This window comes from Eurosta solidaginis, chromosome 4 (assembly GCF_040869045.1).
Source record: "Eurosta solidaginis isolate ZX-2024a chromosome 4, ASM4086904v1, whole genome shotgun sequence".
Taxonomy (NCBI): Eukaryota; Metazoa; Arthropoda; class Insecta; order Diptera; family Tephritidae; genus Eurosta; species Eurosta solidaginis.
The window spans coordinates 255,347,773-256,501,205 of record NC_090322.1 but is presented as its reverse complement, the minus strand read 5'-3'; the positions used below and the strand labels follow the sequence as shown (position 1 = coordinate 256,501,205).

Here is a 1,153,433-nt window from a genome sequence, read left to right as displayed (position 1 = left end):
TGTACCCAATTTTGTTACGATATGTATATTTTTCTTCGAGTTATGGCTCCCGAAACATAGAAAATTGCTTAGTCATAAAAGGGGTGGTGACACGCTCATTTTTTAAAATTTTAAGTTTTTCATATTTATTGTTATAAATCCACTTGGGAAGTGAAATACCATTGTTATAAAGCTCTTTTTTGCAAAGGTATAACTTATTTTATTCGTCTACGACCCTTTTAAAAACCTTTTATATAAAAGTGGGCGTGGTCCTTAACAGATTTCGTAAATTTTTCTTCAAAGCATTCCTTGTAGTAAAGGAAACCTCTCTGCTGAATTTTGTTACGGTAGTTTCAACGATTTTTGATTTATGGTTAATAATATTTGTAAAATTGATTTTATCACAAGTGGGCGTTGCTACGCCCATTTAAATTTTTATTTTTTTTTCAAATTTTTATCAAGAGTCTCAATATCAGTTCACGCGTCAAATTTCAACATTCTAGGTGTATTCTTTACAAAATAATCAGGTTTTTTGTTTTTCCAAAATGATATATATATAAAAAATGGTATATAATAAAAAGGGGGATTTCGCTCATTTTCAATACCAATCTATTATGGGTCCAGATAAGCTCGTGTACCAAATTTGGCGAAGATATCTCAATATTTGCTCTAGTTATCGTGTTAAAGGACAGACGGACGGACAGACGGACGGACATGGCTCAATAAAATTTTTTTTTTTTTTTTTTTTGATACTGATGATTTTAATATATGGAAGTCTATATTTATCTTGATTCTTTTATACCTGTACAACCAACCGTTATCCAATCAAAGTTAATATACTCCGTGTGCAAAGCACGCTGAGTATAATAATATATCTAAAATGTGAATAAATTAGCGAAAGTAAAAATTAATAGATTATCGATATGGCGGATAAACAAAAACTAATTGGCTATGGTAAGTGTACAGCTCCGTTGCTGCAGTTCTGGGGGATGCAGGGTCTGATACGGCTAGCGGCGACGGTGGTGATGTTGAGAGCGATGACGGTGGCGAATGGACCCTTTGGTGGTCACTACAAATTATAGCCACTGGGTGACGCTTTGGGTGAAACGAAAGTGGATTGAACTTCACTTCGATTTGCCCGGCATGGGCTTATATATGCCAAAAGAGGTTAAATAAAAGAGTTGCACAGGTTTACTAATTCACGCACTTCTTAAATGTTTTATTAAAAAGTATTTTTTCTACTTTCGTTATAAAAAAGGGTTTCCAAAGATAAAAGGCACAGCCGATAGCAAAGAGGTCGAAAAAATTTTCAATTTATGTATGTCAAAAGACAAAAGGAATATATGTAAAAAATGTCAACATGATTGACAGCTTTGCTCGTTCAGGCGAGCGAGTAGCGCACGCGTTGCCAACTACGTAGCGGAGGTTTTAGGTGTGTTCCCATGAGGGAGTCATCTAAAAACTACAAATTCAATGCATAAAGGGAAATTCAATAGGTGAAATCAATTCACGGTGCGTGCGCTAATCGCTCGCTTGAACATCCTGCCCCGCCTAGGCGCGTTAGCCGGCTAAGGTCACTTTGAGCTGCTCCAGAGCTCTGATTGCCTCATTCATGAGAATATTTGCCACCTTGCCTCGGTGTGAAGCCGTCTGAAGGCCTGCTGCTGAGCACCGAACGGTCCGTGCTTTTGGGATCGTGACTGTGGTTGGATTGTAACGACTGTTGACGGCTTGTTGTTGTGGGCGTTGGCGGCGGCGACGAGAGTTAGAGCGTGGGGCCGGCGTGGGAGGCACTTGAGGTGTTGGTGCGGCGTGGCTCGATGGTGGTGGTGGTGGTGGGGCCCGGTGGAGCATGGTGTGGTGTGGCAGTGCACAAATTCGGCACATAATGGGCGACGTGCACTCACTCGTCGCGTGTGATAGCGCCAGACAATTGGTACAATACCCATGGGCTCGTGCCAGGAGGTACCGCTGCGACGGCTGCATGCCCCGAAAGAGTGGGCAAGTACGTAGCGCATGATGGCGAGCGCATACGCGGCATTGCATGAAGTTATTGTTGGAGTTGTTGTTTTGGCGCTCGGCGTGATTGCTAGCCACCACCACTTGAGAGCGTATCGACGTTCTTGGCCTTGGAGTTGGTGTTACATCCATGTTCGCCTGAAACGAGTCGTATTCATATGACTTTAGTGCGGGGTATATTGATGATTGTAACTATGAGATGTAGCAGGATGTTAATTGTTGGTTTTGGGATTAGGCGGATACGGTGATTTGACTAGATAAGTCTGAAGGACTCAGCGGTCTTGTGAGTGGGGTGGTAACGAAAATCTACACGGTCGCTTCGGGGCTGGGCGGACGATCCGCCGGAGGCAGAAAACATAATTTTACTATCGGCCGTGTGAGAATGCCGGATTGGGTGCGCACCTCGACGACACGAATGTGGCCATCGGGGCCGGGGCGTGCCTTTTCGATGCGTCCGAGGCGCCATTCGGTGGGAGGAAGTGTATCGTCCTTGATGAGGACACACTCACCGACTTTTGGTTCAATGCGGGTGTCTTTCCAACGATACCGTTTGTGAAGGTCCTTGAGGTAATCCTCCTTCCATCTTCGACTAAACTGGTGATGGATGACCTTGACCTTTTCCCATCGGTTGAGCAGAGATAGGTTCTCGTGGTCGGGTTCCGGAATCGCTAATAAAAGGGGTTCCCCGAAGGAAATGTCCCGGGGTGAGCGCGGTAAAGTCAGAGGGATCCTGAGATAGCGGGGAGATGGGGCGTGAGTTTAACACGGCCTCTATTCGTATTAGCAGGGTGGTAAATTCCTCGAAAGTGAATTTGTGAGATCCGACTGACTTCTTGAAGTGGGTTTTAAAACTTTTGACCGCAGCTTCCCATAAGCCGCCCATATGAGGAGCGCTGGGGGGTATAAACTTCCATTTTATGCCTTGAGCGGCGTATTTTTTGACGACTTCTTGGGATACTTCGTTGGAGAAGATGACAAATTCTTTTTCCGTAGCTCGTTTGGCACCTACAAAGGTTGTGCCATTATCGCTCATCATAGTTGCGGGATAGCCTCGACGTCCAACAAAACGGGCAAACGCAGCCAGAAAGGCCTCAGAGGTGAGATTTGAGCACAACTCGAGATGTACCGCTTTTGTCGTAAAGCAAACAAAAACGGCCACGTACCCCTTCACGAGGGTAGGCGATCTTAGCATGGATGCTTTTATCAAAAAAGGGCCAGCAAAATCAACACCCGTGGTGGTGAAGGGGGGAGCGAAAGTGCATCGTGAGGGTGGCAAGGCTGCCATTATTTGGGAGCGCATTTGCTGCTTGTGGACGGTGCAGGTTTTACATTGAAAAATGCATTTTTTGATGAGTGGCTTGAGCCGAGGAATGTAAAATTCTTGTCTAATCGTTTGCTGCATGAGACGGACTTCGGCGTGCAAGAAAAGTTCATGCAGGAAGCGCAGGAAAAGTGCAGCATATCGGGATTTTTCCGGGATAATAATGGGGTGGCTCTCGTTGTAGGTTAGTGTTGAGTCAACTAGGCGACCGCGGACTCGGAGCAATCCATATTCATCCAAATATGGATTAAGGGTGAGAAGGGGGCTCCGTTTGTCTATAGGCTTCGAAGCTAACAACGATGCCTTTTCCTTGGGGAAATATCGCGACTGAGTTAAGGCGATCAGCTTGAGTTTCGTGTTTCGGAAGTCGTCGTGTGTAAGGGTTAACGGGGAAGTTGGTATGTGGCCCGCGCGGGTTTTAAGGGTGCGTATGAAGTGCAACACGTGAGTTAAAACTCTCAGGGCACGCGGAAACGAGGAAAATCGATCCAGAATGTCGGGTTCTTCTTCGCTGGCATGTAATGCTTCGATTCGGCGGACTTCGGGTGGACTTACGGAGGGGCGGCGCAAGTCTTTGGGCCATGATTCTGGGGGACTGATGAGCCATTCTGGGCCTTTCCACCACAGGGAGGAAGTTGCCAAATCAAGAGGTTTGCATCCTCTTGTGCCCATGTCGGCGGGGTTTTCGGAACTGCGTACATGTCGCCAAGTGGCGTTTCCAACCAGACCGATTATTTGCGCGGTTCGATTTGCTACGAAGGTTCTCCATGTATAGGGGGGCTTTTCGAGCCATGCGAGCACTATTTCGGAGTCCGACCACAGCGTCAAGGTAGGCGGACTGAGATTGAGTTGGGATTGAACGACGGAGACTAGTTTCGCTAGGAGCAGAGCTCCACACAATTCCAGCCGTGGCAAGCTAGTGGATTTTAGGGGTGCCACTTTGCTTTTAGAGACTAGGAGATGAGAGGTTGTGTTTTGTCCTACCGTCGTTCGGACATAAATGCTGGCGCAATAAGCTTTCTCCGACGCGTCGCAAAAGCCATGCAGCTCCGTGGGTTGGTCAGGGGAGTAATTGACCCAACGAGGAATTTGAATCCCTGTTATGGCGTGGAGGTTATGTGCGAACTGCGTCCACTTTGCGAGGCGGAGGGGTTTCACCTGTTCGTCCCAGTCAGTTCCATCAAGCCACAGCTCTTGCAAGAGAATTTTGGCTTGGATCATTATCGGCGTTAGCCATCCTGCGGGGTCGAAAAGTTTCGCGACGGACGAGAGAATTTGTCGCTTTGTGCTCGCGGTGCTTACTGGGATGGATTCAACGGTGTACGAAAATGAGTCCTTTATTGCATTCCATTGAATCCCGAGCGTTTTCGTCGTACTTGCTTTTTCGAATTCGAGAAACTGGGAATCCAGCAAGTCTGCTGTGGGAATAGTTTCAATTATGTCAGGATGGTTTGCCGTGATTTTTCTAAGGGGGAAGCCTGCTGACGTAAGGGCTTGCCTGACTTGCGAGAGGGACTCTGAAGCTGAGAGGATGGAGTGCCCGCCAGAAAGTATGTCGTCTACATATGTCTCGTCTTTTAATATCTGAGATGCTTTAGGGAAGGTATTATTGACGTCTTTAGAGAGTTCGTGCAAGGAACGTATTGCAAGATAGGGAGCGCAATTAAGACCGAATGTGACGGTTTTAAGCTTAAAATCTTGAATTGGACCATTGGGGGCTGAGCGAAAAATAATTTTTTGGTACTCTTGGTCCTCCTCATGTAAAAGAATTTGGCGGTACATTTTCTCTACATCGCCGTTGAAAACAAATTGGTACGTGCGCCACTTGAGTATTAATAGCATCAAATCGGGTTGTAGGGTGGGACCGGTATAGAGAATATCATTCAGAGAATTGCCGGAAGTTGATTTCTTTGATCCATTAAAGACCACACGTACCTTAGTAGTTCTTTTTTCGGGCTTTATAACCGCGTGATGGGGTAGGTAGAACGACAAGTATTTGTTGTCTGAGCATTTTTCGTAGGAAGTGGTTTCTTCCATATGACCTAGGGTGAGATATTCTAATAAGACTTGGTCATATTGGGATTTAAGTTCGCCTTTTTTGAGAAGATTTCTCTCCATGCTAAGAAATTGCTGGAGAGCTGAGGTTCGGGATCTACCTAAGGCTACCTGTTCTGGGAAACTGCGTCTAAAGGGGAGTCGCACTACATAGCGACCGTCATCTCTGCGAGTGGTGGTGGACTGATACAATTCTTCGCATATAGTGTCTTCAACATTAAGACACTTGGGGGTGGATACTTCTTCCAGTTCCCAGAATTTTCTGAGCTGCGAATCGAGGGAGTTCGATACTTCCTCCACCTGGGTTGAGAACGAAACTACTTTGCTAGGGACTTGACCACTAAGGATCCACCCAAATATGGTGTTTTGCGCTAGGAGGTTCGGGGAGATTTTCTCAACACCTTCTAGCATTATCTGCGGGATAAGGTCACTGCCAATGACTAAGTCAATCTGGGATGGGGAGTGGCAGTTTGCATCTGCGAGGGTTAGATGCGCCCATTTTTCACGCTGTGATAGAGTGGGATTGAATTTGGGTAACGCCTTGGTTAACTGGGGAAGGACAATAGATTGTGCTTGGATCCTTGTGATTAAATCGTTCGAGACTAGAGTTAGAGCGCATAGTTTGTTCGATGTTTGAACCACTCTTCCACCCATGCCTGATATTTCGAAATTAGAAGCTCGGCATGGTAGACGCAGTTTTATTTGAGCTTTGGAGGAGATAAGGCATTCTAGCGAATTTTGCACAGCTGTACAGGGGGTGCTCAGAGGTTTTGCAATATGCGCATTTGTACATTGTGCGGTGTTCTGTAGCATGGGATTGAATCCTCGGATTGGATTTTTCGTGATTGCTGCCTCTGAATGCATAATTATTTTGTTTAGAGTAGCTTGTGCTGGCGGGGGCCGATGTGAGTTTAGAGGGGCGCCATTGGTCTACTCTTTCTACCACCTCATAGCGAGTAGTCAGAAATTGGTTCATTTGGGACCAGTTGGGGAGATCTTTCCTGGAGGTTAGAGACTGTTCCCACAGGGTTACCGTGTTCTCCGGGAGTTTAGAGGTGACCAGATAAATGAGGATTGGATCCCAACTTTCTGTTGAAACTTGCTGGGTGGCGAGAATTTGGAGGCAATTATTCACGGATGATTGCAATTTCTGTATATCCTCGCTATTTTCAATGGGAATTGGTTTTAAATTCATAAGGGTTTTTATTTGGTTGTCGACCAAAACCCTGCGATTTTCATATCGCGACCTTAGGGCTTCCCACGCCAGTTCAAAGTTGGCATCACTGAGTGGGAACTGTTTGACTATTTCGCCGGCTTTGCCTTGTGTTTTATACCGGAGGTGGTATAATTTCTGGGCTTTTGTGAGTTTTGGGTGGTTAATATAGACCGCCGTGAACATGTCACGAAATGACGGCCATTGTTCATAACCCCCATAAAATACTTCTGTATCACAAGGCGGGATTTTTAAGCCGAAACCTGTTCCATCTCTGGGAAGTGATGCAGTGGGGGCGGCTATGGGAGTGTTTGCTTGTTGGAGTAACATAAGTTGGTCCCCTATCTGGGCTTTCGTGTCCTCATACATAATTAGACATGACTGGTATTTATTAAACGCGACCGGTTTGAAGTCATCTGGGAGATCTAGGTCATCTGTATCTAATATCGCGTCATGGGAGGTTTGGACCCGGTTCCAAAACCTATCAATATTGGTGTCTTTAATTTTCAGTGACGATTCCGTATTTTCGTTAATAGGGGTGGACCTGAATCGAGCACAGTAGTCCGTGAAATTATCCGTTTCCGAGATGAATTTGTTTGCCGTGAACATTTGCTTATTTTTTTTTGTGGTTAGGCGCGTTTGGCGTTGATCTTTGGCGCTGCCTTGGGATTTCTCGTCGTCACTCATTGTGGGGCTTTTTGATTGGCTTCTTTGAGGGACACCTAACATAAGGTGAACAAGCGAGGGAGAGAGCCTGAGAGTGAGGGAGAGAGCCTGAGAGAGAGAGAGTGAGTTGACGACTTAAAGAACGATTTATCACCGCAATGCAAATTTCACGACAAGAGAAATAAACTTTTTGACCTTTTGAAATTATCTTTAATAACGCGAACCGTGAATTCGTACCACTGTACCCGCTTGAGAGAGCAACAAAATTAAAATTGTATCACCGCACCGCACTTTTATAAACGTGTGTATATATGAGTATATATGCGTATATATGAGTGAAAAAATAAAAATTTTTATTTTTTTTTTCCAAAGGGATATATAATTGTTATATATTTGAGGGATTTGTAATATTTGTGAGTATTTGAGAAGTTGAAAACGCTAGTTAATGAAATTTGAAAAAGGGAGTGTTTTATAAATTTATTTTGGGTCCCTGTCTACCAGTTAATTATTACATATGCACATACATACATACGAATGAGAAACCGATAAGTATATTGGAAATGCACTGTTTTTGGGGTTGAACTGCCTTTCCTTTTTGCAATACGGGACTTATATATGTATTCAAGAAATATTAAAATTTATGATTGCAAAAAATTATTGGGAATAAATATGTATGTATTTATGAATCCTATTGGGAAATCCACAAATATCAAATTTTAATTAATAATGGGGAATATTAATTATTTCAGCGGGGATTACTACTTAGATTTGTGGATTATTATTTTAATAATTTAATTTTGTATGTATGAAGGGTAGAGGCAGAGAGGGGGCCAGTTAATCTTAATTTCTTTAATGCGTTTTATCCTCTGAGGGCAAATGAATAATTTTATACAATATTCAAATTGAGAAAACTCCACAAATATTATCTTTTTAATTAGTTCGGGGCGTGAGTTGGGAATAAGAAATTTGATTTCTACTCACGATTTTTGGGATACTTTCTCTTTTAATTTTCCAACGCTGGGTCCAAAAATGGCGACGAAGGACCAAATGTACAGCTCCGTTGCTGCAGTTCTGGGGGATGCAGGGTCTGATACGGCTAGCGGCGACGGTGGTGATGTTGAGAGCGATGACGGTGGCGAATGGACCCTTTGGTGGTCACTACAAATTATAGCCACTGGGTGACGCTTTGGGTGAAACGAAAGTGGATTGAACTTCACTTCGATTTGCCCGGCATGGGCTTATATATGCCAAAAGAGGTTAAATAAAAGAGTTGCACAGGTTTACTAATTCACGCACTTCTTAAATGTTTTATTAAAAAGTATTTTTTCTACTTTCGTTATAAAAAAGGGTTTCCAAAGATAAAAGGCACAGCCGATAGCAAAGAGGTCGAAAAAATTTTCAATTTATGTATGTCAAAAGACAAAAGGAATATATGTAAAAAATGTCAACATGATTGACAGCTTTGCTCGTTCAGGCGAGCGAGTAGCGCACGCGTTGCCAACTACGTAGCGGAGGTTTTAGGTGTGTTCCCATGAGGGAGTCATCTAAAAACTACAAATTCAATGCATAAAGGGAAATTCAATAGGTGAAATCAATTCACGGTGCGTGCGCTAATCGCTCGCTTGAACAGTAAGATTATGACAAAGGCGCTATGCTATCCATAAGGTGGGAGGATGAGCTGTTTTATACCGTTATAGATCGGTCAAATTTGCCTTACTTATTCCGTAATTTTCTTTTTTTTCACGTTCTATTCATTAACGAGTGAACTTTAAAGCTATGATTAAAGTGTGACCTCACAACCTGAGGCATTTGCATGCGTCACATTTTAATTGAATAAAACCAAGTTTGTTTTAAATCGCAACTATAAACATTTATTTGTAGATAAAACTTCCACTCTGCACACCCTGCATTTAATGTAATATCTTTGAATTTATAAAAGCTTTAACTTTTTCATTATTTATAGTTGTATATACACCCGGATAATGGCGGTCATAAGGGTTTATTCCAGCTGATACCACGGCACAAAGTTGATCATTTATAACGCCCGGGGCACCAGAATCACCCGAACGCGTATCAGCTCCTCGACTTTCAGCACAAATCATTGATACTGTTAAAACTTTCCATGCCGACAAATAACGAGCCGCACAATTGTCCTTGTCTAATATATACATGACAGCAGATTTAAGGACAGGTGAATAGTCGTCATTGTCAAGAGATTTCGAACTCCATCCACTAACTTTCATTGGTGTGCGCGTGTATAATATAGTACTGCAAAGTGGTACTGTTCCTATTGTATCACATCCGGTAAAGGACTCACGCACTTTAATCACAGCGATATCCATATCATTTCTTTCGTAATTGAACTCAGGTGGAACATGTATACTCTGTGCCTTCTGAGTTTGTCCTTTTGCTGGTAAATCACATAAATCGGATACACCAGCTCCAACAGTTTAGTAACGTGCCCTTAAATCCTTAAAGCAATGCGCTGCTGAAGCCACCGACTGCATAGTGATTAAAGAGCCAACGCAAGTATATTTGCCGTTATAATATATGGATACCAAATGTGGGCTCTCCAGTATATTCCCATTACTGCCACCAATAACGCGATATTCCGAATTCGTATTAGCCAAAAGGCAGGTAAGGACGAAAAAGAGGATGCCGAAAGAACTACTTAAATTCATTTTAGTATTTTAAAACTTCCTGTCAATTGTTAAGTTTAAAGTGAAGCAAGTTAAATTTTCTGGGCGCTATTTATACAAAATTTTGTTGTGTGTATAAAAAATAAACAAAAACTTTTTCGTCTTAATCTAAGGAATAAGAATACTTTTTAATTAAGGCTAAATGAATTGAAGTAAATGCTAATTAGTTTACTCACTCGGCCCATTATTGATTGAGGAAGCAAATAACCTGATAAAATTTCAAGTACAATAAATATTGGACAAACAGCTTTTGTTCTTTCAAAGTGGAGTTGTTGTTGTAGTTGTTTACTTTTATATACGGAAGCGTTTGCACAATTGAATAGATTTATTAATTTGAGAACGATCATGTGATATAGAAGTGATAAAGAATAAATAGAGAAAAGTACAAAGCCACTCTTAATTAGTTCTATCTGTTTTGAAACTGCTAATATCTCATATTGCATTCTCCTATCACAAAACCATAATTGGGGGCAGTGCACTAAATTTTGAGCAACAACACTGCTCGAAGCTAAGCTTAAGACGACATCTATTGGAATATAGAAATTGAATTTACATCGCTACAAATAAAGAAAGGAGTGCATGTACTAATGTACGCACGTGAGAAGTTAGACTTCTTTGTCATCATTAAAAAAATTTTAATTGCATGCAAATAATTAATTTCAATAAAATGACAAGTAAAGGTCTAGTTTCGGGTGTAATCGAACATTATATACTTAGCGTGAGCTTCAATTGTATATTTCATTTCAGATAAATTACTTTTCTACATAACACGTGGAACCGCCCGTTAAAAAAAATGTCTCCCCATTTCATCTTACAATAAAAATTGATAAGTGAAATATCACTGATTCAAAACTAGTTTTTGCTAAGTTATAGCTTATTATTCTAGTCTATGGCCCTTTTAAACTTGTTTTATATCTAAATTGCCGTGGTCTTTAACTGATCCCATCCATTTTTACTACAAATATTTTCTGCTATAAGGAAAAGTACCTGGGCGACCGAGCTCTGCTCGGCAACGTTTGGTTGTGCTGGCAACTTTTCTCGAGGATCTTCATGCGCCGAATTATTAATTTCAAACATTTTCTTAGTTATACACTATGAAAGTCTCACAATATTATTACATTGCAAAAACATGTAAATTTCACGAGTGACAACTATCAGTTAGTTTAATTAAATGTCAACTTACTTCCCTAAGCGCCATCTGTTGGTAATTAGTTAAATGGTTAAATGTCGTTTTCAAATTGAACATTTGCCTCTAGTGTTCAACGGTAGCAAATTACCATAGTGAGATATCTTTTTGCTATGGTGAAAAATCTTTCTAATAGTAATCTGTGAGAAATTGCAATTATTCATTTCATATTTGCCAAAAATATGCATTTAAATATATTTTGCTAGTATTTGCCACGGTGTCTTAATATTGCATTTCAATTTTATTAGCGTGTGTGAAATTAAGAAAATTAAGTCGAATCATGTGTAAGATTTTTTTACTAAGATTTTTAACCTTAATGTTCTCCTTTAAAGCTTTAATAGAATATGAGTAAGTAGAGTACTATTTCGTCTAACTACCCCAACCCTAAATGGCAACCCTACTCAAAAATGTCCTTATTGTAATGCGGAGTGAAACACCTTTCGTTTGATACCCATATCGGCATATCTCATGCAATTTTTTTTTAATTTCGAATAGGTGGCAACCCCAAATGGCACCCCTACTCAAAAATTTCCCTATTGTAATGCGGAGTGAAATACCTTTCGTTTGATACCATATCGGCATATTTCATGCATTTTTTTTTATTTCGAATAGGTAGCAACCCTTCTCAAAAATGTCCCTATTGTAATGCGGAGTGAAATACCTTTCGTTTGATACCCATATCGGCATATGTCATGAAATTTTTTTTTTAATTTCGAATAGGTGGCAACCCTAAATGGCAACCGTACTCAAAAATACCTCTATTGTAATGCGGAGTGAAATACCTTTCGTTTGATACCCATATCTCATCCAATTTTTGTTTATTTCGAATAGATGGCAACCTTGTGAAACATTCTGAGTGGCAACACCTAGGTAGAAAGTCTTAGAAGGTAATACATTATCTCTGCGCCAAATTTCATTTAAATCGGAGCCGTTCCCGAGATCGTTCGGCTATACAAAAAAACAAGAATTGCTCGTTTAAAGTTATAAGATATGTGTACACAATTTCATTACGATATGTTAATTTACCTTCGAGTTATGGCTCCCGAAACATAGAAAATTGCTTAGTCATAAAAGGGGCGTTGCCACGCCCATTTTTTAAAATTTGAAGTTTTTCCTATTTATTGTTATAAATTCACTTGTGAAATGAAATGTCATTGATATAAAGCTCTTTTTTTCAAAGGTATAACTTATTTTATTCGTCCACGACCCTGTTAAAAATCTTTTATATAAAAGTGGGCGTGGTTCTTAACCGATTTCGTTAATTTATCTTCGAAGCTTTCCTTATAGTAAAGGCAACCTCTCTGCCGAATTTTGTTACGATAGGTTTAACGATTTTTGATTTATGATTAATAATATTTGTAAAATTGATTTTATCACAAGTAGGCGGTGCCACGCCCATTTTAAAAAATTTGTTCAACTTTTTATCAAGAGCCTCAATATCAGTCCACATACTATATTTCAACATTCTAGGTGTATTATTTACAAAATAATCAGGTTTTTTGTGTTTTCCAAAATGTTATATATATAAAAGTGGGCGTGGTTATCATCCGATTTTGCTCATTTTCAATACCAATCTATTCTGGGTACAGATAAGCTCGTGTACCAAATTTGGTGACGATATCTCAATATCTACTCATGTTATCGCGTTAACGGACAGACGGACGGACGGACGGACATAGCTCAATCAAATTTTTTTCGATACTGATGATTTTGATATATGGAAGTTTATATCTATCTCGATTCCTTTATATCTGTACAACCAACCGTTATCCAATCTAACTTAATATACTCTGTGTGCAAAGCAGGCTGAGTGTAAAAATTAATAAAAAGCAAACTTTAAAAGGGAAAATTTACTTAGTAATTAGTTAGCGATAAAACAAATCGCCAAAAAAAAAATTGCCTGCAACACAAATTTGGTAGAATTTGGTGTTCATCACCTGAGTGTGCATCCAACCACACCAACCCATTTGTAGAAAATAGAATACAAAATAATAAACCACACAAAATTTTGTATTGTAGGGAAAAATACAACTGAATGTTTCGAAGGCAGTTAGTTCAAACAAATTTGGCTCAGTCGAGGTTTTTATACTCAGTTGAGCAGAGCTCACAGAGTATATTAAGTTTGATTGGATAACGGTTGGTTGTACATATATAAAGGAATCGAGATAGATATAGACTTCCATATATCAAAATAATCAGGATCGAAAAAAAATTTGATTGAGCCATGTCCGTCGGTCCGTCCGTCCGTTCGTCCGTTAACACGATAACTTGAGTAAATTTTGAGGTATCTTGATGAAATTTGGTATGTAGGTTCCTGAGCACTCATCTCAGATCGCCATTTAAAATGAACGATATCGGACTATAACCACGCCCACTTTTTCGATATCGAAAATTTCGAAAAACCGAAAAAGTGCGATAATTCATTACAAAAGACCGATAAAGCGACGAAGCTTGGTAGATGAGTTGAACTTATGACGCAAAATAGAAAATTAGTAAAATCTTGGACAATGGGCGTGGCACCGCCCACTTTTAAAAGAAGGTAATTTAAAACTTTTGCAAGCTGTAATTTGGCAGTCGTTGAAGATATCATGATGAAATTCGGCAGGAACGTTACTCTTGTTACTGTATGTACGCTTAATAAAAATTAGCAAAATCGGAGAAGGACCACGCCCACTTTAAAAAAAAAATTTTTTTTAAAGTAAAATTTTAACAAAAAATGTAATATCTTTACAGTATATAAGTAAATTATGTCAAGATTCAACTCCAGTAATGATATGGTGCAACAAAATACAAAAATAAAAGAAAATTTAAAAATGGGCGTGGCTCCGCCCTTTTTCATTTAATTTGTCCAGGATACTTTTAACGCCATAAGTCGAACAAAAATTAACCAATCCTTTTGAAATTTGGTAGGGGCATAGCTTTTATGGCGTTAACTGTTTTCTGTGAAAATGGGCGAAATCGGTTGATGTCACGCCCAGTTTTTATACACAGTCGTCCGTCTGTCCTTCCGCATGGCCGTTAACACGATAACTTGAGCAAAAATCGATATATCTTTACTAAACTCAGTTCACGTACTTATCTGAACTCACTTTATCTTGGCATGAAAAACGAACGAAATCCGACTATGACCACGCCCACTTTTTCGATATCGAAAATTACGAAAAATGAAAAAAATGCCATAATTCTATACCAAATACGAAAAAAGGGATGAAATATGGTAAGGTAATTGGATTGCTTTATTGACGCGAAATATAGCTTTAGAAAAAACTTTATAAAATGGTTGTGACACCTACCATATTAAGTAGAAGAAAATGAAAAAGTTCTGCAGGGCGAAATAAAAAACCCTTAAAATCTTGGCAGGTATTACATATATAAATAAATTAGCGGTATCCAACAGATGATGTTCTGGGTCACCCTGGTCCACATTTTGGTCGATATCTGGAAAACGCCTTCACATATACAACTACCACCACTCCCTTTTAAAACTCTCATTAATACCTTTAATTTGATACCCATATCGTACAAACTCATTCTAGAGTCACCCCTGGTCCACCTTTATGGCGATATTTCGAAAAGGCGAACACCTATAGAACGAAGGCCCACTCCCTTTTAAAAATACTCATTAACACCTTTCATTTGATACCCATATCGTACAACCAAAGTCTAGAGTCACCCCTGGTCCAGAAAGGCCCACTCCCTCTTAAAATACTCATTAACTCCTTTCGTTTGATACCCATATTGCACAAACGAATTCTAGAGTCACCCCTGGTCCACCTTTATGGCGATATCTCGAAACGGCGTCCACCTATGGAACTAAGGATTACTCCCTTTTAAAATACTCAGTAACACCTTTCATTTGATACCCATATCGTACAAACACATTCTAGAGTCACACCTGGTCCATCTTTATGGCGATATCTCGAAAAGGCGTCCACCTATAGAACTAACAAACGAATTCTAGAGTCACCCCTGGTCCACCTTTATAGCGATATCTCGAAAAGGGGTCCACCTATAGAACTAAGCCCCACGCCCTTTTAAAATAATCATTAACACCTTTTATTTGATACCCATATCATACAAACAAATTCTAAAGTCACCCCTGGTCCACCTTTATGGCGATATCTCGAAAAGGCGAACACCTATAAAACGAAGGCCCACTCCCTTTTAAAATGCTCATTAACACCTTTCATTTGATACCCATATCGTACAAACGCATTCTAGAGTCACCCCTGGTCCATCTTTACGGCGATATCTCGAAAAGGCGTCCATCTATAGAACTTAGGTCCACGCCCTTTTAAAATACTCATTAACACCTTTCATTTGATACCCATATCGTACAAACGCATTCTAGAGTCACACCTGGTCCATCTTTATGGCGATATCTCGAAAAGGCGTCCACCTATAGAACTAACAAACGAATTCTAGAGTCACCCCTGGTCCACCTTTATGGCGATATCTCGAAAAGGGGTCCACCTATAGAACTAAGCCCCACGCCCTTTTAAAATAATCATTAACACCTTTCATTTGATACCCATATCATACAAACAAATTCTAAAGTCACCCCTGGTCCACCTTTATGGCGATATCTCGAAAAGGCGAACACCTATAAAACGAAGGCCCACTCCCTTTTAAAATGCTCATTAACACCTTTCATTTGATACCCATATCGTACAAACGCATTCTAGAGTCAACCCTGATCCACCTTTATGTATATATCCCTAAATGGCGTCCACCTATAGAACTATGGCCCACTCCCTCATAAAATACTCTTTAATGCCTTTCATTTGATACACATGTCATACAAACACATTCCAGGGTTTCCCTCGGTTCATTTTCCTACATGGTCATTTTCCCTTATGTTGTCACCATAGCTCTCAACTGAGTATGTAATGTTCGGTTACACCCGAACTTAACCTTCCTTACTTGTTGTTTCTAAAATTGGTTTGTATAATTTAAAGATAAATTGCAGAATCTGGAAAATTAGAGGCTTTTACTTCACGAGTTTGTGAAAGTTTCGTGGCTATTTTCAAAGGACTTTCGCTATTTTAATTTCTAAGCTTTAAGATTTTAATTTTATGTCTTATGTTTAAAGTTTGAAGTTTTACGGTTTGATTTTAAAATAAATCTTTAGGTTTGTTAGTACTTAAGGTTTAAGTTACAGAGTTTAAGATTTAAATTTAAAGTTTTTAGTGTTAAATTTTTGTGGTTTTAGTTTAAAGTTTTTGGTTTAACGATTTTTTAAGTTTGATTTCAGCTAAAAGCATTTAGTTGTAAATTTTTTAGTTTAAAGTTTAACATTTTAAATGGCTTAGTTTTAATATTTTAGTTGTAAGTTTAAAGGTGTAAGTTTAACGAATGAGATGTTTAAGTTTTAAAGTTTAAGTTCAAAGTTTTTAAATTTAAATTTTTTTTAAATTTGAAGTAATAGTTTAAAGAATTATGTTTCAAGTTTTAAGTCTTAAGTGTTAAGCTTTAAGTTTAAAGTTTTAAAGTCTTAAGTTTTATGTTTTACATTTGCAGCCTTAACTTCAAATTTTAAAGTTTCAAGTTTCATATTTAAGTTTTAAATTTTTTTAAAAAGATGGAGTTTATTAGTCACAAAATTTGGACCTTTTCCCAATGAGGTAGTTACAACATCGGCATGTCAGGTCTACATCGGGGCCTTCTCGTAATCATTTCGAGACCATTACACAATTTCTTTGGAACTTCTTCGAAACCATGTCTGTATATTATGGTATATTTGGGGAATATTTGAGAAAAGCCGATATTGTAAAGCTATCTGCTAGCAACGTGCTTTTTTCAATTTGTAATCGACAAGTTATCAATGAGGTTCCAGTGTGTTATCTATCTGCTATCGAAGTATTATCGTTTTGTTATCAATATCACCTGTTTTAGGCGCATTATCGATTAGTTAACTGCGGGTTGTAGTCCTTTTATCGATTGGTTATCGAATTGCCATCGGTTTGTAATCGGCGTATTAACGCTATCGACAAGCTATCGATGTGTTATCGACGAGTTATCGAAGTTTTATCAATTTGTTCGACTAATCATTGGTTCCTTTTAATGACTAAACAGAATATTGAATAAAGGCGTCAATCTGAAATCAGATTCAGCTTCAGCGTTCCGAAAACTTAAACAAACTCTGGGCTTGTTTCGTGGTATTAAGTTTGTAGGGCTGTGTAATTTTGATATACACTTACAACTTTGGTGTAAAGTACTGACAAATACATATATAAATTTGGTTGTTCTAAAAATATTTTTTTTTTTTTAGTAAACAGTTGTGTACTTAATTAAGATAATTTTGTATGTGATTTATATATATTTTAGTAAAATTCTTATATTACTTATGTAGTAAATCAACTTAAAGACTATTTAACAAAAAAAAAAGTAATGAAAAGGAAATTTTTAATGAACTCGTCGCTATTAAAGTGAACGTACTTCCATTCCTTACTGAAATCTGCGCTCCAGGCATATTGTTCTCCACAGTTTATAAACGACTTTACGCGTATTCATGCTGAACAGCTGCTACCAGAGTTAAAAGAATTTCGAAAATTAATATCCTTTCAGACGCGATTGTGTTATGTGCGAAGTATGTGTATAAGACACACACATATGTGTGTGTGCCCGTTTAACGGCTGCGTGAGTGTTTGCGTTGGTGTTTGTTTCTTTCACAATTTTGTTGACTTTGATAAATCCTTCTTCACGGAGATACTTTTATGACCTAATATTTTAGCGTACATACTTACATATAAATTTTGAGCTCGTACTTAATTTGACGAGCATGTAACTTACTTACTAAACCCAATAATGAGTGATTATACTTTTCGCATAATCACTTTGTGTTAGTGTTGATTTAAATGCGCGCTTAACGTTCAATACAAAAGCCAATAATTTTATGTTGCAATTCAAGAGAATACAAGCTCTTGGAAAAAACTTAAGATCAAATTACATTAAATACAAAAGTACAGATGAATTTCAAGATATGCGGTCTCCATATCACATGAGTATGGTTATTCCATTAGACCCGGCATTGCCACAATAGCCGGCTCATAATGCCTACTGTACTGATTCTCCTTTACCCGTACAATTCCTTTCAATTCAGCAAAGTTATGCTCAGTCCGCAACTCGCAAGTCGAAAATTTCTATTGTTTTTGTAACACTCTTTTGAAATTTTAAAATTGAAATTGAAAACGTAAAAAATAAATAATTAAATAAAAGAAAAATTTAAATTCAGAATCAAAAATTCAAATTTAAAAATTATAAGATTAAAATTTAAAATTCACTAACGTAAAAACTAAAACCTAAAAAGATAATATTCAAAATTTAATTAAAATGTTAAATTTAATATTTAAAAACTAAAAATAAGAAAACAAAATCTTAAAATTTAAAATCATATCCCAAAAATGTAAAATAATTAATGCAAAGCGAAATGCGATATTTTAAACTACAAAATAAAAATTTTAAATTTGAACTCTAAATTAAAAATTAAAATTGAAATAAAACTTTTTATTAAAATTAACAAAAATTAAAATTAAAACTTAAATTAAACCAAACAGTTTAATTAAAAATTAATATTATTATTAATTATTAATATTATTAAAATTTAAATTTAAATTATATTGAAAATCACAACTAAAATCAACAATGAAATTAAAATTAAATTGAAAATTTAATCTAAAAATAAAATTTTAATTTAAATTTAAGTTAAAGTTAAAATTAAAACTTATTTAATTTTAGTTTTTATAATCAAAATTAAAGCAAAAATTTAAATAAAAAGTAGAAAAGAATCAACAATTAGAAAGAGAATTGGAATTAATATAACAGTTAGAATTAGATTTAGAATTAAAATTAAAGCTAAACTAAAATTAAAGCTAAAATGAAAAGAAATTAACATTAAAAAAAGAAAAAAAATATAAATTGAAATAGAATTAAAATATAATAAATAAATTAAGCATTGAATAAAATTAAAAGTAAAATTAAAATTAAAACCTAAACTAAACTGAAAATTTAAATTAAATTCAAAATTTAAATTAAAGCTCAAAAACCAAAAATGTCAACTTAAAAATTATAAACGGAAAGCTTAAAATTGAAAATAAAAATCAAAACGTAAAAATTGAAAGTTGAAACGGAAAGAGAACAAGTAAAGAAAGCTAAGTTCGGGTGTAACCGAACATTACATACTCAGTTGCCAAATTACAGCTTACAAAACTTTTAAACTACCTTCTTTTAAAAGTGGGCGGTGCCACGCCCATTGTCGTAAATTATACCAACTTTCTATTCTGCGTCATAAGTCAACCCACCTACCAAGTTTCATCGCTTTATCCGCCTTTGGTAATGAATTATCGTACTTTTTCGGTTTTTCGAAATTTTCGATATCTTGCTTACTTACTTAACCGTCTAAACGGTTATGGCCGTCCAACAAAGCACGCCAGTCGCTCCTTCGCTCCGTCAACCGACGTCAAGGGAGTTTAAATCATTTTCCACCTGGTCCTTCCAACGGAGTGGGGGCCGCCCTCCACCTCTGCTTTCATAGGCGGGTTACGATAGAAACACTTTCTTGGCCCAGTAACTTACATACCAAATTTCATTAAGATATCACAAAATTTACTCAAATTATCGTGTTTACGGACAGACAGACGGACAGACGGACATGGCTAAATGAATTTCTTTTTTCGTCATTTTGATATATGGAAGTCTATATCTATCTTGATTAGTTTATGTCGTTACGAGGTACCGCTATGCGAACAAAATTAATATACTCTGTGAGCTCTGCTCAGCTGAGTATAAAAATTTAAAAAAAAATTGTAAACTTACAAATTAAGATGAAAAATAAACCTTCCAAATTTCAAAAATTATGGGAATAAAATTTAAAAAATTTACGTACTTCCATATTATTAAGCAAAACCTAAAACTCTTCAATAACGTAATACACAGTTACTCAATAAAATTTAGCTATACAACTGATGCGCAATGAATATTTAATCAACTTAATTAGCACTCGTTAATGCGCTCAAACTAACTGATAAAAGTAGAAAATTATTAAATATTTACACGTAACACAATGTGTTAAACATTATGTGACCCTTTTCACTTTTGAGTGGCTGTTAAAATTTATTTTCACGACCACTTTATTAACTTTATGACCACTTTTCTATTACAATATTAAACTAAAGTGTCTGATGGCTGTTTTATGGGTATTTGAAGAAGGCGGCGAGTTGTCTGCGATGTCACGGTTATGTGTGAATTTGCGGAAAAAAAATTTAAATATTTGGTATGCAATGAGTAAGCAATAAAGGAAAAAGCAAAACCGACCATTGAACCATTTTTCTTTTTACTTTGCGAAAGTATGTTTTCTTTTAGAAAGAAAGGCATATTCGGTTCCCCCCGAACTTACTAAGCCTGCCTTACTTGTTTCGTTAATATCCTCTGTAATATTTAATATCTACTCATCTTCCCATTTTCCTTATTTTCCCTTATTTATTTTTATACTCAAGCACATTTCATACGACAGTAAAAATGTTTGCCATAAATAAACAGCACTCTTCGCCTACGCTCTGCATAATCTGCGTGAATTTGCAAAAATTGTAGAAATTCATAAATTTTATTGTCGTCGACTCTTAAAAATGTACATAAATAAATCACTATGGTTACAGCTAAAACCAAAAGCGCTAAAAAAAAAAAAACAAACCGAATTTTAACAACAGCACATTTAACAACACTTCAAGCTGACGGGACAAGTTGGAAGCGGAAGAGAACAAACAAAGCGCAGCCAGTAACAAAATGTGACAATTAATTTAATCAAATTATGCTTGGTTTTATAATTTAGTTCAATTAATTTGCAAAAATGTCTAAAACTGATATTTAGTAAATAAAAAAGATGATAAACGACTTAGGCAGCATAGTTTTTGAGCAATAGAAACGAGACATATTTGAGGAGCAAGCTGAGTTTCTTAGCTTAATTCTAGCAAAGAAAGCTCTGCTTATCTTATGTAAGATCACAATTTTTAGCTGCCGCAAGAAATCATGCTCTCTGGTTGGTGCCCGAGCAGGTAGCGGCGGTGTAGATTGAAGGACGAATACAATGGCAAAAACGAAACAAAATATAAGGAAAGAAAAGTTATACAGAATTAATAACAGACAAGAAAGTTGACCCTTAGATGCAAATAAAAATAAATAGTTAAAGTTATTGTAATCAAAAGAGGCGGCGCTGTGAGCATTCGAGAGTCATGTTCTTCTGCGTTGACGACGAAGTGTACCAAGGGAGATTTATGGATGAGCATTTTTAAGTTATTGTCATAAACCAAAGACGCTGCGATGGCTGATCCATGTTTGGCATTTAAACGATGATGCTCCGGTCCAGAAGGTATATTTATCGGAACCCAACTATAGAATTAGAGGAAGAGGGGGCACCCAGTTTGTATGAAGCGCCAACTGGATATCGATCTAAGACTCCTTTTCTAATCTAAAAGAACTCAGATGCCTTAACTGGTACCCTAATAGAAACCAAGACTGAATAAAAAGGACGGTTCGGATCCAAAATGCACAACAAAAAAAATGTTCCTGAAATACTGAAGCCATTTAAAAAGCTAACTAGCAGAGCCAAAAAGTGCAGAGAAACGGACGATTAAAAATTCAAACCCCCAAAAAGTTATGAAATAAAACAAATAAAATATATAAAAAATGTGAAACGTTGTGTGCTTGGAATAAAACTGTCGCTTAACAAAATAAAAGCTAACGAGTAAAATGCATATAGCTTTACCGAGCCCAAGTTGTTCAAGTGGTGCCCGAGCAGGGACTATAATCATTTTTAATTAGTTTAAATTTAGCTTTGCCCAGCGAAAGAAAAATGAGCGACTGTCCCTTTAAACTTTAACGCCAATTAATTAAGTACCAAATATTCGTGAAGTGTTTGTGCAGACTATGGGTTGAAGTTTAACCAGAACGGAGGTAGCTTTATTAGAAACAATAAGATTTGGGCTTTTTGAATAGAACTTCTTACCGGTAACAAGTTATTGCTTTATTATCGTTTTGTTATCACCTTTTAATTGGTTTTTTGTTGGCTTGTAAATGGAAGAGTTACATCTGTTTTATATTGAAGTTTTATCGGTTTTTTCATAACAAATCAATCGATGGTCGATAACAAACTGGTAATACTCCAATAAGAAAGCGATAACTTTTCAGTATAAAATAGATACCTTTTTGATAGGTAAAATAGTAAATATTCGAAAGCAAATCGATAAATTTTCGATAACAAGTCCATAGCTTTTTGATAAAAACCCACGTTGATAACTTTTGCTATAGATAGCAAATTTGTTACATTTCCATAATAAAACGATTAGTCCTCTATCCTTCACCGAAAATACACCTATAGCAAGCCGATAACAAACCGTTAACACTTCGATAACAAACCGATAACATGGCTTGCCTTAATTTGCTGTCTGCTTTCACTCACATCAACTCTACCATATACATTGCTCCCACTACTACGAGACTGCACTTACGCTTACATTCTGTATTCCTACATATCTCTGACGCAAAGAAATATATTTGTATATCATATATTTTGTGTTTCCTCAAATTTTCAAATATTGCCCTACTAAAAGTTTCTTTCATCTATATTTTTGCGCCGTTAACCTTTTTCATTAACGTATTTATATAATATTACTTGGAAAAAAATGTATTAATAGCAACTTTATTATTTTCCGGCTTTTCAATACCTTACATATAATTTGTGTCATTCGTATTGAAATTGTTGCAACTATTGGTGCTCTTACAAGTTGCTGAATAAGAAAAATAGCGAATTGATGCTAACAATGTCTGCTATACAGCCAGCATAACAGCTCGTTTGCATTTCCGTTGATCCATTTTGATTGTGCACATGCGTGAGTGTGAACGTGTGCTTGTATTTCAATTGAATTCCGCTTCCATATACATACAAATTTAAACTTAGCTATATTTATGTCTATCAACATCGTTGACACCGCTTTGTCTGCTGCTGTGGTTGCCCTTGTCAGCTGTGTGACAAGTTGTCATAGAAATTTACACGTTTGCTATTACATAAATACAGGCGCAACAAACTTGTACATATACGTACATTAACCTGGGTCGATTTGTATGGACGAAAGTTAATCGATATCGCGCCATCGGTTTTTCGATAGTATTTGGGCTCAGGAAAAAAGTTCCATTACGCATACCCAAAAAAATAATTTTCGAGCCTGCGAAAAAAAATGGCGAAAGAGTCAATTTTTCGACCAAAACACTCCCCAAGCACAAAAAATTTATATTATAATTTTTTTTTTTTTTTCAAAAAACTGTTGTAAAAACGTTGGCGATAACAGTTTTCTGAAAAAAAAAAATATTTTTTGGGTTTTGGGGAGTGTTTTGGTCGAAAAATTTACCCTTTCGCCATTTTTTTTTCGCAGGCTCGGAAAGTATTTTTTTGGGTATGCGTAGTGGAACTTTTTTTTCTGAGCCCAAATCCTATCGAAGAATCGATGGCGCGATATCTGTTAATAAATTGACCCAGTCTAAGGTACATATTTAATATATAAATATACTAAAAGACCCGGCAGACGTTGTCCTGCCATAAATTAGGCCTATCTGCATACATTTTAATAAGCGTTTTGCGTCTGACTCTGCCCTCCCCTCATCACTTTTTCCTAATCCTTTTATTCACTTCTCCCTCCGTCTTTTTCGCTTCTTCGCTTCTATCTCTTTATCAATCTCCGTCTCTCTTTTCTCTTCTCTCAATTTCTTCTCATTCTTCTGCATCCCTTATTGCCTGTCCCAGAGGGTGGTATGTATTTTATTCCAGTCCCAGTCCCAGTCCCAGTCCGAGTCTCAGTCCCAATCCTAATCCTAATCCCAGTCCGTCTCTGGATAATATATTACTCTGTGCTAAAGCACTCATCAACAGTTTTCATTTGATATCCATATTGTATAAACACTGTCTAGGCATTCACCGGCCCACGTTTTGGCCTATATCTCGAGACCCTAATCACCCAGGGGTATGAAAATTACCCTCTACACAACTAAAGACTCCCCCACCCTCTCGGCGGGCCTGGTGATGTGCTATACTTGATATCATTGGCTATAATATTTTTTATTGATAAGCAGGTTGTTTAATTAAACACCAAGTAATTACACGGAAGTATATCCACACCACCTGAAAATATGAGTGCCACTTTGTATACGTAACATTTTACTATTACGTATAAACAAATAAAAAAAATTGCAATAAAATAATATTGCGACTATAAACTGAGATATAACCTATCCTATATTTCAAGTTAGATCAAACTACACACGGGGTGCAAAACAAATTCAAAATCGGTTCAGTAGTTTAGGAGTCCATCGCGCCCAAAAATGTTGTGACACGTGTTTTTATATATTAAGATGTATATCCATATATACCTTACAGTAATGCAGTTATATTATTTATCCTGTGTTGCGACTTATTTTATCGTCGGGCGCTGCAAACTATGCAGGGAATGTTATAACGGGAATAGAGGAATGAGAGCAAACAATAATAAATGAACGTTGTGTTATGCAAGAAATGTGGGTGTATGTGTGCACATTTATGTGTCTGTGATTGTATCTTAGTTTGCATAAATGTAATTTATTGCAATTGTAAGAAAAAGTTTCACAACCCTCTATACTACATACATATACATATACATGGAAAGCTTTTCCTTTGCACGCTTACACCTCTAGCCGGCAGCAAATCTATAATACATAACTTCCACTACACTCACAAATAACCGATATGTAAAAAAGTGGTGCATATAGTAGGTTAAATAAGGGCTTATATAGGTATGTATGAATCAAATAATGTTATACCCAGCTGCACTTAATACACGGGAATTATAATTTATGTGGCAGAGGGGTGGGGTTTAGTGGTCAAACGGGATAACGAAATTCAAATAGACTCCCTTTTATCACTGTAATCTTTGCCGAAAAAGATTTAGATTTGTCCATCCGTACAAACCAAAACAAAAAAAACTAAGTTAAGAATTTTAACGAAACTTTTAAAATTTTTAACGAAATGTATGCATTCTGAAGCATTAACATGCATAAATGTATGTCGAGCTGATATGAAATAAAAATACGTACATACATACCTATTAAAGCACTCCCGGGGTGAAATAATGCTAACAAACGCTGGCTTTTTTCATCATTCGATCTACTTCAACATTGTTGTATATATGTGACGAATAATGTGATGTGGTGAAAGTCCCAGTCAAAGCAAGTATGGTCGTACAGTTCACAGCGAACAACCACACGAACTGCATTTTCAACCTGTTAATAGTTTGTGAAATCTTAAAATTTTACTTTCATCGTTTCCTCATAATGCGCCTAAAGAAGTATATCTTGGCAACCAGTGGTTATTAAGTCTTGCTTCTTTACCTAGCTAATATTCACCAACTTTTAGAAGTTTGATTACTTAGAAACTTTGCACACGTCTCTAGGACCGATGACCCAAATACACCGGGTACCCCAATGCTTACCCAAGGACGTCCATTCCCAGGGCCACAACAGGAGTTGCGTCCTAGCCTTTCGCAAACCAGGCGTAGTCACCCTTCACTTACTCCCAAAATGACGATGTCTCGCCCGTTGCACTTCAGAATTCTGCAGTTAAACTGTAATGGATTAACTCGGAAGATCAAGGAGATAGTCGATTTCATGAAGCGGTACAATATCCGCATTGCTGCGATTCAAGAGACTAAACTCATAGCAACATCTGCTCTGCAGACTTGTTCTGGGTATAATGTCCACAGAAAAGATCGCGAGAGCGGAAATTGAGGCGGCCGCGTGTTTGTCATACACCACTCTGTGCAATATCATATATTTGATCCCGACATCGGCCGCAGGGACAGTGTCCTAGAACGTCAAGGCTTATCTGTCCGGTCAGGCGATGCATACCTAGAAATCATCAACATCTACATCCCTCCTGCCACCTGTTGCCCCAGTGGATATCGCCTTAATATCAGCGCCTTACTCACTGGCAATAATTGCATTATTTTAAGCGATTTCAATGCCCACCACGATCTATGGCATTCAAACTTGCAGACAGACAGTAGAGGTGAGATGTTGGCGGATCAAATAAAAGAAACGACGTTCTCCACAATAAACGAAGACGCCCCCACACGTATGGTATGAAGCTGTCACAGTTCGCCGGATATATCAATCGTGAGCGCAGGACTCGTAAACTTCGCCAACTAGCAGCCGATGATAACATTGGCGTCTGACCACCTGCCTATACCTATTTCGCTCGAGCGTACCGCCGACTCCAGCGTCACAGAAAAACGCACTTTCATAAACTTCAAAAAGGGAAAGTGGGACGAATACAAATCCTTTACAGAAAACCGCTTTGCTGCCCTCCCTATACCGACTGATGCTCGCCAAGGGGAGCGTGCTTTCCGCAAGGTCATTGAATTCGCCTCGGCTCGCTTCATTCCCGCCGGTAGAATACACACATAAACATAAATTCAGCGCGCCTCCAATTACCATCACCGCCAAAGAGGTTGAGGACGCCATGGGTCATGCTAAACCATCCAAAGCAGTGGGCCCAGATGACATAGCCTTGCCGATGCTTAAAAGCCTAGGGAAAGAGGATTTCAAATATTTAGCACATTTCTTCAACCTGTCTCTTTCCACCTTTATCATTCCCGAAAAATGGAAAATCGCCAAGGTGGTCCCGCTACTAAAGCCTGGGAAACCAGCTAACATAGGAGAGTCATATCGCTCGATATCTCTCTTATCGCCAGTAGCCAAGACGCTTGAAGCCATTTTGTTCCCCTACTTCAAAGCAAATTCGCAGCTAGCCTGTCATCAGCACGGCTTTAGAAAACTCCATAGCATCACCACCGCGCTAAATGCTATTGGCACCCAGATAAATTGCGGTTTAAATCAAAGGTGGTCCCGCTACTAAAGCCTGGAAAACCAGCTAACATAGGAGAGTCATATCGCCCGATATCTCTCTTATCGCCAGTAGCCAAGACGCTTGAAGCCATTTTGTTCCCCTACTTCAAAGCAAATTCGCAGCTAGCCTGTCATCAGCACGGCTTTAGAAAACTCCATAGCATCACCACCGCGCTAAATGCTATTGGCACCCAGATAAATTGCGGTTTAAATCAACCCCCCCATAGAACAGTACTCGTTGCGCTAGACCTATCAAAAGATTTTGATACGGTCAACCATGGCACGTTATTGCATGACCTGGAAGGTCCTACCATTCCCCATGTCTTAAAAGGTGGACCGCAAATTATCTGGGTGGTCGGCAGGCATCGGGCATTCAGAAACGAAACATCAGAGCCAAGCAGAATTAAACAAGGGGTACCACAGGGTGGTGTCCCATCTCCACTTTTGTTTAACTTCTACATAGCAAAGCTTCCTTCGGCACTAGAAGGAGTTAATATCGTTTCCTACGCCGATGACTGCACAATAATGCCCACAGACCCAGGCCCACAGATCGATGAGCTTTGCAACAGAATAAACGGCTACCTTCCTAATCTCTCCACTTTTTTCGCCTCGCGAAACCTGGCATTATCACCGACTAAATCCTCCGCGACCTTATTTACAACATCGACGTTCCAAATCTCGACCATTTTGAACTTCCACGTCAATGGCACTACGCTACCGACTATCCTACACCCCAAAATCTTGGGTGTGACTTTTGATCAGGATCTACATTTTGGTGAGCATGCCGCCGCAATTGTACCGAAAACCCTGAGCCGTAATAAAATCCTCAAATCTCTTGCTGGCAGTACTTGGGGAAAAGATAAAGAAACGCTCATTACCACTTACAAAGCAATTGGCCAGCCGATTGCATGCTACGCATCCCCGATATGGTCGCCAAGCCTAAAGACCACTCACTGGAAGAAGCTACAGGCCTGCTAAAATACTGCGCTCAGAACCGCCACGGATTGTCTTCTTATGTCCCCAGAACACCATCTAAATAATGAAGCGAGAATACTCCCATCAGGGAGAGAAATGAGATGCTAACCAAACAGTTCCTGTTGAATACCCAGAAACCTGGGCATCCAAACAGACATCTGATTGATGAACCAACACCGCCCAAAGGCTTAAGGAGTCATCTCCGTAAGCATTATGGGGAAATACGGCACCTGAGAACTCAGCCGTATAAAGCCAAAAACACAAGCAGGTCCTCAACGAACTCCGCAAACAGGCGTCGGACCTTTATGCCAGGAATTGCCCAGCGAATCCAGTTCTCAAAGAACAGTACCCAAAACTTGCGGAAGAGGAACGCATACTCCCCAGGGAAACACGAGTCACTCTAGCTCAACTTCGATCTGGATACTGTATCAGGTTAAACTCTTACCTATCCAGAATCAACCCCGACATACAAAATGTATGCACCGCTTGCAATGTGTCCCCACATGACACCAACCATCTCTTTAATTGTAATGTGGAACCAACGCCTCTAACACTCCTCTCATTATGGTCCACCCCTGTTGAAACTGCAAATTTCCTTGGGCTCCCGTTAGAGGACATTGATGACAATTTGTGATTGGTCGCACCTATTGGATGGGGCGAACCACTGCTACAACAACAACAACAACCGATGACCATGTCTTCATTTGATGATGGTTTTATACTAGCTCAAGATATATAAACTCAATTCACCTTATTACCGCTTCAAATAGCTTGAGTCTATTTTCGCATATTAAAGACGGATGACAATGCAAGAACTGACATAAGGTCAACGGACATAAGGTCAGTTAACCTTATCACAACTTCAAGGGATCATAATGCCAATTTACCTTATAACTATTTGCATTGGACAAGATATTCAATTGGTCATTTAAAAAAGCCATAAGGTCAGTTGACTTTAGTGTCCTTCAAAATTTCATGTAGTAACCATTTAGGAAATTTACGTTTGGCCTTGTGACCATTTCGGGAAAAAGACCAACCATATTATTACAGAAGGGAAACGAACACAAAAGCAAACAATTTTAAGTTAATTTGCAATAGCTTTTTGACTCGATCTCTCATTGGAGTCAAATAAGAATATAGGAAAATTAGCGCGCCGGAATGTTTTATCCCAAATTTTATTTAAGCCCAATTATGAATCAGTCAAGGTACTTTACGTACAACCAAATGGCCGACGTCTGAATGTACTTGAGTACATGGAAATCTACAAACGAAGTACATCAAACTAAAATACTACAAGTAAATGATAATATGAAAAAACTGGAAAACTACGCTTTTATAGTTAATCGAACTAAAAATTAAAAAATAATCGAAATTGGAGATCTAAAAAGTTTGAGTGGAAACTTGGACAAATAGAAAGTTAATTTCCGAACGTTATGCATCTTTAACATAACAATTTTATACGGGTAAAAAACCGTTGATTGTGTAAGGCACAGTTTTATCATGTGATTCTCGGAAGTGAACAAGAGACCGATTTGCTTCAGAAAATCGTATTAGCTGAGAGATTTGCTTGAAATTTGGTATAAAGGCAGCTTAGTATATAATATTCACCTCCACCCAAACTAAGGCTTCCTTGGTTGTTTAATTTTTTCATATATCTGTCTAATCCCATGCTTTTAGTTTCCGTTGCCATCACAATCGTCAGCTATTGTGCTTCATACTCGCAACCAACTTACATTTTGACAGAGCTGTAAGCTGCTGCTACACTTTCATACTCTATTGCAATAAACAATAGTTTGCATTGTTGGAATAAAAGTATGTTGGTAATTTAACTGCCATAAGAAACATTTCCTTATTTGTGTTCATATATATAGTATAACCATACTAACAATTTTAACTTATAACGAAGGAAATATATTATTGCTCCCACCTGCGTTATCATTATACTCAGCTGAGCAGAGCTCACAGAGTATATTAACTTTCTTCGCATAACGGTAATCCGTATCGGCATAAACTAATCGAGATAGATATAGACTTCTATATATCAAAATGATCTGGGCGAAAAAAGAAATTCATTTAGCAATGTCCGTCCGTCCGTCCGTCCGTAAACACGATAACTTAGTAAATTTTGCGGTATCTTGATGAAATTTGGTATGTAGGTTCCTGGGCGCTCATCTCAGATCACTATTTAAAATGAACGAAATCGGACTGCAACCACGCCCACTTTTTCGATATCGAAAATTTCGAAAAACCGAAAAAGTGCGATAATTCATTACCAAAAACGGATATAGCGATGAAACTTGGTAAGTGCGTTGAACTTATGACGCAAAATAGAAAATTAGTAAAATTTTGGACAATGGGCGTTGCACCGCCCACTTTTAAAAGAAGGTAATTTAAAAGTTTTGCAAGCTGTAATTTCGCAATCGCTGAAGATATCATGATGAAATTTGGCAAGCAAGTTCCTATTACTACTATATGTGTGCTTATTAAAAATTAGCAAAATCGGATGACGAACACCCCCACTTTTAAAAAAAAAAAAATTTTAAGTCAAATTTTAACAAAAAATTTAATACCTTTACAGTATTTAAGTAAATTATGTTAACATTCAACTCTAGTAATGGTGCAACAAAATACAAGAATAAAAGAAAATTTCAAAATGGGCGTGGCTCCGCCCTTATTCATTTAATTCGTCTAGATAACTTGAAGGCGATAAGTCGAACAAAAATTTACCAATCCTTGTGAAATTTGGTTGGTGCATAGATTCTATGACGATAACTGTTTTCTGTGAAAATGGGCGAAATCGGCTGCAGCCACGCCCAGTTTTTATACACAGTCGACCGTCTGTCCTACTTGAGCAGAAATCGATATATCGTTACTAAACTAAAATCGCGGGTTCGAATCGAGCTCAAGGCCTAACAATAATTTTTTATCATTATTATTATTATGATAAATTTTTTCTTAATTTTCTTAATTCTATTCTAATTTAAAAAAAATTTTTTTTCAATTAAGAAAAAAATTTATCATAACAATAATAACGATAAAAAATTATTGTTAGGCCTTGAACTCGATTCGAACCCGCGATCTTACAAATCAGTAGGCCGATATAACAACAAAAATTGTTACTAAACTTAGTTCACGTGCTTATCTGAACTCACTTTATTTTGGTAGATAAAATGGCCGAAATCCGACTATGACCACGCCCACTTTTTCGATATCGTAAATTACGAAAAAGAAAAAAAATACCATAATTCTGTACCAAATATGAAAAAAGAGATGAAACATGGTAATTGGATTGGTTTATTGACGCAAAATATAACTTTAGAAAAAACTTTGTAAAATGGGTGTGACACCTACCTATTAAATAGAAGAAAATGAAAAAGTTCTGGAGAACGAAATCAAAAGCCCTTGGAATCTTGGCAGGAATACTGCTACATATATAAATAAATTAGCGGTACCCGACAGATGATGTTCTGGGTCACCCTAGTCCATATTTTGGTCAATATCTCGAAAACGCTTTCACATATACAAATAAGGGCCACTCCCTTTTAAAACTTTCATTAATGCCTTTAATTTGATACCCATATCGTACAAACACATTTTAGAGTCACCCCTGGTCCACCTTTATGGCGTTATCCCTAAATGGCGTCCACCTATAGAACTATGGCCCACTCCCTCTTAAAATATTCTTTAATACCTTCCATTAGATATCCATGTCACACAAACACATTCCAGGTTTACCCTAGGTTCATTTTCCTACATTGTGATTTTCCCTTATTTTGTCTACAAAGTTCTCAGCTGAATATGTAATGTTCGGTTACACCCGAACTTAGCCTTTCTTACTTGTTTTGAATTACCTTTACTCAGGGCTCAACGTTTTAATGAGTATGTGTGGTGGGTTTTGTCAAACGTTGAAGTTGCGCTCAGTCAAATCAGATGCAGGACACCAGAGTGGGTCACAAAAGGTTTTAAAATCCCCATCAAATTTTATAACTAAAAATTTTGGCCTTGAAAAGTTCAATGTTTCCTCCTGATGTTATTTTGTACACTAAAGTCGTTTTCGCATAGTTTTGTTTTCTTAATTAGCTATAGCCCCTTAAAGTATGCAATTCGGTTTACTAAACTTTTGAAAAAGTAGGTACTACGTAAACACTACTGCAAAACTCACAAGGACATTGGAAGAAAATATCATTATTTTTATTAATTGGTCAGTAATATAAGTATCATCAGCATAGAAAATACAAAGACCAGAAAATGGCATTCGATTCAGAAATAGGATACTAAATAAAAAAAATTGCTATAAAGAAACAACTTAGGCTTTAATTTCAAAAATAAAAAAATTTTTTTGCGATACAGCCTCAACATGCGCTTCGAACTAGGGAATGATCTTTTGCAACTTATTTACTATTTAACGAGACCCTTCTAGTTTAACAAACACCCACAGCTACTTTCCGTACTGAATAGTGAAGAACCGAAAAGAGAGACGGGGCATACCAGTTTACCATGAACAAAGTAGTTGAGAGCTAACGGCATCGGAATTTACTTCTTGCTGTAGGATGACCGATAGTCGGCAACAGTTCAGCAGCAGCAGACGAACTCGGGAAAATATAATCAATTCAGGGAGGTCTAGAGTCATAGTATGTGTATTGTGAATAGTATCGTATTCGGAGGTAGGTAATAGCAGCATCTGAGCGATAATACGAGGCGGCAGATAAAATGTTCCTAGCGAGCGACAACAATTGAATAATGAAGCGTCTAATAGTGGTCATATAGCGAGGGAGTGTGTACGAGCTGCAAATCCGAAGGGCCGTGCTGATAAAGGAGTGGAGTATGAGAAAGCGAAATACTTTCTTTGGCAGCGTATGTTACTCACAGAGGATTACCTGGACTCAATACTACAAAACGCAATCAGGATGCTGGCTATATCTGATCACCCTCGCCCCCATATTCTCACGCTACTTAGTCAATGTGAGAATCGGTGGCAAATTTGCACTAACTAAACTTTATATGCATAGTCGTGTACTAAAGATAGATTGCACCTCAAAAGCACATTTGTAAACCCTGTGCTCACGCCGTGGTATATGGCCAGCGCCAGAGTTGACGGAGTGAGCTGTTACAACGAAGCGTCGCTAACATCATTTTCCGCCTACTCCTCTAAAAAATTCACGAGGCTCCATTAGAATACCAGTCCTTTGCTAGACATCTCTGCCCCGCTGTAAATGCTTACATACATTAGAGGCGACAAAGCGAGGACAGCATGCAGACTTTTGTTGTGTAAAACGGTTCGAGGGTGCGAGAAAGGAGAAAAGGCGTTAACATAAATCATCTAAAAGCCAAAAGGCCGCGTTCTACCAAGGGGAATTTAATATTATGGAGGATTGATGCCCAAAAGCGTCATATAAATTTTGATAAATCTCCCGTGATAGAACAGAAACTCTTACTTATGCGCTTTTGTCTATTTATTGATTTTTGGAATCCTGAAATAAAATTCTATTAAGGACATCAACCCATTTTTCTCTATCTCATTTCTAAGTACCTTCAACTCAAACTAAAATTAAACAACCTAACTTAAAATGTCGGCGGCCACCGTGGTGTGATGGTAGCGTGCTCCGCCTATCACACCGCATGCCCTGGGTTCAACTCCCGGGCAAAGCAACAACAAAATTTTAGAAATAAGATTTTTCAATTAGAAGAAAATTTTTCTAAGCGGGGTCGCCACTCGGCAATGTCTGGCAAGCGCTCCGATTGTATTTCTGCCATGAAAAGCTTTCAGTGAAAACTCATCTGCCTTGCAGATGCCGTTCGGAGTCGGCATAAAACATGTAGGTCCCGTCCGGCCAATTTGTAGGGAAAAATCAAGAGGAGCACGACGCAAATTGGAAGAGAAGCTCGGCCTTAGATCTCTTCGGAGGTTATCGCGCCTTACATTTATTTTTTATTTATTTTAACTTAAAATGTATGAAAACATTAAAATGGGTGCACGACAAAAGCAAGCCACTTTAAAATAATCGCCGTTATTGCTGCACAAATTCCACTTTTGGTAAAAAATTACCACATACCAATTCTTCAATATCCTTAGAAGCTCCACCAAACGTTTCGTTGTGCAATCGGCGATGGAATCTGAAATTTCGTCATTTTAAAAATACCTGAAGTTAAATGCTTTTGTAAAAGCACAAAAAATTTATATGTATGAAAAAAAAAATTTGAGTTATAACTCCATAAAATCAAGTTACGTGGTTTTGTTGTGACATGAAAAATAATTTTATATGAAATGCTAAAAACATTTCAGTTTCTAGGCGCATACCATTACACTTTCATAAATTAATCCAAGGCTAGGAATCAAAAATGTCAGCCCCTTATAAATAAACAACTTTAGAGTTTAGGCTGTCCAAACAGATAAACGTCTTTGAAATATCTGTGCTTTTTTGCAATAACCGCTTAAGTCTTATATTTTAGGTTGCCGCAAATCGACATTTAAGGTTAAAGTGCATATTTAAAAAAAATTAAAATGAGTAATCAATGAAGAGTTCGCGAATCAGATAGGTTAAAACAAGTTTAATAAAGTCCGCCAACTCGTTTTTAAAACAAATGTGTATTAAAAGAAATTTTCGCACTTATAAAACTTAGTGGGTTATTGCAAGTTTTGAAATACGTATACTTTCATCTTACATCGACTTAAGCCTTTGTTGCAGATTTTGATTTAAATGTTAGCATAACTTATGTCGACACAGGTTTTAATTACAAACAGTAAACATACGATACTAACAACGTAACTCAAAGCTAACATACAGTATCGAGAGAAATATTTCATTTATTAATTTTATTTTACAATAAATAAAATGTTTAACATAAAAACTCCCTCCACTAAATTGGAAAAAGAAAAAAGTCGAGGTCATCTCACTCACATCTATGTTTATATTTAATATAGTGAATGAAGTTTTTATTCTTCGCCTCATATTTCATCAACAAAATCAAAATGTACATCGCTGATTGTTTCAGTGTAGGGAAGACTTCTATAAAATGAGTAAAATCAGGGTCTTATGGAAGGTAGTAAGGATTACAAGTCTTTTTTATTTTCCGCACTTATTATAACCCTTTCATTAAGTAGTGGAATATCTTTGAAATTAATTGAATTTGAACCCCTATTTCGAACATTAAAAACTTTGAAAGGCTCAATTTCATTTAGACAAGTTTTATAGTAAATTTTAGCGAAATTGGTTTTTTATATCGTAACCATTTAACATTTCTCTAAAGAGTTTTGATTTTAGTAGCGCGGAAAAATTATAGAAATTTATTGTATCCATTTCTATAACATTTACCTGCACACTTAACAAAAATATACCAATCATGGGGATGATGTGTTGTAACATTTGTGATTTTTTTCTTTCTTTCAATATGCACGTGATCTACACATCGTCCTCCATGTGGCCTGGTTCCATAAACTGGTGGTCGGTAATATCAATATTATTAAAAATTTTAATTGGACATTGCGGACATAAATGAATTTTTATTCTGCCCAGCGCAATTATCACTCTAGAACGCAGCATGATTCACTCCCTGGAGGTTCTTAAAATGTTCAAATAAACAAGAAGCGATCTGATTTCAACCGCACCCTGATATTTCTTCGTGCCACATGTAGCGGCCACCGTGGTGTGATGGTGGCGTGCTCCCCCTATTACATGGAAGATCCTGGGTTCACGCCCTGGGCACAGCAGCATCAAATTTTTAAAAACAAGGTTTGTCAATTAGAATAATATTTTTCTAAGCGGGGTGCCCCTCGGCAGTTCGGCAAGCACTCCGAGTGTATTTCTGCCATTAAAAGCTTCTCAGTGAAAACTCATCTGCCTTGCAGATGCCGCTCGGAGTCGGCATAAAACAAAAAGGTCCCGTCCCGTGAATTTGTAGGAAAAACTAAAAGGAGCACGACGCAAATTGGAAGAGGAGCTCGGCCTAAAATCTCTACGGAGGTTATCGCGCCTTATATTTTTTTTTTTTTATATATAGCAATATGAAGGTCGTGTAGTGCAATCGTGGAATGTTAAATTAAAGTCCACAATTGTCTTTTATAAATGGTTAAGGAATTGGCAAACACTGTTGAAGGTAAAAGTTTTTATGCCATTTGGCGTTATAAGCCAACTCGGTTATTTCTTGGTGCACTGACTGCTCATTATGTAATTATTGAACTAGATCTTGGTTGTTGTTTTGATTAGCAACAACTATTTTCGCTCCCAATTTATAACATGTTTGACAAGTATCTAGTGTCGGCTTTTAAATTAAATTTGCATTTCTAAAAATAAAGGCACCGATTTAAAATATAATCGTACTACAAGAACATATACTTACTTTCCAATACGAAGACAAGCTTACTGATTGTGATGGATATTTGTCACAAAATAATGCATACATTTTCGAGAGCGTTAAATCGGCGTTGAAGTATTAGCAGATTAAGTCCTTTCTTGTGTAGTGGCTTTCATAGCTCGGAAAGCTGTTAATGTGTTCTTTTATCGTGCTTATTGTATCCTCAGAGAGCTTTTTCCATCCAGCTGTGGAGCCACGTCTCTCAAGAAAACTTGAGTTTGGACTATCGATTTTCTTTTTCACAACGCTGTTTAAAGAACTTTCAGTTTCTCCAAAAATCCGAAAGCACTTTTGACTTACTTGAATATTTGTTCCGCTTTCATTCGTAAAATATAGGCTGGAAAACAGCAGCTGATGCTTCGTTTCATTTAGGGTTTACGTAACTTTTACCATTATACCGTTTAAGTTTGGATTTTTTTCCCAAGAAGGAACCTTCTTAAGTGCTTGAAATAGTTCCATCGATTTCTTGCTGGTCTAATACTCACTCAGTGGTACTGATATGACACTGCAATTTTCACTCAAATGGAACATTTTTAAATGTTATTTACTAATGCGATCATGCTTGGTGCGTAACTTTAACATTAAACAAATCATAAACTGGTGAAGAACTTCAACTGTAACCAACGCATTTAAAGCGCCTTGTTTTTAGCTATGTACGCCGCATACTATGCAATATGTCGTCGTAGCTCAAGAACAGTCCAGTCTTTGGCAGACTGTGACTCCCTTGCAATCTGAAGGTTGTGAAATCAAGTCCTCGGAAAGGAAAAGTTTCTTTTATTAATTTTTTTTCTTTTAACGAAATATCTGGTATGAAAATTTGTGATAAGTACATTAGATGTGAGCTATTTGATCGTGCTAAAAAAACTTAAGTAGACTTAAGAACTCAAGCGTGTTACACAATGGGCGCAATAACCGCTTATCTCGATAGAGGTCCGCTATTCGCGACATGAAAAATTTACAATAAAAACCTAACACTAATTATAGGTTCTCTTTGTAATTTTTCCATTTTGCAATAATCGCTTACTACGACTTAAGCTATTTCTACTTTATACTAAAATGTGCCGTTGTGTTAAGAAAATATGCTTGCAATAACCGCTTATCTCGAGATAGACGTATTATGCAACACAAATAAATGTTTACAATTCTTCTTAAGAACACATAAGCTATTTATGCAAATGTAAATTAGTACAGTTTCGAGTTCATCGGATATGCACTTCTTAATAACTTCTCTATTAGAAAGATACTGGTTGGACACAAATATGTAGCTTTAATTCGCGAACACCCCATATCACTAATAACTCAAATTCTTCTTAAGTCGACTTAAGCGGTCATTGCATCAGGCCACAGACATATTGATATTTGAGGGAGATAGGTACTTCTACGCAAATCCTCAATTTCCCGCAATGTTCCAAAAAAATATATAGTTACACGTTTTTATTCTATCACGGGAGAGATATTTGTACTTAAATAGTGAAACTCATGAGGCAGTTGTGACTTATAGCATTTTATTATGTTTTAATAAATTTCATTAGCTGCTGGTGCATAACTAGACGTGCTTGCTGTTTGGGAGGTGACTTGTGTTTGATGAATTATAATGTGATTTTAGGCGCATTATACTTGTACTACTGTAACTTTGCGGTACCAGTACTTAGAATCATTATCGTGATAGATTCTCCGATAAAATCGAGAATGTGCATACCCGAGCTATTTGAACTATTTCACTTCCAAAGGTTGGCACAGTCCCGACAAAAATAGTTATTCGCATTTTAGGATTAATCTGTGAGACTTCTAAGTACCTTTTCGTATACATATTTATGTATACTATGTAAATAAAAACAAGTAAGGAAGGCTAAGTTCGGGTGTAACCGAACATTACATACTCAGCTAAGAGCCTTGGAGACAAAATAAGGGAAAATGAACCTAGGGTAACCCTGGAATGTGTTTGTATGACATGGGTATCAAATGGAAGGTATTAAAGAGTATTTTAAAAGGGAGTGGGCCATAGTTCTAAAGGTGGACCAAGGGTGACTCTAGAATGTGTTTGTACGATATGGGTATCAAATGAAAGGTGTTAATGAGTATTTTAAAAGGGAGTGATCCTTAGTTCCATAGGTGGACGCCGTTTCGAGACATCGCCATAAAGGTGGACCAGGGGTGACTCTAGAATGTGTTTGTACGATATGGGTATCAAATTAAAGGTAATAATTAGGGTTTTAAAAGGGGTGGTGGTAGTTGTCTATGTGAAGGCGTTTTCGAGATATCGACCAAAATGTGGACCAGGGTGACCCAGAACATCATCTGTCGGGTACAGCTTATTTATTTATATATGTATTTGGTATAGAATTATGGCATTTTTTTCATTTTTAGTAATTTTCGATTTCGAAAAAGTGGGCGCGGTTATAGTCGGATTTCGTCCATTTTTTGTACCAAGATAAAGTGAGTTCAGATAAGTACGTGAACTAACGGCCTAGTGGAAGGACAGACGGACGACTGTGTATAAAAACTGGGCGTGGCTTCAACCGATTTCGCCCGTTTTCACAAAAAATAGTTACCGTCATAGAATCTATGCCCCTACCAAATTTCAAAAGGATTGGTAAATTTTTGTTCGACTTATGACATTAAAAGTATTCTAGACAAATTAAATGAAAAAGGGCGGAGCTACGCCCATTTTGAAATTTTCTTTTATTTTTGTGTTTTGTTGCACCATATCATTACTGGAGTTGAATGTTGACACAATTTACTTATATACTGTAAAGATATTAACTTTTTTTTTTATACTCAGTTGAGCAGAGCTCACAGAGTATATTAAGTTTGATTGGATAACGGTTGGTTGTACATATATAAAGGAATCGAGATAGATATAGACTTCCATATATCAACATAATCAGAATCGAAAAAAAATTTGATTGAGCCATGTCCGTTCGTCCGTCCGTCCTTTAACACGATAACTTGAGTAAATTTTGAAGTATCTTGATGAAATTTGGTATGTAGGTTCCTGAGCACTCATCTCAGATCGATATTTAAAATGAACGATATCGGACTGTAACCACGCCATCGAAATTTTCGAAAAACCGAAAAAGCGCGATGTCATTACCAAAGACAGATAAAGCGACGAAGCTTGGTAGATGAGTTGAATTTATGACGCAGAATAGAAAACTAGTAAAATTTTGGGCAATGGGCGTGGCACCGCCCACTTTTAAAAGAAGGTAATTTAGAAGTTTTGCAAAGCTGTAATTTGTCAGTCGTTGAAGATATCATGATGAAATTTGGCAGGGACGTTACCCCTATTACTATATGTACGCATAATAAAAATTAGCAAAATCGGAGAAGGACCACGCCCACTTTTAAAAAAAAAATTTTTTTTAAGTAAAATTTTAACAAAAAATTTAATATCTTCACAGTATATAAGTAAATTATGTCAACATTCAAATCCAGTAATGATATGGTGCAACAAAATACAAAAATAAAAGAAAATTTAAAAATGGGCGTGGCTCCGCCCTTTTTCATTTAATTTGTCTAGGACACTTTTAACGCCATAAGTCGAACAAAAATTAACCAAACCTTTTGAAATTTGGTAGGGGCATAGATTTTATGATTTTAACTGTTTTCTGTGAAAACGGGCGAAATCGGTTGATGCCACGCCCAGTTTTTATACACAGTCGTCCGCCTGTCCTTCCGCATGGCCGTTAACACGATAACTTGAGCAAAAATCGACATATCTTTAATGAACTTAGTTCACGTACTTACTTGAACTCACTTTATCTTGGTATGAAAAATGAACGAAATCTGACTATGACCACGCCCACTTTTTCGATATCGAAAATTAGGAAAAATTAAAAAAATGCCATAATTCTATACCAAATACGAAAAAAGGGATGAAACATGGTGAGGTAATTGGATTGGTTTATTCACGCAAAATATAACTTTGGAAAAAAACTTTGTAAAATAGGTGTGACACCTACCATATTAAGTAGAAGAAAATGAAAAAGTTCTGGAGGGCGAAATCAAAAGCCCTTGAAATCTTGGCAGGAATACCGTTCGTGGTATTACATATATAAATAAATTAGCGGTATCCAGCAGATGATATTCTGGATCACCCTGGTCCACATTTTGGTCGATATCTGGAAAACGCCTTCACATATACAACTACCACCACTCCCTTTTAAAACTCTCATTAATACCTTTAATTTGATACCCATATCGTACAAACTCATTCTAGAGTCACCCCTGGTCCACCTTTATGGCGATATCTCGAAACGGCGTCCACCTATGGAACTAAGGATTACTCCCTTTTAAAATACTCATTAACACCTTTCTTTTGATGCCCACATTGTACAAACAAATTCTAGGGTCACCCCTGCTCCACCTTTATGGCGATATCTCGAAACGGCGTCCACCTATGGAACTAAGGATTACTCCCTTTTAAAATACTCATTAACACCTTTCTTTTGGTACCCATATTGTACAAACAAATTCTAGGGTGACCCCTGGTCCACCTTTATGGCGATATCTCGAAACGGCGTCCACCTATGGAACTAAGGATTACTCCCTTTTAAAATACGAATTAACACCTTTCTTTTGATACCCATATTGTACAAACAAATTCTAGGGTTACCCCTGGTCCACCTTTATGGCGATATCTCGAAAAGGCGACCACCTATACAACAACCACCACTCCCTTTTAAAACCCTCATTAATACCTTTAATTTGATACCCATATCGTACAAACACATTCTAGGGTGACCCCTGGTCCACCTTTATGGCGATATCTCGAAACGGCGTCCACCTATGGAACTAAGGATTACTCCCTTTTAAAATACGCATTAACACCTTTCTTTTGATACCCATATTGTACAAACAAATTCTAGGGTTACCCCTGGTCCACCTTTATGGCGATATCTCGAAACGGCGTCCACCTATGGAACTAAGGATTACTCCCTTTTAAAATACTCATTAACACCTTTCTTTTGATACCCATATTGTACAAACAAATTCTAGGGTCACCCCTGGTCCACCTTTATGGCGATATCTCGAAACGGCGTCCACCTATGGAACTAAGGATTACTCCCTTTTAAAATACTCATTAACACCTTTCTTTTGATACCCATATTGTACAAACAAATTCTAGGGTCACCCCTGGTCCACCTTTATGGCGATATCTCGAAACGGCGTCCACCTATGGAACTAAGGATTACTCCATTTTAAAATACTCATTAACACCTTTCTTTTGATACCCATATTGTACAAACAAATTCTAGGGTCACCCCTGGTCCACCTTTATGGCGATATCTCGAAAAGGCGACCACCTATACAACAACCACCACTCCCTTTTAAAACCCTCATTAATACCTTTAATTTGATACCCATATCGTACAAACACATTCTAGGGTGACCCCTGGTCCACCTTTATGGCGATATCTCGAAACGGCGTCCACCTATGGAACTAAGGATTACTCCCTTTTAAAATACTCATTAACACCTTTCTTTTGGTACCCATATTGTACAAACAAATTCTAGGGTGACCCCTGGTCCACCTTTATGGCGATATCTCGAAACGGCGTCCACCTATGGAACTAAGGATTACTCCCTTTTAAAATACGCATTAACACCTTTCTTTTGATACCCATATTGTACAAACAAATTCTAGGGTTACCCCTGGTCCACCTTTATGGCGATATCTCGAAACGGCGTCCACCTATGGAACTAAGGATTACTCCCTTTTAAAATACTCATTAACACCTTTCTTTTGATACCCATATTGTACAAACAAATTCTAGGGTCACCCCTGGTCCACCTTTATGGCGATATCTCGAAACGGCGTCCACCTATGGAACTAAGGATTACTCCCTTTTAAAATACTCATTAACACCTTTAATTTGATACCCATATTGTACAAACAAATTCTAGAGTCAACCCTGATCCACCTTTATGGCGATATCCCTAAATGGCGTCCACCTATAGAACTATGGCCCACTCCCTCATAAAATACTCTTTAATGTCTTTCATTTGATACACATTTCATACAAACACATTCCACGGTTTCCCTCGGTTCATTTTCCTACATGGTTATTTTCCCTTATGTTGTCACCATAGCTCTCAACTGAGTATGTAATGTTCGGTTGCACCCGAACTTAACCTTCCTTACTTGTTTTAATTTAACTTAAAAAAAATTTTTTTTTTTAAGTGGGCGTGGTCGTTCTCCGATTTTGCTAGTTTTTATTACGCATACATATAGTAATAGTAGTAATGTTCCTGCCAAATTTCATCATGATATCTTCAACGACTGCCAAATTACAGCTTGCAAAACTTCTAAATTACTTCCTATTAAAAGTGGGCGGTGCCACGCCCATTGTCCAAAACTTTACTAATTTTCTATTCTGCGCCATAAGTTCAACTCACCTCCCAAGTTTCATCGCTTTATCCATATTTGGTAATGAATTATCGTACTTTTTCGATTTTTCGAAATTTTCGATATCAAAAAAGTGGGCGTGGTTATAGTCCGATATCGTTCATTTTAAATAACGATCTGAGATGACTGCCCAGGAACCTGCATGCCAAATTTCATCAAGATTAGACAAAATTTACTCAAGTTATCGTGTTAACGGACAGACGGACGGACGGACGGACGGACATGGCTCAATCAAATTTTTTTTCGATACTGATGATTTTGATATATGGAAGTCTATATCTATCTCGATTCCTTTATACCTGTACAACCAACCGTTATGCAATCAAAGTTAATATACTCTGTGAGCTCTGCTCAACTGAGTATAAAAAGTGGTTTTTTAGAGGGTGTATCCTCATTCTCGTTCAGATATATGCCATAACATATACGCCTGCCTCTATATTTACATCATTATATACATATGTGTATCCGTCGATACTTCCCTAAATAGCTCTTCACATTATTCAGACATTTGCATTGTGTTTCATTCATGCGCCACAATCTTTTGTATTGCATAACATATTTTATATAATTCGCCATTTTATTACTTTCCTCTTTTCGCAAAGTTTTGAAAAGGATTTGCATATTGTTCGTACGCAGCAACATGTAAAAATAAATTCGTACGAATTTTATCAAGCAACAAAAGAAATTCTATTGCATCTCTTTAATCAGAACCAGATTAAATTGAAAACATTTTTTTGATTAGCATATCTAAATAAATAATGCCAAAAAGGATATACCCAGTTGAAGATGTCCAATAAAAATACCACATTTTGATAGTTTGTGTGCGGCGTCTTGTAAAATCTTACATTTTCCTATATTACACGTGGTCGATGCCACGCCTTTTTTCCAAAATTGTTATCAATTTTTCAATTAACTCACCGTGTTTTATCAGTAATTTTTTGTTTTGAAATATTGCATTTTTCGAAATTTTCGTGTAATAAAATTAGTGAATATATCTCCGATTTTGCTGAAGTTATCATACTAACCAACGGACGGAAGGACACGAATGGCTGGGCATAAAAAGTTGGCTTGGTTTACAAACCGATCTCGCCCATTTTTACAGCAATTAGCAGTTGATTTTTTCGTGAAATGGACTTGACAAAAAATTTTGGATTTGGGTTTTATGACCACGGCCCCTTTTGAAATCATAAAAATGTGAAAGCCATTCTGTTTTCTTCTTTTAAATGTGACCATTTTCACATTCAATTTTCCAAAATTTAGATATCGATGTCGCTCATTGTCAACACCAACTCATGGTACGCCAAAATAAAAAATAATAAATAAATAAATGTAAGGCGTGATAACCTCCGAAGAGATTTTAGGCCGAGCTTCTCTTCCAATTTGCGTTGTGCTCCTTTCGAAATTTTGCTATAAATTGGCGGAACGAGACCTACATATTTTATGCGGATTCCAAACGGTAGCCGCAAGTAGAAGAATTTTCACAGAGAAGCTTTTATGGTTGAAACAACTTTTTTCAAAATTTTGATGTACATAGTTTTTTTACCGGACTTGAATCGAAATCAATTACACAGACCCACAGAAAAAAAAAGTGGGATGTACAACGGAGGAGACAGGTCAATTCTTATGGATTTTTGGTCGCTGAGCACGAATCCGTTGTCAGAATTCAAAAGTTAGCTCTTGTTTTTTTTTTTCTAACCTCAAAAAACTCCCGTTTCTAGTTTTTGATACGAAAAACGGGAATTTAAAAAAAAAAATTAATTGTAAATTTTTTGTCAATAAAAATAATAATTTATTTTCGAACAATATAAAAAACTCAAAAAATAATTATTAATCTCCGAGCGAAATAAAAAACTGGAAAAATAATAAATATTATTTAAGCAAATAAAAAAACTCAAAAAATAATTACTATTTTTATAGCGAAATAGAAATCTCAAAAAATTATTATTAATCTGCGAGCGGAGAAATTCAAAAGCAAAAAAATCACACAGCGCTACAAAAAAAAAAACAAAACAATATCGAACAATATAAAAAACTCAAAAAATAATTATTAATCTCCGAGCGAAATAAAAAACTGGAAAAATAATAAATATTATTTAAGCAAATAAAAAAACTCAAAAAATAATTACTATTTTTATAGCGAAATAGAAATCTCAAAAAATTATTATTAATCTGCAAGCGGAGAAACTCAAAAGCAAAAAAATCACACAGCGCTACAAAAAAAAAAAACAATATCTCAAGCACTTTTGTAGTGACCTAGTGTTCGTCGTAGGTCTTGATGAGTAGATCAAGATACCGTGTTTCAAAATTTTCTAACACCCCTAAATTTTCAAGATATTGTTGAAAAACTGCTTTTCTTGTACCTCGCGCATTCAAAAATTCGTTACTCTGTCATTTTTCCATCAATTTTTGATAGCGTAATAGTTTTGAAAAGCTGAAAAATAGGGCTTAAAAAATATATATATTTTTCTACACTTTTTATAGCAAATTTTTGAGATTTTTTAAAAGATATCTAAAATTTCCTCGTTTTATTTTTTATTTTTCAAAGTTTGACGGCTTTTTAATGTATCATTTCTTTAATGAATTATTGTTTTTCTTAAAGAGATTGAGAAAATATTTTATCTTGAGTAAAAAAAGTGCTGGTTGATCAAATTCGGTTGAGAATTGTTGAAATGACAACACTTTTTGTGAACAAGAAAATTCTGCTCTCAACGTAGAATCGATATCGCGCCATGTCAGGATTGAATGTATGATTTCAGTATATCGTCGCCGTTGTTTTGAGCATTCTCTATGCTTTGTTTAACCTTTTTTTATGATTTAATTATGAAACAAAGATAAACAAAATTAATTACTTTTATCATCAAATCATGTGTTAGGAAAAATTGATATGACCACGGTTTTGACATCGGTTTTTCTTGTTTGTGGAAATGAGATACACAGTGCTTTAACTGCTCCCCGAGACATTTGCCTCTTTGCCTCTGTAAGATAAATCACAAGACGAAACTTAGGATACTATCATTTTGGTAGAATCAAATCGGTCAGTGGTTGTACGTGTTGCTACAAGGTACTTTTTTAACAATGTGTGATAAGCGATAAGATAAACTACGTAGAAATAGTGAATGAGTTTCTTGAGGCTTATGGGCAGATGGGGTGCAGAATGTCAATCAAAGTCCATTTTCTGCATTAACATTTGGATTTCTTCCCTGAAAATCTTGGACAATTCAGTGACGAACAGGAAGAACGGTTCCATCAGGAACTATTAGAGATCGAAAAACGCTTTGTCGGAAAAAGTCAGATCAGAATGCTGACAAATTATTGCTCGTCTCTAAAACGCGATACTGACGATGTAGCCTATAAACGTAGAAGATCTAGCAAACATTTTTAACAGCTATCGAAATTCGAAGTTTTTTTGTATTAAGTACATAAAATTAAACAAAATTTTATTTAAATATATTTGCAACTATTTATTTCTTTATTTTTTCTCTCCAACATAGGAGCGAAATAAAATTACTCGAGAGATGATATAGATAAATAAAAAACATCGAAATTTTTTAAATAATTAAAGTCAATAATTGGAATTTTGTTATAACAAAAAATAATTGGTGGACTAAAAGAAGCGATAAGAATGCTCAATACGATGGCAGAGATATACCGAAATCATACAATTAATCCTGACCCGACGCGATATCGATTGTACAATGAGAGCAGAATTTTCTTGTTCGCAAAAACTCTTGTTATTTAAACAATTCTCAACCGAATTTGATCAACCAGCACTTTTTTTACTCGAGATAAAATATTCTTTCCATCTCTTTAAGAAAAAAAATGTTTCGTTAAAGAAATGATACATTAAAAAGCCGTCAAACTTTGAAAAATTAAAAAAAAAAACGAGAAAATTTTAGATAACTTTTATAAAATCTCAAAAATTTGCTATAAAAGGTGTAGACAAATATATATATTTTTGAAGCCCTATCTTTCAGCTTTCCAAAACTATTAGGCAATCAAAAATTGATGGAAAAATGACTGAGTAACGAATTTTTGAATGCGCGAGGTACAAGAAAAACAGTTTTTCAACAATATCGTGAAAATTTCGGGGTGTTAGAAAATTTTGAAACACGGCATCTTGATCTACTCATCAAGACCTACAACGGACACTAGGTCGCTATTATAGTACAAAATCAGTGTAGCACAGTGTTATTATTATCCGAGCGGAATAGAAAACTCAAAAAATAATTATTAATTCCCGATTGAAATAAAAAAACTCAAAAAATAATTAGTATTTTCTTAGCGAAATAAGAAAGTCAAAAAAATTAGCTATTATTTCCCACGCGAAGAAAAAAGCTCAATAAATGTTATTACTCTCCGAGCGAAATGGGCGCTTCAAAAATAATAGTTTCCGAGCGAAAGACAAAATGCATTCTAGACCCTGAAAAGAGCCTAACTTTTCTAAATGCCTTGGGTATCCTGAGTTTTAATAAATTGTCAGATAAGAAAACATGACTGAAAATATACTACACATATTTTTTTTGTTCGGAGCGATCAAGGACATAAGAGTATAAAATATCAATTTATTATGAGCAAATATCGGGAAGAATTGAACAGATTTCGTGAGGGAAGTGTTTGTGCTTTTAAGCGGTATATGCTTTTTTCTTATAAATTAAAATCAATTTATTAATTGATAGCCTGTGTATTGTTGAATTCCCTATATATGTAGGTGACTTTACCCTGCTCAAATTATAATGGCCGGCTGGAAAGTAGTGTGAATCAATCTTGCCAATAAATGCTGCTTTGGACTAGGTAGGCAATTGAAAAGTAAAGTCCTCTCTCGGTGAACGAAAATCATACTCTACAAGTCACTTACCATACCCGTCCTGCTATATGGGGCAGAGGCATGGACCATGACAACAGCAGATGAAGCGGCTTTGGGAGTGTTCGAGAAAAAAGTTCTTCGAAAGATTTCTGGACCTCTACACGTTAGCGATGGCGAGTACCGAAGAAGATTTAATGATGAGCTGTACGAGCTCTACGCAGACATCCACATAGTCCAGCGAATTAAAACGCAGCGGCTGCGATGGCTGTGCCATGTTATGTGAATGAAAGATGATACTCCGGCCAAGAAATTGTTTCTATCGGAACCCGCCTATGGAAGCAGAGGTAGAGGGCGGCCCCCACTCCGTTGAAAGGACCAGGTGGAAAACGATTTAAACTCCCTTGGTGTGACCAATTGGCGCCGGTTGGCGGAGCGAAGGAGCGATTGGCGCACTTTGTTGGACGGCCATAACCGTTTAGACGGTTAAGCGCCAATTAAGTAAGTAAGTACGATTATTTTGCACCTTCTGCTAACCTTCCATTTGCTGAACTGTCGAATAAATAACTCCAATATTCATTATTGCAAATTGGTCTTTATTTAGACTTCTTTGGGAGTAGTGCTTCACAATTATACTTCACAGTGATGCTAAAATTCGCCGCAATATGCAATAGGCTTAGGTGGTGACCCTATTTAAATATTCGAATAAATAGTACATCGGCTATTCGAAATGTTCACTTCAATGATACCGATATTAAACTATTTTTCAATGAAAAATTAGTTAAAAATTACAAATTATAAAGGACAATGGAAGTTACATCTTTTCTATACCAATTGTAGTGTCAATATTCATAAGCATATAATTTAACAGTGCTTCAAATCTTTGAGAAAAATTTTTAAATTTTAAGTGCCAAAGGCACCTTAGTAACTTAAATACATAAAATTACAAAATGTTGAATTGCCTTTGAATACAGCACAGCATTTTTTCATGCTCACAGCACATTTTTAGATATCTACTTTAGTCGTTTCATAATAACACATACAAACATACATATGCACATATAAAAATTTCCATGCACATAAGTTACTTCATTTAGCAAACTCAGCATGAAAGGGCACAAAAATTGTCAATGTAATAATTTTGCATATGAGAATATGTATCAATATACCGGTGATCCCTTTTTAGGTCGTTTGTAATATTATATGTGTACGTGTGTGCGTGTGATAGGCACTGCTTAGTAGGTGCAGGACTATAACATCTTCATTGGCTACTCGACATTTCGCTCAAGGCGAGGCAATTGCTATGAAGGAATACATTGTGGCATTTTTTAAATTGTGTATGTTAGATTTATATAATCAAATTTAGACTGAGCTATTTTAGTTTACATATAAATTTCCAAAGCATAGATATGATAGTGCGTGATGATAAAGTTGTATATATGTGAATAGGGATACTTTATCCAGAGATTTCATACACCTGCCAACATTTGGCTATATACATTTGTGCTCTTACAATGAATATAATATTAAAAAAAATTTGCTTAACACGACTGCTGCTTTGTAAGCTCTTCGAGATGCAAACCTTTTTGGAATATGAAATAAAGCAGTTTAAAGTTATTTACAAGGGATTTTCCACTATTTTCCTGTGAAAAGTGTTTTCTAAAAGGGATTATATTCCATACTTTTTAAACCTTCAGGCATTAAAGAAAAGAAGTGGATAAGACGAAAAGATTTAAAGAGGAAAATAACCAATTTGCTCATACTTCTATGAGGCTGAGGTATGCTCAGTCGATCTAGAGTCGGCTATACTAATGTATTGATTTCTGACACTAATTGGCGCCGGTTGTCGGAGCGAAGGAGCGACTGGCGCGCCTTGTTGGACGGCCATAACAGTTTAGACGGTTAAGCGCCAATTAAGTAAGTAAGTAAGTAACTGAAACAAAATGGCTTTATTCAGTTTCCGTGTTTTACATGAATTTGAAATTAATGAATTGTGCCCTTTGGAATTGCTGTCAATTGCCTCTTTATTAGCATTTATTTAATTGTGGCTGCTCTCAGCCTACTAGCTGGTTTTCTAACATTAGAAAAAGCTGTTTTTATTTCACTCAGTCAGACATTTGATATCGAAATACACTGCTCGTTATACGCATTTCCAACAACACTTACGATAGCTTCTCACAGAGCGCAATGCCAACCTTATGCTGATTGCTGAGTTATTGAATTGGCAGATTCAATTATTCGAATTGACACTTACGTTAGCTGTCACCCGTGACCTTTGCGAATTATAGTAATGAAACAATTCCGTGAAATCTCTATTATTTTATATTTGAGTATGTGTGGATTTTTATAAGTGTTTGAATGTGAAAAGGAAGTGCAGTCAACGTGCATATAGTTAAATACAAATACACACGTACTGAGCAAGGAAGTGTTAAACTATTCAATAGATTAGAACTTCAATATTTAAGCTTCATACATCCCTTTCTACATTTAGGCAATCAGCTGACTCAAAGATATTAAACTCTGCAATAATGGCTCATAATGCAGCCAATTTCGAAAATTTTCGAAGATAGCCCGTAGTGGATGCAATCAACTAACTACAACTATTAATCAACTAACAACGAATAAGATCTACATTTATACCAAAGACTATAAGGTTATAGTAAATTTGTAAACAATTTAATATACAAAATTCCGTTTACTCTAAATGCAATTTATAAAATAAAATAAAACTAAACAAATTAAAATAAGAGAGAAAAAATTCCATAATTCCGTCTCGGAAAATTTGTCAGAAATTTTTAACTTTGTTGCTGAGAGCAATTTGAAACTCGGACAACTAGTTTTATGTGAAGAAGTGCATGAGAAATATGGATGCGCTTTGGGTTAAATGGAGAAACTTTTAAGCTCCACAAACACTGCTGAGAGCTTCAAAAAAGAAGTTACATACTATTAAATTATTTAGATTTAAATTTTTGTTTTTAGCTCCAAGAATAGTATAGTTAGATAAGAACAAATAATCTCAAGCACACATACATGTACAGCAGCGAAGAGAAAAATAGTAGTAACAATTTTAATCACGTTTCGTCAATTCAATACTCCTTTTTTATATTCGGTATTAAAAATAAAACGAAAGTTTCGACGAAATAAAACCAGACATGTGAAGTAAGTAGTACAAGAACAACAATTTTACGGCCCTAATAATACGGTCATAAAATTTTAAAGCAGCACAGAGGGAACAGGTTTGGTACTACTTTGCCACTTTTTTACTACCTTTGTAATGTAATCTGCAGAAAAAAAGCCAAACTCGATTTATTTCCACATTGGAAACGGGGACATAAAAAGAAAAGAGAAACTTAAACCGATTAAATGGGAAGAAAAAGTATAGGAAGTTGAAGGGAAGTCGGAAAAAGACAACAAGAGCAAGATGAAGAGTGAGAGTAAAAGTACGAATAAGGGTAATGTTTTGAGGCAAAGATGTAAAAAGGGTTTATCAGAAAGATGAAGAATAAGGATAAGTTTAAGAGTAATAGTGAGAGTTAGACTTGGATAAGAGCAAGAGCGAGAAGAGTAAGAGGAAGACGGGAAAATTTACGAAAGAAATAAAGGGATAGGGAAATTTAGGGAGCCGGTTAAGGTAAACTTCAAAATTCAGAGGGGAAAGGAAATAAGAGGGGAAGAAGGTAAGCCAGCGGAGAGGCAGGTGGATAGTTAGAGAAAGTCTTCATTACATTGTTCCAGATTATCAATCATCTCATTGACGTGAGCAGTATGTTTCCATATTCCTAACTTACGGAAGATCCAACCACTCAGTACCGTTGACTACATAAGACGTTGCTGGCATGCATGCAAAAAAGTAGTTGCTTTGATGCTGGCAACATCAATTCAGCTGCAGAGAAGTGGAGCAGGGAACTGATCCCAGAGTTACAGCTATGGCCGGTGTGGCCGCATAGAGAGGTCGACTTCTGTTTCACCCAATTTCAAACTTAATAAACAATGCCACTTCTATGAATATTTCCACAAAATCGGTAAAGGGGAGAATCCGAACTACCCTTAGTGCAAACACATAGATGACATACGCCAAAACTTCTTCGAAGGAGAGCGCTTATCGCAACAAGAAAGGAGCATGGAAGTGACAATTGGCGATCTATCTCCAAGCAGTGCCACTCATAAGATAATCTGATATCCTAAGTCTAGTGACAAATGGCATATAGTCAGCAGATTCGTGAGAAATATGTACACTCTTCGCGAAACGGAATGACGGTTGCTTAGGTTAATAAATTCATCTGAAGTAATTTTAAGTGCGATTAAGGGAATGGAAAAATTGTGCCGGCCGCGAGGTAATTTTAAGTGCGATTAAGGGAATGGAAAAATTGTGCCGGCCGCGAAAAGCTAGGTTTTAGTGGGTAGCCTTTCAAGAAAAGAAGGGAGTGCAAAATCGGATAGCCTTCCTGATAGGGAGTACAATATTAAGGCTTAACAACTCGATTAGTGCATAAAACATTTCCTCCTTCCACGTTATAAAAATATAATTTTAATAATAATTATAAAAAAAAAACGAACCAATTGTGTTTATTTCAGGAATAGTGCGTGACCTCCTTATTACGTTTATATCAAATTATATTATTTTATTATATCAAAATGCTTTCAAAAAACACCTCATAGTAGTTGCAAAGTCATTCCGAAACGTTCTTATTAATAGTTCTCAAATGAACTAAAAGCCCTTCAGAAGTAGTCTTTAAACGTCCAAATGCAGTTTTAAGTGCTCCCGAACAATTCTTGCAAGGACTTCAAATCTGTACAAAATAATACTGGAATAATCTTTTAATGGTCAGAAATAATTCTGGAAACGAGTTCCGTACCTTTGTAGAAATATATCATTATATATTTCACATGTCTTTGGGGAAAAAAAACAAATTCGGAAAATCATCTCAAAACACTTCTTTAAATAACTTTTGACCATGCCAAATCGCACCGAAAAAGTACGTAAAATAAGGAAGTCGTTCCAAACTGAGTAAAAGAAGCGTCAGCGTCATTGTGTATTTCTTTTTGATTCATGCATCATATATGTGGCAATTCTTTAAAACCGCCGAGGTGCGTTGTTAGCGCCGACCGTCATGTGTTCAAAGGGCGAGTAAAACAACATCAAAATTTTAGAAACAATTTTTTTAATTACAAAAAGCAATTCTGATCGGGTTCGTCCCTTAGAACTCTCCAAGTGTATTTCTAACATGAAAAGCTTCTGAGTGAAAACTCATCTGCCTTGCAGATGCTGTTCGGAGCCGGCGTAATACATGTACATAGGTTGCCTCAAACCAATTTGTAGAAAAATTAAAAGGTAACATGACTCAGATTGAAAGGAAAGGACAGCCTTAATCTCCTCTTTGTTGCCTCATCTGCTTAGATTGCCGTTCGTTGTCTCTATGCAGCACTTATTTACCAGCGCTATAGTGATGTGTCAAACTTGTAATATGCGCCACAATATATTTCCTGAAATTTAATTACGCAAGAATTTTAGCATCCTTCACAGCAACTTAGCTACCGTAAAACGATAGAGTGCCTAACGAAATATATGCATATATATAAAGAGGTTTTCCAAACCCAAAATTCTAGGAAAAATTCTTAATTAATTAAAGAATTTAGGCAGCTCTTCAGCAAAGATGACCAGCCATAGTGAATGCCAACGACCAAGACGAGCACTGAAAATAATTTTCTGCTATACACTCAATTACATTCACCAGCAATAATTACTCATTTCGTCCTTGAAAGCATTTTGTGCTTGGTTTTGCATGTAAATTAAATTAAATTTTTGCTTACTTCTATATGTATGTATGTATGTTTTTTACAGTTGCATACCAAAAATAGAACCTTAATAATTTCTAACTACACTTAAAATGGAAATAAATATGAACCAGCAAACAGTAATAAGCTCTTCCTACAAAATTGTAATCTACTTTTAGGTGTTTTGGTACTCAAAATTGTTTACAAATCACACAAAAGCCCATCTACATACCAACACATTTACAATTATTTTCTTTTCTGCACGCCAACTATACGGAGTAGACTTTCAATGCGCAATTTCAGTAAAGGCCTTGAGGTACATGGCTACACATATACTCACTTACGTTGAATATATATGAGGCGTTCCCTGTCTAAAAGAGATAGACTTTAAAAAATGTTGGTAATTCATTTGTAAATTCGATCACATTCAAACAGAACTATTTATGTCTTGTCCTTGAAGCTCAACTGAGCATGAAGTGTTTTTTCCATTCAATCTTCTGTATATCTTATCCAATCTCTAAATCTTCCTTGTTTAACTTTGAAAGTTTGCCGCGTTACAGTTCTCTCAGTGCGAGTTAAGCTTCATATTTCACTCGTGCCTCTGCATATCTTCGTGCAGGGTTTGGTCGTGGAAGGTGGTCTTAGAATAGTAAATCAAATATGTGGAATAAGCTGATGAAAATATGCCATAGAATAACGTAAAGTCCAATGCGGACTATAAAATGGCAGTTGTTAACTTCTTTATATAAAATATATGGGACATTTTTCAAAGGAGGACTGGGGGCTTAAACTTAAGTAGCGATATTAAGGTCTACATAGGTATTTCAAAACACGAAAGACTTCACTTTACTCAAAGCATCTACGGGTCATACGGTATTAGGCTAATGCCATAGAGGGAGCATCCCGAGTGTTCCGGGACAGTACAGTCTCGGCAATCAATGTCATGATCTTTTTGACAACCAGGCTACTATTAACACATTATAATTCAACTTATACATATGAAATCGAATATTGGACTGAGGTGTCAAGCTTCGCTGGGGTCCGCTGTCTGCCTTTGCTAAATCCCCAGGGACAGCAATATTAAAGAAAACAAGTAAGGAAGGCTAAGTTCGGGTGTAACCGAACATTACATACTCAGCTGAGAGCTTAGCTGCGTTCGTTTCGTAGGGTTTCGTAGATGGTTTATTAGTGGTTTTTAATTCCATATCACATACGTTTGGGAAATATCGACCGAATTGTAGACCAAGGGTGAGGTTTTTTGAACGATTTTCCTTCATCCTTTGTCGCATAAGGGAAAATCGCCATGTAGGAAAATGAACCTAGTGTAACCCTTGAATGTGTTTGTACGATATGGGTATGAAATGAAAGGTGCTAATAAGTATTTTGAAAGGGAATGGGACTTAGTTCTATAGGTGGACGCCTTTTCGAGATATGACCATAAAGGTGAACCAGGGGTGACTCTAGAATGTGTTTGTACGGTATGGGTATCAAATTAAAGGTATTAAGAAGGGTTTTAAAAGGGAGTGGCCCTTAGTTGTATATGTGAAGACGTTTTCGAGATATCGGCCAAACTGTGGACCAGGGTGACCCAGAACAATATCTGCCGGGTAACGCTAATTTATTTATATAGTAATAACACGAAGAGTATTCCTGCCATGATTCCAAGGGCTTTTGATTTCGCCCTGCAGAATTTTTTCATTTTATTCTACTTAATATGGTAGGTGTCACACCCATTTTACAAAATTTTTTCTAAAGTTATATTTTGCGTCAAAAAACCAATCCAATCACCATGTTTCATCCTTTTTTTCGTATTTAGTATAGAATTATGGCATTTTTTTCATTTTTCGAAATTTTCGATATCGAAAAAGTGGGCGTGGTCTTAGTCGTATTTCGCCCATTTTTAATACCAAGATAAAGTGACTTCAGATAAGTACGTGAACTAAGTTTAGTAAAGATATATCGATTTTTGCTCAAGTTATCGTGTTAACGGCCGAGCGGATGGACAGACGGTCGACTGTGTATAAAAACTGGGCGTGGCTTCAACCGATTTTGCCCATTTTCACCGTTTTCGCGTTCGTAATCCGATTTTGCTAATTTTTATTTAGCACACATATAGGAGTAACGTTCCTGCCAAATTTCATCATTATATCTTCAACGACTGCCAAATGCAAAACTTTTAAATTACCTTTTTTTAAAAGTGAGCGGTGCCACGCCCGTTGCCAAAAATTTTACTAATTTTCTATTCTGCGTCATAAGGTCAACTCACCTACTAAGTTTCATCGCTTTATCCGTCTTTGCTATTGAATTATCGCACTTTTCCGGTTTTTCGAAATTTTCGATATCGAAAAAGTGGGCGTGGTTGCAGTCCGATTTCGTTCATTTTAAACAGCGATCTGAGATGAGTGCTCGGGAACTTACATACCAAATTTCATTAAAATACCACAAAATTTACCCAAGTTATCGTGTTTGCGGACGAACGGACGACAGACGGACGGACGGATATGGCTAAATGAATTTCTTTTTTCGCCCAGATCATTTTGATATATAGAAGTCTATATCTATCTCGTTATGCGGACAAAACCAATATACTATGTGAGCTCTGCTCAGCTGAGTATAATAAATTGTCTCCAAACCAATTAAGACAAAAAATAAAGCTAAATCGTTTCAGTATAGTTCAACTCTTTAATCTATCGAAAAACCTGAAAAATTAAATGAATTGAGCATTTTAACACTTTTAGTCCATAGAAAACTAAAGTCTTTAAAGATTTTTTCAAACATTTGTTAACGTGGAACGGCTCCATATGAAAATGTACACGTTTTTGCCATTTAACAAAACTTTTTATGCAAAGTTTTGTGCTACGACGCCACACAAAGCTATCAAACAAGTTTTTGTAAATTTTTGTGCCAAATGCCAATAAAGTAAAATACAATTTCGACGAATGAATGAGTAGGGGAGTAATGTGTCTGAGGACATGATGAGAGTGCGGTTGAGTGATTGTTCATTTTTACATTGAAATTCTGTATGACTATGCCTTTTCAGTAAACTTCCATTATTAATTTCAAATTTAAGACACGCAAACAATTGGCATTTGGCCGGTAACCAATAAATTTAAAGTTTTGCAGAAAGAAGTCATAGAGTTGAAGGCAGCCGGAAAAATTAGGCAAAACTTTTTATTGCACACTTGTAAGCATATTGCTGAAAGTTTATTTACAAAGAGCATATAAATCTATTTACATATATATTTAAACACATATTCAGCTTACAAGCTTAACAATCATCATCAATCAAGCTACCCTTTCTATTCGAAATGCTAAGGAGCATACTTGAAACTTTAATTTAATACAAATTTGGTAAAGAAAATGCTCTGGAAAAATTTCTGCTCTTCTTGCGTTACTAAAAGTAATAACAAAAGCAACCCTGTACCAATTTTTTCTGTGACGAATTATAGTGCCAATGTTAATAGGAATGATATCGTTTACAAAATATCTGTAACTTGTGTAGACAGAATATTGCAAATAAGTGCTTTTGATTTCTCAGTGGCCCCTAAGTGATCCGTGCTGGATGCTATATTTGCTATGAAGTCGAATGCCGTGGGGATCGACATTATTTATTAAATTTATTATTCCCTATGCCAACGCCTCGGGCACACATATATTAAATATTTCTATTGTGTCCGTTAGGTTTCCAAGTCAATAGAAAAATGCGCTATTCCGGTGTCTAAAACGAGACCTTCGAGTTCTTACAAAGAGTTAAAACCAATAAGTATGTTGCTTGCCTTAAATTATGTGTTTGAGAAGCTATTAGCAATGCAGATTATTGACTATATATTTAAAAATAACTTGCTATCCGAGATCCAGCTGGGATTTTAAAGAGGACATAGTTGCGCCACACCCATAATCAAATCTCTTGAAAACATATGTCTGGCCTATTACAAGAATGAGCTTACAGTTCTCTTACTTTGGAATTTTTTACAGTATTTTGATGCCTTTATTTTCAAATACACACTAACTTAACTTGCGCTTAACTGTCCAACAAGGTGCGCCAGTCGCTTCTTTGCTCGTTTTCCACCTGGTACTTCCAGCGGAGTAAGAGCCGCCCTCTTCCTCTGCTTCCAAAGGCGTGTTCTGATAAAAAAGAAATTCAAGTACTGATTCATAAACTCGAAACTAGCCGTAATGTCAGCTCTTATGCATTAAAATCAATGCAAAGATGTCTTTCTGACCGGTTTCAACAAGTATAATATATTGACAAAGTCTCTGATTTTAAGCACACAACAGCTGGTGTCCCGCAAGAATCTATCTTAGGTTCAATACTGTTTACGCTTTTTATTAATGACTAAAGACTAACACGTTTCTCGTGTCGAAGACAAGCATATTTCTGCTTCTGGCGTGGAAGACTAACACAGTTCACGCGAACAACTGAAACGTGCTAGTGCTCCACGCGAACAACGAATCGTGTTAGTCTACCATGGGACCGACGATATATCGTAACGTTGATTCTACTTCACCGAACAAATTGCAGCTGGTCTGAAACAATGCTGCCTGGTTCATTTTTTTTCAAAAAGGGAATTCGACTAAATATATACCACGCAAATCTTCGGACGCGATGTTTAAAACTTCTTCAAAATGAAAAATCTTTGGCAGTCTGCTAGGACCTTGAACTATTGGTTCAGCTTAATCCGTCCGAACTCACTTCCAAACAAGACTAAAGCTATTCTAAAGGCGAAATGTTTCAAACGAACAGTGTTTGCTTTCCTAAGCCCACAACTTAATTTAAACTATAGTTCTATTTTCAATTCTGAACCTATGGCTTAAAAATTTTCTGTTTATTGTTATAATATATTTCTATGTTACTATTATTATTACTAATGTACACGAACAAATATTTTAGTTTATATTTTAAACCTAGCAAAGTTTAGTGTTGACCACAAGAATGAATGTGCAATTTTTCCGATTTTGTGTTATAGGCCTCGTATTTTATTACCCTTTAGAATCTCTAGGTTCTACTTAAATCTTGAGCTTTCTACGCACATGGAAACCCCAATATTTGCAGTGCCATTTTCCTATTTCAATCACGCAAAGTTGAGCCAGAAAAATGAATGTAGCACATTCATGTTTCTGGTTGGCAACAAGGTAATGATTTTCCTGTTTGTATGATACATTCGTATGGCTCACCAATTTTTGAAAAAAATTAAGAACATCATATGTACATTCGTATGTTCGAATGTTCCGGTATACGTGTCTGAAGGTTGGGGACAAATTATTAAAGAAGCTCGTAACTCGCCAAAACTTTTCGAGGTTCACATACTATTGTATGACGATTTTTTTATTTATAATTATTTTACCCAGGGAGCTATAAAACTACCCCCGCGATATATATGCTAGTTGAGATAAACAAAGGATGAGCTGTGTAATGTATTCCTAAGAAAATTATACCGATTAAGAATTTTTAATAGCTGAATATCCGAGAAAAGGTCGTAGTTTAATTGAAGGTAAACCGGTTTATTCGAAGCCGTTGCCTCTAGCCGAATCAAAACTAAAAGACAAAATGTATGAAAAACTGTTTATACCAATAATATCGTTTTTGTTATAAAAATCCAGAGGGCAACGCTTTACCCGAACTCAACATTTCAGAAGATTCTGATTCTGATGAAAATAAGAACTAGTTCTAAGTTTACAATAATTGAAATTGAATTGAATGTGTTTTTTTTTTTTTCATTTACGTACATACTTTCGATAGGTTACAGCCGCGGATGTTTTCCCAAGTTGGTTGGTTGGTTGCTGTGCTGCCCGGCTATGGATCCGGGCCCAAGTAGCGCCCTAGGCGCCATTTTGATGCACTTTCTCCTGGAGCCAATTATATTTTAAGGCTGATATACCCTGCATATTGTTTTACTCAAACCACTTGGTTAAAACAATAAACCTACTAATGTCCTTGATGCGGCAATATAACACCGCCCTTAAGTCCGGCAACACATAATTGTCTAGAGTTCGGGACCGAAAATTCGCGAGGGCTGGGTACTCGCAGAGGAAGTGAGTAACCGTTTCCTCGGCATCCTTCCAAGTACTGTGAATCCCAATCCGCCAACAGAATTGGCCTAGCTGGTCTTGGCTTGGTCCGAATATAATTTAAAAATCAATCTGCAGTGATTTTTTACGTGTTTTTAGGTTAAGCCCATACCAAGAGCACTTGGGCCAATTCTTATACCGTATTTGGAATCAGCGCATCTAAATGTATAGAAAACCTGAGTCGCATTACCTCATCCGACTACTTTTAATTTTTTTGTATAGCTGTGTTAACAAAAAATTAGATCAGTCTTTAAAATTTTTGTTGTGCCAGAAAAATTTATGTGCCAAATCTCGGAAAATATAAGGGATGCGAGCAGAGCAATTATCTCAGTTGAAAGAGCATAGTGTGAATATAATATATAGATACATTTTTACGATCGCGAGTTCGAATCGAGCTCAAGGCCTAATAATAATTATTTTATCATTATTATTGTTATGATAAATTTTTTCTTAATTGAAAAAATTATTAAATTAGAATAGAAGAAAGAAAAAAAGTAGACAAATGCCAAAGGTCGTTGTATAGATCCATTTCGGGAACTGCTAAATTCCTTCATCGGCAACGTTTAGGCGCCGCTGCTATAACCATTCAGCTATCACAGCGGTTTTTTGTTTGTCTTCTTTAATCCTACTGGTTCTTGCCAATTTATATTCACAACACTGCCATAGTGTCATATTTAATTGACACTTTTTCCCCGTGCTCTGGGATGTATTAACATGTTATAGCAGCGGCGTCTAAACGTTGCCGATGAAGGAATTTAGCAGTTCCCGAAATAGATCTATACAACGAGTTTTCGCAGTTGTCTAAAAATTTTTTCTTTCTTCTATTCCAAATTAATAATTTTTTCAAATAAGAAAAAATTTATCATAACAATAATAATGATAAAATAATTATTGTTAGGCCTTGAGCTCGATTCAAACCCGTGACCATACAAATCAGTAGGCCGATATAACAACAAAAATTGTTGATACATTTTTACACTAGAAACTAATTCTTCTAATTTTGAGGGAGCGATAAAATTTGAGAATCAATTTCCCAACATTTTCATTTTGGCACATTCATGCTTCTGGCAAGCGCGCGACGATATCTTGATTTCAATTTTAGTACAGACACTTGCAAAATATAATTTTCGACGAAAAGTTTAAAATTAAAACCAAAAAGTATTACCCGTACCACGCTTTTAAACTTTTTTTGGTATATATTATAAAAAATAAGAGGATAACCCCAATTTTTAATATATTTGGGTTTAAATTTTAGTCGAGAAGTTTGAAAAATGGAAATTTTGTGGACCTAAATTCAAACCAAAATTTTCCAGTTCAAAATCAGTCATATGAGATCGTTTCGTTTAAAATTTTGCATGGTCTGCATTTAAAACCAAAGAAAAGTTTGGTCATATTTGTAGACCAAACAGTCTAAGATTTAAAACAAAATTTTCAGCCATGTAATTATTATAGTTTATATTCCCAATATTTTGTATTTCTATCAGGGACGGGAACTTTTAAAAATAAATAAATGTAAGGCGCGATATCCTCCGAAGAGATCTAAGGCCGAGCTTCTCTTCCAATTTGCGTCGTGCTCCTCTTGATTTTTCCCTACAAATTGGCCAGACGGGACCTACATGTTTTATGCCGACTCCGAACGGCATCTGCAAGGCAGATGAGTTTTCACTGAGAGCTTTTCATGGCAGAAATACAATCGGAGCGCTTGCCAGACACTGCCGAGGGGCGACCCCGCTTAGAAAAATTGTCTTCTAATTGAAAAATCTTATTTCTAAAATTTTGATGTTGCTTTGCCCGGGAGTTGAACCCAGGGCATACGGTGTGATAGGCGGAGCACGCTACCATCACACCACGGAGGCCGGACGGAAACTTTTATTCCTTTTATAATATAATTCCTTGCAAAACTATCAATTTTGGACTTCTAGTATATTTGGATCAAGATAAAAAGTATTTTCCGATTTTTATTACCTGAGTCCGATAGATAAAAGTCCCAATTTAACTTTTATTTCCAGACTTTTATTTTTAAAAGGCCGAGTTAAACTAGTTCTATCGGACTCAAATATAAAAATACAGATTTTACTTTTATAAGTGGACTTTTATGAAAAAAGTTCGAAAAATAAAAAGTATGCATGATTCGACATGATATTGCTATAGGGATATCTGAGAACTCAAACATTTTCACCTAGGACAATTTTTTGACCCGGACTTTTTCGACTCCGAAAAAAAATAATTATTATTTTCCGTCCCTGATTTTTATTAACAAATTTATGTTGTATTTTTTGTTTTTTTTTTTTTTTGTAATCATTAAGACTGATTGATGTACTACCTAAACGACGTATTCTTACTTGTTCCAGCAAGCTTAAGTATATAATAATATTGTAACGAATTTTGGGAAATTATTTTAAATTTGAAACCTTTTGCTAACATTGGAATTGCTAAACTGTTGAATAAATCATTCCAATATTCTGTACTGGAAAATGGTCTTTATTAGGCTACTTTGGATTAGTACACTAATACTTCACAATTATACTTCACTTCGCAACTGAGAGCGTGTTTAAATTAAACTGATTCGTTATTACGCAGTTTGCGCTGCTTTTATACTCTATTTTCCTCGTTAACCCCATTTCCCCTAAAGTCTTATAACTTCCCGAACAGTTGTAGGTCATGCTTGGTTAGTTACCAGCTATATAAGTAAATGTATATTTGTAGTTTATAGCCATATGCGTGTGTATGTGTGAGTAACTTCTTTGGCTGATGACTACATCTGTGTGTGTGAGCAAGCTGTTTGTCGCTCTCTACATAAGTGTTGCTAGCTTTAATGTGTACACGTACGAGTATAAGAGTGGTTCATGTTTTTGTTGTTGCGTGATTATTTACTAACAGCTTAGTAATGCTAATATTCGTCACAATATAAATAAATAAACTAAATTTACTGAAAATAATCAATTTCACATATGCACCCTTTTGGCCTCATCCCACACATACAAATTTTGTTATAAAGTAAATTTGTGTATTCGCTACAAGCAAACATCACAATTTCTTATGAATATATGAAACTTTTTCATACAACGCAACACTTGTGTGAATATGTTACCGCATGTAAGTATGTAATTGTATGTACAACAAAGTCTAAAGCTGTTTGGCATTTTTACTGCCTTTTAAACAATAGCCAATTGCTAGGCTTTTGTTTTGGCAAACAATTGCTTTTACCGAAGAAAATTGATAAATGAAATTTTTTCTATTAAAATTGTCAGTTTTACATAGAATATAGCAAATTTTTCTTTTCACAGTCACACTTTTAGTCGTCATTTTGTTTATTTGAATCAGTATCGGATATATCATTTAATTAAACAAAAAAAAAACATTATAATTAGCGACACGAGTGCTAAGAGTGCAGCGTGTTGCCGACATGAATATAAAATGTAATACCAAACTATTTTCGAAATAGTAATTAATAATAAAGTAAACTGGCAGCTCAACGTAACAACGCTATCTGAAAATCTCTATGTTTTGTCTAATTTTTTTAAAAATTTGAAACAAGTGGCAACTTTGCAAGACATCCCATAAAACTACATGCTAATAAGAGAGCTTAGAATGTTCGCTGTTGGTACGAACAAACTAAGCAAGAAAGTCAGGTGGCCACTCTAGAATGCATCCTTCAAATAAGTGGCAACTTTGAAAAGACATCGTTACTGACTCCACCGACCTAAGAAGTCTAAAAATGCAATACATTGTCTATTATACCATTTTCACCCAATTTGGTTTCGAAGTTGTCGAGACAGTAAGGGGTAAAATAAAAAAAATATAGTAAAGTTAAGTGGTAGCTTTCGGTGGCATATTTACTAGAAAAAAAAAGAATTAATATAATAACGTTAGGTGGTAGCGCTACTTAGACATTTGCTTGATGCATATATTAGCATAAATATTTAATTTAATATGGAATGCTCGATAAAACAAGTTTTCCAGACGATGTATTGTATTGTCTTTGATGCCAACGGCAAGCATGGTAGGAGGTAAAACGATGAGCTGTATGAACTTAATGCATGTATTAAGATAGTGGTGTGAGTAAAAGCCCAAACGTATCGCCGGCTGGGTCATGTTATGCAAATGGCCGAAGACGTTACGTCCATGCAAGTATTTCTATGAACACCGCATTTGGAAGCAGAGTAAGAGAGAGAACTCCATTGATTTGGGAGGGGCAAGTGGAAAGAGGCTTGATTTCCCTTGGTGCTCCCAATTAGAGTCACTTATCGCGAAACAGGGATAGCTTGCCAGACTTGTTACGAAACGGCCAAAACTGCTGTAGTTGTTAAGCGCCAAATAATGATGATAATGAATTAATTTAAATTAAACAAAAAATGTATTTGATGGCAACTTCGTAATCATATTCTGTTGGCAGCACTTACTGAAGAAGACGTAAAGTTAAAATCGTTTTCTGTGCACCAGTACGCCAAAGGGGTTTATTATATCCTCACGGTAATGCATGTTTGTCGTAAGAGATTTCTGAAATCCAAATCCTGCACCGCCATCGCGCTCTGGGTTGGGAACCCGGTTTTCCCAGCGGGCTGAGTGTCAGAATATACCCGCGGTAGGTATGCCTCTCGTAAGAGGCTTCTAAAATACCATATTCAAGGGGTTGTGTAGTACAACCCTTTCAGGTTTTCAGCGCGATATATATGTAGCTTCTCCAAACCCAATTCTCAACATCACCTATCCGTGGGGAATCCTGTTTCATTAACAGCCGAGGCTCGGCGACCCCGAACTCCTCATGGATCTAGGGGGTGGAAGGGCGGTATAGCCACGAAGATCGCATATGGTCATAAGAAATCGTTCCCGAGATGGTCGGCCTTGGTACCGGAACGTACCGGATCTGCATACGGCAAAGGGCCATCAATATCCATAACACTCCCCAAAGCCTTCGGGGGACCCTGGTAGGAGAAGGTATCGACGTCCTCCTGAAAGTAAAGGTATACCTCATATAACAAATTGGTAACACTTTTACCAAACAATCGATAACCGTTGGATAAGCAATCGATAACCTTAACATCAAAAATCTATGACTTTTTCAAATTTTCTATAAAATAGCGACAATAAATCAATAACACGCCGATGACAAGTTGCTAGCTTTCCACTAACTTATCCATAACTTTTTGATATCAGATCGAAGAAATTGATAACTTTTCGATAACAAACTGGTAGCATGTTTCCGATAATTCGGTAACAAATTATTAACAATCCGATAACAAATATATAACTTTTCGAGGGTAATTTTATTACCAGTTGAAAAAAAGAGCGATTTTTCACCGATTATATATGGATTGCAGATTTTAAGCACTTCGATAACAAATCGATAACAAAACCGATCAGTGGGTAACACACCCATAACCCGACCATAGCAAACCGTTTACAATTCTACTGTTAAATCAGCATCAGGAGCGAAAGACTGAAGACCAGCGAATTGCGTTTTCGGACCTAAATTAGCACTTGCCAAACCCATAATCCGTTTGAGGCAAAATATTCAATTGAAAACAACTTTCATCAACTTCAATTCGCATTCCACTTTCAATTTAATTAATTTTACCTGATTCTTTCACATTCTTATTGCTCTGCGTAATAGCAATTCGTTGTTTATTTTTTTAAAAAAGACTTTTTAGTGCCTCACAGCTTGAGCACATTAAAATTAATTGAAAATCTCATGCCATTCCATCTCAAAGCAAAGATTAATTTAAGAAAATACAACTACCCGTAGGCGTCATAACATCAACCGCATGCTGGTTTTAAATGAAAAGAATAAAAACGTATAGAGAGTTCAAAATCATCGAACACAAATTTCACCAAAATGAACGCAATTATTTGCGATTCCTGTCGCCATTCGTGAGTTAATTCAAATTAAAACAGGTAAGGAAGGCTAAGTTCGGGTGTAACCGAACATTACATACTCAGCTAAGAGCTTTGGAGACAAAATAAGGAAAAATCACCATTTAGCAAAATGACCCTAGGGTAACCCTGGAATGTGTTTGTACGACATGGGTATCAAATGGAAAGTATTAAAGAGTATTTTAAAAGGAGTGGGCCATAGTTCTATAGGTGGACGCCACTTCGCTATATCGCCATAAAGGTGGGCCAGGGGTGACTCTAGAATGTGTTTGTACGATATGGGTATCAAATGAAAGGTGTTAATGAGTATTTTAAAAGGAAGTGGGCCATAGTTCTATAGGTGGACGCCACTTCGGTATATCGCCATAAAGGTGGGCCAGGGGTGACTCTAGAATGTGTTTGTACGATATGGGTATCAAATTAAAGGTATTAATGAGGGTTTTAAAAGGGAGTGGGCCTTAGTTCTATAAGTGAACGCCTTTTCGAAATATCGCCATAAAGGTGGACCAGGGGTGACTAGAATGCGTTTGTACGATATGAGTATCAAATTAAAGGTATTAATGAGGGTTTTAAAAGGGAGTGGCCCTTAGTTGTTTATGTGAAGGAGTTTTCGAGATATTGACCAAAATGTGGACCAGGGTGACCCAGAACATCTTCTGTTGGGTACCGCTAATTTATTTATATATGTAATACCACGAACATTATTCCTGTCAAGATTTCAAGGGCTTTTGATTTCGCCCTCCAGAACTTCTTCATTTTCTTCTACTTAATATGGTAGGTGTCACACCCATTTCACAAAGTTTTTTCTAAAGTTATATTTTGCGTCAAAAAAACCAATCCAACTACCATGTTTCATCTCTTTTTTCATATTTGGTATAGAATTATGGCATTTTTTTTAATTTTTCGTAATTTTCGATATCGAAAAAGTGGGCGTGGTCATAGTCGGATTTCGGCCATTTTTTATACCAAGATAAAGTGAGTTCAGATGAGTACGTGAACTAAGTTTAGTTAAGTTACAGAAGGACAGACGGTCGACTGTGTAAAAAAAATGGGCATGGCTTCAACCGATTTCGCCCATTTTCACAGAAAACAGTTATCGTCATAGAATCTATGCCCCTACCAAATTTCACAACGATTGGTAAATTTTTGTTCGACTTATGGCATTAAAAGCATTCTAGACGAATTAAATGAAAAAGGGCGGAACCACGCCCATTTTGAAATTTTCTTTTTTCTTTTGTATTTTGTTGCACCATATCATTACTGGAGTTGAATTTTGACATAATTTACTTATATACTGTAAAGATATAAAAATTTTTGTTAAAATTTGACTTAAAAAAAATTTTTTTTAAAGTGGGCGTGTTCGTCATCCGATTTTACTAATTTTTATTTGGCACACATATAGTAATAGGAGTAACGTTCATCATGATATCTTCAACGACTGCCAAATTACAGCTTGCAAAACTTTTAAATTACCTTCTTTTAAAAGTGGGCGGTGCCACACCCATTATCCAAAATTTTACTAATTTTCTCTTTGGCATCATAAGGTCAACGCACCTACAAAGTTTCATCGCTTTATACGTCTTTGGTAATGAATTATCGCACTTTTTCGGTTTTTAGAAATTTTCGATATCGAAAAAGTGGGCGTGGTTGTAGTCCGATTTCGTTCATTTTAAATTTCAATCTGAGATGAGCGCTCAGGAACATACATACCAAATTTCATCAAGATAAACTTAATAAATTTACTCAAGTTATCGTGTTTACGGACGTACGGACGGACGGACGGACATGGCTAAATGAATTTCTTTTTTCGCCCAGATAATTTTGATATATAGAAGTCTATATCTATCTCGATTAGTTTATGCCGTTACGGATTACTGCTATGCGAATAAAAGTTCATATACTCTGTGAGCTCTGTTCAGCTGAGTATAAAAATATAAGACTCTCAATGGTAGTAAGATGAAAAAATTGGTTGGTTTCAAGCTCTTAAATTATTTGCTAGTTTAAATTTTTTTGGTCATAGAACAGTTACATGGGCTTTATACACCAGCGATCGTAAAAATGGCAGTTGAAATATGTTTTCGAACTTCGTCTGATACATACTTCTTGTTTTATTTTTAATATTTTAAGAAAAAACTCACACTACTGAAACCAATAAAGCCAATACCAAACACGTTTTCGAAATTCGAAAATTTAAGAAAGTTTTACGAAAGTGTCGAACTTTTTTTTGGAGTTAACAGAATTTTGTTTGCAAAGCACAGGCACAAGGTCATTGGGCTACAAAACTGCGTGCTCAAAAATATTCAGAGAACTCCAAATAAAAAGCTCGAAACATTTGTAAACTTTTCTCAAATTTTTAAATTGTTTTGAAAACGTTTTTGAGATTGGTTTTCTTAGTTTTAGTTACAAAAATCATGAAGGTTTTGCTTAAAATACGGAAAATAAAAAAAAATAAGAATTTAGTTGACGAAATTTCTTAAATCCTGCCCCTGCTATTCTTTTGTTCGCTGCTGTAGATCATTGTCAGAACAATTTTGGAAAAGTAAGCGTTTTTATAAATTGTTATAACTCGGAATTTATTTGATCTAGAATAATGTTACTCGGTGTATGATGCACATATTTTTTGTCTTAACAACTTTGGAAAAGTACGCAGTTCTGAGGTTAATTGGTTTCGAAACAATTTCAGAACTATCTCTGCATTATTTGGAGACTATCTCTGGATTGTTTATGGATCATCTCGAAGTTTTTCGCAACATCTTCGTAACTTTTTCCAGATGACTTCGACATTGCTTTCTGGATCTTCTCAGAACTACTTTGGTATCATTTCGGAACAAATGTGGGATGATTTCCCACTAGTTTTTGAGATCATTTTGGGAAAATTTTTGAGACCGCTTAAGGGTTATCTACGGAATAATTTTAATTGTGATTGGCGATGTTTTAGGACCACTTTGTGACTATTTTAAAACTATTTCCGAAACATTTTGGGGTGATTTCACGGACGTTTTAGTGATTTGGGACTATTTCGGCACATATATCTATCATTTTAAGCTACGTCGAGATCATCACAACATTTTTTTCAGGATTACATTCAAATTGGTCGGTAAGTGACAATTGCCCAACGATATGGCAATTTTGGCCTTAAAACTTAACTTGCTAACTTGTCAGCGATTTGGTCGCGTGCCAACTGGCATCAGTTTGTAATGGTACAGCATGTAAAGCAACACATTGCATAATGGAAACGCCTGTGATCCCAAATGACCAGCGAGTCAAAGTGAGGCAATTCTTGAAGCCAGCCCTTTTGACTTTACCGCGTCGCAGTGGTCGCTATATTAAACAAGCAAGTTTTTTGGTGCTGGTTGACTGCTAGCTAATTAACACGGATCACCAAAAAAGATTCGTCATCATCGGCGCTGCGATCTCTCCGGCTCCACTACGAGTACCCACTCTGTCACCTTTCAGCAGTTCTTTGTCTATCCTGTTGCTACTACAACGTTTAGTCGCCTGCTATCATAACGCTGCTCAGCTATATTCATTCCCTTACACCCTACTGTTCCTTGGCCCATAGGATGCCCGCTATTATACCGCCGACCAACTGTCGTCGTCTCGATCCTCTTTACTGCCTTCTACGGTCCTAGTGGCGCCTCAGTTGTTTGGCTACTCCAGTGATCGTTTACCTAACTATTGCCTACCGTACTAGTAATCTCCAACGCCGTCTGCCTCATACTGCTCTGCATATCACCTCGCTCTCTCGCTTCCAATTCCTTTGGTACGAAAAGCTTCGCTCCTAAGGCCTTAAGTCGTGTGTGTGCGTATACGATGTTAGTTTATTAATACTACAGTATTAATTAATTAACTTGGCAAAGGTTTTTGGACAAGTGGACAATGCACAACATATAAATTCAACGAAATTTTATGTTTTATTTTCTCCGTGCGGTTAGAGCTGCGTGTAAATTCTAGTTATTAAATAAATTAAAATTTCACATCTGCATAAGCTTTAATTGCAATAGGTTTTCGTAATTTCAAAAGTGTTTTTTCGCAACTTAATTAATTGTGTCACGTTAACGAATTTTCCGGTTATGCCTCACAAATTGTATGATTAATTCAGTACACATTTTTAAAGGCACGCAGTAAACGGCCTTAATAGAAACAAAACATGCCAAATTCATATGGCTAGAAAAATATAGAAAAAAATTTATTTAATTCTACCTCAAAGTTTATCCATTGAGTTTCATTTAATCACATAATGTACGGTACAAATCTTCGTTGCTAAACGTCGATAAACTTTAATTTCAAGTACATGGGCAACCAAGTTTTGCTCGGAATTCTTCGGGTATCCGCATAATATACTTTGCTTTATAAGTCCTCATTATAAATATTCAACTTTTTTATACATATTTTTTACTTACTGTTGAGTTCTTTTAAAATAGATTTCAAAAGCATATCGACCACTAACCGTGAAAAGAACTTGAAAAAATGTTTAACGGGTAATTACAACCTATAGTCTTGTGGATTGTTATGACAAATAATAAAATCGAGAATCAAGTTTGGTCAGTTTTGCAGTTAGAGTTCGATGTATAAAACAAAACTTTCGATTTCGATATTGTTATATGTTTTTTAAAAACAAAACTTCTAAGCCATTACTTCTTTCCACACCACGTCCCGTGAACGTTTTTGATTTTCCTCTGGAACTAGTATTTTTAAGTAGTTGGTCGCTTAACTCTACAAAAAGCCACATATAGCATACCGTGCTTGAAGCCAGATTTTAGAATAGATTCAGAATTTAGAGGTCCTATCCAATAAACTCGAAAGTTTCGACCTCAACTTCATGCAGTCATTGCAAATTCTGGTCTTGCTGGAAATCGTTGTCTTTGCATGGTACACCTGAGCTGTGCCTTTGATGAGTGAAGTGAGATTCTTGGTATATGTAATTCCTTGTCCGATTGTTCAATTCGGTAACTATTTTTGCTCTAATTATATTGTTACAGAGGCTTGCCACAATAAGTCTTACTCCACTAAATAGACTTCAGTTACATCCAAATTACGCAGCAACATTATTAATGAATTCGGGGTGAAATATCTTTTGTTCGCTACCAATATTGGCATATCTCGTGGAATCTTTTTTAAATTTCAAATACGTGGCAATCTTGTGAAAATATCCTCAGAGGCAACACCTAGATAGAATGTCTTGGGATACGGTACACTATCTATGTACAAAATCTCATTCAAATAGGTTAAGCCATTTCCTCGATATACAATGAGATATAAATAATAAGGCGAGGTGGCAACCTTAAGTGGCAACCTTTTTAAAAAGCTCTCTATTGCAATGCGGAGTGAAATACATTTCCTTTGCTACCCATATTGGCATATCTCGTGGAATTTTTTTTTAATTTCAAATACGTGGCAACCTTGCAAAAATATCCTCAGTAGCAACACCTAGCTAGAAAGTCTTATATGGATATTTTGGTATGCGATACACTATCTATGTACAAAATTTTCATTCAAATGGGCCCTTTCCGCGATAATAGTGTATATACAAAGAGATATAAATAATAAGATGAGGTGGCAATTCTATGTAGCAATCCCACTTAAAATCGTCTCTATTGTAATGCTGAGTGAAATACCTTTTCTTTGCTATCCATATTGACATATATCTGTACAAAATTTTACACTATCTATGTACAAAATTTTCATTCAAATGGGCCCTTTCCGCGATAATAGTGGATATACAAAGATATATAAATAATAAGATGAGGTGGCAATTCTATGTAGCAATCCCACTTAAAATCGTCTCTATTGTAATGCTGAGTGAAATACCTTTTCTTTGCTATCCATATTGACATATCTCGTGGAACTTTTTAATTTCAAATACATGGCAACCTTGCGGAAATATCCTCAGTAGCAACACTTTCTAACTATGGATATTTTGGTATGTGATACACTATCTATGTACAAATTTTCATTCAAACGGGCCCTTTCCGCGATAATAGTAGATATACAAAGAGATATAAATAATAAGATGATGTGGCAACGCTACGTGGCAACCCTACTTAAAAACCTCTATTGGAATGCGGAGTTAAATACCTTTCGTTTGCTACCCATATTGGCATATCTCGTGTAATCTTTTTTTTTTAATTTCAAATACGTGGCAATCATGTGAAAATACATATCTGCAGTGGCAACACCTAGGTAGATGGTCTTACAATGTAATACATTATCTATATATATACAAAATTTCATTCAAATGGGCTAAGCCGTTTCCGCAATAGTAGTGGATATACAAAGAGATATAAATAATAAGCTGAGGTGGTAACCCTGCTTAAAAACCTGCCCGTTGGAATGCGGAGTGAAATAAATTTCGTTTGATACCCTATTGGCTTATCTGGTGGAATTTTTTCAAAATTTCAAATACGTGACAACCTTGTGCAAATATCCTCAGTGGCAGCACCTAGGCAGAAAGTTTTTGAATGTGATACACTATCTATGTACAAAATTACATTCAAATGGGCTAAGCCATTTCCGCAATAGCACTGGATATACAAGGAGATATAAAAAGTAAGGCGAGGTGGCAACCCTACATAAACATTTCTCTATTGAAATGCGGAATGAAATATATTTGGTTTGATACCAGTATGTATTAGCATTTGTTTTTTTTCCAAATAAGTGGCAACCTTGTGCAAACATCCTCAGTGGCAACACCTAGGTAGAAGGTCTTAGAATGTGATACACAATGTGCCAAATTTCATTCAAATCAGTTAATTTTTACTCGTTTAAAGTACTAAGATAAGATTCAAAATAATATTATTTTTGGCGACCTTTTTATTTAAAGATATTGGTTTATGTGTACCGGCTCGAGGTCAATATATTTAGTAATAAAAACACCAGTTTTTATTTTTCATTCCGATATATTTCGGTTACACGTCGGTAACCGTCTTCAAAGGACTATACAAAACAATGTAAAAACAAATTTTCATACATGTAATATACCATATTTTGTAAATATACATACATTATGGCGGCCACCGTGGTGTGATGGTAGCGTGCTCCGCCTATCACACCGTATGCCCTGGGTTCAACTCCCGGGCAAAGCAACATCAAAAATTTTAGAAATAAGGTTTTTCAATTAGAAGAAAATTTTTCTAAGCGGGGTCGCCCCTCGGCAGTGACTGGCAAGCGCTCCGGGTGTATTTCTGCCATGAAAAGCTCTCAGTGAAAACTCATCTGCCTTGCAGATGCCGTTCGGAGTCGGCATAAAACATGTAGGTCCCGTCCGGCCAATTTGTAGGGAAAATCAAGAGGAGCACGACGCAAATTGGAAGAGAAGCTCGGCCTTAGATCTCTTCGGAGGTTATCGCGCCTTACATTTATTTTTTTTTACATACATTTTGAGCTAAACGTCTGTTCGCGATGGCGTAGAGTTTTGTACTGTCGATTTTGTTGTGAGTAAGTGTCTGTACAAGGTGAGCGACGTTGATCGTGTCTGTTTTGAAGTTTAGTCGTATGTCTGGTGGTGTATGTATTATGTGTAACATTTCCAGTGTTAAACTCTTTCTATAGTGATTTTGTTGTTGTAATACCGACGCTTTCTCAAAGTCCGAACTTGTGTGTTTTTATTACTAAATATATTGACCTCGAGCCGGTACGCATAAGCCAATAAGATTCAAAATGTTACTCATACGTCACGTACGTACCTACTATTTGTATGACTATTTTAAACTAAAATACCATACCAAAACTCTGCAATCTTGTTAAATTTTCCACATTTCTATATATAAACTTTCTTATCTACTAGTGCATATAATTTATATTTGTTTGGTTTTTATTTTATTAGCTGGATTATATCGAGCATTTCACTTTGGGTGTGCTTTTCTTGGAAGAAATTAAACATGCATGGGTTATATTCTTATGCACTGCACAAAGCTTAAGCTTACGACTTTGCACAATATTTCGCACTTAATTAATAGCTAAACCCGCATAAATTATGCCACATTTCTCACATTAGCAACAAAAGAGCAATTAAGGAATATAATAAATAAACCTGCACGCATGCTTGCATTAGGGTGGACATTTTGGTAATTGAATAGAACTTGATTAAATAAAAGGGCCGTTTAAAAAAAAAGGAACAGGTTTCAAAACAAAAAAGGCCGCTCTGGAAAAATAACATCATCAGCATTATTAATTGGCGCTTAACCGTTTAAACGATTTTGGCCCTTTAATAATAAATCACGCAAGCTATCCATGTTTCGCGATAACTGACTTCAATTGGGAACCCCACGTGCTGTATAGTCTTCCTCCACCTGCCTCTCCCAACTCCGTGGAGGTCTCCCTCTTGCCCTACTTTCAAACTACGTTGTCGACTGAAATACTTTCTTGGCCGGAGCGTCTTCGTCCAGTAGCATAACATGACCTAGCCAGCGAAGCCTTTGGATCTTTATTCGTTACACTATCGTCATACCTGTATTTCTCACTTTTCATAGCCGGAACGTGATTACCAACATCGGCGATTGGGGTATCAGCTGTCTATTTCGTGTGCATCTCGACGGCAAACTTTCCTTGTGTCACTCCGCGCACTTTCTTTGCTGCACAAAAGCATGTACGTATCTCGTCTGCCACCAGGTAGCGGTCCGAGTCGATCGATATTTGGACCTCGTAGAGTGCGCACATCGAGTACACTCGAGTTATGTATGCCGTGATCGACTTGATTTCGTGTTCTTTGATCAGGAGATAGACAAGTAGCTTGGCGAATGTTTTTATGCTGGAATCTAGTATTGCATATGACCATATTCGAGCCACGGCGAAGTCAGGCTCAACGCATTGGGAGATGTTAAATCGTGGAGGCTAAAGACTTCTTCTTTGCCCACCAAGGACCAAAAGACTTCTTCCTTGCCCACCCTGGCGTTAAAGTCGTCCTGCATGATTTTAATATCATGGCGGAGGCAGTTATCGTATGTCTCGTCATAATGATAGTCCTTTTCCTTTCCGTCCGCATCGTCTAAGGTGCATATTCGTATATAAACGAAATATTGAAAAATGTTCGCCTTAATGCGAATCACGGCGAGACGCTCGTGCACAGCCATGAATGATAGTACTTGTCGGCAAACTTTCTTTCCCACTGCAAGCCCAACACCTTGGCTTACTCATACATATTGCTTCGTGTATGACGGTGATGTCGGCCTTTGTCTTGACAAGGACATCAGCCAACCGAAACAGCCGGGCATCGGGGCATTCTCCCAAAAGAGTTCGGACATTCCAGGTACATGCCCTCAAATCATGGTCTTTAAAATCATAGCTAGTTCTCATCCGAGGATTATTGAAATTTTTCATTGGAAAGCGTTTTTATATGGGACAGGTCCTAAGCCTAGTGCACAATCTACGAACAGAATTTGGATTTTAGTCGCATATCTGCCTGGGGTAAAGTCTCAATAAGGCGCAAGTGAAAGTAACAGGTTTTGAAAAAGATGCCGGTTCTAACAGTTGCAAAAAGTTAACAGGTCTTAAAAAAACAACCCGTTCTAAAGAAAAACGAACCGGTTCTTAAAAAGTAACCGTTTAAAAAAAATCGTTTATAAAAAAGCAACTTATTTCGAGAAAGGAACCGTTACTTAAGAAGTAAGGGTTCTAAAAAAGTATATGTTGTTTTTGTAGCGATAAAGACAACACCGAAGGTTTTGGGGAATGTTATCTTTAATGGTTCCAAATTGTAACCGTTTCGGAAATGATAGCCTATACCGTGAAAGGGGCCGGTTTTGTACTGTGAAAATCCAAAAAAAAATTGTAAAGCCGTTATACTACTAAATCTCTTCTAAACCAATTTTCCTCGGATTGTGATTCGCACCCGCACTCCTGTGGTGATTGATCTGTTTACAAACAAACTCAACCAATGATCTTGTTGTTGTGCACCGTTTTCCCAATTGGCTTCTTCTGAACATATTTACACACAAAACTGTATCTAAGCCATCTCTGAATATTCGAATTTATTATTCCTGAACAAAAACCAAAAAAAAAATTTTTTTTTTTTGATCCACCCTCATAAAAATGTGTGTATGAAGGTACAACAAAGAATGCAGTTTACTTATTATACATAAGTACATGCCTACATATAAGCACAAAATTATTTTGTGGTGAGCAAAACTATAAAATAGTAAAAAAAAAAACCCAAATGCAGTTTTTCACACTTGCGATAGAGCCAGCTTCTAGATATGTTTGTGTGTATATGATTTGAGTATATCTCGAATATATATTCTTGTCTCTTGCACTTTCAGTTCAAAAAAAAACGAAATGTAAACAAGTAAGGATGGCTAAGTTCGGATGGAACAGAACATTACATACTCAGCTGAGAGCTTTGAAGACAAAATAAGGGAAAATAACCATTTAGGAAAATGAACATAGGGTTCTATAGGTGGACGCCTTTTCGAGATATCGCCATAAAGGTAGACCAGGGGTGACTCTGTAATGTGTTTGTACGATATGGGTATCAAATGTAAGGTGTTAATGAGTATTTTAAAAGGGAGTGGCCTTTAGTTCTATGAGTGGCTTCAACCGATTTCGTCCATTTTCACAGAAAACAGTTATCGTCATAGAAGCTATGCCCTTACCAAATGTCACAAGGATTGGTAAATTTTTGTTCGACTTATAGCGTTAAAAGTATCCTAGACAAATTAAATGAAAAAGGGCGGAGCTACGCCCATTTTGAAATTTTCTTTTATTTTTGTATTTTGCTGCACCACATCATTACTGGAGTTGAATGTTGACATAATTTAATTATATACTGTAAAGATATTCATTTTTATACTCAGCTGAGCAGAGCTCACAGAGTATATTAAGTTTGATTGGATAACGGTTGGTTGTACATATATAAAGGAATCGAGATAGATATAGACTTCCATATATCAAAATAATCAGGATCGAAAAAAAATTTGATTGAGCCATGTCCGTCCGTCCGTCCGTCCGTTAACACGATAACTTGAGTAAATTTTGAGGTATCTTGATGAAATTTGATGTGCAGGTTCCTGAGCACTCATCTCAGATCGCTATTTAAAATAAACGATATCGGATTATAACCACGTCCACTTTTTCGATATCGAAAATTTCGAAAAACCGAAAAAGTGCGATAATTCATTACAAAAAACAGATAAAGCGACGAAACTTGGTAGATGAGTTGAACTTATGACGCAGAATAGAAAATTAGTAAAATTTTGGACAATGGGCGTGGCACCGCCCACTTTTAAAAGAAGGTAATTTAAAATTTTTAAAGCTGTAATTTGGCAGTCGTTGAAGATATCATGATGAAATTTGGCAGGAACGTTACTCCTATTACTATATGTACGCTTAATAAAAATTAGCAAAAACGGAGAAGGACCACGCCCACTTTTAAAAAAAAAATTTTTTTAAGTAAAATTGTAACAAAAAATTTAATATCTTTACAGTATATAAGTAAATTATGTCAACATTCAACTCCAGTAATGATGTGGTGCAGCAAAATACAAAAATAAGAGAAAATTTCAAAATGGGCGTAGCTCCGCCCTTTTTCATTTAATTTGTCTAGGATACTTTTAACGCTATAAGTCGAAGAAAAATTAACCAATCCTTTTGAAATTTGGTAGTGGCATAGATTTTATGACGTTAACTGTTTTCTGTGAAAATTGGCGGAATCGGTTGATGCCACGCCCAGTTTTTATACACAGTCGTCCGTCTGTCCTTCCGCATGGCCGTTAACACGATAACTTGAGCAAAAATCGGCATATCTTTAATGAACTTAGTTCACGTGCTTACTTGAACTCACTTTATCTTGGTATGAAAAATGAACGAAATCCGACTATGACCACGCCCACTTTTTCGATATCGAAAATTACGAAAAATGAAAAAAATGCCATAATTCTATACCAAATACGAAAAAAGGGATGAAACATGGTAAGGTAATTGGATTGTTTTATTGACGCGAAATATAACTTTAGAAAAAACTTTATAAAATGGTTGTGACACCTACCATATTAAGCAGAAGAAAATGAAAAAGTTCTGCAGGGCGAAATAAAAAACCCTTAAAATCTTGGCAGGTATTACATATATAAATAAATTAGCGGTATCCAACAGATAATGTTCTGGGTCACCCTGGTCCACATTTTGGTCGATATCTGGAAAACGCCTTCACATATACAACTACCACCACTCCCTTTTAAAACTCTCATTAATACCTTTAATTTGATACCCATATCGTACAAACTCATTCTAGAGTCACCCCTGGTCCACCTTTATGGCGATATCTCGAAAAGGCGTCCACCTATAGAACTAAGCCCCACGCCCTTTTAAAATACTCATTAACACCTTTCATTTGATACCCATATCGTACAAACATATTCTAAAGTCACCCCTGGTCCACCTTTATGGCGATATCTCGAAAAGGCGAACACCTATAGAACGAAGGCCCACTCCCTTTTAAAAATACTCATTAACACCTTTCGTTTCGTTTGATGCCCATATTGTACAAACAAATTCTAGGGTCACCCCTGGTCCACCTTTATGGCGATATCTCGAAACGGCGTCCACCTATGGAACTAAGGATTACTCCCTTTTAAAATACTCATTAACACCTTTTTTTTGATACCCATATTGTACAAACGCATTCTAGAGTCAACCCTGATCCACCTTTATGGCTATATCCCTAAATGGCGTCCACCTGTAGAACTATGGCCCACTCCCTCATAAAATACTCTTTAATGCCTTTCATTTGATACGCATGTCATACAATCACATTCCAGTGTTTCCCTCGGTTCATTTTCCTACATGGTTATTTTCCCTTATGTTGTCACCATAGCTCTCAACTGAGTATATAATGTTCGGTTACACCCGAACTTAACCTTCCTTACTTGTTTTGTTAAAATTTGACTTTTAAAATTATTTTTTTTAAAAGTGGGCGTGTTCCTAATCCGATTTTGCTAATTTTTATTAAGCGTACATATAGTAATAGGAGTAACGTTCCTGCCAAATTTCATCATGATGTCTTCAACGACTGCCAAATTACAGCTTGCAAAACTTTTAAACCACCTTCCTTTAAAAGTGGGCGGTGCCACGCCCATTGTCCAGGATTTTACTAATTTTCCATTCTGCGTCATAAAGTCAACCCACCTACCAAGTTTCATCGCTTTATCCGTCCTTGGTAATGAATTATCGCAGTTTTTCGGTTTTTCGAAATTTTCGATATCGAAACGAAACCTTTTCGATGAATAATTGCAAAATTTTTGATCACAAATGGCTAAATTTTCATAAAGAAATTGATAACACGCCGAAAACAAATCGATAAATTTTCGTTAGGAAACCAATAAGTTTTTTGTAACCTATCCATAACTTCTCGATAGATAATGGAAAACTATTCGAAAGTAAATCGATAACTTTTGGATAACATATCGAGGGCTGTTTAAAAACAAATCAATATCACCTCGACAACAAATGGATTACACGCTGACATCAAATTGCACAAACACACTGACAATATTGGGATAACATATCGATAATTTTTCTATAAATAGTTTAAAAATTTTCAATAAAGAAATCCCAGCTTTTACCTTTTCAGAACTCAATCTAAAGCCTTGATATAAGTTTTCATAAGACCCGATTTGATGTGCAGAGGAGGTGATATTATACGGTAGCAGTCACTAAGTTGGGATAAATCCATTTACAGTGATTTATGCGCTTTATTCCTGTCATGTTTTCCCCACACAAATATTAGTCGCTGCGATGGACCGACGGTTAACGCCATACTACAGGAATTTGGTATTTAAAATAACGTCTTTTTTATTTGACCATTAGCGTAATGACCAAAAACAATTTTTACATACGAATTCAGGGTTTCTTGTTAGCTTCATATGGGGAGCCGCTTAAGTCGATGTAAGCTCGTTTAACTAGGTCTGACGGGTTCAACGAAATTCCTTCAACATATACGCGCCACAAATAAAACAAAAACTGTTTGGATTATTTACACATTCTCCTTGATGAAGGTGCAAAGAAATAACAGCAGTAATTACCCCTACTATGATAGCATGTCAACTGAGAAGTGTTTTATTGTATGACACCCGCATTACAAAAGCTCGAGCTGCTAGAACAAATTTGAGGGCAGATTTGAAATCAGGGACCCCAGTAAGAAACAAAAGAAAAGCTGCAGCATGATAAAAAGTCCACAAGTGTTATTGATCTTCTTTAAACAATCGTCACGACTTATCTCAACTTTTATTGTGAATAGATGCGATTCAAAATTTAAAGTTTTGGAGGTTTTATTACGAAAAAAAAATGTAAAGCGCGATAGCATCCGAAGAGATTTTAGGCCGAGCTTCTCTTCCAATTTGTGTCGTACTCCTTTTTAATTTTACCTACAAATTGGCGGGACGGGACCTACTTGTTTTATACCGACTCCGAACGGAATCTGTAAGGCAGATGAATTTTATCTGAGAGCTTTTCATGACAGAAATACACTTGGAGTGCTTGCCGAACACTGCCGAGAGGCTACCCCGCTTAGAAAAGATTTCTACTAATTGAAAAACCTTATTCCTAAAATTTTGATGTTGCTTTGCCCGGGACGTGAACCCAACATCTTCAGTGTGATGGGCGGAGCACGCTACCATAAACCCAAGTTTTGGAGATTTTATGATACCGACTGATGAAATTATACTTAGATATATGCAATACTCCACGGGACAAAGATGATGAAAAATCAATCGAAAATATAATGAACTTCTAGTCGAGCCGCAATAATTTTAAAATTGACTTTAATAAATTGCTATAAATCTGCCAATGAATTACCAAGTAAATTACTAAGTATAACATTATGTAATAATTTCTACTCACCAGCAAATGGTTTTTCTTTGTATTTGTTATAATGTGATTAATGTTCTATTGCTGTTCACTGATGCATAATGTTGTATTCCTTGTGCTAAATTTTCAGATAGCTAACTTCAGTGCCGCCAACGAGTTTGTTTGTTTGTTAAATCATCAAACAATTGTTTGCTACTTTGTGTAATTTAACTTTATCCTCACTTTCGTTTTATGATTTTATATATTTTTTCAGGTCAGTGGCGATGCTGCTGGCATTAATGAGCGACCCATTTGTACTACGCTCACAACATTACCGCCACTAATGTTTGTTGGTGATGGTGGCAAAAAACTAATTGCCCACATTAAGGCTTAAACGCACACTACACACTACACATTCACTAAGCACTTATACAATCACAACGCACGTGATGGCGTTAAAATCCATGATGGTTGACATCGTTAACATGCAGAATGTAATAAGTTTGTTGTTTTAAGTTGGATGTTTGATTATTTGCACTTTAGGCTTGTCATTATTGTTTTTTGCGTGGCTTAAGTTGAATTAATGATTATTGTGCTCTTGTTGTTGTGCATTGATGTGATATTTTTATCGTTTAATCTTTTCTACATTTAGCGTAAGTAGCTCATTCCTTTATGCTTGCGTTTTATTTAGAATTTGTGATTTCGATTTATTATTTATTTTTGGTTTTGCTGAATTTAGATATGACTTTCTAAGACTTCTTTAATTGCAATTTATCATATATCCACTTGTATATTTTAATTATATCACACAATTGGAATGATTTATATTTATATAGCTAAACTTTTAGTGAAATTTGGTTTGCAAGATTGAAGTGGTTTGGCCTCCTTTTTAGTCAGGAAAATGTTGATACAGGATACAAGAGATATTTTTTTTTAATTCCTTTTTATGCCTTTCATGAAAATTAAATGGTATATTAACTTCGTCGCGAATCTCAAAATTGTAAGTCCTTAAAGGAAAATAGATAGACCCACCATTTAGTATACCGAAATAATCGGGATGAAAAGCTGAGTTGATTTAGCCATCTCCGTCTGTCCGTCTGTCTGTTTGTATGCAAACTAGTCCCTCAATTTTTGAGGTATTTTGATTAAATTTGGTGAACGGGTATATTTAGGTGGCCGATTAGATATTTGTCGGAACCGTCCGGATCGGAGCACTATAGCATATATTCCCCATACAACCGCTTTTTCAGAAAAAGAGAATTTTTGTCATATCTTCCTCAATTTATCAGGCTGAAGCTTCAAACTTCACCATATGATTTCATATATTGCATATATTATTATCTGAAAAAAGATGGGATCGGTCGTATATATATCATATATCCCCACAGCCGATTGTTCGGATAAAAAGCCTTTCGTAGTTACTGCCCCATTTTAACAGCCAGAGGCTTCAAATTTCATCGACTGCTTACTTTTAGAGCATTCATTGTTGTCTGAAAAAATCTTATAGATCGATGGTATATATAGTATATATCTCATATAACCGATTGTTCATATAAGAAACTTTTCGTAATTTCTGCCCCGTTTTAACAGCCAGAATCTTTAAATTTCACCAAATGCTTGCGTATATAGCATATATTGTTGTCTGAAAAAATCATAGAGATCGGTGGTATATATAGTATATACCCCATATAAACTGTCATTTTTGCCCCCTTTTTACGGCCAGAAGCTTCAAATTTCATCAATTACTTAGGTTTATGTCATATATTGTTAAAATAAGTGATTTATGGTAATGGTTTTTTCATGCAGACCAAGAAAAATGTGAAATTTTGCATCCTCAGACAAAGTACCAACCCATTTTTAAGCGGTTTTATTTAGCTTGACTCGACAGGATGGACGGTCGGCACGAATTTTTATACTCAGTTGAGCAGAGCTCACAGAGTATATTAACTTTGATTGGATAACGGTTGGTTGTACAGGTATAAAGGAATCGAGATAGATATAGACTTCCATATATCAAAATCATCAGAAGCGAAAAAAAATTTTATTAAGCCATGTCCGTCCGTCCGTCCGTCTGTCCGTAAACACGATAACTTTAGTAAATTTTGAGATATCTTGACGAAATTTGGTATGTAGGTTCCTGAGCGCTCATCTCAGATCGCTTTTAAAATGAACGATATCTCTGTGTTCTCAATTCAAGGAAAGATTTTTGTACGCTTAAAACGCAATGAAGAGCCGAAATTTGTATGCACCAAAACTGATGTGGATTCTCTTATGAGCAGCGCAACTTGATGTTCTTTTTATTTTTATTTATATTGTTACTTACATATTTACCTGTAATGCTCAAAATGCATTTGTTTATGTTTGCTTTATTGTTAGCATTTACTTGTTATTTTTTACGTAGGTTAATTATGCATACCTTCTCTATCTCAGGCGTTGCTATACTTCAATTTCTATCACCCTTCTATTATTCCTTTTCTTATAATACAGTGGTTTCAGATTCATACTTTTACAGTCAAATTGAATTGCTTGGAATTATGTCCTATGACTATGCATAACTCAACTGTAGGCTCTAGCGATTTCAACCTTAAAACTTCGTTAAAGTTGGTTAGTGATTTCCATTCGGGATTTCAAATATGCCATTTAAATGCTAGGAGCTTAAATCAATGCAAGCTTGATTATCTTAGCTACATCTTTGAGGGTACATGTGTTGATGTGGTGTGTGTGACTGAGACTTGGTTTAGAGGTGATAACTGCGACAATTTTTACAATTTATGTGACTTTTCTGTTGTGAGAAACGATAGACAGCTTGACAAGCGTGGTGGAGGGATAGCGATATATTACAAGAAGGGTCTGAAACTTAAAATAGTATACAAATCAACCCATTTGGACGAGGTTGAGTTTTTGATGGTTGAGTTTTTCACTAATATTCAGCGCTGCCTTGTGATATGTGTGTATAACCCAAGCATGTTATGTGATTTAAGCAACTTATTTCAGCAGATCAATAGATTTAGCGTAATGTATGAACACATAATACTATGTGGTGATCTAAATATAGACTTGCTCTTAAAAAACGAGCGCGCTAAGAATCTTTCGGATGATTTGGCAAGTGTTGGTTTGAAGGTGATAAATAATTTGCCTACTCGTTTTGGCCCCAAATGTAAGCCTAGTTTGCTTGACTTATTTTGTGTATCAGATGGGTCGTCCATACTGCATTTTGAGCAACTCTCTTTATGCAGTGTGAGCGACCATGACCTGTTATTTTTAAATTACAATATAGAGTTGAATTCTCACGTATACAGACCACCAGATTTCATACACTTTCGTGATTTTAGCAATATTAATATTAATGAGCTAGCTACTGAAGCGTCCGTCCTACCATGGAATGACTGTTGGTTTTTAGCTGACTTAAACGAAAAAGTTGGTTATTTCTGCATGTTGGTTAGTTACCTCTATTATAAATACGTCCCTTTAAAAAAAATAAAAATAAGTAAAAATAAGCAGCCATGGTTCACTACGGGGGTACGTAAAGCCATAAATGCGAGGCACAGGTGTTATTCTGCTTGGAAAAAAGACAGAACTGAGGAGAATTGGATAATGTTCAAACTAATGCGTAACAGAGCTACTGAAGCAACCCGCAGAGCTAAGAAATCTTACTTCCAGAGCAAACTCAACGTCAAGCTTCCTTCAAAACTGCTGTGGAACAATCTAAGAAGTCTCGGGGTAAAATCGGAAATGAAGTCAGAGTGTATGGTTGATCCTGACGATATGAACGAATATTTTTCAATAAAGATGCCTGTTGATAGCGCTCGATTTGAACAGAATTGTGAACTTGTTTTTCATAGCGATATTAAATTTAGTTTTAAAAATGTTAGTGAATCTGAAGTTATACCGTGTATACTTTCAGTTAAATCAAATGCGGTAGGTGAGGACAGTATCAGTTTAAAGTTTATAAAGTTAATTCTGCCCTATATTATTGGCCCATTTACTCACATATTAAATTTTTCATTGACAACTTCAAGGTTCCCTGACATTTGGAAAGTAGCTAATATAACACCTGTTGCTAAAAAATATAATGCAACTCAACCATGTGATTTTCGACCAATCAGCATTTTACCGGCATTATCAAAGGTTTTTGAAAGATTAATTTTAAATCAAATGAGAGGGTATCTATCAGAGAGCGGACTCCTATCTGAGTATCAGTCCGCTTATCGAAAGGGACATAGCTGTTCAACAGCCGTGTTGAAAGTGATGGAAGATATTAGACCATTCTTTGACCAAGGAGATCTTACTATTCTTACATTATTAGACTTTTCTAAAGCTTTTGATACTATTTGTCATAAGATTCTTTTGCAAAAACTTTACGCGTACTTTGGATTTAACCACGATGCAGTTGGATTGATTGCAAGCTATCTTACGAACAGATGGCAAAAGGTTGTACTAAAAAATAGTTGCTCTGATTTGGTGCCAATTACAGCTGGGGTACCCCAAGGATCTATTCTTGGTCCCATTTTATTTAGTCTATACATCAACGACATTGTTAAGTGCTGTAAAAATGTTTCTATTCATCTTTACGCTGATGATGCACAAATATATCTATCCGCACCTCTGGGGCTTAGAGAGGATTTGGCGTTCAGAATAAACGAAGATCTGGAATCTATTTATCTATGGTCGAAGCATAATAGGCTTAACCTTAATGCGTCCAAGACACAAGCTATTGCCCTATCTCATTGTTCTTATAGTATGGATGATGTTTCTCCTCTTAGACTGAATGGTACAATTATCAAATATGAGAATTCTGTTAAAACCCTAGGCTTTAGGTTGAATACCTCCCTCTCATGCGTTGATCATATAAATGCAACAATTTCTAAGTCGTATTCTGTATTAAGACAGCTTTGGAGAACCGCAGCTTATATCCCTCTGGATATTAAGCTAAAACTTGTTAAGACTCTATTAGTGCCCATAATCTCATATCAAGAACTAGTATATGGGTGCCTTGATAAGGGTTCCATGAATAAATTACAATTACTAATAAACAATGCAGCTAGATATGTACACCTAAAAAGAAAATACGACCATATATCCGAACTATCCGTACAAATTCTTGGTTGCAGTTTATCAAAATTTTTTGAATGCCGTTTATTGTTATTTATACATAAGCTAATCCATACCCGTTGTCCGAGTTATCTCTTCTCAAAATTAACTTTTGCACACTCAACTAGAACATGCAATCTTATAGTACCACACTTTAAATATTCGGCTACCTCAAGAATGTTTTTCGTTAGAGCCATTCAGTTGTGGAACTCACTGCCTAACAAATTAAAAATGGTAGCAAATCCACGGCAATTCAAACTGGCTATTCAATCCCAATCTTAAATTTAACAGGGTGTTTCACAATTGTGATTATCAGATACTATCGAATGCTACTTTTATACCATTATTATTCAAAACTCAACTTATGATATCACTGAAGTTCTGCATGTGTACCTAATAATATTGAATACACCCTTTCTTTCTTTCCTTCTTTCTCTATGTTCTCCTTTATTCCTTTTATGTTTATTTGGCTATTGATCTATGTATCTTGAAATTTATTGTAAAGTTCAAATAACTTGTATATTTAAGTCATTTATCCCTAATCCTTAATCTTAAGAAAGTATTGTATCAAATGAAATGTGGCACGTTAAAAGACTCTGTCTTACTTGTGTCTTAATAATAATAATAATAATAATAATAATAATAATATCGAACTATAACCACGCCCACTTTTTCGATATCGAAAATTTCCAAAAATCGAAAAATTGCGTTAATTCATTACCAAAGAGGGATAAAGCGATGAAACTTGGTAGGTGGGTTGAAGTTATGACGCAGAACAGAAAAAAAGTTAAATTTTGGACAATGGGCGTGGTACTGCCCACTTTTAAAAGAAGGTAATTTAGAAGTTTTGCAAGCTGTAATTTGGCAGTCGTTGAAGATATCATGATGAAATTTGGCAGGAACGTTACTCCTATTACTATATGTATGCTTAATAAAAATTAGCAAAATCGGAGAACGACCACGCCCACTTTTAAAAAAAAAATTTTTTTTTAAGTGAAATTTTTACAAAAAATTGAATATCTTTACAGTATATAAGTAAATTATGTCAACATTCAACTCCAATAATGATATAGTGCAACAAAATACAAAAATAAAAGAAAATTTCAAAACGGGCGTGGCTCCTCCCTTTTTCATTTGATTTGTCTAGGATACATTTAATGCCATAAGTCGAACAAAAATTTACCAATCCTTGTGAAATTTGGTAAGGGCATAGCTTCTATGACGATAACTGTTTTATGCGAAAAAGGGCGAAATCGGTTGAAGCTACACCCAGTTTTTATACACAGTCGACCGTCTGTCCATCCGCTCGGCCACTAACACGATAACTTGAGCAAAAATCGATATATTTTTACTAAACTCAGTTCACATAATTATCTGAACTCACTTTCTATTGGTGTAAAAAATGGCCGAAATCTGACTATGACCACGCCCACTTTTTCGATATCGAAAATTAGGAAAAAGGAAAAAAGTGCCATAATTCTATACCAAATACGAAAAAAGGGTTGAAACATGGTAATTGGATTGGTTTATTGACGCAAAATATAACTTTGGAAAAAAACTTTGTAAAATAGGTGTGACACCTACCATATTAAGTAGAAGAAAATGTAGAAGTTCTGCAGGGCGCAATCAAAAGCCCTTGGAATCATGACAGGAATACTGTTCGTGGTATTACATATACAAATAAATTAGCGGTAACCGACAGATGATGTTCTGGGTCACCCTGGTCCACATTTTGGTCGATATCTCGAAAACGCCTTCACATATACAACTACCACCACTCCCTTTTAAAATTCTTATTAATACCCTTAATTTGACACCCACCCATATTGTACAAACATATTATAGAGTCACCCCTGGTCCACCTTTATGGCGATATCTCGAAAAGCCGTCCACGTATAGAACTAAGGCCCACTCCCTTTTAAAATACTCATTAACACCTTTCATTTGATACCCATATCATACAAACAAATTCTAGAGTCACCCATGGTCCACATTTATGGCGATATCTCGGAAAGGCGTCCACCTATAGAACTAAGCCCCACTCCCTTTTAAAATACTCATTAACACCTTTCATTTGATACCCATATCGTACAAACAAATTCTAGCGTCACCCCTGGTCCACCTTTATGGCGATATCTCGAAAAGGCGTCCACCTATAGAACTAAACCCCACTTCCTTTTAAAATACTCATTAACACCTTCCATTTGATACCCATATCGTACAAACACATTCTAGAGTCACCCCTGGTCCACATTTATGGCGATATCTCGGAAAGGCGTCCACCTATAGAACTAAGCCCCACTCCCTTTTAAAATACTCATTAACACCTTTCATTTGATACCCATATCATACAAACAAATTCTAGAGTCACCCATGGTCCACATTTATGGCGATATCTCGGAAAGGCGTCCACCTATAGAACTAAGCCCCACTCCCTTTTAAAATACTCATTAAAACCTTTCATTTGATACCCATATCGTACAAACAAATTCTAGCGTCACCCCTGGTCCACCTTTATGGCGATATCTCGAAAAGGTGTCCACCTATAGAACTATGGCCCACTCCCTCTTAAAATACTCTTTAATACCTGCCATTTGATACGCATGTCATACAAACACATTCCAGGGTTACCCTAGTTTCATTTTCCTACATGGTGATTTTCCCTTATTTAGTCTCCATAGCTCTCAACTGAGTATGTAATGTTCGGTTACACGCGAACTTAGCCTTCCTTACTTGTTTAATTGAAATTTAAGCTACAAGCTTGAAACTTGGAATATAGTTCAGAACCCGATGATAATGCAATAATAAGAAAAAATCGCCGCTAGGTGGCGCAAGGATCGAGATATTCACAAAAATCGTATTTGTGGTCCGATTTGGCTCATATTTGAAACAAATATTACATACAGTCCGGCAGAAGTGACATGAAAATATTTTGGAGTTGGAGGAGGGACAAGCATACCTGGCGCAGAGTCGACTAAAGTCTTTGGAAGGAGTCGAGTAAAGTCTTTGGAAGGAGGGTGATGTATTGAGTACTTCGATTGTAACAAATTGTCAGGAAAGAGTCCATTTAATAATGAGTCACTAAATGAACTAAATAGAATGAGAAACAATAGGTAATTAAATAAAGACTAAAAACTTTAAAATAAAATAATTAAAAAAAAAAGGTTTAAGTTAAACGGTTTTATTTATTGAAAACAATACTACATGAAGTAATAATAATACTAAACGCTGGAAAATAATTAGGTAGATCCTAGGTACTAGTCATCACACTCCTCATCGGTCTAGGGCGTTGATCAGACATTTAAATAAAAGTAGTTTGGCTTTTGATTACAATGCCGTCCATAGCAAAATGGTACTGCCTTTAGTGCACTTACTGCCTTTTATGAGTTTTATTGCCAATAAATTTCTGCAATTACTTTTGACTCATTAGATAAACAAAAGGTCATTTAAAATTCGCAGTGAAAGACAAAATTACATTTAAATTTAGAATTTTACTTTAAAAATCTTATATTTCCCCAATAAAATTTCAATTTTCTCCGATTTGACTTTTCACACTTTACTGGCCTTTTTGCTATGGAAGGTTGTAGCCCAATTTTAAAAACGTTTCCAAACAAATTCGAAAATTGTAAAAAAAATGTTTGAAACTTAAAAATTTGTATTAAGAATTATTAAAAACTGCATTTTTGTAGTGAAATTGATTTTACTCTAACGTTGTAAAAGTTTGAAGTGTCTCGAAATTCGTTAGATTTTTAAAAGTTCTTTTTTCGAAACATGTTTCAGATTTTATTCTATACAAACAGTGAACATTTATCTAAAATAAGTTTTCTTCATAAAAATTTTAAAATTTCCGTAAAGATTTTTAAAATCTTGTTTAATTTTTTAATTTCATCGAAACCTTTTTAACATGCTTAGCTTCATTTTACATGTATGTATGTATGTGTCGTACCATATAATACTAAAAAATGTTACGCATACGCACCGGTACCCATCCTTTCTCGTGGTACTGATATGTTTGCATATCAGTTGCTTTCCAGTTCATTAAATTGGTTTTTAAAACAAGTAAGGAAGGCTAAGTTCGGGTGTATCCGAACATTACATACTCAGTTGAGAGCTATGGTGACAACACAAGGGAAAATAACCATGTAGGAAAATGAACCGAGGGTAACCCTGGAATGTGTTTGTATGACTTGTGTACCAAATGAATTTAAAGAGTATTTTATGAGGGAGTGGGCCATAGTTCTATAGGTGGACGCCATTTAGGGATATCGCCATAAAGGTGGACCAGGGGTGACTCTAGAATTTGTTAGTCCGATATGGGTATCAAATGAAAGAGGTAATGAGCATTTTAAAAGGGAATGGGCCTTAGTTCTATATGTGGACGCCTTTTCGTGATATAGCCATAAAGGTGGACCAGGGGTGACTCTAGACTTTGTTTGTATGATATGGGTATCAAATGAAAGGTGTTAATGAGTATTTTAAAAAGGAGTGGACCTTAGTTCTATAGGTGGACGCCTTTTCGAGATATCGCCATAAAGGTGGACCATGGGTGACTCTGAAATGTGTTCGTACGATATGGGTATCAAATTAAAGGTATTAATGAGGGTTTTAAAAGGGAGTGGTGGTAGTTGTATATGTGAAGGTGTTTTCCAGATATTGACCAAAATGTGGACCAGGGTGACCCAGAACATCATCGGTTGGATACCGCTAATTTATTTATATATGGGGTATTCCATCCCATTTCGACCAATTTTGAATCCGACCTCTTTAGAATTGGCTGAAAGTTTTTGTTCTTTTTCTAGCTTACGAAAGACGTTTTTCAGAAGTTTTTCAAATTTTTTCATCCAACTCAAAAAAGTTATGACTTTTTAAAAAAACACCGTTTTTGTTTTCAAAATGCTATAACTTTTTCAAAAATTGACCGTTTGGGATCTTTTTTTTTTGAAATATGTTTTTAAATGTACTTTTCGGAAAAAATACAAAAAAAATTTTAAAGTTTTTTTTCATTTAAATAAAAAAAAAATGCTCGGCCCACTCCGGGATTTGTGGGAATGATTTCAGAATTGATTGAAGTTTTTTATGAGAAAAAAACGGCGAAATTCGAAAAATCTCGAAAAACTGAAAAATTACAAAAAAAGCTTTAAAAATTTTTTTGAATTTTGATGTGCACTGACAGTCAGTCTCACGAAAATGTTGTCAACGGTGTGTTCGTTTGCTATCCTCAAAGTAATTCGCGGTAGCCCAAAATGGTGTTTATTTTCATGTTTCGATTGCTTTTCATTTTCAAAGTATAATCAGGCCGTAATGTTCAGCTTTTGCCAAAACTTCAGCCGTTTTTTTTTTTGGCCGAAGCCGATTAGTTTGCCGAACATGAAAATACAGTCAATTAATCGGCAAACCGAAGCCCAAGCCGAAAATTCGGTCGGACTCTACTTTCCAGTTCATTAAAATACGACTTTATCAGTACGTAGTTTAGATTATTACCTCAAAATTTCCATGCATGTTCTATCCTTCACAGGTTATTTCTGAAGACTGAATCAGCCAAACCTTTTTAATTTATCGCGAGTTTGATTTAATTAATTTTTAATTTATTTAATTTTTAGTCAATATTTTTTCGAAAATAAGCGCGCAATTCAAGGATATTATGGACGTAGTTTTCTTAGTCTTAATATATGCCAATAATTTTTTCTTCAATTTTTGTTTTAAATATAACTCCTTTTTATATTGCTTTGATGACTTGAATTTTAAATTTAATCTATTATGTTTTATTTGGCGATTTATTGGTTAAATTACAGTTAATATTCACTAGGCTAATTTTGTAACTCTTTTTTTTTTAATATTTTTTTTAAATATATTTTTTAAATATCTTTTTTTATTATTAACTATTTAATTTTTATGAATACATTCAGAAGATATGCTTGAAAATTTGTTTGAATTAATTTATATTTGCTCTGTGTTTTGATCACTTAAATATTTGTCGCAAATAAACTGCTTTTGTGCTTATTTTACCTGCAAATATAACACAAAAAGTTACACATTACATAAACGCTTATTTCATTTAATTTTTTATTTTTATGTATATTCTCACAATTTCGCACAACGATTTCAACTATACTGCCGTCCATAGCGGAGTAGAGTTCACTTACTGCCTTTTAGGAATTTTGATGCCGATATATTTCTGCGACACGAATGTACTCCTTAACTTAAAAATGAATCATTGAAAATTCAAATTTTTGATAGGCACGATTTGTATTTGTATTTCGAATATCTTAAATCCCAATCATAAAAGTAGTAAATCTAATTTTTCAAGGCAAGAAAGCAGTATAAATAAATATTACCGCTTTTACTCTCTGAATGTTTGATATACAAAGGAACGTTACATTTAAACAAAAAAATATGCACCATAGTCGCATGGTAATAGCTCCCCTCTCATTATCTTTTGTTGTATAACAAATAAAACTATTTATTTAGTTAAAACAGACGTAAAACTCACCCTCCATATACCTCTGATTTTACTTATTACACTTGACTGCCTTTTTGTTATGGACGGCAGTATTGGGTTGCACATTTCCACAAATCAAGCCAATTTAAATTTGACCATAACTTTAAAAAATATATTTCATTTCCATTTGACTTTAAATTATCGTACATTAAGTTTCACTGGATGGCTTTTGATTTATTGCACAATTAAAATTTTTTGTCATTGCTTTTTCCAAATAGTGAATTTGATATTCTCTTTTTCTCCGTTTTCGTATTGCATCTCATACAGTTATCTGCCGCATTTGGTTGCAAAAATTCGCCCAACACATCAAAACTTAAACTAGGGATTTAACAGTTAGGCCACAACTACGAGCTTATGCTTCGTATCATAGCTTTTCTCGTAATCGCTCACTCAAATGCAATGCGAACAAGTTTGTAAATTACATTTTAGGCAAGTACTTTTAGCACTCCCTCTAGGGGAAGGCGAATGATGCAACGAGCGATAAGTATGCGTAGTAGCCGGGTTATGTCATATTGCAAGCGTCGATTTAGCGACAGCCTCCATACTAACAATCACAAAACTTGACATATGTACACATCCGTGCTAAAAAGCAATAATCGCGCAAGTTCTATTCTTTTCCATACAACTTAGGCTTATGAACAAAAATATTGGGAATTTCTAGCACTTGCCTAGCAGCATATGTATGTGTATTAGACTGGGTCGATTTATTTACCGATATCGCGCCATCGATTTTTCGATAGGATTTGCGCTCAGGAAAAAAAATTTACACTACCCATACCCAAAAAAATAACTTTCGAGCCTGTGAAATTCCATTTCTTTTACTTTTTTTCGACTTTGATTTTTAAGGTTTTTTTCATGACCTACTAAAAAAATTTTCATGTATACCCTGTCTGACCCAAAAATGTCCGCTAAAAACTTTGGCGATAACAGTTTTTTGAAAAAAAAAATAATAATAATTTTGAAAAAAACTGTTATCGACAACGTTTTTAGCGGACATTTTTGGGTCGGACAGGGTATACATATGAAAATTTTTTTAGTAGGTCGTGAAAAAAATCTGAAAAATCAAAGTCGAAAAAAAGTCAAAACAAATAAGTTTCGCAGGCTCAAAAATTATTTTTTTAGGTATGTGTAGTGGAACTTTTTTTTTCCGGAGCCCAAATCCTATCGAAAAATCGATGGCGCGATATCGGTTAACTTTCGTCCATACAAATCGATTCACCCTAATGTGAATACATGCACGTAAAAACGATATACAATAATAAATTTTGATGCAATTTTTCATTTCTATATTTTCTCGTAAATTGTTTGGAAAGATGCAAAAAAAAAATCCATACAATTTTGAAAACTTCTTCAAAAATAATTTTGGAGAGTTTATAACTGCTAGTTTTGACTGCTAGTGAATGTATTTGGTTCCGAAATAAAAAGACCGTTCTTAAATCGGAAATTGTGTACTAATGCAGTATGTACGTATGTAAGTGTTCCCAAAGTTAAATTACAGAGAGAAGAGTAAACTTATGCAATTTTGCGTTTGCTGTTTCCAAATTAGTTTTATTTCCTTTTTAGCAAGTTTCAAGCATTTTACTTCTCCTAGTAACAATGTGTTCACTTAAGATGGACACGTTATAAAGAGACATGCTGGATTAATATAATATAATGACTTTCAAACAAACGCGGTTATATCCAATTTTACAAGAATACCTTAATGAAAGTCACTACAGCTGCTTTCGAAATATTTATAAACGAAGCAACTCTTTGTTTACAAAAGTTAGTCGCTGAAAATGCGATTAATGTGTTAAGCTCAAAACCGGATACTATTGACTAAAAATTTTGAATAACGCAAATCTCAGTTTGAAAATTTTCCTTACATTGTCTACGAAATTCATAACCGATTTGGAATTTAACCAAAAATTTTTCTGCAAGTCGGTTGCGCCTTCGTCTTTGTTCAACGATTCGCCCTTGGAGGCCATTTAAAAAAAGGCAATGATATTTTCATCGCCCGACCAGTGGCGTAGTGAGGTTGTCTTGCGCCCCGGGAAGAATATTTTTTTTGGCGCCGAGCCAATGTTATGAAATTAAGATTTAAAAATGTTTTGCAACAGAATTGTAGATTGCTTCTGTTAATTGTTCTAAGCGCTCTACTACACTCTCCTGCCCATCGACGATAACGCTAACCGATTGGCGCTCCATCGTGTTTCAGATTCACGTTTGACAGTTTTTGTTAAAACATTTTTTAATAATTCCCATCGTAGCATTGAACGTGAGAAAACAGATATATGCTTTAAATTAATCCACAACCTGTTGCAAGTGTTCCGGATATATGCATGCATTTTTTAATATAGAATTTTTTATTTCAGAAATCAGTTATAATAAAAGTAGAAATTATCCAGGAAGTTCTGCTTTTCGCCCGGCGAAAGATGCCCCCTCGCAACCCCCCTCACTGCGCAACTACGCTCGGCAAACTTGTTAATTGCAGAAAATTCAAAACATTAAAGTGCGTCAAAAAAATCGCATTAGCCCTAAAATTCGACGGCAATGTGCGGCAACGAACTTTTATTCACGATCCCAGCCAGCATTTTTTGAAAATTTTGATCACAAAATATTTAAATATCATACCCCAAGATGATTAAAAACGTTCAAATTTAAAAGCATTTCTATTCGAAAATTAACGTATCGTCGGGAGAAAAATGTACCATAAATGTGATTATTCTTGAATAATCATACATGATTCATATTTCGAAACGCTTTTTATTCATATTTGATATCATTGTAAAATTGAACTTTAATTGTTTTAGAGTAATATTTGAATACTTTTCACAGTCATTTTCTGATCATATTCGTGAACATATTTCAATCGTTTTGCTTGAGATTTTTGAATCATTTTTGAATGTGATTATGATGCAATTGTTCTTCATATCTAATTCAAAATAAGATGTACATAATAATCTTATTTCATCAGGGAAAAAAGCATGCGAAAGTGAGCTGCTCGAACTGCAGCTAACTCGCAAACAAACTAGACCTATATACACCTGCTACTACAACATCCAACATCAGTTATGATCGTCAATATCTTAAAATACGGATACGATGCGGGATGTTGAAGCCGTATCCAGGTATGTCAAGATAGTTTCACTTACTTGGGGTTCAAATAGCTCACAACCTATGTATTGTCCAATCATTATGTATTTTCTGGGAAGCTTAAGGGGAGAAATGGTTGGGGAAATCTTCGTTCACGAGCAGCATTACATTATTTTTGTCTTAAAGAATATCTTTTGCATAAATAATAAAATTTGTACATATTTTTTCAATCATGAAGCTATGTAAAAAAAAAATTTTTAATGAAAAGTAAAATTTCAACAAGTATAAAATTCATTATTCAGTCAACAAATATATTCATAAAAGATTCAGAAAGCTGAATGAAAAGTGATTATAAATGTTTGATCACCTAAGGTAAACACATTTGATTCAAATATGATTCCAAAATGTGATTGAAAAACTATATTCAGTTTTTGATCATCAAAGGTAAGCATATTTGATTATTCTTTTTGTTGGTTTTTATGAAATATTAAAATTTAATCAATAAAGGACTTCAAAAATGATTCCAAAAAGTGATCTAAAAGTGCTTTTTAGTTTTTCATCATCAAAAGTATTCATATTTGATTATGTCTTTTGTTCAATTGTATGATAACTCATTATTTAGTCAGAAAGAGAAATCAAATTGTATTGATATGTAGAGAAATTCAAAATTGAATCACCTAAATGCTGAGTGGGTTACTTTATTGCTTTTTCATATTAGAAAAAAAAATTTCCACACGGCGATCAGTAATGACTATCGTCATGTTAAAATTAACTTCAACACTATCAGCAGCCATTATCGTCATTACTGCAGCCAATATTTTCCCAATCATTTTCTTCGCCGTTAATATCTTTTGATTTTTTCTTTTTTTCTTATCTTCCACCTATTTCGTCCTTTTTTTCCTATTGTTCTTCTTTTCTTCTGCTATTCATCTCCTTTTTCTGTATGTTTTCCTTTTTTCCTTCTTCTATGCCCTGATGTCTTGTTATTTCCTTCTTCTTCTTTTTTCTCAGCCTTTCGATTTTGTTCTTCTTCTTATGCTTCTTTTTTATTTTTCCTCTTATTTTGTACTTATGATTCTTCTTTTTCTGATTCTTCTTTTTGTCTCCTTTTCTATATGTTTTCCTTCTTTTCTTTCATCCTCTCCTTTTTATGCTTTGACATCTGCTTGTCTTTTTCTTCTTTTTTTCTGCTACTTCTTTTTCCACTTCTTTTTTATCTTCTTTTTCTGTTTCTATTTTTTTCTTCTTCACTTTTATTTCCTTTCTTCTTCTTTTCCTTCTATGTTTTCTTATTCTTCTCCCTTTTCAGCTTCTGCTGTTTTTCTTCTTCTTTATTTTCTACTTCTTCTCCTTCATTTCATATCTTCTTTTTTACCTTCCCCTTGTTCCTCTTCAATTTCTACTTTTTTCTTCCCCCGTTTGTTTTCTCCATATCTTTATTTATAACTTGATATTTTGCTCCTATTTCTCTATTTGCTTCTAATTCTCCTACTTCTCCTTATGCTTCTTCTCTACTTCCTTCTTATTCTTCTAATTCTCTTTATTTTTAATATTTAAAAAGGAACAATTTTGTAATGCTTCTTCCTCTGCCTTCTTCTTGAAATCTCTTCTTCCTATTTTTGATTTCTCTGCTTTTTCTTTCCCATTCTTCTGCTTTTTTTCTCTTTTAAGTTCTTTTCCACCTATTACTTATTTATCTTCTAATTCTTCTACTCTTTCTGTTCTTTCTCTTCGTCTTATTATTACAATTCTTTTCCTTATTTTTTTTTCCTATTTTTTTTCCTTTACAGTTTAACGCCAAAATTTTATCCGAAAGTTTTAGGGTCGTGAAGTTGTTGCAGCATATCACCTCCATGTTCGGCTATTGGCATCTTTCGCTACCAGCTCGGTTGACGTGCCAAATCAAATGGAACCAAATTAATCACCTGCGTCCTTTTTAACTGTTTTTTTTCCTAAGGTACTCCTTTTTCTCCTTTCATTTCTAACTTCCGCATACACCTTTTTTTTCTAAACTCTTGTCTCCTACATTTTTTAAACTTTTTTCCAAATTTTTGTTTTCAAATTTTATTTTCCGTTTCGCATTACTTCATTCCACCCATCACTCACTTTCCTTCGTTTTGCTTGCCCAGCTGCCTTACAACGAAGCTGTGCTGACGGTTTGGGTGCGAGTCATTGCATCCTGTGAATGTGAATGCTTGGCAAAGTGCAATAAGAGAGGAAAATGAATTTATGTCGAAATGACAGTTTGAATGCATATATGTATATATGTATATGTGTATTATATATATGTGTATGGAATGGCATTGGCTGCGCGTTATGGGCGCAATGTTCGCCTGCAAGGGCATTGATGACGCGTAAGCTTTGCTCTACTAAGAATGCATGAAGTCGCCACAAATGTATGGGAATCGAATGGATATTAAGCTACCACGGCAATCAGATGATTATAACACACACATATACATATCAGTGCGTATATTTATGTTCGGTGTTCCTTTTCATCTCTTTCTTTTGCCTTTCGTGAGCAAATGTGATTTTCAATAAAACAAATGAAAAGATTTGATTTATTTAAAGCATTTAGTTATAGTTTATTTTAAAATAAATGAAATTAAATTGACTTACGGAACTTATTGTAAGCATTTCTATATAAAAATTGTTGTGGAATTTTATGTTCAACTTCTTGGAACAATTTATTACCAACAAAATAGCTCAGTTAAAATTGTTGACATTGATTTCTGTGTCACTTGAAGGGTAGTGCAAATACATAGGATTGTTGCGCTAAAAGAAGTCGAAACAAGCGAATGTGTGGTTGCCTGGAGAACAAGGCGCATAAGCAGCAATACCGCTGAAGGAATATGAATTGAATTGAAATAATCGGCAGTCACGCCGCAATTGTTTTTTTTCTCCAATCACTCTTGCCAATAAATGCTGCTTCGGAATAGGAAGGCAATTTAAAAGTAAAGTCTTCTCTCGGCAAACGTAAATCATGGTCTACAAGTCACTTGTCGTACCCTCCCTGCTATATGGTGCAGAAGCATGGAGCATGACAACATCAGATGAAGCGGCTTTGGGAGTGTTCGAGATAAAAGTTCTTGAAAAGATTTACGGACCCAAGAAGATTTAATGAAAAGCTGTACGAGTTTCAGGCAGACATCAACATAGTCCATAAAAACACAATAGCTACGCTGGATATGCCGTGTTATGCGAATGAAAGAAGACGTTCCCGCTAAGAAGGTATTTTTATCGGAACTCGCCTATGGAAGAAGAGGAAGAGGCCTGCCCTCACTCCGCTGGAAGGCCTAAGTGGAAAATGATTTAAATTTCCTTAATGTGACCAATTGGCCCCAGTTGACCCCAGTTGACCAAACAAAGAAGAAAGGGCCTCTTGTTGGACGGTTATAACCGTTGAAACGGTTAAGCGCCAATTAACTTAATTGAATTGAGCAAGTAAGTAATAGTCTGAGTTGTTGTATTGAACAAGCTTCTGATGAACCTTAAATACAGTGGCTACCTTGTGGTTGCTTAAGGAGCTTATTTCTTGGCAACCTACGCGATATTCTGGAGTGCACTTTGGCTACTATAAACCCAAATAAAATGGAACTTATACTTTTTAATTGGGAATATTGCTGGTCGGTTTAAACATGTACGAATTGAGAAATGAATATGGAAAGCCTGATCCTGAAGACGTTTGTTGCCTTGTACTACTGTAGGGGCCATCGCCAGTGTAGTGACTTCTCACCGAAGGTTAAGTACTGAATTTATGAGATGGGAGTTAAGCCCCTTCTCGTTGCTATCTTGGAACCGCGAAGAAGCGTCTGCTGTAACTGGTGTGACTTATTGGACGGCCGGAACTGTTTAAAGGGTTCAACGGTAATTAAGTTATTATATAAGTCAGTCTGATACTGCACTATGGGGTGCTATTCTGGTGAATCGAGCTGGACACGGAGAAAATACCCAAATGTTAGTTCCGGTGCAGCGGAAAGCCGTGGTTAATATCAGCGGCACTCTGCAAGTTACACCCTGACTATACATTCAGACATGTTCCCATAGGGCTTCTGCGGCTGCGGCGTTGATAAGGCTTCACGGTCTAAACTTTGAGTTCGGGCTATCTGTTGTTAAGAAACAACTTCAATTCATCTCCTCTACCGAGCTTCAACATTTTCGTTCACTTTAGAAAGTAATGGAAGAGGAAAATCTCAGCCATAAATATTAATAATAGAAACTTACTAGGTCCTAGCTAAATTGCTACCTTGTGATGTGGGAACTCTGCCTCCACCCTACTAGCTGGAGCTTTGATCTCGCGAGCGCTTTACATGAACACAGAACCTGCCCAACCGTTCCTTCCTGCAGCCCGCACTTTCCCCACCGGCCTGAAGAGGCTAATTTATAAGCACGTGACGCCATAAGGTAGTGTCCAATTTGTGTGCACACCAAGAGAGATACGAGTAACGTTGTAGGTATAATATCGTAGAATTTACCCATGATTTTAGAAATTTTCCATCTACGCCTTTTCTGCTTGATGGATCATTTGCAACTCTTGTTTCAACTTGACTACTCCCAAGTCGCTCCGTTGTTTGTTGGCATTCCAGGACACTTCTTGATAATGTACTGTGTGAGGATTATTACCTTATTGGCTACCTGACTATCAATATGTATATATATTGACGCGGCTAAAGCACGCTTCCTACAGAATTTTTGCTGCTTTCTTCAAGACTACAACCTTCGCCTGAAAGACACTACAGTCATTTGGCAGCCTATTTACTTATTCCTGAATCTATATAGTAAACAGCAGACCCAAACACTTCCATTAAGTTGGAACCATCTGGTATATTCTGCCATTTTCGCACTCCCATGCCCCAAGACCACGTCCGAAGCTCAGAGACGTGAACAAGACGAAGCTAAATGCATCCTAACTTGCTATCAACTAGCAGGGTGGCTTATTAACTAAATTTTGAAAGTATGACACAATCAATAAATTACTACACTCCCCCACTTCATTTTCAACTCATTCAATAACTTAAATTTTTCACCGCCCACCCTTACACTACAAAATATTTACAATCTCAAATGCGGAAGTGTGAAGGCTTGTCAGTTTATTCAATTGCACCGCATTTATCAACTAAGGCATATTTATAGGCGCAGCAAAGCAATTCGAGAAATGTAGGCCAAATAATCATACCGTCAAACATGCATGAGTGCTAGTTTTTAGTTGATGGCAGCCTTGATGATATCTGTTATTGCAAAGTGATGAGGAAGGCATGCATGTGTGCAGGAAATGATGGCAAAATCTACGCCAACTTAAATGACAACGAAAATCTAAAATGACTTGGAAGTTTTAACGCTCACACACACACACATGCACAAACGCACGCTAACCTATCAAACTATGCTGGCAATATTAATGTCATAAGCAAAAGCAACAAAAATAGCAGCAAACACGACAACGATATCAAAACAACAACGACAATAAACGCGTCGATGTCAACCACAGCTGACGTCAAAAATTACGCTGACAAGTGCCTAAAACAATTGGAAATGCTTTCTGTTCACAAATATTTTGGTTGCGCATTTTTTCTTTGATATATATTTTTTTTTTTTTACTTTTTTATTTTAGGGCCTATTGTTAGATTCGACCTTTTGCGCGCTTCTTTATTCAGATTGCTTCTTTTGTTGCTTTTATAGTTTATCTTTTTGTTTGTTATTTTTCATCTTTGCTTTTTTGTGTCTTTTGTAAGTATATTTACTTTCTGTAAGAGTTTTTTTTTGCCGCTTTTTTCATTATCTTTAAATTATCATTGCCAAGTTCTTCATGGTCTGCTACTTCGAGCTGAGTTGTCAGCACTAACACGGCTTGCATTTTATCTTTCCTCTCTTTTTTTGCTGTGCTGTGCTTTTACCTATCCATTTTCTAAAGCTAAGATTTTCGTACCAAACTAATTTCAAACCGATTGAATGTTTTAATTTAAAAAGAAAAATTATAATAAAGTTTAGTGGCTGAAATTAATTCAAATCTAATGGAGACAAAAATTACAAATTTTAAATGATGTAAATATGGATGGGCAAATGATTGATGCGGAGGTATTCAGCGAAATTCAGTTTGAGTGGAAATTGTTTGTGTAGTTTAGCTTATTTTTACTTTATGTGTATTTATACAAATGTTTCGTTTAATGATGCATGGATGATTGAAGGATGAAAAACAAAAGGATTTTCGACATCTGTGGTACTTGGCGTATGAGTAACCTTGTAATTAAATAGCTTATTCTTATCATATAATTTATAAAGCATCAATGTAAAATTTTGGATGTGTAGCCAAACTCGAAATGAGGGATCCTATATGTAAGCGAAAGCGTAGTATGGGGGCATACAGAATGTAAGCGTTAGTGTGGAAACAATGTAAGTAGAAGAGTTGATATCAAATAAGATAATTATATGAAATGAGGCAACCCCTCCCACCAGCGAGTTAGGGGGTTAGAATATAGCCACGGCAGGTGTGCCGTAAGAGGCGATTAAAATATCCAAATTATTCAAATGGTTGTCAGCGCAATTTATAGTTTCTCCAACCCAATTGTCAACCTCACCTACCCGTGGTGAATCCTGGTTCTTTAGGAGCCGAGGGATGGCTAGAAGATTCAATGTGGGAATATTAAATCGTACCCGTGATGGTCGGGCTTGTACCTTAGTGATGCTTGTTAAGGGGACGTACGAGATTTATATCCATTCACAAAATTATAGGTGAAAGTTCAATTGAAAATTCTGAGCTTCAATTGTAACTTTCTGAATTAAAACCGAAAAAGATGTAGTACAATATTAATCCAATTTTCGGTAGTTCCGAACCAGAGGAAAGTGTCAGTGGGAAAGTGTAGTCGAAGCGCCTTAAAGCTGGTGACAGTTTTTTTGGTAAATAGCCTATTTCTCAAATATATGTATGTAAAATATTTCATATTTCATATATTTTTATTAAGTTAAATGATAACAACCTTACTGACTAGATTACAGGTTAACTTATTACTAGTTTAACAATTTTAAAGTGAGGTTTACTGAGATAAGTAATAAGACTAAATGTGTGCTTTAAACAGAGACCTTGGCATGGCAAAGTCCAGAGCAAGGCTTCTGGATAGGCGATCAAATTCTACAAGATCTCTTAGAAGAGATTCAAAACTGAAGTACTTTGAACGCAGCACTTCAACACGGTATGTACTGTGAAAGCGGAAAGCTCTTTTAAGGACATAGAAAGTCAATTGCCCAAGTAGTTCTGAACAGTCAATAGCACCGGATATTATGTCAAAAATAAACATTAGGTTTTGAGCAAAACGCCTAACTTCAAGTAGCAAGACATTGATAATCATGCATCTTGCATTGTAGGATGGCAGGGGTTTAACAAAGTGTAGAGATTGAAGAGCAATTTGTATGAACTTGCGCTGAGTTCTTTCAATTCTTAAAGAGTGTGAAGAGTAAATCGGATTCCAGATTACTGAAGCATATTCTAGCTTTAAACGCACATTGTATATGATTTTCCTGGTATATGGGTCCTTGAAATCCTTAGCATATCATCGCAAGAAAGCTAAGTTGGTATAAACCTTTGGTATGAGAAAGTGTACATGATTACCAAAAGTAAAAGTTGAGTTAAAAATTACGCCAAGATGGCGAAACTCATTAACTAACGCAAGAGTTACATTTGAAATCGAATGCACGAAAGAAAACACATTCATAGACTTAGTATACGTCATGTGACAGCATTTACTAATATTGAGTCGCAGATTATTTTGAAAGGCCCAATTATTAATAGCATTTAGATCTTCTTGGAGACACAAACATCAGAAGCACAGAAGATCCTCCGAAAGATTTTTAAGTCATCAGCATAAAGCAAACAATTCGAATTTTTTATGAAAGAGCCAACATCTTTAATAAACCTTAAGAACAAGATAGCTCCAATGAGGCTACCTTGTCACACAATACTTAGTTGTCTCGATTTCAACAACAGAGATTCTATTTCCCAAAAAAGACTTCAGCCACGACAGAAATCTTCAGCGAAAGCCCATATTTTCAAGTCTCCACAGAAATAATTTGTGCGAAACTGTGTCAAAAGCCTTAGAAAAATCCATAAAAATGGTGTCAACTTGACATCCATCCTGAAAAGCAAAGAGAAAAAACTGAGAGAAAACAGCCAGATTTGTGACAGTCGAAATATAAAAACACAAAATATCGAATTTATAACTGGAGCAAATCTAGTCGCTAGCAAACTTGTACTTATTTGGCAGTTTAGGTCTGATTCCAAACCAGAAATTTGCATCACTAGCTATGCCTTCCCTGCAGGGAATTACTACTCACCTCCTAAGAAAATGTGTCAAAAAAGCAGCAAATATGTCTTATTGTAAGTCATTGCTTATAAGTTTTGCCTTGGCAAACTTTTATTTGCCATAAGGTAATGGAAAATAGTAATATTTTACCTGGGAAGTGAGTATCGCTCTAAGAAAATATTACGGATACAGTTTTTTTTTAACTTTTCTACAGCGCTTTTTGATATGAAATTTTCTATTTTTTGAGATATGAGTAGCCAGCTTAACTTTTAAGCATGTAAAATAAAAATGCTGTGATGGATTGGTACAGCGTCTTTTTTGAAGGACTTTTTCATTGTTGATCTTTGACGAATTAGCACAAAGCGGTGAGAAATCCTTTTTGAACTTTTCGAATCATTGAGAGTTTTTTTTTTTATTAAAATTGAAGTCAGGGTATTGCCGCAAAGTATATTTGGTCGAACTGGACAGTCCGAAGTATGACGACGACTGAAAAAAGATGGAAAAAAGTACCATACTCCTCAAAGAAGTACTGTTGGTCACATGATGCGTAAGGCATGAGATATAGGAAATATGTATTTTTTTTTTCTTAATGTCAAAACAAAGAAACAAAAATACAGTTTTCACTAAGTGCTGCTCATGAGTTCATGCAATAAATTTAACACGCCCTCGGTGGGAAAAATTCCAACAAAGTTACATCACATAAAACTGTAAAACTTATATTAGTTACTCATACGACACGGTGTACATTGTATGTATGTATGTACGTAGAAGAAGAGAAGAAAGTACTGCCGAGTGGTATAGTATTTAAATGCACAAGTAGATAGATGCCGAAATGTTAATACCACAAGCGTATAATTTGTGCCTTCAATTCTAAATTACTGCCAAACAGCTGAGTAAACACAAAGTTGAGAATAACGAACACACACACATATGTACACACACGTATTACGTCCATTATGCATGGGGGAATGCAATTTCTGCAATAACCGCCAAACTTCCACAATTTCACACCTTTCAACGCGAAAACACACACATGCATGTACATATTTATGTACGTATATGTGTATGTACATTAGGGTGGTTACAAGGTATGTGGTGAATTTTTATTTTTGTTCTATCTTTCGGGGCACCCTCCTAAAAATGCCAATAGATCAGAACACGCTTATTATTTGGCATTTATCCGCTCATCCTAATCCTAATGCGGCCACCCTGATCGGATAAATGCCAAATACTGCTGAAAATAACTGTTATATAAAAATATTATTAAAACCAAATTAATATACGAGTAAAGTTCCTGGCATAAATGGTTTCGCTTTTACTGACGAAACACTACAATTTTTTCTGAAAAATCGCTGTTTTTCCTAACTTTGACCTCAATGAGGCACGTGTTAACATTATTGGATTGGTCTGAAACTTTGCAATAATCATTTTCTGATCTATTGGCATATCTTAGGAGGGTGCCACGAAATATAGAACAAAAATTAATATTCACCATATACCTTGTAACCACCCTAATGTGCATGCATATGTGCATAGCAATTTTTTACAACAATAATTTCCGTGCTTGTTGTGTTTTTGTGCTATCTCACACTTGTATTACCATTATCAAAAAAAAAATTTTATTCTTTTTTGTTAACACACTTCTGCCGCGCTCGGTAATAATGGCGTTGGTTTAATAGCAGGCGATAATCAACAATCACTGCAGATATCGCTCGTTTGTAAGAGCTGCAAACTCAATATGTGTAAGCGCGTCTATGTGTGTGTGTGTGACCACGAAGGCTGTTGCTATTTTTTTCTTGCATTGCTTGTTCTAACTTTGTTAGTTAGTTGTTGATGGCATTTTCGTGCAGCCTCAGGGCTTTTCTTGATTATATTTTACACATTTTTTGGTTGTTGTTTAGGAAAACTTTTTTTACATATTTTTGTATCGCATTTTTTTATTTTTTTTTTTTGTAAATATTTTTAAAATTTCATTGCTACACATTACATACTTTTAAATTTTCTTTATATGTTCTTCATAGTTTATTAAGAAAAAAAATTATTTCAAAAGTTTTCACTTAATTTTTTACAAGTTAATTTTATATATTTACACTGAAAATATTTTGTAATTATTTTTATTCTATCTTTTTTATTTTAAGCTTTTTTTTCATTTTTTTTTTTTCTTCTATTACCACATATAAGCGTCGCGTGCAACGTATTTCGTATATTTGCAAAACAACCACACTCGTTTGTAGCGAGAAACACTCTGACACTGGGCCAACTCGCTATCTCCTTAGCTGCTTGGCTGCCTTGCGCTTATTTTATATTTACTTCGTGCTTCTTTGCTCCCTGGCATTCGCATTTCCATGTTCTGTGCGCATAAAATTCGTTCTTGATTCTGTTGTTGATGGCATTATTGCTGCCATGTTGGTATTTGTTGTTGCTATCAGCTGACTACTCCATAACACGAGACCTCGCACCGGTCTCTGTGAGAGCCAGTAGCGGCGGCAGTAAATACAAAAAGAGAGCAAATGCTGTTTTCCCGGCAAAAACAGGTTATGAAAGCTTGCAGTAACACTGTGTTGCTTTTGTTGTTGCTACTGCTGCTTAAGTAACGTAGTGAGATAATTTGTGCTTTGTTACGAGAAAAAGAGAGTGACACATTTCGGGCGTACTAATTGATTTCATTATGGCATCTTGAAGCTGTAGCGTGTGCTGCTGCTCTTAAATGGGGTTGCTGAATTTTCTTGTAGGGATATAGGAAGCTTTTTAGTAAATTCAACTTTTACAAAATCCGTTTTTGGAAATACAAAAAATTGCTTGGGTAATCTATACCAAATTTTTCTTTACCTAGAATAGTTTGACATCGTTTAAATTGACACACCGCGGGCATAAGTTAATCGAAAATTTCAACAGAAGGATTTAGAAACAGCTTTTCGTGGAAACTATCGCACTTTAAAATTAATTCGACAAGCTGAGTAATGAATTAAATACATGAGATGTCATATGCAACGATGTGATGTCATATAATAAAATTGATATGATAACACTCGATATAATCAACTAAGTGATTAAAAATTAGCTGATGTAAAATAAGTTACTATGATGTGATGTGGTGTCACGTCTTAGAACCTAGTAAGTATTAGCTGATATAAAATGAAATGAAATTCTCGACAGATTCTGCATACCAGAATGGACAGATTTCTGCAAAGCACATACCCACTTTAACAAGGGATGCGAGATATCAATCCCTGAGAGGGAACAGTGGGTGAATGACCCTGATTGGCCCACTAACAGCATTCAGATCTATACAGATGGATCTAAACTGGATAACAGGGTCGGAGGGGGTGTCTATTCGGAACGATTGGAGATACAAAGATCGTTTCGCCTTCCGGATCACTGTAGCGTATTTCGGGCCGAGCTTGCGGCCATATAAGACGCTGTGAACTGCCTTAGACAGAAGGCAGTCTCTCAGAAGCACATTTATATTTTCTCAGGCAGTCAAGCAGCGCTGAAAGCCTTTGACTCTGTCACAACTAATTCTGAAACTGTAGTAGGCTGTCGCAGATCACTTAACGTGATGGCTGAACAGTTTACTCTGCATTTGGTATGGGTTCTGGGACATAAGGGCATACCAGGTAATGAGATGGCGGATGAGCTTGCAAGAAAGGGCACCTCCCTTCCACTTTCGCCATCCTGGAAGAGGTTGGGCCTGCCGCTCTCCACCTACAACCTCAACATAAGGGAGGCTCTACTGATGGAAGCGGAATCCAGGTGGAAGCATCACGGTAGATGCCATACGGCAAATCTCACATGGCCGGAATGGAATGAGAAAAGATCGCGAGAGCTTCTCACCCTCCGTAAGAGGGATCTTTCCTTAGTTGTAGCTCTTCTCACTGGTCATGTTTGTATTGGACCGCATGCGGAAAGGATTGGCGCTCCATTTAATGATTATTGTAGAAGCTGCTGCAACGAAGAAAAGCCTGAAATTGTTAGGCATCTACTCTGTGAATGCCTAGCGCTCGGTATAAGAAGGTGCCGTTTTATGGGCAAGATGTTTCTCGTAGATCTGACTGACATAGCTGTGGTCAATACACAACGCTTAGTTAGCTTCACGAACTCAACGAAGTGGTTAGATTAGAAGAGTAGGAACAAATCCGTGTGGTTTCACAATGGGCCTATAAAGGCCTAAGTGTGTCGCTCCGATGTAGACGGCAGCCACTTGAACCTAAGCTAACCTAGCTGATATAATACCGTATTATAATGCTAGCATACGAAACTAAGTGATTAAACATGGTCTGGCGTAAATGGCGTTAGTTTTGAACGATATTCTATCACTTCATACAAATTAGAATGCTGCGCAATAACATGACGTGAAAATAAAAAAATATCATATAACATATTTTATCTATATGATATTATATGACATACCTGGTGATTAAAAATTACGTAACGTCAAACGCTTTAATAGGGAGTGACATAATATCACGTCACATTTTTTTTACTCTAAACTACTCTCAAACAAGTCACTTACTTTTTACGATGTTAAAATGACGTCTACGAGTTGAAATGCGATGTGCGTATTGATAGCGTGACATAAAATGCGTTAAAATAAAGCATTGATATGATGTGATATAACTATATTTTAAAAAGGTGATAGAGAAGGCAGTAGGGGAAGATTAGAAGCGCAATCCATTAAGGCAAGGATGTAGGAAATTAATAAAGAAACTCCGTCCACTGAACAAAGGAATGAACGACGAAAATATGAAACAAATTTTGAGCTTAGAGAGGATGGGAATACTACTAAATAAAACTAAAACGTGAAACTATTACCCCAAACTTAAGACCCCAGTGATTACACTAGGTACTAATAACGGCCCAAAGCTTTTGTTACACTGTGCAAACTATACACTGCAGAAAAAAAGGATGTACAGTTTTCGGAAGGAACGACTCACAGCAGGAGGAACATATTTCAGAAAATCCGGACATCAACAAGATTGATTTTAACTCATCCAGGTGGACTTCGTAAGTTCTTTACTACCTGCTACAAAACTTCATACTCAAAATGTCAACTCTGCGTCTACTACATTCCGAACACGTTTTTTTTCTCACGTCCTCGTCTGTCATCTTTCTCTCTTTTATCAGGGATTTAGCACGCTACTCTCACGCTAAGAAGCTTCGCAAGTAATGCGAAAATGCAGCATAGAGGCTAAGTTCATTTTCAAACATGTGTATGACTAAGTAAGTAAGCAAAGTCTCGTGATATTATTGCAAAAGCTATTAAAACTCCAACAAATTAAAACTTTCTACAGAAACTAAAGTTACAGCCGAGGGGAAAAGACTCGTTGTTACATAAAATTTTTTCATTTTCAACATTAATTATCATTTATTATCAGGCAACGTCTCTTGATCCTGCTAATACAAAAGAGAAATATTAAACGCATAATGTAAAGTCGCATAAAGCAAGATTTAATAATTATTTGCAAAAGTTTGTCTGCATCGTAAATGCTTATTTTTCAAGAGAGTTCTCAACATGTTACAATACCCACCCACCCACCAAAATTGAGTAGATAGTGCCATATATATGATATGCTTTTAGAAGTTATCGCATGCTGTTCTTGGCCATGTCCTTAGTCAATGCAAAAAGCGTTTAGCGTGAACGTGAACACGTGATTTACGTGCATCGATTTGTTTCGCATACCAAAGTATATATGTATTATATAATATGCGATAAATTTGCGTATAAATACATACATTTCTTTTAGGAACTTAAGTTCATCACTCACCCACTGCATTTGATGGTCTAAATCGCTAAGTAAACCACATACTTACTCTTGTTATAAGAATATATTAGACCGCCTATTATTAACCGAGTTGGAATTTTTAGTTAAAGACTAAAGACGAACTATCAAACGACAAAATGTTATTCGGAAATACTATATTTCCTAACTTTTAACGATATGCTTTTTCAAGATTTTAACTTAATTTTAAGGTGTATCTTTTCTCAATGTAAGGGGGAATTCCGAATTTAAGTGTAATTGTAGTCACTACATTGTAGCATAATGTGGGAGCAATGTACGAAACCCGACCGCAAGTTAAGGTAAAGAATAGAAAGGGAAGGAAAGGAAGCGAAAGAAAAACAAGGGAAAGGAAAAATGGCGAAGGAAAAGAGAGGAAAGGTAATCAGAGGAAAATAAAGGCAAGGAAATGAAAGGAAAGGAAAAGAAACGAAAAGAAAATAAAGGAAAGGAAACGAAGCGAAAGGAATGGAAAGGACAGGAAAAGAAAGGAAAGAAAGGGAAAGGAAACCATAGGAAAGGAAAGGAAAGGATAGGAAAGGAAATGAAAGGAAAAGAAAGGAAAGGAAAGGAGATGAAAGAAAAGGAAAGGAAAGGAAAAGAAGGGAAAGGAAAGGAAAGGAAAGGAAAGGAAAGGAAACGAAAGCAAAGGAAAGGAAAAGAAAGTAAACGAAAGAGAAGGTAAGGAAAGTATAGGAAAGGAAACGAAACGCAACGAAATAAATATAAAGGAAAGGAAAAGGAAGGAAAAGGAAAGTATAGGAAAGGAAATTAAACGCTACGAAAGGAAAGGATAGGAAGAAAAGAAAGAAAAGGAAGGGAAGAAAAAAAAGGAAAGGAAAGGAAAGGAAAGGAAAAGAAAGGAAAGGAGATGAAAGAAAAGGAAAGGAGAGGAAAAGAAAGGAAGGGAAAGGAAAGGAAAGGAAAACAAAGCAAAGAAAAGGAAAAGAAAGTAAACGAAAGAGAAGGTAAGGAAAGTATAGGAAAGGAAACGAAACGCAACGAAATAAAAATAAAGGAAAGGAAAAGGAAGGAAAAGGAAAGTATAGGAAAGGAAATTAAACGCTACGAAAGGAAAGGATAGGAAGAAAAGAAAGAAAAGGAAGGGAAGAAAAAAAAGGAAAGGAAAGGAAAGGAAAGGAAAAGAAAGGAAAGGAAAGGAAAGGAAAGGAATAGAAAAAAAAGAAAAATTAATGGAAAGGACTGGTAAGAAAGGATCGAAATAAAGAAATCTGGAATCATAACCACAGAGTGTGCCATCAATTTGGTTAGCGGTTTGTTATCGAAGGTTTATATGGCGTAGTGTCGATTTCTTACCAGTTTGTCATAGGTATGCTGGCGGCGCTGTAAGCACAACTTTTTGATTTATTATCGAAAAGTGAACTATTTCTTATCTAAAATTCATCGATTAACAATATGTTAGTGAAATGTTATAGATTTAGTATTCAAAATATAATGGATTTCATATTTTAAAAATGTACCGATATGTTACCGAAAAATTATCGGTTGTTATTGGAAAAAAAATTATTTGTTACCGGCGTGCTATCAATTTTTTACAGACCACAATTTTGTTAAACTGGTAAATCACCGATAATTTCGAATGACAAACGAATATCAAAAAAAAAATACTGAGTACTGGAATCGTTATTATTATCAATTCGCAAATAAAGCGATGACGAATGTCGTTAGAAAAGTAAGTAAGGCTAAGTTCGGCTGTAACCGAACACTACATACTCAGCTGCCAAATTACAGCTTGCCAAACTTTTAAAATACGTTCTTTTAAAAGTGGGCGGTGTCCGCCCGTTGTCCAAAATTTTACTAATTTTCTATTCTGCGTCATAAGGTCAACCCACCTACCAAGTTTCATCGATTTATCCGTCTTTGGTAATGAATTATCGCACTTTTTCGGTTTTTCGAAATTTTCCATATCGAAAAAGTGGGCGTGGTTATAGTACGATTGCGATCTTTTTAAATAGAGATCTGAGATGAGTGCCCATAAACTTACATACCAAATTTCATTAATATACCTCAAAATTTACTCAAGTTATCGTGTTTGCGGACAGACGGACGGACGGACATGGTTAAATGAATTTCTTTTTTCACCCAGATCATATATAGAAGTATATATATATATCTCGACAAGTTTATGCCGTTACGGGGTACTGTTATGCGAACACAATTAATATACTCTGTGAGCTCTGCTCAGCTGAGTATAAAAAATAGGTGAGTTCCTGTACTGTTGGTGCATTCAATTCCGACTAGTTTAGATCTTTTAAATTTCGATTCGAATATCTGAAAAGCTGGCGGCCACCGTGGTGTGATGGTAGCGTGCTCCGCCTATCACACCGTATGCCCTGGGTTCAACTCCCGGGCAAAGCAACATCAAAATTTTAGAAATAAGATTTTTCAATTAGAAGAAAATTTTTCTAAGCGGGGTCGCCCCTCGGCAGTGTCTGGCAAGCGCTCCGATTGTATTTCTGCCATGAAAAGCTCTCAGTGAAAACTCATCTGCCTTGCAGATGCCGTTCGGAGTCGGCATAAAACATGTAGGTCCCGTCCGGCCAATTTGTAGGGAAAAATCAAGAGGAGCACGACGCAAATTGGAAGAGAAGCTCGGCCTTAGATCTCTTCGGAGGTTATCGCGCCTTACATTTATTTATTTATCTGAAAAGCTGTTGCTGACTAATGGCATGTGAGCATATTTCGCAACGTCAGCTGTCGCAAGATAGTGGGGAGATTCTAAAATTAGCAAGAATATGATTAATAAAATCATTAAAGATGCCAACTCCGTCACTTTTATCTTGTAATGGTTCGCATCCTACTCCTCTTTGAATCGAATATCTACTCACTGTTAGTCTTTACTGACCAGTTGGTCATTATTGTGAGGGGAAAGTTCTTGACTAACCAATGCAAAATTCTGCACATTTACCTTGATTTTGTCAGAGGATGGTTCGATTCGTTCGAAATGAATATCTTCTCCCTGAAAATGACAAGCTAATGGGGTGCATCGGGCTTGAGGCAGGTAACATCAGAAGAAGTTTTTCGAATATATATATGTCTATAAATGCCGTTTCTGCTCGCCATTAAAATTATAGGTCCTACCGATTTGTAGAAACAATTAGAGGGCAAGCGTATTAACACTATGTACTACCCAACCCATGTGACATAGGCCTGCTCGAAAATTTTATTGATTCGACAAATTGTCCTTCCTCTACTCCTTACACTCACGTTTTTCTTCCATTTCTGCTGTACTTTTTCCAATACCTCAATTCCCTCTAACTCATTCTCTCTTCAACTCCCACGTTGAGAAATGGCAATTGATTAACATAGAACTTTTTTAATCATGGATATATTCAGATATAATTATATAGAGTTCTTTGATACGTAAATATGGGAACACCATACATTTACATTGGTAAGTCAAACTCTCGCTTGCAAGTAATTACGTTCTTGCATTCAGATATACAAATTTCAGGAGCGTAACCAGAAGAAATTTTAAATTTGAATCATTACTGTCACCCTAATGTGGATTGCATAGCACCTTACCCTTACAAGTAGTTTGTTGTTTCTCCAAGCATTACTATCTGACTGCAATTCATGTGATATATCATCACAGCTCACCAACCACTTGACGGCAATCTTCCAACATTTCTGTCTCATTGATTTCGACACGTGAAACAAAGTTTTTTCAAGGGCCAATTTAGGTATATATATGTATTAATATATATATATATGTTTGTACCAACTTAGTCATGTGTATACTGGTGTTGTTTTGTAACAACCACGTTCGTCCCCTGTACCTAATTGTGTTTATTATTAATTTTAATAATTGGTTGAATTGAGTTAAGTATTCTGTTGTGGTACTTGTAAAACAGAACAGCAAAAGGGTTGATGTCGAAAAGGACTTGATAGAAATTGTATTAAATTTCATGTACGCAAGATCTCTGAAGTGGTGTGATATGTTTTTAATTTTGATAAGGTGATTCATACGATAAAAAGATATACAGACCAATTCTAAACGAAAATTCCGTGCGAGTTTTTCCCTTCTCCCATTCCTCGTATTCTAAATAAAAATTCTTTGTAAGTTTTTTCACTTCTCCCTTTCCTCTTATTCTGAACAATGTTCGAAAAAGCGGAAACCGGTTATGGGAGAAGAGTAGGTATTATGAGTGTGAGGGAGAGGGAGATTTCCCAGCCATTTCATAGGAGTTTTTTCACTTGTTAAATTAAAGGGAATGTATAAAAATAGTTAAAGGAAATTGGTTCTTTTAAGAAAGAACACTTATTTGTACAAATTTGTGCTAAAATATGTATTTACATTCTACCACAATATTCTCACTGTTAATACAACAACAACCGCAATATTCTTTGTTTTAAGGCGAAAAGTATATCATAAGCAACGGAAGAGCTCTTCGTATATTTAATGCAGCCATCTAGAAATTGCGCAAGGATTTTTAAGAAGGCTTAAATAGATTTTGGCATATGATGAAAGACTAATTCAACTCGATTTGGCCGCCAGAAAATAGTTTTGCTGAATGAAAGCAGGCAACTCCGGCGGATTTGTGTTATCCCGCCGTCTTCTTCTTCTTATGCTCCTCTGTTGATGTTGCTGTGGCACCAATTCATTACTCATTTCAGTGAATACCACATAAATTGCAATACTATGCATTGTTTATATTTTATTTCTTAATTTCAAACAAATTCGCAACAATAATTAACTTTTCTATTCTTTAAACAAAATAAGAAATGCGCAACGAAATTTCAATTGACAAAACAGCTGACTTCGAAAATTCGAAATTCCTATTCCCCAATTATTCTTCTCCCTAGGAGAAAAGAATTGGAGGAATTTTTCCGCGGGAATAAAAAAATCCGCGAGAACAAAATGTTGTGAGAATATTTAGAATTGGTCTGATAATGTGATATGCTTAAAAGTGATTTGATGGTGAAGTGATGAGACGTACTACCATTATGTTTTGATATTATATAGTCGAGGTAATGTGACTCCACACGATTAACTGATGTTTTGTTATGAGGTGATTTTAAATTACATGATTTTAATAAGACGATGTGATATTATACAAAGTTATATGACATTGTGTAGAATGATAATTTGTAAAGATATGATGTGAAGTGATATCAGACAATGAAATAATGCTATACAAAAATGTGATGTAATACAATTATGTGATGTTTTAGAAAGTTGTGTGACACGATGTGATGTGATCTGAAATTATATGATCTATGAGTCATATTTCAAATGAAACGCAAATATTTCATTTGAATAAGATGCGATATGATGAGGGGCTGTGCGATGTGATGTTGTTATGTAATATGTTTCAAACGAATCACATTCAACTTACTTGTTGCATTGTTTCATATAATATAAATACACGTCATATCACATTAATTCTCATAACATATTATTAAGAGAACGATCATTTTCAGTGACAACAAGTCAGTTATTAATGTATGCTAGTTATGACTAGATTTATAAATACCAAGTTTTCCGTTACTTATTTTATGCGTTTTAATTCGCAATCGCTAAACTTTTTTGAATCATTTGGCTGTGGCAATGTTTTTTTTCTCTTTCAGTTATCAGCGCAAGCCTCATATCACACGACATTGCATCGTATCGCATCTAATCGAATGAACCACTTTCCATTAAACATTCTGAGATTATTTTTAACATTACATCATTTTAACACATCATTTCATCATCACATAGCATTTTATCACATCACATCACACCCCATCGCATCGTGTCTAATTGCATAGTCCCATTGCAGCACATAATCGTACATCATACCACTAATCACCTTATTTCATTTAGACAAATATCACATCACCTGGAGATAGCAGTACATCGTAACATTTCACACAAATTTTAATAACATCATATAATCATTTAATATCACATCATTCCACCTCATATAAATAATTTCCAATCGTATTTCTACAACATCACATCTATTGCACCATATATTATTTCACATCATACACCTTTGTATCACACCACATAATAATATTATGTCTCATCACTTCGCACCAAATCTTTTTCAACCATACACAAATCACTTAACTTTGCATAACATTACATATCCAGTCATATTGGATTACGTTAAAGCATTTCCACATATTTTTCGAGATTTTCCCATAAATACTAAAAGAAATAAAAGTACAGAGTAATTTTAGCCAGAAATGCCAACAAATTTGTTTTCCGTACAAACCAAAGACATTCGATTAACTTTGTGACAACTGGACTAGATTTTTCACAAATTGCAAAATCACATTTAGCCCGAAATCATAATTTCATAAAAACAAGTAAGGAAGTTTAAGTTCGGGTGAAACCGAACATTATATACCCAGCTGTACACTTGAAATGCTGTTGTTGTTTGTTTTGTGTGCTTAGTAGTGTTACAAGGCTGCGCAATAATACATATACATATGGTTCTATTCTGAACTAATTTTCATTTAAAAGAAGCAAAAAGTATACAGAGGCTAACGCCAATGACCTTGAGCGGGTAATAGTGCAGTTTTCCTTCAGATATGGGATTTCCCTACTGTTTATTTTAAAATGAAGATATAACAATAAACATAAACCCACATAGCGCCATTGTACTAAAAAGCGTTATTACAAAAAATGGGCGGGGTTAATAACGAAATTTTGCAACTTTTACTAGAAATAGCTTATTACCGCATCTACGCACTTTTACAAAATCTTTTATATAAAAGAAGTCGATTTAACTGATTTAGTCCATTTTTACTGAAAATATTTCCTGTTAAAATGCATACATGTGCACCAAATTTTTCGACGAGTTATGGCTCCAGAAACGTTGAGAAATGCATTGTAAGAAAGGGCAGTGCCACGCCTATTTTTCAAGATTTGAATTTCTTTCCCTTTTCGTGTTATAATGGCACAAAATACGATTGGTACAAAACAGTTTTTCGCTACGATTTAACTTATTATTTTTGCCTACGACTCTCTTTAAATTCATTTATATAAAAGTGGGCGTGGCCCTTTACCAATCTTATCTATTTTTACTAGAAATATTTCCTGCTATAAGGAAAATATGTGTACCCAATTTTGTTACGATATCTAAATTTAGGCAAGAAAGGGGCGGTGCCACACCCATTTTCAAAAATTTTAGTGTTTTCCAATTTAATGTTATAATTAAATTTAGAAAGTAAAATTCTATTGATACAAAGCTCTTTTTCGCTAAGATATAGCTTATTATTTTCGTCTATGACTCTTTTAAAAATCTTTTATATAAAAGTGGGCGTGGTCTTTAACCGATCTCGTCCATTTTTTCTAGAAATATTTCCTGCTATAGGGAAAATTTTTGTACCAAATTTTATTACGATCCGTACGAGTTATGGCTCCCGAAACACAGAAAATTGGTTAGTTATAAAAGCAGCGGTGCCACGCTCATTTTTTAAAATTTGAAGTTTATCCTATTTGTTGTTATAAATCCACTTGGGAAATGAAATGCCATTGATATAAAGCTCTTTTTTGCAAAGGTTTAACTTATTTTATTCGTCTACGATCCTTTTAAAAGTCTTTTATACAAAAGTGGACGTGGTCCTTAACCGATCTCCTTAATTTTTCTTTTTCTTGATTTTATCACCATTTAAAAATTAGTTTTCAAGTTTTTATCAAGAGTTTCAATATCAGTCCACACGTCAAATTTCAACATTCTAGGTGTATTATTTACTAAATAATCAGGTTTTTTGTGTTTTCCAAAACGCTATATAAATATAAAAAGTGGGCGTGGTTATCATCTGATTTCGCTCATTTTCAATACCAATCTATTCTGGGCTCGTACCAAATTTGGTGAAGATATATCAATATTTACTCAAGTTATCGTGTTAACGGACAGACGGACGGACGGACGGACGGACATGGCTCAATCAATTCTTTTTTTCGATTCTGATGATTTTGATATATGGAAGTCTATATCTATCTCGATGCCTTATATACAACCAACCGTTATCCAATCAAATTTATAATACCCTGTGTATAAGTACAGCTGGGTATAACAAGTTCATTCCATCGATTAATTAAGGGACTGATGAAGGCATTATATATGGTTATATTGCCACCGAGGGCAGATGATTTTTTTCATATATTTTTATCATCAAGTTTCTAGTGTTGATACACACTTATGTGTAAATACATACCGGAAGTGTATGATCTTATTTTTTGCTATCTTCTTATACCTTTCATGAACATGAAACGGTATATTAACTTTGGTCCGATGTTTGAAATGATGAGAAATATAGAAGATAGACTCACCATTAAGTATATCAGGGCGACGAACTGAGTTGATATAGCCATTTCCGTCTGTCCGTCCGCCCGTCTGTCTGTTTGAACGCAAACTAGTCCCTCAAATCTCAATGAAATTTGGCACAAGGACGTATTTTTGTATTATATTAGACATTTGTCGGATCCGGTAGGATCGGACCACTATAACATATATCTCCCATACAACCGATCGTTCAGATAAAACGATTTTGGTCATTCCTGCCGCAATTTAGAAAGTATAAACGTGAAACTCGGTGATATATATTTTAATATATCATAGAAGATTTCATGCAAATATCATTTCGATCGGAGCTATATATAATATATATCCCATACAACCGATCGTTCAGATAGCAAGATTCTTGGCCATTTCTCGCTTAGTTTCCAATATAAAAACGTGAAACTTGGTGAAGTATATTCTAATATATCATAGAAGATTTCCTGTAAAAATCATTTCGATCGGAGCTATATATAATATATATAATATACAACCGATCGTTCAGATAGGGGGGTTTTTTGCAATTTTTTATTTCATATTTATCTTAAAAATCGTTTAGGTATGTACATTTGTTCACTATATATTTCTTATCTTATACATCTGATTATTTGGAGATTACGAACGGGATAAGATTATTGTTCAGCCCCATTCATGAAAGGTATGAAGTCTTCGGCATAGCCGAAGAAAGTCCTATCCTTACTTGTTGATGTTGTTAATGTGAAAATTTGGATATGCGAATCTCCAGATGTTTCTATTTTTACGCCAGAACGACTAAACAGATTAGGATGAGATTTGGCACGCAAACGGCTGGTAGTCATCAAGGGTATAATGACTACAGTTTTTTGAAGAACAGAGGCGCCGCGCCTCCTAAAGACAGCTACTTTTAATAAACTATTTTTTAATCGTCGCGAATGAATCACGCCAGAACGGTGGAACATATTGGATAAAATTTGGCATACAGTTAGATATTAGTTCTGAAGGATTTTTTGACTACATTTTCTTAACAGAGCAAGGTTCTTCCGCCGGAAACAGTAACTTCTTAGTTTTTTTAGTAAAATTTTTAGTATACCTTGAACAATGATATAAGTGCAATGGGCTTACAGTTTTCGGTAATTCAAACAGTGCCCCAAAATTTCGGAGATCATTTCGGATCCTTTTCGGGATTATTTCAGGCCTGTTTTTTTGCTTCGGGATCACTTCGAGACAATTTCGCAACTATTTCGAGGTCATCTCGTGACAATCTCCTAGTCATTCGAAATAGTCTCAAAGATAATATCGTAACTATTTCAGCGTAATTTCGGGACTATTTCAGCATAACTTGGGATTTGTTTTTAACACAATTCGCGACCATTCCGGGATTAACTACGAATGATTACTTGCCAACTTCCAAATTTTTTCGTGATCGTTTCGGGACTATCTTCCCATAATGTCGGCATGATTTTCGGCATCATTTGTGGACTGTTTCAAGATGGTTTTGACATTCTCTTCGGGATCATTTCAGAACTAGTTCGAGACCGCTTGGGGATTGCATTCAGGATCTTTTCGTGACTATTTCTGAACAGTTTCATGATTCTTTTCGTGATAGTTTCAATATTGTTTCGTGACTAGTTCGACACCACTTTGCTACTATCTTCGCACAAATTCGGGTTCTTCAAGGGGTGATTTCCGGATCTCTTCGGAGCCATTTTGCGACTATTTCCGGCTATATCGAAGAAATATAAGGATAATTTCAGATTATTCTCGAGATATTTCCAAGGGGGTTTCGGGAATGTGTTCGAAATTATTTCAAAACAATTTCAGAAATTTTTCGGTAATATTTCAAAGATATTTTAGAAATGTTTTAGAAGCTATTTCGAGATATATCAGGACCATTTCCAGATATTTATGGATTGTTTTTTAGATGATTGCAGGGCGGCCTCCGCATTATTCTGTGTTTTTTGTTCGCGAAAATTTCGGAACTTTATCCGGGTTATTTAATAGTAGTTTCAAGGCTATTTTAATCATAACTGGGCCGTTTGATTACTATTTCAAGGATCATTTCGGGACTATTTCAAACTATCTCCGTATCATTATGGACGTTTTATTGAGTAAATTTAGGAACAATATATGAATCATTTGGACCATTTCCTGATTGTGTTTTGGACTGTGACGGGTTAGTATTAAAAATTGGGCATTATGATTCAATAAGTTGATACCGAAAAAATCTAAAGAACAAAGTAATTGACCTCTGCTTTAAAAAAAATTTTTTTTTGTATTTATGATAAATATCTCTTCTTCCATTAAATATCATTACTTATGTATATTCATATCTTCATCAAAATTGTCTTTCATTCGTTGTTAATATCGTGATAAACTTAATGTAACGCGCTATTACTATAAACAAGCTTTGATTATATTTTTGAGACATAAATTTTGATAACTTCTTTATTGTCATTTAATAAGCCACCTTTTGACTGCTGTTGCTTTTATTGTGCTCAATGTTATATGAACGAAAAAATTAAGAGACCATACATCGATGGACAGCTCACAAAAAATATATATATGTATGGCTTTAAACTACTCACAAGCCATATGTCATACGAACTGGAGGTTTACGCCGATAAATTTATCGGCGGCGGCGGTGTAGGTTATATTATATACCGGCGACGGGGCTGGCGCGCCGACAAATTTATCGGCGTAAACCTCTAAACTGAATGGCTGTACTTAAGAGTATCACATTATCCACAACTATTGAATATGGAAACATACTGCTGACGTCAATGGTATGTTTGACGATATGGAACAATATCATAAAGTTGTGCATGAGTATCTGGGAGGCTTGTAATATGGAAATTTAAAAAAATAATATTTGGAAATGTTTTGTTTATATGGAGTTTAGGAAATCGACCTTTCGGCCATTTCGGAAAGATTCGGGGTTTTTGCCTCAAAATCTCGCTACTTGTTCAAAAAATTTCAGGAGTAGCTCCTTGTGGAGGGAGGGAGAAATATGTACTTAAAATGGTCAAACTTTTGTAGCGTAGTTTCGCCGAAGGAGATGTTCTGGGCTAACTCTAATACTCGTCGTCCGCACGATTTCCTTAAATCATTGGTGGCTCCATGCTGGTCACACACAAAGGGGACTTACGGTTACCATCTATCTACTTATCTACTAATAGTCATGACTCTCGTGGCACAGCTTTAACGGATTGGCTTCAATGCCGGCTTATTTTTGATCGCGCCAAAGGGCGCCTTCAGTTTTTTCAGCTGTTTCTAAGAGCTACTATTCCCGACGTGCGAACAGTATCAATCCCGACCACCAGTCGCTACCACGCATCCTGGCCCTATTACCATATGCCAGCACAGAAGCTATAGGACTGCGGCTTCGAAAACATTCGTCGACGTCAGTTTTCTAGACGCTCTAGGTGTAGCACCGAAAACTTTCTGACGGATAGTTTTGTCCCGCTAGCCTGCCGTAAACACCTTGAAACGTTAGGGAGTAACTAGTTCTAGACTAGTTCGACTATCTCCTACGTTAGGCTAGTAGAACACCCGGTCATTTCTTCAACTGTCTTGGGAAAGCCTACGTATTCACATTTGTAACAGGAGCCGTAGCGTGTAGATGATATTTAAACACGGTTGATAGGCTATATCCAATGTGATTCCCTCCAAGGGACTAGTTGGGGATAGGGCCGCCAAGTTTAGGAAACGTCAAACCAGGAGACTTGGCTGTTGAATGATGAAGTGTGAAAACCAAAATTAGCATTTCAGACGCTATTTTATATTTAAGCAAATAAAGTAAATTTTCGAACCATTCTCATAAGTGCATATACTTAAGTATGAGCTGAGAATCATTTCAAAGGAGTATTTGAACCCCTGGAGCCTACTAAAGGATTTTGCATCACTGATTTCGCTTATTCTTTCACCCAGTCGGGATATAAAAAAATAAAAAATAAAAAATCGGGATATCGGGAGAATTTAGAAAAAATCGGCACCTTTTTCGGGTATTTTTTTGTAAAAATTATGCGAAATGAGCGTATAAATTTATTATATAATTTTTATTTTCGGTGATGCAAAATCCGTATTTAGCTGGCATTGATCAGCGCCTGTTTTCTCAAATAACTTTGGAACAGCTAGAAAGTGTTAAGTTTCGCTATTGGATATTTATAACTGACAGTGATGCACATCCCTTGATACCCCTTTCGACCATATCGGTCCAATTTTCGAAATGAATAATAAATCGGCTAGACAGTCTTAAAATAGTACAAAATATAGTAACGCGCCGAACGCCGCCGCGGTGTCGATATTTTTGACATTCGGCAGCGGCGGTGGAATTTATCGGCGGCGTATATCTCTAATACGAACTATGTAGATACAATATATTTTTTATAATTTATTTATTTTCAGATATAATACTCTATGAGATACATGAAATCTTACAGACTACGTATCGGCTTACAATTATCACTACAGTTTAGGTTAAAACTGCATTAAGTTGTAATTTGAATTTAGACTTATTAAGCGCCAAAGAATTTAAGAACAAATAAGAGTCACGTAACGTTCTGAAAAAAGGGGCGAGATATGCATAGTAAGTCTCATTCAAAAAAAAAATATGTCATTACTTCTAAGGTTCCTGTGAGAAACCATGAATATAATTTGTTCTTATAGAAAGGAAACATCTACTAAGCATTGACTGAAGTCGAACACAAAGCTAAGAGATAGTATTATTTTTCTGCTGTGTAACTTCTTTAAGTTAATAAGAAGGTATCTTGAATTATATAGAGGGATAGGATTCATAAAGTTTAAACCGCGAAGGTAAAATTTCCAAAAAATTTTTTGCAACCGTTCTAGTATCTTAATAAGCCCATCTCCATATAAAAACTGCTAGTTACAGCTTGGAACATACTAAAGATGTATAAAGAAGTTTTAAAGTGTAGATATTAATAAAATGGGATGTAGAGATTAAAGTATGGGATTTATAAAAAGTTACGTGAAAATATTTACTAATAATACGATGCAGGTAATTTCTCTTGCACCAATCAGCTATGCTCTTTAGATCTGCTTGAACGCTTACCGCATCAGACACTCAAGAGATTTTTAAAAAGATTTGGAAATCATCTGCATACCGAAAGAACTTTGAGGAGGCAAAACAAGAGCTAATATCTTTAATAACTATAATGAATGAATGAATTATAAAAGCTAAAGAAATTTTCAAAATATTTTGTATATTCTTTGTAGGTGTTAAGAAAAATATCCAAAAAATCGTCTGAACTGATGACATAAACATACAGATTGTTTTTTTTTTTTTTATTTTGCTAAAAACTCTGCATCATTATTTTGAGTAAGCAATCGCAAATGCCGTCACTTTCTTCATATCAAACAGACGTGACGATATGTCCTAGAGACCTTATCACCTAATGCACAATCGAAACTATTTATGCCTTAAAAAATAAATAAATGTAAGGCGCGATAACGTCCGAAGAGATTTTAGGCAGAGCTTCTTTCAAATTTGGCGGGACGAGACCTACGGCGGAGCACGCTACCATCACACCACGGCGGCCTTTATGTTGGCAAAACTAAATTAAATGTGTAAAATCGCATTTCGTCAAGAATCACGCCAGTAAAACAAAACTAAACAAAATACCATACCAAAATAAACAAATTGTTTCCAATTTTTTTTCCTCCCAGATTTGTTTTGCTTGGTCGGGAAAAAAATTAAATCATTGTCATTCGTTGTACTAATTTTCTAATCTGGTTCCTCATTGTCCAATTTTATTTCTTTTTACGATTGGGCGCAAAGTGGTTGTTGAGCAAATTGTCACTCAAATCATTTATTTTATAAGTACGTCTGTTTGTCTATCCGAAATATTGAATGCAAAATAGCCGTTTGTACAAAATTATCAAGACAAAAATAACAATGAAATGAATTGTATCAGTTTTATTTCCATATCTGCTTATAGTACATACCATGCTAATATGTTTACATTACGCATGTAGATTTTTTCGATTTCTATAATCCTGGTATTTCCGGGATCCCTTAATTCCAATCCCGAGATCCCAGTATTGAGATATTCATTATTTTGCAATAGTTAACTTGAAAAACGTAAATCAACACTGCTTGTTCTTGAATTCTGTTAGATGTTGCAAATCCCGGGATTTCGGGAGCCCGGGTAACCGAAATGTGTCTAACTTATATACATACATAGATAGAACCCTCACGTGGAATGCTCATTTGGATGCTATCCTAAACAAGGCAACAAGAGCTTTCTTCGCCCGTACTCGTCTCTACGGCAAAACGTGGGGGATTGGTCCAAAAATGGTATATTGGACATTTAATACTGCCTTAAGGCCAATAGTCACCTATGCTTCTCTAGTTTGGTGGCAGAAGGCCACGCAAAGAAAAGCAACGGCTAAACTAAGCAAACTGCATCGATTAGTTTGCGTTGGCATAACGGGTGCGATGAGAACCGCCCCTGCTGACGCACTTAGTGCTTTAGTGGGAATACCTCCCTGCCCTATTCTGATAGAGAAAGAGGCAACACTAGGTGCACTAAGACTTCCAAATATTTCTGAGTTGAAGGAAGGAAATATGATAGTGGCAGCCACCGTGGTGTGATGGTAGCGTGCTCCACCTACCACACCGTATGCCCTGGGTTCGCACCCCGGACAAAGCAACATCAAAAATTTTAGAAATAAGGTTTTTAAATTAGAAAGAAAATTTGTCTAAGCGGGGTCGCCCCTCGGCAGTGTTTGGCAAGTGCTCCGGGTGTATTTCTGCCATGAAAAGCTCTCAGTGAAAACTCATCTGCCTTACATATGCCGTTCGGAGTCGGCATAAAACATGTAGGTCCCGTCCGGCCAATTTGTAGGGAAAATCAAGAGGAGAACGACGCAAATTGGAAGAGAATCTCTGCCTTAGATCTCTTCGGAGATTAGCGCGCCTTACATTTTATTTTTATATGAAAGTAATAAGAAAATTCATAGGAAACTCATTTCAACTGCGTGACGTAATGTCCCCTAAGCTCAGAAAGTCATGGAACTTTGAAGTGTCCATTGTGGACAGGACCCACTGGGAATAGGGAATCTCTATAACGACCCTGACTCAGAGGTCTGGTACACGGATGGATCGAAATTCGATGACGGAAGAACGGGAGCTGGCATATCTGTGGGCCAATCTTCAAAAAATCGATACCAATGGGATGTCACCCCACCATATTTCAGGCAGAAATTCATGCAATAGAGGTCTGTGGTAGAGAATGTCTGCGGAGAGGCTCAACATCGAAGAGAATCTACATTATGTCGGACAGCCAGGCGGCACTGCGTGCCTTGCAATCCTACGCAGTTACATCTAAGCTAGTGGATGAATGCACTGAAATCCTTAATGCCCTGGGAGCCAAAAACAAGGTTTTGTTGGAATGGGTTACCAGACATCAGGGACATGAAGGTAATGAACGTGCAGATTACCAAGCAAAGCAGGGTGCTACATCAGCATTCTATGATCCAGAGCCCTTTTGTGGACTCACAAAAGCACACTCCAGGGAAACTATAAGTAACTGGAAAATTAAACAATTTAGACTTCACTGGATTGATTGCCCAGGGCAAAGGCAGGCCAAACTGTTTATACTTCCGGCAACGAAAGTATCAGCCAAACTCATTAACCTAAGCAGGGAGGACCTAAGAACTCTTACTGGGTACTACACGGGCCACTGCGGTCTACGATATCACCTAAGTAAATTAAATCTATCTGATACCCAAATTTGTCATTACTGTGAGCTGGATGATGAAACGCCGGTTCACGTTCTCTGCGAATGCGTCACTCCAACCAGGCAGGGACTATTCCATCTAGGTGGTGGGACTCTTAATCCCTATGTGATATGGAGTAAAAAGCCTGAAGAGGTACTTAGATACATCAAGAGCCTCCAGATACAAAATTAGGCTGAAAGGTCTTGCACAACAGATCTGCACAAAGGTCGCAGTGCTTCCAGACCTATTAATAATCATAATATACATACATATGTATATACATGAGACTGAACGAGTTAGGAAATAAAGTGCATTAAAATAATTCAATTGAAACAAAATATGCACAAGGAAAGTTGAAAACAGCGCACTTGATACTTTTACGTTCTATTATGATGACACGTAAACTAAAGGCGACACTGCTTTCTAAATCAAATCTGAGGCGAATATCAACCCCTTTTCCTTGGACAGTGACGTGCATCCATTTTGAGATATTTATGTCTTGTCCTTGAAAAAAGTGGACAGTCCTTGAAAAACCTCGATCTCGTAATCCTTCATGCAACTTGCATAGCTGGGCTGGTGGTATTCTTCGGCACTCGAATAAAAAAAATAAATGTAAGGCGCGATAACCTCCGAAGAGATCTAAGGCCGAGCTTCTCTTCCAATTTGCGTCGTGCTCCTCTTGATTTTTCCCTACAAATTGGCCGGACGGGACCTACATGTTTTATGCCGACTCCGAACGGCATCTGCAAGGCAGATGAGTTTTCACTGAGAGCTTTTCATGGCAGAAATACAATCGGAGCGCTTGCCAGACACTGCCGAGGGGCGACCCCGCTTAGAAAAATTTTCTTCTAATTGAAAAATCTTATTTCTAAAATTTTGATGTTGCTTTGTCCGGGAGTTGAACCCAGGGCATACGGTGTAATAGGCAGATCACGCTACCATCACACCACGGTGGCCGGCACTGGAATAATAATTGGAAAATAGGCTTTAGCGTACCCCAGTAGTCTCACTGAGCAAGTGGCAGCACCATATGGCCAGTGCAACCACGTGCTAGTTCAAGAGCTCTCAAACCATGCTCGGCAGCACAGTTTCTAAGCCCAGTGCTCTAACAATTGCTAAGGGTCCGACTGACAGCGAAAAACTCCCCTTGGAAGACGCTGCAGTTCCTGACGAAATATTCTCTTTCAACGTCCCGTTTCCAGTTTTCTGACATTCAATAGTGTGTAGTGCTTTTCACCAGACCAACACTCCATACAGTGAAAAACATTCTTGGAAAGACCCCAGCGTGCTTCAATGATCCACACCAGTGTATAAGCTTGCAATGCAGCATTGTGTTAAGTATTATGACAAATTACTTAATCCTATCTAATAGTAACTGATGAAGGATGGAGTGAATACAGGGATCATGTCGCTCTCCTAATTTGTGTAAACTTTAGTAATAACTCAGCGCAATATACTCCAGAGAGATTAAGGCCTCAAGGGTACATAACTTCTAATTAAATGCCAGATATAGGTTTATTTGTTGAAATGTATGGATCTCGTTCGCTTTACGCAGTTTCATTTTCTTCTTTCTTCTTCCCCTTCTTTTACATTTTCAGCTGTTATACTATCTCTTTTCCACTCTGTTTTTGCTTCTCCCTCTATATCTTATATTTCTCTCTGTAAGCGTTGTCGTCCTGAGTCCGTTACTATGGCAAGTCCGTTGTCCTATCTCATGTTGCTCGATTTTTTCACGAAATCATCCAACGCTCTTCGCACGGAGCTGTCCGCCTCATTTATATTCATTTCGGAACCTTTCCTGGACATCTCATCTGTTAATACTTTCCCTTCAATATCGCTATGCCCTGGGACCCAGCAAATGGAGACATTGAAATACCTTGTGGACATCAGCGGAACTCGACACCTCCCCACGGTATCCGACTTCATCAGGTTGCATTCTAATCTCTTTCAGGCGGCCTAGCTATGGACAAATATCGTTATATTTATGTCTGTGACCGTACTGTCTTGGAACAGTCTAGCTGCTTACTCTATGACATAGACCTCCGCCTGCAATACACTGCATGAGTCAGGAAGTCGGTGCGATTGATTTTCCTGCACTTGCTGCCAGCAAATTTTAGCCCCAGCTCTAGTGCACTTTTCCATTATCGAGCTTACACTTGCTTTTACTGTTACTTTAACTATTACTCTTAGTCCCACTCTTATTCCCATTCTTATCCCTACTTTTACTCTTACTATCACTCTTAAGCGCACCACTAAGTTTACTCTTGATGAAACGATGAGACGGCGGTACATTTTCTGTGCATCTGGGTCCGAAGTGCATACTCTACGGCGAAAAAACTCTAAAAAAAAGTGTCCATTTAAAGCATCTGCAGTGTTGGCTTTACTACCTTTCCTGCCTTAAGGAGTATGAGATGTTGGAGCATATTATGTGCATCCTTCGAGACTTCGCTAGGATCTGGGATGATGGAGCCAAGTCAATTTTCAAAAAATTTATAAACTTCGCTAAAGAGATGACTTGCCTATCATATGAAAAAGTTCATCAGGTATTCAAGGGGTTGGTAAACGTAATTCAAAGCTTCGGCAACTCGATTATTAGCCTTACCTACGAGAGGCGAATCCTGTTACAAATATGCATGCATCATACACATATTTATCAGGCTCTGTTGGCCACAAGTGCCCCATGGGACTAGGAGGTGGGGGAAGAAATTGCCTAGAAGGTCCAATGTGATCATAGCAAATCGTTCCCGAGTTGGTCGCGCTAGTATCTTAATGTCTTTTTGTTACCGGAATGTACCTAACATATATCAGGCAAATGACCATAAGCATCGATAACACTCTCAAAAACCTTCGGGAAGTGTCACTATCGCTACAACAACAACAAAACAAATTTTATCAATTTATTTGTACAAGTAGATATATAACAATTTTTCGATATCGAAAACTGGGTGCCCTTGGTTTCTATGAGTCTTGTGCAATGCAACCGTATAAATAAGTTGAAACTTTGACCTTAAAGTTTTATAAAATGAAATCTGGTTTAAAGTTTGGGAAAAGTATTCGATGGCTAAAATCTAAGTTACTTACTAGCAGGAGCTTTTAATTGCGATCAAAACCCGTCCACGTCTCTGCTGGAAACCATTATTCATAAAATATTAACAGGTTCCCTGTCCCATATATCATATATGATTCGTGTTAGCAATTTTATACCGTGTCCGAAACGCTCGTGTATCATATATGAGCAATCTTAGATATACCTTATAATATGGAAATTACTTAAACGTGGTGAGCTGTTTCTGTTTCTCGTATGGGCCGTAGCTGTATAGACTTTGTAAACTGTAAACTTAAAAAAAAAACTTTAAAAAATTAGGAGATTTTCAAATACTTACAAAAAATTCGTTAAAATCCGTCAAAATTTTTGTTTGTTGTTTTTGTATATTTTTTTTTTTACTATTATCTTTAAAAAGCGTATACCTTCAATATTTGTTCCAGCGTAATTACGAATCTTGAATAAAATCATTGAGCATGGAGCAATTTACGGATATTGTTATATGGGACAAGGAACCTGTTAAACTTCGATGCTAAAATGACGTTTATCTAAGACCGGAACCAATACTTATCCCAAAACAAATATAATTGCCAAGAAAAAAAAGATTCTCTTATCCGTTTTAAATGCAGTCTTATTCTTAAAATATTTTTAAGGAAACTAAGTATTATGAATTATTTAAATTAGTTGAACTTGTACAACTACTATTAATCGCGAAAATATTTTGAACAACTTGTTGTGCATTTTCTAAGCGATTCAATGTGAAAAATTGAAAACCATAAATATTGACATCACTCGCCAATATTGTTTGTACGCTCTGCACCGCATTCTCAACCGCATACGCATTAAATGCCTTCGGATCATTCTCCAATTCTTTATATTTAATTAGCTGTTCATCGGGTATCATCACTTTTGCAACATTTTTGATAAATTTTAAAATACGCATATTATTTGGTGTTGTTACTCCGACGATTATCGGCACATTGATGCCATTATCGCGACACTTGCGAACAAAACGTATAATTGACTCCGGTGAGAAACAAATTTGTGTGATGATGAAGTCGGCACCGGCATTGACCTGTTACAAAAAAAGCAAACAAAAAATCATTAAACAAGCTAAAATAAACAATATTGAAAAGTACATAGTTTTAGTAAATATAAAATGATTTCTTGTGGTCATGTGACAAGTATCAAACTGAGCGGGGATGTACCGACTTCACACTTAAACGAGCATTGTTTGCAAACAGTGCTTAATATTTTTTTTAGCTTTAAAAATATTTCAGTAGCATTCTTAGTTAGGGGAGTTTTGTTCATATTGAAATTAATAACTATTTATTTATTTATTGCTAAGTATTATGACTTGTTTTATTTACTTACATTAAAATAATTTTTTTTCAGAATTTAAGAGATATGTGCGAATCAAAAATTGTATTAGCCGTTTTTAATAAATTTTCTTAAAAAGCAGTAAAATCATACAAAGTTAGAGTTTTCGATTTCTAGACCTTCCCCTATGTTTGAAATATTTAAAACTGCACCCAAGCAGTTATGACATTTATGTTAAAAGCCTCAGAAAAATATTTTCACTGTAAAATGTGTTACTTTAAAGCTGCAGTTAATCGTTGACTTTTTTTTTACATGCCTTATATCATGGATGCCCATGCAATGGCTCTTCTGGCTCCGTATGGCTCTCAACAACATCATTTGGCTCCGGCTGACTCACAACAACCTAATCGAGTTCGGTAGAATAACATTGCATATAGTCACAGCATGCTTTAAAGCTCAAAGTATTCAAATTTTGATTGACGTTGGTGCCGGGAACGAACGGCAAGACAATCGATCGACATTAGTCCAGTGCTGGCCGGCCTCCACTGTTCTGATTTAATTGTGTTTAGCTGCTTGCTAAATTGAGTTGCAAGCTAAAAAAAAGTAAAATTTCTTGTTTTGTTTTGTTATTTTGACTGTTCCATTCCGGAAAGGAAATTGTTGTACTTTTTTTTGACGTTGTTGTCGTTTGGCTCCGTTAGTCAAATCCCTTAAGCAGGCTTGCTTTATATAAAGTCATGTTCAATACAAATTTGGGAAGCCTTGCAATCGATTTTTGAGTAACTTTTCTTTTAGCTAGAGTCTTGAAACTTGGTAAATGCTTCAGAACCCGTTGGCAATGCAAAACTAGGGTAAAACTGTTGCTAGGTGGCGCCAGGAAACTTCGCTGTCAAGCTCCACAGCAGTTAATCTGGCCGCTCATATTTGTCCCATCTCTAAGGACTAGATTATTAGCTATAATTTTATATTTATATTTTTACGCTTCTCCTTTATTTCGTACTTCCATTTAGATATGACATCCTAGAAATGGTTCTCCGGCTAGGAAAAAAATCGCCATCTCTAAAACTTGTTCAAAATTACTGATTATCGAAGCGAAAAAATGTTATGGGAAATCTAGTTATTTAGTTATCGATTAGAAGTTAAGTATGGAAATGAAGATAATCTTGTTACATGTAAAGTAGGCCTTAGAGTGCAAAATTATTCCAGATGTTGAAAAGATCAATATATTTAGAGATCTTTGGAAAGTCCCTTCAGAGCATCCCTTCTTAGCAATTACCGAACTTAGGGGAACAAATCTTTCTAGATTGGAAATTTTACAGTAAAGAGATTATTAAATGTCTAGAAGTTGCGCTCTTCCTTACATGTCCATTTATAAAGGAAATGTTAGACAAAAATTTCATCTCCTGTCAATTGCTCATTTGTTGATCAAACCGTTAAACCTATATAATTTTTTCTTTTGAAATCGGGTACTTTTGTATGGGTTACTTTCTTGAAATCAGTTACTTTTGGTGTCAGTTACTTTTCGAGAAGCTTAGTTTTGAAAACGGCTACTTTTGGAAACAGTCGCTTTTGGTAAAAGTTACTTTTGGAACCGTTTACTTCGAAACCGGTTACTTTTTGTACCGATTATTTTTGGAAGCTGTCACTTTTGGAAGTATATTTTATAATCTGTAATGAACTCTTTAAATTTTATTTAATAATTCATTATATTATCCCGCGCTATATGAGTACTTAGTTATTGAAATTTTATGTTTCGGTCTAATAACTTTGACAGACAATAGAAATTATTCATCAATTTTAATTTTTGCAATTATGAATTAAATAAATAAAAATAAATGTAAGGCGCGATAACCTCCGAAGAGATCTAAGGCCGAGCTTCTCTTCCAATTTGCGTCGTGCTCCTCTTGATTTTTCCCTACAAATTGGCCAGACGGGACCTACATGTTTTATGCCGACTCCGAACGGCATCTGCAAGGCAGATGAGTTTTCACTGAGAGCTTTTCATGGCAGAAATACAATCGGAGCGCTTGCCAGACACTGCCGAGGGGCGACCCCGCTTAGAAAAATTTTCTTCTAATTGAAAAATCTTATTTCTAAAATTTTGATGTTGCTTTGCCCGGGAGTTGAACCCAGGGCATACGGTGTAATAGGCGGAGCACGCTACCATCACACCACGGTGGCCGCCAATTATGAATTACTCCAAAAAAAACTACATTTCACACTCCAAATACGTATGTATGTCATGGCTAATTGTTTCTAGAGCATTGATATTGTATAAATCGAAATGCTGAAAAATGTTTTTATTTTGCATCCACTCATGATTCAATTACTCACAGTAGAGCTTTGACAGTCGCGAATTAAAAAAATAGGACGGGTTGCTTTTGTGAAGCAAGCAAAGGGGTATAATTCATTACCATTTAGTGAAAATTCTAGAATAGATGTACTAAACAAGTAAGTATTATATAAGTAGCAATAGTAGTTTTGTAAAGGGCAGCCGTTTTTCAGTAAATTATTCATTATTTACTAAATACTTCATGAAATGATATATTGTTACTTATATTGCTTTTCTGATTTCTGACTTTATACGAACTGTAAATTCAAACTTTCACTTTGATAGAAGAGTCCATTGTACAGCTTTGGTGCGGTCGTCCTACACAGAGTTTGTTTACTGCAGAATGGAACAAAGAGCTAATCGTTTCTTAACAACTGACATACTAAGCTACTTTAATGTCACCGCTTCATTGACATGAAAATAAAAACAGGAAAGAAAATTGTTGCGAATTGTTAAAAGCTAGTTACGAATCCATTGAGAAAAATTTTACAACCTAAAGACATGACAAGCATATTGACAATTTTTTGTTAAAGTATGTTGAATGCAAAAACGCAGCCCGATTATTCCCAATATATACAGCGAAACCACAAATACTTATGTAAGTGGAGAATTCAAACATACGGAATGAATAAGTAACACGTTCAATGAGTACAATATTTCGTTATAAAGAAATGATTGTGCAATACGTCTAAAACTCATTGCAAATGCATGTCGGTATATTTTCTTTTTGTAGTTTGCAAATATACTACAACAGTTTGCAACTGCAATGATGCTAGACCATTTTCACATAATCCTGGTACTTTTTGGTACTTTTCGTAATTTCTGCCCCATTTTAACAGATAGAAGCATAAAATTTCAAACAATGCTTACATATATTACAAACAAGTAAGGAAGGCTAAGTTCGGGTGTAACCGAACATTACATACTCAGTTGAGAGCTATGGAGACAAAATAAGGGAAAATCACCATTTAGCAAATTGACCCTAGGGTAACCCTGGAATGTGTTTGTATGACATGGGCATCAAATGGAAGGTATTAAAGCGTATTTTAAGAGGGAGTGGGGCATAGTTCTATAGGTGGACGCCATTTAAGGATATCCCCATAAAGGTGGACCTGGGCTGACTCTAGAATTTGTTTGTACGATATGGTTATCAAACGAAAGGTGTTAATGAGTATTTTAAAAGGGCGTGGGCCCTAGTTCTATAGGTGGACGCCTTTTCGAGATATCGCCGTGAAGGTGGACCAGGGGTAATGCTAGAATTTGCTTGTACGATATGGGTATTAAATGAAAGGTGTTAATGAGTTTTTTAAAAGGGCGTCGGCCCTAGTTCTATAGGTGGACGCCTTTTCAAGATATCGCTATAAAGGTGGACCAGAGGTGACGCTAGAATTTGTTTGTACAATATGGGCATCAAATGAAAGGTGTCAATGATTATTTTAAAAGGGAGTGGGCCTTAGTTCTATAGGTGGACGCCTTTTCGAGATATCGCCATAAAGGTGGACCATGGGTGACTCTAGATATTGTTTGTACGATATGGGTATCAAATGAAATATGTTAATGAGTATATTAAAAGGGGGTGGGCCTTAGTTCTATAGGTGGACGCCTTTTCGAGATATCGCCATAAAGGTGGACCAGGGGTGACTCTATAATGTGTTTGTACGATATGGGTATCAAATTAAAGGTATTAATGAGAGTTTTAAAAGGGAGTGGTGGTAGTTGTATATGTGAAGGCGTTTTCCAGATATCGACCAAAATGTGGACCAGGGTGACCCAGACCATCATGTCGGGTACCGCTAATTTATTTATATATGTCATACCACGAACAGTATTCCTGCCAAGATTCCAAGGGCTTTTGATTTCGCCCTGCAGAACTTTTTCATTTTCTTCTACTTTATATGGTAGGTGTCGCACCCAGTTTACAAAGTTTTTTCTAAAGTTAAATTTTGCGTCAATAAACCAATCCAATTACCATGTTTCATCCCTTTTTTCGTATTTGGTATAGAATTATTGCATTTTTTTCATTTTTCGAAATTTTCGATATCGAAAATTTCGGCGTGGCCATAGTCGGATTTCGGCCGTTTTTTATACCAATACAAAATGAGTTGAGATAAATACGTGAACTGAGTTTAGTAAAGATATATCGATTTTTGCTCAAGCTATCGAGTTAACGGCCGAGTGGAAGGACAGACGGTGGATTGTGTATAAAAACTGGGCGTGGCTTCAACCGATTTCGCCCTCTTTCACAGAAAACAGTTACCGTCCTAGAATCTAAGCCCCTAACAAAGTTCCAAAGGATTGGTAAATTTTTGTTCGACTTATGGCATTAAAAGTATCCTAGACAAATTAAATGAAAAAGGGCGGAGCCACGCCCATTTTGAAATTTTCTTTTATTTTTGTATTTTGTTGCACCATATCATTACTGGAGTTGAATGTTGACATAATTTACTTATATACTGTAAAGATATTAACTTTTTTTTTTAATTTGACTTAAAAAAAATTTTTTTAAAGTGGCCGTGGTCGTTCTCCGATTTGGCTAATTTTTATTAAGCATACATATAGTAATAGGGTTACCGTTCGTGCCAAATTTCATCATGATATCTTCAACGACTGCCAAATTACAGCTTGCAAAACTTCTAAACTACTCACTTACTTACTTCATTGGTGCTTAACCGCCTAAATTACCTTCTTTTAAAAGTGGGCGGTGCCACGCCCATTGTCCAAAATTTTACTAATTTTCTATTCTGCGTCATAAGTTTAACTCACCTACCAAGTTTCATCGCTTTATCCGTCTTTGGTAATGAATTATCACACTTTCGATTTTTCGAAATTTTCGATATCGAAAAAGTGGGCGTGATTATAGTCCGATATCGATCTGAGATGAGTGCCCAGGAACCTACATACCAAATTTCATCAAGATACCTCAACATTTACTCAAGATATCGTGTTAACGGACGGACGGACGGACATGTCTCAATCAAATTTTTTTTCGATACTGATGATTTTGATATATGGAAGTCTAATCTATCTTGATTCCTTTATACATATACAACCAACCGTTATCCAATCAAAGTTAATATACTCTGTATATACTCGATATGTTTACAGGCGCGTATCAACAGAGCCTGGTTACATTGGATTTTAAATTTTTTCATTGCACTTCTTATAAATTTTTGTTATAAATTTCATAGTAATAGCGCTCCAAGGCAGGGTAATTCTGTACTATTTTAAATATTTAGTAGTAGCAAAAATTAAATCTACGGTACGCAATTACTTGGAAACTTTTTTAAATTTCTATTCGTACTTTGCTGCGTAGTGTACTCTTTGCACACGAATGCTTTGCGATGTCTATAATATACAAATGAGTATCTGAATATGAGGGACCCACATATTCCAAAAAAATGTATTTATTTTGCGATTCGTTTGAAATGTAGTAAAGGGGTACCTCTTTGACAAAGATAATATATATATATATATATATAATATTTTCATTCTGGGAAGTGGATCAGGGGTGAGCAATTCTAAATAAAACAGTTTATAGTGCAATTCACTTGAAATTGGGTAAAGGCTACTTCCCTAACCATATCTTTATTTGAAAAACTTTTTATTCCGGGAAGTGAACCAGGGGCCTTATTAAATTTTATTCTGCCCTCTTTGCAAATTATAAATGTTTGTAGAACACACTACACATTTTACTTCTAGATTGGAAAATGCTATTTTAATTTTTTTCATGGAACAAAATTGGAAGTGGGAGGAAACCCCTTTTGCTTTTTTCATAAGAACAGAATCGATCCTTTGTTTAGAAATATCAAGACATATCATTTTTCGTAAATGTGACGAACAACCTGATGATAAGAAATATTATTATTTAAAAATTTGTTTAAGTGAAACATTTGAAGCGCTCTTAAAAAAAAAACAAAAAAAAATAATCAGCTGAAATTAAACGCTATGACGCGAGCTTAGACTAAGCAGCGTCCGGCGAGATAACTTTAAGACAACAAAACATACAAACACATCAACAAATCTTAAATAGAAGGCAACAAATTATTAAAAATTGTTTTTTGTGTCAAGCTATACATGATAACATTGTTTTGTATGATTGATGCTATATTTTCCAGTAAATTGAAAAAAAAAAAATTGTACTAAGATCAATATTCTAATAATAGATCTAGAGTACTAGGCTAGCCAGGGAATGTGCAAATAACTTTCTGCCATTCTTGTAATTCCTTAATTCCACTTATGATGTACAAGCCGGCGCTTCATTTGCCTTTCTTGAATTAATTTTTTTTTCGCAAATGCGTTTTGTATTAATTTATTCACTTGTATATTTATTTAATTAATTAAAATAATATACTAAGTCCGTCTTCTGTTTTTTGTTTTCTTAATTATTCGTATGCGACTTTTATCTATGCATGGAACTAAAATAAGTGAATGACCTACGACAATAACAATAGAACTTTGTTTCAAAGTTAGGGGCCAATAATAAAAACAAATGGTTGTCTTCTTAGAACGAAATATCAGCTTATAGGGCTGTTTTTGTTTTTAATTTATGTAAAACAAGTAAGAACGGGACTGTCTTCGGCTGTGCCGAAGACTTCATACCTTTCATGAATGGGGCTGAACAATAATCTTATGCCGTTCGTAATCTCCGAATAATCGGATGTATAAGATAAGAAATATATAGTGAACAGATCTACATACCTTAACGATTTTTAAGATAAATATAAAATAAAAAACAGGTAGGTACTTTGTGTGAGGATGCAAAGTTTCAGGTTTTTTGTGGTCTGCGTGTAAAAACTATGACTACGAATCACGTATTTCAACAATATATGACGTAAACGTAACTATTTGATGAAATGTGATGAATTTTGAAGCTTCTAGCCGTAAAAAGGGGGCAAAAATTAGAGTTTATATGGGGTATATAATATATATACCACCGATCTCTATGATTTTTCAGACAACAATATATGCTATACACGTAAGCATTTGGTGAAATTTGAAGCTTCTAGCTGTTAAAATGGGGAAGAAATTGCGCAAAGTTTCTTAACTGAACAATCGGTTGTATGAGATATATACTATATATACTACCGATCTCAATGATTTTTTCAGACAACAATATATGCTATACACGTAAGCATTTGGTGAAATTTGAAGCTTCTAGCTGTTAAAATGGGGAAGAAATTGCGCAAAGTTTCTTATCTGAACAATCGGTTGTATGAGATATATACTATATATACAACCGATCTCTATGATTTTTTCAGACAATAATATATGCTATATACGTAAGCAATTGGTGAAATTTGAAGCTTATAGCTCTTAAAATGGGGTAGAAATTGCGAAAAGTTTCTTATCTGAACAATCGGTTGTATGAGATATATACTATATATACAACCGATCTCTATGATTTTTTCAGACAACAATATATGCTATATACGTAAGCAATAGGTGAAATTTGAAGCTTATAGCTGTTAAAATGGGGTAGAAATTGCGAAAAGTTTCTTATCTGAACAATCGGTTGTATGAGATATATACTATATATACAACCGATCTCTATGATTTTTTCAGACAACAATATATGCTATATACGTAAGCAATCGGTGAAATTTGAAGCTTATAGCTGTTAAAATGGGGTAGAAATTGCGAAAAGTTTCTTATCTGAACAATCGGTTGTATGAGATATATACTATATATACAACCGATCTCTATGATTTTTTCAGACAACAATATATGCTATATACGTAAGCAATTGGTGAAATTTGAAGCTTATAGCTGTTAAAATGGGGTAGAAATTGCGAAAAGTTTCTTATCTGAACAATCGGTTGTATGAGATATATACTATATATACAACCGATCTCTATGATTTTTTCAGACAACAATATATGCTATATACGTAAGCAATCGGTGAAATTTGAAGCTTATAGCTGTTAAAATGGGGTAGAAATTGCGAAAAGTTTCTTATCTGAACAATCGGTTGTATGAGATATATACTATATATACAACCGATCTCTATGATTTTTTCAGACAACAATATATGCTATATACGTAAGCAATTGGTGAAATTTGAAGCTTATAGCTGTTAAAATGGGGTAGAAATTGCGAAAAGTTTCTTATCTGAACAATCGGTTGTATGAGATATATACTATATATACAACCGATCTCTATGATTTTTTCAGACAACAATATATGCTATATACGTAAGCAATAGGTGAAATTTGAAGCTTATAGCTGTTAAAATGGGGTAGAAATTGCGAAAAGTTTCTTATCTGAACAATCGGTTGTATGAGATATATACTATATATACAACCGATCTCTATGATTTTTTCAGACAACAATATATGCTATATACGTAAGCAATCGGTGAAATTTGAAGCTTATAGCTGTTAAAATGGGGTAGAAATTGCGAAAAGTTTCTTATCTGAACAATCGGTTGTATGAGATATATACTATATATACAACCGATCTCTATGATTTTTTCAGACAACAATATATGCTATATAGGTAAATATTCGGTGAATTTTGAAGCTTCTAGCTGTTAAAATGGGGCTAAAATTTGCGAAAATATATATATATATACTATATATACCACCATATATATACTATATAGAACACCGATCATTATGATTTTTTCAGACAACAATATATGCTATATACGTAAGCATTCGTTGAAATTTGAAGCCTCTAGCTCTTAAAATAGGGCAGTAATTACGAAAAGTTCCTTATCTGAACAATCGGTTGTGGTGGATATATACTATATATACGACCGATCTCATAAATTTTTTCAGGCAACAATATGTGCAATATACGAAAGTATATGGTGAAGTTTGAAGCTTCAATCTGTTAAATTGGGTAAGATATTACAAAAATCCTCTTTTCCTGAAAAATCGGTTGTATGGAGGATATATGCTATAGTAGTCCGATCCGGTCGGTTCCGACAAATGTCTAATCGGACACCCAAATACACCCGCTCACCAAATTTTATCAAGATATCTCAAAAATTGAGGGACTAGTTTGCATACAAACAGACAGACGGACAGACGGACAGACGGACATGGCTAAATCAACTCAGCTCTTCATCCTGATTATTTCGGTGTACTTAATGGTGGGTCTATCTATTTTCCTTTAAGGACTTACAATTTTCGGTTTCGTGACGAAATTAATATACCATTTCATTTTCATGAAAGGTATAAAAAGAAAAAGCTGAATACACCTACTCTATGATATTCTCCTATTAAAATATTTTTCTTCAGCTGCCTGTTCTTCCTCTACTCTACCCCGTCCTAGTTTATTCCTATTTCTCCCATTGCCGAGCAGGTCAGAATCCGATATTCGCTTGGGAGACCTTTTTCGTCGCTGAAGTTGATAGTTTTAGTTTGCAAATTTATACACGCCATATAGTTGGCAACATAGTTGGGATGCCTCTAAACATATTTCCCAAACCGAAGGCTAGAAAAATACCGCACGGCGAGGTGAGTCAACAATATTGGTGACAGATCAAAAAAATTACATACTTCGAGACTATGGGAATGGCTTTAACGAGGATGCTGCTCATATTATATCTCATTGCTCACATTTTCGCACTAAATGATAGACTTCAAAAGAAGCGTTTCGTAAATGCCTTACGTCCGAGAACTTTATACCACAGTTTGTCAATATAAGAGTGGGCTTTGGGGCTAAATGACAAACTTTCCAACCGCCCAGTCGCATGAGTTAGAAACGTAAACTTGTGCTTTCCTGCCGATCTGGCATTGTTAAAGTGGAAATGCGGATTGGAGGCCGTGATTTCCAATCGCCTGGCTAAATTGACCCGAATAAAAAGATATAATGCGAAATGAATATTTATCAGAAAAGTACTTTAGCTCAGAAGATAAACTAGCGCTTTCTGACCGACACTATTGGACACAGACGATGATGAGGCAGAGAGGTCTCAGATTGGAAATCAACTTAAGTGCCTTCCCTGAGCGTCTTATTCTACCAGCGGAATAGTAACCGCTAGTACAGTAGGGGCCTGCACTCAGTGTGTATAAGGTGTAGTACTGTTTAAATCCCATACTGAGTTTTTAGGGCTTTCCATGTTACTTCTCGTGCCAGAAACAAAAAAAATAAAAATAAGCTGCATATGCGAATACTCTGAACCACTGGTTAGGCTGAACTGGCCGGTCCGTGAGGACCTCGCAAAGGCCGGGTGAGTCCATAGTGTTTTGACCGTAGTATAAGCTATGTTTTACGTGGGGAATGTTATATTGTTTGAGGACTATATTGTTTATTAAACTTGCTTTTACCCGGCACGTTGCTTCAGCAGAAAAACTAATTTCGGAAATCGGTATGAGTTTGAAAAATACTTCTTATTTAGTTATAGCTCACGATGAACACTCTCCTACTGTACTCTCTCTCTCTTTCTCTTTTTCTCTTGTTTTCTTTCTGCATCCTTATACATTCCTACACTTCCTCTCAATCACCTTCTGTCTCATTCTTAAATCCTTTTCCGCTCGGCCGTTAACACGATAACTTGAGCAAAAATCGATATATCGTAACTAAACTCAGTCCACGTACTTATCTGATCTCACTTTGTATTGGTATAAAAAATGTCCGAAATCCGACTATGACCACGCCCACTTTTCCGATATCGAAAATTACGAAAAATGAAAAAAATTCCATAATTCTATACTAAATGTGGAAAAAGTAATGAAACATGGTAATTGGGTTGGTTTATTGACGCAAAATATAACGTTCGAAAAAACTTTGTAAAATGGGTGTGACAGCTACCATCTTAAGTAGAAGAAAATGAAAAAGTTCTGCAGGGCGAAATCAAAAGCTCTTGGAATCTTGGCAGGAATACTGTTCGTGGTATGACATATATAAATAAATTAGCGGTATAGCGATATATTTTCAAATAAAAACAGCTTTCTGATGATGACGCAGTAAGCGTCGAAACGCGTCAAAGAATACAAAAACAACAAAGTACACTTATTAAAACGACCATAAAAGCTCTACCCAGCAAACCAAATTAGCGGTACCCGACAGAAAATGTTCTGGGTCACCCTAGTCCACATTTTGTTCGATATCTCGAAAACGCTTTCACATATACAACTAAGGGCTACTCCCTTTTAAAACCTCATTAATACCTTTAATTTGGTACCCATATCGTACAACACACATTCTAGAGTCACCCCCGGTCCACCTTTATGGCGATATCCTGAAAAAGCGTCCACCTATAGAACTAAGGCCCACTCCCTTTTAAAATACTCTTTAATACCTTCCATTTGACACCCATGTCATACAAACGTATTCCAGGGTTACCCTAGGTTCATTTTGCTAAATGGTGATTTTCCCTTATTTTGTCTCCATAGATCTCAGCTGAGTATGTAATGTTCGGTTACACCCGAACTTAGCCTTCCTTACTTGTTTTAAATTAAAAACAAAAACTTACCTTCTCTTTTAAGTGCATCATATCTTCTTCTATTGTTTTAGATTCAGGATGTCCTTCGGGATAACCAGCAACACCAATAGAAATTGTATCTGATAATTAATCAGAAAAGAGAAACGAAATCTTTAAATAAGCTTGCAAATAAATATGCACGTGCTACAATGTAAACAAACAATTACATTTACCCCACTGCACCAGGCGAAACACTCAATGCAAAAGCTTGACGCAATTAATTTATTTTATTATCAAATGGTGTATCAACAATTAAATATTACAACAACACATGCCATGAGTAACAGTAATAAAGTGCATAGCAAATAAGCAAAAAGTGTTAACTTGTTTGGAAAATTTTTTTAATTGTAATAAAAAAAGAGCAACTCATTAAGTAGTGTGTACTAAAAAAATGTCACCCTTCAAAATCACTGACATTAGCACTCACCTCCCCGCTTCGCACGTGCATATTCCACCAATTCTTTGGCATACAAAAATGCTTGCTTAGAATCAATCTCATCGCCGCGTAATGCTAGCAAATTTGTAAAATTAAGTTCCAAAAATGCATCCAGTCGCTTTGTATGCGCACGATAGCAAGTAAAATGTGGCATAACAACAACACGCTGACGCAATTGATTTCCCAAATTTATCGATTCTACATCCATGACATTCGCTACATTTGCATATTCCGCGCCAATCCATACGAGTGAGGTGAAAAGCGGTAATAAAGTACCGAAACTATCATAGTCCAATGTAGTCTGTCGTGGACCATAGGAGCGCGCTGTTAGCTCGATGCCATAGAAGAATTCTTTGGCGGCAGTTTTTTCAGCAAAAATTTGAGCTAAATTACGTTGCTTCGGCGGTAATTGTTTTTCGGAGAAGCGCACTTGCACAGGACGTGGCTGAAAGACTGGGGTGGGCGCTGCTATTGGCAAGGGTAAATGAGCGCCGGCGAATGTTGCATTGATTTCGTTGCTGACGCTTGTTGTTGGCGGCACATAGTCAGGATTGTGCATAATAAATATTTTTTTATTTCTTGTGAATCTTGTACTACGAATATGCTTCTTGGCAACACTTTTTTCACTTATTTCTTTTTTTCGTATTTTTCGGAACTTTGTATGTACTTCTTAAGCGCCTTAAGTCTACTTTTTACGTCCGTATCCGCCGATAGCGACAATGATCTGATTGTAGAAGCGTGCTTGAAACGAGTATATAAATATGTAAATGCGTTGAGGAAGCGTTGCTGAGTTTCGCCGTTTATTGAGCGTAACGTAAAAATCTTTCATGTGCTCAAATTTCGCGATTTTATACAAACTTGTATTGGTATCGCTACTTTTCGTAGGTTGGCTGATCCCGCCTTATTGATAAGTAGGACAACCAGCTTAAAGCATTGACTGAATAATGCTGATGCTGCACATTAGACTGGGTCGATTTATTAACCGATATCGCGCCATCGATTTTTCGATAGAATTTGGGCTCAGGAAAAAAAATTTTTTTTTTTCAAAAAAATGTTGTAAAAACTTTGGCGATAACAGTTTTTAAAAAAAAAAAAATTTTTTGCGTTTTGGGAAGTGTTTTGGTCGAAAAATGGACCCTTTCGCTATTTTTTTTCGCAGGCTCGAAAATTACTTTTTTGGGTATGCATAGTGGAACTTTTTTTTTCTGAGCCCAAATCCTATCGAAAAATCGATGGCGCGATATCGGTTAACTTTCGTCCATACAAATCGACCCAAGTTACTGCACATTCATAAATTTTTACGATAAAAGTCCATACTTTAAAGGTTTTTTGGGTTAAATTATCTATATTTCGTAAACTAATGCAATTTTTTCAATCCATGCAAACTCAGCTTTTTAATAGGTTTTGAACAGCCGATTTCGTCAAAGTTATGGCATGCTTTTAACATTTCTAAAAACGTTCCTATTATTTTTTTCGAATGTGTTCATCTTGCCAATTGCAAGATATGAACTTTTGAAAATGTCAATAATATTTTTCAGAATACAGCAGCGAACACGAAAATGGCAATGGCAATCAAATTTCGACAACTAACTTCTTTTTTAATTTTCGTTAGTTTAAGAAAATATGTAGTGCTATTAATTTGTAAATGAAACTGAGCAAACTAATTTCAGAAACATTTTCAAAAAAGTTCGAAAACTCAAGAAAATGTTACGAAAACTTCGAGCTAGTCACGGTTCTATTTAGCTTGACTCTGTGTAGTGGCGGGCCGTTGTTGACGAATTTTGTAATTAAAATTTAAGTAACTTCCCGATAAGCCACAAGCTTGAAACTTGGAATATATGTAGTTCAGAACCCGATGACAATGCAATAATAATCGTATGTGTGGTCCGATTTGGTTCATATTTGAAACACATAATACATACATATATGAATAGGAAACGGCCTGTAAAAAAATCCCCGCTAGGTGGCGCAGGTACCGAGATATTCAAAAAAATCGTATTTGTGGCCCGATTAGGCTCATATTTGGAACATATATTACATACATTAATAGAAAGCGACATGTGAAAAAATCGCCGCCAGGTGGCGCAAGGTTCGAGATATTAAAAAAATCGTATTTGTGGTCCGATTTGGTTCATAATTGGAACACATGCATGACATACAGAAATAGAAACCGCTTTAATAAAAGAAATTCACGTTAGGTACCGCAAGAATTGAGATATCCAAAAAACTCGTACTTGTCTGTCCGATTTGGCTCATGGAACAAATATTATATACAGTCCGGTAGAAGTGACATCAAAATACTTTAGAGCACATAAGTTCAAATTTTGTTAGTAAAATTTCAGTAAATAAAATAACTAAAAAAAGTTTTAAGTTATTTATTGAAAACAATACTTACATTAAATAATAATAATACTAAAAGATAGAAAATAATTACGTAGGTCCTAGGTACTAGTCATAAATAAACGCGTGGGATTTATTTTTCTGATAAACGCCCTAGATTGATGAGCGTGTGATGACTAGTACCTACGAGCTACATAATTATTTTCTAGCTTTTAGTATTATTATTGTATTCAGCTAAGCAGAGCTCATAGAGTATATTCATTTTGTTCGCATAACGGTACCCTATAACAGCATAAACTAATCGAGATAGATATAGACTTTCTTTATGATCTGGGCAAAATAAGAAATTCATTTAGCCATGTCCGTCCGTCCTTCTGTCCGTGAACACGATATCTTGAGTAAATTTTGAAGTATCTTAATGAAATTTGGTATGTAAGTTCCTGGGCACTCATCTCAGATCGCTATTTAAAATGAACGAAATCGGACTTATAACACGCCTACTTTTTCGATATCGAAAATTTCGAAAAACCAAAAAAGTGCGATAATTCATTACCAAACACGGATAAAGCGATGAAACTTGGTAGGTGGGTTGACCTTATGACGCAGAATATAAAATTAGTAAAATTTTGAACAATTCGCGTGGCCTACTTTTAAGAGAAGGCAATTTAAAAGTTTTGCAAGCTCTAATTTGGCCACCGTGTTGTGATGGTAGCGTGCTCCGCCTACCACACCGTATGCCCTGGGTTCACACGCCGGGCAAAGCAACACCAAAATTTTAGAAATAAGGTTTTTCAATTAGAAGAAAATTTTTCTAAGCGGGGTCGCCCCTTTGCAGTGTTTGGCAAGCGCTCCGAGTGTATTTCTGACATGAAAAGCTCTCAGTGAAAACTCATTTGCCTTGCAGATGCCGTTCGGAGTCGGCATAAAACATATAGGTCCCGCCCGGCCAATTTGTAGGGAAAATCAAGAGGAGCACGACACAAATTGGAAGAGAAGCTCGCCGTAAAATCTCTTCGGAGGTTATCGCGCCTTACATTTATTTATTTATTTGCAGATATCGCGATGAAATTTTGGCAGGAACGTTACTCCTATTACTATATGAGCCGTTTATTTTGAAAGTGGCATAAGTCATTTCATGTCGTTTATGTTCAGTGATAATTTGTTTGTATCTCTCCTCGCCTCCAGTTTGTTAGAGTCCAATATCCAAAAGGTGCAATCTTATTATTATTTTATAATTGTAGAACCATCTATATATGCATTCGTTCAAAAATAACAATGCATTTAAGACCATGAGTTGGAAATGACTTATGCCACTTTCAAAATAAACGGCTCATATATATGCTAAATAAAAATTAGCAAAATCGGATGACGAACACGCTACTTAAAAAAAAATTTTAAGTCTAATTTGAACAAAGAATGTAAAATCTTTTCGGCATATACCTACCAAATTTCATTAAGATACCTCAAAATTTACTCAAATTATCGTGTTTACAGATGGGCATGGCTTAATGAATTTCTTTTCACCCTAATAATTTTGATATATGGAAGTGTAAATTTATCTCGACTAGTTTATACCGTTACGGAATACCGTTATGCGAAGAAAATTAATATACTCTGTGAGCTCTGCTCATCTGAGTTTAATTATAGCTGCATTTGTTTCGTAGGGTTTCGTAGATGGTTTATAAGTGGTTTTTAATTCCATATCACATACGTTTGGGAAATATCGACCAAATTGTAGAACAATGCTGACGTTTTTTGGTAGGATTTTCCTTCACCCTTTGTCAAACAAGGGAAGATCACCATGTAGGAAAATGAACATATGGTAACCCTAGAATGTGTTTGTATAACATGGGTATCAAATGAAAGGTGTTAATGAGTATTTTAAAAGGGAGTTGGCCTTAGTTGTATAGGTGGGCGCCTTTTCGAGATATCGCCATAAAGGTGGACCTGGGGTGAATCTAGAATGTGTTTGCACAATATGGGTTATCAAATGATAGGAATTAATGAGGGTTTTAAAAGGGAGTAGCCCTTAGTTGTATATGTGAAGGCGTTTTGGAGATATCGACCAAAATATGGCCAGGGTAACCCAGAACATCATCTATCGAGTACCGCTAATTTATTTATATATGTAATACGACGAACAGTATTCCTGCCATGATTCCAAGGGCTTTTGATATCGCCCTGCAGAACTTTTTCATTTTCTTCTACTTAATATGGTAGGTGTCGCACCCATTATATAAAGTTTTATCTAAAGTTATATTTTGTGTCAATAAACCAATCTAATTACCATGTTTCATCCCTTTTTTCGTATTTGGTATAGAATTATGGCTTTTTTTCCATTTTTCTAAATTTACGATATCGAAAGAGTGGGCGTGGTCATAGTCGGATTTCGCCCATTTTTATTACCAGGATAAAGTGAGTTCAGATAAGTACGTGAACTAAGTTTAGTAAAGATATTTCGATGTTTGCTCAAGTTATCGTGTTAAGGAAGGACGGTCGACTGTGCATAAAAACTGGGCGTGGCTTTACCCGATTTCGCCCATTTTCACAGAAAACAGGTACCGTCATAGAAGCTATGCCCTTACCAAATTTCACAAGAATTGGTAAATTTTTGTTCGACTTATGGCATTAAAAGTATTCTAGACAAATTAAATGAAAAAGGGCGGTGCCACGCCCATTTTAAAATTATCTTTTATTTTTGTATTTTGTTGCACCATATCATTACTGGAGTTGAATGTTGACATAGTTTACTTACCTATGTAGATTCCTTGGAACTCATCTCAGCTCCACTTTTTATACCTTTCATGAAAATGAAATGGTATATTAATTTCGTCACGAATCCCAAAATTGTAAGTCCTTAACGGAAAATAGATAGACCCACCATTAAGTATACCGAAATAATCAGGATGAAGAGCTGAGTTGTTTTAGTCATGCCCGTCTGTATGTTTGTATGCAAACTAATCCCTCAATTTTTGAGATATCTTGATAAAATTTGGTGAGCGGGGGTATTTAGGTGTCCGATTAGACATTTGTCGGTACCGGCCTGATCAGACCACTATAGCATATATCCTCCATGCAACCGATTTTTCAGAAAAAGAGGATTTTTGTCTTATCTTCGGCAATTTATCAGATTGAAGCTTCAAACTTCACCATATGCTTTTGTATATGGCATATATTGTTGTCTGAAAAAATCTTAGAAATCGGTGATATATAGTATGTATATGGTGCTATGTATAGTATATATATATATAGTATATATATTTTTTTCGTAATTTCAGCCCCATTTTAACAGCTAGAAGCTTCAAATTCCACCAAATGCTTACATATACATCATATATTCTTGAAATGCGCGATTCGTAGTCATAGTTTTGCCATGCAGACCACAAAAAACGTGAAAATTTGCTTCCTCACACAAAGTACCTACCTATTTTTATACTCAACTGAGCAAAGCTCACAGAGTATATTAACTTTGTTCGCATAACGGTAATCCGTAACGGCATAAACTAATCGAGATAGATATAGACTTCTATATATCAAAATGATCTGGGTGAAAAAAGAAATTCATTTAGCCATGTCCGTCCGTCTGTAAGCACGATAACTTGAATAAGTTTTGAGGTATCTTGATGAAATTTGGTATGTAGGTTTCTGGGCGCTGATCTCAGAAAGCTATTTAAAATGAACGCAATCGGACTACAACCACGCCCACTTTTTCGATATCGAAAATTTCGAAAAACCGAAAAAGTGCGATAATTCATTACCAAAGACGGATAAAGCGATGAAACTTGGTAGGTGCGTTGACCTTATGACGCAAAATAGAAAATTAGAAAAATTTTGGACAATGGGCGTGCCACCGCCCACTTTTAAAAGAATGTAATTTAAAAGTTTTGCAAGCTGTAATTTGGCAGTCGTTGAAGATATCATGATGAAATTTGGTAGGCACGTTACTCCTATTACTATATGTGTGCTAAATAAAAAGTTGCGAAATCGGATGACGAACACGCCCACTTTAAAAAAAAAAAAAATTTTTAAGTCAAATTTTAACAAAAAATTTAATATCTTTAAAGTATAAAAGTAAATTATGTCAACATTCGACTCCAGTAATGATATGGTGCAGCAAAATACAAAGATAAAAGAAAATTTCAAAATGGGCGTAACTCCGCCCTTTTTCATTTAATTCGTCTAGAATACTTTTATTGCCATAAGTCGAACAAAAATTTACCAATCCTTGTGAAATTTGGTAGGGACATAGATTCTATGACGATAACTGTTTTCTGTGAAAAAGGGCGAAATCGGTTAAAGCCACGTCCAGTTTGTATACACAGTCGACCGTCTGTCCTTCCGCTCGGCCGTTAACACGATAACTTAAGCAAAAATCGATATATCTTTACTAAACTTAATTCATGTACTTATCTGAACTCACTTTATTTTGGTATAAAAAACGGCCGAAAGCCGACTATGGCCACGCCCACTTTTTTGATATCGAAAATTAGGAATAATGAAAAAAATGCCATAATTATATGCCAAATACGAAAAAAGAGATGAAACATTGTAATTGGATTGGTTTATTGACGCAAAATATAACTTTAGAAAAAAACTTTGTAAAATGGGTGTGACACCTACCATATTAAGTAGAAGAAAATGAAAAAGTTCTGCAGGGCGAAATCAAAAGCCCTTGGAATCTTGGCAGGAATACTCTTCGTGGTATGGCATATATAAATAAATTAGCGGTACCCAACAGAAGATGTTCTGGGTCACCCTGGTCCACATTTTGGTCGATATCTCGAAAACGCCTTCACATATACAACTAAGGGCTACTCCCTTTTAAAACCCTCATTAATACTTTTAGTTCGATATCCATATCGTACAAACACATTCTACAGTCACCCCTGGTCCAGCCTTATTGCGATATTTCGAAAAGGCGTCCACCTATAGAACTAAGGCCCACTACGTTTTAAATAATCATTAACACCTTCCATTTGAAACCCATGTCATACAAACACATTCCAGGGTTACCCTAGGTTCATTTTGCTAAATGGTGATTTTTCCTTATTTTGTCTCCACCCGAACGGAGCCTTCCTAACTTGTTACTTAATGTAAGCATTGCTTTCAATAAAGCCGTTTAACATGAAATTTTTATACTCAGCGTGCTTTGCACACAGAGTATATTAACTTTGCTTGGATAACGTTTGGTTGTACAGGTATAAAGGTATCGAGATCCATATATCAAAATCATCTGTATCGAAAAAAATATTATTGAGCCATGTCCGTTCGTCCGTCCGTCCGTCCGTCCGTTAACACGATAACTTGAGTAAATATTGAGATATCTTCACCAAATTTTGTACACGAGCTTGTCTGGACCCAGAATTGATTGGTATTGAAAATGAACGAAATCGGATGATAACCACGCCCATTTTTTATATATATAACATTTTCAAAAACACACAAAAAACCTGATTATTTAGTAAACAATCGGATGATAACCACGCCCACTTTTTATATATATAACATTTTGGAAAACACAAAAAACCTGATTATTTAGTAAATAATACACCTAGAATGTTGAAATTTGATATGTGGGCTGATATTGAGGCTCTTGATAAAACGTTGAAAACATTTTTTTAAATGGGCGTGGCACCGCCCACTTGAGATAAAATCAATTTTACAAATATTATTAATAATAAATCAAAAACCGTTAAACCTATCGTAACAAAATTCGGCAGAGAGGTTGCCTTTACTATAAGGAATGCTTTGAAGAAAAATTAACGAAATCGGTTAAGGACCACGCCCACATTTATATAAAAGATTGTTAAAGTATAAAAGTAAATTATGTCAACATTCGACTCCAGTAATGATATGGTGCAGCAAAATACAAAGATAAAAGAAAATTTCAAAATGGGCGTAACTCCGCCCTTTTTCATTTAATTCGTCTAGAATACTTTTATTGCCATAAGTCGAACAAAAATTTACCAATCCTTGTGAAATTTGGTAGGGACATAGATTCTATGACGATAACTGTTTTCTGTGAAAAAGGGCGAAATCGGTTAAAGCCACGTCCAGTTTGTATACACAGTCGACCGTCTGTCCTTCCGCTCGGCCGTTAACACGATAACTTAAGCAAAAATCGATATATCTTTACTAAACTTAATTCATGTACTTATCTGAACTCACTTTATTTTGGTATAAAAAACGGCCGAAAGCCGACTATGGCCACGCCCACTTTTTTGATATCGAAAATTAGGAATAATGAAAAAAATGCCATAATTATATGCCAAATATGAAAAAAGAGATGAAACATAGTAATTGGATTGGTTTATTGACGCAAAATATAACTTTAGAAAAAAACTTTGTAAAATGGGTGTGACACCTACCATATTAAGTAGAAGAAAATGAAAAAGTTCTGCAGGGCGAAATCAAAAGCCCTTGGAATCTTGGCAGGAATACTCTTCGTGGTATGGCATATATAAATAAATTAGCGGTACCCAACAGAAGATGTTCTGGGTCACCCTGGTCCACATTTTGGTCGATATCTCGAAAACGCCTTCACATATACAACTAAGGGCTACTCCCTTTTAAAACCCTCATTAATACTTTTAGTTCGATATCCATATCGTACAAACACATTCTACAGTCACCCCTGGTCCAGCCTTATTGCGATATTTCGAAAAGGCGTCCACCTATAGAACTAAGGCCCACTACGTTTTAAATAATCATTAACACCTTCCATTTGAAACCCATGTCATACAAACACATTCCAGGGTTACCCTAGGTTCATTTTGCTAAATGGTGATTTTTCCTTATTTTGTCTCCACCCGAACGGAGCCTTCCTAACTTGTTACTTAATGTAAGCATTGCTTTCAATAAAGCCGTTTAACATGAAATTTTTATACTCAGCGTGCTTTGCACACAGAGTATATTAACTTTGCTTGGATAACGTTTGGTTGTACAGGTATAAAGGTATCGAGATCCATATATCAAAATCATCTGTATCGAAAAAAATATTATTGAGCCATGTCCGTTCGTCCGTCCGTCCGTCCGTCCGTTAACACGATAACTTGAGTAAATATTGAGATATCTTCACCAAATTTTGTACACGAGCTTGTCTGGACCCAGAATTGATTGGTATTGAAAATGAACGAAATCGGATGATAACCACGCCCATTTTTTATATATATAACATTTTCAAAAACACACAAAAAACCTGATTATTTAGTAAACAATCGGATGATAACCACGCCCACTTTTTATATATATAACATTTTGGAAAACACAAAAAACCTGATTATTTAGTAAATAATACACCTAGAATGTTGAAATTTGATATGTGGGCTGATATTGAGGCTCTTGATAAAACGTTGAAAACATTTTTTTAAATGGGCGTGGCACCGCCCACTTGAGATAAAATCAATTTTACAAATATTATTAATAATAAATCAAAAACCGTTAAACCTATCGTAACAAAATTCGGCAGAGAGGTTGCCTTTACTATAAGGAATGCTTTGAAGAAAAATTAACGAAATCGGTTAAGGACCACGCCCACATTTATATAAAAGATTGTTAAAAGGGTCGTGGACGAATAAAATAAGCTATATTCTTGCAAAAATGAGCTTTATATCAATGGTATTTCATTTCCCAAGTGGATTTATAACAATAAATAGGAAAAACTTCAATTTTAAAAAATGGGCGTGGCACCGCCCCTTTTATGACTAAGCAATTTTCTAAGTTTCGGTAGCCATAACTCGAAGAAAAATTAACGGATCGTAATGAAATTGTGTACACATATTTTCCTTATAGCAGAAAATAATTCTAGTAAAAATGGACGGGATCGGTTAAAGACTACGGCAACTTAGATATAAAACAAGTTTAAAAGGGTCGTAGACTAAAATATTAAGCTATAAATTAACAAAAACAGTTTTGAATCAATGTTATTTCACTTATCAAGTTTTATTGTAAGAGGAAATGGGAAGTAATTTTTTTAAACGGGCGGTGCTACGTGTTATGTAGAAAAGTAATTTATGTGAAATGAAATGTACAATTTAAGCTCACGCTGAGTATATAATGTTCGGTTACACCCGAACGTAGACACCTTTACTTGTTTTTTTATTATTTTATTTATTTGTAGCGATGTAAACTCAATTTCTATATTCCAATAGATGTCGTCTTAAGCTCATTAAATTTAACGAATATGTTAAAGACGAACAGACGCACAGTGGCGCCTTTTGAGTTTTTTCTTTGCAAAAAGCATAACTTTTGAACCAATGAAGATATTTTAAAAATTTAAAATGAAAATGAAAGCTAACTACTTCAAGTTTTATTGCGTGAAAGCTCAGAATGTCACAGATACAGGGTGCTTCAAAAAAAATCAAATTCGAAAATTTTTGAAAAATGCAAAAACAAAATGTTTTTAGTAAAAAATTAAAAAAAAATAAAATGAGATTTGTCTTATAATGACGTATTTAAGAATAAAATAAGATAAACTAATGATTTTGATAAGATAGCGTGGCACTGCCCACTTATGCTAAAAAGTTGTATCTAAGTAGTCACGTAATCAATAACTACCAAAATCGAGAGACGTATTGTTTCTTTTAAATGGCAATACTCTTATAAAACTCAAATGTCCGTTTTTGGTGCCAAAATAACAAGGTGCTTCAAAATTCATCGTAAAATTTTACATGTTTTTTTTTTTTTAATTTACAAGCCAAATATGTATTTTATTAATAACTAAAAGTTATTGAAAGTGGTTCAATGAAATATTATTTGAGCTAAAGATTAAACAGCCAACGAATTTTGGAAAAGGGGAGTGGCACTGCCCACATATGCTAAAAAGTTTTATGTTAGTAAGCGCTTTACAAATTTGTACCAAACTCGATAGACGTATTGATTTCTATAAAAATTTAATACTCGTTTGAAGGCGAAATGCCTAAGCTTTAAAATAAATTTGCTAAACTTCAGAGAAATGCAATAACGAAAAGTATATATTTATAAATTACTAAATTAATTAATTCTTTTATTTGAAATAAAAAATTAACTTGTACATATATATCTTATTTTTCAATAAAGTAACAAAATTGATTAGTAAATCTCTTTTTCATTCTTAGTCATCGTCATTGGAACATATATCTAACAAAGCAACCATTTCTGAGCTATACGCATCTGTAAGATCTTTTTATGTTCTTACATACCTCATAGATGATATGACTGGATCAGAAGAGATAGCTAACATGTTGAAAATGTCTTCGATTTGTCTAACTCGTGATACTTTGCAGGTGTTCAAACATCTATATCTTTTGTAGTCCTTGTTCTTAGATTCTTGAGCTTCTTCAGACAATTCTCCTAATGGTAAGCAGTGGTACTCTATTAAATCTTTTCTATGTGCTAAAATTTTATGTACCGTTGGTGTAAGTTTCTTCTCAGGATACTTTTGGTGCAGCATCTCTGTAGTTTTAGATACATATTCTCCAAATTTTGGTCCAATAACTTGTTCATGGCAGTTTAAAATATTTATAATTACTCCCAATCTTTTCACAATATCTCTATCAACTCCTGTTATGCGAGCAGTCACTTCATCGTTTTCATAAAATCTTCTTGAGGAGTTACCATCATTTGTATTTCCGTATCCATACTTTGGACAGTCAACTCTAAGGCTAATCTCTTTATAGAATGCATCCTGAATTATTTTTCTTCTCCTGTTTTGTTTCTCCTTACATGTTGTATTGTCGTCGAAAACTTCTCCTTGTTGTGGTAGTGTATAAGCCAGCTTCAAAACAAATTCCATACATCTTATCCTAGCATGCAAAGGAGATATTCCATACTCATAATATAGTTCGTCAGTTATTGAATCATCAAGATTTTCAAAGTCCTTTTGGCTCTTACAAATTGGATATTTCATTGTAGATGTCGTATTTGTTATTAAGTTCAAAACTTTTCCATCGACCATTGTTAGAAGAAAATCATGCTTTATTTTAATGACATTCCCCTCTTCAATTTCAATTATTGTTGGTTCTAATTTGGCAATTTGATTTTTTATATCACTCACTGTAGCTTTTATGAGTTCCGAAGACTCCTTCTCGTATTTAAATAATATCGGGCGGCACGTTGATGACGGACGTAGATTTTTCCAATATTCTGAAGCTTCATCTTTTATTCGTAATGGAACAATATAAGCCATAAACATATTACTATCTGTAATTGTTTCATCGTCTACATTTATTCTTTGTTTATATGCGCTTTGTACTGATGATCCATCACAGCCCCACTTGGCTATCAATGCTAGCTCCTTTGGCAGTGATTTCAACTTTCCTTCAGTAAAACTTTGAAGGAGTCGTGTAGACGTATGTTCCATTAAGTTTTGTAGCTCAATTTCAGCTGATACTTCGGTCATTTTGGGACTTAGAGGAACTGCTTATTTCTTGGCTTGAGTAATTTTTTTGTATCCAGGTAAAATATCGGCATTACGTTGCAATAATGACATACGCAATATAATATATTTTTTCTTCGTTAAGCCGAGATCTATAAACAGCGTCAAAGCTTCTTCGGGAGTGTATTTCCTAGGTAGCACATTTGGTGGTGTGGGAATGCTGTTTTTGATCCTCATCAGTCGCACTGGACTTGCTACCGCAACTGCTTTTGTTATATGAGACTTCACGTTTTCTTCGCCTTTTTTATATTTAATAGCCAGTACTTCTGAAAGATGAGTCGTGGCCATAGCTTTTGTGGTATCAGACAGCTTCCTTTTCCTTGTGTAGGTAGAACACTCTTCTATGGGTTTTGTTGGTCTCCCTCTAGTTGGATTTTATTGACGTGCTAGGCGTTTCTTCGTCCAAAAAAGTTTTGTCAGCTAGCCACTTTTAACGCTTACTTAGAAATTTTGAATTGTTACGATAGACGTCCTTCCATTTTCTTTCTATCATAATATATTGTAAACAAATTTTTTCTTCCAGGCCTTCCTTTTCTTTAATGCTTGTTTCACTCGCTATTTCTCTCATAATAGCCTCAACGAAGTCCCTTCTTGACTTTGTAGATTTAAACACCGCAAATAGCTTCGAGTTTTCTAGATACATATTAGAATTGCCTTCGAGTGTATCTGACTAAATATTAAACTGTGAACTATATTTAAAAATACTATTCACTTTATTTAAGTAAACAGAATACTTAGTTCCTTAATCTCTAAAAGACGAATGATAATGTGCATTGTATGATGGATAGCTTTATGTACCTACTCAAATTATTAAAATGAATTTCAGGTATACAATTCGTAACTAAAAAAATGTATGTTGTTAACAAGTTCCAATAACAAAACCGACCTTACGGCCGTTCTGAATTATATATACCTGCTCAGGTGCGTATTTATACCCAAGGTGGTTTAACTTTATTTGATGTAAAAAGTGAAGTTGCAGCTGGACGCAGGTAGACTTTATGAATTTAGGTAACTGAATATTTCACAAATAACTACTGTTAATTTGACGGAGCACATATTTTAACATTTTTTTTTTTCCATCAAAGTCTTAAAAAGGGCCTAAAAATAGGCATTTCAAAAAACAGGTATATCCGTCAACTTTTAACAAAAAAAAAAAACAATTTTTTTTTGTTTCAATCCTAAATTAAATTATCTTTAATTGCTATACAAGAAAACGACAACCGGCCGCCTTATTTACTCACAAAACCATTTTAAATACAACGAAAAAGAAGAAAAATTTCAAATTTTTCCCAATGTTGAAATTTGGTCAACTTTGAGCGGCTCTACCTGGTAATAATTTTTTGTGAAAAAACAGTTGTATATTCTTGATCCCTGGAAAAGTCTCTATTAGAAACATGTATTAGATTTAGCGAACGCTTTCATGATTTTTTTGATTTTTGCCATGCATTAACGGCAGAGGCGCCACTGTGAGACGTTTAAATCGGATTAAATTAACATCCCATTAATACTTAATGCAAGATTCTAATTATGTCAATCCACTCAATATTTTGTGCACTGCCCCCAACTTTGGTTTGATGGCAGGAGAAAACAATATAACAAATTAGCAGTTGGAAAGCAGATAGAACTAATTAAGTGTGCCTTTGTACTTTTCTCTATTTGTTCATTAAAAATACAGTTATTGTACACATATCACGTAATCATTCTCAAACGCAAACACTTACGTATTTAAAATAAACAGCTACAAAGAAATTTTCTATAATTAGTTTGATATAACAAAAGCTGTTTGTTCAATTTTTATTATACTTGAAATTTTATCAGGTAATTTGCCCAAAAACTTCCTCAAGCTATGTATAAATTGGCCGAGTAAATAAACTAATTAGCAAATACTACTATTCATTTAACCTTAATTAAAAGGTATTCTTATTCCTCAGATTTAGGAGAAAAATCTTTTGTTTGTTTTTTATTCACATAACAAAATCTTGTATAATTAGCGCCCAGAAAATATAACTTGCTTTACTTTAAACTTAAACATCGACGGAAAGTCTTTTAAACTAAAATGAAGTTACGCAGTTCTTTCACTATCCTGATTTTCGTCCTTATATGCCTTTTGAGTAATACAAATTCGCAATATCGCGTTATTGGTGGCAGTAATTGGAATATACGGAATAGCCCGTATGTGGTATCAATAAATGATACCCGCGAATATATTTGCGTTGGATCTTTAATCACTATGGAGCGGGTGGTTACAGCTGCGCACTGCTTGGTAGATTTAACCGCTAATGACATCACTGTTGCAGCTGGTGTAACCGATTTACGTGATTTACCAGCAAACGGGCAAACTCGCATCGCACAGCATATACATCGTCCACCTGATTTTAATTACGAATTAATGCATATGGATATAGCTGTAATTATAGTGTGTGATCCCTTTGTCGAGTGTGATACTATAAAAACAATACAACTTTGCGCTACTCAATTAAACCCGGGCGAAGCAATTAGAGTTGCTGGATGGGGTTGCAGAAATCGTCAATGTATAGACTATTCGTCTATACTCCAATCTGTTGTCATGTATATAATAGAAAAGAATCAATGTGCGGCTCGTTATGCGACGGAAGAGAAATTTTTAACAGAAACAATGATTTGTGCTGGATGTCAAGGAGCTGATACGTGTTGGGGTGATTCTGGTGGACCGGGTGTTGTGGATGGACGACTTTGTTCTGTGGTATTAGGTGGGATAAGCTCTCCTGACTTTTATTTTCCGAATTTACATACAGATATAAATAATGCAAATGTTCGAGCTTTTATAAATTCAGTGAAATAAAATTAATTGTAAAACTTTAATCATAGCTTAAAATTTCCTTTGTCAATGAATACATGAAAAATAAAATAATTAAAAAAAAATTTTTTTGTATTTAATATTTTGGGAAAAATTTAAACAACGTGACATCAGGACGAACAATGCGACATCTGTTTCGATTATACCTTGTAAATCTCTTCAAAGCTTTTTCTCCCGGCAGTGGGATTTGCACCCGCACTCCTACGATGGTTGAAGTGTTACAAACGCATTCAGCCACGTCATGCCTTAGTTGTTGTACTCTGACGCGACCCATGATTTTATTTATTTTTCTGATCAACGCGCTAGGCTTATGAGGAGACGACTAGTACCTAGGCCCTACCTCATTATTTTCTGTCTTAATGCAAGTATTGTTTTCAATAAAACCGTTTAACTAAAACAATTTTTTTTTCATTTTTTTTTTTTATTTAAGTCTAACAATATGCAAGTCTCTCAAAACCCGCCTTTCCTAGAGAAGAAGTACAAATCCCCCTTTGAAAAAAGTCTATACGAACTTTGAGAGACATATAACTTGTACATACTTTGTTAAACTATATTGATTGGGCTACAAAACTGCGTACTCAAAAAATTTCAGAAAACTCTAAAAAAGTTGTAAATTTTCGTAAATTTGGAACTTTTTCGAACATGTTTTTGAGATTAGTCTGTAAAGTTTCAAATACAATATTCATGGAAAATTTTTCTTAAATTGCAGAAAATAAAAAAAGAAGAGTTGCCACTGCTATTTTCGCGCTCGTTGTTGTTGGTATTTTATTTATTAAACAAACAAAAAATTAATGCAAGGCAGGTTATTGGTTAGGCTTCCAAATTGCGTCGTGCTCCTTTTAATTTTTCCTACAAATTGGCAGGACGGGACCTACATGTTTTACGCCGATTCCGAACGGCATCTGCGAGGCAGATGATTTTTTATTGAAAACCTTTTCATGGCATAAATACACTCGTAGTGTTTGCCAAATCACTGCCGAGGGGTGACCCCGCGTAGAAAAACTTGTTTCTAATTGAAAAAACTTATTTCTAAATTTTTGATGTTGCTTTGCCCTGTGCTTGAACCCAGGATCTTCTATATGGTAGGCGGAGCATGCTACCACCACCGTACCGCCGTTATTTATTTACTTGGTAAAAAATTATCCAAATTGGGTAACTTGTTTTCAATTCACCATAAGCGGGTATTGAATAACCTATAAACTCTCGACGATTTGCTGTAAGGCTGTGATCACAATGAAAGTATCTTCGAAACAAAGATGTTACTGTTCAAGAGGTGATACAAAGTCCAGACATTTAAGCCACCCGCATTGAGAGCAGTTTTGGTTCTTTCGTTAAAAACTATAGTATATATATACCATCGCGACAAGACTGGAATACCACACAACACACGTTACCGGGTGCCATCAACATATTCACGGATGGTTCTAAGCTTGACGGGAAGGTGCGAGTAGGCCTCTTCACCGGATCTGGGTCTAGAGGTCTCTTTTAGCCTACCAGATCACTGTAATGTTTACCAAGCGGAAATGCTGGTAATACACAGGGCTGTGAATCATCTCGGGTCTATGCCTAAGAATGGTAAACGGGTGTTTATTTTCTCAGACAGCCAGGCCGCATTAAAGGTCCTGGACTCATTCGTCGACAACGCAAGGTCGGTCACTGAATGCCGCAGATCTCTTAACGAGATCGCTCAGCACTTCAGTATGAGCCTTATATGGGTACCTTGGCACAGGGATATTGAAGGCAACAGCAGACGAGCTGACCAGAAGAGCCACCACCATATCCTTCCGGGAAATGATTCGGTAGGTATACCCATGGCCACTTTCAGGCTTCGTGTGAACACAAACACTATAAGAAATGCAAATGGACTATGGTCAGCCATATTATCGTGTTAGACATCCAGGCTAACCTGGCCCTCATATGACAAGAGGCGCACAAGAGCGCTTCTGATTTTAAACAAATCAGTTCTATCGTCCTTGATAAGGGTTCTAACAGGGCATTGTTTAATAGGCACGCATGGTGCTAGAATGGGACTATTCGACTATTGTCGCAGCTGCAGGTGTAGAGAAGAGGAGAGTGTCCAGCACCTTCTCTGTCAGTGTCCAGCGCTTAGTAGACGTAGGTTGGCCAACCTTAGGTGAGTGTCCTTATCACTACCACAAACACAACGACAACAACAACATTATAGTATAGTACATAGTATTTTTAAGCTTATTACTATTAGTTGACGGCCGCCGTGGTGCGGTGCTAGCGTGCTTCACTTTCCACACCGACGATCTTGGATTCAACTCGTGGGCAAAGCTACATCAAAAATTTAGAAATAAATTTTTTCAAATAAAAAAAAGGTCGTCCCTCGCCAGTTATTTGGCAAACATTCCGAGTGAATCTCTGCCAAGAAAATCTTTTCAGTAAATACACATCTGCAAGCGCTGTGAGGCTCGTGCGATAACGCCTTGACAATATGGAACGCGAACTATCTGCCTGAGGACTGAGGGTAACGGTGAACAGGACATTAGTGAAAATCATGTTTTAAAATTAATGTGATTTTATTCTTTTAGTTATGTAGGTAATATTTGTAGGTATATTATTAAGTTATGCCTTATATTTATAAAAACCGTGTGATTTGTTTATTAATTAATTACAATTAGTCATATATTTTTAATTTGGATTCTGAATTGTTTTGGCAAATGATATTTCTATGTTAAATCTTAATTTTTAACGCATATGCAATTATTATGCAGTATGTATGTATGTATTAACCTAATTCACATTGGCTAAGCGTGTGTGGATATTGCCAACTTCGATGCTTAGAAATCAATTAATATCGATAGCTGAGTTGAAGAACATGCCATATAATTTATAATTTGGTTACAAAGCACTCTATCCCATAATTTAGTCTAATGATATAGTTAGAGGCTCCGATAAAGTTCCATAGTAACACAGGGCCGTTAGTTCCGCAGCACTCCTCTGATAGCGTATTCTTCCACTCAACTGGCGATATGAAATCGTCAATTAAATTTTAAACAACACACTGATGCTTGTTTGAAAAATTTTGGAAAAATTTTTTTAAATAGTTTTCGTAATGCTATATTCACTTTTTCTAATGTGATGATGTGATGATGATGTTTACTTACAACTATACAACAAAATCATTTTTTTTTTTCTGGATATTCAAGCACACCAATTTTTTTTTATTTTTTAGATTGATCCATAAACTAAAAAGCAACTACTCCGCTTGCGCTCTTAAGCCTAACTTAGAAAAACTGGGAAATTACTTAATTTTACTTGTGGATCATTTCCTCAAAAAAAAAAAAAAATGGTTTGGTCCGATATCCAAGCAATTGCTTTAAAGTATAATGGAAGATTTGATTATTTTAAACAAAAACTCTGATTTTCTTAAATAGGGAGTCGGCTTATTTAGCACTCATACAAAAATTTCTGCCAAAAAGAGTAAGTAAGCAATTTTGACAAATTTATCTTTACACCAAAAGATTTTTGTTACATATCCACGAAAGTGGGGAATATCATTCTATATTGGATGCCATTTCGAACACGATGTAACTCAGACATTTCTGAAGAAAACATCATGTATTGAACTGATGTTGTTGTTGTAGCGATAAAGGCACTCCCCGAAGGTTTTGGGGAGGGTTATCGAAGTTGATGGTCCTTGGGCGGATATAGATCCGGTACGTTAAGGTATAAGCCCAAACTTAAACAATTTGCTGAGATAGTGCGTTTTGCAAACATCAACCGAGTTGGTCTAATATTTCATTCATCAGTCCATAATTATTAGCTGCCATAATGCATGTAATGAAAATTGTTGTTGTAGCAGTGCAAATTGACATCAATATCCTCCAACGGGAGTACAAGGAAACTTGCTGTTTCAACAGGGGTGGACCATAATGAAAGGGGTGTTAGAGGCGTTGGTTCCACATTACAATTAATGAGATGGTTGGTGTCATGTGGGGACACATTGCAAGCGGGCCATACATTTTGTATGTAGGGGTTGATTCTGGATAGGTAAGAGTTTAGCCTGTTATAGTATCCAGAACGAAGTTGAGGTAGAGTGACTCGCGTTTCCCTGGGGAGTATGCGTTCCTCTTCCGCAAGTTTTGGATTTGAAGAGATTTACAAGGTATAATGAAAATTGTTGTTATCCAACAGTTCTACTTTGTGGGTCGCTTATCATTTCTAAATTAATTAATTTAGTTATTTATGTCATACATTCATGAAAGTTTATGTCTAAAGCAGATGCGATAATGAAATGTAAAAACTGTAATAATGAATTTCCATAAAAAAAAATAAGAAATGTTTATAAATAATTTCAAAATTTACTTTCTTGTGTGATGGAAACGGAGATTACTAACCAAATTTTTCGAAACTAATTAAGGTTACTAATGTCGCTCTTTATGACAAAAAAAAAAACACGTTATATTTTTTAGAAGTACAAAAAAGATTGGAAAATTTTAAATCAAAAAAACGAATAGTTTTTTATCCCATTGAATTCTATTCTTATAAACTGCAACTTACACATTGAACAAAAATCGCCTTGAATGGTTTGATTTTTTTTTCATACCTTCGATTTGAAACCTTTGAAAAGTTTAAAAAGGTTTTGAAAATTGTCAAAAATTTTGAAGCATTTCTGCTATATACATATGTACATAAAGAATAACGCATGAACGAAATTTTGATTTATATGGGAAAAAATAGATGACACCTTTGGAAACAAAATTCTAAAAATTCAACGCAATTTTTCAACCATCTTTTGTCTACACTTTGCGAGACTAAAATTCAATGGTCGATTTCGGTCATGATTCAATTACTAGACGTTTGTTCTTCTATGATGACAGAGCTTTGACACTCACAAATTGAAAAATCTGGACGGGTTGCTTTTACGAAGTAAGGAAAACGGATAATAATTCGATCCCCTTTAGCGAAAATTGTGGTAGAAAAGTACCTTTAGTAGTATATTAGTCGTGATAATAAATTTGTAAATGCCAACAGGTTTTCGAGGAAATAATTCATTGGTTTAGAATTTATTCAAAAATACACTATATCAAAATGTGTTTCAAAAACTCCCTATACATATGAGCATAAGTTCGATGCATTTTGACATAAGAAATAGTTAATGAAAAGCATTCTGAGAAAGGGCGTTCTTCAATCTAATTCTAATATAGGGCGTTTTTGTGACAAATCCTGAGATGGGAAATTTTTTTAAAAGATTTTGAGATAGGACAATTATGAACAGTCAGCCGACATTGGGTGATACTCTACTCAACACCTGCAATGAACTGACACAAAAAAAATAAAAGAAAATTACTTATTTTCTTAGAACTTTATATTCCGGCCTTGACTGTGACAGAAGAGTTAAGCTTTTGTGCGGTCCTGCTACACAAGGAGTATTCACTTTTTATTCTGAAATTTCGGAAAGCTCTTTTACATGAAGTATTCATGGAAGTGTTCCGGATAAACCGTTAATTTAGAATATTCGGAACACGTTCGTTTGATACTACCTCACGAGGTCCGAATATACATAATAGTCCAAATATAAACCAATTCCCCAAATTCTTAAATTGAGACGAATTTTCCGAACATACGGAATGAATAAGTTAACATGCTCAATAAGTACATTTCGTTATGACATCTCCATTATATTTTAATGACATTTTCACGTGAATCGATTTACTAGTCGAGTTTTTGCCGTTGAACGATGAATTTTGAATTGGTTTAGGTTTCGTATGTTCATAGGTTTACGAAAGTGCACGATTCCTTGGGGTCCGTACTTTTAATAAAACCTATGTTCAGCCACACTAACAGATCATGGCATAGTTAATAAATTCATCACAAAATTAAAATAAATATTCTAAGGAATTATGCAGTTCAGTACTTATCGGGTATTTGTAAACTGATTGCTTCCTATTTCTACTACTATTTTACGAAAAATCGCAAAGAAACAACACAGTTAATGGATGTCAATTCGATTTGGGAGCAAAATGGCTGCAATTGTCAAAAAATGTGTCAGTCGAGCAAAACTTTTGTGATTGAATCACGGATTTCGGTTTTTTGATTAGATAAATAAAAAAATGTTGTATTAATTTTCTTTTTTAACTCAAATTTTTCCACCTTACAAAACCTTTCGTGAACTTCTATACATTGACTTTCTACAAAGATTTAGAAAAAGTCAAGATATTGAGTACATTTTTTTCACAACGCGCTTTCAAAATATTGCTGCTTATTTTGAATTAGGTTTTTTTCTTAACTGAATGTCAATAATACAAAATTTTTAATTAAAACAAATTCTTACATACAATTTATGCTCGTACATGTTATTTGTTGAAATTTAACAGTTTTATAAATTATAAAGTCATGCATTACACGCTTTTTAGTTTTTAGTACTTATATTATTGCTCATTTATGTATGTATATTTGTGTTTATTTTTGTTTCTTTTTTGTTTTTTTTTTGTTTTTTTTGTTCTTTGCTGCCTTATTTAAGAAGCGCGTATAAATTTATGTATCTTTAAATAACATTATATATTTTTTTATTGCTTTGTATTTTTAATATTTATTACATTTTTGTTATTTACCATATAAAGATGCCTTACTTACATAAATACATATATAAAACTATATTATTTAATAAACTATATGCTATCGCAGTCCATATTTGATGTCTGTCATTTCTTTTTGATACGCTGCACAATCCATTCGAGACCCTGATAAAGGCTGTAAAAAAGAATAAGAAATCAAGAAAAAATGAATATGATTGGAAATTTATTTATATTTTATGGGGAGGAAAAAATAAATGCAATATCTTTAACAAAAGAAAGAGATTAGAGAAAGCTCCCCCAGCGGGTTAGGGGGGTCAGAATATACCCGCGGTAGGTATGCCTGTCGTAAGAGGCTACTAAAATACCAGATTCAAGGGGCTGTGTAGCGCAACCCTGCAGGTTGCCAGCGCAACATATAGCTTCTCCAAACCCAATTGTCAACCTCACCTATCCGCGGCGAATCCTGTTTCACTAACAGACGAGGCTCTGGCGACCCTAAGCTCCTTATGGAACTTGGGGTTGGGGAGGGAGGGGATGGCCTGAAGGTTTAATGTGGCCACATAAATCGTTCCCGAGATGGTCGGGCCAGCACCTTAATGGTGCTGTGGTACCGGAGCGTACCGGATCTGTATCCGGCAAAGGACCATCACATTGATAACGCTCCCCAAAGCCTTCGGGGAGCAACCTTATCGCTACAACAACAACAATATTGGAGAAAGTTCCCCAGCGGGTTAGGGGGTTACAATATACCCGTTGTAGGTATGCCTGTAGTAAGAGGCGACTAAAATACCAAATAGATTCAAGGGGTCGTGTAGCACAACCCTTTCAGGTTGCCAGCCCAATATATAGCTTCTCCAAACCCAATTTTCAACCTCACCAATCCGTGGCGAATCCTGTTTCATTAACAGTCGAGGGTCGGTCGACCCCGAACTCCTCAGGGATCTAGTTGGTGGGAGGGCGGTATGACCTAGGTCGCATGTGGTCATAACAAATCGTTCCCGAGATGGTCGGGCTTGGTACCGGAACGTACCGGATCTGCATCCGGCAAAGGACCATCAACATCGATCTCAAGTCCTTCGGGGAGTGTCCCCATCACTACAACAATATAGAGAGAAAGCGCGCGAGAAATTCTGGTACAATAAAAGTTGAATAGAGTTTGCCGTTAAGGAAAATAATATTTTTCATTTGGTATGCTGTCAATATTTTTTTGAAGTAAAATTTTTCAAAGAGAATATCCATCATTACTCCAGACGATCGGACGACTCTTGCGCCAGGTGGTGCAATGTTCAACGCTTAAGCATGTCAGGGTATAACTTGTCTACTTTTTTTGCTGTCATGGGTCTTCGTTTCCATGTGTAGACATTACCAGATCTGTCAACTTTACATTTCTTGTGACTGTGCTCAAATGCCTAAAGAGCTGCAACAGCCTCACAAAAAAAGTAGACGGGTCTAGTAATGCGACACATATATACCTATACATTTTGATGTGCTGAATCTGAATCCGCCATCTGTCCTAACTTCAAAAAAGGACAAAATTCCTTGTGATGAAGCTTTTTTGGAGGTTAGTGCCAAACGGGACTCCTTTAGATGAATGCAGTTCACAGCATCAAAATCCATGGAAGTACATGTCCCATTACCAGCAGTCATGAGTTTTCACTGAGAGCTTTTTATGGCAGAAATACACTCCGAGTGTTTGCCAAATAGTGCCGAGGGGCGACATACTTTATTCTAATTGAAAAAACTGGTTTCAAAAATGTTGATGTTGCCTTTCCAGGGTTTTGAACCCAGGATCTTCGGTGTGTATAGCGGAGCACGCTACCATCACACCACGGCGACCGTTTTACTTAAGCAACATTCTTAAGGTCCGGTTTTTCAGTACAAGTTCAACTCAGTTTGTCAACTAAACTACGCTTAAACTTATTCTGCAGTTGTTCAGTCCACTTTAACTGATTTTTAAGCTGATCTTAAGCGGCCAATACGGCTGGGTTAAACTCTAGTTAACCTATCGGTGATTTCCGTTTGTTCGAAATGGCGTAATATACCCAACAAGCATTTGAGCTTGAATACCTAAAGCTGTAAAATGATTCAATCAATACAGTTATAAATCAAGACTGATTTATTTTACAAATATGATTGGTTGATTTCAAATATATAAGCCAAGTTTTCCATTCAAAAATTCCGTTAGTGATTTCATGACTGTAAAAAAAGCATTCAGCTTGATTGTGAGTGCATCGAGAGCACTCCCACTCACGAGTGATTGCAAAATTTGGTGACTGCAATCACCTTTTCATTTAGTTCCATTGAAATTTTCGTTTTCAGGGTTGATACTTTCGTACTTTTGATGGTTAACATATCTGTGATTGGTTTGGAGTTGTCAAAATAGTTATAAATAACCGGACTGCCATATTTCATTTAAAACATTATGTTTGATTCTAAAAAGTTTTGTTCGGTGGATTTTGCTTCAAATGAATTAAACCAAATAAAATGTGCTTTAATTCCGATTGGAAGAAATCAGACATACGAATTTCAGAGTCAAAATATTCAAAAAACTTAATTGGAATATAATATTACCTAGAACAAAATAACATTTAGTCATAAGGTCCAAAATTGGCTTCCGCATTCAATAACTACGGTGACTCTGACTCAATGTTTTGACATTTTGTATTTTAATAAAGTTCTTTACTGATTTCTACTAAATTAAGCATTATTTTTTAAGGAGGTTAATGGAAATCAATTGCCACATAAAATGTGTATTTTATAAAGTGCATTTCAATGGTGTTCTTGCAGTGAAAGTGTAGAAAAAAGCATTTAAAAATTCGAAGCGGTAGATGTCAAGAAGCAATGCACAGTGTTTCATTATAGAACAAATACTATACAAATTCGGGGTGATACGATACATAAAATGAAAGTTTTGGAGTGTGCTACATTGGATGTGGAATAACTCTGAGGACCCACTATATATATGTTAATGTCAATATAATTATATTTTTAATACCGTGAATTACACATGTATTTAATTTTATGAATCGAAGGGAAAGCGAAATTTTTAGTTTAATTTATGACTTACAAAAAATGTTTATTGGAGTGACCGGTTAACAACGTCAGGCGAAATTCGTCTATTTTCGTCCTCCAATACATTTTATTACCGTTGTAAATTTTATAATAAGCTACTCAAGGGACCACTTTAGCTAACCGGCATTCATTATTAATTATTGTTCGTGTTAACATACATCATGTGTAAAAATTGCTGCTAGAATGAATTTGTGATACTAACGATTGTACGCAAAACCATCGATGTTGTTGTAGCAGTGCTTCGCCCCATCCAACAGGTGCGACTACTCCAAAATTGTCATAAATATCCTTTAACGGGAGTCCTAGGAAACCTACAGTTTCAACAGGGATGGATATAGTGAAAGGGGTGTTAGAGGCGTTGGTTCCACATTGCAATTAAAGAGATGGTTGGTGTCATGTGGGGACAGGTTGCAGGCAGGACATACATTTTGCATGTCGCGGTTGATTTTGAATAGGTAAGAGTTTAACCTGTTACAGTATCCAGATCGAAGTTGAGCTAGAGTGGCGCGCGTCTCCCTAGCGAGATTGTTTTCCCTCTCCTGCGACTTCAGTATATTTATCTTTAAGAAAGGGGTTCGCCGGGAAATTTCTGGCATAGTGGTCCCACGACTTTTTGTGGATATCTCTGAGGACCTGTTTATGTTTTTCTTCTACATACGTCTAAGTTCTCAGGTGCCGTATTTTCTCATAATATTTGCGGAGATGATTTCTTAAAACCCTGGAAGGCGGGGCCTCTTTAATACGTTGTCTGTTAGGTTGCCCAGGTTTCTGGTATTCAGCAGACACTGTTTATTCAGCATTTCGTTTCTCTCCCTAACAACGATTCTGAAAACAGTGTTTTGACAGGCCTGTAGATTCTTCCACTGAGTATTCTTTACGCTTGGTGACCGTATCGGGAAGGCGTAGCATGCAAGCGGCCGGTCAACTGCTTTGTAAGTGGTAATGAGCGTCTCTTTATCCCTACCCCAAGTGCTGCCGGCAGAGATTTAAGGGCTTTATTACGGCTCTGAATTAAGGTACAATTGCGGATGCACCGATGCTTACCTACCAGATAATTTGCGGTGCACCTTTTGAGACTTGGAGGAAGGGAAACTTTTTGAGAGTTTTGATTAATCTATGTTCTTCGATAGTTTCAAAACAAAAAATGACGTATCGATTGTTACAAGTTACAAAGTTCCACCTTCCACCATTTTGATCTACTACAAGCTGTTTTTTATTTTTCATATTTGTCGAATTTGCTACACTGTGACAGCAGGACGGTCATGTTTTTTTACTGTCAAAAACAAAACAAAAAATTAAATCTAAAAAATTTTAGTTATTTGACAACCCAATAAGCATTTTTATCAATGTTAATTTAGAATTCATTTGAGAGCTAACATTATTCTTAAATCTCCTACGTTATTTAGTTTTCAAGTACACCTAAAATCACAGTAACACCAATTTTACACAGAAGTTAAATGGAACCACAATTTAACATTTTAAATGTAATGTTTTTAACAAAAAATAGTTAAAAGAGAAAGCACTTCGAATATAATCAAAATAAAATGCATACTCAAATTTTCAAAAATATTTCACCAAACCAAATATGTTTAAATTTTTTAAAAACCATATTACCTGGTGCCACAAACTTTGCAGAAATAATAATGTGCATTTTCTTGGTGCTTTTATGAATTTCATTAGTTATATAATGAATTTTTAAATGAAAATGTTGTTACATTAACTATGTAATCCGAAACTCCAAGAAACCCGACTATATTTTTGCATCTAAAAGCCTTGCAATAAAACATTAATGAAATAATAATTTTGATGTTGTATTGAAGCTTTGTTCCAAATAGAAAGTACCTTTAAAATTCATTTCAATCAATTAATTTTATTGAAGCAATCTTTTTCAAATTCTCTATTGGTTGAGTAAGTCCTTTTAGATGGATTTTTTCACAAACTGTATTTTCTCTCGAAAGTTTTCGCAGAACAGTGCGCGTATTTATATATACATTCAAGACACTATGATAGAGTTCTGTGGGTACACACTACCATTTGCAAAGTTCCTAAAAGTGAAATATTAGCAACAAAAGCAACTGCATTAAATTCCAGTGATGTCGCTTCACTGGTTAAGGATGAAAAAAATTCAGTTGGATTTAGTTAACACTTCAGCAATAACAAGATTGGCAGCTATTCGAAGTTTCAATAATGTGGATTTAGCGGTCCAGGAGTTAAGCGATATGGAAATAGATTCTTTAGGGGAAGTGCCACATCCCCTTTCCCAATCCCGCCTGTTTTTCTAAAATGTTATAGTAGTGATGTTTTTCATCTAGCTGCCAGGTATTATTACCATCGCATTATTGCCTTCAGAGATATTTTTTTAAACGGTGCGCCCAAAAACAGTGCTAAAAAATTTGCATGTGGGGTTCTATTCATTAAAAATTGAAGTGCTATTAGATTGGGTAAGTTTTTACTTTATACAAACTATATATGTATTTCATTTCTGGATATCTTTGGCAATATAATAAATAATGATGATAAAAATTTTGTTTATAGAGGTTTAAAATATTTCTAGTGTTTTAACTGACATTATCTGACTAAAGGGTAAAAGTCAGGGGTATCCTGTAAATTTGTAACAAACATATTTATAATAAAAAAAGTTTTTTTTAGTATTTTATTATAAAATTCATAACTGGTTGGGTCCCTGGCGTGTACAAAAAATCTTAAAAAATGCAAGAATGTTCGTTTTTTGCAAATAAGTATCTCCTTCAAGAAAATTTCGATTTCGAATTTTGACACCTCTCCCAACATTCTTGGAGGTATTTTAGCATTCGACCGCCAATGTGATTTTCTCGTATTCTGCTATTGCAGTTGACGATAGGATTGTATATACATGTGCATGCAAAGTGGCCTACAATAGATCGGCCAAAGTTCAAATATTTTCCGAAATGCCTGTCTCGTATGTTTCTTAAACAAAAAACAAACTGCAAATTAATGTTTGAGTTAACTTTCTGAATAAGTTTTTTCTCAAATTATGTAAAAGACAGATAATCAAATTGAGAATTAACATTTTCTTTCTTTCAGATATTTTGTTCCATTGTTTATTGGGAAAAAAGAAGTTAGTATGAAAGACAGGAATGTTCAACCTGCCGAAAATAATACTTTTTTTCTGTTTTACATTGCGCTTTTTCAAATTGTCATGTTTAACGCTATTGAGAAAGTTGTTTCAACTATTCTTATCTTGAAGAATGTTATAAACATTTTTTTAATAAATTTTTAAATTTCAACTTTCATAAAAAGGAACTTAAATTTTTACATACTATTTTAGGGAGTATCTGAGCATTTTTGTAGCAAGTGATTGGTACTGAATGCATGACTTCACACACCAATAATGTGAAATCACCTGAGTGCACTCATTGATTTCAGTATATTTATTTCTGCAGTTTGATTTAGCATTCTTTTCAATTGCATGCGGTGCTGAATGAAATCCTTATTTCTCAGCATGATTGCAGAATTAAAAAATGTAAAGCATAATTCTCGTATGAAGAAAAAATTGTGAAATACTGATTGTAGAAAAGCTCTAATTTCAAAAAGCAAATGATTTCATTCTTCAACAGCTCTGTGAATACCATTAGAGCTCATGTTGATTAATAGCATACTTCTAAAATCTCAAGAGTTGTTTCGAAACAGTGGCTCAACTCGAGAATCATAGCGTACTCAGCTAAAGGGGGATTCTTTTATAAATCGAAAAATGCTATTACTTAAGTTGAAAAAATGATAGTTCCCTTCCCAACTTGTGGTTCTTTAACTGGACTCAAGTGTAAGATTCCAATACTACAGTATTTTCACGAAAATAAAATAAAATATCTATAATTTATTTTTGATTAATTACGCTTCATTATCAATCAGGTGTTTATTTCTCACAATAAATAGCTGTTGATTTTGGTAGATAATAAAAAACCCATGTTGCCGTAAAAACTTAAACTGTGACTGATAAACTGCTCAAGAGTTTAACTGGAGTTTAAATTTCACTAGAGTTTAAACTTAGCTTAACCAACTACTGAAAAACCGGGCCCAAATCTTTAAAATATTACCTACCCCTCGCCAGTGAGCGCACAACATGCTTGTATATGCCATTGATGTTTTTTAATCGAGGTTAAATCCAATTGACGTGAAATTTCTGCAGCTGACATTGCACCCTTGAGATCCTGCAAGGAGAAGTCAAAAATAAAATAATTTAAATATAAATCAAGCAAAAAAATAATGAATTATTTCTCTACACAAACCTGTTTATTTGCATAAACTAATAAACTGGCTTTGCACAAATCCTCATGTTGCAACATGCGATAAAGTTCCTCACGCGTCACAGCCAAACGTTCACGATCCGTTGAATCGATGACCATAATGATAAACTAAAAAATGCATAAAAACGAAAATATTATTAAATTATCTGCTCGTAGCAATGAACCACTTAATGTTTTTAGCAGTAAGCACTACATACCTCTGTGTTTGTGTAATAGGTACTCCATGCGGCCCGTAAACTCTGTTGACCACCCAAATCCCATACCAAGAAATGTATATTCCGCCACACCACTTCCTCTACATTTGAACCAATTGTTGGGCTGGTGTGTACGACTTCATTCATAAGGAATTGATAGAGTATTGTGGTTTTGCCAGCATTGTCCAAGCCAACCATTACTAATTTGTGCTCTATAAGAGGTAGAGGGAATATTTTTTAATGAACTTTTCGGTTATTATGCCAAATGAAATAATCAAAAATTTAATAATGATAAATGTAGTTAATAAATACGTATATATGTATATGTGTATGTAATAAAGATCATGGTAGGGATTCCGAAAGTTCAAGCTTCCTTTTGATTTAGACTTACGATTCTAATTTCGGTTTCGATTACTTGCAATCAGTTTTATAACGGAAGCCGATCTGTTCATTATACATAATTTAATAGTTTGCAGGGTACGGTAGTTGTTTTCTAAAATTACTTGTACCTTGAGTTCCTCATGTAACCTAGAAGGTTTAATGTGGTCATATTAATCGTTGTTGAGATGGTCGGTGTTTGTTACCGGAACGTACGGATCTATATCCGGCAAAGGACCATCAACATCGACAACACTCCCCAAAACCTTCGGGGAGTGTCTGTACCGTTAACACAACTGCAGATTTTACTTGAGAAGGAAGCTAGTTTATTTCCTATGCTATCCAAACATGACCAAAAGCACCTTAAGACCTCGCAATCAACCCGGCTGATCCACAGCAAGTACGTTGCTGCAATCTTGTATTCCTCGATTTTCCTCAGAAGAAAATCCAGCGATGTTCGTACGGAGCTGTCTGCCTCGCATATTTCCGTCTCGGAACCTTTCCTGCCCATCTCATATGCAAATTCCCTCCCTTCAATATCGCTGTGCCTCAGAACCCAGCAAAAGGAGACAACGAGGTTCCACACCTCCGCACGATATGGATGAATGAAAAACACGTTCAATTAAAATAATTACTTTGTTTGATTTTCTAGGTGATTAGATAAAAACAGTTTTGTGTTGCTATTTAAACAAAGATTAACATTTGTGTTGATTTTTTTCATTTCTTGTTTTTGTGTAAACAAAAAAACAGAACAATACTTATACACACAATATAGAGAACACATATTATTGCTTATGACATTTTCTTTTTTTTTTAAAGAAAGTTGTTTTAACGCATCAGCCAATTTTTATAAGAGAATCCATTGTTTGAATTATTTCATAAAAATATTTGTTTAAATTATTTAATAAAAATAATTGTTAAATGATTTGAAAAAGACTTGCTGCATACAAATAGGTTTTGGTAGTTCCATAAAAAAGTTTGAAATAAAAAATTTCTTATGTAATTTGTATGAGTTTCGAAAATGGCAGTGTAAATTTTTATCAAATTTCGACAGTTAAATTCTTTTTTTTACTTTCGCTAATTTAGGAAAAATATTCTATGATTTTGTAACTTCAACTATGCAAAACAATCTCAAAAACATTTTCGAAGAAATTCAAAAACTCGAGAAATTTTACGAAAATTTCGAATTTTTTATTTAGGAGTTTTTTGAATTTTTTTGAGTAGGCAGTTTTGTAGCCCAATCAATTATTTTATATTTTCTTCTATAAGAAGGGCGCATATCAAAAGAAGAAAATCTGAAACATTGTTAGGATAAACATTTTTCAAAAATTATTGCGAGTTTTTAGAGACATAAAACTTTTACTTTGTTAGACTAGAATTGATGGGGCTACAAAAATTGCATACCCAAACAAAACGCAGAAAATTCTGAATAAAAAATTCGAAGTTTTCTGGAATTTTCGAATTTTTTCGAAAATGTTTTCGAGATTGGTTTGTAGGAACAAAACTCATGGGAGTTTTTTCTAAAACTATCGGAAATTGGGAAAAAAGAATTTAATTGCCGAAATTTGACAAAGATTGCGTGTGTGTATGAGACTGTATGCGTATATGAGTATGTATACGAAAAAACGAAAGGCTCTAGATATAAAAATTAAAAGGTGTCGGTTCCACTACATCATACAATATAATATTTTCTAGCCCACCCTATTGGGTGTATGTGTAATTTGAAAATATTCACTCTTATTATTTAGTTGAAGCAATTTTTGGGTTTTTTTTTGTATATAGTAATTGAAGTGCAGTTAAAGCCAAAGTGACAAGTGAGATTCCATTGACAGCTGCAACAATAACAACATGTTATGTTCATTAGAGCGGTTACAAGGTATATGGTGAATTTTAGTTTTTGTTCTATCTTTCGGTGCACCCTCCTAAAAAATGCTAATAGATCAGAAAATGAATATTGCAAAGTTTCAGGCCGCATTAAGATTAAGATGATCGGATAAATGCCAAATACTGCTAAATGGAACCGTTTTATAAAAATATTATTCAGATCAAAATTAATACAAATAAAATTATCTATCGAATGATATACGGGTGAAGTTCCTGGCATAAATGGTTTCGCTTTTACTGACTGAAAAATCGCTCTTTTTCCTAACTTTGCCCTCAATGAGGCACGTGTTAACATTATCGGATTGGTCTGAAACTTTGCAATAATCATTTTCTCATCTATTGGTATATTTTAGAAGGGTGCCCCGAAAGATAGAACAAAAATTAAAATTCACCATATACCTTGTAACCACCCTAATGTACATATTTATTTGTAAAAATGCTATACATTTACGCACAGGCAGAGTCAAAACATTTATTGTACGGCGCTAACAATTAACGCTTTAAGTAAATTAACATAACCTTTAAGTTCAATGAGAGAGTCAGTAACCTTCGGCCCAACGCCTGCAAAGTATAAACTTACAGTTGTGAACACGAAAACAGCAGCAGAAATAATTTACAAACTTTTAAAATTATTTTCTTTTTTTTTATTAATTTCGTAACCTAAAGATTTGTTTAACGAAAACTTTACAAACAAATTTCAAAAACGTTTTCGAAAAAAGTCTGTAATTTTGTAGTCCAATCAATTTTATTTTCCTTGATTTTAGAAAAACGTTATCGAATTGTATAACAAAAACTAATCAATTTCAAAATCATTTTGACTTTTTTTATCCAAATTTCAAAACATTTACATGAAATTTTTGAAAATCTTTTGGGCAAGTAGTTTTGTATTCCAATTATTTATAGTCTAAACAAGTACAAATTAGACATCTTTTTCGAATTGTGGCGAGGTTATCTTTGATAGAAAGAAGAAAGTCTTGGGTATAAAAAACTCGTGCGTTTTTAATCTAAAATTGATTGAACTTAAAAACTGCATACTCAAAAAAATCTAATCTCAAGGAATTATTTTGTAAAAATTTCAGAAATGGTCACAGCTTTATCTGATTTTGAAATTATTGTTGCAATCCATTAATTTGGACATGAACATGTTGGAGCTATCGCTCTTCAAAGTTAAAAAATCTCACTCAGTAAGAAGAGGCAAGGTCTATTTAAAGCAAACAATTTAAGCTCAGATACCAACATAATGCAGTGCTGAGTTTTATGGAATTTTCTACATAAAATGGAGCTTTTTTGTGTATAAAAATGGGCGTGTTCACGAATTCATACAATGTCCTCATTTGCACTCAATTTATCACACATAGGAGCACGAATAAAACAAATGGACAGACCGTATTGACCTTGGTTTCAGGACAACTTCTGACTCCTTTCCATACTATTATATATACATACATAGATAACTAGATGATGCCTAAAATAATACTAAAGTGATCCTGAAATTGTTCGAAATTGGTTATTAAATAGTCTTAAAAATAGTTCCAGAAATATTCCCGAAGTGATACTGTAATTATCCTTAAATGGTTTCGAAGTAGTCTCAAAATTATCCAGGTGTTGCCCTGAAATGTTGCCTAAAATAATACCGAAGACATTCTGAAATTGTTTTACATTGCTCTTGAAATAGTCTTGAAATTAATCTGAAAATTATCCAGAAATGATCCTGAAATTGTCCCAAAATTGCAAAGTAGTCTTGATATAATCTTTAAAATAGTCCTGAAGTGTTCCTGAAGTCATTTCAAAATGTTCACGAAGCAGAATATACAATCCGATACAAAACCATCCTCTTCAACATTTGATCGAAGTTCGTCAATAGTTAGGCATGGACAAAGGTGGCACTTAGCTCCATATTAGTTGTTATTCACACACATCACCTCTTCATTAAATCGCCCTGTTTTACTGTATGAATCGATGTGTCCAAACTTGAATGAGAAAAAAAACGGTAGGTCCCGTTTTTAGTGTCATTTTTTCTCTTACCGCACTATTACGGATAAATTAAAAAATAAATTTTAAGACTAACAAACAAAGCTAGTGCCCTTTGTTTGTTAGTCTTATGCTATGACTATCAGCTCGATGTTTCACTTAAGAGCTATAAAGGTTCGAGAAAAATTATAAAACTAAAGATAAAAGTTCACTACTCACAGAAACTTAATAGAATCACAATTTTATTTAATGAAATAATTAAGTATTCCTTTTCACATAGGGCCCCTTGCATCAGCAGCCCCAAAAAAATATTACCCTTTTACAAAAACTATCAGACCAATTCTAAATATTCTCGCGGAATTTTGTTCTCGCGGATTTTTTTATTCCCAGGGAAAAATTCCTCCAATTCTTTTCTCCTAGGGAGAAGAATAATTGGGGAATATGAATTTCGAATTTTCGAAGTCAGCTGTTTTGTGAATTGAAATTTCGTTGCGCATTTCTTATTTTGTTTAAAAAATTGTAAAGTTTAATTATTGTTGCCAATTTGTTTGAAATTAAGAAATAAGGTATAAACAATGTACATTATTGCATTTCATGTGGTATTCACTGAAATGAGTAATGAATTGGTGCCACAGCAACATCAACAGATGAGCATAAGAAGAAGACCGGCGGGATAACACAAATCCGCCGGAGTTGCCTGCATTCATTCTGCAAAGCAATTTTCTGGCGGCCAAGTCCAGTCGAGTTCGCCTTTCGCCATATGCCAAAATCTATTTAAGCCTTCTTAAAAAATCCTTGCGCAATTTCTGGATGGCTGCATCAAATATGCGAAGAGCTCTTCCGTTGCTTATGATATATTTTTCAACTTAAAGAATATTGTGGTTGTTGTAATAACAGTGAGAATATTGTGGTAGAATGTAAATACATATTTTAGCTCAAATTTGTACAAATACGTGTTCTTTCTTAAAATAACCAATTTCCTTTAACTATTTTGATGCATTCCTTTTAATTTAACTAGTGAAAAAACTCCTGTGAAATGGCAGACAAATCTCCCTCTCCCTCACATTCATAATACCTACTTTTCTCCTATAACCGGTTTCCGCTTTTTCGAACATCGTTCAGAATCGGAGGAAAGGGAGAAGTGAAAAAACTCACAAGGAATTTTTATTTAGTATACGAGGAATGGGAGAAGGGAAAAAACTCGCACGGAATTTTCGTTTAGAATTGGGCTGTATATAAAATAGTTAGTAGCCGTTTCATTTTTTACAATAAAGACAATCAAAATAAAACGCATGCGCAACTACTCAAAGATGTTGCACCCAACCAAATAAGTGCCTATTTTTAAAAAAGCCATATTATCTTTTGCAGCAAATGCACCGAAAATAAAATTTTTAATTTTTTCGTGTTTTTCTAATTTTTGCAAGTTATTGAAAATAATTTATTTTTGATTGTCATTTGTTGCATTGACAATAAAATCAAAACACCAAGGAAAACCGACGACATAGATGTTTCACTACATTAGGCATTCAATAAAGCAATAATGAGATAATTAAGAATTTGTATTTTGTATGGAAGATTGATTTCAATAAGTGATTTAATGTAGAAAACTTGACTAATTATTTCATTAAGCCTCTGTGTCAAATTGGCATTATTTCACTAATGAAACCAGTCTTGTTCTACATGTCAAAATTCCGAATTAAGCCGGACCCTAATGTATATAAGTGAAATTATTTTATTCACCCCTATTCTGCATTTCGATTACGTTCCCGTTCTACGCTCCGCTTTAATCGAACTTCGGTATTCTGCATTACGACGGAATCGTAACGAGAAGAGGAAGACCAAATGATTTTTCGAAATCAGCTGCTTGTACGGAATGTGTGAACATTGGAACAAAATAAATTAAAGAAAATTTGTAAAAAACACTGAAAAACGTTTATATTTCATTATCCACGCCATTTTGTACAAAAAAAAAGCAATAGAATATATTGCCGCAGTGTTATATTTTTTTGAGTAAAGTGCTTTCATAATTGTAAGTGTGTTTTTGTCGTTCTTTCGGGCAATCCCCTGCCGTGGCCACCAAGTTTTGTTAAAACGGATTCCTGCACGATTATAGCTGACATTTTCTGAATTTTATGGATGCTAATTTCATTGCACTGGCCTAAAATGCTTTATAAAGATTTATTTATTCTCTCCGCATGGATTGTTTACGTTTTCGCTTCACCTTCCTCTACTCCGGCAGCTTGCTTTGGCATATAACTGGACCCAACGAACAGACACAAATTATAGCTGTCTATTATAATGGAATCAATAGCCGCGGCATTATTTGTGGAGTTGGAAAGCAACGCATACGAAAATGGCCAGGCGAGAATGGAAAGGCAAATATTGCGAGATTTGTATAATCCATTTGAGATGAGTGACGAATTGTAAGAAATTGAACTTAAAAGTGGTAAAGTTTAATGACTTATTTTCTTATTTAGGTTCAAAAAAAACTTTCGTCTTAATAAGTATGCTTTCAAGTATGTGTTAGATACTTTCGTGGGGCAAATTCGTCCAAGGACTTCGGCATCGACATCTGCCCTTAATATTGTTTTAGCTGCTTTGAGAGTTTTTGCAGAAGGCAGTTACCAGCATGGAATAAAATAAAAATAAATGTAAGGCGCGATAACCTCCGAAGAGATCTTAGACCGAGCTTCTCTTCCAATTTACGTCGTGCCCTTGGTTTTCCCTACAAATTGGCCGGACGGGTATCTACATGTTTTATGCCGACTCCGAACGGCATCTCCAAGGCAGATGAGTTTTCACTGAGAACTTTTCATGGCAGAAATACACTCGGAGCGCTTGCCAAACCTTATTTCTAAAATTTTGATGTTGCTTTGCCCGGGGTGTGAACCCAGGGCACACGGTGTGGTAGGCGGAACACGCTACCATCACACCACGGTGGCCACCAGCATGAAATAGGGGCGGATTATAATGTAGGAATGGGAGAGTCAACAGTGTCAAAGTCACTGTCTATGTTTCTGGATGTAATGCAACCAAAATTATGCCCTCAGTGGATAACATTTGAACAAAGTAAAGAGGAGAATATACAAGCGAAGCAAGCTTCCCAGGAGTCATCATATCCCGCTTTGTTGCGATTAAATTAGCCAACGTCTCATACTGCACTTGTGTTGGAAACATAAAAAACAATCACCATGAAGCCTTTTACGTTTCTCTACGAGTTTTACTACATTTTTGTTAAAATTCTGTTATAAATTAAGAAAAAAATAAAAAGAAAATAATTTCCGCCAACTAATTTGCAACTTAGAAAAACGGAACTACGATCGAAATGCAGAATACACAAAATCGAACGATTCGAAGTTGGATCGAAAGAGATTGGAACACAGAATACCAAAATTGCCAAATCGAAAAAATTCCAATCCAAGTCGAAATGCAGAATAGAGCTGATTACTTTTTGTTAGTGCTTTAATTGATACATATTTGTGCAGGTGGTGTTGCTTGTTACTTTTTAGTCTAATCTACACAATGAACTATCTTTTGAAAAACATTAAGAAATAAACACAAAATAACAACCAAGGCTGTGGGGAGATATGAGTTCATGCCCAAAATTGCTGATTCGCAATAGAAACTGGTTTAAGAGCAGAGATATATTTAACAAAATGAAATAACAGCAAGCTAGTAATAAAAAATTCAAGTCACATTATCACATCAACAAACAACGAAAAAAATGTTTTGTATTTTGCCAAATCAATGCAATAATAGGTGTGGTCTGTTGACAGCAAGTTGCAAAAATTAACCGCATTTGTAAAATGAAATGAAATATGACAACAAGCCAACTCGCATCAATAAACAGTTTGTGACAAACGCGATAAAAAATGCCTCTTAAACTCGAATATAGGAAATGTGGTGCTTTGTGAAAACAATCCAAAGGTACAAATTGGATGTGTTTGTTTCAAACTCTCAAGAGGTTGAAGTGCTCTTTTTTCTCTGTTATTAATACGAATGTTTATGTTGGTTTGTTTAATGGTGTGTTCAGTTTATACTTATATTTAAGAATTCATGAGCTTAACACCGGCTTATAATAATTGAATTTCAATTATTATGTTTTCTAAGAGAAACTAAAAAGAAAGAAACATTTACTGGTATACTGCAGTTTCACCATGTGATTCACGGTTCGAATCTCGGCGAAACCTTTGATAACATTACAAAATTGCCTGATGATGATTACGTTGGCGGTTTTCGAAATGGTTCCATCGCAATATGCCAGTAAATGTTTCTTTCTTTTCAATTTCTCTTAGAAAACATAATAATTGAAATTCAGTTATTATAAGCCGGTGTTAAGCTCATGAATTCTTAAATATAAGTATTAATAATGTTTTTTTTTTAATTTGCAGCCCTACTTTGTATTATCAGCGTAAGGAGAAAGACAGCCGAACAATGAGCCGAGAAACAAACACAGGCGTTGTTTATATATAAAATTTTTTTTATAATGTGGCGTCACTTTCAGAGATCGGTTTGGCACACTCTTTACCTAAATCTTAATCTGATTCTTTATTTAAAAAAAAAAGAAATTCGGGTGCAATCTTCGTTTACATATTTATAATTATTATTATTGTCGCCGACTTATCGATTTGGTATCGGCTTGGTATCGCCGAGTCATCGGCTTTCTTTTTGTTCCTTATCGGATTGTTATCGCCAAGCCATCAGCTTCCTCTTGCTTTCTTCTCGGCTTGTTACCGACAGGTTACAGATATCATCGATTTTATATTGAAGTTTTATCGGGCTCTATTGTAAAAAACAAACCACTGAACAGTCTATAGCAAATCGGTAACAATCCGATAACAAATCGATTACTTTCCGATATCAAGTCGATAACTTTTTTATAACAAATCGATAACCTTTTCGATAGCAAATCAATAACATTCAATAACAAGTTGCTAACACTCCTTTAACTAATCGATAACTTTTTCACAACGCATCGACAGCTTTTCGATAACAAAACGTTACCAAGCGCTAATAAATTGCAAACACTCCGATGCAAATGGATAACTTTTTGATAAAAAATCATAAAAAAAAACAAATACTTCCACAGATTCACCCCTGGGCTGAATTAGGCAAAGCATCTCTTCCGATTCGCGTTTTGCTCCATTTAATTTTCCTTTCGAATTGGCGGGACGAGGCGTACATGTTTTATGCCGAATCCGACCGGCTGATGCATTTTCACTGAGAAGGTTTTAACGAGAGAAATACAATCGGAATGTTTGGCAATCCGACGGACGTCACCGCATAAAAAAATGTATCTGTTTCTATATTTTTGATGTTGCTACCAAGTGTCCGCTAATATCTTTTCGATAAGAAGGCGATAACTCGTCGATAAAAAATGTCTGTCATCGCGAGGAAAATTGATAACACTTCAATAACAAATGGGTAATTCGTCTATACCTCGTCGATAACATGCCTATAATAAACCATTGACTAAACGCTTATCTTAACCTTATGCTTACATTCTTGATTATATCTCGCGGACAATAGCAAGTGCCAAAGTCTCGGATAAAACATTCTCTTAATATTTTTTGTGAATGATTAATTGAAACAACCTATAAAATTAATACTTAAAGCATTTGTAAACGGATCTAAATGTATACGTTAATTGATTGAGACGACAAAATATATAAAATAGCAAAATAATATGAGCATGAAAGATTACTTTTGCTTCTATGTTTAACGACTGAGGAGTAGGGGCAAAGATAAGGGGAGTCACCCAAGTCTATTTAGATAATTACTGATATTTTGCATTTATGTCTTTCAATACTTATTATATTTTAGAGACAAGCGATGCTATATTCGAGCTCACAACTGATTTGCTTAGCTTATTTACAGCATTATTTCATTACATATTTTGGGAAGAATTAATAAACACGCAACAGCGGGACGGACAAGGCGACAGTTATTTTGATTGTACCTTATAAATTTCTTCAAAGCCTTATCACCCGCAGTGGGGCTCGATCCCGGAATCCTGGAAAGGTATATTTAATAATAATATATGCGACGATATCATGACAGTGGGGCTAAAAACCAGAAAAACTCAGATTCATATCCAGCCAAAAACAGATGATTTGTATGTCAGGCCTGAATATCGTATTTTTCATGAATCAATAAATTAAATTCATAATTTTAATTGGGATTGCAATGCCTATCTGAAAAAAAATTTGCTAGCATATTGAAACCGCATGAGAGAATTTAAAAATTTTAAAATAATGAAATCTCAACCTCACTCAATCTGACAACTGTTAAAGCTTAACATTAATTTTTTTTAACTACGGACAGCAACAAGCAAAATAACGCAGATGCATAACACCATCAAAGTATCGGAATCTGTAACATGAAACCGATCGTGTCCCTGACCGTGTACATGCTTTTTGCTTGGTATGCATCAACACCAGTAACAAAAAAATTTACAAACGCAAGCAACCGCAAGGATTGACTATGCCTCCATTATACAGGTTGTTCACCTGACTCACCACAATTTTTATAGCGTTTACACATTTGCAGCTACATAAGTACTAAGATACAAAAAAACTATCTAAATACAACAGCTGTTATATGAAACCAAATGCTTACTAAACAGCAATTCACATGCATTCAACACTGTTGGTTAAGCAGCGTTTAGTAATATCAAAAAAACGGTAAATCAAAACAAACGCAAAAAAATTAAAAATAAACTATATAAATAAATAAAAACCATAATAAATATCTAATTAAGTCGCAGCGCAAAGTTATTCAATATATGTAAGTAAAGCATAAAGAGAACGAGGGCAGTCAGTGGAGGTAATAAAGGAGAGAGAAAAAACTTGCGACATATGAACGAAATGCGCGCATTTCAAAAGGTTTAAAGGTTATCTGTCGTCATTTGTTTATGCATATTAAATGTATCAAATATGGAAACCTCGCAAGTAACGAATACTGTAGTAGGGACTCTACTATTGAATACATATAACTGCAATTAAGTGCTTACATATAAGCAAATAAATATATTTTTTTTTTTTTTATTAATAACAGATAGATTACAACAACGAATAGCAAAATAACAGCATTAATTTTTTTTTTAATTTCATCAATTAAATTCGTTTTTTTATTTTCCACATTTTAAGAAAAAACTTCTAGGAATATTGTTACTGAAACTATGTAAACCAATCTTAAAACCGTTTTCGAAAAAACTCGAAAACTCAGGAAAATTTTACGAAAATTTTAAACTTTTTATTTGGAGTTCTCTGAATTTTTCCAAGTATACAGTTTTGTAGCACAAATAATTTCATTCTGACAAGGTACAAATTAGAGTTCTCTCAAATACGCCTTAATTTTTGAAATTTTTTTTTTTTTTTTCAAAGACTTTCAAATCTTCCATATAAAAAATGCACACGGAAAAAGTTGTCAAAAATTAATTCGAATTTTGCTATATCTAAAACTTGTACCTTGTAAACTAAAGTTAATTGGGCTACAAAACTGTATAGTCAACAAAATTTCGAGAACTCCAACAACAAAGCTCAAAATTTTTCTAAAATATTCTCAAAGTTTTGATATTTTTTGAAAACGATTTCGAGATTGGTTTGCATAGTTTCAGTTACAAAATTCATAGTTTTTTCTTAAAATGTTTAAAACAAAAAAAAACTTTGAAGAATTTGCCACATTTTAATTTTAAATTAAATTAATAGATCAAAGGCCCGTGTGCTGAGAATACTTCAGTGATTGATTTCAGTGGAAGTTCTGAGGTACACTGATGGTAAATGAAATAGAGCCAGTACTTACGAAATTATATAAACGAAAACCTCTCAAAAACCTCTGGATTAAGAATGTAATAGGTGTGCAAGGTAAAATTATGGGTTCAACATTGGTACATTTATTAAGTTCCTAAAAGCTTAAACGACAAGCCCGGAAATTTTAAATTCATTGGAGTGTCATATTTTCATTGTGACTTAAAACAGAACCAAGGGATCTTTGAGATTACATAGAACGCTTCGAGAATCATTCAAGGGGTGGAAAAGCGCAATTCATAGCTTCCGCAACCCAAAGCGGACAACAACAGTATACATTATTTTTGCTAGACACTTAGCAATTCCTGGGCTTCAAAATGCGTTAAGTTTCCAAAGTTACTCTTCTTGGTTGAGTCAAAAGATTTGGTTGAGTCAAAAAGTTTGGGTGAATCAAAAGGTTTCGATCGAAGAGTCAAAAGGTTTCTATAGGACTAACGTCCGCAAAATATGGGACAGAAAATTTCGATGATGTTTTAAGTCAACCATTGTTCCACTCGTTCTTATATAAGCTTTGTTTTGTAATCACGCCCAAAATCCATTTTACGAATTTTAAAAAATCTTGGATACCCTCAAAGATGTATAAGGATGCGTTATGGTTCGAATAAACAATTTCATTTTAGAATCAACCAGTAAACCAGTGAAAAAAAATCCTTGGTAAGACGATATCAAGGGTAACCTCCCGCAATAGCGAACTTTTTCTTTAGCAAAAGTCAAAATAGGGAGGCCTTATGATAATGCTTTTTGATTGATTCGCATATTATGAAGCAGACCACACACAACTTGTATGTATCGAAGGTATAATGGATGCTCCACAATATACAAGGATTTTAAATGAAAAAAATAATTTAAAAAAAATTTTTAAGTTAAACGGTTTTATTGAAAACAATACTTACATTAAGTAATAATAATACTAAAAGCTAGAAAATAATTAGGTAGGTCCTAGGTACTAGTCATCACACTCCTCATCAATCTAGGGCGTTGTTCAGACAATTAAATAAAAGCGTTGGACACGTCAAATTTCTATTGATAGTCATAAGTAAGACCAACTGAACCTTAATCAGGTTATGCTACTCACATTTTTAGAAATTTCACGCGTCCAACGCTTTTATTTAATTGTCTGAACAACGCCCTAGACTGGGGAAATTACTTAAATTTTAATTACAAAATTCGTGCCGGCCGGCCTGTCAAGTCAAGCTAAATAAAACCGTTTAAAACTGGTATATCGGATTTAAATACATCATTTCTACATATGAGACAGGATATGAAATAAAAATTTAATGAGAAAAAATGAGCGAGGACTGGTCTATTTCATAGAACATCAATGTGTTACAAATCTTGAGTCGACATAGCTTATCAGATAACAGAGCCTGTATCGAAGCAGTTTAGGAAAATACGTGAAACAGTGGCCACGAGTGTTTACTATATTCATAATACATTATAATTTTTAGGAATAATTTCACAGATTCATATTTATCGCTTGATTGAAATTATTTTTCGGCACGTGTTCATAAAACACGATACAGGCCCATACAAAATTTAGAAGCTCACTTTCGTAGTTTTATAAAGAGTGACTTTAATTTACTATCAAAGGAAATTTTTTAGACATCACGTGCCTCATTGCGCATATTGCCCGTAGATTTAGTCAGAAGATCTGGCATACGATGGAAAATGTCTAGACCAATTCCGTGCAGTAACGCAACCTATTAATCGACGTACGGAGAAATCGGGAGACAACACTTTCCTTCATTCGTAGATAGCGAGGGAGATGGTGAACCTTATGCCTCAAACCCTGACGAGGGTTTATACTTCCAGCCATAGGACTGTGCGTCATCGTGAGTTTATTTAATACCGGTTATATAACCTGTTACACTGCTAGAGTTAGTTAACTTGTCTGTTTCGATTGTTCGCAGATATTTTCGAAAACTTATCTGATACATTGGCATCTGCTGATTAGGGACTGTGCAGGATAGGACATTCTAGGTCAGCTTAAAACTTAATTTTTTTTTGTTTAAACCTGTTTTTATTTTTTTTTTTTAGTCGGTTGCTATCTTCTATAATCTAAGGCCCGTTCAATGTCTGGGGTTTTTGGGTGCTCGTTTGTAAATATTGCAACGAATTTTGAGAAATTCCGCTTATTTGAAACCTTCCGCTAACGTTCGAATCGCTAAACTGTTGAATAAATCACTCCAATATTCTGTATTGCAAAATGGTCTTTATTAGACTACTTTGGGATTAGTACAATTATACTTCACTTCGCAACTGATAGCGTGTTTAAATCAAACTGATTGCTGACTACTTGCGCTGCTTTTATACTCTCCGTTGCTTTATTCGCATATTTCTACTAAAGTATAGACGTTTCGCCTTCTAGAACTGCTGTATCTCCTGCTTGGTAATTGAGCAACATATATGCGTGTGTATGTGTGGCCAACTACTCAGACTGATGACACAAGTGTGTGTGTGAGTTATTCTTCGTTACCTTTTATGTACGTATGTAAAATGGATTCCGTTGGAAGGACCAGGTGGAAAACGATTTAAACTCCCTTGGTGTGACCAATTGGCGCCGGTTGGCGGAGCGAAGGAGCGACTGGCGCGCCTTGTTGGACGGCCATAACCGTTTAGACGGTTAAGCGCCAATTAAGTAAGTAAGTAAGTAAGTAAATGGATTAAATTCAAGTATTCATGTACACAAGAGTGGCAGCTTGCTTTATTGTTGTTGTGCCTTTATTTACTACCAGCTTAGCGATGCTAAAATTCGCCACAGTATGATTTATATTATCGCTGAATTTATCAACTCGAATTCCTTTGCAATGAAATTACTCATAGCGAAAAGAAGTAAATTTTAATATTAAGTTTCCCGGCACAACCACTTGCAATTTTTACACAACAATATTCGGAACTTGTGTGATTTTGCAGTAAGCATCTCTGTTAAGATCACTTTCACTCTCATACATTTGTATGTATGTTTGTTTGTGTGTTCATATACGGAGCATAAGTAAAACTTATAATATATAATAGTAAATTTCGCTGTTTACTGCTCCAGTTTACCTTTCGTAAAAAAAGGTTGAAAATAAAGAAAAAATATTCCCACTTCACATACTTGTGACAACAAGAATGTACATAGCGATAGAAGGCGGGGACAAAGCTGTATATATTTGTAGTAAAAACACTCCACATTACAAAGAAAGAAAAAAATTATACTCTAGATAACTTTACTCCACATAGTCAAACATACTTTCAGTGAATAAAGAGTTAACCACAGCAGAAAAAAGTGTAAAATCGTGCACATTCATTTTCACGCTCTAGACGTGGTTATGTTGTGCTAACTTATTTTATGTAGATCTGTGTGGTGTTTTGTCAGTTGGCGTGGTATGGTGGTAGCGTATTTACTTAACGGGTCTCAGGTTCATATTCTGGTGCAAATAACACCAGATAAGATAATGATCCTGTAAAATATTTTGAAAATGAGGTCACCTCAACAGAAACTCACCCGCCTTAAGATTAAAGTCGATATGTAGGTCCACCGATTTGTAGGAAAGAACAGCATGTGCTTCTTTGTAGAGAAGCTCGGCCTTATTGGCATATTGAGCTAAGTTTTATTATTATTGTTTTGTATTTGTTTAGAAAGCAATATGCACGTTAATGATGTGCCCAAACATATGCCAAAATATAAACAGGGTATGGAGACGCAATTAACCCACATACACTAATTTCAGCACACTTCGAAAGAAGTTGTTAGTAAATTTTGTAGGCAAACAAATTAAAATTTCTTTTCAATTTCGTTCACATAAGTTGGATAATGAAGTGGTGCGACTATTGTATTTTTTTTTATCTAAAACCTCACTTAGTTTGGTACATACACACAGGAGCAAACAGAAAAATAGGCGTGGCAATGTTAAACGCATTTCGTCAATTAATTTTTTTTTATTTCGATATTATTATAAAAATTACAATGAATGAAAAAGTTCGAGAAAACTTACGAACATTTCAAACTTTTTATTTGGAGTTCTCTTTGAGTATGCAGTTTTTTAGCCCAATCAATTTCAATCTCACAAAGTACAAATTGCTTTCTTATATGGAAGCGCTAATTAAGTAAGTAAATAGTATGGAAGAAAGCCTGAAATATCCTTCGGTTAAAAAAATCAATACGAATTTTGAGAGACTAGACTAAAAATGTATGGGCTACAAAACTCCAAACTTAAAAAAGTTCAGAGAACTCCCAAAAAAAAGAAGAAATTCGAAATTCACGTAAAAATTTTTCGAAATTTTGATTTTTTTCAAAAACTTTTGTGATTGGTTTACTTAACTTTATGCACAAAATTCATAAAGGTTTTTTCTTAAAATATCGAAGATATAATTGTGTTGACGAAATTAAAAAAACAAATTCTGTAAAAGTTAGCAGTAAAATTACTGACAAATAGAAAAGCAGTTAAGCTATCTTTTTTTTGAAATTGAAAAGTTGTTTTAATTGTGTCACAAAAACACTATAAACCAATTTTAAAAACGATTTCAAAAGAGTTCGAAAAGTTGTTACAATCTCCATAAAAGTTTTCAAATTTTAGGAAAGTGTTTAAGTAATAAGAACATAATTCCGGGAAAAAATATTAAATAAAAATCCAATTTTTTTCTGGCTTCAAACTTCTCTCTCTTTATTGGAATACAAAGCCACTTGCAGCTGCAAACACGAAAATAGCAGAAAGATATGTTAAGAAATTTTATTGATATTTTTTCCTTTATTTATTTATTTTTTTTAACTGCAATTTTGTAGCTGAAACTATGCAAAAACATATCAAAAACCTCGCGGGTTCGAACCGAGCTCAAGGCTTAACAATAATTATTTTATTATTATGATAAATTATCATTGGCATGAAACAAGTCCAATTTTCACGTCGCTTCGGCAACAGATGTCACAGCTCTGTGAAAATCAATTGGCAAGAAATAAGGATAGAAGTAGAAATAATGAAGACAAACAAAAACTGCTGTGCTAGTTGAATGTTTATAGCAGCGGCGCCTAAACGTTGCCGATGAAGGAATTCAGCAGTACCCGAAGTGGATCTATACAACGAGCTTTGGCACTTGTCTAGTTTTTTTCTTTGTTCTATTCTAATTAAAAAAATGTTTGATTTAAGGAAAAATGTATCATAACAATAATAAAATATATATTGTCAGTCCTTGAGCTCGATTCGAACCCACGATCTTATAAATCAGTAGGCCGTTATAACAACAAAAATTGTCATATCAAAAACCATTTTCCAAAAAATTCAAGAAGTATTTTAAAATAGAAAGGTTGTTTTAGATTTTGTTCGATACGAAGCGCGCATAATTAGAGCTACCGATTTCTTCTCGTACACAAGCGAGAATTTCGAAACCCGAGACATCGAGAACTCGACTTCTCGCGGGATTCTCGTATCTCGAAGTACTCGTAAAACTCGCAATCTTCTCGACATTCAATTTAGTGGCTATTTGTACACTTATACTTTTGTTCATAATATACTAATTTTTTATCGAGAAATAGAGAACTCGGCTTCTCGGGAGCCTATCGAAATTGAATTGAGTCGCTGCATTGGCAGTGTTCTATACATTTCGGTGTTTTTTACTTGTGGTTTTGTGCAAATTTTCGCTTGTACTCCAGGAGAAATCATGAGCTCTATATAAAACAGCCAATACATTGATTAAATTGAATCAATATCTACTCAAACAAGTTCGAGAAATCGTAACCCCTAGATCTTATTACAAGGAAAATGAAAAAGACCTTTTAAAAAAAAAGTTATTAAAATTCGGGACTCTCGACTTTGTTTCAAATATCCCGGGCATATGAGTTGTTTCACCCTCTGTATGGAGGAAAATCGAAGGCTGTTTCCAAAACAAATTTTCCTAAATCAATAAGAGTTTTGAGAGACCCAAATCTTGTACCTTGTTAGACTAAAATACACTGGGCTACAAAACTGCAAATTAAAAATAATTCAGAGAACTAAAGGTAAAAAGATCAAATTTTCAGTAAAATTTCCTCGAATTTTTTTTAAAACGTTTTTGAAATCAGTTACAAAGCGCATACATGTTTTCTCCCAAATTCGAAATTTTATTAAAATTGACACTGTTATTTTTCTGTGCGCTGCTGTATGTATATATTTAAAGCCACCATTGGCCTAACCGTTCGCTTCATTTCATATTCTCACGCTAACTATGCGCAAATTAACAATTACTTTACGATAACATAATTTTATTTCGTAGTATTGAACTTTCGTTATTCCAACCACCTGCGTTTTGCAAGTTTCTTTTGCTTTGCTTATCTACCTCTTACTATTTGTTTTTGTTTCCGTTCTTTGTAAGTCTGATTTTTTGGGAGGACAATTGCCAAGCGTAGTCCTTCAATTCTTACTGCCACCCAGTTCGCTGACATTGGCAGTCATCTGTTTGGCTAACCTTCGCCAGGTTTACTGAGAAAATTTTTATTTTTAGGTAAATGGTTTGGGTGTCGACAAAAGGTTAACGACATACGTTCACTCGTTTAGCGTAACAATGTCAATCAACTGTTTCTTTTGTATTGTTGCCTGGTGAGTTTAAACAAGTAAAGAAGGCTAAGTTCGGGTGTAACCGAACATTACATACTCAGCTGAGAACTTTGGAGACAAAATAAGGGAAATCATCATGTAGGAAAATGAACCTAGGGTACCCTGGAATGTGTTTGTATGACATGGGTATCAAATGGAAGGTATTAAAGAGTATTTTAAAAGGGAGTGGGCCTTAGTTCTATAGGTGGACACCTTTTCGAGATATCGCCATAAAGGTGGGCCAGGGTGACGCTAGAATGTGTTTGTACCAGGCATGCTTAACCAACGAACCGATATCATTTCGTTACGATAATTAACGTTAATAAACGAAATAAAGTCATTTCGTTTCGTTTATTAACGTTAAGGTCAAATTAACGAAATGATTTTGTTTCGTTTTCTGCCATATCAAAACGAAATTAAATCGTTTATGCTGATTATTAATTTCAAACTATGCTCGCAAAGCTGATTGATGGCGGAGTCGTTAAAGGTGAAAGCATTAGCCAAGCTGATTGCAACTTTTCGCATGAATTTTGACAGTACGAACATTTCTCAGAGTATTTTTGACATTACCACCAACGAATTACACAAAACAAATTACATGGAGTTTGTGTGTATGTCCGCTCGCTGTTACCACCTTACGGCTTCACCATGGCTATAGCATTGCCAGCACAATTCAAACATAAAGTATCACGTTTTTGTTAACGTTTTAACGTTAACGAAAGCTTTTCGTTTCGGTTAAAAACGAGATACAATTTATCTTGATAATTTCTTTATCGATAATATTTCGAAGTGTTTCAACGGAAACGGTGGAAATATTTTGATAAACGATTAGCTTAACGTTAAGGTGCATCCCTTGTTTGTACGATACGGGTATAAAATGAAAGGTGGTAATGAGTATTTTAAAAGGGAGTGGGCCTTAGTTCTTTAGGTAGACGCCTCTTTCGAGAAATCACCATAAAGGTGGACCAGGGGTGATTCTATTATGTGTTTGTACAATATGGGTATCAAATTAAAGGTATTAATGAAGGTTTTAAAAGTGAGTGGCCCTTAGTTGTATATGTGAAGGCGTTTTCGAGACATCGACCAATTATGGACGAGGGTGACCCAGAACATAATATGTCGGGTACCGCTAATTTATTTATATATGTAATACCCCGAACAGTATTCCTGCCATGATTCCAAGGGCTTTTGATTTCGCTCTGCAGAACTTTTTCATTTTCTTCTACTTAATATGGTAGGTCACACCCATTTTACAAAGTTTTTTCTAAAGTTACATTTTGCGTCAAAAAACCAATCCAATCACCATGTTTAATCCCTTTTTTCGTATTTGGTATGGCATTTTTTCATTTTTCGAAATTTTCGATATCGAAAAAGTGGGCGTGGTCATAGTCGGATTTCACCACGGTCAACCCACCTACCAAGTTTCATCGCTTTATCCATCTTTGGTAACGAATTATCACACTTTTTTGGTTTTTCGAAATTTTCGATGTCGAAAAAGTGGGCGTGGTTATAGTCCGATAGCGATCTGAGATGAGTGCCCAGAAAATTACATACCAAATTTCATTAAGATACCTCAAAATTTACTCAGGTTATCGTGTTTACGGACAGACGGACGGGCATGGCTAAATGAATTTATCTTTTCGCCCAGATCATTTTGATATATAGAAGTCTATATCTATCTGGATTAGTTTATGCCGTTACGGGGTACCGGTATGCGAACAAAACTAATATACTCTGAGCTCTGCTCAGCTAAGTATAAAAATGTTTAAATGATGATGTCGGGTGCAGGTGATGTGATGTTAATACTTTAATTATATTATTTTATTTATTTATTTACTGATTTTTAGTTTAATTTCGTTTGAATTTAAAAACTACGCAATTTCAGTCAATAAATTTTTATTAAAATAAATGTATGAGAAAATTAAGTTGAGATAAAACTGTATGCAAAAAAGTTTCTAAGATATTTAGAAATGTTCTCCGTACCTTTTTTTATTGAGAAGTTTTCGAAATATAAAGACGTACATCAGTGGAAATTTTGACTAAATTTCAGCAATTAAATTCTTTTTTTTTTATTTATTTATGATAATTTAAGCAAAAAATCACAAGAATCATACAACTGAAACTAGGAAACTAATCTAAAAAACAATTTCGATAAAATTCGTAATTCGAGAAAATTTTACAATTGAGAATGCAATTTTGTAGCCCAATTGATTATACTCTAACAAAGGTCAAAGGTCTCTCGAAATTCATTTTTGCCTGAGAACATTTCTCACAATTTCTTTTTTTTTATATAAAGAAAATATTATCACACAATGTTTAACAGTTTATAGTTTGAAACAAATTACACACATAAAAAGAATTTTTTTCTTAAATTATCGGAGTTAAAAAAAGAATTTAGATCACGATTTTTGATAAAAATTGCCACTGCTATTTTTGTGTTTCCTGTTGTAGATCCTTCTATAACATAACAAATTCGTAATGAAATTTATTATGCTTCACACAACTCAACTAAGCTGGGTGTTATTCTCAAAACTATTTGCCTAAAATAAAAACTATTTTCGAAATTTAATTCGAAAAGTCAAATGAAAAGATTTCCCCATTTTTTTGCACTCAACGCACTTTACCAAAATATTTGTTTATGTTGTTTTTTTCCGGTACTTGAACCCAGCAGTGGTAGGAGAGCACGTTACCATTACATCGCATCGGACGCTCTGGAAACACGATAACTTGAGTACATTTTGAGGTATCTTAATGAAACTTGGTAACGTTGCAACTCATCTTCCATCGATATTTAAAATGTCGAAAATCGGACGAAAACCACGCCCACTTTTTATATAAATAAAATTTTGGAAAGCACCAAAAACGTAGTTACTTATTCAGTAAATAATGAACTGAGGATTAGTGAAGGGCAAGGCACCGCCTACATATGCAAAAATAAATTTCACAAATCATTACAAAACTCTTCAACCATATTATCCTTTTATGTGGCTGAAAAAAGTTAACGAAATCGGCTGTGGACCACGCCCCAATTTTACATTCTAGTCGAAAATAATTTTTGCCAATAATAATCTTATAGCAATCCTTTTTTTTACTCTAAAACCCTATGTAGATAAATTCCTCTTATAAATAAAATTCTCGTGTCACAGTGTTATTGATTGAACTCATTTGAAACGCCTCGAAGGTCTCTCTTGAAATTTTGTGAGCATATTGATCGGATTTTATCTATTTTCCATACCCCAAAATGGTAGGGGGTGGAGCGCCCTCATTTTTTAGACACCATTTTTTGTTATCTTTTTATAAAACAGCATTCAAAAATAAATACAGCCATCTGGAACTGGAACTGCTAATAAGGAATGGAGAATAATAAAAAGAAGTAGAGAGAGAAAAACGAGGGAAGGGTAAAGAGACTGAGAAAGAGATAGTGTTGGACAAAGATATAGAGAGCGCGGGAAGTAGACGGAGAGGGAGCTTGAGAGAAAAGTGATGTAAAAGACGGAGTGAGAAAGAGACGCAGAGGGAGGAGTGAATAAAAGGATAAGGACAAGGACAGAGAGGGGAAGGGAGAATAAGAGATAAAAACTTCTTAAAATTTGTGCAGATAGAACGAAGAACGTCTGTCGGATCTGCTAGTATATGTACATATATATTAAAGCAAACATAAATGAAGCATTATTTTCTTCAGCACAAGATGCTTACACCAAAGGCAAGTCAGTCGATACTGCATTGCATAGGGTGGTCATGAATATAGAGAACGCCCTGGAATACCACGAATATGCTTTAGGTGTATTTCCGGACATTGCCGGGGCTTTCAACAGTGTCTCGAAACGAGCCATTATGGACAATCTCAGCTCGATTGAAGTATATCCGGCTTTAACAAATTATATTGTCTCCATTTTAAGCTGCAGAATGATCACATCGCGATGAACAGAGAAACGCCGTAAAGTGGGGTATTATTACCAACGCTAGACATCAATCAGGCCATACTTTACTAAAAAAAACTCTATATCAACGGTTTTTAATTCTCTAAATGTCATCACGGTATGTACGAAAACCAATTAAAATACTTGAATTTTGTAATTTTCCGGTCAATTGTGAAATAAGTTTTTTTTATTTGCACCAAACGCTAATGGCTAAAAGAGCCTAAGAAAGTCTTAGTATAAAATACTTGAAATTAGTCGTGCTAGGGCCGAAAACTAATTTGCAGCTTTTCGGGAGCCACAGCTATCATGAAAAATTTGGAAAATCTTATTTTCATTAAAACGAGAAATATTATTTCCAACAAAAGTTGGGAAAAATCATTTAATATCTTGCCTCGTGTTGATAATACTTAGTGTCAAATAACTGAAACTAAATGGGCTGTACGATAAGAGCAAAGCTCAGTATAAACTTTTCGTTTCCATCCGAACTGAATACTCCCTTACTTGTTTAATGTAGTACAGTCATAACAAAGCATATCTAAACTTTGGTATAAATGCATCGTAAGTCACTTACAACGCTTCAAAATCAAACTGATCGCCGTTTTTTGTGTTTACCCGATTTTATATGCTGGCAGTGTCACAGTCCCTACACCCGTATGTTTCTAAACCTCGCTGAATTGTTTGCGTATCACATTCTAGAGGCCTCGTCTTATTCATCTGTATCTAATTTTCGTTGATATGAAAACTGTTTTTTTTTATTTCTTCAGATATAATGTGTGTAGGTTTCGTTATACCCCTTGGAATTTATTTGTTATGGACCTTACAGCTGAATAACTGCTTTAATCATTGACATCAACTTTTTGAAGTAGATTATGACATAGAAATGGGCTGAACAAATTGCCAGCTTTTGAAGAAGTTTAGGTGATATCAAGCAAGGCGAGGACCAGGATAACCATGTACCGTGGGTTATAAATTGAAAATAGTAGACGCTTTCGTATCAATATAGAAAATATTAGATTAAAATATGGGGCAAGGGGGCTGCGAGACGTGGCACAAACCTAACCCAATTGACGCCAAACCAAATGTGACAAGGCATGACGTAAAATCGTTCAAATATACATCGTGGATTTAAATAAGTACTTTAGTACTTAATTTGTTTCCATTTTATTGTAAAAAGCTGTATGTGCTCAATTGTCCGTTGCCTTCCAAAATGCCATCTAAGCGCCATACCCATTTCATTATTTTTATACTCAGCTCACAGAGTATATTAACTTTGTTCGCATAACGGTACCCCGTAACAGCATAAACTAATCGAGATAGATATAGAATTCTATATATCAAAACGATCTGGGCGAAAAAAGAAATTCATGTCCGTGTCCATATCCGTCCGCCCGTCCGTCCCTCTGCCCGTAAACACGATAACTTGAGTAAATTTTGAGGTATCTTAATGAAATTTGGTATGTAGGTTCCTGGGCACTCATCTCACATCGCTATTTAAAATGAACGAAATCGGACTATAACCACGCCCACTTTTTCGATATCGAAAATTTCGAAAAACCGAAAAAGTGCGATAATTAGCGATGAAACTTGGTAGGTAGGTTGACCTTATGACGCAGAATAGAAAATTCGTAAAATTTTGAACAATGGGCGTGGCACCGCCCACTTTTAAAAGAAGGTAATTTAAAAGTTTTGCAAGCTGTAATTTGGCAGTCGTTGACAATATCATGATGAAATTTGGCAGAAGCGTTACTCATAATACATATGTGTGCTAAATAAAAATTTGCAAACCGGATGACAAACACGCCCACTTTTAAAAAAAAAATTTTAAGTCAAATTTTAACAAAAAATTTAATATCTTTACAGTGCGTAAGTAAATTATGACAAAATTCTAATCCAGTAATGATATGGCGCAACAAAATACAAAAATAAAAGAAAATTTCAATTTAATGTGTCTAGAATACTTTTAATGCCATAAGGCGAACAAAAATTTACCAATCCTTGTGAAATTTGGTAAGAGCATAGCTTCTATGACGATAACTGTTTTCTGTGAAAATGGACGAAATCGGTTGAAGCCACGCCCAGTTTTTATATAGTCGACCGTCTGTCCTTCCGCTCGGCCGTTAAAACGATAACTTGAGAAAAAATCGATATATCTTAGTAAGCTTAGTTAATGTACTTATCTGAATTCACTTTATCTTGGTAATAAAAATGGGCGAAATCCGACTATGACCACGCCCACTTTTACGATATCGAAAATTTCGAAAAATGAAAAAATGCCATAATTCTATACCAAATATCAAAAAAGGGATGAAACATGGTAATTAGATTGGTTTATTGACAGAAAATATAACTTTAGAAAAAACTTTATAAAATGGGTGTGAAACCTGCCATATTAAGTAGAAGAAAATGAAAAAGTTCTGCAGGGCGATATCAAAAGCCCTTGGAATCATGGTAGGAATACTGTTCGTGGTACTACATATATAAATAATTTAGCGGTACCCGACAGATGATGTTCTGGGTCACCCTGCTCCACATTTTGGTCGATATCTCGAAAACGCCTTCAGATATACAACTTAGGTCTACTCCCTTTTAAAATACTCATTAACACCTTTCATTTGAAACCCATGTCATACAAACACATTCCAGGGTTACCCTAGGTTCTTTTTCCCTTATTTTGTCTCCAAAGCTCTCAGCTGAGTATGCAATGTTCGTTTACACCCGAACTTAGCCTTCCTTACTTTTTTTTTTTTTTTCTGCGGAATTGTATAAGAAAATAAAATGTGCGAAAGTGCTAAAAGAAAATAAGCAAATTGTAATTCATAAATGCGAAATGCACCGGATTTAAGTAAATATAGTACGCGATACAATTTAACCTGACTCATCAACCTTGGTTGGGTGTCTCGATTAGAGATATAAGCCGCCGATAAACGCCGCCGCCGATTTTAGTCGTTTTTAGCACGCCGCCGCCGAATGTCAAAAATATCGGCGCGGCGACGGCGTCCGGCGCGTTACTATATTTTCTACTCGTTAAAGACTGTTTAGGCCATTTATTGTTCATGTCGAAAATTGGTCGGAAATGGTCGAAAGTGGAATCAACAGGTGCGCATCACTGCCAGTTATAAGAAACTAATTGCGAAATTTAACTCTTTCTAACTGTTCATAAATTATTAAAAAATACAGCTTAACACGGACTGCATCACCCAATTCACCAAGTTATTAAAACAAAACACTAAAAGAAAAGTTGTATAATAAATTTATATGCTCATTTTGCTTATTTATTTGCTACTATCCTAACGTAGTGGACAGTCGAACTAGTCTGAAAACTGAAGCTACGCGGTCATCCATTCTAAAATATCGTTTTGATTTAACGAAGACTATGGAAATCAATGTTGTGAACACAAACATCTGCAAACTTTGGTCTACATTTTAAAAATTGTATCCAGTGTCCTTATAAAATTTTAATTATGTCGATGCGCCGAGGATTATACGATTTTCACCCACGAGTTACGCAATGACATCCACTTGGACTACTTATGATTTCGAGGGCGGCATCCTTGGCCAAATAGTCACTCCCTAACGTTTCAAGGTGTTTCTCTGGTGTAGCTCGGCAGCTTAGAGCGACAAAAACATCCATTAGAAAGTCTTCGGAACTACACCTAGAGCTTCTAGGAAAGTGACGTCGACGAAGGTACATATGAGTCCGAAGTCGCAGTCCTATAGCTTCTGTGCTGACATATGGTGTGAGGGTCAGGAGGCGTGGTAGCGACTGGTGGTCGGAATTGCTACTGTTCGCACAACAGGAATTGTAGCTCTTAATAATCGGGAATCGTAGCTCGAAAAAACTGAATGCGCCCTGTGCCACGAGAGTCATGAGTATTAATAGACCATTAATAGCAACCGTAAGTCGCGTCACCGCCAAGGATCCACAAATGATTTAAAGAAGTTGTGTTCGCGACGATTATTATGAATTAACCCCAGGTGAAACTACGCTTTGCACAAGATATACAGACAAAAGTGAGACCATTTTACGTATCTCTATTTCTTTTCAGCAGACGCAGCAGTGCGAATTCCAAATACCGGGGTTAGGTTCGAAGCCTCCCTGGAGTAAGTGAACGAGGGACGGGGGGATTGCAAAGAGCTACTCCTGAAAATTTTTGAACGATCTGCGTGTTTTTGAGGCAAACCCCCGGATCTTTCCGAAATGGCCAAAACGTAGATTTCCTTAAATAGATACAAATAAAATATTTCTTAATATAATTTTTTTAAATAGAAAAATCAAGCTTTTTAAAGTAAAAACACCGGCGGCGGCGGCCGATAAAGTGATCGGCGTAAACCTCTAGTCTCGATATTTATGTATATGCCACATATGTGACGCATTTGTCTGACAATAATATTTATTCTACGCAAATAAAGTCATGCATAATACTTTTTTCGCTTAAACAATGACCTAAGAATTTCGAACATTTTGTTTCATTGTAAATATTGTAGTAAACCAATTTTGGTTTTTTGTGTGTTTAAATTTTAACCTTTCACATTTTGCTTAATATAACACGAATAATTTGAAGCTTCAAAGGTCAGACGGTTATGGCAGTCGCGTTACAAGTCCATCCAGCTACCTCTGCTTCGAGATAACAGACGCCAATGGGGAGCCATTGCTCCACCTAACTCTCTCAATTCAATGGAGGCCTCCTCCTTCTTCTGCTTCTAATACGGGTGCCAATAGAAATAATTTCTGAATCGGAGTATCTTCTTTGAATTTTTGAATCTTTGCGAAAACGGTTTTGAACTTGGTTTGTACAATATTTTTTTTTTATACAGCAGTGGTAATTTTTATTAAATTTCGACAATTATATTCTTTTTTAGTTTCGCTATTTTCGGAGAAAACTTCTACTTTTTAACTGAGAATAGCGAACCGATTTCAAAAACATTTTCGAAAAAATTCGAAAATTTCGAATTTTTTAGCACATTAAATTTAAGTCTAACAAGGTACAAGTTAGGGTTCTCATAAAATTCGCATTGTTTAAAAAAAAAAAAAATTCCCGAGGGATGTATCTGATTTTCCTTCGAACAAAGTAATAACATTTTTAGTAAATTTCATAAGCTACATATATAGATAATCTTAGTTTTTTTGAAAACTTCTTTTCTGCGGGGCTTTAGTATGGTGGAAGAGCTTAGATACTAAATTAAATCTACGGGTATTCCAGATTGTACAAAGAAATGCGGCTGCAAGAGCTGGAACAGCAATTTGTATGGATGCAGCCGACTGTCTTTTTCGATATGGAGTGCGATGTTTTCATCCCAGATGGGGATTATTGGTTGAAGGAGCCGCCGGACCTAGACGATGGGCTGCAGATATATGCTGACGGCTCAAAACTGTATAACAAAGTGGGACGCGGTATCTTTGCACCTCAACTGGTGTGGAATCTATCCTTTACGCTACCCCTTCATTTGGCTAAACAAAACTAGTATTTATTTCGACAGCCAGGCTGAACTAAAGGCGCTTGTATCGGTCACCTGTAGGCCCAGTGCAGTAGAGTGGTGCCGTAAATCTCTTACCGAGATTGCTGAGCAAATTTTCCTTAGTCTGGTATGGGTGCCTGGACACTCGGATATACCGGACCATGAGATGGCTGGCGAACATGTAAGAGGGGGCACGTTCGTTCCGGTTTAGTCGTCCTGGATGGGATTGAGCATGCCGCTCGCTACCTGTAAGCTCATTGTGAAAGAGATTTGAGATGGAGGAATCTTAAACCCTGTTTTCGCACCAAGCTCGTGTGGGGGCATATCTCTGGTGGTCCGACTTAGAAGAGGCCACATAGCAATAAGGAGGCAGGGAAAACGGCTGTGTGTTCCCTACAGTGACTACAGCAGGAGCCGTAGAGACTAGAGGGAGTTAGATACAAGCGTGTGACCAAGTGCGTCCTTCGCTTTGGCACAAGAGAAAAAATTTCGGGGATCTCCCATCTTTGATGATTGTGATCTGGCTAATTTAGAACCTAAGAAACTCCTGAGATTTGCTGAATCGACCTGTTGGTTTAAGTAGGGGAGATCAACGTGGTATCACAACGGGACCTTTATAGGCCTAAGTGCACTAGTGCTCGCACCGGTGACCACTCTACCCTAACCTAACCATCGAAACCAGTTTAAAAATCTGTATTTAATCAGCGAGACATGCTCAAATTGCTTTATACGATTGTTTTTGTAATTGATATTAGAGAAAAATTGCAAAGCTTACAAACGGCGATGGTTACTAGAACATGTTTCTGAATTTCACTTATTTATCAGCTAGCTTCGCGGGAGCTGAGTATTGCAATGCTATAAACCCAATGTTACTAAGCTCTTAGAGTGCGCCTATAATGGGATTCAAGGGGTTGTGTAGCGCAATATATAGCTTCTCCAACCCAATTGTCAACCTCACCTTCGAGCGGCGAATCCCGTTTCACTAACAGACGAGGTTCTGGCGACCCCAAGCTCCTCATGAAAGTTGGGGGTGGGGAGGGAGGGATGGCCTGAAGGTTCAATGTGGCCATATAAATCGTTCCCGAGATGGTCGGGCCAGCACCTTAATGGTGCTGTGTTACCGGAGCGTATCGGATCTGTATCCGACAAAGGACCATCACATCGATAACACTCCCCAAAGCCTTCGGGGAGTAACCTAATCGCTACAACAACAACAACAACAGTGCACCTATAATTATATGACACAATAAGGATTAAAAAAGCAGTTCGAGAAGTCTTCATGAAAATTTCGAATCTTTTAATTAGAATTATTTGAGTTTGCAGTTTAGTAGCCCAATTAATTTTAGTCCAGCAAAATACAAGTAATAAGTATCTGAAAAGTGGCGTTGATATTTCACAATTTATGCTTATATTTGTAATTTTTATACAGATATTGAATTTTAGAATTTTTTCGAAAACGTTTTTTATATTGGTTTGTATAGTTTCAGTTACACAATTCCTGTAATTTTTATAATAAAAAATTTATAAAATTTATGATGTTTGCTAAACATTTTCACTGCTATTTTATTGAGCACAGCTGTACATACACACTCACATGCCCTTAACAATTTTTCATATGCAACATTATGATACATGTGAAAAATAGCTTAAAAAATTTAAGCAAACATTTCATTGAAATAATTGTATGGAAATTAATTATGCGTAAAAACTAGCTTAATTAACATAAAATGTGTGCAACTGTTATAACTGCTATTTTAAATATAAATTAATTTAAAAATATTTCCTATAAACTAAATTAATTTCTAGTTCAATTCGAAAGATAATTTAGCACCTCCAATTTCAATATTTCCTTATCTTGTTTAATTGAGTAAGTTATTATTCAGTAATAAGTTACTAGAACGATGTCAGTTTTCAATTTGGATAATAAAGTTTAAACATAAAAATTCATTGAATATTAAAAGAACGAATGCATAAATTATTTTCTTCTTTTATTTACTATTTTAGTTAATTTTCGAAAAAAAAACAAATACTTTAAAGTAGTGTATAAGAAAAACTATGCAAAACAATTTTCAAAAAGTTTTCGAAAAAGTTCGAGAATACGAGAGTTGTTCAAGAATTTCCATGAAAATATCAAACAACTGAGAACAATCAGAAACTTGTTGATAGTGGTGTTGTAGCTATAAAGGCACTCCCGAAGGTTTTAGGGTGTATCATGGGGGGTGGTTACACTGAAAATACAGCCCTTGGTCGGGAAAAATCCCGAGTCGTTCCGGTACATACAACCGGCAGCTTTGGGAAGCGAGGGAGTGTAATCCATGTTTGTTTTACACAGTTCAGTGGTCCTTTTATAGATGTGCCTAACTAAGTAAAGGGGTGCTCATTAATGCTGTGGCTATTCGATGTCGGTAAAATCCTCGCCCTATTCCCTTTTCCAACACACCAAACCCGATAATATGAATAAAATTAGCGCCAACATCACGTGGTCATTAATGATAAAAGAAATATGTCTCTTTTCGATTTATATCACAGGCCTACACTGGATAAACCACATCGAAAACAATTAACTTCTAAACAGCCATTAGACCGTATGACAAATTTATGGAGCATGTTCCAATCTTTTACGCTGTCACCCAGCCAAAATCTATGTTGTTGTTGTTGTTGTTGTTGTTGTTGTCGTTGTTGTTGTTGTTGTTATAGCGATGAGGACACTCCCCTTGGGGGGTTTTCGATGTTGGTGGTCCTTTGCCGGATGCAGATCCGGTACGTTCCGATACCAAGCCCGACCATCTCGGGAACGATTTGTAATGACAATATGCGGCCTTCTTGGTCGTTACGCCCTGCCGCCCCCTAGATCAATGAGAAGTTCGGGGTCGCCAGAGCCTCAGCTGTTAATGAAACAGGATTCGCCACGGATAAGTGAGGTTGACAATTAAGTTTGGAGAAAGAAAGGGTTCCTCTTGTTGTTGTAGCGATAAGGTTGCTCCCCGAAGGCTTTGGGAGTGTTATCGATGTAATGGTCCTTTGCCGGATACAGATGCGGTACGCTCCGGTACCACAGCACCATTAAGGTGCTAGCCCGACCATCTCGGGAACGATTTATGTGGCCACATTAAACCTTCAGGTTGCTGTAAACAACCCCTTGAATGTGGTATTTTAGTCGCCTCTTACGACAGGCATACCTACCGCGGGTATATTCTGACCCCTAACCCGCTGGGGGTGCCAAAATCTATGGTAGCTTCCTCTGATCAACCCAGTTAAAGAAGTGCCAGAGCTGGCAGAAGACGCATTCCGATGGTACGTTTATATAACAATGAATTTCCCCTCTTCTTTTTCTTCTATTTGATGTCATATTTTTTTTTGGAAAATTTTACCAAATTTAATTCGTGGGGTCTTGAGGTGACGCCATATAATATATGGACCGCAATATGCTTTATAAGCAGTTAAACCGTGTTTATATTTGGGTCTTAAGATTTGTATTTTTGTTATTCCTTTCTAAGCTTTTGCTGGTGCCGGCCGATCGTCTGACGCCAGTATTTCTCTTTTATTTCTCAGCTCTTGGTTTGGTTTGGGGCTATATGAACACAAAGGGCTCAGGTCGTAGAGCTTTTCAGCTGCAGCTTCCCTGCTCCTATAGGCATGCTGACCCCGATGTAGAACGTTCGATCTCATATCTTTGTCTATACTCTGTCTATGTCTGACTATGTCTCTCTTTCTCTTTGTCTGGGAAACTGGGAAGCCTAACTGGATCTGCCAATTTTTTTTTTTTTTTGCAATACGTTAAATTTACAACGTACTCCTTCCAATTGCCCATACATCTGGCCAGCTAGAAGGGCTGGTGCACGATTTTACCCATCATCGACAATTTTCTCGAGTACCAAACCCTTTGATTCGCAGCAGTTGGAGTTAAAGACTTCAATAACTATTCGGTTGAAGCTTTTAAATCTGTTCTTCTACTTCACATCCTTGGGAGAAACGTTTTCTTAAACACTAATCCCAAAGGTAGCATGTCCACGTGCTTGAGGCTGTTAGGTAGAATAATTATTTCTAATTCAACAATATTTCGACTTCACTCTGGAGTCATCATCATTCTAAAAGCTATTCTCATTGTGTGCTCCTAGGGTTCCTGGTAGTCTTTCTAATGAAATGGCCCCGATAACAAACCAGATAATGAAATGGTTTGACATGGACATATTTTATATGGAGAAGTATGTATTTACATAAGTATATCTGTATAATTATAGAGATATGTATGTATATATACATGTATATTAATACCAATTTGGTTTGCACTTACCTTCATTGCCGAACATACTCCACAGCTTTGATATCAGTAGCCCCATTTCGTTGTTATAAAATACAATTTTAGTTTTTAGATTTTTCAACTTAATAAGTCGTACAACAGCTGGCCTATAATAGCCAGTTGCTAAACTTAATTTCACGCTACACAAAAACTGCTACACTAAAATTTTTGTATTGGTTTTTTTAATCAAGAAAACACTATTTTAAAGCTCCAGTGTTTACAACAAAAATAACATAGCAATGACAAGTTTTTTATGTTTCGATGACCCGCAAAGGAATTGGTAGCAACGGTGCATATACCAACTCTTGGATATTGAGGCGCGATCGGATCGTTTGCGATTCCGTTCACTACTCGCACAATTAAATGACGTAAAATTGGGTTAAATTGCGACAGACGCAATCTCACAAAAAATAACAAACGACTTCGAAGTGGCTTCGTTGGAAAGCTGAGCACAAATAAATGGCAGTAATAAAAAAATGCAAAAAAAAAATGCTTAAAAATAAAAAAAATATGTACTGATACAACTTGTTTGCTTTGCTTTCGTTGTTTTTGTCTATTTAAGAAATGGCAATGGTATCCAAATTAAGCTGCTAACCTGCCATAACAAACGATGTGTAGCACCAAAAACACTTGGTTATTTTGCGCGTATGAGGGGCGCTCCACTTGGTGTTACGCAGTTTCAACTATTTTGTAATAGTTGTTTTTGTTGTGTGGTGCACAAGCTTTCACTAGCATTGTTTTTAATTGAGCTTTGATTATATATCAATTAAAGCGTTTAAAAAATAGAAAAGTATACGATGAGCTCCTTTCATTTAAGTGGCTTGATAACGCCAAGCGACAATGTACAATTGCTGCGCAAGGGTGGGTGAATAATTTTCTTGTTGTCTGTGCGGGTCGAAATGTTGAGCTGAAAAAGGACAAGACCATGCAGGCGAAGCCTTCGGCGTTTTGCTCAAAAATAGGCTTTCTGTGATTGCAAAATTAATTGTTAATAATCATGACGAAGATTTCTAATTGTTTTTTTTTCTTATTTTACACATCTCCCAACTTCTGCACCTTTCACTTTTTTTATAATTCCTTGCTGCTGCTCTTGTACATAAATTTGAGAAACTGCACTTTTCATTTAGTTATTTTGCGCATTTCGGTAACGTTTTTGTATGTATTGAAAAGTTTATAAACAAATAAATGAGAGTTCAATTGTATAAACTGTTTGTAATTCTTAATTAAAGTAAATAATTTCTTGAAACGCAGCAAAAATACTGAAAATGTCACGATTGACTGAAAGAAAACTACAAAATCGTCAAATTATTTTGACAGCCAGCCTTAGTTGTGGAAGAAAATGGAACATAAAGCAAATGCTAGCAAGATAGTGCTGCCAGAGCGCTGAAACCACGGTTGCATTTCTGTGTATCTAGATTTTAAGGCCCGTAAATATAGTCGAAAAAAATAGTTTATTGGTTTAAACATGGTTCTAAATTAATTATAATTTTAAGCAGGGATGCACCTTAAAGTTAAGCTAATCGTTTATCAAAAAATTTCCACCGTTTCCGTTGAAACACTTCGAAATATTATCGATAAAGAAATTATCAAGATAAATTGTATCTCTTTTTTAAAAGAAACGAAAAGCTTTCGTTAACGTTAAAAACGTTAACAAAAACGTGATACTTTATGTTTGAATTGTGCTGGCAATGCTATAGCCATGGTGAAGCCGTAAGGCGGTAACAGCGAGCGGACATACACGCAAACTCCATGTAATTTGTTTCTGTAATTCTTTGGTGGTAATGTCAAAAATCTCTGGGAAATATTCGTACTGTCAAAATTCATGAGAAAAGTTGCAATCAGCTTGGCTAATGCTTTCACCTTTAATGACTCCGCCATCAAAATGGATAATATAGCATTGGCAGCATAGTTTGAAATTAATAATCAACATAAACGATTTGATTTCGTTTTGATATGGCAGAAAACGAAACAAAATCATTTCGTTAATTGGACGTTCTTAACGTTAATAAACGAAACGAAATGACTTTGTTTCGTTTATTAACGTTAATTATCGTAACGAAATGATATCGGTTCGTTGGTTAAGCATGCCTGATTTTAAGTATGTTATAGTCCACTTAAACACTATTTTACCTCTAAAAAAGTATTTTAAATTTAAAATGACATGGTCTGCTGTCAAAAGTTGCGAGAAATTAAACAATTTTCTATTTAAATGCGATGAACTTAAATGGAAGTGAAAAAAAATTCACCGACAAGCAAATATACGTCAGGAGTTAATTTATTATACCTAGAATGCGTATTAATGTTTGTGACGAAAATACAAAATTTTAAAATGTGCGATGGTTACTTGGCTTCACATATGCGAAATATTTAATTAAGACTATTCCGCATTCAAAGATATATGTGAGTTTTGATATTTTAGTATCTTTTGAGGAAAAGTAGCATGCTATACTGATTTTGGCATTAAATTTAGAAATAAATATTCAATGGAAGGAATTATTTACCAAAGTCGTCGATTTTTAATACATCTCAAAAAATTTCGAGAGAGGTGTCAAATGACGCGTTTTAAATTCGGAAGCAATAAACCGAAGGCGGCAAAGTAATACTTTTACTCTGTGAAGATATTTTTGCAAAAAAAAAGTTTAAGACTTTCATGTGGTTGTGTAATTTTGGTAATATTGTTGTACACAGAAAAGAATTAACTAAAAAGGCGTTTTACGCTTATACAATTTTCACCAGTTTCGCAGCCGTTTGTGGGTAATTAATCGGTTTTTTTTTTTTTAAATACATAAAAATAAATGCAAGGCGCGATAACCTCCGAAAAGATCTAAGGCCGAGCTTCTCTTCCGATTTGCGTCGTGCTCCTCTTGATTTTCCCTACAAATTGGCCGGACGGGACCTACATGTTTTATACCGACTCCGAACGGCATCTGCAAGGCAGATGAGTTTTCACTGAGAGCTTTTCATGGCAGAAATACACCCGAAGTGCTTGCCAAACACTGCCGAGGGGCGACCCCGCTTAGAAAAATTTTCTTCTAATTGAAAAACCTTATTTCTAAAATTTTGATGTTGCTTTACCTGGGGTGCGAACCCAGGGCATACGGCGTGATAGGCGGAGCACGCTACCATCACACCACGGTGGCCGCAAATATCTATTTTTTTAATATCTATTAATAAAAGAACAATTTGTTATTACTTACTTACTTACTTACCTAATTGGCGCTTAACCGTCTAAACGGTTATGGCCGTCCAACAAGGCGCGCCAGTCGCTCCTTCGCTCCGCCAAGCGGTGCCAATTGGTCACACCAAGGGAGTTTAAATCGATTTCCTTCTGTTCCTTCCAACGGAGTGGGGCCCCCCTCTACCTCTGCTTCCATAGGCGGGTTCCGATAGAAACACTTTCTTGGCCGGAGCATCATCTTTCATTCGCATAACATGGCCTAGCCAGCACAGCCGCTGCGTTTTAATTCGCTGGACTATGTTGATGTCTGCGTATAGCTCGTACAGCTCATCATTAAATCTTCTTCGGTACTCGCCACCGCCAACGCGTAGAGGTCCATAAATCTTTCGAAGAACTTTTCTCTCGAACACTCCCAAAGCCGCTTCATCTGCTGTTGTCATGGTCCATGCTTCTGCCCCATATAGCAGGGCGGGTACGATAAGTGACTCCGAATGTATGATTTTCGTTCGCCGAGAGAGGACCTTACTTTTCAATTGCCTACCTAGTCCAAAGTAGCATTTATTGGCAAGATTGATTCTTCGCTGGATTTCAGTGCTGATGTTGTTCCTAGTGTTGATGCTGATTCCCAAATAAACGAAGTTTTTACTATTTCGAAATTATGGCTGCCAACAGTAGCGTGGTTGCCAAGGCGCGTATGCGCTGACTCTTTGCTCGATGACAGCAGGTACTTCGTTTTGTCCATATTCACCATCAAACCCATCTTTACCGCTTCTTTTCCAGTTTGGAGTAAGCAGAACTAACAGAGCGGGTGTTTAGGCCGATGATATCAATGTCATCAGCATATGCCAGTAATTGCACGATTTTATAGAATATTTTTCCAGTGCGGTTAAGTTCTGCAGCTGGTATAATTTTCTCCAGCATCAAATTAAAGCGGGGGTAATTGGTGCCGTTTGTCGTATCGCTGTAGTCGTATCCCTGACGTAATCAGCTGTTTATCGTTACGTCGATAAACCAAAAACCAATTGGTTGGCTACTATGCGGTTACGACCTTAAGCGCCAAATACACGACACGAACATTTCCGCGAACATTCCCGTTATGTCATGTCTCTGCGACCTTTTCTGTCGTGTATGGTGGTGTTTGCCAGTTCGCGCAAAAATTAAAATATTTTGATTTTTGGCGAACATTTGCGCGAACTGTTCGTGCGTGTATGGCGAAATAGCTCATAATCGTAGTAATTTCTGAACGGAACAGACGTGCGCGGAAAAGTAAAATGAACAATAAAAAATTTCTGAGTGAATTTATTGAAATGTATAAATTTTTTTTACACTTAAAGCTGGAGTCATTGGTGCCGTATGTCGTATCGCTGTATCCGTATCCCTAACGTAATCAGCTGTTTATCGTTACGACGGTAAACCAAAACCCAATTGGTTGGCTACGATACGGTTACGACTTTAGCGGCACCAATAATCGATTGCATTGATTCTCATAAGATTGGTCGAATTAGCTGTTATAAGGTTACCGATACGGTTACCGATAAAGCACCAATGTCTCCAGCTTAATTGCCACAGCGAGCAATATTGCTGCAGCACAATTTTTGTCCGTATTCATCGCTGTCTGAAAGAGAACCAATGTTCGGCCAAAAGTTCGTATGGTGTATGGCCAAAGCTGCGAACAAGATTGCGGAATGTTCGCGGAAATGTTCGTGTCGTGTATTTGGCGCTTTAGCGGCACCAATAATCGATTGCATTGATTCCCATAAGGTTGGTCGAATCAGCTGTTATAAGGTAAGCGATACGGTTACCGATAAAGCACCAATGTCTGCAGCTTAAAGAAATCGCACGATAGGGGGTCACCCTGTCTGAAACCTCGTTTAGTTTCGAACGGCTCGGAGAGGTCCTTCCCAATTCTGACTGAGCTGATGGTATTGCTCAACGTCATTTTGCATAGGCGTGTAAGTTTTGCGGGGAAACCAAATTCAGACATAGCGGCATATAGGCAGCTCCTTTTCGTGCTTTCGAAGGCGGCTTTAAAGCCGACGAAGAGGTGATGTGTGTCGATTCTCTTTTCACAGGTTTTTTCCAAGATTTGGCGAATTGTGAAAATCTGGTCGATGGTGGATTTACCAGGTCTGAAGCCGCACTGATAAGGTCCAATCAGCCGGTTCACGGTGGGCTTCAATCTTTCGCACAATACACTTGAAAGGACCTTATATGCGATATTAAGAAGGTTGATTCCACGATAGTTGGTGCATTTTGCAGTATCACCCTTCTTGTGGACTGGGTAAAGAACACTTAGACTCCAATCGTCGGGCATGCACTCATCGGTCCATATGCTGCATGCGCCTTACCAACTCCTCGCCGCCGTACTTGAATAGCTCCGCAGGCAATCCCTCAGCGCCCACGGCATTGTTGTTGTTTTTCAATCTGGTTATTGCTATTCTCTTGTTGCGCTCGCTTTTAACATATCCCTGTAGACAGCGTCTTTTCTTTCGGTTGCAACGCGGCATTCTTCATCATACCAGTTGTTTTTTCGTGGCCGCCGGTAACCAATTTTTTCCTCGGCGGCAGTACGAAGTGCTTTGGAGATATGCTCCCACTGCTCCTGTATTCCTTCAGGCTGAGTTGTGCTCTCAGATAGCAGGTGTGAAAGTCGAGTTGCGAAATCATTGGCAGTCGTTTGTGATTGAAGCTTTTCGACGTCTAGCTTTCCTGGTGTTTTTTGTTCCTTGATTTTAGCCGCGCTGAGGCGGGTGCGTATTTTGGCTGCAACAAGATAATGGTCCGATTCGATGTTAGGTCCTCGGATCGTACGCAAATCTAAAACACTGGAGGCATGCCATTCATCTATCACAACGTGATCGATCTGATTGCGAGTATTTCGATCAAGAGACAGCCATGTAGCTTGATGTATCTTTTTATGCACGAACCTCGTGCTGGATATGACCATGTTTCCAGCACCGGCAAAGTCAATCAGCCTCAGTCCGTTAGGAGAAGTTTCATTGTGTAGGCTGAACTTTCCGACTGTGGTGCCAAAAACACCTTCTTGGCCCACCCTAGCGTTACAGTCGCCATGCACGACTTTTATATCATGACGGAGGCAGCGCTCGTATGTGCGTTCTAATTGTTCATAAAAAGTGTCTTTCACTTCATCGTCTTTCTCCTCTGTCGGCGCATGGGGGAAGATGAATGATATATTAAAAAAATTTGCTTTTATTCGGATAGCGGCGAGACGCTCGTCCACAGGCGCGAACGCCTGAACTTGGCGACAACGTCTCTCTCCCACCACGAATCCGACGGCGAAACTGCGATTATTCGTATGGTCACTCCAATAGATGTCACAATTTTTGATCTTCTTTCTTCCTTGCTTCGTCCAACGCATTTCTTGAATGGCGGTGTCAGTTTTTGCTTTGACGAGGACAGCCGGGAATCTGCACCAATCCCATTCAGGGAGCGGACGTTCCAGGTGCATGCCCTCAATTCATTGTCCTTCAAACGTTTGCCATGGTCGTCATCAATAGAGAGTGTATTTATCTGAGGCTTGTTGACATATTTCATTGGAGTATGGTTTTACGTGGCGGGTTCCAAGCCCAGCGCACAACCCGCTCAGTGGGGGTGAAAATATTAATTGCACGTTTATATAGCGAGCCGCTTGCTCCAATACAGACGCCCGCCTGCAGCCGCACCTAGAGGTGTACAGACGCTGCCGATGAGATCTCCCCGGCTAGCCCTTAAACCGATCATGTCAGAGTTGCCTAGCCAGGTTGTCGCCTTCTCACATTAGCTCACCGCTAAACGGATGTTTAGTGGCTACCCAGAGGATACTTGGCCGCAAGCGACCTGCAGTAGTGAGCTGCTTGAACCGCATTCAAAAGAATCGCTCTGGCCATTCCCAGGTGAATGGCAATCAGAAGCTTTCCCCACTTTCGTGGACTTCTACACACGGCTCCATCCTACTTCTAATTATTGAATTACATTACAGAATTCTTGAATTCAATTTTGCTGGCATTTCCTTTTGTGCCTTCTATTCCCCTTTACATTAGCCAATTCCCCTTGAAAGAAAGCGTGAAATAAAACACGGAATACAACAAGAATTAGCAACACAAATTTTAAGGACTGCTTGGTACGGGCGCTGTTGTATTACTTCCCTCCTTTATCACCCTCTTAGTCTATGTCATGATCGACTTGAGTTCAATGATTTTCTAATATAAAAGGGACATACACTTTGCAGGTCCATGTACAATGGCTCAAGATTCTAGGTCACTTCTTTCCTATGGAAAACTATACTAAACTCCCTTTATTCATGCTGACTTTGCGAAGACAAGCCTAAATTTGATTTAATCTGATTATCATTGAATGTCCTGCATACTTATTAGTATCGAGATTTGACATATCCCTACTCGGTTTCGGGTCTATTAAATTAAACGTCTTTAACGGTTAGAGCAACCTAACATTTAAGGTTTGCATAATTTTGGCCGTCACATCTGTCTTAATGCAAACAACTTTTCCTTACAACATTCTTACAAACTATATAAACTACTAGCTTTACCCGGCGTACGTTGTAATGCCCGAGATCGAATGAATGTTGCGTTATTTTTTCTGTTTTGTTTCTTGATAATTTAGTTTACTGTTCTGTAAATTGAATTGAATTTTGTACGCATATTTGGTGAAATTTTCCTTTAAAACAGTTTATTATTGTATCTTATTGTAATGCACTGTGGTTCCATTGCACAATTTTGGTGGGTCTAAATTCCGAAGAAGCATGATTTGTGAGCCAATTTTCAAAGTTAATATATGCGCGGGCATTCCAGGTGATTCAATTGGATAATTGACAATTTGATCTTCATCTGTAACTGTGCCGATCGATTTATATTTCGTCGCTTCACCAGGAATTTGGTTTGGAATGCGATCATTGATTTTGTTAACATGATAATTTTTGGAAGCTAAGATTTCTCGTTCGCATAGCAAAAAAAATTAAAAGTAAAATTCTTAATTCTGAAATATGAAATATGAAAAACCTTCGTCTTGGTCGAAGCAACCTATAGCCAAAATTTTGTGATGATTGAATTGTGGGAAATACGTTTCCATAGGGAGCACACACACGGAATTTGATTTTTATAGAAGATGTAGATAGTCTGCAGCTAACAAATTTTTTTAACGGCGGTAGATTTCTAAACGTCCAAAAGGAATATCAGCCAAACTCAACAATGCAAACAAACTTTAGCTGTTAAAATAACCTAAGTTTGTACGGCAGCCATAGTTCTGAAAAATCCCATTTGTAGGGAAGATGCCAGACCCCTTTTTCCCAATTTCACATTTTACTGGAGGTGTTAGGACTTAACGTCATATAGCTCCTTACCAATTTTCATTATCCTACCATAACTACATCCAGAGATATGCAGTATAATATATTCCATTTGTATGGGAGGTGCCACGCCCCCTTTTCCTAATTCCATATTTTCTTGGTGGTGTTGGGGATTGACCTCATATAACTGCTTACTGAATTTCAATAATCTGGCATGTATACTTTCAGAGTTAAGCAGTACCAAAGATTCCATTTGTATGGGAGGTGCCACGCCCCTTTTATATATGGAAGTTATTTTTAACCCAAAACCTTCGTGTTGATCGAAAGAACCTATAGCCAAAATTTGGCGATGATTGAATTGTGGGAAATACGTTTCCATTGCGAACATACACACACACACACAGAATTTGATTTTTAAATACATAAATGTAGATAGACTGAAGGTAAACAATTTTTTTAACAGCGGCAGATTACTAAACGCCCAAAAGGCATAACAGCCAAACTCAACAATACAGTCAAAGTTTAGGTGTTAAAATACCTTAAGTTTGTACATTTTACTGGAGGTGTTAGGACTCAACGTCACATAGCTCCTTACCAATTTTAATTATCCTACCATTACGACATCCAGATATATGCAGTATAATATATTCCATTTGTATGGGAGGTGCCACGCCCCCTTTTCCCAATTCCATATTTTCCTGGTGGTGTTAGGGATTGACCTCATATAACTCCTTACTGAATTTTAATGTTCTGGCATGTATACCTTCAAAGTTGTGCAGTTCCAAAGATTCCATTTGTATGAGAGGTGCCACGCCCCTTTTATATATCGAAATTATTTTTAGCCTAAAACCTTCCCGTTGATCAAAGGAAATACGTTTCCATAGCCGCAACATGGCTGCTGTATTGAAGTGTGATAGGATACCAGAATGATGTGATTGACAGTTGCGTCTCAGAGCACAAATATATTTATCCTCTTTGGTAGAACCAGCGGAAAGTGGAATGCCATAAAGAAATGTAGAAGATTATTATTTTAATTTGCTAATTTATTTTAGGTTAAAGATTTTTTTAGTTACAGTAGTATACTTTCATAAGTACAAATATATATAGAATAAATAACAATATTTAATAAATATTAATCTTGAAAACATTACAACGACTAGCTTGCTTTTATCTGCTTTTTTATTGTTTTCGGATTTTTAAACAATAAGCAATATGGTAGATATAGATATCTTTATATATAAATATGCTTAGGAAGTACAATGATTTTGCACAAAATTTGCTTTAGGTACAAGTTTCTTGATTTTTTATTTCCAATTTAATTTTTTTCCAATATCCAGTTTGAATTTTCTTTTAAAATCCAATTTGATGCAATGAGCGGCTAAAATGTTCGCATGGACCCCTCCTAAAAAGAGTAAAATTAATAAACATCAAGTTATTAGTAAATAAAGTTTTTTTTTTATCATTTTATTCATGCATTTTCTTACTTCAAATCAAATTCGCTGCCTTTGAGCGCCTTGATTATTGCTAGTCCTAATATTGCCCCTTGAAGAAGTAGAATATACCCGCGTTTCGTTCTCAAATACGTTTTTTCTTTCATTTCCGGTTTTATTGGACTCAAGGTTGATTCCCTTTTAAAAGTGGAAACTGTGTCCAAAAGAGCAGAATTTACCAAACGTGGGGACAGCAAATCAGCTTCGACACGTTCGCCATTAACTTTGCGGTAATTGGAGTGCAAGTCTGTTTCTCGTCGTTCCTCACGGCTGCCAATATGGCGATGTCTATCGTGGTCACGGTTTTCGATATTCCCAAACGTGTCATCTCCGTTTTGTATGTTGCGTGTTACTTCAACATCACCATAGAGCCTTTGGTCATTACGGTCCACCCTACTGTTAACTTGACTTAATTGACGGCTTCGTTCATTAGACTCAAGTTGTTCTTGGCGGTCATCGGTACGCTCTTTACTTTCCCGAGGTTTTTGTCGCTCATCAAAGCGCCCAGCTATTTCCCGTTTTTCGTACCTTCCATTAGTGTGGAAGGTGTTGAGTAGCCCTTCTTCATCGAAATGCCTATAGACTTCCCGTCTGTCTTCACGATTGTCTTCTCGTTGTTTGATGCGCTTGTCGATTTCTTGTCTCTCTTCTTGATTAATTAGCCGCTCTCGCCTTTCCTCAAGTTTTGCGGTACATGACCTAGCTTCCAGTGTCTTTTCACGATTTACAACATCGCGTACAGCTTGCTGACGGCCGTCGAGACGATTGATAATTTCATTACGCTCTTGGCTGCCAACATACGTTCTGGTTTCTTCTTCACGTGTGTCGAGACCCCTACTTTCTTGAAGCCGATCTTCACGTCTAACACCATTCAAGCCATCTTCCCTACGCTCAAAATCTTCATCAGTGCGTTCGCGGCGTGCATTGTCGTGGCGGTCATCAATACGTTTGCTGATTTCACGTCGTTCCTGCAGTGAAACGATGCTCCTTGTGCCTTCATAACGTGTCCTTAGTTCGTTGTGTTGATTGATTTGGCGCACATTATCCTGGCGTTTATACACGCGACTTCTTATTTCACGTCGTTTTTGTCGATAAGCGCTCATTCGTATATCTTCTTCACGCTCCGCACGATCCCTTTGTTCCGTTTGTTCATTTATCCTTGTGATGTGCTCGTCGATATCTCGTTGTCTGTCTTCACGTTCATCAATCATCCAGCTTATTTCACGATCTTGGCGATTAGCATGAATCTGCCTCTCTTCTTTACGTCCCCTGCGCGTTTCAAAGTGATTGCTTTCCTCTTGACGCTCGGCATGAATGTCAATATTTCTTACGTTTTCTCGTCGGCGCTCATTTAGTCGATCTTCGCGGCGTTCAGCGTTCAATTGGGATTTTTCTTGTTGTTCCAATTCGACAGCGCGCGCACTATAATGACGGCTACCGATGCGCCTGCTGATTTCTTTTCGTTCTTGGCGGTTAGCGCTGATGGGCAATTCCTCTTGCCGTCCTTCGGATTCTTCAAAGCGTCGGAATACTTTTTCACCAACGCGTTCGCTGCGGTCTCGAGCATTGTCAAGAGTTTTCGTGAGGTCGACGCTGCGTCTGCTGTTTTCACGGCGCTCTTGGCGCTCACCGCCGATCCTTCCTTCGTCTTTACGAATTTCGGGTTCATCAAAACGTCTGAATGCTTCAAGTCGCTCTTCACGGTCGTTGGTCCTCATGTGATCTTCCCGCCGTTCATCTCGATTTCCAATGTTTCCAATGCGAGTGGACTCTTGTTCACCGACGCGACCGCTCTGGTCTTCGGTATTGCGGTCATCCATGCGTCCGCTAATAGCACGCCTTTCTTGATATTTCTCCCGACCCATTCCTTCGTCTTTACGTAATGCGCGATCATCAAATCGTCTGAATATTCCAAGTCGCTCCTCACGGTTGTTGGCATTCATACGACCCTCTCGACGTTCATCTCGATTTCCATTGTGAGTGGTCTCTTCTCGACCGACGCGATCGCTCCGGTCTTCGGTATTGCGGTCATCCATGTGCTTTCTTATTTCACGTCGTTCTTGGTGTTTATCCCTGTTCCTTCCTTCGTCTTTAAGAATTTTGGGTTCATCAAAGCGTATGAATACTTCAAGTCGCTCCTCGCGGTCGTTGGCCCTCATGTGATCTTCCCGACGTTCATCTCGATTTCCAATGCTCAGAGTGTGCTCTTCATTACCTACACGATCGCACTGTTCTTCAGTATTTCGGTCATCCATGCGCCTGTTAATATCACGTTTTTCTTGATGTTTCTCTATGATCCTTTCTTCGTCTTTTTGTATTTCCCGTTCATCGAAGCGTCTGAATGCTTCAAATCGCTTTTCGGTGTCGTTGGGATTCATGCGATCTTCCCGACGGTCATCCATGCGCCTACTAATTTCACGTCTTTCTTGATATTTCTCCCTAACCATTCCTTCGTCATTATGTATTGCACGTTCATCAAAGCGTCTGAATACTTCGCGTCGCTCCTCACGGTTGTTATTATTCATGCCACCGTATTCACGTATTTCGCCGCCATTCATGCTATTTCTGATGCGCCGATCGTCCTGGCGTTCTTCCCGAGTTTCTCTACGGTCATCGGCACGCGTGCTGGTTTCTCGTCGTTCCTGACGTTTGTCGCTCATGCGTTCTTCATCTTTACGTACTTGGAGATCATCAAAACGCCGGTATGCTTTAAGTCGCTGCTTGCGGCTTTCGACGGTGATGCAATTTTCGATGTGTCGATCGCCTTCACGTTCTTCATCGTCGTCGAACTCATCTTCACCAACACGGTCGCTGTGGCCTTCAGAATTGCGAGAGATTTCCGCACGTTCGTCATTGCGTCTGCTTATTTCACGTCGTTCTTGTTGTTTCTCCCTGATATTTCTTACGTCTTTACGTACTTCGGAATTATCAAGCCGCCTATATTCTTCACGGTTGTCGGAGTTCATGTTATTTCTGAGGGGTTGATCGTCTTGACGTTCTTCATAAAGCCGGGATTCCTCACCACCAAAGTGCCTGCGGGCCTCAGAATTGCGAAGAGTTTCCCAGAGGTCATCGCTACGTCTAATTTCATGACCTTCATCTTTACGTACTTCCCGATTATCGAAACGCCTGGAAGCTTCAAGGCGCTCCTCGCGGACATTGGTATTCATACGATCTTCTCGGCGTTCAGCTCCATTTCTATTGTGGGTAAACTCGTCTTCACTTACGCGATCGCCGCGGTCGTCAGTGTTGCGGACATCCATGCGGCTGCTGATTTCGCGTCTTTCCTGATGTGTATCCTTGACCCTTCCTTCATTTTCGCGTGTTTCACGCTCATCGAAGCGCTTAGATGCTTCACGGCTACTGTCGTTCATGCTATTTCTTACACGTCTATCGTCCTGGCATTCTTGACGTTCTTTTCGAGTTTCTGTATGGACATCCATACGGCTGCTGATTTCGCGTCTTTCCTGATGTGTATCCCTGACCCTTCCTTCATTTTCGCGTGTTTCACGTTCATCGACGCGCTTAGATGCTTCACGGCTACTGTCGTTCATGCTATTTCTTACGCGTCTATCGTCCTGGCATTCTTGACGTTCTTTTCGAGTTTCTGTACAGTCATCGCTGAGGTTGCTTATTTCACGTCGTTTCTGACGTTTATCACTGATACTTTGTTCATACTTGCGTACTTCGCGATCATTAAAATGCCCGGATGCTTTCAATCGCTCCTCACGGCGGTCAGCGTTCATGCGTCGATCGTCCTGAGGCTCTTTATAGCGGCGGATATCATCTTCACCAACGCGTTCGTTGCGGTCTTCAGAGTTGCGAAGTGTTTGGGTACGGCCATCAGGGTGTCTGTTAATATCATGTCGTTCTTGACGTTTATCGCCGATCCTTCCTTCGTCCTTAAGAACTTCCCGATCATCGGAGCGCCTTCTCATGTCAGCACGTCGCTCGTTGTCTTTATTTCGTACTTCAACTTCTCTTCGTTCCTCAGATTTATCGAAGTTCGTGTTATCTTCAAGTTCTCGGCGCTCATGCCAATATACCGATTGAATTTCCCGATCTTCAATTAGTGGATTTGCCCGCTCATTTAAACGCATTACATTCTCTCGCCTTTCATTTTGAGAACTACTGCGTTCGCCGGTTATTCGACGTTCCACGCGTCCATCGTCAAAAGCTCTTGCCTCTTCATTATATCCCCGGTTGTAAGCGCGTGGGTTGTTTTCTACTACATTCGTCTCAGTGCCATCAGTGTATGCGTTGTTAACGTTAGCTCGATAAAATTTGGCTCCTCTTTCTAACGAGTGTATATCTCTATTGGAATAAAGGGTGTTTTCACTTCTTACCAAGTCATAACAATTTTCTTGTTCACAAATGTTTTTCTCAGTTTTAGTAAAATTGATGACTACCAATAAATGAATGACAGTTGCTTTCAACTGCCACGCCCTTATTCCCATTATAGCACTTAACTTTGGTTTGATTTTATTGATATAAGACGAATAAGTTTAAGTGTTTATTACTAGAATCTATGTCCTTTTCAGGCTGTTGGCTCCAACTTGAATGATTTTCCGCAGCACTTCATGCCGCTTTTATAGATAATCGTTGATGTTTCGAAATCCAAAATGTGAATCGTTTTTTCTTTTTCACTGAGCTTTATTTGAGCGCTGATTGATTTAATTTTCTTATCGCACATGTGCACCAGTGCGCCAACACCAAGCCAGTTGAAACATCTAAGTAAGCGCATAAATTATTTGAAAGGACTATAATACATACATATGTACACTTGCGACTTAAGAAAATAGCAGCATGAACATTTCCAAATCTTCATTCACTTTGTATGGAAGAAATCGAAAAATCAAATCTTTAGTAAAAATTTTAGAAAACTTTAGACTTACAAACATACATATGTATGTACATGAACATTTCCAAATCTTCATTTAGATTTGAGTTTTATGAAACTTAACACTCGATATTTTTTCGAAAACGTTTTAGAAATTAATTTACTAAGTTTGCGTTATACAATTCATATTTTTTTTCTAAATTTTAAGCAAAAGTTGGAAATAACTCTTTGAATCCAAAGAAATCTGGAACAACAAAGTAATGTAAACCAATTTCGAAAACATTTTCATGAAAATTTCGAGTTATTTACTTAGAGTTGAATTTAAGAAAACTTTACACACCTTGCATGGAAAAAATTTTGAAAAGCGAAAAAAAAAATTGTCCACAATCGTTGGGAATTTTGAGACTCCAAACTTGTACTTTGTCTGACTAAAATGAATTAGACGAAATTTCATACTTAAAGAGTTTTCTCAAACTTGTAATAAATGTTTTATAATTGTCATGACTATCTTCAAAAACTTGTCAGATTTCTTTTGAAAACGTTATCGAAATCGGATTCCAAGTCGTTGAATGATTTAAAAAATTTTTCGAGCATTCAATTTTTTCTGAACTTTCGAAATTTTTTCGAAGATTGTTTTTAAAAACTCATTTACATAGGTTGCATTATACAATTCTTATTTTCTGCAGAATTTTCGAAAAAGTTGAAAACAACTAATAAAATTTGTAAAATTTTATTGATGCTTTTTTTTTATTCGCAAGTGTTTAAAAAAAAAAAAAAATAAATGTAAGGCGCGATAACCTCCGAAGAGATCTAAGGCCGAGCTTCTCTTCCAATTTGCGTCGTGCTCCTCCTGATTTTTCCCTACAAATTGGCCGGACGGGACCTACATGTTTTATGCCGACTCCGAACGGCATCTGCAAGGCAGATGAGTTTTCACTGAGAGCTTTTCATGGCAGAAATACAATCGGAGCGCTTGCCAGACACTGCCGAGGGGCGACCCCGCTTAGAAAAATTTTCTTCTAATTGAAAAATCTTATTTCTAAAATTTTGATGTTGCTTTGCCCGGGAGTTGAACCCAGGGCATACGGTGTGATAGGCGGAGCACGCTACCATCACACCACGGTGGCCGCCAGTGTTTGCAGTAACGTATTTAACTGCGTTACTTAATGTTACGGTTTTTTTAATCATAAAAAGTAATAAATTCCATATTTTTTTTGTGTGAGTTTATCAAAAGCCTTGGCAATGACGTCAATGTGTGATTGACCTCTTCTGAATGTCAAGGATTCTTTAGTACGATACGCTGAATCACATAAGACAGTGTTCATAACGAGCAATTCCATAGTGGACTACGGGTTTGAAATTAGAAATGAAAAATCTGTAAAAACGCCTACTCATTTGCCAACTGTGATGAGTAACCGAGTGTTCGGATTATTGTGGTACAGTTCGCCGGTTTATCGATTTCTCTGTGAAGCCAAACGCTGACCTCACTGACATACAGAAAGTACGATGGACGGAATATGGAAGAGGGGAAACAGGGCCTTGCAAGCCGGAGCATGGTGGGTGGCGCTTCTCGTCATTGCTAGAAATCTGAGCTAATTATATTCGGATTTTCGACAAAGGGAGTGGCACCACTGACCTTTCCAATATGTTATATACCTCTCATAGGGCCCGAAATTTCTTATTTAGGGAAATCATCTGCATTGTCAATATATCGAAGGGGCTAAAGAGACTAAAAAACTGGTTTATTTCATTTATAAGGGCCACCCTAATGTACACATTTACGTAGGTTGTAAAACTTAATAAAGTTTCCTTTATTTTATTTATTGGGATGGAGCAACCAATGATTTTTATTAAAGCAATTTTTCGTATCTTTAACGTCACAGTCGTATATTAGAAACTATATCCTATATATTATAATGTACAGCACTTAGTGCTGCTCCGATACCACCTTGTACTTGATACCTGTACTCATATAAAAGGACCGAGAAAAGTAATCGATGCCAAAATAAGTAACGATGGACAGTATTCGATACTCACTCGTATCGTACTCATTAAAAAACTCACACTTAAAAACTTAATCCGTTACTTATTAAAGCAACTCACAATTGCCTCGTAACGATGGAAACCTCGTAAATGAAACGATTTTTCAAATCGGCTTACAAACTTTGCAAGGGATTTTCGAGCGTTCGTGAGTTGCCCTTTTATAAAACCATTGCAAGATGGTGAACCTAATTGGCATTGGTTAATTTACTTATTATCTTTAGTAATATGTTATCTCCCAGATCTTTAATCCTGAATACGCGTCTTTAAATACCCCACCAAAAAAGTAGGAAGCGGGTTTTTCGAGAAAGACTTAAGCCCAAAATCAACGCACTAATTGGACCTTATCTGTGCGTCTTTAGACCTCGTAAATCTACTATCGACTAGAGCTTTACAATTTTGCAGAAGACTCAGAATTTATTCCAAAAGACTTTTGGACTGACGCCTAAATGGTTAAGAGCTAATTAATAGTGGCGATTTCTTCTAAAAATTCCCAAATGATTGCTTTTTTCCGGAAGCCATTTATGATTGGAATGCGACATTCTTTTTGACGAATTTTTTATATGGGAACTTTGGCAAATGTAGAAAATCTTAAGATACAACTTGTAGGAAAATGTCAGAGCAAAATTTACAATAATACAGTAGGCTTGACGTGATGGTCCTTTGCCGGATATAGAGTCGGTACGTTCCGGTAACAAAGCATCGCTAAGATGCTAACCCGACTATCTCGGCAACGCATAACATAAGCACATTAAACCTTCGAGACCATCCCGCCCCCACCCCCTAGTTCATTGAGGAACTGGGGGTCACCAGAGTCTCGTCGGGTAATTATGTGTATGATACATTTGTAACCGAATTTCCATCGCGAAGGTGAGGTTGATAATTGGGTTGCGGAAGCTCTGAAACTATTAACCTTTGTATTACGCTTATCAACCGATTGAATCCCACAATACCCCAATTTATGAGGTAATCGACTACGAAAAATACTCGGTACTTGAGGAAACTACTCGAGTATGTATGTACTCGTAGTTACTCCTGTCGGAACTACACTAACAGCACCCAAATGCGTATTAGACCAAACCATTTTTTTATACTCAGTTGAGTAGAGCTCACAGAGTATATTAACTTTGATTGGATAACGGTTGGTTGTACATGTACAAAGGAATCGAGATAGATATAGACTTCCATATATCAAAATCATCAGTATCGAAAAAAAATTTGATTGAGCCATGTCCGTCTGTCCGTGCGTCCGTCCGTTAACACGATAACTTGAGCAAATTTTGAGGTATCTTGATGCAATTTGGTATGTAGGTTCCTGGGCACTCATCTCAGATCGCTATTTCAAATGAACGATATCGGACTATAACCACGCCCACTTTTTCGATATCGAAAATTTCGAAAAAACGAAAAAGTGCGATAATTCATTACCAAAGACCGATAAAGCGATGAAACTTGGTAGGTGAGTTGACCTTATAACGCAGAATAGAAAATTAGTAAAGTTTTTGACAACGGGCGTGGCACCACCCACTTTTAAAAGAAGGTAATTTAGAAGTTTTGCAAGCTGTAATTTGGCAGTCGTTAAAGATATCATGCTGAAATTTGGCAGGAACGTTACTCCTATTACTATATGTATGCTTAATAAAAATTAGCAAAATCGGACAACGGCGACGCCCAATTTAAAAAAAAAAATTTTTTTTTAAGTCAAATTTGAAAAAAAAAAGTTAATATCTTTACAGTTTATAAGTAAATTATGTCAGCATTCAACTCCAGTAATGATATGGTGCAACAAAATACAAAAATAAAAGAAAATTTCAAAATGGGCATGGCTTCGCCCTTTTTCGTTTAATTTGTCTAGGATACTTTTAATGCCATAAGTCGAACAAAAATGTACCAATCCTTGTGAAATTTGGTAGGGGCTTAGATTCTAGGACGATAACTGTTTTCTGTGAAAAAGGGCGAAATCGGTTGAAACCACGCCCAGGTTTTATACACAGTTGACCATCTGTCCTTGCGCTCGGCCGTTAATACGATAACTTGATATCGAAAATTACGAAAAATTAAAAAAATGCCATAATTCTATACCAAATACGAAAAAAGGGATGAAACATGGTAATTGGATTGGTTTATTGACACAAAATATAACTTTAGAAAAAAACTTTGCAAAATGGGTGTGACACCTACCATATTAAGCAGCAGCAAATGAAAAGTTCTGCAGGGCGAAACCTTGGAATCATGGCAGGAATACTGTTCCTGGTATTACATATATAAATAAATTAGCGGGACCCGACAGATGATGTTCTGGGTCACCCTGGTCCACATTTTGGTCGATATCTCGAAAACGCCTTCACATATACAACTACCACCACTCCCTTTTAAAACCCTCATTAATACCTTTAATTCGATACCCATATCGTACAAACACATTATAGAGTCACCCCTGGTCCACCTTTATGGCGATATCTCGAAAAGACGTCCACCTATAGAACTAAGGCCCACTCCTTTTTAAAATACTCATTAACAACTTTCATTTGATACTCATATCGCACAAACAAATTCTAGAGTCACCCCTGGCCCACCTTTATGGCGATATCTCGAAAAGGCGTCCATCTATAGAACTAAGGCCCACGCCCTTTTAAAATAATCATTAACACCTTTCATTTGATACCCATATCGTACAAACAAATTCTAGAGTCACCCCTGATCCACCTCTATGGCGATATCTCAAAAAGGCGTCCACCTATAGAACTAAGGCCCACTCCCTTTTAAAATACTCATTAACACCTTTCATTTGATACCCATATCGTACAAACAAATTCTAGAGTCACCCCTGGTCCATCTTTATGGCGATATCTCGAAAAGGCGTCCATCTATAGAAATAAGGCCCACTCCCTTTTAAAAAACTCATTAACACCTTTCGTTTGATACCCATATTGTACAAACGCATTCTAGAGTCACCCCTGGTCCATCTTTATGGCGATATCTCGAAAAGGCGTCCATCTATAGAAATAAGGCCCACTCCCTTTTAAAATACTCATTAACACCTTTCATTTGATACCCATATCGTACAAACAAATTCTAGAGTCACCCCTGATCCACCTTTATGGCGATATCTCGAAAAGGCGTCCACCTATAGAACTAAGGCCCACTTCCTTTTAAAATACTAACTAACACCTTTCATTTGATACCCATATCGTACAAACAAATTCTAGGGTCACCCCTGGTCCACCTTTATGGCGATATCTCGAAAAGGCGTCCATCTATAGAACTAAGGCCCACGCCCTTTTAAAATAATCATTAACACCTTTCATTTGATACCCATATCGTACAAACAAATTCTAGAGTCACCCCTGGTCCACCTTTATGGCGATATCTCGAAAATGCGTCCACCTATAGAACTAAGGCCCACTCCCTTTTAAAATACTCATTAACCCCTTTCATTTGATACCCATATCGTACAAACAAATTCTAGAGTCACCCCTGGTCCACCTTTATGGCGATATTTCGAAAAGGCGTCCACTATAGAACTAAGGCCCACGCCCTTTTAAAATACTCATTAACACCTTTCATTTGATACCCATATCGTACAAACAAATTCTAGGGTCACCCCTGGTCCGCCTTTATGGCGATATCTCGAAAAGGCTGTCACCTATAGAACAAAGGCCTACTCCCTTTTAAAATACTCATTAACACCTTTCATTTGATACCCATATCGTACAAACAAATTCTAGAGTCAGCCCTGGTCCACCTTTATGGCGATATCCCTAAATGGCGTCCATCTATAGAACTATGGCCCACTTCCTCTTAAAATAATCTTTAATACCTTCCATATGATACCCATGTCATACAAACACATTTCAGGGTTACCTTAGGTTCATTTTCCTACATGGTGATTTTCCCTTATTTTGTCTCCATAGTTCTTAACTGAGTATGTGATGTTCGGTTACACCCGAACTTAGCCTTCCTTACTGTTTTTTTTTTTTTTTTTAATTAAACAAAATCAGCAGATAAAATGTATTTGTTCACAAAAATGCCAACTTGCGCAAAGAAATGTTAGAATAAAGTATAAAAGCATAAATGGCATCCTTAAATTTGTGGCTACCCGGCAAAACCGAAAAAGTCGCATGTTTCTTGAAATTAAGTTAGTGCGCGGCTCGATAACTGTAAACGCTAATATTTTCAGAAAATATTAATTTACACTGTTATATCCAATATTCAGTTCATAACATTGACGTTTCTCTACTTCTTCTTTCTCTTTTTTAAACTACCTAGATTGTTCGATGTTTGAACAGATAAACACAATTTCTGACACAATATTCGAGCCTTTAAAATTTGTTTACAAGAAACAAAGTAATCACACAGGTACAACAGACAAACACACAACAACAAATAAACACAAACAAATGAACGCGCCAAAACAACAAACCCAACAAGAAGGCCAAACGACTAAATTACGGCCTTTTACCTGCCTCAGTCAGCCACACAAATCGATCAGGAAAAACTGAATGAGCACACAGCACATACACATAACTAAATATACACAAGCATCAATTTTGACAATACCTGCTCTTGTACCTACGAACTATAAATACAGGACAAACGACAACCACAGATCAGAACGAAAATCGACACTGATGATGGCACAACGCCGAAACCGGTTTGTCTCGAAACCAAATTTGACAAGGGATGGCGGAAAAGCGTTCCAATATACAATATTCAAAAATAGTTACATGGTCCAATACCCAGAAAAAATTTGCCTTTGTCACATATGTAAGTTTCTGCCTCACCCTAATGCCTTGCCATTTTGCTGGTGTTGCTGGTGCACATTTGTGATAAGAAAAAACCAATCAAAAGCAACTAATTCGAACACTCATTTCGCTTATCATTGATTGTGCTAAGTATGCCAAAGGAAATCGGTTAATAGTCAGTTAGGCGGAAAATTTAAATTGTTAATGGTATTTGCGTCATGTGAAAGGATATGATTAGAAATTTACAACAAAAGCTTCTTAAAAAGTAGGTATATAAGAGTGAGTTTATTATGTGACGAAGTTTAGTTAATAAATTGTTGTTCACTTGCGTGCTAAAGTACAGCCATTGGTTAACGATAGAATTTGGTTTGTAAAGGAGAGTAGCTTAGTCGCCGAAAATGGGTGAGTTTTGTTTTTTACTGTTGTACTGAAGTTGGTTTTTGAATTATTTTTTTTAGTGAATTATTCTGTGAAAGGTTTGGGAATCCTCTTTGAGTTATTAGTTTTGCTTAGAACGTCTCAAAAATATTCCATTTCGCCAATATGTATATTTGAACCTCTGGCAGTGTTCTGATAAGAGGAAACCATGGACTTTACTCAATGTGAAAGCTGATTGCAGTTTGTTAATTGGGATCCCTATTTATTCCAGGGTTTTGCCGCTGCTAAATTGCGATTTGAAAGTGAGTGCAATTACTTCAAGGAACGGATCAGACCAATGATCTGTGGGCTTATCCTTAGAAGTCTTTAAATAAAATATTGTAGTAACCGATTTCTAAGCAGAGTAATCGGTATCGTTGCCTCAAATCTTATGAAATTGTTAAATTTTCAGTATCAAGTGTTTTTTCATCGAAATAATTGTCTACCAGGGGCCTTATCGTGTCATACGATCCATGATCGAATGCCGTTTTTCAAATCATAATAGCTCCGAAATGGTGTATCGGATTGATGAAATACATATGTCAACTAGGGACAACGATTTTTAAATAGTTGAATAGCCTCATTTATAAGAGTTGGTTTGAGTAAAAATAGTTTGCGATCCGTGATCGTATGTTACTATTCGGCCCCAGATAATTTTAGAGTGATACCTGAAACGAGCACCAAATCGATGTCTCAGTCGATATACGTAGCTCCCCTATTGACGTTTTTCTCGTTGTTTCTATAACACTTTTTCCGCCTTCTTTAGCGGAGAGTCTTTTCGGAGGACTGATGTATCATATGACTGAGATACATAAGATAGTCTGAATAAGTAAGAGTTCAACCTATAATAATCTAATTTGGGTCAGAGTAATTTGATCTCGCTTTGTTCGTTGCATTTTTCGTTTGATATAGGCAGTAGGGCGGGTCGTTTTAAAAATCGCTCATTGCTCTGTGAAAATCGTATTCTAGGGATCAAAATAAGAAACTTTGCCGAAGAAACCATACCTCTAAAACGAATTCTGATGCCCCTCCCCCCCTTTGGGTCGAACTTTTGGGTAGGGGCAATTTCAATTCTACCCGCTGTGTCTTGTGGTGGCTTAAAAAAAACAACACAAGCAATTTTACGATCTGCAATTGTGTCACAGTGATGCCTTGGTTTTAAAAGGGGATGTAAAAACACTAATTTCTTTTCTATTACTAAGTTAAATTAATTTTTTCATTTACATATGTTCTGATTAAATAAATTTCTAAAGAGAAAAATAAACTCCAAAAAGAAAAAACATAGGCATTTCAAAGTGGGATTTTTTAAAATTTGCCCCTACGACCCAAAGGGGGGGGGACATCAGAATTCGTTTTAGAGGTATGGTTCCTTCGGCAAAGTTTCTTATTTTGATCCCTAGAATATGATTTTCACAGAGCAATGGGCGATTTTTTTGCCTCCCCACAAATCGACCCGGCCTAATAGGCAGTGATTTAATTTTGATCTTACTCACTTTTTATTGATGTCTTTGATGACCTGCTGCTACAATCTATCGGCTTTTTAAGAAAGCGGGTGGGGTTCATAATAGCGGGTTTGTGCCAAGAAGAACAATCGATATCAACCCCGCACAATGGCTGCCATGACGATCTATTCTAAAACTGTCATCAACAGCACCTTTCGCACTTGTGGCCCACTCTACAGCTATAGCTATACATACTACGTGTATGCCTTCGTTACTACACTTCGGTAGTGATTAGTTGGCTGATTAACGAGTATGATGCCCTTCAAAGAAGACTTTCACTATCCCTCTTTTTCTTCACGTGAGGTGACATTGTTAACCCTGACCACCTTTTTGGAAAATAATTCGATGATTGAAGCTGTGAGAGAGGTCTGGCACCACCCACTTTCCCAGAGTTGCATTATATTTTATCTCCAGATAATGAATTTCTATATTTAAAAGTTACAAAAATAAAAGAAAATTTCAAAATGGGCGTGGCTTCGCCCTTTTTCGTTTAATTTGTCTAGGATACTTTTAATGCCATAAGTCGAACAAAAATGTACCAATCCTTGTGAAATTTGGTAGGGGCTTAGATTCTAGGACGATAACTGTTTTCTGTGAAAAAGGGCGAAATCGGTTGAAGCCACGCCCAGGTTTTATACACAGTTGACCATCTGTCCTTGCGCTCGGCCGTTAATACGATAACTTGATATCGAAAATTACGAAAAATTAAAAAAATGCCATAATTCTATACCAAATACGAAAAAAGGGATGAAACATGGTAATTGGATTGGTTTATTGACACAAAATATAACTTTAGAAAAAAACTTTGCAAAATGGGTGTGACACCTACCATATTAAGCAGCAGCAAATGAAAAGTTCTGCAGGGCGAAACCTTGGAATCATGGCAGGAATACTGTTCCTGGTATTACATATATAAATAAATTAGCGGGACCCGACAGATGATGTTCTGGGTCACCCTGGTCCACATTTTGGTCGATATCTCGAAAACGCCTGCACATATACAACTACCACCACTCCCTTTTAAAACCCTCATTAATACCTTTAATTCGATACCCATATCGTACAAACACATTATAGAGTCACCCCTGGTCCACCTTTATGGCGATATCTCGAAAAGACGTCCACCTATAGAACTAAGGCCCACTCCTTTTTAAAATACTCATTAACAACTTTCATTTGATACTCATATCGCACAAACAAATTCTAGAGTCACCCCTGGCCCACCTTTATGGCGATATCTCGAAAAGGCGTCCATCTATAGAACTAAGGCCCACGCCCTTTTAAAATAATCATTAACACCTTTCATTTGATACCCATATCGTACAAACAAATTCTAGAGTCACCCCTGATCCACCTCTATGGCGATATCTCAAAAAGGCGTCCACCTATAGAACTAAGGCCCACTCCCTTTTAAAATACTCATTAACACCTTTCATTTGATACCCATATCGTACAAACAAATTCTAGAGTCACCCCTGGTCCATCTTTATGGCGATATCTCGAAAAGGCGTCCATCTATAGAAATAAGGCCCACTCCCTTTTAAAAAACTCATTAACACCTTTCGTTTGATACCCATATTGTACAAACGCATTCTAGAGTCACCCCTGGTCCATCTTTATGGCGATATCTCGAAAAGGCGTCCATCTATAGAAATAAGGCCCACTCCCTTTTAAAATACTCATTAACACCTTTCATTTGATACCCATATCGTACAAACAAATTCTAGAGTCACCCCTGATCCACCTTTATGGCGATATCTCGAAAAGGCGTCCACCTATAGAACTAAGGCCCACTTCCTTTTAAAATACTAACTAACACCTTTCATTTGATACCCATATCGTACAAACAAATTCTAGGGTCACCCCTGGTCCACCTTTATGGCGATATCTCGAAAAGGCGTCCATCTATAGAACTAAGGCCCACGCCCTTTTAAAATAATCATTAACACCTTTCATTTGATACCCATATCGTACAAACAAATTCTAGAGTCACCCCTGGTCCACCTTTATGGCGATATCTCGAAAATGCGTCCACCTATAGAACTAAGGCCCACTCCCTTTTAAAATACTCATTAACCCCTTTCATTTGATACCCATATCGTACAAACAAATTCTAGAGTCACCCCTGGTCCACCTTTATGGCGATATTTCGAAAAGGCGTCCACTATAGAACTAAGGCCCACGCCCTTTTAAAATACTCATTAACACCTTTCATTTGATACCCATATCGTACAAACAAATTCTAGGGTCACCCCTGGTCCGCCTTTATGGCGATATCTCGAAAAGGCTGTCACCTATAGAACAAAGGCCTACTCCCTTTTAAAATACTCATTAACACCTTTCATTTGATACCCATATCGTACAAACAAATTCTAGAGTCAGCCCTGGTCCACCTTTATGGCGATATCCCTAAATGGCGTCCATCTATAGAACTATGGCCCACTTCCTCTTAAAATAATCTTTAATACCTTCCATATGATACCCATGTCATACAAACACATTTCAGGGTTACCTTAGGTTCATTTTCCTACATGGTGATTTTCCCTTATTTTGTCTCCATAGTTCTTAACTGAGTATGTGATGTTCGGTTACACCCGAACTTAGCCTTCCTTACTGTTTTTTTTTTTTTTTTAATTAAACAAAATCAGCAGATAAAATGTATTTGTTCACAAAAATGCCAACTTGCGCAAAGAAATGTTAGAATAAAGTATAAAAGCATAAATGGCATCCTTAAATTTGTGGCTACCCGGCAAAACCGAAAAAGTCGCATGTTTCTTGAAATTAAGTTAGTGCGCGGCTCGATAACTGTAAACGCTAATATTTTCAGAAAATATTAATTTACACTGTTATATCCAATATTCAGTTCATAACATTGACGTTTCTCTACTTCTTCTTTCTCTTTTTTAAACTACCTAGATTGTTCGATGTTTGAACAGATAAACACAATTTCTGACACAATATTCGAGCCTTTAAAATTTGTTTACAAGAAACAAAGTAATCACACAGGTACAACAGACAAACACACAACAACAAATAAACACAAACAAATGAACGCGCCAAAACAACAAACCCAACAAGAAGGCCAAACGACTAAATTACGGCCTTTTACCTGCCTCAGTCAGCCACACAAATCGATCAGGAAAAACTGAATGAGCACACAGCACATACACATAACTAAATATACACAAGCATCAATTTTGACAATACCTGCTCTTGTACCTACGAACTATAAATACAGGACAAACGACAACCACAGATCAGAACGAAAATCGACACTGATGATGGCACAACGCCGAAACCGGTTTGTCTCGAAACCAAATTTGACAAGGGATGGCGGAAAAGCGTTCCAATATACAATATTCAAAAATAGTTACATGGTCCAATACCCAGAAAAAATTTGCCTTTGTCACATATGTAAGTTTCTGCCTCACCCTAATGCCTTGCCATTTTGCTGGTGTTGCTGGTGCACATTTGTGATAAGAAAAAACCAATCAAAAGCAACTAATTCGAACACTCATTTCGCTTATCATTGATTGTGCTAAGTATGCCAAAGGAAATCGGTTAATAGTCAGTTAGGCGGAAAATTTAAATTGTTAATGGTATTTGCGTCATGTGTTGAAAGGATATGATTAGAAATTTACAACAAAAGCTTCTTAGAAAGTAGGTATATAAGAGTGAGTTTATTATGTAACGAAGTTTAGTTAATAAATTGTTGTTCACTTGCGTGCTAAAGTACAGCCATTGGTTAACGATAGAATTTGGTTTGTAAAGGAGAGTAGCTTAGTCGCCGAAAATGGGTGAGTTTTGTTTTTTACTGTTGTACTGAAGTTGGTTTTTGAATTATCTTTTTTTTAGTGAATTTTTCTGTGAAAAGTTTGGGAATCCTCTTTGAGTTATTAGTTTTGCTTAGAACGTCTCAAAAATATTCCATTTCGCCAATATGTATATTTGAACCTCTGGCAGTGTTCTTATAAGAGGAAACCATGGACTTTACTCAATGTGAAAGCTGATTGCAGTTTGTTAATTGGGATCCCTATTTATTCCAGAGTTTTGCCGCTGCTAAATTGCGATTTGAAAGTGAGTGCAATTACTTCAAGGAACGGATCAGACCAATGATGTGTGGGCTTATCCTTAGAAGTCTTCAAATAAAACATTGTAGTAACCGATTTCTAAGCAGAGTAATCGGTATCGTTGCCTCAAATCTTATGAAATTGTTAAATTTTCAGTATCAAGTGTTTTTTCATCGAAATAATTGTCTACCAGGGGCCTTATTGTGTCATACGATCCATGATCGAATGCCGTTTTTCAAATCATAATAGCTCCGAAATGGTGTATCGGATTGATGAAATACATATGTCAACTAGGGACAACGATTTTTAAATAGTTGAATAGCCTCATTTATAAGAGTTGGTTTGAGTAAAAATAGTTTGCGATCCGTGATCGTATGTTACTATTCGGCCCCAGATAATTTTAGAGTGATACCTGAAACGAGCACCAAATCGATGTCTCAGTCGATATACGTAGCTCCCCTATTGAGGTTTTTCTCGTTGTTTCTATAACACTTTTTCCGCCTTCTTTAGCGGAGAGTCTTTTCGGAGGACTGATGTATCATATGACTGAGATACATAAGATAGTCTGAATAAGTAAGAGTTCAACCTATAATAATCTAATTTGGGTCAGAGTAATTTGATCTCGCTTTGTTCGTTGCATTTTTCGTTTGATATAGGCAGTAGGGCGGGTCGTTTTAAAAATCGCTCATTGCTCTGTGAAAATCGTATTCTAGGGATCAAAATAAGAAACTTTGCCGAAGAAACCATACCTCTAAAACGAATTCTGATGCCCCCCCCCCCCTCCCCTTTGGGTCGAACTTTTGGGTAGGGGCAATTTCAATTCTACCCGCTGTGTCTTGTGGTGGCTTAAAAAAAACAACACAAGCAATTTTACGATCTGCAATTGTGTCACAGTGATGCCTTGGTTTTAAAAGGGGATGTAAAAACACTAATTTCTTTTCTATTACTAAGTTAAATTAATTTTTTCATTTACATATGTCCTGATTAAATAAATTTCTAAAGAGAAAAATAAACTCCAAAAAGAAAAAACATAGGCATTTCAAAGTGGGATTTTTTAAAATTTGCCCCTACGACCCAAAGGGGGGGACATCAGAATTCGTTTTAGAGGTATGGTTCCTTCGGCAAAGTTTCTTATTTTGATCCCTAGAATATGATTTTCACAGAGCAATGGGCGATTTTTTTGCCTCTCCACAAATCGACCCGGCCTAATAGGCAGTGATTTAATTTTGATCTTACTCACTTTTTATTGATGTCTTTGATGACCTGCTGCTACAATCTATCGGCTTTTTAAGAAAGCGGGTGGGGTTCATAATAGCGGGTTTGTGCCAAGAAGAACAATCGATATCAACCCCGCACAATGGCTGCCATGACGATCTATTCTAAAACTGTCATCAACAGCACCTTTCGCACTTGTGGCCCACTCTACAGCTATAGCTATACATACTACGTGTATGCCTTCGTTACTACACTTCGGTAGTGATTAGTTGGCTGACTAACGAGTATGATGCCCTTCAAAGCAGACTTTCACTATCCCTCTTTTTCTTCACGTGAGGTGACATTGTTAACCCTGACCACCTTTTTGGAAAATAATTCGATGATTGAAGCTGTGAGAGAGGTCTGGCACCACCCACTTTCCCAGAGTTGCATTATATTTTATCTCCAGATAATGAATTTCTATTTTAAAAGTTTTTCGCTTTCCTCATAAACCTCCTCTCCTGAGTAATTAAAGAGAGAACTTGGGGTAATGTCAAAATTGCCCGATCTTGTTTATATTCCGCTTTTAAATTTATCTGTGAAAGGAAGGCTTTTCGATTCTCTCAAATTTAGGAATAAAATATTTTCAATTTATTTAATAATTTGGGAAAAATAAAAACAACCTTCATCAGGACGGACAAGGCCCTGGCACCCCGAACTCCTCATGGATGTAGGGGGTGGGAGGGCGGTATGACCTGGAAGGTCGCATGTGGTCATAACAAATCGTTCCCGCGATGGTCGGACTTGTTACCGGAACGTATCGGGTCTGCATCCGGCAAAGGACCATCAATATCGATAACACTCCCCAATGCCTTCGGGGAGTGTCCTTATCGCTACAACAACAACAACGGACAAGGCGACAGCTGTTTCGATACCTTGTAAATCTCTTCAAAGCCTTTTTTCACGGGGAGTGGGACTCCGACCAGTATTTAAAATGTTTCTTTTCGGAAATAGTAGTATCTCGAAAAAGTTCTAAAAGGGGTGTTTTTCGGAGTTTTTTCAATAAATTTATCTTCAAAGAAATCTGATCTGGGCATTTTCGAAAAGGCAGCAGAGATGGGATGTTTTTGCACTCAGTCGTTAAAATATAATAGTGTGGCGAATATTAGCATTTCAGTTTATCACTATGCTGCTACTAAAGAAATGCACAACAACAATAAAGCAAGCCACACTTATGTACATGAACACATCCAACAAGCAGCCACACATACACCTAACCAGAAGCTTAAAGCAAAGATGTTATTTCACATACAAAGAAGTTATTGCTCACACATAACACGCATATAGCTAAATAACCAAGCATGAGATACAACTATTCCAGAAGGCATGTTCATGAAAAGTCTAGAACTTGGGAGAAATAGGTGAACGAGGCTAACTGAGAGTATAAAAGCAGCGCGGTGCTAGCGATAATCAATCAGTTTGATTTTAACATGCTTTAGCGAAGTACGCGGCACCGTGGTGTGATGGTAGCGTGCTCCGCCTACCACACCGGATGCCCTGGGTTCAAACCCCGGGCAAAGCAACATCAAAAATTTTAGAAATTAGAAGAAAATTTTTCTAAGCGGGGTCGCCCCTCGGCAGTGTTTGGCAAGCGCTACGGGTGTATTTCTGCCATGAAAAGCTCTCAGTGAAAACTCATCTGCCTTGCAGATGCCGTTCGGAGTCGGCATAAAATCATGTAGGTCCCGTCCGGCCAATTTGTAGGGAAAATCAAGAGGAGCACGACGCAAATTGGAAGAGAAGCTCGGCCTTAGATCTCTTCGGAGGTTATCGCGCCTTACATTTATTTATTTATTTTTTTTTAGCGAAGTACGCGAGCATTGGAACTGTGAAGTACTACTCCCAAAGGAGTCTTAATAAAGGAAATATTGCTAAACTGAATATCTGAGTTATTTATTCGGCAGCTAAGCGATTTGAACGATAGCAGAATTTCCCAAAATTCGTTACAATAGGGATTTTATTAAAAACTTGGAAGTCGCAGTTTTAGTTTTCTCATATCACTTTAGCCCATGCATATCTTGAAATATTAATATTAACTGTTTTATACTTTTAGAATAACAAAAACCTACCAAAGGGCCTTGGGCGCCCTAAATATGTATGTACATACATTGTTGGTATCCTTGATTTTTCTTGCAAAATTTACAAAACTTCGCGCAGCTTATAACAGCCCGAAATCATCTAGACATTGCATGAAGATTTACTGTAAACACAACAGAAAATCTTAAAATGTTTAATTTAAGCTAAGTAATTATATATACATATTATATACATACAAATATGTATGTAAACTTATGTGAAAATTAAAAATTATTCTCTTTACTTTGCGTTATTTTATTGTGTTTTATTCAACACACAAATTTTCTCCTAGCAGAAACGCAAAACTTTTCGATTAGCTCTAAATTGGACTACCCTACTAGATGGAAATGTGAATCACAATAAATAAATTTGTTGTTAAAATACTCACACCCTTAATCATAAAAAATAAAATAGGTTTACAAAAGCTCTTATTATTGAAAATTTGTTAAAAAGCTTTATAAAATTTTTGTATATTTTATTAATAAGTAACCCTTACTATATAATAAATACTAACCAAACATATATCTATGTTAATTTATGTATATGTATTAAATAATATGAAATATCTAACATCACGCTTACTACTTGTTGCAAATTAAAAAAAAAATTTTTTTGTGTGTCGTTTTCAAATATTTACTATTAAAAGAATCTGTTTAATCAAAACTAAAAATATGCAGTTATAAAAACAAAACCAATTGTGTGTGTATAAATTAAAGTTTATTATGCTCTAATCAATCCTTTAAAATAATATAAATTTTAACTGTATGAAAACTATGTCTAAAGAACTTAAAATATGTTGCTGTTGTTGGTGAAAGCCATAAAAAATTATAAAAAAATGTATTTCTCACTAATAACTAATAACGTCACATAGAACTACAAAGGAACAAATTTAATATATACTATATAGTTACCAAAACATGTAACTTAAGCTACGTAAATGCTGTTTAATGGAAAAATAAAATTGAGTGTTGGGTGAACGCAAACTGAAGAAGTTTTTATGAATGATTTTTTGTTTATTACTTCCAGTGTACAAATTAGGTTGTCCCTATTCATACGAAAATTTTCATAGTTTAGAATATATTAATACTAGCCGATCCGGTAGACGTTTATCTACCCTAATTTTGGTCTATTTGCCTAACTTTTAAGGAGTTTTTACCTCTTACTCTCCCTCACCCTCGCCCTTTTTCTTATCCTTTTACTCACTACTCCCTCTGCCTTTTTCTTTCTCTGCATCTTTTTCTCTCTGTCCGTCCCTTATCTCACCGCTTTTTCGTTCCATCTATCCCTCTCCCTCTATCTTAGTATAAATCTACCTCTTTCTCAGTATCTTCTTTTATCGCTTGTTCTTCTTATTTTTCTCCAACCCTAATTCCCAGTTCAGGTCGGTCCCTGGTCCATTTCCCGTAAAAAATCCGAATTTCAAGCAAATTGAACCATAAATAAAAATTGTTCGAATATATCGCTCCCTGGTCCATTTCCCTGTGTCGTAAATATAATCTAGGCAAAGGTCTACCTATATACCGATTTCAAAAAATCGAACTGTAAATAGAATCTACAAGTCGCTTGCTGGCCGTACTTGGGGAAAAGATAAAGAAACGCTCATTACCACATACAAAGCAATTGACTGGCCGCTCATGTGCTCACGCGTCACCAGTGTGGTCACTTGGTTTTAAAAACACACACTGGAAAGGGCTACAGGCCTGACAAAATTCTGCATTAGAACTGCCACCGGATGTCTCCTTATGACCCCTGAACATCACCTACATGGTGAATCCAAAGAGTTCAACATTAAAAAGCACAACGAAATGCTGAACAGTCAGTTTTTGCTAAATTGTCACAAACCGGGACACCCTAACAAACAGTTGCTTCATCTAGCCACGCCTCCAAGAGGGTTAAGGGAACATCTCCATAAGCATTACGAGTTCCGGAACCTACCAACACAGCCGTTTGATACAGACAAGCATAGGGAGGCCCTAGGTAAAATCCGCACAGTATCGGTAAACGCCTTTGTCAGGACGCGCCTGGTGAACCCTGTTATCAATATACAATATCCTACTCTTGCAGAAGAAGAAAGCACACTACCAAGGACACAAGTCACCATTGTAGGTACGCCTGTCGTAAGAGGCGACTAAAATACCAAATTGATTCAAGGGGTTGCGTAGCGCAACCCTTTCAAGGGGTTGCCAGCGCAATATATAGCTTCTCCAACCCAATTGTCAACCTCAGCTACCCGTGGCGAATCCTGTTTCTTTAACACCTAAGGCTCTGGCGACCCCATGTTCCATTCCACATGGATCTAGGAGGTGGGAGAGCGGGTTGTCTTGGAAGGTTCATGTGGTCATCCCAAACCGTTCCCGAGATCGTCGGGTTAGTCCTTTAATGGTGCTTGTTACCGGAACGTGCCATCATCATCGTTAACACTCTCCAAGGCCTTCGGCGAGTGTCCCTATCGCCACAACAACAACAACACAAGTCACCCTGGTTCAACTTCGTTCTGGATACTTTACCAGGTTAAACTCTTACTCTTATCAACCCCGATATACGTAATCTATGTCCTGCATGCGATATGTCCCACATAACACCAACCATCTTTTCAACTGTAATGTGGAACGTACGCCTCTACGCCTCGACCTCCCTATTGTCCTGCCCTGTTGAAACTGCCAGTTTCATTGAACTTCCGTTAAAGGACTTTGATGACAATTTGGTTTTAATAAAATTGGAATTGACAAATTACTAGTTGTTGTAGCGATAAGCACACTTCCCGAATGTTTTGGGAAGTGTTGTCGACGTTGATGGTCTTTTGCCGGGTCGATCAGGTACGTTCCGGTAACATGGACCATTAAGGTACTAGCACGATCATCTTGGGAACGATTTAATATGACCACATTGAACCTTCTAGGCCCATTCCGCAAATTAATAGTCGAATTACTGGTATGTAAATCACCCCTAAGTAATTCACCACTAAGTAATTAATAGTCGAATTACTTCGTGGTGAATTACTTAGAGGTGAATTACCTACCAACGACTTGATGTTTTTCTGTTTCCTACTATTCTCTGCGTCTTACAAGTTGTCTATTTCAAATTAAATATTACAAGTTATATTACGGATTCCTCCATACAATAAAAATTCCATTATTTTGAAACTTTTTAAATTATTTATTATTAATTACGTTCGTATTTTAAATTTACAGCATTTATTTTAATACAACTTATAAAAACGTCTTAATATTTTCTTTAAATAAATATTTGATAGGTAAACTAGAGAACATAGTCATGGTATTCTTGTAAACGACGTAATGCCACGTAACTGTGTGAACTTCGGAAAGTTTAAATTTTGTTCGACAATACGAGTTTACGAAGCATTTACTATATACCATATGTTGGGTTTGTAATTTTTCAATTACTTAAGTCACTTTTAATCATTTGTCTTAGCATTTGTCTTATTTGAATAAATTATAACAGGACATTAATAAATAAAATAAAAATGTTTGATAAATGTAAATTCTTTAAATTAATTTCACTAGTTATTAAACAAATTTAAGTTTTTTTTTTCGGGAGAATATATTGCACTCACATTGCGCCATAAAATCAAGTTTGTGGGGTCTTTTCACATTTAATGTCTACTGTTAAACTCCAAAATGGACCATTAACTCGAGTTTATCGCGCAATGTGAATGGAGTCTAAGGATAAAGTGAGTTTATTGAAACCGAATGGAGAGATCATATCAAATATGTAAAGACTATAATAACACATACATGATAAATATAGAAACAGGAAAAACTCGAATTTTTATTTTTTAATGTACATAATTAGTATCGCGTATTACAATAATTTGGTTCATTGGAGTTTTTGGTTCCATTTAAAAACTGTTATACGGTGCCTGCTAAAAATACACATAGAAATATTTATTATTATATTTGTTTTGGGTAGTTATTGTAATTTTTCTTGGACCACTGCAATAGCTGTTCAATAAAAAATACATACAAATATACGAGGGGCGATCCAAAAGGAATAATAAACAGTTTTTTCAAGTGCACATAAAACTTAAAAAAATTGTCCTGAATAACGAGGAGATTTACTTCCCTTCCAATTTGAGTCCTGCTTCTTTCGATTTTCCCCAACACATTGATGGGACCGAGAAGCTTTTATGGCAGGAATACGCTCGGTCTCTCTTAGAAAAGCGTTCTAATTGAAAATACTTTTTTTTTACAAATTTTTGATCCTTTGGTGTGGAAGACGGAGCACGCTACCACCACACCACGGTGGGCAATACCTAAGAAGGAAAAACCCCTGAAACGGGACACCATTCTTCTGAGCAGAGGTCGTTAGCTAGTGAAATAATTATTCGCGTTCACTTCAAGCACATTATTATTTTATATTACGTTTAGTAGTCGCTGAATAAGCAGAGTAGCAAGATCGCAAGAGGCTCTTGTTAATTTGCGTATTTCAAAAAACATATTTGCCTACAAACGCTCATTCGCAGAATGCTTTAGTTATTTATTGTTAGCAATATACATTTTAAGATCACGGATTCGAATCGAGCTGAAGGCCTAATACTATATACACACACACCAAATTGGCAATTTATACCATTTGGACAATTTATTACGCAATTTATCATATAATAAATAGCCAATTTAAAAAGAATTGCGTAATAAACTGCAAGTGCAAACTTGTAAAGTGTGTTTATTGAGTAGATTTAAACGTCAGTTACGCATGTCTAAACTATATGGTTGGCTCATCTGATCAGCTGATTTTATTTTTTACACTTCACTGGAGTAGGAATTGTCAAAAGAAGATGGCAAACTCATAACTAAACCAAAACATTGAACACATTTCCTTACAACACACAAAAATTTCAAAGTTCTACGTATTCATTCCATTCCATTCGCCTAATACCTAGAGATGGGATTCTACCCGGTATTTACCATTTTTCAGGGGAATATTCCTTTTTTCTACCGTTTTTTGGGTATTTTCAAAAGCAGTTGAATCGAGGTACGTTGGAATTATATGTGAGAAATGTGTACGTCATTTGGAAATAGATATTTGTTTCGAATTTCCAAAAGTGAATGTTGTTAAAATTTAACAAATCTACATATATTTGCGCAAACAAAACAATTAAAATTGCAGAAACGGTATGTATTGTTAATAAGCCAATACCAATGAAATTCGTTAAATCTTCATTTCTTTTAGGATAAATCATGGTAAGAACCAAGAGCGCTAAAATATGGAAACATTTTGAGTCACATGCAAACGCCAAATCAGTTTCTTGCAAATACTGCAGTACAGTGTAAAATGGGCGAATGTTAACAAAATGGCTAATCATTTATCCAAATGTTTTAAATGTCCAAGCTTGGTTAAAAAAAATATTGTGGGAATAAATCCCTGTGATTCAGGAACAATTTCCAATTCCCCTTCCATTAATGCTAGCGATATTTCCAGCTCATCGAGTTCTCTCCTATCATGGAACTTAGTGCAAGTAATGACAGATGAGTGTAAAGAGAATATTGCATGAAAAATTATCCAAGGCTATAATTGTATCTGGTACTCCATTTTCCATTGTAGAGTTTTTAAGGTATTACAACCTTCATACAAATTGCCGAACAAAAAGGCAGTTTCTTGCAAGTATTTAAACAAATTACACAATGAAATGGCAAGAGATATAACCACAAAACTAAGGTCGTCAAGCTACTTACATATGCAATGTGATGGAGTAACATTCGTAATGAAGGTATCATAAATTTCCTTATTTCTAAGCCAGATATTGTTTTTGTGCGTAGTTTAACTACGGAAAACAACAGCCACACTTCTTATATCGCTGACAAAATTATAGGGACTATGAAAAAATACGGTGAACAAAAGTTCGTAGCCTTGATAGGCGATAACGCCAGAAACATGCATGGTGCTTTTAAAGAAGTAAAAAAAGTTTATCCTTACGGTGTACCGTTAAATTGTGTAGCACATTTCCTCAATTTAATAAATGAAGATTTTTTAAAATGCCGTTTGCTAAAGAATAGGTTTTTACAAGTTAGTGAAATAGTAAAGGCAATTAAATACAATCAAGTATTGTCATCCCTATTTTCCAAAATTTGTAAAGAGAAAGGATCCGGAGCACAATTAAAGCTTCCCGTTAAGGCCAGATGGGGCAACTATGTAACATGTTTAAATAGTTTAATTACCAGCAAAGTGGTACTTCAAACTTTGGCTGTTCATAAAAATGTCAATTGAAAATTAGCAATAAAATCAGTATTTTTGAGTGAGGATTTTTGGAAAACAATGGATTAAAATTTTAAACTATTTCAACCGATGGCGCAATGGATAACTTCTTTTGAAGCCTATACTCATACATCGAGTATATTTTGCATTTAACGATATTCGAAATAAGATACGAGCTGCATTGGGGTCTATTTCAGAAATTAATGACGATGACAAGCAACAGTTATTATCTTACTTTGAGGAAAGGTTTGAAATGTCGGTAAAGTCCATACATTTGGCTGCTAATTTCCTTGATCCGAATAGTCAAGTGCACGAACTAAGTTCGTCTGATTATCTTACTGCAATGCAATTTATATACGATATGGGTAGCAACTTTAACGTAAATGTTATGATGGACCTAGGAAACTATAAGGCTATAGAGGGCTTTTGTGCTGCAGATTTTGTTTGGAACATCATTGAAGACATTTCTCCTTCCACGGGGTGAGAAAGTATTTGCGCGACCACGGAATTGAGCAAAATAGCAGTTCGTATATTGACTGCTCCATGCATTCACTCCAAAAGAAGAAACAGATTAACAACAGATAATACGGCAAAAGCATGCTTCATGTCACACAATTGGAACCTTTTCAACAGAGGTGTACGACAAAAGTATACTTCTTGCGTAGTTGATGCCGACGAGGATGAAAGCACAAACATATTCGATGCAGTACCATCTACTTCCACCGGTTTCCCACAGCCTACGCCCCATACTTCTTTTCGGGATTATGAAACTTTCAGCGATAGTGACTAAATACTATTTTAATTTGAGTAATGTAATATGTATATTTCAAAAATAAATACATATATTAGTATAATATAAAGTTTGATGTGTTAAAATTTGAGTATTTTGTCTGCTTTATAAATATTTGTATTCCAATTTTACAAATTGATTGTAAGACGAATTGATTTTCTGTAGTTGTTTGCCATTTTTCTTAAAACATAATTTTTACCCTTATTTTGGGTAAATATTTTGGTTTTACCCATTTTTACCATATATACCCAATTTACCGGGTATTTATCATTTGGGTATTTACCCATTTTCCAACCCGCACATTGGACAGTCTGAACAAAGGTATGTTGTTGTTGAACAAAAGTATGTTGTTGCTGTAGAGATGAGCCAACCAGCTATCAAATTACTATTGTGTAAGCTAAATTGAGTTGTATGAACGCCACTCAATTTAAATCGAAATTGCCTCAATTAATGTTTCTGTTTGAACATAGTATAACAATAATTATTTTATCTAATTTAAACAATTTTTTCATTTAAGAAATATGTATCATAACAAAAATAAGACAAATCAGTAGGCCGATGTAACAACAAAAATTCTTAATATACATTTTATTTTAATGTTTTGTTAGACTGAAGCATTTAAATATTTTTAATTTTGGTGACCACTGCTTTGAAGCGATATTCAATTAAATACGGTAGAAAAAAATAAATAAATCACAGCTGTTTCGAATCGAAGACATACACAGCTACTAAGAGGAAACATTAAGGGGACTTTACTGCACCACACTGACGTAAGACTAACATCGTGCAGGCAACGTGAAACAAATTGAAGAAATTGTAAGTGCCGCTCGAACAGTGACTATCAGGCATATAGCTGAGGCCTCTTTGATCCCACAAAGCAGAATTCAAAGAATACTTGCGAACAAACATATAAGTATCCGCGTCTTAGTTGCCGATAATGTTAACTGACTAGCAAAATCAGAAACGAGTCGACTTTTAAAGTGTTTATCTAGAAAAGTTGCAAACATACCAGAAGCAAATTTTAACATGCTTTGGGACTAAACAACAATTGACGACAGTAAGAAATTAAACTCAAATGAAACAAAGAAATCCAAAGTGTCGAGCGCAACAGGAAAAGTCATGACGTGCGTTTTTTTCTTGGTCGCTTAACGAATTATTATGTTGAATATTTGTTGCTATGGCAGCCGTTCAAGAAGCGCACTGTCAACTGGCTAAACACCCCACTATTTACCGTATCTAGCCCCCTATGTAGAAGAATAAATTAATATTATTACCATATTCCTTGTGTCTCTAATTATCATAACTATTGGATCGCCCCACGTAATTACCCAACCAACATTTAAGTTAATATTGCATTGCTTGGTCTAATTATTTGTTAAGGTAACATTACCAAATTAATGGCACCTTACACATATGTATGAATTATACATACAACTCGAAAACTACTGGAAAAAATTCGCCCTTTAAAATCTATTTAATATTGGTTGAGCTGTAATGGATAATTTGTTTGAATGCTGTTTTCATGTCTATGGCTGGTCCACGTACCACCACTTGAGGGAGAGGAGGAATGCACAGGATGAAGGTGAAGAATCGAAATTAGGAGAGGAAAAGCCTAGCTAGAGAACGAGTGCTCATCTAGCTTCACAGTATATCTGTTTTCAAGCAAAATTGTCTAGAAAATAGGATAAGATAATATCAACCGGTTTCAATAGTATAGAAATAGGGCAGAGAACTTCGTCAATTTAATTTTCTTTTTTTTTATATTTACAAAATTTTGTTAAAAAACTTCCCTGAATTGAGTTTTGTAGCTAAAACTATGCAACCAATCTTAAAAACATTTTCGAAGAAATTCGAAAATTCGAGAAAAGTGTATGAAAATTTTGAAGTTTTTATTTGGAGTTCTCTGTTTTTTTTTTTTTTTTTTTTTGTGTAAGCAGTTTTGTAGCCCAATCAATTTAGTCTAAGAAAGTATAATTTGATAATTTTGATTGAGCTTTAGGCCAGATTATTGAATAAAACTTCTTTTTAGTAGTATTCAAAATATATTTATTTTTCGATATTTTTTAAGAAAGTATAAGTATAGGATATAAATTGAAAATTATTTCTTGTTACCGGAACGTACCGGATCTATATCCGGCAAGGAACCGTCAACATCGTTAACACTCCCCAAAACAACAGCATATTAAAAGCTTGATACTAATAACTGGTCTCTTAAAATTCGCTTTGACTTTTGACAATTTTTTTCTCCATACAAAGTGTAAATTTTTTTATATGGAATATAATTCGAAACACCCTTCGGAAGAAAATTTTTCAAATATTAATGCGGATTTTGAGGGACCTATAACTTGTAGTTTGTCAGACTAAAATTGATTGGGCTACAAAACTACATACAGAAAAAAAAAAAACATTTTGGAGAGTTTCAAGAGAAAATTAGGAATTTTCGAATTTTTTCGAAAATATTTTTGAGCTTGGTTTGCATAGTTTCATTCACAAAATGCATTAAAGTATTTTCTTCAATTACCAAAAACAAAAAAAATAACAATTAAACTGGCGAAATTGAAAAAAACAATGCCGCTACTATATTTCCGTTCGCTGCTGTGAATGTTTGTTGGGTAACGTTTAGATATTTATTATGATAAATTTTTCAGCTCAAGTTCAAGCGCATAAATTGACAAATTTAAATCAATAATTTATTTATGTTTTATTTTGTTTTTGTCTGCAAATCTTTTTCGGCTTGACCGTTTTGAAATTACTTCGCATGCTCTGTAACGCAACGTTTTAGTTTTTTCAAACATGAATGTTCCATTTGAAATTTGTAGCAAAATATTAATTATTTTACAAACTGTATTACTTATTAGCTTTATTATTTTCTTTATTTCTTTTTTTGTTTTTAATTAGAATTCATAAGTTATTGAATTGTTATAAACTATCGTAAAAATAACTAACACAACTCTGTTTTTAATTCTATCATTTTTTGAAAATTTTTATTTTTAAAAATTCTACTTAATAGTTCTTATAAACCCTTCTTTGGAAGGAAATTGACGGCAACGGTTTAAAATTTGTTCCTTGTTTTTGGCATTTTCATGAATACGGCAGCTAGCAAGTGTTTATGCTTTTTCCTTCCCTTTACAATACTCTATTATAACTTACTTTATTTTAGTAATTTTGTTTTTTTTTTTTAAGATTTGATTTTAAAGTTTAAGAAAGTTATATATATAAAAGCTTTAATCAATTTCTGTTAAAATAAAAAAAGCCCTATATGTGCTCAAATTTAAGAAATTTTGGGCATTAACGGGGTCGTTTATAAAAAAAGTTCTGAGATAGGTCGTTCTTTAACCGTATTCTGAGACATTGGTTTGAAAAGCAAATTCAGGAACAAGGTATTTTTGAAAAATTTTTTCAGATAGGGCGTTTTCAAACTGACAGCCGCGATAGAGCGACATTCCATTGAGCCGTCGATATAAAACATGAAATCAGTTTAATCAAATGGTTTCTAACAAAGACTTCAACTATGTAATTATTTTACAACTAAGAGTTTAACTAATATTTGAAATATTACAAGTAAAACTAAAAATTGTACTTTAACATTGGGCGTTTTGGGAGTTAGAGACGCGTTTACTCTACGCCGTCACTGCTACTTAATACTGTTAAATGTTTGTGCTTTACAATTTTACTGTTTTGCTGTTCTGTCGTTTGCATCAACACTTACAGCGACCTTAAAAACGCAAATGAGTTACAGGGCTAGTTTCTCGAACACAATGTAATTTAATTTAGTCATTATCGTAAAACTTAAGTTTGCGCCAAGCTAAGCCAGAAGTTTGCATAAACTCCTCACTAGCTTAGGCTTGATCTAGCATAAAGACTCCACTAACTTAAGTTTTTTTTTAATAATCTCAAATTGCAGAAACTAGCCCTTAATTTAGGTTTTCTTAGTATGTACTTAGTATGTAATTGATTTATGCTCGCTTTTAGGTACTTCGTTGATTATTGTTGTCACCCATTAAATCTTCTATAGCGCCTGTTAGACGTCCTTTGCTAAGCGCATCAACTAGCATACGTAGACGCTCTTCACGCTCCGAATGGCGGCGTTCCAATGATGAAACCTACGGTTAATTAAGAAAAAAGAAACGTTTTTAAGTTACTGCTTTAACAATTTGTACGCACAAATTAAACTTCCAGCATATTAGTTTTTTGTTTGTTTGTTATAAACATTATTAAAATTATGCCTTAATTATGTGGTCTATTACTATTACGTAATATGTAGGTGAATAACTGTAACTATCTTCGAAAACGAGCTCTAAAGCAGTGGTGTACTCGACAGCTTCGTAGAGTTTCGGAAAACTATTCGGCGTTTACCTACATGTCGTGTGAGCGCAGCGACAGAGATTCAGTAAAGCAAGCAGTCAATCAGTTTTAGCTTGTACGTCAAGCCATGGATGAATGGATTTGCGACTCTTTGTTTCACGAGAGCGCTGTCAAAATGCACATTTTTGTCAATGATGCCACTTCAAACAAAAATTAATAGATCTGAATATGGGTTTTTTGATATACATTTCGGCATTTTATATTTTCAATCATTTAATAAGATGATAGTCGAAAAATATTAATTTCTTTAAACTTATTTTACGACTAGTTAGAGTTAAATATAAACAAATCTAAATAAAATTTACATTTTGATTAGTCAAAAATTTGTAACGCATTTAGCTCACAGTCGTTTCAGGTTCTGTGATCAAAATGGACTGGTTACATCGGGACTTCATATTTACAAAACCTGTTTTAGTGATAACTTTTGAATGAGAAATAATATTTACCCTCCGCCTTCGAACTAATAATATTTACACTAAGGCCCGGTTTTTCAGTACAAGTTCATCTCAGTTTGTCAGTTAAACTACGCTTAAACTTATTTTGCAGTTTTTCAGTCTACTTTAACTGAAGTTTAAGCTAAGCTTAAGCGGCCGATCTGCCAGGTTTACACTCTAGTTAAGCTATCAGTTATTTGCGTTCGTACGAAATGGCGGCGAATATACTCAACAAGGATTTGGAGTTGAGTACCATTAGAGCTCATGTTGATAACTAGGCATACTTCTAAAATCTCAAGAGTTATTTCGAAACAGTGGCTCAACTCGAGAATCATAGCGTACTCAGCAAAAGAGGGAATTTTTTATAAAGCAAAAAATGCTATTACTTAAGTTGAAAAAATGTAATTAACAACTTGTGGTTCTCTAACTGGACTCAAATGTAAAATTCAATGATGTTGATGTAGGATCTTCGGTGTGGTAGGCGGGGCACGCTACCATCACACCACGGCGGCCGTCTATATAATTTATTCTTGATTAATTACGCTTCATTACTTCATCAACAATGGGGCCAATTCCCGTTTTGTGAAGTGATAAAAAAGAAACGAGTTTTCATACATTTGAACAAATTTTTGTATAAGTTATTTTTTTTTTTTCATTTTATTATTTCACAGAACGTGAATTGGTCCCCAGGTGTTTCTTTCTCACAAGAAACAGCTGTTAGTTTTGGTGGTACCTCCTTGGAGATTTTTTTTCAACTCCACCTCAACTCGATATATAATGTAAGATATCAACTGGAGAAATGGGTTGAATATTCATTTGAGAACTGTAGATTTCTCAAAATCCCTCGAAATTAGGATATTAATTAGAAAATATTAATGACGTTGGAGATCAACTGGGACACTTTTAATTTTACAAAATTTCTCAAAGGTTGGATAGTGACTGGAGAATGAAGTTGGATACCAACTCGAGAACTATCTGGTGTAAGAATAATTAAATAGTGATGTTGGATATCACTTCCGGAACTAGATATATATTTCACCGAATAATTTGTTTCCATATTTGTTGGGTAAACAAAATCCAGCTGTTGCCGTATCTACAAATTATCTAGATAATAAAAAACCAATGTTGCCGCACAAAACAGCATACCCAAAGGGCGGCCTTAAAACGGGACTAAAAAACTGCTCAGTAGTTTAACTGGAGTTTAAATTTGACTAGAGTTTAAGCAAGCTTAGTTTAAGCTTAGCTTAACCAACCACTCATAAACCGGGCCTAAAACAAATATTTTTATCTTTTTTCCCATAATATTTGAACGCATTTCTGCAGTTGTAGGTCAAAGTAAAGTTTACTGAAATTGTTGGCCCGTTTTTCGTTTAAGCTGGCACATTTTTTGTTCTGGCACCCGCTTCAGCTGGCGCGAGGGATTTATCTGCGATTGTTGCCAGCACAAATTTGAGATAAATCCCTCGTGAGAGCGAAAAAATTGGAGCGTTAACAAATGTTTCGTATCAAATCATATTTGCTTCAAGCAGTAAACATCTTATGCGTAGATTCTATGCCCAAACATTACCCGTGTCAACATATACTACCACAAAAAAGTAGCGTTTCTATTCGAAGCTCTGCCGGCGTAGTGCACCACTGCTCTAAAGCCATAAGAAACTGCGCTTACATTTAACAATTAAATAAAAGCGGAATGCAGTAATGGAAGAGCAATGAAAACATATGACACTAACGTTTGAATGGCTATAAAATATCATAAAAATTACAAATAGTCTAAGTAACTGATCTACCGTAACTACAAATAAAAAGAAAGAAGAAAGCCAATAAATAAAACAATTAAGAGCTAGTTTTTACGAGATTATCTTAGTTTTTGTACATAACTTTAAATCGGTAGTTAAATAGCTATATTTTCCATATAAATGTTTCCCTCCAATAATCGCCTATTATGAAAAAATTTAAGAAATGGCGAATTTTTTTCTTAAACGGTCAAAAATTTATTTAGGTTTATTTTTTAAACTCTTAAACTTTACTGCTGATTTTAAGCTTTTTTATACCACTTTTAAAACCACTTAATACTTTTCAGGAAATTCCAAAGATATCTTGGTTTTAATTTTAGTCCAGACACTTGAAAAATATAATTTTCGATGAAAAGTTTAAAATTAAAACCAAAAACCGTTTTCTTAAACTTACTAGGTCTATATTATAAACTATAAGAGGATAAATCCAATTTTTAATATATTTAGGTTTGAATTTTAGTCCAGAAGTTTGAAAAATTAAACCAGTCATATGAGCTCGTTTCGTTTTAGACTTCGCTAGATCTGCATTTAAAGCAAAAAAAAAAAGTTATATGACCAAACTGTAGACCGAAAGTTCACGATTTAAGCCAAAATTTTCAACCGCGTAGTCCTAGAACCATCTATAGGGTGTCATTTCTAAATAAAAGCACGAAAAAAGAGAAACGTTTTAAGTTTGACAGCTAATAATTTTGACCCTAGGGATGGGACATATGTGAACGTCTTGATAAACTATTGTGGATTTATTGTAGATAAGTGCAAGTGCAAACATTATCTTAGGATAAGACGGGCACAGGCAAGATATAAACCTTTTCATAAATGTAGCTGAATCATAATAATTTGCTTGAATTTTTTAGGAGAGTACTCAGATGAAGAAACTCTCAAAGTATCATTTTAAATCGTAGAGAGTATGTTGTAAGATTTTGAAGAAAACTTTCTTCGTGTAGCTGTCTCAGAGAGTAATGTTAATGTCCTTCGTAATATGGGATTGGAGTAGATGTCTCTGGACTTGCAGTATATTTGCTACCTGTCAAGTAGAGCTCTTTGTAATCGACCATTTGAAGAATTGAATACATCGCCACTGGAACGCAAACAGCCAGTCGATTGGTGATAATCTATTATTTTGCTGAACAACTTTTGCTAATCGACTAATCGGAAATCGACTATTGCGAAAGTTGTTCATCAAAATAATAGATTATCACTAGTCGACTACTTGTTTGCGTTCGATTAGTTACAGATTCGACTATTCGAAGTTTTTTTTTTTTTTTTGTAATTTTTAATGAGTTCTGCGTTTCGTAAAGACGTTGTTGAGTTATTGTGAATCATCTGCGACTCACATATTTTGCACTTTGCTTCTTTGGCATCCTCAGGAAATAGAAGAGTTGATGTACCCAGCTACGTTCCTGGAAACTCACTTTAAAGCAAACAATTTACTATTGTTTCGTAAAGACCTCACATAGACTAAATGAGTCCATAGTGCTACCAGAAGTTTGCTCCAGGACCAAACTGAAAAACCCTCTCAAAAACAGGACCTGAAATAACACCGTCTCTTGACAAATACTAGAACAAAGAATGTGCTCCATTGTTTCCTCTTGCAACCAGCACTCCCTACGTCTTCTATCACTGACGAGGGCTAATTTAAGAGCATGTGACACTAGCTGGCAGTCCCTGTCGATGATAAAAAAATAAATAAATGCAAGGCACGATATAACTCCGAAGAGAATTTAGGTCGAGCTTCTCTTCCAATTTGCGTCGTGCTCCTTTACATTTTTTCCTGCAGACTGGCGGGCATCTGCAAGGGAGATGAGTTTTCATGGCAGAAGTACACTCGGAGTGCTTGCCAAACACTACCGAGGGGCGATCTCGCTTTGAAAAACTAGTTTCTAACTGAAAAAATTTGTTTCAAAATTTTTGATGTTTCTTTACCTGGGAATTGAACCCAGGATCTTCAGTGTGGTAGGCGCAGCACGCTATCATCGCACCACGGCGGGCGCTGTCGATGATAAGCCGATAATAAAACAATAAGTTCTCGGTATCGGAAGCCGGCGAAGCTCTTCTCAAAAAGCCCGGAACTATTTTTTCTGGTCAAGTTTGCCTCTGTTGTGGGTTAACTTGAAACCCTGAGCGAGCTCTAGTTAACATACAAAAATTGGTTTTCTAAACTTACACATTTATGTTTACACACTGAACTTCACGAGTACTTGGTACCATGCCTTTTTTAAATTTATTTCGAATTTTGGAAATCTTTTCGCTTTTCATACCAAATTCTTTAGTTAATTTTTTCTTTATAAGCATAAATTTCCATCTCTACCCTGCCGTGGCCTGCATTTAAATGCGTTTCAATGCAACACGTTTTTTGTAAAATGTATTTTTCTTCATTGCTATCATTGGGTTAGCATTATTGCTGTGACAACTTTCGAATTCTTCATCATCTTCGGTTTGCATATAATTTCTATTTTTGCTACAACTTTTGTTGTCATCCGCCACCGCCACTCCATTTCTAGTATCATTGTTCATCATCATCATCGTCATCCCACTCACCTTGGCTTTCAGCGCATAATAGTCTACAGGTAATTTGCGACGTTTTTGTGATGCGAATGCTTCATCGCGCTCATTAAGGCGCTGCTGTAAGACGCGCACGGTTTCATGACATGACGCCAACTCACGTTCGTGTGCACTTTGTAACGTTTTCAACTATTTAATAAAACGAAATAAAAACCAAATTAGCATAAAATAGTTTAGCTTAAAATATTTATTTATTTGAATATTTTTAAAAATTATTTTTAAGCGTTTTCAGGAAAAAAGTCATAACAAAAAGCATTAGTGATTCGCGAGTGAAAATTGACTTGTCGGTCACGCGTGTTTCATGTTACTTACATCGTTCAAACGTTTATCATGCAGCATTTTATAGTCCGATTCGAGCAATTTAAGTTTGTTTTGCGCTTCCCGTAGCATTTGACTATCCGTTGTCGCTGGCATTTGTTCGCTGTGCGTTTGTTCGTGATTGCGCCGTGTGACGTTTAAGCAAGTATAGCTGTTCCACTGAGATTTATCCGATTTCATTGCTGCAAATATAACAGGGAAATAGAGCATTTCAGTAAAAATTAATAAGGGTATCATGTATCGATCGAACGTCGACATCGGCTTTAAACGCTTTGAGGCCTTTGGCGACCCCACCTATAAAAACTTTGTTTCTGATTGAATAAAACTGGTTTCTTAACTTTTGATGTTGCTTTGCCCGGGATTAAACACAGAACCTTCGGTGTGGTAGGCGAAACACGCTACTGCCAATGAAAAAGACTAGTTGGAGTTAAATGTTAAGGAATGTTACATTCAAATCGGGTTCGCCTTAAACCTTTTTTTCGTCGAAAGTGGCTGATAAATCACAGTCAGCACTGCGTTCAACGACAATGCAGGGAACACCAAAGCAGCTAAACTACTCCGATTAAGTTGGGATAAAACAATAAGCTTCTAGGCCTCCAATGTAAAAAAAGCTAGAATATTGAGAAACCTATCTGACCTCTTGAGGGGTATACCTTGCCAACTATTTAAACGATTTTTACGTATCTCTGTTTCGCCATAACTGGCGCAATTTGAGGGCATGAAGAGATCAAGTCTTATTTCTTCTGTGCCTTCCAATTCATTGAAGGTCTCCTTCCTCTGTTTCCAAATATGGATGTAGTTGGGCATACATTCTGAGTTGAAGCGTTATCATCGTGCATAATATTGTAACGAATTTAGGGAAATTCCACTTATTTGCAACCTTCTGCTAACGTTCGTATTGCTGAACTGTCGAATAAATAACTCCAATATTCTTTATTAGATTTCCTTGGTAGTACTTCACAATTATACGTCGCAACCAATAGCGTGCTTAAATCAAAGCTGATTAGCCATGCCTCAGCTTGCGCTGCTTTCATACTATCGGTTTCCTCGTTTACCCATTTCTCCTAAGGTCTAGTAATTTCGCGAACTTCATGCTTGGTTACCAGCCATATACATGTATATTTGTAGTTTGTAGCCATATGCGTGTGTATATCGCACACTAACTACAAAAGAGTCATAGCTTAAAATTTTTCAAAATCGGGTTTTTTCCATAAACCAATTCACAGTACACATCTCTAACTGCCCTTAAATTTCGTTGTCATTATTTTCTTCTTTAACTGGAAAATTACCGTTATGCCAGTTTTGGTGTTGATTGCATCGCTTGCGCTGTATCAACAAATGAGTACTATTTTTAGTTTTGTCAATGTGCTTAAGAACAAGTGAACAGTTTGTTGTGTATTAATTAAAATTGTGTCTTTTTATACATAAGGAGTAAGTAAATTTGCTTGTATTATTGTGAAATGTGGCTTTTTTGATGAAATAATTGTCATATATAATTGTCATAAATAGTCATAATTCAAAATTGCTATATATTTTGTCCGTAAACAAATAATCACAACAAACTTTCGTTAATTCATTTTATAATGAAGGTATCCTTCTTTGTAAAACTGGATTTCAGTATAACATTACAGACGTTTTCACATAAACCGTTTTTCTTCTCTCCTGAACATTGACATCTTTCAAGTTGTGACTCTTTTGTAGTTAGTGTGCGATATGTGAGTACTACATGATGATTGATTTGTTTACGTACACAAGAGTGGCAGCTTGCTTTATTGTTGTTGTGCCTTTATGTAATAACCTTGGGGATGTTAAAATTCGCCACATCTAGCCGACGTAGCCTTTAGGCTGTATTCGCTTTATAAATATTCCATAAAATTTTTTCTCGCGAACACTACAAGGGCCATCCCATATTTTCGATGATTCTGAGCCGTGCTTCAAGACAGGATGAGATTGATCATAAGGTTGAAGAAATCACACGATAAGGAGTCGCCTTATTTAGTTGCGAATGACCAGGGAAGGCCCTTCTTAGTTTTCACGTAGCTTGACGTGTTGCTGAAAGAGATTTGGCAAAGCCGTATGAGCGTAGCATGAAATTTAAACTTAGACATATTAGCTTACAGACATCTCCAATTCGTCAAAGAGATGTTGCGTGTCGATTCTCTTACTATGGAAGTGCGGCGTATCGTTCTGTAGTCTCACTTATACGGTCCACACACGTCGTTGGTGCCTAGAGGCATATAAATGTTATATTTAAAATCCCTACATTGATGTCGCTTTTTTGCTAGCGGGCTTCCTGTATGGCGGTGACTTACGCCTTTGCGTTCGCGAGAACGTCAACAAGTCAGTCTACTGTTTTTTCGCCTGCGCGATGCCGTTAGTTGTCAAGGCGCAAATGCGCTGACTCTTTGCTTGACCATCAAATCCCATCTTTCCGCTACTTTTTCCAGTTTGGAGTAAGCCAAACTTTCATCACCGCTTCACCACCACTTCTGCACGGAACCCGCAATGTAAAACCACACTCCAAAGAAAACAACAAACAAGCCTGCTCAACACTCAACTGATTTAATATTTTTTTAGTGCGTATTAATTGTTATTATTTAACAAACAACGCAGTCCACTAAACAAAGCCAACAAATTGGCAGACAAAAAGCGAATTAGTTACGTCTTAAAAAAAATGGTAACAAATAAAAAGCCGGCAATAAATATGTAAATAAAACATAAAGCACAATAGCAATAAATTGTCAAAGAAATTAAAGAAGCAATGTTTGCCACTTTCGCTTTCGATGAAACAAAAAAATTTTAGTAAATAGTGGCTAAGAAAAGGCCCTAAAATGTTTAGTTAACAACGTCACAAAGGTTGTTGAACAAATTGTAGATATATGTGTGTGTGGCAGTGCGCGTTGCTTCTTCAAAGCGTTACAGCCGCTGACATAATAGCGAATTTATAGCGCATGCGCATGCGCCAAGTGTCGCTTAGTTAGCGCGCACCTAGGCGTGATGTACGAACGCGCATATTTAAATGCAAGACACGCGCCATACCTGCGTTGCTTGCTGCTGATAAAATAAAAACGCGAAAAAAGTCCCCTATTTATGCCAAATGAATTTTGCATGCACTTGCATGCATGTAAAGGCGTATAATGCACTTAAATGATGTTGGCTGTTTTACGGGAACACCTGCCGCCCCCTACCGTTTAACAATGCTGCGCACTACAAGCAGAGAAAGTCTATTAATCAATGACTTAAATGTAGCCACGAGCTAACAATGGGCGTTTCAGCCTTATAAGTATGCATGTCGTGCATGCATCCGCGCATCACCCTGAACCATTAAGTAATCGAATACGATAATGTGTACATACTTGGAAAATGTTTTGTGCACATTCGAAGAAGATATTACTTACAACAATGCATTCATATAGTTTGAGGCGGAATTTTTTGCAATTTGAATATTTTTTGAGTTAAAATTTTATAGGCCGTTTTCTGGAGTAAACTTCAAGAAGCATTTTTTGTGAACAATATTTGTGTTTATAACACAGATAAATTGAAAGGTTCACATGAGAAAACGGCTCTTAAGCTATTTTAATATGCTCGCCGCCGCTCCTCAAACAAACCTTTAATAGGATAGGCACCTTGCTGTCGGTTTGAGGGCTTGGCCCAACTCCATAGCGCTCGACTATGTGGGTGCACTGGTTAGGAATCTGCATCTACGCACCACCACCTCATAGGAGGGCCACAGGATGTCGGTGACTTAGAACTGCTAGCACGCATAATCCAGGGTATTATGCGGATTGTGCTTAAGAGATGATTTGCAGACAGGATGTATATTCGACTGTATTTAGATGAATTCTTTTCACTACTGGGCCAGGAAGTAACGATGGCCATACCACAGCAAGTGACGGTGCTGTGACGAACAACCATTTTCCCCATATTCATTACTAGACGGCCTTGTTGTTTGGTAAATATAAAGCTTAAGGTTAGGCTAAGTTATGTTAAAACGACTGGTCCGAGAAGTTGCATCCCCGCCCGACGCTTAGGCCGCCAATGCGCCCATTTTGATGTCCTTAATGTAAGTAACACTTACTGTACCAGCTACAGCGAATCGAGCCACTTTATGGATTCAATCATTTCAACTATCTCGAGATAATTCAAAAAACGGTTGCAGCCATCCTCCTTCTACTTAGTACAGGACAGTGGCACAGAAGATGCTCCACGCTTTAGTAATAGAACGATTTAATTTCGAGCCTAGCAGCGTTAGTGCCTATCAGTGCGCAGTGAGAACCCTTAACAAGGACGAGAGACTTGACTTATGCAAGGTGAAAAAATTGTTAGTGCTTCTTTTATCATAAGAATATCATACAAACCTTGGTGAGTCGCTTGTCGAAGCGCCGAGCAGAGCATATTTGCTCTACTTATGGTGTTCGTTCTCGCACGGAATTTAAAAAATTTACCTGCTTAATCATTTTCGCGAAGGATGTGGGCGGTCGTACCCCTCCTGGGCAGCTCATACGCTGTACAGTTCCATTCAAATAACCCTGTGCACAGGTACCCATATAAGGCTAACACTGAAGTGATGGGCCATTTCATTAAGACATCTGAGGCATTCTTTGTGTTGTCGACACATAAGACCGAGGCCTTTAGCGCGGCCTGACTGTCGGAGAAAGTTATCACCTTTTCACCGTGCCGTGCGGTCTGTGAGCCAGAACAAAGAAATTGAGCTGAGAGTAGAACGAGGCAGAGAAAAAAAGTTACGCCTTTCACAACCCCCGCGAGCTTTAAGAGTTGTTAGCATTTGGGAGTTGTAGCCGAACTAACTGGCTGCGAGAGCTAGCTCTTGGCACGGACTCGTGAAAGAATGAAATCAGCAAGCTGCGAGCAATCCTCGATCCCGTAACCGGATTAAGGACTATGGTATGGGGTTGACTAAGGGTAGGATTTTTATATATGTTGAGAAGAAGAGGCAGCAATCCGCTAAAGGCGCACGTCTGCATTTAAGTGGCGTAAGCGGTAGGGGAAACGGTCCCAGGAGTGAAGCTATCTATCAAGACAAGACTTGAGGACTGGGGTAGGTATGTACACCACAAACTGCGTAATACTACGACAACAACCAACAACAAAGGTATACCAACTTCGATTTGAATACTGGAACAGGTTAAACTCTTTCTTGTGCAGAATCAACCCCGACATACGTAATTTATGTCCTGCATGCGAAGTGTCTTCACATGACACCAAGCATCTTTTTAATTGTAATGTGGAACCTACGCATCTAACGCCAATCTTCTTATGGTCCGCCCCTGTTGAAACTGCCAGTTTCCTCGGACTCCCATTAGAGGACTTCGATGACGATTTGTGAGTGGTCATGCGAGTGGAGCGAAGCACTGTTCACACAACAACAACAAAGGCGTACATAAATACTCGGTAACTTCTCTTGGCAACTTCGCGAAGTGGCAGGTATTTGAAAGCATACAAAGAAAAGCGAATCACCCACCCACTTACCTTCTTTTTCGCGTTGCAATTTCTTTATAGTCTTCTTGCACTCTTCCAATTCGCGCGTCAATCTTTGCATTGCCTTATCCTTAATTGCCAAATCGACGCGCATACCACGTATCGTAGCTAATAGGTGCGCATCTTCTTTAGCAGCCGTATGCGCATTGTGATGATGATGCGCCGATATTGTCAAGTCTGAATGTGACGCGGGCAGTTTTGATACCAAGGCTGTGCTGAGTGTACCCATGGCGGTGACAAGCGGTTTACGTATACCACTTTGCTTTGAGTTCGGCCGTGAGGTGTTGGGCGTTGAATTGGCTGTGCTACTGGTACTTGAATTTGCTGAATGTACTGCGCTAGAGGTGCCAATGGTATTGGTGCTGTGATCACGCGTATGCTTCGTTTCGACTATGGTTTGTGTGGCGGTTGTGATGGTACCACTGTTGGTGGCATTGCTGTTGGCGGCACCTGATGAATTCATGCTTACACGTTTTGTTATATCGCTGCTGCAACCGGCTTCATTTTCTACTTCCACTACATTGGCATCGGTTTGTGTGCAATTATTGTAGAAATTCTGTGCTTTTTTCGATACAAAGTAGTCGAGGGTGCGTACTTGAGATTCAATTTTTTCGTTGAGTTTCGTATTGATCTCTTGTAGGCTGTGTGGGTGCAAACAACAATAGAAACTAGTCATGAAAATTGCTTTTCGTCAGCTTTCTGATAACTTACCTCAAAACCTGCGTCTCTAAGTCAGCAATGTGCGTCTCATATTTGGACTGCACAGAATTGAAACGCGCTTGCACATTGGCGAGTATTTGTTGTGCTTTCAAATCTTGTTCTTTTGCGTCAGATTCGAGTTGGGCTATGCGCTGTTCCAGAAGTTTGCGACTATTCACATTTTCCTGATCGTTATTTGCACATTTTCCAGTGTTCTTGGCAGCGACTGTGTAATGGGAAGATAAAACATGTCATTAAAACATTGACAAAACCCTACTTGCGTTTTCGAGCGCTGGACTCCCGTCACTTAAAAACCCCTACCAAAAAAAAGGAGGTAAAAAGCGTCTGTGGGTATCTCTTTCTATTGATAACGACCGCTGAAAACGGTTCAGTTGCAGGGTTGGTTTATATCCTAGGCAATGGCGGGCATCACTGTCATACAGAGGACGCGATGGACGTGGCAAGTCCCATGCACAATAGGGCTATTCATCGTCTACCACAGTGGCATTGAGAAAAAAGGCATTACTGTGGCTCTGTGATGGGAAATAGACTTCGCCGATAAGTATACAATCGTGTATTAAGAAGTCTCTGATCCTACAGTGGGAAAATTCAGATGGATGCTGAAAAAATTCCCAAGGGGTTCATGTTCATTGACTTCACCCAAGGAAAGTTAGCCATCGGGAAGCTGCTCCCGAAAAAACAGCTTTCTGGAGGGTTTACCTCCTTGCAGTGCACTTCATTTGGCGTCGGCAATGGGATTAAAGATGTTTAAAGACATCTCACGAAGGTTGTATTTAATGGCTCTGGTTTCCATATTGAGTTTCCTTCATTGCGTCCCAGTTGAGTTAGGCCTGGCTAGATTAGATTAAGTTCAGTGGTCGCTATCTCGGTGGGAGAAGCTCACTTAAACTGCTTGAAGTTCCGTTCTGATACCGCGTAAGATAACGACAATGTTAATAGTTTAGAATAAGACCTCTCGACCTGAATGAAACCGATCTCGATATAAAAATACTTTCGGCTTTGAAAAAACTGGGCAGTACAGCATGACATGACTTACTGATTTCTCCTCATCATGCTCCATGCAGCTGCACTATGTAAGGGTTCCCAGTATGTTAAGACGTAGTATTTCGCCCTACCTCTGATCAACATTTTGCGTATGTTTTTACTCTATGCCCATCTGTACAAGAGCAGACTCCAGGTGGCCAGCAGAACTTCGAATTCCCTACAACTATACTCGTCCGATTCAATCGTGCCCATTAGGGCCAAGTGATTCGTACGTTAGTTGGTTGGATATTGCTATGTACCGATGATCCTTATCTTAAAATATTTCGAGGCAATCGCAAAGGAGATCAGGCACTCCCAGACTACCTTTGATGGCATCACAGTAGAAACAAAGCTTTATTGCCGCTTGACAATTATAGTAGATTTTAATTCTTAATTGAGGGGACTTTTGCTTTGAAGACGCTACAGTGACTAAATTTACGGCTTAATTTGAGCTCCCAACAGGAAACAACGCTATCAACTGTTGGTACCGGGTTCAGCCCGTTCGCTGGTAGAAGAAAATGCCTTCATGGCATTACTCTTCTCCCCTTGGCTAATTGAATTCTTCCCAGCAGCTCTGGCTCCAAACGAAGTCAGAGTACATGTGGCTTTCCAAGAATTTTAAGGGTGTACTTCCCCTTATCCCTTTAAAATAGCTTGCAGCTACGGAGGCGGTGGTGTTCAGTAAATGAGCACTGGATGAGCAGCCCCTGCTAAAAGAAAAACACTATCCTCCGCAACCACTCCAAAATAACCGACACTTCAATACCTCCGATTGACCCATTGATCCGCGCTACGACGATGTCCAGACATTGCGGCTATTCTTCTTCTTCAGTGATCGCCTATCACACAGTTGCCGGCAACCGACATCCCTTCGTAAAAGTAATCTGCGACACGTTCTACTCATATCTTTCGCCCGTGACGTATTCATAGGTCATGTTACCTCATTTTTCCGATGTTTTTGTTGTTGTTGTAGCGCTAAAAACGCTCCCCGAAAATTTTTGGGAGTGTTATCGATGTTGGTGGTCCTTCGTCGGATTTGATCCGGTACGTTCTGGTAACAAGCACTATTAAGGTAAAAGCCCGACCATCTCGAGAACGATTTATTATGCCCACATTGGAGTTTATAGGCCATCCCGCCCCCACCCTCTACTTCCTCACCACTTATTTACAAACCTACATACTCAACTTGCTCTCTGCCTGAACTCTAAGCAACTTACCTATCAACGCTGATACCGAGTCTGGATGTTTGCGCATTAAAATACGTTCCATTTCGCGACATTGCCGCTGTAAATCTTGTATGGTTTTGCCATCTTTCTCCTTCATCTCCTGTGCTCGCTTCTTCTCCTGCCGACTTTCTTCCAATTCACACTGCAGCGCCTTTTGTAATTCGAGCGCCTCATTACGATCCGCTCGCGCTGTTTGCAGCTCGGAGCGCAATATATTGGCGCATTCATTCAAATGTTGTAAATCTAATTTAAGAATATCAGACTCCTCCTGCAGCTTCGTATTACTTTCCCGTAAATCACGATGCAACTGTGACAGTGAATCATGTTGTATACGCAACGATTGTAAACGTTCTTCGGTATCTTTTAATTTTTCTTGCAGCTGCTCGATCTCGTGCTTAAGCGCATGCTCACGTCCAACACTGGCCGCCGCAAATGGTTCTATTGGTGAGGTACGCGCCGATATCATGCGCTTTGGTGAACTATTGACTGATTTATCGCAGTAAGTTTTGGCTGGTATGGGATTGGAAATGATGCGATGCGGACTGTAGGGGCCAGGCGTACACGATTGTGAAGATTGCATTTGACTTATACCGCTATCCGGTGTTGTCATCGAGGAGCGCTGCACGCTCGCGCTATAACCAAATGAGCTGCGTTGTTCTTGCAGATTGGAGCTACTGTGGTGCTGTAGCGCTGAAGCGCCAAAATGAGCGTATGGGCTACGACGTGCCGGACTGCCACCACCCCCACCACTACCAACAACAACGTGTGATGTATTAGACTGTGTTACTTGCTGTGCGGGTAGCTGCTGTTCGGAGGCATACCAACTGGGTCGGCGTGCCATCGCGTTTGTGCTTACTACTTGTTCACTTGGATTTGTTTTTGTTGTAGTATGTGATGTGATGTGTAACGATGTCGACATAACTGATGATGATGATGACACTGACAAATTTCCCGTAAACAATGTAGCCGTCGTATTGGAAGAGTTGTTGCTGTCGCGGCTTTTAACGGCATTTTCGGTTGTATTAGCGCCCAACGGACTGCTAGTGTCGTCTGCGCTCAAGGTGTTAGCATCGCCGTCACCATCGACATCGTCGTCGTCGTCGCAGTCGTCAGCCAGTTCGTTGGTGCGCATGTTGTCTGCCTCAGTCACATCATCAACACCTTCATTCGAATCATTGGAATGTGTATTATTGGATTCTGCTTCTGCAGGCGCTCCTTTGCCATTTAATACCAGTTCAATGTTGTCAATACCTTCGGTGATTTCTTCCACCTGCAAAAAGAGAAACATAGAGATAAGGAAAGGTCAAATGAGGTAAAGAAAGCTTTTAATGTTGAATTAGCAGTAAAAAGCGAAAACATTTTTTTAGATTACACATACTGTCGAGTTTGTGCCAAAAATATTAAATATTAAGTGATGCTGTACGCTTAAACAATATCAGAGTTAATGGGATTGCTTTTGCTTGAGATTGGTTGTCCATCAAGTGAAAGTGTAAATTAGGGCTTAAACTCATTATATCAAATGACAGTTGACAGCTCATCATCTTCATTAATTGACGCTAAGCCGCCTGGGTGATTTCGGCGGTTCACTATAACTGACGCCAACTGGAAGCAGAGAGGGACATAAATTCCTTCTCCACCTTTCCCTTGCAACTGAGTGAAAGTCTCACCCTATTGATATAAACAATTTTTAAGCCGGAGTAACTTATTTCATTTGCATGGAATCACTTAGCCAAGAAAGCCTTTGGGCTTTTATTGGTTGCATAATCTACATATCTGCTTAAAGCTCATTCAGCTCATCATTAAAGCCCATTTCTTACATGTCGTTAGATTTACGGAGAGAATCTTACGGCGAACTTTTCTCTAGAATACTCCAAGGGTTATCCCATCTTTTCTACACTCCGCTCATGATTCCGAGCCATATATCAACGTATGATGAACAACTTACTAAAGCGTGATTTTTGATCGTCGAGTCTTTCACGATATTAGCAAATACTTATTCTTGCCCTCGTTCATCTCAAGACCCACTACCTTAACCTCTTTATCCAATTATGTCTTCCATAATTAGGTTATATTGAAAAAAAATCATATCCGAGACAGCAGTTGGCTTAGCATCAGATAGTGTACCGGTGTCAGGTCTTGACGAAACCTTTGACGAAACTAAAGTTTATACATAGCGGCATACAGTCTAAAAAAAGGTGGAGCGTCTCGATTCTCTTATGGTGCGTTTTCTCAAGGAGTAGGCGTTTCTTGGAAATCTTGTCAAATGAAGATATACTTGACGTGAAGCCGCACTGATAAGGTCGAAACAGTTCGTTGGCTGTGGGCTTTGCTCGTTCTTAGAATAGGCTAGAAAAACCTTTATTCGGTTGTAATTAACTCGGCTTAACGGATCCCATTGTGGATTGACCAGATTGCACTTAAGTTCCAATGTGGTGGCATGCGTTCGTCCGACCGTATCATCGATAGGAGTTGCTGAGTACTGTTTAGCAACTTTTCGTCTCCGTGTTGGAACCGCTCCGCGGGGAGTCCTTGGTTTCACGGCGACACGTTATTTTTTAGCTGGGATATTACAATTTTTACTTCGTCATAGTCGGGTGGCGGAAAGTGTATTCCGTTTTCAGGCGTTGGGATATTGCGTTCGTCATCACCCTCGCTAGTTAGAAATGAGGAGAAGTGTTTTTCTATCATTATCATCCCTGGAGGAATCTGCTCGAGTCTTGCTCCTTTCGTCCACCGCATTATTCATATCAGCCCACCGTCTAAAACTCCTCGCATTTCCGCCGTCTAGTTCTTCTAAGCAGGCGTCACTCTTCACTCAAAACGTCACGATAACTTCCGCAGCGTGGGCCAATAGTTGGCTGGTTGCTGTGCTGCAGACATACCGGCCCAAAGTAGCGGTTAAGGCGTCATTTTGATGCACATTCCTCTGGAACCAATTATATATTGTACCCTGTGTGTGTTTACTGAAACCATTTGGTTAGAGCAAAATACCTACTAATATTCTTTATGGAGCATTTTGACACCGCCACTATGTGGGGCAGCACAAAATTGCCTAGAGTACAGGACCCTGGAGCTGTGCGCTCGCTGAGGATATGGGCGATTGTCGCCATACAACTGTCCGCACTACAACTCCTACACCTATCATTGAAGGGATTTCCAGCCTTTCCGCAGGAGACTCAAGCCGCTAGTGTCCTGTAATAAGGGATTTGATCCGGAATATCTCTTTCGTAGACATCTTCAGTATAAAATCTGTTCTTCTATGGCTGTACTCAGGCCAAGCTTTTGGTGATTTTACAGGTGTCCAATTGTGAATAACGGTTCTCTTCAGATTGGTAAAGATGACATTCTTTATTGATGAAAGTGGCCTGTGCACGGTGACTTTCTCAGAGATGTCCAACGATACACCGGCCCTTGCAAATTTATTCGCTTTTCCATAGTCGTCAATGTACCTGTCACCGGGTACCCAAGTGAGTGTGATGGGCGCTCTCTTACAGTAATAGATGGCCTTAGAGAACGTATTTGGTGAGTCTGCCGCTTTGAGCGCTGCTTGGCTGTCCAATGCATATCTCACCATCGCTTACCTGGTTCTATAACAGTGGTCCAATGCGCAGCTTGCTTTTTTCCATATGCAGCGTGACATTCCTCATCGTGCCAGTTGTTTTACGCAGCTCGCTAGAAACCTATGGTGTCCGCAGAGGCAGTTTGTTTTGAGAGAAATGTGCTCGCCCGGTCGAAGAATACTCTCACTGACTAGGTCTAAGAGCAGAGTAGAGTTGTAATCACCTGTCTATTTCGTGAGCAGCTTCTCGAGCGCAAACCTTCCCCTCGGGACACTGCGTTCACTTTCTGCGCTGCACAAAGGCGTGGGCATACCTCGACTGCCACGAGGTAATAGCCTGAATCAGACATTTAAATCTCGTAGTGAGCAGATTATGGCTTTTTTTGATGCCAGACTGCTTATTTTGCAGAGTAGAGTTGTAATCACCTGTCTATTTCGTGAGCAGCTTCTCGAGCGCAAACCTTCCCCTCGGGACACTGCGTTCACTTTCTGCGCTGCACAAAGGCGTGGGCATACCTCGACTGCCACGAGGTAATAGCCTGAATCAGACATTTAAATCTCGTAGTGAGCAGATTATGGCTTTTTTTGTTGCCAGGCTGCTTATTTTGTACTCGAAAACTATTTTTGCTAGCCCATAGTGCTTACACTACATGGTGCGGTCTTCTCTATAAATTTTATTATTCGTGCTGCATCTGTAATTGGAACTTTGACCGGCACGCGATGGTGTCACCATATACAATAGCATATTCAAGCGCTGCACCTTCATCTTCAATGTCTTAACTGTTTTTCTTGTATTTAGTTGATTTAAGTCATAAGTGGCCACTTCTCTCCTTCTTTCTAAATATGCTTGTACTACGCCGCTACTAACTTGCTGAACAGCTTTTGTCATGCCATTTATTGCCATTGTGGTCAGGTTCAGATCAAGTGTGCCGATAGAAGGAAATTGGAAGAAATGCTTTTGTGGAAGCGCTAAGTTTGGCTTTGTTTTGTCGGTGTCGCTACATAAGCTTGCTCGGTCACTTTTGCTCTTATTGTTGAGGAGATCTTGGTTTGGTTTAACGGTTGCATTGTGCGGTCTATTCGGCATTTTGTTGAAAGTGACAACGTTTATCATTGCCGTGGTTGTACTTGCATTGGTATATAATCTTCGTTTTGGTGGATTTTCTGGATTTTAAGTATTGTTTATACATACGTATGTATGTATGTATGCTCTGCCATTGTCCATTATGCTCAGAAACGTGAACTACTGTTTACCATTATATGTGGATGTTTTAACACTTTTCTTCTCGTTTAAGAAAAATGGAAAGTGGTTTTGCATTGTCTCATCATCTACTATGCATACCAATAGTTAGACCGCCGCATTTAGTAATTTATGTGGTAGAAGAAGATTCCAGCGGTAAGAGGTAGTTAACATCAAAAATTTAAATTATTCAGAAAAATTTGTTGCTGTCCAGAAAGGCATATCAGCCCGATACTACAATTGACCAGTTTCAAGCTGTTTCTTCCCATTGAAAAATTCGATGGAGGCTTAATTTTTCGGTTCTGAGTGTAAAGAGTTTTTTGGTTCCCAGCAGTGTATTATTTGTCGTAAGAGGCGACTAAAATCCAAGACTCATATCCGGGATTTGCGCTGAATCCGCTATGTAAAGCCCCTACCAATGACAAATCGTAGCAACATGCCTCGGATGAGATCTTCTTTTTATGGTGAAAATCATGGCAAATGTTTAAGGACGATGGTTCGAGGGCATGTATCTTTCAGAATTTTTCTACGGTGACTCAAAAAATACAATTGTTTCTGTTTCTAACGGTTAAGGCGTGTCGTACAGGGGTTCAAGTCCAGATTACCCAATAAATTCTCGCTATAGCATATGTCAACTGTGCGACACACCTTTGCCTTTTCCAATCCGGACCGAAATTTATAAATTATAACGCCTACTATAGTTTTACTGATTTTTTGGATATAAGCAAGCTTTTTTGATCCTTCAGATAAAAATCATAGGGCTTCAATCTCTTTTACGAAATTAACGTTCGGTTCATCTCATAGACGAATCGAATGGGAACATATAATTTGACAATTGCATTCATCTTCTTGTTTAACGTTACGTAAGAAACATAGAGGCTGAACGAAAATTATAGAATACCATTGCTAGACGAATAACTAGGAGACAATTTCGTTAACAGTCTTCAAACGGGATAGATTTGTATACTCGATAGTTTTGGCCTTGGTATTACCATTTGAAAGGGTGAGACAGGAACCCCGTTTATTTGATTTATAAAAACCACCCTAAGGTACACATTTAATATATCGCATGCTGAGTGGAAAAGCATCCTATTTCGGCTGTCACTTTAAAAATGTTCTATCTCAGAATATTTTCCTAAACAGGAAATTCCTATACTGACTGGGTTCACGGATGGATAAAAATTTGATGACGGAAATATGGGAGTTTATATCTATGGGACGAAGTTCAAGAAATCGATACCAAACGGATGCAATGGGAGTATCCCTTCAATGTCAGACAGCCAGGAAGCGTTAGTGCCTTACAGTATTAAACAATTACTAGTAAGTAACGGATGAATGCAATAAAGTCCTAAATGATAAGGGATCCAAAAACCAGGTTTTGTTACGATGGGTTCCCGGGCATCAGGCACATGAAGGTAATGAAAAGGCTGACTACCTGGCCAAGCAAATTGCTTTAGCAGCATTCTGTGGTCAAGAGCCTGTCTGTGCACTAACGAACAAAGCTATACAGACGACACTGGATTGAATGCCCAGGGCAAAGGTAGTCCAAATTGTTTATACTTCCAGCAGCGAAAGTATCCGCCAAACTTATCTAAGCAAAGAGAACGTACGAACTCTCACTGGGTACTATACGATACACTGTACTCGGAAATATGGGAGCTTATATCTATGGGACGAACTTCAAGAAATCGATACCAAATGGATGCAATAGGAGTATCCCTTCAATGTCAGACAGCCAGGAAGCGTAAGTAAGTAACGGATGAATGCAATAAAGTCCTAAATGATAAGGGAGCCAAAACCCAGGTTTTGTTAGGATGGGTTCCCGGGCATCAGGCACATGAAGGTAATGAAAAGGCTGACTACCTAGCCAAACACATTGCTTTAGCAGCATTCTGTGGTCAAGAGCCTTTCTGTGCACTAACGAACAAAGCTATACAGACGACACTGGATTGAATGCCCAGGGCAAAGGCAGTCCAAATTGTTTATACTTCCAGCAGCGAAAGTATCCGCCAAACTTATCTAAGCAAAGAGAGCCTACGAACTCTCACTGGATACTATACGATACACTGTACTCTACGATAACACTTGAGTATGTTAAATCTATCCGATACACAAATCTGCCTCTGTTGTGAGTTGGAGGATTTAACGCCGGTTCACGTTCTATATGAATGCGTCGCTCTGGCAAGGCAGAGAGTCTCCCATCTAGGTCGCGCGACCCTTAATCCCTTTGTTAATGGGGTAAAAAGTCTAAAGAGGTACTTAAATACAATAAAAGATTCTACATAATAATAGGTTGAAAGGTTAAGCAAAATAGATCTAAATAAACGTCGCAGTGTATAGAGGCCTAATAATAACAACAATCCCCATTCTTGTATACTTTTGCAACCATTCGCTATACGATAAAGTTATAATACAATGCCTACAAGTACAGCAGGGTATAAAAAGTAAGGGTTGTTAAAGAAGAAAAAATTTAATAATTTTGAAACAATTTCTTTATTAATTAATTGTACCCATTATTATGAATGTGGTCTTAGTCATTTCCAAGTCTTAAATGCATTTTTATTTCTGAACAGAGTTCCCAGAGCATATTAATTTTGTTCGCATAACGGTACCCCCTAATGGCATAAACTAATCGAGATAGATATACAGACCAATTCTAAATATTCTCGCGGAATTTTGTTCTCACGGATTTTTTTATTCCCGGGGAAAAATTCCTCCAATTCTTTTCTCCTAGGGAGAAGAATAATTGGGGAATAGGAATTTCGAATTTTCGAAGTCAGCTGTTTTGTCAATTGAAATTTCGTTGCGCATTTCTTATTTTGTTTAAAAAATTGTAAAGTTTAATTATTGTTGCCAATTTGTTTGAAATTAAGAAATAAGGTATAAACAATGCACATTATTGCATTTCATGTGGTATTCACTGAAATGAGTAATAAATTGGTGCCACAACAACATCAACAGAGGAGCATAAGAAGAAGACCGGCGGATAACACAAATCCGCCGGAGTTGCCTGCATTCATTCTGCAAAGCAATTTTCGCGGCCAAGTCGAGTTGAGTTCGCCTTTTGCCATATGCCAAAATCTATTTAAGCCTTCTTAAAAAATCCTTGCGTAATTTCTGGATGGCTGCATCAAATATGCGAAGAGCTCTTCCGTTGCTTATGATATATTTTTAGACTTAAAATAAAGAATATTGTGGTTGTTGTTGTTGTTGTGTTAAGTGAGAATATTGTGGTAGAATGTAAATACATATTTTAGCACAAATGTGTACAAATAATTGTCTTTCTTAAAATAACCAATTTCCTTTAACTATTTTGATGCATTCCCTTTAATTTAACTAGTGAAAAAACTCCTATGAAATGGCAGAGAAATCTCCCTCTCCCTCACATTCATAATACCTACTTTTCTCCCATAACCGGTTTCCGCTTTTTCGAACATTGTTCAGAATAGGAGGAAAGGGAGAAGTGAAAAAACTGACGAGGAATTTTTGTTTAGAATACGAGGAATGGGAGAAGGGAAAAAACTCGCACAGAATTTTCGTTTAGAATCGGGCTGATAGACTTCTATATATCAAAATTATCTGGGAGAAAAAAAAAATTTATTTAGCCATGTCCATCAATCCGTAAACACGATTACTTGAGTAAATTTTGAGGTGTCTTAATGAAATTTGGTATGTAAGCTCCTGGGCACTAATCTGAGATCGCTATTTAAAATGAACGAAATCGGACTATAACCACGCCTACTTTTTCGATATCGAAAATTGCGAAAAACCGAAAGAGTGAAACTTGGTAGGTGGGTTGACCTTATGACGCAGAATAGAAAATTAGTAAAATTTTGGACAATGGGCGTGGCACCGCCCACTTTTATAAGAAGGTGATTTAAAAGTTTTGCAAGCTGTAATTTGGCAGTCGTTGAAGATATCATGATAAAATTTGGCAGGGACGTTACTGCTATTACTGTATGTGTTCTAAAAAAATTAGCAAAATCGGATGACGAACACGCCCACTTAAAAAAAAAATTGTAAAAGTCAAATTTTAACAAAAAATTTAATATCTTTACAGCAGGGATCGCCACCCCATAAGCGCTCACGCAATTGTTTTTGTAAAACGCTCAGGCATGCGCACCGCATGGGCAAGCGCACCACACATCCCCGGGCGCACGCATTCTAACCTCTCGCCAACAACCGAATGTATTCTGCTGTACCCATTAGGAACTAATCTGCTATAATTTCGTGTAAAATGACTTATGAAGTAATATTTTCGGGTATATTTCTGGTTCACCTGTACGAAAACATTGAAGCTTTGTTTCATTTATTTAATAAATCAATTTTAAGTTAAATTAAATTTTAATTGAACGTATACTGAAGTATTTTTGAAAGCATTCAAGAAAACAATGCGATACGTTAATTTTAAAAGCTACAAAGTCCGACTGGGATTGTGTACGTGCCAGCGCCATTTCTGCTCGCTGAATGGTTGTAGCTTATTTTTTAGAAAACAAAATGATGAATAGACGTGCACTGACAAAAATTTATTTCGTCTCACTTGAACTTAAAAATTTAATATGGAATATACATATTAGTGAAAAGTTTGAAGTAAGAAGATAATTTAAGATTATCACTCATTTATCTAATAGAATATAATAAATAATAACCGTGTTTTTTTAAACGGTTTTATTTAGCTTGACTCTGTGTACCGAACAGAATTCTGTAATAGAAATTTAAGTAACTTCCCGATAAGCTACAAGTTTGAAACTTGGAATATAATTCAGAACCCGATGACAATGCAATAATAAGAAAAAAATTCCGATAGGTGGCGCATGGATCGAAATATTTCAAAAATCGTATTTGTGCTCCGATTAGGCTCATATTTGGAACACGTATTACATACGGGAATATAAGTCGCTTTGTGAAAAAAACTCCCGCTAGGTGGCGCATGTGTCGAAATATTTCAAAAAATCGTATTTGTGCTCCGATTAGGCTAATATTTGGAACACATATTACATACATGAATAGAAAGCGACATATGGAAAAAATCGCTGCCAGGTGGCGCAAGGATCGAGATATTAAAAAAATCTTATTTTATGAATTTTCGAAGTTTTTAAAGTGTACTTTTTACTAGCTCCGTCGTCATTTTTTTATTTTTGGATTTCAAAGTAGGTGAGGTCACGCTTCCATAAGAAGCTCGTGGCGATCCCTGCTTTACAGTATACAAGTAAATTATGTCAACATTCCACTCCAGTAATCATATGGTGCAACAAAATACAAATATAAAAGAAAATTTTAAAATGGGCGTGGCTCCGCCTTTTTTCATTTAATTTGTCTAGAATACTTTTAATGCCATAAGTCGAACAAAAATTTACCAATCCTTGTAAAATTTGGTAAGGGCATAGCTTCTATGACGATAACTGTTTTCTGTAAAAATGGGCGAAATCGGTCGAAGCCACGCCCAGCCAACCGTCTGTCCTTGCGCTCGGCCGTTAATACGATAACTTGAGCAAAAATCGATATATCTTTACTAAACTTAGTTCACGTACTTATCTGAACTCACTTTATCTTGGTATTAAAAATGGGCGAAATCCGACTATGCCACGCCCACTTTTTCGATATCGAAAATATCGAAAAATTAAAAAAATGCCATAATTCTTTACCAAATATGAAAAAAGGGATGAAACATGGTGATTGGATTGGTTTTTGGACGCAAAATATAACTTTAGAAAAAACTTTGTAAAATGTGTGTGACACCTACCATGTTAAGTAGAAGAAAATGAAAAAGTTTTGCAGGGCGAAATCAAAAGGCCTTGGAATCATGACAGGAATACTGTTCGTGGTATTACATGTATAAATAAATTAGCGGTACCCGACAGATGATGTTCTGGGTCACCCTGGTCCACATTTTGATCGATATCTCGAAAACGTCTTCACATATACAACTAAGGACCACTCCCTTTTAAAACCCTCATTAATACCTTTAATTTGATACCCATATCGTACAAACATATTATAGAGTCACCCCTGGTCCACCTTTATGGCGATATCTCGAAAAGCGGTCCACCTATAGAACAAAGGCCCACTCCCTTTTAAAATACTCATTAACACCTTTAATTTGATACCCATATCGTACAAACATATTATAGAGTCACCCCTGGTCCACCTTCATGGCGATATCTCGAAAAGGCGTCCACCTATAGAACTAAGGCCCACTCCCTTTGAAAATATTCTTAATACCTTCCATTTGATACCCATGTCATACAAACACATTCTAAAGTCTCCCCTGGCCCACCTTTACGGAGATATCTCGCAATGGCATCCACCTATAGAACTAAGGCCCACTCCCTTTTAAAATACTCATTAACAGCTTTCATTTGATACCCATATCGTACAAACAAATTCTAGAGTCACCCCTGGTCCACCTTTATGGCGATATCTTGAAAAGGCGTCCACCTATAGAACTATGGCTCACGCCCTTTTAAAATACTCATTAACACCTTTCATTTGAAACCCATATCGTACAAACAAATCCTAGAGTCACCCCTGGTCCACCTTTATGGCGATATCTCGAAAAGGCGTCCACTTATAGAACTAAGGCCCACGCCCTTTTAAAATACTCATTAACACCTTTCATTTGATACCCATATTGTACAAACGCATTCTAGAGTCACCCCTGGTCCACGTTTATGGCGATATCCCGAAAAGGCGTCCACTTATAGAACTAAGGCCCACGCCCTTTTAAAATACTCATTAACACCTTTCGTTTGATACCCATATTGTACAAACGCATTCTAGAGTCAACCCTGGTTCACTTTTATAACGATATTCTGAAAAGGCGTCCACCTATAGAACTAAGGCCCACGGCCTCTTAAAATACTCACTAACACCTTTCATTTGATACTCATATCGTACAAACAAATTCTAGAGTCACCCCTGGTCCATCTTTATGGCGATATCTCGAAAAGGCGTCCATCTATAGAACTTAGGCTTACGCCCTTTTAAAATACTCATTAACACCTTTCATTTGAAACCCATATCGTACAAACAAATTCTAGAGTCAGGCTTAGTCCACCTTTATGGCGATATCCCTAAATGGCGTCCAACTATAGAACTATGGCCCACTCCCTTTTAAAATACTCTTTAATACCTTCCATTTGATACACATGTCATACAAACACATTCCAGGGTTACCCTAGGTTCATTTTCCTACATGGTTATTTTCTCTTATTTTGTCTCCAAAGCTCTCAGCTGAGTATGTAATGTTCGGTTACACCCGAACTTAGCCTTCCTTACTTCTTTGTACTTATTTTATTCGCAACAAAAAAGTATACATAAAAGTCTGTCCATAGCAGTCCATATAAAGTTTAAGCGCATATGTATCTACATGTAAAAAAAATAGCTGATAAGAATTACATCGTTTTGCTATTGGACTGTTAGAGGAGCAGGAGGCGAGAAGAGATATAAACATATTACTACTGACTGAAACGACATCAAATGACTTAGACCACTTTCGTAATAATGGGCTCAATTGCTTGCTTTCTTAAATCCATAGCCACTGGAGTATTTGGACAATATACATAAATACAATACCTAAACATATATCCATATAAGTTAACAACTGATGTCTTTCATTGTTTTCATGTTGAAATTTGCATATTTTGCTCTTAAAGTAATTAAATCTACATTTCAATGAAAATTTATAATAAATGAAAAAAATGTGTTGGCATGTAATCCAATTATTGACGGAAAGTACGAATTCGGTACACCAATTCAATACGATCAGTTTATTAGTAATCAAATAGCAAATTTAAAAAAATAAAATAAAATAATTTTAAGCACTTCCTTTATATAAATGGACAAAAATCAGCGAAAAATGTCTCCTTATATAAAGAAATATTCTTGCTAAACTTTGATTTTTAAATTTTGACATAGAAATTGCAAAAATATTTATGAGAAAAAATATAAAAGTGGAGCGCACATTACTTGTATTGGAAAGTTGGTAGGAAAGGAGATATTATTAGTCAATCAATTGCGCTCCACCTTTATATTTTTACTTCTCATAAATATTTTTGCCATTTATATAAAGGAAGTGCTTAAAATTTTTTTATTTTATTTTTATTTTCTCCCTTTCTTACATTTGCTCGGTGTCTTAACCTATCTGTTAAGTTTTACGCTTGTAGCTCAATGAGAACTTACATAAAAATCAATCCCAAAATTCCCTCCGTTCCGTTTGATTTTTCTAAATATCTCTGTCTGTGCATTCCCTAGCGAATCTTTTTGTATCGTGTGATCGGCTGTCATCGACCTCTGAATTAAGTTTGAAATTTCAAGTCTCTAGCTCATCGAGAAGTTACTTAAAAACTGGTTTGAAAATTTTCAAATTCTTATCCAATTATTTGGATCCGTGCGCCACCTAACGAATTTTTTTTCCTTTTGTTGCACGGTGTTCTAACCTGTGTGTAAAGTTTAACGTTTGTAGCTCAATGAGAAGTTACTTAAAAATCGATTGCAACATTTGTATGAAAAGCATACAAACATTCAACCGACCTAATATAAAGGAAGTAATAGTAAAAAAGATATCGAGCAATTCTAAAAATAGTAGAAAAACTGTAAGAGGACAATTTCACTACTTAAGATAACAATTGAAACAATAAACTGATTAAGGCCGCTGATGGGAGGATGACAGAAAAAAAGTTTGAAACTGAACCTGAAGAAAGAGAAAGTGCACATGATGGATTTTTTTTAGTTGTTATTCTATTTGCGTAGTTGTCTAGATGTTGACAACTAATCCTTAGAAAGCGAAGCAGTCAATGCAGAATATTCTCACTACCCATTTTAATACAAACGAACGTTTGAGAAGTATTTTTTCTTCAACATTTGATGATTGAAGAGTTCTTTACTGGTACATCGCAGTTCATCGATCCTGCGTTCCATACCTAACTATGATTTTTAACATTTTGCTTTAAAATTTCCCAGTCATATGAGAATTTTCTAAAATAATTGGGCTAATTAGAGTTTTGTATTATCTAAGGTATCAACTTTGACATCTGCTAAGTTCAAAACACACACGACACTGTGATAACTTTCTATGTTATTGTATCATGAAGCAACGAGAGATAAGTATGTTATTAATCACCAATAATTTAACTACGTTAGCTTTTCTATATTCGTAGGATGATCGAAATATACGTGTTAGGGTGCGCCGAAAATCCGCTTTTTCTGAATTTTCATTATTAATACCAAACATATTTTTCTCTCTACAAAAATCAAATTTTTCATAAAAAAAAAATGTTTGAGTTAATACTCGTTTTGTTTGGTTGATTTTCCGACAAAGTGGATAATTGATGCATATAAGAAAGATTTTCCTTCATCTCTTGTCAAATTTGGTTTTGAGACAAACCGCTTTCGACGTTGCGCCATCATCAGTGTCATTTTTTGTTCGCCGAGAACGACGCTGATGATGGCTCAACTCCGAAACCGGTTTGTCAAGGGATGATGGAAAAGTGTTACAATATATGTACATCAATTAGACCCGCCAAACCCCGTTAAAACTAGAAGTTATTTTAATTATTTTTTCCAATATATTTTGATTAGAAACTAAATTTTGTACAAAAAAGTTCCTATAATAAAATCACGTAAAGTTTACAAGTACTGAGATATTTGCAAATTTGTTCTAACAAATGAAAATTTTTGAAATATTTCACTTTTTTATCAGGTCTGCCTTGTAGAAAAATTAGTTTCTTATGAAGTTTTTATTATAAAATTCCTTCTTTACTCTCAAAAAGCGATTTTATATCTCGAAAAACTTCATTTTTTAGAACAACTATCAGTAACTATCAACTTATCGTAATATTATTAAAGGACCTTCTTTGTAAAAAAATTTAGTTTCCAAGCAAAACAAGTTGAAAAAATTGAAATAACTTCTAATTTCAACGGGATTGGCGTGCTTAAGATATTGACCTAAAATTTTTTTGTTTTCCGAATTTTTTATTTTTTTGTACAAGACAGATTTTTTGGTATTAATAATGAAAATTTAGAAAAAGTGGATATCGACCCACCCTAATACCAACCATGCGGAAAGCTCGATAAATACGATTAGAAAATACAAAATTCATTTTTTGACATACTAACGAAACTAGGTCTAAAGTAATATATGTTTATTTTGTATAACGGTCAACAAAGTGTGCCTGTCGGCTTGTATTAATGCCATATAAAAATCAAATATGGTTAAAAAGTAAACAAAAAAAATCAAAAGATTATCAGATTTCACAAGAATATGTTAAGCTAACAATGAAAAGTAAACTAAATACAACTGAATGTAAAATACAGGGTGGTCCAATTGAAGTTGTTGTCAGTTTTTTTCTCGACCTACATTGCTTATGATGCGGAAATAAAGTATTTGCTACGCCATTAAGGGCAAGTTATTAGGGGAATTCCCTTTGTCTTGCAAGGTGCACGGAGCAAGACTACGAAAGCAACTTGTTACGAAATTATAGCATGCATCAATACGTAGCGTCAAAAAATTGGCACATAAAATGACGAAGAAAAAATATAAAAACAATTGCTCAATTTTTTCGTGAGCGAAATGAGAGTTATGAGAGGAATATCGTTGGATCAGGGTTTATTTGCATTTCCTATCATTCGTTGCACGAAAATATACATAGGTTTGAGAATGATCTAAATTGTACGGATTGCAATAGCGAATTATTTTCCTCAATTTATTGGTTTCTTATCCACAGTTTACAAACAAACTGTCATTGGCTTAACAAATCGATAACACGGCGATAACAAATTGGCAACACTCCTATTAGAAATCGAAAGCTTTTCGATAAAAACTGTACAACTTTTTGATAACAAATCGATAGCTTTTCGATAATAGATCCATAATACGTCGATAACAAATTGGTAATACTCCAATATTAAATCGATGAATTTTTAGAAACAAATCGATAAATTTTCAATAAATTTCGATAGCGAATCGGTAATACGCTGATAACAAAACGATAACACCCCGATAAAAAGTCGGTAAGGTCTTGATAACAGCTTGATAACTTTTCGATGAATAACCTATTACTTTTAGATAACAAATCGATACATTTTTTAAAGCGATAAATTTTCGATAACAAATATATAACACCTCGATAACTTGTCTATGCCTCGTCGATAACATACCTATAAATTATAACGAACTTTTCTTTTCCTTCCATTTCCTTTCCCTCATTTTCTTTCACTGCTTTGTCTTGCCTTGCCTTGCACTGCTTTGCTCTGTGTAGCCTTAACTTACTTTGCCTTGCCTTGCCTTTCATCTCTTTCCATCATTCCGACTCATATTAAACTTTAGTTTTCGTGGCTAATAGCCAATTTTTATACTAATTGTTCCCGCCGCAAGAAGATTAAGGATACTGTCATACCCTGGTTGAGTAAACTTCTAGTATCCAGATTCCCCAAGTCCGATGTTCAAAGTATATGCAAGTCCATCGAAAGCAGGTTTAAAATTAAATTTTAAGTAGCCGCAGTAGGTGCAACAATTTCGGGTAGCGCTTACGTACGAAGTGTTTTGAAGTTTTTGTAGGCTAGTGAGACTTATTATTACGAAGAGCTTTTCAGCACGGGCCGCACCACCGCTTCATGCAACCAAGACGTCACCTCCGAGCTCATTTCTTATCAAACATCTTTAGGGGTTTCACACCCACTCTTCGACGCATACTTTACAATTAAGTTTGCAATCAATTGTTAGTTCCATATACAGGTACTGGGTGATAGGGGTAAAGGTTGGCCGTTTAGCTGTCAGTCAAAGGTAGGTGGAATATACTTCCTCGTGAAGATTAGAAAATCCGTCTAATTCGGATTTAAGCCAACTCCACATTCCGGTGCTATCTAGTCGATTTTCCAAAGTTGTTTCGATGATTTCACTCGTAGCGGAAGTAAAGGAGCCTGAAGTCAGGATCGCTAAATCGTCAGCGTACATCACCATTTTCCCACCGTTTATGGTGAGCTTTGCTAAAATATCATATTAATACTGAGCCATAGTCGAGATGAGAGCACCCCAACTTGAATTGCTTTTTTTTCAGAGAAGAATGGTGAAGCATCGAAAACCTCAATGTCGGTGTAGGACTCCGCACTTAGCTCCGTACGCCCCAAGTACCGGTACTATCGTCAAATATGTCATTAGGAGATGGGTTCAGCATATGTCTCCACGTCTGATGCTGTGCCTAGACACATCTCCTTACTAAATATTCCTACCTATCTCTATACCAGCTAATATCTCGCGTTTACAAAGTCAGATCTTATAGCTTCCTTGCCTTCCGCACTAGAGAACGTGGGCTCCATTGCTTTATTTTGAAAGCGTCTTCCATATCATCGAACGTAACTCGTGTTCATGGTTTCAGTAGAAGTGACCCGTTTATTTAATGAAATACATATTGTTGTGAGAATCATTGGTCTGAAATCCTTGGCCAGCTTATACCCCCTTATTTATGACCACCTTAATGTGAAAGAAAGGGTGATTTCTTATGTGGTCGGAATATGTTTGCTACGAATTGATAACTAAAGAGAATACCATCTAACTCCGGTGATTTATACGGTAAATTTTCTGTTCGGCTAAAAACTTGTCACTTATAAACACACCAGGTCCTACCTGATGCCCAGTTACTGCTATTTGTCCTGTCTTTTCGGGGTCGTCCGAGAAGTCAGCATCTACAAGAATTCCAAACGCCGAAATTATTTCTGCCAGGCAAGACGCCAAGCCTAACCAAGTGCTCCGTGGCCTCAATCGACTCGCATTGCTCTTGACAGGATTTGGTCATCGTAATTTACGTAAAATCGTAAAAGACGAGCGCGATAAGAAGAAAATAATTATTTTCTCACGCTAATCAAAATATCGTTTTGGTGTAATGGTTGGATTTGGATAGTTAGTTAGGCTGTTGAATAACGTACGAATTTCTACAAAACCGTGAAAGCCCTAAAGCCACAACTAGCTCAAGGTAACGTAATCACATATTTGACACATGAACAATGAATGATACATTTGCCATATGAGAGATCTGGATATAATACATAAAAGCGCGTTTTAATTATGAATTCAAGCCGAATAAAGTGACAACATTAAACAACATTAAGTGTATAAAGAAACACGAACATACAGTTGCTGAAATTAACTTATCAGCAAGCTAAATGATCAAATGATAGGCAAGGAAAGTGAGCATGAAAGTAACTTAGCGCGATCGCCACCAGAATCCAAAGCGGCGCGCTTTGGCGCATGCGCAGAGTTAAGAGACAGAAAGTCTCATAAATATTTGTGGCTGAAAACTACAAGAGCGCGTGTACAAATTTCAATATAAAATAATAAAAACTGAATAAACATAAAATATATGCGATCGTTAATCAGCAGCGTATTGCTGTAGAGAAACAGCGCAGCGTGCATAACTTAAGGGCACTTGCTTGTTGACCGGCAGCGTGAATGACATTTGACTTTGGCAACATATATAAACTTAATGGAGAACAAAACTGATTAGCTTGGAAATAGGCACGCTCAATACCAAATATAGAGCGCATGCGTGCGAGTTTTTGTATGTTGCTTGCATTGGGCATGTCTACCAACGCGCAAATGATACTTACAGAGCGCGCAAGCGCAGGTGTGCTTTTTTTTACATGCGCGTCACTCTCGCGCCGCATTGAAAATCGAAACACGCTCCGCTAGTTTAAACATATTTGTAAATAACGAAAAAAAAAACAAATAGTTAAACAATAAAAACGCCAGCAACATAAAACAAGCAAGCAGCGCTTGTCCATCGGTCACCAAAACAGCAGCGTCTTAGTTGTGAAGCTAGTGACTATAGTCACAAGAGCGTGCAACAAGCGCTGAGCAACAAGCTGCAAGCAAGCCGTAACAAGAAATAATGAACAAAAGCCGCTGAGTAGTAGCAAATAAATGAGAGCAACAGCGCAACCGACAGTAGCCAACTGCGCGCCACGACGCGCTGCGCCGCATCATAACGAAAATGAAAAGGAATTACTTTCCCAATTGTAGTATAAAAGCGCTACTACGGTAATGGGACATGTCTCATTAGTGTTTAGTGATAGATTGCGACAAGATGTGCGCCCGGAGATCTCAAGTGTTTTTCAAAATGTCGTCGGCGTGGCCGCGGCATGCCTTCTATACAATCACTCTACTACTACTTTCTAGCGCCGCGCAGCGCGCCGCGTCAATGTCACTCGAACGTTTGGGTGTCGATCAAAATGATTTAACAAATCCGGCAACAAAAACTGAAGAAATAGACAAATCGGAATTGAATAACAGTGAATCGGTTTTGATAGACGATATGGAACTTGAAGCGGTGCCGTCTAACGGTAATACAGATGCATATTTGTTAGTGCCAAGCGGTGGTTTAAGTGAACGCGAAAGTGTTGAAAAAAATATGCTTGAGAATGCCGATGATGGTTTAACGAACGATGCCGCCGAGCAGTTGCATCCGAATGAAGCGACGGATATGTTAATGGTGGAAACAAATGATGCGCCATTACATGTTTCATTGCTAGGGGAGATGCACGCGCCAGAGCTAGCAGCAGGTGAGACTGAGGATGGAGGACGTATGGACGAATTTTACAAACAGCAAATAATACCTGTAATCGCTGTGAAGGTAGCCGAACCTCAAGGCTCTGTTGAGAAAATCCAAAGCGCCCCCTCAAGTGCTGAAGATAATATGAACAGCGAGGTAATGCTGAGTGGTGATAGTGAAAGTATTGGTGAGGTGATTGCAGAAGCAGTGCTAGAACTGAAAAAGGATATGGACAGTGCTAAGTTGACAGATGAGGCACCAATAAATGAGGAATTTGCTGAAAGCGAGAACGCGAACGATAAAGAAGACGTTGAGAAAACAGAGGAAACAGCGAAGCAAGACTCGCAAGACGAAGAACGCGATGCTATAGAGAGCTTATCTGCGATGGAAGAAAACTTGATGCCCGATTTTGAGATTATGAATTTGAGCGAGCAAGTAAAGAGCGAAGAAAATGAGAGTGATAAAACAGTGGAAGAGACTGAGTTGGTTGAAAATTTGAATAAAGATGATTTAATAGAACAATCAGCAGGAAATGAAATACACGAAGAAGCGGCAAGTAAGCCAATACAAATTGAAGAGCATATAGAGTTTGTGCCATTGGAAGAACAAGCTGTAAAAGTGGAAGAAGGTGACACAGCAATTAGAAGCGAAACTAAAGAAAAAGTTATCGCAATACAGGAAGCTGCAAAGTTAGAAAACACAAATGAACAGAGTGAGATAAGGGAAATGGAAAATAATGAAGAGGAAGGTGGAAAGGAACTTACTGAGAATGAACAAAACGAGCACGCAGACGAAATTAGAACAAACGCATATGAAGAAGAAATGGAAGTTAAACCAATAGACGAAAGCATGGAAAAGGATGTGACTGTAGATACTGCAGGATTGATTGCTGAGGAAAATAAAGAGGAAGCCGCTGTTGAAAAAGAAGAAAGCAAGTTTGTCGCAGATAAACAAGGTGACGTAAACACAAACGAGGTTGCACCAGAAACAGAAGAAAATCTCCAACCCGTAACGGATATTGTGCCCATTGAAGATGACCAACTTGCAGAAGAAAGTGAAATGGCGGAAGATACACTCGCAGTCTATGAACCTATTGAACAAGAACAAAATAAGCTAAAAAGTGAAGCAACACAAGTTTTAGATGGTGACCAATTAGGTGAGGAGAGCAAAAAGCAGGAAACAAGTAATGGAAATGAGATAAATGAAGAGACTCTACCGAGTAATGAGCCTAGTCAAGTAGAGACGATGCAACAAGAGGACGCAATTATTGAAGAAATATTACCTATAGGTGAAGTTGCAGAGATTTCCGCGGCAGAAGATACTGCGACAGAAAGCTTCGCTGAACAGGATGCAGCACAAGAAAACACTGACGAACAAATAGCGCTTCCAGTGTACAATGAACCAGAAGCGGACTTTAATGAAAACAACAAACAACAAGCGCAAATGGTTGATGAGGTCAAACAAGAAGAAGAAAACAACTTAGAAACAGCAGAGTCGCTAATACAAGAAGTGACAGCGGAGGATAATAATAAACAAGAATTGGAAACAGAACCACAAGTTGAAATCAATGAAGGATTGCTAGAGAGTGCGCAAATAATGGGAGAACAATTGGAAGAGCAAGAAACCTCACAAGCACAGCACGAAGTGTTTAACATGGAAGAGCAAAAAGTGACAAATAACGAAGAACAAGCCGAAGATCAAAACGAACAACACGAAATTTTGGAGCAACCAAGTGAAAAAGAACCCGAGCAAGAAAAAGTGGAAGAGCAGCAAATACAAGAGGAAACAATAGAAGAAGTGAAAGCAGAAAAAGAACAAGAGACAGGAGAGCAGCAATTATTCTCTGAAGCAACGCTGGAGGAAACAAAAGAGCAAGAACAACAGTCAGCAGAACAAATTAAAGAACAGCAACAAGAGAATGAGATAGAACAAATTAAAGAAGAGGAAAAAGTAATGGAGGAAAAACCACAAATAATAGAAGACTTGGACGAGCAGCAGCAAACAGTAGAAGAAAACATAGAATCAACAGAAGAATACGTCAAAGAACAACAAACACCACAGAATACGGAAATGCAACCCATTCAAATCGTTCACGAAACACTCAATGCCGACACCATGAAACCAACAAATTCATTACTAACCACAATCATACAACAAATGCCACAAAAACCAATTACACCAATCAAAATTGAAAATATCGAAAGCGTATCCATCATAGGTGACAACAGCAAACAACCACCAATATCAGCAGAAACATCATCTCTAGCACCATCAAATGTCATGGATAGTGTACTTAATTATGTGAATGGCTCATTTATGCAATTCAATACAAATAATAATATGAACAGCAATAACAATAAACAACAAGAAAGCATGCAAAAGCCAACACATGATGTTGATGACGATAATGATTTAAATGCCCAATTAAGACGATATGATGGTGCTCAAGTCTGGAGAATTGTTGTACAAAATGATCATCAAAGAAAAATGGCAGATGAATTGCAAACTAAATATGGTAAGTGCACAACAAAAACAACATAAAAATAATAATAATACAAAAAACTAGTTAGCAGTTAGTTGGTAGTAAATGGGTAGCATAACTGGAAAATGAGCAGGTAACGAAGGAAAGAGCTTACCTATTGCGGTGGCAGTGAAAGTGAATATTTGAATTGAGTAGTGAATGCACGTGTGCCAGTGAATGAGTGACAGTGTGAATGTGACATATGTATGTGTCCTTGACAATGTAAACACAAACAAATGAGCTTAAACAATGAGAAACCTTGCAGAAAAATATACAAATTAGGAGGCTTTAAAGATAGCAGAGAAAAGGTCTGTCTTAATAACTCATAGTCAGAATGATGCAGTTTATCTTAAATCGATGGCTGAGTGGAATATCACTTTACATCAGTTGCCACTTCAAAAACGCCCTAACTCAGAATATTTTTCAACAACGCCCCACCTAACATCAAAATATATTGAATTCTGCTCAGGTAGAGCGAGTTGTTGAGGATGCCTTTGAAGTAATGGATATTCAACTATACGTTAAACCAATCCTTCAGAAGTTTTCTGCTTTTGTGCTAACCTAAAAATTGCAGTATATCGTTATAGTATTTTCTCGAAATGGTCATAAGGCCGAACAGAAATTTTCTAAATAGTCCTAAAGAAAAATTAGTTGGTCATAACGTCAATTGATCTTCTGATCGTTGATCTTATGTCACCTCGTCGATACTCCACTCACAGTCGACTCTTTCTTGGATGCGTTTTCGAGCACTTTCAATATCAAAACACATTTTAAAAACGCCTTACATAAGAATTTTATTAAATATCACCCAATCTCAGCATTCCACTGAAGAACGTGCTATTTCAGAATGTGTTTCCATCGCTCTATCACAGCGCAAATTCAATAAGTTTTTCACTTAAGATAGGGGATTTAGGATAACAATTCGGAGATAGGATACTTTTCAACCGAATGGCATGCGGCGTTTTTTTTTTTTTTTTCAAACATATTCTGAGATAGAGCTGGCCGGTTGATATATTTTTGAGTACGCTTACTATAACTTTGGAAGGCCTTATAGCACATAGACCTAGGTACGCGCGCAGAAAAGACGTAACTACCTGAGACCGTTGGCCATTTACTATGTAAATGCCCGATTACAGCTGGTACACATGTTAAGTTCTTCGGCCGGCCCATTTTGAAAAATTAAGAAGGTTATCGGAAATATGGGTTCTTGATATTTTCCTATCCTCTCCAAGTTAGATTAACCAGATATGAACTGGATAGTTAACCGCCGATCCTTTGAAATGCTTTAGGAGCATGCCAAGGCCTATTTGTAGTAGGATTACCCCAATTTTTTTTTTCGTAGCTTCTTACAAAGTCGCGTCAAATAAGATGTAGCTATATCTGGCTTCAACTAAAGGTAACGTTTGAGAGGGAATCTGGAGAAAGTCTGCCCTTATTGATAGCTAATACTGGACAAGGGAAGTGAGTGAGTGAAAAAGGAGGGGCAGCAACGCAAGGGAAGAATAAGGGGAGGCGGGAGTGGGAAAAGAGAAGAAGGAAAAAAGTTTTTTAAGGAAATGTAGAACAACAATAACAATAAGATGGAGATTAAGAACTGAAATATAAGAAGTTGGATTAGGATAAGGAGAAGACGGGGAATGATAAAACGGAAAATAATGAGGAGGAACAGAGCAAGGGAAGGAGAGGAAGAGGAAGGATAGGAAGAATAAGAAGAAATAGGGGTAGTGGAAGAACATTAGGAAGGAGTAATAAATGAAGTGGGGGAAGTCGAAAGCAGACAAGAAGAAGAAGGAAAATAAAAGGAGAAGGCAGAGGTATTAAGAGAGGGGCAAAGAAAGAAAAGGGGAAGGAGAGGAAGAAGATGAAAAAGGAGTAGAAGAAAAGGGGGGGGGGGGGGGGGGGGACACGAAAGCGGGGGAGGAGGAAGAGAAAACGAAGCGAGCAGAGCCCAGAAAAAGATTAAAAAAAGAAAATTTTGTAATAAGTAAGTTTTTGTCCCATTTGCACTCTAACTGACTCTACGTAAATAAATACGTAAAGATGGTGGCCATCAAAGAGTATTTTAAATATATTTTCAAAACGCTGAAAGGGCATTGCAATTAAGCTAATGGAGTTGGTGAAATATGAAGTCTTGCCGAGATTTTTGTACTAAAGCGAACATACATCATTTTGCCAACACACATACAGTGGTGGTATATGCATCGTCATTAGGGTAGTCCTTATAAATCAAATTAACTATTTTTTTTAGTCTCATCCCTTGAGACGGTGATACCTGGTCAAAAGTATCACATTTAAATTTTCTTCCCGCTAGGAGACAGTTAAGGGGTGTCACACAGAAGTCAAAGTTGAGATAGCTCTATGGAAACTGAAAAAAAAATTTTTTTTTTTAATTTTTAACACTAAGTCAATAATGCCATAGTTGTCGATATCAGAGATAAATGTAGGTCCTGATTGGAAACGGTTAAAGCGTGTTGTACAGGAATACAAACTCATATTAACTAAGAATACGCAATATATTGAAATTTTAACTTTGACCACAGTACTACTTAAGCGTTTCCAATCAAGGCCTAAATTTATATGGGATATTGACAACTGTAGAAGCCCAATTCTAAACCAAAATTACTTTCGAGTTTTTTCACTTTTACCATTCCTCGCATCCTAAATAAAAATCTTTGTGTTTTTTCACTTCTCCCTTTCATATTATTCTGAACAATGTTCGAAAAAGGGAAAACCAGTTAATGGAGAAAAGTATGTATTATGAATGTGATTAAAAGGGAGATTTCTCTGCCATTTTTTAGGAGTTTTTCACTTGTTAAATTAAAGGGAATGCATCAAAATAGTTTAAGTAAACTGTTTCTTTTACTTAAAAACGAATTTTTTTGTGCTAAAATACATTAATACTATTTTTTTAAGGCGAAAAGTATAAAATAAGCAACGGCAGAGCTCTTAGTAAATTTCATGGAGCCATCCAGAAATTGCGCAAGGAATTTTTAAAAAGGCTTAAATAAATTTTGGCATATGACGAAAGAAGAATTAAACTCGGCTTGACCTCCAGAAAATGCTTTGCTGAATGGAAGCAAGCAAATCCATCAGATTTTTGTTATCGCGCTCTTTTCTTCTACTAATGCTCCTCTGTTTATGTTGTGGCACCAATTCATTACTAATTTGAGTCAATACCATATTCATTTATTTAAATAAAAGTTTAGAAAATGAGACTCCATCTTTTATAGTACAACAAAAAACAAAATTGTAATGAACTATATGAAATACAATACTGTGTATTGCTTATATTTTATTTCTAAATTTTAAAAAAAAATTCGCACCAATTATTAAATATTGTTCTCCCTAGGAGAAAATAATTTGATGAATTTTTCTTCGGGAATAAAAAAAATCCGTGAGATCAAAATTCCGAGGGAATATTTAGAATTGGGCTGATAGTACTATTGCTTTCATTTTTTTTAAGTCATAGAGCAATCTTAACTTTGACCTCTCTTCGACACCCTTTAACGATCTTAAATCAGGACCACAATGTATATGTTATATTTTTGAACTAGCAGTCACTGTCTGAAGGTATGAAACTAGAAAAAATTATTTATTTGATTCATAAGCGTCACCCTAACCGGCATATATGTATGTATGTACATACCTCACTTATACAATGTAATCTTTTAAATGCAAAGCAATTGTGCAGATAAAAAGCTGGTATAAACGTTAAAACGACCATTTAAATGTGCAACAGTTGCAACAAAAATTAATTCCACAGAATAATAACAACAATAAAATGCAAAAACTAAACAGGACCAAAAGGTATTGAGAAAGTTGTCGGCCGTTTTGATGCTGACTTTGTGGGAAAAATTACGGCAAATGAGAAGTGAAAAAAAGTGACGCAAGGGTAAAACATTCGATATGAAATAGCTTGGCAGCCTCAAACAATTTTGGGATGACGCCACAAAGACGCGCTAAATTATTTTGTTTAGATATGAAATGGAAATAGTTAGAATAACTTAGTATGTAACAAAGTATTTCATATATACCCTGTCAAGGACATCAAAAGCGAACTTACACACATACATACATGCAAAAATAAGTAGAAATATTTGTATTGTTTTTGTTTTGAATTTAATTTTTTTTTTTTGTTTTTCCCCAATTTTTAGCAGCAAAGCTTTATGATGGAAAAAGTCAATTTTCCACAAAGTTTTTTTAAACATTTCTACAGCGGCGAGAAAAAACTAGGAACAAAATTAATTTGAAAATTTTGTTAGTTATTTTATTTGTTTTTTTTCGTTAATTTAAAGACAAAAATTTATTAATTGTAAAAATGTTCGTGATTTCAAAATTTATAATAAGGATTGTAAGCAATATTCGAAATCTATGTACATATGTAAACCATTTTCAAAAACTTTTTTGAAAAAATTCGAAAACTCGAAAAATTAAAAAAAAAATCATGAAAGCTTTCAAAGGTTGCACTTAGCATTTTCAGATCTTCTGTGAAACTATGTAAACCATCAAAAAAAAACTTCATCGAAGAAATTCGAAACACCAAAAATTTTATAAGGTCTTCATAAAAATTTTGAAAGTTGTACCAGAAAACGATCCTGATATAACTATTTATAATAACTATATTTCGCGTTACGAAGATGAGCTGCAGTCAAGCCCCAAAGCCTTTTGGAATTACATTCGGTCCAGGAAAGGCTGACATTAGATAATGTTCGTTCTTCTAGTTTGTTGGACACTGTGAATCTTTATGCGGATTTTTCCAAATCCAACTCGGCGATGCGGTTAATACACATACTTTATATTACGATGATATTAACTCGACATCTATCAATTTTGGAGAATTGTCTGTTACAGAGTCAGATATCTGTATTGGTATTTCTGCCTTAAAAATGTCACACAAAACTGATAAGTGTAAGGTGGTCTCAATTACGCCTATTCACAAATCTGGTAATAAAAATGATGTCAGAAATTACTGACCAATATCTAAACTAACTACTTTTTCAAAGCTTTTCGAAAAAATTGTGAAAGATAAAATAATTTTCGCTTTAAAGAAATAATTGATCCAAATCAACATGGTTTCGTCCGTGGTCGCTACACAGTTACCAACCTTGCTGTGTTCTCTGAATATTGTATATCAGCCTTTAAGAATGGATTTGAGGTGGACACAATCTATACTGATTTCTCGAAAGCCCTTGGTACAGTCTCACACAATATACTATTATATAAGCTTGGTCATTTAGGCTTCCATTCAGCTTTCCTTATGTGGTTGAGCTCATACCTCACCAACAGTATCGTTTGTTGAAATCGGTACCACGAAATCCTACTCTTTCGTGACCACCTCCGGAGTACCTCAAGGCATTATTCTTAGCCCGTTCTTATTTGTTCTGTTTATAAACGATATTAGGTCTTGTTTCGATCATGCACAACTCTATGCTGATGACTTGAAGCTCTTTTGCAGAGTTACTTGCTTGTCCGACGTTTGTCGGCTACAAATTGAACTCAACAATCTTACTGAGTGGAGTGTTAGAAATAATCTGGCTCGCAATATCAATAAATGTTTTCATATGACCCTGTCGAAAATTCAAAATAGAATCAATACAAGTTACTCCATTCTAAATAATCAGCTGTCCACAGTCGAGGTATTCTCTGACCTTGGGGTTCTCTTTGACTCTGGATTCACCTTTGTTAATGACGTGAACTTAGTAATTCCTAAAGCTTATTCCAATTTGGCATTTCTAAAGCAATATGCGAAAGATTTTAAAGATCCCTATACAAGGAAATCCCTTTATAATTGCCTTGTTAGAACGAAGTTAGAATACGCGTTCTATATTTGGAACCCAATTTATGCTTCTTCCGACAGGATTGAGCGTGTGCAACGGAGTTTTACTCGTTTTGCTCTCCAACCGCTTAACTTCGCTGATCCTTTTCCATCTTATAATGCCCGATGTTTGCCTATAAACTTGAAATCTCTTGCTAGTATGCGAACTATACAGTCCTTAATGTTTACCTATGAACTTATTGACTGTACAGTTTTGTTTGAGCAAATACGTTTCAAAGTCCCTAATAGAATACTTCGTTTTTATTACCCATTTCACGCCATGCCAGTTAGGTCTAATTGCCATAATTTTGCCCCCATTACTAGAGGTGTTAATAAGCTTTTAATAATATCTACATGAAGCTAGATCTTGACTTTGCAATGTCTAGAACTTTGTTCGCCTCCAGGATTACTTCCTTTTATGTATAGCAAATTTCGTATATTTAATCATTAATTAATTTCTTTATTAACATAATACATGTCTAGTTTCTAAGATTTAAATTCTTTCGTACATACATATCTTTATGTTTCTAGTCTGTAAGATTTTGTTATCATTGACTGAATAAAGAATAATACAATAAAATAAAAATAAAAATAAAATTCGAGAAATTTATAAAATTTCGAAATTTGCACTAAGAACTGTCGGACATTTTCGAAAACGATGCAAACCACTTTCGTCGTTCGTTTTTAAAGAAATTCCAAATTTTCGAAATTTTATAAATCTCAATAAAAAATTCGAAATTTGCAACAAAAACTTTCAGATATATTTGAAATCCATATAAACTCATTTCGGAAAAATGTTTAAATCAGAGGAATTTTTAAACATCTTCATTAAAATTTCCAAAACTAATCCAGGAATACTCAGAAATTTTTTTTTATGCGTTTTTGAAAACATTTCTGAAAAATTCGAAAATTGGAGAAATGTTTGAAACATTCGCATGAATGTGTACTTTCTACTTTCAGACATTTTAAAAAATATTGGCAACAAGCTTGAAAACTTAATTCTCATAATTTTTAAAAATCTTTATTAAAGTTTTGAAATTTGTGCTTAAAATTTTCAGAAATTTTTGAGTTTCTAGTTTTGATATCCAAACAATGTAATCTGGTAAACAACAAGTTTGAAGTCACTGAAAATCCGCATTGATTTTTGACAATTTGATTTCCGGAGTATACTTTAGAGCTTTTTTACATCATTTATGTGGAAAAAATCAAGAAACTTTCTTTGAACAAAAAAAAAATGTTTGGTGAATGTAAATTTTGTGAGCCACGAAGCTCAAGGTCATTTGAGTTTTTTTTTTATAATCTAAAATTAAAAAATAATAAAATAAGTAACTGTTAAAATTTCTATATCATCTTAGATGCTATGTCTGCACATGGCACATACATATATGCAAATATTCTCATGCTAAAACTTTAATAATATGCACTCCTGCTGAGAAAACTCATTCTTTTTAACAGAGAAAAACTAATGAAACCCAATTTAGTGTATGTAGAGTTCAGTGTAAGAGCTGGATCGCTCATCGTTTGAATAATATTCGGATCTAGGTACCGCATGCACAACCAGTACCACACCTCATAATATGGTGTTTCTGTTGCCTCAAGAAGTATCCGAGTGTAATACGAATCCCAAGACTGATTTAGACGAGCCGAAACTTTAATTCGGAAATAAAAAAAAAGAGTTTTAGAATTCAAAATTTGCTTTCGCAAACTAGATAGCTGGAAGGACGGTTTCAGAAAAACCTTTAAATATATATGATCTAATATATGAAAAAAACTTTAAAAAATAACTGCTTTCCATATTTGGATATACATAAGGATAAATGCCATCGCCCGATGTTGCGAAACCAGTTGTGAGAGCGCTGGCCTTTTACATTTCTTTAGAGGCTCTTGAAATTGAACCAGAATGTTTGCAAAGATATACCTCATTTTAGGTCTTTAACGCCATAAATCGAAAAAAAATTTAACGATTATTTTTAAATTTTATAATAAAAGTCAACTTTCTACTTTTTTTTTTACTTTTATAGTAAAAGTCAAACTATAACTTTTACCTTTGACTTTTATAATAAAAGTCAACTTTTATTTTTGACTTTTAAAATTAAATTAAAAATATTTTTATTAAAGCAAATACTGTAAAAATCCAAAAAAAAATTACTAAGCTTTCAAAGTGCGCCTTAAACATTCCACACAATTGAGATACAGAATTAGTATGTACCTAAATGGTGAATAAAAGGAATAGCAACAAAGAGGCAATACTTAGAGACCAATTGCAAAGCGAGCAGCGGGGCATTCATATGGCTGAGTGGTTAAGTGCATCTGCCTTTACACCAGTATGAAGTATGAATGTTGGGAGATTCGAGTTCAATGCTCAGTTCCCGAGAAGCTAGCTGATGAGGAAGTGAAATTCAGAAACATGTCCTCGTAACCATCGCCGTTTGTAAACTTTGCAATTTTTCTCTAATATCAATAACAAAAAACAATTTTATAAACCAATATGAGCATATCTCGCTAATTAAATTCGGCAGATGATAAAAAAAATTTAAGTAAAATCACATATATGTTCTTTAGCTCACAGGAGTTACTTTCATGACTTTTTGATTTGAAAATTTAAAAAAAAAGAAACTATTAAAAACGTTCTCTGAAAAAAAATTGCTTTTATGGTGATAAGGTCCACTTGGAGAACGGCAGGTTATCTTTTTAACTCAGAGTTAACTTGACACGAGGGGTTAAGTTCATACATTTTTAACAAATTTTTTTAATTAACTCTGAGCTAAAAAAAATAATGTGCCGTTCTTCAAGTGGGCCTAAGTGTCTGCTGTGAAAATCGGCGAAAATGTGTTGAGAGTCTCGTCCACATATTTAGTATTTGAATTACGATATATCTCAAACCAATGAAACTACATACATATGTATGTAAGTAATGCTATGCACAAAAATATTAAACTCTTGAAACGAGATTCAACAACATAAATATTTTTTGAAGTAGCGCAGATCCATCTCTCTCTTTTAAGCAGGAAAGTACTGTTTCATTCAAAATTCTCAACTGGGTATAAAATGGTAGGTTTCACCCGAACTTACACTCTCTTAGTTTTATGCATTGTACTCGTAGTATGAATATGCCAGTCAAACTATACAGAAATGAGCATATGCAGGAACCTTGAAAAATTCTTTACGTTAAATATCATCATATATATTATTTCTAATTGCTAATCTATAAATAAAGTTTTGGTTGTAAAGACGGAGATTCGGGCTATTAGCGAGCTTTGGGCAATTTTGATCGTAGTGCTTTTGTTTAGCTATATTTTATTAAAATAATTTGTTAAAAATAAACGATTGTGAGCACACAAAGAAATCTATTTATACTATGGCACTATTGTGAATATTTGCACTGCATTACAGGCAGTTGCTAGCTGTATTGTATGCTAGATGGCAGCGCGAGCTGTAAGTTAAAAGAACAGCTGATTTCTGTTGATATTTGATAAAAGAGTTTTATATTGGTTGCGCAAGATGCGCACAGGTCAGGCTCGTTTACATAAATATGTATTTCTTCAGCGACCTACTAAATCCTATAGAACATTATTTTTAAAAAACTGGCTGACCTCGATGTTAAATATTTACATTTCGCAGAAAAAAAAATCGGATACATTTTTGTTTTACTTTTTAATTTGTTATCTTTCCTTGTTAAGTTTAATATTTTTATCTAAAATTTTTCTTACATAAGATCTTACTTTTTCTCATCTATGTACATTTTTTTGCACTGCACTTTTTCGAATAAATTCACTTTTACTTAAGTAGGTTTGTTAATGGGCACAGTTTCCCTTGTTATCGATTCAAAATATAATTCGCGAACAAAATTTTGTATGCAAAACAAGAGCTAAGTAGCCAGAGCAACATGCTGCAGCATACAAAATCATTTTGTCAAATTAGAAACTAAAGTGAAATTAAGTACAAAATAAAATATAAAATAAGATAATAAAAATTGCTTTTTTTTTGTATAACTTGGCAAAAGCTCATGCGCATGCGCAAACTACTGAAGTACGTAATTGAAGGAGCGCAGGTGGCTGGATTACCTTTTTTCCAATCTCAATTAACTTTTGCCAATTACAATTTGTTGTAGGTAAGACTACAATGGCAAATAGTGACGATTTAGGTCATCAAGTGAAAACAGCAGCAGCGGTACAAACAAAACAGAATCAAACATTGAACAAAATTGATTGAGAGAAAGTTAGGTGTCGTAGAGTTCATCGAAATAAATTTTCGCTTAGCTAAAGACCCTAAATACCGCAGAGAAACCGCTGGATTTTTATTAGCCACACTTTTTTGAAGCTCGAAGATGAAGTAAGCACACGATAGATCGGCTTGACTTTTTTTTATCTCTTGGAGTTCCTTCCTTATCATGGGAAGAAGGGATGATGTTACTCAAAGGCCTTTGACACATTCATAGTTGCTCCATGTGCAACAAGGCCTAAAGCCTACTGTCAAGGTCCAACTAGCTCGCAAATTACCTTCGACAGAACCGCATGTTGGGTAGCACACGTGATAAATTCTTCTAGTCATTCGTCAGCCGGAATATCAAGGTTATGTTATTTTCCTGTCTTTCGGCATTTACCAAGGAGGATAAATGTTTCCTTCATATGTCAGATATGCTCTAAATGTCACTCATTGTTCTGGTAATTCGAGGCGTTGTTGAAGCTATCAGTAACTTATCAAAGTTTTTCGAAACACTTTCTCGTATGCTTCCTGCCAGCCAGCAACTCAACTTCCTTTCCCTCGTTTCGAATATTGCTCTTAGGCAGCAATTCTAAGTGGTAGCCTCAATAGATATTTGTTCAATGAGCTTCTATTCTATTCGATCCTGTGATCACTTTTTTGGCTTTTGAAGACGTCTGTAAGATGGTTCTCATTTCAAAGGCAGATTAGCTAAACTAATCAGAAACGAAAGAATATAGCCCAAAAAGCCCTCCTTTAAGCTTAAAGCATTGGATAGACTTTTGATCCGCACATAATGGATAACGTTACTTTTCGTCGCATGTAGGCAGCTTACTAAAAAATATCTTTAATATGGGTATGCACTCAGAAGTAGGGTGGTCAACGCAGCTTTGGACACAGGTTCGAAATGTGGGATGACTTTTACCAAGTGAATCTCTCGAAGGCGTGCTCTGGCCTCTCCTTTTTACACGTCTGGTTGGCGCTAGAGAAAAAGAGCAATCAACTATCTAGACATGTCAGGTGCAATGGGAAGTAGGCCCCGGAAAGATTGAATGTCGTCGTTCTCTTGGCTCCTGTGCGTATATTTGTGAAGGGTGGGACCGCAAAAGTGACTCTTAGACTGAGACAGTCCAATATGTAGAAATCCGCCTACTACGGGCATGCAGCAATATTAGATGGCAATTGACCCAACGTCTGACACGCACTATAATACGGAAAATGTTGATTTCCAGACACAGAACCAAGGCATACTTCGAATGAAGAATTTGAGATCAGACAGTGATAGGGAAATTACAATATAAACAGACGGCTTCGACTTCATAGGGCCTCTTAATATCTGCCTTTACTTGGTTCTCTGATATATTGAAGGGTATGAATTTGCTGATCAGATAGCCAGAAAAGGATCCAAAATTAATTTGAATATAATCGTGGACGTAAGACCATCATTGAATCGTCTCTTAAGAAAAATTGAAGAATGCACGCACGAATAATATACAGAGCAAGGCACTTTGTGTGAATCATCGTCCTTATGCGCGTGTTTGTATAGGAAAGAAACTATTTTAGTTCTTAGACTAAAAAGTCTTTACTAAGAGTAATTATCACTATCGCTGATGCTTCGACGATGGCATATACCAACAATATCTATTTGCAGGAGCTGTAAGGATGATAAGAAAAGGGAATCGATTCATCACTTTGACGATGTCATTCCACAGTCCGAAGCAGGTAGATAGGTTTTTCGCTCCTATTTGAGTTCGTATGGGAAAGCAAGGGGTTTATTGAAGACTAATTAGGATGTATTTGGTTGGACGAATGAACTCCTACCTGGGGTATTCACAAATATGATTTTGAGTATAATTGTGGGATATCCCCATTAATGCTCTCTTCACGTAACCCATTTCTATCAAAACCTGAACTTGGCAAGAGAGGAAATGGAGATCTCCTTTCAGTCGGAAAGTGCAGTTGGAGGCAGGTTTAAGTTCTAACTAAGGCAATTTTTATTTGAGATAACGAACAAATTGTGATTTCTGGTAATCCTGAAATTCTCTTTCGTTTAATAGTCGCTGAACAACCACAGTAGCAATATTGTTTATTTGTTATCAAAAAACATATTTTGCAAACAAAAGCTCATGAGAAGAGTTTGTTTAATTGTTTTATGTTAGCAATTTATATTACTTAAATTTTTTGTTAGACTCGAGCAATAAAATATTATTTAAGCAAGCATATTTGTGAATTGTTTTTTGAGTGTTAATAAATCTGCAAGCATACATCTTGCCTCGTTGCTCGTCAATCAACGACTAAATCGCTACCCCTACGAATGTTTTACTTTTACCTACACAGCCACAATTTCAATTTTGGGTACCACTGATGTAGAGAAAGGAAACGAGGTGAAGAAAGAGCAGGAGGAAGCACAAAAGAAATGGAAAACGGAGTAGGAAGGAAACGGCAGACAGAAATAAAAATAACACGGCTGCGGAAGGAAGGATGCTGAATGCTATAATCTCCTTTTTTCAATATGCCATGGGAAAACCTCTCAAAACACTAGGTTAGGTTAGAGTGGCCACCGGTGCAAGCACCAGTGCACTTAGGCCCAAAAGGTCCCATTGTGATACCAAGTGGATCTCTCCCCTACTCAAACCAACAGGTCGATTCAGCAAATGTCAGGAATTTCTTAGGTTCCAACTTAGCCAGATCACAAAGATCATCAAAGAAGGGAGATCCCAGAGATTTCTTCCTCTTGCGCCAAAGCGACTGTCCTGCACAGAAAATGCTTGACTGTTTCTATCTCCTCTTCGTCTTTGCAGCTGCTGCAGTAATCATTATAAGGAGCATCCAGCCGTTGTGCATGCTTCCCGATTGCTATGTGGCCGGTTATAAGTCCAACCGCCAGAGATATGTCACCCCTTCTGAGAAGAAGAAGACTTCTTGTACGTCTCGCGTCCCATTCAGGCCACACGTGCTTAGTGTGATAGCAGGATACGAGATTGCTCCATCTCACACCCGCTTCCCTAAAGAAAATTCCTTTCCAAGTGAGATTACAGATTCAAAACACTAAGTTGTCGCCAAAAATTATCAGTTCTAGACCGCTTACATACTCAAAAATTAGAGAAAGGCTAAAAATTAAACATATTTCAAAGTCAATGAACTTAAATGACTTTTTACGGGATTGGTAGCTTTGTAAACACTTTTGATAGGCATATTTAACAACAAATCAGTAACTTTGGGTATTAAATTAAGAATTAGCTAATTTACCACATTAACTTAAAACAAAATAATTTAAAAAGTTTTTATGCTGCTTATATCTAATTATACTACAAATTTTTTAATTTTATAACTTTTTACTTTTCTTCTCTTTCACGGATCATCATTACCAAACCAACAATTAACGTTCCCACCATAAAAACACATTCACATCTCGAATTCACCTGCAGGCGGTCAATTATGGAAGGAGGTAAAACAAGAAGTTGATTATTTATTAAAACCACAAGTGCTGACCGAAGCAGCACAGCATGTGCGCGCCGCAAATCTCTCACGAATCGTTCTCATCGAAAATCTACAAGAAGTCATCGAAACGGAAAATCCCACCGAAGCAGAAATTGCATCTTTCCAAAATCGAAAGGGTAAGTTTAATAAAATTTTCTATCAAAGTTTTTTTTATAAGCAAAAGGGAACGCGCAGCTAAAGTGACGTTCGGGGAAAAAACTGTGCAGTAATTCAAACTCAACACGTCTCAGAGGACAATAAAAAAGTTTAGTTGGCTACGGTTAAAGAGACACTTGCACGTCGATGACAGGGCAAGCAGGTGAAAAACTGTGCGCCATGAGTGTGGGTGGGTGTTAATGTATTGCTGAGAGTGTAAAAGCGTGTAAATGTGTGACATGTTGGCGCCGTCATTGGCAACAAATTCACACTCGATTCAAAGTTTATTACATTGACTTTATGTAGCTAGTAGTTGAGTTGTTGTTGTTACGGCATATTGTACACATGCACAGGGTGATCAAGTTTGAAAATACGACCTGTAAGTTATAAGAGAAAGTTTAAGTTTAACTTTATCTTCATACGCGTTTCGGCGCTTTCTCGTCTACTTCAGGGAGTCGAGTTTTTTTTCAAAACATTTACGAAGGAAAAGGAAAGTTTAAATTTGCCTTCTTAAATCTCGGCCAAAAGGCTAAATCAAAAAGCAAGAAATTGTATGGAAATTGTATGGAGTAAATAAATAAAATGTCTCTATATTGCTATAACAGTGAACAGCGGAAGTACTGCTTTTAAAAGCAATGCTATAAACCCAATATTACTAAGCTCTTGGAGCGCGCCTATAATTATTCCACACAATAATGTTTAAGAAGCATATAGAATAAGTATGGACCTAAAATGGACCTGGATTGGATAAAGCCATCTGCCTTTACACTAGCATAAAGTATGAATGTTGCAGATTTCGAGTTCAATACTCAGCTCCCGAGAACCTAACTAATGAAGAAGTGAAATGCAGAAACATGTCCTAGTAAAAATCGCCGTTTGAAAACTTTGTAATTTTTCTCTAATATCAGGAGCTCAAGAAAAATATTTACTTTAACCAAGTTTAATGGTCACTTAGGAACATCAGACTTGAAAGCTGATCACTTGTCGCGCCACCTTGTGCAGTGCACTGTTGCTTTAAAAGCTAAACTTTTTGAAAACTCAGCAATATTTCTGTCTTCTATAATAAGAAATTGAATGAACACAATTTGAGTATTTTAAGGGTTGCTGCATTTACTCGTCTATATCTTTTTCATCAACGACCTCAAACTAAACTTTTAAACTTCAGACATGCTGAAGCGCAGCGGCGCATAGATGGTGCTTTTGAAAGTGTTTTGCTGATGAGCCGTTAGTAACGCCGATATAAATTCAAACTTAGTCAAACGATTCAGGTTTGAGAAGTAGCCAAATGCAATGCTTATTCACCTGACTGCCACCTTAAGGTGTTGCTGGTAACTGAGCCCGCCCGCCCTATGTGCATTGCTATGGCATGAGAAGTGTTGGTTTTCTAAATTTTAATGCATTTTTGAATGTGTTTGATTATGCGACGCCACAAATTGTTGGGCGTAATAAATAATTCATCAAGAATCAACACGAAAGAAGTTGCCCAAAAATGTTGGCTTAGTTGCATCTCACTAAATGGGGAGGTGTCGTTTCACACTTAGCGCTCAGCGTATACAAGAAAGGGTGAAATTGGTATTTTTGGGGATATATTTTGTTAGTTTTTTTTTTTGGTATGCCACTAGAATTTGTTTTTTGGTTTAAATAATAACGTAAATTTTGTGTGTACTTCGAGTTTCAAAAACGCCTTAATTAAATGATAACGTCAACCTGAAGTGCAAACTTTATTATTAAGTGGAATGGCTGATAGAGATTGAAGTGCGATAGACGGAAAGGAGAATCTATGTACTTATCTTAGGGTGGTTCTTATGATAGAAATAAAAGATTATTGTTCTTCAAACGGTAATACGAAGCTCAACATTATCACGTATAAATTTTGGCAAGGACTAAAATCGATTTAGGGGTGTCGCTCAAGTGTCAAAGTAAACTTGTATGCTAAATCCTCCAACGATGCTTAAATATACATACCAGAGTAGCCCTTGAGAGTTTCGAAAGAGTAGCAACATCCAAAGAGCCTATTGTTGCCAGAATGGTTTAATTTTTAGTGTTAGCGATATGTTTGTTTTAATTTTTTGTTAAACTCAAGCAATAATTTTTCGCCTCCCCAAACCTGGCATTATCACCGACTAAATCTTCCGCCACCTTATTTACAACATGGACGTCCCAAATGTCGACCATTTTGAACATCCACGTCGATGGCACTACGCTACCGACTGTCCTACACCCCAAAATCTTGGGTGTGACGTTTGATCAGGATCCACATTTTGGTGAGCGCGCAGCCGCAATTGTTCCGAAAATCCAGAGCCGTAAAAAAATCCTCAAATCCCTTGCTGGCAGTACTTGGGGAAAAGACAAAGAAACGCTCATTACCACATACAAAGCAATTGGCCAGCCGATTGCGTGCTACGCGTCCCCTATATGGTCGCCAAGCCTAAAAATTACCCACTGGAAGAAGCCACAGGCCTGCCAAAATACTGCTCTCATAATCGCCACGGGCTGTCTTCTTATGTCCCCAGAACATCGCCTACATAATGCGGCGAGAATACTCCCCATCAGAGAGAGAAATGAGATGCTAACCAAACAGTTTCTGTTGAATACCCAGAAACCTGAGCATCCCAACAGACATCTGATTGATGAGCCAACACCGTCTAGGGGCTTAAGGAGTCATCCCCGTAAGCATTTTGAGGAAATACGGCACCTGAGAACTCAGCCGTATAAAGCAAAAAAACACAAGCAGGTCCTTGGCGAACTCCACAAACAGGCGTCGGACCTTTATGCCGGGAATTGCCCGGTGAATCCAGTACTCAAATAACAGTACCCAAAACTTGCGGAAGAGGAACGCATACTCCCCAGGGAAACGCGAGTCACTCTAGCTCAACTTCGTTCTGGATACTGTAACAGGTTAAACTCTTACCTATCCAGAATCAACCCCGACATAAAAAATGTATGCCCCGCTTGCAATGTGTCCCCACATGACACCAACCATCTCTTTAATTGTAAGGTGGAACCAACGCCTCTAACACCTCTTTCATTATGGTCCACCCCTGTTGAAACAGCAAGTTTCCTCGGACTCCCGTTAGAGGATATTGATGACAATTTGTGATCGGTCGCAGCTGTTAGGTAGGGCGAAGCACTGCTACAACAACAACAGCTACAAAAATTTTTGCGATTGTGTTCGAAGCTCTGCTGGCGTTGTGCATCTCTGATATCGACTTTAGAATTCGAACTAGCAAATTATAAAGCTTCATAGCACTCGGTATTTTTAAATCCATATATTTCAATTGGTTAAAAATATATTTACTCTAAAAAATATATATGTCTAACTACGCACAGAGAAATGGCATTGCAATTATCACCAGCCCTAGGCAAGAACATAAAAAAAACACTTCAGTAACAATAAAGTATGCGTCCTCAGTTGAATATGAAGATTTCTATAGCTATACCACTAACTTAGGTGAGACTTTGGAAACGCATCCATTTGTATATGGCACTCACTTAAAGACGAAAGTTGCGTTGTACAAATATTACGAAATTTTATTGTATACTTTGTGGCGTTTCCGGTGTCTGCATGAATTGAAGTTCGGTAGAAGTTTAAAGTAACTTGAGTAGGCAATGAAAACTGTGATGCCTGCCACGTTTAAGTGAATTAAATTTTCAATGTTTCCTTTCGTTTGGCCAGCAAAAAACTTCATTCCAGTATTAAATCACCGAAACCAGGCTGAATATTTCATGACATGCATCCAATGCCGGGTGGAATGACCATGGAAAAGATCAGGATAGTCTTTGAAAGGTTATGAGACTTAATAATTCGCCGCACACTTTGAGGTCGGCTCGCAGCTTCCTCCCACCAAAGGCTGGGAAAATCCGTCATTTATACGCTAAGTACCCGCGATTTGGCAAGCCTGGAAATCACTCGATGTCCGGAAAATAACTGACAAGGTATATATCCTTTATTACAGCCAAGCAGCAAGAAAGGCGTTAGCTATGCCATATACTAGGTCAAAGCTCTGGAAATATCCATTAACTAGGTTTCGAGCTATAGAGGTATAAGAAAATAAAACGGCTGATGAGCACGACAGGGCTCAGAAGGAGGTGATCGAATAACCTCTAGGCTAGCTAAGGGAAAATTCAAAATGTTTACGTTAACAAAGCTAAGTAGAATTGTAAGAGTAACTCGGGTTGTGTAATCTCAGACGTTACATGGGAAAACCACAGTAAGAAGAGCAAGGAGTATACAGAGCAGATCCGAGCCGGCGCCCATAAAACTATAACGGTATGTACCGATCATTGCAGACTCTGTAAGGACGTAACTGCCAAAGAGCGTGTTGATCACTTTCTGTAAGCTAGAGCACGTCTAAAATATTCGGAAGCCCCCTTTTTGGAAAATCTTGGTAGGTTATTGGAATTTGTGATTCCAAATATTCTTGATTATATAAAGAACGCAGGCTGGTTGAAGTATACTTTCAATGTAGCTTTCATCCACTAACTAGTTGGGTGGCCTGGTTCGCAGTCATTATACCTACATATCTACCCGAAAGACTAGAGACCCCGTAGTCTAGCATTTTCCAGCTCAAACTGCATGACATACCATGCTTTATTTATTTTCCTAAATATTTCACTAGGAGGTATATCCTTCGGAATCGGACTACCTTATACCTAGACCGTAAATTGTCGAGTAAGTTCAAAGTTTTTGAGTGGCTTTCCATCCAAACAAGGTTGTAATTACCCGCATTCTCTTACATGCATACAATACCATTGGTGGAGGCTTTCTATGCTCTCTCATCTAAAATCATATATTTAAAGTACGCTGTAAGCAGCGCTGAATACCCTGCTGCACATCACTGGTTTCTAAGAGAATAGCGTTAACAAATGCAGCGAGATTCAATTCCTCGGGGCAGCTTGGATGCAGGCCACTCGGTCATAGTTGTACACTGTCCTATCTAGCATTTAGCGGAGGGACTATCTGATACCGTGACGAGTATGCGCTTCGATAGGGATCTTTAGGCCACAGTATTAGTGTAAGATTGGCGCAAGGGTGCGAAAATGGCGGTTGATACGATACACGTATGTAAAGATGGTTCGAAACTAATAAAAAGGGTAGGGCTTGCGGTAAGCTGAGCTGATCGTGTAAACTGTCACATCAGTTTTGTGTCTTTCAAGCGGAACTGGTTGCTATCAACAACGCAGGTAAAGAGGACTGAAATATTATTCCTGTCGTAAGGAGTGACTTTCACAGGCCCAAAGGTTCGACCCGAATCGTACAGCATACACTCCAATAAAATACTGTCTATATCCCTAATACTCCCTTTCGTGAAATATTTCTGAGCTCAAGACCCATACATTTTTACATTGACCGCCAAGCGGCAATTAATGCAACAAAGCGCATATTAGTACTACAAATGAAAGCGTTCTAGAATGCAAACAAGTACTATAAAGACTAGGCACTGGTAAGGAGGAGAGTTTCCGGTCATATGGACATAAATGATGGTAAAATAGCGAATAAGCTGGTAAAGCGGGGCATATTCGGTAGATGTCTCAATCAGGCTTGGTAAAATAATTTACTCTTATCACAAAATACAATGGCCTATAGGTTCAATATGAGCGTTCATATCCTGTTCTGCTATTTGGCATCTAACGCTCATAAGTTAGATTTGGACACGGTAGATGCAGAAAGTGGGGGCTGCAAGTTGAAACGGTTGAGCGTATATCGTGTTCGTATTCTGGGCTCATCAGATAAGCGCTTCAGTCTAGGAATGACACAGTTACTTAAAAGATATAAAAGCAAGAATGAGTCCTACAAAGCCTCTTGTATTTGCCAAGAGGTCAGAGTTGTTTCATAGCATTGTAGTTTCAGTTTCGACATTTCTGGTAACACTATGGACATATGACAGTTGATGAGTGGCGCTTGCGGACCTGCTAGTTCAAAGAACCCTTCTGATATTATTTTTTCCTTTGTTTGAATTTGTTCTACATAGTAAGAGTTAGAATTTTTTTATATCGATTTTCCGTCATCCCTTATCAAATTTAGTTTGGAGACAAGGCGGTTTCGGCGTTGTGCCATCTTCAGTGTTCCATTTCGTACGAAACTTGACAACGGATGATATATTTTATATATATTATTATATTTTCTTTTTATATTCATTTATTTTACTCCAGGACATCGGCTGACATGGAGGGCCTATCATCGTCTTACTGACATTCACGGTTTCTTCGATTATATGGCAAAGACATATCCAGATATTTGCGCGGTGGAAACAATTGGTTATTCGTTGCAGAAGAGACCATTAAAAATATTAAAGTAAGCCGAATTTGCTGCACTCAAAAAAAAAATATATATATATAAAAACATAATATGAAACAAGTGCTAAAATAAATTCTATTACACTTGTGGGCGTGTAAAAAAAAGTTGCTAAAATATTATGTTTACCTGCGCACGTGTTTGGGATTTGTTTTCATTTCCGCTGAACGCTTTTCACTTTTAAATTTTACCATATTCAATTTGCAGAATCTCGAATGGCAATGCCAACAATTCAGGCATTTGGATTGATGGTGGCATGCATGCACGCGAATGGATTAGCCCGGCAACAGTCACATTTATTGCCAATCAATTGGTTGAAGGTTGGGACGATTTACCTGACTATATGCATAATATCAATTGGTAAGCCAACCACACACAAAATGAAACTTTTGAGCAAACACTTTAGCAAAGTAACGTTTTCAATTTGTACATATGTATTTTGCTCACACAGGTACCTCCATGCTGTGGCTAATCCCGATGGTTATGAGTACACACACACCACCGATCGTTTGTGGCGTAAAAATATGCGTTCACATGGCCGTCAATGTCCTGGTGTAGACTTGAATCGTAATTTCGGCTACAAATGGGGCGGCAAGGGTACATCAGCCAATCCTTGCTCACAAACATATCGCGGTAGTAAAGCTTTCTCCGAGCCAGAGACCTTTTACATTTCGAAATTTATAAGCAATTACCCACGTGATACATTCCAAGCTTATCTTTCGTTCCATAGTTATGGTCAATATATTTTGTATCCATGGGGATATGATTATTTGCAAACAGCTGATCAAATGGATTTGGATAGGGTGGCGCGTCAAGCGGGAACGGTGAGTAGAATTAGTTTATGCATAAGTAGATTATATTATGTTGAAGGCGTTAGGCCGAAAAAAAATTTTTTCGAGCGCGATACATTGCCGACAGCTCATTTTGTGTAACCCTAAAAGGTATATTACTTTTGCAGTACCAGCTGCTGTGGTTCGAACAACGTGCTGAATTCAATAAACTTAGCTATCGACCTTATTTCGTGCATGGAAGATTTCTTTCAGAAATCATCATATATATTATTTCTAATTGCTGTTTTTATGTACGGGTTCCTTTTTCGCTCTTATTTGGAATCCAAAGCTATAAACAAAGCTTTGGTTGTAAAGATGGACATTCGGACTATTATCGAGCTTTGGGCAATTTTGGTCGTAATGCTTTTATTTAGCTATATTTTATTAAAATAGTTTGTTAAAAATAAACGATTGTAAGCACACAAAGAAATATATTTGTACTATGGTACTATAGTGAATATTTGCACTGCATTACCGACAGTAGCTACCATACGCCAGCTGTAAGTTTTAATTGATTGCTAGAACAGCTGATTTCTGTTGATATTTGATAAGAGACTTTTATATTGGTTGCGCAAGATGCGCACGGGCTCGGCTCGTATATTATTTCTAATTGCTGTTTTTATGTACGGGTCCCTTTTTCGCTCTTATTTGGAATCCAAATCTATAATAAAGTTTTGGTTTTAAAGATGAAGATTCGGGCTATTAGCGAGCTTTGGGTAATTTTGGTCGTAGAGCTTTTTTTACCTATATTTTATTAAAATAATTTTTTAAAAATAAACGATTGTGAGCACACATAGAAATCTATTTGTACTATGGCACTATTGTGAATATTTGCACTGCATTACTGGCAGTTGCTATCATACGCTAGATGGCAGCGCACGCTGTAAGTTTTAATTGATTGATAGAACAGCTGATTTTTGTTGATATTTGATAAGAGACTTTTATATTGGTTGCGCAGGATGCACACGGATCCGGCTCGTAAATACTTATTACGATTTACCTCCGCGGATATTTAGGCCGCCATTCTCTTATAATTTGCGTCGTGCTATTTTTTATTTTTTCTTGGCAGGATGGGACCTACGTGTATAATACCGACACTGAACGGCAGCTTCAGGCAAGATAAATTTTCCCTGAGAAGCTTTTGATGGCAGAAATATACTCGGAGTGTTTGTCAAACCACTGCCGAGGGTCGAAACTCGCTTAAAAAAAACGTGTTTCTTAATTTTTGATGTTGCTTTGCCCGATACATGAACCCAGGACCTTCGTGGGATATGCGGAGTATACTACAGCACGACAGATATTTCCTTAAGATCATTTAAAATGTTCCGCGAGAGTAGCTAACCGCCTTCTCCTAGTGACGGATGTTGCACTCGTTTTTCTTCCCCAATAAATCTGCAGCTGCGACAGTAATGGAAGGACTCGATGCCTATCTTAGCGCATATCATACATTGTCCAATGAGAACTCTAACCAGGGACGAAAGCCCGCACTTATTTTGGGTGTAAAGCCGGTGTGCGTCTTTTATCATAAAAAGACTAAAGTAGCCTTGTTGTCTCTCACGTAGTAAGTTTTTACCAACACACATTGGCCATCTGTTTATAGTATCTGAGATCTCACGGAGCTAAGCAGAGACCATAACAACACCTATTGTATTATTTTCTGGAAGGACGTTGGTGGTCGTACCCCTTTCTTGCCGGCTCATGATGTCTACAATTGCCATCAATATCAATCGGCACTCGTATAGCGCTCTTAACTGCTGGCCATATCATTGAGAGATCTGCAGCATTCAAGAATCTTCTTTGCGTTTTCGATAACCACACGTTTCGCATCTCTAGGCACAACTTACTCGGATTGCAAAAGTTCCGACAATAGTCGGAAAGGCAGAAATAAATCCTCAGCCAAAGGTCAGGTGAAGAGATACTTCCTTCAACCTTCCCATCAAGCTTAGAGTTATCGGTGAGCATGTTGATGTATCCCTGAACTGTATGTTGTATGCTGATTAATTCTTGTCGAGTCTGAAAGCACACTTTGTAGTTGGGATATTGGTGTTTAAAACCGGAGCATGTCAACTGCCCTTAATTTTTCAAATCCCGGCTTACTGCGCTCCGGCATTACTTTGTAGCTAAAAGCTAGGCTTATGCTTAAAATTTTCGGTGAAATAAGATTCCGTATTTTGTAATTTCCTATGTATACGAGTAGTTCAGCGTTTTCCGGATGAATCTCGAGATCTATTGATATACATAACCAACCATAGGTATCTTAATTTTAAGAAAACAAGAAGAAGGAGTTATGGGCCTTAGATTGTGCCGTTTATTTTGTTTGAAGATAAAAACTACCCTAACCCATAAGGCGGATACGTGATTTAGAATTACTTACTTACTTAATTGGCGCTTAACCGTTTAAACGGTTATGGCCGTCCAACAAGGCGCGGCAGTCGCTCCTTCTCTCTGCCAACCGACGGCAATTGGTCACACCAAGGGAGTTTAAATCGTTTTCCACCTGGTCCTTCCAACGGAGTGGGGGCCGCCCTCTACACCTGCTTCCATAGGCGGGGCAGCTTAAAAAAAACTAGTTAATTATGGCTTGGTACGTGCCATAGTGTGAAGCAGTGGGGCCGGTAAAATATCTTCCGGTTCTTCTGACTTATAAGACCAAAATGAGGATAAGGCCTACTGCAGATTTCGCTCAGTGGTGATCGGTGCTTTCTTCTGATTTCTGTAGCAAACACTGCAGTACATGCTGAATAGCGTGCAAAGCAAAAGCAAAGTACCCGTGCTGGGGTCGGTCAAGTTGCCGTCCGACTTCTGCATATAATTAAGCTGTATTGAAGACTTAAGGAACATACTCCAAAACTGGGAGTCATCAGGCGTAGATTCCCTACGGAAAACAGAACAAGGAGCCCGCTTGGTGCTTAATTGGTTTATTGTTGAAAGTCGTATAAGCTTTTTAAAGTGTCCCTTTTTCCTGGCCGTCTCTTTTAGCTTGGTTGAAAGCTCATCTAAGAGTTTTCCTAAGTTTATCCAAGCCCGACGACCGCAAAAGTGGTTTAAGCGATACGTTTACCGTGTTAATCAGACAGGCCTTATCTAAAACAGTCTGAATGAATAAGCTGACGAGTTCATCTAGCTCTTCTTGTTGTTGTAGCAGTGCTTCGCCCTATACAATAGGTGCGACCGATCACAAATTGTCATCAATATCCTCTAACGGGAGTCAAAGGAAACTTGCTGTTTCAACAGAGGTGGACCATAATGAGATGGGTGTTAGAGGCGTTGGTTCCACAATACAGTTGAAGAGATGGTTGGTGTCATGTGGGGACACGTTACAAGCAGGACATATGTTTTGTATGTCGGGGTTGATTCTGGATAGGTAAGAGTTTAACCTGTTACAGTATCTAGGTCAAAGTTGAGCTGGAGTAACTCGCGTTTCCCTAGGGAGTATGTGCTCCTCTTCTGCAAGTTTTGGGTATTGTTCTTTGAGTACAGGATTCACCGGGCAATTGCTGGCATAGAGGACCGACGCCTGTTTGTGAAGTTCACTGAGGGCCTGTTTGAGTTTTTTGGCTTCATACGGCTTGTTTTGTTACTAGGCTGATCGATTTTCTCTCCCGTTAAACTCTTGTCAGCAAGCTGCATATTATTATACATACTAATCATATTTTCTTCTCCCCATAGACCATCACAAAAACATCCGGTGGCAAGTACACGGTTGGCAATTCAGCCACCACACTCTATCCAGCAGCTGGTGGTTCGGATGATTGGGCCAAAGGCTTCGCAGGCATCAAATATGCTTACACAATTGAAATGGGTGATACTGGACGTTATGGTTTCGTGTTGCCAGCCAGTCATATTGAACAGAATGGCAAGGATGGTTATACATTTGTGGAGACTGTGGCGCGTGCCGTAACCAAAGGCAAGCGGGCCAGCCGAAAACGTGCCTTTTAATTAGTTTAATTTTCTAAAATAATTTAAAATTATTTATTCTTATAATTTAATAACTATTTGAAACAATTGAAATGAGTGCATTTAGGAAACTCAACTCATAGTAGAAGCAAGCTTTTATAAAAAGCCAGTAAATTAAGTAACAAAAATTTAAGAAAAATTATCATTTTAACTAATTATTTATTTATTTATTTATGCATTTAGCGTTATTTATTATTTAGATTAAGCATTGTAGTGAATTTCGGCCGTTTCGATGAATTTAAATCGAGCGCATGAAAATTTGTTTAAAAATATTAAAAGCGTTCGGTCTAATGTAGTAAATATTAAATGACTACTACTTGTAAAATTATATTGAAATTGAAAACGAAAAAAATAAAAGTATTTTACAAAAAATCATCAATATAAATTTATTTGCTTGCTTTCGAAAACCGTGCAAAAGATTTAAGATTCACTGCATGTCATCAAAGTAAATTGAGTTTGCAAGTTGACGATTTGTATCTTATTTTATGTATGCATGTACTCATTTCCATATAGACAGTACCCGTAGGTATTTGGTTTAAAAATGAAGAAAGAATGGATAAGAGAAAAAGAAAAATTTTGCATGCATTACACTAAAATATCTTAAACTTGAAGAAAAAATGCACTAAAACAAGAAGAAAAACAAAATTTCCCATAAGCATAGACATAATGATGAGATCAGGATTTTGTGCAAATGGTCTAGCAGCATTGCATTGCAAACTTCCGTAGCATATTTTTTACAGAACACTAACAAAATACACGGTTATGCATTTGCTACGTTATTGCAAAAACGCAACACCAAAAACCGTAGTTTATTTTTCCAATATTGAATAGCAAACCATCAACTGTCAAACCAAAACAAAAAGTGCAAAGAGGGACGCAACAAATTAAATGGGGTTACACTGAAAAGACCTTGGTCGGGAAAAAAATCCAGAGTCGCTCCAGTACAAAGAACCAGCTGCTGTGGGAAGAGCAAAAAGTGCAAAAAAAATTTTTATTTTTTTGTTGGTTTTTTGGCCTTTAGTTTGTAAAAATGTTTGTAAATTGTCGAGATCGAGGCCATACAATATTAAATAACACACAAAGAAAACTTTTTATTTGTATATGTTATATATTGTCTTTTTTTTATTTATCGATATTTCGACTTCAATTAGAAGTCATCTTCAGGACTAGAAATACAAAAATACAAGTATTATAATAAAAAAACATAATAGTACATGTATACATTTGACTTACATCGTTGGATGTACCAGATAGGGACCACACTAATGACAACAAAACGGCCCTCACTCAGCATTGCAAAACAACTGGACACTCTCCAGATTTCGATGAGGTAGAAATTCTACAACAAGAAAAACAGTATACGAAACGCTATATTTTGGAGATGCTTCACATAATCCGCACACCCAACGATAAAAGAATGAATTTTAAGTCATACACAGACCAATGCGCTCACGCATACAGACAATTGATAAAGAAAAATTGCAAAAATTAATGCTGAGAGTGTTATACAACAACATTTACCTGGTGGGAATTTAATACATACTTATGATATGGGTGTCGCTCACAGTTTAACTTTTTATGCTATATTGTTGTTAGTTAAGAATTTTGTTTATAATTACGGTTCTTTATTTGTTTACTTTTTATGTTTATTTTCGTTTTTGTCATATCAAATTTTAAATTAGTCGATCTGGTACATCCAACGATGTAAGTCAAATGTATACATGTACTGTTATGTTTTTTTATTATAATACTTGTATTTTTGTATTTCTAGTCCTGAAGATGACTTCTAATTGAAGTCGAAATATCGATAAATAAAAAAACGACTATATATAACATATACAAATAAAAAGTTTTCTTTGTGTGTTATTTAATATTGTATGGCCTCGAGCTCGACAAAACAATATTTTATGAAAAAGGTGCTCCAGATCCGTAGCCTATATTTGCTATAGCAACGTTTCCAACGTCAAATATACAAAATTCTTAACTCCCTTAATATTGATGAACTTCTATTTTGAAAAAATAGCTATTGTAAAGAGCTTTTTAGAAGCAAATTATTGAGCTTATGCGAGCAGTTACTTAAAGTCCATCTAGAAAACTTGAAAGCTTCACAGTAAAGAAGACATTAGATGTCTATAAGTTGCGCTCTACGTTAATGAAATTTTAGTGAAAATTCATCTGCCTTGCAGTTATCGTTCGGGATCAGCATAAAGCAAGTGGGTCCCGTCCCGCAAGTTTTGTGGGAAAAACTAAAAAGATACACGACGAAAATCGGCTGAGAAGCTCGTCCTTAATCTCCTCGGTGGTAATTCGCACAAAGTTTTTTTTCTACCTCTTTTGGCATCTGCACTACGCTCAAACATTCATGTCTTAAACTTACCGGAAAGTTACTTTAAAACCGATGCCAAGAATCGAAACCTCGTATAAATGTTCAAATAATATCGGCCAGTGCGCCACCTAGCGGCCTTTTTTCCTTTTGTCTAATTTTCACGTTGCCCTGATGCATGTGTAAGGATTAAAGTTTCTAGCTCAATGAGAAGTTACTTCAAAATCTAATGCTCTGTATGAATTTTCTAAAGCTATCTTAATATGTATTTCACTGAAAGGAATGGTCCTAGGTAAATCAACAAATCGGTTCTGTTGTTATTGACTTAACGAAGATTCGGTGAAATTGATCGAATTATGGTTAATTCGACCGAGTTCTATGTCAAGCGAACAATTTAGTTTAGTCATTTCAACAGAAGAGAAATTGTCGCTGTTAAGTTAACAAAATTCTGTAAAATTGACAGATTCCTAATCAATCTAACTGATTTTTCTATTAACACAACTGATCTCACGGGTCATTTCAACAGTGAACAACAGTCAATTTCAAAGAGAATTTTACGCTCACTGCGCTCACTACTTTGTACTTATGCCGATGGTGCCACTTGTTAAAAAAAACACCAAAATAAGAAAACCACCAAATCGAAAACACACAAATTGGGAAAACAACAAAAAAATAGTTTTTCAGTTATCAATACAAAATGAAAAACCCCTTTTTGAATTTACTGTGCATAACACAGCAAAACATTATTCGATACCGGGACACCTATTTATCGGGAACAATTTTGCAACTTCTCCTCCAAGCGAAATGCAAAATTGCGCACTATTGTTACAAAAGTTTTGTTTGAACGAACAGGATTTTTCCAAAGTTAGTAACATTTTGTTCAAGTTTTTACGAATTTTTATTCACGGGAACGAATCTAATAAGATAATAAAAAACATCAACATTAAATATTTCCGACAGCATAAAAGTTAAAGTTGTTTTGGAATCGGTTCAAAATAAACCGTTACGAGAATTAAGCTTGCCGAATTACATGTAAATTTACTCCAGTGGTGAATTACCTTCCGTGATTTGATTCTTTACTTCTGTATAACTTACAAGTTCTCTATTTAAAATGTTATGTCAAACATTTATACTACTAGTTTTGTTCGAAACAATCGAGTGGGGCAACTCTACATGCGAGAGAAGAAATTGAGAATGAGCTGCAACTGAGAGAATCAGTTTCGTGACTACTACGAAGTTCAAACTATAAATTAAATAAATTTCAATAAAATATAAAAAGTTAAATTTGGTGAAAGTTCATTTAATAAAACAAAGTAATAAAGTGTATAATGTTTAATGTGTGCCAGCAAATTTGATGTACGCCCAATTGAAGTTCGGTTAGTAAGTACATACATACATATGTATGTACATATGTACTTTTTTGTCCGATTTTTGTTTTAAATTCAAAGAAAATGGAAACATTTTATATCAAATGTGCATACACAAATATAAATATAATTATAATATAACAATATGGTGAAAATTTTTACAGAAAAAATTGAAATAAAGTTCTTGAAACCGACGCCAATGTGGTTTAACAAACGGTGCAGTTCCGTTATTTTCGCTAGAGCATGTACTAACGCGTGTGTGAATATGTATGTAGCATATATACATATATATATATATATATATGTAGCAAGCATGAGTATTTATGTATTCACATATTTACGTATATATATGGCAACATACTTTCGTACAAAGCTGTCGATGGTAATTCGGAAAAAGTTTTGTTTATTTGAATTCAGATTTAAGTTATTATGATTTTAATTAATATTACTAAATATAGCAATAAAATCATTAGAAATGAAAAGTACTTATGTGTAATTTATACAAATAAAAAAAAACTACGTAGGTTTAAATACATATATATTTATCCGGCCTTTATTTTTTCCACAGGTATTAATGTCATATGAACAGAAATATCTGTTAATTCAATAGATTTGATTTCATTTCAACAATGAACTCTGTTAATTTAACAGTTTACGCTGGTTATTTCGAATGAACAAAAGTCTCTGTCTCTTCGGCTTTCGCTGTTAGTCTCATCTTAACATTAAATCTGTTAATTTAACAGTTTGCACTGGTAATTCCAAAAGAACAGAAATTCCTTTCATATTAACAGTTTTGATTGATATTCTTAGAGCGACAGTAATAATTGTTAATTTAACAAAACTATGGGTAAAGTATAATGAAACAACTTTTTTTGTTTACTTGCCTACTAAAACGGCCAATTACGTATCAACGATTTGTGCGCAGTTGATTCAACATCTTGTTGCGATGTATAAAAATTTTAAGAAACTTAGGTTGAATTGACTCGTATTTCGGTTGATTTTACGAGTCTTTTTCTTTCAGTGTTCGATTCCTACACTACTTACCAAAATTTTTTTTTCCTCATTTTGCACTATCATCAGGTTCAGAAGCATTTTTCTAGTTTCAATAATCCATCTCTACGGCAAGTTACTCAAAAATATTGTGCAAGTTTCCCCAATTTTGTACCGCAAAATTATTTTACAACAAAAAGAGAAAAATTCCGATAAGTGGCGCACGGGTCGAGATAATTAAAAAAATCATACTAGATTAGGAATTTGAGATCCGTTTTTAAGTAACTTCCCGGTGAGCTAGAGACTTGAAATTTAAAATATAGATCAGAGGTAGAGCTCACGGTTTCTTTTTGAACACAACTGAGAGTTTTGAAACTCGTGAAATAGAGAACTCGGCTGCCGCGAGTTTTTCGTATCTTCAAATACTCGTACGGCTCGCGAGCTTGCCGATATTCAACTTAGTCACTGCATTGGCAGTATTTATGAGTCTGTGTGTTTTTTTTTTCATTATATTGCCTTTCCAATGATGCTCAATTTTTTTTTTTTTTAATATAATAATATTTCCATTCGAGGGCGCAGCATTTCTTCGAGCTAGAGCTCACGTTTTCATCTTGAACATAAGCAAAAGTTTCGGGACTCGAGAACTCGGCTTCTCGCGATAATCTCGAATCTCAGAATACTCGTAAGCATCGCGAGTTTATCGACATTCAATTTAGCACTACATTGTGTTCGAGTAAACTTCGTAAGCTTTATAAAATATCGCATATAAAGCGATTTAATGTAATGCCGAGAAGCTCACAAGCCCTACGAATATTACGAGAATAGAGAATTCTGCGGGAAGCCGATACTCGCGAGAAATTTCTTCTCCAACAATTTCGAAAAATCGTAAGCTCGACAGTCGTGAGTCAATGACACTATAACACATATGACAAAAAGATTTGCTATGGGGTCGCACGGTGCTAGTATTAAGAGAAACCGTACGTATAGTGTTTAAGTAGTTGAGAACGCGACGACCATTCATTCAACTAGGGAAAACTGCGGAAGTTGGCGCCCGGTGCGAGATATTTCGAAATATCATACGCAAGGCAACATTAGCACAAAAAAATCAGCTAATTAGAAAATGCCCGCAAAACTTGAAATTTCGCCATTGACGCTCTACGAAAAGTTACCCAAAAATTTTGCGTAAGATTCCACTATTTTGTATTGAAATGTGCGGACATACATGAAATTAACTTTATATAAAGGAATAAAGTTAAGCGTTGAATTTTTAGTTTTTTTTACTGATGATGTTAAATTTTTCTATCCAACTACGCTCGTTGGTTTCTTGTTTGAACTGCGTGCCATCACAAGTCATATCTTCATTATCAGCATGAAAAATTCCGACGTTGAATGCAAACTTTTCCTTTTTTGGCAGTTAATTTAGCTTTAGAATCCCTTTGCACAACCTTGACCTTGTTCTGCCATTGTTCTTTATGTTTTTCAGTTCTTCTCGCTTTTACATTTGTCTATACTATATTTAGGCATCTTACATTGCATAGTTACATTAAAGCAGCTAACTTGTAAGTAATTAACACATAGAAGGACCTGAATTGAAAAGATTCGTTTTGGTAATTATATCGTTTGACATACTTTTACCATACTTATGCTGTTTGGCTTAACATCAACTTTAGTACTATATTTGCTTACAAGTATATTGCGGTTTTAGTACATAAGCGAGGAACACAAAAGACAGAGCCTACTACATCTCCCTGACTAACTAAGTACTAATTGTTTTAGTTAAAAATGGCAGTTCTAAAACGATAGTACGCGGTTCTTTGAAATATTCGTAAATGTTCTATAATAAACTCAAAAAAAGTATAAAAAGTGGGCTATGCCACTTTCCTTGACCCAGCCTTAGATCATCAAAGTACATTCACCCCAGAGCAACGAAATCTTCTCGATCGTACTTTAAAATGTTGCATCTTAATTGCAACGGTTGAACTGGAAAAATCATAGGGAGATCGATTTTAGGAAGCTAAAGAAGATAATACGATTTGTGAGAAGGGAAATGGACTCTAAAATCGGTCGCAGGGACAGTACCGTGAATTGTAAAGAAATAGCTGTTCAGTTGGGCGATGTCATTCTTGAAATCATAACCCAGTACCTACCCCCATTATTGATAATTTTAACGATCAGCACAATGCTTGTCATTTCTATCGTTACAAGAACAACAACATGTTTGTCATTCGAAATTGCCAGCAGACAGCCGTGAAAGGGTGCTAACGGATGAAATAGACGACGCGATGTACAGCACGATGAGTGGCGACGCCAACACGACTGGCAGGTTATTAGGGCGGACTAGATTCACGACGACGGTGTAGCCGCCACATCTGTCACATTAGTTTTCAGGCATGCTTAACCAACGAAACGATATCATTTCGTTACGATAATCAACGTTAATAAACGAAACGAACTCATTTCGTTTCGTTTATTAACGTTAAGATCGTCAAATTAACGAAATGATTTCGTTTCGTTTTCTGCCATATCAAAACGAAATCAAATCGTTTATGTTGATTATTAATTTCAAACTATGCTGGCAAAGCTGATTGATGGCGGAGTCATTAAAGGTGAAAGCATTAGCCAAGCTGATTGCAACTTTTCTCTTGAATTTTGACAGTACGAACATTTCTCAGAGTATTTTTGACATTACCACCAACGAATTACACAAACAAATTACATAGAGTTTGTGTGTGTATGTGCGCTCGTTGTTGCCACCTTACAGCTTCACCATGGCTGTAGCATTGCCAGCACAATTCAAACATAAAGTATCACGTTTTTGTTAACGTTTTTAACGTTAACGAAAGCTTTTCGTTTCGGTTAAAAACGAGATACAATTTATTTTGATAATTTCTTTATCGATAATATTTCGAAGTGTTTCAACGGAAACGGTGGAAATTTTTTGATAAACGATTAGCTTAACGTTAAGGTGCATCCCTGTTAGTTTTATACACGTTCTTATGAGCGTCGCTATTTTCGGCGCGACAGAGCAGCACTACAGCTGTTGTAGCCAGATTAAACCTAATTCTATTTTTGGGAAGCGACAGTGAGTGGCGTCCTTTTTTGTCAATAAAAACTAAAATAGAAGTAAATAATATAGAAGATAATAAAAGCTAAAATCATTCTTTTGGGCGTTTTTTAAACATAATTAATATGTTTTCCTAAATTTTTCGCTACTATTTGCTGTAATTTATATTGGTGGCTGCCGCTTTCAAAGAAATCAAGAAGCCAATGCTTGGCTACGGTCGTCATCAATCTTTGCTTTATTGTGGTTGTGGTCTGTAGACGCCGTGTTGAATGTGATCAGCCCTATTGTCATAGCTCTTCAGATTTTTCCACCGACAGCCCATAACTTGTTGTTGTGGAGCGATAGTAACAATCTCCGTGTTATCGATGTTGATGGTCCTTTTTCGGATATAACTCCGGTAAGTTCCGATAACAAGCAACATTAAGGTACAAGCCCAACCATCTCGGAAACGATTTAATACGACCACATTGAACCTTCTAGGCCATCCCGCCCCCTCCTCCCTCTAGTTCCATGTACAACTTGGGCTCGCCAGCTAAAGAAACAGTATTCGCCACGGGTAGACGAGGTTGACAATTGGGTTTGAGAAGGTATAAATTGCGCTGCCATCCCCTGAACGAGTTGAGCTACACAACCACTTGATTACAGAGCAGAACTCTTACACTGCGTTGATTGGCAATCAATGCTTTACACTAGCATTTGTCCAACTATCCACACTTCTCTCAAGAACAACCGATTTCTTTACATCAGAACGTTCCACTTTCATAAACTTTAAAAAAGATAAATGGAGCAGTTTTTTCTATCACCACCCTCCCTATTTCATCCGGTTAAGGGAGCACTTAGTGCAGGGCATCGAGACAATGCAGCATAGGGGTAAATTCCCCTAGCTAGCGCATGGGTCGAGATAATTAGAGAACTCATACGAGATTTGGAACTTTGGGAACGGGGGTTTTTGTAGTAATTTCGTGGTGAGCTAAGGACTTGAAGTTAGGGTTTAAATGCAGTTCTAGATATTTAGAAAAATCGTACGCATAGAATGGAATCTTGCGGTCATTTTTTGAAACACGTTGCATTGATCTACATATTTAATACCTCATACGCCGTAGTGTGATGGTAGCGTGCTTCGGCTACCACACCGCAGGCCCTGTGTTCAAGTTCCAAGAAAACCAACGTCAAAAAATTGTACAAAAAAGGTTTTAAAATTTAAAAAACAAAAAATGTTTTTTTAAGCTGTGTCTCCCCGCGGCAGTGGTTTGGAAAACACTGAAAGAAGCACGATGCAAATTGGAAGAAAAACTCGGCATAACTCTCCTCAGAGGTAAATTGTGCCAGGATATTTTATTTTCATTTCTGCATTTCCGATGGCAATGCATTAAATAAGGGGAAAAGTTGCGATAGTGGCGAGATATTTAGAAATTTTGTATCGAAAGGAGGAGTATTGTGGTCATTTTTTTTCAAAAACTTACCATTGACCTATAGACTTAAAGACATAGACATAGTTCAGAGAACAAAATAATGCAACGAAAGGGTAAAGGAATTCCGCTAGGTGGCGAATTTTAGGAGACTTGCCACTGCGCTTAAAACTTCACACATACATATGGGGTTAAGAGCACCGAAGCAATGCAACAAAACCGGAAAATATAAAGAAGATTCACAAATTTTAAACCTTGTTCATATTGTGGCGAATATTAACATCACTATGCTGTTAGTAAATATCACAACACAAAAACAGCAAGCAGCCACTCTTATGTACATGTACACATTGCAGCTAGCAACACTTAGAAAGATAGAAGGCGACTAAGAATATCTCACATACACATATGTAGTCTCAGCTAAGAGAAGAAGTTATACTCACACATACACACGCATATGGCTAGAAGAAAAGCATAAACTACAAATATACATATGCTGGGTAACCAAGCATCTCAACTGTTCTCGAACACATTTTCGCGAAACAACTACACTTTAGGTGAAATGGGCGAATGAGAAAACCGAGAGTATAAAAGTATCACAAGCTGAGGAATCAGTAATCAGTTTGATTTAAACACGCTATTAGTTGTGAAGTGAAGTATAATTATCAAGTGTTCCCAAAGCAATCTAAATAAAGACCAGTTTGCAATACTGAATATTATTTATTCGACAGTTCAGCGATTCGAACGTTAGCAAAGGTGCATAATTATCAGAAATCCCCAGAATTCGTTACAATATAAATAAGTCAAAAAGCTGCGAAAAACGTGTCCATAAAAAAAAAAAATATTGCTGCTGAATTTTCACTTTGAAGTTTGAACATTAGCCATTATAAAAAGCTCATAAGAAACAAGCTTGTATGAAAGCGCATAATTTATGGACGACTAGTACCTGTTTCACTGCGCGATTTCAGCTAAGTTCAATAATTGAAGTAAAAACAAACGACTCTGACAACAATTTTCCTGCGGTCCAACTTTGTTGAAACGACCTGTTTCGCTGGGCTTCCGATGAATGATCTCAATACCGATCATTGGAAGCCCTGCCTTTTGAATGCGGCGAAGCACTGCTAATACAACAACCAAAAACAACAAACCCGAGTTTGGGTATACTCCGACTTTCTCTAAGGGTGCATTACAAACTGTTTAAAGTCACAAAGAGAAAATATTAAAAAGCACCAAAGTGTCCCTTCTACTTTACTAAGATAATTTTGCCTCCAACATAATGAATCATTATATAATTATTAATGATTATTAACATAAAAAACAGCAGTAACAATTAAAACAGTTATTTTTGATTTCACGTAACACGCTAATTTTTGTTTATATGCTAATCAGTTAATTTTGCATAATGATTTCAAATATTTTATAAACAAAAGCGTGAAATAACCACTACTCAAATTTAGAGAGAGAAAAAAAACTAAGAAATTTCAATACAAGCAGCGATTAACTGAAATTGGTATTGCCGTTTTATTAACGCTCAACGTCGACTATGCTGACAAAGAAATTATGAATATACAAGTGATCAAATCTTCAAAGAAAGCACCCAAGTAAATACTTCGCTTATGGAAAAAATCCGATTGTAAAGAAACAAATCCACACTAAGTTGATATCTTCGTATGCGTTTCACTGTCCAAATGACTCCAACTTTATATAAAATAAATTGTCACGCACATTTCAAATTTAGCCTTTACAACGAACAGATCGTTTGGACGAATCGGAATAATTTAGACAAATTTATAAGTTTAATTAATTAATTATCGTTTAAAACTATATTCAAATAGTTAAACATGCCTAAATTTGATTCTTCAATAGTATTTTTACTATTTCTACATTTGCTGGCGGTGTTTCTGGTGTCACCAACGTCAGCTCAAGCTATGCTCGAGTTGCCCATCGATGTAAATGAAGTTCCACATGATTTAATACCGGCTCCGCGCACAACCATTCTTACAAGTATTCCATTTTTTCGTAATTTTATACGTGCCGTACGTCCGAGCGTTCACGTCGGCCGCAAATCAGACTATCGCAGTGATTTTGATGAGAATTATATAATTTATCATGGCGCTCAATTGTGGAAAATTATTTTTAATGCAACGCGCAGGCGTAGCGCGAACATCAAGCGCACCGAAACAATTCAAATGTTCTTGGACAAGTTTGGTAAGTAGATTAATTACCTATATATTGTTTGTATTCATGAGTTTAGAGAGATTACGCAAGTTAGCGGAAAAATGAATAAGATAGATAAATTGTAGCGCGTGGAGCCAGCAAAGTTTTTCGTAACAGAGTGTCCGTGAAACCGTTGACTCTTAACCAACTATATAATTCCGTACATCTTTTTATGATCAATTGAATAAATCAGTGCTAAAAATTCTGATAACTTCTTAAATTAGGCTGTCCCTTAGCTTCCCTCTTCACCACTGTCAGTAAATTTATTTGGCTGTATTGAACTCTACGACTGAGAGGACTTTTTTTTACCAAACTACTTAAATTAAACTGAGGTGGTACCCTTAGATTACAAGATGCTACACTAATGAGGTATCCCCAGAAATGATGTGGGGGATTATTCTTGAATATAGGGTAGTGTCAAAGTCACTGCGACCGCATATACCCATAGGGTTCCCAATAGTTTTTTAGATCGAATTGAAAACCCTTCTAAGAAAATGTCCTATATTATGAAGCAACTCTGTCCTCTTCGCCAAAAACCTTTGCTTTTTTAAATTCTACCTTGCTTGCTGCTTCCAGCTCGCCACTCCTAATAGCTAGAGCCTCAATATGGCGATAGCAAATTTGAAACCGAAACCGGAAGCGTACCCGAAGTGGAAATTGGAGCTGGTACCGCACTTGAGATTGAAACTTCATCCAAGACCTAAACCGAAGGAGAGCCCGGAGCCGAAACTAGATTTCGAGACATACAATTCAACTGGAAGTTAATCCGGAATGTGAACCGAGCATCGAAAGGAAATTGGAGCACAAGCCGTTACCGAGAACATACGTGAACCTGAAAACCTTGCCCGAAACCAATCCCTATACCTAAAACGAAAAAGGAACCGAACCGGAACATGAACCGGACCGGCCGGCCGGAAATTTTTCGGCTAGTCTGAAACTTGAACTGCAACCGAACTAGGAACGTGAAGAGGGAGTAAACCCGAAAAGCAGACCGGAGCCAAAAATTAACTTGGAACCAAAACTAGAAGCGATTACCCAACAGAAACCAAGTCCAATAAAGAAACTGAAAACGAACTCCAAACACATCTAACACAGAAATCGGAACTTCATCGTAAACGGAAACCTTAATCTTAGTCGAAAGCGAGTACGCAAAAGATGCCGGAGCTGAAAAACTTGGAACGAAATTGAGACTCAAGACTGGCGCAGGAACTACAACCGGAACTGGAACCAAATACAGGGCGATTAACACGAGGAAATGTTTGATTTACATTGTCTTTTTCGCTCAGTACTGTCTTGATATTTGAGCATCGAATATTTTGAATCGTGGAAACGAGTACTAAAGCAGTACTTTTGCTTCGATCACGTCCCTGGTGGACTTAGATGTATGAAATATCTGAGTGGATCTGCCACATAATTTTACAATCAAATAATGCAAAGAAACAAAACTTAACAAGTAGCCCACGTATTAATGAAAGAGAAAAAATATGTACCAACAAACCAATAAAGGTCATTCACCTTAAAACAATGGCTACTCTGCTTATTTCTTTTCAAATTTACTTTCTACAAAAATTTCAGCAGACCTGTCAGACCTTTTTCTAACAGAATTCGTTAAACTGTAAATTGGAACGCGAATTTCGATGTAGTAACTAATCAATTTGAATGTGAAAAGAAAACAGTGAGCTTTAACTAAAAAATTTATGGTTTCAGCTTGTTTCGCTACATTCATCCACATCATAAATAGAAGACGGGTCAATGAAATGACGCTAATACACGTTATGTGAGGTTCTTGTATAAAATTAACATAAATTATGGCATAGTTTGTTTAACTAAAGGAATAAAATAATAGCTCTTGTAACTTCTCTCTCTTGTGGTAGTGATAGCTACATCCAACATTTATTTCCTTTCCAAAATTAGTTGCCAAATAAACGACGTGAAAGTTAGATCTTTAAAAGAGCTAATCTACTCGAGATGTTAGCAAAATACTTGATTTATCATTATCTTTTAAATGTTTTAATTTTATTGCTAAATTTGTCAACGCATTCGTGTCGGCGACGAGTTTCGAAAATTTGTTTTCTACGTAGTATTCCTGGTTTTCCGAGTATTGTCGTTGCACAAAATGAATTATATGAAGATGCACTGGAGAGTTTGCAATGGCTGGTGCCTACGGATATTAAACAATTCAATATTTTCTCGCCACAATCGTCATATCAAATAAATATGCGCTATCGTAATAGTAGCTCAGTGCAGCGTTATTACGGCTTCCAATTGTGGAAAGTCCATGAAAATGATGTTGAAAATAGGGTGCTGAGGATCTTTTGGCATTATTTTGGTTAGTAATACATGAATTGAGGTGAAAAAGTTAATGAGTTGTGAAATAAGTTGAGTGGAAAAAATTTTTTGATAACGCTTTGAATTGGTTAGTGCAGGGCGATGATGATGCAAATTTTCGTGCGCTAATATTATAGTGCAATGAGCAATACCCTTCAAAAAACGCGACTACTCCATAAATAATGTAAGGAATACTCCTTTAGGAGTATAGGAGTGTTCCAAAACTAATCTGTATTCATACAAAAAAGTGCTCCAATTAACATTGCGATGTCCTAGGAGAGGAGTAGGTGATCCCACTCTCGCTTTGTTTGTGAGTATTCCATAGAGTACATACGTAAGAGTACTTTCCAAAGTACTTTCACTGTAGTACTCCATGGACCATCCACAGAGGATCATATGCCAAAGTACTCCTAAGTGAGCTTAAAATATCTGCAATTTTGGTGGTTGGTTTTTTAGCTATATGTATGTCTGTCTTCGGGTGTAGGTAGTATGTATTTGTATTTTATTTGGTAGATATATGTATATATTATGTTATAGTATTATATTTTTGAATTAAGTGTCGTATATATAATTAATAGTAACCGTGCAAAATGGGAATTAAAACGATTTGGTTTTCAAATGGAATATTTCTCTATACTATAGTATGTATACATAAAACCAGTTGCGCGATTGCATTTTATCAGAGTTACCATAGTGAATTTTATTATCAGTTATTTGTATGCAATATTTTACTTTTGGAAACTCTGTTCAATCGTCATCGTGTCGTGATCACGGTCATTAGAACCCGAGCAATGATCGGCTGATGGTGGTAACGCATTGCAAAGGAGTATTGTTAGAGTACTCCAAAATGAAAAAAATGGAACACGTAATCCAACAATTTTTGCAGGGTATGCACAAGATGTCTTTTGTTAAAAAAAAAATTACGTCGAATTTGGATCGCGTTGACAAACAGACTTTTTGTTAGTCGATCTTCTAGATTAGCATTCAACCGATTACGGATTTGGTAACAATACGACTAAAAGAAGACTAAGACCTGATTTCTTTCGTGATTAAAAAAAAGAATCGAAAATTACTCCCTCGAACAATTACAGTTTTTGTTTTTTAATTCAATTGCGATCACAAATTGTTTACAAATACAACTCGAAGAAAATAAAAAAGTGGTAAAAACAAAGAATCAAAAACGACTCGTATGCTTATCCTAATGTACCAAATGTACAGCGATCACAAATTTATTGCAAATACAAATCGAAAAAATCAAACAAATTATGACTTATGCATTTAAATAGACTTAAAAATTACACTAATACAATTACCAAGTGATTTACTGAAAATACAATAACAATAACCTATCACAAATTGACCAAAAATACGACTCAAAGAAGACTAAAAACAATGATTTTCGATATTAAAAAAGACTCGAAAATGACTCACTCGCACACTTGCAATAAAATTACAAAATATATAGCGGTCACAATTTTATTACAAACACAACTCGAAAAAAAGAAAATGCTGATGACTTTCGCAACTAAAAGAAGACTCAAAAATTACTCGCTTGCACAATTACAAGGGAATTTTTCGAAAATAAAATAACATGTGCAGTGAACACAAATTATTATAAATATGTATAAATCGAAGACGTAATAAAAGGATTGACTTCTATAGTTAGAAGAATCGTACGCTTACAATGTAGTTTTGTGAAACTACAATAACAAAGTGTACAGCGATAACTCAAAAATGACCCCTCGTACGAAATGTACAATGATCACAAGTGATTATGAAATACTCGAAAAGGATTTAAAACCATATGTGGTTTGAATTTTTTGAAAATACAAAAAACTGATTTCTTTTGTGGTTAACAGAAGGCTCATATATGACTCTCTCGTACAATCACAAAGTGACTCTTTTTTTAAATACAAAACAAATGTACAGCGAAATCTATATATAAAAATCAAATTCTGTATGTGTGTTCCCTATGGAAACGTATTTCCCACACTTCAATCAAATTTTGGCTATAGGCTCCTTCGATCAAGACGAAGTTTTTCATATTTCACAACTAAGAATTTTAAATTAAAATTTTTTTTTCAATTTCACGTGCGCCACTAGGTGGTGCGACAAATTTTGTATGCCAGCAAACGTTACTCATACGCCATGTACGTTCTTAAGTGCAGAAGTTTTGTTTGGTCATAGCATTGAATTCAAAAAAAAAGTTAAAGCGATTGCATTGAGTGATTTAAAAATTTTTATTAAATTTAAGCATTCCATTGTAAAAATAGCTCTCTATATTAGATGATAGACAAAAATTGTGCAGCTAAAATATTTTCATTAAGTTATGAGATTTTGAGTATGAATTGTGTGTGACAAAATAAAATTTGAAACATAAAGCATAGAATTATAAACTAGAGGAATGAGGGATCTAAGAAAAAAGGAGAGAGGTTAGGTTAGGTTGTAAGGGCTGAGCTGGACATTATGGTAACAGCTCACTACTTAGGCCACCAATGGGCCCATTGTAATACCCTATACGGTCTCAAAGAGGACCCCTACCCTGCCTAAAGCGGGTCTAACCACCTCGTCGAAATTATAAATTTTGCTAGAGCCTTTACTTCATAACTAGAGACCTCAACGAGGTCATGTAGAAAATGTTTACCAAGGATGGCCAACCTACGCCTACTAAGCGCTGGACAATGACAGAGAAGGTGCTGGACACTCTCTTCCTCTTCTGTACATCTGCAGCTGCGACAATAGTCGAAGGTCGTTACCCCCATTCTAGCACCATGCGTGCCTATTAAGCAATGCCCTGTTAGAACCCTTATCAGGGACGATAGAACTGATTTGTTTAAAATCAGAAGCGCTTCTGTGCGCCCCTTGTCATATGGGGGCCAGGTTTGCCTGGATGTCTCACACGATGACATGGCTGGCCATAGTCCATTTGCAATTCTTGTAGTGCTTGTGTTCAAACGAAGCCTGAAAGTGGCCATAGGTATACCTACCGAATCATTTCCCGGAAGGATATGGCCGGTGGTGCCTCTTCTGGCCAGCTCGTCTGCTCTAAAATTGCTTTCAATATCCCTGTGCCCAGGTACCCATATAAGGCTGATACTGAAGTGCTGAGCCATCTCGTTAAGAGATCTGCGGTATTCAGTGACCGACTTTGCGTTGTCGACAAATGAGTCGAGGGCCTTTAATGCGGCCTGGCAGTCTGACAAAATAAACACCCGTTTACCATCCTTAGGCATAGACCCGAGATGGTTCACAGCCCTGTGTATTGCCAGCATTTCCGCTTGGTAAACACTACAGTGATCTGGTAGGCGAAAAGAGACCTCTAGACCCAGATCCGGCGAAAAGAGGCTTGCTCCCACCTTCCCGTCAAGCTTAGAACCATCCGTGAATATGTTGATGGCACCCGGTACCGTATGTTGTCTGGTATTCCAGTCCTGTCGCGATGGTATATATATACTATAGTTTTTAACGAAGACGTTCTTTGGCGTGCAGTAGTCAGTGCGCACCGGTTTTGGGACTGGGGCATTCGTGCCCAGGATTGTTGCATGTCCACTAGATCCATTTGACCAGAGACCTGTTTCTCTTATGCGTAGAGCAGCGATGACCGCTATTTCCTTCGCCACCAGGTCAAGAGGTGGAAGGTATAGCATTGTGTTGAGTGCTTCAGATGGAGTGGAGCCGAGAGCCCCGGTGATGCAGAGCTCCGAACTCCGTTGCACCTTTTGAAGCGTTTAAAGATAGGTAGTTTTAGCTAGTGCAGGCCACCAGACCAAGGCACCATAAAGAAGAATCGGACGCACAATGGCTGTATAAATCCAGTAGGTCACCTTAGGGGAGAATCCCCAGGAGGTGCCAATTGCCCTCTTACAGGTAAACAGCACTGCTGCTGCCTTCCTGCATCGCTCCAATATATGGCCACTCCCAAATATTTGACTTGATCGCTAAACGCTAAAAACGTACCCCGAATTCTTGGCGGTGTTAGATTTGGTACTTTGTACCTCCTCGTGAAGGAGAGAGGTAGAGGGTGGAAAAAAAGAAGAGGGGGAGATAAGGAAATTATAAAGGGTAAGAATAAGAAAAATTGGTAGATACATTTTGAAGAAGATCAATACAATCTTTTATACTGATTGCTTGACTTTGAGTAACGGGAAGGAATGCGTTAAAATAAAATAAGAAGGTGTATTCTTATTTACATTAGTATCTGCCCAACCCGAGCAACGCCGAGACCCTGCTAGTTGATTATAAATACAGCTCGAAAAACACTAAAAATGTGGACTGCCGTAATTAATAATTTGATTATGTTATTTATTCAATATCTTACTCCATCTTAACTTTTCAGGTGCTGAAGTGTGGAATATCAACCAAGATGGTATTGATGTTTTGATTGATTATAAGAATACTGCAAAAGCAAAAGATTTCATAGCAAAAACCGATTTCACCTACAATGTTATGATTGACGATATTGAAACGGCAATCGATGAGACATATACGGAAGTGAATAACAGTAATGCCGATATGCCATGGTTGGATAGAGAAAGTAAGTTCGTTTTGGCAAATCAAACTTAATGGATATTTATAACCAAAATTATATGATATTTTTACAGATTCCATAATGAATTGGAATCGTTATCATGATATTGGGGATATACAACAATTTTTGCAACACATTTTGGAAACCTACCCTGATATGGCAGAGATTGTGCAAATCGGTTTGACGCATCATAAGCGGCCATTAGAAGTGCTGAGGTGAGTTGAGTGAATTTTTTTTAAATAGAGAGCAAACAGGTAGACTCATAAGTTGAGAGCACTGCCACGTCCCTTACTAGGAAAAGAAGTGAGATTTGAGTGGGAGGTGGAGAGGGAGATAGAGAGAATAGGTATAGAGCAGGAATAGGAAGAAGAAATTTAATCTAGAGAAGAGTTTGGAAAAGAGAGAGATACGGAGGGGAGGAAGGACCGGTTTTCAAATGTGGTCAAACCAATTTTCGTGCAACACAACGGCAGTCGGGTATGTTGGTATTATTAATTATAAACTGGTTGGAATTTAACTCTGAGCAATTTGGGCGAACTTCCCAAATTCGTCCGCAGACCCTAAGGTTCGAGAAGTTAAAAATATCATTCCCGAGCGAAATATGGCTAGTAAGCGGAGCTGCTGGTATGGCAGGCCTGCAGATTCATATTCAGCAAAGGGCTGTCCGTATCCGCTACACTCCCTTCAACTTTAGAGTGTGCTTTTCCAGTTACAAAAACAACAACAACCTCCTCCAGGGCATTGAACTTATCGAGCTGCAGAATGGCGACATTCTAACGATCTTGTCACGGGAAAGTGTTTGGATATCCTGATCGTGGACAGGCTTTTAACCCAACTAAAGTGAAGCAAATTCTCTCCTCAATAATTAGCTAGGAGAATATGGCTGGACCGACAGGGTAGAAAGCTCGGGATTATAAAGAATAGATAACAAGTTGTTATTAGACCTTAAATTAAATAACGGAGCTAAGAACACCTCGGCCACCTTTGACGCTGTTAAAATCGTGGTTCACTGACTGTACATGTGATGGTAAAAACTCTGCTATGGAGGAAACTAGGCAAAGTTTAAGCTGTCAGAAACTAGTTGATGCAATCATCGTGGCCTTTCGCCCCGAGCATAATAATCATATAGATTAGGCGAGTTATATGTCAAAAGAATGGATTTAAACAGGCATTCAGGCTACCCAATCACTCCCACTAGGAAGTAGGGTGTATAGGTTGCTATCGAGCACCTTAGCAGTTACAGATAATAATATTTACTCGGGCAGCCCATAGAAATAAATGCACTGAACGCAACATATGAAGATATTGAAATTTTCAGAACAGAAGGACCTATCGTCAGCCAAGAAAGCGATAGGTTGACACCTACTCCTTCCAGTTTTTGAGATTCCTCAGTTCAGTTGTCGCTGTTACGTCGTTCGTATGGAAGAAATAATGCTTAATCTAGCACAAGGTTATACCTTGTACAATCAATCAGAAGCATTATTAAAAAAAATTTTAATTATTTTCAATATTCAGACTCTCCAATGGCAATCCCGATAACTGGGCTGTTTTTCTCGATGCCGGATTACAAGCACGCGATTGGCTTAGCCCCGCCGCGCTCACATTAGCGATTTCTAAGCTGACATACTTGTGGGACAAGGAATCGGATTACATGCGTAACATTGATTGGTATTTCTTGCCTGTCGCAAATCCAGATGGTTATCAATTTTCACGCATTACCGACCGCCTCTGGGCCAAGAATCGTTATTTCGATAGTAAAACTGGTTGTTATGGCGTTAATTTGAATCGTAATTTCGATTATCAATGGGGTGGTCCCGGATCGTCAGATAATCCATGCAAAAATCTCTACAAAGGACCCAAAAAATTCTCTGAACCCGAAAGTAAAGCGATACGAACTTTTATGCTGAATATGCGCGAGGTTATGGGTGCTTATGTTACATTTGGCGCCTATGGACAAGCAATCACTTACCCGTGGGGTGATGCAGATTTTGTAACGGACAATCAGAGGAAGCTGCATACTGTGGCGCGCCGTGCAATGTTGGTAAGTAAGACAAGTAGGCATAAACGAATGAGAAAGCGAACACATAAAACTCAGGGACCGTAACAGTTATAAATTTTTTTTATAAAAATTTCTTTTTAGTCATTTATTTTTTTTTTTTTTTCCAGAAAATAAGTTATTTTTCAAGTTTTTTTTTTTTTGCTCGAAAAATAACAATCTTTTTCGGGTTTTTTATTTCGACAGGAAAATAATATTTTTTATTTCGCTTAAAAAAATTTGATAATATTTTAGCTTTTATTTCGTCCGAAATTAGCAGACATTTTTGAGATTTTTATTTCGTTCGAAAATACCAGTAATCTCTTGAGTTTTTATTTCGCTCGGTAAATAAAAATGTTTTTTCAGCCTTTTTTCTTTGTTGTTGTAGCGATAAGGTTGCTCCCCGAAGGCTTTGGGGAGTGTTATCGATGTGATGGTCCTTTGCCGGATACAGACCCGGTACGCTCCGGTAACACAGCACCATTAAGGTGCTAGCCTGACCATCTCGGGAACGATTTATATGGCCACATTAAACCTTCAGGTCATCCCTCCCTCCTCACCCCCAAGGTCCATGAGGAGCTTGGCGTCGTCAGAGCCTCGTGTGTTAGTGAAACAGGATTCGCCGTGAATAGGTGAGGTTGACAATTGGGTTTGGAGAAGCTATATATTGCGCTGGCAACCTGAAGGGTTGCGCTACATAGCGCCTAGCATCTGGTATTTAAGTCGCCTCTTACGACAGGCATACCTACCGCGGGTATATTAACCCCCTAACTCGCTGGGTCCCTTCTTTGTTCGAAAAGGACAGTAATTTTTTGAGTTTTTTATTTCGAACGGAAAGCAAAGGTGTTTTTATTTCACTGGAAAATACCATTATTTTTTTTTTAATTCGCTTAGAAAATAACGGTTATATTTTGAGTTTTTTATTTCCTTAAAAAAAAACAACAGGTTGAATTTTAAGTTTTTATTTCGCTCAGGGAAAACAGTTATTATACTCAGTTGAGCAGAGCTCACAGAGTATATTAAGTTTGATTGGACAACGGTTGGTTGTACATATATAAAGGAATCGAGATAGATATAGACTTCCATATATCAAAATAATCAGGATCGAAAAAAAAATTGATTGAGCCATGTCCGTCCGTCCGTCCGTTAACACGATAACTTGAGTAAATTTTGAGGTATCTTAATGAAATTTGGTATGTAGGTTCCTGAGCAATCATCTCAGATCGCTATTTAAAATGAACGATATCGGACTATAACCACGCCCACTTTTTCGATATCGAAAATTTCGAAAAACCGAAAAATTGCGATAATTCATTACAAAAGAGAGATAAAGCGACCAAACTTGGTAGATGAGTTGAACTTATGACGCAGAATAGAAAATTAGTAAAATTTTGGACAATGGGCGTGGCACCGACCACTTTTAAAAGAAGGTAATTTAAAGCTTTTGCAAGCTATAATTTGGCAGTCGTTGAAGATATCATGATGAAATTTGGCAGGAACGTTACTCCTATTACTATATGCATGCTTAATAATAATTAGCAAAATCGGAGAAGGACCACGCCCACTTTTTAAAAAAAAAATTTTTTTAAGTAAAATGTTAACAAAAAATTTAATATCTTTACAGTATATAAGTAAATTATGTCAACATTCAACTCCATTAATGATATAGTGCAACAAAACATAAAAATAAAAGAAAATTTCAAAATGGGCGTGGCTCCGCCCTTTTTCATTTAATTTGTCTAGGATACTTTTAGCGCCATAAGTCGAACAAAAATTAACCAATCCTTTTGAAATTTGGTAGGGGCATAGATTTTATGACGATAACTCTTTTCTGTGAAAATGGCCGAAATCGGTTGATGGCACGCCCAGTTTTTATACACAGTCGTCCGTCTGTCCTTCCGCATGGCCGTTAACACGATAACTTGAGCAAAAATCGACATATCTTTAATGAACTTAGTTCACGTGCTTACTTGAACTCACTTTATCTTGGTATGAAAAATGAACGAAATCCGACTATGACCACGCCCACTTTTTCGATATCGAAAATTACGAAAAATGAAAAAAATGCCATAATTCTATACCAAATACGAAAAAAGGGATGAAACATGGTAAGGTAATTGGACTGTTTTATTGAAGCGAAATATAACTTTAGAAAAAACTTTATAAAATGGTTGTGACACCTACCATATTAAGTAGAAGAAAATGAAAAAGTTCTGCAGGGCGAAATAAAAAACCCTTAAAATCTTGGCAGGTATTACATATATAAATAAATTAGCGGTATCCAACAGATGATGTTCTGGGTCACCTTGGTCCACATTTTGGTCGATATCTGGAAAACGCCTTCACATATACAACTACCACCACTCCTTTTTAAAACTCTCATTAATACCTTTAATTTGATACCCATATCGTACAAACTCATTCTAGAGTCACCCCTGGTCCACCTTTATGGCGATATATCGAAACGGCGTCCACCTATGGAACTAAGGATTACTCCCTTTTAAAATACTCATTAACACCTTTCTTTTGATACCCATATTGTACAAACAAATTCTAGAGTCACCCCCGGTCCACCTTTATGGCGATATTTCGAAAATGCGACCACCTATACAACAACCACCACTCCCTTTTAAAACCCTCATTAATACCTTTAATTTGATACCCATATCGTACAAACACATTCTAGAGTCACCCCTGGTCCACCTTTATGGCGATATTTCGAAACGGCGTCCACCTATAGAACTAAGGCCCACTCCCTTTTAAAATACTCATTAACACCTTTCATTTGATACCCCTATCGTACAAACATATTCTAAACTCTCCCCTGGTCCACCTTTATGGCGATATCTCGAAAAGGCGAACACGTATGAAGGAAGGCCCACTCCCTTTTAAAAATACTCATTAACACCTTTCATTTGATACCCATATCGTACAAACACATTCTAGAGTCACCCCTGGTCCATCTTTATGGCGATATTTCGAAAATGCGACCACCTATACAACAACCACCACTCCCTTTTAAAACCCTCATTAATACCTTTAATTTGATACCCATATCGTACAAACACATTCTAGAGTCACCCCTGGTCCACCTTTATGGCGATATTTCGAAACGGCGTCCACCTATAGAACTAAGGCCCACTCCCTTTTAAAATACTCATTAACACCTTTCTTTTGATACCCATATTGAACAAACCAATTCTAGGGTCACCCTGGTCCACCTTTATGGCGATATCTCGAAAAGGCGACCACGTATACAACAACCACCACTCCCTTTTAAAACCCTCATTAATACCTTTAATTTGATACCCATATCGTACAAACACATTCTAGAGTCAACCCTGGTGCACCTTTATGGCGATATTTCGAAACGGCATCCACCTATAGAACTAAGGCCCACTCCCTTTTAAAATACTCATTAAAACCATTCGTTTGATGCCCATATTGTACAAACAAATTCTAGGGTCACCCCTGTTCCACCTTTGTGGCGATATCTCGAAACGGCGTCCACCTATGGAACTAAGGATTACTCCCTTTTAAAATACTCATTAACACCTTTAATTTGATACCCATATCGTACAAACGCATTCTAGAGTCAACCCTGATCCACCTTTATGGCTATATCCCTAAATGACGTCCACCTATAGAACTATGGCCCACTCCCTCATAAAATACTCTTTAATGCCTTTCATTTGATACACATGTCATACAAACGCATTCCAGGGTTTCCCTCGGTTCATTTTCCTACATGGTTATTTTCCCTTATGTTGTCACCATAGCTCTCAACTGAGTATGTAATGTTCGGTTACACCCGAACTTAACCTTCCTTACTTGTTTTTGAATTTATTTTGTTTACAGTTACTTTTCGGAAAGTAATATTTATTTTTTGAGTTATTATTTCGCTTGGAAAAAATAATTATTAAAAATCAATTTTTAAAAAGTATAACTGTTACGATCTCTGAGAAAAAAATCAATTTGCTAAAATGATTTCCATTGTATGCACTGATTTTTTTCCTTTTGTTTATTTTTTATTTTTTGTTGCTCTTTGTGGCCACTTTTACACAGGTCTTTGTGTTTTTTGCATTCTTACTATATTTCTATTCATTTCCTTTTTTTATTTGCCTTTTTTAGAATTTCCGCAAATTGAATCAAGCCGAGTATCGTATAGGCACTAGCTATCGTCTAAAATTGGCACGAGCCGGCAACTCAGCCGATTGGGTGCAACAACGCATTAATCCACAATACGTTTACAATGTATTTCTGAAGGACCAAGGACGCTATGGATATTTAATGCCACCGCATTACATAGTCGAGTCGGGCGAGGAAGCATACGAATTTATGAAGACAATAGCGGCGGCGTTGAGTTGAATCTATGCCAAGTATAAAAAAGAAGTGAATAAACAAATGAGGCGAACAAATGGATTGCTTCTAGTGAATGGCAGAAAAGAGATCTTAAAAAAAAAAAACTATGCACAGAATTTCCGCATTGAATTCATACATATTTTATATTAATGCTTAAGCAATATTAGTTTTAAGCAAACAAAATGGTTTATTAATTATGTAGTCTTTATGTACTTAAGTTAATTTATTTCTAGCTTTTTAAGCAATTGCAGAGTCGATCGGTTGAGTTTTTCGTGAAATATTGTTTTAAATTTCGAACAAACTGTACCCCGCCAGCATTTTTTGAAAATTTTGATCAAAAAATATTTAAATACACCCCAAGATGATTAAAAACGGTCAAATTTAAAAGCATTTTCTGTTCGAAAATTAATGTATCGTCTGGAGAAAAATTTACCATAAATGTGATTATTTTTGAATAATCATTTATGATTCATATTTCGAAACGCTTTTTATTCATAATTGATATCATTGTATAATGCACTTTAATTGTTTTAGAGTAATATTTGACTGCTTTTCACAGTCATTTTCTGATCATATTCGTGAACATATTTCAACCGTTTTGGTTGAGATTTTTGAATCATTTTTGAATGCGATTATGATGCATTTATTCTTCATATCTAATTCAAAATAAGATACCTACATAATAATCTTATTTCATCAGGGAAAAAGCATGCGGCATTGAGCTATTTGAACCGCAGGTCACTCGCAAACAAACTTGACCGATATACACCTCGACTACAACATCCAGCATCAGCTATGATCGTCAATATCTTAAAATACGACACGGTACGGGATGTTCAAGACATACCCAGGTACATATGCCAAGAGAGTTTCGTTTCACTTACCTGGCCAAATAGCTCACAACTTTTGTATTGTCCAAGTATTATGTATTTTCTGAGAAGCCGAAGGTGGGGAAATAGTTGGGGAAATCTTCGGGCATGAGCAGCATTTGCATTACATTGTCTTGAAGGATGTCTTAATAATAAACATTTTATATACATATTTTTTCTGAACTTCATGATTGAAAAAATGTGTGTATGTGAAAAAATTAGATTTTCAATGAAAAGTAAAATTTTAACAAGTATAAAATTCATTATTCAGTCAACAAATATAGTCAGAAAAGATTCAGAAAGCTTAATTAAAAATTATTATAAATTTTTGATCACCTAAAGTAAACACACTTGATTCAAATATGATTCCAAAATGTGATTGAAAAACTATATTCAGTTTTTGATCATCAAAGGTAAGCATATTTGATTATTTTCTTTGTTGGTTTTTATGAAATATTAAAATTTAATTATCAAAGGACTTCAAAAATGATTCCAAACAGTGATCGAAAAAGGCTTTTCAGTTTTTGATCATCAAAAGTATTCATATTTGATGATCTCTTTTGTTCAATTGTATGATACCTCATTATTTAGGCAGAAAGAGTAATCAAATTGTATTTATAAGTAGGGAAATTCAAAATTTTATCATCTAAATGCTGAGTGGGTATAAATACTGATCTAGGTAAATAACTGCTGGGAGGAACCAAAATCTAAGTTTATATAAAATTTGTCATAAAATATGAAAAAAAATCAAATAAGTTTATAAAACAGCAAAGAAGAATTATTCATTATTGATAACTTAGAAAAACAAAAGAAAGTACCCGGACGACCGAGCTTGCCATGGCGTTATTTAACTTTGTCTCAGGAACTCTACATCTTAATATATAAAAATCACGTGCCACAATCTTTGGCCGCGATGGACTCCTAAACTACTGAACCGATTTTGAATTTGTTTTGCACCCCGTGTGCAGTTTGATCTAACTTGAAATATAGGATAGGTTATATCTCAGTTTATAGTCGCAATATTATTTTATTGCAAATTTCTGAGGGGTTTTTGAGGGGGCCCGCGATTTAGAGGTACTATGACATTTTTTTAATTCAGGAGAGTCTTTAGTTGTTCCATGTGCAATTTTTAAGCCGAATTTCAGAAGCAACGAAAATCTGCATTTCGTTTTAATATTATAGTGAAGTGTGAAAAATAAAAATCTATATATATAAAAAGAAAAGCTAAAATGTGTGTTAGTTGGTCGCCGGTGTTTGAAGAGATGCGTCGGTCGATTTTGTTCAAACTTCACAAGTTGCGTAAACCTCACGCGGTGGACGAAAGGTAACCGATATCGGCCCATCGATTTTTCGATAGAATTTGTGCTCAGGAAAAAAAGTTCTACTACGCATACCCAAAAAAATTATTTTCAAGCCTGCGAAAAAAAAATGGCGAAAGTGTAAATTTTTCGACCAAAACACTCCCCAAAACCCAAAAAAGTTTTTTTTTTCAAAAAAACTGTTGTAAAAACCTGGGCGATAACAGTTTTTAAAAAAAAAAAAAATATTTTTTGGGTTTTGGGGACTGTTTTGGTCGAAAATTGACCCTTTCGCCATTTTTTTTCGCAGGCTCGAAAATTATTTTTTTGGGTATGCGTAGTAGAACTTTTTTCCTGAGCCCAAATCCTATCGGAAAATCGATGGCGCGATATGGGTTAACTTTCATCCATGCAAATCGACCCACCCTAATGTACAAGCAGATAACAGAAATTGCCATAGCTTTTTTTAAACTGGGACTGTTTAGTTAACATCTTTTTTGTGCCATTCAATTTTACACTTGCATATCATGCATACCTTTAGGCGCTATTGCCAAATTAAGCTGTGTATGATTTCAAATAACAGTTTGTACTGTAATAGATTACGAACAATTTGGATATTTATCAGCACTTGATGTGAATTTGTATTGGTTGTCTTAACATCTCTTTTCACGATATAGGAAAATCCAGCATTTGTCAGCACTTCATTAACTTTCGAATATACAGCAGCGAACTGGAAAATAGCAGTGACATTTTTTATCAAGGCAAAACTTCTATAAATTAAGTAACTGAGACTATGCAAACCAATCCTAAACACATTTTCGAAAAAATACGACAGTTCGAGAAATTTTTCTTTGAATTTTTTCGAGCATGCACTTTTGTAACCGAATCAATTTGAGTCAAACAAAAAACAAAAACAAATTGGAGAAAAACTTACGAAAATTTTGAACTTTTTATTTGGAGTTTTCTAAATTTTTGGCGATCGCCGTGGTGTGGTGGTAGCGTGCTCCGGCTACCACACCAAGGGTCCTAGGTTTGTCTCCCGGGCAAAGTAACCTCAAACATTTAAAAAAAGTTTTTAAAATTAGAAACGAATTTTTCTAATCGGGGTCGCCCCTCTGAATGTGTTTCTGCCATGTAAACCTTCTTAGTGAAAATGCGCAGATGCATTCGGAGTCGGCATAAAACATGTAGATCTCGCCCCGCCAATTCGTAGTGAGCACAACGCAAATTGGAAGATAAGTACGGGCTAAATCTGCTCGGAGGTAAATCGCGCCAGGCATTAATAAATTATTTAGACTTGTTTGCAGTCTTGTAGCGCAATCAATTTTAGTCTAACACAAAGTACAAGCTATAGGTTTCTCAAAATTCACATTGATTTTTGACCTTTTTCTTTAATAAGGGTGTTTTAGATTTTCCTTCATACAAAGCATTTTTCATTATATGCAGTGCTGCTCAAATTTTTTTATATTTAAGTGCAAATCACAATACATGTACAAAATTGTATGTAATTGCAAAGTTTTAAATATTTAAAATATGTCGGTTCGGTCATTGGTTCGCTAGGTTCATTTTTATTTTCTTCATGAATAAATTTTGATTCAAATTTTTTTCAGTGCCATAATATTTTGAATAATGTTTAATTTCCAATTTGTTAGTGTAAATTTGTTTTTCATACGCAAGTGCATGAGCTTCATATGCAAGTGCTATAAACAATTTTCTTTACACTTTCATAAGAAACTCAGACACCTTCAGAAGAATCGTAATTATATGTCAGGGCATATGGGCGATTCTCCGCGAGCTCTCAGTTTTACTAACCCAAAATTTTGAAAAAAAAATATTCGATTTTCAAATATTTTCAATCATTTTCCTATAAGTTTTTATAGCTAAAAACATTCCCAAAGTGGACGAGCTACAGCTATTAATTTCTGTTCTTGATACTGAAACCTGCCACGGTTGTGACATTTTGACAATTGCTCATTAAAAAAATTTGGTATGACTCACAAGATTTTCCGTAAAATTTTAAGGTTATGTCAGCAAACTTTAAAGAAAAATGGTACAATAGACGGTACTTAACTTAAAACTACAAAGATACGAGTGACACGGTTGTGACACGATTTTTTGATACGTACGGTTTTTCCAGTTCTTCAGTGTTTAAAAATGGATATTAGTTATTTTAAGACTGCATACATTAACATGGAAATATGCGGGGACACTTGTTGATCAAAATTCACACTCACACAAAATTCACCCCCACAAACCAGTGTGCAATAAAGCAGTACCAACCTAATAGAGATATACGCCGCCAAATTTTATTTCTCGATTGACTGAAAGAATAAGCGAAATCAGTGATGCAAAATCCTTTAGTAGGCTCCAGTGGTTTAAATTCTCCTTAGAAATGATTCTCAGCTCACACTTAAGTTGCATATGTCTTCAACACGTATGAGAAGGGTTTGAAAAATCAATTTATTGGCTGAACTATAAAATAGCGTCTGAAATCTTATTTTTTATTTTCATACTTCATCATTCAACACCCAAGTCTCTTGGTTTGACATTTCCTAAAGTTGACGGCCCTATCCCCAACTAGTCCCGTGTGAAGCACATTTGATATAGCCTATCAACCATGTTTAAATATGACCAACACGTGATGGCTTCTGTTACAAATGTGAATGTGTAGGCACATTTTTTAACCATGTGCAAATGAACGGGTGTTCTACTAGCCTAACGTAGGGGATAGTCGAACTAGTCTGAAAACTGAAGGCGGTCATCCATAATGAGCTCTTATATCATAAGGCCGGAAACGAAGAGTATTGAAGTCAATATATCGAACACAATCGTCTGCAAATTTTGGTCTACATTTTAAAACTTTTATCCACGGTCCTTGTAAAGTTTAAATTATGTAGATGTCCACCATCACACATGAGTTACGCAATGATATCCACTTAGACTGCTCATGATTCCGAGGGCGGCATCCTTGGCCGCATAGTTACTCCCTAACGTTTCGATGTGTTTTTTTGGTGTAGCTCGGAAGCATAGCGCGACAAAAACATCCGTCAGAAAGTCTTCGGAGTTACACCTAGACCTTCTAGAAAAGTAACGTCGACGAAGGTATGAGTTCGAAGTCGCAGTCCTATGGATTCTGTGCTGGCATCTAATCTAATATATATTATAAATGGGAAAGTTTGGATGTTAAGATGTTTGGATGTTTGGATGTTTGGATGTTTGGATGTTTGTCTAGACGTTTGTCTTTGTGACTCAATAACGCAAGAACGGCTGGACCGATTTGGATGAAATTTTGCACACATATAGCCAATAGTCTAGAAGGATCTACTAGCTATATATTTTTCAAAAGGGGCGTGGTCCCCGCCCCCTAGGAACAGTTATAATTTAATTATTATATTTTTTCGTCTTTGCGACTGAATCACGCCAGAATGGCTACACGGATTTTGATGAAATTTGGGACACAGACAGTAGTCTACTAGCGAAATTTTTTTCGAACATGGAAAGAGGGGTGGGGTCCCACGACCCCTTCGAGAAATTATTTTTCATAATTTTTACACATTATAACTTTACGTATACTGGCCTTCACCACTATCACAGACTCAAGGGGTCAAATAAGTCGAGGGCTTACAAAGTAAGCAGTGACACCCCCCGCCCCCCCTTTATCTACCTATCTGGTGTAAAATCTATAAAATGTTATAACTCAATATAAATTTTCTCCTAAATCAATAGTTTTTGGTATCTGGCACATACAGTTTATAATTAGCTTCACCTTATTTATGATCCCGTAAGGGTCATATCGAGACCCTTCCGGGATCATTTCTGGATGGTTTTCGGGATCGGTCCGGGATCCCGCCGGGGTAATTTCGGGACTTTTTCGGGACTATTTCGGGATCATTTTGGGACCCTTCCGGGATCATTTCTGTATAGTTTTCGGGATCCTTCCGGGATCCCGTCGGGGTTATTTTGGGACATTTTCGGGACTATTCCGGAATCAATTCGGGACTATTTCGCGATCATTTGGGGACCCTTTCGGCATCATTTCTGGATGGTTTTCGGGATCCGTCCGGGATCCCGTCGGGGTACTTTCGGGATCATTTGCGTACCTTCGAGAGATAAATTCTTGATGGCTTCCGGGATCATTACGGGACTTTTTCGGGGTTATTTTGGGACCCTTTAGGCATCATTTCTGGATGGTCTTCGGGATTCGTCCGGCATCCCGTCGGGGTCATTTCGGGACTTTTTCGCTACTAATACGGGATCATTTGGGGACCCTTTCGGCATCATTTCTGGATGATTTTCGGGATCCGTCCGGGATCTCGTCGGGGTAATTTGGGGACTTTTTCGGGATCATTTGGGGGCTCTTCCGGCATCATTTCTGGATGATTTTCGGGATCCGTCCGGGATCTCGTCGGGGTCATTTGGGGACTTTTTCGGGATCATTTGGGGGCTCTTCCGGCATCATTTCTGGATGGTTTTCGGGATCAGTCCGGGATCCCGTCGGGGTCATTTCGGGACTATTTCGGGATCTTTTAGGGGCTCTTCCGGCACCATTTCTGAATGATTTTCGGGATCCGTCCGGGATCCCGTCGGGGTCATTTCGGGACTTTTTCGCGACTAATACGGGATCATTTGGGAACCCTTTCGGCATCATTTCTGGATAGTTTTCGGGATCCGTACGGGATCCCGTCGGGGTCATTTCGGGAATTTTTTGCGACTAATACGGGATCATTTGGGAACCATTTCGGCATCATTTGTGGATGGTTTTCGGGATCCGTCCGGGATCCCATCATGGTAATTTCGGGACTATTAGGGGATCATTTGGGGACCTTTCCGGCATCATTTCTGGATAATTTTCGGGATCCGTCCGGAATGCCGACGAGGTCATTTCGGTACTATTTCGGGATTATTTGGGATACCTACCGGCATCATTTCTGGATGGTTTTTGGGATTCGTCCGGGATCCCGTCGGGGTCATTTCGGGACTTTTTCTCGACTAATACGGGATCATTTGCGGACCCTTTCGGCATCATTCCTGGATAGTTGTCGGGATCCGTTCGGGATCCCGTCACGGTCATTTCGGGACTATTAGGGGATCATTTGAGGACCTTTCCGGCATCATTTCTGGATAGTTATCGGAATCCTTTCGGGATCCCGTCGTAATCATTCCGGGACTTTTTCGGGATCATTTGGGGTCCCTCCCAAAATCATTTCTGGATGGATTTCGGGATCTGTCCGGGATCCCGTCAGGGTCATTTAGGGATGCGTTCGAGATCCCGTCAGGGTCATTTCGAGATTTCTTCGGGACTATATCGGGATCATTTCTGGATGGTTTACGGGATCCGTCCAGGATCCCTTAAGGGTCATTTCGGGACTATTAGGTGATCATTTGAGGACCTTTCGGGTTATTTCGGGACCTTTTCGGGGCTAATACGGGATCATTTGGGGATCCTCTAGGGGTCGTTTCGTGACTTTTTCTGTTTGATTTCGGGATCATTTGGGGACCCTTCCGGCATAATTTCTTGATGGTTTGCCGGATACATCAGGGTCATTTCGGGACCATTTTGGGATCATTTGGGGACCCTTCCGAAATCATTTCTGGATCCGTCCGGGATGCCGTAGGAGCCATTTCGGGATTTTTTGTTACTTTTCCGGGATAGTTTTTGGACCCTTCCGGGATCATTTCTAGATCTGTGCGGGATCCCACCTGGGTCATTTCCGGACTATTTCGGGATCATTTTGGGATCCTTCCGGAATCATTTCTGTATGGTTTTCGCGATCTGTCGTGGATCCCCTCGGAACCATTTCGGAACTTTTTCTGGCGTATGTCGGGGTCATTTGGGTACTTTTTCGGGATCATTTGGGGGCTCTTCCGGCATCATTTCTGGATGGTTTTTGGGATCCGTCCGGGATCCCGTCGGGGTCATTTCGGGACTTTTTCTCGACTAATACGGGATCATTTGGGGACCCTTTCGACATCATTTCTGGATAGTTTACGGTATCCGTCCGGGATCCGGACGGGGTCATTTCGGGACTATATCGGGATCAATTGGGGTACCTACCTTCATCATTTCTGGTTGGTTTTCGGTATCCGTCCGGGATCTCGTTGGGGTCATTTGGGGACCTTTTCGGGATCATTTGAGGGCTCTTCCGGCATTATTTCTGGATGGTTTTCGGGATCCGTCCGGGATCCCGTCGGGGTCATTTCGGGACTTTTGCGCGACTAATACGGGATCATTTGGGAACCCTTTTGGCATCATTTCTGGATGGTTTTCGGGATCCGTGCGGGATCCCATCAGGGTAATTTCGGGACTATTAGGGGATCATCTGGGGACCTTTCCGGCATCATTTCTGGATAATTTTCGGGATCCGCCCGGGATGCCGACGAGGTCATTTCGGGACTATTTCGGGATCATTTGGGATACCTACCTGCATCATTTCTGGATGGTTTTTGGGATTCGTACGGGATCCCGTCGGGGTCATTTCGGGACTTTTTCTCGACTAATACGGGATCATTTGCGGACCCTTTCGGCATCATTTCTGGATAGTTGTCGGGATCCGTTCGGGATCCCGTCACGGTCATTTCGGGACTATTAGGGGATCATTTGAGGACCTTTACGGCATCATTTCTGGATAGTTTTCGGAATCCTTTCGGGATCCCGTCAGGGTTATTTCGGGACTTTTTCGGGATCATTTAAGGATGGCTTTCAGGATTCGTCCGGGAACCCGTCAGGGTAATTTCTGGACTTTTCCGAGACTATTTCGGGATCATTTTGGGACCTTCCCAGGATCATTTCTGGATGGATTTCGGGATCAGTCCGGGATGCCGTCAGTCATTTTGGTATTAGGTGACCATTTGATGACCTTTCCGGCATCACTTCTGGATGGTTTTCGGTATCCGTTCAGGATCCCGTCGGAATCATTGCAGGACTTTTTCGGGATCATTTGGGGTCCCTCCCGAGATCATTTCTGGATGGATTTCGGGATCTGCCCGTGATCCCGTCAAGGTCATTTCGGGACTTCTTCGGGACTATATCGGGATCATTTCTGGATGGTTTACGGGATCCGTCCAGGACCCCTTAAGGGTCATTTCGGGACTATTAGGTGATCATTTGCGGACCTTTCCGGCATCACTTCTGCATGATTTTCGATATCCGTTCGGGGTCCCGTCGGAATCAATGCGGGCCTTTTTCGGAATCATTTGGGATCCCTTCCGGCATCATTTCTGGATGGTTTTCGGGATTTGTCCGTGATCCCGTCGGGGTTATTTCGGGACCTTTTCGGGGCTAATACGGGATCATTTGGGGATCCTCTAGGGGTCGTTTCGTGACTTTCTGTATTATTTCGGGATCATTTGGGGACCCTTCCGGCATAATTTCTTGATGGTTTTCCGGATCCATCAGGGTCATTTCGGGACCATTTTGGGATCATTTGGGGACCCTTCCGATCCGAATGATCTGGATCCGTCCGGGATGCCGTAGGAGCCATTTCGGGATTTTTTGTTACTTTTCCGGGACAGTTTTTGGACCATTCCGGGATCATTTCTGGATCTGTGCGGGATCCCATCTGGGTCATTTCCGGACTATTTCGGGATCATTTTGGGATCCTTCCGGAATCATTTCTGTATGGTTATCGCGATCTGTCGTGGATCCCCTCGGAGCCATTTCGGAACTTTTTCTGGAGTATGTCGGGATAATTTAGGGACCCTTCCTGGATATTTTCTGGATGGTTTTTGAGATCCGCCCTAGAGACCGTCAGGGTCATTTCGGAACCTTTTCGGGATCATTTTGGAACGCCTTCAGGTTTCTTTTCTGTGTGGTTCTCTGGATACGTCTAGGATCGTGTCGTTGTCATTTCGGGTTTTTTTTGGGACTATTCCGGGAACTTTTGGAGACCCTTCGGGGCATTTCTTGATGGTTTTCGGGATCCGTCCGCGATAGCGTGGGGGTCATTTCGTAGCTTTTTCTGGATAATTTCGGGATCATTTGGGATCCTATCAGGTTATCAGCTCATTTAGTTCTTTTTTTTACTCAATTACAAAAATAAAATGCACTAGACAGAAAACAAAATTTTAAACAGATAACTTGATAAGCAGGCTAACGCGAATAGCCCATATATTTAAATGTCTCCTTGCGGACAGGGCCGCGGGTAAAGGCTAGTATGGTATAAGGGCCAGGATGCGTGGTAGTGACTGGTGGTCGGGATTGCTACTATTCGCACGTCGGGAATTGTAGCTCTTAAAAACAGCAACAAAAACTGAAGGCGCCCCTTGGCGCGATCAACAATAAGCCCGCATTGATGCTAATCGTTAAAACGGTGCCACGAGAGTCATGACTATTAGTAGATAATTTATAGCAAGCGTAAGTCGCCTTGTGCGTGACCAGCATGTAGCCACAAATGATTTAAAGAAATCGTGCCGACGACGGAGTTAGCCCAGAACATATCCTTCGGTGAAACTGCGCTAAAAAAGTGTGACAATTTAAAGTATTTTTCGCTCTCTCCGCAAGGAGCTACTCCCGAACGATCCACGACATTTTGAGGCAAAACCCGCGGATCTTTCCGGAACGTCGAATTCCTTAAATACATATAAACAAAACCTTTCCCAATATTATTTTTCTTAAATTTTCGCTTTACAAGCTTCCCAGATCTTTATCCACAAGTAAATGATATTGTTCCAGATCATCAAACATACCACTGACGTCAGCAGTATGTTTCCATATTCATTAGTTGCGGGCAATGTGATACTTTGAAGTCCAACGATTCAATTCAGAGGTTTACGCCGATCACTTTGTCGGCGCGCCGGCCACGCCGCCGCCGCCGGTATATAATAGAGACTACGCCGCCGCCGCCGATTAAGCGACCGGCGTAAAAATCTACAACCTAACGATTTGAATAAAATTGTTTACTCAAAAACTCATGGACACTTTTCAAAATCAAATTACAAAGCGAAAACAGAAATGTTATCATTAAAACAACATTTAATATTGCAGATTAGGTGAAGTATTTAATATAATGACAGTTTATTACTCGTGTAATTAAAGATTAAAAAAGTTACCACCAAAAATGTTATGAAAAATGTGGTTGTGGACATGCCACGGTTGTGACATTTGTAGGGTATTATGAACTATAACTTCATAAAACTGATGACCAGTCAATAAAATTCAGGATGAAACTTTAAAATAAACATAATTTTAACTCAGTTCATAGAAAATGCTTTAATATATTTCAAATTTCTAAAAGACACAAAACTGTAAGCTCGCGGAGAATCACCCATATATGGGAGTGTGGAAAAATATTTTTGTATATTGACGTGTAGATTTGCATCTGTGTCTGTGATTCAGGGCAAACTAAAAACAAAAGTGCTAAGCTGAACCCCCTTCGAAAAAAGTTGTCAAATATCACTGCGGATTTTGAGAGCCAAATACAAATCTGATACTTTGTTGGGCTAGAAAGCTGTATGTCAAAAAATTGAGAGCACTGTAATGAAAAGTCCGAAACTTTCTCGAATTAAAGGTTTTTTTCGAAAACGTTTTTGATATTGATTTGCATAGTTACAGTAACAAAATTTATAGAAATTTTTGCTTAAAATATCGAAAATAAAGAAACAAAAATTGAGCTGGCAAAATTTGAAAAAAAAAAAAATGCCACTGCTAATATTCTGTTCGCTGCTGTAGGCATTAAATTCGGAAGCACGTACCCGACGATAATGGGATTTTTCACAGAAAACGACTCATGACTTCCAACACATTTCCGCAGAGATGATCAGTGCGCGTATTTTTCTAATAAATATTTATGATGTACATATTTTAATTATAGTTTACACCGCCTAGAGAAATAAGACAACGGACTTGTATAAAATTTAAAATTTTTTTTACCATTAAAAAAAGTAGAAAAACCCCATTAAGCCGCAAGCAAATAATGTTATTTCTTTTTTAATTCTCAGCTTTGCAAACCAAAAAACAAAAAAGTTATCAAACGAAATTATTATGTAATCGCACAAAAATTGGTTGAGTAACTCATTTACATATGAATTTAATGCACGCCGAAGCAGTTAATAAATATCCCGGAGCCGCCAGTGAAAAATTAGAATATTGACAAAAAAAGGCAGAAATAGAAATTAGTTAACCTCAGATATGCTTAAAATCTTACCAAAAAAAAACCACACAAATACTTTCACTTTCAATGCGTAGAGAAATTTGAGTGTTGCTCAAATTTAAATATTAAAACAAAAATAAATATTGAACGTACTTAAGTTAAGTTAGCAAACTCGTTAAGTACTAAAAAAAAACTATGAAAACTTTCAATAAATAAAATCAACAAAATAGAAGTCAACAACAACAACTAAATGTAAGTAGTGTGATAAAGGAACAAGAAATCGATAAATCAAAATACAATCATATTTAAAAATTTCATTTTAAATTTATTAATGATGGCAATGATTTGCCAAAATAAATAGGGAATTTAGGCAATCATTATTAGGCTACAACTTTCGCAACAAAAGGAAAAAAAGTTAAGTCCACTTTGTTATTCGCTAAGGTGAGAAAGTGTCAACAATCAACCGAATTTCGGGTCAATTCAAGCGATATTTCTGTCAATTTTTGTCCATCGCAAATAGCTGTTGAATCAGCTTCGAAAAAATTGTTGATTCTGAATTGGCTGTTTCTACAGCTTGCAAAACTTTTAAATTACCTTCTTTTAAAATTAGGCGGTGCCACGCCCATTGTCCAAAATTTTACTAATTTTCTATTATACGTCATAAGGTCAACCCACGTACCAATTTAAATCGCTTTATCTGTCTTTGGTAATGAATTATCGCACTTTTTCGGTATTTCAAAATTTTCGATATCGAAAAAATGGGCGTTGTTATAGTCCGATTTCGTTCATTTTAAATAGAGATCTGAGATGAGTGCCCAGGAACTTACATACTACATTTCATTAAGATACCTCAAAATTTACTGAAGTTATCGTGTTCACGGACAGACGGACGGACGGATATGGCTAAATGAATTTCTTTTTTCGCCCAGATCAGTCTATATCTATCTCGATTAGTTTATGCCGTTACGGGGTATTGTTATGCGAACAAAATTAATATACTCTGTGAGCTCTGCTCAGCTGAGTATAAAAATGCGCTTGGAAATTTTTTCCTTGAACCCTGAAACTTCGGTGTGGTAGACGTAGCATGCTACCATCACACCACCGCGGTCGCTGAACTCTGCTCGGTTAACTAAAAATTATTGGTGGCACCCTAAGAATACCAATGAAAACTGTTAAAATAGCAGACTTCCGTCAATATTTCCTGCCAGCAGTTTTCAGATAATTTTATCCTCTTTCGCCAAGAAGTAACTAATTCGATGGTTTTTGTAGTTAAATAAATACTTGGCGCCATTTACATCCCAAATGATTTTAGGCCGAGCTTCTCTTCAAATTTGCGTCGTGCTCCTTTTAATTTTTCCTGCAGTTGTTTAAATAATTACAAATTTGTTATCTTGATAAAAAAAACTCGGTTGAATTAACCGTAATGACATCAATTTTACTGAATATCTGTAAATTCAAGAGCAACAAACCTGAATCGTTGATTCTACTTGCTTTTTCGGTGAAGCGATTGAATTGCGTATACTTAAAATCAAAACTTTCCGAAGTGGTTGATTAATGCAAATTGGAATTTGAAAACCTTTCCAAGTGGGAAAGTTATCTACTGGTTGAAATGAATTGTCAAGATTGATTTATAGCTTCTGTGTTAGATAACGGCAAAACTAATTTTAAAAATATACAGGTACGGATAGAACTTATCATACAAACCCAAATATGGTACTCAAGTATAGTCAATCTTTGGTCAATGTTTTGTAGCAGAAGCCGAATTAAGGGTTGCGTGAGTTCCGATTTTTTTTTTTTTTGAGCAAAGTTTTAGTAAATGTTATATATAAGAAGGCTAAGTTCGGGTGTAAACATTACATACTCAGCTCAGAGCTATGGAGACAAAATAAGGGAAAATCACCATGTAGGAAATTGAACCTAGGGTAACCCTGGAATGTGTTTGTATGACGTGTATCAAAATCAATTTTCGAGATATCGCCATAAAGGTGGACTCTAGAATTTGTTTGTACGATATGAGTGGCCCTTAGTTGTATATGTGAAGGCGTTTTAGAGATGTCGACCAAAATGTGGACCAGGGTGACCCAGAACATCATCTGTCGGGTACCGCTAATTTATTTATATATGTAATACCACGAACATTATTGCTGCCAAGATTCCAAGGGATTTTGATTTCGCCCTGCAGAACTTTTTCATTTTCTTCTACTTAATACACCCATTTTACAAAGTTTTTTTCTAAAGTTATATTTTGCGTCAATAAACCAATCCAATTACCATGTTTCATCCCTTTTGTCGTATTTGCTATAGAATTATGGCATTTTTTTCATTTTTCGTAATTTTCGATATCGAAAAAGTGGGCGTGGTCATAGGCGGATTTCGGCCATTTTTTATACCAATACAAAGTGAGTTCAGATAAGTACGTGAAGTTAGTTTAGTAAAGATATGTCGATTTTTGTTCAAGTTATCGTGTTAAAGGCCGAGAGGAAGGACAGACGGTCGACTGTGTATAAAAACTGGGCGTGGCTTCAACCGATTTCGCCCTTTTTCACAGAAAACAGTTATCGTCCTAGAATCTAAGCCCCTACCAAATTTCACAAGGATTGGTAAACTTTTGTTCGACTTATGGCATTAAAAGTATCGTAGACAAATTAAATTAAAAAGGGCGGAGCCACGCCCATTTTGAAATTTTCTTTTATTTTTATATTTTGTTGCACCATATCATTACTGGAGTTGAATTTTGACATAATTTACTTATATACTGTAAAGATATTAAATTTTTAATACAATTCGACTTTAAAAAAAAAAATTTTTTAAAGTGGGTGTGGTAGTTCTCCGATTTTGCTAATTTTTATTAAGCATACATATAGTAATAGGAGTAACGTTCCTGCAAAATTTCATCATAATATCTTCAACGACTGCCAAATTACAGCTTGCAAAACTTTTAAATTACCTACTTTTAAAAGTGGGCGGTATCACGCCCATTGTCCAAAGTTTTCATAAGTTCAACTCACTTACCAAGTTTCATCGCTCCATCTGTCTTTGGTAATGAATTATCGCACTTTTTCGGTTTTTCGAAATTTTCGATATCGAAAAAGGGGGCGTGGTTATAGTCCGATATCGTTCATTTTAAATAGCGATCTGAGATGAATGCTCAGGAACCTACATACCAAATTTCATCAAGATACCTCAAAATTTACTCAAGTTATCGTGTTAACGGACGGTCGGACGGACATGGCTCAATCAAATATTTTTTCGATACTGATGATTTTGATATATGGAAGTCTATATCTATCTCGATCCCTTTATACCTGTACAACCAACCGTTATCCAATCAAAGTTAATATACTCTGTGAGCTCTGCTCAACTGAGTATAAAAATTTATGGGTACTTCTCCTATTAGAGTCTAAATTTCTAAAGCGATCTTGACGAAATTATCATAGCACAAAAACGTGTTCGCTCGGTATTTTTCTGGCTGTAAACATTTTTGGAAAAGTGGGCGAGGATTAATTGCCCGCAGGCATTTGCCCTTGCGTGCACTGTGAGTAAAAGTGAGGGTGCCCATTTGGAAGTGGTAGTGGTAGTAGTAGTGGAAGTGAAAGTGGAAATGAATTTAGGGGTGGAAGGTTGAATGGGTTTGAGTGTGGGAGGAAGAGGGAGAATGAGAGGTTTATGGAGATAAAGAAAAATTGGGAAGAACAGGAATAAGAAGAAGAAATGCAAGATATAGTTGACAAGGATGGGATAGAGAATGATAGCGGAAAGCGGAAAGGGAGATCACTTTTTAAACGAAGGCAAGCCAATTTTCGGGCAGGAGAACGGCTGCCGGGTCCTCTGGTTTAAAAATAAAAATTTATTTACAAATAATATTATTAAACATTGAAGGCGTTTTTGCTATAAACGAATACTAAAAACTAAAAAAAAATATTAAACCGAAATAAATTCTCCTTTTAAGCGCTTTTTATTTCAGGTAACATATTTAAACGTTTGTATATACTAATGCACGTATGTATTTTTGAATTTATGTATCTATATTGTATGACCCAGTGGGAAATTGAGCGCACAAAAAAAAAATTAAATAAAAAGTTGTTGAAATAAAAAAAACTTGAAACTTTTCTGAACTTCCAGTCTGAAACAAATAAGGCTATTTTTTGAGGTGGATTTCGGTTTAGTCTAGGCTCTTTTCAAAATCAGTTTGGTTCAATTCATTTAAAAAAAAAATGTTTAATCCAAATAGCACTGAAATACTAATAGTTTAAGAAGTTTTGAATTTTTTCCATTTAAAACGCGAATATCAGTTTAAATGAAACTAATTACAATTAAATTTTATTCGCAAAAGTGATAAAGGGTCAAATGGCTACACTTAAGATTGTGATTTGTGATTGTGAAGAAAATCTTACGAAAGTGTGCACATTATCTACTGATTTAAGTGAAATGCCAAAAAAGATTTATAGCTTTTGTGTTATGTGGTGTTGACATTGTTCAATTTTGTATTCAATTTCAGCTGCATGATAACCAAGGCGAATCCATACCAGGTGGTGGCAAAGCAAATTCAACCAAAGTCAAGTCAAAAGAAAATTTTCATTAATTTCGATTAACTGACATATTGTAACGAATTTACTGAAATTCCGCTTATTCCAAATTCTCTGCTAACGTTCGAATCGCTAAACTGTTGAATAAATAACTCCAATATTGAATAATGCAAAAATGGCCTTTATTAAAGTACTTCACAATAACACTTATACTTTGCAACCAATAGCTTGCTTAAACCAAACTGATTCCCGCGCCTCTATTGTTGTGGCCTTTTATACTGTCTGGTTTCCTCGTTGCATACTTCTAATCTTTTCCATTCCAGAACTTACTAGTTAGTTATCAGCTACAAAATCACCAGCCACAACTACGTTTATAGCTTCTCATATGCGCGTGTGTAATCTCTTGTGAGCACCTCAGATAAGATATATGCATGTGTTTGTGCGTTGCTTCTCCGCTGCGTGTACGTACATATGTGTAGACATAATGATTGAATTATTGATGTGCATCAAGTCACTGCTTAGCATCGGCTTAGAGATGATAGTATCCCTTAGTGCTGCTAATATTCGTTACAGTATTGTAGTATCGTACACGGCGTTTTATAAAAAAAAAATGTCCGGTTCACCAGAAAAACGGGTACCGATGCGTACACGTAACATTTTTTACACTATTTCGTATTAAAGGGAATTGTATACAATCAAACATACAAGTGAAGGTGATAGTAGCGCGTTAAAAAGGGTTTGGCCCTCATTTGATGGACCGATCCAGAGCGTTTCAAATGCAATCGGTATCATAACAAGGTGAGAACCGTTTTCTTGACTTTGACTTCTATATAAAGTTTGCATGATAGATTTCAATTGAGTAATATAGTAAAATAAATAGAGCTGAATAGATTGGAATGACCGCTGTAATAGAATAATAGTTTTTGTTCTTGTAAGCACAAAAATCATCCTTGTAGGCTTAGGCAATGTAACGGATATGGACAGTCCCGAATATGAAGCTAGTAAGCTCCGGTACTATCACTTTTCGGTACTAACTCGACTACTTCTCGTACCTTCGGGTCTGTGAATTTGAGGGCCCATGACTTAGCGTGAGATGTGTAAAATTTTTCCTTACACTATAAGGGAATCCAGCCGTTTGCGTAATTCTTCAAGCGTAGCTGTATAATTAAATTGATATGAGCGCATCAGACACAAAACTCAGAAGGAGATCATAAACTAAATTATAGCAGCGAGCGCGCGCAAAATTAGGAGTACAAGGAAGAGAATGCGAAAGGAAGATGAAACGTAAGTAGACTGCAACCTTATATTGATATATCTGGGTTAATTTTTTTAATCAATTTTTTTTTAATTAATTTGGTATTATAGTCGCCCTTTACGACAGGCATACCTGCCGCGGGTATATTCGAAGCCCCCTAACCCGCTGGGGGTTCGAAAGCTGCTTAGATGCTATAGATGCAATGTGATATTCCTAGCTCTCGTTCTTAAGAATCGTCATTAAGAAAAAGTCTACGAGAATACCACACATTTCAAATGAGAAAAAACGTCACAGATATGTCAATATGGGTAACAAACGAAAAGGATAATAATAATTATATCAGATATCCGAGACTCTCTTTAAAACTGCTTAGCCGATTTTATTGGAAGTTTGCAGAAATTTTGTAAGGTTGCCACCTGTTTTTGAAAATCAAAAGAGATTTGCCAATATGGGTCTCAAATGAAAGACAACTATCCTTTATACGGCTTAGCTTACGGTTATGGTTAAGGCTGCGTTCAGGTCTCTTGCAACGGTTTCTGCTACAGTGACAGACGGCACTGTTAACGATTACAGGCACGAATCCGGCACTATTATGTTGAGGGTTATTGTGAAAGTAACGGTTACGGTTACGGCAACAACTATGGTAACATTTACGACTACGGTTACGGTTAATGCAAATCAAAATAAATACTATAAAGTATTTATAAAACTAGAATACAATTTTTTTGCAGGTCTTTTAATGTTGAGCTGATATAAGAAACTTTCTACAGGGCCTGCTTCAGATTCGTCTGCTATTTTATAGCAGCACCACTTGAATGACAACAACTATGGTCACATCCCATAGTACATACTCGAGTTTACGTGTTTATGAGAATATGTACGGATACTATTAACATATGTAAACTGCACTTAGCATACTAAAATAGGTAAGAATGCGTCTGGAGAATTTCAAGTTGAAGCAATTTTTTTTCGGAATGTTGAAAATGAATAAATGCAAAAAAAAACTATTGTCATAGCAACGTGATGATGTTTAGAAAATGAGTTTAAAATATATGTAATGCAAAAAAAATGTGGGTCAAACAACAACCATTAACAGGTTTTATTTAGCTTCACTCTGTGTAGCGTTATTTAAGAGTTTTGTAAACTAAATTTAAGTAACTTCCCGACAAGCTACAAGCTTGAAACTTAGAATATAGTTCAGAACCCGATGACAATGCAATAAAAAAAAAATCCGCTAGGTGCCGCATGGATCGTATCTGTGGTCTATAACTAATACCTAGGGCCTACCTAATTATTTTTTAGCTTTTAGTACTATTATTACTTAATGTAAGTATTGTTTTCAATAAACCGTTTAACTTACATTTTTTTTAATTATTTTATTGCCTTTTAAAACACTCAAACGCAAATTGGCGCTGTGCGTCGTTTCAATGCAGGGTGCAGTGCTTTAGTTAATGTAATGTTAGCCTAATTCTCTAAACAGGTTTTAGTCAATTGAGGACAATTATCTCATGCGATTATATTAACAAAGCATTGATAAAATTTTATGAGGGAATAATTAAAAAATTGCATACAATGAGATATGGAGGTGGTCTTGTGTAGTGCTACATTATAATCTTGTGGACAAAATAGATGTGCATAGCTTCAACAGATCTGCAGAACACAATTCCGATAGTTTAGAAATGATCACAAAATAGTTCCGAAATTGTTAGGTTTGTTCAGATAGAAGTCCTTGTTTGATGAATAAAAAGTTATTTACTTTCTAGGTTTATATTCTGGTTGATATTTCGGCTTGTTTTTTAAACGAGGCCATCCAGCTCAACGGAGCTTACAGTTTATTACATCTATTCAATAAATAAAATTAAATGAAAGCTATAAACTTTCATAAAGAATAGTTCCAATATGACTCCTAAATTGATGCCGAAAAGAACTTAAACACCATCCGAAATAGTCCAAATAGTACCGACATAATCTTGAAATAATCCATGAATGAACCCAAAATAATTCTGAATGTTTGCCGAAACCATATCTAAACGCTCCTTAAATGCTTTCGAAATACCCAGAAAATGTTTGAAAGTAATCTGGAATTACGTTTGAAAATCATTTCGAAAATATCCCTGAAATGACCCCAAAATTAAAACTGAAATGATCTCGAAGTATTCCCGAAATAGTTTTTAAAACAATTCTCCAAAATTCCTTTAGATTTGTGATTTTCCGACAGGGTGGATAATTGATGTATATTGCAACGATTTACCGACATCTTTTAACAAATTTGGGATGAGGAAAAATCGTTCCAATTTATATAGATAACATCAAAATGATCCCGAATAATCTCAAAAATAATCCAGAAAGCTTTACCCATCAGTCTCAAAATGGTTCTCAAAGGATCACAGAAATAGTCCCGAATTTATCGCGAAACAGCATTTAAGTTATTACATTTATGATCTCGAAATATTTTCACAGTTCTCCTAAAATAGTACCAATTATTACCCCAAAAGTTCAAGAACCTCCATAAAATAGTTCCTTAATGATTTTAGAACTTTACCGAGATAAACCAAAAATCTATAGCTCCAAATAAACTAAAAACAAGCCAGAAACTGCTACAAACTAGTTCCGAAATTATTTGTAATGTAATCCCGCAATGGTCTCAAAATAGTCCCGAAAACTTTAACATAATTCTAAAATGGTCTTGAAACAATCTCAAAAACAAACCACAAAAAGTTCGAATTAATGCCGAAAACAGGCGAGAAACGCTTGCAAAATAGTAAAGAAAACAGTACAGAAATAGTTTCGTAATGATTTTAGAAACATTCCCGAAGTAGGTAATGCCGAAATTAGCAAAAGTACTGTGAAAACTGTACAAAAATGTCGGTCGTAATTTGGTTGCGCATACTGTTTTTAATGTTTTTCCATACCAACACTGTATTTTCATGTTTCTTCCTTTTTCTATTTCAAAAAGCAAAACGAAAAAAAAAAAAACAAACAAAATAAACATCAAATTTCATTTAACAATCGGAAAGTCATAGGGGGAAAGTTATTTATATGCAAACCAATTTTAAATTCATACAAAACGCGCGGTTAAAATTAAATAATTATCCAATCTTTGAGAGCCTAAACAAATATTTGAAATTATTAAAGAGAAGAAGTGATTGCGACAATTGCAAGTGACATAATTTTGAATTGAAAAGGGTCCCCAGTCGAACGCAGCATAAACAAATGCAACAACTGCAAGTAAATATAATAACAACACTAAGCAATAAAACAGATATAAACAAATTAGTACATACAAAAACAAAGTAAATAAAAAGCAAACATTTTTACAATTTGAGCAAAGTAAAACCAGCAAAAAACACAAAAAGAAACAAGCATAAAAGCAATGCAACAAAACCATGAAAATTACACAAAGAAATATTAACCGCATTGTTGTTTTTATTATTTCTACCGTATCTCCGTATTATAATTAGTATCACGTAACAGTTTGAGCAAGATTGTTGCTAGTTTCGGCTGAGTTGACAATTGAAAAATAAAGTTCTCTATCTGTTATCAAACATGTGTCAATATATGATTACGAATCATGGGCGCGAAGTCTTCATGAGCGGATGGTAAAATGACTATGCCGATCGAATGATCAGAGGCTTGCAAGAGTTTGGCAAACAACCACTCGAGTGGCCAACTAACCGACAAGCAGCGGGGAGATTAGAGATGACAACTGCTGGCCTGCCTGTACCCCGCCATTATCGTCATTACATCGCCGAGTGCTGGTCTGTTCAATCCCTTTATTGAACACGTACATTTTGAGATTTCCCAGCTCTTTCTTACCTTCGCAAAACTGTCCAAATCTATGCGCTAAGAACTCTGAGTCTTATTGTTTGCGGTGATGAATCGACTGCTCTTCCGTTTCGTTTATGTACATTTCGAAACCTTTCCCATCAGCAATTTCATTGCTTTCAATATTGCTGGGCCCGTGGATAACTGACGTGACTTGTTACGAAACGGCCAAAATCACTTATGCGGTTAAGCGTCAATTAATGAAGATGACTGTTGATCAAGTTTGATTTCAATGCCTTTAGGGCAGTCTGGTTGTCAACAAAGATTGTTACACTTCTTTCTAAGGCTACACTGTCCTCGCGCATTCGAGCTACTACCTCTATGGCATAGATTTTTAAAACGTAACGTAAATCAATACAGTTTATAGGCTGCTGATTTTCTCTAAGAACAACAACGTTATCTGTATACTTTATAGAGAAAACCATGAATACGGTATTTAATATTTACGAAATCGAACTATACTAGTATGTCAACGGCGCTATGTTATGCTACGTCAAAGTGCAACTTAAAATGGCAAGTCAAACAAATTGCAATCAGGGCACTGAATGCAACTGTCGCAAAACCAGCAGCCCCTTTCACGAAGAAACACATGAACATTTTCATATAGATGCGTTCAACGCAAGCTTATGCATGATGAGTAAATTGCACGTATTTTTATGGAGAGTGGCAGATCCAGCGACACTACCGCCATCTGACATACAAAAGTTGGAAATCTAAAAATTTTACTTCATGTAAAGCATAAGAAGAAGAATTCAACATATACTTTGGCTGAATGCTTTCACACTTTGCAAGTGAAATTATTTTTACCAATCTTTGGTACTTTTCCAACATTATTCACAGAATTTTAACAAGACAATAGCAGACAAAATATGCTAGTGAGTATTTTTCTTGTATAGAGGGAATGTTTATAACAGTGCTTCGCTAAACAAGTATAGCCCTTTCGGACCTGTTGGGACACATACTTCCCAGAAAAAGTTTTCTTATAACTAAACTCTTAATTTTCCATTTAAATTCATTAAAAACTGTCCCGTCTGGTATATTGGAGTTCAGGTAACGGTTCTGTGTTTTTTTTTGTTCTTAAATTGTAAACAGAATTTTTATTTATGGAATCTATGTGTCCCGTTATGTTTATTTGTTGGTATAAATATGTCCCGTTTAGAGCTTACCGACATTCTCTAACTTTTTTTTTGTGATATAGAGACCCAACGGGACCTATAAGTCCCGCTCAAAACACCGAATGGGACACATATGTCCCACCCCCTATACCTCTCTGGAGGGGGTAGAGACTCCACTTCAAAATTTTCTACTTTTAGGCCTATACTAAAGCTAAAATAATCAATAAACCAGGAATTTTCCTGTTGGTTGCTTTCAGGTTCGAAAGGGTTAGTCTGATAAGTCTGAAGTGCTGTTTATATTTACAAACGCAACATCTTGTATGATTGTGGTGATGTTACGGCCAAGCATGAGATTGCGTTGATCGCACCTAAATGAAAAAGTTCATTGTAACGTGGCCAACAAAGATTAATAAAATAAGCAACAAGCATTGGAAAAAAACATTACTGCCACAAGCGCCTCACAAACGCATCAAATGAAACCGCCTCCTACTACATATACCCAGCAAACACAGTCTCTAACGTTAGAGAAATATTGTAATTTTACATTAGAATTCTAATGTAGTTCTCTAATGCATTTCGAATCGAAAACTAGGTTAGAATTCGACTGTAAAACGATTCGAATAACACTAGAAATACTGAGCTCAATATTTAAGTAAGGTTTTAATTTATTATAATAGAAAAAGCCTTAGAAATATGTTCCTTCTTAATACATAAGCTTATAACCAAATAAAAGTATTTGATATAATGAAACAATGAAAATTTCAGTGATTTTAAATAATTGAACTTAATTGCGCATCACTTCAAAATTCTCATTAGAAACCCATTAGAAATTGACGTTAGAATTCGATTAGAATTCTAACCATTTCCTCGATATCGAGAACGAAGTCCCCTTTTTGTCGAGAATGCTATAATTCGCGACAGTTTCGCAAATTGTCCTCTAACCTTCTACCTTAGAGAAATACATTATAATTTGAATCGTCTTCTAATCGCTTTTTAACATAAATGTTTGTTGGGTATAGACAACCAAAGTTGCGACGACGAATGTTGCGCCGCAGTGCAAAGAGCAGTTAGAGCTTGAGCACGCCAAACGACAAAGGCATTACGATACGCGCGCATTTTTAAACGATTGATAAGCAAATACGCAGAGTATAAAAATTGAGGGCTCACTATTTCCGACGCTTAGTCTAGCTGCACATCTAAACGGCGCGCGTCACATAAAACCGAACGAAACGCGCGCGATCATCTAAAGAAAAATATAAAACAAGAAATAAAACTCAAGTGACGAGTGCATAAAGTTTCGCATGTACTACATACATACTAAGTATGTATGTAATAAAAAGTTAACGTAAAGTGTAATTTATTTTCTTTTAAAAAAGGGCAACCGAAAAGAAGGTGAATACGAAACGAAACATTCAGAGAATCTACCAAAACGAAATCAATGAGTGAGTCTCTTTTTTTCCGATGACGTGGAAGGAAAAGATGTAGTTCTTCACGTGAAGTTAGCGTGCCACCCTCAGATAACCACCTTAGGGGCCAGCTAGGAAAATAATTCTTGCACACGAATTTGCCGCAAATTTGCCGTAGATAAGTGGCATATTTTATAAATTCGAAAAAAAATTTCAAATTTTTTTTATGGTGCAACGCCAACTTCACGTGAAGTTATCGTGCCACCCTCAGAAAACCACCTTGGAGGCCAGCTAAGAAAATAATTCTTGCACACGAATTTGCCGTAAATTTGCCGTAGATAAGTGGCATATTTTATAAATTCGACCACCCTGTATTTTCTAAAACATGGCCGTGGCAATTTTTTTGTTTCACGGATAATTACGGCAAATTCACGTGCAAGAATTATTTTCCTAGCTGGCCTCTAAGGTGGTTTTCTGAGGGTGGCACGCTAACTTCACGTGAAGTTGGCGGTGCACCATAAAAAAAATTTGAAATTTTTTTTTTCGAATTTATAAAATATGCCACTTATCTACGGCAAATTCGTGTGCAATAATTATTTTTCTAGCTGGCATCTAAGGTGGTTTTCTGAGGGTGGCACGCCAACTTCACGTGAAGTTAGCGTGCCACCCTGTATTTTCTAAAACGTGGCCGCGGCAAATTTTTTTGTTTCACGGATAATTCACGGCAAATTTACGGCAAATTCACGTGCAAGAATTATTTTCCTAACTGGTGTCTGAGGTGGTTTTCGAAAAGTGGCACGCTAACTTCACGTGAAGTTGGCGGTGCACCATAAAAAAAAATTAAATTTTATTTTTTCGAAATTATGTAATATGCCACTTATCTACGGCAAATTTACGGCAAATTCGTCTGCAAGAATTATTTTCCTAGCTGGTCTCTAAGGTGGTTTTCCGAGGGTGGCACGCTAACTTCACGTGAAGTTGGCGTGGCACCCTGTATTTTCTAAAATATGGCCACGGCAAATTTTTTTGTTTCACGGATAAATTACGGCAAATTCACGGCAATTTTCCCAATAGGTAATTTTTTTCCACGTAAAAGTTGTGCGAATGAAAGATGATGCTCCGGCCAAGAAAGTGTTTCTATCGGAACCCGCCTATGGAAGCAGAGGTAGAGGGCGGCCCCCACTCCGTTGGAAGGACCAGGTGGAAAACGATTTAAACTCCCTTGGTGTGACCAATTGGCGCCGGTTGGCGGAGCGAAGGAGCGACTGGCGCGCCTTGTTGGACGGCCATAACCGTTTAGACGGTTAAGCGCCAATTAAGTAAGTAAGTAAGTAATTTTTTTCCACGTAAGAGCTGTCTTGCCAACTTCAGAGAGGTCACCAGAACTCAATGGCATAGAATTAGCTTCGCAACCATATCATAATGGCAATGTGAAAGCCCTTAATGCAAAGTGATTTCCACTCAAAGTTAGTAAGAAGTAAGCTAAGTCTTCGTAGCTCTGTCCTCATTATACTTCCATTACCGCATGCTGCCAAGACAGCACCAGGAATACTTCTCAATTCAGGGTGGTGAATCTCGTTACTCCCAGTCCACATAATTTAGAGTCAGGACAGCCAAATACCCCTGTAAAACGTCCCTTCGGAAATTGCCCACTGACAAAGTTTTCCAGTTCATCAGTTTAAGCCATCACTTGTCAGTCCCTACCTTTTAGGTTCTTATGTAGATCGTTTACAACGACTATCCAAAGCAGTGGAGAAAAAACAGCCGCCCATGGCTTACCCCTTCTTTTCAACTTTCTCTGAGCTGTCGCTCGTGCCCCACTATCATGTGACCGTTCGGCCACTCCGAAGTTTGATAATGAATTATATCAGAGTCGATTCGACTTTCAGTGATATAGGACCTTTCGCTGACCGCTGGTAGGACATTATTGCAGGCATTTTCGATGCCAAGAAGGTGTCCAGCACAAATTCCGTGTTATGGAGGGACTACTTTATTACTTTGACAAAGGAGCGAAAGCCGTTTACATATGTAGGCCTGCCTCACATGTCGAATAACGCTCATAAGAAATCCTGCTCGACGAATAAGGAATTTTAACATTGTAAAAGGAACGAGGCGTGAGAGGTTTTCTCCGCGCTTTTGGGATGAAGGTGACTTTGAATAAATGGGAGCCAGGTAGGTGGAGGAAATCCCCAAATATCAGAAGTTGCGCAAGAGTAATGTTATCCGGTCAGGATACTTGGCTTAAAAATAATTGTAACGCTCTACAAGTGCAATTTTGTTTATGGTCTGTTCGGTAACGATTTGCCTGGAATGCACTATTGAACTTTTTTCGATTTTTTTAAAGATATCTAAATATTATACCTACTATTTAAAACATTATTTCCTGAATTTTTAAAATTAAAACAATTCAAATGTGTTTAACCAGTTTAAAGCTTTTTCAATTACTCGCGCCTAGCTCGCACATTATACTCTAAGCTTATGCGCACGCGCACAATGTAAACAAAAATTTAAGGAAAGTTGTTGACCACAAACAATGCCGTTACTCACCAGATCAAGTACATTACGCGTAAAAAAAAAAACTAAATAAAAAACAAGTTACACCTAATTTCCAAGAAAATAACTGAATAAAAGCTTAAAGAGTATAAAACATAAAACCCAAAAGAAGGAACCAGTTTTCGAAATTGAAGAAATTTTTTGGTGAAAGACTCTTGACAGCTACAACCACGCACATATACATACATATGTATCCATGCGCAAGCATCAAATAAAGCCGCAAGAAAAACGCAAACAAGTTTTTTCACAATTTTTATACCCAATTGGGGTTTAGATAAGCAAATTTGGATAATGATTTGTAAACTTTTTTTACTTTCGTTAAATTAATTGTATAATAAAGCCAAGAAACCCGTTTTCGAAACTAATTGTGAAACCACGAAAAGCTTTTAAATATTTTCATGAAACTTCCATATATTTATTTAGAGTTTTAGGAAGCCTGATTTTACAGTTTTGAAGTCCAATTCATTTTAGTGCAACACATTACAAATTTGAAACCTCTCAAAATTTGCAGTGATTTATAACAATTTTTTTTCTGAAGGATGTTTTTTATTTTCTTACATATTAAAACTTAAATTTTTCAAATAACACTTTGCAACAGCCGGCTGGGTATTGGACTAAACCCACTTTTTTGTAGAGATTGCGGCTTATGTAGACAAAGTACTATCTCCGTTTTTCGAAGTTAGCCTCCAAAAAATAGATATCGGCTTTCGAAGTTCGAAATTCTACATTGCGAAATTTTATTTTTTTTTTGTTAACGCGTTCAGCAAATTAAAAAAGTAAAAATGTGGTCGTGGTCCGCCTTTTTCTTTTATTTGAATGGCTGAATTCTTATTTTGAAAAATTACAGTACGAGCAATTCCAGTGTAGACATGAAAGTAACCTGCAAAAATCGCGAGTGCATGCATGTCCTCCAAAATTAACCACAATTCATACAAAAAATATGGTCCAATTAACATTGCGATGTCCCAGGACTGGACCATATACTCCAGCTCCGCATTTCATCAGGGTAATCCATGGAGTACCCACAGTGCAATAAACATCGTGTAGTGATTACAATCGTTAAATACGAGCAATGATCGGCTTACAATATGTTCGTGTAGAAACATGAGTTGGTCCATTGCCGCATTACAGTGGAGTATAATGGTAAGTACTCCAGTGGACCACATGATCCAATGATTTTTGCAGGGGAATACGTGCTATGGACCAACCGAGTGCTCCAAAATTAACCACAATTCATACAAAAAATATGGTCCAATTAACATTGCGATGTCCTGGGACTGGAGCATATACTCCAGCTCCGCATTACACCAGAGTAATCCATGGAGTACCCACAGTCCAATAAACATCGTGTAGTGATTACAATCGTTAAAAACGAGCAATGATCGGCTTACAATATGTTCGTGTAGAAACATGAGTTGGTCCATTGCTGCATTACAATTGGAGTATACTGGTAAGTACTCCAGTGGACCACATGATCCAACAATTTTTGCAGGGTAGTAGCCACTATCATGGGACTATCTGGCTTTTCACCTCGTATAACAGCTGTTTACAGAAATTTAGTATATTCTCAAAAAAAAAAGAATTCAACCCTTCAAATAAGGGAAAAGAGCGGACCACGACCACATATTTATTTTTTAATTTGCTGAACGCGTTAACAAAGAAAAATAAAATTTCGAAATGTAGAATTTCGATCTTCGAAAGCCGATATCTATTTTTGGAGGCTAACTTCGAAAAACGGAGATAGTACTTTTTATACTAAAGCCTCAATCTCCTCAAAAAGGTTGATTTGGTCCAATACCCAGAAAAAAAGTTAATTTTGTCGCATAGTGTAATTGATAAAAATTTTTGTAAAAACTTTCCAAATATACAAATCTGTGTAAATTATGAGTAAAAACTTCGAAATTTGAAAGTTTTTGAAGTTTTCGAATTTTTTCGAAAGAAAAATATTGCTATATACATACATATATCTATAAAAATAGTACAATTTTTTAGGTACTACCATATCTAATAGAAATGTTTATAAAAATTTATCAAAACTTCAACATTCCAAAATTTGTACTTGTAAAATTTTCTCCTATATTCGAATTTGTGAAAATTATATGTGTAAATGTCGAAATTATGATATTTTGTAGCAATTTGTAAAATTTTTAAATGTTCCGAAAAGTTTTTCAAAAATAACTACATGGTTTTCTAAAATATCTTAAAATTTTCAGTGCGAATTTCGAAAACTTGTATGGAAATTTGAAAAATTTCCGGAACTTATAAATTTTTCCTAAAATGGTTTACGTGGTTTTCAAAAATTTCTAAAAGTTGTGTGTACAAATTTCAAGATTTTTATGAAGATTTCTCGAACCACAGAGCTTTTTCGAAAAAATATTTCCAAAGTTCTAAATACAAATTTCAAAATTTTCATAAAAATTTTTGAAATACATAATATCGAATTATTGATTTTTTTTTTTTGAGAATTTTTACGAAATTGGTTAGTAGAGTTTTCAAAAATGCTTCGAGATTTTAAGTATGATTATGAACAATTTCGAAAATTGTTCCAATTTTCGAACTTGTTCGACAAAGTTTTCGAAGAAGTTAGTTAACGTATTTATTTAAAATGTTCCGAAAATTCTAAGTATAAATTTAAAAATTTTCATTAAGATTTTTGAAGATATCTCGATTATCTTTCGATTCTTTGGAAAAACTTTTTTGAAATTATTTTAAATAATTTTATTCACTTAACTCGTTCAAATTTTTTTTTTAAATCAATGAAAAACAACATGTGACAAAGTTTACAAATAACTGAACCTGTTATTGTTTACTCACTAGTGTAGTCGATTTATTTTTTGAACTTTTTTTAAATACAAATATCACAACAGGCGATATAACATTCAACTCCCACCGTGCTAAGATGTGGTTACATTGCCACCTTTTTTCTCTCGTTGCTCATTTCGCTTTTCAATTTGTTTGTTTGTTTGTAATTTTTTTTTAATGTTTTTGTGTTCATTAACCGAAATGCTTGCCGTTGTTACCTAAAATCGCCAGAGTCAAAGTCAAAAGCAAATCGTGCAACGCGCTGACAAGTCAGTTGCTGCGCACACAGTGAATCAACCGGAATTACATATAAGTGAGTGGTGTCCTGCGCAAAACAGCGCTCAACACAATGAAGCTGAAGTGAAAAATTAAATTTTTAAAGTGATTTTAAGCGTTGAAATTTGCTTGTAGTTTGAATTGAAAAAAAATTATGATTAAGAGTATTTTTAAATATTCAGAGTACTTTTAATTTTTTACTTTTTTTGTTTTTTTTTTTTTTTATTATTATTTTAAGATTTGCCTACAGCCAAATCGCTGTGTTAGTTGCGCATAAAAAGTTATCAGTTCTTATTTTTAATTTAGTTGTATGCGTGCAAATCAAACAAACAAAAAAACAACAAAGGTTAATGCCAATGATAATGCAATTACTAGTCAATTCTGATTTTACGTGCTTCGATTAAACGTCCATGCTCGCGAGATCGCTGCTTCGTACATATATATTAAGTGCAACAACAGCAATTGTTGTATATGCGATTAATGGCGCTTTAAAAATTGTTCAGCTTCAATACACTGCGAAAATAAAATTGTCAATACAAAAAGATTTGTAATTTTTTACATTCAATGCACGTTTTTTTCAAAATTTTTTCTGCTCGCTTAGAAAAAAATTTCAATTCAAAAGCAAAAACAATTCGCTTTATTTATTTTGGTTTTCCAATTGAAATTTTTTTCTGAGTGAGCAGAAATTATTTTGAAGCTCTGGGCCCCTATCGCGTTATACGATCCGTGATCGAAATCAGTTTTTTAAATCGCAATACCACTGAAATGGGTAATCGGATTAGGAAAATATTTGAAATAGTAGCTGCCAGTAGTCATAAGATCCATTACTTATTATCATTTTTACGAATCTTTTGACAGTTAATGATTTATTGTTTCGAGTGAAATTGCTTTTCGATACGTGATCGTGTAACACGATACGGGCCCTGGAAAAAGAACGCCTAATATTTCTTCTGATATAAATTTGTTCATGAAAAAATTTTATTTGAGAAATTTTTTAAAATTCGTTGCGAATTTCGGGCATTTTAAATAATTTTTGAAAAACTTTTCGAAAAAATTTTTAAATTTGAGAATTTTTTTTTTTTTTTGCGTAAATTTTTAGAATTAAAATTACTTAATTAAAGGATTTATTTTAAAGTAATCATCGTGTAAAAACTATTTTTAGAAATTCATCGACGACAGCGTCGCCACCGTAAGTGTTTTATTTAAATCAAACTCGATTCAGCCAATCCAGCATCATTCTCCAATTAATCTCCCACCTTTGAGCATTCTAAACCTATCCAGCTGATATCCACCATAGTTCTCAAATTATTCTCCAACTTTGGAATAAATTTACAGTAGTACTCTTGGGCTCGGTTTTTCGATGCGAGTTTAAACTACAGTTAAACTTGATTACAATTTAACCTTGCCGTTTTTGATGCTTAGGCACAATTTTTCAGTGCAAATTTATTTATTTATTTATTTATTTATTTATCTGTCTACAAATTAAACAATTATACAGACCAAATATACCGACACTTAACTCTCAGATGTAATACACGATATAAACAACATAAGCAGTCATCAGTTTTAAAGTAATATTTAAATAGTATTGAATTAACCGCGTGACAATTTCAATTAAAAACTTAAAAGTAAGCAAAAGTTAAAATGTTGTAAATGTGTTAAAATGTACTCATGAAGGAGCTAGTAAATAATAATTTATGAAATTGACAATAAAGCAAATTAATAGTAGATAAAATATATACAGAATAGAATTTATACAGAGTAAATTTGATTGCATATATATAAAAACAAGTAAGGAAGGTTAAGTTCGGGTGTAACCGAACATTACATACTCAGTTGAGAGCTATGGTTACAACATAAGGGAAAATAACCATGTAGGAAAATGAACCGAGGGAAACCCTGGAATGTGTTTGTATGACATTTGTATCAAATGAAAGGCATTAAAGAGTATTTTATGAGGGAGTGGGCCATAGTTCTATAGGTGGACGCCATTTAGGGATATAGCCATAAAGGTGGACCAGGGGTGACTCTAGAATGTGTTTGTACGATATGGGTATCAAATTAAAAGTATTAATGAGGGTTTTAAAAGGGAGTGGTGGTTGTTGTATAGGTGGTCGCCTTTTCGAAATATCGCCATAAAGGTGGACCAGGGGTGACTCTAGAATGCGTTTGTACGATATGAGTATCAAATGAAAGGTGTTAATGAGTATTTTAAAAGGGAGTAATACTTAGTTCCATAGGTGGACGCCGTCTCGAGATATCGCCATAAAGGTGGACCAGGGGTGACCCTAGAATTTGTTTGTACAATATGGGTATCAAATTAAAGGTATTAATGAGTATTTTAAAAGGGAGTAATCCTTAGTTCCATAGGTGGACGCCGTTTCGATATATCGCCATAAAGGTGGGCCAGGGGTGACTCTAGAATTCGTTTGTGCAATATGGGTATCAAACGAAAGGAGTTAATGAGTATTTTAAAAGGGAGTGGGCCTTAGTTCTATAGGTGGGCGCCTTTTCGAGGTATCGCAATAAAGGTGGACCAGGGGTGACTCTAGACTTTGTTTGTACGATATGGGTATCAAATGAAAGGTGTTAATGAGTATTTTTAAAAAGGAGTGGGCCCTCGTTCTATAGGTGTTCGCCTTTTCGAGATATCGCCATAAAGGTGGACCAGGGGTGACTTTAGAATATGTTTGTACGATATGGGTATCAAATGAAAGGTGTTAATGAGTATTTTAAAAGGGCGTGGGGCTAAGTTCTATAGGCGGACGCCTTTTCAAGATATCGCCATAAAGGTGGACCAGGGGTGACTCTAGAATGAGTTTGTACGATATGGGTATCAAATTAAAGGTATTAATGAGTATTTTAAAAGGGAGTAATCCTTAGTTCCATAGGTGGACGCCGTTTCGATATATCGCCATAAAGGTGGGCCAGGGGTGACTCTAGAATTCGCTTGTGCAATATGGGTATCAAACGAAAGGAGTTAATGAGTATTTTAAAAGGGAGTGGGCCTTAGTTCTATAGGTGGGCGCCTTTTCGAGGTATCGCAATAAAGGTGGACCAGGGGTGACTCTAGACTTTGTTTGTACGATATGGGTATCAAATGAAAGGTGTTAATGAGTATTTTTAAAAAGGAGTGGGCCCTCGTTCTATAGGTGTTCGCCTTTTCGAGATATCGCCATAAAGGTGGACCAGGGGTGACTTTAGAATATGTTTGTACGATATGGGTATCAAATGAAAGGTGTTAATGAGTATTTTAAAAGGGCGTGGGGCTAAGTTCTATAGGCGGACGCCTTTTCAAGATATCGCCATAAAGTTGGACCAGGGGTGACTCTAGAATGTGTTTGTACGATATGGGTATCAAATTAAAAGTATTAATGAGGGTTTTAAAAGGGAGTGGTGGTTGTTGTATAGGTGGTCGCCTTTTCGAGATATCGCCATAAAGGTGGACCAGGGGTGACTCTAGAATGCGTTTGTACGATATGAGTATCAAATGAAAGGTGTTAATGAGTATTTTAAAAGGGAGTAATACTTAGTTCCATAGGTGGACGCCGTCTCGAGATATCGCCATAAAGGTGGACCAGGGGTGACCCTAGAATTTGTTTGTACAATATGGGTATCAAATTAAAGGTATTAATGAGTATTTTAAAAGGGAGTAATCCTTAGTTCCATAGGTGGACGCCGTTTCGATATATCGCCATAAAGGTGGGCCAGGGGTGACTCTAGAATTCGTTTGTGCAATATGGGTATCAAACGAAAGGAGTTAATGAGTATTTTAAAAGGGAGTGGGCCTTAGTTCTATAGGTGGGCGCCTTTTCGAGGTATCGCAATAAAGGTGGACCAGGGGTGACTCTAGACTTTGTTTGTACGATATGGGTATCAAATGAAAGGTGTTAATGAGTATTTTTAAAAAGGAGTGGGCCCTCGTTCTATAGGTGTTCGCCTTTTCGAGATATCGCCATAAAGGTGGACCAGGGGTGACTTTAGAATATGTTTGTACGATATGGGTATCAAATGAAAGGTGTTAATGAGTATTTTAAAAGGGCGTGGGGCTAAGTTCTATAGGCGGACGCCTTTTCAAGATATCGCCATAAAGGTGGACCAGGGGTGACTCTAGAATGAGTTTGTACGATATGGGTATCAAATTAAAGGTATTAATGAGAGTTTTAAAAGGGAGTGGTGGTAGTTGTATATGTGAAGGCGTTTTCCAGATATCGACCAAAATGTGGACCAGGGTGACCCAGAACATCATCTGTTGGATACCGCTAATTTATTTATATATGTAATACCTGCCAAGATTTTAAGGGTTTTTTAATTCGCCCTGCAGAACTTTTCATTTTCTTCTACCTAATATGGTAGGTGTCACAACCATTTTATAAAGTTTTTTCTAAAGTTATATTTCGCGTCAATAAAACAATCCAATTACTTTACCATGTTTCATCCCTTTTTTCGTATTTGATATAGAATTATGGCATTTTTTCATTTTTCGTAATTTTCGATATCGAAAAAGTGGGCGTGGTCATAGTCGGATTTCGTTCATTTTTTATACCAAGATAAAGTGAGTTCAAGTAAGCACGTGAACTAAGTTCATTAAAGATATGTCGATTTATGCTCAAGTTATCGTGTTAACGCTCATGCGGAAGGACAGACGGACGACTGTGTATAAAAACTGGGCGTGGCATTAACCTATTTCGCCCATTTTCACAGAAAACAGTTAACGTCATAAAATCTATGCCCCTACCAAATTTCAAAAGTATTGGTTAATTTTTGTTCGACTTATGGCGTTAAAAGTATCCTAGACAAATTGAATGAAAAAGGGCGGAGCCACGCCCATTTTGAAATTTTCTTTTATTTTTGTATTTTGTTGCACCATATCATTACTGGAGTTGAATGTTGACATAATTTACTTATATACTGTAAAGATATTAAATTTTTTGTTAAAATTGTACTTTAAAAAAATTTTTATTTTAAAAGTGGGCGTGGTCCTTCTCCGATTTTGCTAATTTTTATTAAGCGTACATATAGCAATAGGAGTAACGTTCCTGCCAAATTTCATCATGATATCTTCAACGACTGCCAAATTACAGCTTGCAAAAATTTTAAATTACCTTCTTTTAAAAGTGGGCGGTGCCGCGCCCAATGTCCAAAATTTTAATAATTTTCTATTCTGCGTCATAAGTTCAACTCATCTACCAAGTTTCTTCGCTTTATCTGTCTTTTGTAATGAATTATCGCACTTTTTCGATTTTTCGAAATTTTCGATATCGAAAAAGTGGGCGTGGTTATAGTCCGATATCGTTCATTTTAAATAGCGATCTGAGATGAGTGCTCAGGTACCTACATACCAAATTTCGTCACGATACCTCAAACGTTAACGGACGGACGGACGGACGGACATGGCTCAATCAAATTTTTTTTCGATCCTGATTATTTTGATATATGGAAGTCTATATCTATCTCGATTCCTTTATATATGTACAACCAACCGTTATCCAATCAAACTTAATATACTCTGTGAGCTCTGCTCAACTGAGTATAATAATGATCACAACGCAATTTTGCAAAAAAGTTTCAAGTAACTGGTACTTCAAATTTGAAACAGAGGGTTGAACAGTATATCACGGTTTAGCGTTCTTTGCTTCATTTCGAATTACAAATTTAATGTAGTTAAAAGGTATTTTTTAATACCAAGAAACGAGTCGCAGACGTCTAAATTTTTACAGTGTTTATTAAAATCACGACTTAAACAGTGAAGTGGTTCGTGCATTTCATAATTCGACCTGCATGTAGCTACAAAAATTGATTGAAAATGTCTAGATGGCCTAATAGGAACGTTAAACTTAATTTCACCAAGCAAAAATGGACTATTTATTGACCCTCTTATTAATTTAACAATAAATAAGACTCCAAGCATCTCCCTCTGGCTCTGCAATGTGGGCAGCTGTATTAGTTTTAACCGGCTGCAATAAGGGGGAAGATTTTTAGAAGGATCCCATGGTAAGTGTTTTAAAGCGAAAAGCAAAAATTGTTTTTGGACCGATTACAGCTTGTCAGAATGAACCTGATAACGCGGATTCCAAATTATTGAAGCATATTCCAAAGTAGGTCTGACCAATGATATAAAAAGAGTTTTTGTAACGTATGGATCATTAAATTCTTTAGACCAACGTAAACGAAAGCCAAAGTATCTTTAGCGCTATTCACGCAAGATTCAATATGAAGTTTAAAATCGAGTTTTGCTTCCATTGTAACGCCTAAATCAATAAAATTAGTGACTTGCTTGATTACATAGTCGCCAATAACATAATCATGGGATTGGAAGGACTTCCTTGTAAAACACACGAACTTACATGAATTGTTAAAGTTAATCTCAATCTAACCCTGTCACTATGGCCGTTTATATGAAATCTTACAGCTCATCACTGTTAAGGTGGCCAACAGAGCAGATTTCAACTCTGGTTAACTTAAGCAAGCACCGAAAAACCGGGCCTTACTGTGTAGGTTTTAAATCCGACAGGGTCACTTGCTTCATTTTCGAACATCAACAGCCCCAAAAAGCTATTTCGTTTGCTCTTTAACTTTTAAGATAATCAGAATAAAATGAATGCGCAACTATTTACAGTTGTTGCTAGGGCGCTTGTTTACAAACGATTATTCGACATTCGATTAGAGAATATGCAATCGACTGTCATTTCTGAATACTGACAGTTCCATAAATATTTTTACGAAACAAATTTTGGTAATCGACTATTCGAATGTTCGATTAACAAGAGCTCTAGTTGTTGCACCTAGCCAAATATGTGCTATTTTTTGAAAGCAATATTATCTTTTGTTGCAAATCCTACACAGTTTTTCTTTTTCTTTCATGTTTTTTCTATTTCTTCTAAATTAAATCCGAAACACCAAGCAAAACCGACTATTTTTTTTGACTCTATTAGGCATTCAATTAAGATTGCTTAGTGAAAAAATTTAAGATTTTGTATAGAAGATTGAGTTCAATAAGAGTTTTAATGTAGAAAACTTGACTAATTATTTCATTAACACTCTGTGTAAAATTGGTAAAACAGACGAAGATTAAAAGTACTCATTAGTAACGACATTCTGTGATTTGTTAGCACTTGGTTAGTTACACTGCTGTACGAATATAGTCAATTAAGTATATTTGAACAGAGATGAAGTTAGAAAAACATAATTTAATTAAATGTTCAATAACACTTAATTCGTGTTATGGTAATACCGAAATTTTTTTAATTTACCAGCAATCAAATCGTTTTTATGTGTGAATAAACCTTTAGCAAATAATGGTTATAACTGAGCAATTGAATAAAACAATTAACATGCTAACATTAACTCAGGTGATGTGGAAATATTTATATTTAATTTTTTGGTAATCTTTTTAATTATTGACATTCATGAATGCTCTTGGCTCATTCTATATCAATAGGTACCAAACGAACTGGTAATAGGAGTTTTTACATATTATTTCTACTAAGGGGTAGGAAGAAAAGGGTTTTGCGGTCACGGTGTTAGTTTTGTGATAAGAATGAAACTTCGCCGTAATCCTCATCAAAGCGAGATTTTTCAGTAAAACATTTATTGGTTGCTTCCGACCAAATCTAAATGTCTAAATCAACTCAGCTCCTTCTTGAGTATATTTATTGCTGGATCTAGCTCGTCTCGTAGGTATTTCATTAGAGGCAATTTAGATTACAAAAATTAAGGGATGTGGCCAACCTTTTCAACTGGGAAGTGACAGACCGCCGCGTTAGTAACAGCAACACGGCTTAAGGCCTGGGGGCAGCTTGAGTGCAGGCCTTATGTCCACAGCAGTGTAGCGCCTTCTAATATGGGGCAAACGGAATATATGGTCCCGCGTCTGAGCTTCCAAAGAAATATTGGAGCCACAATTGAGCCGGAGGGTTGGTTCCGGGGTACAGAAATGGCAGAATATGCTATACGAGTTTATACGGATGGTTCCAAATTAATGGAAGGGGTTGGGTATGCTGTTTACTGTGTCGACCCAGAAATAAGTAGATCCTACAGGCTGCCAGGTTACTGCAGCGCTTTTCGAGAGGAAATTATAGCAGTGAAGGAAGCAGCAGAAATTCTGGAGGAAGCGTGCTTAAGCTGCTGCAGTCGCGTCAATATATATATTGAAAGTCAGGCTGCGATTAAGGCGATAATCTCACACAGTATTTCATCAAGAAGTATTCTGGAATACAAAAACGCATTGGAAAAACTTCGCTTAGGGCGAACCATACATCTTTTCTGGGTTCCCGGCTGAAAAGGCCGATGAATCGGAAAAGGAGGGTGCAACACTCACTGAGTGGCCGATATAGACGTCCCAATCCGTTTGGGAGAAATCAGAAGGAGACAGGAGTTGCATGTGATCCATCAAGCAGGAAAGGCGTGGACAAAAGCGACGGGTTGCAACATTTGTAAGATCATGGGCAAAGCCTACGATATTAGACTCACAAAGTGGCTCATATCTCTGAAGACGGAAGACTTAAAGCTCACGTTGGGCACTGGACTGGACACTGCCTTCTGGCGTCAAATGCTTATAAGTTAGGCCTCGTTAGTAACAGCAAGTGTAGGAAGTGTGAGCTGAAGGAAGAAACGGTTGAGCACGTTCTGTGTTCATGTCCTGCGCTCGCCAGGTCAAGGCCCCACCTATTATGGTCGGCAGAATTTCCAGATCTTGAGGCAGCAATTAAGCTGGGTCCTAGAAAACTACTAGTATTTGCCAAGAGCACGGAGATATTCTATAACATATGTCCTGCCACCTGGTTGAGGTTCTTCCGTTTGGTCGTTAAACAAATTCTGGTAACACTATGGACACATTCAGTATATGTGAGGTCTTTATTGACCGGCCAGCTCAACCTAACCTAAGCAAGGTATTTCATGGAAGGCAACTTTCACTTTAATAAGGCGCATGCGATTTAATGCGTAATGACCAACTCAGCCATAAACAATTTAACCAGGAACAATAAATAATTTTTTTTTTTTTCATTAGTAAATTGTTTTTCCGCTTTTGATGCTTTGATAAGGATCCAAGTGAGCTTGAAGTGCATATTTAATGAAAAATATTTTCATTTAATTAACAGCACGCGATAGTTTTCATTGCATTTCAAACTATTTAAAAAGTTTCTGTAGGCATTTTTAACACAACAATGTAAGTACACACACACAGTTGTGTTCAAAAAAATAGTAGTAACAGTTTTTTTTTAAGTCCGAAAATATCAATCATGTTTAATTTATTGTAAATGAAAATCATGTACTCGTAAAACAATTTAAAACAAGTAAGGACGGGACTGTCTTTGGCTGTGCCGAAGACTTCATACCTTCCATGAATGGGGCTGAACAATAATCTTATGCCGTTCGTAATCTCCGAATAATCGGATGTATAAGATAAGAAATATATAGTGAACAGATCTACATACCTTAACGATTTTTAAGATAAATATAAAATAAAAAACAGGTAGGTACTTTGTGTGAGGATGCAAAGTTTCAGATTTTTTGTAGTCTGCGTGTAAAAAATATGACTACGAATCACGTATTTCAACAATATATGACGTAAACGTAACTATTTGATGAAATTTGATGAATTTTGAAGCTTCTAGCCGTAAAAAGGGGGCAAAAATTAGAGTTTATATGGGGTATATAATATATATACCACCGATCTCTATGATTTTTTCAGACAAAAATATATGCTATATACGTAAGCATATGGTGAAATTTGAAGCTTATAGCTGTTAAAATGTGGTAGAAATTGCGAAAAGTTTCTTATCTGAACAATCGGTTGTATGAGATATATACTATATACACCTCCGATCTCAATGATTTTTTCAGACAACAATATATGCTATACACGTAAGCATTTGGTGAAATTTGAACATATCTAAACGATTTTTAAGATAAATATAAAATAAAAAATAGGTAGGTAATCTGTGTGAGGATGCAAAGCTTCACGTTTTTTGTGGTCTGCATGTAAAAACTATGACTACGAATCACGTCTTTCAAAAACATATGACGTAAACGTAAATATTTGATGAAATTTGATGAATTTTGAAGCTTCTAGCCGTAAAAAAGGGGCAAAAATGACAGTTTATATGAAGTATATAATATATATACCACCGATCTCTATGATTTTTTCAGACAACAATATATACTATACACGTAAGCATTTGGTGAAATTTGAAGCTTATAGCTGTTAAAATGAGGCCGAAATCGCAAAAAAATATATATGTACTATATATATATACTATATATACCATCATATATATATTATATATATCACCGATCTCTATGATTTTTTGACTCAACAATACATACTATATACGTAAGCAATCGGTGAAATTTGAAGCTTATAGCTGTTAAAATGGGGTAGAAATTGCGAAAAGTTTCTTATCTGAACAATCGGTTGTATGAGATATATACTATATATACAACCGATCTCTATGATTTTTTCAGACAACAATATATGCTATATACGTAAGCAATCGGTGAAATTTGAAGCTTATAGCTGTTAAAATGGGGTAGAAATTGCGAAAAGTTTCTTATCTGAACAATCGGTTGTATGAGATATATACTACATATACAACCGATCTCTATGATTTTTTTAGACAACAATATATGCTATATACGTAAGCAATCGGTGAAATTTGAAGCTTATAGCTGTTAAAATGGGGTAGAAATTGCGAAAAGTTTCTTATCTGAACAATCGGTTGTATGAGATATATACTATATATACAACCGATCTCTATGATTTTTTCAGACAACAATATATGCTATATACGTAAGTATTCTGTGAAATTTGAAGCTTCTAGCTGTTAAAATGGGGCTAAAATTTGCAAAAAAATATATATATATATATACTATATATATATATACTATATATACCACCGATCTTTATGATTTTTTCAGACAACAATATATGCTATATACGTAAGCATTCGTTGAAATTTGAAGCTTCTAGCTATTAAAATAGGGCAGTAATTACGAAAAGTTCCTTATCTGAACAATCGGTTGTATGGGATATATACTATATATACGACCGATCTCATCAATTTTTTCAGGCAACAATACGTGCAATATACGAAAGTATATGGTGAAGTTTGAAGCTTCAATCTGTTAAATTGGGTAAGATATTACAAAAATCCTCTTTTTCTGAAAAATCGGTTGTATGGAGGATATATGCTATAGTGGTCCGATCCGGTCGGTTCCGATAAATGTCTAATCGGACACCCAAATACACCCGCTCACCAAATTTTATCAAGATATCTCAAAAATTGAGGGACTAGTTTGCATACAAACAGACAGGCGGACAGACGGACAGACGGACATGGCTAAATCAACTCAGCTCTTCAACCTGATTATTTCGGTATACTTAATGGTGGGTCTATCTATTTTCCTTTAAGGACTTACAATTTTCGGTTTCGTGACGAAATTAATATACTATTTCATTTTCATGAAAGGTATAAAAATGTTTGAAAAAATTCGAAATTCCAAGAAATTTTTTAAAATAATTTACAAATTTTAAAAAATATTGAGGCTTGGATTTTTTTTCATATAGAAAAGCGTACACACTTTGCTGGGCACAATAGACCAATGGTCGCAGTGCGATCCTCAATTAATTATCTTGTTAGACTGAAATTGCTTTAACTACAAAATTTAATACTCAAAAATGCTAAGCAAGCACAAATTTCCAATGATACATTTGTTTTGAAAATTTATCAAATTTTTTTCGAAAATGATTTTCAAAAATGTCTGAAAACATCAAGTAGAAATTTGGAAATTTTCTTAAAGATATCCTGCAAATATCCTAATTTTTTCTTTGACGTTTTCGAATATTTCCGCATATGGTTTATATGGTTTTCAAATATTTCCGAAAATTCCAAGTACAAAATTTCGAAAAGGAATAACCGTGTCCGGAAAGAAATAAAAAGACATAAAAAACTTGCAAAAACCAAAAATATTGCATCAACTCAATCAAGAAGTTTCCTGAGATACAAGGGAGCATTGGAGAGACTTCGCTTAGGCCGGACCATACATCTATGTATACTGGGTTCCCGCTCACAAAGGGATAGAAGGTAACGAAAAGATCGATGAGTTGGCAAAGGCTGGAGCAGCACTCGATCCATCAAACAGGAAAGGCGTGGAAGGAAGCATGGGGCTGCAAAATTACTAAGGTCATGCGCAAATCCTACATTACTAAACAGACACTGGCTCCTGGCATCACATGCTTATAAGTTAGGCCACGTCAGTGACAGCAGATTTAGGAAGTGCGAGCTGCAGGATGAAACGGTTGAGCAGCACGTTCTGGGGTCGTGTCCTGCCCTCGCGAGGTCAGGGCTCCAGCTACTAGGAACGGCAATTAAGCTGGGTCCTAGAAAACTTTAAGTATTTGCCAAAATGAAGTAGTTATTCTATAACATAAGTCCTGGTACTCAATTGGTAGTTTTCCGTTCGGTCGTCAAACAAATTCTGGTTAAACTATGAACACATTCAGTCTATGTGAGGTCTTTATTGACCGCCCAGTTCAATCCGACCCAACTGAATGACAATAATATAAAAAAACATACTTAAACAACCATAATATATTAGCATTACAATTTTCATATTCATTGCAGTTGAACAGCCCCACCCCGCTTTGGCAGCAAGCATTACCCATCCACCACACTTCACCCCTTCGAACAACGCTTCCCTTTCAACAATTCCAACAACATGCTGTCACTTTGCCGGCACAACATTTATTGTGTACTCATATTTGTGCTTATCACACTCATCAAAGCTTTCGAAGTCAGCAATCTAGTCAGTCTAGAGCCAGCAGCAGATAACAATGTATTCGAAAACGGAAATCGAATGTTTTATGAGAGGGAAATCGTTACGAATATTTCACAAGCTACATACGCAGATGAATATGACATGCATGATGCAGTTGCTGAAGGATTAGATGAAAAAGAGAATGAGATTCCCGTTCGTTTTGATGATGCACAATTATGGCGCATCTATAATACTTCAGAGCAAATGCATGACAATATGCCGTTGGCAGAATTATTGGAAAATCAATTCGGTAAGCACTTTAACCTTTTAAGGTTCGATTAAGAGGGCGTGCATTTGTGTATCAGACACATGCACTTGAACACATTTTTCTTCCCATTTTATTGCACTAAACGGATGCGAATCGTGGAAGGACGTGCTGGCTATATACAGCAGCGAACACGAACACAGCAATGGCAGATTTTAAGGAATTTGTATCAATAAAATAATTTTTTTATTTTCGATAATTAAAAAAAATTATGAAATCCAATCTCAAAAAGAGTGTATCTATTTTGCAAAAGTCGGGACCTCGAAATCGGACTTAGAGCTATGGTGCCTTCAGCAATTTTTCTTAGAATCAACTGTAGATTACGATTTTGCTATACTCCTGATGGGCAAAAAATTGACCCGCTCTAATATGTATATATATTTTTTTCAGGTGGTGTAATTTGGAAGGAAAATTCAAAATTTCTTGATATGTCAATCAATAAGGAAAACTTAACCTCAGCACACCAATTTCTTGCGCAACGCAACATCGACAAAGATGTATTACATACAAACATACAAGATCTCATTGATGCTGAAGAACTGGAAGGCATAAAGGCAACGCAAGCTGTGCACGGGGGTCGTACAAGTGGGTGCAAAAATTTACCGCTTGAGAACGGCATAAGAGAGTAACGGTATCGGCTTTTTTTCAGAGAAACAAGCGCAAAGTGGCATTAACTGGAAGGTCTATCACGATTTGGATGTTATTTATGCTTTTATGCGCGAGATTCGTAGCAAATTTCCTAAAATCTGTCGTTTATATTCGATTGGTAAGACAGCGGAGGGACGTGCTCTTAAAGTGTTAAGGTAATTAAAAAATTAAGATTCTTACTCTTAGAATTGAATTTAAATTAAAAATTGTCTAGGTTCTTGATTTAGTATTCGATATTGCTTTAGCCAAATAGCTACAAATTTAAATTTTACATGAGAAATTGAGCTCAACAAGCGCTTTAACGTAGATAACTTCACTAATTGCTTCATTAGTTGTTTGTGTGAAACTGGTATTACTCTAAATTTTTTACTTTACTCAATTAAAAATTTCAAAAATTCACGAAAAACGTTTTAACTCTTCGAAAGCGATAATAAGAGGACATTATTTAGTTGGTGGACACTTGACACTAATTGTTTGTTTGCTATTATGATAAGAGACGCAAAAAATTTTCGGCAACCGCATAGCAGTTGTTGCAAAAAATATTATTTATCATTTTAGATAATGTAAAATTTGAATAATTATCCTAATGAGCAAATTACTCTCACGAAGTTTATAAAGGACATAATAAATGGTGTACCCTGTAGGCAAATTTGTTAGTTATGAAAAGTAGGTATGCCGTAGAAAGAGAACATTTAGCGAGTGAAGTGAATTCAAATGAGTATTATAAAGGAGGAATTTAGTTGTTGTTGTTGTTGTAGCGATAAGGTTGCTTCCCGAAGGCTTTGGAGAGTGTTATCGATGTGATGGTCCTTTGCCGGATGCAGATCTGGTACGCTCCGGTAACACAGCACCATTAAGTTGCTAGCCCGACCATATCGGGAACGATTTAAATGGCCACATTAAACCTTCAGGCTATCCCTCCCTCCCCACCCCCAAGTTCCATGAGGAGCGGCCCATCTGGCAGAGTTAAACTCTAGGTAACCTATCAGTTATTTGCGTTCGTTCGAAATTGCTTCGAATATACCCAACAAGCATTTGGCCTTCAGTACCATTTGAGCTCGTGTTGATTAATAGCATACTTCTAAAATCTCAAGAGTTGTTTCATAGCGACTCAGCTAAAGTGGGAATTTTTTATAAAGCAAAAAATGCTATTACTTAAGTTGAATAAAAATGTAATTAAAAACTTGTGGTTCTCTAACTGAACCCAACTGTAAGATTCCATTCTACAGTATTTTCACGAAAATAAAATGAAATATATATACATAATTTAAAAAATAAATAACAATGAAGTGCGACAGCCTTCGAAGATATTTTAGGCAGAGCTTCTCTTCCAATTTGCATCGTGCTCCTTTTAATTTTTCCGACAAATTGGAGGGACGGGACCTACTTGTCTTATGCCGACTTCGAACGGCATCTGCAAGGCAGATGAGTTTTCACTGAGAGCTTTTCATGGCAGAAATACTCTAGGAGTACTTGCCAAACACTGCCGAGGGGCGACCCCGCATAGAAAAATGTTCTACTAATTAAAAAACCTTGTTTCCAAAATTTTGATGTTACTTTGCCCGGGGCTTGAACCAAGTATCTTCGCTATGGTAGACGGAGCACGCTACCATCACACCAACTCGACCGCCTGTATAATTTATTTTTGATTAATTACGCTTTATTACTGCTATTAACCAGGTGTTTATTTCTCACAATAAACAGCTGTGGGTTTTGGTGGTACCACCTTGGAGATTTTTTTCAACTCTACCTCAACTCGATATCCAATGTAGGATATCAACTGGAGAAATGTGTTGAATATTCATTTGAGAACTGTACATTTCTCAAAATCTCTCGAAATTAGGATAATAATTGGAAAGTATGAATGACGTTGGAGATCAACTCAAAAACTTATAATTTTATAAAGTTTCTCAATGGTTGGGTAGAGAACTATCTGGTTTAAGAATAATTAAATAATGATGGTGGATATTTCCGGAACTAGATATATATTTCGCTGCAGAATATTTTTTCCATGTTTGTTGCGCAAACAAAATCCATCTGTTGCCGTATCTACAAATTATCTAGATAATAAAAAAAAACCAATGTTGCCGCGCAAAAAAGCATACCCCAAAGTCGGCCTTAAACTGTGAACTGAAAAACTGCTTAGTAGTTTAACTGGAGTTTGAATTTGACTAGAGTTTAAGCAAACTTAGTTTAAGCTTAGCTTAACCAACTGCTGAAAAACCTTAATAACAACAAACACTTATAAAGTACAGCACTTGAGTGAATGCACTCAGAAATAAAATTTAGCACATACTTTCTTGGCCAAAGAAAATCACTGCTGACAAAATAGTTTTTCTACTTTCTTCTCTTTTTATCATGCAGAATCTCTGAAAATCCACGCGAATATAACAAAATTTGGATTGATGGTGGCATTCATGCACGCGAATGGATAAGTCCAGCCACTGTTACATTCATACTTTATCAACTCATGTCTAATTGGGATACACAGCCAGCCTATATGCGAGAACGCACTTGGTATTTTATGCCTGTTATGAATCCGGATGGTTATGTCTACAGTCGTTCAGTGAATCGTTTATGGCGTAAAAATCGTTCAAGATCAGCAAGATCGAATTGTTTTGGTGTTGATTTGAATCGTAATTTCAATATTAATTGGAATGGGCGTGGTTCTTCGGGGAATCCGTGCAGTGATACATATCGTGGCAATGCGCCCGCCTCTGAATTGGAGACAAAAGCAGTGGCGACGTTCTTGCTAAAACGTAAACATAATCTTAAAGCATATTTAACGTATCACAGTTATGGTCAACTTGTTGTCTATCCATGGGCGTATAAGGCGGCAAAGGTGAAAGATTCGGCAGCATTACAACGTGTCGGTAATACGGCTGTGGAGCGCATACTACGTAAAACTGGTACGATATATCGCAGTGATGTCACTTATGCAGTATTGGGTATTGCCGGTGGCGGTTCGGATGATTGGGCGCGTTCACAGTGTGGTGCAAAATTTGTATATACAATTGAATTGCGTGATAAGGGCGAATATGGTTTCCAATTGCCACCATCACAGATACGTGGCACTGCCGAGGAAGGCCTAATTGTAGCCGAAGCTGTGGCTCAGGCTATATCTTAAATATATATTTTATTACTTATTTATATTAGTTTGTATATTTGTATGTCAGCGTAAGTGTGTGTCTTTTTGTGTGGATGTATTTGATTTTTGTGCGAATATGTATATTAGAGGATGTGTCGTATCCAAACAAAAAACAAGATGTTGTAAATTGCATTTAAGCTCAAGCTACCTACGTAGGTGCATATGTATATGCACGTATATGAACACAAGTACGTATGTAAATAGGTATATCCTATAATAAAATTATGATAAAGACAAAGCTTCGACTCGATTTAGTAACTGTTATTGGTGGCCGCCGTGGTATGATGGTAGTGTGCTCCGCCTACCACACCGATGATCCTGGGGGTTCACGCCCCGGGCAAAGCAACATTAAAATTTTAGAGACATGGTTTTTCAATTAGAAGAAAATTGTTCTAAGCGGGGTCGCCCCTCGGCAGTGTTTGGCAAGCGCTCCGAGTGTATTTCTGCCATGAAAAGCTCTCAGTAAAAACTCATCTGCCTTGCGGTTGTCGTTCGGAGTCGGCATAAAACATGTTGGGTCCCGTCCGGCCAATTTGTAGGGAAAATCAAGAGGAGCACGACGCAAACTGGAAGAGAAGCTCGGCCTTAGATCTCTTCGGAGGTTATCGCCCCTTACATTTATTTTTTCTTTGGTCAAAAATTAAATGAGTAATTCATACTGAAGGAGTAATGCAGTCTTCATAAACACAGACTTTTCTTCTTCTTCTTGTAGCAATAAAGACACTCTCCAAATCATTTGTGAAGTATTATCGATGGTGATGGTCCATTGCCAACAACAACAACATGGTCCATTGCCGGATAATGATGCGGTACGTTCACAAATTAGCATCATTAAGATACTTCTCGGTACGCGGCTATGGATGCAGAGGAAGAAGCGGGGGCCGCCACTCCTTTAGGTGGCGAATAGAAGCCAGTTAGCATGGCAAGGAAGCGACTGGCGCGACTTATTGGACTACTAAAGCTATTCAAACGCTTAAGCGCCAATTTAGGAAGTAGGTAAGTAAGATACGTATGACAGCCATGCCTGCTGCGTGAATATTTTAAGCTCCTTAAATGGAGTCAGATTTATGTTTTTTTGTCATAAAAACATACACAATAGTTTCTGGAGTTTTTTCGCTCGAAAAATAATACTTTTTTCTATTTTTTCATTTTGCTTTAAAAACCGATTTTTATAGTAATTCTAGAAAAAACATATTACAATCTTTAATTTATACCCAAAAGATGAAAAATGGATTACGACCAGCCCCTCAGTTCAAACCTACTTTTACTTGAAAGCAATAAAAAAGTTAACAAACTACAAGATTTATTCAGATGCCCTCAAAAGAAAGATCCAGCAATCACGCCTACAGCACTAGCAGGTGCAAAGATATAGCTGTATATCAGCCTGCTGAGAATTTCGGTTAGCAGGCTGATATACAGCTATATCTTTGCACCTGCTAGTGCTGTAGGCGTGAAGCTGTATATCAGCCTGCTAACCGAAATTCTGAAATGGTTATTCGATAAGTTTCTTTAAAGGGACTCTATCATCACTCTTTGTCTACGGCGATGAACGCCGTAAGAGGTGAACAGCAGGTACTCAAGTGATTTAAGGGTTTGATAAGGGCAATACAAAGCTTTTCAAACCCAATTGTCAACCTCACCTATCCGTGGCGAATCCTGTTTCACTAACAGAGAATGCTCTGGCGACCCCAGGCTCCTCATGGAAATTGGTGGTGGGGAGGGAAGGATTGCCTGAAGGTTTAACGTGGCCATGTAAATCGTACCCGAGATGGTCGCGATGGCACCTTAATGATGCTGTGTTACCGGAGCGTACTGGATCTGTATCCAGCAAAGGACCATCACATCGATAATACTCTCCAAAGCCTTCGGGGAGCAAGCTTATCGCTACAACAACAACAATAACAACCTAGATCCATGAGGAGTTCGGGGTCGCCAGAGCCTCGGCTGTTAATGAAACAGGATTCGTCACGGATAGATGAGGTTGACAATTGGGTTGGAGATGATATATATTGAGCTGGCAACCCTTGAAAGGGTTGCGCCACACAACCCCTTAAATCTATTTGGTATTTTAGTCGCCTCTTACGACAGGCATACCTACCGCGGGTATATTCTAACCCCCTAACTCGCTGGGGGTAATTTGTTCTGTCTTACAGAGTTTTGCTCAGTTTTGCTACAAAAAGTTTGGCTTTCGAAATTGCATAGAATTAGAGATTGAGGTCAAACTTTTCGCAGCATCATAGGTATACTAACGGTTTATTATTAATAATAATTAAACAGATTCAAATTTTTTTAAGTGCACACAAATATGAGTATAACGAGCCCCCACCCCGAATCACGCATATACATGCATACATGTGAAGATGTTATACATATCTATGTATATTCGAGTAACACTAAAAATAATCAGCTAAATTTAAAAGCTTGATATGTTCGGACGCAGTCCTTTTCATAAGGCATAAGAAATTGTATTAACATAAAGACACCACCAAACTCACCGTATCGGTATCATCATCATCGTCACCATTCAATAGCGCTATTGTGGTCACGCCAGCTTCGGTGGCGGTCATATTCTGGATATCTCTGGGTTTCGACTCTTCAGATATGACCGACACGGATGGCAAATTCTCGATGAAAACATCAAAACGATGATTGCCATTTAACGGCGTGACACCAGCAGTAGATGTTGGTGACGGTATTTGTGTATGTGGGGTTATTATAGCAGTAGGCGTTATAGGCGTTGCAGCTGATGATGATACAGTGGGTGTTGCATGCGTGCTGGAATGTGAGTTTTTGTATTGTGACTGAATTAGTTCCTGGTAGTTGCAGTGGCCATTTGGTAAGCGAGCGCGTGATACATCCGCCATTGAGCTTTGGCAAACATTTTCGAAGCGTTTTGTATATTTACTATTTAATTGAATGCTTTTTATTGGCAATAGCAGAGTTTCTGGTTGTTTGTTTAACGGTATTCTATTTTTCTCCACATCATAAATATGGCGTTTCTTTCCCTGTTGACTGACACTAAGTGTTGGTGGCGTAGTGTTGCCCAAAAGTGTTTGTTGTTGCATCAATAGCTCAGCTTCGCGCAAAATCTCATCTACGCTACGGGTATCTGTGTTATCAGCTAAGCGTCCAACTTCTTGAAAAATACTTTCCGCATCCGCATCAGTGCAACATTCTTGTTCTCTTTCCAAAAATTCCAATATGGAACTGCTAGTGAAGTCATCATAATCCACCGTAACGGGCGATGATGAGGTGGATGGTGATTCTGAGGAGCACGCTAAGGCGGAGGAAGCTTTCTTGCCTGTCATGCCGCCGCCACTGTTGCTGCTACAATTGTTATTGTGCTTTTGAACAGTGGGTGCGGTTTTTTTGTGATTTTCTGCTTTTTTTGACTGCTGTGGACGCAGTGCATTTTGTTGAGTCAACACTTTGGACATAATTTACGCAAGCACTTTATTATTTAGAATTTTGTAATAACTATTGGCAGCGCTACGTGTAAAACCGAAAGCAAACTATTTTAAATGCAGCCAAATACGAAAAATTTTATAATTCTGAATTCTGAAGACAAAATTCATCAAAACGAAAAAAAAAAAAACGAATGAACTTCAAATTGAACTTCTCACTGCTTTTCACTACACAAAACCTTTAAGCTGCTTGCCAAAAACACTTAATTTTAGCACTTTAAACATTCCTTTTTGTTATTTTGAAGAAAACATGAGGGATATTATTATAATTTATTTGGACGGTCCAAATATCAAGGATATTTTTCACGGCGTCTTTACGCAAAGACCATTCAGAACCGAATGTTCAACTTTTCCATGAGCCCTCACAATTGGTACAATTCGAGCGAATTGTATACACGAAGGACAACACGAATGAGAATAGCATGGAAACACTTGCCTCATGTGCTATAAATCCTTATTTGTATTTTGTCAATTATCACTTAAAAAAAGTCCTGCAAGATATATAGTGGTTTGTTGTTTTTTTTTTTTTTTTTGTAATGGGGTTGTTGGAGAAAATGTACACAAAGTTTTTTGCAAATTTACTGAACAGTGTTAGAAAATACATTAAAACTTAGCAGGGATGCGTTTGTAGGGTAATGGCCACGTCATTATCAAATTTTTCATACAGATGCATTCAACGCAATCTGGTGCATAGAAGCCCAATTAAACTTCCTTAACCCTAACGTAACCATACCCATATCCATAACCGCCTCAAACGGGATCGATTGATGGTGCCTTAACCTAAAAATCGTGAAAATTTCTTAAAAATGGCGAAAACGCAAAAAATTATAAACATATTCCACAAAAAATAAGTCTTTTAGTCATAACGTAAACAATGAATAAAATCTACAAACAGTTATTAAATTCACCAACTCAAATATTCAGGGCTATCATCGAATCCAAGTCGGTTTTGCGTTTTGTCGGAATTACAAACTAATATTGATTTAAATTTGTGTCATAAAACGGTATTGATTTTGCTCTTTTCGAATGTATATATAAAAGCGATGTTCGAATCAGCTGTTTTGCGATGCACCGGCAATTTTGATGTTAATTTTTTTGGCAAAATTTTATAAAATAGTTGTTTTGTGCATTTAAACAGAAATAAAAAAATTGATTGCCATCAAAATGGCATCAGCAGTTGTAGCATTTATATTATTGGAAGAAGAAAGTTGCGAGAGGGTCAAAAAGGAAAATTTTGAGAGATCGCAACAATCCATTTAAGTTGCCAGAGGCAGCGTAATTAAAAGTATTTCTTAATGTGGGTATCTAAATATTTAGAGTGTTTTTGCTGTTACATTGCATACTATCGCTACTAGGCATGATAGGAACTTTTCTCTGTTTATGGCGCAGGAACAGTAAGGTTGGCAAGGACCCGCCCCAGCCGACAACGACTAGCCACTGTGCACCACCACATCATGCCGACCGCCTTCCTTACTGCTTCCATCAAAGATGCGAACCCATAACAGATGAGGGAGGTTACTGGTGATGTCGATTTTGCTGGTGAAATTGACGCTGTTGTTGGTTGTGGTGCGCGGTCTTGGGCGCGCTGTGTTGATACTGTTGGTGGTTCTTGCGCTCTGGTCCGAGGTGATCGAGTGAACCTGGTGGCAATAAAATTTCGTGTTGACTTTTACGACCTGTATGACTTGGTGCTAATTGGGCGCTCGTTGTATTACGGTGCAGCGTACTGCAGGCCCTGGAGGCGGAGATGGTGCCGGACGCTGTTCCAAAGGTGGTAGTGTACTTCGTAGACGTAGAGAAAGGGGTTTATCTGCGGATACCAAGGGTTCTCATCACAATTGGTTTAGTGCCGTCTGAATCCGAATCGGAATCACTAGTACTTTCCTCACTAGGTGTGACTGTGAAACGCCGACCTACTTCAACTGGATATTCTATACGTTGAGTTTGTGCCAACACAACACAACCGTTGTAATGTTTATTACCACCCAAAATAGACGAGTAGAAAAGAGATTTTTCGGAATTTTGGTGGTTAACCAAATATTTAAATATTTATTTCTTAAAAATATTATGTTATTTATTTGAAGTATAAAATATTATTTTTGTTTATTTTTGAGTTTAGATATTTTCCAACTAATTAGAATTTTCTTTTTTTGAAGTTATTCAAAATTTTAAGTTAACACGAAAACTCAATTAAAATTATTTTAAAAATTAAAGTAAAGAGTACAAAGTAGTTAACACTTTTTTGAGTTTAGATATTTTCCAACTAATTAGAATTTTCTTTTTTTGAAGTTATTCAAAATTTTAAGTTAACACGAAAACTCAATTAAAATTATTTTAAAAATTAAAGTAAAGAGTACAAAGTAGTTAACACTATAGAATGGACTTTGCGCAATCGACCCTTCCTAGTTTCTGGGCATTTATTTGAATACGTGCACAGCCGGCGAGGGTGTTTTGCGATTAGTTGAGTATAGTTGGGGATGCGCAGTTGATGTGAGCCATAAAGTTACTAAAGCAGTATCGGTGCTTGACGCCTTTGCTGTAGATGTTGTGCCAATAGATGTTACACGATCCTTTTGTATAATCGCAGGGCCGCTAAAAATTAGGCTTTTTGTTTTATAAAATTTTTCCGATTAACTGGGCAAAACTCTTGCTTTTTTTCCCGGCCGGAAAAACGTGGCTATCGTTTTTGCTGCTTTTTTCTAAATTTTTTTCCACGTCTTCTTCGTTTTACTTGCGCCCGGAAACTCATGCTTTTTTTCACTAGTGATCGCCGAATTTTTCTTTTCTTTGTTTCAATACTTTCGCCCCATCCACAGTCACTAGGTGTGTTCGCACGAAAACGCTCCCAAGTGTAACCGTAGACCATAACAGCAGACCGTAACACCTTCTAGTTTCATTTATCATGATAATTAGGATGAAAATCAGGTAACGTTTTACTAGACGTTGCACCACCAAATTTTTAGCAAAAATTGTCAAAGGTGGAATCAAAAGACGCGTTTCAACCTCTGTTTTTAGAATCCTGTCCAAAGATATAAACAAAGTATCGGTAAAATTTTCATGTGGTTGTTGTATTTTGCCAGATTCGTTGTACACATACATACGCTACTGCAAAAAGGGTGCTCTCCGTGCATTTAATTTTGAACGCCCTGAATGGGGCGAAGCACTGCTACAACAACAACTACATCCCAAAACCGGTGTTGGACCGACCCAGGGTTATTATTTTAAATCGCGGCCGAAGGCCGTCCTCTCGGGATCACTTTATGGTTTTTTGCAAATATCTTTCAAAAGAAATACAACTTTTAATTTCCGCTTTCGGTTTCTAAAAACGAGGTCGCGTCTTTTGATTTTGATAATTTTTGTTAAAATTTGGTGGTGCAACCGTGCAACGTCTTATAAAACGTTACCGAAAACCATACAAGCCAACCTAATAAAACCGCACTGTTTTTTTAGCGCACGCAAACAACCGGCGTGTTTTGCCCTAACCGAAATAAGCATGCGTGCGTGCGTAACTGAGCTGTCATATCTGATTAAATTCGAAATCGAGTTAGGTTTTAACGCAGCAAATTCAATTTAGGTTACTCTCATGCAAGTTGTATGTGCATGAGACATTTTTGATAGAAAATGACTTGCGTGCGTTTATATTAGGTTGGCTTGATACCGTATGAGGGACCTCGCTTTAATGTAACCATGGCATTATGTTGCAAGTTTTTGTTTTTGTAATTAGCACGTGCTGCATTTACTGTCAATATCCAGTTGTTTATCACTTGTTTATTTTTTCCATTGTTTACTATATAGTTTGGCAACTTAAATAGGGGTTATGTTGCGAATAGAGTGGAAGGCAGTCGAATGCCATATAATGAAGGAATGGTGCTCGGAGTTTTTTCAGAGTTAAAAAAAAATGATAAAAGCTTTAATAAAAATAAAACTATAATTTTAATAACAACAAAAACGCCTTATATATTCTATATACATAAATTCGTAAGGATTATCTCACTTTAAAATTTGAGTTAAATAATCTAAAGTTTTTTTTGAAACTGACTGAGTCGAGAACTGTGCGTGTAAATTTGCGAATTTTCACCGATCAGCTGTTAGTTGCGCTACTTGGTAAAATTTACAATGATTTTTTTATTCTTATTTTGATAATCAACGACATTGTACAGGTCTGCAAGTAGGATATGTAGCAGCACGCACATACACAGCCACGCTCACCTGATAAAATGCTTGTTCTTGTTCGTTTTTTTTGTGGATGCTATTTGGCACTGTTGTACTTCTTAGGACCAAAAAAAGTTTAGTAGCTGCTATCGAAAACTGCTTAAAATTTTTTTTTCCTATATTACAAAGAAATATACTTATTTACTTTCAAACGAGCACTTAATTACATCTCTATTTAATAACCATATATTTTGGACAATTTTAATTAACAAATTGTGATACTATATTACCGGGGACGATGGCTAAAACACGACCAAAACCGTCGGGGGAGGTATTAATAGACGCGTTTTGGCCTCGCTTCCAATAATTCGAATACTTTTTCTCTTCGGACTATTGACAACAGGACAAAACGCGTCTATTCATTTTTCTTTCCGCTTTTTTGGAGGGGTTATTGCAGTCGACCTCGGTTTCAAACTGTTTTTCGCGGAGAACTTTTGAACGGGTAGAAAAACTTAACTCACGTGTTTGTATTCTTAATACTGAAATAACTACGCGTCCTCAGATACCCCAATTGAAGACTTTTTTATAATTTTCTGAAGGACCCATATGGGTGCACTTAAAATTTCCTACTAAATTCGTTCAAAAAAATTTACCATCACAGCAACCCATATCTGATATTCCGATCCCTTTTTTGCTTCCCTGTGTCGCTTTAGACGAAGCAACCCCGGTAATTTTGACACTTCGTTCAGTGTCAAAACTCATGTTCCACGCAGGTTCCACTGGTTTCCACGCTAGTTTGACACTGACCGAAGTGTCAAACTGCCGTGTGTTAGAAAGGGAAAGAAATTGTTTCCCTCTCATACATATCATACTTGTAAACCTGTACAATGATCAACGAGATGGCAAGGAAATAATTGTTAATCGTGTTTAGATGAGTTGTTTGGGATTTTAGGGCGCCATTGCGCAGCGCCCTAAACTAATTGGTATTGCAAGTTATATATATATATAATATATTACGTAGGACAAATAACACAAAGACCAGACATTGGACAATAATCCACAAAACCAGAAGCTGCGTTTATATAATTTTGAAACAAAGTATTTTATACAATTCGCAACTAAGTACTTCTTCTAATACAACACCGATACAAATAGCTATGGCTAAAGTCAATGCCATACGCAGCGTGGCGGTAAAGTCAATCGAATTTTTTCGTGTACTACACAAACGTGCCTTCAGCGACAAATTTTTACTCATAACAAATGTTGGCATATCATTAAGCCTCAGTACGATGGGCGATGTGTTGGAACAACAATACGAAATTTATAATGGGGATATAAAGCAATGGGATAGCAGGCGCACTATACATATGGGCATATCTGGGATGGGAGTAGGTGTCATCTGTCATTATTGGTATATGTTTCTTGATAGGCGTATGCCAGGACGTACAATTGGAATTGTTATGAAAAAAATTGTACTCGATCAATTCATATGTTCACCATTGTACATATCAGCATTCTTTATGACAATGGGCGCATTAGAAAAGAAGAGCATTGAGGAAACTTGGCAAGAAATGAAAGAGAAGGCATGGAAATTATATGCTGCTGAATGGATGATATGGCCGCCAGCACAATTTATAAATTTCTATTGGTTACCCACACGCTATCGGGTATTCTATGACAATGTCATAAGTTTGGGCTATGATGTATATACATCTCAAGTAAAACATAATGATTGATCTAAAATATATCATCATGTAGCATTGTTGAAGTGGCTAATCAAGTAATGAGGATTAAGCAAGTGTGCTAAATCTCAACTGAAAGCTTCCAGCACGTCGGGTCACGAGTAGCGGCAATGAGTTGCTTCTCTACAGTAAGCTCTGAAAATTTACAGTGAATATCTGCATGTAAGTTGTAAACTTTTCTAATAAACGTTCCGATTTCGAATATATCAAGTTTTCGAAGATTTCAATATATCTGTGTTTATAAGCAATAATCGCCTAAGTCCCATGTAAAATGATGGGACTTAGGCGATTATTGCTTGTGATCACAGATATATTGTGTCACCACTATGAATGCGAATTCTCGCAATCGTTGTGCCAGGGCTTAGTTATTTGCTTTATCACGAATAGTAAAAATTCTACGTGTTTTTAACATTAAAATGCCAGTGGGAGTAGCGTCCGGCCATTCGCTGCAAAGTTTAGGCGGCACTTTTTCTTAGAATACCAAACATTGCAGACTAAGCCCTTGTGGCACTGAAAGGATTTAAACATTTCAAATGAAAAATACTTGTTTCTATGTATTGCCAAAATAATATGCATTCTTATATCAGGTCCTTGCTAAACTGGGTATCTTGTCTCTGTTGTTAGAACTAGGAAGGCATTACAAACATAAGTGAACAAATATAAATTCACTTAAAAAATTTAAACCCGTTGACCATATAACTTTAGCAAAAGCATAAACATGGCATTGGGCTAAATGACATCGGGAAAATAGCGCTTCAAGATTGTTTTGTTTGCTTAGCAGATTTCGGTAGTTAGAAGTTCGCCCTTGTCCTAAGGTCCTATTTCCATCTAAACTGATTATGTTGTTCTACCATTCTCGGAACCTCCATTTTGCGGCCTCTAATTCAGGAGCATTCAGGGTCCGAACTTTCTATCTGAAGTAACTAAGGCAACCAAACTGATAACAAGACAAATCATAATTATATACGTTCCAAAAACTTTTTGTAAATCCCTTTCATGAAACTATTGAATTGACTACTGTACAGCACTTGCAGAGATGTGTGAATTTACAATGTCTGCAAGGCAAATAAATAAGCGTTAAAGTGTCAACAAAATAATTAAAAAAAAAAATCAAGTTCTCTCTTTAATTTTGTTTCCATTCTATTGCATTTATGTCGTTTTTTCGTCGAGTTTACGATGTTGCATTTAGTGGAAAATATTTATTCTATACAAATTTAGGCATATCTTTTTGTTTAAGTGGAATTGCTGATCTAATTGATCAAAACTATGAAAAATATAAGGACGAACGTCAAGCTATCGACTTTAGACGTACCTTCACTATGTCCATAGCGGGACTTAGTAGTGGTGTTGTATGTCACCATTGGTATATCCTGCTGGATAAGCATCTACCAGCTGTGAATGTGAACAGTGTAATTATAAAAATTGTGCTTGATCAGATCATATGTTCTCCGCTTTACTTAACAGCTTTCTTTCTAACGTTGGGTTATATGGAAGGACGAACAATTTCGGAGTCATTTGAACGATTCAAAAAGAAAATTTGGAGAATATATCGATTTGACTGGATGCTGTGGCCACCAGCACAATTTGTGAACTTCTATTTATTGCCTACACATTTACGCGTTTTTTACGTTTATATTATTAGTATAATTTATATGACCTACACTGCACATGTAACACACGACAATAAATGAACTGCGCTCCCTTTGCTGAATTATTAAACAAAATATTGCAAGTACATATTTGCATAATCTTTCGGGAGTTTATTGACATAGATCAAATAGTGTGTGTATGCTTTCCAATTTTTCACAATTGGAGAGTTTATTTCAAAATGAGCCCATTTAGCATATGCAAATATTAACGGCGGAATAGAATACCCTCAGAATCAGCTCGATAATGATTATTACCCGCTGTCTAGAGCATTGCGTTGTTGTCACATTTTCGAAGAAACCACGATCTATTCAGGCCTTAAATTTACGGCACTTTACTATTATTATTTTTTTTTTTTTTAAATAGATGGGATACGCCTTTTTGAAATAAACTCTTCAATTTCAATATTACTAGTTTTTTCGATTTCCACGACGCCGCATTGATGCTGTACATTTAGGACAATACCATTTGCCTTTCGGTGGCTGCGTAATACCCACACAAGGATAATGAAACCATTCATATGGACAGGCATCGTTATCGCAAGCAACCATATCACCATAGGAAACTTGATTACAAGTACAATATCGTGGTTCATTAGGATCATATGACCATTCACCCTCTGGTGTTTGCTCAACTACTAAACCATTTTCATTAATGGTAAGATTTGTTGTTGGGGCTAGTGCAGTTGCTGACAGCGTCGTGGATGCAGTTATGTTTGCACGATTAGCTGCAGCAGCGACAGAAGTTGAAGCGCCCCCTGTAGTAGCTACTCCAGCACCTGCTGTTAAGCTGCCACCAAGTGTTGTTACGCCAATATTACTAATGGCAGCAACATTTGATGTGGATGGCAGCATATCCACTGAATCTACACTCACTGACGATGATGATGATCCCAATGAAATTGCGGATGATGGCGCACTGATACTACCAGCGTTATTGACATGCGCAATACTATTGGTATTCATTTTTCTATGTAAACAAAATAAAGATAAGTTTATTGAAATTAACAATTTTAAATACGAGCGCAAAACATACTTTTTTTGTTTCTTTTCAACAACTGCAGTTGTTTGTAGTGTTGTTTGTGCTACCGCAGCAGTTGCCGCATTGGCAATATCCCGACTAATCCAAAATTCAGGAGGACCCCCAGCTGCACCATGTATAGCCTCATAGCTAGCTTTGAGACTGGCAGTGCGCCGTCCCTGTGGCATTTGTTGCGTTGCAACAATGGCTTGACTTGCAGCAGCAGCGATTGCATTTGATGCAGATCCGCCCAACTGTTGTAAATTGTAAGCAACTGCTGCCGGACTGCTAGTTGAAGCAGTTACAGCCGTGTTTGAGGAGTTAAGTACGGAGTGATTACCTAAACCCGGTGTTATAGGGCGTACTACGGTCACGGTAGGTTGAACAGTTGTTAAAGCATTGTTAGACAAAGTTGGTCGTTTTTCTGGTATAACGGACAAAGTTGATGTACTGTCACGTCGCTTTTCTGGTTTTGGCGTACGATAGCGATTATCCTTTGTTGCGATGGTGGTCGGTGTTGTTGGTAGGGATAAAGCACCCATTGGTGCCGCTGGCACTCCTAACAAACTGTGACTATTTGTGGTCACCGACGCTGTACCTATAGAACCATAATATCTATTTTCTTTTTGTGTAACACCAATAACATTCATTAGTGCTGTTGCTGCCGTCGAACCACCATCTAATTCTAGCGAACGCTTTTCCAAAATTTCCGTAATACCATTATTATCTGCTTCTAATTCGCATTTAAATTTGAATAATTCAGTATCCAAGCGTCTCAGATAACGCTCAACCAATTCATGTATTTGCGTTGCAATATTTACTTTTTCATCCGCATCCTCCAAAACTTTGTAATACTCCTTACGTAGGTTCTGAAATTCGATATCAGCAGGCTCGTTTTGCAGCTCGCCGCGTTTACATAGTTGAAAAAATGTACGTGTTTTCTTTTCTAACGAATCCATGCTATCTGTAAGTATGCAATTTATCATATTACATATATTCATCAGTCTGCCAAGTTAAAGCTCATTTACTTACTCTGTACTGTCAAATCCAATTCACGCATCTCTGTGAAGCGATCCCGCAACTCTTGTGGTAAGTGCTCGATCACTGAAGTGGGGAGGATTAAATAGGAAATATATATATATTATTTATTTTTTTTTTTACTCCTACTAAGTGCAATGACGAAGTAACAACAAAAATACAAACAAATAATTGCAAAACAATTCGATTAATCACGAACATGGCCTTGAATTGCTTTTTGGTGGGCATGCAAATTAAAAGAAAATTTATGCTTCTCAAGTTGTTTAACGACTTACTTTCGAGATAGTCCTCCAAATACAACATGTTCCAATAGTATTTAAGTACAAGTTGTGTTGAACTTTTTTATGAAATATCACAAATATTAGTTCAGCTAAAAATTTGCAGTAATGTGCAAAGAAAACACAGTTAACAATAAAACCTTTTAGTGGCGCTGTCAAAAGTGGACATTCCGTCAGGGTTGCTCTGTAGAAATAAACATCCCTAATGCTACACTTAAAGCGGGAGTCATTGGTGCCGTATGTCGTATCGCTGTAGTCGTATCCCTAACGTAATCAGCTGTTTATCGTTACGACGGTAAACCAAAAACCAATTGGTTGGCTACGATACGGTTACGACCTTAGTGGTACCAATAATCGATTGCATTGATTCTCGAATCAGCTGTTAAAAGGTTACCGATACGGTTACCGATAAAGCACCAATGTTTCCAGCTTAAAGCTGGAGACATTGGTGCTTTATCGGTATCCGTATCGGTAACCTTTTAACAGCTGATTCGACCAATCTTATGAGAATCAATGCAATCGATTATTGGTGCCGCTAAGGTCGTAACCGTATCGTAGCCAACCAATTGAGTTTTGGTTTACCGTCGTAACGATAAACAGCTGATTACGTTAGGGATACGGATACAGCGATACGACATACGGCACCAATGACTCCGGCTTAAAGCCCGACACATCAGCAGTTTTTCATATAGATGAGTTTAGGGCCATTTAAACTTCCTTAACCCTAACGCCATAGTCGTTACCATACCCATATCCATAACCGTCTCCAACTTGATCGATTAATGATGCCTTAACCTAAAAATCGTGAAAATTTCATAAAAATGAAAACGCAAAATATTACAAACATATTCCACAAAAAATAGGTCTCTTAGTCATAAAATATCCAAAACAATGAATGAAATCTACAAAAAGTTATTAAATTCACCAACTCAAATATTTTTAGCTTATGATGGATATGGCGAGAAACCAAAAACCAATTGGTTAGCTATGGTTATGGTGTTGGCGTTATGGGATGGCACCATTAATCGATAAAATTGATTTCCACAAGGTAGGTCCGCTCAGCTGTTTCATCTGGTTATGGTTTTATGGTTATGTCACAATTAATTGGCATTTTTAACACAAGCTCATGCATTATGAATAGATTGCACGCATTTTTGTGGAGAAGAGTAGAATGAGCGACACTGGCGCCATCTGATATTGAAAATAGCTAACTCCCAAATTTTGTTACAAGCAAATCACAAGAAGAAGAATTTGACATTTGCTTCGGCTAAAGGTTCATGCACATTATACGACGCGATATGTATTGTCAAAATATTCTTTGCATGTATTCTTATGGAACCATGCACACCTAGCGACAGGCGTACGACGCGATACGACCACGAATATTTTGTCGGAACGTGTCGCGTCGTATTATGTGCATGAACCTTAAGGGTGTTGGCACACTTTGCAAGTGAAATTATTTTTTCCACTGGTTCGTAAATTTTCTAACATTTTTCGCAATTAAAAACTGCAATATAACAATCGAATACGACACAAAATATGTTAGGAAGTATTTTTGTTTAATAGGGAGAATGTTTATAACAGTGCTTCGCGAAATTTTGTATGTGAATGGGCAAGGCGTAATAAACTTCAATTGCCAATTCTGAAGTTCCTTCATATTTACAAACGCAACATCTTGGTTGATTGCGGCGATGTTATTGGAATACACAAGTTTATGTTAAACGCATCTATATCAAAAATGTCATTGTGCCGCGGTCTTTACATTTCAAACGCGTGATTTTTATAGATGAAGCATAGTGCTGTGATAGATCGTTCGAAATGGCGGGGATGTGTTAAGCCAGCATTTCGCGCTTTATGCCCAAATGACATTTGCAGCACTTTTGTCTGCAGCGCTCATGGGACAACAAAACTTGGTTATAACCATTGTGAATTCATACAATTGAAAAATCTTTCTATTCCTCTATTGCCATACCTACCTGTCAAATAATAGCTGACAGGGAAATGGAAGAAAGGTTTGTTTTTTGCTCACCGTTATTAAATTGGATTGCCATGAATCGCCCATTTGTGTTCAAATCAACCTTTCTTTTAATTGTGTATACAGAAAGTCTGACTAAATATTGACTTTAATTTCTAAAATCTAGCTATTAAATAAGATATGAGAAGTTAAGAAAGAATTTTAAAATATGTAAATAATGCAATATACCAGTCGTTTACAAAAATGTTTGAAAAACACTTTTGGCAAATAATTTAAGTAATCGAACAGCGATTGAACAGGTGGTCGAGGCTGTTTACTAATGTGAACGTTTTTAAGCTATTGCATTGATTTTATCGCGGGCTTGGCGACTAAATCAAAAAAAACCGTAACGGATATTTGTCCAAAAAGATCCGAAAAGGCTCGAAAAGGTTCGGTGTTAGCAACAGGCCAAATACATAAAATTGGATATCTATCATAAACAGCAATGGGCACCACTACATTTACACGGTTACCAAATTTAGAATGCGTTAGTAAACACGAACGCGTAGCGAGCTCGAAAACAAAATCAATTATTTATTTAGTTTGATTTCAATGCTTGAACGGAGAACACGTGTCACACGCACTCTTTGGTACTCTGTTTTAAGCGCGCGTGCGACACTTCCTCACCGTACGACCATCGAAATCAAACTAAAAGAGCTGTCGTTGATTTTCACGAAGTAGCCATTGTGCTATCGTATACATATATGTTCGCTTACAAGCCAACCTAATAAAACCGCACTGCGTTTTTTTAGCGCACGCAAACAACCGGCGTTTTTTGCCCTAACCCAAATAAGCATGCGTTGCGACAATTTAAAGCATGTGTGCAAACGTCAAATCTAAATGTCACGCAGAACAAAAATTGGAAATCGAGTTAGGTTTTCACGCAGCAAATTCAATTTGAGTTGCTCTCATACAAGCTGTATGTGCATGAGACATTTTTGACAGAAAATGACTTGCGTGCGTTTATATTAGGTTGGCTTGTTAGCAGGTGCTAAGCTCACGCCCACCCCGGATCATAAAGTTAAAGTTAAAGTGAATGTTAAAGTTAAAGCGAAAGTTAAAGTTAAAAATAAAGTTAAAGTGAAAGTTAAAGTTAAGGTTAAAGTTAAAGTTAAAGCTAAAGTTAACGTTAAAGTGCATGTTAAAGTTAAAAATAAAGTTAAAATTAAAGTTAAAGTTAAAGTTCAAGTTAATGTTAAAGTTAAAGTTAAATTTAAAGCTAAAGTTAAAGTTATAGTTAAAGTTAAAGTTAAAGCTAAAGTTAAAGTTAAAGTGAATGTTAAAGTTAAAGCGAAAGTAAAAGTTAAAGTTAAAAATAAAGTTAAAGTTAAAGTGAAAGTTAAAGTTAAAGTTAAGGTTAAAGTTAAAGTTAAAGTTAAAGTCAAAGTTAAAGTTAATGTTAAAGTTAAAGTTAAAGTTAAATTTAAAGCTAAAGTTAAAGTTAAAGTTAAAGTTAAAGTTAAAGTTAAAGCTAAAGTTAAAGTTAAAGTTAAAGCTAAAGTTAAAGTGAATGTTAAAGTTAAAGCGAAAGTAAAAGTTAAAGTTAAAAATAAAGTTAAAGTGAAAGTTAAAGTTAAAGTAAAGTTAAAGTTAAGGTTAAAGTTAAAGTTAAGGTTAAAGTTAAAGTTAAAGTTAAAGTGAATGTTAAAGTTAAAGTTAAAAATAAAGTTAAAGTTAAAATGAAAGTTAAAGTTAAAGTTAAGGTTAAAGTTAAAGTCAAAGTTAAAGTTAAATTTAAAGTTAAAGTTAAGGTTAAAGTTAAATTTAAAGTTAAAGTTACAGTTACAGTTAAAGTTAAAGTTAAAGTGAAAGTTAAAGTTAAAGTTAAAGTGAATGTTAAAGTTTTTTTTTAAAGTTAAAGTTAAAAATAAAGTTAAAGTTAAAGCTAAAGTGAATGTTAAAGTTAAAGTGAAAGTTAAAGTTAAAGTTAAAGTTAAAAATAAAGTTGAAGGTAAAGTTATAGTGAAAGTTAAATATTAACTTCTCATTTATTCAATAAAAGTAAAAAATTTGTTTTCTTATCAAACATTTCAAACATTTGCCACTTGTATGAATTCACAATGGCTATAAGTAACTCAAAAATAAGCCCCTATCAATGATTTGGCAGGCACTGTTAATGTATCCGTGCAACTGTCACTTCGTCCTAAAAAAAGTGGAGTTATGTTATGGCAATGGTTTGAACAATGAACACAGCCAAATAGAAAGCAGCTGCATTCATATAAATGTGCCAAATTTGTAAACAAACTAGTATTTCATAACATGGAACATGGATATATCGAAGAATATAAAATTCGCCGATATATGCTCTATGTTGGATAAAGTAAAAAATTCCAAAAACCAAGAAACAAAAGAAAAAATACTGCGACGCTATTATGAATCATTTCTCAAGTTTCGGCAAGTATTTCGTAAGGAACAAGCAGTGCCGGCTGATAGTCCCGAGGTAAGTGTGATTTAATGAACACATTCACGCAGAATTGTACATGATATTAAACTTGGTACAGGATGGCAGCTCCAGCTTCTTCACCGTCCTCAGATGTCTTATACCGCGCGAAGACATGTCCCGTAAGGCTTATGGTCTGCAAATAACGTCATTGGGCAGTGTCTATATCGATGTACTGAACCTGCCAAAAGATTGTAGGTGCTTCTAAATATATATATTCTTGTAATAATAAACAATCGATATTGAACCTTAATTAAAAATATATTAGCCAACGATGCACAACGTTTACAGGCGCGTACCTATAATGGATCCCATGGAGATTATGCTGATATTGTGTACGCAGTGCTGATGCCACGATGCAAGCATGAACCAAGCAATATCACGCTGTACGAAATACATCAGATGCTTGATTCTATCGCTGAAGACGATCGACAAGGTAAGTTTGGGAGCAATTGATAGCTGTGAGATAATCACAATTTAACGCACTTCACGTCCATATAGATACAAGAAAAGTATTAACAAGTCTTACCGAAACAGCCTCGGCGAAAGAGCAAATGTGGTTTATACGCTTGCTATTAAAAAACATGCATCTGGGTGTTGGTGAACAACGCATTTTTGCGCTCATGCACCCACAAGCTAAAGATTTGAATAGGCGTTGCTCAAATTTAAAGCGTGTTTGTTGTCTGCTGGCAGATAATCGAATACAAAATGAACTTGCGGCAAATGATGAAGAAGAGGCTGCTGTGACAGTAAACCCGATCACTAAAAGAACAAATAATATAATTTTTAATTTAAATCAAATCGTAGAACCATTCCAACATATACAAGCAATGTTGTGTGAAATGTTTCGCGGGAGTATTGAACAGCTAATGGCTGAGGATGTGTTGTATTTGGAGACAAAAATGGATGGTGAACGTTTTCAACTACATTATGCCAACGAACAATTCAAATATATATCACGTAATGGTATCGACTATACACATAGCTTTGGTGATAATTATAAAACTGGCAAGCTAACTCCATTACTACAATCACTCCTACCAGTCGATTTAGAATCGATTATACTCGATGGCGAAATGATGGTATATGATATGCAGCGTAAATGCTTTCGTGATAAGGGTGAAAATACGGATGTAAAACATTTAGATAATAGAGTGCATTGGCGTCCTTGTTTTGTAGTTTATGATGTGTTATATTTTAATGGTAAAAGTTTATTGGAGATGCCGTATGCACAGCGTTGTCAAAAAGTTGTAGAACTTATAAGAGCAGAAGAGTCTGGTATATTACAAATAATGCGTCCAATCAAATTAACAACACTGCAGCAATTTCAACAGCTATTCCAGCAAGCATTGGATGGTAAAGAAGAGGGTGTAGTGCTGAAGAAACAAAATTCTATTTACAAACCAGGTGTACGTAATGGCGGTGGTTGGTACAAAATTAAAGCAGATGTGAGTATTTTAAACTATGGTAGGTAGATGTACCCAAATATATAGGCGCAAAAGGTTGTTGTTGTTGTTGTTGTTGTAGCGATAAGGTTACTCCCCGAAGGTTTTGGGGAGTGTTATCGATGTGATGGTCCTTTGCCGGATACAGATCCGGCACGCTCCGGTAACACAGCACCATTAAGGTACTAGCCCGAGCATTAAACCTTCAGGCCATCCCTCCCTCCCCACCATCAAGTTCCATTAGGAGCTTGGTGTCGCCAGAGCGTCGGCTGTTAATGAAACAGGATTCGCCCCGGATAGGTGATGTTGACAATTGGGTTTTGAGAAGCTATATATTATGCTGGCAACCTGAAAAGGTTGCGCTACACAATACCTTGCTGGGGGTTAGGCGCAAAAGGTGTCATAAGGCGGTTTCAGCAAACACAAATTTTGGGCAGTCGTTGAGTAATAACTTTCTGAAGGCACGGGTTTGTTCCTCTGTCTGGCAGTTCTGTAACTGTGAGTTATAATCCTCGCACAAATGCATTAAAGGTTCGTTTAGTTGGATACTGGTTCTACATTGTTATAAAATTATAGGTTTATAATGACTCCAAGCTCGGCATGGAATATTAAAGTTAAAATCAATCAAAAGAAATGGACCTGAAGCTGATGGATTTAATAGTTTCTACATAAATATTACTCTTATCTACGACTTGCAAGGGTTAGAAGTTTTATAAGCTTAGACCGATTAGTGGAGGGGGATTATACGAAGAGTCCCATTACAGATTTTTCAAGATGGAAAATAAACTGTTTTTGTATTGATTCTTGGGTTTTGGTAACGTAAGGATCGCTGAACTCTTTTGGCCATCTTTTCACAAATGCTAAAACCGCTCTCGCTTTATTGCCTGTGATATTAATGTGAGGGTTGAAACTAAGTTTGCAGTTCATTGCACCGTCCAAGTCGACAAAAACAAACAGTTCCTGTTGTTGTTGTTGTTGTTGTAGCGATTAGGTTACTCCCCGAAGGCTTTGGGGAGTGTTATCGATGTGATGGTCCTTTGTCGGATACAGATCCGATACGCTCCGGTAACACAGCACCATTAAGGTGCTGGCCCGACCATCTCGGGAACGATTTATATGGCCACATTAAACCTTCAGGCCATCCCTCCCTCCCCACACCCAAGTTCCATGAGGAGCTTGGGGTCGCCAGAGCCTCGTCTGTTAGTGAAACGGGATTCGCCGCTCGAAGGTGAGGTTGACAATTGGGTTGGAGAAGCTATATATTGCGCTACACAACCCCTTGAATCCCCCCAGAAACCTGGGCATCCCAACAGACATCTGATTGATGAGCCAACACCGCCTAGGGGCTTAAGGAGTAATCTCCGTAAGCATTATGAGGAAATAAGGCACCTGAGAACAAAAACACGAGCAGGTCCTCAGTGAACTACACAAACAGGCGTCGGACCTTTATGCCAGGGAATGCCCGGTGAATCCAGTACTCAAATAACAGTACCCAAAACTTGCGGAAGAGGAACGCATACTCCCCAGGGAAACGCCAGTCACTCTAGCTCAACTTCGTTCTGGATACTGTAACAGGCTAAACTCTTACCTATCCAGAATCAACCCCGACATACAAAATGTATGCCCGACTTGCAATGTGTCCCCACATGACACCAACCATCTCTTTAATTGTAATGTGGAACCAACGCCTCTAACACCCCTTTCATTATGGTCCAACCCTGTTGAAACAGCAAGTTTCCTTGGACTCCCGTTAGAGGATATTGATGACAATTTGTGATCGGTCGCACCTATTAGGTGGGGCGAAGCACTGCTACAACAACAGCAACAATAACAAAAACATTCAACGCTTTCCAGAGTTTGGCCATTAATCATGTAAGTTAGCCACATTACACCAAGTAACTAAACAATTTTAATCTGTGTGGAGTACAGAACGTTCTTCAATTCGTTCAAACCAGAGGAATCATCAATGAAATTCGAACAAATGTTTTTAAAACTTACTCTTTAATTCTGCCGCAGAGATAGGAGGAAATCCAGCGGGTGAAGCCAGGTTAAAAGACAAGCAAATCGGGTTTATAGACAAGTAATGAGTGGCACACTTTGTTGTTGTATTAAAGCAAAAGGCACTCCCCGAAGGTTTTGGGGAGTGGCATCGATTTTGATGGTCCCTTGCCGGATATAGATCCAGTACGTTCCGGTAACAAGCACCACTGAGGTACTATCCCGACCATTTCGGGAACGATTAATATGACCACATTAAACTTTCAATGACTCTTTTAGGTTCTTAATATGTAATAAAACATCTTCAGGAAACAAATGTTGTTGTTGTTGTAGTTGTAATGATAAATAACCTCACAAAGCCCTCAAAAGGAATACTGAACCGAACGGGACAACTAATCGATGTTGTTGTTGTTGTAGCAGTGCTTCGCTCCATCCAACAGGTGCGACCAATCACAAATTGTCATGCAAGAAGGACATCAATTTTTTATGTCGGGGCTGATTCTGGATAGGTAAGGCTTTAACCTGTATCCAGATCGAAGTTAGCTAGAGTGACGCGCGTTTCCCTAGGGAGAGTGCATTCCTACTCTGCTAGTTTTGGGTATTGTTCTTTCTTCACCGGGCAATTATTGGCATAGAGGTCCGACGCCTGTTTGTGGATTTCACTGAGGACCTGCTTGTGCTTCTTAGCTTCACGCGTTTGTGTTCTCTGCCGTATTTCCTCATAATGCTTACGGAGATGGCCCCTTAAGCCCTTGGGCGGTGTACCCTCATCAATCAGATGTCTGTTAGGATGCCCAGGTTTCTGGCCATTCAACAGGAACTGTTTGGTTAGCATCTCATTTCTCTCCTTGATGGGGAGTATTCTCGCCTCATTATGTAGATGGTGTTCTGGGGACATAAGGAGACAGTCCGTGGCGGTTCTGAGAGCAGTATTTTCGCAGGCCTGTAGCTTCTTCCAGTGAGTAGTTTTTAGGCTTGGCGGCCATATCGGGGACGCGTAGCATGCAGTCGGCTGGCCAATTGCTTTGTAAGTGGTAATGAGAGTTTCTTTATCTTTGCCCCAAGTACTGCCGGCAAGAGGTTTGAGGATTTTATTACGGCTCTCACCTAAGATTTTGGAGTGTAAGACAGTCGGTACCGTAGTGCCATTGACGTGGATGTTCAAAATGGTCGAAATTTGGGACGTCCATGTTGTAAATAAAGTCGCCGATTATTTAGTCGGCGATAATGTCAGATCAGGGAGATATCCGTTTATTTTGTAGCAAAGCTCATCAATCTGTGGGCGCTTCCGGGGATTTTTCCCGACCAAGGGCTGTCATTTTAGTGTAACCCCATTTAATTTGTTGCATCCCTCCCACAATAAACCGATCTTAGGTAAGGGTTTAGATGCATTCCAAACAGTAAATACCCTGAAGCAAGATCGGTGCGAATGTCTTCCGAGAAAAGTTCGCCCATACACCCCCTAAGGGAGAGTTTATTTTTTTATAACAACAAAAAGAAATGCTATTTTGAAATTTGCCACCAGCTCTGTGTAATTTGTTTAGTTGTTGTTGTTGAAGCGATAAGGTTGCTCCCCGAAGGCTTTGGGGAGTGTTATCGATGTGATGGTCCTTTGCCGGATACAGATCCGGTACTCTCCGGTAATACAGCTCCACAAAGGTGCTAGCCCGACCATCTCGGGAACGATTTATATGGCCACATTAAACCTTCAGGCCATCCCTCCCTCCCCACCCCCAAGTTCCATTAGGAGCTTGGGGTCGCCAGAGCCTCGTCTGTTAGTGAAACATGATTCGCCGCGGATAGGTGAGGTTGACAATGGGTTTGGAGAAGCTATATATTGCGATGGCAACCTGAAGGGTTGCGCTACAGCCCCTTGAATCTGGTATTTTAGTCGCCTCTTACGACAGGCATACCTACCGCGGATATATTCTGACCGCCTAACCCGCTGGGGCTAAGTTGTTTAGTGGTATCTATTTGTAATACATTTGCATATTTACTTTTACTTTATTTTAGTACATAGCGGGCTTAACGACTGAATTCGATTTACTCATCATTGGTGGATTCTACAATCGCACACGAACATTTATACAATCATTTTTGTTGGGCGTATTAAAATACGTTTCTGATACACAATTCGAAGTCTATAGCATGGGTAAAGTTGATAATAGAACGCGCATCAATAAACGGCTGAATGACGCATTGAAACAATATTGGCAAGATTGCAAAATGGAACCGCCGCCCAATTGGTATCATTATAAGCCGTCAAGCGCCGAAGGTAGACCCGATGTTTGGATTGAACCACGTAAATCTGTAATACTACAAGTGCGAGCAACCGATTTAGCGCCGTCTTCCGCTTTTGCGCTATCGAAATCTTTACATTTTCCACGTGTCGAGATGTGGCGTAACGACAAGTTGTGGAGAGAATGCCTTTCATTTGAAGATTACAAGGCAATGATTCAGGTGATAAAAAATAGTAGTATTTTACTATATTTGGCCTTCATTTTTTACTTTTTTCATTAGGATGAAAGGGGCATCAAAAAAATACACAAACGTAGCGTGGAGTTGACAGATTTAACAGCACCTCAAAAACGGCGCAAATTAACTGTGGCAGAGCGTCGTAAATTGGGCATGCTATCTTATGAGAATCGTTTCAATGCCGAAGAGGTAACATGAACTTCAAAATCATTTGAGCGAGGTTGGTATGATATCCGTGCCTTAAACGTGAAGTCGATTAGAAACAATACTCACAGATAGTTTCTAAATAATTTTAAAAACAATATCAAAGTGGTTCCAAAAAAAGCTCTGAAATAGTCCCGAAATGATCTCTAAACATCATGTTATAACAAAAGCCATCCCAAAATGTTGCGGAGATATTCATAAAATAATTCGGAGAATTATTCTGAAATGATCCCGAAATAGTCCCGAAAAGACCCTTAAAATCTCGAAATAAGCTTGAAACAAATGCCAACCATGCCCAAAACAATTCGTTACGAAACGGTTAAAAATAGTCGCAAAGTACTCGGAAATAGTGCCGAAATGATACTGAAAAAAAGTATACAAAAGTGAGCCCGAAATAGCCCCGATATATTCATAGTCTTAAAATTATTCCGAAACAAATTCGAAAATTGTTTCTGGATAAACCACGGAACAACTCGGGGAAAACTGTGCTGAAATTATCCCAAAAGCGATCTATAAATGATCCCTAAATAGTTCCGAAAAAGTCTTAAAAACAATTCCGAAATGATCGCGAAATATTCTTAAATTATCTCGAAAAAAATCTTGACTTATCCTAGAAAAAGTCTTGAAATGTTCTAGAAATATCACCTAAATAGTCCCGAAGTGATCCCAAAACTATCCGGAGAGCGATTTCCAAATTATCCTAAAATATACCCGAAACGACCCTGAAGGAGTCCATCCTGTAAAAAATCCCTAAATGATCCAAAGGCAGTCCTGAAATTATCTAAATGGTGAAAAGATAGTCCCGAAATGATCTCAAAATATTTCGCAAATAGTCTTTAAGTGATCCCGAAAAGGTCTCGATATGTTTCTAAAAATAATGGCGCAATTTTTTCCAAGTTGCTCCAAAATAAAATGAAAACAGTTTCGAGATTAACCTGAAAAGGACCCGGAATCAAACCCGAAATGATGCAGATATTCCCAAAATAATCACTAAAATACTCCGAGATTATTATTTAAAATGTCTCTAACTTATTTTTCCATTAGATCGAACAAAGCTCAAACCTCTTCGAAGGTTTCTCATTCTGCATATTAAGCGCAAATTTAAAAAAAGGCTACACCCCGGAGTCGCTGAAAGCTTTGGTGGTGAGCAATGGCGGTGAAGTCGTTGAAAATCCGATACAAGATTCTAAATGTATATCCGTAGCAGGTGAAATAACATTTCGTGTTGAAGCGTTATGTAAACATCGTAGTTATAATATTGCAAAATTAGAATGGTTGGTAGATACATGTCGAAGTCAGGAATTACAATTAACACCCGTCGATATGGTTTGCATAACAAGTGAGTTAGAAGCAGAATTTTCGCAAATATTTGATAAATATGGCGATCCCTACATCGAGTATACAAATATAGAGCATTTGATGAAAGTTTTAGATGGCATACAAGTTGATGCAGAGGATGTGAGTAACGCAAGTTGAACGCTTCATGTTGAATCAAAAATTGATTATAATTGAATTTCTTTACAGCTCACTTTGAACGAGACTGCTGCAACAGATAAAGCTGAACTTGAAATGATTTTATATGATGAAACAACAGATTTTTTCACAAATTGCAATGCCACCTTTTATAGCATAGATCAACAAACTCATTTGGCAAAATTGATTTTTCAATATTTAGGTGGTCAATGTTTAGAGATTGTAAATGATGTCAATGTGCAGCGTGTAAAATATATATTCATAAATGTAAATTTAATTGATAAAGTTAAGTTGAATGCATGGATTTTGAAACGTTTTAAGAAGCATTTAGGAAGTGTGCATGTTGTAAATATCACATGGATTTTGCATTCACATCGCGCTAAAAGGAAATTGGATGTAATTGAGTATACGTGGAAAGATTATTAGAGTATATGTTAAATATTATTTCTTTTACAATGAAAAATTTACGTTTATTTGTTAGTTTTTAGTTAAATTAAGTTTTTGTTTCTAACGCTAGTGCCATTCTTTTGGTCCACACTTTTGTAGTAATGGTTCGGATTTTGCAATTTGTTTTTTGTTTTTAGTACTTTTTTTGAAAATTATTTATTCTGTCATTAAGTGTAGTGCTACAAAAAAAGTTTATAGTATGTATTTAACAATTTCAGTAATGTTTATATTTTTTGGCTGTCCTCCGTAAATCTTTATTGTAAAAAAATCCTTTTTTTCATTAATTTCAATTAAATAAATTTTTTGTTCCTGTTTTTTTTGTGGTTTTATTTTATTACGCCATTGTTACTGGCGTATTTGTTTTTGTTGCGAATAATTTAACAAAACATCTTTCGGTCGTATGAGAAAAATTCCCGAAATTCCGGATGAATAGCCACTGCCTTATTTTTTATTTTAATAAAATGTACACGATTTTATGAAAACTTGTATAATTTCATTTGATTTTTTTTTTCGGAACGAGAATAAAAAAGGGCACTAAAGATGGCACAACGCCAAAACGGCGTGCCTCTAAACCAAAATGATCCCAAAATAATGTCGAAACTATCCCGGAAATAACGTCGAAGTGATCCAAAGTTAGTCCCGAAAAGGGGGCTTATACAGTAATTCGATTCGAAAGAAAATGCAATTCGAATGCTGTTAAAACACAACTTTTTTTTAATCCGAAAAAAAAAATTTTCTTTCGAATCGAGTTACATAATAAAGTCCCAGATCTCTTCACAGTAACGATATTAGGGAATTCAGAAATTAACATAAATTAGGCCCGAAAACAATACCGAAATCACTCTGAAAAAGTCAGAAATTATATCGTTAATAGTTCCGAACCTAAGTGATGTCTCAGGGATCCGAAATTATTTCCAAATTAGTGCCGAAATAATACCAATACACGCGAAAATTATCTTGAAATACACCCGAAGCTATCCCAAAATTATCGAAAAAGTTGTAGCATGACCTTGAGCAGGTTCCGAACTTGTCCCAAAATCATTTAAAGATAAACCCGAAATGGCTTCGGAGTAGTTCTGATATGACCCCGAAAGTCATTCCAAAATCATCCTAAAATAGGCCCAAGTATGCCAAGAATGATTCCTAATTATTCTTAAATTGGACCGAAATCATCCCGAAACTAATTCCGATATGATCCGGAAATCGTACAAAATTCATCCGAAAGTACCCCAAAAATAATCGTTGGACTCAGAGCTATGCCAATTTAAAATTCCCTAGGGGCTCTAGAGCAAATATATTTATATTATATTTATATTTATTGTAATACCGTCAATGAAACAAAGTTTCTTACAGACTACTAACAACAAGTACATACATTTTTATCTAAAGAATACAAGTATGTCACATACTAAACTTAAGAAATTAATATGCTAAGCATTTAAAAGAAGTTTAAATATCTATAGATAATGAGCGAAAAAGATTTAAGAAAGCTTCAGTGGTCTTTGAAAAATCAATGACGATTGTTTGAGACAAAATATTAAATTCTCGCATAGATCTTGCAAGAGGAGCATTGCTGGCGAAATTAGTTTTAACCTTTTTGCAGTATAAAGGGTAAGTGACTCGGAGGTTACGCCTAGGAACATTAAAAGTAATCCTTTCCATGAGAGAAGGGCAATCAAGGATCCCTTGAATAATATTGAATATAAAAGTCATCGACAACATAGACCTACGACTATCCAAAGATTGTAGGTCAATAAGCATGAGACGCGAAGCATACGAAGGGACAGGATCGTCGAATTTTAAGGTAATTAGAGCGAATTTAAGAAACACCTTTTGAATACGTTCTATTCTTTTAATAGAAACTTGGCTATAGGGCCTCCATATGAAAACTGCGTACTCAAGACGCGAGCGGACAAATGTTATATATAACATTTTCAGAGTGTAAGGGTCAGAAAACTTAGTGGAATTCCGACGGATAAAACCAAGTACTGAGTAGGACTTTGCAATGATGAAGTCAACATGATTATTAAAATTCAACTTCGGATGAAAGATAACCCCTAGATCTTTTACTTCAGTAACATTGCGTTGGAAAGTGTTCGAAATGCTATAGTTCGTAATACGAACATTCAAAATTTTAGCAAACGTCATCTTAAAGCATTTTTTAATATTTAAAGGGAGTCTGTAACGTAGACACCACGAATGAAAAGCGTCAATATCACGTTGAAACTTAGCTTCATCAGAAGTATCCCTGACTACCGCGAAAACTTTGAGATCATCTGCATACAGTAAATAATTTGCAAATAAAAAGCAACTACTTATTTCGTTGATGACGATTTATAAACACGCTTCAGAAGGGAGGTGCGACTGATCGATTAAAAAAACTGTGCCCTGAAGCAGCCCGAAGAGGAGGAGGAAAAATGTGGAACCATCCATTTTTGAAAAATTGTCGATTTATAAGGCCCATAGACTTGATATCATTGGTCAAGTTTAATTGCTTAAAATAACGATTTAAAATATTTAAAAAGCAGTTATTCCTAAGGGGCGTGGAAACCACTCTAATCCTAAAAAAGCCATTATTCTCTATATATAGGCCAAATTAGCTTGAAATACGCACAGAAGTTCTGTCGTGATTGAGACACAAAGACGATTCCAAAATTATTAGAAAGAAATTGATCACAGGGGACCTGGGACCCCTCTATTTAAAAAGAAGTAATCAAGACAGTAGACTCGTCCAAACTATATGACAGGTTGATTTAGATGGGTTTGGGTAGCTACTACCCCAACTTCATGGAATCACTCACCTCAATACAGATGGAGCTGTTGAGAATATCCAGCCGCATTTTACGGATTACGATCGATGTTCCGTCAACACTCCAACCACCATTGTGTCGTACCTTTCCCGTGGTTGAGAGATGGTTTTTTTTGAAACCTAGTAGTTCCGCTGAGCGCTTGGCAATAACAATTGTCCAGAAGGATTCGGCACGTGGCAAGTGTTTTTATCACAGCGCCTGAATTGCTGAACCGAGGTCCACCATTCCACTGCTAGACTGACCAGTGATATTCGAAAGTACCTGTAGGGCTCCACCATCAGTTCGCAGGTCTAGCTCGTGGAAAGAGATCCGCGAGAATGATGTCCTATCCATTGGATCCACACAATATTTATCGGTAAGTGTCTCGATGCTACTGCGAAGTAGTTCAGTCACTCGTCGATCACGCTTCGCTAAATGTTCAACTCTCTAATATATGACACCCTTCAATAGAAGCAATGCGCTTGAAAGGTGCTTCAATGGTCGGACAGCCTAAACTTCCCGCTAAATCTGAGTTTCTGATAGAACAGTGGATCTCGAACCGTATAATCGACCCCGAACAAAGTATTCCATCACTAACTAGTTCACAAGGCCCCTGATCAAGACGACTTTCCAACCACACTTCTCCCCCACCATGGAGTAGGAATCGACTGATCTCTACATACCCGAATGGTCAAGGGGTAAAAACAACCTAGTAGGTACTAGTACGAGAATGTGCCGCATTTATAATGGATAAAGGACTACTCACATCTGCGGTACCCCCAAACTTTCGGGGTAAGTACCTTACCAGCGGTACTGCGCAAGTTATGGGTGTTTTGAAAAGGAGGAGCTTGTACCTCCTCGAGAATAGAGAATAGAACAAAATCAAATTTATTGTGGTTTGCAGCCAATACGGATTTAGGACCACCTAGCCACGGTACCCATGTTCCTGAAAATATCCCTTAAGGTGTCTGGAAATTTCCATCTGAAAAAGATTTTTTGGCCACGAGCCAGAGATAAACACTATATGAATGCCCCGTTGTTCGCTTTGAAATTGGTCTCTAAGTGTTGCCTTTTTGTTGCTATTCCTTTATTCACCACTTCTCTAATATCAATAACAAAAACAATTGTATAAAGCAATATGAGCATGTCTCGCTAATTAAATACACATTCCAACTTACGTTTCCACTCAGGACCGGTATTGGAGCCCGGAAGGGTAGGGCTGACAAATGCCCGCAATTAACATGCGTGCAGAAATATACCTAAGGCTTGTGATGTTTTTAACGGGACGTGGGCAACATTCGGAAGTTGATTAGTTTTTCGAAATTTCTTGACTCTTTGACTGAGTGTATATACAGAATAAGTGAGTAGTAAATAAGAAAATCTGATTTTGGTTAGTTCCGTTTTGAGAAGCTCCAATGTCAGAAAGCTTCCAGGACGATCCCATAGCTACCCCCAGCGGGTAATGGGGCTTAGAATATATCCGCGACAGGTATGCCTGTCGTAAGAGGCGACTTAAATACGAAATTAATTCAAAAGGTTGTGTAGCGATACCCTTTCAAGGGATTGCCAGCGCAATTTATAGCTTCTCCAACCCAATTGTCAACCTCATCCTAATTCTTTAGCAGCCGAGGCTCTGGCGACCCCAAGTTCGTCATGAATCTATGGGTGGGATGGTGTTATGGTCTTGAAGATTCCATATGGCCATACTAAATCGTTCCCGAGATGGTCGGGCTAGGACCTTAATGGTGCTTGTTACCGGAACGTACCGGATCTATATCCGGCAAAGGACCATCAACTTCCATAACACTCTCCAAAACCTTCGAGGAGTGTCCTTATCTCTACAACAACAACAACAACAACCCCTTAGTTACTTCAATTGTGTTCAAATATTGGTCAGAGAAGAAAAACTTTATAATTGCTTTATTAAATCGTAAAGTGGAGCATAATTATTTTTGAAGTAAAATTCACGATATTGAATATGACTCTTGAAAATTTCTATACAATAAACCAAAGAATCAATGAAATTCAAATACATGAAATTATTCCACTTCCTGTCTGACCTTCAAAACTGAATTGCGGTTGTTTTTGATTTAATTTTCGACACGTTTGCACAGAAAAACTTAAACAAATTAATGGCACTCAGAAGCTTAGTTAAAAATAAAAACATATGAATTTCTCAAACCAGTATATTACAATACTGAAAAGTCATTAAAATTTTTGTTTACTTTTTTGATTTACATAAATTATATAATCGAGTTAGTAACCAGTTCCCTCTTCAAGAGTAAGCCATATCAACAAGAGGCAGTAGTAGCGGAACTTAGGATTGCGTGCTTTGTGACTGTGATTGTGAATTTTAGAACTTTCGATATTGAGGGATTTTTTATGAAAAAAATTTCAAAGATATTCTATATTTAGAGCTAGAGGTTTAATGCCTTACATACATACACTAATAGGAAAAAAAAAACCAAAACAAGTTCGTTTTTTAAGTCTTTTGTTCAAACACTAACGTAAACGATCGTTCCAGGGAAAATTGTAAATTTTGACAATTTTCGAATTGCTTTAATTTTTAACTTTCAATGCCAATGTATTTTAAATATAATATAAAAGAATAATACAAATTCGTAAACAAAATTTTTTTTGGAAGGAACATATTTTTTTTTAATAACGCAGGGGGACAAAATTTAACCAACATTCAGACCCAGAAACCAGACTATATATTTCCGAAGGTTTATGATGCGATGAATCAAAAATGGCATCAGAGTTGCTCTATCAGCCCTGGTTTTCGATATATTCTAACCTAAAGCGCAAAACACACCGTTTTGAGGTTATGTAGCATTTCAGAAGTTTTCTTTCACAAAAATTAAAGGACGGCATCTTTAAATACAAGTCTTCTTTCAAATGGCGTTGAGTTTGCTCAAATATAATTTTTTTCGCAGAAATATCGCATTTTGAAATTTTCATGTTTCTAAATTTTCCTACACCTGAAAATCGATTGAGATAACATAGACATGATATAGTCGTTTACTAATTTTCTTGAATTGAGTCTTATTTTTCTTAAAACTTTGTCTCACACCATAAATGTGCTAACTTACCACACCCCTACTCTATCTAACCCTCGGGTACCAAGTCACACACAGCCTAACCCCTAGAAACCACCCCTAGCACACCACAAGCAGGCAAACCCACCTAACCTTGGGAACAGCGGGTTTAGTCGCATATTTTTCTTGAAATAAGTTTTATTTTTCTTGACGCAAGTTGGCTTAGCCACATAGCTCCTAATCCACCAACCCCCACGTATCTCCTAATCCCTAGAAACCATCCCTACAAACATGAAAATTTCAAAATACGATATCTCAGCGAATAAAAATGATATTTGAGCAAACTCAACGGATTTGAAAGAAGATGACTTGTACTTAAAGATGTAATCCTTTAATTTTGGTGAAAGAAAACATATGCAAGGCTACATAACTTAAAATATAGGCAAACACGGCGTGTTTTGCACTTTTAGGTTAGAATATCTCGAAAACCAGAGCTGATAATGCAACTCTGAGGCCAGATTTGCATTCAGCGCATCATAAACCTTCGGAAATATGAAGTTTAATTTCTGGGTCTGAGATGCTGTCGTCCTGTGTAATTTGGGACAAATTTAAACAACGTGACATCAGGACGGACAAGGCAACAACTATGTCGATTAAGTCTCTTCAAAGCCTCGCCGTCGCCATCACGGACAGGACCATAGATCTTCGTTTTAATCCACGCTTCTACGACAGCTTTATTTCTCACACCAAACAAAGCATTGTTGAAATCGACAAGAAGACTGCTGAAAATATTGCACTCAGAACTGCCATGGAATGTGTTATTGTGTCGCCACAACGTCGTCTCCTTAAACAGTTAAACAGCATCTAAAGTTTGCCAACTACTTGGTCATCTTCCGTCTAGTGATTGATTGATTAATTGAAATCAAATCATTAACCACTTTTTATAGAGGAGGAATGTAATATACCTCTTGAAACCCGATTACACTGCCGCGACTTCGATCTGGCTACTTCAGTAGGGTAAACTTCTACCTATCTAAGCTTAGTATAGAATAGTCCATTGTATCTCTGGCATGTTGAAATCCCTATACAACAGGATCCACCACCTCCTATTGGCCCTGCTCAAGAAACTTATCCAAGACCAATCTCACTCTGGTCCAATTCGATTGATACAACATTTTTGAGGGACTGCTGATAAAAGTTCATTGTGTATGCTTAGGCACAATATAGCAGAAGGGCAAACTTAGGGCGGCTGGACCATTTTGACACCACTGGAGGAGCTAGAGTCCTTCTTTCTTTACATGTGTAGGAAGATGAACCAATGAGTACACCTAATGTAGCACAGAATGTCTTCTATTTCATCAGAGCCGAGCTCCGCAATACAGTCAATGAAGTTCCTGTTTATACGTTTTATACGGGTTTTGGTCAGAGATGGGTATTTGCAAAGCAAATTCTCAATCTACTCTTCGGTCTTAAAGCCCTGACAGACAAGATTCGTTAGGATTGAAATGCCTTCGCCATGTAATTCCATTATGCGTGACTAAGTTTGTCTGAACATCTTACATTAGCTTTCTAGCACCGCTGTCACGTACCTAGGGTCATTCAACGACCGTCTGGAGTGAGTCAATAACTCCCTTCGAGGAAGTGTTTCTGCCCTGTAGGCTTTTGATCCCTGCTTGAATGTCAGCGTAATTGCTACAGATGTGGGTTTTATAGGTAGCAGCCACAAGGCGCTTTTTTTATGCCTGTTAACTGCACCTGCCGTTACTATGGCTCGGACGCAACATTGAGAGTGAGTCATCTTCAGGGTAGATACTACTTCCTACATTACCATTAAGTTTAGAGGCATTCGTGTAGATGGCAGTGATCTCTAGGTCTAGAGTAGAGATTTCGTACCATTCACGCCGATCTGAGACACTAATAGAGAACTTCTTGCCAAGACTGCGAATTGATCTACTGCTTACGCTTATGTTAATCTAATATATATTATAAATGGGAAAGTTTGGATGTTAAGATGTTTGGATGTTTGGATGTTTGGATGTTTAGATGTTTGGATGTTTGGATGTTTGGATGTTTGGATGTTTGGATGTTTGGATGTTTGTCCAGACGTTTGTCTTTGTGACTCAATAACGCAAGAACGGCTGGACCGATTTGGATGAAATTTTGCACACATATAGCCAATAGTCTGGAAGGATCTACTAGCTATATATTTTTCAAAAGGGGCGTGGTCCCCGCCCCCTAGGAACAGTTATAATTTAATTATTATATTTTTTCGTCTTTGCGACTGAATCACGCCAGAATGGCTACACGGATTTTGATGAAATTTGGGACACAGACAGTAGTCTACTAGCGAAATTTTTTTCGAACATGGAAAGAGGGGTAGCGGTCCCACGACCCTTCGAGAAATTATTTTTCATAATTTTTACACATTATAACTTTACGTATACTGGCCTTCACCAATATCACAGACTCAAGGGGTCAAATAAGTCGAGGGCTTACAAAGTAAGCAGTGACACCCTCCGCCCGCCCCCCTTTATCTCCCCCTCTGGTGTAAAATCCATAAATTGTTATAACTCAATCTAAATTTTCTCCTAAATCAATAGTTTTTGGTATCTGGTACATACAGAACGAGATCTAGACAATTTTGGAGGAACGATCAGTGGTCCTCTCCTCTACTCCCGCCATCCGCCCTCCATCAATTGTTTTTATTAGCACGCTTTTATTAGCTTTACCTGTATGTTTCTATCTAACTTTTTATTCGCTCCAATGCGCCTGCTGCCTTATTAACATGGTTTTATAATTAGCTTCACCTTATTTGTAATCCCGTAAGGGTCATATCGAGACCCTTCCGGGATCATTTCTGGATGGTTTTCGGGATCGGTCCGGGATTACGCCGGGGTAATTTCGGGACTTTTTCGGGACTATTTCGGGATCATTTTGGGACCCTTCCGGGATCATTTCTGTATAGTTTACGGGATCCGTCCGGGATCCCGTCGGGGTTATTTTGGAACATTTTCGGGACTATTCCGGAATCATTTCGGGTCTATTTCGCTATCATTTGGGGACCCTTCCGGCATCATTTCTAGATGGTTTTCGGGATCCGTGCGGGATCTCGTCGGGGTCATATGGGGACTTTTTCGGGATCATTTGTGGGCTCTTCCGGCATCATTTCTGGATGGTTTTCGGGATCCGTCCGGGATATCGTCGGGGTCATTTGGGGACTTTTTCGGGATCATTTGGGGGCTCTTCCGGCATCATTTCTGTATGGTTTTCGGGATCCGTCCGGGATCTCGTCGGGGTCATTTGGGGACTTTTTCCGGATCATTTTGGGGCTCATCCGGCATCATTTCTGGATGGTTTTCGGGATCCGTCCGGGATCCCGTCGGGGTCATTTCGGGACTTTTTCGCGACTAATACGGGATCATTTGGGAACCCTTTCGGCATCATTTCTGGATGGTTTTCGGGATCCGTCCGGGATCCCGTCGGGGTCATTTCGGGACTTTTTCGCGACTAATACGGGATCATTTGGGAGCCCTTTCGGCATCATTTCTGGATAGTTGTCGGGATCCCGTCACGGTCATTTCGGGACTATTAGGGGATCATTTGAGGACCTTTCCGGCATCATTTCTGTATTGTTTTCGGAATCCTTTCGGGATCCCGTCAGTGTCATTTTGGGACTTTTTTGGGGCTAATACGGGATCATTTGGGGATCCTCTAGGGGTCGTTTCGTGACTTTTTCTGTTTTATTTCGGGATCATTTGGGGACCCTTCCGGCATAATTTCTTGATGGTTTGCCGGATCCATCAGGGCCATTTCGGGACCATTTTGGGATCATTTGGGGACCCTTCCGAGATCATTTCTGGATCCGTCCGGGATGCCGTAGGAGCCATTTCGGGATTTTTTGTTACTTTTCCGGGATAGTTTTTGGACCCTTCCGGGATCATTTCTGGATCTGTGCGGGATCCCATCTGGGTCATTTCCGGACTATTTCGGGATCATTTTGGGATCCTTCCGGAATCATTTCTGTATGGTTTTCGCGATCCGTCGTTGATTCCCTCGGAGCCATTTCGGAACCTTTTCTGGAGTATGTCGGGGTCATTTGGGGACTTTTTCGGGATCATTTGGGGCTCTTCCGGTATCATTTCTGGATGGTTTTCGGGATCCGTGCGGGATCTCGTCGGGGTCATTTGGGGACTTTTTCGGGATAATTTGGGGGCTCTTCCGGCATCATTTCTGGATGGTTTTCGGGATCCGTCCGGGATATCGTCGGGGTCATTTGTGGACTTTTTCGGGATCATTTGGGGGCTCTTCCGGCATCATTTCTGGATGGTTTTCGGGATCCGTCCGGGATCCCATCAGGGTAATTTCGGGACTATTAGGGGATCATTTGTGGACCTTTCCGGCATCATTTCTGGATAATTTTCGGTATCCGTTCGGGATGCCGACGAGGTCATTTCAGGATTATTTCGGGATCATTTGGGATACCTACCGGCATCATTTCTGGATGGTTTTTGGGATTCGTCCGGGATCCCGTCGGGGTCATTTCGGGACTTTTTCTCGACTAATACGGGATCATTTGCGGACCCTTTCGGCATAATTTCTGGATAGTTGTCGGGATCCGTTCGGGATCCCGTCACGGTCATTTCGGAACTATTAGGGGATCATTTGAGGACCTTTCCGGCATCATTTCTGGATAGTTTTTGGAATCCTTTCGGGATCCCGCCAGGGTCATTTCGGGGCTTTTTCGGGATCATTTAAGGATGGCTTTCAGGATTCGTCCGGGAACCCGTCAGGGTAATTTCTGGACTTTTCCGAGACTATTTCGGGATCATTTTGGGACCTTCCCAAGATCATTTCTGGATGGATTTCGGGATTTGTCCGGGATGCCCTCAGGGTCATTTTGGGATTATTAGGTGAGCATTTGAGGACCGTTCCGGCATCACTTCTGGATGGTTTTCGGTATCCGTTCAGATTCCCGTCGGAATAATTGCGGGACTTTTTCGGGATCATTGGGGTCCCTTCCAAAATCATTTCTGGATGGTTATTGGGATTCGTCCGGCATCCCGTCGGGGTCATTTCGGGACTTTTTCTCGACTAATACGGGATCATTTGCGGGCCCTTTCGGTATCATTTGTGGATAGTTGTCGGGATCCGTTCGGGATCCCGTCAGGGTCTTTTCGGAACTATTGGGAGATCATTTGAGGACCTTTCCGGCATCATTTCTGGTTAGTTTTCGGGATCCTTTCCGGGTCCCATCAGGGTCATTTCGGGACTTTTTCGGCATCAGTTAAGATTGGTTTTCAGGATTCGTCCGGTATCCGTCAGGGTAATTTCTGGACTTTTCCCAGACTATTTCGGGATAATTTTGGGACCCTCCCAAGATCATTTCTGGATGGATTTCGGGATCTGTCCGGGATGCCGTCAGGGTCATTTTGGGACTATTAGGTGATCATTTGAGGACCTTTTCGGCATCACGACTTTTTCTCGACTAATACGGGATCATTTGCGGGCCCTTTCGGCATCATTTCTAGATAGTTGTCGGGATCCGTTCGGGATCCCGTCAGGGTCTTTTCGGAACGATTAGGTGATCATTCGAGGACATTTCCGGCATCATTTCTGGATAGTTTTCGGGATCCTTTCGGGGTCCAGTCAGGGTCATTTCGGCACTTTTTCGGGATCATTTAGAGATGGCTTTCAGGATTCGTCCGGGAACCCGTCAGGGTAATTTCTGAACTTTTCCGAGACTATTTCGGGATAATTTTGGGACCTTCCCAAGATCATTTCTGGATGGATTTTGGGATCAGTCCGGGATGCCGTCAGGGTCATTTTGGTATTAGGTGATCATTTGAGGACCTTTCCGGCATCACTTCTGGATGGTTATAGGTATCCGATCAGGATCCCCTCGGAATCATTGCGGGACTTTTTCGGGATCATTTGGGGTCCCTCCCAAGATCATTTCTGGATGGATTTCGGGATCTGTCCGGGATCCCGTCAGGGTCATTTAGGGGTGCGTTCGAGATCCCGTCAGGGTCATTTCGGGACTTCTTCGGGAATATATCGGGATCATTTCTGGATGGTTTATGGGATCCGTCCATGACCCATTAAGGGTCATTTCGGGACTATTAGGTGATCTTTTGAGGACCTTTCCGGCGTCACTTCTGGATGATTTTCGGTATCCGTTCGGGATCCCGTCGGAATCAATGCGGGACTTTTACGGAATCATTTGGGATTCCTTCCGGCATCATTTCTGGATGGTTTTCGGGATTTGTCCGGGATCCCGTCGGGGTTATTTCGGGACCTTTTCGGGGCTAATACGGGATCATTTGGGGATCCTCTAGGGGTCGTTTCGTGACTTTTTCTGTATTATTTCGGGATCATTTTGGGACCCTTTCGGCATAATTTCTGGATGGTTTGCCGGATCCATCAGGATCATTTCGGGACCATTTTGGGATCATTTGGGGACCCTTCCGAGATCATTTCTGGATCCGTCCGGGATGCCGTAGCAGCCATTTCGGGATTTTTTGTTACTTTTCCGGGATAGTTTTTGCACCCTTCCGGGATCATTTCTGGATCTGTGCGGGATCCCATCTGGGTCAATTCCGGACTATTTCGGGATCATTTTGGAATCCTTCCGGAATCATTTCTGTATGGTTTTCGCGATCCATCGTGGATCCCCTCGGAGCCATTTCGGAACTTTTTCTGGAGTTAGTCGGGATAATTTAGGGACCCTTCCTGGATATTTTCTGGATGGTTTCTGAGATCCGTCCGGGAGCCCGTCAGGGTAATTTCGGAACTTTTTCGGGACTATTTCGGGATCAATTTGGTACCCTTCAGGCATCATTTCTGTGTGGTTATCTGGATAAGTCTAGAATCGTGTCGTTGTCATTTCGGGTTTTTTTGGGACTACTTCGGGAACTTTTGGAAACACTTCCGGGGCGTTTCTGGATGGTTTTCGGGATCCGTCCGCGACAGCGTCGGGGTCATTTCGTGGCTTTTTCTGGATAATTTCGTTATCATTTTGGGATCCTATCAGGTTATCAGCTCATAAAGTTCTTTTTTTTACTCAATTACAAAAATAAAATGCATTAGACAGAAAAAAAATTTTAAACAGATAACTTTATAAGCAGGCTAACGTGAATAGCCCACATATTTCATTTTCTCCTTGCGGACGGGGCCGCGGGTAAAGGCTAGTAACAAATATTTCTATGGAAAGCAGCTCATGTATACAAGATAAAGTAGTAGACTGTCAATTTTTGAAGACGTCAAGCACACGTCGAAACTACATTTATATGCAACTTTTTTTGTTGTGCAAACGAGTGATTAGTGCCGTGCATCACAAATGATGATCGAGTATATCTGCTTGTATTTCTGTCTGTATGTATGTGGGTATGTATTGGAGGTTTACGCCGGTCAGTTAATCGGCGGCGGCGACGTAGCCCTTATTATATACCTGCGGCGGCGGCGTGGCCGGCGCGCCCACAAAGTGATCGGCGTAAACCTCTGAATTGAATGGCTGGACTTCAGAGTATCACATTGTCCACAACTAATGAATATGGAAAGATACTGCTGACGCCAGTGGAATGTTTGACGATCTGGAACAACATCATTAACTTGTGGATGAGTATCTGGGAGGCTTGTATATGTATTTAAGGAAATCGACGTTTGGGCCATTTCGGAAAGACCCGCGGTTTTTGCCTCACAATCTCGCGGATCCTTCAAAAATTTCGGGAGTAGAGAGGGAGAAATACTTAAAATGGTCAAATTGTTGTAGCGTAGTTTCACCGAAGCAGATGTTCTGGGCTAACTCTAATACCCGTCGTCGCCACTATTTCTTTAAATCATTTGTGGCTACATGCTGGTTACGCACAAAGGCGACTTACGGTTGTTATTAATTATCTACTAATAGTCATGACTCTCGTGGCACAGTTTTAACGATTAGCATCAATGCTGGCTTATTGTTGATCACGCCAAAGGGCGCCGTCAGTTCGGCTGTTTCTAGGAGCTACAATTCCCGACGTGCGAACAGTAGCAATCCCAACCACCAGCCGCTACCACACATCCTGGCCCTTATACCATATGCCAGACAGAGGATATAGGACTGCGACTTCGAACTCATACGTTCGTCGACGTCACTTTCCTAGAAGCTCTAGGTATAGCTCCAAAGGCTTTCTGAAGGATCTTTTTGTCGCGCTATGTTTCCGAGCTACACCAAAAAAATACCGCCAAACGTTAGGGAATAACTATTCGGCCAAGGATGCCGCCCTCGAAATCATAAGCAGTCTAAGTGCATATCATTCCGTAGCACATGGGTGAAAATCGTATAATCCTTGGCGCATGTACATAATTTAAACTTAACGAGGACGGTGGATAAAATTTTTAAAATGTGGACCAAAATTTTCAGACGTTTGTGTTCGATACATTGGCTTTAGGAGTATTTGTTTCCGGCCTTATGAGATAAGAGCTCATTATGGATGACCGCCTTCAGTTCTCAGACTAGTTCGACTATCCCCTACATTAGAGTAGTAGAACACCCGGTCATTTGCTCGGCTGTCTTGAGAGAGCTTTTGCTTCACCACTTTCAGTGTTCTTGCGAAGGACAAAGTCTAACCTGATTAAAAAATGTGCCTACGTATTCATATTTGAAACAGGAGCCGTCACGTGTTGGTCATATTTAAACATGGCTGATAGGCTATATCCAACGTAATACACTCCAAGGGACTAGTTTTGGATAGGGCCGCCAACTTTAGGAAATGTCAAACCGGGAGACTTGGGTGTTGAATGATGAAGTGTGAAAATCAAACTTAAGATTTCAGACGCTATTGTATAGTTAAGCAAATAAAGTGATTTTTCAAAGCCTTCGCATACGTGCTGAAGATTTATGCAACTTAAGTGTGAGCTTAGAATCATTTCAAAGGAGAATTTAAACCACTGGAGCCTACTAAAGGAGTTTTGCATCACTGATTTCGCTTATTCTTTCAGCAAATCGGGATATAGAATTCGTCACCTTTTTCGGATAACTTGCTTTTTTAACAACTTGAGGACAATTTGGAATAATGTTCGACTTGGGACATTTTATTCAAATTCATTGTTCTTTATTAATTTTTTGAAAAAATTATGCGAAGTGAGCATTTAAATTTATTATATAACTTTTCTTTAAGTGTTTTGTTCTAATAGCTTGGTGAATTCGGTGATGCGAAGTCCGTGTTAAGCTGGCCTTGAAGTGCCTGTTTTCTCAAATAATTTTTGAACGGTTAGGTTAGGTTAGGTTGAACTGGCCGGTCCATGAGGACCTCACATATACTGATTGAGTCGGTAGTGTTACCAGAAGTTTGTTTTAACGACCAAACTGAAAAACCCTATCAAAAACCAGGACCTATGCTATAATATAACTCCGTCCTCTTGGCAAATACTAGAAGCTTCCTAGGACTTAAGCCACTTGCTGCTTCTAGATCTGACAGCTGTATCACTCCTAATAGCTGGAGTCTTAGCCTGGCAAGCGCAGGGCACGAGGACGGAACGTGCTCGATCGTTTCTTCCTCCAACCCGCACTTCCTACAACTGCTATCACTGACCAAGCCTAACTCAAAGGCATGTAACGCCAGAAGGCATGATCCAGTCACAATACCCGTCATGAGTCTACAGTCCCCTCTTTTTAATGATAGACGCAACTTTGTTAGTCTAAGGTTGTAAGACGTACACATAATCTTCAACACTTTACAGCCGCGCACTCGAACCCACGCCTTTCCCGCTTGGTCGATCATATGCACCTCTCGCCTTCGCTTAATCTCGCCCAGTCTTATTGGGACACCTACGGAGCAAGATTCAAGGGATGCGCCCTTTTTAGCTAGTTCATGCGCTTTTTCATTCCCTTCTATTCCCACATGCCCTGGGACCCAATATAGATGTATGCTTCTACCTGTCCCGATTCTCTTCAGGGACTGCTTACACTCTAACACGCATTTAGATGCTGTGGTATGCGAGATTATTGCCTTAATTGCTGCTTGACTGTCAATATAAAAGTTAACAAGATTGCAGCTTAACCTATTCTCTTCCAGGGTTTCTACTGCTTTGGTTACGGCTGCTATTTCCGCTTGGAAAATGCTACAGTAATCCGGCAGCCTGTGGGATCTGCTTATTTCCGGATCAGCACAGTATACCGCATACCCTACTCCTTCCACTACTTTGGACCCATCTGTGTATCGCCTTGTCCGCCATTTGCGCACCCTTGCGCCAACCGTCCACCTCCATTGCGGCCTTAAGATCTCCCTCAAAGCGCAGATAGGGAATCAGGTAGTCTGTTCGTCTTGTGATTGATGACGCTATACTACTATGGCCGTATGGTCGGCGCTCAAGCTGCCCCGAGGCACCGAGCCTGGTTGCAGTTGTTAACGATATGTTATTTGCTACCAGGTCTACAGGTGGAATGGGCAGAATGGCATACAGTGCAGCCTTCGGGGTTGTTTTCAGGGCTCCCGTAATGCTAAGCATCGATAGTCTGCATACCCCCTCTAATTTTTTGAGGTATGTTGTTTTTTGTGTGGCTTTCCACCAAACAAGAACTCCATAGTTTTTCAACGGTTAGAAAGTGTTAAATTTAACAATTGGATTTTAATAACTGACAGTGATGCGCATCCGATGATACCCCTTTCGACCATATCGGACCAATTTTAGAGATGAACAATAAATGGCCTAAGCAGCCTTAAAAGAATAGAGAATATAGTAACGTGTTGAACGCCGCCGCCGCCGCGCTGATACTTTTGACATTCGGCGGCGGCGTATATCTCTAGTATGTATAAAGCTTTGTCTATAACCATCGTCGCCTGTCGTACGTTTATCACTGAAGTCGCGTGCTCCGTTGCTCATCATTGTTAGCCATTATGAGCGACTAGTTGGTTGTACACTTGTTTGGGATATGCGCCAATGATTGGAATGACCATAAGTGGCTTTAAGGAAAAGCAAATAATGAAATATTTCTGCTTGATACGCCCAATGGATGGCAGCATACTAGAATATCAAGCACTTGAAACGGGTGGAATACAAACAGCGTGAAGTTACGTGTGGCTGGTGCCGATCGTAGACGATTAATATTCGGTAGCTGGTGGGGTATGGTTGAGTTAGAATTAAAGATAGAAGACGATCTGGGTGTGTACCACCGAGGGCATATAAAAGCTTCTCATAAATTTAACAATTTGTTTTGTTTCAATCGACGGGAGTAATAGTGTGGCTGCGGGTTTGCGTGCGTTCGTGAGCCGCTAAATATCGTTTAGTTTAAAGTGTTAGAAAAAAAAATCGCTATTAAAATACATACATAAATATACAACTTATTAATACAAGTTGCAAATTACTTAGTTGTCCATAATGTTTAAATTCAGCTTTGTGTTAATCGTGGCTTTGGCGGCTTTGCTGATTCAGCAGAATGAAGCATTCATCATTGTGTCCAAAAGTACGATTTATTTTTTAAAGTGTAAACTGTTGAGATTGCTGAGAAATTTAGTATGATCTAAATGGAAATTTCTAATAATGAAAATTCTGGCAGAGCGAAATTTGAGTGGAGATCTTGGTTTGGTTGGTTGGTTGTGGTGCTGCCCTGTTATAAAATAGATTAGCCGACCCTATGTTCGAATCTCCCCGTGACAACTCATACATGTGCTATAGAGTTGGATCTCCATCTCCGTGGTTGTCGCAATACTTCTTGAGACTACCTTCCCTGACCTATATTGCAGATGCGTAAGTTGGCAATGTTTGTTGGGTCAGCCTACAGGCGTCCTAAAAATACCAGTTTTAGACCACAACCTGCTTCGGTTTTGATATACCTTCGACTGCTTCATCAGAGTCTAGCAATGCTCTTTCCTTTGCAAGTTCATTTGTCTCATTATCTGTGATCAGAAACCGATAGAGGCATGACGTTTGCGAAGTTGCTCAGACATCAGCTCCCGTGCCAAATTCCATTTCGAAAAAGAATGATGGAGAGAGGGATTTATTCCTCCCTATCCACCCCGTTTTACCTATATTCGCTTCTTAGGGGTAGCCTCTCTTCATGTCTCCAGAGAGGAACGTGGAAATCTGGCGGCGGAGTCACCGGAAATCTGCTGTAGATACCATTACTTTCGCGTACGGGAAGGTTCAGAACCAACTGGTTGGGGACCACGTTTAGTGCCTCAGTTAGACAAAACATTAGTACTCCCTTTACTCCTCGGAAGACTGCCCGCCAGACTATACTCAGCTTTTTTTATTGTATTGTATGCCCTAGACAGGCCATCATAATATCGCGCCTGCTTATTTTTTTACACGAGTTGCAGGGCAACGTGGGATATTAATTTTTCAGCTAAGCTTACTGTCTAAGAACGACGCCTGGTATAGCTCTTCAGATCATTTTTGATATCCTACCCTTGGATCTAGCATGATACTGATCAGCGACAATGTCAGTCTTTCCTTTAAGAGCGTCCTTCAGATTGAGTGCTAAAACCATAGGACACTGTGGAATACTAAACCCTTATAGTTTTCTTCCCCGAAGCAAAGACCGTTCTGCGACCACAACAGTTGCGGACAGAAACTTTATGGTAAACATCCCCAGCGCAGGGAAGATTGGTTGTAGTCGGATCGGTGCTTCGGTGCTAACGGCAGCATTTACATATACACCGACGGTTCTAAGCTAAGACGTAGTGTTGGAGAGGGGTATATTCAAAGAGACGAGACCTCCATTTATCTTTCAGACCACCTCATTATTGTAGTATCTTCCAGGCAGAAGTATCAGCTATCATGGAAGCCGCGGATTGAATAGGGAAACACACTATTTAAACAAACACTAAAATGTTGCCCGATATCTGTAAGAGATGGCCCAACAGAACCCTGTATATCTCACATGTGTTCCGGGACACAGGGACATTGAAGGAAACTATATTGCAGACGAGCTTGCTAACCTGCTGTTCACATACCCACTTAGACGAGGACCTTGATGTGGACCTCATGGGCGACAGTTTCAGTTGCCCTTTACGTAAGCATGTTGTGCCAGGGAAAGTTTGAATTCAGTTAGGGACGACCTTATGTGGATATATTAAAGACAATCATGTACCTTCAGTATGGCGAAGATAAGACTAATGGGACTGTACTCTTTGTAGTTTTCATGTAATCTTCTTCTTAATTTAGGTATTAAGATGATTTTAATCACTCTCCAATTTTGGGGAAAACTGTAGCACTCAGGAAAACGCGTCCTTAGCAGTTTGGTCCACACCCCACACTCTTCCCTAGCGAAGTAATAGTTTTTGGTATTTTTGAATGATTTGTAGCTTAGTCCAGAATACTCTGCTTGTTTTCAATTGATGAACAGAAGGTATGCTAAGACTCGTCCTAAGCTATCTCTATAGGTTTCTTCTAGTCCTTGAGTGCCATGACTTTTACAAAGTATAACTTACGCAATTTTGATCTTAGCTCTCTGAGTTCGCCTTTCTACTTTTACGCTTGCTAAAGAATTTGAATTAAGTAAATTTTGTTCTTTTGAGATTTCTCTAGTGTGGAAATTTTTGCTCTATATATTGAAGAAATTCCAGTGAAGTACTTTTCCGATACCCGCCAATATTCTACTAACGCTGAAACATCGTCCGAGGCTTAATGAAACCTATCACGTCCTCCCAGTCATTTAACTTTTCGAAAGTGGGGAAGATGAATATCGGTTAAGTAAAGTTAAACAAAATTGAAGAAAAGTAAGACAAACTAAGCATTACGGCAGGGATGCACCTTTATAGACTTTGGGGAGGAACTTCGTGTTCTCTTCAGGGGAGAACAGTTGGACAGCCTGACAAATTTTTTCAGAATCATGTTAGGAGCACATACCTTTTCAAATTTCTCAGATAATTTCATGCCAGTCGAGCATATCGTTGAGTGAAAAGTAAAACTTGTCAAGTACACTCGGAATGAATTTGAAATATTGAGGTTTCAAAACAAAGTCTCTTTTTTTAATCTGCTTTCCTAAGGGGTGATGAAAAATAATACGTTTTAAGTTAAAAACGGGATTTTCCAAAAACTGTACTTAATGAGTTTGCCTATCACGCCACGATATAATGAACTGATTATGTTTCAAACGAAATCTAACACCTTTCACCTTCTTCTTTTCTCTTCACACAGGTATTGATGCTGCTCCCTCCGCTTCTGCTTCTGCTGCACCTGCTTTCAATCCTAATGCATTGATACAAGGGCTAACTAGCGCTGTTACAGCAAAAATTCAAACGGTACAACAAGTGGTTAACGGTTTGGTTCAAGCAAAAGCGAATTTCAAACAAAGTTTACTCCAAGGTGTCCTCAACAAAGTTAGTACTGTCAGTGCGGCTCTCCCAAGGCCAACCTACATAACGAAAACGATTCGTATACCAGTTTTTGTAAAAGGTGGTGCAGCTCCTGCCGCCCCAGCCAGCACAACGGCAGCTTCAGCAGCTGCACCGGAAGCAGAAGCAACAACAACCACTAGTCAATCGGCTGGTTATGCCGTCAAATATAGGCTAAGACACTAATTGATAAGAAACAAAAACAATTTTTTTACTTATGTACATATATAATTTAAAATACTTAAGTTGAACTGAGAAAATATTTTTATTCTATCGAACAAGATATTTAATTGTGGAAAGTTAAAAAATAAAAAAAAATTATGGACTAGAAAACCGATTATTCATCAGTTTTTATATTGAAGGATAATTTTCATGTAAACAGTTAATTAAAAATAAAATTTTGTGTTTTTTAAGTTCATTCAACGCTGTTTTCTATTTTTTTGCACTTTTTGCATATTTCCTAGATAGAAAAAGAGATATTAGAAAGGAATGGAAAAAATACTCCCTAAAGATATGGTGAGATACTGTACTTGGCCGCATACGAACCAGCGCTTAGATCACAGATGCGTAGAACGAATGTTTCAAAATGAGTTAGAAGGACAATCCAATCAAGTATGGGAGACTCCTCTTCAGAACGCATTGAGGTTCGTGTAGGCCTGGTCATATGAAAATTGCCCCAAAGTCAATACTGTGAGGACTAAAATTTTGCTAGTCACTAGGTTCTACAATTTCGACTGCCATTTCACTAAACTCCCTCTTCCAACGAGTGTCAAGTATCTTGCCCCGAAAAAGACAACAGACTAAACTGGAAGGTCAATATGAACAGAAGAGTAGAGAAGGCATACATTGCTTACTACTTGTCTTGGACTGATTACAACAGAGAAGAATAAAGCTTGTACTGAATATGTATATGAGCGAGTATCACATCCACTATTACAGGACACTGGCCCGTTTGGCCCACATGTAGAAACAATAGAAGTCCCCATCAATGGTTGTAGGGAGACAGTCACCCATTTTCTCTGCGAGGGCCCAGCCCTAGCGAACATGAAGTCCCGAACTCTAGGCAGGTTTGTGTTGCCCAAAATAGGGGCGGTTTAAAAATACTCCATAACGGACTTCAATAGGTGTATTCATCTTACCAAGTGGTTTGAGTACATATACATGGTACGTAATGTAATTGGTTGAAGGAGAATAAGCATCCAAATGGCGTCTTGAGCGCTACTTGGGCCCGGTTTCTCTAGCCGGGAAGCACAGCAGCCAACCAACCAGGTTCTACAAAATAACATCTTTCAAGTCACCGCTCTTAAACGTAGTGAGACTCAAATTTTTACTAGACCTTAAATACTTCGGCGTTATCTTGATTAACAAACTAAACTGGAATAAACATGACTAGGACAGAGCCAGGAAACCTATAACATCTATGCTTTTAAGGTACCCGTAGATAGAATCGATGACCTCTGTGATATGGACCCCAGCAGGCAAGGCAACTGAACATACCATGGTAAACAAGCTGAGCGACATTGTACCTGCTCTAGCTGAGAGGTGTTTAAGGTGTCCTTCTAACTCTTGGTCCTTTAATAAGTAAGAACCAAAATATTTTCCATATAAATTTTAATCGGCTATCCATACGTTCATTGATGTTAATTCGCCACTGTCTAATGGGAGTACCTTTAAAAGCATGGGAATACATTCTGTCCGAGCTGAAGGACCCAGTAGAGGTAAATAATATTGAGTACTTCCTTTGCAGAAGCTCTGGCCTGTCCAGAAAATGTATTAAAAAATACAAAGCGTGAAATACCTCCGAGGAGTTTTGAGCCGAACTTCTCTTTCTGAATTTCGCTGAGGTGCTTTTCATGGTAGAAATACACACGGAATGTGCGCCAAACCACCCTCGGTTTGCGATCCTTCTTAGCATTTTTTTTAATTGAAAATATTTATTTGTTAAGATTTTGCTGTTGCTTGTCCTGGGCCTTGAACACAGTACCGTGTGGTAGGTGTAACACGTTACCATTATACCACAGTGGCCGCCAAATTTTACGTATTATATCTTTTGGTTCAATTTCCCCGCTATTTAAAGGATGCAGGGTTTTAGCTTCATTTGCAATAAATGACTAAGCTGGCGTCAGGCTGCGTTTTATTTTGCTGAACTATGTCTATGACTGAGCGGTGTAGCTCATTACTAAATCTTCTTCGGCACTCGTCATCCACAAAGCATTGAGATACATACATTTTTCGAAGAATTTTTCTTTAGAGTACTCCCAGAGCTAACTCATCTGATGTAGTCAGCGCCATTTCCGCACCATATAGCAGGACTGGTACAAAGGAGGACTTTACTTCGCAATTGTATACTCGGTCCAAAATAGCATCTCCAGGCTGATAATATTGTTTGCCTGTAGTGATGGCTACTTTTTCACGTCTGGCTTGCCTAGTGATTTTTAATTAGATGCGAATTAAATAAAATAACAGCAACAATAAAGGAAATCAATGCATTGCAATCTTCCTGCTGAGAAACATAGGTCTCTCCCTGCCCACAACAATTCGTTTAGACAGCTTCCGTGTAACCATTTAAAAATTACTACAAAGCAATCATCACTACTTACATAATAATGCAAATTTTATTTATTTATAGATTAGATTTGTTCGGTAAGTAAGATTTCCAAAACGTGTGATGGACGTGACTAGACTGATGATTTTTAACGTTTTTTGTATAAAACAAATTCAGACTATGAGAACCTCCTAAAATTTTGTGAAAATCCAGAGGTGTAGTTTTAAAAAATTTTATTTGAAATTACCAAGAGAGATTCGACAAAAATTTTCGTTTTGCAGCTATGACTATATTGACAAATAAAGATAAATTCGAGGCTTTGAAGGCCTTTGGACTGAACAGGTAGTTAAAAAGTAAAGTCTTGTTTCTACCAACATAAGCCACGCTCGGTAACTATATCATCTTGAGTCCGCTGATTGGACCTTATCAGTACGGCTTCATACCTGGTAAGTCTACCATCGACCAGATTTTTACTATACGCCAAGTCTTGGATAAATATCCGCGAAAAAAGAATTGACACATATCACATCTTTGTCGATTTTAATGTCGCCTTCGACAGTGCGAAAAGGAACTGCCTATATGCCGCTATGTCTCAATTTGGTTTCCTTGCAAAACCTTTACAGTTGTGCAAAATGACGTTAAGTAACACCATCAGCTCAGTTAGAATTGGGAAGGACCTCTCCGAGTCGTTCGAAACTCACCTAGGTTTCAGCGTGACGCTCTTTCGTGTTAACTTGATTCTGAAGAAAATTATACTAGCTGCAGACGGGTAAGTTCTTTGTAAGAGCGTGCAATTACTGGGTTACGCTGGCGACATTGACATCATCGGCCTAAACACCAGTAAAAATGGGTTTGATGGGGAATGAGGACAAAACGAATTACCTGCTGTCATCAAGCAAAGACTCGATGCCTTTGCGTCTTGGCTAGCAAGTCACTGTTGGCAGCCATAGTTTTGATATAATAAAATACTTTGTTTATTTGGGAACCAGCATTAACACAAACAACAACGTCAGCTTTGAAATCCAGCAACTATTTACTCTTGCCAATAAATGCTCTTTTGAACTAAGTATGCAATTGAAAAGTAAAGTTCTCTCTTGGCAAACGAAAGTCATGCTCTAAAAGTCACTTATCGTTCCCATCCTAATATATGGCGCAGAAGCATGAACACTGACAAAATCTTGTGAGGTGGCTCTGGGAGTGTTCAAGAGAAAAGTTCTTTGAAAGATTTACGGACCTCTACATATTGTTGACGGCGAGTGCCGAAGAAGTTCCGGTCTAATTTCGGGCTCCGAAAAGAATTATTTACCAGAATCACATGAAAATGGCTCTCCATAAAGTAATTTAATAGCTCATATTCAAAAATTTTTTTTGTGTAAGTAGTAAATAAAACTATTTACTTAGTTAAAGCAAACGTAAATCTCGCACTTCGTATTTCTGACTTCACTTTTTTCACTTTACTGCGTTTTTGCTATAGACGGCAGTGTAAAGTTTGGCCCATTTGAATTGATGGTTAGGACGGAACTATAATGAAGTTTTTCATATAGATGCGTTCAACGGAATCTTATGCATTCCAGTAAAATCGCCACAATCACGCAAGATGTTGCGTTTGTAAATGTAAAGGAACTTCAGACTGGGCAATTGAAGTTTATTTCATCTTGCTCATTCAAAATATCGCGAAGCACTGTTATAATCACTCTCAATATACAAGAAAAATACTTGCTAACATATTGTGACGAATATTAGCATCACTAAGCTGTTAGTAAATAATCACGTAACAACGAAAACATGAACCAGCCAATCTTATGTACGTGTACACATTAAAGCTAGCAACACGTATGTAGAAGGCGACGAAGAGCTATCACACAAACACAGATGTAGTCATCAGCCGAAGTATTTACTCACACATACACATGCATATGGCTATTAACTACAAATATACATGTACTTATATAGCTGGTAACTAACCAAGCATGAGCTACAACTGTTCGGGAAACTACTAGACTATAGGAGAAATGGGTCAACGAGGAAATCGAGAGTATAAAAGCAGCGCAAGCTGAATAATAACTATAGTGTTAACTATTATAACAAAAATATTATATTATGTACTTTATACATTAAGTTTTAAATAATTTTTTAATAGAGTTTTCTTTTTACATTAAAATTTTTGAATGATTACAAATGAAAAATTTTGATTATAAAAATAAAACTTCAAAAATAAAAGTTTTGGATTAAAAATTAAAAAACAAAAATAAAATTAATTTATCTTACGTTTGATGTGATTATACAATAACGAATCATTTTGATTTAAACACGCTATCAGTTGCGAAGTATTTGTATTTTGTTAAACATTTTCTAGATGCATACTTATTAACCTAAGATTACAATATTACATTAAATAATTTCAAATTACTATGCAGCATAGGAAAAGTATATGGCATTTTTTTATATTAAAGTTTAACATAGTTCTAAATGCCAGTCCTAGCTTTGGTATATTGATTTGTGTGGGGTGTACAAAAATAAAAATATCATGAAGAGTTTAAGTTATACATTAAATTAAATCATCAAAGATATGAAAGAGACTCAATACTAAATATTTGCAGCTTCCTAAGGTAGGTACGGTTTATAGGGTCATCCTTACCATCGTTTCTAATTCAATGTGATTATAACCAAAAAGATGCAGCTTAACTTCTTTTTTAAATAAGTTGACGTTTCTTATTACCTGTACAGTGGCAGGAAGGGAGTTGAAAAATTTGCACGACGCGTATGTGTAAAAACTTCTAAAGTGCTAGGACGTCGTGGAATTGTACCATCGGAAGTAGATTTCTTCGTAAGTTGTAGACTTCCGAAGGAAAGCTTTCCAGGTAGCCCCACCGTATAAAAATGTTTTTAAAACTTTGTAAAGATAGAGATGTCGACACGGAAATACATCTAGTTTCCTAAAATATAGCATAGAGTGATACCTATAGTTTGCACTACAAATGCGCCTTATAACCCCCCTTTGAATTGTTACCACTGCTGACAGCTTATTAGCCGAAGCACCGCCCCAGCATGTGATACCATATTGCAGTTGAGATTGAAATATTCCGTAGAAAGATGTTTTAGAGTGGATATAGAACATAACTTTTTCAGACGATAAAAGTGACTTGTGGTATAAAGAAAGTATTTTTTTAGAGTATTAATTTGCTTAGCCAACTCAAGCGGTTGTCTATTATAATTCCTAGGTATTTAAAATTCTCAACAACTTCAACCCTGAAGCAGCTCTCACTACAGTTTCTATTACAATCAAAAGATCTCATCGCGTCACTTTGAGTGCACGCTATATGGTGCATGTTAAAACGGGAGCATACTGCGGAGTGAAATATGATATCAAAACTTGGTGGTTCTTTGAGAACATGACTTAAATACAAAAGTCTAGTCTTACTATTTACAATCAGTTTGTGTGAAGCGAACCAGGTTCGTAACAAATGTATATCATGGTTAATGTCACATATTAATTCAAAGGAATTCGGTGTACTGTACGCAATTGCAAGATCGTCTGCAAAGGCAGTGGCCTTGCCTCTCAATGGAAGCTTAAATATTGAATTAATATAGACCAAGAACAATATTGGACCAAGAACTGAGCCTTGGGGAACGCCCAGATTAACAAGCTGTAAGATACTGTAGCTACATTCTACTTTAAATTTTTGTGTTCTGCCCGATAGATACGATTTAAGCCACTTATGCATAACACCGCGGAATCCTGCACTATATAGTTTATCCAATAGTACACTCCTATCGACCATATCAAAAGCTTTTGTTATATCCACAAAGAGACCAGCGCAACTTCTTTTCTCATCCAGAGCTTTGTAGACATTGGTGCAAAAATCCAGCAGAGCGTCTTCTGTTGATAGGTCAGAACGAAAGCTAAACTGCATGGAGCTAAAAAAGCTCGCTTTATTTAGAAAATTAACAATTCTGGTTTTAACAGCCTTTTCAAAAACTTTAGATATGGCCGAGAGCAGTGAAATGGGTCTGTAATTATTAACATCTTTTTTATCCCCTTTTTTCAAGATCGGAATTAAAATCGCACCCTACAATCGTACCCTGAGTAATGCTGGTGTTGAATAAGTATATCAGTATATCAACCACATTAAAATATATCTTTTTTAAAATTAAATTGGAAATACCATCCTCACCGCATGAACTAGAGTTTTTTAAGGTTTTTATAATGCTTATAATTTCGAAACCTGTGATAGGGTCAAACAAGAAGCTATTTCGAGCATTTTGGCCCGATGGTAAATGGGTCACAAACTGACAATTGCAGTTAGTTAATACTGTGTTCCCAACCGTTGTAAAGTGTGTGTTAAATTTATTAGCTACTTCCACAGCATCCGTAATCGACTGATTTCCAGCTTGCAATACTATTCGCTCATTATTTTATTAACCGTTTCGATTAAGAAGATTATTGACAACTTCCCATTCTTTTTTTAAATTACCAAGTGCTGAATTAAACTTGTTTCGAAAGAAGTTTTCCCGCGTCAGTCGTATGGCCTTATTGGTGCTATTACTTATTTTGTTGTATCTAGTGCGGAGCCTTCTATTACTAGGATGCTTATCACACTTTTTTCTTAATTGATTTTTGAGCTTTATTTTCTGTATGAGATCCCCAGTAATCCAAGGCTTAAGTCTCACATTTGTTTTAACGATTATGCACAGTATACGAAGAGTTGAGAATGTGCGCGTTTAAGGTATCTAAAAATATGGAAAAAGCTACTGATATGTCATTTTCAGAGAAGGCATTCGACCAATTTTCGAAACATAGCTTATGGTTCAGCATAGGGAAATTAACTTTGGTATATGATTTCTGAACACGATTTGCGTTTGGTTTGTCGAAGACAATTCCATTTATTTGCAAACCCGTCATCGTGTGATCAGTTACTTGCAAGTCAATGTTAAAACTATTACAATATCTATATGGTACGGCATTAAAGCGGCAAAAAATATGATCAATATATGAAGTATAATTGTGAAGTATACTACTCCCAAAGTAGTCTAATAAAGACCATTTTGCAATACAGAATATTGAAGTGATTTTTTCAACAGTTTAGCGATTCGAACGTTAGCAGAAGGTTTCAAATAAGCAGAATTTCCCTAAATTCGTTACAATATTTTGTGTTCTATTCATTTGTTAAATTACAGTTTTTAACTTTGCAAAATGTTAGAAAAGTATCAACAATTGGGAAAAATAATGTCACTTTCAAAGTCAGCACGCTTGGCCAAAGCAAATGTCGAATTATTAATTGCAACAAAAGTTGGAAGTTGGCTACTCTTTCCAGTCAGATGATGCCAGTGTCGCCCAAACTGCCGTTCTCTTTAAAAATACGTGCAATCTACTCATCATGCATAAGATTGCGTTAAACGCATCTATCTATATGAAGAACTACTTAGGTGACGGGGCTTTTAGCCAGCGCTTGGCAAATACTTATGGAAAACGGCATTATGCCCTCAACCAATGCTATATTGACCTATGCACGCATGCTTTTTAAGCTTGACATGCTTTAAATCAAAGTCAACAAGTTGCAGCATTAATTGACTTTATGCATTTAGTTAGCAATAAAAATTACTTTAATAGGTGATTAAGTGAAATTTTTTTAAATTGGATTGAGCGTTACCTTTGAGTTGCTTTCATGTAGAATATAAGAAAATATAGAAGAAGAAAAACTGACTGAATGCATAGGTTTGCGAAGCTCGTCTATAGCCTAAACAGCTCAAAGCGAGTTGAGAAGCAGTTGGTTGGTTGGAGTGCCGAGTCCCAATTGACTCCAATTAACGCTCATGCCACAAACTCGTGAGTTAACCAATGAAAGGGTGTTGTAAGAAGACTAATAAACCCGTCCCGCTATGTCCATCCCGTGGTGTTTATGAATTTGAGGTCTGGGAGGCTTTCGAACAGTGTGCTGGGCATTCGCACATCAGATGCTCAATCCTTTCCTTCGCTTCCGGACGCTTGCAGCTGCGACAAAAGGTATTGTGTTCCAGTCCCATCCGTGCCGCATGTACCCCAATTGTCCAATGCCCCGTGAGCACCGCAACTACTCTGGATATATCCCTTCTGTTCATCTTAAGGACAGCTACAGATCGTTTTTCGTTATATAGTGGCCACAAGCTCTTGGAAATTCTACAGGTCCGCAACCGATTCCACCTATTGCTGGCCTCACTCAACCAGTGCTGGGAGATGCGACCTTCGATGAGTCCCAGGGGTGCAAGGACCTCCTTCGCTGCTGTCACATCAAGAGCCGCTCCACGCCGTGCCAGCTCATCCGCCATCTGGTTACCCTGTATGTTTCGATGCAAGCGCCAACCATATCAGGGTAACGATCTGCCGGCTCGCCAGGATCATTGCGCTCTCCCTACACTGTCCAACCAAGTCTGATGATATCGTCTCTGACCCGAGGGCCCCAAGAGCCGCCTGGTTATCGGAGAAAATGGCTACCCTGAGAAGCAGTAAAAGTAGAAAAAACTTCGCACCACTGCGTTCTAATTTAATAAAATAGTATTAATTTGGCGCGATATACCCAGGAATAGATACATTTTTTTTCTGAGAAGCTTTTCATAACAGAAATACACTTGGAGAGCTTGTCCAACACTATTACCGAGGGTCAGCGAGTTTCGTAAAACCTTACTGAATTACTATTGATGGCACTTGCCAAGGATTTGATCCTGGACCTTAGGTATGGTATGTGAGCACACTTCTCTCTTCACGGCTTTCACCAATATAAAGCTTTTAGCCTATTTATAAGTAGACTACATCAAACTTAACTAAAAGTGATTGGTAAATCAAATTAAAAAAAAAAATGAATTAAATATTCCTATGCGTTCATCGACTACCAACTGATCATAACATTAAAAAAATATCTATTGGTACGTATGACGTCACTTAATCGCCGCCCGATTGAAAAAGAAGACAAAAGCCCGTTACGAGCCCATTGTCAAATAACGTCAAGTTCAATGTCAAATATGAAATTAACTATGCATGCGTTAATATGTATGGATATGCCTGCCAGTGGTGTAGTCAGGGGAGGTTAGGATATGTATATGTAGACCTTCGCCCCACTTCATTTTTTACTGTTTACTCATCTACTAAAACTCATCTGCTAAAAAAAAAGAGTAATCAACATAGGGTTAGGAAAGTGCATGCCTGGGTATGTCAGGCGCAGTGAGCAGAGCACCTAAGGAATGGCAATTGTTCACTTGGTGTCTATACAAGTATGACTAAGATAATCATACATATGAAAATCAACCGAATACACGCGACGATGAAGGCGAATATCACGGCGGTTTTTGACTTCAAAGGAAGAATATATAGTGGAAGGGTATTACAATCTACACAGGACTGGAATGGACTGTACTAAAAGCATCTACAGGTAAGTCAATCTTATCGAATTTGTGACTCATGCATGTGTTCCAGGCGGGTGTCTATGCCATGGTGAGAGCAGCAACACTGCTCCAAGAGAAAAGGGTCCAAGACATCAATGCAATGATCTTTGTCCACAGCATAGCCGCCTAAAAGTTATTAAGATCCCACGTGCGGAGATGTCGAGCCTGGCTCCCGGGGCACAGCAATATCAAAGGGAATGATTTACAGTTGGGATGGCCAGGAAAGATTCAGAAATGGGCATAAGTCAACGGACTCACTGTGGACCAAAAAGAATGAGTGCGAGGTCTCAGGGCCCTTGTGACCATGTTTTGACAGGAAAGGAATTAGCTTCCTTCTCAAAACTAAAAAAATCTGCCTTCAAAGTACTTCCAAGTTCCATCACAGGTCATTGCGCTATTACATAAATGTTCTCACGGTGGCGCATACCAAAAATCTCCCTTTGTAGAATCTGTTAGGAGGATGAGGAGGAATAGGAGTCGATCTATCACTTTCTCTGCCCGGTGTCCAGGACAGAAAACAAGACGACTCAGATTTCTGGGCGGAAGGTTTTTCTACAGTGACAGTGGTTGGGAAGGATTCGAAGAAAGATTCGCTCCTATTTAAGTTCATCAAAGAAGGAAAGTGGTTCGTTTAGGACAACGTATCTGGTTGGACGAATGTGCCGCCTCCCGGCACTAACAATGGCCGAAAATGTTTTAGAGGGGAAACCTCTGCCTTACAATGACTCGGCTTGAACAGGATTAACCTAGCTTTATTGGACCACTTGAGACAGTGCGCTGTCACAACGTCCAATATAAAAAACAAAAGTGTAGGAAATTCCCACTCACGCCCTCTTTACCTAATCTAACCTATAAAAAAAATTTACAAAACTCACTTTTCGATAGCTGATTTTTATGTTACTAGAAGGGAGTTACTTTTTGGAATCTCTAATATAGTCAACTATTAGATAACATTTTTTAGCAATTGATAATTTTTGTCTGCAGTGAGTTTTTTGAAAAAAAAAAAAAAAAAACAATAGTTTTTGGGTTTTGGGGAGTGTTTTGGTCGAAAAATTTACCCTTTCGCCATTTTTTTTTCGCAGGCTCGGACATTTTTTTTGGGTATGCGTGGTGGAACTTTTTTTGCTGAGCCCAAATCCTATCGAAAAATCGATGGCGATGTATGGACTGTCGTCCATAAAAATCGACCCAGGTTACTGTATAATATACAGTATATACTTCTAGTATAGAAAGCCTTACAGTTTCGAAATAAAGCATATTTATTAGATGCAATATTTCTGCGTATTCCTTACTGGTTACTGTTTAAAGCTGATAAAATAAAGTACCCAAACGTTTAAGGGCGCCTATATGAATAACCAATGACATAGCCAGCGAAGGTTTATGTATTTTATTCGCTGCAATAATTTCATATATTCATAAAACTTAATCAATATCCTTCGATACACGCCTTCAGCAACAGGGGAAGAACCATAAATCGTTTCTCTAGAATATTCTAAGGACCAAGTATATAAATAATAATAATAATAAACCCAAGAGATAAATACTAGGGCGGGTCGATTTAAAAATCGCTCATTGCTCTGTGAAAATCGTATTCTAGGAATCAAAATAAGAAACTTTGCCGAAGGAACCATACCTCTAAAACGAATTCTGACCCTTTGGGTCGAACTTTTGGGTAGGGGCAATTTAAATTCTACCTGCTGTGTCTTGTGGTGGCTTAAGAAACAACACAAGCAATTTTACGATCTGCAATTGTGTCACAGTGATGCCTTCATTTTTTAAAACGGTTGAATAAAAAACCCACACAACATGCAAATGCATCACAGTGATGCCTTGGTTTTAAAAGGGGGTTTTAAAAACGCTAATTACTAATAATTTTTTTTAATTTCTTTTCTATTACTAAGTTAAATTCATTTTTTCATTTACATATGTTCTGACTAAATAAATTTCTAAACAGAAAAATAAACTCCAAAAAGAAAAAACATAGGCATTTCAAAGTGGGATTTTTCAAAATTTGCCCCTACGACCCAAAGGGGGGGACATCAGAATTCGTTTTAGAGGTATGGTTCCTTCGGCATAGTTTCTTATTTTGATCCCTAGAATATGATTTTCATAGAGCAATGGGCGATTTTTTTTGCCTCCCCACAAATCTACCCGGCCTAATAAATACCCTCCAAAGCCCGCCCAACCGACACGAGGGGCGCATCCGCCTCATATGTATATATATAGCATTAAAAGATTTTAAATTTCAATTGCCCACTTAATTCATAATGCAGCTGGTTGGTATTTGATTTCTCAGCTCATATTGCTTGCGCTGCTAATGCTGATTCCCAGATAGACGAAGTTCTTCACAAGTCGAAAATTCGTCGATTCTTTTTTTGAGGGTAGCAAGTCCTTCTTATCTTTGGTAAATGTCTAGAACAGGGGTCGACTGCTAATACGCGTCCAAAAATATTGGTAGAGGTGTCAAAAGACGCGTATTGACTTTGATAACAAAATTTTATATACAAAATGATTTTGCACGGATTTAGCTTTGATCTCTGGTGGACCGGCCAGGGTAATTTTTTAAAAGCGCGACCGAAGGCCGCCAACGCAGAAAGGTGTTCTGCGCAAAAATACTATGAATCCTACCCCCGCTTCCGGATGGATCTGGGGTTATTTTTCGGTTTTTCGAGAATATCTTTTGAACGAGTTAAAATTTGTATCGTATTATTAATACTGATGTTAAGACATCGTGTCGTTTGATACCTCTCCCGATATTTTTGGACACGTATTAGCAGTGGACCTCTCTTCTAGACTATAACCTTATCTTTCTCAAGTTTTTTCGCCTCTATAGTCAGAGGCGTGTATAAATTAGTAGAACATTTTTTCGAAATATATATGGTCCTGTCCTTGTGTTCGGCGTGTGCCGAAGGTGGTTCAATGGTGAGCTGTATGACCTTTAGACAGAGGTGAAAAATTGCCTATCGCATTTGAGTTAATCAAACTAATGATTAACAAGTAAGGAAGGCTAAGTTCGGGTGTAACCGAACATTATATACTCACCGTGAGCTTCAATTGTACATTTCGGTCTTTAACCGATCTCGCCCATTTTTTCTAGAAATATTTCCTGCTATAGGGAAAATTTGTGTACCCAATTTTATTACGATCCGTTAATTTTTTTTCGAGTTATGGCTCCCGAAACATAGAAAATTTCTTAGTCATAAAAGGGGAGGTGCCACGCCCATTTTTTAATTTTGAAGTTTTTCCTATTTATTGTCATAAATCCACTTGGGAAATGAAATAACATTCTTTTTTGCAAAGATATAGCTTATTTTATTCGTTCACGACCCTTTTAAAACTCTTTTATATAAAAGTGGGCGTGATCCTTAATCAATTTCGTTAGTTTTTCTTCAAAGCATTCCTTATAGTAAAGGCAACCTCTTTGCAGAATTTTGTTATGATAGGTTTAACGATTTTTGATTTATGGTTCATAATATTTGTATAATTTATTTTATCACAAGTGGGCGCTGCCACGCCCATTAAAATTTTTTTTTCAAAGTTTTATCAAGAGTCTCAATATCAGTGCACACGTCAAATTTCAACATTCTATGTGTATTTTTTACTAAATAATCAGGTTTTTTGTGTTTTCCAAAATGGTATATATATAAAAAGTGGGCGTGGTTATCATCAGATTTCGTTCATTTTCAATACTGAGATATCAATTTGGTGAAGATATCTCAATATTTACTCAAGCTATCGTGTTAACGGACGGACGGACGGACATGGCTCAATCAAATTTTTTTCGATACTGATGATTTTGATTATGGAAGTCTATATCTATCTCGATTCCTTTATACCTGTACAATCAACCGTTATCCAATCAATGTTAATATACTCTTTGTACAAAGCACGCTGAGTATAAAAACAAGGCGGCACCCCAACTTTTATGTACTTATTTCTTTTCTAGTTTTGATCATTAAATGAGCTACTTTAGTACCTGTTCAGAGAATGTGGCTAATATTTGTATCATTAGCATCAAATGTGGATAGTGTTTTCAATTTATGATTCCATGATTTGCTTGCTTAAAAATTGCGGAAATAATTAAAATATTTTTGATGAATAAAATTTGGTTAAACTAAAGCTAACTAATGATTATATAATTTGTTTATATGTATAATCTCAGTTATATACATATTTTACCATTTCTTTCATCAAGTTATTCAATTAAGCGCTTTATATGGATTATTAGCAAAAATCTAAAAATCAGTATCAAATTAGAAGGCAAACGCTTTAGTTGCAATAACGGTTTTAACAAAATCAGTGAAAACAGAATAGGTGTATCTTTTCTGTAAAAGAGGCGGAAATAAAATATGAGAAAATTTGCGACAAATTTCCTTTTATTAATCAGCATATCCGCTGTTCTGTGGCAACAAACTTATGCGAAACCATTTTTACTCTTACCAGCGAATTTCTTCGTCCTGACGACTAGAGGTAGGTGAAAGTGATGGAAGGTCAGTACAAATCATCATCGCCATTTATTGAGGATTAACTTTCAAGTTGATCTTGGACGCCTCACAACAGAACGCGGTAGTCATCTCTGTTTTGTACTTAAGGATGATAATATCAAAGCAGCTTAGGTCATCCTTGTACTGTTAAGTAGAGGCCTATTCTATGGCTTACATGCCAACCTAATAAAGCCACACTGCGTTTTTTTAGCGCACGCAAACAACCGGCGTTTTTTGTCCTAACCCAAATAAGCATGCGTTGCGACAATTTAAAGCATGTGTGCAAACGTCAAATCTAAATGCCACGCAGAACAAAAATTGGAAATCGAGTTAGGTTTTCACGCAGTAAATTCAATTTGGGTTGCTCTCATACAAGTTGTATGTGCATGAGACATTTTTGACAGAAAATGACTTGCGTGCGTTTATATTAGCTTGGTATGTATGTTAGCCTTCCCATCCATACGCAAAGCATAAACAATATAGACAACGAAACAATCAGGGACGGAAAATAATAATTTTTTTTTTCGGAGTCGAAAAAGTCCTGGTAAAAAAATTGTCCTAGGTGAATATGTTTGAGTTCCCAGGTATCCCTATAGCAATATCATGTCGAATCATGCATCCTTTTTATTTTTCGAACTTTTTGCATAAAAGTCCACATATAAAAGTAAAATTTGTATTTCAATTTTTTGAGTCCTCTAAAATTTTAATGTATGCCGACGACGTAAAACTTTTTAAGTCATACGCGTCGGTTGAAGAACGTTCTGTACTCCAGGCGGATTTAAATCGTTTAGTTACTTGGTGTAATGCGAATTTTATGCCTCTCAACATAGAAAAATGTAAATCCATGTGTTTTTCACGTGGGAACATATAGCCAGCTTCCTACACAATTAATGGCCAAACTCTGGAAAGCGTTGATGTTTTTGTCGACTTGGGAGTTATAATGAATTGCAAACTTAGTTTCAACCCTCATATTAATGCCACAGTCAATAAAGCGAGAGGGGTTTTAGCATTTGTGAAAAGATGGGCAAAAGAGTTTGGTGATCCTTACGTTACAAAAACCCTTTTTACATCATTGGTGAGACCGATATTAGAATATGAATCGATAATTTGGAATCCGCGTTTTTACTTTTCGCCTTGAGAAATCTTCAATGGGACTCTCCGTATAATCTTCCTCCTTACACTAATCGATTAAAACTAATAAATCTTCCTACACTTGCAAGTCGTAGAGAAATGCTAGGTGTACTATTTATGGCTAGACTTTTAAATGGATCGATTTCAAGCCCATTTCTTTTGAACGAAGTAAACTTGAATGTTCCATGCCGAGTTTCAAGGCATTATAAACCTATAATTCTTAAACAATGCAGAAGCAACTTCCAACTACACGAACCTTTTCTATGTTTGTGTGAAGATTATAACTCTCACTCGAGAATAATTGATGTTTCGGACTCGCTCTTTGCCATAAAAAAGATGGTTCTATCTTCTCTTAATAATTAAAAAATTATATTTACTTTTAGTCTATTGTATTTTGTGAATCTATATTTCTCAGCTGATGAGTTTCTTTGTAGCTGAGCGGTTTTAGATCTCGGCGCTTAAGAAGCCACTGCCTCTCAAAGTCTCGGTAACAAAAAAATTATAAATAACACATAAATAAGAATTAGGATACATAAAAAAAAAAATAAAAAAAAAACAGTATGTATGAATTAAAAAAACCAAAAACAGGATTAGCCTGGTTTCATCGGGCCACTTGAGGGCAGTGTGCTGCCACAACGTCCGAGAAAAAAAAAAACAAAGAACTAGTTAAAAAAAGTTTATTTTTAAAAGTACGACTTTAACTAGTTCTATCGGACTGAGGTAATCAAAATCCGAAAATAATTTTTATCTTCATCCAAATATAATAAAAGTCCAAAATTAATAGTTTTGCAAGGAATTATATTATAAAAGGAATAACAGTTTCCGCCCCTGGAAACAATTGATTTCCAAGATCTAATCTAGGACCAGACAACAGGATAGAAGAGTTCAATTGGGGACGTTTAGAAAGTGATATTTGTTTGACGGGAGATGGCTTTGCTTTTTTGCCTACTCTGAAACTATTGCAACTGTCCAATCTACTTGGAGTAAACAGCCACGTCTGCGCATGGACGCAATCCATACTGGAGAATAAAATTACACAAACAGACATAGGCTAGGTGCCTACGACCAGAACTGTGTGAAGAGGGACATCCTGGGGTGAAGTTATCTACTCTCTGTTGTAGGTTGGTACACTGAACAGGTTTGTTAACGAGATTTCAGAAAATGTTCCCTCAAAGTTAAGTCAAGTTCTGCTGGATGTATCACAGAGCAGCACGTTCTTTAGCAAAGTTCAGCGCGTTCGTTGAATGATATGTTGATTGATCATCACTAGCAAATCAAATGCAATATAAAAATTATCACTGCGTTATTGTTGCACATTATTAGCTCGGTTATCAGCAGCATACCATCAACTGAGCAGCACTTTAGCATTACTGCAGTTATTTGAACTTGCCTGAACACACCCTTTGTGTAAACCTTAGCAACACGGAACTCTTTTTTCAGTAACTAAATCCAAATACCTCAGCAAGTTTATATTGAAAGATTAGTAGGCATACTTCGCTTACTTTTCATGCAGATGAATACATAGTTACCAGAAACTGGGACCAGAACGCATAACACCCATACCAGGTTTGAATGTCACATACTTCCTTAGCGAATGTTTTGCACCAACGTATATCAGATCTCGAAACTTAGGGTGGTATAGTTTGGGTATCGTGAAACCCCTTTGATAGAAAGTTCTTCCTGCTCAAGATTTCATTATATTACGGATTTGGTATTTATTGGTATCGGCACTTACGGCAATTCAAAACTATGTAATCAACTATAATTTATTACCCCTATTTTTATGAAAGCACATCGCTTTTAACTTTTAAAACTAGTTAGTTAGCTTTTTTTAATGGATAGTCCATAGGAAACTATGCTGAAAAGCTGTCACTTTAAGTACTTACATACTTTGTTTTGACTATGAATACGCCCCAATGCACCAATTTTTTCCTACATATTTATTTACAGCACCAACAACTGGAAGCTCATCAGCCTATTCATATACATCAGCCATTTCACCAACATCCAGTGGAGCTTTTCAGTTACCATTCATAGATGTTAACGCTAAAGTGGGATTGCTGACATCCCTCTTTACCGCATTTAAGGGATTTAAGGGGATCTCAATTGGATCTCCGTCCACAACTACAACTACTACAACGTCCAGCCCAATAGAAGTGAATACCATTTTTACACCATCAGAAACTACAACAAAGAAACATAAACACTCCAAACATTCGAAAACATCTGCAACATCAGCGACAACAACCGAAAACGCATCCGAAAATAGTGATATTGAAAATACCAACTTGACCGCTGATTCGACTTCCCAGGTGGATGACTTTGTAAGCAATATTGATTCTGACGCGCAAACCAGTGCCGACGAAATGGATCAGAAGCACGACTCTACTAGTACCGTCGATGCCGAGAAGCCAACGGCTGGCGATGAAGCTGATACCCCGATAAGGGGAGAAGCTGAGTTATCGGAATCAATAATTCAACAAGTGAATATACGTGCTGGAGAATCGGATAGTGGAAATGAAATTTTAGACGAAGCCACAAAGTATGCATATTTACCTCCTTATCATTATGTTTAGGATTGTGTTAGGTATGTATATATATACTGAATAAATTTGGTTAGAGCCAAACGAGGGTGGGAAAATAAGTATGCATTTACTGAAGTACCTACTGTTTTTTTATTATCTCTAAATATGAAACAAACATTTTAGGCGATACCATTTTCATATACATATGTACATGTCTTGTTGTTGGCGATATAAAAATGTATAGAAATAAAGAAACAATACCTGGGCCGACCGAGCTTTGCTTCGGGTATGCCGCATAACATACTTTGTTCTACATGTCATCATTAACCAAACTCTACTTTTTTTATATGTACATATATTATATATTTTTACTTACCAATATTTGATTTCCTTAAAAATAGATTTCAAAAACATATCAAACACTAACCGCAAAATGAACTGGAATGAAAAATGTTAAATGGGTAATTCCAGCCTGTAGTATAAGGGATTGTTATGATAATTAGTGAAATCGAGAACTAAGTTATTTAGGTCCAGTATCTGCGCCGAATTATTGATTTCAAACATTCTTTTAGTTACACTATGAAAGTCTCAAAATTTTATTACATTCCAAAAACTTGTAAATTTCACGAAAGATAATTATCAGTTATGACAACAGTTAGTTTAATTAAATGTCAACTTACTTCCCTAAGCGCCATCTGTTGGTAATGTTCAACGGTAGCAAATTACCATGGTGAGATATCTTTTTGCTATGGTGAGAAATCTTTCTAATAGTAATCTGTGAGAAATTGCAATTATTCATTTCATATTTTCCTTAATATGCATTTAAATATATTTTGCTAGCAATACAGGAATTTCACTTTTTTCCACTCAGCTTCCGATTGTGCATTATTTATTGATTTAGTTCTAATAATAGAAGTAAATATAATTATAAGAGTATCAAATTTCAAAACAAAAAATTAATTACATTCACCCTTATCGCGAGTTTTATTTTCACCCGAAAATATTCACAGTTTTTGTTCACTCTATCGCAGAGGGTGGCGAAAAAATGTTTCGTGTTCGAAAAAGATTTCACCTTATCGGCAACTCTTTGTTCGGGCGAAATGAACAGCGGGGAACCCAAATTTGTTAACATATATTTTACAGGCGAACGAGAGGAAAAGAAAATGTTAGTAATTTTTTCTATTGAAATTTGATACTCTTATGTACTTTTATTATTAGAAATAAATCAATAAATAATGCACAATCGGAAGCTGAGTGGAAAAAAGTGAAATTCCTGTATTGCTAAGTATGTAAATTCTATTTTTTATGACAACGTATCAGTCGGTCAAGTTATCCATAGTGGACAAAGCAACGTTCCAAAATGTTGAGCATCTCACTGAAACAAGATTACCTAAGACCCACTTCATGGTCCTTTCCAACGCCTTTTCCCTATGCGAAAAAACGGAGACATGTACTCAACTTTACAACTGGTGGAACTCCAAATTCTTGCTTCAATGGTGACAAGGAGTTGGTAAGAATATCTAGCAAATATTAGAATGCCGGCTTGTTTAGCCTGTAATATTGGCGAAAGCTAATTGAAAACAAGTAAGGAAGGCTAAGTTCGGGTGTAACCGAACATAACATACTCAGTTGAGAGCTATGGAGACAAAATAAGGAAAATCAATCTGGGGTAACCCTGGAATGTGGTTGTATAACATGTGTATCAAATGAAAGGTATTAAAGAGTATTTTAAGAGAGAGTAGGCCATAGTTCTATGGATGAACGCCATTTAGGGATATCGCCATAAAGGTAGACCAGGGCTGACTCTAGAATTTGTTTGTACGATATGGGTATCAAATGAAAGGTATTACTGAGCATTTTAAGAGGGAGTGGGCCTTAGGTCTATCGGTGGACGCCTTTTCGAGATGTCCCCATTAAGGTGGACCAGGGGTGATTCTATAATGTGTTTGTACGATATGGGTATCAAATGAAAGCTGTTAATGAGTATTTTGAAAAGGAGTGATCCTTAGTTCCATAGGTGGACGCCGTTTCGAGATATCGCCATAAAGGTGGACCAGTGGTGTCTGTACGATATGTGCATCAAACGAAAGGTGTTACTGAGCATTTTAAGAGGGAGTGGGCATTAGGTCTATAGGTGGACGCCCTTTCGAGATATCGCCATTAGGGTGGGCCAGGGGTGACTCTAGAATGTTTGTACGATATGGGTATCAAACGAAAGGTGTTACTGAGCATTTTAAGAGGGAGTGGGCATTAGGTCTATAGGTGGACACCTTTTCGAGATATCGCCATTAGGGTGGGCCAGGGGTGACTCTAGAATGTGTTTGTACGATATGGGTATCAAATGAAAGGTGGTAATGAGTATTTTAAGAGGGAGTAATCCTTAGTTCTATAGGTGGACGCCTTTTCGAGATATCGCCATAAAACTGGACCAAGGGTGACTCTAGAATGTTTGTACGGTATGGGTATCAAACGAAAGGTGTTACTGAGCATTTTAAGAGGGAGTGGGCATTAGGTCTATAGGTGGACGCCTTTTCGAGATATCGCCATTAGGGTGGGCCAGGGTGACTCTAGAATGTGTTTGTACGATATGGGTATCAAATGAAAGGTGGTAATGAGTATTTTAAAAGGGAGTAATCCTTAGTTCTATAGGTGGACGCCTTTTCGAGATATCGCCATTAGGGTGGGCCAGGTGTGACTCTAGAATGTTTGTACGATATGGGTATCAAACGAAAGGTGTTACTGAGCATTTTAAGAGGGAGTGGGCATTAGGTCTATAGGTGGACGCCTTTTCGAGATATCGCCATTAGGGTGGGACAGGGGTGACTCTAGAATGTTTGTACGATATGGGTATCAAACGAAAGGTGTTACTGAGCATTTTAAGAGGGAGTGGACATTAGGTCTATAGGTGGACGCCTTTTCGAGATATCGCCATTAGGGTGGGCCAGGGGTCACTCTAGAATGTTTGTACGATATGGGTATCAAACGAAAGGTGTTACTGAGCATTTTAAGAGGGAGTGGACATTAGGTCTATAGGTGGACGCCTTTTCGAGATATCGCCATTAGGGTGGGCCAGGGTGACTCTGAATGTGTTTGTACGATATGGGTATCAAATGAAAGGTGGTAATGAGTATTTTAAAAGGGAGTAATCCTTAGTTCTATAGGTGGACGCCTTTTCGAAATATCGCCATTAGGGTGGGCCAGGTGTCACTCTAGAATGTTTGTACGATATGGGTATCAAACGAAAGCTGTTACTGAGCATTTTAAGAGGGAGTGGGCATTAGGTCTATAGGTGGACGCCTTTTCGAGATATCGCCATTAGGGTGGGCCAGGGGTGACTCTAGAATGTTTGTACGATATGGGTATCAAACGAAAGGTGTTACTGAGCATTTTAAGAGGGAGTGGACACTAGGTCTATAGGTGGACGCTTTTTCGAGATATCGCCATTAGGGTGGGCCAGGGGTGACTCTAGAATGTTTGTACGATATGGGTATCAAACGAAAGGTGTTACTGAGCATTTTAAGAGGGAGGGGGCATTAGGTCTATAGGTGGACGCCTTTTCGAGATATCGCCATTAGGGTGGGACAGGGGTGACTCTGGTATGTTTTTGTACGATATGGATATCAAATTAAAGGTATTAATCAGGGTTTTAAAAGCGAGTGGCCCTTAGATGTATATGTGAAGGCGTTCTCGCGATATCGACCAAAATGTGGACCAGGTGATCCAGAAAATCATCTGTCGGGTACTGCTAATTTATTTATATATGCAATACCACTAACAGTATTCCTGCCAAGATTCCAAGGGCTGTTGATTTCGCCTTGTAGAACTTTTTCATTTTCTTCTACTTAATATGGTAGGTGTCACACCCATTTTACAAAGGTTTTTCCAAAGTTATATTTTGCGTCAATAAACCAATCCAGTTACCATGTTTCATCCCTTTTTTCGTGTTTGGTATAGAATTATGGCATTTTTTTCATTTTTCGTAATTTTCGATATCGATAAAGTGGGCGTGGTTATGGTTAGATTTCGCCCATTTTTTATACCAAGAAAAAGTGAGCTCAGGTAAGTACGTGGGCTAAGTTTAGTAAAGATATATCGGATTTTGCTCAAGTTATTGTGTTAATGGCCGAGCGGAAGGACAGACGGTGGACTGTGTATAAAAACTGGGCGTGGCTTCCACCGATTTCGCCCATTTTCACAGAGAACAGTTACCGTCATAGAATCTATGCTCCTACCAAATTTGAGAAGGATTGGTAAATTTTTGTTCGACTTATGGCAATAAAAGTATTCTAGACAAACTAAATGAAAATGGGCGGAGCCACGCCCATTTTGAAATTTTCTTTTATTTTTGTATTTTGTTGCATCATATCATTACTGGAGTTGAATTTTGACTTAATTTACTTATATACATTAAAGATATTAAATTTGTTGTTAAAATTTGAATTAAAAAAAATTTTTTTTTAAAAAGTGGGCGTGTTCTTCATCCAATTTTGCTAATTTTTATTTAGCACATATAGAGTAATAGTAGTAACGTTCCTGCCAAATTTCATCATGATATCTTCAACGACTGCCAAATTACAGCTTGCAAAACTTTTAAATTACCTTCTTGTAAAAGTGGGCGGTGCCACGCCCATTGTCCAAAATCTTACTAATTTTCTATTCTGCGTCATAAGTTCAAACCATCTACCAAGTTTCGTCGCTTTATCTGTCTTTTGTAATGAGTTATCGCACTTTTTCGGTTTTTCGAAATTTTCGATATCGAAAAAGTGGGCGTGGTTATAGTCCGATATCGTTCATTTTAAATAGCGATCTGAGATGAGCGCTCAGGAACCTACATACCAAATTTCATCAAGATACCTCAAAATTTACTCAAGTTATCGTGTTAACGGACGGACGGACGGACGGACGGACGGACGGACGGACGGACGGACGGACGGACATGGCTCAATCAAATTTTTTTTCGATCCTGATTATTTTGATATATGGAAGTCTATATCTATCTCGATTCCTTTATATATGTACAACCAACCGTTATCCAATCAAACTTAATATACTCTGTGAGCTCTGCTCAACTGAGTATAAAAAATTAACTTGTTATTCAAAAGTGCTGACAATAGTAATTTTTAGCTTACAGTGAATCACTTAGCTCCAAAGGGTTAGAACTGTCCCTTAATTGCCTCCGAATCGCTTTCATATTTATATTCTAATCGCGCTCAGTCAATACAAACCTACGTGCAATACTAAACATTTTTGTATACATTTTTTATATCTATTTTTGCTGTCTTTTAAGGAAATATGTGCTTGTTTACAAAATTTACACAATTGGAAGCAAATTATTTGTTCACTGCTAATTCACAATAGAGCATCAGCTCTTTCGAAGTGAACTTTTGTTCGCCCGAAATTGCCGATAGGCGGAAAAAGTTCACCCGAACAAAAGAAGTGAAGGCGAACACTTTACCGCGTGAACTTCGCGATAAGGGTGATTTTGTTTTCCTCTCGTTCGCCTGTAAAATATAAGTGAACAAATTTTGGTTTCCCCGCTGTTCATTTCGCCCGAACAAAGAGTTGCCGATAAGGTGAAATCTTTTTCGAACATGAAAAATTGTTTCGCCACCCTCTGCGATAGGGTGAACAAAAACTGTGAATATTTTCGGGTGAAAATAAAACTCGCGCTAAGGGTGATTATCTCTGTACCAAATTTCATTTAAATCGGTTGAGCCGTTCCCGAGATCGTTCGGCTATACAAACATAGAAATATACGAATATACAAATATACAAGAATTGCTCATTTAAAGTTATAAGATATTGTTTTAAAAATTGGTTTCTACTTTTTTTGGACTGACATAGGACATAGACGAAGGACCTTTCGTAAATGACTACAATGCTCTTGGAGATTCGATTAGCAGCTTTGTGGCCCAAAAAAAAAGGCGCTTACCAGGTGACCACAAGGTAATCAAACACAACGCCAAGTGTACGAACTCTAGCGTTAAATGAAAAAATTTAAGCAGGGCGTTTTTCCAGCGTTAGACAAAAACTTGACTTCTAAAAAATATTAAAAAACAATTTGGCGAAACACTGAAATTTTCAAGCACGGGGACAAATTCTGCAAGAACGAAAACTACGACCTGGTAACCGAAGTTTCGGTGCTTTAATTATGTACGGAACGGAGCTGATGATGAAGCACCTTGGAAAGATCAATGTTTCCCCAATCGACTGAGCTGTTCAAATAAGGTAGTGAGGATTTAGTAAAGTGCATGCACTGTCTTCTATGCATAATATGGTGTTTGCTTTACGACTGGAGTTACATTACTGTTCTTTGATTAACCCACAAGGAAATGCTGCAAACTGCGCCCACTATCGCGGCATCAGTATTCTCAGTACCCAACATAAGATCTGCAGAAACATATTGTGTAAAAGTTTGAAGCCCATCGCTTATGTTGGGATGGCTTTGATGGCATACGAGGACAAAGCAGAGGCCCTGTTGTCATTAACCAAAGATTCAGAGTATTTGTACCTTAAAAACCACGTCAATGTTGGCAGCTATCATCCCGAAATCGCTAACAACTTGCTCTATCAGCTCTGCTTTTCGAGATATCCTAACATAAAAGTGCAAAAAACACCGTTTTTGCCCATATTTGAGGTTATGTAGCCTTGCACATGTTTTCTTTCACCAAAATTAAAGAATGGCATATTTAAATAAAAGTATTCTTCTTTCAAATGGCATTGAGTTTGCTCAAATTTCATTTTTTTTCGCTGAGATACCGCATTTTGAAATTTTCATGTAGGTGTAGGAAAATTTAGAAACATGAAAATATCAAATTTAGAAACATGAAAAATTGATAGAACAAATCTGAGGCCAGATTTGGATTCAGCGCATCATAAACCTTCGGAAATATATAGTCTGGTTTCTGGGACTGAATATTGGTTAAATTTTGTCGGCCTGTGTTATCTGGGAGGCAGTATTAACACGAATAATGCCAGTCTAGAAATTCAGAGAAGAAATCATTTATTCCAAAAATGAAAATAAAACTATCGTAGCTTCCCGAAGGTTTGAGTAGTGCTATCGATTTTGAACGTCCTCTGCCCGACATATATGTATCTGCAACGTTCCGGAAACCACCAGAATTAAGGTACTAGCCGGACGATATCAGGAACGTTGCGATATCCTAGGTCATCTAGGTGACTGGCGCGATTTGTTACATTTTCGGCTGCTACCTTAGGCAAAAGCGATGAAATGGTATGCACTTGAATAGTCATTATGCGTTTGGGCTTTGTAATTATTCCACATCTGAATTTACTTACAGACCTATCAGCTAAAATCCAAATGAAGTATGAAATAGAGGAATGGCAACCGGCGCCTATAAAATATGCTTGTTCCTAGAATTATATACTGCTGTCTTAAATTATGTCCAAAATGAATTAGTTAGTATTTCATTTCCAAATTTGTGGTTGTTGTCCAAATAAAAATATTTGAAATTAATGTTTATCGTTTAAACGCCCTTTTTTTTTTCAAAATCTTCTTTAATAATATTTAGGAATTCGATATTTATAAACTTTCACATTTTATCGCTTAATTTTTTGTAGCATTAAAAAGTAAAAAACGTTGCATTGTACAACAATATTGGAAAAAAACTTAAATGTTACTGAATTAAGTCATAAGAACCGCAAAGACAGATTTTTTTATTTTTATTTATAAGGACGAATCTGTAAGCTCAGCGATTAAAGGCAAAAACAAATGCAGCGCTTTATTGACAAAAAAGTATATGATACAAATTAAAAAACCAAATTACATTATAAGTATTTAAATATACTATACCACTGCTACAAAAAATTGATGTTTTGCATTTAAGTTTATACTTGTAAATGAGTTTATATTTTATTGATTAACTCAGACCTTGAACGCTATTACATTATCTTCCAGGGTGGCTTTCCGTAATTCGATATCGAACAAAAACGAGTATCAAATACAGTAGTCGCTCATAAATTAGAACCTTTAGTAATTAGAATTTCCAGAAATTAGAATCAACTTTTTCAATACATTACACGATCTGAAATTAGAATCGAAAATTCTAATTTCAGAGCGTATTTTGTTTTTTTTTTTTTTTGTTGCAAAATGGATATAAAAAGGGGAATCCCCAAGTTAATCATGTTACGCTCAGTGGTCGTTGGATTTTCGTCGCGGTTCTGTACAGTTTTTGTTAGTGTTTGTGTGAAATTCGATACGCGTACACGTGTTTTGGCATTGTTTGTTTAAAAGTAAAAGTCATTTGCTGAAATGCCAAATAAACGCAAGAAAAATACTTTGTCCTTGGAAACCAAAGTTCAGATCTTGGAAAAGCTTGAAAAAGGTGTTCAAGGGAAGCGGTTAGCCCTAGAATTTGATGTGGCGCCATCTGCAATCAGCTATATCAAATCTATTTATCAATTTTAAACGCTGTTTCTAATAACTATCATGAGGCTAACAAAAAATCATTGCGCATCGCTGAATATTAGTTATGAAGCTTTTGATTCATTTTTGGCTTTTTCAATGTATTTCTATCGATCTTTTATGTATTTTTAACGAAAAAATATATTTATTGTAATTGGAGTTTTTGTTTTTTGGTCCTTTTTTTGATTTAGCGTATATATAAATATATGTATATTTAATAAAAAAAACATGTGATATGTGTTGCACTGGAATGTTACCTCATGTTTTCTTGTTTTTATGAATAAAATTGAATAAGACAAAATTTCATTGTAGTTTTTTAATGCAAATTGACTTAATTTTTAAGGTTTTATACAAATAAAAAAAACGTTCAGGAATTAGAATTTTTCAGGAATTAGAATCACCCTAAAAACAAAGTGGTTCTAATTTGTGAGCAACTACTGTAATCGTTTTTGTGTTCCGCAACACAAAATCTCGTCGCGTCGTATCGAACGTTCGATACAATCTGTTCGATAGCACCTTATGTGTCGAATTGCTTTTCGTAAGCTAGAGCTTTTAATGCTTTTGCGATTATTTGAGGAATAATTTTAAGCTAAGAAGTTAGCAAACAAACGCTTTTCCCTATTGAAATTATTTTGATGATTCCAATATATTTTCGAAACACTTTTTGATACACGAGAAAAATGTACTCAAATTGAAATACGTAAACCAAAACTGTATCGTCGAGCGTTCGATATCGAATTAAAGTATCGAGCCAACCTCTGGGGTGGCTTTCCATAATTCGATAGTCGACACTAGTTGATTCGATACTTCAAGTCAATATCGAACGCTCGATGATGCCATTTTAGTTCCCGTATCTTGGTATGATCTCTTTAGTTTGCAGATTTCAAAGGGTGTTTAGAAAGCTTTTTGGAGCTACCAAAATATTTTCTTTTATAGTTTGTTTCTTAATTTCTGAAAAAAAAAACATTCCCTAAATAATCACCAAAGCATAAAATAATAACTTTCAAAAAGGCAATTCGATACCTAATTTGGTATCGAACAGTTTGTATCGAACTTTCGATACGACGCGTCGACAATTTGTGTTACGGAAAGCGAAAACGATTATTTTATACTCGTTCTTGATCGATATCGAATTACGGAAAGCCACCCCAAGATATCAGCAATTCGATATCGAACGCTCGACGAGACCGTTTTGGTTTCCTTATTTTAATATGGGTACTTTAGTTTTCATAATTGAAAATGTTCTGTAATGGCTTGGAAGCTATTAAAATATTTTCTATTGTGAATAGTTTGTTTTTTAAGTTTTTATTAAAAAAAAAAAATACTGTTTAGAAATCCCAAAAGCATAAATTTTCAACTTACGAATATACAATTATCTAGATCGCTAATTGTAGCGAACGTTGGGTAAGAAGACGCCTCGAAATTTTGTGTTATGGGAAGCGAAAAAGATTATTTATACTCGTTCTTGTTCGATATCAAATTACGGAAGCCAGCCCAGTACTTAACATACTGATTTATTGAAAGTATTGCGCAAAAATTAAGTGGTGAGCTAGTGGTTCTGGTTAAGTTTAATAGTATAAATTCACGGTTAAAGATAGTACAATTAAAAATTCAAAATATTTACGTTTATATACGAAAAGAAAGTAGTTAAATAGATTTATTCATTTTTGTATTTATTCTTTTTTTTTTTTAAATTAACAAGACACCAAATGTAAGTAAAAAACGTAGACCAAACATGCAAAAAAATAATAATAGTTTCGTAATATTTATGAAACGCATTTCTATGCTTTCTTAAACTTGGGCATAGCATTATGCTATTACAAACAATAAATTCCATATGAAAACAGCCAATAGTAATGATTACAATTAAACATATCGCTCATTTACTTCAATAGTGTCATAACTAAAAAAACATGACTTTTGAGTTAATAAAATAGAAACGTACCCAATATCATGATCTATGTTGTATAAAAAAATCTTTGATCCGTTAAAAATTTACCATGTGCTATAAAAATGAAAATATGCCTTTATATGCGCAACATATTGCAGTTAAAATCTTTGAATGGCTCTCCTGGAAAGTTGTATTTTTTGAGTTATGACACTATTGAAGTAAATGAGCGATATGTGACCTGGAATCATGAAAGGGACCTATTGTGCGAAAATACAGTTGTTTACTTTTTGAGTGATTCTTATAGGAAATTTTCGCAAATCGCATTTAAAGCCAAATCAGACCACAAATAGGATTTTTTTTAATATTTCGATCAATGTGCCACCTATCGGAGATTTTTTTCTTATTATTGCATTGTCATCGGGTTCTGAACTATATTCCAAGTTTCAACCTTGTAGCCTACCGGGAAGTTACTTAAATTTTAATTACAAAATTCGTTCACAACGGCCGAAACAAAAACTTTAAACGCGTTTCTCTCGAAAACTTGTTTTCACACAATAGGTCCCATTCATGATGCCAAGTCAGATATATGTAAAAGTTTTGCGCCAAAAAAAGAGTAAATATTTAAATTATTATAATTTGAAACTTCTGTATATCAAAAAGCTACACAGCTACGATAGATCACTAACAAGATCTAATTTATGTATAGTCTTTATTGTTTATTGATTGCTACCGTTGCAGCCGGTGTTGCAATCGCTGCACAACTCAATAGTAAAAAAACAGTTGTTAGTGAGTGTTATTGGCGTGAAAGGGTGACAATAGATTGGCAATAGCTTGACGTGCAAAGAGACGCTTCACAGTAGTTTTTGGCAGTTCACCCTGTTTGGTTGGTGTTGTTGTATGCGAATTTTGTTGTTGAAGTGTTGGCAGTGCCGCTGTTCCTGTTAACTTGACTGTGGTGATATGAGTATTCGAAACACCTTTCGATGTAGATTGTCTTTGGGGAAATGGTGTTACCGGAAATTTTTTATGTTGCGGTGAATGCGAAGCTGTAAATGAATGTGATTTCTTGACAATAGATAATACAGGGAAGCTGCAAATAAGAAAATTGAGTTAAAATTATTACAATTACAATTTACAATAATATTTTTATAAAGACATCAGTTTCGTTAAAAAAATACATCTACATTCGTGCACGCAAACATAATTACAACAGTACATACCACCAATTTAATGCGCCTAGAAAGATAGCAACAAAGCAACAACAAAAATTTTGCAGCCAATTTTCATTTTAGTTCATTAGTTGATACTTATTAGCAAACTTTTTTTTTACAATAACAGTATACACACATTTATTCAATCTTTCGGTCTATTTGTAAACAACTTACGCATCCATTTCCTCTTTAGGATAGCGTAGCATTTCCGTTTTCCAAGCGTATATATTGCCATATTTCGTTTTATCAATATCAATATGAATTATGGCGTTCAATACATCCACATCGCGCTTAGTTGGCTCATTACTGAAAAATTTGTTTCACATTAAATGCCATTGGGAAAATAAGAGCAAAAAACTTGACATTAAAATTTCTTACCCATAAATAAATATTTTGATTAGTTCCTCTGTGGGCTCCTCCAATAAACTCAAATGTGAAGGACTTTCTGGTGGCGTGGCCCAGACTTCTTGTTCATTTTCGGAATCAGTATCGCCGAAATCGGACTGGAATAATTAAGCGTAGTTTAATACTAAATAGGATCTATATAAGTTTAACTTAAGATGTACAGATAGTTAGAGGTGGACAAACTTGTTGTTCCCAAAAGAAAATAAAGTTCGTCAGGATTCAAATATGTACTCCCAAAATTATACGGACACCAGTCCCAAAAACAGTCAAGCTATATTTTGCGCTAGCAACCTGAAGGGTAGCGCTACACAGCCCCTTGAATCTGGTATTTTAGTCGCTTCTTACGACAGGCATACTTACCGCGGGTGCATTCTGACCCCCTAACCCGCTGGGGTGGCGATTGACCCTCATACCCATGTTCTCCCCTTTTTGAATTCGTTTAGCCACTTGAAAATACTTCAGAGAGAATGCCAAACGTCTGGGCATCCGAGCATTTGCATTTATAATATCTATAGCTCAATCAACTCACCCAAAAAACATCATTGTCCGGTGATTCATCACGGATATTAGCATCACGCCATCTTTCTCCACTATCAATGCCATCGAGGGGATGCCATTGCTCTTTAGCTGCTGTAACATCGTCTGTGTCATTACATGGCAAAGGATCACGCCATTCAACGCCATTATATCTATTTTTAGCATCCGTTTTTCGAATATCTTGTTGTTCTTGTTGCTGATACTGTTGCCGTGCTTGTTGATGACTACGATAACGTGCCTCCATACGATTACGTCGACTTGTTTTACGACTAAGATTAGTTTCCCATTGGCACTCGCATTCCAATTCCTTCTCCCATGCATTCGAACACATTTCTTCGGTTTTAAGTTGTTCGGGCAGTATTTGATCAACTGCAAAGTGAATGTTTTTTGGTTCTTAAATATTTTTTATTTTTAGTTTTTGACAAAAATAATGCTTACATTCTGACTCTAACATATTGGATATTCGCAAGCAAACACATTCAATGTGCTCCCGCCGATCGAAAGGTTTCACGATGCGTAAGATAATACTTTTGATCTGTAGGAATAAAAAATATGTAGTTTAACTTTAAAAAATAAGTTCTTCGAAGTGTTTTTTGCCAAATTGATGATTGGTGGGAATGCAAAACCTATAACTTATCGATTTTCTGTTATTCTACTTTAGTGCATAAACATCTGTGCTGAGGATATGGGGAAATCCAGAATGGAAATTGTACATGGTTAAGTTGGTATGACCGCAAGCAGACCCTAAATCAGTTTAAAAAATTTAGTGACATTAGGAAAAAAAAGAATCTATATAATCTGCTGAATAGAATATAACTCCTTCTCCACTACCGGTTCAAAAATGCAAACGCCCTACGGAACTATCGAAAAAGAAAAATCAAAGTAGAGCGAGGAAAAGCAGGGAAAGGAAACGGAAGAAACAGAAACCTAACTGGAGCTCGACAAAACACAGAATTGACACTCTAGAAACCATAAAGGAAACTGAAACCAGAACCGATTCGAAAACGGAAACGTAGCTGGGATCAAAACTACAGCCAAGCACCAAAATAAACCAAGCCAGAACCAGGCCCGAAACCGGGACAAAAACTGAAACGAAATGGGGAACGCAACCAGAACCGAATCAAGAATTAAATCGGAGCCGAACCCGAAGCTGGAAAGGAGTCCGTTACCGAAAGCTGCCCTAAAGCCAAAACCCGCAACCGAATCCTGGGCATCCCAACAGACATCTGATTGATGAGCCAACACCGCCTAGGGGCTTAAAGAGTCATATCCGTAAGCAATTTGAGGAAATACGGCACCTGAGAACTCAGCCGTATGAAACAAAAAAACACAAGCAGGTCCTCAGTGAACTCCACAAATAGGCGTCGCACTTTTATGCCAGGAATTATCCGGTGAATCCAGTACTCAAAGAACAGTACCCAAAACTTGCGGAAGAGGAACGCATACTCCCCAGGGAAACGCGAGTCACTCTAGCCCAACTTCGATCTGGATACTGTAACAGGCTACCTATCAGGAATCAACCCCGACATACAAAATGTATGCCCCGCTTACAATGTGTCCCCACATGACACCAACCATCTCTTTAATTGTAATGTGGAACCAACACCTCTAGCACCCCCTCTAGAGCTTACGATTTCTGCTCGAACAAAAGCGAGAATTTCGTGAAATCTATATACATATTGTAGCGAATTTAGTGAAATTTCGCTTATTCCAAATCTTCAGCTAACGTTCGAATCGCAATATTCAATAAGGCAAAAATGGTCTTTATTAGACTAATTCACAATAACACTTAACTTCACAACCAATAGCATCCTAAATCAAACTGAATACGGACTACTCAGCTTCTGCTTCTCTCTGCCCAAAATTTCAAGACGTTTCTTCTTCTAGAATTCTCTACCTGGTCACCAGCCATACGCGCGTGTATTTATAGTGTGTAGCCATATGCGTGTGTATATATGAGCGAAGTAGCAGCTGATGATGACATTCGTTCGTGAGTATCTCTCTGCTACTTGTATGTATGTGTGTACATTATGATTAATGTGTTTATGTAGCTTGCTTAAATGTTCTTGTGCTTTTATTTACTTAGTATCAGATTAGTGATGTATCACTTAGTGTTACTAATATTCGTCACAATATAAATCTCGCGAGCTTTTCAACATTCAATTTAGCCGCTACATTGTTTTTTACTGCATGGGCTTGAACATGTAGACGACTTATCAAATTGTTTGCAGGGATAGTAAGAATGTACTCTTCAGATGAATAAATAAAAAAAATAAATAAATGTAAGGCGCGATAACCTCCGAAGAGATCTAAGGCCGAGCTTCTCTTCCAATTTGCGCCGTGCTTCTCTTGATTTTCCCTACAAAATGGCCGGACGGGACCTACATGTTTTATGCCGACTCCGAACGGTATCTGCAAGGCAGATGAGTTTTCACTGAGAGCTTTTCATGGCAGAAATACACCCGGAGCGCTTGCCAAACACTGCAGGAAGCGACCCCGCTTATAAAAACTTTCTTCTAATTGAAAAATCGTATTTCTAAAATTTTGATGTTGCTTTGCCCGGGGTGTGAACCCAGGGGATACGGTGTGGTAGGCGGAGCACGCTACCATCACACCACGGTGACCGTAAGATGAATATAAAGTATTGTACACGTATGCTATTACGTACGCTCAGTAGGGGCCTGGCGTTAAGTGCTTAGGAGGGAACTGACCTTAAATGCTCAAAAATGATTTGTGTGCCCAGAAAGGGGCTGACGTGAGGTGCTTAGGAAGGAACTAGCGTGAAATGCTCAAAAAGGAGCTGATGCTAAGCCCCCAGTACGCAACGTTCTGAACTTTGAAGTAACACGGTACCATTCGCTACGACCCGTCTAAACTCCACCATTGCTGGGTTGGCTTTTATTATGCGTTTTACTTCAAGCTTGATAGGTCCCTATGGTCTAGGGCTTGGACTATCCGCATATTCGAATATCCGGATATCCACACGGATATCCGTTGACACGGATAAAATCCGGGCGGCATGGATATCCGGTTAATATTCGTTTGTGAAACTATCCGGATATCCGGATTTATGAAGATCCGGTTAATAACCATATTTTTGGATATACAGTGAAAGCAACAAATTGATGTATCATTAATATGTATTTTTTTAACATAAATAACAATAAACTCGTTTAAATCAATTAACAGTGAATACAAAAAAGGCTCGTATTGACAAATATGATGTATGATGTAATATGATGTTAAACTATTTTCTTCTAGTTCTGGTGTAAGAAAACAAGTAAGTGCCTATATCATTTCTCGACTCAGACAATTTCGTGTGGGACGAACTAGATTTCCAGCACTTGAAAATACCTTTTCAGAAGCTGTTGAAGTGGCAGATACCGCAAGATATCTTTTGGCGATTTTGGACAGATTGGGATATATTTTTTCATGGTCTTGCCACCAATTGCTGGCATTGAGATTGTGGTTAATTTGTTCTTCGACAAGGAATTACATACTCTGGTTCGAGGACATTAACAAACTTCTTGAATCCATCAAATTCCAATAAATTAACAGCAATCATATTAGCCAAGGCTTGTGTTATATCTCTTGCCGTTCCCCAAGGCAGTCGGTTCTATGTACCGGAGCGACTCGGGATTTTTCCCGACCAAGGACTGTCATTTCAGTTAATTTGTTGCGTCCCTCCCACAAATTGCCATCCTCCCAGCAACTCTTTGCAGCGGGACTGCTTCATATTCTCTTGCTACGGGAAGGTATCGAATCCAATCCGGGTCCGTCTGACCCCGGTCCTGAGAAATGGTTTTGCTGCGGATAATAATATTTTTAGGACGGTCATACTCTGTTCAGTGTGTCTCGTGTAAGGGATGGTTGCATCGGACAGGTTGTTCTGGGCTTGATTCCAAAACCCGACGTCCACGTAACTTTTATAAATCTTTTGTGGCTCCTTGCTGCTCACGTCCAAGGGCGTCCCGTAGTTAGCGCCCCCCCCCCCCCCCCCCCACTCTCCGCTACCTTCCAGCAGCCCAGCTGCTCAGCAAGCCACAACTAGTACCCGCTGCTGCTGGCGCCCCGCGGCGCCAACAACTCAAACAGCTGCTACCACTCATAACTACTATCTCCGTAGTAGAGACGGTAGCAATCCTGAGCATCAGCCCCTGCCCCGAGGCGGCCTCGCGTTTATCATACACCACTCTGTGGCTTCAACTCATTTTCACGGAAAACAGTTATCGCCATAGAATCTATGCCCCTACCAAATTTCAAAAGGATTGGTAAATGTTTGTTCGACTTATGGCATTAAAAGTATTCTAGACGAATTAAATGAAAAAGGGCGGAGCCACGCCCATTTTGACATTATCTTTTAGTTTTGTATTTTGTTGCACCATATCATTATTGGAGTTGAATGTTGACATAATTTACTTATATACTGTAAAGATTTTAAATTTTTTGTTAAAATTTGACTTTAAAAAAATTTTTTTTATAAGTGGGCGTGTTCGTCATCCGATTTTGCTAATTTTTATTTAGCACTCATATAGTAATAGGAGTAACGTGCCTGCCAAATTTCATCATGATATCTTCAACGACTGCCAAATTACAGCTTGCAAAACTTTTAATTTACCTTCTTTTAAAAGTGGGCGGTGCCACGCCAATTGTCCAAAATTTTACTAATTTTCTATTTTGCGTCATGAGGTCAACGCACCTACCAAGTTTCATCGCTTTAGCCGTCTTTGGTAATGAATTATCGCACTTTTTCGGTGTTTCGAAATTTTCGATATCGAAAAAGTGGGCGTGGTTGAGCGTGGTTAAGATGAGCGCACAGGAACCTACACACCGAATTTCATCAAGATACCTCAAAATTTACTCAAGTTATCGTGTTTACGGACGGACGGACATGGCTAAATGAATTTCTTTTTTTGCCGAGATCATTTTGATATATAGAAGTCTATATCTATCTCGATTAGTTTATGCCGTTACGGATTACTGTTATGCGAACAAAGTTAATATACTCTGTGAGCTCTGCTCAGCTGAGTATAAATATGCAAAGAAGGCAATTGGGATAAGGTTTACAACAACTAAGGCATGACGTGGTTGAATGCGTTTATAACACTTCAACCATCGTAGGAGTGCAGGGTTCTAATCCCACTCCCGGGAGAAAAGGCTTTGAAGAGATTTAAAAAAGGTATAATCGAAACAGCTGTCGCCTTGTCCGTCCTGATGTTGTTGTTTAAAATTTTCCCAAATTATTGAAGACATTTTTTTTTTCAAAAATTGACGCGAAAAAAAAATACATAAAACATGATTTGGAGCATTGAAAATGAAAAAAAATGCATAAAAAATAGAAAAAATCGATGAAATTTCGCAGTCTCGAAAATTATTTTTTTGGGTATGCGTAGTGAAACTTTTTTTCCTGAGCCCAAATCCTATCGAAAAATCGATGGCGCGATATCGGTTAATAAATCGACCCAGTCTAACATCCATATCATTTAAGCTGTTCTGGCAGGATTGGGTCACAAAAACTTTAAGGCATGCCAACCTTCAACCTTCCAGCATTTAAAATTACTAAGATAAATTCTAATAAGCTTCAAAAACCAGGTGAATTTTTGCATACCATTTTTCTTTTGTCTGCATTTTGTTGATTAAAAGAAAGATGTAAACAAAAAAGTAATGCAAAAGGACGATTTCGACCCTTCATCGATATATGTGACCCGGCCTATGAAAAAGTGGCTTATAACTCAAAAAAAATTTTTCCACTTTTTTCTGGTTTCGATAGTTTTCGAGACGCTCCTTCACGTGGTGAGAACTAGAAAGACATTATTCACAAGCGACACACGTCCTACTCGTTCAGCATTGCTTTTAAATCTGAGCACTCACACGATTTTTTTTCGGTCAGAAATTGGTTTGTGCTTTGCATTGAAAAAAACATCGCCCTTTATATACACACACGAACTTATCTCATTTATGCTCTTTTGCCTTTTTTGGTTGCTTTTTGGGCATGACTGTTCAAAATGCAAAAGAAAAACTACTAAGAAACTGAAGAAATGCATTGTTTATCTTTAACAGCTGTTTCTCGCAATTTATTTTTTGAGTCATAAGCCACCTTTTCATAGGCCGGGTCACATATACTTTATACAAAATACAGCCCTCACCTTTAATTTCATGTCAGCGGTTACTTCTTGTGAGTTAGCCAAGTAAATTGAAATTAAATTACCAATTCTTGAATGTACTTTCTTAAAATTTACATTAAGGAAACGTGTATCTTCTTTAAAACTACAAATTAACGATTTCAGTCTTTTCAGCTCGGACATTAGAGTATCATTAATGGACACCTCATTATCAATATTATGTATAAATGTTTTTGTTATACGTTTGGCAAATACTTGCACCGATTTCTCAACACATGTATATGGTGTAGTAGATTGTGGCCTTGCGTTTGTTGGTGCCGTGTCTCCCGTGCTCGTCAAATTTGAAAAACGTGCGCGCTCATTATTAAAGCCATTACGGAAGTCTTGTAAGCTACCATTTTCTGGAAATTTTAATTTCTCTAACGCATTACAAACATTATCTAAAATTACTGCCGACTTAGCCATGGCTTGTGCTGTTTTCTTTGTCATTTCCTCTTCTTTGAGACGTTGTGCAAAATATTGCTCCAATTTATTTAGACCATCTTCAGATGCAATATTTATGAATGAGTTTAAAAAATCCCAATATTCGCGCCATTCGACATTTTGTTCTTTTGCCAATTCACGCCCAATCAATTCTAAACCTTTTTCGGTGTCCGTTATTTTGATATGACGTTCTTTGAAACCGGGACTCTGACACAATTCTGTTTGATCAGGAATAAACATACTACTACTACATGAGTCATGTAGACAATCAGAATCGGGTGACGATGTTGCACTAATATCACGATAGCTATTAAATTTATCTTTAAATACTGGTATTTTTCGACATAGTGCTGTCTTAAGCATGCTTTTCTGTTTAAACGTTTGTTGTTGTTTTTGTGGCACAGACGACTGCTCTGCTTGTGACACATCATGATTCTCAATAGCAATTACGCTCAGTTCGAGTTCACTCAACAACGAAACATTCGGCGATTCACTATCTGCATGTGCACTGGGTTCAATCGGTGTACTTGGATTTGGCTCACGATATGTGGAAAATATATCACGTTTCATATTCGGAAGTTGTGTATTTTGTGAGGTGAAATCTTTAAGTATAATTGCATCTGCACTTTGCGATGCTAATTGTGCGTGACTATTATTATTTTTTTCGAGTTTTTTTAATTGTATCGAATCTGCTGCATTGCTGATTTTCTCACACACATCATCATTCTCATTATGAGCATCATGTTTAGCTGGAACATTATGATTGCCATTTTGTCTATCGGCATTCGGTGATATGTCATCTGAGATACCATTTTCTATTATCGCATCGCTACTTGAACGCCTTGGTGTTGAATTAAATAATGCGCGTCGATTGGCCTTTGGAATGGGTGTACCAGTTAATGGGCTGCTTGAAGTTTTAGATGTTGTACTATCATTGTTGGAACGTGTTTTAACAGGTGAAAAAAATAGATTATGGGTAACTGGTGAGGATGTGCTGCTGCCAAGACGTGGAGGTGTTTTCCAACGACGACGAAATTGCTGAAAATGTAGAGGATTCAAAGTAAATGTTTAAGGAAAAAATAGAGGAAAGTAAAAAGAATAACTCACCGTTGCTTGCTCTTTATTCATGGGCCCGGCTAAAGCTTCGATTTTTACTTCAGGGCTAAATGGATCAACATTGAGATTCTAAAAACGATAAATACTTGATTAATAAGTGGTTAACCATTTTATTATATTTTTTCATGAAGAAACTTAAATGATCTGATGACGTAAGTTATACCAACAATTTTCGAAATATTCAAACATTCGAGAACTGTATACAAATTTTGAGCTTTTTACTTCGAATTTTAACAAACTTTTTGAGTACGTAGTTTTTTGGGACAATCAATTTGAGTCTAACAAAAAATTAAAAAAAAAGAAAATCAATGCAAATTTTGATACATCAAACTTGTACTTTAAAGGCTAAGACTGAGTCGACTGCCAACTGTATACTCGAAAAAGTCCCGGAGCAGTTCCGTTAAGAATTTCAGAATTTAGATTTTTTTTCGAAAACTTTTAAGAAAATGGTTTGGATAGTTTTCTTTTATACAGTTCAAAATTCAAATTTCGAAGCCTTTCTAGAATTTTCGAATCTTTTCGCTTAAAATTACTTTGCGAAGTTTGTGCTATATACAACTTGAACTTCAAATTTCGAATTTTTTTGAAACCGTTTTTGAATTTGGTTTGCCTGATTATGTTAGTTTTCTAATTATTCGGAAAGATTTTAAAGCATTTTGCGAACTTTTGGTTTTTTTCGAATACCTCTTCTCTTTTTAATTGATTTGCATAAAATAGAAAATTACACCTTTCAATTTTTTTCGAAAATGTCTTTCAAATCGAATTGGAATTTTCATTTCGATTTTTAAACTTTTCTAGAATTTTATTAGAAATTTTTGCAATTATAGTTTTCGTTACGCTATTCAAACTTCTTTTGAAGAGGTTTGCATAGTTTTCGTTATACAATTCAAAATTAAAATTTCGAAACATTCATACAATTTAAAAAAAAAAAAACTTTTTTGAATACTTTGCAGTATTCGTTATGCAACTTAAAATTTCAAGTTTGAAATTTTCCATCCTCTAATGTTCAAATTTTTTCGAAAACGTTTTGGAAACTAAATGATTTGTATAGTTTTCGGTATACAATTGAAATTTTGTGAAGATTTTCAAGCACTTCTGGAGTTGTCCAATTGTTTTTGAGGTTAATTTGCATTGGTATCGTTATATAATTCTAGTCGAATAAGAAATAAAGATTTTATAATATTTTTACCGGCGGATTATTGGAAGAAAAAGGCTGCCCAATTTTTGGCGGTATAGCATTATCCACCGAACGTAGAACAGGCACATAAAAACGCTCCTCCAGTAAGGATTCAATTTTCTTCGACAACTCTGGTGATGCATTCGAAATACGTGAACATATTATCTAAAAAAAAAAAGAATATAGAAAAATTACATGAGGATACATAACAAAAACTTTCAAAACACCACCATACATCTTTGGGGTACAATCCCTCCGAGTTGGGCGTCATTTTGCATTCTGGAAATGAAGTCAAAACCTCAACCATCTCTACAGCACCATTTTTCGTTGCAAAATGCAATGGCGTTTCGCTACGTCCCTTCTCCGGTATATTCAAGTAATAATCCAATAAATTTACGCATAACTCTTTACACATTTTCTCGTCATTTTTTTTGCCAGTAAGCAAATCAACAAATTTCGTATCGCTTACAGTTTTCAAAATTAATTCTGCAATTTGTGGCTTTTTGGATATAGCACAAATATGCATGGCATTATAGCGATATCCCTCTTTGAGTGTGGTTGGTGTGTCGCCTGCACTCACCAAGTAACGTGGATTATCCCATATCATATTTTTGATGCGTTCATAATCGCCAGACTCGATAACTTTACGAAATTCAATTAATTCCTGTTTGGTGGGCGCACGAAATGCGGCTTTCTCCACAACAATTGAAGCTGTTGAAAATATTAATATTATATTAGAGATTGAACAATTGAAGAAATTAAGAAAAATATATGCATACATTTGCCATCAGCATGTCGCGGTGGCGCCACCACTTCATGTCCAGTTTTTGCAAATTTGATTGCATCGTTTTCATTAACGAATTCACGTAGACGAGCCTCTTTGTGTAATTTTAGCACATCCAGTGCCTCACTTTTGCCACTAAACACATGTGGGGCATCGGCTGTGTGAACGAAACAAAGAGACGAAGGTTAATATAATGAATAATTCATAATTTTAAATTATAAATATTTACAACAAAGTTTGAGTATGTATGTGTTGGAAAACCAATTATGTCATACCAAAAGTCGAAAGACTTGTTATTATACCCTTCAATAAATATGAAGTAGAGCTTACGATTTCTGCTCGAACAAAAGCGAGAATTTCGTGAAATCTATATACATATTGTAGCGAATTTAGTGAAATTTCGCTTATTCCAAATCTTCAGCTAACGTTCGAATCGCTAAACTGTTGAATAAATAACTCCAATATTCAATAAGGCAAAAATGGTCTTTATTAAACTAATTCACAATAACACTTAACTTCACAACCAATAGCATGCCTAAATCAAACTGAATACGGACTACTCAGCTTCTGCTTCTCTCTGCCCAAAATTTCAAGACGTTTCTTCTTCTAGAATTCTCTACCTGGTCACCAGCCATACGCGCGTGTAGCCATATGCGTGTGTATATATGAGCGAAGTAGCAGCTGATGATGACATTCGTTCGTGAGTATCTCTCTGCTACTTGTATGTATGTGTGTACATTATGATTAATGTGTTTATGTAGCTTGCTTAAATGTTCTTGTGCCTTTATTTACTTAGTATCAGATTAGTGATGTATCACTTAGTGTTACTAATATTCGTCACAATATAAATCTCGCGAGCTTTTCAACATTCAATTTAGCCGCTACATTGTTTTTTACTGCATGGGCTTGAACATGTAGACGACTTATCAAATTGTTTGAGGGGTAGTAAGAATGTACTCTTCAGATGAATAAATAAAAAAAAAAAAAAAATAAATGTAAGGCGCGATAACCTCCGAAGAGATCTAAGGCCGAGCTTCTCTTCCAATTTGCGTCGTGCTTCTCTTGATTTTCGCTACAAAATGGCCGGACGGGACCTACATGTTTTATGCCGACTCCGAACGGTATCTGCAAGGCAGATGAGTTTTCACTGAGAGCTTTTCATGGCAGAAATACACCCGGAGCGCTTGCCAAACACTGTAGGAAGCAACCCCGCTTATAAAAACTTTCTTCTAATTGAAAAATCGTATTTCTAAAATTTTGATGTTGCTTTGCCCGGGGTGTGAACCCAGGGGATACGGTGTGGTAGGCGGAGCACGCTACCATCACACCACGGTGACCGTCAGATGAATATAAAGTATTGTACACGTATGCTATTACGTACGCTCAGTAGGGGCCTGGCGTTAAGTGCTTAGGAGGGGACTGACCTTAAATGCTCAAAAATGATTTGTGTGCCCAGAAAGGGGCTGACGTGAGGTGCTTAGGAAGGAACTAGCGTAAAATGCTCAAAAAGGAGCTGGTGCTAAGCCCCCAGTACGCAACGTTCTGAACTTTGAAGTAACACGGTACCATTCGCTACGACCCGTCTAAACTCCACCATTGCTGGGTTGGCTTTTATTATGCGTTTTACTTCAAGCTTGATAGGTCCCTATGGTCTAGGGCTGGGACTATCCGCATATTCGAATATCCGGATATCCACACGGATATCCGTTGAGACAGATAAAATCCGGGCGGCATGGATATCCGGTTAATATTCGTTTGTGAAACTATCCGGATATCCGGATTTATGAAGATCCGGTTAATAACCATATTTTTGGATATACCCCACTCAGCATTTAGATGATACAATTTTGAATTTCCCTACATATAAATACAATTTGATTACTCTTTCTGACTAAATAATGAGTTATCATACCATTGAACAAAAGAAATAATCAAATATGAATACTTTTGACGATCAAAAACTGAAAATCATTTTTCGATCACTTTTTGGAATCATTTTTGAAGTCCTTTGACGATTAAATTTTTATATTTCTTGAAAAAACAACAAAAGGAATAATAAAATATGCTTACCTTTTATGATCAGAAACTGAATATGGGTTTCCAATCACATTTTGGAATTATATTTGAATCAAATGTGTTTACTTTAGGTGATCAAGAATTTATAATCATTTTTAATTTAGCTTTCTGAATCTTTTATGAATATATTTGTTGACTGAATAATGAATTTTATACTTGTTAAAATTTTACTTTTCAATGAAAATCTTATTTTTTTCACATACACATTTTTTTTCAATCATGAAGCTCAGAAAAAATATATAAAATGTTTATTATTTATACAATTATACATATTCTTCAAGACAAGAAATAATGTAAATGCTGCTCGTGACCGAAGATTTCCCCAACCATTTCTCCACCTTCGGCTTCCCCGAAAATACATAATAGTTGGACAATACAAAGGTTGTGAGCTATTTGAACCCCTGGTAAGTGAAACTATCTTGACATATCTCGATACGGCTTCAACATCCCGTACCGTATCGTATTTTAAGATATTGACGATCATAGCTGATGTTGGATGTTGTAGTCGCAGGTGTATATCGGTCAAGTTTGTTTGCGAGTGACCTGTGGTTCAAATAGCTCACTTCCGCATGCCTTCTTCCCCTGATGAAATAAGATTATTATTAGTATCTTATTTTGAATTAGATATGAAAAATAAATGCTTCATAATCGCATTCAAAAACGATTCAAAAATCTCAACCAAAACGATTGAAATATGTTCACGAATATGATTAGAAAATGACTGTGAAAAGCAGTCAAATATTACTCTAAAACTATTAAAGCTCAATTTTACAATGATATCAAATATGAATAAAAGCGTTTCGAAATATGAATCATAAAAGGTTATTCAAGAATAACCACATTTATGGTACATTTTTCTCCCGACGATACATTCATTTTCGAACAGAAAATGCTTTTAAATTTGAACGTTTTTAATCATCTTGGGGTATGATATTTGAATATTTTTTGAGCAAAATTTTCAAAAAATTCTGGCTGGGACAGTGAAAGCAACAAATTGATGTATCATTAATATGTATTTTTTTAACATTAATAACAATAAACTCGTTTAAATCAATTAACAGTGAATACAAAAAGGCTCGTATTGACAAATATGATGTAATATGATGTTAAACTATTTTCTTCTAGTTCTGGTGTAAGAAAACAAGTGCCTATATCATTTCTCGACTCAGACAATTTCGTGTGGGACGAACTAGATTTCCAGCACTTGAAAATATCTTTTCAGAAGCTGTTGAAGTGGCAGATACCGCAAGATATCTTTTGGCGATTTTGGACAGATTGGGATATATTTTTTCATGGTCTTGCCACCAATTGCTGGCATTGAGATTGTGGTTTATTTGTTCTTCGACAAGGAATTACATACTCTGGTTCGAGGACATTAACAAACTTCTTGAATCCATCAAATTCCAATAAATTAACAGCAATCATATTAGCCAAGGCTTGTGTTATATCTCTTGCCGTTCCCCAAGGCAGTCGGTTCTATGTACCGGAGCGACTCGGGATTTTTCCCGACCAAGGACTGTCATTTCAGTTAATTTGTTGCGTCCCTCCCACAAATTGTCATCCTCCCAGCAACTCTTTGCAGCGGGACTGCTGCATATTCTCTTGCTACGGGAAGGTATCGAATCCAATCCGGGTCCGTCTGACCCCGGTCCTGAGAAATGGTTTTGCTGCGGAAAATAATATTTTTAGGACGGTCATACTCTGTTCAGTGTGTCTCGTGTAAGGGATGGTTGCATCGGACAGGTTGTTCTGGGCTTGATTCCAAAACCCGACGTCCACGTAACTTTTATAAATATTTTGTGGCTCCTTGCTGCTCACGTCCAAGGGCGTCCCGTAGTCTACGCCTTAGCACCCCCCCCCCCCCCCCACTACCTTCCAGCAGCCCAGCTGCTTAGCAAGCCACAACTAGTACCCGCTGCTGCTGGCGCCCCGCGGCGCCAACAACTCAAACAGCTGCTACCACTCATAACTACTATCTCCGTAGTAGAGACGGTAGCAATCCTGAGCATCAGCACCTGCCCCGTCTTCTCCCCCCCCCCCCCCCCCTCTTTTCCGGCAGCAATCGTGTAGGTCAGGGAAACAGACTCTTAGTCCCTAACCCCGTTTGCACCGTTTGCCAGCACAGAATATATATGTTTGCGACATCCGCCCAATGCAGCTCCTGCCCCAATCTACCGGGTACTCCAATGCTTGCCCAAGGACGCCCAGTCCCAGGGCCACAACAGCAGTTGCGACCTGGCCTTCCTCAACCCAGGCGTAGTCACCCGTCACTTCAGAATTTTGCAGTTAAACTGTGATGGACTAACTGGGAAGATCACGGAGATAGTCGATTTCATGAAGCGGCACAACATCCGCATTGCTGCGATTCAAGAGACTAAACTCACCGCAATATCTGTACTGCAAACCTGTTCTGGGTATAATGTCCACAGAAAAGATCGCATGAGCGGAAATGGACGCGGCCTCGCGTTTATCATACACCACTCTGTGCAATATCATATATTTGATCCTGGCATCGACCGCAGGGACAATGTCTTAGAACGTCAAGGCCTATCTGTCCAGTCAGGCGATGCAAACCTAGAAATCATCAACATCTACATCCCTCCTGCCACCTGTTGCCCCAGTGGATACCGCCCTAATATTAGCGCCTTACTCACTGGCAACAATCGCATTATCTTAGGCGACTTTAATGCCCATCACGATCTTGAGGGCGGACAGTAGGGGTGAGATGTTGGCGGATCAAATAGAAGAAACGACGTTCTAATAAACGGAGACGCCGCCACAAGTATGGTAGGAAGCTCTCACAGTTCGCCGGATATCTCAATCGTGAGCGCAGAACTCGTAAACTGCGTCAACTGGCAGCCGATGGTAACATTGGCATCCGACCACCTGCCTATACTTATTTCGTTCCAGAGTACCGCCGACTTCATCGTTACAGAAAAAACGCACTTTCATAAACTTTAAAAAAGGAAAGTGGGACGAATACAAATCTTTTACAGACAACCTCTTTGCTGCCCTCCCTATGCCAACTGATGTCCGCCAAGGGGAGCGTGCTTTCCGCAAGGTCATTGAATCCGCCACGACACGTTTCATTCCCGCCGGGAGAGTTCCCGAAATTCGGCCCCACTTCCCGGCGGAGGCCGCAAATTTAGGGAGAGAACGTGACCTTATAAGACAGCTCGACCCAGGCAATCCCCAAATAAGGGATATGAACCAACGCATCAGATTGCTTGTAGATGAACACAAGCGGGCGAAATGGGAGGAGCACCTAAGAGGTTGTAACCTCTCTGCCGGCGTGGGTAAACTTTGGTCCACCATAAAGACCCTATCGAATCCGTCTAAGCACAATGGCAAGGTTTCCATCGCCTTCAGCGATAAAATGCTGTCGGATTCAAAAAAATGAGCGAGCGCTTTCTGCCGTCATGTATGTGCCGTATGTAAGGCATTCTACGGTCGACAAAGATAGACGGAGGGTCTACCGACACGCACATAAACATAAATTCAGCGCGTCACCAATTACCATCACCGCCAGAGAGGTTGAAGATGCCATTCACGCATGAAGATGCATGTCACGCTAAACCATCCAAAGCAGTGGGCCCAGACGGCATAGCCATGCCGATGCTTAAAAGCCTAGGGAAAGATTGTTTCAAATACTTAGCATATGTCTTCAAGTCTCTTTCCACCTTTGTCATACCCGAAAAATGGAAAATGGCCAAGGTGGTCCCGCTACTAAAGCCTGGGAAACCAGCTAACATAGGAGAGTCGTATCGTCCAATATCTCTCCTATCGCTAGTAGCAAAGACGCTTGAAGCCATTTTGCTCCCCTACTTCGAAGAAAATTTGCAGCTAGCCTGTCATCAGCATGGCTTCAGAAAAATCCACAGCACCACCACCTCGCCGCGGTTTAAATCAAACCCCCCACCATAGAACAGTACTCGTAGCGCTAGACCTATCAAAAGCCTTTGATACAGTCAACCATGGCACGTTACTGCAAGACCTGGAAGGGTCTACCCTTCCCCCATGTCTTAAAAGGTGGACCGCAAATTATCTGGGTGGTCGGCAGGCATCGGTGCAATGTAGAAACGAAATATCAAAACCAAGAAGAATTAAACAAGGGGTGCCACAGGGTGGTGTCCTATCCCCACTTTGGTTTAATTTCTACATATCTAAGCTACCTTCACCACCAGAAGGAGTCACTATCGTTTCATACGCCGATGATTGCACAATAATGGCCACATGCCCAGGCCCACAGATCGATGAGCTCTGCAACAGAATACACGGCTACCTCCCTGATCTCTCCAGTTATCTGCCATTATCCCCGACTAAATCTTCCGCGACCTTATTTACAACATGGACGTCCCAAATGTCGACCGTTTTGAACATCCACGTCGATGGCACTACGCTACCGACTGTCCTACACCCCAAAATTTTGAGTGTGACGTTTGATCAGGATCTACATTTTGGTGAGCACGCAGCCGCATTTGTTCCGAAAATCCAGAACCGTAATAAAATCCTCAAATCCCTTGCTGGCAGTACCTGGGGAAAAGATAAAGAAACGCTCATTACTACATACAAAGCAATTGGCCAGCCGTTTACGTGCTACGCGTCACCCATATGGTCGCCAAGCCTAAAAATTACCCACTAGAAGAAGATACAGGCCTGCCAAAATACTGCTCTAAGAATCGCCACGGGCTGTCTTATGTCCCCATAAAACCATCTACATAATGAGGCGAGAATACTCCCCATCAGGGAGGGAAATGAGATGCTAACCAAACAGTTCCTGTTGAATACCCAGAAACCTGGGCATCCAAACAGACATCTGATTGAGGAGCCAACACCGCCTAGAGGCTTAAGGAGTCATCTCCGTAAGCATTTTGAGGAAATACGGCACCTGAGAACCCAGCCGTATGAAGCAAAAAAACACAAGCAGGTCTTTGGTGAACACCACAAACAGGCGTCGGACCTTTATGTCAGGAATTGCCCGGTGAATCCAGTACTCAAAGAAAAGTACCCAAAACTTGTGGAAGAGGAACGCATACTCCCCAGGGAAACGCGTGTCACTCTTGCTCAAATTCGTTCTGGATACTGTAACAGGTTAAACTCTTACCTATCCAGAATCAACCCCGACATACAAAATGTATGCCCCGCTTGCAATGTGTCCCCGCATGACACCAACCATCTCTTTAATTGTAATGTGGAACCAACGCCTCTAACACCCCTTTCATTATGGTCCACCCCTGTTGAAACAGCAAGTTTCCTTGGACTCCCGTTAGAGGATATTGATGACAATTTGTGATCGGTCGCGGCTGTTAGGTGGGGCGAAGCACTGCTACAACAACAACAACATCTCTTGCCGTTCTTTGGTAATATACTTATTGCGAAAAGCTTGAGCTACGCGTGATGTTCCAACTTTCTCGGCTTATATTCTGGCCCAGATTCAGAGAGTAAAGCTGCGTCCATACCATTCTCTTGAAGATGGAAAACCCGATAGTGGCTTCATAGACTTGATGTGGATCCTTTGTTTTGTAGCGTTTTTTCACAATATAAACAAATGGCACTGTTATTTTCACTTTTTTGGAAATGATCCCAAATCTTGCTGACCATTTTAGCACTCGTTATTAGTTTAAATTGACACCTCGTAGAATTGTTGATGTTTGTAAAATTGTAGGTTTTTAATTTTTGACGTTAACTTAATAATCTACAAACATATTTGTGAATAATTTTTCGATATTTTCTTCGTTCAATTCTGATATGCAGATATTAAACTTTAATATTTCAGTATCCGGACATACGGATATCCGGATTTTCCGTTTACGTATCCGGATATCTGAGTAGCGTTTTTCCGGATTTTGAATATACGAATCCGGATATTCGGATAGCCGGATTTTTGTTTAGCTATCCGTTTATTCGAATATCCGTTTTATCCGTATGGTTGAAAAATCCGGATGGAGTTCACAGCCCTACTATGGTCCCATTTTTATTATTGTTAACCAGAGTTGGCAAAAATATCCGCACACCTGTGATTCTGTCACACCTACTGAAAGATCACAGTAAATAACAGCGACAGCTTGGAAGGAATAACCGTGACGTACTGACTGATCACAGCCTTAAACATAGATCTCGACAGGAACAATTCGCTGCTATGCTATGAACCAATTAAAAGTAACTTAAACTGCCACTGAATTACACTAGATGTCTCAGAAAATTATACAGAGTCGGTTATGCAAACGGCCTCCCTACAGGCGATGTCTACTTTTAAATCAATGACTATTACAAACACCAACAGCCAAAGTCATAATTCATAGGTTTTTTTGGGAGGGTTTTTTACGTTAGATTCAAGTAAATTTGTTTAGAAGAAAAAGGGATAGAGTTATATGATGAAGATAGAGAGATAGGTATAGATGGAGCGGAAAAGAAGCGAGGGAAAAGACGGAGAGGGGGAAAGATAGACCAAAGCTTGGGCAGAACAACGTCTGCCGGGTCTGCTAGTCTTAATATATATAAACTTCATATCACGTTGTTTGTCCGCGATGGACCCTTAAGCTATTTAACCGAGTTCGAAAATTTCATACAACTTTTTAAAAATAAAAAAAAAAATACAAATTTTTACTTCCTTTATATTAGGTCGGTTGAATGTTTGTCCGCTTTTCATACAAATATCGCAATCGATTTTTAATTAACTTCTCATTGAGCTACAAACGTGAAACTTTACACATAGGTTAGAACACCGTGACAATGCAACAAAAGGAAAAAAATCCGTTAGGTGGCGCACGGATCGAAATAATTAGATAAGAATTTGAAAATTTTCAAACCAGCTTTTAAGTGACTTCTTAATGAGCTAGAGACTTGAAATTTCAAACTTAATTCAGAGGTCGATGACAGCCGATGACACAATACAAAAATATTCGCTAGGGGGCGCACGTGATGAGATATGTAGAAAAATCAAATGAAACGGAGGGAATTTTGGGATTGATTTTTATGTAAGTTCTCATTGCGCTACAACTGTAAAACTTCACAGATAGGATATGACCCCGAGAACATTTAAGAAAAGGAGAAAAAATTCCGTTAGGTGGCGCACTCGAAATATTTAGATAAGAATTTGGAAATTTGGTGTTTTGAGATCGATTTTAAAGTAACTTCTCATTGAGCTACAAACATGAAACCTCAGAGACAGGTTAAGACACAGGGAACAAAAGGAAAAAAATCCGTTAGGTGGCACACGGATCGAAAAAATTATATAACAATTTGGAAATTTGAAACCGGGTTTTAAGTAAAATCTCGATGAGCTAGAGGCTAAAAATTTAGAGCTTAATTCAGATGTCGATGACAGCCGATTACACAATACAAAAAGTTTTGCTAGGGGGCGCTCGGACTGAGATATTTAGAAAAATCAAACGGAACGGAGAGATTTTTGGGATTGATTTTTATGCAAGTGATCATTGAGCTACAAGCGTAAAACTTAACAGATAGGTTAAGAAACCGAGAAAATATAGGGAAAGGAGAAAATAAAAAAAATTTTAAGCACTTCCTTTATATAAATGGACAAAAAATCATCGAAAAATGTCTCCTAATATAAAGACATATTCTTGCTAAACTTTTATTTTTAAATTTTGACATAGAAATAGCAAAAATATTTATGAGAAGTAAAAATATCTCTTTTCCCATCCAAGTATTGTGCGCTCCACTTTTTAAACGGTTTTATATATTTTTACTTCTCATAAATATTTTTGCAATTTCTATGTCAAAATTTAAACATAAATGTTTAGCAAAAATATGTTTTTATATAAGGAGATTTTTTTCGCTGATTTTTGTACATTTATATAAAGGAAGTGCTTAACCCTCTATAACTCATCACCTCGAAATACATTTATTTCAATTAAATCGGATAGATTCGTGAATAAAAAGTCGGTGTTTTATTTTTTGTATTCTAAATTTTTTATTTTGTATGGATACTATAATAAAAAGGGGAGTGTAGCCGATAGGCAACAATGAGCAACAGTGGAAAGAAAATTATCGGAAAAGTTATTAGCGATTAGGAAAGGTGAAATTTCTTTCTATTGGAACTTTTGCGTATGCTTCGTTCAAGGAGTCCGCAACGGGATATATTTTAAAGATTCTGTCAACGTCAGGGTGGCTCCTTGGAAGGCATTTGCTATTGTCATTAGAATGGAGATTTTGCGTATCTTTTCAAATTTGTTACAAGACATAACCTGTGGAATTAGAGTTGTGTCTAGGATGGAACTCCAACGGTTGGCTACCCTGGATAGCTGGACAAGTGACATACGATATACGACACCAATAAACTGTCGGATTTCTATCTCAGATAATCTAAAATTATTGTTTACATCTTTCTGTGCCAAATAGGGGGTTGTCTCATCCAAAATTTTTTTTTATAAGTTCTGGTCGAAATAAGTAAAGAAAGAACTGAATGGGATTCTCAAGCTCCAAGATATCAGATGTGAACGAATCGTTTCCAGTAAACGACAGCTGCTCTGAGCTCAGCTCTAAACTCATTTTCTTCCAAAGTAACAGTAGCTTTTCAGTTTTTTGTCGATTTGATGGAGGAGCTGAAGTACTTGTGATCTCTGACCGAAATGGGGCGACCTCTACCGCTTCTTCATGAATGAAGTTACGGTCGTCATTGTTCACGTACTCTACTAATTCATCCACATTAAATTCGCCTTCAAAAGAGTCTTCATTCAGCTCTCCGAAATCCGAGATCAAATTTGAGTCGAAATCAAGGTTAGCCAAACTATCATCATCAAAGTCGAGACCATCTTCACTTGCGTAATCATCATGGATGGCGCAGGCGATCTCGCTGTCAGTGAGGGATCGTAGTCGCCGATACACCCTAAAAAAAATAATAAGTAACGCAGTCACGGTTTTCATGCAAGATATTTCCTCTTTTCACATAATGTAGCCTACAAGACACAAACACTAAACACCACCCACTGACAAAATACTGAGGATATATCTAAAACAAATAGTGTCACAATAAACTCTGAACTCTTACCTTATATATTTTAACAAAAAATATCCACAATATCCACAAAAACAATTTTTTTTGATATTATTTATATTTAGCACTTGCACAGTGTACGAAATTTTCCACTTTACTGACAATATCACTTATTTTGAAAAGACTAACGGTACTTTATGAGCAAACACATGTTTCGTAGAAAGAATGAAACGTAGTCTACAATGCTTGACAAAACGAAAAAATAATTTCTAAATTTTTTTGTTTGACCTAGTGCTTTGAAGTTTAAAAAAAACCATTAAAAGTTGTCAAAAACCCGAATTGTTTTTGGCACTATTGAGCACGTAAATAGCACATAATTCCCACATTTAAATTGTTTTGTTTGGCCTAGTGCTTACGAGGGGGGGGTCTAGCTGGACGTCCAGCTGGACCCCCCATTTTGAGGTTAAAAAAAAGTACTTAAATTTTGAGCACAAAATTTTTTATTTTGGGAACAAATTAGCACATAAATAGCACATAATACCTGGCCTACCAAATTTCGAATCCATCGTGGGGGGGTCCAGCTTGACGGACCTTTGCATAGACGGGTTCCGATAGAAACACTTTCTTGGCCGGAGCATCATCTTTCATTCGCATAACATCGCCTAGCCAGCGCAGCCGCTGCGTTTTAATTCGCTGGACTATGTTGATGTCTGCGTATAGCTCGTACAGCTCATCATTAAATCTTCTTCGGTACTCGCCAACGCGTAGAGGTCCATAAATCTTTCGAAGAACTTTTCTCTCGAACACTCCCAAAGCCGCTTCATCTGCTGTTGTCATGGTCCAAGCTTCTGCCCCATATAGCAGGACGGGTACGATAAGTGACTTGTAGAGTATGATTTTCGTTCGCCGAGAGAGGACTTTACTTTTCAATTGCCTACCTAGTCCAAAAATAACTTATATAAAAAAGAATATAATTGAAGGAATTTGCTATTTTTCTCTTCACTCTTTCATATGACCCAATTGTTTTTTTTTTAATTTCACTTTCGAAAATAAATCATCATATCTTCATTGCTTTCACACCTTCGATAAAAGCTTTTGGTCTATAACCTTCCTACGTATTTATGTATATAGTAATTCATAAAAGGTATAAAGCCGAAGACAATGTTACCTCACACTTGTGATTGCATTTTTCTTTAGTATACAGCCCTAAAATCGCGTGTTTTCTTCTGACACTTTGTGTTTTGTTGGCAATTCGTTTGTGGACGTGACCACGTCTAATCTAATACGGATAGTGTGCCGATTGCGGTCATTCAACAATTTTGTATACGAATTCAAAGATCAATTGAAAAAGTGTAAAATGGAAAATTGGTAGCAAAACACAACGCAAGAATAATAAATGATGATGGTATAATCCAACAGACTCGTCAACAATTAGACGCTGACATACAAAAGTACCCATCAACATACATACATATGACCAAGCACATTTTCTTATACAGAGTGTGGGTAGCTACGACACTCAAACAAATCCAATATTTTCTATGTATTACCTCTACAAATGGCGGGTATCCACTATTCACCGCAACCGATTCAGCTATAGGTTATACACTATGGCCAACAGAGGTGCGATTTTTCAAAGTTAAAAAAAAAATGATAAAAGCTTTAATATAAATAAAACTATTGTTTTAATAACAACAAAAACGCCATATATATTCTGTATACATAAATTTGTAAGGATTATCTCACTTTAAAATTTGAATTAAATAATCTAAAGTTTTGTTTTGAAACTAAGTCGAGAACTGTGCGTGTGAATGTGCGAATTTTCACCGATCAGCTGTTAGTTGCGCTACTTGGTAAAATTTACAATGGTTAGAATATACTCGCGGTAGGTATGCCTGTCGTAAAAGCCGACTAAAATATCAAATAGATTCAAGGGGTTGTGTAGCGCAACCCTTTCAGGTTGCCAGCGCAATATATAGCTTCTCCAAACTCAATTGTCAACCTCGCTTATGCGTGGCGAATCTTGTTTCATTAACAGCCGATGCTCTGGCGACCCAAACTCCTTATGGATGTAGGCGGTGGGAGGGCGGTTTGGCCTAGAAGGTCGCAAGTGGTCCGAACAAATCGTTCCCGAGATGATCGCGTTATACGTGTAATACGTGTAAAAAAAATACGGCTAATGATTTCTTACTACCAGCGAATCACAAAAAAAAGCAAACAAAAACTACATAGAATCAATAGAATTTTACTCGCAGGTGATCACCAAAGAATAATAATTTGGCACGACGCCTCTCGGTGGATGTTAGGGCCAAGCTTCTCCGCCAGTTTTGCAAAGTAAATATATTTAGTAAAAATAATTGTTTTACTTGGAAGTGTTTTTTCCTTTAAAAGCAAAACTTTTGCAAAAACAGCAACTCAAAAGCGGAAAACAACCTAGAAGAACAAAAACATCAAAATGGTATTGTATGTACGTATGTAGAAACTACGGAAGTATTATTTGGCTTTATTGTAATATATTCTTCATCTAACTTGTAATAGGAATTAAGTATTTGGTGTGGCGGCTAGCCTTTTTCGTCATCATCAGCTAGAAACAGATTAAGCATCACGTCATCACATTGCTGAGACTGAAAGCCAATGGGCGCGCACCCTTTTTAGCATCATTTTGTGTGATCAGACATTACAAAATTTATTGAAGCACATACAAAGTGTGTACATATGTCCATATACATATATATATCATCTATATACATACATATATGACATGCGTGATAAATATTCACAATTCTTATTTGCTTGTCTCCGTTTCATATAATCTGCTGATTTAAACGCGACTCGCTTTGAATTTTTAATGTGAAATAAATAAACAAATATATACAAAATATACTAGCAGTTTTTTCAGTTAGTTATTGTAAAAATAAACATGACTTTATCATATTATGATATGACCATGTCAGCCCCAATGTGAATCTGGACCTTATTACTAACGCTTTTCATACAAAATAATTGGTTTTTATTGGACTTTTCGCTTCGATAAAAAAAAAGTAAATTTATTATCTAATAAAAAAAAAATAAAAACAAATTGTCATAATTTGTATGTACAAAAAGGAGCAAACACCCTTGCGCTAATCTCATGTTATTTACGTTTTCATATACATATATATGTAGTTATAAGTGGATTTCTTAGTTTTAATATCTTTGTATCATGTCTGTAAGATTCTTTCTGATCATAGACTGAATAAATTTAAACATAAACTAATTACCTAATTTATTATTTATATCTGTATGCGTGCATTAGAGATATACGCCGCCGATAAACGCCGTCGCCGCCGAATGTCAAAAACATCGGAGCGGCGGCGGCGGCGTTCGGCGCCTTACTATATTTTCTACTCTTTTGAGACTGTCTAGGCCATTTATTGTTCGTCTCGAAAATTGGTCCGATATGGTCGAAAAGGGTATCAAGGGATGAGTATCACTGCCAGTTATAAAAATCCCAATGCCAAATTTAATACTTTCTAACCGTTCAAAAGTTATTTGAGAAAACAGGCGCTTTCAATGCCGGATTTCGCATTACCAAATTCACTAAGTTATTAAAACAAAACACTTAAAGAAAAGTTATATATAATAAATTTGCAAGCTCACTTCGCAAAATTTTTCAAAAAATTAATAAAGAACAATGAATTTAAATAAAATGTCCCAAAATGTAGAACACATTTTCAAAATGTCCTCAAGTCAATTTTATATCCCGAGAGGCCGAAAGAATAAGGGAAATCAGTGATGCAAAATCCTTTAGTATGCTCCAGTGGTTTAAAATCTCCTTTGAAATGATTCTCAGCTCACACTTAAGTTGCATATATCTTCAACACGTATGAGAAGGGTTTGAAAATCACTCTATTTGCTTAACTGTAAAATACCGTCTGAAATCTTAATTTTGATTTTCACACTTCATCATTCGACACCCAAGTCTCCCGGTTTGACATTTCCTAAAGTCTGTGGCCCCATTCCCAACTAGTACCTTGGAGTGAATCACATTGATTATATCCTATCATAAAATAAAAAAATAAATGTAAGGCGCGATAACCTCCGAAGAGATCTAAGGCCGAGCTTCTCTTCCAATTTGCGTCGTGCTCCTCTTGATTTTTCCCTACAAATTGGCCGGACGGGACCTACATGTTTTATGCCGACTCCGAACGGCATCTGCAAGGCAGATGAGTTTTCACTGAGAGCTTTTCATGGCAGAAATACAATCGGAGCGCTTGCCAGACACTGCCGAGGGGCGACCCCGCATAGAAAAATTTTCTTCTAATTGAAAAATTTTATTTCTAAAATTTTGATGTTGCTTTGCCCGGGAGTTGAACCCAGGGCATACGGTGTGATAGGCGGAGCACGCTACCATCACACCACGGTGGCCGCCAACCGTGTTTAAATATGACCAACACGTGACGGCTCCTGTTACAAATATGAATACTTAGGCACATATATTTACTAGGTGAGGCTTTGTCGTTCGCAAGAACACTCAGAGTGGTGAAGCAAAAGCTTTCTCAGGACAGTCGAACAGATGACCGGGTGTTCTGCTACCCTAACGTAGGGGATAGTCGAGCTAGTCTGAAAATAAAGGCGGTCATCCGTAATGAGCTCTTATATCATAAGGCCGGAAATGAAGACTATTGAAGTAAATTTATCGAACACAAACGTATGCAAATTTTGGTCTACATTATAAAACTTGTATCGTTTCCTACGCCGATGATTGCACAATAATGGCCACAGGCTCAGGCCCACAAATCGATGAGCTTTGCAATACAATAAACGGTTACCTCCCTGATCTCTCCAGTTTTTTCGCCTCGCGAAACCTGCCATTGTCACCGACTAAATCCTCCGCGACCTTATACATTCGACCATTTTGAACATCCACGTCGATGGCACTACGCTACCGACAGTCCTACACCAAAAATCTTGGGTGTGACGTTTGATCAGGATCTACATTTTGGTGAGCATGCAGCCGCAATTGTACCGAAAATCCAGAGCCGTAATAAAATCCTCAAATCCTTTGCTGGCAGTACTTGGGGAAAATAAAAAGAACGCTCATTACCACTTACAAAGCAATTGGCCAGCCGATTGCATGCTACGCGTCCACTATATTATCGCCAAGCCTAAAATTACTCACTGGAAGAAGCTACAGCCCTGCCAAAATACTGCTCTCAGAACCGCCACGGGCTGTCTTCTTATGTCCCAAGAACACCATCTCCATAATGAGGCGAGAATACTCCCCATCAGGTAGAGAAGTGAGATGCTAACCAAACAGTTCCTGTTGAATACCCAAAAAACCTGGGTATCCCAACAGACATCTGATTGATGAGCCAACACCGCCTAGGGGCTTAAGAAGGCATATCCGTAAGCATTTTGAGGAAATACGGCAATTGAGAACTCACCCGTATGAAGCAGAAAAACACAAGCAGGTCCTCACTGAACTCCACAAACAGGCGTCGGACCTTTACACCAGGAATTGCCCGGTGAATCCATAACTCAAAGATCAGTACCCAAAACTTAAGGAAGAGGAACGCATACTCCCCAGGGAAACGCGAGTCACTGTAGTTCAACTTCGTTCCGGATACTGTAACAGGCTAAACTCTTACCTATCCAGAATCAACCCCGACATACAAAATGTATGCACCGCTTGTAATGTGTCCCCACTACACCAACCATCTCTTTAATTGTAATGTAGAACCAACGCCTGTAGCACCCCTCTCATTATGGTCCACCCCTGTTGAAACAGCAAGTTTCCTTGGATTCCCGTTAGAGGACATTGATGACAATTTGTGATCGGTCGCACCTATTAGGTGGGGCGAAGCACTGCCACAACAACAACAACGGTCCTTGCAAGTTTAAATTATGTAGATGCGCCAAGGATTATACGGTTTTCACACATGAGTTACACAATTATATACACTTAGACTGCTTATGATGTCGAGGGCGGCATTCTTGGCAGAATAGTTACTTTCTAATGTTTCAAGGTGATTTTTTGTTGTAGCTCGGAAGCATAGCACGACAAAAACATCCGTCAGAAAGTCTTCGGAGCTACACCTAGAGCTGCTAGCAAAGTGACGTCGACGAAGGTATGAGTTCGAAGTCGCACTTCTATAGCTTCTGTGCTGGCATATTGTATAAGGGCCAGGATGCGTGGTAGCGACTGGGGTCGGGATTGTTACTGTTCGTACGTCGGGAATTGTAGCTCTTAGATACAGCCGAAATAATTTAAGGCGCCTTTTGGTGCGATCAACAATAAGCCAGCATTGATGTTACTCGTTAAAACTGTGCCACGAGAGTCATGAATTTTAATAGACCATCAATAACAACCGTAAGTCGCCTTTGTGCGTAACCAACAAAGAGCCACAAATGATTTAAAGAAATCGTGCCGACGACAGGTATTATAGTTAGGCCAGAACATCTCCTTCAGTGAAACTACGCTACAAAAGTGTTACCATTTTAAGTATTTCTCCCTCTCTCTGCAAGAAAATTTTCTGAACGATCCGCGAAAGGCAAAAACCGCGGATCTTTCCGAAATGGCCGAAACGTCGATTTCCTTAAATACATATAAACAAAACTTTTCCAAATATTATTTTTTTAAATTTTAGCTTTACAAGCCTTACACAAATTTTGAAATTTTAGCTTTACAAGCCTCCCAGATACTCATCCGCAAGTTAATGACGTTGTTCCAGATCGTCAAACATACCATTGACGTCAGCAGTATTTTTCCATATTCTGTAGTTGTGGACAATGTGATACTCTGAAGTCCAGCCATTCAATTCAGAGGTTTACGCCGATCACTTTGCCGGCGCGCCGGAAACGCCGCCGCCGCCGCCGATTAAGTGACCGGCGTAAACCTCTAGCGTGCATATATATTTATATTTGTGTGTGTTGTCTTTCGAGAACACCTTGCTAAGTAAACAAAAATCAGATAATTCTCAAACGTGCGATGTATTTGCTACATATTTCTATAAACACAATTAGAATGAATTGCAGCTGCTTAACAACGGAGAAAGTTTTATTTCTGTTTTTTATAAGTAACACCTTTTTGCTTTACTTTTAAATTTATATCTCCATACATATACATACATTAAGAATTACTCATTCCAATGTATTCCAATATACTATTTATTAAAAAAAATGCACACAAAATTTTGAAGTATGGAAGGAAGGAACATATGTAATTCAAGCAAATTGAGAGTAAATTATTCATAATATTTAGGTGGCTGAAACGTGAAAAATAAGATGGGGTTCCACGAAATTACAGTTCTCGTCTGACAAAACTTCAGCAACTAAGGTGGGTGGCGTCGGAATCTATGGGACAGGTGCATTGACAACACTACTCGGATGTGGCGGCGGTATTGAATTTATAGAAGAGGAACACTTACTTCGCATGCGTTTTGATAAGCAGAGCACTAAGTGGGCTGCACGGGGACGCAATACGTTAGCTCCCACTACGAAATAACCCTTATTTCGATTTTTTAAGAAAGTGGCTCAAATTTCTGGCACGTACTAATTGATATGGTTCCGGGTGTCTTCAAAATATGTGGCCTTAACCGGGCGAGGGTTGAAAGACCCGATTTTTTTTAACTAGGATAAGTAAGGTTAGGTTGAACTGTCCGTCAATAAAGGCGTCACATAAACTGAATGTGGCCATAGTGTTACCACAATTTTTTTTGTACACCAAACGGCAAAACACAAATTAGGAACTCGGAGTTAAGTAATAAAATACGCGCAGTTTTCTAGGAACTAGGTTAATCGCTGCCTCGAGATCTAGCAACTCTGCCGCCCCTAGTAGCTATAGCGTAGGACATGTTATTGTTGTTGTTTTGGAGATAAAGACAATCCCCAAAGGTTTTGGTGAGTTTTATCGATTCGTTCCGGTAACAAGCAGCATAAAGTTATAAGCCCGACCATCTCGGGAACGATGTAATATGACTACATTGAAGGTTCTACCCATCCCACTTCTTGTTTTTGTAGTAGTGCTTCGCCCCATCCAATAGGTGCGACAAATCACAAACTGTCATCAATATCCTCTAACGGGAGTCCAAGGAAACTTGCAGTTTCAACAGGTGTGGACCATAATGAGAGGGTGTTAGAGGCGTTGGTTCCACATTACAATTAAAGAGATAGTTGGTGTCAAGTGGGGACACATTGCAAGCAGGTCATACATTTTCTATATCGGGGTTGATTCTGGATAGGTAAGAGTTTAATCTGTTACAGTATCGAGATCGAAGTTGTGCTAGAGTGACTCGCGTTTCCGTGGGGAGCGTGCATTCCTCTTCCGCAAGTTTTGGGAACTGTTCTTTGAGTACTGGATTCACCGGGCAATTCCTGGCATAAAGGTCCGACGCTTGTATGTGGAGTTCACTGAGGACCTGCTTGTGTTTGTGGGCTGAGTTCTCAGGTGCCGTATTTCCTCATAATATTTACGGAGATGACTCCTTAAGCCCCTGGGCGGTGTTGGCTCATCAATCAGATGTCTGTTGGGATGCCCAGGTTTCTGGGTATTCAACAAGAACTGTTTGGTTAGCATATCATTTCTCTCCCTGATGGGGAGTATTCTCGCCTTATTATGGAGATGGTGTTCTTGGGACATAAGAAGACAGCCCGTGGCGGTTCTGAGAGCAGTATTTTGGCAGGGCTGTAGCTTGTTCCAGTGAGTAGTTTTTAGGCTTGGCGATAATATAGGGGACGCGTAGCATGCAATCGTCTGGCCAATTGCTTTGTAAGTGATAATGAGCGTTTCTTTGTCTTTTTCCCAAGTACTGCCAGCAAGTGATTTGACAATTTTATTACGGCTTTGGATTTTCGGTACAATTGCGGCTGCATGCTCACCAAAATGTAGATCCTGATAAAACGTCACACCCAAAATTTAGTCGGTGATAATGCCAGATTTCGCAAAGCGAAGAAAACTGGAGAGACCAGGGAGGGAGCCGTATATTCTTTTGCAAAGCTGATTGATCTATGGGCCAGGCCTGTGGCTATTATTGTACAGTCATCGGTGTAGGAAACTCCTTCTGGTGGCGAAGGTAGCTTAGATATGTAGAAGTTAAACAAAGTGTGGTTAGGACACCACGCTGTGACACCCCTTGTTTAATTCTTCTTGGTTTTGATGTTTCGTTTCTAAATTGCACAGATGCCTGCCGACCACCCAGATAATATGCGGTCCACCTTTTAAGACATGGGGGAAGGGTAGACCCTTCCAGGTCTTGCAGTAACGTTCCATGGTTCACCGTATCAAAAGCTTTTGATAGATCTAGCGGAACGAGTACTGTTCTATGGTAGGGGGTTTGATTTAAACCGCGGCGAGGTGGTGGTGCTATGGAGTTTTCTGAAGCCATGCTGATGACAGGCTAGCTGCAAATTTGCTTTGAAGTAGGGGGCAAAATGGCTTCAAGGGTCTTGGCTACCGCTTCCCACTCATAGTCCATTATGAGGAACTTGGGGTCGACAGAGCCTCGGCTGCTAAGAAAAAGGATTTGCCAGGGGTAGGTAAGGTTGCCAACTGGGTTGAAGACGCTATAAACTGCGCTGGTAACCCCATGAAAGGGTTGCGCTACACACCCCTCACCCACACTCCTCAAATCCTTTGGGTATTTCAGTAGCCTCCTACGAGAGGAATTCCTGCCGTTGGTATACTCTAAGCTCCCTAACCCACCGTAAAACTTTTGCGAATGGAAAGTGACCATTATTTAAAAAAAATGGTTTGAAAGTCTTATAACTGAATAAAAATAATTTTCGATTCGTATTCATAAGCAACGATGGTTTAACAGGTGTTATTGCCTTTTTAATATTTTCTAGAATGACTGAAGATAGCGAAAAGTGGGAAAACAAGTGTAAGATAGCGTTCTCCTTCAACGCACAGGTGTTTTTAATATTGCATTTTAGGCCTTCACCTTTGGAATGGTTTCATCGACCTTTGTGGTGCCGATATGGTAATTGGCGCAAGGTGGCTTTTAATTGTGGGCCAGTTTTATTGCTCGCCGTAAGACTTTGCCAACTGAAGTATGCATTTAATAGACATGAATTTTTGTCAAATACTTATAGGTACCCGCTGTTGATTAAACAAACTTAGCCCACTGCAAATCTTGTATGAATGTTGTGTATCCACCTACTTTCACTTCATATAGGTATATTAAACTGTCTATCTCCTTCTAAAATTATCAATAAAGGCTATTTTAAAAAAAAACATATTTTGAAGGCGCAATGAACTGGGTCAGAAAATGCCATTGTTCTTAATAATGATTCGAAATTAAATTTCCTTGTGCTCTGAAATGTGAATTTTCTTAATTAAAAATAGTTATGCACATAAATACATACATTATAATTGAATTTCGAACAATATATTGAAATAAATTGTTTACCTTCTTTTCCGGGCACATATATTCCATAAAAGGGCATCTCTGCTACGCCTCAACCTCTTGCTTCACGAGTCGTTTGCTGTATTTGTTTTATATGAATACTTTCTGAACCACACAAATTATTCACATAAGTACATGTACAATAGATTTTTCCTTAAACTAATTAAAATGAAGCTGTTTGTTCGTTTTTAATTAACAATAAACGCGGAGTCACTGGGCGTCTGCAAGCTTCACAATTTTCCTGGTAAAAAACGTAATCTATCTGCCAACGACCACAGCACAGCCTTTACACTTCACTCCTTTACTGCAAAACTTCCTTTTTTATGTTCTATGCAATTCCTATAGCTTTTACTGAATTCTTAGGCCACTTTTTTGTATATTTTTCCTCTCCAATTCTTGTATAAAATATTTTTTAGTTGAAGAAATTCCCTATTTTTTTTTAGCTCAACAAACGCATTGCTTACTATATAGTTTTGCAGCTTAAGTAGAGGTTATGTTGCGAATAGAGTGGAAGGCAGTGGACTAGGCAGTCGAACGTCATATAATGAAGGAATGGTGTTCGGAGTTTTTTCAAAGTTAAAAAAAAAAAATGATAAAAGATTTAATATAAATAAAAATATTGTTTTAATAACAACAAAAACGCCATATATATTCTGTATACATACATATGTAAGGATTATCTCACTTTCAAATTTGAATTAAATAATCTAGTCTTTTTTGAAACTGATGCGGCAGTTACCCACCGACGTGTGCCGTACGTAAGGACGGTTGTCGTACGAAGCACGTTTGACCGAACTCTCAAGCCCGTAGGAATCAATGTGTGCGTCTGTATGTGTGCGTCTGTGTACATGTACATAACATATTTGTGTGTGTATTGTTTACAGATAAGCACTGTTGCCATTGACCATTTTGTATGTATGCTTATGGAAACATCAACTTTTTCCAATTTAATTTTTGATATTGTAAAAGGCCGGAATACATATTAAATAAGTATAAATACATATTAAATTTTTACATAATTATTTCGAATTATTTTCACAATTTTTCAAACTTTAATTAGGTGTTTTTGCATAAAACTGCAAACGGTCAAAAATTAGGGCACAAAAGTTTACTAGGCAACTCTGTCTAGTGAGAGAGCGATCAGCTGACACGTTCTTACGGAAAAAATCAAAATTGTTTTGATTTCTACGTTCCGGGCTACGTACGTACGGGCGTTGCACGTCGGTGAGTTTTCGTTTACATTGCACACTCATAAGATAGGTCGTGTCAGCTGACACGTTTTTGGTACGTACGTTGGTGAGTAACGCATAAGTCGAGAACTGTGCGTGTGAATGTGCGAATTTTCACCGATCAGCTGTTAGTTGCGCTACTTCGTAAAATTTACAATGAACAAACGTCTTTACCGTTTTCCAACTATTCCGCCAAATGCATGTTTGTTGTTGCTGTTAATTGTTTTTTCCTGTCTTCTTTACTACGTCGTGTCAGCGACATCTGTGTATTGGCTATGGAAGTGTTACCTTTTGACACTAGAGGGCGCGCATGTTCTCTTTATGCAAGAAACCCTGCAAGAACACCTTTGCGTAGGTAGCTACTGGGACTAAATTTGAGGTTTCTAAACGGCCAATTAATGGTGACTTATAACCGTATAACCATAACCAGATAAAACAACTCATCGAACAACCTTATGGAAATCAATGTAATCGATTAATGGTGCCATACCATAACGCTAACGCCATAACCATATTGTGACGAATATTAGCAGCACTGAAGGATACTATCGTCTCTAATCCGATATTAAGCAGTCACTTGTATCTACATAAACAAATCAATCATTATGTCTACACATATGTACATAAGTATGCAATCATCGGTGGAAATATCACTCACATATACACGCGCATATGGCTATGCGAGAAGCTATAAACGCGCATCTGTAGTTTATAGCTGGTGAGTTTATAACTGGTAAACAAGTAGTAAATTCTAGAAGAAGAAACGCCTAGAAGTATGCGAACGATGCAGCAGAGAGTTTAAAAGGAGCAAAAGCTGAGTAAGCAGATCAGTTTTATTTAAGCACGCTATCAGTTGCGAAGTATAGTTGTTATTGTGAAATATTTTCAAAGTAGTCTAATAGGGACGATTTTGCATTATTGAATATTGGAGTTATTTATTCAACAATTTAGCGATACGAACGTTGGTAGAAGGTGTAAAATAAGCGGAGTTTCCCTAAATTCGTTACAATATCATAGCAAACCAATTGGTTTTTGGTTTCTCGCCATATCCATAACCTAAAAATATTTGAGTTGCTGAATTTAATAACTTTTTGTAGATTTTATTCATTATTTTGGATACGTTATGACCAAGAGACTTATTTTTTGTGTAATATGTTTGCAATTCTTTGCATTTTCTTCATTTTTATGAAATTTTCACGACTTTTAGGTTAAGGCACCATTAATCGATCACATTGGAGATGGTTTTGAATACGGGTATGGTTACGATTATGGCGTTAGGGTTAAGGAAGTTTAATTAGCCCTTAAAAGCGAATTGACAATCCACCCGAAAATCATATGTTATGCCCACTATATGAGACTTACAGGATTCTGTAATTCTCTAAGAAAGCATAGACGTAAAAAAATAAAGAGTAGGGTACCAAAAGACGCATTTTGGATCCCGGATTGCGAATCCAGAAACGAAAATCAAGAAAGATCTAGTTTTCCCACACCCTTTTCTTTGTTTCTTTATATAAGCCCTAGTGACCACAGCTGCCATACGTAGTGAGTTCCTTGGCTTGATCGTCTGTTCTAAGATTACTCTCTGTGAGCCGGTGTGAGAGCCGAGTGAAGTAATTTAAGCTGTATGTTTGACGAGCAGCTTATTTTCCTAGGGCTATGGTGTTCACCTTCTTCGCAGCCTTGAGGTCGTTGCCTAAATTGGCTGCGACAAATTCATCGCTCCAGGCGATATTTAGAGCTTGTAGAGTTCGCATGCCTGTGAAAATTGCGTTTTGCCTACCGTAAATAATTCGGCTTTGCGGCCTCTTACGATAGGCATGCCTTATTGAGATTGTAATCTAAGACACCCTTATATGCTGGAAGGTTAATATATTTTAAGTAGAGGTTGTCACAGAATATTTTTGGGGTTTCTATCTAAACAAACCTAAGATTTGGAGTATCCAGTGTAGTTGACGACGTCAGGAGTTTGCTGTTGCAGTTACCGGTGATTTGGAATAACTTAATCTAGGAATTCAAGGGGTTGATAAGCGCAATACAAAGCTTTATAACTTCCGCAACCTAATTGTCAACCTCACCTACGTTATGGGAATACTGTTACAAATATGTATGTATGATACCCATATTTAGCAGGCGAGGCTTTGGCAACCCCTAGTTCCTCATGGAACGAGGGGATGGGGGAGTTATGGCCTAGAAGGTGTAATGTGGTCATAATAATCGTTGCAGAGATGGTCGGGCTTGTGCCTTGATGGTGCTTTGCTACCGGAACGTACCGGTTCTATATCCGACAAAGGGTCATCAACATCGATAACACTCCCCAAAACTTTCGAGGAGTGTCTTTATCGGTAATACAACAACAACAACAATAACTTAATCTAAGTTAAGACTTTAAAATTTCAAGGAAACTGTAATTGGTGCTAATTTTATTTTTATTTAAGCATATTCTTTAAAATTATGTTAAATTGAAAAGACAATCAAGATATTGTTTTACGCTCTTCTTCAAATTAATATGTTGACCATTTTTTTTTACAACGCATAAAAGATTCAGCTGCTTACTGCAGTACATTTTTTTTTTTTAACATTTTATGATATCGTAATATCAACTGCTGATAAATATAATTTTTTTTTTTCATTTTTTTGCGATATTTTTTTCTGTATGCTATGGATATTTCAAGGTAGATATTGCCAGTCGTTGTTCAAATCTTTATATTGTGGTATTATCTTCGTGGATTTGAAGAGGGATTTTGAGTAGCCAGTGTAGTCCTAAATTTTTTTTCATAAATTAATTTCAAAGAAAATGTGTATTTATTTTAAAAAAAATAATACCTTATCTGCTTTGCGCCGCCTCGTCAGCTCTTTACCATTATTTTGTTTGCCGTTCAATATTTTAGTGTTCAAATTATTGCGAATCATATTATCAGTGACATTTGCTTGAGCTTGTTGTGTCATTGTAGCATACCATCTTATACGAAGTGAAAGATTAATGGCTGGTGGTGGCCTACTCTTGATTTCCTCCTCGATCTCATAAAGTTCTTGCTATTTAAAGAAATAAGAGGTATTCAAAATATGGGGGAATCATTTCTTGTAAAAGTTTTTTTTTTTTTGAAGAGTATTCACTACTAGGGTTTCAAGCACTTCTCGAACCGCATAACAAACCCAGTTTTTCAAGTGTGCAACACAACGCATGTCTGTCAAAACTGCCATCTGTTTTCAGGAAGGTTTCAGAATCAAAGGAATTGCTTCGCTAGCATTATATACAACTCACACTGGCCCCAAATACACTTCCAAATGAATCAATTGAAAGGGCTAACATTGGTATAACTCGTGTCTCGCTTAACCAATTGCCCTAATTTTTGGTGCGAGTTTAAACTCCAGTTAAAGTTGACTAGAGTTTAACTTTGCCACTTTGTTCGATAACATAAAATTTTGCTGCTCATCTCAGCTTGAGCGGCCGAAGTGGCAGGGTTAATTAAACTCTAGTCAGCTTTGATTGGTGTTTAAACTCGCACTGAGCAACCAGACCAAGATTATTATAAGTCGTTAAACATTGTGTTCTTGCCGGGGTTCTTTTTAGTAATTAAATGTCAAAACCGTGTGCTGATCGGTTTGCATTTGCAGGCCAAATGCGATGAAATTCGCTCTTCGGAAAAACCATGGCGGAACGATACAAGGTGGCAGCATGGTGACATACCTACAAATATAAATAAAAGATCCATGTACTTTGGCCCCTATTATGAGACAAATTTCATCTTCGACTGTGGTCGAAAAGGCTGATCGAACGAACGTTCATTCGGTATTATGACGCGCGTTCGATGAAGGCAAGCGTTATTGTGAATTTCGATAAACTCAAAAGTTCACAATAGCACATTTCCAATACTCTGTCAAATAAAATAAAATAAATAAACAAAAGCAGAACTAGTTATTAAATAAAGATATTAAAAATAAAAGTATAACTACGACGGAATTGTGGTTTGATGATTCGTTAGATGAAGAGGAAAGCTTATTGGAGCTAGCCAGAAGAAGAAGACGGGTGAGGGATGCTTCAAATCCTTTGGAAATGAATTCCACCACGTAAGTATAGCTTTCTAAATAAGTTGTTAAATTGTTTAAATTATAAGTTTAGTTTATAGATTCAAAATTTCAGACTGTCCAAAGAAGCGACTTGTTGTCCCGTACAGATGAACACAGATGAACTGCTGCAGCAATGCACAAGAGCCAAGTCTATTCCTAATATTCTAAAATTGGAAACAGTTCTCCGATTTTGTGCTCATGGATCATTCCAACTGAGCATTGGAAACGGAAATGCACTCGGACTTGTCCGGCCGACTGTGTCTGTGGTACTATCAGAGGTGTTGAATGTCTTGGAAAATTTTATTTGTGAAAGATGGATAATTGAAACCAGTCTTTCAAGCTGTTGTTTTGTACTCACAACCTTGGGCCTATATAAAATTAATACAAATATTTTAAAATTACTACTAGGCAGTACAAAAGTAGAATATAAATACAAAAAACTTACATTTTATACAATTGCGCTTCTATTCGATACAGCGTCGACAACAAATTTCTATTCGCTTGGAAATTAGATACACAACGAAAATTTCGACAGACATGAGGTGTCATAATACCAATTTCAAATTCGATTTTCGATAGCCAGCGAAGATCGAATAATGCTCATAATACGGACCTTTGTTTTTGTAAATTCGATGGACAAATGTCAAAATGGTACTGCGCCAAATAAAAAAAGTTTATAATCAGCTGTCCCATGCTGCCACCTTGCATCCATTTGCCATCATCCAGTGAGTTTTACAGCTCCGGCTCACGCTCAATTCTCACGGGAATGCTCTGGATCATTGAGAAACTTGAGAAGCAGATGTCGTGATATTTTCGCACACGTGAAATGTGATAGGCAGATGTCGCCGCTGTTTTTTCATTTAACTCATACGGCGAAAGGCTAAGCAGCGTCATCTATTTTTGAAAAGGTAGGTTTATTAAAGGCAGCGTTGCCAAACTAAAGACAAGTAATTAACAAATTATCTGGCTCACAAATTGAACCAGACTTCAATCTGGATTTATCTGGCTCAAATCGTTGTTGTTGCATTTACATGCAAAATTATTTATCTGGCTCAAGATCTTGCCACCGGATGATGGCTATTGTAAAGGTCTACGAGTAGGATATGTAGCAGCACGCACATACACAGCCACGCTCACCTGATAAAATGCTTGTTCTTGTTCTTTTTTTTTGTGGATGCTATTTGGCACTCCCTGCAAAAATTGTTGGATTACGTGTTCCATTTTCTTCATGTTGGAGTACTCTAACAATACTCCTTTGCAATGCGTTTGCGGGCCACCATCAGCCGATCATTGCTCGTTTTTTAACGACAGTGATCACGACACGATGACGATCGAACAGAGTTGCCAAAAGTAAAATATTGCATGCCAATAACTAATAATAAAATTTTACTTTGGCAACTCTGATAAAATGCAACAGCGCACTGGTTTTATGTATACATACTAAAGTATGTATAGAGAAATATTAGTTTCTTTATTCACGCAAATGCTAAATAACATAAGGATATTCGTAGTATAAAATATAAAAGTTGTATTTCCCCTCTTCATTTACTTTCATTTTAAATTAAATTCACTTCGATAATTCTTTCCGACACAATTCCTCTTTAGTACTTTGGCATATGATCCTCTGCGGGTGCTCCATGGAGTAAAACAGTGAAAGTACTTTGGAAAGTACTCTCACGTATGTACTCTATGGAATACTCACAAACAAAGCGAGAGTGGGATCACCTACTCCTCTCCTAGGACATCACAATGCTAATTGGAGCACATTTTTTGTATGAATACAGATTAGTTTTGGAATACTCCTATACTCCCAAAGGAGTATTCCTTACATTATTTATGGAGTACTCGCGTTTTTTGAAGGGCTGTAGGGCTGTTGTACTTCTTAGATCCAAGATAAGTGTAGTAGCTGTTAACGAAAACTGCGTAAAATTTGTATCGTGCAATTACAAAGAAATATCGTTATTTACTTTCAAACGAGCACTTAATTACATCTCTCTTTAAAATTCATATGTTCTGACCAATTTTAATTAATAAATTGTGATACTTTATTACCGGGGACGATTGCTAAAACACGACCAAAACCGTCGGGTGAGGTATTAATATACGCGTTTTGCCTCGCTTCCAATAATTCGAATACTTTTTCGCCTTTGGACTATTGATAACAGGATAAAACGCGTCTTTTCATTACTCTTTCTACATTTTTGGACGGGTTATTGCAGTCGACCTCGGTTTCAAACTGTTTTTCGCGAAGAACTTTTGAACGGGTAGGAAAACTTAGCACCCGTGTTTGTATTCTTAATACTGGCATACTACGCGTCCTCAGATACCCCAATTTAAGGCTTTTGTATAATTTTCTGTTGGACCCATATAGGTGCACTATATTTCCATACTAAATTCGTTCAAAAAAATTTACCATCACAGCAACCCATATCTGATATTCCGCTCCTTTTTTTTGTTTCCCTGCGTCGCTTTCCACGACAGCAACCCCGGTAATTTTGACACTTCGTTCAGAGTCAAACGCATGTTCCACGCAGGTTCCACTGAGTTCCACAATAGTTTGACTATAGTAAACAATTGCCGTCTTTCAGTTCTATTTTTGAAAAAGTAGGTATATTAAAGGCCGCGTTGGCAACCTAAAAAGAAGTAATTAGCAAATTATCTGGCTCACAAATTGAACCAGACTGCTATTAGCTATCATCCGGTGGCAAAATCCTGAGCCAGATAAATAATTTGCATATAAATGCAACAACTACGATTTGAGCCAGATAAATCCAGATAGGAGTCTGGTTCAATTTGTGAGCCAGATAATTTGTTAATTACTTCTTTTTATGTTGGCAATGCAGCCTTTAATATACCTACTTTTTCAAAAATAGATGTCGCTGCTTAGCCTTTCGCCGTATGAGTTAAATGAAAAACAGCGGCGACATCTGCCTATCACATTTCACGTGTGCGAAAATTTCACGACATCTGCTTCTCAAGTCTCTCAATGATCCAGAGCATTCCCATGAGAATTGAGCGTGAGCCGGAGCTGTAAAACTCACTGAAAAACGGCAAATGAGTTTGACACTGACCCAAGTGTGTTAGATAGAGAAAGGAATTGTTTCTTTCTCATACATATCATATTTGTAAACCTGTACCATGGTTCAATTATATGGTTGGATGATCTCATCAGCTGATTTTATTTATTTCATTGCATGGCCGATGGGATTGTCAAAAGGAGATGGCAAACTCAAAATGAAACCAACACATTGGCAACAACATTTCACATACAAAAACTGCTAAGTTTTATGTTTCCATTCCATACCATTCGCACCAACACCAATACACAGATTTTGAAAATTTTAACAGACATATTTTGTTGCTTTACAGATGAGCCAACCATATATAGTTGAAGCATGACCTGTACTCCTGTACTACGATAATTGACTAAAGCGGGAGTCAATGGTGCCGTATGTCGTATCGCTGTAGTCGTATTCCTAATACTAATTTCACACAGACGGCTTATTGAATAATAAAGGCAGTTTTCTACATTAAGACGCTTATTGAGCTCAATCTTCCCTACAAAATTCGAATCTATTATTATTTCATTAGTAGCTAATCGAATGCCTAATGAAGTCAAAAGCACAATGCAACTCTGTTGGCAGCGTTCCACTTCTGTTTCCGCTTCTTAGTTTTTGGTGTGTTCAGTGCTTAAAAATGTCATTTGTCAAAGCAAATGTCATTGTCTGCATGGCGGAACGATACAAGGTGGCCGCATCGAACAGCTGATTATAACCTTTTTTATTTGATTTGATACAACTACCAGCGCAGTACGATGTTGACATTTGTCCATCGAATTTACAAGCATTGTTTACTATATAGTTTGGCAGCTTAAGTAGAGGTTATGTTGCGAATAGAGTGGAAGGCAGTGGACTAGGCAGTCGAATGTCATATAATGAAGGAATGGTGTTCGGAGTTTTTTCAAAGTTAAAAAAAAAAATGATAAAAGATTTAATATAAATAAAACTATTGTTTTAATAACAACAAAAACGCCATATATATTCTGTATACATAAATTTGTAAGGATTATCTCACTTTAAAATTTGAATTAAATAATCTAAAGTTTTTTTTGAAACTGAGACGAGAACTGTGCGTGTGAATGTGCGAATTTTCACCGATCAGCTGTTAGTTGCGCTACTTGGTAAAATTTACAATGTTTACAAGTACATGGAATTTTTTTGTTTGTAGGTATGTCACCATGCTCCCACCTTGTATCGTTCCGCCATGATTGTCTGTCTCATCCTTCATACTAATCGAGCAGATACTTCTGTGTGAAAGCAAACAATTTACGATTTCATTAGCGGGTGAAATGAGATCATTAAGTTTCTGTGTGAAAACAGTATAACGTAATCAGCTGTTTATCGTTACGACGGTAACCAAAAACCAATTGGTTGGCTACGATACGGTTACGACCTTGGCGGCACCAATAATCGATTGCATTGATTCTCATAAGGTTGGTCGAATCAGCTGTTATAAGGTTACCGTCACGGTTACCGACAAAGCACCAATGTCTGCAGCTTAAACAATAGTACGACCAAAAAATATCAAGAAATAAGTCATTCGGAAATGCGATTTGATAAAGTGTAAATGTGGCAATGGACTTACCCTATTTTTATAGACCATACAGCAAGCTCTCAAAGTAAAATAGTATATAATCTCCACACCCGAGAGTAGTGAGAAACCAAGAAATAAACTTGCAATACCACCAAATGACACCAAGAGATCCACCCAACCGAAGAGAATCTCGCGCTTATAACGTATGATTGGCCAAGTAAGAAATTCTACTAAAACGCCTGTATAGTCGTTTTTCTCGGTGCTGAGGCAGGAGTACAAATATATAAAATTTGCTTTAATGAAGAATAAAATGTTTCTAAGATTTAACATACTTTTTAATTAATTTTTCAATATTGAAAACGGTTTTCGAACAACTCAGCTCACAGTGCATACAATTTTTTATGCTTGTAATATTAGCTTTATTTTTTTCCAAACATAATAAATCGGATATGCCACACGAGGCCACATTGGCTAAAATTAAAAAAAATATTTTTTTCAACTGGCAAACGCTTTTCAAAATAATTTTATATAAACTTACGAATCGGTTTATAGAATGGTGGATTGCATTTACAAAATTTAATGGCGCGTTTCATGCGGCATTCCTTCATGCACGAGGAGAATGTGTAACCTTCCGGAAAGTATTGTAATTTGACCTCATCGTAAAATATACATTTGCGTTGTCTATGATTTTTTAAAAAGTATTAGATTTAACTTTGTGCAACTTCTGATTATTTTCTTTGATTTCTTCGGCCTACCCTATTGTTAGCTGTCTGGCATCATCAGTTGTATAAGTACTTTTCTTAGAGATTCTCGCTTCAACTTTCTGGTTATCTTCCCACAGGATCTGTGCATTGAAATCTTGTCCGAAATACTCTTCGTTCGAAAATATGTAAACCTTGAAAAAAATGAAGTTGAAAAGTGAGTGCTTGGATCAACATGATCAAATTTGACCAACTAAAGAATAAGTGTTGGGAATCGTCGAAACAATAATCGTAAAATAAGATGGATCGACTTCTTTTGTAGAATGCTAAATAGAAAGTTTCCTCATCGGCTTAAGAGGGTTTAAAGAATTTCTGCGGCAAGGTATGCCTGTCGTAAGAGGCAACTAAAACCCTTGCGGGTTGCTACATGTTACCCCTTACCAATGAAGAAACAAGGTTACAGTCCTCGGCGAGATCTCCGAACTCTTGAGGGGGATGTGCTAAGGGCAAAGGTTGGCATCACCGCCATCCAGGGGCCATATCACAATGGAGAACGATAATAGGGCCTTGCGAGTCTCCCAGCGGGTTAGGGGGTTAGAATATACCCGCGGTAGGTATGTCTGTCGCAAGAGGCGACTAAAATACTGGATGCAAGGGGTTTGTGTAGCGCAGCCCTTTCAGGTTGCCAGAGCAATTCATAGCTTCTCCAAACCCAATTGTCAACCTCACCTATCCGTGGCGAATCCTGTTTGATTAACAGCCGAGGCTCTGGCGACCCTGAACTCCTCATGTATATAGGGGGTGGGAGGGTGGTATGGCCTACAAGGTCACATGTGGTCATAATAAATCGTTCCCGAGGTGGTCGGGATTGGTACCGGAACGTACCGGATCTGCATCCGGCAAAGGACCATGAACTCCATAACACTCCCCTAGGCTTTCGGGAAAAGTCCTTATCGCTACAACAACAACAACAACAGGGCCTTGCGAGGTCTACCCCAGTGGACATGGGACGGGACGCGCGATTAAGAGCCACTAGGTTGTTTTGTGGTAGGAAAGAGACTTCGTCGTCGTTGTTGTTGTTGTAGCAGTGCTTCGCCCCATCCAATAGGTGTGACCGATCACAAATTGTCATCAATATCCTCTAACGGGAGTCCAAGGAAACTTGCTGTTTCAACAGGGGTGGACCATAATGAGAGAGGTGTTAGAGGCGATGGTTCCACATTACAATTGAAGAGATGGCTGGTGTCATGTGGGGATACATTGCAAGCAGGGCATACATTTTGTATGTCGGGGTTGATTCTGGATAGGTAAGAGTTCAACCTGTTACATTATCCAGATCGATGTTGAGCTAGAGTGACTCGCGTTTCCCTGGGGAGTGTACATTCCTCTTCCGGAAGTTTTGGGTACTGTTCTTTGAGTACTGGATTCACTGGGCAATTTCTGACATAGAGGTCCGACGACTGTTTGTGGAGTTCACTTAGGACCTTCTTGTGTTTTTTGGGTTTATGCGGCTGTGTTCTCAGGTACCGTATTTCCTCATAATGACTTCTTAAGCCCCTGGGCGGTATTGGCTCATCAATCAGATGCCTGTTGGGATTAGAGGTTTACGCCGGCTATTTAATCGGCGGCGGCGGCGTGGCCGGCGCGCCGACAAAGTGATCGGCATAAACCTCTTAATTGAATGGCTGCACAGAGCCAAATAATTCTCATAAAAATAAGAATATTGTCTCTTTGAATAGCTTCGGGGACCAAAAAGAGGACAGAAGGCAGAGACGAAGATATTTCCATAAAGATTTCTTTTTATTTTTGGGGGGTAAATCTTTTTAATTTTATTTAAAAGTTTATCTTCTTACAATAAAGCTGGAGACATTGGTGTTTTATCGGTAACCGTATCGGTAACCTTATAACAGCTGATTCGACCAACCTTATGAGAATCAATGCAATCGATTATTGGTGCCGCTAAGGTCGTAACCGTATCGTAGCCAACCAATTGGGTTTTGGTTTACCGTCGAAACGATAAACAGCTGATTACGTTAGGGATACGGATACAGCGATACGACATACGACACCAATGACTCCGGCTTAAATAGAAATCTTCTTACTCAATTTTTCTTTATTTTTTCTGTTCGCATTTGTTGTTGTCGACTCCATTTACATATACATATACACCCGTTCATAAACTAATGTACGTGCATAAATATTTACTCGCTTTGCATATGTAGCTTGTTTTTGTAAGCAACTTCATCATCGCGCCGTTAGTAATAAGGAAAAAAATGTACAAAAAAACTACATACATATGTACATATGTATGTGTGCACAAGCATAGGCATGTCAACGTCGCCAATTATAACCAAAAATTCTGGAATATAAAGATATTGCATGCGCGAACTTCGGTGGAAAGCAGCGGAGCGTAACAAAATTCTAGTAGGTCACTTTCACCACACCAAAAACTTTAACACAATTTTTAACATAATTTAAGCACAGAAATACACTGATTGGAGTTTTATTGAGTAAAAGTTAAAATTCTGAACACATTAGCTGAATAAAAAGTGTACAAATAATTATTAAATAACAAATACAGACAGTGGTAGTTTAACAAATTCTGCTGTGGTAAGTGGTGAATGTGACCCATGGCGCAACGATACAAGGTGGCAGCATGGAACAGCTGATTATAAACTTTTTTTATTTGATTTGATACATCAACTTCCGGCGCAGTACGATTTTGACATTTGTCCATCGAATTTACAAAAACAAAGTACATGCAATTTTTATTTATGTTTGTAGGTATGTCACCATGCTGCCACCTTGTATCATTCCGCTATGATGTGACCTACTAGAATTTTGTGAAGCTTGTCTCACACTATTTTTCGTCTATGCAATGTCTCTCTATTATATCGTTTCTGTTATAACTGTATTTTTCGTTTAACATTTTTGAATGTTGAATATAATGCATTTGCAATTTATTCAGATTTAAAGTGAGTGTTGACCGGTGCGTGTAAATTTAACATACTACATTCGGAAATTTTGGAAATGGACATCATTAATTTGGAAGAAAATTGCTACGGTTCTTGCGATGTACCTCAAATCGAAACATTGACTATCTTTAAATCGTGTGAGCTAAGCGAGGAAATTTTATCGATCCTCATGGACTATGGCCTCACATCCGCGCTTATTTAAAAAAAAAATTGACTATAAAGATATCAACGATTTGCTTGATAAACTTGCACCAATATTTTTTGGCGAAAAGGTCAAATTTAAAGCAGGTTTAAAGGAATGGCGAAAGAAAATGGTAAGTGCATCGTAATAAAAAATGCTTATGTATCTTAACGCATGCAATTTTTAGAATGTGCCATTTGAGTGTGATGAGAGCAGTAAGCACTTAATTCAAGAAGCTACAAAACTGCATATTTTTATAAAAAAAATTACAAAATAAGTGTGTCATATAAAACATTGCAAATATACTAAACAAAAGTTTGCTAACTTCTGGACCATACCCGTACCAACAAACTCCTTCAGTTTATTTATTTTTTATCTAGGAAACATACTTTCTAGCTAGAAAGTACGGAAAGAAAAATCCCACGGGAAAGTTGTTTTCTCGATGGGTCAATTCAGATAAACGCAACTATAATTTTCCGGCAAATTCTAATACCCAAGATCTACAAAAAATTTCCACCAGGGGTAAAAATATATTGAGATCTTGTATATTCACATTGTACACTTATTTCATAATGTTTAGATGACAACGATGCATATTACGAAAAGAAGTGCTGGCTGCAAAATAATTGCACTCCATGGGAAAAAGTTCTGGCTTACTGGAGAGAGACTTCCGGTCAAAGAATTAAAGATTTGCATGATGCCAGTTCTCTGATCTGTATTTTTAATGAATGGCCACGTTACAAAGATTTTCATGGTTATGAACTTTTAAGTTACTATAATTTAAAGTTCTTAATTTTTTCAAGTCGCAAATCTCACAATATTTTATATCAATTTTCCATAGGTGGAGATAGACTTTGAAACGCTTTATCCTGGAAAGGGAAATATGATCTTTTTAAAGCTGGAGACGTTTTACAAGCAAATTTTTAAAATTTTCAATAGAGATATTAAAGACCACACTTCGAGGGAGCTCTTTTTAAGGTATTTGCATAGCGACAACATTTCGAAAGGTAAAGCTGTTTATCAAAACACATTATGAAATAATATAAGGTAAACCAGTTTCACAAAGACTGAAGAAATTAGCTTGGAAATTAAAGAACATTTATCATCAACAAATTTAGACCTCGGCTTGTACAAGAAAACAAATGAAATTGGTTTTCGAGGCGTTAGATTTAAAATTGGTCACGTAGTAACTTTAACAATGAATGAAGATGTAAATGTATATGAAGTAGTAAATTTTATAATTAAAGATAATAATGTAGAAATTGTTGGAAAAAAATGGAAACATATAAGTTTTTCAGAAAGTTTTCAATCATATCTTATAGGATTTGTCTCAGAAATATATGATATCATAAATTTCAAAACATTAGATGGCGCACCTGTTGATTTTTACTGGCTCAATAATGGTCTAAGAGTTTTAAGAAAAAAATAGTATTGGTATTTAATATATTGATAAAAATTTGAATGTATAAAAAGAATTCTAATACATTTATTTAAGTTTAGTTTTTAACACTAACTTTGAACTTATATGTAACAAATATACACATATGTATGCATGTAAGATTTGAATACTTACATATAAGGAATGAATATGTTTTTATTTGCAGTATAATTTTACGAATAAAGAATATTTGTTTATAATCAAATACGAGTTTTAATAAATTCAAGAAGATTACCTTACATTAATAAGGAGATTACCTTTTTAGTAAACTCAATAAGAAAACTTAATAAAAATAAGAAGATTATTTTTTTAATAACTTCAATGAGATAACCTCATTAAAATTAGAAGATTAACTTTTTAATAAATTCATTGAGAAAACCTAATAAAAATAAGAAGAACGCCTCCTTTTTTAATTCAAGGAGATATCCACATATATATTCGAAGATTTCTTTTTGATTTTATTAAAAAGAAAATCCCACTTAAAGAAAGTAGGGATTCTTCTTAAAAAAAAAACTATAGAGATATCTTCTTACTTTTGTTCTATTTTATTAGGTGGTTTTCGCTCTGTGTGGAATTCAGAGTATCACATTGTCCACAACTAATGAATATGGAAACATACTGCTGACGTCAATGGTATGTTTGACGATCTGGAACAGTATCATTAACTTGCGAAACAAGCTTGTAAAGCGAAAAAATTAAAAAATTATTTAAGGTTTTTTAAGAATTAATGAGCTTAACACCGGTAAGTTTCACCCGGAAAAACCTGCTGAAATAAATAAAAACATTACGGAATTGCCTGACGATGATGACGTGGCGGTTTTCGAAATGGTACCATCGCAATATGCCGGTAAATGTTTCCTTCCTTTCAGTTTTTCCCAATAAAACCAAAATAATAATTGAATAACGATTATTATTTACCGGTGTTAAGCTCATTAATTCTTAAAAAATGTTAAGTAAAAGTGAACACACCATTAAACATACAAACATATAAAAAAAATAATATTTGGAAAGTTTTTGTTTATATGTATTTAAGAAAATCGACGTTTCGGTCATTTCGGAAAGATCCGCGGTTTTTGTTTGGAGTAGCTCCTTTCGGGGAGAGGGAGAAATACTTAAAATGGTCACACTTTTGTAGCGTAGTTTCACCGAAGGAGATGTTCTGGGCTAACTCTAATGCCCGTCGTCGGCACGATTTCTTTAAATCATTTGTGGCTACACGCTGGTCACGCACAAAGGCGACTTACTTCTTTCTTTGTCTTTTCCCCAAGTACTGATAGCAAGGGATTTGAGGATTTTATTACGGCTCTGGATTTCCGGTACAATTGCGGCTGCATGCTCATCAAAATGTAGATCATGATCGAAAGTCACACCCAAGACTTTGTGGAGTATGACAGTCGGCAGCGTAGTTCCATTGACGTGGATGTGGACTTCGTCGCGTCGAATACTGTTGCTCATGAATGTGAACACACCAATGCAGGGGACGTGGATAAGAAATACTTCTATAAGAAAATAACAACAACAAAAGTACGATGACTGCAATGATATCAAAATCAGAATTGGCAGCATTGGCAAGTGAGGGTTGTTTGGTCCTACATTCCGAAAACTCAGCATCCGCGGTATCGCATCTCCCAATGAGCTAAGATTGATCGACTTAACCAAGGCTTGAGGTATGATGATGTACAATACCAGAACCCAGCACGATTAGCTACATTAAGCAACTTGGGTCCCCTGATCGGAGAACATGAAACCAACTCGATTACGTCGTTATAAAGGGTGGTGATAATACCTGTGTCATGGATGTGCGTACGCTACGAAATCCAAATATCGACTCGAACCGCAATTTTCTGACAGCCAAGATACGCGCACGTCTATGTGCATCGAAGAAGGTGCACGCAAGGACACAAGGAAAGTTTGCCCTCGAGAAGCTGTTAACGAAACAGACCGCTGATGATTACTAATGCCTGTTAGTATATACCCGCCGTAGGTATGCCTGTCGTAAGAGGCGACTAAAATACCAGATTCAAGGAGTTGTGTAGTGCAACCTTTTCAGGTTTCCAGCGCAATATATAGCTTCTCCAAACCCAATTGTCAACCTCACCTTCGAGCGGCGAATCATCGGGGAGCAACCTTATCGCTACAACAACAACAACAACCAATGCCCGCTCACTGAAAGCATTCTTTTACCAGACGATGCAACCCATCAGTGGGAGCACATTTTGCTCTCACCACGCATCACTGCTGCGGATATCATGGGTTTAAATCGAGCGTGCCTTTGGGGCGGTTGTAATTTTCGCCTTCTCCACATTGGAAATATATGTAAAAAGGTGGGTCTTGCTCGTGTGTTGATGGATATGAACTCGAGACTGTGAAAGACTGTATCCATCTGGCCACCAACAAAAATTGTGACAACAATTTCAGCTTTGAAACTAAACATAGTAAAGACTGAGTAGAAAATTGAAAAGTTAGCTCTATAAGCCTCTCATCATAACTGGCGTGGCACGGCTTGGAATCATGCATTCTATCGGAAGGGGTTCAGGTGGCCCTGGGAGCGTACGAAACGTTCTCCAATAATGAGTTATGGTCTCGTCTGTGATGCTGACGGCTGAGTATTTAAAGAGGTATTGTGACGAACTGTATGAGCTTTACGTAGATATGAAAATGGAGCTATGAATAAGGGCACTATGGATCCATTGGCTAGCTTATGTTTTGCATAGATACGTAGACGGTCCCGTTAAGAAATTATTCAAATCGACACTCTTATTTGGGTATTTAATAATTGAAATTCGTGGTATTAGAGAAGGTAGACTCCACTCCCGCATTAGAACAACACGAAAAAGGAAGAGACCAAATCCACTTAATACATCCTACTGTAACCATTGAGATTATGTTTACCTTTGCTGTTCCATTTGGTATGAAGTGCAGAGCCCATTTTTTGTCCGTTTCATACAGATCATGTGGTGCGTCTCCGCTCACGCTTGTGTTTCAAAAAATAAAATGAAGATGTTTTTGTACAGTTGGCTATTCATAATTTCAATGTTAATTTCATAAGATGAAACTTACTCTTCCTTTTCTTGAGATTTAAAACGACTATTAAAGGCAAAGCAAATACCATTCTCGGTATAAACAGTACGAAAGTGTGTACAGCAGGTTATGGGCTCATCACGATATTTACAATCTGTTATAGTATTCTCACAACTGACACGAGCCTGTGAAAGGGCAAAGACGTTAAAGATAGATAAAGGGGGCATCATCACTAAAGCGCTATGATATATTTGAATAAAGTGGATAACTGCGAGTAGGAAAGTCTTTAGAAACCGAGAATTTTCGTACATATGATTGGATCTTAGGTTTCTCGATTCTCGCTCCAAAAACAAAGTTTAACAAAATTGCATGCATACCTTAAATGCTGCTTCTCTCAAGTTCAGTTGTTTCAGAGAATTTCCTGGTATCGATTGAGCTAAAGCGTAAGCTTCATTGATATTTTCAAAGTTCAAAGAAGTTAAAAGTTCCAAAAATGGTGTAATCGTAGTCGCTTTGGTATGATCATAATTACTACAATTCATAATAAGTGGATTTATTAAATTATTATCTTCTAAGTCGTTGCTGACTTACGATAATGCCTTATAGGCCCAATCGTAGGCTTTGTCATGATCAATAGGAGTTTCCGGACAAACAATAGTGGTGGGGAAAACGACATTTTGATTATGAAAATCTGTATCCAAACCTAAAAGGGAAATAAGAAATATTAATCATGATACGAAACTGTAGAAGCTAAGATTCAATTTAGATTTATATTTAGATCGAGATTGCCCAAGATTTAGACTTAGATTTAGATTTAGCTTAAGATTTAGATTATTATATTATATATATTTTGATTAAGGTTTAAATTAAGATTTAGATTTAAATTTACATTTAGATTTGGATATATATTTAGATTTAGACTAAGATTTAAATCTAGAAATATCGAGATTGCCCGAGATTTAGACTTAGACTTAGCTTTCGATTTAGGTTAAGATTTAAGTTTGGTTTTAGATTTAGATTTGTCTTTAAATATAGATTTAGGTTAAAATTCGTATTTAGATTAAGATTTAGATTTAAATTTAGATTTGAACTGATATTTAGATTTAGACTTAGATTTAAATACAGATTTTAATTAAGATCTGAATTTAGTTTAGAATTAGATTCAGATTATGATTCACATCTAGATTTCGATTTCGATTTAAATTGGATTTGATTTGATCTGATGTGACGTGATCTGATTTGTATTGATTGCATATGATTGCATAGTATGTGATGTGAAATAATATGGAAGCGTTGTATTTGTTATAATACGAAATGAAAACGTGTGGAGAAAATTATGCGGAAGCCCACTTGACAACCCTTGAATATGATTTTTTTGGCCTCAGATCATATAAATAACTTGATATGATGTGATTTAATGTCATGTTATGTGATTTAAAGAAGGATTCTATGGTTACGCGATCTAACGGCATGTCTTTTGTAATGTGATACGATTTAATAAACCTACAAAAGTAGCTATAATGTGGTGACATTGCGACATACGATGCGATATGGTATCTGTTAATATTTTGCGAGTCGTTGATATGACGTGATCGTCATTGTAAAAATTGATATTTCGTTTTTAAAGCTCTAGCGACATTACTTCAGCTCTGATCATTTTTTCAGTATCTGCCTTTCAAATAACATGCATTACGTGATGTTATAAGATAGGTTGGGATGTGAAAATATCTGATATGACAAAATGTAAATATGAAATGTTATGTGATGTGATATAATTTAATGAGGCGATGCTATACGACTTGATGTTCTTCCAATGCGAATTTATTTGGTATGTGATGTTGTAATGTGATTTAATAGCATATCTCTTGCTATATGCCTACAATGCAATGTTTGAGGGGTATTCCATAGTGACGAGGTGGATATTTTAGTCGACTTCTACTCCAACTTTCAGTAATTTCTAACTAATAACTAGTTAATAAAAAGGTTAGGAAATTTTGTCACTTAAAGTCGAATATATATGTTCAAGACGAAGCTAATGAAATATACAGTTTTAGTATGTAATTTGCACGAAAAGTTACCATTTTTCAAGTGGGACTACGAAATCAATGCCCATGTAAGTAAATGACTTCACTTTCCAATTTCAGAAAAACTATACCGTGGTGTTATAGTAGGGTGCTCCGCCTACCACACCGAAGATCCTGGGCTCACGCCCAGGGCATAGCAACATAAAAATTTTAGAAAAAAGGGTTTTCAATTAGAAGAAAAGTTGTCTAAGCGGGGTAGCCCCTCGGCAGTGTTTGGCAAGCACTCCGAGTATATTTCTGCCATGAAAAGCTCTCAGTGAAAACTCATCTGCCTTGCAGAGGTAGTTCGGAGTCTGCATAAAACGACTAGGTCAGATCCCGCCAATTTATAGGAAAAATCAAAACGGAGCACGACGCAAATTGGAAGAGAAGCTCGGCCTAAAATCTCTTCAGAGGTTATCGCGCCTTGCAATTTTTTTTATACAAACCTTTACAAAATTGGCTGTACTATTATATATATATTATTTCTAATTGCTGTTTTTATGTACGGGCCTCTTTTTCGCTCTTATTTGGAATCCAAATCTATAAACAAAGTTTTGCTTGCAAAGATGGAGATTCGGGTTATTAGCGAGCTTTGGGTAATTTTGGTCGTATTGCTTTTGTTTAGCCCTATTTTATTAAAATAATTTGTCATAAAGAAACGACTGTGAGCTCACAAAGAAATCTATTTGTACTATGGCACTATTGTGAATATTTGCACTGCATTACCGACAGTTTTTCAATTGATTGATAGAACAGCTGATTTCTGTTGATAAGAGACTTTTTTATTGGTTGTGCAAGATGCGCACGGGTCCAGCTCGTATTTTTTAATATGAAACTAAGATCCATTTTGCATCTTAACGTAACTTTTATATTTTTCTAAGAAAAAATAAAAGCTTATTTAAGATTGTGACTTGTGGAAAAATTTTGCGTTGGAAGCAGATAATGTATGAATAAATTTCAGCTGACTGATTCGCTGCAAATATATTGTAACGAATTTAGTGCAATTCCTTTCATTTGCAACCTTCTACTAACGTTCGTATCGCTAAACTGTTGAATAAATAACTCCAATATTCAATAATGCAAAATGGCCTTTATTAAAGTACTTCACAATAACACTTCTACTTCTCGACAGATAGCGTGCTTAAATCAAACCGATTATGATTGCTCAGATAGCGCTTTTTTATACTCTTCGATTTCCTCGTTCCATACTTCTAGGCGTTTCTAGAATTTACTTAGCTACCAGCTATAAAATTATAACTACTTGCACAAATAATTGCCCACTTTTGGGAGTATCTCAGATATATGCATGTGTTTGTGCGTTGCTTCCGCTGTTTGTAAGGATATATGTGTTGACATAATGATTAATTTGATTATGTGCATACAAGTCACTGTTCAGTATCGGCTTAGAGATGATAGTATCCCTTAGTGTTGCTAATATTTGGCACAATATGTTTCACCTTGATAAACCAAAAGGACTTAATAAAATGGAATTCCTAGAGAATCGTTAAATCTGATTGACGTTTTTCATGCATTGAAAGACAATCATTTAATTGTGGTCTACCATCTGTGATGTCCCTTTTGGAGGAATGACAATTTACTCTTTTCTGATGCGATTTGATCTGATAAGTCATCACCTGGTGATGTGTTACTAAGCAATGTATTGGAATATCATTAAAATGAGTGAGTCCTTAGTACCAACTTATGAAGCTTGTAAATTTGAATTTTCTGTTTCGCATCCTCCTTTTTTCGCCTTTCCATTCTCTTTTTTCCTCTTTTCGCTTTCCGGTTTGCCCAAGCTCTTTAATTTTCTTGTTGCCTTTTGGTTTATGTACACTCCCCAAGCTTTTCCTTTGTTGTCTAATTACGCTTATATCATTGCAACGAGTTACTCAACGCTCAACGTAAGGTCACCCTAATGTGCATTTTCTAAAATTTTTTGTGGTACTCACCAGTAATTGTAGGATTGGTTTGAAACTTTTCCCACAAACTCATAATAATCACCAAAGCAGTCACAGCACCAATTGTTGTAAAGCAGAACCACATAAATCTATTGGGAAAAAAAGTGAAATAACAATAACCGGATTTATGTCTTCCTTTTACTACACGATTAATGACGAAGTCTCTCTTTTTCGCTTAGTGTATTTGATTAGCTTTTTCACCTACTTTTCACCCACCGGACGTCCTGATTCAGCTATATAACGCACACCATGCAAAGTAGAATTTTGAAAAAATTCCTTCGTTTGAAAAATTAAACTACGACGAAATATTGTCAACGTTTCGCCCAACTTTCTCGTCCATTCACGTATATTCTTTTTCGACATTTTCTTTTTAGGAAACCCAACAGCATTCGCATAATTCACTCAGGTGTACTCCATTCACTAAGAAACAACATCGTAACTAAAAAGAAAATTGCCAAAATTTCCGCATAAACTCAATCGAAATCGGTCACTGCAACCTCAACGGTACATATGCCTAATATGTGTGTACGAGTATGTCTCTCAATCAAGTACGCTTCAAGCTCAATGCATATTAAACACAGGATACTCCAAGCTTTGTGCCAGAGTTGGCGTGGACGTTAGTGTTCTGTTGCACCTACAAATCACAACTGACCATATCACAGGTCGTGACTAATTGCGTATGCAGTGAAAATCATTACGACTTGTTCTGATATTTGAAATGTTGAGCGGTGGTGGAAGCTAGTGGGGAGCAAGTGGAGCACTGACATATATATGCCTGACAAGCGCCAATGATGAGAATGAGTTGATTGAAGTCAATAAAGTACAATAGAGATAAAAGCAAATCAATGTTGTACGCTTAGGTAACACGCACGGAATGCCATTTGACAATGGTCGATTGAGCTTTATCTTGATTATTTGTGGGTGGATGGGTTGGCTTTTTTCGATGCATTTTTGCCTAGCTATGTGAAGTTAATCTTTTATATTAAGCATATGTAAGCTTCGTATGCCAAAATGTTTATTTTTTTTACGGCTCTCCTGCCTAGCAATTAAGAATATCGGGGGCAAGTGCCGTATGGGGCCAAGCTTTAAAATACTCGGGGGAGCCAAATAATTACAATAGAGGTCTTTAAACGTCACTGGTGGCTATGAGCTCGGCAAAGAAAACTACGCCAAGTGAAATAATGTAAGAGGTTGCCATCGTCGAATGCGCCAACGTTCAATATTTCATGGAACTTTGATGTGTCCATTGTGAACAGAATTTTTTGAGAAACAGGGTATCCAAATACTGATTCTGACTCAGAGGTCCGGTACTCGGATGGTTTGAAATTTGGTGGCGGAAAACAAGAGCTGATATCTATGGACCAAGCTTCAAGAAGTTGATACTAATGGGACATTATCCCTCTATTTTTCAGACAGAGTCTTAACTCACTAAGTTCGATTTGTGGCTAGCTTTTGGTAAAATTCATGCCGTATGCGTCAACTTACTGCCAAATATATTTGTATCAGCTTATTGGAGGATTACGAAGTGTCGCTTCATGTTCAGCTGACCGTCGAAAACTGCTCCGGCTTGGCTGTTGGGAAGCTTACAGATTGCTGACCCAGTCCGCAACCTGCTACCTCGTTTCAATGAAGAAATTTTTTTAGAGGATTTGGAGTTCGGAGCATCGCTATGAAATATGGTTTACCCGAGTGCCAATTGCCGTCCAAGTGATCTCCATCACATTTGAGGCAGCTTCCACTGAACCTAGCCTGCTTTTCCTGGCTTCATTTCTTGATTCCACACCTTAAATATAGTTATACGGTAAACGTAACTGAAATTTAAACGATAACCGTAACTGAAATCGTGGCAGTAACTGCGCTCTAATTTTGGCTCTAACTGAAATCAAAACAGCTGAAGCGACAGCGATATAGTAAGATTAAGCGTACCCGCCATAATCACAGCCGTAACCATAACTGTAGCCATTATCGTAGCTATACCCGTAACCATAATCTTAAATAGCCGTAATCGTAACCACAGCCGTTATCACAATCGTAACCATAACCATAAATGTACCCATAACCGCAACCATAACACTAACCATAACCATGACTATTGCCGTAAGCATAACCGCAACCATAACCATAACAATAACTGTAACCATAGCTAGCATCGTAGCCATAACTGAAACCATGACCATAGAAGTAACCATCACATGACCTTATCATTAACCATTCGTATAACCGTAGGTATAACCATAACCATAACGTAGCAGTAAGCGTATACCTAATAAGTTACGCTACAATAAACCTTAACATTGTCGAACTCCGAGTCATACTTACATGGCGCACATCATACTTCTTGCAGTTCATTTGGAATTTCCATATGCGTCACTAAAATGCTTCATCCATATTATTTTATGTGCTTTCTGCCTTGCAAAAATATGCTTTTATATCACGATACCACAAGCCTCAAAATGGCGTAATTTATAAAACTAGTAAAAAAAGACTACTCCACAATATTCTAATAAAAAACAGAAGTGCTTCAGACCAGAAATAATATTTCATCAAAGCTGTAATGTAAAATCTATTTAAAATCTATAAAAACAACGAACATTTCATTTCATCACCATTTTTCGCGGATCATTAAGTCTTTGCGAAATTTCATTACAAGTAAAATATACATTTTGTTAACAATCTCTTACAATGCTAATCCGTTCAGATCCAACATATTGTTATAAGAGTTTTTTGTCGCATGTGATTTTCCTGCTGCACGAAGCCATTAAGAATATGTGGGAAGAAAGGAGCTGCGAAAAATTTATATACGAAATTCTTCTTGTTCTAACCTTTGCTTCATTTTGATTTTTTTTAAATTTTTTTCTTCCTGCTCAATTTATTTGTCTTCCTCCTCGTTGAAATCTAATGGAGACACTCAACACGAACGATAACCACACATACAAATACACATGTAAACAGCGATTTGATGACGCTTAGAAATTACCTCATTCTCAGCAAGGATAACACAAATAATACAGACTTAAAGCACATTCATATTTATTTGACTAAATAAAATGTGCATGTGTGTATGTGTGACTCATATAAGAAGCTTTGGCGGGTACGAAATTCCAGCGTTAACCCCACACGACACGTGGTTGCCGTTCAGGCTAATACTTCTCGTAATAAAATATGCACCAAATCTGAATAAAATGTACCAATGTGATGTGATGTGTATGATGTTAGATCGATATGATACGTGATCTTGAGTTAATCTTCTCGTAACAAAATATTCACCAAATATGTTAAAACGTACCGATATATTGTAATATGTATGATGTGAGATCGATATGATACGTGATCTTGAGTTAATCTTCTCGCTTCTCGTAACAAAATATTCACCAAATATGTTAAAACGTACCGATATGATGTGATATGATATGATGTGAGATCGATATGATACGTGATCTTGTATGATGTCATATAAAAAAATGGGTGGAATTTAGATTTTGTGATGCTTGCAACGTAGGATATATACAAATTCGGTACATGATATGGATCCAGCAATCTGATCGTATCGGATTTCATCTGATTTAGTGTGCTTGTTATGTGTTATAGTCAAGTATGTCACATGCAATTTTCATAAACCGAATTGAAATAAATCTTACTTTTTGATATGGAGCCATACATTTGGACTATTCTCGAAGATTATTTGGTTTAGTAAAATAATAACAAAAATAAAACTTGGCGCGATTTAGCTCCGAGTAGATTTAGGCCGAGCTTCTTTACTTTGCGTCGTGCTCCTTTTTAAGTTTACCTATAAATTGGCGGGAATAGATCTACATATTTTCTACCGACTCCGAATGGCAGCAACAAGACAGGTGAATTTTCACTTAGAAGCTTTTCATCGCAGAACTACACTCGAAGAGTTTGCCAAACCGCTCCCTATAGGTGGACCCGTTCAGAAAAACTTGTTTCTAAAGTTTCGATATTGCTTTACCCTTGACTTGAATCCAAGGCCTTTGGTGTGGTAAGCGGAGCTTTCTGATATACCACGGTGGTTCACCGCCGACGAGCAAAATTCCAGCATACCTGTTTTGCCTAATGTCGTACCTTTGAGCTTCCCAATTCACAGAAAATGCCCTTATAAAGTGTTCAATTTTAGTAATAAAACGACAAGGTTAACTGAGGCCATCGACGAGTACTGAAGTTTAATTTTGACCAGTTTGCTATGCTTTTGTGTTGGAGCATGAAACCCGGTTGTACCCAGTGTATCAATGCTGTCTTCGGTTATGAGGATCACGCATGGTAGAGCTGTTTCACGTCCAATTCGCAGTTGTGAGCCTGCAGGTATTTTAACAGCGTCTGGCTGTAAAATTTTATCCCGAAATCCGTACTCGAGAGCGGGTTCTTCTACAAGAAGTTCATGGGATGTAGAGCCCAGCATTAGACCATCATGTCACGGACAAGAGTCGAAAGAGGGTAGATTACCCTGGATTTTGGTTATGGGTCCACGAGTTGCAGTTCTCCCATGAGCCTATTCGCGAGGTATTTTGCGTTTGTGTTGGAGGACGAAATCCGGATCAATGCCATCCTCAGTTATGAGGAGCGTGAAAATAATGCTTTTCCACTTGTAATTTCCGGCTGTGAGGCTGCTAGTATTTTAACAACATCCGCCAATTTCGATCTATCCAAGACAGCAGGCGAAGCTTATACCACCTTCTCCCTTGTAATACTTGAGCCACGCATTTATGGAATTTTCAGGTGCTTCCTAACCGCCTTCGCAAATTATTGATTAAATTCCTGTCCTTCAGCTTAGCGTCTCTTCTTGCCTGCGTTATTAGCTGTCGTCGTCGTTTCCGCCTTTGTTGTTGTCCTTGTTTCCATTTGTGCCGCCTCTGCCCTCTATCCCATGAACTTGCTGTCCTATTTCCTCCCTCCGTTTAATAAGGCTTTCCTCCTAGCTCGTCTCATATTGGAACTTACTATGAACAAGCTTTAGTTAAGTCTTTTTAGGCTTGCCAGCAATAGACAGGAACAAATGAGATCATCTCAAGCACTGCGAAGCCAATGCCACACCTACAAACAAGGCGGGAAACTTACCACCGATATTAATAGTTGTAGGCAAAACGAGAAGTGAAAGACCAATAAGAGATGTTCCAAAAGAGGAGTACTATCACTCCGCCTTCTCCAAAAGAAAAAAAAATCTGTTACGCCGAAAAAATCTATCCAATTCGTTAAAATTGTACGATACTGGCAACTGCACTCATTCACAATACCAATATGGAGAATTTAATGTTGACTGACTGGAGACTGCATGAATGTCAAGCTCACACGGCTTCTCTGGCTTCTGGATGCTTGTTTGTATGTTTGACTATGCTTGGCTATTATTGGTGTTGTCACTGCAGCGTCATTGTTCCCAAGATGGCAATAGCCGTTGAAGGAGTTGAAGTTGTTTACCATCAATATGTAGCCACAGAAGCACGCGGACTCGAATAACTGCAATGACACGAATTGCAGCATACGAAACAAAGCCAAAACTGGAAGTATGGCAAAGCAACAGCGCCATAAAATCTACAAATCTAATACGCTATATCGCATTTTAACGTACACCCTTAAAAAAACACGTGAGCGCCATATACGTACATATTGAGCTTAAAGGATACTTTCCATGTGGCTATATTCTGAGACTGTGCATGCACGCTGTGCTTTGAACTAGTGATTAGCAGACTTGCGGGGTGATTTATGTATGAGTTGGACTCTTAATAGAAGGGAGATTAGATGTTTTGCTTAGGAGCTGCCTGGAAAGTTCCTTTTTAGGATTATAATTCATTTAAAGTGACTGCCTTATGAGATACTTTGTGTTAGAACCGAGATGCTCTTCGACTAAGTTTGAGACCTCTCATTATGGTCCACCCCTGTTTAAACAGCAAGTTTCCTTGGACTCCCGTTAGAGGATATTGATGACAATTTGTGATCGGTCGCACCTATTGGATGGGACGAAGCAATGCTACAACAACAACTAAGTTTGAGAAGATGAGATGACTCTTTGAATGTTGGAGAGAAAAAATACCGACGGCGATTATCGAAGGAGTTATAATGAAGAACTCTATGAGCTTGACGCAGTTATGACAATAAAAAATGTAAGGCGCGATATATTCCGAAGAGATTTTAGTCCGAGCTTCTCTTCCAATCTGCGTCGTGCTCCTTTTAATTTTTCCTACAAATTGGCGGGACGAAACCTCCTTGTTTTATGCCGTCTCCGAGCGGAATCTGCAAGATGAGTTTTTACTGAGAGATTTTCATGGCAGAAATACACTCGGAGTGCTTGCCAAAGACTGCCGAGGAGCGACCCCGCTTAGAAAAATGTTCTTCTATTTGAAAAGCCTTATTTCGAAAATTGTGATATTGATTTGCCCGGGGCGTGAGCCCAGGAGCTTTGGTGTGGTAGGCGGAGCACGCTACTATCACAGCACGGCGGCCACTCCTAATTAAAGCCCAAAGGCTTCACTTGCTACGTTATGTTATATGAATGGACAAAGACGCTTCCGCCAAGAAAGTATCCCCAAAGCAGTTTGAAAGCAGAAGCCGGGACCTCTACTGCATTGGGATAGGTAGGTGGGAAAGACTTAAGCTCGCTTGGTGCTTCCAATTGGTGTCAGTTGTCGAGAAACCGGGAACGTTTGCGTGACTTGTTACGAAACGGTGATGATGAAGCATTCCCTCGGCTTGCCAAGCCACTGCCGATGGACGACTACACCCTTGAAAAATGTAAAATTTGTTTGATATTAATTTTCACTTGATCATTAATCATTATGATTAATGGATAATGAATTACGAGGAATAAATAATGAAATAATTAAAAATAAATATGGATTAACAAATAGAGAATTGCGTATATTAAATAATCAAAAATGAATAATGAATAAAAAATCATGAATAATAAATAACGGATTATCAATAATGACAAATTATTACTGATTAATGATTAATAAACAGTGAATTTTGAATAGTAAAAAATCTACAAGGAAACATAAATAATGATTAATGAATAGTGCATAATTATTAAAAATAATGGGTAGCAGGTTTGCTACCGTCCAGACAGATGGAGAATCCCATCCTACATTCGAAGCTGATGTAAGCTGATGAACATGATCTGCCACGTATACTCTGCGTAAGACGATTTCGCTGCATGAGTATCTTGAGAGGATAGTGGAGCTTGACAAATGCTACCGCATTCCAGTAAACTGACCTTCTGTGAGATATTACTTGGTAAATCACTCCAATCATACCGTGGCCAGCCGAAACAACGAATTAGTAATTTAGAAGATTTCCAAAGGCTGAAAAAAATCAAATTCTACCGACAACACTCGACCTTGTGTAGGGAAAACCACCCGCAACGAATACACGATGGCTTCCGGGTAGAGTACAGCCATTTTGCTGATCGTAGCGAGTTTGGGACGCTGTAACTAACTGAGCAATACGAACCGCTGCAAAGCTCGGAAGCTAAATAAGAAAAATAGGTAATCAATAGTCTGGACAATCTGCAAGCCGAGTTAAATAGTAAAGAATGCTGCTCGCGCTGTAAGAAATGCAGAATCACCGGCTTTAATATAGAGGGCCCAGGAGAATCTTCTGTTCCAGGTGCGGTGAGGGTTGCCAATGCGCTCGGGCCTACTTGTCCAGCATCGAGTCTTTGCAGTTTTTTATTTACTGACCACCCCCGATAAGAGCAGCTGCTGCGAGTGTATAAGTACCGATCTCTGTAGCTTCTGCGTCATCACCGATGCTCCCATTCCTGCGGCTCTGCTACTGGTATAGTCTTCGTGTTCTCACTGCCGCTAATGCGCGCCTCGCTACTCAACTGGTGCAGCCCGTTATCATACTGCCCATCTCTTGCCCTCCCGATAGTACCCCTTGCAACCACGCCATTGTACGCCAACTACCATTGTGTAATTCAGTCACTTGATGCCCAACTGTTGTCACTCCCTTCTTCCTCACTATGTATTCTGTTCCTTAATCGTCTGGGTTGCTCGGGAGTAGCAGACTGTTTACCTACTCCTAGTAACATCTGTCACCGCCTGCCTTCAACTGCTCTGTTCGTCGCATATTGATATGCCAGGCTTCCTGGATTGCAACTTTCATGGTATGGAAAGCTGGGGCCGCATCGTGTCATGGGATCCGTGATCGAATGCAATTTTTTAAATCAAAATAGCTTCGAAATGGTGCATCGCATTAAATAAATATGTGAACTAGGGACCACGTGACGTGTGTGTGTACCCCGCCCGCTGCTCGACAAAGCCCACCAGATAGAGTTACCGTGCTATGCAGCCTCTATATTACTAGGAATTCCCTCGTCCGTATGGCCCGTGTGATGTTCATCCTTGCTGTTTCCATGGCGCCTACAGTACGAGATATCAAAATTTCTATATGGTTTTTGCTTCCGCACCAACACATACAAGCGCAACAATTACTCACATACGCTCATATGCGTTTGGCGTAATTGTGTGTGACATTCAAAATAGCGAATTAAATGATGATGGAAAAAAGCATAAGAAGATTGCCTTTGTTATAGGAGGAGGGGAGCGCGGGTGATAAGCTCATAAAAATGTTCATAATTGAAGTAACGGCAGCAAGGGTAATGGTAATAACAGCAACAAAGCACAACCACACTAACAGCAACAAAACCAAACCTTCAGCAGCTCAATAATACAAAAGCTGTAGCAGCAACAAAATGGTGGTGGACTTTTAAATTTGAAAACACAAACATCAACTTACTCAAGCATACACAACTACATACATATCCTTGCATGAGCATAAACAACAACAGAAAAGTACTGCAAATGAGGGTGAGACGTCCTTAAAGACGATGCAAATGACGATGATGACAAGAAATACGACAAATTTGTGGTCCTGTGAGAATATGTTTGTGTGAGGTAAAGGCGGCTTTTGGGTTTAGCGGAAGGGGGAGTGTCTTAAAATGGGGCGTTTACCAACGAATGTAAACATACGTACATATGTACATATGTGCGCTAATAAATTTTTATGAATCTTAGCACGAATAAACATAAATACTTATATAGTGAATGTATGTATGTATGTACATAAGCTTTATATGAATTCCAGTGCTCTACTACAGCCTTGATGATCAGCATTTGCATAAAAAACTCCTTCAAATGATATGAGCCTTGAAATGCTTTGCCTTATTTTATAAATTTTTATTTATTTTGTCGGTAATGACAATGTAGGCAAAACAAACTGGAATAAAGCAACACACACGCACACATTCACAAGTGATTTTGTATCAACATAAGCAAATGCAGCTAAATGTCATTTCGTATTGAATTTATGCTTATTGCATATTTTGTTGTTGCTGCCTCGCTGCATGGCTGCTGCACTGGCGGATGTCAAATATTATTGCTCACATGACATTGACTTGTGTCGGCGGTGGCGCATGCATTCTTGTTGTTGTTGTTGCCATTGCCAGCAATGGTCAATATTCATATATTTTTTGCACTGTCCAGCTGCTGGTTGTGTCAATTCAGTGGTGCATCAATGTGGCGCCAAAGGCGGTGAAATGTTGCTGGCGTTGCACCAAGTGGAGCATATTTTTTTTGCGTATGTAGATGTGTGTGTGAATTTTTGTAAAAGTGTTACTGAAAGGCAATGCATTGGAAAATTGCGGAACAACCTATATCCTTATGAGGTATGTGTAAAATTATTTGGTTTCAAAATTCCTTGCAATATCGACCGCAGAGGCTATAAAAAAAGCTCAGGTCAGGCCACGGTGTTTGTTTTGTGGCGGGGAGGGAGCTTCGGCTGAACTTCGCACTGTCATTCACGGTTTTTAACGAGCATATCGCTGCGGTGCGTATGAAGACGTGGCTTTTTAATATAGAATTTAACTTACTCTCCATCTCCCAAAAGATGAACCGACGCACTATGGCGCCTTTTGAGTTTTTTCTTTGCATAACTTATAACTAACTTTTGAACTAACGAAGATATTTCAAAGATCTATAATGCACCTTAAAGCTAATTATTTAAACTTTGGACAATTTAAAATACAGGGTGCCAGAGTAACAGGGTGCTTCACAATAATTCGTCAAAAATGAAAAATTGTAGAAAAAAAAAAAAAAAATTTTTTTTGTTAAAAACGGAAGGATAAACTTTGCAATTTTTTTTATGAGGTTGTATTTGAATATGAAATCAGATAAACTAATGAGTTGTATGAAGGAGTGTGGCTCTACACACTTATGATTAAAAGTTTTGTCTTAGTAGCAAGGTTATCAATCTCCACCAAACTTGATGGACGCATTACTTCTTTTAAGATGTTATACTCTTATAAAAGTGAAATGTGTACGCTAGGGCAAAAATATATAAACATTGCTTTAAAATTCATTGTATAAATTTACTTACATATTTTTGAAAAATTCAAAAACCAATTATTTTATTAATACTTAAGTAAGAAAAATTATTAAAAGTTGTTCAATATTATTTTATTTGAGCCAAAGATGAACAACTAATAAATTTTTGAGCACTTCCCACTTATGATAAACAGTTTTACCTTAATAACCGCTTTACCAATTTTATTGATTTCTGTAAAAATGTATTACTCTTCTGATAGCCAAAGCCTAAGCTTTAAAATAAATATTGTTACGAATATTAGCAAAACTAAGGGGTGCTGCTATCTCTAAGCCGATGCTAAGCAGTGACGTGAATGCACATCAATAATTCAATCATTATGTATCTACATAAACGAAACAATAATTGCGTCTACACATATGTACCATGTACGTATACAAGCAGCGGAGAGTCAATGCACTAACACATGCATATATCTGAGATACTCCTATAAGTATGCAATGAAAAAAACTATAAAATTGTGCAATTGTAGTTACAGCTGAGAAGTTTGAGAGCTGCTGGACTAGTAGATTCTGGAAGCGCCTAGAAGATGCGAAGGTTGAAATCAAAGAGTATAAAAGGCGGCAATTGTAGAGGCGCTGGAATTCAGTTTGATTTGAGTTGTCAAGCAGGTTCGACTAAGATGCTATCTAGCGAGCAAGAGCAGTATTATTTTGAATAGTAGAGTTTCATTTGAGCTATCAATCAGTTTGGTTATTAAGCAAGCTATTCGTTGCACAGTTTGAGTGTTATTGTGAAGTACTTTAATAAAGGCCATTTTGCATTATTACAAATTGGAGTTATTTATTCAACAGTTTAGTGATTCGAACTTAGTAGAGGATTTGCAAGTAAATTCGTTACAATATACATAAAGAGTGCTTCGAAACTCATCTTAAAATTTGATAAATTTTAAAAAGATGTAAAAACGAAAATTATATGATTATAATTACTAAAATAACAAAACTAAGTACTAAATAATTTTTTTGTTGTGATAGAAAAAGGTAGATCATTTATTTAACTCTTACGTAGCCTTCGTTACTTGAAAATATATCAAACAAGGAAACTATTTCTGAGCTATAGGTCTCTGTAAGATCTTTTTATGATCTTACCATGCCTCATGGATGATATGACTGGATCAGAAGAGATGGCCAACATATTGAAAAGGTCCTCGTTTTGTCGAACTCGTGAGATTTTGCAAGCGTTAGTACTTCTATATCTTTTGTAGTCCTTTTTTTCGATTCTTGAGCTTCTTCAGACAATTCTCCTAATGTTAAACACTGGTATTCTATTAAATCCTCTCGATGGGCCAAAATTTTATGTACCGTTGGTGTGAGCTTTTTCTCAGGATACTTTTGAAGCAGCAGATCTGCAGTTTTCGATGCATATTCTCCAAATTTAGGTGCAATAACATTTCCATTGCAATTTAAAATATTTAAAATTACTCCCGTTTTTTACGTTTGACAATATCTCTATCGACTCCAGCAATGCGAGCAGTCATTTCATCGTGTTTAAAAAATCTTCTTGAGGAGTTTCCATCATTTGTGTTGTCGTATCCATACTTTGGGCAGTCAACTCTCAGGCCAAGCTCTTTATAGAACGCATCTTGAATTATTTTTTTTTCTAATGTTTTGTTTTTCCTTAGATGTTGCATTGTCTTCGAAAACTTCTTCTTGTTGTGGTAGTGTATGAGCCAGTTTCTAAACAAATTCCATGCACCTTATCCTCTAATGCAAAGGAGATATTCCATACTCATAATTTAGTTCGTCAAGAATTTAATCATCAAGATTCTCAAAGCCTTTTTGACTCTTCTTACAGATTGGACATTTCAATGTAGATGATGTGTTTGTTAGTAAGTTTAAAACTCTTCCATCGACCATTGTTAGAAGAAAATCATGCATCATTCCCGTCTCCGATTTCAGTTATTGTTGGTTCTAATTTTGCGATTTGATTTTAATATCACTCACTGTAGCTTTTATGAGTTCCGAAGACTCCTTCTCATATTATCAGCGGGCACAATTTAACTGATGACGGCCATGGATTTTTCCAATATTCTGAAGCTTCATCTTTTAAACGGAGGAGAACAATAGAAGCCATAAACATATTACCATCTGTAATTGTTCCATCGTCTACATTTATTCTTTGTTTATATCCGCTTTGTCCTGATGATCCATCGCAGCCCCATTTTTTTTTTATCAATATTAAGCTTTTTGGCAGTGATCTCAACTTTTATTCAGAAAAACTTTTCAAGAGTCGCATATCCATTAAGTTTCGGAGCTCAACTTCAGCTGATAATTCGGTTATTTTGGCTCCGGGAGGAACTCCTTCTTTCTTGGCTTGAGTGATTTGTTTGTATCCAGGGAAAAGATCGGCATTATGTTGCAATAATGACTCACGCAATATATTATATTTATCCTTCGATAACCCGAGATCTATAAACAGCGCCAAAGACTCTTCAGGAGTGTATCTCCTAGGTAGCGTATTTGGGGGTGTGGGAATGCTGTTTTTGATCCTTCTCAATCGCACTGGACTTGCTAACGCAACTGCTCCTATGAAATGAGACTTGGTGTTTTCTTCGTCCTTTTTATATTTAATAGCCAATGCTTCTGGAAGATGAGTCGTGGCGATAGTTCTAGTATAATCTGACAGCTTTTCCTTGTGTAGGTCGAACATTCTTCTATGGGTTTTGTTGGTCTTCCTCTAGTTCGATTGGTTAATGTGCTAGGCATGTCTTCATCCAAACAACTTTTACCAGCTAGCCAGCTTACATGCTTACTTATAAATCTTGAAGTAGAACCACCGACTGCTTGCCATTTTCTTTGTATTGGAATGTAGAGGAAGCCAATTTTTTCTTTCAAGTCTTCGTCTTCTTTGTTGCATGCTTCATTTGGTAATTCTGTCATAATAGCCTCAACGAACTCCGCTTTTGTCTTTGAAGCTTTGAACACCTCAAATAGTTTGGAGTTTTCTAGAGACATATTAAAATTTGCCATCGAGTATATCTTACCAAAAAATATTCGAGCTATATTTATGTTTATTTAAATAAACAGAATACTTTATTCTACACTCAGAGAAAAAATCGTTCTAAAACGAACGAAACAAGTTCAAAATTAAGAACATTCGTTGACAAAAGTCTGTTAAGTACGTTATTTCTTAACTCGTGACCGATGGGCTTGTTTTAAGAACAGTTTTTCCAAGCACACCGTTCGTATTTTATGACCACTTTGGTATTGATGTGTGAACCTTCGGTGCTCATTTCAAGCACTACTTGGGCTTGATTTAGGATTTTTCGTTCTCACGCTTCGAGAACGATTTGGGGCCGATTTAACATTTTTCGGTCTCAATTTAAGAACGGTTCGTGCCTGATCTTTGGTGGGAGGGAAAGTATTTTTTTAAATATATTTATTTAATTTTTATTAATAATAATATTTTTGTCATAAATAAAGAATATTTACAACAAAAAAATTGTTATTAAAATTCAAAAGTTTAAGAAAAATGCATAATAAGCATTTTCTCATACATTTCTCTTATTGAGAAATTATTCTTATTTATGTGGATATGTGAATGTAACTGAACGAAAAATAAGAGTTAAAAAAATAGAACAAAAAAAAATTGTTTTAAAAAACTCAGAGTTTGGCGGTGATCGAACTCGCGCAACACAATCGCAAGCGCAACATTATAGCCGCTGGGCCACTATAACTGCTTAATAGCTGGTGCCAAATGGTGTATTTAACATTGTAGTGCACACGAATTGTACCGTTTTTTTTTCTTGGGCTTGATTTAAGAACATCGTTCTCATTAATAGAACATTTGTTCATATTTTAAGACCGGCCGTTCTTTTTTCAAGAAAATGGTGTCAGTTCAAGAACAAGGTTGTTGTTTTAAGAACAGGTCGTTCGTTTTTCAAGAACAAAAAAGTAAGAACATGAAAAGCTTGAGCTGAGTCCGGTGGTGCTGGATTTTAGAACGGCGTTTTTCTCTGAGTGTATAGACTCCAAAAACGACTGATATTGGGCGTTGTATTAAACATTGCTTTATATACTCAAATTATGGAAATGAGTTCCAGGTATTATGCAGCTTGTAACCGAAAAATTTAGTTTTATTAACAAATTCCAACAACAAAAGTGACCGTACTAAATTCGCCTCCTTCTTACCTATACCTGCTCCGGCGCGTATTTATACCCAAGGTTGCTTCACTTTATTTGATGTAAAAAGTGAAATCGCAGCTGGACGCAGGTAGACCTTATGAATTCAGGTAACTGAATATTCAGCAAATACCTACTGTAAATTTCACGGAGACCTGTTTTGTCATTTTTTTATTTTCCATCAAATTTCGAAAAAGGTGCTAAAAATAGGCTTTTCGAAAAACAGGTAGATCTGACAACTTTTATAAAAAAACAAATTTTATGTTTTGCTTCAACGTAGAATTAAATATCCTTTCGTTACAATACAAGAAAGCAGTAGCAGGCCGTTTAATTTAGAGACAAAACAATTTTTAATACAACAAAAAAAAGAACAAAAACCACAAATTTTTCTAAGTGTTAAAAATTAATCAACTTCGAGCGGCTCTACCTAAAATATCATTTTCTGTTTAATAAGAGTTGTATATTCGTAATCCCTGGAAAATTCTATATTAATTGAATTTCAATTATTATGTTTTTTCTAAAGCGCCAAATACACGACACGAACATTTCCGCTAACATTCCGCAATCTTGTTCGCAGCTTTGGCCATACATCATACGAACTTTTGGCCGAACATTAGTTCTCTTTCAGACAGCGATAAATACGGACAATAATTGTGCTGCAGCAATATTGCTCGCTGTGGCAATTAAGCGTAAAAAAAAGAGAGAAGATCGCAAAAAAAGAATTTGGTGCAAAGAATGGTTTAAAAAACGAGCAGTTCTTCAATGAATTCACTCAGACATTTTTTATTGTCCATTTTACTTTTCCGCGCACGTCTGTTCCGTTCAGAAATTACTACGATTATGAGCTATTTCGCCATACACGCACGAACAGTTCGCGCAAATGTTCGCCAAAAATTAAAATACGTGCCAATCTGCTTGGGAGAAATCAAAAGGTAGCCGGGAGTTTCATATGATCTATCGTACAGGTAAGGTGGGGAAAGAAGCGCGGGACTCTAAAATTTCTAAGATCATGAGCAAATCTTACGATAGTACCTAGACTTACAAGATTGCTTATATCTCTAAAGAGGCAAGACTTAGGGTTTATGATGGGCAAGCTAACTGGACACCGGTCAGCAAACAAAATCTGGTAACACTATGGAAACGTTCAGTCTGTATGAGGTCTTTATTGATCGGGCAGTTCAACCTTAAAAAAAAAAAATAAATGCAATGGGCGATGACCTCCGAAGAGATTTTAGGCCGAGCTTCTCTTCCAATTTGCGTCGTGCTTCTTTTTAATTTTTCCTATAAATTAGCGGGACGGGACCTACATTTTTTATTCCGACTCCTAAGGGCATAAATACACTCGGAGTGTTTGCCAAATCACTACCGAGGGGCGACTCCGCTTAGAAAAACTTTTTTCTAATTGAACAACTTTTTCCTAAATTTTCGATGTTGCTTCGACCGGGAGCTGAACCCACGATCTACGGTGTGGTAGGCGGAGCACGCTACTCCCACACCACGGCGGCCGTCGCAGTTCATCCTTACCAAACCAAAAAATCGCAGAACACGAAACCACTTCACGTCGTGACTGACGCTAAGCCTAGCATCGGTATGTGCGCATGCAACGAGGTTAAAATATAAACTTGGATTACCTTGTTGCAGCCAAGATATCTAGACGTCTCGGGTTAGCGAGGAGATGGAACGCAGGAACCCAATGAAAGTTTGTGTGTATGTGAACACCATAGATTTTTAGATGTACCGAAAAAAACTGGTGTGATAGGATATGCCTCGCTATATATGAAAAGAAGAACACTGTGTGCAGAGACTATCTGTATGGGAGCGTCATTGAGATGCGAAGAAGGAAGTGCGACCTTGTGCTAGTGAACGCTGGGAAGCTGAGTATGATGAGCCACGTCATATTTTATACATTCTTATGCACCCATCAAATACTATCTTGAGCTATTTGAATGCCAGGGAATTATTCACTTTCACTATTTGCCAATTTCGATGGTAATACTTTTTGGGCTGAAGCAACACCGTCGTACACCTTGATCTAGTGTGATTTTTAGACTTTATGGTTCATATATATATAAAGCTTGTACGGTTCAAGAATAAAAGGATGGACCAAAGGCTTTTGTCGGAAATTTGTTGGGCACACTCTGGTACTAAAAGGTTCTAGTACCACCATACTGCCGTGCAAACTATTTCAGAGACTCCACGTAATTTCGGTTCAACTCACCAAACTTATGTGTTACACGAAAAATATTTGGAAAGGAAAGCAGCATATTGATAGTGGGATGTGTGAGCCATCTGATTCCTAGGCCAGCCATCGGTTTGCAAGCCTTTGTGGCTGTTCTGGCTTACACTTCTTGTATCATCGTACACTTACTGGCCTTTGTCTGATTCCACACACTATCAGAACCTACTTTGAGCCCAAAACCTTCTATATGGCACCTTCATATTCATATATTTTACATCCTCCCATCCAAATTTTCATACACCAATTTCCGTTTGACGCCTCTAAAGTACACATACACACAAAGTTGGATCACCTGTTCGGATAATAATAAAAACAATTATTTAGCATGTGCCACGCACCGACTCATCGGCAACTCATTTCATTATGTGTAGGACAATGGAGCCACATTGTACGCATATGACGTTTAATTACCCTGCAGCGGCGACACCATTGTGACAGCAACGTGAATCGACTATGGAGCGACATTGGAGTAACAATGTTGATTGGCGAATGGAGATGACATCCTCGTTGCTCAATTTAAGGCAATTTTATTAGGTTAACATATTTTTGTTGTTCGTCGTTGTATTAGTTGTAGTCACCAATCTACTCACCATTTCAAATTTCATTGCCATGCTGCTGCTGCTGCTTTTGAAGCTGTAATTGCTGCTGTAGTTTTTATACCCGCATGCGCTAGAGAAGCGAGTAATAAAATGCATCGTAGTGCGGAGAATATTTCTTTAAAGGAAGCGTAAAAACAAGGCAGTTCATAAGATTGTACAACTCAAGGCCGGATGTTCATTGAGTTAAAGATGAGAACCTCAAAGGTCGGCCATGGTTCCATAGCGATACGGTATAGGAGACGAATAAAGCAGGTATTCGCTGGTTAGAAGTTCGAGCCGCACGAGGTGTAGTTGGAGCAGTACTTCACTTTATTCAGCTGGCACGCCAAATTGTCACACGGACCATTTATCGTTAGACCTAAAAAAAACTAATTTTTTCCATGGAATCTAATTACAATGACTTTGACATTAGACTAATTGGCGTTCTCTTTTACGATGGCTTTCATTGGGCTTCAATTAAATCGTTATTCCGGGTTCCTGGGAATAAAGAGATATAAGGTAACGGAAAAGCCGATGAGTTGGCATAGGTTTCAACATTCTATGAATCGACGGTAGACGTCCCAACCTGCACATGATCCCTCAAGCAGGAAAGGCATGGATGAGTGCTCGGAGCTGCAAAATTTCTAATATCATGTACAAATTCTACGATTATACGGGACGGGACCTATTTGTTTAATGCCGACTCCGAACGGCATCTGCAAGGGAGATGAGTTTTCACAGAGCTTTTCATGACAGAAATACACTCGTAGTGCTTGCCAAATACCAGGGGCGACCCGCTTGGAAAAATTTGTTTCTAATTAAAAAAAAAAATTGTTTCTAAAATTTTGATGTTGCTTTGCGTGAACCTAGGATCTTCGGTGTGGTAGGCGGAGCACGCTACCATCACCCCACGGCGGCCGCAAAATTCAGTCTATGTGAGGTATTTATTGGTCTGCCAGTTTAACCTAACTTAATCTAAGTGAAAGTGTTGTGGGAGCACACTAACGGGGCAACCTTATGAATAGTAGTCAAGCAAGGAAACGTTCCTGCCTGGTGGGAATATAGCCTTGGCGACTTAAGGTCACATCTTTATTGGATAGGAATCCAGCATGCTCTAATACTGGAACCTTCTGCTAGGAGCCTGATATCAGTAAGAACCGCCTTTTTTGAATCCCAAAAACTTTCGGGCAAGGCTCTTGACATTCTCTAAGAGATTAGTATATCATTTAAACTCTTCACGATTTGGCACGATTTGGCACGACGGAAAAATTACTGGAAAGCTAGCTTCTTCTCTGGCAGCCAAGTAACAATAAACTTAGAGCTTCCTGAACGGATCAATGTGCTATAGGCACGCATATTTACCGTTGCAGAGATACTATTGAAATTTTCCTATGTTAATGGCTATCTAGAACAGGACTAAGATTCTACGGAAGCTACTTTTTGAAAATTTTGGGTAGGCTACCGGATATACAGATTTTAAATATTCTCGATTTTGTTAACAACTCTGACAGGAACCAGCGGCGAAAAAACCTTGCGATACACCAATGCCAAAAAACGATTGACCAGCACCCAAGACTCGCTTACCGTCACCTTTGTGGGGTGGAGGCTTATCAAACACATCTTCCATTCTATCGGTCATGGTACCCGGTTGCAACACAACTCCACATTCAAGTTGAACAAATTTTCCGCGTTTGCATATCAACCACAGCACCCACTATCCTCCCAAAAATGAACAGAAATGTAGCAAGCTCTGAAGGCTTATCTGCTCTCCGTGATACCAACTTTAGTCTTTGGTCAAACTTTTGATCCAGCGTGTTCTGATCCGAAATTTAGTAGGTTGGGCGTCCTACCTACCGGAACTTGATATATATCGAATACGCTTCGGTACTAGAACCTCCTTTTTACTAGCCCAATTTGTCGCCCAAACGAGTTTCTGACCCCGCCGTGCTTGGGGAGTTCTGCATCTGTGTATATAATGTTCGCATTGACCTGAACTATTGTTGTTGGAAATTCACATACGCCATCAGCTGACAGAACGTAAAATAAAAATCTAAATTAGCTAAAATCCAATTATTTCACACACAAATGCGTCCACTCAATGTTTGTCGAGAGAGACGAGTGGAAGACGGACGAATATTTGAATTGTAATGCAACATTCGCATTATAAACGTTCAAGTACGTGTTGTAATGCATAAAAAAATACTTTTATCAGAGAGTGCGGGAGTGTTTTGTTGTTGTTGTTGTTGCTGCCCTTGCATTTTCATTTTGTCCGCTTGGACGATAACTCTCTAGCCGCCGGCTTGAGTTGGGGTGGCGTGACGTTGAATGTTTTTGTAATTGTTGCAGTTTTGTTGGAGGTGTTGCGGGGTGCTGCTGCGTGGCATTTGGAGGTGTTGAGGTGTATTGGTGCGAGTAAATGCATTCACACCAATGAAGTTGAATACTTACATCCGGTCATAAATTTTGTCACTTCGCATTTGGTTCCTTGCTTCATTTTTCGATTGCTTGCAATCGTGTTGTTTTTGTTGTTATTATTGTTAAGCACCACTTTCCTACAATCATATTATTATTATTCTATGTTAGTATGAGCGTAGTTGTGGTTATAGCTGCTCATATTGTTGTTGGAACTGCTTGCTTGCCGATCGTTGACGGCGTTAATCGGATTTGAGCATAAAGTTGGATTTTGCAATTGGGAATTGTGCATGCAAGCTTTTAAATGTTATGCAATGCTATGCCCTGTTATGCCAAGCTATCAAAATGCGCAAGGACCAAGATGAAGTTTGTGTTATTAAAATGTGCGCAGCTAAAGACGAGATAGTTTGACAGTATAAAGACGATGATAATAGTTGCTTGTTGCTGGGAAAAATGGAAGATGCTCTGAAGGCGGCGCCGACTAGAGCCGCAAGAGTAATGCAAAGAGGAACATCTTACTTACCGACGATGCCGATGCGACGAAAACTAACACACACTCTTGTGTATGATCGGAAACGAAGACGTACTTACCCTCATCACTACTTTATCCTCATCCTATCTTCGGTGTGGTAGGCGGAGCACGCTACCACGACACCACGGCGGCCGCCTTTTGATCCATTTGTGTAGACTGTAATGCAAACTAAGTGTGATATCTTCTGCATAGACGTCAAAATTCCAAAGTGATTGGATCACCTGATTTGTAATTGACTATCGCTGTCTCATTCTGTATCTCTTTTTATCCCCCCCTGAAGATAGGCGGCCCTATGCGCCGCCATATTGAACATCCTGTCAAAACGCTAATCCTGTCAGGCAGTTGACAGATAAGATATCACACTTAGTTTGATGCACAATGCTGTAATACACCTGTCACTGCCCAAGCCTCTCCCCATTCTTCCATAATTGATCCGGATGCAGTACGATGCCGGTACTCGATACAACTTTGGCATCACTCACGCGATGCTTAACATACTCGTGCAGGATACACGTGCCTCCAAACATACATACAGGCTTCCTCGCACATAAATGTCACAATGAACTGAATGGAATCATCTAAAAGTTGATGCGTTAAGTGTCATTACACCGCTTGTTAAATGCTTTCGTATATGACACTGTGTATGTGTGTGTAGAGTGTTTGTTCAAGATTGTGTAAAGCTGGAAGCTTTTAATAAAATTATACTTAAATATTGAACGTTGCATGGAAAAGTCTGATAGACGAGTGCGAGTAAAACGTAAAATAATATTTTCCTTGGAATTGCAGCGGATTAAAGCAGACAAAAAGTGTCACGAACAAAGCGTGAATTGGGCTATTAAAAATGCTGAAGCTTTAAATATCTGAATGATAAATACGAGTAGATATTGTGAGAAACTTAACGACTTCGATTCATTGTTATTGTTTAGAAATAGTTTTATTCGTCAATAACACAGTATTTGTAGTTCTATTCAACACCAACGTTCTTCACTTATAAAGAGTTAAAATCAAACTTATCAACTGGGGCACACTCGCTACTTTTATCGCCACCGCTGTACTATGATGCTTGTTTCCAAACTTGCCTCGATTATCTGCCTCTCACATTCTCGAAAGCTCTCGATGTTTCATACATTTTTTTTTTGCCTTGTATATTTACAATCACTGTTGTGATAGTACAGTGATTCTAATTTCTGAAAAATTCGAATTCCCAGATGTTTCTTTATTTGTATAAAACCTTAAAAAATAAGTCAATTTGCATTAAAAAAACTGCAATAAAATTGTGTCTTATTCAATTTTATTCATTAAAAAAAAAAAAAAAAAAAAAAAAAAAAAAAAAAAAAAAAAAACATAAGGTAACAATCCAGTACAATACACATCACATGTTTTTTTAATTAAATATACATATATGTATATTAGGGTGGTTCGATTTGTATGGACGAAAGTAAACCGATATCGCGCCATCGATTTTTCGATAGGATTTGGGCTCAGGATAAAAAAAATGCCAATACGCATACCAAAAAATTTTTTTTTTCGAGCCTGCGAAATTTCTTTTTTTTTGACTTTTCTTCGACTTTAATTTTTAAGGTTTTTTTTCATAACCTACTAAAAAAATTTTCAAATGTATACCCCGTCCGACCCAAAAATGTCCGCTAAAAACGTTGGCGATAACAGCGTTTTGAAAAAAATAAATACAAATTTTACAATCAAATGAAAATTTTTTAGTAGGTCATGAAAAAAAACCTTAAAAATCAAGGTCGAAAAAAAGTAAAAAAGATGAAATTTCGCAGGCTCGAAAATTATTTTTTTGGGTATGCGTAGTGGAATTTTTTTTCCTGAGCCCAAATTCCATCGAAAAATCGATGGCGCGATATCGGTAAATAAATCGATCCAGTCTAATGTATATATACGCTAAATAAAAAAAAGATCCAAAAAACAAAAACTCCAATTACAATAAATATAAAATTAATCAAAAACTTTATAACTAATATTCAGCGATGTGCAATGATTTTTTGTTAGCCTCATGATAGGTATTAGAAACAGCGTTTAAAATTGATGATTTATTTGATTTGATAACTGATTGCAGATGGCGGCACATCAAATTCTTGGGCTAACCGCTTCCCTTTAACACCTTGGTCAAGCTTTTTCCAAGATCTGAACTTTGGTTTCCAAGAACAAAGTATTTTTCTTACGTTTATTTGGCATTTCAGCGAATTACTTTTTAAACTTTACTTACTTTTATACAAACAATGCCAAACACGTGCACGCGTATCGAATTTCACATAAAAACTGAACAGAAGCACGACAAAAATCCAACGACTACACCGAGCTTAACATGAATAAATTTGGGATTCCCCTTTTTATACTCAGAGTGCTTTGCACATAGAATATATTAACTTTGATTGGGTAACGGTTGGTTCTACAGGTATAAAGGAATCGAGATAGATATAGACTTCCATATATCAAAATCATCAGTATCGAAAAAAAATTTGATTGAGCCATGTTCGTCCGTCCGTCTGTCCTTTAACACGATAACTTGAGTAAATATAGAGATATCTTCACCAAATTTCGTACACAAGCTTATCTGCTTATCTGGACCCAGAATAGATCGGTATTGAAAACCAGCGAAATCAGATGATAACCACGCCCACTTTTTATGTATATAACATTTTGGAAAATATATAAAACCTGATTATTTAGTAAATAATACACCTAGAATGTTGAAATTTGACGATTGGCCTGATCTTGAAACTCTTGATAAAAATTTGCCAACATTTTTTAAAATGGCCGTGGCACCGCCCATTTGTGATAAAATCAATTTTACAAAAAATTATTAATCATAAATCAAAAATCGTTAAACCTATCGTAACAAAATTCGGCAGAGAGGTTGCCTTTACTATAAGGAATGCTCTGAAGAAAAATTAACGAAATCGGTTAAGGACCACGCTCACTTTTATATAAAATATTTTTAAAAGGGTCGTAGACGAATAAAATAAGCTATATCTTTATATCAAAAAAAGTTTACTTTCTAAATTGAATTATAACATTAAATTGGAAAATACTAAAATTTTTGAAAATGGGTGTGGTACCGCCCCTTTTATGAAAGCAATTTTCTATGTTTCGGGAGCCATAACTCGAATAAAATTGGGTACACAAATTTTCCCTATAGTAGAAAATATTTCTAGTAAAAACGGACGGGATCCGTGAAAGACTACGGCAACTTAGATATGAAACAAGTTTAAAAGGGTCGTAGACTAGAACAATAAGTTATAACTTAGTAAAAAAAAGTTTTGAATCAATGATATTTCACTTATCGAGCTTTATTGTAAGAGGAAACGGGGAGACATTTTTTTAAACGGGCGGTGCCACGTGTTATGTAGAAAAGTAATTTATCTGAAATGAAATGTACAATTGAAGCCCACGCTGAGTATATAATGCTCGGTTACACTCGAACTTAGACACCTTTACTTGTTATATCTATTTTGCAACAAAAAAACAAAATACGATCAGAAATTAGAATTTTCGATTCTAATTTCAGATCGTGTAATGTATTGAAAAAGTTGATTCTAATTTCTGTACATTCTAATTACTGAAGGTACTAATTTGTGAGCGACTACTGTATAAGCACACGTTAGTATGTGTCTGTACATTTTGGTTTCCTGTGCTAGGCGTTGTCGTTCTTGTTCATAAGTGGATGAAGTGTTGGACCTACATACTGATGTGCGATACTTCATAACCTTCCCCACATTATATTTGTTTACCTACAAAAGTGTTCACCAACAATGTAATTGTGGGGTTTAGACGTTGACTAACGAGCAGCGAAGCAAGACATATGCACGTATGTTTGTTAGCACTTAGAAAATGATTGGTAAATATGCTTAAAAAAATATTATGTTATTATTCCACTAGCAGACGACCTGTGGCCTACAGAATATAGTTTTGTCGACACCCCCGTTGGCAGAAGGAGAAACATTGTCCCCTAGCTCATTTCAATTTGTATATGGTACATTCTGGGATGAATTTCAGTGCACCAAGAATAGTTCGAACATTTTTTGGTATCATTATAACCAAAAAGGGATTTGTTTTGGCACTCGTCGGGGATCCTTTGAGACAAGGGCAGGTTTTAATTCGAGTTGAGATACTCAGGACGTCATCGTTTGATCGATTTGTAGTCAATCTCTTTATGGTAGAACGAGCTCATACAAATGGAAGATTCTAACTGTAGAGGCTAAATTTTGCTTCTCAGCTCTCAAAGAAGGCCCGGTTGTAAAGGAATGGAATGTAAAGAAAAGGCCGATGATTAGGCAAAGGAGGGTGCAACACTTACTGAGTCGACGATAGACGTCCCAATCCGTTTGGAAGAAATCAAAAGGAGACAGGAGTTGCATATCAACCATCAAGCAGGGAAGGCGTGGACAAAAGCGCGGGGCTGCAAAGTTTCTAAAATCATGTGCAAAGCCTACGATATTAGACTGAAGAGAGAAGACTCAAGGCTCACAATGGGCATACTGACTGGACACTGCCTTCTAGCGTCACATGCTTATAAGTTAGGCCTCGTCAGTAACAGCAAGTGCAGGAAGTGGGAGCTGCAGGAGGAAACGGTTGAGCACGTTCTGTGTTCGTGTCCTGCGCTCGCCAGGTCAAAGCTCCAGTTATTAGGGGCGGCAGAGTTGCTAGATATTGAGGCAGCAATTAAGCTGGGTCCTAGAAAACTGCTGGTATTTGCCAAAGGGACGGAGTTATTCTATAACATATGTCCTGGCTCCTGATTGGGGTTCTTCCGTTTGGTCGTCATACAAATTCTGATAACATTATGGATACATTCAGTCTATGTGCGGTCTTTATTGACCGGCCAGTTCAAGCTAACCTAACTTTTCAAAGAAGGACTCCTCTTGGGAAAGCAGACGCTTGCCTAGCACCGAAGTTGAGCTGCAGCTCCTCAGCACCATCTGAATCCATAGAATTTATAGTTCGATGGTAATATTAGCTAAGCAGCCGTGTAATGCCTTGAAATAGTAATTCATCCAAGACTTGTTTATTAAAATGTAATGGTTTTATGTTACAGGTCCTACACCCTCCCAAGCCATACGCCCACTTGCTAACATGCTACCTGCATCAGTATGCTGGTTACGTGTTCAAAGAGAGACCCAAAAGTCGGGAGAGGGTGTGGTCGTTGAAATAAGTACAACGCACACAGAAGTTTGATCAGCCCCAAAGAACAGAAACTTTTACATGCGGTGGTAAAATTCTAGTGGAGAAGTTTCAGTTGCTGACAAAGAAAGTTATTTGGCGAATAGACACGAGATCTTGTTGTTGTTATTTTTGTGGCCATTAAATTTGAGGGATATAATGTAAGAGTCTCCAAAAAAGACAGTTTTGGGTAGCAACGTACCAGTGCGTACGGGTATAATACTTATTTGTATAGTAGGCCATAGAACGACGACTGATTGAAAAAAGAACTAATAGTTAAAGCATCTGGTTAGTAGACTGAATCATCGCTAAGCCGATCTGCTGTTTCATATGCAGCTGTATCTAATTGTTTTGTTTATAGGGAATTCTTCGTCCTGGCTAGGGGCAGCGTCCATTTTAAGCAGACGTCTAAAAGGATATCCGCATCCAGGGAAAAAGGGTATCTTTGTCTTTAAAGCAAGTCCACTGCTGCATGCAATAGCATCCTATCTTGTCTTCCAATTGAAAAATTTCCTATATCATAAAACGGTTATATAGAACCCAATCGCAGAAACCTTTCGATCCCTCTGCAGGCGCCACCCTGCTATGTTGGAGGTATATTTGCAGAGCTCTCAACATCTTGGTGCTGAATGTCCCCCTCCAGCAACTTTGCTGCCTTCAATTGGATGAATACTTTTTATACCCCATGCCATTTGCCAGACTCCGAATATTGCTTATTCTCTTTGTTAATTTAGAGAATATAGTATTGATTCATCTTCGTGGACTGAGATAAACGAAGCATTTTTCCATCCCGTTATACTCGGGTTCTGGCACTGAAGGAATCACAGCGCATCGTCCGTTATCACTACGCATGAGATCCTTATCGTAGCTTTGGTATCGTAATATATGCTCTTTCCATAAGCACGTAACGTGCGCTTTTGCCTTGCCTTTGGAGGTAAAGAACTATTCCCCTGAGCTATTCCAGGGTTGCGTGATCGTTACAACGAATAAGTTTAACTCATTTCTGATATCCCACAGAGTGGAAGAAAGAAATGTCGGGCGGATCACCTAATCCCTCATCAGCTCGACCATTACACTGTGCCGTAGAGATATGTCGATAAGGATTTCTGTTGTCAAGCTGCGCCACGGTCGGGGACTGTCATCCACCCGAAGTATGCAGCAGTTCTCGCGTTATCGCCGTTGAGCTGCACCGTATAAGCCAGGGTTTTGTTTCCTCCGATTCAATAAGTTAGATCAGAGAGCTTTTTATTGATGTTGATGGTCCTCTGCCGGATATTGATCCGGTAAGCTCCGAAATATAGCACGATTAAGATACTAGCCCGGCGACCGCGGGAACGATTTGATATGACCACGCCAACCCTTTTAAACCTCCCCTTTCCATGAGAAACTTGGGTCCCCAAAGTCTTGCTTACCGAATAAATACAGATCCGTGGCGAAGCATGGGTGAGGTTGACAATTAGGTCGGAAAAGCTTTAAATTTCATCGGAAATCCCTTCAAAGGGTCGCGCAACACAACCCTATGAGTCCCGTAAACTCTTGTCCTCGGATGGTATTCGGGCTACTTCCACCTCCTTAGACGTTCGCTCTCCCGATTGGTTAGGTCGAATACGGCTGTCAAGCACTGAACATTTTTAAGGACAACGTCCGGTATAGCGATATCGCTCTGTTTGCCTTTTTCCTGCATTCAGTTCCTCGCGTGCTTTCCCTATTTGAGCAAGTCCCTGCTTCTACACAGAGCTAAGTGATGAGCCGCTATAGTCATTCTCCTGGTTTGACTCTCTATAATCCCTGTCATCTTTATTATATATATATATATCAGTATATTTTATCGAATTCAATGAAAGCCGTCGTACAACTACCTGCCCCACTGGGTAGGTACAGTGATCTAAATTTTAGAGGAAAGTCCATCGCAGCAGCATCCATTGGCCTAGTATCGGGAAAGCTCCGTTCAAATCCACCCAAATATACTCCTGGCTGCAAACAACGCGATTCTTCCGGTCCGCATAATATCTTGCATAAAGAAGTTTGCAGTTATTGGTCACTGACCTTCCGCCTCCCTCCTAGAAGGCGAGCGCAGCAAGTGCAAATGCTTTAGCCACTCAGTCACTCGTAGTAGGGCGTTATGGAGTTCGGCTAAGCCCTTAAGGTGGCTGCCCTTGCAAAGGAGTTGTAAGGGTAATCAATTAATATTTGTTTTTGATCTTTCATATTGTCGATTATAATTTTTACTAGCACAAAACCAGTAATTTTCTGTACGAGCATGAATTAACTTATCCAAGAGAGCGACGCTCATGCATAAATCGAATTAAACTTAGGTAGATGTCTAAGACTGGGCATTCAACTTGAGTCAAAAGCTTCTCACGAAGACGCTTAACAATAGAAAGGGTAAACAAAAAAATGTAAAAACAGCAAAAAACAGGTAAGTAAGGCTAAGTTTGGGTGTTACCGAACATTATATACTCAGCGTGAGCTTCAATTGTACATTTCATTTCAGATAAATTACTTTTCTGCATAACACGTGGCACCGCCCGTTTAAAAAAAAATTTCTCCCCATTTCCTCTTACAATAAAACTTGATAAGTGAAATATCATTGATTCAAAGCTATTTTTTGCGAAGTTACAGCTTATTATTCTAGTCTACGCCCCTTTTAAATTTGTTTTATATAAAAGTAGGCGTGGTCTTTAACCGATCCCGTCCATTTCTACTAGAAATATTTTCTGCTATAAGGAAAATATGTGTATGGTTGTGTTTATGGCTCCCGAAATATAGAATATTGCTTAGTCATAAAAGGGGCGGTGCCACACCCATTTTCAAAAATTTAGTGTTTTCCAATTTAATGTTATAATTCAATTTAGAAAGTAAAATTCTATTCATATAAAGCTCTTTTTCGCTAAGATATAACTTATTACTTTCGTCTACCACCCTTTTAAAAATCTTTTATATAAAAGTGGGCGTGGTCTTTAACCGATCTCGCCCATTTTTTCTAGAAATATTTCCTGCTATAGGGAAAATTTTTGTGCCCAATTTTATTACGATCCGTTAATTTTTCTTTGAGTTATGGCTCGGGAAACAGAGAAAATTGCTTAGTCATAAAAGGGGCGGTGCCACGCCCACTTTTTTAAATTTGAAGTTTTTCCTATTTATTGTTATAAATCCACTTGGGAAATGAAACACCATTGATATAAAGCTCTTTTCTTGCAAAGATATTGCTTATTTTATTCCTCCACGGCCCTTTAAAAAATCTTTTATATAAAAGTGGGCGTGGCCCTTAACCGATTTCGTTAATTTTTCTGCAAAGTATTCCTTATAGCAAAAGCAACCTCGCTGCCGATAGGTTTAACGATTTTTGATTTATGATTAATAATATTTGTAAAATTGATTTTATCACAAGTGGGCGGTGCCACGCCCATTTATCAATATCAGTCCACATGTCAAATTTTAACATTCTAGGTGTATTATTTATTAAATAATCTGGATTTTGTGTTTTCCAAAATGTTATATATATAAAAAGTGGGCGTGGTTATCATCATTTTCAATACCAATATTTTCTAGGTCCAGATAAGCTCCTGTATTTGGTGAAGATATCTCAATATTTACTCAAGTTATCGTGTTAACGGACGGACGGACATGGTTCAATAAAATTTTTTTTCGATGCTGACTGATGATTTTGATATATGGAAGTCTATATCTATCTCGATTCCTTTATACCTGTACAACCAACTGTTATCCAATCAAAGTTAATATACTCTGCGTGCAAAGCACACTGAGTATAAAAAACCGCCAAAAATAACAGCTTGTTTAAAGCAATTGCGCTCGACTGCTTCACGACTAATATCCATTGCCTGCCTGCGAACTATTTTAGTCCAACGTCCAACCAAGTCTAATCGAGTACCGCTGCTGATGGCATTGCACATTTTATGCGATTGTCATACGCGCAAAGCGGATGGCGCCAAATGAAATCACAACTTGAATAGATTCAAGTGAAAAGAAAAAGCTTTTGTCTGCCACGCTCAGCTTGGACGTCTAGCCATGTCTCCTAACGTCTTGCCCATTTATAAACAACTTCTTTCATAGCTTTGCATTATTTTGAATTTATTTTATTCTGTTCTTTTTTTCTCTTTTTAATTTGAATTGTTAGCAAAAGCGACATTTCCATGTCACTTATTGTTGTTGTTGTTGCAATTGCTCTACTCGCCGATATTTTTATTACCCATGGCATGGATACAAAAGCTAGATGGCTACACTTGAGAGCACACACTTCAGGAGGAGCCACTTGAATTGGAGGAGCACAACAACCGGCTGGCCGTCCGTCAAATCGAGCCAGCGACTTAAGCAATCCGCGTGCACGGCAATTCATGGTGGCGCTGCTGTAATCTGAAACCAGTTCAATTCACTTGCTGATCGAGAATGTCGAGAAAATCGTAAGCTGTTCAGTTTGATGAGCGGTGTGCCAGCTGTGGCAGCGGGGAACTGTTGTAAGCGGTTGAGGCTACGTTTGCTTAGGCAATTTCTGTGCGCTTTTGTTGTGAGAAAGGGACGTTTGTGTACGGCCACGACTGTCATTGCTGCCTGCTACTGCTATCAGCTGTCGTCATTGCTTGGCTTAATATTGTTGTTGTTGTTATTGTTAGTTGCACAACTGAAATGACAGTCAACAATTACAGTCAAAGAAATTGTTATGCTATAAGATAGTGATGTGTCGCAGAATGAGATGGCGTAGAACCCGGTTCTTTGACGAACCTCCTCTACCGAATTTTATGGCAGGATAGGTACCGATTCTTATTGAATACGAATAATCTGAAAAACTGTAGAAAGAACTGTTAAACGCGTAAGAGTCACAATAATACAGCATGCACTGTAACGCTTTTCAAATTACGCCTAAAAGTATGCAACCACAAAGTCCTTGCTGGTAGTAGTAAACAAATGCCATTTCTTTGAATAACCGAAGTAAGCGACAAGCTTCGCGGCCGCCTCATAATATTTTGCATGTAAATTTGAAAATTTGCTGATTTCAAGTGAGTCTCCTAGATTGGTCGAGGGAAGCGGTTGTCATATTATTGAAAGCAATTATTTGAAAGATTTACAGACCTCTTCGCGTTGGAGACGACGTGTACTAAAAAACATTACATGATGAGCTGTACTAGCAGACATCATTATAGTGCAGCGAATTAAAACACAGGGTTAGGTTGGTTAGGCCATGTCACGCGAATGAAAAAAACCGAGAGTGTATTGTGGACAAAACAAGTGTGATAACTTATCCCTTAACTGCCTGACAGGATGTTCAAGATGGCAACTTTTTCGCTCTTTGACAGCTTTTTTACAGGATGTTCAATATTGCGATGCATTGGGCGGCTATCTTCAGTGGGTGATAGAGAGAGATTCAGATTGAGACCACGATAGTCACTTTAAAAATCAGTTGATTGGTCCTATTTATAATTTTGACGTCTATGCAGATGATGTTACACTTGTCTTATCCACGATGCAAGAGGGTATTCAACAGGACATATCAATTGAATAGATAAACTAGTTTCTAAAATAAGTAACCATCTCACCAGTCTTTCTGGTTTCTTCACATCGTGCGACCTGGCACTATCATACACACATGTCTACGATAGCCATGTCACGAGAATGAAAGAAGCCGAGTGTGTAGCCAACATGACATGGCACTTCGATAGACAAATTAGCTTCTAAAATAAGTAGCCATCTCCCCAGTCACTTTCGTTTCTTCACACAGCGCGACCTGGCGCTATCATCGATCTAATCCATGACTACTCTGCTTACGACGTGAAAGGACCAGGTGACCGAAATTTTGGACCTTCTTGTCGATGGCGTTGCTCTACAGACTGCTTCCATCCAAAGATTTTAGGGGTAACGTTACATAACACTCTTACCTTCAAGGTGCTTGTTGAAAGAAGTGGAAGAAGGGAGCTTGAAATGTTGTCCTTCGAATTTCGATTTCGGGGTTGAAAAACAGCGAGGAAAAGGGGACTGCCTTTAGGGACTTCACTGTACGAACTCGATATGGAGGAAACTCAATGGGGGTAGTTCACTGTTGAACATTGTAAACAAACTTTTGACAAGGAAAAGCATTCATTCAAACATTGGAGTCACAGCCATAACAGTTTTAACACAGCCTTTTTTGTGGATGGAACTGGAGCTGCATGACAAGGTGGGCAGTGGTATATGCATCTATTCAGAATATCTTCCACTTTCCGGTAACACCCATAATTTAGGAGATCTGTGGCTACTTTCAAAGAATGTTACTTCCGTGTTGATTTACCACAACAGTCAAATATCGAACAAAGCTGTTTTAAGCCCGACTTGACTTCTTCCCAGGTAGAAATTAAAATTAGATAGAATATATCGGGCCTTGTTTTACACCCAAGCAGTGATGTTAGTTGTTGATGCTGGCGTAGTACCGATAAAGACACTCGCGAATGAAAAATGACACTGAAGATGACACAATGCCGAAATCGAGTTGTCTCCGGACCAAGTTTGACAAGGGATGACGGAAAGTCGTTTCAATATACATCACATTCCCCGAAGGTTTTAAGGAGTGAAATGCATATTGATAGTTTTTTCTCAGATATTGATTCGGTGTGCTTCGGAATTGACTTCTTTATGAATTAGCCCGCTTTTGCCGAAAAAGTTTTATTATGACCACGTCGATGTCTTGATTATCCTATCTCTCTTCTATAGGCATCGCAATTTAATGACAATGTTCAAAATAATGAGAGAAGAACGCTCCCTTCGCAGATTCCCTGCTCTGAACGATACACGTATGGATTATATGAGGCTAGGTTGAACTGGCCGGTCCATGAGGAACTCAAATAGACTGAATGAGTCCGTGGTTATTAGATGCATCTAGTAGGGCTCAATTCTGATGAAAACGAGGAAATAAGCGCAACACTATACTGACCAGGAATTCCCTTTTGTCACGCTGAGCAGTAATTAGCTAGATTCAACCTAATCCACACATTGCCCACTGGGTAGCCAGTTACCCTTCGGAGTTGCCTCGACGAAACCGGTTCTTCAAATACCGCCGCACAGACAGCAGCTTTAAAAAAACTAAGAAAAATTTTGGGACAGGGAAAAAATTGAAAATCATGAATAAAAAATGAATAAATAATCTAAACGAAGAAAGAAAGAAAAACAATCTTAAGTGTATGCACTCCAAATAAATGAATTGACGCTAGCTAATGGTTTGTCGGATTCTGTGCCATCTACAGACCACAAACAGGCAAACAAACCCACATAAGTAGTGCAACAAAAACAACAATACTACTCGTCCTACAACGTGTCACTGATTCACACAAAAGCTGTGAAGGAATTTGATTGCAAGTAGCCAGTCAGCCATCACAACTGGTCCACCACTCCTTCATTCTCCGGCGCATTCATTCAACTTCCATAAACAAAACTAATATTCAAAATTGGTAATTGGTCGTTTTTTTTTACATAAACATATCATCTGGCTGATTAACGTCTGTACTCAACGAACTGTGGATGCTTAGCCACTCGACGACCGCTCGTCTGCATGTCTGCTGTGAACAACAAAACGGAAGTTCAAGTGCTCCATTAAACAAATAAGTAATCATTGGTATCTTGATTTTAAAATTTCCCAGCGGAAAAATTAGCTTTGCATATAAGATTTTTATTTTTCAAAAGTTATGCAGACACATCAATAATTTTAAAGAAGAGAATCATAACTGAGCAGTTGACAACAGTTGAATATCTTTTATATGATAGCTCCATTCTACTTGAAGTTGTTTTCTTATTTAATTGGCGTTTACGAGTTTGCTCGACCTTGGCTGAGCTCAAAAAAACTCCATGGTTGTGGTGCCTTAGCAACCTTTAATAATGATGTTTCGAACTAAATCGATGGCTCGAAGATGGAACTGGAGTAGCAACGTAGAAAGTCATAATGTTCTTGTAATAGAAAGCAACGATTTAAACTCCCTTGGTGGGATCAATTGGCGTCAGTTGGCAGAGCGAAGAAGCGACTGGAGCGCCTTAGCGCCAATTAAGTAAGTAAGTAAGTAAGTAACAGAAAGCTTATCCGGTTGCTAACAGTATAGGGAAATCCAGAATATGGGAACAATGTACGTGGTAGATTTGATATTGTAACGAATTTAGTGCAATTCCTCTACTAACGTTCGTATCGCTAAACTGTTGAATCAATAACTCCACTATTTAATAATGCAAAATGGCCTTTATTAGAGTACTTCACAATAACACTGATACCTCACAACCAATAGCTTGCTTAAATGAAACTGATTGCCGTGCCTCTACTGTTGCGGCCTTTTATACTCTGTGATTTCTCGTTTGCATACTTATAGGCTTTTCCAGAATTTACTTAGTTACTGCTATATAATTATAACTACAGATGCACGTGTATAGCTTCTCATATGCGCGTGTATTTGTGAGCGACACTTCCACAATTATAATTGCATACTTTTGGGAGCATCTCAGATAAGATATCTGCATGTGTTTGTGCGTCTCTTCTCCGCTGCGTGTACGTACATATGTGTAGACATAATGATTGATCTATTGATGTGCATACAAGTCACTGCTTAGCATCGGCTTAGAGATGCTTGTGTCTTTTAGTGTTGCTAATATTCGGCACAATATGAACGAAGGCAAGGAACAGAAAGGAAAGTAAAACAAAGGAAAGGAAAGAAAATTAAAGAAACGTGAAAAGAAAAAAGAAAATGAGGGACGAGGAAAGGAAAGTTTAGAAGTCAAAGCTAAGGACAAAACCGAAGCCGAAACCAGAACCGAACGGCGTGTTATCAATTGTTTATTGAAGTGTTAACGTTTTGTTATCGATGAGTTATCGGCTTGTTATAAATGTGCCATCGACTAGGTATCGATTTGTTATAGAAGTGTTAAAAAATTTGCTATTCATAGCACAGGTTAGCAATGAGTTAATGAATTTTTATCGATAAGTTATCGAATTTTTACCGAAAAAGGTATCGCTTATTTTTTGGAAATTTATCGATATATTACCAAAAAGTTATCGATTTGTTATGAAAAGTTACGAAAAGTCATATGTTTTCGAAAAGCTATCGATTTATAACCGAAAAGTTATCGATTTTTTATGAATAATTTACGATATATGTAGATTTGCTATCGGAGTGTTACAAATTATTTATCGGCGTGTTATTAATTTGTTTGAACACTCGCATCGTAAGCTCTGCTCATGCCAAACTGGAAAACTAAGTGGAAAAGATGTGTTTGAGGATGAATCCGCGTACTTGCTCCCTGACAACTACGACGCTGTTGGCATTCATAATTTGAAAAAAGTTAAAGACTTCGTTTATTTGAGAACCAGCATTAACACAAACAACAATGCCAGCCTTGAAATCCATCGAAGAATCACTCTTGCCAATAAATGCTACTTTGGTTTAAGTAGGCATTTGATAAGTCAAGTTCTTTCTCAGCAAACGAAAATCATGCTCTACAAGTCACTTGTCGTCGCCGTCCTAATATATGGCGCAGAAGTGCGGACACTGACAACATCTGATATGGCGGCTCTGAGAGTGTTCGAGAGAAAAATTCTTCATACGATTTACAGACCTTTATGCGTTGGCGACGGAACCGCCTGCGGAAGCAGAGGAAGAAGGCGGTCCCCACTCCGCTGCAAGGAACACGTGGAAAATAACTTAAATTCCCTTGGTATTATCAATTGGCGCCAGTTAGCCCGAGGAAGAAGCGACTTGCGTGACTTGTTGGGCGGCCAAAGTCGTTTAAGCTGTATTTTATTTTGCATGCCTGTTTGTGGCTAGTTTGATAGTTGGACGGAACTCCTGGTAGCAGCTAGCAATCAGCCTGTGGGGGGTTTATTTAACTATCCAACCACGCCTTATAATTGGTCCATAACTTTAATCGAGCTCCTGCGGAGTTGCTGAAGAAGACAACTTCAATGTTAGACAAAAAAAAAAATTAGGACTAGAATATATCATTCCTAACGAATGAAGATTAAAAATAGATACCCCCTCAAACTCTTCTATGATCTCCTCCACCAGCATGCTATGGATATGGTGTTGATGTTAGCGCAATTGCAGGGACCAAGCCCACCCTCCATTTATCCTCTAGGGCGCTAAAATGAGGATCCCATGTACACATCAAACTTCTACATCTTTACCCCATCGCAAAAGGAAACTGAATTTTTACTCCATATTTTTTTGATTTATTTACACAAAAAAAATTCTTTAAGAGTTTTCAAGGTTTAAACAATATGGCGATCACAGCCATTGGAATTACACTTTCTTTACTTAAAAAGAACTGGTGTTTACAACAACAAATCTAAAGCTAGAAGTAATTAATATTTACTGTTTATATGCCTAAAGTTCATGGAGAATGCTTATTGGCAAAACAAGAAGAATTGTTTTGCCATCGAGAACAAGAGAAAGAGAGCGAACATTCCCGTTATGTCATGTTTCTGCGACCTTTTCTGTCGTGTATGGTGGTGTTTGCCAGTTCGTGCAAATGTTCGCTAAAACGCAAAATATTTTAATTTTTGGCGAACATTTGCGCGAACTGTTCGTGCGTGTATGGCGAAATAGCTCATAATTGTAGTAATTTCTGAACGGAACAGACGTGCGCGGAAAAGTAAAATGGACAATAAAAAATTTCTGAGTGAATTTATTGAAATGTATAAATCTTTGCCATCATTGTGCCAAGTAAAATGCAAAGATTATTGTAATAGAATTAAAAAGAATAATGATTATGCGACTTTAATCGAAAAATTAAAAGAAGTAGATCCTGATGCCACAAAGGATACAGTTATAAAAAAAATAAGTAGTTTGCGGGCGCAATAATAATAAATATAATAAATAAATAAAAATAAATTAATTGCCACAGCGAGCAATATTGCTGCAGCACAATTGTTGTCCGTATTCATCGCTGTCTGAAAGAGAACTAATGTTCGGCCAAAAGTTCGTATGGTGTATGGCCAAAGCTGCGAACAAGATTGCGGAATGTTCGCGAAAATGTTCGTGTCGTGTATTTGGCGCTTAACTCAACAAAAAAATCATACAAAAATATAAAACTACTAGAAAGAGAATGAAATTATATATATATATATATGATTATAAATAATTACGTATGTACTCATGTTTTAAACTTACGGCAACATTTTCGGCAGCATGATGAAAGGCCTTACATGATAACTGCTGAGCTGTTGAATATATGTATGTAGAATTAGCAACAACAGTTTAGCAACATTCGTTCTGCAACAATTATAATTTCTTACTTATTGTATATTACTATTTTATTATACAAATTATAATAATTAGTGGCACTCTTTTAATATCAACAAAACTGGGACATTAAACAATTTTTGTTTTGTTTTTCGTTGCAGCAAAATACGATACATGTTTAAAAAGTTTCGTTCTTCTTAGCGTTGGTAATTAGATTTGTGGTTTTGTTTCTTTTTTTTTGTTTTTTTTTTTGTTTTTGGAGTTTTTGTTTTGGTTTTCTTCTTAAAACAAGAATAATTCAATAATTGGTTGACTCCGACTCTCTATTTTTTTTTGTTTTTTTAGAAAAATTATTTAAATACTAATTTCTTTTCGGTTTTTTGTATAAATGGACTGCAAGAGTCCTCCACTTTCCGTTTATAGTTTGTTTCTTTTTAAGAACTTAACGAGAGCTTTAGTTAACTTTTAATTTTTCACAACCGCTGGTTTCATTAACCGCGTCGTGAGCTCGCAGCATTCCGAACAAAACTAACAGCCACTATGGGAGGTAATTTGGTCTGCATTATTGCGGAGTGCAAAATCAATATTTGATATGCCGTTTGGCACCATATGATCTCCTGATTAGGTTGGATACGCAAAGTCAAAGGCTACGAATTCTTTATGGGTGTAGATAACTTGTCGCTGGGGAAAATGAAACACAACAAAAAAAAAGCAATGAGATTCGATCCGTTCCTCATAAAACAATATAGGTAATTCGGATTTATTAAAACAATTGGAAGAGGATTAGTTTGTGTTTTGGTCATGAATATAGAATTACCTGCTGTGTGCGTATACGCCTGCAGCAAGGCGAGAGGATTTGATTGATGGAACAGAACTCTTGCAATTTTTCACCAATTGGAAGTAAAATCTATACACATGTTAAAACATGTAAATAACTTAGGTCAGCGCGATTGAAGGAAAATATGTTGTTTTACTTACATGATTGAAAAATTGTAGACCAATTACTTTTGCAGAGTTTAGACTTCACTCCTACCTTGAAGAAAACCAGAAACGGAAAGGAAGCTAGCAATTTCCTGGGAATCTTTTATATGTACGAAAATTTGACAGATGGATGAACAATCTGTCGTGTCAAACAGAAATGATTTGTCAATGATAGTGTTGTAAAGTCACCCAAAGTTGCGATGTTTTCTTCTTCGTTTATGAACACAAAATATACATTTCTATTCGATTTTCACTCAGTGCTGATGTATAGATTGTATGGTTATTTTGTGTATTTATCAACCTAGAGGTAATTTCTTCTTTCTTACAAAAATAACAAAACAAACAATGAGGAGGATAGTCACAAAGCGAGAACTAAATAAGTAAGTTATCGAAAGAATATAGTCTTTTTATAGGAACCCACCTATGGAAGCAGAGGGAGAGGGCAGCCCCACTCCGCTGGAAAGACTAGGTTGAAAGGTATTTAAATTCCCTTGTTGTGACCAATTGGTGCCAGTTGGCAGAGCGAAGAAGCAACTGGCACACCTTGTTGGACGGGTATAACTGTTTAAACGGTTAAGTATACCAAATAAATAAGTAATTAAGTCAGTTATCTATATGTAATCGAAGACTCATCGGTTTGTTATGAAACAGATAAAAGTCCATGATATTAACTCCCTATCGATAACAAGTCGTTAACAAATCAATAGAAGTTGAGGAATGATTTCTTTCTTTCTGTTCAAGTTATCTGACATGTTATGATAGTTACCATCCATAAAGATAAAGGTTTAATGTGGTCATATAAAACCGTTTCCGAGATGGTCGGGCTTGTTCCTTAATGGTGCTTGTTACGGGAACATATCGAATCTATATCCGCAAAAGATCATTTTTTCAACTTGTCAAACCTTTAAGTCATCTTACTTCATTTATTCTTTCTTATATCGAATTGGGATTTAAAAGTGGCACCTTACGTAAAAGAGTAAAAATCTTAGCGCCTCGTATTTGTTAATTGAAAATTATTTATCATAACCGTCACGTACAATGAATTAATTCTGGTGAGTAACTGGTTTTTTGACCAATCACGCTGTAATCACCAAGAACGAATAAAACTGTCTAAATTGTTTCGGCACGTCTGCTGGTCGACTAATAATAACTCTTGATTATGATTTCGTGGAAAAAATTCTTACAAGTCCGTCAGAGCATTTCAAAATATATCAAAGCAATGAGAAATTAACAAAGTCGTGTAAAGAATTTAAATTTTATTGCGCGATTGATATATTACACTGGTAAACAAAATAGCACTTTTTGACTGTTACGTGGAGTTTTTCTTTTGTTTCTCATTAATATGGGGTCGCTGATTTCAAATCTGCACGCAAATTTCTTTCAATTTCTTCAGCTCAAGTTTTTTAACACAAAAAAAACCACTTATCAGTTAACATATTACCGTAGAAGGTGTAGTAACTGCTGTAATACATTGCATTATTTGGTATGAGTTTATCAAAGAGAATGTGTGTAAACTAGTGATGGGCGATACAGCGATTTTGAACTATCAGTGAAAATAGTGATAACGATTTTTGAATCGCGGCTATTCTTTATAGCTATAGCGATCGCTTTAATTTATTTTTAATAAACGAATGCGCAATTTGTATACCGGGATATAAAAAAGGAATGTTTAAGTTTGTTTACCGGAATAGATTGAGTGTTATACATTAATTTAGGTTAGTATACAGAATATATGAACCAAAATTGGAATAAAAATAAAAAAATATGTACCTTTTATTGTAAACTGATGTAATGTGAAACTCTTATTTTCTGATATATTACTTACTTACTTAATTGGCGCTTAACCGTCTAAACGGTTATGGCCGTCCAACAAGGTGCGCCAGTCGCTCGTTCGCTCCGCCAACCGGCGCCAATTGGTCACACCAAGGGAGCTTAAATCGTTTTCCACCTGGTCCTTCCAACGGAGTGGGGGCCACCCTATTCTGAGATATTATGATAAAATATTATTAACTGGCTGACGATATTATGTTCAGCCTCGTATTATACTCAATGAGATGAAACTAGCGGAAATGCATATTTGTTTTATAAATTTTGCTAATTGAAAATGCTTTGATTTTTGAATGTAAGAGGAATCAATCCGAAACAAATCTGTTTATGTAACACCATAAAACTTGATTTATTTACTATTATTTTTATACTACAGCGATGTATTCAGAAATACTCCATATGAATTTATTCTGAAAGTTGTATTTGGCTGCATAATGTTTTTATAGTAAAGTGAATTAAATTTTAATGAAAAATGCAGACCAAAAATATAGCAAATTCTTCTAACTCTTATAAAAATATTTTTTAACAGAAAATTAGCCCCGCACTTCAGTGCCCTAGAAATTAGCTGGAGAATTCAATCATATAATATGACAAAACTTGAACTGCATTCTCCCAAAAAACTTGAATTTTGAGTTACATCTGTTTACAATAAAACTAGTGATATATATTTATATAATTCTTTTATTTTTCCATCAAAAATATAAATTTTATAAAATGCTAACGGATACTGCCTAGAAGTATTAACTTAGGAATAACACAGCAAACCATCTTAGACCAAGTCTAAAGACCCAGGTCTATTTGGCATCATTTGTAATTAAAAACAAAAAAATTCAGTCACTTAATCTCTTTTATACACTTCATGAAATATTTATATGAACGTGGATTTTTACAATTATCACCGGGCTTTGCATGCGTTTCATTTATGGGCTCATAAAATTGCCACATTTCACTTCTTTTTTGTACTATAATTTGCTGTCATCTTTCACTCGGTATTAAACCGGATTTTTAATAAATTAATACAATCAAATTTTCGCAGCCAACCAGATCAAAACGTTTACAAAAATATCAATTCAAAATAAAGTCGACTGAAAGAGCTAAAAGTTAACACAACCGAGTGGTGCCAGAGGTGATTTTCATTCAAAGGAATCGAATGAAGGAAAATCGCCAATCACTGATATATTTAGATAGCAATAGCTATCACTATTAGCGATTTTTCATTCACGGCGATGCAATCACCGATAGTGAAATATCGTCCATCACTAGTGTAAACAGTCCAAAGAGTTTTTGTTTTATTTGTGGCGCGTATATGTTCAAGTTCAAGGAGCTTCGTTAGAATCCATGAGACGTAGTGGGCTTATGTGGACTCATTCGGTTCCCCATATGAAACTAATAACAACCCCTGGATTCCAAGTTTCGTATGTAAAATATGTGTTGAGTCATTACGCTTATAGGTAAATAAAAAAAGATCTCATTTCAAGTACCAAACTCCTTTGATATGACGTGAAACGTCGGACCATCACAGCGACTCTTATTTTTGTGTAGTAAACATAACAGGAATAAAATGCAGAAACCACTCTAAACGTATTTATCCTAACCTACTGACTGCTGTCCGACCAGCCGTTAGTGGTAGACATTCTTTCCGGCATCATTCAGGAGATCTAATTCAAATTGAAATACGTTTCTAAATCATTTCCAAAGCTGAGTTCTGAAAAGGTAGAAGCTAGGATTTTCGATGGCCCACAAAGCAGAAGACTAATTTGTGTTGCAGACTCCACTAGCCGCATGAAAGCACCTGAAAAATCTGCATGGGACGAATCTGTTTGGGTTGTCAACAACTTTTAAGGAAACGGCAAGTTACTTAACTTCTCAGAGCATATGGACTAACAGATGCTACTCTTACAAAGTCTGGTTGTAAACATAAGTATCAAGATGCACTTTCTCCATAGTCATCTGGACCGTTGTCCTGAAAATTTAAACGATCTCAGTGAAGAGCAGGGCGAGCGTTTTCACCAGGACCTCTCCGCACTAAGATATCAAGGACACTGGAACGCGCATATGTTAGCTGATTACTGCTGGAGCATTCAGAGTAGTGCTCCTGAACGAACTCATAAAAGAAAATATCTTAAAAGAAAATTTAACTCACCATAAATATATTACACAAATTTTTACTAAAAATTTTATTTTTAAATATTTCAGAAACTAGAGCTGCTAGGAAAGAAACGGCTTCTAGAGTTGAAATAAGGGTAGAAAGTACTGTAACGAATTTTCTGAAATTGCGATTATTCCAAATCTTCTGCTAACTTTCGAATAACTTAACTGTTGAATAAACAACTCCAATATTTAATAATGCAAAAATGGCCTTTATTAAAGTACTTCACAATAACATTTATACTTCGCAACTGATAGCTTGCTTAAACGAAACTTATTCTCGTGCCTCAACTGTTGCTGGTTTTATACTTTGCGGTTTCCTCGTTGACATATTTCTAGGCGCTTCTATTTCCAGAACTTACTAGTTAGTTATCAGCTATAAAATTACTCAGCTATAACTACAGATGTAGGATTTTATAGCTTCTCTCATAGCCAATGCGCGTGTATATGTGAGTGATACTTGCACAAATGATTGCATACTTTTGAGAGTATCTCATATATATGCATGTGTTTGGGCGTTACTCTCCGCTGCTTGTATGGACATATGGGTAGACATAATGATTGATTTGTTGATGTGCATACAATTCACTGCTTAGTATCGGTTTAGAGATGATAGCATCCCTTAGTGTTGCTAATATTCGTCACAGTACTTTAACAATCATTCATAGAATCCCATGCAACAGAACCTGTGTCGACCAGTTTTATTCATCATAAGAATATGGTGGCATTCAAGGGTGGCAAAAGACGTATGTAAGTAATGTAGGCAGTACACATTCATTAATTTATTAATTGGCGTTAGACGCCCAAGTCGATTTCAATGGTTGCGTAGCACGATACGCCAGTCATCCATGATGAAGTCTTCCTCCTCAAACACCTTTTTTATAAGCTTTTATTTAGTTTCACTTTTGTTGTCTGTAATGGAATCTTGCAAGTTAAATTTGATACACTTCCCGGTGTCCGATTGAGCTGAAATTTTGCACACATGTATAACTCCGATGACAATGTAATATTACTTTGTTAGAATTCGATAAATTAATCGATAACACAGTTATCGGTAAAGATTTGTATTTACTTTGGCATAACAGCCTAAGTCCCATACAAACCCGCCGGTACCTATCCGTGGATTGTGATATTTGGACGTGGTGAATCACGCGTGTCACGCGTGGTGAATCTCAACACTTGCGAAAAGCGGAGACACAACCCTCTGTTGTATTTCTGTGTATAACCAACATAGCTGAATTTTTAAGGCTGTTTAACTCTGTAATCTTTTCTGTAATTTATTTTGCTTTTGGAAAAATTACCTATTTGAAAAAAAACTGGCAGAAAAATATTGGCATAACAGCTTAAGTTAAATCAAGAATGGAAAAACTTGGAAAATTTGAGCAGATGTGGCAATTACGCGTGCCCGTTGAACGAAATATTGACAATCTATTGATAATCGCTAGGAAATTAGCGACATTCCATCAACTTAGCAGCACTTTAGCAATACTACTGTTATTATTTGGCCGCTCAAACACACCCATATTAATTGTGCATTAAATTTAAAATATACAACTCAAAAATGACTCCGGTTGTTATGTCCGCAGCATTTATTTGGTGCAAATACAACATAATAATTTACACGGCCAAAGCCATAATAATTTGCACGGGTCATCAATTCTTTCTCTGATTCAAAAGCTTAACTACCAGCGCTACCGCCATCAGCTCAGTGTCATCAGTGCCAGTAGCGCCAATAACACCAAACTCGTGCCTGACACACAAAAGTCGTTTCACTCAATAGCGCAAGTGAAATGTACTACGCACTCACTACTAAGTAACGTCAAATATTCGATTGGAGTCATTTCGTCAATGAGCTACCATTGAGCTGGCACCGCATTGGCGCTGGCGCCATACAATTTACATCACTAAAATTGCACGAATGTCCAGGCTCATGACTTTGTTAATCCAGATGGTGAAAACGAAGAATCAAAGGAATGCAACCTTGCAAACAACAGCCGCCATTTTCAAAGTGTAAAAATTCTGTGATACAACGTACGCTAACGCCGTTAGGCTGTTATAGGTAAGTGTTGCATACTTTTCTGCGCACCTGATTTTGTTTTACAGATTTTTGGCGATGGAATTTTAGCTAAGCGAAAGTAGAATTTTATTTTAAAACAGATTTAACCCACAGATGAGAGATCTGCAATAAGTAGTTGTAAACTGAACGCGGCATAGGCAGAGTTAAGTTATTTAACACTGTTTGACATACTTTTATATGTGCTCTCTGTCAAAAATGCTTCAACTAACTTAGTCACATTTTATTTCGATTATGAATATGCCCCAATATATTCGGATTATGATATAATAAAATTAAAGAAAAAAATAAAATTAAAGAAAAAAAACTTTTTTAAAAATAAGCTTTTATTATTGGCTAATAAAATTAACTAAAAAGTAAACAATAAATTGACTCTAAAGAAATATAACACTTTATAAGTTCATTCTAAGCTTTAACGATAATTAGGCTTTTTCGTCTGCGACAAAAGAATTCTATATTGTACATAATTATATATTTTTAACATTAAAACTTTACACCTAAATTATTAAACCTTACAGTTTATATCACAGTCCTAATTGTTCTAATAAAAGCGTGTTACATTGCGATAGCAAGAAAAGGAGATCCTAAATGTTCTTAATTATACCATCAAAATTCAACACGTTTTTTATTAGAACAATTTGGGCTTTGATATAAACTGTAAGGTTTAATAATTTAGGTGTAAAGTTTTAATGTTAAAAATATATAATTATGTACAATAAGGAATTTTTTTGTCGCAGACGAAAAAGCCCAATTATAGTTAAAGGTTACAATGAATTTATAAAGTGTTTTATTTCTTTACAGTTAATTTATTTTTTATTTTTTATTTAATTTTATTAACCAAAGTAATAAAAGCTTATTTTTAAAAAAGTTTTTTTTTCTTTAATTTTATTTAACTTTGATTGGATAACGGTTGGTTGTACAGGAATAAAGGAAGCGATATAGATGTCCATATATAAAATCATCTTTATAGAAAATAAATTTGATTAAGCCATGCCCGTCCATCCGTCCGTCTGAGTTAATACGATAACCTCAGCCAATATTGAGATATCTTCACCTAATTAGGTATAAGGGCTTATCTGGTCCCAGAATAGATTGGTATTGAAAATGAGTGAAAGCGGACGATAACCACGCCCACTTTTTCTATATCGAAAATTTAAAAAAATGATAATTCAAAAACGAATACCGCTAAGGAAATGAAATTTTGTAGGTGGTTGGGCTTGGAACCACCCACAATTAGAAGAAGAAAACTTGGAAATTTAATTAGCCGTAAATCAAAAGGCGTTAAAGATATTATATTGAAATTTGGCAGGAACACTTTCCATGCAAATTATATAGACGGAATGAGGATAATCAAAATCGGTTAAAGACCACGCCCACTTTTCCTAAAGGTCTAAACTTAACAAACTTTGCAATAACTCTATGTTATTTAACTAAATTTGACTGATATTCTCCCTCAGTGGCATGGTTGAGCTAAGAACAAAATTTAAACAAATTTTTAAAATGGGCGTGACCCTCCCCTTTTTTGTTACTCTTTCCAAAATAGTTTTAATGTTATAACATTTTTTTCACAGCTACAACTGTTTGTTCTGAAAATGAGCGAAATCGCCTGAAAGCTACTCCTACTTTTTATACTCAGCGTGCTTTGCACATAGAATATATTAACTTTGTAAACATAACGGTTAATCTTAACGGCATTAAGTGGAAAGTTTAACGTGATTACCTGCCATTGTTGGCCTAACCTCACGGTGCATCCATGCACACATGTCCGGCCCAAGACTTGGTCCCAATTGATGATGTGAGTGTCCCAATTGATGATGTGAGTGCACACACCATCACCTTGGTGCGGTTGGAGGCCTATCTAAAACCTCTTCCATTCTAAGGGTCATGGCACCAGGTTGCAATGCAACTCCACACTCGAGCTGACCGACTCTTACCGCATTCGGATATCAACCACAGCCACAACGATGCTCTCAAAAGGGGCAGAAACGGAGCAAGCTCCGCGGGCTATATGCTCCCAATCGTAACATCATAAACGAATCGAAATAAATATAGACCTCCATATATCAAAATGCTCAGGATGAAAAAAGGAGTTGATTTAGCCATGTCCAGTGCCACGCCCCTATTCCGATCAAGCTTTACACAACATTTCCAGAGCCGAAAAAAAATAAATCCCTTGTAACAAAATTCGAAGAAGTCATTTATCTAAAATGAACTGTACAATTGGTACGGTCGCAGACATACAAACATTTTGAAAAAAAAAAAAAAAATCAAATGCGTTTATATGACAAAAAATGGTCTGTTGATCCATAGTGCAATAAAACAGAAATGCCTAAAGTGTGTAAATTCATGCATTCCATTGATGCCAATCGCCGAATGAGCTTAATATAAATCGAACCGATGAATAAATAAACAACAAAACTAGCAAGAAAATATGCAAGTCAATAAATATGCTAAAGAAAGTGTATAGGGAATAGACAATTAAAAATGCAAAAAAAAATCCGTATAAAATATTGAATAGGTACAATTTACTCGCACTTAAATATCGACAAATTTGCTCATATATTTATTTATAAGCAATAACGACAACAACAGACAATTGTGCAACTCTCAGTAACTACAATAGATACGCCGTCCCTATAACAAAAGCATGTATATTGTGTGAATGAACATTCATATTACGATAAATATTTGAAGACATAGGGTAAGCGCACTAGTAACCGGATGCTATTTATACTTTTTTTTGCAGTTAATAACTAGATACTTCTCGATACACATTTCCCATCGGGAGACAGTTTAGAAAAGCTAGTAGTGCCGGGCTTGGTGACCGATACCAAGATCGAGTGGGCAGTAAAAACGTTTTCTAAGTTTAAATCGTTGGGCCCAGATGGTATATTCCCGGCCATGATACAAGTCTCAAGTAGGGCGGTCGTGGAATGGCTTAAAATAATATTCGATGGGTGCATAAGACTGAATCATGTACCGCACTCTTGGAGAACTGCGCATGTAGCTTTTCTACCAAAGGCGGGGAAAATCGGTCACGAGTATCCCAAAGACTATAAACCCATTAGCTTAACATCATTTCTGCTCAAAACCTTTGAGAGGCTGATAGATGTGTACATAAAGTCCAACGTGGATGAAAAGCTGCTCCCCACAACACAGCATGCGTACACCAAAGGCAAGTCGGTAGACACCGCATTGCATAGGGTGGTAATAAGCATAGAGAAATCCCTGGAATATAAGGAGTATGCTCTAGGAGTCTTCTTGGACATTGCCGGGGCTTTCAATATTGTTGCAAAATGGGCGATTATGGATGGTCTTAATTACATTAAAGTACATCCTGTCTTAATCAGATGGATCGGCTGCATGTTAAAATGCAGAAAGATTATATCACAATGGGGATTGTACGAGGCCACGAAATCAGTGGACAGGGGCACGCCGCAGGGAGGTGTGCTATCACCTCTGCTGTGGACGCTGGTCATCAACCAACTGCTCAGGCAATTCGATGAGGGACACGTAAAACTTACGGCTTACGCAGATGACGTTGCAATTGTCATAAGTGGAAAGTGCCTTCCAACGATTAGTTCTTTGATGGAGCGGGCGCTTCGGGATATTCATACTTGGGCATCTAATATCGGGTTGAAAGTCAATGGGGAGAAGACGGATATGGTCTTGTTTACAAAGAGGTACAAGGTCCCAAATTGGACCAGGCCTAAGTTAAGAGGGGTGACCTTACAGGAGAAACCTTGCAACAAATATCTAGGAATCATCCTATACAGTAAGCTGTCATGGAAGCTCAACGTGGAGGAGATGGTCAAGAAGGCCTCAACGGCACTCTATGCATGTAAAATAATGTTGGGGTGTACGTGGGGCCTCTCTTTCTCATTGGGGTTTTACAACGATTGTAAGCCCTATTCTATACTATGGAGTTCTTGTTTGGTGGAAAGCCACACAAAAAACAACATACCTCAAAAAATTAGAGGGGATATGCAGGCTATCGATGCTTAGCATTACGGGAGCACTGAAAACAACCCCGACGGCTACACTGTATGCCATTCTGCACATTTCACCTGAAGACCTGGTAGCAAAGAACAAAGCATTAACGACCGCAACCAGGCTCGGTGCTTCGGGGCAGCTTGAGCGCCGACCATATGGCCATAGTAGTATAGCGTCATCAATCACAAGACGAACAGACTACCTGATTCCCTATCTGCGCTTCGAGGGAGATATTAAGGCCAAAATAGAGGTGGACGGTTGGCGCAAGGGTGCGCAAATGGTGGACGAGGCGATACATGTGTACACCGATGGTTCCAAAGTAGTGGAAGGAGTGGGGTCTGCGGTATACTGCGCTGATCCGGAAATAATCAGATCCTACAAGCTGCCACATTACTGTAGCGTTTTCCTAGCGGAAATATTAGCCGTAACCAAAGCAGTAGAAACCCTGGAAAGAATAGCTTAAGCTGCAATCGTGTTAACTTCTATATTGACAGTCAAGCAGCAATTAAGGCAATAATCTCGCATAGCACAGCATCTAAATGCGTGTTAGAGTTTAAGCAGTCTCTGGAGAGAATCGGGACAGGGAGACGCATACATCTATATTGGGTCCCAGGGCATATAGGAATAGATGGGAATGAAAAAGCGGACGAACTAGCTAAAAAGGGCGCATCCCTTGAAGCTTGTTCCGTAGACGTCCCAATTAGATTGGGCGAGATTAAGTGAAGGCGAGAGGTGCACGTGATCGACCAAGCGCGAAAGGCGCGGGTTCAAGCGCGGGGCTATAAAGTGTCGAAGATTATGTGTAGGTCTTACAACCTTAGACTAACACAGTTGCTTCTATCATTAAAAAGAGAGGACTGTAGACTCATGACGGGTATTCTGACTGGACACTGCCTTCTGGCGTCACATGCCTTTAAATTAGGCTTGTTCAGTGATAGCAGATGTAGGAAGTGCGGGTTGGGGGAGGAAACGATCGAGCACGTTCTGTGCTCGTGCCTTGCACTTGCCAGGCTGAGACTCCAGCTATTAGGAGTGATACAGCTGTCAGATGTAGAAGCAGCAAGTGGCTTAAGTCCTAGGAAGCTTCTAATATTTGCCAAGAGGATGGAGTTATTTTATAACATAGGTACTGGTTTTTGAAAGGGTTTTCAGTTTGGTCGTTAAAAAAAACCTCTGGTAACACTACGGACTCAATCAGTCTATGTGAGGTCCTCATGGACTGGCCAGTTCAACCTAACCTAATAACTAGATAGATAAATAAATAGTGGGCGTTAAAACTGTAATTTGTATTAGGAGTGAATAAAAGCGTACTTATAAATATATCCAAAAAAGTACGGTAAAAGAAAAAAGGGCAGTAAAATCGGTCTTATCTTATTTTCCCATCAAACTAGGATACATCGATTCATACAATAAAACAGTTCTTAAGCACACCAAATCATTAAATTAAGGATGGAAACATCATGTCATGCAGTAAAGGGGAGAACGGGTGTGCATATCAACAAATGTGGAGGGCTAAATGCCACATTGATACACTTTTTAAGGAGACGGAACTGTATCGTATACTCGTGAACCATTTTAGAATAGTTTCGTGAACATTTCGGGATGACTTCAGGAACACTTCAAGATTTTTAAGCATTTTCATTTCGAAACTATTTTTTTTATAATTTTTTATGTTTGTTTTATATACTTTAATCCGGGACAACTTCTGAATTATTTTGATTATATTTCCTAGAGCTGTGCAGTAGTGAATATACTTTGTACTTACAATTCGTAATCAAGAAATATAATTATCAAATACCATTACTTTTTACGGGTACTTGGTTGTTTTTAGTTGTTGTAGCGATAAGGTTGCTCCGCGAAGGCTTTGGGAGTGTTATCGGTGTGATGGTCCTTTGCCGGATACAGATCCGGTGCGCTCCGGTATCACAGCACCATTAAGGTGCTAGCCCGACCATCTCGGGAACGATTTATGTGGCCACATTAAACCTTCAGGCCATCCCTCCCTCCCCATCCCCAAGTTCCATGAGGAGCTTGGGGTCGCCAGAGCCTCGTCTGTTAGTGAAACAGGATTCGCCGCGGATAGGTGAGGTTGACAATTGGGTTAGGAGAAGCTATATATTGCGCTGGCAACCTGAATGGTTGCACTACAACGCCCCTTGAATCTGGTATTTTAGTCGCCTCTTACGACAGGCATACCTACCGCGGGTATATTCTGACCCCCTAACTCGCTGGGATACGGGTACTTGGTAATGAATACGGCTTTTTTCAATTCCTGATCCATTATTTCAAATACTTTAATTTACTTTAAATTCTTTAAAATTTATTTGCTAAACAAATGAGACAAATGATATGGGTAACTGTCGATGATAGATTTACCAAGTCTGAATTCGCGCTGATAAAGTCCAATCAGTCGATTCACGGTGGGCTTCAATCCTTGGCACAATAAACTTGAGCGGACCTTATATGCTGATTCCACGATAGTTGGCGCAGTTGGCAGAATTTCAATATTACACGAAAACGGATGGTAAAACAAATTAAGAAAGTCGGCAAAAACTACATAACGAAACTTTGAAGTACTGATTTTATAAACACCTATTTCATAAGTGTGGATAAAGTTGTGAACGTAGTAGTCCATAGAAAAGTTTAGGTGCCGATGTATATGCACTTAATAAGAAACCAACTGTTAAATCGATATTTAACGACTTTATTGAATAGGACGTATAGATAAGAAGCTAGAAAACACGCCAGTGGTTCCGATACCAGGGCGTTTACCCTTTTTAAGTACTTATTATGCATACACATACATACATACGCACTAGGGCGGTATGCAAGCAGTGAGATATGCTCATAGTGAGCAATAAGTAATTGTAATTCCCCAAAGCAGCGCACTCTTCAACGTTCAATGTGCTTTGTGTGCGCTGTAATGTATCTCATGCGATACAATAACTTTCCATCTTCATTCTTCGGCGTAGCTCCGCCATTCACATTCACTCCTTTCTTGCGGATATGATTTTTGCATTGAAGATGATCACAATCAACCCAGAACAGCAGCAGCTACTGCAAGCTAGGCAGGCGCGGCATGTAGATGTGAAGTAAAGAAGCAGCAGGCAACTACGTTTATTTATGAGCAAAGTTTTTGTAAACAACAAATTGCTGTTGCACAATTTATTTTATTTTATATTTTTTTTCGAATTTTTTTCTTGCGTTTTTTTTTGTTTATTTTACTTTTTAAACTACTGCAACTACTATTATTGTGCCGTTACAGTTGTTTGTGCCACCAACTAAATTGTTGTTGTCGTTGCTTCTGCCGCTGATTAACGATCATCGATAAAGTACAAAATTGTCATGTTACGAGGGTGAATTTTTACAAATTGCCATTAAAACAGCGCCAGTTTCAGATGGTTTGAAAAAAAAAAAAACAAGGAAATGACCAGGGAGTTATATTGTTGGGCAGCTGATTGTGGTTGTTATATATTGTATTTATATGGTGCATAAACCTACAGATGTTTGAATCTATGTGTATGTATGTATATGTGTAAAAGAAAAGGGTGCCTTTCTAGGAGGTGATATCTGCAATTTTTAGAACGCTGTTATTAGTTTCATTTGTAGTTTTGTCACCGACTCTTAAGATTCGAATTCGACCAATCGGGAAGCTTAATTTCATTTGAATTTTGTAGATTTGTAAAGAACCGAGGACAATAAAATAGACGTTTTTCTTACGCGTATATACGTCTACGTTTGCGGGTAAAAAAAAAACGTGTTTATCCTTACTTAGGCCCGGTTTTTCAGTACAAGTTCAACTCAGTTTGTCAGTTAAACTACGCTTAAACTTATTCTGCAGTTTTTTAGCAGCCTTTAACTGAAGTTTAAGCTGAGCTTGCGTTCGTTCGAGATGGCGGCGAATACACCCAGGAAGCATTTGGGCTTGAGTACCATTAGAGCTCATGTTGATAACTAGACACACTTCTAAAATCTCAAGAGTTGTTTCGAGGCAGTAACTCAACTCGAGAATCAAAGCGTACTCAGCAAAAGAGAGAACTTTTTATAAAGCAAAAATGCTATTACTTAAGTTGAAAAAATTTAATTAACACTTTGTGGGTCTCTAACTGGACTTAAATGTAAGATTCCATACTACAGTATTTTCACGAAAATAAAACGAAATATATATAATTTAAAAAATAAATGTGACGTGCTAACCTCCAAAGAGATTTAGGCAGAGCTTCTCTTCCAATTTGCGTCGTGCTCATTTTAATTTTTCCCACAAATTGGCGGCACGAGACCTACTTGTTTCATGCCGATTCCGAACGGCATCTGCAAGTTTTCACTGAGAACTTTTCATGGCAGCAATATAAACGGAGTGCTTGCCAAACACTGCCGAGGGGCAACCCCTAGAAAAAATGTCTACCAATTGAAAAAGCTTGTTTATAAAATTTGGATGTTGCTTTGCCAAGGGCGTGAACCCAGGATCTTCGGTGTGGTAGGCGGAGCACGCTACCATCACACCACGGCAGCCGCCTATATATATAGTGTGACGAATATTAGCAACACTAAGGGTACTACCATCTCTAAGCCGATACTAAGCAGTCACTGGTATGTACATAAACAAATCAATCATTATGTCTACACATATGTACATACAAGCAGCAGAGAGATACGCACAAACACATGCATATATCTGAGATACTCACAAAAGTGTGCAATTATCAGCAGCGTATTACTCCCATATACACGCGCATATGGCTATGCGAGAGGCTATAAACGTGTATCTGCAGTTTATAGCTAGTAAGTTTATAGCTGGTAACTAAGTAGTAAATTCTAGAAGAAGAAACGCCTAGAAGTATGCGAACGAGACAGCAGAGAGTATAAAAGGAGCGAAAGCTGAGTAGGCAGTATTCAGTTTGATTTAAGCACGCTATCAGTATAAGTGTTATTGTGAAGTAGTTTCAAAGTAGTCTAATAAAGACCATTTTGCATTATTGAATATTGGAGTTATTTATTCAACAGTTTAGCGATACGAACGTTAGTAGAAGGTCGCAAATAAGCGGAATTTCCCTAAATTCGTTACAGTAGCTTATTTTTTGGTTAATTGCGCTTCATTACTGCTATCACCAGGTTTTCATTTCTCACAATAAACAGCTTTTGATTTTGGTGGTACCACCTTGGAGATTTTGTTCAACTCCACTTCAAATCGATATGCAATGTAGGATATCAACTGGATAAATGTGTTGAATATTCATTTGAGAACTGTACATTTCTCACGATCTCTCAAAATTAGGATATTAATTGGAAAATATTAAATACGTTGGAGATCAACTCGAAAACTTTTAATTTTACAATATTTTGAAAGGTTGGATAATGATTGGAGAATGAAGTTGGATATCAACTCGAGAACTATATGGTTTAAGAATAATTAAATAATGATGTTGGATATCACTTCCGGAACTAGATATATATTTCGATGGAGAATTTTTGTTACATGTTTGTTGGGTAAACAAAATTCAGCTGTTGCCGTATCTACAAATTATCTAGATAATAAAAAAAAACCAATGTTGCCGCACAAAAAAGCATACCCCAAAGGCGGCCTTAAACTGTGACTGAAAAACAGTAGTTTAACTAGAGTTTAAGCAGACTTAGTTTAAGCTTAGCTTAACCAACTACTGAAAAACTGGGCCTTAGATAATGTTTAGGAGACCCATCTAGCGGCAACTAGCTACAGAACATGTTGTACCGAAAAGCGGAGACACACACTACAGTTGGTGATAGTGTATGACTTGTAGCTGAATTGTTACGTCTGGGTATAATGCGTATTGAAAGACAACTACGTAGCAATTTCAGAAGAGTAGATAAAGTTTAATGCTTAGCAGTTCATATAAAGTTTAAGCGTATATGCATATAGATGTAAAAAAAACACAGCTCGCAATCTCATAAATCCAAGAGTTAGGAGGATGAGTTTTCCTTTTTTACGGTAACATTTTAATTTAATGATGTTAGCTTGCAAAGGACCAACGAAAACCCATACAGTGTTTTGGTTTACATAAAAACTTTATTCACGCGGAGTGTTGGGGAACTACTGGAACTCTATGGAATAAATGACCTCGATATTTTCTCGTTCAAAATTAAATAACTCCTATACAAACACCCTTTACATATAAAGTGGACATTCAATTATTGTGGTGGTTGCTTTTTGTTTTTAGGCAAGTTTACCAATGAAAGGCAAAGACGCGCATACAGAAAAGGTCTCGGTAAGCAAGCATACCTATCTAGACATAAAATGACAGGAACAAAGGGTGGTGGTGGCAAGTGAAGTGAAACAGTTGAGTTGCCATTAGTCTTGTTGTTGTATACTTTGTAACAATAGCTGTTGATCTTAATCTGCTTTAATTTGAGATCGTTGCAGATCAATCTTTATGTTTTTTAAGCTGGCATTTTTTTTCGTATCTTCCTTAATTTGGTGTTCATTGTTGTGACAAATTGTTGTACATACGGAAAATTGGGTCAATTAATAGGGAATTAAATTCAAATCAAAAATTTAATCAATCATAAATTTAAGTGATTCAAATGGAAAGAGTTGAACTGGTTGTGGGCATAGTAATTAATTTGTGGTTGTCTTATATGGAACACTGCCAAATGAACTGCAGAGATAGGCAATGAACTATTGAAGTGTTCTACTTGATCACCCCTCCTCCCACCGGTACATACAGTTTTCTCCTGCGGAGTTTCTTCGTAATTAAGTCTCTTTATGGCTGTAAACTGAATAAACCGATGCTGAGCGAAGCAGCGGTAGCACCTGCGCATTAAAAACTCACGGTGGAAAAGGCAAATCTGCATTGTGGACGGAGATTCTAAGTGACCTCAGATATCCTTGTACTGGGAGCTCTGCAAGATGCCGAATGCTGTAAAAAGTCCTCTAGGCTCAGGAAGATCTTATTGATGGATCATGTTCCATTGGAAAGTGTGGAGATGTCAACGGAAGCTGCAGTGAATAGCTGCTTGCGTATCTTATAGACGCTCATTTTCTGCATGTCTCATTCATGACTTAATCTGGCTCAGTGCCGGGGATCTCTAGCCCAAGAAGAATGCCATGAATACCAATTGGGGAAAACCTCCTTGCATAAGCCATTAATTCTTTTAAAATTGACAAGTATACGGAGGCGGATGAAAAATTCCCTGCGTGGCTTCTGGCATCTTTGAGGATTTCTTGCAGCTGGTTAAATTTTTTTTACATTCAATGCATGTCTCCAAATCTCTTTCTTCTTCTTCTTCTTATTGTAGCGATAAAGACACACCACGTAGGCTTTGGTGTGTGCTGTGGATGTTAATAGTACTTCCCTGCTATAGGCTCGGTATGTTCTGAAAACAAGCACCAGTAGTAACTTTCCCAGGATAGTAACTTTCTAGTTACCTATATCGGGAACCATTTAATATGACCACATTGAACTTTTAAGGCTCTCATTATATCTGCGAAGGAGCAATCACGTTTTTATAGACCCATGCTTTGGACCAATCAGCCTGTCCTTGCGTATCTAAGATTATCGACGGCCTTTTTCGAACTTTATCGTCGCGATTCGCTTAATAATTGAAAGCAAATCTAATTTTAATGACACTACAGACATAAAGTTTCCACGTCAAGTGGTTGACCGGTTCACGATTGAGTTGAAGTTTTAAGTAAAGCTACGATGTCGGCCGCTATAGCTCGATGTAAGCCACTCGCTCAACATAGGGAATCCAAATACTGACTTTGACTCAGAGATTTGGTTGACAATTAGATGAGGGAGAATCGGAAGCTGGTATTTGTGAGCCAAGAAATTAATACCAATTTTTCAGGCAGGAATTCATGCAATAGAATTTTACGGTAGAGGATATGTACATCTAATTTTGTCATACAGCTAGGCAGCCTTGCGTGCCTTGCGGTCTTTTACAACTACTTTTAAGCCAGTGGATGAATACATTTGACTCCTAAATTAATGGGGTCCAAGAACAAGCTTTTGTTAGGATGGGTTCCGGGTCATCAGGGACAAATAGGTAGTGAACAGGCAGACTACCTAGCCAAGCAGTCAAGAGCCCTTCTGTGAACTCACAAAGGCACACACTAAGGAAGCCATAAGTAAATTGTAAACAAAGCAGTTCAGAAAATATTAAAATTCAATTCCGAGGTCAAATACGAACCATATTCTTTGTAATTCCATAAGCGAGATTGTCAGCCAAATTCATTAATCTAAGCATAGAGGTCAAAATATTCGGAGAATGTCTTTGTCGTTACAACAACAACAACACCACCTAACGGACACCCAAATCTGTCGCTGTTGTGATCTGGAGAATGATACACCGGTTCTCATCCTTTGCCAATGCGACATCGGTCACCGAGTTAACCACCATTCAACCTTACGTAAGCCTGCAATCAAAAGCTTAACAGCTTTGTTCAATGTAGATTATAGCGATTCTCGTTTAGCTTAACTCTTTCAGTGGCTCATCAGCCTACGGAAGCATCACCAGCATGAAACTTTTCGGCTCAGTTTGGGGACTTTGCTGTTAACGAAACTATTTTAGTTCAAATCTATTAACGCCCTCTGAGTACTCCCCAGAGCTGCATCTTGCTCAAAAGGACTTGGGCTTTACAAATTTTATTTTTAAATTCCTTACAAATATTTATGCATGAAATAAACACAGCAAAATACCCTCCGATTATATAATCAATTTGATACTTCCGCAAAGCCACATCGTTTTAATTAATTTAAACAAATTTCATACTAAACCAAAATTTTAATGAAAAGAAATACCTCATATGAGCATGTAAATATTTATATACATACAAACATATATGCATGACTAACACTCAAAGGAGTACTTAGAGGATTGGTACACACAGTATGGTCTCGTCGAAGTGCAAGCAGACAAGATTTGGGTAAAAAGCTCCCCCTAAATAAATTTAAAACCTCCACGTACAACTACTAGTAAACTTTACGCCGCATCCTTTTTGTCTCAATTAGTGGCACCAAAAGGATACTCCGGATAACAAAATTAAAGTGGAAAACGGAAGTTGGCCGCCAACTGGTTAAAAAAGGACAACTTTACAAGCGCATACCAATAGAGCATAGACCATAGAACATAGACCAAATAATGGCATGCGACAAAGAGGAAAGGGACGCAGACGCTGCTGATGTGTAGCAATGTTGCAGCATGATGACAGGCACTTCAATTCTATGTGCAGCGTGTAAAGTGCAAAACGCAAAATACACAGCTGAGTAGCAGCTATACAAGTTGTACTAGAATCGAAAATAGTGTAAGCAAAGCTAGTAAAAACGAACTAGCGCGTCGTCATTGAGACTCTAAAGACAATTGAAAACAAGTAAGGACGGGACTGTTTTCGGCTGTGCAGAAGACTTCATACCTTTCATGAATGGGGCTGAACAATAATCTCATTCCATTCGTAATCTCCAAATAATGCGCTGTATAAGATAAGAAATATATAGTGAACAGATGTACATACCTAAACGATTTTAAGATAAATATAAAAAATGGCAAAAAATCCCCTTATCTGAATGACCGGTTGTATGGGATATATATTATATATAGCTTTGATCGAAATGATTTTTACAGGAAATCTTCTATGATATATTAGAATACATGTCACTAAGTTTCACGTTTTTATATTGCAAATTAAGGGAGAGATGGCCAAAAAATTTTCTATCTGAACGATCGGTTGTATGGGATAGGTATATACTATATACATATAGCTCCGATGAACGTGATTTTTTTTAGGAAATCTTCTGAGATATTAGAATAAATATCACCAAGTTTAACGTTTTTATATTGGAAATTAAGGGAGAAATGGCTAAAAATCTTTCTATCTGAACGATCGGTTGTATGGGATATATATTATATATAGCTCCGATCGAAATGATTTTTTCATGAAATCTTTTATGATATATTAGAATACATGTCACCAAGTTTAACGTTTTTATATTGGATATTAAGGGAGAAATTGCCAAAAATCTTTCTATCTGAACGATCGGTTTTATGGGATATATACTATATATAGCTCCGATCAAAGTGATTTTTTCAGGAAATCTTCTATGATATATTAAAATATATATCACCGAGTTTCACGTTTATACTTTCTAAATTGCGGCAGAAATGACCAAAATCGTCTTATCTGAACGATCGGTTGTATGGGAGATATATGTTATAGTGGTCCCATCCTACCGGATCCGACAAATGTCTAATATAATACAAAAATACATCCTTGTGCCAAATTTCATTGAGATATCTCAAAATTAGAGGGACTAGTTTGCGTTCAAACAGACAGACGGACGGACAGACGGACATGGCTATATCAACTCAGTTCGTCGCCCTCATCAATTCGGTATACTTAATGGTGATTCTGTCTTCTATATTTCTCAACGTTACAAACATCGGACCAAAGTTAATATACCATTTCATGTTCATGAAAGGTATAAAAAGGGAAAAAACTAAATTTTCATGGGAGGAAATATCATATACCAAGTTGCAAATTTTTAGATAATACTTCACGGTGTTGACGAGATATCAAGCAAGCTTGCGACTTCTTTGAGCTTTGACAAAAACTTCAAAGCCAAGAACGCGAGAAAGACTAGTTAAGCTACATAGTCTTTAAGGAGGAAAACTCACATTGCACAGCCGGTTTCAATAAGCAGATGTCCTCTGAAAACCATTGCACAATACGGGAAACTGCAGCTTGTTTGGCTGTAATTCCTCGTGAGCCCAACGTCCATCTTCCTTACTCGGCTAGTATCTTTCTAGCGGAAGTCAACCAGCAGTCATGGCGCTTAATTCGGCCAGTATTTTCCTAGCTGAAGTACTGGGGAAGAAGTTAGTGGGTGGAATTCTGTGGGAGGATTCTGTGAGGAGAGCTAGGTGTCTAGGTATGCGTTTACTCAGTTAACAAGGATAGAAGAACTTGTAAGGGCAGGGACATTTCTGAATGCTACTGATGCAGTTGATGTGCACCGTCCACAGACACCAATCGAAATTAATTGCAAATACCCGTCTGTGGCTGATTTTGACCGGACGGATGTAAAAAGATAAAAGGAACAAAGTCGACTGACGATATGGAGATAACAGAGGAGCGAATTGTTAAGGAAATCTAGAGACTTACTACCACAACCACGGAGCATTGTCTGCTGAGCCTAGACGCTTAGAGAATAGGGCTCCTATTTATTGGCTGATGCAGAAGTTGTGGAAGGGGGATTCTAGAGAAATTGTCAAGCACCACCTCTGCGAATTGCCTGATAATCTCTAGAGATCTAAGCTCCTCACGGAAAGAGGATGTTGTATGACCTTGAACGTTCAAGGTGCTCATATCAAATAGTTTCTAAGATGATCGGCTTAGTACCTTAATGGTGCTATTCTCCAGTACATACCGGATGATTTTCCGGTAAAGCATAATCAGTATCAAGAAAACTCCCTAAAACCTTTAAGAAGTCTCCTTATCGCTGCTAGAATAAGAAAACGTAATGTTGAGCATTCTAAGAGGAAGAAAGAACTATTGGTTCCCGGACAGCCCCTGTGCTACTTGGACGCAGGTTTTTTAAGATATAGCTTGGGGTTATATATAGGGAGCACATCCCCGAACATAAGCATCGATAATGCTAAATCCAGGCTGATACGACTCCGTTTGCATTTCGAATACCTACCAAGTAGCGTATAGTTATGGGTACCATTCGTTTAAGTAGAAGAAGTGTAGAGAAATTTAGAGTGATGCTAAATAAACTTGATCAAAATGAGGCAGATCCTATTGGTATACAAAAAATTACATAAACGCAGAATCTGGCTGTTTCGCTCAAATTTGGCATGAATCTGGGCGACCGAGTATTTGATGGACGCATATCAAGGTACAATTATTCGGGAATGGAAGTGGCACCGCATACTTACTTAGTGAGCTTTTTGAGCTTTTAAGAGTGAGCTTTAGAGCTTTCAGCCTTTTTTATAACTTGAAACGAGTACTGAATTCAGAATTTTAACTCCTCTCCGTTGTAATACAGCTGGGTATAAAAGTGTTACTGTTTATAAATAAAAAAGTTACAAAAGCAACTATTACAATGAAAGTTCGGGCACAGGAAAGCAACAAACAAAAAAAAACTAACGGCAGCAAATTTTGAAAACGCAAAGTTTCTCTAACTTTAAATCCACTCAGCGGTAAATTGGCGAGATTGTGGGACGTTGCAATGAGGCATTCGCGAAACTAGAGACGAGCTTCAAGAGTAAGCAAAATAAAATACCAAAGGATTACGAAAAAAAAATTACAAAAATGTTTAGTTTTAATGTTTTTTCTTTGAAAGTGAGCAAAATGTAACTTTAATTTCGCAATTCACACAGCAACAACATTAAACAAAATAATTAAGGAAGCTTTGCTGTTTGATTAGGGCAATTTCATGAATTGATTTAGCAAATTTCTCAAACTCATTTGTTCATATTGAAAAGCAAAAAACACCTGAAAGGCATAAGAGCTATGTAAGGATGTAACAACTAGTGAGACGATGAGTGGGGAAAAAAGTGAAGCAAAAAAAAAAAACAACAAAAAACACGAAAACTTAGAAGAATAATCAGTAGTTTGTTGGTAAGTAAACAGCAGGTTAGCGCAGACCATAAGATGTGGTTAAAAGAAAGAAGAAGAGATGAAAAAAATAACAACAAAAAAGTGTTGCAGAAAAAACACTTGAAAATCAGCTAATGGAACAAACCACAAAATGATGCCAATTTAATCAAAGAGTTTACCTTGTGTCCATTTTCATTTTCATTACCAAGAGTCACGCCACAGGCAGATCTAAACCAACACCATTTGCTGGCTGGAAAAATTGCTAAAGGATAAATGTAGGAGACTTGCATCGTGTCGACCTACGAGCTACCCACCAATCACACCTAACCAATATGCGACACATCTAGAGAGTTTGGTTTTTGTTGAGTATCCACTCAAGCACAAAACTTCAATATTGTACAATCCGGGCTTTTTTCATACTTTGAATTAAGTAGAATATGAGATATGTATAACTGTAAGCATATGAAGGATCCCTGTGGGACAATGAAATGAGCTTAGAGTGGCACACTGCTCGCTTATCAAACTCATGAAAGGTAACGCTAATTATTAGCAACAAGTACGTCTGTCCGCATTGCTCGGCATCCACTCTTCTTTGAGCACCCAAAAGATTAATTAATGCTTTCTACCGACGAAGCGAAAATTTTCGGTTATTATTGCTGAGTTTTACTGAGATGTACAATACAGTTATTTGACCTATACTACTCGTATCATATGTCACTCTAGTCTGGGGGCAGACGCTATACAAAAGGGGAATCATTAAATGGTTGGGAATGTGCAAAAGCTTGCGTGAATAAGGGTGGCGCTCCTCTGCTATATGAGCTCGCGCAAGAGGACGATGAAACTGTGCCAAACTTGACTTTATGTCTCACAAGTGCTATATAACGTAACTTGAAAGAGGAGTCGGAGAAGAGCCTAGACAGGAGTAAAAACATAATGAGCTTCGCTGGCGTCCATAATGCATCTCATTGTCTCCTTTTGCCAAGTCCCCGAGCCCAAACATGTTACAGAGAATGAATTCGCTAATGAAATGTCCAGGAAAGCTTCTGAAATTGATATAAACGACGGGGCTAACTCCTGAGGAAAATAAAGGAATATACCCTTGAAAAAGCAAAATTTTGAACTAACCGCGATTAATGTGAAATCTAAGGGTCTTTTTAGTCAAGTTTGAATAGAAAAAGAGGGTGTTCAGTATAGTGCCCTAATTTTTTGGAACGTACCAGATCAGGGAGTCACCTTATCGCTATAAGACGAAGAAGAAGATATAGAGAGAGGGAGTAGATAACAACGAATATGGGTTTTGGGGGACGAAGGACTAGCGGCCGTGGGCGGCAACAGATGATCCCTATAACGAGGCTTCAAGGAACAGCAGCTTATACTCGTTGATAAGAATATCGGCTTCTGCGGTGGAAACCAACGCTCCATAGTGGCGAGCTACATGAATGGTTGATGAGGCATTCTCTACTACAGTATCACTAAAAGAGGCTCGTTCCCTGGTACTGGCTACTTCATATTTTTAACGACAGGAAGTAGGTATCCGAACAGAAGGCGCAGTGCGTGCAAGTCAGTCTGCTGAATGAGAAGTAATGAGCCCAAATTTATTTTAAGTCGCACAAACTAACCTTAAATGACAGCCAGAGCTGTCCCTTTAAACGGTTATGGCACTTCCAACAAGGCGCGTCATTCGCTTCCTCGCTGTGATTACTGGCAACAATTGGTAAAAATGATATTTAAATCGTTTTCCACCTGGTCCTTTCAGCGAAAAGTGGGCCGCCATATTTTTTGCTTCCGTAAGGGGGGGGGGGGTTCCGATATGAATACTTTCTTATCCGTAGCATCATCGTTCATTCGCATAAAATGCCCCAGTCAGCTATGTTTTAGTTGATGTCCGCGTAAAGCTGGAACAGCTCATCCTTAGATCTTCTTCGGCACTCGCCACCGCCATTTTACGGCTTCACTGCGATAAAATTTGTTTTCAGATAGAATGTCCACTCACAATTGAAAACTCTTATCTGAGGAGTGCACAGGAGAGCTTAACCTCCAGCGACTACTTTTCGTTGTTCAGGTAGGGTCCAACCTTTTTTTGACCTTCCCTTAGAGAGAGTAGTGTGACTTGAGTTTGGGTATTTACAAACCTACAAATAAACCATTAAGTGTGTAATTCGGTGAATTCCCTTCCTTTTTCCTTCAGGGCGCCTAACCGCTCTCTAACCCACTCTCGTCACCTTTCTCTCACATGCTCAAACGTTTATTTCTTTTTCTACCTCAAAATCTGTTCTAACTGACCTCTAGCACTTGAGCTATCATAGTTGGTGTTGTACTGTAGTCATCATCATCACCAGCAGCAACATCACCATCAATGTGTCGTGTCGTCAAGTGAGTATGAGATCTCTTTGTTTGGGGCTTTTGTAACTTACAAATGCAATTTGAGTTTAGATGATTTCCACTGTGAATGAATTTCTTTCCTGCTTATTTCTCTCATTTTGCTGGGTTTTTGCTATGCATCGGATTTTTTTGTAAGCTCTAATTTTTCGATATTTTTTTTTGATTTTTTTAATGAGTTTTTCCAGTGAATTTTTTTATATACAGTAGATAGTATTTTGTATGTACTAGTTGAGCAGGTAGATAATAATGATAAGCTTTATCCAATTTTGTTTGTGTTAGTTTACGTAGAATATCCAGCATATGACAGTTGCTTTACGGTAGGTGATTTCAAGCATCAGTTGTCAATTTAATCAGAAATCAGAGTTGAACAGTGTTTAAGGTACATGACATTATGAGTGAGTTTGATGAGAATTTACACCAATATGGCAAAGACTAGAAAATTCTTTGGGGAGTTGCTGCCAATAGTTGGTTATAATTTAACTTATTTACCTTAAACTGGGCTTGAGAAACGATCAAAATTACTTTCATGCGGGTAGAAGTCCGCAAATGTTCCCTGAATATATCAAACCATACAAACCTGAAAACAGCTTTCTTGTGTGGCCTTCTTGCCATCGGAACAGCATACAGCACAATCCTTCCTGCGATCAGGAATCTGTTTGGTTTAGGAGTCGAGGAAGTTCTGATTGAATAGAACTGTAGGAAGAGCGGAGTGGGGTGGGTTATGGTATAAATGGGCTTCTGACGGAACCTGTGCAAGTTTTATGGTAAAACTGGTCAAGGGATATAGTTCTAGACATCCTCAGAGTCAACTTCCATGGCTATCTGGCATGCTGAGTGGGCGGAGTCATGTGGGATGGCTGTCAATACTGTAAAAAGGGAGCTTAGTCTCTTAACGAGGACTCCCTCCTTTGTGGAGTACTGTTGGTACTTTCTATTAGAGTTAATAAAAAATTTTTTTGAGGAAACCATACTCAACGCCCATTGTGGATTACAAGGTTAGAAAATCCAAGGGTAGTATATCGGCTTTATGAGATGATAGTTAAACCTACTCTGCTAGGGGTGTTAGTCTGGTAGAACGACATGGCTAGTACTTGCATAATTTTTGGTGTCACCTGCCTACTTGCCATTGAAGGTCATATTCAACATATATCCGGTAGATAGTGTGCGCCTTTGTGATATTCGGCGTTCTTAATTCGGGCACGAAGGTGGTTTTAGAATTTAACATGTGCTTGATAACAAAGGGATCTGAAAGCCTTGAGTTCAATCGAATGTGCTATGGGAATGCCTCACCTTGATTGAGATTGTATCGAGCTATTTGAAAGGCCTATTAGCCTGCTAGACCACTGTCACGCCAATCTCTTAGCTCGAATGGGTACAACGCCGCTGGGATTGGCATCGGATCCCATGATCATTGTCGCTGCTGTAGCTGCCCCGATGGAAATGCAGTCCCACTATATGCTCCTCATTGATTTTATATATATGAGAAACTTCTCAGGCTTAAAATCCTTAAGTTATGGGAGGCTTTCGAATAAGGGGTTTACAGTGATGTTCCCTCTGCACGACAGTACCCCGGACAGTCGGCAGCGCTCCACCATTTGATGATTTCTGCTACGATAGGAGGTTCTGTGTTTCACTGTCCGTGCCGCATGCTCCAATTGTCCAGTTCCCTCATGAATATATCACTTCTATTCATCTTTAGAGCTGCTAAAAGTAATTTTTCGTTTTATGATGACCACATGCTCTTAGAAATGCTAGGAAGCTGCAAATGCTTTCACCTTTCCAAGCCTCGCCGGGCCAGTGCTCGGAGATACTACCCCTGACAAATTCCTAGAATACAACCACCCCTTTTGCCCCTGCAACATCAATACTTCATTCACGTTCTGCTTACTCATAGGCCATCTTGTTGCTCTGTATGTTACAATGCCACAACACCAAAATCAGAATTGATGCTATCGTCGTTTAGCCCGAAGAGCTGCCTGGGAATAGGAGAATTGCTATTTAGTTACAGGTGCTATTCCTATTTCGATATGCTTAAAATGCAATTCTGGAAAGCGGAAATTCGGAACAAACGCGCAATGGACATATCTTAAAAGGCGTCTTCCCACTCCACAACTCATTGTCTCTTTACAATAAATTCTCGTATCTCGTATAGTTTGTATCGACTAACCGCTTTAAAAATCTATGCCGTGAGTTTGGCCATCATCTGTTCTGTGTCAGCAGTCAGTGTTTAGAGTCCTATTCAACTTGGTTGTCAGAAGCACACCCTGGCATTTGGCACTCTCGGAAATCTTGGGTTTTTATTGTTGTTGTTGTTTGCCGTGTACAGATCCTACACATTCCGGTAACAAGTACCATTTAGGTACTAGACTAGGTCAGGGCCTCGCCTGCCAAAAATAAATTGATGTATACACATTTGAACAGGATTCCTTTCGCATAGGTGAAACTGAGAATTGGAGTGACGAAAGAACACCGACCTATGGCATTTCCTGTTCACGAATTTACTGCAGCCTCACCAGTCTTAGGATTTCTGTCAGAAGATTTCGATGACAATGCCATGAAAGGGCATGTCGAATGTGCTCAGAGAAGTTCTTTTGATGGGGAGTTAGAAGCGTTGGAGCACGTCCTTTACGATCCAGGCATATTGTCCTAGCCTTTCCTAGAGATTCCTTTAAAAGTCGCCAAGCCTCATTTATGTGCATTTTACTCATTCACCTTGAAAGAGACTTCAGTTTTCTCATTACTTTATTTGCTCTCCATTAAGAAACTTTCAGCAATTTTTGACACTGTCTCCTACAATAAAATCAAAGTCCTTTATTTACTTGTTCGTGTTGATTATTTCGTTTGTGCGACACAACACATCACAACTTAATTCACCTTGCGGTTGAAGTATGCTCCAACAAGAATGGACCTTGTCCATTTGTGAGGGCCCTTCATTTACAATTTACACAAGACTAACGAGAGTGATTTTTCTAGACTGCTTCCATCCGAGATAGTTGCAAGCATCCTGCAGCTGCAGAATGGCAGCTGTTTAAACGGAATTGTCTTGTATTGTGATTCTCTTTTTTCTTTCTTTCTTTTTATTTTCACTCGCAATTTTCTTTCCGTTATCCTGTTTGACGTTTATAATAATTTAGCTTTTTCTTATCGGTCTTTATGATCAATTTCCGAGTTGACGTTGATGCTTTTATTTGCATCTTCTTGGTTGGTTGGTTGGACAAGCGGCCGACCGCACAACGCGTAGAAGTTTCAGCCGCACTTTGCTACCTCCCGGTAGGAGTAGGAGATAATTATTTGCTGAGTTCGACGCAGCGCAGTTGGTACAGCAGCAGGCGATGCAAGAGCACAACACACTTGGACGGTTGATGGCTAAATATTGGAATGCGTCTGCTTGGTTTGCTGCTTGATGGAACTTTTTAATAAGACGATTCTTATCAATTTCACAATTCTCGATTTTTGCTTTATTTTTTGTATTTTTTTTGCAAACTTTTTAATTTAAATTCCCACAGCTCAGAGTTGTTGCGTACGTTCGTTCGCCTCCTTGGACGCCACATTTCATTTGAATCCTTGCTTTTATGACATTCACAACTGCGTTGCATTTTCGTTCCTCGTTGTCGTCCACTGAGATTTTTGCTGTTTTTTGAATTTTTTTGCCTTTTAATATTTTCATCTTAATCCACATCTCGGGAGTCTTTTTGTGTTGCTCTCCAGTTGTTTTTTTTTTTTTTTTTATAAAATTCTGCGTAGCTGAAAATTAAATTTTTTCGCACTCGCTTATTTAAAGTGGCTATTGAGTCCTGCTTGCAACTTTCATGCAATACTTGCAACTCTATGATCCTTGCATTTGCATCTTATTTGCCCTCTATGCCGCTTTTATTTTTTATTCACGCTTTCCACAAGTCTTTAACGCTTTAAGTAAATGAAAAATATTTGTTCATAACATTGGCTGCTGATAAGTGCATAACAACTCCTCTGCTGAACAAAAGCCATCTTTCGATCTGACGGCCTCTACAGAAATGAAATCTATTCATTACCTACAAACTGAAGGCCAAACTCTGCGAGTTAAGTATCCCTTCCCTCTTTAAGGGCTACACACTTAAACCTCATCTCTTATGGCTCGCAGAGTTTTTCGTACCTGGAACCGGTATTAGCATCAATTCGATACGAAAGCGCGCTACGTGAGCTCTATGTCTACTCTCACGTTGAAGATGCCTTTTCGATAAGTAAGAAGTATTTGCATCACATGCTGATCATATCCCATTTATAACTATCCAACCCATCTTGAAAGTGTCACTACCCAGTGATAGGAGGTCAAGCCCACACCTGGCCATTGAACGGAGCGTTCGCATTTTAAGACGAAGTACTGTCTCCGGTTACAAATTTGGTTTATATAGAAGTCGATGTTGTTGTATTACAGATAAAGACACTCCCGCAGGTTTTGGGGAGTGTTATCGATGTTGATAGTACTTTTCCGGATATAGATCGGGTACGTTCCGGTAACAAAGCAGCATTAAGGTACTAAGAGCCAGACAATCTCGGAAACTATTAATAAGACCATATTAAACCTTATAGGCTACCCCGTCTCCCACCGCCTAGTTCCATGAGAAGGTTGAGGTCGCCAGAGCCTCGCCTGCTAAATATGTGTATGATTTGTAACAGGATTCGCCTCCTGTAGGTGAGGTTGACAATTGGGTTGCGGAAGATTTGAAGCTATAAGGCTTTGTATTGCGCTTATCAACCCCTTGAATCCCGACAGAAGTCGATCTCTCCAAGTGATTGCTTCAACCATGGGTTAAGTTTGGAAATAAATTCACACATCATTTTGCTACGTGTTATATTAGCCAGTTCGGAGTGAGCCTCCGCGATAAACCGACGGGAGACCAGCTCACAAATTCAGTTCTCAGAAATTCGTAAAATTCACCGAGAAGGCGAGCCTGCAGGCTAGATTTATCCCAAATATTTCGTTTGCATGTCCCCAACAGTCATTATATGGATAGAGGAGATCCTCCTCTTTGTTGGCCTGATACAGAAAGGCGCATTCTGGCGTACCCAAACGAAGAAAACTGTCCTACGTCTTGGCTGCTCCATCTATTATCTTCACCTTATTTTGATCGTGTTTCGTACATTATATAAAATCTCACAGATATGTAGTTCCCCAATACATCTTAAAGATATTGCGACGCCTCTTAAGAGTATCTAGTGCATCAAGCCAGAGGAAGTGATACTCTGGCTGAATTAAAAACATTTCTGTTATGAGCCACTTTGTGGGTCTAATTTCATAGGCTTCGCACATGATCTAATTATATGATATGTGTTTAAAAGAAGTGATAATATTTTCTTTGTTCACCACCCAACCGGTGGGAATTGAAATAAAACTGAACATACTTTGGGCCTCAAATCCAATACCTTGGTTTTCCTCCGATTGTTCACGACTGCAGTAATAACAGAAGAACACAACCACCAAAAACCCCAAAGTTTTTGGTCGGTAACACTAAGAGAAATGACAAAAGGATGCCCCATCAATCCATCAATCCTAACTATGCCGCAAGAACTCGGCACTAGACTAAGTAGTGTTTAATCTGGACCAATTACCCTGAAATAACTGAACCCAACATAACATAATTCTGACCTCAAGCGCAGTGGCAACTGTTACCACAGTCATAACTACAATTGAAGCCAAAACTATAACCGCAACAGTAAAAATACCATACACCATAACTTAAAGGAACCTCTTTACCACAGCACTTTCAGTGCAACAGACTTTGAAATGTAAAATTAAAATGGGATGCTACTTACCTAGGTCTTCCACTATAAACGCATAAAAGCTACGACACTATTCCGCCCCCCTCGTATATAAATATACCATATACAATTCAATAAGTAGTATGAGTACGTTCATGACATTCGCTGGCCATACCCGCCAACCTTCGCTTCCGTTTCCGTTTCACATTTTGTGCTGTCGCGCGAACGAATTGCTGTCGGCCACTGTTTTTTACTCCTTTTTGGTTGCTTGTTTCACTTCAAAGTTGACTAACTACTTGGTTTGCTTGCACTAACATAATTTTTTTCCAGCGAAAAAAAAGCAGCAGCGCAAAGGCTGGCGAACCTTCGACAAGCTCCAAGTCAACAACAGTTATGACGTGCTGAGATGTGTCGCGATTCTCTGTGCTGCAACTTGATGCTCTACAGTGCAGTGCACTCTCTTGGAAGTAAGTGCAAGTGATGCCACCATGCACCCCCACCCCCCGACTCCAAGCACTAGCGGACGGCAACAGCAAGCTATGAATATGTCTTCAGGCCATACACGGATTCGTGCTTGTATTATCTGTTAAAGAAGGATCTTGAAGCACATATCATTATAAATATGTATGTATGTCTGCTACATTCATACAATTCCACACATATTTATTTTCTTGAGTGTGTATGTTCGTGTGTGTTATAAAAACAATAACACCCGCGCTCATTCGCATACAAAAAGGTTTTAATATATGCGCTTCTTTCTGAGTTTGTTGGGAGTGTGTAAACGCGTTGGGATTTATTTTTCTTTCGTTTCCGGTAGTTTCGTCCTTTGACAACATAAATACTTACGTACATACATACATACTTATTATGAAAGAGAAAACATGAAAACATAATTATATATATCCATATGTGGTAGTGAATGTGTATGTGTGTACCCTGCAATGAAATGCCAAGTTAGTCTGAAAGGGAACCAGTTAAAACCGAAAGTCTTCTAACCCAAATGACAGCAGTTCGAAGCTCCCCAGACTTGCAGCGCCTAAAAATGCAATAATTTGAAGAACACTTAAAATTTCAGGGGGAACTGAAGAATGGGTCCTGATAATTCGCCTTTTTGCCTGGAAGATGTGCGTGGAAATTGTTCGCTTACCTGGTCTGCAGCCGTTTGGCTAAAACAACTTGTCCGGACTGGTCTCCCAAGACAAGAGTGAGGTACAAAACATCATTAAAATCTGCAATAACGGAAGAAGGGTCAATTAATTTGTTAGAAAAACATAAATAAGAGAGGGAATTTGCGCCACCACACAACATGATGCTAACTACTGTCAGCTCCGTCGACAATCCCTTTTCTCCTTCATATCGGTTAATTGATTTCGCAGCTTCTTTTTGCGTCATCATTGCTGAAAGTAGACAAAAGAAGAGCTTCAATCTCGTTATCGGACATAAGCATAAAATAAAAAGCAAAAGACCCCGCCAAATACAGTAGAAGAAGAAGAAGAAGAAAGGTGCTGTTTCCTACTACACTAGTACATTCTCATCTTGTTCGGGATCTACACTCTCTTGAACCACCTCCAGAGCAGAAGAGCCGAGCAACCTTCTGCCGAAAGTGACCAACGGAGTACTCTCTTCTAATTTCCATTCAACTATGAACAGGAGGGTTTCAGTGCAGTATTGCAACAGCTCCAAGATTCTCTGCGATGTAGCGAAACCCAACTGTTGGGCGCAGAGGGTGATAAAGATTTCTGCTTTTTACAGCCTTGAGCTTAGCTACCATCCAGACCTTACACGCTTTGCCGACCGCTATCAGCGAACTCTGTGTGACCAAAAAGATGCTGGCATCTCACGCACTCAAGGAAAAGATGCGGCCTTTGCAAGTACCTAGCGCAGTTATGTATACCGCAGAGAAAGCACTGATCACTCTGCTCTAAATTGGCCCCACCTTCTCTGCTGCTATGCACCACTTCCAAGATGCTGCAATTTTCCGTTTTTTCTGGTTTCGCAAAACATATTCTTCGCAGTCTTAACAAGCTCTGCAATTTTTGTTCAGAGACGTATCAACTTTCTGATATCTCTCCCATTCCTAACACTATCGGTCGCCAACGACCTAAACTCCCTTCCGGCATACGCCACAGAGGTGTTATCAGTGCTGCCCACAATGTTCCTCTATCAATGTAGTAGTGCGTGTAAAAGTACTGCCAAGTATCTCGATCTGCGAACCGTTCCAATATTTTCGTAGCCAAGTGCAGATCAGCAATATCCTTACTGACATTCTTACTCTCACAGGCCGCTTCCGAATACCAATATTCGCATGGAAGCCAAGAGAAAGACCCTGATTCATGCTGTCTTTATCCAAATACTCCTTGCGCACTTCTATTGCTCACTTAGGTTTTTTTTTGGATTTTGCTGACATCCTTGGTGTATATATTGTAGGGAACCCCAACTCAAATAACCTCTGAAGCTACTTCGGAGTAAAGTTAAATAGAAAATTAGTTTTTCTTGAGGCACCCTATTTTCTTAATGTCGATAATTACGGGCTAGTTAAAGAATTGAGGCGACGAACTTCCTTTGTGGAAATTTGGTTTGAGTCTTCTAAAATGAGATCAAGGTCAGGGACTATACCACGGAGAAAAGATGAAAAGGCTAGTGTTTATTCGTCGCAATGTCGAATTGCTCTCAGGGGAAGTCGATTGAAGAAATTAACTGGGTGTGTTTCTCGACTGAGCTAGGCTGACTTGAGGCTGTGATAAGCACTTAGAATAATTACCGTAATTATCAGAAGGCTTTTTCACTTGTTTGAGTCGAGTGATGCCGCACTTCCTGTCTGGTAAGGCATCAGTGTGCTAAGAATTAGTTGCTTGTAATAAGGTAGCCGTTTGTGATTGGTATTCATACTAGTTTCGAGGTATCTAGTTAACAACTAAATAATTTTACTGCGTGGTAGCTTTATTTTATTTCACTTTTGCCACTCTCTTATCAAAACTATTCCTTTGCCCTCCTACTTAATTTTGATTTTGCAGTTATATTTTTCAATAATGTTGTTGTTCTTTTCATTATTCTTATTTCATGTTCATTTTCATAATTATTTCAATTTACGCTACTATTAACTTCGTTCAGTAAATTTAAGTTAAGAATGTTTAAAGGACGGCTTAAATGTTGTTAACGATTGCAATTGGCAGAAGGTTGCAGCAGTAGGCGGTAAATTGGAGCTCAGTGTTAAGCTAAAATGAGTTATAATTAACGATTTGTTTTAAATTCAGTTTATTTGAGGGATCTCCCATTAGTAGAGATTATCGTGCTATAAAAGTTGCTTGACTAAAGCAGCTTGCCTATAATGAAGCCCCAATCAGATGCCGATCTTATGCTTTTGAATAACTCCGTCCTCTTGGCAAACACTAGAAGAATTCTAGAACCTATCTTAACTGCTTCCTCGAGATTTGGCAACTCTGCTGCCCCTAATAGCTGAAGCGCTCAACCGCTTCGTCCTGCTGCTCGCACTTCCTACATCTGCTGTTACTGACGAGGACGCCAGAAGGCAGTGTCCAGTTAGTATGCCCATCGTGAGCCTTAAGTCTTCTCTCTTCAGAGATATGAGTCCCTTTGTATATCGTAGGATTTTTGATCTTAGAAATTTTGCAGCACCGTGATTTTATTCACGCCTTTCCTGCCCGATGGATCATATGCAACTCCTGTTTCCTTTTAATTTCTCCCAAGCATTCCTGTCTCTCTTTTATAGGTTAATGTTATTTCCAACTTGCAAAAAAAAAAAAAAAACTCAGGCAAAACAGCTTTAAAAGATAATGGCCAAAGAAATTTTACCAAGGAATGTAAAACAATTTTTAAGGTTTTTCTTTATGGCTCTGATACTGAAGTGGTTCCAAAATGATCCAGAAAACTATTCCAATAATAATCGAAAACAGTGCTGGAATGATAATGAAAACTGTCCCAAAGTATTTTCGAAATAAACTCGAAATGATCCTTAAAAAACATTCCGAAACTATTCACAAATAACCTAGAAATTATCATGAATATATGTGTTTCCATAATGATCATAAAACAATTCCGAATAACAATTTTGTTGTTGTTTATGAGGTGGGTTTTGTCTAAGGCTGGGGTAACACTCAGTCAATCCAGAGTCGAGTAAAGGTCCCACAAACCCCTACTGAATAAATACACGATATTTATGTGTTACGAACGCACGCACACACGGCTGGGGATATTAGGCGGACAGCAGCTTTCCGTGCAAAGATGGAGGCGGTGGCTAATAGGCGTAGTAGTAGCGGAGGGGTCGGTACGGTGGTTTAGCGGCGGTGCAGTAGCGGGCGGGATGGTACGGTTGTCCGAGAGCAGCGGCGGGATCAGCGCGACGGCCGGACGGCGGACAGTATTAGCGGACGGATTGGTACAGTAGTATGAGCGCAGTGGCTGGACGGCGGACAGTATTAGCGGACGGATGGGTGTAGCGGTATAGACGAAGGGACGGCACCAGCGAACTGGATGGACGGTGATGCAGCGGCTTAACGGCGGTAGGGTGGCGAGCGGCCAACGGTCGTTGTAGCAGCGACGTGACGGGTGCAGCGGCTTAACGGCGGTAGGATGGCGTGCGGCCAACGGTCGTCGTAGCAGCGGCGTGACGGATGCAGCGGCTCAACGGCGGTAGGATGGCGAACGGCCAACTGTCGTCGTAGCAGCGGCGGGACGGATACAGCGGCTCAACGGCGGTAGGATGGCGAACAGCCAACGGTCGTCGTAGCAGCGGCGGGACGGATACAGCGGCTCAACGGCGGTAGGATGGCGAACAGCCAACGGTCGTCGTAGCAGCGGCGTGACGGATGCAGCGGCTTAACGGCGGTAGGATGGCGAACGGCCAACGGTCGTCGTAGCAGCGGCGGGACGGATACAGCGGCTTAACGGCGGTAGGATGGCGAACGGCCAACGGTCGTCGTAGCAGCGGTGGCACCAGAGGGGCGACGGTGCGATGGCAGCGGCGGTGGGCTACGGAGCGCGTACCAGGGTAGAGAGAGAGAGAGAAAATAGGCCGGCGACGGGGTTTACCTGGACAGCGGCTGCGTGTTCCGGGCGGGGTCGGATAGGCGTACCAACGGGCTGGTATTGGTCGGTCGGCTGCAACGGGATCTCTAGTCGCTCTTCTTCGGCAGCTGTGGTAGTCGCGGGGTCAGTCACCTGCGGAAGAGAGTGCGAGGACTCGTTAGTGCTGGTTTCACCGCTGGACACCCCCGCCTCCCTACTTGCACACTAGTAGAAGGTGCGTAAGGGGGGCGGGGTTGTACCAGCCGATACACCGTGGGTCGACCCGTGGGCGGAGGGGAAGTGCACCTTAACGGCACAGCGGTAGCCCCTGTGCGCACGCATCGGCTCACGGCCGAAACCAGAGCTGAGGGGAAGGGGTGAAATGTCATGAAGGCATCGGGCCGCTCAACACCTAGGAGGGCGCGGGGGGCAAAGTAGCACAAGGCATCCTCCCCGTCGTCCTTACCTAAGTGAAGGGTGACCCGCGCCATGACGGCGCCCCTACCACTCAGCCAGCCAAAGCTAGGACTGAGGGGGAGGGGTTGTATGGTCATTAAGGCATCGGGCCACACCATACCTAGGAGGGCGCGGGGGGCAAAGTAGCACAAGGCATCCTCCCCGTCGTCCTTACCTAAGTGAAGGGTGACCCGCGCCATGACAGCGCCCCTTCCACTCAGCCAGCCTAAGCTAGAACTGAGGGGGAGGGGTTAAATGGCCATGAGGGCGTCGGGCCACTCAACACCTAGGAGGGCGCGGGGGGCAAAGTAGCACAAGGCATCCTCCCCGTCGTCCTCACCTAAGTGAAGGGTGACTCGCGCCATGACGGCGCCCCTTCCACTCAGCCAGCTAGCAGGAGGGAAAAATATGTCTTTAAAAAGACATCCACTCCCGCTGGCTCACCTGCGAGGACTGAATTGCGAAAATGCAAATTCAGTGTTTATATGGGTGGTGACGCAAACTGGTTGAGAATTCCACGCACCATTATTGTGATTTTCATTGGTTCGCAATTTAGTTGGTTGTTGAATATGCTATAAAAGAAGTGGTTGTTGGCTATGCTATAGCAAAATAAGTACAGGGAGGTTCAGGTTTAGGTGAATAAGGAAATACAGGGGGAGTTACGTTATTGTAACGTTACGTTACATGTTTTATCTGCCTATTGATTTCGCGGGTTTGGAAGGAATTCCGAAACGATCCCGGTTATTTTTGAAATGACCCCAAAAAATTCCAAAATTATGACGAATAGAACTCGAAAGTTACACCTCAATAGTCTTGTATAATTTTGAAAATAATTCTAAAATGATTCCGTCACATTTCCATAATAATTTCGAAACACTCTTCAAATTATCCCTATTAGATCACGAAACTACCCGGAAATAGTAACGAAATAGTCCCTAAACTGGGATAGGGGAAATTATCCCAAAGTAGTCCAGCCAAAATAAAAAAGTTTTCCTGAAATTGTTTCTAAATTAATTCCCAAATGTTTCTGAACGGATCCCTGAGTGATATTAAAGCGACAGTTATTTCAGCCCATCACGAGGCTAATATCGTAGTTTCGATGGCCAAATAATTCTGAAACTATGTCTAAAATAGTCCCGAAATGATCCTGAACATTTCCGAATTTGTGGCAGAATACACTTGAAATGGGTCCAATGAAATCCTGAAACGGTACGAAAATAGTACCGAAATATTTCGAAAACTATTCTGAACTTGGAGAGATTGCCTCGAAATCGTTCAAACAAAATACGAAAATGATTTTGAAGTAGTTTCGAAAACAATCTTCAAAGGGCACAGAATAGATCCAAAAAGGGTTCCGCAAAATTCTGGAATCGATCCCGAAACAGTTCTAAATAGTCGATTCCCCCGTTATTCAAACCCTTCAAAGTTGACGATTGGTCGCCACAATAAAAACTAGCCCGAAGACGAAGATCAAATGAAAGGCGAAGACCAACGAATGAAAAAAGAGAGTGAAGGTAAAGGGGAGGTTAGGTTAGGTTAGATTGAACTGGCCGGTCTATGAGGACCTCACATAGACTGGATAGGTCTGTAGTGTTTTAACGACCAAACTGAAAAACCCTATCAAAAACCAGGACCTATGTTATAAAATAACACCGTCCTCTTGGCAAATACACGAAACTTCCTAGGACTTAAGCCACTTGCTGCATCTAGATCTGACAGCTGCATCACTCCTAATAGCTGGAGTCTTAGCCCGATAAGCGCAGGACACGAGCACAGAACGTGCTCGATCGTTTCCTCCTCCAACCCGCACTTCCTACATCTGCTATCACTGATCAAGCCTAATTTAAAGGCATGTGACGTCAGAAGTTAGTGTTCAGTCATAGTACCTGTCATGAGCCTACATTCCTCTCTTTTTAATGATAGAAGCAACTTTGTTAGTCTAAGCTTGTAAGACCTACACATAATCTTCGACACTTTACAACACCGCGCTTGAACCCACGCCTTTCTCTCTTGGTTGATCATGTGCACTTCTCGGATTCGCTTAATTTCGCCCAGGACGTCTACGGGGAACGCTTCCAAAAAATGCGCCCTTTTTAGCTAGTTCATCCGCTTTTTCATTCCCATCTATTCCCATATGCCCTGGGACCCAATATTTCCGCTTGGAAAACACTACAGTAATCCGGCAGCCTGTAGGATCTGCTTATTTCCGGATCAGCACAGTATACTGCAGACCCTACTCCTTTCAAGAAGAAAAATTAAAGAGTAAGCGTAAAAATTAAGATTAGCTTATGGCTAAAAGTAAGAATTCGTGTAAAAATAAGAGTAAGAGTAAGAGTGAAACTGAGAGAAAGACTAAGGTTAACAATAACAATAAGAGTAAGAGTAAGAGTATGAATAGGAGTAAGAGTTAGGGTTATAGTACGAGTAAGAGTAAGTGTAAGGGCAAAAGTAAGACTTAAAGTATTAGTGTGATTGGGAGCAAGAGTAAGAGTAAGAGTAAGAGTAAGAGTAAAATAAGAGTAAAAAGGAGAGTAAGAGTAAGAGCAAGCGTTATAGTAAGACCAAGAATAACAGTAAGAGCAAGAGAATAACAGTAAGAGTAAGAGTACGAGTAAGAGTAAGAGAAAGAGCTAGAGTGAAACTGATCTGCTATAGCCAGTAGTGCCCATTGTCGTATGAGCTTGTGCACAGTATATCACAGTTCTACCAATTCATAAGCAGCTATACTTACACTATGTATATTGAAAATTAAGCATGACCTAACGCTCTAGTTTTACATTATACATCCGATTTATTTTATTATTTTTGTTAATCACTTAACTCTACTTTTCAACAAAACACTTTAAAGCAATATTGAAATATGAAAACTTACAACGCTTGGTAAAATGGAGTAGAGACAGAAATTTTAATTTACTATTGTTTGAAGAGATTCAGACGCCGGCGCTCTAGTGCTCAATAGCCTGTCTACATGGCTTGGCAAAAAAAAAAAAAAAATTATAAAACTACAAATATTTAATCATTCTTGCAAAAATAATGATAATAACTCGCGGGAGGACAAATGCAATGATGAGACTTATGACCCGACGTCAGCAAAATTCATCACTTAGTAAAAACAAATGAGCTGTCAGCAATCTGCCGCACCTGCCGCGCAACATACCTATCGACCAACTCGGTGGTGCAACACTTAAAATATATGCAGCAACTAACTACTTTACAACAACTACAACTTTCATTTGCGTTGTGCGCTCTAGGCATTGCCAACTGTGCTAAGTTTAATGTGATGACTGTTGATATAATAGTAATTGTTGTTGTTGTTATAACTTCATTTATTATTTTTTTTTGTTGTAATTATTGTTAGTGCCATAGTTGAAGTTTGCTTTTTTTTGTTGTATTTTATTTTCTGTATTTTAAACCGTCTGCAGTCAGGCCTCTTTGCTTCATTCAGCGGCGATTAATTAACTTGTTTAACTTTATTAAATATTTCAAATAGCAGCAATGTGCGGCAGTCAAATGCATCCGACCGTCTGGAAACTCTTCTCGAGCCATTGTCGTTCCAACTGGGCGGCGTCGTCCTAGTTGATGATGGAATACAAACCAACAACAAACCTTGCAAATTTAAAACAAAAGAAAGCAGTTTAAACTGCTAAAAAAATGCAAAGGAATATGAAAAACGGTAAGTTTCTGTAAAACATGAAATCGTATACCCAGTTGTGGGGTTTGATAACACAAAGATTGATTGTTATGATAAATTGATGACTCATTTAATAAATAGAGGCGAGCAAAAGACGGTTTTCTAATTTTTAAGACAATAGTTTATTTAGTTAAGAGGGTCTTTCTTTAGAAAAGCAGCTAGCTATATTTTGTAATGGTATTTATCTATTTTAGAAAAGTGGGTATAATCACACCCCCACTCCCACGGCTGTAGCCTTGGAACATTTTTGTAAATCGGCAGAACTCTGAGTCCATTACACTAATACCAAGTATATTTGGTATCTGTGACGTGTCGATCAAGCTCTAAGAAATTTTGGAAAAGTTATTAATCCAATTTTTGTTGGTATCATATGAGGAAGATTTCGAAATTATCTCTGGAACCCTTCGGATTTAGTTTCGTAATAGTTTCGGGTCATTTTTGGGATTGTTCAGGGATTGTATTCGAGGTCGTGTCAGAATTACTATTTATAATTTTAGGGATTGATTAAAGGGATTGATGAGCGCAATTCATAGCTTCTGCAACACAATTGTAAACCTCACCCATACGAGGCGAACTCTGTTACAAATATGCATGTATCAAACATATATTTACTTAGCAGGCAAGGCTCTGGTGATCCCAAGCTCCTCATAAAACTATGGAACGGAGAGGGGTGGGGAAGGACGGCATAGAAAGCTCAATATGGTCATATTAAATCGTTCCCAAAATAGTCGGACGAGTACCCCCAAGTTGCGTCGTTATTGCTACAACAACAACAGCAACATACGTTTCAGAGCTATTTATGGATAAGTTAAGTACTGTTTCGGGATCATTTAGGGACTATTTCTGCACAACTTTAGAATTGTTTTCAGTTTAATTTCTGACCGTTTCGGGATTTTGATGAAAAAGATTTTGAAACCGTTTTCTGATCGTTTTGAGGATAATTTTGGGACCAGGAATTTGCAGGAATTTCTATCAGCATTATTAAGAATTTTTTGGTAATAGTTTCGTAAATGTTTAAGGATAATTTCCAGTCCATTTCGTGATGGTTTTAAGAATAATTTCGGAATGTTTCAAGATAACTTCGGTTTGACTTTAGGAATAACCCAACTAGCATTTACATATTGCTTTTTCGGTTCGGCGAGTTTGTCGTCGTTGTAATTAGTGGAAAGTGCCTTGCAACAGTTAGCTCTTAGATAGTGAAGAAAGCCGCGACGGCACTTAAGGCAAGTAAATGAATGCTGATGTGAACTTAGGGTCTATCGCTCTCTCTCCCTCTCTCTCTCTCTCTCTCTCTCTCTCTCTCATTGGGCATTTACAACGGTTATAAAGACTATCCTAGACTCTGGAGTCTTTGTTTGGTGGACAGCCACCGACAATTGATAAATTGGTTTCAATAATTGACGTCACGACCAGAGAATGGATTGATAGAATCATAAATCAAGCAATACAAGATTTAATTTTAATTGTACAGTACTGCCTTGGTAGAACGAAATCTGTCAGAGCTGAAGGATATCAATGCTACAGAACTTGTTAATAGGATGCATATTATGGAACAAGATTTCCTTCGCGGCTGCGTAAATTTTATTAAAGAAACCAACGCACTCTTGTATATAATGAGCCCATTTGGGAAACTTCATAACTTTCATTGAAATATCCACCAGATAGTGCAGAATGAGGAATATTTTACTAAATTATCTTCTTTACAAAGACGGGAAACATTCTGCTGATGATCAGGCTGCCGTTATCTCAAACGATTTCGGCTGAGTTAATTGTTTTTTAATTTACGGACCTTAAATTTAATTCGCAGAAATTATTACTAAGTTGAGTTCCAGAGTCCCACCCTATTTTAGGATTTTATCGATCACTAGACTACCGAGGGGCGACCCCGCTTAGAAAAACTTTGTTCTAATTGAAACAACTTGTTTCTAATTTTGGATGTTGATTTTCTCGGAGCGTAAACCCAGGATCTTATTCGAGTCTTGGCGGCCAATTCACTGTTGACGAATATAAATTTGAGCCTGTGAAAGACTTCGTCTATCTGGGAACAATCGTGGCAGCAACGAATAAAAGCCCAAAGGTTTCGTTGGCTAGGTCATGATATGCGAATGGACGAAGATGCTCCGGCCCGCTAAATTGGGAGAGGCAGTTGGAGGAAGAGTTGACCTCCCTTGGTGGTCGCAATCGCGAAACAAGGATAGCCGGCGTGATTCGTTACATGACGGCCATAATCGCTTTGGCGTTTAAGCGCCAATTAATGATGATAATGAATATACGTATATAAGCAAAGCCGATAAGTGATTGAATAGTCGAATAGAGAACTGAAGAAATGGCGTTGTAAAATCTTCAGTGCAATTTTTCTTTCTCAAACATAGTTCTGAAAATAACAGAACCCCTAAGCCGATTCGACTTTAAGAGATTTCTGAAAATGATGTCTAAATTGCACATCCTGCTGGAAAATCAACAAAACAAAATAAATCACACAAATATTGGTAACGCAACTGGGTATAGAAAAATGTAAATAAAAATGCAACTAACAAACAAAATAAAACAAAACAAACGCAGAGCAAATAAAACTCGATTGCATTGCTAATGTCGCTCGTCAAGCGGCGTAGACAGTCATTGCCTGCCATTTCATTCACAAAATTACGCTACACTCTTACTATTACAACTACTTGCTACCACTATGAATGCTGCTACAAATTTTTACTACCGCTACTTTTACTACAGCCGCCACAACCATTACAAGTACGCAAGGATGTTTTTAGCGAGAACATTAGTGAAAGCAGTTGGTGGCATGCAACGTAGTAAGGTGCTACCTACATACGTACAGATGCCTCGCACCATAGCACTATGCAGACGTAGTAGGAGCATGGCTAAAGCTAGCAAATTGTACTTGTACAACATACCAATGTAGCACTAACAACTGCCATGCGGAGCAAGTAAAACTCCCTGTGCCAAACTTATAGACATTACAGTGAAGTGACGGCGGGGCGGTAAGGCAATGTGGCAAGCAAATGTTTGGTGCTGGTGCTGATATTATGTGCCGGCCTCTATGCTGTTGAAGGATTAAATTTGATGTGTGATTGTTGTTGGTGGTGTTGTAATTTCTACTATTGCTGGCATTGCCTGACACTAATATGTTGAAAGTGTGAGTAAAAGCTCACCGTAAAAGCTCATTTTGGATTTTGATTGCAAGTTGCAGCCAATGTGACAGGCAGTTGTGGCACTGATTGCATAAAATGCCGCAAATAACTGTGATGCGATATTTTCTTGCGCATTTTTTGTTGGTTTTTTCTGATTTTTATTTTATTTTTTGCTGTTTCGCTTCTTCTTTTAATTGCAACAATAAAATGCAATGACGGTTCCAACACCCTCATTCATATGAATACTGATGCACACACAGTAAAAATGAGCTGCTGAGTGGGATGTGTCATGAGTGCGGTTGCTGGGAATGAGAGTTAGCGTTAAGTGGGTTGAGTGGTGAGTGTTGAGTGTTGAGCGTTGGTGCATCAAATGAATGAAAATGTAAACAGCATCACGTTGGCATATGCCGCGAGTTATATTCCATTCGTTTTATTCGTATGCCACACTGCGATGCTGGTGCTGGATGAGATAAAGGTGGCAGGTGCAATGCTCGCTTGCTCGTTCGGCGTTCGCTGTACCGGAGCTTCTGTATTTGTGCTTTGAGCTGTGTGATGTTTTTGTTGTACAAAGGCTTTTGGCAGTGCAGTGAACTTGCCACACACACGAAATGAATAAGTAAATGAAAAAATAAAAAAAAATATAAGTGCAACAACAAATCTTTATTTGTAAGCGCACTAAATGCTACGTGAAAGCCTACAATAAAACGATGCTGAGGGAGCATTACAACGTTGACAGCGCGCGATGAGTGGAAATATGACGATGTGGTTGACGAAATGACTGACTGCGCGCCTAAGTGAGTAACTTAAAGGAAATACACAGTTGTGCGCTTACAACTAAATGACAATAATAAAGGGGGATGTAGCTAGTATTTAGTATGGGGTGCAACGAAAAATTGTATACCAAGCTGTGAGTTGTTGAAACCTCATGCACAGACTTTGGTTTTTATCCTCTCAAACCCCTTTCACATTCCCATTGCCAATCACCCACCCTTCTTCTTCCTTACTGTCACTAATTACCACTACCACTTCAACTATCACTCTAACTTATATGTTAACTCCCCCTCTAGCTCTCATTCTCACTCTCACTCTAGCTCCCAGTACCACTCCCACTCCCACTCACACTCCCACTCCCACTCACACTCCCACTCCCACTCCAACTCCAACTCCAACTCCAACTCCAACTCCCAACCCTACACCCATTCCCACTCCCTCTCCCTCTCCCACTTCCTCCTTATCTCACTCTCACTCCCAATATCTCCCTCGCTCTCGCTCTCACTCCCAATTCCACTCGCACTCGTGAAAAGGTGAGACAGTTAACTGCAAAACGACGAGACTGTTACTTTTAAAGCGACAAGACAGCAGAAGGAAAAACTTGCGATAGCGAGAAACTGCGCGCAAAGCCACTTAAAGAAAGCCCTATTCGTTTTTAAGGTTAAGCTTTAGTGCTTCTCCTGCACCTGGTCTACAGATGACCAATTTTCCGAGGAGACGCGTAATCAATGAACCTATAACAACTTTTATATAGTGCCGGCTAAATATTCCACCTGTAGGAGCAATAAATCGCTTTGGTGCTCACTCTGGTATTGAAGTCCACACGCATGATTTTGTTAAAATGGCGTATAAGTCATCATCTTCAAGGAAAGTAAGGGGAAGAAGAAAAGGTTGAAGGAGGAAAGGAAAGATTAGTAGTCAAATCTGAAGCCAAAATTTGGTCTTGGCAACAATGGCCAGGCACAACTTACTCCGTGATCGAAATTTAAGTGCTGTCTGCTGGCTCACCTTCGTCTAGAGACGCTGCAAGGAACTCCTCACTGCTACGTAACCTTTTTCCGTTTTCTTACTTTATAAGTCCCTGGACTATATTTCCTGGCGCTAGGACTTACCTCAACTGCGCTGTTTCGTTGGGGCATTTGATGTCCGCACAGAAATTTCTCCATTATGATCTCTTCGTCCTGGGAGTTTCGCACTTGTAGATCTTTACCAGGTCTCTATACTCATCCCGCCACGCTTCGCTTTCTGCAACCTTTCCTAATCGATAGCAAAGTATATCGACTTTTCATCTACGAGTTACTGTTTTTTTTTAGAAAGTTTATCGATATATTATCGAAAAGTTGTCGATTAGTTGCGAAAACTGACCGACATGTTTTTAAAAAATTACCGATTTCCTAACAAAAAGTTGTCGATTTTTTATCGAAAAACTTTGAATTCGTTATTAATTTGTTATAGCAGACGTGTCGATTTTTTTCCAAAAAGTAATTGATTTTTTATTGGCAAGTTATCCGTTAGTTATCGAAAAAATATCGATTAGTTGTCGAAAGTGTATCGATATGTTTTCATAATGTTATCGATTTGCTATAGAAAAGTTATCGATTTGTTATCGGCGTCGATTTGGTTTCCAAAAGTTACGGATTTTTTTGTCGAAAATTCATCGATTTATTATTGATTCCATATCAAGCAATTATATATTTCTTACCGAAAAGTTATCTCTTTGCTATAGGAGTGGTGGATTTGATTTGTTGTTGTTGTTGTTGTTTTATTAACGATAAAGACACTCCGCGAAGGTTTTTGGGAGTGTTATCGATGTTGATGGTCTTTTGACGGATGCAGATCGGGTACCTTCCGGTAACAAAGCACCATAAAGGTACTAGCCCGACCATATCGGGAACTATTCTTATGATAACATTATACTTTCTAGGCTATTCCGCCCCCACCCCCTAGTGCTATGAGGAACTTGGAGTCGCCAGAGCCTCGCCTGCTAAACATGTGTAGGATACATTCATATTTGTAACAGGATTCCCCTCGGGTAGGTGAGATTGACAATTGGGTTGCACAAGTTTTGAAGCTATAAAGCTTTGTATTGCGCTTATCAACCCCTTGAATACCTAATTTAGTCGGCCTGACGATAGGCCTGCTTAATCGCGGGTGTATTATAAGTGCCTTAAAACGCGGGATCCATGCCAAACTACCGAAAGAAAAAAACAGTTATAAGACCTTGCTTGCTAAGGACAGCTGGATATAACGGTGGCATGTGTTTGAGGCAAATCTGTTCCTCTTCCAACGGACATACTCGTATTTACATATCTACAGTTCAACTCAATGCTTCTTGTATGACACGGCGTATGATGAACATTTTTGTCAACATTTTTAAAAAATTCATAAAGTCATGTGAACATTTTGAAGTTTTGCGCCCTTTTGCGTTTTTATTGTAATTCTTTTGCTTCATCTTTACAAATTTCTTTTACATTTTCTGTTTCATAAGTTTTGCTTAAATTTTTTTTGCACTGATTTTTTTCTACTTTTATACTTTTCTTTGCAGTTTTTTTTTAATTATTTTTAATTTCTTGTTATATTTTTTTATAGCTCGTGCTATTTGTAAGCGCTATGATAGTTCTGTGCCGCAGGTGGCGAGTTTGCATCACCAGTAGCTCTCTTAGTTTTTTTTTATTAGTACGTAGATATTCGTATGCAAAGTTCAAAAGGATTTTATGTGCGCTTACACAAAGCACACATTCCAATACAAATATACATATACATATGTGTATGTATGTATGTGTGCTGTGTTTGTTATTTGTATAGAAGGAAGTCAATGGCATTCAGCTCAGCAATTTAAATTGTGTTTTAGCAGTGTTCCATAGGTGAAATGCAGACACGATTTCGTTTTATTTACTCAATCAATAGGGTTTTGTTGTTGGTGTCGATTTTGTTTGCAATTTTGTTTTTTTTCTTCGGGCGCTTCAACTGATGCTTTTAATTGAGAAATTAAATGATTTTAATATTTTTCTGTTTTGTGTACATTTTAGCACAGATGTGCGATGGCTTTATAAAAAGCAATGAATTTGTGTTTTGAGGCACACAATTTATGAATTGTTGAGGTAGTACAAATATTTTTTTATGCAGTTAGTTTGGTTTATTGTAAATATTTACTAACAAATGGCTGGGGAATAAATGCTTCAATCAAAAACATTATTTTTTTATTTTATAAATTACAGGTAGTAAATAAATTAAATGTTGGTCATTTTATACTTTTTATGGATGTATGTGGGTGATAGAAATTTTTATTTCAAGTTAGATTTAACTAACTACTTTACAAAATAATATTTTTAAAGATAAAACCGACAAACACAACAAAAAGACTTACATAAGCTTCACTTGCTTGTAGAAACATATGTACATATGTTATTTTCCTTTGGACTGAGAGCTAGTGGCTTAAAAGTACCCGTTACAAAAAAGTACCCGCTTTAAAAAAAGTGCCCGGTTCAAAAAAAGTGACCGGTTCAAAAAAAGTACCCGCCTTAAAACATGTAGACGCATCCGAAAAAGTATCCGGTTCTGAAAAAGTACCTGAATCGGAAAGGGTATCCGGTTTTAATATAGTCCCCGGACCCAAAAAAGAAGACGGATCTGAAAAAGCACCCAAATCCGGATAGTACCCACTTTTAAAACATTATCCGTATTCCAAAAAAGAACCCGTCTCTGAAGTATTGCCAAGAACTCTAAAAGTGTCCGGTTTCAAAAAAGTACTTGAGACTTAAAAGAGTACCTGGTTCCAAAATGAGTACCTGGCATAAATGAGTACCCGGTTTTAAAAATTACCTGGGTCCAAAAAAGTACCCGGTTTTAGAAGAGTACACGGATGCGGAAACCTACCTCGTTTAAAAAAATACTCGGATTAAAAAAAAAAATAACCCTGTTAAAACGAGTAGAAAAAGTCACCCTTAAAAAACACCGATCCAAAATGGTACCCGGTTCTAAAGAAGTAAACACGTTTAACATGTACCCCAGTTTGAAAAGTTACCCGCTTTTTTAAGCACCCGGATCCGAAAAAATATCTGGTTGTAAAAAAAGTGAACGGATGCAAAAAAGTTTGCGGCTTAAAAGGAATCGGAAAGTACTCGGCTGTAAAAAAAACACTCGGATCCTAAAAAGTGCACTGCTCTAAAAATAAGGTACCGGGTTCAAAAAAAGTACATGAAACCGACAATGTTTCTGGTTTTAAAAAAGTACCCGGTTGTTAAAAGCATCCCGGTTCTAAAAAAATGCGGCTTCTAAAGAAGTAATCGGTTCTAAAAGAGACCCGGTTCTAAAGATGTACCAAAAACCGAAAAAGTACCCGGCTTATAAAAAGCATTCAGATCCATAAATGTGCCCAATGTATATGCGTAGATTTCAGCGTGTTTCGTCTGTGGAAGTCCAGACAGAACACACTTTCTCAATTTATTTAAAATTAGTTTGTTTTATTAATTAAACAATTGCTAAACAAAGATACCAGGTGCCGACAAGACTGGGACATCAAGAGGGACGTCCAGGCCGCGTCAAAGGATTGCTCTGCATTTAGGCTGGTGCTTGTAAAGAGGAGTCATTCGTGTCCGTCTGAGTTGGGTTGCCGTAACAATAAGTTTCGGTGTGTATGAGTGTTGTCAAAGTCTTTGATTGTGGGCTGCCTTTGGTGTCTGGGTTACAAGGTAGTACTAACAAACCTAGAAATAGCACAGCAAGGTAAAGACAAATCCAAACGAGTGGTCCTCCTTGCAACCATATATGTAAGTAAGATACGTTTTCAAGAGCGCGATATGGTCGACATGCCATGCTACCTACAGCGCGTCATCAGAAGCTATTGCATTGTTATATATAAAACCGCATAAGGTCCGTGGATCATGAAAATCATACTCGAAGCAACACAGGGATAAATTCAATTAAATTTTTAGTCTTGAAACGCTCGATTATTCATTACAGCCCGACACACAAAATAAACATACATAAAGCTCAATCTGATCTCGATACGCAAAAAGGAGTTGTTAGACTTGTGCATTCTCCAGTTGTTAGCAGAGAAAACAGAGTTGATACTTCTAACAGAAAAGCATGAACCACTAGAAGTTTGTTTTGAAACCTCCTCCGTGAATATAACATCAGAGAAAGTGGTCAGCTATTTCGAAGTAAGACAAGACTCCCAACTAATATATTGAACGCAAATTCAACTGTCGACTGAAAAGGCATCTAAACAGATATCGTTGCTAAAGAGGTGGATTGCAAGCAACGTAGCACCAACAGAAAGCAAATGGAAGCTGCTGATCTACATCACTATATCCACGTTACTGTACGGCTCCGAACTGTAAAATATGAAGTAGTTGTATCAAGAGCGCGTCAAAGTCGTTAGCAAAGAGAGCAGGAAAGAAATGTTTAGGATGTTGCAAGAACGAAAAACCAAACTCAAAGCAAAGAAGCGTGAGCTGGACGTAGGTACAACATAAATATGGAATGCCGCCCTAAATAAATGCGAAAGCGATACCGGGCGGGGCGACAATTCCAAAAAGGCTAGTTTTAAGTCGGTGGGCACACGGTTTCTGTGACGGCAGCAATTATGGTGCATTAGCCATTTTCCATCGCAACCCGTCATATGTTCACATTAATTGTCCATAACACCTTATTGTTTGGCAAAAACATCGTAATGAGTGAATGAGTGCTCAGTACCCCAGCCAGCAGCCCGCTATTGTTGCTGTTGTAGCAGTGCTTCGCCCCATCCAATAGGTGCGACCGATCACAAATTGTCATCAATATTCTCTAACGGGAGTCCCAAGAAACTTGTTGTTTCAACAAGGGTGGACCATAATGAGAGGAGTTTTAGAGGCGTTGGTTCCACATTACAATTAAAGAGATGGTTAGTGTCATGTGGGAACACATTGCAAGCAGGGCATACATTTTGTATGTCGGAGTTGATACTGGATAGGTAAGAGTTTAACCTGTTACAGTATCCAGATCGAAGTTGATCTAGAATGACTCGCGTTTCCCTGGGGAGTGTGCATTCCTCTTCGGCAAGTTTTGCCTTCTGTTCTTTGAGTACTGGATTCACCGGGCAATTCCTGGCATAAAGGTCCGACGCTTGTTTGTGGAGTTCACTGAGGACCTTCTTGTGTTTTTTGTGGCTTCATACGGCCTCATAAGTCCTAAGGTGCCGTATAATCCTCATAATGTTTACAGAGTTGACTCCTTAAACCCCTGGGCGGTGTTGGCTCATCAATCAGATGTCTGTTGGGATGCCCAAGTTTCTGGGTATTCAACAGGAACTGTTTGGTTAGCATTTCATTTCTCTCCCTGATGGGGAGTATTCTCGCCTCATTACGTAGATGGTGTTTTGGGGACATAAGAAGACAGCCCGTGGCGGTTCTGAGAGCAGTATTTTGACAGGCCTGTAGCTTCTTCGAGTAAGTAGATTTTAGGCTTGGCGACCATATTGGGGACGCGTAGCATGCAATCGGCTGGCCAATTGCTTTGTATGTGGTAATGTGTGTTTCTTTGTCTTTTCCCCAAGTACTGCCAGCAAGAAATCTGAGGATTTTATTGCGGCTCTAGATTTTCTGTACAATTGCGGCAGCATGCTCACCTAAATGTAGATCCTGATCAAATGTCACAACCAAGATTTTTGGGTTAGGGCAGTCGGTAGCGTAGAGCCCTCGACGTGGATGTTCAAAGTGGTCGACATTTGGGACGTCCATGTTGTAAATAAGGTCGCGGAGGACTTAGTCGGTGACAATGCCAAGTTTCGCGTGGCGAAAAAACTGGGGATGTAGCCGTTTATTCTGTTGCAAAGCTCATCGATTTGTGGGCCTGGGCCAGTGGCCCAGCAGCCCGCTCGTCTCCAGCGCTGCACAAATTATAAAAAATCCAACTATTCTGGTTTAAATGGCATAAACATGAAAAGCAAAACATAAAGAAATGATGCAACTCATTGTGCAAGTTTGCAGTAAACGTCACATGTTATTCTTACTTTTACTGCAATGCTCTAAAAACTTTGTGTAAACTTTTTTGTGGATAATGTCACGTTCGCTTAAGCTTACTAGCTGGGTAAGAGATAGAAAGAGGAAGAGTGAGGCAAACTTCATGAGCCTAAGTGTATGGGTGGAGGAGTAAACAAGCTGAGACAACAACAACTAGACAACGGAAAAGAATCAATGTCCCAACAAGGAAATGTAGATTTTTTTTGAAAAGCCGTTAAAATAGAAATGCATCAATACTGCCAAAACAACATATGACACTACAAAAACAAAGCCCACAACACAATTTTAAGTGGTAGTGTATGGGTAATGCCAAAGTTGTTGTTATTGGCTGTTGTTGTCTAAAGGACAATGATTTACGTAACGCCCTTTCCCTTTCGATATGTCAATAGATATTTTTGTGTTTACTTACAACGCCATGCATTGCACCGCGTGCCTGTGTGTATGTGTGCGTAGCTTGACAAAAGTCGAAAGCGAATTGAAAGCTGGAGCCAAACGACCACTTCCACTTCCATTTCCACTGCCATTTCCCATTCCACTTCCTAATCACCACACTAGATTCCCCAAGCATAGCCGCAGTTGTAGCAGTAGCAGCAACAACTGTTGGTTGACTTCAAACTCCAAAGGGCAAAAATGTTGCACACACAAATGTAGAGCCATAAAGTCCAGACGCGGTATCTCTATCGTTCATTTGTAATATGTCGCAATGCCGTTGTGTGCTGTGTACTGTGTGCCATGCTCTGTTGCAAAAATATTCGATACTCACGCACGCATTCGAATGACTTCTGGCTGGCAGCGCGTAAACAAATAATAACTATGTGCAGATGTGCCGGAGTAGCAGCAGCAGCCGCTAGTTGTACGAACACCACACTTCAGCTAACCGCCGCACCACAACTTACACTCGCACGCTGGTATGTAAAACTTGCAACAACTGCCGGCCGCACAATGCACCATAGCTGCCACAAAAATACCGAGACGCTGCGAGGCAAGTTGGACTAACTATTTGACTCGGTACGTCCTCTTTCCCTGTTTGTACGCCCTTGCGACGGGCTGTCTATTCTTGTTTATTTGACTCTATTCTGCACCAGTATGTCTATTGTTTATGTGTATGTTTGTGTTTGTGTGTGTGTGTGCCTTATGCGCGGCAGTTTAAGCCAGTTGCTGCATGACATTTCAAACTTTATGCAGTCGCACTAACTTCTAATACAATGAAAATCAACCTACTGAAATCAATTCGGCACAAGTTGGTTGAACCAAACAAATGAGCACATACGTACGTCCAAACATACAGGGTGAGGAAGGAATTAGTTTCAAAGTTATTACTATTATAAATGCAAGATTATGGATATGTATGATATTTGGTATCTGGGTCAAATAGATGGAGTTTTAAGCAAGTTAAGCAACAGCACGTGCCCATTTCGGGACTATCTCAGGGTTGTTTTTGTCCCATTTTCGGGATCATTTTAGAATATATTCGAGATCATTCCAGATTTACTTCATTTCAGAACCTTTTTTTGTAAAATTTCAGGAAATGTTCGGAATTTTCTTTTGTTGATTGAGGTTCAAGCGGTATTATCCCTGAATCATTTCGGGTTGGTTTTCTTCGTATTGACGGTATCGTTTGGAACATTTTCGGGATCATTTCAGTTTTATTCATATTTTCGGTATCGCTTGGAACCTTTTCCGGATAATTTCAGGTTTTTTTTTCAGTTCATTTGCAAATTCACGGGAGCATTTCAGTGATATATGGAGGTTATTTATATTCGGGACTAGTCCGGCATCGTTTTAAAATCTTTTCTTTATAGTTTAAAAAAAATTCGGGGTCATTTCAGTGATAATTTTCAAAACTTTTCCGGGATCATTTGGAACCTTTCCTGTATAATTTCAAAAAATGTTGTAATTTTTTTGATGTTACTTCGGCATAGTTCCAGGAACTATTCCGGTACCTTATTGGTATAATTTTGCGACTATTTCCAGATAATTTCGAGATTGTTTTCTGGACTATTTTCCATATTATTTCAAGATTTTGTAAGGTTCAAAATTTCAATATTATTGTTGGAATGAGTTCGGCACTATTTCGATATAATTTCGGAATCTTTCAAGAATCTTTTCGGGTTGTTTCCGAGACCATTGCGGGTCTATTTAACTACAACTTCAGAGCTATTTAAGGATCGTTGCGCGACTATTTGCTTACAGTTTGGCGATAATTTCTGAACTATGCCGGGACTGTCTCGATTACATTTCGGGTTCATTTCTGCTCTTTTTCGGGATTGTTCCGAACTATTTTCAGTAAGTTTTAATTTTTTATTTGTTTAATAAAGTAACCTTTAATTTACAAATTCTGTGTATTGTGATCATTTCCGTTCTCTTTGGGACTATTTCGGCATTAAATTAAAAGGATTTCTAGAATATCAGTGATACCTCTATATTTTTTCAGGACATTACAGGACCTTTCCGGTATAACTTCAGGAAATTTTGGTATTTTGTTCAGAACTATTTCTGAGATATCTCTTAATTATTTCGGTATGTTTAAGTACTATTTTCGGAACTTTTCGGTATAATTTCGGAACTATTTCCAGTTATTTTTCGGATTTATCTCGAAATCATTTTGGGGATATGTCAGGTTAATTTCGGACGTTTTTTTTTGGGATAAATCCAGGACTTTTTGGAACATTTTCGAATTGTTTCCGGGATCATTTCTGTTCTGTTTTCGTACAAATTCAGAGCTATTTCGGAATCGCTTCGGTGATCATTCCGGGACTATTTCGTAACGATTACCAAATTATTTCGGAGCTACCTCCGAAGCATTCCAAGATATTTTTGTGATTTCTTCGGAACTATTTTTAACTATAATTTGTGATATATCATATTTAAAGACCTTCCGAGATTTTTTAAAGATCATGTCTAGACTTCCTGTTTATTGTGTAGAGTATTTGAGGGTACAAGATTATTTAAGGACTATTTTGGAATAAATCTCGTTACCATTTCGGTAATATTGTTCGAATTATATTGATTTTATGTAGGATTTCTTTCGGAATTGTTCTTTTCTCCATGCGAAATGTATTTTTTCTCATTCCTTACAAATTCGAATTTATTCAACCTAGAGCAATAGTATTTGGTAAGTGGATAAACATAGACCTAGGTGCAAGAAATTATGAATTTTCAAATGAAGAAAATTTTAAATTAGCCTAGCTTTTTATAAATTCTAGTTGTTGCTTGCGTTTTTAACATCCGTGATAGTAGAAGGCATTTGACGCTCTTACAGCTTTCATCAATAGTAAACCGCGTCGTGAATCCTTTACGAATTTGGGTAATCTTTCTAAAGAACGATAATATTTCTGATATCACGGTGTAACAAGAATATACTGACTCACAGCCCACCACCGCCTTTGATTGCTTTGTCTGTCAACCCAACTTGTTTGAAATATCCGAGACCCTAGGGCATACATTGTTCCTGTGCAGTTTTAGAGATTCCCGAGACTTATTATAGCTGGCTGGTCCTCATTAACTACAATTGCTTGTAATTGGGCTCTGTCAAACTCGCACACTACATTTTACTCCACCCTTTACACAGACTCAGACGTACACACATATAGCCGCCTATATGATTGTTTGGCTAGCTAGCGAGACAAACAGACTGCAATGTTGGAATCGTCGCTTGTCGATAGTGCAACACAAACGAGCAGCCACGTAATCGCACTCTGTGACCATTTGAGATGTGATGCGCTCTCTTTGACTTACTGTTCGTGTTTTTACATTTCTTTTTCTAGTCTTATGTAAACACTCGTACAAATGTTCAAAATGCAAGCTGAATAAAAGCTACGTGTAGTCGACGAATAACCTTTGAGCGAAGCGGAAGGCGTCTTTACAGTGGTTTATTGCTGAACCTTAATGCAGTCAAAATTAAAAAAAGGAAACTCGATCTAGGCCATCAGATTAGATTGCCATGTAAGAGGAACGGATTTGCCCGTAGCCGATCCTTCCTCGTCGCGCTATCGTTTATGAATCGGAAAAAACGAAGTTGCTTCCCGGCCTTTTTTATTCCGTGATTTGTTGAGTTAACTATTTTTTTCAACACAAACCTCACAGATGATCATGACATTTGTGTGAAGGACAGGGCTCTACTCGCAGTTTAAAGGATTTTGTGTATAGGGCTTTGAAATTTGCATTTCGTTTTGATTCAAGAAAATGCGTAATTGCGGCTGAACAGCTTTAAAGACCCGAACAAGTCGAAAATTCTTTTCTATGCGAGCTAAGAGATCACGTCACAGTTGCCCAGGCTGATATATAACATGACATGCGTGGCAATCTTGATACAGGCGCAAGCCAGGTCGGACGCTCATAAACAAATTCCAGTTATACCCGGGATGGATATGGCTCGGGACCCTGATGATATTTATCTTAGAAAACTACCATTAAGTGCCAAGCGAGGACAGCCGCTAATAAAAAAACTTCCTTTACCTTTACCTTTACCTTTACCTTTACTTTTAAATTTACCTTTACCTTTACCTTTACCTTTAACTTTACCTTTACCTTTACCTTTACCTTTACATTTACCTTTACTTTTACCTTTACCTATACCTTTACCTTTACCTTTACCTTTACCTTTACCTTTACCTTTACCTTTACCTTGACCTTTAACTTTACCTTTACCTTTACCTTTACCTTTACTTTTACCTTTACCTTTACCTTTACCTTTACCTTTACCTTTACCTTTACCTTTACCTTTACCTTTACCTTTACCTTTACCTTTACCTTTACCTTTACCTTTACCTTTACCTTTACCTTTACCTTTACCTTTACCTTTACCTTTGCCTTTACCTTTACTTTTACCTTTACCTTTACCTTTACCTTTACCTTTACCTTTACCTTTACCTTTACGTTTACCTTCACCTTTACCTTTACCTTTACTTTTACCTTTACCTTTTCCTTTACTTTTACCTTTACCTTTACTTTTACCTTTACCTTTACCTTTACCTTTAACTTCACCTTTACTTTTAACTTTACCTTTACATTTACTTTTACCTTAACCTTTACCTTTAGCTTTACCTTTACCTTTACCTTGACCTTTACCTTTACCTTTACCTTTACTTTTACCTCTACCTTTACCTTTACATTTACTTTTACCTTTAACTTTACCTTTATCTTTACCTTTACCTTTACCTTTACTTTTACCTTTACCTTTACCTTTACCTTTATTTTTACCTTTACCTTTACCTTTACCTTTACCTTTACCTTTACCTTTACCTTTACCTTTACCTTTACCTTTACCTTTACCTTTACCTTTACCTACCTTTACCTTTGCCATTTCAGTTTTATTCGTATTCGGTATCGCTTGGAACCTTTTCCGGATAATTTCAGGTTTTTTTTCCAGTTCATTTTCACGGGAGCATTTCAGTGATATCTGGAGGTTATTTATATTCGGGACTAGTCCGGCATCGTTTTAAAATCTTTTCTGTATAGTTTAAAAAAATTTGGGGTCATTTCAGTGATAATTTCCAAAACTTTTCCGGGATCATTTTGGAACCTTTCCTGTATAATTTCAAAAAATGTTGTAATTTTTTTGATGTTACTTCGGCATAGTTCCAGGAAATATTCCGGGACCTTTTTGGTATAATTTTGCGACTATTTCCAGATAATTTCGAGATTGTTTTCTGAGCTATTTTCCAGATTATTTCAATATTTTGTAAGCTTAAAAATTTCAATATTATTGTCGTTATTACCTTTACCTTTACCTTTACTTTTAACTTTACTTTTACCTTTACCTTTACCTTTACCTTTACCTTTACCTTTACCTTTACCTTTACCTTTACCTTTACCTTTACCTTTGCTTTTACCTTTACCTTTACTTTTACCTTTACCTTTACCTTTACCTTTACCTTTACCTTTACTTTAACATTTACCTTTACCTTTACCTTTAGTTTTAAAAACTCTGTTAAGAATATCTGTTAATAAACCGATCAAGTTAAAACAATTTGTATGACATAACCAAACCACTGTGCAAAGGTGGCTACATTGGTTTGCGGGAATAGGTATAAATAGTTCAATAGGATTGTTTGGGATGCGCTATGTGGGCTTATCTTCGTTGTTGACTGGTTATACAATTGTGTGTTTTGTCATTGTTGTTGTTATTGTACGGGTAAAGTGCACTTAGAAGCACTTTAAATATGAACACAAGCTAACAAAATATGTACAATACAATAACAGCAACAATAATAATAGGCATTGGTGTAACGTCACATTGAATGAAAGAAAAACGTATCCAAATATTGTAAATACGTATGTGTGTCAGTATGTGCATACGAAAGTCATTGGAACGGTTGTGATATGTTTGTATGTCGGGGCGTATCTTCATGCACGTTTATTTGTATTTTCGTTCGTTTGAGAATTTAGTGGTGCGTGCGATCTACTTTTACTGATTAGAAAATGATTTACACCGCCATGTGTGCAACAAGAAATTCTATGTAAATATGTGTAATATTCGACGTGGACATGCATGCCAGTCATATGTACAAATATACCTACATGCCATGCCTAAATATGTTCATTTGTACGAAGTATTTTTGTAGTGTGGTTCTAGTTAGAGACATCCATACTCTGTCTGCTCAGAAGATCGCGGTGCATATTGGTACATTTTTGCCCGGCTGTACATACAAATGTGTTTATTCTATAGTCATTCACAATCGAAATGAGACAGATGATATGTTTGGAGCTATCCTCTTTCGGAAGTGAGTGTTTTTTCTATTTATTAAATGAATGTGCAGTTAATTGAACTTTGGATCAGGGATACCTACGCAGTGGCTACATCGGCTCTCTAACGCTCACAACAACATTACTATGACTCCGTTTGGCTCCCAACAAATCGATTTCTGCCACAGCTTACTTTGAGCTGCGTTGGCTTCCGTAGCGGACATGTAAAGTAAACGGGACAGCAAGCTATCGAATTTGATTCTCATGAATTGGAAAGGTAAGAGTAAGTGTAGTCACTATAGTAGGATATTGTGGGAACAATGTACGTATTAGATTTGATCCGAACGAAATTTGAATGCAAATTAGTTAATGACAAATAACGAAAGTAAAAAAGATCGATGATACATAAAGGACAAACTGATATGACAAAGGAAAAGAAGTAAATATAAAGAAGATGAAACAAGGCAAAAAAATGCAAGGATAGGAAAATAAAAGGGAAAGGAAAAATAAAAGGAGGGGATTGTAAAGAAAATATTTGAACTCAAAAACGAAGCCGGAGCCATAACCGGACCACAAGTGTTAACGGTTTCTTATCAACGGGATAAAGGCATGCTATTCATTCCATAGCTACTGGTTATCGGTTTGTTATCGACGAGCCATAGATGAGTTATCGATTTGCTCTCGATAATTAAGGCTATCGATGAGATATTTACTTATTTCAATGAATTGTTATCGAAACTTTATCGATTTATAACCGAGCGGTCGTCGGATATTTATCAAAAAGTTATCGTTACGTTAAAAAGTAACCGATTTGTTTTGTGAGTGGTACCAGTTTTTTATTGTCGTGTTATTGAATTTTTATAGAATAGGTTATCAAAAAACTATAAAAAATTAGTGCTTTGTTATCGATTTGCTATCGATCTCTTGTTATGAGAGCGCTTCGGTGTCGATACCTTTTAAATTTTAATCACAACGGTTATTTCATTTCCGAGTTAAAATTTAAAATCGAACTGTGATAGTTCCGGATTTCCATAGCAACCCAATTTCAATTATGCCTGCTTTATTGTTTCAAATTTAAATACGATTTTCGGTTCCAACATCGTTACGGGTTTTGGATTTTTATTCCGTTGCAAGCTTCGACTTTTGTTTTACTTTGGTTACTGTTTCAATTTGAATTTCATTTCGCAAACGGTTTGAATTTCTTTATATGAATTGATCGGGGATTGCCAGTATTGCTTTAAATGTATGAACATTTATTTCAAGCAATTTTTAATTTTATAATTTATTTAATAATTTGGGAAAAATTTAAACAACGTGACATCAGGACGGACAAGGCGACAGCTGTTTCGATTATACCTTGTAAATCTCTTCAAAGCCTTTTTTCCCGGGAGTGGGAGTCGAACCCGCACTCCTACGATAGTTGAAATGGTTACAACGCATTCAGCTGCGTCATGCCTTAGTTGTTGTAAAGTTTGAATTTCTATTTAATTTCGATTCAGTTCGGACTTTTCAATTAGATATAACTGTCCTTGTGGTTCAGATTCTGACGCCTGTTTTGGCTTGAATTTTATTCGAGTTGAGTTTCCGCTTATATTCCGACTTGATTGTGGTTTCAGTTCGGTATTCAGTTTATGTTGTATTTTGATACCTTCTGTCTCGATTTCATTTCGGCTTCGCTTCGTACGCTTCTTTTGTATGTCACTGTCTTTTTGATTCAAACCTCGGCCCCTCTTTCGATTTGAATTTTATTCGACTGTTTCAGGTCTTAATTTGATGTCGATATCTGTTCGGATTGTCGACTCTGTTCTGTTTCCGTTCGATCTTTGGATCCTTTTTGGTTTCAACTTGCTCTCAATTACTTCCGGCTTCCTCTTCTTTTGTATTTTGTTTCGTTTGTGTTACAGTTTCGTTCGAATACGGTCCTTTTTCGTGTAGGAATTTGGTTTCGAACTAGAATTTGACATTACCGTTTTTGCCAGATTTAATTTTTTTCGATTACAGGCAATTAATCGCAATTAAGCGATTTTTAAAATAATATAAAATACCAAATATAAAATAAACAAGTAAGGACGGGACTGTCTTCGGCTGTGCCCAAGACTTCATACCTTTCATGAATGGGGCTGAACAATAATTTTATACCGTTCGTAATCTCCAAATAATCGGATGTATAAGATAAGAAATATATAGTAAACAGATGTACATACCTAAACGATTTTTAAGACAAATATAAAATAAAAAATGGCAAAAAACCCCCTTATCTGAACGACCGGTTGTATGGGATATATATTATATATAGCTCCGATCGAAATGACCTTTACAGGAAATCTTCTATTGTATATTAAAATATATGTCACCAAGTTTCACGTTTTTATATTGGAAACTGAGGGAAAAATGGCCAAAAATCTTTCTATCTGAACAATCGGTTGTATAGGATAATATACTATATACATATAGCTCCGCTCAAAGTGATATTTTCAGGAAATATTCTGTGATTTATTAGAATAAATATCACCAAGCTTAACGTTTTTATATTGGAAATTAAGGGAGAAATTGCCAAAAATCTTTCTATCTGAACGATCGGTTGTATGGGATATATACTATATATAGCTCCAATTGAAATGATTTTCTCATGAAATCTTCTATGATATATTAGAATAAATATCACCAAATTTAACGTTTTTATATTGGAAATTAAAGGAGAAATTGCCAAAAATCTTTCTATCTGAACGATCGGTTGTATGGGATATATACTATATATAGCTCCGATCAAATTGATTTTTTCAGAAAATCTTCTATGATATATTAAAATATATATCACCGAGTTTCACGTTTATACTTTCTAAATTGCGGCAGGAATGACCAAAATCGTCTTATCTGAACGATCGGTTGTATGGGAGATATATGTTATAGTTGTCCAATCCTACCGGATCCGACAAATGTCTAATATAATACAAAAATACATCCTTGCGCCAAATTTCTTTGAGATATCTCAACATTTGAGGGACTAGTTTGCGTTCAAACAGACACACGATCGGACAGACGGACGGACAGACGGACATGGCTATATCAACTCAGTTCGTCGCCCTGATCAATTCGGTATACTTAATGGTGAGTCTATCTTCTATATTTCTCAACGTTACAAACATCGGACCAAAGTTAATATACCATTTCATGTTCATGAAAGGAATAAAAATAGGTCGTGGATGTAGTGGTAATGTGAGGATGCAAAGTTTCCCTTTTTTGTGGTCTGCATGAAATAGCTTTTACCATGAATCACTTATCTCAACAATATACGACGTAAACATAAGTATTTGATGAAATTTTAAGCTTCTAGCTGTTAAAATGGTGTAGAAATTGCGAACAGTTTCTTATACATACAATTGGTTGTAGGGGACATATGCTATATATACGACCGATATCTTTGTTTTTTTCAGACAACAATATTTGCTATATACGTAAGCATTTGGTAAAATTTGAAGCTTCTAGCTGTTGAAATAGGACAGAAATTACGAAAAGTTTCTTATCTGAACAATCGGTTGTAGGGGACATATGCTATATATACGACCGATATCTTTGTTTTTTTCGGACAACAATATTTGCTATATACGTAAGCATTTGGTAAAATTTGAAGCTTCTAGCTGTTGAAATAGGGCAGAAATTACGAAAAATTTCTTATCTGAACAATCGGTTGTGGGGGATATATACTATATATACTACCGAACTCATCCATTTTTTCAGACAACAATATGCGCAATATACGAAAGCATATGGTGAAGTTTGAAGCTTCAGTCTGATAAATTAAGGAAGATATGAAAAAATCCTGTTTTCTGAAAAATCGGTTGCAAGGGGGATATATGCTTTATTGGTCCGATCTGGCCGGTTCCGACAAATGTCTAATTTGCCACCTAAATATGCCCGCTCACCATCAATTATTAAGATATCTCAAAAATTGATGGACTAGTTTGCATACAAACAGACAGACGGACAGACGTGCATGGCTAAATCAACTCAGCTCATCATCCTGATCATTTCGGTATACTTATTGGTGGGCTTATCTCTTCTCCTTTAAGGACTTACGATTCTGAGATTCGTGACAAACTTAAATGAAAGGTTTAAATATCAAAATAAATTTCTGAAAAGGGATTGTACCATTTTCAATATGAGTGACTGTATTTCCATATATTTGTTGGTGCAGCTAAATGTATAATTTCATGTAAACACGACAACGGTTTAAATAATTTCTTTTTTTAAATAAAAAAATTTTAAAGATTCTAAAAAAATTCAACATTTTTCTTTGTTCCTCAAAATTGATTTTCACAAAAATTGCTCGTTTATAAAAGAAAAGTGCATAACCGGGGAGAGAATACATGGGGCAAGAGGGAACGAAATAAGCACGGAAAGTTTTGAAATTCTGAGCATAGAAATTTTTTTGAAATTAACTGTTCTTTGCGAGAGCATTTGTCATTTGTTGATACATCAATCAAATGCATCCAAAATCGAAAGTGGTCGCTACCAGCCACACAGACTAATTCGACACAGAATGACCCATACATACAGCGCCTTTGTATTGTAATCAAATTTATTATTGTTGCTGTTGTCGTTGTAATAGGAATTACAGTTGTTGTTGACGTTTATTAATGTGACCAAAAACTTTTGAAGCAGCACTTACTAAATACAATAACATACACATGCACACTCATCCATACAGACGCAAGCACATCAGTTACCACAAATAAACAAATGAACATTCGTGTATATCCATTAGCAAACAAATATTTACCTGCGCATACAAACAAATGCACACGCACACACACACAACCACGTACACAATCAGCTAATAGTTTTAAGAACACCTTTTTGCCTATCGGCCATATTCTTGCATTGTTGCATGCGGCGTGATTGTTGTGCCGGCGAGCGTCAATAATGTGGCGCGTAGATATGACCATGCGTGTGTGTGTGTGTGTATAATTGTAAATTCTCAATAACTGATTTATGTACTTATTATTTATTTAATTAATTAACCAATAATTATCGACTGAAATTATGTAAAGGGCTTAACGTGCTTGTTGTTCGTGTGTGTGTGTGTGGGTGTTTCTCCCTGTGACGATTGGTGTTGCATAGCACAATGTACATACAATGTGTGTATGTAACTAAATATGTATAGTCGTGTATGTCTGTGCTAACAAATCTGCTTAAAAAATTTGTAATGTAAATAAGCTCTTTTGTTATTATTTTACTTTATTCATAAAAATTAAAATAAGTTTTTTTCCAAATCACATGTAAGACGACAGCCTTTATATATATAAGCCATAAATCTGCAAGCCTTTTTGGAAGTATGGGAAAAAACTAAATTGTCGACGAACTAGATCAGTCTGAAAGATGCAGGCTATGGAATCCCTATGTGTTTAGTTATTTGCCAACAACATATGCGGCTGAGCACTTGGCTTTCTACCGTCCAGTAAAAATCTACTTTCAATGAAAAAAATTAGCAAGCCTTGGATGGGAACTCTCTTTTCTGATAAAAACCATAACAGACAATTAAGGAAGGACTATTGTTTAAGAGCATATACCAAGAAATTTCAGACTCTTTATAAAGTAGGTTCCGATTAGAGGTTTACGCCGGTCACTTAATCGGCGGCGGCGGTGTGGCCGGCGCGCCGACAAAGTGATCGGCGTAAACCCCTGAATTGAATGGCTTGACTTCAGAGTATCACATTGTCTACAACTAATGAATATGGAAACATACTGCTGACGTCAGTGGTATTTTTGACGATTCTGAACAACATCATTAAATTGCTGATGAGTATCTGGGAGTATTGTAAAGCGAAAATTTAAAAAAACTTTATTTGGAAAGTATAGTAACGCCGTCGCACAGTGTCGCGATCGCATATAAGCGCAGCCAAAACCACTTGCCGTGCTGCAATTTCGCTGTAGTTCATCATGGAGCCTACACTTACTGTAGATAAAAAAAACTTTTAATTATAATCAAAATTGCACGACTGCCACGCCCTCTACACTAGTGGGCGGTAAAACTAAAACTGCAGCGATTATAATGAAACTTGTTACATACTGTAACGAATTTAGTGCAATTCCGCTTATTTGCAACCTTTGTATAGCTAAACTGTTGAATAAATAACTCTAATATTCAATAATGCAAAATGGCCTTTATTAAAGTACTTCACAATAACACTGATACTTCACAACGAATAGCTTGCTTAAATCAAACTGATTGCTCGTGCCTCAGCTGTGAAATGGCTGCGACCCTGGTCGCCCGATTAGCTATTTAAAGCCGCTTTGATGCCATGTAACTAGTCTAAAACCTACGGAATGTTACGGTCAATGTATTGTAACCAGCCAGAGTTGTTGATAAAATGAAGGATATTCGTTTATCAATGTGTTATAAAAATATCTATCGATAAACTTTTGTGACTTTTGGCCGCTTCGCTACACTGTGCGCCGCCGCCACGCCGATATTTTTGACATTCGGCGGCGGCATGCGAAAAACGTCGCAAATTGGCGGCGGCGGCGGCGTTTATCGGCGGCGTATATCTCTAGTTCCGTTGCATGGCCAGCAGATGTCCTTGTGAATGAATGCAAAGACTTGCATTACCGTCATACAGTAAATTCAATGGGAGGGTTTATAGATTCGAAACACGTAACCTATTAGTCTCTCATCGTACCATATACGGCTCGCAATCATGGACGGTGTTAATGAAAGTGAGCTGGGCCTATGGAGTCCTTTATCGATTTAGCCAGCTAGTGTTATAGCAGTCGGCTAAACGAATATTCTTAAATATCGCATTGCAGGGTTCGGGCAAAAGAAAGGTTTTTTGACCGCGCAAAATATATGAATTAAGAGTGAATCTCTCAACTACTGAAGGATGGCATTCTTAGGAAGGTAACCTTTAAGAGATGATACAGAGTAGAACTGAAGACAAGATAACGGCGCATTCAGGTAGAGTAGAAAGCAACCACCGCCTAGACACGATGGTATGGTACACAGGTGACCCAAAAAAACTGGAGGCGATTGGAGTACTCAAGCAGTAAAGCTGCACTCAACTAAATCACGTCGTACGAAATAAGTCCTGGAGTTTGTGTAAAAGCTGAGCCAACTAGGAGCGGGCAGAAAGTCTAGCTAAAGTAGCAGTGTAATTTCCATTGGGTCGAAGTCGCTTCCGTCGGATAGAACAGTTGAGATTGCCAAACACATCCTATTGGATAGCGATACATTTTCAAGACGTAGGGCTGAGTCTTTTAATTTGCCATGCCCAGAGCATCGAACATATAAATCCACAAATCAAGAGAAAGCCGAGCACGTTCGGCAAACAATTTTCATAGTATGTGTGAAGTTATGTACGACGCAGTTTGAGCGCGAATTAGTCGTGCGTATGGTGATGACCTTGAAAAAAATCGTGCAATGAATCTACAAAAAAAGAGTTGTCTGCAATTGGTCTCTTTGTCTCCATTGAGGCATAATTGATAACCTCTAGTCCATTTTGGGTACAGGTGGGATTAGTCAGTTTAAAGCTTATGTACCCAATTTTAAAATAATAAAAAAAACGGCGAAGAAATGCAAAATTAGAAAAATTACATATATGAAATTGAAACGAATTACATAAGAAGAATGCGGAGCTCTATAATGAGCCTTGAGTACTACGTAGTATACGTATATTATGTATATTCCATGTATATGTATATGTGTATATTACACGCTATATTCCATTATAGTAATACTTGTTTTATTTTTATTTTTTACTATACCAATCCCAGCCAGCATTTTTTGAAAATTTTGATCAAAACATATTTAAATATCATACCCCAAGATGATTAAAAACGTTCAAATTTAAAAGCATTTTCTGTTCGAAAATGAATGTATCGTCGGAAAAAATTGTACGTTAAATGTGATTATTCTTGAATAATCATTTATGATTCCTGTTTCGAAACACTTTTTATTCATATTTGAAATCATTGTAAAATTGAGCGTTAATAGTTTTAGAGTAAAATTTGACTGCTTTTCACAGTCATTTTCTGATCATGTTCGTGAACATATTTCAATCGCTTTGGTTGAGATTTTTGAATAATTTTTGAATGCGATTATCATTCATTTGTTCTTTATATCTCTTTCAAAATAAGCTACTACAATCTAACCTTATCAGGGGAAGAAAGCATGCAGAAGTGAGCAATTCGAACCACAGGTAATTCGCAAACAAACTTGACCGATATACACCTGCGTCTACAACATCCAAAATCAGCATTATCGCCTACATCTTAAAATACGGATACGATACGGGATGTTGAAGCCATATCCAGGTATGTCAAGATAGTTTTACTTACCTGGGGTTCAAATAGCTCACAACAATCATTATGTATTTTCTGGGAAGCCGAAGATGGAGAAATGGTTGGGGATATCTTCGGTCACGAGCAAAATTACATTATTTTTTGTCTTGAAGAATACCTATACTATATATAGGTGTGATGGTAGCGTGCTCCGCCTATCACACCGTATGCCCTGGGTTCAACTCCCGGGCAAAGCAACATCAAAATTTTAGAAATAAGATTTTTCAATTAGAAGAAAATTTTTCTAAGCGGGGTCGCCCCTCGGCAGTGTCTGGCAAGCGCTCCGATTGTATTTCTGCCATGAAAAGCTCTCAGTGAAAACTCATCTGCCTTGCAGATGCCGTTCGGAGTCGGCATAAAACATGTAGGTCCCGTCCGGCCAATTTGTAGGGAAAAATCAAGAGGAGCACGACGCAAATTGGAAGAGAAGCTCGGCCTTAGATCTCTTTGGAGGTTATCGCGCCTTACATTTATTTTTTTTTTTTATATATATATAATAGATAATAAAATTTTTATATATTTATACTCAGTTGAGCAGAGCTCACAGAGTATATTAACTTTGATTGGATAACGTTTGGTTGTACAGGTATAAAGGAATCGAAATAGATATAAACTTCCATATATCAAAATCATCAGGATCGAAAAAAATTTGATTAAGCCATGGCCGTCCGTCCGACCGTTAACACGATAACTTAAGTAAATTTTGAGGTATCTTGATGAAATTTGGTATGTAGGTTCCTGAGCACTCATCTCAGATCGCTGTTTAAAATGAACAATATAGGACTATAACCACGCCCACTTTTTCGATATCGAAAATTTCAAAAAACTGAAAAAGTGCGATAATTCATAACAAAAGACGAATAGAGCGATGAAAGTTGGTAGGTGAGTTGAACTTATGACGCAGAATATAAAATTAGTAAAATTTTGGACAATGGGCGCGGCACCGCCTACTTTTAAAAGAAGGTAATTTAAAAATTTTGCAAGCTGTAATTTGGCACTCGTTGAAGATATCATGATGAAGATTGGCAGGAACGTTACTCCTATTACTATATGTATGCTTAATAAAAATTAGCAAAATCGGAGGACGACCACGCCCACTTTTAAAAAAAATTTGTTTTTAAGTCAAATTTTAACAAAAAATGTTATATCTTTACAGTATATGAGTAAATTATGTCAAAATTCAACTCCAGTAATGATATGGTGCAACGATAAAAGAAAATTTCAAAATGGGCGTGGCTCCGCCCTTTTTCATTTAATTTGTCTAGGAAAATTTACCTATCCTTGTGAAATTTGGTAGGGGCTTAGATTCTGGGACGATAACTTATTTCTGCAAAAAAAGGGCGAAATCGGTTGAAGCCACGCCCAGTTTTTATACACAGTCGATCGTCTGTCCTTCCGCTCGGCCGTTAACACGATAACTTGAGCAAAAATCGATATATCTTTACTAAACTCAGTTCACGTACTTATCTGAACTCACTTTGTATTGGTATAAAAAATGGCCGAAATCGAACTATGACTTTTTCGATATCGAAAATTACGAAAAACGAAAAAAATGCCATAATTCTATACCAAATACGAAAAAAGGGATGAAACAAGGTATTTGGATTAGTTTATTGACGCAAAATATAACTTTAGAAAAACACTTTGTAAAATGGGTGTGACACCTACCATATTAAGTAGAATGAAATGAAAAAGTTCAGCAGGGCGAAATAAAAAACCCTTGAAATCTTGCCAGGAATACTGTTAGTGGTAATATATATATAAATAAATTAGCGGTATCCAACAGATGATGTTCTGGGTCACCCTGGTTTACAATTTGGTCGATATCTGGAAAACGCCTTCGCATATACAACTACCACCACTCCCTTTTAAAAGCCTCACTAATACCTTTAATTTGATACCCATATCGTACAAACGCATTCTAGAGTCACCCCTGGTCCACCTTTATGGCGATATCCCTAAATGGCGTCCACCTATAGAACTAAGGCCCACTCCCTTTTAAAATACTCATTATCACCTTTCATATCGTACAAATGCATTCTAGAGTCACCCCTGGTCCACTTTTATGGCGATATCCCTAAATGGCGTCCACCTATAGAACTATGGCCCACTCCCTCTTAAAATACTCTTTAATGCCTTTTATTTGATACACATGCCATCCAAACACTTTCCAGGGTTACCGCCGGTTCATTTTCCTACCTGGTTATTTTCCCTTATGTTGCCACCATAGCTCTCAACTGTGTATTTAATGTTCGATTACACCCGAACTTAACCTTCCTTACTTGTTTTTCTTAGCTTTATGATTGAAAAAATATGTGTATGTGAAAAAATAAGATTTTTGATGAAAAGTAAAATTTTAGCAAGTACAAAATTCATTATGCAATCAAAAAATATATTCATAAAAGATTCAGAAAGCTGAATTAAAAATTATTATAAATGTTTGATCACCAAAAGTAAACACACTTGATTGAAATATGATTCCAAAATGTGATTGAAAAACTATATTCAGTTTTTGATCATCAAAGGTGCGCATATTTGAATATTCTTTTTGTTAATTTTTATGAAATATTAAAATTTAATCATCAAAGGATTTCAAAAATGTTTCCAAAAAGTGATCGAAAAATGATTTTCAGTTTTTGTTCATCAAAAGTATTCATATTTGATTATTTCTTTTGTTCAATTGTATTATAGCTCATTTTAAGTCAGAAAGAGTAATCAAATTGTATTAATATGTAGAGATATTCAAAATTTAATCATCTAAATGCTGAGAGGGATATAATAAAAATTAAAAATATTGTACTCGAGTTTAAAAAAATTATAAAAGCGGTAAGAAAGAGGACTTGGGTTTGGGCGTCGCTCGTGTATATGTGTACGTGAAGGCGCACATATGGGGGACGCTTCACAACCCTCATTTAAGCCTAAAGCTCAATGCGAGGTCACTTAAAAACCAATCAGAATTTACTGAAAACAACAAAGAAAGTGACTTATTATAAAAGTATCAAATAGTAATAATAAAATATGTATTTTCCACATAATTCCTGTAATTTGCATTCTCCTGTTTGTATATGTGTTGGTGCGCATAATTGCATTATTGTTTGTTTAAGTTTTATTCGATATTTGTGTTAATCAAAAATGAACAAACAAAAAAACAGTCAAAATTGGCTGAAATTAAAATTTTGTTAATTAGCTAATTATCAAAAAAATAGAAAAAAAAACATTGTATAGAAAAGTACATAAAACGCTTTAGTTGTAAAATAAACAATAGAAATTAAATCTTTGACCGGCCCATACAAATGCAGTGATAATATCACATTTCAATGAATTGAAATCATTTTTATATACACTGAAAGAAAAAGACTGGTAAAATCAACCGAAATACGGGTCAATTCAACCGAAATTTCTGTAAATTTTTATCCACCGCAACAAGATGTTGAATAAACTGCGCACAAATCTTTGATTCGTAATTGACCGTTTTAGTAGCCAAATGAACAAAAAAAGTTGTTGCGACAGCTTTGTACGAAAGTACCTATGTTGCGGCATTTGCAAAGCAGATGAGTTTTCACTGAGGCCTTTTCATGGCAGAAATACACTCGGATTGCTTGCCGAACAGTGCCGGGGGGCGACCCCGCTTAGGAAAATTTTTTTCTAATTGAAAAATCGTATTTCTAAAATTTGTATGTTGCTTTGCCCGGGGTGTGAACTCAGGGTCTTCGGTGTGGTAAGCGGAGCACGCTACCATCGCACCACGGCAGCCGCCATATACATACGTAAATATGTGTATACATATAGTACAAAGTAAAATTCTCTTTGAAATTTGCCTCATGTATGGACTGTTGATCGCTGTTGAAATGACCAGTGAGATCAGTTGTGTTAACAAAAAAATCAGTTAGATTGATTAGGAATCTGCCAATTTTACAGAATTTTGTTAACTTAAGAGCGACAATTTCTCTTCTGTTGAAATGACTAAACTAATTTGTTCGCTTGACAAAGAACTTGGTCGAATTAACCATAATTCGATCAATTCCACCGAATCTGCGTTAAGTCAAGAACAACAGAACCGATTTGTTGATTTTACTAGCACCATTTCTTTCAGTGTACATATGCAACAAACGAGGTATATGAAAAATTGTATGTACTTTATCATCAAACTTTACGGAATGTTGTTTGAAGGCTAATTTATTTTAGTTTGGTATGTACACTTTTAATATATTTTTCTAAATTAAACAAAATCAATTCTGATATAAGAGAAAAATTTTACCTTTATAACAACCTAAAAGGTACGCGGACAAAACAAATGAAAATTTTCGAAAGTTATTGTCAAAAATAGTAAAACTAGTATTTTGTTACAAAAACATTGCATTTTATGATTTCGGCGCATCGTTTCAACACTGACGCAGTTTAATTATCGATGATTTTTATGGGGATCGATTTCCAGGCTTCTTGTACAAGGCAACGAAGAATATTCCACACACATAATTAGCAGCTTGAAGCAAAGAGATTATTTCACATACACATATGCAGTCATCGGCAAAGACCAGAAATTGTTACTCACACACGCATAATAACAAAGTATGAGATAAAACGTTTCCGGAAGGCATGTTCGTGAAAAGTCTAGACATTGGAAGAAATATGCAAACGAGCTAACAGAGAGTATAAGAGTGAAGTATAATTGTGATTGTGAACTACTACTACCAAAGTAGTCTAAATAAAGACCATTTTGCAATACTGAATATAGGAGTTATTTATTCAACAGTTTAGCTTTTCGAACGTTAGCAGAAGGTGTACAATTATCAGAAATTTCCAAAAATGCATTGCAATATCAATTCGATTGAAAACATATATCTTTCAATGATATCAAATAACGACTAAGCTAAATGTGTGTAATGCCATAGTAATTCACTGCATTAAATTGTAGCTGGCAACTCCATCTTTGGAAAAGTGCAAGATGCAAACATGCATTAGATGCACTTGGCATCACTAAAAATGTTAGAGTTGAGCAACGCGGAGAGTTTCTGATTGGTTTAAACTGCCGTTGTTCGACGCCATCATTAATTTCGTTGCTAAGCAACGTAAGGAAAAAGGTGCCTAGCTGCAGAGTTGCGTTAGCGACAGTTTTCAATTTTAAGTTAACCGGCAAGCGCATCACTCGCGAAAACTAAAGTAAAAAGAAATAAGTGTGTTAACTAAAAAGTTATAATTTAGCGAAGTATAGTATTTAAGAACAGTAATGAAACTAGAGAGTTTTTTTAAACAAAGTTATAAAGAAACTAAAAAGTTGTAAAAGAAGGAGAGAACTAAGTTTTACGAAAAATACAATTAAATATAGGTGAAAGAAAAATAAAAGCAGTTTTCATTAATTTAAAGAAAGAAAAAAAAAATTGAAGGTGAGTGTGTGCGCCTGGCAGCCGAGTGAGTGCGTGCAGGACATTTTTGTCGGATTCATAAAATGTGAACCAAGGTCAGCAGAATATGTTCTTGCAATAGGGATTGAATGTAAGTATATTCAAGGGCTTTAAAGTGAAATGATTGTCAGTGCAAATCCATCCGATTCTGATGATTTTATAAAATTGGCTAAATTGCTTACTATCTGTTTCGGATAAATAGAACAAGCCTTAAATACGATTTAGTAAGCATGAAGTACATTTTTCTTACGATGGTTTTAACATATTTCATCTGTATTAGCCACAAGGCTTTGAATGATAATACTCTTAATTTGTAAGCCATATCTAGCGCTGATGTCCACGGGAGATCAAATAAAAAGACGATGGAAACGAAGAAAGATAGTTAGATCGAAGGACAGACTTAGGGGTACAAAGATCTAATTAGTACTAAAAACATGAAATTTTGTATATGTCGATATTTCGACGTTAGGATATTGCCTTTGCGATTTTAGCACGCTAGAACGGCTTGACAGATTTAGATTTTATTTGGCATACAGTTGGCCAATAATATGAAATGATCTACTGGTTTTGCTTTTTTTTATTAAAAGGGAGCCCACCGCCCCCAGTAATAGTCAGTTTTGGTATGTAAACATCTCTGCTCACGGTATGAGAGTTACAGAATATAAGCGTAGGGTAAGTGCAAGCGTACGCGTAAAGTAATGTCGGTTTGTTATCGATTGGTCGGTTGTGGGATCGACCAATTATCGACACCAATTAAAAGCACCAAGGGCGGTAAAGTCTTGCTCCACCTGCCCCTCCCAACTCAGGCTTCCTCTGCTTCCAAACAGTGGTGTCGATTGAAATGCTTTCTTGGTCGGATCGTCTTCGCCCATTCGCATAACATGAACTAGCCAGCGAAGACTTTGGGTTTTTATTCGCTGCACTATCATCATATCTGAGTAAAGCTCATACAGCTCATCATTATACCTCCTTCGATACACGCTGTCGGCATCATGGACAGGACCATACAACGTCTGGAGAGCTTTTCTCTTGAACACTCCGAGAGCCACCTCATCTTTTTTCGACAATGTCCATGATTTCGAGCCATACATCAGAAGAGGTGTGATGAGCGACTTGTAGGGTGTGACTTTTGGCAAGCCGTAGATATGCGGTGAAATAAGGAAGAGGGCAGCTTTGAGTGTCTTGGGGATAGGAGATATATTGTACAATTTGAGTCTCCAACGTTGGTTGGTTTCACAGGCTTTAATAGCAGTACCACACTCACCATTTTCCGTATTGAGGAATGACAAAAGTGGACAGACAGGTTGAATACGACCCAAACTTATTTGTAAAGTAAGTGTTCAAACCCGGGGGCATATATTAAGGTTTGGTTTTTTGCTCCATACATCGTGATACTCTTTAGTGTACATATTTTATTGGACAACAAGTAAGGAAGGATCTGTCCTCGGCTGTGCCGAGGACCTTATACTTTCATCAATGGAGCTGAACAATAATGTGTGTTGAAATTTCAAAAATTCATAAAATCTTATCAATCAGTTGTATGGGATATATAATATAAATATGACCGATCTTAACGACAGTTTTAGGCAATGACAGATGCCGTATTTGTGAGCATCGGGGAAAATTTGAAGCTTCGGCTAGCGGTTAAAATGAGGAAGGAATCATGTTAAACTTCTCATGTGAATAATCGACTGCATGGAATGTATATTAAATATTGTAACGAATTTAGTGAAATTCCGTTTATTTCCAACCTTCTGCTAACGTTCGTGTCGCTAAATTGTTGAATAAATAACTCCAATACTCAATAATGCAAGATGGTCTTTATTAGGCTACTTTGAAAGTAGTTCACAATAACACTTAACTTCACAACCAATAGCGTGCTTAAATCAAACTGATTCTGCTTACTCAGCTTTTGCTCCTTTTATACTTTCTGTTGTGTCGTTCGCATACCTCTAAGCGTTTCTTCTTCTACAATTTACTACTTGTTTACCAGCTATAAACTACAGATGCACGTATATAGCTTCTCATATTCGCGTATATATATAAGGGATACTTCTACGAATGATTGCCTACTATTGTAAGTATCTCAGATATATGCATGTGTTTGTGCATATCTCTCCGCGTCTTGTATGTACATATGTGTAGATATAATGATTGATTTGTTTATGTAGATACAAGTGACTGCTTAGTATCGGCTTAGAGATGATAGTATGCCATAGTGTTGCTAATATTCGTCACAATATATACCCGATCTAGAAAATTTTTTAGAGAACAATGTACGCTTCATATGTAATACTATGTTCAAACAGAAAAATAAATTGAGGCTATTTCGATTTAAATTGAGTGGTGTTCATACAACTCTATTTAGCTTACACAATAGTAATTTGATAGCTGGTTGGCTCATCTCTACAGTAACAACATATCTTTGTTGAGACTGTCAAAATGTGCGTGTTGGTATTAGGTGAATTCAATGGAATGAAAACATAAAACTTTGAAATATTTGTGTTTTGTAAGAAAATGTGTTCAATGTTTTGGTTTCATTTTGATTTTGCCATCTTCTTTTGACAATCCCTACTCCAGTGAAATGAAAGACATAAAATCAGCTGATGAGATGAGCCAACCATATAGTTCAGCCATGCGTAACTGACGTTTATATATACTCAATAAACACACTTTACAATGTTGCATTTGCAGTTTGAAACAATTTATTACGCAATTTTTTTTAAATTGGCAATTTATTATTACAATTTATTATATGACAAATTGCGTAATAAATTGCCCAAACAGTATAAATTGGCAATTTGGTGTGTGTTTGAACCTAGTATAATCATCATGTGAAATCTTCGAGCTGTTAAAATGCGGAATAAAGGATAAAACCCCCTTTTACGAAAAATCTATTGTATGGGGGATGTATGCCGACATATAATGAACCGATGCGGTCGGTTCCGACAAATGATCAATCGGACACCCAAATAACAGCTCATTTAAAAAATATATGTGTGTATATCTCAAAAACTGGGGGGCTGGCTTACGTTCAAACAGACATACAGACGGACATGGCTAAATCAATTCGGTATGTTTATTGGTGGGTCTAACTCTTCTGCTTTAAAGACTATCAATTTCGAGATTCGTGGCAAACTTAGTTTACCATTTCATTTTCATGAAAGCTTCAAAATCACAAATAAGAAGGAAATTTTTGTAATTTTTTTTTAAATTTAAGTTCCTGCTCTCAGAATAAGTAAAATAAAAAATAGAAATAAAAATATTTGCTTAAATAAAATTTGTTAAACCTAAGCATTCCACTTTCAACGAGAGGGTGTTTCATTAAGCACAAAGTAAATATTTCCACTTTCAATTCCAAGAAATATTCTCGTTTTCATAAAAAGAGCTCCACCTACCGCATTTCTGAAATTGTGCCAATACCGTTACTTTGTATTGTAAAGAATGAAATCGAAATAAAATCGTAGTATGCATTTTACATGAAATCCTAGAAATATTCCTTACTTATCCAAACAATTACGAGGCAAAACATGCGAAGTAGTTTAAAAGTGAACGAATTGCTTTTGCTAAGAATTTCAATTGAATTGAATTGAATGAAGCAACTAAGAAGAGTGCAAAACGGCCAAATGGAATGATATGGTTACATCCGGTGATTTGAAGGGTAGTAAAAAAATGCCGTTAGAAAACTTGAGAACAAATAGCACTCTTGCATATGAGCATGCAATTGTTGTAAGAAAACAACAACAAAAGAAGAAATTGAAATAAAATAAGCAGAAGAAGAGAATAAAAGACAATTTTATATTTACAATCTGTAATTTTACAAAACCGAAAAAGCAAACAACATAAGAACAACAACAATAAGAAAATGGAAAATAGGAATGTTGATGCAAGCTAGTAAATATTTGCAATAACAACAATAACATCAACAGTAACAGCAAAACTTAAGGAAAGCAACATCAACATCAACATTTTTATGATGCCACGAAGCATTGTTGAGTGCAACACTTTCATTCCGTTAAATTCGTTGCAAATGCAACAGAAACCATTTCACTTTTTAAAACTTTTCTCATTCTATTGCCAATGAAAAGAAACAACAGAAGCATAACACGAATAAAGTTTAATGCAAAAAAGTAAAACCAGTAAAAGTAAAAATAATGCATAAAAAAATTAAAAACACGAAAATTAAAATAACAAATAGAATCGGCACTAAAATTATACCCAGCTTCATAGAAAATTCCATATTGTAACTACGTGATGTTATGGCCCATACGCTCAGAATCTCACGGAACTTTGAAGTGTTCACTGTGGACAAAACTCTTTGAGAGACAGCGAATCCATATACTGATCCTGACTCAAACGACTGATTCGAGGATGGATCGAATTTCTATGACAGAACAACGGGAGCTGGTGTCTATGGACCGAACTTCAAGAAAACCCCACCATATTTCAGACAAAAATTCATGCAAATAGAAGTTTGCGGTAGAGAATGCCTCGGATGGGATTACTCGAGAATGTGGAGGATTTCGTCTATTTGGGATACGAAGAATAAATCTTGCAAAAAGTGTTAGTTTGAACTGAGTAGGCGATTGAAAAGTAAAGTCCTCTCTCCACGAACAAGAATCACGCTCTACAAGCGCTCATCATACTTGATCTGATGTATGGCTCGGAATCATGAATGGTGTCGAGAGAATATGAAATAGCTCTTGAAGTGATCGAGAGTAAAGTTCTCAAGACGATTTATGGTCCTGTACCTGATACCGACGGCGAGTAGGTATAATGAAGGAGGTATAATGATGAGCTTTATGAGCTTTACGCAGATATGACGATAATGCAGGGAATAAAAACTCAAAGCCTTCGATGGCTAGGTCATGTTATGCGAATTGACGAAGATGCTTTGGCCAAGAAAGTATTTCAGCCGACACCGCAGTTTGGGAGCAGTTGAAAGGGGAGTCCTCCACTAAGTTGGAAGAGACAGATGGACTAAGACTTTACCGCCACTGGAGCTCCCAATTGGCGGCAAGTATCGTGAAACTAGGAAAGCTGTCGTGACTTATGATGAAACGGTAAAATCTCTTATGCGGTTAAGCGTCAATTAATGATGATGATCATAATGTATTATTATTATGCCAGATAATCAGAAAGCATTGGGTGCCTTGCAGTCTTACACAATTACTTCTAAGCTAGTGGATGAAAGCCAAAAACAGGGTTTTGTTCGAAATGGTTACCGGGTGTCAGCGGAATGAAGGTAATGTACCTAGCCAAAGAGGTGGACTCATAAGAGTATACGCTGGCACCATAATTGTTTACTATCCCAGCATTGAGAGTAACTGCTAAACGCTAAAATCTAAGCAGAGAGGGTCTACCAACTCTTAAGGGATATTATTCGGGACACTGTTGTATACGAATGGGCGGGACGGGACTTACCGGTTTTCACGCCGACTCCGAACTGCATCTGCAAGGCAGATGAATTTTCACTGAGAAGCTTTTCATGACAGAAATACACTCGCCAAATTACTGCCGAGGGCGAAACCGTTGTAAAAAAATTTGTTTCTAAAAAAAAACTGTTTTCTAAATCTTTGTTGCTTAGGCCGGCGCTTGAGCTCAGGATCGTCGGTGTGATAGGTGGTGCACGCTACCACGACACCACCGCTACCGCTTTATCGGTCCACGCTAATGGGATCGCATAATGCTTTCTCAGTTTTTTCACAACTGGGTATAGCAAAGGAAAAAGCATAAAAAAACTCGCACACACTTAAAAAAAGTGAATAAGAAAACCAAAAAATATGCGCTGATAACTTAAAGAGCATTGAGCCAAACGTGAACGATACCACGAACGGCGACCACCTCATTACCATCCTTGCGGCCACGGCATTGACGCCACTGAATGTCATTGTCATTACACGCTCACCACGGCACACACACGCTTAAACATGCACACACATACAAGTGCGTACATTTAGTGGCAGGATAAAGTGCAGTGCCTTTTCATAATGCGATGTGCCTTGCCCGCTGTTTTACTATGACATAAAGTAAAACGTTAAAAATGGTACGTGAGAGAGAGAAGAAGCTGAAGAAGAAGCATTGCGGTAGGGCAGTGCTACGTACCAGGGTGTAGGTGGTGTTAACGTTTATGAGTGGTTGGGGACAACAAGTTGCAGTTGGGTTTGGTTTTTTTGGAGGTGGCATGAATGACGATGTAAAAACGACAAAAATGTGGCGCGTCATCAGCACTTAGAAGCTATGAAATAGGGCTGCCAAGTGTAATTGTTTGTGTGTGTTTGTATTTTGTATGACCACGAAGGTGCAAGGAGCTGCGGGAGCCGGTAGTGCACGCAGTGTTCTTGTTGTCGGTTGCATGTTGCATTTTGACATTTTGTGGCTGTAAAACAAAGACCGGAAGAAGCGTAACAGAGTATAAGAAAATAAGTTTTGTGTAAAAATTACTTGCACTCAAGAGCTGCTGGTGATAAAAATCGTAGTGTGAATATAAAAATGCAAAGATTCTTTTTCTTCCTTTTTTTGCAGCTATTTTTTTTATATTTGTTGTTGTTTTGTATGCGCTGTGTTGTTGTGGTTGTCACTTTTGTACTCCTCGGCAGTACTTGGCAAGTGAAAAATGCTTAGTAAAAAAATTAAATCGCAGGCAATGGCAAGTGTGAAAGAGAAAATTACACAAGAGACAGTCGTAAATTCGGAGAAAAGTTTTGAAATCGAGGTTTTCTTGGAATTTATATTCATCTAAGTAGATGCGTAACGGTATGCACACCGCAATTCGAAGAAGTTTTCTAAAGTGTGTAGGAAGGGTTATTTTTGTTACGTCTAACGGAAATGAGGAACTTATCAAGCGCTCGTTTATAGATAAGGATTATGAATTACGAAAGAAGGGTCAAAAAGAAAAAAAATTAAATTATATAATTTGAAAGAGAAAACATGGAAAAACCCAACAAATCAAAAAATATTGTTTTATGATAAGCGGAGCGCGGAGATCAAGCACATGAAAACGAGGAAAGAAGAATTTCACAATTTAAATTTTTGATGAGTGAGGTAATAGCTGTTCGTTTTATAAGTTTTTATTTATTTTGACTTGGCTGTTGTCTGTAATCAAATCTTGCAAGTTAAATTTGATACACTTCCCGGTGTCCGATTGAGCTGAAATTTTGCACACATGTATAACTCCGATGACAGTGCAATATTTCTTTGCGAGAATTCGATAAATTAATCGATAACAGAGTTATCGGTAAAGATTTGTATTCACAAGGGAATAAAAGCCTAAGTCCTCAAGAACGCAGGTAACTTCGCCTTGTTTGTGTATGCAACAAACGTAGAAGTTAGGCTGTTATCGCTAAATGTTGCATACTTTTTGGTGCACACTTTTCTGCGCACTTGATTTTGTTTTACAGATTTTTGTCGATGGAACAGAGCAGAGATCTGCAATGAGTAGTTGTAAACTGAACGCGTCATAGGCAAAGTCACAATAAAATATGATTTTAGTTAGTTAACACTCGAATAGAAGAACTTGACTGTTCAAAGTTGACTTCGAAGCACCCTTGTAATGTTGATGCCTTAAAAGAAATGGATAGGATGAGAAACGTTACAGATAACTAAGTAAAGATTAAATAACAAATTTAAACAATATTTTACCCTACTAAAAATTAAAAAATAAATTCATATTTAAATTAAATTTAAGAAAAAAGCTTTTCTAAGAACAAGCTTCTAATACTTGTTAATAAAATTAACTAAAAAGTAAAAAATAAATTGACTGTAAAGAAATATAACACTTTATAAGTTCATTGTAACCTTTAACGAAAATTAGCAGGGGCTGAAACTGTTATTCCTTTTATAATATAAATCCTTGCAAAACTATTAATTTTGGACTTGAAATATATTTGGATCAATATAAAAATTGTTTTTGGAATTTTATTTTTTGAGTCCGATAGAACTAGTTAAACTCGGACTTTTAAAAATAAAGGTCCCGAAATAAAAGTTAAATCAAGACTTTTATTTTTTAAGGCCGAAATAAAAGTCCCGCTTGATAACAAAGAAACGGCTAAAATAAAAGTCTTGATTTAAGTTTTATTTCCGGACTTTTATTTTTATTCTATCGGACTCAAAAAATAAAAATACAGATTTTACTTTTATATGTGAGCTTTTATGGAAAAAGTTCGAAAAATAAAAAGGATGCATGATTCGACATGATATTGCTATAGGGATACCTGGAAACTCAAACATTTTCACCTAGGACAATTTTTTACCAGGACTTTTTCGACTCCGAAAAAAAAAATATTATTTTCCGTCCCTTGATAATTAGGCTTTTTCGTCTGCGACAAAAAAATTCCTTATTGTACATAATTATGTATTTTTAGCATTAAGAAATTACACCTAAATTATTAAATCTTACAGTTTTATATCACAGTCCTACTTGTTCTAATAAAAGCGTGTTACATTGCGGTAGCAAGAAAATGAGATCCTAAATGTTCTTAATTATACCATCAAAATTTAACACGTTTTTTATTAGAACAATTAGGACTGTGATATAAACTGTAAGATTTAATAATTTAGGTGTAAAGTTTTAATGTTAAAAATATATAATTATGTACAATATAGAATTTTTTTGTCGCAGACGAAAAAGCCTAATTATCGTTTAAGCTTACAATGAACTTATAAAGTGTTATATTTCTTTACAGTTAATTTATTTTTTACTTTTTCGTTAATTTTATTAACCAATATAAAAGCTTATTTTTAAAAAAGTTTTTTATTTTTTATTTTATTTACATGTATACACATATGCAATTAAACTATATATGCGCTACCAAATGCATAACTTTATCTCAACTTATGAAATTGTTGCGAAGAAGAAGAAGTATTGCGAAATTTCAGTATGCATTATACTCAGTTGCAACTGAATTGTGTCGGTCTATGTCTGTCTATGACCGAAAAGTGCGTGTGCCCACGATTCATCGCAACCGATTCAGCTATGGGTTATACACTGTGTCCAACGGAGGTGCGTGTCATCGCTATTCGGTACAACCGATTCTGTAGCTAGTTATTTAACCACTGCCGCTAAATGGGTCTCTTTAACATTATCTAAGTGATGATAAGGTTTTTTTACCCGCAGAAATAGATGTAAAAATAGATGTAAAAAAACACGTCCAATGACTCAGTAAGTGTATTTAAATCATGTTAGTTAAAAAACTCGAATATAGAGATATGGAAGGAAAAGAAAAGAAATAATAAAAATGGTAAAAAGCTTCCACAGGTGAAATATTGTGCTGTTTCGAAAGCCACCTGCCACCCTTACCAAAATTCGTATAATATAAGGCCACTTACCAAACCCGACCTCGATTCGGCACTAAAACACATTTTATTTTTTATCCATTCTCTTCTTCCGATTTTTTCCGCATACCTTTAAGATTTCTGACCAATTACTTTCACTTACCGGTTTACCTTCCCTTCTCTGTGGCTCGCTTCTTAATATTCCTTTCTATAGTCGCCCTCCTCCCTATTCTCATTTCTCTTATCCCATCTAACTATGTCCTGCTCTTTCCATCTGGCTTTCACTTTCACTTTCTTTCTTTAATCTCGCTTTTAACTTATTCTTCATTGCATACCTTCTCCGTTTAGGTTAGGTTGAACTGGCCGGACCATGAGGACCTCACATAGACTGAATGAGTCCGTAGTGTTACCAGAAGTTTGTTTTAACGACCCTATCAAAAAACCAGGACCTATGTTATTAAATAACTCCGTCCTCTTGGCAAATACTGAAACTTCCTAGAACTTAAGCCATTTGCTGCTTCTAGATCTGACAGCTGTATCACTCCTAATAGCTGGACTCTTAGCCTGGCAAGCGCAGGTCACGAGCACAGAACGTGCTCGATCGTTTCCTCCTCCAACCCGCACTTCCTACACCTGCTATCACTGGCCAATCCTAATTTAAAGGCATGTGACGCCAGAAGGCAGTGTCCAGTCAGAATACCCATCATGAGTCTACAGTCCTCTCTTTTTAATGATAGAAGCAACTTTGTTAGTCTAAGGTTCTAAGACCTACACATAATCTTCACTTTACAGCCCCGCACTTGAACCCAAGCTTTCCCGCTTGGTCGATCACATGCACCTCTCGTCTTCGCTTAATCTCGCCCAGTCTACTTGGGACGTCTACGGAGCAAGCTTCAAGCGATGCGCCCTTTTCAGCTAGTTCATCCGCTTTTTCATTACCATCTATTCCCATATGCCCTGGTACCCAATATAGATGTATGCTTCTCCCTGCCCCGATTCACTCCAGTGACTGCTTGCACTCTAACACGCATTTGGATGCTGTGCTATGCGAGATTATTGTCTTAATTGCTGCTTGACTGTCAATATAAAATTTAACACGGTTGCAGGTTAAGCTATTCTCTTCCAAGGTTTCTACTGCTTTGGTTACGGCTAATATTTCCCCTTGGAGAACGCTACAGTAATCCGGCAGCCTGTAGGATCTGTTTGTTTTCGGATCAGCACTGTATACCGCAGACCCTAATCCTTCCACTACTTTAGAACCATCTGTGTACAAATGTATCGCCTCGTCCGCCATTTGAGCACCCTTGCGCCAACCGTCCACCTCTATTGTGGCCCTAAGATCTCCCCCGAAGCGCAGATAGGGAATCAGGTAGTCTGATCGTCTTGTGATTGATGACGCTATACTATTATGGCCGTATGGTCGGCGCTCAAGCTGCCCCGAGGCACCGAGCCTGGTTGAAGTAGTTAATGCTATGTGCTTTGCTACTAGGACTGCAGGTGGAATGTGCAGAATGGCATACAGTGCAGCCGTCGGGGTTGTTTTCAGGGCTCCGGTAATGCTAAGCATCGATAGTCTGCATGCCCCCTCTAATTTTTTGAGGTATGTTGTTTTTTGTGTGGCTTTCCACCAAACAAGAACTCCATAGTATAGAATAGCGCTTACAATCGCTGCAAAAACCCAATGATAAAGAAAGGGCGATAAGCCCCACGTACACCCCAGCATTCTTTTACATGCATAAAGTGCCGTTGAGGCCTTCTTCACCCTAGATTCCTAGATATTTTGTGCAAGGTTTCTCCTGTAGGGTCACCGCTCCGTTTACCTCCACCTCTTCCCTTCTACATATCTAATTAAAAATGGAACACTATACAAGGCGGTGTATAGTGAAAAATGTGCAAAGATATTGCGAATTTCCCATTTCCTGTAAGGGGCGTGGCACCACTCACTTTGCCATAATTGTATTATACGTTATCTCTTAAACGAATGTATCTTTCCTTACCTAACTGGCGCTTGGCTGTTTAAAGGGTTTTGGTGGTCCTACTCATCAAGCATCGGATAATAAGAATAAAACAAATAAATGTAACCAATCTACTAAAAAATTTTATGAGTGGGAGGATCCATTGTAAAGTTAATAGGTTTTTAGACTAATAGTTTATCTAATCCAAATGTCAACCGTGTCTACGCGAAGTGAATAATGCTACAAATATAAATATGAAAGTATATATATTTAGCACGAAATGCTCGTATTGTCCTACCTAATGAGGAGGCGGCATGACGTAGTCGGTACGATACGACCTTCACTCCGGCGTATGTCGTGTGTAGGTACTGTCCCCAGATACTTCAAACTTCTGCAATTGAACTGCACTGGGCTAAGTAATAAGATCGATAAGAAAATGGGTTTTCCGCTAGATATGCTGTATTTATATCATCAGACCCAGAAATCAAATTGTCAGGAACTCATATCTTTCGATTTCATCAGGTTTCCCCATCGAATGTAAACACATATGCTTAAGTGAACTAAATAGCACGACTATTAAGCATTTACGGAACGTTTTTTATCCGCTCTCTTTTTTCTGTGGGATGTCAAGTAAGGGTTTCGAAGTATCACCCTGAATAAGTCGACTCATTTCATTTCCTCTGGTACCATACCCAAAATGCGGCCATTAAAATAGAACATGTTGGTGTGAGACCACAGGACTCAGAAAACACAATATAGACGTCAGACCGCTGTTCAATGAACACCAGCATGCCAACTGGGAAGGACATTCTAATAATTGTAGCCAGGTAAGTGGTAAAAACAGACATGTTGGATCTCACGTAACTTAAAGAAGCGATAGAAAAGACTAAGCTCTCAAAATCAGCTGAACCAGACGGAATAGCTATGCAGATGCAAAGGTAACGTGCGCCATGATGGATTGAGCTACCTAGTGCATGTATTCAATTCCTCTCTTTACTTTCCCATCAGTCTAAGAAGGTGTGCAGTAAATTACCTCGTGAACGCTAGGTATCCGACACAGTTCAGGAATGAAAGTCCTTAGCCAAGAAGGATTAAAGAGAGGAGGTCACATGGAGGTGTCCTCTACTCTCTGATACTTAACACCCATATATCGAATCTCCCTCCCGCACAACAAGAATCCACTATTGCTTCGTATACAAATGACTACACATTAATATCAACTTACCGATCCTTTCATAGATGAGCTATGGTACCAAACTACCTTACTAGCCTTTCCTTATATGTATTTTGCGCGATTAGGCGTTAACCGACTAAGTCCACACCAATCATCTCTCTGAGATTGAAATAAAACAGAACTTTTTGACATCCATGTCGAAAGAAAATAACTAAAAATATTGCACGTGACGTTCGAAAGTAGTCATACCTTCCATGCACCTACAGCCGTAATTCATCATAAGTACAAGGCAGCATGTAAATTCTCAAGACACTTGCTGCTGGCACTTGGCGCAAAAAAACGCTACCAAACAATTGGTCAGCCGCTCTTATGTTTCACGTAGCCGGGATGGTCACCTCACGAAAGACATACACTCCACCCGTAGAAATGATGTGTCTAATTATCTCATCTGAGAGGCCATCAGTTATACAGTGTGGCCAAAATGCTCCCTATAAATGAGTCAAATGAAATGCTGAACAGAAAATCTTTGTTTAAATCTGATAAATGTGGGCATCATCTATGAGGCGGACGCACCTCTCAGAAACAAGAAGTCAATTCCTTAACTTTATGAAGGGATTGGGTGCCTAAGAACCCAGCTGTTTAATCGAGTAACGCATCAGGAGACACTCAATTGAGAATAGGAAAGCATACTTCGTAGGGAGTCGCGCTTCTCTCTGGCCAGCTTCGCTTTAGACCATGTAGCTTATCTCAAATCAACTTTAACATGCATTTAATGTAGGATTGGATACATCCAAGCGATAAACCGAAGCCTTAGACAATCATGCAAAGTCTTTGCCCTGATCTTAGAGCCAGAACGGTATAAAATATGATAACAGCTTGGCGTACGCTGATGTCATTGTTATCGCTGGCCTTAGCAATGAAGTACTTAGCTTATTCGAAACTATGAAGGATTTCGACTATCCAGGAACTAGCATTAACAGCGAAAACAACGTAAGCGCTTAAATTAAACAGAGAATCATTCTGGGCGAGAAGCGTTACTTTGGACTGAGGTGACAATTGAAAGCTAAAGTTCTCCCTCGACCAGCAAAAATCCCGCTCTCACCTGTCCTCATTCAGGGGTTGGCATGGCGGCCGGTGTCGAGGGAAGATGGGATGTCCGTGACGCCAAAGAAAAGTATCGGAGGAGGTTTAATAATGAGCTATATGAGTTTTACACAGAAATGAATATAGTGTAACTAATAAAAGCCCAAAGGCTTCGCTGGCTGTGTCATTTTATCCTTACGTATGAAAATGTTCCGACAGGAAACTATAGCTTCAGCACCCGTATTTGAAAGTAGACCACCAGTGAGTTAGGAGCTACAGGTCTAGGAAGACTTGAATTACGTTAAAATCCTTATATGCGTAAGTTATCGCAAACGCGGATAGCTAGCGTGACTTGTTACGCAACGGCTGAAAACGTCTAGGCAGCTACTGACAAACTAATGACAATGAGTATTCTGTAGTCAGGGGTGTCAAATTCACAATAGATCTGCACAAAGGTCGCAGTTCTTCCAGGCCTAGTGTTAATAAGGGTGTCAAATTCTTCAACTCTCCTTCTAACAAAAAATTGAGAGTGTTGCCTCCACAACTTGAGCACACGCTTTACGTCACCATTAAACTCGTACAGAAAACTGCCCCAATCTTTAAACCTTCTTAACTCTACTGTGGTAAAGGACGTGAGGCGACCAAAATACCGGATTCAAGGGGTTTGTGTAGCGCACCCCTTTCAGATTGCCAGCGCAATACATAGCTTCTCCAAACCCAATTGTCAACCTCACCTATCCGTGGCGAATCCTGTTTCATTAACAGCCGAGGCTCTGGCGACCCCGGTTTAATGCGGCCATATAAATCGTTCCCGAGATGGTCGGGCTAGTACCTTAATGGTGCTGTGTTACCAGAGCGTACCGGATCTGTATCCGGCGAAGGACCATCACATCGATAACACTCCCCAAAGCCTTCGGGGAGCAACCTTATCGCTACAGCAACAACAACAACAACAACGTGATGCTCTATCTTTTTCCCACCTTTCAAGCAAACCAGGAATATGTAACTTCCCCTGCTATGGACTGGATATTCCAAGTACGTCCCATTCATAGTCTATTAAGGAAACGGGATCTTAGTAAAGGTTACGTTTTTAAGACTTAGAATATTACCTCGACAAAACAGTGGAAAACCTCCTAAGTTCCTTACGCTTAACCTTAAATATGAGTAAATTGAAAAGAACTAAAATTCTACCCAAGAATCTAACAATCACATACCTATTCCCCGAGCAATAATCCTTTAAAATTTGTTAACACAACTGGCAACACTGATTATTCAACCTCAAATGAACGATAAAATAAAAACGGAAATTTCTAGCACCCCAACAACCCACTCATATCTCACATAACCGATTACAAACACACAAACTCAAACTCGTACAAACCTAGACATCGCGACATAATGCCGAATCACATTAGCAAAGCATACAAGCAAAAACAATCTAAACACAAACTACGATTACAAAGGGAAGCCGGCAAAATGAGGAAAATGTTGCATACAAAAGAAAATGCAAAACAGCTGCTAAAATTCATCTGCACCCCACCACTTGACGCACCCTGCAGCGTACATAACCACACACAAGCACAGGCACACACACATAAATGCATGTAGCACGAAGTTCGCCCGGATTAAACTTTTTTATTTTCTTCTTTCTCTTTTCACATACAGAAAATAAAAAATTCACACTGTGCTGTAACTCACTGTTACATGAAGTAAACTCTGATAAATGTAAAATTTTGCTATATTGTGGTCAAAATAAGGGATAAATAACCAAAATAGAAACTAAGAGAATATTACACTGCACGAAACTCCCTTAGTTCTAATCGCGTAAATCTTAAATTTGTATTTTGTGAGAGAGCGCACGACAAAAACGAGTTGTAGACGTAAAGAATGTGATACGGATCATAACAAAAACAAGTACTTTGTTGTATGCAATAACAATTGAAGCTGCAAAAAATAAAATGCCAGAAAATAGGAAGCCAAACACGTTTTACAGGCCCCGAATATAAACTCACATATATATGTATGTATTTAGCTACGACTTCGTGATGTATGCCATGTGGTAAAACAGCAAATAGGTCACGAAAAATACTAGTCCAAAGGCCGCTATTTTGGATAGCTTGCAACAGCCATTGCTTTTACGCGGAATATGGAAGAAACATGGAATTAATTATACTATTCGAAGGGTTTTAACTAACGGCATTAAGAAGCTTAAGGCCTGTACTAGGACTGACTCAGGTGGTAAGAAACTGCTCTTACTACTATTTTCAGAAACTTTCCTAGCAACCGATCTTTTTTCAAAAACATACGACTTTGTCGGCATTTATAAGCTTTCATATGACATTTTTCTATTTTTCTGAAAGACTGCATTGCACGGATATATTCTTCTTAAAGAAATTGTAGTCCATCCCGTCTACTTTAATTTTGATTTTCATTTAAAAGTTAAACTGGTCTTTTGGTGTCCCACGGATATGTGTGCTCAATCCTGAAGAGGTTAAGCTTTTGTCCTATATTATTGGTAACATTTCATACTAGCTCTTAAAAGTTTCACCATTTCTCCTTCTACCACTTTTTCACATTCCTTCCGGAGGCATAAGGAAGTTGCTAGGCGCTGATGTAATATGCAGCTAAAGTTTTTCTCGGCGTTTTTATTTTCAAGGTAAAAAAAAAATTTGGAAGGACTAAACGCGGACAGTTAAAGTGGTATGAAATATTAGGCATTGTACAGGGATTGGCGCACCAAGGCTGTTACTCTTACAGATTTTTTACAACTTGACCAAGTTCTTTTTAGAGCAAAAAAAAAAAATAAGTCAGATGTGCTGCACTGTAAGTAACTATGTTCCCCGAAAATGATCTGTACAAAGTTCATTCCAAATTCAAACATTAGAAATGCATAAACGGCGGCCATTGTGGTATCAAAAGGAACCACTCAATGTGAGAGACCAACTACTGAAATACGTTCAAAAAAGTCAAGAGAAGTGACATAGCATGTGTTAAGGACTCTATATCGGAACGGATAAGATTTCTGCCACGAAAAGCTCCGCAGTGAAAATTCGTCTGCCTTGCAGATGCCGTTCGGAGTCGACGTATGACATCAAGGATCCGTCCCGCCAATTTGTTGCAAAGTTCAAAAGGAAGACGACGCAAATTGAAAGAGAAGCTTGGCCCAGTTCTCTTTGGAGGTATATCGCTCTTTGTATTTTATTTTTATTTTTTTATTTCCTTACTGAAAATGTCAATAATTTCATCAATTATCTTTTAAAGCTCTAAATCCGTTCTGTCATAATTTTGTTTATTTAACTCTTTGTTCCGCCGATTCAAGCTTCGATTCGAGCTCAAGGCCAGAACAAAAAATTTGTCTAATGATAATTATTGTTATTTTTTAATTTTTCCGCCTTAAAGTATGCTTCTCGTTTCACAAAACTACGATGAAATTACTGTGAAAAAAAAACTGCAGAACTGAATGCGAGCTTCCCATGGTGAAAATAATAGTATTAAAAGTAAAAGTAAAGCGGTACATATTTGAATGCTAAAAATAAAGTTTTATATGTTTTATTCTGATACCGTCTCAACATAAGCTCCAAATCTAGGGGCATTCATTTGCATGTTTTCGTATGGCGATCGACTCAGTTTATAGAACGGGAAGTAGTTGTGTAGTAGTTTGCAACTAATTAGTTCGGCTATAAGGATACATACACACATACGAAGGTACACATATCGATGTCGACTAAAATCGCCTTTTTCTCTAAACGACATTGCAAAGCAATTGATATGCAGGCGTTCATACGTATATATTTACGTACCTACATACATTCATGTATCAAAATATTTGTAGATGTGTTATGTACCTACTCGTAGATATGTAAACTCAGAGAAAAAGCAACCAAGCCAATTGATAAAGAGCAACTCACAGTGGCATGACTAAGAATATTTGCAAATAAAAATGATGAATAGATTACTCTGCCTTAGTGCCATAAGGGACCTGCCTAGTTCTTTTCGATTCATTTTAATATTCTGCTTGGAAAAAAAAATATTTAGGTGCTGGAAGATCTCGCTTTTTAGATTGTTATGGAAGCTGTCTGTGTAGAAAATTCTATCTAGGCGATGAAAGAAACTCATACTTTTTTGAGGGATTGTGCGAAGATACTCCTCTTCTTCTTCATACTGACAGCCTTTAATGTGGGAATATGTTGTTATGCGTCGGTTAAAGCATCGGCGTAATACAACACTGACCAGCCTTGACGTCCGTAAATATTCTCACTTGAGATTGCCTTAGTTAGATAAGGAGACCCGTCTCTTTCCAATTAAAACATGGTCATAAGGACTTTGAGACCTCAAAATTCGTACCGTTGATTCACTGCATGTACGTTACAATAGTATTTAATTCAATTCTATATTTTCGGCAGAAAAATGAGCTGTTAGTGTAGTTTATATTTATTTTGGAACTTCTACTGACCACCATCAAATGCCTTACCTTCAATATTGCTGTGCTCGATGATCCTAGAAAGTGCGAAACACTAGAGGTTTACGCCGATCACTTATCAGCGGCGGCGTGGGCGACACGCCGGCGTACGCCGGTGTTCTTACTTTGAAAAGTTTGATTTTTCTATTTAAAAAAATAATATTTAGGAAAGGTTTTGTTTGTATGTATTTAAGGAAATCAACGTGTTGGCTATTTCGAAAAGATCCGGGGTTTTTCCTCAAGATTTCGCAGACCGTTCAAAAATTTTCCGGAGTAGCTCTTTGCGAAGGGATTGTCCCTCGTTCACTTATTCCAGAGAGGCTTGGAACCTAACCCCGGTCTTTGGAATTGGTACTGCTGCGTCTGCTGAAAAGAAATAGAGATACATAAAATGGTCACACTTTTGTCTGTATATGTCGTTCAAAGCGTAGTTTCACCTATGGTTAACTCCTAATAATCGTCGCGAACACAATTTCTTTAAATAATTTGTGGCTCCTTGGCGGTCACGCACAAATGCGACTTACGGTTGCTATTAATTGTTTATTAATACTCATGACTCTCGTGGCACAGGGCGCCTCCAGTTTTTTCGGCTGTTTTTAAGAGCTACAACTCCCGATGTGCGAACAGCAGCAATCCCGACCACTAGTCGCTACCACGCCTCCTGACCCTCACACCATATATCAGCACAGAAGCTATAGGACTGTGACTTCGAACTCATACCTTCGTCGACGTCACTTTCCTAGAAGCTCTAGGCGTAGCTCCGAAGACTTTTTAACGGATTCTTTTGTCGAGCTATGATTCCGAGCTACACCGGAGAAGCAACTTGAAACGTTAGGGAGTGACTATTCGGCCAAGGATGCCGCCATCGTCTAAGTGGATGTCAGTGCGGAATGGGTGAATGGTGGAATCGGCGCATCTACATAATTAAAATTTTTCAAGGACCCTGGATAAAATTTTTAAAATGTAAACCAAAGTTTGCAGACGTTTGTGTTCACAACATTGATTTCAATAGTCTTCGTTAAATCAAAACGATATTTTAGTATGAAAGTTGACCGATTTTAACTTGAAAGATGTTAACCGTTGTTTTCCGGCCTTATGATATAAGAGCTCATTATGGATGACCGCGTAGCTTCAGACTAGTTGTCCATTACATTAGGGCAGTAGCACATACGGCCATTAGTTCGACTGTCCTGGGAAAGCTTTTGTTTCACCACTTTGAGTGTTCTTGCGAAGGACAAAGCCTCACCTGCTAAATATATATGCCTACGTATACAAATTTGTAAAAGGAGCCGTAACGTGTAGGTAATATTTAAACTTGGTTGATAGGCTACAATCAATGTGATTCATTCCAAGGGACTAGTTTTGGATAGGGCCGCCAACTTTAGGAAATGTCAGACCGGGAGCCTTGGGTGTTGAAGGATGAAGTGTGAAAATCAAAATTAACATTTCAGACGCCTTTTTTAGTTTGGCAAATAAACAACAGATGTTTGAATGTAAGCCCAAGTGATTTTTCAAACCCTTCTCAAACGTACATATATCCTCAACTTAAGTATGAGATAAGAGTCATTTCAAAGGAATGCTTATGCCCCTAGAACCTACTAAAGGATTTTGTATCACTGATTTCGCTTATTCTTTCAGCCAATCGCAATATAAATTTCTTTTAAAAATCGGCACCATTTTTGGGTATTTTGCTTTTTTTAACAACTTGAGGACAATTTGAAAACATGTTCGCCGTGGGTAATTTTATTTGAATTCATTATTAATTTTTTGAAAAAAGAAATACGCAAAGTGAGCATATAAATTTATTATATAACTTTTCTTTTAGTGTTTTGTTTAAATAACTTGGTAAATTGGGCGATGCAAAGTCCGTGTTAAGCTGACATCGAAAACGCCTGTTTTTTTAAAATAACCTTTGAACAGTTAGAAAGAGTTAAATTTCGCAATTAGTTTCTTATAACTGGCTGTGATGCGCATCCGCTGATACCACTTTCGACCCTATCCGACCAATTTTCGACATGAACAATAAATGGCCTAAACAGTCTTAAACGAGAAAATATAGTAACGCGCCGGACGCCGCCACCGCCGATATTTTTGACATTTGGCTGCGGCGTGCGAAAAACGACCCAAATCGGCGGCGGCGGCGGCGTTTATCGGCGGCGTATATCTCTACTATGCACGCCATCGAGGTTCGGCATTTCTATATGATATTGGAATATATCAAGTTGGATTCTATAGCCTTGACGACAGCCTGACTGCCAACAAAGACGTTACATTGGTCTCTGAGACTGTACTCTCCTGGATCAGCCTAGCTGTTCTTTCCATAGCACATGTGTATGTACCTCTGTTTGGAGGACACTTCAAATGTCAGAAATTCTTTATGATTCATTACTCACTCAGGTGTTATCTAATATCGTCACGTTTAGAGGCTGGGCCGATTTCCACATTTTATATTCGCTTAGTTTAAGATACTCACATGTGGCCAAACAGAGCACGAGCAGATATAGGGGCTTCAAGAGAAAGATGAAGTTTAACACTGCGTTACTCACTTCTCCTGATATTCTTTCCCAACCTTCAGTTGATTGCTATTTTTATATTGTGCTTTCCACGAGACCAAAGCGCCGCCCATTGGTATGGGTCGAATGAGAGATTTGAACATACCCGTTCTTCCGAAGACCGTTTTTCAAGTATAATACGCTGCAGGAGCTTTGTTCGATATCTCTTCAACATTCCTTTTCTAACTTACATATAATCATATGGCGAGATATGTACCTCCAAAGGACCTAATATGGTTTTCATCACTTTTTTAAAGCCGGAATGCACTGTTCCTTACTGAGCGCCAAACAAGAACTATTTTACGTACTCATTCTCTTTTAACTTTCCAGGTCGCTCTTCCTTTGCTGCAGTGAACGCAGTTATGTATTTATGTAATGAAATTTAATGTAACACGGTACTGTAAAATCCTGTGGCTACCAAAGAGGTAACAAAAGCAAAGTTAAGACATGAAGCCAGTAAAAAAAAGCATTTTATAAATATAGTTGGGGAGGGAAGCGAGTAGCGACTAAAGTCTAAGTCGACTGATGAGCTAAAACTGAAATGAATTGAGCTTCAAGAAACAGAAATATTTGTCATTCTTTTTTTTGTTGTTTCTGTTAGTAAAACGACAAATGCTCAGTTTGTTGTTGTAAATGGTGTTAGCTGATGATATTTGCCTTTGATAATATCCCTTTTGCTTATATTACGAATTTTACACAAACATTTCATTTGCTTGTTTTTGTTTTTGCCGCCTTCATTATGCCCTCCTTGCTTATTCATCTCATGAACACATCAAACAACTTGCTGCTGCTACTAGCTCCATGCTCCATTACTGTTGGTGAGGGCGCTCTCTGTTGCTGGCTTGGTGTTGTGCGCATGTTTGTGCTCCTTTATGCTTACTATGACAGTTGCCAGACTAAATTTCGTTAGGTACAAAAATTATCGTGAAAATCACCAAAATTAAATTTAAATGAGCTATAGAGATCCAGTAATAGTTAAATAAAAAAATTATTTGATAAGATGGTACACCGATAGGCATCAACGAAACAAATTAGAAGACCGTCGGTTCTTTCTCACATCTTGAGTTTGTAGTTGGCTCCAATATCTCCTTTGTACAGCTTTGTCAAACTCGTACTTATGTAAGCGAATTTATATTAAGTCCATCGCAAGCCACTATGTGTCACATACCCTATGAAACGATGATATCTGATATCAACATCACTGCGGACCGACAGTTTTGCAAATGCAAAACGTTTGATTAAGATTTGACATATATCTATGTAACTTTGATAGCAGCTATGTTAAAATATTTTGTACCATGTACAAACTTTTTGCACTTTTACTATCGGTAAAGGTTGAGAGGTAGGGAAAAAGAAAAAAAGGGGATGGGGTAAAGGGAATTAAGAACATAGAGAAAGAGAGAGAGATTGAGAGAGGATGAGTAGCATTGTGAGATGGGACTAAGATTGTAGGGGGTTGCAGCTCTCCCCAAAAGAGGGGAAGAAGGAGCAGACAAATAGTACGCAATATTCTAGTTAAAGAAATGTGTTAAGTTTTAATGTTTTGTAATGCCTGAAAATGGCAATAGAATGGAATCGAATGGATAAAAGTGTAGACACTACGACCTCTCTGGCGGTCAGATACGGCATTCAACTTAACTTTGCATCTTTGCCTATACTTAAGCAGAGGCGAACCAGGAATCCTTTATCTACTTATCGAAATGCGTCATATTCGACACGAATGTGCCCTGTAGTCTTATCCGCCATATCGCAGAAGCTGGAGGTAGCTGTGACATTTGAGTTCGCAGTACGATTTATATATTCCTGTTAACAGTCTCGGGTTTATTTCAATATACTACTCTTTTATATGTTGCCATCCTATAGATTGGACCCAGTATAATAATTAACTGTGTGAGTTTTTATTGCTTTGAATGGTTAAAGTCCTAAGAGATGTGCCGCAGCTGCTTTTGTCCAATTTATATGCTTGATCGTTGCCATTCATCCCTATGAATCCTGGAAACTAAATAAGTTAATAAGCTAACACTACGTTTCTACCAAAACCAAACTCCGTTTATGGCTATTTCGTACGATTGCCAAAACATGTCTCTAAATATCCAAAGAGGTTTAGAAGGACACGTCATAATCTCGGTATCAATAGCCCGAAAGCAAAAACCGAAAGTTTTTTTTCTATCATGACATATTGAGCAAAAAATAATTGGGAAACACGGAGCTTGTGTTCGGAAGAAATGTAGTGTAAAAGGAAGCATATTTTGGTAACATGGTCTTACATGTATGTTCCTACAGATGTTGCACTACACATATTAAAATAGTTGAAAAGAAGGCGTTGCCGATCCTCCATAACTTTCAAGGTACAAGGTATACATTCACGACCAAACTTAAATACTCTATTAAAAACCAGGACCTATATTGTAAAATAACTGTTCTCCTGGAAAATACTAGAAACTTTCTGGGACTTATGCCACTTCGTGCTTCTGTTAGATACTAATATCACTCCTAGTAACTGAAGTCTTAGACTGTCGAGCTCAGGACACGGGCACGAATCCTTATTGTTCGCTTCCATCTCTAACCCACACTTTCAACATCTGGTTGGTGGTTATTTCCAACCCATCCAGCTTTCTTGAAAAGGACCAACAAAACGTACCACTTCCGATTCAAATCAGTCAAAGTGGCACCCATGCTCTCAATAAAACTCCTTCTCTGCGCTATGCATGAGTCGCATGTAAATGAGTTGGAGTGTGAGTTGAGATGAACGTTGATGTATTTGTAATTTTTACAGCAGTGGGGTTGTTTGGTTAATTCGCAAAAACGTGTATGCATTTTACATAGCGGGCAGGCGAGCAGGCGATAGATAGCCGACAAACGAAGGTAGCAGCAAAAGCAACAGCAACGTCAACGACAGCCAACAACAGCAGCAAGTTAAACGCGTTGGAGTCTTCTTTTGTGTTGTTACGGGCAGCACAACCAAGCAGTCAAGTTTTACGCTACACTCCGAGTCAATTCTAAAGTCAGTACAAGTTGGACAGCGTTCATAGTTGGACGTAGAATGAGGTCTATAACGAATTATTGGCGTTGGCCAACCTAGTCGGGCATTTAAAGCGCATGCTGTGAATAATAGAAAGAAAAAAAAAAAACATTAAAAGTGTTGTGACTCTTTAAATTTTTGTTGTTCGACTTTTGTTTATGGCAAACATAGAGATTTTGTGTTAGAAGATAAATTACAAGTTCTTAATGGTGATGATGACGAAGACGATAAAATGAATTTTGTGGTTAAAAAAAAAATAAATTACAGAAACAATATGGAAAGAGTATACATACGCAGAAGTAAAAAAAAATTTATAAAAAATGAGTGATGTTGTTAAAAATATTTTTGGTAGCAGTTTGTGAACGCCATTTGCCATTGAATTGAATTTTTTAGCTGAAGCAAGCAAGGCAAGGCAAAGGTGTTGCAAGAAAAGTCAGCGCAAGCCAGTCAGTCAGCAGCCGCAGCGGCAGTGGCAAGCGCGTTTTGTATTCCCGGTGTGTGAAGAGAATGCGCCAGTTAGTCAGTCATCCAGCCAGTTTAGTTTGTTGGCTAAAGCGAGTTAACAATATTTGAAAATACATTGGAGGAAGAAAACCGGTTTGTTTGGCGTTTAGCTTGTTTTTTTTTTTTGTATTGTTGTTGTTGTTGTTGTATTTCTTTTTTGCGCCTGTAAGCAGCACTCTTTGCGAGCGATTGGAACGGTTTTGTTGAACCAAAATTTTTTTCGGCTGTGCGAATGTGTGCGTGCGTGTGTGTGTGTGTCGGTGAGTTGCATTGCAAAAGAATGCAGCATTAAGAAAATGTAATGCAAACAAAAAAAAAAAAAAACAACAACAGAATGTAGGTAATAAAATATGTTGCAGTAATAATGAAAAATTCCAGCGTGTAAAAGTAGATATGCGCGCGCGTGTGTGTGTGTGTGTGAAATAGCATTCCCCCTTAATGAAAATAAAACAACGTATCATATTTCGACGTGCATAAAAAATTTAAATTTGCGGTGCCATAAACAAACTATAAAAAAATTTCAACATAAAAATATGCAAGAACAACAATAAAAAGCAATATAAGCCGCATTTGAACGCGTGTAAATGAAGTAGTGTGATTTTTTTTTGTTTTTTTTTTTACGGTAAAATACGATGTTCATAAAAAACAGCAAAAAAAAAAAATAAATAAAAAACAACTGCAAACATAAAAAAATATATAAAAATATAAACAACTATAAAAATAACAGTTTTAATGACACAAAGCGAGAATGCAAAGCTTAATTGGCGGAAAAGAACGAATACCCATTTTTATGTACATATTTATATAACTACATACAGATGTACATATGTAAATACATACAGTGACGGACATAAGTCTACATACACCCTCTACTTTCATTGTTTAGAAAAGACAAAAACGTTCCGAAAAAATGTGTACATGCAATTTCGTTTTAACCCTTTGTTTTAATCGTTTTACCTAAAACAAATCTCTTCTTGAACATAAAGCAACTAACCTCGCGTTCCAATGGACAGTGATCAAGATTCCGATATAAATTTAACCTGCAATTGCAACAACAATATGAATCACTTTGGAGGAATTTGTTGTTGCATTTGCATGCTAAATTTATAGCGAGACCTGGATCATTGTCCATTGGAACGCGGGGTAATTTAATTATGCCGAAAAAACGTAATATACATAGTCTTAACCATATTTTAACTTATCCATATCAATTGGCATCGGTTATTGGTGCCTTAAACTAAAATATATGGCAATTTCATAAGAAAGAAGAAAATGCAAAAAAATTTCGAACAAATTCCCAAAATAATAATTCGCTTAAAAAAAAAAAAGTCGCTTACTCCAAATAAAATGAAATATTTATAGGTTATTATTTTTGTTGTTTACGGCCTTTGAATTATAACTTTTTAAATAAAAACGAGCTCTAGGCCAAATAATTGTATATTGTTAATAAAACACAATACGTGAATTTTCGATATACAATTATATTATTTAATTTGTCGATATTTCGACTTCAGTCTGAAGTCATCATCAGGAATTGTTGAATGCAGTCGACATATTGCATTCAACAATTCCTGATGATGACTTCAGACTGAAGTCGAAATATCGACAAATTAAATAATATAATTGTATATCGAAGATTCACGTATTGTGTTTTATTAAGAATATACAATTATTTGGCCTAGAGCTCGTTTTTATTTAAAAAATTTATAGGTTATGGATATGGTGATACGGCGATAAATCAAAAACCCATTACTTGGTATGTTGTGGTTATGACTAGGGCGTTATGGTATGGCACCATTGTAGGGCTGTCAGGTTCCCCTGGAGCAAAAACCGGGACACTTTGAAAATTCAAGGAATATACACCCCCCCTCCCAAAAAAAAAAAATGTTTACATTATTTTTTATTTGCACAACACAAAAATAAATCCATAAACAAATGATATACCTTCCAGGCACTCTAAAACAGCTAATCACAACTACAATTCAAAATAAATACTTTTGAAGTGGTTCATATAAATAAGTAGGTACATATGTATGTGCCTATGTATGTATGTTTAAATACTAGGTTTCGTGAATGGAAATTTTTTTACATACCTAAGTATAAAAGGATAAAATTAAACAGCTCAGCGGCGGAGATCAGCTGCTTCTTTGTTGTATTTGGTTTTACAGAAAAAGAAGAAATTTCTTTTGAAGTAGACGCCTCGCATAACCTTGATTTGAGCTTGGAACTGTGGATATAATCAAGAATATCTGAGCGTCCACCGTGAACCAATGGCAATAAAACATCGCAAACTGTGCACAACGATTCATGTTCACTTCTTCCAAGTTTCATAAAAGACCATTTCTCTGAGTATGAGAGAAGGAATTTACATTTCCTTTTTGGCATTTTCTAAAAGTGATTGAAAGTATTATAAACACATCTATTTTATAAATTTTGTGAGAAAACTTAGCGCAAAACAAAAACAGCTGTACCTAATTAGGAAGAACACTTTACATCGATAATCGATATATGTATGTGTACTATGCAATGTGCAACTATCTAGCGATGCTAGAATTTTAGAATTAAAGTCGGTAGTTGGTACTTGTATTCAGACTAGTTGGAGCGCACATTATAAGTAAACCAAATAGTTGGTAGATTTCATTGCTCTTTACAATCGATTAGATTTTAAAACCGGGACATTTTAGGGTTGCACCGGGACACCGGAACAAATGACCGAAAACCGGGCATGTCCCGGAAAACGGGGACGTCTGGCAGCCCTAGACCATTGACCAATTGCATTGCTTTCCATAAAGTTGGTTGGATCAGCTGTTTAATATGGATATGTCAGCCAGGGCTTTTAGCGTTCACAAAAGTGTACATATCGCACCAGTTAACTAACTTGCATTCTAATATGCTGTGTTGTACTAACCATAAAAAACTGTTTACCTACCATAACGAAGATCCTGGACTCGATTTCCGGTCAAAGCAATATACAAATTTAGAAACAAATTTCTTTTTTAATAAGGTTTTCTAAGCGAAATCGCCGCTCGGCAGTGATTTGGCAAACACTGGCAGTGTATTTTTGCCATTAAAAGCTTCTCAGTGCAAACTTATCTACCTTGCAGATGCCGTTCGGAGCGGGCATAAAATATGTAGATCCCTTCCCACTAATTTGTAGGAAACATTGATCGGAGCACCACGCAAATTAGAAGAGAAGCTCGACCTAAAATCTTTTCGAAGGTTATTGCACCTTGTATTTATGTTTTGCTTATATTGATTTTAGCTGCGGTTTAATCACTTAAATATAAACAATGACTTCTTTAAAAAAAATATCGGTTGACGTAAACAATTTGTGTACAGCCTAGAAAAGAAAAAAAAAAAAATTCATATGTTGAAATGCAAAAATTGTTAACTTGAGTTGAGCACAGACAATTGCAACACACTTTGAAAATCGTTGTTCTACCGAAATTAAGAAGCGCAAACTATATCGCCGAGACATCATCTTACAGTTGAAGTCGGATTGAGTGCAGTATTTTTTCTCCTCCACACTTTCGTTCTTCCGTCACCACCGAAAATATTGAATTTTGCCTTATCGGTAATTCATCCCCTTTCCCTTGTGAGCGAGCTCAAGCAAAGTTTGCGGTTTCTTTTCATATGTAAATAAGACTGTTATAGTCGACTGTTATAGTCGCCCTTGTTCAGAGCTCTTATAACTGTTCTTGGATGGACGCAGCTGCCTGAGTAGCTTGTTATATCTGCGGCCAACTTTAGAGCAGGGCTTTTGGATTTTTGTCTGCCTCTTATTTATGAAAAGAACCCGTAAACTTCGCTTGGAGCTCGCGCAAGCTCTGAGGGGAAAGGGGATGGCTTACCGATAAGTCAAAATTCAATATTTTCGGTGGTGATGGAAGAACGACAGTGTGGAGGAGAACAAATACTGCACTCGATCCGAAGAAGTTGTTATCGCGTTTCTTTCCCATAACTTTGCTATTTTATGTTAATGTAAGCATTTTTTTAGTTTATTATGATTAGAAAAAGATGTAAAATACAACTGTGTTAACATATTTTTCAGATAAGTTATTAATATGTCAATCCAGCGTAAATAAGGGATGTATATAGAATTTTGGCCGTCACTGTACATACATACATACGTATGTATATACAACTCAGTCGTGCAATAAAAGTCATTTGCGGTCAAAATAAATGCGCGTGTGAGAGGCAAAAAGTTAATTTAATCAAATAGTTTTAAGAAGAAAATAATGGAAAATTGGATAACTAAAAAAATTGGATAATAAAACCAGAAGAAAAAAAAAAATGATTTTATGTGTTACATAATTTGATGCAATAGCTGGAAGTGGAAAGTTTATTACAAATAAAAATTATTAATTACATATATTTCGAGAAAAAAATAGGTGCAAAAACATTTGTGAGCTAAGTAAGAGCAAAATGTGAAAAAAGTTATTGCCCACTCATAATTTACAAGAAAAAAAAATCTTAAATTTTACTTTGCTTAATAGAACCAACTTTTGTAGTAGAAAGAAAAAAGCTGATGCCTAACAAATAGCTAAATAGTTTTGTTCATAAGGTCGTGTCCTAACGATGCCATTATTTAAGTCGAATCTCAGGAGGTCGGTTGATATAACGGTAGCGTGCTCGCCTACCACATCAAAGATAATGGGCTCAAGTCCCATCAACAAAATCGTTAGAAAGAAGCTTTCCAATTAGAAAAAAATTGTGAGCATGGTTTGGCAAACACACCGAGTGTGTTTCTGCCATAAAAAGCTTCTCAGCGAAAATTCATCTGCTTGCATATTCCGTTCGTACTCGGTATACCTAAAACATGTAGTCGCGTTCCGCCAATTTGTAGGAAAAATTTAAAGGAGTACGACGCAAACTGGAATATAAGCTCGCTCCAAATCTCTTTTGGGGTATATCGGGCAATGTATTTATTTTTGTATACCCATCGTATACTTGTACCCGAGGATATTAAAACTTTGATTGGAAAGTAATTGTACGATAAGGTATAAAAAAATCTAGATAGATATAGACTTTCCAATATTAAAATTATCAGCATCGAGAAAAATTTTGGTTGGGTCATGTCCGGCTTTTTATACTTTAACACTATAACTTGATCAAAAATTGAAATATCTTTACAAAATATGGTCTACTGGCTTAACTGAACCAGGATTAGATTGGCATTGAAAATGAGCAATCGTACGATAACCACGCCCACTTTGTCGATATCGAAAATGTCGAACATTAAAAAAAATTGTATAATTCATTACCAAAGACCAATAAATTGAAAAAACTTGATACGTGGGTTGACCTTATGACTCAAAATAGAAATTTTGAAAATTTTGAAAAATTCTCGTGACACCGCCAACATTTTAAGGAAAAAAATTTAAAAGATTTAAATGAAAATCATGTTAAAATCTTGGAGGAAGGGTTTCCTGCTATCTTTTAGTTAATGATTGGGTATCTAATATTTTGTTACGTCCGAACACGGTATTCCATTATAGTGTGTTATTTTTTTTTTTTTACTAGGAAAATAACTAGAATATGTGTTTCACAGTTTAGTTGGGCGGTTTAAGTTTTAGTGGGAAAAAAAAAAAATTTAAATTAAATTCATATATTTTCGATCAAAAAATATATTTTTTCAGTTACAGCCGTTTTAACCTACCTACTGAGATACTTTTGAGTTAAGATTGGAGGTGAAAAACTATTAACGATATTGACAACATACCGATAGTTTCCAACTATCGTGATAGGATCGTTGTTTCGGGAATCGGGAGTATCAGAAATGCCATAAAAGTAATTTAAAGAAAACGCCCAGCGTTTTCGCCTAACGTGTGGAATCACCTGCTTTTCTGCCTCATCAGGGAAAATCAGCACAACAACTTTTCTCTCGAACACTCCCAGAGTCGCTTCATTTGATGTTTTCGTGATGCATGCGTCTGCGCCATATAGCGGGACGAATGCGATAAGTGACTTGTAGAGCATAATTTTCGTTTGCCGAGGACTTTACTTTTCAATTGCCTACCTAGTCCAAAGTAGCCTTTATTGGTAAGAGTGATTCTTCGCGTGATTTCAGAGGTAATCGTGTTGGTTTCGAAATAAACGAAGTCTTTGCTCGATGACAGCAGGTACTTTGTTCTGTCCTCATCCATCAACAAACACATTCTTTACGCTTCTTTTTCCAGTTTGGAGTAAACAGAACTGTTCAGGCATACGCAAGTAATTGCACGCTTTTATAGAATATTGTTCAAGTATAATTTTCTGCAGCATGAAATTAAAGAAATCGCACGTTAGAAGGTAACCCTGTCCGTAACCTTGTTAAGTTTCGAATGGGTCGGAGAGGTCCTTCCCAATTCTGATTGAGCTGATTGTGTTGCTCAACGTAATTTTGTTCAGCCGTATAAATGTTGCGCAGAAACCAAATTCAGACATAGCGGCATATAGGCAGCTCCTTTTTTTGCTGTCGCAGGCGGCGTTAAAATCGAAGAAGAGATGGATTTACCAGGCTTGAAGCCGCACTGATAAGGTCCAATTACCTAATTCACGATGGGCTTCGATCTCTCGCACAATACACTTGACGGGACCTTATATGTGATATTAAGAAGGCTGATTCCACGATATTTGGCATAGTTTGCAAGACGCAAAACAAGAGTTGTTGAGAATCGCAACTTACCTTCAGTAAAAGAAATAAAATTAGGCGTAATTAGTAGATTTTTATAACACTGACTCAGTTATGGCAAAATAACGAAAAATCACTTTAAAGGGAATTCTCAATGTAATACCTACATTGTTTCGGATAAAACTATGGATGTATGTATGTATAAAAAATGTTTTGCAATGCTTCACAAAGCAGATACTTATTAAAGAAAAAAAAAAAAATACAAATCAACAATATTTGTTTTCGGAAAAATAATAACGAAGCGTGTAAAATTTAAAATCGCCAAATAAAGCCAATATTTACTTTATACACATATTGGCGTATTTGTGTGCGAAAAAATTATATTTGCTAAAAAGTTGTGAAACGCAGAGGCTTACACTCTCAAAGCCAAGTTTACAAAAAGCAGCCGTTCGTAAAGCGAACATAAATGAGGCGAGCCAATTTCAATAAAAGAGAAAATGTTACTGAATCGTCCTTGATGTAAAATAACTTTGTGGTTTGCGAGAAGTAGAAAAAAATTAACAATGAGAAAAAACAGAAAATAATCAGCAGAAGAAAAAGAGACATTGAAAAATACCATAATAGATAAAAATTTATCAAAAAAAAAAAAAAAAACAAGTAAGGAAGGCTAAGTTCGGGTGTAACCGAACATAACATACTCAGTTGAGAGCTATGGAGACAAAATAAGGAAAATCAATCTGGGGTAACCCTGGAATGTGGTTGTATAACATGTGTATCAAATGAAAGGTATTAAAGAGTATTTCAAGAGAGAGTAGGCCATAGTTCTATGGATGAACGCCATTTAGGGATATCGCCATAAAGGTGGACCAGGGCTGACTCTAGAATTTGTTTGTACGATATGGGTATCAAATGAAAGGTGTTACTGAGCATTTTAAGAGGGAGTGGGCCTTTGGTCTATCGGTGGACGCCTTTTCGAGATGTCCCCATTAAGGTGGACCAGGGGTGATTCTATAATGTGTTTGTACGATATGGGTATCAAATGAAAGGTGGTAATGAGTATTTTAAAAGGGAATGGGCTTTAGTTCTATAGGTGAACGCCTTTTCGAGAAATCGCCATAAAGGTGGACCAGGGGTGACTCTAGAATATGTTTGTACGATATGGGTATCAAATGAAAGCTGTTAATGAGTATTTTGAAAAGGAGTGATCCTTAGTTCCATAGGTGGACGCCGTTTCGAGATATCGCCATAAAGGTGGACCAGGGGTGTCTCTAGAATGTGTTTGTACGATATGGGAATCAAATGAAAGGTGTTACTGAGCATTTTAAGAGGGAGTGGGCATTAGGTCTATAGGTGGACGCCTTTTCGAGATATCGCCATTAGGGTGGGACAGGGGTGACTCTAGAATGTTTGTACGGTATGGGTATCAAACGAGAGGTGTTACTGAGCATTTTAAGAGGGAGTGGGAATGAGGTCTATAGGTGGACGCCTTTTCGAGATATCATCATTAGGGTGGGCCAGGGGTGACTCTAGAATGTGTTTGTACGATATGTGCATCAAACGAAAGGTGTTACTGAGCATTTTAAGAGGGAGTGGGCATTAGGTCTATAGGTGGACGCCCTTTCGAGATATCGCCATTAGGGTGGGCCAGGGGTGACTCTAGAATGTTTGTACGATATGGGTATCAAACGAAAGGTGTTACTGAGCATTTTAAGAGGGAGTGGGCATTAGGTCTATAGGTGGACGCCTTTCGAGATATCGCCATTAGGGTGGGCCAGGGGTGACTCTAGAATGTGTTTGTACGATATGGGTATCAAATGAAAGGTGGTAAGGAGTATTTTAAAAGGGAGTAATCCTTAGTTCTATAGGTGGACGCCTTTTCGAGATATCGCCATAAAGGTGGACCAAGGGTGACTCTAGAATATTTGTACGATATGGGTATCAAACGAAAGGTGTTACTGAGCATTTTAAGAGGGAGTGGGCATTAGGTCTATAGGTGGACGCCTTTTCGAGATATCGCCATTAGGGTGGGCCAGGGTGACTCTAGAATGTGTTTGTACGATATGGGTATCAAATGAAAGGTGGTAATGAGTATTTTAAAAGGGAGTAATCCTTAGTTCTATAGGTGGACGCCTTTTCGAGATATCGCCATTAGGGTGGGCCAGGTGTGACTCTAGAATGTTTGTACGATATGGGTATCAAACGAAAGGTGTTACTGAGCATTTTAAGAGGGAGTGGGCATTAGGTCTATAGGTGGACGCCTTTTCGATATATCGCCATTAGGGTGGCACAGGGGTGACTCTAGAATGTTTGCACGATATGGGTATCAAACGAAAGGTGTTACTGAGCATTTTAAGAGGGAGTGGACATTAGGTCTATAGGCCTTTTCGAGATATCGCCATTAGGATGGGCCAGGGGTGACTCTAGAATGTTTGTACGATATGGGTATCAAACGAAAGGTGTTACTGAGCATTTTAAGAGGGAGTGGACAGTAGGTCTATAGGTGGACGCCTTTTCGAGATATCGCCATTAGGGTGGGCCAGGGTGACTCTAGAATGTGTTTGTACGATATGGGTATCAAATGAAAGGAGGTAATGAGTATTTTAAAAGGGAGTAATCCTTAGTTCTATAGGTGGACGCCTTTTCGAAATATCGCCATTAGGGTGGGCCAGGTGTGACTCTAGAATGTTTGTACGATATGGCTATCAAACGAAAGGTGTTACTGAGCATTTTAAGAAGGAGTGGGCATTAGGTCTATAGGTGGACGCCTTTTCGAGATATCGCCATTAGGGTGGGCCAGGGTTGACTCTAGAATGTTTGTACGATATGGGTATCAAACGAAAGGTGTTACTGAGCATTTTAAGAGGGAGTGGACACTAGTTCTATAGGTGGACGCCTTTTCGAGATATCGCCATTAGGGTGGGCCAGGGGTGACTCTAGAATGTTTGTACGATATGGGTATCAAACCAAAGGTGTTACTGAGCATTTTAAGAGGGAGTAGGCATTAGGTCTATAGGTGGACGCCTTTTCGAGATATCGTCATTAGGGTGGGACAGGGGTGACTCTGGTATGTTTTTGTACGATATGGATATCAAATTAAAGGTATTAATGAGGGTTTTAAAAGCGAGTGGCCCTTAGATGTATATGTGAAGGCGTTCTCGCGATATCGACCATAATGTGGACCAGGTGATCCAGAAAATCATCTGTCGGGTGCTGCTAATTTATTTATATATGCAATACCACTAACAGTATTCCTGCCAAGATTCCAAGGGCTGTTGATTTCGCCTTGTAGAACTTTTTCATTTTCTGCTACTTAATATGGTAGGTTTCACACCCATTTTACAAAGTTTTTTCCAAAGTTATATTTTGCGTCAATAAACCAATCCAGTTACCATGTTTCATCCCTTTTTTCGTATTTGGTATAGAATTATGGCATTTTTTTCATTTTTCGTAATTTTCGATATCGATAAAGTGGGCGTGGTTATGGTCAGATTTCGCCCATTTTTTATACCAAGAAAAAGTGAGTTCAGGTAAGTACGTGGGCTAAGTTTAGTAAAGATATATCGGATTTTGCTCAAGTTATTGTGTTAACGGCCGAGCGGAAGGACAGACGGTGGACTGTGTATAAAAACTGGGCGTGGCTTCCACCGATTTCGCCCATTTTCACAGAGAACAGTTACCGTCATAGAATCTATGCTCCTACCAAATTTGAGAAGGATTGGTAAATTTTTGTTCGACTTATGGCAATAAAAGTATTCTAGACAAACTAAATGAAAATGGGCGGAGCCACGCGCGTTTTGAAATTTTCTTTTATTTTTGTATTTTGTTGCATCATATCATTACTGGAGTTGAATTTTGACTTAATTTACTTATATTCAGTAAAGATATTAAATTTTTTGTTAAAATTTGAATTTAAAAAAAATTTTTTTTAAAAAGTGGGCGCGTTCTTCATCCAATTTTGCTAATTTTTATTTAGCACATATAGAGTAATAGTAGTAACGTTCCTGCCAAATTTCATTATGATATCTTCAACGACTGCCAAATTACAGCTTGCAAAACTTTTAAATTACCTTCTTGTAAAAGTGGGCGGTGCCACGCCCATTGTCCAAAATCTTACTAATTTTCTATTCTGCGTCATAACGTCAACCCATCTACCAAGTTTCGTCGCTTTATCTGTCTTTTGTAATGAATTAACGCACTTTCTCGGTTTTTCGAAATTTTCGATATCGAAAAAGTGGGCGCGGTTATAGTCCGATATCGTTCATTTTAAATAGCGATCTGAGATGAGTGCTCAGGAACCTACATACCAAATTTCATCAAGATACCTCAAAATTTACTCAAGTTATCGTGTCAACCGACGGACGGACGGACGGACGGACGGACGGACGGACGGACATGGCTCAATAAAATTTTTTTTCGATCCTGATTATTTTGATATATGGAAGTCTATATCTATCTCGATTCCTTTATATATGTACAACCAACCGTTATCCAATCAAACTTAATATACTCTGTGAGCTCTGCTCAACTGAGTATAAAAACACAGACAACACAATAAAAGTTTTTTTTCTTTGACTGAGCATTTGACATTTGGTACTCAAAAGAGCTACAAACAAAGCTTGATTTATAATAGAGCATGAAACTTAAGTTGCATTTAAGCATAACGCTAGGCAAAGTAAGAAGAAGAAAAGGAATAAGCAATAACATGAATAAATGAAACATACAAACAAATTTAAATTTATATGTCACAATTTATCAACGTTTCAATGAATGATTGCGTCATTGAGTGTACAAACTGAAGGAAATTGTGAATTATTACAAGATGGATTATATGTATGTAAAATGAAATTGGAAAATAAAGTTATAGATTTCGTAATAAATATTAAAAATATGAGTAAAAAACAAATATAAATAAAATATAAAATTTTGAAGAAAAAAAATTAGAACAAATTTTGTTTTTTGAAATTTAATTGCAGATTTAAAAACTGTTGCGCTGAATAAAAAAATAAATATATTATTTGATAGTTAAAGTTTTAATATAAAGGCAATTAAAAAAGAGAATTTTTTAATATAACTAAAACTTTTTTCAATATTTTCGATTGCATTAAATAAAATAAACAAAATCTCAAAAAAAAAAAAAATTATTTAAAAATTCTGCACTATTCCGAAAGTTTAAGTTGTTGTTTAAATTTTCACTCAAAAAAAGAAAAATATTTTGAATATACTGAGCTTTTCCCAAAGTTAAAGTTTTTGTTTAAATTTTTAGTTAAATTAAAGCAACAATTTCAGCCATAAAAAGATATTAGAAAAAAAAAAATTATAAAAAAACTGACAAAATAAATTTAGCAAATTGAAATTTCAAATTTTTCTTTAAGTCAAATCAAAAATAACACCACAACCCGAAAGTTAAAGTAAAATATAACATGAAAGGTCGCGGTTAATGAATAAAACTTCCTTTTGGTTTGTTTTATACTAATATATTCGTGTCCATATGTCCCTGATGATGACTTCAGATTGAAGTGATAATAACCACCGAAATTAAAATATATGAATATTAGCTTTACCAGGCGTACGTTGTAACGCCCGAGATAGAATGAATGTTGCGTTATTTTTTCTGTTTTGTTTTCTGATAATTTAATTTATTGTTCCGTAAATTGAATTGAATTTTGTACGCATATTTGGTGAAATTTTCTAAAACATTTTATTATTGTATCTTATTGTAATGCAAGTGGGTACATAATATATTTGGTTTTTCGTTCGGTGCAAAGATAAGCAAATTTTTTAGTTTTGCAACTCTAGTGCAAGCAACATATAGCTGGTCATGGGAAAAGCACGGACTCTCTAAATTTAAGCATGCAATAGTAAGCGATTGTCCTTGTGCTTGCAAAAGCAAGGCGTACATGAAACTGCAAGCGCTTAAAATTCTGTAGGAATGATTGGGATCCGTGGTATGATCACATCTTCACCTTTGCTTTTACCGCTGATGATTGTTGCTTCGATTAAACTCGGTATTAATTTCTAAACGCAAAGTCCATTTGCACAATTTTGGTGGTTTAAATTCCGAAGAAGCATGATTGGTGAGCCAATTTTCAAAATTGATATATGCGCAGGCATTCCAGGTGGTTCTAAAGAGTTTAGAAATTCAATTGGATAATTCACAATTTTATCTTCATCTGTAACTGTGTCGATCAATTTATATTTCGTCGCTTCACCATGAAATTGGTTTTGAATGCGATCATTGATTTTGTTCACATGATCATTTTTGGGAGCGAAGATAGTTCGTTCGCATAGCCAAAAAACAAAAACATTTAAATTTAAAATTCTTAATTCTGAAATATGAAAAACTTTCGTCTTGATCGAAGGAACCTACAGCCAAAATTTGGTGATGATTGATGTATGGGAAACACGTTTTCATAGGGAACACACACACAGAATTTGATTTTTATATATATAGATAGATGTAGATAGACTGAAGCTAACAAATTTTTTTAACGGCGTCAGATTACTAAACGTTCAAAAGGCATAACAGCCAAACTCAACAATGCACTCAAACTTTAGGTTTTAAAATAACTTAAGTTTGTACGGCAGCCATAGTTCTGAAAAATCCCATTTGTAGGGAAGGTGCCACGCCCCTTTTTCCCCATTCCACATTTTACTGGAGGTGTTAGGACAACGTCATATAGCTCCTTACCACTTTTCATTATCCTACCATTACTACATCAAGAGATATGCAGTATGATATATTCCATTTGTATTGGAGGTGCCACGGCCCGTTTTCCCAATCCCACATTTTCTTGGTGGTGTTAGGGATTGACCTCATATAACTCCTTACTGAATTTCAATGTTCTGGCATGTATACCTTCAAAGTTATGCAGTACCAACGATACTATTTGTATGGGAGGTGCCACGCCCCTTTTATATATCGAAATTATTTTTAGCCTAAACCCTTCCCGTTGATCGAAGGAACCTATAACCAAAATTTGGTGATGATTGAAGTGTGGGAAATACGTTTCCATAGCGAACATACACACATACACAGAATTTGATTTTTATATTCTTATGGCTAAACCGATTTGGGATTTCAAAATCACCTAACCATCATCTATCCTTCCTGTATCTTTCCTAAACATTTCATGGCAATCTTTCTATCCGTTCTCGAGTTATGGAGTGACAATCAAAATGTACACTTCTTTTTATATATATAGATGAATATAAAACAAACCAAAAGAAAGTTTTATTCATTAACCGCAGCCTTTCGGCTCAACAAATCTAATTAATTGCAACATTTAAGGCTATTAAATTGTATCAAAATAAAATATAACATTTTTATTGATATGAGAGAAAAACTACAATGTTTTCAAACGGATATGGTTACTAGGACATGTTTCTGAATTTCACTTCTTCATCAGCTAGCTTCTCGGGAGTTGAGTATTGAACTCGAAATCTCCAACATTCAAACTTTATACTAGCTTAAAGGCAGATGCCTGTATCCACTCAGCCATATGAATGCCTTTCTGCTCGCTTTGTAATTGATCTCTAAGATTAACAAAAACAATTATATAAAGCAATATGAGCATGTCTCGCTAATTAAATACATATAACATTTTTAGCTTATATGTTTTTAAAAGAAAATATCTGTACAAAACAACCTGATCTAATCCATATGGCAATCCTAGCTATATCTTGTGACACATATATTTTCGATAATATTCAAATCAATAGAGGATGGTGCCAACTTTAGTAATACCACGCCTCCAAACATTATAAAATAAACTACTCAATTTTGCCAAAAAATTTGAGAAATTTGGGTAGCAGAATCTTATGTTTTTATTTCCTCAGGCGTAGAACTGCTGCTATTTGCTGCATGGGCAACCTTGGAACGCGTTAAAAAAATAAAACCGACGCAATTCACCACCAGGATCTATAGAATTTCTACACACAACACTCCTGAGTTTAGGCTGTATTTGGCGGCGAAATATAACCCCGAACTGGTCCCGTATTGTCCATGCTATTCATTGCAGCTATGTATGTGGAAAACATCTTTCTCCAACAAACAACTATCCAATTCGCAGGACACGTGAGAGGCTGTGGTTGCGCGCCTAATCCGTACAAATATAAGCATGTAAATTAGTTCTCGTTAAGAGTGAGAGACATTTTGATATATATTTTGTTCGGATGCTGCGTTTGATATAACAGGGCTGCACCCTTAAAGCGTAGCATAGCTTTCAGTTTTAAAAGCGGCAAGTAACGTGCGTATGATTCTTCAACAAACAACATGAACAGAATCAGTCTATGTCTTTGTGGGCCGATAAGTACAAGCTCAACTCTCATATCATGTTTTCAATGTTATTTTAAAATTATTTCTTATCTTGAGACCCTTAAACAAAACTTTCATATAAAAATTACATGTTGTTGTTGTTGTTGTAGCGATAAGGACACTTCCGAAAGGCCTTGGGGAGTATTATCGATGTTGATGGTACTTTGCCGGGTGCAGATCCGGTACGTTCTGGTAACAATCACCAAAAAGGTACTAGCCCGACCATCTCGGAAACGATTTGGTATGTCCACATGAAAACTTCTAGGCCATACCGCCCTCCCACCCTCTAGATCCATCAGGAGTTCGGGGTCGTCAGAGCCTCGGCTATTAGTGAAACAGGATTCGCCACGGATAGGTGAGGTTGACAATTGGGTTGGATAATATATATATTGCGAACATGCCAACAACAATAAAAAGCTTTGGTTCATGCAAATATGCAGAAGAAGGTAATTGGGAAAAAGTTGTGTGAGTCAAATTTGCCAGTGATCGATCATCATCGAAACAGCTGTCGCATTGCCCTACCTGATATCGTTTTAATTACTCCCAGAAAATTTAATAAATTAAGAAAATAAACTTAACCTGAATAGTAGCAATAAAAACAAAGAAAGTAAAATATACACTGAAAGAAATGGTGCTAGTAAAATCAACAAATCGGTTCTATTGTTCTTGACTTAACGGAGATTCGGTGAAATTTATCGAATTATGGTTAATTCGACTGAGTTCTTTGTCAAGCGAACAAATTAGTTTAGTAATTTCAACATAAGAGAAGTTGTCGCTCTTAAGTTAAAAAAATTTTGTAAAATTAACAGATTCCTAATCAATCTAACTGATTTTTCTGTTAACACAACTGATCTTATAGGTCATTTCAATACATGAGCAAACTTCGAAGAGAATTTTACGCTCATTGCGCTCTCTACTTTGTACTTATGACGATGGTGCCACTTGTTAATAAAAAAAACACCAAAATAGGAAAACCATCAAATCAAAAAAACACACAAAATGGGAAAACAATAAAAAACTAGTTTTTCAGTTATCAATACAAAACGAAAGAACCCCTTTTTGAATTTACTGTGCAAAAATTATGAGATACCGGGACACCTATCTATCGGGTACAATTTTGCAACTTCTCGTCCAAGCGAAATGCAAAATTGCGCCCTCTTGTTGCAAAAGTTTTGCTTGAACGCACAGGATTTTTTCAAAGTTAGTCACATTTTGTTCAAGTTTTTATGAACTCTCACGCGAACGAATCTAATAAGATAATAAAAAAACATCCTTTTTTAATGTTGATTTTTCCGACAACCCCTTTTCCGAAGACCCTGGGTTCACACCCCGGGCAAAGCAACATCAAAATTTTAGAAACAATCTTTTTCAATTAGAAGAAAATTTTCTAACCGGGGTTGCCCCTCGGCAGTGTTCTGCAAGAACTCCGAGTGAAAACTAATATGCCTTACAGATGCCGTTCGGAGTCGGCATAAAACAAGTAGGTCCTGCCCCGCCAATTTGTAAGAAAAATTAAAAAGGAGCACGAGGTAAATTGGAAGAGAAGTTCGGCCAAAAATCTTTTCGGAGGTTATCGCGCCTTACATTTATTTATTTATATGACAACATAGGTACTTTCATACAAAGCTGTCGCAACAACTTTTTTTGTTCATTTGACTACTAAAACGGTCAATTACGAATCAACGATTTGTGCGCAATTGATTCAACATCTTGTTGCGATGGACAAAAATTGACAGAATTTTCGGTTGAATTGACCCGTATTTCGGTTGATTTTTCTTTCAGTGTAAAAGAAACACAAAGACAGTTTGAAATTTTAAGAAAAACACTTGGATTAAAGAAGAAAGAATTCAAAGGAATACACGGTAAATAAAAAGGCAAAAGTAAAGCTAAAGTAATAAAAGCGATAAAATAAAAATTGTAAAGCAAATATAAAATAACGATGCACGGAAAAAAATAACGGCGCACGTACAATACAAACAAGCGAACTTAAATCCCCCAGCGATTTAAGGTTTTTAGAATATTATCGCAATAGGCAGGCCTGTCGCAAGAGGCGGTTAAAATCCACATACCCGAAGGTTCGAGGGATAAACAACAAAATCGTTTCCGAGACTGTGGGGATAGCACCAGAAGGTTCTGGTAACTGAGTGTATTTTTATACGGCGAAGGACTAGTTATGAGCCAAACGGTGATGTTAAAGTCGCAGTGATTTTAAAGTCGCAGCGATTCATACCGGTGATTTGAATCACATTTTCAGGCTTTCACTAAAACTAATTTTGCCACAGTAAATTTGAATAATTATGAGTAGCAAGGATTCGTCAATCACTGTGAAAAAAGTCTTCGATAGGGATTTTTTTGCTCAGCACTACAAAGAACTGCCCACATCCGCAACACCCCCCTAACCTGAAGATATTGTTTTGTGGCTACAACAATAACAACCTAACAATAGCAAATACAATTTTCTAACGAAATAAAAATAAATAAATAAAAATAAATAAATCAATCAAAAATTTTATTTTATTAGAAACTAAAATAATCAAATAACGAAACAAGCAAAATAAATAAATTAAGAAAGGTAAAAAGAGGTAAAATTAGATTAAATGCTAACTAACCATTGAACAAACTTACTTAACTTAAAAACAAAAAGCAAATAACACAATTATAACAACAGCATAAAACAATAAAATCCAACTGCAAACACGTCCACGCAGCATCAAATTGTCACGCTCCATCAATCACGCGCGCTCATCCTTAAACGAAAACACAGCTCCTTGCAGCAAACACATTGCACTTGAGAGCGCTGACAGCAGGGAAATTGAGGTGATGAAACGGCGCACAAGTAATCCTTTTATTTGGCATAGCGACAAGCAACAACTCGTTGTGCAGGAAGGCAGCAAAGGCAGTGGGAACACGGAAGCTTATAAAACAAAATTCAAAAAAGTTTTTAAGTTCAACGCAACCGTAGCGCAACTCAAACACGAAACTAACAAACGCAAAAATGCGCGTCTCCATGTGAATGCGTAACATTGCGCTTACCGCACCAAGCTTACCTAAGCCGTATTCGTACAACGCTGGCGCGTTTGCTGTTCCAGTCAACATCAAATAGATATCGCGCATCAAAAGGTAGATGAATTAAAAAAGCAAAACTCAATACTTTTGCTTTAATAACATAAACACGACGTGCTTTATTGGGTGGGAGACACATAAACAGCGCCTGGTAGCGAAAAAAGTTGATTTCCACAAAAAACAAACTTGAAGTAGTAGAACTTGCACAATAAAGCGCTGAGGAGTCAAAGTTCAGTTAGAAGCGCGCGCAAGCAGCAAGTGTCAGCGCGTTGACCAAAGTTACGTAGGTCAGCAAACGCGCGTACGGTTGTTAAGTACACAACTTTGACGCGCTAAACACTGTTTCACTTCACAAGAACGCGCACACATACAAGTTTTTTGTTTTTACTCTTTTAATTCTTTGCCGCCGGAAACCGCTAGAAAACTAAACTAATTTTCAGCTTATACCGAATGCTACCAACAGCGCGCGCCGTGTTACATTTTTCTTAGTCACACTGTGTTTCCTGTTTTGCCGCGCTGTGAGCACGCACAACCGTACAGCCACAAACTAAACTAGAGCGCTTGTTAATATATAGAACTTCAAATAGTTGTATGTATATGTTTTGTGGCAGCATAAAATAATTGAAGAAAGTAACGAAAGGAGCTAAACGCGCGGGCGGTAACGACCACACACACGCACGCAGGCAAACTAAATTGCAGTTTAGTACTTAACTCGCTGTGAGGGTGCGCGCGCTATGATAATAAAATAACAAAAAAGAAAGTTAAGCCGTGTAAATAAATTTTGAAGCAAGTGTACAATAAAAATAAGAACATCAACAACAACAATAAAGAGTAGCAATTTTGTGACAGTAATTCTAGAAAAATAATTTACAGAGTTCTGTGCGCTTACACATTAAAGCGTTAAAAGGAACTCGCCGCGCAATGCCATACAAGGCTACAAATGCTTACTTAGCGTTTTTCTAAGTGTGTGCGCTAGCATGATTTTGTGTATGTGGTAGATTTTTTTTGTTATATAAGAAATAAAAGTTTAGTACTTGCAACACTGGCTGATCTAGAGGCAAGTTTTTGAGGAGCGCAGTGTTTTAAGTATAAAAAGGCGACGAGTCTCAGATTTTTCAAATCGATTAAAAAAATTCTCGGGTTTGTCCTTGATAACTGTGATATTTTGAACGGAGTTGCAAAAAACATCGAAATGCGTCCGCTCATAGTTTTGGTGGAGAAGATTAATAATAGCGAAAATGCGCTTATGAGGTGTTTTGGAAGGCATTCCTATTCTTGTTGTCATACTCTTGCACTTCCTTCATGGGAATGCCAAAAAAACCTTACGCGCATACCTTCGTACAGCAAATATGTCACACATTTTTGAGTATGAAACCAAGTTTTTGTCTGCGGCCATAGGAATCAAAAAGCGAATGAGCAAGCTAAAAAGAGCGCGTACCTTGAAGTTTGCTCTATAGTCGTCCCAATTATATTGGGCGAGATTAAACGAAGTCGATGCATATGATCGACTAAGTTTTATGCTTGTGCCCTGCGCTTCCTCGGCTAAGACTCCAGCTATAAGCAGTGATACAGTTGTCCGAGGAGGAGCTATTTTATAACACAGGTGCTGCATTTTGATAGGGGTTTTCAGTTTGGTCGTTAAACAAACTTCTGGTAATACTATGACTCCTTCAGTTTTTGTGAGGTCTTCATGGACCGGCCAGTTCAACCTTATTTAACCCCGACTCAGATTATTTCAAGTAGCAGCTCAGTAGATGCACTCAATGCCCCAGTTCAACCTTACTTAACTCGACTAAAATTATTTCAAGCACCAGCTCAGCAGATGCAGTCAATGTCACTGCTCGGTAGCGGCGTTGTAGAGCAGAATAAGTTGATTTCCCGGTTACATACTGGAAAGAATAATTGTTAGTTAAATGTCTAGTTTGATATTATTTCCGAGGTAAAAGCGAGGTTTCGCCATGGTTTCAAACTTTTACAAATAGCTCAAGGAGGTTCTTTCGATTAACACTATTTTCGTATCGCCTTTCTTGCTTTCGGATTGCATAAGAGCTGAAGCCAGCTCATTACCAGTTCTCAACTTTCAGATTCGTTTTAATATTTTTCTTTTAAGCCGAGGCATTTGCTTCATATAAAAATGTTTGGTATATTACTACTTAGTACTCTTTAAGGGAGACATCTCGCCCTAACCGGCTGTGCTTCTGGATCTGCCACTGCTTGAAATGACTTCGTTCCCACATATGCTCCCCATCACTTACGGCTGTGTGCATAAAATTGGCACCTACTAAATATATATCTTATTTTTTCGAAAATGGTTTCGAACATATATAAACTAATTTTAAAACGCAAAATTACATGCTGAAAAAAATCATTTAAAAGTCTTAGTTAAACTTTTAAAAACTTCTATAGTAACAAGGAAATTTGTATGAGTATTCGAATTTTTTCGAAAACGCTTTTGAAATTTTTACATTAAATTTTTTCGCAAGTTCATTATTTCGTCACACGTTTTTTTATAAAGAAGGTTTTTATTGCTTTACAAAAATTTACAAAATAAAAAATTATTATCAATTTTGTTTAAAATTTTAAAATTTCGAATTTTTTCGAACGCACTTTTGACACTTTGAGTCTAGTCCGTTTCTTACAATTGATTTTGTTCGTTACATTGAAATAACTAAAAAAAAGTTTCATATTAAAAAAATATTTAGAATTTAAAATTTTTCGAAATCTTTTATGAAGTTGCAGATTTGTCATTAAATTTTTATACAAATATTAAATATTTGAATTAACCGGGGATTGCCCGTATCGCTTTAAATGTATGAAAACATTTATTTCAAGCAATTTTTAATTTTATAATTTATTTAATAATTTGGGAAAAATTTAAACAACGTGATATCAGGACGGACAAGGCGACAGCTGTTTCGATTATACCTTGTAAATCTCTTCAAAGCCTTTTCTCCCGGGAGTGGGAGTCGAACCTGCACTCCTACGATAGTTGAAATGGTTACAAACGCATTCAGCTACGTCATGCCTTAGTTGTTGTAAGGTTTTTCCCAATTGCCTTCTTCCGAATATATTATCTTCCTCACATATAATTCGTTATGTGTTGAAGTTATGCCTGTTTGTAAGGCGGTTTTCAGAGAAACTTGGTATTTGTTGTTGTTTTTGTTTTCATACACTTAAAGCGATACGGGCAATCCCCGGTTAACTCATATAAGTAGACAACATTTGGTTTATTCGTTGTAGTTCTATAAATAGAACAAAAACAACAACAAATACCAAGTTTCTCTGAAAACTGCCTTACAAACAGGCATAAGTTCAACACATAACTACATACGAATTATGTGATGTGAGGAAGATAATATATGCGGAAGAAGGCGATTGGAAAAAACTTTACAACAACTAAGGCATGACGTAGCTGAATGCGTTTATAACTATTTCAACTCTCGTAGGAGTGCGGGTTCGACTCCCACTCCCGGGAGAAAAGGCTTTGAAGAGATTTACAAGGTATAATCGAAGCAACTGTCGCCTTGTCCGTCCTGATGTCACGTTGTTTAAATTTTTCCCAAATTATTAAATAAACTATTGAATATTTGAATTTTTTCGAAAGCATTTTTAAAAATTTGTGTTAAATTTCCTTTCTGCCATTAATTTATTCAGGTGCGTTGGAATGGTTGCATCACAAACTCAGAAGGTTCCACACACTCCAAAAAAATAAAATGTGTAATGTTCGAATTTTTTCGAAAACATTTTCGAAATTTTAATATAGTTATATCATACAATTTACTAAAGTTCTTTCTGAAATTAACATAAATAACTAAAAAGTAAAATCATTACTCAAAATTTAGCTTATATTTTTTCTGCCATTTTTGTGCACCCAAGTGTATCAACAACCAAACATTCTCTTTACAGGCACACATATGAATATACAAAACCAAATAAAAAAAAAAAACATTTATATATGGAACGTCCGTTTTGGTCGTAATAAATGTCACTACTGTTTGGTTAAATACGAACATGTTAAAGAAATATATAGTAGCAACAAAAACTACAACAACAAGAACAGTGAAATAACAAAAAATTACACTCTAGTTGTTGGTAAGCGCCACCATTTAAGGACGTAATGTAGCATAAGAAATGAAAGTGTTGAAACTTCAATACAGCAGAAGTGAAGCCAAGTTAAGCAAAAGCAAGCCAGGCTACGACAACTCCCAACTCAAACCCGTACAAATCAAGTAAAGATGGGCTAAGAGAGGTGGCTTTGATAAAAAGAAAAAAATAGAATGTAAAGTCATCGTTAGTGGGCGCTATTGCAAGTTTTTTAATTCGACGGAAATTGTGTTGAATTAGTGTGAACGATATATAAAAAATAAAACGAAAAAAGGAGGAAGAATAAGAAGAAGCAGAAAAAAGCAAAATAAAAATGTTAATAAATATATATAAAATATTGCAAGTACTTAAATGTGGTGTAAAATATAATATAAATTTATTTAAGTGTTAGTTTAACCATACATACTGTGAGTAAAGTGAGCCCCCCTGCTGCCAGCCAGTACGCACCATACAACAACAAAGTATACGCGAAACCCTACTGTGTACATGTTGAAATAGTAATATGAGAATAAACGACGGACGGCAAGTTGAGTGTTTAGTGTCTATCGATAAAATTTATTGCACCCATACACATACGTATACTTAAATACATGCACAAGTACAAAAATATATAGATATACATAATAACTAAACTCGAGCCCTGCAGTTAAATACACGTGCGCGCGTTAGTGAGATACTTCAAAAATTATATTTTAACCTAGGACGACCAAAGTAAGTGTCTCGTCTGAAGTGTTAAAGTGCGAAAACTTACATACATACATACATACATACAAAGTTAGATACATACGAGTACAAGTGTCCAGTGTAAGTGCGAATCTATATACATATATATTTCAACCCATATTTCCTCTACAAAAAAACGAATTCCACTGATAGTGCCGTACTGCGTAGCTTCGTTATTCAAACATACCGTAGGGTTCTTGGCCCATTAAGCGAATATACATTTCATAATGAAAATCTAATTTATTCGCACCGTATCGAAGTGGTCATCCATCTGTGCAGCAGCAAACGTCGGAGATTTTTGTGCAACCATAGACAATTTTTTTTATTTCATATTTTTTTATTATTGGATTTGTGGCGCATGGAAAACAGGAGCTGTGCATAACATGGAATGTGGATTTGCAGGTCAGTAGGAATAAGAAATTAAAAAAAAATAATAATTAAAATGTTATTAAATGGGTTTGACATACTTTTACACCAGCATTTCACAATGTTGTCAGCGATTCATAGTAGAATTTTAAAAACGTATCGAATTTTCGAATTTTCTTCGAAAAGGTTTTTTTAAATTTTATTTCTTAGTTTTTTTCTTGCGATTCACTAAGTCGTTAGACTGAAAAAAACTACATATTCAAAAAGGTTTTGAAAATTCCTAAAATAAATATTGGAACTTAGCGTTTTTTAAGAAAATGTTTTTGTGTAGTTTTTATTACCCATTCACTAGCTTTGTAATACTCGAATTTTTTCGAAAACATTTTAACATATTTTTTTCGAAAAATTTTTTTTAAATTTTATTTCTTAGTTTTTTTTATGCGATTCACTAAGTCGTTAGACTGAAATGGTTGAAAAAAACTACATATTCAAAAAGGTTTTGAAAATTACTGAAATAAATATTGAAACTTAGCGTTTTTTTAAGAAAATGTTTTTGTGTAGTTTTTATGCCAATTCACTAGTTTTGCAATAAACGAATTTTTTCGAAAACATTTTAACATATTTTTTCATAGTTTTTTTCTTACATAATTTCTTAAGACTCCTAGCATTAGATTTAAAATTTCCCTTAATACTACTAACATTTTTCTTGGAATTTCGAATTTTTTCGAAAACGTTTTTAAATTTTTGAAAATTCCTTGTATAAATATTAAAATTTTCTGCAAGAATTTCAAAAGCTATTAGAATTTGCGGTTTTTTAGGAAAACGTATAAGAAATTTCTTACGTAATCTTTGTTACAAGTCCAATAATTTTTGAATTTTCGCACTTTTTCGAAAACGTTTTTAACATATTTTTCTTAGCATTTGTGTTGCACTCTCACCTGGCATAATTGAATTATAAAACTACAAATTGAAAAAATTTATAAAAATTAGTTTGAAAATTGAAGCTCCTTTCAAGATTCTTGTAGTTTTCTTGAATTAAATTTTTTTTTTAATTTTATGGAATTTTTTAAAAAGTTTTAGTATAAATTTAAAAATTTTTCCAAATTTTTTAAGTAATTTTTGTTAATAATTCATTAGGTTTTGAATTTTCGAAGTTTTTCATAACCGTTTTTAATAACTTTTTCACAGTTTTTGTCTTATACTTTATTAGTTCGTTAGCCTGGTATGATTGGGTTACGAAATTACAAATTCAAAACTTTTCTTAAAACTCTTAGCATAAGTTTTGAAATTTCTTTTAAGATTCTTGAAAGCTTCTACAATTTCGAATATTTACGCAAACATGTTTGAATTTTTTGAAAATTCATAACAAAAATTAAGAATTTTTTTAAGCTTCCGAAAAAGTTTTTGATTTTAAATTTTTTTTGAAAACGTTTTTGAGATTGCAATGATTATGGCGGCCGCCGTAGTGTGATGGGAACGAACCATACCGAAGATCCTGGGTTCACGCCAGCGCAAAGCAACATTTAAAAACGGGGTTTTCAATTAAAAAAAATTTCTAAGTGGAGTCGCCTTCGGCAGTGTTTGGCAAGCACTCCGAGTGCATTTCTGCCATGAAAATGTTTGGAATCGGCATAAAACAAGTAGGTACCATCCCGTATTTGTATGAAAAATTAAAAGGAACACGACGCAAATTGAAAGAGAAGCTCGGCGTAAAATCTTTTCGGAGGTTATAGGGCCTTACATTTTGTTTTTTATTTAATTTCAAAAGTTTCTTAGAATTGTTAGTATGAATTGTGAAATTTTCTTCTTTTTTTTCCCTGAAATTATTTTTGGCATTTCAAATTTTTTCGAAAACGTTTTTGAAGTTTTCGAAAACACAGTAAAAATTTTTGAAGATTTCCAAAAACTTTTTGAGTGAACAATTTTTTTTATAATCATTGAAATTTTTTTCAAGAACGCTTTTAATTTTTTTTCTAACTCCTTATGATCGCAATGATTGGATTACGAAATAACAAACTTTAAATTGTCTGAAAAAAACTGTGATTTTTGAAAACTTTTAGTATCAATTTTGAATTTTCTTGAAGAGTTTCAAAAACCTTTTTAACACTCTTGTTTATATCGGTCCGACCTCACTATGTCCAGTTTTCCTTAAAACTTTCCGCTTTTAACGTATGTTCTAGGTCTAGCCCTGATACATGTCAGACTTCCGTGAACCATTCCGATATCGAAATTTTTCTATTAGTCCACACTTTTTTAAATCCATCCTAACCTGTGGACTTAATATGTTTCAGTTTTCCTTAAAATATCCCAATATAAAATTATTTGTATCGGTCCAATGTCTCAGTTTTCTGTAAAAGATATAGCTTTTGAAACATTTGTATTGGCCCGAACTCAAACAGACAGCCTGATTATGCGTCTCAATGTTCCAGCCCAATCTTTATATCTCGGGTTTTTTGTGATTCTTCGGTTTTTTTTGTCCCCTTTTCCGATCCAGTTTTAATACGTTACCAATTTTTAAATTGTTTGTCCAGTGTGCTCTAGTGCAACCTTCAAATGTCTAGTCCCTGTTTTCTACCGTCTTCCGATTTCTTTTATATGTTCTGTCATAAACTGTTGCGGGTAAACGAGTTTAAAGTTTGCGTTTAATTTAAAGGTGATATCGAACGATGTTCGCCAGTTATTCTCAGTTACTCTCAAACTTGGTAGAAGTTCAGTTCTGAATCATACATCACTTGGCAACCATTGAGAAATTTATAACAACAATAATTCTCGAGCCTTTGAGAATTTTTAGTTCTCAAGGATATATCCAACATAATTCGCCAACCCTTGAGAAGTTTACGGATCTGAGGTTGATATCCAAATTATCTTCCCAATAGTGAAAAAATCTAAAGTTCATATCCAACATAATTCTAATTATAATTTTTACAAAAAACTTTACAGATTTATATATATCATTTCAGTGAAATTGGATTTTCATCCGTGAATGAAGAAGCTTTAATATAATATTTTGGATATCAACATGGATACTCTAAAAATTTGTGGTATCCATATTGATATCTAAAATTACTCCCCAACCATTGAGAAATATATACGTCTCCAGTTGATATACAACATCATTCGCCTATAATTCTCTAACCTTTGACAAACTGATAGTTTTCAACTTGATATCCAACATCATTCTCCAGTTTTCAAACATTTTTAGTTCTCATATTAATATCAAACAAAAATTACTTATAAGAAACTCTCAATTCGGGAAAAATTAATATTTGTGTCGTAATTTTCCTTTTCTATTGAGAACTCTAAGCTTGAGATTGAAGCAATACGTTAGTTCTCGAGATGATTTTCGGATACTGACGCCATAGATATGATTCTTTAAAGCATCTTAAAATCGATTTGGTTATTCTGTTGTTACTTTGTTGTTGCTGTAGAATGATAAGGACACTCTTCGAAGATTTTGGGGAGTGTTATCGATGTTGATGGTCCTCAGCCGTATACAGTTCCAGTACATTCCGGTTCCAAGCAGCATTAAGGTGCAAGCCCGATCACCTCGGGAACGATTTAATATGACCAGATTGAATAGGTCATCCCGCCCCCACTCCATAGTTCAACGGATCTTGGGGGCGTCATAGCCTCGATTGCTAAAGAAAAAGGACTTGCCGTGGGTAGGTGAGTTTGACATTTGGGTTGGAGAAACTATGAATTGCACAACCCAACGCCTTGAATCGTCTGATTGTTCTCATTATTTGCTTTGTATTAACGCTAATGTAAGTATATACGTACATATATTAAATACAACAATTGTCATTTCAAAAGTATTTTCTTCTTTATCCTTAAAACCACTTAAAGAAGTTATCTGCATAACATATATTTACGAAGCGTTACTCTTGTCACAAGCACTGGCTCTAGCTAAATCAATTTCACACATAATAAATCTTGGTTTGTCACAAAACACTCTTGACCTCAACAAGGACCCTATCTTAGTCTACATATATACATATATATATATGTTCGAATGCGCATAAAAATTAAATAGATTTTAGCAAAAGCTCAAGTTACGTCACCTAAACTGATTAATTTGATGCGGTCAAGTTAATTGCTCTTTTGCACAGTATGATGTCTTCTTTACATAATGTTACTTATATAAGATTGAATGTATATGCATACCTAATGAGAGCATATTGCCAAGTTCAACTTAATTATTTTATTTACCACTAAGATATTGTCTATGTACTGATATAACAAAGCAGTTATTAGCAATTGATTGCTTTGTGGAAATCTTAATATCCGCTGCTGCCAGATTTTAATAGCAAAACTTCAAAGAATTATAACTTTCCTTGAAGCTATGAAATAAATTATTTATTTCATAAAAAAGCTACTCAATCAATTTTTATAATTACTCTTTATAAAGTTACAAGATCAACAATAACTTACATGGCACGTGTTGTTAGCTAAATTATTTGTTCAATAGAGATAGAATTTATGGTTGCTAAACAAAATGGAAAGTCTTAAATGTAATACAAAGCGCGGTATTCTTTGTAAAATACCAATACTGAGTACGAAACTGAGAAATAATTTTTGGACGTCGTATCTATCGTCTTTCTTTGAACTGAAAAATGTATCGTTGGTCCATGAATGACCAACGGGTTACAGTATTGTCGTGAAAGTCACACAGTTCATTGTTTGCGTGAAAAACGAACACATTTCACATGATCCAAAAAGAAAAAAACCCGAAGTGATCCTAAAACGATGCCAAAGTGTCGCAAAGCTCTAAAGAAATAGTCTCCAAAAAAGTTTCGAAGTTTACCCAAAATGCTACCTAAGACAATCGCGAAAGAACCCTTAAACGATGCTAAAACTGTTCCAAAATTTTCCCGAAACAGTCTCCTAATGATTCTAAAGCTTTCACTTTATGATGCTTTAAATAATTTCGAAGCTATCCTGCAACAGTCCCAAAAAGGTTTCCAAATAGTTTCAAAACTGTCCCGAAACATTATCGAAATTATTCTAAAGTTTTTTTGAAAAAATCCCTAATATAATCTCGAAAGTTATCCTGTAACAGTCCTAAAATAGTTTCAAAATAGTCGCGAAATGGTCCAGAAGTTGTCCCAAAATATTACATGTTGGTTTCGAAATTGTCTCAAAGTCGTAGTGGAAGTTGCCCTGAAGAAATACCTTAATTAATGCCGAAGTCATTCTGAAATCTTTCCAAATTTTTTTAGAATACGTCTCGAAATCATTCCGAAAATGATCCCTAAGAGATCCTGAATGATTCAGTTACGAAATAATCCAGAAACGAAATTAATTCGAAATTATCTTAAAGTTGTTCAAAAGTGACACCTAAAATAATCTTTAAGTGATCCTTAAGTTGTTCGAATTGGTCCCAAATAGTTTCGAAATAATCCAGAATGATCCTTGAAATAATCTCGAACGTTCCTGAAAAAAAAAAAAAAAAATAGGTATACTAGAACGATGACAGGAAGAGGAAAAAAGATGAAATAAAGACGAACCAGAGGCTGTGCCGAAGACTTCATACCTTTCATGAATGGGGCTGAACAATAATCTCATTCCATTCGTAATCTCCAAATAATGCGCTGTATAAGATAAGAAATATATAGTGAACAGATGTACATACCTAAATGATTTTAAGATAAATATAAAAAAATGGCAAAAACCCCCTTATCTGAACGATCGGTTGTATGGCATATATATTATATATAGCTCCGATCCAAATGATTTTTACAGGAAATGTTTTATGATATATTAGAATATATATCACCAAGTTTCACGTTTCTATATTGGAAACTAAGGGAGAAATGGCCAAAAATCTTTCTTTCTGAACGATCGGTTGTATGGGATATATATTATATATAGCTCCGATCAAAATGATTTTTTCAAGAAATCTTTTATAATATATTAGAATAAATATCACCAAGTTTAACGTTTTTATATTGGAAATTAAGGGAGAAATGGCTAAAAATCTCTATCTGAACGATCGGTTGTATGGGATATATATTATATATAGCTCCGATCAAAGTGATTTTTTTTTAGAAAATCTTCTATGATATACTAAAATATATATCACCAAATTTCACGTTTATACTTTCTAAATTGCGACAGAAATGACCAAAATCGCTTTATCTGAACGATCGGTTGTATGGGAGATATATGTTATAGTCGTCCGATCCTACCGGATCCGACAAATGTCTAATATAATACAAAAATACATCCTTGTGCCAAATTTCAGATATCTCAAAATTTGAGGGCTAGTTTGCGTTTAAACAGACAGGCGGACGGACGGACAGACGGACATGGCTATATCAACTCAGTTCGTCGCCCTGATCAATTCGGTATGCTTAATGGTGAGTCTACCTTCTATATTTCTCAACGTTACAAACATCGGACCAAAGTTAATATGTATACCATTTCATGTTCATGAAAGGTATAAAAATTATAAAAAGGAAAGGTATACACAGTAGAGATAAAAACGAGAACAAAGACTGTATACTATTAAGACGAACAATACAAACAATACCACATCGGTTTTCTAGGTATAATGAGACACAGAGAGAGACCTATCACAGAATTGTTTTCAAAAACACTCTATCTGAACACAAATTCAATGCATTTTGACTTGGGATGGAGTGTTTATGAAAGCATTTTTTAGTAGGGGCGCTTTTTAGACGAATGACGAGATAGGGCGTTTTTTGTCACAAACTCTGGCATAGGACATTTTTGAACTAGCAGCCAAGATAGGGTGATATTCCTCTCAGTAGTCGATTTATGCCTTGAATGATAGCGAAATTATCGTCAAGTTATTTGTTTGCTATCGGCTTCTTATCGAGTAATTACAGGTGTGCCATCGATTTTATATTGAAGTTTAATCGGAATCCGTGTCATAAACAACCGCTAACACGGTGCTAACTTTTCGATAAAACGCCGATAACAAAGTGATGCCACTCCGAAAATATGTCGATAAATACTCTATAAAAACCGGTAAAATTTTTAATAGCATCCCTGCAAAAAATCGTGCGATTAATCCCTAAAGACATTGGTCCCCGATTGATGTCTTTTGCCTACATTTGGGCATAATTAACTCCCTATAGTCCCTTTCGGGTACAGTTGGGATTAGTCAGTTTGATATCTATGTAGAAATATTCGAAAAAACAGCAACGAAGTAAAATAAACAAGATTACAGGTGATTGAATCGAATTATTTAAGAAAAATGCGGAGCCCTATACCGAGCCTAAATTACTAGGACTTAACGACTACGTCGGAGTTAGGGTTACATTTTCGGAGAATATTTCGTATTCCATTTAGAAAAGCTGTTCCGCCCGCTCAAATACATTTTGTGGCTTGGCAAACCCGATTGTGTTTCTGTCATGAAAAATGCGTGTGGGCCCATTTGAGTCCTTATAGAATCGAAAAGGGACTAGTCTTCTTATGTTCCCTTATGGCTACAAAGGGGATTGGTCCTATAGATCCCTTTCGGGTATAAATGGGTATAATTAGTCTCTTCGTTCAAACAAAAGGGAACAGGTCAACTCATACAAAGAGATCAAAACTGGCATTGGTCGCATACTCTATTGCGACTCAACTCGGATTCATCCTAGACTAATCCCATATTTAACAGGGATATCCATAACTTTTCGATAATTTTTCGATAAAGTATTGGTAATTCTTCGATAACATTTGTATGAGATAAAGAATTGGCAAGAAGTTTGCTGCTTTGCTCTGAGCCGCTTAACATGTATACCCCTTTAAGCGGCATGATATCTCTCAAAACTCGTCAAAATTTGTTTTCCTTCTGTTGATCAAAAATGATCATTTATTTTCTGGCATAACTCAAGTATGAATCATATACAATGTCGCCTCCATATGTCTCATATTTACAATTTTGATCGTCGTTCAAATAATTATTGCCTTAAAGCTGCTTTAAAAATTTCCTCTTAGTTTTTACTACTTAAATGCTCACATTCCCACACACAGATACACACACATACAATTCTGTGGAAGGAAAAACAAGATTCTGATCTTTATCATGAGCCATAACCCATTACATTGACTTTAAATTTTTAGCTTCTTAGCACCATTAAAACGAATTGCTGTTTAGTATTATCTGATATTATAGTACACAAACAATAACATCGTAAAAAAAGTAGTTTTCTTGCGGTTGATAAGAATTAAAGGTAGTAAAAGCAGTTAAGTTACTTTTACAACGATTCAAGGTGCTGTGTCATTCGAAGAGATGGACGTGCCATGTACAGTAAAAAAAAAACATATACGAAATACATGACGGAAGCCTTTCGAAAAAAAAACAATTTTTTATGGAACTATTAAACTATTTATATTTTTTTAATAAACTTATAACTAATTTGAGAGAAAATGTTATCTGAATTTTTCCAATACTTTTATTCAATCCCAGTAATACTTGAGTAGTCCCGAGTATCCATTGCCAGTATTGGAGTAGATCACTTCTATCTTTTTTTGTGCTCACTCAAACTTTAAATATGTTCTCGACGGGAGAGTAATAAAAAAAACTTTACTTAACTTGCCAAATCAATGAGGGTTTTATTTTAATAATTTTGTATTACTTCCATACTGGCAATAGGGGGATTGCAGGCGCAAGAAGCCTTTCAAAAATGCAATCTAAGAGGTCTGTTTGTGTCGCACTTTCCTCCTCAGTGAGATATTTTTTCAGAATCAATTCTCAAACCTACTAAACTACTCGAAATATACCTTCGGAGTCAGCATAAAAACTGTAGATCCCACCAATATTTATGAAAAAAATTCAATACAATTTATTTTTGACATATATTGCGCCAAATTATTGTGATAAAACCGTTTGTGACTTAGTCGAGTCGAGCATTATATAAAAATGTGAAGGAATGTTTTGATATTAAATATCAAATTATTTTGAAAATCCATCATCAATCATTATCACACTATGTGAAAGGGCTTTATATATTTACTTGTGGAATAAGCGTATATATAAGTGTAATTGCTTCAAGAGTAAATGCAGAAGCATACAAACGAAAAAGCATAACAACATCAGGACATCAGCGTAAAAGCGTATTAACGTAAGCGCATCATCGTAAAAACGTGAAAGCGTATCAGAGTCAAAGTGCATTGGCGTGAATTCACAATAGCCCAAAATCTCTTCTCAGTGTTAAAATGTATAAACGTAAATTCGCTCGGCGTAAAGGAGTTGTCGCTTCTTACCGTAAAAGCGCAAAATACGTAAAATAGCATTGATAAATTCTTAGTGCGCTATATACATATATAGCTATAATTCTAGTCGAAATTGCTAGCGTATGTGCCTAACGTGGAAGCATATGACCGCATTTGAGTTCCAGCTTGTAAGCGTACATCCATTCCCACTCCACGACAGTAAGAAATATGTAAACATAACAGCATTAGCAAACAAGAAAACATAGCTTAACGGCGTACTAACGTAAGCGCAATGGCGCAAAAACATATTAATGGAAGAGCGTACTGGCGTGAATTGTCATCAAGTTAAATTGGCATCAGCGTAAAAGCGCATAAATGTGGGTTCGTTATAGCGTATTATGGTAAAACGTTTAAACTAGCCTAGATACAATCGCAGTTATATTCGCAGATATAGTTGTCTAGTGTATAGTGGTTTAAGTCGTCTTCGTGAGTGTATGGCCTTAACGTGGAAATATAAGAGATTGCTTTTAACGGTTTAGCAGAAAAAGCAATTCGTTTTATCAATGGTACCAACAATCAAGAACAAAATAGGGATTTCTCAGTGAGATATGTTTAGCTTTTGAATTTTTTCGGTGTTTCGCAGTGATTAATTCTTATTTTCAAATTCATATATGAATACGAAAAGTTATTGGGCTGTTATTATTATCGGATTGTTATCGGTATATTACTGGTTTTAATTGACGTACTATCGCCATGCTTTCGTATAAAATTGTTATCGCAGAGTTAAAGGTATATTTTTGGTGAATTTTCAAAGTTTTATCAGTTTGTTATCGAAAAGTTATCGAGTACATAGCGACTTGTTATCGAAAAAATATCAATTTGTTATCAAAAAGTTAACAATTTTTCATTTTTAACAATTTGTTACCGGCGTGTTATCGATTTGTTATCGACGACTCATCGGTTTGTTATGAAACAGATACTCATAAAACTTCAATAAAAAATCAAATCTTTAGCCCACCAATAACAATCTGATAAATGACGAAAAGGAAGCCGATCTCGATAACAAAACGATAAGCATTAGTTTTCCAGACGTTCTCCTGTATATTTTCACATCGAACTCTGGGAGTGCTTGGTAATTATGCATTTTTTTCTAATTCAGAAGCAATTTATCTTAGTTTAAGCAAATATTTTTTGGGTGTAGTATGCTTATATAAATGTGTGTTTATACTGAAGAAAGGTACGCAGTTATACATACATACATATATATGTGTAGGTATGGAAAGGTATAAAAGTGTGCGCATGGGTCATCCACGTATACCAAAACCTGAAAACAATTGGATTATGAAATTGTTTTTCTTTTGTTTTTCTTTTTCTTAGCGCTTCAAATTTATCACTTTTCCATTTTAATTTACAAACAACATAAACACCGACACGCATTATTTACACAAACATATGTAAATGTGGGGCCCACCTTCACAAATCTGTAGGTACTTTTAGACGCCCTTTTTTTATTGTAAATTGAGTAACAATACATACCCAAAACATAATTTACCTACATTCTAAAGTGAGGTTACAAATTTCTATTTAATAGTTAACTGAGTTTTCTCACCTTCTGGTCTTTTCCCTCCAACTTCTTTTATAATTTAATATGATTTATAACAGTGAATTTCTTAAGATGCCATTAATTTGGTAAAACTTTGTGTGAGATTTTGACTTTGATATTGTGACTTGGACCATTTGAAAACGCTTTGTTTTTGGACGTTCATTTATTGTTTATTACACACAAATATACATATATATTTATTTGTATAGAACTTCACTATATGCTAATATATGATCCGCCTAGTAAATGTCGAAAATACTCAGCGGGCTTCTGATGGACTCGTATTTTATAACAAACACACATGCGTACATCCATACATCCATATATACATATTTTATATAATCGTGGCTTAGCATAAAATCCCTTTGGTATCTTAAAATAATGCTCTTTCATATAAAGTGGGCAGTTTGATTTGACACTTTGGGTCATGAAATGTCATAGTGGGCAGTTTAAGCATTAGGCTAACATCAGAAAGGTTGTGTGGGTATTGAATAAGACTTACTTGAACGTGTGGCAGTAATTTTTTTGGTTGGAGAAGTAACTGTGCTAGTTGTTAAATTTTAACGGTAATGCGGAATAGTAAAATAGTTTTACGCTCATGCGTGATGGTCTGACGATATTCATTGCCAATAAATGATGACGCAATATATTCTTTATCCGGTTTGAAATGCTTTTACATACTGAACTTGGAAAGTAATTACTGGCTATTAGAAGTGCACTGGGGAGTCAAGGGGATGCCAAACTTCAACGTCGAATGTGGTCTTTGGAAATTTACAGTGACGACCCGCTACCGTACCGAACGTTCCGGGATCAAGTCCCGCGAAAACCAACGTCAAAATTGTAGAAAGAAGTTTTTCTAACTAGAAAAGTTTTTCCAGGAGGGGTTTGGTGTTTTTAAAAACACCCCAAGTCTTTTTTTCCATGAAAAATGTTTCAGTGAAAATATACCTGCCTTGCAGCGGCCGCCCAATGACGGCATAAAACATTTGTAGGAAAAATATTAAAAGGAGCCTTATGCAAATCGGAAAAGAAGCTTGGTCTAAGTGCCGTCGGGGGTAATTTGCCCTAAGTTTTTTTTTGACTATTTAATTGAAAGGAGTACATTGGAAGACTTTAGTTGTGTACCTAGGCGCCATTATAGTATTGGTAAAGAGCTTTGAAGAGCACCCAAAGGACTCGGTGAAGGCCTTCGCAAATTATAAATGATGCTGGTCTGAAATTAAGCCCTAAAGAGTGTTCCAATCCTTGAAAGAGAGATTGTGCACTGGCCAAGTGTTAACGAATCTGATTCCAGAAGCGATCACTCTGAATATAGAGGAGTTTTGTCACAAGTATTCAATACACAGAAGAAGTTGGTTGTATACTACAGACTGTCATAGAAAGACATTAGAAAAGCTATTGCTTAACACGGAGGATTACTAAAAACGCAGGTTAGAGGAGATATAAGAAGTAATAGAGAGAAGTATAGAGAAGTAATTTTTTGTGGTTTTGAGCCATGATATCAATGCCGAAGCCGATGTTAAGTCAGTAAGTTAGAGCAATGACCTCAGCGGATCTTTGACGACGCTCAGTACTGAGTGCATCGACTGATATTTGTGTATCAGGCACGTGTTAGGTGTTATGGGCGCCACTGGAAACACTGAGCTGATGATAATAGTGCTGTCAATTCAGCTTGTGAATCAGAGAAAGCTGTTAACAGATGTTGCTTGTTTTCTAAGGCTTTGAGCAGGCGTAAGTGAAGTAAGTTGAAGTGTTGCCAGCTCAAAAAGAGTTTTATTAATCCCATGCTACTGGCTTCAAATTGCGTATGACGAAATAGTTTGTCAACGCTAGTAGCTCAACTAAGCACCGCAGAGAGTGTTTCACAGCCTTAAAGAGGGGCGAATAAGAGAAATACCCGAACCTGTGAGGTATTTTCTCTATTTATATTCCTCTCAAGCTACTTCACAATTCTACTCGTATCTGAAATCTTAGCTCTTCTTCCATATTTTTCTGACTTTTTTCTTAGCTCATTTCTGTGTGAAGTCAGCATAACATTTTCTACTCATCTTTCTAATTGGATTTCGCTATACGTATCCTTTGACGATCCCTTTACTCTATTAATATTCTCCTTGCTATCTTTAATATTCTCTTCTCCGCCTACCACCCTACTCGGAGAGTGAGGGTACTTATTTTTTCTTCCTTCTTTCTCCGTATATCTCTGCCTCTTCATATCGACCTCTACTGTTTGCGCTCATGCTCAGTTTTTCTCTTCTATGGGGAGTGCCCTGCCCTTTTTTTTTGTTAAATATATTCCCTTTGATTGTCGAATACGTCTTAGTTAAAGCAATATCCTTTTATCTAATTTTATTATGAATCGCCTCAGAAGTCCTAAGAAATGGGCATCAAGTTCCTCTGCGCAGTTCCCAGCTCATTTTCTCACAACCGCGATGCTATTTATGAGCCAAAAGTTATGACTCTTCGATATTGCTTCGTTTACGGCCGGTACCGCGCCCCCTCACCAAGTTTTACTTTCATACTGCCTACGAGCTACAATTTAAGAATATTAAAATCCCCCAAACGGGTTTATAAATTTTTTTTTTGAGAAACTTTGGACCATGTATCTTTTATTGATCGCTTCAAGGTTAAAATGTTCCGTATAATACTAATTTTGAGGTGGGCTGTCTTCTTCCTGTGCTGCCTTAGCGTCTTATCGAATACATTCGTTATTCTTTTGCCAAAGTCGTCGTTCCAAAGAGTCATTAGTTTTTTTGCTTCTATGTCACTCAGAAAGGTTGGGTACTACCAAACGACTGCTGGGAACGTGCCAAACCTCATCAATTCCAGTTTTGCAAATTACCATAAATCTCAATCACTTTTATAATGCAAATAATTTCGCAAAAAATTTGCCTTTTTCTGCAATAAATAATTTTTCATAAGAAACTATTTTTTATTGCCCAAAATTCACTGGGAGTTTTTTGAGCAAGAGCTGTCAAATACGGGCGCTGCTGTTCTTGTAAGATATGACATTTCTTTTTTGCGAATACACGAGAATACAATGGCCTTAATTTCGCCACAGTTTTTCTTTTGATGAAAAACAGAGACACACAGAAACACCCATACACGCACAGAAAATGAAGCATACCAAATCGCATGCTAAGAAATGAAATTAACATAAATCAAACTTGTTTCGTAAATCGATTGCCTTAGCGAGAATACAATACATTGCTTATATGTACAGTGAAGGTTGGATTGAGCGGACAGGATTGAAGAGAGAAGGTTGTAGAGTTTGCTGGTAAAAAAAGCAGCATTTTTTAACCTTAAAGCCTTGGGGTAAACTAAGAAGGACCTAACGAAATCTCCTGTAATGCCGCTCTTCTGGTATCTGCAGAGGACTGGTATACCCCAGGAAGTAAATTTAATCAAGGAATCGTGCTTTGTTGGAGTTCAAGCGAGTAATCCTTTTAGCTTTTGTTAGACAATATATTTTCTGATGATGTCCCGGTTGCACAACAGCCTCTACCAGCATCGCTGGCGATTGTTGGGTCCGCAGGAATGCCTGATATCCCTCTGCTAACTTGTGTAGTCGCTCTATTCTTTGAAAGTTTACGAGTCCCTGGTTCAGATGATATTATTCCTGCGTAAATTATAAGTTATTTGAATACTTACTGAGACATGATGTCTAATGCTTACACTAACTGCCCTAATTTACAAACCGAAGCCTTGGAGTATGGTGAAATTTGCCTGCATTTCATAAGTAAGGGGTTCCTATCAGCCAGTCTCTTGTCATTTCTTCAACATGTTAAAATGCTCCATTAATCTATATATACGGAACTGTTTTCCGCAAGGGTTCCTGTTAGCGGAAACATTACGCCGTATAGGCGCTGCTCTGGTGGAATGGGTTTTTGGGAGAATTTCATCTAATAGGCTCGATGTCTGCAAGCTCAGCATATCATCTTTCAAGCAAAAGCTACCACGTTTAGGGAGTCGGTGGGTAAACTGCTGCCCCTGACCTTAACTGTGATGCTACCGTGGGTAGCCTGGCAATCTTTGGCCGCTCTCGCGATTGTATCATGTGAATCCGGGTGACTATGTACACGCAACGATATTAAATGATTTGGCAGGAAACTGATCTAACGTATTATGGAGGTTGCCAACTTTCACCTACGGAACATATAATATTCTTGAAGGGAAAATTGGGTTGTGCGTATTACGAATGAAATTAGCGAAGCGCCTTCGGTGGAACAACATTTTTTTAGGTATTTTGCCGGAAAATTATTCGCTAATTAGGTGCGAAGGGAATAAATATCTGGAGGTCTTCTAAATGTTTTGTTGGGATGCTTCGCAAAGATCACGTGAGTTAGCGAAGCACCGTCGTAAAAACTTATGAATCTGATGACACGGTGCTCGCTATGCTAGGCGAGAAGCGGTTTTTATTTTCATACATTTTATAAGCTTGAAACGTTTCTGCCACTCTGACCACTTTTAGAAATTTCCATTAGCTGAGCGTTCTACCTTTATATCACAGCAACGCTTCTCGCGTCCACTCTGTCCTCAGCCTAAAACTGCACAGATCAAAATGCGACTTATTTACGACTTCGTTGAGTGTTTACCGCTAATTAGTTGCGAAGAGAAAAATTGTGCCTCTCTGCTTTAAGTGCTTTTTGTTTCGGGTCCTACGCTAAGTCGACATAGAGACAGCCAGGCTATCTTAAGCGCTTTAAAAACTAACTTCATAGAATTGGACATCGCCTGTAGGTGTTGGGTACCCGATTACAAAATGAGTGAGATTTCTTTCTAAACCAAAAAAATATGCAGGGAGAGAGCTTAGGGTCGTCATGACATATCACTGTGTTATTGCGCCGACGCAGAAGCTGTCAGAATGAGGAGGAAAGGAACGGATTCATCATTGGTCTGTATCCAGACTTGCAGATAAAACGACTCACGTTTTTCTGACAGTGGTGAATATTTCGCTGATACATACGTAGGTTTATATGAGGAAGAAACTGTTTTGTTGAAGAGCAATTAGGAAGTTGGACGAATGTACATCCACCCGGCGCTCACTGGTGATATTTACATTAGACAAAACTGGCTTCCAGTGGTAGTATAGCAATCTCCCACGCACGCCCTTTCAACCTAAACATTCAGTAAGGTCAGTGTAAAACGGTTTAATTACAACTGAATGCCCACGTTTGCCTGCACGCCGCTTTTATAGTCTGGCTTAGTGAAAGATATCTCTATTTTGAAGCTTCTAGATGACTACATTCTCTGTAAACAACCTACACCTTGTGTACATTATGAAAAATAGAACGTCTGCTCGCACAAGTCTTCACTGTACCAGTGTAGAATATGTTTTTTTTATTGGTATGTAGATAATAAATCTGCAATAAAGCCATCCGCCTTCATTTACAAATTAAATGGTTTTGCGAAGTCAACGAAACTATCTAACATCTGCGGATAAAGAACAAAAGAAAGCAAAGGAGAAGAAGATTGCGGACATTATACTACCTACACACAATTTAAATATGCAAAATGCGTATACGAGTGTAAGAAGCATTTTCAAATCAGCTACAAGGAGTAAATTTTTTGCTTAATTTATGGTTACATAAATTGCACGAAGTTCAAGCTTGAAGTGCGAGTAAATCTATGTGTCTGCATATGCCGCCCCAATTGTATTAGAAACTCTATAATTTGTGGGTAGAGCGGATATTCATCAAGGAAAATTTCATTTTATCGAATTTTTTCCATGTCACGCTTACAGATTTTGAATAACCAACAAATTTATTTATCATATACTTGTACTATAATAAATGTGAATTTTTTTGAAAGCGTCCACTGTCAGGCTAGACCAACAGGAGCAGCAAACCAGTAAATACCGACTATAATAAACAGCAACCACCCACTAGTCAAAATCAGGCTTCGTCCTGAAATTGCGCCGCTGACTTACTGTTACTTGCAGTTTTTCCCCTGACTAAATTTTTCGTTTTTATTTTTTTGATTTTCTCGTCTGCTTAAGCGACTGCGACTAATCTTATTTACGAGTATCCCTGACGTGCACAGTGGGGCTATTTTGACCATCAAAAAAAAAAAGGTATAAGCTTATACGACTCGCAGCCACTCAGAGCGTACACAAACTTTAACTTAACTTTGTTTAATTTATCTTAGATTAAATTAACTTGACTCGATTTGACTTGACTGGAATTGACTTGACTTTAAGAATCCAAGTTTCAATCTTTAATTTTATTTGGTACGTAAGCTAAATTAGACGCTTAACATAAAGCAGCAAATTCAAAGAGTTATTCAGACTACCTTCCGCAAATTAATTGTAGACATGCCATTAGAAAATCGGGATCTCATGCGAGGCTTGTTACCTAGCTTTTTTTCATTGTTAGAGGGTTTCACGTTTCCAGCGTACAACCCGTGAACGAGACTTACTTGAGTCCCCTCTTACGAAAGGTATGTCTTAATGCGAGTATATTTTAAATCCTCATAGTCCGTTGTGTATAAAAAATCACGCTATGTTAGTCTCTTCTTCGATCCAGTGTATGACTCGAAATCGTGGACGCTGTGGACAAAAGAAGGGATGGTTTTTGGTGACATTATATTATGCGTTTTAAAGTAGGTGGTTCTGAAATAGGAACTGTCTTTGAGTAATTAATTCGGAGGGAGTCATTAAACTGCTAGCACGGGACTGGTGCTTTGCGTTATGGTCGATTATTTTCGCTGCAAGACAGTTAATTTTTTGGAATCAGGTACTTTTTGGACTATTTTGTCTCCAATTACAGCGATTCTTTTTTAGGAACCTTTTTCTATTTTTAAACCAATTCTTTTTTTTTACGCCGGTTGCCTTGTTGGAAACTGTTGGTTTCTTCGAACAGTTAAATTTTTTCAAAACCTGTGGTTTTTTTGAACCAAGTTGTTACCCGTTTATGTTTTGCAACAAATAACCTTTTCGGAAGCGTTAAGCTTTTTGGAACCAGTTACTTTTTTGGATTCTGTTACTTTTTTATACTCAGCTGAGCAGAGCTCACAGAGTATATTAATTTTGTTCGCATAACGGTAATCCGTAACGGCATAAACTAATCGAGATAAATATAGACTTCTCTATATCAAAATGATATGGGCGAAAAAAGAAATTCATTTAGCCATGTCCGTCCCTCCGTCCGTCTGTCCGTAAACAGGATAACTTGAGTAAATTTTGAGGTATCTTAATGAAATTTGGTATGTACGTTTCTAGGCACTCATCTCAGATCGCTATTTAAAATGAATGAAATCGGACTATAACCACGCCCACTTTTTCGATATCGAAAATTTCGAAAAACCGAAAAAGTGCGATAATTCATTACCAAAGACGGATAAAGAGATGAAACTTGATAACTGGGTTGATCTTATAACGCAGAATAGAAAATTAGTCAAATTTTGGACAACGGGCGTGGCACCGCCCACGTTTAAAAGAAGGTATTTTAAAAGTTTTGCAAGCTGTAATTTGGTAGTCGTTGAAGATATCATGATGAAATTTGGCAGGAACGTTGCTCCTATTACTATATATTCGCTGAATAAAAATCAGCAAAATCGGATGACGAACACGCCCACTTTAAACATTTTTTTTTAAGTCAAATTTTAACAAAAAATTAAAAATCTTTACAGTATATAAGTAAATTATGTCAACATTCAACTCCAGTAATGATGTGGTGCAACAAAATACAAAAATAAAAGAAAATTTCAAAATGGGCTTGGCCCCGCCCTTTTTCATTTAATTTGTCTAGAATACTTTTAATGCCATAAGTTGAACAAAAATTTACCAATCTGTGTGAAATTTGGTAGGGGCTTAGATTCTAGGACGATAACTGTTTTCTGTGAAAAAGGGCGAAATCGATTGAAGCCACGCCCAGTTTTTATACACAGTCGACCGTCTGTCCTTCCGCTCGGCCGTTAACACGATAACTTGAAAAAATGAATGAAAATTGGCCGAAATCCGACTATGACCATGCCCACTCTTTCGATATCAAAAATTACGAAAAATGAAAAAAAATCCCATAATTCTATATCAAATATGAAAAATGGGATGAAACATGGTAATTGGATTGACGCAAAATATAACTTTAGAAACAACTTTGTAAAATGGGTGTGACACCTACCATATTAAGTAGAAGAAAATGAAAAAGATCTGCAGGGCGAAATCAAAAGCCCTTGGACTCATGGCAGGAATACTGTTCGTTGTATTACATATGTATATAAGTAAATTAGCGGTACCCGACAGATGATGTTTTGGGTCACCTTGGTCCACATTTTGGTCGACATCTCGAAAACGCCTTCACATATACAACTTAGGTCTACTCCCTTTTAAAATACTCATTAACACCTTTCATTTGATACCCATATCATACAAACACATTGTAGAGTTACCCCTGGTCCACCTTTATGGCGATTTCTCGAAAAAGCGTCCACCTATAGAACTATGGCCCACTGCCTTTTAAAATACTCTTTAATACCTTCCATTTGATATCCACGTCATACAAACACATTCCAGGGTTACCCTAGATTAATTTTCCTACATGGTTATTTTCCCTAATTTTGTCTCCAAAGCTCTCAGCTGAGTATGTAATGTTCGGTTACACCCGAACTTAGCCTTCCTTACTTGTTTTTAACTAGTGTTTTTTACAACCTGTTACTTTAGTAGCCAGTGACTTTCTAGAACAAGTGATTTCTTTTAACCTTTTTCTTAATCAAGACCTGTGTTGTTTTTTAGACAATGACTTTTTAAAACCAGTAATTTAATTTAACTCAGTCACTATTTTCAAACCAGTGACTTTCTTTTAAAATTTTGTATAGTTACAATAATTACTGTTTTGAGATGTGTTTCTTTTTTGGAACCAGCTACTTCTTAAGTTAAACTTCTTTCTTTCAACCTTTTAATTTTTTGGAACTACTTATTTTTTCGAAACCGTTAAATTTGCTGAAATCTGTTCCTTTTCTTTTTTACGAACTGTTAAATTTTTGGAGTCAGTGATTTTTTGGAAACAGTGATATTACGCAATCTGTGACTTATCGGAACCAGTGATTTTTCAACCCTATATAAATTATAAAACACTGTGACTGTTTTGCAACCAGTGAAAATTTGGAATCAGTGACTTTTTGAAACCAGTGATTTTATTTAAATCAGTCTCATTTTTGGAACCATTCATGTTCTAGAATTTTTTTATATACCATTAGTGCTATATCGCTCTACCCGTGAGAAGTATATATTCTAAATCACTTCATTTTTTTTTTTCATTTTTAAAATTCACCATTTTTCCTTCAATATCCCACTGTGCACGTCGCCGTTCTAGATGTTTTACATGTTCCTGCGCCGTCAAGTACAACTACTTGCAGTTGTAGTTATTGCTTGTGTACGTGTATTTTGTTGTCGTTTTCCACCCCATTTAGCCATTTTTCACATTATTTTCTTGACTGCGTGATTTTTTATAACTTTTTATTTTTTTGGTTCCATCGTCCGCGATAGCCTTTGTCTGCGCCCTTTGTTTCTCCATGCCGACTCTTCTTTTGTATAAGTGCACGTAAAATATCTACATACATTTGTGCGTGTATGTGTGTGTGTGGACAGGATATGAAAAATGAATTGTTAACAAAAAATCACGCATTATATTTTCAATAAATCTTGAATAAAAAAAAAACCAAAAACTTTGGAGAGATTATAAATCGTATACGCTTAATGCTGACAAGTGGTAATGCGTTGGTGGCGGCAAGCGAATCACATTTTTTTTGGAAGGGGAGAGCGAATAATAGTAGGAAAAATTTTATTTTTGGCTGCTTCCTAAGCTTCTTTTGCTTTCTTGTTACTTTACGAAAAAAAAAAAATATTGTACTTGAAAGTTTCCACAAGGATATTGTTTACCACACCAAAGTTTTGCGGGATATCCATTTTGTAGTAATTCACTTGAACATTATCGGAGCGTACGCTAAGTAAATATCTAATATTTTTCTTGACCTTTATAGCGTAATTTATTTAAATTTTTTTTTTTTTTGGTTACTGCCCCTAAGGGAAATAGGAAATTGAAAATTTATTTTGTTTAAAGTATGCAAATTGAATATATATTGTATATTTTGAAAATAAAGAAAAAGTATAATAATACTTTCTTTATTTATCTTAAAGTCCATTAATTTTAATTTTATTTGAATATAAGGTTATAAAAATAAAACAAGGATTGTTTCATTGAAAGTAATAAAATATGACTGTTGCTAAAGTTGGGAGAAATATGAAAAGTTTGATCTGAAAAAATCAGCCTACGCTAGATAGGATTAGATAAAGAATGCGTGCCTGTTACAGTTGGCGCAAATTTATGTACCTGTGATTTGGTCACAGTGACTGAAAGGTCACAGTTAGTGGCAGTAAGTAGGTTGCCCTAACATTGTAGACTTTGATTTCCGCAGATGATCATCTACTGGCGCCCGTACAGATAACATTTTTCTATACCGCATACTTATGCTGGGCGAACGCCGTTATGGTAACGGAGATAGGTTTGCTTGCATTTTAAAACTCCTTGGTTATGACGTCCTTACTAGCAAACATCGGCTCATTAAATATTCGATAGCTACTTTACTACATGCCTCTTCCAACTCATTAGAGGTTTCTTGCTTTCCTCTGCATCCAAACAGCGGTGCAAACTGAAAAATTTCTTGTCCGCATCGTCTTCCTCCGTTCGCATAACATGGCCTAGCCAGCAAAATCTTTGGGCTCTTATTCGCTGTACTATCATGCCTGCGTTAAACTCAATCAGCTCATCATTACATGTCTTTCAACACTCGCCGTCGGCTTCACGGACAGCACCATAAATCACTCGGAGAACTTTTCTCTCGAGCCTTTCAAGAGCCATCTCGTCTTCCCTCGACATCGTCCATGACACCGAAGCGTACATCAATACAGGTATTATTAACGATTTATATAGTGTGATTTTTGGCTTTTGAGAGATATTTTACTTTTCAATTGCCTACTCAGTCCAAAGTAGCACTTGTTGGCAAAATTTATACTCCGTTTGATTTCTAAGCTAAAAATGTTTTGGTGTTAATACTAGTTACCAGATGTATATATCTGTTATCTTAACTATTAATTAGTAGCTGTTAACTAATAACTATTAATTAATAACCATTATTTATGGACTATAAACTATTTTCTTTTGACTGCAAACTATTAAATTTTAACTATTAGCTATTAACTATATACTTTTGACTGCAAACTATTAACTATTATCTATTGACTATTAACTATTGACTATTAATTATTGACTATTAACTATTGACTATTAACTATTGACTATTAGCTATTAGCTATTGACTATTGACTATTAACTATTAAATACTAACTATTAAATATTAACTATTAACTATTAAATATTAACTATTAACTATTAATTATTAACTATTAACTATTAATTAGTAATTATTATATGTTATCTGTTTTCTCTTATTTATTAAGAATATGAATCCTTTATTTACCCAACATTATAAAAAAGCCTCACCTAATCAGCTGCAGCGGCGGCCACCGTGGTGTGATGGTAGCGTGCTCCGCCTACCATACCGGATGCCCTGGGTTCAAACCCCGGGCAAAGCAACATCAAAAATTTTAGAAATACGGTTTTTCAATTAGAAGAAAATTTTTCTAAGCGGGGTCGCCCCTCGGCAGTGTTTGGCAAGCGCTCCGGGTGTATTTCTGCCATGAAAAGCTCTCAGTGAAAACTCATCTGCCTTGCAGATGCCGTTCGGAGTCGGCATAAAATCATGTAGGTCCCGTCCGGTTAATTTGTAGGGAAAATCAAGAGGAGCACGATGCAAATTGGAAGAGAAGCTCGGCCTGAGATCTCTTCGGATGTTATCGCGCCTTACATTTATTTATTTTAATCAGCTGTCTAAAAGTAAGATGTCAAACATGGCTCTTTAAGGCTTACAACAATGTCGCTTCGACTCTGGTTGCCTCCGAACAGAAAACAAAAATCGTATTCGCGTTGCGTTGACTCTTATGCATTGCTCTTATGAATTTGCTTAATGATATTGTTGTAAAGTTTACTTTTTTTTGGCTTTGCTCTCGTAAGACTCCATTAGCCAAATTTCAGCAGCACATCACTATTACTTTGAAGAACCGACTGTGCCATGCAGTGGCGTAGTGAGGTTTTCTTGCGCCCAGGGCAAACTATAAAGTCCTAGGCTGAAGATATCATCTATAAGTAGGCTCAAATACATATTCAATAATAATATGATTATAACGCTTTAGTTAAACTAGTATCTATGTGCAAATTTTCCTTGCCTTTGAGGAAGTAAATATATCAATAATATCATCAATATCTATCATATCAAATTTTTCTTTATCCACACTTAATAATGTTAGGTCACTTAGACGACCTTGCCCCGTTGATCGTAAATATGTCAAAATCAGTTTTAATTTGCTGAATGAACATTTGGAGCTAGCAACTGATACTGAGATAGTCAACAGTATTTGAAGTCCTACTCGAAAATTTGGAAAAACATCTTCTCTAAAGGAGATTATAAAAGTAAGTAAATCAACGGAGTTTAAAGGGCCCATTACTGATACTTAGCATAGACTGGACTTGACTTGAGAACTGTCACTTACAGCTCTGTTAAATGAACATTGCATGTTACTGATTACTCAAAACTTAGCAACACTTAACTTGACTTAGAAGTCTGTTGAATTTTGATTTTCTATGTAAGTTCCAAGTGACGTTTACATTTTGAGATGCCATTTGTTTGTTTCCATTTCATTTTGACATTTTGTCATACTAATTGACATTTATTTAAAAATTAATTTCAAAGCTGGTTATGATGCCAGATTGTATGCGCTAAGTGGAGTATAATCGTCGCTAAGTTGCCAAGTTTACGCCAAGTCAAGTCAAGTCGATGCTAAGTATCAGTAACGGGCCCTTTAGGTTCAATTTCTTTTCTAGTGATATTTTGTAGTCACATTATTCGATCAAAATGTCTGGTCCTTCGAAATCTGTATTATAAAATTCACCCAAGTTCTTACAATTTCTTTCTAAGTCGTTATTTTCATTGTTTAACAAATTTACAACGTCTAGGAGAAATCCAAATTTAAAGTGAAGGTCATTTAGTCGTGTAAATCGTGTATATTTCTGGTTGTAGACGATCGAGAACACTTCTCATAACGCGAGAAATTTCACATCTCTTGCCGATTCTGTATCAATAACCCATTTTTTACCAAGAGACTTCGCTTTTTCTATTGCTTCTACACAGGGGGGGATCTCGAATTTCGGATAGTTCAGTCGCTAATGATTTAAGATCATGACACCCTTCTCTAAAATTCATCCCCGGATCTTGTAATCTGAGCTGAACATGATCAATCCTCCTTAAGATTTCATACCAGAAATGAACTAAAGTTATGAAACAAAAATTTAGTATATTTTGCAACAGAATTGTAGCTTCGCCTCTGGTGTCACTTGTGGTGTAAGTGGTCTCTGCTAATTGTTCTACTAAATTATCTGCCCATCGACGATAAAGCTAATCGCTTGTATTCCGGCGCTTCATCGTGTTTCAGATTCACATTTGACAATTTTTGTTAAATAATTTTTTAATAATTCCCATCGTAGCGCTAAACGTGAGAAAACAGATATATACCATTTGGCGCCCCCCTGTGAGTAGCACCCGTGGCAAGATGCCCCCCCTTGCCGACTTTGAACTCATCCCGTAGAGTGAGTTGATATACATTTCAAGAGCCTCCGCTTTCTAAGCTGCTGTGAGTTTTGAAATCTTACAGCAAATAGATGTGAGTCAAGTACAGTAACACTCTGCTCAATTAAGATTATTTATATTTTCTTAAGTTTTTTTCACTGGTTTCCTAATGTATGCATGCTTATAAACCGCGCTAGTGTAATATTTGATCAAAGTCATTTTATTTTCTTAACCAAACATTTCATACAAAAGTTATTTCAACAAAGTGAATGATTAAAAATTAAATATTTCCGTCCTATTTTCTAAAAAGCAAATTTCCTGCCAATACTTCCTTCCATCCTTACTTGGGGCCATGCAAATTCAATATGTTTGTCATTTGTATATATGCACGTATATTGAGAACATATGTATGCATGCATGAATATCCCCGAGAGCTTTTGCTTGCATTTCAAAAATTAATATCGAAAATGGTGTGAGTTAAAGCAATCACATAAATTGAATATCCAACAATAAATGTCTGAAGTTCTTTTGACATTCGTTCTTGATATAGCTCAAATTGTTGGGTTCACGTAGGAAAAAAGGGTCAACAAGAGGACAACTTTCATTCACAATCAGTTGCCAACACACAAAGGTCGCAAGAGAAAAACACCTTTTCTGAAAAATAAATACCAACAAAAAATATCAATAGAAAATGCAAAATACGTACATCCATAAACATATATTTAAATACAGTATGCCTCGTGCGGACAAATGTTTTGTACATTGAATTGAAGTCACACAATGTCAATCATCATTGAAGTTATTAACTGAAAGGTACATTGCAATTTTTCTCCCCGTGATATAAGTATATTAAAAAATGACCTATCTCAGACCTCAGACCTAGGTCGAAGAGCTATCTATCTGCAATTAAAATTTTACTTTTTTAATTTTTTCTCATCGAAAACGGTACTATTTTTATCAACGAACTTTTTTATCGATATACATTTGCTATCAGTTTTAAATCTTTATCGAAACTAAATGTTTACACTATTTAATCCTTTATATATTTATAAAGATATAAAACTTCTTTTTTAATATTTTAGTTTTTCCTATTTGATTAAGAACAACTTTTGCACCGATTTCGGAGCTACGTCGATTTTTCTGAATATCTATATATTCTATTATTGCTTTATGTTTCGAGAACTTGAAAATATTTCTTCTAATTTTTTTACTTTTTTTTATCCTTACCGATGATCACAGTTTTTTTTCTATTAAACTAGGTCGATAATATTAAGTGTTCATTTCATTTCGTGTTCATTTTCATTTTTCGATTTCATTTATATTGTAACAAATTTACTGCAATTACCCTTGTTTGCAATCTTCTGCTAACGTTCGTATCGCTAAACTGTTGAATAAATGACTCCAATATTGAATAATGGAAAAATTGCCTTTATTAAAGTACTTCACAATAACACTTATACCTTGCAACGAATAGCTTGCTTAATTAAACCAAACTGATTGATAGCTCAAATGAAACTGATTTCTCGCCTCCACTGTTGTCGCCCTTTTATACTATCCGTCCTCCTCGTTGCATATTTCTAGGCTTTTCTAATTCCAGAACTTACTAGTTAGTTATAAATTTCTCAGCTACAACTACAGATGTATAATTTTTATAGCTTCTCTCATACCCCTTTGCGCTTGTATGTGTGAGCGACATTTCCACAATCACAATTGCATACCTTTAAGAGCATTTCAGATAAGATATCGGCATGTGCTTGTGCGTTGCTCTCAGCTGCGTGTACCTACATACGTGTAGACATAATGATTGATTCGTTTATGTAGATACATAATGATTGATTTATGGATGTGCATGCAAGGCGCTGCTTAGCATCGGCTTAGAGATGGCAGCACCCCTTAGTTTTGCTAATATTCGTAACAATATTAACTTATGATAAAACGTATTTAACTCTTTATTAAGAATTCATGAGCTTAACACCGGCTTATAATAATTGAATATTCAATTATTATGTTTTTATAAGACAAACTGAAAGGAAAGAAAGAAACATTTACTGGCATATTGCGATGGCACCATTTCGAAAACCGCCACGTAATCATCATCAGGAATTTCGTATTGGTATCAAAGGTTTCACCGAGATTCGTACCGCGAATCACACGGTGAAAGTGCAGTTGCCTTAACCACTAGTATTTAAATTTATTTTGCCTGTATAAACGTCTTTTAATCTAATAAATCGATAGCTGTAGACTTCGAAGAGTTAGAAAATGGTGATGTGTTGAGTTTTATTGATTATTATATCTCTGGAGTTTTTTTTTCTTTATTGATTTAAGTACAATTTATGACTTTTAACCTATTACTATCGGGTTAAGTTATTTATTGATATATGTATTTTTAACATAATACCGAGTTTAACTAACTTTTCTCTAACATTTATACTCTTATCCCGTTTTAACAATTTTTATCGATTTTCATAGCTTGGAGTTTTGATGCTTTAGTTATCGACGGAAATCAATTATTAAAATTTAACATTTTTTTTTTGTGTTGCGATTTTCTTATTGTCATTATTTATATGTATCTATTATTAATATTTTTCTGTCGCTTGAAACTTATTACATAAATATCAATAGAAATTTATTAATTTTGTAAATTTTTTCCTGCATCTAATCAATTTTTTTTAATTTCTCGATTTTTTTACATTTTTATCGAAATTTTCAATCAAATCCGTGTGACGATATTTTTTGGTTTGCTTTTTCTAATGCTTACAACGTGCTATCGATTTTTATAAATAACTTTACCGATTTTGGAATTATTAATATTATTATTATTTTTTGAGTTTATTTACTTTTTAGCGATAATGATTTCTAAGCGCTCGATGAATTATATTCGACTTGCTTATCTATTTTCATCGATTCTGCTTGCTTTGTATCAGACCTAACCTAACCATTTATTTCGCTTGTATTGCTACCTATTGAGATAATCGATTGCTTTGAACTTTTTCGGATATCAACCAGTTGTGCAAACTTTAACCGATACTTATCGATTTGGGACATTTTTATCAATTATAAAAACTCTTTTAACTTCTGTCTATGCTTCCTATCTATATTGTTTGTGCTGAATTACTATCGAAAATAAACTGCTTTGGTTAGTATCGCTACTTAACGACGTTTTGTTGTTGATTTGTATCGCATCGCTATTGAAACAGCGTTATACCATTGTTTTTGATGATATTGCTATCAAACAACGTGATCGATTATTCCAAACTTTTTCAGACTTTTACTAGCTGCAAAAATTTTAATCGATAGTCATCGATTTTAAAAACTTTTATAAGTTTACTGCAAGGTTTTTATTATTCTTTTAATCTCTTATTTTTTAATGTTTTTTATTAAAATGCAATCGATAAAATACTTGAGATATGGAAAAATTTGGTTTAACTTTTTTTAATTTTTATCGATATTTATCGACTTTAACTAGTTGTGCAAATGTTTATCGATAATTATCAATATTTTAAATTTTGCATATTTTTTACATATTTTCCGCCAAATTTTTATCACTTGCTTTTTATTTTTTGTCGATTTCGGACAATTCAATCGATATTATTTGCTTGCATGAAAACAAATAGCAGCAGGAAAGCCTAGTGGTTAAGGCAACTGCAGTTTCACCATGTGATTCACGGTTCAAATCCCGGTGAAACCTTTGATAACATTACAAAATTGCCTGATGATAATTACGTTGGCGGTTTTCGAAATAGTTCCATCCCAATAAGCCAGTAAATGTTTCTTTCTTTTCAGTTTCTCTTAGAAAACATAATAATTGAAATTCAATTATTATAAGCCGGTGTTAAGCTCATGAATTCTTAAATATAAGATATTATTTGCTGTTTGGAACGTTTATCGATTTCTGTGAATTTTTTGATAATATTTGGTTAATTTGTCTGTAAATTTTAATCGATGCTCCTTGTGTTTTAATTTTTTATATATTTCTTGGAAGTTTTTAGACTCTTTTGCTTTCTATTTTGTTTATAATTGATTTTCATCGCATCGCTATTGGAACAGCTCCGTGCTACTTACTCTTTTTGATGATATCGGTATTCAACAACGTAATCGATAATTTTGAAATTTTTCGAATTCATATTTCTTATCACTTTTTTAATCCATATATTTTTATCGTTTTTAACGAAACGTTATCGATAATATACTCGATGCTTCGACTTATTATTTCTTTAACTTTTTTATTATTTTTTTTTTTTTGATTCAACTATTTATAAATTCTAACCGATGTTTATCAGTTTTAAAAGTTTCTCGATTTTTATGTACTTTTCCAAAATCGGTAGATTTTTTAATTTTCTAAGTATTTTATTTGTTATTGTTTCTTCTTAAGCTTTTGAAATTATAATCGATATGCTTATACTGGAATAATTGATTTATTTTTTTTAAACACTAATCAGCATTTATTGATTTTTAAAACTTTTATCGATTTATATAAAGTTTTTCAAGGTCTGCCATTTTTTCGGGTTTTTTCTGTATATTTTATTTGTTATTGTTTTCATCAAAATCTAAAAATAACTCGTTTAATTTTCTATAAATTGCAGTCGATATTTCTCGGTTATCGATTTTATGTTCTTTTCCAAAACCTGTTGATTTTTTTCTAAGTATTTTATTTGTCATTATTTTTCGTCTAAAAGCTTTTGAAATTATAATCGATATGCTTATACTGGAATAATTGATTTAATTCTTTTTAAATTTTAATCGGTATCTATCGATTTTTAGAACTCTTAGCGATTTTTATAAACAATTTTAAGAACTGCCTCATTTTCGGGTTTTTTCTGTCTATTTTATTTGTCATTGTTTTTAACAAAAAGCTATAAATATCTCATTCAGTTCTTTATAAATCGTATTCGATATTTATCGATTTTTGTGAAGTTTTTCTAAAACTAAAATTCCTTAGACAACAATTTCAGCCTTCCACAGACGTACAAATTTCCAAAAAACTTTAACAAAAATGTAGTAAATTTTTTTTCGAAATGTAATAAATAATATTTGCTAGTACAAAGTGTATATATAAATGTATTGGTGTGTTAGTATGTGTGTTTGTATATTAGAGTGGCCCTTATTTTCCAAAGTGTTCCGATTCTCGATCTCACCCCTTAGAAATATGCGAATAGCCTAAAACTATAATATACAAAGTTTTAGGTAAATCGTCGTCGTTAACTACTTTTATATTTATAACAGTATCCTTAGCTTTTTTATAGGTTTCTGTATCCCCCAGTATAGTGGATCTACCTCCAGAAATTGAGATGATATCCCAAACCGACCAAAAAAATCAATTGTATTTCCTGTTACAAAATCGTGTAGTTCTTTTTCTATGAATTAATTGATTTCACTGGGCCTTAAGTGTAACCTCTTTAAATTTTCCGTTTCCTTGTCGCAGTTGTCTATGCCTTTGAGTTTTCCACAATCTTTTGCTTCATGGTACAAGAGACATCATCATCGAACAATGCCAATGCAATACATTCTTCAGACAGGTATCATAGGTGGTTACAAAACTTTTTTATTGCAATGTGAGATATTTTTTTATTGACATTTCTGTATTTATAAATTTTCTTAATAAAAGATAAGTCTTGAAGAAGTGCTCTATGAGGATTGGTACAGTTAAACCAAAGCTTAACATAGAATTGTATAATAAACGCGCGTATACTTGCTATCGAATTCTCTTCATACTCCGCTAGTTTAAACTGTTCACGAAATAAATATATTTTTAAGCAATACAATGCCTTAGACATCCACCGAGCATGATGAGTGGGCCCTGGTACACGAAACTTTATGCCATCACTTACTCCTAGACATATAAACGTTAATTCTAATAATTCCCTATAGTCATCTTTAACTATTTTCTTTTTCAACTCTTCCTTAGAGAAATCTAGAATAGTATCTTTGCTAGCGCTTAAAAGTAATTTCAATTCGTTATTTTGTAGCAAATATTTAAAACTATTTTGTCGATGTTTTTCCAATTTTCTTGAAATCACCGAAATAACTTGACGTCCTTACTAGTATTTACTGGAAAATAACATTCGAAAACCCCTCTCAGCAAAACTTCATAAATATGATCATGATAAGGTAGATACAATAGTTTTCGGTCAAGTTTTTTTTTCTAATAACGTGGCAGCTCCTTTTATAACGCCTGTCGTATTGAAACAACAAGCCACAAAATCATCCTTCAGATTCCATTCAAATAACAGTTCATACAACTTATCAGCTATTTCCGAGCCTGTTGCAGCATATAATTTTGGAGCTCCTATTAACTGTTCGCCATTCCTGTAAGTAACAACACCTGGAAGTCGTTTCACCTTTTCACGACTTGTTATTTCTGGAAGTAGTTTTCCATCCCAATGCAAAGTGCCGCAATTTTTTGAAAAAAAAAAAAACCTGCTATTCCAAATTTGTTCAAGATAAGTATAGTTTCAATAAGAAAACGTCAAAGAAATTTTTTGCAGTACACATTTTATAACGGTAACGGTTGTAATGGTATATCACAAGCATGTGACACTTCAGCATGCACGTGCAACACATTTGCACAGACTTAATTTACTTTTCATATTTGTTTGTCGAAAGCAATATATATTTTGCCCAGTAACTCTGTTATTGATTGCCCGATTTTGAAGATTGTGGCTATTTTAGAAAAATAAGAAAATACAGATCTTATTACGGTATGGAAAAGTAGTAAACTTTCGAAGGGCTTAGAAGTATGGAAGCCTGAAACACGAAATTGAAAAAATTCGTAATTTTTCAGGATTTCAAGCCTTTTGCGCCACCTGTCTTTTGATTGGCCTAAAACTTTGTATATATTCGTTTTTGAGCTATTCGCATATTTTTAGGGGGTGAGATCAAGAATCCAAACACTTTTTTTCCCCTCCATACAACGAAGGACCACCCTAATGTATATATGTACCACATGCCCCATAGTTGACATGAAAATTATGCTCATTTCCTATTGCTTTCGCCAATAAGAAATTCGAAAATGGCCAAGACAATTTGAGGTCTCAAAAATCAATTTCTTCTTACTTCGGTTGTTGCTTGGTTGCTTTGCTTGGCGTTCTTTCATCATTTTGTTCATCTCCGTTCATCATTTGACCAATTCGACCATTTTCATTGTGGTCAAATGCACAAACCAAGCCGAAACGTGCAACATGATTGAATGACAACAAGGAACAATTACAACAACAAGCAACAATAACAACAAACAACTTTCTGATGGCATAGTAAGGCATATGGAATGGTTTGTGGTTGTAGTTTGGTTTTATTGCTTCTTGTCGTTTTTGCTGCTATGAAAATTAAACGAAAATTGAAAAGTCAAATTTTCAAAGTGACGAAAAGATGGCAAAAATGGCATCACTTGAAAAAGTTGACTTTTTGGTTAACAACAATTTTTTGGTAGTTATTGGCAAGAAAGTAGGTTGTATGTTTGTCTAGCACCAGCACCAGCGACTAATACAAGCATTCAACATCACATCACAGCTCAGCAAGTGGAAGTGGCAATAGCAATAAAAGCGTTGTAATCAGCAGCCACAAAACCAGCAGCAGTAGACGATTTTAGGCGAACATCGATTTTTTTTTAGTCTTGTATTGCTCGTTTTTGTTTCTTTGTGCCTTTTTATGGGGTGTTCATTTACTTATGTATGCGTACACGGTATTCTTTCAACTGTCGCGTAGAAGAGATTTGCGAACAAAACGAACGATTTGATGTGATATCAGTGATTGAGGGGGGAATGACAAAAATTTGGCAATTTTAAATTTGCTTAGGTATATACTTTTTTTGAATTTGATAAACCCATTTTACGGCAACCGTACCAACGAGGACTGAAAAGAAGACTTCGCAAATCACGTGATTTTTTTAGTAACAATGTGATTTGCGATGTGATGTCGAGGTCGTAGTGATTTTTATGCGTGATATTGACTGAACAGCGATAGAAAAACAATATACGATCTAAGTCGTAGTCAAATCACGATTTTCAATAATCGCAATTAATGTTCCAATCGCAGCAGAGCAATTAGCTGCGATAAAATGAGCCATGATTTGTGACGTGGTTACTAAGTCGCAGCGCATTTGATCTTTGACTGTGACTGAACAATGATGGAGAAGAAATATTATCTCAGTGGCAGTCAAAATCACGCTTTTTTATGATCACAATCACAGACACAATCACAACTCTGTTCACAGCCTAGTTGTTAGCTGCGACAATATGAATCCAGATATTTGAGTTTTATGTTCGCAGCACTGCTAGAAGTTGCAGCAAGTTGCTGTTACTTAGACGCTGCTCAAGTCACAGTTCCATTAATCTCAAGTTGTGATTGGGCCTGTGATTTCCTTTGCTGCTGAGCTTGATTGTGAGCGAGCAGCAAAGGTCACAGTCAGTCACAAAAGTCACGGCGATTTATTGTACGCTGTCGATGCAATTTTCTTGGATAGTTCAGTCACTGTGACAAGTCCATGAATATTTGCCAACAATAATCAAAACTTTTCCTAATTTTGTTGCTGTCACCCTATTCAAGACCATTTTTATATCGCTTCAAGCAGAGACTTTATATTTTTCGGTTTTTAAGAGACTTTTGTAATGCTGAGGTGTACTTTCAAGTGCGTGTCAGGGAGACGAATGGAATAAGGTATATAGAAGAAAAGCTGAAGATAAGTGGAAGGGAATGGAACAGGGAGTGAAATGAGAGCTCGGAGCTCGCTTTTTAAATGTAGTATGAGTGAGATAAATGGAAAAACGTATGGCGAAGAATAAGTACAAAAATATAAGAGAAAGTAGGACAAAATGGGGAAGAGAGTAAAAAGAGGAAGTGGGGCTCGCATTTTAAACGTAGGGAAACATAATTCAGCGCAGGACTAAGTCTTGCGGGTACGCTAGTTTATAAATAAAAGTTTGTTCAACTCATCTTTTCGCACCTTTGTTCGTCACCACACAAATACAAACACACAACCACCCACCATGAGACAGTAAAGCGCAGGCAATCGTGTTGATGATGAGTTTGTGGTTGCCACAATTTGTGCAAAGCTCCGTTGAAATGTGAATGTGGTTGACTGAAAACTTATTTTCATGCTGATGATGAAAAGTTTCGATGTTTACTTGACGCCTGAATGACTGACTGACTTGACTGTTGAATATTAGCCGTTGGCTGTTAGTTGTTGCCGGCTTAGTGCTTGTTTTATTTTTTTTATAACCATCACCAATGGTAACATTAAGGCTAACGTCTACGGCGATTACACAGTGTAATACTCATACTGTAATACACACATACTTACAATTCAAAGGCGGCGAAGGAATAAATGTTGTAAGTTCTATTCAACAATAAACATATGGAGCGCATAGAAAGACCACAATATTGTACCTACTTATATAATTTTATGGCTGAAAATGTATGCTGTTCTAGTAGGATGCACTTTTGTGTGTTCGCATGTGAATTTATGTTTGTCCTAGGTATGGACTTATGCCAATTAAGCTCAATGTATGGCTTGGGAGCATTTTTGTCTCATTAGAAACTAGTATTAAAAGTTAAATGCGTTTTGAGTATTGGGGTAAACTTTTTCCTTTTCCTCTCTCTTTTCTATACAATTATCTCTCTAAGCCTCCACCCCTTTCTGCTCTCTCTTCCGATTGGCCAATTATTTCCCAACTTTTCAAGTAGCTATATGTGCAATGAACAGTTACCTATTTAAGCTAGCTAACTTTAATCATATTTATCATGTTATTTCATCTCGGTTTATTTACCGCTGTCTCTCTTACTGTCTATTCCTCCCTTTCTCTCTTTTGGCAACATGTCGTCAAAAATTACCATTTATATTTCTAGTCTTTCAGTGGCTTAATGAGCTTACTTTGCTTGTTACCTAACAAACTAAATATTTCATTCATCTTCAACTGCAATTCTCAGTCAGTTTATGAAATAATTTAACGGCTTATTTGGATGCTATTTTGCATTTTGGTTGACACTTGTCTCATTAGTAGCCAGTGTATAAAATTAGGTATTTAACAAACTATTTAAAGCTTTTGAGTGTTGTTATGCGTTTTCTCTATTACTCTCTCTTTCACACATCCTTTTGCCGACATTTTGTCGCAAATTTCTTTCAGAAAATTATATTTCAACTTTATAAGTAGCGAAATGTGCTTTGATTATTTAGATTTTTGTGTTATTTTATCTAACCTATTTTTCATTCATCGGTATCTGCAATTCGCAGTCAGTTTATACAAAAATGTTAAGACTTGCTAATAAATATGCTTGCAGTGTGTTACGAGCCTTTTTATCTCATAAGACAACAGTCCATAAAGATGAATGTTTCAAAGTGCTTAGGCCGTTATTTTCTCTTTCTATTTTTTTACTCTTACATCTCTCTCTCTCTTTTGCCAACATTTGACAACAAATTTGGTCTGGAGTATTATTTTTTGCGTTGTTAGCTTCTTGTGTTAGCATCATATTGTATTCATCACTCAAGTATAAAAGATTTGGTTGGATGTTAGCTGTCGTATATCATTCATTGTCATCTGACTTCGCGACCAGGTTATAAAATAGTTATATAAAATGACTACTTAAAATCATGTTTTTTTTCATTCTTTTATTCATTCAACTAAAATAGTATAAAAATTCTGAATCTAACAATAATACAATTTTTAGGCGCGAATACCTCCAAGAAGGTAAAGGTCGAGTTTTTCTTCTGATTTCTGAGGTGCTACTTTCAATTCTCTCTATCAATTGGGGGACCTACATGTTTTATGCCAACTCCGTAAGACACCTGCAAGTCAGATAAATTTTTGCTTAGACGCTTTCTGAGGCAAAAATACGGTCGAAATATTGACCAGGGGAAACTCTCGACTTTAAAAGGTTATTTACTCGTTGTTCTTAAAACACTTAGTGAAGGCGCTTTAAGTCTCCTCACAGTACCCACGGGAGTATGGCCACCCTGTACGTTCCATTATTTTTCACTTTAATACTTCATTGGAGTATTCGCCGATATACGAATTTTACCAGTAGTTTCAGCATCGATGAACCTTTTATTGATACCCAATGTCATTTTGTAGCTCTAGCACAGATCAGCCATATACTCAGGTCCGAAACTTATTGGCCAAACCAGCAGTAGCTCTGGATTGCGGCAGCCATTAACTCATATTCGATTACAACAGTGAGATGATGTCAGCCCGATTTTATAAATAGTTTTAACACCAGCTAACCATTTACTCGTACCCGATTCCACCAGAAGCTCTGAAACCTATCCACCCCACTTCGTGCTATTATGATTTATGCAAACCGATTTTACTAGTAGATCTGTCACCAGTGAACTATATACCCATACTCGATTTTAGCAGGAACGAGGCGCTAGGTACGATAATGGTATACGTATTTCGATTCCACTGAAAGCTCTGACACCGACCAACCATCCAATCAGTTTAGTAACTAAGTTGGGCATTGACCCTATTCAATAGGAAATTTTAGCACCGGACAACCATTCAAACTTACCCGATTTCACCAGAAGCTCTGGCACCTATCAACCATATGCTGTACACTTAGACTCGTCTCTTTCGCCTCATAACAAAGGAATCTACGATAAGGAAGTCGAAGAGCGCAATACTTAGAGACATTTTTCTAATTTCGAAGCGAGTTTCTGTCATCCTTTTTCAATAAGAACCACAAAAATTTTATAAGTTTGTAAAGAACTTCAAATGAAAATTAATTGAGAGTGAATGCGGTGTTAATATTTATTAATTTCTAATAATATTTTCTAGAAGAAGTGTAAGTATAGTAAACCTTTTCTACAAAACATAATCTTGCATCCGTTTATCCATCAAACAGAGCTCACTTTTAGTTTCCTTCTAATGTCAATCAAAATGGTCTTCCTATATTACATATTTATTAAATAAATGCCCATAAGATATATAAATAATATGTCTACTCTCAAGTGGGCAGCCCTAAAGTGGTAAAATATAAGCTGCAGCAGGGGAGTTTCCATGAATTTGTTTAACTTGTTTTAGGAGACTGTTGAGATTATATATTATGTGTCTATATGTATGTATATGTGGGGATATTCCGATATAGTTGTGATTGTGGCACGGTGTTTTATTGGAGAGTGTGCTGTGATCAAAGGAAGAAAAGTTGTGTGCCTTGCACATGTATCCAGAGATGGTTGGAGCACTTTGTGCTTGGTTCTTATGTCTCTGTGTTGTTATCCCTCCCAAAACTGATTATGACGTCTTCCATTTATGCATCGAGGGATGGTTCGTCGGTGATCTCAGGATAAATAGCTTTATCCCAGCTTAAGCAACACAGATCCGACTTCCCCCTTCAGCCACATTGAATGAGTCCTCATAATGTAAAGATTTTGCCCATTAAATTTTTGTATTTGCCACCAACCTTGGTACTATTAGTTCCTTAACTAGAGATTCGATGTTGTTTGATAGCTCCTCCGTATCCTATCTCGATGATGATGCGTCTCGAGAATCTCCTCGAGGGACTCCTACTTCCTTGTTCTCTTTCCTTGTTAGCCACTGGACTATATCTTACGTAGATAGGATTTTGTCAACCCCGAAGTTTTCTATAGGACTTGCTTCGCTGTATGGATTGTAGGTTTATAGATCTTCAACAGATCCATTAAGCGTCCAAGCGCACCTGGTTTTCCGTAACTCTCAGCAGCCTTAAAATATTTTATCTGCTTTCAAAGAAGGCTCAGCTTCTTCCTCAACCATAACGGCGTTGCTTTCGCCTTAGGTTTCATAGAAAGCAGGCTTTGTTGTATGTAGTAAACACAGGAAGTCGAAAGGGGTCGCGAGAACTTTAAAAGCTTACCACGCGAGGAGGGAGGAGATGTAGATTGTAGGGAATGTAGAAGTGCATAAGAAAGCGGAAAAGGGGAAGTAGAAAGGGACGAGGAATAAATAAGAAAGGCAAACAGAATGCAAGAAAATAAAGTGAAGAAGAAGAATGAGAAGAAAAACAAGAACAAGAAGAAGAAGAAGAAGTGGCAGAAGAAGAAGAAGTACTAGAAGAAGAAGAAAATCCATAGGCAGGTGAGGAAGACTGAGTCGGAAATGGAAAAGAAGAATTTAGGGAGGAAAATGAGATTGAGAGCTGAAAGAGAAGAAAACTACAAAAAAAATGAAGAAAGAACTAGAAGGAGACGTAAAAGCAAAATCATTATTAACAAGTAAAGGTGTCTAAGTTCGGGTACATTATATACTCAGCGTGAGATTCAATTGTACATTTCATTTCAGATAAATTACTTTTCCACATAACTCGTGGCACCGCCCATTTAAAAAAATGTCTCCCCATTTCCTCTTACAATAAAACTTGATAAGTGAAATATCATTGATTCAAAACAATTTTTTTTTTAAGTTATAGCTTATTATTCTAGTCTACGACTCTTTAAACTTGTTTTATATCTTAGTTGCCGTGGTCTTAAACCGATCTCGTCCATTTTTTCTAGAAATATTTCCTGCTATAGGGAAAATTTGTTTACCCAATTTTATTAGGATCCATTAATTTTCCTTCGAATTATGGCTCCCGAAACACAGAAAATTGCTTAGTCATAAAAGGGGCGGTCGCACGCCGATTTTTTTAAATTTGAAGTTTTTCCTATTTACTGTTATAAATCCACTTGGTAAATGAAATACCAATAATATAAAGCTTTTTTTTGCAAAGATATGGCTCATTTTATTCATCCACGACCCCTTTAAAAATCTTTTATATGAAAGTGGGCGTGGTCCTTAACCGATTTCGTACATTTTTCTTCAAAGCATTCCATTTTTCTTCAAACCTCTCTGCCGATATCGAAAATTTCGAAAAACCAGAAAAGTGCGATAATTCATTACCAAAGTCGGATAAAGCGATGAAACTTGTAGGTGAGTTGAGCTTATGACGCAGAATATAAAATTAGTAACATTTTGGACAATGGTCGTGGCACCGCCCACTTTTAAAAGAAGGTAGTTTAAAAGTTTTGCATGCTATAATTAGGCAGTCGTTGAAGATATCATGATGAAATTTGGCAGGAACATTACTCTTATTACTATATGTGTGCTAAATAAATATTATCTACGTCCAGTGGCTAGAACACACCCACTTTTAAAGAAAAAAATTTTCTAAAGTCAAATTTTAACAAAAAATTTTATATCTTTACAGTATATAAGTAAATTATGCCAACATTCAACTCCAGTATTGATATGGAGCAACCAAATACAAAAATAAAAGAAAATTTCAAAATGGGCGTGGCTCCGCCTCTTTTCATTTAATTTCTCTAGAATACTTTTAATGCCATAAGTCGAACAAAATTTTGCCAATCCCTCTGAAATTTGGTAGGGGCATAGATTCTATGATGATAACTGTTTTCTGTGAAAATGGGCGAAATCGGTTGAAGCCACGCTTAGTTTTTATACACAGTCGGCCGTCTGTCCTTCCGCTCGGCCGTTAATACGATAACTTGAGCAAAAATCGATATATCTTTACTAAACTCAGTTCACGTACTTATCTGAACTCACTTTATCTTGGTATTAAAAATGGGCGAAATCCGACTATGACCACGACCACTTTTTCGATATCGAAAATTTCGAAAAATGAAAAAAAGCAATAATTCTATACCAAATACGAAAAAAGGGATGAAGGATGGTGATTGGATTGGTTGATTGACGTAAAATATAACTGTTGAAAAACTTTGTAAAATGGGTGTGACACCTGCCATATTAAGCAGAAGAAAATGAAAAAGTTCTGCAGGGCGAAATCAAAAGCCCTTGGAATCATGGCAGGAATACTGTTCGTGGTATTACATATATAAATAAATTAGCGGTACGCGACAGATAATGTTCTGGGTCACCCTGGTCCACATTTTGTTCGATATCTCGAAAACGCCTTCACATATACAACTAAGGGTCACTGCCTTTCAACGCCCTCATTAATACCTTTCATTTGATTCCCATATCGTGCAACACATTCTGGAGTCACCCCTGGTCCACCTTTATGGCGATATTCCGAAATGGCTTCCTCCTATAAAACTATAGCCCACTCCCTTTAAAATACTCTTTAATACGTTCCATTTGATACCCATGTCATACAAACACATTCCAGGGTTACCCTAGGTTCATTTTCCTACATGACGATTTTCCCTTATTTTGTCTCCAAAGCTCTCAGCTGAGTATGTAATGTTCGGTTACACCCGAACTTAGCCTTCTTTACTTGTTTTTCGATACTGATGATTTTGATATATGGAAGTCTATATCTATCTCGATTCCTGTATATCTGTACAACCAACCGTTATCCAATCAAAGTTAATATACTCTGTGTGCAAAGCACGCTGAGTATAAAAAGAGAGGCTTATTTACTTTGAGACTCTGAAAAAGGAGAGGGAGAAGCATAAGAAGAAGAAGAAGCAGAACATAAAGAAGTGAAAAAGAGAAAAGAAAAAAACAGAAGGAGAAGAAGAGGAAAGAAAATCAGGATGTCGCGATTTAACAGGAAATGGAAGGAAGAAAGTGAAAAAAGAATTTCGAAATTGGAAAATGTATGTTTTTTTCTTTGCATGCATTTTTTCTTCACTATTACCCAATCCCGCTCCACAGTGCGCTACTGCGAAAAGCTGTAAAACCGGCATTGATGATATTTGATGTTTATGCCTGAAAATGCCTGTTGGCAATTCGCTAAACGGCTACGCTCTGCTCTCTTTGCAATGTGAATCTGGTTGTGAAGTGTATCTGCTGAAGTTTAATAGGAAAACTAGTAGGTTTATTATGGTGGTAATACCGGAGATGGTTGAGTTCTTGTTGCTGCTGCTGCTGCTGCTGCCAACACTGCTAGAGCTACATATAAACTAGTGGTTTTGCATTACAGCACCGCAAAAACTTCATAAAAGCTGAGTTGGCACAGAGAGTAAAGAAGAACATTGCACATTTTTGGTATTTTGATAGCAAAGTCACAGCCGTTGCCAAAGCAAAAAAATTGGAGGCAAAAAAAAAAAATGGTGAAAAAATCAGTGGCCAAAAACCGTAAAGGATGTGAAAATGAGAATGCTGTAATAGAGTTTTTAAATAAGTTTTTATATATTTTTCTCTTTTGATTTTTTTGGAGAGGTTTTCTTCATTTTTTGTGTGCCTTAAGCGGCTGCTAGCATGACTTACTCTATGTATGTAGGTATGTATGTAAGTATGTAGCAGAGGAGCAAGTAACCAGACTATAAAGGTAGTACACAAATAAAGCACAAATAGAAAGTCACAGACGTTAGATGAGTGCTGGATGGTGGCAGGGAGGGAGAGTTGTGTGCTAGTGGCAAGAGAACGCATCATGGCATACAATGAACCGAAAACAACTTTTTAAACAAACAAACATGCGCTTTCGAAATTAAATTGCAGCTAAAGCCCATCTGCTGCGCTGCCATTTAACTCAGAATTCCAAATTCAAGTCAACTGAACGTTAAAATTGAGTTAGAGGTCTGCCAATCTACAAATATGAGAAGTGAAAAGTGATCGATAAATTTGTCGTAGTTTTTTTTTTCAAACTGCCAGCGGCGTCATACAGAGAGGGGTAATGGCAATGTTTGTGGTATGTTGTACATAGATACACATACACATATTAACATATGGCGGGGGCTGTATATGTTGTAGGTGCCGTTAAATAACTGGAAGGCGTGCGAATCGACTTTGACTCGAGTGTTTTTGAGAAAATTTTTCATACGGAAGCACAAATACGGTTCTATCAAGTGTGAATGTGTGAGCGCCTGTGTTCTGTGGTGTGCTCTGTAGTGGAATTGGGGTCGTAGCGGACAGCCAAACTAAAGCCAAAGGCCACACAAACGCTGTTGTGTGTGAAATACACAAAGTCATCAAACGATTGTTACTGCTGCTGGTCACTACTACACCGACCACGCAGCAACCACCACCTCGCTTGCGCCTCTAAGTTGGTGCGGTGGCGAGAACAACAATGGAATACATTTGATTGAGTGACTTTGCTGAAGGCAAATACAACAATACACATTTTTTTAGCTTTTCAGAAATTTTAGTGAAATTTATTTTGATTTTGTTTTGTTGGACACAATGGCAGTACTCGTTGGACTTCTTTTATCGGAGGAAGAAGGGGTACCATTCGAAAAGTTAGAGCAAGTCGTTAAACATTTGCCAGCGTTCTGCATTTTATGTAAGCAGCTCGTAATCCTTTAGGTTAAATGTCTTAAGGCAAAGTGCTGCCTGTAGAAGTGTAGAAAAGGCTAAACCTTCCTTGCTTTATTTTACTCAGACACATCTTATTTGATGATACATTGAGGTTCTTCAATCAAACTCGAAGTGAGATCGAAACCCCCTCTTACTGCGAGTTACGGATCTACAAGTCTTATACTTTCCACTAACAGGATAAGGATACATCTTCCCTGTGAAAACATTTAGTCAACGAGTTTCAGCTACTAGAAATTTAAAAACAAACAGAAGAAGAGCAAGAAAAGGAGGGGAGAGGAAAAAGGGGAAACAGAAAGAGAAAAAGCAGTGGGAGGCAAAGGGGAAGAAGCTGCAGAAGTTGAAGAGGAAAGAAAAAGCATAGAGAAGGAATGGGAGAATGAGCAGGAGAGGGAAAAAGAGAATGAGAAGGAAAAGAGAAGAGGAGGAGGAGAAGAGGCAGGGGGAGAATTAGGAGTAGGAAAAGTACAACAAGAATAAGATGAGAATAAAAGGAAGAAGCACGACAATAAGAGGCGTTCGAAGAAGAAAATGGGAGTACGGGTAGAAGTAGAACTAGAGAAAGTTGTAGAGATGGAATATGGGTAAAAGAGAGAGGTAAAAATGGAGTTAGGAGAGATGTGGAGGGGTAATGAGAATGTAAGTGACAGGAAATGGGAAAGAAGATGAAGAAGGCGCAGGAGAAGGTTGCAAAGGAGACAGAGAAAGAGACGACAATAGAAGTGAAAGAGAGAAATGTGGGAAAATGAAGAGGTAGAAGAGCTGGAATAGACAGGTAGTGTGGGAGAACGAGAGTGAGAGGAGAGGAAGAGGGAGAAAGAGGGAGATGGAGATGAAAAGGGGTTGGGGCAGGAAGATAGAGAGGGAGATAGCGTGGGAGAACGAAAGTGAGAGGAGAGGAAGAGGGAGAGAGAGGGAGATGGAGATGAAAATGGTTTGGAGAGGAAGAGGAGGGTAGAGAGAGAGAAGGCTTCAAGGAACACGGGAGTGGTATTAATTTTGCGTATTCAGGCTAGAAAAACCTCTCTTTAAATTTAAATATATTTTGTTAAAAATGTTCTTTTAAATTTCCTATGTCATAGTTCTCACACTTATTTATAATTTCTATACAATTAAGACAGCATACTAATCAACCACTCGCTCAACCCTCTAGACTAAAACAAATACAAACCGATAAAAGTTTCCATATTTTAACGTACCAAACACATTTTGTAGGTTCACAATCGACTTCGGTGACTTTGCCTCGTGCACTCAAAGGAGTAACTTTTTTAAGTTCTCTGTTGTTGTTGGTTTTGTAAATATCGGTTGGGCGCATGCAAATTAAATTATGTGTAAAGAGTTGAAATGGTTTACAACAACGGTCAAGTCACAACAAAAATCAAATGTGTAAGCCAATTAGTGAAGTTTTCAATAATCCGTTTGGTTGGTCTTATGTGTAAAAGTGGACGTAATTACCAGTGGCGTCGTCAGCTGCAATGGATAGGCGCGGTGCTGCTTATGTTTTGAGCAACGTTTTTGCGTTGGACGCGTTTCTTCTATGAATTGTTGTTGTTTTTGTTGTTGTTGTAGCAGTGGTATTATGTTGTACATATGTAACTTCAGTAACAATGAACGGCAATGACTTTTGCCCTTTACAAATACTAGGTAGAAGAAGTGGGAAAGCGCATTAGTTGCTCTAAAACCTAAAAAGAGTAAAAGAGGAGGGTTTAAAGTTATTTGTGAAGCTTCGTAGGTAACAATAACAAAATGTTATACACATTTGAAAAGCAAACCAAACACAAGTAGCTACTTATCTAAACGCTAATACTTATGTAGACGTAGATACGTTGGTACGTAAGGAAATATGAGAGTTTTGTTAATTGTTTTGCAATTTGTTTAATACTATAATTAGTAGAAGAAATACTCGAATCTTTTTATGATTATTATTATTAATATTATTAACAATAGTTTTTGATCTTAAATTGTGTACCGCAGTTCGAAAAGGTGCTCCCTACAGTCGTTTTTTTTAAATATTCACACCAATTCTAAATATTCTCGCGGATTTTTTTATTCCCGCGGAAAAATTCCTCTCCTAGGGAGAAGAATAATTGGGGAATAAGAATTTCGAATTTTCGAAGTCAGCTGTTTTGTCAATTGAAATTTCGTTGCGCATTTCTTATTTTGTTTAAAAATTACAAAAGTTTAATTTTTGTTGCGAATTTGTTTGAAATTAAGAAATAAAATATAAACAATGCACAGTATTGCATTTCATATAGTTCTCATTGAAATGAGTAATAAATTGGTGCCACAGCAACATCAACAGAGGAGCATAAGTAGAAGAAGACGGCGGGATAACACAAATCCGCCGGAGTTGCCTGCTTTCATTCAGCAAAACTAATTTCTGGCGGCCAAGTCGAGTTGAATTCGCCTTTCGCCATATGCCAAAATCTATTTAAGCCTTCTTAAAAATCCTTGCGCAATTTCTGGATGACTGCATCAAATATACGAAGAGCTCTTCCGTTGCTTATGATATACTTTTCGACTTAAAATAAAGAATATTGTGGTTGTTGTTGTTGTTGTATTAACAGTGAGAATATTGTGGTAGAATCTAAATACATATTTTAGCACAAATTTGTACAAATAAGTGTTCTTTCTTAAAATAACCAATTTCCTTTAACTATTTTTATACATTCTCTTTAATTTAACTAGTGAAAAAACTCCTATGAAATGGCAGAGAAATTTCCCTCTCCCTCACATTCATAATACCTACTTTTCTCCCATAACCGGTTTCCGCTTTTACGAACATTGTTCAGAATACGAGGAAAGGGAGAAGTGAAAAAACTCACAAGGAATTTTTATTTAGAATACGAGGAATGGGAGAAGGGAAAAAACTCGCACGGAATTTTCGTTTACAATCGGGCTGATTGTCTTTTATTAATTTAGTCCAGAGAATAAACATAAAAAAAAAAAAAATAAATGTAAGGCGCAATAACCTCCGAAGAGATCTAAGGCCGAGCTTCTCTTCCAATTTGCGTCGTGCTCCTCTTGATTTTCCCTACAAATTGGCCGGACGGGACCTACATGTTTTATGCCGACTCCGAACGGCATCTGCAAGGCAGATGAGTTTTCACTGAGAGCTTTTCATGGCAGAAATACACCCGGAGCGCTTGCCAAACACTGCCGAGGGGCGACCCCGCTTAGAAAAATTTTCTTATAATTGAAAAACATTATTTCTAAAATTTTGATGTTGCTTTGTCCGGGAGTTGAACCCAGGGCATACGGTGTGATAGGCGGAGCACGCTACCATCACACCACGGTGGCCGCGATATAAAATAACAAACCCTATATAATAACACACGAACCTCGCTCCGTAGACGTCCCAATTAAATTGGGCGAGATGAAGAGAAAGCGAGAGGTGCACATGATCGACAAAGCGGTGAATGCAAAGGGTGGAAGATTATATGAAGGTCTTACAACCCTAGTCCAAGAAGAAAGAACTGTTGATTCATCAAGGGTGTTCTGACTGGAGACTGCATTCTGGCATCAAATGCCTTTAAATTAGACTTGATCAGTGACAGCAGATGTAGGAAGTGCGGGTTGGTGGAGGAAAATATCTAGCACGTTTTTTTCTCGTGCCCTGTGCTTGTCAGGCTAAGACTCCAGTTATAAGGAGTGGTACAGCTGTCAGATCTAGAGGTAGCAAGTGGCGTAGGACAGAGTTATTTTATAACATAGGCCCTGGTTTTTGATGAGGTTTCTCAGTTTGGTCGTTAAAAAGACTTCTGGTAACACTACGGACTCATTCAGTTTATTTGAGGTCCTCATAGACTCAGACATATACTAACTCAACCTAACACTCATTCAAGTTTTTACTAATTGATTTTACCCACATAACATTATATAATTTTTTATTCCAAGAACAATAAGCTTACAATAGGTTTTGATCTTACTACGAAAAGATGCTGCTAACTACTACCTACAAGGCGCGATTAACCTCCGAAGCGATTTAGGCCGAGCTTCTCTTCCAATTCGCGTCATGCTCCTTTTTAATTTTCTCTAAAAATTGGCGGGGCGGGAACTACATGTATTTTTGTCGACTCCAAAGCCGTACTGATAAATTGAAATCAGTTGGTTGATTTTGGGCTTCAGTCTTTGCTCAGAGATTGCGAGGTAGTTGATGCGGTTTGCGGGATCGCCTTTCTTGTAGTTTGGTCAGAGCTAACTTTAATTCAATGTAAGGGGATGCGCTCATCCCACCATATTTTGCACAGAATTTGAAGTATGTTTTTACCAACTTATTGCCTAAGTTTAATATTTAGTCGGAATAAGAAGATATTTTCGTTGTAAACGTTTAGGGTATCGGGTTCGTCTTTTTCCTCGCTAGTTAGGAACGACGAGGTGGGGTACCTCCATAACATAAGCACACTCTATACATCAGTAGTTAAGTGGCCATTATCATACCTGCCGGAATCTCAACAGGCGAATCCGATTCAAGCACACATAAAGCGAAAAGCATATGCCTCATATATCTGCTTTCCCATCTTTCATTATTTCGGCAGATCATCTCATTGATGATACTGCCCGGGGATAGGCCACCAAGTGTCCCTTCTACACTCCTTCACTCGAGTTTTAAGAAAGTTAGGCGTACATCGTATGTATTGTCGCATGAGATGCAATTCGGGGTTTCAAACTTCCCGATTCTCTGAAGATATTTACGGAAATTATGGTTATGGCAGCAGTAACGGCTTCAGTTAAAATTTTAGTTAAGGTTAGGACTGCAGTTAGGATTACACTGGTCTTCGCATCATATGCTCAAACTTCAGAGGTCCTTGGTACTCACGCCTTATTTTGTGTTCTTTCTTAGAATCTTCTTACATTCCCTCCCAATTTCTCTTCTCCATCTGATCTTCGATCTTGGCACCTTCCAAATCTTCTCCCTTTGCTCCTTTCCTTATTACTCTGTCCTTACTCTTCTTACTTCCGCTTATCTATTTCTCTTATTTTTTTACTTTCTCTTCCTGTTTCTTTCGTTTTTCGTCTACCTATTTCTTTTCCACTTCTAGGTCTATTGCTACAGTTATGACTCGCAATACATCTCTATCCAATCTAAGTGTCAAACTATCCTATTTTGAATGACGTCTCCCAACTCTCCCTAACAACGTTCTATTTTTCTTCTACGTTAGATTACTTAAATAAGACGACGCGCTGGGTTCGGCGAGTTAAGGAATTTGAATACACAAGGGGACTATATTTTAGGCCGTGCTAACACGAGAAGGGGCTATAAGCCCAATACACCCAGCAAAGAAATGTCTCTTTGGCAACTTTGGCACTTCACAATTCTTTTGGGAGGTATTTGTTCTCTTAAGCCAACAGCAATATCTGTCGGTGTTTCTATTTTTTCAGTAGGTTCGAATGGCAATAAAAACATCTCAAAATTTTTCCGAGAATTTTGAACTTTTGTTAAAAGACAGTACCATTCAATGTTCCATCGCTGGCGACTTAGACATTCTTCTCCTACTATTTCCGGTTAAGTGAAAAGCTTCAGACAATAAAGCCTTTGACTCAGGCGCTTTTAACAATATATCAGATGCAGATATAGGTCTAAAGGAAAAATTGGAAGTATATGGAAGGACAATATAGAAGAAAGTATATGTAGATATGCGGAACGAGAGAGAGACATACATATATACGAAACCCAAATCAAACGTATTAAGTAAGTGACTCAAAGCTACTTCATTTCAAAGTAGTATGCCCGTTAGCCGCTTAGCTGCTTCTGCTCATGTGCGGCAATTTCTAAATTGCTTTGTAGTTGAATCGGTAAAAGATATGCCCAATCACTACTTAAGCTTCTATAAAGGGAGAAGCCAACACCAGATCAAAGAGCTTGAATAAATAATTAGATGGTGTATACTTTCCTTACTTTTATATGAATTCCATGAAGTCTTGAAATAAGCGATAATCTTAAATATTTAAACTCAATAGAAAAGGGTTTAAGAAACTTGAAACGTTTGTGTTGCCACAAATCCTCATTCCAATGCAAATCTTCCAAGCTAATATCGTTGACATTCCTGTTCAATGGTGTGTAAGTATTAGTTTAGATATATATATGTAGGTTTTTATATGCACGAAAGTGGGCAGTTGCCAAGAATTCATTTATTTTTATGCCACCGGAAAGCCCAACTAACAAAAAGGGCACGTATGAATTGCCAAAGTAGCGTTACTTGTTACTTTAACAAACAGAGTAAGTAAGTGAGTATGTAAGTAAGAGTACTTGCCTCGTATATGCCACATTTGCCAACAATATTTCAAAATACAACAACGTACGACTATGCATAACGCCTCGTAAGTTAAAGAGCAACAAAAAGGTGGGCTGCCTAAAGGCGGGTGCTACCGTTGCAAGCAGCACGTCATTACTTAAAATATTCATACAGAAGCGCTTAGAGACCCAGTAGGAAAATACTTGTTAGGTAATGCGGTAATATAGTTTATATATTTACTAATTCGAGTTAATATATATAAAAGGTTGTTACAGTGATTACGTCAACTTAGAACGTGGTATGTATATTAGGGTGGGTCGATTTGTATGGACGAAAGTTAACCGATATCGCGCCATCGATTTTTCGATAGGATTTGAGCTCAGGATAAAAAGTTCCACTAAGTACATATACCCAAAAAAATAATTTTCGAGCCTGCGAAAATTAATTTTTTTTAATTTTTTTCGACTTTGATTTTTAAGGTTTTTTCATGACTTACTAAAAAAATTTTCATATACGAAATATTTTTTTTTCAAAAAACTGTTATCGACAACGTTTTTAATGGACATTTTTGGGTCGGACAGGGTATACATGAATATTTTACAATCAAATGAAAATTTTTTTAGTACGTCAAGAAAAAACTTTAAAAATCAATTTTTAAATTTAATCAAAATTTAAGGCGAAAAAAGTTAAGAAAATGAAATTTAGCAGGGTCGAAAATTATTTTTTGGGTATGCGTAGTGGAACTTTTTTCTTGAGCCCAAATCCTATGGAAAAATTGAAGGCGCGATATCGGTTAATAAGTCGACCCAGATGAATGTATGTACTTTTCATATCTATCTGAAACTAGATTCGGCAGTACCGAACGCAAAATTACACCTAACTTGAACATGGGAGGGCCAAAATGCCTTCAATGTGCATCATATCATTTTTCAAATAACGAATAATATCCCACACAATTTTTTAAATTTTATGGCCGATTCCTGTGAAATATTTTTCGTAAAATCCGAATCTTGCCCCAAGAAACTATATCAGATTGGGTAAGCTTTTTAATATAACTTGGGATGAAAAGTACGAAAAAGCTCGTATGGGTCATTTTTTGAAGACATTTTTAGTCTGTGATATATATTAATCAAAAATAGACTCGGATTCAATGAAAAAAAAATTGTTTAAAATTTAATATTTTATTTTTATAGCTTTTAACCTTGAAAATTTATTAGATATCTTATCTTGTTGTTTTTTTTGTATCGTTACAGGTAAACATTGAAATGATGCTATATAAACATACATACTAAATAAATATGGAGTAAGTATAAAACTTAATTTTTTTAACTAGCACGTACCCGCGGCCCATTCCGCACGACAAAAATACAACATCATATTATTGCGATATAGCGCCGATACGATCCCGAAAACAGTTCCAAGATAGTCCAGAAAATAATCTTGACACAGTCTCGGAAAAATCCCGTAATTATTGCTCACACAACAATGTAATAGTCCATAGAAGGAAGGGCTTTTTATTAATAGGTGCAGCCTAATACTCACCTGAAGCACTTTTTTACTTCCTTTATATTAGGTCGGTTGAGTATTTGTCCACTTTTTATACAAATCTTGCAATCGATTTTTAAGTAACTTCTCATTGAGCTAAAAACGTGAAACTTTACACATAGGTTAGAAAACCGCGACAATGCAACAAAAGGAAAAAAATTCCGTTAGGTGGCGCACGGATCGAAATATGGAGATAAGAATTTGAAAATTTTCAAACCAGCTTTTAAGTAACTTCTTGATGAGCTAGAAACTTGAAATTTCAAACTTAATTCAGCGGTAGATGACAGCCGATGGCACACAAAAAGTTTCGCTAGGGGGCGCACGAACTGAGATCTTTAGAGAAATCAAACGGAACGGAGGGAATTTTGGGATTGATTTTTATGATTTTTATTAAGCTCTCATTGAGCTACAAGCGCAAAACTTAACGGATAGGTTAAGACACCGAGAAAATGTAAGAAAAGGAGAAAATAAAAAAAATTTATAAAAAAATTTTAAGCACTTCCTTTATATAAATGGACAAAAATCAGCGAAAAATGTCTCCTTATATAAAGACATATTCTTGCTAAACTTTAATTTTTAAATTTTGACATAGAAATTGCAAAAATACGTATGAGAAGTAAAAATATAAAGGTGGAGCGCAATTGATTGACTAATAATATCTCCTTTCCTACCAACTTTCCAATCCAAGAAATGTGCGCTCCACTTTTATATTTTTACTTCTCATAAATATTTTTGCAATTTCTATGTCAAAATTTAAAAATTAAAGTTTAGCAAGAATATGTCTTTATATAAGGGGACATTTTTCGCTGATGTGTATAAAGGAAATGCTTAAAATTTTATTATTTTATTTTTTTACGAAATGATATCAAAATGATCTTGAAATAGTTCCGGAAACAATCTCGAAACAATCCCCAAATAACCTTGAAGTAATAGAAATAGTTCTGAAATGATTCCGAATGTAGTCCTGAAATATTTCTCAACACAGTTCCGAAATAATTTCGAAATGATTCGAAAATCATTCCGAAATAATACAGGTACATGGACATTTCCGATATGATTCTTAAAAGACTGCGCCAGTGCTCACTCTTTCTTATCTCTATGGCCCAGATGCCAAATATTATTGGTGTAAGACAAACTCAGGTAGAGCTAGAGCAATGTTCCAGAGAGAGGCAGGAGGGGGTAGGAGTATCTGCAATTGTTAAATCTCTATTAAGCCCGTAGATATAGTATGAATCTTAAATCTTATGAAATGTTAATATAATTCAAGTTATAACGGCTACATTTTACTAAAAAGCTATTGTTTCCAAGGTTTTAGGGGCCCATCCCCCTCTTCTTCAAAAAAAAAAAAAACTATATATAGCCAGTAGATCCTTCCACACCATTGTCCAGCTCTGTGTCAAATTTCATTCGAACCTATTCAAAGGTGCCTGTTCCCAGCTAATAAATCCTCCACTCCTTCCTCATCTATAGACTATCTACAACAAATTTTGAATATCTGCTTCAAATAGATGTAGAGATATAGCGCTTTTAAGCTTTTCCTAATTAAGGAATGACACCGGCTATGGTACGTTATATCCAAATTCGAGTCAAACTGCTGCGGATCTTGGGCACATTTGAAACTTATGTTGCCTGGGGAGTTTCCGCAGCAAAAGAAACTCTACTTGGGAGGCTAGCTAGTTTTACATGCTTAGAGAATTTAACATCCACCTTTAGTTCTTATATGGCTGGACTGATAGTACCTGGCCTGGATTGCATCGAACAATTTTTATAAAGAGATCATCTGGGTATCCAGCCATATCAATGTACGTGGAACTATCGCGCGGATCTTTTATTTGGCATTGGGCCAACTTATTTGTTTAAACTTGTTTTATCTATCAATAGTGATTGGAGTTTGGCCGGGTTACTGCCCAAGGGATTCGATGATGTTCACTAGGAACCATCTACATAGGCATTTCATGCCTAAATATCAAGATTTTTCCAAAATTAAGTTAATAGGCAACGATTATCTACCCAGCTCCTGCCTATGATATCATTATCGTATATTTGACATTACAATTGACCTTCATGATTTCCAAATGAGCTACTTCTATCGGGTTAGCTTACGTATTAACCTTGCCGGATATGGTGCTTACGTAGAAATGATGAGAGAAGCCTTACAAATTCATTTGCTTCATCATGTTATATAAATGAAAACGATCCTTCCAAGGAGAACACCAACCGGAACAAATAGAGAACGAGCCGGAGACTCTCTTAGATTTAGAAAATACAATTGAAAAATAATGGACCTTCTTTGTTGTTTCCAATTGGCGCTTGTTATAGCTAAGAAACGTTGAAAAAGTAGTAGTCTTTGTTGTGAACAACATCGTCTATAACAGGCCTGCAAAAAATACGATTAGTCTAGGATGAATCCGGGATGAGCCGCAAAGGAGTATGCGACCAATGCCAGTTTTGATCTTTTTGTATGAGTTGAACTGTTCCCTTTTGTTTGAGCATGTCCTACGAAGAGACTAATTGTGCCCATTTATACCCGAAAGGGATCGATAGGACCAATCCCCTTAGTAACTATATGGGTACATATGAAGACTAGTGCCTTTTCGGTTCAATATGGACTCAAATAGAAACCAGTCGCATTTTTCACTAAATCGAAGGATTTGCCAAAGCCACCAAATCTATTTGAAGTAAGTTGTTTGCCTGCTTTTCAAAAACTAATAAAAAATATTTTCCAAAAAATTAACCCTAACTCCGGCGTTGTCGTTAAGTCCTAGTAATTTAGGTTCAGTATAGGGCTACGCAAATTTCTTAAATAATTCGATTCAATCAGCTGTAACCTTTTATATTTTATTAATTTCGTTGCTGTTTTTTTAATATTTGTTAAAATGATTTCAAACTGACTAATCCCAACTGTATCCGAAAGGGACTAAAGGGGATGAATTATGCGGAAATGTAGACAAAAGAGCTCACTCGGAGACCAATCTCTTTAGGGATTAATCGCACGATTTTTTGCAGGAAGAATGCTCAAGCAATATATATAATGGCTCCTTTTGGCACACAACTATTTTACTATGTCTCCGTTCGGACTTCAGCCAAATTGATTTCAGTAGTTTAGTTTCAAATTTATATTGTAATGAAATTCAAAGTTGGAATTGTATTGGTTTCGCTTTTGCGCATGCTCCAAGCAAACGGCACAACAGTAGATCAACCTTCATTCAGCGTCAAACTGCTTCAACGTGAAACATTTTATTTTTGTAAGTCCGAAAAGGCAGTTGTTATAATTTTTATCGTAGTTGTTGTCATATGCTTTCGTTAGCCAAATTTCTTGTGCAAATTTGTTCAAGCGAAAAAACCGCCACTCAATTAATGTATACAATTTTCCTACAGGGCATCCTCAGCTTTTCCTTAAAATATTTGGCGAATAGGTATGCGTGCAAATGTGTGTTTGTGCTCAGCTAAAAAGTGCGATGGTGTGTTTGTGGTTGCTACAAAGACTGCATGCTGCAGCGTAGCAACGTCTAGAATGCCCTTTGGCTTCAAATGCGACGCGTTCTACGTTGCAGCAAAGCAAAGCTCATTGAGAGCGCGTTGCAGCGCGTCAAAAGTGTAAAGCTTAGTTTTTTTTTAGCATATTATTCATAGTTTTTTGCATAAGTATATAAGTTGTTGTTTTTGCTGGTATTGTTTTGTTATTACAAGTCATATTCATTCATTTTAAATGTAGAGTTGTTGTTGTGAAAAATTACAATGGTGATAAGTTAAAAGCGTAACTTAAGTGGCCTTAAGTGTTGGTTTGCATCTAAATTTGTAGTTAGTTATTTACGCTTCTATGTATTTATGTAAGCAGCCAACAAACTGTTGCCACATTGAGTTGCATTTATATGGATGGCTGAATGAGTTGTTGTAAATTGTTATTTCTTTATTTCTAATATGTTTTTCGTCCTACACAAATATGCAAATTCATTTATGCATGCCTCAAGTCTATTGAAATGAATTGAAATGATGCAGAAGTCGAAATGTTGCGTTGGGTGGCTGCAGCAGCAGACGTGGCGTGGAGCTGCGATTTCTTAAAAAAGGAAGTTGCAACCTCGACGTCAATGAGCGCTCATTTTTCTCAAAATGTGTTAAGCGCAGCATTTGTGAAGCATTTCAATGGAATTCTGCTTATATCTAAACATAAACGAGTAAAACGAGTATGCACCGCTATCGGATGAGTGTGTGTATGTATAGTAGGCTGGGTCGAAAAAAATTGTTTTCTTATCCTTGAAAATTGTTTTTTGTTGTTGAATTCTTCATTTGATGCAGATTTTTAGAATTGAGATAAAATTGTTCTCGCCTTAAAAATCTTTATATTTCGCTTCAATGTCCTTTTCAGCTTTGGTAGTTGTTTTGAGTTGTAGCCCCCTAAAGTATGCTTCTCCTTTCGTCAAGGTATAAAAAATAACACGATTGCAAAGCTTATTAGAATTTCTGGTCCTGGGTTCAAGGCTAAGGAAAAGCAAAATAACGATTTTCAGAAAAAAAAAACATTTACAATTAGAAAAAAATTCTAAGCGATGTCGCCCCTCGGCTGTGATTTGACAAGCACTCCAAGTGTATTTCTCCCATACAAAGCTTCTCTGCGAAAATTCATCCGGTTCCAGATGCCATTCAGAGACGGCATAAAATGTGTAGTTTCCGTCCTACTAATTGGCACCACGCAAATTGGAAGGTAAGGTCGGCTTAAATCCCCTCGAAGGTATAAAGCACCTTGTATTTTTTTAATTTATTGTTTTTTTCCATTTGTTTTGAGAATGGTTCGACCCACCTTAATGAATACTATACCTATACAGTGCATCGTCTCCACTACAAAGTTTAGATTGCTTCTATTTTTTTTTTGGCATTTTGAACCTGACGCTGACGATGATGACTTTCGCGAACGTTGACAACAACAAAAATATAGTGATTCTACTGTAAATTACAGTTTATATAGCAATGACACAAACCCTCATCTCACTCCAACAACAGTTTTAAGCCCCATTAAGAAATAAACATTGCTGAGAAAAACTTACTTAGTCGTACTCCTGTTAAGGAGTTCAAGGGTTAGGTTAGGTTGAACTGGCCGGCCAATAAGACATCACATAGAATGAATGTGTTTGTTCATAGCGTTACCAGAATTTGTTTGACGACCTAACGGAAGAACCTCAATCAGATGCCAGGACTTATGTTGTAGAACAACTCCTTCTTCTTGGCAAATACTAGAAGTTTTTTAGGGCCTAGGTTAATTGGTGCCCCGAGATTTGTAAACTCTGCCCCCCTTATAGTTGGAGCCTAGACTAGGCGAGACAGGATATGAACACAGAACGTGCTCAACCGTTTCTTCCTGCAAATCGCACTTTCTACATCTCTTGTTACTTAGGAGGCCTAACTTATAAGCATGTGACGCCAGAAGGCAGTGTCCAGTTAGTATGCCCAAATTGAGCCTTCACGGCTATCTCTCTTCAGAGATAAAAGCCACTTTGTAAGTCTAATACCGCAGGCTGTGCACATGATCCTAAAAGTTTTGCAGCCCTGCCCTTCTGTCCACGACGTTCCTGCTTAATGGATCATATGCACCTCCTGTTTCCTATTGATTTCTCCCAGACGTATTGGGGCATCTATCGTCGATTCAGCGAGTGTTGTACGCTTCTTTGGCAACCCATCGGTGTTTTCATTACCTTCCATCCCTTTATGACAGGGAACCCAGTATAGATGTATGGTCCGGCCTGACCGACGTTTTTCCAATGCTTTTTTGCATTCTTTTTGATGAGGTGCTGCATGAGATTATTGACTTAATCGCCGCCTGACTATTAATATATCTATAATATATTGACGCGGCTGCTGCTTAAGAACGCTTCGTCAAGAATTTCTGCTGATTTCTTCACGGCTATAATGGCAGTCTGTAGGATCTACTTATATTTGGGTCGATACAGTAAACAGCAGACCCGACTCCTTCCATTCCACGAGTTCAAGGGTTAAGGCAAAGAAATTTCAAAGGAGGGGTCTTGAAACTAATTTTGGGGTAGACTGGGTTTTATACCGATTTTGACTACAGGGTCTGTGAAAATGGCTTCCTTTCGACAAATGAGGTTAGGTTTGTTTCAGTAACCGCTGCTTAAAGGAAAGGTCACTTGTGTTACCACATTATCTTACGGTAATTCCAATTTCCCATCATTTAGTGAATCGCTGCATGGGAACTACAATTTTACGGATGAAGCAGACATCAATTTGTTATTCACCCCCTAAAAAGTCTTATACTTCCCAATCGACAGAGTTACGTCTCCTCTTTGCAAAGGATAGATGGATTTTAGGAAACGTTAACAGTTCCATTGTGAGCTTGAAGTAGACACCCGACGCTTGTTTAGCAAAGTAAAATCTCACCTGTCCAGACGCAAACACCAAGTGGGCACCAGATTCTTAAAGTATCAACTTACGGCAGTGGCGTTTTTAACAAAAAATAGGGCAAAGCCATTGGTCCAAGCTCTTCGGGAGCAACGTGATAGTACTGCCTCTATAATTTGAACCTTAAGGGAACCTACTACGCTGGTTGGGTTCACTTAACGAGCCGACCGGCTGCGTCATCGAAATGAGTAATAATACAGCGGGACAAGACATTACATGGCGAGAAAACGAAAGTCACCGCTAGGGTGTCGTGCCATCTCTCTCCAGTGCAAATTTCTCTGAATATGAATAACAATGGGCTATCCGCTAACCCTCTCCAAATTAGTGCCCTACTCTACACTTGTAGGAGTTAGATGAACTTAAATAAAGTTTTCTACCTGCCCTTAATGGGAAGGCATGACCTCTGAAGTAAAATAAATTACACTATAAAACTGTTGAGGTCACAAGCCGAATCTGCACTTTTTTAATGCCGCAGGATTTCGTGCTACCATTGTGGACTTTACTAGGTTTGGGTATGATGCTTTCGGTTAGCAGCAACCTATCTCCCTTTCTGCTTTGAGCAAGATGACGTCGCATTTTGGGGGTTTGGACCAGCAGTGTAAATATTCGTTGTACGCTATTTCCGCCTTGAGGCGAGTGATATACTGGGTAATTTTCTGTATATATGACCCGCCTTTTTTCTTGTGGTCCCCCATACTCTACGAAAGGAGGGGATGGGATCACCTATATAGTGCCATGTTTTCATTTTAAATCGTTCCCAAAATAGATGCCTTTTCCAGAGCGTAACGAATATACATAAACCCGACCAAGAACTATGAGCACGGATAACATGCCTCAAGATTTTCGAACAGTGCCTTGACTACCTGTACAGCAACAACAAAAACAACGACTTAACATGAGTCTAACCAAATGTTCACTTTTTATGATTGAGTTGGCTGGCGAAGATTGTTTTACATAATAATCAGCTCCTTGAACGCGCTTTGATGTTCCATACAACAATATTTGAATAAATAAGCGGATGAGTGGAAGCAACAGTAACAACTGGCAAAATGCAACAACAATCTAAGTGGTGCAACAACAACAACAACAAGCAAAGCGCGACATGACTTTTAAAGTAGCGACATTGACTACCATCAAATGGAGTAGCTCATCAATAAGTTATTAATGGCTATATTGATAGAATGATAAAGTGGGTCCACTTTATGCTGAGCAAACCTTACTCCACTTACACAACATAGCAAATACTTAACATCGCCCCAACCTCGAAATCTCAAACTTCTTAAATCAACCAACCAACCAACTCCGCATTCTAATAGCCAGCGCTACCACGACAAGGAGTGTCATCTAATGAATTAACGTGATGAAGATGAATAAAAAATGAGCATAGGAAAAATCAATTTGCAACGTATTCATCAGCAATTCAATTTAATATAATTTACTGTTAGAGGAGTGCTTGAGGGGGAAGATTGCCACACACAGCCAATATAACAGTATCTCTAATATTTAAGCTTTTGAGAGACCGTGGCGTTAAATTATACGCTCATTTTTTTAGGTTGTGGTGCTTTGGAGGTGTGGAATGGTCGTTATATTAGTTAGTGACTCAGGCACTAACATTATTTGATAGTAATAGAGAAAGGCGACGGAAATATGCTATTTTTTGGCACTGTTTTATATGTTCACAACAAAGCATATCGCTTTTTGAAGGATCTTAAAAATGAGAAAATAAATTTCCACGTCACCCTGTGAAAACGGCGAATATTTTTCTCTATGTACATATATAACATTTTAATTTCAATTTTTGAGTGGCAAATTTGTGTTAAATTGGTAGGTATATTTCGTCTCTATTAAACGAATGATAAGTAGTTCGAAAACGTAGTTCATAAAACAACACCCTGTATTGCTTTGGAAATTGTGCCCCCCTGGAAAATTATGCATACAATTTCATCAAAATTATTTAAGGACAAAATATGCATTTATTTGCTACACAAACAGAGAATTTGCAGAGAAAAATTCAATTTCGCTTGTTTCACAGGGTGTCAACTTTTATCGCCCATATTTTTCCACTATTTATATTTTAACTGTTTACATTTACATTTTAAACTGTTTTTCTTCCGTATGTGGTCATATTTTTTGTTGTAAATCATTTGTGTCTCAAACAAAAATGGAAATGTTCTTCAAGTACGTAGTTTTAGAAATTTGGAAAAAATGGGCACCCTGTGAATACAGAAAAATTTAGATTTTTTAGATGATACACTTTTTTAAGGTATAAGTCAAAAGCACATTGTTGTTATAGCAGATGTTAGTCTATAATGTTCCATCCAGCATACAGAACCCATAAAAATTGTAGCAACTATAAAATGTTGTTTTAAAGAGGGAAGAAATGTGCGCACCGTACAACAATACATCATTCAGAAAAATATAAGAGCAATTTGGGCGGCCACCGTGGTGTGATGGTAGCGTGCTCCGCCTACCACACCGTATTCCCCGGGGTCGCACCCCGGGCAAAGCAACATCAAAATTTTAGAAATAAGGTTTTTTAATTAGAAGCAAATTTTTCTAAGCGGGGTCGCCCCTCGGTAGTGTTTGGCAAGCGCTCCGGGTGTATTTCTGCCATGAAAAGCTCTCAGTGAAAAGTCATCTGCCTTGCAGATGCCGTTCGGAGTCGGCATAAAACATGTAGGTCCCGTCCGGCCAATTTGTAGGGAAAATCAAGAGGAGCACGACGCAAATTGGAAGAGAAGCTCGGCCTTAGATCTCTTCGGAGGTTATCGCGCCTTACATTTTTTTTATTTTTTAATTTGAGAAGTTATATCGATAAGTGAATTAAGAAATTATTACAGGGTGACCACAATTTTTTGTTTTGAATTTTTGTGGTTCTCAAGGGGTAATAGCGAATGGAATATTTTTTAATTTTAATATGTATATTAATATGTATAAAAGCGACACTCTGTACACAAAAATAATTATAAAACACTAAATTTTTTTTAATACCCAACGGATTATTAACCTTCAAGCCCGCTCAACCCACGCGAGGGTCGCATCCTTATGACGCACGGATTTGTTTTTGCCGAGTTGTTGATAGGCGGAGGTTTGTTAGCGTCGAGATCTAAAACTGCTTAGCTACAGAATAAAAATCATCAGCTGAGTATTATACATAACAGATATTATACATATACTTGTTAAATAAGTGAACATTTAGTAAATTTAGTAAATTTTTTATTTTTATTATTTTTTTTTTTGTTACGCGTTAAGATAGGATAGGACAGTAAAAGTTAGACATTAGGATTCAATTCCGAAATTGAAATAAACACGCATTAACTTGCCATTCGCAAAAATCGAGGATCAAATAGAGAAGTTATAGAATAAAACAATGTAACCATTTTGACAGGGTGACCACATTATTTTGTTATACGGTTTTCATATGTTCAATTTTTTTGGTTCGTACGTCGGGATACAGCTTAATGCTCAAACGCAATACCCTGTATATAAGACTTGTTGCAAAAATGGCTTCCTGGAAAGATGGGCTTACAATGTTCGAAAAATTAAAGTTGAGACGCAATAACACATCATGCAAAAAAATCGAAGTTCAAATACCGAAGTCATGGGAAAAATCAACCTAACAATTTTTACAGGGTAATGATGTTAAGTTTTTTTAAATTCATGAGTCGCAAAACACCCTATTGAAGAAAAACGGTCTCCCCTTTTTAAGACTCATTATAAAAAAGTGATTTCCTGTAAAGTAAGACCTACATTGTTTATGAAATTCAAACTCATTCAGAAAAATCCTAGACCAAATAAAGAGGTGATATTGATAAAAAAAAAACTATACAGGGTGACCAACATTCTTTGCTTTACATCTTTGAAATTCTCAGAAGGCAAATGCCCTAAAAAGCATTCACCGTTTCATAGCGAGACACCCATATTTTAAGATAATATTGATACTACCAGAGTTTTGTTTCCGATTCCGAAACGGCGGAGCTTTGGATAAAATTCGGTTCCAATTGTGATAAAGCAAATTTGAAAATCGATTTCGATACCGGTTCCGCTTAACTTACTTCTACAACATCTCTAGCGGGTACTTTGTATCTTTAAATTAGAAGATAGTTGGCGTCATTCATACATATCTACATAAGTACATAAAGTCAAACAATAAAAAACTTCTTAATCTCCTCATGTCTGGTATTTCATAGCGTTTTATGGCGTATAATGGCTTCTGTTCGTGCCGTAAGTATCTGCATATGCTTGTATGTACGTGTGTATGTGTGTGCCTGTTCAAATGTCTGTCTGTGTTTAATATCAAACAAATATTGCATAAAATGAGACAATTCTAGACTTTTATATGATTTCCCATTCATTCAACAAAAGGTTCATCCAGTGACAAACATTTCTAAGCTTAAATATATATGTATGTGTGCAACACTATAAAGGGTGTCTTAGCCAAAATTAACTTAATAACTTATCAGGTGTTCTATTCAAATAAGTCGTATTATGTGATTAGGAAACATCATTCAACAGGCTTATGAAATAGTTTATGTTACACATGGTGCACGCCTGGATGAACCCGAACTTGACAGAAGCTCAAGGGATGTTTGTTAAGTTAGTGTGTCAGCAGTAGTTATGTGTTATGTTACCCTTAAAAAGGTATCTAAGTACATAAAGTTTATAAAAGTTAATATCGCTAGTTTTGCTGATAGCTTTATCGTCATGACACATGCGAGCTATTGGCTTTTGCCCGAATTTTATAAGAAGATAATTAATTTCTTTTGCACATGTGTCACCTTGTAATTATTGGTATAATCTGAAAAAGAGAGTAATGTTGTTGGAGGAAGAGAGCTGTAAAAAAGAATTCATTTGTCAGAACTGCGTTTTTTCTTTGAGCTCACTCAATAATGCGTCGTTTGTCTTGCCCACATGTGAACAATAGGGTGAACTTGATGATACATTTTAATTAAACTTTATTTTGGTCGAGTTTGCTGAACTTGATTTGTAGGTTAAAGATTTTCTTTCTGATCAGTTTATTTGATACTAAGAGCTTAAAAGCTTTTGCGATCTAGTTGATTTGTAGTTTTGTTGCATCAGAAATGTAGACAGTGACTAAGAGCTCCAATTTGTTTTTACCAATAAGAATTAAGTTCCACCTCTTAATCCTTCTAGAAGGGTTTTGCATCAGGAAGAATTGTTCTATGTGTGCTTTCATAGGACAGTGGACTGCCCAAACACCAAAACATATACCTTAGTGAGCTTAATATGTTTGGCTGTAACGGCAATATCTGCCCAGGGTATACTCAGCTCTTGACATCTACCAAAATAGACCACAGGTGTCCGGCGAAATGCAGAATTGCCCAAAGCCTTCCAGATTCGGTTGATGAGTATTCATTCAGATCAAGATATCCGAATAAAAGCTGCTTGGGATGTTGCTATATCCCGTAACCCCTGTGAAATATAATATGTCAAAACAATTGATATTGAGGTTAGGCATTCCTCTACCACTTTTTTCTTAACTCGAGTTTGTGACGGAAAACCCTATTCCTTCTGATCAAACTTTACCATATAACTTGCTTCCAGCCTTGCATGAGTTCTTGTCCCTATTCCTGTCCGTGTAGAGGCATTGACGCTCGTAAAGGGTGCAGGTTCCAACCCAAATTAATCTGTTTGTATGATTTAAGTTCCTGCTATCTTGGAAATTAAAAAAAATGCTATCCTGACTTGGAAATTAGTACAGTTTTTTTTATAAAAAAGCCAGAGAGGAAGGAAGGAGCTATAAGAAGAAGGCCGCTATTCAGGGGGCCGAGAAGCTCCTCATTTTTTTCTTGAAAATATATTTATGATAAATAGTTGTCTTCCCAGACCTTTTTGAGAAAATTTGCTTCAATTTAAAACTTGTCTCGGTTTTCCGGCCATCCACATTTCAATTCAGTTCAAGTAAAAAGGGACAAAGCGTATCTCCTGATGAGTTTAAGACTATCTTGCTTTGGCTTCTGGTTGAGTAGCAGTTCTGAGGTAATTACCTTTTTCCTCCCGAATTGAATGCTCCTAGAACAGCTTAACTAAGAGGAAATTTTGAGCCTATGGTTCGTAGCTCCTGCCAAGACGACTAAGATGCAGCACTTCTGCTAAAAATTCATATTGCTCCTAGAAAAAGCAGACAGCTTGATGACTGCTCTACATCAAGCTCATTATTTTAAACTTGAAACTAAAAAATTTAAGTTGCATATTATACAACTACCCAGCTGAAGTAATCTTAAATTTTGCTTCCTCGGTTTGGATTTCTGTCGCCGAACTCTTCGTCACGTAAACCTCTCATCTTATGATATCCGGAACACAATTACAAATAAGCAATGAAATTCGTTAGGCTGCTCTTGTGAGAAGATAAAAAAAAAAAACACTGAAGATGGCTCAATGACGGAACCGGTTTGTCTCCAAAACCAAATTTTGCTAAGATAACGGAAAATTGTTAAAATAAAGATAAAAATAGTATAAAAAGCTTGGATAGTGCTCGTCAGGGTAACCATTATGCGTAGAATAGAGCTTTATAAACAATTTTGTATTTATCTGTTTCGAACTCGATTTCTCTGTACAAAAAAGTTCACAAGTTCAAAAATTAATTTCATTTCAACCAAATTTACCAATTAGCCTGAAGATGGAGCTGTGAAGTTTTTCGAAATAGCTATAGCATTCGAAATTGTTGTTATCAAAGTAAACAGCAACCTTTTAGCTAAGTTATCTTACTCACGCACTCGAAAAAACACCCTGTATATCTACCTAATAAGATTATATATCTAAGATACATATGAATTAGGCGCGCTACTGACTTAATGTTTATCAATTGCAATTTTGACAATTTGAAGCTTAACACCGCCAACGCGCCAACGTCAACAGTCAAAGCCACCCACTAACATCTTCTACATTTCCGCAGCTTTAGGCGCCTACTAGCCTTGTCTGGTGGTTCAAATTCGTTTACAACGTACAAGTATTTGCCCGTAACCAATCCTTTGTGGCTCTAATTCAAGCTTAGCCTTTAGGCAATTTAGTGCTTTATTGTAAAATACATAAAATATTGACACAAACATACATACTTTATACGTATATACGTATACGTTTATACGTATACATATAAGGGCACTATGCAGTGATATTAGCAATGCAGTAAAACTACATTTTTACTGGTAAATAAATATTATTTACATTGTCAAAAAACTTTGGTGTTGACTTGCAATTCTATCTCGCAATGCAGTTTCATTTGCACAATGAGCATTTTTTTGACTATTAACTGATAAATTAAAGCGGGAAAGAGCTAAGCCTTACTAAAAGTTGCAAAAAAAAATTTATTTTAACCGATACTGCAATTTTATTTGAATCACCATTTATAATTTATTTGAATTATCAAAATATTTTAGATAAAAATTGATAAATTAAAGTAAGGCAAGAAGAAATTTTGAACTTACTAAAAAGTTACATAAAAGAGAGAATTTAAAAAAATAGTAATTTGCATTACCAGTTAAAATTTTACTGCTTTTTCCAACTTCCAGTATGCTAAATAAGACCAAATACAAACGTAATTGCATCAATATTAAACGGTTATTAGTGACAAGTAGGTAATCCTCAACCAGGTAGCACTCACCCTTCACATGCATAAGATTACAATGAGCTCAGCGTTAACAGTTAGAGAGGCTAGGAGCTGGAAAGTGGGATACATAGTACGGACATAATGTTATTCTTAAAAGGGGTTTCAGTGTTGACATGAAAACATAATACGTCTCGCATTGAAGGAACTTTGAGAAGAAGCTATTGATTACGTTTGCCTCGATAAGACACCGAGAGTGGATAAAATATATAAAAAAGTGAAAACGAGTCAATCTGTGAAGTCTCCTACTCGGAATCGCTAAAAGCTGGTCTTTACAGCTATTTTCCCAACTTAGATAGTATACTCAAGGCGAAGGTACTATAAACCCTAAGAGCACATAGCCTCTTGTTAGTAAGCTGTAGAAGAGTACTAGACATACTATGACGGCAGCGAAAATTGAATCGGTTTTAGGCTCATAGAGTGTTTAGAAAAGTTTCGGTTGCTTTTGTTGTTGTTGTAGCGATAAAGACACTCTCCGAAGATTTTCAGTTCAGTTGAGTATATTAACAAGCACCAATAAGCTACTTTTAGGGCATCCCGCCTCCCACTCCCCAGTATAATGAGGAACTCGCCTGCATATGAAATTGGATTCACCACGAGTAGGTAAGGTTGCCTTTAAAAAAGGTGCTATACACAGCACCCACATAAAGGATTAACGCGCTCATCATGGTATCGGGTTATCAAAAAGCAAGACATTACTACGACAACCACAGTACATCGTCCATCTGCAGCAAAGTATTTAACATAACAGATATCTTCAAGATACCTGGCATTGTGACTTCCGTAAGATTTCCAAACAAATAAAGCTTGAGAAAGAAAAGAAATCGTTACACAATTAACGGAAAAGAGCCGCTCTGCCAACTCCGTGTTCATTATTGAGTCCCGAAAAAGGACTGGTGCTAGAGTAATGGCAAGTAAAGGTTACAAAGAAATACCTCCTTCCCCATCATTTTACAGTAGTTGGTGTTATTAAAAGACTTCAAATTCGAAGGAAGCTTCGAACTGATTCGCGAACCAAAAGCCAATAGGCAACACAGAGATAAAAGGGTATCTTGCATTAAAAGTGAGCCTTTGCTCAGGCTAAATTTGTCTGGTAAAAGCTGGGTTGTTTGTTCTTGCTAAAGAGAATACACTGAAAGAAAAAGACTGGTAAAATCAACCGAAATACGGGTCAATTCCACCGAAATTTCTGTCAATTTTTATCCATCGCAACAAGATGTTGAATCAACTGTGCATTGACCGTTTTAGTAGTCAAATGAACAAAAAAAGTTGTTGCGACAGCTTTGTACGAAAGTACCTACGTTGCGGTATTTGCAAGGCAGATGAGTTTTCACTGAGTTCTTTTCATGGCAGAAATACACACGGAGTGCTTGCCGAACAGTGCCGTGGGGCGACCCCGCTTTTCTTCTAATTGAAAAACCTTATTTCTAAAATGTTTATGTTGCTTTGTCCGGGGTGTGAACTCAGGGTCTTCGGTGTGGTAAGCGGAGCACGCTACCATCACACCACGGCGGCCGCCATATACATACGTAAATATGTGCATACATATAGTACAAGGCATACATAAGTACAAAGTAGAGAGCGCAGTGAGCGTAAAATTCTCTTTGAAATTTGCTCATGTATTGACAGTTGATCGCCGTTGAAATGACCTGTAAGATCAGTTGTGTTAACAGAAAAATCAGTTAGATTGATTAGGAATCTGTCAATTTTCCAAATATTGTTAACTTAAGAGCGACATTTTTTCTTCTGTTGAAATGACTAAACTAATTTGTTTGCTTGACAAAGAACTCGGTCGAATTAACCATAATTTGATCAATTTGACCGAATCTCCGTTAAGTCAAGAACAACAGAACCGATTTGTTGATTTTACTAGTACCATTTCTTTCAGTGTGTAGTGCTGCTAATGAAATGCACCGAATTTTATATGCCCGTCTAGATGTGCACTATAAGTGGTATCAGCAGCCACAATAACTTTTGTCTGTTTGCGTATTTGTGGCGTTAAGCTCGCCTATAAATGAATTCTTAATTTACATCACAGTTGGAGCGTGTTCCATTAGGATTATTCATTCATTCGCTTGATATCAATGGTGCTTACATACGCACGCAATTAGATTGTGTGTAAAGTGAATAAACTAAGGCACGCATATGAAGTATGTATGTATGTATCTAAGAGGATGAAGACACTATATGAGGAAACTTACACAAAGCTATGTATGTATCCCAGCAAACACAGTTTCTAACGTTAGAGAAATATTGTAATTTTACATTAGAATTCTAATACTAATTTCGCACAGACGGCTTATTGAATAATAAAGGCAGTTTTCTACATTAAGACGCTTATTGAGCTCAATCTTCCCTACAAAATTCGAATCTATAATTATTTCATTAGTAGCTAATCGAATGCCTAATGAAGTCAAAAGCACAATGCAACTCTGTTGGCCGCGTTCCGCTTCTTAGTTTTTGGTGTGTTCAGTGCTTAAAAATGTCATTTGTCAAAGTAAATGTCATTGTCTGCATGGCGGAACGATACAAGGTGGCCGCATCGAACAGCTGATTATAACCTTTTTTATTTGATTTGATACATCAACTACGATTTTGACATTTGTCCATCGAATTTACAAGTACATGAAATTTTTTTTGTTTGTAGGTATGTCACCATGCTCCCACCTTGTATCGTTCCGCCATGATTGTCTGTCTTATCGTTCATACTAATCGAGCAATTACTTCTGTGTGAAAGCAAACAATTTACGATTTCATTAGCAGGTGAAATGAGATCATTAAGTTTCTGTGTGAAAACAGTATAATGTAGTTCTCTAATGCATTTCGAATAGAAAACTAGGTTAGAATTCGACTGTAAAACGATTCGAATAACACTAGAAATACTGAGCTCAATATTTAAGTACGGTTTTAATTTATTATAATAGAAAAAGCCTTTGAAATATGTTCCTTCTTAATACATAAGCTTATAAACAAATAAAAGTATTTGATATGAAACAATGAAAATTTCGCTGATTTTAAATAATTGAACTTAATTGCGCATCACTTCAAAATTCTCATTAGAAACCCATTAGAATTTGACTTTAGATTCGATTAGAATTCTAACCATTTCATCGATATCGAGAACAAAGTCCCCTTTTTGTCGAGAATGCTATAATTCGCGACAGTTTCGCAAATCGTCCTCTAACCTTCTACCTTAGAGAAACACATTAGAATACGATTCGTCTTCTAATCGTTTGTTGGGTATGTATATAGTGTTTAAAATCAATTACAAGACTTTTGCAGATTCTTAGAGATTTTGAGCCGAGAGCTTGCACTACTTCTTTGAATAGATAAATGTATGTATGTCTCCAGGTATATGTATGTATGTATGTATGTATGTGTAATGCATATCTACGGGTAAATTCTCATTTCCACATGCTTTTTTTTTTGTTGGTTATTAAATTCCATTAGGTTTCATTTAATGCCACTTAAGCCATTTTGCTGCGACTGCAATTTGAAACATTTCGCAGCATTTCATTTAAACAAGGAACATATTTGCTCCCACATATATATGTATTCCCGCACGTATGCATGCAAATGTGTTGGTAGGTTCTCAAATTCTTAAAAATATTTAAATAAACAAAAATTCTGATTTTATAAATTAGTCATATGAGCATTTGTTTGAATAAAAATATCTTTTCATTTATGTATATGGAAACTGTAATTATTTATGCTACAATGCTTATATTTATGTTTATGTTTAACTAGCAGACCCGTCAGACGTTGTTCTGCCCTAAATTTTGTCTATCTACATACATTTTAATAAGCTTTTTCCGTCTAACTCTGCCTCCCCCCCCCCTCAATTTTTCTTAATCCTTTTATTCACTCCTCCCTCTATCTTTTCGCTTCATCTATCTCTATCTTTGTCTCACTCTATCTCTTCCTCAGTCTCCTTCTCCTTCCACCTTTTCTCTTCTCTCAAGTTTTTCCATTCTTCTTCATCCCTTATTGCCAGGCAAATCGAATAGGACGTATGTAAATAGTTATGTGGGTATTATTAATTCATGTCTTTCCCTGCAAAAATCGCGAGTACTCCATGCATGCATGTATGGAATACTCGCTATGGACCAAGCGAGTGCTCCAAAATTAACCACAATTCATACAAAAAATATGGTGCAATTAACATTGCGATGTCCTAGGACTGGACCATATACTCCAGGTCCGCATTACATCAGAGTAATCCATGGAGTACCCACAGTCCAATAAACATCGTGTAGTGATTACAATCGTTAAAAACGAGCAATGATCGGCTTACAATATGTTCGTGTAGAAACATGAGTTGGTCCATTGCTGCATTACAGTGGAGTATAATGGTGTTTAAGCGACTTAAACTATGAGTTTTTTTCTTTCGTTTGTTTCATAAGCGCTGAAATTCTCATCCGACTTATGAAATATTCTAAAGACATAGTTTTAGTTTTTAATTTAAAATTGAGGTTCTTCGTGTAGAAGATGGGGTGCCAATAACTCAGAGCCCAGTGCTCGCCTCCACATCACATTTTTAAAGGGGTCTTCAAATAGAAGATGAGGTGACTCATTAGAGCGAAACCTCAGAGTTCCCTATGCTCGCCCCAAATAAATAAATAAACGTGTACCGATGCTTTGCATCGTCCCGTGTTTTAAGTACACCATAAATAAAATTAAAAATAATAAACTTATAAAATTAAATACATTAAAAAAAATAATAAATTTAAAAAATGCTTGGTCGCAATGGGCTTTGAACCCGAAACCCCAAACGTTTGAGTCGGGTACGTCATCCACTGTGCCACGACTCATACGCCTACCAGCACATCAAATTACTCCCTTATAACTCACATTAAACTGCTCGCCCTTAACCGCCCCACGCTTAGCTATGGTCCTTCCAGCCGGATGACCGGCTCCTATGGAATTGCAACTAGACGACTAAGCCGTCTAGGGGGGAGCATGTTTAAGCGACTTAAACTATGAGTTTTTTTCTTTCGTTTGTTTCATAAGCGCTGAAATTCTCATCCGGCTTATGAAATATTCTAAAGACAGTTTTAGTTTTTAATTTAAAATTGAGGTTTTTCGAGTAGAAGATGGGGTGCCAATACCTCAGACCCCAGTGCTCGCCTCCACATCACATTTTTAAAGGGGTCTTCAAATAGAAGATGTGGTGGCTCATTAGAGCGAAACCTCAGAGTTTCTTATGCTCGCCCCAAATTAAATAAATAAAGGTGTACCGATGCTTTGCATCGTCCCGTGTTTTAAATACACCATAAATAAAATTAAAAATACCAAACTTAATAAATTGAATACATTAAAAAAAAAAAAATATTATAAATAAATAAAGGTGTACCGATGCTTTGCATCGTTCCGTATTTTAAATACACCATAAACTAAATGAAATTAAAATACAGTCCATTAAAATAATAATTTATAAAATTATAAATTAAAAAAAAACTCTTGGTTGCAGTGGGCTTTGAACCCGCAACCCCAAGCGTTTGAGTCGGGTACGTCATCCACTGTGCCACGACTCATACGCCTACAAGTACATCAAATTACGCCCTTATAACTCACATTAAACTGCTCGCCCTTAACTGCCCCACGCTTAGCTAAATGGTAAGTACTCCAGTGGACCACATGATCCAACGGTCAATTCAACCGAAATTTCTGTCAATTTTTATCCATCGCAACAAGACGTTGAATCAACTGTGCACAAATCATTGATTCGTAATTGACCATTTTAGTAGTCAAATGAACAAAAAAAGTTGTTGCGACAGCTTTGTACGAAAGTATCTATATTGCGGCATTTGCAAGGCAGATGAGTTTTCACTGAGATCTTTTCATGGCAGAAATACACTTGGAGTGCTTGCCGAACAGTGCCGAGGGGCGACCCCGCTTAGGAAAATTTTCTTGAATTGAAAAACCTTATTTCTAAAATGTTTATGTTGCTTTGTTCGGGGTGTGAACCCAGGGTCTTCGGTGTGGTAAGCGGAGCACGCTACCAGCACACCACGGCGGCCGCCATATACATACGTAAATATGTGCATACATGTAGTACACAGCATACATAAGTACAAAGTAGAGAGCGCAGTGAGCGTAAAATTCTCTTTGAAATTTGCTCATGTATTGACAGTTGATCGCCGTTGAAATGACCTGTTAGATCAGTTGTGTTAACAGAAAAATCAGTTAGATTGATTAGGAATCTGTCAATTTTACAAATTTTGTTAACTTAAGAGCGACAATTTCTCTTCTGTTGAAATGACTAAACTAATTTGTTTGCTTAACAAAGAACTCGGTCGAATTAACCATAATTTGATCAATTTCACCGAATGTCCGTTTCACCGAAGTCCGATTTTTGCAGGGGTTATTTAACTTCGGGCGTAGGTTTATAGGTACATCACTATATAGTATAAAACAAAGTCGCTTTTTCTGTCCCTACCGTGCAAAAATCGTTGGATCACGTGGTCCATTGGAGTACTTACCATTATACTCCACTGTAATGCAGCAATGGACGAACTCATGTTTCTACACGAACATATTGTAAGCCGATCATTGCTCGTTTTTAACGATTGTAATCACTACACGATGTTTATTGGACTGTGGGTACTCCATGGATTACTCTGATGTAATGCTGAGCTGGAGTATATGATCCAGTCCTAGGACATCGCAATGTTAATTGGACCATATTTTTTGTATGAATTGTGGTTAATTTTGGGGCACTCGCTTGGTCCATAGCGATTACTCCTTACATGCATGCATGGAGTACTCGCGATTTTTGCAGGGACGCAGCGAATGCTATATATGTATGCATGTATGTGTCGCATCACTCCTCACTCAAAAGCAATTAGCGCGCACAGTTCACAGCGAACAGCCACACAAACACATTTTTTGGTAAAAATGTTACTATTGTTTAAACAATTTGGCTGATATAAGAAAGGAATCAAGTATTTTTTTTTTGATGCAGATCGAAGGCAAATATTTCAAAGTTTTATTGAAAAGTAGAATTTTTTAAATCCATCCATCCGTTTATGAGTTATAGCTGTGTAAACAAACATTTTATGATATTTTACTACATTTTGGCAATTTGCCACGCCCCTATAACATATATCATCAAATTATATTAACTGTACCATCTCACGTAGCTAAGCTTTCAAATGAAAAAAAACCGTTTTAAAATCGGAGCATTCTGTGTGAAGTTATGTGCATACATGGCATTTAGCGACTTTTGTTTTATAAGATTAATAGATTTATTCAGTCTATGATTAGAAATAATCTTACAAACTAGAATACGAAAGTAAATTAAAAACTTAAAGCAAATAATCAACTGAAAACTACAACGAAAAACGTAAGTAGATAACATGACTGGCGATAACAAAAAACAAAAAAGATATTGCAAGTTAAGATTAGGGGTACTCTTCCAGAGTTGACTTGAAGATATTTCTCGACAAAGAAAAATCAATAAAAAACCTCTTTGATAGTCTATTAAATTCAGTAAATGCCCGAAAAATTGGGTCGAAACTACAATAATTGGCCCTGCAAGCACGCGTGTAAAATGGAAAAAATGTTCGAAAACTCCTATTAGGTACATTAAATGACATCTTCGCTAAGAGAGCTGGACAATCAAGAGAGCCGACTATTAGATCATAGACGAACATTAGCAGATGTACTACCCTTCTGGATTCAAGAGGTTGGAGATTTATAAGCATGCAGCGTGAGTAATAGGATGGAATTGGGTCGTCAAAGTTGAGTGAAAATAAACAAAAACCAATAAATTATCTTTGAACCCTTTCTATTCTGGCATCATAGCTGCTATAGATAGGATTCCAAACAATTGAAGCGTATTCTAGTTTTGAACGAACGAGAGAGGTATAAAGAGCCTTCCTTGTATAAGGATCCTTAAAGTCTTTTGCATATCTACGAAGAAAGGCAAGGTTTCTGTAAGCCTTGGGAAGTATACAAGAGTTATGATTGACAAAGGAGAAAGAGGTATCAAAAACAACACCTAAGTCAATAAATTCATTAACCGAAACCAGTCGAGCACCTGATATGTCATAGAGGGCGGAATGTAAGTTAGATGATTTAGTAAAAGACATGTGAAAACAATTCTTCACATTGAGGAAGAGATTATTGGCTTTACACCATTCGATAAGATTATTTAGGTCATTTTGTAGCAGCAGGGAATCCGACTCGCCATTAATTCTATGAAATAACATTAAATCATCTGCATATAGAAGGAAAGAGGACGAAAAAAAAACAGGAACCAATATCATTCATAAAAAGCACAAATAACAAAAGCCCCAGAATGCTACTCTGAGGAACTCCGGACGTTGCATAAAAAGGGAGGGACTTGCAGCCCTCGATTTCAACACATAGAGACCGGTTCGACAGATACGATTTAACCAAGATAAGAATACAGAATGAAATCCAATATATTCAAGTTTAGATAATAACATTTGATGTGAGACTTTATCAAACGCCTTTGAGAAGTCAGTATATATGGTATCAACCTGGCAGCCATCCTTAAATGCAGAAATACAGAAATCAGAAAAAGGCCTTAGATTAGTAACAGTAGAGCGACCAGCAACAAAGCCATGTTGACGCCGCTCAATCACCCTTTTAATAACAAAAGACAATTTCTCCTTTATGATTTCTTCGAAAAGCTTTGAGCATACTGTGAGTTTGGCAATAGGCCTATAGTTAGAGATGTCATTTTTATTACCGGATTTGAAAATAGGACAAATTGAGCTCCTTTTCCATCTATCGATAAAAGTGCCAGAGGATAGAGATAAATTGAAGATATGGCAAATGGGCGCGCAGAGAGATGAACTACAGTGCTTCAGCACAAAGGCGCAAAGGCCATCAGTGTCACAACTTAGCGAGGGTTTAAGGGATTCCCTATAGGGAATTGGTCTAACTTAAAAAGTACTATTGAATAAACTTAAACGTTATGCAAGCTACAGCAGCGGCCACCGTGGTGTGATGGTAGCGTGCTTCGCCTGTCACACCAAAGATCCTGGGTTCACACCCCGGGCAAAGCAACATCAAAATTTTAGAAACAAGTTTTTTCAATTAGAAGAAAAATTTTCTAAGGGGGGTCGCCCCTCGTCAGTGTTTGGCAAGCACTCCGAGTGTATTTCTGCCATGAAAAGCTTCTTAGTGAAAACTCATCTGCCTTGCAGATGCCGTTTGGAGTTGGCATAAAACAAGTAGATCCCGTCCCATATTTGTAGGAAAAATTAAAAAAGGAGGACGACGCAAATTGGAAGAGAAGCTCGGCCTTAGATATCTTCGGAGGTTATCGCGCCTTACATTTATTTTTTTAAGCTACAGCATAAATTACATAATTTTGAATGCTTTATTTACAGTTCTGACTTACTTACTTTATAGAAGAAGTAGTAGGGTTATATCCTCCGAGATAAGGCAAAGTACTTGCCCCAAAAATATGCTAGTTTATACATATGTCGACGGGTTACAAGTGTGTTATCGATTTTCTATTGACCCAATCGGTATATGCTCCATCAAAAATTGGCAACACTTATAAGTAACTAAATATTGTTTGATAACAAATCGATAACAATTCGATTACACACCGACAACATAATATTCGGGCGGAAAATTGATATCCTTTCGATAAATAATAGATAACTTTTCGATAACAAATTGATTAAATACCGAAAAGAGAGCGATAGAAATCCAATAAAAATTGGTAAAATTCCGAAAATAAATCGACAACAAGTCGATACATTTTTGATAACATAACTTTCGATAAATAGTCGATAATAACTCGATAGAACCTATAACAAACCTGTTTCTTCCTATCATCTCCTTTCCTTTCTTTGCATTGCCTTGCCTTCATTATACTCAGCTGAGCAGAGGTCACAGAGTATATTAATTTTGTTCGCATAACGGTACTCCGTAACGGTAGAAACTAATCGAGATAGATATATACTTCTATCATTTAGCCATATCCGTCCGTCCGTCTGTCCCTAAACACGATAACTTGAGTAAATTTTAAGGTATCTTAATGAATTTTGGTATGTAAGTTTCTGGGCACTCATCTCAGGTCGCTATTTAAAATGACCGAAATCGGACTATAGCCACGCCCACTTCTTCGATATCGAAAATTTCGTAAAACCGAGAAATATCGATAATTCATTACCAAATATGGATAAAGCGATGAAACTTGGTAGGTGGGTTGACCTTATGACGCAGAATAGAAAATTAGTAAAATTTTTGACAATGGGCGTGGTACCGCCCACTTTTAAAAGAAGGTAATTTAAAAGTTTTGCATGCTGTCATTTGGCAGATGAGTATGTAATGTTCGGTTACACCCGAACTTAACCTTCCTTACTTGTTTTTTGACTAATTTCGCTCATATAAACTCTACCATATACATTGCTCCCAGGTCATGCGACAGTTTAGGAACTAAACTTATGCTTACATTCCCTAATTGGGGCTCTTCCATTTGGTCGTCAAACAAATTCTGGTAGCATTATCGACACATTCAGTGTATGCGAGGTCTTTATTGACAGGGCAGTTCAACCTAACCTAACCTACGCTTACATTCTGTATTTCCGTATACAGCATACCAGTCTTACACACTTAGGCTACATTTACCCTGCGCCTATATTCTGTATTCCTTCATACCATCAGCAAAGATCGTTACACATCAAAAACGGCAACTTTAACATATAATTGTCATGGGAGGTGCCTATTGCCACCCTACAGAGACTGTGGTGACAGATCTGTGTTTGTGCACTGCTTAGGGAATGCAGCCATGCAAATGTCAACTTTAAGAACTTTTTCCGAAATTTGTACATAGTTGAGTATGGTTAAATTTGAGGTAATCTCAAAGATAATTTCAAAACTAATTCGGGATCTCTCGGAATGATTTGAGAATTGTGCATTTTGGGACTATTTCCGGATTATTTCGGTACTTTTCAAGATAATATTAATCGTTGCGAGACTATTCCGGTATAATGTATGCATTGTTATTGGTATAATTTTTAGTCAGTTTCGGGATATATTCGGTATTATTTCAAGGTAATTTGGGATCACTGCTGCAATATATTCGAGATTAGAGCTCTATATTTGCAGCATGATTTCGAAATTATTTCCACACATCTTAAAAATTGCGTTCGAGGACATTTGCCAATTAGAATCGTGAATATCCAATTACGAACCCATTTTCGGATCATATCCGAAGTATATACGTTATGATTTTGGGACTACTGCAGGACAGTTTCAGATTCTTTTGGGATAATTTGGGACAATTTCGTGAACTTTCTATGGGAACTTCCTATGGATTGGTTTGGGACTGTTCCAAATTAATTTCTTATCTTACTTGGGATAACTTCGACATTCTTTGGGATATTTTACAATTATTACGGTATATTTTCTAAACTATTTGACACCATTTTTTTATTACTTAGGAACTATATACGCATAAATTCGGAATTTCTATTAGGATCCTTTCGGATATATTTCGGGAGGACTGCGAATGCTTTCGAGATAATATCGGGCCTTTCAGAATTGTTCCCGGAATAATTTTACGAGCTTTTCTTAACAGTTTTGAGAATATTTCCGTACTATTTGAGGATTGTGTTCGGAAATTGCTTCGAGGACATTTGCCAATTAGAATCGTGAATATCCAATTACGAACCCATTTTCGGATCATATCCGAAGTATATACGTTATGATTTTGGGACTACTGCAGGACAGTTTCAAATTCTTTTGGGATAATTTGGGACAATTTCGTGAACTTTCTATGGGAACTTCCTATGGATTGGTTTGGGACTGTTCCAAATTAATTTCTTATCTTACTTGGGATAACTTCGACATTCTTTGGGATATTTTACAATTATTACGGTATATTTTCTAAACTATTTGACACCATTTTTATATTACTTAGGAACTATATACGCATAAATTCGGAATTTCTATTAGGATCCTTTCGGATATATTTCGGGAGGACTGCGAATGCTTTCGAGATAATATCGGGCCTTTCAGAATTGTTCCCGGAATAATTTTACGAGCTTTTCTTAACAGTTTTGAGAATATTTCCGTACTATTTGAGGATTGTGTTCGGAAATTGCTTCGAAACTCCTAGGGGATTGCGCTCGACGGAGTTTCAACTTTATTTCCTACTCATTTGGTTGTTTTTCCCGGGATCATTTAGGGATCATTTGGGTCAGCTTCACTTTCAATGACAGCAGGAAGAGGAAATAATGAGAATGGTTGGGTTTAATTTTTATTACAAAATGGTAAAAAGTATCAGCTCTGTTCGAACTTTCACAAAGTAGTGGATCATTGAAAACTCATGCGATCTAGACTCGAACACGCACTATTGCAGAATTTGGTTGGAAAAATACCACGTTTGTTATAAAAACAGCTTATCTATTACATTTGCGCTCTTCAAAAGTTGAATAAAGTATTGGAGATGGAGTGATTCTTTACTCCTATGAAAATCAGCTATCACACGATGACCGTTTCCGGTGAATCCACTTTATTACGTTACTGACTCTGTTATTTTATAAGAAAATAACAGTTCCTATGTTGTCACGTACAATTGTTACACTCATAAATCTGCACATATATATCCGGTTAGTATTCGAATTAATTGAAACTAATCGAAGTTGACATTTTGAATTCTTTGGTTTTGAAAATCAATTTATTTGCATGAACAATGTGTTCTTAATAAAAGCAATCAACAAAAATAACAAGTGAGATTTCTGATAAATCAAATGGAGCAAAAATAATTTACTTCAATTCAAAAATAATAATGCTACAATGTGCACTTCGAAAAAAGAGATGATAAAACTGATGATGATGATGAAAAAGAATAAGGAAGACTCATATCAATTGAGCGTGATATAAAGAAACACAAATTTTCTTACATTCTAAAGTGAAGTGGTTGTTGTTAAAGTGCCCTTGAGCTCATTCATCGGGAACCCAGTAAACATTTAAGGCTGAGTTCAACTTTGAGTTGAGAGCTTAGGTGAACTCAAAACTCTAACGTTCTAAAAAAAAACAGGCACTTTTTTTATAGAATTAATGATGTTTCTGAGAGAATCACTCTTCTGTATCGAACTACGCTGAGCACTAAAGATACCTACAAAATTTAAAAAATCACGCTTGTTGTTCTTTTAAGATTTTCTTCAAAGTTCGATTTATATTCATGATGTTTGGTGGGATTGTATCACTTACACTTATACAGTAAATTTGTATTTGTGCATATCGGTGTGTATGTGCTGGTGTGTAGACATAAAACATTTTAAATTAGAAACAATTTATTTTAAATTAAAGAGCCAATGCTGTTCAATTTGCGAAAGGATTTTGAATATGATCTTTCCCACAGCCCACAATCAAATATGCAAAACCGCAATCGTACTTGGCTCATATGCCCAGACAGAGGCGTAGTCGGATTTCCGCTAGTTTTGGAATCAAGATAACTATGATATTGAATCATCCTCCTATGGGGTTTTGCCGTTTTCGATTATTAGTAACGTCCATATCCCATTTTGAAACCATTTACGGATCATATCTGAATTGTTATCGGGACAATTTTGGGGCTATTGGAATCATTCTGTAGATCATTTCGGGCCTACTTCCCAATAATTTTCTTAACAATTTTGGGATGATTTCGATAATCTTTGCGATATTTTAGAGATATTTCCGGATCTTTTGGAAACTTTTTCCGCACTATTTCGATCTGATTTAAAATATTTCTACTGATAATTTCGTAATTGCTATCGGAATCTTTTCGGATAAATTTCGGGATCACTTCTGAATTGTTTCAGGCTTGTTTTGCGATTTAACTTCTGACTTTATTCGACACCGTTTCGAACCTTTCCAAGTATAATTTCGATATTTGGGGTTATTTCCGTACTAATATTTTCGGAATAACTTGTGTTCGGGGATCATTTCGGAGCCGGCTTAGGACTATTTCAGAAGAGTTTTTGATCTCGGACTATTTCGGGATCGTTTTGAAATTTTTTTGTTTTTTGTTTTATTAAAATGGCGCTATTTCTGAGCTATTTGGCATAGTTTGGGATTATCTTGAGATTCCAGAATGATATCGAGATTTCTTAAAAGATAACTTAGTGACAGATATAATTTAGGACTATATTTCGAGACTGTCTCCGGATTATTTCGGGACTATTTAAGAATAATTTCATGACAATTTTAGAATTGTTTTCAAAATTTTTCGAGACTATTTCGGCACAATCGCGATGTAATTGAGGAACTACTTATATACGGTTAATTTCGCAATTTTTTTAGAGGCTATTTCAGCATCATTTCGATACTATTTAGGATAATTTCAGAATTGTAATTGGAGTTGGAATTGGTAATCGTCGCTAGGTGGCGCAAGAATCGAGATATTCACAAAAATCGTATTTGTGGTCCGATTTGGCTGATATTTGGAACTCATAATACACACAAGAATGGAAAGCGACCTATGAAAAAAAATCACCGCTAGGTGGCGCAAGGATCGAGATATTCACAAAAATCGTATTTGCGATCCCATTTGGCTCATATTTGGAACACATAATACATACAAGAATAGAAACCGACCTATCAAAAAAAAAAAAAAAAAAAATCACCGCTAGGTGGCACAAAGATCGGCATATTCAAAAAAACCGTATTTGTGGTCCGATTTGGTCGATATTTGGAACACATAATACATACAAGAATAGAAAGCGACCTATGAAAAAAAAATCGCCGCTAGGTGGCGCAAGGATCGAGATATTCACAAAAATCTTATTAGTGATCCGATTTGGCTCATATTTGTAACACATAATACATACAAGAATAGAAAGCGACCTATGATGTCCGATTTGGTTCGTATTTGGAACAAATATTGCATACACTCCGGTAGAAGTGACATCAAAATGTTTTATAGTACGAGGAGGGACAAGCATATATGGCGCAGATTCGAGTAAAGTCTTTGGAAGGATTATGTATTGAGGACTTAGATTGTTACAAATTTTCAGGAAAGAGTACTTGTAATAATCAGTCACTAAATGAACTAAATAGAATGAGAAATAATAGGAAATTAAATAATGACTAAAAACTTGAAAATAAAATAATTTAAAAAAAAATGACAAGCTAGAAAATAATTAGGTAGGTCCTAGGTACTAGTCATCACACTCCTCATCAATCTAGGGCGTTGAACAGACAATTAAATAAAAGCGTTGGACGCGTCATATTTCTATTGATAGCCATATATAAGACCAACTGAACCTTAATCAGGTTATGCTACGCCTCACATTTTTAGAAATTTCACGCGCCCAACGCTTTTATTTAATTGTCTGATCAACACCCTAGATTGATGAGGAATGTGATGACTAGTACCTAGGACCTACCTAATTATTTTCTAGCTTTTATTATTATTATTATTTCATGTAAGTATTGTTTTCAATAAAACCGTTTAACTAAACATTTTTTTTTTTTGAAATTATTTTATTAATTAAAGTGTAGCTGTTTCGGACTATTCGGCGTACTTTGGGACTATCTTAAGATTGTTATCGAATTGTTTTAGGGATGATTACAGAAATATTTCGTAATGATTTCGTTATTATTTCAAAGATATTTGAGATTTCACTTATGGAATATTTCGGTATTGTTTTAAGAATCAACTAGACAATTTTATAACCATTTATAATTCTAATTCGAAATTTATTTAGTTGCCTTTTTGGCGCTGTTTCCGGACCTGCTCAATATCGTTTCAAAATTACCACCGTATCATTGTATGGATTAATGGAATTGTCTGTGTTACTTTTTTGCGACTCGTTATGACTAATTTTCGGAATATTCCGAAATATTTTAGTGACCGTGTTCTTGTTGGGCCTTACTTAACTGTTTGCTTTGATTGAGCTTTACCGACGAGAAATGAGAGGACAAAGTCAGTTTTTTTCCTTACCTCCTACGAATTTCGACTCTCTCACGTCTTCCTCAGGAAGTATTATTCTATTAAATTAATTAGTTTATTTATTTATTTTTGAGCACATTTTCGTTTTGCCTAACCCATAGTACCAACATACGTATTATTTTCACTTCCTATATATCTTTGTAGGGACCGTTTAGGGAATGGTTTTGTGAATATCTCGTAACTTTTTTTAGGCTATGTTTGAATTGGTTTCCCTGTGTATACCCTTTTTAATCATTAGAACCCTGAGTCTATATGAGATAGATGACAAATTATATGGGAAGGGATAACTCAAAGCAATTTTGGGGTTTTTAGTTCAATGAATTTTTTGGTGTATAGCCTTTATGCGGGCAGAGCCGCGAGTCAAGTTTCAAGTATAGTTTTAAAGTGGCTGGAAAGTAGAAATATGAACAAGTATGCCCAGTAGCAGTGCGATGTAAAGTACACAGAAAGGAACTGACATAGGATACTGAGAATCGAGCTGCGACAAAGTGTATAGAAAGTACGCAAGATGAGCTTGTGTCTGAGAGAACCACATTCAATAATGCCTTATAAAAAGTTGGTACCATTGGAACATTTGTCTTAACCCTCATCACAAGTGTTCCTTTGCACTGAATAGGCAACTGAAAAGTAGAGGCGAGAGGAACACTCTCTGAAGCGCTGTTAAATGGTAATCTGTATGAGCTTTCTACAGACGAGGAACTTAAGCCCAAACTCACAGCTGGCTAGGCCATGGTATGCGCGATTAGGTAGTTAAATTTGTTCCGGCTCAGAAAGTATTCCATTTGACAATCGTTTTGGGAAGCAGCGATCGAGAGACCTACTAATAATGGTGAAGACATTGTAAATGTACTACTAATATATATTGTCTCGGAAGTAGAGCTATGCCGACCCCTTCGCTGTGAGCCCTTTTTGTATGTATACAAATTTAATTGTGTGCAATATTTTCCACTTCAAAGAATAAAGGCCCAACAAAACATGGTGAAAATCAAATTTAAATTTATGTGAATAGATTATCAGTAGAAATATTGATGCTCAACTAGCCACATATCTATATAATTTCATTTAACCGTACGTTTCAAAAGGTCCTCTGAACGCATATAGTATATCTTTTAGCTTCAGTCACGCCTTTTGAAAATTACTTTTACTCTGCAAAATATAACAAATTAGTATCTTAATACAGAAATGTATGCACGAATGTTTATTAAGATATATTCGCTAGGAGCTTTCTTAGATCGAAGCAATTGTTTAAATATTATAATTGGAATTTGACTATCAACTAGACTGTATGGTTAAGCATATACTCATATATATCAAATATGTCGAGCTATACATACATTGGTTTACTGTAACTTATGCATTATATATGTACATACATATATATGCGTGCTATGTTATGCTATGTATATTTTACAACTAATGCATATTTGCATATCATTCAGCTGTTGCATATTAAAATACTTTAAAATTATTTGCATACGTAACTTAAGTACGACGAAATGTAGGCGCTACATATTTGAGACCAATATGAATGGAAAACAAATTGTATTAATTTTGGAAATAAATTTCAAATAGATACGCACATATGTGAATATCTATGTAGGCAGTTACTTAAATGTCATATTGAGTGTACTATATATATATAACTTCATATGCACTACATATTATGCTCACATACTGGGTATATCACTGCTTGACAAATATCGATATAATCTATATAATAGAATATCCCTGATATGTATTAGAAATTGGCTTTGTATTCAGATTGGTTATTGATAGGTTTAAGGCTACGGTTACTGTTGTACTGCGTGTTTAGATTGGTTCCGGACCGGCTTGGAGCATACATCCGGAAAGATGCCATAAGAAGGCGCTTTTATGGTTTTGGTTATGGTTAGGGATATGGTTATGGTTACGATTATCGTTCTGGTTATCAACATGGTTATTTTTATGGTAATTGTTATGATTACGGTTACGGTTATGGCTATGGTGATGGTTATGATTATGTAATGGTTATGGTTATGATTACGGATATGGTTAGGGGTGCGGTTATGGTAATGAGTATAGTTAAGGTTACGTTTAGGCTTATAGTTATGGTTATGGCTACGGTTATCGTTATGAATAAGGATACAGTTATGGCTTTGGTTTTGATTATGATGGTGGTTACGGTTATGATTATAGCTAGGGTTATGGCTATGATTTTTGTTATGGTTATGGGTACGGTTATGATTTTAATTATGGTTACGGTTACGCTTTGCATCATGTTTACAGCCATGATAACACCTTGGGCATTGGGGCAACTCTCCTGCAAACCAAAGGTTCAATGTAACATATTTTCTCACCATTCGTGCCAGATCCGAATTATTGCGATTCGCATGAAATATGGAACACAGATACCATATTGCCATTTTCTTGGATAGCAGGCCAGGGACCTAAATGTTTGGAAAAATCTTATATGGAGTTCGATATTCTTGAAATTCAGCCATATACGTATTCAGCGTTTTGCAAGATTAACCCATAGAATATGTGATCGAGATGTGGACCAGAGACCAATCTACTCAAAATATTAATATTTATGTTACGATAGAGGAGAAAAAGGAGAGACTGAGGTATATAGATGGAGGAGAGAAAATAGCGTACGATATAGAAAAGAAGCGACACTGGGAAGAGGAAGAGAGATTAAAGAGATAGAGAGAAAAAAGGAGGAATGATATTGAAGGAGAAAAGGGAAAGGATCATTTGTCGAACGGACGAAAGCAGAGAGAGGGGAGGGAGTTGGTGATATCTCTGATAAAGATATACAGAGAAGAAAGAGAGAGTGAGACAGAGTTACAAAGGATGATAAAATATGGGAGGATACGGAAAACATGTGAGAGCAGAGAAGTGAGTCAAGGGGATAAAAGGGAGTCATTGGAAGAGAAAGCCAGGAAAAGACTATAGTTGTATAAAAAATGGGCTAAGGAGTGGAAGAGCGAGGGCTGAGCGACGGGGAACTATTTAATTAAGAAAAATTATGCAGGTAAACAAAAGTTTGTATAGGACAACTTCAGCGGAATCCCCAAGCTAATAATGAGAGAAGCCGCCTGTAGCCTGTCATATATTTAGATATTGCTACTTTGTTCTGGCCGAGCATTGTATAGCTTACCCTTTTAGCTTACCCTTTTAGCTTCTCATTTCGACAGTCTTTCCATTCTGTTTTTACCCCTAAACATCTTCCTTTCTTTCTTCATCATCTTTTTCTTTATCTTCTATCCCTTTCTCTCTCTATAACTATACGTCTTCATGTTACTATTTTCCAAAACATGGCTGACCAATATCCGACAAAGGACAATCAACATGAATAAAACCCACCAAAATTTTCAGGGAGCCTTTTTATTATTACAAGAAAAAAAAAACTTCCTACAACCTACAACGTCTATCACGTCGCTATCGTCGTCAAATTTATTGCTTCGGAGGTGTTCCTTGAGTCGAGGAAGGAAAACGAAATCACTGGCGGCAAGCAACAGCAAACTATGGATAGGGGCTGTAACAAAAGTTCAAAAACCGCCTCTAAGACGGCTTCCGACGCGTTGTCTTGATCAAACAGCACTGCCGCTGCGCCTTTTCTCCTTCATAGCCTCCAGAAATCTGTTAATAGTTATGAGTAGTAGAAGCACATAGTAATAGCTCCCTTACGCGTATAATAAACTGCCAAGTGCGGGGAAATTTTCGCCACAATTATTTAAGGAGATCCAAAAATATAGCAGAATTGGTCTCTTAAATATTTCATATAAAATCCTGCCCAGCATATTTGGCAATAGTCGGAAGTCCAACGTCAACAAACCTGATCAATCAACGGCTTTCTATCAGCGATCTTTAATGTACTCCGCCAATCATGCCTAATATAACCAAAGTGCTAATCAAAAAGCAGTAGCGTAACACCTTGTATACGTGCATTTATATTTGCTTCTCGAATGTTTGCATATCCTTGCTTACACTTAGGATTTACGTATTTAGCACATTAGCATATTAAGTGCATAGTCACTAATAAGGAAGCTGTTAATACCAAAGACCAGACAGACAATGAAAACCATGTTGCATAAGCTGTGGCAACATAAGTGGTGGACACAACCACCACACACCATAATATATCCACAGACAGCAGACGACAAGATCAAATGACTTCGAAGCTTTGTAGGTAATCGCACATACCTACACACACTTACATACATACACATCTGTTTGTGTTCATAATTAAATATGTATCGACTACAGAAACAATGACAAGCTGTGGCTGAAAGGGTTTAGCCGAAAGCAAAAAATTAATTTTAAAACAGCAGTAAACATTAGCCAAAATACCACTGGCATTAAAGCCAAAGTTACGAGAGAATATCGAAAATCGAATATCAAATAACCTAAGTTGGAAAAAAAAATGTAAATAAATCATATTGTTATTGTTATGTAGCACATTATGTACCAACGCAAAGATTAATGTGTTGTTATACTTAGCCACAAAATACTTTCGATGGGCCAACAAATCGATGGACGGACGGACAAATAACCAAACAAGCAAATGACCGACCAAACGAACGAACAACAGCACCGTTTTTGATATCAAAGGCAATCTACCATTTTTGATGGATGGAACTGATGCTGTTGTGTGCTTTTGTTGCTTTTTTTGTTACTATGGCGGTAGTTAATGTAATACAATATGATAAAATGAATAACATTTTGGGGCATTATTACGGAACAATATACATATTAGCTAGGCACCCGCACACAAGCAAAGCTAATGCAGGCCTCTTACACACATATGTATAAGGGCATACGAGGGGCGACTATCAAGTTTCAGGGGTTTGCTATTTTCTCAAAAGAATTGGCGGCAGTTTTGTTTTGAATGTTATGCAGGTGCTCGTTCGGGCTCTTGCTCGATACTTAAGCTTTAAAGTGGAAGAAATAAGAGAACTTTAAGTCTTCAATTGCTCAGAATAAGTAGGAAAGGTATGAAATTTCGAGATCTTACCCGTTCGAGATCCTAACAGCAATACACCAAGAGAAATTACACTAGTCAAATGGGATTCTAGGGATTGATAAGCGCAATTCAAAGCTTCCGCAACCCAATTGTCAACCTCAGCTACGCGAGGCGAATTCTGTAACAAATGTCCATGGCTCATACACATATTTAACAGACTAGGCTTTAGCGACCTCAAGTTTCTCATGGAACTAAGAGGTGGGGGCGGGATGGCCTAGAAGGTTCAGTGTGGTCATATTAAATTGTTCCCGAGATGGTCGTGCTAGTACCTTAATGGTTTCTTGTTAACGGAACGTACCGGATCTATATCCCAAAATGGACCATCAACATCGATAACATTACCCAAAACCTTCGGGGACTGTTCTTATCGCTACAGCAGCAACAACAACAACACTAGTTACATTGAAAAATTGGGTTTGTTATTCTTGAACTAAAAGACATTCGGTTAACTGGTCACGTTTGTTTTCAAAAGAACAAATTTGCTTAGACTTTTGAATAGAGTAGAGGCTGTTGGGCTCAAGTCAACAATATGCAGTAAAAATGACAGATGCTGAACTTGCTGATTTAACTGTTAAAAGAACCGATTTCATTGGTAATTTTAACAGCAAAAAACTGTCAATAATATGCAATGTCTGCTAAATTTAGAAAGAAACTTACGCTCACGGCTCACAATGATTTGTGCTTATGTCGAAATGACAGAAATCTCTGTCATATCAACAGTCTTCATTGTTATGCTATTGATGGCGTAAATCAGTTTTTTTTAGCAGTTTTCATAACGTGGCCGCCGTGGTGTGAAGGTAACCTGTTCCGCCTGAAGATAGTGGGTTCAACTTACGCTTATAGTAACATCAAAAAATTAGTAAAAAGTTTTTCTAAGCGCCGTCAGCAGTGATTTGGCAAACACACCGTGTGTATTTGTACCATGAAAAGCTTCTCAGTGAAAAAAAAAATAAAAAAAATTATGAATACGGCCTTATAACCGTTTGAATTGGTCATAATTTCAATTGACCACGGATAATAACAAATTAGATCGGCTGCATGTTAATCTGTAATTAGATTACTTCGCGACTGGGTCAGTGTGAGGCCACGAAATCCCAAAATTGATTGATGATAATATGACTATAACCTTCAGCAGATAAACAATTTCGGCTGCAAATATTAGACAGAAAACTTTTTGTCATCGAAGTAGTTGCTTTATACGATTTTCATTTTCATTCATCGTTAATTACGTGAAGCCGTCATCTAAACGTGCCCTCTTTAATTACTTACTTACTTAATTGGCGCTTAACCGTTTAAACGGCTATGGCCGTTAAACAAGGCGCGCCAGTCGCTTCTTTTCTCTGCTAACCGGCGCCAATTGGTCACACCAAGGGAGTTTAAATCGTTTTCCATCTGGTTCTTCCAGCGGAGTGGGCCCCTACCTCTGCTTCCATAGGCGGGTTCCGATTGAAACACTTTCTTGGCCGGAGCGTCATCTTTCATTCGCATAACATGTTCTAGCCAGCGCAGCCGCTGCGTTTTAATTCGCTGGACTATGTTTATGTCTGCGTAGAGCTCGTGCAGCTCATCGTTAAATCTTCTTCAATATTCGCCTCGCCAACGCGTAAAGGTCCATAAATCTTTGGAAGAACTTTTAATTGTTTTAGTGGAAATTCACCAGTAATGCCACTCACTAAAATCCCCTTCAGCCTTAGCATTCTTCCATTCCCGTAACTTATAAGTCACCCCTCGTATGGGAATTTTATAACCCATGTAATATCATTGCATTATTTATTTATGTATTACGGATGTTTGTGCGTATTTAACGTATTGCAAAATTCGATGTGAAATGGACGACGCGTATTTCACATTTTAACGCATCTGAGCATCCGCAGTAACCAATCGTTCAATAACAATAAAAACAAAAATAAATACCCAAAAATTTACAACTCAAAAACGTTGCAATTTTGCCATTTAGGGCAATGTGAATGCCATTAAAATTGCACATACGAAATCGCTAACCGGATCACATTTGAGCATAGTAACACTTACAAATACAAACAAATATAGGGCGAGCAGCCCACTGTATATTTTATAGAGTTTCCATATGAGCGTGTGAATGTACGAGTACTTACCAAGTCCATTTAGGGTGCGGACATGCAGTCGAAGGCAGTAATGCAAGCAACATTGGAGAATTCACGCGCCCAGCTTAGCACGCATACAGCAAATTGTATATGCAACGCAGTATAGCGGGGTTTAGTTCGAGTGCAGCGGTCGGTAAGTATTTTTGCTACAATGAAAATGTCACTGCGACATTTCATATATCAAAGCGTGTACAGACCGTTTGTGAAAGAGGAGCACTTGACGTCTGCCAAAAGCATTTAAATAGTAATACGAGCACAACACGATACTCTGCAATGAAAACAAACAAAAAGACACAGAAACTGGCAAACTGCATAACTGATCACCGACGGATGAAAACATCCATCGGTCAATCGACCAAACAAAACGTGCAACAACGAGCTATTCAATCGAATAAACACAGTCGAATGTTACACGCGTTTAGGTCAACTTGGTTGATGGTACACTGAGCGGAGTAGGATGAAGGAGAGCGCATAGAGATTTGAAAATCAGATACCGTAAATGAATTATGAAGAATCCAATTATCTTAAGTGGAAATCTTTAACTAGAACTTAACAGCTTAGAAGAATGATATGTCCACTACTAACATCGTCCATCCATACAAACTTTGAGACTCCACTGAGTAGTTCATGTCCGTCCTGTTGCAATCCTTCTACATAAATTTTTAGTTCTTTTTAGATGGATGAATTTTCCAGATCCGAAGCCTTATACTCGACCGAAGCGACAGATGCTAGAGCTAGATTCGATTCGATTTTTTTAAGAATCGATTTTTTCGATTCGATTCTAGAAAAAGCACGAATCGTAAACGACCGAAAACGAATCGTATACCATACCAAACTGAACATTTCTCAAAGGTTCAACTATAAGCAATCAATGGATTTGGTTAATCAAGATTTTTAGTAAGAAACAAGCCAAAATTGCTTGGAGCGAAAATTTTGTATAATTTCGCGATGTCAAATTATTTTGGCCTTGGTTGAGTAATCTCTGTGTCACATAGATAAAAAACAAAAATGCTCCAATGACTAGGAAGATGATGATTCTTCAAACCATCTTGAAATGATCTCGACAACAATTCCGAATATTATCCCCTTATAGTACGAAGTGTTCCACGTGTCATGTTTCTTGAAACAATTCAAACATGTTCCTGAAAACAATGAACCGGTGGCTAGCCTGTAATAGTCCCAACATAAACCAAAGATATCCTCGCTTAAAACCCCGAAAAACCTGAAATGAGATCGTCACCAGATAATCCGGATATGAAAGGAATAATTCTGTTCGAGAGAAAAGGTTTTCGAAAGAGTTAAGGACATTTTCGCATCAGCGACGACGGGTACCGGAAAAGACTTACTGATGACCTATACGAGCTTTATGCAGACATCAACATAGCCCAGCGAATTAAAAGGCAGCGGCTATGTTGGCTAGGTCGAGAGATGATGCTCGGACCAAAAAGGTATTCTTATCGGAACCCACCAGGCGGAAAACGATTTAAATTCCTTTTGTGTTACCAATTGGCGGACAAGTAAGTAAATCCTAAAACGATCCCGAAAAATTACCTAGAGAACCACAAAATGATACCCTGCTAGTAATCAAATCGCGAAAACTATCCTGGAATTAATTTGCAGTAATATTTCCATAATAAATGGCGGCCGGTGGTATCTTGCTCCGCCTACCACACCGAAGGTCCTAAGTTCAACCAGGCAAACCAACAGCAAAAATTAAGAAAACAGCAACAAAGTTTTCCTAAGCATGGTCACCACTCGGCAGTGGACTCTCAGAAAATTTTCTTGGCGACCCCAATTTCATCAAATCGTTCCCGCGATGGTCGGGCTACATTAATTCTATTGTTTTTCGAAACATACTGGATCATGATCAGGCAAAGCACCATCAACATCGCTAAAACTTTCCGGAAACTTTCCCGGTATATGCTTTTCCTTGCAATATGAAGAATAAGAAGAAGCCATGGATGCGATGCTTCTTCCCTGTGGGAGGCGAATGGTACTATCCACTTTTTTAAGATTTCTTAAATCTCTAATCCAATCTACTATTGTTTCATTTTATGTATGTTTGTTTATAACTTAGTTACCCATATGCGTTGCTTTGGCTCTCCTACAGTAATATGGAGGCACATATGTAAATGCGAATTGGTAACATCACCTTTTTGGGGTTGTGATCATTTCATTTCCATTTTTAATTTCCTTGTATAAAATTCCTTTTAATTTTTCGCTGGCGTCCTATTCTACTCATACAATATCTCTTTGTCGAAATGTTGAGATGTTTCAGAAACTTACCCCAATAGAAGCTTTGCTGTAGCCGTCTTCAAAAGCAACAGAAGTTAAAACTCCGATGCACCGCTGCATGGCGCCCGAGTATACACACAAATTTCTATACCGCATACATAAATCCCCTTGGGGAATGAGAAATAGGTGTGAATTAGGAGCACTGGCGAAAATTAGTGAATAAAAAAATGAAAGAAATATCTTCATAGCGTAACTCCTTTCAACAGCACTACGACTTCAGATTAGAGTACAAATTTACGGACTCTCAATGCCTACTATACAGAGTACTATCGAATGAGAACTTACTGCATCGTGGACCACGGACTATTTAAAACTTCACATTAGTATTTATATATCTTGTTAAATGCACTTCGTTTCAAGTTCGCTTTAGCTAAAGCAAACTCAAGCATTTCTTTCCGTGTAAGAATTGCAGCATGACGCCAGAATCATCCGCGCGCTTCTGTCAATATACAATTCGATCCGCCATGTACCGTTTGCAGTTTGTCATTGTGTTGTTGTAGATACTTACATTCGTAATTCAACTGTAATATTATGTGTGTAAGTTTTTTATATTATTTTTTGTGAGCACGTAGTTTTATATTTGCTCATATATTGTTATTGATTGTTTTTGTTGTATATTTGGTCATGCGGACGTTTGCTTTAGCGATTTTCGCTTATTTATGTGCTTTTCAACGCAAATAATGCGCATTCGCATTTGGTAAAAGGATAATAAAAAACAACAGTCAAATCCGAATGTTGAAATTACGGCTCAGGATACAGAAATAGAGGCTCTTTTGAACAATATTGACAGCGATGAAAGTTTTACTGATGACATAATTGAAGAGATTTTTATAGTGACGATAGTTTGGATGGTCCAGACTATTCTCCTGAGTTCGCGAGGAAAATGCTTTTGGAGAGGAATTAACGAAAATCGCGGAGTCTGCCCAGAATTCAGCCTATGTAAAAATAAGTAAACCTCCCCCAGCAAAAAACAAAAAAAAAAATAGATCAGCATCAAAAGAACAAGTAGAATGAAACGAGAATAACGACGTATGCAAGGCTCATACACTTTTGGGAAATAATGGTCATGTTTGGAGTAGCAATCCCGTGCACCATATTAGCGGAAAAACTATGGCTATGAATGTTGTCTAAATTCGAAAAAAAAAAAAAAAATATGTCAATAATGTATGAATAATTTCCCACAAATTGTTCTCTAATCTAGTTTAAGAAACCAAAAACTTTGTATTTTCATTCAAAAAAATCAACATTGAAGACAAATAAGTTTTTATTAAACATTTATTTAAAATAACACACGGAAATGGTGTAGTACGTAAAATTTACGTATATTAAAACTGTCTTAACTTTCTAGGGTTAGAAATCAACAAAATCCGGACTATGATGTAACCATGTTCGTTTGCTCTACTAGGTATATAGATTATATGAAACAACAACAAATTCCAGTAATGCTACAGAAATAGATAAGGTGAAATAAGATCAATGGCCAAAAGATCAATTGACATTATTAGTCCAATTCTAAACGAAAATTCCGTGCGAGTTTTTTCCCTTCTCCCATTCCTCGTATTCTAAATAAAAATTCCTTGTGTGTTTTTCACTTCTCCCTTTTCTCCGATTCTGAACAATGTTCGAAAAAGCGGCAACCGGTTATGGGAGAAAAGTAGGTATTATGAATGTGAGGGAGAGGGAGATTTCTCTGCCATTTCATAGGAGTTTTTTCACTTGTTAAATTAAAGGGAATGCATCAAAATAATTAAAGAAAAATGGTTCCTTTAAGAAAGAACTTATTTGTACAAATTTGTGCTAAAATATGTACATTTTAATTCGAAAAGTATATCATAAGCAACGGAAGAGCTCTTGCTATATTTGATGCAGCCATCCAGAAATTGTGCAAGGATTTTTTAAGAAGGCTTAAATAGATTTTGGCATATGACGAAAGACGAATTCAACTCGACTTGTCTGCCAGAAAATTGCTTTGCTTAATGGAAGAAGACAACTCCAACGGATTTGTGTTATCCCGCCGTCTGCCTCTTCTTATGCTCCTTTGTCGATGTTGCTGTGGCACCAATTCATTACTAATTTTAGTCAATTCCATATGAAATGCAATATTGTGTATTGTTCATATTTTATTTCTAAATTTTAAACAAACTCGCACCAATAATTAAACTTTTCAATTTCTTAAACAAAAATAGAAATGCGCCACAAAATTTCAATTGGCAAAACAGCTGACTTCGAAAATTCGAAATTCCTATTCCCCAATTATTCTTCTCCCGGGAATAAAAAAATCCGCGAGAACAAAATTCCGCGAGAATATTTAGAATTGGTCTGTATATCAACATTAAATGGCCATAAGATCAATTGGCCTTATGTCCACTTTAAATGGTCATAAGGGAAATAGACTTTGAAAGTTTTTCTAATTTGACTTTATGGTCATTAAGGAAAATTCCGTTTCATCTTATTTTTTGATCTAAATTTTCTCGAAAGTTTTAGTTGAACTAGTTCTTCCTATATTAGACAGGACTTTTAAAGGACAGTTTTTAAACGATCTTTCAATAGAATGGGGCCAATATACAGAAATAGAAGCGCCGTAACAGATAATTTTAAATACGAAATTCGACTGAATAAAGATAGAACATCAAAAGCAATAAAACGTACATAATTATAATTTAGCAATATCGTTGACATTGTGACCATTTGAAACTTGACGTTAAGTTCGTATGAACATAACTTCAATTGAGTTTTAGGCAATTGAAAGTGGTCATGAATACAATTGACGTTATGGCCGTTGGCCTTATAGCACCTCTCTACCAAAATAACAAACAAGCTTACCAATTCGCTTTGTTGGCTTTGTGTTGAATTCAGCAACTAACTGATGGCGCTGCAGAAATAAAAACGCAGTAACAACAACAAATGAAGCAGCAGCAGCTATAGCAAAGAAAAACAACAATAACACCAGATTTTCATAGCAGCTGAAGCAGCAATTTCTGAACGGCGGCAACAAACCACAGCAACATTTGAACTTGTGAACTATATTGTGAATGCACGTACAAGCTTACTCAAGTGAGAAGCAGCAATAAAAATCACAATAACAACAACAATTGTATATATTGCAGCTTAGACAGTTCTCACTGCTGCTGCTGCTTCTGCTTCTGCTGCTGATGATGGATGCCACTGATGCAACATTGACTTTTACGAAGTTGCAATTGCGTTAGCAAATTTTTCGTTGTTGTTATTGGATATATTTCCATTTTTGTTGTTAATGCTTGTTGCATGAATGTGGCATGAATAAGTCTGTATGTCCATCAACATCAACGCATTGACTTTTCTACTTCCCATGACTAACGACGAGAGCCGGGCGCGCGCGTAGCCAACTAAAAGTCAGAAGTTAACTGAGCTGCTGCTTGTATTCTGGTGCTGTGTGTGCTGTTTGTTGTGTGCAATGGCAATGGCCAATTGTACCATACAAACAAATTAAAAAAGAGGAAGCAGAAAAAAATGCAAACATCAGTGGCACAAATAGTTTGTAACAGTGTAAAATCAAAAAATCAACAAGAAGTGACATGGCCAGTCGACGCGTCGGACAGTTTTGTTTGGTCAGTGGCATTCGTCACAAGCGCATTCAGCATGTAAACGTTCATACAACAACATCACACACGAAAACACACAAATACACTTGAGTGACTGACTGACCAGAGCTAAAGTAAAAGAGCATACAACCAGAGTTCGAAAAAGAAATAAAAAACTCTAAAGTAGAATAAGCGCGAGTGAAAAAGTCAAAGCTTTAGTTAAGTCGCACATTATATACCCAGTTGCGGGTTTAAATAAAATATAATATATTTCGGGCATTTAGCAGTAGGTGCAACACTGTTTAAATAATTTCCCTGCCAACATATCAGATATGAGCATGTAAAAGTAAGTATTACATGGATTCTTTTATCATATGATAAGGAAATATTCGTCATCATTAGTTGGCGGTTAACCCCGAGGCAATGTTTTGACATGCCTGCTGTTTCCTCTAGTATGCTGCTTTTAAGCTTGGCGGCCATATCGGTTTTTTTATTCGCTAGGTAAAGGCAAACGCGTAGCTTGCCTGTCAGATGATGACTGTCCGAGTCGTCCTTGCCTACCTTGGCCTTACATGTCACCACATTGCAGAGAAATTGATGAACAATAACGCAAATGAATACTCAAAAGTTTAAGGGAAATTCATATCCGACAAAGACATTTGTAACACTACCTGTTTCTTTACAACTGGAGCACAGCTTACTCTACTTTGGCTACTGAGCCGCTTGATACTCACATTAGCTCATCTCGGGATTCAAGGAGTTCATAGGCGCAATACAAAGTTGTATAGCTTCAAATCTTCCGCAACCCAATTGTAAACCTCACCTACGCGAGGGCAATCCTGTTACAAATATGAATGTACCATACATATATTTAGCAGGCGAAGTTCTGGCGACCCCAAGTTTCTCAAGGAACTGGGAGGTGGGGGGCTTTGTGGCCTAGAAATTTTAATATGGTCATATGAATCGTTCCCGTGATGGTCGGGTCAGTACCTTAGTGGTGCTTTGTTACCGGAACGTACCGGATATGTACCCGGCAAAGGACCATCAACATCGATAACATTCACCAAAATCTTCAGTGAGTCTCTTTATCGTTAATACAACAACAACATTAGCTCACCTTAAGGGTGGGGGTAAGCGGCCGGAAGTAATGAGCTTCTTGAACGGCTGTTCCTAAAAAAGCCCTGGTGCATGAAAGGAAAGTTTTCCTCACTTTCTTTCCTCCGGTTATTGAGTTAACCAGTTATAAGTTTTATTATAAAATTAGCTTTTTAATATAAATTTTTTGAATTTTACTTTCGCTGGGATCCTCACCTCCTTTGCGACTGCTGAGAGCTCCCTTTCTGAATAATCTACGCCATGTCGCAGAGTACGACATCAGACTCTTGGTACCCTTTCTTAGGTTCATGAAATAGTACGCAGAGGAGAGCTAATGTTGTTTTATTGTCGTTTAACAACGAACTTGCTGACACTGGCCTAAGCGTGCATCCGCCGCAGCCACTTCAACCTAACCTTATCTTCGTTAATAAAATAATAGTTATTTTTTAAGTTTTTTATTTAGCTCGAAAATAAACAAATAACTTTTTTTGGGTAATTTTCTATTGCGCTAAAAAGATAATAGGTTTTTTAAGATCTTTTTATTTCGCTCAAACAATAACAGTTATTTATTAAGTTTTTTATTTCATTCGAAAAATAAAAAGTTACGTATCGACATATTTCTTTTATTCGGAATAGTAATTTTTGGAGTTTTTCTATTTCGCTCCTAAGATAAAAGTTATTGCTAAAATAATTTTTTTTTTGCTCAAAGGGTAACAGTTATTTTAGGAGTTTCATTTCCGAGTTATTTTTCTTGTTCAGAAAAAAACAGTTTTTTTTGGATTTGTTTTATTTCGCTCGAACAATTTAAAAAATATTTTGAGTTAATTATTTGGCTTCAAAGATAACAGTTATTCTAACATTTTTTCATTTCACTTAAATAACTGTTATTTTTTGATTTTGATTTCCTCGGAAAAAACTGTTTTTTTCCGATTTATTTACTTCGCTCGGAAAGTAACTGTTATTTTAGGAGTTTTTTATTTCACACGTAAGAAAAGAGCTTTTTCTTCGATTTATTTATGTCAGATAACAGTATTTTAAGTACAATTAGCTATGTGCCCTTCGTATGGAAGAAATTAGAAAAGAGTCTTCGAAAAAAAAAAATATAAAATATAAATAAAATACCGATCTTAAGAGACCTTAACTTGTACTTTAGTCTGTTGACTAAAATTGACTGGTCTACTAAACTGCATGCTCAAAAAAATTCAGAAAACTTTAAATTCGAAATTTTCGAAAACTTTTTTTCGAACTTACGAATTTTTTCGAAAACTTTTGATTCTGCATAGTTTCACTTAAAAAATTCTTGAAACGTTTTACTTAAACTACCGAAAATAATGAAGAAGAGTTTGATTACTGCTATTTTCGCGTGCGCTGCTGTAGGTGGCACTTAGTCTTCAATATAACTTTTGTGGTTTAAATTTTGAATAACAAACATTATTTGCAATCGCTGCCATAAGCACTGCATTAAAAAATTTTATTCCAATTAAATTGCACTTTAATTCCGGTTTTCCATTCTAAATATTTTTAGCAGGTGGGTATACAAATGCAACTAACACACGCTCGTGCGCTGCGCGCCAACGAACTGAGTACAGTATAACACACACACACAAAATACATAAAGAACTAAAATGATGGAATTTTTTAAAAATTCACACACTAATCCGCTTTCGCGCAACAACAAACGCAAATATTTACGTTGCAACGTTTTGCCTGCAGCATTTTTTATGCACCCTAAAGCGCTGTGCACACATACAAACAAACATAGATAACACCTACTAACTACAATGAAAACAAAAATTTTGGCTTAAATTTAGCTTTTTGTTAATTTCATTCTTTTCTTCATTTTTCATTTTAATAAAAAATGCCGTTTGACTTATAGAAATGATTTTGTATGGCAACTGTGGTGTGTAAGTAGAGAAAATCGTTTGTGTATGTGTGTAAGCCACGCTTTTCCTGGTTATGTAGTACAATTCGCCGCTATTTTTGCCGGTTAATGGGTGTGTGTGTGCGAGCTTCCACATTTAGTATGGTTTGGCAAGCATGTGGCATTTGCTTTTGATTCACACGTAATCCTTTGAGGAAAAACAAAAAAATAATAATAAAGAAAAAACACTTAAATTTTATAGCAAGCAATAAAGCGCACAGTGGGATCAAATTTTATTTGGGTTCGCTAATTTATATAAATTTGAATAACCTGTGTAGTTTCCTTTGTTGCAATTCCTCTTCTAGGCAATTTTTTAAGACAGAACGGCGTGAGTTCGTGGAGCTTCTGTGAATTTTTTTAACTAAAACTATCAAAATCAATCTCAAAAAAGTTTTAGAAGAAATTCGAAAATTCCGGAAATTTTACGAGAAGTTCGAACTTTTATGAGATGGGTTTGGTCAAAGGCTGAGGTGTGCTCAGTCCATCCAGAGTCGGGTGGAGGTCCTACTTCCCCACCTAAATAAATAATCAGTAAATTAATGTATAGATTTTGAACACACGCTCACAGCGCGGCGTTCGAACCAGAGTACCCACAACCTTAAGTCAAGTTTGAAGAGAGAAACAGAGTAGAAGGGTAGTTTCTCATAGCTAATGTCGCCGACATAGTTGCGTTTCAAAGATGTCCGGATTTCCACTGAGTGAAAATTGGCGGCCACCTTGGTGTGATGGCAGCGTTCTCCGTCTACCACACCGAAGATCCTGTGTTCACGCCACGGGCAAAGCAACATCAAAATTTTAGAAAAAAGTTTTTTCAATTAGAAGAAAATTTGTCTAAGCGGGATCGCCCCTTGACAGTGTTTGGCAAGCACTCCGCGTGTATTTCTGCCATGAAAAGCATCTCAGTGAGAATTCATCTGCTTTGCAGATGCCGTTCTGAGTCGGCATAAAAACAAGTGGGTCCCATCCCGCTAATTTGTAGGGAAAATTAAAAAAGGAGTACGACACAAATTGGAAAAGACGGTCGGCCTAAAATCTCTTTGGAAGTTATTGCGCCTTACATTTATTTATTTATTTTAAAAAGAGTACAAGCCGCGGTGTTTTAAGGAACGGTATCTCTCGGAGAGACATTGGTCGGAGATCGATGACGAAATAATATTGGTAACGGTGAGGCTCGGAGAGAGGATATTGATTATGTTGGCTACAACCAGAGGATGATGACGGCGGTAATGATCTAGACTCTGGGATAGGATGTCCAAAGATCGAGGAAGGTGGTGTTAGTTGTACTTGCGATGACATGACTTTGGCAAAATTAACTACTGGCTATTTATACATGACTAACTACATGTAGCTAGATGTTTCCACACGGATAATAGGAGGACCGCTCTTATGCCAATGGCGACTTGGTAAGCAGCCTCTCTTACCTGCGCAGAATGCTCGCGCTCTTGTAACTATCAAAGAAAAGAGGAGCCCGGTTGACCGTTATCAACGTTGGCTTTGTGTTTGAGTAAGCAGTTTTGTAGCCAAATAAATTTTAGTCTGACAAAGTACAAATTATAGGTCCCTAAAAATTTTCACTGATTTTTTATAATTTTTTTCCGGAACGAGTTTCAGATTTTGTTCAGTATAAACAAATTTCAAACATTGGAAACGTGAAGGAAAATCTAAAATACCATTCGAAACAAAAATCTAATGACTGTGAGTTTTGAGTGTCGTATAATGTGTACTTTGTTAGACTTAAATTGGGCTACAAAAGTTCATACCCAAAAAATTCAGAGAGTTCCGAAGTTCGAAAATTTCCTTAGTTCCATAGAAGTTCCTTCTTAAATTATTTAAACTAAAAAAAGAAGAACCTAATTGAGACGAAATTTGATAAAAGTTTCCCTACTATTTTTCCGCCAAAGTCAACGAACATCGTGGATGTTGGACAACGCAGGCAAATTGATGGAGAGCCTCCTGAAGTATGGCCTCACGGAAGCAATAGAGAACGAGGGAAAGCTTTCTTCTCTACAGCATGGTTTCCGGAGAAGGTAATCCACAACAGATGCCGTACGGCAGACGGAGTCGAGATATCCGAGAAAGCGTGCCACAGAGCAAGGTCGACATTCTTTGCTTTTAACTTAGTCAAGCAGGACGATATGCTGGAGTCACTAGAACACTCTTCCAAGGTATTGCAATATTTGCTAGAAATATTAAGGAGATACCTGAGAGACCGGTATCTAATGTATGAAACCAACCGCGATGAAAGAAATGTAAAGATGACAAGCGTACCAGGCCGGTATTCTTTTAAACTACCTGAGAGACCGGTATCTAATGTATGAAACCAACCGCGACGAAAGAAATGTAAAGATGACAAGCGTACCAGCCCGGTATTTTTTTAAACTACTTATGATTCAATCGGATATGCCAGAGAGAACTTTCCTCGTGGCTTTAGCAAACGGCGCGGTAGTTGGCATAGCAGTGTGAAGTTGCGAGGAGACAGAGCCTAAATTAAACCAGGGTGGCTGATAGAAAAATTAAGTAGAAGTATTTGGATTACTACAATTAATGATGAGGCCAATCTTTTCAAGGGGGAGGTGACAGACCACCATGGTAGGCCGATCACAGTCTACAGCAAAAACGACGATCGTTATCCTCATGGAGAGAGGATGCCTCCTGTCAAGAATATGACGCTGGGGATCAGGAAATAGTAACAGGAACCCCAACTACATATCGTGTTCTGAGGCTGGAAATGAAACTGAGCTTTTTGGTGTATATTCGAGAAAACTGCGAAAGGGCTGCGCGCACTACAAAAAACGCAGAAGTTCCAAAGCCATGCCTAGAAAAGCTTCTTGCATCAGCCTCGGTTTCTATATGTTTATTCATTGAACCGCCCTGACCTAGGTCCATCGCAGAGGGGTGCTGCGACTAGCTTCAGCTTACCGCTCGGTCTCCGCAGAATCTGCCCTGGTCATTGCGGGCGCCCTAGAGATATGCATGTCTTCTCTCTGAAAAGCAGGAATTTGGATTTGAGAACTAATTTCAGAACTGAACCTGTGGTTGAAGAAACCACATTTTTACTTCCGTAAAAACCTCTACACTATGGAGAAAACTAAAAACCTAAACTGCATGTACTGCGTCAGTATATACGCACTTCTTCAAGTGCGAACACTTCGCCCAAGAACAAAGAAAGGTAGAAGACAGATTTAGCGACATATTCCCGGGCAGTGGCATCAATAGAATGATCTGCTAAAGAAACATCTGGCACACGATTAGCAGATATGGGCGGCGTATACTTCTCTTCAACTGGGGGAACTAGAAGATTGATACCTAGGCCGTTAGCATAGGAGTGGGTATAGAGCTCACGTAGCGTGCACCTGTACCCGCAGCAATTGTAAATACGGCCCCGGGTACGAGATTTTACCTAATGATATTCCACTGGCGAAAATGATTGCGCTATCCATCGTTATATCTGCGTAAAGCTCATACGGCTCGTCATTTTACCTCCTTCGATACTTGTCGCCAGTAACACGGACATGACCACAAATCTTCCGTAGCACTTTTCTCTCCAACACTCCAAGAGCCATGTCAATTTCTCTCGACAAAGTCCATGATTCCGAGCCATACATAAGGACAGGTATGATGAGCAACTTGTAGAGCGTGAATTTTTCAATCGAGAGAGGGTTTTACTTTTCAATTGGCTACTCAGTCCAAAGTAGCTCTTGTTGGCCAGAGTGATTTGTATGATGAAATTGTGTTTGCTATTAATGCTGGTTCCCAAATATACGAAATCCTTCACACGCTCGAATTTTTATCCGTCAACAGTGACGTGGCTGCCAGGGTGCGAATGCGCCGATTCTTTCTGGGATGACAGCAGCTACTGCGTCTGCGAATGCGCTATCTAACTCAAAAATAGATCAGTGTCATATATACCGAGCCAAAGTATTATTATTCCTTTTCTTTGATGCCAATAATCCACGGTTTTTTCTATCCTTCAGTAATAAAAATCACATGCGAAGCAAACCAACTGCATTGACCAACTAAACCAACCGACTACTGGAAAGGTGAATGCATGTACGTTTGTGTGCCCATGCGAGTGCGTACGAGTTTAACCAGCCATCATACGCCAGTGTGCATCTGTAAAATTGCATTTCTTTCTGTGGTGCGCATTTTAATCGCATTTCCGCATTTTTTTCGCCGTCACCCACTCCGCACGCTCACAGAGCCATTCAGCACTTCCACATTCCGCCACCTCACCATTTGGCCAACACTATTCAACCATCCAACGTCGTAGCCATCGGTATTCTTTTGCAATTATTTATGATATTCAGAAAAGGATGATGGGATGCGGGCAAATGCATGAGGAAGGGGCTCGAGTGAAATGTTTTTTCCGTTTGCAAAAAGAGACTGAATGCGCGTACAAAGTTAATTTGCCTGAGGCTTGCACGATACACCCAACAGTTGGCAGGCAGTGTAAGAAGAGTAGCTTAAGTTAAGGCAAGAACATAAAAAAACAAAAATTTCATTATAAAAAAGAAAGAAAGCAAGAAATATCTGAGTAACAAAAAAAAAAAACAAAAAAATATCCGATGATTGGTGTTGGTTGATGGAACAGAATTTTTGCCGAAAGAGGTTGGTGCGGTAGTGCTGTGTGGCGGCATGACATTATTCTTGTCATTACAGCTGATGGGCTTGCATGCTAGAAGGTGGCATATAGGGGCGGATCAGGCGGTACACAGTCAGCTCCTGCTGTTGCTGAGGTGCGGCCTGTTGAAGGCTTAAGTTTTTATTGGAAATTAAAAAGATGATGTCAATTAAAAAATTTACACAAGAAGAATTATATAGTGCGCGTGCTCTGGCGTATTTGTATTTGTAAGTGGATACAAATGTGGATGCGTTGGAATGAACAGATATAGCACTTACCCTGCAGGAAATTGAGAACTAAAATAAAATAAATGTAAGGCGCGATAACCTCCGAAGAGATCTAAGGCCGAGCTTCTCTTCCAATTTGCGTCGTGCTCCTCTTGATTTTTCCCTACAAATTGGCCGGACGGGACCTACATGTTTTATGCCGACTCCGAACGGAATCTGCAAGGCAGATGAGTTTTCACCGAGAGCTTTTCATGGCAGAAATACAATCGGAGCGCTTGCCAGACACTGCCGAGGGGCGACCCCGCTTAGAAAAATTTTCTTCTAATTGAAAAATCTTATTTCTAAAATTTTGATGTTGCTTTGCCCGGGAGTTGAACCCAGGGCATACGGCATGATAGGCGGAGCACGCTACCATCACACCACGATGGCCGCCAAAAAATTGAGAACTAGGCTTTGCAAAATATGTGATAAGTTTCCAATTGGAGTTGTCATTTAAGTCTGTACCGGCTGAGGCTGAAGGAAATTTGTTTCTACCTTATTTAATAAACAGCGAGTGGACTTATTTAAGTGCGAAAAGCCTTACAACCAGTGAGCTCCAAAGAAGGCTGCATTCTCACATTTAGCTGTTAATGAGGAATCGCTTTAATAATGGATCACAGCGTAAATGTCAAATTGGCATTCATGCTGTGATAGTTTGAGCTGGTGTTCTGTCTTTTAAAAGTCACGTCTGTACTTGCTATGATCCTTGTACTTTGCAACGAACTCCCTCTTTGTAAGGGTGGAAGGGAAAGGATACATTTTCCTGACACAGTACGAAAATATGCTATACAGTTTTTACTTTGTCCCCACGCTATTATTATAAACCATCCGTTGTAATGTCACTGCTGAGCCTATGTTTATTGACCCCACATCGGTTTCAACATTCCTTAGATAGTGGGGTGTGTTTCGTGAACGACCTATACCGCAATCAGCCTATACAGAGTCGAGTAGATGCGCTTATCTTTGCAAATGGATACTCGTTAATATATTGGTGTTATTTCAGACAGACACACTCACGAACCGTAAGGCAGAGTTGTAACTTATTGAGTAGATGGGAAAATGAGAGAGACAAAGTGGGTGCATAAACTGCCTGAAGAATCGGAGAATGCAGAATCGGTGAAGCAATTGCTGATGCCAACTGCAACCGGTAAAAGGGGTTCATGGTAAATTATATCTCGGCTACCGAAAACTACCAGGTTCAGGTGGTGAAACAGAGATTGATTAGTGCCAGCATGGCCCACGAAGGCTGATAGGTACTTGATGAGACAATGTCGAAACGTTTCTCTGTGATTCTGTGATGTGGCCCCGTAGGAACGGTAGGAGCGAAAACACTTATGTCTTAGGTATGAGAGCGGTATGCATGGTAGGCTGCATTCACTCGCAGTGACTTGATGCACCAAACTTAAGGGCTATATCAGAATAAGGAAATATATGTTTTCGCAAAAGATGGTGTAGTACAGACATAACATTCGTTCCTTCTAGTAAAAGCAAATAAATGTCCTCAGGTATAAAGCGATTGTTTCACGAACGAATTGCCAGAAATTCTTAACTTGAATTGTGGGAGTGTCTTTCATTCTTTTGCTGCTCCCTTTTCCAGAGGAGGCGTGTTTAGTGGCAGTTAGACCCTCTCTGTGGCAGTGCCTCTAATTCTACTAACTTTAGCAGGTTGCGAGACCTTTGCTGTCGTTCAATAGTCCGAAAAGTAGGTGAAGGACGGAGAAAATTTCCTCAACTTTGCCACTTTTTTCAAATAAAATACTTTTACCTAACCGCCGTCAGCTTGGGGAAAAGAAAATACCTAATAATGTAACGAGCATATAGAACTGAGAGGCACTTTTGCTGGCTCAAGTTCCGTACTAGACATGGGAAATAAACGTACTTCATGAGGCTGCTACGAATTTCTCACAACGAATTTGTATGACTTGAGACCGAGTGAGAAATACTTTCGAAGTGCTTGGTTGGCACCAATGTCGAAAGACAGTTTAAAACGGTAAAAAAAATTTAAACGGTTTCTTGGCTTGCGGTATGGAAGTCAAGGACACTTTAAGTTTTTCTCTTTATTTTATTCCTGCAAGCTTACTATATCAGACACTGCCTCCAACTAGCCTGCATTAAGTCTATGAAAGCTCTTTTAAGCCTGCTTGGAGGCGACTTATGCTACATCCGCATTTTCTGGGATAGTGCCTATTCTGCTGAAATATTTTTGGTACTTTTAAGATCCGCCACCTTCCTATGAACTTAAGGAAACTACTGAGAACCATACATTCCTTTGTCAGATTTTCTTCGAAAGCGACGCTTCATTCCAACAATTTCGTTAGTATGCTTTTTTGCCAGTTTTTTGCTCGAAAGTTGCTTATTCCAATTGGCTACGCGGTACCCATTTCTTATAGGGTAAGTACTGGGTAAGAGCTCTCGTTTTTTTTTATACAATAATAATTTTGCCTTGGCATGCATATTTTTAAGCTTTCCGAGAACTTCTGGGTCTATTACGGTTATTGTTCACATAGCTGAGACCTTCGTAGTAGGTGCCTCTTGTTTCCCTATAATGTTTGTCTCACGTGAGTATCCACGTTAATAAGAATAAGCACAAAAATCAATTTCATTTTAAAAAGGCGATTAAGTCCTTGAATTCATAAGTCAACCAAAGATTGATCCGATAAGATATATCATCAGTGGTGATATTGTAGAAATTGTAATATACCACTTCCCTTAGCCACTCATAAAAAGTAAAGTGGATAACAAAGCACTTGCGCTTTGTGAGACTCTTTCCAAAGCTAATGAGTAATCATAGGATATCTACTTGAGATATTTCTTCAAACGACATCAGTACAAGCCTTGAAATCATTGAATATACTTGTCGGTCGGCGTTCACAGACAGATCAGACCAATTTACACCAGAAAAATACTCATAATTTATGTCAATTTTTTCCTATCGGGAACGCATACCCTCCCATGTATGTATGTATGAAGGTAAACATTCATTGTGTATGCTTTACGTAAACTCACCTACACGGGATTAAAACTCTCGTACATTCGTACATGACAAAGTCACTACCACAATTTTGCTGACACTGATAAGCAGCTTTGTAATAACTGCAATCGGTCGCGAGCGCACAAATTAATGATGAAAGGTAAGAGTGAGGTACTGAATAAAATAAATACCAACGAATTCAAGAAGGATGCGACAGCTGAACCAGAAGCAAAAGCTGAAACAGAATAGCGGCAAAAAGTCAAACATTTTTAAGTTAAAATTCAATTTTATGTTTGCAGTTGGCATTCAAAAATATTTGTATGAGGACAAGTAAATATTTTGCACACATGTATGTATGTATGTGTGTGTGTATATATGTACATATGGGCATATATGAAGCATATTTGTAGCCTTCTTAATAATATTGGATTAAAAAATATTTTCTTTCATCACTTGGCTTTGCTTAAAGTGAAGAAAATGTAAATTTTTTTCATACACAGTTGCATATTATGTTTATATGTATGTATGTATATAAGTATGTGTGCTTTTAAGTTAAAACGTTAATGCCAATTTACTGCAGAAATAAAATATTAAACAACTCAAATTGCCGCTTTTGCTTAAGGATAAAAGATTCATAGTCAATTTATTCGAAACAAATATTTGACGGAAGAGAAACAAGCTTTTAAGGAATTCAAGTGCTGTAATTGAGAAAGTGTTAACTACAATTTCAGTAGAAAAAAACGGAAATATTGCGAGAAAACGTTACAATGGAGCGCAAAAATATTTCTGAAAAGGGAAAAACTCGTCTATAGTGCTGCACTGCGTTATTGCGATTGTCTTTTATTTTAATTTATTTATTATCTTTTTATATATATGCTCCTCGATGTGTTGCTCGGGCGCCATGCAACGGTTCATGATCAGCAGAAATGATAAGTGAGGAAACAAAAAACTGCATAGGCCATTATTTGTTTTTTCTTTTATTGAATTCGGTAACCCTGGTTGGGCGTCACACAGTGGTTGAAACTCACAATTAAGTATGAATATAGGTAATGTAAAAAATCATTATGATCCAGGAAAAGAAAGTAGATTATAGGACTGCTCGGGCGCCATATTGTCGGTCAAGAGTGAAAGGGATGTAAGAAACGGAAAACTGTTTATGCCATGTGTTTGGCAGTAAGGTAGTTAACTTTATTGTTGGTAAAAAGTCTCGATAAAATAAACATGAAAGTATTCAAACCCCGTTTTTCTAATCGGGGTAGGCTTTCAACAATTGTTTGGCAAACATATCTGTATCACAAATGGCAGCGAAAATTTATTTGCTTTGCAGATGTCGTTCAGAGTCGGCGTAAATCATTAAGGTCCTGTCATGCCAATATGTAGGAAGAATTGAAAAGTAACTCTAGGAGCCTACGAAGAAGAGCTCGGCTTAAATCGTCTCGGAGCGTATAACTGTATAGTATCATTATTATAATGTCGTCGTGATGAAAAAACTACTGGAGATGCTTTCATCTCTGCATCAGGTCCAAAAAGTTTTCAAAAAATTTGGTGTATGCAGATTTATAGCACATTTAATTCTTAAATAAGCAGTGCAAGCTTTATAGTGATAAATACTAGCGGTAATTTTTGATATTTTTTTTTATATTTTCCATAGAACATACCTACTTGCAAATTTTATCTATGGGCTGAACTTTTTTGTAAACGACTTTGCATTTTCGACTTGTTGTTTCTATTGTTTCAATGTTAATGAATAATATTTGTGCCGATATAGGGTTTAGTCGGACCAACTGTTCGCATATAAGAACTGGTATAGTGACTTCTTTATTGTCATTATTTTATGTATTCTATCCCATGAGCGTGCTCGGGCGCCACTTGTAACAAACTTTTTTGGTGGCGGCTTTAAAGTTTATCTAGAACTAGCTGACCCGGCATACGTTGTTATTACCTATCTTTGGTCTATCTGTATAACTGTTAATCAGTTTTTACCCTTTAGGTACTCCCTCCCCCTCTCATCCTTTTTACTTATCCTTTATTCACTCACCCATCTGCTTTTCTGTTTCTCCCTCTACATCTCTTAACTCATTTCTTTTCCCCTCCATCTATTTCTATCCCTCTATTTACGTCAATTCTATCTCTTCCTCAGTATCTTTCTCCCTCCCTCTTTTCTCTAGTTAGTTTTTCTTATTCTCCCCCATCTCTTATTCCCAGTCCCATTCCCAGGGCTAGTTCCAGTTACCGGCCCAACCCAAGTCCCAATCCCAGTTCCAGTCGCTTTTTGGTCCCTTTCTTGGAAAAAAGTGTCGTAAATATTTATCTAGGCAAAGGCCTACCTATATACCAAATTTCAGGCAAATTGAATAGAATTTGTTCAAATAGATCGATCGATTTGCCCACTTCCCGGAAAGAAACTTCACGGGAACATTCTCCGGATTCTTTCAAATAAGAAAAAAAATCGGCGGAGTAGTTTTAGAGTCCATAAGCTGCATCCAAACATACACACATCCTCCTTTATATAGACTAGTGTTTACTTACAGTGCCTAATGCAATGTTTCTCATACAGTACCAACTGCAACGTCTCTCATATTGCAATGTTTCTCATATTGCCTTGTATCTATGTACGTTACTGCTCGGACTCCACTTGTAACGAAATTTTTTTATATCGCGGAAGAGTTAAGTGCGAACTAGTTACTCACTACTTTTTAGACCTGCTTGGGCGCCACTTTTAAAAAACTTGTTTTGTGCCATGGCTAGGTTTATCGAAATGTAGTGTCATGCCTCCGAAACAGCTACATTAGCTCTCATATAGCTATTTTGTTATTTAAGCTCAAAATTAGTAAAGAAAAACTATTAAATAGAGTTGCCAATTGCATGAAAATAAGATGATCCTCATATCTAGGAGAACGGTAATATTAAAATAACATTTTGTGAAATATTATTTTAATATTGTTAAAAATTATTTGGGTCCGTTAAGTGTGAAATTAAGTTCAAATCTACCACGAGACCATCTACATAAGTAGGTCCTGGTTTGGACTAGACTTCGGCTATAGATTGAATGCTTTAGAGTTTTATCGAATGTAGCTTGGCTCTAATGGATGCTTGCTCCGGGAAACAAGCGCACTACTTTCAGTACATATTTAGAGTTTAAAAATGAAGTTTGTGCAAAATACTATAATTTAATGAATTTATGAAGAAGCCTTTAAAACTTTTTCTACAACTACAAAATATTTTGATTTAAATTAAACTACAATCTTTAGACAATAATATTTTGATTCATAAGCTTCAAGTTCATCGCATGTCTTTTCTCAACTTTATCACTCTCTTGCAGATACCGTTTTATTCTAAAAAAAAAAACCGACTACTTAGGGCCTGTCAAAATTGTTTCGTAAATAAGTCAGCCTGTGCATTCATACATACATACGCGGCTTCACATCTCTTGAGCTAGTTTCATATGTATAGGACAATATTTTTTCACAAAACCAAAAACTATTGAACGGAAATAATAGGTTTACCATATAAGAACACTACAAAGAACAATGTTGTATGTAATTTTGTCTATGCCAAAATCGAATACACAAACAACATTAAATTGTTGTATGACAAAAGGATATGTAATCTTTTTGAATGCTGGCTTGAGCTGTTGAGGAAGCAGCAATAGAAGGCTAATATGAATGACTTAATGGGACGTTCCAGTTTAAATTGGATGTAGATGAAACCCAAACTCATAATAGCTGCATATGCATTTAAAATTTGTGTGGACTGCGATGTGCATAACTTTATCTACACTTATGAAACTGTCGCGCAGAAAATTAGCACTTATTAATTTCAGTATGCATTGTACTCAGTTGCAACTGAAATGTGTCTCTCCATTTTATCCCTACACTATTCTCTACTTCTATGACAGAAAAGTGTGTGTGTCCAAAATTCATGGCTACCGATTGGGCTATAGGTTAAACACTATGACCAATACAGGTTCGTTTCTCTGCCATTAAGCACAACCCTTTTTGTTACGAGTTCTTTAGCCACTGCCACAAGTCTTCCATAATTGCCACTAGATGGGTATCCTAAACATTATTTAAGTGATGATAAGCATTTTTACTTGCAGGTGTAGATGTATATACATGTGTTAAAAAGACGGTTAATATTTATTATTTATAATTTATTATATATATAATTTTTGTTCTACTTAGTTATTTTAAGCTGTTCTCACTGGCCAGTAAATTGTGGTAGGAAAATCAAATAAATACAATACTTGCTTAATATTGATCCCTGATGTAAACAGCTACCTTGTCCGTTTGACATCTCTACAGTATATCTAAAAAAAAAAAACAATGTAAGCTGTGCACCAATTCATTGTTTAAGAGACTCGCACAATGCGTTTGCCTGTCATCACTAAGGACTATTTTCTCCTGCCGTAAGATGTCATAGATTCTTCACATGACCAACCGATCAAAACCGATCCAGCACACCACTTTTTCAGGATTAGGTTCATAATACAAAATTGCTTCAGTTTTCAGTGCCATAATCTCATGCACCGTTAGCCGTTCTAGTTTTGCCCCTAAGTAATTCCGATTCTATGCAATTGGTCCTCCAAGTTGGCGTGTCATGTCCTCGGCACTCTTGCTACTCTTCCCAACCGATGCTGTTACTTATTGCTGTATCCGATACACTGAAGCAGCCGCCTCACTTCGCCCAATGTATTTTTCCACTGTACTCCTATTTCACATCAGCACTTATGTAACTATTTTATAAATTCTGGACCTTTTTTTATTCAGAACATGTGCTGCTGCCCTTATCCATTGAGCCCAGCATGCCTTCGCGATGCTACTCTCAGCTAGTTTAATTAGGACCTTTCAAGAAAATGAAATGGTAAATTAAGTTTGACACAGATTTCAAAATTGTAATACTGAATATCGGTGGGATTTATTCAACAGTTTAGCGATTTGAACGTTAGCAGAAGTTGCATAATAACCAGGATTTCCCTAAATTCGTTACAATATAATATATATCCCGTGTAACTTATTGTTGAGATAAAAGTCTTAACGTAGTTTCTTCCTCATTTTAACCGTTATAAGCTCGAAATTTTCTCATATGCTCGCATTACAAACTTTAAGAGGCCCATAACTTGTACTTTGTTGATATAAAAATTCATATTAAAAAAACTCAGAAAGCTATAAATAAAAACTTCGCAGGTTTTGTAATACTTTTTCGAATTTTTTAATTTCGTTAAAAACGTTTTTCAGGCTTATTTGAAAGTTTTACTTAAAAAAATGTATTTGTACCGTTTTTTCTAAACTTATCGAAAAACAAAAAAAATATACCATTCAAGGTTCGAATCGAGCTCAAGGCCAGAACAATAATTTTTTTCTAATGATAATTATTGTTATTTTTTAATTTTTCTAAATTTGAAAAATTGTATTTTGTTTTTGGAATAGTAAGTAGAAAAATTTTTCATTTTTACTATTCCAAAAACAAAATACAATTTTTCAAATTTAGAAAAATTAAAAAATAACAATAATCATTAGAAAAAAATTATTGTTCTGGCCTTGAGCTCGATTCGAACCTTGAATGATTTATCAATAGCCCGATAAAAACAAAAACAATTGCAAAAAAATATATAAATTGATGTTCGCTGCTTTATGTACTTAAAGTCTGCAGTGCCATTCGACTTAAAATGCCCCATATGTTTCATATTCATAGTAATTTGATGTGTTGATTCAAGCAGCAAGATAAAAAAAAGGTATTGAAATACTAAATTAGAGCAATTTTCTGAGTAGCTGTATTTTTAAGACCGAATTTGAACTAAGAACTGCCTACTTGACAGCTGAATAAACATATTTTCAAACAAATTTAGTGTGAGGATGCGCACAAACATAAGAAAATTCACTACCCACCCCAACTGTGTGTGATCACATTTCAATTTTTGTTTACGTTCAATTTGAACTCGGGTAACAAAGAACTTTATTCGTGTTTATTTTTTTATTTTATGGGCTAATGCTAGCTAAATACATAAAAAGAACAACTCTATTAACGGCATCTATGAACTTATGCATGTAGGGGTATGCAGTTAATGCTCAGATGATGTTCTTCCTAAAGGGCTGGATATTAGTTCAACCGCTTTAGAGAATCGTGGCAAAATATTTGCTCTTATATTTGGCATTTATGCTACAAAAGAATAATAAAGTTGAGCCAATCATTGGTTATAAGGAGGGTTGGTAATATGTGACACGTCGAGCTACTGAAGGTCTTGGGATATCCATAAACTCTAATGCGTTTCAAACTTTTGTTGTATCTCAATCTATTGCAGTCATTCCGTTCTTGCTTGACTGTTTGCTGCACAGACCAGAGCTCTTCAAAACTGAAACTGTGACTGTGTTGGTAAGATTACCATGGTCGTATTAATAATGATTTACTTACTTGAGAGCTATTGAGATCTGCTACCCACAACATTTAAAGTTGGTCATTTAGGGTTAAAGCTTACGCAACAAAAATTGCGTAATAACGCAATTAAGCAATTTAATTAAGATGTACATTAAGCGTACACCTACTCTTACACAACAACATACAAATTTATATGTATTTGTATGTGTGTGTATGTCAAAAAGCACATTAACTTATATAGTCAAATAATCACATTTGAGCATTTCCACTTACATACATACATAGTTACTTATATGTATACTTTAGGACATACATAGATATATGTATGTAGATGTATTTGCACTGTTATATTCATCGAATAACATGCCTGGTTATATTACCTTTTTGCAGCCATCAACATTAATTTGTGCATAATTTCATACGCATTTACGCGCTAATTACCACGACACAACAACGAGTCACGAATAATATAGAACAGCAAAGGGCACAGCCAGTCAAAGCCAATAACGTACCAATATAACAAAGGTAAATTATCTACTATGTTATGTTTACAAGCTTACAATCACATATGAAATTGCATTTACAAAGTATATTCTTTGTATGTATGATAATTATATTTACGGGGCTTTCCATGAACCATTCCAATGTAACGAGAGATTTTGTATTAATGCTTTCGTTGTTATTTAAAAATTCTTAGTAGCCTTTAAATGCGGTTAAGTGATTTTCTTTCTAATTTTTTTTTTTAGCCAACTTCAAGATAGAAGTTTTTAAAATTATCGGAGTTTTTTATAAATATTTTTTTGCTATAAAAAACAATAAAATCACAAAATATATATAGTTTTTAACTTACATTGAATTTAAAAAAAAATATTTAAGCAATTTAAAAAATATTTTTGACAAAAAAAGCTATGCAAGTTGGATTATGCACTACCAAATCGTAGTTAAAATTAAAATGATAAGAAAGTCGAAAAGTCTTTAAAAAATTTTTTTCAATGGTCTTTTTTTTGTAATTTTCATAAATTTATAAAAACTGAAATTTGTTTATCTCGAAATTTAACTTAAAAAATTAAAATATATTCGAAAAAGTCTTAAAATTTATGAATTTTTGGAATAAAAAAGATTCTATACTTAAAGCGTTTTTTATCGAGGTAATAACAAACTTTTCAATGAGTTTGAAAGTTTAACAAATGGAGTTTGCAACTTCTTCTTCCGGAAAACACATTCCTAGGAATTTTAAAAAATTCGTCGGATCTAAAAATTTTAAAACTCCTGAAATTTTAGTATAAAAAAATGTTTCCAATTGTTCAGTTTTCATTATTTTTAAAAATTTCATAATTTTGTCAACACAGGACTTTGTCCATGAACGTTGAAGTTAAAAAATATATTTAAATGTTATTGTTTTTTTTTTTTTTGTATGAATTAAGCAGGGGTTGTTGCCCTTATTGCTTTTTAGGTGTATGAAAAAATTTATTTGAAGCAATTTTTTTATTTATAATTTATTTAATAATTGGAAAAAATTTAAACAACGTGACTTCAGGACGGAAAAGACGACAGCTGTTCCGATTATACCTTGTAAATATCTTCAAAGCCTTTTCTCCCGCCAGTGGGATTTGAACCTGCACTGTCGCCTTGTCCGTCTTGATGTCACGTTGTTTTAACTTTTCCATAATTATTAAATAAATTATTGTTTTTTTTTTAATTTTCATACATTTTTTAAAAATTTTCCAATTGTCCATCAAGTACTAATTTTTTTGTTATTTAAAAAAATCAAAATAATAGTATCATTACTCAATTACGAAGTAGTTTAAAAAAATTATTATACATATTTTCGACAAATTGTATAAAAAAGTTGGGGTTTTAAAAAGCTTAGAGCTCAACTTTAAAAACCAAAGTTTTTTGGCGGAATTTTGTTTGCATAATGTTTGAAAGAAACAACAATTGACTGGTTTAAACTTTAAAGGAAAACTTTGATAAAAATCATAGAAACCTTTTTCGGAGCGTGCAAGAAATGTCAAAATTGTAGCAATATAAATGATCAACGGTAAATTGCGTTGCCATGGAATGTTCTCGTATGTTTGTGTGTGAATAATTCTGTTGTATTATAAGCAATTATGTTGTCTGAATCGTATAATATGAACAGGAACTGAACTCCGACCACACCTTGACTTTAACATCACCTTCACCTTCAGCTGTTACGTAGAACTACAACAAACAACTATACGCACTAACATGCATACATTAATTTCTGTGTCGTTTCATCACACATAAATGCATGCATACAGTGGTGGCAAGTTTTTTCTCTCGATTAATTTTAATATACTCTTTTATCAACGTCCTCAGAAAGTAACGGCTCATTTTACTTGCATCTTTATCTGACTCACACACAAATGTACCATTTAATTTAAGTTTTTATACAGATGTGGGTACCGGATAAAAAAAAACTTCTCCCAGGGTGGGAGATTAGTTTAATAACTAAAAAAAAAAGTCCAGGAAATAATTTAAAAGCAGTTCCAAAGCGATCCCGAAATAGTCGCAAAATATTACGCAACCATTCCCAAACTAATCCGTAGATAAACTCGGTGGTCCCGAAATTATCCAAAAATGGCTACGCGAAATGATTTTAAAAACAAATGATCGTAAAAACACACCCAAATAATATATGGTCCCGAACTTAGCTCGAAAATGCCTGATAACATCTGTCCTGAAATCATTATGTAAACATTTATGAAATAAATCCTAAAGTATTCCAAAACAGAACCACTATGCCTCTTAAAAAAACCCTAAAAACATTCCCAAAATGATCCGAAAATTATTTTTAGCATACTTCGAAACAATCCGCATATGTTATCGATGTGATACTCACATAGTCTCAAATGTTTCCTAAAACATATTCGAAATTGGGTACCAAAATAATACCGAAATCATCCGGAGATAGGCTGGAAATAAGTCAGAAATGGTCACGAAATGATCTCGGAATAATTTCAAAGCCAATCACGAAGTTATGTGGAAATAGTCGTTACAATCTACAGAAAGGCACGAAATTATTCCGGAGATAGCCAAAAAATTTTACAGAAATAGTCCTTTAATGGTTTCAAGGCTTCTAGATATACACACGTTATAGGAGATGACGATGTCCGATGACGATGACAAAGGACACAAAATAGTCTCGGGAGAAACCATATTTGAACTGCTAATTTGCCCAGCATTTTGGCATAAATCCCAAATACTAGTAATTTCTTATCACACAACGGATTTTTACTAATTTTTAATTTTTCTTGCCTTTTTACGTTATTATTATATATATTTAAAAAAAAGTTCAAGTTGGATCAGGCCTAAGTTAGGAGGGGTGATACTACAGGAGAAACCTTGCACAAAGTATCTAGGAATCATCCTAGACAGTAAGCTGTCATGGAAGCTCAACGTGGAGGGTGAAGAAGGCTTCAACGGCACTTTATGCATGTAAAAGAATGCTGGCGTGTACGTGGGGCTTATCGCCCTCTCTTTCTCATTGGGTTTTTACAGCGATTGTGAGCCCTTTCCTCTACTATGGAGTTCTTGTTTGGTGGAAAGCCACACAAAAAGCAACCTACCTCAAAAAATTAGAGGGGGTATGCAGACTATAAATGCTTAGGATTAGGGGAGCCCTGAAAACAACCCCGACAGCTGCACTGTATGCCATTCTGCACATTGCCCCTGTAGACCTGGTAGCAAAGAACATAGCGTTAACAAATGCAACCAAGCTCGGTTCCTCGGGGCAGCTTGTGCGCCGACCATACGGCCATAGTAAAATAGCGCCATCAATCACAAGACGAACAGACTACCTGATTCCCTATCTGCGCTTCGAGGGCGTTCTTAAGGCCACAATAGAGGTGGACGGTTGGCGCAAGGGTGCTCAAATGGCGGACGAGGCGATACCTGTGTACACAGATGGTTCCAAAGTAGTGGAAGGAGTAGGGTATGCGGTATACTGTGCTGATCCGGAAATAAACAGATCCTACAGGCTGCCGGATTACTGTTTTCCAAGCGGAAATAGTAGCCATTAGCAAAGCAGTAGAAACCCTGGAAGTAAATGGCCCAAGCTGCAATCGTGTTAACTTTTATATTGAAAGTCAAGCATCAATTAAGGCAATAATCTCGCATACCACAACATCTAAATGCGTGTTAGAGTATAAGAAGTCCCTGGAGTGAATCGGGACAGGGAGAATCATACATCTATATTGGGTCCCAGGGCATATGGGAATAGATGGGAATAAAAAAGCGGACGAACTAGCTAAAAAGGGCGCATCCCTTGAAGCTTGCTCCGTAGACGTACCAATTAGATTGGGCGAGATAAAGCGAAGGCGAGAACTGCACATGATTGACCGAGCGGGAAAGGCGTGGGTTCAAGCGCAGGGCTGTAAAGTGTCGAAGATTATGTGCAGGTCTTACAACCTTAGACTAACAAAGTTGCTTCTATCATTATAAAGAGAGGACTGTAGACTCATGACGGGTATTCTGAATGGACACTGCCTTCTGGCGTCACATGCCTTTAAATTAGGCTTGGTCAGTGATAAAATATTTAGGAAGTGCGGGTGCGGGCTGGAGGAGGAAACGATCGAGCACGTTCAGTGCTTTTGCCCTGCGCTTGCCAGGCTAAGACTCCAGCTATTAAGAGTTATACAGCTGTCATATCTAGAAGCAGCAAGTGGCTTAAGTCCTAGGTAGCTTTTCGTATTTTCCAAGAGGACGGAGTTATTTCATAACATAAAAAAAAGGTAAGGCGCGATAACCTCCGAAGAGATTTTAGGCCGAGCTTTTCTTCCAATTTGTGTCGTGCTCCTTTTTAATTTTTTCTACAAATTGGCGGGACGGGACCTAATTGTTTTATGCCGACTCCGAACGGCATCTCCAAGGCAGATGAGTTTTCACTGAGAGCCTTTCATGGCAGAAATACACTCGGAGTGCTTGCCGAACACTGCCGAGGGGCGACCCCGCTTAGAAAAATTTTCTTCTAATTGAAAAAGCTTGTTTCTAAAATTTTGATGTATGCTCTGCCCGGGGTGTGAACCTAGGGTCTCCGGTGTGGTAGGCGGAGCACGCTACCATCACACCACGGCGGCCGCCATAATATAGGTCCTGGTTTTTTGATAGGGTCGTTAAAACAAACTTCTGGTAACACTAGGGACTTATTCAGTCTATGTGAGGTCCTCATGGACCGGCCAGTTCAACCTAAACTAACATAAGTTTAATTAATTGTTGAAGTTTTCCAAAAAAAAAATATCAATTCCCTCAATTAGCTACTCTGCGATCCCATTATTGTTTGCCACCAGTGTACCTAAACCCATCTTTAGATACGTGTGAAAGAGCGTTGTTCTCATTGTTGCTTGTTAATATGAGTTGTTGCGATAGTGCTTTATTTGCATTTACTCGTATACATATAGACAAAAATGTTTAAATGTACTTACTTACTATGTGTTGATGTTCATTACCTTGCAAAAGCAGCTGTCAGTGCGATTTTCATTGCATTTGTTTACATATCATAAAATGATAATCAGCGAACGTTGGCGGTCAGAACAGAGAACCCAAACGGCCAACATACTCGTAGTTGCCGACGTTTTTTGCTGAACAGGACAAAAGATCAGGCATTTAAGTATCCACTGCCACCGCCAACTGCCATCAACAATAATAATAACATCATCATCGTGCAGTAAATGTCCAGAGTTGTAGGTGAATTGTTGTTATTTATGGTAGCAATGTTAGTGTTATTTGTTGATGTTGTTGTTATTGTTTATTTTTTTATACTCAGCGTGCTTTGCACACAGAGTATATTAACTTTGATTGGATAACGGTTGGTTGTACAGGTATAAAGGAATAGAGATAGATATAGACTTCCACATATCAAAATCATCAGTGTCGAAAAATAATTTGATTGAGCCATGTCCGTTCGTCCGTCCGTCCGTCTGTCCCTTAACACGATAACTTGAGTAAATATTGAGATATCTTTACCAAATTTGGTACACGAGCTTATCTGGACCCAGAATAGATTGGTATTGAAAATGAGCGAAATCGAATGATAACCACGCCCGCTTTATATATATATATATATGTACAATTTTGGAAAACAAAAAAAAACCTGATTATTTAGTAAATAATACACCTAGAATGTTGAAATTTGACGTGTGGACTGAGTCTATTGAGACCCTTGATAAAAATTTGAAAAATTGTTTTAAAATGGGCGTGGTACCGCCCACTTGTGATAAAATCAATTTTACAAATATTATTAATCGTAAAGGAAAAATCGTTAAACCTATCGTAACAAAATTCGGCAGAGAGGTTGCTTTTACTATAAGGAATGCTTTGAAGAAAAATTAACGAAATCGTTTAAGGACCACGCCCACTTTTATATAAAAGATTTTAAAAAGGGTCGTGGACGAATAAAATAAACTAAATCTTTGCAAAAAATAGCTTTATATCAATGGTATTTCATTTCCCAAGTGGATTTATAACAATAAATAGGAAAAACTTCAAATTTAAAAAAATGGGCGTGGGACCGCCCCTTTTATGACAAAACAATTTTTTATGTTTCGGGAGCCATAACTCGAAGAAAAATTAACGGATCGTAATAAAATTGGGTACACAAATTTTCCCTATAGTAGAAAATATTTCAGGTAAAAATGGACGGGATCGGTTAAAGACCACGGCAACTTAGATATAAAACAAGTTTAAAAGGGTCGTAGACTTGAATAATAAGCTATAACTTAGAAAAAAATAGTTTTGAATCAATGATATTTCACTTATCAAAATTTATTGTAAGAGGAAATGGGGAGACATTTTTTTTGAACGGGCGGTGCCACGTATTATGTAGAAAACTAATTTATCTGAAATGAAATGTGGAATTGAGGCTCACGCTGAGTATATAATGTTCGTTTACACCCGAACTTAGACACCTTTACTTTTTTTTGTTGCAGTTAATGTTGCAATTGCTGCCCAAGCACGTTGTATAAATTTTAATTTCTCATATTTAGTATCGTTCTACGTACGTGTGAATGTGTATTTTATGCAGTTTAAGTAAATGTTTAAGAATTCATGCCATTTAAGGCTACAAAGTAAATAAAATGCCTGCAATAACCAACAACTACAACAACAACTATAAGTTTGCCATCAAACCGAGTCGTCACTCAGCTGTCGTTTCATTTGCGTGTATTTTGCATTAAAATAAACTATTATATTCCACAATTAATTTGCATACGAGGGACGTTTAATAAGTACGGATCATAAAATACGCAATGGTTGAAAAAAAAAAAAAAATACTAAGGGAGTTCAGGAGCTTTTGCAAATGGTCTAGCATCTGCATTGCAAACTTGTGTAGCATATATTTTACAATACACTAACAAAACACACGGCTATGTATTTGCTACGTCATGGCAAATACGCAGCATCAAAAACTGCAGTTTATATTTTCAATTTTTAATAGCAAACCAACAACTGTCACAAAAAAAAATAAAAATATGCAAAGAAAAAATTTAAAATAATACAAGTTTTTCACGATCCGTAGCTTTCATTTGCTATAGCAACGCTTTCAACATCAAATACACAAAACTCTGAACTCCCTTACTGGAAGAAATAATGTAGAAAAAGGTAGTAAGGGAAAAATTAGTTCATCCATTGAACGTAATAGTAAAATTTATCGTTTTAACGGTTTGTTAGCGATTCATTATCGGAAAGTAGTAAATTATTTATTGAAAATATCTATTTGTTATCGATTACCTTCATAATCGACTATTTATCGAAAAATTATGGGTTTGCTATCGTGGCGTGTTATCGATATTTTATAGAAACATTTATCAATTTTTGTAGAATATCCGAAGAAGACAAATGCGACTCCTTATAATTTGTTTTATTCAATATGAGACTATCTTTTAAATCTTCAAGCAATTCATTTATCGTTATTGGAATAGCAACCTCTCTTTCCAAAAACAAAAGTTGAATTCGGTGAATCCCCGCAAGCTACATATATGTATACAATTTTGAAAAAGTGGAGGGTGTAACGTCCCTTTATAAAAAAATCTAAAATAGGTATGTTTCCATATCTATTAGCTAGAAAGTGATTCTGTAAATGAGATTAAGGTAGAAAGTAAGAGGAAAACGCTTATAAAGAGAGGACATGAGGGTGGTGGCAGAGAATTGAGTGGAAAAGTGATGGGGCAAAGCTGTGGGAAGGGAAAAGGCAATTAAAGACAGAGAACAAAAAAAGGGAGGAGTGATAGGAAGAGACAGAACAAGATTGTGGAAGAGGGGCGGAATAAATGGAGAAAGGTAAGAGAGAAGAAGAGCACAAAGAGAGGATAGAGAGAAGCGCACGGAAATGGAGAAAGGAAAAAGGCGAATAAACTCAAAAGGAGAGATGTGCGGTCGGAGAGAAAGAACAGCACCAGGATAAAATAGAATTAAAATTAGAAAAATTATCCACGGGCAAGAAAGCCAAAAAGAAACTGAGTCTGAGACTGAAGAATTATTGAACAGGAGAAAGGAGGGACAAAGCACAAACGAAAGGATCGACAGAAAGAAACAGCGGAAAATATGTTAAAAAGGAGGAGAAAGGGATTGGGATATTGCAGGGAAAAAAAAAGCAGCAGAGCTTTATTAAACTATACTTTTGATGTGAAGGTATAGAGAAAGGCAAAAATAGAGAAGGAAGAGAGGAAAGGGAAAGGAAATCCGTTGAAGTGAGTGACATAACTACGGCGAGTAAAAATTAGAGAAAGAGGAAGAAAAATGTATTTTCTTAGAAGTATAGATATTAATTTCTGTAAATCAGAAAGAAGGGGCTTTGAAGGGATTTACAAGGTATAATCCAAACAGCTGTTGCTGAGTACGTTCTGATGTCAAAAAAATGCTATCCCCCGGTTTGCAACCACAACAAAACGACCATCAACATCAATAATACTCCCCAAAATCTTCGATAAGTGTCTATATTGCTACACGAAAAAGAAGGTGATGCTAGTTTTTCGAAATGCAAAATGGCGTATCCAATACAGCTCAGTAACTCGGACCTTTAGTCACGCTGATTACGACTCTGAAATTAGTTTTTCAAATTCAAAACCCATTTATATTCTTCATACAGCTATAGAGCAAAATGAAACAATTAGAGCAAAAAAAACTGTTTTTAAAAAGTACAACTTTCCATAGGCATTATGAAGAAAAACACGAGCTCAAAGGGCCATTCAATATCAAACTTCATCTCCATGGCTGATATATGTGTGTGTGAGAAATAGTAAATAAACATATATGTAAGTATGTAATTTCTTTAGATAGAAAAAATGTAACGCTTGCTAGCGAAAACTTAAAAATATAATTTTTAATATTGTGACGAATATTAGCAACACTAAGGGATACTATCATCTCTAATCCGATGCTAAGCAGTGACTTGTATGCATATGAATAGATAAATCATTATGTCTACACATATGTACGTACACGCAGTGGAGAAGCAACGCACAGCCACATACATAAATCTGAGATACTCCCGAAAGTATGCAATGGTTGTCAAGTGTCGCCTACACATACAAGCGCATGGGGTTTGAGAGAAGCTATAAAATCATGCATCTGTAGTTACAGCTGCGTAATTTTAAAGCTGATAACTAACTAGTAAATTCTAGAATAGAAAAGCCTAGAAGTATGCAACGAGGAATCTCAGAGTATAAAAGGCGGCAACAGTAGAGGCGCGACAATCAGTTTGATTTGAGACGCTATCTGGCGAGCAATAGTGGTGTTATTGTGAAGAACTTTAATAAAGGCCATTTTGCATTATTGAATAGTGGAGTTATTTATTCAACAGTTTAGTGATTCGAACTTAGCAGAAGGTTGCAAATAAGAGGATTTGCAGTAAATTCGTTACATATAAAAAATTTCTGCTGCTAAAATCTATTTCCCTTGCGCCGTGGAGTTCATAAAAGACAAATGAAATCATGCAATTCATATAAGTCATAGAACTAATTTGACGGCGGCCACCGTGGTGTGATAGTAGCGTGCTCCGCCTACCACATCGTATGCCCTGGGTTCGAACCCGGGGCAAAGCAACATCAAAATTTTAGAAATAAGTTTTTCAATTAGAAGAAAATTTTTCTAAGCGGGGTCGCCCCTCGGCAGTGTTTGGCAAGCGCTCCGATTGTATTTGTGCCATGAAAAGCTCTCAGTGAAAACTCATCTGCCTTGCAGATGCCGTTCGGAGTCGGCATACAACATGTAGGTCCCGTCCGGCCAATTTGTAGGGAAAATGAAGAGGAGCACGACGCAAATTGGAAGAGAAGCTCGGCCTTAGATCTCTTCGGAGGTTATCGCGCCTTACATTTATTTATTTTTAATTTGACAAAAAAAGCAGTTTGTAAGCCACAAATACAACAAAATGCCAAAAACTTATAAATAACCCTGCAAAAAATCGTGCGAATAATCCTAAAGAGATTGATCTCCGATTGATCTCGTTTGTCTACATTTGGGCATAATTCATCCCCTTTAGTCCCTTTCGGGTACAGTTGGGATTCATCAGTTTGAAATCTATGTAGCCCATTATAAGAAATATTAAGAAAAAAAGCGGCAACGAAATGAATAAAATAAAAAAGATTGTAGGTGATTGAATCGAATTATTTAAGAAAACTGCGAAGCCCTATACTGAACCGAACGACTACGCCGGAGTTAGGGTTATGTTTTCGAAGAATATTTTTTATACATTTTTGAAAATCGGGCAAACAAGTTACATCAAATAGATTTGGTGGCTTGGCAAACCCTTCTATTGTTTTGTCATGGCAGAAAATTCGACTGAACCCTATTTGAGTCCTTATTGAACCGAAAAGGGACCAGTCTTCATACGTTTCCATATGGGTACAAACGGGATTTGTTCTATAGATCCCTTTCGAGTAGAAATGGGTACAATTAGTCTCTTCATAGCACATGCTCAAACAAAAGGGAACAGTTCAACTCATACAAAGAGATCAAAACCGGGCATTGGTCGCATACTCCTCATCCCGGATTCATCCTAGACTAATCGAATTTTTTGCAGGGCAGGGGCAAATACATATAAACATACATATATACATTCACCAAAGGCTAGACCCCAAATTTTTGGTTTGAACCACTAATTAAGTAAGATTTAGTTTAGCGGTTGAAAGGGTTAAAGTGCATTTTTGTTTAATCTTTTTTTTTTGTATCGTTCAATTCATTTTATTGCATTCCATTTTAATAGTATTATTAACGTCATTTGTTTTTGTTGTTTCGACTTTTTTCTCATTTCAATATTTTACGTGATTCGCCATTCTTTTGTTTTAATTCTTTTGTTTTTGTATGTCAGTAGAGATAATTGTTATTAAGCGCATTTGCGCCATTAACATACACATAATAATAATATTTATATAACTTTATATATGTATATATGTGTATGTACATATGTGTCGTACATAAATAAATATAACATCGCACCAAACGTTTTCTTCACACGCCTGCGGTTACAAATACACCAACGCACACCACGCGTCGCAAATAAAATAATTAATTATTGACTGAAAAGTTTTGGATTTTTATAATGTTATTTGTTTTATGTTTTTTATACCCATCTGAACTTGTACACAGTGTATTATAACTTTGAATGGATAACGGTTGGTTGTACAGGTATAAAGGAATCGAGGTAGATATATACTTCCATATATCAAAATCATCAGTATCAAAAAACAAGTAAGGAAGGCTAAGTTCGGGTGTAACCAAACATTACATACTCAGCTGAGAACTTTGGAGGCAAAATAAGGCAAAATCACCATTTAGCAAAATGAACCTAGGGTAACCCTGGAATGTGTTTGTATGCCATGGGTTTCAAATGGAAGGTATTAAAGAGTATTTTAAAAGGGAGTGGGCTAGATGCCATTTCGGGATATAGCCATAAAGGTGGACCAGGGGCGACTCTAGAATGTGTTTGTACGATATGGGTATGACATTAAAGGTATTAATGAGGGTTTTAAAAGGGAGTGGCCCTTAGTTGTATATGTGAAGGCGTTTTCGAGATATCGAACAAAATGTGAACCAAGGTGACCCAGAACATCATCTGTCGGGTATCGCTAATTTATTTATATATGTAATACCACGAACAATATTCCTGCCAAGACTCCAAGGGCTTTTGATTTCGCCCTGCAGAGCTTTTTCATTTAAGTTATATTTTGCGTCAATAAACCAATCCAATTACCATGTTCCATCTCTTTTTTCACATTTGGTACAGAATTATGGCATTTTTCTCATTTTTCGTAATTTTCGATATCGAAAAAGTGGGCGTGCTCATAGCCGGATTTCGGCAATTTTTTATACCAAGATAAAGTGAGTTCAGATAAGTACGTGAACTAAGTTTAGTAAAGATATATCGATTTTTGCTTAAGTTATGTTGTTAACGTCCGAGCGGAAGGACAGACGGTCGACTGTGTATAAAAACTGGGCGTGGCTTCAACCGATTTCGTCCATTTTCAGAGAAAACAGTTACCGTCATATAATCTATGCCCCTACCGAATTTCACAAGGATTGGTAAATTTTTGTTCAACTTATGGCATTAAAAGTATTCTAGATGAATTAAATGAAAAAGGGCGGAGTTACGCCCATTTTGAAATTTTATTTTATTTTTGTTGCACCATATCATTACTGGAGTTGAATGTTGACATAATTTACTTATATACTGTAAAGATATTAAATTTTTTGGTAAAATTTGACTTAAAAACATTTTTTTTTTAAAGTGGGCGTGTTTGTCATCCGATTTCGCTAATTTTTATTTAGCACACATATAGTAATAGGTGTGGGGTGCCTAGCAAATTTCATCATGATATCTTCAGCGACTGCCAAATTACAGCTTGAAAAACTTAAATTACCTTCTTTTAAAAGTGGGGGTGCCACGCCCATTGTCCAAAATTTTACCAATTTTCTATTTTGCGTCATAAGGTCAATGCACCTACCGAGTTTCATCGCTTAATCCGTCTTTGGTAATGAATTATCGCCCTCTTTCGGTTTATCGAAATTTTCGATATCGAAAAATTGGGCGTGGTTGTGGTTAGATTTCGTTCATTTTAAATAGCGATCTGAGATGAGCGTCCAGGAACCTACCCTTTCATCTAGATACCTTAAAATTTACTCAAGTTATCGTGTTTACGGAAGGACGGACAGACGGACGGACGGACCTGGCCAAATGAATTTCTTTTTTCGCCCAGATCATTTTGATATATGCAAGTCTATATCTATCTCGATTAGTGTATGCCGTTATGCGAACAAAGTTAATATACTCTGTGGGCTCTGCTCAGTTGAGTATAAAAATTTGATTGAGCCATGTCCGTCCGTCCGTCCGTTAACACGATAATTTGAGTAAATATTGAGATATCTTCACCAAGTTTGGTATACGAGCTTATCTGGACCCAGAATAGATTGGTATTGAAATTGAGTGAAATGGGATGATAACCACGCCCACTTTTTATATTTATAACATTTTGGAAAACACAAAAAACCTGATTATTTAGTAAATAATACAACTAGAATGTTGAAGTTTGACGTGTGGACTGATATTGAGACTCTTGATAAAAATTTGATAAAAAATTTTAAAATGGGTGTGGCACCGCCCACCTGTGATAAAATCAATTTTACAAATATTATTAAACATAAATCAAAAATCGTTAAACCTATCGTAACGAAATTCGGCAGAGGGGTTGCCTTTACTATATGGAATGCTTTGAGGAAAAATTAACGAAATCGGTTAAGGACCACGCCCACTTTTATATAAAATATTTTTAAAAGGGTTGTGGACGAATAAACTAAGCTATATCTTTGCAAAAAAGAGCTTCATATCAATGGTATTTCATTTCCCAATTGGATTTATAACAAAAAATATGAAATCCTTTTATGACTAAGCAATTTTCTATGTTTCGGGAGCCATAACTCGAAGAAAAATTAGTTCAGAATAGAAACATATGTATATGTATTATTGCGCAGCCTTGTAACACTATCAAGCACACAAAACAAACAACAAAAGCATTTCAAGTTTACAGCTGGGTATGTAATGTTCGGTTTCACCCGAACTGAGACTTCCTTACGTGTTTTGTTTTGTTTAAAAGTGTAAATTCCGAAATTGTGGCATCTGATGTTAAGTTGAAGTAACAAAGTGGTTGAAGGCGGGTGGTCGCTTTAGCAAGTGTTTAAAGTAATGTGTTGTTGTTTGAATGGTATTTAAATACACGTTATGAAGATAGGACAGTATCAGGCTAGATCCACGCTTTTTGATATCGATAACTACATAAAATTGAAACATTAGAAAGTTCATTAAAGAGTGCCGAAGAACTGATAAAAATTGGTTTATAGTTTGACGCTTTGACCCTATATTTAGGAGATGCAAAATTGAACGTTATGCAAACTACAAAACATAGCCCGATGAAGAGACTTCTTTGAAACTGGGTATGACCGTAACTGTTGATAAGTAGGAATTGTAAAAATCTGTTATCGAACACGCTTGGTTGAACCGCTAGAATCCTTATAGTATGTGCCTTCCTTATACCGATATTTCACCTAAAAAGTGATACAATTGGGCTATGTATGAAAGTTTTAAAATAGAAGTTAGTACTTGATGCATTACTTTTATGAAAATAAGTGTATACTGTGATAATGGGTAAAATAAATTGCGAACCAAGCCCACCTTTCTACAAAGGATCTAAAATTCATATCGGTCGAATTTAAAAGAAAATCTCTGTTGCATCAAGGCTATGATTTTTCCCATACTATATTGAGTTATTAAAACTGAAAATACATGTCTAATTTTCGAGTGTAGGCGTGGCACCACTCACTCTTCAGTAGACAAAGTTGTAAAGGCGTTGTATATGTCTTGCAATCTAGGACGGTGTAGAGGTAAAACGGAGTAGGCGATAGAAAAGTGTGCTGGAAAAATCATGGTCCTGTCTTAGGAAGGAGGTTTTTTGATGAAATAAATCCCAACACTAGGATGGCTAGTTCATGATATAAGAATGAAAGCGGATGCTATAGCTCAGGCAAGTTAATTGCCATGCTACAGTCTCCACAATAGAAGAGGGCGTCGGGTTATTTCGCCAACAAGTGAACCCTTGTGCTCTGTGATTTCATGCCAAAAAGTAACACGGGAAGACTACTTATATATAGCCGAAGACAAAGAAATGCTCTCAGATGAAGGGTAAACTGAAAATCTAGAATAAAACAATATTAACATGAAGGCAAAAGCTATGAAAAAGAAAGAAAAACGTACCCGTTAGCAACGTGTAGAAAAGAAAAATTGAAACAAAAGAAATAAAATCAAACAAAATAAAACAAAATAAAAAAATTAAATGAAATGCAATTATTCAAAATAAATATAAAATAAAAGTAAATAAAATAAAGTAAAATATGAATGCCCCAGCTCCCGAGAAGCTAGCTGATGAAGAAGTGAAATTCAGAAACATGTCCTCGTAATAATCGCCGTTTGTAAATTGCCAATTGTAATTTTTGTCTAATGTTAATAAATTAAATTAAGTTAAAATAAAATAAAATATAAAATGAAATAAAATAAAGTTAGATAAAACAAAACTTATAAAAATAAATAAATTATAATAAACAAAATATAAAAAAATAAAATTTAATAAAATAAAATAAAAAGAAATAAAAAAGCAAAGAAAAGAAAATAAAATAAAATAAAAAAATAAAATGAAATAATAAATTATCGCACTTTTCCGGTTTTTTGAAATTTTCGATATGGACAGAGTGGGCGTGGTTAGAGGCCGATTTCGTTAATTTTAAACAGCTATCTCAGATGAGTGCCCAGGAACATACATACCAAATTTCATTAAGATACCTTACAATTTACTCAAGTTATCGTGTTAACGGACAGACGGACGGACGGGCGAACATGGCTAAATGAATTTTTTTCTTCGCCCAGATCATCTATAATATAAAAATAAGCTTTTCCTTCCTGACGCTATAACTCCAGAACCCACGAACCGATTTCCACGATTTTGCATTCGTTGGAAAGGTCTCGGGCTCCGTGAGGTACCCCTATAATGTGTTTCTAGAATATGGATATCAAATGAAAGCTGTTGATGAGTGCTTTAGTAGAGGGCAATTTCCATACCCCTGGGTGACTAGGGTCTCGAAATATAGGCCAAAACATGGACCCGGATACCCCTGGAATATGCGGTATTATGGACATCAAAAGAAAGCTGTTGCTGAGAGCTTTAAAGTAATTTTCGATTTAGTCGCATCAACTTGGCAAAACTGATAAATATGCATGCGAAGCCGAAATAAAGACATGAATTAATAATACCCACATACATATTTACATACATCCTATTCGATTTGCCTGAAATTTGGTATATAAATTTGCCTATATTAGTATTTACGATGTTTTTTTCCGGGAAGTAGACCAGAGACGGACTGGGACTGGGATTAGTGCTAGGACTGGGACTGAGACTGATATTGAGACTCGGAGTGGGACTGGGACTGAGACTCGGAATGGGACTGGAACAAAATACATACCACCCTCTGGGAATGGCAATAAGATATGAAAAAGGATGAGAAAAACTTGAGAGAAGAGAAAAGAGAGAAGGAGAATGAGACTGAGAAAGAGATAGAATGAGACGAAGATGGAGATAGATGAAGCGAAAAATACGGAGGGAGGAGTGAATACAAATATTAGGAAAAAGTGTAGAGGAGCGAGGGTAGAGTTAGACGGAAAAAGCTTATTAAAATGTATGCAGATAAACCAAATTTAGGGCAGAACAACGTCTGCTTGGTCTGCTAGTTTTGATATATAGAAGTCTATATCTATATCGAATATTTATGCCGGTACGGGGTACCGTTATGCGAACAAAATTAATATACTCTGTGAGATCTGCTCAGCTGAGTATAAAAATCAAAAGACGTTAACAACTGAGCAACATAGAGATGAAGGAGGAAAAAATGCTGCACCTTTTCTTTAACATTTAACTTGATTCATTACAGCAATTATTTGCACAAATCCTAAAATATTTCTAGGTAACTGACTACCTTAAATAATCAAAAAAATTTGTTTGCATTGCTTAATTAGTTTGTAATCATTTAAGTACGTCTAATTGTTGCGGCTTACAAAATTTCTCTTTTCTTTTGAAAACTCAACTCCATGGCAACCTTTGCCACTGCCAACAACCACATTTATTGGCCATTGTGGTTAAGGCCCCCACAACCGCCGCTAGGATGATAATTAAATAAAACTATTGAAACTGTAAACTCGTCTATTATAATAAATTTTTATTTCGCAAAATTAATGAAGCAATTACATGAACTAAATATTTTACAACAATATGTTTTATGTAGCAAATTGTTGCACCAGAGTGCTTCTGACAATGAATTTAAAGCAATGTAATAATAAATTATTATAAAATTATGTAAACACGGCTTGATAATATACATAAAATTAAATTTAATTTTATGTTTTAAATGTGTTTTAAAAATGTTTGTACTACTTAGTTAATATTACTGAGTCATTATGCTACAGTAGTGTTCTTACGAGATGGGGCTTTTCAGTTTTGGGAATGGGTAGAATCATCAGCTAACTTTTCTTTGTTCCAGAATGCGATCCAATGTACCTGCACCCATGCTTTTCTTGGAACCAAGCGCTTATATCCACTCACCTACCTAGTTATATGGTTGCTCTGTGGTACAATGATTCCACGTTGAAATAGACCCGCCTAAAATTATTTCTCACTCTTTCTGTTATCATGTAAAGCGTGGTTCAGAAGCGTTACATTTATTCATACCCCTAGTCGCCAGGCTGCTTCACTAGCCACACAAATACTTACCACTACACAGAACACGACTTTAAAGGCGATGAGAAGAGAATGAGAACACTGAGAAAATGTGAGAGAACACTTGCAGACATTTCATTAATGAGACCTGCGCAAGTTCGTAAACTTCTTAAATCGTTTATCATGACATAGAACTAAGAGAAAAAGTTTACACTCATTAAAATTATCGGAAACCTAGTTTTCTGTAAAGTAAAATACCAAAGGCGGTCACCGTGGTGTGATGGTAGCGTGCTCCGCCTACTACACCGAATGCCCTGGGTTCACACCCTGGGCAAAGCAACTTTAAAATTTTAGAAACAGGGTTTTTCAATTAGACGAACAATTTTCTAAGTGTGGTTGCCCCTCGGCAGTATTTGGCAAGCACTCCGAGTGTATTTCTGCCATGAAAAGCTCTCAGTGGAAACTCATCTGCCTCGCAGATGCCGTTCGGAGTCGGCATAAAACAAGTAGGTCCCCTCACGCCAATTTGTAGGAAAAATTAAAAAGAAGCACGACGCAAATTGGAAGAGAAGCTCGGCCTCTCTTCGGAGGTTATCGCGGCATAAATTTTTTTTTAAATACCACAAAACCTTATGTGCAACGACCACAGCCTTTATGGTGCAAATGCTTTTCATATTTGTTACCCACTAAGATTGGTTACTTCGCTTTCCAACAATTTTGAAGTGCCATGGAAATGGAAGTTAATGCAATCTACAGTTCGAACCTCTCGTATTTACGTATACGTCCACTGTCAGCGGACCTGTAGAACCAGGCCACAAAATAAGCTCAGATTCATTGGTCTTCCATCCACTGATTATTTACTTTGGCACTCCGATTCACGGGTTAATAACCATCGGCTCATCTTTTACCTACCCACCTCTTTCTTGACACTGGTTTACCAGTCGTGCGAGCCGCCTGCGTTTTTTGCGGTTATTTAAACCGTTTACTGCTCACCATTCCATCGGTTGTTCCGTATCGGCTCACCGGTTCATCGACTTTTTTTTTGACAAAGCCACTTACTTGCCAATTCATGGTGTTCCTGTGACGAAGGGTGGCCTGTTTTTCCGTTATAACTGTTGGACACAAGCCAGATCTTCACTGATTCCACCTTTAATATCCACTGTTCACATCTCAAATTTCTTCAGGAGTCATTGATCTGTCGATAGGTGCTTTTGTTAACTAAAACACTGGTTATTTAAAGGCCGCCCCACTGAGTTATCAAGCCAATTGCTATTCACTATCTTCTAATTGAATCATCGACCTTTTTGATGTCGCCAATGAAGTCCAACGTCCGCCATTCTCACCTATTCTTTGCGCACCTAAAAGCAGTCAACTATTCCGGCTTTCTGGCTCCAACTTTCACCGATTTTGCGGGACAATTTAGGGAATCCGCCAACCGATTCGTTCAACCACTTGCAAGTAGACAACTATTCTTTCTCTTTCCACCGATGAGGAGCGTTCTACTCCTTTACATCCAGTGAAGAAGGCTTAGAATTCGTCTGTTTGCTTTTGTAATGACGAAAACACCTGGCAGATATTAGTATATGTGCTGCTGGTTGGACAGTAAAAAATCCAGCACGCTTAGACTGACTTCTCATGTGCTCGTTATTGTGAACGCCGGTAAAAAGTAACTTCCGTCACTCAAAGATGGATTTGTATTCAGAGTTTTTAGTTTTTTTCGTTGTTCGCCCGAAAATACCCTCCCTCAACGTTCATGCCTGTTTTACGGATATAAGCAGTCCTTTGATGTATTTAAATTTTGTACTATTCGGTACCAGCAGCTTCTCACACTAACCCAAAGATTTTTTAGCTCATCGAACCTTTGGGTCTGTGGATTTGAGTCGTCTCATACGGCGGGAATGACTTATCACGTGACAACTCCCAGCCCCTTAACCTTCTGGATGGTTCAAGAAGTTTTTCTTTAGCTCTTGGGTCTATTTATCAAAATAGTATCTGTCTTCTTAGTCCGTATTTTCCGTAATTTTTGTGGTAAATTTTTCTGAACCCAAACTAAGCAACTCTTCTCGGTTTGCGGGCGTATAACCCTATCTCGCGGTCAGAGTTTGGCGTGGAACGAGACTATTGTAGTTTTACAGGTGCATAGAGGAAATTTGCTTCACAAGCCGTTTATGCTCTGAGGAAAGATGCTTGTATCGGAAATCTTGTGATAAACTCGAAGGCCAGTAAGGCATTAAATAAGCCGAATGTGTTCTCGGCGAACGAAAATCATACTCTACAAGTCACTTATCGTACTCGTCCTGCTATATGGGGCAGAAGCATGGACCATGACAACAGCAGATGAAGTGTCTTTGGGAGTGTTCGAGAGAAAAGTTCTTCGAAAGATTTATGGACCTCTACGCGTTGGCGATGGCGAGTACCGCAGAAGATTTAATGATGAGCTGTACGAGCTATACGCAAACATCAACATAGTCCAGCGAATTAAAACGCAACGGCTGCGCTGGCTAGGCCATGTTATGCGAATGAAAGATGATGCTCCGGCCAAGAAAGTGTTTCTGTCGGAACCCGCCTATGGAAGCAGAGGTAGAGGGCGGCCCACACTCCGTTGGAAGGACCAGGTGGAAAAGGATATAAACTCCCTTGGTGTGACCAATTGGTGCCGGTTGGCGGAGCGAAGGAGCGACTGGCGCGCCTTGTTGGACGGCCATAACCGTTTAGACGGTTAAGCGCCAATTAAGTAAGTAAGTAAGTTCAAAATAACTTACTTTTCAAAAATGTTCTAGGTAAGTTAGGGGAATACACCGATATAGCCTGGACGTTTTTCCAAATAACGCTATTGAACTTTTTAGTTCCTTATAAATAATTTCCAGTTGCCACACCTCGTAAGCAAATAAGTAATAAAGATGTGAGTTTGTATATGCGTAGAATCACATTGAAATTTTAGTCATCGTACATCTTTTGCCGCATTTCGGTTATACTAAATCATACTATTAGGTTTTCTTTAAGGCACTAAATAACTTGAATAAGTTTACATAGCAACTCCTCAAAGCTTACCCTAAATTAAATGAATCTTTCTTATGCTCTACTTTCCAATTTTACTGGTCCTTATCTATCTCTTCCCCCTTACATCCCCTACATTCATTTAGCTGACTATAAAGAAAACACATCACAGAAAAGGGATTAAAATGTTTTCGCTGTTTCTGTGAAACGAGTTTCTTACTTGACTTGTTATTGTTTCTTCTGCTCAAAAGCTTTTGTATACACTTTCTATAGCCACATATATTTACAATATAGTTTCTTACAAACATATATATACTAACATATAATATATATGATGTATGAACTTGTACTAAGTCAATATATGTTTACCCAATTAGCGAAAGGACGAGAACGAATGCGAAAGTCCTTTCTTTTATGATCGTCCTAATGTAGTTATTTCAGTGTACTAGAAACGGTTGAAAGGCTAAAAATTCCTTTCTTTCGGATCAGTGCTATATCGGTGGGAATTTATTCTTTTTTTTATAGAAAGAGATTGCTCCCCTCACGGTCTGGTAAAAAATTGATCGAATCCTAAACGATGTATGAGGCTAAGTCTTCCTTTTGGGAGAAACTAGAGGAGGAGAGGAAAAATTATGTACTACACATAAATGACCCTGTAAGACTCAATAGAAGCGAGTCTGATATGTAAAAATAAATTGTCTACTGATAGCCCCAGTTATTGAAAAAGAAAATTTCAGATTTACTACCTCTTCCTAGAAAGCGTTTATTGGCACCAGTTCTCCAGTTGGGGGGTGTATTGAACAAATATCACTCTACCCTATATTCCTCAGAGCTGGAGAAAATTAAAAAACATCTTCCTACTAAACATGCGGATCTGCAGATTCTCTCCTGGAAGAGTCGACCGCTCTTTTGAGCGATTGGGTAATGGTTAAAACTGGCATTAATCGGCGTGAACCAGAAACCTAAGCAGTTGCTTCATAGTTACATTTATTGATTTTGAAGTCCTACAAGCGGAGGCTGTTCTGGCTCTGGTTACAGGAGACGAATAATGCGTTTAAACAATAGTAGTCCTACATGGTTTCCAAAAGTGTGTGCTCTTAATGCGAGCTTCAGCTACTCTAACGTCGAATAGAAGAGAAACATTTCAGTTCATTTGCTATTGCGCACCACATGCAGGGTTTTTGGTTGGGCCATCATATATGGCATTCAAATTAGGTAACCTGCCGTGGGAAAACGGAGCAATGGATTACCTTCCTTTGAAACCCCTTTGTTGGCCAACTCTCAGAACTTAATGATATTAAGCTAGGGCAGAAGAGCAGTACCTGAAGTCAGCCTATGATCCATTACTTTTCTTCTCTTAGCTTTATTAGTATGGAAGATTCTGAAACTTACATCCAGAGAAAATCTAGATCTTGTCTTTGCTCGCTTCTGGAGAAGTTGACCGTTTCCAATTTTTCGAACAAAACCAAGAACCTTTAAGACAGACTAAAATGAAAGCCAAGCCGCCATATCCACTCCTTTATTCCTTAATATAGATAAAGCAGAAATTTTAAGAATCGCGGCGGATGTTGATTGCATCGGGTCCGTTATGCCGATGCATTCACGGGAAGTGTAGCCCTTAATGTTGCCCTCCCTTTTTAAAACTTCTAAAGAAGCTGGTTGTTTTCGTTTTCCAAAGGAACATCTTTTTGTCCTTTGAGGGAGAAATAAATATATAATATGAGTTGTAGCATACAAATGGAATATGTATAAACATCCGCGCCCGCTGTTGGGCGCATTCCATACATTAAATTTAAAGTTAAACAAGCAAGAAAGGCTAAATTCGGGTGTAACCGAACATTACATACTCAACTGAGAGCTTTGGAGACAAAATAAGGGAAAATCACTATTTAGCAAAATGAACCTAGGGAAACCCTGGAATGTGTTTGTATGACATGGGTTTCAAATGGAAGGTATTAAAGAGTATTTTAAAAGAGAGTGGGCCTTAGTTCTATAGGTGGACGCCATTTCGGGATATCGCCATAAAGGTGGACCAGAGGTCACTCTAGAATGTGTTTGTACGATATGGGTATCAAATGAAAGGTGTTAATGGGTATTTTAAAAGGGAGTGGGCCTTAGTTCTATGGGTGGACACCCTTTCGGGATATCGCCATAAAGGTGACCAGGGGTGACTAGAATGCGTTTCTGCGATATGGGTATAGAATTAAAGGTATTAATGAGGGTTTTAAAAGGGAGTGGCCCTTAGTTGTATATGCGAAGGCGTTTTCGAGATATCGACCAAAATGTGGACCAGGGTGACCCAGAACATCATCTGTCGGGTACCGCTAATTTATTTATATATGTAATACCACGAACAGTATTCCGGCCAAGATTCCAAAGGCTTTTGATTTCGCCCATTTTACAAAGTTTTTTCTAAAGTTATATTTTGCGTCAACAAACGAGTCCAATTACCATGTTTAATCTCTTTTTTCATATTTGGTATAGAATTATGGAATTCTTTCATTTTTCATAATTTTTGATATCGGAAAAGTGGGTGTGGTCATAGTCGGATTTCGGCCATTTTTTATACCAAGATAAAGTGAGTTCAGATAAGTACGTGAACTAAGTTTAGTAAAGATATATCGATTTTTGCTCAAGTTATCGTGTTAACGGCCGAGCGGAAGGACAGAAGGTCGACTGTGTATAAAAACTGGGCGTGGCTTCAACCGATTTTGCCCATTTTCACAGAAAAAAGTCCCTACCAAATTTCACAAGGATTGGTAAATTTTTGTTCGACTTATGGCATTAAAAGTATTCTAGACGAATTAAATGAAAAAGGGCGGAGCCACACCCATTTTGAAATTTTCTTTTATTTTTGTATTTTGTTGCACCATATCATTACTGGAGTTGAATGTTGACATAATTTACTTCTATACTGTAAAGATATTAAATTTTTTGTTAAAATTTAAATGACTTCGTCATCTGATTTTGCAAATTTTTCAGCACACATATAGTAATAGCAGTAACGTGCTTGCCAAATTTCATCATGATATCTTCAACGACTGCCAAATTACAGCTTGCAAAACTTTTAAATTACCTTCTTTTAAAAGTGGGCGGTGCCACGCCCATTGTCCAAAATTTTACTAATTTTCTATTTTGCGTCATAAGGTCAACGCACCTACCAAGTTTCATCGCTCTATCCGTCTTTGGTAATGAATTATCGCACTTTTTCGGTTTTTCGAAATTTTCGATATCGAAAAAGTGGGCGTGGTTGTAGTCCGATTTTGTTCATTTTAAATAGCGATCTGAGATGAGCGCCCAGGAACCTACATACCAAATTACACCGTAATACCTCAAAATTAACTCAAGTTATCGTGTTTACGGACGGATGGACGGACGGACATGGCTAAATGAATTTCTTTTTTCGCCCAGATCATTTTGATATATAGAAGTCTATATCTATCTCGATTAGTTTATGCCGTTACGGATTACCGTTATGCGAACAAAGTTAATATACTCTGTGAGCTCTGCTCAGCTGAGTATAAAAACAGAGATGTGAACTTGGTTATGACACTTAACTGTAAATATACTTGCTAAATTTCCTAGCATTCCTTGTAGTGCAGCGTTTTGGCAGTTGTGCTATAAATTTCTCTATATGAACCTCTTCTCCCTTAGGAGCAGATATAAGCGGTGCCCGTTCGGCATGTCAAAATATTCTATTTCCATATTTCAAATTTTAATGGCCTTATCTAGACGAAGCAGACAAAATGAAGTATGAGGGAACGCGCCCAATGTTGGGCACCCGCTAAACCGATACACTCACATCTCCATCCGCCTACTGTAAATATTGATTTGACCTTATTTCTTTGTCATAATGTAGATATACTCTGAACCACCATCTTTCCACCATTCCACCAATCTTTCTTATTTCTTTGGAGTAGATATAAGGCTTGCGACGGTCAGCATGCCATAATATCTTTATTCACCATCTCTTATTCCCAAACATGAACCAAAACGAAGCAAATCATATTACTTAAGTAGTAGGGAACGCGCCTGATGTTGGGCGCATCTCACCGGTTATCTAAAAAAATCCGTAAATTTCACCTTAAGCTCATAAATCCCTAGAACGGCTGGTAGTGTGATTTTTCTTGCAGTTCGCCGACGAATTATCATTATTTTTTCTTCGATTACTTCAGTCATAGTCAGTGGTTTTTTTTAAGCCGCTCACGCCAACATTCAAATTCAGTCAAATACAATATTTTCTTTTGCAACTTGGGTTGCCACATTTTGGCAAAAGTTGTATATATTATTTCAGTTGTATGATTACGAGTAAGTTCATTTTGCGTGCCACAAGCCGCAAGCCGTTGATATATTCTTGGCCAACTTGCGTCATGCATATATGTAAGACTATCTTCATATGTTTGTGTGTGTGTGTCAAAGTTGGTGAAAGTGTGTGTGTTGGTGTATAGGCTTTTGAGAACTACCACAAAATTGCGTTTAATTCGTGGTAAACTCAATTATTATATTGCACAAACCAAACCAGCCGGAACCAAAACTTAGCGGCTCTAAAGAATGCCTGCTTGCCTCTGCCTCATACAGCAACAATAGCATGAAGAGCAGCAGCAGCAGCAACGAGCAACATTGATAATCAAGTTTATGGCAAAGCTTAAGAATCTGTCAGTTTTTAGCCACTGCAAAAAGTAATCTTGCTTGAGTACACACACATACATACATATTCATAATAATAATAATAATAAGACAACTTCACTTATTAAATTTTTTTGTTTACAACATGTTTGGTAAAAACTTATTGATTACTGGAAGGAACTTCCTTGCGGCTTGAATCCCTAAGTGACAGTAATCGAGTTCAAAAAACTTTGTTTTCTTGGTTAGGAGAAAGTAAGTGTGTTGTTTTTCTTTGCTGTGGCTTAGCCTTTGTTAATTAGTTAAGTAAAGGCCTAAATTTTTGTTATGCCGAGTGGGCGGGGTAAATTGTGGGCAATGATCCGATTAGAAATGTGTAATTCTTTTATAATTAGTTTGTTTTAGTTGAGTGGAAAAATATTATTTTTTCTCTCCAAGTAATGCCAAGAATGTCATAAATCATGGCAAATTTGTAGGTTTCTTCAGCGAAGCAAGGCATAAGCAAACACTGCGTCAGGAATAGAAATATGCGATTGTGCTGTGAAAACGCAACTGAGCTGCCTAGGATGAAGTCAGTTATTAGAAGACAAGACATAGTTATTAGGCTAATTGCGCCACGCGATGCCATTGCGCTGAATATTGGCGCTAATATAACAGAAACCATTGGTTTGGTGCACCATTAGACCAAAAATTCAATTACATATGATAAAAAACTCCCTCCTGTTGGAAAATACGAGAAGTTTTGTAATATATTCATAACACTATGAGTTAAAAAGGATGCAACACCATTGCGCTGAAGTTAGTGCTAATATGACAGATGCAACTATTGCTAGTGCTCCAGAAGAGTCAAAATTTCTTTATATATGCTATGAAATAACTCCCTCCTCTTGGAAAATACTATTAGTCTTGTGATATATTAAATACGCTATAGATTAGTAAAAGAAGCGACGCAAATGCGCTCAAGTAGGAATTCCAGCGCCACAGAAATTGAGTTGTTACTCATGCCTAGAAAGCTGAAATATATGACCCGTTAACAAGAATATTTCAAAGACTGATAAAAAAGTATATTGATGGATGAGTGAATAGTGCAAGGAATTGGCGACTAATTATAAAATCGAGAGCGTTGTAAAAATTATCTTCAGGTTTAAATTGGCGCGTACAAATGTAAAGCATACAACTGCCGCGCTTTTGTATAATGGCACGCATCGTCTTCCCGTCCAATACTGAAAAATTATTCATTGGAAAGACAACAGGGCCGTAAAGCTAATATATTTCCTACTCAAAACACCGCAGAGGCTGCTCATAATGCATATAAAGTCGAAGGTTGAAGAAAAATTGTTTTTTTTTTTTTTCAAAACGGCTCTCGTAGACGAAAAGTCGGTATACACGGCAATGCATTCCTTAGTGAGCGAAGGCGCTGGAATAAAAGGAATATGCCTTGGATGTCTTCCTAAATGTTGCAGATCTTGCAACAGTACTATCGCCTCTGATATCAATCACTTGCTCATTGACAACGTGCAGAGATGGCATGTCCCGAATTATAGTAAGAAAATGCCTGAAGGCAAATGCTGCTCTATTGGAGCAGGAGCTTCGGGGTATATATGTCTGATTCTCTGACTTCTGGTTGATCGACCACGCGGAGAGGCACACCTGCTCTTGTTCAATAAGGAGATCTTGAATTTAATTAGACCCAAACTAGGAGGAATTATTCAGCAGGAGAAACACAGTAAAAGGTATCAGTGGATACGTGCCCCAGAAGTTATAAACTAATAGAAGAAGTACGATCTACTGTGGAATTGGTTATCAAACTAATTTCTAGTTAAACCATGATCAGCTTAAGTGAGATTTCAACTAGGCACGCCACAGATAAAAAAAACTGAATGTGAGATAATCTAATGCTTATTAGTAATGCTTACTAAGAAAGCAAGAGTTCAGACCATAGTCAGTGGTGTTTTTCTCGTATTTTTAGTTGGGCGAATTTATAAATAACTGATCTCAGACAAGGGATAGAGAGTAACCACTCTCTCACAGAACATCTTGTCTCCAGCGGAAAAAGAAATAATTGACTGCCCAAAATATAAAAATTATTTGTTAGAAAAGTTCGATCTTTTCTGGCGGAAACTGAAATGAAACTGAACCGAACTTGTGTGACTGGACTTCGTAACCTTACACAACGCTCTTGGATCGAGCCTAATTACGTGACAACTTGTCACCTAAAGACCAACTGCAGACGCTAAGCGACGAGTGCAATCACTTTCCTATAGCATACTTGCTGACAGAGTCTTATCGATCTCACAATCTCAGCTTGCTGAAAGCAATTATCGACCACTTTTTTCCACGAAATCTACATACAAGTTCCTTGGGAAGCAGTCTAAGCTACGCATAACTACAGGTTATAAGTAATATTCACAAAACACGCCAAGCGACTTCGCTGCAAATATGCGAATAATTTATGCATACGAATTGGCAATTAAAAACATTTTTTTGAAATTTATTTAAGTAATTTTCTACCGAGAAATGACACCGTTTAAGCTAATGACACTCCTAAAGAGCTATAAAACTCAACAAATAATACACAAGTAAAAAAAAATTATAAAAAATGAACGAATAAATTTGAGAAGTTGCTGAAAATATATATCGAAAAATACAAAGAAATTGGTTACAATAAGAAACAACCATAACGACAGCGAGAATATCTCGACGGAAGAAAACAAAGATCGCATACCTACAATAAATTTCGCACAATTACCAACTGTTAAACCATAACTCGTCGACAGACACAGTCAGTCAAGCAAAGCGCAAGACACGGACAAGCGGCGATGGCGTTGAGGTACAGTGGGGTGTTATGAAAGGAATTTCTGTCAAAATCAAATATAAATTTACATTCTTCAGAAAACCGGAGACTTTTTTCGGAACGAGAGCACTTAGTTTAGGTTAGATTAGAGTGGCCACCGGTGCGAGCACCATTGGGCCGAAATGTCCCGTTGTGATACCACGTGTATCTCTCCACTACTAAAACCAACAGGTCGATTCAGCAAACGTCAGCAATTTCTTAGGTTCCACCTTAGCCAGATCACAAAGATCGTCAAAGAAGGGAGATCACAGATATTTCTTCCTCTTGCGCCAAAGCGCGGAACAATTGCACAGAAAATGCTTGACTGTATCTATCTACTCTTCGTCTTTGCAGCTCCTGCAGTAATCATTATAGGGAGCACCCTGCCATTGTGCATGCTTCCCGATTGCTATGCGGCCGGTTGTAAGTCCAACCACGAGACATATGCGTCCCATTTGGGCCACATGAGCTTAGTGTGGTAGCAGGATTCAAGATTGCTCCATCTCACGCACGCTTCCCTAAGGACAATCCCTTTCAAATCGTTACAGGTAGCGAGAGGCATGCTAAATCCAGGACGACGAAAGCGGAACGGATGTACCCATCTTGTAAGTTCGTCAGCCATCCGAGTGTCCAGGCACCCATACCAGACTGAGGGAAGTTTGTTCAGTGATCTCGTTAAGAGATTTGCGGCACATATCTACTGTCCTGGACTTACATGTGACCGATCCAAGTGCTTTTAGTGCAGCCAGGGTGTCAGAGTAAATACAAATTTGTGAACAGCATTTCTCAGGTGATCAACGGCCTCATTTATAGCCTCCACCTCCGCTTGAAAGACGCTGCAATGATCGCGTAGGCTAAAGGAAAGATTACACCCTAGTTGAGGTGCAAAGACCCCGCTACCTACCTTTTTATCCAGTTTGGAACCGTCAGTATATATCTGCAGCCTATCGCTCAGGTCCGGCGGATCGTTCAACCAATAATCCCTATCCGGGATAACAACCTCGTACTTCATATCGAAAAATACAGCCGGAGCGCAATAGTCCGACGAAGGCGAATCCGGATTCATAGGGATGGCTGCATGGCCATCCACATTGTCCGTCCGGATTTAACGACAGCGCTTACGCTGTAGGAATAATATCTGAAACTGTCTCTGCCCTATCATAAAAATAGCAGTGACTACTAGGCACCAGTGTTTCCTTCTAAGTCTATACTGTCCGAAAATAAAAAAACTATCCCGTTTAGCTTAGATTTCTTTGGTTCACAACAACACTCCTAACGGCTCACAATGACTACGCCATCTTTAGAGAAACAAGGCGAAAAATTATCAATACGAGCTTGCTCTCTACAGGCGGAAAATAAAAGAACGGATTTCGATTGCCGATAGCTCCCGGCGGCTCGCTGTTGCTTTATAAGCCTTCACCAAGCAGAATATTGGATTGTAGTCCCTTTATGTTTGTGAATTTAATTGTCTATTGAATTAGGTCCAAAAATCAAACGACTATCACTCTCTAGCGATGTTGTATTCCGTTGGCTCATGACAACATTAGTGTGGCTCCTAGTGGCTCAACTGCTAAAAACACGATATTTTTGGAAAAACAAGATGAAAAACCACAAAAGCAAATTGTTTTATGCAGGCGCAATCAGTTTGTGATTATTAGCTTTCATAAATTTAATAAAAAAAAAAAAAGAAATATTTGGCAAGCTCTCAATGGCTCGCGTTAACTCTGTCAGCAGATATCATAGTTCTGTTTTGGGCCAGTAGCAGTAATCCAATAATTTTTTGTTTCATCTCTTTTTGTTTGTTGACTTTGTTGGCTTGTTATGTCATTCTTTAGACTTTGTAGACATTCTCTAGTCCACCAGAGTCTATCATTAATTTCTGATGGAGTTCCCTAATCTAGATCCCTAGCTTTTCAGTTGCTGCTTCTTTCATTTAATAGTTCGCCTACATATTTTTCTTTTCGCATAAATGGAAGCCTGGAGGATAATGGTATTCGTTCATGGTTTCGCATTGACACGCGGACATCCTTACGCAAAGCTCTATAAAGTTTAAAAGTTATAAATTACCATGTGTTTAGGTTTAGCTGAAGTAGCACCAAGACTGCAGCCGTATACTGTTTGTTCATAGCTACCGAAGGCGGTTCGAGAAATGGTGATATTCGCAACAGTACCGGTAACGGCAAATCTTTGCTATCAAGGCGGATTTAAAATGTTGCATTCTATGGACAGTGCCGAAAATATGGTAGCCATTTTCTCGTATAGAAAGTGAGGCCATCGGGCTTTTGAACCTGGTAGTTTACCATTGAGACTGGAAAGGGAGGTTGGGATGATCTATAAGTACGTAATCCCATTAAATTGTGGCTAGGATAGTCTTGCTAGTTTCTTATGGTGCTATCTCCAGAGCATCCCGGATCTATGAATGCACGATATCACTTCCGAACACCTTTGGAAAGTTCAAGAGATGTTTCTGTAAGCAACAGCAACATAATAAAAAAAATCCAAATGCCTTGTCCCATCCATCATACTTTCTGTAAGGCAGTGTCATGAGCCTTTGCATACAAGAGGTCAACAAGCTCCTGATCTTCGTCGTTAGCCTCGATGCAGCATACTCCATCGTGGCTGGTATTACTACTTCTTATAATTTGAAAGTAAAGAAATTTCCAACAGGAGGAGACATCGAAAGTCGTAAACTAAATGAAGGGGGCTAATATAGAACTAAACCGGACAAGCCAGTATTAGTTTAATTTATTCCTTCGTAATGGAAAAATGGTCTAAGTTATTATTGTGTTTCACGGCCACGGAAGCTTTTAGATTTCTTCAGATTTTCAAATATTTTCGACAAATTCCTTAAAAATCTACCCACAGTATCGATGGTATACCGGTAAGCAAGCAGCAGGAGTATACCAGCCAACTCTACAGCTATTCAAATATCCAGTCAACCAGCCAGTCAAGCAACTAGCCAAGCAACCAGCTAGTGAACCAGCGAGCACGCACTGAAGCTCACAACTAAAGCCAAGAGGAGACAGACAAACAGCCACATTTATATAGCCACACCGGAGGTAAACCCATTCGTAACGGCAACGGTAATAACGAAAAGCAACAACAACAACAAAATCAGTCATCAACGCAAACGCTACAATTTAAATCAATTTGCTAAAATCCGCGAAAGAGGCAATAAAACAGTGAACTGCGAAGAGGTAATTTTTGCTTTTGTGTATTGCGGCTATTGCTGGCTGCTGCTGCAGTGGCTGGTGAGTTTCTTCTGAGGATAATTTTTGGTGTTTCTTATTTCCTCTTCTATGAGCATGGGCGGATATAGGTAGGGGAGGGGAGGGAGTTTGTCGGGGAGAGCCGGGTACTCATAGCTACTTATGATGGATCAAAGAAAGCGTGGATAAGTAATGCTGCTATTTAGTTTAGGTTGCGTTAAGGTCTGAGAACAAATTGAGGAAGTCCTGGGTTTACTTAGCATGATAGGGTCCCTAGGTACCTTGCGCGATCACAAATCTTCCTAGGAACAGTGTGTCAACGACTTAAGCACTAAAATATTGTGGGAGTGGGCCTTCCAGGTGATGGGTTGCAAAGATGAAGGGAGTAAGGCTCTTCCCCTTTAAATGTAAGAAGAGTGGAGTCAATATGGTACCGCAAAATGCCGAAGATGGTAATGGAATAGAGCTCTGTTAGACATTCTCTGAAGTGCATGCTCAAACATTTCTTTACCTAGAACCCTAGCATCCTCTTGCAATGTGCTTCCATCAGAAAGAGGCCGCTTTAATGTCTTAATCAAATGTTCCGAGGAGAGACGATTATATCGAATAAGAAACCTATTCGGTTGTTTTGTATGTAAAGTTTGTATGAGCACTTCACATGTGAGTTTCAGTACCCATCCAATATTAGTCGTGTCGAAGAAAAGTGGCCATCCTCTTTAGTCTTACATCACAGCTGAGGGTACACGGAGAGACCTGTTCATCAGCTATAAGCAGTATATTGCCCATACGAGCAGGAGGCTTGCATTCCTGCTTGTTTTGAGTCATACCTACTTCCCCATAGGGAACTCTTTGGTAGTTATACGGTCTATTTTCTTATGCCACATATTTCCTCCAAGGCTTAGGTTATCATCTGTTATAACACTACTACCGCGAGACTGTTCTATACGACGAAGCGTAAATCTGCAGATATGATAAGAACTAGGAAACATTACCACAGATACCTCTATCAAAATACAAATAAAATGAAGTCAATCACTCCTCCTTTCGCCTGAATGAGCTCATGGTCCCCACCAATTTGTCAAAGCATGGCTACACCCATGTCTCCTGCTGTGGTTGTTTATACAAAACAGCGGTATATACCCGAGCCATTGCGCAAACGCAACCCCATAAATTCACTCGCACTCACAGAAACATAAACATTTGAGAGAGCTCATCATATCCCAAATGAAATATTCGGTTGAATCATTCGGCGGCTACCACATTAATGATATTAATGGAGTGAATGTTGATGGTGATGGCATTTAAAATAAAAAATCACAACATTTACTCAGGGGCGTTTTTGTTGCTTTATTATGTCAATTGTCGATGAGGCACACATACACATAAATACCTTACACCACACATGCACAATACCTACATGTTGGCTATGCAAAAAAACAAAAACAAAAAATTGAACGAAGATGACCATTCACACGTCAATAAATCTTAATAGAAATGACGTTGATGACATTTATGGATTTTCATACGGTCAAAGGTTGATTTTGGTGAGTGAGTGAGTGAATGGTGAATCGTAACACGCAAACCTAATACAACACAACAATACATTCGACTCACTCCGCAAAGACATACAACAGAATTACGTGTGTGAATAAAATTAAGTTGAAAAGTAGGAGAAATAATAAATTACAAAATTATAAAGAAATAAAAATACAAAAACAAATAAACAAAAAGTTAAATACAACAGATTTAGTAATTGTAAAATAATGTCATTCATTTGCCCATACCACACATACAATCGATGGATGGGTGACGGTAGGTGGCTGAAGGTGTGGTCAGATTTAGGCGTGCGGCATGCAACATGCAAGAAGAAGAAGAAAAATGCAAATGATTGCCAGTTTAAATACAAACACAATGAGCCACTTTGGCTTAGCAGCGAAAGAAGAAAATTAAATTCAGGAATTCTGCCTGTCGGCCATCTACAATGTGATGGAAGACACGAAATTTCTCAATTTTTTATAATCAATGCCGAAAAATGCAATGTACTTACGAGGGGTGCTCTAAAAGAGCGGTGAAATAATTTGAAAGAAATAACTAGGCAATTGATTAAATGTATGTATGTAACAGTAACCGTACGACTAAAAACGACTGTAACACTAGCAGTAACAGTAACATTAACAGTAACAGTAACAGGAGCAGTAACAGTAACAGTAACAGTAGCAGTAGCAGTAACAGTACCAGTAAGGTATCGGGAACAGTTATAATAACAGTAACAGTAACAGCAGCCGTAAAGGTAACAGTAATAGTAACAGTACCATTAACATTAACAGTAACAGTACCAGTAACAGCACCAGTAAGGTAACGGGAACAGTACCAGTAAGGTAACGGGAACAGCTATAGTAACAGTAGCAGCAAACAAAAACAGTAACATTTCAAAAGTACTTCGGGACAGTTTCGGAATTATTTCTGTGGCTCGTTGGAGATCACTTCAAAACGATTTAGGTACCACTTAAAAGTAATTTCGGGACTACTTCGCCACTATTCGGGATCATTTCCGGTTCGTTTTCGAGAAAGTTTCGGGGCTTTTTCTGGATCAACTATAATCTGATCTTTGATGGCTTCGAAATTAGTTTGGGACTATAATTTGGCATGGTTTTCGAAATAGTTTTAGGAGTGTTCCAATATTTTTCTCAGAACCAGTTTTAGATTATTTGGGAACAATTTTTATTTCTTCACTTCGGGATCTGCCTCTCAAAGCATTGCTTTAACTCAGGCATTAGTTCCAAGGCTCACTTTCCTGTAGCACTACAGCTTAATAGCTGTTTCATCAGATCGTAGCCTCTCGTGCCTGTATTACAACAAGATCTCCTGACGGAGTTGAAGGAACTGGCATTCAGTGTGTTCAATAAGACTATCGGTTTTGTTTGTTGGCACATCATCTCGACTTTTTCTTATAGTTTTTGTAACTTCGATGATGGCTTTTAGTGTAAAAGCCATGCTGTCGGTGGAGCCTCCAACTTCCTTGTATGCTATCTTTTTTCGAGCCGTATCGAGTATCCATAGCGGCCTTAAAGGCAATGGCAGTCGTAGAAGATCCTTAATTTCAACCTTTTGTTGTATATGTACTGCACCCGCTCGGGCTTGTGCTTTTTGGGCTTCGTGATGTGCATATGGGAAAAGTGTCGGATTCATATCAAGCTGTCCTTTTGTTGGTGAAATTTTTCAGTTATCCCGGTCAATCTGGGGGTAAGCACGAAAGTTCCAGCGTTGTACTATTTGCGAACTATCAATGACACTGAGGATGGCGCAACCCTGAGACCGGGTTTCTTTAAAGCAAATTTGACAAAGTAGGACAGAAAATTGTTCCAGTATACAAAACAAAACGAACTGTTCATATCTGTGACGTTCTCTTTAAGCTTTGAGGCGATTTTGCGGCAGTGAAGACATAAAACCTTAGATGAGTCCCTCGAGTTGCAGTATCGTTGTAAATCCAGAGCCTTCCGGTACTTATGCAGGGTGGCATGGAAAGCATTTTGTACACGGCCGGCGATGCTTAATATCTTTTTGCAACAGCTTTGGGTGGAGCTTTTATTTCTCCTGTTATACAAATACCGAATAACCACCGGGCCCGGATAGATGCTTACAAGTTAAAGTAGCTGTCCAGCAAAGGGTGCAGTCGCCTAGTTCGGAGGTCAATCTTGAAAACTAGAATTTTTTCGCGCATACCTATAGAACAAGCTTGTTCGAAGCTATTCCAAAATCTTTCGCGATAAAGCCAATGAGCTTCAATCTCACATGACTTCCCTATAAAAATAGATCCTTTATATTCCTTAGCACCCTTAGAGACATAGATGTCAGTTGATATATAATTAAATATTCTTACAAACAAACATTTTTCTAAGCGGGGTCGCCCCTCGGCAGTGTTTGGCAAGCACTCCGAGTGTATTTCTGCCATGAAAAGCTCTCAGTGAAAACTCATCTGCCTTGCAGATGCCGTTCGGAGTCGGCATAAAACAAGTAGGAATCATCCAGCCAATTTGGAGGTCAAAATAAGAGGAGCACGAGGCAAATTGGAAGAGAAGCTCGGCCTAAAATTTCTTCGGAGTTTATCGCGACTTACATTTATTTTTTTATTTTTTTTTACAAAGGACATTGTCAGGTTTTACTTAAAACTGCTCAGTTTACAAACTGTTGGTTATTGAATATATTTCTCGGGATCATTTTAATGGCGGTTTGGGAAACTTTCAGGATAGTTTCACGACTATTTCGCGGTTGTTTCGGGATAACATCGGAATCGTTTTACTTCGGAAATCTTTTCAGTATTGTTCTCGGGTTTTTTTCGGTACCGTTTCGGGATTATGTTAAGAGCGCTTTCGGTATCAGCTCGGAACTAAATGGGCTTTGCTTGCGGATATTTTCAGGACTACTTCGGAGCAGTTTCGGGCTTATTTTAGAACTATTTCGGAATTATTTAAAAAAAATGGCACCACTTCGGTGCAACTTCGAAAAAGCTTCGGGACTATTTTCGGGGAATTTCGAGTCTGTTTCCAAGAAAATTTCGGGCCTATTTCAGTGCTATCTCTGGGGTTGCTTAAGGATCATTACAGGCCTACACCGGATCAATTTCGGAATAAAGCCAGGATAATTTTCGGGACCATTTCGTAACCAATTCGGAACCATTTCGGGATTATTTAAAGAACTTTTGGCACCACTTTGGGACAGTTTCGAAATAGTTCCGGCATTATTTTCGGAACATTTCGGGTTTGTTTTCGAGAACGATTTGGAACTATTTCTTGGCTAACGCTGTATCAATTGGGATTGCTTTTGGGTCATTTCTAATTTAATTTAAATTTAATGTCAATATTCTTCAACAGGATCTCGTACATTCGATGCTCTGTCGGTAGACACTTGAGTATAGTACAGATATATTTTCCAATTATATTCTCTAAACGTTTGTATGTTTATTTAAAATTTAGTGCATTACCATGTTTAAAGACTTTCTTGTGCCTTGCATGCTCACAGATGTTGTCTGCCAGTGGACGCTCGCCCGCAGCTTACCACTTCTACCTCTCCATCATACATCCAACTCACAATCAATTCCTTACCGCTTGCCATTTGCCACTTGCTATGCATTGAATTTCTTCAACCAAACATTTGTAGAGCTCCTCAGCACAGCTTGGCCGGGCATGGCGCAGCTCAAATTTCACATGTGGGGCAACCAAAAGCAACAAAAAAATGGTTTGCTTTCTTAAACGTTTCCAAAGATAAATAAGTTGCAAGTGAATGCTGTCCAAAATTTTCTTTTCTGGTATATAGAATGCTTTAAACAGGATTATTTAAGCACAAAAATGGTCATCTTACATGATAGCTTGAAGAAGAATACAAGATGAAAAGAAAAGATGAAGAATCAGACTCTTAGCTCTGTGCTATAATAAGCAGAAGATGTTGAAGAAGTAGAAGAAGAAGCAGCAGGTGATTTGTCGGTTATTGTAAAGCCGCTAGGCTACTCTGGTCCCGCTGCTGTTGCTGTAATCCTTCTGTTTTCGATAAACCGGTTGGTTGCCCATTTAGTTGGACGCTTATCCGCTCGTTCAGTGAAATATTTTTGAAATATTGCCAAAAAATACATTCCATGTACCAACCAAAAATACCAAAATTAATTAAGGTCTCAAGCAGTATAAAGCAGCAAAAATCATTAAAAATAATGATGTTTGTTGAGTGGGTTGCACGAAATGTGTCTTGAAGGATTAACTGCTTTGCTGGAAGGAGAACTTGGCCGCTTACTGATGAATGCGAAATGTTTGCGCATACTTACACAAATATGAATTCTTTTTTGGAATTTGCGCTTCATAGTCTAGACAATTTTTGATGAATTCATCAAAGCATACCACAGTCGTATCTTCTTCATGATAACTGACGCCAATTAAAAGTAGTGAAGCAAGCAAAAGCATTGTCACCAGCTGCTATCAATAGGAATATTTTCTGGGAGGCAGTGAGTTATTCATCTGTATGACATGGTGTGTTCGTTAGGGCACTTGAACTAGGTTGAGGTGTGAACAAACCTTATGAATGATTGGCAGGTGTTCTGCCGCGCGAACTTTCATTTACTTGCATAACTTTAAGAAGCTTTCAAGAAGTTTTTTGCTCTCTACACTACATCTCCCTCTTCCTCTTTCTCCGAACTGCTGGCAAAACATATCCTTAATATGAATTATTTGAATAGAATAGTTACAGGCCCATTTCTCGAGAAACCGTTTTATGTTAACAAAGGTTAAAGTAAATAAAATTATGTGCCACTCCCGCTTTTTGAGGAGGCACGAGAGATCTTTCTTCAAAATGCGTGTGTTAATGCGTCATACGGACGTTCAAAGTACTCAACCGAACTTAACTAAGTATTCATGGTGGTGGGGGTAGCTACGTCACAGGTTTTGCCGAAAATCCGGGTCTGTTTTGCTCAAACCATTCATATTTCAGTATGCATACTCTAAATATCCTTCTGTACGAATTTTGGCAGTACCCCACATCCTATATGGACCAATTTCAATTCGCTATATATTCGCAATAATTTGAAGCAGAGTTCCAATATTTAGTAAAGAGATTCCATATATAAGGAAATTGAGTTGTGAAATGTAGAGGAAGTAGGGATGGGAGTGTATGAGTGGGAGTGGGAGTGGGTGTCGTTCTTAGTTGGAGCAGCACTGGGAGTGGGAATGGGAGTACTTATTGGCCTTAGGGGTAGGAAGGAGTAGAATGTGAAGGGAATTGAGAAAAAGCGAAAAATTGGCAGGAAAACAAGAATAAATTGAAGAAAAAATAGAAGAGGCTGGGGGACCCTTTTTTAAATGCAGCAAAATCAATTTTCGAGCGGCACAACGCCTAGCGGTTTCGGTAGTGATAAGGGAAAATTCGGATCATTATAAGAACGGTTTTTGTATAAGACCTCAGTTCATCGTTGATATTGTCAATGCATTTCTAAAATATAGAGCTAGTTTTTACAAAATATTTTAATCATAAATCGTTGTATTTTTTCTTTTTTTTTTTTTTGCAGGTAAGTCACATGGATTCTAAGAAATCGCAAGTTTTGCAGATTTACATTTGAACGTAGTATGCATGCAAAAGGATATATACATATATTCACTAAGAACCATCCGGTAAGGAATACTTACTAAATATTTGTGAAAGTATGCAGATATTCATATTTTATATGTATACAAGCTTTTATTCCAGGCGTGGCTGCCGCAGCTTTCTCCTACTTACCCTCGGCCACTTACCTACCTCCCGTTTTTCTCCTGTTTTTCTCTCACTTCTCCTCTGTCTTTTCTTGACTTTACTTCATTCTTATACCTGTCAATTGCTCTCCACCTGATTATCTGTGTCCTTCCTCCCTCTCCTCTTCTTCCACTGAACTTCTTTCTCCCTATCCTCATCCCTGCTCTATCCTTCTCTGTCCTTCTGCCTCTATCTTCCCATATGCCTGTACCTATCTTCGTCCCTGACTATATGCCTTGACTATCCCTGTATATCCTCCTATCTTACCTCTCCACCTATTTGTCCCCCTGCTGCTGCCTAGGGCGATGTAGAGGCCCTGTAGAAAATCTTATTCGTAGCATTTTTTTTCAAAAAAGGCCAACTTCGCCTACTTCCCAAAAAAAGTATCTCAAATTATTTATCAAATTTCATTCAAATCACATCTGACTAAGATGTTTTGGAATTGGTCGAAAAATAGTCCCAAATGTTACCCTAGTTGGAATGCTCTCCTTGTATTAAGTTAGAAGACCATCTGTGAAGGCAAAATACGTCCACCATCAACCTTGTCGAAAGACTGGCTGTATGAAGAATTTTAAACAAATCGCCCCATAAATAAGATTTATAACAATAGGTCTGGCCTTGGTCCATCGCGACATAAAAGATTTTCTAGAATAGGTATGGTCCTGTTCCACCTTCCGGAACGTAGGCTCTCAAATATTCAGTTAGCTTCCCAGTAGGAAAAGTAATCTAAATATTATCCTATAAGAAAGGCTTCCTAAATAACAAATTTTAAAGAAGGGGGGGGGGGGGGGAGGTGAATATTTTTTAAATATATATAATAATAACGTAAAAAATCAAGAAACATTTTAAATTATTAGTAAAAATCCGTTGTGTGATAAGAAAATACTATGTAGATTAATATTATATACTTCACTACATTCAATACAAAAAAAGTTCCCCCCTCCCCTGGAACCGCGCATGTGTTAAGCCACGCAAGGTAATTGAAAACTAAGTATCCTGGTACAAGAAATATTTTAACTCGAAGACAGAAGGAAGCAAATGCAAAAGAGATTTGATTTCGGAAGAAATGTTTTGTATAAAATTATTCCCGTAGGTCCTAGCAGAACCCCTGAGGCCTGGGATCAAAACTCACACTTACTGAATCTAGGCTCTGATATGAAGTTTAAGCGTTAAGGGGAAAAGTAAGCATCTATAAAAATAGCACTAACAAAATTGCCTAGTTTCATTTATGAATTATTGAGTTTTCCACATACATAGTTTGGCAACACCAGAACTCAAATTTTGAACCGTTTCTTACTAAAACCTAACTGCACTATACATTTTATTTCATTGCAATCAACAAAATAATGCTAGAACCAAGAGCTTTGTGACCAAAACTAGGTTCACAACGTTTGGTTGGGGAAAGACATAGACTTATCCTATATCAAAATATAGTACCATTTTTGGTTGCTTGCACATATATTTGTTTGTTCAGCTTGAATTAAAGGAAAGTCTTCACTATGCTTAGTAAAATTTTATATGGAAACATCCTAACATTTGTATTTTATACTAATAAAATAAAACAAAAATTTGGTCCTTTTTTTCGATGAATTTTGGTCCCAAATGAAAACATGGTGTGGCAATTTTCGATATAACCACCTATTTTAGTAGGTAAAAAATTATCCGGCTACTTTCGCGGGTAGAGATTTCGTTACCGTGGAGAAGAATGTTGTTACCACACTAGAGTCGGGGTGTTAAGGATAAGTTTTATGTCTAGGGCCTAGGGTCTTGAGACCCAATGTACGGGTATCTTTCGGGTGCGTTTTTGCAATATGTATACAAATGAAAGCTTCTGATGAGAGCTTTAACCAAAAAGTGAACTTTTTAGGATATGTTAGCCCGTTTATGAGATATGAGCCAAAATTTGGAACAGATGTATCCCTGAATGTATTTACAAAGCAAAGGGTATTAAATGAAACGTATTCCCAGGTGTATTAATGATGGTTTTTATTTCAATATCTTATGGCATTTTCTTTTCTGGAAAAAAATATTACTTTCATGTTGCGCTCTCAAATTCTAACTTTTCTTAATTTGTGGGAAATATTTTGTGAAACGAACATATAACATACAAGAGGGCTGAAATGAATCAGCAGGCGACATTGTTTTCGGAAGAGAAAACGACACTACTTTCATTGGGAGATATTGACCCCAAATTTGGGACAAGGATATCACCAAAATGTGTTTAGAGAATAAAGGCATTCGGAGAAACTGCTTTATAATAGCCTCGTTTTTAGTGCAATATCCTCATCCTAAGTTATATTTCCCATCGTTCGGCGATTCGACCACATAATGCTTTTCTGACGACCTTGTGGCCAATCTAATTATACATCCCGTATCAGTTGTACCCATGTATACTAAAATATCTCCGCGATGATCAGCCAGCCGAACTTGACCTACGCTGCTGAATATTATTACATGGTGCAGAGATTGATAAAATATACAATAAAGCAAATGTAAGCGAGAGAGATACTTTGGTAAGTCATTACACAGGTGTTAAATTGAGTTTTGGGTTTCAATAACCTACCTCTGATCTAAGGAACTATGCTTCTTTGTGGTCCTCAAAATAGTTTAGAAAGATCAAACCAATTTAAACTTTATACTCACATTTTCTGTTTTTGGAAGTACAAGTCAGGACCTATCGTTAAAACACAACAACGCACCAACCAAGAGGTATCTTATAGACATTTTAGGAACAATATTGTGCTCATGTGCTGTCGTTTATGTACTGTCAGAAGAAGAAGATAGAGCTCTGTGAAGTTGGCACCTACTTGGTCGAATAATTAAAAAAACCATATCTCATTCGTTTGTCCACCGTTTGTCCATGTTTGTCCAGGAAAAATTTTCGTTTGTCCACCTTTTGTTAAAAAGTTATTTAAAAAAAAAAAAATCGTGTGTGAAGTTGGCACCTCCATTTGCGAGTATTTAAAAAAACTAAATGCCATTCGTTTGTCCATCGTTTGTCCACGTTTGTCCAGGAAAAATTTTCGTTTGTCCACCTTTTGTTAAAAAGTTATTTCAAAAAAAAAAATCCCGTGTGAAGTTGGCACCTCCATTTACGAGTAATTAAAAAAACCAAATGCCATTCGTTTGTCCACGTTTCTCCAGGAAAAATTTTCGTTTGTCCACCTTTTGTTAAAAAGTTATAACAAAAACATTTTTTTTCGAAAAAACCCAAAAAATTTTTTGTTTCGCTTTATTGTGCTAAATTGTATGTCCGTCGTTTGGCCATCGTTTGTCCATGTTTGTCCAGGAAACATTTTCGTTTGTCCACCTTTTGTTAAAAAGTTATTTCAAAAAAACAAAAATCGTGTGTGAAGTTGGCACCTCCATTTACAAGTAATTAAAAAAACCAAATGCCATTCGTTTGTCCATCGTTTGTCCACGATTGTCCAGGAAAAATTTTCGTTTGTCCACCTTTTGTTAAAAAGTTATTTCAAAAACATTTTTTTTTCGAAAAAACCCAAAAAATTTTTGTTTCGCTTTATTGTTCTAAATCGTATGTCCGTCGTTTGCCCATCGTTTGTCCATGTTTGTCCAGGAGAAATTTTCGTTTGTCCACCTTTTGTTAAAAAGTTATTTCAAAAAAACAAAAATCGTGTGTGAAGTTGGCACCTCCATTTACGAGTAATTGAAAAAACCAAATGCCATTCGTTTGTCCATCGTTTGTCCACGTTTTACCAGGAAAAATTTTCGTTTGTCCACCTTTTGTTAAAAAGTTATAACAAAAACAATTTTTTTCGAAAAAACCCAAAAAAATTTTTGTTTCGCTTTATTGTGCTAAATCGTATGTCCGTCGTTTGCCCATCGTTTGTCCATGTTTGTCCAGGAGAAATTTTCGTTTGTCCACCTTTTGTTAAAAAGTTATTTCAAAAAAACAAAAATCGTGTGTGAAGTTGGCACCTCTATTTACGAGTAATTAAAAAAACCAAATGCCATTCGTTTATCCATCGTTTGTCCACGTTTGTCCAGGAAAAATTTTCGTTTGTCCACCTTTTGTTAAAAAGTTATAACAAAAACATTTTTTTGTTTTAAAAAACCCAAAAAAATTTTTGTTTCGCTTTATTGTGCTAAATCGTATGTCCGTCGTTTGCCCATCGTTTGTCCCTGTTTGTCCAGGAGAAATTTTCGTTTGTCCACCTTTTGTTAAAAAGTTATTTCAAAAAAACAAAAATCATGTGTGAACTTGGCACCTCCATTTACGAGCAATTAAAAAAACCAAATGCCATTCGTTTGTCCATCGTTTGTCCAGGAAAAATTTTCGTTTGTCCACCTTCTGTTAAAAGGTTATGACAAAAACATTTTCTTTTTGAAAAAACCCAAAAAAAATTTTTGTTTCGTTTTATTGTGCTAAATCGTATGTCCGTCGTTTGCCCATCGTTTGTCCCTGTTTGTCCAGGAGAAATTTTCGTTTGTCCACCTTTTGTTAAAAAGTTATTTCAAAAAAACAAAAATCATGTGTGAAGTTGGCACCTCCATTTACGAGCAATTAAAAAAACCAAATGCCATTCGTTTGTCCATCGTTTGTCCACGTTTGTCCAGGAAAAATTTTCGTTTGTCCACCTTTTGTTAAAAAGTTATAACAAAAACATTTTTTTTCGAAAAAACCCAAAAAAATTGTTGTTTCGCTTTATTGTGCTAAATCGTATGCCCGTCGTTTACCCATCGTTTGCCAATCGTTTGTCCATGTTTGTCCAGGCGAAAATTTCGTTTGTCCACCTTTTGCTAAAAAGTTATTTCAAAAAAACAAAAATCGTGTGTGAAGTTGGCACCTCCATTTACGAGTAATTGAAAAAGCCAAATGCCATTCGTTTGTCCCTCGTTTGTCCACGTTTTACCAGGAAAAATTTTCGTTTGTCCACCTTTTGTTAAAAAGTTATAACAAAAATATGCCTATAACAAAAATATTCTTTACAGCGTAGGTAAATGCAAAACTCTAATTCTACGAATCTTCAAATGACTTGCGCGCAGGATTTCTGATCTATTGAGAGCTCACCAGATACAATCCGTCACGACGTACGCCATTTTCCACATCACAACATAACATTTCAGCCATAAGTCATTTTGGCAAAGAATATTTCCATTGATCTCTAGTGAAAGTTGTATTGTGGTGCTACCTCCATTAAACAAAATTTTACAGTTCAACGAAAATACAATTTTTTTAAACTACACGGAAAGTTTTAAATTGTACATAAAATTTACGGTGTTAGCATGAGCCAATAACGTTTGCACGATCACGTATCGAAAAGCAATTTCACTCAAACGATAAATATAAATCTGCCAAAAAAATCGTAAAAATTATAATAAGTTATAGATCTTATGAGTACAGGTAGCCACCATTTCACATATTTTCCTAATCCGATATACCAATTCAGTGCTATTGCGATTTAAAAAATTTATTTGAATCATGGATCATACAACACGATACTGGCCTAGCTTTACATTGTATATCTTGTTTCTGTTTTTTTTTTTTTTTGATGTTAGCACTTTTCTTCAAATTTATAGGGATCTTTACCATAAAACAAGAAGGCTTGGTTGCATTTAGGAAATGTTTCTTTTTGATGTGGACCTCAAAATGTATGTTATATGGAATAATGTTTCATATTTCCAAACTTCATTTACATTGGTTTTACCACGAATTGATACATATTGTTATAGAAAAAAATCGCCATAAATTTAGCTGAAGTATTTATTAGTGAAAATTGTTAATAAATCAATTAAAACTCTGGAGAGTGGATGTGTATTTGTATATTATTTTCATAACGAAAGTACGAAAAAAATTAAATTTGTTTGCGTTTTCTCAAAAAATAAAATAAATTTTGAGTTACATACATCACATGGACAATAATTAACAACAAATTAGTTATAAATAATGATAATAATTTGTCTGTAAATGCAAAACATGAATGTAAAAAACTTTGAATTCTGAACAGTTTTAAAAAATTAATGGGCTTTGTATAGAAACCCTTATGTGTAACAATTGCAGATGTCATGTATTTGAAAATTTTTAAATATCGCTGTCATATTTCGCTTTGAATATTCTAAGCTATTTTTTACTCTGAAAAAATTAAAATATCAAGGAATTATATTTATGACTTCATTTTAAAATAAAAATAATTTTTTTTATTTTTGATGACATACTTTTAATGAGTATGAGTTAGAGGTTTACGCTGATCACTTTTTTGGCGGCGGCGTAGGATCCACAGGGTATACCGGCGGCGAAGCTTGCGATTTTGAGTTGAAAGATGTTAATGGTTATATGCTCAGACCAAACTGTTTTTTCCCGGCCTTATACTTTAAGAGTCGTTTTGTGTCTCAATTTCCACCACGCACGTACTGGCAGTGGAAAATGGTGTACGTCGTGACGGATTGTATCTGGTGAGCTCTCAATAGATCAGAAATCCTGCGCGCAAGTCATTTGAAGATTCGTGGAATTAGAGTTTTGCATTTACCTACGCTGCAAAGAATATTTTTGTTATAGGCATATGCTTGTTATAACTTTTTAACAAAAGGTGGACAAACGAAAATTTTTCCTGGACAAACGTGGACAAACGAATGGCATTTGTTTTTTTTAATTACTCGTAGATGGAGGTGCCAACTTCACACACGATTCTTGTTTTTTTGAAATAACTTTTTAACAAAAGGTAGACAAACGAAAATTTCTCCTGGACAAACATGGACAAACGATGGGCAAACGACGGACATACGATTTAGAACAATAAAGCGAAACACAAATTTTTTGGGTTTTTTCGAAAAAAAATGTTTTTGTTATAACTTTTTAACAAAAGGTGGACAAACGAAAAATTTTCCTGGACAAACATGGAAAAACGATGGACAAACGAATGGCATATGGTTTTTTTAATTACTCGTAAATGGAGGAGCCAACTTCACACACGATTTTTGTTTTTTTGAAATAACTTTTTAACAAAAGGTGGACAAGCGAAAATGTTTCCTGGACAATCGTAGACAAACGATGGACAAACGAATGGCATTTGGTTTTTTTAATTACTTGTAAATGGAGGTGCCAACTTCACACACGATTTTTGTTTTTTTGAAATAACTTTTTAACAAAAGGTGGACAAACGAAAATTTTTCCTGGACAATCGTGGACAAACGATGGACAAACGAATGGCATTTGATTTTTTTAATTACTTGTAAATGGAGGTGCCAACTTCACACACGATTTTTGTTTTTTTGAAATAACTTTTTAACAAAAGGTGGACAAACGAAAATGTTTCCTGGACAAACATGGACAAACGACGGACATACGATTTAGCATAATAAAGCGAAACGAAAAATTGTTTGGGTTTTTTCGAAAAAAAATGTTTTTGTTATAACTTTTTAACAAAAGGTGGACAAACGAAAATTTTTCCTGGGCAAACGTGGACAATCGATGGACAAACGAATGGCATTTGGTTTTTTTAATTACTCGTAAATGGAGGTGCCAACTTCACACGGGATTTTTTTTTTTTTTTTTGAAATAACTTTTTAACAAAAGGTGGACAAACGAAAATTTTTCCTGGACAAACGTGGACAAACGATGGACAAACGAATGGCATTTAGTTTTTTTAAATACTCGCAAATGGAGGTGCCAACTTCACACGCGATTTTTTTTTTTTGAAATAACTTTTTAACAAAAGGTGGACAAACGAAAATTTTTCCTGGACAAACATGGACAAACGGTGGACATACGATTTAGCATAATAAAGCGAAACGAAAAATTGTTTGGGTTTTTTCGAAAAAAAATGTTTTTGTTATAACTTTTTAACAAAAGGTGGACAAACGAATGAGATATGGGTTTTTTAATTATTCGACCAAGTAGGTGCCAACTTCACAGAGCTAGAAGATAGGTAGCTACTTTGAGGTTTTCACCTATACAACTGTCTCTCAGCTGTAGATGATAGGCTTGTGATTGTAATTGAGAGCCCAACTGTATTATTTAAACTATTTAAACACTTTGTGCTTCTTAGGGAACTAGAAGCAATTGACAAAGTGGTGACTTACAGGATCAGCTTACTTCAGTGTACATTCTCTTAATATGGGTACATGGTATATATATATGTTTTCCTCATCCTTATCAATTCATATACTCGTATTATGCCAAACCAACTAAACCTGCGTGTTATTTTTGTTGCTGCAATTAAGTTGTATAGCTAACCCCCTATATTACACTACTCTATTCTTTTTTCTTCTTTTATCAAGTCATAAATTTCATCAACTTAAGTATCTCAAATCATAAATATTTCCTTATTACCTTCGTGATTAACCACGCCACATCCAATTCACTGCGAATGCATAAAAGTGTAAAACATTTTGCGCACAGATTCACAATAAACATTCCCACTCAAATTTATAGCACATTGGTGGTGGTGATTCTGCAGAACACTCACTCAAGATATCCCTGCAAGTATGTCAAACACTAAATCAAATCAAACAGGCCATTTCCCCGCACTAGGACGCCGACTATTCTTCGCTCCTCATTCAATAATGGCAGATAAAATCTTCACTTTGTCCTGAATTATCACATTTGTTTTGGAAGAACACAAAAAAAAAAAACCAAAAAAAAGTTATACTAAAAGCAAAATCACAAACACAATAGGAAACACAAAGATTTGCAATTCTGTATGGCAAACATCAAATTGCACGGTAATTTAGCGAACATGGCAAAAATTAGTATCTACAATTGAGAACATAAAGTGTTGCATTAAAGTGTAGTATTAAGTTTTGCGTTGGCTTTTGTGAGCACAAAAAGATTACACGTACTCACTGACAAATTTATGGGTAACTGGTGTGCGTTTAATACTAATTTATTAGAAATACAGGGTGGTTGTAAGATATCGATTATTATAAATAGAAACAAGGCATTGATTAAAAGAGATAGATATCACAGAAACAAAAAAAAAAGAAGAGCAAGAAACAAAATACAACAGAAACTGATAGAAACGAAGATGGGAAAGAAACAGAAAAGAAGTGGAGCAAAAACAGGGACGTTAGCTCAGATCAGTCAATAAAACAAGACTACAAAAGTAAACGCAGAACAGGAAATGAAGCAGGACAAGGAAAGTGAACATAGAACATAGATATAAACAGGTCTAAAAGAAGGGTAGGGAAACGGAAAATAGGTGAAAGAAAAACGTGAACCGAAAGTGGGACAAAAACAGAAAAAGATACAACATGAAAAAAGGGAAAACGATGAGCAGAAAAGCAAGCACGTGCCAGACTAGGAAGCACTAACATTGACAGGGACAAAAAAAGTAGTAGAATTAGACACCGAAAAGAAACACAAATAAGTAACTACAAATAGTGGAAACAAAAAATAAATAAATTCGACATAAACAAAGTGATTGGAGAGTACAGTTTGGAAATAAAAATTTGTGGAGACACAAAACAAATAAATAAAAATTTGAGGACAGAAACAAGAACAGCGAAAACCTAATAGAAACAGAAATCGAGAAATTCAAACAGATACAAACAATCAGTGATATAAGGAGAGGCGCGGTAAAATGAAATGGAAAACAGAAAAAAAAGAAGTATAAATATATAAAAAAAAAATAAATGTAAGGCGCGGTAACCTTCGAACAGATCTTAGGCCGTGCTTCTCTTCCAATTTGCGGCGTGCTCCTTTTAATTTTTTCCTACAAATTGGCGGGACGGGACCTACTTGTTTTATGCCGACTCCGAACGACGTATGCATGGCATATAAGTTTTCACTGAGATCTTTTCATGGCAGAAATACACTCGGAGTGCTTGTGAAACACTGCCGAGGGGCGACCCCGCTTAGAAAAATTTTCTTCTAATTGAAAAACCTTGCTTCTAAAATTAAAAACAGACACATTTTAATAACGAAAGAAAGAAAATGAAACTTAAAATCAGAAACAAAGCACAAGAACGGAGAAACGTGAAAGGGAGACTGAAATACAGACATAAAACGAACACAGAGAATTTTAAATAGATAAACAAAATAATTAAAGGACAAAAGGAAACTAGACGGAAAAACAGAGAAACCAAAAAAAGAAATCAGAACTGAAGGAACAGAGTCTAGTAACAGGGAAGCAAGGTAATTAGAATAATTAGAGAAAGGGAATAAATAAAGTATACAAGAAAAATTAACTGAGAAATAGAGAAACAGAAACTAGAAAACAGAGATGAAGGAATGAGGCATCAAAACAATAGCAAGACAACTTTAGGGAAAATTATAAACAAAGAAACAACTAAAATAGAGAACCGAAGCTATTAAATGATATACCAACTCTAAACTGGTAAACTCAGAAACAGAAACCGGAAGTCAGAAACTGTAAATGGGACACAAAAGAGAAAACAGAGAAACAAAACAACTAAAAATGGCAGAGAAACGAAGAAACCGGAATACAAAAACAAAAAAATGGGGACGGGAAAACTCTGGTTGTGAAACTGAGACTTAAATAGAAAGGCAGAAACAAATATATATAAATTGGGAAGAAAAACAAGGAAATAAAATAGGTAAACCTAAAGAGGGCAACAAAATAGGAACAAAGAAATATAAACAGAGAATCAAAACAGCACAATCCGGCAGAGAAACCGAAATAGGGAAACACAAAATTAGAAACAAAGAATCAGAAAACCTTTAAAGGAAAACTGAGACTGAATGAAATAAAAATCCGAATGTGATTAAACATAAACAATGAAGCAAAACCATATAATAAAATAGAAACCTGCATAGGGCAACACAAAAACACAAACATTATAACAGAGAAATATAAAATTAGAAATGGCATTATATATATATATAAATTCCTAAGGAAACTGGGACTAAAATGGCGACGCAAAAACAGAGAATGTCATAAGCAAGAAAAAAAATTATAAGAGGATTTCCTAGACCTGAAATAGGACGCGCAGAAACTGAAACAAGGAATCTGAGAAAAAAAAGTAACTTAAAAAAACAAGACAGATAAGCAAAAAGAGAAAAACAAGGGGAACACATAAACAGAAACACTGGAGCATGGCGGAACGATACAAGGTGGCAGCATGGTGACATACCTACAAACATAAATAAAAGTGACATGTACTTTGTTTTTGTAAATTCGATGGACAAGTGTCAAAATCGTACTGCGCCGGAAGTTGATGTATCAAATCAAATAAAAAAAGTTTACAACCAGCTGTCACGTGCTGCCACCTTGTATCGTTCCGCCATGCACTGGAGCGATCAAAACTTAGAAGAGAAACTGATACTGATAAAGAAACGCAGAAACAAATAGTGGAAAAACAAAAAGCCTTTATTAACAACTTTGATATAAAATATATATACATACATCAATTTTCTCAAAAAATATAAAATTTTGTGAGAGAAGATAACGAATACATTTTTCTCAATTTGCATCAATCATATTCCTAATTAGAGGAGAAAATAATTTGGATTGTTCCATAAATATTTTAAGTATGTGGTTATATATATGTTTATATGTTTAGACAGTAGTAAGTTTGTTACATATCGTTTAAATAGTAGAATGTTATTTATATTTTTTATCTCTAACGGTAATTTATTGAATATTCTTATACCGTAGCTTCTAATAGATCTAGCGCATCTTTCAGTTCGAAAAAAGTGAGTCCTGATGTTCTGAGAGTTTCGTAGGTTGTAATCAGTGCTTTCTATATGTGACCATAATAGTTTGAAGAGCTGAATACTTTCGGATATCAAGTATGTTTACATATAGATTGGATGTGCTCGTTGTACGCGGGACTTCAAGGATATTTTTTATTAATTTATTTTGTAGCCTTTGTAATTCACTTAATCTTTTTTCTGAACATCTATTCCAAATTGGGTTTAGATAATTTATTTTCGAGAGAAAGAAGGAATTGTTTAGAAGCCATAGCTGCTTCTTTGGAATATTGTTACGGTTTCTATAAATGAAAAAGTTTAAATTTTATTTTTTGAATCTGTTCATTCCAATTCAAATTTTCGTCGAACCAAGTACCCATGTATTTTAAGTTGTCTGCTCTTGAAATAAAGTTACCGTTGTATATTATCCCAGGAAGTTCACTTTTATCAGGAATTTTTCTAAAATTGTTGAAAATGATAAAATTAGTTTTTGTGAAATTTATTTGCAGGAGGTTTCTGGCAAACCACTTTGAAATTTCTTGCAAATCTGCTTTAATATAACTGATTAATTCTTCCAGAGTATCTGTAGTATATAGAAAACTACCATCATCAGAATAGAACTGTGGGACTCCGTACAGACCGAGTTTCAATACATTATTTATATAGATTATAAATAATAATAATGAGCTTAAAGGCCGTGGTTAAATAAAACACAATGTTTAAAATTTCATTGGTTTTTTTAATTTGTCAATATTTCGGCTTCAGTCTGAAGCCATCTTCAGGAGTTATGCAACTAGGTATACATATAAACGAGACACAACTTACACTTGTGGTTATTCTTTATCGACTGACTTAACATAACGTAAACGCATAAGGCTATAAAAATTACCAAAAGATTATAAATAATGTTGCAGCAAGTTTGGAACCTTGCGGTACTCCTACTTTTACCGCTTTTAATTTACTTTTGATCTTTCCTACTTGCACGGTTTGCTTCCTATCTAGGAGAAAGTTTTGGAAGAAGCTTATAGCAGTTTTGTCAAATTTAAGTTCATAGAGCTTTTGTACAAAGATGTTTAAGTTTACGGAGTCAAAGGATTTACTCAGGTCTATCGCCAGCATAGCGAAATATTTTTTTAATCTAAATTTTCATATAGAATTCGGTGCAGTTAATGCATTCAGTTTCTTCCAAGCGCAAGTCTGAACTATACGCGGATAACCCCTGGGAACAACTTAGTGATTTCTATCGTCAGCCTGACTATCTACATTGAATGCATTGACAAGTAAAATGATGAAATGGAAAATTGCTTGTTCACGGTCCCGAGACACAGCAATATCGACGACAATGATATGACAGGTAAGATAACCAGAGCTTGTGCCTTCTTTCGAAGGTATTGTTACGAATATTAGCAACGCTAATGGGTACTGTCATCTCTAAGCCGATGCTAAGAGTGATTTGTATGCACATCCATAAATCAATCATTATGTATCTACATAAACGAATCAATCATTAGGCCTACACATATGTACATACACGCAGCGGAGAAGCAACGCACAAACACATGCAGATATCTTATCTGAGATATGCATTTATAATTGTGGAAGTGTCGCTCACAAACACACGCGCATATGAGAGCTATACACGTACATCTGTAGTTATAATTATAACAGATAACCAACTAGTAGATTCTAGAACAGAAGCGCCTAGAAGATGCAACGAGGAAATCAAAGAGTATAAAAGGCAGCAATAGTAGAGGCGCTACAATCAGTTTTGATTAAGCACGCTATCTGCCGAGCAATAGAAGTATTATTTTGAAAGTAGTCTAATAAAGGTCATTTTGCATTATTAAATATTGGAGTTAGTTAGTCAACAGTTTAGTGATTCGAACTTAGCAGAAGGTTGCAAATAAGAGGATTTACAAATAAATTCGTTACAATATGTTTGTCTCTCACTCATTCGTTTTCTGGTCTTCGGCAGTATCTTAATCGGCGGATTCTTTAAGACCATTTCCATTATGAAATTTTCATTGGAATCATAGGAAGAAAACTGCAGCCCGCAGAAAATTTTGAAGACTTCTATAGCGAGGCCCATAATCTGGCATACCGGTTATGAAAGAGAAACGCTGAGAAAACCTGGCTGGCCAATTTGATCTTCGCACTTAAAAAATACTATTTGTCGAATCTCAATACCAGGAAAAGATCTAGTGTTTTCTTTGCAAATGCCTCGTTTTAATCCAATATGATGGACAGAGAAAAGAATACGCAAACTAAGGGGAATAATAGCAGGAAAGAAATGATGGTGGGGGTATAGCAATATAATTCAAACTATAGTAAAAAGGAGAATGGGAAGAAGAGCAACAGTAGTAAAGTCACTGGAATAGAGAGAGGCTGAGGGTGAGGCTAAGAGAGAACAGTGAGGGAAAAACAAAGAGGAAGAGAGGTGAAAGAGAATGATGGAGATTATTATGTGAAGACTGTATAAAGGGGATAAAAGTCTGCTGGCTTAAGTGTTGACAATCACATGAATAACCTTTCAGCTACGTCTTAAAGAAATAAGTTCATCTAAATTTTGAGCAGTAACCCTATGTACACTTTTAGCCTACACACACACACAGATAATGTATGAATAAATGTTAAGCCTACATGTCTACTTACTTAGCTCTAAAAGCGGCTTAATTTTCTATTCAATATAGCGTAGTAGAAATTATGCAGTTGAAAAGTTCGCCGACAGAATAAGAAACGCTCCACTAAAAAAAAAAAAGCGTGCGATTAAGGAATTATAAGCGAAAAGCTTACCGCCGCCCACATTGCTAACAAGTTTTGCCGCATTGCAATATTGCAGTCTCTCGGTTTTTTGTTATAATACCTTAATAATTTTGGACGATTTTCACGTTTTTCGTTAGCTTGTGGAAGCGAATCCACAAAAAACAAAGAAAAACGAAAAATATGTGAAGAGAATAAAATGAATATAAAAAACGAAGTTTTTAAATCGTTAAACACAAAAACCAAAATCACAGAAACAGCAAAGTTGTGCTTTAACCCACTGGGGACTGGTGGCGACCAAAGGCGCGCGGCGCTTATGCTGTGGAGCGAGCAGAGTGTCATGCTTGGGAATTCAATGCATTCGCTGATGTGAGGCACAATAAAAAGTAACTAAACTGGCCAAAAAGTAACGGCAAAGGAAAGCAGCGAAGCAACAAATGGCGGATATATAAAGGAAACAATTACGGCGAAGACAACTGAGAACCGTTATAAATAAATCCCAGTTAGGTTTTATTTTATTTTTGCTTACTTTTGTTCTTTGCTGTAATATTTTTTTACAGAATTTTTTCTTATGAGCTTTTTGTTATACCCAATAGTAGACCAAAGCTGATTTGTAACGCCACTAGGAACGATTTTCCAATTTTTTCCTTTTTACGACTTTTTTAAGATGGCAGGAAAGGAAAGAAAGGGAAAAGTAAGAGTTAGAAGATGTGGAGGAGGAGGATGGAGAGGAAAAGTAAAAAAAATTAGGAAGATAACATCTGCTGACCGGACATAGTGAGAAATATTTTTCCGGCAATTTGATACGAGAGCCGCATCAACTTTTATATTGAAAGCCAAGCAGGAACTAAGGTAATAACCACGCATAGCACAATATCTTATAATGTGTTAGCCTTAAAAAATCGGGATAGGGATAAGCGTACATCTATATTGAGTTCCAGGGCATATGGGAACAGATGGGAATCAAATAGAGGATGAGCTTGCTAAAAAGGGCGCATCCCTCGAAGCTTGCTGCGTGGACGTTCCAATCAGATCGAGAGAGAGATTAAGAGAAGCCTAGAGTTGCACATGATCGACCAAGTAGGAGAGGTGTGAACCACAGCGGGGGACTGCAAAGCGTCGAAGATCATGTAGAGATCCTACAACCGTAAACTAACAAATTTAATCTTACCATTAAAAGGAAATGACTGTAGGCTCATGACTGGTATTCTGACAAGACACTGTCTATTGGCAGCACATACCTTTAAATAAGGCTTGGTCAGTGATAGGAGATGTATAAAGTACAGGTTGGAGGAGGAAACAGTCTAGCACGTTTTCTACTCGTACCCTGCACTTGCCAGAAAAAAACTCCAGCGGCGGAGTGGCCGCCGTGGTGTGATGATAGCTTGCTGCGTCATCAACACCGAAGATCCTGGGTTCACGCCACGGGAAAAGTAACATAAAATTTTAGAAACAAGAAGAAATTTTGTGTTAGCGGGGTTGCCCCTCGGCAGTGTTTGGCAAACACCCAGAGAAGCTGGGTCTAAAACCTCTTCAGAGGAAATCGCGCCTTACATTTATTTTTATTTGATTAGGTGTGATAAAGCTGTCATATCTAGGAGCAATAAGTGGCATAGGTCACAGAAAGCTTCTAGTATTTGCCAAGAGGACGAAGTTATTTTATAAAATAGAACCTGGCTTTTGATCTGGTTTTTAAGCTTGGTCGTAAAATAAACTTCTGGTTACACTATGGACTCATTCAGTCTATGTGCAGTTCTCACGGACAAGCAAGTTCAACCTAACCTAACCCACTGGATAGCATGACGCTCTCAATACACGTCCAAAAATATCGGGAGCGGTGTCAAAATACCCGTTTTGGATCAGGGTCCAACAACTGTCTATGCTGTCGTATAGAATTACCATTTTTATACTCAGCTGAGCAGAGCTCAGAGAGTATATTAATTTTGTTCGCATAACGGTACTCCGTAACGGCATAAACTAATCGAAAGAGATATAGACTTCTGCATATCAAAATGATGTGGGCAAAAAAAGTAATTCATTTAGCTATGTCCGTCCGTCTGTCCCTAAACACGATAACTTGATTAAATTTTGAGGCATCTTAATGAAATTTGGTATGTCAGTTCTTGGGCACTCATCTCAGATCGATATATAAAATGAACGAAATCAGACGATAACCACGCCCACTTTTTCGATATCGAAAATTTCGAAAAACCGAAAAAGTGCGATAATTCATTGCGAAAAACAGATAAAGCGATGAAACTTGGTAGGTGGGTTGACCTTATCACGCAGAAGACTGTAATTTGGCAACAGTTGAAGATATCATGATGAAATTTGGCAATGTTCCTGTCCTATTACTATATGTGTTCTAAATAAAAATTAGCAAAATCGGATGACGAACACGTCCACTTACAAAAAAATTTTTTAAAGGTCAAATATTAACAAACAATTCAATATCTTTACAGTATATAAGCAAATTATGTCAACATTCAACTCCAACATTTGTCTCCAAAGCTCTCAGCGGAGTATGTAATGTTCGGTTACGCCTGAACTTAGCCTACTTGTTCTTTTTAGTCTTACTAAAACGGGCATGGCTTCACCCATTGCACCACCTTGCTACTGGGTATATAATATCTCGCTTTAACCAAACTTACATTTTATTGTAAATTTTATATTTTTTAATATATCCTTTCTTTTATTTTCTTATTGGTTACATACCATTACCATAGAATATATTTTCTTGTTTGCTTTTGTTATACTCAGCTGAGCAGAGCTCACAGAGTATATTAACTTTGTTCGCATAACGTTACCCTGTAACGGTATAAACTAATCGAGATAGATATAGACTTCTATATATCAAAATGATCTGGGCGAAAAAAGGAATTTATTTAGCCATATCCGTCCGTCCGTCCGTCCGTCCGTAAACACTATAACTTGAGTAAATTTTGAGGTATCTTGATGAAATTTGGTACGTGGGTTCCTGTGCACTCATCTGAGATCACTATTTAAAATGAACGAAATCGGACTATAACCACGCCCACTTTTTCGATATCGAAAATTTCGAAAAACCGAAAAAGTGCTATAATTCATTACCAAAGACGGATAAAGCGATGAAACTTCGTAGGTGGGTTGACCTGACCTTATGACGTAGAGTAGAAAATTAGTAAAATTTTGAACAATGGGCGTGGCACCGCCCACCTTTGAAAGAAGGTAATTTGAAAGTTTTGCAAGTTGTAATTTGGCAGTCGTTGAAGATATCATGATGAAATTTGGCAAGAGCGTTACTCCTATGGCTATATGTGAGCTAAATAAAAATTAGCAAAATCGGATGACGAACACGCCCACTTTTTAAAAAAAATTTTTTGAAAGTCAAATTTTAACAAAAAATTTAATATCTTTACAGTATATAAGTAAATTATGTCAACATTCAACTCCAGTAATGATATGGTGCAACAAAATACAAAAATAAAACGAAATTTCAAAATGGTCGTGGCTCCTCCCATTTTCATTTAGTTTGTCTAGAATACTTTTAATGCCATAAGTGGAACAAAAATTTACCAATCCTTGTTAAATATGGTAGGGACATAGATTCTATGTCGATAAATTTTTTCTGTGAAAATGGGCGAAATCGGTTGAAGCCACGCCCAGTTTTTATACACAGTTGACCGTCTGCCCTTCCGTTCGGCCGTTACCACGATAGCTTGAGCACAAATCGACATATCTTTACTAAACTTAGTTCACGTAATTATCTGAACTCACTTTATCTTGGTATAAAAATGGCCGAAATCCGACTATGACCACGCCCACTTTTTCGATTTCGAAAATTACGAAAAATGAAAAAATGTTAAATGGGTGTGACACCTACCATATTAAGTAGAAGGAAATGAAAACCCCTCATTAATACCTTTAATTTGATACCCATATCGTACAAACACATTCTAGAGTCACCCCTGGTCCACCTTTATGGCGATATCTCGAAAAGGCATCCACCTATAGAACTAAGGTCCACTCCATTTTAAAATACTCATTAACACCTTTCATTTGATTCCCATATCGGACAAACACATTCTAGAGTCCACCTTTATGGCGATATCCCGAAATGGCGTCCACCTATAGAACTATGGCCCACTCCCTTTTAAAATACTCATTAACACCTTTCATTTGATACCCATGTCATACAAACACATTCCAGGGTTTCCCTAGATTTATTTTCCTACATGGTGATTTTCCCTTGTTTTGTCTCCAAAGCTCTCAGCTGAGTATGTAATGGTCGGTTACACCCGAACTTAGCCTTCCTTACTTGTTTTTGTTGTTGTTATATTTCAGTTGCAGCATCATGCCGAACTGAGTTTAGTTCTTGGCCGTTCGGAATTTATGTATTGCTCGCAACCACAACGTTAGAACCAACTTTAATATTTGTTGTTGTTGTTTTAACTAGCACTCTGTTCGTGCGGCTGATTGCGTGGCATAAATGGCGTTAAAGATGGCTATGATGATCTGCTTGTAGCATCCTGTGGAAAGTATTCATACGATACAATGCGATACAATGATGCCTCTTATTATTATTATTATTGTTGTTAGCATTGTTGGATATTCTTTTCATTATTGTTACTTTAGCCTGATGTGGGTTGTGGGTAATCGCTGTTGGTATCGCTGCTGCTGCGCATGAATTATGACACGAATCACTCGCAATGAACCGGTGGGGGAAGAGGAATGGGCGTTTGGGTAACAACGCGGGATAATGCGCACACAAAAATCGTTTAGGGAAAACTTCCAAATCATCTACGCGCACACACACAATCAAGCGTACATCCAGACACATACTCATACACGCGCTAAGCTTCAGTTACGTTGGGGCTAAGCAGCGGGAAGTAACGGAAGGTAATGTGCTACAACAGTCCTTAAGCGACAATGTTATCTCGTACTTCTGTATGGCTGTTTATTAAAAAAAAAAATCAAATAAAAACTCTAAACGAAATATTAAATCTAATACACACACAAATGTGAGAAAAATCGTTTTTGCGTTATCTTGCGCGCGAAATAAAAAAAAATCGACGACGAACGCAAAATTGCAGCGGAAAATCTGTCGAAAAAGTATTGAAAAACGATTTGGCGCAAATCGTTCGCACTCGAAAAGCTCTTGCCATCAAAACGGCGTGAAGCAGCAACTGTAACAGTAACGGTAACATCCAACATCTGTAACATCTGCTGCTAGTGATGTGTGCGGGTACCGTTGTGACTCAGCCGTTTTGTTGAGTCAAAATAAGCAGTAACACCCAAGGACCTAATAGGAAATAAATCGCCGTGGTGTGGCGGCAGCTTGCTCCGCCTACCACACCGTAGGTCCTGGGTTCAAGTCCCGGGCAAAGCAGTACGAAGAAGTTTAGAAGCAAGTTTTTCTAAGTGGGGTCGCCCCTCGGCAGTGTTTTGGCAAACACTCTCAGTGTATTGCATGAAAAGGGAGCATAAGGCAAACTGTAAGAGACGCTCGGCCCAAATATCTTCGGAGTAAGTAATTTGTTTTTAAAAATACGGGTCGAGGCGCCCCGCTAAGACCACACTCCCATACGGCACACCACCGACGTTTCGAAGACACCAAAGGGCATCGAGGCGGGCGTCTTGGTCCCCAGAACCCAGATTCAACAACAACAGCTTTGATACCAAACTATATGGTTGGTTGGTTGCTGTGCTGCCCTATTCGAGAGGCTGAGTGCTAGGCGGAAGAGTATTATAGTTTTGCAATTTCACTTGGCCGCAGCTCCTACACCTATCATTAATGGAGATGTACTCTCTGAGTATATAACTATTACGAGTATTAGTGAACTATTTTTAGTATTTAATATGCTTCCTAGGCCGAATAACTTTAAGCTTTGAAAGGCTCGAGAAAAATTGTCTTAAATGATTGCAGTGGGCATTAAGGAGCATATAATACAGCTGATTCCTACGGGCTCGTTGAATCCGCATAACCTCTTTGTTATAGACGGACCGGATGCTCTTACTCCATCGACCATTGAAGATCAGTCCTCGTAAACTGAATTTTCGAATATTCGAACAACATTAATTACTACCGAATATTCGCAGTTAAAAGGCAAATCCTTTAGTTTACATCGAAAACTGACGGACGGTACAGATGTAGTCTATTTTTGTTTGAATATATCCGTCTTTATGCTCTGGTATACGTTTCAGAATATACCTGCTATAAGGCATACCTGGCATACGGTGCGACTAAAATTTACTGACTCGAATATTAGAAGGGTCCAAAACTCGCTTCGACCGCAGTCGGGCTTGTGCGGCAAGGTGGTAGTACGGGATTATACCGAACTCATTTACGGCAATTGTTGGCGTGTATCTGTAACACACCCATATACCCCCTGGTGACATTTTTACAGGTTGCAACAACAATGTCAACAAGACAATAGTTCGTTGTATACAGACCTCTACAGGGCATGATCAAATCGCTCTTACATGTTTTCATGTTTTTTTGTTATCCTGATTACCTTTAACCTTACTAATTCAGTGAAGATCTCGAACGAACGAATCTCTGACCTATTTGCGTGGATCTATTCAGATGATGTTACTTTCGAACTAACCCCAAAATAAGTCCCAGAAAGCATTAAAAACTCTGAAACATCCATGTACCGTGATATTGTGTTGTTTGAAGGAAGTTTGCATATTTCCGTTGTACAGTTTTGCCATTCCTAAAATATAGTAAAAAATTGGCCCCAGTTCCGTAGTCGGCAATCCAAACAGATTCATGTCGTTCAAGGTGGGGGCACTAGGTGATGGATTTCTTCAATTCCCATGGATGCATCACAGCCTTGGAGGTTTTTACGCTTCAATCATTTTCTCTTTGCGATAGTAGCAAGGAAGCTCATATTATTTTCTATTTGAGGTTCCTAACTTAGCTCGGGCCTTTTCTTTCCATGCTTTTGGGTTTGGAAAGAAACTTTTACTTAATTTATTTTCGGGCCTAGCCTGTATGGATATTGAATTTATATTGGTTGAACTATGCCTACGAAAAGCTCGTACAGCCCATCATTAGAGGCGGTTCTGGTATCATTCTTCCAACTTTCGACCCACTACTCATCAGCATAGATTAATTATGCAGAGAGCCGTACCCGTGGCTATTAAACTATCCACAAGTTCGATTCTATTGAGATCCACAGCTATTTTACTAGTTTCGAGTTTCCTGAGGATACTCAGGATAACTAAAATAGCTGAACATCTGGTTTTTAGCTTCATGAAGACTCCTGCAATAGCTTAACATGTTTCCAAGTTTTTTTTAGGAAGGCACTTTTTGTTCTTATGAGTTGCTTTATAATACTAAGGGCATCCTTCCATAGATTCGTTGTCCTAAGCAGGACCCTTTTAGCCTTATAGAACCGTTCGCGTTCAAAAGCAATTGCCTTCCGTTTTTCTTGCGTTCCAGTTCTTCTTCCATTAGACTTGTTTCCAGCTAAAACACATAACCGTCTTTGCGTTAAAGCACCGAGTTTTTCAGATCCAAATAGATCCCTGCTTCCATGCATCACTAACTACCGCTGCTGCTTCTTGTTCCTATTGTTGATGATTCTCGTACTTCTACGCGAACTAAACTTCATCTTTTGCTAAATAAATTGGATATCATTGACAAGCTGTTGCACGCAGAGTTGTTCCATTCGTTGAGCGTAAATGATGAAAAAATTGATTGCAACTAAATTGGTTTCTTGCATCACTAGTAGCCACTTCGTTAGATCTCATAAAAGTGCACTTAGATACGTTCATTGCCCTTTTTTACAGCCATTCTGGAATTGAATCCTTTGTAATCCGAGGATTTTCAGTTCTTATTTCTTTGATATGATTGACATGGCACTAAAGGGGTTATATCGGTTGGAATAGTTCGATGACCTCTCATATATGTATATATGTGTATGAAAGTGCTACCGTTAATTCAAACTATTGAGATCTTCAAAGCACGCACTGATGAGCCAACATAAATGCTGTCGTCTACAACAATTGGGACAATCCTAATATCTAGTAGTAAGACACCGTCTCTGAAAGCAAAAAGCTATGGCCTATGAACGCATCAGAAACTCTTAAAGTTGTTATATAGAACAAACAGTGAAGAGGAACGTGGAGGACCCGTAGCCACTCCTCAAAGTTTGCAAACTTTAAACTATATTAATATGTTTCCAGACCATACGGAAGGCCCTGCAGCTACTTTATGTGACTGGGTCTCATCTGATTCAAAAGAGGAACGCCATTTCATTTAGTCACCAGTTTATCTTACCCTTTTTCGTGGGCACTTCAACGCGTCAAGTTTCTGGGAGGATTATGTATTTACGAGCTCGATAAAGATAAAACCTGCCAACGGATCACTGCGCTTCCTGAGGTGATAAGGGCTCGACCTCCTATGAAATTAATGTGGGCCTGAGTCTGCACCGATTTCTGAAACGATGCCTTGATCGTACTAACTACAGACAGCTACATATCGTGCCGAAACAACTAAAAATATGAGCTCTTACCTCCATACGAATAATCTGCTCCTTCCCCGTACGAATAATCTCCTCACAAATTCACTTAAAGAAACTCATACAATCCACTACCACTTTGAGCTCATTTGTAAAAAATTAAGTAAGCAAAATAATCAGAAAGTCGACAAAAACCAACCCGAATTAGAATGTATCAAACGAGATGCGGAAAAGGAAAAGAGGAGAGGAATGGAGAAAGAAAGATATGGGAATAGAAAGGGAAAGGATGCGAAATTAAAGGAAATAAAAAACGGAAGGCTAGGTTAGGTTCAACTGGTCGGTCAATAAATTTTGCCTCCAGCCTTCTAACCACGCGAAGAAGGCATGGAAAATTTAAAGAAAAAAAGAGAAAAAGATGAAATAGGAGACGACTTAAACTTATGCTTCTTATGACGGTGATGATGGTGAATGTGAAAGATAGGAAAACTAAAAATATTACGAAGATATAGATGTAAACGAGAGCGTAGACGTAGATGGAAACAATGCGAAGAAGGCATGGAAAATTTAAAGAAAAAAAGAGAAAAAGATGAAATAGGAGACGACTTAAACGAATGCTTCTTATGACGGTGATGATGGTGAATGTGAAAGATAGGAAAACTAAAAATATTACGAAGATATAGATGTAAACGAGAGCGTAGACGTAGATGGAAACAATGCTGTTGCAAGTACAGTTTGGGAAAACGCTACTTTCACAGTTGTGGCTAGTACGACTCGGGCGTAAGCGAACTATATTACGGCAATTGTTAACTTGGGGATAAAAAACATAAGGCATTCTCAGAAGGAGCGCTGGGAGTTGGGCTAAGCCAGTAGTAGGGTTATAACAGTTTTCAGAAGCGGCTCAAAAATGAAAAAGGAAACTGGGGACTAGATTCGAAGTAACTGCACCGGTCAATTTGTCCTACCGACTTCCAAACTCTTGCAGTATCGCCTATGCAGAGTTCTATGCCATAGCGATAACGGCTAGACTGCTTCAGAACAGTGCAGGGTTCGGAAGCCAATTCAACGACCTTTGTTGACAACCGGGCTTTTTTAAAGGCTTTAATCCAACTTTATACAATCAAATATAAAGTGAAGGTTTCGAAACTCGCTTGTACCCATAGAACATTTCAGTGTCTCAAGGTCTCCCTTTTCGGTATCTGCGGACAGAACATTAAAATATCTCCCAAGAAAAGCCATGCATTACACCGTTACGCCAAAACACTTGATGTGATCCAACCGGTGATGATTGCAAGGTTCCAAGCTTTTTAAGGCCATGTTTGCACCTTAATGCTACGATTTTGTTAACAGTTACGTTCGCGGTTACGCTAACTGTTACCTTTACGATTACGTTAACACTTTTGGTAATGTTTCCGTTCACTGTCACGGTTACGTTTGGTGTTACGGTTAGGTTTTCTGTAACGGTTACGGTTACTACTACGACTGCTTTTACTGTTTCGGTTATGTTTACTATAACAGTAACATTCGCGTTTACGTTTTCTTTTACTGTTACGATAAGGCTTCCTGTTATGGTTAGGTTAACCGTAGCGATTATGTTTACTGTTACGGTTACGCTTACTGTTATTGTTACACTTACTGTCACGGTCACGATCACTGTTGCTGTTACGTTTACGTTTACTGTCACGGTTACAAATAAGTTGAGCGTTACGGCCACGTTTGCTGTTATGGTCTTGTTAACTCTAACGTTTACTTTTCCAACGGTAACACTTTCCTTTACTGTTACGTTAAATGTTATGGTTTCGTTAACTCTAACTGATACTTTTACTGTTATTGAAACGTTTTCTGTTACGGTTACGTTTGCTCTTGCGGTCACGTTTTATGGTAACGTTACGTTTGCTCTTGCGGTTACGTTTACAATTACTGTTTCGTTAACTCCAACGATTACGTGTACTGTTATTGTAACGTTTTCTGTTACGTTTACGTTTACTATTACGGTTTCGTTAACTCCAACGATTGCGTTCACTGTTATTGTAAATTTTCTGTTACGGTTACGTTTGCTCTTGCGGTTACGTTTTATGTTACCGTTACGTTTGCTCTTGCGGTTGCGTTTACAATTACGGTTTCGTTAACTCCAACGATTACGTTTACTGTTATTGTAACGTTTTCTGTTACGGTTACGTTTACTATTACGGTTTCGTTAACTCCAACGATTACGTTTACTGTTATTGTAACGTTTTCTGTTACGGTTACGTTTAGTATTACGGTTTCGTTAACTCCAACGATTACGTTTACTGTTACCCTTACTAGCTACTTATAATGAAATAATTTTTGAAAATCAAACTGACATCCATCTTTCGTTCAAACGAATTATCAAAAGAGAACACTGTGCACATGACGGTTCGGGGCAATTGTAGGGTCATGAGATGGTGTTAAATGCACATTATGAGCGTGCGCTAATGAAATTCTACCAAAGCTCAAAGGCAAATCGGCAATAGGCAAAAAATATCAAAATTAAATATATCCAGTGAAAAAAGGGCTGGCGTGAGGGCACAGCAAAACTCATTCCAAATATACAGAAAAAGCAGTCGACAAAAAAATATACGTCACGAATTAATATTTTAGCGATTTGTGATCTTTAACAATATTTTGTTGCTAGAGTGCCACGTATGAATTATATTCGAACAACAAAAACAAGTAATAACAAAAGCACACCATCAGCACCAGCTCAGATACTCACGCGCCTTCACCGCTGCTGCAGCAAGAGCGGAAATGTGGTTATTTGGCTCGATGCTGGGGTTTCATGCAAAGCACGCTATGCCACAAAATGGTACTTTTGCGTTGCTGATATAAAACGCTTTGCTGCCAGCCAATGTCTTGTGGTGCTGAATGCACGCCCCAATGAGAACTTATGTTGAAGGAAGCGAATCAAGTTTAACACCGCCGCGAGAACTTACTGAGTGTTTGTGCGTGTGCTATGTACTCATATATATATGTGCATATGTGTTTTCGCTTGTCTTGTTGCACTACCACTTATTGTTCTTGCGGCAGCAATTGTTGCATGTTCAACACCGATTTTTATTTATATATGAGGCGTCAAATGTACTAACGAGGATGAACTTAATTTACGACCACCCAAAATATGGTGCAATGGGCAACTCTAAAACTAAAAGATTGCCATACCGAAGATTTCAAAATGACAGCCAATCTTAAGTGGAGGGGAGGATTGTGAGGGAAAATGATAAAGACAGCATTGGTTGAGTTTTGTGGTGCAATGACTGCACCGGCTGGTGTTGCTGCTAAGATGCGGGTGCTGGTGTCGCGGTTGGTGGGGTTGGTGAGTTGCTGCTTCTTCTTCTGTAATAAAATGCATTCATCAACCAAATTCCCAAATGCGTGCTTGTCGATGCTACACAAAAGTACAATAATTAAGTAATTAAAAATAAATGCGCAAAGGCAAATGAAATTCCTCAACTTCAACTTCCTCATTGGCAAGGAAGCTAACAAACAAACAAAAGCAAATAACTATAGAGAAGAAAGACTCGACTAAATGATTTCTGTATATTTATTGGTGCGTATTTGTACAATCTTACTATACAAACATTGAAATATATGAGTATGTATGTATGGAGCTTAAATGTTCTGACAGTTCAGCGAATCACTGCAATATATTTGCCCAGCCAACCAGCAAAAGTATGGACTATGCAGTAGACTTACGCTTATGGAGGAGCACAATAAAGCTTCCCTCGGAACTGAGTAGCGGGCGTCTCCTCCGTCTGCCACTAAAAACCTGGTGTCAATAGCTCCTCCTGAGCCATGGCGTCTTCCTCTTCTGCTTCTACATCTTGCAGCGAAAAAGACACTCCACGATGGTTTCGTAGAGTCTTATAGATGTTGATGATCGTTTGCGGGATATTGGCTTCAGTAATTACCACCTTAATAAACTATCGCAATCATATTGGTAATAATATATCAGGTCGATCCTTCTAGGGAACCCCAAACACTCTTCTGTGAGGTAATTTTTTCGCCGGCAGGAATCTTCCCCGTTAAAGGAAGTAGGTAGTCAACCCGAATAAGATCTACACAGACGCCTCGAAAATGTAAAAGCGATCTAAAGCCGGAATTTACGGCTTCTGACTGCTGTATCTTCCAGGTGAAAGTCTATACCATGAAGAGAGCAGACGGATTTCTCAAAGACAGTACGGTCCAGACACCTACGTAACGATCTTTGTCGACAGCCAAGCCACCTTACAGGTATCAAATAACAACGTGGTAAAGTCGAATAACGTGCAGAGGTGTCGAGCTTGGCTGGCGTCGAGACGGTATCTCATTGTCTCCTTTTGCTGGGTCCCTATTATTGAAGAGAATGAGAAGGCGGGAAGCGAGACGGAAAGTTCCGTACGACTGGATCACTGGACTGTATCGAGAAGAAAATCGAGATGAGATTAGAGAAACAGACTTGCTATGGACCAACCGAGTTGATTGCAGGGTCTCTATGTCCTTATGGCCATGTTTGGATAACAAGGAAACTAGCTTTCGTCTTAAACTCGACAAATCGGCAGAGAGAGTACATACGGGTGACATCAAAAGTCTTTGCCCTATTGCATCGATGCTACAGCGGTAGCGCATATTAACAAGCATCCTCAGTAGAAGCTGTGAGATTAAGAAGGAAGAGGAATCGATTCATCGATTTCTTTGCCAATGTCCAGGACTGTAAACAAGACGACTCAGATTTCTGGGCATACGGTTTTTCGACAGTTTGGTGGAGGTTGTTAAGATGAATCTTTTACTTCATCAGAGAAAGCAAGTGGTTCTTTGAGGACCACTACAAAGTAATTTGGTTGTAAGCATGTGCCGCTACCCGGCTATCACTGGGCACTTACAATATACAAACATGTATCCTAGTAGAAGTGTGGGGAACTCCCACTTAACCTTATCCCCGAACATGAATGATATTTGTTTCTGATGAAGATCACGACAAACGTTTCAAGGACCATAATGTGAGCGAATGTACCTAGAATATCCGGACTCATGCTGAAGAAGGTACAGCTGATTTTTGGTCCCGCGCAGCCAGAAGTAGACGTCACCATGAAAACTTTTACCGCAATGGATATTAGAAGGGAAGCTAAAATGTTGGTCTTTTATTGAGAAATAAACTTCGACGTAACTATGCAACAGTCAAAGGCCTTATTTCAGCAAATTTCTCTGAGTCGGCTTCCTCGAAATTCATTTTTCAACACTCAAAGAGGCACAACCTAATTCCGGAACGAACCCGCACTAAGTTCTTACTCCTTATTCGGAGGGCTTCTTAGGGAACTCGATGTGGAAGACCCTGCTATAGTTGTTATTGTAAAAAAGAGGATACTTCCTTTGATGATTGACGCTGTAATAAGAGTCCAGAAACAGATATAAATTCTTGTCGTCCCGGCATTTTTAATTATTCGACTGAGCCTGCGGGCGTTTGAGGAACATTGTGATATGTAATTGTGACTTCCCAGTCGCTGTGATTTTGAGCCGTGACTGCCAATGAACATTGGTTACATTGATAATATGATCGAAATTGCAGTTTACAACCACGCTTTCCAGTAATCGTGGTCATAGATACAAGTTCAACTCTCTTCAGAACAGAAAAATTCAACCTGGAAATATGTATCAGTGACTTCGTGAGCTAGTTTCCATCGCTTGATATCACAGTAAGCTGCTGTCTACTGATAGTTGTTGTAGTCGGAATATTTACCGCTACTCCATCGTAGCACAAATCAAGGGATTATTGAATCATATTATCGCTGCTAATTGTTCCTGTGACGAGAGTGATTATAGATAAGCAAGTTGGTGATATCTTCCAACTATCTTTGTGGTCTTCTGTGATTTTCAGTCGCTCTGACAAAATCGCTGGTAAATGAAAATTCGCAAACCGTAGTTACTATGTAGTTACTACACCCCCTGAGCACTCCGCTTTTGTTTGACTGGGTTACTTTTAATGTTGATTACATGTGAATGTGCATGTGACTGCGTGTGTTTTATGAAAAATCGCAGTACTAAAAGTAAATTTACCACATTTGAATTGAATTCGTAACGAGTTTTGCAGGAGGTGTTGTGAGGCTCATTTGTAGTTACGTTGGGGTATTTCAGGCGTCGTGAATAAGCTCTTCATTTATGTATATGCAGTTTACTCTAGACCAACACATTTAAAGAACGAAATATACACTAAGGGAGCATTATAGAAGGCACGATCGGGGCTAACGATAAGCTCTGGTGGCTTTGCGAGTCGAAGAGGATCTAGTTGAATTTCTTTCATTGACTGCTGAGTGAGAGAAATTTAGCTGCGTGTGGAAGGAAAAGATGCCTCCCATTTTGGGGACCAGCATGAACAGAAAAAACAATGTTAACTTAGAAATCAAACGGAGAATAACTCTTGTCAACAAGTGCTACTTCGGACTGAATAGGCAATTGCAAAGTAAAGTCACCTCTCGGGGAACGAAAATCTTACGTTTAGTCCACACCGCAGTTTGGAAGCAGAGGAAGGGGGAGATCTTCACTGAGTTGGGAGAGGCAGTTGGAGAAGGGCTTGACCTCCCTTGCTGCTCCCAATTGGCATTAGTTATCGCGAAACGGGGATAGCTGGCGTAACTTCTTATGAAACGATGATGATGAATAAAGCTGCACTGATAAGGTCCAATCAGCCGATTCGCAATGGGCTTCAATATTTTGCACAAAACGCTTGAACAGACTTTTTAGGTGATACTAAGACGGCTGGTTCCGCGACAGTTGGTGCAGTTTTGCAGGATCTCTCTTCTTTAGGGCTGGTAAATGAGCACTTTGATTCCAATTGTCAGGCATGCACTCGTCCGAACATATTTTTGCAAAAAGAACCTGATGCATGCACCTTACCAACTTCTCGCCGTCGTATTTGAAGAGCTCCGCAAGAAATTCTTTAACTCCCTTATCCTTGTTGTTTTTAATCTGATGATTGCTAGTCTGACTACGTCATAAGCGGTTGGGGGACAATAATTCGATCATCATAAGTTGCCGGCTAGGGTTCGTCATCCCTGGGCGGTACATCGCTGTCTCTATTTAGGAAAACAAAGAAGTGTTCCCTTCGTAATCTAAGTACTCTCTGGATATCTGTTACAAGGTCAGCGGTTTACAGTAGTTTCCCCTGGACTTAAAACCCTTCGTAAGTCGCCGAATTTTTGGTTAAATTTACGTGCGTTATTTCTAGTGGCTAGCATATCAAGCACCTCGCACCCTCGCCTTACGCCTCTGGTTTTTATACTCATCTGAGCAGAGATCACAGAGTATATTAATTTTGTTCGCATACCGGTACGCCGGAACGGCATAAACTAATCGAGATAGATGTATATCAAAATGATCTGGGCGAAAAAAGAAATTCATTTAGCCATGTCCGTAGTCCGTCCGTCTGTCCGTAAACACGATAACTTCAGTAAATTTTGAGGTATCTTAATGAAATTTGGTATGTAAGTTCCTGGGCACTCATCTCAGATCGCTATTTAAAATGAACGAAATCGGACGATAACCACGCCCACTTTTTCGATATCGTAAATTTTGAAAAACCGAAAAAGTGCGATAATTCATTACCTTCATAAAGCGATGAAACTTGGTAGGTGGGTTGACCTTCTGACGCAGAATAGAATATTAGTAAAATTTTGGATAATGGGCGTGACACCACCGACTTTTAAAAGAAGGTAATTTAAAAGCATAGCTGGGGAATAATGATTAGTAATCGGATTAGAAACTTTTATTTTGCAGAATAATTGATTAATTACGATTAGTTGGCTATACTAATCGATTACTTATTGATTAGATTAGAACTAATCAAAAATCTAATCGCGATTAGTGACGATTAGCATATCTAATCAAAACCAATCAAAAGTATTAAAAAAAAAAATTCGAATAGATTTCTCGATTAGTTTTGATTATATTTGATTAGATCAACTATTTTGAAATATTTTTGTAAAAAAAAATTTATTTATTTTTGTATATACTCTCGTTTTTTTTTGTTAGATATTCAGAATAGAACATTTTTGATTATAATTTTTGTTCCCGCCCCCTCTATAAAATATATCATCGCTACCATTGCCTACACGAAATTTTTCGTCTTCGCAATATGCATTTTATGAAAAGTAATAAGCACTTTCTTCCAAAATGATCCAAAATGTTTTGAAACGGACGTGCCTCAGTTGGACTATGAAAGCTCTTTTCATGATTTCAATGATGAAGCTAATTTCATCTATATTATATGAGTTTTCAAACTAAATATTATTTTGGTTCCAGAACATGATTAGGAGGCGTTAATTCCCAGAACAATTTCAGCAAACGAGTCAAACGGTTATAAAGAAGTGGTTAACAATCAGCTATATGCTTATTTGAATGACCCGACACCAGGTCCTGAAATTTGGAATAAATATGGTGCACTGAAGGAAGCACGTCTAGCGTTCAATACCCCGCTTATGTCATCAGCGCCCGTCGAAAGGCTGTTTTCATTTGCTGGAATAGTCAATACCCCAAGACGGAATTAATTGTCTGAATTTTCTTTTGAAAAGTTGTTAGTAATGAAGTCGAATATAAACTTTTTGTGATACATATGTAATATAAATCAACATACATTTAAAGCGTCGAAAATCTCATGTTTTTTTTTTTTCAGAACGTGCCTTTAATTTTTATACTACAACTAGTATGAGAAAAAGTGGAGATAGACCCATCAATAAGTGTACCGAAATGACCAGGGCTATAAGCCGAAGACAACCCCGTCCTTACTTGTTTAATAAGACTTATGTTTACAGTGAAATTTTGAATAAAAGTTCTTTTAAGTTTGTTACTTTATGAATTAAACGAAAAAAAAAAACAATAATATTTCAAAATAGTTGATCTAATCAAATCTAATCAAAACCAATCGAGAAATCTAATAAATTTTTTTTTGATTAGTTTTGATTAGATATGCTCTTCGACGCTAATCGCCATTAGATATTTGATTAGTTCTAATCTAATCAATAAGTAATCTAAAATATTAAAGAATCAAAAAAACTAATGATTAGATTATTTTATTTTTCTAATCGTAATGATTTCTAATTCTAATCGAAGTTCCCCAGCTCTGTTTAAAAGTTTTGCAAGCTGTAATTTGGCAGCTGAGTATGTAATATTCGGTTACACCCGGCCTTATACTTCCTTACTTGTTTTCAGTAAAATCGTTGCACCTCCTTTTTCAACTCGCGATAGCGTCCACCCAGCTCGATACTATAGCAAGGTTTAGATACTTTGACTTTACAACCGACTCCGACAACTGATTGGTCTCACAACTTATCTAACACTTTCATATATAAAACTGTTAGTGCATCTCTTTGACTATTTATGTTTTCACAAACATCTTTACCCTTCCCCTATTACATTAACCATTTCAGCAGCACCCTAAAACATTATTATTTTTTTATGTCAAATTTCTGTGTTTTGGTTATCTATTTGTTTATTGTTATGTTGATTTCATTTTGTTTACTTATTTATTTACCCTTTGAGCTGTTGTTTCTTTTTAATTGTTATTATTATTGTGGTCCCTTCAATTATTTTCTTGTTGACCTCTTTTTTTAATTTGAGTATACATTTTCACATTTTTCTGTTTCTCTTAACATTTTAATTGTTTTTCCCACAATTGACTAAGTTTGTCAGCTCCATTGATGTGAAGGGTTTCCTTTGTATTTTTATTGTCACTCTTTTTTTGATGATCCCTTCAATTTTTACTTGCTTGGTGTGAGCGTTACTTTCACTTTTGTTGATGACACTATCTTTCCTCATCATAAATATTGTAGTGAATTTATAAAAAGCAAGTAAAGCTTTATGACGTACGCTTAATCCTATCGGGTTCGCACTTGACTGAATTCCTTTTGTTTTTGTATTAAAAGTGAGTTAGGGAAGCGATTTATAGTTAGGTGGGGGACACCAACTTATTGAATGTACGTATGTAGGTTTCTGTATAAAAAAGTAGGTTTTCGAATACAAAAAAATGTGTAAATTATTCTAGTTAGTCTAAGCAATAGCACGAAAGAAAAATGATTACTCTACAATAACAATCCAACCATCCATCGTTCATGGAATTCCCCCAAAATCACAACAAAATCATAGCGTAAAGTTAAAAAATATAAAGTGCAAGCAAACGAGCAAAATCATAGAGAAGTGGTGAATATACCTTTCAGCTGCTACTCACCGCCATCACTTAAACTTTCTTAATATTAACACTTGGACTGCCTAAAGTACTCTAAACGCATGCCACAAGTTGCATTTACACACTATATACTTAATTACATATACACATACATATGTATATACAAATGCTAGTGCCCTGAACGGGTATAATTTGCGTGCTTGGCAATGGCTTTACGTTCCCAAAGCGTTTTACCGCACACATTTACGCGTAGCGTTGCATTTTGTAGCACGTTCCTTCTGAACTATGTATGTATATAAGCGTGTCCCTTTTTTGGCGAACTTTCTGGGACGAAGCATGAATTTCTTAGCTCATTTAGCTATCCTGTACAACTTTCTATGATTTGAGTCCCTACAAGCAACGAGCTGTGTGTGGGAGTCGCCGTTATCTGTACTTTGGAATATTAGAAAATTTTGTTTGTAAAACATATACAGTGACGAAAAAAAGTCTACATACACCCACTTTTTGTTGTTTAGAAAATACAAAGATGGCCAGCGCTGTGTGCAGTAGCTTCTGATTCCAATTCAAATAGTCAAACCTACTACAGATAGCTCCTATTTCTATTCTCAGATTCTTCTGGCTTCTACTATTATTTTTCCTCTCACGCCTTTCCTTCCGTTTCCTTATCCGCTCACTTATTGACTATTATTTCCGTTAATAAATTAATCTATTTCTCTTCTTCTCTTCAGTTGCGGTCCTATCCTCCTAGCCGGCCAGAGGATTATGTTTTAGGTTGCCAGCATTATCGTCTTATTTTTGCCCAGGTAGTGTGATACAAACATTTTCCAAAGATTCTGGGGAGTATTATCGATGCCGATGGTCCCTTCTGGTACCAAACACCATTAAGGTGGAAGCCCGACCATGTTGGAAACGATTTAATGTGACCACAATGAACCTTCATGATCATTCCGCTACCCAATCTGCAGAGGCTCGTCTGATAAAGAAATAAAATTCGCCACGGGTCGCTGAGGTTGACAATTGGGTTGGAGAAGCTGTAAATTGCGTGGAAAATCCCTCGAAAGGGTTGCGCTACACAAATCCTTAAACAATTTTGGTACTTTAGTCACCTCTTACAACAGGCATACATGTCGCGGGTGTATTCTAAACCCCCTAACCCGCTGGGTGGATCTTTTTGTCAAGTGCTGCTGGCAGTAACTTGAGAGATTCATTTATATTCCGGTGCTTATCACTCTTATTCAACGGTTCCGTGAGCGGAGAAGTATTGTTTCGTAAGGTGGTAATTTTTGGACTTTTTTTATACACTAAGCGCATTACTCAGTAGGATAGGTTAGCTCGATGGCGTCATGCCAGTTTTTGGCCTTATTCAGTATTAATAGAGAATAGATAGCTCGTCAGCTCAGGTAGCATCACCCTGATTGACATAAGCTTTTAGACTTATTGACTCCGTTGCGCTACTCTATTACGCCAGAAGCATCATCCTCAGTACCAATGTAATAGTTCCACGCTGCACAGAGCTCCGCAGCATTAGAGTTCCTATTCGTTGGAATTATTGGGTGGTTATTGACGCCCGTTCTAGCTCCTCAATCATGAATCAATAAAAAAAAGTTTCGTACCATACGTAGCAAGCTGTTATCGCCCGAATGCCAATTAAGTAGAAAAAGTGTTTGTTTAGCGAAGAAAGCGAAATTGTTCAGCTGTTATGCTGATTAGGCCTTATTATATGATGTCCATACGGCGCCTTTTATACATAATTTTTACATTTTTTATATATTCTAAAATTACGTCTTGAACTATGTCTAAAGCTATGCAAAATTTTGAGTGCGAATCTTCTCTCGCGATTAATTCACTCTCATTGAGGTCATCAATTATGAGGAATCTATTCCTTCTCTATATGTTTATGAAGTTTACTAAAATGTCGCAGCAACTTCAATAAAGAACCGAGAACTTTTCGATTATAAATCAAACACACCCTACTGATACTGAATCACACTGCTACTCGTCAGCAGCAGATCTGTTACATTTTAAAATCGATAACAAGTCGCGAACTTTTCCATGCCGAATCGATAACTTTTCGATGTGAAATCGAAATATTTCCGATAACAAACCGATAACTCATCGACAAAACCTTTATCAAACGCCGAAAACAAACAGATAACATACTGATAACCCACCCACACTTACCCTGCACTTACATTCTGTATCTCCCCATAAGTACACTACTCCCATACATTACAGCCGCACTTATTATAAACTTATGTATATACCGTGAGCAATTTTACAAATCAAAAATGTATGAAGAACTCTAGTAGGTGCGGCAATAATCTTGAAGAGCTCACAGAAGTTGTTTCTCGATTGTTGAGAGTGGTTGAATTATTTCGATGTAATGTGAACACTACATTATACGAAGAAAAAAAAACATTGCCTAATATTCAATCACCCTAATGTGCACATATAAGTCTTCTTGCACGTATGCCAAATAAACGTTGGCTGTCGAAATCTGTCAGAATTCTGACACTTGCAGTTTTGTTAAGAACACTCACCTCATCTAAGCTGCAACGCGGCATTCTTGCCTCTGGCCAAAAATTCTGCTAAATCAAATCTGTTTTCTCCAAACGTCTGCAGCTGCAACTGGGGTATTTCAACGCCCATACAATTTTTCTATTTTGAAATATTTTTTTTATTCTTTTAACCATTTTTTAGCTTTTGTTTTATTTAAACGCATATTAGTGTAATTTGTTCCGCTCATATAGAAGCTTGCAACATTGCGTTGAGCGTTGAGATGCAAAAGCGGTGTGTAATGCGTGTGCTGTGCTGTGCGGTGTTTGCTTGCCTAGTTTGCGTTACGTCATTAAGCAGGAGGAGACACGCGTGTATGTGATTTTGGCTTTATTACATTTATTTAGCGGAAATGAGCTTTGATATACCACCACCAAAAAACTCTATGCTCTTGGCTAAGTATGTATGTTTTAATGTATTTAATTATGTTCTCTTACCTACATACATAAGTCCTCTTGCATATGTTGATAAATTGCAAACATTTTTTGCTTGCATAACTCTGTGGCAATATCAGTGAGGTCTCTTGTTTGACACGCGTTTACTTGTGATGAATAAAATTTGCAATAGTTGTTGTTATTCCGCGGCAAGATGAGAGCGAATCTCGTCGCTGCTATAGTAATGACATGAGCTTATTTGCTTGCTTATTTGCATTTGTATGGCAGTGTAGACGTTGTGCTTAACGAAGCACCAAATATGCATGGAATATTTTGAATGTCATGAACTTGCAACACTTCCACTAACACACACACATATGAACATGCATGTGTGCATAGTCAAATAGTTTACTTTTGCATACATTTAATAATTTAAAAATTTTCTACAAGAGCAGCAATATAAAAATAATTTTTGTAAAGTTTTTGCATTTTGCTTATTTAGTAAGTTTCTGAAAGGTCACAGAATGAGATAAATTAAAAGAAGGCTACAAAATATGCGGTTGGCATGTATATGGAAACTAATTGTTCTTTACTACTACACAGTTCAAAGTGAGTGGACATCAAAATTGAAGCTGTGGCTGTATTAGTAAAAGTAAAATCATCCCAGTGGTAGTATATTAGTCGTTCATTAACGAGCAACAATACAAGACGTACGCACGCATGTTTGTTACCATTCAAAAAATAACTCGTAAATATGTTATGAAAACATCACGCAATTTATAACAAACTATTAAAACGAAATAAATTGCTCACATTTAAAACACTCTTAGCATGAGTGTTTGATTACAACTAATATCTTTCGGCTCATGTGTCGACAGCTCAAATGCCATCATTGCATGCCGCAGTTCTGGCGCATTGCGATGTTAAAGCACTTCGGTATCCGCTTTACAGGAATATTAAAGAAACTGCTAATAAGCTCTTCATAAGGTGTACGACTTCCCAACTTCTTCCGGAGAAGTATTTGGTAGCTTAAAAGAGTATACATTTAAGCTACGTGCGAGGACAAATGTGTTCGCGTCAGAAATTTGCACATGCGAGCCATCAAAGCTAGATACTAACACCGCATCGATGGGCGTCGGATTTTACGATCAATAGCGCTGCTTTAGATGTGGTGGGGTTCTTGAGAACGATTGTCGGGCAGTGGTTTGCTGTTATGAATGCGTCCGTCGCAGGAATGATTTTTTTTTACAGTTCGAACCCAATTTTTGTTACCTACCGACAGAAATGGGTGTTTAGTAATAGGGCAGCGAGCCGCCCGTTGCTTTTTCGAGCTTCGCAGTATGGACTGAGAGATAAATATAATCTAATAGCGACCGGCCATGTTGTGCTAGCAAAGTGAAAGGTGACAAGCCTTGTGACGGCAATACTTCCACTAAACTAGCCAGCCCTCAAACACTTAAGGGTTGAAGTTTTCCGGTGCATATATCTTCTTCTTATAGGCTTTCGCAGCCTTTCACTTTCCTGATGGGGTTTTTCTTTCTGGAAGCAATGTCATCGTGCTGAAACTTATCAGCTCTCTTGCAAGATATTTTCCACTCAAAAAAGGTGACCTATTTAAGAAACTAGAATATAACAGTGGATCATGAGGGTAAACTTCTAAAGAACGTCATGACTCATCCTACAAAAATGCACAGGCCCTTTATATACCTGGTACTTCTGCTTGGTAAGACGAGTAAGGAAGGCGGCCTTATAGAGTGATCTTAATTTGATATGAAGGCCGTCGGTATAGAGCTAGTTTTTCTCAATGCTCGTTTATAGCTTCTCATATGCGCGTGTATATGATTGCCTACTTTTGTGAGCATCTCAGATAAGATATATGCATGTGTTTGTGCGTTTGTCTTCGCTGCGTGTACGTACATATGTCTAGACATAATGATTGTTCCACCGATGATTGCCTACATTTGGGAGTATCTCAGATGTATGCATGTGTTTGTGCAGTTCTCTCCGCTGCTTGTATGGACATATGGGTAGACATAATGATTGATTTGTTGATGTGCATACAAGTCACTTCTTAGTATCGGCTTAGAGATGATAGTATCCCTTAGTGTTGCTAATATTCGTTACATTATTATGTTAAGTGCGTTAACTAGGCCCGACTTTAGTGGTACTGTCACCACTTCCAGGGCTGTTTGCTCTTGTACCAAATTCACATTGAAAAATTATGTTCGTCTGTGGCAGTCCAAGCAAGAAGCTTGTTCTAGTACTTCATCTAATTTTCAGGGAAATTTATCCGATGCAGCAACGAGACTGATATATAGACCATCGAGCTAAGAAGTAGAGCGACGTGTATTCTTAAAGTTCAACGAAGCACTTCCAGACAGCCTTGTAAAAGTTTGTTGCGTCGATAAGTGTTCACAAACTCAATCGGAAAGTTATAGGTAGAGCTTTCTCTGGTGATAATAATGCTATGAATGCTCTAAAATATGATTGCTAACATGTCGTAAGATACTGAGTTCATTAACGTCTCTCTCGGTCCTCGAGAAGATTGAGTATCATTGCGAATGAACTCTCGAGTGTACACGCATGCGTCGGATTCCCAGTGAACTGCTTTTATACTCTAAAGTATATACTCCAGATTCTAGAGCGGCAAACTTCCCACGTAGAACTGGAAAAGTGCGAGTTCAGTACACTACCTATAAGTCTTACTTCTGCTCCGATAAATACACACAAACATTTTTGAAATCTCCCTCCCTTCCAAAATTAGTCATTGCTTTCATAATTTAATCTCCGGGAGAAAAAGGTAAACAAAGCAATAAAAATAGATTTGAACAAAACAATTATTATTCTAGTCGTTTTATTATATACGCATATTAACCCTTCCACTGCCTCTATTTTTTAGCTTGCGCACACGTTCTCAAATATATTTACTTTGCTACCAATAAATTTTTCAACTTAGCATCGTTAGAAATCACGCCACCGGGGCGCCAAAATAATTGCGACGACCAATAAAATCATTCAAAATGATAGTAAAATTGTACGGTAAACACCTCAACGAGAGTGCACCATAATTCAAGTTTTCTAATTGGTGGGCATTTAAACGCCATAAAGTGAATTTTACTACCATAAAGCAATGAAAGCGTATCTATCTATCTGCAAGTACGTACTTACATACTTACGTACTAAAGTTATATGTACATAGGTACTTATTGTCTCTTATAGTTAGAATATTTAAGCCCTCCAGATATAGCAGCTGCTTCGCACTGTGGAAGAGTTTGCAAGGAGTTTGTGTATTCTTCGTCAATTCAAGTTTGGAGTCATAATTTCGTTTGAGTAAAACAGCCGAATTTTACTAACTTTAGCCTTAAAATAACATATATTTGCCCGAAATTTACATAGGGGAGAGCGATAAGAGGAAGAAGGCGAGGGAGAGGAAAAGGAGAGCAAACCAATGTCTCGGAATTGTTTTCAGGATTATATCGAGGCTACATCGCAATAATTATACTCAGCTGTGCAGAGCTCACAGAGTATATTAATTTTGTTCGCATAACGGTAATCCGTAACGGCATAAACTAATCGAGCTAGATATAGACTTCTATATATCAAAATGATCTGGGCGAAAAAAGAAATTATTTTAGGCATGTCCGTCCGTCCGTGTGTCCGTCCGTCCGTAAACACGATAACTTGAGTAAATTTTGAGGTGAAATTTTGTATGTGGGTTCCTGGGCACTCATCTTAGATCGCTATTTAAAATGAACGAAATAGGACCATAACTACGCCCACTTTTTCGATATCGAAAATTTCGAAAAACCGAAAAAGTGCGATAATTCATTACCAAAGACGGCTAAAGCGATGAAACTTGAGGTGGGATGATCATATGATGCAGAATAGAAAATTAGTAAAATTTTGGACAATGAGCGTGGCACCGCCCACTTTTAAAAGAAGGTAATTTCAAAGTTTTGCAAGCTGTAATTTGGCAGTCGTTGAAGATATCATGATGAAATTTGGCAGGAACGTTACTCCCATTACTATATGTGTGCTAAAAAAAAAAAATAGCACAACCGCATTACGAACACGCCCACTTAAAAAAAAAAATTTAAAAGTCAAATATTTAAGACAAATTTGAATATCTTTACAGTATGTAAGTAAATTATGTCAACATTCAACTCCAGTAATGATATGTTGCAACAAAATACAAAAATAAAAGAAAGTTTTAAACTGGGCGTGGCCACGCCCTTTTTCATTTAATTTGTCTAGAATACTTTTAATGCCATAAGTCGAACAAAAATTTACCAATCCTTGTGAAATTTGGTAGGGGCACAGATTCTTTGACGGTAATTGTTTTCTGTGAAAATGGGCGAAATCGGTTGAATCCACGCCCAGTTTTTATACACAGTCTACCGTCTGTCCTTCCGCTCGGCCATTAACACGACAACTTGAGCAAAAATAGATATATCTTTACTAAACTCAGTTCACGTACTTACCTGAACTCACTTTATATTGGTATAAAAAATGGTCGAAATCCGACTATGACTGCGCCCACTTTTTCGATATCGAAAATTAGAAAAACCTTTGATAACATTACAAAATTGCCTGATGATGATTACGTTGGCGGTTTTCGAAATGGGTCCATCGCAATATGCCAGTAAATGTTTCTTTCTTTTCAGTTTCTCTTATAAAAACATAATAATTGAAATTCAATTATTATAAGCCGGTGTTAAGCTCATGAATTATTAAATATAAGTATAAACTGAACACACCATTAAACAAACATACGAAAATTACGAAAAATTTAAAAAATTCCATAATTCTATACCAAATATGAAAAAAGGGATGAAACAAGGTAATTGGATTGTTTTATTGACGCAAAACATAACTTTGGAAAAAACTTTGTATTAAGTAGAAGAAAATGAAAAAGTACTGCAGGGCGAAACCAAAAGCCCTTGGAATCTTGGCAGGAATACTGTTGGTGGTATTATATATATAAATAAATTAGCGGTACCCGACAGAAGATGTTCTGCGTCACCCTGGTCCACATTTTGGTCTATATCTCGAAAACGCCTTCACATATACAACTAAGGGCCACCCCCTCATTAGTACCTTTAATTTGATACCCATAACGTACAAAGACGTTATAGAGTCACCCCTGGTCCACCTTTATGGCGATATCTCGAAAATGCATCCACCTATAGAACTAAAGCCCATTCCCTTTTAAAATACTAATTAACACCTTTCATTTGTACCCATATCTTACAAACACATTCTAGAGTCACTCCTGGTCCACCTTTATGGCGATATCTCCAAAAGGCGTCCACCTACCTATTCATTTGATACCCGTATCGTACAAACACATTCTAGAGTCACCCCTGGTCCACCTTCATGGCGATATCTCGAAAAGGAATCCACCTATAGAACTAAAGCCCATTCCCTTTTAAAATACTAATTAACACCTTTAATTTGATACCCATATCGTACAAACGCATTCTAGAGTCACCCCTGGTCCACCTTTATGGCGACATCCCGAAATGGCGTCCACCTATAGAAATATGGCCCACTCCCATTTAAAATACTCTTTAATACCTTCCTCTTTATTTCCTTCCAAACGCATTCCAGGGTTACCCTAGGTTCATTTTCCTACTTGGTGGTTTTCCCTTATTTTGTCTCCAAAGCACTCAGTTGAGTATGTAATGTTCGGTTACACCCGAACTTAGCCTTCCTTACTTGTTTTATGTTACATTTTTTCGCATGCACAGGGTAGCGGGTCAAATCATTTCAATACCACTTGGAGATAACATAGGGCCTATTTCAAAATAAGACTATTCAGGATTGTATTTCGTGATCATTATGGCATTATCTGGTAATAATTTCAAGACCATTTCGAAGAGAAAGTCGGGACTCTTCCGAAATAGTATTGCACGATTTTCGGATTGATTCCAAAACTAATTATATATCTTTTCCGCATTATATGCGTTGTCTTGTGGGATCATTGTGGTGGCCATTTAGAGACTGTCGTTACTTTGGAACTGTTCCAGGAATGCTTAAACTAGGACAAGAACTAGTAGTGGTGTCCTTCCTCTTATTTTTCTTCTACGTTTCGCTCACAGCCTTTTCTGATTTCTTATTTCCTCCCATCTTTCATCACTTCTTTCCTCCCATCTTTCTTCTCCCCCCCTTTTTCTTCATTTGTCTATTTCTTGTTTGTCATCTTTCTTTTCTATTATATGACCTTTTCTATTGTTATTTTTATTTATCTTATTTTTTCTCCCCGTCACTTCTCCTCTCGCTTTTTGGTTTTTTGCCTGCTTTCTCTCCCTGTCTCCTTTTCCATACCCACTCTTTTTAAATTGATCATGTACTTTCCCTGAGACTCCTATTTTATAGGTTTCATCGTCATTTTCGTTATTATTTATTTCTGGTATTATACGCATTTTCCCTCCTCTGTTACTACCCTATACTTAAAACTAGGACCTTCGGTTTTGTAGGCCAGCACACCACATCTTTACCAAAGTTGCAAACACTACCCAAATATCAAAAGCTCTACCAGACTTTTCAAATTCTTTTTTGAGTAAAATTTAAATGGCCTTCCCCACTGTGCGGCGTACACCACACCTCACCTACGACTGCGTGCCCTAGGCACTGCGAGTATGCCAACACCCTTGGCACGTTGGAAAAACCGGAAGCGCAACAAAAATGAATATTCGAAGTCGCAAGCCACAATTTTCCGAACGTTGTATGTTGTCATATAATATCGTCAGTGCCATCTTTAAAATCATGTTTAACGTCACACGAATTAATCGGATAAAATAAACACCGAGTAAGTACAAGAAATGTTGAAAACAAAAATAAAAACAAGAACAAAAGCAACAGCAGCACACCCTATTCTTCTTCCTGACTTCAACCACTTCTAACAACTTTCCAATAATTGCATGTGCTGCAAGTTTATTATTTCACTCGTTTTTTTCAAAGTAAGCAAGAATTGTAGTTGGTCTCTTATCGTCCAGCCATGTCATGGCATTTGAAGAGTGCGGGTTGAGTGCGGGTGCCGGGCAGTGGGTATTTATCGATAGGTATCAATTGCAATTGGCTCATAGTGGCAGCAGTGGATGTGGTTGTGCAGCGTGCTACGTGCTGTATATACGCAGTTGTTGTTGTTGTTGTAGTTGGTGGTCAAGTGGTAAGCGTTAAAGCAAAAATTGGTTAAAAAAAAATGAAAAAAAAACCAAGTAAGGAAGGCTAAGTTCGAGTGTAACCGAACACTACATACTCAGCTGAGAGCTTTGAAGACAAAATTGTCTTATTCATGGATACATACAAATGGTAATACTAAAAAGTGGAGCAACTTGCCTTTGCTATCTTTCTTTAGCTATCAATTCATTTTATTAGAATATTTTTTTTAAAATAGTTAAAGGGTATTTTAAAAGGGAGTGGGCCTTAGTTCTATAGGTGGACGTCTTTTCGAGATATCGCCATAAAGGCGAATCAGGAGTGAATCTATAATGTGTTTGTACGATTTGGGTTACAGATTACCGTTATGCGAAGAAAGTTAATATACTCTGTGGGCTCTGCTCAGCTGAGTATAAAAAGGGATGAAACATGCTAACTGGATTGGTTTGTTGACGCAAAATATAGATTTAGAAACAACTTTGTAAAATGGGTGTGACACCTACCATATTAAGTAGAAGAAAATGAAAAAGATCTGCAGGGCGAAATCAAAAACTCTTGGACTCATGGCAGGAATACTGTTCGTTGTATTACATATATAAATAAATTAGCGGTACCTGACAGATGATGTTCTGGGTCACCCCGGCCCATATTTTGGTCGATATATCGAAAACGCCTTCACATATACAACTAAGGGCCACTCCCTTTCAAAACCCTCATTAATACCTTCCATTTGGTAGCCATGTCATACAAACACTTTCCAGGGTTACCCAAGGTCCATTTTTCTACATGGTGATTTTCCCTTATTTTGTCTCCAAAGCTCTCAGCTGAGTATGGAATGTTCGGTTACACCCGAACTTAGCCTTCCTTACTTGTTATTAAATGGCTTTATTTAGCTTGAATTGACAGGCTGGCTGGTTGGCACGAATTTTGTAATTGAAATTTAAGTAACTTCCCGATAAGCTACAAGCTCGAAACTTGGAATATAGTTCAGAACCAGATGGCAATGCAATAATAAGAAAACCTATCCGATAGGTGGGGCATGGATCGAAATATTTCAAAAAATCGTACTTTTAGTCCGATTTGGTTAATATTTGGAACAAATATTACATACAGTCCGGTAGAAGTGACATCAAAATATTTTGGAGTTGGAGGAGGGACAAGCATACGTGGCGCAGGGTCGAGCAAAGTCTTTGGAAGGATTATGTATTGAGGACTTAGATTGTAAAAAATTGTCAGGAAAGATTCCTTGTAATAATAAGTCACTAAATGAACTAAATAGAATGAGAAATAATAGGCAATTAAATAAAGACTAAAAACTTGAAAAAAAAAAATAATAAAAAGAAAAATTTTAAGTTAAACGGTTTTTTGAAAACAATACTTACATGAAGCAATAATAATAAATATTACTGGTAATCACACCCTTCATCAATCTAGGGCGTTGATCAGAAAATTAAATAAAAGCGTTGGACGCGTAAAATTCCTATTGATAATCATAAGTCAGACCAACTGAACCTTAACCAGGTTATGTTACACCTCACTTTTTTAGAAATTTCACGCGCCCAACGCTTTTATTTAATTGTCTGATTAACGCCCTATATTGATGAGGAGTGTGATGACTAGTATCTAGGACCTACCCGATTATTTTCTAGCTTTTAGTTTTATTATTGCTTCATGTAATTATTGTTTTCAATAAAACCGTTTATCCTAAAATTTTTTTATAATCCTTTTATTTCGAATTTGGTATAGAATTATGGCATTTTTTCATGTTTCGAAATTTTCGATATCGAAAAAGTGGGCGTGGTCATAGTCGGTTCCCGCCCATTTCTAATAACAAGATAAAGTGCGTTCAGATAAGTACGTGAACTAAGTTTGCTCAATTTATCGTGTTAACGGCCGAGTGGAAGGATAGACGGTCGACTGTGTATGAAAAGTGGGCGTGGCTTCAACCGACAGTTATCGTCATAGAAGCTAAGCCCTTACCAAATTTCACAAGGATTGGTAAATCTTTGTTCGACTTATGGCATTAAAAGTATCCTAGACAAATTAAATGAAAAAGGGCGGAGCCACGCCCATTTTGAAATTTTCTTTTATTTTTGTATTTTGTTGCACCATATCATTACTGGAGTCGAATGTTGACATAATTTACTTATATACTGTAAAAATATTTATTATACTCATCGTGTTTTGCACACAGAGTATATTAACTTTGATTGGATAACGGTTGGTTGTACAGGTATAAAGGAATCGAGATAGATATAGACTTCCATATATCAAAATCATCAGTATCGAACAAAAAATTTGATTGAGCCATGTCCGTCCGTCTGTCCGTTAACACGATAACTTGAGTAAATTTTGAGGTATCTTGATGAAATTTGGTATGTAGGTTCCTGGGCACTCATCTCAGCTCGCTATTTAAAATAAACGAAATCGGACTACAACAAAGCCCACTTTTTCGATATCGAAAATTTCGAAAAATCGAAAAAGGGTGATAATTCATTACCAAAGACGGATAAAGCGATGAAACTTGGTAGGTGGGTTCACCTTATGACACAATAGAAAATTAGTAAAATTTTGGACAATGGGCGGGGCACCGCCCACTTTTAAAAGAAGGTAATTTAAAAGTTTTTCAAGCTGTAATTTGGCAGTCGTTGAAGATATCATGATGAAATTTGGCGGGAACGTTACTCCTATTACTATATGTGAGCTAAATAAAAATTAGCAAAATCGGATGACGAACACGCCCGCTTTTTAAAAAAAAAAAATTTAAAAGTAAAATTTTAACAAACAATTTAATAGCTTTACAGTATATAAGTAAATTATGACAACATTCAACCCAAGTAATGATATGGTGCAGCAAAATACAAAAATAAAAGAAAATTTCAAAATGGGTGTGGCTCTGCCCACTCCCTTTTAAAACCCTCATTAATACCTTTAGTTTGATACCCATATTGTACAAACGCATTCTAGAGTCACCCCTGGTCCACCTTTATGGCGATATCTCGAAAAGGCGTCCACCTATAGAACTAAGTCCCACTCCCTTTTAAAATACTCATTATCACCTTTCATTTGATACCCATATCGTACGAACGCATTCTAGAGTCACCCTTGGTTCACCTTTATGGCGATATCTTGAAAAGGCGTCCACCTATAGAACTAAGGCCCACTCCCTTCTAAAATACTCTTTAATACCTTCCATTTGATACCCATGTCATACAAACACATTCCAGGGTTACCCTAGGTTAATTTTCCTACATGGTGATTTTCCCTTATTTTGTCTCCAAAGCTCTCAGCTGAGTATGTAATGTTCGGTTACACCCGAACTTAGCCTTCGTTACTTGTTATACCTTTCATGAACATGAAATGGTATATTAACTTTGGTCCGATGTTTGTAACGTCGAGAAATATAGAAGATAGACTCACCATTAAGTATACCAAATTGATCAGGGCGACGAACTGAGTTGATATAGCCATGTCCCTCTGTCCGTCCGTCTGTATGTTTGAACGCAAACTAGTCCCTCAAATTTTGAGATATCTCAATGAAATTTGGCACAAGTATGTATTTTTGTATTATATTAGACATTTGTCGGATCCGGTAGGATCGGACCACTATAACATATATTTCCCATACAACCGATCGTTCAGATAAGACGATTTTGGTCATTTCTCCCTTAATGTAGAAAGTATAAACGTGTAATTCGGTGATATATATTTTAATATGCCATAGAAGAATTTCTGAAAAAATCATTTCGATCGAACCTATGTATAATATATATACCATACAACCGATCGTACAAATAGAAAGATTTTTGGCAATTTCTCCCTTAATTTCCGATATAAAAACGTGAAAATTGGTGATATATGTTCTAATATATCATAGAGGATTTCCTGTAAAAATCATTTCGATCTGAGCTATATATAATATATATCCCATACAACCGATCGTTCAGTTAAGGGGGTTTTTTGCCATTTTTTATTTTATATTTATCTTAAAAATCGTTTAGGTATGTACACCTGTTCACTATATATTTCTCATCTTATACATCCGATTATTTGGAGATTACTAACGGGATAAGATTATTGTTCAGCCCCATTCATGAAAGGTATGAAGTCCCGTCCTTACTTGTTTTTTGTTAAAATTTGATTTAAAAACAATTTTTTTTTAAAAAGTGGGCGTGTTCGCCATCCGATTTTGCTAATTTTTATATAGAACATATATAGTAATAGGAGTAACGTTCCTGTCAAATTTCATCGTGAAACGACTGCCAAATTACAGTATGCAAAAGTCTTAAATTACCTTCTTTTAAAAGTGGGCGGTGCCATGCCCATTTTCCAGAATTTTACTAATTTTCTATTTTGCGTCATAAGGTCAACCCACCTACCAAGTTGCATCGCTTTATCGGTCCTTGGTAAATATCGTACTTTTTCCGTTTTTCGATATTTTGATACGGACGGGCAGACGGACGGACAGGGCTAAATTTATTTCTTTTTTCGTCCAGATCATTTTGATATATAGAAGTCTATATCTATCTCGATTAGTTTATGCCGTTACGGGGTACTGTTATGCGAAAAAAATTAATATAATCTGTGAGCTCTGCTCAGCTGAGTATAAAAAAATGTAGATTGGAAAAAAAAATCCAATGAAACAAAATACACATAAAAGAGAACAATAACAAGAAAAGAAGAAAGAAATCTTCAATATAGCTAATGGCTATAATGCACTGATCGGTTGGGTGATGCAACGCAATAAAACATGGACTTGGAATTAATTGGAAACCAATTAAGCCGTTCAACTTGTGTTGTGTTGCGGTTTTAGCTGCTGCTGGTAGTGTTGGTATTATTGAGACTTGCTGCCATGCTGGCTTGGTCGCCCCATAAACAAAAACAATTCAAAAGTACATAAATACCGTGCAGCATATGAATACACAGTAAATAATCAACTAACCACAAAACTAAATACTGCGACGAGGGACGGACTATTTAATAGGTGACGATATTAATATGCAGTTGGTGCCAATGCAGTAAAGGGTTTCTGGTGTGCTCACACGTAGGGATACGGAAGTTTTGGAACCAGAAGTGATCGCTTTGTTGATTTTTTTTTTTTAACCGACTCTCACTTGGAGTCGGTAGAAATACTTTAAAAGCCGATTTAATTAGTCCAGAGAAGCTGAGATATCCCAATCTGCTGTTATTAGTACTGGCATTCCGGTCCTTGTATAGCTTTTTAAGTCCAAATGAATTCCTAAAATACTTTTTAAGGAGCGATCGCTCAACAGCGTTTTGTATTATAACCCCCAATAACTAATTTGGTTTTCCTAAAACTTGCGTTTTGTGCCGGAACTATACTCTCCTCTTTTCCACTTTCTGTTTTTAAGATTCCTTATTGTTGAGGGACCAACTGACAGGCGCGTTTGTGCCAAACAGCTGCTACGTTCCTTATTAAGCTCTCCACCGACAACTTGCACTCCTCTGTGGCCTGGAGCAAAGACAAGCAGTGCAGCATTGTGGGCCCCTAGACGGTTCAGCTTTCCAATGCACTCTAGGGCTAGCTATGATTTTATTTCGTAAGACAATACGGCCTTGCGTACGGTCTCATTGAAATAACTACATTGTGATATTTGCTCAGCCCATTAGCTTATTGTGCATACCTCCGCGTGAGAGATATTCGGCACGCTTCCAGGGGCAATGATATTATGGCTCTGGGTCCAAGAAACAACGGCTCATAATTCAGTAAATAAAATCCTATTGGGTGCTATTCGGACTTTTGTATAGCTGATGGTGTCTCAGTTTTCACCCTTTTATACTTTCTGATAGCAGTATTGGGTGACACCGCGTACACTAGTGAGCCACAGATCTCCAAACGGCAGCCTCAGGAGGTTACAGTCCTTTGGTGGATTTGTCGACACCGCATGTTGTGTAGCCTTGATATAGTAGGCCTTTTATATCGGTTTCTTTGTAAAGTTTTCAGATATTTACCCGAAAGCCGGAGCTGGCCTTAACTATTGGACTACGCTTGACTCTAGGCTGCGATGTCACATAGCTGTTCTTGTTGTTTTGGTTTTCCGCTCTGTCATCCTCTAGACCGTTGGAGGTTGATGATAGAAGGCCTAGTTAAAATAAGAGAAGACCTAGATATATAACACAGCTAATAACTTGTAATAATTACCATCAAAAGGATTCTTAAATATACTTAAGGATCAATCTGTAAGGGAAACTTTTTAAATACTTGAAAAAGCGATTTCCAGATCTGAAGGTCTAAGACCTCCCGACCGTCTTTCCGTCTAGCGCTGGATCTTGACAAAATTCCGTCCGTCTTTCCCTCTTTACGTTACTTTCAAATTTATCCGTTGTTTTTGTAACCCATCCCTCTTCCCTTCTACAGTCCTTTTATCTTTTATATAATTGTCTGTTTTTACATCTTTCCGATCGTTTCTACCTCCCTCATTGTGGTCCACCCGTCCGATTTTTTTAATGCTTAGTTTTTACATACAACTGTCCGCCGTATCTTCCCAAACTTTAGACTATTCGTACATCTGTTCTTTTTTAGATCCTTATCCGTCTGTACTTGTCCTATTTAAAACTGCCCGTTTATAGATTGTTCCGTTTATAAATCCTTATATTCGTGATGACGATATCTGAATAGATCAGCTGTGAGGATACAAAGTAGTGATATCTTCCAAAGAAGTGATATCTTTGTATCATACAGTACATATTTATGCTCCAAAGTTGTTGAAGCTGTGAGGGAAGAGTTTTCTGATGGCTTTCGGCAACCTCGCCTGTCATAAGAAGTACGACCCTGGCATTAAACAATTAGGCAATGATTTTGCAGTTTCCCACTTTCCACCACATTCCACTACTATAACAACAAACAACGATCCAATAGATCAACAACCAACGCGCTCTACATGCAACAAAGAAACTCTAATACGCTATAAATTTGTTTTGCTCATAGAAGACCGGCAACTGTTGGCTTGAGAAAGATTTTTTGTAGGAAGAAAGACGCTTGAAGAATACAAAACCGAGTGGCAGTTGATGTGGCAATAATTATGTGAAGTATGATTGCTGTTGCAACTTTCGAGTGCCTAGTAGTAGTTGATACGAGTATCTACTGAATAGTACGTGTACAAGTAGTTCGATTTCAAGTTGAAGTGTTGCCTGCACGCGAAGATCTGGAATGACTTGCAAGTAGGAATACGACGTTAGTTAAGTGGTTTCGAAGGCAAGCGCGGTAAGGAGGCGAGTAGGTACGCTGATGAGTAGGCAGCACAAGTGAAGTGGAGTCAAAGTAAATCCCAAAGCAATTCCAGCATCAAATACGGCATTTTGAATCGTAGGACATACAGACATAGGGACGTAAGGGAAAGCGCTGAAACGTATGAACTGTCGGTCTGTGGGTTTATGGAATTGTAACTAAAATGCTATAAGGTTACATGACGTTATCATTGCCATTGCCGAAGCAGTCTTTAGCAGCTTATGCAGCATTTTCTCATTCACTTTCACCGCACGTATCAGCTCAACGTGTCAGCAGAGTGTCTGTGTCGTTCATCCGTCGCTTGTGGCTGCAATATCAAATTGTAAATTATAGTTAAAACTAAATAATGTAAATATACTGGCTCACACAACAAATATTTGTGTAAATGTGTGTGTGTATGTGTATGTGTGAGCCTCATAAATATTTCGCATATGAATTCTAAGAGCTTAACAACAACAAACCAACAACGTACATGTGACGCTTCTCAGTGGCATAGTCATATTTGTGGCTTTCGGGGGATGCTTAAAATGTTGTCTTTGTAGTAGTTGGACGCCCCTCTCACACTTCTTCCTCTACAAAGCCAATGATTGTAATTATACTCAGTTGAGCAGAGCTCACAGAGTATATTAACTTTGATTGGATAACGGTTGGTTGTACAGGTATAAAGGAATCGAGATAGATATAGACTTCCATATATCAAAATCATCAGGATCGAAAAAAAATTTGATTGAGCCATGCCCGTCCGTCCGTCCGTTAACACGATAACTTGAATACATTTTGAGATATCTTGATGAAATTTGGTATGTAGGTTCCTGAACGCTCATCTCCGATCGCTATTTAAAATGAACAATATCGGACTATAACCACGCCCACTTTTTCGATATCGAAAATTTCGAAAAACAGAAAAAGTGCGATAATTCATTACCAAAGACGAATAAAGCGATGAAACTTGGTAGGTAAGTTGAACTTATGACACAGAATAGAAAATTAGTAAAATTTTGGACAATGGGCGTGGCACCACCCACTTTTAAAAGAAGGTAATTTAAAACTTTTGCAAGCTGTAATTTGGCAGTCGTTGGAGATATCATGATGAAATTTGGCAGGAACGTTACTCCTATTACTGTATGTACGCTTTATGAAAATTAGTAAAATCGGAGAACGACCACGCCCACTTTAAAAAAAAAAATTTTTTAAAGTCAAATTTTAACAAAAAATTTAATATCTTTACAGTATATCAGTAAATTATGTCAACATTCAACTCCAGTAATGATATGGTGCAACAAAATGCAAAAATAAAAGAAAATTTAAAAAGGGCCTCCCTCCGCCCTTTTTCATTTAATTTGTCTAGGATACTTTTAATGCCATAAGTCGAACAAAAATTTACCAATCGTTGTGAAATTTGGTAGGGGCTTAGATTCTGGGACGGTAACTTATTTCTGAGAAAAAGGGCGAAATCGGTTGAAGCCACGCCCAGTTTTTATACACAGTCGACCGTCTGTCCTTCGGCTCGGCCTTTAACATGATAACTTGAGCAAAAATCGATATATCTTTACTAAACTCAGTTCACGTACTTACCTGAACTCACTTTATATTGGTGTAAAAAATGGCCGAAATCGGACTATGACCACGCCCACTTTTTCGATATCGAAAATTCCGAAAAACGAAAAAAATGCCATAATTCTATACCAAATCCGAAAAAAGGGAGGAAACATGGCATTTGGATTAGTTTATTGACGCAAAATATAACTTTAGAAAAAAACTTTGTAAAATGGGTGTGTCACCTACCATATTAAGTAGAATGAAATGAAAAAGTTTTGCAGGGCTAAATAAAAAACCCTTGAAATCTTGGGAGGAATACTGTTCGTGGTATTATATATATAAATATATTAGCGGTATCCAACAGATGATGCTCTGGGTCACCCTGGTCCACATTTTGATCGATATCTGGAAAACGCCTTCACATATACAACTACCACCACTCCCTTTTAAAAGCCTCATTAGCACCTTTTGTTTGATACCCATATTGTACAAACGCATTCTAGAGTCACCCCTGGTCCACCTCTTTGGCGATATCTCGAAAAGGCGTTCACCTATAGAACTAAGGCCCATTCCCTTTTAAAATGCTAATTAACCCCTTTCATTTGATACCCATATCGTACAAACACATTCTAGAGTTACCTTTGGTCCACCTTTATGGCGATATCCCTAAATGGCGTCCACCTATAGAACTATGGCCCACTCCCTCTTAAAATACTCTTTAAAACCTTTCATTTGATACACATGTCATACAAACACATTCCAGGGTTACCCTCGGTTCAGCTTCCTACATGGTTGTTTTCCCTTATGTTCACCATAGCTCTCAACTGAGTATGTAATGTTCGGTTACACCCGAACTTAACCTTCCTTACTTGTTTTGAATGCTTTTGCGCGGCTACTGTGTGGATTATAGTTAAAGTTGTTGACTCCTTTGTATTGTTGTTGTGTTTTTTCTATTTCCTAGTTATACCCAGCTGTGTTATATGTAAACCAAGTAATCAGTTTTGTTCATTTAAACGCCCTTTGTGCCGTCCTTTCTTTCCTTCGTCTCTAAGTTGTTCTTGACTTTCACCCTATCTTCCTACTATTTATGTTAAAGTTGGGTGCTTTTTAACACTTTTCGCCTTTTCGTACCTCTCATTCGTTCTTCCTAGGTATTGTCTATTCTTCCTGCCTTATGTCAGTCCTCTCTTCCCTTATATGCTTCATCCATTTGTGAGCCCCTCCTTCCTGATATTCCCCTTCATGTATTAGTCTTTCCTACTTCATACCATTTTTCGATTCAACTGCCTTCCAATCATCCGTCCGTATAAACTACCCTTTCTACAGCATTCCTTTAATATCAGTGTTCAACCCAACCTTATTTAATCCCGATTATTCGTCCATACTTCCTGTTAGTTGGTCCCTCCTATTAGTTCTGCTCCGTTTGTTCGTCTTTCCTCCTTCAGTAAAATTATTTATTCGACTGCCTTCCGTCCGTCTTAACTTAAATTTCTTAAGCCTTTTCTTAAAGTCAATCCTTAAACCAACCTTTCTTACCATATTTAGTCTTTCTCCCAATTTTTTCCTTAAATAAGTTCTTTAACCCAACCTTCCATACATTCATTTAGTCCCAAATTTTCTCTCATACTTCTTGTCTTATGTCAATCTTGTTTTCCATTCTTTGCTTCATTCAGTTTTTAGTCCTTCCCTTCTTTTATTCTCCTCCATTTGTTAGTCTTACCTTTTTTAGATTCGACTGTTTTCCAACCATCCGTCCGTCCTTACTATCCTTTTCAAGGTTTTTCTTTTAAACCAACTTTAACCCAACCTTCATTGCCTTAGTTAAACCTGAATGTCCGTCCATACTTCCTGCCGCCTTTCCGTTCTTTAGTTCATATGTGTGTTAGTTTTCCAACTCGTAGCTCTCCTCTATTCGTAAGTCATTCCTTCTTCGATTCATTTTGAGGCCCGATCCCAACCCTTACATCCCCTAACGTCAGTACCTCCCTTCCACCCTAACATTAAACCGTTGATGTTTGTTTAGATGTAACATTTCACATCCGATCGTCCGCCCTCCCCTCGTCACACTTTTTTCTCCCACAATTCATACGTTATGTGTATTGTCCATCCCAGCTGTTTGTTTCCTGTCTTCTTTCTTTCTGTCCGAACCGACCACACATATTACTGTCCATATTTGCCCATTTTTGAATCATTTCGTCGGTTCTTACTTCCTATACTTTGGCTGCTCCGTCAATCTGCTCTTATATGAGTCCGTTTTCACGTCTTTCCTTCCGTCTTAAGCTTCCCTACAGTATATTACATGTACTCCTTTCTATTCATAATAAGGTTTAAGAATCTACCAATCTTCTTCCCGTATTGTCTGGTTTAAGTTCTTCCCTACATTTCGTTTTTGGCTGTCTTTCATACTGTTCCTCTTTCTCCCCTTATATTTTCAAGTTTTTGCATCATTCCATCAGGCCTTACGTCCCTCACTCTAGCCCCCTCGTCCGCCCTCTTTATATTCCACCTCAAATCCTGCACCTCTGATGGTCCTCATATCTGTCCCTATTATTGATTATAGCATACATCCCTCTATCACAGCGTTACCTCCCTTCAGGTGCTCTGGAAAAGCCGTATTTCTGATGTTCTTCCCCTGGGCTTATCACCCACATAAGCCGTGTTATCTGCTAATGCCATTTCACCATTACTTTCTTACTTGCAACCTTCGAGGTACCTCTTGCTTTCTTTTACCTTTGGGCGTCTGATCGATAATGCCGAATGGATTTGGGCCTCGGTCGTACCCACCTCTTAAAAACAGGCTTATTGCTTATAGCCCTAGCCTTATAGCAGTACCAGAGAGGATAGATAGAATAAGAGACGTCATTTCATACTTTTTGCGAAATTTATTTGTTATGTCCTATTTGAGGGGTAATTTTAAATTGCTTCTACGCATTTTCATGAAGTATTTTTGATTGTTTTAAATGATCGTATTAACTAAGCAATTCATCCTGTGTGCGACCCTATTCTTCCTCGACTTATCCCCTTTATAAACTCATGTGTAATTCATCTTGGACGCTTAAATACCGCCTGACTGCAAAACATCGAATGGACACGGTTTGTATAACATCCTGGGCCCGTATTACGTGTTACGATCAGTGACTGAAAAGCATTTTCACCGAAGCGATAACTATGGAACTGTCAAACTTTTCCTAAAAATAATAATAAGTTATGGATATCACGAGTACTATTTGTCACTAGTTCAAATATGCCATTAACCCGATCCACCATTTCAGAGCCATTGGGATTTAAAAAATGTGTTTCGATCACGGATCGCAACACGTAATACGGGCCTACGGGCCCTAGCTTAGGGGATTATGTTTAATAGCCGTGAATGTAATTATGAGATGCTACTGAAACATGGACCATCTGACTTGTTGTTTCTTGAATGTTCAAGCACCATTAAGGTACTGAAATTTCCTTCGTACCCTTCCATATGTTGTTGTTGTAGCGATTAGGTTACTCCCCGAAGGCTTTGGGGAGTGTTATCGATGTGATGGTCCTTTGTCGGATACAGATCCGATACGCTCCGGTAACACAGCACCATTAAGGTGCTGGCCCGACCATCTCGGGAACGATTTATATGGCCACATTGAACCTTCAGGCCATCCCTCCCTCCCCACCCCCAAGTTCCATGAGGAGCTTGGGGTCGCCAGAGCCTCGTCTGTTAGTGAAACGGGATTCGCCGCTCGAATGTGAGGTTGACAATTGGGTTGGAGAAGCTATATATTGCGCTACACAACCCCTTGAATCCCCCTTCCATATATTTTACTCGGTTTAGACTCGTATTTAGATTCCTCACCGAGCTTCATCGCTCTCCACGTCTAAGTCATCGTTTATCGAAAAAATACAACACCCTGGCTTAGAGGACTATGTTTAATAACTATGACTGGAATGATGATAGGCTACTTCCCTCCCGGGTATATATCATTCGGTTCTGCCCAAACATGCACTATCTTACTTATTGCCTTTTGCTGTTGTTTTTTTATATACTCAACATTTTGCTTTGTTGTTGTTGCAGCTTACTGTTGTTGTTGCAATTGTGGTTGTTACCGCATATTAAAAAGTTGAATAGTTGCGCTTACAAAACTATTATTGCTGCCGGTGATGCACGCTTGGTGCTAAAGTTTACTAAAGTGTTACATCATTGCGGATTCTTACAGCCACGACAATTTGAAGAATGTTTGGACGAAGTGTTGCACTGGCATGTGCGTAATAAACACTCCATCGACACTTGTTTTGGTGTGCAGAGGTTGGAGATCTAGGATGAGTACTTAGTATGAGCTATTGATGTTACAATAAAAGAGTTTCCATTTGTTGTTGTTGTTGTTGTTATGGTAGCAGTTTCTCTTGTTCTATTTACTCTTGCTGTTGTGGTAGTTTTGTTTACTACTTTTGTTGTAACTGCAAAAACGTTTCACATGCCATGTACGCGCCGTCAAGCCGAGTCAAAGTCAACTAGAGTCAAGTCAAGTCGAAACATAGCCACAGCCAAGAGAGAAGTCAACAGCATCAACACCAATTGGATTTTTAAAGCAACATCAAGCATAAATGTCACTTGCCACTGCTGGTGTTGGGCCGCCCAATGTACATATGTATATATGTATGTTTGTGTGTTGGTGTGTGCCTCTTTGTGCTGCAAGTATTTCTCTTGTGTGTTTGACGAGACGGAAGCAAAGTTTAATTGACTTAACGTGTAACTTGGTGCGTTCACGTTGGAATGCCGTTGTTGTACGCTTACCTACACTCTAAGTATACATATTCACATCTGTAGCCTGACATGCATGCGGGTTATTCCATGTGAAATGGCACATGTCTCAAATGGATGACGAGCGATATTCTACACACATGCAGGTGAGGAAGAGATGTGTATGTCGATTTACGAACGCACCAACAGGTCGGGTACCGATCTTTGTAGCAGTTCTGACTTTTGAATAAAAAAGTAAAATAAAATAATAAGGAAAAGGGTATTCTAAGGGAGTTGAAACCGGAGTAAAAAATATAACCCAAAAAGGTAATAAAAGTAATTAAAAAAGAAATAGTAAAAAATAGCACAAGAGAATAATATAAGAAAACTTAAAAATACTGCAACAAAAAGTTATTGAAAATATATTAAAAAGTGAAAAATAATACAAAAAGTAGTAATAAATAATGCCGGAGAAAAGCTTTGGAAGTATATTTAAAGAAAAGTAGCTAAACGTATATGACAACAAAGTGCTGAAAATTTATATAAAAGTTAAAAATAATATGGAAGGCAATGGTTGAAAATTTATTAAAATAATACTAAAGAAGATATGGAAAAACATAAAAAAAAAACAAATCGTAAAAAATAATACAAGAAAAAGATATTGACAAAAAAAGACCAGTGGAAGAGAAAATTAATGAAAATTTATTACAAAGTAGTATAAAATAACAAACAAAGAATTATTAAAAACCTATTTAAAAAAAAGTAAGCAATAATATGAAAAAATTATTTAAATGTTAATAAGAAAAATAACAAAAACAGTCATTAAAAAATAAAAAAAACTCCTTTTTTAAAAGGGCGTAAGCTATTAAAATATTTTTTTTATAAATAGACTAGCAGACCCGGCAGACGTTGTTCTGCCCTAAATTTGGTCTATCTGCATACACCTTAATAAGCGTTTTCCGTCTAACTCTGCCTCCCCCCTCTTATATTTTTCTTAATCCTTTTATTCACTCTTCCCTCCGTCTTTTTCGATTCATCTATCTCTATTTCGTCTCACTCTATCTCTTTCTCAGGCTGCTTCTCCTTCCCTCTTTTCTCTTCTCTAAAGTTCTTCTCATTCTTCTTCATCCCTTATTGCCAGTCCCAGAGGGTGGTATGTATTTTGTTCCAGTCCTATCGTAAATACTAATACAGGCAAATTAATACACCAAATTTCAGGAAAATCGAACAGGACGTACATATGTATATAGGTATGTGGGTATTATTAATTCATGTCTTTATTTCGGTTTCGCATGCTTACTTATCAGTTCTGCCAAGTTGATGCAACTAAATCGAGTATGACAATGGAAATTTCTTTAAAGCTCTCAGCAACAGCTTTCATTTGCTATCCATATTACACACACCTTCTAGGGGTATCCGGGTCCACGTTTTGGCTTATATCTCGAAACCCTAGTCACTCTGCAGTAAACCCCACATCAACAGCTTCAATTTGATACCCATAATGTAAAAACACATCCTAGTGTTACCCTGATCCACGTTTTGACCTACATATATCTCGACACCCTAGTCACCATTAGGTATGAATACTACCCTGTACTAAAGCACTCATCAACAACTTCAATTTGATAACCATAATGCAAAAACACATCATAGTGTTACCCTGATCCACATTTTGGCCTATATCTCGAGACCCTAGCCACAAATAGTTATGAAAATTAATCTGTACTAAAGCACTCATCAACACCTTTAATTTGCTATCCATATTGTATAAACACTGTCTAGGCGTACGCGGGCCCACGTTTTGGTCTATATCTCGAGACCCTAGTCACACAGGAGTATGTAAATTATCCTCTACTAAACCACCCATCAACAGCTTTCATTTGTTATCCATATTCTACAAACATATTCTAGGGGTACCCGGGTCCACGTTTTGGCCTATATCTCGAGACCTTAGTCACAAATAGGTATGAAAATTACCCTGTACTAAATCAATCATCAACAGCTCTCATTTGTTATCCATATTCTATAAACAAATTCTAGGGGTTTTGGCCTATATATCGAGATCCTAGTCACCCAGGGGTACGAAAAATACCCCGTATCAAAGTACTCATAAACAGCTTCCATTTGATACCCATACTATACAAACACATCCCAGGATTACACAGGTCCACGTTTAAATCTCAAGACCCTAGCCAGAACGGGATAAGGAACTGCTGGTAGGTGTTCAATGAATGATTTCAAAAGAGCCACATTTAATTCATCAGACTTATTATGAGGAGGAGGTCTTTTTTTGGTCAGGCAAGAGGTATTTGAAGAGTTATGTTTTTTTCTAACACATATTAACGTGTTTTGGGAAATAATAAGTGTTTTCAGTAAAAACTGCTGACAAATTTTAAAACGCTTTCCGTTATAGGTAATGAAATATGCAAAGCTCTACTGTTTTTTAAGTCTGTCTGATGTTCTCCTTTGAACGCATTTCCGGGTCATGCACGATAGAAGCCAATCTCTTTGCCGTATCTTGTTGCCTAACCCCAAAAGTGTTCATTTAGCACCAACCGATCTTGCTCACTAAGCTTTTCACAACACTTGTTTCCACACTTTTTACCTACGCAGGGATTTGGTTTAACTTCATACAGCTTTCGCTTTTTTACCCCGAAGTCTTTTAGGAAGTTTTCGTTTCTTCTTGTGCCCTCTTTTTCCAACGCATATCTCGTTTTCTAATTTCCCAAACTATGTCTTTTCAGACTCAGTATCGCTATATGGCACCAGTGAGTTATTCTTGGTCGTTCATTGGTATAAAAACAAAGTTTTTTATTTTATTTTAAAGATAATATAAAATAATTAATCACCTTATTTTGTAAAAGCTCCATATTAAAATAATAAAACAATTTTATTGGATTTCACGAACTTAAGCAGAAATGATTTGCATAAAACTAAAATATATATTTTCGTTTTCAGCCATATTTTTTTCTTTTTGCAAAACGGTTGCTTAGATCGTGCATATAATAATTGCAACAAGTGCTTTTGCGAACAATATAAATATATACACGATAAAAGTGAAAATAAATATTACTCGTAAGATACCACAGAGAAGCACTTTTGAGGTAAGTTGCAATTTGCGGTCACAAAAAAAGTAAACAAACCTCAAAATTCACTTACACTAAAATTTCTTTTATACTCATTTGAGCGGAGCTCACAGAGTATATTAACTCTGAATGGATAACGGTTGGTTGTACAGGTATAAAGGAATCGAGTAGATATAGACTTCCATATACAAAATCATCAGTATCGAAAAAAAATTCGATTGAGCCATGTCCGTCCGTCCGTCCGTCCGTCCGTCCGTCCGTCTCTCCCTTAACACGATAACTTGAGTAAATTTTGAGGTATCTTGATGAAATTTGGTATGCTAGTTCCTGGGCACTCATCTCAGATCGCTATTTAAAATCAACGATATCGGACTATAACCACGCCCACTTTTTCGATATCGAAAATTTCGAAAAACCGAAAAAGTGCGATAATTAATTAGTAAATACGGATAAAGCGATGAAACTTGGTAGGTGGGTTGAACTTATGACGCAAAATGGAAAACTAGTAAAATTTTGGACAATGGGCGTGGCACCGCCCACTTTTAAAAGAAGGTAATTTAGAAGTTTTGCAAGCTGTAATTTGGCAGTCGTTGAAGATATCATGATGAAATTTGGCAGGAACGTTACTCGTATTACTATATGTATGCTTAATAAAAATTAGCAAAATCGGAGAACGACTACGCCCACTTTTTAAAAAAAAAAATTTTTTTTAAGTCAAATTTTAAAAGAAAAGTTAATATCTTTACAGTATATAGGTAAATTATGTCAGCATTCAACTCCAGTAATAATATGGTGCAACAAAATACAAACATAAAAGAAATTTTCAAAATGGGCGTGGCTCCTCCCTTTTTCATTTAATTTGTCTAGGATACTTTTAATGCCATATGTCGAACAAAACATTACATTACATTACAACATTTCGCTTCACAAGGCAGTCGGTTCTATGTACCGGAGCGACTCGGGATTTTTCCCGACCAAGGACTGTCATTTCAGTGTGACCCCATCTAATTTGTTTCGTCCCTCCCACAAATTGTCATCCTCCCAGCAGCTCCTTGCAGCTGGATTGCTCCATATTCTCTTACTCCGGGAAGGCATCGAATCCAATCAGGGTCCGTCTCCTGACCCCGGTCCTGAGAAATGGTTTTGCTGCATCTGCCGGAAAAGAATCTTTTTAGGTCATACTCTGTTCAGTGTGTCTCGTGCAAGGGATGGTTGTATCGGACAGGTTGTTCTGGGCTTGATCCCAAAACCCGACGTCCACGTAACTTTTATAAATCTTTTGTGGCTCCTTGCTGTTCACGCCCAAGGGCGTCCCGTAGTCTACGTCTAAGCTCGCCAGATATCTCAATCGTGAGCGCAGAACTCGTAAACTGCGTCAACTGGCAGCCGATGGTAACATTGGCATCCGACCACCTGCCCATACTTATTTCGCTTGAGTGTAACGCCGACTTCATCGTCACTGAAAAACGCACTTTCATAAACTTCAAAAAAGGAAAGTGGGAAGAATATAAATCCTTTACAGACAGCCGCCTAGCTGCCCTCCCTATCCCGACTGATGCCCGCCAAGGGGGAGCGTGCCTTCCGTAAGGTCATTAAATCCGCCTCGGCACATTTCATTCCCGCCGGGAGAATTCCCGAAATCCGGCCCCACTTCCCGGCGGAGGCCGTAAACTTAGCGAGAGAACGTGACCTTATAAGACAGCTTGACCCAGGCGACCCCCAAATAAGGGATATAAACCAACGCATCAGATTGCTTGTAGATTAACACAAGAGGGCGAAATGGGAGGAGCACCTAAGAGGTTGTAACCTCTCTACCGGTGTGGGTAAACTTTGGTCCACCGTAAAGTCCCTATCGAATCCGACTAAGCAGAAAGACAAAGTTTCCATCGCCTTTGGCGACAAAGTGCTGTCGGACGCGAAAAAATGCGCGAGCGTTTTCTGCCGACAATATATAATGCATCCTACGGTCGACAAAGATAGACGGAGAGCCAATAGACGTGCACATAAACACAAATTCAGCGCGTCACCAATCACCATCACCGCTAAAGAGGTTGAGGACGCCATTGGTCGTGCTAAACCATCCAAAGCAGTGGGCCCAGACGGCATAGCCATGCCGATGCTAAAAAGCCTAGGGAAAGAGCGTTTCAAATATTTAGAGCATGTCTTCAGCCTGTCTCTTTCCACCTTTGTCATACCTGAGAAATGGAAAATGGCCAAGGTGGTCCCGCTACTAAAGCCTGGGAAACCAGCTAACATAGGTGAGTCGTATCGTCCGATATCTCTCCTATCGCCAGTGGCAAAGACGCTTGAAGCCATTTTGCTCCCTTATTTCCAAGAAAATTTGCAGCTAGCCCCTCATCAGCATGGCTTCAGAAAACTCCATAGCACTACCACCGCGCTAAATGCCATTAGCACCCAGATAAATTGCGGTTTAAATCAATACCCCCACCATAGAACAGTCTCGTAGCGCTAGACCTATCAAAAGCTTTTGATACGGTCAACCATGGCTCGTTACTGCAGGACCTGGAAGGGTCTACCCTTCCCCATTGTCTTAAAAGGTGGACCGCAAATTATCTGGGTGGTCGGCAGGCATCGGTGCAATTTAGAAACGAAACATCAAAACCAAGGAGAATTAAACAGGGGGTACCACAGGGTGGTGTCCTATCCCCACTTTTGTTTAATTTCTACATATCTAAGCTACCCTCACCACCGGAAGGAGTCACAATCGTTTCCTACGGCGATGACTGCACAATAATGGCCACAGGCCCAGGCCCAAAGATCGATGCGCTATGCAATAAAATAAACGGCTACCTCCCTGATCTCTCCAGTTTTTTCGCCTCGCGAAACCTGGCATTATCACCGTCTAAATCTTCCGCGACCTTATTTACAACATGGACGCCCCAAATGTCGACCATTTTGAACATCCACGTCGATGGCACTACTCTACCGACTGTCCGACACCCCAAAATCTTGGGTGTGACGTTTGATCAGGATCTACATTTTGGTGAGCACGCAGCCGCAATTGTTCCGATAATTCAGAGCCGTAACAAAATCCTCAAATCCCTCGCTGGCAGTACTTGGGGAAGAGATAAAGAAACGCTCATGACTACATACAAAGCAATTAGCCAGCCGATTACGTGCTACGCGTCACCCATATGGTCGCCAAGCCTAAAAATCACCCACTGGAAGAAACTACAGGCCTGCCAAAACACTGCTCTCAGAATCGCCACGGGCTGTCTTCTTATGTCCCCAGAACACCATCTGCATAATGAGGCGAGAATACTCCCCATCAGGGAGAGAAATGAAATGCTGACCAAACAGTTCCTTTTGAATACCCAGAAACCTGTGCTTCCCAACAGACATCTGATTGATGAACCAGCACCGCCTAGGGGCTTAAGGAGTCATCTCCGTAAGCCTTTTGAGGAAATACGGCACCTGAGAACCCAGCCGTATGAAGTGAAAAAACACAAGCAGGTCCTTGGTGAACTCCATAAACAGGCGTCGGACCTTTATGCCGGGAATTGCCCGGTGAATCCAATACTTAACGAAAATTATCCAAAACTTGCGGAAGAGGAACGCATACTCCCCAGGGAAACGCGTGTCACTCTTGCTCAACTTCGTTCTGGATACTGTAACAGGTTAAACTCTTACCTATCCAGAATCAACCCCGACATACAAAATGTATGCCCCGCTTGCAATGTGTCCCCACATGACACCAGCCATCTCTTCAATTGTAATGTGGAACCAACGCCTCTAACACCCCTTTCCTTATGGTCCACCCCTGTTGAAACGGCAAGTTTCCTTGGACTCCCGTTAGAGGATATTGATGACAATTTGTGATCGGTCGCGGCTATTAGGTGGGGCGAGCATTGCTACAACATCAACAACAACAACAACAAAACATTACCAATCCTTGTGAAATTTGGTACAGGTTTAGATTCTAGGACGATAACTGTTTTCTGCGAAAAAGGGCGAAATCGGTTGAAGCCACGCCCAGTTTTTATACACAGTCGACCGTCTGTCCTTCCGCTCGGCCGTTAACACGATAACTTGAGCAAAAATCGATATATCTTTACTAAACCCAGTTCACGTACTTATCTGAACTCACTTTATATTGGTGTAAAAAATGGCCTAAATCCGTCTATGACCACGCCCACTTTTTCGATATCGAAAATTACTAAAAATGAAAAAAATGCCGTAATAATATACCAAATACGAAAAAAGGGATGAAACATGGTAATTGGATTGGTCTATTGACGCAAAATATAACTTTAGAAAAAAACTTTGTAAAATGGGTGTGACACCTACCATATTAAGTAGAAGAAAATGAAAAAGGTTTGCAGGGCGAAATCAAAAGCCCTTGGAATATTGGAAGGATAACTGTTCGTGATATTACATATATAAATAAATTAGCGGTACCCGACAGATGATGTTCTGGGTCACCCTGGTCCACATTTTGGTCGATATCTCGAAAACGCCTTCACATATACAACTACCACCACTCCCTTTTCTCTCTAATTAATACCTTTAATTTGATACCAATATCGTACAAACACATTCTAGAGTCACCCCTGGTCCACCTTTATGGTGATATCTCGAAACGGCGTCCACCTATGGAACTAAGGATTACTCCCTTTTAAAATACTCATTAGCACCTTTCATTTGATACCCATATCGTACAAAAAAATTCTAGAGTCAACCCTGATCCACCTTTATGGCGATATCCCTAAATGGCGTCCACCTATAGAACTATGGCCCACTCCCTCATAAAATACTCTTTAATGCCTTTCATTTGATACACATGTCATACAAACACATTCCAGGGTTTCCCTCGGTTCATTTTCCTACATGGTTATTTTCCTTTATGTTGTCACTATAGCTCTCAACTTAGTATGTAATGTTCGGTTACACCCGAACTTAACCTTCCTTACTTGTTTTGATTTAGCTTGATAACGGGTCTATTCTCTATGATAAAAATTTATGAGATGATTCAAATCATGCAAAACTATCGGTTTTCAGCAAAAAATTAATATCGGTATTTTTGTTGGTTACACTTAAATTGCGGGAAGGGCTCGATATATAGATGAAAATTAATCAAAGTAGAAAAACGGAATCAGATAAGAGGTAACGCTTATTCAATGAAATTCGTAATATTACTTAATTTATGAAAAAGTAGCGAACCAGAGGAAAAGTGGCATTTTGAACTTTAACAAAAATGGGTAGAAAGTTTCCTAGGAAACTTTATGCGTAAATGCCCGGCTCTAGCTATAGGCCGGCTAAGGTTGCTTGGAACCCCGTTTCTAGAAGACCTCAGAGGGTTATCTGTGAAAACAATCCCGAATATTCTTAATTTTATCAAAAACTCTGGCTGGTTGTAATACATTGACCGTATCATTCCGTAGGTTTTTAGACGAGTTACATGGCATCAAAACGGCTTTAAATAGCTACTTGGACAACCAGAGTCGCAGCCATTTCACCTACCTACTTACCTTCCTAGGAACGATATCAAAAAGTTGCTAAAATGCGAAGGAAAACCAAGAGAAAGGAAGAGAGTGAAAAATAAAATGTTTCAGAAAAAAAAAATATTTAGTATTAATTTTTTTAAAATAGTGAACAGTAGAGAAAAGTATTTTTAATGGTTTAAAGAACGGTACAATATATTCACAGAAAAAAGGTAGTTAGAGTACAGGAGAAAAGAATTAAAAATGAAGAGTTCAGGATATATAGAAAAAAGGAGTAGGTTAGCTTAAAAGCAGTCAAAGGAATTGTTAAAAGGAGATTAAGGAGTAATATATTTGTAAGCAGTTGTAATACCATTTTGAACAGTCATAAAAATAAGACAGCTGGATTCCAAGGACTTTGTTTTAAATATGAATAACGAAGTAGTAGTTTTTGAATAGTAGTAAGAGGAAGAAAATGGTTTAAGAGAGCGGTAGAAAAAGTAAATTATTAAAAAAAAGCAGTTTTTAAATAACAGCAAGACGAGAGAGAACGATTTTAAAGAGAAGTAAATGAAAAACTTCATTAAAAAACTAGTAAAAAAGAAAAAAGTACGCAAATCTAAAGAAAACCTGTCAATGTGGAAATATTTATCATTAAAAATAAAAAAGTAGTAAAGGAAATACAAAAGTAATGCTTAGTTAGTTATAAAAAGTGTATTCAAATGCTTTTATATGGAAGTGAAGAAAACTGAAAGCACAAGCATACAAAACGTCGGCACAAAATAAAAATTAAATTTTAAATTATAAAAAAGGAGTAAATTTTTTTTAATAGTATCTTATAACAGTTAGATTACAAGAATTCAAACAAATCAAAAATAAAATAAAAACAAATTTTTAAAAAAGTATAGTTTAGAGTTTGGGATAGAAGTCAAAAGGACAGCTCAAGCGCGAATATTCAAAAAAGGTGACAGAAAATAAAAAAGTAGTAAAAAATAAGAAAAAAATAGATTATTTTAATTTGATAGTAAAAGGAAAGTAAAAGCACAAGAATGCTAAAAGTTAGCAACAACAAATTGTGAAAAGGTAGCACAATATCTGGAGATCCTTATAACAGTTACAGCAGAATTCAAAGAAGTGAACAGTAAAGTACCAGTAAAATTTGTAATAAAAGTAGTAGAATATTTTGAGATGGTATTAAAAAGGACAGTAAAAGCACAAGGAGTCAAACAAAGCGGCACAAAATGAAAAAAGTACGAAAACATTTTTAAAAAAGAAGTCGAACATTTTATGACTCCATTAAAAAGGCAGTAAAAGCTCAAGGATACTTAAAATCAGCAAAAAATATAAAAGTAGTTTGAAGTTATAAAAGAAGTAGTAAAATATTTTTAAATGGTAATCAAAATTACCGCAAAAATAAAAAAGAGCAAAACCAAATATTGACAAAAATTTCATTTTCATAAAAAACAATTGATTAGCACTGGAATGACCCATGCACAAACAAATGTATTGTAAGTGCAACAATTTTGTTGCAATTTATCGTTATGTTGTTGATTATTTTTGCCTTTTCTTCAAACAAATCGTACGTGCTTTTTTATTGTATATTTATTTTGTTTTTTACAACAAACAAACACTTACATGAACATACACATACACACACACGCACAATTACTTACTTACATGCATGCAAGTCCTTTGTAAATGGGTGCCTTTTGTCGGTTTCTTGTAGCAGGCTCACTTTTTTGTTGTTGTTATTGTGCATTCTGTACGTACGGCACGCTACCTCTTTTGCACTAGTCTCACATTTTTCGAAATCATTTTGCAAAGTTATGTTGGTTAATGGAGAAATTTTCCATCCAGATTCTTAGAGTTCCAGCAGCTAATTGCCTTTGCTGGTGTGGAATTTTTGGCGTTTTATTGCTAGAAGAAATAATGAGAAAAATGAACGTGATTGGGATTTCATTTTAACAATAATTTGTACATGCTGTGATTTCTGATAGTTCTTCTCTCTATTCATTCTTTTTTTTTTTGCTAAGTAATTAGAAGATGACGTGCGCTGCATGCAATGTCCCGAAGGAATAAACGTAGAAAATTATGATGCTTTGACTTGAAAAATTTGATATTAATTAAAATTAGCATTTTTTGAAAATATTATTATTATTATTACTAGGTCTGGAAGCACTGTGACCTTTGTGCAGATCTATTGTGCATGACCTTTCAATCTAATTTTGTATCTGGAGGCTTTTGATGTATCTAAGTAGCTCTCCAGGCTTTTTACTCCATATCACATAGGAACTAAGAGTCACACCACCTAAATGGGAGAGTCTCTACCTAGCCAGCGCGATGCATTTGCAGAGAATGCTCACAGAAACGACAAATTTGAGTATCGGATAGATTTAACTTACTTAGGTGATATCGTGAACCACAGTGTCCCGTATAGTACCCAATGAGAGTTCTAAGATCCTCCCTGCTTGGATTAATGAATTTGGCTGATACTTTCGTTGCCGGAAGTATAAACAGTATGGCCTGTCTTTGCCCTGGGCAGTCAATCCAGTGACGTCTGAATTTTTTAGTTTCCCAGTTACTTTCCCTGGTGTGTGTTTTTGTAAGTCCAGAAAAGGGCTCTGGACCATAGAATATTGCTATAGCACCCTGCTTTGCTAGGTAATCTGCATGCTAACTACCTCCATGTCCCTGAGCTTAGATGTAACTGTGTAGGATTGCAAGGCACGCAGGTCCGCCTGGCTGCCCGACATAATATAGATGCTCTTCGATGCTGAGCCTCTCCGCAGACATTCTCTACCACAGACTTTTATTGCATGGATTTTTGCTGAAATATGGTGCCTATGGATACTGACGTCAGAGAGGGTCATACGCTGGCAGTTCTGGAAGCAAACCTTATTTAGCACATTTTTGTTCGTTGGTTCGGTCAATGGGAAAGCACTCCCATAATCCCAATTGGCATATCCAAGCTCCCCCACATTACAAGCTCTATATGTTGTACTATTCCACCGATTAAAAAGACTTGGAAATTATTTAAATAATAAGTTGTTTATTTTATTTCTTTTCAGGTAAGACAAATACAAAAGGCCATCACCTATGTATATGCTATGACTCATTACGTAAGTTCTCACTAAATTAAATGTTAGAACTCTGAAGGGTAGGGAAATTGGTTGAATAGTTTTAACTGATAGCATTTAATTATTGTAGATAGACAAACAGATATCACTGAAGAAGGTACAAAATATACCGAAGCGCGTAAAAGGTTAAAGGAAAATTTGTTTTTTTGGTCAAAAGCTCGTCCTCCTAAAAGTACTGTCAACAAAGAACATAAAAGAAAAAAATTTAATGAATAATTTTGTATTTCTCATTGAGTTTGGTTCTTAACGGAAGATTGTAAAATATAAGCCACGGAAAGGACAATGCAACTTTTTTCTAAAATCCTCCAAGTCCCACCATCTTCCCATCAGGCCAATTATAATAAGAGACTTGAAAAGCGTCTGAAGCCTAGTTTGTTTTAAATGGCTCAGTGATTTCCATCCCTAACGGAGCTGGTGATGTGTACTGTGAACTCTCTTATCGTGAGTCTTCTTCAGGATTTGGCGTGTCGTGCATTTCTGGTGGATAGTAAAGTTGGCAGGCCTGAAGCTACATTGATAAGGCCAGGTAAGGTAAGATGCGCTGATTTTGGGCTTATATATTTCGAACAATACAGTAGATAAAACCTTAAACGCAATATTGAGCAGACTAGCTCTGGGCCGTAGCTGGGAAGAGCCCACTTTAATTCCAATGGGGCACGAGTTTGTGCCAGTAATTATTTTTTTTCTGGGGCAGATTTCCACAGCGGCGTTAAGTAGAGAGCGAGAAATGTGCTGCTCATGTAGGAAGGTCGCAGACTGATATTAGCTAGACGGTGTGAAAGCCAGGTGGAGTAATTGAGCTGTCTCTTCGGTGAGCAGCTTCTTGATGATACACTTTCCCATGTGACAGTAATCGCACTTTGTCCTTTGCACAGATGCTTGTACGATGATGTAAATATTTCGGATAACATTCAGAAAACTGGATCTTTGCCAGCCTTCAGCTACAAAGTGATCTTATTCGATCTGTAGACTGCCAATTAGCTTTGTGTAACTTTTTATGCTGAAACCTGATGCTGCGTATGATCATATACCTCAGCAATATCGATCAACCTCCGCCCGTTGGGAGTTAATCCACTATGAAATCGGAGAAATTTCTACTTGATCCCACAAACCCGCACTGAGAAAAAATATTTGGTAAGATAGATCCATCACATACGTACACCCACATGCTTAGATGTTGGGAGGTCAGCAGCTTTCCATACTTCAGTATACGATAAACAGAGGTGCGGGGGCAGACGGTATCTAACATTGTTACCAGAATGGGATAATAGGTGGTACCCAAGAGTTGAGCGGAAGATCGCGGAGTTAGTCGAACAACTGGGAAGCTAACGGTTGAAGCAGCAAAAGCTGGGAATTGGTATGATGGCATGTGGCAGCGGCTGACTAACACAGCGACCACGCTCAAAGGATCAACAGAGCGCAGCACCAATCGATTAGCAGTGCTACTAGCAGGCCTTACTTTGTAAATTGGTCGTTCATCTAATAGTACTCGATGTCGAAATATGTAGTATTGAGACAATGCAGTGCCCTACAAGAAAGATGCATACTTGGTGGAGAATTTTCATTTGAAACGCAAAAGCAACTTGCCTTCCTTTCTCAGTCATCTATATATACTGTATCAAGTGATGTCTGCATTCGCTCAGGAGAACATCAACCAGGCAGGCATCGTTAATTTTCCCTGAAATGGTCCATACACTGCCGGTAAAATACCTCCCCCCCCCCCCAATATTTTTTTGTACAATGCTTTTAACGTCGTGGGCTCCACTCTAACTCACAATCTGGGTAAAAGATTTGAATTTTAGCTGCCCTTTAAAACAGTTATGCCTTATCGTTGGGTTATTCTAAGAATCGCGGGGAACCGCTGCTCATGTACTTACAAAAACATTGAACACAGATAAGATAGAAAAATGATATCGATTTGTCTCCAAAATAAGTTTGACAAGAGAGGACGGAAAATCATTCCAATATATATATATCGTTTCGTTGCTTACAAGTATGCTCACTAGGAGGCCGCTTAAACTGCCTGAAAGGAGTAACGTGGACGTGGAGTGCCCAGACCTAAGCTGCCACGTACCACATACGCATCGTTTTAAAGGCGCGTGCATCTGAGGGGACTCATTTCAATAATATTTTTGGAGCTCTGAAACTCTTTACATCAAGTCTTTTTAAACATGGTGTTAGTCTTACAAAAGTTCGTGCAAGGTGAAAAGTAGCGCCAAAAGGTACCACAAATTCAATATTTGTGATTTGCTTATTCCAAACCATATTTACTAATTGTAATGCATATCTCAAGTTCTCACCCACAGCCCTCATTTACCCGCCCTACTTATAAGACCTACAAGACTTTGTGCGATTTTCAAGGTTTTTGAACATTGCAATCCGACTCCTTTCGATGCCCTTTCGTTCACGGTTACGCTTTAGGCGGTATTTGAGCATTTAAGAATCATAAAATTGCTTAATATGCTAACAATGTTTGCTACGCAATTCACACATGCACACACAATCAAACGAACAACCATAAAAGCATGCCATCTCTACTTAATAGCAAATCCATACTGCAGAAAAATTCCTTAAGCAGGCATCAATTACTTAGCGAATGGTTCCGGCTATGCTAAGGCCGGTGCTGCCACTGCAAGTGGCTAAGTGATGGGGTGATAGCGTTTGTGCTACAAAGGGGAATGTCATTGGTTTTTTTTTTATATACACACTCGTATTTGTGTTACGTATACATGAAGAAGAGGGTGCGGGCAGTGTATAGTGGTTGCAGTGTAAAAGCAAACACATCTCATAGTCGCGCCGCCCTTCACTTTGCAATGCGAAGCTGATCATTTACAAATGTGGACAGGCATAAAGTTGAGACGAGATGACGTGCATATGCGCAATATATGTGAAACGTCCAACAATGTCCGATAGTTGACTGCCTGACTGGCCGGCCATGTGCAATGTGTAATGTGCAACGCTTTGACGACGAATGGGCGCGTGACGCGTGTACACATGCAATGCAGAGCGCAGTCCAGCGGTGCACAGTGGGTAGTGCACAGAAGAGTTTGTGTAGAAAATATTGCTTTGAGTATCGAGAGGCAAGCTCTGCCCATTGAGAGTTACAGTTCTGATATCTGCTCAGGTAAAATATTTGGAGGTAATGTTAGGTTCGGTGGCGAAAGGAAAAAATATATTTTCACGCTTTTCTAACAAGGCACCCAAACCAGAAAATAAGAGAGTGAGAAAACTTTCCCATTCGCAACTTATTGGCAACAAATACGCGACAAAATACCAGATAAGTCGCATTTTGATAAGCGAGTCAGTTTTTACGAGGGTGCCTCGTTAACTTCACGTGAACGTACCGAAGCACCCAAGGAAAAAGTACTGACAAGACAGTAACAAAATTTTTCTCTTCACACTTAAAATAAATAAATGTAAGGCGCGATAACCTCCGAAGAGATCTAAGGCCGAGCTTCTCTTCCAATTTGCATCGTGCTCCTCTTGATTTTCCCTACAAATTGGCCGGACGGGACCTACATGATTTTATGCCGACTCCGAACGGCATCTGCAAGGCAGATGAGTTTTAAGTGAGAGCTTTTCATGGTAGAAATACATCCGGAGCGCTTGCCAAACACTGCCGAGGGGCGACCCCGCTTAGAAAAATTTTCTTCTAATTGAAAAACCTTATTTCTAAAATATTTGATTTTGCTTTGCCCGGGGTTTGAACCCAGGGCATCCGGTGTGGTAGGCGGAGCACGCTACCATCACACCACGGTGGTTGCCACTTCTTCGCACTTAATTGGCGCCTTATTTGCGGCAAGATACCGACTTGTTAATTTTTTTGATCTACCGAAGGTTCTTCGCTAACTGCACGTACATTCTGAATATGGTTTTTGAGGCCCAAGTTCTTTCAAAACTTCATCTCTAATACCTATGACGCATGAATTGATTGCAGGTGTACCACACCAATGAACTGTCAATTAGATGGTCTGTCAGACTTCTTATAGTTTGCTTTAAGTGAGCATCATGGCGAAGCTAACACAATTGGACGCATCATCATTAGTTAGCGCTTAGTGATTTTGGCCGTTTCATAACAAATAACATTAGCTATCCCTGTTTCGCGATAGATAACGCCAGTTAGGAGCACGAAGATAGGTATAGTCTTTATCCACTTTCCTTCCTCAATTCGTTAGAAGTCTCCCTATGCCTCTGCTTCACCGCAGCGTTTTCGTCTATTCGCAAAAGATGACCTAGTCAACGGAGCCTTTGTGCTTTTTTTCGCTGCACTATCTTTATATTCTTCGCCATCACAGATATCACCATCAACCTTCCGTAAAACTTTTCTCTCAAATGCTCCAAGGGCCATCTCTCCTTCCCTGGACGCCGTCCATGAATTCGAGTCTTAAGGCAGGACAGTCCAAAGTTGTACTCGAATTAAAGCACGTTGTGATAGTTTTCTATGTTATAATACCGCAATCAAGCTGATATAAAAATGTTCTATAACTTGTATTGAAGAGTATCGTAGTACAGGCGTAGTCCAATTTTGGCTTGAGAAAGGAATCGTTAGCATAGAACCGTTATTGGATATGCTCTCTCCCCTGAGGTCCATCTTTCCCAGTCCAAAAACACTGAATGTCGCTCAAAAAAAAGTAGATCGCAGACAAGATGTACATTTAAATTCTTCTTCCTTCTAAGGGCAAGATTTTGGGGAGTTGTATAGATGTTGACGGTCCTTTTCCGAACATTTATCCTGTACGTTCCGGAATATAGCACTAGCATACTAGCCCGATCATTCACGTAACGATAACCACATTGAACCCATAATGATAACCAGCCCCTCATTCCCTGCGTAACTTGGGGTAGACAGTTCCTCGCCCTCTAAATAAACACTATTCGCCATTTGAAGGGGTTGTCAAACACAACCCCAGACATGTTCCCCGTGTTGCCTATTGTAAAAATTAACTGATTCTCAAATAATAGTCCATGTGGCACAGCGATTGATTTTTTTTTTACACTTTGACCTCGAAAGTTTTAAAGAAGATTTTTAGGTTGGTTTTTTTCATTTAAATTTGTTACAAATTTCATGAAAATAGCCCACTGTGCGTGAAGGCATAAAAGTATAATATGTGCTGAGACAGTGAGTTGCTGAGATAGACGTGTTTGTGCCAAGACACGCGCTGTGATAATGTGAATGCCTGGAATGTAAAAGAACAACAACAACAATACGAGCCACAACCGACTGAAAACAACAACAAAAAGTAATAATCACAAAACACTAAAGCTAACAATGCTAAGGCATAACGAAAATGGCAGCTTAAAAGAAATCAAGCAACTTAACGAACAAAAATACACACTTTAGTTGCCATTCAACAACAACAACACGAACAGCAACCCAAACAACAACAACAATGCAATTGTAGTATGTAATGCTTACATTAAAGACTAAAAGGCCACCACCTCCTTACTTGGCTGTCAACAGACGAGGTCAACTGCTGCTCTGATCTGCGCAAACAAACAAACACATTCGGACAACAACAACAAAACCAAAAGCAAATGTGTATCAGTGGCGCGGCTAAATATGCAGCAACTCCACTTGACTGGTGGTGTTGGACGCTTTGTGTCCATGCACGTTGAAGAGCGTGTGTAAAGCTGATGCAGCATGCAAGCTGTTTGTTGTGTTGTGTTTGAGTTTGTGTTTGACGGCAAAGAGCTGACGGCGTTGGCGGAATTGCATTTCAACAAAAATTACGCGTTGTTAACTTAAGCGGGAAAATCAATTAGCGTAACGCCTCGATTAGGCCGTAGGCGCGTTGTAAGCGGTCGTGTTTGGCTCAGGCGCGTCTTGTTGCGTCGACAACGCAAATGGATAGGCTTCAGTAGTAGGCAGGTACAAGCACAACAACTAAAAATTGAAATGAAATTAAAAATAAAGAAACGAAACAGTTTTGTGCCTAAAAATGGGAGCAACCGAAAATGGAATACGTGAAGATTTGAGGTGTTGGTTGGCTGGATAAAAGTGGCGAGTCTCAAATGAATGCAATTAGCGCTGATGTTACATACCGGAAAATACCGGCTAATAGCTCTTAATATACATCGCTTGGTTGCTGTTGTAGTTGTTGCAACGGCACTTCATTCTGCTCAGTTTACGCACAAATTCTGTCTAAGTTCATAGCTGCTCGCGGTAGAATTTATCCGGAGTTATCTCGAGAAATAGAACCAACATTTGTGAAAATCATTCAGTGCCTAGAAGCTGGCTGAAAAGATTTCTCATAGATCAATCGTGTCATCAGCCTTTTAAAAGTAAAAATAAGATATTGTATTTAGCCCCATACGCGTCGAGAGCATTTGAATATCGCCCATTTAAACCGTGTCTTCAAACCATCTACAAAAAAGGGTTAGGGGGCCTAGAAAATAATCCGCGACAGGAATGTCTGTCGTAAGAGGCGACTAAAATACCCAAATGATTCAAGGGGTTGTGTAGCGCAAATCTTCCAAAAGGTTGCCAGCGAAATGTATGGCTTCTCCAACCCATTTGTTAACCTCACCTAACCGTGACGAATCCTGTTTCTTTAGCAGCCGAGCTATGGCAACCCGAAGTTCCTCATGGAACTGGGGGATGAGGGCGAAATGACCTAGGCGGATTAATGTGGCCATATTAAATAGTTCCCGAGATGGTCGGGCTTGTACCTTAATGGTGCTTGTTACCGGAACCGTGCGGATCTACATTCAGCAAAAGACTATCAACATCGATAACACTCACCAACACTTTCCCTATGAACTCTAAAAACAATAAGAAAATGGAAACGGCATCTTTTCGGACCACACATATTTGTTACTAAATGAACTTATATTACCGCGCGAGAAACGCATGCGGAAGATCAATCGGCTCAAATAATCAAGTCTTCTACTTGTAGCAATAAGGAGACTCTCAGAAGGTTTGGGGGAGTTTGAACAATGCTGATGATCCTTTTGCAATAAGTTGCTAGCCCGAAAATCTCCAGCACCTTCTTTTTGGGTGAATCTTGGGTCCGCAGAGCGTCGATTGCTAGATAAACAAAATTATTTAGGAAAGTTGGGATTTACAATTGTATTGGAGAAGCGTTATATTGAGCTGGCAATCGCTTCAAAAGGTTGCTGCGCTCTCATGCGAACCATGCCTAACACTTTCAGCCCAGGCAAAGCAGCTATAAGAATCACCGTCAACCGCAGTAGATCTACTGGCAAGTACCTAAGCCAACCTCACGAACAATCGAAGTGGAAAAAGGTGGAAGGAATTGAGGAATGGTGGTTTTAAGTAAAAAAAAAATAAACGTAAGGCGCGATAACATCCGAAGAGATCTAAGGCCGAGCTTCTCTTCCAATTTGCGTCGTGCTCCTATTTTTTTCGTACAAATTGGCGGGATGGGACCTACTTGTTTAATGCCGACTCCGAACGGCATCTGCAAGGCAGAAAAGTTCTGACTGAAAGCTTCTCATGACAGAAATACACTCGGAGTGCTTACCAAACACTGCCGAGGGGGACCCCGCTTAGACAAATTTTCTTCTAATTGAAAAAACTTGTTTCTAAAGTTTTTGTTGTTGCTTTTTCCGGGGCGTAAACCCAGGATCTTCTGTGTGGTAGGCGGAGCACGCTACCATCACACCACGGCGGTTTTAAGTAGTATTTGTAAATGTGTATGTAGGACAGAGGAGGATATTTTGTGTTCCCCCCTTTCCCACCGAACTGCCCTCGTTTTCTCGACGTAAGTTCCACTGTATGCTGAGTTTGTTTGAGGAACTTTCCCTGAGGAATTTAGTTACCCAAATGTGCAAACACATGGATTGGCTGAGAGCAAAATTGTGCTTTTAGTTATGACACAGTTATTGATGCTGGAAGGGAGTGCAGGAAAATGCGCACATGAAGCAATGACGATTAAGTCTCCTCTTTCACCCATAATCTAGTGTCTAACAACGGTCCCACGGGGTGTGCACATGAACAGAATTAACCTGGATTCATTGGATCATATGAGGGAACTGCGCTACCACAACGTCCAAGAAAACCAGGTAGAGTTAGATGCAGAGATAGAGGTAGAAGTAGTGGTAGAGCTATCGGGGTAAGGGGGAAGCAGATTAATAAGAAGAGATGAGAAAAATTAGTTACTGAGAGAAAAGAAAATGGAGACGGAGAAAGAAAAGTTGAGGAAGGGAGACAGGAGATAGAGCGAGAGAGGTTTGATATGAACATTTCAGGAGAGGCAACGAGATACAGAAAGCACCAATGTCTCATTCACGTTTTCCTCTCTCCAACAAGTGCTGACCATCCACTATAGGATGCGATTAAAGGCTGCAGGGTTTGTTAGTTCACAAAAATTTTCATTGAGTGATAGGTGCATTTAAATTAGCTGCTCTTGGTAGTTAACATATCTAGCGGCTGTCTGGTGAAGTCATGCTGTATGACTCGTACATCGCCATAAGACGTTCGCAACAAAGTGCTACTCATACACACACACATACACTACAAGCTTGATATCAAAAGCGATAGCAACAGTTGCTTACAACTAGCTTGTCACATTTTTATCTTATGTTTATATAACTAGCAACATGTTAATATAGGTATTTTGATACAAATATTTATGTATGTAGAGCCAAAAGCACACATACACATACATACACACATGCACGTCTCTCGCAGGAGATACGTATGTGTTTGGTGTATTTGCTTAAACTGGTTAAGGTTAACGCTGCAATAGGCGCCACATGCAACAACCGACTACCGATTCGTGTTAGCACGTTTCCTTTTCATACTCAAGAAATGAAAGACAAATAAGCCAGGTATGCGCCGCCTGGTCGACAGCGAAGCAAACAGACAAAGCAGTTCATACGGCAAACTGCAGTGATGTTTTAGTTATGTATAGGACCTAGGCGCAGCACCTACTTACAGTAAATACGAAAATAATATCATGGCATATATCAGCACAGGGGCATAACCAAGTGTTGTAAGGGTCATTGTGCACCGAGTGGGTCACACCGCGGCGTGCAGTTTTATTCCCTCTGGATCGGGTCAACTGGTTGTCGTCAGTGTAAGTGCGTTGTGATAATGTATAAGGAGCAGAACCACCCAAGCCAAAACAGAAACCTACTATGTAGCTGTTAAATATTTTTTAGATGCCGGACAGGCAGTCGCTGTGAGCATTGATGCTAGCTTTAGTTCAGAAAGGTTACTAAGCATACCATGATATCCTTTACATCGAAGGGCAGCGAAAACCAACTTGCTGCCCTAACAATGTAACGTGATTGCCCCTAGAATGTTAAAATACATTTAAACGTAGGAAGAAGACCTACAGCTTCTGAGGCCAGCAATCTCTGGACAATAATACGGCTTTTCTGAAACCTCGCGAAACAGAACAACAGCGTAGCACTCACCACTTGTCATTGTGTCACTTTGAAGCCGAAAAAGTGGTTCAACAAATTATCCTGTGCTCTTCTGTGTTTGCAGCCAAACTTCGGGTTTTCGAAGGCAAGGCCTAAATTAGCTAAATTTATTCAATGATTATCCTTGCTCCTCAGCGCTGTAGCTTTAGGTAGCCATTGGGAGGCTGAAATGTGGATTGGATCCCTACGTTCATAGATAATACTCACGTAACCGGATCATTTAGCAGCACTCTCTCTCTTGTTCTACTATAATAAAATCGCGCTTTTTCTTCACCTGAATTTAAATGAGCCAAAGGACGGCTGACAATAATATATGACCTCCAGCCATTAAAGGAGGTGGCATTACGCCGATAGCTTATTCTACTTATCGAAGTTGCTTTAATTTTATCTACGATGTGACAGATTCATCGAGCGTTTGGCTAAGCTTGCATGTGCAGAGTTAGTCCATAAAGGAGTTACTTTACAGGCAGAAGAGCTTCTAAGATTGAGGTGAATGAAAGTGTGGCAATTGAAGTGACTCATGGTTTCTCGCATAGTTCCATCCGTAGTCTTTATATATGGAAAATGATTTTTGTCAAACCTTCTCTTGGGAAAGGCACTTCATTGGCCTTATATGGAACATAATCTTGTGCCAACCTGTTTTTGGGACAGTCGATAAGTGCTTAACGTGGGTACCTATCTAAGAAGACCTACCCCACGTTGTCAAACACTTATCAATTTCCGTTGATCTTCGGCCCAGCAAGTTGGTACCAATCGGTGAGCTGGGTGTTCCAGTCGACCAGCCTTGGTTTTTCCGGGGAGGACTATCCACCCTCCCGTTCCATTTCGGGTTAATGGCACCCGTTTGCACGGCAACTTCACTGCGAGTTCCGTGCTTGCCTCAGTGCCCCTCTTTTATTGATTTTGAAATCTCGACATCTGATTAACGAGTCAATCAGATTGATATTTGTGTTTTTGTCGCAATTTAGGAATGTGACAAACCTTTTCTGTCCTGCAGTGTCACAACAATGTATAATACATTGTTGGCGACGGAGCTGGTTTTGCTCAGACATTGCTTGAAGGCGGCACCTCCCTCCAACGCTATGCACCATCTTGTTATGATCAAAAACGCCCATTCGCTGTTAACCAACTACCGATGTAACCCATCAGCACAAGTGTCTTTCCTTAAGCATGAATAGCTACTTAAATGTTCCATAGAGTGAGAGCGTCATATAATTCCTTGTGAATAAAACTATCTGTTGCTTTGGACAACAGACAGTGATGCTCACAAGTACTTACGACACAAACACTCGCAAGATACATCTTCACTAATCATGGTACTAAACCACTTGCGTATCAAAACACATCCCGTTAGTCACAGGTACTTGTGCATTTAAGATCATGTTGCAACTGAACCCAGCCAAATGTTCTATTCAGTTTTATTTGCAACTTTGATCTGCATTATTTTCTACTTATACGTGTCCACATATTCATGCTACTGTGGTATGCAACTCCAATAAACTCGCTTGTTGTATAAACTTCCTCTTTATTCATCAAAATTACGCTCCGTTTATCCACAATTTAGGACTGTGGTCAACCTTTCCAACCATAGACCATCCATTCTGCGAACGCCTCCTATTCGCAACGCAGTCTAAAGCGGCTTCAAACATCTCAAAAGACAAGATAAGCACCGGCCCACTCGTACGATTATCGATTGTTTTCGGCTGACGATAGACATACGTTTCACCATCTCTCAACGGTTTACACTCCGGTTGCCACAATTATGGGATGTGACCAACACTTTCGTCTGCCCCTCAGGGTCAGATTTTAAATGAAATTGGGTATATTGTGACAAGCAAGAGACCGAATTTCCATGGGTTGTACGGGGTTTGTACGCCCCAAGGGAGAACAAGTCTACTCAGAGCGTGTCATAAAATGAACTCTTATTTGAAACCACAGCCACCGCGATGCTCCCACAAGGGGGCCATCCCAGGACAGGAGATGAGATCTGAGTACAAGTATCAAACGATGCAGTGCATCAGGTCACAACTGGCTTTTCCTGCTCCCGCGGTAGCAGTTTTTATAAAGACCATGCCTAGGGTCCCACAGGGTGATACCAGCGTACACCCTGCTCCCTTTCGAGTAAAATGACTTTACTCATGGATTGGTTAGCCATGGTATTATGGTCGCCTTTTACGACCGGTGTACCTACCGTGGGCATTATTCTAACCCCTAACCCACAGGGGGATGTTTTTGGGACAGTCCTTTCGGACCATTAACAGGTACAAAGCGCGCTGGTCAAGCTTTTCTTTTGGTTGTGTGCTTTGGAGCAACATGAGCTAATACCGATGCAGGCAAATACGCACGTAAAACCCTATTTGTTCTAAGGATATTTTTAGAATTAAGGCTATCCAAACGTATTGCTACATAGCTTCTTAGAAATAACCCTCAATAAACCTGCCGAAAATTGTATACTTCCAATCTCTTTCCCAACTTTACTCAAGCCCTTGCTGCGCTCCTGTAAATTTCAGTTAGTGCATACTTTTGTGTGTTCGTTGGTGCGGCTACAAGAGTCTGTGTGTATGGACTTTGGCAAAGTGAAGGTTTTGCAGCCAATTACGACATTAATTTATGGCCAACAGGTGTCGATGATTTTGCTAATGGCAGCTGATGGATTCCAACTGTACAACAGACTTAACACCAACACAAAAAGATCGGTGGTGTCTATATCACATCAGCACCAACAAAATAACCGCAGCAGCCTGCAATAACAGTGACAATTTACGATGGCGCTGATATTGAAGATGACGATGGCGGTGTGGTGGCGCGTACCCTGCACTAGTTGGCATCTTAAGATTTCTGTAGCCAATGAAGAGCAACAATGCAGGCAACATTTTTTATTCTTTTAAGCTGAATCCTCTGTCTGCTCATACCTTATCAGGGTAATGTTGTAGATTTTGCAGTTCGTTTGACTATTTTTCCTTTCCGATGATCACTTTTGGGTTGCGCGCAAATCAACATAAAAAGGCCTGCGCTTTGTGGGTTTTTGTAGCCATTACCCGAAAAGGTGAAGGCAACAGCAACTTAAGTACATAATTATAATTTTTGCTATAATGCGGCGATTTTTAGCGATTACATAGTCGCTGCTTGGATGCTTTTTACAACACCAGTCTTGTGGCAGGTAAGAGCAATGCGCTGGGCTCTTGTGTGCATACTTTTGTGCAGTTGATCCCTTTCTGTCAGGCTTTTTGGTAAGCCGTTGTTGGTAGATGCATCTTACTTCACTTTTTTTTATTTCCCCTCCACACATTTTGACGAACGATTTCATAGTTCCAAAAAACTCCACTGGGTATAAAAGTTCAAGTTGTCATAATTTGTGAAGAAACAATTCAGTCTGGCTACCTTCTTGAACATAAAGGGAGTCTTCAAGAATATTCGGCTTTAAGAAATATGCCCTTGATATTGAATATCCTATAAGGAACTGGATAGGGTCGGATCAGCGAGCAATAATTACTAGCGCTAACATAAGAGCTAGTATGGTCGGAGCACATCCTTGAAAGGCACTTCACAGGGCGCGTTTCTGTTACCATTGCTCTGGAAATGGGCACGGCTAAGCCACGAATTATACTTGTTACATAGACTTTCGAAAAATGAATTGATTCTTATTTTTTCGAGTTACGATATGAAAGTCGAATATCATATATATTATTTGCAGTTGCTGTTTTTATGTACGGGTCCCTTTTTTGCTCTTATTTGGAATCCAAATCTATAAATAAAGTTTTGGATTGTAAAGATGGAGATTCAGGCTCTTAGCGAGCTTTGGGCAATTTTGGTCGTAATGCTTTTGTTTAACTATATTTTATTAAAATAATTTGTTGAAAATAAACAATTTAATTAAAAATGCGCCAGATGGCAGCGCAAGCTGTAAGTTTTAATTGATTGATAGAACAGCTGATTTCTGTTGATATTTGATAAGATACTTTTATATTGGTTGCGCAAGATGCGCACGGGTTCGGCTCGTAATAGTTATTTCTTGCTCAGAAAATAACTGTTTTTTCTAGAGATTTTTATTTCGCTGAGAAAGTATCAATTATATTTCAAGTTTTTATATCGCTAAAAAAATAACAACATCAGATGAAGCGGCTCTGGGAGTGTTCGAGAGAAAAGTTCTGCGAAAAATGTATGAACCTCTACGGGTTGGCGATGGCGAGTACCGAAGAAGATTTAACGATGAGCTGTACGAGCTCTACGCAGAAATCAACATAGTCGAGCGAATTAAAATGCAGCGTCTGTGCTGGCTAGGCCATGTTATGCGTATGAAAAATGACGCTCCGGCCAAGAAACAGTTTCTATCAGAACCCGCCTATGGAAGCAGAGGTAGAGGGCGGCCTCCACTTCGCTGGAAGGACCAGGTGGAAAGCTATTTAAGCTCCCTTGGTGTGACCAATTGGTGCCGCTTGGCAGAGAGAAGAAGCGACTGGCGCACCTTGTTGGACGGCCATAACCATTTAAACTGTTAAGCGCAAATTAAGTGAGTAAGTAAAAAAATAACAGTTATTTTAGAAGATTTTTATTTCTCCCAAAAAATTATAGCTTTTTATAAATTTTTTTCTTTTTCTCAGAGAATATCAAATATTTTTCTAGTTTTTATTTCGCTAGAAAATTAGCCATATTTTTAAAGATTTTCATTTCACTCGGAAAATAACCGTTAATTTTTTTTTCGCTCGGAATATAGCAGTTATCTTTTGAGTCTTTTATTTCTATTCCTTTAGTTATTTTCGAGATTTTATTTCTCACAGAAAATAATAGTTAATTTTTAGTATTTTGACGGAGTTTGACAAAGTTATTTTGCAACGCAAGTTCTGGTTTTTCATAGGGTACTTTCACCTAGGTCGTTAAGCAAACCTCTGATAACACTACGGACTCATGCAGGCTAACGTAACCTGGTAGTTGTTAGGAACACAACTGTTTTCTGTTTTCGGTTTATTTCTCGCTAAAGCCAACGGCAAGCTATTTAAATGAATTTATGCCACGAGAAGCCACCTTCTATTAAGCCAGCTGAGACCTTGATGTCTAACACTGCAAATTCCAGCTGTAATTCGGCCTTTCAACAAACAAGTGTTTGCTTTGAATTGTAACAAAGTTAATTTCGCCGCATATTGCATTGTTTACACCTCTTCAAGAGCATGCTTCATTGTCCTTATACATTGTCCTTACCAGCTTTGTCATGACAAAATGTGAAATTCATTAGCCGAAGGCAAACCACGAACTAATTTATTTCCGCAACATCTCTTTATTGTTCGCACATACTTACATACAAGATTCATGGGACATATGGAAAACCGCAACCGCAATCACCAACATTGCAACTTTGACCACAACTGCTGCACCCTTGACTACTGAGACCCACAATCGACTCTAATACAATTTTCGCTATTTAACAACAACATAATAATTTACAATTAATAACGCAAAAATTTATATGTCGATTATTGAAGATATTTCATAAATATAACAACGCAAATGAAGGTACGTAAAAAGACAATTATTTTGACCGTAAAAATATCTAAGTCTTGCGAGCGTCATCGATGTGCAAACACGAATGTGTTCGAATCCAAATGGATTCACTTCAAACGACTGTTTTTGAATTGTATCGAAAATGAATGGACGATCTTGAAAAAATTACTTAACACGCGCGCAGACCATGGATGAATCTTTCGTAATGCCTCCAAACAAGTCATTGGTGAGTCATTTATGTGCTACCTTTATTTGGTATACCTCAGTAAGATCATTGAATACGCTTAACCAAGTGTAGCTAACAACTTTTTACTAAGGACCCGATATTTACATAGCAGATGCTGCCAATCTTCTCCTCCTCAATACATCTGCCGCTGAGATCTTCCCCTACTCAAAACATCTGCGGCTGCGACATCGGGGCATCCCATGCCCATCCTAACGGGGTGAATTCCTCTCAAATAGCGTCCAGTGAGAAGCTTTTCTACATGATTATTAATTATGGAGGCAACTTTCTATAGATGAAATGCTTTAATTTTGTTGTTTGAAGCTCCTTATAGCCAACTTTGGATATAACAAGTAAGGAAGGCTAAGTTCGGGTGTAACCGCACATTACATACTCAGCTGCCAAACTACAGCTTGCAAAACTTTTAAATTACCTTCTTATAAAAGTGGGCGGTGCCACGCCAATTGTCCAAGATTTTACTTATTTTCTATTCTGCGTCATAAGGTCAACCCACTTTTTTGATTTTTCGAAATTTTCGATATCGAAAAAGTGGGCGTAATTATAGTCCGATTTCGTTCATTTTAAATGCGATCTGAGATGAGTGCCCAGGAACTTACGTACCAAATTTCATAAGATACCTCAAAATTTACTCAAGCTATCGTGTTTACGGACAGACGGACGGACGGACGGACATGGCTAAATGAACTTCTTTTTTCGCCCAGATCACTTTGATGTATATCTAGCTCGATTAGTTTATGCCGTTACGGGGTACCGTTATACGAACAAAATTAATATACTATGTGAGCTCTGCTCAGCTGAGTATAAAAAAAAGTGTTGGATGGATAACTATCATGACGGTCGTGTCGTAGATCAACAAGTTACTCCGGCAGGAGCTGTTCGAGTGAGGAGGAGATAAATTAAATTTATCATTTCCTTCGGCGACTTTTCTTTGGTAGACAACATGACTGAGTTTTCACACTTTTTTCATAGATTTGATGGTGTCAGCTTGAGTTCTACTTAAGTCCCTATGAACAAGTGGTTGAAGACTAATTAAGAAGTAGTATCCTAATTTCCTTTGTTTTTTTGGCTAGAGGGCTGGAAAATGCCTAATGCACCATAATTGCTGCCGTCGCAGCAACCGTGTGACGGAAGACTAAAAAACAGCCCCGCTCTGGAACCATCGCCAACCCCGGCACTACTTTCACATTACTTCAGGTTGGCGTTCCATATTTCTCATTTTTTAAGAGCCTACTGTTGTCCCTGCCTCCAGGTTGCAGCTATTTGTGTCGATTTAATCGGCACTGCTTTGCATGCGCATTTCTCTGTGCTCCCTCTCAGCATCAGGCGTGTCATGACTATAAATGCCATTTTGCTCACTGCAGTCCAGCACTCTTCCCTGTTGCACATTTGTGATACTAAATTTCTCGTGGTGGGTTCCTCCCCAAAGACTCTATGCAAGGTATGCAAGGCGAGTCTTTCCCCGTGGAAACGGGGTCCGTGGAACATGACGTGTTCCGTGGTACACATTGGGCAAAGAGGATCTTCCTTTATCCTACGCTTCCATAAATACTTTTTGAAACCGCCATGGTCATTCAGTATCTGCGTGAGATGGTAGTTCAGTTGGCCGTGCTTCCGCTCACCTAGCCTAACTTCAACACTCGATTATACTCACCTGTTCTAGCATATTAATAATGCTCTGAATATCTAACCAACCAACCCAATGAGCTATAGAGTAGGTTGTTCGAATCCCCACTTCTTTGAATGTTTGTAACTGGAGTTCGGCATCTTGGTCTTTATAATAATATATAATACATCCATCTCGGTTGCAAATTTGGTTTGCAAACAAAACTTTCTTTGACATTGTGCCATCTTCAGTCCAATTTTTCGTTCACAACTTTGATCAGTTATACTTGAAGGCTGAGAACAAGTTACCAGTACTCCACAGGGTACTTATTCGAAATCTTTTTTGAGTCTACGTTTTGCCATCCTCGGCGCCATTTAGCATTCTGAAATGAGGCTCAATATCAACCATATGTGGAGGGCAGAGAACTAGAGGCCTCGAGCACAGAAATACTTCAGAGCCATCTTAAGTGCTGTTTTTCGTTCTTAAATGATTTTATTTTTTCAGAACTCTTTGGTCAGTCCTATCTAAAAGGCTGAGTACAAAAGCCCAGAGGTTCAGATGGTACTTACTCTTATGTTGTCTGACGCGCCATTGTGCCATCCTCAGTACGTTATTCTTTCTGATATTATTTTCATTGTTCAGAGATGAGCTTAGTTATAACAGGAAGATGGAGAATCAGAAACTTTGGTACATAAAGGACTTACTCGAACTCTTCCCCGACTCGAGATTTACACACCCAACGGCTAGGCATACTAAGTGTGTAGGTAATTTCTGAAAAGACTTATAAATTCACTAGGAATATCACACCATTTTTATACTTAACAAAAGGCACTCGCATTCGCAGAAAAATTTCACATTTTAAGGCAATAACTTAAAGAGTGCAAACTTCACTTAAAACTCATTACAATTACTTGTAAATGAAGAAAATGCAACCAAGCATGCATGCGATGTTGTAAGTAGTGAAACAGAGCAGCAGGGTACAGTACATTGAACTACTCATACTCGACCAGCGTTAAAATGACAACCGATTCCCCTAGCATTCTTAATTTCAATACAAAAACAATAACAAAATCGTATCTAATGTTGTTGTTGTATACTTCTGGCTTCATGGATGTGCCGTTAGCTCTTTTAAACATTTTTGTTTTCCTACTTTAGCTTTTAGCAGTAACAGCAGGAACAAAAAAAGGTAGTTTCATATTGTATTGTTGTATCTTTACTGAAAAGGCAACAATTTACTTTCACCCATAACAACAACACGTCCAAATATGGCACTTACTGAATGTATTTAGGTACATATGATCCATATTCTAGGGTATGGTAATGATGAAGATTTGTAAGTTGATTATGTATGTAGATAACTATATAATGATGATGATGATGATGGTATTCATGCCAAGTGCACGCTGATAGGATAGCGGTGATGACAAATACTTTGCATTGCACCACTCTACAGAAGAAGGTACATGCAAGACAGTGTTGTGCAATATAACAGCAGTGTTAAATACTGAAAAGTTTAGGATAATTTTTTTTGGTTTAAGATGAATGATAAGTCGATGTGATAATATGAAATCACTTTAGTGGTATTCTAGCCGATATCATACGATATGACATTAAAAAAAAATTTTTTTGTTTGGGACTTCTTACAAAGATAATTATATTTAATGTGATATCGCAAGAGCTTATTAGAATATCCCATCCTTCAAAGTGATTTGTAAAGATCGATTCAATCAAAACCAGTTTAATGTTAATGTGAATGCCTCAATTGATAAATCGATTTAATGTGATATCGTAGGACCTTCTTAAAAAATACCGTCATTCAATGCGATTGGTAATACCGATTGAATGTAATACGCTTACTATTCTCTGATATGACATCTTATGATGTTACGGTATGATGTGATATGATCTTGCGAACCATAAATCGTTTGAAGCGTGCAAAGAAAAGTCGATTTGATGTGATATTTCAAGAATTTCTTAGGATATAACATATAAGGCCATTCAAGGTGATTTAATGAAACCGGTTCAATGTTTTACAATTTACTATTCTTTGATATGATATCATCTTACATGATGTGATTCGATTCTATGAACTAAGATTCGATATCAGCTCACAAACATAAGTGGATGTGAGGTGATATCGCAAGACCATATGATACGTCATTCAAGGTCTTACCGATTCAATAGCTGTATTTCGTTGCTAGCTAGTACAATTAAAACACTAGCTAGCTTATCGAATTGCATGGAAAGCAACAATAAAAAGTAATCGATTTGAGTTGGCTAAGCGCTTTCAGTTGAAGCCGCTTAGGTAATTGTCGACCTGATTGATAGTGTTGTATAGTGTTGCAAATTCAAAAATAGGGCACTATTGTGATCGAGCGAATGAAATGAACATACGAATGTGCAGATAAACAAAAATAACAAAATAACAGGGTGGCGGCAAGGTGACATACATACAAACAAACACACGCATTTCATGTATTTTGTTTTTGTAATTCTCTGGTTGAGTGTCAAAAACATACTGCGTTAGAAGTAGAAATGTCATAGCAGCGAAAGTAAGTAACAATTAGCTGATAAACCTCCACCATCTGTATGGTTTTGGCATAATGAAACTGTTTAGCTAGTTGAAGTGTTTTCTTCAAGCTCGTTTGAAAAAAAATACACCTAATGTTATATAATCTACTATTCTTTGATATGATATCATCTTATGATCTCATGATCTATAATTCGATGTTACTTTAAAAGGTTGAATCGATTTGATGTAATATCGTAATAAGACCTTATCAGACTATCACATTATTCAAGGAGATTTGGTGAGACCGATTTGATGTGATATGATTTTTTATTAGTTGATATGATATTATCTTATATGATGTGATATAATCTTTTTGAGCTACAAAACAATTTAAGAATAGAGAAGATAAGTCGATTTGATGTGATATATTAGTACCTTCTTAGAATACGACGTGCAGAGTCTATACCACCACTGATATGATATTATCTCATAAGTTGTGATATGATCTCATACACCTAGGGTGATATTTTACCTAGCCATCTGTATCCCGCTACTATTTTATTTTACAACACTGTACGAAAGAATGGGTGTGTTGCAGTTACACTTGAATTTATAAGCATCGTATAGTGCACACATAGATATGAGTGGCGTGTGGACGAAAGGACATTTCTGTAGGTACTAAATAAGCAAATGAATGTATCGTAAGGGGCTTCTTGAAAGATTTGTATGTAAATAACTGTGGGGTGTGCTATTGTAAGTGCTTACGCGCATACAGTTTAACATGCATACATATGCACAGTGGGTCCTAAATATAACATACATACAAACAATATCCCTGTGTATAAAGATATCCTATTTTAACCTAAACGAGAGGGTTCAAGTCGACACTTGAAAAATGTCACAGCGTTGCATTGCACAATGACATAAATATCTACATATCTTCATTATACACACATGCCTGCATTACACCCGCACCCTAAGAGGTGAAATCAAAACCGAAGTACAAAAGAATACTTAGATGCTTATTTACTTATATAAACTTACCAAAAACACACACTCAATCATATATGACCCCCTAACCACGCGCACACACACCTACACGTATGCGTTGTGATGTGTGGTAGCAAAACGGAGGCCGAATAAAGAAAATGTTACTACTGTTGTTGCTAACTGCTGATTTAATTCGCAAAATATCATGAGGAGTGACGACGACAAATATTGCAAAAGCGCATACAAAGGCGATTGTCGTAGTAAACACGTGCGATATTTATGAAGGTACGAAAGATTGTTAACGCTGGCGAAGAGAGCAACCAGCGAAGAAGACGGGTGGAAGGGTTGCAACCACAGTTGCCGCTTTGTTGCAATTGTAACTAAATGGCGAATTTTTTTTTGTGAGCAGCCTAAAATACAGGAATATATTCAAAGGATATAGAACACTTACGTCATCAAACGTCAAAGCATTTAAATGTGAACCGCATCATGAACTGGTTGACTCATCATATTTGATTTTTATTTATCGTATCATTGTCAATTTATCTTGGTGCTCAACCGTGTGTCTGGAAAACAGTCGATAAAACCATAGCACAGCCTTTGAGGTGATATCACATCAAGAAACAAGAAATCACATTGGATCGGTCTTACCAAATTAACTTGAGGTATAGTTTATAAGATGATATTACTTGATATAAGATGTTATCACATCAATTAGCAGTAAATCCCATTACGGTAAATTCTATTATATGAAATCTACTTATATGTTAGCTTCAATCGAATAATAATGATCATATCACATCACATTAGATGATATCAAATGAAATAACAGTGGATCGTATTATATTAAAAGGGTCCAAACAAATCATCTTGAATGACGCCACTTTTCGAGACGGTATCACATTAAATCAACTTATCTTTGCTTGCTTAGATCGGTTAATAGTTTATAAGGTTACATTGCATCATATAAGATGATATCAGAACAAAAGCTGTATTTCGTTGCTAACTAGTACAATTAAAACACTAGCTAGCTTACCGAATTGCATGGAAAGCAACAATAAAAAGTAATCGAGTTGAGTTGGCTAAGCGCTTTCAGTTGAAACCGTTTAGGTAATTGTCGACCTGATTGAGTGTTGTATAGTGTTGCATATTCAAAAATAGGGCACTATTGTGAACGAGCGGATGAAATGAACATACGAATGTGCAGATAAACAAAAATAACAAAATAACAGCGTGGCGGCAGGGTGACGTACATACAAACAAACACACGCATTTCATGTATTTTGTTTTTGTAATTCTCTGGTTGAGTGTCAAAAACATACTGCGCTAGAAATAGAAATATCATAGCAGCGAAAAAAAGTAACAATTAGCTGATAAATCTCCACCATCTGTATGGTTTTGGCACAATGAAACTGTTTAGCTAGTTGAAGCGTTTTCTTCAAGCTCACCTAAAAAAAAATACACCTAAAGAACAACAAGAAAACCATAGTTATACATCACATCACAATGAGTAAATCGTATTACTTTGAATCGATCTTATCAAATAAATTTGAATGATCTCATATTGTGGGAAGGTCTCACGATATCTTTTATCGCTTGGATCGAAACATAATTACAAAGATTACATTACATCAAATAAGATGATATCAGAGCACAGAATTGTGAGATGGTATTACATTGAACCCAATTGCGACTACCAAATCACCTTAAATGATGTCATCCTTCAAAAATATCTGACGATATCACATGATTTAACGCATAAAAATTAATAAATGCATGGCACAAAAACCTCGCAGAGATTTAAGGCTTCTCTTCCAAATTGCGTCGTGTTCCTTTTTAATTTTTCCTACAAATTGGCGGGACGGGATCTACTTTTTAACACGCTTTTATTAGCTTGGCCTGTATGTAACGGAATCTTTGAGCTTAATTTTCAACGGTTTCTAGAAGTCTGAATAATTTGAAACTTTCCATACGTATCAAGGACCGATGACAATGCATTAATGTGATGCTGTGGTGACATAATGTCAACGGTCATAAGGTCAATTGGCCTTATTACCACTTTGAATGGCCATAAGTTTGATTGAAACTTTGCACACATATCAAGGCTCGATGACAATGCATTAATGTGATGGTGTGGTGACATAAGGTCAACGGCCATAAGGACAATTGGCCTTATAACCACTTTGAATGGCCATAAGTCTGATTGAAACTTCGCACACGTATCAAGGCTCGATGACAATGCCATAATGTGATGGTGGGGTGACATAAAGTTAACGGACATAACGCCAATTGAACTTATGACCACCCCAAATGGCCATAGATTTGAAACCTTGCACATAATGCGAAAAACGCATTCCTTTATTAATGATAGTAGTGGATGCATGGCACATCTACAAAAGAGCATACTGGAGCCCTTTTTTAACACGCTTTTATTAGCTTGGCCTGTATCTATGTAACGGAATCTTTGAGCTTAATTTTCACCGGTTTCTAGAATTCTGATTAATTTGAAACTTTGCGTACGTATCAAGGACCGATGACAATGCAATAATGTGATGGTGTGGTGACATAAGGTCAACGGCCATAAGGTCAATTGGCCTTATTACCACTTTGAATGGCCATAAGTTTGATTGAAACTTCGCACACGTATCAAGGCTCGATGACAATGCAATAATGTGATGGTGGGGTGACATAAAGTTAACGGACATAAGGTCAATTGAACTTGTGACCACCCCAAATGGCCATAAATTTGAAACCTTGCACATAATACGAAAAACGCAAGCCTTTATTAATGATAGAAGTGGATGCATGGCTCATCTACGAAAGAGCATACCTTTTTAACACGCTTTTATTAGATTGGCCTGTATCTATCTATGTATCTATGTATCCATGTATGTATGTAACGGAATCTGGAGTGGAGCCGAGGGCCCCGGTAATGCAGAGCTCCGAACTCCGTTGCGCCTTTTGAAGCATTTTAAGATAGGTACTTTTAGCTAGTGCATGCCACCAGACCAAGGCACCATAAAGAAGAATCGGGCGCACAATTGCTGTGTAAATACAGTAGGTCACCTTAGGATAGAATCAACAGGAGGTTCCAATTGCCCTCTTGCAGGTGAACAGCTCTGCTGCTGCCTTCTTGGATTGCTCCACTATATGGTCACTCCATAATAGCTCCCTATCCAGAATGGCTCCCAAATACTTGATTTGGTACTTTGTACCGCCTCGTGAAGAGAACAAGCTCGGTCTTATCCGGGTTGACTTCCAAACCTGTGGCGGGTTGTACACATGGAGCAGCTCCAGGATGTCAGCTGGGTCCGTTGGCGTCACTGGAACCCAGGCTCTAGCCGTTGGTCGTGAGGGGATATCACGCGCCTCCACTACCTTGAGGCGCGCGCCCGGATATACCACCCCTATCAGCGTGACGGCGGCCCTATAGAGGTTGACCGACCTGGCGTCGTCACAGGCAATTAACTTGACATTGCCCTGGAACCACCCTGCATCGGTGTAAGATGGCGGTGGACCAGGGTTGTCTTTTTAACCTTAACGGCCACCGTAGCTAGCGCGGCCTGGATTCACTTCCCCTGTTGTTTCGGGATACTGCCATCTTCGCTGCTCTCGTCTATAATGCCAATGGTCTGCCTACCCTTGGCAATTTCGACGAAAGACCGCGTCCAGCCTCCCTGCGTCTTGGCCCTTTTCGGTGCCGTAGGGTTGGATTCATCCATGGACCACTGGCGTTTCGAGGTTTCATCACTCTCGACTAAAACTTTTAAAATTGCTCGAACTAAAAAATTAAAAATAAATAATTAAAAAAACTAAAACAACACGCTTTTATAGCAAACCGAACTAAAAAATAGAAAATAATTTTCAATTCAAAAGAGTTTATATAACAGTAGTAGAAGATCAAACAATCGTTTATAGTTAATCACCTCAAAATAAAATTATAATAAAATTTAAGTTATTAACAGAATAATTTAATTCACAGTAAAAAGCGTGGGTGCTTGATATTGAATGTTGCAATCATTCTATTGGCAACTATCTGAGAGGAAAGATATGAAATGTAGTCAGATGCACCCCACGCTTTCTACTCTGAATTAAATTATTCTGTTAATAACTTAAATTTTATTATAATTTTATTTTGAGGTGATTAACTATAAACGATTGTTTGATCTTCTACTACTGTTATATAAACTCTTTTTAAATGAAAATTATTTTCTATTTTTTAGTTCGGTTTGCTATAAAAGCGTGTTTTTTTAGTTTTTTAAACTTTTATTTATTGTATGCCAACTCCGAACGGCATCTGCAAGGCAGATGAGTTTTCACTGAGAACTTTTCATGGGAGAAATACACATGGAGTGCTTGCCGAACACTGTCGAGGGGCGACCCCGCTTAGAAAAGTTTTCTTGTAGTTGAAAAAAACTTGTTTCTAAAATTTTGATGTTGCTTTGCTCGCGGCTTGAACCCAGGATCTTTGATGTGGATGGCGGAGCACGCTACCATCCCACCACGGCGGCCGCATAGTTACAATTAATAAGCTCACATCACTTCGTTTAATATGATATTAAATAAAAGAAAAATAGATCGTATTGCATTGATTCGGACTAACCAATTCCCTTATGCCCTTAAAAACATTGAATAATATGATATCATCATATTAAATACAAATAGAGTTAATGTGACAATCCTCATATAAGACGATGTTAGATCAAATAAGAGAAAGTCGCTTTACAATGGGTGATTGATATCCTACCACAATTTATAAGGCTTAATTGCATCAGATCACACCATAAAAAGTTAGATCAAATCTCTATCGAAGTCACATTAATTTAGACCATAATCAATTAAAAATGAAATATCGGTTGATATTTTTTTTGAAATAACCACATATCAAATAACACCATTATGCTTTTTGAGTTAAGCACCACGTCATAGATTTGTTGCGATCAGATAAAATCGGTAAAGTGCATAAATTCACATCAAATCACAAAAAGCAAATTTTTTGATATCACTGTTATCCAATGCATCATAACATTCTAAAACAGATCATATGACAACATAAAATATCGCATCAAGTTAAGGCACTTAAAATCACATAATATGGGAACATTGCAGACGTAATCAAATTTTATGACTTGGTTGTGCTTAGCATCAACAACAAATATTTGGTAAACGGCAACCATGCTTGCCACACAACTTTTCAGAAAGTAAGGAACTAAGCAACCAATTGTAAACTTAAAGAGCTTCAAATGGGCTGACATACATACCTTCTAAGCATATATTTACAAGCATCCTTAAAAATGCGTATGAACTGCAAGCATGCATTCACGCATGTTGGTATATTACGCATAGGTACGTATTGAAAAATATTTCATACTCAAGTGTACACGCACGTACTTGACGACCGCTTCGAGCAGTGGGTGGTGCTGCAATTTTGTTGATGTATATAGCGATTGAGGAAAATATAAAGTTACTTTCGTGCTCACAATCCACTTCAGATTTAATTTCGCTTAAAATTGTATCGTAGTATTGGTTTTACTTTAGTAGTGTTCTTTTGTAAACGACTTACTAAAGAATATTTGAAAAACCAAATGAAAAATATTTCGTAAGAAAATCCGAGAAATCCGCGAAGTTACGGGACCTTCTGCTTGTTTTTGTAGCAGTGCTTCGCGCCATCCAATAGGTCCGTACACTCACTCATTGTCATCAATGTCCTTTAGAGGGAAACTTGCAGTTTTAACCGGGTTGTACCAAAGACATAAGGGTCTTAGACACGTTGGTTCCACATTGCAATTGTAAAAATGGATAGTGTCCTGTGGGTACGTACATTGGGTATGTAGGCGTTGTTCTGGAAAAGTAACCTATTACAGTATCAAGATCGAAGTTGAGTTAAAGTTACGCGTGGATAGGTTTCTTTTCTCTACTACGAGTTTAGGGTACCTGTCTTTAAAAACGTGGTTCACCGGGCAATCACTCACAATGAGCGGGGAGCCGCTTACGACCCTAACTCTGCTGATAGGCAAGAAAACTAAATTCAGTGATTGTAGGCAACTAACCTTTTATTACATTACACAATTTCACACTCAATGCACACTATGATGTGCTATACTGAGTGAGAGCAAGCTATAGTTAAGCAAATGCCCCACGCAATCAATACTCAACCCACTCCTTCGGCTCTTATCGCATATGCTTGTATGTGTGTAACTACCTACATATGTACATACGACAAACCATATGCAGGGTGCAATGCACTTGAATGAACACCAAACCCATTCAATATATGAACTGCTTTGGTTCACCGCTCACAGCTGACTGACTAACTGACTTACGGCCTAGCTGACTCGCTTCACAATATTTACGGCTAACAGTTCACCATTTTATTAAGCAAAGCTATTCGAGCTCACGGTCGCGCAACGTTATCCTTGTGCACAACACGGCGTATTATGATGACTTCATACGTCCCCGCCGCTCCACTCACTGAAGCGATGAGCGCAGAGGCGAATAAAAAACAAAGCTAAAACGTGGAAAAAACAAAAATTTTAAACGAAGAAGCTCAAGCATAAAGCCAAACGACAAGGCGCTTAAGAATGACCCACACCCAATAAAATGTCATTTATCCAGGTAACGAACGTTACGCCTGCATAAATATTATATTTAATTTGTATATATCTTTGTATATATGTATGTATATATAAGAATGTTATGGAAGTGTATTGGCATTCGTTGAATGTATGCGTAATGAAGAAAAGCAAGGGGTGCGCTTCGCCAAGTTTGTGTAATTATTCGCGTACTAGTAAGGACAAAAAGGATAATTGTGTGTAGTTCCCATTTGAAATAATTAAAAAAATATATATTCATAGAGCACATGGCTGCAAATTATGCAGCAAGTTTAAATAATGAGGTAGATTTAAATTGAAGTAAAGAAGAAATGAAATTCGAAATGCGTATGTATATGAAAATCATATACCCAGTTTCGTAGCAGAGATTTATGAGGCGGTGGGACGCTTATATGCTATGGTCACCTAGTCTACGAGAAACACGCTGTAGGAAGCTGCAGTCCTCTCAAAACACAGCACTAAAAACTGCCACGCGATGTCTTATTATGTCCCCGCAACAACATTTAGGTTTTTAAAATTGTGAACATGTGGCAACCTTGTTAAGTAAAGTAAGCAGCACACTAGTAAGAGGCAGATATAGAAGTTTTATAAGGTTAGGTGTTACCGCTAGGTGGCAGACTCTCTTAAAGGCACTTTTATACCTTTCTTTTGATACTCAGATTGGTATTATTAATTAAATTTTAAAATAATTTTATACAAGTGGCAACCTTGTAAAAAAATCGCAAGTATTAGCTAATAAGCCAGAGAGCTAAGAAATAGACGCATTACATTTCCAGAAAGTTTCATCCAATACGTTAAGTAATTTTCGAATTACTACGAAATAAATATTGTGAAGAATATTGGTGACACTAAGTGATACTCACATCACTAGTTTGATGCTAAGCAAATGAAGCCACAACAACAATAAAGCAAGCAGTTACTTGCATCTACATAAACGAATCAATCATTATGTCTACACATATGTACGTACGAGCAGCGGAGAGTGGCGCACAAACACATGCATATATCTGAGATACTTCCAAAAGTATGCAATCAATTGTGCAAGTATCGCTCACATATACACGCACATGGGCTATGAGAGAAGCTATAAAATCGTGTATCTGTAATTATAGCTGAGAAATTTATAGCTGATGACTAATTAGTAAATTCTAGAAATATAAGCGCCTAGAAATATGTCATCGAGGAAACCAGACAGTATAAAAGGCGGCACACGTTGAGGCACGACAATCAGTTTGGTTTAAGCACGCTATCTGTCGAGCAATAGAAGTGTTATTTTGAAAGTAGTCTAATAAAGACCATTTTGCATTATCGAATATTGGAGATATTTATACAACAGTTTAGTGATTCGAACGTTAGCATAAGGTTCCAAATAAGCGGAATTGCAGTAAATTCGTTACAATATAATAAGACTAGGAGATAGTTCTAGGTAGCAACTCCAGTTAGAAATACTATGTTTTCTACAACGATCGATTCAAACTTTATTAAAAAATGTTATCAGTGATGTAGGCTATGCCGATTAATTTTCGTTCCTGACGTTAGTCGTGACCAAACCAAATCGTACGCGAGGGAAGGGCATGACTCAATCCACTGCTGTCAGTTTTCTCTTTCTAAATTTGATTCCATTACCTAATATTGGCAGATATAACAACTGGGTATACAAAAAAACATTTTAACTTTTTACCTACCATGCCACTTGAATACTAGATCCACTTACTAATACGTTCATCAACCGGAAGGCTCACCTGTTCTCATGCGATACAGTAAATGAACTTGCACAAAGTGAAAAGAGAAAATCATGGGTTCGAGTAAATCTAGGAATTATGAATGCTGTTAATGTGTTGCCCCAGGGGTGACACGAGGAGAGTCATAAAAATCTTTGAGTTGCTGTCATTGCTGCTGCTGCTTTACCTGGCGCCCCAAAGACGCGGGGGCTGTATTCTTTAACTAAGTAAGCATATTTGAATGTACGTTTATATGTATTGTATCAAGTCTGCAATGGCAGCAAGTAGTTAATGTCTAAGGTGTGGAATAGAAATCTTTCAACAACCTTCTGCCAAGTTACTTACGTATTTTGCATGCGCAAGACGCAAAGCATTTGCTTTCGCCGCTTCACGTGGCTGCGACGTTAAAAAGCAAATCTAAATCCTTGCTTAACGTCTTCGTCTTCCATTGTACGTGCAAATACACATAGGACACATACATATATAAAAACTCTTAAAGCAATCCCTTATAAATCCCTTGTGCATTTTTCGCCCACTTGTTTCTTTCCGCCTTTTGTACGATGTATGCTTCGATGGCTAGATGAGAAGAGATGGGCTGCTTCAAATATACTCCTACCTACCTGCCAACATACTTCCCCTTAGCTTCTTCAGTCGGTTGTCGGGAAGTTGTTATTAATTTAGTTGCAAATTGTTGTAGGAAACCGCTGTAGTTAGATGCTACTGTGCGAATCTTTGGTTCTGTCCATTAAGCTTCCTGCTGCTTTTTATTGTCAGCAACTGGGCCGGCCCTACGTTCGGCACTGAACGGGAGACCGCAGATTGCCAAATGGTCGGTCGCTCGGTCATTCACTTTGATGTGGCGGCCAAAAATGCTGACGACTGCCAACTTTGTGACTTGTAATTTGGTGGCTTTTTGAATTTTTTGGAATCCTGCAGTTGATTGCTAGTGACAAGTAAATTCTTTACACATTTGATTCGAGCGCTTGGTCAATCGATCAGTTGCGCTTTGACCGCAATTGTGAAAAAAAAATCTACCTTTTTTTTGTTCATATAACACGGGAATTGAAAATTTCTCAAAGCCAGCTAAAGAATGAGAATCAGCTGGCAAAATTTAGCACAGGGAATATGGCATCGCAGTTGATTGTGATGTATGATGTATCCCTGGATTTGAATGCGTGGTATTGCAATATCAAGCAACGACTTAAGTAGGCGAAACATAGTACATTGACTATCAACTAGAGCTTACGGTGTTCCGATTTCGTTCGAGAGATAACTTATAAGGCTCGCGAGATTATAAACATTCAATTTAATCCCTACATTGGCAGTACTATACAGAGTTTAAAATTTTCTCGAATAGGAGTGAGAATTCCGAGAAGTAATCCTAAGCTCTACAGCTCGCGTTAAGAAAACTCTCGATTTGAAGAAAAAATACGAAACAATTTTTGCCAGATATTTGCCCCTCTGAATATATGCGGAGATGACTTGGTATAGCTTTAAATCCTACCTTTCTGAGATAAACTAGGCTTTGGATAGCTTCACGCTTTGATGTGGTTTAGTTCGGCATATAAAAGTCTTCAAAAATTAGTATCACTCCTAAAATGTATCGAGTCTTTTTACTTCAATGTTAGAGGGTACCCGATATTTTTAGAGACCAACACAAGATATCCTAAGAATAAAACTTGACGACGTATCCAAGTCCTAGGGAAATATGTTCTTATTATCTATTATCGAGAAAGAAATCAAGGCCCATTTATGGCTCCCAATTAGTGTAGAACAAACTCGGAACCCGATAGTTCCTCAAAAGTGTTTTGCGGCGACAAATTGAGGGCATCGCTATAATATGTGCTCAGACATCTTAAGGACGATGTCAGCACTTTGTGTATTGTTGGGGTTAGGTTAGGTTAGAATAGGTAGTAGCTGCCATGGTAGGGGAAGCTCACATGGACAGCATGAAGGTACGTTGTGATATTATATAAAATAACGGTGACGTAAGTTATAGCTACTTACAGAATCGTTGCTTAGCAACTATTAGTTTCAAATGAGACCAATCTAAACCTAGGATAAATCCGACGGAGATCCAAGTGAGTCGAGACGGAGATACTTTTGCCTACTTTTGGCAAGAGCTGGGCAATCAAGCATAAAATTACTCGATGATTCCACCCCATCATCCTCCATGCAGCTGCAGCAGGATGGGTTTCCAGTACATTGAGACGTACTACATGGATGCCCCTTGGACAGTGTCTTGTCAAAACCTCAATTACTACCCATACAATTGCTACTCTGCAAGAGGTGGTGTCCACCCTACACTTGCTGAGCTGACTCGATTCCTCTCTATGCAGGAGCAGACTAAATGTTGGCAGCGGTATACGGAAATCCATACGGACTAAGAGATCCGTTTGACAGTTACCCTATCATTATGGCCCGATATCCAGGTAATCTTAATCATAAAATCGATCGCACTTTACTTGAATTCAAGGCCTTGATAGCCGCTTGGCTATCCGAATAGATGTTAAATTCCCTAACCGTAGTAGCACTGGACAGCATTTCATCCATCGCGTCCTTATTCGTGCCAACTTCCGCTGCACTGATCAGTTAACTTAAACTCATTGGGAAATATGGAAACAAATTATCCATGCTTTCAGTGACATAGTTAAACTAATCCGTTTACGGCCGTGCATCACCAATGGAACGAGATACGTAAAAAGCTTACTTCAGCCCTGAGGAGCATGGAACATGTAATGCGGTCAATATATTAGTAGTATCCCTGATGAGGACTTCCTGTGGCTTAGTGCTTAGTCGGTGAATCATTGTCACACATTACTTAATCCTTGTGACTGTGATATTCTTCCGATGTTGACCTAGGGGATACGGTTTCTGTCATACTGGACTCAACCGCGGATCTATGACTCGACATCGTTTTTTCAAAACATTCACTTATGTGGGCATTGTAGGTGTATTCAGACGGAGAAGGCCTTGTAATTCAAATGTCCTTAATATAAGAAAAGATTACTCAGCAAGACACCACTAAGGCATGAAATATCTCTTAAAATCATTTAAAAGAAGATAGATACTTCTTTCCGAACTCGTTAATTGTTTTATCCCAAGATTTTTGACAAAGTGTTATTAGCAGTCCCAGAGATCTTATCCGAATGATAGAAGAGCAATATATGTACATTCAAATCGCAGTTCACAACTGCGCTTAATAATAGCCGTGCTTTTTTATACTCAGCTGAGCAGAGCTCATAGAGTATATTAACTTTGTTCGCATAACGGTAATCCGTAACGGCATAAACTAATCGAGATAGATATAGACTTCTATATATCAAAATGATCTGGGTGAAAAAAGGAATTCATTGAGCCATGTCCGTCCGTCTGTCCGTCTGTCTGTAAACACTATAACTTGAACAAATTTTGAGGTATCTTGATGAAATTTGGTACGTAGGTTCCTGGACGCTCATCTCAGATCGCTATTTAAAATGAACTAAATCGGACTACAACACGCCCACTTTTTCGATATCGAAAATTTCGAAAAACCGAAAAAGTGCTATAATTCATTACCAAAGACGGACAAAGCGATGAAACTTGGTAGGTGCGTTGACCATATGACACAAAATAGAAAATTAGAAAAATGTTGGACAATGGGCGTGGCACCGCCCACTTTTAAAAGAAGGTAATTTAAAAGTTTTGCAGCTGTAATTTGGCAGTCGTTGAAGATATCATGATGAAATTTGGTAGGCCGTTACCCCTATTACTATATGTGCGCTAAATAAAAATTAGCGAAATCGGATGAAAAAAAGTATATTATGTCAACATTCGATTCCAGTAATGATATGGTACAACAAAATACAAAGATAAAAGAATATTTCAAAATGGGCGTAACTCCGCCCTTTTTCAATTCGTCTAGAATACTTTTAATGCCATAAGTCGAACAAAAAATGGTAGGGACATAGATTCTATGGCGATAACTGTTTTCTGTGAAAATGGGCGAAATGGGTTGAAGCCACGCCCAGTTTTTATACAAAGTCGACCGTCTGTCCTTCCGCTCGGCCGTAAACACGATAACTTGCGCGATATATCTTAACTAAACTTAGTTCGCGTACTTATCTGAAGTCACTTTATTTTGGTATAAAATATGACCGAAATCCGACTATGACCACGCCCATTTTTCCGATATCGAAAATTACGAAAAATGAAAAAATGCCATAATTCTGTACCAAATTTGAAAAAAGAGATGAAACATGGTAATTGGATTGGTTTATTGACGCAAAATATAGCTTTAGAAAAAACTTTGTAAAATGGGTGTGACAACTACCATATTAAGTAGAAGAAAATGAAAAAGTTCTGCAGGGCGAAATCAAAAGCCCTTGGAATCTTGGCAGGAAAATCGTTCGTGGTATGACATATATAAATGAATTAGCGGTATCCGACAGAAGATGTTCTGGGTCACCCTGGTCCACATTTTGGTCGATATCTCGAAAACGCCTTCACATATACAAATAAGGGCTACTCCCTTTTAAAACCCTCATTAATACTTTTAATTTGATACCCATATCGTACAAACACATTCTAAAGACACCCCTGGTCCACCCTTATTGCGATATCTCGAAATGGCGTCCATCTATAGAACTATGGCCCACTTCCATTTGATACACATGTCATACAAACACATTCCAGGGTTACCCTAGGTTCATTTTGCTAAATGGTGATTTTCCCTTATTTTGTCTCCAAAGCTCTCAGCTGAGTATGTAATGTTCGGTTACACCCGAACTTAGCCTTCCTTACTTGTTTTTTTACACGCGTATACGTTTAGATTTGCGCGTAAAAAACGCCTATCCTCGCTTAGATAATGCTTAGGAGACCCAACTAGCGGCAGTGGTTAAATAACTAGCTACAGCACAGGGTGTACCCAAAATGGGAGACTCAACCTTCTGATGGCCATATTGTATAACATAAAGCTGAATCAGTTGCGATGAATTGTGGACAAGCGCCATTTTAAGAGGTGATACATAGAATTAGTGTAGAGGTGAAACATATACACATATTTCAGTTACATCTGAGTATAATGCGTATTGAAATTTATTAGTACTAATTTTATGCGCAGCATTTTCAGAGGCGTATTTAAAGTTTGACACTTAGCAGTCCATATAAAGTTTAAGCGTAAACGTCTATAGATGTAAAATAAAATAATTTAAAAAAAAATTTTTAAGTTAAACGGGTTTATTGAAAACAATACTTACATGAAATAATAATAATACGAAAAGCTAGAAAATAATTAGGTAGGTCCTAGGTACTAGTCATCGTACTCCTTATCAATCTAGAGCGTTGATCAGACAATTAAATAAAAGTGTTGGGCGCGTGAAATTTCTAAAAATGTGAGGCGTAGCATAACCTGATTAAGGTTCAGTTGGTTTTACTTATGACTATCAATAGAAATATGACGCCCTAGATTGATAAGGAGTGTGATGACTAGTACCTAGGACCTACCTAATTATTTTCTAGCTTTTCGTATTATTATTATTTCATGTAAGTATTGTTTTCAATAAAACCGTTTAACTTAAAAATTTTTTTTTAATTAGTTTATTTTCAAGTTTTTAGTCTTTATTTAATTGCCTATTATTTCTCATTCTATTTAGGTCATTTATTGACCCATTATTACAAGGAATCTTTCCTGACCATTGGTTACAATCTAGGCCCTCAATACATGATCCTTCCAAAGACTTTATACATGTCCCTCCTCGAACTCCAAAATATTTCGATGTCACTTCTACCGGACTATATGTAATATTTGTTCGAAATATGAGCCAAATCGGACATCATAGGTCGATTTCTATTCTTGCATGTATTATGTGTTCCAAATATGAGCCAAATCGGACCACAAATGCGTATTTTGCGAATATCTCGATCCTTGCGCCACCTAGCGGCGATCTTTTTCTTATTATTGCATTGTCATCGGGTTCTGAATTATATTCCAAGTTTCAAGCTTGTAGCTTATCGGGAAGTTACTTAAATTCCAATTACAAGATTCGTTCACAACGGCCGTGCGGCCTGCCTGTCAACTCAAGCTAAATAAAACCATTTAAAAAACACAGCTAATAATAGCAATCACGCTCTCTTCGGAGCGGAGAAATTTTCTGCACCGGTATAAATCAATTCATCCGTGACTCATGCTAGTATCTACGGCTGGATACCACAGTAAGCTCTGTCACGCAGCTAGTGCTACTTAGTCACAACAAAAATCAATATCATTGGTAAATATTAGCACAGCTTCTTTCTTGCGATGTTGAGCTGAGATTTGGTCTATGATTGGAAGTGTCTTTATTGAAAAGTGCGATTTCGAGCGAATGGCTATTTATTGTCATTTTATAGTAATTGTGACAAAAAATTTGCTATTATCTACACATTTTATTAAATTTTATGTATGTATCTGCTCCGTAGAAATCGCTGGATACTTTTTGCTTCACCTTTCAAACAAAAAAAAATAAAATGTGGAACCTTTCCAACCGATTGAACTTTGGGTGATTATTGTAGCTACATAAAAGTACGAGCTGATATTTGTATATTTTATCTGTGTCATTTGCTCCTGCAACCATTGTTGCTGCTGCTGCTGTTGCTGGATCTGTTGCTAACACTCAATTTTTATTTTAACTTTGACAATTTGTCGCTTTTGTACAATTTGCACTTCGCCACCGAATTACAATACAATCAGCATCGCTGATATCTGCAATGGCATGAAAAGTAACTGCACTGCTACAACAACCAAATATTCCGTTAATACCAACCATTTTCATTGTTTTTCTTTTTTTCATTCCTACTTTGCATGCGCTACAGTTGTTTGCCACACTTGCCACAATGTCCACATTGCCAACGTGAAAACCAGCTGCTGTTGCACACAGCACAGCACAGCACTGCACCAACAACCATCTACACAATATCTGCGACTCAATTAAATTGGAAATTTGCTGGTATTTGATACGTAATATTGTACCATAGATGCAAAATATTTACTTCAGTTTTTGAGTCATTTCAATACAAGTCGCCTGGTGGCCTGAGTGCCGGAATCGATTAGAATAAATAGGAATAGTGTTGCCAGATATAAAATTATTTTAGTTTGTTGCTATGGGCTATATATGGTTAAAATTCATGAATCTGTGATTTTACCACAGCTTCTAAAATAAGACAGTAAGTCACAGTGACAGTTTAAAAAAAGTCGCAGCGACAGACTGAATGTGAAAGAATCTGCTATACGCAATCACACTTTCCAATACAGGCATCCAGAGACCAAATCACAGCTTCATGAACCTGCCGTTTCATTACAGTGACTGAATGGACACAGTAAATCACAGGAGCAACATGAAAGAAATCGCAGTAAATCGCTAAACACTGATGGAAATAATAGAGCTAATCACATCACTTGTGACAGGATAAAAATAAGCCTTTGCTTTAAAATAAGCCCTTGATTTTTTCTTCGAATAAGGCCAAATAGATGTCGCAGTAGGCTGCTGCATTAGCAGGTTAAAAGTGAAAATTTAAATCCGTGATAGCTTGCTGCTATCTCTTGCTAGGATGGGAGTATTTGCATAACAACCTATGCAACCTTTATATGTGACATCTAGCAGTAGATTATATGTGTGACTGTTTATTGCGATTTAGATCAAATTACTCGTTTTTACTCAGAAGCGCTGCGACTGAGAAGACAAAGTCATAGATCATGTTGAGACACGCGAGAACTGCCAAATTCACTATGGTCTTCTTGTATAAGTCAGATCCGAAGTGATATTACACAACGTCACACGTAAACTAATATTCATATATTCATTCGTATCGATAAGTTGTCGTGTGACGTGACATTCTCTCACTTCGAAGTTACGGATGCATCACAGGCTATCATTTGATCTGACTGATACAAGAAGATCATAGTAGAGTCGGCAGATCGTTCCTTTCGCTATATGTGAGACATATGTGGCCGAACTCTCCTTCGAATGTGAATGCACAAAAAGTGCTAAGTCTTTTGAAACCAGTGTAACAAATACTTTGCCTGAAAACCAGCCCCCCAGAGCTGTTTGCAAAGTCCGAAATTTTTATTCCTTGTTTTTTTTATTTATAGAACTTTAAACTCAAACTTCTCTACATATCCTTATGTGCGTTCGCGTACACAAGATGAACTTAGGTAGCAATTTCTGCATTCGGGTAGCAATATATCAGTTGTCTGTGAGCCTTTTTCGTACGCTGACCGTAAATACAATACCTTAAGCAAAAATTGCGATATAACTTAAAAATTATCGAATAAGGGTTTTTTTTGCAAAATTGATTTTAATTGAAATCTGGCCACAACCATACCCAGTTTTTCGATATCAAAAATTAACCATGCCCACTTTTTCGATATCAAAGAATTCTAAAAATGAGATATTTCTGATGAAATTTCGATAAAAAATTTAATTCGGTAAAATTTAAAGGAGGAAACATCGCAATGGTTTTTTTCAAATTTCCTTAATAAAATGTTCTTATAAATTTTGTATCTGAAAGAAATTACGTAAACCAATCTTAAAGCTGTTTTCGAAAAATTTTGTTAATTCGAGAAAGTTTAACGAAAATTTCAAACTTATTTTTTGGAGGTCTCAGATTTTTTTTCGAGTTTGCAGTTTTGTAGTCCCAACATTTCCGAATGGTGTTTTAGATTTTCCTTCTTACAAAGTGTTAATATTTTTTTTTCATCTAAGATAATCTGATGCACCCTTCGAAAAAAAACCTCAATTATGAATGCAAACTGTGAGATACCTATAACTCATACTTGGTGAATAAATATTGATTGAGCAACAAAACTGCATAATCAAAAAAATAAAGAGAGCTCAAAATTCGAAATTTTATAAAAAGTTTCTTTAATGTTAAATTTTTTTTTGATATTGTTTTCCATAGCTTCAGTTAAAATTTTTTTTTTATTATTTAAATATCGAATATAAAAAAATTAAGGTTCGATATTTTCTTGAACTATCGAAATTTTTCTAAGCGGGGTCGCCCCTCGGCAGTGTCTGGCAAGTGCTCCGATTGTATTTCTGCCATGAAAAGCTCTCAGTGAAAACTCATCTGCCTTGCAGATGCCGTTCGGAGTCGGCATAAAACATGTAGGTCCCGTCAAGAGGAGCACGACGCAAATTGGAAGAGAAGCTCGGCCTTAGATCTCTTCGGAGGTTATCGCGCCTTACATTTATTTATTTTATTTTTTTTATCGAAATTTTTCTAAAATATTTTTGAAATTGGTTTGTATAGTTTCAGTTAGATAATTTATTTTTATATTTTATTTTTTTATGTATCAAAATTAAAAGTAGATGAAATTAAAGATATGATCTAAAATTTTCGAATTTTTCAAAACTTGTTTTGAGATTGGTTTGAATATTTAAAGTTAAAAAATAACTATTTTGGTTTTTTAACAACTCCACGTACAAAGGGAAAGACGTGTCAAAAATGTATGTTTTCAATGTTTAAGAAGTTTGTTAATAATTGTTAATTGTTGTTTGATGTAAATTATATGTTATTTTGTATTCTGTTTGTTTATAGTTCACCCTGAGGACGGTTATCGTGCATAACCGAAATATATTGGTAAAAAATTTAAAACATCTGTGTTTTATTTTCCAAAACATCAGACCTCAAGCCGGCAAATAAAAAAAAAAAAACAAAAAAAAAATTTATGAAATAGAAAGGTCGCCAAACTAATATTTAGTTAAAAAATAATTTTTTTTCTTACTTTATTTAAATATCGAAAATAAAATAAGAACAGTTTTACAATCGAAGTTTTGGTCAATTTTTTTTTAAATTAAATTTTTTTCGAATATATGTTTGGGATTGGTTTGCAAAGTTTTAGCTGTTTAATTTTTTCCTCTTTTTTTAATATCAAAAATAAAAGATGAGTTCGAACTTGAACGTAATTTTCGTAAAATTTCTTGAATCTCCGAACTAAAAAGTTATTTATATTTTTTTTTGTGTTTCAATATCGAAAATAAAATAGGAAGAATTTTACATTCGAAATTTTCGTAATTTTTTTTTTTGAAATTTCGATTTTTTTTTCGAAAATATTTGAGCTTGGTGCCTAGTTTAAGTTAAAAAAATGATTTATAATGCATAAAAAAAATTAAGAAGAGCAGAATTTAAAGCTCGAAATTTTTTTTTTAATTTGCTTGAATATTTTTCGGACTTTTTTTGAGAATGTTTTTAACAGTTTCAGTAAAAAAATGTATTTTTATTTTTTATCGATTTCAGATATGAAAAATAAAAGAATAAGATTTTAAAATTCGAAGCTTTCAATTTTCGAATTTAAAAAAAATCTATTTTTTTTCAATATCGAAAATAAAAAAAGATGAAATAAAATTTTGAAATTTGTATTTATTTTTTAGAATTTTCCAAATTTTTCCTTTTGTTTTGTAAATTGTTTTAGATAGCTTCAGGGTTTTCAAGTTTTTTCTTAAAATATCGAAAATAGAGAAAAGAAAAACTTTATTGTATTATTGCTGTTTATTTGTGATTGATGTCCACTGTTCGTGATGGAATGACCCATGCGAGAAGTGTGTGCATGTGTTTATTTACGTTTTTATGCACTTGCACTATAAATAGTGTAATTCGCATACAATTGGCATATGGCATTTACATCAGCTTTGGCAAATGTTTTTGCACAGCATTATTTTATCGCATTGCTCCCGTTGCAAATTAACATCGACAATCCAAAAACTAATGAAGCAAAACGAAAACATAAAATTCGTATACACAGAATTCGTACACAAAATTAACAAAAAGAGAAAATCAAAGCAAATGCTAAATGACAAAATAAAAATAAATTGTTGTGAAAAAATTTTAATGGAGTTCTACTAAAAAGTTTGTCGAGGTTGCAGCGATTTCAGTGTTTGATTGAGTTTGGCCTGATTAGCTGAGGTGAGGTTTTGTGGAATTTTTGCATTTTACCATGTCAAAGCTAGTTTTTGCGTTCTTTTGTATCGCTTGCAATAAATGTTACAAAAAGCTGTGTTTCTAGGGTTTGTGTAGTGCAAAAAAGTTTTAATTTTTTACTTTCATTTTTTTTTTCATTCGCGACAAATGCCATTTGCATCAATAACTTTTACCCTTTCACCATACAATTTTTAAAAAATATTTCAGATTAATTGGCATACGTATTTATAGTAGAATAATTTTTGAAATTGATGCTATGACAAATATAAATATTGTTTTTGCATAAATATTTTATTTTATGTAATTAATTGACTAATGAAGCAATTTCAAGATTTTTTATAATATTGAAAAATATGGAATTTAAAAATTTAAATTGTATAGCTGCTCAAGTAGTGGTCGATATAGAGTTTTGTATAGATGAAGGAATAAAGAAGCAGAATGGCCTCGAAATCTGGCAACTATGACGCCCATTGTGCTAAAGTCTTTATATCAACGTGATCTTAAAACAAGATTTGTTTAGCTTTCAGAATACAGAATACTTGCCCGCCGATGAAGGCCATGGCTCCTGGATCGGCGTCAAGTCAAACGAGCTCACCTCAAGGAGTAGGATTAGGAGGAAATAATTCGTTGCACATTCAATAATCCAATTGTCCCCTTCCTCCTCCTGCTTTTACGATCTAAGACTCTCGTGATGCCTTTGTACTTTACCCGCTTCTAGCGTATTTTATTCTTGTAATTAGGGCTTCTCTTTTTCAGCTGTTTTCTCCAACTCTGTGTATATCATAGACTTTCTCCGCTTCATTATTTGGAGGATGTAGTGCTGACTTTTTTCCGCAGCCTGAAATACGCCACGTATCTTCAAATTCTGTGCCAGTATACTAGGCTTTCTGAAGCTGCGCACAATTCATCTGCTTATAGATGTCGTTCTGGGTTGGCATAAAATGTGTAGGTCCCGTCCGTGAAACTGTAGAAACAAATAAAATGACGGAAATGGAAATGGAAAGCTTAGCCTTAATATCCTCGGAGATAAATCATCAAGTATTTTTATATTTTTTATTTTAGTTTTACAGTTGAAACCGCTCTCTAAGAATCCCTACAGCGTTCTTGAATGGAACAAGCTCTGGCTATTGGGTTTAGAACAGTGATTGCCAAAATTGAAACTGTCACTGTGCTGGTAAGAGCATTACCATCATGGTTGTGCAGATTTATTTGATGGTTAACGAGCAACAAGGAAAGACATATGAACGCATATGTATCAACTACCCTCCCCCCCCCCCCCCCCCCTCTCCCCCTTAAAAGTTGAGGCGACGCTGTTTCCGCGACTACTAAATGAAAAAGAATAATAATATGTGTGAAGTGAGCGTGCAGAATTATTTCACTGGCTGGCGCCCTTTAGTCTATAGCCTTTGGAACAGACGAGACAGATTCTTTGCCTTTGCGGCGCACACTTCAAGACATAGCCCATAGGTCTGGCAGTTGCCGTAATTAATAACCACTCAGCCACAGGAAATCCCTAAAGTTCTGCAATAACATTACAAAAGGCATATAAAGGCATTTTGGACGTGATCAAAGGACGTACTACATAAATGTAAGCCTTATTAGCGCTGGTCCTACACATACACAGGCATGAAAGCAATCAGTTTAGCCATAAGACTTAAAGTGTCGACAGGCAGCTTGACCGTAGTGGTACTGGAACCACTGAGAAAAAGTTCCTTGGAGCTTACTTCATTCTGCTTTTTGTCATCTGTCCTTCAATCAGCATAATGGAACCCGACCGGTTGAGGATCCTTGAAATATACCTACGTGCGTGTCTGTGGTGTGAGGCGACTCAAATCGGCACACCCGAATGCTCGGTAGGTGAAAAAATAGTTTTCATGGCGGTCGGGCTTGTATCAGAAAGAACTGGTACTAGACTGATGACCTGCAAAAGGCTCTTTACATTAGTAATACCCCCTTAACCTTTAGGGAGTATATTTGCTGTGGCAACAACATCAACCTCTTCAGTTCATTACGTAGAAAGGTCACCATTCCATGCTAGTGTTCTGCCAGTTGGTTAAGAGTGTTCCCTGTGGAGCAGCTACCTTTAACTAAACTCAACATAAATTCCTGCCTTACACATTTTAAATGGAGTAATGAAGGCGACTTTTGTAACTTTAAATCAACAACTAAAAGCTAATTTCACAGCTTTAAACCACACATACATATATACATATTTCTACACATAAACATAAATTGCCTAAATAGCAAACTTTCAACCCGATTTACCATAAAGAACAACAACAACTTTAGCTGATGCAACAATAGAAAATATATTCGAATAGTTTGTTAACAGATTAGTTTTTAAACAGGTACAACAACATATGTGGCACACAAACAACAATAACACCAACAACAACAACTAACTAATTTTCCATTAAAACCAATTTTCGCTTATATAATTTATTTTATCGCTAATGTGAGCGTAATTTTTAATTAGCCCGCAAATTTGTCTAGAGCTTAGTTACGGCTGCCAGGCGCATATTGCCTCACTTACACACACACACACATACTACATACATGCACAAACAAGTATCGCAAGCTTAAATACCTCTCTATGCATATTAACGCCTTCTTGTGCCACAAAAGTTCATTTTTATTGTTGTTGTTGCAACATTTTGCCCATTTTTGGCTGCTGGTGGTGATGGTTTTGGTGGGGGTGTACGTGGAGCCGATGTCTGTGAATCGTTTACGCTGCATTATTTAATAAATTGCTTTTGTGTCACCATAGATTTTAACAACAAAAATTTACAGCATTTGTCACACGCATGCGTTCGTTGTTGTTGTTGCTAATTTTGCTCTGTTTTATTGTTTTTGTTGTTGGTATAAGCATTGCAAGCATTGTCGCTTATACTCCATGCTCCATGGGCTCCGTAAGGCAACTCAAATGACCAGCGTTCTGCTGCTTCTGTGGCTTCTATGACCATAGTTGTGTTTCAGTTGTTTGTGTACCTACTAACCCAACGGTATTCTGTTGCTTACAACGACGACGAGTATAATGTGCCACATGCGCCAATTTCAATTTGGCGCCCAATAAAACATTCATGAACACCTTTTTGCGCTATAAAATCGACATCGTTGGAGCAATGTTAGCAAGAAGATAATGTGGATATACAAACATACAAACATATATATTTAACATATAAATTTGGAAGTGTGTGAATATATTTTACAATGGCAGCAAACATATCTGCATTTATGCCTAAGTGCATTATATTTCTCTGCATGCACAGTGGGACAATTTAAAATTTTCAAAAAAATTAAATTGAAAATAGTTTGAGAATTAGGAACCACGATTAGATTAAGAACCGAGACTAGTAAATCAACCGAACTCGAAACCGAAACTGTAGTCTAATTCGGAACTTAAACCGCGCTCGGAACCGATACTGGAAGCTAATACGAAACTTTAGCTGAAACTGGAACCGAATCCGAACTCGGAACCGGAACGGAAAACGGAACGGAAAGCGAAATCTGAACTGGTAGCGAAACCGAAACACGAACCGAGCTGGGACTAGACCCAAAACCTTACTGGAAGTACAGCCAGGAGTTTAAGCGGAACGGAAACCGGAACTGAAACGAACTCGAAACTGAAACCGAAACCCGAACTGGAACCGAAATCTCAACTGGAACCCAATTTGGAACACGAACCGATGACGCAACTGTGACCGAATTCGGGGCTAGCATTGTAACCGGAACTGTATCGCAGCTTCGAACTGGAACTGAAAACGGCACTAGAAAAGAACTCGGAATAGAGACACAAACCAAAACCCGGACTGGGATTAAGACCGAAACGAGGAGAGAAACATGGACTGGAACCGAAAACTTGACTGAAAGCTAAGCTAGACTGGAACTGAAACCAGCACTGGAATCGTTACCGGTACAAGAAGCGAAGCATGAAATGGAACCACAACCAGACTGAAAGCGAAGCCAAGGTTGGTACTGGAAGCAAAACCGTGAGTGGAAGCGAAACATGGACAAGACCCGAAGATTAGACTGGAACCGAAGATGAAACTAGAATGCAACTGGAAAAGAAACGGGACCAGAACCGAAGATGGAACTAGAATGCAACTGGAAAAGAAACGGGACCAGAACCGAAGATGGAACTGGAATGCAACTCGAAAAGAAACGGGACCAGAAACGAAGATGAAACTGGAATGCAACTAAAAACGATACCTGTTCTGGAATCGAGATCATGTCTAGCTCTGAGTTCTAGACTTAGACATGATCCGAAGCCTGAACTTAAACTGGAGCCAAAACCTGAACGATAACCCAGATGGATCGAAAAATGATACTCGGAACTGAAGCCGGTAATACAACCGGCATGCAAACCGATTTTAGCGCTGAAAGACCTATGACAACGAGTGCTTAGCTGAAACTGAAATGAGGATTTTAAAGATAGCCACGATTGGAACCGAGGCCTGGACTGAAATCGGAAAAACCAACCGAAAATGAGACTCGAACCAATACTGCCGGCAAACTGGAAAGCTTGTCAAAATCGAACAACAAAACAGATCTATTGCGGATCCTAGAACGAAGCTATAACTGGAGTTGCAATCACAACTAAAAAATAATCTTAATTTTAAGGCAGAACCTAAGCCCAAACCGAAATAGGGACCAAAACTAGAACCGAGCCTAAAACTATAAAGTAATCCGAAGTTATATCTGAGGCAGAAATCGGAAACGAAACAAAAACTGAAATTGAATGAAATGAATCTAGGGCTGAAAATACCGAAACCCTAGTGATAGCAGACAGAATTTCCTATATCTGTGACGTATCATTAAACTTAAGAGATCCTTTTTGCGGTTAATGTGGCAAGAAGGAAATAGAATGGAGATGGGGGCTATGGGTATGGAGCTTGAGAAGTGAGGAAGGGCGAATGAGAAAAGAAGAAAAAATTGACTTCGAAAAAAACAGGGTGATCTAGATAAAAATGAGAAGGAGTTGTTGATAGGAATTTAAGGGAGCCGACACTGTTAGATCTCTAGATATTTTTTTTTATGCAGGCGAAAGAATATTTCCCCTGGATTACTTCTTGGGAGTCTGCTAGTTGTAAAAATTTGGAAAGAGCTCTAAATAATTTTAACTATTTGCCACTGTAAGACTCGTATACTAAAAGTATATTTTATATTTGTAAGTGTATACTAAATAATATACAAAGGTATGGATATGTGAATGGCTACCCAGCAAAAAATTGTTTAAGCGATTGTAAGACTGACAGCTGCGGACACGGAAATAGCACTGGCAATTTTTATCAAATCGTTGAGAGATGCATTTTATCTCTTTTATATTTTCGATAATTTGGGAAAAGTCCTTCATGAGTTTTGTAGTTGGAGATTTGCCAGTCAATCCCAAAAACGTTTTCCAAAAGTTTCAAAAATTCGAGATAGTTTTACAAAATGTCGATATTTTTATTTAGAATTTTCTGATTTTTTTTTAATATACAGTTTTATAGCTTAACGGATTTAAGTCTAGCTACTCGTACTCATTTTTTTATACTCAGCTGAGCAGAGTTCATAGGGTATATTAATTTTGTTCGCATAACGGTACCCCGTACCGGCATAAACCAATCGAGGTAGATATAGACTAGATATAGAGTATCAAAATGATCTGGGCGAAAAAAGAAATTCATTTAGCCATGTCCGTCCGTCCGTCCGTTTGTCCGTAAACACGATAACTTGAGTAAATTTTAAGGTATCTTAGTGAAATTTGGTTGTAAGTTCCTGGGCGCTCAACTCAGATCGCTATTTAAATTGAGAGAAATCGAATTATAACCACGCCCACTTTTTCTGTATCGAAAATTTCGAAAAACCGAAAAAGTAGGATAATTCATTACCAAAGACGGATAAAGCGATGAAACTTGGTAGGTGGGTTGGCCTTATGACGCAGAGTAGAAAATTAGTAAAATTTGGTATGGCACCGCCCACTTAAAGGAAGGTAATTTAAAAGTTTTGCAAGATGTAATTTGGCAGCTGAGTATGTAACGTTCGGTTACACTCGAACTTAGCCTTCCTTACTTGTTCAACTTAAATTTTTTTTCCATGAGTGTTTTTTACTTTCTTCCAAACGATGTGCGCATAGCTCTGTTTTTATATCGAAGAATATCTGAAATATCTTTCAGAAAAAAAAATTCTCAAAAATCAATGCGTATTTTAAGAGATCCACAACTTATACTTTATCAGGCTAAAAACTGTAACCTCAAAAAAATTCAGAAAATTCTTACTAAAAAGCTCGAAATTTTATAGAATTTTCGAACAATTTCGAAAACGGTTTTGAAATTAATTGGCAAAACTTTAGCTCAAATATTCATAGAATTTTTTTTGAACAATCGATAATAAATTGAAATTGAATTGACGATTTCTATTATCACGCCAAAATACGGACCCCTGCATACGATTAAATTCCTTATATGAAATAATTTTTTGATGGGTATGGCAAAATTTTCAGTGTAAGGTAAGTGTTAAGTGTCGCATGTGCAATGTGTCGTTGTTGTTGCTGTTGCTGCTGCTGCTGTGGCGCACTTAAAACGACACCAAGTGAAAATTGCATTTGGGCAATAAGTAGCAACAGTAAATTCTTTAAAATAACAACAATTGCAACAAGAGCTAGCCAAGGTTCAGCTTTCAACTGCAACCAATGACAACCCCACCGCCTCTACACTGACACCCCCACAGGCACGTACCGCCAAATATGTGCGGCGGTGTCTGGCGGTTTTAATGTGGCTCCTCCATATATACATATATACACAAGTATGTATGTAAGTAGTTATATACAACATGCACGTACTTCAGCAGCCACTTTGTGGCACTTGAGATGATATTTATGTGTTGTTGTTGTTCTACTTAACTACAAACCATTTTAGTTGCAATATTGTAATTTAAGCTTTTCCTCTTTTATTTCACCGCTATGCAACTCTACTTGCACGTACAATTACACGTACGTATGTATGTATGTGTGTGTCTATGTAAGTAGGTATGTATGCAGCAACGTAATGACATTTCTGTGAATTCCTTGTGACGGGTCATGAATAAGAACAAAGCAAAGTTGTTTCATTCGCGAAGTAGCTATAAAAAGATAATTGTTGCTTTTGATATTTTTTCTTTACCATATTATTCTTTCCTTTAGCTTGCTCTACTTATTTATGGCCTGGTGAAAGGGGATGTTGTATCAGAGTCAGTTCGTTTTTTGGCATACAACGTACTGAAAGTCCTGGGTTGTAAACTTGTAACATTTGACCGTATGATAAGATCGAACACTTTTATACAAATGGTAGGTCGATCCGCGGATACAGTTCTCTACCAACCGATAACAGAAAATCAGAGTGCTCTCGACTGCGGAGAGTAGTGATATGCGCCTTTCTGAACAAAGAAGAACCTTTTGGTAACAGAAGTCAGATAAGTGCACATCCGGCACTAGAGACGAGAGGAATAAAAAATGTATCTGGATGGAGTCTCTGTTCCGAACCAAAATTTCTGAATACAAATTACGCGACGACACGGTGCATCTAAGAACTGCGAAGAAGTGCCGGCAAGGCCGAGTGCTATGATCACTTCTTAGAAGGCTTGTATTGTATGATCTCCTGCAACTGCTTGCTTTCGAAGAATGAGTATAACCGGGACTAGCAGGGATAACATCGTCATAATTGCAAAAGCAAATTCATGAGCATATCATACGAAATAGTACAAAGAACGTAACGTCTGACGAATAGAAGGCTTAAAAGCGTGGGCTAAAAACGAACCGCTGTTGTTAACGCACAAAAATCACTGAAGGTGCATGGTACTATTACGGAAGTGGCTGATCTTTTGCCAGATATGAGTCCATTACGTTGCTGTACAAGCATCTTATAGCACTCTTCCTCGTACTGTCCCAAATCTAGCAAACAATATGTTGACTTCTCCAAAACTTCGGATTTGTGGATTTAAGTCACTTAATAGGACAGGTATGACCTACCCTAGGAATATTCCAATCCTCTTAATCCGTTTGGGTTACTAAACCAGGGAAACATTGTAGATATGAGACGAATAGCTCTCGGTTGAGTGATGTTGGACACTGAAACCTAAGTAAAGTAGCCTAAGGTCATCTTCGACTACAACATTTCGACATCAAACCATCCAAAGAGCAGGAAAGTTCACAGGATGCAGTCCTCAGACAATGCAATGTAGGTATACATGGTTGCGAGGTCTCTGTTGGTGCATAGAGATGGTGACCGGATCCTCAAAAGCAAACCTGTTGACAGTGGGGCTGTCGCTCACCAAGGTTCAATCGTGTCAAGGGAGGTACTGCTAAAACGAAAATACCGAAGGCTCAGAGTTTTGGATCGCCTGCAATGATGATAGAATTCTCTAAACTCATACGTTTAGATGACACATCGATGTGTAGAAACCATTGGAAGGCATCGCGGTGTGACTTTTACGGTCACAGATCCAAAATTTCTGTTCCCTCAGACATTTTTTTTTTTATTTTAAGAAGAATCAAAATTCTATCATAGAGGCCACCCTATTGGAGATGTGTCGTGGCGTTTGAGCGTGCTCATTTTTTCGAGTTTGGTGCCATATCCCAGGAAAAAAGAAGGCATCTTGACTTACCTTGGCATAATAACATATTGATAACGATTTGACATCGATAAGGTATCGATTTCTTATCGAACCCTCACCCATATGCTGTTGGCGCGTTGTTGGCTAGATATCGCCACGTTAGTGATTTGCTATCGACTAGTCATCTGTTTGTTGTTTTCAAAAAATTTATCGATATGTTACCGAAAATTTACGAATTGATTATTAAAAAAATCATCGGTAGTTTATCGAAACATTACTGATTTATTATCGGGGTATTACTAATTGGTTATTTGCTTCTGATCGATTTGCTATCAAAAAGTTGCCGTCGTGTAATCGAAAAGCTATCGATTATATATTTCAATATGTTATGAAAAGGTTATTGATTTGTTATCAAAAAGTAATTGATTTTTATTGGAGTCTCACCAATTTGTAAACAGCGTGTTATTGATTTGTTATCGACGACTCACCGGTTTGTTATGAAACAGATAACGAGCAAAAAATTTCATTACAAAATCGATAACGCAGCTATAATCCGTCGATAGCAAGCCGATAAACCAACAAACAGAAAAAAATCTAATTACTTATGTGGAGCTTGATTTGGTTTCACCAGACGTCTACAGTTAGAGTCTCATAAATTACTATAACGGATTAGCGTGGAAATGCTTTTGCTTCTTCTACCACAACCAAGTTTTTTTTATCACGTCTCATTGCTTCTACTCTTTCATTGATTTGCGTCAGACAGGGTTACGACATGTTATGGGGAGACGCTTTTTGCGTTGTCGGAGTAGCACAACCAACTAATTCATATGACAATTTGGTATTTACAAAAATTTTACTAAATGGAATGAGGTTTTTAGTCTTCTCAAGAGCTTCACTACAAATTCTCGTACATTTTATTCCTCAACCGAAAGCTATCGAAATAATTTATTGCACGTTTAAGCAATGAAATTTCTGTTTAATATATACGGATGGGCACATTGAATTTTATAGCATATTTGCCATCATATGTATATATGTATATAATTGCAAAACCCAAACAACCTGAGGAGCACGCAAAGACCACAAGTGCGACTAACTGAGAAGTGAACTTATCCCTGTGCACTTTGAGTAAGGATTCCCGGAACATCAACAAAAAGGGCACAATACAACTGATAACCATAAAATTCTACCCACAGGAGGAATCCTGCGAACCCCACTGTGAAATCTAGTAAAGCATTAACTCCTACAGAGGCTATCCGTACTTTGCTTTTGGTTGACTGGGTTGCTGATATTTACGCGATAAAATCAACAAGTTTACCAAAAGATTATTTAAATTTTTTCGGCAAACTTGGTTGCAAACGAAAAATTTGAAACAAATGGAATGTGTACCCACTGAACGTAGCATAGCAAAGCAACAACAAACCAACAATTGGAATGTCGCCTGTTGGCTGCCCGTTTGGCAATTTGGCAAGGCACCAATTCATAGTAAGAACAATAATATTAAAAAACAGCAACAGCAACAACAATATGAACGAAAACTCATCTGTTGCAGCAACGGCGAAAAATCGACAAAGGCAACAATAATCGTCGGAAACACCACCACCAAAAAACCACTAAACGCCAACAAGAATAACAAAGTCACCTTTTTTTGTGTGTGTCATTGTAAAGGGTGTTCTTTTGTGGAGTGCAAATATTAAAATAATAGAATTGCAAAAAAAAAAAACATTCATGAAGTTACTTTCGTAAGATGGAAGAAAGAAAAAGAAAGGAAAGGAAAGTGAAGATAAGAAAAAGAAAGCAAAGGAAAGAAGAAGAAAGGAAAGGAAGGAAAAAAGGAAATAGAATGAAAGGAAAGGAAAAAAAACAAAGGAAATGAAAGGTAAATTTTGTTATAGGCGTGGTTTAGATGAGTGGTCGAATTGTTATCGAAAATATATTGACTCAGTATCGGAAAGTTATCAATATATTATAAAAAGGTGAACTACTCAGTATCGGAATATTATCGATATGATTTTAAAAGTTTACCGATTTTCTATCGAAAAGTTATCAATTTGCTACCTATTTTTTGTGGGCGTGTTATTGATTTGTATACAAAAAGCTGTCGAAATTTATCGACTTAATATCGAAATATTACCGATTATGTACCGAAAATATATCTATATATGCTATCAAAAAGTTATCAATTTGTGTTTGGAGTGTTACCAGTTTGTCTAAAAGGTATCGTTTTGTTATTGAAGTTACCGATTTCTTATCGGATTCTTACCAATCCGGTATCTGCGTATTACGACGAATCATTGCGTATTTATTAAAGACGAATCATTGCATGTTATGAAATAGAAACCAACACAACTGCAATACAAAATCGATGACACATCTGTAACCCGTCGAAAACCAGCCGATAAGAAACCGATGACTTGGCGATAACAAACCGATAGCTCGACGACAATAGTACTCTATCGCTAATAACTTGACTATATAACAATCATCAAACATTTCATAACAGATTATCTCACCGATCACCCTGTTTTTATAGGCAGAAGGGGCAGAAAGAACGCCCTAGTCCGAGAACCACAGTACAAGCAATGGAAAAACACACATATGCTGATCCGCAGAACGAAGAGGGAGCTTTAGTAGCGAAAAACTTTGTAGCCACAAGGCTGTAAGGCAGAAAATTTAGCTAAGTATGGCAGAGAACCAAAGAGGCGAACTGCCGTAAGGAAGGTCACGACGATACTACAACGTATTCGGAAACTCTTAAGAGGAACGAAGTGACGAAGCAGCCCCTTACTGTGGCACTAAAAGATTGCAGATTGCAGCAACCCTTATTAATCGATTAGTCGGAACTTAAAGCTGTTACTCAAAGTGTAACCGTCATGTCCAGATCCCATCTTCCGCCTGGGTTAGTTCCCACTCAATGGCTCTTGCAAAGTCGCATGCGATGATTAATAAATATATGTAAGGCGCGATAATCTCCGAAGACATTTTAGGGCGAGCTTCTCTTCCAATTTGGGTCATGCTCCTTTTAATTCTTTCGTCTGTAAGGCAGACGAGTTTTCGCTGAGAGCTTTTCATAAGAAATACACTCGGAGTGCTTTCCAAACACTACCGAGGGGCCGACATGTTCGGGAGTATCTTAATGATACCACTTTCGGCAACGTACCGATTTGTATCCGGCAAGGAACCATCAAAATTAATAAAACACCGCAAAAACCTTGTGGATTCTCTTTATTGGTTTTTGTTTTTGAAAATCCAGTAAGCCAACCGTTGCTTGTCACGTAGCTGCTTATATACTCGGGATAACATGCCAACCTAATATAAACGCACGCAAGTCATTTTCTGTCAAAAATGTCTCATGCACATACAACTTGTATGAGAGCAACCCAAATTGAATTTATTGCGTGAAATCCTAACTCGATTTCCAATTTTTGTTCTGCGTGACATTTAGATTTGACGTTTGCACACATGCTTTACATTGTCGCAACGCATGTTTATTTGGGTTAGGGGAAAAAACGCCGCTTGTTTGCGTGCGCTAAAAAAACGCAGTGCTGTTTTATTAGGTTGGTATGTAATAGAATAAGGATTCCTTTCCCTGCATTCTGGGCTTGTTAACAAGTATGTTCACATCCTCTACGGCTAAAGTCAAATAGGATCGCAGCTCTTCTCTTGCGTTTAATGCCTTGACGTTAACTATGACCTTATCATATTTATTACTTCGCTTACTTCGTCAATTATAGTAAGCGACTTTACATTTGCATTAGGGCTCTCGTCAGTGACTTTTGATTACAGGTCGTATATTATCCAATTTTCCATTAAATTCAAGTCTCCAATAAGAGCATCCTTTCATACTATGCATGTGTTTGTGGATTTTACTTTTCATTACTTTAGTTGTTGTGCTGCCAGTTTATTGTTATCGCTGCTAGGCTTTGGTTGGCTTTGGCCCGCTTTTAGCGTTAACATTGCTTACCCTTTTGTTGTTCGACTGTAATTTGTGCAAATTTTTATGCCACCAATCCGTATGTACACCCCAGTTATATCCAATTTAAGCCCTTTACCCTTCCATTTGTATGCCCGCCCAACTTATTTGTGAATATGCTACGTGAATTTGAAAACACAATCGGAAGCTGGCAACCCATTTGCCAAAAACGGCAGACAAAATTTACTATGTCGCTTTATGTGCTGACTGCCAAAAAATTCAACGACTGCGGCGACGGTGTGTTCGTGGTCGGTTTGATTACGGGACGTGCATATGATTGTGTGATAACTTGTTGGCAGTGGCGTGGGTAGAGTTTAGGAAAGTGTACGAAAGGATTTTATCCAAACGAACAAAACAAAAAAAAAAGGCTAAAGTACCAAGTACTCATGAAATTTGATGTGCAAACATAACGCAATGAAAGGGTTTTAAGTTAGTTAGACCTCGCCTAGGCTTTTTGCTCTACTATCGGCGTATTATCGGTAGCGAATTATTGTCGAGTTATCAGTTTAATATCGCCGGACCATCGGCATCTTAGTGCTACTTTATCGGCTTGTTATCGAAGGGCTACAGATGTGGTATGGATTTTATATCGTCGTTAACAGTTCCGTAATAAATTGATAATACTACGATTAGGAATATATAACTTCTCGATAAAAAATCAATACCTTTTCGATAAAAAAACGATAACGATAACATATCGATATCTTTTAGATTTAAATAAATTTTTGGTAGTTCTATACGTCAAATATCTCCGGACAGAAATAACATATTTATTTTCCGGGATTATTGTTGTCGAGACTAATGCGCGTTTTTTAACACCTCTTTCGATATGTTTGGACGCGTATTAGCAGTGTCATGCTGTCGTATAAAATTACCAAATTTTTTTTATTTACGCGTCGCTATCAAATCGAGGAGTTTTCGATAGTGAGGTAAACAAATTTTTGACAACAAATCGATAACACGCCGATAAGAAATTGTACATTCCGATAACAAATTGAAAAATTTTCGATAGCCAATCGATAACTTTTTGATAACAAATCGAGAATTTTATGGAAACATGTCGATAACGTTCTGATAGCTTTCGGTAATAAATTGACACAAGTTGTTAAATTTTTTATAAAAAATCGTCAAACTTTCCATTGCAAATCGAAAACACGCCGATAATAAATTGGTAATATTCAAATAAAAAATCGATAACGTTCGGATAACTCGTGGTTAAAAATCGATAACTCCTTGATAACCTCTGCTATCGATAGAAAATTTATAGCACTTTGATATATCTTGTCGATATCACACGAAAATGACAATGAAGATGGAACAACGCCGAATTTAACCTCTGAACTTCGGTCTCGTAGACCCTTTTATATATGTACATATTCAGTAGTGGACTTTAGACTTGGAAATCTATCTTTAATTATTCCAGTTCATTTAAACTTATCTTCGGACTAACTTATTGCAATGGATTGTCGTTGCTGTTGTTTTACTATTGGCAGGGAACTCTTCGAAAGTTGTATTGTACTTTCATGGATATTACATGGCACGTTGAACATATGAAGTACTCTTATTCAGGGAGAACACTGAAGTTGGCACATCGTGGATACGGTGTATCCTTTAACAAAATTAGAGAAGAGATAGCAAGAAATCAATCAAATATGCATCGATAAGTAGAAACCTGATAGTGACCGGTGAAAATGTGATAAACGCGGTCTTCGGGTTACAACATCCACTTTTTCCATATAAATACTAGGTTTCGTCGAATTATGTCGCCTTTCACAATGGGGCAAATTTTACCGTGTGCATATTTCTTGGCTGATGCTGGTAAAAAGAGGGTCAAAAGAGAAACACAGTCACTCTTGGATTCACAAATACGCTTGCGGCGAGAAAATCCTCTTCCAATTTATAAACACCTTAATTTCAAGCCCCAACGATATTTTTTACGTCCATAATGGAATAACGTCTCACGCCTCCCTCCTTTATTATCCAGTAAATGCGCCCCTGTATTGTGTGTATAGTTATGTGCAGTTCCAGTTCCAGTGTCAGCAGCAAAAGTGGCTTCGACTTTGTCATTTAGTAAAATTGACACTGGCGTCTGGTTGCGGGCGGATGGTAGTCTGAACGCGTCATTGTGACAAACAACAAAAGCAGCAACACTAACTACAGTAGTACATTTATAGTAGATACTCCTCTGTGGCATGTTGTAATTTTACTAGAACGACAGTTGTTATTGTATCACATTGCAATTATTTCGATTGCTGCTTTCGATTCGTTCATGCATATCGATTAGTTTTGTTTTCCAGTTTTTTTTGTCACTGGCATTGCCATTAATGAGCCTTAACTGTTCGTTGGCTGCTGCTATTGCTGTTGCTGCTTGACTGCTTGGATACTTGGAAGCTTGGCTGTTTGCCTGAATGCCCTGAATACTAACTGCTTGACTGTCTACAGCAGCTATTAATGAAATTTCACTCTTAATTTGCGAAAAAATGTTGCTCCATTGGGAGTCATATGTACGAGAGCGTGCTAAGAATGGGAGGGGATATGAGGAGCATGCGAATAAAGAAGCAATGGAACGCAAGCGGGCGTGGGATTTAATTTTAATTTGACTTCATTTGGAAAATTTGAGATCATATTGAAAAAATTGTGGGTGGTTGGAGGCGGACAAGAAGTGCTTATGAAGTGATTTAAGCAGTAAATATTTTCAGTTTATAAAAAAAAGTTTAATTCGCTCTAATTCTGTGGAGGGTTAATAACAAAAATAAAAATAACAAAAAGGGCAGCAGCACTTGTGCTAAGTAATTGAATTTTGTATGGCAAGTGCGAATTGGTACAATTATTTTCACGTCAACATTTTTGTTCGTCCTTACAGTTAAGTTCGCTACACAAAAGGGAAATGCTTTTGGTAAAAAAAAAAAAAAACTTTTATTAACCAGAATTTGGCTTTAAACATAGCAGTTAGTAGCTGTGGGAATGAGATGTCTTACCATCTTTTCTAACCCCTCGAACACCCACACAGTTATACACACATGCAGGAAGCACGATTCTGAATAGAAGAACTTTTCTCTCGCACTGTTCGAGCACCATCCCTTCTCCTTTCGATACCAGCCGTGATCTCGCTGAGTCATACATCAGGACAGTTTTGATGATTTTTAAATATAGAAAAGGTAACAAACAGCCCATACGAATTTAAGCCCTTAATAATCGAAATAAAAGTTGTGTGCATAATTTTTGGAAATTTACATAAATCAATGTTTCTTCATCATTGAAATTTTATGACAGAATTATCTATGAACTAATTCGTTTCCAATTCTTGCCAATTTAAGTTGAAAGATATCGCGGTTTTGCCATCGTATCTCTACAGTTTCCTCCCTTTCCGTCATCATTATCCTTTACCAACTCACAGTACCTCTTTTTCATGGAAGGTACGGTTATGTTAGGTTTAGAGGGAACTTAGTGCCCATTTGCTTTCTCTGATGAGCTCAAGTGTGAATGAAAGATCCACCTTTCAACGTCTGCTAGACTGTCGAAAAAACGTGCGTCCAGGAATCTGAATCATCCTGTTTGCAGTGATGGAAATCGGCAGATAAAGTAATAATTCAACTTCTCTTCCTTCTTGTCTGCTTCGGCACTTTTTCGTCATAATTTAGTTTGAAGACCAGCTGGGCTTGGTATTGTGCCATGTTCACTGTTATTTTTCATAAGAACGAAGTTGAATTGAACTTTTTTGTATGATATAACTTCGTCCCTTTGCCACTTTTGTTCACAAGGCAAACCAGTTACACCGTTGCGCCATAAACAGGTTCCTTTATTCCCTTTCGAGTGCCCTTTTTGACAGAACAAAATTTGATTCAATTTTAAAGAACGGTGTCAGTCAGCTTTAGTATTGTGCCATCTTTAGTGTAGTTTTTCGAAAGAACCAAATTTACCTGACTTATTTTTTATGATTTTGAAATTGTGTTTTGCTTATCCCTTACTTATTTGTCAAATTTATTTTTTCCCTCTTCAGCGTCGTTTTTTCCAACCTCTGCGTACTTTATGACAGAGCGAGATTGAACTGAGATTTGGATCGATCCTCCACATCTCTTTTAAATTTTATTTAGGAGACAAGCCAGTCTAAGTGTTGCTCCATTTGCATTGTCCTTTTTCGCTAGAACTGATGTGTATTAATACATTGGGGAACGATTTTACTCATCCCTTGCAACCTTTCGTTGGCAAACAAACCAATTTCGTCGTTGTGCCATCATGAGGGCCATTTTATTTCAACCTTTTGACGAAACGAGACTTGACTGAATCTTTTAGACCATTTTCTCCTCATTCTTTGCAAGTTTTGTTTTGGTAATAAGTGGCCCTTGGTTTTGTGCCATCTTCAGTGTCTTTTTTCAAGAGATCAAGATTAAATTAAATGTTTCTTGAGCGATCTTAACTTAACACCTATGTACATGTTTTGGTTATGAGATAAAACAGCCATGCAGCTCGGCCATCTTCAGTGTTCTCTTTCCTTTTTACAGGGTCGTTTTTGACATAAAACAATTAGATTAAATTACGCGTGCTCCGCTTACCACACCGAGGGTACCGGGTTCAATTCCAGGTCAAAGTCACATCTAACATTTAGAAACAAGTTTTTTCAATAAGAAAAAAACTTTCTAGTCCGGGTCGCCCCTCGGAAGTAAATCGCGCCAAGTATTTTTTTTTTTAGTTTGCATAATCCTTAGTAAACTTTGGTTCAAGGCAAACTGGTTTCGACATAGTTCCATCTTCAGCGTGATTTTTCGTTCGGTTATATGAAAATAACTCAAAACCAACAACAATAATCTAAAAATCTTCAGTTTAAAGATAAATCTTTATTCATGTCAGTGCTTTACCCTTTATGCAGTTTCCATTTTTGTAAATCTAATACGAAACTGCCTCTGATTAAGTTAAAAAAGTTGAAACGAAACGTCGGGTAATAGTGGAATTTTCCATTTACCCTAAGAGTTTTAAGATCGGAAGAAACAAACTCAACGAACTTGAATATTTTTGTTTCAAAAAGTTGATTTTTTGTTATTAATGAGCTTACGGTTCGTTTACCATAGAAAATATTTAGTTCCCTTATCCTCCTCAGCGTGACAGTATAAAGGAATAAGTTGTTTACAGTTCCATCCAGCTATATGTTATTCGTTTGACGCCAATATACGTGGGATTCACCCAAAATTCATTAATGCTCTGTCTATGTGTGGCGTCAATGGATCCTTAGGACCATGGATCAGGAAAACGCTCAACCTAGGACGTCCATAGCTGAATACCATTTTATATTAATATACAATATTTTATTTGAAAAGGTATCTTAGTTTGTCTAAAATTCAAGCAATGGGAAGAGCAACTATATTAGCTCAGGGACTTTATCATTGGGGAGTCTTACTATTACTAACTAAAATTTTTTACCACTCTGCTTAAGATCTCGCGGCCCTCGGCTTCAGTATTGAAAGACACATATTTGCTGCATTCTATTTTTAAGTCCCTGTGCCGAGTGAGTCGAAAACAACCTCATTATTAGAAAAAACAAGTAAGGAAAGCTAAGTTCGGGTGTAACCGAACTTTACATACTCAGCTGAGAGCTTTGGAGACAAAATAAGGGAAAATCACCATTTAGCAAAATGAACCTAGGGTAACCCTGGAATGTGTTTGTATGACATGTGTATCAAATGAAAGGTGTTAATGATTATTTAAAACGTAGTGGGCCTTGGTTCTATAGGTGGACGCCTTTTCGAGATATCGCAATAAGGTTGGACCAGGGATGACTCTAGAATGTGTTTGTACGATATGGGCATCAAATTAAAAGTATTAATGATGGTTTTAAAAGGGAGTAGCCCTTAGTTATATATGTGAAGGCGTTTTCGAGATATCGACCAAAATGTGGACCAGGGTGATCCAGACCATCTTCTGTCGGGTACCGCTAATTCATTTATATATGTCATACCACGAACGCTTTTCCTGCCAAGATTCCAAGGGCTTTTGTTTTCGCCTTGCAGAACTTTTTCATTTTCTTCTACTTAATATGGTAGATGTCTCACCCATTTTACAAAGTTTTTTCTAAGGTTATATTTTGCGTCAAAAAACTAATCCAATTACCATGTTTCATCCTTTTTTTCATATTTGGTACAGAATTATGGAACTTTTTTAATTTTTCGTAATTTTCGATATCGGAAAAGTGGGCGTCGTCATAGTCGGATTTCGGCCATATTTTATACCAAGATAAAGTGACTTCAGATAAATACGTGAACTAAGTTTAGTTAAGATATATCGTTTTTTGCGCAAGTTATCGTGTTAACGGCCAAGCGGAAGGACAGACGGTCGACTGTGTATAAAAACTAGGCGTGGTTTCAACCGATTTCGCCCATTCTCACACAAAACAGTTACCGTCATAGAATCTATGCCCCTACCAAATTTCAAAAGGATTGGTAAATTTTTGTTCGACTTATGGCCTTAAAAGTATTCTAGACGAATTAAATGAAAAAGGTTGGAGTTACGCCCATTTTGAAATTTTCTTTTATCTTTGTATTTTGTTGCACCATATCATTGCTGGAGTTGAATGTTGACATAATTTACTTTTATACTGTAAAGATATTAAATTTTTTGTTAAAATTTGACTTAAAAAATTTTTTTTTTAAAGTGGCCGTGTTCGTCATCCGATTTTGCTAATTTTTATTAAGCATACATATAGTAATAGGTGTAACGTGCCTACCAAATTTCATCATGATATCTTCAACGACTGCCAAATTACAGCTTTCAAAGCTTTTAAATTACCTTTTTTTAAAAGTGGGCGGTGCCACGCCCATTGTCCAACATTTTTTTAATTTTCTATTTTGCGTCATAAGGTCAACGCACCTACCAAGTTTCATCGCTTTATCCGTCTTTGGTAATGAATTATCGCACTTTTTCTGTTTTTCGAAATTTTCGATATCGAAAAAGTGGGCGTGGTTGTAGTCCGATTCCGTTCATTTTAAATAGCGATCTGAGATGAGCGCCCAGAAACCTACATACCAAATTTCATCAAGATACCTCAATATTTACTCAAGTTACCGTGTTTACAGACGGACGGACAGACGGACGGACGGACATGGCTAAATGAATTTCTTTCTTCACCCAGATCTTTTTGATATATAGAAGTCTATATCTATCTCGATTAGTTTATGCCGTTACGGATTACCGTTATGTTAAGTTAATATACTCTGTGAGCTCTGCTCAGCTGAGTATAAAAATAGTTACTGTCAATAAGAGTTGGTGCCGCTGAAATATTGATTAGATGGCTTCACTTAAGGCTCATATATTAGCTACGGCTGGCTTCAGTCTACATTAAGTAAGTCAGTCTACAGTAAGACATTATGAAGCCGCTAGATGGCAGGCTAGCGGCATATTCAATGATGGTGGTCTGCGATAACCCGCACGTCAAATTGAAGTCACTATAAAAGAAAGTTTATTTAAGCTAAATATAGAAAATAATTTTTTTTTCTATTTCTTAACTATTTTTCAGAATAAGTTGAGATTACCCTCCTAAAATTTATTTCAAATTAATATAAGCAATTAAGTTGTCAAAACAGAAGAAACGGGGTTTATGACTAAGATTTTGTTGAAATGTAATTAGAACTATGTTATTACCATGGAAAGTAATTTAATTCATTTTCATTTTCCATACCTTTGAAAGTACTCATGTTGATATGCTCGCAAGTTACAATAAAAGTTTTACATAAAGCTGCAGCGCAGAAAAAGCACACGTCTGTTTAGCTACTTAACTTGTTTCAAAGTTCAGATTGTTTTGCAAAGGAAAAACTCAAAAGGTACACACGTACCTTCACACATATTTACCAACCTCCTCGCAAAATGTAAACAAAAGGGAAGGAGCGTGTAAATGTGCTTTATTGTATGATAATTACATGCAATTTCTAATATGTAATAATAATAATAGAAAAGCAACCCAGTAATGAAAGAAATACTGTTTGAAAACCATTGCAAATGCAGATAAAACAAAACATCTTCATGAGTTGTGGAAGTTATAGATGCTTCAGCCCAGAAAGCTATCCAATCGGCACAACTGTTTCGCATCAGAGATAGTGGATAAGTGCCAGTCATATCTTCCATATGTTTTCGTAATGAATGGCCTCAGTGAGTGCTTAACAGATATTTCTAGCCGTTTCCTATTTATCCTTAAAATTTTCCATATAAACCTGAGTATTAGTAGCCCACAGCTTGCATAACCCTCAAATATTATCGAGAGAACGTGCCCCAGAAATCTTAGTCCATTTATATGTTGTTGTTATTGCTGTAGCGATAAGGACACTCCCCGAAGGTCTTGGGGAGTGTTATCGATATTGATGGTCATTCGCAGGATGCAGATCCGGTGCGTTCCAGTACCAAGCCCGACCATTTGGGGAACGATTTGTTATGACCACATGCGACCTTCTAGGCCATACCGCCCTCCCACCCCCTAGATCCATGAGGAGTTCGGGATTGCCAGAGCCTCGCTTGTTAATGTAACAGGATTCGGCATGGATAGGTGAGATTGACAATTGGGTTTGGAGAAGCTATATATTGCGCTGGCAACCTGAAGGGTTGCGCTACACAGCCCCTTGAATCTGGTATTTTATTCGCCTCTTACGACAGCAATACCTACCGCGGGTATATTCTAACCCCTTAACCCGCGGGGGTTTATCTGCAGTGCCGGTTATGGACAAAGGAAGTTCACTTTTTATACTCAGTTGAGCAGAGCTCACAGAGTATATTAAGTTTTATTGGATAACGGTTGGTTGTACAGGTATGAAGGAATCGAGATAGATATAGACTTCCATATATCAAAATCATCAAGATCGAAAAAAAATTGATTGAGCCATGTCCGTCCGTCCGTCCGTCCGTTAACACGATAACTTGCGTAAATTTTGAGGTATCTTGATGAAATTTGGTATGTAGGTTCCTGAGCACTCATCTCAGATCGCTATTTAAAATGAACGATATCGGACTATAACCACGCCCACTTTTACGATATCGAAAATTTCAAAAAACCGAAAAAGTGCAATAATTCATTACCAAAGACAGATAGAGCAATGAAGCTTGGTAGGTGAGTTGAGCTTATGACGCAGAGTAGAAAATTAATAAAATTTTGGACAATGGGCGTGGCACCGCCCACTTTTAAAAGAAGGTAATTTAAAAATTTAGCAAGCTGTAATTGGGCAGTCGTTGAAGATATCATGATGAAATTTGGCAGGAACGTTACTCCTATTACTATATGTACGCTTAATAAAAATTAGCAAAATCGGAGAAGGACCACGCCCACTTTAAAAAAAATTTTTTTTTTTAAGTAAAATTTTAACAAAAAATTTAATATCTTTACAGCATATAAGTAAATTATGTCAACATTCAACTCCAGTAATGATATGGTGCAACAAAATATAAAAATAAAAGAAAATTTGAAAATGGGCGTGGCTCCGCCCTTTTTCATTTAATTTGTGTAGGATACTTTTAATGCCATAAGTCGAACAAAAATTTACCAATCCTTTTAAAATTTGGTAGGGGCATAGATTTTATGATGCTGACTGTTTTCTGTGAAAATGGGAAAAATCGGTTGAAGCCACGCCCAGTTTTTATACACAGTCGTCCGTCTGTCCTTCCGCATGGCCGTTAACACGATAACTTAAGCAAAAATCGACATATCTTTAATGAACTTAGTTCACGTGCTTACTTGAACTCACTTTATCTTGGTATGAAAAATGGCCGAAATCCGACTATGACCACGCCCACTTTTTCGATATCGAAAATTACGAAAAATGAAAAAATGCCATAATTCTATACCAAATACGAAAAAAGGGATGAAACATGGTATTTGTATTAGTTTATTGGCGCAAAATATAACTTTAGAAAAAACTTTGTAAAATGGTTGTGACGCCTACCATACTAAGTAGAAGAAAATGAAAAAGCTCTGCAGGGCGAAATAAAAAACCCTCGAAATCTTGGCAGGTATTACATTGATAAATAAATGAGCGGTATCCAACAGATGATGTTCTGGGTCACCCTGGTCCACATTTTGGTCGATATCTGGAAAACGCCTTCACATATACAACTACCACCACTCCCTTTTAAAACTCTCATTAACACCTTTCTTTTGATACCCATATTGTACAAACAAATTCTAGAGTTAACCCTGATCCACCTTTATGGCGATATCCCTAAATGCTGTCCACCTATAGAACTATGACCCACTCCCTCACAAAATACTCTTTAATGCCTTTCATTTGATACACATGTTATACAAACACATTATAGGGTTTCTCTCGGTTCATTTCCCTACATAGTCATTTTCCCTTATGTTGTCACCATAGCTCTCAATTGAGTATGCAATGTTCGGTTACACCCGAACTTAACCTTCCTTACTTGTTTTTTATTGAACCATTTTATTTTCCATATCAGCTTCAAAATCAAGTTCCTATTTCAAAGCAGAAAATTCGTGTTTTATACCTTTCATGAAAATGAAATGGTATATTAAGTTTGTCACGCATCTCAAAATTGCAAGTCCTTAAAGGAGAAGTGATAGACCCACCAATAAGTTAACCGAATTGATCGTGCTGACATTCGAGGGCCGAATTGTAACATCCGTTATCATATGACTAGTCACGTAAAAATATGGTTTTCAGATTATAGCATACGTGATTGCACTACTTGATTCGTATTTTGTATTACAAAATATTGCGTTTGTCTTTGAAGCTCGGCTGGTTTTGTGCGCCACTGCCATAGATCAATATAGAAAAGCTTCAAAACGGATTGCATTATTGAGTCGCAAAAAGTGGCCAAAGTGAATTCAGAAAAAGTGAAAAATTAGTTAAAATTACTTGGAAAATGTTTTTAAAATATTTGTCAATAGAAGAATTTGAAGAGTTATACAATGAAAAAAATATATTTCAGAACTGCGCTAGCGGATCTCCTGGACCAACGTCTTATACAACAAATTTGAATAGGCGGAAAATCGATAAAAAGTGAATTTTTCCTCTTCAAATATGAAAGATATTTAATCATTCTGGACTAATTTTTGTTTAGGTACAAGTGGCGTAACGTTTTTGAGGTTTTGCAAAATCGTTTCTGGTCTTTCATTTAAAGATGGAATTATTGTGGTCCCAAAAAACGCTATTGCACCGTGCAATCGAAAAATGTTCATAGAAAAATGACGTTTTGTTATAAAAAGCAAAAAGAAAGATCAAATAAAATCGATCCAGCAATTTCCAAAACTCCTACAAGTTCCTTTAAAATAATTTCATTTCCTGCAGGGTGCATGGTACGTCTATTTGTAGGCAAGCACGTGGTGTGCACTACATATCTACATATATGGAAAACATATGAAATGCCGAAAGGTGATTTAAAATGCTTCAACTGCACTTCATGTTAAATACTTGAACTTCTTGACACAAGACGACCCTGTGTGCTCTCGCTCTTTCTCTCTATATTCCAACGCGAGGAGGTGGCAAGGATGAGAAGAAGCCTAAAAAAGGCTAACTGTGCTCGTGAACACAAAAAAGCACACAGGCGTGTTGATAGCGTTGTAATTGTTGATGTTAGTTAGTTGTTTGTGTGTGCACAACAACACAAACCATTTTTCGGCTCCATCAAAGCCGTGTTCTTTAAAGCAACGAATGCAAATTCATGGGAACATTACTCATGCCACATTTGCTACTTAAGAAAAAAAATCCAAAAATTAAATTTACGTAGACTCCTGTAATTATTTGTTATATCTTTTGTGCTTTCAGTTATTTTATTACCTTTCGCGCTTTAGTCTTTTGTTTGCATGGAGCGAAATTTTGGTACATTTAAATAACGAAACCTTGAAATGTGTACCATAAACAAAAATAAAGTTGCAACAAGCATTGCTGGCATATTATACTCATAATGTGGTAAAATGTCGGCTTTTGTTGTTTGCCAAAAAAAAATAATAATAAATAAATAATAACAATAAAGAAATGTAGACCGAAAATATACCAAATACAGCGTATTGAAATTTCATGTAATCCGCAACAGCTGCGAAAATTTGCATACAAAAGTGAAATTCTTAAAATATTGTTATTTATTTTTACCATATTGTTGAAAACTCTTTACCAAGGTGTTGAATGGCGGCCAAGGCAGTCTAAGGGCTCGAGGGAAGCTACTGCATATCCGTTATATTAAAATGAAAAGTTTGTGAAAGTACTTAGTGTTTGTAATGTTCAATAGTGCAAACAAAAGACACAAAAATTGCCGCCAAATGTATGTTTGTGTGTAATAATGCCTCTTAATCCTCCCCCATTGGTCTCAACCAAAATCTATGTGTTACGATTTAGTGACATGTTAGACAAATGCAGCGCATTATCGTTAGCGCAGTACAGTGAAAGTGCGTATTGGCGTATAGTCCCAAAAAGGTAGTTGCATTAAGCTTAGTTTTTTTAAAAACGTATCAGCGTAAAAGCATATCAGCGTATGAGCGTAAAATCATACTAGCGTAAAAACGTATATGGGTAAAAGCGTGTTAGCGTAGAAGCGCAGCAGTGTAAAAATGAACTAGTGTTATATCGCGCTGACTCAAAAGCGTATTAGCGTAATAACGATCATGCCAAAGTGGGAGGGTGTAATCATTAACGTATCGGCGCAAAAGCGTAAGAGCGTGAAAGCGAATCAGTATCGTTTCGTTAAAAGTATAAGCGTAAGTGTATAGGTGCAAAGTGTATGAGCGTGTAAGTATATGAGCTTTAAAACGTACATGCTTATTAATGAAAAAGAATACAAGAGCAAAAGTGTACTACTGAAACGGCGTAAATTTGTTTGTCGTAGCAGCGCAAAAGGCAACTGGCGAACTTTATAGCGTAAAAGCGTACCTTCGTTGAAACATACCAGTGTAAAAGTGAACAAGAGTAAAATCGAAGCTTACTAGTGTAAAAGCGTATTAGTATAATAGAAAGCCAGAGTTAGAGCATATCAACGTGTAGGCGCAAAAGCGTGGGGGCGTTAAGATCAATCAGCATAGTGTCGTATGAAAATATAAGCATATGAGCTAAGTAATGAACAAACGCGTTTTAGCCCAAACATTTCATAGCCACATTCTTAGTCGTGCTAGCGTAGAAGAGTACTGTGATAACATGGTATCTGGTTATGGAGATATTGTCGAAGGGTCAGTAGTAAGGATACATTTAGGCGTTTAAGCGTTAGCTTATAGGCGCAACGTGGAAAATCATAATCGTAATGGACCTATATCGCAAAAACTTATCACCGTAGTCGTAACAGCAGCCTTTATTCGTAAGCGTTAGCGTATAGGCACCATGTGGAAAATTTTAAGCGTAATAACGTATAGCGCAAACGAGTATCATCAAAATCAATTACAAGATCTTAATTTTTGATGATAATTATGACAAAGTAGATTTCAAATTCAACTTCGGCAAAGTCTACAAAGATCATCGCTCTTGACGATGAACTGGAGAACATCCATTGTAGCCAACAGTTTTTTTAAGAGTTTTCAACTCCTCTAATCTTTCACGGCAGCCTAGGCTGTGTTTCTGTTTTATACTGATACTCTGATACTAAAAGCACATCCTCATTATAACTTTCGCTATAGACCACCCTCCCTCTTCTACTTCGTTATTTGTTATTAGTGTCTCTTGTGTTTCTTTTTTTGAAGATTGCTCTTATATATACATACATGAGTCAATAAAGCCAGAGGGTTTTTGCCACTGAATTTAGGGTAAATTGCTTCTTGGTGTTTTCTTTATATTATAATGAAAAGAAAGCTCATTCACGCTAATACCCTCCGCGATGCTTAATTTACCCAACTTTTCCATGTCCATATTACCCTTGAAATTACTCCAATGTAGGGCCACCGTTGATACGAGTTAAAATAAAACTGATCGCCCTCTAGTATGAATGCTGCCTTTTTATACTGTTCTGACAGTCTCCACACATGTTGGACTATTTGCGTTTCTGGATGCTTGCCATATTAAATTCTAGAAGCCTCGTCTTATCTATTGACAGTTCGTTCTTACCTTATATTCATTGTTAGTATCGTCTTTTCAATTTAAGGAAAATGCTTCAAGTTCCATTAAGCGCTACAACTTTTGTGGCGCTTATTTCCAGCAAGCATATAAAGGAAGCATTCCAGATAAGATACGCCCCACTTCAACACTAGCAACCTATAAAAAGTAGCTGCCCTACAGCCCCTACTTATCTTCAGTTATTTTAGCCACACGGCACAACATTGATTTGTTTAAAAATCCGTATGCCGTATAATCATCATCATTCATCACTGCTATCATAAATTGCCATTGCTGGGTTATATCATTTCCCATTGCTGTTTGCTATTGTTGTTATTATTATATTTTATATGAGTTGATGGCACTTTCTTGCTAACCTGAAATAGTTTTGCAAATTTGTGGCTGTAACATAAAAAGGTAAGACGGATACTTATTGCATTTTATTATAGCCAACCTAGAACATTTGCAAAATGTCCGCATACAAATATACATTAATACATACATACATATGCATATACATATATACAACAGCAGCTCTCTGGCAGTCAAATAGGCAAATGTGCCAACAAGTGGAGCAATATAATTACTGGCTGGTGGCGTGGCAGGAAGTGCCAGCAGCGGGTAGCACAAAAGTCAAGTCAAGGAGCATAAAGCGAATGCACTTTCTCTATACTCTAAACTAACACAGTTGTGCACTCTCACTTACACACACACACTTTTACAACAGTGCGCTAAGCATGCCCTTTTGTTACTGTTACACTATGCAACATATTTCTAGACAAAATTCTTTTCTTTTGCAGGTCAAAACTATATTATAGTGGGACTAAAACTGAAAAAGTTTTCTTGAATGTACCGGTTCGGCTTTTTCACAGTTAACGCATCGTCAACTTTTGTAAATATTGGAAATGTTAAGGGCTTTGAATTGAAAAGTGTAACACAAAGATTATGATATCCTCCTGCATTGGTCTAATCTAAATTTTAGAGAAATGTAGCGCATTAACCTAAATGTGTAATGATGCAAGCGCGTGGTCATTAGACTGGGTCGAAAAAAAAAGTTGCTAATGTCCGCCCCTATATTTGAAGATTATGTTGAGAGGTTTTCGGAAAAATTTTTTTTAATTTTTTTTGATCCTTCGAAATACAGCCAAAAAGGTTTTTTCGTTGTAACTTGGTTATTTGACGACCAATTTTTAAAATTGATATGTCATTATTTTGGCCTTGAGAAGCTTCACATTTCCGTCTAATGTCCTTTTAAGCTATGAAGTCGTTTTCACATGATTAGGTCAGCTAACAAAATTTACAACGAAAAAACCTTTTTGGCTGTATTTCGAAGGATAAAAAAAAATAAAAAAAAAATGTTTCCGAAACCTTCTCAACATAATCTACAAATTTAGTGGCGGACATTAGCAACTTTTTTTTTTGTATGGGGACCAACCCAGTCTAGTGGTCATGTTGGCGTTCTGTCGTATAAAACGCGAAAACTTATTATCGTTAAAGCATATTTTCGTAGAAGCGTACTAGTGCTAAAGCATATAAACATAAGAGTTCATACTTACGTAAGAGCGTATCAATGTATAAGCGTAAGCGTATTAGCGCAAATGCATATGCTCATGAAAGTAAATCACCGTAATATATTATAAGCGTAAGCGTATAAGCATAAGCGTATATGCGCAAAAGGCATATGAGCGCGAAAGCGCATGACTGCTATAATGTACAAGCATATTAATAGCTGTGTTTTTCTTACACGCGTATACGTTTACGTTTGCGCGTAAAAATACGCTTATCTTCGCTTAGATAATGCTTAGGAGACCCATCTAGCGGCAGTGGTTAAACAACTAGCTACAGCACAGGGTGTACTGAAACGTGGAGACACAACCCTCTGTTGTATGTCTGTGTATAACATATAGCTGAATCAGTTGCTATGAATTGTGGACACGCACCATTTTAAGAGTTGAAACATAGACACATATTTCATTTACATCTGAGTATAATGCATATTGAAATTTAGTAGTACTAATTTTATGCGCAGCAATTTCAGAGGTGTGTTTAAAGTTGAACGTTTAGCAGTCCATTAAAGTTTCAGCGTAAACGTCTATAGATATAAAAAAACACAGCTAATGTAAATGCCTTTCAGCGCAGAAGCGTACTAGCATAAAAGTGTATGCTAAAATTCTTATCTGAATTAAATCGTTTTATATTAGATATATAAACTCTAAGCATCGTATAAGCGTAAAAGCTTACGTATAATTGTAGCTATTATTTTTCAAGCGAAAAAAAAACTCAAAAAATCTAATATTCTCGAAGCGAAAAAAGTTTAAAAAATTACTTATTTTTCAAGCGAAATAAAAAAATAACTTTTATTTTCCGAGCGAAACAAAAAACCCCAAAAATAACTTTTATTTTGTGAGCGAAATAAAAGAAAAATAAAAACTAAAATTTTTGAAGCAAAAGAAAAACCTAAGAAAATCACTTCTTCCGTATGATTTTTTGGATTTAATTTTAACCAATAACGGTACTTTGCGCATGCAACCCCTGTCCTGAAAATGTTGCACAGTGCTCTAGCCGTATTGTTAGTATTGTTGTTTAGTATTAAAGTCAGGCATCTTGAAAATTTCCATTTGCACCTCAAATGTCTGTTGAACTGTTGCGCCATACGACTGCACGCCTAGAAATAATTGCATTTGTGCATGTATGTATGCACGTGTGTGTGTTTGTGTGTGTGCTTCCTGTTGCATTTGTTGGCTAATGCCTTAAAGCTGCTTTAAATGTAAAGATGTAAAGAATCTATGACTGTTGATAGGTACGAATGTATCTAGCAAATGTTGCTATGTGCTTTTTTGTATGCCTGTTTGCATTTATGTACGTGTATGTGTGAGTGAAAAAGCAATTTATGCATGGCCACAATGCTGTTATCGTTGCATCCGGTTCCGGTTAGGCAAGCACACTAACCTTTACATAGCCATACGCATACAAAGCTACTTGCACTCACTCGCACACACACACACACAAACATACAAATAAATATTAGCACCCCTAGTGGCTGAATATGCAAATACAATAAATTTTTGCACAAAGTTCAATTGAGCATAAACGAATTATCCCAACCCGAATTTGTTTAAGTTCACTTGAAATTTACACAGGCAACCAATCGGGCTATTTGAATTTGATTTTTTTATTTTTTATTACGGTTTCTCTTTTCATACAAACGAATTTTCCTCGTTTAAACTTGCACGATTACACTTGTGCAACTTATCTGCTTACAAAAGCAACAACAACAACTTGGTAATCCTTAGCATTTTTCAATTCGACATTTAAGGTTAAATTTGTGTTATTTTTCTTTTGATTTTGTTTTTGTTGTTTTTTTGTTTTGTGATTGAAAGTGTGCAAATGTGTTGAAAACTTACAAATTCAATTCACACATTAAATATATTTTCATCTACACAATAACAAGCTCACACATACAGGCACAAATGAAGTTGTAAATTTGAGAGTTTATTTAACAGTCCAATATTTACTTTATTTGACTTTTTATGTATGTATTGGTGTAACCCCTTAAAGGTTTAACAATCAGCCTAAATTTGTAATTTTCAAGTTTGTTGTTTTGTGCTTTTTCGTTTATTTGTTGGTACAGTGTAATTTATAGTGTTTGAATATTGTGTCTAAAACCTCAAACGTGTTGATGCTTAAATTGTCATTAGTGCAACATATGCTAGAATCTTTGTTTTTGTTTGCATTTTCGAATTGTTTTCTTGACGAGTGCACAGTGGTATCTTTAGCAATTTTTCATTTTATATTGACGAGCCATCGGAATGTTTTCGAAATGAGGTAAATTTTCTAACGATGAGTTTATTGGTTTGCGGTTGAAAAGTTATCGATTCTTTAACGAAGAAATGTTGATATGTTATAGAAAAAATTATTCCATCGTTATCGAAAAATTATCGGGTTGTTATCGAAGTGTTACAAATTTGTTTTTAACAATTTCTTATCAAAAAGTTGTTGGCTTATTATCGGAAAGCTATCGTTTTTTATCAAAAAGTTATCGTTTTGTTATAAAAAAAGTTTACTATTTACTATCGAAAAGTTATAGGTGTTATTTATCGAGAAGTTATGTGTGTGTTAACAGAAACATGTTGATTTGTTATCGATTTACTATCGCAGTGTTAGAAATTTGTAGTCTGCGTATTATCGGCTTGTTGTGCAAAAGATATAGATGTGATATCGAAAAGTTATCAACCAGAAAGCAATCGTTTCGTTATCGAAAAGTTTCGAATTATTGTGAAACAGCTATCGATTGACTATTAATATTTTATCGATTTTTGGTTTAAGAATTACAGATTTGTTATAAAAAACTATTGAATTTATGTCAAAAATGTATCGCTTTCTTATCGGAATTGCTAACAACTTGTTAGAGCGAGCGAGCTGTAGTTAAGTTAAAAACAATAATTGTTTGCGCGAATGTATGTTTATACGTTGAACTTCACGCTCACGCCTTTTTATATTTCAGATGATTTAAAATATTTACTATATGGTTGACAGAGTTCTGCATGAACAACTCCGTAATTATCCTGAAAGGACCCACGAATGTTTCAACCATAGTCCCATGCAGAGGGATTCTCGAAGTAATCCTAAAATAGTAGCGAATCGATCTCGAAAACAATTCCGAAATGTTCCGTAACGTACTCGAAATAATCCCGCAATTATCGGAAAACAATTCCGAAATAATGGTGAAAATAGCTCCGAAAATATTTGTAAGTTATCGAGGCAAATAAAACAGTCTCGAAATCGAGCTTAAATTATCTCGAAAATAGATAAACTGTGATCCGTTGATAGCTAAGAAAATATAGAGCAGTAGTCCGGAATTACAAAAAAATTTTCAGGTAATAGAGCCTAAACTACCCCAAAAAACAGTCAAGAAATAGTGCCAAAACTACGCCAAAATGGGATGCTGAGATAGTTTTCGAAATTGTTCCAAACCTATTGCAAAATTGTCCCGAAATAATTTCAAAACGATTCCCCAATTTCAAGTGGCTTTTCCCGGAACAGTCCAAAAAGATTTCGAAAAAAATACCGGAAAAATTCCGAGGCGGTCCCCGTATGATACCAAAATGATCCATATGTAGTACCAAAATGAACCCCACAACACTCACAAAAGACCACGGATATAGTGCCTGCAGCGCATAACACTTACATGATCTGCTGTGCGTTTCTGTAACTTTTCTCGACCGAAATATTCGCTTAAAACCTTCGTTTCGGAAGTGCAAAAGAAACGAGCACGAGTGACCTTAAAATCACTCAAGGGAAAGAGTATGTTTGACTTCATAGAATAAATTTAAATTACGAATAGATTCTTATTGGTTATCTGACCAGAAAAAAAAAGAAAACCTTATTCTGGTAAGCCTCCACCGCTGAGCACATAGAGGGTTTTAATGAACACGGAATATTATGTGTGCGTGCCTCTGCTCAAAAGATTGCAGAGGCAGCTATCTCCTGCATATCTCACATAAAGTCTATCAAGCGAGAGAAATGATGGGTTCCATTTTTGTGAAATTCCGAACTAGACTAAAGTAAAAAAGGTGAGTGGCGTAGGAGGGGATGGAAGATTAAGATTGAAATAGCTAGAGGAACGAAAGAAGAAGAATGCGTATGTGGTAGGAGACAGGGATGGGAACAGGAATAGGAATAGGAACATAAAAAGGAAGACGAATGGGAACAGGAACAGTAACAGAAATAAGGAAACGAAAAGGAAGAGGAACAGGAATAGGAATAGGAATATAAATAGAAGTAAAAAAAGCAAATGGAAGAGAATAGCAATGCGAATACATAGGAATAGATAGGTGAATTTGAAACGCAATGGGAGAAAGGAGAGCAGGAAGAAACGAGGGCAGACACAGAAGAAGCAGATGGAGGTGCTGCGGAAGAAGAACCGAATGAAAAGAATTTGAAAGCGTCCACTTTTTTAAGTATGAGAAAGTAAATTTTCAACATAAAAACGTCCCCTGCCTCTGCTTTTTTCAAAGGCCATCGATTAAGCAGCAACAAGTCACTGTTCTATACAATCGCATGCAATTTTCGGAGTCAATATATCACTGATAGTGCCAACGCTTGTTGAATGCACATTTAAATATTTTATGTGTCTGCCTGTCCGGTCAAAATGCTTTAATATTCAGACATACCAGGATGTACATATATATGTACAGCAGCGAACACGAAAATAGCAGTGGCAGTTTTTTTTATCACATTACGTCAATTAGGTTCTTTTTATAATTTTCGATAATTTAGGAAAAAACTTTTTATAAATTTTGCTACATTAACTATGAAAGCTAATCTTAAATACGTTTTCAAAAATTTCGAAAAATCAAAAAAATTTCGAAAGTGTGAAGAGTTCAAAAAAAATTTTACGAAATTTTCGATTTTTTTCTTTTAAAGGTTTCTGAATTTTAGTTTAAGCACAAGTTATAGGTCTCTCAAAATTCGTATTGATTTTTGGAAATTTTTTTCCAATGGGAGTTTTATAAGTATTTCTTCCATACGCATAGCGCATAGCGATATTTTTTATACAGGGGAAAATCTCAATGCCCCTTGGAAAACAAATTTTAAAAGATATTTCGAGTTTGGAGAGACCATTTACATGTTTTTTTTTTGTACTAAAATTTATTGTGCAACGAAATTGCCTATTAAAAAAATTCAGAAATCTCTAAATAAAAATTGAAATTGAAAATTTTTTTCGAATTTTCGAATTTTTTCGAACAGGCTTTTGAAATCATTTTACATCACTTTAAGTTATAAAATTCATTGAATCATCATTCACAGAAACTCTAAATTAAAGTTTCGAAATATTCGAACAGTTCTTTCGAATTTTTAGATTGTTTCAAACAATTTTTTGAAAATGTTTCGCATAGTTTCAGTTATAAAATACAATGAAGTTCTTTCTTTAATTATCAAAAATAAAAAATTAAGCACTTAAATGAAGAAATTCAATAAAAATTGCCACTACTATTTTCGTGTCCGCTGCTGTATATTTTTATATTAGCACGCTTTTGTGGTGTTGATATGCAATAAAAGTGTGTATGTTTGTGCGTGACAATTAATAGGCATCGTCTATACATTGATTATATATGTAAGTCACGCATTTCCAGACGCCCCATTTGCAGCAACACCTGCGATTTTAACAAAACAGCGGCTACGATTTAGCCGTTCCTGCCACAAATTCATACGTTTACTACTTTCACAAAACACATTCTCTAAAGTGTGTATGAGTGTTAGGCTAGTAAATATATACTTGCTAATGTATAGGCATAATCAGTGAATATTTATTGCAATATGAAAGTACATATTAATTTATACGGTGGTCATATAAATTTATTAAGAGCTTTTGTATGAGTTGACCTTAATTGGCTGTGACGCATAGCTAAAAGTAGGTAGAATAAGAGGGGAAGGAGAGAGCGTGGCAGGTTTAATGAGCACGATATAAAAATGGACACGATTTGTTTTTTAAATTTTTATATGATATCCGCAAGTATTTTATTAGTGATTATTTATTACAAAACACTTTAGAGTTTAGTCCATTAAAAGGGATTTTAAACAAAATATGCAAAGCATTTAATGGTTATAAAATTTTTTAGTATAGCATGTCATAAAAATAAAACAAACATTTAAGGTAATTGTTTATATAAATATTAAAGTTTCATGATTCATTTTATTTGCTGTTTGTTCGTTTTTTTTCTTTCATAAAAGCTGGTATTTTGTTAGTTGACACACCACTGGTAATAAAAATAGGCCCAAATGACAATATAAACAATTTTATTTTGTTATTTTCTTCAATTCAAAAATCTCACACAGTACTGGTTTCTATCTATATGAGGTCTTTATTGACCGACTTAACCTAACTTAACTGGATCAGACCTGCTTATACGTAACCACAACTTTATATATAGCACTCGAAAAATGCAACCGACTGCATGGATCAGCTATTTGACACGAACAAATAGCTAACACGACATTCCTTATCCTCTCCTGGTACTTCTCTTCCATCCAGAGGCCAGCTTATTTCAATGTTTTTTGAGCCGAAATTGCCAATTTTAAAGATGGCACTTTCTATGGAATCCGGCTGACCGCTGCTCCCTCTCTATAGCTCAAACCGCTGCAAGCAAAGTTATGGTCCGTCTTGCACTAGGAATTTAAGCACTTTGAAAAAGTCCAGCTTCATTTTAGGCTGAAAATTGTGTTTGTAAAGCAAGTGAACTATTAATAACTATCTGTTGAATTTGTAAACGAGTCACTTTAGCCAATAAGAGGTACGTGAAAGCTTTGGTGTTCTATGCCCGATGAATTTTTTGAAATTTTTGTGTTTAATGATGAAGTTTGTAGCACCTTGCGTCACTGAATTAATGAGAAGACTCCATTTTTTTCACATATACAAAACTATTTGCAGAAAGGGAAGTGGTGCGCCGCTTGAAATAAGGCCAGAAAGCTTCTGTGAAACCCCACTGCCACTAGCTTTTCCACTATCACTTCCACTCCTACTCTCCTCCTGACCTCACTACCATTTCCTCTAGCACTCCCAATGCCATTCCAGTAAGGCCTGCTTAAATTACAACACCTTGTCCCACTAGCTTTCTCGCCATCACTATCACATTCACTTCTACTCCAACTCCCAGCCCCACTCCCACTACCCCTTCCACTCCCACTCTCAATATTATGTACCCATACAGTCTATCTGAGTTCTTCACGGACAAGCCATTTCAACCACTCCTACTTCCACTCCACCTACCACTCCAACTACAACCCTTACTCCCACTGCAACTGCTCGCCATATGCCTTTCTATATATGTCCAATATATCAAAAGATTAGTCATACGATGCGGCTAACCCAGGGTTTATAAAATCCACGTTCATGTTCCTTGCGTCGTTTTCTGGCCCATAATGCCCAGTGGGCCGACGAAGCTTACTATATTTTCAAATATAATCAATTACAAAAAAGAAAATTAATTGTGAAAACTGGTTATAATCCCTAATATCTAGTGCCATCACTGTTGCTTTTCAAGTCCTGTTAACAATTTTCTCGAATCTGCAAGCATTCATAATCCTTATGCTTCACTACACTTTTTGTATTCCACTTTCCACTTGAAGTATTTCTTTGGCAATTTCTTCACAATCAACACAAAATATGTATTTACTTATCACTTGCTAAGTAACTAAGTTTTAAGTGAACAATCAAACACAAACAAATATTTAAACTTTCTCGACATACTGAACTTAGACTGCTCTTTTATGGTTTTTCAAGTTTTCCAAGCAATTTTGTAAATTTTCTAAATGCTTTTTATTTATTTATTTTAACTGCACTAATCTTAATCGCTAGAGAGATCCGTTTATATGTGTATGTGTCTGTAATGTAAAAGTGCGTGTGGGCAATGTAAATGTGTGTATGTGTGCATGTGCTTGTGAATTAGGTAAAGTTTTTACATTGTAGGAAGTATGTAGTATGACATGTCCTTGCCCTTTGGTCGTTTGGTTTGCTTGGTTGACATCCAAAAAATGAACTCGTCATCTGTCTGCAAAACTAGTAGATCTGCATTCAAATCTGCTTTTACAAAAAAGCAAAAAACGAAAAACTTGTTGACAGTGTTGACATTCATTAATTGCAAATAAATTTGTGTGCAAATGTATGCATAACACTACACTAATACACACACCATAAGCACGAAGATCGAGACACATACGCACGCTCCAACTGCAGCGGTAGCAAGAAGTGCAAAGCAACGGGGGTGATGAATCATAAATTATACTATGTTGACAGCAACAGAAATATAACACTACGAATGCTTACTTATGCTTTTGTTGTTGTAGCTGTAACATAAAAACAAACAACAACAAGAAATTACTGGTAAAGTGCAGGAGGTAACATTGGGCTGGAAGTAAGAGGCATGTCGTCAAATATTTGAAAGTTTCTTTTTTTAATATTTAGTCTACCAGTCTGAAGTTGCATTCGTATAAATCCCTTTTCCTTCAACTTCATAATTTATCGATTTTACCTCCTCGTTTCTCTTGTTATCAAATTCCCATTCTATCCCATCATTATTCTCGGTCTGCATTGTGCACTTACGCTGTAACCCCTTCCCCCAATCTCAGTACCACTCCTGCTCCTACTTTCACTTCAACTCCCACACCCACTCTTATTCTTACTCTCACTCCCTCTCGCCCTCTCTTTCTTCCCCTCCCTTTCCCTCAAACTCTTATTCTACTACCACTGTAACTATCAATCTCACGCTAACTCTCACTTCCACTCTGTCTCTCACTTCCACCCCGTCTCACCTTCTCCACTCCCACTGTCACTCCAAATATATATATCACACCCACAGCTACTACCACTCCCACTATCACTCCAAATATCTATGCCACTTCTTACTCTCACTCCCTCTCCCCTCTCTTTTGCAGTCACTCCACTCCCTTCTACTACTCACTAATACTCCTACTCTCACTTTCTCTGTCACCTATACTCCCTCTCTCACTCCCACTTTCCCACTCCTATCAAATATCTCATACAAATATTAATTGATCTTTACTGTTTTCTGGCTCACTGTGCAGCTTGTCGTTCTAGAACAGCAGCAGCATGCATTATATTTGTTGTTTTCCGTTTTTTTACACATATAGCTTTTTGTAGTTTTATTTTTGAAAATTTTGACATGCACGAAAGTAATGCGGCAGTTACCCACCGACGTGTGCCGTACGTACGGACGTTTGTCGTACGAAGCACGTTTGACCGAACTCTCAAGCCCGTAGGAATCAATGTGTGCGTCTGTGTACATGTACATAACATATTTGTGTGTGTATTGTTTACAACAAAGCACTGTTGCCATTGGCCAGTTTGCATGCATGCTTATGGAAACATCAACTTTTTCCAATTTAATTTTTGATATTGTAAAAGGCCGGAATACATATTAAATAAGTATAAATAGATTAAATATTTATAATCAGCACTTTTACATAATTATTTCAAATTATTTCCACAATTTTTCAAACTTTAATTAGGCGTTTTTGCATAAAATTGCAAACGGTCAAAAATTAGCGCACAAAAGTTTACTAGGCAACTCTGTCTAGTGAGAGAGCGATCAGCTGACACGTTCTTACGGAAAAAATCAAAATTGTTTTGATTTCTACGTTCCGGGCTACGTACGTCCGGGCGTTGCACGTCGGTGAGTTTTCGTTTACATTGCACACTCATAAGATAGGTCGTGTCAGCTGACACGTTTTTGGTACGTACGTTCGTGAGTAACTGCCGCATAAATGTTGTGACACTGCAACATGCAATGTGTTGCAAATATACCACGCATTCAACTAAATACAAAAATACAAATATATCCAGAAGGGATACCCACAAAAAAACGTACGCCTTATATAAGGATTTGCAAATTTGAATGAAATGTTTATTAAAACTTAATAATCATAATAGAAGTGGAACGAGAAACAAAAAGTGGAATTCCTTATAAAGTTCATGGGGGTGAAAGTCACCTAACTCAAGGAATCTCAGCTCTCTAATTGTAGTAAAAAAAAAATAGTGACTAATTTTTCCATAAAACACACTAAATCATTTAATACTTAAATCTGTTTTAAGAAAATTTATTTTGAATTGAGAGGAGAAATTAAATGGGGTTACACTGAAGCGCTAACATATCTCGGAAGTGTGAGAAAGGAGAGGAAAGAGGAGAGTAGTAGTGAGAAATGTAAGTATTCACCATAAAAATAAAAATTGGAGTAGTTTCATATTGTCACGGATATTAGCATCACTAAATTATCCCATCACTAAGGCGATGCTAAGGCCATGCCAAGCAGTATTTACGTTAATAATCAAATCCAGTATACACATATATAAGGCAGCTCAGAGAGATGTCACACACAGATGCATTTACTTATACGCCTATATGCGCGCGAGAGACTGTAAACTACAAACATTCACATCAACAATTCAATCATTATGTATCTACATAAACGAATAAATAATTGCGTCTACACATATGTACGTATACGAGCAGCGGAGCGGCAATGCACAAACACATGCATATATCTTATCTGAGTTGTCACAAGAGAGAGCAATAATTTGTTAACGTAGTTGTGGCTGGCGATTTTGTAGCCGAAACAACTAGTAAGTTCTGGAAATCGAAGAGCCTAGAAGTATGCAGCGTAAACTATAAAAGCGGGGCAAGCGAGTAAGAAGTAATTCCGTTTGAGTTGAGCTATCAATCAGTTTGATTAAGCACGCGATCTGGCGGCCAATAGTAGAGTTTCATTTGAGTTATCAATCAGTTTGGTTATTAAAGCCAGCGAGTAGCAAAATATAAGTGTTATTTTGAAGTACTTAATAAAGGCCATTTTTCCATCATTCAATATTGGAGTTATTTATTAAACAGTTTAAGTGATTCGAACTTAGCAGAGGATTGCAAATAAGAGGATTTGCAGCAAATTCGTTACAATATCTACATTGGTACCAATAAATAGAAAATATCAATTTTGTAAACTTGAAATGAATTGGAAATACAGAAGTTCATCCGAAATCTTAACCAGCTGCACCGACGCCATATTCCTTATTTATCACAATCTCTAACATATTTTTTGTTGGGTCTGAATAAAAATATTACTTTACATTTATGCATTTGCTCGTTTGTATATCCCAATGTAAATATGTATGCAATTTAACGGTGTAATAATATAACTCGCGTGGGTTGTCTTGGGGGTCGTCAGTGTAAAAAATATTTTATAAAATTTATGTTTGAAATTATTTATGGAAGGATAACATAGTATCGCTTTTATTTTATTCTGCTTTCATCTTTTTTCCTTTAAATAGTGGCATGCGCTCGAGAGTATGTAAATATGCTCAGATGATGTTTTTGTTATGATTTTTATTAATTCTGAAAGCAAATGTAGAAAGTGCAAATGCAAAAATTTTTGTAAGCTACTTATAGAATGCACATATATATATACATCTATATATATACAAACTACATGTAGATATGTACACATAGTTGTATGGGCTTATTCATAGAGGCATATGACAAAATATTGTGACTTGTTGTTAATCGGGTGACCTGCTTATGTTCAGATTTTAAATAACGATACATGCCATAAATACAACTAAAAAGTAGAATGATGATGTACTACGCTAAACTGACTGTCAAATTTAAAAGGATCGCCAAGAGCTGACTTCCTTGACTGTATCCAGAGTGGCTGTGCTTGGCCGGGTCACACAGTTGCTTAGATCCGCTTATTGTGGGAGATTTCCTTATATCCCAGGCGTACTGCCGGTAAATCGAGTTTAATGAGCTAATTAGAAATTTAATTGAGAATTCAAGGCCGGTATTTGCCGATTAAGTTTCGTAGTAAAAGGGTGGCAATACCGCTTATTCTTTATTAAAAATCGACCAATTACACGCAAACATCTCCGCAACACATGAAAACACGGATACCGGTGCGTATATGTAACAGTCTTTTTTATTGCTTGGTATAAAAATATAGATCTACAACCATACAAACATACAAGCGATGCTAACATAAGCGTATTAATAAATTTCGCACTTGCATAGGGAAGTAGGTAGAGCGGCTTTAAACCATGTGACTAAGGAAGCTAAAAAGAAGCAGCCGTAGAACTAGTCTAAATTTACTGAATGTCAAATGGATGTACACTACAACTACTCCCATTTTTACATGAGGTAATAAATTCGAGCAATGTTTTACCTCTGAAAATATCTTATCGCCCATCATTTATTCAGGTTTGAAGATGGAAAATAGTCGGAGGTTCGTCGCCTACTCTACGCATATTTACTATGGTGATCACATACGTGCACAATCGTTATTTATCACAGGAACAGCTATTTTTTGTTCGCTTAATGTGGTCATTATTAATTAAAAATAACACCGAATATATTCAAAGCCGACAGGATCTCTGGACAGGGAATAGTTTCGCTTTTTTCAAGGTAATCGATGTAAATGACTACCCCGCACCACAAACAACTCGTCCGTGTTTTCTCACCGACAGATACAACACCGGAGAATTCTGTGGTATAATGGTTCTAATTTTCGTCTGGAGTGAAACACTACACAAATTTAGTTCGAACTACAAGTTGGATGTTACGTACCCATCAGTTTAACTTAAACTGTGTTACAAAATTTCATAATCCGATCGTACAATACCATAGAATTATCCGTAATTCATGGCACTTAAATAGTCCATGAAGAAGTTATGAAGTATTTTTCTGCCTTGGTTTCTTTGAAGTTTTTCTTAGTAAAAGCAGTGCTTTAAAAGTACAATAAATCCACTTCGTCGATGGCTTTCTGTGACTGTCAAACACAAATGCAGGCTGTTCAAAAGATTGCACTATTCAAGCTAGAGCCCAGACGTTCGCTCATAAAATTTCCAGCACCCGGTCTGGTAGTCAGAACTTTGCACTTTCTACAGTTTCAAAATACTAAAAACCCATCTTTTCTCACGAACAGAAGGTTACTTTTCCCAATGACCGGAAGACTATTCTTCTTTTCCCTTTAGTAATAAGGAGACTCTCCGGAGGTTTATCATGAGAAACTTTAGGTCGCAACACAACTCCTTGAATCCCTAGTTCTTTCTCTCTTATTCTTTGTGAGATGTTTTTGATATTACACATCGACGGCTGAATGGAATATCACCTCATCTCGGTTGCCAAGTCTAAAAAGTCCTATCTCTAATTATTTTCCAAAAAACATACTCTCTCATGATTTGTTGCAAAAACTCCCACCTCAAATTAATTGAATTTATGTTCAGATATGGCATTTTTGATACAAATTCTGAGATATGCAGTCTTCAAACAGTGTTTTGAGATAGGTCGTTTTCTGAACGACAGCATACTTATTCAGCAGTCGATATGTAGTGGTGCAACCATACTTCCAGCCGTGGCTTGTTAAAAAAGACAGAGACAAGAAGCGTTCAGTTTGATCTAGGGGAGGTCCTTACGGACAGTTTTCCTAATATGCTGACTTTCCGTACTCGCTCCTTGCTGCAAATCTTTTAAATTATTTTCCAGCTCATTAGTGTTGGGTGGCTAATAACCAGCAAAATGTTTGCTTACCTAGAATCGGATTTGTAATGGAGTGAATGTTGGGCAGCAAATTACCGCATGATATAACCGGTTATTTTAATCCAGGCATGATATTGGAGAAAGCGCTTGCTCTCGAAATTACTAAGAAAATTTTGCTGTTTGGGAGATGGCTTGTATTTTCCCTTGAAAATTATCAGAGCTTTTTTGACCAAATTTAATCTGTGGCAATGTTCCTGTGCACACACAGAGTTCACAAAAGTGTGGCAATCAAGATCGCATATTATTAAAACTCAACTCACTGAAAAGAATAAACAAGATGCTTGTTTCCTATCCAAAATTGACAAGCGATGACATGAAATCATTCCAAAAAAATTTCTACTCTTACCCAGTCGGAAATTTCGACAACAAAGGGTTTAAAAAAAAACTGTAAGGCGCGATAACCTCCGAAGAGATCAAAGGCCGAGCTCTCTTCCAATTTGCGTCATGCTTCTCTTGATTTTCCCTACAAATTGGCCGAACGGGACCATAAAACCGACTCCGAACGGCATCTGCAAGGCAGAGGAGTTTTCACTGAGAGCTTTTCGTGGCAGAAATACACTCAGAGCGTTTGCCAAATACTGCCGAGGGGCGACCACGCTTAGAAAAATTTGCTTCTAATTGAAAAACCTTATTTCTAAAATTTTGATGTTGCTTTGTCCGGGGTGCGAACCCAGAGCATACGGTGTGGTAGGCAGAGCACGATACCATCACACCACGGTGGCCGCCAACAAAGGGTTTATCATATATAATAATTAGACAAAACCGATGTGGGCGCACTCTACCTTGTGGTCTTTCATTAAGAGCTCTTGCTTAACTTAGTTCAGCTGTTATTTTGCTAGTAAGAGATACGTACGAGATCCAATTCCGATGCCGAGGGACATCTATAAAGCACATACATTTCTTCAGGAAAAGCTTTTACTAAATTATTTTAATGTTACTTTTCCAGAGCTTTTAACGTGAAACCTTTGGATGGTATGCGTGTACACTACCTCCATATTGCGGCCGGCGCTTTCGGCTGATTTCCTGAGGATTGAGATATTATTGGTCTCATTGAGATAACTTTAAATATACACTCAACATAATACATAAACAAGGAAATAGCTGTTAAAATAAGGAAACATAGAATATGGTATTTCGATATATAAATCCTTATTTCAATCGGACCAAGTAATTTTCTTAAACATTAAGCTTGTTTTTAAATTTTTTTAGGAGAAGTTTTCCTCAAGTGTAAGTATTTATTTCTGAGTGTAGAGGTGATATTTCGCACTTTTTTTCGGTGCCTTGATGTTGTCTTTTAAGATTTCGAAAAAAACTTTCGCTGATGTAATGATCCAATCTCGCAAAGTTTTAAGCAATCGTCATAAGGGGCGCAATGGCGAAATATTACATGGAGAAATCTCGAAACTTTAGAGATTACTTTGGTTGTTGTTGTTGTTGTAGAGATAAGGCTATTCCCCAAAGGCCTTTCTGTTCATTTCAGTATATTTAATAACGAAATTATCTCTTTATCTTTTTACTTGCAATTTTCGGGCAACCGACCATAGCTAATACATCATGTGATGTTCATGAAATATTATATGAATATATATATTGTTATTGTAATTTCGCTAAAATATTGTATGAAGCGCAAGTTTAGTGTCTTATCATGCAAATATTATCATTATTTCGTTTCAAGCTCATCATATGCTAAGTTCCCATTCAAAAGAAGTTCAATGAATTGATGACTCCATATTCAGACATGGAAATCGATGATTATACTCGAACATATGTACATATCTACATCCAAATAACATTTCATGTCTCCTCGCCTTTTGTTATGACTTATACAAATCAATTTATCATTTCCAATAGCTGATTCATTGTGTTGAAACTTCATTAATCCCATAGGCTAATGTCACAATCAGCGTATATACACTTTTTGTTGTTCGTGTTCGAATTGCAAAAATGTTGTAAGCTTACTAAATAAACAGATAAACAACAATATATTTCAATATATATTTTCGAGTATGTACATATGTCAATTATTAGCGTTAACTTGCTTAGTTATCGTACATAAATAAATTCAATCGTATGCTGTCAACATTGCTACTAGAGAAATTTACATTAGGGTGGGCCCCGGCCTCGTAGAATTAATGGGATTTAAAAAAAAAGCTATTCTAATTCAGCTTATGTACTTATCTTCTACCTCAAAAAAAATTCTTGGCGCCGTTTACCTCAAAAGAGATTTGAGCCGAGCTTCTCCTCCAGTTTACGCAGTGTTCCGTTTATATTTGTTCCTACAAATTGGCGTGACGGGACCTAAAATGCCGATTCCGAATGACAACTGCAAGATAGACGAATTTTCACTGAGAAGCTTTTCATGGCATAAATGCAGTGGGAGTATTTGCCAGACCACTTACGAGGGCAACCCCGCTAACAATTTTTTTTTCTATTTGTAAAAACTTCTTCCCGAATTTTGATGTTGCATTGCCTAGGACTTGAACTCGAGACCTTCGATGTGGTAGGTAGAGCAGGCTACCACCAATACTTTACTTACTTAATTGACGCTTAACAGTTTAAACGGTCTTCTTACCCAAGGCTTTGTTGATTTTAATTGGAGTGTGGTTTGATGTGGCGAGTCCCAAAACAAGCGCACAACCCGTTTAGAGGAGATGAAAATATTATTTACACGTTTATATAGCGACCCGCTTTATCCAAGGTAGATGGCCGCTTGCAGCCACGCCATGTAGTGGACAGACACTGCCGCTGAAAATCTTCCAGCAATCCCTTAAACCGAGTATGTCGGAGTGGCCTAGCCAGGTTGTCGCCTTCTCATACAAGTTCACCAATAAACGGATGTGCAGTGGCTACCCAGAGAATACTTGGTCGCAAGCGACCGGATGCAGCTAGCTGCTTGAAAAGAGTCACTCTGACCATTCTGACTTCTATACACGGCTCCACACTTCTTAGGGAACGCAAGAGTCAGAGTTAAATGTCACTAAATCTTCCTGCCGAGCTTACTTTGAATCTCACCACCAGAAGATAATTTATTAGAGTTGTTCGAAGTATTTGAACTTCTAGTCATGCTAATTTTTATTATTTTTACACTTTTTATATTTTTAATTTCTGTTTTTTGACTGAATAATTTAATAAATATTTCTTTTTTCTTTTCAGGTAAGCTGCATTCTATCGAATTCATAACATACACACGATTAAAATCTTCAAATAGAACTGGAAACAAAAACTCCAACTAACAGCAGGTGATTTAATGAATTAATGGGTTTCATGCATAAAAAACGAGAATTTGCTCAGACTCGATTTTTTAAGGCAAATTTGGATTGTTTGTTTTTGCTAAATAAACAAACTACCCAGCCTTTATTTCGAAACTGGAGTTTGAGCAAATGCTCGTTTTTTACCCAGATATTAATCAAAAACTAGAATCAGTCTTAGACATCTTATCTAATATATAAAATTATTCTTCTGTCACGGTGTTAGAGGCTTAACTCCTCCGAAACGGCTGAACCGATTCTCATGAAATTTTGTGAGCATATTGGGTAGGTCTGAGAAACGGCCAACGTCTACCTTTTTTTTCGCTACATGTCTAGGGTCTTGAGATCAAAACGTGGACCCGGGTACCCCTAGAATGTGTTTATATAATATGGATATCAAATGAAAGCTGTTGATGAGAGCTATAGTACAGGATAATTTTCATACCCCTGGATGACTACGGTCTGGAGATATAGGCCAAACGTGGGCCGGTGAACGCCTAGACAATGTTTTTACATTGTGGGTACCAAATTGAAGCTGCTGATGAGTGATTAAGTACAGGGTAGTTTTCATACCTATTGGCGACTAGGGTCTCGAGATATAAGCCAAAACGTGGATCAGGCTAAGACTAGGATGTGTTTTTACATTATGGGTATCAAATTGAAGCTGTTGATGTGTGCTATAATACAGAGTAAGTTTTACACCGCTGAGTGGCTAGGGTCTCGAGATATAGGCCAAAACATGGACCCGGATACCCCTAAAATGTGTGTGTATTATGGATATCAAATGAAAGCTGTTGCTGAGAGCTCTAAAGTTCATTGTGATATTCGATTTAGTCGCATCAACCTGGCAAAACTGATAAATATGCATGCGAAGCCGAAATAAAGACAAGACTTAATAATACCCACATACCTATTTACATTCCTCCTATTCTATTTGCCTGAAATTTCTTATATAAATTTGCCTATATTAGTATTTACGATGCTTTTTTCCCGGAAGTATACAAGAGACGGACTCCGACTGGGATTAGGACTAGAACTGGGACTGAGACTGAGACTCGTAACGGGACAGAAACAGAATACATACCACCCTCTGGGACTGGCAATAAGAGATGAAGAAGAAGGAGAAAAACTTGAGAGAAGAGAAAAGAGAGAAGGAGACTGAGAAAGAGATAGAATGAGACGAAGATGGAGATGAAGCGAAAAAGACGGAGGGAGGAGTGAATAAAAAGATTAGGAAAAAGTGTAGAGGGGTAGGGCAGAGTTAGACGGAAATGGCTTATTAAAATGTATGCAGGTAGGCCAATTTTAGGGCAGAACAACGTCTGCCGGGTCTGCTAGTACATATCTATAAGGTTAAAAATTTGAAAAGCCATCGCTAGGGCTTCGCGTAACCAAAACAAACGATTTCAATAATGAATCAAATTTTTTTTGTGGCACGCTTTTTCACTTCTTCATATGTCTGCGATAAACTAGACAACAGGCCGACTTTCATCTTACCAAAGAGTTTTATGTATCTAAGCTGTGGGAGTTCCAATTATTTTTTTTTGTATATTTTGTCGTAATGATTTGTTCAGAGTAGGACGAGCGCGCGAGCCATCTTTTACATCATGTGTACATTCATAAGGCGTAAGAGCATGGGATTTGAGGCATTTTTTACGGGTTTAATGCTCTTAGCACTGGCACAGAAGGTTCTGCAAATTTAGAACTGCCTAGAAGTTGTTTAGTAATGACGTAGTCCGCTTTAGGTCGTTAGAATATTTCATAAGCTGGTTGCGAATTACAAACGCGTCCATAGGTGTATGAAAGAAATAAACAACCTTATGTTAACAGCCATAGTGCAAGGCTCACACAAGACCAAAATACGTTGCATGATACTATGCTGGTGTTGGTGTTTTTATAAGCATTCAGCGCTGAATTTCGTGCATAAATATAATGAGTGTTGGTTTATGGTCGTTCGTCGTTCGCATTTTTCAGCCCAGAAGTTGTTTTCATATAGATGACGCTGTTTCGTAGTCAATGTGTGCCGTTATATAGAAGAAATGACTTTGTATTGAAAATTAATTAGTCGAATTCCTGTTGCTATGACTATTTTGTAGACGGCAATGTAAACCCTGGTCCAACTATTTAAAACTTAATTTTGAAGCTTTTTGAAAATCAGGGAAGTATCTTACAAGCACCAACTAGATTCTGATACAATCCTCTGCTACTTTTTCCACTTTATCCTAACTTAATTGCAAATTTACCATGAATTTGTGAAAGGACAATTTCTGGGAGAGCTCATCATCATGAATCCTTCTTACCCATCTGATTATATTATAAAGACCAATTGTTGGTACCACAAACCCTCTCTGAAGTATACATTTGGTCGAAGATGTGATAGCTTATGTACCTAAATTCCATAGCACCTAATAGGTCGCTAGAGCGGCTTATGGCTATCAAAAACTGTCAATCTCCCCAATCTTATGATTTGCAGTGAGGCGGCATAATCAGCTCTACCTAAGGAGAGTATTTTCGAAATCGAGTCTCCTCGGGAAGTAATTGTGGCTATGACACAACAAGGCGCGCTGCATTGGCGAACGTTTCCCTATATACAATATTAGACCGCTTCGCCCACCTTGCCGTGCAAGACGTGGGACCATGATGAATCATTGACAAATGCATAACGAAAAAAAAAGGTGAGGAGGGAGGGCAATAGACTCGTAAGCCACGGAAGTCGATAGCGATCAAAGTGATGAATTTGATCAGAAGAGCGGGTAAAGCTCGGCGTCAGTGGCAGCTGGAGAGCGCAAGCAAAGAAATGGAAAGAAAAAAGGTGCGAAGGAGGGGAAAACGCCTATTCGAGTACCGTGCAGCATTTAGAATTGTTTAGTACTTGGGAACAGCGACCAATCAAAAAGGAGGGGTATCGATTAGCTAAAGTCAACAAACCTGCTTTTAAGATACAGAAGGAAGAAATCGAATGACCGGATATATGCCACGCGATGCAACCGAGCCTCAACAATGCGGCTTCATATCTTTCATCTGGTCATTATTTAGTTTGAAATCAGTTCCCAGATGTCCATTACCAAATTAATTAAAAATAGAATAATTGCTTGGGCTTTAATGCAGCTCACTTATGCCATCTATCTTGATGCCGTCAGAGCATTCCCTAGTACCTAAAAAATTTAACATAGGGGTTCAGCATGGCTCCGTTGCGGTTACAATATTATTTGGCTTGTTCTAGATCTGTTCAGTACCTCATTAAAATCATTTGGGTAATCCTTCCAGGTAGTTTAGGGACTTATTTTTTTCACTTGAACATTATTTTCAGATTTCTTGTCGAGCCTCTGATCAGTAGGTGATTATCTATAGATTGTATCGAGACTGTCCAAAGCTAATATTCTCTATAACGTTGTATAGCGACCCACCCTACTGAACATATTTCAATAGATAAATATTATTAGAGGACTAAATGCAATTGCAAGAAAATGTTTTATTCATTTGTCATTCATTCGTAAAAGATGTCATTCAGCGACGACAGCAACAAACTTTGCTACACAATTGGCAAACAAGAGCGGTGCACAATCAACCCCACATGTAGCCAAAGTATGTAAGGTGCAAAAAAAGGACCAAGAAGGCGGAGCTTTTCACGCTGTTTTGGTCACCGAAATACACACGTGAATATGTTTATATATTTGTTCATGTATTTCATGTATTTATTATAGACCTGACGGATTTATCGGTTATATATACATAGATACAATGCTCCTAAATAAGACCCAGGAGATAAATTTCTTGGGAGCTGAAGTGCTGATACTTGCGCTAAACTCCGCTATGGCCCTTCATTACAGAGAATGGAATATGAAACGGTTAGAAGGATTTAAACCAAATTTGGCAAAAAAAGCTAATGTAGCAGGGTCTATGAGCCAAATTCCCTTTTAAAATAGGGGTCGCACGCCCCCTTGAAGAATTACTGTCAAATTATTTTTTAATCGCCTTCATGATTCAATCACGCCATAAGGGCTGGGCGGATTAAACACGCCGATAGTTAATAGTTTTAGGGGTTCTACTACCTTTAAATATTTTGTATTGAACAGAAGGAGGTCTTAAGACCCTGGAAAACAGTAACTGTTAGTTATTTTTTATAGTCATTACTTTAAGTATATTTACCTTTACTAATTATATAAGGCAACCTATGGGTCATATAAATCGAGGTCTAACAATTTCGAAAAAGCGTGCCGTACTCCCATCCATATCTCACTCCGCACGATCAAGGGAACAGTTTTTTATAATGATATTAGGAGCAACAAATTTCGGAAAAATGAGCATTGACATTATACTAATCCCGAACCGTTTTACGATCGTTTCGATATCTCCTCAGGACTATCTATAGATAGCAGCGATGGGTTTCGGTGCGATTTCGATCACTTCTAGAGCAGATCATGATAATTTCGGTATTATCATCAGATCATTTGGAACTATTTGATTTTGGGACTATCTTGGATCAATTTAAGTTTCACTTCGACACTATGTCAGAATTATTTGAGAGTTATTCCGGAATAATTTTTCAACAATTTTGGGATCATTAACGGACTATGCTCCGATGATTTCCTGATTGTTATCGGGATAATTTTAAGAATACTTCCGAATATGTACTACAGCCAGCCCGAGTTGTTTATAAAAAACAAAATATATCAACTCGGAACTATGCATGAATTTCGTGATCTTTTCTGCAATACTTGTTTTGGAATGATTGCGGGACCATTTGGTATTATTTCATGCTAGGACTATCTCGACCCAAGATATGGAAAATGGCCAAGGTGGTCCCGCTACTAAAGCCTGGGAAACCAGCTAACATAGGTGAGTCGTATCGTCCAATATCTCTCCTATCGCCAGTGGTAAAGACGCTTGAAGCCATTTTGCTCCCTTATTTCCAAGCAAATTTGCAGCTAGCCCCTCATCAGCATGGCTTCAGAAAACTCCATAGCACTACCACCGCGCTAAATGGCATTAGCACCCAGATAAATTGCGGTTTAAATCAATACCCCCACCATAGAACAGTACTCCTAGCGCTAGACCTATCAAAAGCTTTTGATACGGTCAACCATGGCTCGTTACTGTAAGACCTGGAAGGGTCTACCCTTCCCCCATGTCTTAAAAGGTGGACCGCAAATTATCTGGGTGGTTGGCAGGCATCGGTGCAATTTAGAATCGAAACATCAAAACCAAGGAGAATTAAACAAGGGGTGCCACAGGGTGGTGTCCTATCCCCACTTTTGTTTAATTTCTACATATATAAGCTACCTTCACCACCGGAAGGAGTCACAATCGTTTCCCACGCCGATGACTGCACAATAATGGCCACAGGCCCAGGCCCAAAGATCGATGCGCTATGCAATAAAATAAACGGCTACCTCCCTGATCTCTCCAGTTTTTTCGCCTCGCGAAACCTGGCATTATCACCGACTATATCTTCCGCGACCTTATTTACAACATGGACGTCCCAAATGGCGACCATTTTGAACATCCACGTCGATGGCACTACGCTACCGACTGTCCTACACCCCAAAATCTTGGGTGTGACGTTTGATCAGGATCTACATTTTGGTGAGCACGCAGCCGCAATTGTTCCGAGAATTCAGAGCCGTAACAAAATCCTCAAATCACTCGCTAGCAGTACTTTGGGAAAAGATAAAGAAACGCTCATGACTACATACAAAGCAATTAGCCAGCCGATTACGTGCTACGCGTCACACATATGGTCGCCAAGCCTAATAATTACCCACTGGAAGAAACTACAGGCCTGCCAAAATACTGCTATCAGAATCGCCACGGGTTGTCTTCTTATGTCCCCAGAAGACCATCTGCATAATGAGGCGAGTATACTCCCTATCAGGGAGAGAAATGAGATGCTGACCAAACAGTTCCTGTTGAATACCCAGAAACCTGGGCATCCCAACAGACATCTGATTAATGAACCAGCACCGCCTAGGGGCTTAAGGAGTCATCTCCGTAAGCATTTTGAGGAAATACGGCACCTTAGAACCCAGCCGTATGAAGCGAAAAAACACAAGCAGGTCCTTGGTGAACTCCATAAACAGGCGTCGGAATTTTATGCCGGGAATTGCCCGGTGAATCCAGTACTTAAATAAAAGTATCCAAAACTCGCGGAAGAGGAACGCATACTCCCCAGGGAAACGCGTGTCACTCTTGCTCAACTTCGTTCTGGATACTGTAACAGGTTAAACTCTTACCTATCCAGAATCAACCCCGAAATACAAAATGTATGCCCCGCTTGCAATGTGTCCCCACATGACACCAACCATCTCTTCAATTGTAATGTGGAACCAACGCCTCTAACACCCCTTTCCTTATGGTCCACCCCTGTTGAAACGGCAAGTTTCCTTGGACTCCCGTTAGAGGATATTGATGACAATTTGTGATCGGTCGCGGCTATTAGGTGGGGCGAGCATTGCTACAACAACAACAACAACTCTATTTCGGGATCATTTCGGCATTATTTATGGCTTTTTTTCGAATCATTTTGGTATTGTATTCAGTATTATTTTGGAACTATTCCGATATTATTTCGAGACCATGCTATAGTTGTTTTTGTGATTATTTTAAGACTACATCTGACAGTAGTGTCACAATCGGGAACATTTCGGGATTACTTAGACATCATTTCGGATAATGTTTTTGGGATGATGTTGTAATAGTCTATTGATTGTCTCGAAGTAATTTCCCGACTATTTCGGAATAACTAAGAAATGCTATACGGACATTTTAAGTACCATTGCGGTATGTTTTTAAATACAATAACTTGACTTCTTAAAGACCATCCGTGAAAAATTATTTCAGAACTACCTCAGGGTCATTTCAAAACTAGTTCGTTGTTGCACACAAAATTCCTTCGAGACCATTTCGCTACCATTGTTGAAATATTTTTGGGATGATTTTAGGTCTATTTATTTACTGCTTTTAGTATGATCTTGAAATTATTTCGGGAAATTCTCGGAATCATTTTGGGACTGTTTCGGGATAACTGTGAACAGCTTTGCGGACAGTTTAAGAACCATTTCGCGACTTTTTTTAGGACAGCGACTGGGTATTTTTGGAATCGTTTGGGATTATTTTTAGGTTTATTTGGGTGTTTTTTTTTTAATCATTTAAGGGCTCTTTCGTGCTATTTTTTGAAGTTCTTCGGGCCAAACTCCGTATTAGTTTAATATACTTATTTGTTATCATTTTGCAACTGTTTGGGGAACAATTTGAGAATATTTCGGAATTGTTTTCAGGGGCGTTACAGTGTTATGTTGCCAATTATATGCTAATTATTCTCAATCTCGATTCCTCCTGGGAACAGCTTTTTTGTATATCGTTATAACTCTCGAGTATAAGCGATCAAGACCACTCATAAAAGCATAGTAGGTCATATATGAGCTCCAAGAAATTTCTGGTTGCTATTCCTTGCGCGGACGCAGGCACAGTTATTTGCGGACTGAAATCAATCTCCCCCTGACGGTTTGAAAATTGCTTGCGAGTTATTCTAGAACACTTATACACACCCACTCTCACGCCAGTACACAAATATCAAATTGTATTAGCTAGACATAAAAATACAACTTCTGAAAGTCGTTTGTATGAAGTAATGGGGGGGTGAGGCGTGTATAACAAAGCAGCGGTGTGTGGTCCTGCAGTGCTTTTTATACGTCATGGCAGCACAACTTTGTGACAAATTCTCGTTAATTTCAGAATTTAATGAAACGCAGCACACACATTTGGCAACCATGACAATGGCAACAACATTCAGAACAACAAGCAGCAGCTATGACAACACATGACATATGCCATGAACAGAGACAGACAGATAACAAACAGGAGAACAGACGGACAAAAAAAGTAAACAGATATTCATATTTGCAGATAAAGCATTGACTTTTCTAAATAAATGATGCAAATTTTTTATTTTTTATTTAAAAAATTTTTTTTTGAATTGTTTTCCATTTTTTTCACTTTTTAGTATACTCTTACGTATTATGAAAATATTTTTATTATACTCAGCTGAACAGAGCTCACAGAGTATATTAACTTTGTTCGCATAACGGTAATCCGTAACGGCATAAACTAATCGAGATAGATATAGACTTATATATATATAAATGAAAAATAAAAATAAATGTAAGGCGCGATAACCTCCGAAGAGATCTAAGGCCGAGCTTCTCTTCCAATTTGCGTCGTGCTCCTCTTGATTTTCCCTACAAATTGGCCGGACGGGACCTACATGTTTTATGCCGACTCCGAACGGCATCTGCAAAGCAGATGAGTTTTCACTGAGAGCTTTTCATGGCAGAAATACACCCGGAGTGCTTGCCAAACACTGCCGAGGGGCGACCCCGCTTAGAAAAATTTTCTTCTAATTGAAAAATCTTATTTCTAAAATTTTGATGTTGCTTTGCCCGGGAGTTGAACCCAGGGCATACGGTGTGATAGGCGGAGCACGCTACCATCACACCACGGTGGCCGCCGTATATATAAATGATGTGGGCGAAAAAAGAAATTTATTTAGCCATGTCCGTCCGTCCGTCCGTCCGTAAACACGATAACTTTAGTAAATTTTAAGGTATCTTGATGAAATTTGGTATGTAGGTTCCTGAGCGCTCATCTCAGATCGCTATTTAAAATGAACGAAATCGCACTACAACCACGCCCACTTTTTCGATATCGGAAATTTCGAAAAACCGAAAAAGTGCGATAATTCATTACGAAAGACGAACAAAGCGATGAAACTTGGTAGGTGAGTTGAATTTATGACGCAGAATAGAAAATTAGTAAAATTTTGGACAATGGGCGTGCACCGCCCACTTTTAAAAGAAGGTAATTTAAAGGTTTTGCAAGCTGTAATTTGCCAGTCGTTGAAGATATCATGATGAAATTTGGCAGGCACGTTACCCCTATTACTATATGTATGCTAAATAAAAATTAGCAAAATCGGTTGACGAGCACGCCCACTTTTAAAAAAAAAATTTTTTAAAGTCAAATTACAGTATATAAGTATATTACGTCAACATTCAACTCCAGTAATGATATGGTGCAGCAAAATACAAAGATAAAAGAAAATTTCAAAATGGGCGTGGCTCCGCCCTTTTTCATTTAATTCGTCTAGAATACTTTTAATGCCATAAGTCGAATAAAAATTTACCAATCTTTTTGATATTTGGTAGGGGCATAGATTTTATGACGGTAACTGTTTTCTGTGAAAATTGGCGAAATTGGTTGAAGCCACGCAGTCGACCGTCTGTTCTTCCGCTCGGCCGTTAACACGATAACTTGAGCAAAAATCGACATATCTTTACTAAACTTAGCTCACGTACTTATCTGAACTCACTTTATCTTGATATAAAAAAAGGCCGAAATCCGGCTATGACCAGATATCGAAAATTACGAAAAATGAAAAAAATGCCATAATTCTATACCAAATATGAAAAACGGGATGAAACATGGTAATTGGATTGGTTTATTGACGCAAAATATAACTTTGGAAAAAACCTTTGTAAAATGGGTGTGACACCTACCATATTATTCAAAAGCCCTTGGAATCTTAGCAGGAATACTGTTCGTGGTATTATATATATAAATAAATTAGCGGTACACGCCAGATGATGTTCTGGGTAACCCTGGTCCACATTTTGGTCGATATCTCAAAAACGCCTTCACATATATAACTAAGGGCCACTCCCTTTTAAAACCCTTATCAATACCTTTAATTTGATACCCATATCGTACAAACACATTCTCGAGTCACCCCTGGTCCACCTTTATGGCGATATCTCAAAAAGGCGTCCACCTATAGAACTATGGCCCACTCCCTTTTAAACTACTCTTTAATACCTTCCATTTGATAGCCATGTCATACAAACACATTCCAGGGTTACCCTAGGTTCATTTTCCGACAAGGTAATGTAATGTTCGGTTACACCCGAACTTAGCCTTCCTTACTTGTTTTTTGTTTACTTTTTTGCGAAGAAACCAGCGATGAAAATAAAAGCGCTTTATGTATTTGTGCCATGGTTTGTGCTTGCACGAGTATCTGAAAGCCATGTGTTGATATGTATGTCCTCATGTATGAATATTAAATAGTATTTATAGCCAAAGTTGAGATTACAAAAATCGCTGTAAAATATGCAAAGCAATTCAACGAAAATTTGTTCAGCAGAGTTTTTTTACATGCCAAAATTTGCATACATACGAGTATTGTATGTACATGCTCGTTATTTTATAAGGTCTCTTATTATAATACCCAGTAGTGAGAAAGTTAATAACCTACCAAGTCGGATATCGTGTAGAGGTTTCGAGCTACGCTGCCCCTTTGCTGGGTCCCAGGGTAATGAAAGGAGTGAATTTGCTGATGAGTTGGCCAGGAAAGGATTCGAAATGGACAAAAGCGAGGTGGACATCTCCGTATCACCACCACTGGGATTTCTCCTAAGTCAAATCGAGGAGTATGAGATTGGGGCAACATACTTGCTGTGGACCAACCGGCATTATTACGTGGTTTCAAAGTCCTCATGTCCATGCTGGGATAGGAAAGCAACTAGCTTCCTTCTCAAGGTAAATAAATCTGCGGTGAGAGTGCTAACGGGTGTCATTACAGGTCATTGCGCCGTCGTACCGATGATCCGACGGTATCATATACCAACAAGCTCCCTTAAAAGGGTTGAGAGGGAAGAATAACTAACCTACCAATTCGGGAAACATGGGGTTTTATAATGGTGGACTCAGATGATTTAGTTTATTTCGAAATTAGATTTGTTTTCTAGTTTTCTTCCCCTTTTCACTCCATTTCACTCTTCCTTCCCTCCTACCTTCTACTCCACTCTCATCCACTTTTTCAACCCCCATTCCCCAACTGTGTATAAGTGTCTTTTCTTCTCCCTTATGTATCGAAATAATTTTGAACCGATCGCCCAGTCAGTTGAGTATGCAAGTTACCTGGGGGAAGGCATAAAGACATGTGCCACAGTGACCAGGAAAAGAGAAACGAAAAACGAAGTTACGGTTTTATAGTGCCAAAGAAACGTTAAATTTGACAGGAGAGAGGAGTTGTGGTATGTTGTGTGAAACAGGAGTTAAAGACGTTAACGTCTGTGATAGAAGAGAAAGGTTATCCTTTGTAGTGTGAAGGGGCGTTAACGTATGCGATAGTAGAAAGGAGTTGTCGTCTATATTGTGAAAGAGGCGATGTAGTATGTGGAAGAATAGAAGAGTCATCGCCTGTGAAAGGGGCGTTGTAGTATGTTCAAGGAAAGAGAAATTATCGTATGAGGTGTGAAAGAGACATTGTTGTTGTATGTGGTGGATAAGAGACTTTGTCATCTGTAGTGTAAAGGATGCATTGCAGTATGTGGTGGGAAGGAGGAGTTGTCGTCTGTGGTATGAAAAATACATTGTTGCTCATTGTCGGATACAAGACTTATCATCTGTGGTACTCATATGACAGTAAAGAAACATTATCGTTTGCTTTGAGATAGGGACGTCATCGTTTGTTTGTCTGTGGCGAGGAAGAGACGTTGATCCTTGTGGTGATAAAGCAACATTATCGTTTACGATGCGTAAGGGACCCTGTTTGGAAGGGAAATTCAATTTCTGTAACACAAAAGAGAAGTTTACGTTTGTGTTTTTAAGACAAGTTGTCGGCTGTCGGGAGACGTTTCCGTTTGTGCAATCAGGGAGAGGTTATTATCTTCTACGATATACATAGAAGCGACGTTAACATACATGTGTTGGTGGGTGCGAAAGAGACTATAGTAATTATCTTCAAATACGCGTAAAGAGAGAGACAAGGGCGCGGACTGGAAGTTCGCCTATGATAAGCTAGAAAATATGTATATCTTTGCTGCTTCCACCATGACAACACAATCATTCTTAGTTGAAACTCTTGCCAACAAGTGGGCAATTGAAAAGTAAAGTCCTCGACGAACAAAAACGCGACGCGATACTGACGGTGAGTATCGAAGGCGCTGTATGAGCTTTACGCAGATTTAAAGATAGTGCAGCGAGTGAAAGCCTAAAGACTTTGTAGGCTAGGTCAAGTAGGAGTGGACAAAGTCGCCATGGTAAAAAGAGTATTTCAATCAACGCCACATTTTGGAAGGAGTGGAAGCAGGAGATTTTCACTGAGGTGAGAGAGGCAGGTGGAGAAAGACTTGAACTCCCCTGGTGCTCCCAATTTGCGCCAGTTATTACGAAACGGCGGTTAAACACCAAGTAATGATGATGATGGTATGAAATTGGTATGAATTATCTTGCTATTTTAAACGGAAAAATACTCCTCGAAGGATTATCAGTCCAATACGAACCGGCCCCAACACCTTCTATACCTGTAAAACCTTCTCGTCCGCTGCTGTGGACATCGTAGGGTTCCATCAAGCCCGAACAATCAACTACTGCGAGGTGAATTGTCCCATCATACCAATGTCGAAGGCCGATACCTACCAGAGCTATAACGCATACCGACGCGGCAATATAAGGCAGTTTAATTGTGATAGGAAGGATGAAAAGAGGAGCCTAGGGAAAATACCAAAGCATAACAGAGGAGCACGAGTGAGAGTAATATAAGATGATAAATTATAACAGAATATACCTCGTATGATGAAGGGCTTCAAAGTTCAAGCACAAAGGCATAGCGTTAGTAAATAGCATGCACCATTTGGGATTCAAGGAGTTGTGTAGGGCAACCCTTTCAAGGGGCTGTCAACACAATTAATAGCTTCCTCAACTCAATATCTGTGTGAGGTGGTAATTTAGTTCGCCGTGTTTTCGCTCGTACCATTCCGCTATATTCCGGACTAGCATGAAGGTCCAGCGCCCTTTTCTCGAATCTTCCCACCGTTATTGCCACCTAACTATTGTTCGTAACCTTGCGCTTTTCTTAGCATCTTCAGATGGTCGGCTGATTCCAGTGCCAAACAGATCGGCCATTTCACCTGAGAGTAGATCTACTGGGATTTTTCTGGATAAAACATGGATCGCGTCGTCGGACACCTTCCGATAAGCACATGCTATTCGTATAGCAGTAATGCGGTAGGCTGCTAGTATATCTTTTTGGTGGACCATTTTAGATCCGTGCAATACTGGTGCTGCATATAATATTATAGAGCTGGTTACGTTGGATAATAGCTGACGGGTAGCTTCGCTTGGGACGCCGATGTTGGGCATTATTCGCGTTAGGGCTCCACTAACTCTAGAAACTTTCTCCCCCACCGCCCTGAAGTGCTCCCTAAAAGTTAGTTTTGAGTCAATGATTACTCCTAGATATTTCACCGAGGGCTTTGAATTTATTTGATAATCTCCCACGGTTAGGACTAACTCATCCACAGTCCGCTTTGAGCTCACCAGAACGACTTCTGTCTTATTGGTAGCCATCTCCATCCCCATGTTCGTCAACCATTCCCTTATTCTTCCCACGGCGTCATTACATAATGCTTAGAGCAGATCAAGTTTATTGGCTGCTATTACGACAATATCATCTGCATAGCCGACAATTTCCGTGCCTCCGTGAAGGTTGATTTGTAGCACCCCGTCATACATTGCATTCCAAAGAGCTGGACCTAGAACAGAACCCTGATGGACACCGCCCGTGATGTTGTGCTTTCTTAACTACCAAAACTTTTTGGGCCTTTTCAGTGCGGCTACCGACATAGGTAATCTACTATCGACCAAAATTTAGCGATCCTGCCAATCATGGAGTCGTCTCCTAATAAGATAGTCGACACGCTTTTGAAAGTGTGGAAAGAAACTTTTAGGCGGCTTTGTTTTACATTAAGTTCTGTGCTGCAAGAATGAGGGAGAACCTCTATAATGCATTTGATACCAGACGTGTTTGATGAAATCAATCCTGGACTGGACGTCCTTCAAACAAATCTTGAGATTCAGAGTTTTTGAACTGACATCCGCTGCCGATTTACTAAACGCCCCAACTCAATCTTTAAACAAAACGAGTTTTGGTTTCTCTTCAATATTAGCAATTCTTAAATTTTCTTCATTGATTTTTATAGCTGGAATTTATCGCTTGCTGTTGCTCTTACAGTTTAAATTATCCAGGAAATTCGCGTTGATTGCACCCCATTCTATGCAAACTCACACATGCACCTACACACACACTCAAGAAGCACACAAACTAGCTTAGACACTTTCAATTGAATTTCTCCAATTTTGCACCCACTTCTTTCAGCTGGTCACAGGATTAAGAAAAGTAAAATTTTTTCCTTAGCAACATTATGAAACGATAGAAAAACGTCCGCATAGGCGTCGGTCGGCTTCAACGTCAACGTCGACGTCAATGACAAAGTCCTTGCAACTTCCTTGTTATGTAAGGAGAGAAAACACACAAAAGCGTCACACTACCATGGCTAGATTGTAAAGATTCGTTTGCATATGTGCCTGTGGGTGGAAATACCCAATTGGCCAAATGAAGTCGAAGTCCTTACTCCTTGTTGGGCCATTTTCTGGTAAAGTCGTTAGTGGATAAACACCACTCGTAGGCGCAAACACCAGCGCTGTTCCAAAGTCGCTATAGGCATCAACCCCCGCCTCGCAAGTACCGTCCCGGACCAAGACATTTGCTTGTTAATTGCCTGGGATGGCGCTGGGAGCTGGAGTCAACATACGCTTTTTCAAATAGTAGCTTGATTGATCTCGAGAGAACCTGCCAGCAACACAACGGCAGAAGGACAAGGGCTTTCCTTGTACTCTCCTCTGTATTGAGCATCTATGACAGCTTGCTGTTATGTATAACTGCAAGGTACTTAACCACTACCGATAATATTTATCATACTCCCCCTATGGAGGATGCCCCAGATACACTAATCTTGTGGCACTTTTAAATATTTTGGAGCCTCGTAACAAAAAACGAGGCCCAGCTTTGCAAGTGGTAATGTTTTTGGGTCCCTCAGCCGATTCTGGATATTTATTTTTCCTCTCTCGATTATGGTGAGTAATTCCCTTTCTTCAAAGCAAGGTATCTTTGCCTAACTCTGCCAAACCCCCGGTCACCTGTGGGAGGCGTTCCCCTGCCGCTATGCATTTTAAACTGGAAAAGTTATTCAGAAGGGTCATGACTTTACTAAGTGGACCTATTAATCCAAAGTTGTTCCGGAAGGCACCGCTCCCGCAGTAGCTGCTACTGCCAAAAGTTCACTCATCTCGTAGGCATCCCAATTCACTTGGGAGAAATCAAAAAGGAACAGCAGTTGCAAATGATGAATCAAGAGGAAATGCGTGGAAATATGCGCGGGTTGCAACATTTTCTAAGATAATGTGTAAACCCTACAAAATGAGAATTACAAAGTTGCTCATATCTTTAAAGAGAGAAAATTTAAGGCACCCGATGGGCAAACCGACCACTGTCTTCTAGCGTCACATGCTTATAAATTAGGCCTCATTAGTAACAGCAGATATTGGAGGTGCTTGTGTTCGTGCCTGCCCTAACGAGGGCAAGGCTCCAGCTACCAGGGCCGGCAGAGTTTCCAGAACTCCAGACAGCTATTAACCTAGATTCTTGAAAACCATGGATGGAGTGATACTATAAGTCTTGGTACCTAATTCGGCTCTTTCTATCTGGTCAGCAATCAAATTCTGGCCAGCAATCAAATTCCGATAACAATACAGACACATTCAGTTTATACTAGGTCTTTATTGACCGCCCAACTTAAACTACCTACCTACCCCCACCATTTATGATTCGAAAATTTTGAAAGTAAGTATTAACATCGCACTGCAGACCAGTGAATAAAATAATCGATGGTCATATCCAAACTTTGAACAGGAGGAGCTCGAACTGGCTTCTCAAACGTTGATCATACAAGTTCAGCACATATCTAATCACATGAAACTTTACCACCTAATCCCATCATCTTAAATTTGCAACCCAGTGGGGCCTGCGCGTTTTCGATTACCTGTCGACAATAACAACTATTTTTTTCACCACATTATTTAGCAGCCGCCCTGACGTCTGTTCTATATCTACGTTGTTTCGATCTCGTCATCGTCGCATGGTGAACTGGGTATCCATGAATACTTTTGTCTTTTATGTATGGTTTATACTTGTTGTAAGTTGGCCAAACTAAGCGGGCAATATCCTTTTCAATCTTGCCATGCATACGTTTTCAGTTTTTTCTCCTTCGGTCTCCTGTTATGTGTTGTAATGCGGCAGTTACTCACGAACGTACGTACCAAAAACGTGTCAGCTGACACGACCTATCTTATGAGTGTGCAATGTAAACGAAAACTCACCGACGTGCAACGCCCGTACGTACGTAGCCCTGAACGTAGAAATCAAAACAATTTAGATTTCTTCCGTAAGAACGTGTCAGCTGATCGCTCTCTCACTAGACAGAGTTGCCTAGTAAACTTTTGTGCGCTAATTTTTGACCGTTTGCAGTTTTATGCAAAAACACCTAATTAAAGTTTGAATAGTTGTGAAAATAATTCGAAATAATTATGTAAAAGTGCTGATTATAAATATTTAATCTATTTATACTTATTTAAAATGTATTCCGGCCTTTTACAATGTCAAAAATTAAATTGGAAAAAGTTGATGTTTCCATAAGCATACAATCAATGGCAACAGTGCTTCTCTGTAAGCAATACACACACAAATATGTTATGTACATGTACACAGACGTACACATTGATTCCTACGGGCTTGAGAGTTCGGTCAAACGTGCTTCGTACGACAAACGTCCTTACGTACGGCACACGTCGGTGGGTAACTGCCGCATAACAGTGGCAGATGCGGCGCATGTTCTTGCCTTGCGGGTAGTGATACATATATGTTGAGGGCTTTATATAAGATTGGCTTGACTTTGCTTTTGACTATGCGGCAGCCGTTCTTCGTCCAATTCGTCTTTTCGCATACTCAGCAACGCGCCACATCACATGTGTGCTATAAATGAAATTTGCGTGTGTGGGTGTGTGTTCGTATGAGGCAGACAAGCTAAAGTAAAAGTAGTTGAGCGGTTGGCAGGGTGACGGACGTATATCCTGTCAACAAACTCTTGCGACAAGTCCTTATTTCACTATTTTGTATCTACGCTATTTCATTTGCTGCTCTCCATTGCTCGTCTCGTTATTAACTTTTTTTATGCATATATGGGGTACATTTTATTTTTTCCGGTGCTCTTTCTTGCCACTGACTTATTTCCTTGCCAATAGCCATGTGTCCTGATTTAAAGCAACAACTAAGAAATGCGTAAAAACCCCCTAAAATACATTCAGATAGCACAAACATAAGTACTGAAGGAGAGTGGGGGTACTCTCTGATATTTTGCCATTGGGGTAAGACGGATAAGATCCAAGTGCTTAAGCACGCGACTGCCAAAGCATAAAAACGTAAGGAAATGAGTGGAAAAAAGCAAAAGCAGAAGAAAGTGCAAACAAAAAAGTGAATCAGAAAACTGTGAGGGAAGTCCGTCGCCGGAGAAGGAAGTGAAGTGGGTATGTGTATGTGGGAGCAAACGTAGAAAGAGCTCTATGGCTCTTGAAGTCCAAGTATGGCACAACGAGTAGCTAGTGAAAGAAATGAAAATAGTAAAAGCAAAAAGTATAAAATTGTGGATGAAGCAAAATTTGCAAAAAGAAATGTAAAAGCAAAAAAGAAAAAAATTGCAACATTATTAGCTTCCTGTATTGCTTGAGCCATAAGTTGTATATATGAATGTGAGTAGCTTTGTTATAATGAACTATTGTGGCATGGACATAATACAGCTAATAGGGATTCTAATCTCTGTGATCTTAGATATTGTTGATAATTTCCGCTTCGGGAATAAAGATGTATAGAAATTTTAGAGAAAATATGAAAAAAGACCCAGCTGTGCCGTGGAATGCCCAGTCAATTACTGCAAGGCATCAGGCTCAGTAACGGAGAGCAACCATATACCACACATTCTAGGGACGTCCCGCCTCTCGGTCTAATATTTCACACAGTCAACAAGCAGAGTTACAAAATGATCAATGCAAATTCAGGCACAGGATATCGGGAAATAGCGCAACAATTAATATATGTGAGCCCATTTCCAACTTTATACTGAATTAAAAGCATCTGCAATAAGGGGTGTCTTTTCCAATTGAGAAAGATCCAATTGTCGAAAGAAAATGCTTGATCTCATGTTAACCTTGGACGATAGTTCGACGTTAGTTAATACGTGTCGGCAGCCAGGCAAGCCCTTATTTTCCAACAGACGCTGGAACTGCTTCGACCTAAAGTTCAGACTTAAATTTTCTCTTCGCTACAGAAACCCAAAAAGAACAAAACAGGGTAGATTCATTAACCCTAAAACTTCTCGAATGCGCTTATCTTAAACTAACTATCTCCAATTCGCAAGAGCTGGACTATGTGGTAGCTTATCTAGAGCGCTCTCTCAAAATATCCTACAACAAATCTACTCTGATCAGCATCCAAAAGAAGATATCCCCGCCTTGGTGGGTCGGTGAACTTAGGGTGTTAAGATCAAAAATACGTAATCCTTCTGCACATCGATTAACAACAGGCGTGGTTTGTGTAAGCTCAAGATACTGTCCAAGGAACATCAGATCGATCACTTCTGGTGAGGATAGGATGGGACGCGGACGGAATCTGCTGAAGAATCACTTAACAACTTCTTGAAGACACCCTTCCATAACTCGTGTAGCCCCACAACAGAACAAGGTATGAGGAGCCCATGGCTTCCTTCAAATAGGCTGCTGGATTCGGTCATTAAGAGAGGGGGGGGGGGGGGGGGGGGAATGGGGAATAAGATTCCCTATTAACAGTTGCAGACCTAGAAGGTTTGATGTGATCATACTAGATCATTTCCATTATAGTCGGGCTTGTTTATCCAGCAAAGAACCATCAATATCGATGACACTCCCCAAAACCTTCGCGGAGTGTCGCTATCGCTACAATAACAACCACAACAGAAGGCAGATAAACTTTCGAAGATAGGATCCTTGCTGGATGCTGCGAAAGCAGTCGATATGTTTCATCAGCTTACATCAATTAAAGGAAACATATGTACATTGTAGATTCAAGTAGTTGGCGGTCTCCAACTGGTACTCCTTGAACACCTACAAGCAAATCTGGCCAAATTACGATATCAGAATAACAGAGGATCTACTAAATAGGTCAAGGAAATAAATCCTAGGGAATACGCAGCCCTAACTCACACTAGGGTTATAACTATGTTCAGTTATATTCTGCCGGAACTTCAAGTGGTAGCTAAATGATCTGCAAAAGATATAAGTAGGTTCATTCTTCCCATTTGAATACAGCATCAGCAGCACTAACTAGCCATAACAAAACAGCTGGAATTGGACATCGAAATGGCGCGCCGTGTGCCCACCCAACCTGTTAGCTAAATTGAGATATTTAAATGAAATATCGAAGTCTTTCATTCCACCTTGATCAATGATGAAAGTCGTTTTTTTCGTTTGTTTAGAAATACCCTGTTTTTCATTAGTACCTTCTCTTTGACATACATGAAACCTATAAGTTTGAACCCACTAATATTACTTATTGAAGAATTCTGAACGTCCGAATTCGTCGTTGTTGTCATCACTTTTACAAGATAGGTGTATACTTTGAAAGCCATAAGCTAACTTTACTTGCACCAAAAAAAAACTTCCTCAGAACATGGATAATGAGACTGACTATTCGGCCCACAACTTTTTTCCAAATTAAGATTACGTATGTTTTCAGAAGAAGGAAAAGATCCGCCCTGCTTACTAGAATAATAGGCATAAACCGAGTAGCTTCTGAGGTTACTAATACCACCGCCCATGCGTGTGACGCCCCTGATATGGAATATAATTAAAAAGTAATCAAATCCATGGAATTTTATTCCGCTTCAAAAACATTCTCCAAAGGTCACAGTAAGCCGCATAGACAATTTACACGAAATATCACGCTAAAAGTACTGAAAACCACAGAACCAATCACAGCACACTTCACAATAATTTAAGCTAATGAGCTGAAATGTGGCGCTGCCCACTACTGAATCTGATCAAAATCGGTCGGGATGAAGTTCATCCTGAGGTCCATCGTGACAAGAGATTTTCATGTATGAATATTAGGTTTGTCCTTAAAAAGAAGATAAAAGATTGTCTTCAGTCTCACCCATTCTAAAGGTAATATTAAGATCCAATATATAAGAAATACTTGTTGGCAATTGGTCAAATGAAATGCTGATAAACGAAAAATATGTGTGTTAACGCGATCATTCCGGTACGCAAGCCTAATACGTGGTCATGTCTTCTCCGCAAACATTTACTTGGCAATATAAAAGTAACCATTTCCTAAAATACCCAAAATATGATAGTAGGTAGAATATTCCAGTTAAAAGGGATTGACTTGCCTTTTGCTGTTGTGTGCTCTAAGAAGGGCATAAGCTCTCGCCGGTTTACTAGTCGTTGGACGAGAGTGCGTAGAGTTGATTGAACCACATGATTTCAATTTTCGGGAATATTTTTGCATAGGACAATGTAACGAAAGAAGGGAGGCACATTTGAGGCTCTAGAAAACAGTGAGTAAGATGTAGTAGGATTCTAAATATCAAAAATAACAACCGTTTCTGAAGAAGTTATATGAAGTTTAAAGGAAGACGTCCCTAAATACCGACTATTATCATTAATATTCTCATCCTCAATGAATACCCTCTTTAACTTTGAAGTGTGGGCGGCATATAACAGGTGAATAGACAAAATAGAAAACGGAAACACAAAACATAGAGCGGTAGCGTTGTTGCTAGCGGCGCACAGGACGTTCGATTTAATTGTAAACGGGCGTGTGTGATGTCGGCCAAATGAATATGCTTAAGTGTGGGTGTGACGCCCATGGCAAAAAATCAGCCAGGCAGTCTCCCACCTTGAATTGAAAGTGGGATAGCAGCACACTTTCGGAACAAGATTGACTAACTTAAGTGTTGCACACAAATGCATGTGTTTATTTTCATATATGTGTAGGTGTATATGTATGTATATATATCTAAGTTCATATAGGGGGTACATATTTAATTTGTAATTGATTCATAGCCATACAAACTCACAATTTGTATTGGAAGTGAGCCAAGAAAATTTGCAGCAGTTTGAAGTGATGAAGTGCTGCTGATGAGTGCCCTCTCTGCAAGTGCTTATGCCGTCGCATAGTGGGTATGAAGGCATTCATTTTTGGCTACAATATGAAAGAGAAGAAGTTGTGGTAATTATCTGAGCGAATTCCAATATGATGACGCCTCTATCAAAGGACAGGACAGCCGACATAATAGCACCCTACATAGCAAGGATCCGAATTTAAAACAAAGTATTACCCCATTGGTTGTATGAATAACGGATGGAAAGTTTGATGGAAAGATTCAGGTTGCGATGGGATGATATCCAGTGCTACTGCAGCTAGATAATTTAGCATCTACTTGGAAAGTCAAGGTTAGGTTAGGTCAGGTATGTGATTTCATTGAACGAGATATTTAACAAATTTGTCCTTTTGATGTAGGAGAGTTTGTTTCGATTTCAACAGAGCCAAGCCGCGCTAAACAACTGATGAAGCGCTTATTCAAATGGACTATACGTGTCTTTGCTAGAGCAGTGTATCTATAGGAAAAATATTCGTCACTTTATATCTCTTCATCACCCTCCACCTTTGACAAAAGCTCATTCTTAGGGTGTTATATGCGCTTGCCGTGTACTCCTATTGAAAAAAAGTTCTATGAATGTAAGTAGAGATGAATAAACTCAATTGTAGACTTAGTTCGATTCTTATTTATGCCGCTTATTATACTTAATGAGAGGAAAAGACCTTCATTGTACATACCACTGCCCACACTTTCTTTAGGTTTGCAGCCACCTGAGTATACGGCTGTGAGCTGAGGATATCGAGCAGAAATATCGGTTATCTGTGCCTATCTGAGATTCTAATGGATCACTTGTTGTCTTGGGAGAGGGTCAGAGTGGCATAATCTACTTGAGTATGTTTTCGGGAATAATTTGCATAGAGCAATATAGCATAACATAATCGCCAAATTTGGATATTAGTCATATAGAATTTGTATTCATAAAAAATTATCGATAATTGTGCGCTCTCTGTTATTGATCGAATAACTGACCTGTCGAATCATTAGCCACAAATGCTCTGTATATAAAATGCTCTTCACTTAAAGCATTACTCTGATAGTAGAACTTCACAATGAGTTTGCGTACTTTACTTATAACGTGTTAAAATCAAACGGATTGACTGTTCCTTTGATTGCGCTGTTTTTTTGCTCTCAGTTCCTTCGTCCGCCTCTTTCTTCCAGGGTGTAGGCTTTTCGCGAACAGCCTTCTACATAAGTTGCTTATTTCCTTCTCTACATCTCATATTCACTGCTTTCTTCTATGTGTATGTGTGAGTAATGTGGCCTGCGCTCTTTGTTGCTGTATGCATCTGTGGTAATATTGTCTGTGATCTTAACTGTTGTGTACATGTGAGCGTAGCTAACTGTTGTCTCATCTACTTACATTGCTGTTGTGATTGAGCAGCATTTATTTACTAGTGATGTATCGGAATTGCTAATATTATCCACAGTATAGAATAGCACAGTACAGTGTAGTATAGTATTGTATAGTGCAGCATAGTATAGTATACTATATAGTATAGTACAGTAAAGTACTTACAGTAATGTCAGTAATGTCTAGCATTGTATTGTATAGCACAGTAAAGTACTTATAGTAAAGTCTAGTATAGTATGCTGTAACGGCCAAATGTGAAATCAGTCCAGGGTAGGAACTGCATTCAGTCCACCTGCATTACAACTCGCATAGGGATGGCCATACTGTCCTTAAGGTAGAAGGCTTCAATTTTTTTGGTGCCGCTTCACTTGGATTTCCGCAGGATTTATTCAGAGTTTGAGATCGATCTTTTTCGTATTACGTCATCGCTGTCATAAGTACAAATCCAACTGACCTGCATGTTGCTTAAGTGAGCTTCCCCGAGTTGGATACTACTCAACCAAAACTAATTTACCCTATGTTTCCCAGATTTAGTACTATGTTTTAGCAAGGGGCGTTCCAAAAGTCTAAGAAGGTTCCAATTCAATTAGTCCGAGCGTTGTAAGTATTAGTAGCGGCCAAAGCCTTTATGTATAAGACTCCCGCCAAATGTTATACCTAACAGTTTTCAAAGCTTAAGTGCACATGTTTTTAATTTCAGACGCCTTTTCTTCGAGATTAACTGCTCCAAACAGATTGCTTCTCAAATATCTCTTTCGTGTTTCCGTTTCCTTTACAAACTTTTTGTAAACAAACAAAGTAAACAGTCCCACAGTGCAGTGCAGTGCAATGCTGTTATAGCAGCGGCAACCAATTAGTTGTGTTCTCAAGTGTCTGCTTTCACTTTTTATTAAAGCTAACATTTGATGTTAAAGTCACATAACTAGTGTAGTAAGGTAAGCCCTGCTGCATCAAAGCATCCCCATCATTAATGCAATTTCCTGTTCGTTTGAGGGAATGGGTGAAACGTGCTTATATAATGATATATTTTGCAAAGCATAAAAAAACCATAAGAACAGGATAAAAAATTAAATGAATAACATACTTTTTAGCCATTTTCTCATTTGCAATCCCATTACCATTACCATTAGCAACTGTATCTTCAACGTTATTGCCATAGCCAACACCAACATCTCATCAACAACATAATCGTAATCTTACAATTAAGTGTATAACGATAAAAAAAATGCATATATTTGCATAAAGATTTTTACGCTTTACACACACACAAATACATGCTTCCTCTTGCACGTGTAGTACATGGCATGCATACAAAACGGGTGCGTTGTAGATAACAGAACTTCCTTTTATTACTTTTTTTGTTGGCATAATGTTGCAGCAAAATAGATTAACAATAAGATAACTGCATCAGCAGCAGTAAAGTGCAGCAGCACCAATAGCGTCGCAGGCAAGATGGAAGACAAGTGGAACCCAAGATGGCAAGTAGCTAAGAAGTTAACGAAAGCAAGCAAACAATCAAAAAGCCAAGAAGCCAAGCCAACCAACCAACGGATATCAAATCAAAAACAGCTTCAAACGTTGAACTTTTGCTGTCGTTGCTGTTGCTATTTTTTTCCATTTTCGCTGCGACAGATCACAATCTTTACTTCGACGCTGTTCGTTGCTCTGCTCATGGCTGTTTATAAGGAGCGCTAGTAGCGTAATACTCGGAGGTTCTGCAGGGCAGAATGTATCGTAGTTTTTTTTTTTCAAGGAATGGAAGCAATTTGAAAAACGGATTTGGAAACTAGTACGAATCCCAGACTGGAACGTAATCGAAACCGGATTGAAATGTAACCGAAAGTCGAATGGAAAAAGAATGATATCGAAACTGTTACAAACTAACCAAAAAACGAAACCGAAATTAGATGAAAACGAGCGCGATATTAGAACACCACCGAAACTAGATCTAAAAGAAATCGAAATTAGAATTAAACCAAAAGTCGAAACTGAAACTGGAATGAAACCCAAGGTGGACCAAATGAAATCTGAACGGGATTGAAACGAAGCCAGAACTTAAACGAAACTGAATAACGAACGAAAAAGGAACTAAACCGAAGTTGGAAAGAAACCGATGGTGGATCGAAACCCAAGGTAGAGCAAAACCAAAATTGGAACGAAACCGGAAACTTAATCAAAAAAGGCGAAACAAAAACCGGAATAAAAACGAGAGTGAATCGAAACGAAGAACTGGATAGAAATCTAACGAAACACAAACTGGGTCAAAACCAGGACCGAAAATTGGAACTTATCCATAAGGAAACCACAACTTAAGCGGAACTTAAACAGAATATTAACAGGAAACAGAAACTGAATTAAGACCGGAACTGAATCGAAAATGGAATCAACCCGTTAAGAAGCCAGAACTTGCACAAAACTGCCATGAAGCCGGAGCTGGAGCCAAACTGCAACAAAGAAATTCAAAACCGATATCGTTATGAAACGGAATGAAACCATATTGCAACAAAACCAAATCGAATCGAACTCAAATCAGAACGAAACTGGAGCTAACTATGCTGAGAAATCAATACCGGAACAGAAATTGGGGCCATTCTCAAAAAATTTTCACCTCAAAATTATTATGAAGAAAGAAACTAAAAACAGAAATAGAACCCCTAACAATACGGAAATTATACAAAAGCCGAAAAATGAAATAAATTATCAAGAGTGAAGCCAAGATGAAATCCGAACTTAATTTTGAAAAAATTTTTTAAGAATAACGAGATCAACTTCGCACAAAAATAGCTGAAACATATGGAAGAGAAAAAAAAACAAAAACTATTTATGAAGACCCCGAAATTGAAGTACTTACCAAAACCCAAACCGAAATAAATCATAAATGGAAAGGAAAAACTTTGTGAGATCGAAACCGCAACGGAATCAAACCAGAAAGAAACCGGAACATAGATAAAACTGGCGATAGGCGAAACCAAGCCCCGAACTTAATGTAAAGAAAGTAACCAAAAAAGGAAACGAGACAACTAGCAATAGCGAAACCTAGCAACACCCAGCTGTAATCGAAATTAATTATGAAAAACGTAACCAAAAAGTTAATTAGGAACAATGAAACCAAATGGGATACTGAAATGCTTTGCAAAACGTAAAACAAAACTAATGTAAAGCGGAAAGAAACGTAAATTATTTACGAAGACCGTAACCAAACTAGGAACCGAAACACTTAACATAACCTAATTCACAAAGGAACATTAATTAGTTAGAAGAACGAAACATTTTGTTAACGCGAAACCGGAAGGGAACAGAAATAGTCAAAAGAATGAAACGGAAGCGAAGTACTTTGTGAAACCGTACCCGGAACTCAAGAGATAATAAAATATATTGCGTCGAACAAAACCAAAATCGAAAGTGAAAGTCGAAAACCGAGTTATTTCGAAACCGGAGTAAACTCGAAACCGTAATTGATTGAAATTAAAAACCCAAACAAACACCAACATTTTGCAAGAGTGACACCGAAATAAAAAAAAAATACTTAAAAAATCTATACAGAAGTGAAGTGGAGAGGATTAGGCCGTAGAAAGGCCCCGCCGTTTCTCCAACCATAAAACTAAAGGTGATGCTTATCAGTTCAATCTTAACCTGAACACCAAATCGAGAAGACTTCGAAATGCGATAGCCTTCCACGCTACAGCTCTAAGGGCTTTCATGTTCAGTTAGAATTTAATTAGAGGATAGAAATCCTTCCGAAAGCTTCATTTCACATTTTCCTTTTCACCAACACAGGAGGACCAATCCCCAATACGATCGATAAGTGTAAATGTTTTGTAAAACAAAGCGCTAAAATCTGTTGTGAATACACAGAAATCAACAGAATAGCTGATTTTTGTTGACACTGAGAGCTTGCAATTAACTGACATTTAGCATAGGAAAACAAGAATTTCGATAACTGAAAAAGGTTGAAAATTGTCGTTAGAGCGCAATCTAAAAACTAATCATGTCCTCTTGCCCACTTTAAAATCCTACTGCACTGACTGTCATTCTCTTCTGCCTTTCCTGCCCCTCAGCTACCTCTCAATGACAACGATAAAGCAGTATTTCACATTTAACTGCTGCAACTGTGCCAATGTTTATTGCCTTGTCTGACGTCTGTACGGGGTTTTGAAGTCTAAACTGTTTTTGTTGAACGTTGCAAGTTTTTTTTTTTTGTTTTTCTTCCACTTTATTTTATATATTTACATATTTCTCTTTTTGCCTTGAGCTCTGCTGCACAGGATAAGCTATATAGAATAAGTTATTTGTATGTTCCTTCTTTCAAAAGAAATTAGCTTTTCTTCTTGCCAGTTAATGTGAATTGTTGTTGCTTTTCTATATAGCTGTAAATGTTAGGTGGGCTAATATCATCATAACAAGTATATATAAAATTGTATGAAGGTGTGTATTTGTTAGAAATTTTTCTATAGCAAATTGTGCTCATTAATAGAAATTTTAAGATGATTTTATTCTTGGTAAGAATTAAAAATTATTATTCGCTGTAGGTGATTTCTTTATAACTACCTTCAACTCGCGGCACCGCTACATAAGCGGCATAATCAATAAATGTAACATATTTAATTGTTTTATAAAAAAAAAATTTAACCGCAACATCGAAATTGTAAGTAAGTAATAACAATTTTATAATTTTATCAAAACAAAGTACACATACAAAAATTAATATACTCGGTGAGCTCTGCTCAGCTGAGAATAAAAGAAGACTATCGGCTACTGACCACTAACTTACAAGTTTATGTCAGAACGGCTGAACAGCTTTCGATGACCACAGAGCTTAGACTCTTAGGAAGAATCCACAGGTCATATTATTTTTACAAAGAATATGAAGTATTTTATGCTTAATTTTTTCGTGATTCCTCAAGTACATTTCCTATTTAGTTATTTAGTATATAGATGTGTATCTGACGATCCGAATTCCAGTTTAACTCCGGGATGATATAATTTCTAATTAAAAAATACAAATATACCTTATCTTTGGCAGGATAAGAAAGCTATACTGTCAGTTTATATAATTTTGCGAAGGGTTTTCTACCATAATAAAATATATATAGAAAAAAAATTGACTATGAAAAGCGTCTAAAACTCATATAATTTTAAGAATGCGGATTATGACCAGATGATTACATCTCAGATAATTTTTTTTTTTTTTTTTGAATCGTTAAAACTGTATGAGTATATTGACTCTGGTCATTGATATTGTGACGAATACTAGCAACACTAAGGGATACTATCATCTCTAAACCGATCTTAAGCAGTGACTTGTATGCACATCATTAAATCAATCATTATGTCTACCCATATGTCCATACAAGCAGCGGAGAAGAGACGCACAAACACATGCATATATCTTATCTGAGATGCTCACAAAAGAAGGCAATAATTTGTGCAAGTATTTCTCACGTATACAAGCGCATATGAGAAGCCATATACGTAGTTGTGGCTGACGATTTTGTAGCTGATAACTAACTAGTAAATTATAGAATAGAAAAGCCTAGAAGTATGCAACGAGGAAACCAAACAGTACAAAAGGCAGCAACAGTAGAGGCACGACAATCAGTTTGGTTTAAGCAATCAGTTGCGAAGTATAAGTGTTATTGTGAAGTACTTTAATAACGGCCATTTTGCATTATTGAAGAGTGGAGTTATTTATTCAACAGTGTGGTGATTCGAACGTTAGTATAAGGTTGCAAATAAGAGGAATTTAAGTAAATTCGTTACAATATCAAGCGTGTGAGCCACATATGCAGATCGAGTTCTAAGCTCTTTTGGAAAATTTCGCTATCACTGAAAGCAAATATTTGGAATGGTTAAGGATCATTTGTGAGCTATTTTGATACCAATCCAGGATGTTGCTCGAGATGTATCCAGGACTATTTCGGAATCATTGCGGCAATTTTTCATCATCATTTCGGAATTGTTCTCGGGGTTGTATCGAAACTATTTAGTGAAACTTTCCAGACTATCTGCGCGTAATTGGGGTTTTGTTTCTTTTTAAAGTATTGAAACTGTATCGAAATTTTCTAGACTCTCACAATCTTCCCTCTTTCCTTAGTTCTACGCATATTTTGTTTCTCTTGGTCTCCTTTTTTTGAGATCCTTTTGCTTTTGATTTCCTTTTGATTCTCATACAACTGTCCCTCATCCCTTTTTTCTTTTCTTTATCATCCTCGTTTTATTGTTACTTCCCCTCCTCTTTGCTTTTAATTTTCTATTTCGTGCAATTAGGTGCCAGGACTTATGTTATAAAATAACTCAGTCCTCTTGGCAAATATTAGAAGTTCTATAGTATCTAGATTAGTAGCTGGCTCGAAATCTGGCAACACTATTTTAGAACTTTTGCAGCCCAGCGCTTTTGTCCACGCCTTTGCCGCTTGATGGACCATGTGCAACTCCTGCCTCTTTGATTTCTCGCAAAAGGATTGGGACGTCCACCGTCGCTTCATCGAAAGCTGCACCTTCCTTTGTCAACTCATCGGCCTTTTCGTTAACTTCTAAAATTAATGATTAATAATTAGTTTAGGTCACACAAAAACTAATTAATCAATCAATTTTAATTGCATGATTTTTATAACTATTTGAATAATTAATTGAATTTTGGTTATTATAAATACAAAATTTATTAAACAAATGACTATTACTTACTTATTTTGATTAGTTGCGTATTTTCCAATATTAATTAATTTTAATGTGATTAATATTTGGCTAATATAAACTATTTAATTAATTTTGATTATTTGATTATTTTTAATTCTTATCTTAAACAATGGCGAATTTTTCCAATTATTTTTGATTATTTCTAATCGGCGGAGAACTATAATTATTATTCTAATTTAATAATTGTTAAATGCTAGGCAATGCAAAAAATGTTTATTAATCATTAAAATTAAAAAAGGCAAAGAAATTAATGAATATTTACGTTAATAGAAATTTAAGAGGTCTGATTTATAGATACATATGTTTGTTATGTTATCGGCAATAACAACTACAGCAATACATGCAACAGCAACATGAATGGCAACATAGAACAACAACAAAAGAACATAATCACGCAACAAGCAACAAAAGTGCTGAAAAGAAGTACAAACATAAATCGAAGAAATACTAGCACACAATAATCATCACGAATTGCAAGTATACATATGGACATCACAAATATATATGTAAAATTTCACAGCTGCACAGCTGCCAACATGCCACACTGCCACATTGCCGTACGCGCACCACAGCTCGGTGCTGCATTATGCCGCCTTGCACGCTGAGCTGCTGAGTGCGAACAAGTAATTAGGAAATCGCATCCTAAAAATATCAAAAATATGTTGCAATAAATGTAACAACATCAACAACATGCAACAACTTCTTGCAACCAAAAAGCGCAGACGATAAATTGTTGAATAAACTAGGAAACAAAAAAACAATGAAGTGATGTTGCTGATGAGGCCAAAGTACTAAACATTTTGCGCAGAGAATATGGCAAATTCAACTATTTAACTAACTAACAAACAAGGCGGCGCATCTTCACTTATATACATATACTAATACAAATAAATATCGACACGCACACACACACAAATACATAGCTGCCACATAATGCCTCGTTGTTTTAGTTGCCAAACTTTCGTTTCATGTGGCAAGCAGTCTTTTCTTTAGCTTTCTTGGCAATTTTCTTGTGTTTATACTTCTTCTTATTTGTTGTTTATGTTGTATTTATGTATGTACTTATTTATGTACATAAGAAAATCGTGTACGTTGATAGACTGCAATGTTTTTATGAACACGACGACGAGTCCTCCTTATTAAAATACTTACGTGACTATTTGGCGCAGCACTTATGCCTCACGTCCCTTTTGTGCGCCGATTTGCAAGCTTTTCAAATTATTATACCCAGCTGTAAGCCTAGGGGCAGGATTAACGCTGCCATGCAAAACGTACAATTGTATAATTTGAGCTATCTCAGAGTTTCGGTGAATTCAATGATAATCTCACATTAAAATGTGAGCAAGTTATCAAGTACAAATTCAAAACTAAATTATCCCAAACCTAGATACCCTAGCAACCAATTTCTTAATCTAGCCTCGCCTCCAAGCTATGTAAGGATACATATCCACAAGCACTCTGATGAGATCTAGCACCTGCCTACGCAACCGTTTGATCCAGATAAGCATAATGAGGCTCTAAGCCTAATCCACACAGAAACGCTAAAATACTTTGCTAGGTCGCGCCCTGTGAGCCTCCTTATCAATTTGTACTAAGCAAACCTTGCAAAAGAAAAAAGCAGAATACCAAGGGAGATACGAGTCACTCTCAATTTCGTTCTGATTACTCTTACAGGTTAAATTCTTATAATTTTAAATCCCAAAATTCTTTTACAAGAGCTATTGCTAAAGTTTTTTAGTCAATATTCAACAAGACTATGTCTGTATTAAAGGAAAAATTGCCTTCTATTTTTTGGTCCATTTATATAAAGGTAGACCTTAAAATTTTTTTATCATCTTTTTATTTCGATCTCAAAATAACAGTCATTTGTCAAGTTTTTTTAATCGATCTCAGAATGAAAGATATAAAGGAGTTTTTCCGCTTGCAATATAACAACTAATTTTAGAGTTTTTTTTTAATCCGCTCGCAATATAACAGTAATTTTTAGGACTTTCTATTTGGTTCCCAATATACTAGTTTTTATCTCGCTCGGAGCTATTTTTAGAGTTCTTTATAGATTTAAGGCTCACGATGGGCATACTAAGTAGTCACTGCTATTTGGCGTCACATGCTTATAAGTTAGGACTTGTTTGTAACAACACATGTGGGAAGTGCGACCTGGTAGAAGAACGGTGGAGCACGTTCTATGTTACTGTCCTGCTCTTGCGAGTCAAGGCTCCAGCTACTAGGGGCGACAGAGTTGCCAGATCCTGAGACAAAAATTCAGCTAGGACCTAAACTTCTATTATTTGCGAAGAGGACGGAATTTTTCTATTTTATTAATTAATTTTTCTATTTTATTAAAGCAATAAGGGTAATCCCCGCTTAAAAACTCATACAAATAGACAACATTGGTGTTAAATCGTTGTAGTTCTATAAATAGGACAAAGCAAAAACACCAAGTTTCTCTGAAACCGCCTTACCAACGCATAACTTTACCATACGAAGTATGAACTATGAATAAAGGAAATATGCAAAGAAGGCAATTGGGATAAGGTTTACAACAACTAAGGCATGACGTAGCTGAATGCGTTTATAACACTTCAACCATCGTAGGAGTGCAGGGTTCGAATCCCACTCCCGGGAGAAAAGGCTTTAAAGAGATTTAAAAAAGGTATAATCGAAACAGCTGTCGCCTTGTCCGTTCTGATGTCACGTTGGTTAAAATTTTTCCCAAATTATTAAATAAAAAAAAATTTAGTTAAAGGGTGTTATTGAAAACAATACTTACATTAAGTAACAATAATACTAAAAGCTAGAAAATAATTAGGTAGGTCCTAGGTACTACTCATCACACTCCTCATCAATCTAGGGCGTTGATCATACAAATCAACAAAAGCGTTAGACGCGTAAAACTGATATTGATAGTCATAAGTAAGATCAACTGAACCTTAATCAGTTTATGCTACGCCTCACATTTTTAGAAATTTCATGCGCCCAACGCTTTTATTTAATTGTCTGATCAACGCCCTAGATTGATGAGGAGTGTGATGAGTAGTACCTAGGACCTACCTAATTATTTTCTAGCTTTTAGTATTATTGTTACTTAATGTAAGTATTGCTTTCAATAAAACCGTTTAACTAAAAATTTTTTTTGGTGTTTAATATCGTTAGGAAGCTAAAAATTATTTTTCGATCAATTTAAAAAAATTTAAAAAATAAAACTCAAGTCTATTAAAACTCAACCCATTTATCGATATTGTAAAACTAAGGAAGATATTAGTGTACCTTAGGTAGGCGACACTAGCCCTTGAAGGTGATATTATTGGTTTAAATTTTGCCTAAAAACAGTTTTCTGCATTCCCTATTCCAAACTGTTGAAGGCCTTGTCGATGTCAGCCTAACAATCCAACGAAAAATCATTTTTACCTAGAAACTGCTACATTATGCTCAGTAATTGCGTAATAAGATCCTCTCTCTAAGAAAAAAGAGAAGAAAAATATGACACTGAAGATGATACTGTTCGAGGCTAGAAAAGGCTCATCCGGTTTGCTTTCGAGACAAATTTGAAAGAGATGACGGAAAAACGTTCCAAGATACATCGAAGATAATGCTCTCGAAGATAATGCACTCAATGGTTCTTATCTTGCCAGTTGATATATTATATGCTTAATGTGGGTACCTATAGATCTAATTGCATGATCAGTGCCCAACAAAGGTTCCATGTTCTTTGCGATACACATCAGTGCCGATCGTTGGTCCCAATTTGGATTGTAATCGGGTTTACAGTCTTAGCTTGGTAAAATACAAGGTCTATTTAAACCCTTTTCCATGTTATGAATAATGGCATTCGGTCGCACGGAACGGCACAAGCGTAACTAAGTAAATAATAAACGTAAATGAAAAATCAAGCCAAGCTTAGAATAGGTAAAGAGGCCTTTCAAAACTTGGCGACAGAGCTTCCAATTTTATTGCCAACTTTCTAATGAAGAGACCGCATTACTCCGAAGAGAATATTTTATTTTCAACTTTAGGAGAGAAAAGCCTTTTTATCGTCAATTTCCTCTAAAGAGAACTCCCCTCGCATTTGAGGTGAAACCGCAGGCCACGCAAATCTCCCACTATGCAGCGGATCCCAAGGACAGGAGCTGTATACAAGTATCTATGATACAGTTTATACATACATGTCACAACTGGCTTTTCCTTTTCCCCGCGGTACAGTTTTTCACAAAAACTGTGGTTGGATGGCACAAGTGATACACAGCGTCCGCATTGCTGCCTTTCGTGTAATACATCACTAATGGATTATAGTCGCGTTTACGATCAGTACAAAGCTCCGAGCAGCATATAAACTATTCTTCGAAATACTCGTGTTCAAACGCAAGTTGGCCTAAAACTGGCAAAAACTGGTATCCGAGAACGACGATTTATGTATAATTGCCAAAACACTATTACATCGCCACCAAATATCCGCGATTGACTAACGCTAGGATGTGGTAAGATCACCCGGACGGTTTGAAGAAGACAAATTAAATCCTCCGCAGGACAATCTTACTAGTACCGTAAGGTGTAAATACGTCTCATAAGTTATGTTTCATGCAGCAACTGAGTATATAACATAGGTTCCAGCCGAAATTTTTATTTTCTTACTTTTTTCTGCAATCTTAGTCGCTGGTAATTTATTTTTCGGAAACACTAAAATAACTGTAGTGAATAAGATGTAAGGCTCATAAACAAAAAAACATAAAACATTACAAAAGAAAAATATTGCATATCTGCTCATGTGATGTGATGAGTGTATGTGATTTTTATGACTTAATCATCACCATTAAACTACGGCATTTACTATGTAAGTAATTAAAAGAATAAACGATACTATTATTGCAAAAGATCTAAATGAATACACATGCATATATATGTAGATACTTAAATTGGAGCCTACGATCCTTTGATTAAATTAAATGGTAAGCAAGAGATAAACGTAAAAAGACTTAATACATATACAAAAAATACATGTGTTAGTATGTCTAATCAAAATGCGTGTAGATTTGGCCTGCGTTTACTGAGTCTTAGGGAGGAGCGCGCTTGGGTAAGCAAAAAAAAAAAAAAAAAAACTTTTTAGGAGCTCATTTCCTGCATTTTAATGACACTTCGGTTCCTAAGTAGGCATTAAGATAACATTTGTGTAAGATTTAATGAGTTTTAAGGGCTGCTGCTTTCAAATTGTTAGAAATGTCACATTAAGCGGTATATTATGTTTAACGCAACGAATCGCATTTTCTCATGTGAACTAGGACTCGTATGATATAAGGGGATTCATTCCACTTAGTGCGTGGTAGTAAACCTGAGTGCCTTTGTGAAATTTTTGGTATTAACTATATAGTGAATGTGAATGTAACTGACTGGGACGCAAAGAGTCACGGTGTCATACATAATATGGCCCTTACTGTAGGTGAATGGTTGTAATATTGCGAATGACAGTATGGGATGTCTTCACTTTAAGAAAGTTTCAGAAATCCGAACCGAGCTAATCAAATCATGTCCATGTACAGTAGCGTACACGCAAAATAGCACTATTAATTTTTATTAAATTTTGTCAATTAAGTTTTTATAATTTTTCTTAATTTTGATAATTTAAAAAAAACTGCCATGAATTTTATTACCTCAACTATGCAAAGCAATCTCAAAAACGTTCTCAAAAAAGCTCGAAAATTCGGAAAATTTTACAAACAGTTCGATATTTATACTCAGTTGAGCAGAGCTCACAGAGTATATTAAGTTTGATTGGATAACGGTTGGTTGTACATATATAAAGGAATCGAGATAGATATAGACTTCCATATATCAAAATAATCAGGATCGAAAAAAAATTTGATTGAGCCATGTCCGTCCGTCCGTCCGTCCGTCCGTCCGTCCGTCCGTTAACACGATAACTTGAGTAAATTTTGAGGTATCTTGATGAAATTTGGTATGTAGGTTCCTGAGCACTCATCTCAGATCGCTATTTAAAATGAACGATATCGGACTATAACCACGCCCACTTTTTCGATATCGAAAATTTCGAAAAACCGAAAAAGTGCGATAACTCATTACAAAAGACAGATAAAGCGACGAAACTTGGTAGATGGGTTGACGCTATGACGCAGAATAGAAAATTAGTAAGATTTTGGACAATGGGCGTGGCACCGCCCACTTTTACAAGAAGGTAATTTAAAAGTTTTGCAAGCTGTAATTTGGCAGTCGTTGAAGATATCATGATGAAATTTGGCAGGAACGTTACTACTATTACTCTATATGTGCTAAATAAAAATTAGCAAAATTGGATGAAGAACACGCCCACTTTTTAAAAAAAAAATTTTTTTAATTCAAATTTTAACATAAAATTTAATATCTTTACTGTATATAAGTAAATTAAGTCAAAATTCAACTCCAGTAATGATATGATGCAACAAAATACAAAAATAAAAGAAAATTTCAAAATGGGCGTGGCTCCGCCCATTTTCATTTAGTTTGTCTAGAATACTTTTATTGCCATAAGTCGAACAAAAATTTACCAATCCTGTTCTCTGTGAAAATGGGCGAAATCGGTGGAAGCCACGCCCAGTTTTTATACACAGTCCACCGTCTGTCCTTCCGCTCGGCCATTAACACAATAACTTGAGCAAAATCCTATATATCTTTACTAAACTTAGCCCATGTACTTACCTGAGCTCACTTTTTCTTGGTATAAAAAATGGGCGAAATCTGACCATAACCACGCCCACTTTATCGATATCGAAAATTACGAAAAATGAAAAAAATGCCATAATTCTATACCAAATACGAAAAAAGTGATGAAACATGGTAACTGGATTGGTTTATTGACGCAAAATATAACTTTGGAAAAAACTTTGTAAAATGGGTGTGACACCTACCATATTAAGTAGAAGAAAATGAAAAAGTTCTACAAGGCGAAATCAACAGCCCTTGGAATCTTGGCAGGAATACTGTTAGTGGTATTGCATATATAAATAAATTAGCAGTACCCGACAGATGATTTTCTGGATCACCTGGTCCACATTTTGGTCGATATCGCGAGAACGCCTTCACATATACATCTAAGGGCCACTCGCTTTTAAAACCCTCATTAATACCCTTAATTTGATATCCATATCGTACAAAAACATACCAGAGTCACCCCTGTCCCACCCTAATGGCGATATCTCGAAAAGGCGTCCACCTATAGACCTAATGCCCCCTCCCTCTTAAAATGCTCAGTAACACCTTTCGTTTGATACCCATATCGTACAAACATTCTAGAGTCACCCCTGGCCCACCCTAATGGCGATATCTCGAAAAGGCGTCCACCTATAGACCTAGTGTCCACTCCCTCTTAAAATGCTCAGTAACACCTTTCGTTTGATACCCATATCGTACAAACATTCTAGAGTCACCCCTGGCCCACCCTAATGGCGATATCTCGAAAAGGCGTCCACCTATAGACCTAATGCCCACTCCCTCTTAAAATGCTCAGTAACAGCTTTCGTTTGATACCCATATCGTACAAACATTCTAGAGTCACACCTGGCCCACCCTAATGGCGATATTTCGAAAAGGCGTCCACCTATAGAACTAAGGATTACTCCCTTTTAAAATACTCATTACCACCTTTCATTTGATACCCATATCGTACAAACACATTCTAGAGTCACCCTGGCCCACCCTAATGGCGATATCTCGAAAAGGCGTCCACCTATACACCTAATGTCCACTCCCTCTTAAAATGCTCAGTAACACCTTTCGTTTGATACCCATATCGTACAAACATTCTAGAGTCACCCCTGGCCCACCCTAATGGCGATATCTCGAAAAGGCGTCCACCTATAGACCTAATGTCCACTCCCTCTTAAAATGCTCAGTAACACCTTTCGTTTGATACCCATATCGTACAAACATTCTAGAGTCACCCCTGTCCCACCCTAATGGCGATATCTCGAAAAGGCGTCCACCTATAGACCTAATGCCCACTCCCTCTTAAAATGCTCAGTAACACCTTTCGTTTGATACCCATATCGTACAAACATTCTAGAGTCACACCTGGCCCACCCTAATGGCGATATCTCGAAAAGGCGTCCACCTATAGAACTAAGGATTACTCCCTTTTAAAATACTCATTACCACCTTTCATTTGATACCCATATCGTACAAACACATTCTAGAGTCACCCTGGCCCACCCTAATGGCGATATCTCGAAAAGGCGTCCACCTATAGACCTAATGCCCACTCCCTCTTAAAATGCTCAGTAACACCTTTCGTTTGATACCCATACCGTACAAACATTCTAGAGTCACCCTTGGTCCAGCTTTATGGCGATATCTCGAAAAGGCGTCCACCTATAGAGCTAAGGATTAAGGGAGTAAAATGCTCAGTAACACCTTTCGTTTGATACCCATATCGTACAAAGATTCTAGAGTCACCCTTGGTCCACCTTTATGGCGATATCTCGAAAAGGCGTCCACCTATAGAACTAAGGATTACTCCCTTTTAAAATACTCCTTACCACCTTTCATTTGATACCCATATCGTACAAACACATTCTAGAGTCACCCCTGGCCCACCCTAATGGCGATATCTCGAAAAGGCGTCCACCTATAGACCTAATGCCCACTCCCCCTTAAAATGCTCAGTAACACCTTTCGTTTGATACCCATATCGTACAAACATTCTAGAGTCACCCCTGGCCCACCCTAATGGCGATATCTCGAAAGGGCGTCCACCTATAGACCTAATTCCCACTCCCTCTTAAAATGCTCAGTAACACCTTTCGTTTGATGCACATATCGTACAAACACATTCTAGAGTCACCCCTGGCCCACCCTAATGACGATATCTCGAAAAGGCGTCCACCTATAGACCTCATGCCCACTCCCTCTTAAAATGCTCAGTAACACCTTTCGTTTGATACCCATACCGTACAAACATTCTAGAGTCACCCCTGGCCCACCCTAATGGCGATATCTCGAAAAGGCGTCCACCTATAGACCTAATTCCCACTCCCTCTTAAAATGCTCAGTAACACCTTTCATTTGATTCCCATATCGTACAAACACATTCTAGAGCCACCCCTGGTCCACCTTTATGGCGATATCTCGAAACGGCGTCCACCTATGGAACTAAGGATCACTCCTTTTCAAAATACTCATTAACAGCTTTCATTTGATACCCATATCGTACAAACACATTATAGAATCACCCCTGGTCCACCTTAATGGGGACATCTCGAAAAGGCGTCCACCGATAGACCTAAGGCCCACTCCCTCTTAAAATGCTCAGTAACACCTTTCATTTGATACCCATATCGTACAAACAAATTCTAGAGTCAGCCCTGGTCTACCTTTATGGCGATATCCCTAAATGGCGTTCATCCATAGAACTATGGCCTATTCTCTCTTAAAATACTCTTTAATACCTTTCATTTGATACACATGTTATACAACCACATTCCAGGGTTACCCCAGATTGATTTTCCTTATTTTACCTCCATAGCTCTCAACTGAGTATGTTATGTTCGGTTACACCCGAACTTAGCCTTCCTTACTTGTTTTATTTGAAATTTTCTGAATTTTTTAGAGTACGCAGTTTCATAGGTCAACAGTTTTAAAAAGTATTAGGTCTCTCGAAATTTACATTGACTTAAAAAACAATGTTTGCGAAGGTTGTTCTAAATTTGCTTTGCAGCCTAGGAATGGATGAAAATACTAAACACTTTTTAGTAAACATTTTTTCAAAAATCAATAAAAATTTTGAGATACCTATTACTCATACCTTGTCAAACTAAAATTGATTGGGCTACAAAACTGCATCCTGAAAAAAATTAAGAAAAATCTAAATAAAAAGTTTGAAATTTTTTAAAATTTTCTCGAATTTTTTCGAAAACGATTTCGATATTGGTGAAACAGTGCAATTCAGACGGAAGTTTTTTTTTCACACTAACGAAAACAAAAAAAAGGTGAATTTAATTGACGAAATTTTATTAAAAATGCCACTGCTACTTTATGGGCTCAAAAATGCTCAATCGCTGTGACTTTTTGTCCGATAAGGGCGACTTGTTGAGGCAATTATAATGGCGCGTCGTCTAAAACCAAAAGAATGCATATATCGCTGTGTGTGTGGTTGGCTCTTGTTGTCTTACGTTGGATGCATTATCGTTGCCGTTGTGGTAGAATGATATTTGTTGTGCTGTCGTAGGTTGTTAATATTGTAACGAATTCTGGGGATTTCTCATACCTATGCACCTTCTGCTAACATTCCAATCACTAAATTGTTGAAAAAATCACTCCAATATTCAGTATTGCCAACTGGTCTTTATTTAGATTACTTTGGGAGTAGTAATTCACAATTATACTTCACAACTAATCTGATTAGTTATTACTCAGCTTGCGCTGCTTTTATACTCTCTGTTGCATCGTACGTATATTTCTCCAAAGGTCTAGACGTTTCACCTTCTAGAACTCTTGTATATCCTGCTGGGTAATTTAGTTATATGCGTGTGTATGTGTGAGTAAGAACTTCGGCTGATGACTACATGTGTGTGTGTGAGATATCTCTTCACTTCGAGCTGCTATGTGTGTGCATGTCGCCTTCCATGTATGTGTGTAAATGATGATTGGTGTGTTCATGTACACAAATGTGGCTTGCTTCATGTTTTTGTTGTTGCGTGATTATTTACTAACAGCCTAGTGATGTCAACATTTGCCACAATGTAGTGATGTGCGATACTTGAAAAATTGTTTTCCTGATCTGAAAGAAACGTAACTGACTGTATCAAGCAGTACGAAAATTGCAGTTTAGGTTAAGCTAAGCATCATCAACAAATCACAGAGTACAGAAAAGAACGCAAAATATTACAAAATTTCGATGTCTCAAAACATTTTAAAGGTATAGTTGTTTGGTTAGTTTCTTCGCCGCCCATATACTAAAGACCCTGGCCCAAGTAGCGCTTGAGCCGCCAGTTTGATGCATTTTCACCTAGAACCAATTGCTGCTGGTTTCAGTAGGTCTAGTTAGTTCTCTGTTCAAACCATTTGGATAGGTTAAGAAACCTGTAGAGTTGATGGCCTTTTGTCAGTTATACATGGACCCGATACGTTACAAGAAACGATATGGTACTAGTATTAGTCCGACCACCTCGGGAACGATCTAATATCACCACTTTGAACCTCCTAGGCTCAGAAAATAACGAGTCAGGCGTAAATTTCGCTAAAGTCCATAAGTCGTACTTTATCGTATTTCAAATAATTTTCCTGTCAAAAGCACATAGTCTTACACTCGAACCTTCAGGGACGTACTCACGCTAATGTATATATAAAATGCTTACAAAATCATTATTAATTAACTACTGATAATATGCCATGCCTTCCAAATTTAGACTTTTGAAATTTCTTCGAGTTTTGCCTTGGCATGTGGCAACAAAAAAATAAAAGCAACAACACTCGACGTTTGCCCCTTTTTGCATGTAGTTATTTCTCGTATGTTGTCACTCATGCCGCAGCAACACGCATTGTTGCTACAGTAGCGAACAGAAAATTAGCGGTTGAATTTTTTTTTAATTCCTTCAATTAAATTCTCGTTTTTTATTTGAGATAATATCTTCAGAAAAAACTTTTAAAAACTTAAAATTTAAGACAATTTCGTACTTCTTATTTGGAGCTCTCTAAACTTTTTTATACTCAGCTGAGAAGAGCTCACATAGTATATTAATTTTGTTCGCATAACGGTACCCCGTAACAGCATAAAATAATCGAGATAGATATAGACTTCTTTCTATATATCAAAATGATCTGGGCGAAAAAAGAAATTCATTTAGCCATGTCCGTACGTCCGTCTGTTCGTAAACACGATAACTTGAGTAAATTTTGAGGTATTTTAATGAAATTTGGTATGTACGTTTCTGGGCACTCATCTCAGAAATGAACGAAATCTGACTATAACCACTCCCACTTTTTCGATATCGAAAATTTCGAAAAACCGAAAAAGTGCGATAATTCATTACCAAATACGGATAAAGCGATGAAACTTGGTAGGTGGGTTGAACTTTTGACGCAGAATAGAAAATTATTAAAATTTTGGACAATGAGCGTTGCACCGCCCACTTTTAAAAGAAGGTAATAAAAAAGTTTAGCAAGCTGTAATTTGTCAGCTGAGTATGTAATGTTCGGTTGCACCCGAACATAGCCTTCCTTACTTGTTTCAGTATGGAGTTTTGCAGAACATTCAACTTCAGTTTAACAAAATACAAGTTATAGATCTCTTAAAATTCGCATTAATTTTTGATAATTTTTTTTTCGAATCTAAAAAACAGAGATTTTCTTCTATATGAAAAAAATCAGGGACGGAAAATAATTTTTTTTTTTCGCAATCGAAAAAGTCCTGGTCAAAAAATTGTCCTAGGTGAAAATGTTTGAGTTCTCAGGTATCCCTATAGCAATATCATGTCGAATCATGCATCCTTTTTATTTTTGGAGCTTTTTCCATAAAAGTCCACATATAAAAGTAAAATCTGTATTTTTATTTGTTTGTTTCGGATAAGCCGTTTCTTTGTTATCAAGCGGGACTTTTATTTTGGCCCTAAAAAATAAAAGTCCGGATTTAACTTTTATTTCCGGACTTTTATTTTTAAAAGTCCGAGTTTAACTAGTTCTATCGGACTCAAAAAATAAAAATCCGAAAATAATTTTTATCTTGATCCAAATATATTAAAAGTCCAAAATTAATAGTTTTGCAAGGAATTATATTATAAAAGGAATAACTGTTTCGGCCCTTGAAAAAAATTGGTACGCTCCCTTGTTATGGATGAGAACATAAACAGAAAAAAAAATTTGTTTAAATTAATGAGAATTTTAAGAGGCCTACATGCTTGTACTTTGTTAGACTCAAATTGATTGGGCTACAAAACTGCATACTTGAAAAAATTCAAAAAGCTTATAAAAAAGTAGGGAATTTTCGTTAAATCTTTAATTTTAATATTTTGGAAAAAAATTTTGAGATTGGTTTGCATAGTTTCAGTTACCAAATTCGTAGACGTTTCTATACTCAGTTGAGCAGAGCTCACAGAGTATATTAACTTTGATTTGATAACGGTTGGTTGTACAGGTATAAAGGAATCGAGATAGATATAGACTTCCATATATCAAAATCATCAGTATCGAAAAAAAATTCGATTGAGCCATGTCCGTCCGTCCGTCCGTCCGTCCGTCTGTCCGTTAACACCATAACTTGAGTAAATTTTGAGGTATCTTGATGAAATTTGGTATGTAGGTTCCTGGGCACTCATCTCAGATCACTATTTAAAATGAACGATATCGGACCATAACCACGCCCCCTTTTTCGATATCGAAAATTTCGAAAAATCGAAAAAGTACGATAATTCATTACCAAATACGGATTAAGCGATGAAACTTAGTAGATGAGTTGAACTTATGACGCAGAATAGAAAACTAGTAAAATTGTGGACAATGGGCGTGGCACCGCCCACTTTTAAAAGAAGGTAATTTAGAAGTTTTGCAAGCTGTAATTTGGCAGTCGTTGAAGATATCATGATGAAATTTGGCAGGAGCGTTACCCTTATTACTATATGTCTGCTTAATGAAAATTAGCAAAATCGGAGAACGTCCACGCCCACTTTTTAAAAAAAAATTTTTTTAATTAAAATTTTAAAAGAAAAGTTAATATCTTTACACTATATAAGTAAATTATGTCAACATTCAACTCCAGTAATGATATGTTGCAACAAAATACAAAAATAAAAGAAAATTTCAAAATGGGCGTGGCTCCGCCCTTTTTAATTTAATTTGTTTAGGAAACTTTTAATGCCATAAGTCGAACAAAAATTTAGCAATCCTTGTGAAATTTGGTAGAGGCTTAGATTCTAGGACGATAACTGTTTTCTGTGAAAAAAGGAGAAATCGGTTGAAGCCATGCCCAGTTTTTATACACAGTCGACCGTCTGTCCTTCCGCTCGGCCGTTAACACGATAACTTGAGCAAAAATCGATATATCTTTACTAAACTCAGTTCACGTACTTATCTGAACTCACTTTGTGTTGGTGTAAAAAATGGCCGAAATCCGACTATGACCACGCCCACTTTTTTATATCGAAAATTACGAAAAATGAAAAAAATTCCATAATTATATACCAAATACGAAAAAAGGGATCAAACATGGTAATTGTATTGGTCTATTGACGCAAAATATAACTTTAGAAAAAAACTTGGTAAAATGGGTGTGACACCTACCATATTAAGTAGAAGAACATGAAAAAGTTTTGCAGGGCGAAATCAAAAGCCCTTGGAATCTTGGAAGGAATACTGTTCGTGGTATTACATATATAAATAAATTAGCGGTACCCGACAGATGATGTTCTGGATCACCGTGGTCCACATTTTGGTCGATATCTCGAAAACGCCTTCACATATACAACTAAGGGTCACTCCCTTTTAAAAACCTCATTAATACCTTTAATTTGATACCCATATCGTACAAACACATTCTAGAGTCACCCCTGGTCCACGTTTATGGCGATATCTCGAAAAGGCGTCTACATATAGAACTAAGGCCCACTCCTTTTTAAAATACTCATTAACACCTTTCATTTGATACCCATATCGTACAAACAAATTCTAGAGTCAACCCTGGTCCACCTTTATGGCGATATCTTGAAAAGGCGTCCACCTATAGAACTAAGGCCCACGCCTTTTTAAAATACTCATTAACACCTTTCATTTGATACCCATATCGTACAAACAAATTCTAGAGTCACCCCTGGTCCACCTTTATGGCGATATCTTGAAAAGGCGTCCACCTATAGAACTTAGGCCCACTCCCTTTTAAAATACTCTTTAACACCTTTCATTTGATACCCATATCGTACAAACACATTCTAGAGTCACCCCTGGTCCATGTTTATGGCGATATCTCGAAAAGCCGTCCACATATAGAACTAAGGCCTACTCCCTTTTAAAATACTCATTAATACCTTATATTTAATACCCATATCGTACAAAATAAATTCTAGAGTCACCCCTGGTCCACCTTTATGGCGATATCTCGAAAAGGCGTCCACCTATAGAACTTAGGCCCACTCCCTTTTAAAATACTCATTAACACCTTTCATTTGATACCCATATCGTACAAACAAATTCTAGAGTCATCCCTGGTCCACCTTTATGGCGATATCCCGAAAAGGCGTCCACCTATAGAACTTAGGCCCACTCCCTTTTAAAATACTCATTAACACCTTTCATTTGAAACCCATATCGTACAAACAAATTCTAGAGTCATCCCTGGTCCACCTTTATGGCGATATCTGGAAAAGGCGTCCACCTATAGAACTTATGCCCACTCCCTTTTAAAATACTCATTAACACCTTTCATTTGATACCCATATCGTACAAACAAATTCTAGAGTCACCCCTGGTCCACCTTTATGGCGATATCTTGAAAAGGCGTCCACCTACAGAACTTAGGCCCACTCCCTTTTAAAATACTCATTAACACCTTTCATTTGAAACCCATATCGTACAAACAAATTCTAGAGTCATCCCTGGTCCACCTTTATGGCGATATCTGGAAAAGGCGTCCACCTATAGAACTTATGCCCATTCCCTTTTAAAATACTCGTGTTAATGACCATATCGTACAAACAAATTCTAGAGTCACCCCTGGTCCACCTTTATGGCGATATCCCGAAAAGGCGTCCACCTATAGAACTTAGGCCCACTCCCTTTTAAAATACTCATTAACACCTTTCATTTGAAACCCATATCGTACAAACAAATTCTAGAGTCACCCCTGGTCCACCTTTATGGCGATATCCCGAAAAGGCGTCCACCTATAGAACTTAGGCCCACTCCCTTTTAAAATACTCATTAACACCTTTCATTTGAAACCCATATCGTACAAACAAATTCTAGAGTCATCCCTGGTCCACCTTTATGGCGATATTTGGAAAAGGCGTCCACCTATAGAACTTATGCCCACTCCCTTTTAAAATACTCATTAACACCTTTCATTTGATACCCATATCGTACAAACAAATTCTTGAGTCATCCCTTGTCCACCTTTATGGCGATATCTGGAAAAGGCGTCCACCTATAGAACTTATGCCCACTCCCTTTTAAAATACTCATTAACACCTTTCATTTGATACCCATATCGTAAAAACAAATTCTAGAGCCAACCCTGGTCCACCTTTATGGCGATATCTCGAAAAGGCGTCCACCTATAGAACTAAGGCCCACGCCTTTTTAAAATACTCATTAACATCTTTCATTTGATATTCATATCGTACAAACAAATTCTAGAGTCACCCCTGGTCCATCTTTATGGCGATATCTCGAAAAGGCGTCCATCTATAGAACTTAGGCCCACGCCCTTTTAAAATACTTATTAATACCTTATATTTAATACCCATATCGTACAAAATAAATTCAAGAGTCAGGCCTGGTCCACCTTTATGGCGATATCCCTAAATGGCGTCCATCCATAGAACTGTGGCCCACTTCCTCTTAAAATACTCTTTAATACCTTCCATTTTCCCTTACTTTGTCTCCACAGCTCACAACTGAGTATGTAATGTTCGGTTACACCCGAACTTAGCCTTCCTTACTTGTTTCTTTAAGTATTGAAAGTAAGAAAGATTATTTTCAGTCATGCTAATTAGAAATTTATTAGTAAAATTGGATTCTTAGCAGTGCATTATTAGCATTGCTTCCATTGTTTATTGTAAGTATATCAATATTATTTATTTGCACTTAATTATCATATTGCTTTATACAATTTTTTTGTCATTGATATTAGAGAAAAATTACAAAATTTGCGCACGATGATGGTTACTAGGACATGTTTGCTCATTTCACTTCTTCATCAGCTGGCTTTTCAGGAACTGAATTTTAAATTCCAAATAGCATGCAATCACATAAGTGTTAAGGCAGATGTCTCTATCCACTCAGCAATATGAATGTCTCGCTTGTGGCTTTGTTTTTGTTTCCCAGTATTTTAAATTCAAATTGTGTGGAAGAACTGCAGGCGCGTTCAACAGAACTTGATTAGTAATATTGGATTTTTAGCCATGCCTTATAAGTGGATATAGGCACCTGTTTAAACGTCAACATGAATGCAGGAGATTTCGAGTTCAAAACTCAGCTCACGAAAAACTAGCAGATAAACAAGTGAAATTCAGAAAGATTTCCTAGTAACCATCGTCGTGTGAAAATTTTGTAATTTTTCTCTAGTACCTATCAATGAAAAAAGAATTTTACTGACGAAGTTCTATAAAAATTATCAATGCTATTTTTCTGTTCGCTACTGTGCATAAAAGTATCACTAAGAGTTATTTTTGTTGTGGCCTACAACAATGCCGCCATTGCTCCTTTTGATTTGGCATACAATGAATTACTTCAATTTCATGCTGCTAATTCAATATGGCAAAGAGCAAATAGACAATTTTCAATCAGCAATCATGTATCAACTGGCAAAATGTACAAAAATACACAAAAAAATAGAACAAAATATCGACAACAACATACCAACGACAGCAGTACTAATTTACTATTTTAGCACAAAAAAAAGTATATATATTTATTGTTGTACGCGCGCTCGCACTCGATTTGTGCAACATACAATTTTGTGTCCTTGCAACACATTTTTGCATACCAACAAATCGTAGCAATCACACGTAAATGACGGCTCGTCGGATGCTTGCTTTTTATTCGCTTTTCGACTGACTGTCTCCTTGTTGTCTATACAAACATACATACCAGTTTGCGTGTATGTAGATATGTGTGTGTTTGTTTGCCTATCTCTTTCAGGTCCGCATCCATCTGTCTTTCTATCTGCCTGTCGACTGTCTGAAGGCTGCTTTATACATATGTAGCTGGTCTGATCTTAGCTGGTAGTACCAAACGCAATCCCCTTCTTGCTTGCTACGTTCAACTTTTGTGTGTAATCAACTCATTTTTTGTCACTCCGCTGCTGTCACTGACCCGACAAACTGGCGGCTGCTGCTTGCTGCTTGCTGCTTTACTCAGTATAGAGCCGCCGTTGCCAGCTTACCGCCTCACCAATCGCACTCTCAGCCATAAATACAATAATTTATTGTATACGCATGCAACTGATACAACAACAACATAAGCAAATAGCGATTTACAATGCAATATATTTATAGCAACAACAACAAAGCAACAGCGCAACGCTAGCAGGAAGCATGAGGAAAAGAGTCAATTACAAAGGATGGCACCAACAGCAGAATTTGCTACAATAAAATATCATGAAAAAGAAAAAAACTAAATAAATAAGGGAAAAATTAAAAAAATTATGAACATAAAAATCCAACAACAAAGCAAAAAGCAGGCATAAGTAGTCGAGTACAAAAGATAAGACGTCGAGTGTGTACTGTGGATCAAACAAGTTAATAAAAACTTCTGCATAGTTTGGTATTCTTGGGAGCCTTGTTTCCAGGTCAGAGAATCTAAAAATAGGTCTTCTTCGCTAAAATTTGTACAAAACAAAAAGTTTGTTATCTCTTTCTTTCTCTGATATATGAAATGTATGGGATGCTAGCACTTTGGCTATGTATTCGTTGTTTTTCTTCTTGTAGCAGGGCGCAATCCCAACCGAAAAAGGTGCATTAAAGACCACTATGGGTTAAGGGGTAATAACATTGCTGCAGGGACAAGCTGTCTTAAGAGGCGACACAGTCTCGAAGGTCTAAGTTGTCCAAAAACTGTGCTCAAGACAGCTGTAGCTAGTACCAGAAGATCCTGGTACGAGAGCGTGCCGTATCTCTATTCGGCAAAATGTATAAAAACAACAACAGGTGTATACATTTTTTAGTCGCTAGCAGGTTCAGCCAAGAAACGAGCAGCGTACACAAGATTTGCCCCTCCCCCCCCCCCCCCCAAACTACACCAGACGAGCAGAAACCTTAACTGAAACTTCATTCCATCTTAATCTTTATATATATATATAAAATTCGTGTCACATTGTTTGTCGACGATGAACTCCGCAACTATTTAACCGATTTTAATAAAATTTGCACACCGTATGCAGCTTGATCCAACTTGAAAGATAGGATAGCGCTCCTGTGAAGTTTCTTCCCGGAAAGTGGACCAGGCACCTATCTACACTATATAAAAAGAAAGGCTAAACTGTGTGATAGTTGGTCGCCGGTGTTTGAAGAGATGCGGTGGCAAATTTTATTCAAACTTTCACATAAGTTGCGTATACCTCACGCGGTGGTTTGCACATGGTCAAAACGTGGACCCGGGTACCCCCAGAATGAGTTTTTAGAATATGGATATCAAATGAAAGCTGTTGATGAGCGCTTTAGTAGGGAGTAATTTCCATACCCCTGGGTGACTAGGATCTCCAGATATAGGCCAAAACGTGGACCCGGATACCCCTAGAATGTGTATGTAATATGGATATCAAATGAAAGCTGTTGGTGATGCAAAGCCGAAATAAAAACATGAATTAATAATACCCACATACATATTTACATACGTCCTATTCGATTTGCCTGAAATTTGGTATATAAATTTGCCTATATTAGTATTTACGATCCTTTTTTCCGGGGAGTAGACCAGAGACGGACTGAGACTAGGATTAGGACTAGGACTGGGACTGAGACTCGGAGTGGGACTGAGACTGGAACAAAATACATACCACCCTCTGGGAATGGCAATAAGAGATGCAGAAGAATTAGCAGAAGTTAATAGAAGAGAAAAGAGAGAAGCAGACTGACAGAGATAGAATGAGACGGAGATGGAGATAGATGAAGGGAAAAAAACTGAGGGAAGAGTGAATAAAAGTATTAGGAAAAAGTGAAGAGGGGGAGGGCAGTGTTAGACAGAAAAAGCTTATTAAAATGTATGCAGATAGACCAAATTTAGGACAGAACAAAGTTTGCCGGGTCTGCTAGTTTATGATAAAATTAAAGCAGATTTTTGATTGCCGAAAAGCACATTTGATGAAAAGGCCTTATAACTAATCCTAGCCAAGACGGAGGAAGCTTACAAAAAATGCTCAGCCGTCTCAAAGTCCTATAGGCAAGAAAAACATGTTGGGCTGTCATGTTTCGTGATCACAGTCACGTCGTTAAGTGATCCGCCAGCAATCTCAAGCAATTTTAAGAAATGGGCGTGGCATCGCCCCTATTATGACTAAGCAATTTTCTATGTTTCGGGAGCCATAACTCGAAGAAAAATTAACGGATCGTAATAAAATTGGGTACACAAATTTTCCATATAACAGGAAATATTTATAGAAAAAATGGACGAGACGGTTAAAGACCACGCCCAATTTTATATAAAAGATTTTTAAAAGGGTCGTAGACGAAAATAATAAGCTATATCTTAGCGAAAAAGAGCTTTGAATCAATGATATTTCACTTATCAAGTTTTATTGTAAGAGGAAGTGGGGAGACATTTTTTTTAAACGGACGGTGCCACGTGTTATGTAGAAAAGTAATTTATCTGAAATGAAATGTACAATTGAAGCTCACGCTGAGTATGTAATGTTCGGTTACACCCGAACTTAGACACCTTTACTTGTTTTTACCTACAAATTTGCTGGATGGGACCTACTTGTTTTATGCCGACTCCGAACGGCATCTGCAAGGCGGATGAATTTTCACTGAGAGCTTTTCACGGCAGAAATACACTCGGAGTGCTTGCCAAACACTGCCGAGGGGCGACCCCGCTTGGAAAATTTTTCTTCTAATTGAAAAAACTTGTTTCTATAATTTTTGATTTAGCTTTGCCTGGGCGGGAACCCAGGATCTCCGGTGTGGTAGGCGGAGCACGCTACCATCACAACACGGCGGCCGCCAGCGTGTTATATTGGCACCCACTTTTAGTCACAACTTACATTGTTGTTGTTGTTGGAGCGATAAGGACACTTCACGAAAGTTTTCGCGACTGTTATCGATGTTGATGGTCCTTTGCCGGATATAGATCCAGTATGTACGGGTAACAAGCACCATTAAATTACTAGCGCGACACATTTAACCCTCTAGGTCACCGCTACGAGATGTCTCCTTATGACACCTGAACATCATCTACAACCTGAGGCCGAACAACTTCACGTAAATGAGAGGAGTGAAATGCTTAACCAACAATTTCTGTTAAATTCCCATAAACCTGGTAATCCTCAGAGACAACATAAGGGCCTTTAGCATAATCGTCAAGGTGAATGTGTAGTGACACCAGATAACAATAATAACGCAACCTAACCAGCATGAAATTGACCTAGACGTGCATAGCAAATGCAATCTAAGTACCATAACTCAAGTGACATTCAGGCTCGCAAAACAAGCATTCGAGTTGCGGCGCTGTATCGTCAGAAGCAAAATGTTTCTGCAATGCAACCAATTCGCAAGGTAAGATACTTAGGAGCGGGGTAATGGAAGCTTCACAACTGTTATTCCCTTCAGAGAGACTTAACTATGGCAGTGAGCACTTTCAGTGGTCCACGCATGAACCGAAGTTGGATGGAAGCTCGACGTAAGCCGCACGATCACTGTTGCATCTTCCAAGCAGACGTTATCGCGATTAAGGATGTGATGTATGCAATTATGTATATCCAAAGCTATTAAATATGACGATAAGGATGTTAAACAGCCTCAGATAATCTAACAGCTAATGAAGTTTAGAACGTAACCTCAAGATATACATTCTTTGCTAACTTTGGAATTTTATATGGTTTCAAAACTCGAACTCCGTAATTTAATGAAAAATCTAAAAACATTTGCTTTTACCCCAGAAAGAATGCCAATATCCCACTGTACACTTTTCGAAGTGCGGTAAATAAAATGAAATGTGGCAAAGAATGTTTTAAATGGAAATTATTTTTTTGCCTTTGATTCGAAAATTTGATATGAACTTGGCATGTTGGCATGTTGTTGCTGCTGCAACTTTAGTTGGTATCAATTTGGTCGATCGGTCGGTCGCTCGGTCGTTCAGTTCTGTTGGTCGATAACAATGGCATCAAAGTCATAGCATACGTAAGAACTGGAGTGCGTGTGTGTATGCGTTGGCAGCTGCCGTAACCCAGTAATAAATTTTTTACTTAAGTTATAAAATTTGATTGGAATAGTTGGTTGGGAACGTGATCGGTTGTTAAGCACTCGGTTAGATGACGGGAGTTCAGTTTCTCACAAATCGTGTCAAAGTTAGTGACGATGTTACTTTAGTGCTAAATTTCGAATGATGGGAATAACAATAACACACGCGTGAGGCTTGGAGCATCAGCGTGTGTTATTTGAAATTTTACCCATAAATTGGTTTTAAGCGAGCTTGGCTCAGAGGTGTGAATTCACGGAATGAAATTAAGGGTCGACGACGTGGCACTTTGCGCCGCACTAACTTACATTCACAGTCATCACTTCATAATACCACAAATTTCATAAAGGAATTTAGGTTTACTGTCACTTACTGACGTGAATGAATGCTCTTCTATGATAAGAATTTTGGTTCACACGAGAAGAAATGACTCGTTACATAATTTTCCCCGTAGTGTATGGAGCATGGGAAAGGGTGACAATTAAAAATATCAATGTAGGTGGCTTCCCAATCCTCAATGTATCGAAAGGCAGAAGCACGTAGGAAAAAAGATTTTATAAAGCAATACGATAGCTCGGCGATTGCTTGAATCGCGAAGCCAAGAGGATCTCGTAAACAAAAATATAGAAGAGCATGAAGTAGAACAATGTAAAGATACAGACCAATCCTACTGCTATACAGGTCTGACTTGGAAATTGATACGGCCGTCTCGCAAGCGCAGAGCGGATATCTCTTCAGACAGACCTCTTCGCCTGCAACCAACGTAAGAACTATGCATGTAAAGGCGATTTATACACGACCACAGACTCTTAAGCAAGTATTTACAAAAATCACATGCCTTCAGGACGGAGCTCGTATTCTACAATACTCTTGCCCTAGCTTCACTCAGCCTAATGATAGCGGTTACACCGATCGTGGCAGCTGGGATTCAAGGAGTTGTGTAGCCAAAATACTTTGAGCGGTTGTCAGCGCTTCTCCAACCAAGTTGTCTATTTTACCTACTCTTGGCAACCCCAAGTTCCTAACTGAAGCAGGAATTGAATGAACTCGAAGGCTCATATCAAATTGTTTCCACGATTGTCGGGCTAGCACGTTAATGATGCTATTTTCCAGAACGTACCAGATCAATAACGGGAAAAGGACCATCAACACCGATAAAACTCCGCAAAACATTTGGTGAGTGTTTTTATCGGTACAAAAATAGGAAGAAGAACACCATGGTTTAAACCGGCGAGCGCTTAGAACTTTGCGCGCCGTAAAAATTAACCCTTTTACTTATTCGAGGGGAACATGAGCATTAAAAAAACAAGTAAGGAAGGTTAAGTTCGGGTGTAACCAAACATTACATACTCAGTTGAGAGCTATGGTGACAACATAAGGGAAAATAACCATGTAGGAAAATGAACCGAGGGAAGCACTGGAATGTGTTTGTATGACATGTGTATCAAACGAAAGGCATTAAGGAGTATTTTATGAGGGAGTGGACCAAAGTTCTATAGGTGGACGCCATTTAGGGATATCGCCATAAAGGTGGATCAGGGTTGACTCTAGAATTTGTTTGTACGATATGGGTATCAAACGAAAGGTGTTAATGAGTATTTTAAAAGGGAGTGGGCCTACGTTCTATAAGTGGTCGCCTATTCGAGATATCGCCATAAAGGTGGACCAGGGATGGCTCTAGAATGTGTTTGTACGATATTGGTATCAAATTAAAGGTATTAATGAGAGTTTTAAAAGGGAGTGGTGGTAGTTGTATGTGTGAAGGCGTTTTCGAGATATCGACCAAAATGTGGACCAGGGTGACCCAGAACATCATCTGTCGGGTACCGCTAATTTATTTATATATGTAATACCACGAACAGTATTCCTGCCAAGATTCCGAGGGCTTTTGCTTTCGCCTTACAGAACTTTTTCATTTTCTTCTACTTAATATGGTAGGTGTCACAACCATTTTACTAAGTTTTTTCTAAAGTTATATTTCGCGTCAATAAACCAATCCAATTACCTTACCATATTTCATACCTTTTTTCGTATTTGGTATAGAATTATGGCATTTTTTTAATTCTTCGTAATTTTCGATATCGAAAAAGTGGGCGTGGTCATAGCCGGATTTTGTTCATTTTTTATACCAAGATAAAGTGAGTTCAGATAAGTACGTGAACTAAGTTCAGTAAAGATATGTCGATTTTTGCTCAAGTTATCGTGTTAACGGCCGAGCGGAAGGACAGACGGACGACTGTGTATAAAAACTGGGCGTGGCTTCAACTGATTTCGCCCATTTTCACAGAAAACAGTTAACGTCATAAAATCTATACCCCTACTAAATTTCAAAAGGATTGGTAAATTTTTATTCGACTTATGGTATTAAAAGTATCCTAGACAAATTAAATGAAAAGGGGCGGAGCCACACCCATTTTGAAATTTTCTTTTATTTTTGTATTTTGTTGCACCATATCATTACTGAAGTTGAATGTTGACATAATTTACTTATATACTGTAAAGATATAAAATTTTTTGTTAAACTTTTACTTCAAAAAAAAATTTTTTTAAAGTGGGCGTGGTCCTTCTCCGATTTTGCAAATTTTTATTAAGCGTACATATAGTAATAGGCGTAACGTTCCTGCCAAATTTCATCATGATATCTTCAACGACTGTCAAATTACAGCTTGCAAAATTTTAAATTACCTTCTTTTAAATGTGAGCGGTGCCACGCCCATTGTCCAAAATTTTACTAGTTTTCTATTCTGCGTCATAAGTTCAACTCACTTACCAAGTTTCATCGCTTTATCTGTCTTTTGTAATGAATTATTGCACTTTTTCGATTTTTCGAAATTTTCGATATCGAAAAAGTAGGCGTGGTTATATTCCGATGTCGTTCATTTTAAATAGCGATCTGAGATGAGTGCTCAGGAACCTACATACCAAATTTCATCAAGATACCTCAAAATTTACTCAAGATATCGTGTTAACGGACGGACGGACGGACGGACATGGATCAATCAAATTTTTTTTCGATCCTGATGATTTTGATATATGGAAGTCTATGTCTATCTCGATTCCTTTATACCTGTACAACCAACCGTTATCCAATTAAACTTAATATACTCTGTGAGCTCTGCTCCACTGAGTATAATAATGCAAAGCTGTTGCAACATAGTACTCGAGAGGTTCCGCTCTAGCCAGCAAAAGTTGGCACTTCATCATCAATGCTTTGTCAATGTCGATGCTAGTGTGTCATACACATATGGGCGGGAATTGCAACGATGTTTTAGAGACGCTTGTGTGGGCTCCCTTCTGCTGTCGAAGGAAGCAACTTCTGACGAAGGACAACACGCAATCACCGCTAAAGATCAATTTCGAAAGCAACTGTATAATCTCTCGCACTGCCATCACCTCGCTAGCCTCCCCCCCCCCCCCCCCTGCTCTGCTGCTATCTCTCACTATCATACCGCTGCCCAGTCGAAGCCGTCCTGATAGCCGCGATTCGCCTTTCTACTAGGACCGTTCGCCGTGCACTAACAAACCGCCGGCCAACTTATTCCATCCTGATACTTCCCACTTGCTCCTAGGACCGTTTGCGTCCGCATACCGGTGCTGAGAGCAAACCGTCCCTTTAGGGATACTCATAAAATCGTTTGCAGAAACGTTGTGGACAACCAGATATCCCTCTGAAGATATTTCGTTGAAGTAAATGTTTCGAATTACTAGTCCCCAACTGTAATATTCCTGCTGTCGAAAATCCGCCTTCTCATGAGGAGCTCTACTTGACCCTGGATTGGCACGTGGTACATGAGCCTTTAACAAAACCCTCCTCATACTCCCAAAGTTCTCGGTCCGCCTTCATAACTCACTTAGAAGGGTTATTTGCAGCCCTATCGATCGTGGCGACTCCTTTGGCCCCTGTTTCTTTGATCTAGGGATTTAAGTATATTGTTGAAGCTTGCTGGTGGAGTATTTTTTAAAGCTAGTATACCGAACTAAACTGGAGTACCTTCGCATAGGTGGCACGCTTTTACGAAAGTTGTGGTATCAAATCCAAGAGACAATTTTCCACGAACATTTGTAATCTCGGTAAAAAATTTGTCCTTATCGGGGGAATGATTTAAAATTCCTTGAAAGTTTATAATTGTTTATTTTATAATTTTTTTTTGTTTTTATTTTCTATTTTCCATATATTTAGACCAGCGCTGCACAACGTCGACAGAGCTTCGAAAGCAAACGCAACTTTTTTGTAGTAGTATGTGTTTCCATTGAGAATGTTTGAGGATAGAACTTACGCACGAGATGTTTACTTCTCAGATGTCGACTGCATGACTGTTGACTGTTGTTTTTCGAAGCTCTGGGAAGCTATCGTGTACACCACTGGTTTAGACATCTTTATTCTCTAACTTAACCAATATAATTCTCCCATCACGCGCATCTACATAATCAGATAGTTTGCAAAATCCATTCAATCTGCGTTTAATATTTAAGAGAACAGAAAAAATGTTTGTGTCAAATAGTTTAACTATAAATTTTCGTGCATTGTAATATAGTTGTTGACAACAACAAAAAAAAGCTATTGGCTTGGCTTGTTGTCTCGCGTGTTACTCATAGCAACAGTGTTTGTATATTTTTTGTTAACAACATATAACAAAAACAACAACAAATATCCAAAAACCAGAGCAACAGTCAATAAAAATAACAGCTCCAACAAAATGAACAACGACAACATCAACAACAACAATGAGAATAACAAAAGCTACAACTCAATGCAATTCTCAACTTTATTGCTTTTGCAAACACAAACAATTCGCATGACGGCATGTGAATCAGTGGCGTAGTGAAGGGCAGCCAAGGGGGAGGTGGAATCTTGCCCCAGGCGCTACTGACAGGGGGGCGACAAATTGTCCGAAAACCAGAACTTCCTGGATAATTTGTATTTTTATTATAACTGATTTCTAAAAAGTATTGAATTCTGGAAAAATTTTCTAATGCATGCATATATCCGGAATACTTGCGACAGTTTGTGCAATAATTAAAATCATATATTTTTTGTCTCACGTTCAACGTTACGATGGGAATTGTTAAAAAATATTTTAACAAAAACTGTCAAACGTGAATCTGAAACACGATGGAGCGCCCGAACACAAGCGGTTAGCGTTATCGTCGATGGGCTAGAGAATGTAGTAGAACACTTAGAACAATTAGCAGAGGTCACTAACACCACAAGTGACACCAGAAGCGAAGCTACTGTTATGTTGCAAAATATACTAAGTTTTGGTTTCATAGCATAGTTCATTTATGGTATGAAATCTTAAGGATTGATCGTGTGCTGCTAAGATTACAAGACCCGGGGATGAATTTTAGAGAGGCGTATCATGATTTTAAATGATTAGCGATTGAACTATCCTATAATTCGAGACACTCTCTGTGAAGAAGCAATATAAAAAGCGAAGTGTCTTTATGAAAAATGGGATATTGATATAGTAAAACGTATAAGAAGACGCCGGAAAATGCCCGGAGAATCGGCTAGAGATGTTGGTCTTTCCGCAGAATGTGAAATTTCTCGCGTTGTGAAAAGTGTTCTCAATCGTCTCCAACAAGAAATACGTACAATATTTACACGACTAAATGACCTTAATTACAAATTTGGATTTCTCTTAGGCGTTGGAAATTTGTTAAACAAGGATAATAACGACTTAGAAGAAATTGTAAGAACTTGGGTGAATTTTATAATACAGATTTCGATGGAACAGAAATTTTTATCGAAATATGTGACTGCAAAATATTGCCTCGCAGTAGATAGGAAATTGAACCAAAACTCCGTTAGAAGTACTTACTTTTATAATCTCGTATTGAGAAGATGTTTTTCCAAACTTGCGAATGGCACTTCAAATACTCTTGACTATCTCAGTATCAATTGCTAGCTGCCAACGTTCATTCAGCAAATTAAAACTGATTTTGGCATATTTACGATCAACGATGTGTCGCCTAACATTATCAAGTGTGGAAAAAGAAAAATTTGAAATGATAAATTTTGATGATATCATTGATATATTTTCTTCCTCAAAGCCAAGCAAAATTTGCCCATAGATATTAATTTTACTAATGTATTATAATTATATTATTATTAAATATGTATTTGAGTCTACTTGTAGTTGATATCTCCAGCCCATGATAAAAATATAGGAAGGTAAAACCATTCTCTTCTCTCGGCGGTCATAATGGTTTTTCGATTTTAAAAAAAATTTTAAAACCAACGGATACAAGCAAAAATTTTAGCATATTTGACTTTTACAAATACCCGATAAAAAATAAGAGAACAGTAGATCCAAAATTTGGTATGAATTTTGTTTAGTTCGGTATTATAGTTTGTTTTATTATACTCAGTTGAGCAGAGCTCACAGAGTATATTAAGTTTGATTGGATAACGGTTGGTTGTACAGGTACAAAGAAATCGAGATAGTTATAGACTTCCATATATCAAAATCCTCAGGATCGAAAAAAAGTTTGATTGAGCCACGTCCGTCCGCCCGTTAACACGATAACTTGAGTAAATTTTGAGGTATCTTGATGAAATTTGGTATGTAGATTCCTGAGCACTCATCTCAGATCGTTATTTAAAATGAACGATATCGGACTATAAACACGCCCACTTTTTCGATATCGAAAATTTCGAAAACCCGAAAAAGTGCAATAATTCATTACCAAAGACAGGTAAAGCGATGAAACTTGGTAGGTGAGTTGAGCTTATGACGCAGAATAGAAAATTTGTAAAATTTTTTACAAAGGTCGTAGCACCGCCCACTTTTAAAAGAAGGTAATTTAAAATTTTTGCAAGCTGTAACTTGGCAGTCGTTGAAGATAAAAAAAAAAAATAAATGTAAGGCGCGATAACCTCCGAAGAGATCTAAGGCCGAGCTTCTCTTCCAATTTGCGTCGTGCTCCTCTTGATTTTTCCCTACACATTGGCCGGACGGGACCTACATGTTTTATGCCGACTCCGAACGGCATCTGCAAGGCAGATGAGTTTTCACTGAGAGCTTTTCATGGCAGAAATACAATCGGAGCGCTTGCCAGACACTGCCGAGGGGCGACCCCGCTTAGAAAAATTTTCTTCTAATTGAAAAATCTTATTTCTAAAGTTTTGATGTTGCTTTGCCCGGGAGTTGAACCCAGGGCATACGGTGTGATAGGCGGAGCACGCTACCATCACACCACGGTGGCCGCAGTCGTTGAAGATATCATGATGAAATTTGGCAGGAACGTTACTCTTATTACCATATGTACGCTTAATAAAAATTAGCATAATCGGAGAAGGACCACGCCCACTTAAAAAAAAAATTTTTTTAAAGTAAAATTTTAACAAAAAATTTAATATCTTTACAGTATATAAGTAAATTATGTCAACATTCAACTCCAGTAATGATATGGTGCAAAAAAATACAAAAAAAAGAAAATTTCAAAATGGGCGTGGCGCCGCCCTTTTTCATTTAATTTGTCTAGGATACTTTTAATGCCATAAGTCGAAAAGTGAAATTCGGTAGGGGCATAGATTTTATGACGTTAACTGCTTTCTGTGGAAATGGGCGAAATCGGTTGAAGCCACGCCCAGTTTTTATACACAGACGTCCGTCTGTCCTTCCGCATGGCCGATAACACGATAACTTGAGCAAAAATCGACATATCTTTACTGAACTTAGTTCACGTACTTATCTGAACTCACTTTATCTTGGTATAAAAAATGAACGAAATCCGACTATGACCACGCCCACTTTGAAATCTTGGCAGGTATTACATATATAAATAAATTAGCGGTATCCAACATGTTCTGGGTGACCCTGGTCCACATTTTTGTCGATATCTGGAAAACGCCTTCACATATACAACTACCACCACTCCCTTTTAAAACTCTCATTAATACCTTTAATTTGATACCAATATCGTACAAACATATTCTAGAGTCACCCTGGTCCACCTTTGTGGCGATATCTCGAAAAGGCGACCACCTATACAACTACCACCACTCCCCTTTAAAACCCTCATTAATACCTTTAATTTGATACCCATATCGTACAAACACATTCTAGAGTCACCCCTGGTCCACCTTTATTGCGATATTTCGAAACGGCGGCCACCTATAGAACTAAGGCCCACTCCCTTTTAAAATACACATTAACACCTTTCGTTTGATACCCATATTGTACAAACGTATTCTAGAGTCACCCCTGGTCCACCATTATGGCGATATCTCGAAAAGGCGACCACCTATACAACTACCACCACTCCCTTTTGAAACCCTCATTAATACCTTTAATTTGATACCCATATCGTACAAACACATTCTAGGGTCACCCCTGGTCCACCTTTATGGCGATATTTCGAAACGGCGTCCACCTATAGAACTAAGGCCCACTCCCTTTTAAAATACTCGTTAACACCTTTCGTTTGATACCCATATTGTACAAACGTATGCTAGAGTCACCCCTGGTCCACCTTTATGGCGATATCTCGAAAAGGCGACCACCTATACAACTACCACCACTCCCTTTTAAAACCCTCATTAATACCTTTAATTTGATACTTGATACCCATATCGTACAAACAAATTCTAGGGTCACCCCTGGTCCACGTTTATGGAGATATCTCGAAACGGCGTCCACCTATGGAATTAAGGATTACTGCCTTTTAAAATACTCATTAATACCTTTCATTTGATTCCCATATCGTACAAAGAAATTTTAGATTCATCCCTGGTCCACCTTTATGGCGATATCCCTAAATGGCGTCCACCTATAGAACTATGGCCCACACCCTCATAAAATACTCTTTAATGCCTTTCATTTGATACCCATGTCATACAAACACATTCCAGGGTTACCCTAGGTTCATTTTCTTACATGGGGATTTTCCCTTATTTTGTCTCCGAAGCTCTCAACTGAGTATGTAATGTTCGGTTACACCCGAACTTAACCTTCCTTACTTGTTTTTTTTTTTTTTTTAATTTTTACGATTTAACCATGCATGGTTATAATTTGCTCATACCAGTATCCAGCTTACTTTCATCATTAGAGATTTTGAAGTTCTTCGCAGCTGGACGATTCAATTAGTCCAACTGGGGGATATTAATTTGTGGATGGTCAATTTTTCCGACACTTTTTTTTCCCACTTTGGCTATAAGTGGGACATTCCGATTTTGTTTTAATGACATGCAGAGAGCAGTGCAAATATATTCATTTTCCTGTCCTGTTTCCGCCAAAAAAATATTTTCCCCAGGCGCAAGAAAGCCTCAACACGCCACTGATGTTAATGTATGCATGTGTGTGCGTGAGTGCACACGTATTTCGTTTCTACAAAATTCTTTACTTCATTCCATTATTCGTATCTGTTTTTTTTTGCAATCAATGCTGTTGCATCGATAACTTACTTATTTACTTGCAACATTCGCTTTGTCATTTCTTTTGTGTATTCTTCTCAATATAAAACGATTGCTGCTACGTACTACATACATACACACACACAGTCACTCACACTCATCTGTCCAAGTTGTAAGGCTGCACGCCTTCTTTTAACACACTGCTGCAGGCGAGGACTAAGAGATCGAACGAGAAAAATCTCTGCACAGCAGCATGCAACATTGTGTGAAGATTGAACTTGCCACAGTGATATGGAGATGGGACTCGCAACAACACTAATGCTTATAGCAGATAAAGCAGCGATGCACTGCGTGCATACAAATGTAAATTCAGTGATGTGCTTGTAAATTTGTTGTTGTTGTAACTGACATAAATATGTAAATAAATATTTCAGTCAAGTAGAACTCGTTTCGTGAATTGACCATTTTTTTGACTCCAATAACAGTAAAAGCAATCAAAAAAATCAGTGCCGTCGAATGTAAGAAGGGAACGGGAATTAGTGAAATGGAAAATTTTATTATCTTATCAGTATATATATTAAAATGGAGGGCGTTTTCCATGTAAAGGTTTGGAGCTCAAACGGGTGAGAAACTTGTGAGGGGATTTTGATTTTTATAGACGAGTTATGTACATAATTTTTATAATCAATCATTATGGTCTTGAAACCCAAAACATGGACCCGGGTATTTTTCAAATATGCATGTACAATACGGATATCAAATGAAAGCTGCTTATGAGAGCTGTCATACAAATTTTGCAATATCTCAACCCGTTCACGCGATATAGGCCAAAATGTGGTTCAGGCCTATTATATATCTTATCTTAATATATAAAAAACACGTTTCACTATATTTGAGACTAATGGACTCCTAAACTACTGAACCGATTTTGAATCTGTTTTGCACCCCGTATGTAGTTTGATCCAACTTGAAATATAGGATAGGTTATATCTCAGTATATAGTAGCAATATTATTTTATTAAAATTTTTTTTAAATGTTTATACGTAATAATAAAATATTACGTATGCGCAGTATTTTCAGGTGGTGCGAATATACTTCCGTGTAATTGGTTGGTGTTTAATTAAACAACGTGCTTATCAGTAAAAAATATTGTAGCGAATGATATCAAGTATAGCACATCACCAGGCCCGCCGAGATGGTGGGCGGGGGCCGGAATACCCCTAGAAGTGAGTGCTTTAGTACAGAGTAATATATTATCCAGAGACGGACTGGGACTGGGATTAGGACTAAGAATGGGACTGAGACTCGGATTGGGACTGGGACTGGGAGTGGAATAAAATACATACCACCTTCTGGGACAGGCAATACGGGATGCAGAAGAATGAGAAGGAATTGAGAGAAGAGAAAAGAGAAGAGAGGGAAGGAATTGAGAAAGAGATAGAATGAGACCAAGATGGAGATAGATGAAGCGAAAAAGAGATAGAATGAGACGAAGATGGAGATAGGTGAAGCGAAAAAGACGGAGGGAGGAGTGAATAAAAGGATTAGGAGAAAGTGAGGAGGGAGGAGGGCAGATTCAGACGGAAAAAGCTTATTAAAATGTATGCAGATAGGCCAAACTTGGGGCGGGACAACGTCTGTCGGGTCTTCTAATATACATATAAAATTTTCGTGTCACAATGTTTGTGGTTGAACTCCTTCGAAACGCTTCGACCGATTCTCATGAAATTTAGTAGGTATGTGTATTGACTAGGTCTAAGAATCGAGTCTTATCCATTTTTCATATCCCTAATTTGTTTTTTTTTATAAAATTTTTTCGTTGTAATTTTTTATGAAACAGCATTCAAAAATACTTACAGCTCTTTTGGACTGGCACTGGAAATAAGGGATGGAGAGGAAAAAAACTAGGCAGAAGAAAAACGAGGGAAGAAGAAAGAGACTGAGAAAGAGATAGAGTTATACTTAGACGAAAATATAGATATAGGTATAGGCGGCGAGGGAGGAGAAGAGTGATATAAATCAATTTTAGTTGACTGATTAATTTTAATCTTTCAAATGTGTTAATCTTTAGATAGTTTTAATTGACTATGAGCCGATTTCACCAACTCGACTTAGGCTAAAACTTAGTTGCAACTTAAGTTAGCCCAGATTTGAGGCTAAGTTGTTTTTCGGTTTCACCAACTTAGCTACTAAACTCATTTGACATACAAAAACCCTATCAGCTGTTTTATAAATAGTAGTATTTTTGGCTACGGTTTTATTACACCCCACTCAGTGAATTTGAAATATTGTCAGTTAGGGTTGTCAGTTGCTTATAATATCGGGGTTGCTATATTTGCATAATGAAATAAGTATAAATACTGCGATTTAATTCGACTCAAAATTTGTACTGCAGCAACACTGTTGAAAGTCGAGAATCAGCCAGCTGACAGGTAGGCTAATTTGTGACTTAGCTAAGCATTGGTTTTAAAATATGACTTAACTAAGTTAAGTCGAGTTGGTGAAACCGGCCCTATGAATTAATAAGGATAATCTCACATATCAATAAAAGATTTAGGGGCTTGTTGGGTGATTTCATCTACAGCGTCTGACATCACCGCCATCTAAGAAATGCGATGGACAAAGAATGACAAGAAAACTATCAATAAATGTATCATTTACTAGAGTGGTCATGAAAAAAAGGGCAGTTTAGGTGTCGTATTGTGGTGGGAGAGAGACATTCTCGCAAGGTACTGATACTCACGCCCATGAAGGATCGCCTTTCCGCTATCTGAATAAAAGATACATTTTTATACTCAGCGTGCTTTGGGATATCTTGGTACATGAGCTTATCTGAACCCAGAATAGATTGGTATTGAAAATGAGAAAAATCGGATCATAACCACGCCCACTTTTTATATATATAACATTTTGGAAAACACAAAAAACCTAGTACACCTAGAATGTTGAAATTTGACGTGTGGACTGATATTGAGCCTCTTGATGAAAATTTGAAAAAATTTTTTAAAATAGGTGTGGTACCGCCCACTTGTGCTAAAATCAATTTTACAAATATTATTAATCATAAATCAAAAATCGTTAAACCTGTCGTAACAAAATTCGGCAGAGAGGTTGCCTTTACTATAAGGAATGCTTTGGAGAAAATTAACGAAGTCGCTTAAGGACCACGCCCACTTTTATATAAAAGATTTTTAAAAGGGTCGTGGACGAATAAAATAAGCTATATCTTTGCAAAAACGAGCTTTATATCAATGGTATTTCATTTCACAAGTGGAATTATAACATTAAATAGGAAAAGATTCAAATTTAAAAAAATGGGCGTGGCACCGCCCCTTTTATGACTAAGCAATTTTCTATGTTTCGGGAGCCATAACTGGAAGAAAAATTTACATATTGTAACAAAATTGGGTACATATATTTTCCTTATAGCAGGAAATATTTCTAGAAATAAAATTAAAGAAAAAAAAAGCTTTTTTAAAAATAAGCTTTTATTATTTTGGTTAATAAAATTAACTAAAAAGTAAACAATAAATTGACTCTAAAGAAATATAACACTTTATAAGTTCATTGTAAGCTTAAACGATAATTAGGCTTTTTCGTCTGCGACAAAAAAATTCTATATCGTACATAATTATATATTTTTAACTTTAAAACATTACACCTAAATTATTAAATCTTACAGTTTATATCAAAGTCCAAATTGTTCTAATAAAAAACGTGTTAAATTTTGATGGTATAATTAAGAACATTTAGGATCTCATTTTCTTGCTATCGCAATGTAACACGCTTTTATTAGAACAATTAGGACTGTGATATAAACTGTAAGCTTTAGTAATTTAGGTGTAAAGTTTTAATGTTAAAAATATATAATTATGTACGATATAGAATTTTTTTGTCGCAGACGAAAAAGCCTAATTATCGTTTAAGCTTACAATGAACTGATAAAGTGTTATATTCCTTTAGAGTCAATTTATTGTTTACTTTTTAGTTAATTTTATTAACCAAAATAATAAAAGCTTATTTTTAAAAAAGCTTTTTTTTTCTTTAATTTTATTTTTTACTTTTTAGTTCGTTTTATTAACAAGTAATAGAAGCTTGTTCTTAGAAAAGCCTTTTTCTTAAATTTAATTTAAATATGCATTTTTTTTTTAATTTTTAGTAGAGTAAAATATTGTTTAAATTAGTTACGTAAACTTTACTTAGTTATTTGTAACGTTTTTCATTCTATCCATTTCTTTTAATGCATCAACATTACAGGGTTTCTTCGAAGCCAACTTTGAACAGTCAAGTTCTTCGATTCGAATACCTGCTAAAGACCTAACTCGGCTTTTGACAGAGAGCACATATAAAATTGTGTCAAACAGGGTTAACTAACTTAAAATCATATTTTATTGTGACTTGGCCTATGTGGCGTTCAGTTTACAACTACTCATTGCAGATCTCTGCTCTGTGTGTTAAATCTGTTTTAAAGTAATAGCCGTATTTTTTTTACACGTAAACGTCTATACGCTTATAATTTATATGGACTGCTAAGCGCCAAATTTTAAATACACCTCTGAAGTTGCTGCGCATAAAATGTGTACTAATAAATTCCAATACGCATTATACGCAGATGTAACTGAAATATGTGTTTTTGTTTCACCCCCTACACTAATTCTATGTATTCTATATGTGTCCACAATTCATCGCAACTAATTTAGCTATATGTTATACACAGGCATACAACAGAGGGTCGTGTCTCCGCTTTTCGGTACACGCTGTAGCTAGTTGTTTAACCACTGCCGCAAATGGGTCTCCTAAGCATTATCTAAGCGAGGATAGGCGTTTTTTTTCACGCGCAAACGTAAACCTATACGCGTGTATAAAAAAACGGCTAATATTCCAACTTTCGCGTAGCTAAAATTCCATCGCCAAAAATCTGTAAAACAAAATCAAGTGCGCAGAAAAGTCTGCAACACTTATCGATAACAGCCTAACCGCGTTAGCGTTCGTTGTAACACAGAATTTTTACACTTTGAAAATGACGGCTGTTGTTTGCAAGGTTGCATTCCTTTGAGTGTTCGTTTTCACCATCTGGATTAAGAAAGTCATGAGCCTGGGCATTCGCGCAATTTTAGTGATGTAAATTGCATGGCGCCAGCGCCAATGCGGTGCCAGCTCAATGGTAGCTCATTGACGAAATGACTCCAAGCGAATTTTTGACGCTACTTAGTAGTGAGTGCGTAGTACATTTTACTTGCGCTATTGAGTGAAACGACTTTTGTGTGTCAGGCACGAGTTTGGTGTTATTGGTGCTACTGGCAATGATGACACTGAGCTGTTGACGGTAGCGCTGGTAGTTCAGATTTTGAATCAGAGAAAGAATTAATGACCCGTGTAAATTATTATGGCTTTAGCCGTGTAAATTATTATGGTGTATTTGTATATTTTAGATTTAATGCACAATTAATATGTGTGTGTTTGAGCGGCCAAATAATAACAGTAGTATTGCTAAAGTGCTGCTTAGTTGATGGAATGTCGCTAATTTCCTAGCGATGATCAGCAGATTGTCAATATTTCGTTCAACGGACGCGCGAAATTGCCACATCTGCTCAAATTTTCCAAGATTTTCCATTCTTGATTTAACTTAAGCTGTTATGCCAATATTTTTCAGCCAGCTTTTTTCAAATAGGTAATTTTTCCAAAAGCAAAATAAATTACAGAAAAGATTACAGAGTTAAACAGCCTTAAAAATTCAGCTATGTTGGTTATACACAGAAATACAACAGAGGGTTGTGTCTCCGCTTTTCGCAAGCGTTGAGATTCACCACGCGTGAAACGCGTGATTCACCACGTCCAAATATCACAATCCACGGATAGGTACCGGCGGGTTTGTATGGGACTTAGGCTGTTATGCCAAAGTAAATACAAATCTTTTCCGATAACTGTGTTATCGATTAATTTATCGAATTTTAACAAAGTAATATTGCATTGTCATCGGAGTTATACATGTGTGCAAAATTTCAGCTCAATCGGACACCGGGAAGTGTATCAAATTTAACTTGCAAGATTCCATTACAGACAACAAAAGTGAAACTAAATAAAAGCTTATAAAAATGGATGAGATGGATTGAAGACCACGCCCACTTTTATATAAAAGATTTTTAAAAGGGTCGTAGACGAAAATTATAATCTTTATCTATAAAAGGCCTTTGTATAAGTAGAATTTTACTTTCTAAATTGAACTGTAACATTAAATTGGAAAACACTACAATTTTTGAAAATGGGTGCGGCACCGCCCCTTTTATGACTAAGCAATTTTTTATGCTTCGGGAGCCATAACTCGAAGAAAAATTAACATATCGTAATGAAATTGTGCAGACATATTTTCCTTATAGCATAAAATATTTCTAGTAAAAGTGGACGGGATCGGTTAAAGACCACGGCAACTTGGATATAAAACAAGTTTAAAAGGGTCGTAGGCTAGATTAATAAGCTACAACTTAGCAAAAAATAGTTTTGAATCAATGATATTTCACTTATCAAGGAAATGGGGAGACATTTTTCTTTTAAACGGGCGGTGCCACGTGTTATGTAGAAAAGTACTTTATCTGAAATTAAATGTACAATTGAAGCTCACGCTGAGTATATAATGTTCGGTTACACCCCAACTTAGCCACCTTTACTTGTTTAATATATCATTTATCTGTGCCCATGCACCGACGAAGGTTCTTCTCCGACGTAGTGAAAGACACATTCTATGAATACTTAAAACGGAAATACAAGCGCTGCTCCCGCCATGAACCTGCTGTTATCAAGCAACGAGTCAACTCATTTACGCCTTGGCAACCACTTCACTGTTCGCAGCCATAATTTCGAAATAGTAAACGATTTCGTTTATTTGGGAACCAGCATTAACAAAAATAACGACATTGGCTTTGAAATCCAGCGTCTAGTCAGGCTTGCCAATAAATGCTACTTTGAACTAGCTAGGCAATGGAAGCGTGGAGTCATCTCTCGGAAGACGAAAATGATGCTCTACAAGTAACTTATCGTACCCGTCCTGCTATAAGCATGGACGATGACAACATGCGATGCGACGGCTCTGAGAGTGTTCGAGAGAAAATTTCTTCGAAAGATTTACGGACCTTTGCGCTTTATGCAGATACCGACAGAGTACAACGAATTAAAACACGCCGGCTACTTTGGCTGGGTCATATTATGCGATTGAAAAATGATGTTGCGGCCAAAAAAGTATTCTTGACTTATTACGATATCTCCTGTGTTTCGTTACACGAGATCATCCATTTAGAAGTCGAATTCTAATAGATAATTTCTTAAGAGTTCTCCGCCGTACACATAATCGGTATTTTCATCTTGGTTAGTGTCTCGCATTACATTTTCATAGCATTCCTTATTTTCTTAACTTAACTCATCCTTCCATCGAACAACTCTGCTCTCTAGATAATAGCAAAGATTCTTCTTGCTCGCTTTTTGACTATCCATCCGCCACCCCACTTCGTTCCTAGCTACGTGGCTAGGTAGGTATTTAATTCTCTGTTGTTGTTGTTTGGTCAACTTTCAGTCATTCGACTATAAAGCGCTACAAAATACGCCATCAAATAAAAAATAGTTTAGTGCTACGGTAAAATGTGAACTTCTCACTATTTAATAGTTGTATTCGGTTGATTTTTGTTGCTGTTTTTGTTGTGCAGTTGATTGCATTCAATGCTGCTTTTACGTTGTTGATAGTCCTCGATTATTGTTGTTACATTTATATTTATATAAACGTTCAATTTTTATGATTTCATGAAAGCGCAACAGACAAAGCAAATTGGGAGTAAGAGAAGAGCCCAGCGCTTTTGTTGTTGTGTTGATGTTAAAATTTCATCTTCTTGTATAACCAGATGCTTAAAGATCTATTAGGACCAAATTGTATTTATTCATTACCCTGTATCCTCTATCTAAGAAAAAGATATTGGCTGAAATTTTGTTATGTCGGCTATCTTTTTCTACTTTCAAGAAATTTCGCTATAGACGCAAGAGTAATACCGAAGCGTTTAGACCGACTCCCATAATGACCCGTACCAACCCATGCGAACATAGCGACAGAGGTAGTGAAAATAGCGGAAGAGGCAGCGAAGATAGCGGCTTGAAGCGGATACCCGTTAGAGCCAATGAATCAAAAAACAAAGTACACGAATCAAAGTACAGCGAGAGAAAAAGGAGGAGATGAAACGGTGTTTAAGAAGAGCTTTAAAGTGCTGAGATCTTCGATATTATTAACCCTCGCGAAAACAGCCTTGTCGATAATGCCTACCTAAGGCAACCGATCAACTTTAAACTTTAAGCTTGAAAAATTAAACTTTGAATTTTAAACTTTCAACTTTATATTTTAAACTGTAACCTGTAAACTTTACACTTTTAACTTTGAACTTTAAACTCTAGGCTGTAAGCTTTTTAGACTATAATTTTAAAATTTAAGCTTTAAACTTTTAACATTAATCTTTTAACTGAAATTATAAAGTTTAAGCTTCAAACTTTTAACTTTAAATTTTAAACAACAAACCTTAAATTTTAAACTTTAAACTTTATACTTCTAACTTTAAACTTTAAACATTGAACTTTAATCTTTTAACTATAAACTTTAAACCTTAAACTTTAAATTTTATATATATTCCGATTGGTTCTTCTTTAATATTAAATATATGTGTAAGTAGGCTTTCCAATCTATATTTTATGTGCGAATAAAACTAAATTATTCCACTGTTTTCCCAACGTTTCGCTAATATTTTTATTTTTAGCATTATCAGGGGAATATTTATTAATTTATCTGTTACAAACAATATATAAAAATTAAGAAAATTATCAATTAGTTTTCAAAACAGACATGAAAAACAACAAAGAAAAACAATTTGGTGAATAGTTTAACATTTAAAAAGATAAACTAACGTTATTTTTTCATTAAATAAAAACTGTTGTGTTGTGTTCGGAACCACAAACACAAAAGAAATTCTTCAGCGCAACATACATACCACGACTCACCGAAAATGTTTACCACAGCATAGCAAAAACACCTAACACAGTACTAGCTTACAGGTCAAACCAAACCATGTCCACAATATATACAAGAACAAAGCATCCCTTAGAAAACCACCAACAAAACAATGTTATATACGAGGTAACATGCAAAGGCGATGAAAACGACGAATGTAGAAGAATATATATTGGTACTACAAAACGACCTCTTTCGGTTAGACTAGGCGAGCATGAAGCGGACATCAGAAAACAAAAAACAAGTACAGCACTATCGCAACATATATTAACAAGTGGACACTCAGCTGACTTTACCAACACGAAAATTATTGATAAGGAAAAGAGAGAAGCAACAATATATACACTTGAGAGCCTGAGAATTATGGAAAGACGAGAAAAGACGATCAATAAACGCGAAGATGCGGAAAACATAGCGGCCGCTTACATTGTTTGTTTACAAAACAATAATTTTTAGTATTGACCATTGTAAACTTTACCAAGTAGCGCAACTAACAGCTGATCGCTCAAAATTTGCACACACACACAAACATCACTAATGGCCATATTACGGAAATCTTAGGGAAATTTGAGTTAAATTTTTAAACAGACATAAAATGTTATAATTTTGGAATATATAGCATCTAGGACACCTTAATTGCAGTAATTGACAGAAAATGTTAGCTTATACTCAAGTATTTAATTATTTTTTCAAAATTTATCTTTAATATTGATGCAATGATTGATCCAATGCAACTCTGGTCTTCCTACTGTTCTGCGGCCTGCGAGTGCCTTCCACTCTATTCGCAACATAACCTCGAATTAAGCTGCCAAACTATATAGTAAACAATGGTATTGACAAAGCTATCATGATAGTCAGATGGTAATGATTATATTGTGATGATTTATGTTTTTAATGTTTTTTACAACAGTTTTGATTTAATGACAAAATAACGTAAGTTTATCTTGTTAAATGGTAAAATATTCACCAAATTGTTTTTCTTTGTTGTTTTTCATGTCTGTTTTGAAAACTAATTGATAATTTTCATAATTTTTATATATTGTTTGTAACAGATAAATTAATAAATATTCCCCTGATGATGCTAAAAATAAAAATATTAGCGAAACGTTGGGAAAACAGTGGAATAATTTAGTTTTATTCGCACATAAAATATAGATTGGAAAGCCTACTTACACATATACTTAAACTTTAAACTTTAAAATTTAGTCTTTTAACTTGAAATCTAAAAACTAGAAACTTTAAATTTTAAGCTCTAAACTTAAAACTTTTAACCTTAAACTTTAAATTCTGAACTTTAAACCTATTTACTTTCAACTTAAAAATTCGCATTTACAAACATCCCAGCTGGGTATATGATTGTCTCACCCAACCGAAACTCGTGCAATCAAGTCAACACTTTTATTAAGCTTTGATTTCTTATATTTTACATTTTCATTTTCTATCTTTCAATTTTTATTTTCACATTAAACCATTCAATTTCGTAAACTTCTATGCAACGTGAATTCAAATAAAAAGCAATAACAAGTACTTAGAAGGCATTACAACTTTTCTACTTTATCGCAACAAACACAATTGTCCTCCCGGCAAACAGATAAAAAGTGCCATTGCTTGGCATTTAAGGAGAACTTAACAGCCATACGTTCTAATCAAACCAAAACGATTTTCGCCGCCTTTTCGTGATGCTACGCTACCACATAATTTACAACTCGTTCGTTTGGTTGTAGACACTAAAGATACTCTAAGCTTACATAAACTCAGTGTTTCTCACCTTTCTGCGCTATTGAACTTAGAATGTATGAGAATATTAGTGAGGCAATGAAACGAACAATCGGACCAAAAAGCACCTACCCTTTGGTTATGAAAAATTCTTTAAATGCAGATCGAAATAAATAAAGAGGAGAGCTTGGCTAAGACCTCCTAAGCATTATAACTTTCGGGTCTGTGGATTAGTCATACCTACTGTGGGTTGCTATAAATTCCAAGAAGCTATAGAGATTGCTATAAGTGAGGCACCGTGTTTTACCAAATGTATCTTGAAGCTCTCGTCCGCTGCTATAATATCATCAAAACACTATATAGGCCCGCCAATTCAACCTAGTAGAAATAACTAGAAACTACCAAACACGACAGAAACCACTTCAAATACCCTCTTACCCTCTGAATCGGACCTTTTACATCCGGCTCTTAAATACTCTGAATCTCATATCACTAACATCTACATATATTTGTATATGTATATGTTTAAAGTTAAATAAAATATTCTTAACTTACGTTGGTTTTTGCTGTTGCTTAGCCGTGAGCCATTGCACTCCATTGCTAGTTACAAACACCATAACTAATCCTTAACTTAGGTGATTTGCTTCTAACTAAGCGCTCAAATTTTATACGAGCTATTGATTTTGAAATATACTGCCAAGCCGTTAACTTTGAAGTGCATTCCAATAAATTCTCTATATGATCGTGGCTTTAGTTGGTGGCTTCGACAGTTTGCAATGTACAATAAATGTTAGAGATGTGAAATGGATGTGGTAGAGGAATAAAACTAAAGGTTTAAACTGAATATAAAACGGTAATTATGGAATGAATACAATGATAAAATACACAAGTTTGGTTTAATAAAAGGTAGGGGAGGAACGTGAGGGACATCTGGTCATAGCAGTGGTCTTTTGTATAGTCACGTTTTCTAATCTGGGCACCAGCTTCCGACTTGCACATGCACAGTTGCGGATTGGCCGATCCTTAAGGTTTAGTATCTCAACTTGTTCTTTCAAACGCGAAATATCATAACTTAATGTCACAGAGTGGATTGTTGTTATTGTTGTAGTGATAAGGACACTCCCCGAAGGCCGGTACCAAGCACCATAAAGGTACTAGCCCGACCAACTCGGGAACGATTTGGTATGCCCACATGAAACCTTCGAGGCCATCCCGTCCTCCCACCCCCTAGATCCATCAGGAGTTCGGGGTCACCAAAACCTCGGCTGTTAATGAAACAGGATTCGCCACGGGTAGGTGAGGTTGACAATTCGGTTGGAGAATCTATATATTGCACTGGCAACCCCTTGAGGAGGTTTCTCTACACAACCCCTTGAATCAATTTGGTACATATTTTAGTCGCCTCTTACGACAGGCATACCTGCCTTCAATTCGTAAGTGGAACGGATTTCTAGATGAAAATCAGTTATCGCGAAGCTAGGATAGCTGGCGCAACTTGTTACGAAACGACCAAGATCACTTGGACGGTTAAATTAGTGGCATTGATTGTTGTAGTCGAATTACTAGCTCCTTCTACCTCCTCTTTCCATACGGAAATTGGAATTGCGAGGGCCTCGCCTACTAAATATCTGTAAAATCGTATGTGTCTGCGCTGGAGAAGCTGTGAAGTCCGTATGAACTTATGCTCTTGCAATTTATAAACTCTCTGAGTTGCGTTTAATATCACTACGTTGTGAAAATTGTTTCGGTGAGTAGGCTGTCTGTTTATCGCCAGTCTCATCCAACATGTTTGAAACTTTGGGCTATAATCTTTCAACCTTCATCACCGTTGGGTTCAGAATATATTTGGCATTGTTCCACAAAATCAGTATATAGCCTCGTTTTAAGGCTATCAGCATAAGTATACGTATAGACAAAGGCGAACTTGCGCAAAGATTTTTAGCACCGGCATACTTATAAGGCTTTAAGGACGTTATAGCTAAAACAAGCTGGGTTTTGTTACACGAAGATGTATGAGCATTTCTTTACATACACACTTCTGCGCATAAACATTTATTTCCTAACAATCTCAGCTTCTTACTTCTACAGCTTCTTGTACCACTTTATTTAGGCCCCAACTTACACTCGCCTCGTCCTCATTCAGCCAAACGCATTGTTGGCATTGCCACTACACAGCGTTCATAAATACCAACAAACATATTTATTTATTTGTTGACTCATACTATAATTTACTGCTTTGTTGTTGCTCAATATGGTTTGTTATTTGTTTTCTAGTAATAGTGAGGTTGTTGTTGTTTGTACCTTTATCTAGGAAACGTAACATTTTACAAATTGCTTACTAGTTTTATGGTTTTGGCAGGAATATAATTTCTATGTGTACATGAGTACATACTGACATATCTACATCATATCCAAACCTGTTGTTGGCTTTGTTATCTTGAAGTAGAGCTAAATGCAAAAAGGAGTTCTTGAAGGAGTTTAGTCTGTTGAGTTATGGCACTTTTATCGTTAACGCTAATGTGCACATTATGTATAACTGAAATTGAACATTTTTGATTGTTTTAAAGATTTTTACAATGAGTTGAATTTTTGTTGAAATTCACAATCGGAAATAGTAATATCGGTTTTATAATGAAATGGTTTATAGGTGCGTTTGTTTAAGGCTGCACAACGCATCTAATGAAAACATTTTATACAGTGGCTTCGTCAAAATTTGGTTCTATGCTTCGAGGCCTATCGAGCTACATATATATCGGTGAAAGCCGTATTCGGTTCCAGGTTGTAGGGTTCGAGTGATGCGGGTGAAAACATAAAACCGTCCTGATTTCCAGTTGTTTCTAATTTTTTCCCAAACATTTAATGAAATAAAATTAAAACAAGTAAGGAAGGCTAAGTTCGGGTGTAACCGAACATTACATACTCAGTTGAGAGCTATGGAGACAAAATAAGGAAAATCACCATGTAGGAAAATGAACCTAGGGTAACCCTGGAATGTGGTTGTATGACATGTGTATCAAATGGAAGGTATTAAAGAGTATTTTAAGAGAGAGTAGGCCATAGTTCTATGGATGGACGCCATTTAGGGATATCGCCATAAAGGTGGACCAGGGCTGACTCTAGAATGTGTTTGTACGATATGGGTATCAAATGAAAGCTGTTAATGAGTATTTTGAAAGGGAGTGATCCTTAGTTCCCTAGGTGGACGCCGTTTCGAGATATCGCCATAAAGGTGGACCAAGGGTGTCTCTAGTTGTACGATATGGGAGTCAAATGAAAAGTGTTACTGAGCGTTTTAAGAGGGAGTGGGCATTAGGTCTATAGGTGGACGCCTTTTCGAAATGTCGCCATTAGGGTGGGCCAGGGGTGACTCTAGAATGTATTTGTACGATATGGGTATCAAACGAAAGGTGTTACTGAGCATTTTAAGAGGGAGTGGGCATTAGGTCCATAGGTGGACGCCTTTTCGAGATATCCCCATTAGGGTGGGCCAGGGGTGACTCTGGAATGTGTTTGTACGATATGGGTATCAAATGAAAGGTGGTAATGAGTATTTTAAAAGGGAGCAATCCTTAGTTCTATAGGTGGACGCCTTTTCGAGATATCGCCATAAAGGTGGACCAAGGGTGACTCTAGAATGTTTGTACGATATGGGTATCAAACGAAAGGTGTTACTGAGCATTTTAAGAGGGAGTGGGCACTAGGTCTATAGGTGGACGCCTTTTCGGGATATCGCCATTAGGGTGGGCCAGGGGTGACTCTAGAATGTTTGTACGATATGGGTATCAAACGAAAGGTGTTACTGAGCATTTTAAGAGAAAGTGGGCATTAGGTCTATAGGTGGGCGCCTTTTCGAGATATCGCCATTAGGGTGGGCCAGGGTGACTCTAAAATGTGTTTGTACGATATGGGTATCAAATGAAAGGTGGTAATGAGTATTTTAAAAGGGGGTAATCCTCAGGTCTATAGGTGGACGCCTTTTCGAGATATCGCCATAAAGGTTGACCAAGGGTGACTCTAGAATGTTTGTACGATATGGGTATCAAACGAAAGGTGTTACTGAGCATTTTAAGAGGGAGTGGGCATTAGGTCTATAGGTGGACGCCTTTTCGAGATATCGCCATTAGGATGGGCCAGGGGTGACTCTAGAATGTTTGTACGATATGGGTATCAAACGAAAGGTGTTACTGAGCATTTTAAGAGGGAGTGGGCATTAGGTCTATAGGTGGACGCCTTTTCTAGATATCGCCATTAGGGTGGGCCAGGGGTGACTCTAGAATGTTTGTACGATATGGGTATCAAAGGAAAGGTGTTACTGAGCATTTTAAGAGGGAGTGGACATTACGTCTATAGGTGGACGCCTTTCGAGATATCGCCATTAGGGTGGGCCAGGGGTGACTCTAGAATGTTTTTACGATATGGGTATCAAACGAAAGGTGTTACTTAGCATTTTAAGAGGGAGTGGGCATTAGGTCTATAGGTGCACGCCTTTTCGAGATATCGCCATTAGGGTGGGCCAGGGTTGACTCTAGAATGTGTTGGTACGATATGGATATCAAATTAAAGGTATTAATGAGGGTTTTAAAAGCGAGTGGCCCTTAGATCTATATGTGAAGGCGTTCTCGCGATATCGACCAAATGTGGATCAGGTGATCCAAAAAATCATCTGTCGGGTACTGCTAATTTATTTATATATTCAATAACACTAACAGTATTCCTGCCAAGATTCCAAGGGCTGTTGATTTCGTCTTGTAGAACTTTTTCATTTTCTTCTACTTAATATGGTAGGTGTCACACCCATTTTACAAAGTTTTTTCCAAAGTTATATTTTGCGTCAATAAACCAATCCAGTTACCACGTTTCATCCCTTTTTTCGTATTTGGTGTAGAATTATGGCATTTTTTTAATTTTTCGTAATTTTCGATAACGATAAAGTGGGCGTGGTTATGGTCGGATTTCGCCCATTTTTTATACCAAGATAAAGTGAGTTCAGATAAGTGCGTGGGCTAAGTTTAGTAAAGATATATCGGTTTTTGCTCAAGTTATTGTGTTAACGGCCGAGCGGAAGGACAGACGGTGGACTGTGTATAAAAACTGGGCGTGGCTTCCACCGATTACGCCCATTTTCACAGAGAACAGTTAACGTCATAGAATCTATGCTCCTACTAAATTTCAAAAGGATTGGTAAATTTTTGTTCGACTTATGGCATTAAAAGTATTCTAGACACACTAAATGAAAATGGGCGGAGCCACGCCCATTTTGAAATTTTCTTTTATTTTTGTATTTTGTTGCATCATATCATTACTGGAGTTGAATTTTGACTTAATTTACTTATATACAGTAAAAATATTAAATTTTTTGTTAAAATTTGAATTTAAAAAAATTTTTTTTAAAAAGTGGGCGTGTTCTTCATCCAATTTTGCTAATTTTTATTTAGCACATGTATAGTAATAGTAGTAACGTTCCTGCCAAATTTCATCATGATATCTTCAACGACTGCCAAATTACAGCTTGCAAAACTTTTAAATTACCTTCTTGTAAAAGTGGGCGGTGCCACGCCCATTGTCCAAAATCTTACTAATTTTCTATTCTGCGTCATAACGTCAACCCATCTACCAAGTTTCATCGCTTTAACCGCCTTTGGCAATGAATTATCGCATTTTTTCGGTTTTTCGAAATTTTCGATATCGAAAAAGTGGGCGTGGTTATAGTCCGATATCGTTCATTTTAAATAGCGATCTGAGATGAGTGCTCAGGAACCTACATGCCAAATTTCATCAAGATACCTCAAAATTTACTCAAGTTATCGTGTTAACGGACGGACGGACGGACGGACGGACGGACATGGCTCAATCAAATTTTTTTTGGATCCTGATTATTTTGATATATGGAAGTCTATATCTATCTCGATTCCTTTATATATGTACAACCAACCGTTATCCAATCAAACTTAATATACTCTGTGAGCTCTGCTCAACTGAGTATAAAAATTGCTTAAAAACCAAACTGTCAATACCCGCTTTGCAATAACAGCCAACTATCATAGTTAGTTGTTGTTGCTGCTAGTCAACATAAACAACAAGTAAGAAAGTCTAAGTTCGGGTGAAACCATACATTACATACCCAGTTGTGCACTTGAAACGTTGTTATTGTTAATAAAATTTTTTCGATACTGATGATTTTGATATGTGGTAGTCTATACCTATCTCGATTCCTTTATACCTGTACAACCAACCGTTATACAATCAATGTTATAAAACCCTGTGTACAAGTACAGCTGGGTATAAAAAACCTGTTCTAAACGAACCGCCGCTAATGTCATTTTTTCATATAAGCAAACATAGAAAAATTATATTCTATATGGAAGTATAAAGAAATAAAGCAGAAGGCAACTGGGAAAAAGTTGGATAACAGTAAGCGGTGGTGATGGTCGGACGCGTTTGTAAACAGTCCGATCGCAGGAGTGCGACTTCAAATCCCACTCCCGGGCCTTGTTCGTCCTGACGTCTTTTTGTTGAAATTCCGAAACGTAAAATAACGACAAGAAATCTTAAAGTTGTTCATATGGTTTCTGTTGCTCAAAGAAAAAAAAGAAGTGAATACCCAGTGCTCGTGGAGTTCTATGTCTAAACATGCAGGTGAACATCTAGAAAACTAATGTTTTTAAATAAACTAGAGCTTATCCAGGTGTTAAAGCCTGCATTATCATCCCTAAATCTCACCTGGAGAGGTGGATGGTTGAAACTCGCTGCAAGCACTCGTTGCGTTTCGTTTCCTTTTTTGGACTTTGCTCAACAAAAAACGGTTCCGTTAAATGGCGCCACCTCCGCGAGGCCTATAAAAGGGACGAACAGCTATACAATCTCCCTTATTCTTTTACCAGCGACCACCAGGTGAGTCCTTTACCATTCCTTTTGTTTCATCATTTCATATTTTTAATAAAGGCCTGTGCGTCAGGCTATCATATATATATATGTATTTACTTACAACCTACATTTTTGCATATTTAATTTATTTACTTGTTGTTGGACAGCTAGGTACAGCTGGTATGTTTTTCATTATTGCGAATTTCAAGAACCGGCTCCCCAAATTTCCCCGTTTCCGGAATTCACGAGGAATTCCGGCTTCATTTGTCACCGCTCGAAACCAGGGGTTGAGGTTAAACCAACCAAACAGAAAAAAATTTTACAGAAACAAAAAATTTTAGGCCATTTCAGAAGAGCTTCGTCAGTTTATCGGTAACAATCGATTCCTACTAGTTATTGTTTCCTTATAAGCTTATTATTGAGGGTGAAATTATGATCGAGTTATCGGTTTGTTATCACTGAGTAACATAGCTTTATTGATACCTTATCAGCTTGTAATTTTGAAGTTTGGTCGGTTTATGTTTCTATCAAACCGCTGATTCTATAGCAAATCGATTACAATTTGTTACATTAGCGATAACAAATCGAAAGTCTTTCGAGGTAATAACTTACAATAGTGGTCGAGTTCTAATACACATCAAAAGATATTCAAAAAAATCCAAAAAATTACCATGGAGCGCTCCTCAACTGGAGGGGATCCACAGCATTTTTGGTAGAGCACCTTTAAACATTAGCAGCGTTCGGCCGCGTTTAAAAAATACCCTGGTTAGGCCCAACACCGGTTTAGGAAAAAAATTAATTTTTACGCTGAAATCCTTATGCAGTCATCAATATTACAAAAACTAATTACATATTTGCTACTTATTTTGTAATTGACTCTTGACAGCGTTAGAATTTTTCTTTTCCGCGCCTGAATTATTGTGACACTCCTCGCTACATTTTGGAGGCATATTAGCAGTCGACCCCCGTTGTAAAACTTTTTCATAACAAATCGATAACTTTTCGACAGCAAATTGATACCTAATCGGTAACTCGGCCATTAAAAGTCGATTAATTTTTCATAACATATCTACAAATAAACGATAACAAATCGATAAATTTTGAATTGATTTTCGATTAAAAATCGACAAGATTAAAAATCAAAACCGAAGCCGGAATCGCTTTATAAAGCGGTAACTTTTCGATAACAAACCGATAAATCGTGAACGAAAATCTTTGTTATCGATACCAAATTTAAACACTTCGACAACAAATCGATAACTCGACTATACCACGTCGATAACACATCGATAGAAAGCAGTTAACTCGTCCATAAGTGATATATAATACGCTCATACCCCGATATCTATAACAAACTGATAACTCATCGATAGCACACCTTTAAAACTTCGATAAAAAATTTATAAACGTCTTCAGGTTTCGATTCCGTTTTTGCTTATGACATTTTACCTTTCCTTTCCTCTTCCCTCGTTTTTTTCTTTCTCTTCTATGCAGGAAATGCATTCTTGCCGTGTCTTATCTTCGTAACCATGACAATAGCCATAAGCATCCTCTTCTGCCACCTTCTTTACATTTACTTCTTTTCCTTTGTCATTTCAATCTCTCAGTTAGGTATCATCGATTTCAATTAACTGATTTGCTGTCTGATTTCGCTCATATCAAAATTATCACGTACATTGTTTCTATGTTGCAATGTAGTGATTAACTTAGGTTTACATTCCGTGTAAAGAGATGCAAAGTTTTACATAAAAGCATGTACATTTGATATGTATTTGATATTATACACATCTCTAATAATCTTAGTAAAAATGAAACTAATGAGCTTTTTCATTTGTCTCTTTTCAGGTAAGACACAGTAAAATGACAATGGCGCTTGATAATGAACATTAACATAAGTTTTTCCTTGTCAACTTAATATTAGAGTAAGTAACTTATGAAAACTTCCAAACTATAAAGTATTTACGAGGTTTCTGTAGCTACGGTGCCATACAGTAAATCTAAGGCAGGTTTACGCTGGAGTCCCGATGCAATCATAGATTCTCAGTTGATGTGAGTCAGGCAGCGACTGCCTCAATATTGACAGGTTTTCTCTATAGAATTTCCGTAGAATTTCCACTCATAGCTGGCGTCAAAACCTTAACACAAACACATTCTTAGAAGGGATAATTTTTTTACAGGAACAACGCCCTCATAACGATCAGTAGTGCCCTAATGCAAATCGCCATAATACCTACAGGCTAAGCAAGGACGACGATTTCGTTTCAGCACCCGTGTATAAGGAATGAGAAAAGTTAAGTAACAAAGTTAAGTTGAACTAATATACTGAGTTGTTGCTATACCACCGGTAGCTATAAGGAAAAATTTACATTTTTCTTTTCCCGGGGGTACGACCGTCTACATACCATGCAAGCACAAACCCACTAAAGAGGGAAAATGTTTTCTGTTCAGCACTTTCCACGTGCAAAATATTGGCCTTTCCATGATAAAGGATATGCAAGCAAACCTTTGCCCTGAATAATTTGCAGCTCTCGTGCGTGGTGAGGGTTATAAAGGGACAATGTTTGTTAGGCACATGCCGCATAAATTGATATCGGCTCCTACTATTACTGCCGCTCTATTGATGAGAAGAAAGCTGTGCAGCATCTGCTGTTCCATTGTCTGGCACTCATTAGCAGGTGATTAGGTAATCTTGGCCCACAATTTTTCAACGATCTTGCAAACCTATCCAAACTCAAAATAAAGCGTTAGCTATATTTAATGTATTTACAAAAGGGCAAGTTTTAGGGCATCACATTGGACTATTTCCTAACCGTAGTGTCGGGATGGAATTGAATTTGTATGACTGTAGATTAGAAAAACCAAATTAAATGCTGGGATTTATTTTATTAAATAATTCAATCCTTTTGATAAATACTTGAATTTTTCTAGGACTCCGCCTAAGTGCTGCTAAGAGATCTGATAGTTGTGCTTTCTCTTGTGCTCCGGCTACCTTGGAAAGAATATTAATACAAAATGTATCGCTTAGTTTGCTTAATATTGCATACCAACCAACCGGGCAGGCTTCTTTCTGTACGGTTGACCCCTTAGGTCGATTAACCTAACCGATGACTTCACAGCAATTCCTTTTCAATATCTTAATTAAGGTGTTTACCGTTAGGCTGAAAAACACATGTGCATCGAGCTCTCTATGTGGGCTGTCCTTGAATATGTTCCTGTGCCGCCACTTGTATCTCATACCAGCGTACCCAGCAGAGTTTATCCTGTCCGAACTGGGTCTTTGACATACACATATCCTATGCTTTTTCCCTTCTCTCTCCCTTCCCATCATCCCCCCACTTCTACCTGCACCTCTACCTCTACTTCTACCTCTACCGTTCGAGATCAAACGGGTCTCCCAAAAGACTTTTCCGTACAGCGCGATTTCTTTACCTCTTGCTGGAGAAGGAAATCAACCCCACAAAGCTAAACAGCTCAAACACCATTTATCTACCGTTTTGATTATATGTATTTCAAAGTAGGCGACCCTGTTTCTAATAAATCTATTATTTTGTTTTAAATTCAGTTACTCTGACAGTGTCTGATAACATTTTTATAACACATTCAAAGGCTGATAAAAATGCATGTTGCATTGAAGAAAAGTGAGCTTTTCAGTCCCTAGTGATTTTTTTAATGCCCCATAATGTTTATGTATCCTGAAGGGCATAAAATTCGAGATATGCAACGAACGAAATTGCTAACTTCAAAAAACAACAATAAATTGGCATAAAAGCAAAACAAAAAATTTATGTAAATGATGTGTAGTAAATAGAGGTAAAAAAAAAAACAAAAAAAAAAACCGTCACTAGAAAAAATGGTTTTCAACGCTGGTGGCAACCATGCATGTATGCAACGGATTATGGATGCAACAAATCGCTTTACAAAGCTGCAGATAGCAATAGCATCATACGATGTTCTAAGACCAGCTGCGGTCGGTTTGATGCGTACATTTATTGTGCATGCTTAAACGCATACAGGGTGTTAAACAAAACAAAAGCAAGGTAAACCTCTTAAGGAAGTCGCAATAGGCAACAATAACTCCACTCTGACGAAAGCTATTGCTAAGATAGAACGAGCCAGTCAGTGCTAGCAGAAGTTTGCTCGACATGAAAATGAAAGCACTACCAGAAATAAGGACCGTTGTTGCAAAATAACACTCCTTCCGCTTCTTTCCGGCTTTATTGACTGTCTGCCGTTTCTATCTGCATTTTACATATACAATCGGATAGAGACATTTAAAGAATATGCTTCCTCTCCCTTTTGCCAGCTCATTCACCTTTGCAATTCCAAACAGCCATACTTTGCGCCCTTCTTCATTCATCTGACTTTTGGAATGTTTTCATGGAGCCTACATGTTCTTAGCTTTGGATTTGAACTGCAAGAGAAGATCTTTTGGTTTCTTCCATTCATTGGCAGTTACACTTAATTCCTTAATTCTAAACCTACACACATCGATGGTTGCAGTTCTTTCCATACCATGACTTCAGCCCTCTCCTAACCTTTCACTTTCGCTAAAAAATCATCTTTCTAGATGTGAGCCGTGGCTGCTAGACCCTCCTTAAGAACTATGAGGAGATCACTCGACTTCACTTAATTGTGAAGGCTAATTTTTAAGACACCCAGCTTCACTAAGCTGTTCGTTTCCCTCCGAATCAATGTGTTTCCAACTCTCTGCTTTTAGAGTATTCCGATTTTTATTTCTAGATAAGGGTTCTTAAATACTTTCTTCATAGATTCGGGATCCTATGATATGAAAGAAGCAGCACATAATCTCATATATGTACAAATGGGATACATACCTAAGCCTTCACTATTGTGGGTATCTGCGTCAACTCGCTACACCCACTTTAAGACAGCGATATCGAAAGATGGAAGCTATTTACTCGGTTTTCGGCAGATCCCCGCCTTTCCGTTGACATCTGTCCCAAAGAGATTACTACCATCAGTTAGGACCTCAGTTAGGGACTGCTCCATCACATCATTAATGCTCTCGGCGGCAGCCAAAGTCACAAATTTAACTTTAGTCTCTCTAAGAAAGACGACACATGATTGGCATAATCCCATTATTTCCCCCGTTCCTGCTTGCTACATTCGAAACAGCTATTAGGATCACTCTGCCTTTCAGCAACTTCTCTACCACCCGTTAAAAGGAGACCTTCAGCCAACCGCTTCATTTTGGTTCCACCATTAGATTCTTCCTCCTCATATAATTTCCTATTTTGGTGGGTTTTTTCAACTTCCTCGTGGACTCATGCCAAGACCATGCTCTACCGGTCGGTTGGAATGACAACGGGTCACGAGCTAGACAATTTTAAACGCTGTCTGTATTTACGTTTCTGCTTGTGTATTTCCCAGCTTTGCAATTCTGTGCCGACTTTCCTGCCGCTTTCTAACGGAACTCTCCTACTTCCACTCGCCATGTCAGAGTCATCGCGCCATGCGATATCATCTTCACTAGCCTGCCACCTTTTCTCCCTTTCTCTATTCACTAATACTCGTAAACCACCTCTCTGCCAGCGGTCTATTATTAAATATGGATCAGAAGAACCTTTCGCAATAGTGCGCCTATCACTGTTAAGGAAACCGTTACTTCCCAAGGAGACCCGGTAAGTCATAGCCATATGTACGCTCTGACTGCAAATCATCCAATGAGCGCAGTTTGCTTAATGCTCTGCATTAGGTGATTGAAAGTTATTCGCCACCAACATATGCCCTCTTTTATTCTGGAAAAGGTGCTTGGCTGTTATAGTCACTGAAACGCCATTCTAAATTCGAGGCAGGGAACGACCGTCTTGGTGTGGAGCAGCAGGCGTGTTAACCATATCAAAGAAAGATATGGACCTTCTGCAAGTAAGATCAATTTGATGAAACAAAAGTTCATAAACTTGGTGCCCTCTAGGCAGTGGCTTGGAAACCCCCAGAGCGTATTTCTGTGATAGTTAAAAAAAAATAAAATAAATGTAAGGCGCGATAACCTCCGAAGAGATCTAAGGCCGAGCTTCTCTTCCAATTTGCGTCGTGCTCCTCTTGATTTTTCCCTACAAATTGGCCGGACGGGACCTACATGTTTTATGCCGACTCCGAACGGCATCTGCAAGGCAGATGAGTTTTCACTGAGAGCTTTTCATGGCAGAAATACAATCGGAGCGCTTGCCAGACACTGCCGAGGGGCGACCCCGCTTAGAAAAATTTTCTTCTAATTGAAAAATCTTATTTCTAAAATTTTGATGTTGCTTTGCCCGGGAGTTGAACCCAGGGCATACGGTGTGATAGGCGGAGCACGCTACCATCACACCACGGTGGCCGCCAGTAAAAATTCATGTACTTAAGCAGATACAATTCAGTGACACGAACCGACAACAAATAATCAAAAAATTATCACATAATTTTTTTTTTTTTTTTTTTTTTTAATACACTAAAGCGTTTAATTTGACTGTTATTCTTAGTACTGAGTAAAGTGAGCTATTGCACACAGTACTTGAGTTATTTATTTTGACAATTCAGTGACACGAACCGGTAGCAAATAATCAAAAAATCATCATATTCTTTGTTTATTTCATAATTTTTAAACACCCTGTTATTGTACTCATTAAAAGTGAAGTTATGCAATGCAGGTGATGTTGCAGTGGGTTGAGGGGCGTGTTTTAGCGCGCGGTTATCGATTTCATTTTTTCCAATAACTTTGATATTTTTACGATTTGCGACGATAGCAATGGGATACGCTTTAATATGTGCACGAACTCAAATGAAAAGAAAAAAATCGCAAGTTATATGCATACCGATAAGCTCATACTCACATGTGGACAGGTATGTTTATGTGATGAAGATGCCCTTTGGCTTTATTTTTTATTTTTTTTTTTACTTTCACGCTGGCATGTTTATCGATTGGACGAACTAAATTAAAACCAACAATGGACATGCGGACAGACAACGGTCGATTTTAGTGTTGCAACAACGGCTTCTGCTCTGTTTAGTCATTTTTTATGTTGTTAACGAAGGTGTCTAGTGAAACGAATCTATGTATGTGCGCATGTGAATGTGTGTGTGCGCGAGTGTGTGTATGAGTGTGTGTGTAGGATTATATGTCCTTTTAGTTAGCTTGCGTGCCAATCTCAATATCGTCATTGTTCAATGACGCGATGTTGTTGGTCGTAACTGCAACAAGTAATTTGAGCTTTAAATACACAAATTTTAGTTCACCGTAAATTTTTGTGCTTATTTGTGTTCCATTAACTTCTTCTTTTTTTTTTTTTTTGAAATATGATATGTTAACAACAAAGACAGCGAGAGAGTGGAAGACGGAACGATAAGTAAAAAAACTTTTATTATTAGTATACCCTCCATAGAAAAAAAGGTAAAAAATTGGCCAATAATAAAAAGATCGTCGACGGTTGTTATTGTTTGCCAACTGCCAGCGCATGTTGCATGAATTAGTGTCTAAATTTAGGTACTCAACTACTTACTACCTACTTCAGCTATTTTCCTACTCAGCAACATACCTATATTTGGGTTTGTCTGAAATTTTCTTAACATCGTTTTTATTGGTTTCTTAGTATGGGAACTTTAAATTTGTGCTGGATATGTACATATGTTTGTAAAAATAAAGTGCTAAGAAGCCCCGTAAGAAAAATTTGAAATAAAAAAAAAATCAAGTTTGTTCGAGACTCAAACTGTTTTCGAACTTGGACTTGTTCAAAAAATTTTCGAATTTTTTTTGTATAAAATTTTTTTTTTCGAAATTCGAAATTTCTTTTAATTTATACTACCTGCGGCGTATGCTATAAAAATGCGAGAAAACAATTTTCTTGGCTTACGGTAACAATATGTTTCGAAACTCATATTGTTTTCAAAGTTCGAAACTGTTTTGTAGTTTGATTTACTTTTGATATTAAAGCTTTATTTTGGTTTAAAACATAAAACTTTACCTCGTTCACCAACCCAATACTTCTTCGAAATTTATATAGTTTTTAACGTTGTTAAAGAATTTATGTTATACAAAATGTTAGAGTTTTATCTTTGTTGACCCCTATGGCATGTTGTTGAAAGACAAACTCATTCCGTCCTTCGAAATTCTTTTCTAATTTTTTAAGCAGCTATAATTCCTTGTTAAGTATTATACAAAAAAAAGTGAAAGTGACGTTTTGCTTTGTTAGCACCTTTGAAACAGTTTTTGAAATAATATTTTCAAAAAATTTTTGGAATTTTTATGTGTTGCGCCATTAGTAACGCAAACAAAAAAGCTTCCGCTTTGAGCAAAGATGCGAAATGGTAATTCCATTTCGTCGTCTATTCGAAATTAGAAAAAAAATTAGCAAGTTGTTGCATAGAGACTAAAAAACAGAAAAACGTTTGACATGTCCAATTTTTTTCGAAATTTGCAGTGCTTTTGATGCTCGAAATTCTTTTCTTATTTTATTTATCGCCTTTTAATATGGTATTATACAAAACTATGCGAACGATTTTTTGCCTTGTTTAATTCTCATAATTGCTTTGAAAACAGTATTGTTTTCGAAGTTTCAAATTGTTTCTAAATTCGACTAAGCGTCGAAGTCAATATTGCTATGAATTATATGACCTAAGTAGTCTTTTGTTGAGATATAAATATTATACAAAAAATTAACATTTGTATGACTTTTTTCGAAAATATATATTTATAAAATTAAAAATTCTTTTGAACTTATAACGAACCATTTTTTTTATCATAAACAATGCTAGAAGGCACTTTTTCCTTCTTCACTTCCTTCGAAATTACCTTACGTTTTGTAATTGTTTGAAATTATGATTTGTTTTAAAATTTATTTCAAAGGTTTATTCTTAGTTGGCCCTTTTTGGCCTTCCTATCCTTATTCATTCATTAAGTTTTTCGAGACAAAATTTTTTTCCAAGTTCGAAATTATTTTTAAATTAACATTTTTGTTATTTAGAGGGAGGCTTTTCCTTGTTCACCTCTCTCAAAACTACATAAAATTCATTTCAAGTTTTAATAAGTTTCGACAACAATACCAAAAGTTTCCCCGTATTCGACCCTTGCTGCGGTGAAATCACTATAATGTCTTGCTTAGCCATTCATTATACTTTTCGAAATAACATTTTTTTTTTTTTAAAGTTATTTAGCAACTCCATTTTTTTTTTTTTAATTAGAAGGATCTTTTTCCATGTTCACCTCTTTTGAAAGTACATAATAATTATTTATTTAATATTTATTTTAGTAAATTTTAAAATTAAGGTCAAAGGTTTCACCTTAGTGGCGCCTAGTCGAGAGTTTTTCGAAATTAAGTTTTTTTCAAAGCTCGAAATTTTTTTGAAATTATAATCCTTGAAATTTAAACTACTGCCAAAGTTAAACTATTTTGCGTAGTTCGAAAATATTTTGAAATTTTAATTTATTTAATAATTTCGGAAAAATTTAAACAAAGCGACATCACGACGGACAAGGCGACAGCTGTTTCGATTATACCTTGTAAATCTCTTCAAAGCCCTTTCTCCCGGGAATGGTATTTGAACCCGCTCTCCTGCGATGTTTGAAATGTTACAAACGCATTCAGTCACGTCATGCCTTAGTTGTTGTAAATTTTATCGCAACTGCCTTCTTTACATATTTTATTCTTTTTGCACACTACATACTTCGTATGTAATTATGTGTTAAATTTATGCTCGTTGGTATGGCGGTTCCAATTGGTATTGTTGCTTTTCTTCTATTTATAGAACTACAAAAAATTAACCAATGTTGTCTATTTGTATGAATTAAGCGGGGATTTTCCTTATTGTTTTTTTTTTATAATAAGGCCAACCCCCGCTTAATCATACAAACAGAAATTTAAATTTTTTTAATTTTAACTGTTTTTCAACTTAAATTTTTTAAATTTTTGAAACTATTTCAAAAATACTTTTTTTAAATTTTTAATTAATTTCGAAATAAAATTTACTTCGAAGTTCAAAATTGTTTTGAAATTTAATTTTTTTAATTTAAATAATTTTCGAAACTCGTTTTTTAGGTGTTCTGTTTCATTTCTACGATGGGTGCAGTACAATTATAAAAAGCCAACTAGACCACTTCAAATTTTCTGTTCGGCCGGTATGAACAAATCTCTATACTTATATTCTGCAGTTAATAAACAAATTTAACGCACACATACATAAAAAAAAAAGCTTGGATGCCTTAAAAAACATATATGAACTTTTAACAACAATATGCTAACTAAATAGACCTAAATAAAAACTACTGCATACATATGCACAGATATATCTTTATAGAAGCATTTTGTATGGGTTTTACACTTTTATGTTTGCGCGTATGTTGTTGGTAAATATATAACAAAGAACTTTGCTAAAAGTTCTTGTGGTATGAATTTTTTCTTTTGACGAGCACACGAAGTTAATTATATTTGTATGTAAGTTTTTAGCATAAAGTTTTAACTTTTTTTTCGTTTTCTTAAATATTTTTTTAACTTTTATTTTTCTCATTTACATTACTTACACATTGTTTTCTTTCTTGTTGCCATTTCTTGGGGCATATTTAAGAAAGTTTGGCTTTTGTTATTGCACACACACACACTAACACACACGTGCATGTGTGATGCATATTTGTATGTGTGCGTAGCCTGGCATGCAATTTGAACTGAGTTGAATACCAACTTTTATAATATAATAAATTTAACTCAGTTTATACTTAGCCTTTATCTAAACGAGAACATCTAGAAACAAATATTGTTTAAAATTTACTTCTTCAAACAAAATTTAGCTTCAAAATATAATTAGATATTACATATTTTACAGTTATTTTACGCAAGTTGTTACACGCAAAGTTTATTACTGTACCTTAAACTTCAAAATATGAACTGCATAAAATGCCATGAAATTAGCAGAGTCTCAATCTGATTTATTGGGGTTATGATGTGAGGAAAATTTTCTGTGTGCCTTCTTTTATTGCTTGAATTATGTAAACTTATTTCTTTTTAAGATTATATAACAGATATTGTAAGCGTCAAAAAGAGGTCTCCCAAAAAATCAAAAGCGATAATTTCACAGCTGCATAACAAAGTTGGAGGATATGGTAATGCGACACACTTATTTCCATGTATTTTGATGCGACGAATCCGAACCCGTTATCAGAATTAAGCTGGCATTTCGCGGTGCGGTCCTAACCTCAAAAAAACGGTCATACGTCAGAGGTTTCTATTGGTTTTTTTTTTTTTTTTTTTTTTTTTTTTTTTTTTTTTTTTTTTTTGCCGTAAGGGCCGATTAATGACCCGCTAGGCCAATTCTGATATTGAGTTTGGATTGAACTCACAAAATTGCATAATAATAGATGTTGTATATCAGATCCGCCTCTCTCTTTTATGTTGTTGAGCTAGCACTCAGCTGAGATACCGTCAATCTTTCTTCAATGATTTTAATGAACTATCAAAACTAGAAACAAGGCCTTTATATTGCCTGCACAAAGAAGTTCGAACCACAGTAGCTGGTACATCAGGTATTGAAGACCACTTAGGGCATCACAATGGGCCCATCCAAAACTAAAGTTATATGTGAGAAAACAGAAAGTCAATTTCAATCTGCCATTGGGTAAACATAATAAGTTGGTCTCTCAATCTCTCTCGGATAAATATGTTCTTTTTTATTTCCAGAGTTTACTTATACGCTAGGCTATTTTAACTGTGGTTGGATAACGGTAGTACGTAACGGAGATTATCTTCATTTTCCTATTTAACTACTTATCCGTACTTATATAACAAGATTTTCTATATAGTTCCACGATAATGGGTAATTATGAAAAATTTTAAAGATGCGGACTTCTTTCATAGAAAAGGTTCCACCTATAGAGTGTAATCTCTAGTTAGAAGCAGCTATGGAATCGTAACATACGATCATGGATCGAAAACTATTTTTACTCAAGCGGCAATAATTAGGCTATCCAAATATCTAAAAAACATAATAACATATTACGTATCTAGTGAGTATGCGTTGTCCTTAATTCACATATTTCATTAATCTGATACACCATTTCAGAGTTATTGTGATTTTGAAATCGGCATTCGATCACGGATCGTATGTTACGGTTCGGCCCCAGGAGTGAAAGTTTAACAGAAAATAATTTAGTGCCCTATTATATATACACTTTGTGAAAAATATGGAAAGGTGCGTTGATCCGTCCTAATGCCATAATCAATACTAACGAAATTCGGTATAAGGATTGTTTTGCAACAAAAATCTTGATAAACATTTAGTTCAATTTCAGAAAATGGGCGAGCCACCGCGCCCATTTAGAAGAAAACAATTTAAAGAATGGTCCTGCTACGTTTATTTTTGTTTAGCTCTTCACACAACTTTCAATATTGAAATACGATTAACCTCCGAAGAGATTTTAGAACGAGCTTCGCTTCTAATTTTCGTCGTGCTTCTTTTATGTTTTCCTACAAATTCGCGGGACGGGACATAATGTTTTATGCCGACTCCGAACAGCATCTGTTGGGCAGATGAAGTTTCACCGAGAAACTTTTTCATGGAAGAAATACACTTGGAGTGCTTGCCAAATCATTGCCGAGTGGCAATACCGCTGAGAAAAACGTTTTTCTAATTGAAAAATCCTGTGTCTAAAATCTTGATGCTTCTTTGCCCGGGCGTGAACCAAGGATGTTTGCTGTCGTAGGAGGACCACCCTACCACCACAACACGGCAGCCAGCAAACAACATAAGCAACCAATTTTAAAGAGATTTGGTAAGAGCATTTTTCTATGACTGTGTTATAGCCCTTCTTATTTCAGCTTTCGTATCATTCACAGTTCAGTATATTTTTCCGTAAATGTATCCCGTATATGTATATGATAGCACGCAGCTGGGTTATTAAAAATCAGTTTCGCCCGAACTTAGTCTCCTTACTTGTTACATTTTTACTTGGTTGTCCATTGGTAGTGAAATAAACCCATAAAAAAACTTGCAGCTATGCCACTTGAGGTAATGTCACGTCACCATTTGGCACACAGTAGTAAATATTGCATAATAGATTTGACATCTATCTAGCATGAAGTAAACCATCTGGGATCCTAAAACGGTCGTTTTCACACACCCCGCCTTTGTACGGAAGAGTTGTACTTACTCCTTGTAGACTTCTTTCGGAAAATTTCCGTCTTTTATGACTCGAATATAGATAACCATTTTCAACTTTTATTTTGCTTCGTCTATTAGTGTCGTATATGTCAGGTGATGTCAGGTGAAGCCAAACAGTTTGAAACTTCGGAAACAGCGTGAATTCTGGATAAATGTCTACAACGCGCTTAGAGCACTTTTTTTATAATAATGTTACGAATTTACGGAATTCGTCTTTTGTTATCGTTCATATAAATAACTCAAATATTTAGTATAGCAAAATTTTCTTTATTTAGCACACTACTATAGTAGTAGTACTGCACAATTAAATAACTCGCGTACTTCAATTGCAACCTTTTAAAATCAACTGATTGATTAATTCTCAGTTTGCGCAGCTTTTATACTCTCAGTTGCCTAGTTGCTTGGTTTCTCCTAGAGTATACGCTTTCCGCGAACAGCTCTCTCGAGCACTTGCTTATTTATTTCTCGTTTCTGTATCTCATAACTGCTTATTTATTTATCGTTTCTCTCTTCTATGTGCATGCGTGTATATGTATGAATAATAATTTCTGCGCTCTTAGCTGCTGTTTACGTGTAATATAATAACATCTAGGAATAGGCAATATTTGAGCGACTGTTCAAGCTCTCTGAGAAATGGTTGAGTCCACGAAAAAATACTTCTGGCTAGACACGTGATTTATTGTGGCGTTAACTAAGTCAAAAAAAAGGCGTATGCAAATTCTCAACGTCTTTTCTCGAATTCCGAGGCTGAATTCTAATATGACTGGGCTATTTGTATAAAAACTTCTAACTATAAGCTTGTAAATTTTCCTTTCTATATTCATAGTTTGGTGTTTGAGTGCCGTTTACATATACCACTACATATGCAATAAGTGTACTTGAGGTAACTGCACTCAATTCATGCATCGTTGTCGTCCAATTGTCCGCCCAATTTGGTATTCACCTATGACAATTCATATATATGTATGCACACATATATACATACATACATTAATACACATTTACATACATACATTGAAGCTCATCCATAACAATTAAAAGCAATCGTGAAAAATAGTTTGAATTGGTTTGGCGGTTTGTATATTGTTGAGGGATTTTAAATTGCGGTTAACGCTCACAAGTGAAATGAACGGTATACCACTAAAATCGCGCGCGTGTATGCCTGTGTGTGTTTGTGTGTAGCACGTGGTATATATATGCGGTATGTGGCATGCAGTGAAATGTAAAACCAGCGTTGATTCGTGCGCTCCGAGGCTTAAATAAAGATAATAATTTGAAGTGGAAAGTTGGCTGATTTTTTATTTGAATTTCCCGCCCCCTCCAGCGTGATGAATCTACACCACTTTGTTGCCGGAATTGGGAATTGAATATTCCAAAGCTACACAAAAAGAAAATAAAAACGAACTCGGAGGCAATACTAAGCAATACGAGTATTTCGTGTGAATGTGTGTGAGGAGTGAGTAAGGGCCGAAAAATGAGTTAGGTTCGTCGTTAGAGGTGATAATCTACATTTTGGGTTACATATTACAGCAAAAATATATATGAAAAGATAACAATGTTATTTGTTTGAGTTGGATGGCGGGATGGAATTGAAATGCCAAAGGACTTAAATAATAACGTGAAAAGTGGTAATGGATATGAATATGGAAGTAAAAATGGTTGGAGATGTTAAAGTTGCTATGGAAGTGAAAGTTAAATTATCTGAATAAAGTGCGTTGTGTTTTTGTGATGCGATATATATACATTAAAGTGGGCCAAAATTTTTGGATGGAACACTTCTCATTCCTAGCTATCGAAAGGGAAGATAAGCCCCATACTTTAATGCCCAATGATGAAAAATATGTCCTGACTATGACCAAATGAGAAGGGCAATATCCCGGCTTAAAGTCACAAGGCGCCAGGTAATGATGAGCTACCCGCTGAACTGTTTAAACATGGAGGCGGCAATAGATAAAGAGCAAGGATCAACTCCTATGCAAATTATGGTCGGGTGAGAGCATGCAGATTGGAATTTAAGTGTGCTCTAATCAATTCAAAAGAAAGGCGATCTCGAAAATTTCGCCAGTTAAATCTCATAGTCAACGAACTTATTGGGCCTTATCAGTGTCGCTTCAGACCTGGTAAATTTACTATCGCCCAGATCTTCACAATGTGCCACTTCATGCAGAATACTAACGATAAGAGAATGGACATTCACCATCTTTTTGTCGGCTTGCAAGCAGACTTTGACAGAGCGGAAAATAAGTTGCTTGTATGCTGCTAAGTCTGGTCTTAAGTTCCTTGCAAAGTTAATAAGCCTCTGCAAACATTACCAGCTCCGCAAGTATTGGGAAGGACCTCTCCGAGCGATTCGCAACCAAAGGAGGCTCCAGGTATGGCTCCTTTTCGTGCGATTTCTTTAAAATGTTGCTAAAGGATATAATTCTAGCAGCAGAACTAAACCGTGAGGGTGCAATTTATTATAACAGCCTACAATAACTGGGATATGCTGATGATATTGATTATATTGGCCTTAACAAACGCGCCGTGAGTTCTGCCTTCTCTGGATTAGATAAAGAGGCTAAAAAAGTGGGTCCTGCGGTATATGAGGATAATACGAATTATCTGCTGTCTTCCAAGAAAGAATCAGCGCATGCCACGTCACTGTTTTCGGATATAAATTAGAGGCTGTGAAGGATTTCGGCTATTTGGGTATCAGCATTTACAGCAAAAAAAATGTCAGCATGAGTGAGTAGGCGATTGAAAAGTAAAGTCCGCTCTCGACGAACAAAAATAATTTTCTACAAGACGCTCATCATACACTGATGTATGGCTCCAAATCATGGACGGTGTCAAGTAAAATGAGGGAGCTCTTGCTGTGTTCGAAAGTTCTCCAGACGATGCATCGTCCTGTCTGTATGATTAGCTGTATGAGCTTTGACCAGATATGAAGATAGTGCAACGAATAATAACACAAAGTTTTCGCTAGTTAGGTCATATTATGCGGATGGACGAAGACGCTCCGCTAAAGAACGTATCTCAGTCGACACCGCAGTTTGAAAACAGGAGAAATGGGAGACCTCAAATGAGCTGGTAGACGCAGGAGAATAAAGACTTGACCTCCCAATGAGCGTCAGATCGCGAAACAAGGATAACTGGCGTGACTTGCAACGAAACGGCCAAAATGGCAATTAATGATGATGATATTTTTGGATGTCCGAAACAAAAAATTTTGTTACTCCCACCCTAATGTATATGTACATATGAAAGTCCAAATGATTGAGGTTTTCAGTGAAAAGACTGTTTGTTAATCCAACTCATAAAACATAAAATTAAGATTTTTTTTTATTCGCACAAATATATGTGTTTGTATGTGTGTTATTACTTGTATAACTTAATTCATTGTGTGTGTGTATGTGTGTTGTTTACAAATATGTATGTTTTACTCATAACTCTGTTGTTTACATCCGTGTAAATATTTGAAAGAATTTTGGTATGTCTAGAATAAAATAATATTCTTAGGAATTTCACAATTTTTGTTAATTAAACAGCAAGGATAATAAACAAGCGCAATTGTACAAAGGAATCACCAGAGCTTGTTTACATTTTTCCTTTCCCTTCAAACTGCAGCTTTTTCTTGTTACGCCAAATAGGTTTTCATTTATTTTGTAAAAATTTAAATATTTATTTTTTCTTGATGGTTTGAATCATGAACCAATAAACAGATCCCGCATTAAAAAATGCGAGAGGAAAAACATCATAGTTGGCTGAGAAATAAATTTCTCGAAGTGACGTCACGCTTTTGACAACATGTTTTATTGCTGACGCAGTGTTCAGACTTTATTCCAATCGGAGTATTTTGCTCCGCTCTTACCTCCTACTACATTTTTTATCTTAAAGATTTATTTGGGTCGAGTTGAAAACTAAATAGTATTACTGCCTAATATGTTTTGGTTGAAGTTTTCAATGTATATGTACGTATGAAAAGCTGATTGTTTACAAGCGACGATTGGACGAAATGATTGTTCGTGTCTTAAGACATGTTCGTGTCCCACATTTTTCGTATGGAATCAGAATAGAAGGAGTAAAATGCAAGCAAAAAATGTGTCCGGACGCGATTTGTAAATCCTGCCTAAATTCAACATACTGCTCTTCTTGAAGTTTTATATAAAAATGAAGTACGTTGAGTCAGTGAGGTCAGCTAACCCTGTTTTGCGATAACAGTCGCCAATTGGGAGCACCAAGCGAGGTCAAAGCTTTCTCCTACTGTCTCTCCAAACTCAGTGAAGGTCTTCTCTTTCCTCATAACATGACCTGGCTAGCAAAGTTTTCTGTTTTTATTCGCTGCACTATCGTCATATCTGCGAAAAGCTCATATATGTAGCTCATCATTATACCTCCTTCTATACTCGCCGACGACATCACGGATAGGAATATAAATCCTCCGGATAACTTTTCTCGGGAATACTCCAAGAGCCATCTCATTTTCTCTTGACACCTTCCATTATTCCAAGCCATACATCAGTACAGTTATGATGAGTGACTTGGAGAGTGAGAATTTTGTTCGTCGAGACTTTACTTTTCAATTGCTTAAAGAAGCATTTGTTGGCAAAAGTTATTCTCCGTTTGATTTCTAGACCGACATTGTTTTTGCTTTTAATGCTGCTTCCTAAATAGGCGAAATCCTTCACAGTCTCCAATTTATACCCGTCAACAGTGACGTGGCAACAAAGGCCATGGTGACAGCAATTACTTCGTCTTGTCCACATTTGCTACAAGACCCACTTTTTTGCTTCTTTATCTTATACCAACTCTTCGCCTCTGTACGTCGGTTACCAGGTCGCCATTATCATTCCTACAGAATGAAACCTTCTGTCATTAAAAGAGTATGAAAAATGTGTGAGAAACCGAAAATAATAATAATATTTTTCGCGATAAATATCCGGGTAGATAGAGCCTACTTTTCTTCCAGAATGTTGTGTGCTAATTATTTGGTAATCCTACACGTTTTAGGCCGACTCCATGTGCATCCGAAAAGGCAGATCACTTTTTTGCTGAGCAACTTTTCATGACGAAAACACAAACGAAGGGATTGCCAAGCCACCAAATCAATTTGATGTTAGTTGTTCGCCCGCTTTCAAAAAAAAAAAAAAAATATACTCCGAAAATTTTATTTGTACTCCGCCGTAGTCGTTTACTCAGGTAACAGTTTTAAATACTCCGAACACTGGTAGCGAAATTCGAGATGTAATAACGATGTAATAAATCGAAAACTTCAAAGCGCTACGTCATCAAACTTTTTTTTCAAATTCGATTACAAATACAACAATTCCAGAATGCTGAGTGACTTTTTGATAGTTTCAATGTCCCTTAAAAAAAAAACACTCTCCAAACATTTTCTTACAAAGGTTTCAAATTTTCAAAATTTTAAAAAATTTAAATAAAAAAAACTGTTCCGATTAGATTATTGGTAGTTGAAAATTTTTTTTTTCAATAGTTCGAACTACTCAAGTGTACAAAAATATTTAATGTATAGAAAAAAAACTGTTTTGATTACATTCTGGATAATTTCAATATTCCCAAAAAGAAAAAAAAGTTCTGCAAAAAAAAATTGTTTACAAAAGTTTAAAATCTTCAAAATTAAAAAAAATTGAATTCAAAGAAAAAGCTATTCTGAGTAGCTTCTTGGTGGTTTCTATGCTCCTGAAAGGAAAAAAAGAGTTCCGCAAACTTTTTTTTTCCAAAAGTTTAAAATATTAAAATTTGCAAAAAATTTAAAATAAAAAACAAGTAAGGAAGGCTAAGTTAGGGTAACCCTGGAATGTGTTTGTATGACACGTGTATCAAATGAAAAGTGTTAATGATTATTTAAAACGTAGTGGGCCTTAGTTCTATAGATGGACGCCTTTTCGAGATATCGCAAAAAGGGTGGACAGGGGTGACTCTAGAATGTGTTTGTACGATATGGGTATCAAATTGAAAGTACTAAGGAGGATTTTAAAAGGGAGTAGCCCTTAGTTGTATATGTAAAGGCGTTTTGGAGATATCCGCCAAAATGTGGACCTTGGTGACCCACAACATCTTCTGTCGGGTACCGCTAATTCATTTACATATGTCATACCACGAACAGTATTCCTGCCAAGATTCCAAGGGCTTTTGATTTCGCCCTGCAAAACTTTTTCATTTTCTTCTACTTAATATGGCAGGTGTCACACCCATTTTAGAAAGTTTTTTTCTAAAGTTATATTTTGCGTCAATAAACCAATCCAATTACCATGTTTCATCTCTCTCTTTTTTTATATTTGGTACAGAATTATGGCATTTTTTTGATTTTTCGTAATTTTCGATATCGGAAAAGTGGGCGTGGTCATAGTCGGATTTCGGCCATATTTTATACCTAGACAAAGTGACTTCAGATAAGTACGTGAACTAAGTTTAGTTAAGATATATCCATTTTTGCTCAAGTTATCGTGTTAACGGCCGAGCGGAAGGACAGACGGTCGAGTGTGTATAAAAACTGGGCGCGGCTTCAACAGATTTCGCCCTTTTTCACAGAAAACAGTTATCGTCATAGAGTCTATGTCCCTACCAAATTTCTATTTTGCGTCATAATGTCAACGCACCTACCAAGTTCATCGCTTTATCCGTCTTTGGTAATGAATTATCGCACTTTTTCGTTTTTTCGAAATTTTCGATATCGAAAAAGTGGGCGTGATTGTAGTCCGATTTCGTTCATTTTAAATAGCGATTTGAGATGAGCGCCCGGGAACCTACATACCACATTTCATCAAGATACCTCAAAATTTATTCAAGTTATCGTGTTTACAGACGGACGGACAGATGGACATGGCTAAATGAATTTCTTTTTTCACCCAGATCATTTTGATATATAGAAGTCTATATCTATCTCGATTAGTTTATGCCGTTACGGATTACCGTTATTCCGAGTAGCTTTCCGTTGATTCCACAGTTCTTGAAAGAAGAAAAAAGTATTGCAAAACTATTCCAAATATTCACACTTTTGCAAAAGACTAAAATCAAAGAATTTACAAAATAAACATGTTTTATTAAAACATAATTATGCGCAAACAAATCTGTACCACCTGTACAGGCACCGGTGCGTATACGTAACATTTTTATTATTATTTAGTTTTAAAGAGCGTTACATACATACAAAGTGAAGCTAATATAAGAGTGTTAAAAAAACGTTCCAAGTACCCGTTAAGCAGTTCTAAAATTTTTGAAAAGAAAAGTTCTACAAAACTATGCCGAAAGTCCAAAAATTTTAAACATTGAAAAGTTACGTAAAAGGAAAAATACTAACCAAAATTAATCCAATTTTTCCAATATTTCCAAAAGTGATAATTTTTAATTACTGAAAAAATTATTGACAATTTAAAACAGGCTTACTGAGTAGCATTTTAATAACTCAAAAGCTCCTGAAAAGAAAAAAAGCACTTAAAAACTTTTTTTTCTCAAATTTGTGAACTACAAAAATGTGAATATCAGGCATAATTTCTCAAAAATTGTTCTCCTTTTCAACTCTTAATATGTTCTTCATTTCTAGAAAACTGTGAATTATAAGCGTAGGTAGCCTGATTTGAAAAACATGTTATATTTTGCGTAATTTTAATAAACTGTTTTCTCCTTTTCAGAAACTTGTTAAGTTTGTAATTTATGAGAAAATGCGAAAAATTTAGCATTTTTTTGATAAAATTTAATAGCCTTAAATGTTGCAATTAATTAGATTTGTTGAGCTGAAACGCCGCGGCTATTGTTTTGTCTTCAGCCCTGATGATGACTTCAGATTGAAATCGAAATATCGACCAAAATTTAAATTTATGAATATAAAACAAACCAAAAGGAAGTTTTATTCAATACGGCGGCCTTTCAGCTCAACAAATCTAATCAATTTTTCATTTTTTTTTTAATATTTTAACACATTTCCTAAACAAAAAATGCGAAATATTTTTTAGTTTAGTTTTTTTTTATATTTTTAACACTTTTCCCCAAAGTTGGCTAATTTTAAAATTTGAAGAAAAAAAATCGTTAATGACGCGCATTTCTCCATAATTTTGAAATTTAAAGAGTTCCTGGAAATGAGAAAAAAGTATACAAATATATGGCGTAATATTTAAAAATATGTATTTAAATTTTAAAAATCAAAACAAACACAGTTAAAAAAGGAAGAAAATATTTTAAGATTTCAAAAATTCCTGAAAAGAAAAAAACCAATGTAGAAAAACTATTAAATTATTAAAATTGTTTCAAAGTGTAAAATTTAAGAATTTTACAGAAAGAAAAAACATATTCTGAGTAGTTTTCAAATGAGACAATAAACCCTGAAAAGGAGAACAAATTTCAGTAAAACTATGATAAATATTAAAAAATTTCATAATTTTAAGTTAAAATCAATGAATTTTGTTACTGAAACTATAAACAAATAAATAAATGTATTGCGCTATAAACTCCAAAGAGATTTTAGGCCGAGCTTCACTTCCAATTTGCGTCGTGCTCTTTTTAAGTTTTCGTACAAATTGACGGGGCGAGATCTACCTGTTTTATGCCGACTCCGAAGGGAATCTGCAGGGTAGATGAGTTTGAACTGAGAGCTTTTCATGTAAGAAATACTTTTGGAGTGCTTGCCAAACATCGCCGAGGGGCGACCGCGAGAAAAATTTTCTTCTAATTTAAAAAACTTGTTTCTAAAATTTTGATGTTGCCTTTCCCGGTGCGTGAACCTGGGATCTTCGGTGTGGTAGGTGGAGCACGCTACCATCACACCACTGTGGCCACACTTAAACTATGCAAATCGCAAAAAGGTTTTCGAAAAAGTTCGAAAATTCAAGAAAATTTTACAAAAATTACAAAATTTTTATTTGGAGTTCTGTGAATATTTTTCAGTATGCAGTTTTATAGCCCCACCGATTTTAGTCTCACAAAGTTTTAAATATATGTAGGTCTCTCAAAATTCTCACTGATTTTTTGAAATTTTTTTCCAAAGAGGTGTTTTACATTTTGCTCCCTACAAAGTATGAAATTTTTTTTTATTTTCAAAAAAATTGTCAAAAACCAGTGAGAGTTTTGAGAGACCTATACCTTGCACTCTTTAGACTAAAATTGTTTGGTCTATAAAAATGTATACTCGGAAAAATTCAGAGAACTCCACAAGAAAGAGTTCGAAACATTGTTAAAATTTTTTAGGAATTTTGAAACTTTTTGGAAACATTTCTGAGATTCGTTTGCATAGCTTCAGTTACAAAATTCATTTAGGGTAAATATCGAGAAGCGAAAAAGAGTGAATTTAATTCTTGAAGTTTGAAAAAATTGCCACTTCTTTTTTTTTTTTTTGTGCGCCGCTGTATGTTACAAGGAGTTTACTTCCAATGCGATTTCACCGTTTTTGAAAGCATTTTCTAAAGAAATTGTTCCCAATGCAATTTGACGGAATCTGATTAATATGTACCTAGCCATTTGACACTCTACATCAAACTTGCAAATATTTCTAAAACGGGTTCACCATTGGTTGGAAAAGTCCTCTGAGTGTATTGCTGCCTTTCATGAGGCTTATCAGCAAGTTTTTAGTTTGTGTTTGCAGTTGGCGTTCGGATTCGACATAAAACCTGTAGATCTGCCAATTCTTAGGAAAAACTAAAAGTAGCGCGGCTGAAATTGAAAGAGCAGCTCAGCAATGATCTCCACGGATGCGATATTGTTGCTTGTTCTATTCGCAGGTAGCTTTCTTTAATCTCACTAACTTACTGAAAATAGTCCCCGATTTTGTTTTACTTCTAGAGCATGGGTCTTCAAAAATGTTCAGTGATTGCCCTTTCGCATAAACAATGAGAGCACAATCGTGCTGTAGAATATGCAGCCCCCCTGTTCTAGAGCGTGTGTAGAAATTACCAGTAAATCAGATTTGCGCTATCTTTAGTGAACAGATGGTAAATATAAGCTCTATAAATGGTTTCCGAAATACAAAAATAGTTACCCAATACTATTATTCGAAAACACTAATAGAGAAGGTTAAACTACTTGATTTAGCAATTAAGATATGAATAATATTAAAATCTTGATCCGCTTGTGCCGCTGGTGCCATATAATAGCAGAGGGGGAAGCACAGATAAATCCATATATTTAAGACACTTATGTCAATAAATTTCGGATTTCTAATACTTAGTGCACAATGAAAATCTCCCAAGGGATGAAATCTATCCACTATCAAGATTTAATTTTCACACAACATTGATTCTGAAAATCAGAAAATCAAAAATGCAATTGACCTTTCAAAACAACTTTCAAGTTGCAAACATCCATTGCCACAAAATACTTTCAAATGAAATCAGATGAAATTCGAAAGATTATGAAAATTTTACAATGAGTATTTACACTAACACCAACAAATATATTAAAATGTTATTGCGGGTGTTAACAATTACATTGAAAGTGAATGTAGAAAATTGGATTTATTTCGCTCTGTGTTTCAAAATCCTAAATTTATTAGTGTTTAAAGCAAATCACACACACACATACCTACATAGCCACATACACACATATATGTGTATATATACAAAACTTTATGATGCTAAGACATGATATTGCATTTTATCGTTGCCGACTTTATGGTGACGCACACTAAAATTAAGGAAGCCTGTCAACAACAAAGCACATTTCTGATAAAACTCAATATAAAAACCGTAAGCGGATAATCATAAAAGGCCAACAGATTTGAAATCTCAGTAAAAACTGAGTGATTGTGGTATGCGTGTGCGGGTGAATTTGAGGTGGTGGGCGTGTGTTTTGTATTATTGTGGCTGCCTGTGTGTGTGTGTGTGTGTGTGTGTGTGTGTGTGTGTGTGTGTGTGTGTGTGTGTGTTAAGAAATGAAACGTAATAGCAACTCTGTTTAAGGGTGAATGGCATATGGCCGCATTACGTAAGTACCAAAATATTCATGGATACATATTTACTACTTAACATAAGCTTAGACGTATGTGTGTTTTGGCACAGTTACTCACATACAAAATGGAACAAATGTTTTATATTTCTAGTTAAACTTTTGTTTTTGTAAATAAATTTACTTTGGATAGTTCAATTGAAAATTTTGTTTGACAATGGCTTGAATCACTATATTTTGAATGGGTCAAATAATTAAGAAAAAAAAATTTTTATTTTTTATTTGCAATTAAATTATGTTTTGAGATAAAATCAATGAATTTTTGTCAGAACTAAAATATTAGTCAAATTTAAAAAGCTAGGCCTGGTTTATTATAACTGGTTTTAATTTATTAAAACTAAGAATTAACAAAAAAAAAAAATTCGGGGACATTTTTCGGGATGCTATGTATTTCGGGTTCTTTTCTGCACTAATTCGGGAACATGTTTAGACTATACTCGAACTATGGGTATATTTTCACGACTGTCTTTGCCTTCGTTCTCCGTCTCGTGACTGTGTTCGGCATAAAGTCGGGATAGTTCGAAACAGCTCGGAACTATTTTGATGCTGTTTCCGCATTTTTTTTTTTACTAATTCGAGATCTTGTTTGAACTATCCTCATATCATGGGGATTTTTTTCTTGATTCAGGGATGTTTTTACGATCGTTTCGCAAATAATTTGAATCCGTTTCCGGACGGTCTTCGGAATATTTTCAATAAATCAGCAGTTTGGCATAGTTTCTGGAAAATTATTGATTCAGGACTGTTTTTGCGGCCTTTTGGCGGTTATCTCGAATCCGTTTCAAGCCTGTATTCATGATAAAATCGCAATCATTTCGAAACAGTTCGAAACCAACTAAAAATCAATCAAAATATACCGTGATCTTTTCTGTATTATTTAGATGCTATTTTAGGATCTTTTCTATACTAGCTTCGAACTATTTTGCGCCCTTTTGGGATTACTTCGGGACTATTCAACGATTGTTTAATGATTGTTTCGGGATGAATTTAACGTAATTTGGAATTCATTTTGGATCATTTCAGAATTGCTTCCGTTGTTGTTGTTGTTGTTGTAGCGATAAGGTTGCTCCCCGAAGGCTTTGGGGAGTGTTATCGATGTGATGGTCCTTTGCCGGATACAGATCCGGTACGCTCTGGTAACACAGCACCATTAAGGTGCTAGCCCTACCATCTCGGGAACGATTTATATGGCCACATTAAACTTCAGGCCATCCCTCCCTCTGCACCCAAGTTCCATGAGGAGCTTGGGGTCGCCAGAGCCTCGTCTGTTAGTAAAGCAGGATTCGCCGCGGATAGGTGAGGTTGACAATTGGGTTTGGTGAAGCTGTATATTGCGCTGGCAACCTGAAGGGTTGCGCTATACAGCCCTTTGAATCTGCTATTTCAGTCGCCTCTTACGACAGGTAGGTATGCCCGCGGGTATATTCTGACCCCTTAACCCACTGGGGGTAATTGCGTACGTGATGAATTTGGTCTATTTCGGGACTATCTCGGGATTGTTTTTGCGTTATTATCTTCAGATCATTTGGGTATTTTTTGCGGGATAAATTCAAAATGATCTTGGAACTATCTGGGTAATTTCAGAATAATTTTGGATTCAATTTGACGTCATTTCGCGATACCTTCGGCATTATTTCGTTGTGGTTTAAATAATCTATCGGGATCAGTTTTATATAATTTGAGGTATATTAAGGGATAAGTTGAACTACCCGGTCAATATGGGATTGATTTTGGAATGAATTTGAAACTGTTTCGGAATAATTTAAGCATTGTTGTCAGGTACGCTTCAGATGTTTTAAGTGTTATTTCCCAGTTCAATTCAGTGTAGTTTGGGATCTGTCTCTGTAAATTTAGCATGAGTTTGAGGCTATCAGGGTCATTTCAATATTATTTTCCAGATCGTTTCATGACTATTTTGAAATAACTGCGGAATAATTTTGTGGTCGCTTTAGAATTATTTCGGAACGATTTTTTTAAGCCCAGTCAAAGATCGTTTTGGACTGGCTTTCGCAATTGTTTTTGGTATGAAATAAATTTGAGGTACCTTTGGGTATATTTCGAGATTGTTAAGTTATAATTTTGTTATCAGTTTTAGAACATTTCGGGTCTGTTTTGGGACTTTTTCCTGTAGTAAATGCGAGACTATTTAAGAAGTTTTTCAAGGTTGTTTAAGAGCTAATTTGGAAACTGTTTTAAGATCTTTTAGATTTGGTTTTAGGGATAAGTTTATGATGATTTTGAGACTATCCGTGTCATTTCATCATGTTTTTCGGAACAACTTTAGGACAATCATCTCGAGATTTCGAGCTAGTAAATAATATTTTAGAAAATCTTAAAAAAAAAAATTAAGTACTAAAATGAATAACTGCCTTTAAAAGTCTCCTGCCCAATATGTGTCAATATTTTTAAATCTAAGAAATCAAAGGAATAATAAGTAATTTAACTCCATTTATCCCAGCCATTTGTTACCATCGAACATTGATAATTCTACAATGCTTAAATTAAACCTTACAAAATGAGACTGTAAACGCCACCCCTCTGTCCCTCCGCCACCATATCTGCCTACGGCCATTAACTTATGATTTTGTTTTTTTCAATATCGATTTTATCTATAGCGTTTATATTAAATCTCACCTTATAAATTGGGTGATAGTCCTTCCCTCCTCTCTCTTCGCACACCTTCTACCTACGACCACGTATTTATCTAAATAATGTGTTGTCAACACTGAAATTATATATTTCCGTACAAAATTGTTAAGAATGTTCCCTCCTCATTCTAAACCCACCTGCCCCCGTAGCTTCTCACCAGCGCTCTTGACTTATCAATTTACTTATTCGATTTGCGTACTAATAAAGCTTATTGAACCGTGCTGCGAAATCTATATAAAAACTACTGTTCCACATTTCCTATGGATGACTGTATGCCAGCTTATTTGCTCAGTCAGCATTTGAGGGTGGTAGTAAAAATATCGATAAGTGGGCATGAGGATTATATCAATAAGATGAGCATGAGCTTCCACAAAATCAACGCATATTATGAACCAAATCAAACAAAATCAAATATTTCCATTTGAATTGATTGGAACGAAGAAAGCACCCTCAGACTATGTTGCTTATGCTTACAAGAATATTTAAGAAATTCATAGAAATTAAAGTCTACAAACACCATCCCACACAAGCCACATACTTACATATGTACATAAAAATGCGTGTAAATATATTTTTATTTAAATCTTGATGACTAGCAGTTTGTTAAGCTTTGTCCGCATACATACATACATACATATGGCACACCTATGTATATCAAAACAGCGATCAACTAAAAAGGCGCAACGTTTAGAAAACGCTAAAAAGTGTGTGCTTCGCCACTAAAGCAGCAATGCAATTTTTATTTTATATTAAGCATTTTCTCGCTGATTAGTGGAGGTATTTACAAATCGAGTATAGAGTTCGGTAGGTATTGAACTAGGAAGGCCGGTGGTAGTCATAACTTCAAAATTTTAGATTTTTCAGTTAGCTCTCTTTTGAGTTAGGTGTGCGATGTGTTCATAAGCATGTGTGCTTTTTTTTTTGTGCGTAAAAGTTTACATATGTACATGCGTTGCTCTGTGTATAAATTATGTTATTTAGGTACATACATATGATGAGTATGAAAAATGATAGGAAACAGGAATTATACGTCTAAATGCAGGCATTACAAAAGAGGGCAAATATATCTTACTTTGTTCCTAACTAAGCCAGCCAGTCTCTTTGATTGTATGTCTGTTCGTATGCCACCACATAGAATTGAAGCAGCTAGAAAACGAACATCCTATAAATTCTTGGATAGTTTTATTGTTATATTCATCAGTATACGGAGGATTTTTCTCTGAAATAGCTATCGGTATACGTATGGTAGGACAGTAGAGTGCTCAAATTTTTATCACTTTGGTTACGAAACATTGAATAACTAATCTTAACCTTTCAAGGCCTAGTTTGCTTTAGAATTGCTTTAAGTATGGGATATGTACGGTCCCAAATTGGACTAGACCTAAGTTACATAGAAAGAGTGACTCAGTAGGAGAAACCTTTGCAAAAAATATCTAGGGATCATTCTAGACAGTAAGTTGTCGTGAAAGCTCAACATGGAGGAGAGAGTGAAGGGCCCCGTCGACGGAATTTTATGCATCTAAAATAATGCTGTGGAGTATATGGGATCTATCACCCACTCTCTCTCTCTCATTTGGGTATTTATTGCGATTATAAAGCCTAACCTGTACTGCCAATCAAGGACTGGTGGACAGCCATACAAAAAAGACACTACCTCAAGAAACTAGAGGGAGTATGCAAGCTATCAATGCTTAGCATTATGAGAGCCTTGAAACAGCCTCAACGCCTGCACTGTTGCAACTCTGCACTTTCCACCTGTAGACCTGGTGTCGAAGAATATAGCGTTAACAACTACAACGAGTCACAGTACCGCGGGACAGCTGGAACGCAGACCGTACGGCCATAGTAGCATAGCCTCATCAATCACTGGGCGATCAGACAGAGAACATCAATTCAGGTTACGTTTCTGTTGGTGTAGTTTAATTAACGGTAAGAAACACTCCCCAAAACCTCTGTGGCAGTACATTGTCGAATATCGGTAAATGTTGTCCAGTTTGCATGAACGAGGACGTATAAGTTCGGATGGCCAGAAAAATCGCTGTTATCTACTAGTGCTACTTTGAGTAGACTATGAGATTAAGAGGATAAGCTCTATCGACGAATAATCATACGCTAAAAGTCTCTCATCCTGAGCATGTTGTTGTACGACGTTGTATGATAGCCACTGACCAAAGTATATGGCATAGACTTTGTGTTGTTTGACTTTTGGCGAGTCTCCCAATTTTTTAACAATAATCACTTTATGTCAACTGATCCCCGCTGGCATCCTTTGCTATTAATCTGTCAAAAACGCATAGGTCTTATAGCGCTAATTAATGATAATGATGAGATTCATCTAGCTATGTTAGTTGACTCATCTAGCGTAGGGAACTCTGACGCATTCAGTGGAGAAGTTATGTAACATTATATTGCGTTTAACTGCACCGTTAATCCCAGAACCAGAAGCTCCTGTTCAAAATTGTGTGCATCGTGAGACGATATTTGAAAGTTTATTTCAACTACGCAGGCAACGCGTGATAGATTTGAGAGCCCTATTCAAATAGACCTGCTACTTTGTCCGTTGCTGCTTTTATTAAAAAGGACCAAGCTTCCACATCAGCTGGCTTCGGGCATCAGAAGTATATGTTACTCCGGCAGCATTACGCCAACCTTCGCTGAGGGTTTCGTCTACGACATCAGGCTTTGAAGCCGTTATTTAGAGGTACAACGCAGACCTCAAATAACGAAGATTATCGACGAGTTATAAATTTTTTATTTACGATTTAGCGCTTCGTTGTCGAAATGTTATAGATTTTTTATAGAATATTTATTGATATGTTATCAAAAAGTTATCGGTTCGCTATAGAAAAAATATAGATTTTTTGTCGAAGTTTTACAAATTTTTTATCGGCTAGTTATCAGTTTGTTGTCGAAAGTTTATCGATTTGTCAACAAAAATGTATCGAATTGATATGAAAAATAAATCAGTATCTTACCGGAGTATTACCAATTTGATATCGGCGTGTTGTTGGTTTGTCATCGGTTTGCTACGAAACAGAAACCGATAACACTTCAATAAAAAATTGAAGAAATATCTGTAACCCATCGATAGTAAGCCAATAAGAAGAGCTCGGCGATAACTCCACGAAAACAATTCGCTGTCTATTATAAGCCGATGATAAAACAATAACTTGTCGCTATCGGCTTTTTCCGCCCAGATTTTCCTGCGTCATCTCATACCATCTGTGTCCTATTTCTGCAGTCATTTCGATAAGCAACCAAATATTTTGCACGCGACTGTATATTCGCTTTTTTGTGCCTTTATGCGTGAACGTACTATTTCGATAAATTGGTGTGGCGTGCCACTTTGCGAACTGCTGACTTACTACAAGTATCCTACACACAGAGAAGGTCGATTGCAGCAAATAGCACGAGAACGATTAATACTTTCATACATATGTATATATACACAAACGCATACATTTATAGCACTAGCAGCAATAATAGCAGCCGGCAGGAGCAATTGGCTTCAATGCCAGTCTCATCACAATCACCGCCATTGCCATTCAAACTAATCCAGTATTTCCTCTGAATTTTCACTTGAACACAAAGCAAAGATGAATGAATCAACATCTGTCAAGGCATGTAACGATTCCGAAATCGCTCATCGTGTTGTGGAGCGCATATGGGGAATAAACTGCATAAAAACAACATAAGAATGTCTAGTAAAAGCATACATATCTCATATATATGTACATACATACATACATACATCCGCCTACAAAACGCATGCACAGGAATTGGGATACATGTTTTTGGGTTGCTGGTAAATTCACGCATAAAGCTTTCTATGAATTTATATGTGTGTGCGTTTTGTTGAATGCCACTATGTGTTAGTATTGCCGTTGTGGTTATTGTTGTTGTTGGTGCTGTTTTTGCTGCTAGTTGGCTTAAGCAAATTGCGCAATGTCACTAACTGACTGCTTTCATATGCATGCTGCCATATACAATTTGCTAACCAACTGCATAAAGTGTGCAAAATAAAAACAACAACAACAACAAGAAATATAGCAATAAAAACTGAATACAATGTTACAATAGTAAGCAATAACTGCAGCATTAGTGACATGTTGGCAGCCAGCAGCAATTTGCCTAGCAACACACACAATCGCAGACACATATGTGCACTAGAGATATACGCCGCCACCGCCGCCGATTATTGTCGTTTTTCGCACGCCGCCACCAAATGTCAAAAATATCGGCGCGGTACTATATTTCCTACTTAAGACTGTTTAGACCATTTATTGTTCATTTCGAAAATTGGTCGGATATGGTCGAAAGTGGTATCAACGGATGCGCATCACGCCAGTTATAAGAAACTAATTGCGAAATTTAACTCTTTCTAACTGTTCAAAAGTTATTGAAAAAAAAAAAAACAGGCGCTATCGATGTCAGCTTAAGACGGGCTTTACATCACCTAATTCACCAAGTTATTAAAACAAAACACTAACAGAAAAGTTATATAATAAATTTATATGCTCACTTTGCATATTTTTCTTTCAAAAAATTAATAATGAACAATGAATTCAAATAAAATTACCCAAGGTTAACATGTTTTCAAATTGTCCTCAAGTTGTTAAAAAAGCAAATTAGCCAAAAAAGGTGCCGATGTTTCAAAATTTTATATTTCGATTTGCTGAAATATTAAGCAAAATCAGAGATGCAAAATCCTTTAGTAGGTTCTAGGGGCATGAACACTCCTTCGAAATGATTCTTACCCCATACTTCAGTTGAGGAACATATATCCTCGTATGAGAAGGGTTTGAAAAGTCACTTGGGCTTACATTCAAGCATCTATTGTTTATTTGCGAAACTATACAATAGCTTCTGAAATGTAAATTTTGATCTTCACACTTCATCATTCAACACCAAAATCTCCCGGTTTAACATTTCCCAAAGTTGGCAGCCCTATCCAAAATTAGTCCCTTGGAGTGAATCACATTGATTATAGCCTATCAACCAAATATGAATATGTATGCACATATATTTACCACGTAAGGCTTCGTCCTTCGCAAGATCATGCAAAGTGGTGAAGCAAAAGCTTTCCCAAGACAGTCGAACTAATGACCGTGGTTGCTACTACTCTAAGGGAGTGGACAGTCGAACTAGTCTGAGAATTGAAGCTACGCGGTCATCCGTAATAAGCTCTTATATCATAAGGCCGGAAAACAGCAGTTAACATCTTTCAACTTAAAATCGGTTGACTTTCATTTTAAAATATCGTTTTGATTTAACGAAGACTATTGAAATCAATGTTGTGAACACAAACGTCTGCAAACTTTGGTCTACATTTTTAAAATTTTATCCAGGGTCCTTGTAAAATTTTAATTATGTAGATGCAGCCGAAAGAACTGGAGGCGGCCGTGTCATGAGTATTAATAGACCATTAATAGCAACCGTAAGTCGCCTTTGTGCGTGACCGCCAAGGAGCCAAAAATAGTTTAAAGAAATTGTGTTCGCGACGATTATTAGGATTTAACCCCAGGTGGAACTACGCTTTGCGAGAGATATACAGACAAAAGTGTAACCATTTTGTGTATCTCTATTTCTTTTCAGCAGACGCAGCGTTACAAATTCCAAAGAGCGGGGTGAGGTTCGTAGCCTCTCTGGAGTAAGTGAACGAGGAACAATCCCTCCGCAAGCAGCTACTCCTGAAAATTTTTAAACGATCTGCGAGATTTTGAGGCCAAAACCCCGAATCTTTCCGAAATGACAAAACCTTTCCTAAATAGATTTTTTTTAAATAGAAAAATCAAGGTTTTTAAAGTAAGAACACCGGCGTACGCCGGCGCGCCGCTCACACCGCCTCCGGCGGTATATAATAGAGCCTACGCCGCCGCCGCCGATAAAGTGATCGGAGTAAACCTCTAATGTGTACACATACGAAAATAAGAATCAGTACACCGAGTCAGTTTGTTTATCCGTTTGTTCTATGATGATTCTAAATTTAACACTATAAAGGCCATAACACATTCGACTTTTGCGTCGTTTTGGCGCTGACGTCACTATGAAAGAACGCACGTTGAACATTTTCCTGCCACAATGAATGAAAAAGGAAAACTCAAATTTTTTTTTTTGTCATTAAAAAAAGTAAATAAACAAATTTCTTAATTTATTAAAGAAAATATTTTTGTAATTTGATACCAAATAATTAAAGAATGATAAAAAAGCATATAAAAAGATTGCAAGGAAACTAAATGACAACGCCAGCAAAACGTAAGTTTTTGAATTCCTTTTGCGTTACTTTGGTGTTTCCGCTGCGTTGTTTGTGGGCAGAGAACATAGACATGGAGACATTGTTGAATTCATACAAGTAAAAAATTTTTCTACTCCACCATTGCTTTTTCTACCTGTCAAAAAATAGCTGGCGCGGGAGAATGGCTCTCGCGAGTAGCCAGAGAATGGAAGAAAGGTTTGTTTTTTGCTCGCTCTTATTAAATTAAGTGCCATGAATTGCCCATTTGTGTTTCAAATCAACTTTTCTCTTAAATGTGTATACAAAAAATCATACTACCTATAAGTATTAATTTCTAAAATCTTGTTAATAGATATATGACCAGCCAGATTTGCAAAGATTTTGAAATATGTAAAAAATGCGATGTACCAATCGTTTACAAAAATGTTTGAAAAACACTATTTAGCAAATGGTTTAAGTAAACGAACAGCAATTGAACAGGTGACCGAGGCTGTTACCTATTGTGATCGTTTTTTACGAACATTCGCCATTTTTATGAATTCACAGTGCACGGAGATCTATGTTCAAAGTCAGCTGTTGAAGCAGCGTTAACGCCAAAACGACGCAAAAGTCGATTGTGTTTGGGCCTTAAGGGTTTTTACTTTTATACCCAGTAGCCAAATCTCTACATTTCTTTAACTTTTTTATCGTGCAGTATTTCATTTAGATCTTAATGCGTAAACACTTTTGCTAGCGACCTATCATCAATTTCTTATCGAAAGATTAACGGTGCGTTATCGACATGATATTGGCAAGTTATCCATTTTTTATCTCAAGTTATCGGTGTATTATAGACGATGTATAGGCAAGTTATCGATTTGTTGTTTAGGTTTTATAAACTTTCTGCCAATAATAAAGGTTATCGATGAGTTATCGAGCTTTTACCAACAAGTTATGGGTTAGTTATGGAAGAGTAATCAATTTAGTATTGAAAAGTTGCCCTATTATTTATCCAAGTGTTAACGATATGCTATCGAAAAGTTATCGATTTGTTACCGGAGTGCTTTCAGCTTTTTATCCGCTTGCTACCGATTTATACCGAACAGCTTTCGATTTTGTTTTGAAAAGTTATGAAAAAGGTTGGGATTTATCTTGGAATTACTGATTCGTTAGGAAAAGGATAATGATATGCTATCCGAAAGTTATCAATTATTAATCAAAAGGTATCTATATATTATCGAAAAGTTAGCTGTTTGTTAACGGAGTGTTATCGATTTGTTATCGGTTGGTTATCAGTGTGTTATTGAAAAGCTATCGATTTTTATCAAAAAGGTATCGAATTATTATCAACTAGTTTTTAATACGTTTTCAAAAAGTTAACGATTTGTTATCAAACAGTTCTAGATGTGTTATCCAAAATTTATTTATTATTTATTTAAAATGTAATTTATCGCTCTGCTATCGAAATTTATTAATTAGAAATCGGAGCTTTACACATTTATTATCTCGCGTGTTATCAAAAATTAATCGATTTGTTATCGATAAGATATATTTTTGTTATCGAAAACTTATCTGTTTCTTTTAAAGCAATTATTGATTCGATATCTTAAAGCTATCGATTTCTTATAAGAGTGTCACCAATTCACCAGTCATCGGCTTGTTATGAAACATATACCGATAGCTCTTCGATATGAAATCGATGACGGCGAACTTTCAAGAAATCAGTTATTAGAAATCGATGACTCGTCGATTATTTAAAATGTCACTAAACTTTATCGCTCTGCTATCGAAATTTATGGATTTGGCATCGGAGTATCACACATTTATTATCGCGCGTATTATCAAAAATTTATCGATTTATTATCGGTAAGATATAGATTTCTTATCGAAAATGTATCGGTTTCTTATAAAGCAATTATTGATTTGATATCTCAAAGTTATCGATTTCTTATAGGAGTGTCACCAATTCATCAGCCATCGGCTTGTTATGAATCAGATACCGATAGCTCTTCGATATCTATGACAGAGATGGAATTCGGCGATAGCGAACCCTCAGGAAATCAGTAATTAGATATCGATGTCTCGTCGTTGGCGATATTAAGCCTATTATAAAGCAATGTCTGGTCGGTATCGGTTGTTATCGATAAGAAGCCGACGAAGCTCTTCTCAAAAAGCCGCATATTATTTGTTTCTGATAAAATTACCTCTGTTGGGGTTGAACTTTAGCCTTAGCCTCTTTACGAGCGCTATATGACTTAAAAACATCAGTTTTCTAGACAAGTACTTGGTACTCTAGTATATATAATACACCTTCATGAGGGTATGCACTTTTTTGTTAATCTGTATTCCTCTCATATTTCAACGCAAAATCGTTAACGAGGTGGAACACTTTTTTTCGCGTCTCGGTCAATGCGTCCGCTCAGATTTGAGCTGCTCCAGCAATTTAATGCTGCCGCGAATAGTTGGCACTTCACTTGTTTTTTTCTTTTTTGCGTTGCTTTTGTTTAGTCTACAACTCACTATTTCTTTTGCAACAACAAGAATATATTGCAGCAATTCGCGCTTTTTCTGTTGTCTGCCATAGAGACGTTGTAAAAATAAATAACAAACAAATACTCAAAAAAATTGCGAATCATTCGCATGCTTTGTGACACAGCAATCAACTAAAGCAACGAGCGCGCATTGCAATCCAACAACTACAACAAATTTATATAAAGGAATTACAACAAACACACAAATGCGTACCTTTGAAGGTATGCTGGTGCGCGAATTGCCATTTGTGTTGACCAATTTATTTGTCTTAGCTTGTTAGTGTATAAATCTACGCGTTGTAGATGTGTAAGTGCGTGTGTGTGTCACTGTCTTCGCTAAGTCATGTAAGTGTTTGGCATACACATGTCATGTTTCGCCTTCATGACATTTCTAGCATAACCAAATACCATGCCAAGTTATTTTAGGTTGCAAGACGCTAATACTACTTACATATATATATGTATATCTACATATGAGCTGCAGGGACACACATAATCGAATGAGTACAGTGTCAAAGAAAATTTTTCGCACACAATTCCCAACTGGGAAAAGGGACACTTTTTGAACGAAATTGCAAATATATTGCCAATATGGGCAGTAAATATCAATTCGGTAGCAAATTAGGGTCGCTTGCCATTTGGCATACAAATGAGGTGAAAATTGGTGTCGCACATAATCGAGAAAACGACATATCGTCCGTACGTGCATTGACCCATAAAATATACATGGAGACCAATTGTGAGGATTATGAATGAGTATGAATTGTGAAAAAATTGAAATTACGTTCAAATTGGGTTAATGTTTATCTGATGTTAACGAAGTAGTGAATAGCAAAGTCAAAATATTTGATTTATTTGTGCGAGGGTAGTAACAAACGTGCGCTTTGTCAATTCTAGATACTAAATATGTTGTTGTTGGTGTTGTAGCGATAAAGGTTTTGGGTAGTATTATCGATGTTGATGGTCCCCTGCCAGATTTATATACTGTACGCTCTGGTAACAAGCACGATTAAGGTACAAGCTCGACCATCTCGGGAACGATTTTATATGACCACATTGAACCTTCTAGGCCATCCCGCCTCCCACCTCCTAGTTCCATAAGGAATTTGGGGTCGCCAGAGCCTCGGCTACTAAACTGATTGACTGCTTGCTTTATTGAATTTCTATCGCTGGGCCCAGACGACATGTTGCTGAATGCCGACTAGTTTTACGTAGCTCCACGAAGCTCTTGAGTGCACCACTGGTATGACTGGAAGGTAGGGAAAAATTATTCCAAGATGGAATATAGCGCACTTCTCTGTTGAGCTTACGCCTTCAGATGGTTGTAGTTGTAATAATGCTTAAACCATTCCATGGATTTGTCTTTCTCATATCCTCTAGAGTTGATATGAGTGAAATCAGACAGCCAATAAGTTAATGGAAATTTACGAAAACAGATCAATTAAGCGCTGATATCAATATCAAAGAGAAAGTGAAAGGTCAAAGAAAAAGAGGTAAATGTAACGAGGACGAAACAGAAGAATAGCAACAATTCCGGCAACGCAAGGCTCGTTCGTGGAAGAAAAATAAAGGAAAAGAAAAAGAAAGGATAGGAAAGGGAAAGAAAGTAAATAGAAAGAAAGGAATGATATAAAAGGAAAGGAAAGGAGAGAAAAGAAAGAAAAAAGAAAGAAAAAAAGACGGTAACAGAAAAGAAGGGAAACGAAAAATCAAAAGAAGTGGGTGGAAAGGAAAGAATAAAAGTCAAAACTAAATTCAAAACTGAAGCCGTTACCGAAACCGGACGTGGGGTGTTATCAATTCTTTATTGCCGACTTTTCCGTTTGATATCGACGTGGTGAAGACGAGTTATCGAAGTGTTATAAATTTTCTTTCGATAACAAAGGTTATCGATGAGTTGTCGAAATCTTTTTGACGAGTTATTATTTTATTATCGAAAAGTTGCGTGAAAATATTTATCGAGAAGTTAACGATTTGCTGTCAAAGAGTTATAAAATTATGATCATGGGATGGAATATAAGCTCAAGGACCTGACAATCATCTTTTGTATTGTTGTTGCTTGCATATCTTAGCTACAAACACTCGAACTAAAGATTGCCTCGTCAACTTTTATGAAAAGGATGCAATTATTGTGTACTTCACTATTTTTAGCGCGTACTGTTATTACTTTAAGGCACCACTTAATGCACGCACTCTGCAGATACGAATGTTGTACAGTACGCGACTTGGTTAGCGTAACGCCGAATTTTATGGCACGAAGGGATTAGACCAAGAAGAAAACCATGAACCACATTTGTAAAGACGTGGAGTGGCGATGGTGTTGTAGTATTGTAAAATCCAAAGGCTCTTAATTAGCAGCAATTAATCTTGACTGCAATTCATATGGAACCTAAAATGAATGAATGTCTACGACTTGTGTCTTTGTTTGTTTACGGAGCGGGCAGGCAGGCAACAAATAAATCGTACAAGCGCTTTTTTCTGTATAAATATGTACACTCCCATACATACATAAAGTTTAAGTAGTTATGCGTAGTATGCGTGCCGTCACGCTCCTAATTTCCCACCCATTTATTGGCCGCAGTAGAACAGAAAAACAGACGATTTCGTTCACCAATGCCACTGAGGGTGCTAGGCATTGACGCTGGTACTATTGTCACACAAAAGAATATATATGTCCATGTTTGAGTCCTTCATTTACCGCAATGAGGGGGGTGGATTTAGTTAGGCAAGATTTTAAGAGATAAAACTTTCATTGGACTAGTGCAGGATAACTTCTCTTTAAGATAGTATTCAACTCTTTTTCGCAGCAGCTAGTTTTAAGGCTTCGGTTTGGCCGCCGTGGTGTGTTGCTTCTGGTTTCAAGTTCCGCGCAAAGCAGCATCAAAAATTTAGCAACAAGTTTCTTCAATTAGAAAAAAAGATTTTTTAAGCGGGATCGGACCTCGGCAGTAATTTGGAAAACACTCCTAGTGTATTTCTGGCATGAAAAGCTTCTCAGTGAAAATGCATCTGCCTTGTAGATGCCGCTCAAAGTCGGCATATATTCAAAAGGAGCACAACGCAAATTGGAAAAGAAGCTCGACCTCAATCTATTTAGCGGTATATATGTCGTGCCTTGTATTTATTTATTTTTTAGTTTCAATCTAGGCCTTAAACAATTTCAGTGAGGGCTTCTGCGACATATCCGATTCTAGCTTAATATATAAAAATTGATGTGTGTTTGTGTCCGCTGGACGCCCAAGATCTTAAAGGGTCTTGACGAAAATATCACGGTAGGTTTTCTGGCTATAAAGATGCTTCGAAAAATAGACATGGTCACATCCCCAGGAAATTTAAATTTTATTTTACCAGAAATGCCAGTCTATTTGACTCAAGCTATTGATATTTTATGTCAAGTATTCGGTATATAAATCTGCATAGAAGCTCAGAAAGGTGGTTGGTACCGAGCCTCTGTTAGGAGAAATTTTAACTCGCTAAATATCGCAATTGTTTGAAGAAGATATGCAATATTCGGTATAGAGATTTAATTTATAAGGAAACTGAGGTGGGTGAGGTAGGTGGAATGGAAATGGGATTCGAAGTAAGAGAAGGAGTGGGAGTGAAAGTGAAAGTAGGATTTGAAGTTGGAATGGGATTTCGATTGGAAGTGGTAATGGCAGTAGTAATGGGAATATTAGTTAGAGTTAAATTGGTAGTGGAAGTCAAAGTTCAAGGGAGAAGAAGAATAAGATGCTTATGGAGATGAAGGAAATAAGGAGAAATATAAAAAGGAGTAGATGAGGATGAAATACATATTGATAGCTGGAAAGGCAAACCACTTTTTAAGTATATGCACTCCAATTCTTAGGTAGGACAAAGTTTGCTAGATACGCTAGTTATTAAATAAATAAGTTGGTATCTATAAGAACCTCTACGACTAGTTGGAATTTGTTAATCTAGTGACGCTGCTTGCGTAGTCCTCATTGTTTGGTATAGGTAGCCGCTCTAAAGGCTCTATGTAGGTGTTGTCTTGTGTTGAAGTCTGTTACGCCAAATCATCCTAAAAATGAAAAGTAGTATCATTAGCTAATAAGGAGTGTACACCGAGGGCTCTAAAATGGACTTAGGTGTAGAGACTGTTATCTGCAGGCACGCTGTAATGTGTTTCAGGGGAAAGTCCTCGCAATTTGTCATGCCTGTAAATCACTCGACGTCCTGAACATGAACTATGAATGTATCTATCTTTTATCATAGCCAATCAGAAAAGAAGGCGCAGGCTGCAAGCAACTTTTAGCTGCTTAAACGGATGCTCTATAACTATACGTGAACTTGGTTTCGTGTGATAGAGGAATCAAAGGAAATGAGATGGCGTATTGGCTCAGCGGAAGGGAATGAAGGAATAACGAGCGTCGAGGTAGTCATACCGAATGATAGAAAAAGACGGATATTCCGCATAGTGACCCCTGCAGTAGTTGTAAGTACGTAACTACTATAGGGACTATTGAGCACTTTCTGTATAAAAGCTTCTAGCTTTCGTGGTATATTTTTCGGAAGCCCCTTTCCGAAAAATCTAGGTGGATTATAAAAACTAGGTCTTCCAAGTTTTCACGATTTTATAAACAGCTCAGACTGGCTAGTACGTTCAGGCGACGGCTTTTCATAAGCTATTTGGGCTCCGGCGCTAGTGCCTTTTACTACTAGCCCGATTGTAGTAACGCCGATTTCTCTTAACCTCAAAAAACATTTAGCTCATCTCACATTGCTCTTCTGCTTCACAAATGATCATTGGTGTTGCAACGCAGCCTTACAATAGTATTTTCAACTGCGCCTTAAGTCACACAACGAAACAGCAGCAAATAGTAGCCAACTTAGCTGTAGGCAACGAACAACAGCTGACTTAAAGCAGAGAATACTTAGCATATCACTGCAGTGCCAAATGAGCTTTGTAGTTCCCTACCGTTTCGCGATAATCGGAACATAAAAATTAGGTTTTTCAGTACTCTTATATAAGTCGGAGAAGTACGCCTTCGTTTCCCTTAGCTAGATGGAGGGGAGTATTATCCTTCTATAGCATAGTAATAAGCCACTCCACCTCACCCTCGTACTCACCACTCTCTTGGTGTGGAAAACTGCTGTACTCCTGCCCTGTTTTACTACACCCTGGACTGACTAAGTGCTACTTCAGCCATTGACCATATACATCTTCCATCGTTATCAGTTCCTTCAAACAGTAAGGAAGAAGAGTCCCATGGTACATTACCTTTCGACAAAAAACTTCCGCTTTACGCTATTTCTAGTTTGGCACTCAAGCCAGAAGAACTAGACTTCGCACGAGGTTGTTGTAATAGTTTCAACGCAGACTATAAATAATAGTCGCATTTGCTAATGTCGCATACCCAAAGCGCGCTAGCGGTGACGACAAATTGTTTTCATTCATTACATTCGCAGGAGGCTGTAATTGAAAGCGTGCGCGCACGTCTGCCCAATCCCACAATCCATCCAACCATCCATCCAACTCGTAGTGTGCAAACAATTGTATCCCTGCATGTGCTTATGAATGTATGTATGTTTGTATACTTTTATATGTTCATTATGTACTTAGTGCGTGGCAGCGTATCATTGTGAATTCACAAGTGCAATTAGCAGCGTTTTTTTATTGAAAGTCAACTAGCGCAGACGTCTTTGGGCGACACTCGGATACTCACGTCCCAGATACATACATATTATCGTACAAAAAAACACTAGAATATCATAAAAATTAAATTGCCTGCAAGTGTTTGGAGTTCATAGAATTTGTGTTGGAACACAAATTGTTTTTTTTTTATACCCACTTGCACCCAATGATTTATGCACTGACCGGCCATTTTAAGCCTTGTCACGAGACTCACCGAGTCTAGGACTCTGTTCCGCCTTTGAGGAGCCTTTCACTTTCCATACCTGGGAGAACGCTAGTTATTTGCTACCCTCACGCCAGTGAGCTAAGCAACAATCTTCTTGTTTGTTGAGAAGTGGGTTTAGTTCCCGAATAAATTCCCTGGGCAACTTTCTTGCAGTAGAGCTACTCTACTATTGTTGTTTCTATTCGCTTCTACAACGATGTCTCATATTTGTTTTTTCTTCAACGGCGAAATCATATCGACTGCTGAGTGGAATTTCACCCTATCTCTGCTGTCGTTTCGAAAACGGCCTACCCCTTCAAAAGGCACTCCATTTTTTATTTTTCTTCTTCTTCCAAATGTCTTCGAAAATGCTTACTTTGAGACATTTTATTAATAGATTAAAGCTCCACAGATATTAACGGTCCCGTATGGCTCACAAGAACTTCACTTTGGCTCCTAACAACATTCTGAATTGATTTCGGTAGAATAATATGGAAGGTTATCACAACACGTAATGAAATTCAAATTCTTTTCTTTGGAAAATTTTTACTTTTTTGAGCCTCCGAAAATGCAGTTGTTGTAATTTTTATTCGCATTTTTGTTGTATGGCACTCTATTCTACACAATGGAAAAAAATTATCAGAAATATTATACTTATTAGACAAAACTGGGTATATAATATTTGATATCACCCAGCCCTCAACCACTTTACTTCTTTTTGTTCTGTTTTATGTCTTCTGTTTGTTCTTGTCTTAACAGCTAACTGTTTTCGTGGAAAACTTTATTAATTACAAATACAGCATTATTTGTGGGTAGAATAGTCGCGCACTAATGCGATATTTAACTCGCTTTAAGTATTTTTAGTACTTGACTTTACGTGCGGGGGTGTAGTTTCCATTTCTTGGTTAATATTTATACTTTAACAAATTCTTAGATTTTATAAAATAAAGTCGGTAGATACGTATTTAATGTAAAAACTTCGCACAGAAAGCGGTGTTTTGTATTCTAAAAAAAAAAAGCAGTTTGGTTGTTTGTTTGTTATGAAACAAACGTTCATCACGCGTTCGGCGAGAGCATTTTAGCACACTACATTGTGGAGTAAGATGAAATTGTGGAAAAGGTCAGCAAGCGAATTAATAAAAATAAAAATGCAAGTCACAATAACCCCGAAGAGATTTTAGGCCGAACTTCTCTTCCAATTTGCGTCCTGCTCCTTTTATTTTTCCTACAAATATGTAGGTGCCACGATACCTACGTGTTTCACGCCCACTTCGAACGGCATCTGCAACCGAATTCATTTCACCTGGACGCTGAGTTCACTTCATTTATTTCGCAATGGTTTACGCTTAAAAGTGTTCACCATAAATACATATATGATAGCCCAGACTCAGCTCTTCTTTTTTATTTTGTTATTTAGCCTATACCTACTTGAGAAGCTAATTTGTTAGTCGAATAAACGAAGGGAAGTTGATTTACGACTCACACAATTACATTTCTTGTCGCTCTGACACTGAATCTGCGTTAGTTGGTAGTAATGCTATGCGTAGTGTAAAAAGTTTTTAAAAATATTGGGCTGGGGTAGGATTAGGGCGGGGAAAATGTTAGGGGAAGTTTTAGGTACCTAAACTAATATTCCACTGGACTTTCCAGAATTGCAATAATTTAGGGAAACACTGTCAAAATGGTGCGAACACATTTGGACAACTTAAATTGTTTATGTATGCTTAGTAAATTAAAAAATCGCTTTTACAATATCTATGCATGTTTCAAAAGGACAGGAGTCAAAGGGGGTCACCGGTAGTGTTCCTTGAAAATGGATGTGCTACTTTTTATTTTAGGTAACTAAGTATCTTTGTAGAGTTAAATGCTAGAATTTTTTTGAGAAAATTGCTGCCTAATTTTTAAAGTAGTGTCGGAGATTACTTCTTTCCTAAATTTAAGACTTAAGATTTATAATAGTATAGATAAAGAACAGAAGATATATGTAGGTTTCTGCATTTAAGGAGGTTGAATGTTTCGAGATATTTTATGAGAATTATTTATGCTTTTTTGTAAAAACAAGACTAAGTATATGTGCTCACACTACACTCCGCCGATTATGTCAACATTTCTAAGATAGCTGCATAGACACTCAGAGAGTGCTTCTGTTAAGTCTGTCAGGAAGTGGATCCGATCAATTTTAAAGAATTATATTTATGATGTGACTGCGTAAATTGATAGTTTCTTGTTTAGATATTGCAATTGTTTGCAATTCGCTTACATTAAAGTTTTGCATGCTTTCTTTTACGAAGCGGATTGCTAGAAATTTGGATAGGCGAAAGGAGATAAAGAGAAACGTGGAAGGGTGAAAGAGAGAGAGGCAAGGAAAGAGGTATGGCTATACAGAGTTAAAAATATAGGGAAGGGATCAGGAGAGGGACCTAGAGAGAGAAAATTATGAAGAGTGAAAAAAGGCGGAGAGGGAGAGAAAGGGAGCGGGAGGTTTGAAGAAAAGAAAGAGGAAGGGGAGTGGAGAATGACGGAGAGGGGCGAAATGGTTGAGGGGGAATAAAAATTACATCCTCCCAAAACTCACGCAAATAAACCAAAGTAAGCGAAGGACAACGTCTGCAAGGTATAAAATCTATAAATTTTGTAACTGAAAATATGCAGGCCAAACTCAAAAATATTTTCAAAAAACAATGGTTTTTGTTATTCTATTCCAAAAACAAGATAAAAATTTTCTATTATAGAAAAATTAAAAAAAAAAATAATAATTATCATTAAAAAATATTGTTCTGGGCTTGAGCTCGAATCGAACCTTGAATTTTCTAATGCTTGGAAAATTTTACAAAAATTTTTTTTTCGCAGGTTTGTGTTATATTTTTATCAATACAAAGAACGCATAGCATTCTTCCTTTTATGAAAAAAATATAAATCTGTCAAAAAAAAATTATCAAAAATGAATTCAAATTTTGAAAGATCTATAACTTGTGCTTTGTTAGACTAAAATTTATTGGGTAACAAAACTCTATACTGAAAAAAATTCTAGAACTCCAAAGAAAATGTTCGAATTTTCGTAACATTGTTTTGAATTTCAGAATTTTTTTGAAAACGGGTTTTAAGTTTGGAATTTTCATAAAATACCGAGAATAAAAAAAAGCTATTTAATTAACGAAATTTGATTAAAAATTGCAACTGCTATTTTTCTGTTCGCTGCTGTACATACATATATTTCGACCCGAAATTCGTCTTATATAAAATGTTCATCACTACTAATCTTAGAGTGTTGGACGTTAAAGTGAAATGCCACTCATAATGAAGAAAAAAGTTAATATAATTTTATTGAGGACCGCATAGATACGCACCCGCTTCATATCCATTTAGAAATATAATAAAAAGGGTATCACTGAAATCCCTGAAATTAAATTGAATTGTACACAAATATGTTGGTTGGGGAAATAAGGGTTGTTCATTTTATAACATTTACTTCTTCTTCTTTTTTTCAATCCTGCTCACATTCTTTTACATATGTATATATGCAACACATTAGGCAAATCAATACAAATGCAGCCTAAACATTATTTAGTTATAAGGGTGAGAAAAAAAACACTTAATTAAGTAATGAAGACGAGTAGGCGTCGTACTAAAAATATACACAGCATTGACTAGAAAAACATTTCGTTAAAAGAGGAGTGAAATTAAATCTCTCCTTCACTCATAAAACAACAAAGTCATATAAAAAGTTGTGTTTTTCCTTTGGTCATTAGCAACACCCAACCATTACAGTTAGTAAACAGCAATTGCAACAAATCATAAAACATCAATACTTCATGATATGTACTTAAAGTTATCCTCTTTACGAAATGGAAATTAGCTAATTACAGGGCGTGTCAGGTATTTGAGTTATTTTCTTAAATGAAATTGAGCGAAGCATTCATTCATTTATTTATATGTATTTGTAGCGTGTACGCTCTCTATACCGCATGTTCTGGGTTGAGGTGCAGCCAAAGTTCCACTGCTTCAAGGCATTGACAAGTTTTCTTAATTCATAAATATATTGTAGTGAATTTTAAGAAATTCTGCACCTTCTTTTATCGCTCGAATCGCTGATCTGTCGAATAAATAACTCAAATAATCAAAATAGCAAACTGTTCTTTATTTATTTCACTACTATGGTAGTAGTACTTCACGATTAAACTACTCATGTTCACTTACATTTTAATTTAAACTTAATGATATTCCCTAGCTTGCGCTGCTTTTACATTCTCAATTGCCTCGTTCGCCTATTTCTAGCAGGGACTCAACTTTTCGCGCACAGCCTTCTCAAAAGTTGCTTGTTTATTGTTCGTGTTGTATCTCATATTGAATGCTGCCTTCTATTTGTATGTGTGTATGTGTTTGCGTGATTTGCGCTCTTTATTGCTGCTATGTACATCTCTGCATCTTATATTTTCTGTTTCTAGTTGAAATTCATAAATTTGCTACATTCTCGCTCTATTAGATTTGTTTACTCAGCTATGAAAATATGAATTATGCAATAAATAGTTAACACAAACAATTATTAAATAACTCCCTTTGGCAAAAATTGCTCAATCTACCACAATCAAAATCAGGCTAAGTTTGCAGCATATTTAATCAGCTATGTCTTGAATTCGACAAAGTTTGCGATTGAGAGCCAGCAAAGTTGCCTTGATTGACAGGAAACAATAAATTCTAATTGTGATTAGGCTATAAAATTTAAATATTATTTTGCGCATATTTATTGCAGATACATAGATATATATTTTGGTATACATTAGACCGATCTATTTAAAAAAAGTGGTGAGTACCATGTACTCCTGAAGTTCGATGTGTAAACTTACAGGCGTATGTCTAATGCCTTAGAGTTAACTATAGCTCGCCAAGGTATTGAAGTTAATCCAAAACAGCGGTAGTTTTACTAAAAACAAGTAGCTTTGGGTCGTTTGATAAGAGGTTCGTCGACTTCTTACTTGTAACAACCGATACCGAAAAGTTATTGTTTTATTATTTACTTACTTACTTAATTGACGCTTAACCATTTAAACGGTTATGGACGTCCACCAATGCACACTAGTTGCTTCTTCGCTCTGCTAACTGGCGGCAGTTGGTTACACCAAGGGAATTTAAATCCACCTGGTCCTGACATCTGAGTGGAGGCCGCCCTCTTCCTCTGCTTCCATAGACGTATTCTGAAAAAAAAAAAATACTTTCTAAGCCGGAGCGCCATCTTTCATTCGCATAACATGGCCTAGCCATGACATGCGTCTTAATTTACTGGACTATGTTGATGTCTGCGTCAAGCCTGTACATGTAAGCACTAAGTTTTCTTCAATACTCGCCATCGCCAACGCGTAGAGGTCCATAAATATTTCGAAGAAGGTTTCACTGCAACACTCCCAGAGCCGCCTCATCTCATGTTGTCATGGTCAATGCTTCTGCACCAAATTGCAGGGCGGGTATGGTAAGCGACTTAGCATGATTTTCGTTTGACGAGAGGTGACTCCACATTGCAATTGCCTACCTAGTCCAAAGTAGCATTTATAGGCCAGAGCGACTATTCGCTGGATTTCGTAGCTGATTTTGTTCTTTATGTTAATTCTGGTTCTCAAATAAACGAAGTCTTTTACTGTTTCGCTGCATACATGTTGGACCACCCTAATCTACATCCATGTATATTAATTTATATGCCTAAATATTTGCGTACATTTACCCTTTAGCGCTTTTAACAAATTTATTCGCATAATCTAAGTCATTATTTTTATTACAATTATTAATTTTGCATTTTCTTCTTCTTCTCGTTTCAGCCGTTAATGCTTCAAAGAGCTTGAATGAATGAATAAATGTACAGAAGCAAAGGTTTTAAAGTCGTCCTCAAAACTCAAGCACTTAAATGTTCATACGCACTGCCATATTTTTGAAGAGTTTCATACAACAACAACGACAACAAAAACAATAGCGAAATTTTGTTTGTCACATTTTTGTCACACATTTAATCATGTGCCATGGAGAATTGCTTGGGCGGCAGCAAACGTACTATTCGAGCACAAAGAGATTTGCAACAATTGAAACAGCAATGCCAACAACAACCACCGAATCAGAATTTTTATACACAACAACAACCGCAAGTGCATCGTCAAACTGTGCAAACAATCAAACAGCAACAACAGCAGTTACAACAGCAACTCTTACAACAACATCAACACCATCAGCATCAACAAAGACTTCTACAAGAAGAACAACAACTACAAAAAGTTGCCACACAATTACTCCATCAACAGCAACAACAACAGCAGCAGCAGCAGCAACAACAACAGCTACAACAACTCATACAACCGCTACAACAATTAACTCTACAACAGCATCAATTGCAAAAGCAATTACAACAACAGCAACAACAGCGCGAAATTGCTTATCAATTGGGCCTGTCAGAGTCAGCGGAGTCAGTGGAGTTAAACAATCGCACTCCATCTACACCGACAACACCTAAATTTGGCATCGCCAATTGTTTGCATTTTCCACCGCCACCAGATTATCCACCACCACCAACGAAAACGTCCAACGCCAGTGCCGGAGGCGCGACCACCGCTGTGACCAGAGCAAACACTAAAACAATGTCCACTGTAACGTCGGAGACAAATGTGAAATCAGCCATGACAACTACAACACCGCCTGCGTCTACAGCAGCGACAAGCACACCAACAACATCGACGACGAACAAAGGCACAAACGGAAGTGTGGGGGTTCATCATCATCAGCAACAGCAACAGCACCCACATCAGCTCCAACAACAACATCAGCATTTGCAATACATGTATGAAGAGCAACAACAACATCTACTACAAGAGCACCATCAACAGCTGTTGCATGAGTATGAGCAACAACAATTGGAAGAGCAACTACAACAATTACACTTGCCCATAACACATAATTATTCCCGACAACAACAACACCACCAACAGCAACAACTGCATCACAACCACCACCAACAGCAGCAGCAACTAACCGACCATGTCCTAACACATGCGGAGCCAATGGCGCCACCTGCTGTTTCACCAGCCACACACAACGCCGCAAATGTCACTTTGAACCAACCAACAACAAATAATGTGCATACAAATAATCATCACCATCACCACCACCATCACCGCCATCATTCGTCCGCCTCCAGTTCGCCATCCACATCATCGGCGACAAGTGGTAATACAATTGGTATGAGCCCGTATGGTAGGAGGCATGTACTGCCACGTTACCCCGATCCCGATCCAGACGCCATTGAAGTGTGCACCGAACTGGAACCTATAAACACAAAAGTGTCAACGCGTCACAGCAGCAAAACACTCGGACGCCACAACAAAGAGCACTTTAATTCGTCGTCGTCAGCGTCGTCCTCGTTGGATACAAAATGGTCTGGCACATCGTCGGTGCAACAAACCACAAGTCTACAGCTGTTACATCAGCAACACCAACAACAACATTCTTCCACGCATTCCAGCACACATTCGCCACATGCACAACATGATTACTCGTATGCGTATTATGAGCCCGGTGCCGCGATGCGTCATTCAAATATACCAACACCCGAAATGTTGCCTGGTAGCGGTACGCACAACAATACGCTGCATTTGGGTGCAACAGGCGGCAGTGGCGGCGGAGATGGAGGCATCGTAGGAGCTGAAGCGACACCACCACCACCCAATTCCATACGCGCTCTCTTGTCAATGGGTATGAAAAAGAAAATGTTAACATCTCCAGCTGCGCGCCATGCGGCCTATCAACAGGCGCAGAAACAACAACAGCAACTTTACGGTTTTGATCCGGACATAGCATGTGATAATGGCGCTTCGATGCGCGGTACAAATAGCGAAAATTTCTATGAGGAAATATCGTCCAATGAAGCTGCATTACAATATCATTACAAAACCCATCAACATCATCTGCATCATCCACAACTGCGACCATCGGGCACATCACATTCCGCTGGTTCACTAAATCAATCACTAGTTGAAGAGGAATTGCGACGTGTACATAGCCATCATAATAAAATACTTGGTGAACTTAATTTGTCCGTTGAAGCCATGTTAATGCCAGAGAGTCCGCCCAGTCATAGTCCGACGGGCTGTGAAAAGCCTACTGTTAGCGTTACTACTGCCTCGGGTAAGATGAATATTGCTGATGCAAGTATTGGTGCTATCAGTGGTGCATGTGCTGGTGCTGGTAGTGGTGCCGCCTGCAGTAGCAGCTTACGCCTCTCTTCAACATCGTCCGCCAATAATATCTGTGATGCAAGTCTATCCGAGTTGCTCAGTACAGTGGGTCCCACTGATGAATTACTCTCACCTGTACAGTCTTCGACTAATGCCGCTTTCTGTGCTGCTGATTTGGATAGCGGTTTTAGTGGTAGTAGTGGTGCTAGTTACATTGGCAGTCTGCGCATACATAAAACGAACGCAGCGCTATCACACATAATGAGTACGCGTCAAACGCACAGTCCAAGCAGTGCTGGTTGTAGTGCTGCCAACTCATGTAATTTTCCATCATATGGTACACAAAGTTGTCGCTCCTTTCAACGTTCTGCCTCCACCAAACAACCATCACAGCACCACCACCAGCTAACAATTTTGGATGATGATTTAAATTCGGGTTTTCTAACACGCGCTTCATGCGGACGTCGTATATTGAATTGTGCCAAAATACGCGCAGCGGAAGATCCAGGACCAGTGGTGCCAAGTGAATCGAAAGCGCGTAGTTTTTGGAATAGTAAAGGCTGGCGTAAATTACCTGGCTTTTCAACATCAACGTCGAGCATTAATGATGCTGGCCATAGTATAACAGGTGAGCCAATACCGTTGAGAAATTTAAATGGAATCACGACAACAACAACAGCAGCAACAACAACGGATACAGCAACTAGAACGAAAACGAAAGCGAAAGATACAACGACGAGTACAAAGGCGATTCCATTAATCTGCTTAAAACGCTGACCTTAATTGGTGAAGAGTCATTTGTCAGCGCAAGAGGAAAAACAAATACAACAACAACAAGAACAGAAACAGCAACATAGCGGTGTTGTTAATGTGATGGTGCCCCTTGCTGGTGTATTGGTATGATGGACATTGTAAAAGGGTATGGCATGGAATTTGAAGCGTAAAGGAATGCAGTTGCAAGCAAAAGCAAATGAACAGAGCGCAGAGTGCAGTGCAGTGGGGTGCAATCGAGTAGAAAGTGCATTAAATGATGTGGCGATGAATGTTACAAAGGAAAAATAAAAAAAAGAATAATATTAGTGCAGATGGGTTTTGCGATGGCATACACCGGTGCTTGTGTGCTGTTAATCGTGTTATATATTGTTATTATTGCTGTCTGTCTGCTGGTGCTGTCATTGCTGTTGTTGTTTTGTTGGTTTTATGCTGTATTACATTGGCGCGCATACGATGCCCTTAGATGCCGGCGACGACGACGACATTGCGACAAGGTGATACAATTGATGGCTTTGCTATCAAAGATTTGTCTCGATTCTATAAATCATATGAGAGCCTCCTCTTCAATGTGATGCTGTTGACTTGCATGCAATGAACAGCAGACCGGTCGGTCGTCAGTAAGAGCGTACGAAAATGAAAGGGGAGCATACGAGCAACCAACTAACCAATCATCAGGCAGCACTTAATATCCGCTCAAAAGCGACTAACAGAAGACTTTGCGGACTTAGGGATCACAAATATATTTATATCCATAGATATATACATTCATTTATACACACAAACGTACAATGCTTGAATGTGTACACTATTGTCGAAAATAATAGCAGTTTAGAAAATTTATAAAAATTGTTTGAGAATTAAGAAATCGCATGGATGCCTCAATATTTTTATAAATAAATCTATGTGAGGGAATATACCTCCAGTTGAATGGGGAAAGTCCTTTAATCAATTGCAGCACCAAGAACGTCCTTTAATAGCTGAAAAAAATTACATAAAAATATGGCGCTTTTGAAAACTCCGAAACTCCGAAACACGACGTTCTTCAAACAAATTTGGATATAGAGAGCTTTCGAAACGGCAGCCGATATAGGGTGTTCTAGCGCAACAGTTTCAGAGATGGACGAACCTTTTTTGTCTTGGACATTGGGGCAGCGCGTTGCACACAAGTGGCCCAATAAAACCAGGCTGATCCTTTTCATGTGTCCATACCCCGTGAGACCGTCGTTAAGCATTATGTCACGAGAAGTAAATCGCTTTCGCATGCGCATTTCCCTGTGCTCCCTTTCAGCGACCTATTAGCCTACACATAGGAGGAACTAAATTCCTTAATGAAGGCTCCTCTCCAAAAACTCTGTGCACATAATGTCTTTCGCTGAGAAAACTAACGCAATGAAACAATACGTGTCTTGCGTTTTTCAATTTGGTGAGACAATGTGGACATCCTTTGCTTCGTGTAAATAGTTCTTAAAGCCGCCGTGGCCACTCAATATCTACGTGCAGGTAGTGGTAGTTTAGTTCGCCGTGCTTCTGCTCATACCACTCCTCCACATCCGAACTACCGTGAAGGTCCAGCGCCCATTTCTCTATTCCTCCCACCGTTTTTCCCCACTTTTCTTGGCATCATCAATTCGTCGCCCAATTCCAATGACTTGCAGACCGGCCATTTCCCTTAACAGTAGATCAACTGGGACTTTCCTAGTTAAAGCCAGGATCGTCGGAAACCGTCCGATATGCTCCTGCTACACGTATATCAGTAAATCGGAAGGCTTCTAATATATCTTTTTAGTGAGTAATCTTAGATCCGTGCCACACTGATGCAGCGTCGTTACGTTGGACATAATTCGCATCAGGGCCCCACTAACCCAAAAAAATCTGAGAATCCCAAATAAAAAGTTCGAAGTTCTCTTATAATAGAAAACGTTTTCGGAATTGGTTTTCATAGTTCCGGTTATAGAATTCATTGTAGTTTTTTCTCAATATATCGGAAATAAATGAAAGAAGTATTTAGTTAACGAAATTGCCACTCCCGTTTTCTGTTTGCTTCCGCATATTGGCGTTCGAATTCGAATATATTCAATACTGGGACAGCTTTTAGTGTCTCAAATTCTCTTCATATTCTTTCAGCTTCTTTTTCTTAGCTTCCTCATACTGGATTTGATCCATTGCTGATAAGTACTTTGTAGCGAATCGCACAAGTTCCAAAGTACAGCAGAACCCTTTGCAGACCTCTTTAAAGCGTTTTTAATTAGTTCAGTCTTATGTGCTTCTCAAGTAGTCGCTGCTTTTGAGTAATTAGTTAAAATTTTTATAAGTCAGGCTTGAGCGCTGTTAGCAAAAGTGTGGCTACCAACTGTTCGTTAGTCGTTATTAAACCTGTTGTGCGAAATTGATGCTGTGCGCGACTGCCTTCCGTTTTCGCTACACGGCATCTCTTAGGACTTGTGCACCTTAGATTCGAAATTAACTTTCCCATATATCAAATATTCAAATCCAAAACTATAGCGCCTGATTTTCATAAGACGTGAGAGGTATTTTCTTTCCCATTCAATGTGGCTTTGGAAAGAGTATTAATTTCTTCTGCACCCATCAAATGATGACATAGCATTATAGAGAACCCGCTAGTTGCATCTTGCTTGAAGGACGGTGTACGTACTGTAGCGCATTGCGGGTATATTTTCATGGGATGGAGCTCTTAAAGATTTGATAGTTATATGAAGAATAATCGTGTAAAAGTAAACAAAAACATGTTAGTATAGACGAAGCTAATCATTGCGATTATATGGTCACCGAAACTACAGATAGCCCAAGTTACACACATAGCTGTTTTTAAACCAACCTGATGCCACAAAACCCATCTAGGCTTAACAAAAGCTTTGTTAGCTAAGTTTTTGCAGCCTCTACATGGCATACATCCCTTAAGGGCATCTAATTCGAGCAACGGTGCAGATTGCAGTATGTCAGTATTTTCTTGTAACGATAAAGTTTTGAGAAGTTCTGTGGATATTGAAGGTCCTTTGCAGGACATATTTCGGCACGTTGCGAAAAATAGCACCATGAAGGTACTAGCACAAGCATGTCTGAAATGATTTGACATAACTACGTTGTAGCTTTTAGATCATTAAACCCATTACTTTCGTGTAGAATTCAAGGTTACCATAAGATTTGTGATTGAATCTTATGGGTACCAGTGAGAAGTAAAATACATATATTGGGATATGGAAAGTTAAGTCGTTATCTCCTTTTATTTGGTACCCTTATTATTGCCACAGATTCTAAATATGAGTTTCCTATACTGCAGTCTTTGTCGTGGTCCACATTTTGAACAATATTTTCGAAGCTGCTTACGATATCGAATAATAGTCTCAGTCCAACACCAAGTTATGCCTTTTGTTTGATTCTCATATCTTAAAAACAGATTTTTGATCTATTTTATCCGATATTTTCGAATCTGGTTAAGACGACTAAGAGCGACTTCTCCGTTATATGTGTGCCTGTCGAAATACATTTTTTCCTCTATTGCAATACTAATTGGAGAGAAGTTTAGGTATATATTCAATATCCATATAAGTAAAAAAAAAAGTTTAAAAGCTACCTATGTCACATTTCTATCTATATCTCCAAGGCTGGATTGTGCTGAACTCGCCGGTCAATAAAGACCTCACATAGACTGAATGTGTCCATACCAGAAGCTTTTTAAACTAACGAACTGAAAAACCCTTTCAGAAACCAGAACCTTTATTATAAAATAGCTCTGTGCTCTTGGCAAATACTAGCAGCTTTTTAAGTCCTATGTCCCACTCCCAATAGCTGAAGCCGTAGCCTAGCAAGCGCAGCACACGAGCACAAAACGTGCTCGATCGTTTCCTCATCCAACCCGCCCTTCCCACATCAGCTATCACATACAAGTACTAATTTAAAATCATGTGACGCCAGAAGGCGTCACTTGTCTACAGTGCTCTCTTTTTAATGATAGTTGTAACTTTGTTAGTCTAAGGTTGTAAGACCAGCACATGATTTTCGACACTTTATAGCCCCGCGCTTTGCTCCACGCCTTTCTTCGTTCGTCGATCATGTGCAACTTTCGCCTTTTTTAATCGCGCCCAATCTGATTGGCACGTGTCATTATTAGGTCTTGTTTTTTGCAAAAAGGCCAATAGCAGAACAACTCTACAAAGTTTCATTGGAAATTGAAATTGGAGACATAAAAAATGTTGAGTGACCACTTGAGAAAATTTACCCCATAAGAAATATATACCCTGGGACCAGTCTTCAAATCTTTACATATGGCGAACAATTAAATAAAAGTTTAGCTCTACCGTGAACAAATGTTTGTGTTTAAACCAGATTGTATCGTTTGTCGTTTTTATCGTTTAACGTTTTCAGTTAAGTAGCTCTGCTATTTTTTTGCACTACACTGTACATATGCTTGTTTAAATAGTGAGTGCATCACATAAGTATGTTACTATAATGACCAGAACATTCTGTTGAACGGTTTTGTCACTATTTGCTCTACTGTCTGACTTGTGGTGGTAATTTATAAGGCTTAAGGGATAACCAATGCTACTTTTCACTGTCCCATATGAATGCCAACCGTACAAACTACATATATGCCAGATATTAATACGAGTTCATTTAGCCAGTATGTAGGTCTGTTTTACAGTTACATACAAATGTTCTTCTATATAAATATATATTACAATGGTAATGTACAATCAAACGTTGCGATCTTCCTCACTTCGCTAATCACACAAATGTGTTTTTGATTTATCACATTGAGCTTTTCGAATGAGTGAATACAGACAGCAGCACCAAACCGAACAAAAAACCCAAACCTAAAATATACCGATCTGAAAAAATATTTAAAGAGAAAATGAAAACATGAAAAAAGACCTTGCAAAAAATGCGAGTAGTGTAGGATGAATGGAGGATGCGACTACAGCCAATTCCGATCTCTTTATATGGGTTGAAGTGGTCCCTTTTCTTTGAGCATGTCCCATGGAGAGACCAACTGTACCTGTTTATGCCTGAACGGGTAGTGTCGGACTGGTCCTCTTTATACCCCTACGGGTACTGTCGTACAGATCCTTTTTGTAATGTTCACCACTTCCTTTTTGTACCCTTTGGGTACTGTTCGACACGCCCTCTTTTTACCCCTACGGGTACTGTCGGACGGTTATTTTTTGTACTGTTCGACACTTCCTCTTTGTACCCCTATGTGAAGTGTCCGACAGGAGCTTTCGTAACCATACGGGTAAATTCGTATATATTCTCTTCGTGCCTCTACAGCCAGAGCCACGCAGGCCTCTTTTGTTCGCTTATGGGTACTGTCGGACAAGCCCTCTTTTTACCCGTACGGAATTTCTTAAGGATTTTATAATTTTTTGAACTCGAATACAATATTCTTACTTTTTTTTGGTATTGGTGTTGTAGAATAATAAAAAAACAAATATTACGATAATGGGACATATGGTCCTAGTATTTTAGGTTCGGTTCCGTTCCGCATTTTTCTTAAATAATGCTATTCAATCACATTTAATCATCATTTTATTTTATTCATTTCGTTGCTGTTTGTTTTTTATTGTTTTTTTTTTTTTCTACTGCATAAATTTCAAACTGACTGATGTCAAATACACCCAAAAGGGACTATAGGGGATCAATTATACCCTAGTGTAGGCAAAAGGGATCAATCGCAATATTGCACGATTTTTTGCAGGGGAATGAGAAGTGTAGTTGGAGCCTTTTTTTCGTTATATATGTATACAACCATATATGTATATGTATGTATGAGTGTATGTAAAAATAAAATGCAATTACATTGCACGTTCATGCACATACATACATACAAAAGCGTACACACACACACACACATCCATGTTAATTATAACGAAGACTGCACTAAAGATTTGAAATTCAAACAAACAAAAAATTTAAAAATAAAATATTTAGAAATAAAAAAAATTATATATAAAAATGAAATGTGTTTTAAAATTGAAAATTTGCAAAATGGAATTTAAAAATGATGTACTCGTACCCGTACTCGTAGCACTGTAAATAATCTGAGATTTTACTTACACCTAAACTAAGTTTTGAACTTGAAATATTATTAAAAAAACAAAAACAAAGAAAGGAAAATATTATGAATAAATATATATATATATAAATAAATAAATATATGCTTATGTATACATAAATGGTACTAAAATTAGTAACAATTAAGTAATGTATGTATGTAAGCGAAATGCCAGTTAAATAAATTATAATGAATGAAAAATTAAATATTATTGTATTGATTTGGCTGATTGACCGAACAAAAGGTAAGGAAAATAGTTGTAAAATATATAGTCTACTAGAAGACCCAGCAGACGTTTCCCTGCCCTAAATTTGGCCTATCTGCATACATTTTAATAAGATATTTCCATCTGACTCTGCCCTCCCCCCCCCCCCCCCCCTCTTTACTTTTTCCTAATCCTTTTATTCACTCCTCCCTCCGTCTTTTTCGCTTCATCTATCTCCATCTTCGTCTCATTCTATCTCTTTCTCAATCTCTTTCTCTCTTTTCTCTTCTCTCAAGTTTTTCTCCATCTTCTTCATCTCTTATTGCCAGTCTTAGAGGGTGGTATGTATTTTGTTCCAGTCCCAGTCCCAGTCCCACTCTGAGTCTCAGTCCCGATCCCACTCCGAGTCTCAGTCCCAGTCCTAGTCCTATCCCAGTCCCAGTCCGTCTCTGGATAATATTGTTACGAATTTACTTGCAAATCCTTTTATTTGCAACCCTCTGCTAAGTTCGTATCGCTAAACTGTTGAATAAATAACTCCAATATTGAATAATGGAAAAATGGCCTTTATTACAGTACTTCACAATAACACTTATACTTTGCAACGAATAGCAAGCTTAATAACCAAACTGATTGAAGGCTCAAATGAAACTCTACTATTTAAAATAATTCTACTATAGCTCGCTAGATAGCGCTTAATCGAAATCTCAAATCAAACAGAATTACTTCTTACTCGCCTGCCCCGCTTTTATAGTTTACGCTGCTTACTTCTAGGCGAATGTTTGTAGTTTACAGTCTCTCGCGCATACATAGGCGTATAAGTAAATGCATCTGTGTGTGACATCTTTCGGCTGCCTTATATATGTGTATACATGATTTGATTATTGACGTAAATACTGCTTATCGTGGCCTTAGCATCGCCTTGGTGATGGTATAACTTAGTGATGTTGATATCCGTGACAATATATTACTCTGTACTAAAGCACTCATCAACAGCTTTCATTTAATATCCATATTGTATAAACACTGTCTAGGCATTCACTGGCCCACGTTTTGGCCTATATCTCGAGACCCTGTACCTGTACTAACCACAGCGTGAGGTTTACACAACTTGTGTGAAAGTTTGAACAAAATCGGCCGACGCATCTCTTCAAACACCGCCGACCAACTAACACACATTTTAGCCTTTCTTTTTATATATATAGATTTTTATTTTTCACACTTCAGTATAATATCAAAACGAAATGCAGAGTTTCGTTGCTTTTGAAATTCGGCTTAAAGATTGCACATGGAACAACTAAAGACTCTCCTGTATTAAAAAATATGTCAAAGTACCTCCAAATCACGGGCCCCTCAGAATCCCCCCCCTCGGCGGGCCTGGTGATGTTCTATACTTGATATCATACTATAAGCTGAGATATAACCTATCCTATATTTCAAGTTAGATCAAAATACACACGGGGTGCAAAACAAATTCAAAATCGGTTCAGTAGTTTAGGAGTCCATCGCGGCTAAAAATTTTGTGACACGTGTTTTTTATATATTAAGATATATCGCCAGCTGCCATTTCAAAAGCACCCTCATTCAGAATTTGCTTGAAGAAGGCGCTAAAGCTTTTTCCCACCTCATTCTCACCTTAGGCTTAGGCTTCCGACTGCAATGTTCGTTTCGTTGGTTTCAGTAATGGTAATATTTGCAGTTACGACGACTGTGGTTTTGCTTCCCACGGCAGCCGCTTCAATGTAGTGGAGCGACTCGGGACTTATTTTTGTAATTTCAGTAAAAAAAGAAAATGTTTAACAACGTGACATCAGAGCGGGCAAGACACAGCTGTTTCCATTATACCTTGTAAATCTCTATAAAGCCTTTTCTTCCGGTAGTGGCATTCGAACCCGCACTCCTACGATGGTTGAACTGTTACAAACACCTTCAGCCTCATCAGCCTTAGTTGTTGTAAACTTATCCTAATTGCCTTATTTGCATATTTTATTTTTGCACATTACATGCTTCGTATATTATCATGTGGCAAAGTTATGCTTTTGTTGCCGGCCGTTTCAAGGAAACTCCCAAATTATTAAATAAATTAAAAATTAAAAAAAAGCACCAATAAATATTTTCATACATTTATAGCAATTCCAGCTTAATTCATTCAAAATCCCAGTTTCTCCCAAAAAATTGCCATCCCCGGAGTCGCTCCTTGCAGCTGTATTGCTACATACTCTCCTGCCTCGGGAAGGTATTGAACCCAATTCTTGAACTAGGTTGTGGCTGTGATGCATATGCCGGAAAAGTATCTATCTCAGACGTTGATACTCCTATGAGTGTGTCACGTGCAAGAGCTGGTTGCATCGCTCGATATGTTCTGGGCTAGAGCCCAACATTCGCCAACTCCGAAATTTCTAAAGCACTTTTGTGGCCCCCTGCTGTTTACGTCCAAGGATGTCCAGCAGCTCACGCTCGAGCGTAGCTCTGCCATCTTCCAACAGTAACGCTGCCCATGGATAGAAGCAATGCCGAGCACCAGCTTCTGCCTCCGTCTCCCTTCTTTTTCCGGCACACGTAACCTCGTATGAAGGAGTCGTCAAATTCTAGTCCTCCACACCACGTGCTCCGTATGCCAGCTAAAAATATTTTCATATAATTGCGACATCAACCCAGTTCATGCCTTGGCCGCTACCACCTTCCCAACCCAATGAACAGCGGGTACCACCAGCAGCAGTTGGAAAAGATCACATACGAGTATGCACCTCTGTTAGGTATATACACTTGTTGGTTGCTACCGTCACCAGTTCCTAACAGTGCATTAACGTGCTTGGCGCATTCCTATCTAAAGGCAGCACATACCACCTCCCTTCCCACCACTCAAGATCCTTCCGTTGCACGCGAAACTTGCATAATCTAATACTTGTACCTGGTTTTGCAGAGCTTGAAGCCCGCACCTGATCTCTTTTTTTCTGCTTGGTTGACAAATTACAAATAATTTCTTCTTTCTATTTCTTTAAATAAGATTAGGACATATGCGGTATGTATATGCTTCCAGAGTGATCTAGTCTCCTATGAGCTGCAACTCAATATAGTTTCATGTTCGCCAAATATTTGACTGAAAGTCGAACTGTTCTTGAGTTTCTATAAGTACGCAACACAGTGGTAAAGATATAGAGTAGATGAACATCAAACTGTATTTAAATTCTGAATACTTTGGAAAAAATTTAAACAAAGCTACATCACGACGGAAAAAGCGATAGCTGGATCTGTATTCAGTAAGTGTAAGTTTTGAAAGTCGCATTTCTTTCATACAAGTTATATGAAGAAGTAGTGTACATTTTAAAACTCACAGTTACTGAATTTACCCCCGTTTCCGTTACACCTTGTGAATCTTCCTAATGCCTTTTTTGTAGAACTTTAACCCGCACTCCTGCGATGATTGATTTGTTGGTACTCGATTCACTAAATCAGTGGTGCAGGAAGCCAGGAAGCCAGCAGAGCTTGGAAAAAGACAAGCTAAATAAACCCGTTTAAAAAGTAAATAACAAGAGCAACGTGAAGTTGGCTTCTCCACGGATGAAAGAAGAAAAAATGCTACTTTGATATGTTCCAACGCATTTTTATACGTTCACGTGCGAGTACGTACGTGCCTATGGAGTCCATCCCGTAAGAATTTATGTATTTAACTCAACTGTCAAATGCACACATACGTCTTCGCGAACTATTGAGTTCCACTTATAGTCGCTGAGCTCACACGTTAACTATGTAAGTGAACACCGATTAAATTTCCGATGCTCCATGATGCTCTTGGGGACATTTATGCAATATCATCTGCATAGCCGACAGTTTTCCTGCCTTCGGAAAGGTTGATTTTTAGCACACCATGACGGTCGCCGCCTGTGATCTTGTGCTTTATTGGCCCCTCGTCCGTATCAAAGAGGAATACTCTGTTGCTAAAATAGCTACCAATTATTCTGCGCAGGCAAGCATGTGGACCTTGAACATCTAGGGCGCTGATAGTATAAATGACTTCGTTCATCATCATTATCAACCAGCTTTAACTGCCTGCTTTTCCATGTTATGCGAATGAAAGATGACGTTCCGGCCAAGAAAGTGTTTCTATCGGAACGCGCCTATGGAAGCAGAGATAGAGAGCGGCCCCCACTCCGTTGGAAGGACCAGGTGGAAAACGATTTAAACTCCCTTGGTGGGGACCAATTGGCGCCGGTTGGCAGAGAGAAGGAGCGACTGGCGTGCCTTGTTGGACAGCCATACCGTTTAAACGGTTAAGCGCCAATTATGTAAGTAAGTCTTAAATTCCTAAACGATTTTGGCCGTTTCGTAACAAGTCACGCCAGCTATATCTGTTTCTCGATGACTGTGGGAGGTCAAGTTTTCTTTCACCTGACTTTCCAAATCAGAAGAGGTTCCCCTTCTTCTTCTTCTAAACTACGTGTCGACTGAAATTCTTTTTGGCCGAAGCCTATCCATCCGTTCGAATAACATAACCTAGCCCGCGAAGCCTTCGGGTTTTTAATCTCTGCACTTTCATCATATCTGCGTAGAGCTTATACAGCTCATCATTATACTTCCTTCAATTATTCGCCTGTCGGCATCACGGACAGGACCATACATCTTCCGGAGAACTTTTCTCTCGAAAATTTTAAGAGCCATCTAACCTTCTCTCGACACCGTCCATGATTCCGAGCCATATATTAGGACAGCTATGATATGCGATTTGTAGAGCGTGATTTTTGTTCGTCGAGAGAGGACTTAACTTTTCAATTGCCTACCCAGACCAAAAGAGCACTTGTGGGCAAAAGTTATTCTCTGTTTGGTTTCTGAGCTGACATTGTTTTTGCTGTTAGATCTGGCTTCCGTCAACAGTGGCATGGCTACCAAGGCGCGAATGTGCCTATTCTTCAATCGTTACATGATTTGCGAGTATTTCAGCTTTACGCTCAGCGGACTGCCAAGTAGCTCTTTTGATTTATTTGAAGATAAACAAGTCAGCAACTTTTCAATAACAAATCAATAAGTTTTCTATAAAAAGTGTATCGATAACGAATTAATAGCACATCCATAGCAAATCGATAACTCTTCGTAGAAGCTCAACAAGGAGAAGAGAGTGAAGAAGACCGCGACGACACTTTTAGCACGCCGCTAACATACCTATAACAAAAGGATAACAAAAACACGTCAATAACCATCTGATAACTCCAACACCGGCTGTTAGCGATAGCAAAGCGCTAAGTGTCAAAAGTTTTGATTTTACAAAGGTCTCGTCAGTATTGATCCAGGTAGCTTCTTAGTATGTTTGAAATTTTTTGTAACCCGAAATTAAATCAAGTCTATTGAGTTGGTTTCCTATAATCAGGATTTGCAAGAAACGATATCGAACAAAGTCGCTCCCTACAAATAACCCCACCCTAATGTACATTCTTATGCCCTCAAGAGAATTTTAAAGACTGAGATTTCAATAGTTTAATTTAATTTGCGTCAAATGATATTTGAAAAGGCCGCAAAATATCAATGACACAATCACTTGGTGTAGCATCGCGTGATTAGCCACAAAAGAGAATAATTGAGATAAGGCGTTAACTATCGGAGGATTATATCTAAACATGATTTAGCGAATAGCACTTAATACGCGCATAAATTAGCTAAAATTAATTAGCTAATTAATAAGTCAAAACCAAATGTTGTTGTCTCTGACAGAGACTAATTTTTATAATTTACCTAACTACATTGACACACAAAATTGGACTAATTATAATGCATTAATTTAAATATTTTAAACGATGGGAAAGTTATGAAGTGACTTATATAGTTTGCATATTTATGTATGTATGTATTTATGTATGTATATGAATATATATGTGAATTTGTTGTTCTTTTCGCCAAATTCGTGATAATTCAATTGAGTCATTTTGCCTAAAACATCATCAATGCAAAGCCAAAAGTAATTAGGATGCACTGAGCCTATATACAGGGCAGCGTGAAGGGAATAAAAAATAACCCAGCGGGTCAGGGGGTTAGAATATACCCGCGGTAGGTATGCCTGTCGTAAGAGGCGACTAAAATACCGGATTGGCCTGAAGGTTTAATGTGGCCATATAAATCGTTCCCGAGATGGTCGGGCCAGCACCTTAATGATGCTGTGTTACCGGAGCGTACCGGATCTGTAAACGGCAAAGGACCATCACATCGATCACTCCGTAAACCTTCGGGGAGCAACCGTATCGCTACAACAACAACAACAACAACAAGGGAATAAAATAAATAACAAACTAAAGTGTTTGGTTTCAAACCAACTAAATTTTCAACATAGAAAATCACTCGAAAAAAGCACTGGCAGGGGCGATCTCATTTTAGAAAATTTTTCTACAGATAATATAATGATGTAACTTTTACCGAGATTTGAAACTAGACCTTCAATATGTTAGCCGAGTACACTACCTACATTGTGGCTGCAATGCGAGTCGAAGAGTACAACACGGAAATGCTGCTAAGAACAGCGTGAAAACCATGAGAAAGAAAAGCCCAAAAAATAACTTAAATTTTTTGTCAAGAGAAGTTCAAAAGTCGTCCGCACTAATCTTGCAAAGAGATTCTTGTCCTCAATTCAATGATATTCTGTCCTTTTTTGTCACTCTGTTCACAACTAGCCAGCTAGAACAGAAGAGGACAGCCATTAAGAGGGACGAATGTGTAGTGTTCCATTTATTAGCGGCGGGCATGACTCGCATCGGTTGACTTCTAAAGCACTTGCTATGACAGACGCAGAAGGTTGACATTTTCCTAGGCCTGAGAAAACCTTCACACGCAAAGAGGCACCTGTTGCTGCAAAAGCAAAACTTATGTGCAAATTAGCAAACAGAATCGAGGCAGCCCAGCTGACAAAAAAACTGGTTCTCGATCACAGTGGTGACCTCGCCGTCATCACTACAGCGATCTGGGTTGTGGACGTTTTCATCCAGATAACAAACATTGCTGTCTGAAACTATTTCGTAAAGGTAACTGCTGCGCACACCATACTGTGAAGCCATGATTCTATTTGTCGGTTCACAGATAAACAAGAGCTAATTGAAGATGATCTGATATACTATAAATCTGTCGCAGCTGGAGATTTCAGCGCTTGAGCAGTCAAATGAGTAGTAAAAAAATAACTGACTCAATTAACCTCTGAGGAGATTTGGGCCAAGCTGCTCTTTTAATTTGTTCTCCAAATTGGCGAGACAGGACGAATAGTAGTTCAATTTCGATTGGTTATATATCAGCACGGCCCCAATATATCGAACAACTAGACTTTTGATATTCCACCTATGATACTAAAATAATATGAGAAAACTTACTGTCAAATGCGGTTGAGTGGAAGACAACTATCTCAATAAACCGGGCAGACAGGGAAATCCACTTCAACAAAGCAAGATGGAACGCATCTAAGGCTAATGCTACAATGTTATCCACTGTTAAAGTAGGCACTCGAAAAATAGCCGACAGTGCAATACGGCGGACATTACGACCACCAAGACCACGCGCTGCTTCCAACGGGCTTGAAAAAGTTGAAGGTCATGAAAAAGAACTTGGAGAGGTAAAAAGCAAACGTTGTTGTTGTTGTTGTTGTAGCGATAAGGTTGCTCTCCGAAGGCTTTGGGGAGTGTTATAGGTGTAATGCTCCTTTGCCGGATACAGATCCGGTACGCTCCGGTAGCACAGCACCATTGAGGTGCTAGCCCGACCATCTCGTTAACGATTTATGTGGCCACATTAAACCTTCAGGCCATTCCCTCCCTCCCCACCCCCAAGTACCATGAGGAGCTTGGGGTCGCCAGAGCCTCCTCTGTTAGTGAAAAAGGATTCGCCGCGGATAGGTGAGGTTGACAATTGGGTTTGGAGAAGCTATATATTGCGCTGGCAACCTGAAGGGTTGCGCTACACAGCCCCTTGAATCTGGTATTTTAGTCGCCTCTTATGACAGGCATACCTACCGCGGGAATATTCTAACCACCTAACCCGCTGGGGTTCTAGCAGTACAATAATATGGCAGCCCTGTGAAGTAGTACGAGTACATCGCAAGGCTCAAGCTGTCGGGCAACGCACAAATTTGCTTGGTGGTTACCATAGCAACGGGTAGTTGTGTTCGTATCGGGCGATGTCGTGCTCACACGTATTTGTTGTCGGCTTTGCGTTGATGAAAATCAAAATTTTTAGATTTTTTCGCTTGACAGCTGGTCTATTTGATCGTGGCCGACGTGGTTGACAAGCATTAATGTGTTAGTTCTGTGAGAACATGCAATAAGCAACTTCGCGGAAGAAAAAGATTTTACGTTGCGGTTTATTGAAACCTACGGATGCATAGGTCGGTTGGAAAAAAAATTGCCAAAAATCAGGTAATTTTCTTAGTGGCTTAAGATTAGCATCTTATTATATTAAAATTGAATAAGCTGCAAAGCTTCATACTCGAAAAAATTCTTAGAAAAAAGTTCAAATATGTTTATGAGAATTCGCAAAATTTATAAGCAATAAAAAATCGTCATCCTATGACATGTATACGTCCGCACGCTACGAATTTTCAATGCAAATGCCGCTTGATGCTTGTGTGGTGGCCGGGCAAGCGAGAATCACCCGATACGCACACAACTACCCGTTGCTATGGTAACCATCAAGCAAATTTGTGCGTTACCCGGCAGCTTTACAGACAAAACTACAAATGGTAATGGAGACACTTCGCTCACTGAATGAAGCAACGAAATAAGGATAAGGAAGGGAACATAGTAAACGCTCTTTCGCACCAGAGAGAGAGAGAGAGCGAGAGAGAGCACAAGTCGCTCATAACGACGTGCAGCAGTTCAGAGAGGAGCTAAAAAATGGTTAGGCGATACAAGGATCTTACGCTAGCGTGTCTGCGTTAACAAATATTGAAAAAATATAGATACATTCTATTACACAAATGAAAACGATTTAGAAAGAGCTTTTCATAATGGATTGACCAGGGTTTGAGAAAACTTACAAGTGTGTTTCTGCAAGAAAAAAAGCTTTTCTCTTAGAAATTCGTTACTCTGAACAGATGTTTGGAGTCTGCGACCTAGTTTGAAAAATGTCTTCTTATTGAAACAATTTTTTCAAAATGTATGATGTTCCTTTGTCCGGAACGTGAACCCTAGATCTTTGGTGCGATAGGCGGAGCACGCTATCACCACACCACGTATGCCGCCATACATGCGATATACGGATGCTTATATACGAAATTGCAATAGAGATAACACGACAAATTTAAGTTACAACACACTACGTAACTCACATAAATTCAGAATTTTGTTGCCGATGATGTCGGGATAAACGTAGTTATGCGCACCATAGTAGAAGCTTGTTGTTTGGTTTACATGTATTGGTTTTAAACGTTTCAGCCTCCCATCGTTATTTTATACATAGTTCAGTGTTGTTTTTGTGCAGAAAAACAGATGTGACAACTTTATAAGAAATAAATACATTTTATTTAATACCCTAACATATTTTAGGAGAAATTATTTATTCCACAAGAAAGTAACCTTTTCATTTTATGCTGGGGTTTATAACAACTTTTTCAAACGCATTAAGTAGCATTTTATCAAGCTTATCAACAATTGATGTGGAAATTAAAAATCCATTACATCAACGGTTAAAAAAAAAACTTGCAGACATCAACCTCAATTAGTGTCAACCTTTTTTTTTGCAACACCTTTTACATAGCTATGTATGTATGAATGTATGCATATGTATGAGTGTTGGTGAACTTACAACGGACGCGCCTAAATGATTTTCAACAAAATCACTCGTCACTGTAGCTGAGTGCATTAAAAAGTTTTGTCTAGTCAATTTATATTTTGTTGTTGATATTTTGCTAATAACATTTTAGGGCAATTGACATTGACACCGAATTGTGTGAAAATTGGTATTATTGAGATGAGCACATAAATATGTTGACAATGCAGTTGCGCAATTAGTTTATATATGAAATATTTTGTTGTTGTATTTTGCGGTGCAACAAAGAGAGATTTTATTATAATTAATTGCGCGAAAATGAATGTGGAATTAATGCAACTTTCGCAATTATTGTTGCGGTTCTCTAAAATGTGAGTTCGAAAAATTTACTATACGCCAAGTAAGGAAAGCCAACTTAGGGTGTAACCGAACATTACATACTCAGCTGCCAAATTACAGCTTGGAAAAGTTTTAAATCGCCCTCATTTAAAAGTGGGCGGTGCCACGCCCATTGCCCAAAATTTTAAAAATTTTCTATTCTGTGTCATAAGGTCAACCCACCTACCAAGTTTCATCGCTTTATCCATCTTTGGTAATGAATTATCGCACTTTTTCGGTTTTTCGAAATTTTCGATATCGAAAAAGTGGGCGTATTTATAGTCCGATTTCGTTCATTTTAAATAGTTTATGGACAGACGAACAGAAGAATAAATAAATAAATAAATAAAAACGGACGAACGGACATGGCTAAATGAATTTCTTTTTTCGCCAACATCATTTTGGTATATAGAAGTCTATATCTATCTCCATTAGTTTATGCCGTTTCTTTTTTTTTCTGGCGTCACATACCTTTAAATTAGGCTTGGTCAGTGATAGCAGATGTAGGAAGTGCGGGCTGGAGGAGGAAACGCTCGAGCACGTCCTTTGCTCGTGCCCTGCGCTTGCCAGGCAAAGACTCCAGCTATTCGGAGTGATACAGCTGTCCGATCTAGAAGCAGCAAGTGGCTTAAGACCTAGGAAGCTTCTAGTATTTGCCAAGAGGACGGAGTTATTTTATAACATAGGTCCTGGTTTTTGATAGGGTTTTTCAGTTTGGTCGTTAAAACAAACTTCTGGTAACACTAAGGACTTATTCAGTCTATGTGAAGTCCTCATGGACCGGCCAGTTCAACCTAATCTAACCTACGGGGTACCGTTATGCGAACAAAATTAATATAGTCTGTGAGCTCTGCTCAGCTGAATATAAAAATTTATATATTTACCTATGTACATATATAGATACCCTGAAGGAAAATCCTTAGTTCCTTTATCTCTTTTCATGCTTTCAACTGGCGAATTTTACACGAGGATGTCCTAGGCGGTGAACATTTTCCTCGTTGCATAACTTTTTCTATAGATCCGAACTAGATACATATTTCCACTTTAGAACTCGTTCGTTTATTGTCACTATTTCGATAGTGCCGAACTAGTGTAAAAGTGTACAGTTGATAAACAGATCTTTTTTGTTGTTGTTGTTGTTGCTGGACCGATATTTTACATGTTGCTTTTGGTACGATTTTATCCTCTTTTTCAATAGTTCCTAACCAGTGGGAAATTTAGTGGGTAAGGTTTTAAGTTTAATTTCGAAATAGTAAAAGACTTCGTTTATTTGGGAACAAGCATTAATACTAACAACAACTTCAGCTCTGAAATGCGGCGAAGAATCACTCTTGCTAATAAATGTTACTTTGTACTAGATAAATAAATAAATGTAAGGCGCGATAACCTCCGAAGAGATCTAAGGCCGAGCTTCTCTTCCAATTTGCGTCGTGCTCCTCTGGATTTTCCCTACAAATTGGCCGGACGGGACTTATATGTTTTATGCAAGGCAGATGAGTTTTCACTGAGAGCCTTTCATGGTAGAAATACACCCGGAGCGCTTGCCAAACACTGCCGAGGGGCGACCCCGCTTAGAAAAATCTTCTTCTAATTTAAAGACCTTATTTCTAAAATTTTGATATTGCTTTGTCCAGGGTGCGAACCTAGGGCATACGGTGTGGTAGGCGGAGCACGCTACCATCACACCACGGTGGCCGCCTTTGTAATAGATAGGCAAACGAAATTCATACTCTACAAGTCACTTATCGTACCCGTCCTGCAACCTTTCGAAAGATTTATGGACTTCTACGCGTTGGCGATGGCGAGTAAGAAGAAGAGGATTTAATGATGAGCTGTACGAGCTTTACGCAGACATCAACATAGTCCAGCGAATTAAAACGCAGCGCCTACGTTGGCTAGGCCATGTTATGCGAATGAAAAATAACGCTCCGTCTAAGAAAGAGTTTTTATCGGAACCCACCTATGGAGGAAGAGGACGGCCCCCACTCCGCTGGAATTACCAGGTTTTAAACGCTCTAAACTCCCTTGATGTGACCTATTGGCGCCAGTTGGCAGAGTGAAGAAACGTCTGGCGTGCCGTGTAGGACGGTCATAACAGTTTAAACGGTTAAGCGCCAATAAAGTAAGTAAGTTTTCTAGGTATGGGGAAAGAAGGAAAATGCATAGTCAAAGTTCCTTAAAGGTAGCAAGTTTTTTTTAGACTTTATTTTTATTTATTTATTTAGTTATTTTGTATACCGAATATTTCTAATAGACTCAATAATTGAAATGTGTATAAAGACTAGTCTTGAAACTACTTATCTCCGGCTCAATATTCGAAAAATGATACCTAAAATATTCCTGATGTGATCGTAAAGTTGTCCCAAATTTGTAGCGAAATAGCCTCGAATAATTTCGTAAACAGTCCCGAAGAGCACTCGTAAATGTTTCGAGTTCCCGAAAACAATCCAGAAATAATCAATTAATACTTGGCGCGCTTTAGTTCCGATGAGATTTAGACCGAGCTTATCTTCAAACTTGCATTGTGCTCCTTATTTTTTTAAATTTTTCCATACAAATTGGCGTAACATTTTTTTGCCGACCCTGAACGGCTACTGCAAGGCAGCTAAATTTTCACTGCATAGTTTTTCATGGCAAAAAATACACTCGGAGTGATTTCCAAACCACTGCCGAGGGCCGGCCACGCTAAGAAAACTGTTTTCTGATTAAAAACATTTTTTTTTTTTTCAATCTTAAGTCCAGGACCATCGGTTTGGTAGGCGGAGAACGCTATCAAACACCACGACGGCCCTAATTGGTCCTACTTACATACTTATTTATTTGCCGCTTAGCCATTTAAATGGTAATGGTCGCCCAACAAAGGCCACAAGTCGCTTATTTGTTGTGCTAACTGGCGACAATTGCCTTCCACGTGGTCGTTTCAGCGGAGCTGGGACGGTTGGATGCTTAAGACAGCAACATCTTCCTTTTTCTTCAGTCCAAAGGAGCATTTGTTGGCAAGAGTAATTTGTCGTGGCATTTCTAGACTGGCGTTGTTTGTGTGAATGGCAGTTCCCAAATAAACGAAGTCCTTTACTATTTCGATATTATGGCTGCCAAACAGTAACGTGTTTGTCAAGTCGCAAATGTACTCACTCTTTGCTTGATAGCAAAACTGACGCATTTCCGATTCATCAATACAATCAATACGCTTGACAGGACCTTATTGGTGACAAAAAGAATGTTGATTCCGCGATAGTTGAGGCGGTCTGCAGGATCCTTCTTCTTGTGGGCTGGGAAAAGAAGACTTGGATTCCAATCATCGCGCATGCACTCGTCCGTATTTTGCACAGAAGTTACCAACTTCTCGTCACAGTTGCTGAATAGCCTCGCAGGAATCCATCAAAGTGCGCAGCCTTACTGATTTTTAATCTGACTTGTTCATAGTCCGGTGGGCTGGGATTCATCTTCGTTTTTGGACAGTTCATCGGGGTCTCCACCAAGTAATCTTCGGACCGGTAATATAATCGCCGTTTTCGTTCTTACAGGAGTTTGTCCCGTACTTAAAACCTTCCGTGTGTCGCCGAAAGTTTTGGTAAAATTTGCGGTCGTAAAACATGTAGATCACCTTCCGTTCGTTTTAAGCTCGCGGTAACGTTCACACACTCTTCTGTTGTGTTCGCTTTCAGCTTTGCCCTGTAAGCAGCGTGTTTTCTTTCGGTTGCAATTGTTTTTCCGTGGTTGCCAAAAACTATTTTTTTCCTAGGCGGCGGTACGAATCGCTTTAGAGGTGTGCTATCTCTCCTCCCGTTCTCCGTGTGCTCTCAGAGTGCAGATGTGAGAGTTGAGTTCGAAATCATTTGTATCCTATTTTGTTTGCAGCCTTTCAACGTCTAGCTTTCCTTGCGGCATAGAACCGATTAATACTGAATTATTGATTCATGTGGGAAAATAAATTAACCCGCTTGCAGATCTTTTTCAGTCGGAGTTTATTTTATAACTCGTCAAAATTGTATGAATACAACCCTTCATGAGAAACTAACTCTGAGTTAAAAAGATAGCTTCGCGACTTTACATTGATTTAACCTTTGAAGTTTCGTTGGAAGAACTACAATTCAGAGATGCCACATAAATTCACTTACCTTTATTTCGTTTAATTATTAGCTAATACGGTTAATCACATTTGATAAGGAATCAATAATTCGCAACCATTTCAGATGTATACATACACACACATACGTACATATATACTTACGTACGTACTCATATATCCGAGTCTATATCAATTACATTCATTACTCATTGCGCTTACACTCACATTCTTGCATGCAAATCTATTCACAAAAGCCCTCATATTCAGTTACTCAGCATTTTGGCAGCTGGCTAATATGGTAAACCGGCGAATGCTGATTGTCGCCAACGGCTATCGACTGACATTAATACCACAATCTATCTGACTGTACGTAACTTCACCGTAAAGGTGTGAGTTAGAAGGTGTTGTCTCATATTGACGCCTATTCCTGCAGGCAATAGAAATTGGCTGTTGTTGCTGTTATTACTGTAAATGTAAGCTCAGTTGACTTTGGATGCATGCAATCGCAATCAGCCTTAACCCACACGTCCCCGCTCCTCAGAAATTTTAATGCACTGGAGCTTTAGTAGATTAACCAACTATTCGAATTCGAATCAAATAAACGATAAGCGTTTCTTGAATTTTAGAATAATGTTAGTACTTGTTGTTGGTTATATTGTGGTCATTGTTGTCTTATTATTGTTGTTGCAATATCGATTGTATTTAACGAACTGCAGTTTCCCATTCCCATGCATTGCAGCAAAGCATCAATTGCAATTTAGTTCTAATAATTGTTGTTGCATATTACTTTGTGTGCAAAATTTATGTAAAAGTTGTTATTGTTGTCCATTTTAGTTAATGAAAGCTGCAAGCCCTGCAGTCAAGTATAAAATATTTATACCATGTGACGTGAAAGATTCCGGAAAAAGCTTTGAGTATTACGGCTGTGGGCCAGTTTTGTTTGTTTTTTATCGGAAGTGCAAAAAGTAATCGTTTCTCCTGGAACTGTACTTGGTTCCAAATCTCTGACTTGAGTTATGAAAACTTTAAGCAATCTCTATTGAATTGCTAATTTTTGTTACGATTTTGTAAAAACCAAGGGATTCTTTATACCATGACTTTTTCTTATTCAGTGTGAAGATAGTTTTAGGTTGGGCTGGCATCGCATAACCCCGAAACGGGTTATGATATTGCAGTGAAAAGTACCTACATTTTTAATTTGATATTGCACGAGCTTGATGGTAGCAAACTTTCGCCCAATTTTTTCAATGTCGAAGCGTCATGAATTGAGGTAAATATAGGCGTAAAGACATCGCCCCGAATATATAAACTTGGTACTCATGATATGAGTATCCCCGCGTGTATGCATCATAGAAAAGATATACGCACGAAGTATTACCTATGCCTAGCAACTGTCTAACTATTTTTCGAAAAGCACTGATAAGATGAGTACCTTATTAGTCTTGATCATCCTACTTTATTTCACCGTCCGCTGCTTCCACTATCTTCTTCACTATCTTCCGTGGCACCCAGAGTGGTTGCGACAGAATAACATACGAAGCTCAGCTTGAATTAAGATGTGTCTGATAAACGTTAACATTACAAGCAGATGACCTTTGCGACATTCGAAGGCGAACGTTAAGGTGCATAATGGAATGTGAGGCCGGGATCAAGTACAGTAATACAAATGTTGCGGACGTATCCAACATTGCTGAGCTCAAGATTTTTTGAAAGGTCGCACCCATTGAATGGGGTGAACCACTTTTAGCACAACAACAACAACTTGGTCTGATGCAGACAGCGGAAACTATCTTAAAGTTCACAAAGTGCACCTATATTTCTGGCCAGAAAGAAAAAATGGCAAATTAAAACTCTGCTTAGATCAGACCACTACCCGTTAAAAGGCATATACAGTAGACTTGATAGACTAGAAAGTGCCCGTCTAATGAGTAGCTTACGCTTGAAGAATGATTATTGAATTACCTCTTTGGACAAGAAGTGTAATCAGGACAGCAACGTCGTTTGATCTACACTCCTCCCTCCCTACCTTCCAGATAGAACTCGAACATGTCGTCGACCCAGAGCTCAACAAATACCATTTTGGGAGAGCATATAAGGCATCTCAAAAAAATGTTGCAGTTATTGAGATCAGCGAATCTTGAGATAAACGCGGAGAAGTGCGTGTTTAAAAAAAGAATATGTGCTAGTAGGGGACCGATGCAGACCCAGAAAACTTTGTGGCTATAAAAGAACACTTACAACCACGCAATATACAAGAGCTACGACGCTTCTTCTAAGTAAGATGGCGGTATCAGATTTCTCAGGTTTTACAAAGCGAATAAGAATACAGCCGTTTGGCAATAAGTTCTGCTCGGTGAAGTCCTCACACAGAGATTATACGACTATGAGCTAGAAAGACCATTCGGAGGCCGAATAAAGGCTTGCAAACGTCTATCCATAGTTTGGGGTCATAAAATTTTGTCCATACCGGGAGCGGATATAATTACACGGTGACCACAGGCCACTTGGCTTACAAATGACGAGAATATACTCTCACGGATTGCGTGTACCAAGACCATGACGCCGGGGAGATATATGATATACGAAAATCGATAAGGCATTTGAGGCGGCACCGGAATCTTAAGAGACGTTGTGAGCAATAGTGTCAGGTTTAAAAACCGAAATAATGACAAATTGCAGGTAAGATTCTCACGCAAATCACGATACAACTATTTGCTACAGTTTTCGTAAACTTCGTCGTTTCACTTTTGCATTCAAACCATGGCAACACGATCTCGTTAGTTTGGTAGGTCGATTTTCAAACTAAATAGGGGTCATACTAGTAGGATGGCAACAACAGAGAATCTTATTCGAGGACTAAGAGAACAAGACAACAAATTTTGGGAGCACAATTTAAAAGTAGAAGATTCTAGAGGTTTTTAAAATGAAGGGGTAAAACCACGAGAAAACCCATCATAATGTAGAGGAACACAACAGTCTCAACGTCCTATACGGTGAACGGATGTTCGAAATAGGCGAAGAGAGAGAAGTCGATAAAAGATACGGAATTTTACAAAATCATCAAGAGCACAGTCGTGGCACTATTATCTGCTCAGAAGACAAAGGCAACCGACAGCAGGAGACCTAGAATTGGTCAGGGAGCATCATTTGTTGAAGGCAGTCGAAAATTTCACGACGAAGTAAGCGCTTTGGTTAACGAACTATCGAAGAAATCCACAAGCGACAGAAAGGCAACACGTGAAAGGCAACACAAGAAAGATACAAGGAGGAGCGACCAAAACAATACCGCAGTTGAGAGTGGTACATATCCCGTGGCAAATCGCAAAAAAGGGAGTACAGGTATGAAGAGCGAATTGTAGAGTGTGATTTTTCATCTTCTAGAGAGGACTTTACTTTTCAATTGCTTACTCAGTCCAAAGTAGCAATTGTTGGTAAAGCTATTCTTCCTTCGATTTCTAAGCTGACATTGTTTTTTTTTGTGAATATTGGATCTCAAAGAGACGAAATCTTTCACATTTATATACTTATCCGTAAACACTGACGTGCCTGCCAAGGCGCGAAAGCGCCGATTCTTTCTTTGATGGCAGCAAGGACTTCGTCTTGTCCTCATTTACTGCAACACCCTCTTTTTTTCCCCATTATCCAATTCAGAGAAAGCAGAAGTCATAGCGCGTTTGTTCAGGCCAATAATATAAATGTTATCAGCAAACTCGAGTAATTAAACGCTCTTATAACACATTGTATCATCACAGTTTAGCTCTACTGATAGAATTTTCTTCCCCAGCATTATGTTATAGAAATCGCCTTGCCTGAAGCCTCGTTTGGTTTTGAGTCTTCAGAAGCTGCTGGTGTTGCTGAATGTCATTTGGCAGAGCATTATTAGCTTTGTAGGGAACTTAAATCCAGACATAGCAGATTCAAGCAGCTTCTTTTCGCACTGTAAAAGGCTGCTTTAAAGACGACGAAAAGATGGTGAGTGTCTAATCCCTTATCGTGAGTCTACTCCATTATCTGGTGCATCTGGTCGATAGTAGATTTGCCAAGTCGCAAGCCGCATATGGGCCTCAGTTTTTCGCACCTTGCTTACTAGCGGCTTCCGTATTTCGCACATTAAGCATGCTTATTCCGCGGTAATTTGTGCGGTTTGTGGGGTCACCTTTCTTGTGGATTGGGTAAAGTACACTTCAGCTTCAATCTGGAGGCATGCGCTCATCCGACCATATTTTGCACAGTTGATGCATGCTCTTTACCAACTCTTCACCCCCATCTTTGAACAGGTCGGCGAGTATTCCGTCATTACTAGGTCCTTTTTGATTTTTTAGCCGGGATATTGACATTCTAATTTCGTAATACTCGGGTGCCGGGGCGTGTTTTCCATTACAGGCGATTGGGTTACGTCTTCTCCCTCGTAAGGTAGAAATAACGAGATGTGTTCCCTCCACAACTTAAGCACACTCTATACGTGAGTTACCAGGTCGCCATTATTGTTCCTGTAGGAAGCTACTACGGTCTCGAAACCTTTCGTCATCCGCCCGATTCGTTGTTAGAATTTTCGGGCCTTATTACTTTCAGCCAGCATTTGGACCTGCTCGTACTCACACCATTCTGCCTCAAGTTTCTTCCTTCAAAATAGGCCTTGCTTGTTCGCCTTACGATAATGCACCAACATACCGAGGTATCCGAGGAACTGGTTATAAGTCTTACGAAATTCGTATTGATTTTTGAATTTTTTTTTCGAAGGATGTTTCAGATTTGCTCTCTTATGGAAGAAAATGTAAAACGCTCTTTGGAAAGAAAACTTCATAAAAATCCGAGCGAATTTTGAGAGACCTATAACTTGTAATTTGTCAGAGTAAAATTGATTGTGCTATAAAACTGCATACTCAAAAAAAAATTTTGAAAATTCTAAATAAAAAATTCGAAATTTCGTAATAATTTTCACTGCCATACACTCATAACAGGTACAAGGCCTGCAACATAGCCGAGAACGGTCCTATCCCTACCTGTTTTGTATGTTCTCAAACAACGCCTCGTAAATTATTTTAGATTATATTTTACATTTCAAATAACATTTAGTTATTTTTCCAATCGTTATATTTTTTTTTAGTTTAACTTTTATTCGTTTTAGCTTTTGGCTTAGTTTCAATATAAATTTTACAAGCTACAAGTAAAAAGTTTTATTGCTAAATTTCAGCCGCAGTTTTGTTGTGGATTTAGCAACTATTATTGTTTCATTTGAATATAAATTGCATTTGTGCAATTCAATCGGCAGCTACAGCAGCTGAGCCAGCAAACGCTTCTCGAGCACAGGCGCAGGGGCAGTCACAATTCGCGCGTTTTCTATAAAACAATTTGACTATGTACTAGATTTGTTATATGTATGTGTGTACGTAATTCATTTCATTCGGTAGTTTGGCATTTTGACATTCAATTTCGTTGTATTTATTTATTTAAAATACGAATGTCTGTCCGCAGTTATTTAGTTAGTTGATTCTTTGGTTGAGTGGCTCATTTGTTGTTTATTTGGCATTCGTTGTTTGCTTTTTGTTATTTGCTTTGGCATGCCCAATTCGTACAACAAACATACGATTTTGTACCGCTGATCAGCTGACGCGCCACATTCACAGTGGAATTGCCACCCACTATAGCTAGTAGTTGTTGTTGTTTGTGATTGGCGATTTACGAGCAATAAAAGAAACGCATTTATTTGCTTGTAATTAATTGAAATTTATCTGCGCATTAAAAATGTAAATCGCTGCAACTAAAATGAATACATAAAATCAAATGGAATTGATATCGATATATATAAGCTTAAATATTAAGCATTTAATTCATCCAAGTAAATACGCTATTACACTCAACTATTTGGGGTGATGCGAGATACAAAATTGTCATGTGGGAAACATGTGAGATGATGATGATATAAAAATCGTATCACGTGATGGAATTTGTTTTGTGCGACAACGCCATTGGTCGTTATATTTCTTTTTTGGGGGTATAAGCAACTTTGCTCACAGTATGCCGGAATACAGAATGAAAGCGTAAGTGTAGTCACTACATTGTAGCAAATTGTGGTAGCAATGTACATGGTAGACTTGATGTGGGTGTAATCAGACAGCAAATCAAGGCAAGGCAAGGAAAGTAAAAGAGATGGATGGAAAAGAAGGGAAGTGAATGAAAGGAAATGAAAGGATGGGAGAGAAAAAGAAAATTTGAAAGTCAAAACTGAAGCCGGAAACGAAGCCCATAGAACTGTGTTCAATTTTTTATCAAAGCCTTAACGGTTTATTATCGCTGAGCCATAGGTTTGTTATTGACGGGTTCTGAGCATGTTATCCATTTCTTACCGACGAGTTATCGGGTTATTATAAGCGTGTTATCTAAAAATTATAGATTTGCTATCGAAGTGTAAAAAATTTGTTATCGATACATACACTTTTCGATTAACACTTTTAGAAGTTATATCAAAATTAATTTCGGAGTCAACGCTGTTGCTAATTGTATTGAATAATGCCAAATATGAGCTGCAAACCGCTGTGGTATGGTGGTAGCATGATCCACCTATTCATACTATTCCGGTTTTTGCTATACCCTAATACCAATTGGTTTTACACCAAATTTACTCTGTTTGCAGCAAATTTTATAATGGGAAACGTTTCGATTTACTGTCGAAAAGTTTGAAATTATTTATTGAAAGGTTATCGATAAGTTATCGGAAAGTTATCGATTTGTTAGAAATTAAATATCAACACTTTTCATTTTGTTATCGAAAAGTTATCGGTATGTTAACATGATTTATTTATTTATTTATTATCGCTAACTCATAATTAAAATTATAGGCTAACGAAAAAAACAGCTATAGCAACGAGGGCCATCAGCTGACTGCTGGGCTGCTGGGTTTAAAAGTTTGTATGTGTATGTGCTTAATTTCTTATGTATAGTTATAATGTTTTTAAAATAAGTAATTACGTTGCATGTTAACTTAACTCTTTAGATTTCGAAGTACAGGTGTGATTATTTTAAAAATCTCAAGATTGTGGATATGCTTTGAGGGCTGGGATTTGATAGCAGGGAATTTGGATTTTGGGTTAGTATAGTTGTGCGTTAAGCATGGAACATACTGCAGTCGCTTAGGATGTGCTCGACATTAATTGGTGTGGTGCTATTGCAGTAGGGACATGTTTGAGATAAGTTGTTGTTGAATCTGTGCTGGTGTGTTAGTTTGGTGTGGCCTAATCTGAGGCGAATGATTTTAGTTAGATCTAGTCTGTGCGGGTTAATTTTGTGGGCGAAGTTAAGGTATGTTTGAATGCATGGTTGTTTAACGGTCATGTTTTTATACCAGGCGGTTGTGTTGTACATTTGTGCTCTGTGTATTTTATTGAAGTGCGTTTTTATAAAGTTCTTGATGTCGTTGTGATTGTAATTTGCGGTCACAGTTAAAGGTGAGGAGGTAGCTTCTCTCGCTGTTTGGTCGGAAAATTCATTGCCAGGAATTTTAACGTGTCCTGGTATCCAGATAAGTTTCAGTCTAGGATGGAAGTCTATAAGAGTACTTCTGATCATGGAAGCATAGTGATTATGGTTATTTGTGTTTGAGATAGCATCGAGTGCTGAGAGTGAGTCGCTACAGACGGCGAAGTGTCCTCGTCTTTGTTTTGCTATGTTAAGGGCTTCTGCTATAGCGATTATTTCAGCTGTGAAAACTGAGGTGTAGTCCGGAAGGAGAGACGTTTTTAAGATTTCAGAAGAGGTTGTTTTGCTGTAGGATACGCCACTGCGAGTTTTAGATCCGTTGGTATACTAAAATTTGTTGTTACCGAGTTTGCTTTCTATGTCAAGGAAACTACATCGGTATACTTCGGGGGCGGTGGTTGATTTGTTGAATATACGAAGACTGGTATTTATGGATGTAGGATTTAAGAACCAATGCGGGCATCTTTCTGCAGTAGTGTTTATCGGTAGAAATGGGATTCCTAAAGATTGGGCTATATTAACAATTTTATATAGTGCTGATTGTATTTTAGGAGCTCGTTTGGCTTTATTGAGACGTTTGGTAATAGCAGAAATGGGACTATTTCTGTTATTTAGTATTTTCTTACTTAATTTTGCAATTGTTAAATCTCGGCGAATTTCTAGTGATTTGATGTTTGCTTCGTGTAGTAGACTAGTCACTGGAGTAGTTCGAAAGGCACCTAACGAGGTTCGTATCGCCGAATGGTATATAGATTTAATTTTGTTTGTTTGAGATTTTGCGCTGTATCCATATAAAAATAGGGCGTAATCTATCTTCGACATGAGAAGGGCATTGACTACATTTATAAGTGTCGACGGGTTGGCATTGAATTTGTTGCTAGTCAGACATTTTATTATGTTATTGAGTCTTTTTGATAGTGACGCTTGCAGATTTTCTATGTGATTTAACCAAGTGTATCGATTGTTGACGAGTACACATAAAATTTTTAGGCTGTTACTGGTGTTAAAGTTAAAGTTATTGGCTATTAGTGTGTAAGTACAGTTTTTCTTCCGGCATATGTGGAGATGTTTGCGCTTTTCTGTAGACAAGGCTGCACCTGAGTAATTACACCAATTTTGAATGTCGCTAATTATATCATCAAGATTCACGACTATGTTTTTGTTTTTGTTTAATTTGCGTATTATTTGGAAATCATCTGCATATCCACAGAACTCTACTTCTTTGTGAAGCGTGATAACGTCGCATACTTTGTTGTAAGCTATGAGAAACAGTACGACTGAGAGGGGGGAGCCTTGTGGTATACCGTTGTATAGGGGGCGGCTGTCTGAATATTGGTTGTTCACTTTGACTATTATTTTGCTATTTTCCATGTAGTGTAAAATATAGTTGATGATTTTGTGACCAGCTCTCCATTCTACTAGTTGGTCGACGATGGTATGAATTCCCACATTGTCGAATGCTTTCGCGAAGTCTAGCGAAATTATTGAAATATGGCCTTTTTTGGATAGGGTGCTTGTTATTTGGTGGTCCAGGTAGAGTAAGACGTCAGTTGTGGATTTGCCTTTTTTAAAGCCGAACTGTCGACTATTGAATAGGTTGCCCTTCGCAGCAAACCACCATAGTCTGTTGGCTATAATTTTGTCTAATAATTTTGAACAGCAGGGATTGAGTGATATGGGTCTGTAGGAAGCTATGTTAGTTTTGTTGCTATTTGGTTTTAATATAGGGATTATGGTACTATTTGTATACATCTGAGAGATATAGTTGTTAAAAATGTTGTTATATAGTTTTAAAAGTCTCAGTTTGACGGAATGGGAAGAGTTTTTAATCATGGGGGGGAGTTTTCCCTTTTAGTTGGTTGAGTGCTGTTGTAAATTCGAGAAAGTTAATTTCTTTATTAATTATTTGGGTAGGCTCGCTGGTTTGTGTGGGACTTGTAGGAGGGAGAATGGTAATTCTAGATTTGGCTTGTAAAAAAGGCACCGGGTATTTTTCATCACTGGACAAGTTTGACCAGTATTTACAGAATTCGTTTGCCATTGCTGCCTTGTCTAAAATTTGCTGATCGGGGTTGTTGGCTGGGTTAATGCTATGTATGCTGTGGTGTGTCTTTAATCCGCAAAATGTCTGAATGTTTTTCCAGATTTTGCCGGGGGGCGACGTAGGGTTGATTTCAGAAGTAAATTGGTTTATTGATTTTCTTCTTTAACTTCTCGAAATGTTATTGGTTTGTTATAAAAAAGTTATCTATTCGATACGGCTTACAATGAAAGAGATACCGAAAAACTTCAATATACACAAAATTTTTTTTTAACAAACCGATAAAAAAACTTGCAAATCAACCTCAAAACCCTTTTGGAAAAAAGGTTCATACTTTTTATTTAAATTTTTCCAAATTCATTTTACTATATAGTAACACAATAATTTTTTGTCTAACAAAGTACAAGTTATAGGTCAGTCAAAGGAAATTTTATTCCGAAGTGTGTTTTATATTTGCTTCCATATGAAGGGGAAAGCTTTACATAACAAGCAGCTTCTTGAAATTACCGCTTTAAAGGATGCGGCGTTTTGAATGCTTTTCAGTGCTAATATGGTTAAACAGTTCAAGATCTACTCCGGCAACCAAGTGGCTATTTTAGCCCTGAGATCAACTGTGAAGCGATAGAGGGTGGTATGTGGATGTCTCACCTCAATTGCCCATGTGTCAAACTATTTTAATATTTTGATCATATGGTTCCCAGGTCATAGCAATATCTCTAAAACTTGTCCCGATCATTTCCCCGCGCGTATGATTTTCAATTGAACCGAATTTAGAATACGGAGTATTCTCTGCCTCCCTTTTGTCCGCTCCTTTATATATAGAACTCGAGTAGGCTAAGTAAATGATGGTCAGAAACTTGCAGGGTAGCGAGTTTCTTCTGGCAGAAGTGGTATATTGAATTTGTTTGACAAATAAGCTCATCTGCCAATGGTGATTGGGCTTTTGGTGGACCAATGTCTAATGGGAGTCCATGCGGTACGCTTCAAGATACTGGAAAACTGCTCTTGCTACAGTTGCATGGAGGATGACGAGGTGGAATTACCGAGACACTCTATGCTTGACTGGCCAGCTTTTGTCAGAATTGGGCGAATATATTTCAGTTTCAGCTTACTCGGATCTCTGAAGGACCTATTCAGTATCGGGATCGGTCTTATTTAAATTGAAGCACTCTTCATGTGAACTAAATAACCGAATCCCGAGAACCGAGTGGGTTAAAATCCGGATTATTTCGAACCAAATAGGAACCAAAACACAATCCAGAAGTCTCAGTGTTGTCCGATATCATATATTTTTGGTAACATATCAATAACTTATGGATAGAAAATCGATAATTTTTCGATAACAATTTGATAATTTTTCGATAGCAACTCGCCGGTCACAATTTGGCAATACTTCGATGGCTTTATTATAGGAAATCGATAGTTTTCCGAAGACCTATCGGTCAATTTTTGATCGATAGCTCTTCGATATCAAATCCAAAATTTGTGTCAACATATCGATAACACGTTCATAACAAATCAGTAAATCGTCGATAAAAAATGAATAACACGGTTTATGCGATAACTCATCGATAACAACTCGTTGACATTTCCACAACAAATTGAAAATATGCCGTCCATTTTAAGTTCCGGCTCTGGTTGTGACATATACCCTTTCATTTTCTCTCTCTGGCATTACTAATTAATCAATCAAACCAATGTTTGATAAGCAGAGTATTCAGCTGATAGCAGCAGCACCTCGATTAACGTTAAGTTCTCTCTGCCTGTCCACCTCATATAGACTGAATATGTCCATAGTGTTGCCAGAATTTGTTTGACGACCAAACGGAAGAATCCCAATCAGGTACAAGGGGTTATGTTATTGAATAACTCCGTCCTCTTGGCAAATTCCAGAAGTTTTCTAGGACCTAGCTTAATTGCTGCCTCGAAATCTGACAACTCTGCCGCCCAATAGATGGGGCCTTGACTCTGCGAGCGCAGGAAACGAACACAGAACTTGCTCAACCGTTTCTTCCTACAGATCACACTTCCTACTGTTACTGGCGATGCCTAAGCATGTGGCGCCAGAAAACAGTGTCCAGTTAGTATGCCCATTTGGAGCCTTAAGTATTCTCTCTTCAGAGATATGAGCCACTTTGTGAGTCTAATACCGCAATCTTTGCACATGATCTTAAAAATTTTGCAGCCCTACGCTTTTGTCCACGCCTTTCCTACTAGATGGATCATATGCAACTGCTGTAGCCTTTTTAAACGCCATTGGACTTTATATATTCGTCACAGCACAGCACTTACACATACTTACTACATTTACATATATTACAAGTTATATTGTATAGATTGTTTAAGATAGTCAATAGACGATAACGCTTATGAATTGCGTTTATCAATTAATTTCATATCGACCAGACCAACAAAAACAACAACAACAACACATAGCCTCGATTGTTCATCGTCACTGCACTTATTCACTCATCTCTGACGACAATCTCTTTTGCTGGTACAATTCTTTTTTTTTGTGCAACCAATGAAATTCCCAATTTCATTAATAATAATGAAATCAAATATTAATTTATTTATCCACCTAATTAGTAGGTGGTGAGAGGTGTGGCCATTGGCACTGATTGAATTGATTTGTGATATTCGCTGACTTTACTTACACAAAAATAAACACAGATACACATACATAGTAACTCACATAGATATTTTACAGATAATTCATATCAATTTGGGCAAAAGACATATATATGTATGTAAGTGCCCTTGTGAGTTGGGTATACATATGTATATACATATATGGGGTGTATGAACATATGTATGTATGGATGTGTTTAATATGTATCCCTGCTGGAAATTCTGTAGGAGAGCACTAAAATGCGTATTTTTTACTTTCTTCTGTAACTTTCTTTTAATAGCCTGGACATAGTCCCGAATTCATTCCGAACCAATCCCGCAAACTGTACCTAAATAGTCTGCAAACATTATCAAAATGATATCCAAAATAATAAAAGAAGCATTCCGAAGTAGTTCTGAATTGATCCTGAACTTTCCAAAATAATCTAAAGGCAGGCCACTATCTCGCTTATTATACCAGAATGATTTGGAGATAGTTTCGAAACGACCCCTCAACTTTCGGGATATGATCCCGAAAAATTCAGTAATAGCCAAGTCCTATCCAGACTTGATCAAAATTTATACTCAAAACTATACCGAAATCGTCTAGGAGTAGAACGGAAATGGTTCTTTAATGATCTCGAAAAAGTCCCGATATGATTCCGAAGTAACCAGAAAATAGTAACAAAATTATACCCCAAATGTTTGCAGAATCGCATCGAATTGTCTCATAATAATCCGTTAACGGTCCCTAACTAGAGGCATGGGCCGGGTGTAGAAGTCTACGTAAGTGAGGAAAGCTTTTGAGTGTCATTCACCAGGGAATGGCCATATCGATTTCTTTGGATGCAGTTCAGGCCCACTACTGCCGGTCGCTTGCGGACAAGTATAATCTAGAAAGCCCCCAATTCATCAACAACGCCAGTTAGGCTGCAAGTGGAGATCCGTCTTTGATCAAACGGTTCGCTACATAACACTTTCATCCCAGCTGAGCGGTTAGTGTGCTGAAATTGTGACCTGCCATATAAAACCACACCAACAAAAACAGTGGCACAAACGACAACCCTTTACTGACGACGACCTAAGGCCAGTGAAGACAAAAACTGACATCACCGTCATCCAAGAAATGCGATGGACAAGAAATCGGCCATAATCGTCTTAAAGATTTAGCGACAATTAAGTAAGTAAAGTTTCGAATTATTCCGGAAATTATTGCAAAATAACAAAAAATACGAAATAGACTCGGAACTATCCCCAAACTATCACAATACAGTCCTGAAATGTTCCCGACCACATCCCCGAAATTATACCCAAATGCTACCAAGATATTACGGAAATTACCCCAAAAGAGTCTCTAAAAGAACATAGTTCAACTAATCTCGAAAACAGTACCTAAATCATTGGGAAATAAACCCGAAATTATCCTAACACACGCCCAAAATTATCTCGAAATATGATGGGGTGGAAAGTGTTCTGCCATGAGCTCGGTGCTGACCGGAAATTTGACCTGGCGAACATTGCCGCATGTTTCAGGCGGAGGTCGCTACTGTAAGGGATGCGGTAGAACGCTATTCGCTGCTGCAATTGCTTAAAAATTTAACATCTACTCAGATAGCCACGCGTCTATCAAATCGCTAAGCTCTGCCAGAGTTATGCCGGAGGCTGTGTGAATTTTCTTGACCTCACTTGCGGTGGTACTTTTGGTTAAAAATTATCTGCATGCCAGAGCAAAAAAATATCCCTGACAACTCTTAGGCTGTTTTCTTGTCTCTGGCGGGCACTGATGAACTATGTTTGTCTGCAGTTGAATTATTTGGGACTTCGCTGGGTAGTTGCTCTCTACTTCTGAACAGCTCGGTCTCCAACCAACAAAGCAAGCACTGGGCTGACACTACATCTTTGAACGTACCGTGGTCTTTCTGACCCAATGTTGACTCAAAGCGCTTAGTGGGCTTTGAAGATTTACAAAAGATCACGTTTCCGTGTCTGTTAAAAGGCTAGCAGTTCACTGCCAAGTGGAAGTCCATGCGGTTCCTCTTCATACATTGGACAGCCTCAGAGCTGTGTTAGCTGAATTGAAGACGAAGAGGGGAAATATCCAGTCAATTTATGCGATTCGCTAACTAACCGGAAGACAGCATAGCCGTTAAAGTATGTTGCAACACAATGGATCAATATCAGTGTCCAACTGAACAGCTGCCATCCAACCTAACCAAATCTAGATCTCCGTCAATTGGACCCATATACAAAACGCCATCAATCTGGGATAAATAGACTCCGATCTAATACGATCGAGATCCACACTGATAGCTTTTTCAAAATTGCATCTGTATAGAAATTCCCTTAAAAGAAGCTCAATTTCCTACAGTTCTTTATATTGGAATAGGAATGAGGTATACAAAGATATGCCTGTGCTTGTATGTGTGTGTATGTGTGAAAATATATGAATGTTTTGGCACAATATGCTTGAATAACTAATTTTGAAGTGAATTTCATTTTAGTTAATTTACCAAACCTTTGACTTGAATGTGTTTATGAGCATTTGAAGGCACGCAAGCAAGACATCTGTCTGCTCATACACATTTACATACATACACACATTTAAGTAATTCAAATTACTTATGTATGAATATGCCTATTTACTACAAAAACAATTTTAATGACTTTTCGCGGTTTTATATGAATATGTAATTAGTTATGCCAAAAAGGGTTAAAGCAATGAAGTTGCTAAATGTCGTTTTGCAAAATGAATTCTTGTTTACCTACACGCAAATACGCACACAAATGTATACACTTAATGTATGTATGTATATGTAAACATACTTTTACATAAAGTCACTCCTTTCTCTGTATGTACTTCGCCGTTGCCAAAAATTTCGCGTAGAAGCTTCTATTGAACTTCCGCTTTCGTTTTTGCTAAATAAAATTAAATTTAATTAATTTTCATTCAATTAGGAGAGTTCATACAAAAATATAAACTAGCGTTTTATTTCAATTTTTGTTTTTATTTTAGTTGTTTGCTTGCCACCAGAATTTGTTTTTGTAACATTAGAGATGTTTGTGGGTTTTACAAAATTTCGGGCTGCCATTCGCTTCATTACTTTGCGCCTGAATACCAGAATTGCAACACGGCTTTTTATGTTTTTTCTTACTTTCAGTTAAAGGAGAATGAAAAGGAGGTGGGTCGAAAGATTGTAACTTCCTTGTGCCAAGCCGTGCAAGCAAATTGAAAACCAACAAGAAATTATGCTTAACAAGTATGGAAGGTAAATTCGGGTGTAACCGAACATTACGTACTCAGTTGAGAGCTATGGTGACAACATAGGGGAAAATGAACTAAGGGTAACCCTGGAGTGTGTTTGTATGACATGTGTATGAAATGAAAGGCATTAAAATGTATTTTATGAGGGAGTGGGCCATAGTTCTAAAGGTGGACGCCATTTAGGGATAACGCCATAAAGGTAGACCAGAGGTGACTCTAGACTTTGTTTGTACGATATAGGTATCAAATTAAAGCTATTAATGAGGGTTTTAAAAAGGAGTAGCCCTTAGTTATATATGTGAAGGCGTTTTCCAGATATCGACCAAAATGTGGACCAGGGTGACCCAGAACATCTTCTGTCGGGTACCGCTAATTTATTTATATATGTAATTCCACGAACAGTATTCCTGCCAAGATTCCAAGGGCTTTTGATTTCGCACTGCAGAACTTTTTCATCTTCTTCTACTTAATATGGTAGGTGTCACACCCGTTTTACAAGTTTTTTTTCTAAAGTTATATTTTGCGTCAATAAACTAATCCAATTACCATGTTTCATCCCTTTTTTCGTATTTGGTATAGAATTATAGCATTTGTTTCATTTCTCGTAATTTTCGATATCGAAAAAGTGGGCGTGGTCAATGTCGGATTTCGGCCATTTTTTACACCAATACAGAGTGAGTTCGTATAAGTACGTGAACTGAGTTTAGTAAAGATATATCCATTTTTGCTCAAGTTATCGTGTTAACGGCCGAGCGGAAGGACAGACGGTCGACTGTGTATAAAAACTGGGAGTGGCTCCAACCGATTTCGCCCTTTTTCACAGAAATAAGTTATCGTCCAAGGATTGGTCAATTTTTGTTCGACTTATGGCATTAAACGTATCCTAGACAAATTAAATGAAAAAGGCGTAGCACGCCCATTTTGAAATCTTTTATTTTTGTATTTTGTTGAACCATATCATTAGTGGAGATGAATGTTGACATAATTTACTTATACACTGTAAAGATATTAAATTTTTTGTAAAAATTTTACTTCAAAAAAAAAAATTTGTTTTGAAGTGGGCGTGGTCGTTCTCCGATTTTGCTAATTTTTATTAAGCATACATATAGTAATAGGACTAACGTTCCTGCCAAACTTCATCATGATATCTTCAACGACTGCCAAATTACAGCTTGCAAAACTTTTACCTTCTTTTAAAAGTGTGTGGTGCCACGCACATTGTCCAAAATTTTACTAGTTTTCTATTCTGCGTCATAAGTTCAACTCACCTACCAAGTTTCATCGCTTTATCCACTTTGGTAATGAATTATCGCACTTTTTCGGTTTTTCGAAATTTTCGATATCGAAAAAGTGGGCGTGGTTATAGTCCGATATCGTTCATTTTAAATAGCGATCTGATATTAGTGCTCAAGAACCTACATACCAAATTTTATCAAGATACCTCAAAATTTACTCAAGTTATCGTGTTAACGGACAGACGGACGGACGGACGGACATGGCTCAATCAAATTTGTTTTCTATCCTGATGATTTTGATATATGGAAGTGTATATTTATCTCGATTCCTTTATACCTGTACAACCAACCGTTATCCAATCAAAGTTAATATACTCTGTGAGCTCTGCTCAACTGAGTATAAAAAAGTAGCCGAGCGAAAATTATCGTAGGTAGCATGCTCTGAGATCGCCTACTTAGTATATGTCAAGGAAGAGATCTTGGGTCATACAGTCGGAAAATTTAGCCTACACTGTGTAACATGTCCCAATGATAGACTTCGCCGAGGCTCAAAATATGACCATTTGTAGTACCAAGTTCCGGTATAAAAAGATACACCAAGCTACTTGGCTGTCTCCTGATCGAAAAACGTGACACCAATTTCAAATATCAACTCAGACTGATTGTTGCAGCCAAGCTAATACCTGTACGACTGGTCGTGATACAGTGCGATAAGCGGAGGCTACTCTCAGAGCTGCTGTTCGCTATACAGCTGTTAGAAACTTACAACGATTATTTTCACGAAGTGTGTTTGCCCGCAGCTCGGAGCCGTACAGTAACGTGGATAGGGTGATGTCCTTCAGTAGCTTTCTGCAACCAATATATTAGTCGGGAGTCTAACCTTACTCTTAAATAGTGGACTAATTTATTTGGTATTATATTTCCGGAGAAGTTTTCTAAGCTAACTTTCGATTGCCAACTGGGGTCCATGTGAATCTATCAAATAATTTGTGCTTATCATGTGTAGATTGAGCTTTATGCGTGCTTCTTCTGTGTTGCGGCATGTAATGACTGCAGCAATTTGAAATGCATATCCAACTGAGAGTGAATCACCAGGCATAGTAAGATTTAAAATTGCATCGTAACTGGCGTCCCACAGGTCAGAAACAAGAGTTGATAACTTTGCTGTTCCATATGTGACTTTCATGGTGCATAGACCCTTGATATAGTATGTACATATAAGGATGCGATCACTGAGGTCACTTCTGATAACGCGCTGTAGTAGCATGTTATTTGGAATTGCTGCTCTAAGGCTGACAGCATATCTGGCCATTTCGCTCTGTTGAAAGCGTTTATTGCGTCTAAGCTTGCAAGAAGAAAACACGCTTGGATTTAGCATTACCTCGCTGTGCGTTTTCTACGCTCGTAAGAAGGACTTGAATTACGCTTTAAAAATTATTATTCGACAGTCTTCTACAAATCTCCGACTTCTTGTGGCACACATCACCATTAGTTTACTTTAATTTGGGCTATTTGTAACATACGGATTTTCCGGAATATATTTGCGGCAATTATAGTTTCCCTGTGTTTTATTTTATTTCTTTTTCTCTTTTTTCCTCTTTATTATGTCATTGTTTCTCTGCCTTATTTGGTTATAGAAAGCCAGTAAATTATGAAATGCATACTTTTGGGCGCTCACTCATATTTAAATACATACACATGCAAGTAATATTTACCCTGCTGTTTGCGTTTGCCTTGCCACACCCGCCTATCAATCCACTTGCGGCAAACAAACTTCCCCCAAAACAACAGTTATTCATTCAACAAACAAAGCACCAAACAACACGTTGTTGGGTTTGGCAGTTTTAGTTATAATTTTTTTTTTTCACCTATTTATGAGCAGCTCTACTTGAATGTATGTATGTAACACAACAACGCATCACCAATGCGCATACATCGCGTCGCACCCCTCATTCAGTACCATAGTGGCTTTGTATTGTTGGCCAGCTTTTGGCTGTACTCTAGTTAAGCCAAATTATTTAGTTTTTACTAAAGCGGTATGTATGTAGGTGTTTGTAATTTTTAATAGTGGTTTTTATTTATGTTTTTATAGCTACTTCATTCCCTTGACGCAGAGATTCACTTACTACTAGAGAAGCCTTATTTAAATTCGCAGTTGCTCATACGCCATGGTGTACCACTCAAGTGCCAACGCAGCCAAACCGCCGTATATGCCATGCAGCAGTAGATTAAGGGGCGGTCAAAAAAAAATATATATATGGAGACCAAGCAAAGCAACAACACTCACGTTGTTCACTGTGGGAAAGCGTACGCGTTTGGGAAAAATTTAAAAGTACATTGTAGATGTTGTTGTTGTTGCAACTTAGTGCAATCAACACAGCGTGAGTGATTTTACAATGTGAACAAATTATTTTTTATACCCCCACATATATATTTCAACTAAATATATAACACACATACAAACATACATACACAGCTGGCAAATAAAATAAATTTACTGTAGAAAAAATGGCAAACGGAAGTGTTAGTAGAGCTATAAATAATCGCTAGAGAAATAACTTAAACTAGCTCAACAAAGTAAGTGACAGCGAGTGCAACAACAACAAATTGTGCAGCGATTCAACTAACAAAATAAATTGGAAGTTATAAAGTGGGAGCAAGGTAGCGTTTGGGACACAAAAAAACTGCCTGAAAAGAAATTTGAAAAAAGTGTTAACCGTTGATCGCTTTTCCTTACACTTTGATACCTTCGATAGTTTGCTTTTGATTGAGCGCTCGTTTCGAGTTCATCGGCCGTACAATAAATTTATTGGGGCGTTGAGTTTTCAGCTAAAATTTTGTTTGTTTATTCTACCTGAAATTTGTTTTCTTTCTGAAAAACTAACAAACACTTCCTCGGTTCTCTTCGAGTTAATTTAACATAAAAAGAATTGAAAAGTTATCAAAAACATTGGATCGTTTTTACCGTAACCGCAAAATTGTTGCACGACAGTTGAAGGGAGCTGTGTCCATACGGACAGTCCTTTCCCAGCTATGTATAAATCTGGTACACATTGATACTAGCACCAACTGGTAGTCACCTAGCGGCATAGGGAAAGTGTTTCTATATCCCTCTGCATTTGAATTAGTGGGTTCAAAACGCCTCTTACGAGGCATATATTAACGCACGTGTATTCTGAGTTCCATGATCAACTCTCGCCACGTATAACTAAAAACGAAAACATTTTATATGTATATCCTGTATAGTATTTCACTCCAACGCTCCCTCAGCTTTTTGATTTTCTTCAAAGTTTTGTTCTACTTTTTTTCTGTAAATCGTAAAAAATGTAACCAGTTAACTGGCTCAAAAAATATAGCAGACTTCACTGGGCTGTATCCGGTTCAAAAAGTAACTAATGTTTCAACCGGCTAAAAAATTACAGTTTTTAACCAGTTTAAAGAAAGTAACCTGTTAATAAAAGTTCACGGTTGGTATTAACCCGTTCCAAAAAAGTAAGATGGGCAAAACAGTAACAAGCATTAAAAAATTTAGTTTTTCGAAAGAAATCACCGGAGAAACTAAAAAAAATAACTTTTTCCAAAAAAAAAAATTCCAAAAATGCTTCATTTTCCGAAATGTTACATATTCCAAGAAATAAGGAACTTTTACCCACAAAGTATCATTTTCACGAAAAAAATAATCGGTATAAAAACAGTAACATTTTTCAATAAGTAACATTTCCTGAAAAAATAATATTTTACAAAGAGCTTCATTTTCCAAAAAAAAAAATTGGTCGGGAGAAATAAGGCGATTTTTCCAAAAGTAATTGTTTCGAAGAAAGTAGTATTTTCCAAGAAGGTAACCGATTTTAAAAAGTAACCATTTACCGAAAGTATAATTAACCAAAAAAAATGAAAATATTATTTTTAAGAATTAATGAGCTTAACACCGATAAATGGTAATTGTTATTCAATTATTATTTTTGGTTTTATTGGGAAAAACTGAAAAGAAGGAAAAAGACATTTTAAGTTTAATAAATTCTTTAAAAAATACTGAATCTTCTGGGAATGATGGTATCTCAAATCGTACTTTAAAAAACATTGCTTTCTATGTTGTTGACATTTTAAAGCATTTGTTCAACTTAAGTATAGTCACAGGAGTGTTTCCAGCCGATCTAAAATGTGCTATTGTCATACCACTCAATAAGAAAGATAATAAGAAAGACAAAAATAACTACAGACCTATTTCTCTCTTCTCATCAATCTCTAAAGTTTTTAAGAAGACTGTTAAATGCAGAGTTTTGTAATATTTGGATAAAATCAAGTTTTTTAGTCCATTGCAATATGAATTTCGGTCAGGAGTATCTACTGAAAACGCTCTTCTTAACTTATGCTCGTTTATTTATAAAACATTGGATGTAAAAGGAATTTGTGCTGGTCTTTTTGTTGATATTACAAAAGCTTTTGACATGGTTGATCATAATATTCTTTTAAGTAAATTTCACTCAACAGGTTTCCGTGGAAACGTTCTAGATTGGTTTAAATCATATCTAAATTTAAGAAGTCAAAAGGTGAAAGTAAACAATAATCTAAGCTCACCTAGACTAATTGATTTAGGTGACCCGCAGCGCTCAATCCTAGGACCAATTTTATTTCTGATTTATATAAACTCGCTTTTTTCAGTGTCTTTTGTAGGAAAAGTCACAGCATTTGCCGATGACTTGGCAATCGCATATAGATCAAACAATACTTTTAATCTTTATGTGGATATAAATCACGATGTGAGCCTCCTAAGAGAATGGTGGAAAGGAAACAACTAGTGGTGATATTATTTTTCACTCTGCAAGTTGTTTGCGGCACAAACTTTGTACTAGTGCTTGTATTGAAAACGAATCTCGAGTTAATTATTTCCTGATTTAAACTGTGACGCAATGTGTTTCAACGTCGAAGTTGTCAATAATTTTAGATATCTGGGTGTTATAATCGATCATAACCTAAGCTGGCCTGCAAAAACTATGTATAAATAGTGTGCTAAAAATGATGTAATGTGGACATGTACAGTCTAAACTTCAATATGGCATAATTTGCTGGGGCAGTGCATATTCTAGTAGAATTCGACCACTCTTAATGTTGCAAAAGTGTCTTATACGAAGAATTTTTAATGCTAGCCGTTTAACGCACTGGATGATTCTCTTTTGAAAATTAAATATTCTCCCTGTAAGACACTTGTACTACTTTAAAGTATTAAACAAATTTTTTATGAGAAGTGGTTATCTACATAGTCCAATATACACTTCACTTATGTTAAGGAGCAATTCTAATGCAAATGTTACTGTTCCTGCCTCACACACAACTCTGTATCGAAACTTCTATACCATAGTATCGTGTATGACTTTCAATAAGCTTCCCGAAGATATACAAACAATTCGAAGAATAAGCGTTTTCGTAAAGCAGGTAAAACTATGGCTTCTTGGGTTCAGCCATGAAGATTTTGAAGTTCTGTTACGGTCTATCACATAATTGGCTTCAAATTTAAAAACATTGCAACGTATTTTATTACTACTTTTCATTTTTATTTAATGAGTTCACTTGTAAGTTCCTTGTTATGTAATGAACCAATATGCTTTATTTCTATTTATTTTAAAAACTTTTATTTTAATATATTTTTTATCATCAATTTGTAACCTTTATAACATTGAAGCTTTTAAAAGGTAATAAAATTTTCTGTGCATACAACACCTTTTGCTAGGTCCTTCAGATTCAAAGATAACAAACAATCATTACGGATTTTTTCCATTTTTTTTGTGAAAAATAAAAAAAATTGCACTTTGCGACGAAGGATCTCGAAAATTTTTATTTTTTTGCAGATTTGTTTTTTCTCTCTCTAAGCTCTGCTTCTTTCGTATTTTACTCAATTTGCTCACTTGTAAGGCGCTTGCTGCGTAATGAACCGATGTGCTTATTTCTATTTATTTTAAATACTTTATTTTAATATTTTATTCATCACCAATGTTAAACCTTTATAACTCCGTTTAAATGTTATTTGATTGCACCCCGCATTCTAACTTCCATTGTAATCATTAGAAGAAATGGCGTTATCACTGATCTCATTTTAATCACTCAACGCCATTAGCTATTATCTTATTGCATCTACTTTATTGTATGTTCACTAATGTACTAATGTTATAATCTGTTATATTTACTTTCATAAGATAATACTGAACAATAATAAATAATAAAATAAAATTTACTGGCATATTGCGATGGTACCATTTCGAAAACCGCCACGTCATCATCATCATCAATGTCGTGAAAATGGGATAAAACTGAAACAAGCCAAGAAAGCAGATACAACGGAATAATGGTTAGGCGATTCTGATTTTCGCAGTTTGAAAGCGGTTCGATTCCCGGTGAAACTTGTTGAAATAAATAAAACATTACGAAATTGCCTGATTATGACGTGGCGGTTTTCGAAATGGTACCATCGAAATACGCCAGTAAATGTTTCCATCTTTTCAGTTCTTCCCAATAAAACCAAAAATAGTAATTGAATAACCGTTGCCATTTGTCGGTGTTAAGCTCATCAATTCTTAAAAACCTTAAGTAAAATTGAACACAGCACTAAACATAAAAAACATTTTTAAATTTTTTTCAAAATCACTTGTTTCAAAAGAGTAACAATTTTCAAAAAAATAGTCGTTTCAAGAAAAGTATTACTTTCCAAAAATGTTATATTTTTCAAAAAAAAAAAACGGAAAAAATATTAGTTTCAAAAAAGTACCATTTTCTAAAAAGTAACTTAAACATTAACAAGCTCCAAAATATTAATTGGTTGCCAAAAAACGGAGAACAACCGGACAAAAGAAATAACCAGCATCAAAAACTTAACTTTTTCCCACAAAATAACATTTTTCAAAAAAGGAACACATTGCTAAAATTTAACCCATTTAAAAAATTAATCGGTTTGTTTCCGGTTCAAGAAGTAATCGATGCCTTAACCGGCTCAAAGAAAAGAGTTTTCTAAACGGTTTCAAAATAAGGAATCTGTTCCGAAAAATTAAATGGCTCCAAAGAAGTACCTTTCTCGGAATGAGTTAAATTTAAAAAAAATAACCGCTATAAAAAGAACATTTTCCAAAAAAAGTAGACGATTCCAAAAAAGTATTATTTTCCAAAAAATCAAAATTAAAAAAAAAAAATAATTCAGTTCCGAAAAGTATCTGTTTGTTAAAGAATGAAGACCCCATAAGAAAATATTTCCAACAAAGTAACATTTTCCAAAACAACAAACGACTTTTTCAAACCGGTTCCAAAATATTACAAGTTTCAAAAAAATTAAGCGAATATAAAAATTGTAATCGGTATTTAAAACAACACACGGTTACAAATATGGTTCCAAAATACTTAGCGTTTGCAAAAAGATACAGAGATTTCAAAGAAGAAACCAGAAAACCAAGAAATATTTAAAATAACATCAAAGATTATCTAAACCATTAGTTTAAACCAGCAACTGTTCAAAAAGCCATGAACCAAAAATAGAGGTTCCAAAATACCATAGCAACCTTCGTGAAAGAATCTAGCTCTTTTAATGGATATCTGAGTCCAAAATATATAACCGCTTATCAATATTTCTAAAGAACTTCGGCTACAAAAATATAACTGTGTGTTTTAGAAGAGTAACCAGGACAATTTGTTTAGAAATAATTTCAAAGTTACCTCACTATTCTATTACCCATCGCCCTCTTCCTAGTACTTTCTCACTGACTTAATGCCTTCATCCCTCTTTCCCCCGCCTTACCCCGCCTTACCCCTTTTAAACTCACTATCTTTATCTCTTTTCTTTACGCTTCCATACGCTTTATCTTTTACATTTCCATCCTCTTTCCCTTCATCTGTGTATTTCTCTCTGCATTTTCCTCCTCTTCCTTCTTTTTCCCATTCAACTCTCTGTCTTTGGCTTTTCCTTAACCCGTGCTTTACCTGTCGCTCTCTAACTCCCTCATATTTTCCTTTTTCTTCCATTTTTTCCCCTTTCTCATTCTTTTCCACTCACCCGAGTTCGTTTTACCCTCCTCTTCTTATTTTTCTTCCTCTTAAGAAAAAAAGTAAGATCGTTTTCCCGTTGTTGTCTCTTCCTCCTTCTTTTTATCCCTTCCCTTTATCTTCTCTTACATATTCCATTCCTCTTATCTCTCTTTTATTCCATTTTTCTAGCCATTCTCTCACTGGCTCTCACTCCATCTTCCTCTCTGATTTCCATCTCCATTTTTCCCCTTCAATCATTTCCCTAATATATATGATCATTACGCCATATGTTCTGCATCCTTTATAAATAACACCCTACATAAGCTTTTTCATCTCTTTTTCCCTTTCCTCCCCTCCTTATCGCCCTTCCGAACTTTTCTCTCCGCACTCTGTATTCCTTTCGCTCTCCCTTTCACAGTCTTAACTTTTTTTTTACCTCATCGGACTGCACAAGCAGTCCTTCTGCACAAGAATTTTTCGATAGCTACCATCGATCAGCCTCCTTTAAGGCTGTAAGCAGCAAATAGGCACCCTTCTACTTAAAAAGAGCGACAGATTTTGCGAGTAGATGTCATTGCACATCTTGTCACTTGGCTTCGTTTCTAGGTTTCTAGTAATAGCCGAAAACAGCCGCAGAATGTTGATCTTAGTACAGAGTTCATCCCTTTAGTCACTGACTTATAAACATCTGGAAATATGTGATCTTAAAAATTTGTGAAATTGAGCTCTTTGAGCTATGAGCCTAGCATTAAAATAAAGTGAGGTGAGACATTAATATCTCCTGTTAGCAAAAAGACTTTGAAGCCCTGCCAAATTTTCCAAACCTTTTAGCATATATATAGTAAAATCGAATGCCAAATTTTAAATTCTCACCCCCCGTTTTTAGAGGGAAAAAACTCCTGTTTTTGTTTTTATCGGCCTATTGATAAATCATTCAAGGTACGAATCGAGCTCAAGGCCAGAACAATAATTTTTTTCTAATGATAATTATTGTTATTTTTTTTTAATTTTTCTAAATTTGAAAAATTTTATTTTGTTTTTGGAATAGTAAGTAGAAAATTGTTCAGACAACCTGCCAAAGCTGCGCAGATAGATCCATTTCGAAGGGTGCTAAGCCTTCATCATCAATACGTTTTAGGCATGCTGCGCTAACCATTTAGCTATACAGCGGTGGTTTGTTTTACTGGCAAATACAATTTTTCAAATTTAGAAAAATTAAAAAAAAATAACAATAATTATCATTAGAAAAAAATTATTGTTCTGACCTTGAGCTCGATTCGAACCTTGAATGGAAAAAAAACTCCCCTAAACTGTTAACACTGTTCCTTTGACACAATTAAGAAGTGCATACAAAATATGAATGACCGACTTCTGTATTAATTGCACTCTTGAGTCATCATAAAATGCCTTTTACTTTCCATGTCTGGCACACCCTGTATGCACGCACTTATGTCAACAACATCGCCAATAACTAACACCCAAGTGAAAGCATCGCGGAAGGACGTTAAAAATATGAACAATTGGAGTTTGGGTTGCTACCAGCCCTAAATATTGTTTGCTCTCGGTTTATAGCTGGTCGTTGTTGTGTCTGCCTTTGACTTTAGGAGTTGAAGCTGTGGCAGGACGTTGACTTCTTAATTGTATGTGGGCTTATGTGCGTATGAAGGAGTTTGTGTTGTGTGTTGCCAACGTACAAAGTATGGCCTATACTAGCGGCATGCTACTGTGTTTAACGCGAACCTATATCACATGTGCATTTGAGCGAATGGGTTTGCTTTTGACCTTTTCTCTTTTTTATCTACATAAAAAGCTAGTAGGGATGCAAAAAATTGGAACCGGTTGCTTAGAAGTAATTGGCTAACTAAAACCGATAATGACTATAGAGGAATATCTTTATTACATAGCCGAATATCTGTTTCAAATAATGGTTCACGTACTCATTTAATGCTGTTGAAGAGAGTTATTGTAGTTTATATAGAGGGAGCAAGCTTATACCAAGTGTAGCCCCAAATTCTTATAGTTTCTCCTTTACTTTGGAACTTTTTTTTGGGATTTGGGATTAATGGCAGGGTTCTATGACCACAGCGCCAGGTACAAAATCAAAATGGCCTTTCTAGATTGTCGTTTCATTTCACACGTTCCTCCGTTATTCACAATATCTCCATTATTCACAGCAGCTCCGTTATTCAATATTTAAATTCCGTCATTTCTCGAAATGTAAATTTTTTGGTTTTTAAATGGCACGACGTCAGACACAAAATAAGCAATATGTATTTCAAAGTTAATTGTCAAACTGATTCCTGTTATAAGTGCAAAAACACCACCCTGACTCCAGGTCAGGAAGCATTGCATCTTCCAACTCCGTCAATATGCCATAAAGAAGCACAAAGCCAACCTCGAGGCCTATTTAAATTTTCAGCTCAATCAAAAAATTGCAGTTGAGCCGAGGACGACACTGCACAACCACTCCGACGAGCTGACTAGAACGGAATGACTTTGGAACTTAGTGCGCGACGTCTATTGTTTTCGAATTAGAGGGCGCTTTTTTAGCGTTTTTTCTTGCAATATTACATCTACTATAGACTTCACCTACGCCTAGTGTAATGAGAATAAGACCACCGCCAACCCTTCCAAGGCTAGTGGCCACCTTTTTAAGAGACACAGAAACTTAACTCTACCTGTAGTTAAAGAATACCATCCATCCATTATGCAAAAGTAAAATTTCAAAAACCACTACCCAGGTTCCAAAGGTGTTCAGGGTTGTCATCTTTGCAACTTCAGACTAAAAAACCCCTTTCAATGATAAAATTTGCTGGCCGCCTCAACGATTCCAAAACCCGTGCATCCTACATCTCGCCAGCAGAGAGTATTTTAGAGATCGTATCCGTATACATATAAATAAACTCATAGGGCCCGCGGGCTTTGGAAGTCACATGCGGTTTAACAATGAGCTACAATAAAATGTTCAGTCTTGAAATGCGGATATGCAAACTAATTGTCGCAGTCATTAGAGCCCAAAACTAAGAAGAGTAAGGCATAAAATTCAATCAAGTCATGATATAAAGGAAAAACTAGACTACAAAAAACTACAGTTGGCAACAGAAAAAATAAAGCTGATATCATTTACAAAAAAGTCAGTCGAATTGGTGTCGCCACCCAAAAGCGTAGTAGCAAATCATCAACTTCATAGAAACCCCACAAAGAATAGCGATACTTGGACGAAGAGTCAACAAAGTGCACGGAAACATTTTTATCCCTACACGAAATTAAATACACCTCTGACCTTTAATGTTATAGGCGATCACTTTACCTAAATACCTTGGCGGTTATCAGCAGTTATTCACCTAGATTATGCTAGGGTGAGTGGTAGCCAATGCCGCAAGGGAAGCTCACTAGGACAACATGAAGATCCGCTGTGACATCGCGTAAGAAATCGGCGACTTAAGATATAGCAACTTACGTAGCAATGATATAGTCGTAGTTTTCAATACGACCGATTCCACGGATAAGTACCTCGGAGATCAGCATGCGCCTGGTCCTAAATACTTTCCGCTAATTCTGGCAAAATCTGAACGATGAAGGAAGAAGTGACTCAATGATTCGACCTCATCGTCTCCCACGCAGCTGTAATAGAAGGGGCTTTGCAGTGTGTTAAGAAGTCCATATGTACTACTCCCATTGGGTAGTACCGCAACAACAATCACTATTTTTGATACATGCGTCTTGGTAAAACCCAATAACTTCGGAGGATGGCCTGCTAACTACTTACGGTAAGAAGGATCGCATTCGTCCGCAAGAGGTAGTGTTCATCTGGAATTTGCTTAGCTGACTCGAGGCCCTTATTTTCAAGAGCAGATCAGTGGTGGGAACTGCGAATTCCCCAAAGTCACGTACATCCGACAGCCGCCATGGCGTGTTGATAGTATGCTCCGCCCAACACACCGAATGTCCTGCGTTCAATTTCCGGGAAAAGCAAGCCCAGAACTATATAAAAAATATTTAAATTCGAAAAAAATGTTTCTAAGCTGGTTCGCCCCCGCGGCAGTGATTTGGCAAACACTTCGAGTTTATTTCTGCCATGAAAAGCTTTTCAGTGTAAATTTATCTGCCTTGCAGCTGCCGTTCGGCATAAAACATATTCCCCGCTAATTTTTACTAAAAATTAAAGAGGAGCCCGACGCAAATCGTAAGGGAGCTCGGCCTAAATCTTTTCGGATGTATTTATAAAATGTTTTCCATTTACACCCGGTTGAGTTCAATACATGTGCGCTAAGAAACCTGCGTGATAATTTCTTAGGCTACTGCTGTAGCCTTAAACCTAAATGATCTTAATCGTCAAATAGGTCAACACAATCCCAGGCGAGATAAAGAAGTCCCAAACTACACTCAGTTGCGCCAAGTTAAGTTCAGCACGTTCATAGACGCTGGCTATCCGAGTAGAAGTAGTTTAATTATCTAACCCTAGTAAAACTGGTCGTCCACCATCCACCTGTTGTTGTTGTTGTTGTTGTTGTTGTTGTAGCGACCTCATCCTTAATTGTGAACATATCCGCTTAGAGCACGCTATAGTCATTGGACAAGCTTCCCGGCCAACTTCGATCCATTCGTGAAGCAGTTAACCAGTTCACTTCTTCATATTAGTCCCTTCGACTACTCTTCTATAGAAGGAATAGTCCTTCCTGTGTGGGATAAAGTCAAAGCTTGTGAGAATGTTGGAATACCCGAGGTGAGAAAGGAATAAACTTAAACTGTTTAGCTTTCTCAGTAGTTCAGTAGTACTACATACAATCTCTGTGCGTAGAAGCCTCTACTCACATCTCGATATTTCAGTCGTCTTCAATAGTTTTCGTTGTTGGCTTACAGTGGAGTTAAAGAAATAAACATTTTTGTGTCTTCTGAATTTACCGAATCGGTTCATGTAATATTCGAAATCACAAATCCCTAACGCTTGGAGATTCTCACAAGTGGTTGACGCTATTGCTTTTTTTTCTTTCATTTACATTTTTATATTAAAATCGTTATTATTTTCTCACTTTTTACATTTTAATAATCATTTCATTGTAAACAAAACATTGCCACATTTTTGCTGTCCACTTTAACACACACACTTACACACACATACACACTTTTGCAAACATTTTTTCTATACAAGGCGCTTTCATTTTTTTTAATAATTTATGAAATTGTTTATGTCATTTTTTTTCTTCATATGTGTATCTACTTATTTACTTTAATTTTTTGTTCCTTGTGTCATATCCTTTGTTATTCCCCATTGCACTTAATTTTCGCACTTTATGTATGTGTTTTCGCGTACGTGATTTGTCTGTGTGCTTTGTATTGTTTTTGTGCTCATTTTTTTAGACTTTTCGCATTTTGGTAAAACATAATTTTTTAAAAACTGTCAGCTCAGTGTCACTCAGCTTTGCAACAACAAAGCAACAATTGCAAGGAGGCGCCTTTGCACAAATTGTTACACTTCGGTGCATACACACACACACACACACACCAATGCATGCATTCAGACTTTGTACATTGGAGTATGTTGGCACAACTGCGACAGTTGGTACCAAAAAAAAAAACTCCAGAGCATCTGCGCTATAGCCGATGGCGGCAAACATTTCCAGCCATTTGCCGTTGGCTTTGCCGGCGTTGAACGATTTTGTTTTCAAGTTACGCGCTTGATTAAATTAAGGAATGGACGGATGCTTGTAACTATATATTTATTTACATGCAAGTGTACGTGAGTTTTTGCTTTAGGGTGTTCTTCACTCTGATGAAAATTCAAGAACTTTTCGATAATAAATAGGTTCTAATAACAAATCGAAAAGTTTTTAGTAACAAATCGATAACATTTCGACAGAAAATCAATAATTTTTCGATAACAGAGCGACAACATGCCGATAACAATTTGGCAACCACACTGATAACAAATTGAAAACGTTTCAATAGCAAAACGATAGCCTTTTGATAACATATCAATAACTTTTCGATATGTAATCGGTAACTTTTCTATGGTCAATCGACCACCTTGTGATAACAAACCGATAATTCGTCGACAAAAAATCGGTAACTCATTTCTAGTCTTTAGTTAATGAAACTTCGATACCCCGGCTATACCTCGACGATAACCCACCTATACAAAACCAATAGCTCGCGGATAAGGAATGGATAGAATATAACCCATCGATAACAAACCATTGACACTTCGATAACAAATTTATAACCCACCGTCTGGTTTCGGTTTCTGCTTCGATAATGGCTTCGGATTTAAATTTTTACCTTTCGTTTTCTTTTCTTTTCTTTTCTTTTTTTTTCTTTTCTTTTCTTTTCTTTTCTTTTATTTTATTATCTTTTCATTTCTGTCCTTTCTTTCCCTTCCCTTGTTTTCCTTCCCTTTCTTCATTCCCCTTTCTTTCCTTTCCTTTCCTTTCCTATTATTTCTTTTCTTTTCCTTTCCCTCTCTTTTCTTTCCTTTCTTATCCTTTCCTTTCCTTTACATTACTATCCTTTGCTGTTCTTTCCTTTCCTTTCCTATTATTTCTTTTCCTTTCCTTTCCTTCTCTTTTCTTTCCTTTCTTATCTTTTCCTTTCCTTTACTTTACTTTCCTTTCCTTTGATTTCCTTTCTTTTCCTTTCCCTTCCTTCCTTCCCTACCTTCCTTCCTTTCATTTCCCCCTTCCCTTTCCCACCCTTCCCCTTCCTTCTTTCTTTCCTCGGAAACCGTTACATTAGAGCAAAAATGGACCATCTCCTCCAGTTTAAAAAGATGGGTCACAAGTTCAGAAGCATTAAATCGAAGGCGCCATAAGGTGGTGTCCCATTCCATCTTTAATTTAGTTTCTGCATATCGAAACTCCCAACAAAATTATTGCCATTTTCTTATGCTGGAGCTGTGCGGTGTCCCTACATTACACTAACATGCTTCTTACACCTAATGTGGAACAATGCATCTTGCAACAATATTAATTTGGTCCAAACCAGTTGATACCTCAAGTTACCGTTGACTCCAGTAAGAAGCTTTCACAATCCGTGAGTGGTCGCACTTATGCTTCATGTAAAACAGCAAACTTATGTGAAACCAAATTTCCACATGTAATTTTTATAGTTAAATATAGATTTAAAAATGCATTGGACAGTCCCAAATATTAACACTAAGGGAAATGATTTTCTCATACGCCTTTTTACACCTTCGCCGGTCACCCAATAGTAAAAGTAACTGTTGTTGATGTTGTTGTTGTATCAGTGCTTCGTCCCACGTAATAGGTGCGACCGATCACAAATTGTCATCAATTACCTCTAACAGTAGTCCAAGGAAACTTGCAGTTTCAACAGGGGTGGACCATAATGAGAGGGGTGTTAGAGCCGTTGGTTCCACATTACAATTAAAGAGATGGTTGGTGTCATGTGGGGACACATTGCAAGCATGGCATACATTTTGTATGTCGGGTTTGATTCTGGATAGGTAAGAGTTTGGCCTGTTACAGTATCCAGAACGAAGTTGAGCTAGAGTGACTCGCGTTCCCATGGGGAGTATGCGTTCTTCTTCCGCAAGTTTTGGGTACTGTCCTTTGGGTACTGGATTCACCGAGCAATTCCTGGCATAAAGATCCGACGCCTGTTTTTGAAGTTCACTGAGTGCCTGTATGAGTTTTTTGTCTTCATACGGCTTTTTTTGTTACTAGGCTAATGGACTTTCTCTCCCGTTAAACTCTTGTCAGCAGACTTAAGTAATCGAAACACTGAGGAAAAGCATTTGCTTCTTTGTATAATTGTGGCTAAAGTCTATAATTGTTGATATTCGTTTGTATGTATATGCTGCCTGCAACCAATGCAACTGCGCACTGCGACATCTGTGTTTGAATTCTGAAATTAACTTTATGTACATTCTCTGTAATATTTCTTTACACTGGCTTCAAAACTGTTAGTCGCTGTTGTGCCTAAATGTAGGCTATATAAATTTGTACAAAATACACTCGCCACGAAAATTTTATTATTTAAACAGAGAATTTAAACACAATGAGAAAGCGTTTTTCCTAGATTCCAACTTTTTTGCATGTGAACACGTCTTGCACTTCACCACACACAATCCAATTTCAATCTTAACCAGTTAACAGCAGAAAATTCTCTGTCAACAGTTTCAGCTAGTGTTATATTCTCTGGATTTTCTCTTAATATGATTTCTTTGTAGGAATATAGGTATTTAGTAGGATTAATTAAATTTAAATTTTATTACTTTTAGCAATATATTTGCTTGTTTTATAATTTAATATGAATTTGAATTTAATTAATATAATTTAGAAATCTTGAAAAAGGTAAAATAAGCTTAATTTCAATGGTAAATGGAGGGTTGAAAATAGCCTTATGACGTTGCAAATAAGTATATACGGTCTAAGTAACAGATAAGACAACGTGAAACTTACAGTACGTTTGGCGCACCTGTTAGGCACTAGTTTAAGGATATAGGTGTTTCAGGTTCGAACCTCAGTACAGCTTGTTTTCTTTTTTTTTTTTTATTGCTGGAAAATCCCGTTAACATATCGAATTATGAATTTTCGATAAGCAAAAGCCGATGTTATTTTGCTCATTCCAAAAAGTTTTCTTCAAAGTGCGGTTGACGCGATCGATGTAAAAGTTACGCGTGGTTAAATATAATTTAATAAATTAATTACGATGTCGCGCGTACGCAATTGTGTTGTTGGTGGGTGTGTAAACACCGAGAAGGTTTTGCCGGTCTTCCGTTGGCCGGTAAAGCCTTCTCAAGACAAGAAGTGGAGGGCGGCTTTGGGCATTGCCCTTGACGCCCATATTCCTAAATGGAATTATTATGTGTGCCGGGCACACTTTACAGACCGGGACCTTCATCACAAAGGCAACCGCCTGAGGGAGGATGCTGTGCCATACATTGGTAAGTAAAAATAATGGTTTAATTGTGTGAAAGTGGTGTAAAGGAGTTAAAAAAATATGTATGTGCGTGTGATGTGTGTATTTTCGATACCCAACAGAAAATTCTGTAAATGTTATTGGAAATACCTTTAAGTAAGTTTACAAAATAGGCGAAGTATAAATGCTTTCAATAGTAAATAAATTTAAATTTTCTTTTGTAAGCGTTGAGACCGAATGTTTGTTAATGATTTAGTTTTACAAAAAAAAATCAAATGTATTGCTTTCTTTTAAAATTTTATGTAGGCTTACATTTTTCAGCTTCTAACGAAATCAGCGTTTTATAAGCTTAATATCTATTTCTGTAAACTTACTTTTTAAAAATATTTTTATATAAATAAATATATTTTTGAAATAAATTTAATTATTATTCTTTTTTGGTTTATTTTATGTCTGCTATTTTGTTTTATTATATTGTATCCTTTTATATTCAAGTTTTTTTAAATTCATTTTATTATAATTTTTTCTAATTCCTTTTATTAAATTTTTGGTTTATTTGCTTATGTTGTTTTATGTTTTATTATACTTTTATTTTCATTTATTTTACTAACATGTTTTTCTGTTTTTAATTTTTATTTTCTATATTTTTTTTATAAAAGATTTTGAGCGGCATTATTTTGTTAAATTTATTGGTTTTTTATAAAATTATTTTTTATTATTCTATTTTCTAAAGTTTTTTTTATCAAATATTTTGAGCGGCATTTTTTTTTTTTTTTTTTTGTTAAATTTATTGATTTTTTTATACAATTTTTAATTGGGAAAAGCAACTAAATTATGGCATTTTCTATATAGATGCTACGGTTGCTGCCCCGATTGCCGAGGTCGCCGATGAGGAGCCGATGTGCTATGCAACCACTTTTTCTGCGCCCGTTTCTTCAACTCCAATTGCGGAGCCACGAAAACGGGCCAGAAAATGCTGCATAGGGTCCTGCGCAAAGGACGAAAGCTGTGTCCTTTATTCGTTCCCTAGCGACGAGGCTGCTTTCAATTCGTGGGCGACGGCATGTTGCTTAAATGTCCCTTTTAAAAACAGAAAAACGTTGAGCATTTGCGAACGTCACTTTGACAGCAAATATCTTGCAAAGAATAGAGTCCGGAAGGGTGCTTTTCCCAAATATCATTTGGAAGCAAATGATTTTAGTAGCTGTTCAGGCATTTCGGAGAATTGCGAAAATCCAAATGAAATGCCTGAAGGCACATTTGTATTGTCGGATGAAAGACCGGACATTACCCTTCAGGAGTTCGAAAAATTTTCTGACCTCTGGGCCAAGCGCGGGCACGGGCATTCGTCTGAGTTGGTAGGAGATGACATAGACATTTTTCAACATCCTGAACTTATGGCGAAAGTTTTTCAGATGTATCTGAAAAAAGACGTACAACGTTACAAACGCATTTTAGAGTTAGAAAAAGAAGTTCAGGATTTGAAAAAAGTACTTGAAACGGCTATTATACCTTCAGAAAACGCTAGTGCTGACGCTATTACATTCGCAAGAATGATAGTCGACACTACGTTTTCATATCCAAATGCAGAAAGTAAGACCTTGGCACAAAATATTAATTATATGTCCACAAAGGCCTACAACTTCCTCCGCGATGACTTAAATTTTGCATTGCCTCACAAAAAAACTCTTCTGTCGTGGCGACCAATAAAATATGTAGTACCAGGCATTGATAGTAACATTATTTCCAATTTGAAGACTGTTGTACGCGGGATGTCTGCAGATGAAAAAGTTTGTGAAATACTTTTTGACGAAATTTCGATCAAAAAGGATCTCGTATACAACAGAACAAAAGATAGAGATCTAATTGATGGCTTTGTTGACCTTGGCAATAATAGAAGAAAGCAGCAAGTTGCAGACAAGTGCTGCTTCTTCATGGTCAAAGGCATAACTTCTCATTGGAAATATGTTTTATCATATTACACTGTCAAAAATGGTCTAAAGGCAGAAGAATTGCGTGAAATTTTATTTGCAAATATTCAAGCGGTTGAGGATGTAGGTCTATCTCTTAAAGCAGTAATTTGTGACCAGGCAAAGACGAATGTTTCAATGTACCAAGGTCTGAATGTCACAAAGGATCATCCGTTTATTTTTGTAAAAGGAAAAAAAATTTATTTTATGTATGACTATTGTCATCTGATAAAATCTGTACGAAATAATTTACATAAGTACAATCTTGTTCCTGGAAACGGAATAGCCAGCTTCGCTGTCATTCGGAAGTTATATGAGGTAGACAAAAAAAATCCAAATTTTAAAATATGCCCAAAACTAACTTCTACCCATATAGATCCGAATTGTTTTGAAAATATGAGTGTGTCTCGGGCGACACAAGTCCTTAGCTATTCCGTGGCAGCTGGCATTGACATGGCATGGAAGAAGGGCCTTTTTTCGGATGATTCTTTCGTTTTAAATCATGCCATTCCAACTCAGATTTTCGTAAAACGAATGAACGACATTTTCGATGAGCTTAATTGCAAAAAAATTTCAAGTAATAACCCGATTAAATGGCCTATGAATAGGAAAAATAATTTGAAAGTTAAAAGATTGATGGATCACGTCGAATATCTTGAGGCAATTGTAAATCCCAATGATAAAGTGACATGCTTCGAGGGATTAATTTTAACCATTAAAGCTATGATAAGTTTATATAGCGATATTTTTGAAGATTACCTGAAGGTTGAATATATATTATTGGGTAAATTGAATCAATTGCGCTTGAAAACCTTTTTTATAAAATTCGAGCTAGTCAAGGCATCAATACCCATCCATCTGCGCATGATATCCAATATATAGTTGCTCGTTTGGTTACAATTCGCATTTTAAGATATAGATTTGATAACAAAAACAAAGGTAATAACTGTGAAGACGATGAAGACTTAGATTTAGAATGGAATACACTTCAAGAAGACGCTGGTGATGAACTATTCCTGGTAAATTAACAAGTTGTTTTGACCGAGGTCGCTGATCCAACGGATCAAGCTGATGAATCAAAAGAAGTTGACGAAGACGACCTTCTTGAAGAAGAAGAGGAACTTCTTGATTATGAAGAGGAAGAGGCATATCCTCTTAGTGTCATACCAGCGTTAGGCAATTTTTCCCCACTCACATTAGAAGATGAGGAAGAAGTTATTCCAGGGGAAATTCAAGTTCAGAGGTACTACACAGGATATACCATTTGTAATACTTTATTTAACAAACTGAATTGCGATAATTGTTCCAAAGCTACGGTAAAACCATATTGCGACTTGAACTCCGATTCGGAAGCTCTTATTCGGTCAAAAAATTATAAAGGGAATGAGAGATTATTGTTAGTGAACCCAAGCGATGATGTATTCGAAGTATGTCATCGCCAAATGTTCTGGTATAAACAAATATTTAGCCAGAGATCTCATTACCCTGGTTTAAAAGAAAATATAATTGACATTTTGACCACTTTGACCGAACACGAGTTTCCAAATTGGTTTTCGGAAGCTGGGCCTTGTTTGGAACACCGTAAGCAACTATTAGATTCATTAGTTGTTGTTTTATTATTTAAAAATGCAAGATATAATAATGTGCTAAAACCATTTGACAAAATCAAAAGCTAACCAAATTCAAACAATTGTTGAATTACTTTCAATTGTTAGAAATTGTTCTCAAAGCTAAAAAGGGCATTTCAAGACTATAGAAAGCTGGCATGGTAATAGGCGAACATATAAAATAGCAAATGTCGCTAAAATATGCAAGCATTTTTCCTAACTTTCATACCCGCCTTCGCTTCATCCACAAGCACAAAACTCAAACCAGAGACAAAATCTTACATTTTGATTTTGTGTCGATTCTTATTACCAACACATTCAAACATTTCGTCCAGCCGCGTACATATAGGCCAAAACTAACACAACATTAGATTTTGGCGAGGAAATCTTACATTCCCTCCTACGTCCCATCCACAAAATCACAAACATAAGAGGAAGAACAAAAAATCGAAGTCAAACAACATTTTTATTTCGACTTGATTCCGCTTACTAACACATTCAAAGTTTCAGTGTGGCCTCGTACATATAGGGCAAAACTACTACACCCTAAGAGAAAAACTTCCATTCCCGCCTACTGCACCTTGTCCAAAAGCAAACTTATAGAAATTTATTCTTTCAAAGACATTGGTAAAAATCCAATAAATCTTGCTTGTCTTCAAAGTGTATAAGAAGAGTAAAGAGTAAAGAAAGAAGAATATTGGACAAGAAACATTTTTATATTACCAGGCACTCATAAAAATTGGCGCGTGTGTGAAATGTATGAAAATAGTATTTTGGCTTTCGTAAGCACACATGCCATTCCTTTTACGCATGAGACTATACCACACAAAACTTCATATTTCCATTTCTTTTCTGATATTTCGAAGTTTCTAATGAGGAGAAAAATCTTCTTTTTCTTCACCGCCTTCACCTGACCCACAAACAAAAAAACAAAAGCGAAATTTTGAAGTCGTTCGCACTTGCAAGCGCAATGTATTTGAAATTATGCCTGGTCAGTTGATAAGGTCCGAACAGAGAATTAATAAGCTGAAAATAAGAGGTAATCAAAGATTTTAAACGCAAAATAGTCAAAAAGGGAAAAAATTGCCAAAAAGGCGGAATTTTCTATGAACTTGACATTTGCACTTTGGTAGGGTAGAATTAAAAGGGATATAAAACTGTATACTTGAAATATTATTTCAAATTACAGAAAAAAATTCAAACTTAATAAATATAATTAACAAAACTAAATTTTTTCATACATTTATATTTTTATTTATATTTTTATTTTATTTACATATGCTTAACAAAAATAATTTAAAGAAGCCTGAAACACGAAAAGAGAAAATAAGATACAAAACAATTAGAAAAGGGGATTTAATAATAATTATTTAAAAAACTGAAAGGAAAACAAGAATAAGTGATAAAACAGCTGAAGAGAAAACAAAAATTATTAAAAATCTGAAAAGAAAAAAGGAAAAATTAATTAAAAACATTTAATCACTTGAATGAGAATTGGTATAAATAGACACGATTTACGAATTCGCCAGACTCTTAATGGCGAATTCTCTCAGGATATAATCAATTAAGATTAAATCATTTCTCAGAGAAGCAAAAGTGCATATTCTCTGATTTTTTCACCTGGTTTACAAAAACGAGTAATATAATCGATTTTGAAAACCTAGGCTCGTGTGTCAAATGTTTAGATTTTTTAAAGGTAAACACAATTTGCGAGTTCGCCTAACACTTAAAAGCGAACACTCACACGATGCATCAATGAAGAATACATCATTTTCACCTGACACCAACTCGTCTAGGCTCGTGTTAGCTGAAAGAGAAAATAATTCATAATATTAATAAATGTTTTTAAAATTGATTTTATTATCACAAATGAAATAAATAAAAATTAATTTTTTATACCAAATCTACGAAACTTATTAAATCTACATCTACGAAATTTATTTAAATCTACATCTACGAAATATATTTACATCTAAATTTACGAAATTTATTTAAATCTACATCTACGAAATATACGTGTTAAGAAAATAATCTGAAAAGAAAAGAAAAAAAATGTATCAGTATTTCCATTAAACATTTAAATATACATTTTACTTACTATCCGATTGTCCCTAGCAACTACTACTGTCAATTACCCTTGGCTATGGATGAGCTAAATTTTCCTAGGTCGAGCATTTAGTCGTTTTAATTTATTGCTTTTATGGCGCTCTCGAGTGGTAATCAAGTCATCTCTAGCCATCCATCTCGCATTTTTAAATAATAAAACAACAACTAATGAATCTAATAGTTGCTTACGGTGTTCCAAACAAGGCCCAGCTTCCGAAAACCAATTTGGAAACTCGTTTTCGGTCAAAGTGGTCAAAATGTCAATTATATTTTCTTTTAAACCAGGGTAATGAGATCTCTGGCTAAATATTTGTTTATACCAGAACATTTGGCGATGACATACTTCGAATACATCATCGCTTGGGTTCACTAACAATAATCTCTCATTCCCTTTATAATTTTTTGACCGAATAAGAGCTTCCGAATCGGAGTTCAAGTCGCAATATGGTTTTACCGTAGCTTTGGAACAATTATCGCAATTCAGTTTGTTAAATAAAGTATTACAAATGGTATATCCTGTGTAGTACCTCTGAACTTGAATTTCCCCTGGAATAACTTCTTCCTCATCTTCTAATGTGAGTGGGGAAAAATTGCCTAACGCTGGTATGACACTAAGAGGATATGCCTCTTCCTCTTCATAATCAAGAAGTTCCTCTTCTTCTTCAAGAAGGTCGTCTTCGTCAACTTCTTTTGATTCATCAGCTTGATCCGTTGGATCAGCGACCTCGGTCAAAACAACTTGTTAATTTACCAGGAATAGTTCATCACCAGCGTCTTCTTGAAGTGTATTCCATTCTAAATCTAAGTCTTCATCGTCTTCACAGTTATTACCTTTGTTTTTGTTATCAAATCTATATCTTAAAATGCGAATTGTAACCAAACGAGCAACTATATATTGGATATCATGCGCAGATGGATGGGTATTGATGCCTTGACTAGCTCGAATTTTATAAAAAAGGTTTTCAAGCGCAATTGATTCAATTTACCCAATAA

At 37.1% G+C, this 1,153,433-nt stretch overlaps 16 protein-coding genes across 33 annotated transcripts; 8 read left to right on the top strand and 8 right to left on the bottom strand.

The window, feature by feature from the left end:
* Positions 1-127,731: 127,731 nt before the first annotated feature.
* Positions 127,732-142,143, bottom strand: LOC137249449 (5,10-methylenetetrahydrofolate reductase). Its single transcript, XM_067780952.1, has 3 exons — positions 141,400-142,143; positions 140,964-141,052; positions 127,732-128,962 (listed from the first exon to the last, which is right to left on the bottom strand). The coding sequence occupies exons 1-3, from the start codon at positions 141,965-141,967 to the stop codon at positions 128,552-128,554; spliced, it is 1,068 nt and encodes a 355-aa protein (XP_067637053.1). The 5' UTR covers positions 141,968-142,143; the 3' UTR covers positions 127,732-128,551.
* Positions 142,144-146,489: 4,346 nt separating this feature from the next.
* LOC137249448 (uncharacterized) lies at positions 146,490-155,836 on the bottom strand. Of its 2 annotated transcripts, XM_067780951.1 has the most exons (3): positions 153,137-155,836; positions 152,928-153,078; positions 146,490-146,604 (listed from the first exon to the last, which is right to left on the bottom strand). In XM_067780951.1, the coding sequence occupies exons 1-2, from the start codon at positions 154,124-154,126 to the stop codon at positions 153,016-153,018; spliced, it is 1,053 nt and encodes a 350-aa protein (XP_067637052.1). In that variant the 5' UTR covers positions 154,127-155,836; the 3' UTR covers positions 146,490-146,604; positions 152,928-153,015. The 2 variants fall into 2 exon arrangements, with proteins under 2 accessions (XP_067637052.1, XP_067637051.1); XM_067780950.1 differs by having other exon boundaries at positions 152,928-155,836.
* A 3,686-nt stretch (positions 155,837-159,522) lies between these two features.
* On the bottom strand, positions 159,523-204,644 carry Arl5 (ADP-ribosylation factor-like 5). 5 transcript variants are annotated; one of them, XM_067785809.1, is made up of 6 exons: positions 203,954-204,642; positions 203,353-203,517; positions 171,096-171,304; positions 170,881-171,006; positions 170,693-170,802; positions 159,523-163,718 (listed from the first exon to the last, which is right to left on the bottom strand). In XM_067785809.1, the coding sequence occupies exons 2-6, from the start codon at positions 203,396-203,398 to the stop codon at positions 163,670-163,672; spliced, it is 540 nt and encodes a 179-aa protein (XP_067641910.1). In that variant the 5' UTR covers positions 203,399-203,517; positions 203,954-204,642; the 3' UTR covers positions 159,523-163,669. The 5 variants fall into 5 exon arrangements, with proteins under 5 accessions (XP_067641910.1, XP_067641911.1, XP_067641913.1 ...); XM_067785810.1 differs by having other exon boundaries at positions 204,415-204,642; XM_067785812.1 differs by lacking the exon at positions 203,353-203,517 and having other exon boundaries at positions 203,954-204,644.
* An 8,508-nt stretch (positions 204,645-213,152) lies between these two features.
* Positions 213,153-217,870, bottom strand: LOC137251355 (trichohyalin). The gene is made up of 2 exons (XM_067785786.1): positions 213,323-217,870; positions 213,153-213,240 (listed from the first exon to the last, which is right to left on the bottom strand). Exons 1-2 carry the CDS (start codon positions 217,783-217,785, stop codon positions 213,189-213,191), a joined length of 4,515 nt encoding a protein of 1,504 aa, XP_067641887.1. The 5' UTR covers positions 217,786-217,870; the 3' UTR covers positions 213,153-213,188.
* A 19,548-nt stretch (positions 217,871-237,418) lies between these two features.
* On the bottom strand, positions 237,419-381,364 carry LOC137251352 (uncharacterized). Its single transcript, XM_067785780.1, has 7 exons — positions 379,829-381,364; positions 259,210-260,488; positions 256,961-257,174; positions 256,241-256,890; positions 250,745-250,932; positions 250,409-250,561; positions 237,419-245,381 (listed from the first exon to the last, which is right to left on the bottom strand). Exons 1-7 carry the CDS (start codon positions 380,768-380,770, stop codon positions 245,247-245,249), a joined length of 3,561 nt encoding a protein of 1,186 aa, XP_067641881.1. The 5' UTR covers positions 380,771-381,364; the 3' UTR covers positions 237,419-245,246.
* On the top strand, positions 278,071-306,172 carry LOC137251351 (uncharacterized). Its single transcript, XM_067785779.1, has 6 exons — positions 278,071-281,075; positions 294,528-294,716; positions 300,889-301,030; positions 301,238-301,390; positions 301,482-301,854; positions 305,530-306,172. The coding sequence occupies exons 1-6, from the start codon at positions 278,096-278,098 to the stop codon at positions 305,797-305,799; spliced, it is 4,107 nt and encodes a 1,368-aa protein (XP_067641880.1). The 5' UTR covers positions 278,071-278,095; the 3' UTR covers positions 305,800-306,172.
* LOC137251353 (carboxypeptidase B) lies at positions 316,696-332,663 on the top strand. 2 transcript variants are annotated; one of them, XM_067785781.1, is made up of 5 exons: positions 316,696-317,178; positions 323,852-324,049; positions 324,117-324,258; positions 325,559-326,084; positions 330,210-332,658. In XM_067785781.1, exons 1-5 carry the CDS (start codon positions 316,812-316,814, stop codon positions 330,444-330,446), a joined length of 1,470 nt encoding a protein of 489 aa, XP_067641882.1. In that variant the 5' UTR covers positions 316,696-316,811; the 3' UTR covers positions 330,447-332,658. The 2 variants fall into 2 exon arrangements, with proteins under 2 accessions (XP_067641882.1, XP_067641883.1); XM_067785782.1 differs by lacking the exon at positions 316,696-317,178 and adding an exon at positions 319,120-319,516 and having other exon boundaries at positions 330,210-332,663.
* Positions 354,591-377,571, top strand: LOC137251354 (carboxypeptidase B). 3 transcript variants are annotated; one of them, XM_067785783.1, is made up of 5 exons: positions 354,591-354,808; positions 373,080-373,522; positions 373,928-374,122; positions 374,187-374,340; positions 376,550-377,571. In XM_067785783.1, the coding sequence occupies exons 2-5, from the start codon at positions 373,174-373,176 to the stop codon at positions 377,310-377,312; spliced, it is 1,461 nt and encodes a 486-aa protein (XP_067641884.1). In that variant the 5' UTR covers positions 354,591-354,808; positions 373,080-373,173; the 3' UTR covers positions 377,313-377,571. The 3 variants fall into 3 exon arrangements, with proteins under 3 accessions (XP_067641884.1, XP_067641885.1, XP_067641886.1); XM_067785784.1 differs by having other exon boundaries at positions 354,591-354,858; XM_067785785.1 differs by lacking the exon at positions 354,591-354,808 and adding an exon at positions 360,342-360,490.
* Positions 381,365-385,823: 4,459 nt separating the features above from the next.
* On the top strand, positions 385,824-388,293 carry LOC137251350 (mpv17-like protein 2). Its single transcript, XM_067785777.1, has 2 exons — positions 385,824-386,853; positions 388,156-388,293. The coding sequence occupies exon 1, from the start codon at positions 386,107-386,109 to the stop codon at positions 386,683-386,685; it is 579 nt and encodes a 192-aa protein (XP_067641878.1). The 5' UTR covers positions 385,824-386,106; the 3' UTR covers positions 386,686-386,853; positions 388,156-388,293.
* Positions 388,294-388,424: 131 nt separating this feature from the next.
* Ing3 (Inhibitor of growth family, member 3) lies at positions 388,425-390,886 on the bottom strand. Its single transcript, XM_067785776.1, has 4 exons — positions 390,672-390,886; positions 390,391-390,462; positions 389,374-390,322; positions 388,425-389,307 (listed from the first exon to the last, which is right to left on the bottom strand). The coding sequence occupies exons 1-4, from the start codon at positions 390,697-390,699 to the stop codon at positions 388,749-388,751; spliced, it is 1,608 nt and encodes a 535-aa protein (XP_067641877.1). The 5' UTR covers positions 390,700-390,886; the 3' UTR covers positions 388,425-388,748.
* Positions 390,887-394,840: 3,954 nt separating this feature from the next.
* Positions 394,841-403,484, top strand: DNAlig4 (DNA ligase 4). The gene is made up of 8 exons (XM_067785775.1): positions 394,841-395,128; positions 395,190-395,322; positions 395,397-395,564; positions 395,630-396,576; positions 400,585-401,031; positions 401,092-401,235; positions 402,295-402,708; positions 402,775-403,484. The coding sequence occupies exons 1-8, from the start codon at positions 394,955-394,957 to the stop codon at positions 403,147-403,149; spliced, it is 2,802 nt and encodes a 933-aa protein (XP_067641876.1). The 5' UTR covers positions 394,841-394,954; the 3' UTR covers positions 403,150-403,484.
* Positions 403,485-420,094: 16,610 nt separating this feature from the next.
* Positions 420,095-423,730, top strand: LOC137251346 (uncharacterized). Its single transcript, XM_067785774.1, has 2 exons — positions 420,095-420,437; positions 423,116-423,730. Exons 1-2 carry the CDS (start codon positions 420,353-420,355, stop codon positions 423,496-423,498), a joined length of 468 nt encoding a protein of 155 aa, XP_067641875.1. The 5' UTR covers positions 420,095-420,352; the 3' UTR covers positions 423,499-423,730.
* Positions 423,731-437,537: 13,807 nt separating this feature from the next.
* Positions 437,538-442,227, top strand: LOC137249445 (uncharacterized). Of its 2 annotated transcripts, none has more exons than XM_067780932.1 (2): positions 437,538-437,763; positions 440,839-442,227. In XM_067780932.1, the coding sequence occupies exons 1-2, from the start codon at positions 437,757-437,759 to the stop codon at positions 441,462-441,464; spliced, it is 633 nt and encodes a 210-aa protein (XP_067637033.1). In that variant the 5' UTR covers positions 437,538-437,756; the 3' UTR covers positions 441,465-442,227. The 2 variants fall into 2 exon arrangements, with proteins under 2 accessions (XP_067637033.1, XP_067637032.1); XM_067780931.1 differs by having other exon boundaries at positions 437,538-437,743; positions 440,839-441,740.
* A 6,659-nt stretch (positions 442,228-448,886) lies between these two features.
* Positions 448,887-485,461, bottom strand: LOC137251345 (ankyrin repeat and LEM domain-containing protein 2 homolog). Its single transcript, XM_067785773.1, has 12 exons — positions 485,176-485,461; positions 484,985-485,088; positions 463,560-463,721; positions 463,016-463,491; positions 462,793-462,945; positions 461,595-461,672; positions 460,029-461,525; positions 454,321-454,417; positions 453,875-454,251; positions 453,319-453,443; positions 453,115-453,246; positions 448,887-452,819 (listed from the first exon to the last, which is right to left on the bottom strand). The coding sequence occupies exons 2-12, from the start codon at positions 485,019-485,021 to the stop codon at positions 452,513-452,515; spliced, it is 3,441 nt and encodes a 1,146-aa protein (XP_067641874.1). The 5' UTR covers positions 485,022-485,088; positions 485,176-485,461; the 3' UTR covers positions 448,887-452,512.
* Positions 485,462-488,634: 3,173 nt separating this feature from the next.
* ppk23 (pickpocket 23) lies at positions 488,635-1,078,061 on the bottom strand. 3 transcript variants are annotated; one of them, XM_067785804.1, is made up of 12 exons: positions 1,077,946-1,078,061; positions 878,396-878,635; positions 503,779-503,890; positions 503,565-503,718; positions 503,227-503,372; positions 503,059-503,140; positions 495,627-495,766; positions 495,410-495,552; positions 495,204-495,342; positions 494,923-495,133; positions 489,034-489,243; positions 488,635-488,970 (listed from the first exon to the last, which is right to left on the bottom strand). In XM_067785804.1, exons 2-12 carry the CDS (start codon positions 878,475-878,477, stop codon positions 488,878-488,880), a joined length of 1,512 nt encoding a protein of 503 aa, XP_067641905.1. In that variant the 5' UTR covers positions 878,478-878,635; positions 1,077,946-1,078,061; the 3' UTR covers positions 488,635-488,877. The 3 variants fall into 3 exon arrangements, with proteins under 3 accessions (XP_067641905.1, XP_067641903.1, XP_067641904.1); XM_067785802.1 differs by lacking the exons at positions 878,396-878,635; positions 1,077,946-1,078,061 and adding exons at positions 507,203-507,300; positions 507,417-507,833; XM_067785803.1 differs by lacking the exons at positions 878,396-878,635; positions 1,077,946-1,078,061 and adding exons at positions 507,203-507,300; positions 507,417-507,833 and having other exon boundaries at positions 495,204-495,288.
* Positions 639,544-1,097,394, top strand: LOC137251358 (uncharacterized). 7 transcript variants are annotated; one of them, XM_067785792.1, is made up of 5 exons: positions 639,545-640,216; positions 662,020-663,342; positions 773,301-773,435; positions 1,044,330-1,044,406; positions 1,089,622-1,097,394. In XM_067785792.1, exon 5 carries the CDS (start codon positions 1,089,820-1,089,822, stop codon positions 1,092,796-1,092,798), a length of 2,979 nt encoding a protein of 992 aa, XP_067641893.1. In that variant the 5' UTR covers positions 639,545-640,216; positions 662,020-663,342; positions 773,301-773,435; positions 1,044,330-1,044,406; positions 1,089,622-1,089,819; the 3' UTR covers positions 1,092,799-1,097,394. The 7 variants fall into 7 exon arrangements, with proteins under 7 accessions (XP_067641895.1, XP_067641893.1, XP_067641892.1 ...); XM_067785791.1 differs by lacking the exon at positions 1,044,330-1,044,406 and adding an exon at positions 964,150-964,235; XM_067785794.1 differs by lacking the exon at positions 1,044,330-1,044,406 and having other exon boundaries at positions 639,544-640,216; positions 662,020-662,928.
* Positions 1,097,395-1,153,433: the final 56,039 nt, after the last annotated feature.

Excerpts from the sequence above, each read along its gene's own strand:
- LOC137249449 (XM_067780952.1), bottom strand. The coding sequence starts at position 141,967 with ATGCACAATCCTGACTATGTGCCGCCAACAACAAGCGTCAGCAACGAA. Across the intron at positions 141,053-141,399 it reads TGCACGTGCGAAGCGGGGAG|ATACAATTTCTATTGGTGTT; the intron begins GTGAGTGCTAAT and ends ATTAATTATCAG. Across the intron at positions 128,963-140,963 it reads TGATGCACTTAAAAGAGAAG|GTCAATGCCGGTGCCGACTT; the intron begins GTAAGTTTTTGT and ends TTTTTGTAACAG.
- LOC137251346 (XM_067785774.1), top strand. The coding sequence starts at position 420,353 with ATGTTTAAATTCAGCTTTGTGTTAATCGTGGCTTTGGCGGCTTTGCTG. Across the intron at positions 420,438-423,115 it reads ATTCATCATTGTGTCCAAAA|GTATTGATGCTGCTCCCTCC; the intron begins GTACGATTTATT and ends CTCTTCACACAG.
- LOC137251358 (XM_067785794.1), top strand. The coding sequence starts at position 1,089,820 with ATGGAGAATTGCTTGGGCGGCAGCAAACGTACTATTCGAGCACAAAGA.
- LOC137251345 (XM_067785773.1), bottom strand. The coding sequence starts at position 485,021 with ATGCCCTTTTATGGAATATATGTGCCCGGAAAAGAAG. Across the intron at positions 461,526-461,594 it reads TGAATAAAGAGCAAGCAACG|CAATTTCGTCGTCGTTGGAA; the intron begins GTGAGTTATTCT and ends CTACATTTTCAG. Across the intron at positions 453,444-453,874 it reads CGGACAATGATGTTTTTTGG|TCCGATTTCGGCGATACTGA; the intron begins GTGAGTTGATTG and ends TAATTATTCCAG.
- LOC137251351 (XM_067785779.1), top strand. The coding sequence starts at position 278,096 with ATGTGCGCCCGGAGATCTCAAGTGTTTTTCAAAATGTCGTCGGCGTGG. Across the intron at positions 294,717-300,888 it reads ATCTTTCCAAAATCGAAAGG|GACATCGGCTGACATGGAGG; the intron begins GTAAGTTTAATA and ends ATTTTACTCCAG. Across the intron at positions 301,855-305,529 it reads TGGCGCGTCAAGCGGGAACG|ACCATCACAAAAACATCCGG; the intron begins GTGAGTAGAATT and ends TTCTCCCCATAG.
- LOC137251352 (XM_067785780.1), bottom strand. The coding sequence starts at position 380,770 with ATGTCCAAAGTGTTGACTCAACAAAATGCACTGCGTCCACAGCAGTCA. Across the intron at positions 256,891-256,960 it reads TTAGAGACGCAGGTTTTGAG|CCTACAAGAGATCAATACGA; the intron begins GTAAGTTATCAG and ends GCACCCACACAG. Across the intron at positions 245,382-250,408 it reads ATTATGCGCTGAAAGCCAAG|GTTTCATCATTGGAACGCCG; the intron begins GTGAGTGGGATG and ends AATTAACCGTAG.
- LOC137251355 (XM_067785786.1), bottom strand. The coding sequence starts at position 217,785 with ATGGGAATAAGGGCGTGGCAGTTGAAAGCAACTGTCATTCATTTATTG. Across the intron at positions 213,241-213,322 it reads GGCAGCGAATTTGATTTGAA|GAGGGGTCCATGCGAACATT; the intron begins GTAAGAAAATGC and ends TACTCTTTTTAG.
- LOC137249445 (XM_067780931.1), top strand. The coding sequence starts at position 437,623 with ATGAGAAAATTTGCGACAAATTTCCTTTTATTAATCAGCATATCCGCT. Across the intron at positions 437,744-440,838 it reads CTTCGTCCTGACGACTAGAG|CACCAACAACTGGAAGCTCA; the intron begins GTAGGTGAAAGT and ends ATTTATTTACAG.
- LOC137251353 (XM_067785781.1), top strand. The coding sequence starts at position 316,812 with ATGCCTAAATTTGATTCTTCAATAGTATTTTTACTATTTCTACATTTG. Across the intron at positions 324,050-324,116 it reads GCCATGGTTGGATAGAGAAA|ATTCCATAATGAATTGGAAT; the intron begins GTAAGTTCGTTT and ends ATATTTTTACAG. Across the intron at positions 326,085-330,209 it reads TGGCGCGCCGTGCAATGTTG|AATTTCCGCAAATTGAATCA; the intron begins GTAAGTAAGACA and ends TGCCTTTTTTAG.
- ppk23 (XM_067785802.1), bottom strand. The coding sequence starts at position 507,574 with ATGTCGAAAAAGAATATACGTGAATGGACGAGAAAGTTGGGCGAAACG. Across the intron at positions 495,553-495,626 it reads GCCAGACAGCTAACAATAGG|ACAACGCAAATGTATATTTT; the intron begins GTAGGCCGAAGA and ends AAAAAATCATAG. Across the intron at positions 489,244-494,922 it reads GTATGGTCTATAAAAATAGG|CAAGAACTTTATGAGATCGA; the intron begins GTAAGTCCATTG and ends TTCTTTAAATAG.
- LOC137251350 (XM_067785777.1), top strand. The coding sequence starts at position 386,107 with ATGGCTAAAGTCAATGCCATACGCAGCGTGGCGGTAAAGTCAATCGAA.
- Ing3 (XM_067785776.1), bottom strand. The coding sequence starts at position 390,699 with ATGTTGTATTTGGAGGACTATCTCGAAA. Across the intron at positions 390,323-390,390 it reads ATTGGATTTGACAGTACAGA|ATAGCATGGATTCGTTAGAA; the intron begins GTAAGTAAATGA and ends GCATACTTACAG. Across the intron at positions 389,308-389,373 it reads GTTGAAAAGAAACAAAAAAA|AAAAATGAATACCAATAGTA; the intron begins GTATGTTTTGCG and ends TTGTTTACATAG.
- LOC137251354 (XM_067785783.1), top strand. The coding sequence starts at position 373,174 with ATGCTGTCACTTTGCCGGCACAACATTTATTGTGTACTCATATTTGTG. Across the intron at positions 374,123-374,186 it reads TGTGCACGGGGGTCGTACAA|AGAAACAAGCGCAAAGTGGC; the intron begins GTGGGTGCAAAA and ends GCTTTTTTTCAG. Across the intron at positions 374,341-376,549 it reads CGTGCTCTTAAAGTGTTAAG|AATCTCTGAAAATCCACGCG; the intron begins GTAATTAAAAAA and ends TTTATCATGCAG.
- DNAlig4 (XM_067785775.1), top strand. The coding sequence starts at position 394,955 with ATGGATATATCGAAGAATATAAAATTCGCCGATATATGCTCTATGTTG. Across the intron at positions 395,323-395,396 it reads ACTGAACCTGCCAAAAGATT|CCAACGATGCACAACGTTTA; the intron begins GTAGGTGCTTCT and ends AAAATATATTAG. Across the intron at positions 396,577-400,584 it reads GGTACAAAATTAAAGCAGAT|TACATAGCGGGCTTAACGAC; the intron begins GTGAGTATTTTA and ends ACTTTATTTTAG.
- Arl5 (XM_067785808.1), bottom strand. The coding sequence starts at position 203,398 with ATGGGGCTACTGATATCAAAGCTGTGGAGTATGTTCGGCAATGAAG. Across the intron at positions 171,305-203,352 it reads GAGTATGTTCGGCAATGAAG|AGCACAAATTAGTAATGGTT; the intron begins GTAAGTGCAAAC and ends TACCTCTTATAG. Across the intron at positions 171,007-171,095 it reads CCTATTACACAAACACAGAG|TTTATCATTATGGTCATCGA; the intron begins GTATGTAGTGCT and ends TGCATTTTTTAG.
- LOC137249448 (XM_067780950.1), bottom strand. The coding sequence starts at position 154,126 with ATGACCGAAGTATCAGCTGAAATTGAGCTACAAAACTTAATGGAACAT. Across the intron at positions 146,605-152,927 it reads CCAGTCATATCATCTATGAG|GACTTACAATTTTGGGATTC; the intron begins GTATGTAAGAAC and ends TTTTCCGTTAAG.